Source organism: Dasypus novemcinctus, chromosome 16, assembly GCF_030445035.2.
Source record: "Dasypus novemcinctus isolate mDasNov1 chromosome 16, mDasNov1.1.hap2, whole genome shotgun sequence".
Lineage (NCBI taxonomy): Eukaryota > Metazoa > Chordata > Mammalia > Cingulata > Dasypodidae > Dasypus > Dasypus novemcinctus.
Window position 1 is genome coordinate 28,458,794 of NC_080688.1, and position 1,079,137 is coordinate 29,537,930.

General features: G+C 41.3%; 2 protein-coding genes, 2 non-coding genes and 2 pseudogenes across 5 annotated transcripts; 5 read left to right on the forward strand and 1 right to left on the reverse strand.

Annotated features, from left to right (window-relative positions):
• Positions 1-67,117: 67,117 nt before the first annotated feature.
• Positions 67,118-88,879, reverse strand: LOC101421883 (solute carrier family 2, facilitated glucose transporter member 3-like; annotated as a pseudogene).
• A 115,354-nt stretch (positions 88,880-204,233) lies between these two features.
• On the forward strand, positions 204,234-204,874 carry LOC101422336 (receptor-binding cancer antigen expressed on SiSo cells pseudogene; annotated as a pseudogene).
• Positions 204,875-266,415: 61,541 nt separating this feature from the next.
• L3MBTL4 (L3MBTL histone methyl-lysine binding protein 4) lies at positions 266,416-759,386 on the forward strand. Of its 2 annotated transcripts, XM_004466967.3 has the most exons (20): positions 266,416-266,610; positions 347,803-347,963; positions 383,087-383,153; positions 383,498-383,598; positions 396,364-396,418; positions 427,747-427,835; positions 446,016-446,120; positions 447,193-447,328; positions 449,063-449,154; positions 450,611-450,765; positions 451,781-451,857; positions 502,449-502,534; positions 504,634-504,744; positions 554,960-555,074; positions 585,289-585,391; positions 630,487-630,660; positions 641,535-641,605; positions 745,592-745,761; positions 754,884-754,946; positions 757,750-759,386. In XM_004466967.3, exons 4-20 carry the CDS (start codon positions 383,527-383,529, stop codon positions 757,966-757,968), a joined length of 1,893 nt encoding a protein of 630 aa, XP_004467024.1. In that variant the 5' UTR covers positions 266,416-266,610; positions 347,803-347,963; positions 383,087-383,153; positions 383,498-383,526; the 3' UTR covers positions 757,969-759,386. The 2 variants fall into 2 exon arrangements, with proteins under 2 accessions (XP_004467024.1, XP_004467022.1); XM_004466965.3 differs by lacking the exons at positions 266,416-266,610; positions 347,803-347,963; positions 396,364-396,418 and adding an exon at positions 317,638-317,875.
• LOC111766195 (small nucleolar RNA SNORA31) lies at positions 468,336-468,466 on the forward strand. The gene has a single exon (XR_002798302.2). It is a non-coding gene; the product is annotated as a small nucleolar RNA SNORA31 (small nucleolar RNA).
• LOC111766193 (U6 spliceosomal RNA) lies at positions 510,297-510,403 on the forward strand. The gene has a single exon (XR_002798301.1). It is a non-coding gene; the product is annotated as a U6 spliceosomal RNA (small nuclear RNA).
• Positions 759,387-821,381: 61,995 nt separating the features above from the next.
• TMEM200C (transmembrane protein 200C) lies at positions 821,382-831,931 on the forward strand. Its single transcript, XM_058277384.2, has 3 exons — positions 821,382-821,729; positions 824,511-826,680; positions 831,101-831,931. The coding sequence occupies exon 2, from the start codon at positions 824,616-824,618 to the stop codon at positions 826,407-826,409; it is 1,794 nt and encodes a 597-aa protein (XP_058133367.1). The 5' UTR covers positions 821,382-821,729; positions 824,511-824,615; the 3' UTR covers positions 826,410-826,680; positions 831,101-831,931.
• Positions 831,932-1,079,137: the final 247,206 nt, after the last annotated feature.

Genomic DNA, 1,079,137 nt, shown 5'->3' on the forward strand with positions numbered 1-1,079,137 from the left:
ATGCGACCATGCACAATTTATTTTCACAAGCGGCCTGCCGAAGAACAAAGAGCTAGGAGAACACATCAAAAAGAGCAATATATTCTAACAGGGGGGTGGGGGTGGAGTCATCTGGAAAATCTCACAGAGGTGGTGACATTCAGAGAGAACCTTAGGGAGTAAAGAAATTCACCAAGCTGAGGAAGAGGGGAGGACATTCTGAGACATTTTTTTTAAAGACATTATTTCTCTCCCCATGCCCCCTGTTGTCTGCTCTCTGTGTCCATTTGCTGTGTGTTCTTCTTGCATTCTTGTCACGCGGCACCAGAAAACTGTGTCGCTTTTTTTGTTGTTGTTGCGTCATCTTGCTGTGTCAGCTCTCCGTGTGTGTGGCGCCACTTCTGGGTGGGCTGAGTTTTTTTCCCACAGGGAGTTCTTCTTGTGGAGTGCACAAGTAGGCACTCCTACGTGGGGTCAACCCTGCGTGGCACAGCACTCTTTGTGCACATCAGCACTGCACGTGGGCTGCTCACCACATGGGTCAGGAGGCCCTGGGTATCGAACCCTGGACCCTCCATATTGTAGGCAGATGCTCTATCAGCTGAGCCACAACCACTTCCCTGGGATATTTTTATATGAATGTGGGGACAGCATGAGCAAATTAAGGAGGTGAATAGCATGTGTCACTTCTGTGGATAGAATATGGGATGGGGAGGTAGGGATGTAGCAAAGCAGATAAAAAATGGAAGTTGCAATTTGGACTTTATAAAGTATATGGAATCCTTGCATCATTCATCCACTTAAGCAATAGATTCAGAGAATCTATTATGTTTAATACTGTATTAGAGCCTGAAGATTAAAAGAAAAAGAAAGGACAGCTTCCCCTTGAAGGGACTCACAGTCAAGGAGAGAGAAAGTTAAACAATCACAGCAGAATAAATTAAATGCAAGAGACAAAGATGGGTAAAATGGGGGCAATTCAGGAGACAAAAGCCAAGTCTCTCTGAAACATCAGGAAATAACAGCATCAACAACGTCGACTTATGTAGCTTTCTTGTGTTAGAAATTATTATGCTACATATATATAATGGTATACATTTAATCTCAGCACAACTGGATGAGGTAGTTTCTCTTGTATAATCGTGCCTGTTTTAGGGATGCTGAAATGGAAACAGAGAGTTTCAGTAAGTTGCTCCATTCACAGGGCCAGTAGGCAGCATAGATAAGATTTAAATCGGGCAGTCTTGCTTCAAGCCTGAAAGTTTAAACTTCACTCTACTGTCTCTTAAGGAAAAAAGCAAAGTTGATATGACACTTGTAGGGTGAGAAAGATGAGACTGGTCGGAGGACTATGAAAGCCGAGGGAAATAAGAATCAGAGGCTCGACAGCCAGGCAGGGTGTGAAGACAAGGGAGGGTGCGATGCAGTTATGACAAAGCAGTTCAGCATCGCTGGAGCCTAGCACCCAGAGGCCGAGTGTGTGGGGACCACGGAACACTCCTAGGCAGGGTCTAGATTCCAGACTCTAAAATGAATAGCTATCAACCCATTCAAACCCAAAGAACATTGTCTGGAACGATTAACCATTATCTAAGTTGATATTTGTAAATTTTCTAGGTCCACATTGCTATCCATCTGGTACCATACCAATAAAAGCCTACCTGTGTCTTTCACATTGAAGGAAGGAATCAGAGTTGAGATGTTACATGAGACCAGAATCTTGGTAAGACTGCAAAGGGTTTGTTCCTCTCCTGGGATAAGATCTTGATACCTTAATCCATAGCTCCTCGGCCCATGGCTGATGGCACTGGCGCCATGGTGGAGGGTTCTGGGTATACCTCAAGCACTGGCTGCAAAACCCTCTGCTTTCTACAAAGCCTGTGGCTCACACAACCTGAGCTAAAACTGTATGTATTGGTGGTTCATGCCAGTTGGGTCAACCTCAATCAGTGGAAGGAGGAACTGGGTGTATACACACCCAGCTGCAGGTGCTTGGGGTGGGGAATTCCATTGTGCATCCTGCCTGGCTCATTAGTGGTTCCCAGCAGGGCTGAGTCCCACTTGCTCACAGCAGTCACCAGTTGTTTGTTGTTTTTTCCTTCTTTGACATATTCTCCGGGTCCCTCACTCCTGTTCACCTCTAAATTAATTACCTGCATCCAAGTCTTTCTCTCACACTCTGCTCTCAGGAGACCCAAATGAAGGCAATTCCTTCATCTCTTTGTAGGCTTCCCATTTTAGAGTTTCCTCCACTGCCCACCACAAGGGTTCTCATGCTGCTGTAGTAGCTAATGAAATGAGTCTAGGGTGCTCAAGACTTAGTATCATTACATTTATTTTAAAAAGATGATGTGATTATTAAACAAAGGAAGGAATAACTTTTGGTGGCTATTGGTATCAATGGTGAGAAGCACTGATGTTCTGCCATAATCTTCAACCCTACCCTTGGGATTTCTATTCCTAAAATAAGGGGAAGGAAAGGGGGAATAATACTCCAGTTGCATAACCTGAAAATTCTATGCCTAGAGTGCAAATCATACCCCAATCTTGATCTCCTGCTGGGTTCTTATGATCAAGAGCAAAAGACTCCATCAGATTTGAGGGCCTGAAGATCTGGCAAACATCTGTACTCCTAAAGCCTTTTTTCCATTTAAATCTGTGTCTTCCTTCCCTCCCTGCCTCTGTCCCTCCCTCCCTCCCTTTCTCCCTTCCTCTTTCTTTCTCTCTTTTTTTTCCCTATAAATCCCAAAGGAGACTCCTCCAAATCCCAGGATTTTTAGGGGTGTGTGTGTCTGGGCAGGAGAGCAAGGCAGTTCCTGGAGAGACTCAGAGCCTGGGAAGGCAGTCATCCTGTTTGAGCTTCTCTTCCCCGGCTTAGAAATATCGACATGGAGGATGGGGAAGTATTTTTATGAAAGTCTGTGATTTGAACACAAACTCCACAATGAAATAAAGTTTACCCCAAATTAATAATGAGGGAAAATGAATATCTAAAGTGACACAGCAAGTTGTCATCAGCTGAATGAGAAAGAGATAAGGGGCAATGGCTAGTAAATGAAGAGACCCCTGAAGAAAATTTCAGAAGTTTAAATCAGGACTACCCAAAACGGTGAGGTACGTGAAAGGACTTCTCCCCTCTCCTGGCCCTCCTCACCTCTCAGAACCTACTCGAGAGCCTATGCAAAGACGCATCCTTCCAGCCAGCTAGCAGCTAAGTCCACCTGATGTGTGAAGTCATGAAAGCAGAGAGATTCAGTTCTGATAAGGAGCTCCTAAACATTAAAAAAAAAACCTTTAAGATCAGAAGAAATAACTAGCAATGGAGTGAATCCAGGCATAGTGACAGGAATGAGACAGATATACAGAGAGGGGAGTTTGCAGGGCACCCTTAAATTAGTGCCCCGTGGAGGGTCTCTAATCTGCCTACTTGTATTCTAAGTCCTCTACAGCCACCGTGAGTCTCTGTGTAATGAGGTGGGATGTAAAAAAACAAATTACTTAATTAACCTATACCTTCACATGCCCACAAAAACCTCAAGAATTTCACGAGAAAATAAACACATTTTGAAAATAAACTTTGAAACTCGAACCTGAGAGCAGCTCTGCTGTTTTCCTGCCTTGGAGGTGAGCCCGTCAGCAGCCTGTGGCTATAGGATGGACTGCTGGGAGGGTGTCAGCTTTCACAGGGCAGTGACACAGAGGATGACTTACTCTGACCCTTCCCACCCAGACATGGAGAGCCCTTGACCTTCACTGTGGACTGGCAGGCTCCCTGCAGAACCTACCAGTCATTAAAAAATAATCAATCTTGGGAAACGGACTTTGGCCCAGTGGTTAGGGCGTCCGTCTACCATATGGGAGGTCCGCGGTTCAAACCCCGGGCCTCCTTGACCCGTGTGGAGCTGGCCATGCGCAGTGCTGATGCGCGCAAGGAGTGCCCTGCTACACAGGGGTGTCCCCCGCGTAGGGGAGCCCCACGCGCAAGGAGTGCGCCCGTGAGGAAAAGCTGCCCAGCGTGAAAGAAAGTGCAGCCTGCCCAGGAATGGCGCCGCCCACACTTCCTGTGCTGCTGACGACAACAGAAGCGGACAAAGAAACAAGATGCAGCAAATAGACACCAAGAACAGACAACCAGGGGAGGGGGAGAAATTAAATAAATAAATAAATCTTTAAAAAAAAAAATCAATCTTGTTTCTAAAGAAAGGAGAAATACAGGTATTTTCAGGCATTTACTTCAGCACAATAAAATAAAAGCGCAGTTGCTGGAGTGACCTTCAGGTGGACAGAGAGGAGGCGCTTCATCTTTACTGTGGTTCTGTTACCCCAGATAAGATGGTGTCTGTGGCAGTTTGATATTATTTATGAATTCCAAAAGGAGATAGAGATTATGTTTGTAAACAGGTCTGTTCCTCTGGGCATGATACCCTTTGATTGATTTAAGTTCAAAGCCTTACTTTTACTTGATTAAATCAAGATTAGGGCTTGATTCCACCACATCATTAGGGCATACAGGGTTGAGTCCCCACTGCCTTTGTGGGCTATATAAATGGACACTTAAGGAGACACACAGAAGCAGATACACAGAGAAGATAAACGGAGGAAAAGAGACAGCTTCATAGACACAACAGAGGCCCTGGGAAGAGAGGTGAGCCATTCGCTTGGTAGTTTACAGCTGACCTTATGAAGAGACCAGAGCACCTGAGCCTGGAAAGAAACGAGCCCTGGGAAGAGAGACAAGCGCTATGCCAGTCGACAGCTGAGCTTGGAAGAAGCCGGACCCATGGAGCCTTAACAGGGAAGAGGAAGGCTGAACCCTAGCAGATGTCGCCCGCCATCTTGCTTTGACACGTGGCAAAAGAGTTTGGTAAGGAAGTAATCTTGAGCTGGACTCTTTAGGGCCTTGTAAGTGTAAGCTTTTACCCCAAATAAATACTCTTTATAAAGCCATCAGATTTCTGGTTCTTTGCATCAGCCCCCCTTTGGCTGACCAATACAGTGCCCTAGGAAGAAATTTTGCACTGAGAAGTTCTCTTCCTATTTATTTTTCAAATGTGGGCAAGGAAACGTGGCACAAAAGAAAAAAATGTTTCAAATATGCACAGGAATCCATATCAATTAGCCTTTGCTGAATGACAAGCCACCCCAAAGCTTAGAGGCTTAAAACAACCACCATTTATTTAGCTCATGGCTGTGGGTCAGAAATTTGGACTCATCCTGGTGATTCCTGTGATCTTGCCTGGAATCGCTCACGTGTCTGAGCATGGGGGCTTGACAGCTGTCATTTGGGCCAACAAGGGCAACTTGGCTCTATGTTTCTCATCCAGCAGCAGGACAGTCTGGGTATACACTAAGGAGAGATGGGGATTGTGGCCATTTTTACAATCTGGCACAGGTACTATGCTATGGCTCTATAGGACAAAGAAAAATATTGAAGGTAAAATGAAAAAACAAATCTTGCCATTATGAATGCTTAAAATTGCATGGAACACACTTAAAAGGAAAAGTTGATTTGATTGCTGAATTTGAACTTCATGCAGCAAATGGGTGTATTAGTGTCACATGTGTAAAATGATGGCATGCTGAGATACCATTTATGTATGTGTTTGTCTTAATTCAGTAACTTCATATCTATGATGTGTTTAAGGATACGCATCAGATAAAAAATCTAGTTGCTATGTTTAGAGTTAATTTTATACTGCATACATTCCTAATTTATATTCATAATCTGTCCTTTTGCAGATGAAATTTTGGTACCAAAATGATCAAGTGGAAAAGCAGTCTAATACTGGCAAAATAAATGGTTATGGGTACAATTAGCCACCTGGAATTCAATAAATGCAGTTGACTAACCAGCTGGCTTCCAAGTGGAAGCTGGAACTACTTCACTCTATTTCTTCTCTCATATTATTAGAGGAGGAAATTTTTTTAGGTATAATTTGAAGGGCAAAAATAGGAATATTAGAAGAACATCTGAAAAATCTCTCAGATGGGTACCACTCTAAAATAATTCATTAATGGCCAGCATAAGTTTGTTTTGATCTAAGTCATTTTTAAAGCTTTCAAACGTACAAACAATACACTTTCTCTACAAGCTTTATCACATAATTTTGGTTTCCTTTAACAGAAGAATATTGGATTTCTCCTTATTTATTTGAAAGGTAAATATTTAATCTTATCAAGAGGTACTTAAATGTAATTCCAAGATTTCTTTTTATGTCTATGTCTTTGATTTTAATATCAGGCAGGGCATTACAATCATCAGTTGACTCCTTCTACTGGCTTTAGAAAATATAAAAGTCACGTCCATAAGGAAACTATGCTGTGATTCCTTTAATACGAATATTTAACACAAGCTCAGGTGTAAACCTCTTAGTGCATTTTTCTTCCTTGGGTCTGGCTATATCCATGTTTATATAACAGTAACAAAATTGGCTGACATTGCCTTGTCAGAGTAATGGGTGTATTAGTCAGTCAAAAGGGGTGCTGATGTCAAGTACCAGAACTCTGTTGGCTTTTACAAAGGGCATTTATTTGGGGTAGAAGCTTACAGTTACTAGGCTGTAAAGTTTAAATTACTTCTCTCACCAAAGTCTGTTGCCACGTGTTGGAGCAAGATGGCTGCCAACATCTGCAAGGGTTCAGCCTCTTCTTTCTCTTAAGGCTCCACAGCCCCAGATTCTACCAATATCAGCTGTGGGCTGGGATAAGTCTCATCTCTCTCCTGGGGCTCATTTTTCCCTGGGCTCAGCTGCTCTGTTCTCTCCACAAGGTCAGCTGTAGAGCTCTCTCTCTTCCCAGGGCCTCTGCGTGTCTATGAAGCCATCTCTATTCCTCTGTGTGTTTACACCCAAGGGGTCCAGCATCAAAACTTAAAACTCTCTCCTCTGCCATGTTGTTTTCTCTGTGAGTTCCCATCCACCAATGTGGTGGGGACTCAGCGTCCTACTGATGTGGCCTAATCAAAGCCCTAATCATAGTTTAAGGAACTAAAAGTGAAACCTCTGAATTTATTAATAATAAAATCAAAGGAGAACACATCCAGAGGAACAGACCAGTTTACAAACATAATCAAATATCTGTTTTTGGAATGCATAAACAATACCAAACTACTACAATGGGCAGCTAGACATGTTGCTAACTAGAGAACTCAGAATCTGAGCTGCCTGGGACATAGCCAGGCATAACTTTGTATTTGATAGAGTTAATAATTAACGGTTAGAAACATTGTGACAGATTGAATTTGGTAAATCCCAGAAGAGATTTTTTTAAATTAATCCATCCCTGTGGGTGTGAGACCCTTTGATTGCATTAGATTTAGTTAAGGGACAGTGATTAGATAACATGATTATATTGCTTTCAATTGGACTATATCAGTGAGGTGGGACTAAGGTTGGGTATCCACCCTCTATAGGTCTTATACAAACTGAGAACACAGAGAGTGTTCTCACTGTGTTCTCACAGAGAGTGCATAAAAATGAAGCCACCATTTTGACCCTGCCATGTGAGAGAGGCCTCGAGAATCGCTAGCAGCTGAAGCTGAAGCATGAAGCTCCCAAGAGGCTGGGCCCACAGAAAGCTCAAGGCTGAAGAGATGAGCCATATGCCTGAATGCCTGCAGCTGAACTCCAGGAGATGGTGAGCCTGGAGGGGAAAGCAGGAAACTTGGCAAGAGATCTGCTGCCATCTTGGTTCAACACATGGCAGGACACCAGGATAACCAGTAGCTGACTTGGTGAGAAAGCAACTCTTGATGATGCCTTGATTTGGACATTTTCATGACCTCGAAACTGTAAGCTTTTACCCTAATAAATTTCCCATTATGAAAGCCAACCCATTTCTGGTACTTTGCATTGGCAATCCTGTGGCAAACTAAGACAACCATCAACACTGAAAAAAATGGATTATGTGATCATGACTAGTACCGATCTAATCGGAGAGAAACAGTCAGCATTTTGAGAAAAGGATGGACAAAATCAGTATTAGGGAGCCCTTAGGAGTCCAGGTTTCATTCCCGATACTGAGGACTCTACATCTTGATCTTCAGTGCACAGAAAGAACATTGCTCCTAATCAGTGCATGAGAGAATGCACAGGAATTAACTTGTATTTTGCATGAAGACATAACAGACTTAAAAGCCATTTCAAAAATGACAGACATTTCTTCTTAATCAGTTAGAATTATTAGGAAAACCATATAATTTTGATTGCTGCCAAAGGAAGAAAGGGTGTAAAGAATTGGTAATTTGGACATCATGCCAGTTATAACAAGGATTTTTCAAGGTGCAGATTATTTTTTTAAATGCTTACCATAGTGTCCCTGATGAAATTTTCTTGGTATAACTTAATGACTATTTTGTGATTGGAGTGGGTTTAAAAAAATTCTTTTTATAGGAGAAGTTGTAGGTTTACAAATCATGCTTAAAATACAGAGTTCCCATACATCATTCTATTATTATAGCATTAACACCCTGCATTAGTATGGTATACCTGTTACAATTGATGAAAGAACATTTTCATACTTGTACTATTAATTGTAATCCATGGTTTACATTATGGTTCACTGTTAGCATTATATAGTCCTATTTGCTTGTTTAATTTTTATTCTAGTAACATATATACAACCTAAAGTTTTCCCTTTTAACCACATTTAATTCTAGAATTCAGTGCTGTTAATTATGTTCCCAATATTGTATGTCATATGCTTTATACAGGCTTTATTGTTGACTAAACCAGAGATTCTCTACCTTGGCTGCTCGTTAGAGTGACACAACGCCCTTTTAAAGAATAATGAGGGCCCGAACCTAATAAAATTAAAGCAGAATCTCTGTGGGTAGGCCCAGGACTCTGTATTCTAAAGATTTCCCTAATCTTCTGGGTCTAGTGGGGATGTAGGACCACTGGATGACAACATCAATTTCCATCATTAGAACGTTATTCTACATTGTCTCATAAAGGCTAAATAATAATAGTTATGTCTATTTGAGGTACTTCTTATTAGAACAAATGAACACATATTTTAAAAAATAAATGGTGTGCTTGGGCTGATCACTGGGAAAGGTCCTAAAATACTCCAGTAATTACCTTCATCAATTTGCACTAGATCAATTTTCAAAGAAAATGAAATGCATATGCTAATGTGACATAAAACTATGTAAATTATATAGCCATATAATTAGCACCCTGAGGTTCTTTTGGTAAAAATTTCTCCTAAGCTATAGCTATGAAACTATAAATTCTAAAACTGGCTGCTGAAGGAGGGTACTTTTCAATTAGGGTGCTTTCTCGAAGCTAAATAATTAAGTAGCTCAGTTGATTGTAAAAACCTGTAGGTTAGAAACAAGAAAAATGTTAATGTCCTCATTAGGGTATAATATGTTCATGTAGAGAAAGAATTCATAAAGCTGAAAGAAAGAGAAATGGAAATGATTCTGAAAGTATGACAGCTCTTTAGTGGAATTCTGTGCTAACCCATCACTTCAAGCTAGGCAGTTTTGGCATCTCCATGTATTTGACAGTGTTCCAAAATGGTTCATTCTAATTCAGAATGTATTGCCTCATTTAGCTCTACGGAGAGCTAAGGAAAAATATATTTATATATACACATACTAGGGAGAAAGTTTACTCTCTCTTTTTTTCCTAAATAAATAACTGTCCAAATGTATTCATGGAATGAGTTTGCCCAACTTTTCCTTTGAGGCACTTAAAGGGTATAGAGCTTTTCCAAATACTACTTATCAAACTTTGGCCTTTCTAGTTTCTGGCTTCGTTTTTGGATTAGAGATTATACATGCTCACATAACCAACTGCAGGTTTAATAATTTTGGAATGTTACTTATCTACTGAAAATAGTTTAGACCAAAAGCTTGACATGAAAAATCTCTGAATTTTCTGGTGTAATTTTTGGGGTAATTTATTTATTCACATTGTTCTATAAAGCACTGTAGGCTAATTAAATAGCTTGCCTGGTAGAAATCTCAGAGTTCAGAGAACACAGTTAATTCAAGCTTCAAAGAATACACAAATAAGATAAACACATGGAAATAGAAAATAAATAAGCATAGAAGTATGGCATACTGTCTTCTATAAACTTTTCATGGTTCTCTTCAAATGTCACTTGGCATCTTTTTCATATTTAGGATGAAAAGATAGGACAAAAGCAGAAAACACAGTTATTTAAAAATGTAAAGTTTTAATGATGTTTAAAAGCAGAAGGCTGGACTCATAGAATGCTGATGTGCAGTTTACAAACAGGTGCCTCAAGACAGATATTCAATTAAGCTTTCCTTTGTTGTTGCTTGTTGTTGTTTTTCTTCTGCTTCTTCTGGAAATCTCAGGAAAGGAGACAAGAATATTTTTGAGAGGATACATGTCTATCCAATAATCCTGGAATGTAAGTTATTACATTAAGATATCCTTTATCCAAGAGCCAAGTAGACAAATCTGAGGCATTAGGAATAAATTAATTGGAATGGAAAATTACTTGGGAGGCTTCCCAGTCCAGATGGCAGGTTGAACACACAGACCTGCACCTCTGCCCACCCGACTTCCCACCAAAATTACCAGAAGGATCTTTTGAAACATATGCAACCATAAATGCACCACCAGTGGCCCAGAAATATTAAGGAATGTCTGGAAAACAGAAGTAGATAGGGTAAAATTAATGGAGAGAGAAGAGAAAACTGTAACTGAAGAAATAACACACACCCAAGAATTCAGGAAAGCTGAGAGCAAGTAACAGAAAGCCCAGGTGAACAGTCAGAATAAATTATCTCAGAGAAAATAGAGCTGGCCATAAAAATTGCCACCTGTGTCTCAGAGTTTCTAATCTGAAGGATATTATGGTAAGTCACTGAGAACCAATTATTCACTTATTCACTTCCTAACTTGCAAATATGTATTTAGTGCCAACTATGTGCCAAGTACTGGTCTAGGTGTTCAACAAACAAAAGTGCCTGCCCTCTTGGAATCTGCACAAGGGCACACAATCAAGTAATAGAAAATAACATGTCACAAGTAAATTAAATAATAGGGAAAAAAACAAAGCAGAGGATGGAATAAGGGAATGCATGGTGGAATTGGAATTTTAAATAGAGGGGTCAGGAAAGACTTTGCTGAAATCTGAATGACTTAAGGAAGCAAGTCATGCAGGTATTGGGAAGAGCATCCCAGTAATCAGGATGAACAAGTCAAAGGCCCTGGGGCAACAGTGTGATGAAATGGAATCAGGGGAGGGAAGATTCATAAATGATGTGGTCAAGGAAGGAGCAGAGGTCTGGGTGAAATAAGACTTTGCAGATCATGGCAGAGACATTGAATTTTATTCTGAATGAAATGGTAAACCACTGGAGCATTCTTTTTTCAGGAGGTACTGGGGATTGAACCCTGGACATTGTACACTGAATGCAGGTGCTCAACCACTGAGCTACATCCACTCCCCATTGTAGCATTTTAAGCTGAGGAATGGAATGATTTGACTTACATTTTAAAGAAATTGCTATGGCTCCTTTGTAGAGCATAGACTTTGGGAGAGGGAAGGCAAGAAATACGAATTAGGTTATAATTCAGTTGTGGAATAGGTAGAGATTTGAATAAAGTGTACTTGCAAAAATTTTTTTAAATGTCTAAAAACATACATTGAAGGATGTCCTGAAAATAAAATTTGACAAAAATGAGCAGTAAATTATTAACCCAAAAGGCAAACTTATGGAAATATCCCATGATATTGACCAAAAGGTAAAGAGATTAAAAATTAAAAATAAACAATAGAAGCCATGAAGGATAGATGCATGGGGTCTAAGCTCTATCCAAGAAGAAGTTCAGCTGGAAAAATAGCGAAAATGGATGAGAATAAATAAATAACGGAAGAAAATTCTTGGAGAGTAAAACAAACAAGACAAGAATCTTCAGGTTGGAATCACCAAACAACAAGCAAGATTGATGAAAACAACAGTAAGAATCTTCTTGGATAGGACTCTAGAGAAAAAGTCAGAATTGATTCACAATTCTTCACCCAGCCCAAATAATCAAACATGAAGACAAAACAAAATATGTTCAGACGAAGATTACCATTTTTGTTACATACATGAAAAGAAACTTACTCAGATATACTTGTCAAGAACTGTGAACATGGGAAGCGGACTTGGCTCAACAGAAAGAGTGTCTACCTACCACACGGGAGATCCGCGGTTCAAACCCCAGGCCTCCTGACGCGCGTGATGAGCTGGCCCACGCGCAGTGCTGATGCGCGCAAGGACTGCTGTGCCACGCAGGGGTGTCCGCTGTGTAGGGGAGCCCCACGCGCAAGAAGTGTGCCCCGTAAGGAGAGCCACCCAGCGCAAAAGAAAGTCCAGCCTGCCCAGGAGTGGCACCGCACACACTGAGAGCTGATGCAGCAAGATGACACAACAACAACAACAACAACCACAAAAAGAGACACAGATTCTCAGCCACTGACAAGAATAGAAGTGAACACAGAAGAACACACAGCAAATGGACAGAGAAAGCAGACAATGGGGGGTGGGGAAGGGGAGAGAAATTTTTTAAAAAATCTTTACAAAAAAAAAAAAAAGAACTGTGAACAGTCTAAGATTTTATCCTGCTGGCAAGCAAGCAAATTAGCCTACCAATTTCAAAGCTGCTGGCAGAAAACATAAGACTCCCAGATCAGAAAGAAATGATGTCCTTACTCATGACAGAGCAGGCAGATGACCTTCATGTTTGTAATGGTGTCTCCTGTCCCCTAAGTCTCAATGGGGTGATGCAAAGCAGCCCAGGTGCACACGGGAAGTTGGTGTCACAGCCAAATACCCATCAGCTCAGGTGAGGAAACCCCCAGTCATGTAAGGGCCTGATAGTAAATCTGCTCAGTCTTTTCCCTAAAGGAAAACATCATCTTTATTATCTTGGTCAGGAAAACAAATCTGTTCTCTGCACCAGGGGAAGACACTAATCTTGCCATATAACAAAAGTTCATAGAAAGATAGTTTGGGACAAAGGCTCTCACAAGACATAGAAATGCCATGGATAATTGTCACCCAAAAGTATTTAAGAAAGATAAAGGATGGGAAGTGGATATGGCTCAACCAGTTGGGTGCCCACCTACCACATGGGAAGTCCCAGGTTCAGTCCTGGTGCCTCCTAAAAGAAGTCAAGCAGACACCACCTCCTTAAGGAGCTAGACATCATCTCTGACAGCAATGAGCTAGCCACTGTCCCCACCACAAGGAGCAGATGCCACCTGCACCACAATGAGCAGATGCCACAAGCCAGCAGAAGCAGCAGCCTTCAAGGAGCAGATTGGCTCAGCCTGTTGAACACTCCCCTCTCATGTGGGACATCCTAGGTTCAGTTCCTGGTGCCTCCTGGGAAGGTGAACAATAAGCAGACAGATGAGAGAACCATCTGGGGGAGGGGGGATAAGAATAAATAAATAAAGTAAATAAATAAATTTTGGGATGCGGATATGGCTCAATGGATATAGCTTCTGCCTACCGTATAAGAGGTTCAGGGTTTGATACCCAGGGCATCCTGGCCCGTGTGACAAGCTGGCCCACATGGAGTGTTGCCCCTTGCACAAGGAGTGGCCCCACACACAAGGAGTGCAGCCCTGCACAGGAGCACAGACCACGCAGGAGTGATGCTGCCCACATGGAGAGCTGATGCAGCAAGATGATGCAAAAAAAAAAAAAAGAGACACAGAGAAGAGACAATATGAGATGCAGCAAACTAGGGAGCTGAGGTGGAGCAAGAGAAGGATCACCTCCCTCTCACTCTGAAGGTCCCAGGATGGGTTCCCAGAGCCGTCTAATGAGAATACAATAGGCGCAGAAGAATGCACAGCAAATGGACACAGAGAGCAGGCAATGGGTGGGGGGGGGAGGGATAAGAAAAAAAATCCTAAAAAAAGATAAAGGAAGACAAAAACTGAGTTATATAGTACATATTCATGTAAAAATTAATTACAAGAGAAACCTTAAATGACTATAAAGTACTTGGAAGATTCTCCCTTGACTGAAAAAGTTTAAATTGTATAGGATTACATTTACATTCCATTCTACAGGGCTTAGAGATCTAACCATATTCTAATTCTATAGTGGATCAAGTTCATATAACTAATTTTTTAAGATGGTACCAGGATTGGATCTGGGACCTTGTACATGTAAAACAGGCACTAAACCACTGAGCTACACCCACTTCTCAATATATAACTTTTAAATATGATAAATACCATTGTTTATTTACTTATTTATTTTAGATTCAAACTTAAGACAAAGTGTGGAAGATCTAATTATAATTAGAAAATGAAATTGCAACCTTACAAAAATTATTTTAAATGGCCATGGCCTGCCACGACACAATAGCAAGGACCAAACTTAACCTCTCTCTGTGAAAAACTAAAACACTGGACTAAATATATGGACAATTGTTTTCAGACCTTGGACCATAGCCAGTGTAAGACTATGATTCCTGAGAGAAGGCAAACAAACAATATGTTCCCTACAATAGCCCCATATGCCTTCCTGGAATCAATTTCCCAAACACAGGTACAAATAGGGGAACTCCAAAGTGTTCAGTGGCCACACTGAGTTACAGAGATGGAAATCAGAGTTAGGAGAGGCTGAGGAAGATGGAGGTTGAAAATGCAGAGCCCCAGAAAGGATGGAACCACTCAGAAATAGAGTTTCAGAAATCAGTACTCTTGAGTTTTTGCTGAGTACTATAGCATGCATGCTACAAAGCTGGGCAAAAACAAAAAGAAAGACTGAGCAGTGCTAAGATGGATAATTCCCAGATCTCTCACAGGGTGGAGACAATTTCCAGCTCTGAATACGCAGTGGGGAGTACTCAGTGAGCACTTAAGAATTTCAGTAAAGAGGAGCCACACCTTGGTACTGATATTAAGACTGAGTTACTCTTAGAGTAAAGACGCCTGTTAACCAAGCTTAAATGCAGTCTCTGAAGGATCAAACTTCTACACAAGGAATTTAACTGCATACCAAAACAGTGCCCGATCTTCTTTCAAAGAAGCAACAAAATTCAGACTTAACAACATAGTAATCAAAATGTGCAGTACCCAATCAATTTTACCAGAAGAAAAATCAGAACATATAAATAGACCCAGAAATGATAAAGATGATAAAGTTAAGGACAGATAAGGACATACATACAGCCTTTATAACTATGTAAAAGTGTTTAAAGGAAAATATTCTCCTATTGAGTCAAAAAGTGAGAGGTATAAAACAGGAAAAAAAATGGAACTTCTAGAGATGAATATTATAATATCTGAAATGATCAGATAGCCAGGTAGATCACTAGCAGACAAGACACTGAAGAAGAAAAGATCAGTGAACTTGAAGGAACAGCAATAGAATCTACCCAAAATGAGACCTGGTGGGTGGGTAAGGAATTTGGGAAAAAAATGAGTAGTCCCTCATTTATTTTTGGGACAGTATCCTATAGTATAACCCTGTGTACCTGGAGTTCCAAAAGGAGACAAAAAGTGAGCAGCAGAAAAAATTTTGAGGTAAACGTGGCTGGAAATTTTCCAGGTTTGAAAAGAAAACTATAAACACACAGATCCAAGAAGTTCACCATGCCCCAAGCAGAATAAGCACAGGGCATTCTCACACATGTGCACAAGTCACTTCATAATCAAATGGCTGAAAATCAGACATAAAGAGAAAATATTAAAAGCGGCCAAATAAATTGGCAAGAGCACCAAAAGGAAACCTGGAAGAACTTCTCTGAACATTTGAATAGAGAAGGCCTTTCTGAGAGAGACGCAAAACCCTAAAAGAAAAGGTTGATAAATTTGAAAATGCTCAGGTAAGCAAAAGCAATTCTATATGTTCGAACTGGTTCATTTTCCTCCTTGATGTTAGAGGACTATATTTCGCAGCTTTCATTCGTCGTGAACAATGGAAGGTGAATGGAACTGATGTCTGTCACTTCCAGGACTAGCCCATAAAAATCTCCCACATGCAATGGGACCCTCTTCTTCCCCTTCCATGATGAGCCTGGAGGTTTTAAGTTGAAGACAGCAGTATTGCAAGAATCAAAGAGCCTGTTTTCTAAATGACTACAGGTTCAGAACCCCCACCAAAGCCTTCTTCCCCTCCCAGAAGGCAGTATTGGTTATAATGAGAGTAAGTAATAAATTTCCATTGTGGTAAGCTGATGAACTATTCAGATTGTGTGTTACACCAGCAAGCGTACTTACCCTGACAAAGACACCTCATGCTTTTAAAGTTCTTCATGTAAAAAAAGAAATCCAGGGAAGCGGATGGGGCTCAAATGATAGAGCTCCCACCTACCAAATGGGAGGACCTGGGTTTGATCCCTGGGGCCTCCTGGTGAAAGAGAAGAAGAGAAAGCATGTTCTCAGGGCAAGCAAGTGCCCATGTGAGTGCCTGCATGGAGAGCCAGTGCCCCGTGCAAGTGAGCCCACAGCAAGATGTGACACATCAAGAGAGACAAGGGGAGAGTCAAGGGGAAGTGCTGCAGAAACCAGGAACTGGGGTGGTACAATTGACAAGGAACCTCTTTCCTCATCAGGGGTCTCCAGGACTGAAACTGGTGAATCCTGGAGGAGAGAAAAGAGAAGAGAAGACAAAACAGACAGCAAAAGCAGCAGGGCAGGAGGAGGGGAAGGGGGAAAATAAACAGAAATAAATCTTAAAAAAAAAAAAGAAGAAGAAATCCATAAACAAAGGCAAAATACAAATTTTGTTTAAAAAAATCCATAAACAAAGACAAAAATACAAATTTTTAAACTAGAGGGAAGTATTTACACTGTATCTTAGACAAAGAGCTGAAAATCAATAAGGAAAAAACAACACAATAGAAAACTGGGTATAAGTTATAAACAGAAAGTTATGCAAATGGCATTTAAACACATCAAAAAATTCTCTGCTTCACTCATCATAAGAGAAATGCAAATTAAAATGGGGTGCTATCCCTCCCTCTCATCGGTTAAACAAAGAATGAAGTTTGATTGAACATTGAATTGGCAAGAGTGAGGGTAAAAAGAAACTCCCATCCATTAAAGAGTAGAAAAGAGTACAACTGTTATGGAGAGGAATTTGGCACTGTCTGTCAAAATTTTAAAGGCCATATTTTAAATGCCTTTTGATCCAGAAATTTCACTTGTAGAATTTTATCTAGCTACTCATACGTATGAAATGATGTTTGCCCAAAGTTATTCTGTGAAGCATTTTTAAGTTTGGAAATGATTGGAAACAAGAGACCAGTTAAGTCCATTACAGTTGCAGAAGAGCTAAAAAAAAATTATCTGAAGTTTTAAGTGAAAAAAAAAACAAGGTTTCAAACAATGTTTCTACCTGGTTACCTATGTATGCATAATTTATCCCTAAAAGCTCACCCAGAGGTGGCAGGCTCTGGTCAGGGAACCTGGGTGACCAGAGTCCAGGGCGGGGGGAAAGCTTACCTTTCTCTAAATGCCCCTTAACGTCTTTGGAATTGTGTACCAGGTGCATCTATTACCAATCACATATACATAAATGCGTACATTTTTACAGCAGGGGAAAACTTAGGGATTTTTTTCTTCCATGATGTTGAAAACTATGTCTAGCTCTGACTGGATTTAAAAAAATAGGAACTCAGTCCTCAGAAATCAGCCATTATTATTGATGTTATGTAGAATCCAGCAAATCAAAGTGAAATTAGGGCATCGTTAATGCATACTTAACAATGACTTAAGATTTACTTGAACTCTCTTGGAGCAAGGCTCTTTCAAACGAAGGCCTAAAGCCTTAAAAGAATCCAGCAAAATTGTTGTGACGGAATAAAATTTTGAGTCTGCGGTTGTCTTATTAACTTGTACATTTAAACAAAAACAAAGAAACAAAACTCAATTCTGGAGTCAAAACAAACCTGAGTAAGTATCAAAAAGGAAATGAAATGCTCATGGAATTTTAGAAATTTGAGTGCCTTTAGTGAACAGGGTCAAGGGTAGTGTATGTAAACATTGTAGCATAGAAGCAAATTTAATGAAAAGAAAACTATTTTGTCTAGAAACTCTCTTCTTGTTGGTAACTGTGTGCTTTGGATAAGGTTCATAACATTTTTATCGGAGGTAAAATGTAAACTTCTATAAACTAACAGTTCAAAGAGCTAGGTTTTGGATTTATAGTTGGATAGCTCTGATAATTTTGACACAATTTTACCTTTCATTGAAACGTTTGGTTAAATTGTTGGATGAACTGTACAAAATTAATTTTAATTCCCAAAAGGAAACGTAAGGAAGTATCTTCAGGACCTTGTGTTAGACAATGGTTTCTTAGACTTTATACCCAAAGCACAAGCCACAAAAGAAGAAATAGATAAATGGGACCTCATCAAAATTAAAAACTTGCGTACCTCAAAGGACTTTATTATGAAAGTAAAATGACAATCTACATAATGAAAGAAAATATTTATAAACCCCATATCCAATAAAGGTTTAATACCCAAGATATGTAAAGAAATCCTTCAACTTAACAAGAAGACAAACAACCCAATTTAAAAATGGGCAAAACAGTTGAACAGACATCTCTCTGAAACAGGTATATAAATGACCGGAAAGCACATGAAAAGATACTCAACATCACGAGCCATCAGGGAAATGCAAACCAAAACCACGATGAAATACCATTTCGAGCCCATTAGAATGGCTGTTTAAAACAACAACAACAACAACAAAACAACAGAAAATAATAAGTGTTGGAGAGAATGCAGAGAAATAGGAACATTCATTGATTGCTGGTGGCAATGTGAAATGATGCAGCTGCTTTGGAAGACAATTTGGTGGTTCCCCCAAAAGCTAAGTATAGAAGTACCATACAGTCTGACAATCCCACTGCTAGGTATATCCCCCAAAAGAATTGAAAACAGGTACTTGAACATTGATATTTGCACACTCATATTCATAGCAGCATTATGCACAATTGCCAAAGGATAGAAGCAACCCAAGTATCCATCAACTGACGAATGGATAAATAAAATGTGGTATATATACAATGGAATATTTTTCAGTTAAAAAAAGCAATGAAGTTCCAATATATTGTGTTGAATGAAATAAGCCAGACACAAAAGGCAAATACTGCATAATGTCACTAAACAATTAGAATAAGCAAGCCCATAGAGTCAGAATCTAGAAAATAGGTTACCAGGGAATGGTGGTGAAGATAGAGAAATTGAGGCTTAAAATGCATAGGGTTCCTATTTGGAACAATGGAAATGTTTTGGTAATGGATGGTGGTGATGTTAGCACAATATTGTGAACACAATTAACAGCACTTAATCCATGTGGAATCTAAGCCCTCTCTTGATATAGATGTGGAGTGGACACAACCATTCTAAGGTCCACAGGATGGAGGAATAGAGCATAGATTAGAGTGGATTTACTGATATTCTAGTCATGAACTATTGTGATTAGTAATAGAAGAAAATGTGGCATTGGTGTGGAGAAAGTGCCCATGGTGGCTGCTGGGGGTAGGGAGTGGGAGGAAGAGATGTGATGTGGAGGCATTTTTGGGACTTGGAGTTGTCCTGGGTGGTGCTGTGGGGACAGTTACTGGACATTGTATGTCCTCCCATGGCCCACTGGGTGGACTGTGGGAGTGTGGGCTATGATGTGGACCATTGACCATGAGGTGCAGCAGTGCTCAGAGATGCATTCACCAAGTGCAGTGAATGTCTCATGATGATGGAGGAGGTTGTTGTTCTGGGGGGAGGAGTGGGGTGAGGGGGGTGGGAGGTATATGGGGACCTCATATATTTTAATGTAACATTAAAAAAAATAAAGACAAAAAATATATATTTCTGAATATGATTAAAAGGGGAAATACAAGCTAGAACTGAGACCCATCCTGACTGAGTTGGGCCACACCTTAACTGAAGTCACCTCATGGAAAGGTCCTTGCAATGGGTTCACACCCACGAGAATGGACTAAGTTTAAGAACATGCTTTTCCGGGGTTCATGCCGCGCCACACCACCACACTTGGGATGAAATATTAACCCTGGCGCCTCCTGACTGAGAATCCACTTTTGGAGAACAAGGACCTTTGGGAAAAGTCTTAAACTCTGTCACAGGAAGGCCTGCTGATGAATTACGCAACAACAGATACACAGGATTTCAAAATGATTGTAATACGTAATAGGTAATACTACACAGAGCCAGCTTATATAAACCCATTCACGCTTTCAGATGAGTAAAAATGTGTATTTTATCTATCACTGTAAAACTCCTTGCTCCTTACACTGAGCTTTATTTTGTTTAGTATGTGCAGTGCTTTGCTGTGAGTAACAAGGCCAGGCTCTTCCCCAAAGTAACAAGGCCATCCTTCCCAAGGGGTTGCTACTAAAGTAGACAGGAAACTGTGCGACAGGGGCCAAGCAATCACTGCTTATCTAGTCACATCGTTGATCTTTTCTTTCTGTATGTTAGCCTCACAAAAGTCCCTTTGACTGCATTAATCAAAGTGACCTGACTCTCCTCCCTTTTCTTTTTTGCCAAATACAGAAGGCCCAGCTCTCCACTTCCGTTCTGTTGTCCATGTTCTGGCACATTCTCTGGATGGACCTGCATGAAGAGAGGCTTATAAAACACAGTGGTGACCAGCTAGTACCCAGATTTGCTACACCTTTTCTATGAAGTATCTCATCTAAAACCTCACAACACCAATCCCTGGAAAAGTTGTAGTATTTTTGCTCATTTAACAAACAAGGAGTGAACCCTGTGAGGTAAATCCACTCACAAATCATATGATGAAATACGAACTCTTCACTTAATGGTATTTAGTGGTATTATAAATTTCCATGCTGCAACTCAGAGATGCAAACACCAAATTTTGTCAAAGGTGACACCCCCACATGGGGTTGCAGTTGGAAGCAGATGAGCGACTCTAGTAAGATCGCCCCCATAAGGATAACAGTGAATACCTCCTGGCTTCAGTGCATTCATTTTGTTCACTTCATTTCATTCAATGTGGAGCATGATTTATATAATCACTCCATCTTTGTTTGAGTCCAGTTTACACCATTTATTTGCTATGTGACCTTTAGCAATTCCCTTACTATCTCTGCACTTAGCTTCCTTGTCCATAACAAGGCCATGTCAATACTGACTGCACGATGTTTTGCAGACACGTTGCTTAATGAATGATGTCTAGAAACCAAATTGATCCCTGACCCAGTGCAGGGTGGGTGAGTGTTAGTACGTGTGGTAGGTTGGACTATGTACCCCAGGAAGTGCATGTTCTTAATCTTCATCCACATTTCTGTGGGCGTGAACTGATTGTCAGTAGAACCATTGAAGATGTTATATTGAGTTAAGGTGTGGCCCACAAATCAGGGTGGATCTTAATCAGAATTGCTGGAGGCATTATAATGAGAACTGGGAATTCACAGAAGCTAGAAGGAGAGAACATCACCATGTGACAAAGGTAAAAGCCTAGGAACCCCAAAGACTGCCGGCAGTCAACACCAGATCTCTGCAGACTTTGGGGAGAAAGCATGGCCTTGCTAATGCCCTGATTTTGTGCTGCTTCTGGCCTGAAACCTGTGAGCCAATAAATTCCTACTGTTAAAGCAAATCCATTGTGTTGTATTTGTCATAGCAGCTCTGACAAACTAAGACAGTACTGTTTGCTTCAGCACAAGGAACAGCATTTGTCCTTTCTGGAGGGATTCATATACTGATCTCTTTATCCAGGATGCATTTGGTTACCAGTTAAATAATAATAATAAATAGTAGATAGAACTCTTTTTTAAAAAAAGACCAAGGAAATTAGTTAAGATGAAGATGCATTGAGAAAGCCACTTTGAGTATTGAGTAGAAGGTTCAAAGTAGCATGTAGGAAAGGAACTGTCTATAGGATGCTTCAAGCTCCTTTCTTTCCTCTCTTTAAAACAAAACCAAACAATTACAACAACAAAACATTATTTGTCTGTTATGTTTAGAGTTAATACTTTGTGCTAAGGCATTGTCTTTAAAAAACGCCTCTGTTAAAATAGATCTCTCACACTGGGAGTATAATTATTGATATCAGTATCCATTGTCATGGTTTATCAGTTAGCTGTTATCATAGAGTCCTGGGGAGTGGAACATAAACTTGAAGAAAGATGTGAAAAAGCTTAAGCATAGGAAGGTGTGGTTCCCTGGGGAGGCCATCTCTGGGTGGCCAGAGACAGCTAGAGAGCAGGCAAGAGAAGGGAGTGACATTGATCAGGAGCTAGTGTGAATAGACTTCTCTGCTTTGCAGCTTGACCTGGGCATCCATACCCAAGGCCGAATTTTAGCCAGCAATCCCTGCAGACTCTGCTGCTGTGTTCAAGGTCAAGGCCAAGTGTGACAGCATAAGGCCTTATGGTAACGTAATAGAGTAGATGTTCTCTCCCTACCATAAGATGCTGATGATAAACCTTGTGCTTAAAATAATCAATTGCTTTTATTTCAAGAAAATTTCATTTTAAAAAACCTTGCTTTTGTCTCATCCTCATAATCCAAGACCCCTTTTGAAGCAGTCAAAATTTACTGTAATAAGTTCCCTGTCATAGTTTCTATGCTGCTAAGACAAATACTACACCATGGGTTGGCTTAAACAATGGGAATTTATATTCTCATGACTTCCAGGGTCTAGAAGACATACTTCCTCTCTGGGTTAGCAGTTTCCTGTCTGGCCAGCAATCCTTGGGTTCCTTGGGTTTCCTGTTATAAGGGGACACCCTCCCCTTTCTCTTCCAGGCTCCATTGACCTTAGGCTTTCTGCTTCTCTCCATGACTTTTTCTTTTATAAGGCCTCCAGTAATAGGATTAAGACTCATCCTGATTCAGTTGGCCACACACTAACCAAAAATAACATCTTCAAAGGTCCTGTTTACAACTGGTTCACACTCACAGGAAAGGGATTAAGATTAGGAACATATTTTTTTTTTTCTGGGATACACAATTCAGCCTATCAGGGAATATGTAATCATGATAAATATTAACGTAACAATTAAACAACTTGCTTCCAATTTGCCCATTACCATGAGAGGAAAGAAAAGTAAGATCACAAACTAAACAGTCTCCAAGTATTTAATTTCAAAAATCTAAATCCAAAAGCATTCCCTAAGCATCTACTAGGTTCCTGAGACAGGACTAGGAAGAAGATGGTCTCTGCCAGAGGGCACCCCCAATTTGAAGCACAGGGAAATTCCAGAGATCCCTCAGGAAAACAGAGCGCACTCATAATCTGGGGAGAGGTCCACAAAAGGGCTCTTTAAGAGATAGGTAGGATGTAGGAAACAAAGAACAGTTCATTCAGAATTCAGGTCTAACAGCAACGAGGCTGTTATAACCCCAGGGACTAAAGGGGCAAGGGAGGGAGGTTGACCAGAACCCAGAAGAGTCTGAAGAAGCCAGGATCTTTGGCCATGGGTCATGGCAACTTTGCAGCCATCCAGGTTCTGGGGGAGTAAACATCCCAGCTTGGCTCTTCTCTCTTTTCATCTCCTGCCAGGGCTCCCAGGGCTGAACCCATATGCAGCTGGAAGATATGTCTCCTGGGGCAGATGGCAGGATGGAAAGAGGGTGGAAAGTGGACCTGGCAGGGCAAACAGAAGAAACTTGGCCCCGTGCACCAGGAGATGGGATGTCTTGGCTGGCCTGGTCAGTACCAGTTTATCCCTGCTGTACCACCTAGCATGCTCAAAAATAGCCCTTCTTTCACCAAAATTGTCCTGGTTTGGGTGATAAACCACAGGGTCTCCCTAGCTGCCAGGAATCACATGAGCAAAGATATACAGGAGAAAATTTCTCTGGTGAAGTTCATTAGCATTCACTATGGAGGAAATGATCTTTATTTCACACTGTACAGCTGTATAAATTCTGCATGGATTAAAGATTATCTTGACTTGAAGAGATATTTATAAATCTATTAGAATGAAAAACTATTCATAAGCCTCACATGCCTTTAACAACACACAAAGAATGCTGATACATCTGACTTCATTTATTCCAATGGGCAGTGTGTTTTATCAACAGCAAGTCTATGAATGGGGCACAGTATCATACTCTAGGGAAACTTGCCGCCTAAAGAAAGTAAAAAATCTTAACATGAGCAACACTAATCATTCAAGAAGTGTAATTTAAAGCCAGATGTCAAGTATAAAAAGAACCCAGGGTTATTTTACAATGGAAAATAAATTAAATTAATGGGTTTTAAAATATCTTCATGGTATTTGTGTTCTGTATGTGTGGATAAGAATCTGAGCATGATTGGGCCAAAAACAGACCTTTCACTGCCAAAGAAAAATGAATTGCAGAAAACCAATAAATGACTTTTTCATTGGGAAATAAATCTGATTTTGATATGAAACCTGAGGTCTTTGACTGTCATGCCAGCTTTTCTTCAAATGTAACAAGACACACTAACTTCTCTGCTGTGAGGGTCTCCTGGTATTTCAAAAACATATGAGATTTTCATGCTCTCCGTTACGAGCTTGAGTACATGGTCATTAGAACCAATGTGATTTTGAAAGTTTCCAGAAAGGAAACTCAGGGAGAAAGGCAGTGTGAGTCAGTAAAACAAGACCAGACTTGTTTCGTATTTTGATTGTTTTACTTTTGGACTCTTTTTTTCTTTTTAGAAGAAGAAGAGAAAGAAGAACAGGAGGTGAAGAAAAATTTTCTACCTACCCTTCAGGAATATTAACCCAATGGTTCTTAGAGTAGAAGCCTCAGTTTGTTGTTTTTTTGTTTGTTTTGTTTTTATTTTTTTTCTTTACTTATTTTTTTAATATTATATTAAAAAAATATGAGATCCCCATATACCACCCCCCCTCACCCCACTCCTCCCCCATAACATCAACCTCCTCCATCATCATGAGACATTCATTGCATTTGGTGAATACATCTCTGAGCACTGCTGCACCTCATGGTCAATGGTCCACATCACAGCCCACACTCTCCCACAGTCCACCCAGTGGGCCATGGGAGGACCTACAATGTCCAGTAACTGTCCCTGCAGCACCACCCAGGACAACTCCAAGTTCCGAAAACGCCCCCACATGAAGCCTCAGTTTTAAAACGCGTACTAGCTGACATACACTGCTTCAGTGGGCCTGGCATGTGGAGCACAAAGGGATTTCTTTGAGAGACAGAGAGAGCTACAGAGAGAAAGAGAGAGAGAAAGAAACAATATCACTGAGAAATAAACAATGCTACTGAAAACACCAAGGCTTCTCTCTAGGATAGTTGAATGTTCTCAGTGTTCCCCCACCAGTTATAATTGTTTTATGGAGATGTCCGCCTCTAGTTCCTCATATGCCCGTTCAAGAGCACCATGACAGTCGACACCACCTGGGCTACAAGTTAGAAGATGGGCACTAGTGACCTGTCCTCGCACTGGCTACTCTACCGCGGGCAAACCCGTTCACGGCTTTGGTCTCATTTTCCCCATCAACAGAGCAAGAGGGTTGAGTCACTGTGTGAAGGTTCTTACCAACCCTGACATTTCCACTCAACTAGGTTAATAGTAAACAAGATGAATATTGAAGAAGTTCATTATGTATTTATATCTTGCCCCTTTCAAAAAGCATTTGAAGCATCTTCAAGGGAATGTAGAGTCTCGATGCAGAAAAGGGACAGTCTTATCTGGGGAAGCAACATGAATCAAGCCACACTGGTGGAACTGAGCCCTGTGTATGTGTATGTGCATGTGTACATGTGTGCATACACGTGTGTATGACTCTGTGTGAGAGTGCACAGGTGTGTATGTGCATGTGTGCACATGCCTGTGTATACACTTGTCTGCAGGTGAGTGCATGGGGCATGCATGTGCATGTATGTACATGTGTCTCTGTGAGGGCTCAGGTGTGTGTGCTTGTAATACATGTATCTGTGTGCACACAGGGTATGTGTACGTGTCCGCACGTGAGTGTACAAGTATGTATGCATGCACATGTGTACAGGTGAGTGTACGGGGCATGTGTGTACATGTATGTACATGTGTCTCTGGGAGTGCATGTAATACATGTATCTGTGTGCACACAGGGTATGTGAGCATGTGTGTGCATGTGTCCACATGTGAGTACACATGCACACGTGTGCAGGTGTGTGTGTTTGTACGTATGTCTGTGACTCTCCTTTCAGTTTCCATCGAGAATCCAAAGGCCATTGCCAAGTTCCCCATATTCCAAAGTGAACTGCTTGATCCCCTAAACAGGACATACTGTGCTACACTAAACTGCCTTATCTAGCACTGACCCATTGCCCACCTGAAAGGCATAAAAAGAGAGCTGAAAGCAACTGGGAAGAGCCGATTTCACTGGAGAAAGCCTTGATGTGCAGTGCAGTCTCTTCAGTCAGTGGGCAGATTAAGGAGGGCATTTTCCCTCCCACCCGAAGCCTAGTGAGGGAATTCTAAAGGGCCCACTAGCAGAGCTTGGCATGTGCCCTTTGGCATTTGGGGGAAACACAAGAGAAGGTGTTTGGCATGGCTTGGAAATTTAAAGGCAGAATTCTGGGGTCGAGGTCGCCTGCCTGGTTAGGAACAAGCTGCACCTGGGTTTTTCCAGAGAGAACTGGGGCCTGGAGCCAGTCCGGAAAGGGGTCTGCCCTGCGGACTGCCTGCACACCTGGTGGACCTCAGCATAGAGAGGTGAGTGTGGGGTGGAGGCTGGGGCCTCAGGCGGCGGGGGCGCCCTGAGCAGCCAGCCTAAGGAGAAGCCGCCCCCCAGGTAAGGCGTGCTGAGCCCCTCTTTTCCCTTCCTGCCCTATTTCTCTCCATGGCAATTATCATCTTCCAACATATTTATCTTACCTAATTTGTTTGTTTTCTGTCTCTTCCAACGTGTAAGCTCCACGAGGTTGGAGATTTTATCTGTTTTGTTCAATATACTAATTTCCCAGTGTCCCATACAGTGCTGGCCACAGGGCAGACCCTCAATAAATGCTTGTTGCATGGCCGTGTGCGCCAAATGTTCCCAGGGACTGAATCTTCAAGAAACCCAAAAGAGGCTCCTAGAAAGGGAGGCCACATGTCCTGGTTTCTCCTGGACTGTCCAGTCCACGTTTCTCCTAGTTACCAACACCTCCTCATTCCTGCACGTTCATTCCAGGGGGAGCCAGCGCCTGGGAGGGGGTCTGAGATGGGGAACTGCAGGAGCTGTTTATGTCCCCTTCCCCTCGGCAGGCTTCCACATAGGAAGTGGATTGAGATGCGCAAGGGCAGAAGCTTTAATTTCAATGAGGTGTGAGGTTTTTAAGATGAAACTGGGACCGGATAGACAAACTACCAAACTGAGACTCCTCATCGGGGCCAAAAATGGCCTAGAACTGTGAATCATCTGAAAGTAGTCAGAGAAGTGACCAACTGCCTTCTTTTCACCCAGTGGGTGAGGTAGGGATTCCCGTCACACGTTCATGGAGAGGACACCCAACACCGGACAGACAGAGGCAGAGCAGTTCATCAGTCACCTATACTCACAGCCACGGGGAGAGGACACCACATGCCACGCAGGGCCCCACGGGGGTTGCCCTCGGGGACAGAGTGGACCAGCAGGGACCATAGGTGGCAGCTTTGTAGTAACAAGAGGGTGGGGTACCCCGGTTCCCACGGGAGGATATGACAGCTTTCTTTGAATAAAACCACAGGCTGGCAGAGAACTGAAACCAGCTACTCAGGCACAAGCGGGCGCTGCGCCTGGTCCCATCGAGAGGGGCGGTTGTTCGGCTGGGGGGTCTTTATCCGTGGGAGCAGAGGAGTGGATCTTGTGGTGGGGCCATCTGAGGCTTTGCGGTTTCCCCCAGATGTCAAGATTCACATAATATTGGCTTTAATTTTAGGCCTTTCATCACAACCTGCTTGCGATTTCTTGAAGGCCAATCAAAGGATTAGCCCGCAGAGTGGCTTAAAGGGACCGTGTAAATAAGAGTAAAGCTGTTTTCTGGGATTTCTCCTAGGAATCCTGCGCTGTCCACACGCTGGTTATAATAGACTGGTGACAACTGAGTGTGACGAGAAAAATGTCCTGCTGGAAATAAATAGGTTACTTTGGAAAATAATGAGTGATGAAGTCATTGGTGTCTCTGGGTAGCACAGGTGACGGCACAGGTCAGACGGCAGGAAAGTAAGGAGGGAGATGAGGAAGGAATGGAGGCAGCAAGAAGCGAGTCCTGCATCCTGTTTTATCCTTACTCAAATGAAGCTCGGGGCCTGTCTGGGCTGTGCAAATGTGGTTTGCTTCCAGGACGGTGAGACTGGATTGTTTGGAGGCAGAAAAAGCAGTTGTTGGAGAAGGAGTGGGTAAGATGATGAGAGAAGAGGAGATGAGGTGAGCAATAGCCCTCAGGAGGTGAGAAGGGTAGAAATCAGAGGTGTAATATGGTTCAGCCAGTTCTGCTGAATTAAATGGCACCTTTCTCAGCGAATGGTCTGTGAGAGCTGGGCGAGGAGAAAATGGAGCCATTTTAAATCCAGCTTCCTCCTCTTCTTAACTCTATGACTTTGGACAAGGTCTGAGACTCACCTTGGGGTCTGTAAGTCTGGGACATTGACAGCACTGGTGTGCTGGGTTTCACTCCTCTAATTCCAAAACACCAGTGTTTTATTATTTTTTTAAAGAAGGATTAAAGATCATTTTTAAAAAGTGAAACTAAAACTTTAATATATTTAAAACAATAGTATATGAACTTTACAAAATAGGTGAAAATGTCACTATAAAAACATAACTGTTAGACATATTATACTAATACAAAGCATTATAGGTAAAATTAGTAAAAGACAGTATATTATCAAAAATAAACTAAGCAGCACATTAAAATCAGAAATATATAATCTGGAAAAATTTTAAATGCAATAATATTATTGAATCTTTTAAAATACAATCTTTTCGAATAAAAAAGTTCATAAAAATGAATGATGAGTAGATTTTCAAATAAATGTTTTCAGTTGCTAAAAAAGTTCTTTCTGACCTTATACCATTTCTAGGATTGGGGAGGAGAAGTATTTCAAATATCTTCTGTGAACTCTATCACCTTTAAATAAGTCTTACGTTTGTTAACTCAGAGAAGAAATGTACATTTTTTTGTAGTCGAGACTGCAATATTTCCATCATTAAGAAATTGTGGTCCATCTCTGATTCATCTTTTTTTGTAACCAATCTTTTCTCTCTTTTTTTAACTTGTTATTTTGAAATAATTTCAAACTTTACAGGACAGTTACAAAAATAATACAAACCCCTTACAGAGAATTCCAACATCCCACACCACCACCACCCCCTGCCAGAAACTCAAATCCACCATTTTAACATTTTGCTACCTTTATGGTATCCATCTACTGATGATCTATCTACCTATCTACTTTATCTATCTATCTATCTATCTATCTATCTATCTATCTATCTATCTATCTATCTATCTATCTATCATCTGTCTACATCATCATCATCTATTTTATGAACATTGAGAGTAGTTTGCACATATCATACACCTTGAACAAATAATATTTCCATGTGCATTTCCTTTGAACAAAGATATTCACTTATGTAATCACCTCAAGGGCAGTTATAGAGTTCAATAAATTTAATGCTGATATAAAGCTTACATTCTAAATTCCTAATTTTTTTTCTATAACCTAATAATGTCCTTTTGATCACTTTCTCCTCCATGTTTTGATCTCATCAAATGTCATGTATTGCACTTGTCATTATCTCTACAGTTTCTCTTTCTCTCTCTCTCTTTTTTTAGTTGTGGAAACCTATACAACATAAATCTTCCCATTCCCACCTGTGCCAAGTATATCATTCATTGGGATTAATTACATTCACAATGTTGCAGTACTCTCACCACTATCCATTACTAGAACTTTCCCTTTACCCCCCACAAAACACTACAATCATTTTGCATTAACTCCCTCCCTATTTCCCCTGCCCCCACCTTACCTCTGGTAACCTGTGCTTTACTTTCTGTCTCTATGAGTTTGCATATTTTCAGATGTTTTCTTTGTGATTACCATTAAAATTAACCTCCTAAATTTATAATAATCTTGTTTACTTTGATACCAACTTAACTTCAATATTATATGTAAACAATGTTCCTATACCCCTCTGTGCTCCCACCTTTATGTAGTTCTTGTCACAAACTACATATTTATACATTATGAGTCCAAGAAGTATTAATTTATCATTACATTTATGCATTTACCATTTAGATCCTGTAGAAAGTATAAAGTGGAGTTACAAATCAAAAATACAATAGTACTGGTATTTATATTTACCCATATCATTATCTTTACAGGAAACCTTTATTTCTTCATGTGACTTCAGGTAGTTGATTAGAGACCCCTCCTATCAACCTGCAGAACTCTCTTTGGCAAATTTTTTTTGTCTTTATTTATTTTTTTAATATTACATTAAAAAAATATGAGGTCCCATATACTCCCCATCCCCTCACCCCAATCCTCCCCCCATAACAACAACCTCCTCAATCATCATGAGACATTCACTACATTTGGTGAATCTCTGAGCAATTTTTACAAGGCCAGTCTGTTGATGAGGAACTCCTTCAGCTTTTGTTTCTCCCTCATTTTGGAAAGACAGTTTTACTGGAAATAGGATTCTTGGTTAGCAATTTTTGCTTCTAGCACTTTAAATATGTCTTCCCACTGTCTTCTTGCCTCCATGGTTCCTTCCTCCTTTCCTTTCCTTTCATTTCATTTCATTTCTTTTTTTTTTTTTGAGGCACCAGGGCCAGGGATTGAACCCAGGACCTCATATGAGGGAAGCTAGTACTCAACCACTGAGCCACATCATCTCTCCTGAGTTGCTTTTTTCACTTGTTTGCTTGTTTTTTTGTTTTTAAGAGGCACCAGGAACTGAACCTGGGACCTCCCACATGGGAAACAGGAACTCAACTGCTTAAACTGCATCTGCCTTCCATCCATGGTTTCTGATGAGAAATTGGTACTTAATCTTACTGAGATTCCCTTGTATATGACACATTGCTTCTCTCTTGTGGCTTTCAGAATTCTTTATCTCTAGTATTTGGCAGTTTGTTTAGTATGCTGTGGCATGGGTCTATTTGCTTTATGCTGTTTGGAGTTCATTGAGCATCTTGGATTTGTATATTCATGTTCTCCATTAATTTGGGGAGTTTGTAGTTATTATTTCCTTGAATATTCTCTCGCCCCTCTTCTTTCTTTCTTCTCCTTCTGGAATTCATAATTCGTGTATCAGTATGCTTGATAGTGTCTCATATGTTCCCCAGGCTCTGTTCATTCTTCTTCATTCTTTTCTCTTTCTGTTCCTCAGAGAGTTGTTTTATCTTCAAGTTCACTGAATCTCTCTTTGACCAGCTCCAGTCTGCTGTTGAATCCCTCTGGAGAATTTTTTATTTTGGTTACTGTGGTCTTCATCTCTGTTAGGCTAGTTTAATATTTTCCATCTCTCTACTGATATTCTCTTTGCATTCACCTTTCATTTTCCTGGTTTCCTTTATTTTTTTGTCCATATTTTCCTTTAGCTCTTTGAGCATATTTAGGACCTTATTTTTGCCAGTCTTTGCCTGGAATGTCCCAGGTTTGATTCTCCTTGTTGACAGTTTCTAATTCTTTACTTTTCTCCTTTGCCTGGGTCACCGGTCCCTGTTTTTCAGTATATTTTATAGCATTTTGTAACCTTTTATTGGTACCTGAACGTTTTGATATTTTAAGGTGCTATCACTGGAATTTAACTCTGAGGCTTCTATTCCTTAAACCAGTATTCAGCTTGTGTTATGACAGACCTTTCGTTGAATGCCAGGAGCTAACAACAACAACAACAACAACAATAATAGAATGGAAGAAAGGAAAACTCTCTTCCCAGTCTTTGCAGACTGACCTATGCAAGTGCTCGCCTTCCAGGGCTTATCCATAAAATGAGTTTAGAGAATAGGCAAAAGTGTACTTTCTGTGCTTGGATTTTGTCTTGAGTGTGTGTTTTTGTCCCTATGAATACCTACATTTATATGAGGACAAGTGTCCCCTCTTCCCCACGGAACAGTTCCCTCGCAGTCCTGGGCACTGCACTGGGTGTCCCACAGCCAGCAATCCCTTGACCGAGACAGCCATTTGCCTGCTCTCCCACAGTGTTCTGCAGGAGAGCTCTGTCAGGCGAGTTCTGGGATGATGAGTCCCTCAGGTCACCCCCAGACAGATTGGGCCAGGCATACATGCTTCTAGTATATGCATGAAGGTTATTCTGCTCCCTTTGGAACAAGGATCAGGAATCCATCCTTGGAGTGCAGACTGGCTCTGGGGATGGGGAGGAGCCAAAAAGGTCATCACAAGATCCTACCACTTTCAGATAGCCTTTTTCTTGATTTGGTGCTTGCCTTGTTGATTTGGTGCTTGCCTTGTTACTGTAGTCCTTTACCTATTTTCTGGAGCTTTGAGAAAATTGTTTCTGCCCATTCCTCCTGGTTGTTCAAAGTTTTTGTGTATGGATGGATCACTAAAGCTTCTTATTCTGCCATCTTTCTGATTTATCTTTGACTTATTTAATTTCTTCAAATATAGATGGAGTTTCCAATATAGCATTACCGTAGCACTTTCAACATTGTCAGATGGGTGACTCAATTCATTGAACTTGAAAGTCTTTGAACTAGAGTGATAGAAGCTCTGCAACCCTGCAACACAAGGCTTTGGTATGGCTCACACAGGCACAACCCTCTCTCAACTTACAGACCACACACTCTTCTCTTGCATTAATTGTAAGTTAAATCATCAATTTTTATCTCAAGATATAAATGATTTTGAAATCATAATGATTCACAAAAATTATCTTCCCCAAATACTAATATGTATTTTAAAAAGCACAATATGCCAGAAAGCAGGAATACAAAAAGCAAAAACTGGCATTGGAACCTTTCTTATTTTCATAATCTATAAATTAGCAATAATAAAAACTCATAGACTTTGTGGGAGGATTACAGAGATCATGAATTAGCATAAAAATGCTACTAGGTTTGATTTTCTTTTGGATGACAATGTGGGCATTTCTATAGGGAAAAAATTGAAGATCATAGAAAAGAAAGTTGTGATTTCAATCATAATGAATGAATAGTGTTCAGAGGTGTTGCTGGGAAGGCTATTCTTTTTTCCTGGACCTTGTCAATTCTGTTATGGGACTCTCTCCAAAAATGTTCATTGTCAATAAAACTGCCTCAAAAGCAGAGAAAATAAAGGCAGTAAGTGGGAACAGTCTAAGTAGGTGGGAGTTTTCATTATGACTTCATATAATAAGAATAATTTGGGTCATGCAGTCATCTTGCTGAAATGACATTGATAATTACAATTGTCAAATCTTTTTTACATTCATCTAAAGATAAATGGGATACGTCTGTTGAAAGATTTTAAGAAAAATTGATATATGCACGCTGTTCTCAGTATCATATTTTTATGGCATTATTTCCCAAAATTAAAGACAATTTACCACCCAGCTCATAGCCTGGTTCTGGATAGAATTTACAAGCATTTTATGGAAAGGAAGAACAATACAGCAAATTGAATTTGACCTTAAGACTGATGTAATGGGAAGCGGCTATGGCTCAAGCACTTGAGCTGCTGTTTGCCATATGGAGGACCCAGATTTGTCCCGGAACCTCCTGGTGAAAAAGAAAAAAAGAAAAAAGCCATCCCAGACCTGAGCAGAGAGGCCCAGGCCTTCACATAGCAAAGCCACACACCAAAAAGATGATGACACAACCAGATACATAAAAAAAAAAAAGACTGAAGTAATTCCTGAAATGGGCTTGCTCTCACGCTGGGACCCCTCCCCACCTTCATTCCACAACGGGTCAAATAAAAAGTACTCCTCACTGCTCCCCACAGAGTCCCCAAAACATGCTGAACAGCACAGGACATCCCAGCCTGTCACACTGACAACAAACACTGTGTGTTTGTCAGTTTCATTAATAATTCAAGATAAAAATGTTTAAAAAGAGAGAACTTTCTTCGCATGAACTGTTAAAGAATGGTCCTTGAAGGATGACCCAAGACATTCTGACAACCACATGGGTCCGCCTACCACACGGGTCAAGGAGGCCCGGGGTTTGAACCGCAGACCTCCCCTGTGGTAGGCGGACGCCCTATCCATTGGGCCAACTCTGCTTCCCAAGGGAGACTTCTGAGTGTCCTCAGAATATTTCAAATGATGACTCTGCCACCTTCCCATCTACCTTTGTCCAGTTTCACTCATGGTCACTAAGTCCTTAGCTATCTCTGCCATGCCCATCTCCTGACAGCTGGAAGCTTCTAGATGGATGCTGAAGAGTCAATTTGATTATCTGCTGACAATACGCCTCTGTTTGCTAGATTCTAAACCTCTCAACCAATCAGTTAGAGAAGACATCTTAGGCAGGGCAGCACGCTTCTCAATTCTCATGTCAATATTTCACCTACACTAACTCTCACAAATGTTCTTCAGGAATTAAAAGGATTAAAATTAGATAAAACCCCAAACTAGAGAGTACTAGTAGCCCAAAGACAGGCTTTCTGCTAACTCACCGATTTAAGCAGAAGGTTGTATTTTGAAGCCAGGAAAATGCCCCCTACCACTTTCTGTTTGTGCGTATTTTGAGGAGGAGGGGGGAAAGGGATCAAATTAGGTAATGTGAGTGATCTGTCTGTAAAATATTAGCTGAAAACAAAACCCTACCTAAAGTAATAAAGTATAATTGCCATATGAGATAAAGAACTCAACTGGCTTTGTGCGAGGAAAAATGATTAAGACATATAGGGTCCAATTCATTAATATTTCTGTGTGCAGATAAAGTCTACTATTTATGATATTAATTTGAATGGATTCCATTTCCTTTTATATGAATTCCAATAAAACTTATTCCAGATGTATTTCCTTCCAATTAAACATTAGGAAAAAAAACACTGTTGAGAAGAGAGTATCTGTACATTTGTTCTACTTCAGTGAAAATTTCCTTTCCTTTCCTTTCCTTTCCTTTCCTTTCCTTTCCTTTCCTTTCCTTTCCTTTCCTTTCCTTTCCTTTCTCCTTTCCTTTCTCCTTTCCTTTCTCCTTTCCTTTCTCCTTTCCTTTCTCCTTTCCTTTCTCCTTTCCTTTCTCCTTTCCTTTCTCCTTTCCTTTCCTTAGCTTTCCTTCATTACTTTTGTTATTATTTTAAGCCCGTTTGTCTCTCTTGTGTTGCGGGGTGTGGAGCACATAGTAGGTGTGCTTTTCCTTTTCCAAATATAAAATCATAATATGGGAACATTGAATGCAAATTCAATGCTATAATTTTACATTAATTTCATGTAAATTTCAGAATGCATAGCTCCAAATTTTTCTTGATTGAAGGGATATGTAGAAGATAGTCATTTGTCAAAAGAAAGCATTTTTTAAAATAAGAAATTTTGGCGTCATCCAATATGCTCATTTCACTGGTGGTTAACACAGTGTGTTATCTGAGAGAGGTAAAGAACTCCAAGGAAAAGAGCACTTGCCAGAGTTTGAAACCCGTGAAAACGATACCTACTTGCTTGGTACAGAGTGACAGATGAGAGCACCGGTAGGTACTCAATATGTATGTCTTCCCATAGTCCTCCCTCCCATGCTTCCATTTATTATCCAGCATGACACAAAAATATAGAGGTGAGCATGAATTAAAACCCATTCCTAAATTAAAAGACCTGGAAGACAACCTGAATTTTGCCACACCTAAAACCTGAACTAGAGATGGTCTTCTGACTAAATCTCAGACTCTCGTGTTTTCTTGCTCTTGGCTTTTTACTCCGTAAACAGAAAACTCGTCAGTTATTTGAAGCTTCTCATTACTTAGACTGTGGATATTTAAATTTTTATTTGCACTCCTTAGTAAAAGAGACATCAGTCTCACTGGTTTGGTTTTTTTTTCTTCTTTTTTTAAGATTTATTTTTTATTTTCTTTATTTTTCTTTATCCTCCCCCGGCCCCCAGGAGTTTCACTCTGCAGTTTGCTCATTGTTTGTTCACCCTCTCCAGGGGGCACCAAGAACCAAACCTAGGACCTCCCACATAAGAGGGGAGTGCGGTACAGACTGAGCCACATCCGCCCCCCCGTAGGCTGTTGCATCTGCTAGCACTAGCCTGTGGCCTCTGCTTGTTGTGGCAGGGGTGGAGTCTAGCTCTGTAGAGGCGGAAGGCAGTTTGTGCTTGTCTTCTTTCAGGAGGCACCAGGACTGAACCCAGGCCCTCCCCTGTGGAAGGCGGGCGCCCAAGTGGCTGAGCCCCATCCGGTTCCTCAGGCTCACTGTTGTATGTTGCGTTATGTGATGGCTACGTGTTTAGGAGCATAAACGCTTGTTTATAGGGGGGAAAGGAAGGGCTAGGGGGGTGGTGAAGTCTGACACAACTTTTCCTATCTCTTCCCAAGGGCATGGAAGTTAAGTGGAATTCATAGAATAATTGGAATTTGGAGACTATCCGAATTAAAATCATAAGCATGTTGGGGTTGACATTTAGATTGGAAGAGAGAGATCACCCCATGCTGTCTATAATCCTGCTATTTGGTATCACTCAAGTTTTTCAGTTTAATAAGGAATCTAGAAAAATTCAATCTCATGTCAAATAAAGCAAAAACAAAAACATGAGACCGTGTCTTGAAACGGTCATTGGACTTTATCAGAACTATGCTGGTTCCAAACACTCTGGTTGAAGTTCTGTCAGAGTTTCTGTTATTATCTTCCATTATTAGGTTTACAGTTTTATTCTAGAAATATGCTCTGGCCAAAACCTGACAGACGGTTTCCCGCTTCTTCATAAAGAGAAAACTCTTTATCCAAGTAACAGCGCGCCATGATTTCTTACATATTTCAGCCTAAAATGCTATGCTGCTTTGCAGAGTTTCTGTGCTTATGTCTAGGAATGCTGGGACATTTGCATTTGTGTGTAGGCAGGCAGATGCATGACTCACACAAGATTCCCCCACCCCCCTATCCACATCCAGAAAAATTGTACTTAAGACTATCCTATTAACCAGAGACTGAGGAAATTGGGGCAAATATGCCTCTAAGAGCCCCTCCCCCCCATTTTTTTTCCAGGAGGAACCAGAGATTGAACCGAGGACCTTGTACATGGGAAGTAGGTGCTCAACCACTGAGCTGCATCCACTCTCCCTCTCAGAGTTCTTTTGCTGATTTTAGATACCAGTATGGTATCTCTCCAGTTAAACATCTGCTATTCTGCAGTTTAGTAATTTGGAGGTTAGGATTCTGCTATCACTGCAGCACCAGGTATTGTGTGCATTCTATCACTAATAACAGTTATTCTAAAATAATAAGCTCTCTCCAACTCCTTTGATTAAAATAAGAAATAAGGTCTTCATTTTAGGATAAATCCTTTCTGATCAAATTACTTTCTGTCTCTTTTCTCTGCTTGCTCACTCCCACTTGATTGAGGTCCCAAAGGAATTCGTTTTGGAGTGTTTTTGTTTCAGCCTCTGCGCGATTTATGCAAACTCGCCCTCATAGCTTTTGCTTTTTCTAATTTTTTCCTAAGAAAAATGAAACGCATAGTGCCAAGAAAAATGTTTTCTTTATCAAGCATCTTACATGAACTGAGGTTTTGCTCCAAGTTTCTAACTTGCACTTCAGACTATCAAGAAACCTCCACATTTTATCTGGACCTTACATTGGGAAACCTTAGTAACTTTATCTTTGCCAGAGCAGCAGTTTGAAAACGTCAAGTACAGTATACTCCATTTTAAGTAAAGGATTTCAAGTTAATATGGTTTTTTTTGAAAATTTTATATCTTTTGGCCAAAATTAAAACTCTCTTGAATGATTGCTAGATGTGAGCAAGTCTTTTCCCAAGCTTGTCAGGTAACTGCTGACCCTAAAGGAGTCCTCCCCCACCACACCCCAACCCCCACTCCTTTTTATTTGTCAGAGTTGAAATACCACCCTAACTAGAATTCCATTTGGTTGTTAACATTTTGCTACTGGTGTGTGTTTATCACAACATGATCAAATAGTATTATTATTGCCAACAGAATTTTACCACCTCTGGTTTGCAAATCTAGCAGCATTATTTATAATGCAAAATGAGGCTAAATTCATGGATCCTTCTAAAAGTACTTGACTTTCTCTACCTCCATCTCGCTTTCTGTTTGTTTGACTAGCCCTGGCATGAACCCCCACCAGAGGCTGGGGAGGGGGGAGTGGTGAGAGATTAAGACAGGGAAAACTGAAAACAAAAAACAGGGATGGAGGCCAAATAGGCAAATATCCAAGAAATGAGACAACTGCTAGAAAAAGGCAGAACGCAAACTTTTGGAATTAATAATAATTCCTTGTCGTCATTTATATATTGCTCTTTCTTTCTTTCGATCCCTAGAGAGGTGAGGCTAAAACGGAGAGACAAAACAGAGAGACAAAAATCTTGGTAAGGAATTCTGTAATTTTGATGATGTTCCCCAGCATTTGTTCATGGAGCATGTACTCCACTCTCTCCCTTAATTAGTATCGTTGACCCAACAGAAACATTTCGTTTTCACACATATTCCTATGACCTGTACAGGCCCTGCACCTGTGACCTCACTGCAAGTATCATATCTAAAGGGCGTTCATTTACATTTGCCCCTTTTAAAATAAATTTGCACAGGTAAGTGAACTGCTAGATAACTGCCGAAGGCTAGAAGTCGCTGATATTTGACATTCCTGGGCTGAGTTCTCTGCCTACAGTCCTGTTTTCATTTTAGTGTGTGTTTTGCAAATTTAGTTATATGTTCCTATGGGATATGAAGTAATCCATGGGATAAACATTGCATCAATTTTCCTCACAAATGTGGGAGGGTGGGAGGAGAAATGGAAGTAACACGATTCGTAAATTAAAATGTTTTTATAATAAAAATAGAATGGCTCTATTTTCAAGTGGAATGTAAAATTCCCATTTTTTGTAAGGAAACACAGGCTGAAAAGACTTTAATGTGTTTGGAAGCTTGCTCTGGTCTTGGGAACCTCAAAGGTGTTGACTCGCCTGTTGTATCATAGGTGGCTTCAGAAAAAAATGTTTGAATAAAATATATGAATTAAATCAGAACTGCTTAATGCACATAGGTAGTTATATTTACCTATTATTGAGCTGCAGGTTAAATAATATTTTTTAAAAATTGGTTGTATTCTAGTGAGGATCCAAACTCCCTTAAATTAAAGAAAAAAAGAAAAGAACCATATTCCCAAATTACTGCAAAAGAATGAAGGTAGGTCCCTACCTCACTCCATATACAAATATCAACTCAAAATTGATCAAAGATCTAGATATAGGAGCCCAAACTCTCAAACATCTAGAAGAAAACATAGGGAAGTGTCTTCAGGGCCTTGTGTTAGGCAATGGTTTCTTAGACTTTACTCCAGAAGCGCAAGCAACAAATGAAAAAATAGATAAATGGGATTTCACCAAAATTAAAAATGTTTATGCATCAAAGGACATCACGATTTAAGTAAAAAGGCAACTTACAAAATGGGAAAAAATATTTGGAAACCATATATCCAATAAAGAAATCCTGCAACTCAATAACAAAAAGACAAAGAGCCCAATTAAAAAATGGCTAAGAGACTGGAATAGATACCTCTCCAAAGAAGATACATAAATGGCCCATAGGCACATAAAATGACATTCAACATCATCAGCCGTTAGGGGAATACAAATCAAAGCCGCAATGAGAGACCATTTCACACCCACTAAAATGGCTACCATTTTTAAAAAATTACAAGTATGGGAGAGTATGTGGGGCAATAAGAACATTCATTCATTGTTGGTGGAAATATAAAATGTTGAAGCTGCTGTGCAAAACAGCTTGGCAGTTTCTGAGAAAGTTAATTATAGAATTACCATATGGCCCAGCAATCTCATTTTTTGGTATATTCCTAAAAGAACTGAAATCAGGGCCTCCAAACTTCATAGCAGTATTTATTCACAATTGTCAAAAGATAGTAGGAACTCAATCATCCATCAAGATGGACGGATAAACAAAATGCAGTTTGTACATAAGATGGAATATTATTCAGCCATAAAAAGAAAGAAGTTCTGATATATGCAACAACATGAATGAACCTTGAAGACATCATGCTGAGTGAAATAAGCCAGACACGAAAGAACAAATATTGGATGAGCTCACAGATATGAAACAACTAGTATGAGCAAATTCTAAAGTTGGAAACTAGACTATAGGTTGCTGGGAAGGGAATGGGAAATTAATGCTTAATTGGTACAAAGTTTCTGTTTGGGGTAATGAAAAACTTTGACTGTGGATGGTGATGATGTGAGCGTATCACTGTGAATGTAATTAACACTACTTGAATACTTGAATTTGGTTAAGGGGGAAATGTTAGGTTGCATATATGTTACTAGAATAAAATTTTTAAAAATACTGTTAAAACTGAATAACACAAACAGTGGGGTCAATGTAAACTATGGACTAATGTTAATAGTATGATTATAATAACATTGTTTCTTCAATTATAACAAAGGCACTACACTAATATGAAGTGTTAATAATAGGGAAAACTGAATGTGTGAGTGAGGGTATATGGGAACTCTATTTCTGCCTGATTTTTCTGTAAATTTCTATCTTTTCTAATTAAAAAAAAATGTCAAGGACAGTCTAGTTTCAGCCATGCTTGGATCTAGAGGATGAAACAATATCCAATGACCCTGTTTTCTCTCTCTCACTCTCCATCTCTTTGGTTTGCTTTCTTCAGTGTTAACTTCTTCACATTTAGGGCTTTCCTATTGGCAGCCCTCGCAACTTCAAGCTTTTGTCATCCTTAGAGCAAGTAAGTTCTGTCCCCGGGCGTATCTACAAAAGACATCCCAGAACCCATGCCTATGTCCGGGGGCCGAGTTAAGATGATTGGCCACAGCAGGATTCTGTGTCTGTCTTTGGAGAGGTGGAAGGGCCAGTTCTATGCAAACTACAGTGGACGGTGAGAGTGCGTCCGTGGGAAGGCAGAGGGAGGGCTAGGAAAGGGATGGTGGTGGCTCAGAAACCATGGGAACAGAGGCTATCAGTTAAAGACTGACCAGTGCACTAAGGTTACTTTTCAAAATCCTGCTTCTCCTAAGAGCTTTGAGTACCTCCCTTGTGGTAAAGGTAATTCCTCAATTTGCTAGCCCTGGATCTGTTGGAGAATGGTGCTAGCATTTAGCCACCCATTACTTCAATCTTCACAATTGTCTTTGGTAGGCATTCTCAAATTCCATCTTATAGATGGAGAACCTGAGGGTTGTGAAGGTGATAGATGATTAAGACAATATAATGCCACAACAACAGCCCCGCCCACTGCCACTTACCAGTACCTGGTGGGGGGATACCCTGGAGTTTGGGAAGAAGCTATACACTCAAAATTGGAGGAAGGAAAGAGGAGAAGAGAAAGAGTGTGAGGTAATCGGGCAGTCAGAGTTGGCCTACTGGTGAGTTAAGTCCCTGAGAGCACCAATATGTTCTCATGGGTGGGTAATCAATCTGTCCAAAAATGTACATGGTCCTTGAAGAGTTAAGGTATTATCAATGATTTGTATATTAGGATTTATTGAGTTAATCTGCTGTTTTTCTCCTAACACTTGGATGACTCTAGGGGACCCTGAGAAATGTATCGTTCACGTAGGGAGGGGGTCGGGATAGCATGGCTGCCCTGGGGGATGGGGCAGGGCTTGGGGAGGGGCTGGTGTGCAGGACACGAGGCACCCTATAGGCTCTGGAGACATTGGGCAAGAACAGAGGCAGGTGGGAATCAGCCCTAAAAGGGAAGCTGAGGGTACCGATGATGAATTCCACTTACTCTTCCATTTTGATCAGAGGTGGCCTAGATTCAGGAATTTGCATGTGAACCGAGGGAGACCCATCTTCTACGATATCCTACATTGGGAAATGCCTTCCTTCCATACTCTATTCACAGGTCCAAGAGATTGAGTGACAGGCCTAGTTCCTAGACAATAAGGGTTGACTAGTCCTGCCAGGCCCTAACTACACATAGAGTATAATTTATGGGCAATCACCTTGATGTTTTGGATGCTTCCTCTTCATACGATGGCTCTTTCTGGTTTCCTTAACTCTACTCTCATTTGCAGGAGTCATTACTCTCTCCAACATGACCAGTGCAGAGTGGAAAACCAGAGGCTCAAATGGAAAGTAATCTGTTCAAGTTTTATGGAGAGAGGAAAAGTGGGAGAGAAATGGAAAGCAATGAGCTACTTCTTTTGGTCCCAGCTGATGGCTCATTAATCTAAGACCTTGCTGAGTCCACAAGAATCAATTACTTCTTTCCTGTCCACCCAGTTTACTAAACTAAGCTCACTTCCATTCCATAAGGTGGTGTTTGCTAGGACTGGGCCACACACAGCGTCCCAGGAGGCCAGGAAAGGAGCTTCCTCTTGGGAAGACCGTATTTTTAAAGAGGCCAGTAAGTGGGAGAACCACTTACACCCGGGTGTATAGAGATATTAGGTGTATAGAGATATTCAAAGAACAGCTCTCTGAGAATAATTTTGTGTAAAAAGAAAAAAGAAATATGAACTTGAAAATCCCAAGAGCTGCTCCAATGCAACAAAAGCTTTTCCTTTTCATAACACAGTTCTGGAGTTCTCTGTTCTATTTTTATCATATTATTTTACTTAATTGGATGTTTTCAACATTACATAATACTTTTTGGCTAACTATGTGATTGTAAATGTTTTGCTGCATTCTTCTGTGGTCTCAGGACAAATATTTTTTTTCTCTGTATGGAGCACGCTTCTGAAATTAAAAGTTGATTGAAAATACCACCCAATTTACAAAGATTTATACTCAGATCCTAAAGAAATTTCCTTTGTGTAAAGCAAGGTGGCCAAGAAGGATTGGATTTTCCTTTCTGCTCTCCCACTCTCACAAAGGGCAGAATGTGGGGAAGGGTGCCATGTGCTACCCTGGAAGTGAGGATCCGGGGGGAGGAAAACAAGAATACAGGGGATTCCATTCCCAAGCAGCCTCAGAACTTTTTAGGTGGCATGATTCAAGAGGCACAGGGATTTGGGGGCAAATTTTATGATCCTAATTCCTCTCCTATTGATACCCAATTCATTTTTCAGAGCTTAAAGCAATCTTCATTAAAAGAAAAGGGAAAAAAATTTTAAAATACTTGTTTGGGCTGTGTGTGGACTTTGGTGTCATCAGACAAAGTTGGTTTGTATTTCAGACCCACCACTTTGTAGCAGAGATTTTGGGCAAGTTGCCTAATCTCTGTGGGCCTCACGGGATGAAAATAAATATTTAGATTTAGATAAGACCCAGTGAGCAAACATATGGAAAGTCCTAAACATATGTCTGGCACTCAATAGGCTCTTGACAAATTGTGGTGCCCTTCTCTAAATAGGAAAATGTATCAGTTTATCAGGTTCGATTTTTTTCTAACATAGTAGAATAACAATGTCCAGGGGAGTGGGGACAAAGAGCTGGGTGGCAGAGAAGGTAGAATTGCAACTGCCTTAAAGGCAGAAAAATGTTGCTGAGGCTTATCATCTCAGGAAGAAAACTTGAGCTCAAACGCCTTTGAAAGGTGGAAATAGCTAATTTTCATTGAGTATTGATCATGATAATACTTTATATCATGGTTCATAGATTCTTCTCAGGCACCCTAGGAGACAGATACTGTCATCATTATCCCAACGTTACAGATGGGAAACTGAGGTTGGACAAGTCGAAGAGAAGTTCCAAACATCATCCAGCTGGAAGTGATGAAGCTGTGAACTCAAACCAGACAATCAGATGTCAGTGCTCAACTACGTAACCATTGTGCTGGACTATTACCAGTCACCACAAACTGCCTTAAACCCCTCTGCAGGTGCTTGGGCGGTGAAGGCAGGTAAACATTTTTGTCAGTGTCCTGTGATGCCCAGGAATTGACCTACTGATGGTCAGTGGAGGGCAGGGGAAGGGAGGGGGGAAGGGAGGGAAAGAAGGGAAAAGGAGGAAAAGGGAGGGGAGAACAGAGAGGAAAGAGAAGGGAGAAGAGGAGAGGAAAAGGGAAGGGAGGGGAAAGAGGAGAAGGGAGGGGAGGGGAGAGGAGAGGAAAGGAGAAGATAAAAGAGAGAGGAGGAGAGAAAGAGGGGAGACGGAGAGGGAGGAGGAGAGGAGAAGGGAGGAGAGGGGAGATGACAGGAAAGGAGAGAAAAGAAGAGGTGAGGAGAGTTAATGAGAGGAGGGAAGGAGAGGAAAGGAGGGGGGGGGGCGGAGAGTTGAGAAGAAGAAAGTTAAGAAGGAGAGAATTGAAGCAAGGCAGAAACAGCAGACTTGAGAGCTTGCCAAGATCTTGGGACCAGATGGTGCACTCCTGAAGCATGGGCAAGTCCTGCCAAATGGCCTGATGTCAGGGAAAGGAGGGGGTGAGCAGTTCCGTCAACATGTTGGCTCCTTATTAAGGCAGAACTCCAGCAGTCTTGAAAGAGGGGAGAGAGAGGAAGCCTCCATCTATCAGAAATGCTTCACAGTGGAAATGTAAGCAGCCTCAGATTTCCTCCTGGCTTCTTCAATGTTTTCTTAGCACAGACAGCCAATTTTAGCTGTTAAAGAAATTTTATTTTTTTTATGGAAGTGCCTAGATTCTTTCTAAAGGTTTTTATTCATTTTATGTGATGTTTCCGAACACACTTAAGTCTTTTATTTCACACAAAATTTGCCCTCTTGCAGACATGTGAACGTAAAATTATTATAGTAGGTTATATATGGGTGTTTTGCTTGTTTTCATTAATGGGAAACATTGGGATGGTGCAATATATTATTATAATGTATAAGAGTAATCAAATGATATAAAAATGTTGGAAAATATAAGAAAACTCATCAAAATTTCATAATCTAAAGACATATAATCTTTGTGTTTTCCTTCCAGTCTGTTTTTTTCATATCCATGCCATCATAGTATTTGTACAATTTTATGCCCCTCCTTTTTCCACTTATTATTTTGCAGGTGTTTTTCCATGTTGACATGTATTCCTCATGTGATAATTTAAAACTGCTTAAGATGCCATTAAGTAGCTCTGGCATATTTTTCTTCATAGTTTACTATTAGAAATTTAAGTAGAGAAGCAAATTTTCATTAAAAAGAGTTGTGGCACTTAAGAAAAGGACAATAACTTTAAGACAGAAAGCAAAAAAATCTGTTAGCTATAGTATACTGGCAGTACAGAAAGCAAAACCATGGAACATTTCTGCATAACCATTATTTTTCACTAGTATGCCACTAGAAATTATAACAGGTAATACTGTATGCCAGGTAGCAGTCTGAACGCTTTACAACACTAGCTCATTTGTTTCTCATCCAAACCCTAGGTGAAGAGACACTATTGGTAGCTCCATTTTATGGATGGTACCATGGATACAAAGAAGGAAGAAGTTATTTGCCCAAGGCTATATAGCTAGTAAACCCTTCCCATCTGGCTCCATGTTTTGTGTTTTTAACTACCATGTTTTCAAATGAGGACAAAAATCATGCACATTGGTGGAAAGTGCTTGGCTTGGTGGGTTAGGCAGATCTAGGCTCAATTTTGACTATGACCTTTACCAGCTGTGTGAGCTTAGACAATTACTTAACCTCTCTGAACTTGAGTTTCTCTACCTATAAAATAAGATTAATAGTGTTGTTATAAGATAAAAATGAAATAATATTGGTCAAGAGCCTGGTACCTTAAAAGGGGCTCAACTGACATTAGTTCCCATCTCGTCTCTGCTTGCCAGACTGATAAGTAACATGAGAAATAGCAAGCGGCCATTTCCCCTTCATTTATACAGAAAGCAGAAGCTGATAATGGACATTAAATTTAGTTTTAACTCCAATCTTCAAAAAAATATCAAGACTTCAGAACTAGACCAACAACAGAGAAATTAGGACTTAATTGAGAGAACAGGAAACCAAAATGGTGAAAGGAAAGGCAGAGTGAGAAATGATTTAGGTAAACCAGACATTTTCAGCACTGCAGGGCCTCACGACGCCGTGATAATCCAGCATTCGCCTCTTGGAGGCCCTCATATGTACATGGAGTGTACAAGTCATAGGTCGATGCTGAAACAAAGTCGCATTTCAAACTTGATGAGAGAAGTTTACACTTCTTGCAGGCTGGCTGTGAAGCAGATGAAGTTTGTCTCTGTAAACAGTCCTTCCTGAATTCTTTTCCCTTTTTGGCAACTTGCCTCAGGTTTTTACAGCCTTTGTGCCCCAGCTGTGCTATTCTTCACAGGCCTGCCCTGTCCCCACTGCCTCACTAGTCTATCTGAAGCTTTGACTCCTTCCTTTCCATTCCCTTTTCCTTCCTAACCCTTCTCTCTGTGTCCTCCTATCAAAATGCACCTGTCTTTAGTTCACTACCCCCACCCACCAGGGCCCACCTGGGTCATCTAATGCCTGGAATCAACCTCAAGTGCTTACGGCTGATAATAGTCTCACGACTCATTCCTCCTAATTGGCATTTCAGCTGACAGAGAAGACATTTCTGTGGTGCAACCTTTCTGTGGCATCAGACCACCTTCCAATGACTTGTCTCTGTTGATCTGAATCTTCCAGCAACTTGTTCTGTTTTCCATTACTAAAGAAGTTATGGAGAACATAAAGATAAAGAGATAATTCCTTGGAAGATCATAAAAACAAGAAAGGAAAAATTAGAGGAAAAGCAAATATTGCCCAAGAAAAAAATAGAGGAAAAGGAAACCTTTAAGGAGAGAAAGTGAGGCTGGTTTTAATAGTCACTTCCACTCTGTTTCTACCGAGAACAGATGAGAGTCTTAAGCTGCTACCTTGTTTGTTTTCACCCATGGCGTCATCCTTTTGCAAGTATGTCCCAATCCCCTGTCCTGTGGGTGTGAACTCATTTGTAAATTAGAGCTTCGAAGATCCAATGAAGATGAAACCAAACCGAATTAGGGTCCTTAGAAGCAAAGGAAATTGGACACAGAAGTAGAAACCAGAAGTGGAGATTCTAGACTGATTGAGCAAAGAATCTAGGGGCATAGCTTTCCCAAACAACCCTAAAGAGCACCCCCCACCCCCGCCCCTTGTTTTAACCCAGAGCTGAGTGGTGAGGGGGTTCTTGAGAAGGGCCCTGGATTTTGACATAGCGCTGCATGACGGATGTTCACCTTGTTTGTGTTCAGACCCTCCATGTTTTTTAAGGATAACGTTGGCCCCCAGATGGACCAGCCTGTCCACTTCCCTCTGGAATTGGCTGCTTCCCTGCACTGTTGTTCTGCTCCTCCTAATCAGTGCACATACTTCCATCAAGTCATGACTAATGGGAAGCAGACTTGGCCCAGTGGTTAGGGCGTCTGTCTACCACATGGGAGGTCTGCGGTTCAAACCCCGGGCCTCCTTGACTCATGTGGAGCTGGCCCATGTGCAGTGCTGATGCGCGCAAGGAGTGCCGTGCCACGCCGGGGTGTCCCCCGCGTAGGGGAGCCCCACGCGCAAGGAGTGCGCCCCGTAAGGAGAGCTGCCCAGCATGAAAGGAAGTGCAGCCTGCCCAGGAATGGTGCCGCACACATGGAGAGCTGACACAGCAAGATGACACAACGAAAAGAAACACAGATTCCCGTGCCGCTGACAACAACAGAGGCAGACAAAAACAAGAACATGCAGCAAATGGACACAGAGAGCAGACCACTGGGGGAGGGGAGAGAAATAAAATAAATCTTTAAAAAAAAAGTCGTGGCTAATGTCTATTTTCAACAGAGAGCTGAACAATGTATGAAATGTTGTCGCTCTCACATGTAAGCCTAGGAGCAAACCATCAGAGCTGGCCCTGAGGTCTTCTGCTCTTGCCAACAGGACCTCCGCTGTTGGTCAAATGGCTGCTTCTCAGCCGCCAAGTCTGCCTTTGCTCTTCTGTCCTCAGAGAGGTCGTCTTCATCGTCTAAAGGAACTCTCTCCAAGCCCGGGTTGATCTGTAACTTCACCCTGCTGACTGCCTTTTTTAGTATTTCCTGCAATGCAAAACAATTAAAGAACTTTGTTTATGTGCACATATATATATCCATATACATGTACACACATGTACATTTACCTTTTATATATATTTATTTACAGATTGTTGGTCAGCTGTACTAGACTGTAAGGTCCATGAAAACAAGAACTATGTGTGTTTCATATCCAGCAATAAGCACAGTGAATTGCACAGAACAGGAACCCTCTGTAGGTCTGTCAACCGAGTGGATAAATATCTATAAACACCTTACCCTGGAATGGCTGGAGCTCCATCACCCAGACCCTGGGCTGTCCAGTGGAGTAGCTGCCAGCCACAGGGGGCTGCTGAGCAACTGGGCATGGGTCTGGTCTGAACTGAAATGTGTTATGAGTGTAAAATACCCGCTGGATTTTGAAGACAGTGTAAAAAAAAAAAAGAATGCAAAATTTCTTATTAACAGTTTAATTAGGATTACATGCCTAAATTACAATATTTTAGATATGAGTTAAATAAAATATAGACTGTGCTATTAAAATTAATTCCACCTGTTTCTTTTTATTTCCTTAATGTGGCTACTAGAAAATTATAGATAACACATGTGGTTCACACAGTATCTCTACTGGGCAGTGCTGGTCTAGACCTTTGGGAGACGAAGGGCAAAATCACTGTATCAAAACTGCTTTGCCGTCCCACTAAGAATGATGATCGCAAAGCTGACTGCTATGCAATTGATTAAAAGAGTAACTTTTTCCTAATATTTAGGCAGCCTGGTTCCTACTCTTGGATCTGCCAATAATTTGCAGAAGGATCTAGTTAAGTCACCAACTGCCCGCTTCCCCCATGCTTCATCACCAGAGCCCCAGTTCCCTGTGTGAAAATGAAGGAAACTGAATTAGACCATGTCAAAGCATCTATTCAGCTCCAATAGCAAATGATTAGGCCAGCAGAAGAAACCTTGCTGTGGGGTTGACATATTTTGAAAATCCCAGTCTCCTTTTTCTCACCTAGTTCTTCAAATTTCCCCTGAACTCTGTGCTATAGAAATAAAACCAACCACACATTTTAATAAAACGTCTGTTTTTCTGGACTTCATGTATCCAGAGTAGGCTGGAGTAATGACTTCTTAATCAGACTCAAAGAGGTTGGTTTCGCTGGATTTCCAGAGCTGCCTCCATGGAAGCTGATGATTTCTGCACATGTGGTCATAGATAAAAAGCGTCTGGCATTAGTGCAAGGCATTTTGCCACTTGTGGCTGGGGGAAGGGCTCCCAGCATGCCGGAGGTAACACAAAGATAAGATGCCAGCGTGGATGCTGCATGGATTCAATTTGGGTTAAATCGCTTAGGAAATTCGAGTTGATAGGTTTTTATTCTAGGTTGAGTGCTTATCTGGTAAACCTAGAGACAGTGGGGGGAAGGAACTTTATAGCAACATATATGTACTCGCAGTTTCTTTTGCCAGAGTTATATTTTTAAAATGCAGGTTCTTTTCTAAGGGCTTATGGACTGTTTGTTTGTTTTTATTTTTACTGACAAATACTCTGTCTTCTTGCCTTCCCCCACCTCTCATCTATTTTCTAGCTCAGAGAATTTGCTATTTCTAGTCATCTCTCATAACTGATGTCTTACTAATCCTTATGTGCCTGGCTTATTTCACTGAGCATAATGTTTTCAAGATTCTTCCATGTTGCAGCATCTCTTAAAATCTTATCCTTTCTTCTGGCCTATAAAATACAGCTTGGTCATGACCATCTTCAACTGAAAATGTCTGGTCATTATCCACTGTATGGAAAAGAAAACATGACATTCATTCCTCCCACATGTGGCAGTCAGTGGACCTGCTCCTTAGATATATCCCACCTCCTTTTCTGTCTGCTTTGCCCTTGGCTTTCTTTTTGCCTGGATACAACTTCCTCCCCTCTTCCATTTGGTGAAATCCTATTCATCCTCCAGTGCCCAGTACAAATATCACTTCCTCTTTGTTTGAGTCTCCAGATAGGAAATGAAATACTCCCTAATCTGTGTTCTCATAGATAATCAAAGAACATTGGCTATGCATCAGGCACTATCATAATTTTGCACATAGTTAACAGATACAATTATTTGTTTAAATAAGACCCATATGGCAAATGCCAATGAGGAAATTGAGGCACAAAGATGTTAAGTGAATATCTGTAAGTCACTCAGCTAGTGAGGCAGGTTAGTATAGGGAAAGGAGGAAAAGACAAGCCACAGCATGCAGACAGACAACAAGACCGACAGACAACATGGCCAAAGGACAACATGGCCATGAGGCCCTGCAGAGACCTTGGCCCTGACCTTGAGGTCCCAGTTAACTCTTTCCAGGACCTCTCCTTGGTCCTGGATATTCCAAACAGTCCTCACCATTGGCCCCCACCATTGGTGGGGTAACCAATAACATCTGGGGCCCCTCCCCTCAGAATTAGCAAGGGAATAATTAATAGTTTAAAAGGTGACCACACAAGCCAGAGTTTGCTCTCTCTGCCTAGAAGAGCCCACAACAAATCTCAGTGTGTCTTTCCATCCTTCTCTCCCAGGTCTCAGGACGCGCTGTGCGTTTTCCCCATTTCCCTATAAATTCTTTTTACTGGCCTGACTAAACTTGTATTCTTAAATTCTTTTTCGCAGCACAGCCAAGAACCTAGAGGAATCCAAGACCTCTGGCTTCACTGGGATAAGCACCCAGAGTCCACGCCCTTCCCTACCACACTGCCTCAGGACGCCTTGATAAGGTGCAACCCCTTCCTTCTACATTATGGAACTTTTGATGCCTGAACCATACCGTATTCCTCTTTCTATTTCCCATAAGCATCTGCAACAGATGCTCACAACGTGCTTCTTAAACAAATAACTGCATTAACTAATATTCAACCCAGGAGAAACAGGGTTTAAATTTTTTTTAAAAATCACCCAAAACATCACATTTAAAATGTGTCATACTCAACATAATTCACCTGCTTTCTTCCCCAAGTAAGCTTTCCCAATTCTGTTCAAAAGAGATATCTGTAAGCCCATATGATGTCAGGATTCTTGAAAAAAACATGATTGAAGCTAAGATGACCCTATGGGGAGTGGTCTCCTTTGACGTCTCTGAATGACATCAGGGCCTATAATTTGGGGGTTTCTTGGAACAGGGTCCTGATCACCATCCACTTTCTCCTTGGCATTTTCATTGTCCTGTGGAGTGATGCCAGAATTCAAGATAGCAAACATCTGGCAAGACAGCACCAGTCTTCATCAAACTCTCTAATTAACCACAGGTATTCTCTCCTGTTGGCCTTTAACATAAGCTCAGAATCCTCAACATAGCGTCCTAGGCAGCCACCAGTAATTCATGGAAGTTGACACTCCAAAAAAAGCCTACTTCCTATCCTTAGCTGGGCCTGAACAAGCAGGCTTAGGAGGAATCTGTTCACAGGAAGGAAGCACTATACTGGCTGTGCCAAACACTGACTGATGCCCTGCTCACATACTCCGTCCTTGCAAATTCAGTGCATACCAGCTGGACTTCCAAATGCATGCACTGAAATTTCTTTGCCTGAGGGCCTTCTCTAGTTAAAGGAACCCATTTTGCCACCTCCACACAGGAAGCTAGAAACACTGGAAAATGAACAGTAAATGGCTTTAGAGTCGGTATATTTAGATATCCCAGCTCTTTCACCCTTCAAAAAGGATAACTATTTAATGTGGTTCCCAGAGTTCCCCAAAGGAATTAAGTTCCAATTACTTACAGTGGTAATTTACATGATAATGAACCTTTACTTGCTTCCTTTCCTTTCCTATCTCGCTTCTTCATTCCCCTATTGGATTCCCTCCTGGAATCACCTACCAAATAAACTACTCGCACATGAATACTTTTTATGGTCCGTTCCTGGGGGAGCCAAAACTAAGACAATGGCTCTATCAAGAGGCTGAGGAATGAGATCATTGCCAAAGCCTGAGATATGCTCTGCATTTATGGAGAGAAGAAGTGCTTCTGATGGGAGCCCATGAATGGAGTAGGGTAACTTGGGATGAAGTAAAGAACAGGGAAGAAAGAAGGGGTTTGCTCAAGAAGTCAATTCTGCTAGAGGCTCAGGACATAAAGAAGAGGTTTGAGCTCTACACGGAGGAACAGGAAGCCTGTCAGTACACCGCTGCCTCCTGGAGATCGTGAAATCCGATTGAAACAGATGTTATAAGAACTCTTTTCGTACTACATCCTTTTCTTTTGGAGAAATTTGCATATTCCCTGACTTAAAAGATAGATATAAAGTGTCGTGAAAAATATTAAGAAGTAAACTACTGTGCAATGCCTTTAGGTTTGAATATTAAGAATCCCATTTTCTCATTTCTTTTGGAAATCTAATTGAATATTCCTCATGAAACATTGCTTAAGGATAAGCACTTAAAATACATTGCTACCAGCTATACTCCTAGTGTTTTCTTGCCGTTATTCACTTACATGAAAAACAAATACATCATGATGATGTCCCCGTAGCTGGCATGTGAAAAAGTATTAAGATTATTTGAATTAATTATATTGGATGTGCTATCATCTTTACTGTAAAAGAAATGATCTTGGCTCAAATAATTACCTAAAAGTCACTAAATATTTTAACATAAAATGGTAATATCTTTTAATAATAGATGATATAGTAAGACCAAGGATAAAGTGAGTTCAACAAAAATCAGTTACTATGAGATTTAGATGGTTTCTTTTGAATTTACTTGTCTTTTCTGCTAGAAGGAGTTAGTATTGTACCAAAACTAAGGATGGGGAAACTCTTGGAAAAGTTGTTCTTTGTTTTCTTCCATGCAGGTCTCTACTGGGATCATGTCTCTCATATATCTGAAGTCAGAGATTGGGGCATGGGTTGCCCCACATGTCCTTAAGGGAAGGACAGTTATGATATACCGTTCTAGGTGGGGAGGGGGGGAGTGGAGCAAATGTATGTTTAAGAATATTGCGGTGAAGCCAGTTAGTGAGCATAAGTGGGGGCTGGGCAAGAAGAGGGAAGAAAGGGAGTTCCACAGAGAAAATTGGATTAATAATATGTGATGATTTGTTTCAGGTTGGAATCATAAGAGAACACGCAACTCAATAAGAATATATGCAATGCTGAGGAGTGTGTATTTCAATTATAGGATCTTAAAGAACTAGAGGGGAAGGAGCGAAGTAAGTAAAATGGCTGAGTGCGGTCACCCCTCGGGCTGAAGTGTGGTTTGCTGGCCTGGCAGGGGAGCGGCCGCGGTAGGCCTAATTCCACTGCCCCCATAATAGGGTGGCTGGTCGGACTCACCGCCACCCCTGAAGGAAGCTCGGCATGGGCGCAGAGTGCCCTCGGGTCTCCCCTTCTCGGCAGCCATACTTCCGCGGCCGCCCCTCCTCCCAGATGGCGCCACCCGATGCCTTGTGGGGCGGCACCCTTCTTCTTCCTTCTCCCTGCGCAGGCGCAGGGCACAAAATTCCAGTCTGCCCTTTTCCCCTCCCCCGACAGCAGCAACAGCCAGGTGTGGGCGGAAAAATCCAGCCCGCCCTTTTCCCTTCCCCGGACAGCAGCAACAGCCAGGCGTGGGCGGGAAACTCAAGTCTGCCCTCCACCCCAGCAACAGCAGCCACCAATCCCTAAACCCTGCCCCTTCCCCCAGCAACAGCAACAGCCAATCCCTAACCACCACCCCTCCCCCGTCCAGTACCGCCCACTGACCTTTCGCCGGCAACCAATCAGAACAGGGCGTGGCTTCGACCAATCAGCCTTCCCCAGCCCCTATAAAACTGTTGCCTCTCCCTCAGTAAAGGGGACTTGCGTGTTTACCTTGTCTCCGCGGTAGTTTTTCTGCCCTGCGCCCTCCAGTCCTGAGAGCCCCCAACAAGGGCCTGGCCTCCCTTGTCCCCAGTTCGTTGCCTGCTTCTCCGGGTGCCCCCTTCGTCGACGGCTTCTCCGGGCGACCCCTTCGTCGCCGGCTTCGCCGGGCGACCCCGTCAGCCGAACCGCGCAACCCCTTGTGAGACCGATCCCTCGTCTGCTGCCGGACCGACCCCTCGTCCCAAGTGGGACCGACCCCTCGTCCAAAGCTGGACCGACCCCTCGTCCGCAGCCAGACCCCACCTCTACCGACCGAGCAAGCCACCGCAGCTGAGCAGGTATCTCCAAACTCCCATCTCTCCCAGAATCGTAGAAAAAACAAGCAAACATTATCAGAACCAACTTTGTAAGAATGCTGTGTTTTCCTTCTTCCTTCCCTCTTTTCCTCCCTCCCTGCCTCCCTTCCTTCCTTCCTTCTCTCCCTCCCTCCTTCTTTCCCTTCCTCCCTTCCTCCCTCCCTGCCTCCCTTCCTTCCTTCCTTCTCTCCCTCCCTCCGTCCCTCCCTCCCTCCCTCCCTCTTCCTTCCTTCCTTCCTTCCTTCCTTCCTTCCTTCCTTCCTTCCTTCCTTCCTTCCTTCCTTCCTTCCTTCCTTCCTTCTCCTGGTGCTTATTGAAATCTAACTTGTGCTCAGCCACTTGTCAAAACACTGGCTGAACAAAGCTAAGTCTTCAACAATCAAGAAAAGCAAACCCCAAAGAAGGGGAATAAGCTGATTATCAGAGTGACCATATTATAGTATTCAAACGTCAAGTTTTCAAGAAAAATGCTATCATAAAGCATGCAAAGAAACAGGGAAGTATGGTCCATTCAAAGAAAATAAATAAATTGACAGAAACTATCCCTAAAGAAACTCAGACATTGGATTTATGAGACAAATACTTTAAAAGCTGTCAAATACGTTGATGAGCTAAAGTAAATCATGGACAAAGAACAAAGGAAATCAGGAACAGGATATATGAACAAAAAAGAGACTATCAATAAAAAGCTCCACAAAAAGGAACCAATAGAAATTCTGGTGCTGAAAAATACATTGACTGAGATGAAAAATTCATAAGAGAGGTTCAGTAGCAGATATGGGTAAGCAGAAGAAATAAGCAGCAAACTTCAAGATAGGGCAATTCAAAGTATCCAATCTGAGGAGCCAAAAGAAAAATGGAGTAAAATGAACACAGCCTAAGCATACCAACATATGCATTATGGGGATTCCAGATGGAGAAGAGAGAAAGAAAAGGGAAAAAAATATTTGAAGAAATAATGGCTGAAACATCCCAAGATTCATGAAAAACCTGAATCTTCACATCTAAGAAGTTAAACAAACTCCATGGAGGATAAACTTTATGAGATTCGATATAATCAAAATTTCAATATCCAAAGACAAAGAGAATCTTGATAGCAGCAAGAGAAGCAACATAATGTACAAGGGATCCTCAGTAATATCAACAACGAATTTCTCATCAGAGTCCATGGAGGCCAGATGGGAATGGGATAACATTTTTAAAGTGTTGCAAGAAAAAAAAGTCAGCCAAGAAGTCTATATCAGGAAAAACTGTCCTTCAAAAGTAAAGGAGAAATGAAAACATTCCCATATAAACAAAAGCTGATAGAGTTCATTACTACTAGATCAGCCCTACAAGATATGCTAAAGGAAGTTCTTTCAGTTGTAATGAAAGAACACTACTAGAAACTCAAACCCATATAAAGAAGTAAAGATCTTGGCTAGAGATAACCTTATGGACAAATATGAAATCCAGATTTTTAAAAAAATTTGTGCTTTGTAACTCCTCTTTTATTTTCTATATGATTTTAAAACCTCCCAACAAAGTAACTCCCAGGACTTGATGGCTTCACTGTTGGCTTCTACCAAACATTGAAAGCAGAATTAAGTCCAATTCTTCATGAACTCATTCAAAATGTAGAAGAGCAGTAAATGCCTCCTAACTCATTCTATGAGACCAGCACTACCCTGACACCAAAGCCAGATAAAGAGATTATGAGAAAAGAATATTACCAACCAATAACTCTTATGAACATAGATGCAAAAATCCTCAACAAAATACTTGTAAACTATACTCAGCAACATATTAATTTATTCCAGGAATACAAGGATGGTTCAATAAATGAGAACCAATCAAGGTAATATACCACATTAATAGAATGAATGAAGAATACACAATTACCCATATTGATGTAGAAAAAGCACTTGACAAAATACAATCCCTTTCATGATAAAAACATGCATTAAGTTGGAATAGAGGGGAAATTTACCAATATGTTAAAAACTATATATGAAAAAACACACAGTTAATATCCTAATCACTGGTGAAAGACTGAAACCTTTTCCCCTAAGAACAGGAAATGGACCGAGATGTCCACTCACACCACATCTATTTAACATAGTACTGGAAGTTCTAGCCAGAGCAATTATGCAAGAAAAACAATAGAAGGTGTCCAAATTGAAAAGAAGTAGATCTATCTTTATTTGCAGATGACATGAGCTTATATCTAGAGAATCCTAAAGAATTCACACACACACACACACACACACACACACACACACAGCTAACAAATAAATTCAGCCAAAGTTGCAGGATACAAAATCAAAACTCAAAGAAGTTGTGCTTCTATCCCCTAGCAGTGAATGATCTGAAAAGGAAATTAAGAAAGCAATTCCTTTTTCAATAGCATCAAGAAGAATAAAATAGAAGTGCATTTAACCAAGGAGACTCAAGACTTATGCACTGAAAACCCAAAACATTGCTAGAATAAACTAAAGAAGACCTAAATAAATGAAACTATACCCATGTTCATGGATAGGAGAACTTGATATTGTTAAGATGACAGTACTACCTAAAGTAATATACAGATTCAATGGAATCTCTATCAAAGTCCCAATGACATTTTTAAAAGAAATAGAAAAGCCCATCTGAAAATTCATATGGAATTTCAAGGGACCCAGAATAGCCAAACAATCTTGAAAAAGAGCAAGTCGTAAACACTTTCAGATTTCATAACTTGCTACAAATCTGGAGTTATCAAAAGAGTATACTTTGGGACATGGAGCTGCCCTGGATGGTGCTTCAGAGGTAATCACCGGACATTGTAAATCCTCATAGGGACCACTGGATGGAGTGGAGGAGAGTGTGGGCCATGATGTGGACCATTGTCTATGGGGTGCAGGGGTGCCCAAAGATGTACTTGCCGGGTCCAATGGATGTGTCATGATGATGGGAACGAGTGTTGTTGGGGGGGGGGGAGAGGGGGGGTGGGGGGGGGTGGGGTTGAATGGGACCTCACATATATATTTTTAATGTAATATTATTACAAAGTCAATAAAAAAAATAAAAGAGTATGGCACTGGCATAATAATAGACATATAGACCAATGTAATGTAATTGAGAGCCCAGAAATAAACTGCACATCTCTGGTCAATTGATTTTCATCTGGAGTGCCAATCCACTGAATAGGTAAAGAACCATCCCTTCAACAAACAGTACTGGGAAAACTGGATCTCTATATACAAAAGATTGAATTTGGATTCCTACCTCTCACCATATATAATAAACATTAATTCAAAATGGATCAATGACCTAAATTAAAGAGCTAAAACTATAAAAACTCCTAGAAGATAACACAGGGGCAAATCAGCATGTTCTTGAATTTGGCAATGGCTTTTTAAACATGACCACAAAAGCATAGATAACAAAAGAAAAAAATAGAAAAGTGGGACTTGATTAAAATAAAAATCTTTTGTACCTCAAAGGGGACTATGAAGAGAGTGAAAAGGCAGCCCATAGGATAGAAGAAAATATTTATAAATCAAATATCTAATAAGTGTTTAATATCCCAAATATGAAAAGAACTTTTACAACTCAACAACAAAACCTAACCCAATTAAAAAGTGGGCAAAGAACTTGAATAGCTATTTCTAAAAATAAAATACATATATGGTCAATAAACATATGAAAAGGTGCTCACATCTTTAGTCATTAGAGAAATGCAAATCAAAACCACAAGGAGATGCCACATTATGTTTATTAGGATGGGTATACTTTTTTAAAAATGAGAAATAGATGTGGGGAAATTGGAACCCTCGTACATTGTTGGTGGGAATGTAAATGGTGCAGCTGCTGTGGAAAACAGTTTGGTAGCTCTTTAAAGAGTTAAATGTAGAATTACCATAGGATTGAGCAAAAAGAATAGAAAGCAGTGGCTTAAGTAGATACCTGTATGCCAATATTACAGCAGCATTAGTCACAATAGACAAAAGGTGGCAACAACCTAACTGTCCATCAGCAGATGGGTAGATAATCAAAATGTGGTAAAAACATACAAGGAAATATTATTCAGCCATTAAAAAGAATGAAATTCTGTTATATGCTACAATATGAATGAAACTTTAAAGCATTATGGTAAGTGAAATGTCAGGCAAAAAAGGACAAATATTGTATGGGTCCATTTATATCTAGGATAAGCAGATTCATAAAAACAGAAAGTAGATTAGAGGTTACCAGGGGCTGGGGGTAGCAGGGAACTAGGGAGTTATTGCTTAATGGGTATGGAGTTTCTGTTTGGGTTGATGGAAAATTTTGGAAGTAGATGGTGGTGATGGTTACACAACATTGTGAATGCCATTAATGCCACTGAATTGTACACTTAAAAATGATTGAAATGTCAAATTTATGTTATATGTAGTTTATGACAATTTTTTTAACAAAAGAAGAACTTGAGAGGGACCCTTTCTGGAGGGAATGAGTCAATTTGGATGCTCTCTGTGTCAATTCAAAGAAGGGTCACCACTAGGGCTGCCAGTGCTGGAGGGCACCAATTTCAGCGGTAATTTTAACTCAAAATATGGAGAAACTAGATAAAAAAGACTTCATTTGTATAATGACTGGGCGTCTTAGAAAGTTGTCTGGCTTAGAGAGAAGCAACATGAAGCAAATGGAAGGAAAGCTCAGAGTTGCCGAATACCCTCACCCAGCGCTGTGCTGAGGCCATTCCTCCCCATCTCAAAGAGTCAGATTCTCAGCACCAACATCTACAGATGAAGAAATCAGTCCCAGGTCACACAGCTCACAAGTGGTGGAAGAGACATTCCAACTCAGGAATATCTGGTCCAAATTTTGCCTTTTTCTAGTCCACAATGGTACCTCCAAGGAAAAGATAGAAAACTATAAAAAAACAAACAAACCAACAAAAAACCCACAGTGAAAAAATCCAGCTCAAAGTGAGCTCAGTGACAAATGTGCTTCATCCTGAAGTACTCTGTGTCCCCAGAACTGGCCACCACTTGTAGAGCTTTCCCACCTTGGATGATGAGTACTGAGGAGAAGTGAAGAGGAAAGGACTCACCATGAAGCTGCACGGGGCCCGTGGGAGATAGTTGGGGAAACGAGGAGAGCGAGGATCTGAGTACCCAGCTTGATCCTGTCTTCTGGTCCTTATTTTCCACCCAAGTGATTATCCAGTAATAACATGGGCATGGCAGATCAGGAAACAGGCTATTAGGGCTTCTGAATGCATCTACAAGCTTTTTCTCAGTCCCATGGTGTTCACCATTGATGCTGTTTTACCATGAAGGACCCACTTCTCCCACTCCCCACCCAGCAGGCTCTTCCTCCATAGCCCAGCTCAGGCAGCTCCTCCTTCTGGAAGCCTTCCATAAAACTCAGACTTGGGCTCTTTGCCCCTCTGTGTTCACTTATCAGCCTTGATTATCATGAAGCTTTAGGTAGTTGTAATTTCTCACCTCTTATAAATTAGCAGCTCCTTTAGGCAGGGATAGTGTCTTATTCATGCCTTTTTACTCCAAATGCTTTTATTACATAGCAAGTAATCAATAAATGTTTGCTTTGAACTATATATATATATTTTTTTGAACTTTGAACTATAAATATATATATACATATATATTTTTTAGACCTTCCTTGATTTATTCTTTTCTTAGTGGAAGAAAATCACTCTTTGAAATATCCCTCTTCTCCATCATTGTCTTAATTAACAGTCAACAATGATTAAGATATCCATGAATATTGACTGAAGGGGACCTCAACAGAACCCTTCAACTTAGAGACTTCTTTCACCTCACAGACTGGCTAATTGCCACAAGCTTTTGCCCTGAGGAGATGGACAGGCATGGTAACTTGCCAGGTGTTGTACATGGAGTGTCTGGTGAGCACATGGCCAGTGAATGATGCCCAGGCTTCATCCCAGACCAATTGAATTGAGACATCAATATCGTTTAAAGCTTTTCAGGTCCTTCAGATATGCAGCCAAGTTTAAGAATCTCTAGAAAGACCTACTCCCTTTGGTCTTTCCAATACAGTCTATCAGATGGTGCAGGTAAGATGGTTTTCTCTGTACTGAAGTATCAGGACCATTTCAGAGAGGGAATTACAATACGTTAAGAGAAAGATGAATACTCTCATCAATTTAATCTTTCAGCCGTGTTTCTCCGGAAAGACACCCAAAAAACAATCACAAGGAAGAAATCTCCAATTCCCAACTTTACTACTGGAGTATTACGTTCAAAGGGACATGTAGCAGTTTAATATTACTGATGAATTCCAAAAAGAAATATTAGATTATGCTTATAATCTGATCTGTACCTGGGCATGATTGAGTTATGATAAAAGGCATGGCAGATAAAAGGCATGCAAAGAACAGAGTTGAGGATTTCTTATGCTGGAGTTTGATGCTGAAGACCTGGGAGGTAAGATCACAGAGGAAAGAGAAGCCAGTCCCAGGAAGAAAGGAACCCTGGAAGCCTGAACCCTCACGGATGTCGGCAGCCATCTTGCTCCAAATAGACTTTGGTGAGGGAAGTTACTTATGCTTTTATGGCCTGGTATCTGTAAGCTCCTACCCCAAATAAATACCCTTTATAAAAACCAACCAATTTCTGGTATTTTGGCTGACTAATACAGGGCATCTTTACCAGAGGTCTCCACCCAAAACTGTAGCTAACCCCCCAGTAAAAACCCCATTCCTATACACATGCTGCACCCTCCCTGCACCCACACTGACCCCTCCACCCATCTCCCTTCCCTATCTATTCTAGAATAACTTTCCTCATGCTTCAGCTGGGAAGAGTGCTGTGTCCTTGGGGTACACATCTTAAAGCAAACGGGAGCTTCCGGACCCTACTCTCTTTCCACTTATGAGAACTACAAAGCGGTCCCTTTGACGGAGGCATCTATTAAAATCATCCAATAGGTCCCACACAGGAGATGTAGTATTTGGAGGAAAGTACAGTCTAATTTAACAACGAGATAGTGATCCCAATTCTTGTGAGATTTCTTTTACGCTATATCTGGGAATGCCTGCCCCAACTTGGCTGAACTCTTATATTTCTCTGGGGTGGGGCAGGCCATTATTTTCACTTCACTGGGTTTAAGACCATGGGAAGGAACTTAGCTTATTTGAAATTTAGTTTCTTCCACTGTGGGATGAAAATGATTATTCAGACCTCATAGAGTTATTTTGGGGATTAAGTCACATAAAATACCTAAAGTTCCTGACCCAGAAGAGGTGCTTGATAAAAAGCAGTGATTCTAATTCACTTTATGATAGAGAATGAGTCAGAGTACATTTTACTCATACTGATGCCTCATTTCACATTTAATGTGGGATAAAATGACAAATGTGGAGCCACCTGTGACAGTTCCCAGTATATATGCTAGGTTCCCAACAGATGTTTATTAGATTTAAGTTAAATTGTGGCAAAGCATATTATCCAGGAAAGGTATGTCACGTCAGAATGTTCACTGACTTCTTACAGCAATCTAAGGCGCTTAAAGCTATTAGTGACATTGAACGTTTTTGTTAGGCATATAAATATATCAGAGAAAACTGGGTACAGAGTTTCATATTATTCCTGAATTTCATGTCATATAGCTACTGTGGTAAATTAAACTATGTGCCCCAACTTAGACATGTTCTCAATCTTAATCCACATTACCATGTGTGTGAACCCATTGTAAATAAGAGCTCTTAAAGATGTTTTTTTAGATTGTGTGTTCTGATTGAATGAGGTGTTTGTTTGTGGTTTATTTATTTGTTTGTTTGTTTATTTACTGAGGTACTGGGCCAGAGGCACTCCCTGAATTGGTTTTGTTTTCATTTGTTTTGCTTCTTCTTTATTTTTTGTTTTGTTTTTACAAAGCACTGGGAACCAAGCTCAGGACCTCCCGTATGGGAGGTGGACACTCAACTGCTTGAGTCACATCCACTCCTGAGGTTGGTTTAAATCCAAATTACCAGAGACCTTATGATGAGAAAGAAACCGGAAGATAGGGGCAGAGAAAACCACGGGGAGGAGCTGGAAACCAAACAGGAAGCGCAGACACAAGAAAGAGGAGGACATCACCACGTGATGTGAGGAAGAGATTCAGACCAAGGAACCTCGAGAACTGTGGTGAGCCAGCAACAGAACACTGTAGCTTCTGGGAAGAAAGCACAGTCTTGCCTTTCCCATAGGTGAAACTAGCTTCTAATTTCTTTCTCTTCATAAGGTGTCTGATAATCTAGACTGAAACCCAACCTCATTCAGTTGGGCCACAACTTAATCTAAAATAAGGTCTTCAAGAGGTCTCATTTACAGTGCGTTCACACCCATGGCAAGGGGGATTAAGATTAAGCCCATGTTTAAATTGGGATACCTAATTCAATTTAGTGAACATTCTGATGTGACATAATCTATCTGGATAATATGTTTTGCCACAATTCAACTTAAATCTAGTAAGTATTTGTTGGGAAACTAGTATACACTGAGGTCATCTGAGGGCTAAAGGACATTTGGGTAAGTAAAGCACTAAGAGCATTTCTCTCTTGCAGCGAGATTTCCATAACCATCACTCTGGTTGACAGAAAGGTAAGAAAGGGCCTCTACATGGCCCTGTGGCCCTTTCAGGCCAGGCACAAAATTGGCATTACTATTTGTACATACCAGACAGACAAGCATGCTTTTCTGAAAACCTAACATATATAGCTGAGTGGGATTTGAGACTTGTCGTGCCTGATGCTCCTGTTATGGAAGGGCCTCGGCCGAGCTGTTGGGTGTCCTGCGCAAAGCCGCAAGTGGCACATGAGGAGCAGGGCCGAGCTGACCTACTGCTCCACCAGGAAGGCCAGTGGCCACATGCCAGCCTTGTGGCCTTCCCGCCACATTGTCTTGTGCCCCAGAATGCAATGCACATCTTCCCTGTGATCTTTAACATTTCCTACTTGACTCAGTTGACATTTTCTTGTATTTCATGAATTTGCTCATGGTATGTCTTTCACCCATTAGAATATTCTTCTGGGCAAGGACAATTTCTCATTCCTCTATCACTATCCCAGTCTAGGGACTGGCATAAGGACAAGACAGAATAAATATTTGCTAAACGAGTGGCACCACTACCCAAAGTTACTTGAAATCTGACATTTGGGGAGGGTAAGACAAGAATCTATGATTCCAGGAAGTAGACTTGGCCCAATGGATAGGGCGTCTGCCTACTACATGGGAGGTCCATGGTTCAAACCCCGGGCCTCCTTGACCTGTGTGGAGCTGGCCCATGCACAGTGCTGATGCGCGCAAAGAGTGTCCTGCCACGCAGGGGTGTCCCCAGTTAGGGGAGCCCCATGAGCAAGGAGTGCGCCCCGTAAGGAGAGCCGCCCAGCGTGAAAGAAAGTGCGGCCTGCCCAGAAGTGGCACCACACACACGGAGAGCTGATGCAACAAGATGACGCAACAAAAAGAGACACAGATTCCAGGTGCTGCCGACAAGAATACAAGTGGACACAGAAGAACACACAGCAAATGGACACAGAACAGACAACTGGGGGGGGAGAGGGAGAGAAATAAAAATAATAATAATAAATCTTAAAAAAAAAAAATCTATGATTCCAGCAAATACCAAAAATAGCAAAGCAGAAGGGGCCAAGTGTCCCTCGGGAGGAGCCTAGAGAGACCAGGAGGAGTCTGGGAAGACCTCTCTTGCAGAACTTGTTCTCTCTTTGTGGTTTCTGCTTCAGGGCTGAGCCCTTGGGCACTGCTGTCCTTGTCACCTCGGGGTGTAGCGGAAACAAAGGGCAGTGGGCTCGGCCCTCAGCTGTCGGGGTGGAGCAGCTGCTGAGCGGGAGGCCCACCAGGAAGCCGGGCTGGGGCAGGTGCCGGGGCGCGGGGGAGTTGGCCTGCAGGAGTGCGTGTGGTTGAGTGGCCTCTCCTTCCCAGCCTTTCTCACCCGCTACGGGAAATTATTACTGGTTCTCTGGATATTTCTGGGGGTTCGTGACATCTCGGTCACCAACCAGCCTTCTGGAATGGACATTCCTCAGCTAACAGAAGGGGCACTCGGGGGCTGGAGGGGTGGGGTGTCAGGAGGCCCCTTCCCACAAGCACAGCTGTTCTGGTTAAAGTTTCAATTTTATATTCTCTTCCCTCTTCCAGCCACGGCATGCTTGGTCTTTTGGTCGGAGGAAACCACTGCAACAACATCAAAATACATTTAAAGACCTCATAAAAGGGCAACTTTGGTTGGCCCTTGTTGACTTTGGGGTAACAGAATATTCCTGAGAAAACCAAAATCTCTTCTCAATAGATGGGAAAAGAAAACAACCCTGGAAGCGGGGGAAAATGATTAGAAAAGAAGCAGTTGTGGTAGTTTTGGAAAACAGTGGGGAAATTGTTAGCATAATGAGCAGTTAAAATGTAAATGTCAAGTTCCCTATAATCCCTTCACCTAACCTGGTTGAATAAACAAAATTGCCAAGGTGAAATTACTTCCCCCCTTGAAATCAGAGCTTGAAAGGTAGCCGACAGAAAACTTCAGAAATCACTGAGAAATATCTTTTCTCAACCGTATCTGTTATCCAAAACAGAGATGCAGCCATATTTACAGTAACTTCAGAAGCTGTTTTCTTTTCTCCATCATATTGTGGACGAGTAGCTTTATATAGGGCCAGTTTTTTGGGTCTGGTTTTCCCCAAATCAGTTAGGTCTTGATGATGGAGATCAACTGAGGAGGCCAGTTGTCTGGATGCTGCATATTCAGGCATGAGGGAGGTTCCCACACTCTCACTGAAAAAAAAAAAAAGCAAATCTTCTATTATACTGTAGCAAATTCCCCATGGTCCTACTATTTGTACTCTCAAGTTCTTGTTGCTTTGGTTTCTCTAAAGCACCAACAATACTTGGCACCAATTGCGTACGCAGGAAATGTCCTCTGTTTTTGTATTATTTCCTGTGACGTTGGACTATGGTTGTGAAGATGGGAAGAGGTTCCTAGCTGTGATGAGGAAGGGCTGGCCTATCTCTTGGCCTCTGCGGAGACTGAGATTTGCCTCTCTTTTCAACTCTGATTCCTAACACAGCTGCCAGTACTGAGGAGGCACCCATTAACCAAGAAATATGCAGAGATCTCCCCTCCCTGTTGACATGGGAGGGCCCAGTGTGCTACATTCTTGTTTGTTTTTAGAAGGTAGGAGGGGCGAGGGGAGGATTGAACCTGGGACTTCTTATACGTGAAGCAGGCAGCAGACACTCAACCACTGAGCTACGCCTACTCCCATTCATTCTTTTTTTTTAAAGATTTATTTTATTTACTTCTCTCCCCTTCCCCCCGCCCCCCCCCGCCACCCCAGTTGTCTGTTCTCTGTGTCTATTTGCTGTGTGTTCTTCTTTGTCCGCTTCTGTTGTTGTCAGTGGCACGGGAATCTGTGTTTCTTTTTGCTGCGTCATCTTGTTGTGTCATTTCTCCTTGTGGGTGGCGCCATTCTTAGGCAGGCTGCACTTTCTTTCGCGCTGGGCGGCTCTCCTTACGGGGCACACTCCTTGCGCGTGGGGCTCCCCTACGCAGGGACACCCCTGAGTGGCACGGCACTCCTTGCGCGCATCAACACTGCGCATGGGCCAGCTCCACACGGGTCAAGGAGGCCCGGGGTTTGAACCGCGGACCTCCCATGTGGTAGATGGACGCCCTAACCACTGGGCCAAGTCTGCTGCCCCCATACATTCTTGACTAATTAAAGAGATATAAATTCTAAGACCTAGTGTTAACGTCAGGTATGTGAGTGACCTTGGGCAACTCACGAAATTTTCCCTAGCTGTAATTTCCCAGTCTGTAAATTGAGAATAATCAAGCCTGATGCCTTAGTTTGCCAGAGCTGCAATGACAAATACCACACCGATTGGCTTAAACAGCAGAGATATATTGTCTCGTAGTTTGGGAAGCTGAAGTTCAAAATCAAGGTATTGGGAGGCCACATCTCCAAAGTCCAGAGCGCTCTGGGGGTGGCTTGTGGCAGCCAGTCTCTCCCTCTGTCTCATGGCGCGTGTCTCCTTGTGCCTCTTATGGCTTCTGCCTCTGTGTCCAATTTCTCTTATTTATAAGGACTCTAGTCATCCTGGATCAAGGCCTTCCCTGATTCAGTCTGGCCACATCCTCCCAGGCTCTTCAAAGATCCTCTTCACAAATGAGTTCACACCCAGAGGACAGGGTTAGCGCTTGAACATGTCTTTCGGGGAACGTGGTCCAATCTCCGACTTCTAGTGGAAAGGGTTATTGCGAGGACAAGTGAGTCAATGTACACAAAGCCCCTTGCACATGGTAGTCACTCCTTCCTGTGCTAGGTATTAAATGCTCATCCTCTCCCTTTTATTCTGCATGGTGGCTACTTTTCATCTTCAGTTTTACTTGCCCCTCTTGTGGGAATCTGGGTTTTGGTAACTGTACCTTTTCTTATTAGAGCTTTAAAAGGGCAGCTGCTCCAAATGGCTCTGGCTCAGCCACAGCACGCAGATTAATGAGGCATTGGATGATTCAGAGAGAAGTTTCTGTACTTTGCAGGCAGCCAAGAGAGCCAGTTCCTCAGATGTTAGTGCAGCAGGTTTACCCAGTGTTGTACATTTTTATGGTAGCTTCTATTTCAGAAACATTTTTTTTTAAATCAGAAGGCAAGATTCTGGCCAAGCCCAACTTCCATATTGTGATTCACACATCCAAAATCTATTTTCTAGCCCAACACTAGTTCTGATATTTTAAAAATAAATCTTGCTCTGAGGAAATGTGTAGACTTCAGAGCACTTGACAATTTAGATGGTGTGTAGGTGAAGGTTCCACTGTACTGTACTGTTCTAGGGGTGCTTCCGCTGAGGTACTGTCACCTGAGTCTGCCACACGGCTGTCCTGAAGGGTCTTGGCAACCCATTCCCAAGACGCTTCTTTAGTTCCAAACCTTGAGCTGGAAAATATTGCAAGCAGTTTCTGCTGACTCGTCATTATATTTTATAAACGACTGTTATTCTGTTATTCAAAATTTCTTGGTGCCCTCAACCAATGTAAGAGCAGCCATGGATTACTCTTCTCCACCTTCTCCTTCCTCCTTTTCCCCCTCCCCTTCTTCTTCTCCTTCTCTTTTTCCGTCTTCCTTTTCCACCTCTTCCTCCTCCTGCTCCTTCTTCTTACTCTTCTTAACCTAGAACAGAAATTTCTACGGGTTAGAAAATAGCTAGGGAATCTTTCTTGCCTGAAGGGAGTTTTGGCCCACGGCTGCACACAGGTGAAGGTACTGGTGCCAGCCTGCTGAGAGACTTCCTTGTGTAGTGCCTTCTCCAGTGTGCAAACCAAGGAAATGTTTGAGTGGACAAGAAAGCTGCTCATAGCACAGGCACATTAGCCATCTCTAACAGTCGAGACAGGAAAATCGCTTTTCCTCTGAATGTGTTCTGATGGAACATGTCATTCGTTTGTATGTTTATATAGGTATTTTCCTATTTTATAGTGTATGCTTGACATTTTCAAGGCTGGAATGCATTTTGTTTAACTGTTTTTTTTTTCTCCAAAGAACTATCATTACTCTTATAATATTATCTGGTGATTTTCAGCTCTCTAGAGAGATGTAAATGTTCAGAGTTTTTCATAAGTGACATTGACAAACAGACATTTGAAAAGTTTTCAGGATTGTCCCCATATTTCACAGTGGGAGTTGAAAAACTATTTATTTTCTGCTGCCACACAGTACATATTACAGTTATGTATTTTTTCTAGCATATAAAATGGTGATAAAAAGATGGAGTTTTCATGGACTGCACATTGAATTTTATGTGTCATGTAAAGGAAGCTACATTATCATTCAGCAAAAATGTTAAAATGAGAGTCCAGTAGGATTTGCTGTAGAGGTGCTCACATATGTCTTAGGTTCATTTCCCACCTTGGGAGTTTATTAGCACACATCATAAAATGTTCCCTAGCAGGTGCTAATATCAATCTAATGGTGCCTAAGGTATACCACATGGTAATGTTCATAGTTCAATATTTGAATAATGTTCAGTCAAGAGCCAGATGCATAAAGTTCAATTAGTCGAGAACAAACCCTTCGAGCTCTAAACAACCTAATCATTTGCTGACTATCAGAGTTATAGCTGGTTTCCGAGTAATACCATCCTGAGGAGGAGGAGCAGGTATGACGGGGACAATAAAAAGAGCCTGGCAGAATTTCCAGAACACTCTGAGCCCCCCGCTCTGACCCCTACACTCTCCTTCCCCCCCCCCTTGTGGCCTGTGGAAGCCGGTCTTTCTCTTCGGGGAACATTTCTTGTCCACTCCAGGTATCCTTCATTCATTCACTCATTCAATCATAACAAATGTTTATGGAGCATCTACTACGTGCCAGCTCCCTGGCACCAGACCTCACGGCATTCACAAGCTGATGCGCGTCCTCTTACATCATTGGGCCTGCTCACCCTCTCCTGCCCGTGCCCATCACCCAGTCTCGGGGATACTGCTCAGTCTTCAACGGTCAAGTGGAGAACGAGAACGGGGTGGTGCTGCTTTGAGCCTGAACGACCTCCCACTGCAGACCTGAGTCCCTCGCTGGCTCTCAAATTCCCAGCCTCCGTGCGAGGAGCAAGCGGGAAGCAAGAGCCTGGAAGCTTTCCTTTCCCATCTCTAAATTCTGGCTTCTGCGGAGGTGGAGCCCCGGCCCAAGGCTGGGTAGGCTCCTTGGCTTAGAATGGTATTTCCTTTGTGCAGTTCTCAGCAAAACCCTTCGAAACTCTTAGAGGAAGTACTTCTAATATACAGAAAGCTAATGAAATGTAATCGGGTTCTCCTAGCCTATAAGGCAACTTTATACTAACTAGGAAAAAAAAAAAAAAGGATTTCCCTCTGGGTGGACAAATTAGAGACAGGAGTCTAGTTAGGGCTTATGCAGCCCCGTGGACACAAAGCCAGGCCAGGGTCCCATATGCTGGACTTGCCCTCATTGGTGCCATTTGCAGCACAGACCTGTGCCCCAAGGTGGAGGCTTTTCTCACTTTAGGGGGACATGGCTCTTGTAGATGGACTGAGTTCCTCAGTGCTGAGCAACCCCAGATTCAGCCAGTCCCTCTTCCTGGGAAGTGACTCACCCCTGGCCAATATGCCCATCAGTCTCGACTCCAGGGTCACCTCTCCAGCGACCTGCCCCGTGGCCATTCTGTTTTCTTGTTTTTTTGTTTTTAGATTTATTTTATTTATTTCTGCCCACCCCCCACTCCTGGTTGTCTGCTCTCTGTGTCCATTCACTGTGTTCTTCTGTGTTTGCTTCTATTCTCTCATTAGGTGGCTCTGGAAACTGATCCTGGGAACTTCTGGAGTGGGAGAGAGACAATTACTCTCTTGTGCCACTCCAGGTCCCTGTTCTACTACATCTTTTTATTTTCTCTCTGTGTCTCTCGTTGCGTCATCTTGCTGCGCCAGCTCTCTGCATCGGCTGGCACTCCTGAGCGGGGTGACTTTCCCGTGTGTGGGGCATTCCATGCAGGGCGGCTCTCCTGCAGAGGGTGACATTCCCGCGTGGGCCGGCACCCCACGTGAGCCACCTTGCCCTCACCAGGAGGCCCTGGGCATCGAACCCTGGACCTCCTATATGGTAGACGGGAGCCCAACTGGTTGAGCCACATCAGTTTCCCCCATTCTGGTTTTAGCAAGAGCGCCTCGGGCCCACAGGGTGTGGGTGCTTGCCTCTGCCTCAGCACTCACCATGGCTAATTGCAACATGAGTCCATGGGTGGGCCTGTCTCACTCCTGTAATGAGATGCACTTGATTTAACGTTGGTCCTAGCTGCTAGCTATGGCTCACTCTCCGTCGTTGAACTTGCCTCCTATTTCAATGAAAAAATAGAAAAGTTCAGAACTCCTGCATGCTTCCATGACCAAATCCACCTGGCCTGCATCTGTAAGCATGTACTCTGCCTTCTCTCTGGAGACTATGAAAGACTGGTCCATGTGCTTCTCCATGGCCAGGCACTCCCATCCACTACAGGAATCAACTCCAAATTGTCTCACCCTAGACCCCACCCCTATCTCTTCGTATATCATCAGTTTTTCTCCATCTACTGGATTATTCTAATCAGAATAACAGCATGCTGTAAGTAGCACTTTGTCCTCTGCTGGGAATTGAATTGTGTCCTTCCCAACCACATGTTTAGGTCCTAACCTCTGCTCCTGTCGGTGTGGACTCATTTGTAAATAGGATCTTCAAAGATCCTATATCAGTGAAGCCAAATTGAATCAGGGTGGACCTTAAGAACAAAGGGAAGACAAAGGAGAAGATCACCATCTGATGAAAATGGAAACTGATTGCCAGCTAGCCACCAACAGAAAGCCATAGACTTTGGACTGAGCATGGCTTGCTGATAGATTGATTTTGAATTTCTAGCCTCCAAACTATAAAACATTAAACTCCTGTTTTTGGTATCTGGCAAACTCACACACACATATGAAAAAAAATTCTCTCCAACTACTGCCCAATTTCTCTCCAATTGTACAGCAAAATTGCTCAGAGAATTGTTCAACTTCTGCCTACACATCTACTCTTCCCATTCTCTCTTGGGCCCACTCTAGTCAGGCTCTCACACCCACCCCTGCCCTGAAACAGTTCTCACAAGGTCACCAGTGACTTCAAGTTGCCGAGGCCAATGGTTCAGTCTCAGTCCATCTTATCTGACCTACCAATAGCATTGATTGTGGTTGATTAAGCTCCTGCTTGAGACACTTTGTTCACTTGACTTGCAGAAACCACTCTCATTTCTTCTCCTTCCACACTGAACACTACTTCTCAGACCCCTGGTGTTGCCTCCCCTGCCTTCCCAAGTTCCAGATCCTCAGTCTACCCCATTCATCATCTGCACTTACTCCCTCTGGGATCCTGCTGAGCCCCAGGGCTTTAAATATAAACTACAAATTGACTACTCTCAAATTTATACCCCAAGCCTAGGCCTCCCCTCTGAATTCTGGAATTATAATCCCAAATTCCTTCTCAATACTTTCCCTGGGATTTCTAACAGGCATCTCTAAGTTAACATACCCAGAACTCAACTCTTGATTGATTTGTCCTCAAACCAGTACTTCCTGAGGTCTCCCCCTTTCCACAACTGTTGCTTCTGTTTTTCCATTTCTTTTGGTCCAAAAACATCCTCTCACACCTAACCTCCAGTTTACCAACAATCCTGCTGGCACTTCTGATGCTTTCTCTTCAATTCCACCACCACATGGTACCAGCCACTATTCTACATCATGTAGACCTTTGTACCCAAAGTGTAGTTTTTGGATCAGCAACATCAGCTCACCTGCATGCTGGTTAGAAATGCAAGTGCTCCAGTGTCATCTGAGAGGAATCAGAATTGCATCTTACCTAGATCCCTTGGTGATTTATTTACATATTAAAATTTGAGAAGCTCTGACCTACTACAATAGCCTACTACTTGTATCTCTTCTTCTATCCTTGCCCCTCTGAATTCTATTTTTCACACTTATATTTTAAAAATATAAGTCAGAAAATGTTACCTTTGCCTTAAACCCTCAAATCACTTTTTATTTCACTCAGAGTAAAAGCCAATGACCTCACTGAATTTTTACTTTGATCTGATCTGCACTCCCACTCCAACCCCCTCTTAATTCCATCTCTTACTACTCTCCCCTTGGATCACTTTATCATTTCAGTTACATTGGCCCTCCAGCTCTTCCACACACACACAAGCATGCACAAGCCCCAGGACCTTTGCACATGTTGCCTGGAACCTCTTCCCCCAGATACAGGGAGCTTGTTCCATCATTTCATTCAGACTGCTGAAATACCACTTTATCGGAGAAATTCTCCATGGCATCGTAAAGAAAATACCATCTCTCCAGCACCTTTATCCCTTTCCCTTGCCTTGTTTTTCTGCATATTTTTCCCATAATAGGAACTTATTTGTTTACTGTCTGGGTCTCCCCATTAGAATGTAAGTTCCCTGAGGTCAGGGACTTTTACTGTTGTACTTGCTGTCAACATAGAACCTGACACATAGTAAGTGCTCCTTAAAGGTTTAGTGAATGAATGAATGAACCCCAAGTTTCTGGTTGGGCACTTTGGTAAGTGCCTTAGGATTCTTGGATAAGGTGCCCTGAGCAGGCTGTATCTTGGGAAAGGGCTTTAAAAAGTCAGGATTCCTTCCGAGCTTCCAGTTTATTAACAGATGCTTTGACTGCACGTCCTTCCCCAACGGTTTAAGACATCCCGGGGTCAGGAAACGGAGATGGCGGCAAGGCAGCCACAGGTCCTGACCTGCCTGGCTGGAGGGTGTATGCCCAGAAGTGTGGCGAGAAGCCCTGCATGCTTCCAATGCTGGTTTTCTCAGCACTGCCCGTCTCCTGGCTGCCTTCCTTTTTGTTTTGTGTTTAGTGATAGGTTTGCACTCAGGAGTCTCCAGTTGAGCTTCGGTAATCCGCAGTGAAGGTGGAAAGTCTGAGCAAACGAGTGGACAAGGAAGGCAGGCTAAAGGCATTGGGTGCAGATAACCAGAGGAGACTGCTGGGTAGTAAATGACCCCAGGCTTTTCCTACCCACTTTTCCTCTCTCAGTTCACATCAAGTACCAATGTCAAAGACGGCCTTTAAAACCTTAACTAAGACTTGCATGCTAGAAGCATCACAAACTTAGGTGCTTATTGACGGGGGAAGTCAGATTCCTGGGACTGCCTTTAGCCAGGCAGAGGTGTTTGGCAGGCTTACCGACTTCCAAGGGGTGTCCCTCTTTGGATGGAACTTGCTTTGATTCTTTTTTTCTTTTTCTGGTGTTTGTAATAAACTGGTTTCATTTGCACTTTCCTGTTCTCCATGACCTGCAGAATTTATCAGAGATAAACCAATGCTCTAGGACTAGAGCTGGAAATGACCTCAGAAGTTTTCTTGCCCGAAGCCCAGTTCCACAGGTGAAGTAACACAACTTGAGTCAAGTGAAGGAACCAGCCGTGCAGCCTGGACGCAGTAATGCAGGGAATGGATCTTGGGTTTTCTGATGGATTTGCTCGGCCATCTGCCAGGCCTGTGATAAAGCCACCCCTAGATAGAAGCCCTTTGGTGTCCTTGCTCAAAAGTCAAGGCCTGGGGAGCAGATGGAGCTCAAGTGGTTGAGTGCCTGCTTCTCACGTATGAGGTCCTGGGTTCAATCCCCAGTACCTCCTAAAAAAATAAAAGTCAAGGCCAGACTCAACATCATCAGCACCTACCACCTTTCCTCATCAGGCCCACCTCTAGCCCCAGGCCCCAGGGTCCTGGTGACGGGCACCCCCAAAGCTCCCACCCCACCACCCCAGAGCCCACCACCGCTTTCCTATCCTGGCTCTTTGCCTGAGCACAAAGACAGAGCACAATCCCTGCCCCTCTAGCCTCATCCAGGGAAAATTGCTTAATCTCTCAGTTTCCTCCCCTGAAAAATGGGGACTGATGTTGCCAGCCTTGTAGGGTCGTTGTGAAGACTGCAAGAAATGAAGTGAGAGAATTTCCTACAGCCTTGTAGATAAATACCCAGCAGCTCCTGCCCTCCCCCATCAAATCCTACTTCTTCATGGTCTCGCCTTTGGTCCTTATTACGTAGGAAATGATTCTGATAAAAGAACTCACAGCACCTTTTGACCTTGAGCAAGGTGCAAAAAAGTGATAAAGCTTCCTGTGTTTGAACATTCAGAGGTTTTGGTACTTAGACCCTAAAGCTCTAAACCAAGAGGTCCTGCGCTCCCCCGGCACATTGCTGACAAGTGTAGGCCAGGAGATCCAGGAAGAGGCCAAGTTGGCCCCCCCTGCCCCCCCCACTCCCCCCTCTCAATCTCCCCCCTCCCTTGTTGTCATGGCAACAGACTACCTCCCCCACCACTCCTTTACTCCACCCTGTCCGTGCATTACAGTGAGAGTCAGGAAAAACTGTAAAAGGCCTTAAAATGGACCTAAAGTATTACTAGGCATGCTTTTGAGGAACTGCTAGGCCCACGCTGCAGGTTATCTGATTCCGTGGGGGCCTGTGCCTTGCACTGCCTTTGAGCTCGTTTATAACTGTAAGCTGTGGAAAGTTAGCAGGTACACCAGCGAGTCCCGTCCATAGAGAGACGCCCGTGAACTTCGTTCAGGTGCAGATGCAATTCATTTCCCACCTGTGGAAGAGGCCACTTCTGCATCTCTTAGCAAATTTATTTTGGCCTTCCTGATTGCTTATTTACGTTCTCTGGATCCTCTTTTGGACTTTTTTTTTTTTCCAAATTAGTAGACTTTATATCAATTTCAAAACATAAAATAACAGACCAAAGGCAGCTTAACAAATTATAGAAGCATTTATTGCTGCGTTTTAATAATTCCCTCATTAATCAAGGTGCAAAATAAAATCTTGGACATGCCTTCATTTTATGTTTGTAAGACAGTCATGATTTTACCTTTTTAAAAATGATCCTTTAACAGGGACCTACCCCTGCTGAGTAGGGCTGAGACCCTCCTTGGCCCCTTCCTCTCGGCACTCTTGCAGCACTTGTTGTTGAATAACATGAGTGTTTTAGTTTGCTAAGGGCTCCCCAAGCACTAGACCAGAATACGTTCACTTTTACAATGGGGGATTTATTAGATTCAAAGCTTACAGTTCTGAGGCTGGGAAGGTGTCCAAATCATCAGAGATGCTTTCTCACCGAGGTGCAGCTGTGGAAACGAGGCACATGGCAAGGCACAATGGTGGCATCTGCCAGTTTCCTTCTCCTCCAGGCTCGCTTTCTCTGCGAGCTGCAGCTGTGGGCGATTGGGTACAGGGCCACGGTGTGTCTGCCTGCTACTTGCCTCTCCTCTGGGCTTCATTGTTTCAGCTTCCTGCTAAAGTGGCTTCCTCGCAGCCTCTATGTTCCATTGAGTCCAGCTCCCAGGTCCTGGGGACTTCTTTCTCAGCTTCTGGGTTTTCTTCTCTCTCTCCGCAGCTTTTTTCTGTGTTTGTCACTTTTGATTCCTCCATTTATAAAGGACTCGAGTAAGAGAATTAAGACCCACCTGGGCTATCCCCTGCTGCAGCAATCAGCCTTGAAAACTGATCTGATCTAATCAAGGGTTCACAATACATTCCATTTCAGAGCATAATTTTCTGGGGCCTGCAAAAGATTCAAACCAACACAGTGTTTGACCCTGGCTTTCTTGCTAATCAGCCTTGTTTCCATGTCCTCTCCGCTAATGGGTTGTGCATTCCTCGAGAGCAAGGACCATGCGGTGGGATTTGGAGGCCCCTTTGCCTTGCACAGGGTAGATGTTTGGTCAAAGCTTTGTTGAGGCAACTCAAAATCCTTGACCTAGTTCTTGATTGCTAAACATTGACCAGGCATCCAAGTGTGAGTTTTGGTGGAAGGAAAATAATAAATGAAAAATAATGAATACAAAGAAATGCCAACCTATCATTTTGTATGCACCTGGAGCTCTTCTAAGCATTCTTCATGTTCCTACTCGGTTGAGCCATAGCCCTAGGGGGCCATCCTGTTCTGATCTGCCATGTTAAAAATGAGGAGAGAGAGAGCTGAAGTCACACATTAGTGTAGAAAGATACACATGGGCTCCCCGAAGTCCCTGCCCTCTTCCCGGTGTCCACTGGCACTGCCTTGGGTCCATCCTTCATTGCAGGCAAACATAACCTGTCATCTGCCTTTGATCTCATCCCTTCCACGAGGCCTCCACACCTGGGGCTGCTTCTGGGGCTTATACCATCTCCCAGCCCTGGACACGCTGTCCCACCTGTCCCCACGGCCTCCTGGGCCCACGCACTGGAGCTCTCGGGATGTCCAAGCATCCATGGGCTTGAGAGGCCTCCCAGGGCTGGAGCAGCCCTCTTCCTCTTGTGGCTCACGTGTGTCCCACGGAACTCATGCTGTGCACATACGAAGGTATTCGTAAAAACAGTCCACCCGTGCATTCATTCATTCATTCACTCATCCCACCAATGACATTTTTATTTATTATTAAAGATTTATTTTATTTATTTCTCTTCCCTTCCCCTCCTCCCACCCACTGTTTGTTCTGTGCCCATTCACTGTGTGTTCTTCTGTGTCTGTTTGCATTCTTGTCAGGCGGCACCAGGAATCTGAGTCTCTTTTTGTTGCATCATCTTGCTGTATCAGCTTCTCTGTGTGTTTGGCGCCACTCCTGGGCTGGCTGTGTTTTTTGCATGGGGCGGCTCTTCTTGCAGAGCACACTCCTTGCACGGGGGGTACCCCTGCACAGGGGCGCCCCTGCGTGGCATGGCACTCCTTGCATGCGGCAGTGCTGTGTATGGGCCAGCTCACCACATGGGCCAGGAAGCCCTGGGTTTTGAACCCTGGACCTTCTATATGGTATGCGGACGAACCATCCATTGAGCCATATCTGCCTCCCACCAGTAAGGTTTTGTTTTTTTCCAAAGATTTATTTTTTTATTTCTCTCCCCTTCCCCCCGCCCCGCCCCGCCCCGCCCCACCCAGCTGTCTGCTCTCTGTGTCCATTCGCTGTGTGTTCTTCTGTGTCTGCTTGTATTCCTGTCAGCAGCAGGGAATCTGTGTCTCTTTTTGTTGCGTCATCTTGTTGTGTCAGCTCTCTGTGTATGTGGCACCATTCCTGGGCAGGCTGCACTTTCTTTCACGCTGGGCGGCTCTCCTTACAGGGTGCACTCCTTGCGCGTGGGGCTCCCCTACGCGGGGGGACACCCCTGCGTGGCACGGCACTCCTTGTGCACATCAGCACTGCGCATGGGCCAGCTCCACACGGGTTAAGGAGGCCTGGGGTTTGAACTGCAGACCTCCCATGTGGTAGACGGACGCCCTAGCCACTGGGCCAAGTCCGCTTCCCACCAATAAGGTTTTTAAATATTTATTGTGCACCTAACACGTGCCAGGATCTGTTCCAGGCCCTGGGGTTAAAGAGGTGCTCGCAGCAGACAAGTTCGCAGCCCTCCTTAACCTGCGAGAGAGTCAGGACAGTGAACGCACTCAAGACACAGCAAGGTGGCTCCAGGCGGCTTTCAGTGCCCCGACAAGGCGAGCCAGCGGGCAGTGGCAGTGTGCTGCTGCAGTTGTTGGGGGCTGGGGGATGGCTGGGGATAGGCAGGAAAAGAGCTCCAAGGAGGAGGAGCCATTTGAAGGAAGGAGCCTGCCAGGAAGATGCTGCGGGCAGAGGGAACACCAGGTGGAAATGGTCCTGGCTCAGAGGACAGAGACAAGGACAGGCGAGTGAGGACACGGCCGGCAGGGGTTGGCGGGGCCGGTTTCCTAAGGTCCTTCGGGCATGAGAAGGGGCTTGGAATTTTTTCTAATCGTGCCAGGCAGACACCAGAGGAGCATGAAGGGATTCAGTTTTCACTCAGAGCCCCTCCTGAATCCCTAAAACTCAGAAGGGATCTAGTTTTACGCAGCGTTCAAAAATGGGTATTGGGCTGGGGAAGACAGAGGACCCAGGGGGGCTTCCCCAGAGCTGGAGACCACTTCCTGGAGCCTCAGACCAGCCCGGAGCCCAGAGGGTGAGGCTCCGTGGTCGCCGTCCTGAACCTCTTAGGAATTTTATTTACGAACTTGTGTTTTATAAGGGAAGTCTGCATGGCGTGGGGGAGGAGGTGGGGGGCCCCCCGTGTCCTGGGTCCACTCACCCTCCCCTAGGACCACCGCCCCCCACCCAGGTTTTCCTCTCACCAGGCCACAGTGGGGGTTGGGGGCAGGGGCAGAGGGCACCCGGGTCAGGTGCATCTCAGGATGGGACCTGTTGGGAGTGTCCTAGCATATTCCACGAACCTCCGGACAGCGTGAGCCCCTCGCCAGCCCCACCAGGCGCAGAGGTCTCCATCCCTTGGGGGCCGCCAGTTCACTATGGGCTGGGTATCGGACCCTTGGAAGAGGAGAATGACTTCTGGACCCCAGAGGGGGCAGAGTATGTGAGTCCAGAAGTGGGGGAGGACGGGGAGTCTTCCCCAGCAGGACCCTGGGAACCATGAGGGTCTGCACGTGCTCTGCTGCTACGCTACCAGGAGAAAGGATGGAAAAAACACAGATCAAGGGGACCAGGTGTAGCTCAAGTGGTTGAGCACCTGCTTCACACGTAAAAGGTCCTGGGTTCAATCCCCAGTACCTCCTAAAATAAAATAAAATTAAAACACAGATAAAAAGCACAATAGCCTGTCTTGGGAAACCACTGGAGAAAGCAAACATCTTGCAGTTTATATTTAAACAGCACTTTATTCCTGCTTTTCAGAAAAGGAGCCCCCATGCTTTCACTTGCACTGGACTCTGGAAATCGTGTAATTAGCATTGAAACTTAGCTTTGCCTGTTGGTCCCTGAGATCCTGAGATAATTAAATTTTTGCATCCCCACACATACATGTGTGGTTTTCAGACATTTCTATACCTGATTTTTGAAGCAGGTAAAGCTTGACCTTGTACAGGGATCCCCAGTTTGAAGATGAAAACACTTCATAAATCTTTTAAAGGGGGCTTCTGCCACCACTGCTTGCTATGTTGTGATGTTGGTTAAGGATCGAGGCTCTGGGTTTGTATCTTAGGCTGTGCCACTTATCATCTGGGTGACCTTGGAGATTGGCTTAGGACTCTTTCTGCACGTTAGAAGGGAAGTAAAATAGGACTTATCTCATAGGGCTGTGCCAGCAGCGTAGCAAGGCCTCGATAAATGTTAGCTCCTTTTATTCATTTATTGAACATTTACTAAGTGTTGGGCCAGACAGTGGAGACACATGTGAATCTGCAAGGATTGAACTGATGAAAAATGGAGAAAATCCTTGTCAGAATGGAGCAGAAACAACTGTGCGTGATCAAAACACGAATCTTGCAGGCTATAGTTTGTCTATAGACCACCAAGTAAGAGAATAGGATTTTTTTTCAAAAGATAGGTATCCTAAATTCGTTTTTCTTAGCCTGTTATACCAATATAAGTAATGCACTACAATACAGGCCCTGGATTTATCATTCTGTACTATAGGAAAGACATGCCATCCAGTAGCCTGCTGAGCAATTTTCCCAGATTTGAAAGGAATATGAAAATATTTAAAATCTTCAATAATGCATAAAACAAGCTTTTGAATTTTGACTATGGCTATTTTTTTAAAAAAGGGGATGGCTGGTTTCAAAGCTAGTGGTTTCTAGTGAATGATGTTGCCTAACTAAAGGGGATACCAGCAGGCATAAGACAGAGGAAAATGATCTGCACCCAGACTCCTTGGAATATTTATCTGCTTAAATAGCCCACCCCCAACGCCATCCCTGCCATGGAGGTGTCTGCAAACTGCAGGGATAGCTTCTGCTCTAGCCAACCCCAGATTGCCTCTGCTTTTTACTCACAATCCTAATTCCCTTTCCTAAATTATGGCCACAGTTTACGGGTGCCACTCTTTCTCTACCTATTGTTAATCAATCTGCTTACAGACATTAGCAATCCCCATACCAGCACTTCCAAACCCACCCTTTTTAAAAAGTCTTATTTCTTTATCTGCCCCCACCCCCACCCCCTGTTGTCTGCTCTCTGTGTCCATTCATTGTGTGTTCTTCTGTGTCTGCTTGTCTTCTCTTTAGGCGGCACTGGGAACTGATCCTGGGACCTCCCAGAGTGGAAGAGAGGTGTTTAATCTCTTGCACCACTTCAGCTTCCTGGTCTGCTGCATCTCTTGTTGTGCCTCCTCTGTGTCTCTTTTTGTTGCATCATATTGCTGCACTAGCTCCCCATGTGGGCAAGTACTGCTGTGCAGGCCAGCACCCCTACATGGGCCAGCATCCTGCACGGGCCAGTTCTCCACTCGGGCCAGCTCACCTTCACCAAGAGGCCCCTGGAATTGAACCCTGGACCTCCCATATGGTAGAAAGGAGCCCAATTACTTGAGCCACATCTGCTTCCCCCAAACCCACATTTTTGACACATGCATAAGATCTGTCTTTTCAGTTCAAAAGAGCATAGTTCAGATATACACATTACTGGGGGAGTTCTATTCATCACCCTGAAACATCATATTGGCCTTGCCGGCCATTCAGTTCGGGAGCTAGACATGTAGTAATCATATACTTTTAAACTTTATGAATCACAAGTCCAAGTGGATATTATGAACCATTAGAATTTTTCTGGCTATAATTGTTTTAAGTGAGAGGCTATGTCAACTGATGCTAACTGTTGATTTCCAAACAATACCATTTTCAATAAAGATTCCTTCTTTGATTTAACATAGGCATAAGAAATGGATTGTAGCTAAGATATAACATGGAACCTACAACAGATATCTTTGAAGGCATTTCAATTCCCACAGGAAATAATGGAAATTCCTGACACTTTCACGGAAAGAGATAAAACAATGTGTTCTCCACTTTGATGGATAGGATGCTGATGTTTTCTCTTCCGGAACACACATTCCTTAGGAAACAGAAGCACAAGGTAACTGGTTGAATTTTTAACAAAGTTGCTGCCTTCTTCTCCAGGCATATACAACTCTGGAAGTTCAGATTTGTTTTGGTTACATCTTTGTAAAGGAAATCCACTTCCCTGAAGATAGGAGTTCCTATGGCCTTGAGAGCTCTCTTTAGTTGCTTCAAGGTTGTATTAGCATACCCCTATATTTGTGTGAATGCACACACACACATACACACACAGAAGCACGGGTTACCTTTCACTCACACTGGAAAACTGTAGAAGTTACATAGGATCTGGATCCCGGAGCATGCTTGTTAAACAGATGAAGGAGTGCCTGGTTGAATTAAGTAAACTGTTCAGCATGGAAACCCTAGAAAGAAGGAAGCAAGCAAAGCAAAGGGTGAGCAACTGGGATTACAAAACAGTGACCTCGAGGTGGAAGGGATTGGATTTACTTAGTTTTGATTTGTTTGTTTTGCTTTGGAGCAGGACACCTACCTGAGTGCTCGAGTACTATGGGTTGATAAGTCAACCCATAAAATTTATCATGCCAGATAAATTTCTCTGCATGAGACAAATGAGTACTTTCCATCCCTTGCCTTCTGCCCTTCGTGCTTGTGGTTTCCACATTCAATGATCATGAGGATTCAGTGGGAGAAACTGGATTTTCCAGAAGTATTCTGAGGTCACTTTTCTGTTACTCATCTACAAGGTGTTCCCAGAAGCAACCAGTTCTGAGCAGCATTCAGAGCAAGGAGCTTTGCACATTGTTGCTGTTTAGAAAATGTAAACAAAGAGAAGTGGGGCACCTTATCTGAAACTTATCTGTGAGCACCAACCCCTCTCCTCTCCTTTAAAATGGGGGTAGAGGGAGAGAGTCTTGGAAATTTAACAGTAGAAGTTTAAAATTTTTAAAAAAGAGTCACATTAAGCATCCAACTATGTTTTTTTTTATATGCACATTCAGAAGTTTTATTTCAAAACAAAGAACTACAATAACATTAGTAATTTAAAAATCCATTTGAAAACGGTCACAACCTGGTCACTGAGATATGGAAAAAGTTCCACACTGAATTGAATTAGTGCCAACCCACTGCTGTTGAGGGGCCAGAAAGAGCAGTGCAATTAGAAGGAAGGTACCTCTCCCAACAAAGTCCTGCTCCATAGATAGGTGGGTTTTATCCAGAGACTCATGACTAGAGGGAATGTTGAGAACTGAAAATAAAATACTGTATAGGCAAGGAGTTTGGTTAAATTAGGGTCTGAAATAGGCACAAAAGGAGATCAAGCATCAAATGAAAAATGGGGAGAAGGTGTCATCAGGGTCCTATCTCCATTTATTAAAAAAAAATACTGGGAAACTAGATGATTGTGGAGGCATCAATGATCTTGCAGCAGAAATAAATCCCTCTATCATCTAACCCTCCAGAACTGTCCAGGAGTAGAAGTGAGCCTTCAATTGGTTTCCTATCCCCTTAAAAGAACGCCTCCTTCTTCTTACCACCACCCTTCAGGGGCCCCGGGAGAGTAGAGGTCCTGATGTCACACTTTCTTTCCCACTCCCATTGTTGGAGCCCAAAGTGAAGCTGAGCCCTCATCCTCTGGATCTGGAAGTTCTCCCCCACTCTCCAACAAGGAAAGGTGGCCAGATGAACTGAATTCTAAAGTTTAGGAGAGAACCTAAGATGCAGATTCCATCCAGCAGAGGCAGTTATTTATATACATGAGAGGGAATCCATTCTATTCAAGGCAGGAGGCAGGGTAGGAACACAGAAGAAACAAATGACCAATCAACTACTTCCACCCAGCACAAAGTGCCCATACATTCATCCTCTCTCAAGCGTAGGCTACCCTGCACACACAACCTCAAATATGGTCTATCAGAAAGGTTCAAGTTCCCTAAGGTGTTAAAACGGACGTAAACAAGCATGATCCCAAAAGAGCAAACTTAAATTAGGTAATAATTGTTCAGTAAATATCCTCTCCCAGAGCTGAGGTTAGCTAAATTCCAAGTTAGCTATGAATATTCTCCTCTAAATTCCTTTAAAAAGGCTATAGGTTAAAACAAAACAAAAATCTACACCTACAATTTCCTGAAGAACAAAATGGAGAAATACTGAACCTCTACCAAAAACCACTATTTTAAGTTTCTTATTTGGAGGGCTCACCCACCAGATGAGTGGTGGAAGTGTTTAAAAAAAAAAAACCCATGGGAAATGGAAGTGGCTCAAGCAGTTGGGCTCCCATCTACCATAGAGGAGGTCCAGGATTTGATGCGCAAGGGCCTCCTAGTGAAGGCAAGCTGGCCCATGCAGCAAGCTAGCCCACATAGTGTACTGGCCAATGTGGGAATGCCGCCCCACACAAGAGTGTCAGCTGACACGGGGAGCTGGCACAGCAAGGTGAATCAACAAAAAGAGACACAGAGGAGAGACAGAGCAGAACAGGGAGCTGAGGTGGTACAAGAGAATCATCACCTCTTTCCCACACCAGAAGGTCCCAGGATCGGTTCCCAGAGCCTCCTAATGAGCACACAAGCAGACACAGAAGAATACACAGCAAATGACAGAGAGAGCAGATAACAGGGCAGGGGAGGGGGGGAGATATAAATAAATAAAATTTTAATAATAATAATAATTTATTTTAAAAAATAGCAAACCCATGAGTCTGCAACAAAGGGAAGGAGTTGTTTGTTCAGTGAGGGGAGAGAGAATTGCTAGAAATGAGCTTCCCTTCTCTGGATTCCACCCAAAATGAGAACCCATTAACGGCCAGTAACTAGAATGCCCATCTTAGCAACAGTTGTAGATTTCAAGTACTACTACATGTACACTGTAATCTTAAAGAAGTTCCAAAGGAAACCAGGAGCTTTTATCTTTATACAGGCACATGACTTTTCTGAGAACTTATGCTCGAAACTTTCTATCTGAATGACAGAAATGGTTATGAGGCAATGTGCAATATTCAGGCACCACTCATGTACCTTCAATAATACCCTACACTCTTATTTCTTCCTGAAATTCTTCCCTTCTTACTGCACTTAAATCTCTCCAGTATCAGTCTTCTTCCACCCATAGCCTCTCTTTGAACACCTCCCTCTCCCTCAGTCTCCTTAAGTTTCCCATTATTTTGGTAAACTTACTTTACACTTTAAAAAAATAAATATTTATGCAACAAAACCAGAAGATAAAATAAACACACTCAAGTGAATTTGCTCTGCAGAGCTGTATGGAAGTGAAGAAGGGAATCTCTTATTTAATCTTCCTCTGCCCTCCACACTCATGTACACCTGCTTCCTGGCAAGTCTGAGGTTGGGGGAACTACACCTTCACTCTTACTCCCTTCTTTGTCCTTGTTAGGCAACATTAGAATCTAAGGGGAAAAGAGCTGGCCAAGTTGTTCTATGCCAAGTGGTCAATTCCTCCTGAAATGAAGGTAGGTTTACCTGGTCTCTCTTAAACAGAAGAGAATGCTCAAGAAATGAAATACTTAAAAAGCCATTGAAGATATGACTAACCCCAGCATTGAGTTCACCTGTCTACTCATAGAGTGTGTAGGATGAGAAGGGAATCAAGTAGCAGCATTTAGAAACAGTCCTGGGTTAGATTCTGATGAGATCTTTCCCTCCTGCAGGGAGCATTTGCTTTTCCATGTTGGGAGGGAGGTGGGAAGGAGTCCTGACTTAGACATTGGTGGTGGAGGTCTCCTTCCAGGCTGGGTGTTGTTTATCTCCACAATAAGGGTCTTTCCTGGCTCTATTGGCCTCCTGCACCTGCCCTTCAAAAACCCTTCTAATATCCACAAAAGTCCTGCCACAGGTCGCAGGGACTTTGAAGAAGGTGAAGACCAGAAGACAACAAGGAAGCCTGTGAAGATGATACAAATGCAGCCTCCCAAATAGGCTGCAGCTAAGGGGAAAAGCAGTCCCACCAAAAAGTTGGAGGTCCAGTTGGAACAACCAGCCACTGCCATTGCACTGACTCCAGAGAGCTGCTAAGAGAGCTGACGTATGATGGAAATAATGATGGGCTATCAGTAGTTGGGTGCTCTAAAGAATTCCAGTACATTGAGTTTTATTTTTTTCTTGTGCCATCCTAGCACTCTCCTCTTTCATCTCCTGGATGTCCTGGCTCACATCCTGAATACCCCACAACCACTGGAGGACCTCGTTGGCATTTCCCTCTTCCTTTCTATTAATGAGCAAGAATCTAGGACTTTCAGGGCAAAATGGTGGCACTACACTCTGCAACACAGCTGGAATGATGGTGAAGCCTAATAGCACAGGCCACAGCTCTTCAGACCCAAAGACGACTTCCAACGAGGAATGCCCAGCTGGTTGAGAGAACTGAAGGCACCTTGTAGGGCAGTAGGAGATTTCTCTCCAATGTACATGGGCACAAAACCTGTGCAGAGTCCACAGAAGAGACCAATAACCAAGCTGCCTGTGATGGGCATTTCAAGCAACTCAACCAAAAGGCAGCCACCACCGATCGCCAATAGGTTGACAGTAAGCATCAAATTGCACCTGCCCAAACGATTGACAAAGATTCCAATAGAAAATGAGCCAATCGTACCACCAACGGAGAAGAGAGGCACAGCTAGGGACCAGAGGGGTGTGAACAGCACCTCGGAGGGAAGGTTTTCCATCTTCTCTTCCAAAGTGCAACTGAGAGAGTCCTTTATGATCGCTTCAGGAGCACTGATGGCTGCAGTGTTGTAGCCAAACTAGACAGAGCCGATTGTGGCAATGGTGACAGTGAAGATTACAGGTGCGGTGACCTTTTCTGTCCCCGTGGTCCTAATTTATTCCTCTGGAATCCTGAGTAAAAATCTAGAAATAGTATTCCAGGAATACACCCTTCCTGCAACAAAACCAACAGTCCCTCTCAATATCAAGTTTTCTTCAATTCCTCAGTAACATTCCATAGCCTAACTCCTCATCTTTAGCAGCATCACTCTAATTGTGTTTTAATAATATATTCCACTTATATATGTGTGTGTATATGTATGCATATATAAATATCTACAGTGCAAATAATTGTTTTCAATAAAGGAATTAGTCTATAGTAGTTTGTTGCAACTTGATCTACTTGAACTCAGTTTTAACAAAGTTCATTGCATGTTAAAGGACAAGACACAGTACACATTCTTATATTTACAAGCTACATTAGTAGCCAAAATAAAGTGTAGAAAATGCTGCAGAATCCCCAGCTATTTTTAACAACTTTCATGTGTTGTATAGTCGGAGCTGCTTTTCTTCTTCTGGCTCATGAGTATTCCTTTAGTAAGAAACAGCATCGACACTACAGAAACGAATTTTGATAGTTCCAAGAACCAGTCAGAGTTACTGAACCATAACTTTTCCTGTGTGTTCAGGGCCAAAATGCCTCTTACAGATTCACTTACGCATGCCCCATCTGTGGAGAAGTGGATTCCAGAATGACGGCATTTCCAAAACGTACTATTTACCCGGAGAGTGAGTAATGGACTATTAACGCTTTCTCACTTTGAGATTTATCCCCTCTGATTTCTTATCAAATTGATATTGCTTCACCCCATGCAATATATCTATTAAAAAAATAATGGAAGGGAGGCAGGGAGCGAGGGAGGAAAGGAGAAAAAAGATGATAGAAAAGGGAAATTTTTTTAAAAAGTTGTCATGTGACCCCAAAATTTTTCGTTTTAATAAAAAGACCGTGAACATGGACTCTGCAGGGTATGCAAAAAAGAGAACTGCATCCTTTGACCTGTAGTCGGGCTGAAAATTGGTAGCTGGCAGGCAGCAGTTCTGCAAAGGGATGTGCAAAGGTGTATGGTTTCAGAGACGGGATTTTCGACTCTGCCAGGTCCCAGCTCTTTGGCCTAAAGCAAGCGCCTCAACTTCTCTTCACCTCAGTGGTCTCTGCTGCAAGAGGGGAGTATGATGCCTGCCACAGAGAGTTATGATGGGCATTCAATGAGAAGACACTAGTGCCTAGTCTGGAGCCAGCACACAGTAGCACAGGGGAAAGAAAATAAATGATTTCCCTTTGCAAGCACTTGACCAGAGAGTCAAGGGGAAGACAGGAGGCTAGTTGGAGCTCAGTAACTGCAGAGAGCAGGGACAAACGCAAACCCCCAAATTACCAAAAACTGATTAATTTACTCAATAGAAATAAAAGAAAACCTGATTATGTAGCAAATTACTTTGCTTTCCACCACTGTTTAGCCGAGGTTGTTTTCTATTCTCTTTCCGTAAGAAGATAGAGCTGCTGTCCCCTGGATAACTGACATGGGCAGCCCGTTGCCTGGTGCCCTCACCTTCAACCACAGCATCTGCTCCAAAGATCCAAGAATATTACTAAGCGCTGGAGTCTGTTCCTCTCCAGTAATAGATGGATCTTTTTCACAACTTATTTGTTATGTTTTTCACTTGGCAATTTCTGAGTTTTTAATGGTCCCTTCCAGACCCAAATTATTTCCATGTGTTTTATGCAGCACAGAAACAGCTCAAGTTCAGCCCACCTAACCTTCTACCGTAGCTAATGCTCTTCTAGTATCTTCAACTCAAGGTGTGGCTAAGAGACAGATCTTCGGTGCCTATTAATGAAAGCATGGTCTAAGTTCCTTTAAAGTTTCCCCTTTCAGGTTTGTTGCCACTTAGTCACTCATTATACTATTAATAAGCTACTTAAGGATTATAGCTTTAAAAGAAATTACTAAAGAACAGATGGAAACTAGGTGGAAAATATCCCAATAGAAGATTTTAGTATTGCATGAAGTTCTAATTAACCAAATCAGTATAATGTAAAACATATTTCAGAATGAAATTATTTTAACCTAGAGACCGAATGGAGCACAGAAGACTAAGATGGGTTCTGACCTCATTTTAAACCTTTAAACATCCTCCAAGCTGTGTGACAACCTGGAGTAAGTTACTTAACCTCTCTATGCCTCAGTCTCATCGTTTGTAAATAGGTTGTTATTATACCTATCTTACAGAATTGTTTTAGAGATTAAATGAGCTAATGTAGATAAACTGCGGTGCCCCAAGAAAACAGTGGTTTATTAATATTTTATTATAAGTTCGAAAAAATTCACTGTTGGCGTTCAGTACTGTATAACATGATACTTGATCACAAATTCAATCAGGAGGCCAAGTTTATATTTTATTTCTTTATTATATCAAATATGGGGTGTTAAAATTGGAATGCTAACAGCCAAGAATGACTCTTTTGTCCCTGAAGATCATCTGTGTGTGTATATATATATATATATTTTTTTTTTTTAAGATTTATTTTATTTATTTCTCTCCCCTTCCCCTCTGTTGTCTGCTTTCTGCGTCCATTCCCTGTGTGTTCTTCTGTGTCTGCTTGCATGCTTGTCATGTGGCACCAGGAAACTGTGTCTCTTTTTTATTGTGTCATCTTGCTGCGTCAGCTCTCTGTGTGTGCGGCACCACTCCTGGGCGAGCCGTGCTATTTTTGCGTGGGGTGGCTCTCCTTACAGGGCACGCTCCTTGTGTGTGGGGCTCCCCTATGCGGGGGACACCCCTGCGAGGTACGGCACTCCTTGTGCACATCAGCCCTGCACGTTGGCCAGCTCACCACAAGGGCCAGGAGGCCCTGGGTTTGAACCCTGAACCTCCCATATGGTAGGTGGACGCTGTATCAGTTGAGCCAAATCTGCTTCCCTATCCGTATGTTTTTTGATGGTCCGCTTAAAGCACTCCCTAAAATCAAATGAGCTGGCAAGTGATGAGATAGACCAAGTGAAAATGAAAACTAAGAAAGTACACGTGGAAAAAGTTAAGATAGACAAAGTCTACGCAGCTGATCCACACTCAGAGACCCACAAAGGATGAAGATGGAGAGTGAGGCTAAGGGATCAAAGGATCATTCTGGGAAACAGGAACTGGGGGTCTGCAGAAGCCAAAAGGGACAAGCCAGGAAGCTGTGCGTTGACATTAACACCACAACGAAGCCCCCCAAACCTAAGGAAACACCCCTTGTCACCCATAGCTGGGAACAAAGGATTGTTATTGTGAGCACCAACATCAACAGGTAATATTTGCCAAGCTCCTGCTCAGGACTTGGCGCTACCTAAGCCCTTTGCACCGAATGTGTATTTCTCCAGCCACCCTGCGAGATGGGCGCCCTCATGTCCATTTCTGTTTGCAGGGGAGGGAACTGAGGCTGGGAGAGTTTAAGCACCTTGCCCAGCACCAAACCGCTGTGGCAGAGCCTGTAGCCCTGCCAGGCTGTTCTGCAAGAAACTCCCTCCTCTTACCCCAAACAAGCCAACAAACAGCACTGAGGCCATCTTCCCCGCATGGGAAGCAGGACTTCTGGGGCCGCTTTACCCCCTCCGCCAAGTGCACCCAGTCTGGAACCATCCCTGCCCGCTGCCACACCAGTCCCCGCCCAACGTTCAGTGACTTCACATGGGTAGTTGACATTGACCGTGGTGGGAATGTTAACACCACAGAAACTGGCAAATGGCTCAGATCAGGGCTTTGCTGTTTTGCTCTGTCCTGGAGAGCTGGTGGTTTAAAGGTTTACCAGCACACCAAAGCCTGGAGGCCTGCGCAGCCTGATGGACACGAAACAGCTTGAGGGTCTGGTGGAGAATGCACTGCTGTTCTTTTTACTTCTTGTGACTGTTTGAGGTTCTTTTATGATTCCCCAAAAGAGAAAGATTACGTTTTTGAATGAATTCGCTCCTGTGGGTGTGAGGCCTTTTGATTGGGCTCCGTCAGTGAGGCGGGTGCCAGCTTGGGTCTCTGCCCTCTTGCTGGGTCTGACATAAACAGAGTCGCAGAGGAAAGGGAGCTGCCATATTACACTGATCTTGCCATGAGAGACAGAGGACTGCAGGAAAACAGAGAAGCCCCAAGAGGCTGAGGGAGGTCCTGGGGTCTGGAATTAGCAGAGCAGAGAGGCATGGAAAGAGGCCCCCGAGGGGCTGACCCACAGAGCAGCTCCAGGCTGAGGAGAAGAGCCCTGTCATACGCCTGATGGCCACGTGGCAGGACGCCAGGATCAACAGTAGCTGACATTGGTGAGAGAGCATCTCTGATGGTGCCTTGATTTGGATATTTCACAGCCTCAGAACTGTAAGCTTTTATCCTAATAAACTTCCCATTATAGAAGCCAATCCATTTCTGGTAATTTATATCAGCAGCCCTTTGGCAAACTAAGACACTTCTATTCTGGGGAAAGTCAACATCTCAAGCAATTACATTCCCACGCTGTCATTTATCATAAGAAAAAAAAAAACAAGAAAAAAAACCCCCAGCTTTTTATTGATTAAAGATTAACTGCTATTTGCACAAAAACCCAAATAATGTATATAGTCTAGGTGCTAAGATGGATAGCCTTCTCTCTTTAGGAACTACAGCTTTCATTTTCTATTCTCTATGATACTCCACTCCCCCTCCGTTACTGTGATAGGTGGGCCTATGGAAAGGAACTGTGTCTTTTTATTTCTTTATTAGAGAAATGTGGGTTTACAGAACAATCATGCATAAAATACAGTGTTCCTACATACCACCCTATTATTAACACCTTGCATTGGTGTGGAACATTTGTTACAACTGATGAGAGCACATTTTTTATAATTGTACTATTAACTCCAGGCCATGGTCTACCTTAGGGTTCAGGAACAGTGCCCTTTAAAGCATTTGTTGTTACAAAGAGTCAACTGTCGGTTTGGTCTGAGCCTTGACCCTTCACTCAGCGCACTGGCCATTTCTTTACCTGGCCCACATACACACCACCACTATGTCATTGCCTGGTTATTGAAAGTTTTTGGTTTTAAGGATCTCAAAATCTGGTCATAGAGAAAGGAAATGCGAAATTTTATAGTCCATTGCTCTGACTGCTGCTGTGGAGCCTGTGCAAAGATTCTGACCGACCAGAGAGGACACCTTCACTCGGGGAGGCAAGGTACCGACAGCCTTTCAGATGAGGCGAGGCTGGAATTTCTAGAACTGGGATCAGAAAAAAGAAAGGCATGAAGATGGAAAAAATAGATTGTGATTAAAGAACAACGAACCAGCATGGTGAGCCTAAGGTAGTCATAGCTATTCCGGGAATGATAAGTCAGGCCATTTTTAGAAGAAACCGGGGAACCAGAAAATAAATCACTTGCTCAGATCTGTGCTGGTGCGAGATTGCTTTAGCAGTTGTGTGCAGGTCAGATGACAGGAAACGGGGAGCAGGACCAGATGGGAGACATCAAATTATTCCAGGGAATCAATAATAAGAGACTAAGCTAGATGCACGCAAGGAGTGCCTCCCCACACAGGGGTGTCCCCCGCGTAGGGGAGCCCCACGCGCAAGGAGTGCGCCCCGTAAGGAGAGCCGCCCAGCACGAAAGAAAGTGCAGCCTGCCCAGGAGTGATGCTGCACACATGGAGAGCTGACACAACAAGATGATGCAACAAAAAGAAACACAGATTCCCGAGCCGCTGACAACAACAGAAGCGGACAAAGAAGAAGACACAGCAAATAGACACAGAGAAAACAAACAACCGGGACGGGGGCATGGGAGGGGAGGGGAGAGAAATAAATAAAAATAAACAATAAAAAAAAATTTTTTAAAAAGAGACTAAGCTAAGGACTGCCATGGCCTTGAGGGAGATTTAGGAGACGTGAATCGGCAATCTCTGAGGCTGACTCAATGGGAGCAGGGAGGAAAACAGGAAGTGCGGGTAGAAGGGGTGCAGGCTTCCTTGTTCCTTGCCACTTCCCTGCTGCATGACTTAGTGATACGGCTGTGACCATGTCCTCTTATGAAATGAGCTCATGCCGTCTCACATGGAGACGCGAAGGCTCCAATGACAGTATGGGTGAAAATACTTTGTGGGCAGTGATAGGGTCCCGGTTCCTGTGGAATTAGGGCATTTGATTTTCCCACAGCTGGCACATTGCTTGGTACCTAATATACTCTCAATAAATCCTTGTTCGGTGAAAGAGGAAGAGGAATCGCAGACGGCTCGGAGCCTTGGAACAGAGAGGTGAAGTAAAATGCACAGCTCAGTTCTTTACCTTATCAGCAGGCAAGCTGTGTTTCTGTAAAGGTTGACCCGGGAAGGAAGTAATAACCACAGTTCCTGATGTGGCTCCAGCTGGTGCTTTGTTCGCTGTTAAGTTATGCGATAGGAATTCAGAGAGGGCCATTCCAGCAAAGCATTTGCTCCAGTCAAAGTTTGCCTGTTTACACTTATGAGGGACCACAAAGCGCCTGTTTCTAGAAGCAGTCAAGTGACGTGGCTTCTTGATGCTTCCAACCATGGAGGTGGAAAAAAGCTTGGAAGTTTTGAACATAGTTTGTGGCTCTGAAATTGTCCAGGCATTCTGGAACAGGGTAAGTAGAAACCTGTACCATCTCTAAAACCTTCAACCCACAGACCCTTCTTATGCAGGTGCTACATGTTCATCTCAGAAGCAAAAAGCCATTTCTGCTTGGAGCTGCTATCACTGCATGCCCTTGAGCCACATGTTTTCTGAAACAGCAAGTCTGAAGATGAGAGGGGATTCCCCAACACATACTAAATGCTTATAGGAGGTGGACAGGAAGGAAATGGAGAGAAATTGAAAAAAATCTGTAATACAGGCAAAAGGTGTGTGGATTGTCTTTTGTTAAGATTTACTCATTTCCAGCCAATGCTCCACACAGCCTCCATGTTGCAAAGATTATCAAACACTCCTTGCAACTTAAAGGGAGTATATTGGACCTGAAAGTTTAAACAGACTGTATTTGTCTCCTTCTCTTCCCATCATACCAAGCCATGTGCATCTGGCTTTTGTTTTTGACTTTCATTCTTTAAGTGTGATAAAATAAACAAATAAAATAGCAAGTTTCCCCAGTGCATTTCAAAGGCAGTTATTGGAACCTTAGCAACAAATCTTATTTATTTGATGTGTTGACTAACCATTCTAAAGCAGAAATTATCTTGAGCAGAAGGCTAAGTGAACCCACAAAGGAAATTTGCAGCCATGGCTTTTTCTATATTAACATTTTCCTCTTCTTCCATTCTTAAAATGTAAATGTCATGGTTTGGAAAGGCTGACACTCTTTCTAATTTTTTTTTCTCTGCAGAATAGTATACCAAGACTCATTTATTCATGTCCTAAACTATAATACAATCTTCCTAGCAGTGAATCTCTCTAATGATGATCTGGAGCCTAATCATTTCATATTAAATAGTTGTGATAGCCCCAAAAGATCAGAAGGAAGGTGCTCTTCAGTCTGTTTACCCTTTGTCTCCCTCTCCCTTCTTTGGAATTTTTTTGATGATGATCAAGTGAATGACTCTGTGGTTTATAGTACATACTGGATAAGCCTTGCCCCCCACCATCATATCCTGATCCCAGTTCAAACTTCTGAGACTACCTAACCCCACTCCCACTCAGGGTTAAACTGCAGATTTCCTTCCTGCTTGATACCGGAAACCAGGTTCAAAATATCTGGCCTTGACACACTGCACCATCCTTTGAAAAAAGCAAACAAACAAAAAAAACTATTTTAAAATAAAAAGCCAGTTTCATATAACCAGGATACTTCCACTCTTTTTCTGAAAAATTGTCTTCAGGTTTTCTTACTGTATGACATAAGCTCATTTTACTTAAAAATAAAGATTAAATAAGAATCTTTATTCGGTTCATTTTGCCATAGGTAGAATTTCAGGCAGGGGAAGTAACTCCATAAAAGGAAGAAAAAAACACAATTGGTCAAGAGTCTGAGTATTGGGGGAAAATAACTGCTAGGCCAATTAACTGGATTGCCAACCATTTGTAAAGAACATAGGAAATCAGTCCATCCAACAATGCCCTAATCTCATTTGTTCCTTGCACTACAATATGAAGCCATCTCAATCTTCTTGCCCCAAATACTCAGGTATGTTTTGAGAAATGCATCTTTATGTACAGTCAGCAGACATAACCTGAAAATAACCAGTGGGTTTTCATCCCTCTAGAACTTCCTTTGGGAAGGGGTCACCACCCCCTTCCTCAGTATCAAGTAGAGATAAGAGCCTCAACATGATTATTGCAAAAGGATTTGGGTTTTCAAGTTCACTGCTTCCTCTCACAGGCATGTTCTATCGCAGCATGACAATATGGGAGATTTTCTTGAAAGATTAAGCCTGGGAATTTGAACCATTTCAGAATTTTCATAAAGAAATGGTGCTCCAAATATGGGTGATATTGCATATATAAGACTGTTTTTTTACAAAATATAAATACATATATATTACAGAGAAGGAAAAAGAATAGCAGTTAAATACAGTAGGGGAAGAACAGATTGAGAGGTGATGGGTTTTGCCTGTTTGTTTGTTGTTTATTATTATTATTGGAATTCTGAAAGTATGCTAAGAAGATTGAAGTGATGAATGCAAAAATATGTGATTACATCGATACCATTGATTTTACACTTTTAATGGATTTATGCTTTATTAATATGTATCAATAAAATTAATTTGATTTAAAAAAAGGAAAGAAAAGGTGCTCAAAAACAGAGATCTGCTGTTTCCATAGATAACCAGCTAAAATGTTTGTTTTCATTTGCTCAGCTGCTGAAAGCAGATACCATGAAATGGGTTGGGTTAACAATGGGGATTTATTAGCTTACAGTTTTGAGGCTGAGAAAAGTCAAGTCCAAATCAAGTCATCATCAGGCGATGCTTTCTTCCTGAAAACTGGCTGCCAGCAATCCTTGACTCCTCTGCCACATGGGAAGTCACAGGGTGGTGCCTGCTGGTCTCTCCCTCTCTTTGGGTTTCATTGCTTTCAGTTTCTTGCTTCTGTGGCAGCCTCTCTCTCTCCCCCCCCACCCCGCCCTTTTTCTCTCTCCTTCTCTCTTCATTATGTTTATAAAGGACTCTGGTATGAGGATTAAGACCCATTCTGAATGGGAAGCAGACGTGGCTCAGCTGATAGAGCATCTGTCTACCACATGGAGGGTCCAGAGTTCCATTCCCAGGGCCTCCTGACCTGTGTGGTGAGCTGGCCCACCTGCAGTGCTGCCATGTGCAAGGAGTGCCATGCCATACAGGGGCGCTCCCGTGTACGGGTGCCCCATGTGCAAGGTGCACACCCTGCAAGGAGAGTGGTCCCATGTGAAAAAAAGCGCAGCCTGCCCAGGAGTGGCGTCGCACATGCGGAGAGCTGATGCAGCAAGATGATGCAACAAAAAAAGAGACGCAGTTTCCCAGTGCCACCAGATAATGCAAGCAGACACAGAAGAACACATAGAGAATGGACAATGGGGTGGGGGGGTGGGGGGAAGGGGAGAGAGATAGATAAAATAAATCTTAAAAAAAAAAAGACCCATCCTGAATGAGGTGGGTAACTGAAGTAGCCTCACCCAAAGGCCCTAAAGTGAATGGGGTTACACCCACAGGAATGGATTAACTTTAAAACATGCTTTTCTTGGGAAACGGACTTTGGCCCAGTGGTTAGGGCGTCCGTCTACCACATGGGAGGCCCGCGGTTCAAGCCCCGGGCCTCCTTGACCCGTGTGGAGCTGGCCATGCGCAGTGCTGATGCGCGCAAGGAGTGCCGTGCTACACAGGGGTGTCCCCCGCGTAGGGGAACCCCACGCGCAAGGAGTGCACCCATAAGGAGAGCCGCCCAGCGAGGGAGCAGCCTGCCGAGGAATGGCGCCGCCCACACTTCCCGTGCCGCTGACAACAACAGAAGTGGACAAAGAAACAAGACGCAGCAAAAAGACACAGAAAACAGACAACCGGGGGAGGGGAGGGGAATTAAATAAATAAAAATAAATCTTTAAAAAAAAAAAAAAACATGCTTTTCTGGGGGTACATAAAGTTGCAAATCACCACAATTTTCAACGGAAGCCTTCCTTTGTCTCCACAAGGAAATTAAATTGAGCAGAATTACCTTTCGGAAAGACAAAAATTTGGTGGGTTGCCATTTGTCTAGCCTGGGTAGTCTCCTTCCCTGTCACTTGGACAGACCCTGCTTCTGCTACTCACGTGATCCCATAGCCGTAATATCCCACAGTTGTTTCCCTTTGTCACTCTCACACCTTGCTAGAGCCTGTGGAAGAAAAAAAAAAGGTTCATATCACAACTAGCCAATCAAAAAATCTGACACTCTGGCTGACTCCTACCTACATCCTTTATTGTTGCAAACCAGCTCATTTATTTTCATTACAATTTTTTTTGTATTAGAGAGACCAGATGTCTCCAACATATTTCACTCAAGCAGTAAAAATGTTTTGAGTGTCTCCAATACATATATATGTATTTATAAGCCATAGGTTTACCTTATTCTTTGAATATATTGTGTATGTATTGTAAAATATACACAAAACTTGGAATTTAAAAGTCTTGCAGTAAACATAAATAGAAGTCCTCATATTTTTTTTCTGGCAGTCCCTCTTGGATCTTTGCAGCTCACTTTGCAAACCACTGAGCTCAGAGTTGACGTAACCAAAGCAGGCATGAGTGTGTGCTGCAGATGGAGAGGCAGGCAAGGGCACTCTAACTGAGATCAGGTTTTGTGACTTGCCAGCTTCAAACTCACTCTGAGTCATTTTCTATCCTCCCAACTCCCCCCAAACCTGGCGGTTTCATGCATCAGAATGACTAATAGTTGGGCTAATAATAAATCTATCAAGTTATGCATATCACAGAGTTGTTCCAACAAAACTGAAGGAAGTTGGAAGAATATGACAGTACTCAACTCTGTCTGCTGGAAACACATAGTTCCTGGCTCTTTCTAAGAGGCAATGCCAGAATCTGGAAAAGTTATAACTGGACACTGCAAAATGCATAAAATTGTTATCCTGAGCCATTGAGGAAGTTTCCTGATCCTGAACAAAGATTGTGAACATTTCAGAAATGTATTCATATGTACTTTATTAAAAAAAAATTTTTTGAGGCACCAGGACTGGGGATTGAACCCACAACCTCATATATGGGAAGCCACCACTCAACCACTGAGACACATCAGCTCCCTTGAGTTGATTTCTGTCTGCTTGTTGTTTTTTTGCTTTGTTTTGTTTTTAGGAGGCACCCAAGTGGGAGGAAGGCACTCAACTGCTTGCCACATCTGCTCCCTCATATGTACTTTAGATAAAATGTTTGAAGAGATGGGTTTGTTTTCATTAATACTATATTTTAAAAATTCACTAAAATATCAGTTTGGTTATTATAACAACAAAAAAACGTACAGTGCTTCACTATAAATGTTGAGGAGTTTGTAGTTGGTTAGGGGGAAAAAGAGCAATATCAACACAAACCTCCAAATTCCCATCACCTCTGACATCACCACTGATCCTTACCAGGTGATGGCAGAGAAATGCTCAGAGAAGAAGATTCACTTCAGAGAGAAATGTGAAAGAAACTGCCTGCTGCAGAGGAGAGAAGAAAGGGAGAGTGCTGTTTCATTTACCCCAACATTCACATACGCCCTCCTTCATCAGGTTTTATGGAATTCCTAAACTGCGTTTGGTAGTCAGGCCTCAGGGGAAAGAGATGCCTTTAAAATTTTCAATGGGCTTAGGGCTAGTGGGAAAGAAACTAGAACTAGAGGCAGGTGAACCCAGTCGCTGAGATGCTCAGAGGGCTAGGACAGTCCCCAGAAGAGGGGCATGGAGCTCAGACCCATTTGGGTCTTGTTCCCTGGGTTGAATTTTACACAGCAAGATAATGTTATGAAAGAAGATCATGATAAATAATGAACATTTGCTGAGTGGGGACTGTGTGCCACGGACTCATTGCAAATGCAGAGCACACGCTGACGTAAGGGCTGACCTGGGCATTCGGATCCCATCAGCAGCATTTTCTTGCTGGGTGCCTTAGGGTAAGTCAGCTAACCTCAACAAGTGTCCATGCTCACATGTGTTAAGTGGGAAAATGATAGCATTTTTCTCTGAGATAAATACGATACTTCTGGGGGGAAAAGACTGGATAATCCATGTAAAACAGTTGGGACCATGATGTTCAGTGAATGTTTGCTCTGATTTATCTTAACAACCCCATGAAGTAGGTATTGTTGTGATGATGTCCATTTCACAGATGAGAGAACCAAGCTTTAGAGAGGTTTAGTAAGAGGCCGGTGTTCCTACTATGCCATGGAACCCAGGCCATCTTGAGACTTCCATGCAGAGACAATCGCCCAGGAGAGGGAGCACAGGTGTAAAAAAAAAAAACAAAACATTTGATTCAGGGAAGACGGGAGGACGGCACGCTTCAAAAGGAATGGCTCCCTCAGATCATCTAAGAAGAGAAAGCCGACATTACAGAGTGCCAAAAAGAAGTCGTTCAGGAGATAGTTTTCATTATGAGGATGCTGATTGAGGGATGAGTAGATGAGAGGGATTACCTTGGAATTTTAGAATTTTAAGGGGATTTTTGCTTTTTCCCACAACTCAGCTGGAAAGAAACAGAAAGAAACTAAAGAGGCATATCAAGGAAGAAAGGAAGAAAGAGAGAACGAACTAGCTGTGTAGTTGTAAATACGTGAGGGAGAGGCCAGAGTAGATAATTGCAGTACGTGAGGATTAATAAGTTAATGCACAATGTATACTGAGGTTTTGTTTGGCTTTTCCCATTGGTTCCATATTTTGTGGTTATTTGACATTTAATCATAAAGAACAGATTACATACCACTTTGTTTTGTCATAACAAAACATTTTTCTCTTGCATTTACATAACATAGGTGCAATGTGTCCTTAGAATTTTGTGTCCAGCCCCTCAAGTTTATAAACTCCTAGGACAACTTCTAAGTTATAGTTCCAACTTGGCACTGCGGATGGTGACCAGGAAAAGAGAAAAATCCAGAGAAGACCTAGCAAGCCGCTTTCACAAGCTGCCGCTAACAGAAATGAGCACGTCGATTAAAGCTGCTTCTGAAATGGGTGCCTTCTCCTCTGCAAAAGCTCCTCCTGTTTCCGCTGGAAGGCCCCAGGCTGGGGGAAACATTCTTGCAAACTCTTTCAGTGCTACCCAGAGTTAATTTACCAAACAGAAAGAGAATGGAAAAAAAGGAGGAAAGTAGCAAATGAAACAATAACAGTATATTTTGTTTTGAATGATCAAAATAGCAACACTGAATCATTACTTCCCTTCACATATTTACAAACTCACATTTCCTACTGAGACTCAAGAGTGAGAAAAGGAAGGTTTAACTAACAATGCTGAAGTTTGAGGTCATCTGTGTGGCTCAGGACTTTTTTTCTAATGAAGCAGGACTTTTGACACTGTTTGGAGTCCTATCAGTGACAGCTCTTTATAAAATTAGGAGCTTTTCCGTATGCTCAAAATCGTCCCTTTCTCACTCAGGAGGGTTTTAAACCTGAGAAAGTCTTTGAAAGCAACTGAGTGGCTTCTAAGGCCCCCAAGGCATAGCCACAAATGAATTACAAATAAAGAGAAAATTTCCCCACAATTTTTCTAAGACAAATGAAATAGAGTGGGTCTTTCTTGGATTTGTAATAGCCATCTCTCAAACTTCGCTGGTAGTTTCTGCCAGATTTTGAAAAATTCAGAAAAATTCATCTACTTAGTAAGAAGCATATGCATCATTTATTTTTATAAATACTATAAACAAAAAAATCCCTAAACATAACAATGAGTTGAATAGGAAATGCATGCAAGCTGACTAGAAGGGAAGCTAATGAAAAACTTTGCTCTTGGTTTTATGAATGTATTTATTCTTAAATATATGTTTGCATAGCTATAGATCTAGTGTATGTCACCTAATATATAATTATTTTACATAAATATCTATTTACATAATACTAAGATCTGAAAAAAATGATAGAGGGCAAGATGAGCTGAAGTCCTTTTAGTTCAAAAGACCTGGAGTAGAGACAAAATTGCTGCTAAAAACATTTCTGAACTCCCATTGTGCTCTTCTCGGCTGCTGAAACAAACACCACACAGTGGGTTGGATAACAGTAGAAATTTATTGGCTCACAGTTGCCAAGGGTAGAAGGCTCGCTTCCTCCTGGGATAAGTATCTTCTGGCTGCCGGTAATCTTTGGGACTCCTTGGTTTCTCCCATACGTGGCAATGTACATGGAAACGGCTTCCACTTTCTCTTCTGGGTTCTATTGACTTCCAGCTTCTGGCAGTTCTCCTGGACTTCCCTCTGGGCCCAATTTTCTTGGCTTGTAAGTGCTTCAGCCACAGGGCTTCAGGCCCACCCTCGCTCAGTCTGGACTCACCTTATCTCATAATATCCTCAAATATCCTATTTATAAATGGGTTCCCACCCACAGGACCTGCCGGTTGTAGAGGACTTGACTCAGTCCCCAACACTTGCCTCTGGGGAGAAAATACTGGTGAGGCTGTGGGGCTCTTGGAGCCCCACCATGTAGATGAGAGCTTTGAAGGCAGGGACTGAAACCTTAGGGAAAATCGCGGAGTTTAGACTGACCGACAAAGACAGTGAGACTTGCCTCTACACTTCTCACCTGAACAAGTCTTCTGGCTGCAGGTAGGGTTTTTTCTGCTTTTTTTCTTTCCCCTACCCTGGCTGTGCTGCATGCTCAAGAATAACTAAGCATTTGTGCTTCTTTGAACTTTCCTTGGATGAAAGAAGGCAGAGAAATTAGCTGGCTGCTCTTGTTCAGCTTCTCATTGTTGTAGATATTGGCCCAGCTTCATAGGAAGTGATATCAAGCTAGAGGGTAAGGTGGCTGGGAGATATAAAGGAGAAGACACTTTAAACTCTTTGTGGAACAAGAAGAATATAAGTAAGAAAATACTCATAGGTAGAATTTACAGGCTGCCGATCTTAAAAGCACTTTGGACACAACTTCTCATAGCCTTCTATTTTGGGTTGCAGGGCCAGGAACAAAGATGGGTCTGCAATGTATAAGGATTGTAAGCCTTCCAGCCGATATCTTTTTCCATATGACCCATTCCTGGGTTAGGCTTATCTTCCCAGTTTTTCTACTTTTGCTATTCCCTCAATCTTGCTTCATTTTTACCCCTGCTTCAACCCTCTCCCAAGCCATTTTTAACTCCCCAAGAATGCACATAAATAGGGTCATGCATCAGCATATGATCAAACAGCTATTCTTCAGGGGAGAAAGAGGGTGGGATGTGTGCATCTTGTCCCACCATAATAAGTAGGGAATCTCTCTCTTTTTTTCCCCAAAAATCTAAGCCCTAAATCGGTTATAGTCCCCAGATGTTTGGGGGCTCAGGTATGTATTTCCAAGGTAACATTTATGCTTTGCCATAAACACATATGACATACACATTGCTGAGAAATTGTGCCCGGGCACCCTGAAGTCAGAGCCTGACTCTGAGGCCAAGGCTGCTGGTTTATTGGGTAAATGATCACAGGGAGCCAGAGCGAAGGGCAGAGGGGACAAGAGAAGGGGGGAGGGAAAGAAATATTAACATGATGGGACTTGATAGACTAAGAAAAAATTACTCTTCCTTGTACTAGATGAGCTAGATTTAAAAAAAAAAAAAAAACTCTGATCCAAGATTCCTTCCCCCAAGGAAAATTCTCTGAAATCTTTCCTATCTACTCCAGTAGGGTCCCAGAGGCAGCTGCAGAGAAACCCCAAGGCCAGAAGCAAGAGGCACGGGGCTGGCCCATGCAAGGAGCTGTCAGGATACACCTGCTGGGAGCTGGTCCTTGCCTGTCAGAGCAGGTCCTGGAAGCATGGGCTGGGGGCGAGGAGGGCCGGGAGGGTTTCCCCTAAGACAGGACAGTCAGTGGTCAGAGTGCAAGAAAAAGGGAGAGCACAGGAGACAGAGAGAGTTCAAGTTCTTAGCTATGTTTAAAGCCTAAGCTTACTGATAACTCTATCTTGCCTGAAGTGAGTTTCTCTGAAAATTTTTCATATCATACACACACACAGACATACATATATATATATCCATAATGTTCTTAGGTGTTTCTTGAGAAATGTGAATTTTTGACTATGATTTCATGAATGCAGGTAGAGTTTGTGATGGCTTCTCCAACACCCCACCCATCCGTCATCCATGCACCACCCATTGTGTAGTACCTGCGTTGAAGGGAGGTGGGCCCCATCCTCTGCTCCAGAAGGGGGCTCTGAATATTTTAACTCAGTCAAGGACATCCCAGACCTCTTGTTCACAAAGATGGGTTCAAGGAGTCCAGATCTAAGCCAACCATCATGTGGCATTCACAGTGCATGTGGCCTAATTTGTGCTAGAGTTTCCGGAAGGTTCTTTCCCTGGATGTTGCAGTTTGTATGAATAAGAGACCTGAGACTCTTGCACCCATTTCTCCCATTTCTACCCTATCTCCCCCAATGAAGTCAGCATAGGGAAGAGACCACACTGGAAGGAGGACAGCTAAACAAAATAGAAAACGGACAGTGCCAACCTTGAAACCGTCTCGAACTTCCAACTGGGTGAATACTTTTCCTGATCATTTAAGCCATTTAGATTCACGTATGCAGCCAAAAGAATTCTAACTGATGCCTGAACAGACTGAGCCTCTCCAGCTCTTAATCCATGCTTGAATCCTATAAGATTTAATTCCATAGGAGGCAATGGTAGATTAGAGGGCATAGACACATTGCATTGGTTTGATAGATGACAAATAACTATTTAGAATTAGCCCATCCAAAACTCTTTAAAAATCATCATTTTTTCTTCTGAAGCAATTTAACCAACAATGCTGCAGTTTGCCTTGAAAATGCATTTCACCCATGACCCTGTAATTAGATAGAGTAGATAGGAAATCTTTCAGGGTTTTTCCGGGCATGTGGGGTGGTAAGCCTTGGACACAGAGCTATTTTTTTGAAGACTCTAGCTTATCTAGTACAAGGAATATTGATTTCTTAGTTCATCAAATTCCATAATGTTAATTCTTCTTACTCAAGGACTTACTTTGTTGGCTTTATTTTGTAGTGGTTTCCTAAAGATGCCGTCCTTAACTTATGTTGTATTTGCTTCAATGCCTGGATAGTGGAGGAAATACTGAGTACACATTTATAGGCAGGTCTCTGGGGAAAAGCAGAACTTTCTCTGTTCCACGGAACTGTCAAAACCTATTCTGTGGGGAGCAGATGTGGCTCAAGGAGTTGAGCGACTGCTTCCCACATGGGAGGTCCCAGGTTCAGTTCCTGATGCCTCCTAGGAAAAAAACAAACACAAACAGCAAGCAAAACAGGTGGAAAAAAAAAAAAAAAAAAAAAAACTCAGGGGAGCCTATGTGGCTCAGTGATTAAGTGCCAGCTTCCCACCTATGAGGTCCCATGTTTTTTCCCCAGCCCCCAGTGCCTCAAAAAGTAAAAAAGTAAACAAAACAAAACAAAACACCATTCTGTGGGATCATGTCCCCAAGTGTGGCTCATTTCCTTACCACAAATGGAGTGAGGAATGGATTCTGTGTGGGAGACCCTGGGACAATAACTCTGTTACCTGTTTAAATGTCCTTGGCAAGAAAAAATTCAAATCTGTCAAATTTTTAGACAAGGCTGTTGTCCGGCCTTCCTGGTACTACTGATTTACGCTGGTGAAATGTGATGTTTGCCTTCACATCTTGGCATGATTGCTTGCCAGGTAATTCGGTACTTTTGCCTTCTGACTAAGAAAGGTTAATGAATCAGGAAGTATGGCTGTCAGTTTTCTGAAACTTACAAAAGAGGGGCTATAAATAATCACTTTCCACTTTGGATCAACATTTCTCATCCAAATTAAAGCCAGTTTATTATAAGGACTTGAAAAATACTTTCAAATTATAATTTCTGAGTCAAATCTTCTTAGGTCTCTGGCATGGGTGAATTTGACTGTCATGAATACAGATTTTGTTTTTGTTGAAAGATCGATTCTAAGTTACAGACAAGTTATAAGGCCCCAAAGGCCCCCACAGGGTCAAGACTTAGAATTTTACATTTTCCATGGACTAAGAAAAAGGGGATAGCTTAGAAATCAACCAGTCATTTTGTAGAAATTTTACAGTGTTTTCCCCCCAATGGAATCAGGCCAATTATTATACCGGAATTAAATAAGTAATAATTCAAACAGATATTTTATGGTTTCCAAGAAACCTAAACGTTTTAAAGAACATTTTATTCTCCCAGCAATCTCTGGGCCACAGGAGAGCAAGCACTGGATGTAGAGACAGCTCATTCAGACAGTCTGGCCCTCGAATCACAGGGCGAAGTGGGCTAATCTCCGAGAGACTCTTCTTTTCCTGGGAAATGGAGAGAATAACACCTTTATGCTTGCCAAAGGGATTAAGTTAAATAATAATAAAAGCAAACTTCCTTTCCTTCTTTTCATCTCTTTGCAGCACTTCAAGAGAAAGAAAATAGAAGTTTCTTGATTTTCCAGGTTTCTTGCTGTTTATACCAGTGCCTTCCTTTTAATGTTCTCCTGGCAGGTTGTGGTGCACAAACAGGATTATTGTGGGACTTTAAATAAGCAGTCGGGACATGCAGATTTTTTGATGGTTTCGAAGACAGTCAACTAGCTGCCCAAATGAGCTTGTGTGCAGACTGAAGTTTGTGTTTCACAAACCAGTATGCTAGAGATTAACAGGGTGTGAAAGCTTCGCCTCTCTCTGTCTTGAGCTCATTTCTTTTAAAACTTTACTATCAAGACTTTTTTTTTATTGTCACCAAACAACAATACGACTTGTAAATTTAAAAGTTTTATTTTTCTGGAAAATAAAAAACTGTTTTTAAATGAAGGGCAAAAAATATATTGCTTGGAATGATAATCAGAGGACTTGCTAGGAACATCTCATCTTTTCTTTCTTCCTTTTGGGTACCCAGCTCATGGTCTTGAGTTCAGCTTGAGTTTCACATTGGGTGCTTTTTGCCCTAGGGCACTGCATGAAGCAAGCACATTAGGATAAAGACTCAAAGTCTTCTTCTAGGCTTAAAGAGTTATAATACTCTTAATTGGTCACCTAGGAGGGGACTGGGACTCTCATACAGATGACAGTGTATCAAGTAGTTAAGACTGAAGGGTCTGGAATCAGATTACAAAGGTCTAAGGGCTTGTGGGCAAGTGACCTAAGCTGTCTAGAAAATGGGGATAATGACATTGCCTAGTTCACCATGATGTGATGGGGGTTCAACAAGGAAATATGTGTGAAGTGCTTGGTAGAATGCCCAGAACATGAAAGACTTGAATCCAGTCAGTCTACAGTCCACATTGCCTGTCTGGGTGCAAGGATGGGTTTATTACAGGCAGGCTTCCACTGAGGCTATGGAAAATTCCAGGCAGATTGTTTTAGAGTCAATACCCCTTATAGACAGAGCCTTCCGAAACTTGTTCAAAAAATATTCTTACTGGCTGTCCTGGATTATGTTTCAGGATCATTTGGGTGTCTTAGAAGCTGAGAAGAATCTCAGTAAAGCAAAAAGATAAAAGACAATGTGGGGCAACACAGGGGGAGTGGATGTGGGCTTCTCCCACGTGGGCAGCCCAGAAGGATCATGACTAATGTTGAATTTATTCATCTGTGGCTGAGAGCACATAGCTCCAAGTTGACCCTACAATGAAAGAGGGAATATATTTGTATGAAACATTATTAGGGAGGATTTCCTGAAAGAGGTTGACTTTTCATTCCAAATTTATTACTAGCTGTGTGCCTACACAGGTGAACATGCAAAAACTTTCTGCCCCAATGAGTTGCAAGTATATTAAAGAAGCAGAGAAAACAGAACCCCTCCGTCTTAGCAAAGTCTTTATCCTTATAAACTTCAATGCCTGGATTGTGGATTTCAATAACAAAAAAGGCAATCCTAAACGTAGAAGTTGATCAGAATTGATGTTGGCCTATCTAGAGTCCATAAAACTCATAAATCCTAGAGTTCAATGTATTCTACTTTTAAATTTTGCCAACGAGGAAACTGTGAACTATGGAGGAGAAACGAGTAGGAGGGACTAAAATTATTTTGTGGCAAAGATTCAATGAAATCTGGGCTCACCTGAACCACAGTTCATAGCTTTACCATTCAGAAAACATATAGCTCACTAAACTGTTTTCATTTTGTGGAGAAAATTTTGTCATGTGAAATAGCTGCTTGTGGTGCAAGTTCATTGAATTTGGGTGTCAAAAATTAATTTTCTTTGGACACTGCAAAGCCATTCAATGATCAGCAAACTAAAAGTATTCTTCCTTGTTCAACTGAATCTAAATTTTCTCATTAACACCATCTGCCATGTTGCCATGATGGCACTAAAGGTGATGCCTTTCTTTTCAGACTAGAGCTCGTGTGGCTCTGATTTACCCACTTTTGGTATCACTTGTAAGAAGAAAGAAATTGGAGTTTGCACATAGAATGCGAAAGGAAATGAAAGGGACTTCCCATGTAACCCACAAAAGTGGAGCACTGATTTGTGACATTGTGTTGCATTACTGTGGTCATATCTGGCACAAGAGTTAAAAAAACAACAACTGTATCTCAATGGTGTCTTCTGCTTACAAAATGAGAACAATAGGACTTGAACTAAGCAGCTCCTCAAAGAGTTTACACTGATGGCACCTATTCAGATCTTCTCCTGTGTTTAATCTTATCTTATTTGGGATCTCTATTGTTTTTAAATGGTAAACACTGAAGGAAAGCCTCAATGGCAGTGGAAGTATGGGCCTCATTCATAAAGTTTATTGTTGGAAAGTCTCACAAAGACATCAATATGTGAAGACGTTTGCAAAAGCTTGGTTCAAAAGAACTTTGGACTCTTGGGTGTCATTAACCATTCTAAGGTCCACAGGATGGAGGAATAGAGTAAGGATTAGAGTGGACTTACTGATATTCTATTCATGAACTACTGTGATTAGTAATCGAAGAAAATGTGGCATTGGTGTGGAGAAAGTGGCCATGGTGGCTGCTGGGGGTAGGGAGTGGGAGGAAGAGATGTGATATAGGGGCATTTTTGGGGGTTGGAGTTGTCCTGGGTGATGCTGCAGGGACAGTTACCGGACATTGTATGTCCTCCTATGGCTCACTGGGTGGACTGTGGGAGAGTGTGGGCTATGGTGTGGACCATTGACCATGAGGTGCAGCGGTGCTCAGAGATGTATTCACCAAGTGCAATGAATGTCTCATGATGATGGATGTTGTTATGGGGGGAGGAGTGGGGTGAGGGGGGTGGAGGGTATATGGGGACCTCATATTTTTTTAATGTAACATTAAAAAAATAAAGACACAAAAATAAAAAATTAAAAAAAATAAGAATCCTTTGATAAATCACACACACATACACAAGGCACTAACCTTTGCCTCTGAGTTAGGATGTTAACCTCAAGATAATTTCCTGTCTTCATTTTTTACCACCTGAATTTCAGCTGGCTGAACTCTTACCTCTGTTTCCCCTGCTAGAAAGTTGTGAGCAATGTTGATGATTTTTAGGTCAAAAGTGGTGTCTCTCTAAATTCAAACATTTTCAAGCCTGTGTATCTCTAAGTTCAAACATTATGAAGCTTCTCATTCCATCAGGGAAGATGATTCCCTAACAAACTATTTCCAAAATGCAGTACAACCCTAAGTATCTCTGTGGGCAGAACTTTTGTGACTCCTCTGTATAATCTTGCTCAATCTGTTATTTCATTTTGGGTCTAATGACTAAAATAGGAAGATACCAGAAACATGAAGCAATCTATTAGTTGTTTAAAGCACAATACAACTCTGTTCATTGTACACAACTTCTGCAGTTTAACCAAAGGATTCCTTATGTTTGGATTAACAGCATTTATTCTCTCTGGGACTGCTTTTTCTTTGTAAAGATTTTTGCCTTAAATGGAAGGTATACTCTAACCACACTAAACTGTCAACAGACTGAAGCATTTTTCTTGTGTTGTTCGTTTACATGACTGAGTTGAGTTTTGAACTTTGTGTAATATAATTTTGACTCAAAGGAACTGGTTCACTTGGTTGCATGACAAGGACAAAACTTGTTAATGTAATCTGTTTATTGATAATGAGAAATGTGCATTTTTAATTAAAAACATTAAAACTAAATCTTTAAAATAGGTTTACCTATTTTACATTATTTTATCTCACGTTTATACAATTAAGAAATAGTCTCCCATTCAACACAGTTTGACAATTAAGCCTTTCCCTGATTTCCTTATCGAATGGGACAAAACTTTTTTCGGGGGTTGGGAGAATCTCATTTCATCACTTAGTATTGATTGGAATTGGTCAAAACCCACCATACCATCAGGAAAGTCACAAAGCACACACAGTGTTTATATAAGCTTGAGTAGGAAAAATAAAGTTGATGACATAAATTGGCAAAAGGTTGGAATTTTTACTTACTGACATCTGTGACCTTCATTCTGTCCTTCCTTTGGCTGGTGTATTAGCCTCAATTGAGAAGTGAAGAGGCTGCGTAAAAGTACTGTATTCCCCTCCTATTCTATACTTAACAGGTCCCTCAAAATCTTCAAGCCCTGAGAAGCAGATGTGGCTCAAGCAGTAGGGCACCTGCCTACCACATGGGAGGTCCTGGGTTCAGTTCCTGGAGCCTCCTAAAGAGGACAAGCAAGACCAGTGAGCAGGTGCAGCAAGCTGACACAACAAGATGATGCAACAAGGAGACACAATGAGGAAACACAATGAGACACAACAAGTAGAGGGCAGAGGTGGCCCAAGTGATTGGGCACCTCCCTCCCACATGGGAGGTCCCAGGTTCAGTTCCCAGGGCCTCCTAAAAAAAGAAGACAAGCAGACACAGAGATCACACAATGAACAAACAAAGAGAGCAGACAACAAGCACAAACAATGAAAGGGGAGGATAAATAAATAAAATAAAGCTTAAAAAAAAATCCTCAGGCCCCCCCAGTTTTCCACTGCAGTCAGGATCATTGTCTTTTTGCTTCCTTCTGTAGGAAAGGAGGTTAATATATTTTTCCTAGACACATTAAATGCTGTGGCTTCCAAATGGTCTCCACTGTTCCATTTACATAATCTATGAAACATTCAAAGCATTTGTAACACAAGGGAAAACAGAAATTCAATTATACTAAAATTCCATCAAGGCATTATATGATGAGCTAATGATTTTTCTATTGCTTTTTACTTGTTAGTAGAACAATATGTCAGAAAAAGCAATCAGTGAACATACTATAAAATTGTCACAACTTCAATGCTTAATAAATGCAATTTCTTATCATTTAATCTAATCATCCAAAATTAGATTAACTAGAGTTTTTTTATGAGCTCATAGGTGATATTTTAAATGACTCCTTTAAACCTATAGACCCAAAAGTTTTACTTAAAGCACACAAAATATTTTTACTATATGACCATTTGTTTCTTAACATGGTTTACAATCTATCTTAGGTTAGCTCCCCAAAGAAACATTGTCTTAGATCTGTGTACTGAAATTGTGTGCTGGAAGTTTACTGGGTGTAGTAGTTTGATACTGTTTATGAATTCCAAAAATAGATATTGAATTATGTTTGTAAACTAGTCTGTACTTCTGGGCAGATTATATTGGACTCAGAGGTTTCACTTTTACTCAATTGAGTTGTGATTAAGGCTTTCATTGGGCCACGTCAATAGAGGGTGTTGAGTCTCCGCCTCCTTGGTGAGCGGGGCCTCACTGAGAAAATGACAAGGCAGAGGAAGGAGGTGGGAATTTTGAGCTGGAGCCCTGGGAAGTAAATGCACAGAAGAACACAGAGGACTATAGATGGCTCCATAGACACAGCAGAGGCCCTGGAAAGAGAGAGAGCCTGATGATCTTCAGCTGACCTTGTGGAGAGAACAGAGCAGCTGAGCCCAGAGAAGAATGAGCTCCAGGAGAGAGTTTAGACTTATCCCAGCCTACATCTGATATTGGAAGAAGCTGGGACCATAAGCCTTAAGAGGAAGAGGGAGGCTGAACCCTGGCAGACGTTGGCAGCCATCTTGTTCCAACACATGGTGACAGACTTTGGTGAGGGAAGTAACTTGCGCTTTATGGCCTGGTAACTATAAGCTTCTACCTCAAATAAATACCCTTTATGAAAGCCAGCAGATTTCTGGTGTTTTGCATCAGCACCCCTTCAGCTGACTAATACACTGAGGAAGGCCCCCAGGGTTAGTGCTGTGGGAGAGGGAAGGAATTAGGTTTGGGCAGAGGAAGGAGTTGAACTATGATGCTGTTGCGAAAAAACAACAACAACAAAAAGGCAGAAAACTTCAGCCTAGCCTAGTCTACAGGGAACTCTGGAACTAAGAGAAGAACTGTCCTACCTTGAAGAAAGTGCATGGTACATTTACACACACCTCTCGCCATCCCTCTGCCTCTTCATCCTCCAGCCCCCTTGCCCCATACACCCAGGAAGGGGATGTGTTCTTGGGCAAGGCAGCTTTCATGATCCTAAGACAACTTCTGGAGAGGGATCCTGGCAGGTCTTTAGCTGCCAGCAATTCCAGCAGCTGGGGAAATGAATGTCTTCGTACTGAAGGTGGGATCTGGCTGGGGAATCCCAGCATTCATCACAGGGTGCAAAAGGACAAGCACAGTAGATAAGTGGTTTGGGCAATAAGCTCAGGGTGGCGACTGAGGTGGGGAGGAGAGGGTTCACTGATCTGAATTAAACATTTCTCTATCTTCACTCTTGAAGCCAGGAGATCATCTTCCTAGAACCCATCAGCTTTCATTTTCTAACCTTACCCCCCATTTTCTAGTTCCTTCAGCTATCATGAAATCATGGGTAAGAACACACGTGTTAGATTCACATAGACATGAGTTCAAATCCCCCCTCTGCCCTTTGCTGGTTGCATCTGAACCTAAGTTTATTTGTCTATATAATGAAGGTAATATACCTGTTGAGAACTAGCAAGAGTTTTAGATTTTACCCTACTAACAAGTTAGCCTGCTATAGTTTCATGAATGGTGGTAGAATGACACAAGACTTCTAGGTCTAGAAACAAAGGACAGTTTATTTTTTCACAGCAATTCAATAGCCAGAGTGTCAGCCTTTGCATGTTTTTCCCAGTTTCCACAGAGGACTAGATGCCACCTGCACACACAGTATGCTGTGAAACAGTGGAAGAATGTGGAGCTCAGGGAACTTGGCTCTTTTATACTGGGCAGTAAGCAAGCCTGCTCTTTGCTGCAGATGAAGATACTAGATAGTCAAACATCCCTGAAAATACAGTCTGGAATAAAGACAGTCAGTGCCTCTGCTAGCAAGATGTGAAGAAACATGAGAGACCCATGGAGAATTGTTGAAGTATATGGAGAGAAGAAGAGTTGTTAAGAATATAAGGTCTAAGTCAGACTTCCTGTGTTTAAATCCTGGTTCTACCACTTAAAAGAATACAATTTAGGAAGCAGATGTGGCTCAACTGATAGAGCATCTGCCTACCATATGGAAGGTCCAAGGTTCCATACCCAGGGTCTTTTGGCCCGAGTGGTGAGCTGGCTCATGTGCAGTGCTACCACGTGCAAGGAGTGCCATGCCACACAGGGGTGTCCCCCACATAGGGGTGCCCCACGTGCAAGGAGTGCACCCTGCAAGGAGAACCGCCCCGCACAAAGAAAGTGCAGCCTGCCTAGGAGTGGCACCGCACACATGGAGAGCTGACATAGCAAGATGATGCAACAAAAAGACACGGATTCCTGGTGTCGCCTGACAAGAATACAAGTGGACACAGAACACACAGCGAATGGACACAGAGAACAGAAAATGCGGGGGGAGGGAGGGGGGAAGGGGAGAGAAATAAATAAAATACGGCTTTAAAAAAAGAATATAACTTGAGGGAAGTTCCCCAATTTCAGCAAACCTTGGTTTACACATCTGTGAAATGGAAATAATAACAACTATGTCATAGGGCCGTTGTAAAGATAAATTGAGACAAGTTGCATAAAATGGCTGCCATGCAGCAAGCATGTGTTCATGAAAGGGTAATACGGTTAGAGCAGGTCTGAGCACTAACCAATTGCCTGCTTACTTTGCCCAGGGGGGTGCCAGAACTAGAAAAGAAGGTTTTTCTCAAGTCTTCAGCTTAAGGAGAAGTGGTTCACCATTCACTGTAGTCTCTGCAAGCTCTGCCTCATCTTGCTTAGTTCCAGTTCCCATCCCCACACTGGACAGTGTGTGTCTTTCCTCAGGTCTGGCCGAAGTAAAGCAGCCATTCACCCTCTGCATACTGTGACTTGAGTAGTTCATGCAGCTCCATGACCTGCTTAGCTCCTCCTGGTGGCCAGCCCTTTGGCGGCCCAAGTCTTTGCCCAGCATTCCTCTAACTCTCCAACCCTAAAGGCTGAGCCGACATAACTCTTACCTGTGGGAGTCTTGAGCTAGCCTTAACCTTGGAAAAAGAACACAAAAATCTCCACGAGAGTTGTTCAAAGACTGAGAATCAGCATCCTTATAATAAGTCTCACTCTGCCCTTATGTGGAAGAAATCCTCCTCTTGGCCTCATCTGCAAAATGGGACATGGAAGGCCTACATGGTCTACCAGAGTTCCTGCCAACCCCAAGGTTGTGCCTCTTTAGGAGACTGGTCTAAGGCGGTAGAGAGAACAGCAGGAGCAATGTGCAGGGGGCAGTGATGTCAGTCAAACATTGGCAATAGCTCCCTTAGCCTCTCAGCCACCAAGAGATAAACCCACCCAGGATGTCCTTCATTTGCCTTGTAACATCCTTCTTACTACCCAATGACAACCTCCCCAAAGATGTTAGGGGTCTTGTCCCTTCTCAGTCTGCTGGAGTCCTCTCTCTGGGGGTAGGCCCTCTCCTTTTCTGGATCATTACTATCCTCATTCATTCGTGCTGTGGCTCCACCAGTCAGCAGCAGCATCACCAGGGGCTTTTGTAGACATTCAAAACCTGGACCCCACTCCAAAGCTACTGAATCAGAAGCTGCATTGTTTTAGGCAGTACAGGGGATTGAACTCAGGACCTCATACATGGGAAGCAGTGGCTCAACCACTGAGCTATATCTACTCCCCAGAACCTGCATTTTTAAAAAAAGTTCCTTAGATGATTGAAAAAAAAAAAAAGGAGTTGTCTAGAGACACTTTCTTCACTTGCTCAAATCCACTGCAACCAATCTGACTTTTGCAGACCACCAAAATTGCTTTTGCTAAACCCCAGCAAACTCCCTGTGGCTAAATGGGTACTTTGAGGTCCATTCTGCATTAGTTTGCTTGTTCTCCAGCTCAAAGGTCCAAACCACTCTCTACCAAGTTTCCATTCTTTGATCCAGACCTTTCTTCTGACTTCCCTTTAACTGGGTCCTGACATCTCTCCTTGGCTGTCTCACAGATGTCTCAAACTTAGCATGCCCAAAGCTGAGGTCTTGTTCACCAAAATTCATCCCTCCTTTTGTCTTTTTCTCAGTCAACACTGCCTCCTTTTGTTACCTATCTCAATAAATGGTACCTAAATCCATCTACTCATTCACACAAGAAATCCAAAACATTTTTCACATTGCCCTCTGCCAACCAATCCTCTGAACTTGAAAAAAACAGAAACAAACTTTAGAAATAGCTACTTGTGGGGAATAAGGTATGTTTTCTGGAATACACATTAGTAATTAACCAACCACTAATTAAATAACTATAATACTGCAGTTACTTTGCTTTAAAAAACACCATCTGCCCTGAATAAGGTCAGCGGGTTATGTCAATGTCAATTACCTGGTTGTGCTATTGTACTATTTATAAGGTGTTACCTCTGGGGGAAACTAGGTGAAAGGTACGTGGAAATCACTCTTCATTATTTCTTTGAACTGCATGTGACCCTAACATCATCTCGAAGTAAAAAGTTTAAGATGTACCTGAATAAGAGAATAAAGAGCTCATTATACACACACTTGTGTGCATGCTTTGTTCTGTAAACCTCTTCATCCACTGCAATCGCCAACATGGTTAGTTACACCTGTACTATTGTCTTTTTATCTCAGAATGCCATACTGCATTCTGAACCATTAGTAGTTATTCTTGGAATGCTCTTTCTCATCCACGAGACACATAGTCAGGTTCTTTGTGCTGGCAAAGGCGCTTATTAGAGGCATTAAAATAATGGATTTATTTAATCTTACTATTTTTTCCAAGCAGTTATAAAAAGTTTCAATGCTACCTGGACATTGTCAGTCAGGATAAATGTATTTATTCTCTTCCCAGCTGGTAAAAGAAATACCGCACAATGGGTTAACAGCAGGAATTTACTGGCTCACCGTGTGGGAGGCTAGAAGACTTCCTTCTTTCCAGCATGAGTATCTTCCGTCTTTGGGGTTCCTTGTACCTGGAAGCATCCTCTCTTCTCTCTTTGGGTTCCACTGATTTCCAGTATCTGGCTCCTCCCCATGGCTTCTCTGTGTCCAATCTCTTTTGCTGATAAGGACTTCACCCACAGTGGATTAAAGTCTACCCTCATTCAATTTGGGCACACCTTAACTAGTAACATCTTCAAAGGCCCTGTTTACGAAGGGGTTCACATCCACAGGAAAAGGCTGGAACTTGAACATGGCTTTTGTGAAGGACGTGAGTCAACTCCCCAACATGTATCTTCAACATAAATTACACAAAAAATAGGTAAACTTTAACATTATATTTCTCACTCTAACTTAGGTTTAATCCACCTAAAATAGACTCTGAACTCACAAACCTAAGTGTAGAGTTTCTATTTTTAGCTGCTGTGACCACAAACCAAAAGTTTATGAAGAATTAGCAGTAAAAGTCACTTTTCTTTTAAATGCTTTTAAGGAAATTAATTTCAAAATACAAACATTTTATATTTTTTATTTTAAAAGTAATCTGTAGGTTTTTTTGGTTATTTTCTAAATTTTTTAAGTAGATCATTGCAGTTCTAAGAAATAATATGGAGATTCATCTCCTTTTTTTACCCAAATTTCCCCCAGTGGTAATGTATTGCAAAACTTTAGAACAGTTTAGATCCAGGAATTTGTCACTGATACAAACCTCCAATCTTATATTTCCCCAGTTTTACTTGGATTCAGTTGTTTGTGTGGATGTATTCATCTACGCATAAGGGTTACATTTTGTTCTTCCATTAAGTTTTCAACCAAAAGGATGTTGGACTTCATTTATGTTTCTGCTTCTGGAAATGTGAGATAGAGAGTTGGGCCACAGAAATCAGAACCTCCCTGGAGCATGCTGCTTCCCTGTGATAGCAGAGAATGTTCCATTCGAAAACTGCTCCACAAGCTACAATCAGCAACTGCTGAAATCAAAGGATGGATTGGTAGGTTTTCTGTTTGCCTTAGTCTTTCATTTCAGAATTCTGCAAGTGAAAAAGGCTGGCATCTCTCTCCTCCTTTTCCTCCGCCTCTTTTCTCTTCCTTTTTACTTTCTTCACAGGTTTTTCACAGGTAAACTAAAAAGAGCCTCTGTGAAAAACACAACTTAAGTACAAGCAAATATACTCCAGAGAGTTATAAGCAAATGTTTAGCTTAAGAGGAGACTGTTGGTTTAATGGCAACTACTAAATAGATCTGATCCTCCTAATGAACACATCTAGAAAAAAATATTTTAGGAGTTTATTGATACTTTAATGCAAAATGAAAACCACAAAATTATGAAGGCTTTGGGTAAGAAAAATTAACTCATTCTCTGGAAACAGATGTGATGGTTTCTCCCACCTCTGAAAGTGTTCTCATCTTAAATAAGCATACACACACAACATACACACACACACATGCACACACACATACATACACAGAGACTCACACCCACATACACATACAAAGAACTCACCTGCCAAAATCAAACACATACCCCAGGAAGGGCAGTGGTTTTACCAAATTACAGATACTGTAGCTCCTACAATAAATGAAAAAAAAAAAAAAAAAAGATTTTTATTGGCAAAGCATGGAGGACAGTGATTGTTTTCTCAGGAAAAAGGGTTAGATGTCAGATTCTCCCCTGGTTCTAACACAAATGAAAGAGTATTTAGAAAAACAAGATGCTTAAATCTTGCTAGGATAGGTAATCTAATGTTAGCTTAACAGCATAACCCGAATTCTGTTTGCCCCAGATTTTTTTCCACACATGTCATTATCTCTTGATAATTTTTTCCCCACCAGGCTCTTTTCTCTCCATATTTCCTGAAGTAGATACGCTTGAGAGAGAAAAAAATCAGGAAGAAATAGTGAAAAAAAAGAATAGGCCCCGAGTTAAATATTCACATTCGAGCGGCCCACTCGAGCTTTTCCCTCATCTTGGAATCACCTGAGGATTTAGGTAGCATAATTTCCGGACCTTTACAGTAGAAAACAACTCAGATGGGCCCTGACCGACTGCTCAGTTCTGGAGTTTCCCGAGAACTTGGTGTCCCATAGCTCACTTCTGATGACCAGCCCTGGGAGGAAAGGAGAACGAGGGGTATTCTTGGACGTCCTGAGTTCCAGGTGTCTGTGTGAAGGGAGGCTGGGAACATTCTCCCTCCCACAGTGAAGGGGTTTTCTAGTCAAGAGAAGCTTTGATCCAGGTTCTCTGAAACCTGCAGAGGCGTTTGAAGGATAGAAGCGAACGAGTTCAGTGGCCTCTCAGTTCACACTCAGAAAAGAACACCAGGCTGGCAGCAGTCACAGAGCGCCAGCTGATGAATGGCTACGTTCGCGCGTGAGCGCGGGTGGCTGAGAAGCCCGGCTGGGCTAAGCGCTGTCCTGGAAAGCCACATTTGTCAGCAGGCGGTCGTTCTGCATAAATAAACGTAACGGATGACCCTTTAAAGGCCACCCGCTTCTCCTAATTCAGAATCACATTCCAGAGACAGCCCTTTTGAAGCCCCCCAAATCTTTTTCCAGGTACGCAGGCCCGGAGGCCTTTCCCGGGGATGGCGGAGCCCCGCGCCGGGCGCCGCGCGGGAGCCTGGGGCCCGCGCCTGCTGCCTGACACCCGGGCGCGGTGGCCCGTGAGACGCGCCTGGGTCCGCCTGGGTCCGCCTGGGTCCGCTTTGCCCAGGTCACTCCACTCCAAAGAGGGGCCTGGCAGCAGGAGTCATTCACAACGCGGACTTCCGGCAGCAGCCCAGAGAGGAGCGGTCTCCAACCCGGAAGTCGCCCTCAGCGGAAAAGCGGAAGTGCGAAGGCGCCGCCTCTCGGCGCACGCAGCACGCCCGGCCAGGAGCTGGGGCTGTGCTGGGGATCGGAAAGCGCCTTCGGTGATCTACTCTCGCTTTCCTGACCCTTAAGGCAAACGGATCTCATAAATACCAGCCAGGGTCGCGTGTCTCCCGATCCTCCCTAGCTGAACGCTATCAGCCTCCGCACTGATGGACGCTCCAGCTAGTAGTGTGCGGAATCAAGGGCCGGCTTTAGACATCTCTGGGCCCTGCAGGCTGGCAACAGCCACTTGATGCCTGACCAGGGTGCCGCCTTCCCCAAAGGGCGGGATTTTTCCTGTCAGCGTGGGGTGGGGAGGGCAGAACCCAGAGGCGGTGGACTCTGGGTTTTCCTTTATGTTCCGCAACAGCCGGACCTTTCTCGCTGCCTGGGAGCTGGCAATCTCTTGAAGTCTGGACCAGCCTGCTTCGGGGCAGACGTCCACAGACATCCCCCCACACGGCCTTGTGGCGCAGAAAACCCTCCACTGAGCTACTGTCCTCAAAGCTGATATCTGAGCATGTTTGCTGCCGCTTGCCGGTCACATTCTTGCCGTCACAAAAACGCATTCAAAATGTACATTGTTTCTTCACTGTTTATCCTCAAACAGCATTTAACTTGCAACAAATATTTAATGCTGACGCATACTTTATATATGCTTAGACAACTCTAATAGAAAAATTCGGATTGCTGCCTCATTAAATATTCAAGGAGAAGGTTCTGCATTCAAGGTGGAGAACTGGACGTTCTGGGTTCAAACTTAATTTTTGGCAATTACAAGACATGTAATTTTGGCTAAATTGCTTGGCATCAGTTTACTCTGCACCTTGATTTTTCTCTTTCGTCAAAAGGCGATAACATTACTAGTTCTTTCCAACTAGGGCTGTTGTGAAGATTAACACAGTGCTGACTTGACACACAGTAAGCGCCTTATACAAGCTGTTTGTTCTGGCTATTACTGTTTATTGACGAGCATTGACAGTTTAATGCTCTAAAAGTAGGCTCCTGTGCACTTAGATGACAATAGACATGATATAACATTTCACTGTTTTCAAACTACAGTGGTCACTAATCCATTATCCCATTGAAATCCTCATCACAACCCTCCAACTAAGTGTGCCCAGCAGTTATTGTTACCTTCATTTATTGGCTGCAGAAAATTAATCTCAGAGCAGTTATTTGTTCAAGAACATGAAGCAAGTTTCCACTTCGGAACTACCCTGTCTTTCTAACCATTGGACCAGCTACCTTTGGATAACATTGAATTCTTCGGCAGGCTAATACTTGACTAATAAGGTATTTTCTAATTGTATTTGCTGTTATTGTAAGATGTCTCCCATTGCTCATTGCAGTTTTCATTTAAACTCATAAAAGCGCCTAGATGAATCCGTGCATCCAAATAAAGCTTTTCAATCAGTTGTTCACAATTCTTTAGCAGATGGTAAAATCAGTTAGTGTGTCACAACATTTTTTTAAAAGTTGGATGGAATATAATAGGACAGAATAGAAAATATCAGCATGTAATAGCATTTTTGAAGCTCTTATTTCAGTTTTTTTGTTGGTTTCTTGTGAATATGTACACTGGGTTGCAATGTAAAAAGTATTTCTTTTACAAAAATAATTTATTTCCTCCTCTAGGTCACAGTTAAAAAAAAAAGTGTCATGTTTGATCAGGCAATTCATCAAATGTGCCTGTCCTCCTGGCTCAGAACCTTGACCTCTCCATCCCCTTGACCAGACATGAGAGAAGCAGAGTACTGTCCATCTTTAGCTTCCATACTAGTTCTCCTTCTTCCTGTGTAAGGAAGGGGATTTGGATTTTGATAAAGGGGCAGCTACGTATCTTGGATTTTCTCAAGGACTGCGAGGACTCCAGGGCTCCTTCAAACTTCAGAGCGACATAGAAGGAAAGGCATCGGTTTGGAAGAGAGGAAGAGTATACGATTTAAAGATAGACAGATGTAGACTGAAATCCCAGTTCTCCCTGATACTTAATCCACGACCTTGCGTCAGTGATGCATCCCTCAGTTTCTTCATGTGCTAACTTTGCATTATTATTGTGAGGACTGGATGAGATAATAAATGTAAAGCTTGTAGAACTTTACATAGTAAAGCATAGTAGGTGCTTCCTAAATAATAGCTGCTAATGTTATAATCAATGGCATTCCAATATTTCATCAATTCTAAGGCCCCTATCTTTCCATATCTTAACATCCCCCAAACCAGGATGTATCTTGCAATTGAAAATAAGTCATAGTTTAACTGACAGCATCTTCTTTCTTTTTCAGTGACATATCTTACAATTGATAGGTCTCTTTTTTTTTTATCAGAACAATGTTGATTTTATTTTATTTTTTTTTATTGACTTTGTAATAATATTACATTAAAAATATATATATATGAGGTCCCATTCAACCCCACCACCCCCACCCCACCTCTCCCCACCCAGCAACACTCATTCCCATCATCATGACACATCCATTGCATTTGGTAAGTACATCTTTGTGCACCTCTGCACCTCATGGTCAATGGTCCACATCATGGCCCATACCTCCCCCATTCCATCCAGTGGACCCTGTGAGGATTTACAATATCTGGTGATTGCCCCTGAAGCACCATCCAGGGCAGCTCCATGTCCCAAAGACACCTCTACCTCTCATCTCTTCCTGCCTTTCCACATACCCATCAGCCACCATGTCCACTTTTCCCAATCCAATGCCACCTTTTCTATGTGGACATTGGATTGGTTGTGTCCATTGCACCTCTATGTCAAGAGGAGGCTCAGATTCCACATGGATGCTGGATGCAATCCTCCCACTTTCAGTTGTAATCACTCTAGGCTCCATGGTGTGGTGGTTGTCCTTCTTCAACTCCATCTTAGCTGAGTGTGGTGAGTCCAATAAATCAGATTGTAGGTGCTGGAGTCTGTTGAGGCTTAGGACCTGGCTATCACATTGTCAGTCCAGAGATTCAAATCCCCTAAATATATCTTAAACCCCAACACTAACTGCAACTCCAGCACATTAGCATGAAAGTCTTATGAAGAGAGATCCCATCTGAGTCCAGATTCATCACACATAAACACCAGTTCCAAAGAGGGGCCATCTGACCTGGTAGTTAATCCCATCGGCCATAACCATAACTCCCATGGGTCTCTTTAGCCCTCAAAGGAACCAGTACCTGGGGGTTGTATCTGCTTTATCTGTCTCTCAGACTCTGCTCAGTTGTGCATAAGGGCAATCCTTCTGACAGCCTCCAGACTCTTTTTTAGAGACTCGTAGCCATATAAACTCATTTCTCCTTTCCATTTCCCCCTTACATTAGGTCAAACAGCATTTTAAAGTCATGTTATTTTATGTAGACAGGGATATTCTGCTGATCCGCATTGAACCTTCCGTATAAGGTCATTTTCCAGTTCCATCATCAGTTGGTAGTTGATAGTGGTCCCTCTGTGCCAGGGAGGCTCATCCCCGGGTGTCATGTCCCACGCTGGGGGAAAGGCATTGCATTTACATGCTGAGTTTGGCTTCGAGACTGGCCACATTTGAGTAACATGAAGGCTGACAGGAGGAAATTCCCAGGCACAGTGCTGCTCTAGGCCTTGTTCTTATTTTAGGCTTATCAGCTCACAAGCATAGTCATTAGCGTCAGGGGCTCACTGTTGAACCCTCACTCCCTCCTGGTCCTTGCCGCTGCACCTGGGAGACTGTCGCTGCTCCCCTAGGTACCACGACAGAGCACCACTGGCCAGGAACCCAGTACCCCCCCTGCTGTGGTTTTTAATTGTTGCCACTATGAGTATATCCAAACATTACCATGCACCCTGGACATATGTTCTGTACAGCTCCCTGTCAGCCATATATCACCTGTCAATGGTATCCTACACCAGTATTCCTCCGTTGCCATTGTTGAACCACTCTGTGATCCAGAACTCCCTGAAATTTGAAGCCCAATATAATGTCAGGGTCCCTTACTAGGAAATGGCATATAGCAATGGGTTTAAAGGTTAGATAAAGAATACGTGTTGACTTGGAAAAAATTCTACATTCTATCTTTTTCTTTTTTTTTCCCTTAATTATTGAACTTCTCTTCACAGGAGCCCTAGACCACAGCAATGCATATATATAATATACAGCACTCCCATACATCCACCACAAAACCTTTTCCCTTCCACAGCGATACTCTTACACCCTATTCACATCATATTCACTTAATGTGATGTACAGAGTCTGAGACAATAGCTTTCAAACAAGGTGACATCTGTGCTTACATTGTGGTGCATACTTTAGGATACACAGTTTTTTAAATTCTTTAGTTATCCTATGTTTTACATTATGGTTTACATTATCAGTCTGTCATCTCCTATATGTTGTGGTGTAATATTACATGTTTTATATCCATCCTTGTGTACTCTCACGAAACTCCTCTCTTACCCCCCATTTACCTTGGTTCCACACATTTAACGTCCATTTTCCCTTCCACCTTGGTGCCCAGAGTGACAGCCAACCTCCGTTTCCCGAGGAGCCACTTCCAGAGATAGATGGAATAGTGTTCAGGCCTAACTTGCTCAACTGCCCCAATGCCCTGGGAGCCACCCTTTCTCTCGAGGGATACAGTTCCCTCTATTTGATGGCATTAGTCCTCCCCAGGATGTGGGTCCACCCCCACTCTCACTACTTGGGTTTCTACCCCATGGTGTCACCTACTCTGGCAGAATGAGCATTTAGACATTCCCCAGGAGCCTGTCCTGCATCAGACCCTCCCCTCCGAGCATTCTAAACAGGTAACCCTCTTTTTTATATTTTGATATGATTTTCTCGGCATTTTACTCTCCACCAACACCTGACACTCTCCTGTGTTCGTATGCTACCCCTCCCTCCCCCCACTTTTGGGCAATGTTACCCATCCGCCCATCCCCAGCCACCCTCAAACCCGCAAAGCCCCAACCAAAGGCAATCCCTTGCCCCATTTTATCTCTTCTTTGTGTTCATACTTAACACCATCTCGTCTTAAATTCCACCCCTGCAGACATAGGCTCACATCCTTCCTCCACCCTCCGATTTCCTGTAAGCCTATCATTCAGTCTCTTGCTATCTAGGGCAGCTTGGTTATTTCATATCATTAGGTCATGTAGTATTTGTCCTTCAATGTCTGGGTTGCTTCACTCAACATAAGGTTCTCAAGATTCATCCATGTTATCACATGTGTTTGTAGTGTGTTTGTTCTTACAGCCAAGTAGTATTCCATTGTGTGTATATACCACATTTTATTGATCCACTCATCTGTTGATGGGCATTTGGGTTGATTCCAACTTTTGGCGATAGTGAACAATGCTGCCAGGAACATTGGTGTACATATATCAGTTTGTGCCTTTGTTTTCAGTTCTGCTGGGTATATACCCAGCAGTGGTATTGCTGGGTCATATGGCAAATCTATGGCTAGTTTTTTGAGAAACCGCCATACTGTCCTCCAGAATTGTTGGATCCTTCTGCATTCCCACCAGCAGTGGATGAGTGTTCCCCTTTCTTCACATCCTCTCCAGCACTTGTATTCTTCTGTTTTTTTCATAGCTGCCAATCTTATGGGTATAAGATGGTATCTCATTGTGGTTTTGATTTGCATTTCCCTGATAGCTAGAGATTTGGAACATTTTTTCATGTGCTTTTTTGCCATTTGTATTTCTTCTTTGGAGAAGTGTCTGTTTAAGTCTTTTTCCCATTTTTTAAATGGATTGTTTATCTTTTTATTTTCAAGATATAGGAGTTCTTTATATATGCAAGTTATAAGTTTCTTATCAGATATATGGTTGCCAAATATTTTCTCTCACTGTGTGGGCTCCCTTTTTACTTTCTTGACAAACTCCTTTGAGGTGCAGAAGGCTTTAATTTTGAGGAAGTCCCATTTATCTATTACTTCTTTTGCTGCTCATGCTTTTGGTGAGATATTCATAAATCCATTTCCTATTACAAGGTCCTGTAGATGTTTCCCTACACTGCTTTCTAAGGTTTTTATGGTCTTGGCTCTTATATTTAGGTCTTTGATCCATCTTGAGTTGATCTTTGTATAAGGTGTGAGATGGTAATCCTCTTTCATTCTTCTACATATGGCTATCCAGTTCTCCAGACACCATTTGTTGAATAGGCCACTCTCTCCCAGTTGAGAGGGTTTGGTGGCTTTATCGAATATTATGTGGCTAAATATGTGAGGTGCTATATCAGAGCTTTCAATTCGATTCCATTGGTCTGTGTGTCTCTCCTTATGCCAATACCATGCTGTTTTCACCACCGTAGCTTTGTAGTATGTTTTGAAGTCAGGTAGTGTGATTCCTCCAATTTCGTTTTTCTATTTCAGTATGTCTTTGGCTATTCGGGGTCTCTTTCCTTTCCAAATAAATTTCATAGTTAGTTTTTCTAGTTCCTTAAAGAAGGCTGTGTTGATTTTTATTGGGATTGCATTGAATGTGTAGATCAGTTTTGGTAGGATAGACGTCTTAATAATGTTCAGTCTTCCTATCCATGAACAAGGAATAGTCTTCCATTTATTTAGGTCTTCTTTGATTTCCTTGAACAATCTTGTATAGTTCTCGGTGTATAAGTTCTTTACCTCTTTAGTTAAATTTATTCCTAAGTATTTGATTTTTTTATTTACTATTGTGAATGGTATTTGTTTCTTGATTTCCTCCTGATCTTGCTCATTATTGATGTACAGAAATGCTACTGATTTTTGCGCATTGATCTTATAACCTGTGACTTTACTAAATCATTTATGAGTTCTAGAAGCTTTGTTGTAGATCTCTCAGGGTTTTCTATGTATAGGATCATGTCATCTGCAAATAATGAAATTTTGACTTCTTCCTTTCCAATTTGAATGCCTTTTATTTCTGGTTCTTGTCTCAGTGCTCGAGCAAGTACTTCTAAGACAATGTTAAATAGGAGCAGAGACAGTGGGCATCCTTGTCTTGTTCCTGAGTTTAGAGGGAAGGAGTCTAGGATTTCTCCATTGTAAACAATATTGGCTTTAGGTTTTTCATATATACTCTTTATCATGTTCAAAAAATTTCCTTGTATTCCAATCTTTTGGAGTGTTTTTATCAAGAAAGGGTGCTGTATTTTGTCAAATGCTTTTTCTGCATCTATAGATATAATCATGTGATTTTTTTCCTTCAATTTGTTTATATGGTGTATTACGTTGATTGATTTTCTTATGTTGAACCATCCTTGCATACCTGGGATGAATCCCACTTGGTCGTGGTGTATAATTCGTTTAATGTGTTGTTGAATACGATTAGCAAGTATTTTGTTAAGTATTTTTGCGTCTAGGTTCATTAGAGAAATTGGTCTGTAATTTTCCTTTCTTGTGATGTCTTTGTTTGGCTTTGGTACTAGGGTAATGTTGGCATCATAGAAGGAGTTGGGTAATGTTCTTTCTGTTTCGATTTTTTGGAATAGTTTCAGCAGGATTGGTGTCAGTTCTTTCCGGAATGTTTTGAATTCACCTGTGAAGCCATCTGGCCCTGGGCTCTTCTTAGTTGGGAGATTTTTAATAACTGATTCTATGTCTCTGCTTGTGATTGGTTTGTTAAGATCATCAATTTCTTCTTTTGTCAATATGGGCTGCTTATGTGTTTCTAGGAATTTGTCCATTTCCTCTAGATTGTCATTTTTGTTGGAATATAGTTTTTCAAAGTATCCTCTTATGATAGTCTTTATTTCTGTGGGGTCAGTGGTGATATTGCCTTTCTCATTTCTTATTTTGTATATTTGCATCTTCTCTCTTTTTTTCTTTGTTAGTCTCGCTAAAGGTTTGTCAATTTTGTTGATCTTCTCAAAAAACCAGCTCTTGGTCTTGTTTATCTTTTCAAGTGCTTTCTTATTTTCTATTTCATTTAGTTCTGCTCTTATCTTTGTTATTTCCTTCCTTCTTCTTCCTGTTAGGTTACTTTGTTGTTGTTTTTCTAATTCCTTCAAATGTGCAGTTAGTTCTTCAATTTTTGCTCTTTCTTCTTTTTTGATATATGAATTTATGGCTATAAATTTTCCTCTCAGTACTGCTTTTGCTGCATCCCATAAATTTTGGTATGTTGTGTTATCATTATCATTTGATTCAAGGTAGTCATTGATTTCTTTTGAGATTTCCTCTTTTACCCACTGTTTTTCTAAGAGTGTGCTGTTTAATTTCCAAATCGTGGTGTGAAATCTGGGCTTCTGTCCCTTGCAAATTTCCAGCTTCACTCCACTGTGGTCAGAGATATTATTTTGTATGATTTCAATCTTTCTGAATTCATTAAGCCTTTCTTTGTGGCCTAGCATATGGTCTGTCTTGGAGAATGATCCATGTGCGCTTGAGAAAAATGTATATCCTGCTGTGTTTGGGTGTAGCGATCTATATATGTCTATTAGATCCAGCTCCTCTAATATACTGTTCAGATGTTTTGTTTCTTTGGTGATTCTCTTTTGAGATGTTCTGTCCAGAGTTGATAGTGGTGTATTAAAATCCCCCACTATAATTGTAGATGTATCTATTGTTTCACTTAGTTTTTCCAGCATTTGCCTCACGTATTTAGAGGCACCCTTGTTAGGGACATAAATATTTATGATTGTTCGATCTTCTTGACAGATTGTCCCTTTCACTAAAATGTAGTATCCTTCTTTGTCTCTCACAATTGTTTCACATTTAAAGTCTATTTTGTCTGATATTAATATAGCTACTCCTGCCTTTTTTTGGTTATTGTTAGCGTGTATGATTGTTTTCCAGCCATTCACTTTCAATCTCCATGCGTCTCTGGGTCTAAGATGTGTCTCTTGTAGACAGCATATGGATGGGTCATATTTCCTTATCCAATGTCCCAGTCTGAATCTTTTGATAGGTGAGTTTAATCTGTTGACATTCAGTGTTATTACTATCAAGGAATTATTTGTGTTAGCCATATTTTGATTGGATTTGTGTTTGTCATATTTTGTTTGTATTTTTTTTTGTCTTTTTTGTTGTTGTTGTTGCTCTTATACTCTCCTCCAACTCTGCCTTTCCTGTTTTTTCCTTTCTTCCTGCAGAACTCCCTTTAGAATTTCTTGAAGGGGAGGTTTCTTGTTGGTATACTCTTTCAGTTTCTGTTTGTCTGCGAATATTTTGAACTCTCCATCATGTTTGAATGCTAGTTTAGCTGGATAGAGTATTCTTGGTTGGAAATTTTTTTCCTTTAGTACCTTGACTATATCATACCACTGCCTTCTTGCCTCCATGGTTTCAGATGAGAAATCAGCACTTAATCTAATTGAGCTTCCCTTGTATGTGATGGTTTTCTTTACTCTTGCTGCTTTTAGGGTTTTCCTTTTGTCTTGAGCATTGGATAATTTGACAAGTATATGTCTTGAGGTGGGCCTGTTGGGGTTTATGATTAGTGGAGTGTGCTGTGCTTCTTGGATATGTACATCTGTCTCTTTCAGTAGATTTGGGAAGTTTTCAGCCATTATTTCCTGCAACACTCCTTCTGACCCCTTTCCCTTCTCTTCACCTTCTGGAATGCCTATAATACATATGTTTGAGCGTTTTGCATTGTCACTCAGGTCCCTAAGTCCTAACTGGATTTTTTCTATCTTCTTATTGACCCCTTCTACTATCTGTTTGATTTCTGATGTACTGTCTTCCACATCACTAATTCTCTGCTCTGTCTCTTCTAGTCTGCTGATATTTGCTGCAAGTGTATTTTTGATTTCTTGAACTGTGGTGTTCATTCCCATCATATCTGTTATGTTTTTGCGTATGTCTGCAATTTCCCCTCCAAGTGATGTCTTCATGTTGTTAACCTCTTTCATTACTTCGTCAAATTTGTTGGTGATAAATGTTCTGAGATCTTTCATTGCTTGTGCAAAGTTTTGCTCCCCTTTGTGATTTCTGGTTTGTTGATTGGATTCAGCCATGTTTTCCTGATTACTGGTTTGGTTTGTAGACTTTTGTTGCTTTCTGGTCATCTCTTTATCTTGCCGGATTTAATCAGTTCCTTAGCTTCTTTGTCTACTCTTGGAGGTTAATTAGCTGTTATTTTTGCATAGATGTTATATCTTCTCTTTGTCACTTTTTTCTTCTTATTCTACTTTCTTGTTGTTGGTTAAGTTCACTTTCCACCCAATCGATGTCCAGACACTTCTGCCCCACAAAAATCCCGAAAAAGCCCCACCTTGGAGAACCTGCAGCCGTGCCCAGCCGTCTCTTCCCGGGCAAGACCACAAAGGCAAGTTCACTCAGCGACCATCTTGCCTCCTCCACCAGGTCTCTTTTTTACTAAACAAATTTTTTATTAGACAAGTTGTAGGTTTACAGAAAAGTCATGCATAACAATCCAGAGTTCCCATATATTACCCTATCATTAATATTAGTGTGGTACTTTTTATACAGTTCATGAAAGAACATTTTTATAATTATACTAGCTATAATCCATCCTCCAGTATTTACAATAGGATTTGTGTTGTACAGTCTTTTTTTAAAAAAAAATTCTAATAACATACATACAATCTAAAATTTCCCCTTTTAACCATATTCAAATGTATAATTCAGTGCTGTTGATTATGTTCACAATGTTATGCTACCATCACCACCATCCATATGATATACAGTATTATGGATGGCAAGTTCTCTAGAAGTGTGGGTCTCACCACTAGAAGACCAAATGCCTCCTTTTCATAATAAATATTTTGTAAGGCCCTTTACTAATCTGGACTTAAATTTATAGTCCATGTAACCATTGTACACACATAGTTTTAAAACAATCAATATACTGCCCTAATAGTCATATGGACAAGAAATTGAAGAGGAATTTATTATTATGAGCATCTTTTCATATGTTTATTTGCCATCTGTAAATTTTCCTTAGTGAGGTTATTGTTCAGACATTTTGCCCTTTTATTAATTGAGGTGTTTGTTTTCTTACTGCTGAGTTTTAAGTGTTCTTTATATGTTTTGGAAACAAGTCTTTTATCAGACATGTGTTTTACAAACATTTTCTCCCAAGCTGTGGCTTGCCTTTGCTTTCTTTTAGAAGTTTTATAATATTGTGTTTTATATTTAGGTATGTCATCCATTTTGAGTGAATTTTTATGACAAATGTAAAGTCTGTAGTGATGTTCTTTTTTTTGTTTTTTACATATAAACATCAAATTGGCCAGCACCATTCATTGAAAAAACTATCCTTTCTCTGTTGAATTGCCTTTGCTCCTTTGTCAAAGGTCTGTTGACTATATTTTTGTGGCTCTATTTCTGGGATTTCTACTCTGTTCCATTGATTTATTTATGTGTGTATTATTTCACCAATACCATGCTGTCTTTATTACTGTGGCTTTATATTAATTCTTGAAGTTGTATGGTAAAGTTCTCCAACTTTGTTCGTCTTTGGCATTGTGTCAGCTACTCCAGGTCTTTTGTCTTTCCATGTATACTTCAGAATCATTCGTTGATATCCACAAAATCTCTTGCTGAGATTTTGACTGGGATTGCATTGAATTTATAGATCAAGTTGGGAAGAACTAACATCTTAACACTATTGAATTTTCCAATCCATGAACATGGACTATTTCTCCATTTATTTAGATTTGCTTTATATTCTTTCATCAGCGTTTTATAGTATTTTTGCATATAGATCCTGCACATATGTTGTTAGATTTATACATAGTTCTTTTGTGTGTGTGTGTCATTGTAAATGGTATTGCATTTTTTATTTCACATTTCAGTTGTTCATTGCCAATGTATAGGAAAGCAATTGATTTTGGATATTAACCTTGTAGCCTGTGATCTCACTATAATCACTTCCAGGAATATTTTTTGTCAAGTCTTTGGAGTTTTCTATACCTTTTAATCATATCATCTGTAGACAAAAACAGTTATTTCTTCCTTCACAATCTGTATATTTTTCTTGTCTTAACACACTAGCTAGGATATACCTTATAATTTGAATAGGAGTGGTGAGAGGAATATCCTTGCCTCATTTCTGATCTTAGGGAAAAAGCATGCAGTTTTCATTATTAGGTATGATGTTAACTATAGTTTTATTGTTTTTTGTAGCTATTCTATATCAAATTGAGGAAGTTTCTCTCTATTCCTAGTTTGCTGAAAGGTTTGTTTTTGTTTTTGTTTTTTAAATCAGAATGGGTGTTGTATTTTGTCAGATGCTTTTTAATTTCCAGATTTATTGGGATTTTCCAGCTATGTTTCTGTTAATGTTTTGATCCATGTGTTATTTAGTACTGGGTTTTTTAATCTCCAAATCTATTGGGATTTTTTTCCAGCTATCTTTCTGGTAATGGTTTGTAATTTAATGTGATCTGAGAGCATATTTCATGTGATTTCTGTTCTTTTAAATTTGTTAAGGTGTGTGTTATGATCAGAATATGATCTATCTTGGTGAATGTTCCATGTGAGCTTGAGAAGAATGTTTATTTTGTTATTGCTGGATTACATATTCCATAAATGTCAGTTAGAGCCAGTTGAGCTGTTTATGTAAACTGTATCCTTACTAATTTGTCTACTTGATCTACAATACTGACAGAAGAGTGTTGAAGTTTCCCTGTAATAGTGGATTTGTCTATTTCTCTTTGCAATTCTGTCAGTTTTGCCTCATTCATTTGTATGCTCTCTTCTTAGGCGCATACACACTAAGGATTGCTACAGCTTCCTGGAGAATTATCTTTTTATCATTATGTAATGTCTTTCTTTATCCCTGATAATTTTTCTCTTCTGAAGTCTGCTTTTCTGAAATCAATAAAGCTATTCCAGCTTTTATTTGATTAGTGTTGGCCCCATATATATTTCTCCATTACTTTACTCTTAATCTATCCTTGTCATTATATTTAAAGTGTCTTTCTTGTATACAACGTATTTTTTTAATTAATCCACTTCAACAATCTCAGTCTTTTAATTGCTATATTTAGACCATTCGTGTTTAAAGTGACTGTTGATATAGTTTAATATCTTCTGTGTTTGTATCCATTGTCTAGTAGGGGCACTTGTTCTTTGCTTTTTTAATTCCCTCCCCTTCCGTTTTTATTTTTATTTTTAATTTTCAGTTGTAATTATATTTCCATCTTTGAATACAAACATGGGAGAAAGGAGATAATGATATAAGACTGATTAATGGCTGAATTTAAACTGAAGCTATCAGTGTGAACTCATGATATATTTTATCTTTAAAAACAGTACATATTTTCTCTAGTTCTGCCACTGAAAGCCCTAGAAACAGGGAACAATGCTGTAGGAATGAATGCTCACAGAATCCTGACTGTGGTCTCTAAATTCCATATTTCACTTTTAAAGAAGCAGAGCTTGGAACATCTTTTCAAACCAGGTATGAAAGAATCTATCAGATATTACTAAAATCATATCAAAAGGACTCAGGATCCAAGTTAAATGGGCTCCCATTAGCTAAAAATAGGACAATTTGAACATCAATAAAGAATAATGACTGTAAAGTTTTGAAACATATCAACTATGTTTAAAACCATGAGATTAAAAAAAATCTCAGTGATCACCTATTGGTGATACCCACCAAATTACTTTATGAAATTATTTTGCAAATTAGGGATTAAATATTTTGAAAACTAGCAATTAAATGGAAAGAATTTTGCATTTATCCTGTCTTTTCTTTTTTTTTTTTTTTAAAGATTTATTTATTTATTTAATTTCCCCCCTCCCCTAGTTGTCTGTTCTTGGTGTCTATTTGCTGCGTCTTGTTTCTTTGTCCACTTCTGTTGTCATCAGCGGCACGGGAAGTGTGGGCGGTGCCATTCCTGGGCAGGCTGCTCTTTCTTTTCACGCTGGGCGGCTTTCCTCACGGGCGCACTCCTTGCGCGTGGGGCTCCCCTAGGCAGGGGACACCCTTGAGTGGCACGGCACTCCTTGCGCGCATCAGCGCTGCGCCTGGCCAGCTCCACACGGGTCAAGGAGGCCCGGGGTTTGAACCGCGGACCTCCCATATGGTAGACGGACGCCCTAACCACTGGGCCAAAGTCCGTTTTCCTATCCTGTCTTTTCATTGTAAACTTTTCCTGAAGGAATCAAATAGATGTGGAGGGAAAAAAATTTTTTATAGAACTTTTCCGCCTGGTAAATTAAGAAGGACTGATAGAATATTGTCAATATTGTTATTTTACAAACCCTAATAAATTAATGGCTCCAGACAATGATCATCAATGTAGCTAACATTATATATAACCCCATATTGTCTAGCCCCTGTTGGAAGAATGTAATATTATTTATGAAGAGTTCTTGGATATAGAAAAGAAACTGTACTCTAATTAAGCCTGTAGATATCAGTATAGGGGACAGAGGAACAAGCCTGTGAAATGACACCATCGGGATGCAATCAGCAAATCTACACGGTAGGAAATGCCGCAGGTCCAACAACCCAATTCATGAGAGAAAGGGTCAGGGCAGGACAGAGAAGAGAGTGAGAGCTTATAAATAAAAAGAAACTTTATTGACTTATTAATCAAACACTACGTATGAACCCTGTTTGGATCCTGATTCAAACAAACTGTAAAAAATATATATAGCATAACTAGGGAAATGTCAATACTGATGATATTTGATAATACTATGGAATTACTCTGGGAGGGGTGGTTATTTATATAGTGGTTATGTTTAAAAGGGAAGTCCTTGTTATTTTAGAGATACATAATGAAATATTCACAGATGATACGCTATCTGAAATTTGCTTCAAAATACTTCAGAGAGGGAACAGGTAATGGGTGGGATTACAGAGGAAATGAGATTGGCCATTAGTTGATAATTATTGATGAATGTATGGTGGTTTAAGCTCTCTACTTTTGAACATACTTAGAATTTTCCATAGTAACCAAATTTAAGTGTATTGTGAAGAAAGGGTTTTAAAAACTACAATTAAGTACAAAAGTAGATGAATAGAATAACCATAGGAAAACATTATGGATTTTCAGGATAGCTGTTTTGAGAATAACAAACCATATGGTGAACAAATTTTTTCCAAGAAAGACAATGGTGCCTTGGTTTATGTTAACTGTGTGCCTGTCAGCTGACTTTTTGAAGTCATTTAGAAAACTCCTCATAAAGTAACAAGAGTATTGAATGTGCCAAAAATTGTGACCAACTACAAAGCTGGACTTTTACCAAGTTCCCTTGCCAAGCTCATGCTGGAAAATTAACCAAAGTCACTCAAATGTATGAAAAATGTGCTGTTAGGAGATATATTCGCACAATCAAAAAATTTTAACAGATCTAGTTATGTGTAGAGTTTCCTTCCAAATTAATGCAGAAAACACAAAAGAACTTAAATATGAACCCCTGACATAAATCTCTTCTCAGAGTCAAGAGAAATTATTACATTTCTGCAGATATAAGGAAGTTATTGGCTCTCTGGTCCTAGGTCAGCCAGCTAATCTCTTGGTCTTGAAAAGTGATCATTAGAATTGCATGAAGCTTATAAGGCAAATCCCCTGAAACAATTCCTCTCCTGTTTTCACTTATGGTTAGCAAACTAAACTTCCCTTAATAGTTCTTCCATATGCCTTTATAATTCTCCCAGGGATTTGACATTACTCGGTTAAGAGAAGGGGGAGAGAACAGACCATATTCTGAATCTATCCAGGGTCATTTAGAAACCGTTACGGGGTACCAGGTGGGGGCACTGGCACTTCAGCAGGAAGTGGCCTTTATGCCTTTTCATTTGTCGTGGAAAGCGAGCTGGATTGACATTCTAATACTTACATAGGGCCATGATTCTACTACTGATTAGCGGTGCACCCTTGAACTGATCCCACTTCCTCAGCTGTGAATGTGGGTCCCAGGCTCAGAAGACCAGGGCAGCAAGGGAAGAGTCGTTACTTCCCTTTAAACGGCCACCACAGGTTTTATGCCAGCGAGTCGGATCATGCTTGACTCAACTCTTCGACAAAAGCAGCAAATGCCTGTTAAATGCCCATGAATTTCCAAGTGCCGTGTTCAGCACTGAAATGCAAAGGTCAGTAAAGCGTACTCCTTCCCACAAACCCACCGGGGTGTGGAGATGAGCAGAACAATTGAAAAATGGCAGCACAGAAAGTCTCCTCGGGGTAGAGTGTGTTTGTGCTGGGCCTTGAAGAATGAGTAGAATGTTACTAGGAGAGACGTGGGGGAGAGGAAGCAGGAGGGAAGGAAAGGCATTCCAGGTAAAGGAAAGGCTTAGAGAGGGTCAACTTTAAGAACAGATGTCTAGAGTGTTTTAATTTACTGAAAGCTGCTAGGAGCAATATACCAGAAATGGGTTGGCTTTTTTTTTTAAGATTTATTTTATTTATTTATTTCTTCCCACCCCCTCATTGTTTCCACTTGCTATGTCTCTTCGGCTTCCTTGTTTCTTTTAGGAGGCACCAGGAACTGAAACTAGGACCTATGGTATGGAAGGGAGGTGCCTAATCGCTTGAACCACCTCCATTCCCGGCTTTGTTGTGTCTCTCATTGTGTTTTTCTTCTCGTGTCTCTTGTTTCATCATCTTGTTGTGTCAGCTTGCCATGCCATTGCGTCAGCTCGCTGTCTTGCTTGTCCTCTTTAGGAGTCACCAGGGACCTCTGCTTCCTGCTTTGTTGTATCTCTCTCTATGTTTTTCTTTTTTGTGTCTCTTTTTATATGGGCTTGTCACACCTGCCTGTGGGGCCAGCTCTCTGTTTTCTTTAGGAGACACTGGGAACCAAACCAGGGACCGCCCATGTGGTAGGCAGGAGCTCAATCACTTGAGCCACATCCACTTGGGGATTAGGTTAAAAGCTTAGTGTTCTAAGGCCATGAAAGTGTCCAAATCAAGGCATCATCAAGGAGTGGCATCTCACCAAGTGGCAGCTGTGGGTACCAGGTACATGGTAGCATCATCTAAAGATGCTTTCTCTCCCAGCTCAGCTGTGGGTGATCAGGCACATGGCAGGGCAAAATGGCGGTGCTGCCAGTCTGTCTTCTCCTCCAAGCTTACTTTTTTCCAGAGGCCGTCAGGCATACGATATGGCTCATCTCTCCCCTCTCCTCTGGGCTTCTCAGGGGCCCTTTTCCCATACCCTTGTGCTGCACTGATCCCAACCTCCAGCCTCAAGGACCTCAGTGTCTCAGTCTCTCAGGGTTTCTCTCTCTCTGCAGCTTTTTTCCCCTCTGTGTCCTCCATTTAGAAAGGACTCCAGTGAGAAGATGAAGACCCACCCTGGGTCACGCTGTCTTATCGAAGACACGGAAGAGAAGTTATTAGATGCACAGGGATGGGTTAACGCTAAGGACTTGATTCTGGGGCCCATAAAAGACTCAGTCCAGCACATTGAGCAAGCACCCCAAAGTGTCTAATAGAAAAGGGTAGGCTGAAAACAGATTGTGGAGAGCCTGACTGCTCTGATGAGGAATCTACACTTCATCCTATGGTCTCCTGGGGATCATCTGAGGTTTAAACTAGGGGGCCATGATCAATTTGTTGTTTCATTCAACATTGTAGCCACTTCTGAGTGAGCATATACTCTTACATCAATCATGAGAACAACAGGACCCATTTTTCTTATTCAGAAATGTCACAGGCAGCTTTTGGCACAATGCTGCAGGCACAATTCTCCCCATGTTGTTAATTTTGACAAAACATAGCTGAAATTACTCGTAATGCTTGCTACTACTAGTTAGGATCAGTTGGGTTTTTTTTTTTTTTATTAGTTAAGTTGTAGGTTTACAGAAAAATCATACCTATAATACAGGGTTCCCATATACCACCCTATGATTAACAGCTTGCATTAGTGTGGTACATTTTTTACAATTCATGAAAGAACATTTTTATAATTGTAGTATTGATTATAGCCCATCACTTACAAAAGTGTTCCCTATGTTTTACAGTCCTATGTTTGTTTGTTTTATAATTTTTATTCTAGAAACATATAGACAACCTAAAATTTCCCCCTTTTAGCCACATTCACATATATAATTCAGTGCTGTTTATTATGTTTACAATGTTGTGCTACCATCACCACCATCCATTACCAAACCTATATGATCAACCCAAATGGGGTCAGTTTTTATTTTAGATTTTATGTGCATAGAAATCCTCCTCCAGATGATATTTAAATAGATTTTCTCATTATATAAACCCTACCTCCAGTTCCTTTAAGCCATTAGGATAAATTTCTTGTCCTGGGCAATATAAAATGCATTTGTTTTCTGAAAGCCTTAATGCAGTTTCCAGATTGTCCAATTTATTCCCTGAGAATATCTTAACCACCATGGAAGAATCTCTTTTACTTAGAGCTAAGAAAGCCAGCATTTATCTAGCATCTTCTTTGAACAGAGTACCGTACAAGTTATAAGCTTCCTGGAGATTACAAAGAAAGAAAAACAACGAGAGGCTGGTCTCTTTCCTTCAGGGTTAGCAATCTAGCAGGGAAGGTTTCATAAGCACAGAGAAACGATGGGAAACTCTTTGCTAAAAAACACACTAAGGAGAAATTTGAATGTGGCATACTTAGACCAGTTTGCAAAAACAAGATTTCAATGTCCTTTTGGTGAAATCTTTTCCTAGAACATGATATTTGATGTCTATCAATGGTTTGCCAGGGGAAAAAAAATTAAATATAACTGTACTTGGTAAATCCAATGCCTTTCATTTTAAGCTCCTAATGCTTGCTCTAATATAAGCTTTTTTCTTCGTCAAGAGCTCTCATGCTTGGGAACAGAAAATTATCTATTTTCCCTGCTTTTTATGCAGTCATTTTGTCAGGGGCGAGTTCTGGGAAAAACATATTTCTTACAGAAAATGGTTAGCATAATAGTTTACCTCAGATGTGGTATTGTGTGGGGGGGAAGGGAGCTACATAAAAATAAAAGGGACCATCTCAACATCTTTGCTGCCCCCTCACGCAGGATGTTCATGCAAATAGGACCTGTAACATGCACATAAGGCTACGGGGAAATGGTTTATAAAGAGTATTTCCAGCTGTCATCGACAATTCCACAGGCCACACAACTAAAAGAAAAAGCAACCCAAAAAACGCAAGAATCTTTCTAACTCATTCAGTGACAAAATCTGACCTGAACTAATATTTGGCTATACAACATTTCATTTAGAATGAACATGTTTTGCTACAAAAATATAAATGCAGTTGCTAATAAAGGGCTGCTCCAGCTCCCATGGAGCATAAATATATAGTTTCTGATCTATTTTATAAGTAAAATTTTTGAAAAATTCTGAATTTTGAAAGAATTCTGGCCTAAAGTCTTCAGATTGTGAGTCTGTGATAGCAATCATTTATTAAGCACCTACTACATGCAAGGTAGATTGCATGTGCCATCACATATGATCCTCACAGCACCCTATGATAGAGGTCCTACTGTTGTTGTGTTCATGAGGAGGCAACTAAGGCTCAGAAAAGTGAAGTAATTCACCCATGATCCCAGATCTGGCAAAGGGCACAGCCATGACTCAGTCAGGTCTGTCTGATTCCAAAGCGCATTCTCGTTTCACCGTCTGAGGGTCTCCCTGTTGCTCTGTCGTACCTATTCGCTGGTCCCACCAAGCCATGACTAATATCTTTTAGGGCTACAGAGGAAGGTCGGTGCTAAGCGTTTCCATGGAGCTAGGTTCAGTTGTTGCCCTTTTGAACATTTAGTGCATGCCTTTGGCCCGGACTTACATTTTTGTGCCAATTCACTGCCATCTAGTGGTCATTTTAAGGTCAGTTTTACCTATAAATATTAGGATTAAATATCATTTATAATGTTGGGTCTTAGAGGCTATTGGGGGGGGGGGGATGCAATGTTTACAGTCAAAAGGAAACTTACCTAGGTAAATATTTATAAAATGAAATAAAATTTATTTTCACATTCTTCGCATAAAGGACTAACAAGATGGATGAGCTTTGCTAAGACTTTATAAAATCTAATCTGTGTAAGAACTGACTTAAATAATCAGATTAAATCTCTGTGTAGGCTGTTTAGGAAAATAAAATCTTTTACTGAAAATATTTCCCCAGCCTTTTCCTCACTATTGTGAGAGACTATTTCTGCTCTAATTATAATATTTACAATGCAAATTGTTGGTTACAATGTATATTCCCTACATGAAATTAATAATAGTCATTCATCTCACTTACATATTTTCCTCTCTAAGAGAGATAACCTCTTGTTCCTCTTTGGCAAGCATGATATGATTTACAAATTTGAAGTTGGGACAAAAGCAAGCATAATATTTCCCATCCAAAGAAAAGTTTTTAGGCATTGTAAATGTTTATTCAGTCTGTTTCAATATAACAATATTTATTGAGCTTCTGGAAAGTCATGTAATAGATTCAAATATAGCTCCAGCAGCTTCTTGACCTCAAGTAGTTTAGCATCTAGAGATGGAAGACTGGCAAGTATATAATTAATATGAAATAGAGAATGTGATGCAAAAGACCCTGTCTAATAAATTTGGAAACTAGAATAATATAGGATTAAAATCCTGACTTTCACGTGTCAGAGCCTGGAAACTTCTTAACACCAAAGTGATCTCTCAGATACTTTGGCTAACATCAACTTTAGGTACCTATTAGGGGAAAATAATTTGTCAGGTTCTATGTGAGATGATTTATGTATTTTAATGCATTTAATTAAATGGGGTGAGATAATTTATCCCATTTTACAGGCAAGAAAACAAATACTTAGAAAAATTAAATAGCATGTTATACAATAAATAAATAAGCAGTGGAATGGAATTCATAACCAGGTGTGAATTCCAAAGCACGGGTTTTGTCTACTACATCCAAAAGTCAGGTTTAATTATTAAAATACAATTGGACTTTAGTTTTCCTCTTTGATTCCTGGAAACCAAGATAAAAAGAGAAACAGGATGGGGAGATCCCTTTCTTTGAAGGAATCATGCTACTCCATCAGGAAAGCAATAACAATTGGGGGTCAAAATCTAAGAGGAACTCATATGTATGGATTGAAAATTACAAATGGGCAATATTATTAATTGCAATATTATGAAAACAAAAGAAAAATATTCTTCAGGCAATTGATTTTTAAAAAATGTCCCTTGATGAAATCTATCTCACTGAAGATACTTCTGCAGGCAGTGCTTTATAATGATATAGAGATATATACTTCTCAGCTCATCTAACTTGTTTCGAGCAGACAGTTTGGAAAGCCTAAGGAAATGAATGTTAACTCTGTGCCTTGGAAGAATGTTCCTCCTGTATCAATTTATTGTTTGGAGTTTCTTCGGTATCTGGTCAGTGATCAATTTAGCTTCAGAGCTCTCAGAAAATGGCAACATCTTAGAGAACTAGGACACAACTCTATTCAGGGTTCAGTATATCTTTTTCCGTTTTTTAAAATTAAAAATACTTTTAAATGCCAGCACTCGCCTACTGTGCGAAAATAAACTCCCTGACCTCCAGTGTGTACAGGAAATGGGGAGACGAAAATTCAATGAAGAAAAAAATCAATAAAAAACCCATTTAAGGTTTTGGCTTCCATGGAGTTCCATACACCATATGTATTTGAAAACCTTTTAAAATGATAAAATCAGCAATGTGTGAGAGAGGGTTCCTAACAGTTCACTGGCTTCTTGGAAACTTGGGCAGTACACACAATAGCAGAGAAACTGTCACACCTAGAGAACAGGGCGGTAGAGTTAATGCTTGTAACAAGTTTAGAACTTCGATGAGCAATACAAAAATGACAGAAGCGTTAGGCCCTGCTGGGCTTTTCTCTTTTTAACCCCTCTCCAACTTTGGAGAAAGGCACACACACACACATACACACTCCCATGCACATAAGGAACCCCGTTTCCTATCTGCAGCTCACACATCTCTCCTGAACTCATATATTCAACCACCTCCTTGGTATTTCCTCGAACTTAACATAATCCAATCTGAGCAACCTACTTTTGTCTCAGTCTCAGCCACTGCGATAAAGGGCAATTCCAGGGAAGCAGATGTGGCTCAAGTGATAGAGCTTCCTTCCGCCCGCCATATGGGAGGACCTGGGTTCAATCCCTGGTGAAAAAGAAGAAGAGAAAGCATGCCCACATGGCGAGCCAGAGCCTGCATGACTGCCTGCGCGAGTGCCTGCATGGTGAGCCAGTGCCCGCACAAGTGAGTCACACAGCAAGATGATGATGCATCAAAAGAGAGACAAGGGGAGAGTCAAGGTGCAGCGCAGCAGAAACCAGGAACTGAGTTGGTACAATTGACAGAGAACCTCTCTTCACATCAGAGGTCCCCAGGATCGAATCCTGGTGAATCCTAGAGGAGAGACAATAAGAAGAAAGACAACACAGACAGCAAAAACAGCAGGGCGGGAGGAGGGGAAGAGGGGGAAACAAACAAACAAACAAATAAATCTTTTTTTAAAAAAAGTCAATTTCATTCCTCCAAACACTCAGGCAAAAATCTTGGAATCATTCTTGGCTTTTTTCTTTTTATCAAGAGCCACTTCTGGTATGTCAGCAAACCCTACCAGCTCTGCCTCCAAAGTCCATCCAGAATCCAACCATCGCTTACCAGCTTCATAACCTCCCTGGCCCAACTCTCCTTCATCTCTTACTGCACTTACTGCAATCGCCTTCCAACTGGGCTCCCAGCTGCTGCTCTGGTTTCCCTTTGGTCTGTTGACTGAACAGTAGTTAGAGTGATTCTGTTCAAGTGTTAAGACAGATCACGTCAGTCTTTTGCCATCCGCCTTCCAATGACTTCCCGCCCCACTCGGGAATAGCCAACATCCTCCCCACTCTAGCTATGGGTCCCTGCTCCCAGCTCTCTGTCTTCCTGTCTCCTCTGTCCAGATATGCTGACCTTGAGCCCACCAGCTTCCCCCTCACCTCAGAGCCCGGCTGGTGCCTCTGCCCGACACCCCTGCATCCCTGAAGGCCCCATCTCACTCTTCATCCGCTTGAGGACTCTGCCTGCCCCCACTGCGGCATCTAAGAGTGAAAACCCCACCCTCCCCACCCTGTCAGTCCCCTTTCCCTGTCTTAGCATTTATCATTGTCTAACTTTACCGTATGTGGTACTTAGTTACCTTGTGTATTTTCTGGCTTGCGCTGCTAAAAGGAAGGTTCCACAAGGGGAGATATGTTTTCTTTTTCCCAGTGCTGTATCATGGGTACCTGATAAATGACCAGCAGGGGTAGATCCAGGCTAATGGGACCTGAAGTTTATACAACCCAGATGACCCTCTTGAAGAAAAAGAATACAATTTTGCAAATGTAAAATCAGATATTAAAGTGAATATTGGAGAGTCAAGGCGAGGTGCAACAGAAACCAGGAACTGAGGTGGTGCAAGTGACAGGGAACCTCTCTCCACAACAGAGGTCCGCAGGATCAAATCCTGGTGAATCCTAGAGGAGAAAAATGAGAAGAGGAGACAAAAAGGGGAAGTAGACACAGAAGACCACACAGCGAATGGACACAGACAGCAAAAAAACAGTGGGGGGAAGGGGGGAGGAAAAAAAGGTGAGTATTTATTTAGAATTAGAAATCGCAGTAACTATTTTTAAAAAGTCAACAACATAAATATCACAAAATCCAGAGAAATGACATGCTGAGTTTATATTTCCCTGCATTTTTATCTGTATCCTCTTTAATCATCTCTTTTTATGACAAGACTTTCCTAATATTTTCTATAGAGAGAAGTGAAAGATAATTCAGTCTTTCTTCTAATATAGCATTGGAGAAAAATGGCATTCACTGGGACATGAGCCTGGTATGACCACAGGTAAAGAGTGTATTGAGAAGCTCTCCCAACAGAGGGGTCTGAAGAACAGACTTCAGGACCCCCACCAGCATGTGGGGGTCTGAAGGGAGACTTCAGCCCACTCCTGGAAGGGGGGATTTGCATTTATACAGAACTTTCCTAGGCGGGGGAATGATAGTTGGTGGGAGGGGGTTGAGGGTCCGAGTGAGGTGCAGGGGCCAATAGGAAGCCCTAGGGGTGAAAATTTCTCCTGATATGGCTAGAAGGTAGTAGATTAGGGAGTTCGGTTTTCTTGGAACACTGGAGGAGTGGGTGTTGCTTTGATCTGTAGGGAGTAAAGGGTTTCTTTATCTCCCTCTGATATGCAGTGGACACAACCATTCTAAGGTCCACAGGATGGAGGAATAGAGTATGGATTAGAGTGGACTTACTGATATTCTATTCATGAACTATTGTGATTAGTAATCGAAGAAAATGTGGCATTGGTGTGGAGAAAGTGGCCATGGTGACTGCTGGGGGTAGGGAGTGGGAGGAAGAGATGAGATGTGGGGGCATTTTCAGGACTTGGAGTTGTCCTGGGTGGTGCTGCAGGGACAGTTGCTGGACATTGTATGTCCTCCCATGGCCCACTGGGTGGACTGTGGGAGAGTGTGGGCTATGATGTGGACCATTGACCTTGAGGTGCAGCGGTGCTCAGAGATGTATTCGCCAAATGCAATGAATGTCTCATGATGATGGAGGAGATTGTTGTTATGGGGGGAGGAGTGGGGTGAGAGGGGTGGCGGGTATATGGGAACCTCGTATTTTTTTAATGTAACATTTAAAAAATAAATAAAAACAAACAAACAAAAAGATATGCAGGTAGGGTCTCCATTTCCCTTTACTCCCATCTCTACATGGTTTCTTTGTTTAACCTGTGGGAAAGTGCCATGCCCTTAGACATGTAGGCTTATGGGGGATGGGGTTAGGCTTTCTCCAGTGCATATCAGGGGAAACTGAGCTACAGCTTGTTAATTATTGCAAGCCTCTAAAACATACTCATGAAAATCTCATTTTATTCTGTTTTGTTGTTGTTGTTGTTGTGTGTGTTTTTTTTAGGAGGTACTGGGGATCGAACCTCATACAAGCAAAGCAGGTTCTCAGCCACTGGGCTACACCCACTCCGCTTGTTCGCTTGTTTTGTTTTTGTAGTGGTTGTTTGAGTCAGTGTTTACTTTTTACTGAGAGTTCAACTTTACAACTCATTATTTTTCATGTTTTGTAAGTTGTCAGGGTTGTTGTCTAATTTGGAAACATCAATTGGATTTCTTTCATGTAGAGCTGTAAGAATTTAGGATCTTTCAAGTTTCTTATGCCGTGATCAATCTTAAAAACCCTTTAAACTGATGACACACAGAGGTTTGTCATTTATGTCCTCATTGTAACGGAGACAGTTTCATGTCATTTTTATCAATGTCAATATCTCGCAAGGATACATAAAACTTGCGTCTTGACACGAAAATTCCTGAAGGCATGCGCCTTACAAAAATAAAATCGATTTCCCATCAAAAAGAAAAAAATGCCTGGGGCATATATAGAATTGTCACATTATTCAGCATATTGACCAAAGAGAACTACTGTTTTGACCAAGAGCCAATGAGAATTGGATTTTCTACTTTTTGTGTTCTAAGCCTGCCGATTGGAAGGATTTTCCAAAGACAAGCTCTGCCTAGTGTCTCTTCCACTATCCACACTTAAAGTATCCAGCTCTGTAGGAGCGATTCGTTTGTGCCAAGATCTTGGGTGGATTGAAATGGTGGCTGTGCGAGGAGTCCTGGAAATCATTCCTCCATCAAGATGGTAAGCAAGAACCTAAACACACATGAAAGCGACTCTGAACTATGCACATATCCCATGAAACCCAAACTAAATGCAACCTCGACTCAGCTTTTCCTCAGCCAGACACCCCAAAATGCCTGTAGCCCCTGATTGCCAACACAGGGAAAGGATGACAGAGGGGGAATCAGAGTGTAAAGAGACAGTAAACTTAATGGGTCACAGTGGAAATATCTCATTGCAAATTTTACAAAAACATGTAATCAAACGAACATATCAATAGCACCTCTCCCAAGCATTTAAGGGCACCTGTGCCAGTGAGGAGCCCTGAAAGTTAGGTTTTATTAGCTTCGTAATAAATTAGCTTTTTTTTTTTCTTGTGGAGGTACCAGGGATAGAACCCAGGACCTCATACATGGAAAGCAGGTACCCAACCAGCTCCCACTGACACTCAATTAATATTTGTTGAATAAAGTAAGGAAGGAATAAGCAATCTACAAGGCTGAAACCCAGATTTCCAAAATACCAAGCTATTTCAATCACACCATTGATTAGAGTGCAATCTAACACACTGGCCATATCCAGCTATAAACGTGCAGAACACTGGGAATGTTCTCAGTATCTCTCTACTTTAACAAATCATGTTGTGGGTGGTATCTGATGATGGAGAAACAGCAGGGGGGTGGGGGCAAGTACAGAAGAAATGGTGGGAATGGTGTTTTAAAACTGGGAACAGTTCATTCAAGTCCCCAGCACCAGCCTGGAGTCAGAGATACCAGGAACTGAGTGCTGGCCCCACTGTGTGACTGGGCAAGTTGCTTTCCCCCTTGAAACCTGTCTTCTCAAGTGACAGTCTGGTCCATAAAGAGTAGGCAATAACTGGTAGCCACATTGTCATGGTTGTTGTAGAGAGAAGCCTACTCTGATACAACTTGATGGCAGGTCTCTTTCTAGATCCTGCCGTTCTCTCTTCTTTATTCCAGGTCCCCATTGCACAGGTTTTGGGGCCCACATCCAGCTGCCTCTTAGGGCTTGGTACCCTGAGCCCCAATAGTGTGAAGGGCCCCTCATAAAGCGGGAAACCGGCTATTAAAGTCGTGGTCCTCTGTTTGTGTCTTCATATCCCAGAGTTTGATTTTCCCCAATGGTTAAGAACCCTTTCTGAAGCCCTATCTTAGTCTACAGTTACCTTTTCCAAGAAGTTAGACAGAGTCTAGAGGACAAGGAAAATACCTTAACCAAAAACTTTATTCTGCACACTGTGTCACGGGGAAATTTATAGCAGTAGGATTAATGTGCTTTCTCTGGATGTGGCGCTCTAAACAGACCTGTAGTTGACCAGTTCCAGCTAGCTGCCTCATTAGTATTAATTTTTGGAAAAGGAAATGAAATCGAAATCTCACAGGACTTCAGAAAATACCAATAATCACTGACAAGCTATTACAGCAATGAGCAAAAAAGATGATATGAATTACAGTTGATAGCTAAAAATCAACTTGCATTTCAGTTAAAAACTAATTGCACTTGAAGTTCTTTGTATGTTTCTTTATTGTGGTGGAAAAATTCCAAGTTTTTTACCTGAGATATTTTCAATGGCCATTGAAACAAGACAAAAAGGCAAATTACCCTTTGAGCCACCTTCAGTGTCAGTGTCAGATGGATTACTTCACTCTGCCATTACTAAGTTGAAGCTCTCCAAGCACAAATATAACTCTAATTGTCACAGGGTGTAAATGTACACAAATACATCGAGAAAGAACTATAGAGAGTTCTACCTTGTAGAGATGTATGTAATTTAGTACATTAAATCAATACGTCAAATGAGCAAGAATGATACAGAGATGTAATAAGAATACAAAGAAATTCACTGGAAAGAGTAAATGTGTACTCTTGATAGCTCTGGAATTTACATGGATTTCTGAAGCAGATCTACACATTGATTCCCATCCATGTCAGTTTTGTACACCATTAATTTTGAATTGAAACGATTTCCCTTAGAACATTTGACATCTGCACATTGTGTCTGTTTCCTTATCCGATCTTGAGTCGCAAGTATTGACCTTTAACTGTGTTCAGTGACTTGTTTGCCTTGGCAATTGTTCATTTTCAGTTTCATTGGCAAGTGCATTTTACCAGGTGCGTTTTTTGTTTGTTTGTTTCTGGCCAATTTCATGATCAACTTCGGCCTCAATTATCCACCTTCTAAAATCACTGAGAACGAGTTATTGCTCCCTGTTCCTGACATAGTACACAAATTAGTGAGACAATAGCCTCATTTAATTTTATATATATTTTTTTTCCCAGTAATATTGATTGTTCCATTTTCTCACTTCAGTCTGAGAAAGCCCACAGGGGCAGGGAGTAGGCTAGTCATTTGTTAAATGAGCCCCACTGTGAATGGTTTAGTTCATAGTTTTTTCCAGAGGCTTTCTCTGCCAGTTAAACTCATTCTATTGTAGGACGGCATCACAAATGACAATAATGTATGAGTCCCAAGATCAAGAGCTACAACAAACTAGTACAGTGGGCTTGCCTGCGATTTTGAGCAATGATTTACCCTGAAGGTTGGACCTTTCATTTCCCATTGGAGGTTTTTAAAGATGTTGCAAAACTAAAACAGATGGGTAAGGATGGTCTACTCTTAGAGCTTTCAGCACCCCTACACGAGGCTCACAGACTACTTACTCATTTGTCTGTACCTTCCACACAGTTTGCCTGAGAATCTGTGAATAGCCAGGGCCAGTAGATAATCTCCCTCTTAGGATATACTTGTTTCAATAGGCTATGGATTGTCTCTTGAAGTACAAAACGAATTTTAAAAGAGAATATCTCTGAATTTCAAACATTTCTATGTTAAAGGAATCAGGTCTTCTCTCTTTCTTTCTAAACACAATATGATACATGGCATGGTCTATGTTAACTTTAAAACTTGGGTTCTACAATGATAGGAATAATCAGTAATTTTACCTCTGGGGAGTTAGCCTACTGCTGAAAAAAAAAAAGGGAAAGTCTGACTTGGTGATTTCCACTTGGACTTCATAGGTTAGAACTGGATCACATGACTACCATGTGGTACTAGCAGGATCAGGGAAAATGAAAGTTTTCTCTTCCGACCCCTTGGAATAGAGGAATGCAAAGATAAAAGTGATTGTGAATGGCTTTGGGTTGTCAGTCCTTACTGTCCACTGTAACTGTTAAAAGGGAGAACATAATACTGGCTCAAGACCTTTTAGGAACTGTCTGGAAACATGTAAATTATCCGGAAACTGGACTAGAATCCACCCTCTCCCATAGGTCAAAACCATTTGGCTTTTGAGTCTCCTGTACTGATGTTGGAGAGATAGCTATATAATACTTTCTGGATGTTTCTGAGTCTTTAGATTAAAGTGTAGTGATAGGGCTACCCAATTTAGCAAATAAAATTCAAGCTCCCCAGTTAAATCTGAATTTTAGATAAGCAATTAATGCATTTTTACTATTAGTATATCCCAAATATTATATGGGATATGAATACATGAAATGATTGTTTGTTGTTTATCTGAAATTCAAATTCACCCGGGCACCCTGCATTTTATCTGGCAGTGCTAAGGAGGAATGTTTTCAGTGGGCCAAAGATATAGCAGTAGGTACCCAGATTTAATCCCTAGTACCTCCTAAAAACAAACTAAGAAAGGAAACAAGGAAAATAGATAACTTCTATCTTAACAAAATCTTTTTTTTTAGAAGGAGGTACCAGGACCTTGTGTGTAAGAAGCAGATGCTCAACCACTGAGCCACACCTACCTGCTCCCCCAGATTTCCCTCTTATGGAAGAGACAACACTGTTTGCTTGTCTCTGATGGCCTCTTTACTCCTTCCCCATTCTTTCTGCCTGGAACATGGATGCATTGGCTAAAGATGCAGCGGATGTTGTGTAATGATGAGGCCACATATCCTCAGAGTCTTCACACTCTGCCAGAGAAGAAAGAAAAAGGCAGCCTCCTCAGGACTTCTCGTTAACTGAGACATCCAAGCCTTTTACCTGATGTAGCAGGTTGTATGGAGGCCACCAAAAGATTTGCCCACATCCTAACCCCTGGATCCTGGAAATGCAACCTTATTTGGAAATAAAGGTCTTTATCCTTGTAATTAAGTTAAAGATCTCCAAGTGAGATCATCCCGGATTATCCAGGTCAGCCCTAAATCCATGACAATTGTCCTTCTAAGAGACAGACGAGAAGACACAGAGCTAGAGGTCCATGTGAAGACAGAGGCAGAGTCTAGATGACGCATCTACAAGCCTGGAGCCACCGGAAGCTGGAGGAGGCGAGGAAGGATTCTCCCTTGGAGTCTTCAGAGGAAGTGCAGTCCTCCAGACATCCTGATTTTGAACTTCTGGCCTCCAGCACTGTGAGAGAATACATTTCCATTGTTTCAAGCACCAAGTTCGTGGTAATTTGTCACAGCAGTCCTGGGAAACAAATACACTTATTTAAGGCATGTTTTGTCATGTCTTCTGCTATGTTTCCAAGCACGATTCTCATACAATTGTCCTTATCAGTTTTCCTTTTTTTCTCTTTCTAAAAACAAATGATACCAATAGAGCAAGTACTAATAAATAGATCTGGGTGAATCAAATAAAGAGTAGATACAGCAGCGGTTGTAACTAACTCAGCGGTTGAGGGCCTGTTTAGCACATATGAGGTCCCAGGTTGAAAAATAAGAAGGTGCAATATAACATAGTACTGTTTTCCATCTAGTAAAAATATGTAGATTATTATATATTTGTCATTGTATATTTTCCAAAATTCCCTCCCTCTTTACACCCCATATGTGTACATGTGTATGTACATTACTAGACTCCCATTAAATATATATATATCCTTTTTTTAAAGATTTTATTTATTTCTCCCCCTGTCCCTACCCTCCTCCCCGCCCCCCCCCCCCGCCCCCCCATTTTCCCTATTGTCTGCTCTCTGTGTCATTTGCTGTGTGTTTTTTTGTGCCTGATTTTATTCTCATTAGGAGGCTCCGAGAACCAATTCTGGGACCTTCCAGAGTGGGAGAGAGGCAATTACTCTCTTGTGACACCTCAACTCCCTATTCTGCTATGTATTCTTATCTTTTTCCTCTGTATCCTTGTTGTGTCATCTTGTTCACCAGCTCTCTGCGTTGGCCTGCACTCCTGCGTGGGGCAGCTTTCCTGTGCTGGGCAGCGTTCCCGCGCAGGGTGGCCCTCCTGTGCAGGGTGACATTCCCGCGTGGGCTGACACTCTGCATGGGTCAGCTTGCTGTGTGGGCCAGCTTGCCCTCACCAGGAGACCCCAGGCATCAAACCCTGGACCTCCTATATGGTAGACGGGATCCCAATTGGTTGAGCCACATCTGTTTCCCTATATTTATATTCTTAAAAATATCTCACCTTTTATGGGCCTATGCACAAAAATAAGGACTTTCATAAAAATTTAAAACATTCCATTTAGAAATCACAGTAAGAGCAGCCCTGCCCTGCCTTTAAAATATGGACACCATCACTACAAAATAATTTTTAGCTTCATCCCATTTTCAACTGTGTAGGTACTTCTAAAGTGAATCTAAATTCCTCAAGGTGGCATTTGCATTTGTGTTAAATGACAAGATGAGAGAAATGATAACTTAGGGTTTTCAAGTTGTTTCCCTGATTTAGGGAATTCTAGGAACCAGTATTGGTAAGAAAAGAAGGATCATCACCACAGTGAGTAGAGCATTATAGATCTGGGGACAGTTACACTGTGGGAGTGTCTTGTAAATTAATCTTTCTAGATCAAACTCTGCTTGATCTCCACCAAGGGAGATCCCAAAACATGTGGATCCCACCCTAAAGACCCCTATTCTTAGCCTGGGGAGGGGGCCAGTCAGGGGTCCCCTGGATGATTCTCCTGAACAATTCTCCCATATAGCCAGAGCTGAGGACCACTGTTCCAGACTGAGGCCCAGCATCTCCTTCTGTGACTGGTGAGAAACAAACACGGAGGTGACCCTGACGGCCCACCCTCACCACCGAGGTGGGCCAACTAGTGTTCTCATGTCTCCATGGTTGGTTTGTTCCCCACAACAGTCATGTGAGGTAGATACTATTTTCACTTTACGTATGAGAGAAGTGAGGATTGGGAATTTTAAGGACCTTGATCAAGACCACGTTGCTGAAAGGAGTAGAGGTAGGCTTGACTCAAGCTCCTTCTTCCTCCAAAGTCTATGCCATTTCCACCATGTTTCCTTACAAGTCCTCTATTGCTGGTGCTGAGGAAAAGTTGTAAAATTACAATTTACGGGTCATTATCCATCCTCAAGAAATGTGTGGAGCTGGTTACACACTGCTTATCACAAATAAAAGAAATACTTCTCATTCCAGATATAATCCTTATCCTCAAAAGCTGAACTGGCCAATGTATATGGAGATCTGCAATGGCCTTTGATGGGGTCAGTTGAGTTAGTCAACTCAATTCCCAGTTATTCAATGAAGCACAATCCAGGTAACCTGCTGTGGGGGCATTTTACAAATGTGATTAAAGGCCCTAATCAGTAGACTTCAAGATAGTCAAAAGGAATATTATCCTGGGTGAGCCTGACCTAATCAGGTGGGTCCTTTAAAAGGGGGACTAGGCTTTCTCTGAGCTCAGAGACTTCAAACAGCTTGCTCTTAGTAGGCTCCAGCCTGCTATGAGCTTCCTTTCCTGACCACTTCTCTACGGACTTCAGACTTGTTTAGTCAGTTGTGGAAGTTTGCAATTTTTATGAATCTCAAAAGGAAAAATATGTTCATAAACAAATCTATTCCTCTGGGTATGATACTTTTGATTGCACTAAATTCAGTTGAGAAGCCTTTGATTAGATCACTTGATAAGATCAATTTAGGGCTTTTGATTGGACTCCATCAGTGAGGCATGACTTAGGTCAAGTCTCTGCCCCCTTGTTGGGTCTGAATAAAATGGAAACACAGAAAAGACTCTGTCAGACAGAGGAAAAGGGAGCCGATCTTTTTGATTCTGCAATGTAAGAGAGAGAGAGGACTGCAGGAAAATCTAAGTCCCCAAGAGGCTCAAAGAGGCTGGGCCCACAGAACAGCTAAAGAGGAGATGGTGGGCCAGGATGGGAGGCTGAGAGCTTGGCAGAGATCAGCGGCCATCTTGCTTTGCCACGTGCCTGGACAACAGAATCTACAGCAGCTGACTTTGGTGAGAAAGCACTTCTTATGGTATCCTGATTTTGACTTCTCACAGCCTTGGAACTGTAAGCTTTTACCCCAAATAAATTCCCTTCATAAAAGCCAACACATTTCTGGTACTTTGCATCAGCAGCCCTTTGGCAAAATAAAACACCAGTCCACACAATTGCATAAGCCAATTCCTTGTAATAAATCCCTTTATATACATGTATGCATAAAATACAGAAGATATATATATATATATATATATATATATATATATATATATATACATAAAGACATATCTATAAAGACACATAAAGATCTGTGTATCTTCTATCTATCTATCATCTGTCTATCTACCTACCCACCTATCTAACTTCTATTGGTTCTATTCTTCTGGTTGAACCATGAATAATACAAGAACAGTCTAAAAAAAATACAGCTATTGGGAAGTAGCTGTGGCCTGATTGATTGGGCTCCCGTCTACCATATGGGAGGTCCTGGGCTCGCGTCCCAGGGCCTCCCTGTGAAGGCAGGCTGGCCTGCGCTGATGGAGAACTGATGGCCCGTGCCCACAGAGAGCTGGTGCAGCAAAATGATGCTACAAAGGGAGACAAGCAGATATAGAAGAATGTGCAGCGGATGGACACAGAGAGCAGACAGCAAGCAAGCCACAAGGAGGGGGAAAAAAATAAAAAATAAAAAATAAATAAATCTTTAAAAAATACAGCTATTTTTTTCTCTTACAGTTCTTACAGTGCTGTGTATCTGGGAGGTGGGGCTATTTTGAGGTTCTCTGTATGGGGTCCGCATTATTTTTGCAACTCTAAGTTTGAAAGTATTTCAAAATAAGAAGTAAAAACAAACCCAAACAGCTATTTTCTATCGTACAGTTCTTGCATGTCTTTGCTCTAAGACAGTCAGTCAGCTGGAAAAGATCCCGTTTCCTTTTACACTTTAGCCTGCTGGTCCCCAAAGTGTGTTTCCCTGACGGGTAGCCCCAGCATCGATGCAGGACATATTGCCAATGCAAATTGTTCAGCACCACCCTGGGCTCACTGATCCCAGGGCGGGGTCCAGCCACCCGTCTTTTGCAAAGCCCACCTTGGGATTCTGTGACTGCTTAGGTTTGAGAACCAATTTAGTCAGTGATGCAAGTTGCAAATATTTGGGAAAGTTTCTTAAATCCTATAACATGAGATGTAACAAAATTGAACATCTCCTAATTCTACAAAATTGACATCTCATTGGCGCCCTTGAGTGCCTGCTGCATTCTTGCCTGGGAGAGGGACTCTCCTGGATGGAGTCAACATTCTTTGCCTCCAGAAGAGTGGCCAGGGCCGACTGATGTCAACATCATGGCGGCCTCAGGACATTACATCCCATTGCTTATAGCCCACCTCTTGGTGAGCACTGGAAAGTGGTCAGTTGAGCCCATTTAAGTAAGAGAATGCTTGTCTCCAACCAGAATCCTCCCAAGCTCCTGCCTCCCCTCCCAGCATTCCAATGTGCCAGGCTTGGGCTTCACCCCAGCCACGTTCCTATAGCCTTGGTAGTAATTAAATTAGCTCAGCTGATGACAGCTGGAGCACACGGAACTTAGCGCATTTGCTGCCCAGTTAGGTTCTTTTGCTTAACTCTACTCTGCATCCCTAGATTGACCTCCTTCTTCCAGCCAATCATGTCAGAAATACATGTGTGTTTTTTTTGTCCCGAGTAAAACTCGGCAAGGCATGTCACTGTAAAGCTGTCACTTCTTAGAAAATTAACTCAAAGCACACAACCAATGGTGGGTCAGTGGCACCATCTTGGTCTCTCCTTAAACATGAGAAGGAAGTTCAACCTGCACAGCCCTAGCGTCTTTGCCTTCCCACAGGGAGTAAAGCATTTTGGGTGCTTATTTGCCTACTTCGTTTTCTGTTCTGAAGCCACGTCATTTTGATGTCTCAATATGAGGAGAAATGAGACCAAAGATGACAGTGTTGATGCAAATTTGAATAACCCAGTTAACTCAAATTTAACATTTTTACATTTCCAAACTCAGCCCTATTTAAATAAGAATGTTTCATTTCTTCTCTGAGAGGAGAATTCATCTCATGCTGCTCTTATCACAAGCCAACATTCATCTTCTCAGATAAGCTGCACTGGATGGGTTAGGACCCAACAGAAAGATAGCAAAGTAACATTATCATGCTAAGAGTACTGTATTCTCCTTTAAAATCCATGGCAATTTTTTCTAATATATATTCACATCACACTCACCTTGAGTTTGGTAAAAAATTATTTTCTCTAAATAAATTCAATGGGGAAAATAAACAAAACTGAAAAAGTTAAGTCAAACCTCATGCCTCAGAAAGTTAAACAGACTTCATTCATACACTCATTCATTCACTCAGTGAATATATGTTGAGAGCCTCTACTATGCCAGGCTTCTGCTGTTTTTATGTATATATATAGATATACTTTTTAAAATTTTATTTATTCCCCCCCCCCACCCCACTGTATTCTCTTTGTGTCCATTCGCTGTGCGTTCTTCTGTGTCTGCTTGTCTTCTCTTTAGGCAGCACCATGAACCAATCCTGGGACCTTCTGGCATGGGAGAGAGGTACTTAATCTCTTGTGCCACCTCAGCTTCCTGCTCTGCTGCATTTCTTATCATCTCTCCTCTGTGTCTCTTTTTGTTGTATCATTTTGCTGCACCAGCTCTCTGGTCGGGTCAGCTTGCTGCACAGGCCAGCACTCCTGCACAGGCCAGCACTCCGTGTGGGCCAGCTTGCCCTCAACAGGAGGCCACAGTAATCAAACCCTGGACCTCCTGTATGGTAGATGGGAGTCCAATCACTTGAGCCATATCTACTTCCCCATGCTTCTGCTATAAAAGAATTTGATTGGGGTGTGTGGGTGTGATGTGCTCTAAAAACGTTTATAATTGTTAATGTTTTGTTATTTTATAGTTTCTTGTGTATGACTCTCATTTTACCATTAGGAACAATTAACTGAACATTCCCATACAAATGAAATTAAGTAAATCTCAATCTGTTAGAAAAGAAGCTTCACCCAATGACTCAGTTAAAAACGTCAATTTAGTGTGTTAAAATGCCAGAAATTCATAGGAGGAAGGAAGAAGCAAATACCCAGGCTACACAGAACAATGTTACTAGACAGAGGAATATTTCATCAATTCTTATTTGTTTTCTTGTTCTCTTGCTGACGTCAGTGTCTGTAGGTGTGGCTGACTTTTATCTTATGATATAAATGGAAGCAACATTAGCACTTTAGTCAACTGAAAATTCCTTGAGTGACTCTTAGACAACTTAGTTTTAGGTTATCAGGACAGATGGTCTGTAAAGCAAAATGTTCTTGAGTTTTTCAAGTGTCTGTAAACTGTTCTAGCCTGACTTTTCTGAGCAAAGGCTTTTCCATGGTAAATATTCTCGAGAAAGACAATTCTAAGTAAGAGGAGGGAACTTAAATGGCAGTCTACTGAGTTTTTTTTCAAGCCCCTGGAGTTGTGCAATCACGCATGGCATGACCAGCATAGAATGGAACAGAACAGAACAGATTAACTAGAAAAGCACAGAAATTATCAGGGTGCATCACACGGTACAAGGGTAAGTATTGTTTGGGGAAAACCTTTTCCTTAATAGATACTCTTGCATTTATCAGTGCTCCTCTCTCCACTGAATCTCCCCATTATTATAAAAGTTAATTACTTCATTTTAAAAGAAGACAAGGGAAACGGACTTTGGCCAGTGGTTAGGGCGTCTGTCTACCATATGGGAGGTCCGCGGTTCAAGCCCCGGGCCTCCTTGACCCGTGTGGAGCTGGCCATGCGCAGTGCTGATGCGCGCAAGGAGTGCCGTGCCACGCAAGGGTGTCCCCCGCGTGGGGGAGCCCCACGCGCAAGGAGTGCGCCCGTGAGGAAAGCCGCCCAGCGTGAAAGAAAGTGCAGCCTGCCCAGGAATGGCGCCGCCCACACTTCCCGTGCCACTGACGACAACAGAAGCGGACAAAGAAACAAGACGCAGCAAATAGACACCAAGAACAGACAACCGGGGGTGGGGGGGGAATTAAATAAATAAATAAATCTTTAAAAAAAATAAAAATAAAAATAAAAGAAGACAAATTCTCTCTTGATCTACACTTATTCCCCTGGCTACTGCCCCAATTCTGTCATTCTCTTTAAAGGAAAAGTCCCTAGAAGTGGTGTCTATGCTTTCTGATTGCTCTCCTCCATTTGGTCTCAATTGCCGCCCCCCTCAAGATTTTTTATTTATTTATTTTATTTTTAAAGAAGCCTTGGATTACATAATATTAAATAAAAAATATAGGAGATCCCATATATGCTATCCCTTCCCTTTCCCACACTTTCCCACATTGACAATAGCCTTCATTAGTGTAGTACATTTCTTACAATTGATGAACACATATTTAAGCATTGCTAATAACTGGGGACTATAGTTTACCTTATAGTTTATACTCTGTACCACACAATTTTGTAGGTTATGACAATATAATGGCCTGTATCCATCATTGAAATGCCATGCAGGAAAATTCCAATGTCCCAAAATTTCCCCTATATTACACATAATCTTCCCTCTCTTTCCCATCAGAAGCTCTGGTGGCCACTGCCTTTATATCAATTATATAAAGTCTTCCATTGTTAGAATAATAACATCTATAATAAAATAATAATAACTCTCCTTTAGTCCATTGTTCAATCCCCAATCTTGTGGATTTGGAGATGGTGATGCCCATTCGGTTTCTAATTGAGAGGGAGCTTAGATCCCGTGGGCAGATGGATGGAACTGTCTTGCTTGCAGTTGCAGACACTCTCTGTTCCTTGGGATGTTCGTTGTCCATCATCATCTCCTTGTTAGTTGTCCTGGGTGAGTCTAAAGAACTGGAGAGTGGGTGTTAGAACTCTGCTGAGATTCAGGGCTCAACTGGAACATGGATTAACCAAAGATTTAAGTCTCCGGGACATATATTTAACAAATGGAGTGCTAATTATAGGTCAATAAAAGAGGCAGAAGAGCGATCTGTAGGGAAACTATAAATGACTCTAACTCTGTTACACTTGGCAGCATAAATTCCATAGTAAGGCCCACTGACAGGGAGCCTATTTCCTGAGCTTGTCTGCCCTGCTTATTGTGTCCAGGTGTCTCCGGAGCCCTCAGGAGACCCACTGTTTGAGGCACTGTTACTGTGGCAGTAACTATGGAGATGTGCATAAGGGTAACCTCTGGAATGACCTCCTAACTCACTTTGAAATCTCTTAGCCATAAAAACTCTTTTGTATTTACCAATTCCCTCTTTTGGTCAAGGTCTTTTTCCAGTTGCATTGCTAGTTGGTGCTTAGTAATAATCCCTCGGAGCCAGAGAGGCTCATTCCCAGGAGTCATGTTCCACATGGCAGGGGGTGGTAGTATGTTTATATGCTGAATTTGGCTTACACAGAGGCCACATTGAACAACAAGGAGGCTTTCAGGAGGTAATTCTTAGACAATATATAAAACTAGGCTAAGTTTCAATTTCACAAGAAAAGGTTCATAAGTACATAAGGCACTGCCCTTGTACTTGGGGAATTCTTGTCATCTTATTAGAAAATATAACAGAACTCCCCAGGATAGGAATTCAACATTCTCTCGGTTATTGTGCATCTTTACCCGCTGCAACAATGCCCCAAGAACACTTGAATGTATTTGTGTGCCTTAGAGGCATTGCCTCAAGTGAACCCTTTCCCATGCATCCCCCCATCACCAACACCCACACCAGTGATTCTCCCCTGCCACAGTTGTGACCCTTCTGCAATCTAAAACCTCTCCCAAAACAAAGCCAACAAAATAACCAAATAAAATAATAAAAAATGAAATAATGGTTTTTAAAATAACAAATAAAATACAAACTTTTTAAAAATTTGAAATAAAAATTTATTTTAGACATTGTATCTTTTGTCACTGTAAGATCTATTATCCTGTACGTACAGTGGCATTTTCTTACATATCTTCCCAGTGTTTTTTTTTTTTATTTCATCTTCAAAGAAGTTTTAAGTTACAGTGAAGGCACATAGAGAATGGAGGGGATTCCCATATACCCAACAACCTCTCCCTTTTCCACTCTCCCCTATTAATAACATTTTACATGGAGACAGTACATTTGTTATGACAGAGATACAAATATTTAAGTATTGCTACTAACCATGGTCAATGGCTTATATTATGGTTTACATTTTGGACTGTACACTTTTATAGGGTGGGGAAATCAGGTTGGACTATCCATGGAATTGGGGGGAGGGTCAGGGGAAGGAGAAGGTGAATTCTGGGGATTTGTATGTCTATGGGTAAAATTACAATGTTGGAAATGTTCTTTTGACAAATATGGCAGGGGAGGGTTACTGTTGTAGGGTGTTGGGTGTGTGTGGAGGGATACGGGATAGGGCACACCTAAGGCAGGCTTCTATGGAATATGCAAGTGTTCATCTTGTCATACTGTGTTATCTCAGTGGGTGGAGACCCACACAATAAACAAGAAAATATTAAACTCCCATCCTGGGGAGTCCTGCTATGTTCTCAATTAGACAAGAATCCCTCAAGAGCACAGGCAGGGCCTAATAAAAGAAAACAGACCAATATGTCAAGACCTCAGTATTATTTCAAGTAACTATGAATGTAATTCTTCAAAACTGAAAACTTAGTGGTTACCACAGGTTCCGAGGGGAAGCGGATGGAAGGACAGAATAGATGGAAGGTGGGCATTTTTAGGGCATTGGAATTGTTCTGCATGATCTTGCAATAGTGGATACAGGCCATTTTAAATTTCGTCAAAATCTATAAGAGTATGGCTCCTCAAGCTTTTGAGCCCACCACCTCATCCAAATTGCTATTCTCAAAGTCACCCCTGATGTCCATGATTCCAAACTCATTGATGAATCCTCAGCCCTCATCTTACTTGACCTACCAGCAGCACTGGACGTGGTGACTTACCCTCTCCTCTTTGAGACACCTCTGCTCATCACCTCCACCACTGCCACCCTGATCCAAGCCTCCCTATCACTCTTCTGTATTATTGCAATAGTCTTCTAACCAGTCTCCCTGCTTCTGCCCTCACCCACCCACCCCTCTCTGCCTGCTACCGTCTAGTCTCAACATGACAGTCAAATCATCTCATTGTTTTGCTGAAAATCCTCCCATGACTTCCCACGTCCATTCGGGGTGAAAGCCAACATCTTTGCAGTAGACTGTGAAGCCACCCTACTATCTGAGCTGCTCTCTCTCATCTCATCACCCATCACTCTTATTTTGCTTGACCACACAGGCCTTCTTGCCATCCCCCAAGCACACCAGCACGCCCCTCTTTCAGGAGTTTTGTACCAGCTGTTCCTTCTGCCTGGAATGCTTTCCCCCATAGTTGCATGGCTGGTTCCTTCACTTCTCTTTCAAGTCTCCAATCAATCCACCATCTCGGAGAGGACCTGCCCCGACCTCCCATCTAAAATCCCACACATATACACATGCACAAACTCCAAGTCTCCCTTCCCTGAGCCCTTTTTACTATATAAATACTATCTGGATTTACTTTTGCGTTTTGCTTTTCTTGTGTGTCTTATTTACTAGATATAAATTCCCCGAGGGCAGAAATTCTGTTTCTTTCCCTCACTGCTGCACCAGGATAATGGTGAGAACCTTGCTGGCTCAACAAATATTGCTGGTTTTGAATGAGTGAATGAGTAAATTCGATTGCTATGTATTTTTTAACGTAGGTTGTGGTCCCAAAAGTTTGAAAGTCTTGGGTGTAATAAAAATGGTTTGCACTTTGAACCCAGATGGATCCAGGTTCAAGCACAGAGCCAAGCAAAGCCCTGGGATCTTGTTCTTCGTGTTTGATATACATACAGAACACTTTCTTCTCTATCTTACACTTCCTACACAGTAGAATTCACTTCTTTCAAAGAACAGTTCATCAATAAAATACTACATAGTCATTAAAAATGATGTTATTGAAGAATATTCAATGTCATGGAATGACATCATAACAGCATCACATGTAAAAAACAACCGGTAGTCCTCCTGTCATGGAAAAAAGTATATATTTTGTGTTATAATTTTTTGAGGATTGTATTGTCTGCATGATTTTTGGGCAAACATACAACTTTTCTAATTAAATATGTATAATTTTATATACACATTTTTAAAAAGCGCTAGTACCTAATTTCTTTTTTTAAATTAAACCATTCTAGCTCCAGGCGTCTGCTTGTCAAGGGGAGGGAAAAGTAGAATACTGGCCGTGTTTTGGTGACTTCCTTTCCACTCCGTTTGTGGTCCCAGGCAGGGCTCTGACGTGGTCTGGGAAAATGATGGTAGCCCGGGAATCCTCGTGGGTGTAGAGTCAGCCCCAGGCCTCCTGCTCAGAGCCGCCCCCGCAGGCACCCGCAGCACCTGCTGGCCAGGTGGTACGCAGAGACCTGGGGCTCTGGCGCCCCGGCCTGCTCATGCAGCCCCCTCTGTCTCCTGATCCAACAAGGTTCTGAGCCGAGGTCCCCACCCCCGACACCAGATTTCAACCCCACCCCACCTCCAGCTCTAACCCAGGCCTGCAGTTCAAGGCAAAGGCCCAAGGGTGGAGTTTCAGGGCAGGTCACTCACCCCATAGCCCTGGATCAGAAAACCACTGTTAACTGGCCCTGTTTCTAAGGAGCCTAGATGTCAAGAAAGCCAGGCTGATTAAAAAATTTAATTAGATTTTTTAAAGTAACTAAAAAAAAAAAAAAAAGCTAGGATATGCTGTCCTCCTGTGAGATACCTGACGGTAGCAACTCATTCAATATTTTGTTGATGAGAGTCTATAGCAGGAAATAGGACAATTTTAGCTAACATCTACATCTGATTGATCTACATGTAAATAAAGAATATATACCTCATCCTTTAACTAGCTGGTGATGGACTGTAATAATTGACTTGTTTCTTTTCCCATTCAACAGATTTGTATGGAAATTTTAACAGTGAGATTAGGTGCCAAGGTAGTTCTAAAGAACCAAGGGCCTTCAACACTGAGAAGCACCGGCTTGCTGTGTCTGTGAGTCTGCGCAGGTGGGCGGGCAGAGGTGTTCATCATTTTTCTTCTCCAGAGTGAAAGAGGCCAGGGCTCTGTTTGGAAATATCTACTGCTGCTAAAATGAAGGAATAAAAAAGAAATCCAAAAATAACCACCTATGCAAGCAACCAACCAAGTCATATTTATTCTTTTTGGAGTTCCTTAGTAAATCAATGCAATCAACGTATAGTACATGAAAATATTTCTACAAATTAAGTTTTTCTGAAAAACATTTTTGAAAAAAGTAACCATATACCTTCAAGGAACTAGCACGGGTTTATAGTTTCTGTTTGAAAACACATGCAGAGGAGAAGCAGGTGTCCTCTGCAACAGCTATGTTCTAATTCTAGCACATCCACTACTGAATGCTTTTCAGCAAACTGCCTTGCTGCAGTGTCGACTCCTGATGGGGACACGGAGGTGCCAAGAGCATGCCCAATCCAGCTCCTCGCCTCGGCGACTTTGCGTTTTGGCATCAAATTCGGGGAGAATATGCCAAAGCACACTGCTCATTCTGGCTGTTGTGTGTGCATAGAGAACGTGAGCAGCCGTCATCTTGGAGCTCCACGCTGCGCCCGCTCGCCGCGCAGGGGACGACTCTGACCGCCGGAAGTCAGGCGCAGTTTGCGCCGCGTCTCAGGAACAATCCTCCAGCTCGTCAAATGGGTGATTGTCCGTAGCCTGCCGTCGTTTTTCTGTACAATCCCTGTGCCTGTAAATCTGACGGCTGCTCACCCCCTGCTCTAGATAAGCCAATGCAGGCGCCAGATCCTTTGGCAAATGCGTAAACTGAGTCCGCTCCGTTCTGTGCATTGGCCCGTGGACTTTTGCCTGGGGCGCGGAGGCTTGTGTTACCTGCTGCAATCTGCTGTTTGATTCGTTTTTTCTCCTCTGGGGATAGGGCAGTTTTGCCAGGAAGGCTAAGCTCTGAAGAGATGAAACTAGTTTGCACTAAAGGCAGTCAATTTCTGGGTAATTTGTTCAGGCACCGGTGTGGACCACTTGGATTCGTTTCCCCAGTTACGCAGGGCAGTCTTGTTGGTCCTTAGGGGATTATGTTTCATTATCCCCACGCTCCTAATGCCGCCATCCGGGCTTTTATGTGGCCCCTTCCAAAGGAAATGCTGCTTTAGCAGATTCTGGAATGAGCTCATGCTGGTTAGAAAGTTTCAACTTTGGAGTAGACTCTTTCTTATAATGAAGGCACATATAACATTCCCTGTTTAGCGCTAATAACCGCAGATTTGTGTCTTTCTGCTACTTTCAGATGATGCTTACAAAATATTTTCACCTTGTAACCCCTTAGCTCTTTGCTCATCATTTACATTTCTTCACATCCAATTCCACTAAAATACACAAAAACGAAACTTGCACTTAATCTTGTTACTGCTGCCACTCATCACCTACCTATAATTTTCAGCTTCATGAACTGGTATATTTCAGTTAGGAGACACTATCCTACATAAGACAATAATGTGACCTGCACAATAATGTAGGTAGGCTGGTACTCAAGCCAGCAAGATGAGGTAGAGGGTCCTTAACCCCCTATTTTGTCCTTTTTCCACTCTTCCCCTAGGTTTCCTCCAACTTTACTCCAGCAAGGAAAGAGGATGCGCATGGGGAGAGAGATCCATTAAAACCACACACTTACCTGCACACTTCCACAGAGTACTACGGGCATGCTCTGTAGATGGAAACATGCAAACCCAAGTTCCCCCCCAGTCAGGCAAGGAGCTGAATTACTAAGGAGCTGGGCTCACACCCCCGGGGAAGGCAGAGAACTGTGGTAGCCTGGTGCCCGCCTGCCCTGCCTAATACTTGTCTGTGCTAACCCAACAAAATGTGTCTTTGGACAAGAGATGCCTCTGGATAGTCTATCTTCCCACCCTATTTTGTCACGTCTCTGCAAACTTCTCAATACCACCAACAAGCAATGGATATTCTTCCTGTTACCATGAACAGAAATTCCAGGACAATTTCACAGCACCAAATGCTGAAATCAAAGCACACTGAGATGGTTTGACTAATGTGTCAACTCGGCCAGGTAATGATGCCCAGTTGTCTGGTCAAGCAAGCACTGGGATAATGGTAATTCAGGGCACTTCATGGATTTTGATCATCAGTGAGTTGATTGCAGAGATGACTGGTTGCATCTACAATCAACCAAGGACATTGCCATCAGCAGTGAGTGCCATTTCATCCAATCAGCTGAAGGCTTTAAAAGGGGCAGCGATTTCAGCATCTAGAGAGAGAATTCCCATCTCTGCTTTAGACAACCAGTGTCTCCTAGGGAACTCATTAAGGACCTTCATCAGAGCCCCTGGTTTTCAGCCTGCCCTGAGGAATTTGGACTCGTCCATCCCCATGGTCACGTAAGAGAATTTTACAAAATCTCATATTATGTACAGACATCTGCTGTCGGTTCTGTTTCCCTAGAGAACCCTAACACAGGCACGTGGCTGCTGAGCACATATCAGGTTCTCAGTGCAGGACTGCACAGGATCCGAATCCCCACAGGCACCTCATAACATACCCTGAACTTTGGTGTGAGAAACACCGACCTATCTTGGTTCAAGGCTAGTTAGATCCCGTTATCAAACCCAGTTTCCTGAGACTTCCCAGAAGTGAGGCCCTGCAGGGGCTGCCTGCACTGCCTGTGGGTGGATAGAGGTTAAAGCAGCAGGCCCTGCCCCTCCAGAGGGCCGGGAGAGCTCTGGATAATCACCACGGGAGCAGGTGGGCAGGGCTGAGGTGAGTCACGGCAGCATGGAAAACAAGGGAAGAACCAAAAGCCCCAAATCCAGCCACCTCAGCTCGTGTCACATCAATTCTGTGATTCATCCATGTGTTGTCCAATAGCCTTGGTTTGAACTCCTACGTGCCAAACACTTAGGTCTTGGCACTTGGGTTAAGTGGTAAAAAACAAACACGTGGAGGTGTGTGAGGGGAAACAGAGGCATGGAGCCCGGCCAGTGGGTCAGTGGGAATAACATAATGCATGCGGGAACCGTATACAGCAGCTGCAGTCCTGCCTGGCCCACCCCTGTCCCTCTGTACAGCAAAGGCTACTTATTGCAGGAACCCGTGGATATGCCCTAGGGAATTTCTGACTGCTGGGCACCCGCGGGTGTTATGGATTGAACCGCGTCTCCCAAAAAGATGCTGATGTCCTAAACCCCAGTACCTCAGGATGTGACCTCCTTTGGAACTAGGGTCATTACAGATGGAATTAGGCAAGCTGAAATCAGTCATACTACAGTAGGGTGGGCCTTTATTCTTACTGTAAGAAGAGGAAATGTGGACACAGACAGACAGAGGGAGAAGGCCATGTAGTGGCTGAGGCAGAGAACACCATGTGTTGCCACCAAGTCGCTGCCAGCAGCCAGCAGCCACCAGCTTCCAGGAAAGAGGCATGGAAGCAGAATCTTCCCCATAGACATGGAGGGAGTGTGGCCCTCCTCACACTTTGGGTTGTTTTATTTTTTGTTTGTATCTATTATCTTTTTTAAAAGATACATAAATCACGTAAAATGTTACATTAAAAAATATGAAGTTCCCATATACTCCACTCCCCACTCCCTCCCGCTCCTCCCACATCAACAACCTCTTTCATCAGTATGGCACATTCATTGCATTTGGTGAATACATTTTGGAGCACTGCTGCGCAGCATGGATTATAGTTTACATTGTAGTTTACACTCTCCCCCAGTCCATTCAGTGGGTTATGGCAGGATATATAATGTCCTGCATCTGTCTCTGCAATATCATTCAGGACAACTACAAGTCCCGAAAATGCCCCCATATCACACCTCCTTTTCCCCCTCCCTGCCCTCAGCAACTACTGTGGCCACTGCCTCCACATCAATAATATAATTTCTTCCATTGCTAGAGTCACAATAGTTCTATAGTAGAATACCAGTAAGTCCACTCTAATCCATCTTTTATTCCTCCATCCTGAGGATGCTGGGATGGCAATGCCCACTCCACCTCTAAATCAAGAGGGGGCTTAAATCCCACATGGCTGATGGATGGGATTCTCCTGCTTGCAGTTGTAGACTTTCTCAGTTCCCTGGTGTGGTGATTGACCGTCCTCACCTCCTTGTTAGCTGACCTGGGTAAGTCCAACAAACTGGAGAGTAGGCGTCACAACTCTGCTGAGGCTCAGGGCCCAGCTGGCACATGACCAGTCCAGAGATTCAAGTCTCCTGAGCATACACCAACCCCAGCACCAACCACAGGTTCAGTAAAAGTGACAGAAGAGGCATGTGTAGAGAGGTCACAGCTGAGTCCACCTCCATCACACTCAGGAGCACAAATTCCAAAGTAAGGCCCACTGGCAAGGCACTGAACTCCAGGGCCATTTGCCATGACCATGGGTCCTGGGTGTCTCTGTAGCCCTCAGGAGAACCCTCGGGATACCTGGAGCTGTATCTACTTTGGCTGTCTCTGAGGTCCTGCTGAAACGTGCATACCCCTCTGCTGACCTCCTGACTCATTTTGAAGTCTCTTAGCCACATAAAGTCATTTGTCTTTACCATTTCCCCCTTTTATTCAACCTGCTAACACTTGGATTTCAGACTTTTCACCTCCAGATCCCCAAGACAATACTTTTCTATTGTTTTCAGTCAGCTCTGTGTGGACCTTTGTTATGATAGCCCTAGGAAAATAAAGACATGGGCAAGCCAAGAGCACTGGGAAGATAAAACTCTGGGAGGCAGCCCTGAGCCAGTGACGGTGAGGAGCTGGCGGATGAATTGCCCCTCCCTGGCCCCTCAGCTGAGAGAACGCTGAGGCTTGCTCCTGGCTGCCTCCCTGAGTCCCCCGTGGCTTGACAACTCCATTGGCTGCTCTCCCTTCCCTGCCTTGCTTTCCCATCCCCTTACCAGTATTTCTTAGAGTAGCATCCCAAATAAACCTATTTGTGCTCAAATCCTTGTCTCAGAGTCTCCCCCTGAGAGAACAAAACCTAAAGGATCATGTAACTTAGATTTTCTAGGATAGTCACAGTTCTAAAACTTCCATCCACCACTATATGTCACCTCTCCTGCTTTAGAATATCTGTTTGTCTTTTAGCTGGGCCACATAAGATATCTAACAAAGCTCTTTGTTGGTTTTAACCAATAAAAGCTCTTCACCCAAAAGAAAGAAAATGAGATAAACAGAGAAGATTTCTTTAAACTTTCTTTTTACTAAGAATTTTTCTTTTTTATTTGAATTTCTAAAAATAGAGTCTGATTTGTTTGGCTTGATACCAAGGGTTGTAGGAAATTCTCTGATTTGAAGAGCAAGGTTCACTCCAGCCATGGTGAAGAGAGCTGGGTCGCTAAGGACCTCAGCTATCCCTGGTGTGCCGCTTCCCTTCTGGGTATGACCACTGTGCTCATGGACTATTCTGGAGGGCAAAAGCAGCCTCAACTTAACTCTAGACAGCCTAAAAAATGAGTACACATGTGGGATCCAAAATAGAATAAAAGATCAACAGTGAGCTTCAGGATTTGTTTAGTGTCGTGTTACTTGTCTCCCCAAAGCCTTTATTTTAGCCAGACTTTCCCCAGGCCAGTTTGAAATAAGGATATTTTGAACTGTTGAATCATAACCAAGCTGTATAGAAAGGCTGCTGATTTGCTATTTCTGTATCTTATGCAAGAGATAGTAAGGGAGGAAAAAGTATTTTATAATAGCTCCAAGTAACGGTCGTTCAAGAAGTCACAAAAGTCTATGAAAATCTGCTTAAGTGCCTTGTCATGTAAGAGTTTTATATACCCAAGAATACATTTACAATTGCAGGCACAAACACACATCCACAACCACTACTCCACCCTTGCTTCACATTTTTTCAGATGGATGTACCAATATGTATGTTGCATATTTATCTCACAAAAGATGAACTAATACACAGCAGCCACCTGCTTGGCATTTCTAAATTTACCAGTACATTCTAAATTGACTTTTGCCTTCACAGGTGATCCTGAGGACCTGTCTCTTGGGGTTCCACTGGGAAGTGACAGAACTCAGACAATTTTCAGAACAGTGAGCTGGATTTATCAATCTTGGCCCCTGCACAAAAAAAAAAGAGAGATTACAGAGAAAAAACTAATGTGTTTCTTATTTAAATATAGTTATCATCTAACACAAGATGGAATTTGCCTAAGAATGTGGAATTTCTTTATCAATTATGATAAAATAAAACCATTAGAGAGATGCTAAAACATTAGAAATAAAGAAATATGTAGCAGTACAGGAGTTCTATTTCATATTGTTCTGAAACCATTATGTGCCAGGCTTCCAAAAAACATTGTGAAAGACACCTTAAATTAATTTCTGAAACAGCAAAAAATAAAAACAGGAATACATTTCTTATGTATGTCAAAATCAGATTATGACTCTCATCACTGAACCTATTTCAAAGAGGTAGGATACAATTCAATTTAGCAAATATTAACCAACCACTTACCAGGTGCTTAGCCTTTTCATACCTTAGTTTCCTTACCTGTAAAACAGGGGCAATGATAGTGCCCACCTAGTAAAGTTGTCATGAGATTAAATGGGTTAATAAATCAGCAACATTTAGAAGAATGCCTGGAAATAGTACTGCATTAGCCATCATCATCATCACCATCATCATCCTTACCACCATTATCACTCCATCATCACCATCATCACCACCATCATCATTGCCATCATCACCACCATTATCACCCCATCATCACCACTATCATCATTGCCATCATTAGCCATCATCATCATCATCACCATCATCATCCTTACCACCATTATCACCACCATCATCACCATCATCACCACCATCATCATTGCCATCATCACCACCATTATCACCCCATCATCACCACCATCACCACTATCACCACCATTATCACCAACATCATCATCATCCTTACTACCATCATCAGCCCATCATCACCCTATCATCACCATTATCACCATCATCACCACCATCATCACCACCATCATCACCATCATCACCACCATCATCATTGCCATCACCACAATCATCATCCTTACCCCCGTTATCACCCCCATCATCACCACCATCATCATTGCCATCATCACCACCATCACCACTATCACCACCATTATCACCAACATCATCATCATCCTTACTACCATTATCAGCTCATCATCACCCCATCATCACCATCACCACCATCATCACTATTATCACCCCCATCATCACCATCATCACCACCATCATCACCACCATCATCATCATCACCACCATTATCACCCCATCATCACCCCTATCATCACCATCACTCCTATCATCACCACCATCATCACTGCCATCATCATCACCATCATCACCATTATTAGGGTACTGAATGCTACAGGAGATAGAAAGTTAAGCTAAGTGCAGTCTTGCCGCATAGAACTTGGCATTTATTGTGGAAATATGTTAAATATACAAATAATTATATCACAAGGCAATATGTAGAAAGGTTGCTGGAAAGGGACCCCAGCAGACTCAGATGCTCTGTCACGTGTTGCTCACTCTGAGCATCAGAATGTTGACTGTCATATTCAAGAAGGGCTTATCCAGTTCAGGTGTCTAACATTCAGAAACATTCTTGAAACATGGGACTTCATGAGAATGAAAAAAGCAGCTGTTTACAATGAACGTGCCCTTTAGAATGCACGGTGATATAAAGGGTATGCTGGTATCAGTCTCCAGGCCACTTGCACTAAAATTGGCAGAAAGGTCTTCCCCAGGGGGCTGATAGCCAGCTTGCATGCTCTTCAGTGATGTCCAGACACTGGGCTGTCTGCATGTGACTTCAGGGCACTTGTAATTGCCTGCAGTTGGTTTTCAGTTCTTGTTTTTTATCACAGAAAAAGCTGCATAATGCATGCTGCAGTTCTGCCCTTCTTTCTACCCTGAGCATATGCTGTGATCCATTGGGCCACTTATCTGTTCCATCTATGGGACAAGCAGTCCACCATCTTAATCGCCAGGTCCTCTGACTGCTGTGGCCAAGGAAAGGTATTTAAGTCCCTTGATGGAAGGCCTGTCTCTAACTTAGGGTTAGGATGGAATATATATCTCTCTTTTGTGTCTTACCACAAAACTTTGAATGTTGACTAATGCCTCCAAAATATCTCCCAGGCACAAGCAGCTCAGGCCACTACTCTGAATCACTTCAGGCTTGCATCATGTGGGGTGCAATTTGAGAGTGGTACCTCACACTACAGGATTTCCATGTTGAAAGAAACAGTGGACAGTTGAGTTGATAGATGGAGATGGACGTTGGATCACAGGTTAGGACAGGTGAGGAAGAGGCATTTGATAAGGTCTTGGGCACATGGATGAGAGGATGGAGAAGGTGAACTGGGAAGGAGAGAAACGTTCTGGAGCCTGGGCTGCCTCTTGAGAGCAGCGGCTCTCACTGTTCTCCACTGTAGACATAGTGCCTTGCATAGTAACTGGTACATCATAGGTGTTCAATTTAGTGAACAAATGACTGACTGACTGAATGAGAGCAAATGCAAGGTGCAATGGTCAATAATGATAAGACAGTCTTAGAGCGCTTTATTTTATTTTGATTCTAATACAGAATCCAAGTTGGAGAGCAATAGGAAACATAAAAAGTGTCTGGGTAGGGCTTCATACTAATGCACCAAAAAGAAAAATAATTTATTAGTTTAAAGTCTAAGCTTCAGCTGATTTTAAATTTAATCAGAATCTCTTCTTCGCTTCTCAATTTCTCAATTTTCTTCCTTCTTTCTTTCCCCTTCCTTTCCTTTTCCCTTCCTTTCTGTCTTCCCTTTCCCCCTTTCTTCTCTCTCCTTTTCAATCTTAAAATACCTATTATATTTATTACTTCACCTGTGGAACACTCACAATGTAGACTTATAAAAAATTAAAAACAGAATCTATGCAGTAAGGTATTAGTTGTCATAATTTCATAACAGATGTGATTGGCCGTTCCAAACAATGAGACAAAGATGACTCTTTGTTGCCTTCAAGTTGCTGTCTTAAAATCAACGAAATGGAACACTGAACCTAGGATAGATAATCTTGAAGGTTAGAAACCCCCTATTGTGGTTACAAATCCATATGTCATAAATAATATTGTATTTACAAATAGACTTGGAAAAGGTCAGAGCCTTGTCTCTGCTCTTCTAAAACCATTCTCTTTATTTATTCATTCAAATGCTTATATTACAGATTAGCCGTCTACCTTTATTAATAGCTTGCCTGCCTTTAAATCAAAACTTTACTTTGAGAGAAACAATGAATGGCTGGCTCATCTCATTGCATATTTAAGTATCTTTAAACATCATTTCATTCATGAATTTGATTACTGTCTTAGAGGGAAACATTTTTCAGCCAAGAAAAGGCATCAAGAAGAGACAGAACCTAATATTAGTTCAGGAAGAAGTGAAGTCATATCATAGGAAAATAGAAGATAAAATTTTTATGTATCACTTAGAAAACCAGAGTTCATCATTTTAAGAATTCAGTATCCTGAAAATATTACAGTATGAATAATTAATATTAGAAGTTAAAGTTTCCACATTTTTTTAGCCATATTAGTGTATTAGTGTATTTTTTAAACAAACACCATGAAAGCAAAAAGGAAGGCTCCTGAGAAGCTGGATGCATTGTCAGTGTTTTCTTTCTCAAGACCAGCTGACTCACCCAGCAGCTGAGTCACTCAGACGCGGCTCCCTCTGGAAGCAGAGAAGGTCAGCCACCCCAAAGGGGTGGCTCTGGGAAGTCAGGCTACAGCAGAGCTGTGATTCCAAGATATCTCTGCACTTTTCCAGGCTCTTGAAGAGGCCACACTGCTTCACAGTGGGGAATCAGCAGCATCTTCAATTTCTCCCTCCTCTCATTAGCCCTTGTGATATCAAAGACACCTTTTTTTTGTCTGCCTGCTATCCTTCCTCTGTCCCTCCCTTCCTTCCCCTACCTTCTTTCTCTCCCTCTCTTTTTTCTCTCTTCCTTCCTACCTTTCTTTCTCTCTTTTCCTTCCTTCCTTCCAATTTATAGACTCCATTTTAACTATACAATTAATATAAAACTATATTCTCATTGTAGGAAATTCAAAAATAAAACTATATCTTAGGGAAGTGGATGTGGCTCAAGTGATTGAGCTCCTGTCTACCATATGGGAGGCCCTGGGTTCGACTGCGGGGCCTCCTGGTGAAGGCAAGCTGGCCTGTGCCACAGAGAGCTGATGGCCCACACTGCAGAGCACTGCACAGCAAGACGACACACAAAGGAACACACAGAGGATAGACAGTGAGAGATACAATAGAACGGGGAGGTGAAGAAGTGCAAGCAATTGAGTGACTCTCTCCCAAACTGGAGGTCCAGAGATTGATTCCTGGGACCTCCTAAAGAGAGAGATGAGAAGATGTGACTCAAACAATTGCGTTCCCATCTACCATATAGGAGGTCCAGGGTTCGATACCCAGGGACTCCTAGTGAAGGCAAGTTGGCCTGTGTGGCAAGCTGGCCCATATGGAGTGCTGGCCCACGCAAGTGCTGTCCCGTGCAAAGACTGTTGGCTGGTGCAAGGAGTGCTGCCCCATGCAGGAGTGCTGCCCCATGCAGGAGTGCTGCTCCATGCGGGAGTGCTGGCCCAGGTGGAGAGGTGACGTAGCGAGATGATGCAACAGAAAAGGGACACAATAAATAAAATAAAATAAAATAAAAAAAGAAAAGGGACACAGAGAGACAATAAGAGATGCAACAGACCAGGGAGCTGAGGTGGTGCAAGAGAAAGATTGCCTGTCTCCCACTCTGGAAGGTCCCAGGATAGGTTCCTGGAGCTGCCTAATGAGAGTACAAGCAGACACAGAAGAACACATAGTGAATGGACACAGACAGCAAACAATGGAGGGAGGGGGGAAAAATAAATAGATCTTTAAAAACCCAACAACTATATCCACATTGAAAGCAAGAGGAACAAAAGAAAAAAGAGATAAATGGGACCTCCTCAAAATTAAACATTTTTACCCCACAAAGGACTTTGTCAAAAGGGTGAAAAGGCAGCTGATTGAATGGGAGAAAATATTTGGAAATCACACATCCAATAAGGGCTTAATATCCATGATATATAAAGAGATGCTACAATTTAACAATAAAAAGACAAACTACCTAATCAAAACATGGGTGAAAAGACTTGTACAGACATTTGTCCAAAGAAGAAATACAAATGGCGAAAAAAAACACATGAAAAAATGTTCAACATCAGTAGTGATTAGGGAAATGCAAACCAAAGCTACATTGAGATGCCATTTCACATCTACTAGAATGGCCACTATTAAAAAGACAGAACTACAAGTGTTGGAGAGGATGTGGAGAGAGAGAAACACGTATTCACTGTTGGTGGGAATATAGAATGGTACAGCCACTGTGTAGGATTGTTTGACAGTTCCTGAGGAAGTGACCGGCAGTAACACTTCTAAGCATATACCCAGAAGAACTGAGAGCAGTGACACGAACAAACATCTGCACACTGATGTTCTTGATTACCAAAAAATGGAAACAACCCTGGTGTCCATCAACTGATGAATGGATAAACAAATTGTGGTGTATTCACACTATGGAATATTATGCAGCTGTAAGAAGAAATGAAGTCGTGAAACATTATGACAACATGGATGAACCTGGAGAACATTAGATTGAGTGAAGCAAGCCAGACTCATAAGAACAAATAATATATGATTGTGCTATTATGAACTAAATATATTATATAAATTCATAGTGGTAATAACTAGAATATAGGTCACCAGAAAATAGAATGAGGTTTGAGAATCAAAAGCTGAGGGCCAAACTGTGCAGAACTAATAAAAATGTTGTTCGTAAATCTTTGTAAATGAATAGAAATGGTGAAAGCACATGATGGTATTTGTAACTAGCTGTGCTAATATATGGTATGATGGTGGTTGAAAGGGAAAATCTAAAGTCATACATAATACCAAATGGAAAGTTAACAAATGTAACATGGGACTGTTCCTGTATCTACTGAACTCCTGATATGTACAAAAGCTATCTAAGGGATGAGCCTAGGAGTTGACTGGCCAATGAGTATGTGCATTTTCAACTTTACAGATGATGCCAAATTGTTTTCCAAAGTGATTCTATCAACTGGCACTCCTACAAGCAGTGTATGAGTTCTGGGTTTTCCACATCTGCCCTACACTTGGCATTAACAAATTTAAAAAATTTTGGCAAGCACGTGGGCATGAAATAGCACCTTATTGTTTTAATTTTCATTTCCCTGATTGCTAACATGATTGATAAGCTTTTCCTCTTCTGTGATAGCCCTATGCGAGCCGTTGGCCATTTTTCTTTATGGTTATTTGTCTTTTGGAGGAAAGGAGACTGTAGGAATTCTTTATTTAATTTACATATTAACCACTTGTTAGTTATATGTATTGCAACAATCTTCTCCCAGTTTTTGGCTTTTTTTTTTTGGGGGGGTGTCTTGTGATAAACTAAAGTTCCTAATATTAATATAGCCAAATGTATTAATATTTTCCTTTTAAAGTATGATTTTTTTTGGTCTTTTAAAAACTCCTTCCCTTCCCTGATATAATAAAGAAAGTCTCCATTTTGTCTTCTATATATTTGTGGTTTTGCCTTTCACATTTACGTTTTTAAACTACCTAGAGTCTTTTTTTTTTGTCTGATGAAAAATACGATCAAATTTCATTGTTTCCCTGTGGATAATTACTTAACACTGCTCCATTTATTGGAAGTCTACCCTTTTCCTATTGTTTTGCGAAGTCAGCTCTGTCATAATTCAAGTTTCCACAGATATGTGATTATATTTCTGGCTTGAAATTTTGTTCCATTTGTTGCCTTTTCCAACACCAATACCACTCAGTCTGAATTGCTATATATTTATATTAAATCCTGATATTTAGTGGGACAAATCCCCTACCTTGTTCTTCTCTCTCAGGATTGTTTTGTAATTTTGTTTACTCTCCATCCCATATACATTTTAGAATCATATTCTCAAATTCTACCAAAAGGAACAAACAAAAAAACTGTCAGAATTTTGATTAGAATATATTGAATCCATAGATTGTATTGAGAAAAAGCAATATAACTATGATATTTACTTTAACAATTTACGGACGTGCTATATAGCTCCATTTATTTTGGCTTGCTTTAACATCTCTCAATACAGCTCTAAAATTTTTTCATAAAGTTCTTTTGCATCTTTTGTTAGATTTATTTCTACATCGTTTATTCTTAAGATTTTTAAAATGATACTTTTAGTATATTTTCTATGTGTTAAGTATAGAAATACAGTTGGTTTATACATTGATTTTGTGCCAATAAGCCCCTTAAACTCTCTTATTAATTGTAAATTGTATTTGTTTTTCTTTTTTTTTTTTTTTGAGTTCTCAATATAGACAACCATATCATTTTCAAATAATGAGAATTTTCTTCCTCTTTTTACAAGCCTGGTAAACTTTATTTCTCTTTCTAGTCTTACTGCATCACCTGGGATTTCTCAGAACAATGTTGATAACAGACAATTTTATCTTGTTCATGGTTTTAAACATAAATGTGTTCCAGTTACTATCATTACAGGTGATATTTGTTGTAGGGTAGTTGTAGATATATTTTATCAGATTGAAGATTTGCTCTTACATTAATCAAGAATGGATTTTGCAGTGAAGACCTAAACAAATGGAAAGACATTCCATGTTCGTGGATTGAAGACTTAATATTGTGAAGATGGCAATGCTACCCAAAATGATATAGTTTCAATGCAATTCTAATTAAAATTCCAACAGCCTACTTTACAGAAATAGAAAAGGCAATCACCAAATTTATTTGGAAGGGGAAGTGCACCTGAATAGCCAAAAGCATTCTAAAAAAGAAGAGCAATGTGTGAGGAATTTCACCGCATATGACATATTACAAAGCCAAGGTAGTCAAAACTGCATGGTATTGGCATAAAGATAGACACATTGATCAGTGGAATAGAATTGAGAGTCCAGAAATAAACCCTCAGCTCTACGGCCAAGTTGTTTTTGACAAACCTACCAAATTCATGTTAATGGGATAAAACAGTCTCTTCCACAAATGGTGCTGGGAGAACTGGATATCCATAACCAAAAGAATGAAAGTGGACCCCTACCTCACTCCCTGTACAAGAATCAAGTCAAAGTGGATCAAAGACATAAATATAAAAACTAGGACCATAAAATTACTAGAAGAAAATGTAGGGAAACACTTTCAAGATCTTGCAGTAGGTGGTGATTTCTTGGACCTTACACCCAAAGCACAAGCCACAAAAGAAAAAAAAATCGATAAATGGGACCTCCTCAAAATTAAGCACTTTTGCTTCTCAAAGGACTTTGCCAAAAGAGTGAAAAGGAAGTCAACTCAATGGGAGAAAATATTTGGAAATCACACATCTTATAAGGGTTTAATATCCATGATATATAAAGAGATGCTACAACTGAACAATAAAAAGGTAAAAGACCCTATGAACGAAAGACTACAATAAGATATTTCACACCTATTAGAATGACTACTATTAAAAAGACAGAGAACTACAAGTGTTAGAGAGGATGTGGAGAGATAGACACACTCATTCACTATTTGTGGGAATGTAGAATGGTACAGCAACTGTGTAGGACTGTTTGGCACTTCCTAAGGAAGTTGAATATAGGCTTGACATATGTATGACCCAGGTAAATACCCATTACTATTACCATTACCAGGTAAATACCCAGAAGAACTGTAAACAGAGACATGAACAAATGAGCACACCTTTGCTCATTGTTGCATTATTCAAAATTGCCATAAGATGGAAACAACCCAGGTGCCCATCAACCATGAATGGATGAAAAAATTGTGGTATATACATACAATGGAATATTATGCAACTGTAAAGGGAAATGAAGCTGTAAAGCATATGACAATGTGGATGAACCTGCAGGAGTGAAGCAAGCCAGAAACAAAAGGACAAATACTGTATGATTGCACTATAACAAACCAAATATACTGTGTAATCTCATGGAGTTAATAACTTGAATATGGGTCACCAGAAAATAGAATGAGGTTAAGGAACGGAAAGTTGAGGGTTAACATGTGCAGAATTGGTAAAAAAGATATGTGTTAATCTTTGGAAATGAATAGAAAAGGTGAAAGCCCAACACAATGTTTGCAACTAGATGTTCTATTATATGTGTATGACAGTGGTTTAAAGGGAAGATCTAAGATCATATATATTATTAAAAGGAAAGCTAAAAAGTATAACATGGAACTATATAGCATAGTAAAACCTCATGTGAAATATGAATATGGATAATATTGCATCTACAAGACTTTTTTCTTTGAAAGTGAACAAATGTCTGTTAATACTATAATATATAATATAGAGCAAAAAAAGCCACATTATGCTAAGTGAAAAAGAAACCAGACACAAAGTACTACATATTGTATGATTCCATTTATATAAAATGTAAATATAAGTCAATTTATAAAGATGAAATTAGATTAGTGGTTATGTAGGGCTAGGGAAGGATAGAGGGATTGAAAGGTGATTGCTAAGGGAGGTGGAGTTTTCCTTTTTGAAGTAATGAAATTATCCTAAATTTTTTTGTGGTGACAAATGTACAATATCGTGATTATACTAAAAACCATTGATTATACACTTTAGATAGATCATTTGGTATGTAAATATATCTCAATAAAACTGATAAAAATGGATTTTTAATTTTATCAAATAATTTTAATACTTCAATTGAGATAGATAATCACATGATTTTTCTCCTTCATTCTGTTAAAATGGTGAATTATATTAATTGGATTTCTGCTGTTAGACAAATCATTCATTCCTATCATAAATAAACTTGAGCATTAGACATGATGTATTCTCTTTTTTTACACATTACTATTTTGGTTTGCAAATCTTTTGTTTAAGATCTTACATTTATGTTTATAAGATTGTATTTTCTTACCTTATGCTTTTCATGTTATGGTTTTATAGATATGCTGCTTTCATGAAATGAGTTATCAAGCATTTCCCCCTCTCTATTCTGGAGTAGCTTGTGTAAAGATTGGAACTAATTGTTCTTTGGATATTTGATAGACCTTGCTATGAAAACCAATTATATACAATTGCAAGCAAAAGAGTCCTATCCATCAACCACATGGGGTAGAAGCCCCCCTCTCAATTAGAGGTGGAGTGGGCATTACCATCCAGGAATCCTCAGGATGAGAGATAAAACATGGACTAGAGTGGACTTACTGGTATTCAACTATAGACTTACTGTGATTCTAGCAATGGAAGAAGTTATATCATTGATGTGGATCCAGTGGCCACTGGAGTTGCTAAAGGCAGGGACAGGGAAAAAGAGATGTAATATAGGGGCATTTTTGGGATTTGACATTGTCCTGAACAACATTTCAAAGACAGATAAAGGCCATTATCTATCTTGCCATAACCTACAGAATGGAGTGGGAGGAGTGTAAACTACAGTATAAACTATAATCCATGCTGTGTGGCAATGCTCCAAAATGTTTTCATAAATTGCAATGAATGTACTGCACTAATGAAAGAAATTGTGAATGTGGGGAAAAGCAGGAGGTGTGGGGAGTGGGGCATATGGGAACCTCTTATAATTTTTATATAACATTTTACGTAATCTAAGTTTCTTTTAAAAATAAATAAAAAATATATTTTTAAAAAAACAATTATGACTGGTGTTTTGTTAATAGGAAATTTTAAACTACTAATTCCATTCCACTGTTTTTTTTCTTCAGTCAAGTTTTATAAATTATGTTCTAGTAATTCATCCACTTTAAATTTTCAAGTTTTGGTATATAGTTTTTAATACTTTCTCAGTATCTTTTTATTGTTTTTGTTTCTGCAGTTGTATCTACTTCTGTTGTTTCCTTGTATGTACCTGGATCAAAATTATTAGTGCTCTTTTTCAATTTTATTGTACATTTAATAGTTTCAACAAACTTTGACTTTACTTTTCCTTTCTATTGTATGCTTACTTTCTATTTAATTAATTCTCCTTTTCTTTCATTCTTTCTTTTCCTTTTTTTTTTTTTAGAATTTGGTGTATTTCTTTTACTTACTTCTGACTTTAAATTTTCATCCATTTTTCATTTCAAATAGAAGCATTTAGAGTTATATATCCTCTCATTTACTTCTTTAGCTGCACCCCCCATACTGTAGCTTCAAATATTTTTATTATTGTTTGGTTATAAATATATTCTAATTCCCATTATCATTTATTTTTTGATTTATGAATTATTCAGAGGTATATTTCTTAATTCTCAAATGTATGAAATTTTCTAGTTACTTATTTCTAACATATTTGCTATTCAAGTTTTAACTTAATTGCACTAAGGTCAGTTCAAGATTTGTTAAAACTTTCTTTACAACTCAGCATTTGACCAATTTTCATAAATATTCCATATTTGTTTAAAAACAATATGTATTCTTCCTAATCAAAATACTATCAAGCTTTTTTACTTAAAAAAATTGTCACTGAAGTTTCTTGGGAAAACAAACGTGCAAAATTAGCCAGGAAAAAGAAAAAGAAAAAAAAACCCATATATGAGGAATTGCCAGCCATAATGGACTTTGAAACACATTGTAAAACCTCTACAATTAAAGCAGTGTGGTACTGACACAAGAAAAAAAACAAACAGACCCATGTAATAGGATAAAAATCCCAGGAAAAAGTCATCTACTTAAGAAAATTTATCACCTAAAGAAAGTGGCATCTCTAAGCACTAAGAAAAGATGTTTTAATTATTTTTTAAATAAATATTGCTGGAACAACTGGATAAACATTTCAAAAAAGGATGAAATTAGGCTTTAAATATTCTCATCACAATGGGACCTAGAATGCACAGGCAATCCCAATCCAAGTGGACAGGGAATAAGCAAATACTGGACTCTGTACCTGAGAACTGCTGAAACAGATATTCCTGCAAAGCACAAAGACACCATGGCTCCCCAGACCTCCAGATTAGCCCAGATGGTGCATATTTGGTTGTGAGGGAAAACCCAAGGGAAGACAATTGTCAGCTGAGCTATTCACAGTGCAACCACCAGAATCACTGATGTTGAAAGACGTAGCTATAGACTTCACCCAGGAAGAGTGGGTCTTGCTGGACACATCCCGGAGAAAGCTGTTCAGAGCTGAGATGCTGGACAATATCAGTCATCTGGTCTTAGTGGAGCATCAGATCTGCAAAACAGATGTAAATTCCTCATTGGAGCAGGAGAAGAACTGTGGAGAAAAGGAATTGGATTTTCCCAAAACCAGAGCTCAGGCAGGGAAAGGGTCTTAAAAAACAAGAAATGATATCCATGCAAGATTCTGCAGGAAAGACACATCTACTTCATGTCATTGCAGAAATCTCATATACCAAAGAATGGCTCACAATGTTGTGAATTGCCAGAAGATTTCACTCACAAATCCAGAGTGACTCAATATGTGTTAACTTACATAGGAAGCAAGCCTTATATCAGCAATCTATTTGGAAAAGCCTTCAGTGACGAGTCATTTTTCAATCAGCAAAAGCAAATTCATCCTAGAAATAAACCATATGAGTGGCATCTAATTGGTAAATACTTTATTCAGTACTCTGGCCTTACACATTACAATGGAACTCACATCAGAGAGGAAATATATGAATGCCATTTCTGTGAGAGAACCTTCAATAAAATTTCTAACCTTAGACTACATGAGAGAATACACACTGGAGAGAAACCATAAGAATATTTTCTATGTAGAGAAACTTTAACTTACTTTTGTAACCTTATATAACATGAAAGAATTCATACTATTAATATTTTAACTATGAAAGAGATTTCAGTCCTTGAGTTAACCTTTAAACATACTACAAAACCCACACACTGAAGAAACACTATGTTTGTAATCAGATGGTAAAGCCATTTGTCATCCCAACTACTTCATCATTCTAAGCCAATTCATACTGGAGAGAATCGATATACGAGTCACCTACATAGCAAAGCCTTTAGCAGATGGTCTGATGGGATACATCATGAGAGAACTCATAATATAAATGTTATGAAAGTGGAAGAGTCTTTGTGCACTGTTCTGATTAATAGACCAATCAGAGAAATGGCAAGTGAGAGAAATTCTACATCAGTGATCAATTTGCCAATGCTTTTCTGTATCCTACAGAAAATAAATGAACTCCTCAGAAGAGAAATGATAGCCTTTAGTAGATGGTCTGATGGGATACATCATGAGAGAACTCTAAATATAAATGTAATGAGAGTAAAAGAGTCTTCAATCACTGTTCTAATTAATAGACCAATGAGAGAAATCCCATGTGAGAGATATTCTATATCTGTAATCAGTTTTCCAATGCCTTAATTTAATATGTATTCTAAGAAAATGAGTGAACTCTACCATAGAGAAATTATAAGTTTGTATTCACTGTCCGGTGTTTAATTTAGCCAAGAATCAGCTTTGGTGTGCAATAGAAAATTCAGTGTAGGAATGGCCAGTAAAATAAGAGAGAAAAGTCTTCACAGGGAGATGAAGCCTTTTGAAGGAGTGCTAGATAATTCACTCTAGAAATGTTAATCAATTAAAAATCACACAAAATCATTTATTCATATAGCAATACTTGTAGGGCAAGTGAAAATTCACCCTGTATAAAATGCTTTTCTGTGTTATGAATGTAAGGTGTCTTCAGTGATCATACATTCTTAGGCTGAGGAGATAAATTGGGAAAATCTTCAGCTGGATTTCACATCAGAAAACTCATAGTGGAAAATAAAATACTTTATATGGACCCTTGAGCACACAGTTCAACAAAGAATCAAAAATTTGAAAAGGTAAGATATGGACTACACTTAGTAGTACTACTTTGACCATGCTTTTTCAAAATTTGTTACAAATGTTTCATAGCAATGTAAGGTATCTGTAGTAGGGTTATGTATGGGAAACCTATATGATGTTATTATGCCTGTTTGTTTTGTAAGTTTACAACTTTTACTATCTACCTATTGTTTATGCATGCTCATGTATGAAGATATACTTCAATAAATTGCTTTTAATATGAAAAACATAATTTTGTGCAACGCTTAGTATTGAAATTATGTAGGATAGCAATGTAGATTGTAAAGTGATTTGGGTACACTGAATGATGAATTTCGTTACAAGTAATATGAAGTGAGGTTAACTCAATAGATTAGTACTTGTGTGACAACAACAAATGTTGCTAAAAATCTAATAAGTTATCTACACTCTAGGTTTTTTTTTTTAGTGCATTTCTAAACACAAATATTTGGATCGATTACCAAATAACTTCTGAATGTTAGCTCAAATATTTAGAACACAAAATTGTGACTTTTAACTATTACCTTAGTGTTATATATGTTAGTGGCAAGGATAAATTGGCACATATTAGCAGTAGGGTCTGATAGTACATAAATATTCCTTTTTTAAAAAACCACTTAATATTGCCATTAAAATTTAGAAAGGAATTAAAAAAGCAAATATTTAAATGAAACTAAATGTGTCAGTCCCAGGGGGAAGGGAGGGGAAGGATTAAATTAGATCCAAACCTCACACCATGTGCAAGAATAAACTCCAAATAGATCAGGGATCTAAATGAAAAAAAAGAAAAGAAAAAGAAAGAAAGAAAGAAACTGAAAAACTAGAAGAAAACAGAGATGAATTTCTCTAACATACTCTGGGGAAAGGTTTTCTAACTATGGCTGCAAATCCATCAGTATTTAAAGAAAAGACATTAAAATAAAAATTTTCCTGGCAAAAAATTTCCATAAACAAAGTGAAAACACAACTGACAAATGGAAGGAAATAGTTGCAAAGTATATCACAAAGGGCTATTATCAGTAATACAAAGGACTCAAAATTGAGGGAAAGGTCAATTGATTAAGAAGATAAAACAATTAGGAACATATATAAACTTAACTGCAGGGCACCAAAATATATGAAGCAACATTGATAGATTTGAAGGGAGAAATAGACAATCCTAAATTAATAATAGGAGTCTTCTATACATTACTTTCAATAATGGACAGAACATCTAGACAGAAGATCAATAAGGAAACAAATGACTTGAAAAATACAATAAACCAACTAGACCTGACAAACATAATTAACACTTCATCAGAAACAGCAGAATGCACATTCTCCTCAATTGCACATGGATCATTTTCTAAGCTAGACCATATGTTAGGTCACAAAACAAGTCTGAATAAATTTTGAAAGATTGAAATTATGTAAAGTATCTTCTCTGACAACAATACTGTGAAACTAGAACTCAATAACAGAAGAAGAACTGAAAAATTCACAAGTATATGAAAATAAAGCAGTACACTTTTATACAACCAAAAGCTCAAAGAAGAAATTGCAAGGGAAATTAGGAAATATCTTCAGGTGAGTGAAAATAAAAACACAATATCTAAAATTTAAGGGATGCAGCAAAGGTAGTACAGAGAGGGAAATTCATAGCTGTAAATGCTTACATTAAAAAAACAAAAGCTCTCAAATCAAAGACATAACTTCACACCTGGAGGAACTAGAAAAAGAAGTACAAACTAAATACAAAATGAGCAGACGGGAGGAAAGAAAGATTAGAGAGAAGATAAGGGAAATCAAGAATAAAAAATAATAGAGTCACCAAAACCACCAAACGGTGGTTCCTTGAAAAGAACAGTAAGACTGGCAAAACTTTAGCTAGACTAATAACAAAAAAAAAGAGAGAGGACACAAGTGAATAAAATCAGAAGTGAAGTGGGGAGGGGCATGACTAACAACCTTACAGAAATAAAAAGGATGGTAAGATGATACCATGAGCAATTATACCTAAACAAATTAGATAACCTGGATTAAAGAGACAAATTCCTGGCAATACGTAAATTATCTAATCAAAATAAAAAGAAATGGAATATAAAATATAAATGAGTGATATTGCATATATAACTGTTTTTTACAAAATAGAAATACAAATATACACTAGAGAGAAGGAAACAGAATAGAAGCTATGTATGGCAGGGGGAGGCATAAAGAGATTGAGAGGTAATAAGTTTTGTTTGTTTTTTGTTCTTTTATTATTATTATTGGAATAATGAAAATGCTTTAAAAATTATTGAAGTGATGAATGCACAACAATGCAATTATACCAAATATCATTGATTGTACCCTTTGGATGGCTTTATGCTTTATTAATATGTATCAATAAAATTGATTTGCTAAAAAAAAAAGAAAAAATAAGAAATGGAAGTCTCAACAGACCAATAACAAGTAAAGATATTGAATCAGTAATAAAAAAAACTTCCCACCTGAGAAAACACCAGGACCAGGTGGCATCACTGCTGATTTTACCAAACATTCCAAGAAGAATGGACATCAATCTTTCTCAAACTTTTCCAAAAAACTGAAGAGGAGGAAACACTTCCTACCTCATTCTTTAAGACCATCATCACCCTAATAAAGCCAGAAAAAAATATTACACTGCCTTTGTTATGTCTCTTAAGTTTCAATATGTTGTGTTTTCATTTTTATTCACTTCAATTTATTTCCTAATTCCCTTTGAGAGTTCCTCAGTAAATGGTGCTGGGAAAACTAGATATCCACATGCAAAAGAATGAAAGTGGACCCCTATTTCACAACTATATACAAAATGGATCAACAATTTAAATATAAGATACTTTAAATATAAGAACTCAAACTATTTAACTCAGAAGAAAACATAGGAAAGTATCTTCAGTACCTAATATTAGGCAATGGACTCTTAGAATTTACACCAAAACCATGTGAAACATACATATCTAATTTAAAATACATATATTGGGAAGCAGACTTGGCCCAATGGATAGGGCATTTGCCTACCACATGGGGGGTCCAAGGTTCAAACTCTGGGCCTCCTTGACCCATGTGGAGCTGGACGATGTGCAGTGCTGATGTGTGCAAAGAGTGCCGTGCCATGCAGGGGTGTCCCCCGCATAGGGGAGCCCCATGCGCAAGGAATGCGCCCTGTAAGGAGAGCTGCCTAGCGTGCAGCCTGCCCAAGAATGGCACCGCACACACACGGAGAGCTGACACAACAAGATGACGCAACAAAAAGACACACAGATTCCCAGTGCTGCTGATAAAGATAGAAGTGGTCACAGAAGAACACACAGTGAATGGACACAGAAAGCAGACAACTGGGGTGGGCGGAAAGGGGAGAGAAATAAATAAAAAGTAAAATCTAAAAATAAATAAATAAATAAAATAGCTATATTGTGGAAGAAGCTGTGGCTCAATAGTTGGGCTCCCGTCTGCCATATGGGAGGCCCTGGGTTCGCGTCCCGGGGCCTCCGTGTGAAGGCAGGCTTGCCCACCAGCGCCATGGAGAGCCGACTCAGCAAGGTGACGCAATAAAAAGGGAGACAAGCAAAAAAAAAAAAAAAAAAAAAACCCACAGAAGCGTATGCAGCAAATGGACACAGAGAGCAAACAGCAAGCAAAAAGCCATAAGGGGGGGGGGAGGAATTAAAAAAAAATAGATGTATTGACCATCATCAAAATTAAAAGCTGTTGTGCCTCAAAGGATGTTATCAATAAAGCAAAAAGACAACCTACAGAATGGATGAAAATATTTGGAAACTATATATCTGATAAAGGTTTAATACCAAGGATATATGAAGAAGTGCTACAACTCAACAAGAAAAAGCCAAGCAATACAATTGAACAGATGTTTCTCCAAAGAAGATTTACAAATGACCAATAAGCATTTGAAAAATGTTTAACATCATTGGCCATTAGGGATATGCAAATCAAAACTACAATGAAATGATCTCACACCTACTAGAATGACTATTAGTTTTTAAAAGTGGGGGGGGGGGGTTGGGGGTGGGAGAGGATAATAAGTATTGGAGAGAGATGTGGAGAAATAGGAACCCTCTTGTATTGTTAATGGGAACTGAAACTGTGTAGCAGCTATGGAAAACAGTTTTGTAGTTCCGCAAAAAGTAACAGTATACATAGACTTACCACATGTCATAGAAATCCCAATTCAAGGTATATACCCACTAGAACTGAAAGCAGTGACTCAGAACAGATATTTGCACAGTGATGTTCATGGCAGTATTACTCACAATAGCCAAAATGTGGAAGCAGCTTAAATATCCATTAACACATGAATGGATAACAAAATGCAGTTTGTATATACAATGAAATCTTATTAAGCCATAAAAAGGAATGAAGTCCTGGCAAACGGACTTGGCCCAGTGGTTAGGGCGTCCGTCTACCACTTGGGAGGTCAACGGTTCAAACCCCGGGCCTCCTTGACCCGTGTGGAGCTGGCCCATGCGCAGTGCTGATGCATGCAAGGAGTTCCCTGCCACGCAGGGGTGTCCCCCGCATAGGGGAGCCCCACGCGCAAGGAGTGCACCTTGTAAGGAGAGCCACCCAGCTCGAAAGAAAGTGCAGCCTGCCCAGGAATGGCGCCGCACACACGGAGAGCTGACACAGCAAGATGACGCAACAAAAAGAAACACAGATTCCCATGCTGCTGACAACAGCAGAAGCCGACAAAGATGAAGACCCAGCAAATAGACACAGAGAACAGACAACTGGGGTGGGGGGTGGGGGGTGGGGAAGGAGAGAAATAAGTAAATAAATAAATCTTAAAAAAAAAAAAGAAAAGAAACACAGATTCCCATGCCGCTGACAACAACAGAAGCGGACAAAGAAGGACACGCAGCAAATAGACATAGAGAACAGACAACTGGGGCGGGGGGAGGGGGAGGAGGGGAGGGGAGAGAAATAAAATAAACAAAATTAAAAAAGAAAAGGAGTGAAGTCCTGATACATGCAAAAACATGGATGGACTATAAGACATGGTGAGTGAAATGTCAGACACAAAAGAACAGATACTGTAAGATCTAACTTATCTTAAATAACCAGAATACACAAATTTCATAAGAGATAGAAAGTAAAATACAGGTTACCAGGGGCAAATGGAAGGGAAGTATGGGGAGTCAGTGCTTAATTGGTAAAGAGTTTCTGATTGGGGTGAGGAAAAAGTTTTGAAATAGATGATGGTGATGATAGCACAAAGCTGTGAGTGTAATTAATGCTACTATATTGTACAGTTGGTAGTGGTTAAAATGAGAAATGTTACATTGTGTATGTTACACAATAAAAAATATGAACAGGGTCTTTTATATTATTGATTTTCTTTGTAGGATTCAAAAATAAAATTTTAAAAAATCTGACCAACCCCTTTGTAAAGTACTGGATATATTTCTTAGATTGAAATATAAAACATTCTAATGAAATCCTACAAAATAAATTGAATGTGTTTTGTACATAAGTCATGCACCTTGGAGTGATTCTAAAAGGGAAAGAACTTGGGCATCACATTAATTGGTATTTACTTTAAAATGCATTTTGGCTTCTATTCAAATAATTTGTATTTTGTATGAATTTAATTAGATGTTACATGCCCCAAGCTATATTTCAGATACAAATGGGGTGGGGGTGGGGTGGAAAACGTACCGTTTAAAAACTGGAAGGACAAAGAACTAAAAACCCAAGAGAAAAAGGACAGACATAAACAGAAAAGGCACAAATAGATATATAAATGACCCTTAATTATATAAAACTTGTTTAATCTCACTCATAATTTGAGAAATGCAAATAAAAACAACACTGAGATACCATTTATTACCTATCAGATGGTTGAAAAGTTAGACTTACGACAGCACATCATGTTGGTGAGACTGTCAAAAAAGAGGCACTTAACATATTGCAGGCGAGACTGCAAACTGGTACAACCCATCTGGAGGTGTATTTGACAATACCTAACCAAACTACGTATGCACGTACCTTTTGACCCAGGAATCCCATTTCTAGGAATTAATACTGAACACATGTCTTCAACAATACAAAAATGCGTATGAACGAGGTTATGCATTGCAGCAATATTTTAAAGTGCAAAATATGGAAAACAACCTAAATTCCCATACATCGAAAAAGAGGTTGAATAAAATATGGTCCTACCACAAAGCAGAGTACTGGGCAGCTGTAAAAAGTAAAAAAATTTCAAAAAAGGAGAATTTTGTGAAGCAGTTTGGAAAGATGTCCAGTTTAAAGAGCCAAGTGCAAACAAAGATAGGAAGAAATATATACGGATCTGCTAATTTGTAGGGGGAAAAACATATAGGAAAGATAAACCAGAAACTAAGGAAGTTCTTTTTGTATATCTCAGACTCTTAGAACCAGTGTGCTGCTTCACATACACCCCAAAAATAAAGAATTAAATCAGCGAGGATGTGAGGGGGGCGCTCAATGGAATACAAACAGCGGATTGAGCCTCACTCAGTATCAATGAATAACAAAACCACCCGAAAAGGGCAGGCGAAGGAAAGAATTGGGTTCCCTCCCAACCCGGGGCCACTTGAATTAAGTTCCTGGTTTGCAGTTTCTTGAACCTATCAGATATTATGCATTCAGGCTGGAAATATGTGGGGTCCAGTTTATGGGTACAAAATAGCAAGGGATGGGAGAGTTTTTTTCTTTCCACTAAGTAGGAAGTTTTGAGATAGATAATTTTCTTTAGTGGGGTGATGAGGGAAGAGGGCAGTGATATTTCTTTGGGGGGGGTAGGCGAGGGGTAAAGAGCTTATTAAGAGATAAGAAAACTAGAAATGAGGTAAGTACACAACCCTAGACATGGGTTGACAGCATGCTACACAAGGAGGGGCACAGTGAGGCCCCACGTCAGGCCTTTCTAAGATCTTTCCTCCTCCCCGGTCCTAACCTTCGGGCAGGGGCCCAGCTGCTCCCTGTTCTGATTGGTTGCCCCACCTGTTAGTTCCCAGGGGGCCAATGGGAAGGCCTGTTGTTTGGAGGTATCTGGGGCTTCCCCTTGACCCCGGAAAGAGTTCCAAACGGGACCGTGAGGCCAGACCTTTGGGTATATTTCTGATTGACCTTTATATTGAAGGTTTAGTCCTTTTGGGTGCTGGATTTAGGCAAGGGGTTTATTTTAATACTTTTCCACCTGTCCCCCAGCATAGGTCCTGGGTTTTGGCTCCGTACCTATAAGTTTATAAACAGATACGGACAAATAAACATGAACAAAAACAAGGACGCTCTAACTCCTTCAACACAAAAGCCAATTTCCCTGGTCTGCTTACCTTTCAGAGCTCCCACATCCATTTAGTTTTGGGCTCAGGATTCCTTCTCCTTTGCCAGTTTATAGATACAATTTAAAATATGCGGGTGATTATTCTATGTATAATGTGTAGTTGTTCTCAGCAGAAGGGTTGGCGCACTGCTGCCTCATGAATACTCACCGACCCTAACACTTGTTGAGCACTTAATTTTTCCAGGTCTCGTGTGATTGTCACAATAACCCTATGGGCAGGAATGATTAATTTTGCTCTTTTGCAATTATTTAATTAGTATTTATACTTAAGGCTGCCATCATTACGTAGTTTAGCTGTAAAATAAGCCTACTAAGTGGTTTGGGGAATATTGGAGGTAAGTCCTTTCTCTGTTTAGAATTTTATCTCCAAATAGAACCCATATCAGCACCAGGAAAGGCCCTTAAAGATGCATCACAATCCCAATTGAGTATTACTTCTGTGTGATTTCGTATTGCTTTTCAGTCTATCAAAACAAGAATTATTTGACCAGATAGAAAAGAAAGGCTCACCCTGAATAAGTCATAAGAGCTCATCTTAGAAAGAAAGCCTTCACAGTCATCATTATGGAAGGCATTTAGGATATTATTGTATTAAAAGGGGGAAATGTCTAATCATCTGTGTACTTGGCAAAGTGGAAGATTTAGCCCAAGAAAAGCCTTGATTTTTAAAATGTTTTCTCCAGGTAAGTTTTGAGAGAAATCTCGCCATAAGTATTTTTGTTTCATCATAGTCAAGACATTAGATTTTACTCCATTAAAAATTTGTCACTTAAAAAATATTCCCCTCCATAATCAAACAAAACACATCCCTGAGAATACTATAAAATGTTAGGATTTAATAATCTTTTCAATACACTCACTAAATTGAACAATGTAACTGACATAGAACCTTAATCATCCTTGTTTGGAGCTGCCCTCCATGGAATCTTATTCTAAGAACTAAACTTTAAGGCAAAATTTAACACATTGGCTGTTTACTATTCCTTACGGCATTTTGAATCCAGCTATGACTTGACAATTGTTTAGATTTTATGAACGCTTGCTTGTAAAACTCCAAGGCTTTAAATATTTTCAAGGGATAAAGTTGTTCTTAACGTCTCCAGACTGTCACAGGAGCAAAACGTTTCTTGCTTTACGGGCAGTGATTTATATTTAGTAGACGTTGTATTTAGTACACAGTTTGACAGTGAAGTTTACATATCTATATCTTTGTAGTATGTTTTCCAGCTTGGGATGGATATGTTTTGGCTCAAGGAATAAGCAAAATTTTTCTTTTAATCTCTCCCCTGTTTTTTTCTTTCCACTGTGATAGTCAATTTAAGAGAGACTCACTTTCTCTTGAGCAAAAAAGTGTTCATCCATGGAGGTTGTAAAGGGGGGCAAGAAGCATATATGCAACTATACTCACTCAAGTCTGAAGTTAAAAAATGACTGAAAACACTAGGGCATTCAAGCGTAAAAGCATGCTTTCCTACATTTCTTGACTTTGCATAAAAACCTGTCATCTTGAAGACCTTCTCACTATCCTTAAAAAGCTATTTCCTTTTAGAAAGATGCAGAACACCAGCACTTTTGAAGCCAACAAGCCCTTGAATGTTTGACTTAAATGTCTGTTTTTTTAAATAGGCTAAGTGAAGTTTAATTTTGAGGTCATTTGGAAGCATCAGAATTATTTAGTTGTAATATGTTCATCTTACATGCATGGCAGATTTTTGGTTACTTATTATATAGTATAATGGAGCTACCTGAAATCCTTTCAGGGATGAGTCAGAATATAAATATGTTCACAAAACAATGTTTATATGGCATGATTACATCTGAATCCAGAAAGACAGAAGGTCTGGTGAACTAGAATCCTATCCTTCTTCAATTAAAATTCTTACATTTTGATAAGAATTTTTGTTTGTTTTTGGTACATAGATATCATTTTTCTTTAACCTTTGAAGACTTGAGTCTTTCTTTTCTTTTCTTTTTTAGAAATTATAAGAAACAATAGCTTGTTTAAGACAACAGAGAAATAATCTACAAACTCTGGGTTGCAGCATGGGCTGTCTTGGATTTATAAAGAGGATCCCACTGCACCATCAATTAGCAAAGGCTATAAGCTGGTTTTCCAGAAACTGGGAAGGCTTTGCTCTGATTAACCCACTCATTCCACTGATTCCTAGTGTGAGCAATAACTTGAGTTTTTTTCATGATCAGCCGGAATTTCGGGCGTTAATTGTTCACTTATGGCTTGATATGTTTTAAAGAGAGAATCATAATAAAATTAAAACAAGAATGATCTTGAAAGAGCCGATTTGTTCCCAACAAGGAAACTATTTTAAAAATATAGATTACACCCCAAGTTACAACCCCAACCCTGGACAACTGATTTGTGTATGGAAGTTTTCAAAAAGGAGACTATGGAATGAGAGGAAGAGAAGGAGAGAAAACAGTAGGTGGGAGAAGTGGAGAAGGAGGAGGTGGTAAAAGAAGCAGGAGAGAAAAGAAAGTCTTTAATACCATCTCCAAGATTCTATCCAGCTAAACATCCTATGCTTTCAGAAAGAACGTCAACCTTGTCATCAGTGATAGGCCATTGGCTTCAAGCCTCTAATAGACAAAGTGGTCGCTGGCAGGTTGTGGACCTTAATTCTATCATGAGAAGGTCATGAAACCAAATCAACATTTAGAAAACCTTGTAGAAAGGTTGTTTGTTTGTTTTTATGGGGTGAGATGCAGGCCTTCTCAGAAATCTCTTTCATGGGCTCCAGGTCAGGGCAATCTGAGAAGCTGCAGGGAGAGGCAGCCATTGCTAGCGAGAGGCTCAGGAAAGTCTGGATGTTGCCATAAGCATGGCTATTTCCAATAGAAGGGCCCACCCAATCTGGTGCCACAAAAGGAAAAACACAGCTCTCAGTGAGAAGGTGATTTATTGTGAGTGCACAAGCCAGGAACTGGGGGAATCTTCCCAAAACTAGTTCAAAGTGAAAATGGGAGCTGGGGTTTTTATAGGCAAAGGAGAGAGGTAGAGGAGAAGAAAAACAAGTGATGCCAGGGGTCTTGTGAGGAGGGTACGTGTAATTTTTTAGTCCTGCGTTGTCTCCAGCACATTAAACTTGTCCTTGGTTTCAGTGACTACAAAACCACAATTTAGCTATTGTTGTGCAGGTGCAAGTTCTTCATGGCTCCTTTCTCAGGCACGGCTCAAGGATGTCAAGCTTTTGTCTCTGAAAAAAGTTACAGATTCCCTAGGTCATAAGATGCTCCTGACACCATTCTGTCTGCTTTTGCTTTGAGACATTATTTTATTCCTTCCTGTAAGCAAACATGAGATGGTCTGGTTAGTATCCTTCAGGGAACTAAGTGCAAAGAGCAAACTTCTTAAGTTAGGTGAATAGAAAACCAGCTCAATTCGTTTTAGAATTTTCAGAGCTGCTTAAGTGAAAAAAATTTAATAAGCACATTTTCCAGCTATCATGAACAGTCCAATCCTCAACTGATGACAGTGAGTGAGTTTTCCCAAAATGGGAGGGGGGAGGTAAAGCATGAAAGTAAATTCTATTTGGGAAAAGAGAAGAGGTAGGGGTTGTGTTCAGCATAGAGACGACTTAAATGGTTATAATCTGCCTCACACATGAGAAGAGGATTCAAGAAAAAGCAGAGAGCCATTCTGTTAGCTGTGCTGGCAAAACTGGGTTTTCTGACTAGCTTAGGCACACTCATTTAAAAAAGAAGAGAGAGACCTGATCTTCTAGTGAGGAAGGCAGCTCCCCTCCCCAGCAGAAGGAAGGCAAGGAAGGCTCTAAGGGGTTTGATACGCCTGGAAATCACAGAGCTTAGAGGTAAACGGAAGTACAGAGGTTGTTCCCAGGGCCTGGAAATGTTGCTGAGGATTTCTCTTTTTGAAGTCCTAAAGGAGGAACACAGGAATCATAATATTTAAGGATTAGTGAGATAGGTGACAGGTTCTGCCTTAGACCAGTGATTCTCAAGCGGTGATGCTCTCACTTGTCCTTGATCAAAATTCTGATCACCTAGTTCTTGTAGTGACTGAAAAACCCATCAATGGTCTCTCTTTTTTTTTTTTCCAAATTTTTTTAAAAATTGAAATTTATCATTCACACATGATCTTATTGAATTTTTTTGTTTTTGTTTTAACTTATTGCTTTTTAAATAAAACCCAACCTCTTTCTCATGGTCCCCAGGACTGAGCATGAGCTGGTTCTAACCTTCCTCCCCTTCTCCTGCCACGCCCTTCTCTCCAAGGCACCCACATCCTACTCCTTGTCAACAGCACCTGTTCTTTTTCTCCTCTAGGTCCCACCTCCTTCTCCCCAGTCCCTCTGAGGACTCTGGCTGGGATGTGCCCTCTCACTGTCACCTCCTTAGAGAGGTTCTCTCTGAGCCCCTGCCTAAAGAGGCCTCCCTAATTACTTACCCATCACTTGGCATTTGTTACACCCTGTAATTATTTGGTTTATTCATTCGTTTGTTTTCCCTTCCCCTATTAGAATATTTATTCATTCAAATAGCAATCATTATGGAGCCTACCACATGCCAAAACAGACAAAAATTCTGCCCTTGGGGGACCTCACATGATAGAAAGGCGAGATGTATGATAAATAAATAAAGCATTTTGTGTCTGATGGTGGTATGTGTTAGAAAAGATGGAAAGCAACAAAGGCAAGTACAGATGGCTTTATAATGTTTACCCCTTGCGTGAGAACCCAGGTCAGGTGGGCACAGCATAGCTGTTCAACAAATTTTGAAGAAAGGAAAGGAAGGAGAGAGGGAGGAAGGAGCAAACACTCAACCTGGGGCTCCTTGAATTTTGACCACACCTTTGCGCATGCTCACGGGTGAGCTGGGGGAGTTGAGAAACACTGCCTTAAACTTCATTTCTCGAAAAATCACTCTATGTCACCTCCTGTAATACTATGATTTGTGTGCTAAGTTGCTCTCCCTTTTTTAAAAGTACCTTTTCTTGATTGTATGATGGAGTTACTTGCAAGACTCACCAGACAATATGATATCAAATATTCACATCAAACCTAAGATGCATCTTGATTGAAGAAACGTTAAAATGTTGGAAAATGTTGATCTTCGAATTGAGGGACTCTTCTGATTATATCTTTACAGGTGATCAGTGAAGAAACCATGCATTTTAATTTGGATTTCAGCCAAAGCACTTGCCTTGTAATTCAGTCCACTGGGAACTCATGTTGCCTGCAGGCGAAGAGTCATTACAGGAAATAGTACTTAAGGGAGAGAGCCTTAGATGTTCCATATCAAAACTCACAAGGTGCTAAGAGCACACGTTGAAGAGTCCCAAGATGCTGCATGCTTTAGGCTGCCAGAGGTGCTATCACAAATACCACACCGTGGGTTGGCTTAAACAACGAACACTTACTGTCTCGTGGTTTGGAAGCTGGAAGGCTTTCTTGGGTCAGCAGGGTTCTGGTGCTGGCTTGCCTCAGTCCTTGGGGTTCCTTGGAGGCAACTCTGCCTCCTGTCAAATAGTCCTTGCCTTTCTGGCTTCTGTGCCTTCAGGGTCCTCTTTGAAAAGCCTGCAGTAATCCAGTTGAAGACCTGAGGCATACCACACTGATGAAGTTGTTGATGTGGGAGGAGTGGGGGTATGGGGAATGGGGTATATGGGAACCTCTTATATTTTTAATGTAACATTTTGTGTAATCTATGTATCTTTTTTAAAAAAATGATAATAAAAAATGTCAGGGAAAAAAAAAAGATCAGAGGCAGATTAGTACAGGAAAACGAGGAGAAGATGAGCCAATAGACAACATGGCCACAAGAGACCTGCCGAGACCTTGACCTTGAACTTGAGGTCCCAGTTGACTCAGGGATTTCTCCTTGGCCCCGGATATTCCAAACAGTCCTCACCAATGGCCCCCACCATTGGTGGGGTAACCAGCAACAGCTGGGACCCCTCCCCTTAGCATGAGCGAGGGGAGGAATAAGCAGTAGCTTAAAAGGTGACCACTCAAGCCGAATTGCTCTCTGCCTAAAGGAACCCACACCAAAATTGGTGCGTATTTCCATCCTCTCCCATTTCTCAGCAAGCTCTGTTCTTTCCCCCCATTTCCCAATAAATTACTTTTACTGGCCTAACTAAACTGGCGTGTTCTTAAGTTCTTTTATGCAACATAGCCAAGAACCTAGAGGAATCCAACACTTCCCCGGCTTCAGACCCAACCCAGACTCAGTTGGGCCACACCTGAACAGAACATAACACATGTTTGTTGGGGTACCGAATGCAATCTACCACACTGTAAAATAGCCTAACAGCACCATGAGGAATCCCACTATTATCACATAAAGTTTTTTCGTAGAAGGGAGTTTTAGATTCTAAACTATACAAGGGACCCTGTATAGGGAAGTACTTCTCATTACAGAGAAATTCCAGAGAATGTGCATATAAAATATCCTATTTGCATTTAAAACCCGTGGGATAATCTCCAGAAATGTGAGGGCTCTCCCTCCCTCCCAGATGCCACACTAATAACGAAGTGATTGATTTGCTCCTGGAATAACGTGCCTTATCAGCCTGGCCAGAAACCAACAGACCGCAAAACTGTCTCCCTGCACGATAATGTTAGAAAGAATATCCAGTGATTATTACTCAGGTCAAAACTTATGACAACCTCCAAGAGAATACACACACATTTAGCGTGTTAACAACTAGCTTTTATTGAATATTGCTTTCAATGCGCCCTTGGTGTTGGCTTAGAAATCTTCCATTGTAATGGAATTCGGCCTGTACTTCCTTTGGACTCCTTAATTATTCATGCAAAATGGAAAAAGCTATTAATTATTCAATTAATCCCCTTCTGCGGTAAAATGCTCTTTGGATCCTTATTGTGCATTTTAGCTACCTAGTTAGACATAATGAGGCAAATAAGCGATAACTCTGTTTTTTGAGGGAGCCGTTCATGCACACCCTTAGTCTCAAGAAAGGATTCCTAAATATAATATTAAGATTTGCAGCAAAGCTGTCCAAAGTCAGAGTTTAGGAGCACGCTGATTGTGGAAAGCGACTGAAGACATGCTTTACAGTCTAGGCTGAGGGAAAGTTGCCTCTTAGTCCCAGCTTCTGGCAAAACTTCCACATTTTTTCCACCTACCCAATCAATCAGTAAAGTCATACTGATCGAGGTGATGGCTAGAAATCATCTGTGATGTGTCCAAACCATTCTATTCCTGAGTATACCTTTGGCCCAGAAAGGATCGCACTTGAACACAGCATTTTGTGGGTGCCATTTAAAAGTCCCTGAAGGCCTGCTGCTTTCCTGGGTGTGTGCAGGCGCAGCCTCTCTGGCTTTGTGCCAGGGCCATCTCTCTGCAGGTTGTCTCCTGCCTGCCCTGTGGCTCACCTCCCTGCCCTGGGGCTTTTCTGAGGCTGCCCAAGCTGTAGGAGCCCTCTCTGTACTCACACATGCACAACCAAGAAATACGGGAGGTTATGGCAGGATATATGATGTCCTGCATCTGTCCCTGCAGTATCATTCAGGACAACTCCAAGTCCTGAAAATGCCCCCACATCACACCTCTTCTTCCCTCTCCCTGCCCTCAGCAACTCCTGTGGCCACTTGTCTCCCCATCAACGATACAGTTTCTTCCATTGCTAGAATCACAATAAGTCTGTAGTAGAATACCAGTAAGTCCACTTGAGTCTGTATTTTATTCCTCCATCCTGAGGACCCTGGGATAGAGATGTTAAACTACAATGTAAACTATTAGCCATGCAGTGCAGCAGTGCTCCAAAATGTATTCATCAAATGCAATGAATGTGCCACAATGATGAAAGAATTCGGTGATGTGGGAGGAGTGGGGGGTGGGGAATAGGGGTATATAGGACCCTCTTATATTTTTTAATGTAACATCTTGTATGATCTCTGTAGCTTTAAAAAAATTTTTTTAATCTATTAAAAAAAAAAAAAAGGAAGTATGGAAGTATGGGAGGGGGCCTAAGTGTGGCGTCCTGGCCTCTGGATCCAGGGGAAGTGTTCCAGCAGGCTCTACAGAAAAACCCAGCTGCACCCAGTGCCTACAGCCCGGAGTGGCAGCAGGTTGGATCGCACTTTCTCGCCTTGTTTTCCCCTCCTTCCCTGCTTCATCCTCCCCATCTTACAATCCTAAACCCTGAAATAAACGACCGACCGACACACAAGTTTTGTCTCCAGCTCCGTTTTGAGGAGGCGGTAGGCACATTCTTGATTAGTTTACGTCTTTCTGACCAGAACAAAATATTTCCTCTTCCCTTCAAAGCCCAACTGGATGCAATCTTGATAGACAATCACTAACCCAGATTGCGGCAAAGTGCTAACAGCAGTCTGAAGACTCAGGGAAGAGGGGCCAGGGGCAGACATGGCTCTGTATTTGTCTCCTAAACACCCCTCAGCACCTGCCAGTTGCCGGCACTCTGGCTTGGCAGGTCCACGGGGAAACTGGCTCTGGCCCCGTGCTGGGCATTTCCCTACAGGAAACATGTTTGGGAAGAGACGTGCCAAGGCCGATGCTGCTATGGTTAGCTGTCTTAGTTATCAGGCTCGCAACCAAATCATAATGACGATCTCAGAACCCTTAAAGCCATCGCTTGTTCTTCGTCTGTGCGGTCCTGCTAGGCTGGGAAGCCGATTGCCAGGGGGCCTCGCGTCCCCCGCCGGTGACCTGGTTTTGCCCGGCCTGGGCGCGCCCTTCCTGCCCGGCGCGCAGGGTGGCGCTGGCCCGCGCCGGGTTCCCCTCTGCGCTGATTCCCCCCCGGGGCCGGTAGGTGGTGCTGAGGCAGCACGGACCCCGGGCTCAGGACCCCCCGAGCCCTGCCTCCGCCGCCTCAATTACTTGGGATCCCGAGCGGGTTTTTGAAACCCTTTGCATTTGGCGCTTAGCAATCTCCAGGTCATTTGCCTTGAACTCAATTCCGGCCTTATTCATCCCCGAGGTTCGAAAGAGTTTCAAGGTCCTTTGGTAACCTATTTGATAACCGAAGAAGCCTTGTCTTATTTATCTTCGTAAGGCATCCACGCAGATGAATTACTCACGCACGCATGAGCCAAGGTTTAGGGGGCCAAGTGCAAAGAGAGGCAGAGGGATGTGCTCAAGGCCTACCGACAGCCTGCTCATCTCGTCATTGTAGCGCTGCTTTGGAAACGTTTTAGTTGCAAATCCAGTTTTTATAGTTTTGCAGCAGACTTCAGCAACATACGAGTTTCACATATAAATCAATCAGAAATATTGATTCCATGTACAGAGAACTTCTCCCTACAGGCATATCTGTTTATTAACACATGTATGCCCTATTTAATTAAAAAAGATACGTTCGTGTCAAGGTTCAAAAACTTCAATTTCCTTCTGTTTCAAGTTATTTGGTATGTTATCATCCTACACAGCAGGGAAATTGCAAGATAGTGCAACTTCGTTTATCCAACATTAGTGGGGGTACAATAAGCTAATTTAAAATATGGAATCACCGAATTCTACTTTCAGATACCTCAAGATATTTATTGGGAAGTGTCAACTTTTTGGGATGGATATCTTTCTCAAATACAATATATGCTTTTTTGCCAGCAAAAATATGGCCTGTAATCTGAGTGATTCTTTATGGCTAAGGGTCCTCATTTTGCCCCTGCTCAGATATCGTCAGACTATGGGAATCCTATTTGACAATCCTGTTTACTGTGACAATACATGACTCTGTTTTTTACTGTTTTTGTTTCTGCTTGTTTGGGTTTCTTTGTCTTCTCTTTACCTTCACACTATCTGCTTTTCCTGGGTCTCTCTCTCTTCCCTGCCAATATGTGTCTCTAAAGGCCTTCTCCACCCGAAGTCAAACCCACACAACAGGCTGCTATTTATCGTGGGCTGGGAAATCGTCGTCTGTAAAATAAGAATTTATAAAAAGCAAAACCCAAGAGCCTTGCATTAGAAACAGTGCAAGAAATATTGATCGGTTTGTTAATGAGCATGACCTTTGGGGCTTGGATTTGGGGACCTCTGTTTTGGGAGCTCGGAGGGCTTTTTGTCTGTCTGTGTTCTGCGTCATAAGGTTGCTTGATGAACAGAATCCGCTTCTCTGAGGTTTTCACTTTTATTATTTACTATGTTTAATGTACTTTACTTATCTGTTCAACTTCTGTGAGTTCTTATTTTAAAGAGTTCCAGTTTAAACACCAGAAACGACTGTGTGACTTTTAAGACCTTGAAAGAAATAAAACCTTACCATTTTAAAAGAAAAGTAACCAGGCAATATTTACTTGCCCCAGTCCTGGAGAAAAGCCAGTCTTTGGGGGTAGCTATCTCTGGAAGCTGTAATTGTAGGGAAGGGGCTGGAAGTCAGGGGAGCTGGCCGAGGACAGAATGTTCTAAAAGTATCCATACTTTCAGGAACGATGAGCAAATGGATGGCCAACCTCCAAACACCTTCTTTCTGAAGCAGGACTCGTATTTGCCTGAAGACCTATTTGCCTGTTCTATAATTACTGGTCTTTTTTATCTTAATTTTGGAACCACTTCTAGTCTTTCTTTTTATGGGACGTGTCACATCCTGGCTTAATCGCAAAAACTTCCATTTAAAAAAGCCCTATTATTATTCAGCCAAACACACCCAATTGAATATTGTCTATACTGCCCTTAATTTTAAATACTCTGGAGAATATGAAAACCATTGAAATAACAGTGATTTTAACATGGTACATTTAGCTTCTCTGGTCCTTCACTGTCTTGGTTCCCCTCCAGGCGTGGGCGCTTAGTTTCTCATTTGGTATCTCGCTCTTCTTCCGCCCTTCCCCTCCAAGTGAGGCATCTCCTCAGAGCCTTGGGCCCTTGTCTTCTCCTGCCTCAGTCTCTTGGGAAGCACTTCTCCACATGCACGACCCTACTTAACAGCTCCCTGAGCCAAGCTCCTCAGTGGACTTCCAGCCCGTCCTCCTCCGTCCATGCCTGACGCCAGTTCCAATGTCCCGTGCCAGCCACCCCCTCTCCTCTTCAAGGCCAATCCAGCCCCCCAGTCACTCAGCCCCAAGGTCTAGAATGCGTTTTGACTCTGCTGGCCCTTGCAATGACCTCAGTCAAAGCATTCACATCACATTCCTCTTAAAAATGTCTCCAAATCCAGCCCTTTCCTCCTCCCCACAGAAGCCTCTAGATAATAGCACTTGCCTTCTAAATGGTTTCTCTGACTTCAGTGTTTCCCGTCCTTTTCATCCCACCTGCATACAACCACCAGCCTAATTTTTAAAATATACCCATTTTAATTATATGACTTTCCTACTTAGAACTCCTCATTGGTGCCTTTCTTCCTTACAGCATTTAGGATAAATTCATCTGCCTGCCTTGCCAGGCTGTTCCAACAAGCAGGAGCAACAGCCGCAGTTTCATATCCACTCTCCCATTTACTACCTGTAAAATAGGGAAAGTAATACGTGCCTGAAAGGATTTTGTAAAAATTAAATAAGCTTTACAACGTCAAGAACTGAATCTTTCTGCTTTTTTTTTCCATATGTTCACCTTTTTTTTTTAACACACGCTTCCCCTTTCCCTCTTTCTCTGTTCCCCCGGTAACCTCTAATCTGCTTTCTATGTCTGAAAATCTGTTATTTCTAATCTTCTCTCATAAGTGATATCTTACAACTTTTGTCCATATGGGCCTTACTTATTTCACTGAGCATAAAGCTTCCAAGATTAGTCCATGCTGCAGCATCCCTTATAACTTCATTCTTCCTTACGGTTGAATAATATCCCATTGTATGTATATACCACATTTTGTTTATCTATTCATTTATTGATGGACATGAGGGCTGTTTCTAGCCTTTGGTTGTTGTGAATAATGTTGCTATAAACATTGGGGTATAAGTAGCTTTTTGCAATCCAGTTTTCACTCTCTCTGGGTATACACCTCAGGGTGGGATTGCCAGATCGTATGGTAATTCTATATTTTAATTTTTTGAGGAAGCCCCATATTGCTTTCCACAGTGACTGCACCATTCTGCATTCCCACTAACAATGCATGAGAGTTCTAATTTCTCTGCATCCTCTCCAACCATTGCTATTTTCTGTTGTTAATAATAGTTATCCTTGTGGGCATGAAGAGTTATTTCTTGTGGGTTTGATTTGCATTTCCCTAATGGCTATTGATATTGAGCATCTATATTAGTCAGCCAAAGAGGTGCTGATTCAAAATACCAATAATCTGTTGGGTTTTATAAAGGGTATTTATTTAGGGTAAAAGTTTACAGTTAAAAGGCACTAAAGAGTCCAATTCAAGGTTGGTTTCTCACTAAAGTCAGTTGCAACATGTTGAAGCAAGATGGTTTGCCAGTCTCTGCAAGGGTACAGCCTTCCTCTCTCTCAGCTACAGGCTGGCATAGGGCTTGTCTCTGTTCCCTGGGGCTGCAGGATCAAAGTTCTCTCCTCTTCCATGTCATGACAAAGTTCTCTCCTCTGGCATCTATGGAACTCTCTCTTCCCATGTATCTTCTTCTGTGTGTCTTCTTGAGTGAGTGTCCGTGTTTATATAGCCCACCAAGGGGGCAGGGACTCAATCCTGTGTCACACCCTACTGTTGTGACTGTATCAAAACCTACACTTAACAGGTAATTTAATCAAAGATATCTCAGGTGAATCTAATGCCATCAAAGGTAACCACACCCAGAGGAACAGACCAGTTTAAAGACATAATTCTTCGTTTTTGGAATTCAACTGCAACAGCATCTTTTCATGTATTTATAGGTCATTTGTATATCTTCTTTGGAGAAATGTCTGTTTAAGCCCTTTACCTATGTTTTAATTGGGCTGTTTGACCTCCCCCCCTTTTTTATTGTGTTGTAAATTTTCTTTATATAGTCTAGATATTAAGCCTTTATCCAAAATATGGTTTGAAACTATTTTCCTCATTCTGTAGGTTGTCTTTTCATTTTTTAAGTAATTTCCTTCAATGCATTGAAGTTTCTAATGTTGATAAAAATCAAATTTATCTGTTGTTTCTTTTGTTGCTTGTGCTTTGGATGTCAGATCTAAGAAATCATGGCCAAAATCCATGTCATGAAGATTTGCCCCATGTTATCTTTTAAGAATTTTATAGTTTTAGCTCTTATGTTTTGGTCATTGGACCTTTTTGAGTTAGTTTTTTTATATAGTATAAGACTGGGGTCTAACCTCATTCTTCTGCATGTGGAAATACAGTTTTCCCAAGACTGTTGAAGGGTTTATTCTTTTCCCACTGCGTGTACTTAGAGTCTTGTCAAAAATCAATTGGCCATAGATATATGGATCTGTTTCTGGGCTTCCAGTACCGTTCCAGTGATCTATCTTTGTGCCAGTACCACACTGTTTTGATCACTGTCAAGTTGTAGTTAAAATACTCCTTCCTCCTCTTTTTTTTAGGAAGTATTGGAAATTGAACCCAGGACCTCGTACATGCGTGCAAGGCAGGCACTTAACCACTGAGCTATACCCGCTCTGCTGCAGAACAATTGTAAAGCAGGAAGTGTGAGTCCTCCAACCCTGTTCTTTTTTAAGATTGTTTTGGCTGTTTCGGGCCTCTTGCAGTTCCATATGAATTTCAGGATTGTTTTTTTTTTTCCATTTCTGCAAAAAAGGCTGCTAGAATGTTGGTAGTGATTGCATCGAATTTTTAATATTGCTTTTGGGCAGAATCACTGAGCACCAGAGACATTTACATGCTCAGCCAAGCCTGTTGTGCTAAGGCCAGGGCCAGCAGTAATCTGGATGTAGCACTAGCTCACAAGAGCCAACTGCAGAACTCCGTGTCCAGTGACCTCTTACGAGTAGCTTGAAATCAGCCATGGTAGAATATTTACACCGTGGAAATCAATAAATACTATAATTCAGTTTGTCTAGGTTTTTTTTTTTTAATCTTTTTTTCAGAGAGCTGGTTGTTAACCATTTACCAGCTCCCCACTGGTCAGCCCAGGATCCTGAAACATAGAATGAGGGTATCTGAGTGGATATCTCAGTGGGTGCTGGCTCTGCAGACCTGCCCAAACCTTCGGAGCCTGCAGACATGGCCCACCCTTTCCTGGTAGAAGCTGGTGCTTTCCTGTGCTAGGAGACACTGCAGAGGCTTCTCCTTGTCTCAGTTTGCCAGAGCTGCAATGACAAATACCACAAAATGGGTGGGCTTAAATGACAGGGTTTATTGTCTCATGGTTTGGAAAGCTAGAAGTCCAAAATCAAGGTGTCAGCAAGACCGTGCCTTCTCCCGAAAGTCTGCCGTGGTCTGGTGCTGGCTCGCCACAATCCGTGGGGTTCCTTGTCTTGCATCTTTGGCCCTGTCACATGGTGATCTCTCTCCTCTTTTTTGCTCTTCCAGTTTCTGCTGACTTCCAGCTTCTTCCTGTGTCCTTCTCTGAATGACCGTGTTGGAATTTCTTTTGCTTACAAAGGATTCCTGTAATATGGATTAAGGTCCACCCTCATTCAGTTTGGCTGCATGTAAGTAGATCTTAGAAGATACTACGTATAAATGAGTACACACCTTAACCCATAATACATCTTCAAAGGGTCCTATTTACAAATGGGTTCATACCCACAGGGCTGGGGCTTAAAACTTGAATGTGTCTTTTATTGAGATACAGAACTCATCTATCAAACCTCTGCAAGCCAACAGATGCTGCCTCCACCTCCTCTCCTGGCTGCCAGGCTGATCATGAGGGCTAAATCAGACAGTAACCTGGCTAGGAAGGGACTAGGCCTGATACGGGAAGCAAGAGATTGTACACAGAAGCCTCTGCAAGAATTACCAAGCATGCACTGGTAGGAGCCAGGGGAGGACTCGTCCTGTTGGATATTGAGGGTACTTAATCAAGGAGGACAGAACATAAGACTGGATAAACAAGAATGTGTGGATTTAAGAGCCCTATCTTGGGGCACACAATTTAACACCTTGCAATGACCCCAGGTAGGGCTGCCAGATAAAGTAAAAGTATGTGTCGTGCAATATTTGAGACACAAAATATTATCTGCTGTTTATCTGAAATTCAAATTTAACTGGGCACTCTGTTGTTTTTTTGTTTTCTAAATCTGGCAGTCCTAACCCCATGGGATGGGCAAGTATGTTGTTGGGGTGGCTCTTAGAAGACTGGAGAGAGGGATGATCAGCTCCAAACACAGAGGGATTGGCTGGGATATCCTGGCAGAAGGTAGAAAGAAAGAAAGAGGCCAAGGGAATTGGGCATGATGGAATGGATATACAATAAGACAAGAGGATCCCCTAGAGAGTTATGCTCCCCAGGAGGGCCCTGAGGGTGCCCTAACACCCAAGGCACCAGAAATGCATGGGTGAGAGGGGTAGCAGTAGCACTGAGAAGTTCTGTGGTGGCCTCCTCTGCAGGCCAGGGATGGTGCAGGAGAGGCTGGCACAGAACTGGGCTTTTGATATCCTGATCCGGTCTGGAGATGATGGCGGCCAGGTGCAGCCTCACAGCCAGGAAGCCCTAACTCCCACAACAGCCAATGAGAAACAGCCGAGGGGACTTGAGGTAGCGTGTGTGTAAGTAGGTGAGGGAACTCAAGAGTTTCCAGTTTTTTATATGCTCATAAATGTGGTCGCAGAAGCAAAGACACATGCACAAAGATAACCAACTGCAACGTTTTTCTTATTTTTTTTTTTAAGATTTATTTATTTATTTAATTCCCCCCCGGTTGTCTGTTCTCTTTCTCTGTGTCCATTTGCTGAGTCTTGTTTCTTTGTCCGCTTCTGTTGTCGTCAGCGGCAGGGGAAGTGTGGGCGGCGCCATTCCTGGGCAGGCTGCACTCTCCTTCACGCTGGGCGGCTCTCCTTACGGGACGCACTCCTTGCGCGTGGGGCTCCCCTACGCGGGGGACACTCCTACGCGGAGGACACTCCTACGCGGAGGACACTCCTACGGGGGGGGACATCCCTGCGTGGCACGGCACTCCCTGCGTGCATCAGCACTGTGCATGGGCCTGCTCCACATGGGTCAAGGAGGCCCGGGGTTTGAACCGTGGACCTCCCATGTGGTAGACGGACGCCCTAACCACTGGGCCAAGTCCGTTTCCCTACAACATTTTTCTAACAGTAGTCTATTGGGAAAGGTTAAAGATCCAAGGCTAGTTAAATAAATGGACCTTCAGCCCTAGAATGGACTCATTAAATAAAGTGAGTTTGAAATTTATGTTTGATTGGGAAAATCATCACAATATAGTATTAAGTGAAAATAATAAGTAGTGGAAGAAGGGTAAATGTGTATATTCACTTTGATATAATCCATCAAGCTGATCTGTGCATGTAATTTCTGTATGTATATCTGGAATTTCTGTATGTATACATACATTGTTCCGTATGTATAACTTCAAAAGAAGTTAGTTGATAAAGGAAGCATGAATTACATGTTCTTGTTTTTATAAAAACACATGTATGTGAGTGTATACATGTGTCTTATAATTAAATATGCACATGAGAAGGGTGTTATGGTGTCAACATATATGTGCTTGCTAAAAGTGCAGATGTGTGTCTGCTTGTGCATGTGTATATAATGGCCTGTATCTGTCATTGCAATATCATGCAGAACAATTCTAATATCCCCAAAATGTTCCATGTCCAATTCTAATATCCTCAAAATGTTCCATACCTATTGTTTCGCTCCCTCCCCTCAGAACCTCTGGTTACCACTACCTTTATATCAATGTTACAGGTTCTTCCATTACTAGAATACTAATAAGTCTGCTTTGGTCCTTAGTTGCATTCCCCCACTTATGTTTGTTCATTCCTCAACACTGAGGATTTTGGGATGGTGATGTTCACTCTGCTTCTGATTGAGAAGGGGCTAAGATCCCAGGGGACAGATGGATGGAACTGTTTTGCTTGCAGTTGTAGATACTCTGTTTTTTGGGATGAGCATTGTCCAACACCATCATTTTGTTAGTTGTCTTGGGCAAGTCTGATGAACTGGAGAGTAAGTGTTGGCCGCAACTCTGCTGAAATTCAAGGCTCAACTGGCATATGAACATACCGAGATATAAGCCTCTAGAACATATATTTAACAGGTATTGTGCTAATTATAGATTGAAATAAAAGGGTAGAAGAACCATGTGTAAGGAAATTATTAATGATTCTAACTCTTTTACTTTGGGGAGCTAGGTTAACAAGTTGCTTCTATCTTGATGCTTTCAAGATTCTTTATTTCAATAATTAGATTATGAAATGACTTGGTGTGGAAATCTTTGTGTTTATGCTTCCTGGAGTTTGTTGAACATTTGAATGTATACATTTGTGTCTTTTATGAAATTTGGGACATTATTTCTTCAAATATTCTTTCTGCCCCTTTCTTTTCTCCTCCCCTTCTGGGATTCCCAATATATGCATGTTGGTATGCTTGATGGGTCCCACAGGATTCTTATGCTCTGTTAATTTTTCTTCATCCTATTTTCTTTCTGCTACTCAGACTGGATAATTTCAATTGGCCTATCCTTCACATTCATGGACCGGAAGACTAAATATTGTTAAGAGGTCAATCAATTCTACCCAAAGCAATTAATAGATTCTGTAAACTCTCAATCAAAATTCCAATGGCTTTGTTCACAGAAATGGAAAAGCCTATCATCAAATTCATATGAAAGCGAACGGATCCCAAATATCCAAAATCATCCTGAAAAAGTAGAAGAAAGTTGGAAGACTCACACGTCCAAATTTCAAAACTTATTACAAATCTCCAGTAATCAAAACAGTGTGCTACTGGCACAAGGACAGACATTTAGACAAACGGAATAAAACTGAGAGTTCAAAAACAAGCCTTACATATCTATGGCCAGTTGATTTTTGACAAGGATGCCAAGACCATTCAAAAGGGTAAGAATAGTCTCTTCAACAAATGGTGTTGGGAAAACTGGATTTGCATATGCAAAAGAATGAAAGGGGACCCCTGACTCACACCATGTGCAAAAATTAACTCAAAATGGCCAATGACCTAAATATAAGAGCTAAGACTATGTAACTTTTAAAAGAAAACATAGGGAGTAAATCTTCATAACCCTGGATTTGAAAATAGATTCTTTCATATAAGCCAAAAGCACAAGGAACAGAAGGAAAAAAAATAAATTGGACATCAAAATTAAAAACTTTTGTGCATCAAAGAACATTACCATGAAAGTGAAAAGACAACCTGCAGAATGTAAGAAAACATTTGCAAGTAATATGTCTTAGTGTCCAATCTGCTATGACAAATACCACGCAATGGGTTGGCTTAGACAACCCATTGTCTCACTGTTTTAGGGGCTAGAAGGCTTACTTCTCCCTGGGTTGGCGGCATTCTGGTAGGATGGAAATTCTTGGTTTCCTTGGCTTTCCCATCATATGGCACTAACTTTTCCTTTTTCTTCCAAGTCCATTGACTTGCAGCTTCTGGCTTCTCCCTATGACTCTTTCTCTGTACATATACCTGAATTTCCTCTGCTTGAAAAGGACTCAGTAATCCAGACTGAGCCATACCTTAGTTAAAATAACATCTTCAAGTGAACCCATTTACAACGGGTTCACACATTAAGATCAAGATAAAGAACTGGACTAAACTGGGGTACATAATTCAACCTACATTATATATCTGAGAAGCGTCTAGTACCCAGAATATGTAATGACACTTATGACTCAGTAACAAAAAGACAAACAGCCCACTTTAAGGGACTTGAGTAGACATTTCTCTGAAGAAGACATACAAATGGGCTATAAGCCCATGAAAAGATGCTCAACATTATTAGTCCTCAAGGAAATGCAAATCAAACCACAATGAAAGGAGTGGAACATGAGCTGAAAGGAGCCACTGGCACTGGGTTCATGGGTCAGGGGCAGCTTGGAGGCTCAACCAGGTGGGGAAGGGAAGGGCCAGTTTTAATTCCCACCATGTCCATCACACTGTCCTGATTATTTAAAGTTTAAACCTGCCTAGCAATGGTATTCTCATTTCTAAAGTGATTAAAATGAATATCTGGCAAAGAATAGAAAGTAAATGGGGACCAAATAACATTGCCAACTACAGCTGATTATTCATTACTTCCTAAGCAGACAGATGTTGAACAGAAGACTTCTTGGGATGAAGATACATCTGCAAGTGTAAAGATGGAAGGAGGGAGTGGGAATGCAGCAACTCAACCCAATGCTTTGGAACAGCTGGAACCTATTTTAAAGACATGACATCAACCATAAGAAAATCTCATAAAATCATTATTAAAAAGAGAGAACCATTAAATTTTGGCATCCCAGATAGTTTCTCTAGTAGATTATCAGCTATACAAGATATTCATCAATCTCCTGAATTAGGTGTCATAGATATATGACAGAAATGAAAATGCACAGGAAGAAAAAGATGTGTTCTGGCAAACAGAAGAAGTCCTGAGTTAGCAGAAAATAGCAGAGAGAGAATAGAGAGCCTCAGAATGGAAATGGAAGCACAAAGACAAATGAAGAAGGAACAAAACAAAATTGCTGTGAAATTTTCACAGAATTTTTTTTCATATGTCATAGAGCCAGCAGGGGAAATCTGAGCTCCGCAACCCAAATGCAAAAGTGCTGCCTGATTTTAACGTGTCCATCAGGTTATTCAGAACACCAGGATTCTCTGAGTACCTTGAACTCTTAGTGGTTGAGACTAAAAAAAAATTAAAAAGACTTATGAGACAATATTTTCTTCAACATACTCCAAATATAAGACAGTAGATTGCTGTAGAGAAACAATTATAAATGGAATTTTCCAGAACCTCTTCAAGCTAGTGTTTCTAGCTAAAAAAGATTGTAAATAATTTTGTGGTGGTAAAGAACTCTGCTTTCCTTCAATGTAAACATGATAAAATAAATAATTTTAAATATTTTTCTTCCATGATCACATTATCCAAATCCTATAAACTGTAGAATTTTAACTTCCTTATTTTTGTTGTCAGAACCTGACTTTGCATACATTTCCTCTAATTTGAAAACGTATTATTTATGTTGGATACAACATGATGTATGAATATGATGAATTGATATAATGTATCAATATGATGAATTGTTTTTTGTTCAAGAAGATGACATTAAACGCAATAATTTTATTATAAAAAAGCAAAATGAAATATCACTTCAAACCAAGTAGCATAGCTATAATTTAAAAAACAGAAACTAAGAAGTTTTGGTGAGGATATAGAGAAATTGGAACTCTTGTATATTGCTGATGGGAAAGTAAAATGGTGCAGACAATGTAGAAAACAGTTTGGCAGTTCCTCAAAAAGTTAAACAGAATTGCCACATGATCCCAGCAATTTCTCTCTAGGTGTATATCCCAAAGAATTGAAAACAGGTGGTCAAACAAAAACTTGTACATGAATGTTTATAGCAGCACTATTCACAGTACCCAAAAGGTGAGGGGAAAAACGTCCATGAACGTGTAAACAAAATGTGATACATCCATACAACATTGTATTATATGGCTATAGAAAGAATAAAATACAGATGCACATTACAATGTAGATGAATTGTGAAAACATTATGCTAAGTGAACAAAGTCAGGCACAAAGGGTTACATATTGTGTGATTCTATTTACAAAATGCCCAGAATAACCAAATCCACAGAGAGAGGCAGAAAACAAGTCAGTGGTGTCCAGGGCTTGGGGAAAGGGAGAGATGGGATATGACTTACTTAAAGGGCATGGACTTTCTTTGGGAGTAATGAAAATATTTTGGACTTAGATAGAGATGGTGGTTGACCAACACTGATAATGTACTAAATGCCATTGATTTTCCATTTAAAAATGATTAATTTTATTGACTTGAATTTCTTCTCAAGTAAAAAGAGAAAGAATAGGAGGAGAAAGATTAGAGGCAATGGATTTAGACAAATTTTTAAAGAGTTTTACTGTAGGGGAGAGCGAAGAAATGAAATAGTAGGCAATGGGAGAGGTGGAATCAAGGGAAGATCTTGTTTTAAGATGAGAGAAAAAAATGTTGCAAGTATGTTATTTGCTGATGAAAGTTAAACGTAAGAGATGTGAGGACAAAGGAAAGAGAGCCAGAAAGATATATTTCAGTAAGTGAAAGAGGAGACCTTTACCTTCTACATCAATTTACCCTTAGCAATATCCAAAGGGGCACTCCCTAAAGTGAAACAACCAAGGGCAAACTGTAGGGTAAACACAAAGAGATAGACCCTAAAGGATGGGCATGGAACTGATGGCAGGGTCGTTCTGGTTTTACCCATCCCTCCTGAGGGCACTGCTAACCTCCAGCATGGTTAGGGAAATACCTGTAAAGGACCCTTTTCACCTCTTTCCTTGTTCTTCAGAGTTTATTCACCTATTCTCTATCTCAAACTGGTTGACATCCATCTCGAGTTAGTCCACAATTGAATGGCTACTACCCCTCAGCAGAATTGATGAACTGTGTCCAGTCTCATTTGAGTTATTTAACTTTAAGTATCCAAAGTTCAGAGCCTTTCTGTCCCAGCTACAGATTTTATCAACAAATTTCTATTACTACAGTGTTCAATTCCCATGGCATTTTCCACGTCATGAAATATATACAGCCCAAGAGATATGATTTTATCTAAATAAAATGCCCTCTGCAGATGCCTTCTGCAACATGCCCGCTGCCAATGAATTATTTCTTCAGAATTTGCAGAATACACCAGGCAGAGTGGGGAGTGGGGAGTGAGTTAGAGACCCCTCTGTGGTTAAGAAAGTATCACCCTCTACATTCAGTGCCATCTTGAAGACTTCCCTGCCTTCAGTGTGTTCTTTCTGTGTCTATTTCCTTTCTCTCTCTAACATATACTATAGCAATTATGTTTAAAAGTTCTCCACTTACAGTTTCAATTGGATTTGCTGAGTTAGGACCTGTAACTGGGAGGGAAGGGGAGTTTCCCACAGACTCCTTGAAAAGCCTGCCCTGGAGCAGATGGCATGCTTTGCCATTTTCTAGGGGTAGTTCAGGGTGCTCTCTCCCCCTCCAGACCTAAGAGGGTGCTTATTTACTGCTTTCTTAAACCATGAGAGGTATTGAAGTTCCACCAGAGCCTAATGATTTCGAACTACTTTTTGTGATGATACCTATTTTGAAACCAAAAGTACCATCAATTTTCTTATCCGTCATATAGGTTAACTACGTAAGCAATAGAGTTAGCACAGAAAACAGTTTTTCAGTTGGGAGAGGGGGAAATAGTCATGCAGACAGAAAGGTAAAACTGGAGAACATTTCATAATAGAACTACTCAGAATCCAGTCTTTTTTATTGTGCAGAAGCTATCTCAGGAAAATACCTTATGCTCCTTGTTTTAATGAAGGTGTGAGTATACTGACTGAATTCCAATAGGAATCTAGATATCTTTTTTTTTTTTAATTATTTTGTCATTAACATTTTACCTGGGATGCAAAAAAAAAAAAAAATCCTGTTCTTTACATGGCTCACAAGAAAACTCCATGGGACTCTACAAGAGTACAGAAATTAGTTCTGATGGCACACTGAAGATCCTATACAAGATTTAATCATAAAAGTAATTAGAAAAATAATTAATCCTTACAGCCCCCCACAAAAGACAACTGAAAACAATTCTTAACCATTGATTAGTATTATGATCTGATTGAAATCCAACTGAATAAATGCAAAAATTGAATATTGGTATGAGATTCTAAGAGGGTGTTACTTACAAATGTACAACTGTGAGTCAACAGCCTAGGGAGGTGGGATCATCCATATTCAATATTAAATTTAATATTAAGGGATCTATTAGTCATAGATCAAATAATTCCAGTTTATTCATCTATGCTCTGATATGACACCAGAAAGGACCTACGTTTATTCCCAGCAACAACCCCGAAGTCCTAGTCCCGACAGAGGGCATAACGCTGAGCTTATCTGGATCCCATTAAGTGGATGCTGCAGCATGGGCATCAAAGGAGCACGCTGCTGGACCTTCCATGCTCACAGCTGGCTCCAAAACATCTCCTTTTAACTTCAATATTCCTCACTTCTGGGGGGAGAATCCCGCTTTTGACCTTAGCGCATTTTCTATTCTCTTGCCTATGTAACTAAAACAGCTTGATGGTCTAATTTTCTAAACTTTTGACCCCTGATTTCTTTTAATTGGAATACATCTCTGACTGCTGTAACAAAGGCCAAAATAACAGTAGCTTCAACAGGGTAGGAGGGCATTCTGATCTCACATTAAAATGTGAATGTGAACAGCCTAGAGCTCGTATGGGGCTCTGCAGTGTTGGGGACCCAGGGTCCTTGCTTACTCCTCTGCTATCCTCAACAGCTGGGTCCCCTCTTTTGTTCTACAATGGTGCCCCTTGCTTCTGCTTCTGTCCACATCCAAGCCAGTAGGAAGGGGAGAATAGAAAGTGGAAGACAATTTCCTTTCCTTTTTAAAAAATTTTTAAAAGATTTATTTATTTCTCTCCTCTCCTCCCCCCTCCTCACCCCAGTTGTCTGTTCTCTGTGTCCATTTGCTGCATGTTCTTCTTTTTGTCCGCTTCTGTTGTTGTCAGTGGCACAGGAATCTGTGTCTCTTTTTGTTGCATCATCTTTCTGCGTCAGCTCTCCATGTGTGTGGTGCCACTCTTGGGCAGGCCACACTTTCTTTCGTGCTGGGCGGCTCTCCTTATGGGGCACACTCCTTGTGCATGGGGCTCCCCTACACAGGGGACACCCCTGCGTGGCAGGGCACTTCTTGCGCGCATCAGCACTGCGCATGGGCCAGCTCCACACGGGTCAAGGAGGTCCTGGGTTTGAACTGCAGACCTCCCATGTGGTAGGCAGATGCTCTATCCATTGAGCCAAGTTCACTTCCCAACTTTCCTTTCCTTTCAACACACAACATGGAAGTTGCACTTCATGCACACATTTCATTGGTCAGAATTTAGCTACATGGATACATACAGCTGCAAGTCGGGGGCTGAAGGAAGAAAGGGAGATAAGAGTCTTAACCACAGACTCTTTTCTGTTTTCACTAGTAGCTATCCTTCTGGAGAGGTTTCTACATGGATGGATGTCTTAATTTTATGCTCCCTTGTTGGACCCAGTTTCATGTATTTCCTACCCGTGTGTACTGCCCTCACATACAGCCTGTGTGAGGAAGAGCCAAGCCCAACATGTATAGCCCAGACCCAGTGGTACAGCTCTGATGTCAGGACATAGGCTAATTGTGCAGAATATTCTAATATATGCTCTGACATTTCCACCTTGGACATTCAGATTCTGCTTCAGGATTAATGTGTGATAGCTTTGCAAGTGGGATTGCAGCCAAGCAAACATCTTTTGGCAACAGACTTTGCCAGGCAGTTACATCATGAGCTCTTGGGGGCCAAGGGAACAGAGAAAGGAGTCAAAACCTCACAGAGAAGCTTTGAAGGGATCTTGTCTGGGTCACTGAATGCAAATGTATGAACAGTTGTTCATGACCTGACGACTTCAGGCCTTTCAACTGCTTGGACTACGCACAGAGCAAGAGGACAGCTGCCAGTTTGATTTGGGGTTGAATGGGAATGTTGGGTGTTTTCAAAAGGTTAAGAAGCCCTTTCGTTTGAGGTATGGGATCACCTAATTCCAAAAGTGTTTAGGCTTTGCCTAGTAGTAAATCTTGAATAGTTCCAGAAAGTGTAGGTATGACAAGCCATGGACTTTTGAATAAAATTAAAAGTAGCTAACATATATACTTTTATTCCCAAACCATAATTACAAGATTATAGTTAAACTTAATTAGGCTCCCTAGGAACTTTCTAGGGAATCACAATGTGGCCAACCTTTTTATTCTTTGGGATGTCTTGATGTGAATTGTAGAAAGTAAATGACTGGAAATAAATAGGCTCCAAAGTCCATTTCATGGGACTAACCGTAGGCTAAGAGTTCTTGTGTAAAAAATAGGAACTCCATATTATTCCATAAATACAGAGACTTCTTCCAAGTACTTAGGTATCTTGGGCCCAAGCCCTCCCTCAAGTTCATGAAGAATGGGGGATCTTTTCCTTCAGAAGTTACCTGTAACCATAATCAACTGGGTCCCCTGTTTTAAACCCAAATGATTTCTTAAAGCATCACTGTTATAGTTTCTTAGGCTGCTTAAAGCTTAGGTTGGCTAAACTATGGTAATTCATTAGCTTGCAATTTGAGGCTGAGAAAATGTCCAAATCAAGGCATCATCAAGGCAATGCTCTCTTCCCAAAGACCAACTGCTGAGCATCTGAAGATGGCTCCTCTGTCACATGGCAAGACACATGGTGGTGCCTGTAGGGCTTTCCCTTTTCTTCCAGATTTCATTGCTTTCAGCTTCTTGCTTCTGTGGATTTCTCTCTTCCTCTGTATTAATTCATGTATAAAAGGTAAAAGGATTAAGTCCCATCCTGAATGAAGTGGGTCATATCTTGACTGATGTAGCCTCATCAAAATATCTTATTCACAATGAGTTCACACCTACAGGAATGGATTAGCTTTAAGAATTAAATTTTCTGAGAGTACATACAGTTCCAAACCACCATAACCATCTAATAAATGATTTAATATTTCATAACTCACTTAATGAATTAAAATATAATAATAGTTCAAAAATGTGTGGGAGTAATAAGTGTGAATTGGCTTTTTAAAAAGAATAGGTCCAGTAGCTGTTTTGAAGCTAAAATAAAAAATTCTCAGAGCATCAATAATGAAAGAACTGATCCAACTTGAAACAAAGGAGTATACTTTTAAGAACATTTACATTAAATGTAATTAATCTTACTAAGTAATTTTTATTTTGGACAGCTGGAGGGATGCAAGTTGAGATAGGAAAAGTTTGTGTGATCCGTTTGAAACAAAAGGATAGCAATTTAAAGGTGAAGATTAAAATGTGCTCTCAAGAGACAGATGATAGCTTTAGTTAATAACATCCAACCTGATTTAAAGTAATAAAATCAAAAGGAAGCCTAATGAAAATAAATCTTGTACTTGTTTGTGTTGTTAACCTGTATAATGAGACTGTTTGTTCCTGCTATATTCTTTTGTCCCAGAAAATGGCTTGGGAGATGAGTTTTGCCAAGTAGGAGAACAATCAACCTTTCAAAATATAGTTTTTTTTTAGGTTTCGGGGCTGGGGATTGAACCCAGGACCTCATATGTGGGAAGCCCTATAAGGCTCAACCACTCAACCACATCTGCTCCCCTAAATTAGTTTTAATAAATAAAGGTAATAATCCACACTACAAAAAATTTCGAAAATTAATGGAAAATAATCATTCATAATATCATCACCATAGTTCATATATTTCTTTCTATCTTTTTTTATATGCATGTTTTGTTACATTCATTCAGTAATGAGCTTGATGGACAAAAAAAATCCGTGGCCTCAAGGAGCTTACATTCCAGTACATGTCCAGGGAGACACAGCAAACAAATGAATCAATGACGTCGTGTTTGTGAAGGCGGTAAGTGCAATGGAGAAAAGTAAAGCAGGTTGAGGGGGATGGGTTGGGTTCCGGGAGTTGTGTGAATTTAATAGAATGTTCAGTGTGTGGCTCAGCGAGAAAGTGACTTTTGAGCAGCGACAGGAAGCAGGTGGAGGAGTGAGTCCTGAGAATATCTGGGGAGAAACAGTCCAAGCAGAAGATTCTAAGGCTGCAGAGGACCAGAGAGGCACTTGCCTGGCTTGTCTGAAGACTTCTAACAACACATGGTCAGTTCAGGTCCTTTTGGTAGCCCAGCCCCATCCTGGCAATGTGACTGGGTGGTAGCCTCCCAATGCCACAGTCTTCCTAAATGACCGGGAAGTGCTTCCACTTACAGGTCTTCGTTTATTACAATCTCTAATTCTCAACAATTTGGCTACCCGGGGCTCCTCATAAATTTGATGATTGGCTTCTCCGATTCTTCGAAGAAGACTGTTGGAATTTTGTTTGGGATTGCATTGAATCTGTGGATAGATATGGCTAAAACTGACATCTTAACAATATTTAATCTTCCAATCCATGAGCACAATATGTCCTTCCATTTACGTAGATCTTCACTGATTTCTTTTAGTAATTGTAGCAGTTTGATATAGTTATGAATTCCAAAAATAGATATTGGATTATGTTTGTAATCTAATCTATTACTGGGCATGACTGAGTTATGATTAGGGCTTTGATTGGGCCATGTCATTAGGGCATTGAGTTCCCACCCCTTGGTGGGTGGGGACTCACAAATAAAAAGCATGGCAAAAGACGGAGTTGGAGCTTTTGATGCGAGGGTTCTTAATGTTGGAGTTTTGATGTTGGAGTTTGATGCTGAAGTCTTAAGCTGGAGCCCCAGGGAAAGAGACAGAGCCGTTCGCCTGATAGTCTCTAGCTGACTTTGTGGAGAGAGGCAAAGCCTAAGAGCCTCATAGTCTACAGCTGACCTTGTGGAGAAAACAGGAGCTGAGCCCAGAGGAACCCAGGAAACCTGAATCCTTGCAGACATCAGCAGACATCTTGCTCCAACACGTAAAAATAGACTTTGGTGGGGGAAATAACTAATGCTTTTTGGCCTGGTATCTGTAAACTCCTATCCCCAATAAATACCCTTTATAAAAAACAAAGAATTTATGGTATTTTGCATCAGCACCCCTTTGGCTGACTAATGGAGCAATGTTTTGTAGCTTTCTCTGTACAAGTCCTTTACATTCTTGGTGGAAATTTATATTTATTTCTTTTAGTTGCTAATGGAAACAAAATTTTTTCTTAATTTTCTCTTCAGATTGGATTGTTCATTACTCATCTATTGAAATGCTATTGATTTCTGCATGTTGATCTTGTACCCCATCATTTTGCTAATTTTTTTCGTTAGCTATAGCAGCTTTTTTGTGGACTTTTCAGGATTGTCTACACATAGGATCATGTCATCTGCAAACAAGCAAATTTTAGTTTTCCTTACTGATTTGGATATTTTTGTTTCTTTTTCTTCCCCAATTGCTCTGCCTAGAACTTCCAGTGCAATGTTGAATAACAGTGGTGACAGTTGGCATTCTTGTCTTATTCCTGACCTTAGAGAGAAAACGTGCTGTCTTTCACACTGATATGATGTAGCTGTGGTTCTTTTTTAAAATAAAACTTATTAAAGTATATCATTAAAAATGAACATACACAGGGGAAAGGCAGGAAGAGATGAGAGGTGGAGGCGTCTTCGGGACATGGAGCTGCCCTGGATGGTGCTTCAGAGGTAATCACCGGACATTGTAAATCCTCACAGGGCCTACATGATGGAATAGAGGAGAGTATGGGCCATGATGTGAACCAATGTATATGAGGTGCAGAGGTGCCCAAAGATGTACTTACCAAATCCAATGGATGTGTCATGATGATGGGAACGAGTGTTGTTGGGGGGGGGGGGGAGAGGGGGGGGTGGGGGGGTGGGGTTGAATGGGACCTCACATATATATTTTTAATGTAATATTATTACAAAGTCAATAAAAAATAAAAAAATTAAAAAAAAGAAAAAAAAAGAAAAAAAAAATGAACATACACAAATAGTAAGTTTATAATAAAATTTGTGAATTTACAAAACAAACATGCTTATCATCACTCAAGACTCCTGTACATGTCCCCACCACCAACACCTTGCATTGTTGTGAAACAGTTGTTACAAACTATGAAAGAGCATTGTCAAAATATTGCCACTAACTATAGCCCATATCTTACATTTGCTGTATTTTCCCCCAACCCATACAATTATTAATATCCTATCATAGTATTATATATTTGTTATTGTTCGTAAGAGAACATTCTCATATTTGTCCTGTTAAACACAGTCCATCATTCACTCCTGGATTCCCTCTATAATACAGTCTCATGCTTTGTACAATCCAGTGGATCTTTTTTTTCATCACGGAGTTGTGCTGTCATTTAGCACAACTAAAATAGACTTCAGTCTATTTTAGAACCTTTTTATTACTCCAAAGGGAAAATCCCATACCGGGGACCTCTGGTGTAGAGAGAGGTTCCCTGTCAATTGTGCCACCTCAGTTCCTGGTGTCCGCTGTGCTTAGCTTTGACTCTCCGCTTCGTCTTTCTCTTTTGTTGTGTCACCATCTTGGCGTGTGACTAACTTGCACAGGCACTGGGTCACTGCACAGGCATGTTTTCTGTTCTTTTTTACAGGGATTGAGCCTGGGTCCTCTGATATGTAGGTAGATGCCTTATCACTTGAGCCACATCTGTTTCCCGAGGTATAATTCATAATGTTCTGTTGGATTTGCTAGCTAGCATATTGTTGAGAATTTTTGCATCGATATTTTTGCATATCAAATTTGTATATCAAATTTTTGTGTATATATTTGTAAGGGATATTGGCCCACAGTTTTCTTTTCTCATGGTATCTCTTCTGGCTTTAATAATAGGGTAATGCTGACTTTATAGAATGAGTAGGGAAGTGTTCCCTCTTCTTCAATTTTTTTCAAAGAGTTTGAGCAGGATTGGTATTGATTCTTCTTGGAATATTTGGTAAAATTCGCCAGTGAAGCAATATGGTCCTGGGCTTCTTTTTGTTGGGAAGTTTTGATTACTGATTCAATTTTTTTACTTGTTTTTGAGATCTTCTATGTCTTCTTGAGTCAGTGTAAGTAGTTGTATGCTTCTAGGGATTTGTCCATTTCTTCTAGGTTATCTGATTTGTTGGTGTACAGTTGTTCACAGTATTCTTTTATAATCCTTTCTGTTTCTGTGGTCGATAGTTATATCCCCCTTTCATTTCTGATTTTAGTCATTTGTGTCCTCTCTCTTTTTTCCTTTGTCAGTCTAGCTAAATGTTTGTTGCTTTTACCGATCTTTTCAAACAACCAACTTTTGTTTTTGTTTTGTTTTTTCTCTATCTTTTAAATTCTCTAGTTCAATTATCTCCACTTTAATCTTTGTTTCCTTCCTTCTGCTGGCTTTAGGTTTAGTTTGCTCTTTTTATCCCTAGTTCCTCCAGTTGTCAGGTTAGGACTCTGATTTGAGATCTTTCTACTTTTTAAATGTAAGCATTTAGAGCTCTAAATTTCCCTCTTGACACTGCCTTTCTGTATTCCATAAGTTTGGTATGTTGTGTTTTTGCTTTCATTTACCTCAATATCTTTCCTAATTTTCCTTATGATTTCTCTTTGACCCATTGATTATTTAAGAGTATGTTGTTTATATGGAATACCATGACACTATAAGAAGAAATAAAGTTGGGACACGTGATAACATGAATGAATCTTGAATACATACTGAGTGAAATAAGCCAGGCACAAAAGGACAAATATTATATGGTCTCATTAACAGGAACTAAATACGAAGAATAAACACATAGGGTTAAGGTCACTAAGAGATGGGATGAGGGGTGAGAAGGGGTACTGGTACTTAATATATACAGAATTTTTAATTAGCTTGACTGTAAAAGTGTGGAAATGGGTAGAGTTGATGGTAACACATTATAATAAGTATAACTAGCACAGCTGGTTTATAAATGGGATTGTGGCTGAAAGGGGTAGTCTAGGGATGTAAATGTCAATTGAAAGAAAGCTAGAGAATAATCTATGGGCTAAATAACATGGTGAACCTGGAGGAGGATGAGTATTGTGGTCAATAGTACAAATACAAGAATGTTCTTCCATGAACTAGAAGAAATGTACGTCACTATTACAAAGCAGTAAGAATATGGAGATGAATAGGAAAAATACGATTAATATAACATAAGGACTATAGTTAACAGCATTATTATAACATTCTTGCATCAATGTCAAAGAAGGTATAGTGTTAATAATTGAGGGGTATGGGAAAAATATACCAAATGTACATTATAGACCATAGTTAGTGGTAATAGTCTGATGCTATTCTTTCATAATCAGTAACAAATGCTCCACAACAATGTAAGGTGTTGGTGGAGGACTGTTGTATGAGAATTCTGCACATTATGTATAATTATTTTGTAAGATCACAACTTCTCTAAAAAACATATAAAATATTACTCCATTTGGGAAACAATACTATATATATATATTTTTAAAAGAGTGTGTTATTTAATTTCCCCATATTTGTGAAATTTCCAGCTCTCCCTCTATTATTGATTTCTAGCTTTTTTCCGTTGAGGTCAGAGAAGATATATGGTATGATTTCAAGATTTTTGAATTTATTGAGACTTATTTTGTGACTTAATTTATGATTTATTCCAGAGAATGATCCATATGCACCACAGAAGAATATGTATTCTGTTGGTGTTGGGTTTAGTTTTCTATGTATGACTCCTAGGTATGCTTGAGTTTGAGTATCATTCACGTCTTCTATTTCTTTATTGATCTTCTGTCTAGATGTTTTATTCATTATTGAAAATGGTGTATCAAAGTCTTATTATTAATGTAAAACCATTCTCTCTTCAAATCTCTCAATATTAACTTCACATATTTTGGAGCTCTGCCATTAAGCACAAATATCATTGTTACACCTTCTTGTTGAATTGACCCCTTTATCAATATATAGTGACCTTCTTTGTCCCGTATAGCAGTTTTTGACTTAAAATGTATTTTATCTGATATTAGTTTAGATATCCCACCTCTCATTTGGTTATTATGTGTGTCTGAATTCTTCAAGGGGAGTCTCATATAGTTGAGTAATGCTTTTTTATGCAGTCTGCCAATTTCTGTTTTTTGATTGCAGAGTTTAATTCATTTACATTTCAAGTAATTATTGATATTCCAGTATTTTCTTCTCTGACTTTGTTATTTGGTCCTCATAAATATCATATCTTTTGTGTCTTTCAATTCTTTCATTAATGTTTATTTTCACATTTATTTGATTTTTAAAATAGTGTACCATTTTAAGTCCTTCCCATTTTTTCTGTATATCTTTTTCAGGTATTTTCTTTGTGATTAGCATGAGGCTTAAATTTAACATCCTAAATCTATAAAAATCACTTTTGATTTGATACCAACTTAACTTCAGTAGCATACAAATGCAATGTCCTTGTACCTCTCTATACTCCTCCCGTTGGCGTATACTTGTTAAAAATTATATAAAATTATATACACATTGTATCTCCAAACCATATATTTATCATTACATTTTATGCATTTGCATTTTTAGAACCTATAAGAAGTAAAAAGTGGAGTTGCATACCAAAATCACAATACAATAATACTGGCATTTATAGTTACCTGTAAAATTACCTAACCATAGGTCTATATTTCTTTATGCCACTTTGAACTCTCTTTAGCATTGCTTGTACAGAAAATCTAGTATGATGAACTCCCTCAACCTTTGTTTATCTGAGAACAGCTTAATCTCTCCCTCATTTTTCAAAGAGAGTTCTTACCATATATAAAATTCTTTTTTGGCAATATTTTTCTTTCAGCACTTTAAATAGTTGATAAACTGTCTTCATGCCTTCATGCATGGTTTCTGATGAGAAATCCACACGTAATCTTACTGGTACTCCCTTGTACATAACACATTGCTCTTCTGTTGTAACATTCAGAACTCTCTCCTTGTCCTTGGAATTTGACAGTTTGATTACCATGTGTCTGGATATGGTTCACTTTGAGTTTATGCTGTTTGATGTTCATTGAGACTCTTGAATGTATATATTTATGTCTTTTGTTCAAATGGAGACATTTTCTACCATTACTTCTTTGAATATTCCTTTTGTTCCTTTTTTTCTTTCTGGACTCCCATAATGCCTAAATTGGTGTGCTTCACAGTGTCCCATGGGTATCTTAGGCTCTGTTCATTTTTCTCCAATCTTTTTATTTCTGCTCCTCAAACTGAATCATTTCAATCAACTTCTGTTTGAGTTCACTGATTTTTTTTTTTCTTGTGCCAGCTCCAATATGCTGTTGAAACACTCTAGGGGATTTTTCAATTCAGTAATTGTAGACTTCAACTTCAGTATTTGTTTAGTTCCTTTTAAAAGTTTTTATTTCTTTATTGAATTTCTCATATTGTTCATTCATTGTTTTCCTGATATCCTTTAGTTCTTTCCTGGTGTCTTCCTTTATCTCCTTGATCACACTGAGAATCATTTTTAAAAGTCTTTGTGCATTATGTCTAAAGTCTGGTTTTCTTTGATGGTTACTGGATTTTCATCTTGTTCCTTTGGATGGGTGATCATTTCCTGTTTCCTTGTTTGTCTTGTAATCTTCTTTTTCACTCACTGTACATTTTAGTATTGTAAAGTGCTAACTCTAGGATTTAGTCCCTGAACTTTCTGTTCCTTAAATTTGTATCCAGCTAGTGATATTGAAGCAGGTTAGTAAGACAGGGAATCAATAGATGGATCTGGAACCTGGCAAGAAGTCCGCATGGACATCAATAACCCCAAGATGGCTGCTGGAAGACCCTCCCCAAGATTCTGACACTCAGAAGAAGACGACTTCCTCCAGAAGCCAGGAGAAACCCAGCATATTCTCCAAGGATTTTATCATTGGGCCATCCTGGGAGATGGATGGGAGAAATGAGCAATCAAAATGGTAAACAACTGGAACTCCTCCCCTGCTATTAGCAAAGGGGTGGGATAGTCAACAGTTCAAAAAGTGGGTGCCAGGCCTGAGTTCACTCCCTTGCCTGTGGATCCCTCTCACAATTTTTCCTCTCCCATGTTGCCACACAAGTAAAACTTGGGCATCTATAACCTATAATGGAGAATTGTAGTCTGTGAATCAGTCCTCTTCATCACTTTTCAGCCCCTTCCTCTCTACCTAGGACCCCTGATCTGTTATTTTCTCCCATTTTTTTTCCCTCCCTACCTGAATAAATTACTGGCCTAAACTCACCCAACATGCTCTTGAAATTCATTTCTGTAGCATAGGCAAGAACCTAAAACAAAATTCAGTAACATATTTGGTGAGCCAGTCCAGGAATTTATTGGTGGGTGAAACTATGGCCTATGGCTTGTTTAATGCCTTCCTTTGGTTCTCTATTTTAAACTTGTACATCTATGAGCCCCCACAGGATGCAATCCCAGGAGGGAAGGGTCTGTGGCTTGGGAATTTTCCGTGTCTGCACCGTGCACCCAGGCTTGTGAGATCTGACCCAGCCAGGATGCCTGGGTGATAGGGCAGTGGCTTAAATCACAACCCTGTCAAGACAGAGGTTTCCCAGCAGAGTGCTAGGCCATGCAAACCTTCTTTTTCAAGCTCTTTTAGCAGCCAGGGTCTTTGCCCTTAGGCCTGCCTGCTGTTGCTTTCTCCAACCTTCTCGCCTCAAAGGCAGCATGGCAATGGGAGACAGCCCTGGGGGTTTACCCCTCCCAGCTGGTCCATGCCTTTGCAAGCCCTCCAGGCAGACAGAGCCAAGATAGTTGCTGTAGGAGTTCCCTTCCCCAAGCCAATGTACCCTTGCATAATTAACCTTTACCCATATTTTACCTTCCTACTTCTTGCTACTGAATTTCTCTTTACAGGTTTGTGTTAGAATGCTTTGGAATGTTTTAATAACTGGGAAACTTCCTTCGCTAGCAAAGAAGCTATTGCCTCAGGGCCCCAAAGCCTGTTGCTAGAGCAATTGGTCATTCATCACTTAATGGTCTTTTGATGGCTGGTCTAACTGGGAAAAATTTCAGACAGTAAAGTCATAGAACTAGGGCTGTGCCTAAGACTTCTGGAAGGATAGGAGGAAGAAGCTTTTCTGCCCCTTCTCTGAGGAGGGAGCAGTATTTGACTTGGAGGGAATCTGATCTATTTGATCTGTCTTCCAAGTCCAGGTGGCTCCAGAAATGCCTGGCGGCAGGTCTCTGATTCCCAGGATGGTGAGAACCAGAGAAGAAACTCTGAATGTCCCCCAAGACTTTTGAAGGTTTGGGTGCTTTGATTGAGAGAGCAGCCAAACGTTTCCTGAGATTTAACTCAGGAACTTCTGTTTAGGTAATCATGCAGACAGTCTCGGACCCTGAAATGTAGGGGTGCTGAGAACCAGAGCAGTAAACTGAATGGTCCCCATTCCTTGGGCCCATCCATTCAGAGAGCAGTCAAATATCCCCTGAGGCAGACATCTCAGATGTTGGGCAACTGCTCAGTCTCCCAGCAATTCAGCTTGGGCACATTAATCTGATTGCTGGAGGAAGCAATGGAGGAAGCTGGAGGAGCAGTGAATGTTTTAGTTAGACTAGGACTCTGGGATGCCGGAAGAGTCGACTAAAATGTGCTTCTTCATTCTTCCTAGAGTAATCAGCACAGCCTCTAGCATACCAGCAAACTCCCCATAGGAGTGTCTTCTCAGGAATCAGGAAATTCTGCCTACTGCTAGTCTACATGGCCACAGTATACTGAGAGAAGCCTCTGCATAGGACCCTGAATTCCAGTTAAACCAGTGTAAGAAGAAAGAACAGATAAATCTGAGGTCCAGAAACTTCATGTTGTGTCTCCTTAAAGAAATGAGGAAATATACCTCAAACTTCTCAGTTTAAACTCAGTTGTGCCTATAAAAAGTATGAATAGAGATCAAGATGCAGACCAGTTACTAAACTTCTCCTGGAAAAGAAGAAACATGTGCTATCAATTAAGGTCAAAAAGTTCCTAGAAATGTTAAGTGTATAAAGTTCTCTCTTTTTAAATCTGTGCTTAACTTTGTGTTCAACTTTGAAATCTGGGTTTAACTTTGTCAGTTTGCTTGTGCCTAAGAAATCAGATTTGAGATTCACCTGTTACAAATTGAATAACAGTGAAAGGTAACCTAAAAATGAATCTTTAAATGTCAATACTGTCTTGCTAGTGGATTTAATGCATAAATCACAAGTGGAATTTATTCAGTTGCTAGAAAAGCAGAGAAACCTCAGGAAGTTGTTCAAAAAGTAACTTCATAATGGTGAAACTTGTCTGGAAGTCACCTCAATATACATATTCAAGTGGTAGCAATGAAAAGTTACCTTGATTCCATGGGAATCTTCAGTTTTCATTTTTAAAAAATGGAAGAAATAGTTTTTCCTGTACTGCTAAAGTAAAATACCTGTGTAATTAATGTCATCATGTTAAAAATGTAAAAGTAAAAACAAAGTACTAAAAAGTTCATTTGATATGTTACATTTTGCATTGGAAGATGGGGAGAGTATAAACTACAATGTAAACCATTATCCATGCAGTGCAGCAGTGCTCCAAAATGTATTCACCAAAGGCAATGAATGTCCCACGATGACGAAAGAGGTTGTTGATGTGGGAGGAGTGGGATGAGGGGAGTGGGGGGTATATGGGGACCTCATATTTTTTTAATGTAACATTTAAAAAAATAAAGAGAAAAAAACTTTTAAAAAAGTATATAAAAATAAAGAGGTAGACTTCAGCATTGTCAAACTCCCTTGTGCATTCAAACCAGGCCTTCAATACTCTGCAGTTTGCCTCTCCATTTGAGTTATTGGCTAAGTTAGTCACTGACCCCTAAAACAATAAAGGTATCTATTACTTATCTGGTTGTGCTCCTGAAGTTGATGGAGACTATGTTGCAGTTTCAAATTCCTGCAGCAACCATCGATGGCTTGATATAGCCAAATGTACAAAGGATATTGCCACCAGACTAGCACTGTTTCATAGTGCCAAAGGGTGCTATGCAGGCCACTGGAATACTGGAACCTACATTCCTAGCTTCTCTCTCAGGTCAACAATGCTGCAGCATGCTGGCTGTGTGAAGGACATACCAAGTGGAGCAATCATCACCAGAGTACTGTGAGAACTTAAACACAATTGGTGTTATGGCCTGCTTCTGTGGAGAGATAACATGTACAGTGTTGCAAACCTGGAACTTGAATCTATTAATTGCAGCTCAAAGAAGAATTCAAGCATTGAGTAGTGCACTAGATATAAGCCTGATGATTATAGCAATATCTTTTCTATTCTAAACCATTTGCAGAAAAACATTGAACGTTAAAAGTCCTGGTAAACTTCATTTTCTTAAGTAGTTAGTGAACATGCCTATAAGGTAAAGGAATAGCCACCTTGATGGAGAGCAGTGGGGGGGCAACAGCCCTTTTAATTTAAAAAGCCACCAAATTAATTTGGGGATGCCCTCTCAGTCTTCACCCATGCCAGGTGGAAGATATGGTTAGCCCAGGTCTCCTTCCTAGACCTTGTTCTAGAATCTTTCCCACTCACACCCTGGGGAGAACTGGCAAATCCACATGCCATCCTACGAGGGCTAAGTGTTTTCCCACCAGAAGGGAAATGGCAAATGTGGTGGCTAAGACCCACTTCAGCTTAGCCCCCTTGAGATGGTCCATAGGCAATCATTCCTTACCCAGGACCTAGAAACCTAGTTCTAATCACAACTTGGCAAGAAAAGAAGCCTCTCTAAAATGCAAAGAACTTTACTCTGTAGTTCTGATCATTCCCACAGCTATTAAAGTTAAAGGAATTTCCAGTTTGTGCACTACTCCTGAGTAAAGCCAGCTGCCCAAGAAAGTGCCAGCTCACCAGAAGCACCTGATGGGATGCACAAGTGCCAGTCATTGGATGGCCTGAAATACCTCTTCAAGAGAAAAAGCTACATAATGTCTATCAAAGTCAGTTGATCCCTCCAACTCTAGCCCAAATGCCTATTGCTAGGGGAAGGGCAAACCAGATATTCCTTTAAGAAATGTTGTCTGTTTTCATCTCCTGTAGCTTAACTAAAAAGGGCAATGCTCCTTCCCATTCTACTGATGGGAAGAATACTCTTTCCCATCAACTTTAGGAAAATGCAGCCTTTGCAGGCACCTGGCCATTTCTACTTCTGTGGTCCAGTATCCTCTTAGTGGGAACATATATTTTCAAAATTCTAATCAAGTTTATTTATTCCAGAATCAACATCTTGTTAGCCATATGGGAACTTCAATCAGCTTCACACAGGATACCAGATCCATCTTTCTCCGAGATAGACTATCAAGAGGGTTTTATACCTTGTCAGGTTGCGCCTACTGCCCCTAACCAGCAGGAAGTAGCTATAGAAGAATGATCATCTCCCTTCAGCACCCTTTTAAGAATAAAGGTGTAAACTCTGGGAGGGGAGCATGAAGCAGTTTAGTGAGATAGGGAATCAATAGATGGATCTAGAACCTGGCAAGAAGTCCACACGGACATCAATTACCCCAAGATGGCTGCCGGAAGACCCTCCCCAAGTTTCTGCCACTCAGAGGAAGACTTCTTCCAGAAGTCAGGAGAAGCCCAGGATATTCCCCAAGGACTTTATCATTGGACCCTCCTGGGAAATTGATGGGAGAAATGAGCAATCAAAACGGTAAAAAACTGGAACTCCTCCCCTGCCATTAGCAAAGGGGTGGGATAATTAACAATTCAAAAAGTGAGCCCCAGGCCTGAGTTCACTCTCTCACCTGTGGACCCCTGTCCTGCCCTCTGTGTACTTCTTGCCATTTTACCTCTGCCATGTGGCCACGTAAGTAAAACTTGGGCATTTATAACCTATAATGGAGAAATGTAGTCTGTAAATCAGCCCTCTTTTTCACTTTTCAGCCCCTTCCTTTTTACCTGGGCCCCCTGATCTGTTATTTTCTCCCATTTCTCTTCCCTCCCTACCTGAATAAATTACTGGCCTAACTCACGCAACATGCTCTGGAAATTCATTTCTGCGGCATAGTCAAGAACCTAAAACAAAATCCAGTAACAACATGACAGTGATTTCCTTGAGTGCCAGCTGACAAAAACCAATCAGTGCAAAAAATACCTTGCACGGTTTTTGCAAATTGGCTCTGCGTTGGCTGGTGTTCTCCTTCAGAGTTTAGCCCTCCTATCAGGAAGATAAGCCCTTGGCAAAAGTGGAGCATGGAGTCCTCTAGTCTCTTTTGAGCCCGAGTCTTGTTCTGGGCTTCAGGAATTGGCTCATTTACAGGAATTCACAGGCCTTTTCTACTCCCTCTGAAATAGACTCTCTCCCCCTCCCAGGAGTTCTATTGTATGTCTTCAAGCAGGTAATCCTTTGCCCCAGGCTGGTTAGACTTAATGTTTCTTATACTGCTTTAAGTGCCCACAAACTGCTTCTGCCTGCAGGGCAAGTGCTGGGATGCTGGGAGGGTGACCCATAGACAAGGTTCTTGGTTCAGGTTTTCAGGCTGCCATGAGATAGATTACACTGACATACCAGCACCCCAGTATATACACATAAGGGTTGCTCTTCTTCCTCCAAATCAGGGCCAGGGGCCCACAGTGGGGGTGCAGGCTGGCTCCACCCCGAACTGAGGAGAGTGGAGGAGAGGCCAACCAGGGCACCTGGAGCCTCTCCTTCCAGCTTTAATGCTGCATTTTCTAGATTCAGTAATTGCCCAGTTCCTGCAATCCTTTAATGTTTTCTGGAGTTCTCAGTAAGACAGACTTGCCAGTTTTTGGTAGTTGTTCAAAGATTCTGTGGGGAAATGGCACCCTGGGGCATCTTACACCACCATCTCAGGTGACTGGAAAGCCTGTCCTTCCCATTTTGAGACCATCTCTTTGGTCTCGCAGGGAGCTTGGGATATGGTGTTGGATTGAATTCACTAGTACATGACAGGATATGCATATCCATATTAGTGCTATGTTTTCTTGGGCAAGTGGGTATCTGTGCAGCATCATAAATATGTAGGATTTTTATGGGACCCCAGACTGTTCAACAAAAGACAGAAACAGCACAGTGAAGAACATATTCATTGTGCTGAAGCAAGAGAGCCCTCTAAGTCAGAGTCAGCACTTGCTTAGTGACAGGGTGGGGTCCTGAGATGCAAAGCCTCAGGCAGATGTCCCTGCCATACTCTTCTGGAGCAGAAACATTCGAGGACTGTGAAGCAGAACGACAAAATCCTGTTCTCCTGCTTGTGGAGTCAAGTATTAGACCTACTCAGTGACCAGTTTTGAGGTCTTCGATAAAAGATCATTTTCACTCTCCTGTTTCTGCTGCCTCAGGCACTCGTGGTAATCAATCCTTGTCTGGCATTATGCAGCTTTTGAACATTGAACTTGGGAGTGCTGCATTCTGAGCACACGTCAAAATATACAAAATCTGCACAAGGTTTGGTTACCTGCAGCCCTGCAGACAGATGCTGGTCTGTGAGTTATGATTCTCCTAGCAATAATTCAATAGTTTCTCACAATTGCTTGGAAAATGCTGCCCTGGGGAGAGGGGGTGGGAAGTTCTCTTCTAGGAAGTCCCTCCAGGGAGACATTGAATTCATCCTAGTCTTTATAGGTTTTAAAAAGTCGCTTGTTGAGAGAGAATATTTATTGACCATTTAACACGTACCAGGCACTATGCTAGGCTTGGTGATTATAAGCCTGGGCTTAGTTAATGAAGTAAGCCATGTTCTTTAGTCTCCATTCCCCCTTGTGTTCTCTTTTTCCCTATCCTTTCCCCTTCTTCCCTCCTAGAGGCTCCCCATGACTCACTATATTTTACGTTTCTTGAGAGTTCACTGAATCTAATATGTACTAGTAGTAATAATGACGACAAAAAACAACAACAGAAATAGTAACTGATGTTTATTGAACACTTATTTTGTGCCAGCCACCATTCTAAATCCGTCACTTGTATTCATTTGCGCTTCCAAGAGCCCTCTGAGGTCAGGGCTATTATTATTGTACACCCTGAAGCCACTTGCCAAGCTCACGCAGATGAGAAGTAGGGGGTCAGGATTTGAACTCGATCACTCAAACATAGTTTTTCTAGGGAGGAGGCGGTAGGCTGAGTCCTCAGCCTCAGGGTGCGGTATGTACCTGCTAAGATGATTCATGTAAGGAATTCGGGCAAATGGTAATTAAGCAGCATAGCCAAGGTACTGTTTTCACTTCTAGTCTCTGTATTTAAAACCTAACGTGAAGAAATTTGTCTGAAGTCAGAGAAGAAATAAAAGCTGAAATTATAAAGTAATTAAAAATGGGTTTTGCAAAGAACTATTGAGTGTGTTTTTTTGATCCATGAAAAAGTAGACAAAAGGATGACTTGAATGTTTTCAAGTATACAGAGAAAAGGGTATGCAAGCAAAGGGGTTGTTTGTCTGTTGTTTGCCTGAGGCACCAGATTGAATCCGGGACCTTGTCCATGTGAAGCATGCGCTCTACCACTGAGCTCCACCCGCTCCACAGCAGAGGGTTCTTGACTAGTGATTAAACGTTGCTACAGATGGCATATTAGATATAGTTAAATAGAAGAGTTAGATAACATATAAGGTGATACAGCTAAGGGAGAGCATCTGAACCACCTGTAAAGGGATATGGAACAATTCATGAGACTTAGAGACAAGGGCATGAATTCCCGGTGGTTAAAGTGTCATCATGTCAGAGTATTGAACAAATGAATGGTTTTCAACATAGTCTCTGTGCAGCCCTAGCAGTTAATTTTTTCGTTCACTCTATTGAGTACCTACCACTTGCCAGTTAGAGTGCGAGCTGTTGGGTTACAATGGTGAAGGGAAACAGATGTGATTCTAGCCTTCATGAAATTTAACGTCCAATGGGGCAGACAGATTTTTAAAAATCAAATAATTGCCTGATACATCGGAAACTGCTTGACTAGATATCTTGGCAGGACGCCTCTCCTTGCCCCTTGCATGTTCCCCATCCATTCTGATCAGCCAAAACTTGGTAGCCCACACCTCCTTGTGGCCTTGGGGGAGGCAGAGCTGGGCTGCAAACCACAGCAGGTTCCAAGTCAGGCTGCTTTTGTAAAACAAAACCATCAGCCTTCAAGGGATGAAGATTTCCGAGGGCAGAGAAAGTAGTTACAGCTGAAACTAGAAGGAGATTTCCCTAGGCTTAAGTGGGGGAGGGAGGGAGGAAGTGGAAAGAGAGGGAGGGAGAACGAAAGAGAAAGGGGGATAGAGAAAGAGGAGAGAAGAGAGAGGAAATCGGGCGGGGATAGAGGGAGAGAACAATGGTTCCTGGAGAAAGAACAGGATTGGAGGGAGCAGGATACCCCAAAGTATGTATCCCAGGGCAGAAGGGATCTGTGATGGGAGCCCCACTTCAGGGTACCACTGCAGGGTGGTGAGAACACAGGAGGAAAATACCTTCAGCAGAACAGTCTGCTTTATTTTTTTAATAAAAAATAATTCTTTATTTTTAAAGAAGCTTTAAAATATATAAATGATACATTAAAAATATAGGGGACTCCCATATACCTCACCCCCTCCCCCTTCCACCCTTTCCCTCATTAACGACATCCTTCATTAGTGTGGTACATTTGTTACAATTGATGATCACATATTGAAGCATTGCCACTAACCATGGAATATAGTTTACATTATGAGTTACACTTTGCACCGCACAATTTTATAGGTTTTCACAAAATGTATGATGGCCTGTATCTGTCATTGAAACATCATGCAAAACAATTCCAATGTCCTCAAAATGTCCACATGTTATACTTATTTTTCCCTCTCCCTTCCCTCAGAACCTCCAGTGACTACTACTTTTATATCAGTGATACAAATTCTTTCATTGCTAGAATAATAATGAGTCTAATTTAGTCCACAGTTGCAACTCTGCTGAGATTCAGGGCTCAACCAGGATATGAACAGCCTTATAGGTTCACATAAAAGGGGGAGAAGAGCCAGGTAGTCATAAAATTATGAATGAGTCTAACTCTGGTACGCTGAGGAGACAGGTTATACATTTCCAGATGAGGCCCACCAATGGGGTGCAGATTTCCTGGGTGGCCTGCCCTACCTATAATGTGTAGATGTCTCTAGAGTCCTCAGGAGACCCCCTGCTGGAGGCACAGAACAGTCTGCTTTTTATCTGTTTTGTATAATGGATTGTGATGACAGTGTTCTGTGGCTAAAGTTATAAACTGCTATACAGAACCACTTTTCACATTGCTTTGCTCAGCACAATTTAAACTTCATAACCAGAGGACCTTGATTCGCATAACTCCCGCCCCCCCACCCCCTCCGCCTGCCCCACCTCCCCACCCCATCAGTTTATTTACCAAGTCCTTCCCTCCCTGAACTTCAGGGATAGGAATACTGAGTTAACTCACCACAAGGACCTGCAGTCACTTTGCCCCTTTCTTCCAGTAACTTCCTCCTCTCTTGGCCTTTCAGCGCTCTTCCCTCTTTGTTTTGGTTCCCCGTATTTGCCCCACATTGCTTTGATGAATTGTTCCAGTTAGAAATACATTAACAAAGTATTGGCAAGTGTGGTTATTTGTCACCAGGTGATTTATCTTTTAAGAACAGCGGTTTTCTGAGACAGCCGCTAGAGTAATAATAGCTGGTATTTACTCAATGCTTACTATTTGCCAGGTGTCAGGTTAAGGGCCTTAAAAGGATAATCTCACTTAAGGCTCATAATAAACTGCATGGGGGCAGGCGCTGTTATTAGCCCTCCTCCATGGAGAGAGCAGTAAGGCACAGAGATATTGAGTAATAAGCTCAAGTCCATACCCCTAATGAAATGGCTGGAGGGAAGCGGACTTGGCCCAGTGGACAGGGCGTCCGCCTACCACATGGGAGGTCCGTGGTTCACAACCTGGGCCTCCTTGACCTGTGTGAAGCTGGCCCATGTGCAGTGCAGATGTGGGCAAGGAGTGCCCTGCCATGCAGGGGTGTCCCCATGTAGGGGAGCCCCATGTGCAAGGAGTGCACCGTGTAAGGAGAGCCGTCCAGTGCAGAGGAAGGTGCAACCTTCCCAAGAATGGCGCTGCACACACGGAAAGCTAACACAGCAAGATGACGTAACAAAAAGAAACACAGATTTCTGGTGCCACAGAAAAACACACAGCGAATGGACACAGAGAGCAGAAAACTGGGGCGGGGCGTGGGGGGGGGGGGGGAGAGGTGAGAGAAATAAATAAAATAAATCTTAAAAAAAAAGAAAAGATGACTGGAAGTAGAATTTTAAGCCCAGCAATTTGACTACAGATCCAAACTCTTAAGCATTTGCTATACTACCTCCAAGCAAATAGAGCTTGTTCATGTGTTCAATGGTGTTTGCTGATGTTCTTACCTGATGGTAGCACTGTCATATCAAAATGGTGGAATCATTGTTATTTTTCTATCAGTCAGATCATCTAATAAATCCCTGCATTTATTAAAACATACAAATGTTGATAGATGTTCATTACACATCTTTATTAAGAATGAAGTGAACTTGAATTTAAATTGTCCATTTTAAAAATGAAAAATATGCATTTATCTTTTTTGTTCTATGTGCTGATCATTTCAAATAATAATTTATAGCCACTAATATACAGAATAAGTAAATCTGAATATATTTTGTGGAGCTATGGGTTTTACCTTATCTATGGATTCTTTCTTCATTTTTCCTTTCCCATGAGAATAATTAAAACTCTGGCTTAATTTTGACATTTGGTGAATCTTGGTCTTAATAATATTTCACAGGTTGGTAGGTATTTGTGAGTTGATGTGCATGTGTGTGAGTGATCACACAGAAAAACAAAATTCTTTGTGTATCAGAGGAAGAATTAAGGTACATCAGGGACATTCAGAATTTTTTTTATTAGAGAAGCTGTGAGTTTATAGAAAAATTGTGCATAAAAAACAGGGTTCCCATATACCACCCTATTATTAACACCTTGCATTGGTGTGGTACCTTTGTTACAACTGATGAAAGCCCATCTTTATAATTGTACTGTTACCTATGGCCCCTGGTATACCTTAGGTTCACTGTTCATGCTGTACAAGTTTTAATACATTTTTAGTACATGGGACTACCAATGAAGCCATAGGTACAAAGTCAAGTGGAACATTGGTTCAATTGTCCAGTTAATTCAATTCCAAAACATCTTTATCATATCAAGCATGTGCCTACTTTAGAAAATCAGACATTTTGTTGGAAATATACACTACCTGGACTGAATTTTCCAGCCAGCCGGTTCATTCCATTGTCGACCAGAAGCAACACTTGTTTGTGACTCTCCTTAGTAATACAACTGGAAAACAGGTAAATACAATGCCTAACTTGTATAATGCTTTACTATCCACAAAATCTTTTCTCATATGTAATTATATTTAGGCCAAAAACCAGGGCTAAGTGATCAGCATCAGAGCTGGAGAGCTAATAGGCACAGAGCCTCGTTTTAAACCCACATCAGTGCTTTAAATCCAGGGCTCTTTTGAATATTCTGCAGCCATTCAGTGTGTTGGGACACAGCTTTCAAAACATACTTTGTATCTGGATTAATTGTAAAGTTTTGGTGATGGCAGCACAACATTTGTGAATGGAATTAACAATACTGAATTATATATGTGAATGCAGTTACAAGGGAAAATTTTAGGTTGTATACATGGTATTAGAAAAAAAAATTTTTTAAACCATAATACGTACGACTATATAACACAAACAGCTTACCCTATTGTAAACAACGGACTAGAGTTAATAGTGCAATTATAAAAATGCTCTTTCATGAAGTGTAAAAGCACACCACACTAATGCAAGGTGTTAATGAAGGGGTGGTTTATGTGAACTTGGTATTTTATGTATTTTATGCATGGTTTTTCTTAAAAACCTACAACTCTCTAATAAAAAATACAAAATATGTATTTTGTTTTGTAGATTCATATATAAAATATGCAGAGCTTTAAGACCGAAAGTTCTTACCGTGGTGATCATGGGGCTGTGGGAAATCCAGGCAGGGAATACTTCAGGTTTCTATGACCCTGCTAACACTGGATGCAAAATATGCCCAAATATGGCAAGCATTTATTTGAGAAAATTGTAGTTTTCAAACATTCCAGTTTTGTGGATCATCCCTTCCAAATGATAAGAAGAGTTAGATATTCCCAAATCATTCTTTACTTTTGTAACTTTGTGATTAATTAAATGTTAAGTATGACATGATCATGCCATGAAAAGAAAATCTTCTCAGTGAATTTATGAAGTCAAATGGCCTAAGTATCTTTGTTTTGTTTCCTTCATCATTAGTTGGATGGGGGATTGCATTTTGATTCTTCCCAATAATTAGAGGAGGAGAATCTCGTCCATCTGTTTTAATATTACACTGCTCAGTATTTTTCAAAAAGGGAATTTAGATGATAAATTTTTTTTCAGATAATCTGGCTCAAAACTACATCTTAGAGATTGAGAGCAGAGGTTCTAAAGTCAGTCAGCTTGGCTTCTAAATTAAGGGCTAGAATTTTTGACTATGTAAATTTTTGCTTACTGTCTAGATTCTGTATATCTACCATTCTTTTCTCTCTCTCTCTCTTTTTTAAGGAGGTACCAGTTATTGAACTGAGGACCTCATAATGAGAAGCAGGTTCTCAACCACTGAGCTGCATCTTCTCCCCAGGTACCCTTTTTAAAATAAAGATTCTTATAGTCCTTACTTCATTGGTGTTTTAATGTGGGGACAACTCACCACAATCTTGATGACCTAAAACAACGGAATTTTTTATTTAATTTTTATTTTTTTTAAAAAAGCTTGAGATTACATAAAAACAAGGGAAATTTATTCTCTTGCAGCTCTAGAGGCCAGAAGAATGAAATCCAGGTCTCAGAGGGGCCATTATTCCTTCAGAAGCTCTGGGGAGAACTCATTCCTTGCCTCTCTCAGCTTCTGGTGGCTGCCAGCATTCTTTGGTGTGTGGCCACAGGGTGCCATGCTCTGCTCTCTGCCCACTGATAATCCAGGATAATCTCCCCCATCTCTGGATCCCTAATTTAGTCACATCTGCAAAGACGCCTTTTTCCACATCGGGTAACATCCCCAGGATCCAGGAATTAGGAGCTGTAAACTTTGGGTGACACTGTCTAGCCTACTACAGCAGGATCCTCATGAGACATCTGTGTTAAGCAGTTAGTAGAGTAGCTGAGCTTCGATGAGCACGTCATGAATGCGTGAGTAATTACTGTTACCTGCTGACAGATGAAGTAGTCAGCGTGTGGTGTCACGCTCCCCTCCAAGTTGCTAAGGCTCTTTCTTGACATTTCCTTTTTCAGTTTCCCTAAATTAGAAGGGACACCACTGGGAGTGTCCTGAGAGTGAAGACTGAACAATCACACACCCTGTCTCCCCTCTCATACATTTCTGCCGGGGTGGGATGGGTGATCGAGATGATCAGGGGCTGCCAGGAAAGAGAAAGTAGGTCTCAAAGGGCCCAGTGAGGGAGATTTGTAGTTCCCGTGATCTGGAGGGACAGGGGTGTGGCTCGATATGCACAGAAACATCCAGTCTAGTCTCCTACCCGCCCCTCAGAACAGCGCTGCAGCTCCAGAGCGGAGGACTGGGGAGAAAGGTAGTTCACTCAGGCTGTTTTTTACAAATCAATTTATTAGTACATATTAATAAAGCATATAATTCATTCAAAGTGTACAATCAATGGTATTTTGTCTAATCACATAGTTGTGTGTTTATCACTTCGATCATTATTAGGTCATTTTCATTATTTAAATAATAGTAATAATGATTTAAAAAACAAACAAGAAAATCCTTCACCTCGAAATCTCTCTCTGTTTTCCTGGCTGTACATAGCTGCTATTTCTGGCTGTTCTTGCACAATTATTTCTTCATTTATTAAGCGGTTTTACTGAGATATATTCACATTCCATACGATCTATCTAAAGTTTAATCAGTTTTAATCACTGAAATCTACTCTGCTCTGCAGACAAAGCTAGTATCAGTGGGCAGAGAAATGTGACGCTTTAGACGAGTTTGCTCAATTGGAATGGCCCTGTCCTAGCTGGGCACCTGGGCGGGAAATCTCCAGTGTGGTTTGCTTCTCTGGCTTTCCTGAGCCTCATGAATCAGCTCTACCTTTGGCTCTCCAAATTTTCTGGGGCTCTATCATTGAGTCCCCCCACTGTACCCAGTGGAGGGGAGACAAGCACAGGCTCCCTTCTCAGGAACCCCCCTAAGTGCCCAGCCTGCAGGTACTTCTCTCTGCCGTGGGGGGAAACTTGCTCATCTACTGTTCTTTCATTTAAATGGGACAGAGTATTTTGTTTGTCTTTCCTCCTTCCTAGATACTGTTTTTAATATATTTTAAATTTACTTTTAAAAGCCACTTAGATTACATAAAATACTACATAAAAAAATATAGGGGATTCTCACATGCCCCACTCCCCGCACTTCCCACTTTCCCCCACGTCAACAACTTCTTTCATTAATGTGGTACATGCATTGCAATTGATGAACACATTTTGGAGCACTGCTACACAGCATGGATTATAGTTTACCTTGTAGTTCACACTCTCTCCCACCCACTTCTGTAGGTTATGGCAGGATATGTAATTTTGAGGTCTCTGTTCAGGGAACATAAAAGGCCCATGCCTAGCAGTCGAAAGGGGAAGGGCAGAGGATGTAAGCAAAGAACTCCAGGAAAGCTTCAGGCGGTGTTAATTTGTCAAATATTACTCTGCCGCGCATGTTTTGTTTTGATATGGTGTGCCCTCTGTTCTCTTTTCTAGTGGAAGGGGATTTCTTTTTGTATAGTATTTGTGAATTTGAAAGAACCTTTATCCTACCAGTGTCCACAACAAACACCAGGTTAGTTCAGTGCTTGGGGGGCATGTTAATTTGTATATACAGAAAATTACAGTGTCCCTGCTTAACTCTCATTGAAAGATACATTTATGGGGAAAGAAAACCATGGTTCAATATTAAGTAGAATATTTTCACAATAGCAAAATTACCATTTCAACTCTCTTATGCTGTATGAGTTAAAATACTGGGGAAGCAACCAATAAAAATGATTACTAAGAAAGTTAGCTTTACTTTCTCCTTGTGCTACTATTTATTTCATTCTTTAAAAATCTAATTTGTTAGTCCCTCTTTAATTAAGTTAACAAAACTAATTTTAATTAAGTTATTTTTGTTCACACATTGAATCAAATTTACAGTAGGAAGGGGATTTCAAAAATTTTTGTTTTAATCCATTATCGGAGAAATTGAGGATTGGGGACTTTGAGTAACTTGCCCAGGGTTGTTCAGAAATCAGGATCTTCTTTGGCTCCAGATTAATTCTTGTTTTACTATCCTATACTACTGCCTCTTATACCACATTTAGAATTGTACTTTTGAGGAAATGTTGTTTAAGTTATCTCTGAGTATAACTGCTAAAATAGTAGAGGGGAAAAAAAAACTTAAAACAAGAAGAGAATCCAATTTATTGGTGGGTTTGCCTGCCACATATTGTTCTACTCACATAAAATTCCTCAGCAGTGTAGTTTCTGGACATTCTAAGACATATTCCAGGACAGGGCTGTATAAAAGTATATGATCATCATTTAATGGTATTTTTTTAAAACACAGTCTCTAGTAAAATGAAATTGAGTCATTTTTCCATACATAAAAGTAAACTAGGTGAAGCTATTTGATGTTCTCATCCACTTTGAAAAATAATCAGTGATACAGGTCTGAAGATTGAGGTGTGGACTATGTATTACAATGTCATTTTTTCTGAAAGAATTGTTAGCACATCAGATAATGGAACACAGGGAGTATAAATCAACCTGTAAAAAAATCAGGACTTCTATTTAAATGTACGAAAAGGGGAGATGCTTTAAGGAGCCTGGAATAGTGATGGATAGATAATAAGTTTTCTGAAATGGTAGTCATATTTCCAAAAGATTCTCTTTTAAAAAAAGAAAACTTTTATTTTGTTTAAATTAATTTTTTGAAGTATATTACTCATACATAAACAAAAAGTGTATAGTAATAGTTGTGTACTTACAAAACAAACATAGAACATTATACAGGACTCTCATAACTCACCCTACCACCAGTACCTTGCATCACTGCGAAACCTTTTTAACTAATGATTCTAAGAGCATTGTCAAAATATTACTATTATCCAAAGTATTTTCCCCCAACCAACCCTATTATTATTATCTTTATATCATTTATATATGAACATACATAAACAATTAAGAGTATAGTTAAAGTTGTGGACTTACAAAGCATACATGCATAACATTATACAGAGGTCCCATACATCAACCCTCCACCAACACCTTGCATTGTCATGAGCTGTTTGTTACAAATTATGAAAGAATATTGTCAAAATCTTACTAATTATAGTCCTTATCTTACATTTGGTGTGCTTTTCCCCCAATCTACCCTATTGTTTTTTAATATATATATATATATTTTTTAATAAGTTTGTTTCTTTTTTTTTTAAGATTTGTTTATTTATTTATTTCTCTCCTCTTTCCCCCCCCCACCCTGGTTGTCTGTTCTCTGTGTCTATTTGCTGCGTCTTCTTTGTCCGCTTCTGTTGTCGTGAGCGGCACGGGAATCTGTGTTTCTTTTTGTTGCGTCATCTTGCTGCATCAGCTCTCCTTGTGTGTGGCACCATTCCTGGGCAGGCTGCACTTTCTTTTGCTCTGGGCAGCTTTCCTTACGGGGTGCACTCCTTGCGTGTGGGGCTTCTTTACGTGGGGACACCCCTGCGTGGCAGGGCACTCCTTGCGCGCATCAGCACTGCACATGGGCCAGCTGCACACCAGTCAAGGAGGCCCGGGGTTTGAACCGCAGACCTCCCATGTGGTAGGCAGATGCCCTAACCACTGGGCCAAGTTTGCCACCTTAATATATTTTTTAATGACAGAATTTGTAAACTTATAAAACAACCGTGCATATGTGCAGAATTCCCAAACAGCACCCCTCTATCAACACATCACACTGTGGTGGAACAGTTGTTACAGATAAGATAATATCATCTGATTGTTACCACATCCATAGTGTTCATTTGGTTCACATTTTCCATACTGCCTCATTATCAACACAGTACATCTTTGGCATAGATGCAAGAATATTATATTATTACTGCTAACCACAGTCCATAGGTCACTCCATGCAATAGTCAGCCAAAGAGGTGCTGACGGAAAATACCAGAAATTGATTGGTTTATATAAAGAGTATTTATTTGGGGTAGGAGCTTACAGATACCAGGCCATAAAGTATAATTTACTTCCCTCACCAAAGTCTATTTTCACATGTTGGAGCAAGATGGCTGCTGATGGCTATGAGGGTTCAGGCTTCCTGGGTTCCTTTGGGCTCAGCTCCTCTATAACTCCACAAGGTCAGCTGTAGACTATGAGGGTCTCTAGACTTTGCCCCTCTCCACAAGGTCAGCTGTAGACTATCAGGTGGATTGCTCTGTCTCTCTCACTGGGGTTTCTGCCGTGTCTAAGGAGCCATCTCTATTCCTCTGGGTTCTTCTGGCTCAGGTCCTCTCTTTCCAGGGTTTGCTTCTCTTTCTGGGCTTTGCTTCTTTTTCCTCTGCATGCTGACTTCCTGGGGCTCCAGCTTAAGACTTCAGCATCAAATTCCAACATCAAAACTCCAGCATCAGAAACCCTCAACTCTGTCCTTTGCCATGCCTTTTATCTGAGTCCCCACCCCACCAAGGGGTGGGGATTCAATGTCCTAATGACATGGCCCAATCAAAGCCCAAATCATAACTTAATCATGCCCAGGTACAGACCAGGTTACAAACATAATCCAATATCTATTTTTGGAATTCATAATCATATCAGAGTGCTACACTCCAGTTGTATTTTTCCCATGCTTCTCCACATTCCCAACACCCTCCAGTAGTGATGTACTTTTGTTCTGGCTAACAAAGGACACTCTTGCATCCGTACCATCAACCACAATTCTCATCCACCTCTTGGTTTACTGTGCTATTCATTTCTTAGATTATTCTCTTGCATTCTGTCAATTTGCATTTACATACCTAGACTATCATTTGCAGCCATATCCCCATTTATAAACTAGCTGCTGTTACTCACTATTTGCTACAATCCACTCTATACATTTCCACACTTGTACAGTAAAGCTAATTAAAACTTCTATGTACATTAACTTTAAGAATCCACCTACCACCAGGTATGGAAGGTATTTTCCCGTAATTTCTTGTAGAATTTTTATGGTTCTTGCTTTTATTTTTAGGTTTTTGATCCACTTTGAGTTAATTTTTGGATAAGGTGTGAGATAGGGGTCCTCTTTCCTTCTTTCAGCTATGGATGTCCAGTTCTTTCAGCACCATTTGTTGAATGGACTGTTCTGCCCGAACTATGTGGGTTTGACAGGTGAGTCAAAAATCATTTGACCGTATATGTGAGGGTCTGTTTCTGAACCATCAATTTGGTTCCATTGGTCTATGTGTCTGTCTTTATACCAGTACCATTCTGTTTTTACCAATGTAGATAGGTAATATGATTTAAAGTCTGAAGATGAGGGTTTGCTTTTCCTTTCTATGATGTTTCTGGCTATTCAGGACCCCTTACCCTTCCAAATAAATTTGATAATTGTGTTTTCAATTTTTTAAAAAAATGCTGGTGGAATTTTTATCAGGATTGCATTGAATCTGTATATCAATCTGAGTAGAATTGACATCTTAATGATATTTAGTCTTCCAATCCATGAGCATGGAATGTTCTTCCAGTTATTTAGGACTTTTTTGATTTCTTTTTAACATTGAGTTGCAGTTTTCTGAATACAAGTGCTTTACATCGTTGGTTAAGTTTATTCCTATTGGAGTTTTATATGTCATATTTTATTTTTACCACTCTTTTGACACTTTCAGTTACTTTTATTGATATAATCTTCATTTCTAGATTCTCCCAGGCCTCTCTCTCCTGTCTTTTCTTTTCAGGCTCTAGCACGCCTTTTAGCATTTCCTGAAAATCTGGGCTCTTGCTTAGAAATTCTCAGTTTCTGTTTATCTGTGAATATTCTAATCTCACCCTCATTTTTGAAAGACAGTCTTGCTGGCTATAAGATTCTTGGCTGGAAGTTTTTCTCTTGTAGTATCTTAAGTATATTAGACCACTGTCTTTTTACCTCCATGGTTTCTGGTGAGAAATCAGCACCTAATCTTATTGGGTATCCCTTACATGTTATATATTGCTTTTCTCTTGCTGTTCTCAGAATTCTCTCTTTGTCTTTGGCCTTTGACATTCTGATGAGTATGTGTCTTGGAGTTGGTCTATTTGGATTTTTTCAGATGGGAATACATTGTGCTTCTTGCACATGGATATCTATGTCCTTCAATAGGTTGGGAACTTTTCTACCATTATTTCTTCAAATATTCCTTCTGTCCCTTTTCCCTTTTCTTCTCCTTCTGTGATACCCCTGACATATACATTTGCATGCCTTTTGCTGTCATTTAGTTCCCTGAGACCTTATTCAACTTTTTCCATTCTTTTCTTCATCTGTTCTTTTGTATGTTCACTTTCAGAGGCCATTTCTTCAAGCTCACCAATCCTTTCTTCTGCCTCCTCAAATCTGCTATTATATGATTCCAATGTTTTTTTTATTTCATTTATTGCACCTTTCATTCCCATAAGATCTGGTATTTTTCTATGTATGCTTTCAAATTCTTGTGGAGGCTTAAGCTGTCCTCATTGTCCCAGGGACTGATGAAGCTTTTCTCAATTTCTCCTTGCCAGGGGTAGGGACAGAGTCACAGCTGTATGGAATAATCCAGGTTATGCAGGCCTAGACTGTAGTTGCCCAGAGAGGGTGATGAAGCTTCACACTCCTTTCTCCCCTGCCTGGGGCAGGGATGGAACTGTAGATGTGAGCAGCAATCTGTGCAGTGTGGGTCCAAGATGACAGCAGTTGCCCTGGTAGACTTATTCCATCTGTACCAGACAAAGGTACCTGCAGTTACCTGGATAGGCTGGTGCAGGGCCCACTAGCCTCCTCCCTGCCCGAGGTGGGTCTGAAGCCTGGGCTAGGGCTGCAGGCCAAGCGGAGTGAAAGAAACCGGTTCCTACCATCACTGTGATTTTTGGTCCTAGCTTCCCCTCAGGCTGGGGGTGGAGTAAAAGTGGCTACCAGCCTCTTTCCAACTTGGACAGATTCATACCCCAGCTGTTCTTAGGGTTATACCTTAGCCAGCCAAGTCCACCAATCAGTAGCCTAAATTGGTAGCCAACTGTCTCCTCCTCCCCTATTTTTGGGAAATGGGCTTCCAATTTCAGGCACAGAAAAGCTCCTGGGGCAGCTTGCATTGCAAGAGTTGGATAATCACTGGCCTCCACGGCTTGGCTGCTAATTTCCCAGAGAGGCTGGCGCAGGTCCCCGCAGCTTCCTCCCTGCCAGAAATGGAACTGGGGCTTAGGCTAGAGCTGCAGTTTGATCTGGATGGAAAGAAGCCAGTCCCCACCAGCACTGTGATTTTCAGTTTGCCCAGCTTCCCCTTGTGCCAGGTGCAGAATTAAGATGGTGGCTCCCAGCCTCTTTCTGGCTTGGACAGGCTCAAACTTGACCTGTTTTTAGGATTATATTTTAGCCTGCTGAATTTCTCTTCAGTAGCTGAAGTTGGTTTCCAACTGTCTCTTCCTCCCCCATTTTTGTGAAATGGAACTTTCAATTCCAGCTGCAGAACAGCTCCCGAGGCGGCTTGTTCCTCCCTTGGAGGATGGGCACCAGCATCCATGGTGTGGAGCGCTCTACTTACAAATCTTCTCTGCAGATTGGCAGTCTTCTTCCAGTCCTTCAAGGATGTTGCAGGATGCTCTTCTGGCCACCTGGAGCCCCCAGACAGGTGCATCAGCTAGCTCCAGATAGCTCTGGGTTTTCACAAACTGCCCTGTGGCAGGAGCTGACTCTAGGAGCTCCTTACTCCACCGCGTTCTCACTGGTTGTCAAACCTTTTATTTTGATGCAATTTCAAACTGACAGGAGAGTTGAAAAAAATAATAAAAAACCCATACATAAAACATCAACATATTACACCACCCAGATCTCAGATCTACAAACTTGTAACATTTTATCACATTTGTCTTATCATTTTCTTTCTTGCTTGCTTTCTTTATTCCTCTTTCTTTTTCTTTCTATCTTCGTATGTTTATCTATCTATATATCATCTATCTAATTATCAATTCATCTATTTTCTAAACACTTGAGAGTAAGTTGAACATGTCATTCTCCTTGGAAACTTATTACTTCCATGTACTTTTCCTAAGAACAAGGATATTCATTCACTTATGTAATGACCTTAAGTACACCTGGTGCAGCAAAGCCAGGAGTTCCGGAAAAATCCATGATGGCACTCAGAGAGGCAGAGGAACAGATTTATTATGTGTGGGCCCAAAGGAGAGTCGGTCTCCAAATTCTGAGTCCGTTTATCAGGTTTCATAGGTTTATATAGGATTTTATTGGGATCAGCATGACTTTTGCTCATTGGCTAACACGTTGCTAGGTGAAATTTTGCAAGAGGGGATAGAGAAGCAGAAGGCAGGTGCAAGATCATGTTTTTGAGGGCTAATTTACAGAAGTGGGGGGCATGCATCACTCATTTGATATTTTCCTGCAAAGCCATTTTCTCACAGGCTGATTTATAGAGGCAGAGATAGGAGTGGCTTGTTAGATATTTTTGCAAGGTTATGCTTCTATTTCTCAACATACCTACCAAGTTCAAGAAACTTAACATTGATATAAAGCTGACAGTCTGTACTCCAACTTTTTCCTTCCAAATAATTATTAACTTTGAGTATGTAATGGTAACCCGCACGTAGCAAGAGAAGAATTCAAGAATTGCAAATGTTGTAAAGGATGTTTCCTGCTAAGGAAGCAACAGTTTGAATGCAAGATGCAGCTTTTCTAAATTAAGCAAAGCCCTTTCCCCCTTGCCCAGCAGGTGAAGGAAAGCCTTTGTGGAAGACAGAACAGGAAAGAACATTGAAGAGAGCAAGGAGGAGGGCCCCTTGTAAGATGAGGCACACATGTCTGGACATGTCAGCTCCTGCAGCAAAGGAGGAGCAAAAGGTGGCAAAAGCCCTGTGATTACCATTGAGATGACACCTCGTGAACCCTCCCAGAAAGACCGGAGATAGGGAGGGGGCAGTAGAGCAGAGGGGCTGTGGAGCTACTCCACCTGGCTTTAAACTCTGGTTCCATCACTTTCTAGCTGTGGGACTTTGGGGGAATCATTTTACTTGCTGATGCATCTGGAGGAGGTAATGAAATGAGCTATAGAAAGTGCTAAGCTGGATATAGGAAACACAGTAAACATTCATGAAAGGTTAACCCCTTAGTATCGTGCACATAAAAGGCATTTTGTAAATGTTTATTCCCCAGTTAAATGTCTTAGGGTGAATTTTCTTAGTATGCCTCAGGAGAAATCTTGAAAGCTAAGAAAGACAGGAGGGAACACATGGTCCTTGGCAGGTAGTGGGATTGAAAAGTAGATAAATTCTCCTAAGTCAGCATTTTACTACATATGTATAAATAATCACCCACGGTATTTTTAAAAAAATAATTATTTTAATTAATTCCATTGTTTCCCAAGCCATAATTAAAGACCCCTGTTTTAGTTTCCTAAACTAACACAAATACCATACAATGGGTTGGCTTAACAACAGGAATTTATTGGCTCACAGTTTCAGAACCTGGAAGGTTCCCTTCCTCCTAAGTCATTATCATATCGCTGAATGAAAATCTTTGGGATTCCTTGGCTTTTCCTGTCACATGGCAGTGCACATGGCAGTGTCATCTCTTTTCCCTTGTGGCTTCCATTGAGATCCAGCTTTTGGCTACTCCCCATGGCTTCTTTCTCTGTGGACTTCACTTTAAGGCCTCCAGTAAAAGGATTAAGATTCACTTAGGTCCAGGTAGGCCACACCTTAACTGAAGTAACCTTGATGAAAGGTCCTACTTACAATGGGTTCACACCCACAGGAATGGATTGAGGGAAGCGTACTTGGCCCAGTGGTTAGGGCGTCCGTCTACCACTTGGGAGGTCTGTGGTTCAAACCCCGGGCCTCCTTGACCCGTGTGGAGCTGGCCCATGTGCAGTGCTGATGTGCGCAAGAAGTGCCATGCCACGCAGGGGTGTCCCCCACGTCGGGGAGCCCCATGCTCAAGGAGTGCACCCCATAAGGAGAGCCGCCCAGCGCGGAAGAAAGTGCAGCCTGCCCAAGAATGGCACCACACACATGGAGAGCTGACGCAGCAAGATGATGCAGCAAAAAGAAACACATTTTCCTGTGCCTCTGACAACAACGGAAATGGACAAAAAGAAGAACACTCAGCAAAATGGACACAGAGAACAGACAACTGGGCGGGGAGAGGGGGGAGAGGGAGGGGAGAGAAATAAATAACATAAATCTTTAAAAAAAAACAACCGTGTCTTTCTATGGTACGTAACTCTAAAGCACCACAGGCCCTGTTCGATTGCTTTTAGAGGTAACTGCTGAAAAATAATAATTTAAAGAACTTCAAGTGCTCTGACCTTGACTCACTAGGCCAGACTTGAATCCTGTATTCTCCATCTGAGAATTCTGAGATCTCTGCATCTCTTAAATTCTGTCTTCATCTGTAGAATAGGGATACTCATCTCTACCTAAATGGCAGCCGTGAAGATGAAAAGGGGCCATGCACATGGAAGTGCCTGGTCTAGGAAGAAGTCAAGGAATGTTCTTTCCCTTTTTAAGGACACAAACAAACTTGAGTGCAACCTATTGATATTTGGTCATGAACTTGGTGCTTAGGCAGATAATACATTTGCTGACTTAGGCCATCAGTTACAAAGACATCAGTTATAAACCATTGCTAAACATAGATATCTCTGGTTTGGACCTGGTAGCTGGAACCCCAGTGACCCTCTCAGCCCATGTGTGAAGCAGAGCAGAGTCATGTGATAGAACCCGGGTCCCTGATAGCTGTGGTACAGCCATGCACTCTCATGCTCCAGTCCTCAGCTACATGGTATGATGGATTAAACAGTGTCTTCCCAAAATTCAGGTCCACCCGGAACCAAAGAATGTGACTTCATTCAGAAATAGGGTCTTAGCAGATGCAATTAGTTAAGTTAAAAGAGGTCATACTAGAATAGGGTGGGCCCTTACTCCAGTAAGAGGAGTCCTTTTAAGAAGAGGGGAAGAGACACAGAGACACACAGCAAGAAGACGATGTGAAGATGGAGGCAGGGAGTGGAGTGATGTAGCTACGAGCCAAGGAACACCAAGGGTGGCTGGGAGCCTCCAGAGCTAGGAAGAGGCAAGGGAGAATTCTTTTCTGGAGCCATCAGAGGGAGTGTGACTCTGCTGAAACCTTGATTTTTGGACTTTTAGCCTTTGGAACTGTGAAGGAATAAATTTCTGTTGTTTTAATCCACCAACTTTTTTTAGTAATTTATTATGGCAGCCCAAGGAACCTAATGCACATGAGAAAAAAATTAATTTCTCTCTTGTTCCTATTCTTGTGAATATTTGACATTTGCAGTTGAACCTAACCTAACTGAATTAGAAATTTTCTTTTTTGAATAGTAAAGATCTTATCTCTCCAATACCAAGACAGCTCCTGCACATAGAGTTCAATAAATAGAAGCTATCATTATCACGATAAGAATATAGATTTACACACTCCAAAATTTTGGCAAAAATGTTATTTGCAACAAGCATGTTCAACAAAGTTACAGAGATAACAAACATAAGACTCTATTGCTTTTCCCTATACAAGTGACATAGAGCTAGGAAACAAAAGAGATTACATTCATAGCAATGGCAAACATTTAATTATTGGGAATCATTTCAATCTGGGATATGAGATTTTACTTAAAAAAAAAATGGAAACCCTTGTATGAGAAATAAAGGAAGAACAAATGCTGCACTTCTGATTTAAAAGGTTAAATTAAGAGAACTGGTAGAGTTAGCTGTAACAGCAATAAAAAACATATAGAGAACTGAGGAGGTCCTTAGCATTGTCTCAGTGCTTAATTAAAGCCACTAAGTTGATTATGTACATTAACTCAACAACTCTATAAAGCAGACATAATTATTCTTTCCCAATACACCAGAACTTTTTCTTTATTAACACACACACGTTCACACTCATAAATACACCTAAATCTTCCAAAAAAACTGGACAAAAATTGAGTTATGTGTTTCTTCTTCTTTTTTTTTCTTTTTTATTGAGTTATGTGTTTATTCTTGTTCTGGGATGCATATAAGCACATGATTATTGAAAAAAGTAGAGCTTAACATCAAAGATGGATAATCCTATTGAACCAATTAAATTACAAAGTAAAACATAATAAAATAAATAGGAAATTAATAATTTTATATGACAAAACTTAAAAATTTTTATTCCTTTCCAATCACAATGGCATACTGAATTTGCCCTTTGAAAAACCATCTTGGCTTCACACACTTAGCTACAAATTGATAAAGAAGAAAAATACAATATAAAACCAAAAAGAAAATCTTAGAGTCCATAAACAAGAAAAATCCTCCACTGGATCAAAAGAAACGCAGAGAGTGAATAGAGATGAAGACAACCACTTACTTTGCTCCGGGTCTGAAATAGGAAGTGGTAGCGAAGAGTTCAGTTTCAGAGAGGTAGCAAGGTGCTAAAATGCTCGCACAAGGCAGGAACGAGAGCAGCCTCCCTGTCTCAAGTCAGGGGCTGGAAAGCGCTTCCCATGCTTTGGGAAGGAGGCTGAGGAAATGGTTGCTGTCCTCCATCTTAAAGAGTGAGCTTTAGCAAGTCACAGGACCTGAGAGATGGGAGCCATACCCGCCAGCAGGCTTCACGACTGGGCATGTGCTACCTTCAATGTCCCCAGGGCACTGGAACAACTCAGCATTGGAGAGCTGGTTACTCTCCTCAAACTGAACCATAAAATAAAAGCAATTATTTTTTTTTTCTGGAACTTGATGAACTGATTCTAAAATATATAGAGAAGAGCAAGGGGCCAAGAACTGTCATTAAAAATTTGAAAACAAAGTGTGTGGGGGGGTATTCTTATCAGATTTCAGACTAAAGTTAAAGCTAATTTCACTAATGCATCAGTGAACCAGAAGAACCCCAAAACACAAATGCATATAAGGAAATCAGATATATGACAGAAATAACCGATCAACTAGTGCGGAAAGAAAGAATCTAGCAAGCGGTAGGAGGACAACTGATGTCCTATTATGGAAAAGGAAGGAAGGGAGGAAGGGAGGAAGTTGGTTCTCAATCACAGATACTATGGACAAAAATCAATCCTGAGGAGGATTAAACAGCTAAATATGAAAGTGAAAATATAAGAAAATATCTTTCTGACATCAAGCTGGACATGCATTCATAGAGAAGATACCCAAAACACAATATACATTTAGGAAAAATGGATCAATGTAGCTACACAAATGAAAAATTCTGTGCAGCAAAGAATAACATAAACTGAAAATTTAAGGCATAGGTTAGGATAATATAGACGCCTACTGTTCCAGTTTCCTATGCTGCTTAAAGCAGACACCATGAAATGGGTGGGCTTAAACAATGGGAATGTATTAGTGAGCAGTTTGAGGCTGAGAAAATGTCCAAATCAAGACACCATCAAAGCAATGCTTTCTTCCTGAAGACTGGCTGCCAGCATCCTTGGCTCCTCTGCCACATGGCAAGGCACATGGCAGCATCTGCTGTCCCTTCGGGTTTCCTTGCTTTCGGCTTCTTGCTTCTGTGGATTTCTCTCTCCCACTGTAGTCATTCCATTTATAAAGGACTCCAGTAGAAGGATTAGTCCCATTCTGAATGAGGTGGGCCACACCTTAACTGAAGTAACCTCATCAAAAGGTTCTATTTACACCCACGGGAATGGATTACATTTAGGAACATCTTTTTCTGGGGTACATATAGCTCTGAGCCACCACACCTGCCAGTTTCGATATGGGCAAGGTAGTTGAAGCAGATGCTCTTGGCTGGCTGACGTGGCAGCCATGGCCAAGCCTTCCCACCTGGCTCCCCGCACTGGAGGCTGGGCTCCTGCTGGCTGCAGTGGCCCGGTGCATCAGTTCTGACCCGGGAGGAATGCCTAGAGTTAGACCGAGGAGTTCTAGGCAAGCTTTGCCTTTTCTGTCATCTCCCTCTTCTTTCTCGTTTGAGCAGAAACACGAGGTTTCTCATCACTGTTGACATTTTATAACCTTGGGAGACAAGCATGCAGGTAAAACTAAGATCCTCACAGAAGTGCATCCGACTTTATCAGTCTGCTCAAGGATGCCAGCCCCTGCTTGTCTCCAAACTTCCTGTAATGGAAGAAAGGTAGATCCTCATTTAGACAGCCTGTATCTAAATAGATGTTCTGTAAGTGCAGCAAAGTACATTCTTAACTGATACAGATGTGGAGAAAACAGAACTCACACTGCTGGTGGGGAAATAGGTAAAGGTAATTATTTTGTAAAGCAATTTGGCAATAAGAATTCAGTCATGCCATTTACATGTGTATATAAAGGTTGTTTATATATATGAATATAAAATATAAATATATGCAAATACATATTATATATATATGTTTGTAGCAGAAAAAGAGATATATTGGAATGTTTAATGAACTATATGACTGGTAATCTCAAAAACTTAGAAACTGACATGACTCTCAACCAGAAAAAGTTTAATAATTTGGAGTAATAGTCAACTCTATTTCTTACCTAGGTCTGCATGCTTCCAAATGAGTGAACTTTAAACAGTATACCTTTCCTATAAAAAGCAAATTAAAGGATGATATGTACAGAAAAGACCATTTAAATAAAGTCTGAAAAGAAACAAAACATACCATCTATTTTCTATGTTTACATATATATGTAAGAATAGTATAAAGATGTGCATGGTTATAATGAGTGATGATTAGCTCTAGGGACGGAGGGAAGGGGGCTAGACTGGGAGGTTACTCAGGGGGCTTCAACTACATTGAGTGTGTTTTATTCCACCCCCACCCCCAGCCTATCCCCTCACAAAAATAAGCAGGACAAGACAAAATGAAAATAATATGGCAAAATGCTAAATTCACAGAGCTGTCTAGTGTTTTTGGGATAGGTTTTATATTGTTTTCTACACATTTCTGTGTACTTGATACATATGATACTTTTTAAAAGAACTTACTTTCTAAAATATGTAGATAATTGATACAAATTTATAAAGATTAACACTCAAATTCGACTTGATAATTGGCTAATGGGAATGATCAGAGCATTCAATAATAGGGAACTACAAAAGAAATCATCACTTAAGTTAATCCATATCCCTATCACATTTTTAATAAATACAAATTTTAGCAGCACTGATACCATTATACCTATTATACTAAATAAAAAGAAACTATAAAATGTTAATGCGATTGAATCTGAGAATGGCATAAATTATAAATGTTTCTTGCCACAGTTACCTGTTTTAGTTCTAGTTATGAAATTACCGAACACCTGTTAGCACAATAATCCTACTCTATGGAACATTCTCCAAGGAAATAAACAGGTTAAAAAGTTATTTGCTTAAAAACTATTTATGGCAAGCTGGTGTATTTCAGTGGTACAGCCCCTGCTTTGCATATACAAAGTTCCAGGTTCATTCCCCAGTACATCCCCCCCAAATTTTATGGTAATATTGTTTATGACTGCAAAAACAAATACACAACAGGGAAAAATCCAAACATCTGATAACAGGAGTTAACTGAGCAAAATATGGCATATTACAATAGCTCACCACACAGATATAAAAATGCCAACTGTGTGGATTGTGCTGATCTGTGAAAATATGAAATAATATTAATTTTATAAAGAAGAGTTTTAAGTAAAAAATGAAACTATGAAAACCATGCTGAAACATGGAAGTACAAATTAAAATTAATTTTATTAATAAAAAGCAGAACACAGTATTTCAAGTGCACCCTGATTTCCGCTATGTAAAAATCACAAAATTTAGCAAAGAGAACGTACTTTAGAGGAAAATAAATAAATTGCTGGGTTTATTGGATCATTATTCTTTACTTTAAAGTTGCCTAAGTCGACCTGTATTCTTTACTCAAAGAAGACCGTAGTGATTTTATCGTCAGTCTAATGAAATTATGAATAGACAAGTTTGTATCCATGAAGTATAATTGGAAACCATCTGCCTCTGTCTTCTGACATGGTTCATTCTCTTGGGAGATAACCACATAATCAACTGGGGAACAACATTTTTCCCTAATAGGCCCAGACTGAACCATGTTTAAGTTGTGACAATGGTAGTAGTTGTCTATTAGTTTCTTATTTTGAAAAGAGTATAGCCACTGCACAATACATTGTCAAATCCATTATATAATACCGACTCAAAGAGTTTATCGCAATCATGTCACATGAGCTACAAATCTGTATTTCATGTACAACTCAATAGGTCATTCTGGACTTTAACAAATGCTAATCTTCTGCCTGGATCAAAATACATGTGAGTCAAAGGAATAAATAGCCCATAAAAAGTCTGGCTTAGTCTTCCAGCTAAAAATCTTTTTTTATAAATGAATGCATGAAGGTAATTACAGAGGAGGTAAAATCCTATCTCTTAGAACCATAACACTAGCTTTCTAAGGATAGAAAATACGTAAACAATCTTACCAGAAGAACAAAATTGTATTTGAAGTATCTTGTTTTATCTCGAAAGTTCAGGCACATTTTGGCATTTACTCAGTAATATATCCATGTTTGTTTTAAGATAAAAATAATGGCTTAAATCATCAGTTAAACTATTTAATTCTCCCTCCTGCGAAATGCTAGAGAAAGAGAGACCTTCCAGAAGAAGCCATGTAATTTCAGCATGTGGGTGCCAACTCCTGAAGCGAACAAACCTCTGTTCGGGTTCATGGCATAGGAGCACACCCTGGGCGTTGGTGGTTTCTTTTTTTCCAAAGTGTACAATCAATGGCTTTTAGTATAATCACAATGTTGTGCATTTATCATTACAAAAATTTTTAGCACAATTTCATTACTCCAAAAAGAAAAACTCCACACTCCTTAACAGTCACTGCTCAATTCCTCTATCCTTTTCCAGCCCTACATAACCACCAAATCTAATTCATCTTTATAAATTGATTTATATTTACATTTTATATAAATGAAATCATACAAAATATAGTATTTTGTGTCTGGTTTCTTTCACTTAGCATAATGGTTGTAACAGTTTGGTATTATTGATGAATTCTAAAAAGAAATATTGGATTATGTTTGTAATCTGATCTTTTCCTCTGGGCATATTAGATTATATTGGATTCATAGGTTTACTTGATCAAGTAATTATGTAAACCTTTTGTGCCAGTAGGGCACCCTTTGGTGGTGGGTGGGGACTCACAGATGAAAGATATGGCAAAGGACAGAGTTGCAGGGTTTTGATATTGGAGTTTTGATGTTGGAGTTTGATGCTGAAGCATTAAACTGTAGCCCCAGGAAGAGAGGAACCCTAAACCTGGAAAGAAGCAAGTCCTGGGAAGAGAGGAACCCAGGAAACCTGAATCCTCGCAGATGTTAGCAGTCATCTTGCTCCAACACATGAAAATAGACTTTGGTCAGGGAAGTAACTTATGCTTTATGGCCTGATATCTGCAAGCTCCTACCCTAAATAAATACCCTTTATAAAAATCAACCAATTTCTGGTATTTTGCATCAGCACCCTTTGGCTGACTTGTACAATGGTTTTATTTTTTTTGCCTGATATTAACATCTTATAACATTAGCATACAATTGTTTGATTTCCAATTAAAACAGTCTTATATATGCAGTATTACCTATATTCATATTTCACTTAAGGTTTTACTATGCTGTACAGTCCCATGTTACTTTTTTTTTTAGCTTTTCTTCTAGTAATATACATGACCTTAGACTTTCCCTTTCAACCACTGTCATACCCATATAATTGCTCTGTTAGTCACAAGCAGCATGATGTGCTCTCATCATTTCCATTCACTCCCAAAGATTTATAAACAATTTTTTAACCAATTCTGCACAGATTAACCCTCAGCTTTCCATTCTCTAACATTCTACTTTCTGGTGACCCGTATTCTATGGATGGGATTGAATGAGAGCACTGAAGCACCACTGGAGGGGGAAAACGATATCGCTTTGCTATCAGGATTGTTTTCCAAGATAAAGGATGTTTATTATTGATTGAAGTTTGTACGTAGTTCTAGAAGTTATTTTCCAAGTGTTGAATTAGTCTTCCACTTGGTGGAAAGTAATACGTGGTATTTACTTTCACTTCATATCTTTATTAACTTACAAAAATTTTTTATCAAAATGCCACGGTTTGCTATCAAATATCTGGTTACTTAAGAGAGGATATTCTGAAAGTTGGATTGGCAGAAATCAGTGAAACCTAATTAACATTGTAGGAAAAAAAGGTGAACCATAGAAAAAATAATAAATTTTCCATCAATAAAAGCAGGAGAAATGTTGCTAACAACTCAATGTGGTGATATCTGTTGTTAAGCACTACAGGGGTGTTGATAATATGACCAAATTCCAACATTCTACAACTGTAATTTTGCCAAATTTGCCACTTAATATTTTCCCTCGGAGCTAAAAATGGACTGTAAAGAGGACAGAGAAGAAACACGTAGATAAATGCTGACAGACGCCACTATGAAGGTTATAGTGCAAAAGTTTTTAAAATACTATGGACAATAGTTTAAGTAGAGCTCATGTGTAGTCTAATATAAGACCTTGACTACATATTGAGTAAACAGTGGAGCAATTCAGTGAGTACACGTCAATGCATGGTATTCTGGCTTATTGGTACTTGTACATATGAAAATTTTCACTGTTATTATGAAGACTGTTGGTGATAAGGAAGGAGTCCTGCATTTTGATTCGTGATAGCTTTTCATTTGTTTTGGCTGTGGTTTATTTCCAGGCTTAAACTGGAGCATGTTGTAACAAATGTACCCACTAATGAAGGATGTTGTTAATGTGGGAAAGGGGAAGCAGATGTGGTTCAACTGACAGAGCATCTGCCTACCACATAGGAGGTCCAGGGTTCAAACCCAGGGCTTCCTGGCCCATGTGGTGAGCTGGCCCATGCCCAGTGCTGCCACGTGCAAGAAGTGCCATGCCATGCACGTGCGCCCCCCACATAGGGGAGCCCCAAGCACAAGGAGTGCACCCTGCAAGGAGAGCCACCCCACACGAAAAAAGCACAGCCTGCCTAAGAGTGGTGGTGTACACATGGAGGGCTGATGCAGCGAGATGATGCAACAAAAAGAGACTCAGGGGAAGTGGACTTGGCCCAGTGGTTAGGGTGTCTGTCTACCACACAGGAGGTCCGCGGTTCAAACCCCAGGCCTCCTTGACCCGTGTGGAGCTGGCCCATGCGCAGTGCTGATGCGCGCAAGGAGTGCTGTGCCACGCAGGGGAGTCCCCCATGTAGGGGAGCCCCACACGCAAGGAGTGCACCCCGTAAGGAGAGCCGCCCAGCGTGAAAGAGTGCAGCCTGCCTAGGAATTGTGCTGCACACACGGAGAGCTGACACAATGAGATGATGCAACAAAAAGAAACACAGATTCCCGTGCCACTGACAACAATAGAAGTGGACAAAGAAGAAGACGCAGCAAATAGACACAGAGAACAGACAACTGGAGTGGGGGGGAAGGGAAGAGAAATAAAAAATTAAATCTTGAAAAAAAAAAAAAAAGAGACACGGACTCCTGGTGCTGCTGAGAGTGCAAGCAGGCACAGAAGAACATACAGCGAATGGATATGAGAGAGCAGACAGCGGGAGGAAGGGAAAAGAAAAAAATAAAAATCTTAAAAAAAACTTTTGGGAAAATGTGGGAGGGGGAGGGAGTGGGGCTTATAGGAATCCCATATATTTTTTATGTAACATTTATGTAATCTAAAGCTTCTTTAAAAATTAAAAATAATTAAATAAACTATATTATATTCACAGATAACATTTATGATGAAAACAAAACAAAACAAAACAAAACAAAAAGCCCTGGAGCATGTGGAAGAAAGACAAGAGAGCAGGGGGCTCACCTAGGCAATGGAATTCTATAATAGGAAACCAGTGTACATAGCAAGACTTTTGGGTTGAGCCGGAACCCAAGGCAAACTCATGTAAGATTCAGAAAGGGTACTCAAAAATGTTTAAATATGGAGGTTATCAAATTGCCTATGTAGAGCTCTGTTTAATGGCTTCTGGGGACACTCTGTATAGCAGAGACCTGAGTCTGCACTCACAGTAAAGAACTCAGTGGAAAGGAAAGAAAAGATAGAAGAAAGGAGATTAATTTATCAACCTGGAATGTGGAAGTTCACAGCCTGTGGAAGGAAGGAAGCTTGGAAAATGAAATTGTATTTAAAGAGTAGACTAAAACTCAGCAGAAAGGCTAGTTACTTAATACATTTCAACATAACAATGATTACTTAAGGCAGATGGAGAAAGGAAAGCTTGAAGATGCCATCACAAAAATACAAATAAGAAACATCTTCCTTAGGGCTGAGTTATAAATGTAGCACTCTTTTTATATCATCATTGTCACCATTAAGTATTTATTGAGTCCTTGAAAATTGCTTGTCCTGGCAATTATTTGAATGTGCACATCTTTCTTAAGAGCCATTCTATTTATGAAAGCAGGTATAGAATCTTGGAACTGTAGACACAGAAAGAGCTAAAGTACATTCAGGTCAAGCCTGTACTGATGAATGAATTTCCTCCACAGTGATTTCTGATGAGTGTTCGCTTAGCGTCTGATTGAACATGATGAAGCAGTGGATTTAATTCAAGTTTAGGAGCTTTTGTTGAGAGCTGATGTGCAAAGGACTGTGCAAGGTGCTGAGAGGGTAAAGAAGTCAAATTAGAAATGAAAACTTCTGGGCAAAAGGCCACTGGGCTTGTCTTTAAAGTTCCCATCCTGATCCAAATAAAGCCTCTAAAATAAATTAAAATAAGGCTATCATCTCCATGTTCTAAAAACAAACAAATAAGCAAAAATACACCGTGGAATGTGGGGGCTATGACTGTAGTTTCTGGGTCCTGAAATATGAATGAATGACATTTCCATTCCTGCCAAAATGTATTTCATGCATGATGGAGAACTGGAGTCAGGCTCAGTATCTAAAACTTTGGGTGCTGCTCTCTTTGTCCTGAAAGGTGCCTGAAAACAGCTATAATCTCTGCCAGAAGCTACAATTTGCATAAAGCTGCATTCCTGCAGTGCAGCAAGGAAGAGAAAGCTGTGCAACCTGGACTAAGTTGCTCTCAGTCTTTGTGTGACTCGAGCTGCAGTACCCCCAATTTTACGGCAGAAAGGAAGGCCAGAACTGCAAAAAAAAAAAAAAAAAAAAAAGACCTGAATTTGGACAAAAAGCTGAGGGCAGGTAGCGGCAAAACAGGAAGGGATGGTGGAGAGAATGAGAGCAGAAAACAGACTTTCACTCACAGGTCCCAGTGATAATTAACACTGAGAAAAACAGTCAGCAATCTGAAATTGAAAGATGAATTTACTAGACAAAGCACCAAAAAGAGAACAATATCCAAATGACTTTAAAATAAGTATGTTTAATATCGTCCCAGAAATAAAGGAATAAAATCTGTGAAATAAAAAGTCATTATGAAGGAAAAAAAAGTCCTTGTGAAAAGAGAATAAAAAGGTGACTACCTCAATACGAGTTGAAAGAGATCGGATAATAGTCAAACTTGTTCATGTAAATGAAAAACAACACTGAATAACAAGAGCTAATGGAACCTCCGTACTCTTTTGAAGAAAGTTCACTACAAAAGTCTACAGTAAACATGGTACAGTTTCAATAGCATTCCTGTTAAAGCTAGGAGTAAAGTAAACTGCCCGATACCCCTGCTATTCATATGTGCTGTTGGTCCTGGCTGAGGCACTGGATCTGAAAAAACATAGAGTGCATAAGAATTGAAATGAAAGAGAAAATTGTGATTTGCAGATAACAACTGTATCCATAGAAAATCAGGGGACTCTGCAAACTATTAGATATGATGAGAGTTCCACCGCTACTGGATGTAAGGTCCATATAGACAAATCAGTAAGATTTCTAAACGCCAGCAGTAAACAATTTAAAAAAGTAATAGAGAACAGATATTATTTAGAATTGCAACTAAACCTATAAAATGCTGAGTCATAAAAACTATCAAATGATGCTTAAGATCTTTATGGAAAAATTATAAAATGCGATTTGAAGACACTATAAGAGCAAGTGCTGAATAAAAGGTGAAAAAGCCCATATTCCTAGATGGGAATACTTCATATGACACAGATGACAATCTCTAAATTTGATAAAATACCAATTAAAATCTGTTTGACTCTCATAAATTGATTATAACATACATAGGAAAGGTCAATACCCAAGACTAGCCAAGATAATTTTTAAAAAGGAAAATAGGTTAGGAGGACTTACTAACACTCAGGACTTAGAGTAATGAAGATAAACAAATAGGTGATTGGAGCAAAATAGTCCAGAGTCGTGCTCAACTGTATAGAATATCATAGAGTATATGGAAAATAGATGACACATTATACATCAGGTCAGAAATAATGCAATAGTTAATAAATAGTGCTGTGACAATTTGGAAAAAAACTTAAATCAGCTGCTGTACCTCATATTATTCAAAAAATAAGTTCCAGATTAGCTAAAATCCTAACTTTGAAAACAAAATTTAGAAAGGAGTGAAATAAAATTACATTTTCTTTTATGACCTTGGGTAAAGGAAGGATTACTTAAACAGACATGAAACTCAGAAATCATAAGGATAAATATTCATAGTAAGAGAACATGTGCTGAATTTATAATAGCGGTTGCCTCTGAAGAGGAAGAAGAGAGATGAACGAAGAAGACGCAAAGGACTTCCATTTTTTATGTGATGCTTTATTTCTTTAAAAAAGCAAAGGTGATAGCATGTTAATCACTGTTCCTTCTGATGGGTGGATATATGGGTGTTAATTGCATTATCTTCTGCATTTTTCTAAAAAAAAGTTTCAAGTCTAAAAACAAAAACAAAATCCCACAGATAATTAAGAATTTAACTCTCAAGTCAACCATAGAGTTGTCAGGGTTATGAATAACCAAATAAGGAACTGTGATAAAAATCAAAATAGTGTGAATATAATAGCAGAAGTACAAAAAAGTGCTATGGGACTGCAGGAGGGAAAAATTAATGTAACAAGTTGGATAAGTGCTTCATGGAGATTTTATTTGTGTGGAATCCTCGGAGACACATCATATTTCAATATTCAGGAAAGGCCTTGGTGGAAGAGTATTACAGACTGTGGCATCATGGGAAAATTAATACACCTTAGGGCTGTTTTGAGACAAAAGATGTCTTGGATCCACAATGAGATAGCAGGAGATGGGGCTGGTTCATCTGTATGGGGTAAGGGATTGTGGCCTTGAAGGCTAAGGGTATACACTCAAAACTGTAGGCCATGGAGAGTCAAGGAGGGTTTTTGGGGAGAATGACAAAATTTGACCTGAGAATCTGGAAGATCCTCTGAGTGACAGAGGTGAGAGGAATTAAGGCAGAGAGAGCACTGAGGGCGGGTGTGATTAAATTCTAGCTCTGCCCTATACTTCCTTGAGCACCCATTTGTAAGCTACTTTTTGATTCAGGGTCCTCCATTTGTAAAATCAGGGAAATATATATATATATACACATATTTTAAAAGATTTATTTATTTATTTCTCTCTACCCCCTCATTGTTTGCACTTGCTGTGTCTGTTCATCTTCCTTCTTTCTTTAGGAGGCACTGGGAACAAAACCTGGGACCTCTGATGTGGGAGGGACGTGCCTAATCACCTGAGCCACCTTCGTTCCCTGTTTTGTTGTGTCTCTCATTGTCTTTTCCCCTTATGTTTCTTGTTGCTTCTTTAGGAGACACTAGGAACTGAACCAGGGACCTCCCATGTGATTTCCCATGTAGTTGGCAGGAGCCCCATCACTTGCTTCCAGGGGGGAAATATTTCTGAGTTACTTCTACTTCCCAAGGCTCTTGCAAGGATCAAGATAGCTACTGAGTGGTGCTCTGCCGCGGTCCCTAGGGGAGCAGCGACAGTCTCCCAGGTACAGCGGCGGGGACCTGGAGGGAGTGAGGGTTCAACAGTGAGCCCCTGATGCTAATGACTATGCTTGTGAGCTGATAAACCTAAAATAAGAACAAGGCCTAGAGCAACATTGTGCCTGGGAATTTCCTCCTGTCAGCCTTCATGTTACTCAAATGTGGCCAGTCTCGAAGCCAAACTCAGCATGTAAATGCAATGCCTTCCCTCCAGCGTGGGACATGACACCCGGGGACGAGCCTCCCTGGCAACGAGGGACCACTATCAAATACCAACTGATGATGCAACTGGAAAAGGACCTTATACGGAAGGTTCAATGCGGATCAGCAGAATATCCATGTCTACATAAAATAACATGACTTTAAAATGCTGTTTGACCTAAAGTAAGGGGGAAATGGAAAGGAGAAATGAGTTTATATGGCTACGAGTTTCTAAAAAAGAGTCTGGAGGCTGGCAGAAGGATTGCCCTCATGCACAACTGAGCAGAGTCAGAGAGACAGATAAAGCAGATACAACCCCCAGATATTGGTTCCTTTGAAGGCTAAAGAGACCCATGAGAGTTATGGCCATGGCCGATGGGGTTAACTACCAGGGCAGATGGCCCCTCTTTGGAAATGGTGTTTATGTGTGATGAATCTGGACTCAGATGGGATCTCCCTTCATAAGACTTTCATGCTAATGTGCTGGAGGTGCAGTTAACGTTGGGATTTAAGATATATTTAGGGGATTTGAATCTCTATGTGAGATTCAATATGACAATGTGATAGCCAGGTCCTGAGCCTCAACAGACTCCAGCACCTACAATCTGATTTATTGGACTTACCACACTCAGCTAAGATGGAGTTGAAGAAGGACAATCACCACACCATGGAGCCTAGAGTGATTACAACTGAAAATGGGAGGATTGCATCCAGCATCCATGTGGAATTTGAGCCTCCTCTTGACATAGAGGTACAATGGACACAACCAATCCAATGTCCACATAGAAGAGGTGGTATTGGATTGAGAAAAGTGGACATGGTGGACGATGGGTATGGGGAAAGGCAGGAAGAGATGAGAGGTGGAGGTGTCTTTGGGACATGGAGCTGCCCTGGATGGTGCTTCAGAGGCAATCACCGGACATTGTAAATCCTCACAGGGCCCACTGGATGGAATGGAGGAGAGTATGGGCCATGATGTGGACCATTGACTATGAGGTGCAGAGGTGCCCAAAGATGTACTTACCAAATCCAATGGATGTGTCATGATGATGGGAACGAGTGTTGTTGGGGGGGGAGAGGGGGGGTGGGGGAGCGGGGTTGAATGGGACCTCACATATATATTTTTGATGTAATATTATTACAAAGTCAATTAAAAAAAAAAAGTAAACCATAATGTAAAAAAAAAAAAAAAAAAAAAGATAGCTACTGAGGGAGGCAGATGTGGCTCAAGTGATAGGGCCTCCACCTACCGTATGTGAGGACCGGGTTCAATCCTTGGGGCCTCCTAGTGAAAAAGAAGAGAAAGCATGCTTGTGCAGTGAGCCAGTGCGTTCATGGCGAGCCGAGTGCCCATGCAGTGAGCCAAGTGCGCACGTGAGTGCCCGCATGGTGAACCAAGTGCTCACACAGCAGGTCGAGTGCCCACGCAGTGAGCCAGTGCCTGTGCAAGTGAGTCATGCGGCAAGATGATGACACAACAAAAGAGAGACTAAGGGGAGAGTCAAGGTGAAGCACAGCAGAGACCAGGAACTGAGGTGGCGCAGCTGACAGGGAACCTCTCTCCACATCAGAGGTCCCCAGGATCAAATCCTGGTGAATCCTAGAGGAGAAAGATGAGAAGAGAAGACAAAAGAAGAAATAGATACAGAAGATCACACAGCAAATGGATACAGACAGCAAAAACAGCAGGGAGGGAGTGGGGGAGGGGGAAAGGGAGGGGGAGGAAAAAAAGGTAGTTACTGATTAAGAACGTGCTTTGAAAACTTTAAGAGGAAGACAACTGTGATGGACCAAGTATTTAATGCATAAGAACTCACAGCTCTCATACTCTCTCCCACCTGAGCACCCAAGCCTGTTACCTGCCCCACCCCACCTACCAGGGAAGGGGAGTTCTGCTTTGGACATTTCTGTTCTCTGGGTTTTCGTAGTAGAGGATCAGGAGAATGAGAAAAAGGATTGGGGATAATTTGACCTCCCTAGAACATAAGACTTCTAAAGGGGAGGGAGACAGGAATTTATTAACAGCATAGATAAAATATTTGGAACTCCTCTACAGTTCTTCTAGAGATATTTGAAGAATGGAATTTCTTTTTAATTTCTTCTACCAGGTGAATTGTCTTCAATCTAAACCATTCTCCAAACAGAATTATGTGGTTATCTAAGGCAAACGTGTTCACGTGATGCTAGATATCAGGAGTACCTATCGTTAGTACCTACCATTCTGGGGAGAGATGACTGGAGCTGAATTAGGTAATAAAGGGGAAGGGAAAACACCAAAAACACAACACAACACACACAAACACAACATAACACAAAACAAAACACCAAAAAAACAGGAGTAGGTGGAGAGAAAATAATGTAGAAAAATGTCAATAACAGCCGGTAAGGGAGTGGACTTTGGAGGTATCAGGAGGAAAGGAAATGGCTGGGAGAATGGTGGTCTCAAATCATGGTGAGAGGAAAGGAGAGAAGGATGAGAGGGCCAAAAATAAGGGGGGATTTGGTTGTTGGGTGGCAGTGGCAATTCCATGAGGAAATAATAAGCTAGAGGTCGGAAATTTGTGTGACTCAGGAGAAATGCCAGGGTGATACATATGTACATATATATATGTGTGTATACTTTTTTGAGTAAAAAAAAAAAAAGAATCATTGATGCCATGGAAATGGACCCAAAAGTGCAGGAAAAGAGCCTGGCTTTAGAAGGAACAGAACTTAGCCGATTGTTGAGGACAAATGGAAGAGGAGGGGGCAAGTGAAAGAGACTGAGAAGAGGTCGTCAGAGGACTAGGTGAGGAATCAAGGTTTTGGCATCCCAGAGGCCAAGCGAGATGGTGGAGACAGCTTTTGGGATACGTGCCCAGCCTGTTCTCACAGTGCCCCCCAGGTGTGTTCCCTCCAGGTGTGGGCATCTGTGACATTTTGAGTATGTGCCTTTGCCTGAGTGACAGTGGGCCAATTAGTCTTTCTTGCCCAGGAAAGGAGAACTGGAATTCAGTATAACTTGTCAATTCTACCATGTGCTTGAATTGGAAGGGATAGGAAGTTGGGCCTGGGTGGCTGTGTATTGCCGTTGATCTTTGCTGAGACAGAAAAAAGGTCCACAAAGAAATGGAGAAAAAAGAATGGAAAACGGAGGGTAGTTTCGGTCCCAGCACTTTGCAAGGCCATGCTGTATTCCTATTTGAGTTCCCTGAGATAGACCTGACCCTGACTGATAAGTGTGCCATTTTTCTAAGCAACCGCAAAGGGGTGTGTCTGATCCTTGAAATCGGAGTGGATTTGAAGGTGATCAGACTCAGTGTTGTCAAATGCTACAGAGGAGCCAGATAATGGGGATAATGAAATGACGTTTGTCCACTGGAGGGTCCGTGGTGACCCTGAAGAGAGCTGTCTCAACAGAGTGGTGGGGCAGATGATAGCCTGCAGGCACTTGAAGAATAAGGAGAAATCATAGATGAATTTGTACAGGAGTTTGTTAATTAAGGAAAGGAGAGGGGTAGGGTTGCCTGGGATGGAAGCAAAGTCAACGGCAGGCTTCTGTGGCTGTCACGCAGGATGCAAAACACTTGAGTGTTTGAGTAAACCCAGGGAGAAGAAATAATAGCGAGGAGAGAATGGCTATAAAAGGAGTGATGATACTCTATGCTGTCCCACATTCATGCAAAACTTAAGACAGCTGCATTGGCTTTCCATGACTTGCAATGCTGAACTTACACCGTGTTCAGTTTTAGGGGAATTAGCTAGTTACTGGTTTTATTCCAAGAGAAGAGAACTAACCTAAGTGATGTTATAATAAATAAACCTATTGGTACACAGCTATGGTCGCATAGGAAATCACCAGCACCCTTGAAGCCCTAACACTCGTATATTGCTGTTTCTCGTGGGCCCGTGGGTTGGTAGAACGTTTTCGCTGATCTGGGCCAGGTTCAGATGAGCTCGCTGATGGATTGGTTGGGTGCTGCAGGCTCTCCCATGTCTGGGGCCTGGCTGGGACAACAGGGCTGGGTCTCATCCTCCAGCAGGCTAGCTTATTCTCACAGGGACCATATGGATGGAAGAATAGCAGAGGCATGCAAGACTTCAAGGCCTGTGCTTGGAACCAGCACCATGACCTCAAGTCACAAGCCCATCCTGGATTCAAGGGGCGGGGAAATAGACTTTACCTGCTGATGCGAGGACGTGGAAAGGTACCTTGAATGGGAAGCCACTAATTGGAACCGTAATTGAATCAATTTGCCACACTTACAAAGACATTTCGTTTTTAAAGTGTTTTTCTTCCTGTTTATTAGAGTAGGGAAATATCAGAAATGTTAATGAGTTTTTCAAGGAGGTCACTAGCAGCTCAGAAATTTAGTGGTAGAGTGGAATTAGGAACAACTTCTTAGTCTTTTATATTTTGTGTTGTTGACTCAATTAATCTGAGTAAGTTGATGACCTTTACTCCATTTAGGGATCTATATTCTATTTTCAGGGTAATATTACTATCTCCATAATGTAAAGTGATTAGTTGAATTCAATATAAAAATTTCATTCATAGAAATATTTTTGAATCCTAGTACTCATTATATACTTGGTAATCTAAATGTCTAAAGAAACACAGTCTTGGGAAACGGACTTTGGCCCAGTGGTTAGGGTGTTCGTCTACCACATGGGAGGTCCGCGGTTCAAGCCCCGGGCCTCCTTGACCCATGTGGAGCTGGCCCATGCGCAGTGCTGATGCGCGCAAGGAGTGCTGTGCTACACGAGGGGTGTCCCCCGCGTAGGGGAGCCCCACGCGCAAGGAGTGCACCCATAAGGAGAGCCGCCCTGTGCGAAGGAGGGAGCAGCCTGCCGAGGAATGGCACCGCCCACACTTCCCGTGCCGCTGACGACAACAGAAGCGGACAGAGAAACAAGACGCAGCAAAAAGACACAGAAAACAGACAACCGGGGGAGGGGAGGGGAATTAAATAAAAAAAAAAAAAGAAACACAGTCTTTTCCCAAGATGAAAAAACCTTTTTTCAAACAAATGTTGCTTTTGTACCTTTTTAAAAAAAGGTTTATTTATTTATTTATTTCTCTCCCCTTGCCCCCCACCCCGGTTGTCTGTTCTTGTGTCTATTTGGTGTGTCTTCTTTGTCCGCTTCTGTTGTTGTCAGCGGCACGGGAATCTGTGTTTCTTTTTGTTGCATCATCTTGCTGTGTCAGTTCTCTGTGTGTGCAGCACCATTCCTGGGCAGGCTGCACTTTTTGCACTGGGCGGCTCTCTTTATGGGGTGCACTCCTTGCGCGTGGGGCTCCCCTACACGGGAGACACCCCTGCGTGGCAGGGCACTCCTTGCACGCATCAGCACTGTGCATGGGCCAGCTGCACACGGGTCAAGGAGACCCGGGGGTTGAACCGCAGACCTCCCATATGGTAGACGGACGCCCTAACCACTGGGCCAAGTCCGCTTCCCTCTTTTGTACTTTTAAATCAATTTATATTTCTTAACTTCGAAGTGAATTTTCTAAGAATTTGTATTTGGGGCAAATGCATATTCAACCCAGGGAGACTGGATTCTAAATTTTCAAATGGGATATTAAAAGTTAAGCGGACAAAAATGACTGAGGTGATGAGCACAAAACTCTGATGACAATGAAAGCTACTGAGTACACACTTTGAATGGACTGTACAAAACATAGGGCTGTATGACACAGGGAATCCAGTGGTGGAAGATGGACTGTGGTTAACAGGACAAATGTGAGAACCTTCACTCATGAACTTTAACAGGTATACAGCACTACTACAGGGTGTTAATAATTGGTGGGTTGGGGGAAAAATATACCAAATGGAAGATACGGGCTATAGTTAGTAGTTATATTTTGATGATGCTATTTCATAGTTTGTGACAAAAGTTTCACAACAATGCAGGATATTGGTGGTGGGGTGTTATATAGGTTCCCTGTTTGATAATATGCATGTTTGTTTCGTAAGTTCACAACTTTTACTATATACTTATTCTTTATGTATGAATGATATACTTCACTAGAACTGCATTTTAAAAAAAGAAGTTAAGAGAACATATTCAACAAAAATGGTCTTTCAATTTTAATAAAAGCTTTAATAAAATGGGGAAAATTAAATTTAAAGCGGAGAGAATTCATACATTTTTATTTAAGCAATTGGTTGATACATAAAGGACAACAATGCTTTCAGATTGGGTAAAGAACAAGTTAAGGAAAAGTCATTGTCCAAGAGAATCAACAGAAAGAAAAAAAAAAAAGGAGGGAGGGAGGAAGGAAGGAAGGAAGGAAGGAATCAAAAAACAAATGAACTTATCATTCTGCAGAAATAGCTCCTCCCAGAGATAGTTTGTAAATATACTGCCTATGGAGTTTTTTAAAGCACCTAAAATCTAGGTGACCAAAGATCGAATGCAAAAGAGAAGTGAAACACTAAACTACTGGAATCCTATCCAAGGGTCACAGCCTTGGAGTGTCTCGGCTGGCGGCACCCCTCTTGTAAGAAGGGTTGTATCAGACAGCTACCATTTGTCTCAGTGCCCATTCAGAGCAACCAGCTCCCCTTGTTCTGATTCCAAGGCCCCTTTGCAACCTTTCAACATAATTTGCCTTCCTTTATACTCTATGGTGGGAATGTACTGACCAGAAAAACATTGTTCTTTTTGACATTCTTGTTTTGGGATGATTCCTTTGCGTGGTAGCAAATGCTACTGGTAGTGTTAATAAAATCAAGTTTCTGGACCTACAGTGTGGGAACCAGCTCTTGACCCTGAACTTGGCAATCCCCAAAGTGCTTGGAGACACATCCTGTGGCACTGGCTGGTTTCTTCCCTGGCGTTCAGTGGCAGAGCTAGGAATAGCAACCATCTTCCCTGACTTCTCGCATGTGCTCTCTATATTATAACACCTGCTATTTACTCCTTGCATGTGCTTTCTATATTATAACACCTGCTATTTTTAAAATAATGTGTGTCTAGCTACAGTTATTTTGGGCATATTGCTGCTCAGGAAAATATGAATTGCTTACCACTGTCACTTTGCAATGTTTTCTGGATTTTCCAATTTTCTTAGCAGGGTTGTGTCTGCAATATCTATCAAAATGAGATTAAAGAGATTGGCCTATCATCATTGATAGCTGTCCTCCTGGCAATTTCTTGGCCTTCTCTAAATCCCATTAGTTTATCCAGGAGTGGCTGTGGTGGTCATTGAAGTTTACTTAGTGATATGAGGATCCTTCTCTTGTTTAGTTTATATAGATTCTAGGTATCATTGAACATATTGTGTATAAGATGGATTTTAAAAATTCAAGGAGGCAGTGTTTTGATGCTACCTGTTCCACTAAAAAAAGTGCAGGTGTAAAAGTAGATTTCTATACAGATTTTAAGTCATTTATGCAAAGTACCATAAAGTGCACATTTTCTTGTTTATGAAGTTTTTGGTTTGGTATCATTTATTTACAATTATTTTTAAATTATTCAATGTAATTTACACAAATGCTTTCTGAAACATTTACATTTTAGTGGAACTCTATGTAATTATTTATATCTGAACACATAAAGGAAGTTTATTATTGGACAGTCCACTTAGGAGAATACCATTGAAACAGGAAAAATATTTTGATAACACCGGTGTGGATAAAATTATTAGCAGTGGCACTGATATGAAAATAAACTTGATTGATAGTAGTTGGTGAAGATAAATGGTGACCGAATACGTTGTAGTTGTTAAGGATAATTTGCTTGTGGAACAAGCATAGAATGCTGTTAACACTTTAATTATACCAAAGCCTGTAAAGGGGTCCTAAATACACTGTAGGAAATTACTGTGAAACTTACAAACTATCTGTATTAATAGCCAATCCTGCTATTTATCAGAGTAAAGCAGTGTAATTTAAACCTATTTAGAAACAAACTGAAAACACCTAGACAGAAAATAGCAAACAAGTTTAGCAACAAAGCTAAAGACAATTTAGAAAGGGCAGACTTCTCATATAAAGTCAATCTTCTTATCCAACGGAAAGGATTCATTTTCATCCCCTAGTGGAAGGGCATATAGGTTACAGAAGTGCAGAAACTGTTGTGTTTTGATGATCTGCAGAAAGGAATACTTCTGCGTTTACCATGCCACTGGGGGTTCCTTCCCAACGATAAACGAGCATCACATCTGGTCAACATCAACTTTGCTACTTAGCGTTGGTCAGATTGCATTGAAGTACAAAAATAAAATAGCTTGTCATCATCAGTGTTCTAAATCCCTTTGTGAATGATGGACCATTGATAAAGTTACAATAACCAACAATATGGCTATTTCATTTTCATCTGCAGCTGTTCAAATAAAAGGGATTTACTACAACAGCTTTTTAAAAATTCTGTAAGTGTACTAGTGCATTCCTGCTTATACTTCCATATAATTTGAATAACAGTAGTTTAAAACAGATGTCAGCTTCTTTGAATATAATCATATGTTGTTATCAGCACTATGCACCCATGCATTTACATTTTAAGTAACCCTGCCTGTGTTACCTGCTTCACTGCCTGTGTTACCTGCTCTATTGAAGCATCCTTTTTCTTATTTAAAAGAAAACAGGGAGTTTCTCCTTTCATAAAGTTAAACCAATATATTCAATAAACATGTTTTAATAACATTTTTTTTTAAGAAAAAAGGAACAGAGAAGAGAAGGTGATGTAAATTCACTACATTTCAGATTTCAATCCAATGTTTTTCATTTTGTATAATATTAACATTGATTTTTCTGAGGGGCAGGTGGAACCAATGTCCTTTCTGTGCTGGGAGCATTTTAATGTTTATATCACTAATACTTAGGATCTTTAATGATAAAGAACACACTGCCGGGAATCGCCTGGATTACACTGCAATAACAGAAGCCCTTGACCTTCACCAAAAATGCTATCTCTGTTCCTGGGAGTAGCAGGGATGGAGTTATCTACTGAGTTTTTTTTTTTTTTTTTTTTGTTAAAGGAGGTACCAGGGATTGAACCCAGGTGGCTGGGTGGGTATATGGGAAACAGGCACTCAACCACTGAGCTACATCAGCTCACCTATCTGCTAAATTCTCTAATTTCATCTGGTCAGATGAACAAGTATCCAAAGAGGGTACCCTCAGGCGTGCTTGTGTTTACAGGCAGGCATCACGATTCTATGAGCTCTCAGCACAAACATGTTTAAATGAGGGAAAAATACACCAATTTTAAGTTTTTCTCTCTCTGCTGCTGCCTTCTGCTTCCCTTCATTTCTTGTTCTTTTTGTCCCAAACCTTTTTCTTAACTGATTTTTAGTACAGAACACAGTTTGTGTGTGTTTGAGCTTATAAATTTCTACGATTATGTTTCCTAATTTAAAAACTGATGTACTAAATACTTCTCTATTTCTCTCTTCAGTAACACTAAATTATGTTTCTACCATAGGAGCAGGGTAGACTATAAAAGAAAAAACTTGTTAGTTCTTGGTTTACAGTAATCAACAGCAAACTAAAAAGATCACTTTGAATATTATTACTGCTAATCATGTTGAATTATTTAATTTATTGCTGAAAGTAACAGGCTAATATTTCATTTGTACTCAGCAGCTATTATTTGCATGAGTCTGTGTAGAAGACATTCTTACGAAAGAAAAATTACCTTGAAAAGTCACAAAACAGTCTTCAATTAACCAGCTACTTTTAAGTATAAACCAAATGAAGTGATTTAATAAATTCGCCCCCAAACCGTGGACACTGGTTTGGGAAAAGGTTAGCCACAAGACCTTAAGTACCACGAGGGCAGGAACGCGGTCCCTGCTGTTTCCTGCGCTACCCAAGCAGCTAAACAGGGTCAGTAAACATTTGTCCTCGCCACTTGAAAAGAGTATTCTTTCATTTTGAAACGGTATCCGGGTACGCGTGTGCAGCGAAGTCAAGAGCGGGAAAAGGGCACCAGAGAGGAGGTTGCAAAATCGGACGAGCAGCAGGAAAGGCAGGCATCGAGAGAGGAGAGAAGGCGTTTGGAAGGTGAACCCCAAGAGCCGGGCTGAAGGAGGGGTGAGCGCCCTGGGACGCCGTTGGGGGTGGTCAAGCAGCAAGCAGCCAAATACGGGGGAATCCTTTCCGGGGGACAAATAAGGACAAGGGGCCATTTAAAAACAAGGACGCAGTCAACTGCAACTTGAAACCCCCAAACTCGGCGGACTCGGCGTCAATTAGGTCCCCGGGGAGTGGGGCCCAGGCGCGTGTCAGGTGCGGCCGGGGTGGGGGGTGGGGGCGGCTGGAGCGCGGAGCATGCGCGCCGGCGGGGGTGGCTCGGCGCCCCTCCCGCCCCCTCCTCGCCCTCGTCCCCCGGCCCTCCCCCGGCTGGGCTCTCCCCGACTCCTGCGCGCGGTGGGTGCCGCAGCCCCGACTCGCAGCGTTCCCTCCGCGGTCGGGTCGCCCCGCCGGCCTGTGGCCAAGCCGGGCGCTGCGGGCGGCGCGGGGCTCGGGTAAGGAGGACGCCGGCCGCGGGGCAGCGGGCGCAGCCGCGTGGGCTCCCCCGCGACGCCCGGCGCGGGCCGGGGCGGGGGGCGCGCGGGTCCCGCGGGCAGGAGGAGCCGGCCGGGCGGCGGCGGTGCCGACTCGCCTCCCCTCCCTCCCTCCCGCCTCTTTCTCTTTCCCTTTCGCCGCCCGGCGCTGCCACTTGCCGCCACACTTGGGACGGCGCGGCCCCTCTGCCCCGGGGTGCCGGGGTGCCGGGCCGGCGGGGGAAACAGCGCCCGCCCGCGGCCGGGGAGGGCTTGGGGCCCGGGGGGCTCGACGACTGGGAGGGGACGCGGTCACAGGGGAAGCCGGAGTCTTAGGGGGAACCGGGGATGGGGTCTGGGCGCGGGCGCGTGTGTGTGACCCGGGCCATCCTCAGCCGGCCTCCGGCCTCCGAGCGCCCGGGCCGGGCGGTGGCTCTTGGGTCCCTTGGGGCCGATGTCTCACTTCCCCACGTCCCCCGACGACGCTGCGGGCCGCAGTCTCGGCCCGGCGGGACCCCCCACAGACGTTCTGTCCCGCCCCCCTGCCTTCCCTCCTCCCCTCCAAGCGCTCCTGGCGCCCTGAGGAGCGCGAGGGCCCGGGCCTCGGGGACCCCCGACGGCTCCTACCTAGCTGCCTCTCCCCCGCCCCATCCGGAACCGCGATCGGGGCGCGCGCGGTGAGGGACCCCTCGCCGTCTCTCCTGGCCTCCGGGGGCGTGGATGGGGCTGGGACTGGGGAGCAAGGCTCACCTGGGCCACCCCAGGCACCTGTGTGGGAGGTGTGTGCGCTGGGACGAGGTGACCCGACGTCGGGTGGGATTTGGCCCCCATCTGTGATGGTCCTTGGTCGTTAGGGTCTGGTGAGGGCCACAGAATGCGCTTTATGTATGCCTTTATCCACCTAGGGCTTTCTTGATGTGTCAAGTGCCCGCGAAGCAAGGAAGGCCTGCTCCCCTTGCATTCATTCATTCATTCATTCATTCATTCATTCATTCATTCATTCATTCATTCAGCTGCCCCTTTGCATTTAAACCGATGTGTGAGCTAGTACACTAGGCGGCCGGTTCTCCACCCTGTCCCCCTCTCCCACTGCCCCTCCCTCCCCCCCATTCACTGCACACACTCCCCCCTCTCTTCCCCGCGGGTCTCACCCAGGGTTCTCTGGTCTCCTTTAGCTTGCCAGCGGCGATGTCCCTGGATAACGGCGCTTTTCTAGAAGATGCTCATTGGCAGGCCCCAGTTGGGTCCTTGGCTTAAATAATTGTACTGGTTAACTCCAAAAAGGCTCAAGACCAAGTGGGTGGTGGTGGTAGGGGGTGGCGTTAGTTCCTGAAGATTGATAACTTAAAAGGAAGACTGTAAGGAGTTTAACTTTTCAGGATGTTAAACATGCCACTTCAGTCCCTCCTCATGGTACTCTAGAAGCCAGAGAAAGAGTTGAAAGAAGAGGTTTTTGGAGCATGCAAATGGATTGGGTCTGCTGTAGTCACTTGTTCCTGTATGAAGGCAGATAAGCTATTAATGACGCTCCCAGATTGCGAGGCACGTTTATGAGTTTGTATTTCAGGTAGCACTTGACTGTGCCGTCACTTGGTAGAGCTTTGCTAGGCGGTGTGGGGATCTAAAACCTATTTAGCTTGGTCTGCCTCCACGTTGCACTTTCAGTCCCTTTTCTAAGTGGGACAGTTGCCTGGTGAAAGCCAGAGTTAAATTAAAGAAATGCCTTAACTCTCTGTAGGGAGGAAAAAGTTTATTTCTAAGTTCTTTGTAAGTTCATTAGAAGAAACTGAGTGAGCTGTGCCATCTGTGGACTTCATTGCAGTACTCTGTGATTTGTATCTTAAATTGCACTTCTAATTCACCTTCATGTTTTTTTTTTTAAGTTACTTATCATTCCTGTAACCATCAATCTGCTGTGTAGGTGTAAAGCTTGAACTGGTAGTGTGCTTGGGAGATAAGACATGCAAACCAAACCACTTGTTACCAAAACAATATGGCAAAGAACTAAAGTGGATTTGAGACTAAAACAATCCACCATAACGTGCCAGCGGTGTGAGACAGTGGTCAAAGTGTTTGGCAAGAAGGGATCTTCACGGGCTGGCTTGATGGGGAAAGGGGCAGAGAGCTGGGTCCGTGGAGGCTAGAGGAATGGATGTTTTATAAATTGGTAGGGAGAGGGAAGAAGAGTTCAGAGGCTTAGGAGGGAGAAAGGGGTATCATTCCCTAAAACAAATAATTGGGATTTGTTTGGAGGGAGGGAGGGAGAACATTATTATCCCTAGCAGCCTCTGCCACTCCCAGACTGGAAAGCTTCTCTTCATTCTTCATGACTCAACATAATTCCTTCCCCGAGGGCTTTGCCGATTCTCACAACCTCTCTTCTCACAAGTTCCTTCCTTTGACTTCCTCCTTTCCTGGTTGGTCTATCAGCTCAGGTATAAAAAGTTTTATGATGCGTGTGTATGTGTGTTTACAACTTAGTTCCATCTTATACCATATGTTAAGGGCAGGAACAGATCATTAGCTCTCTTTTTTATTTGGAATGTTTTTCTCTACATTCAAAGCTTTTTAGCTTAGAACTGAAAAGCTCACCCCCCCCCCCCACCCTCCATGCCTGGCATGGAACTTGACATGTGTGTGTGTTAAGTGCAAACCCAACAAAAATCCTTTTTCAGAGCAGGCAGGTTATGTAGGAGAGTGGGCAGATGGAGAGACTTGGGGTTCTCATTGAGAAGAAAAGGCAGGCCTGAGACATTGTGGGAGAGGCTGTGTAGGAGGGTTTGGGCCACCCACCCTGACCAAGGAAGCAGAAAGACCCCCAGCTTCCTAAATGTACCCACCTCCACAGACCCCTAGCCGGTTGGGCAAGGCTCCCCTTCTCTGGAGCTCAAGGAGAAATGGGAAAAAAAATCACCACTAAAGAAGTGCTCATTCTTTCAACTGATTCTTTTACTTAAGAAAAAACACTGCTACTGTTGTAATGGGGAGATTGGCAGGGGCATCAGAGTTGTTGGGTTGGAGCGGGGAACAGCAGGAAGATCCAGCTTTGCAAACAGCGAATTGAAAGGGACACTGAAGTGGGGAGTTTAAGGAGAGGAACTCTGATGCAGAACTTTGGGAGAAAACTAGCTGTGGTAGGGTGATGATCAAAAGTACTTGGCGGGTGAGTGGCTGCACAAGGAGACAAAGAACAGATACAGGGCTGTGGGCCACACCCAGCGACGGGGCCAGTGGGAAAGCAGGCAAGTGTAACATGGAAGTCAGCATAGGAGAAATACCAACCGAGAAGATGTCGTTGAACTTGGCTGGAAAGAGGTGTGAGTCCTGTCTGTCCCAGGAATAGGACTGTGTACAAAGCATTTCCTGCTGGTAGCCTTGGTAAAACTACTTTGAGGATAGTTTATTGTAGGAACATTACTCCAAGTGAAGAAAACCATTAAAAGCCAATTAACTGTTCAAAAGGGGCTTACAGCAAGCAGTATAAATGTCGATACTATCTTTTATTTAAGCAAAATAAAGTAAAACAATAAAGCAAAGCTACTGGGGGAAATGAGACCCTTCCATTCACACACATAAAGAAATCATCTTTTGCTTAAACATTGCGTTACTCTTTTTTTTTTTTTTAAGAACAGTGCCTTAGAAGAATGTATCCCTATTTAATTTTGCAAATACAAACATTTTTCTACATCTGCAGTGGAAAACGAAACCTTTGTTTTGAGCCCACGCCGCACTTGTCACCTGGCCTGCGGGTGCCTCTTGGGCGGGAGGTCACTGCAGCAGGGCCCTGCTCAGCATCACCTGCTGAGCCTTTCTTCATTTGGTTGATCTGGGCTAACTGTGTGAAGCATTCTCTTAAGGAGGGAGCCTAGACATTTTGGAGAATGTCGATGCATCCCTCATGAAGATGGATCCAAAACGATAAAGGCGTGGTCACTGCCACAATAATTGATTGTTTGGTAAAGTATCAAATGGGGGACATGGGAGACAGAGCAGCTGGATGTGCATCTCTGTCACCATATCTAGTGTGTGAAAACATATTTAACTAGAAGGCAGACAGGCGGTACAGCACTTTTATGCACAGGATTGTGGTATGTAAGCTATTTATGATAGCTGTTAAAATTATGATAATAGCTTGTTAGGATTAATCATTATTGCTCTACTCCCTGGTTTGTTTATTTTTTAACAAGGATGAGGTGTTTTTTTGGGCATCCACTTTCAGTTGTGTGTTGTATGCTTAGGGGTGAGTAATAAACAGGCATATTTCCTCCTTCATGGGCTGTGTGGTCTAGTGGGGTCAACAGTGAGAGTGAGAAAGTCCCACAGGTATTCCGCAGGCAGTAGGGTGTGGTGGTGACTGTGGTAAACTGGGAGTCTTATGTGGTCTAAAGGGAATAGCTATTATTTTAAAAAAACTCAAGTTGGAAATCTGAATTATTATTTTTTTTAAATGCGAAATGTCCCTATTTAAAGAATGCTGGCTCAAATTTTTTTAGGATATTGCTAAGGTAAATAAAACATCCTGGCCAGGTACAGTTTGTGGGCTGCCGTTTTCCAACCTCTGACCTGTGGGGGTTTGGTTCTGCAATTAGCTAACCGTACTCTCCTTTGAATTACGTTGTTTTTCTTATTTACCACAAATGCCTTTTTTGTTTATTGTGATATAAACGATGGGCAGACAGACTGGCTTCTAATCTCATGGATCTTGCCCATATAAATAGGATTTTATTCAATCTAGGGGTGGGAGGGGGAAACTGGGCCAAACTCTTGGACCCTGTAAGTCCTCCAGGTAAGATGCATGCATTGGGAGGGAAAGGAAGTAATAAAATTTGGCTAGAGCCTAGACTTTTTTAAGGCTTTCCTTCATGGTTCTGTGGAATTTTAAAATATATTTCCATTGTTAAAGTATATCTTTTCAGCAGTTATGTAACAGTTTGCTCTTTGTATGGGCCCCTCACATTTTGTGTAACTGGGAGGCGGAGGGCAATGTCTTCTCACTTGCTAGTGGGCACCTTTCTTTTGTTGTGGGAATTTTCCTCCTCCCCTTGCTCTCCATCTCTTTGCCATGTTTTTAGATGTCAGCTTAACTATCACTTGCTCCAGGAAGCCTTCAAGACTCCCTAAAACTGAATCACGCCCCCTCCCCCATGTGTTCTCATAGACTGTGTTTTCTGGTCCCAGGTTTCACTCTAATTTGTAGATCTTTATTTTTCTCTATTCCCTTGGAAACTTTGGGGTTAAGTGAGGGCTTGTTCACTACCTATTTACAAAGCCTTGTAATTGCCCAACATGTGTTAGACACTCAGTAAATAAAGGTTGAATGATTTTTAGACAGTGACAGATTTAAACAATAAAGAAATTCCACAGAATTCCTCACATTTTGCAATTCTGTGAGTAACCACCTAAGACTGGTTTTGATTGAGAATATAAGTACTGACCTTTCAGTAGGTCATTTTATTATTATTATGGTCACATAACAAGGAAAATATAAAGGCTCTTTTCCTTTTGCTTTATGGCAAAGAATATCCTTTAATTCCCTATCATTATACCCTTTCATCCTGTTTCTAGATATTATAAAGGTGAATGATTGGAGATGCTAGCTGAGTGCTTCCAAATCTGTTTTACGCACACAGTTTCTGAGAATGGTTGGAACAAAGTTGTCTGTCCTCCCCCTTCTCTTCCAAAACTGAGTTTACTGTGATTTTATTCCTAGAAGATATTTGAGTATTTTTCGGGCAGGTTAACACAAACAATCAAGCTTAAAATAGGAAACCATTAAGGTTAACCGAGCAAGAATTTGAAGTAGTCTTGGCCAGCATAAAGAGATCATCCTTTTGTGAAGTTGGAAAAATTCTACACTTATAGGTGATTTCCACGTTGAGAAGGTTCTGTTTTGGAACATGAGCCCTTTTCATTTGTTTTGGGAGGATAATAGGTAAGCCAGATGGCTGGGTCCTGTATTCTAATTGCAAGGACCGCCCTGAATGCAGTGAGAAAGCATCCCCGTTGCAGAGTGCCTGCACCTTTGTGTATTTGTGTGATGGCTGTACTCATGCATTTTTATTGCAGCTGTTCATTTAATAATCTTTAGGTCCATTCTCTTCTTCTAATGTGAGAACAAAGAGAATATCATTGTCAGTCTTTCCAGAACTGTCTTGCATCTGTGTCTAAAACAGTGCCCATTGCTGCGGAGTAAATGGTGAGGAAAGAAAGGCAGCTGTGAAAGGTGCAGTTATGCATTAATCACCATGGGTTTAAATGGAATTTATGCCCAAATAAGTTGTCTTTGAAGTCTCCAGCACTTTGTCCTCAGTGTACCTATAACTTTTATTATAGGTAGACTATAGTTGATGAAGAAGATTCTGTCTTCCTGTATTTAGCAATTTTTGTAAGCTTTTTCGTTACACATTTTGACTCAGTAGTTTTTCACATTTAAGGGCGCTTAGAAATAATTGAATTCAGTGTTTCTCAGCCTTTGCTCTATTGACATTTTGTTCCGTAAAATTCTTGGTTGTGGGGGCTGTCCTGCATTGTTGGGTATTTAGAAGCATCCTTGGCCTCGAGCCACTAGATGCCGGCAGCTCCCCTCATCCTCCCTCTAGCTATGACAAAAATTTCTCCAGTCTTTGCCAGAGGTCCTGGGGTGGGGCGGTGGGAGAGGCAAAATTGCTCCTGGTTAAGAACCACTGATACAATTCAACCTGTCATTTTGCAGATGACAAAACAGAAGTCCAGTTGTATTGAGCAATATCTCCAAGGTTAAAAGTCATTGTGTCAGAATATGAATTAAGAAACAAATTATCCAGCTTGAGGGAACTTCTTATCAGTTCAAAACTCATTTTCTCTTGGGAAAACAATACCTTTTATAATAATAAATGGACCCTGTTTGCTCTATCTAGCAATGACTAGCAAAATACAACTGCCTCTGCTGTTACTCAAACTGTGTCAAAGACTTAAATTATTAATAGCACGTTGAAAGCTAAAACAGGGTGTAAAGTAATTGAAATTTTATCACTTTGACAAGAAAAGTAAGTCAAATAAAATTATTTGGCTCTCAGCTCTACCTTCTTACAGCTTTATGCTCTTTACCCCCTCATTTATATAAATTTATATAAATTTCTCCTAATAGTAGGGAAAAATAAATCTTGTCACCTATACTCCTAATCCAAATCTTACAGCAGAGATACCAAAATGAAAGCCCAGTAAAGGAACTGGTTTTCCCATGTTTATATGTCTAAATAAGGCAGAGTTGGAACTATGACTAGACTTTCCTGAGTGCTAGTCCAGGTTATTTTTCCTATGGCGTCATGTCAACCTTTGTTTTTATAACCAAGTTGTGCAGTAAAGTTGTGTTCAGTAGCTTGGTGAATAGTATTTTAGAATAATAATTCCTTGTGTGCTTGCAGTTGGTAATTATGAAACTAGGAGTATAAATACTTGTTAAGTAATTCATTCTTTCATTCATTCATTCATTCCCTAGATGTTTATTTAGTGCCTATGTTGCCCAAGGATTATACTAGGCTGTGGACACTGGTCCTGCCTTCAGGAAGCTTATAGCTAGGGATGCAAATTCACATTTGAGACTTCTGCATATAATACTGCAAAAGAGTCACTTGCTTATTTATGTATATATTCATTCAACAGTATTTTTAAGTCTCTGTTGTGTGCAGGCCAAGAAATAACCTTGCCCTTCATAATAAAGTCGGGAAGGGCATGGTGCATGCTTGTGAGTTGACCTGCAGACACCACAAAAGAGGCATGAAAAATATCAGTGTCTGTGCTGACCAGGAAGAGAATGTGCTTTCGAAGTTACTGGAGCGAGGATATTTTTGTCAAGTCCATAACTGACAAGGATTTTTATCTCTTCCGTAAATGGCATTTTAGAAGCTGACTGTCCAAGGTCATCAGAAAGGTCAATGGCAGGGCTTGGACTTACCTTCTTGCCAGTTCTGTTCTTTGTGGCTACATCATAAGGCTCCCTCTAGAGATTATGGCAAATTCCAGGTTTTTAATCAACCCCTCGTAGGGATGAGTGATGTCTCCAGGGGTTGCATTGTCTCTGTATCGTTTATGTGACCACTGTTGGCGGATGGCACAGAAGAGGAAAGATACACTTCACTTTTTAGAAATTGAAAAATCTGTCCTCTTCTTTGAATGGTCTTATTGAGTGCTATATGACCTTTAAAAATGTTTTCTAACTTCCCCCAGCATAAGTAATTAAAAATGTTAGGGGAAGCGGATTTGGCCCAATGGATAGGGCATCTGCCTACCACATGGGAGGTCCGCAGTTCAAACCCCGGGCCACCTTGACCTGTGTGGAGCTGGCCCATGCACAGTGCTGATACGTGCAAGGAGTGCTGTGCCACACAGGGTTTCCCCCGCGTAGGGGAGCCCCATGCGCAAGGAGTGCACCCCGTAAGGAGAGCCGCCCAGCGTGAAAGAAAGTGCAGCCTGCCCAGGAATGGCGCCGCACACACGGAGAGCTGACACAGCAAGATGATGCAATGAAAAGAAACACAGATTCCCAGTGCCTCTGATAAGTATAGAAGCAGTCACAGAAGAACACACAGTGAAGGGACACAGAGAGCAGACAACTAGGGGAGGGGAACGGGAGAGAAGTAAATAAAAAATAAATCTTTAAAAAAAATGTTAGTCAAAACCCAAAATACAAAGAATTTGCTTATAACATTATTATTATATTTTAAGCTTATTAATTTGAAATACTTACAAACTTACTGGACAATTACAAAAATAATATAGACCCCATACAGAGAACTCCAACATACCCTTATTCCCCTTCGATATTCACATTCTGTCACATTTTCTGTATCATTCTATATACCTAGCCATCTGTCTATCAATCCATCAATCAATCTATCCATCCACCTGCCAATCTATTCATCAGTAAATTTTCTGAACATTTCAGTGTATGTGGTATACATCATGCTCTTTGAACACTTAATACTGTCATATTTCCTAGGAATAAAGATAGTTACTTATGTAACCACCTTAAGTGTGGACATCAAAATTTCAAGAAATTTAACATTGGTAATATGCTTTTGATTCTTTTCTGTTTTCATGTTGGATTCCTTCTAGGATCATGTATTGCATTTAATTGACATCATCTCTTAAATTGCTCTTTTATTTTTTTAAATTGTGGGAACATATATATATCATAAACTTTCCCATCTTAAGTTCTTCCAAGCAGACCATTCAATGAGATTAATCACTTCACAGTGTTGTGGTATCCTCACCACCCTCTGTCACTAACACTTTTTCATCTCTCCAAACAGAAACCCTAAATTCAATATGCATTAACTTCCTATTCACTCTGTCCCACCAACCTTCGAACCCTGTATTCTAATTTCAGTTTCTATGAGTTTGCATGTTCTCTAATATTTTCTTTGTGGTTATCATGGGACTAAAAGTTAATATCCTAAATCTATAACAATCTCAATTGCTTTGGTTCCAACTTAACTTTAATAGTATACACAAATCATGCTCTTGTACCCCTCCATTCCCCACTTTATGGTGTTCTTGACACATGTTTCATGTTTATAATTATGAATCTCAAACCCCTGGTTATCATTATATTTTAGCCATTTGCCTTTTAGATCATATAAGAAGTAGAAAGTGGAGTAACAAGTTAAAATTACAGAAGTACTGGTATTTTATTTACACATGTCATTACCTTTACCAGAAGTTTTTATTTCTTCATGTGGCTTCTATTTATTGAATTTTGTCTTTTTCTTTTGACCTGAAGAACTCTTTTTATCATCTCTCGTAGGGCTGGTCTACTGGTAACAATATCCCTCAACTTTTGTTTATCTGGGAATGTCTTAATCCTGTCCTCATTTTGGTAAATTTTGCCAGTTATAGAATTCTTGGTTGGCAATTTTTTGATGTCAGCATTTTAAATATGTCTTCTCACTGTCTTCTTGCCGCTTTCAGAATTCTTTTTTCACCTTTGCTTGAAATTTGATTATATTATGCCATGATGTAGATCTATTTGGGTTTATGCATTTGGTGTTTGTTGAGCTTTTTGGATATTCTGTTCATGTTTTTTGTTAAATTTGGGAAGTTTTCTGCCATTATGTCTTTGACTATCCTTTTTGCCCCTTTCTTTCTTCTCCTTCTGGTATTCCAACAATGTGTATATTGGTAATATCCCACAGGTTTATCTGGCTCTGTTCATTTTTCTTCCTTCTTTCTCTTTCTGCTCCCCAGCCTGGATGATTTCAATTGTCTTATTTTCAAGTCCACTGATTCTTTCTTCTGCTCGCTCCAATCTGCTGTCTCACTCCTCTAGGAAATTTTAAAGTTCTATTACCATGGTATTCAGTTCTGTTTGGTTCCTTTTCAGCATTTTCATCTTTCTATTGATATTCTCTGTGTTCATCTATTGTTTTTATGATTTCCTTTAGTTCTTTGTCATGTTTTCCCCTAGTTCTTTCAGCATATTTAGGACAATTTTTAAAAAAAGTCTTTGTTTAGAATGTCCTAGGTCTGATCCTCCTCATTGATGGTTTCTTATATTTGATCTTCTTTGCTTGGGCCATTGTTTCCTGTTTCTTTGTATGTTTTATAATCTTTTGTTGAAAGCTGGAATTTTGATATTTTAATGTGTTATTGCTGGAACTTAGATTCTGAAGTATCTGTTCCTTAAGCTTGTATCCAGCTAGTGTTTCGACAGCTTTCCTTGAATGCCCAGAGCTAACAACAATAACAACAATAACAAAAGGAAAAAATCACCTTTCCCAATCTTTTCAGATTGATCTATGCAAGTGCTCTTCTTCAGGGCTTATCCAAAATTGGTTTAGGAACCAGCTATAGGCCAAAGTGTAGGAGCCTCCCTAGTCTGTGCTTGCATCTTGCTTGGGCTGGTGTGTGCACCTAGGAACCCCCTTTTACATGGGTATGAATGTCCCTTCTTCCCTAGGAAACAGTGTCCTCATGGTTCTTGGCATTGCACTGTATGTCCTTCTGCCAGCAATCCCTTGTCCCAGGCTGCCACTTGACTGTTCTCTCACAGCAATTTTTAGGAGAGCTCTTTGAGCTGCCTTCTACAAGCAGGGAAAATGGTGGGGTGATGAGGCTGCTCTGAGTATTTTTGCTCATTCCCGCAGGTTGCCACTAGACAGATGGGGCCAGGCATACAATCGCCCAGGTCTGTGAAGAAGGGCTACTTTGCTTCAAAGCCAGGACCAGGGAGCCACACTGGGAGTGAAGAAAGACCCAGGGTAGAAGAATGTTTGCGAATGTTCATGGATCAGAGCTGCCAAATCTCTTTGACGTATATTTGTATTTGTGTATTTGTGAACCACCCCTCTCCAGTATCCTGAAGTGAAATTAATAATATAATTATAAGATCAACATAGTCGATATCCTGCACATATGTAATAAATTGGAGAAATAAAAAGAGGGTAATGGAAGGAAATTTATAAAACAATGATAATGTGATTTAAAATGTTTAGGCACAATTACCTACAAAATAAAATAAAGGTAGTTAGATGCTTGTGCCTGCATGTAGATTCATTGTGAAAGTTACCCCTGAAGGTGCTGAACCTGGCAGACTGTATCAGCACAGGAGGGTCTTTGAGTAGCATCGAGCTCAACAATGTGCTTTGCTGAAATGATGAGCCATACAAGTTCTGAAGAAAACAATGTAAAACCTTTTCTCAATTTACACAGAGCTACAGGAAATAGTAAAACCATGTAAAAAAGCAACATTCTTATTTTATAGAGTGTAATTATGTAAAATGGAATTATGTCAAGGCTTAGGGAATCATCATAGATTTTCCACATCCATGGATGTCAGTGCAGGCACTGCAGCCATGTAGGAAACAGGGTGATGTGGTGTTCTGTCGTGAACAACTGTCCTACAAGTCAGAATTCTAGCATCTCTGGCCCTGTCTGTTATGTCACTCAAGAAACCCCATACCCTTTTTCAGAAATTCCGCTTGGGGCCATAATCTTTCCCTTTCTTTTCTATTCCTGCTCCTCTTGAGAATCCCTGCTTTGGATAAATAAATTTAAATAAATTCTAATGATCTCTCATCATGATGTGAATTAAAGATGGGTTGCTGAAGGGCAGGTACTTTTCACCCACAATGTAGAAAAAGCAATTATTTTTTCCCTTAAGAATATTATTTTATATTAAAATGCCCTTTTATTTCGTAGGAATTTTGATAATCCCAAAGTTATCAATTTTCGAAACTTCTACCTTGCATTTAAAATATTAGGGGTGGATATTTGTTTCCTCAATGAATTATTTAGCATTACTTGATCTACCAAGCAGCATTTTAATTTACAGTTACATTTCTGACTTACGCACTTTAAAGTCAAATCTTGTTCTGTATGGTGCCATAGGCTGAATAAGCTACCAGGGTAAAGATTTTTGTTTTAACCTAATGTGGGTTTTCTGAAGTTGGAGTGGACTGTCTTGTAGAGATAGATTTCTACACAATAGAGAGAGGTGTTTGAGTTGAGTGACCACTTGAACAGATGTAATAAAATATTTAGTAAGGAGCTAAACTTATTTAAGATAAGTGTATAATTTTATCACATAATAGATGCTCATATTATTCTTAGGAGGGCAGAAAGAATTTGATAGTAAGTTTTCTATTCTAAATTTCTAGTCAATACGAAAGTCATTTCTACCTTATCCCTGACAGGTGGTAAAAGGGATCATGCTTGAAATTTAAAAATTATTTTGGGTAATGTGACATCATTAGAATAAATGCTAGCTACCTAAGTTAGATGTTTTTTTTTTTATTGTGGAGGTATGGAGAATTGAACCCAGGACCTCAAACAAGAGCCATATCCGTGCTTCAGTAGGAGTTGGTTTTTTCATTTATTTATTTTTTTAGGAGGTACTGGGGATTAAACCCGTGATCTTGTACATAGGAAGCAGGCACTCAACCACTTAAGCTATATTTGCTCCCCAAAATTAATTACTTTGAAGAAATTAAGTTAATTTGAGTTCTGGAATTTTCCTACATTACTATTGGTGATGCAGGTACCTGTTTTTATGAGAAAATAAATAACGGAAGTTCATGCTCTACAGACTTAACTTTGCTGTCGCTTGCAGCCTTAGGCTTGTAGAAGTTTGATACTAGGTAGGCAGTGGTCTCTGCTTTCATGACTCCAGAGCAGCTCTTCATTGCTGAGGTTCGCCAAGGTTGGGGTGAGGTTGTAGGTGTGTCCCCTCTGTTCCTTCCCCCTCCCCCATAGCTCTGCATCCTCCCTTTCTAGTTCGGGAGTTCCCTTGCTGCCATCTTCTGCCACGTCTTTCGCATGCTCACAGCTTTTTATAGTTTTCTAACTGCCTTTGTGCCAAACTTAGCCTGGTCTTGGTGATGATGGAGGTGTCAACTTGACAAATATGGAAATGCTCTCTACACATTAAAGCTGCCTTTGAAAAGTGAAAGCCTTTGCAGCACATGACCCCATTTTTTATTTAAAATAGGAATTGATAGAGAAAATGAACTTTAGTGTGTGGGGTTTACCCATGTACAGTTAGGCTATAATGCCCTAGTCTTGAAATGCTATTTATCCCCCCCATTTATACCTGTATATGTCCTAGAAGTGGTCTTCCTGCCCCAAGCAGTTGTTGTCCTGGGTACTTTTTGGGGCTAGGGGTGAGAATGGGAACAGTATTGGATTCTAGTACATCCTTACAGCTTGAATACACTCTATGAAGGATCAGGGACTCAGAGTCCCACAAACTAATATTTTGATGGTTATTCTTTGGCCACTAGTCAAAATTAAGAGTATGGGGCATAATGTACAGAGTGAACATATAGTGATGCCCGTAAATGGTGCTGGTAAGGGCTAAGAATGAGTAAGTGCCATATACTGGTGTTATACACACACTCCCACGTAGGCGATTGGCTGTTCTGGATTTATTATTGATTTGGGGGACATCACTGCCCCTGAGATGTGTAATGGCCTATTCACCTTAGGTTCAGCTTGCTTGGTGGTATCTGATTTGCCTGGATATGACTGTGTTTAAAGGACCAATGGGTGGTCTTATGATGTCCTTTTCCAGTGGTGAAACCTAGAGGTGAGGGCAGGCAGACACATCGGATCACTTAAAATTGTGTCTTTGTTCAGGGTGCAAATGGGCAGCAATGAGGAGAGGAAATGTAGGACCCACGGGGTGTGGCTGAGCGCGTTTTGCCTGGCTCCAAAGCTGGTGCCTCCATATGTGACTTCTTCCTTTCTAACCTGTCTGCAGGTTGCAGTTCTCAGGAGGTGGGTATTGATTTTGGGGAGAACATCAAGCCATTTTCTGGATGACTGACTCTCCGTAAGAGCTATTGGGAAGCTTCCCAAGTAGTCACACCCCCATATTTTCAGTCATCCTTCTCCACTGATGCTGGCTGTTCTGTCACCCTTCCGTCCCTTCTCTTGTTTCTCTCTAACTGTAGGCTAAGTGTAGAAACACCTGCCTGGACAAAATACATGGAATGGATTATCCGCTAACATGGATTTACACTTAAACCAGATGGAGAGGAGGCCAAGAAAATTGGAATATTAAATGTTTTCAGCCTCACTCTGATTTTCAGAAGGTTTATTGTCTGATTTTTGATAAACCTTACATAAAGAATCTTTTCGATGTCATGATGTAGAATATCCTAACTTGGGTAAATTTCCTCCCACATTTCATTTTTAGTGCTATATTAGGTGTGTTTTTAAAAATTGTTTGCTATTCCTCTAGTATTTTACATTTCTCAAATGTGTCCATTTGAATTTTGGTTATTCCTTTTGTTTTTTTTTAAACATGTGCTGATATTGCTACATAGAGAGGTTTAGTGATTTCTTAAGGTCAGAGTTATTAGTCACAATTTACTCATAGCCAGAAGCTTTTTAAGATGTTTGTTTTTGTTTTTATTAAAAATTTAAAACATTGAATAAAAATTGTGTTTAGCAGAATTTCTTCAATAGAAACCAAAATTATTGATAATCTGAATATGTTAGTGCATCATATAAAGAAAATTCCAATGAAGGCTCTTTTTGAATAAGCTAAATAAAATTTGCTCTGTTAATTTGTGGTTAGCTACATTACCTAAAGGAATTAGAATTTATTTGATAAGATGTTCGTATAGTGAAATGACATTTTGTTAGCTTTTGAGAAGGTGGCAACTGCTGAGCTTTTTTATTGCTAAATTATATCCAGTTGGGATAAAAATGCATTGGAAATAAATGGTTATGGCTGACAATTAATACGCACTAAAAAACCACCTCAAGAACAAAGCCACTTGTACAGTTAGGTGGCACTGTTTCCATTTTTCTTTTCAAAAGTTTGACTACGTGTAATTAAAATAAAAAGATTTGATGTGGCCTTGTTGAGATTTAGCAGCTTAAAAACAAACAGGAGATGGAAATGAGAAGCCAGTCTGAGGTGCAGCTCCAGTCAGTCCCCAGGCGCTGGTGCCCCCGCGTTTGAGCGCTGCAGAGCCAGGGTGGGCCGCGGGAGTGGACGGGCTTTGCTACTAGGCCCTGGGTTTCTTCTTTTCTCTTCCCTCCCCACCCTTCCCACCTTCACCCTTCCCTCCTTCCTTCGTTTCTCCCCTTTCTTCCAGTTCCAGGCCGGTGAGGGAGGATGTGACTGCCTCCTGAGCTGAGAGTGCCTGGCCTTTCTCGGCCTGTCTGAGGCAGACAGAGGCCCTGAGCCCGCACAGAGCCCTGCAGTGTGGGTCCCCACCACGGGCCCTCCCACCCGAGAGCCTCCACTGCGCTCTCCTTTGCATCAACATTCCGCTTTCTCTCCTCTTTCTCAGACCTTTCCATTAAAAAGCCAACTCTCCCTTCTCTGTCCTCTGAACTGCTAATGCTTATAGTCTGAAATGGAGGTTCCCAGATTTTGGTATAAATATCAATAAAACTAAAGGTGAGCTTAGAGAGAGTTGCCAACTTCTTATTCTCCTTGAACAACAACAAAAAACAAAGCAAAATAAGCACAAACTTCCTTTTAGGAAGATCTCCTTAACACCAAAAGTATAGGAAGGAATATTGGATTAATGGAATATTGGATTAATTAATATCAGAATAATGGATTTTTCTTTCCGAGAAAGGCCAGATGGCAATCTTTAGAAAACTGGCCCTGGGGAAGGAAAGGAGTTATGGAACTTCTCAGATGTAAACGTTTTAATACAAATTTCACTCTTTTTAAGATAACACATTGTGAGCAATTGTGTTCTTGATATGGATTTTTCAATTTGGGGCTCTGTGGACAGCGATATTTGAAATAAAGATTTTGATGCCCAATTGTTGTGGTACTTTGGATTTTTTAAAGCAACTGTTGAAAACAACCAAGTATACTTTAGGTATTGACAAAAAGGAGCAATTGTCAATGCTTATTGTACTTCCCATAGTGTTGGCTGTTCGCAGGTCTTTTTTTTTTAAAGATTTATTTTACTTAATTATTCCCCCTGCTGTTCTCACTCATTGCCTGCTCTCTGTGTCCATTTGCTGTGTGCTCTCTGTGTCTGCTTATCTTCTCTTTGGGAGGCACTGGGAACCAAACCTGGGACCGCCCATGTGGGAGAGAGGTGCTCAGTCACTTGAGCTACCTCAGCTCCCTGCTTGCAGGTCTTAATAGTTTTTTGAAATAAAATGTTGCATTTATCTGATGTGTCTTGGTGGTGGTCAGAGACGTGAAACACACCTTCTGGTTTCTGGACTTCCCCTGGTCCTACGGTTGGTCCTGCCCCTTGCTGCCCTGCTTATCCCATTCTTTCTTTGGTGTCTCGGTCCATCTGAGAGCTTCAATGACATCTGTTTGGTTTCTCTGCTCAGGCTTGATCAGCCTTTCTTGGTTAGTTTTCCACAATCCCTAAGCACCCATTTTCCACTTACAATATTTACATATTTGATTGAGTGAATACATGTTCAAGAGTGACCTGCCTGGCACTGAGTCCTTGTGCTTTTACTAGCTGTGGTGAACAGTGTAATGTGTCCAGTTTCCTCAGCTGTAAAATGGGGGCAACAGTAAGGGTTTGTGCAGATTAAATGACTTTCCAAACAGAGAGCATTAGGACTTGGTATGTGGGTAGCTATGGTTAAGTAACTGTGAGAAACTGTCAGTCATCATAAACACTTTTTATGTACTGCCATATTGTCCCAAATGGGCAATATGTTCGGTTATACCTGCAGAACTTATAAGCTTATTCTCCAAAGGAATAAGTAAGTGATTCTGAGAGGTGCAACCTTGGGCGTGTGCTCACACCATCATTCCATGGAGCAGGAGTATGAGAGCCACACCCTCCTGTGCCTTAGTGGTAGGGAAAGCAACCTGGACTCTTCAGGGCAGAGTGAGAGGGACGGAGCAACTGCATACCCGGGCTGGTGGGCAGAGGACTTGGTGGTGCCCCCTGGGGCACCTGTACTACCCGGTAGCTGGAAGCCCGAGGCATCATCTGGGTAGGGTGTTCCGGGAAGGTGTGGCAGGCCAACCTGGTCTCCCCAAGTGGGTCTTCCAAGACTTTGTGTCACTCACGCGGCTGCACAGTGACTTTACAAATTGTTTGAATGATATTGAAAGAATTGTTTAATCTTAAAAAGGAAGGAGGTTCTGTTTGAATCTTTTGGGAGATGCTTTCTCATGACTAAATGCTTAACAAAAATTTCAGCTTCAGAATGTGAACCATCTTCATTTATTAAAATAGATTGTATTGTTGTCTCTTCATATGGATTGGATTGTGTTTTTAATCTTAGAAAACTCATTGATTAATCTACCTTGTGAATATACCAACTTTATTTAGGACTAGAAGTACTTAGGTTCAAGTCTCGGTCTTAAAACTTATTGTAAGATCCTGGGGAAAAAAGAATTTTAATGTGTACTTTTCCTCTGCTTCTTGCAGATAATACCCCTAGGGATTAAATTATAAAAATAATCAAAAGGAAAACTGGATATAAAATACCAATGTGATGTGGTAATGTATGTAGCTGTTGTGCAACAAAAGGGATAGTCCTCTTTTTTACATTGTTTATTGTTTTACTCTTCCCAGTTGAAAGTTACCTTAGCTTTTCAAATGCTGCTACTTCTAATCATATTTTTGAGTGCCATGATTAATATGAATAAACCAACCATATTGCAGTGCATATTTTAAACAGTGAGAGCAGTAAATTGGAATTTCCGGCACACATGTCAGACAGGTTTTGTGTCAGGCACATACTTTTTAAAATCATAAACTTTTTAAAATAAGAGAGAACTTTTCTTGACTCTGGGCTGAATTGACCTTTTTGTTTTATATATATCTTCACACTCCATATAAATTTTCCATTTTTTCTCCTCCTTCTATGTCAGCAAGAGTGGGACAACTATTTTGGTAGTCATTGCCAAAAGAAATGAGAAGGCTATTTGGTGAAATATGTGGAAAGCAGAATTTGCTGGATAGCAATAAGACAGATGGTAAGCTAACCTACAAAATCATATGACAGAAGAAGTGAGGCTGTTGGTTCATGAATAATGATCATTTATCAGTTTGGAAGGTGATGCTGGAGGTAATAGTCTCATAGTAATATTTTATAAAGTAGAGAACACACAGGGAAAGTAATCTATGTGGATCTCAGGGTGTTGGGAATCATCAGTTTTGTAAAGAATGAGCTACATTTTTTCTGGGTATTGAAGGGAGTGTTCATTTAGTTTCATGAGATTATGTTTGCAAAATGCTGTAACAAATGATCTTTCCCTCTCTCCTATAGTGCTGTGTGTGCACTAAAGAATCTTGAAAGTAGTGCAAGTGTGGGAGAATCCAGGGCAGTTCATCTCTTCTGTCTCTCTCATTGGTATTTAATTTGACTTTAATTAATTAATTAATTTTAAAAAGATTTTTATTTTTTAATTTATCCTCCCCTCCCCCCAGTTGTCTGCTCTCTGTGTCCGTTTGCTGTGTGCTCTTCTGTGTCCGCTTCTGTTGCTGTCAGCGACACGGGAATCTGTGTTTCTTTTTGTTGCATCATCTTGTGTCAGCTCTCCGTGTGTATGGCGCCATTCCTGGGCAGGCTGCACTTTCTTTCATGCTGGGCAGCTCTCCCTACGGGGCACACTCCTTGTACGTGGGGCTCCTCTACGCGGGGGACACCCCTGCATGGCATGGCACAGCACTCCTCGCGCGCATCAGCACTGTGCATGGGCCAGCTCCACACTGGTCAAGGAGGCCCCGGGGTTTGGAACTGCGGACCTCCCATGTGGTAGAGAGATTCTCTATCCATTGGGCCAAGTCTGCTTCCTTAATTTAATTTAATTTTATTTTCCCAACTGCTCTGTGGGGACCAGAACTACTGTATCTCTGGGCTCAGGGCTGTTAGGGAGCCCGGGGTCTCTGAACACTGGGGGTGTTTGCCTGCCCTGGACCTGGCCTCTCCAGTTCCATGTCTGAGAAGATTATTTAGTTCTGCCAAAAGAACGAAAATCTCCAACGTTTTATGAACTATACAAATAAACCCACATGTACAATTTTGCATAGCCAATATGATTGTGTATGTGCATTTTTAATGCCCTTTTATATTCTTCTCCATTTTAGCTTGTCTCCTTCCTTCTCCTTCACTTCCTCTTGACCCACGTCAGTGGTTTCTGGCTCCTGAAAGGTAATCCACTGAGGACTTAATTTGTATCATTCCATTCTTTCCATAGCTTCCTCCCTGCTCCCTAGATCATTCATGCGCACAGCCATATGAAGGTTTTTGGGGGTACATGTTTTACAAAGTGGAATCACCTTCCAGTTTTCTACATCTTGCTTTTCTCACCCAACAGCCATCCCAAGTCAGCAGATACAAGTCCAATTCATTCCTTGTAAAGGCTGCGTAATGTTCAATGATAGTCATAGTTTATTCTGAAGTTTCCATAGTATTAGGCATCAATTTTTTTCTCCCCAAATTTTTATTCAAATAATACTTCAGTAAACATCAGCAAATATATTTTATTCAGCCATTCTCGTATTGTTGTGTGTTAACTTTTTCACTTTTTAAATTCTCAAATAGTGCTGGAGTAAGTGTCCTTGATATCTTACATAGCTGGTGCTTTATTTCTTTGGGTAGACTCGCAGGAGGGGATTTCTGGAATGGTGGGTAGATGTATTCTTTATAATTCTTTTCAGATTCCTTTAAAAAAATATCACATTGCCATCAACTTTTGTACGAAAGTACCATTTTCCCCTGCTACATTTCTTGTCATAGCTGTTTAATTTATTGCCAATTTGATGGGTATAAAAGGATATCTTAATTGTTGCTTTAATGTGCATTTCCCTGAGTCTAGTGAATTTGAGCATCCTTTTATCTGTTGGCTATTTGATCTGCTCCTCTATTCTCCATAAGTCTAGATGATGTATATATACATTTATATTTTGTTTTACTAGTTTTCATATACTATCTATAATGGGAAAGATGAGAATTATCCTTATTTAAACTACTTCCAGTATAATTTATTGTCTGTTTCTTTTCCATCAACTTTGGGCAGTATCTCTTGGCTCCAGACTTTTATAAGATTAGAATCTTCGCACACCTGCTTTTTTTTTTCTAAATGTTTTTTCATTTATTGAAATATATCACTCATACATAAACATACATAAACAATAAATGTATAATAGTTGTGAGCTTACAAAACAAACATATATAACATCAAACATATATAACATCAAACAAACATATAACCTCTCACTCTACCACCAATAACTTGCATTGTTTTTAAACCTTTTTAACTAATGAGATTAAAGAGCATTGTCAAAATATTACTACTAAACAAAGTATTTTTCCCCTAACCAATCTGATTATTATTATTTTTATATCATTTATATATGAACATACATCAACAATTAAGTGTATAGTAAAAGTTGTGAACTTACAAAGCAAACATACATAACAACATAGAGGGGTCCCATACATCAACCCTCCACCAACACCTTGCATTGTCATGAGACATTTGTTACAAACTATGAAAGAACACTGTCAAAATCTTACTACTAATCATAGTTCACATTTGGTGTGTTTTTCCCCCAACCCACCCTATTATTATTTAAAAAATATACTTTTATATGACAGAAGTTTTAAACTTATAAAACAATCACGTACATGTGCAGAATTCCCAAACAACACCCCTCCATTAACACACTACAATGCGGTGTGTCATTTGCTACAGATAAAATAATATCATCTGATTATTGCCATGTCCATAGTGTTCATTTGCCTCACCTTTTCCATACTGCCTCAGTATCAACACAGTACATCTTTTGCACAGGTGCAAGAATATTATATTATTACTACTAACCACAGTCCATAGGTCACTCCAGTTGTATTTTTCCCATGCTTCTCCTTATTCCCAACAGAGTAGTGATATACATTTGTTCTCGCTAACAAAGGACACTCTTGTATCTGTACCATCAAGCACAATTCTCACCCACCTCTTGGTTTGCTGTGCTATTCATTTCCTAGATAATTCTCAAGCATTCTGTCAATTGGCGTTTACATAACTAGACTACCATTTTCAGTCACATCCCCATTTATAAACTAATTGTTACTCACTGTGTGTTACCATCCATTCTATACATTTCCACAATTTTACAGTAAAGCTAATTAAAACTTCTACTTACATTAAACATCAGTAGTCCACTCAGTCCTTCTCTTATCTCCTTTAAGAATCCACCACCTACCACCAGGTCTTGAAGATATTTTCCAATAATTTCTTCTAAAAGTTTCATGGTTCTTGCTTTTTAGATTTTTGATCCATTTTGAGTTCATTGTTGGATAAGGTGTGAGATAGGGTGTCCTCTTTTCTTCTTTCAGCCATGGATATCCAATTCTTTCAGCACCATTTGTTAAATGGTTTGTTCTGCCCGAGCTGTGTGAGTTTGACAGGCTAGTCAGAAATCACTTGACCATACCTGTGAGGGTCTGTTTCTGAACCATAAATTTGGTTCCATTGGTCTATTGTGTCTTTCTTTAGGCCAGTACCATGTTGTTTTTACCACTATAGGTAAGTATTATGATTTAAAGTCTGGAGATGAGGGTTCACGTTTCCTTTTTATGATGTTTCTAGCTATTCAGGACTCCTTATCCTTCCAAATAAATTTAATGATTGTGTTTTCAATTTTTTCTTTAAAGCTGGTGGAATTTTTATCAGGATTGCCTAAATCTGTATATCAATTTGCAGGTTTATATACTGCAAATTAACATCTTAATGATATTTAGTCTTCCAATCCATGAGCATGGAATGTTCTTCCAGTTATTTAGGGCTTTTTTGATTTGTTTTAACATTGAGTTGCAGTTTTCTGAATACAAGTGCTTTACATCATTGGTTAAGTTTATTCCTGACTATTTGAGTTTTACCTGGCATATTTTGTTTTCACCACTCTTTTGACACTTTTCAGTTACTTTTATTGATATAATCTTCATTTCTAGACTCTCTTTCGGTGCTTCTCTCCTGTCTTTTCTTTTCAGTCTCTAGCACACCCTTCAGTATTTCCTGAAAATCTGGGCTCTTGCTTAGAAATTCTCTCACTTTCTGTTTATCTGTGAATATTCTAATTTCACCCTAATTTTTGAAAGACAGTCTTGCTGGATATAAGATTTTTGGCTGGAAGTTTTTTATCTTATAGTACCTTTTTTTTTTTTTTTTTTTAAAGATTTATTTATTTATTTAATTCCCCCCCTCCCTTGGTTGTCTGTTCTTGGTGTCTATTTGCTGCGTCTTGTTTCTTTGTCCGCTTCTGTTGTCGTCAGCGGCACGGGAAGTGTGGGCGGCGCCATTCCTGGGCAGGCTGCTCTTTCTTTTCACGCTGGGCGGCTTTCCTCACGGGCGCACTCCTTGCGCGTGGGGCTCCCCCACGCGGGGGACACCCTTGCGTGGCACGGCACTCCTTGCGCGCATCAGCACTGCGCATGGCCAGCTCCACATGGGTCAAGGAGGCCCGGGGTTTGAACCGCGGACCTCCCACATGGTAGACGGACGCCCTAACCACTGGGCCAAAGTCCGTTTCCCTATAGTACCTTAATTATATCAGACCACTGTCTTCTTGCCTCCATGGTTTCTGGTGAGAAATCAGCACTTAATCTTATTGGATGTCCCTTATATGCTATGCATTGCTTTTCTCTTGCTGCTCTCAGAATTCTCTCTTTGTCTTTGGCCTTTGACATTCTGATGAGTATGTGTATTAGAGTTGGTCTATTCAGATTTTTTTCAGATGGGAGTACGTTGTGCTTCTTGGACAGGGATATCTATGTCCTTCCATAGGGTCGGGAAATTTTCTACCATTATTTCTTTAAATATTCCTTCTGCCCCTTTTCCCTTCTCTTCTCCTTCTGGGACATCCATGACACGTATGTTTGCACACGTCATTTAGTTCCCTGAGACCTTGTTCAATTTTTTCCATTCTTCATCTGTTCTTTTGTATGTTCACTTTCAGAGGCCATTTCTTCAAGCTTACCAATCCTTTCTTCTGCCTCCTCAAATCTGCTATTATATGATTCCAGTGCTTTTTAAATTCCATTTATTGCACCTTCCATTCCCATAACATTTGCTATTTTTCTGTGTATGCTTTCAAATTCTTCTTTGGGCTGATCCAATGTCTTCTTAATATTCTTAATCTCTTTAACCATCTCATTGAATTTATTAAGGAGATATGTTTGAACATCTATAATTAGTTGTCTCAACTCCTTTATGTCATCTGAAGGCTTATCTTTTTCCTTTAACTGGGCCATAGATTCCCTTATTCTTGGTGTGGATTATTATATTTTTTTTGGTGTCTTTGCATCTGGCTTACTAGAGTATTTTTTCTGCCTGTGTTTTCATTCTAGTTTAGGGCTTCCTATCATTTCTCCCTTGCTGGTTATGCAGTAGGAGCCAAGCATGTAGTTGGTGCTATAAGCTGTGGAGGCTCAAGCTGCCCTCATTGCACCAGGGACCAATGAAGCTTCTCCCAACTTTTTCCTTTCCCAGGGGTATGGACAGAGTCACAGCTGTGTGGAATAATCCACATGCAGGCCTAGAATGTAGTTACCCAGAGAGACTGATGGAGCGTCACATTCCTTTCTCCACTACCTGAGCCAGGGATGGAGCTGCAGGTGTGGGCAGCAATCTATGCAGTGCAGGTCCTAAGATGACTGCAGTTTCCCTGGTAGACTACTGAATTTCAGTCTATGCCAGCCAAAGTTCCCTGCAGTTACCTGTATAGGCTCGTGCAGGGCTCCTCAGCCTCCTCCCTGCCAGAGGTGGGGCTGAAGCCTACGTGGGCTGCAGGCTGATCTGCAGGAAAGAAACTGTCAGCCCACAGAGTCAGAATGGTGGCTACTGGCCTCTGGTTTAGGCAGATTCTTACCCCAACTGTTTCCAGGGTTATCTCTTAGCCAGCTGAGTCTCCCAATCAGTAGCTGAATTGGCAGCCAATTATCTCTTCCTCCCCCGTTTCTGGGTAATGGAGCTTCCAGTTCCCTTCTCAGAGCAGCTCCTGGGGCAGCTTGTACCGTCAGAGTAGGACAATCACCGTCTTCCGCAGCTTGACCGGTAATTTCCCAGCGAGGCTGGCGCAGGTCCCCGCAGCTTCCTCCCTGCTGGAGGTGGCACTGGGGCCTAGGCCAGACCTGCAGTCTAATCTGAATGGGAAGAAGCTGGTCCCCACCAGCACTGGGATTTTCAGTCCACCCCGCTTCCTTTGTGCCAGGCATGGAGTTAAGATGGCAACTCCTGGCCTCTTTCAGACTTGAACAGGCTCAAGCTTCAGCTGTTCTCAGGATTATACTGTAGCCCGCTGAATTTCCTCATCATAGCTGAAATTGGTGCCCAATTGTCTCTTCCTCCTCCGTTTTTGGTAAGTGGAGCTTTCAGTTCCAGCCGCAGAGCAGCTCCCGAGGCGGCTTGTGCCTCCAGTGGAGGATGGGCACCGGCCTCCGTGGTGTGGAGCGCTCCACTTATGAGTCTTCTCTGTAGGTGGGCAGTCTCCTCCTTCCACTCCCCCAAGGACATTGCAGGATGCTCTTCTGGTTTCCTGAAGCCCCCAAACAGGTGCTTCAGCTAGCTCCAGAGAGCTCTGGGTGTTTGCAAACTGCCCTGTAGCAGGAGCTGACTCTAGGAGCGCCTTACTCCACCGCCATCTTGCTGATTTCTGCACCCCTGCTTTTTCCTCCACCTTCTGCCATGCCCAAATGCCATCTTCTTTCAGCTACACTGGACCACTGTGAATGAAGTTAAGAATTGTATTTTATTTTATAATTACAATCACATCTTCTGAGTTTTGCCTGTTAGATGATTCTAAAGGTTGAAACACAAAAATAATGTGTTTAGGGTAGGGGGTGTAAGGGGAGCTCATATTTTTTAAATGTAACATTAAAAAAAAAAGTAAAGAGTGGAAAAAAAAAACACCCTAAAACACATATACATGCTCTGTAAAAGCAAATCTTGCATGGGGCTTTCTAAGATTGTGCTACACTAATGTATGGACAAGAGACTGTTTTGTTTCACCATAAAATGAAAGGCTTTTCACTGAAAAGAAGAAAATGATACAATGATTCTGTACCTGTGTTTGGTGGGATAAATAGTCGTAATCTAATTCTGTCACAAGCAGATGTCCTCGAAACTTCTATAAAGCTATTTCGCTTTTCAACTGAAAATTTTTATACTAATAAAATTGGCACTTATTAATGAAAAAAAAGTGTTTAAAACATAGAATATTAAAGCTGAAGTGCCCAGAGATACCATTTAAGCCAGAACTTCTCAAACTCTTCCATCAAAGTGTGCCATTGCTGGCCAGCAAACCCATTTCTGTTCCCATCAACTCTTCTATATAAATAATTGGGCAGAGTTTTCTCTTCCACTCCATAATATATCAGTTTTTTGTTTAAATAAATAATAAATAGTAAATAAAATTTGCCACCTGGACCTGTTAATGCAGTGAGTTTTCTGGGAAGGTTTCTAAGATTATAGTATGGCTTGAGGACTCCTACGAGTATTCTAGTTTGAGAAGCACTAAAAAACCTCACCATTTGCTTCATTTAATAAATGAGGGAATGGCAGCTCAAAGACATGATTCATAATTTGGCGAGTTCTCTTAGGTGGGAACCCCACGTTTTCAATGTGTCCCATTGTTGCTTCCAGCACTTTATTTTGGATATGATCTATGATTAGACTGAACTCATATTTCCAGCCTTATTTTCTCTTTGAGTATGCTCAGGCCAAACACCTTGGAGTCATCCTTGACCTTCACTTTCCTCCTCCAGTCTGTACCAGATCCTGGCAGCTCAGCCTTTGAAAGGTATTGGGAACCTGGTCCCTTCTTGAAACCTCTGTTGCTGCCGTCTAGTGCTGATGGCCACCATCTTTTACCTGGACCACTGCTACAGACTCTATAATTGGTTTTCCTGTTTCTATCCTTGGTCCTCTAGGAGCTCTTCTCCGTTCAGGATTCTTTAGTCTCATTCACATTTCACTCATAATAAAATGAAAGTACTTTTCATGATCTACAGGATCTTCCATCAGCAAGCGGTCCTTCTTCTACCTGCCTGACCTTACCTCCTTCCATCCTCCCCTATTCACTGTGCTCTATTACACTCATTTCCTTGTTACTTCTTGAAGCAGGCTAACGAGCAACATTTTGGCATTTCTCTTTGCTGGGAAAACTTCACGCAGATAAATCAGATTTAGATCTGTATGCAAATTCCACCTTATTACTACCTGACAAATGTATTATATGTGTTTTGTTCATGGTCTGTGTTCCCGATTGGAGTGTAAGTTCCATAAGTTCCATAGTGTTTTTTTCACTATTGTATCCTCAGGGCATAGGACAGTGCCTAGCAAATGTAAGTGCTCAATATTTGCTGAATGAATAAACCTTGCTATATTGCTCCTAGCCCTTGATATTTGACTCTAGAAAAACAGAACTGTGTCCAGTCAACTGTTACTTCCCCAGACGTTTGTGGCATGCCATCCATGCCAAGGCTGTAAGCCAGTTCCTTGCTGTGCCTTTGCTTACGGGGTTCACATTTTCTCAAATGTCTTTTGCCTTTTTCTATTTGATGAAAGCTTTCCCATTCTTCAAGCTCAACTGAAATACAATTTCTTCACTGAAAGCTTGGATTCCCCAAGCTGCAGTTAAGTGTTTTCTTCCCCACATGTGCTCTTTGTAGTTCCATCTATTATTGCATTCTGTTTTGTATTATTGTTATTTATATACCTGGCTTATGATTCCTACTGGACTCCAAGTGCCTTTAGGAAATGCTTGTCCTGGTGCCCTGGCATGCCAGCACCTGTGGAATGATTGTTGAAATAACTTATATGTGCCACTTAAGCCTTTACTGGGCACTGGCTCAAATTTAGAGACAGGTTCAAATTCTGACTTACTTAGGGAAGATTGGAGAATTTGGCAATTTCTTGAAGATAATGTTAGTAATGAAGGGACTGGCAGATAGACCATATGGGAACTGAGTTCATCTGGTCTTTTGGAGAGAGATTTCGGAACAGGGAAGTGTGATGGTTTGAAGCTATATGGATCCCAGAAAACTATGTGCTTAAAGTTAACCCATTCTTGTGGGTGTGGACCTACTGTAAGTAGGATCTTTTGGCAAGTAGGATCTTAATTTAAGATGTGACCCACCTTATTCAGGGTAGGTCTAAATCTACTTACTGTAGTCCTTTACAAATAGAAGACTAATAAGCCAGATGCAGGCCAGAGGCTGGAATCAGTGGAGCGCAGAGCTACAGAAAGAGCCCCCCACCCCGAGAGGCTAGGCCCAAAGCACAAGAGATGAGGCCCGGAGGAGGGGGAGAGACGGATGGACTGTCATTTTGCCCTACCATGTGCCTGATTGCCCTCAGCTGCAATTTGGTGAGACAGGGCTTTCAATGTTGGAGTTTCGATTTTGGAGTTTGATGCTGAAGACTTAAACTCAAGCCCTGGGAAGTCAGCATGCAGGGGAAAGAGACGCCAGCCCCAGGAAGGAAGGAACCTTGAATCCAGAGAAAAGCAAGCCCCAGGAATGTAGGAACCCAGGAAGCCTGAACCTCCGCACATGTCGGCAGCCATCTTGCTGCAAATAGACTTTGGTGAGGGAGGTAACTTATGCTTTATGACCTGGTATCTGTAAGCTCCTACCCCAAATAAATTTCCTTTATAAAAACCAACCAATTTCTGGTATTTTGCATCAGTACCCCTTTGAGTGACTCAGAGAATTTGGTACCGAGGAGTGGGGAAGTGCTTTTGCAATTACCAAAATGCTGGAATGGTTTTATAAATGGGTAAGTGGTATTTTTGGGAAGAATTCTGATATGCTTGATGGAAAAGGCCTAAAACGCTTTGAAGAGACTGTTGATAGCAATATGATGCTAAAGAGACTTTTTATGATGCCTTAGAAGTAAACGATGAAATTATTATTGGAAAGGCGATCCATGTTTTAAAATGGCAGAGAATGTAGCAAGATTAACTCCTGGTATTGTACGGAAGGAAAATTTGAAAATGGAGAGCCTGGGCATTTAGCTGAAGAACTTTCCAAAGTAAACCCAGAGAATTCAGCTTGGCTTCTGCTTGCAGCTTATAGCAAAATGCTAGATGAGAGAGATAAGCTAAGGACTGAATTATTTGGCAAAAAGTAAACAGGAACTAATTCTGGAAATTCCAAGCCTTTGGAAATCAAGCTCCCAGATGAAAGTGCCCCATTTGAGAACAAACTTAACTAAACTTGGAACTGGTAAATCAAGATTGAAGATGCAGTTATCTAGGAAAGACTTGTGGAAGGTCTTACTGTCTGATGGCTTGGACCCCTGCTTCCTGCATGCCAAACCAATACGGTTTTTGAGAGAGCTGTATGAACAAAACCACTTTCAGCCTGGAATAAAAAGGACATGGAAAGGAGAGATTGAAGGGGAAATAACTTCAAGAGGAAAACCATGGAAGCTGAGATCTGGAATTAGGACATCACCTTGGGCCAAAGAGAGGAACCCCACCCATGTGTACAGAGAGGGTGAGTTTGCCCCAGCAGTTGAAAAGGGGGGGTATTCCCACCCGATGTTCTGGGAGAGTTTTGCCACCCCAGAGTACAGAGAGGGTGGAGCACATTCCCCAAGGATTAGAATGGTTAAGGTCAGCATCCCACAGGTCTGAGAGAGGTGGACCTGTCCCCGAAAGGTTAGGGAAGGCCAGGCGGTCAACTTGTTGCTCTGAGAGAGTTGAGCCTCTATGCCAACGGTTAGGGGAAAATTGTCTTCACATCACTATGCTAGGGGAGTTAAGACTCTAAACCAAAGACTGGATGAAGTGTGGCAATCACCCCAACACTCTTGGAGGGAGAGGTCTGAAGCTTGGTCGACACTCAAAAGCTTGATGAAGGTGGAACCAAGAAAATGGCCGTTGAACAAGACTCTGGAAAGGGTGGGTTCCCATAAGGCCCCAAAGAGAAGAAACTATCATTTTAAGAATGACTCTCAGACTTTGAAATTGAATAGAGGATGCCCTCCAGGTCTGCTGAACTGCAGAGAAACTGTAACTCGTATTTCCTTCCCAGTTTCTCCTTCTTGTAATGAAAATGTTTATCCTTTTTCTATCCATTTGTGTATTGGAAGCAGATAAATTGTTTTGTAAGTTTCAGAGGTCTATAACAGACAGGACTTTGCCCCAAGATAAACTGTATTTCTTTAAATTGATTGTGATATGATTTAGTACTTGCATAGTAACTGATTTAAGGCTTTTTTGAAAATTGTAATGACTTTTTGGAATTCAGAGAGTGGAGTGTGGTGGTTTGATATAATCGATGAATTCCAAAGAGGAATGTTGGATTGTGTTTGTGGTCTGATCTGTACCATGGGCATGACTGAGTTATGGCTAGGGCATTGACTCCCCAACCCTTGGTGGTTAGAGACTCACAGATAAAAGGCCTGGAGAAGAACAGAGTTGAGGGCTTTCAGTGTTGGAGTTTTGATTTTGGAGTTTGATGCTGAAAACTTAAACTCAAGCCCCAGAAAGTAAGCTCCCAGAGGAAAGAGAAGCCAGCCCCAGGAAGGAAGGAATCTTGAAGCCAGAGTAAAGCAAGGCCCAGGAACATAGGAACCTAGGGAGCCTGAACCCTCACAGACGTCAGCAGCCATCTTGCTCCAAGTAGACTCTGGTGAGGGAAGTAACTTATGTTTCGTGGCCTGATGTCTGTGGGCTTCTGCCCCAGGTGAATGACCTTTGTAAGAACCGACCAGTTTCTGGTATTTTGCATTAGCACCCCTTTGGCTGACTAATACACTTTGAGAATCACTGAAGAGGCCCCAGGACAGGAGCAGGGAGAGTGGTTAGCGGCCACTGTTGTAGCCTGGCCAGACAGGAGGGCGGTTGACTGCACCAGGGTGGTAGCTGTGGAGGTGGTAAATCCAAAATAGGATTCGCTGACAGATTGAATGTAGGGTGTGAGAGAAAAAGAAGCGCCAAGGATGAAAACTCCAAGGTTTTTTTGCCGGAGAGACTGGAAGGATAGACTCCATGTTTTCAGGCAGGGAAGGCTGTGGGAAAGCAGCTTTGAGGGGAGAAGGGGGCCTCATACTCCACGTGATAACCGAACAGAGGGGCCAAACTGGCCATGGGGTAGGTGAGTCTGGAGCTGGGGCGCAAGTCCTGGCTGGAGAGAGAAGCTTGGGGTCATGAGTAACGGTGGTACCAGCCACCTGGATGAGCTACCCAGGGAGAGGTCCAGGGCTGAGCCAGGGCCTCTACTGGGCAGAAGTCAGGGAGATGGGGAACCAGGGGTGGTGGGAAACCAGGGAGGGTGTCTTCCTGGAAGCCACAAGAGCACAGTGTTCCAAGGAAGGGGAAGAGACAGGGCACATCAAATTCTCCGAGAGGTCGAGCAGGAGATTGGGAAGTGACCAGTAGAGCTAGCAGTGTGGAGGTCACCGGTGATGCGGGGGAAAACCCTCAATGAGGCAAGTTCAAGAGAGAATGACCTAAACCCACATGAAGGCCCATCCCAGGCCTCAGTCCTTGTAGGAGAATCTCATCTCTACCCCCAATACCAGAGCAAACCACGCGTTTGCTTGCTCTCTGTCGGCTTTATTCATTAACTTCAGGGCTTGCCTACTTCCTGGAATCTGGCTTGGACCTTGGCTTCAGCAGATTTCCCTTAATTTTTTGCTTTCTTGCAAGCTTATCCATGCATTTAAAATGATGGTTTTGTTAGACTAAACATTTTTTTTTTCAATCTGGTGTCTAGTGGTATCTCATTGTGACTTTTTATATGTAAAGATTTATTTTATATGTGCACTTAAAATATACATGCATGTATAAATATATGTATGTATAAACATGTATCTATGTAAATATATTTGAATATGTAAATATGTTTTATCTAGTATTTTTAGATGTTTTATTGTAGGAAGGGTATAGGATACTAAACCCACAATTTTCTTGAAAACAAACTTCGCTTGTGTTACTTAACCTGTTTTTTTGTTCGTTTGTTTTTTACTATTTATTATATCCATGGTTGTGTCAGTCGGCCGGAGGGGTGCCGATGCAAAGTACCAGAAATCTGTTGACTTTTTGAGGGGTGTTTGTTTGGGGTGGAGGCTTGCAGTTACAAGGCCCTAAAGAGTCCAACTGAGGGTTGCTTCCTCACCAAAGGCAGTTGCCACGTATTGAAACAGAATGGTGAGCAAGGTCTGCCTGCTCTCTCCTGCCTTCTTCCTCGTGAGGCTCTGTGGGCCCAGCTTCTGATCCCAGCTGTAGGCTGGCATAGGGCTTGTCTCTCTCCCGGGGCTCTAACTGAGACTTCTCCTTTCTGTCTCACGGCAGGACCGAAATGACCACGTTCCCTCCTATTGTGCAGCTCCTTTCCTGTGTCGTCTTGAGTGAGTGTCTGTTTCTGTCGGCCCCCCAAGGGGGCGGGGACTCAACCTGAGTCACCCCCTGCGGACGTGGTCAAATCAAAGCCCTAATCTTGATTCGATCAAGTAAACATAAAACCTTTGAATTCAGTACATTCAAAGGGTGTCATGCCCAGAGGAACAGACCAGTTTACAAACATTGTCAGTATCTTTTTTTGAAATGCGTAAATATATCAGACTACTACAAAGGTTTATATTAGGGTTCACTGTTTGTGTTGTACAGTCCTATTTTGTTGAGTTTAAAAAAAAAATTTTATTCTAGTAATACATACAACCTAAAATTTCCCCTTTTAAATGTAGAATGGTGTAGCCACTGTGGAAGATTGTTGGGCAGTTCCTAAGGAAGCTGAATATAGACTTGCCATGTGACCCAGCAACACCATTACTAGGTCTATACCCAGAAGACCTGAGAGCAGACACATGAACAGACGTGTTCACAGTGGCATTATTCACAATTGCCAAAAGGTGTCCATCCACTGATAAATGGATTAACAAATTGTGTATTCACATCATGGAATATTATGCAGCTGTAATAAGAAATGACGTTGTAAAGCATATTACAGTGTGGATGAACCTCGACGACATTATGTTGAGTGAAGCAAGCCAGACACAAAAGGACAAATGCTATATGATTGTGCCATTGTGAACTAAATATTTTGTGTAAACTCATGGAGTTAATAATTAGAATATAGGTCACCAGAAAATAGAAGGAGGGTAGGAATGGAAAACTGACGATTAATTTGTGCAGAATTGGTAAAAAAGCTGTTTGTAAATCTCTAGAAATGAATAGAAATGGTTAAAGCACCTCATGGTATTTGTAACTAGCAGTGCTGTTGTATGGGTATGACAGTGGTTAAAAGAAAAAGTCTAAGGTCATGAATATTACTAGAAGGAAAAGTAAAAACTGTTAAATAGGATTGTATAAGATAGTAAAACCTTATAAAACATGATTTGGGTGATATTGCATATGTAAGACTGTTTTTACAAAATATAAATACAAATATACTAGGGAGAAGGGAAAAGAAGAGTAGCTATATACTGCAGATATTGAGAGGTGATGAGGTTTGTTTATTATTATTGGAACAATGAAAGTGTTCTAAGAATGATTGAAGTGATAAATGCACAAATACGTAATTATACTGAATGCCATTGATTTTACACTTTGGATAGATTTATGCTTTATTAATACGTATCAATAAAATTGATTTAATAAAAAATTTTGGTGAGACAGCATCTTTTGATGATGCATTGATTTGGATACTTCCACGGTCTCAGAACTTGAAGATTTTTTTTTAAAGGTACCTGGGGTAGCAGGGATTGAACCCAGGACCTTGTGTGTGGGAAGCCAGTGCTCAACCACTGAGCCACACTGTGGCTCCCCTGAGTTGGTTTCCTTATTTGTTTTGCTTGTTGTTTGTTTTTGTTTTTTCTAGGAGGCCTCCTATGGGGAAAGCAGGCACTCAACTGCTTGAGCCATATCCACTTCCTGTAAGCCTTTTTTTTTTTTTTAAGATTTATTTTATTTACTTACTCCCCCAAACCTGTTTGTGCTCGCTGTCTGCTCTCTGTGTCCATTCGCAGCGTGTTCTTTCTGTCTGCTTGTCTTCTCTTTAGGGGGCACCAGGACCTGAAACTGGGACCTCCCTTGTAGGAGAGAGGCACTCAATTGTTTGAGTCACCTCCACTCTCTGCTTTGGTATCTTTCTCATTGTGTTATCTCTTTGTGTCTCCTTGTTGCATCATCTTGTTGTGTCAGCTTTCTGCACCAGCTCACTGTCTTGCTTGTCTTCTCCAGAGGCACTGGGAACCAAACCTGGGACTTCCGGTGTGGTAGGCAGAAGCTCAATCGCTTGAGCCACATCCGTTTCCCTTCCTGAAAGCTTATAACCTAAAAAATCCTATTGTAAAAGCCAACCCATTTCTGGTATATTGCATTGGCAGCCTTTATTGAACTGAAACTGGCAGGATGTTCTGAAAGTAATGCTAGATGACCCCTTTTGCCTTTCAACACCATAAACAGTGAATTTGTATCATAACTAATACTTAAGGCTTAGCATGTGGAAAAAAGGTTAATAGTTTTAAAAGTTGTGGAATATTTTCTGGGAAATCTTGAAGTGTGGTTAAATATTTGCTTTTCTGAATGAAGATTGTGGTTTAAAGGCATGAATTCTGTAACCGTATTAAACATGGGGCTTCTGAAGGCTCTTTGCATTTGCAATCTAGTCAGCTCTCTTTCCCATATTTTAGTGACCTGTAAATTTTTACCTCTTCTTTAAGCTTCTTACAATACTCTTAACTCCACAAAAGAAGTGAGCTCATTTGCTTTGTACTCATCAACTTGCCTCCCTTCGGCCTCCTAGTATCTTTATGTGTGTGTCTCATCTTTCTTCCTTCTCTCTTCTACCTGAGGAAGAACTGTCCATCCTCCCTTCCAAGGCTGAGGCTCCGCCAGAGCTCTCACCTCCTCCCTCTCACTGTCTCCCGCGATGTCTCTGTGCAGTTAGTCCGCCTCTTTCTGACCCGGGACTTCTGTTCCCCTCCACATACTGCACAGGCTGCTGGAGTGTCACCACATCGTGCTGGCTGCATTTCCCCAGGGCTGATGTGAGAAAGCAAGCCAGGGGAAGCACTTCTCTTAGGACCTTGGCTTGGAGGCGCATAGCATCACTCCTGCCAGGTTCTCTGCACTCAGAGGGAGTCACGAAATCCAGCCTGCATTCACGGGGTAGGGAACTCGATTCACCTTTCCGTGTGAGGAGTCGTCAAAACATTCACAGACGTATTTTAAAACCACCACAGTGTTATTGGGAATGGTGTCCCCGATTCATTGCAAGAAGAGAGAGTTTTTACAACTTTTTTTTTCAATACATTATCCATGTACCTGATACAAAATTCAAAGGGGAAGTAAGTTTTCCTTCTACTCCTAGAAGACAATCATTGTTAACACCGTACATTTCTTTTCAGAGAGATCCCATGAAAATACGAGACTATGTATATGTGTGCATATCATTACATAAATATATATATTTATGTATGTATTACAGACAAACACTTTTAATCTTCTTAAATATGTTTATGTATTCACGAAGGGAAATCATGGAAGGATATTCTAGGGCCAGAGCTCCAACAGCCCCGGTAAATAGGCCTGCATGCCAGGAAAGCAGTGGCCACCTCTTTCTGAGCAGTGATGACTGTTCCTTTCTGAGGGAGGACAGCAGTTCCCAAATCTGGCTGATCATCACAATTACAAGGGGAGCTATTTTCTACCTTCTAAGGGTAGAAGTCCATTTGTTGACTTCCACTCTTAGAGATTCTGATTTGGTAAGTTTGGTGTTGGGTCTTGGAGGGCATTTTTATTTTAAATATTTTCCAAGGATAAAATGGTACACCCTTGGGGTGTTAATGTGGCTCAAATGGTTGAGTGCCTGCTTCCCACACGAGAGGTCCCAGGTTCGGTTCCTGATGCCTCCTAAAAACAAAAACAACAAGCGAACAAATGAAAAACCAACTTTGGAGCCAATGTGACTCAACAGTTTAGCACTGCCTTCCCACATACAAGGTCCTGGATTCAATCCAGCCCCAGTACCTCAAAGAAGAAAAAAAAAGAGGCATACCCTCTATGGAAGCAGTTTGGGGTTATCTTTCGAAATTATACTTAATCCAAAATCTTAATTGAAGGTTTTTATTCTACAGTTATAGCAGCCTGAAAGTCAGATGCTGTGTGTAGAGATTGCTCAAGAAATTTTAAAAAGCAACACGTTTAGAAAAATTACCAGTAAGGGGTAATTTGTGCGTGTGCGTGTGTATGCCTGTGAGTGTGTGTGTGTGTACACATGTGCATGTGAATGTGTATGCATGTATTTGTATATGGGGTGTGTACATACATGTGTGCATGTGTGAGAGAGTGTGTGTAGGACAAGTGGAGAGTGGTGTGGGTAGAGATGGGGTGTATGCAGGGTTTCTTTACCTCTTTATATTGGTTTGATTTTTGACCCAGGTGAACATTCACTTCTTCAGGAAATGAATGAATGAATGCCTAACTAAATGAATAAGCACCGCACTGCCCCACACTGTGCTACTGCTGATGAGTCAGGGTTGGATCCCCGAGATGGGAGGATGTGAATGTGGTGGAATCCATCACCTGGCTTTTCCCTTTCTCTCATTTTTGCTTCCTTTTATTTGCCTTTGATTAGTGGAACATCTTCCTGGAATTTGTAAGATAAATAGTAATTCCAATCTCCTTGTATAGTGGGCACTTTGTATCACCTTTTGCCTTTTCGTAAGTATTTCAGTGGGAAGGTGGGAGGGCCCATCTGGCTGCTACCTTTGTTCATCCAATCACTTATTCATTCAACAGACCTGTTGAGCTGTTAGTCACGGCCAGGCGCAGTTCGGAGAGCTGGGACTGTGGTGGCAAGGAAGATGGACAGAGTAGGCAGAACAGGCGGACAGTAAAAATGCAAAACGCAGAAACAACAGAATGTCACCTAGTGTTTAGTGATGGAACAAAATCAGACCCATGTGATGGGGATTTGTGGAGGACTACTTTTGGTGACTTCCATGATGGCCTCTACAAGGAGGTGATATTTGAAATGAACCTGTGTGATGAGAAGTGGGATGCTGCGAGAAGGTGTGGGGCTGAGAGGCTGAGGAGGCCTTGGTTTAGCATAAGGCATCTGTTGTGGTTGGTGGGAGGTGACTAGGGGAGGGATGGGTTGGTTGAGCCTGAGGTCAGAGGGCTCAAGAGTGGTGAGGATGGGGTGGGGATTGGCTGGGCACAAGATCACCCAAGGCTTGGCTGGGCTGGGGTAGAGTTTGGAGTTCTGGTATACCAGGGTGCCTTTGGCGACTTAAGCAGGAGGTGATATGTTCTCAGCCAAGACCTTCTAGTATAATGTCCTCAGGCATCTCAGCTTCAACATGGCTAAAGCTAAACATATTTCCCTGTGCCCTGGATTTGCAGCTCTATTTCTTAAACAGCGACACTGCTCATGTTACTGCCCAAGGTGGGATTTGAAACCTGGACCTTCTTCCTCTATTCTTTTTAAAAAATTTTTTTAATTTTTTAAAATGTTACATTAAAAAAATATGAGGTCTCCATATAGCCCCCACCCCCCCCACCCCAATCCTCACACATCAACCTCTTTCATCAGTGTGGCACATTCATTGCATTTGGTGAATCCATTTTGAAGCACTGCTGCACCACATGGATAGTGGTTTACTCTTCCTTTATTGTTGTCCATAACTGTTCTATTACCAGGGTCTCCTGGATCCCACCAAGTTCTGCTTGCATTCTTCTCTATTTCCCCATCTTCACTGTTGAAGTTAAGCATTGTCACCACACTCATTAAAGCCAATATTTATTGCCTCCCTCCCATGCACTAACCATTGTTCCAGATCTGGGAGACAATGATGAAGAAGATTGTTTGGGGCTCTGCCTACCAGGAGCTTATGGTCTAATGACCGACAGATAAATGAAAAAAAATTGCCCTGAGTAGATTCTCAAGGAAGGCCCATAGCAAGGGTACCTTACAGAGCTTAGTGTGGACTTTGGGTTGGCATGGAAGGCACCCTAGGAAGGGACACTTAAACTGAGACCCAAAGGGCACGTAGGAGTCAGCCAGGTGAACGGGGCGGGGAGTCAGGAGAGAGCGTGGAAAGTCCACAGCAGTCTGGCTGGGATGTAGACAGGAATTTGGCCAGTTAGGCAAGGGGCTCTGTCAGATGTACTTTGTGTGCTGAGAAGGGAGCCTGGATGTGGCCCTTATGGCATTGTGAAGCCACTGAAGGCTTGTACACAGGGAACAGACAGGTTATTTAAGCATTTTAGTGGCACATAGGGACAGTGGATTTAGAGGACAGAAAGCCTAGAGTCCTAGTGTGATTGGGGCTGATGTAGCAATCCAGGCAGCTACCGATGAGTGTGCCAGCGAGTCCAGGTTTGAATTTCTGTATGGATATCTGAAATAATTCATCAGATCAAAGGTCCGTTGTGGTGCAGTAGTAACCCAGATTTTTCAAACACACTAAACCAGAATCTTTTTGGAAATGTACATTTTAAAATATTACTGGGAATTGCCTTCAGAATACGAAGGCTGTATTAAATTGGTTCTGAAATGAATTTCATCTAAATATTGAATTAATTGAAAGCTTTGCTTCTGAATATTTTTCCATAGATTTCATGCTCCTTTAAAAATTTCATTTTGCCTCATGTTTTAATATTGGCAATAAATGCCCTTAATTGAAGAGGTGATGTTGAAGGAAATGACAGTGGGGAAGGGTAGGTGATGGTCCAAGTGGGAACCTGTTGACTTTATGATATGAAAAGTATGTCATGGAGAAGGTGAGTAGATGAGTGGGTTTTGTGGGATTTTCACTGGAACTAAGACCTTTTGCAGAAGGGATGAGAACAATACTCCCATCTCCCATGTAACTGCACCCCTGGGGTTTGGGAATTACATAGAAGAGAACATGTGTTTCTTCACTTGTACAGTTTTCTGTATCCATCTGCCCTACAAATATTTGCTGACGCTAACTGTGGGTTAGGCACAATGCTACATGTTGAATTTGCAAATGAGAAGAGTCAACCCCGTCTGGCGGCAGCTTCCAGCCCAGAAATCTGAATAGCAGTTAATGCAGAATGCAGACGCCAAAGGGAGGGCGCAGCTGCCTTAAGACAGGAGAGAAGAACCAAATCAAGGAGGCTGTGCCCTGAAGAATGCGAGGAGACTCCGATAATTTTCGAGAGAAGAACCTGGTGGCACAGATCCTGAACGGTTTCAGATGTATTCACGGGACAGTAAATTGGTTTATTTCAGTAGGGGATGGACTGCGGTAGGCTCAGGCATTTGAACATGGTGCAGTTAACAGCCACTTATCTAATGGTGGTGGATTTTTCATACCGACTCAGAAAACTGGATCTAGCACAAGGAGTATATTGGTGGTGAAATAGACACCTCATAGCAGCGACTGAGGAATGGTTTCATGTTTGCTCATAGGCGAGTCTTATGTATTTCTATGCAGACCTGCTAATGCAGGAGAAGCCAATTTGATTAGCAACAGGTGGTAAGTGAGAATCTGTTCAAGATAGTTTGAGGCCCAACGCCCCTGTGGACCCTTCTGCTGGAGTGGTACCGGAGGGAGGGTGGCTGAGATGCGCCCACTCTGCTTGGACAGCAGCTGTGGCACTAGTACCGGGCCACGCCCACAGTCACCTCACTGCAGTGGTCACGGTGATTCCTACCTCGGATGGTGCATGTGGGGTGAAGGCGAACTGGGTGACCTTCAGCAAAAGGATTTATTCTCTCACGGTTCTGGAGGCCGGAAGTCGCCAGTCAAGGTGTCAGCAGGACCGTCCTGCTCCTGCCGGCTCTAGGGGAGAACCTGTCCCCGCCTCTTCCAGCATCTGAAGGCTCCAGGCGTGCTTCGGCTTCTGGCAGCACAGCTCTCGTCTCCCTCAGTCTTCACGCAGCGCGCTGATGGCCACGTCTCTCCATTCCCTGCCTCCATCTTCACCTGGCCTTCTGCTCTGTGTTCCTGTCCTTGCCTTCTTCTGTCTCTCATGAAGACATTTGTCATTGTTTGTAGGGCCCACCTGGATAATCCGGGATGATCTCATCTCAAGATCCTTAATTTAATGACATCTGCAAAGTCCCTTTCTCCAAATCTGGTTACATGTACAGGTTCCAGGGGTTAGGATGTGGGCATATCTTTTGGAGGGCCACCACTTAGCCCACTACATTGGCACTGAGAGTAGGTGCTCCATAAATGCTGATTTTCTATGCTGTCCCCCACCTTTTTTGCAAAGTGTATTCATTAAAGGAGAAGGGATGGAGTGAGGAACAGAGGGACCAGGAGATTCATCTTAGGTAAGATGGGCAAGAATTGTGAGAGAGAAGAAAATGTAGATGGATGGGTGGGTGGATGGATGGATGGATGGTAGGTAATAGATAGATGATAGATATATATAGGCAGATAGATGACAGATGGTAATGATAGATACCTGATGAAAGATGATAGAGATAGTTCACACATTCACACATTCGCCTTGATCGATGACATCTTGACTTGAACTTTTTCTCAGCCTCAAAACTGTGAGCTAATAAATTCCATTGGTGAAGCCGACCCATTGTATGGTAAGTAAAACAATAATTTTATACTTTAAGTTTTAAATTTTTCTCTCTTCCTAAAAACTGAACACAGGTCCAGTGACCTTCCGACTACACTAAATTCATCACTTGCAGTGTGCTTAATGGTTTCTACCTTTGTTTCAATGATACTAGATTTATGAGACTTGCATTCTTATCCCTGGCATCAGCATGCTTATTTTTCCATTTTTCATATAGTTTTATAAAGTAAGTGAAAATACAATAAAGTAACTACACAGAAACTACACACACATATACTGTGATTTAAAGAAGTTAATACCACCAAAATACTAAACTGTGAGCTGGCTGCCAGTAAACTGAGCTTGTTGGCCAACTAATTTAGAAAAGTCTGCATTTATCAAATGAGTGGAGATTTAATGGTGTCAGTATCAAATAATAACGTGTAATTGTCTGAAAGAGAAAAATGTAGAAAAGTGAGAACCACTCAGGAGGTACTTATTCAAAGCTAGGCATGGTCACACAGCACCCAGCAGCCTCGCGCCCAGTGGGCAATCCTTCACCACTCACCCAGGCAAGCAAGGTCTGCTTCAAGTGGTCCTTGCTGTGCCTGGTGTGTGTGAACTATCATTATCATCTATCATAATGTCCCTACCATCTGTCTATCATCTATCATCACCATCTATCATCTAACGATCTGTCTAAATATTTGTCATCTATCTGCTATTACCTACCATCTATCGTCTTTCATCTATCATATATCTATCCATCCATCCACCCACCCATCCATCTACATTTTCTTCTCTCTCACAATTCTTGCCCATCTTACCTAAGATGAATCTCCTGGTCCCTCTGTTCCTCACTCCATCCCTTCTCCTTTAATGAATACACTTTGCAAAAAAGGTGGGGGACAGCATAGAAAATCAGCATTTATGGAGCACCTACTCTCAGTGCCAATGTAGTGGGCTAAGTGGTGGCCCTCCAAAAGATATGCCCACATCCTAACCCCTGGAACCTGTACATGTAACCAGATTTGGAGAAAGGGACTTTGCAGATGTCATTAAATTAAGGATCTTGAGATGAGATCATCCCGGATTATCCAGGTGGGCCCTACAAACAATGACAAATGTCTTCATGAGAGACAGAAGAAGGCAAGGACAGGAACACAGAGCAGAAGGCCAGGTGAAGATGGAGGCAGGGAATGGAGAGACGTGGCCATCAGCGCGCTGCGTGAAGACTGAGGGAGACGAGAGCTGTGCTGCCAGAAGCCGAAGCACGCCTGGAGCCTTCAGATGCTGGAAGAGGCGGGGACAGGTTCTCCCCTAGAGCCGGCAGGAGCAGGACGGTCCTGCTGACACCTTGACTGGCGACTTCCGGCCTCCAGAACTTTCTCTCTGTCTGTCTGAATTACATTCCACTTATAAAGGACTCCAGTAATAGGGTTATTAAGATCCATCCTGATTGAGGTGGGCCACACCTTGACTGTAGTAGCCTCATCGAAAGGTTCTACTTACAATGGGTTCACATCCACAGGAGTGGATTAAGTTTGAGGTCATGTTTTTCTGGGGTACCTACAGCTATAAACACCACAATTATGGAAATCCATTATGAAAGATTATGTGTCAAAGGGAAGAGCTGAGTGATTTTATTTCTCTTTATGACAGGTGTTTTAAATGAAAAATTTTTAGCAAACACCAGTGTGCCAGGCTGTGTTCTAGCATATTGCCTCTGTCAGCCCCTTAATCCACGAGGGTGTTCTTGGTGGGTGCTGTCATTATCAGCCTTTCACACCCGAGGGAGCTCGGGCACAGAGGATAAGTGACTCACCTAAGTCACAGAGCTGGATTAAGAGGCAGAGCTGGACGGGAGCCCAGCCACTCTGGCTCCAGAGTTGGATTTGGGGAAAGATGTAGGAGGAAGAAGGATGTGAAAGTGGGGCAGCCACAGGCAGCTGTTTATGTGCGGTGACCAGGGCAGGGCTTCCATTCTGCTTTGACACTTTTGAAGACAACCAATATGCGTGGACTACAAAAGATTAGAAGAATAAAATAAAAGAGACAGCAAACTTGTTTTTAAACACCGACTTTTGTTTCTGCTATGAATTTTGAAGTCATTTCTTAAGAGAGAACAGTAGTTTAGCTTTGTGTGTCTCTTAGAAAAAAATGTTTCTACTTTGAAGGTTTATTATTTTTTAAATACAGTTTACTGTTTAGAAAGGATGGAGTGGCATTTATTTCTTTTTATTGCTGACCTGACATTTAGGCAGAGCTGAAGCAGGTTGTAAATCGAGGCCTGCAATGTAACTCTTTCACATTCTCTGGGATTATCCTCCTTGAAGGCGTATTTTGAACAGCACCTAATCTACTGAATTTAGTGTCTGCTTTGCCGACATTGGGTCTGCTTCCTTGTTTATGGCAGGGATCACCATAATTTGCGGTGAGTGACTTTTTTTTTCTTTCTCTAAACTGTGAGAGCTTGGCGTGTGTGTGGGGGGGGATGCAGGGAGGGGAGAAGAGGGAGTTTGGTGGAGAGCCGGTGCTTGGCTGCTGAGCCTGAAGCTTGTAAGCCTGAGGGACTCCCATCCATGTCAAGGGCACTGAGCAGAGCGAGTGCCTGCTTGCGGTTTTGTGGAAATCAGGATGGCAGGGACCTTACTCCCACTGGGCCTGTTGAGAGGAGGCATAAAGCTGTTGAAAGCCCAAACATTTGGGCCGTGCTTTGGGAAGGTTTGATGAAGGACTGCTCTGCTGAGGTGGTTTCTTTGCTGCCTCTGAGACAAGCGTTCCAATTCCCAGCGTGGATGGGGCTGCAGACACAAGGATGTGGAAACTGGATGGCGTCCCAGAATCTGCAGTCACAGCTTCACCGTGTGGCCTCATTATTTTCCTTGGAGATGCCTTTTTACCCCCAGAACATCGTCAGGGGGAGGGAACTTTGTTTAAGTATTAGCATACAATTTAATGAAATAACCAATTTTATGATTTTTGCATCATTTTCAGTTTTGAATAATGATTTCCTAAAAGGAAAAATGAAAATTAGTGCACATTTAAATGTGCTATGCAACAGTAAAGCACTTAACAAGTATTCATCATCAAGATGATACAGAATTTTAAACTATCTTTCTATTATTTGCCACACATAATTATAGTAGGTTAAATTCTTGAGGGAAATGATATTTTAGAAGAAAGAATTGATTGCTTTTGATTGTTTTAGAGACCATGTTGTTATAAGGGTATCTATGTCCTTTTATTTATATTTTTTTAAGAAAAATGCCACCAAGAGAAATTTAAGTATTATGAATTTGCAAAAAACCTTACAACTGTGCATTGGGTTATAACTAGGGTCATCATATAATTTAATGTAGAAACCAGGGCACTTTGGGTAATGAGAGGAGGTGCTTACTTGATGGGAAACTGTAGGTCAGCAGTTAGAGGTAAATTGGGCTTATCTTTTGCAGATTGGGAGCTTTGATTACCCTTGGTATAATGCTTGCTATTAACTGGATATTAACAAAAGGAAAATATAATAAGGAATTGCACATTTTTATTTAACATGGAGGAGAATTATTGCTGGGTCTGGGATTTGGTTTTACCCTACTTACAAACTAATAAGTTAGCCTGTTACTGCGTCCCAGATGTGTTGGCAGAGGACACAAGACTCCTGGGTCAGAGGTGAAGGGGTTCTAACTCTTGGCCCAGCAAGCAGCAGGAGCACCCGCATATTTGTGTTGGTTTTGCTTGTCCCCGAGCCTCACGGGGGCCACGTGCAGTGGTCTTGACGGTTGTGCCCTGTGTGTGCCTCACAGCCGAGCTGCACACTGAACTGAGGTGTCCTCACAGGCGCGCTCACAGCTTTGGTAGCAAGCAGTAAGTGAGCCTTACTCTTTGCTTGGTGGTGGGGTGGAGTGGGGCAGGAGGAGCGGCGCTCACTCATCTCTCAAGGATGCCAGATGCAGAAGCAGCTCTGAGCAAGGGCCAAAGGCCTGGATGAAAGAATGGGCAGGGCCTGGCAGGATGTAGGGGCACACAAGCCCCAGGCAGCCCAGGCCACCTCTACCCCAACGGTTATCTGTGTCGGCATGTATTGTCTTAGGGGTGCAGGTTATGTTGGTTGCATCAGAGTAGAGGTTGAAGAAACCCTAGTGGGGAGAGGCTCCTGGAATTCAGATGGGCTTCTTTATGTGCTATGGATAAGCTTCTTGAGAAACAGCCTAGGTGGTTTTAAACAATTAAAAAAAAGTTCCTTCTAGCTTACTAAAAACAAACACATGGTTTAGAGAGCAGATGCCTGGGCTTCCTTGTAGGTTGACCCCTATTTTCTTCACTTCAGCTAAGTGACGGAATATTCGTTTGTAGATAAGTCAGGAAAGTGTTGAGAGAGCCCTTCCCTCTTGCCAAGCACCAGTAGTGCTGCGTTACTGATGCAGGGACAAGTCAACCAACACTTGCAGTTTTTTTATGTTGGTCTGACCAAGAAATGAGGTTTTCTTAAGATAAAGGTTTGATAATGTGGCAGCCTGATTACTGTAGAGGTAAGTACCCACCTAAGCCGCACCGGGGCCCTAACAGTCACCCTGATGAGATTCCTTTGGTGCCTCTCCCTGGGCTGAGAATCGACCTTGGGGATCCTGGCTCAGCATAGGACAGATGAGGAAAAGGGAAAAGCTCTTTCAGGTGCAACCTTAATGCCTTTCTGTGGAAACAGGGGCTCCTTACTAAAGTAAATTGTTTTGGGTCATTTGAAGCTGGGCCTTTTCTCTTTGTTTCAGGCTTTATGCCTCAGTCACTGGCAGTGTTTTATTCACCTTTATTCTCTTCTGGCACCTTGGCTATTCCTTGTGACGTCCGAGGGCTTTCTTGGCTGGCTGTAGTTTTGCTTAAAGTAATTATCCTCATCAAAGAGCCCATTATCTGCAATGTGATTTCTCAACTGAAGAAAGCTGCGGCACTGAGTTCACCTAACATGTTGGAGTTTTCTGGACCTGATTCCACCACTGGCCGGATGTCTTCTTGTTACTGCCCTCTCCATTTGATTAAGTAGCCTCATTCCCCCACTGTACTCCTTGGTTTTAGTGAGTGACAAATGTGGGAAATATACTCTGGAATTTATTCTTTTATCATGTATTCTGTCATCATCTGTTAGGTAACAAATATCTGTGAATTTCAAATATCAGTACTAGGAAGAGTTTTTTCTCCTTGTTATAATGAATTGAAAAGATATTATGATAAGCTACTGTTTATTCAAAAACATTAATCTCTATTGTGTCTCATAGGCTTGGTTCCTGTAGTGCTAGTCATGTGTGGCACCAGGGAATTTTCTAGTAGAAAAACTTCTTCAGAACTGATTCATTGAGTACCCACTATATGCCAAGCACCATGGTCTGTTTTGGGGATTTAGAGATTTTAGGGATACAAGACAGTTTTCTCTTCTCAAGGAGAAGGGCTGTGGACAGAGAGTGACACGTGCCACCATGGAGGTGCCCCAGGGTGGGACAGCAAGAGCACAAGAGGCAGGAGCCACAGAGAACTCAAGGGTGCTACTTGGAGGAGGTGGCCTCTGAGCCGAGCCCTGAGGGTTGGGTGGAAATCCTCTAGGCACGGGGGAGCTGGAGGTTGGTGAAGGTGGGGAGGCCCGAGGGCATGTGTGCATCGTGGGGAGCATCCCCAGTTCAGGAAGGCTGGAAATTAGGGCTCTGGGGCGCAGACCTGGAGGGCTTTGGTTGCAGAATAGAGAATGAATTGGAGGAAGCCACAAAGGGAAGCAGGGAGATAAGGTAGGTGCCTGTAGGAGTAATTCAGGGTAGACATTATAAAGTGCTGATTGTAGCCCTGTTGCAATGTGTATATAGAGGAGGGGGAAGAATTAACAGACATGAAGGGAGGAAGAATCAGCACGGCGTACGAGGAGTACAGGATAGCAGTAAATAAAAATGATCCCTGATTTTTGACTTGGGCACCTAGTGTATGCCTTTATTCATTCAAGCATATTTGATTGGCACCCATTACTTACCAAAAACCGTTCTAGATTTTGGGGAAACAAACAGGCAAAACAGACAAAACCCTCTGCCCTCATAGAGCCTACATTTTACTTATGCGTAGGCTGAACCATAGACAAGCTAAATAAGCAAAGTATACTGATGTGTTAGATGCCAGTGAGTTAAGGAGAGGAAAATAAAGCAGGGCAGGAAGGCATGAATGGTGGCGTGTGGACTGGTTTGAAATGTTAGCTAGTGGGGCCAGTGGAGGCCACAAAGAGGGGCTGGAACCTTTTGTGGGAGAAGAGATTTTGGGACAGAAGCGATGAGTTTAGTTTGGCCGTCTTGAGTTGGAGGAGTCTGAAGTTCATCCCGGTTAGGAGCAGAGGTGAGGCTCAGGGTACCTGCAGATGGCCATCCCAGCCCCGGGAGGGGTGAGGGAACCCAGAGCCGATGTGCAGACTAAGAGAGGAGTCAGGAGGCTCTAGCACCAGGCAAGCTAATGACAAGGAAAGAAGAATCTACGAAGGAGTTACAAGAGAACAGGGAGCGAGATGGGCAACCAGGCGAGAGCAGCGCAATGTCATGAAGGCAGAGATGAGGCAGTATAAACAAAGTGGAATGGTCAACCACAGGAGATTTCCCTGAAAGGACAAAAAGATAAAAACCTTAAAATCATCCTTTATCGAGGCTTTGGCAACTGTTGTCCGTGGCTCCTTGCCGGCTACCCAGACATGGTGGCAGCCATTTCATCATCACAGTCTGTGAGCTAGGCGTTAGGGTGGGCTTGGCTGATGGATTCTGTGCACCGTGGGGCACCAGATGCGTGCACTCGGTGATGCCCAGCTGGTGGCTGGTCATGTCAGGAAGGTCCAAGAAGGCTAGGTGCCTTGGCAGAGATGGCTCCCCTGGGCTGCGCTCCCTCTCCGTGGTCTCCCCTGGGCTGCGCTCCCTCTCCGTGGTCTCCCCTGGACTGCGCTCCCTCTCCGTGGTCTCCCCTGGGCTGCGCTCCCTCTCCGTGGTCTCCCCTGGGCTGCGCTCCCTCTCCGAGGTCTCCCCTGGGCTGCGCTCCCTCTCCGTGGTCTCACCTGGGCTGCGCTCCCTCTCCGTGGTCTCCCCTGGGCTGCGCTCCCTCTCCGTGATTTCACCTGGGCTGCGCTCCCTCTCCGTGGTCTCACCTGGGCTGCGCTCCCTCTCCGTGGTCTCCCCTGGGCTGCGCTCCCTCTCCGTGGTCTTCCCTGGGCTGGGCTCCCTCTCCGTGGTCTCGGGGCCTCTGCGCATGGCCCTTGGTCGGGACAGTTGGCTACCTTGCATGGTGTGCCAGGCTTCAAGAGCGAGGGTCCCAGGAGACCCAGCAGAAGCAGCCAGGCCTCCCGACGCGTACTTGAGTTTCTGCTGTTTTCTACTGATTAAAAGCAAATCTTGGCCAGCTCAGTTTCAAGGGGCAGGAATTGTGCAGCTGGGAAGGCCTGGAAGGCCTGGTTGGTAGAGGACGGTTTTTGGAGACTGATTTCCACAAGACCTCGGCAAGAGCAAAGGCAGTGGGGTGTTAAGAGCAGAAGCCAGGTCGCGCGAGAGAGTGGGGCGTGCGGTGTGGACCGCCCTTTCTGGACAACACCCAGCTGCGCAGTGAAGGAGAGCAGGCAGAAGCTAGAGGGAACGTGGGTCAAGGGGTTTGTTTATTTTATTGGTTTGAAAGTGATTTAGACATGGTTTTTATGCCAAAAAGAAGAAAGAAACTAAAAATACGAAAGAGGGGGTGTTTTAGTTTGCTAAAGGCTGCCAATTAAAAATACCAGCAATGTGCTGGCTTTTACGATGGGAATGTGTTAGGTTAAAAGGTTGTAGTTCTGAAGCCGTGAAAGTGTCCAAATCAAGGCATCATCAAGGGGTGCTGCCTCATCAAGTGGGGGCTGTGGGCGACCAGGCACACGGCCAGGCAAATGCCCACCTGCTCGTCTCTGCTGTCCTCTGGGCCTCCTCGCTCCAGCTTTGAGCTACTCCGTGGGCCTAGCCTCCTGGGGACTCCTTTCCCTGCTGATTCCAGCCTCCAGCCTCCAGGACCTCTCCTTTCTCAGAAACTTTTTTCCTGCGTCTGTGGCTTTCCATCCTCAGTTTATAAAGGACTCCAGTGAGAGGATTAAGATCCACCCTGGGTCCTGCAGTCTCATCAAAGACCCTTAACTGAAGCCATCTCATTAAGAGTGATCTAATAGAAAATCCCTTAACAGAATCTAACCCAAAGGTCCCACATACATTAAGTTTACATGCACAGGAATGGGTTAGCTTAAGAACATAATTTTCTGGGGTCCACAAAAAACTCAAACCAGCACAGGGGGAGCTGAGGGCCGGAGGTCTGTAGCATCATATTTCTTTTCATTTGTTTTTTGAAGGGAATACTTTTTTTCCTTTTAGGATCATTCCAGTTGTTCCTTAAATAGGTGTTCTGGGAATCTCTTGCATGTAACAAATCTCAGCAAAATTTACTGGCTTAAAACAACCACAGTAATTCACTTTGCTGACAAATCTGTCTAAGCGAAGCTTGGCAGGGGGACTCGCCTCCGTTCTCCATGGTGTGCGTTGCGGAGACTAGTCTGAGGCCTCGAGTGCCTGCTCCCGAGACGGCGCTCTCCCCTGAGCGGCAGCTGGGGGCTGGTCGGCCAGGCGGAGGGCTGGGGCCTCCGCCTATGGAGCGGCCTCTCCGTGTCACCTGGATGCCTTCGGGGCGTGGTGGCTGGATCCGGAGGGCTAGCCGGTCCAAGCCATCCCGCCTCTGATAACGCTATCTTGGAAGGCACATCCTGTCACTTCTGTACAGGCTTAGGGGGAGGGGACACAGACTCCATTTCTTGCAGGGGTCGTAACAAGGTTTTAGGAGGACCCATGGGATGGAAGCTGTGGTTGCGGCCAATTTTGGAGGACGAAGTGGCACAGCAGGTGTTTTGGTGAAATTTCGGGGCCTCCTCTGGCAGGCAGGGCCATCCATCCTGAGGTTTGTGAAGTGCATCCTGCTTGCAATTTCTGGGTCCCCTTTTAAGACCGGGCCGCCCTAGGAATGAGCATCCCACGTTCCGGTGAGGCGGCCTCTCTGCAGGGTTTGAATCACGAGGCGACCAGCTTTTCACCTACGCTGTCAGGACTCATCCTTGATCTTGTACTGAATACTCTGATGGCTTATGTTCTGGTTAGTTAGCCAAGAGTAGTAGTGTAAGCCAGGGGTTGGCAAACTATGGCCTCCTGGTCAAAACCAGCCCGCGCACTGCCTGTTTTTGTAAATATTTTTACTGGAAGACAGCCATGTCCGTATGGCCAAGTATTGTTCATGACTACTTTTGTGCGGCAACAGCAGGGCTGAGTAGTCGCAACAAGGACTTCGCTTGACAGAGCGTCCATTTCTTGACAAAGCCTAAATGTTTACTGTTTGGCCTTTTAAAGGAAAGGGTCTGCTGAGCCAGTGTAAGTTAGGTGAACAGGAAGGTGTGCTCTCTTCAGGTGTCGGGGTCTTGCTGGTGTGTGCACAGGAAGTGAAGGGTGATAATTGTCTCCATGCTAATGACATGTTAATGAAGGGGGCCTGGGCCTACAGGCCACAGAAGACCCGAGCATCTTAATAGTGGGTTTGGGGGAAGGCAGTGCTTCCACCCAGACACGACAAACACACAAACACCACTCACTCAGTAAGGGCAGGGGTGGGGGAACTGGCCGGTGGGCCTGTGGGGGCCTGGCCTAGGACGGGGGAGCCACCGTCCACTTCCTTCTGCTCTCCCTTGCTTTCTTCTCCCCTCCCCTCCCTCCTCCTTCCTTCTCTTCCTCCTTTGCCCCCTCCTCTCTCTGTAGCACAGACCCCATCCGTCACTCGCAGACTTAACCCAGGTGCTTTCGTCTTTCTTGTGCTCCGGAGGTGTCTGAGACCCACCGTCCGTGTCCTGCTCCCACTGGTTCCCTCCGGCCTCCGGAGCGCGTCATGCTGAGCTGCATCCCAGGCTGGAGGTGAGCCTGTCGCCTGGGAGACCCCAGGCACAGCTGCCCATGGCCTCCGGGGCCCCTGGAGCAGCCACAGCACTTTTCCCGTGCTGGAGGGAAACCAGACTGTTGAGCTCGCTGAGAGACAGTTTGTCACTTTCCGATTGTAGTTTCAGCTGCTTGCGGTTTTTCCTTTACGTGCGAACAGGAGAAGCTGCATTCTGCGAAGCGGCAGCGCCCTGTGTGATCGTGCCCAGCCTCTCCCGCCTGCCGGCTATTGGCTGCACGAGGAAACCTCAGCTGATCCCTTCCCTTGCCTTGTAGCCACTATGAGCCAAGGCTCTTCTTTCTGTGTAACATGTTGTTCTGCTTTCCGTCCTCCGTCCACATGTCTCTGCTTGCTTCATAGCTGCCTACTTCCTACACTTATCTATACAAATAAGTGTCAAAGGCTTCTTCACTCTCAGGCATGAAGAGCAACATGAAGTAGATCGTTAGCGTACATGGGTAGATGAGAGAATTTAGAAGGTGGAAGGGGAGGTAACCCCTGTTTGCTTTCGATGAAGGCAGGCCTCCGGGCTTGACGTGTGCGTTCCATTCCTTCACGCGGCTTTCCTGGGAGCTCCAGGGACACTTTGCTGATGTGGCCTCCTGGGGCCACTCAGAGCCGAAGTTTTTCTTCCAGCCAGATCTTTCTTCCACATTTCTGCCAGGGCTTGGTTTTGAATTCCAGTTTTGCCACTGTGTGACTAACTCTGTACTCTGTAAAGCCTCCATTTCTTTGTAGAATGGGAATGATGCTAGCATCCATTCCGTGGGTTTGTTGGTAAGAATCAAATGAGGTAATGTGCCTGTGGTTTTTGAGGAAAGCTCTTTAAATAGCAGTCCTCTGTGAGCAGTAGGCTATTTCTGATGTGCCTTCCTGAGGAGGCGTGGAATCTGGAAATGGCCGGGCCTTCTGGCAGCAGCGCTGCCCTCAGAGCGCTTTATCTAAGAGCACGGTCAGGTGGCCTCGGATGAACACGCACCAGTTGCTGCAGCTCCTTGGTGGAGGGTGATAAGGGAGAGCCAGCGCGTGTCCTGGAAGGCGCAGCGTGTGGGTTTAGTGCAGCAGGGAGGGTTGGTGTGGGAAGCCGGCCTGGGAAGGAGAGCCCTGGGAGTAGCACCGCCAGTGCTGGGGGCCTCAGCTTAGACCTGGTGGGAAGCCTGTTCTCAGCAGGAGGCTGCTTGGCTTCCAGGAAGGGCCAATTTGCCAAGACGCTTAGCCGACGGTGCGATAGTTTGGTATGAACTGAGCTAAATCGGCCTTGGCAGCAGGGGCAGCTGTGATCCTGTTTTCTTGGCCTCTCCCATGATTCTCTCAAGGTAAGTTTTGGAAATTAGAATACTGTGTTCTCCATTTTGTAAGAGATGGAAGAATGTTCTGGGTACATTTATTGGGAACAAGCATAGTGTTCTGACTACTCAGAAGAAATGGAGTTTTAGGCCATCAGTAGGACCTTTCCAGAAAGAGTTAACTCCAGAGACGTTTGGGGCTCTGAATTTTCCAGGCTCTCTGGTGAATCTTCCCTCGTGGTTTTGCCTTCTGGAGCCTCTGCTGGGGGCTCGGTCATCCCCCTCGTTTGGGAGTTCATTTATCCCTACCACTGCCACTCAATGCAGGTTCTTCTCTTGGTAATGAAGATATATCTGTTCCACCGAGAGTGGTTTATATGGCTGGAATAAAATAAGATTTTCCTGTGGTTGAAGGCATGCAATAAATCCATGTATTTCCTTTAAAACCAATATTTTACATGCTTTTAGCAAAAGGCAGGCTGACTATGAAGGCAAACCTAGCATTTAATGACTTCCCAGTCTCTTTGGGCTCAGCACAAACATCTATACTCAGCAGAATATTAGTCACAACATTGCCAATTCAATTCGAATCTTTCTGTGACTATTCTGTTTGGGGACGAGTGAAATGAAACACCCATTTAAAGTTGTCTTCATGGCTTTGCTTTCAACATTATTAAAGATATTCAAAACCAATGAATATCAATTATATTGCATCATGAACTTACTAGCTCTACTTTCTGTGCAGAAAGACTCATAAATCTTCCCCAGTCTCTATACCTTTCTTTTCTTTTTTTCTGATAGAGCATTCCTAGATAATGTCATTATTTGAAACATTAACTTTTCTATCTTAAGAATTCAGTGCTGCTGTAGCATTTTCAGAGGTTAGACGATGACCTTAAAATAGTAACCTATGATGAGACCTTTCTCTAGACGTAGTAACAACCACTCGCCCTCTGATGTGAGAGCATTTATTTGTGCCACCTCCATGGCCACATTTTGGGGGTTCAGTATATTTCAAAGTTGTATAATGAAGAATGTGCTAATCATCTGCAGAGAGGAAATTTCGTGTTAATACTTTGTTGAAAAATACACATTAAATTATGTAGTCTGTTCTATATGGAGAAGTTATTCAGGTTAAATTAAGTTTATGAAGTTTATTTATCATTACTAAGTTTGTATTTATGCACTCAGGAAAGGAAAAGACTAGAATTAAAAGGTTAGCAGTTATTTTCCTCATCTGACCTATGCAAAGCTATCAAAAGTAGTACAGTGATCTGCTCTCCTGACACAGTGTTTGCTGGGCCTTTGGAGAGTGCATTTAGCCTTGACTGGGACTTTTCAGTGCTTATCTATTGGCAGTCCTTTCTTTATGTAATACAGGAGTGTAACCTAAATTGAGTCAATGCAGCCTAGGTAATTATTATTAAAAATGTGGGTGACTTAGGGTAAAATCGGATGTCTCTTGAAGAGCTAGTGATAATTTTAAGATCCTTCTATTTGCAAACACAGCGGTGTTTCAAGTTGCTTTTTAGAAGCTGGCATGTTTACAGAAGGCAGAAGGGGCCAAGGAGCCAATTTGTATGAGAAGGTAGCGGCCTGGATTTTGTTCTTTCCTTGATTTTGCAAGCATTTCCTGCTCTGTGGTGTTGCTTTCTTTATCTGAAGTGTTGGAGTGGATGGGTAACGCTGTCATCATAGCTGCTTTTTGTAAGAGATATCTGAAAAATTTCCTTTGTGTAGATGGCTACAATGTCTGTTTTCACACAGGAAGGTGACAGTAGAAGAAACACTCTTTTTCTGAGATGGAAGCAGATAGAATAATTTAGAGCCAGTCTAAATTAGCCTAAATCATAAATGTGCATTTATGATTAACCCTTTTCTTTCTTTTTTACTTCATAACATATATCTTTATTTCACAAAGCTAGAAGAAAAATGCAGATTCTTAGACACCCTGAAGGACAGTATATTTCTTCTCTCTCTCTGTCATTTTCATTCTGTCTCTCTTTTTGTTTTCCTTGTAGAAAGCATGCTTGTACATTCTGTGTTTGTACATTTTGTGATCTTTTAAAACATTTTGTCTGGCAGGCAGCATTTCCGTTCCATAAGATATATCCATATATACTTTATATCATGATGTGATCATTTCAGAATTTGATAGGTATTTTTGATGATTATGTGATGATGATTTTAATTACATTGATTGCTAGTATAAATATACAACGCAAGTTTAAAAAGGCATATAAATTTAGTAACAGTGGCATGAACATTTTATTTGATTTGAAAAGTTATATTGTAGCCATGATTTTTCTTACCATAATATATTCCAAAAGAAAAACCAAACCCAAAATACTTGTCCTCACACTGCTTTTGAAATGTGTCTTAAAGTTTGTTTACAAATGAAAGCCATTGACATGAATTTCTTAGATGTTCAAGAACATCTTTGATTATGATTATGAAGTTATTAGGTGTTAAATAGAAAGCATAAATAATAGGTGTAAATTTTGCAATAGTTATAATTAATTGTATTAATTTAAAATATGACCAGCTAGCCACAGAGATATATTCTTTTGATTACATTTGAGAAGGAAGTATGTTAAATGCAAATTTATGGGTTAATCAGATTTTTTAAAAGTCTAGTAGTTTATTTAATCATGAAAAATCTGGTCAAAAAGAGGAAGTTCCCAATGATGCTTATTTCACTTAGGAAGTAATACAGAAGATTTTAGGCTTGAACTATGAATTCTCTGCTAAAAATAAAGAATTAGTTAGTATATATATATTTTCTTTTAAACTTTTTATTGTAGTAACATATATACAACACAAAATTTCCCGTTTAACCGCTTTCACACGTACAAATCAGTGGTATTAATTACACTGACAATATTGTGCTATCATCATTAATATTTGTTACCCACTTTTTTCACCTTAAAGTATTTGCCTTTAAGATGACACCCAGCATGGTGAGGACACTCAGCACGGTGTCTTCAAGGTTCATCCACGTCAGAGCAGGTGTCAGAATTCCATTTCTTTTTATGACTGGATAATACTCCATTGTGTGCATGTAGCACATTTTATTTATCTTTTCAACTTGTTGGTTCCTAAGAAAGTTGAAAAAAGAATTACCATATTACTTGGCAGTCCTATTTGGTGTATACCTCTAAAGAATTGAAAGCAGGGACTTGCATGAGTATTTGTACATCCGTGTTTGTAGTAGTGTTATTCACAGTAGCCAAAAGGTGGAAGCAACTCAAGTGTCCATCAACCTATTCAGTACACTTTAAGATAAGTTGTTCTTAAACTTTTTGGACTCAGGACTCTGTTATACTCTTAAAATGACTGAGGACACTAAAGATGCTTTTAATATTCTGTAAGTTTATATATCAGTATTTATTGCATTAGAAATGAAAACTGAAAATAGTTAAGATATTTAATTTATTAAATTAACCCACTAGTTATTAAAATAAATATTATCTTCTAATGAAAATAACTGTATTTTCTAAAACAAAAATATTTAGTGACAAGAGTGCCGTTGTTTTACATGTTTTCAAATCTCTTTAATGCCTGGTTTAAGACAATTTAACTCTCATACCTGTTGCAATATGTTGTACTGGTTGATGCATAGGAAGAAACTCCAGCCTGCATAGATAATGAGGGCAGAAAAGGAAGGATCTCAAGAGCCCCCTGAAAGTGTCATGGAGACCCCCAGGTGCCCTTGGACCACACTTTGAGAACCACTGTGTGCAGAAGTTGCTTGTAAGGTTTTAAAGACCCTCCTTCCCCCCTTTTTTTCTGTCATCAAATATTAGAAATTGAGGGAGTATTGTGATAATGAGAGGTCATCTAAACTTCTTGGAGTTGATTAGCAGTTATGTGGAAAATATCCAACAGTTTTGAGCTGCAGTGTATAATTTAAATAGTGCATTTGAAAAAAGGCTCCCATACGAAATCCACTGACTCTTAACTGCCACAATTTACCAGCTGAGAAAACAGACTGGATATATTTGGTGTTATTTCTTTTATTTATTATTCTATTGTAGATGAAATGCCTGTGTTTAGCATTTAACTGTGTCCCTAGTATTTGTTATTGACCATTATCTCTGTAAAATTTCATAGAAAACAACCTCTTGATTTTCATAGGAATCTTAGGGAGAGTTTCAGAAGAGAGATTATTGCCTGTAGTTCACAGCAGATGAGGCTTTAGTTGGCCATCAGAGTGATGGGACTTGCTCAGTTTTCCAGAAAGAAATCATGCACACACTTCTGCCTCCCCCCCCCAAAAAAAGCCCCTTAACATTTCTAATCAAAGGTAATATTTGTTTCCACATTTTTGAACATGGCTTTCCATCTTTCATTACTTTCTAATACTGTGTGCACCAGGTGGTCAGTAAACATGGGCTCATAGGTTGATGCTGAGATGTTCCAGGCCACACAAGTACACAATTTCAAGAAACAGAGACTTGGGTTCAAATCCTGACTGCATCATTTATTGGTGTTGCTGTTTGGGGCAAGATATTTAATTTCTCTGGGCCTCATTAAAAGTACCAATGGTACTTCATAGGGATGTTGTAAAGTCTGTAGGTTATGTTAGCGAAGTTTAGGCCAGCTGTGGGGAGGTGCTTGGCATCTCCCACCAGAACCACATGGCTGGCAGTGGGGAAGGAACTGTTTCCCAACAGAGGGGGCAATGCTAGCAGAAGGCGAGAGGGCTACTGCGCAGGCACAACACTAACTGGAGAAGGGTACACCGGCAGTCCCAGACAGACCTGGACACTTGATAGGCTTGCAGTCATACAGCTGTTTTCCATGGCTTCGGCTCCTGCTTTGCCCAAAACAGAGACCCACTACAGGCAGTAGAAGGAAGGGAAAACAATTGGAAAGATCCTGAGGCTGTTGACAGAATTCATGGTCTAAGAGATAGAACCAGGGATGGCACACAATTGGGAACTCTGTTTCTACTTCTCTTGTCTCCTTCACTCTCCCCTTTTTCACTGCAGTCTGGTTTTCTTAATTTCTGCGTGATGAAAATTTGTTCTGCCAATTCTCAAGTCTGACGTTACACTCCAGCTACCCAGAGAAAGACTGATCGGTGTTAGTTCCTGTTACAGAATTCTTGAGAAGGGCTCTGATCTGTCCTTTTGGGTCTGGAAGTCACCCAGACCCACCATAGACATCGCCCCCACTGGGGCTAAGACCTTGTGCTCCGCTTGGGGCAATGCCTGCAGCAGGAGTGGGGGGCAGTGGGCAGTTAGGGAAAAATGGATGCCGCGGAGAGCGTTTGGTAGACTGTAACTACTATTTGTACAGGAAAGAGCAGGATTTCGGGTGATAAGATGTACGGTTGAGTGCGGGCTGTGCCGCTTTGGGCTGCAGCAGCCCTGAGCAGTTCTGTTGACGGTGTGAATCGCAGGGTCCTCATCAGTATAGTGTGCTTTACAATGTGGGCTGTTGCACCTGCTATTATTATTCCGGGTATTATTATTATCAGCAGTATTACCTGTTTTATCTGCCCAGTGCTGTTCTTGAAAGCATCAGATCAGCTCGTGCATGTGGAAGCAGGTCAACTACACACACATACAGGTTTTATTATTTAACCACAGTCTCATAGTCTAATGTCATTCTTTTCATTCTTATTAGACTTTTGATCTCTCGTTTTACCTCTTTATAGCATTAAAGTAATAAATCCTTTTTCAGCATTGATTAGCTTTTTGAGTGTTTGACATATAAAACTCTAGAAAAGTTTGATATATAAAATTCTAGAATAGAGTGATTTAATCTCCTACCTCATTTGGCTTTGTTACCATCCTTGTTAAAGAGTTCTCTTTCTTTGTTAACTGTTGTATTTATGAGACAGGTAATTACCTTTTACTTCCCAATTGTTTCTAGCATGTCATGTAGTGGTTCTGAATTGTCAACTCATACTTAAGTAATTGTGACACAAAGAAAGGAAAAAAAGGAAAGACCCCAATTTCACAATTCATAAACCCCCTTTAGTTGGTACATTTGCTTTTATCTGCTTGCCACCCACATGGAGGAACATCAACAGTTAGATTCAGGAAAAACTCAGTCTCTGAAAAATAAATCTGTAAAACCCTCACAGGATCTCTTTCTCCTCGGAGTCTTCTTTTGTCACCTAGTGCTTCGGCACGGAGTGTTATATCATTTTTCCCAACTTTCTAGGAATTTCTTTCAGGGATTAAAATTGATTCATAGTGAAATTTCCTTCAAGATTCCTCCAGAACAACCATCTTATTTAGAATTCTTTATAAAAATAATTTCTTGATCTATTTCAAATGTATTATGATTTAACCCCCACCGGATGGGTTATATATGTGTGAAAGGAAAAAGTGTCTAATGAGAATTTTTATCAGTTTTGTTGATACATATTCATAAAACATTTAATTCATCCAAAGTGTACAATTGATGGCACTTGGTTTAATAACAGAATTGTGCATTGTCACTTCAGTCAGTATTAGGTCATTTTCATAACTTTAATAATAATAATAATAAACAAAAAACAAACTCTATCATTTAATAATTACCTCTCAATCTCTGCCCTTTCCATTCCATACATAGCTGCGATTCTGTTTCCATCTCTCTCTAACTTATTTGTATTTATATTTTGTATAGATGGAGTCAAACAATATTTAGTGCCTTTTGCCAATTTTTAAAAAATTAGTCTGTTTTTTTAATACTAATTGGAAGATTATTAATATGTTACTATACATTACTATCCATAGTTTGCTTTGGTGGTATTTTTGCCTGGTATTAATACCTTGTGACAATAACATATATTTGTGCAGTTTCATAGAAAAACAGTCTTATATATGCAATATTATCCATACTCATATTTCACTTGAGGTTCACTGTGCTGTATAGTCCCACGTTATACTTTTTAGCTTTCTTTCCAATAATGTACATAATCTTAGACTTTCCCTTTCAGCCACTTTCATACCCACATAAAGCACTGCTAGTTACAAACACCATGATGTGCTTTTACCATTTCTATTCATTTCCCAAAATTTACAAACAACCCTTTTTACCAGTTCTGCATGAATAACCCTTAGCTTTCCATTGCCTAACCTCATTCTATTTTCTGGTTGTTAACTCCATGATTTCACACAATATATTTAGTTCATAATAGTTTAATCATATATTTGTCTTTTTGAGTCTGGCTTGCTTCACTTAATATAATGTTCTCCAGGTTCATTCATGTTGTCTTATGCTTCACAACTCCATTTCTTTTCACAGCTACATAATGTTTCATCATAAGTATACACCACAATTTGTTTATTCACTTTTTGGTTGATGGACACTGGGTTGTTTCTATCTTTTGGCAATTGTGAATAATGCTGCTGTGAAGATGGGTGTGCAGATGGCTGTTCATGTCATTGCTCTCAGTTCTTCAGGGTATAGACCTAGTAATGGTGTTGTTGGTCACATGGCAAATCTATATTCAGCTTCCTTAGGAACTGCCAAATGGTCCTGCACAGTTACTGTACCAGTCTACATTCCCATCAACAGTGGATAAGTGTTCCTCTCTTGCCACATCTTCTCCAACACTTACAGTTTTCCATCCTTTTATTTTCATTTTTTCCCCGAAGGTTTATTTATTTATTTATTTTTCTCCCCTCTCCCCTGTTCCAGTTGTCTCTTTCTCTGTGTCTGTTTGCTGGGTGCTTTTCTTTGTCCGCTTCTGTTGTTGTCAGTGGCACGGGAATCTATTTCTTTTTGTTGCATCATCTTGTTGTGTCAGCTCTCCGTGTGTGCGGTGCCATTCTTGGGCAGGCTGCACTTTCTTTCACGCTGGGCAGCTCTCCTTACAGGGCGCACTCCTTGCGCGTGGAGCTCCCCCCACATGGGGACACCCCTGCATGGCAGAGGACTCCTTGTGCACATCAGCACTGCACGTGGGCCAGCTCCACACGGGTCAAGGAACTGCAGACCTCCCATGCGGTAGAAGGACGCCCTAACCACTGGGCCAAGTCTGCTTCCCTCCATCCTTTTAATAGTGGCCCTTCTAATAGGTATGAAATGAAATCTCATTGTAGTTTTGATTTGCATTTCCCTTATTGCTAGTGATGTTGAACATATTTTCATGTGTTTTTTTACCATTTGTATTTCTCTGGATAATTGTCTTTTCAAGTCTTTTGCCCATTTTTCAATTGGGTGGTTTGTGTTTTCATTATTGAGTTGTATGATTTCTTCATGTATCATAGATAATAAACTCTTTTCAGATGTATGATTGTCAAATATTGTCTCCTACTGAGTCTGCTGTCTTTTCACCCTATTGACAAATTCCTTTGAAGTACAGAAGTGTTTAATTTTGAGGCCGTCCCATTTATCTATTTTTTTCTTTTTTGACAAATCAATTTTATTGATACTTATTAATAAAGCATAAAATTTATCCAAAGTGTACAATCAATGGTATTTGGCATAATCACAGACTTACCATTCATCACTTCAATCATTATTAAAGCATTTTCATTATTTCAGTAATAATAATAAACAAAAAACAGACAAACAAACAAGGAAATTCCCCCCCTCTCAATCTCCCTGTTTTCCCTGCCACACATAGTTGCTACTTCTGGCTATACTTGCACAATTATTCATTGGTTTATTAAGCAGTTTTATTGAGATATATACACATACCATATGATCTATCCAAAGTGAATAATCAATGGCTTTCTTTTTTTTTAGCTGTTAAAAAGACTTATTATAAAATTGTAAAAAGAAAAATAGATTGAAAGAAATAACAAATTTTAAAGGACAGTGCAAGGCCAGATTAGATTTAATATAATCAATTTTAAGAAATAGATAGCATAGCAACAAACCTTTATCAATGTAAATAATAATTCTAATATAATGGAAATTGTGACATAGTTCTTTTTTTTTTTTTAAAGATTTATTTTTATTTATTTCTCTCCCCTCTCCCCCACTGCCCCAGGTGTCTGTTCTCTGTGTCCATTCATTGTATGTTCTTCTGTGTCTGCTTCTATTCTTGTCAGTGGCACCTGGAATCTGTGCCTCTTTTTGTTGTGTCAACCTGCTGCGTCCTCTCGCCATGTGTGCGGCACCATTCCTGGGCAGGCTGCACTTTCTTTGACATAATAATCTCTAAGAATGAAATAAATTATTGGTTTAATTATATGATTTCCGTTTAGGCCATAATACTTTCTGATTAATCAAATTGTTGCCTGTGCTTTGGGTGTAAGGTTTAAGAAGCTACTGTCTACCACAAGATCTTAAAAGAGTTTTCCTACATTTTCTTATAGGAGTCTTTTATTGTTGCTGCTTTTATATTTATGTCCTTGATCCATTTTGAATTAATTTTTATATAAGGTGTGATATATGGGTTCTCTTTCTTTCTTTGGGATATGGATATCCAGTTCTCCCAAAGCCATTTGTTGAATAGACAATTCTGGCCCAGCTGGGAGGACTTGACAGCCATCACTTGGCTATAGATGTGAGGGTCTGTTTTCTTGATTTGGTTCCATTGGCCAATCTGTCTGTCTTTATGCCAGTACCATGCTGTTTTTACCACTGTAGCTAAGTAATATGCTTTAAAGTAAAGAAGTGGGAGTTCTCCAATTGTTTTTTTTTTAAAGACATTTTTGGCTCTTCGGGGACCCTTATTCTTCTAAATAAATTTGATAATTGACTTTTCCATTTTTGCTAAAAAGACTACTGGGATTTTTATTGGGATGGCATTAAATCTGTAAATCAGTTGGGGTAGAATTGAGAACTATATTTAGCCTTCAAATCCCTGAACCTGGAATGTCCTTCCATTTTTTTAGGTCTTCTTTGGTTTCTTTTAGCAATATTTTGTAGCTTTCTGGATACAGGACCTTTACATCCTTGGTTAAGTTTATTCCTAAATATTTGGTTCTTTTAGTTGCTATAATAAATGGAATATTTTTCTGATTTCCTCCTCAGATTGCCCATCATTAGCATATAGGAATATTATTGATTTTTGCATATTAATCTTGTATCCTGCCACTTTATAGAGCTCGTCTATTAGTTCTAGTTTTTTTGTGGATTTTTCAGGATTTTCTAGATATAGGATCATATCAATAGTGAATACTTAAAGTTTTACTTCTTTCTATCTGATTTGGATGTCCTTTATTTCTTTATCTAGCCTAATTGCTCTAGTTAGAACTTCTAGCACAATATTGAATAACAGTGGTGACAGTGGGCATTCTTGTCTTGTTCCTTATCTCAGAAGGAAAGCTTACAGTCTTTCACCATGGCATACAATGCTTGTTGTAGGTGTTCATATATGTACTTTACCATATTGAGAAAGCTTCCTTCTATTCTGATCTTCTGGACTTTTTTTTTAATCAAGAAAAGGTGCTGTATTTTGTCAAGTGCCTTTTCACTGATCAATTGAGAGCATCATGTGATATTTATTCAATTTATCAATGTGGTTTATTATAATAATTAATTTTTTTGTGTTGAACCACCCTTGCATACCTGGGATAAAACCTATTTGATCATGGGATATAATTCTTTTAATGTGCTTTTGGATTCAATTTGCAAGTATTTTTTGAGGATTTTTCTATCTATATTCATTAAAAATACTGATCTGTCATTTTCTTTTTTCATCATATATTTATCTGGTTTTCATATGAGGGCAATGTTGGCATCATAAAATGAGTTTGGTAGCATTCATTCCTGTTGAGTTTTTTAGAAGGGCTTGAGCAAAATTGATATTAGATTGTCTTTGAATGATTGGCAGAATTCACCTGTGAAACTGGTCCTAGGCTTTTCATCTTTGGGAAGTTTTTTGATGACTCTTTCAACTTCTTCACTTTGTGATTGGTTTGTTGGGTCACTGTAGGTAGTTTGTGTGTTTCTAGGAATTTTTCCATCTCATCTATATTGTCTAGTTTTTTGGCATGTACTTGTTCATAGTATCTTTATGACCTCTCTTATTTTTGTGAAGTCAGTGGTAATGTTTCCTCTCTCACTTCTGATTTCATTTATTTGCATCCTCTCTCTTGTTTTCTTTGTCAGTCTAGCTAAGGATTTGTCAGTCTTCTCAAAGAATCAATTTTTGGTTTTGTTGATTCTCTCTGCTGTTTCTTTGTTCTCGATTTCATTTATTTCTGTTCTGATCTTTATTATCTTTTTCTTTCTACTTGGTATGGGATTTGTTTGCTGTTCTTTTTCTAGTTCCTCCAGGTGTGCAGTTAGATCTTCAATTTTAGCTCTTTTTTAAAAATGTATTTTTTTATTGAAATATATCATCCATACATGAACATGCATAAAAAAGAAGTATGTAGTAAAGATTGTGAACTTACCAAAAAAAACATACAAACATCATACAGGAGTCTCATATATCACCTCTACCAACTTTGCATTGTTGTGAAACATTTGTTACAAACTATGCAAGAGCAAAAATATTACTACCAACTATAGTCCCTATGTGACATTTGGTGTATTTTCCCCCCAACCCACCTTATTTTTTAAAAACTATGTTTTTTTACAGAGGTTGTGAACTTGCAATACAATCATACCCATGTGTAGAATTCCCATAAAAAACCCCTTCACAAACACACCACACCATGGTGGAACATTTGTTACAGATTATAAGATAATATCATTAGACTATTAACACCAACCATGGTCCATAGTGTACATTTGGCACACTTCTTCCATACGCTTCCATTATCAACACAGTAATCTTTGGCATTGATTCAAGAATATTATAGCATTGCTGTTAACCACAGTCTATAGCACATCACTTGTAGTTTTCCCATGCTTCTCCACATTCCCACCACCCTGCTATAGTGATGTATACCTGCTGTAGCTTACAGAAGGATACTCTTACATTTATACCCACAACCACACTTCTCATCCACCTCTGGGTTCACTGTGTTATTCAGTCCCTAGGTTATTCTTTAGCTTTCTTTCAGTTGACATTTAGTTCCCCAGACTACCCTTTTCAGCCACAATCCCATTTACAAACCAGTTGCTACTCAATATAATGTGTTACCATCAACTCTATCCATTTCCATACTTTTACAGTCAAGTTAATTAAAACTTCTACATACGTTAAGCATCAGAAGTTCTTCTCAACCCTCCTCTTATCTCCTAATAACCTATACTCTAGATTTTAACACCATGTGTTTATTCTTGGTATTTAGTTCATATTCATGAGACCATTTGAAATTTGCCCTTTCATGTCTGGCTTACTTTGCTTAGTATGTCTTTAAGATTCATCCATGTTATCATATGTTCCCAATTTCATTTCTTCTTACTGCAGCATAGTATTCCATTATATGTATATACCACATTTTGTTTATCCATTCATTGGTGGATGGATATTTGGGTTGTTTCCATCTTTTGGCAATGTGATTAATACTGCTATGAACATCAGTATGAGATGTCTTTTCTTGTCATAGTTTTTAGTTCTTCTGGATTTATTTCTAGTAGAGGAATTGCTGGATCATATGGCAGTTCTAATATAGCTTCCTAAAGAACCTCCAAACTGTCTTCCTCAGAGGCTGCACCATTTTACAATCACACCAACAGTAAATGAGGGTTCCTATTTCTCCACATCCTCTCCAGCACTTATTGTAGTCTGCTTTTTAAAAATAATGACCATTCTATGTGGTGTTAGATGATATCTCGTTGTTTTGATTTGCATTTTCCTAATAGCTAGTGATATGGAACATTTTTTCATATGCTTTTTTGCCATTGTATTTCCTCTTTGGAGAAATGACTATTTAAATCTTTTGCCAATTTTTCAATTGGATTGCTTGCTCTTTTATTATTGAGTTGTAAGATTCCTTTATGTAGAATGGAAATCAAACCCTTATCGGTAATGTGGTTTCCAAGTATTTTCTCCCATTGAATGGGCTGCCTTTTCACCTTCTTCATGAAGTCCTTTGAATCACAGAAGTGTTTTAAGTTTGAGGAGGTCCCATGTATCCATGTTTTCTTTCACTGCTTGTGCTTTCAGTGTAAATTTAAAAATCCACCACATACCACCAGGTATTGAAGATGTTTACCTACATTTTCTTCTAGGAACTTTATGGTACTTGCTTTTATATTTAGGTCTCTTATCCATTTTGAGTTCATTTTTCAGTAAGATGTGAAATAGGGGTCTTCTTTCTTTCCTTTGGCTATGGATATCCTCTTCTTCCAGCACCATTTGTTGAATAGACTGTTCTGTTCCAGCTAGGTGGGTTTGACAGGCTTGTGAAAAATCACTTGACCATAAATATGAGGGTCTGTTTCTGAACCATCAGTTCAGTTCCATTGGTCTATATGTCTATATTTATGCCAATACCATGCTGTTTTTTGTTGTTGTTTTTTTCACCACTGAGCTAGGTAATATGATTTAAAGCCTGGAAGTGAGAGTCCTCCAACTGCACTTTTCCTTTTTAAGATGTTTCTGGCTATTTGGGGCTTCTTACCCTTCCAGATAAATTTGATAAATGTATTTTCCATTTCTTTCAAAAATGCTGGTAGAATTTTTATTGGGATTACATTGAATCTGTATATTGATTTGGGTAGAAGTGACATCTTAATGATATTTAGTCTCCAATTCATGAGCATGGAATATTCTTCTAATTATTTAGGTCTTTTAAAATTTCTTTTAGCAATGCATTATGAATGTTTTCTGAATACAAGTGCTTTACATCCTTGGTTAATTTTATTCCTAGATATCTGATTCTTTAGGTGCTATTGTAAATGGACTTTTACCCTGACTTCCTTCTCAAATTGTGCATTACTAGTGTATAGAAACCCACTGATTTTTGTGTATTGATCTTGTATTCTGATACTACTGAAATCATTTACTAGCTGTCGCAGCTTTCTTGTAGTTTTTTTGGGGGCTTTCTAGATATAGGATCATATCATTTGTGAATAGTGAAAGTTTTACTTCTTCCTTTCTGATTTGGATGTCTTTTATTTCTTTTTCTTGCCTGATAGCTCTAGCTAGAACCTCTAGCACTATACTGAACCACAGTGGTGACAGTGGGCATCCTTGTCTTGTCTCTGATTTCAGCAGGAAAGTTTTCAGTCTTTCACCATTGTATATAATATTAACTATAGGTTTTTCATATATGGCCTTTATCATATTGAGAATGTTTCCTTCACTTCCTGTCTTTTGCAGTATTTTTTTAATCAAGAAAGGATGCTGTATTTTGTCATATGCCTTTTTTACATCAATCAATAAGATAATGTGATTTTTCTTCTTTGATTTATTAATGTGGTGTATTATACTGATTGATTTTCTTGTGTTGAACCACCCTTGCATGCCTGGTATAAAACCCACTTGATCATGATGAATAATTCTTTTAATGTATTGTTGGGCTTGTTTAGCAAGTATTTTATTGAGGATTTTTGCATCTGTATTCATTAGAGACATAGGTCTGTAATTTTCTTTTTTCCTAAATCGTTATCTGGCTTTGATATTAGGGTGATATTGGCTTCATAGAATGAGTTTGGTAACATTCCTTCTTTTTCAATGTTTTGGAAGAGCTTGAGTAAGATTGGGATTAAATCTTCTTTGAATACTTGGTAGAACTCACCTGTGAAACCAGCTGATCCTGGGCTTTTCATTTTGGGGAGCTGTTTGATGACTGTTTCAATCTCTTTACTTGTGATTGGTTTGTTGAGGTCTTTTTCTTCTAAGGTCAGTGTAGGTTGTACATTCCTAGGAATTTTTCCATTTCATCTACATTGTCTAGTTTTTTTTGGCATAAAATTATTCATAGTATCCTCTTATGATCTCTCTAATTTTTGTGGGGTCAGTAGTAATGTTCCAGTTTTCATTTCTTATTTCATTTATTTGCATCTTCTCTCTTTTTTTCTTATTCTAGCTAAGGTTTGTCGATTTTGTTAATCTTCTCGAAGAACCATCTTTTGGTTTTATTAATTCTATTGTTTTTTTTGTTGTTGTTGTTCTCAATTTCATTTATTTCTGCTCTGAACTTTATTTCATTCCTTGTACTTGCTTTGCTCTGGGATTAGTTTGCTGTTCTTTTTCTATTTCTTCTAGCTGTGTAGTTAGGTCACTGAATTTAGCTTTCTTCTTTTTTAATGTAAACATTGAGGGCTACAAATTTTCCTCTCACCACTGCCTTTACTACATTCCATTGGTTCTGATATGTTGTATTCTCTTTCTCATTCATCTTGAGATGTTTATTGATTTCTCTTGAACTTTCTTCTTTGACCCACTGATTATTTAAGTGTGTTTAATCCATATATATGTGAGTTTTCCCTTTTTCAGCTGCTTGTTGATTTCCAACTTTATTCCATTTATGATCAGAGAAAGTGCTTTGTATAATTTTGATTTTGTTGAATTTATTGAGATCTGTTTTGTGATCCAACATATGGTGTATCCTGGAGAAAGATGCATGAGCACTTGAAAAAAAATATATTTTGTTGTTTTGGGGTGCAGTGTTCTGTGTATGTCTATTAGGTTTAGTCCATTTATCATATTATTCAAGCTCTCTGTTTCTTTATTGATCCTCTGCTCAGATGTTTTGTCTAATGCTGAGAGTGGCATATTGAAGTCTCCAACTATTATTGTAGAGATGTCTGTTTCTCCCTTTAGTTTTGCCAGTGTTTGCCTCATGTATCTTGGGGCATCCTTGTTAGGTGCATATACATTTATGATTGTTATTTCTTCCTGGTGAATCATCCTTTTATTAATATGTAATGTTCTTCCTTGTCTCTGATAACAGTTTTGCTTTTAAAGTCCATATCATCTGATATAAGTATAGCTACCCCAGCTTTTTTTTTCATTACTGCATGAGTGGAATATCTTTTTCAAACCTTTCACTTCCAGTCTTTCATTATCCTTGAGTATAAGATTGGTCTCTTGCAGACAGCATATAGATGGCTCATATTTTCTTATCCTTTCCACCAGTCTTTGTCTTTTGAATGGGGAGTTTAATAGATTAACATTCAATGTTATTACTGTAAAGGCAGTTCTTTTTTCATCCATTTTGATCTTTTTGTTTTATCTGTAATTTTATTTTTGACACTTTTAAGTTACAGTTACTGACACAGTCATCATTTCTAGACTCTCTTCCAAGCCTCTCTCTCCTGTCTTTTTTTTTCAGACTTTAACACTCCCTTTAGTATTTCCTCCAAAGCTGGTCTTTTTGTTATAAACTCTCTCAGTTTCCATTTATCTGTGAATATTCTAATTTCACTCTCATTTTTGAAAGATAATTTTGCTGGGTATAAAATTCTTGGTTGGCAGACTTTCTCTTGCAGTATCTTAAATATATCATACCACTGCCTTTTTTCCTCCATGGTTTCTGATGAGAAATTGGCATTTAATCTTATTGGGTATCCCTTGTATGTTTTGCATTGCTCTCAGAATTCTCTCTTTGTCCTTGACGTTTGACATTCTGATTAGTGTTTGTCTCTGAGTTGGTCTATTTAGATTTATTCAGATGGGAGTAAATTGTGCTTCTTGGACATGGATATCTATGTCTTTCAATAGGGTTGGGAAATTTTCCATCATTATTTCTTCCAGTATTCCTTCTGCCCCTTTTCCCTTCTCTTCTCCTTCTGGGACACCCATGACACTTATGCTTGCACATCTCATGCTTCATATAGTTCCCTGAGACCCTGTTCAACTTTTTCCATTCTTTTCTTCATCTGTTCTTTTGTATGTTTGCTTTTGGAGGCCATGTCTTTGAGCTCACTGATCCTTTTTCTGCTCCCTCTAATCTGTTATATGCCTCCAGTGTATTTTTAATTTCATTTATTGCACCTTTCATTCCCATAAGATCTTCTATTTTTCTATGTGTGCTTTCAAACTCTTCTTTGTGCTCCCAAGTGTCTTCTTAATATCCCTAATCTCATTAGCTATTTCTTTGGATTTATTAAGGCAATTTGTTTAAACATCTATGATTAGTTGTCTCAATTCCTTTATATCATCTGCAGGCTTATCTTTTTCATTTAACTGAGCCATCTTTTCCTATTTCTTGGTATGGATTGTAATTTTTTGTTGGTGTTTTTGCATCTAGCTAGATATATTTATTCTAGGTACAGTTTCTCCCTTTAGTTTTGGGCTTTCTTGTCTTTTCTCCCTTGCTTGTTGTGTAGTAGGAGTTGAGGATGCTGTAAGCTATGGAGGCTGAAGCTTCTGATGTTGCCCCAGGAATTGATGAAACTTCTCCCACCTTTGTTCTCTGTAGGGACAGAGCTGCAGGCATGTATAATAATCCAAGTTGGGCAGGACAAGACTGTTTATAGTTGCCTGGAAAGACTGATGAAGTCGCACACCCCTTCCTCTCCTACCTTGGGTAGGGATGGGGCTATAGTTGTGGGCAGCAATCTGTGTCATGTGGGTCCAGAAATACCACAGTTGCCCAGGTAAACTGTCATAGCACCAGACCCCATCCTTGCCGGGGGTGGGAATGGACCCTCTGGAGTGCCCAACAATCTAACCCATGTGGGCCAAATACACCTGCAGATTCCCTGATAGGCTGAGGAGTACTGTCCCATCTTCCCTTTAGGGGGTAGGAATGGAGCAACCAATGCCCAGCAGTTTAGTCCCTGTAGACGGAAAGTACCTGCCATTGACTGGAGAGGGTGAGGAAGCACCAGGCCCCTCCTATCCTGTTGGATGGTGGGGGTGGTTCTGTGGGAACCCAACAGTTCAGTCTCTTTAGGCCGAGAATACCTGCCATTGCCCAGAGAGGCTCAGGAAACACTAGCCCCTTCCTATTCCATTAGGGTATGGGGTTGGATCCACAGGCACCCAACAGTTTATTCCCTGTGGGCCAGAAGTTCCCGCCATTGTCCAGAGAGGCTGTGGAGACACCCGATCCCTCCTGTCCTATTGGGAGTGGGGGTGGGTCCACAGGCATCCCACAGTCCAGTCCATGTGGGCCAGAGGTGTCTGCCATTGCCTGGAAAGGCCGTGGAAACACCAGCCCTCACCTGTCCTATGGGGCAACAGAGGTGGAGATGGACTTGAAGTCACTCAACAAACCAGTCTGTGTGGCCCGAAAATGCCTGCTGTTACCCGGAGGGCAACCTGAAGCTGCCCTCATTGCCCCAGGGACTGATGAAGCTTCTCCCAACTCTCTCCTTTCCCAGCGGTAGGGACAGAGCCACAGCGTCTGTGATGATCCAGGTCACGCAGGCCTAGACTGTAGTTGTCCAGAGAGACTGACAAAGCTTCACACCCTTCTCCCCTGCCTGGGGCAGAGATGGAGCAGCAGATATGGGCAGCAGTCTATGCCGTCCGGGTCCAAAATGACAGCACTTGCTTTGGTAGACTAACTTTTAGGTTTGTGGCAACTGAATGTACCTGTAGTTACCCAGAGAGGCTGGTGCAGGGCCTGCCAGCTTCTTCCCTGCTGGAGGTGGGACTGAAGCCTAGGCTAGGGCTGCAGATCGTTCTGGGGGAAAGAAACGCATCTCTACCATCACTGTGATTTTCAGTCAGCCTGGCTTCCCCTCCTGTGGGGGGCAGAATCTTTCCAACTTGGACAGGCTCAAACCCTAGATGTTTCGAGGATTATACTTTAGACAGCCAAGCCCACTAATCAGTAGGTGAGGTCAGTGAACAACCGTCTCTTCTACCCAGCTGTTCATGGGAAAGGGAGCTTCTAACTCGAGCCACAGAAAAGCTCCCGAGGTGTCTTGTGCTGCTAGAGTAGGATGGGCACCGGTCTCTGCACTGTGGCTTGCAGTTTCTCCAAGAGGTGGTGCCGGGTCCCCCAATTTCCTCCCTGCCAGGGCTGGGGTTTAGGCTAGAGCTGCAGCTGGGTGAAAAGAAGCAGATCCTGGGTGAAAAGAAGTGGTTAGGGCGTCCGTCTACCACATGGGAGGTCCGTGGGTCAAACCCCCGGCCTCCTTGACCCATGTGGAGCTGGCCCATGCGCAGCGCTGATGCGTGCAAGGAGTGCCGTGCCACGCAGGGGTGTCCCCCACGAAGGGGAGCCCCACACGCAAGGAGTGCGCCCTGTAAGGAGAGCCGCCCAGCGTGAAAGAAAGTGTAGCCTGCCCAGGAATGGCGCCGCCCACACTTCCCCTGCCGCTGACAACAGAAGCGGACAAAGAAACAAGACGTAGCAAATAGACACAGAGAATAGACAACTGGGGGAGGGGGGGGAATTAAATAAATAAATAAATCTTAAAAAAAAAAAAAGAAGCGGGTCCCTAACAGCACGGTGATTTTTCATCAACCCCGCTTTCCCTAATGCTGGGGGCAGAGTCAAAATGACGGTTACTGGCCTCCTTCCGACCTGGACAGGCTCAAAGTTTAGCTGTTCCTAGGATTATACTTCAACCTGCTGAATGTACTAATCAGTAGCTGAAGTCGGCGCCACACCATGTCTTTCTCCCCTGTGTTTTGGGAAATGGAACTTCCAATTCCAGCAACAGAATAGCTCCCAAGGCGGCTTGTGCCACGGGCATGGAGGGCTCTACTCATGAATCCTCTTTGCAGATGGCCAGTCCCCTCCTTCTGTACTTGCAAGAATGTTGCAGCATACTCTGCTGGGGCCCAAGGCCTCCAAATAGGTGCTTTAAATAGCTCTGGGTGATGACTAACTGTCCTGTGGCCCAAGCTGACTCCAGGAGCTCCTTACCTTACTCTGCTGTCATTTTGGCTTCCCCCTCTTTCTTCTTTTTTAATGTAATATTTGAGGGCTATAAATTTCACTCTCAGCACTGCATTTGTGGTATCCCATAGGTTTTATTTATTTTTATTTTTATTTTTTTTAAAGATTTATTTATTTATTTCTCTCCCCTTCCACCCGCCCCAGTTGTCTGTTCTCTGTGTCCATTCGCTGTGTGTTCTTCTTTGTCTGCTTCTGCTGCTGTTGACCGCATGGGAATCTGTGACTCTTTTTGTTGCGTTATCTTGTTGTGTCAGTTCTCCGTGTGTGCGGCACCATTCCTGGGCAGGCTGCACTTTCTTTCACGCTGGGCATCTCTCCTTATGGGGCACACTCCTTGCGCGTGGGACTTCCCTACGCAGGGGCACCCCTGCATGGCTCGGCACTCCTTGCGCACATCAGCACTGCACATGGGCCAGCTCCACACGGGTCAAGGAGGCCTGGGGTTTGAACCACAGACCTCCCATGTGGTAGACGGACACGCTATCCACTGGGCCAAGTCCGCTTCCCTCCGATAGGTTTTAATATGTTGTGTTCTCATTTTCTTTTGTCTCAAGATATTTGCTGAATTCTCTTGTAATTTCTTTTTTGAAGTACTGATTATTTAATATTTATGAATTTTCCTTTTTTCATCGATTATTGTTTTCAGCTTCATTCCATTATGATTAGAGAAAGTGTTTTGTATAATTTCAGACTTTTAAAATTTATTGAGACCTGACCTGTGGCCCTACATATGGTCTATCCTGGAGAAGGATTCATGAGCACTTGAAAAGAACGTATATATCATGCTATTTTGGGGTGCATTGCTTTATAGATGTCTGTTAGGTATAGTTCATTTATCATATTATTCAAACTATGTTTTTTTACTTATTATCTTCTCCAGATGTTCTATCCAGTACTGAAAGTGGTTTATTGAAGTCTTCAACTATTATTGTAGAGGTATCTACTTCTCCCTTCAGTTTTGCTATTGTGTGCCACCTGTACCTTGGGGCATCCAGGTTAGGTGTGTAAATATTTAGTATAGTTATTTCCTGTTGGTAAATCTCCCCTTTTATTATTAATAATATATAATGATCTTCATTCCTTATAAAAATTTTGCATTTATAATCTATTTTATCTGATTTTTTAAAAAAGATTTATTTATTTTTTACCCTTTCTTCCCTTGTCTGCTTTCTGTGTCTGTTTGCTGTGTGTTCTTCTGTGCCTGTTTGTATTCTCATTAGGCGGCTCCGGGAACCAATCTGAGGGCCTTCTATAGTGGGAGAGAGGCATCATTCTCTTGCATCACCTCAGCTCCCTGGTTTGCTAAGTGTCTTATTGTCTTTTCTCTGTGTCTCTTTTTGTTGCATCATCTTGTTGCATCAACTGTCTGCGTTGGCCAGCACTTCCTATGTGGGGTGGCACTCCTGTATGGGGTGCACAGGCCAGCTTGCCCTCACCAGGAGGCCCTGGGTATCGAACCTTGGACTTCTCTTATGATAGATGGGAGCCCAACTGCTCGAGCCACATTCACTTCCCTTATCTGATGTTAATATCGCTACCTTAGCTCCCTTTGGGTTACAGTTTTCATGGAATATCTTTTTCCAGCCTTTCACTTTTAACCTGGTTGTGTCCTTACATCTGAGGGGAGTGTCTTGTAGACAACATATAGATGGCTCATATTTTATTCTCCGCTCTTTCATTCTATGTCTTTTGATTGGGAAGTTCAAGCCATTAACATTCAATATTATTACTGTAAAGACATTACTTACTTGATCCATTTTGTCCTTTGGCTTTCTGTTGTCATATCACACTACTGTCTGTCTTTTACCATTTAATTTACCCTTCCTAATAATCTTTATATATACATTCTTCTCCAAGTCTCTTGCCCTTGTGTTTTTCCATTCAGGCTGCAGTCCTCCCTTTAGTATCTCTTGTAGTTCTGTTATTTTGCTAACATTCTATCAGTTTTTGTTTGTCTGTGAAGACTTTGAACTTACCCTCCTTTTTGAAGGACAGTTTTGCTGGAAATAGAATACTTGGCTGGCAGTTTTTCTCTTCAATACCTTAAATACATCATACCACTTTCACCTCACCTTCATGATTTCTGATGAGAGGTTAGTACTTAATTTCATTGAGGTTCCCTTTTATGTATTGCTTTGCTTTTCTCTTGCTGCTTTCACAGTCCTCTCTTTAACTCTGATATTTGTCTTTCTGAATAGTAGGTATCTTGGGGTAGGTCTATTTGGATTCATTCTGTGGCGTGTTATCCTTCTTGTATATTGATATTGTCTTTCATAAGGTTTCAGAAGTTTTTGGTCATTATTTCCTCAGATATTCTTTCTGGCCTTTTCCATTCTCTTCTCATTCTGGGATACTGATAATACGCATGTTTGTGTGTTTCATGTTATCATTCTGTTCCCTGAGACCCTGTCCCGTTTTTTCCATTCTCTTCTCTTTCTGTCTTACCTAGTTCAGATATTCTGTCTTTGACATCACCAATTCTGTCTTTGAGTAATTAATATCTGGTCTTATATGCCTCTAATGTATTTTTTAAACAAATTTTATTGATAAATATTAATAAAGCATACAGTTCATCCAAAGTGTATAATCAGTCAATGGTATTTGGTATAATCAAAAAGTTGTACATTCGTCTCTTCAGTCATTATTAGAACATTTTCATTATTTCAGTAACAATAATAATAATAAACAAAAAAGAAGCAAACAGGAAAATTCTTCACCTCTCAATCTCTCTTTCCCCTGCTGTACATAGCTGCTATGTACATAGCTATTCTTGCACAATTATTTATTTATTTGTTAAGCAGTTTCACTGAGATAAATTCACATACTATACGATCTATCATATTGGTACTGTCATATATTAGTGTATAGTACATTACTTTTAGTATAATCACAATGTTGTGCATTCATCATCACAAAAAATTTTAGAATTATTTCATTACTCCACAAAGAAAAACTCCATACCCCTTAGCATGTTTCCCTAGCCCTTCATAACCACTAATTAAATTTCATCTTTATAAGTTGATTTATATTTACATTTTATATAAGTGGAATCATACAGTATGTTACCCTATATATTTAGTTCACAGTAATGCATTCATACAGTATTTATCCTTATGAGTCTGACTTGCTTCATGCTCGATAATGCCCTTCAGGTTCATCCATGTTGTCATATGCTTTACAACTTCATTTCTTCTCACAGTTACATAATATTCCATTGTGTGAATACACCACAGTTTGTTTATCCAGTCATTTGTGGTTTTTTTTAAAGATTTATTTATTTATTTAATTCCCCCCTCCCCCGGTTGTCTGTTCTCGGTGTCTATTTGCTGCGTCTCGTTTCTTTGTCCGCTTCTGTTGTCAGCGGCCCAAAAAGTGTGGGCGGTGCCATTCCTGGGCAGGCTGCACTTTCTTTCGCGCTGGGCGGCTCTCCTTAGGGGGCGTACTCTTTGTGCGTGGGGCTCCCCTACGCAGGGGACACCCCTGCGTGGTGCGGCACTCCTTGCGCGCATCAGCACTGCACATGGGCCAGCTCCACACGGGTCAAGGAGGCCCGGGGTTTGAACCGTGGACCTCCCATGTGGTAGATGGATGCCCTAACCACTGGGCCAAGTCCGTTTCCCTATCCAGTCATTTGTTGTTGGATACCTGGGTTGTTTCCATCTTTTGGCAATTGTGAATAATGCTGCTATGAACATTGGTGTGCTGATATCTATTTGCTTCACTGCTCTCAGTTCTTCTGGGTACCCAGTAGTGGTATTACAGGGTCATGTGGAAAATCTGTATTCAACTTCCTTGGTGTGGCAGTTTGGTATTGTTTATGGCTTCCAAAAATAGATATTGGATTGTGTTTGTAAACTGGTCTGTTCCTCTGGGTGTATTAGACTATATTTGATTCAGTGGTTTTACTTTTACTTTATTAAATCAAGATTAGGGCTCTATTATTTGACTACTTCATTAGGGTGACTCAGTTTGAGTTCCTGTCCCTTCCACCAACACCCCCCCCCACTTTGTGGTCTATATAAATGAGTGCTCAATCAAAGACAGAGAGGTAAAGACAATGGAGAGAGAGAACACAGAGAGTTTAGTTTTGGAAGCTAGAGCCCTGGGGAGAGAGCTGAGCCATTTGCTTGATAGTTTGCACCTGAAGAGACCAGTGCTCTGAACAGCTGAAAAAGCCTGGAAAGAAATGAGCCCTAGGGAGGGAGATGAGCCTTATGCTAGCCTACAGCTGAGATTGGAAGAGGTTGTCACCATGGAGCCTTAGGAAGAAGAGAAAGGCTGAACGCTCAAAGAGACTGGCAGACATCTTGCTCCAATATGTGGCAGACTTCGTTAAGAGAAGTAACTTACTCTTTATGGCCTTGGGATTGTACCAAATAAATACACTTTATAAAAGCCAACGGATTTCTGGTACTTTGCATCAGCACCCTTTTGGCTGACTAATACACTTAGGAACTGCCAAACAGTCCTCCACAGTGGTTGTACCATTCTACATTTCCACCAACAGTGAATAAGTGTTCTTATTTTTCCACATCCTCTCCAGTACTTTTCGTTCTCTTTTTAATAGTTGCCATTCTGACAGATGTGAAATGATAATCTCATTGTAGTTTTGATTTGCATTTCCCTAATCATTAGTGATGTTGAACATTTTTTCATGTATTTTTTTTCTTTTGTCATTTGTATTTCTTCTTTGGACAAATGTCTGTTCAAGTCTTTTGCCCATTTTTTAATCAGTTTGCTTGTCTTTTTAGTTTTGAGTTGTAGCAACTCTTTATATATCATGGACATTAACCCTTATGGAATTTGTGATTTCCAAATATTTTCTCCCATTGAGTCAGCTGCCTTTTCACCCTTTTGATAAAGTCTTGTGAGGTAAAGAAGTTTAATTTTGAAGAGGTCTCATTTATCTATTTTTTTCCTTTGTTGCTCATGCTTTGGGTGCAAGGTCCAAGAAACCACTACCTACCACATGGTCTTTAAGATTTTTTTCCTACTTTTTCTTCTAGTAGTTTTATGGTCCTGGCTTATATATTTAGGTCTTTGATCCATTTTGAGTTGATTCTTGTATCGGGGTCCTCTTTCATTCTTTGGGTTACAGATATCCAGTTCTCCCAGCACCATTTGTTAAAGAGACTATTTTGTCCTGTTAACATGGACTTGGTATTTTGCCAAAAACCAGCTGACTGTAAAGGTGAGGGTTTATTTCTGGACTCTCAATTCTATTCTACTGATTTATGTGTCTATCTTTATGTCAGTACCATGCTGTTGTGACCACTGTAGCTTTGTAATGTGTTTCAAGGTCAAACAGTGAAATTCCTCCCAATTTGGTCTTCTTTCTTAGAATGCTTTTGGCTATTTGGGTGCACTTTCCTTTCCAAATGAATTTGGTAATTGCCTTTTCTATTTCTGTAAAGTAGGTTGTTGGAATTTTGAATGATGTTGCATTGATTTTATAAATCAGTTTGGGTAGGATTGACATCTTCACGATATTTGGTCTTCCAATCCATGAACTTGGAATGTCTTTCCATTTATTTAGGTCTTCATTGATTTATTTTATCATTTAAAAAAAAAAAGATTTATTTATTTATTTAATTCCCGCCCCCCCCCCCCCCCCCCCCCGTTGTCTGTTCTCTGTGTCTGTTTGCTGCGTCTTGTTTCTTTGTCCGCTTCTGTTGTTGTCAGCGGCACGGGAAGTGTGGGCGGCACTTCCTGGGCAGGCTGCACTTTCTTTCACGCTGGGCGGCTCTCCTTACAGGTGCACTCCTTGCACGTGGGGCTCCCCTACGCGGGGGACACCCCTGCATGGCGCGACACTCCTTGCGCGCATCAGCACTGCGCATGGGCCAGCTCCACACGGGTCAAGGAGGCCCAGGGTTTGACCTGCGGACCTCCCATGTGGTAGACGGATGCCCTAACCACTGGGCCAAGTCTGTTTCCCGATTTCTTTTATCATTGTTATAAGTTTTCTACATATTGGTCCTGTACTCCTTCAGTTAAATTGATTCCTGGGTATTTGAGACTTTTTGTTGTAACTGTAAATGGTATTTTTTCCTGAGCTCCTCTTCAGATTGTTCAATATTACTGTACAAAAATATTATTGATTTTTCTGTGTTGATCTCGTATCCTTACACTTTGCTGCACTCAGTTATTTGCCCAAGTAGCTTTGTTGTGGATATTTAAGAATTTTCTAAGTATAGGATCATATCATCCACAAACTGTGAGAGTTTTACTTCTTTTTCCTATTTTGATGCCTTTATTTTTTTTTTTTCTTGTGTAATTGCCCTAGCTGGAATTTCTAGTGCAATATTGAATAACAGTGGTGATAGCGGGCATCCTTGTCTTGTTCCCAATGTTAGAGGGAAAGCTTTCAACCTTTCCCCATGGAGTATGATGTTGGCTGTTGGGTTTTCATATATGCCTTTTATCATATTGAGCAATTTTCCTTCTATTCCTATCCTTCCAAGTGTTTTTATCGAGAAAGCATGCTGGATTTTGTCAAATGCGTTTGTCTGTGTTGATTGAGACAGATAATCATGTGGTTTTTTCCTTTCAATTTGTTAATGTGGTATCTTATGTTGATTGATTTTCTTATGTTAAAACAGCCTTGTATACGAGGAATAAATTGCACTTCGTCATGATATATAAGTCTTTTGATGTTATTGGATTTGATTTTCCAGTATTTTGTTAAAAATGTTTTCATCTATTTTCATTAGAGAGATTGGTCTATAATTTTCTTTTCTTGCAGTCTTTTTATCTGGTGATGGCTGCTTCATAAAATATGTTGGGTTATTTTTCCTCCTCTTCAATTTTCTGGAAGAGTTTAAACTCCTGGTGTTTAAATTATTTTCAAAATGCTTGGTAGAATTCACCTGAAGCTATCTGATCCTGGACTTTTCCTTATTTTTTATGATGGACTCAATCTTTTTAAATATGATTGGTTTCTTAAGGTCTGTATTTCTTGTGCACATCTAGGAATTTGTCCATTTCATTTAGGTTGTCTAATTTTTTGGCATACAGTTTCTCATAATATCTTTCTATGACCCTTTTTATTTCTGTGGGGTAAATAACTCCCCCCCCTTCATTTCTGATTGTATTTATTTGCATCTTCTATCTTTCTTTGTTAGTCCAACTAGGGGTTTGTTAATTTGATTGATCTTCTCAAAGCACCAGCTCTTTTTTTTTTTTAATTTTCTCTATTTTTTTTGTTCTCAATTTCTGCTCTAATGTTTATTATTTCTTTCTTTCTGCTTGGTTTGGGATTGGTTTACTGTTCTTTTTCTAGTTTCTCTAGTTCAGTTACATTTTTAACACTTTCTTTTTTAATACTGGCATTGAGGGCTATAACTTCCCTCTCAAGACTGCCTTCGCTGTATCCCATAAGTTTTGATAAATTGTGTTCTCATTTTCATTTGTCTCAATATATTTAACTTTCAATTTCTTTTCTAACCCACTGATTATTTAGGAATGTGTTGTTCAGTCTCCATACATTTGTGAATTTACCTCTTTTCTGTCAGTGATTTCCAGTTTCATTCTGTTATGATCTGAGGAGGTGCTTTGTATAATTTCAGTCTTTTTATATTTATTGAGAGGTGTATTGTGCCCTAACATGTAGTCTATCCTGGAGAAAGATCCATGGACACTTGAGAAGAATGTATAATCCACTGAATTTGGGTACAGCATTCTGTATGTTTCTTTAGTCTAAAGGTTTATCATATTGTTCTGGTTCTCTGTTTCCTTGTTGATCTTTTGTCCAGTTGTTCTATCTAATGATGTAAGTGGTGTGTTTAAATCTCTAATGATTATTGTAAAATGTCTTTTTCTCCCTTCTGTGTTGCCAGAGTTTGTCTCATGTATTTTGAGGCACCCTGGTTAGGTGCATAGATATTTATGGCTATTATATTTTCCTGGTGGATTGTCCTTTTTTATTAATATGGAATGACCTTCTGTATCTTTTATAACTTTTTTGCATTTAAAGTCTATTTTGTCTGATATTGTTATAGCTACCCCTGCTCTTTTTTGGTTACTGTTTGCATGAATATTTTTTTCCAACCTTTCACTTTCAGTAGGTTTGTATCCCTGGGTCTAAGATGAATCCCTTGCAGGCAGTATATGGATGGCTCATGGATTTTTTTTAATCCATTCAGTCAGCCTATATCTTTTGATTTGGGAGTTTAATGCATTCACATTCAGTGATATTACTGTAACTGTATTACCTACTTCCACCATTTCATTCTTTGCTTTTCATATGTCATCATATTTTTGTCTGTCTTTTTACTCTTGGTTATCTTTTCTGTTTTTCTTTCTTCTATATGCTCCTCCAAGCCTCTCTCCTGTCTTTTTCTTTCAGGCTCTAAGGCTTCCTTTAATATTTCCAAAGACAGATTCTTTTTTATGAACTGTCTTAGTTTCTGTTTGTTAGTGAATGTTTTATACTGTCTTTCATATTTGAAGGACAGTTATGCTGGACAAAGAATTCTTTACTGGCAGTTTTTCTCTCTCAGTATCTTAATTGTATCATACCACTGTCTTCTTGCCACTGTGGTTTCTGAGGAGAAATCCATACTAAGTCTTACTGGGTGTCCCTTGTATGTGATAGTTTGCTCTTCCCTTGCTGCTCTGAGAATTTTCTCTTTGTCTTTGACATTTTGAGTAGTATGTGTCTTGGAGTAGGTCTGTTTGGATTTATTCCAATTGGGGTATGATGAGCTTCTTAGACATAAAATTTTATTTCTTTTGTGAGAGTTGTGAAATTTTCAGCTATTGCAGCAGTTTGGCATTATTTATGAATTCCAAAAATAGATATTGGATTATGTTTGTAAACTGGTTTGTTCCTCTGGGCATATTAGATTGTATTGGATTCAGAAGTTTCACTTTCGCTTGATTAAATTATGATTAAGGCTTTGATTGGGCCACATCAGTAGGACATTGAGACCCTACCCCCTTGTGGGCAGGGACTCACAGAGAAAACTGCATGGCAGAGCAGACAGTAGAGTTTTGATGCTGGAGTTTTGAGCTGGTGCCCTGGAAAATAAACACACAGGAGAACAACACAGAGAAGCAGTACATGAGGGAAGAGAGAAGGCTGCATTAGACACACCAGAAGCCCTGGAAAGAGAGATGAGCCATTTGCCTGACAGTTTATGGTGGCCTTGTGGAGAGAGCAGAGCAGCTGAGCCTGGAGAGAAATGATCCCCAGGAAAGAGATGAAACTTATCCCAGCCTACAGCTGATATTGGAAAAAGCTGGGATGACAGAGCCTTAAGAGTCAGAGGAGGTCTGAACCCTCACAGAGACTGGCAGCCATCTTGCTCTAACATGTGGCAACAGACTTTGGTGAGGGAAGTAACTTACACTTTATGGCCTTGTAACCTTCTACCCCAAATAAAAACCCTTTATAAAAGCCAGCAGATTTCTGATACTTTGCATCAGCACCTCTTTGGCTGACTGATACAGCTATTATTTCCTCAAATATTCTTTCTGTCCCTTTCCCTTCTCTTCTTTTTCTGGAACTCCCTTGACGCATATATTGTTGTGTTTTGCTTTGTTATTCAATGCCCTGAGCCCCTGCTTACCTCTTTCATTTCTTTTCTCTCTGTGTTCTTTGTTTTTTTTTTAAAGATTTATTTTTTATTTATTTCTCTTCCCTTCCTGCGCTCACCCCCCATTGTCTGCTCTCTCTGTCCATTTGCTGTGTGTTCTTCTGTGTCCACATATTCCTGTCAGTCGCACTGGAAATCTGTGTCCCTTTTTGTTGCATTATCTTACTGCATCAGCTCTCCATATGTGCAGCCCCACTCCTGGGCAGGCTGCACTTTTTTTGCACAGGGCAGCTCTCCTTGTGGGGCACACTCCTTGCATGTGGGGCTCCCCTATGTGGGGGACACCCCTACGTAGCATGGCACTCCTTGTGTGCATCAGCACTGCGTGTGGGCCAGCTCACCACATGGATCAGGAGGCCCTGGGTTTGAACCCTGGACCTCCTATATGGTAGGTGGATGCTCTATCAGTTGAGCCAAATCTGCTTCCCTCTCTCTGCGTCCTTTTCTCCCTTCAGCTCTTCTGTCTTTGGTAACACTTATTCTTTCTTTTGTCATTATGTGTCTGCTCTTGTATGCCTCTGGTGTGTTTTGTGTTTTTTTAAAGTTTTTATTTATTTCTCTCCCCTTCTCCCTCCTCCCCCTTCAGTTGTCTGCTCTCTGTGTCCATTTGCTGTGTGTTCTTCTGTGTCTGCTTATATTCTTGTCAGCAGCACTGGGAATCTGTATCTCTTTTTGTTGCATCATCTTGCTGCTTCAGCTCTCTGTGTGTGTGGCGCCACTCCTGGGTAATCTGTACTTTTTTTCATTCTAGGTGGCTCTCCTTACCAGGCGCAGTACTTGTGTGTGGGGCTCCCCTATGCGTGGGACACCCCTGCATGGCACAGCACTCCTTGCGTGCATCAGCACTGCGCATGGGCCAGCTCATCACACGGGTCAGGAGACCCTGGGTTTGAACCCTGGACCTCCCATGTGGTAGGTGGACGCTCTATCCGTTGAGCCAAGTCTGCTTCCCTCTGATGTGTTTCTGATCTCACCTATTGTGTCTTTCATTCCCCTTAACTCTGTTACTTTTTTATTCACGATTTCAAATTCTTCTTTGTGTTCACTCAGTTTCTTTTTGATGTCATTTATCTCTTTAGACACATTGTTTTTAAACTCATTAATAGTTGTCTCAAATCCTGCATCTCTTCTGGGGTTTTGATATATTCCTTTCCTTGGACCATGTTTTCCATTATCTTAGTATATCTCATAATTTTTTGCTGATGTGTAGGCATCTGAGTAGGATCATAGTTTACTCAGATGCTCAATTTCTTTCTCTTTCATAGGGATTTAGTTATGGCAGGTTGTGTCTTACTGCTGCTCTTTGATTCTTAGTTCAACCTGGATTGTTAGGATTGTTCCTGTTAGTTGCTCAAAACTGGGTTCTGGACCCAGTAATCAGTTGCAGACCTGCTTCCTAGGGCCTTGGGGAAGGGAGGGTATAAAGGCTGGAAAAACCTCTCTTACTTACTTTTAATTTTCTCATGTGCACTTCCTTGGTCCACCAGCAGATAGCGTTCTTTGTAAGCCTTCTCAATTCTATGCCTGATTGGAGTGTGTTTGCTGCAAACAGATTGGGTCAATGGGATAGAGGTTCCTTCCTGGAGTCTAAGAGCCTTGTAATTCAAACTTTCTCAGAGACAGTTCTCCAGCCTTCTCTGGCAGCTCCCTCCCTTCTCTTGAGTAGGAAATAATCCCACTTCCCTCTGCGTACTCAACAGTCAGTGCCAGTTAGTAGAGAGGGAGATTGGGAGGTTTGGATCTCTTTAGTCCTTGATCTCTTTAGTTCCTTGCCAGCTCCCAGACAAACAGTGGCACAATTCCACCTGGTGGGTGTGGAAGGGCTAGTGGGACACAGCAGGCCAAATTTTGGGGTCAAGAGCTGAATCACCCTACACTGTGTCCTTCTATCTCTTTTTTCCTGGGGAAGTGGACCCCTGTGACCCTCTCTTTTCGTAGCTGCTTGCCAGAGGCCAGACAATTCAAAGCTGTCTGATCCAAGGGTTGGGGTGATGGGTACTAGCATCTACAGCTGCAGCTTTTACTCACAGACTTTTCCCACCCAGAGCCTTTTCTTCCCTTACCCCTCTCTCTTCTGGGTGGTGCCCAGCCTTCCCCTGGTATCGTAACCATAGAACATTTTTCTAGGCAGTTTATGCCCTGTACTCTAGCTATTTTTCTGGGAGAGAAGTGAGTCCTGCATCTCTCTAATCCTCCATGTTCCTGGAAGTTCCAAATGTTTAATGAGAATTTATTTAAGCCATTTGCTGAGGAATAAATGGAGAATTGTTTGAGGTTATTATGCATCATTAAATGCTTCCATGATAATTAAATAAAGAAGACATTTTTATATTTTAAAGTAATTTCAGGTACTTAATAAATGACTGATTAAATGAGTTTCTTATGTTGTAGGTTGGCAGCACTGGCTTTTAATCAGTGAATATATAAAGATCAAAATGCTTTTCTTTGCAAGGCATTTTCATAACCTTGAATTCCTACCAGGACTGAAATATTTAACAACCTAGAAATGAAAATTTCAAGTGAATCCAAGTAGTTTATCATTATCTTGCTTCCTGTACTTTTGCACACCGTGTCTCCTTGTGGACACCTCCAGGAATGCATTTGAATGTCCCTCCCCCTCCTCCCCCCATCACTTTCCTTTCCAGGGACTGTCATTTTTTTCTGCTTTCTGCCAAATGAGGACATTTGAAAGACCGAGTCTGGTAAGTATAGAAATTGTAAATATATACTACACAAATATTTTCTGAAGCCTGTACAGGGGTTTGTGTTTGATCTGAGAACAGGAAGATGGGGTGGGGGGAAACTGATGTAGCTGGCATTTTGTTTAAGAAGTGGCTGCTTTCTCATCTGTAAATCCTTAGACTTTGGCTATAGCTTTCTTCTTTTTGAGTAAATCTTTTGGTGCCATGTTCTAAAACTTTGTTGGTTTTGGAAGAATCTGTTTTGAAAGTGTGGTAATGTTACCGGATTTTGTCTAGGTTCTTGGCTATGCTGCAGAAATGAATTTCAAGAGCATGTCGGGTTAGTTAGGCCAGTAATTTATCCAGGCAAGGAGGGATGAGAAATGGGAGAAAATAATAGATCGTTGGGTCCCAGGTAGAGAGGAAGGGGCTGAAAAGTGGTCAAGCGGGCTGATTTACAGACTACAGTTCCCCATTATAGATTACAAATGCCCAGGTTTTATTTGCGTGGCCACATGGCAGAGTAAGAATGGGGAGGGTGGTGCGCAGAGGGCAGGAACAGGGATCCACAGGCGAGAGCGTGCACAGGCCACGAGAGAGTGAATTCCGGCCTTGCGCCTGCTTTTTGAGCCATTAATTACTCCACCCCTTTGCTAATGGCAGGGGAGGAGTTTCAGCTGTTTGCTGTTTTGATTGGTTACCCCACCCATCGATCTCCTGTGAGGGCCCAATGATGAAGTCTCTGGGGAATATCTGGGGCTTCTCCTGGCTTCCAGAGGAAATCCTGTTCTGAATGGCAGAATCTTGGGGAGGGTCTTCCAGCAGCCATCTTGGGGTTACTGATGTCCATGTGGGCTCTCTGCCAGGTTCCAGATCCATCTATTGTTTCCCTATCTTATAGCTGGCTTCAGTAATAGTAATAATTTCTGACCTATTTAGAGGATACTTTCAAGCAGGCAGGAAGATATGAAGCAAAAAGCTCTGGAGTGAACTTGGTCGAGTGTTCTAGTCCTGAGCTCTTGTCTGTTAGCTCTGTGGCCGTGGCCAAGTCTCTGAATTTGTCTGGGCTTCAGTTTTCTTTTTGTAAAACAAGGCAATTGGACTGGCCTGGATCAACATTTCAAAAACTGTGTTCCATCAAACACAAGTATTTAATAGATATGCTGGGCTTAGAAGATTTATTGTTAAGTAGGGTTATAAAGAAAATTTTGATTAAAGTTAAAACTTCTCTTTTAATTGCAGATCTCATTACCTTAAATTTGTTAAAGACTCATGAATCTCAAGGGGAAGAAGTTATGCAGGCAGCATTTCTCAACCTTATTTGGTGAACTTGAAGGTCATATATTAGTGTAAGGATTAAGATTGCTGGCTTTGGAGATAGAGCAGTTGAAACCTTGGCTCTGCCCTTTTCTAGCTACCCTTGGACAAGTTATATTCAGTTACTTCATCTGTAAAATAGGGACCCTGAAGTTTAGATAATGTATGTTATATTTGTCTCCTGAGGCTGCTGTAACAAATTGCCATAAAGTTGGTGGCTTAAAACAATAAAAATATTTTCTCTTGCAGTCCTGGAACCCTGGAGGCCAAGATTATTTCACTGTGTGAAGTCAAATTGTCGGCAGGACCATACTCCCACTGGAGGCTCTAGGGGAGAAATAGTTCCTCTTTCTTCCTGTTCCTGGTAGCTACCTGCTTATAGACTCTAGCCACTTTGCTAACGTCTTCACAGGACCTTCTCCTCTGTGTGAAACTGCCCTATACTTCTCTCTCACAACGAGACTTGAGGGCCCACGCAGATAATTCAGAACTTTGATTTTTTCCCATCTGCAAAGGCCCTTTTGCTGAATAAAGTTCCAGTAATTAGGACTTTGGTATTTTTTGGATGTCTACCATTCAACCTATTACATATGCAAAGCATTTAGTATGTTCCTTGCAAATAGGAAGTGCTCAGTCAATACTAGCAAGTCTTAGAAATTGCAGATTATGATTCAGTAATTTACAGACCCTCATTTGGTTCTTAAATTTTTTTATGGTTGTGATAGGTAAAGAATTGTTTCCATTTTATAGAAACCAAGATTAAACTTTAGAGAGTTTTTGTATTTTGCTGAAGGTCACTATATAAGTGGTAGAACCAAGATTTGCATAGGGCTTCTGAGGCTACATCTGCTGCTCTTTCCTCCTCCCAGAACAACTTTCTGTAACACAGAGAGAAGTAATCAAGAATTTCTTAGGTAGAGATTCTACTACTGGAGTGCTGCCAGCATTGTAGACCTCCTTTTACACAGCTGGCTGAGGTGGAAGATTAAAGAACATTGTCTAAAATTTATTTATGAAAGTGTAAATTACAACTGGAAGATGAGTTAGAAGTCATCTTCTAGGGTCTTTCAACGCATTCTGTTTACAAGTGAGGTTGTTAACTCTCAGCGCTGTGCAGTAACTGGCTTATAGCTACATGATTCGTAGTGGGCTTATTTTCTCCACCTCCAGCGCTGGGAAAGGTGAGACTGTGAAAGAGGACAACCTCTTTTTGTGAAGTCTGCCTTGTCTTATCTGTATATGGCTTAGTGAAGGAAATTTTTTAGTGGCTGCATTTGTGGCTTCACATGGAACTGAAAGAGAACACTGAGATAATATGATGATGTTCTGAACTTTAAAGCATCAAATGAAGTCAGCCCAAAGATAAAGCTCATAATGGATGGATGCATGAGTAATTCCACTTTGATGGTTGTCTCACAATTTAAGCATCATACGTAATGATTCATAGTGCTTAGATAACTGGTTTATCCATCAAGTGACCAAAGAATCCTGCTTTTCTTTGTCTTTTATGCATGCAGTTTGACTTTTCTCTAATGATTTTTTCAACTCTTGATTGTAATCATTGGGGCCCAGTAGTCAAAAGGAATTTTCGAAATTGCTTCTATGTATGTAGCGCTCTTGATAAGGGCAATTTGAAATCAGGCAATCAGCATTTTGAGGACCCCTGCATTCATATGAAGAGGAAGAGCAATCTGTTTCTCTCCAAGTGTTCATACCTGGAATTAGAAGAGATCATTGGTTGCCGAGTGGGACGGGGTGAGGGCCTGATAGAAAATATACCAAAATTAAGTGAGCTGCAGAATGGAAAGGAGGAATCAATCATCTCACTGTTCAGAATTTTGTGTTTGGTGCTTTTATACATTACCAAATTTTCTTTTATGAAGTTTCATACAGTAAAGACTTAGAACTTTCACATAGTGTTCCATGGTCTTAATGTTCTATGATTTTATAAGAAAGTAATCCAGAAAATATATAGAATTGCCAAAGACTCCAGCCTGCCAACATCATTCCTGTTTAAGGTTAATGGGATTTCTTCATTACAGTCTGGGAATAGACTAAAGCAGGTGGAAGTTTCAAGTGGGAATAAACTTGATAAGATACCACTGTTTTGAATGAAGTCAAGCAAAAATTGAATATGGTTGGATGGATCTAAAATAAGAAAAAAAATCCTATATATAAGGAAGATTCAGCATGAATATTTAAGTTGTAGCACTCGTAGGATTGTTAGTGTTGCTTCCTGGCTCACCTCTGAGGTTTGGCCTGTGGCTTCCATAGGAGTAAGTACAGTGTCCCATGCTTCTCCAAGGCCTTCTTTGGAGTGTAAATGGCATCTTGCACCAGGTCCTGGCAGGGGACTTTATGCAAACCTCCTATGAATTTTAGTGGTAATTAGAAAGAGAGTTTGGAGAAGATGGCCTGAGGGTGAGGGGGAAAGAAGGGAAGAGGAAGGTTGGAAGGCAGAAATCCAGGGACAGAGCACGGAAGGAACCCAGGTGGTTCTGGGCCGGCCGCTGACATTGCCTTTGAATGTGGTCCCATAGAATGGGAGTGGCCAACCCCATGGGATGGATCCTACACGTGCCGGTGAACGACTTGCGTGCACACAGCGCTAGAGTAAGATCTCACTATTTTAATCTTCATAGGTGTGGCTTAAGAAAAGTAATTCAAATGAGGATGGTGGGGAGCAGAGCTGTCGTTTATCTTTACCTAGCACATTGCTTAGTCATAAATTCTGTGAGGTAGTAGAGTTTAAACTTTGGAGGAGATTGTCTTACATACAGCTGGTAGACTTTAAGTTACTGTGCTGAACTGAATAAAGCCAACCCTGTCTTCTTGAATGTCAGTAGGGGATAATGCTTTAGAACTATTCCATTTTTCTGACCATTTACATTCAGATTGTTTTTCTTGCAAGATGGTTTTGGCTGTTTGGGGCCCCTTACCCTTCCATATGAATTTGAAGATTGGTTTTCCCATTTCTGTGAAGAAAACTGTTGGGATTTTGATTGGTATTAAGTTGAATCTGTAAATTGCTTTGGGTAGTATTGACATCTTTTTGTTTTTGTTTTTTATCTTTTTTCCTTTTTCCTTTTTTTTGTCTTCTGTTTTCTTTTTTCTTTTCATTTTTTATTTTTTCCATTGGTTATTTTTATTTTTCTCCTTTTTTAGGTATTTTTTTCTTATATAATTTAATTAATTTATTTTTGTTTCTAGTATTGACATCTTAGCAATATTTAGTCTTCTAATTTATGAACATGGAATGTCCTTAAATTTATTTAGGTCTTTTAAAATTTCTTTCAGCAGTGTTTTATAGTTCTCTATCTACAGTTTCTTTACATCCTTGGTTAAACTTATTCCTAGATATTTGATTCTTTTAGCTGCCATTGTAAATGGAATTGTCTTCTTGATTTCTCTTTTGTATTGTTCAGTGATGGTGTATAGAAACACCTCTGATATTTGTGTTAGTCCTACTGCTTTGCAGTATTCATTTATTAACTCTAGTAGCTTTGGTATGGAATTTTCAGGATTTCCTATATATAGGGTCATGTCATCTGTAAATAAGGAATATTTCACTTCTTCCTTTCCAATATGGATGCCTTTTTTTTCTTTTTCTTGCCTATTTGTTCTGTCTAGAACTTCAAGTACAGGTGTTGTATAGCAGTGGTGAAAGTGGGCATCTTTGTCTTGTTCTTGATTTTAGGAGGAAAGCTTTCAGCCTTTCACCATTGAGTGTGATGTTAGCTGTGGGTTTTTCATATTGGCCCTTTATCATGTTGAAGATGTTTTCCTTCTATTCCTTGTTTTCGTCAAGAAGAGGTGCTGGATGTTGTCTCCTGTTAAAAAGTGTTCACTCTTTCTTCTACAAAGGCAGATGAATTGGGGGGTTGACCACCCTAATCTAGCTTAGTAGAGGATTGATTACAGTTTTGGAGAGTCTCTATCTCTGGTTGGTCTCTTTCCTAAGACATGTTCTACCAGGACTTTCAATCGAGAATCTTATGTGTTCATCTCTCAATTCTGTTATTTTTCTTCACGGTGCTATCAGACTTTAGAAAACTACTGTTTTTTTATGCTTACTGCTTAACTTTTTAGCTTCTCATCTCACTAAATATCAGAGTGAAACTGATTGTGTGTTTGAGGACCTTCAAATCTTCAGTTTAGACCCTCTAGCTTCACAAAACCATGTAAATTCCATTATAGCCCTTTATCTGTGCAAATATAATTAGGAAAGTGTTGCTGCAGATCAACAACTCACCCATATGAGGTTTTGCTCTTTTTTTGGTAGTCTAAACCTTTCTAGTTCCCAGTATTTTCAGAGCTCTCTAATGCCTTTATCAGTTTAGAATTTTATTTGACTTTCTTTGCTGTTATTGGAGGAAGTCTGGTCTGCCTAAAACAATTTCATCTTAAACAGATATCCTCAATAAATGTGGTTTTTTTTTCAAATTTGAGTGTATTTTAGAAGGTCATGCCATCACAGGTCACTGCGATTTTAATTTAAGCCTTTAATGACTAGATTTGATTTAATAAGTGAATGGAAAGTATTAGTAATTAAAGAGTGAGAAGCTATGGTCTATAGAAAAATAACTCAAATTTGATAGAAGATCTTTTAGGTATAATGTTAGAGCAAAGAAGCATGCTTTATTTTAGTTTGTAAACTCCTATTGATTTTGTAGCAGTCTTGAAACTCTAATACCTATATAATTAGTGTGCTGTGATAGCACATTATTTTTATCTCTAAAAAAGCAATTGATTTCTGAGAGCCTTGATACTTTAGATAAACTTCAGAGAGACGAAGTTTAAATTTCATTGGTTTGGGAGAGATTCTTAGTACTTACTTCTTGAGTTTTACCAGGATTATATTTTTCATTCAGCGACGCAGGTCATATAAAAAGGAGGCATTTCAAAAATAAGTTAAACCCTCTTATTTACCTCCAAACACAGACTTTTGGTAGAGCAAAGATGAAAAAAAATTGTCAATAGGTAGTTAAATAATACATGGATAATATTTTAAGGAAATGAGCTCCTATTTTTGTAATCACAAAGAAACCTTACCTTAAAACAAACCATATCTTCCACAAACTAGAAGGTAGATTTGCTTTGTATGTCTTCTGTAGAAGTTATTGCATTACATCTTGCATAACTCTCTATTGATTGTAAGTTGCTCCATTATTTTAAAGACTGCTAATAAAAAAAGCAATGCTAGAAACTATCGTATGATATTTTCTTATCATTAAAAATTTACATTTTATAAAAAAGACCTTTTCTATACTTTTAAACATGTTTTTGTATTACTTATTACTCTTGTACATATTGAAAAGGGAAAACATTAACTAAATAAGTTGGATATAGTTTTTCTAAAACTTGATCACCTTTGGAGTCTGACTACTAAATCCCTTTCGACTCTGAGTCATCACTGTCTCTGATTTCCCACACAATATCAGCCTCTGTGCCTTCAGGGGTGTTAAATGTTTTCAGTGATTTCTTAAAAGAAGTAGTTTGAAATTGTCTCCGAGATTTTATTCCAAGCTGTTGGCATGCATTCTGCCCATTTTGATGGTATCATCAGATGATTTACTAACAACTGTGACTTCTTTCCTTTTTTCAAATGGTCTGCCAATGCTTTGTTGAACAGAGCATTAAAGGGTTGCAGTTGTTCTCTCCAGCCTCTAGGAGAAACAGCCAAGTCTGCACTGGGGTAGACCACGATAATTGCAAAAGGACTGTCACCTCACTGGCAGTGATTTAAGACCATCTTGATTTCATAGGTGCTGAAATGTACAAGATGTGCTTTATTATCAGTGAAATACGGTGTGCATTGGAATATATTATGGTCACTTAATATCTGGCTATGTTGTACATGATGTGTTCTGTATTTCTGGCCACAGATAGAAGTATCTTTTGTTAGACAGAATGGGGAGAAAGGATGAGTTCTGTGCACTGCTTGACAATATTTGGTATCTAGGGGTTATGGGGAAAATCATTGAGTGTCTAGGAACACAGAGAGGCACAAGAAACTCTGAAAGTGGATAACTGAAAAAATAGTAATTTCTGTTGATTTGCCTGGGAGGTTTTTGTGATCTCTTCTCAAATAGCTAACATTAGGCTCAAAGTTAGGTGCAGCAGTGCTCAGAGATGTATTCACCAAGTGCAATGAACATCTCATATTTATGGAGGAGGTTGTTATGGGGGGAGAAGTGGGGTGAGGGGGGTGGGACGTATATGGGGACCTCATATTTTTTGAATGTAACATTAAAAAATAAAGAAAGAAAAAAAATAAAAAAAACCCACAATAACAAACAAAAAACCCCACAAAGTTATACAACCAAAGTTGGCATTTCTTCCCCTCTCCCCCTGCATCCACCCCTATATGCTGTTCTCTTATTTGGTGGTTTTTTCCCCCACCAAAATCTTACTTTTTTTTGCCTTTACATCTCTCCAAATCTATTCATTATCAGTGTCATTGATTCCTACCTTTTTAAAACTTCAATTGATGCTTTTATTTTGTGACATCCCTTAATTTCCCTAAATCTATTATATTTTCTTAAATTTCAATTAATTAAAATCACTTTGTTTTGAAATTGTTGCTTATAATTTTTGAGTTATTTTAAGCTTGTTGGAAGAGCTCTAAGCTATTTCAAAGCCCAGGTTGGATTCTCAAAGCATGATATAATGAATGCTTTAGAGTAATATTGGGATTACAGTCCAAGTGCTTCTCAGTGAACAGCTTTCCTCTTGCTGTTGCCGATGCTAGTGTTGCTTTCTTGCTTCAAATATCTTTAATTAGTCTGGAGTCTCTTAGTGGTGAGTGATAGAAATCCAACTCAAATTGGTTTAAGCGGAAAAATGAAATTACTGGATCATAAAACTAAGTCCTAGGTTGGTATTGGATGAAGTATGGCTGTACCAGGGGTTTGTCATCTCTCTGGGTCTGCTGTCTTCTCTGTTGACTTTGTTCTCAGTGAAGCCCTCTTCACTTAGTGGCCTCTGCCACTCCAGGCTTACGTTCACCTAGTTAAACTCTCCCAGCAGAAAGGTTCCCTTGTTCAATATTTCCATTCAGTATCCTAGAATTGAGTCTTTTTGGTTTTACCTAGATTGGATATCTATCCCTGAACCAATTCCTCTGGCCAAGAGGGTGAGCTTTGTCGCATTGGCCTCTCTTGGGTTACCTGTCTGCTCCTGGAACTACATGACTTCCCAACATGAAAATCAAGTACCTGGACACTGGAAGAGGATCCCCGGCTGGCTAAACTTCTGACCATTCCTTATTGTCATTTTAAGCAGAAGACCTATGTAGTATACAGCGCACATAAACCCTTCGTTGTGTTGGAACAAGAGGGATAAAGTAAAGACTACAGTGCTGGATCTGGAACCAGACCCAGGGAAGTAGTTCCCTCACCTCTGCTCCAGTCTCTCAGGTCTGTAGACTAACATCACTTCCCTAGTTCAAAACCACATCAGTTGAAGTCTGAAGGGCAAGAAGCTAATCATACAATAGGTTGGGGAGTGTTTGGAGAATGTCAAGGTAGGAAGAATCCTTTCCTGGGAGTCAGGAGTCCTATAGGCTACCTTCAGCTCAGAGAACATTGGCCAGTTAATTTTCTGCTTGATCGTGAGCTTCTGGAGGAACTCTATTTGAACTTGCTTGTTAAACATTTCTCCTCTTTCATTTTTTTCCCCTAGTGTCTTTCTCCTTATACATCCCCAGTTAGATGTGTGTTGGGCCCTCTTAATTCATCCTCTGTATCTCTTACTCCTCTTTTATTCTATTAGCACTTGATCTTCCTGTACTTTATGCTATGTGATTTTCTCAGCTCTGGTTTCTAGTTTACTACAAAGTGTACTTATTTAACATACTTACAGAGAATTTCATACCACGTTATATATTTCTTTCCTAGACTTTCTATTTGATTTGCTTCTTTTCCAAATATGCTTTTATTTTGAACAGTGCTCTGTTCTTGTCTTTGGAGTCTATTTTTTCCCCTTAGTTTCTATGACAGTTTATGCATACTTGTTTTAAAGTTCCTTTAGATTTTTTCCATTAAGACTTGTGGGGTGTTAATTTTTCCATTTGCTGCTTCACTAACTCTCATGTTGGTGGGTTTCTTTGTATATTTTGTCTTTTTTTAGTATCTGATTTGAGCTTTCTGCATTGCTGAGAAGCGGTGCCTCATACCTATGTATAGTACAGGTCTGAGTTTCTGATTTCTTGGTGATTCCTTTTTATTTTTTAACCAATGTCTTAGTGAAAATGGTTTTCTTTGTGCTACATTTTAGACCAATGAGTGAAGGTTAGCTAATCCTAAAAGATGGGCCAACCTTTTCTTGGCTCTGTAGAGGGAGACAGTTTCTAGCTCAAAGCTCTGCCTTTTAGGGCAGTAGGCAGGGGATGAAAGACTTTTGAGGAGCGTGATAGAAAAAGTTTATGTTGCCTTCCACAGATTGTTAGTAGATATGGATGTTAAACGACTCTGGAAGTGAGGCCTCAGATGGAAATGAGGAACATGTTATTGGAAACTAGAGGGAAAAAAATCCAACATGTTACTGGAAACTAGAGGAAAAGGGAAAAGCTTAACGAATTGTGTCCTGCGTGGAAATCAGAACTTGGAAATGATGAACTTGGATATTTAACTGAGGATATTTTTAAGCAAGGTGTTGAAGATATCATCTGGTTTCTTCCTTATACTTACAGTAAAATGTGAGAGAAAACAGATAGATCGAGGGAAGAACTGTTAAGCAAAAAGATCTGGGACTTCATGATTTGGGAAATTTCCATATTGCACAAGATACTAAAATCAGGAGATCTGCTGTTTTCTCTGAAGAGAAAACCAAGGATGTGGCTGGTCAACTTGTTGCCTAGTGCTTGGGAAGGATCCAAAGGTCACAGTGTTGAGTTATACAGAGGGCTTTCTGAAGATATGAGGCGTGTGACTCATGGATCCCCTCAACCATCTCAGCTGAAGCCAGGATTAGAGAGGGAACGATCCAGGAGACATTTGTAAGGGAGCCACTTCTCTAAAGGAGGGAAACCATGGAGCACACATGAGACATCCACAGGTTCAGCAGAAACACTGCCAACTTGGGATAAAAGGGCCAGAGAAATGAAAGAAAGCTGTTGGATCTCATAATTTTACAGGCTGATACAACTACTCAGATGCAAACATATGCCACCTTTCATGAAAAAGAAAGGATGAATCAGAGGACAGGGCTGTGAGCCCACAGAGGGGAGGTTGAGCCACAGAGGATTACTCCTAGTCCTTAAGTCCAAATGGCGTTTGCCTGGTTGGATTTCAAAATTGCTTGGGACTGTGACTTTTCCTTTCCTTCCATGTTCACCCCCCACTTTTGAACCAGGATATCTATAATTGCCATGGTATATGTTTTAGTCTGCCAAATGGCTGCCAATGAAAGTACCAGAAATGTGTTGGCTTTTATAAAAGGTATTTATTTGGGGTAAAAGCTTACAGTTCCAAGACTGTGGAAAGTACAGCTCAAGGCACTGTAAGAGGTGCTTTCTCACCAAAGGCAGCTGCCATGTGTTGAAGCGAGATGGTGAGCAATCTCTCTTTGTTCTCTGCCTTCTTATCTAGGCTTTCTCTCTCAGGCTGCTCTGCTCTCTTCCCAATTTTAGCTGCAAGGTGACATAGGGCTTATCTGTTAGGGCTTTTCTCCTTGTAGCTCAGCTGTGGGCAAAACTGGAATCTTCTTCCACGTGGAATAATCCTTTCCCATTTTTTCTTGCATCTGGCCATTTGAGTCTGTTTATATCAGACCTAGCAAGGGAGTGGAGACTCTAATCAAGAGCCCTAAATCGATCTTACCATCTAATCTAATCAAAGGCCCTCAACTTAATCAGTCATAGGGTACCACACCCAGAGGAATAGATTAGTTTACAAACATAATCTTTCGCTTTTGAAATTCATAAAATAATTTCAAACTGGCACAATATGCCTGTGTCACCATTGTATTTTAGGAGCTAATAACATGTTATTTGAGTCTCACATGTCCACAGATGTCCACAGATGGAGAGGCTTTGTGCTTCAGAATGAATTATACCCAGAGCTTTGCCCATACCTGATTTAGATGATGAGATTTAGGAATTTTTGAGTTTATGAGACGAAGAAGAGATTTTGTAGGTGAATTGGTTCTGTATTGGGTTGAGATCTTTGGGGTGTGGTGTATTTATTTTACATGAGGGATAGATGTTACTCTTTCTGGGCTGGGTAGGCAGAATAATACCCCCAAAGATGTCCACATCCTAATCCAAAACTTTTGAATATATTATGTTACATGGTAAGAAGGAATTAAGGTTGCAAATGAAATTTAGATTGTTAATCAAAGGATTTTAAGATAAGGAGATTATCCTGGACTCTTCCAGTAGGTAGGCTCAGGTAATCACAAAAGTCCTCTAAATGTGGAAAGGGCTCTAGAATGTCAGAATGATGTGTCCTTGAGAAAGATTCTACCAGCATTGCTGGCTTTGAGGATGAATAGGGGCTGCCAAGGAATGTGGGCAGCCTCTCAAAGCTGCAAAAGCGAGAACATGGATCTTCCCTAGAGCCTCCAGAAGAGAATGCTGACACATTGGTGTTAGTCCAGAAGACCTGTTTAGAAAATTTGACCTCCATACTGTTAAGATAATTTTGTGTTAATTTAAGCCACTGTGTTTGGCTTAATTTGTTGCAGCAGTAACAGAAAACTAACACACATACTGTGTGACCCAGCAATTCCACTATTAGGAATGTAACTAACAGAAATATGCTGAACGTACCACTGAGCAAAAGACATATATTAGGATGTTCAGTTAGCATTATTTGTAATGCCCCAAACCTGCAAGTTATCCACATACCCATTCGCAGCAGAATGGATAAATATGTTGTGATACACTCTATAATAGTATGCAGCAATATGAATGCTACATATACATGAAGTTAGCAAAAGAAACCTAACGAACAACCAGTGCACACTGTGTAATCCATTCACATAGAGTGGAGAAGTGGGCAAAAGTAATCTATTGTATTAGAAGTTGGGATAGAAGTTCTGTTTCTTGGTTTGGGTGCTGGATACATGTGCTCAGTTTGTGAAAATATATCAAGCTGTACCTTCCAGTGGGTTTCTCTTTGTGTCTATTTTATAGCATTGTCTCATTTTCCCAGAACTCAGTAATCTAGTTAGTGTGGTGGGGCTTAAGGAGGCTGTGATCTCCCTTGGGCTCATTGCTATTTAAGCCGGGGGAGGGACGGAGGAATCAGCTCTTGAATTTATGACTGGGTATCTCTTCTGCTACTTCAGCATGTCTTTTTGCATGTCACTGTATCATATTAGAAAAAGTTTCTGTATACTAGTTTTTAATTGCCTAGAGAAAATTCCAATTAGCAGAATTCACAGTTATCTAATGCTATCCCAAAATGTTCATAATAACAAAACGGTTTCATTTTATTTCTGCAAAGAATGTATTTTCAAGTCATTTAATATGGTATGTCATTTTAGGCAGCTGTGCCAATTATCATGATTCAAATGCCAATGCATTAAAGATATTCCTGGAAGGAGATTTGTTTGAACAGTACTTAGCCATGTGATATTAGAGACATTTAATTTTGGCAAGGCTTCAGAGTGCCATTTGTTGGAAAAATCTGTTGTAATGGGTGTAGTCTGTCCGCCTCACTAAGGCATGAAGTGGTCTGTTGTTTAAATCTTAGATTCTAGTATTCGCTCTGCTATCGGCTAGCTACATGAACTTGGTCAAGTAGCTTATTTTCCACATTTTCACTCACTGACTGTCAAAGCTGTATGTTAATATTATTCCAATGCATTAGCCACATGATTCCTTTCCATGTTGTTGACTCAGGGAGCAACAGTATGCTTTTAGAAGTGGAACCCTTAATTAAGGTATAAAATTTTGGAAACAGACAAAGCTGGGTATAATTCTGGCTTTGCTTTTCCTTGGAGGTGTCACCTTGGGTTCGTTAAATTGAATAGGGCAGGATGAAGCTGTCACTGTGCTTGTCACATAGCGAGAGCTTACCTAGTAGATGGGAGTTGCAGGAATGGTACTATTTATGATTTATTAAGAGCCCCAGTTTATTTTAAGTTCTGAGCAAATGGTTAATATTGAGAAAGTAAATAATTTCTTTACCTGATGACAGTATTAATGGGCAAATGAAATTGTTACAGTGAATTTGAGGACATATAAAACACCTCATTAAATTACCCTGAATCTTGAATATTTATCATAAATCTTTCAAATATGCTTGAAATATAGAGAAGAAGAAAATGAATAATGCTGTGCTGGCCACTCAGATTTGATAACCTCAATATTTTGTTTGCTCCCTTTTTTTTTTTAAACAAGAGAGCATTGGGATCTCCTGTCCCTAAACCTATTTTTGACCACCTCCTGAGATATAACTACTAGGTTGTAGTTGTGTATAATCTGACATGTTTTGTTTTGTATTTTGACTAAATGCATCTGTAACTGTAAACAAAATTATGTAAGTGGTATTTTGCATGTGTCGTCTTGCAACTACAACTTGTTTTTTTCTTTCAGGTGTATTTTAGAGATTTTTATCTATCATGGAATATATATAATCATTCTAACTTATTTATTTTAGATACTGAATAATATTCCAATTTAAAATATATTTTTAATCAATTTTCCTATTGTGTTTCTAAATTTTTCCTATTACATACAGTCTCAATCAACATTGTCCCTGTGCACATGTTCTAGAATTTTTCTACATGTCTAGAAACAGGTAGGTTCTAGATTTGCATAGCTTCAATTTATTGGACAATTCCACATGCTTCCTAAAGTAGCAGCACCAAAGTGCATTTCCTTCTCTGTGTGTAGTTTTCCTTTTGCTTCACATTCTCTTCAACACTTGATGAGAAACATTTGCCAATCACATTCAAGGATGTAAGGATATTTCCTTTTAATGCGCATTTCCTTGTGATGTTAAGTTTCTTTTCATGTACTCATTGATCGTTCCTGATTTCTTGGAGCATTGCCTGTTTGTGTTCTTTTATAATTATTTTTCCCTGCACAGAATCATGTACATTATTAATAATGGGTTTAAATCAAATAAGGGTCATTGAAAGAGTAAATGAATTAAGAAGCATGTGATGCTTAACATAGATCTGTACTATAGGAAGAACCACTTAATATTACCTGTAATCAAAATATTTGTCAGTGTTGCTGGTCTTTGGATGGTTCACCAGACAACCAGGAGATGCTCCTCTCATATCTTCTGATCATTGCCATGTAGTTTCATGTTAAAAACTTACACACTGAGAGGATGGCATCTTACAGTCTGGGGTGGGAATTAGTCTTTCCCACCCCCTTTTTTAGCATCCATTCTTCTTGCTTGTAGCACCTGGCTTTCCCTTTTTTAAAACTAATTAAAAAAATGGGTGGATATTTACTTTTTTTTCTTTAGTGGAGAAGTTGTGAACAATCAAACAATTGTTCACAGAAAAATCATGCATAAAATGCAGGTTTCCCATAATTCCACACTAATATTAACAACTTGCATTGGTGTGGAACATTTGTTAAAATTGATGATAGCACATTTTTATAATTTAACTATTAAGTATAGTTCATGGTTTAAATTAGGTTATACTGCTTGTATAATGTAGTTCCATTAATTTTTTTAAAAAAATGTTATTCTTTTGTATTGTGTATTTTACTACCATATACACAGTTGTGATGGTTAAGCTAATGTGTCAACTTGGCCATGTAATTTTGCCCAGTTTGGTTGGGGAACCACTGGACTACGTGTAATATAAGGAAATTTCATGGACTTTTATCAGCAGCGAGTTGATTATACAGATGGATGATTGCATCTATAATCAGCCAGGGAGATTGCTGTCAGCTATCAGCGACATCTTATCCAATCAGTCAAAGGCCTCAAAAGAAGTAGTGATTTCAGCATTTAGAGAGAATTTTCCAGCTCTCCTTTGGATGGCCAAGGTCTCCTGAGTACTCATCAGGCAGGGACCTTAATTGGTGCCTCTGGTTTGCAACCTGCTCTGTGGAATTTGGACTTCTGTATCCCCATGGTCATGTGATAGACTTTAAAAAAATTTCATTCTAATTACAGTTGTCTCCTGTCGGTTCTGTGGATAAGATGACCTGCTCCTGTCAGTTCTGTGGATAAGATGACCAGTCAGCCTCTTTGCCCAGCCACTCCTGTTATTGTCCAATGGGCTCACGAACAAAGTGGCCATGGTGGTAGAATGGAGGTTATTCATGGGCTCAGCAACATGGATTTCCCCTCACCAAGGCTGACTTAATTACAGCCACTGCTGAGTGCCCCATCTGCCTGTAGCAGAGACCCACACTCAGCCACCAATATGGCACCATTCTCTGAGGTGATCAGCCTGCAACCTGGTGGCAGGTTGATTACACTGACCGCTTCCATCATGGAAGGAGCAGTGATTTGTTCTAACTGGAATAGATACATACTCCACATATGGTTTTGCCTTCCCTGCATGCAATGCTTTTTCCAAAACTACCATTCATGGACTTACCAAATGTTTTATCTGCTGCCATGGCATTCCACACAGCATTGTTTCTGATCAAGGAACCCACTTCACAGCAAATTATGTGGAATGGGCACATGCCCATGGCATTCACTGGTCTTACTGTGTTCCCTGTCATCCTGAAGGAGCTTGACTGGTGGAATGGCCTTTTGAAGACTCAATTACGGTGCCACCTAGGTGGCAATACCTTCAGGGCTGGGGCAGTGTTCTTTAGGAGGCTGTGTATGCTCTAAATCAGCGTCCACTCTGTGGTGCTGTTTATTCTACAGCCAGGATTCATGGATAGGAATCAAAGGGTGGAAATGGGGGTGGCACCACTTACTATTACCCCTAGTGATCCACTAGGAAAATTTTTGCTTCCTGTCCCTGCAACCTTAAGCTCTGCTGGTCTACAGGTTTTAGTTCTAAAAGGAGGAGTGCTTCCACCAGGGAATACAACAATTCCATTGGATTGGAAGTTAAGACTGCCACCTGGCCGCTTTGAGCTCCTCGTACCTCTGAATCAACAGTCTAAGAAGGGAATTACTGTACTGGCTTGGGTGATTGATCCTGACTGTCAAGGGGACATAGGACAGCACCTACATAATAGAGGTAAAGAAGAGTTTGCCTGGAAAAGAGAAGATCCTCTAGGGCTTCTCTTAGTACTGCCATGCCCTTTGATTAAGACAATGGAAAAGTCCAACAACCCAATCCAGTCAGGACTTATAATGGCCCAGAATCTTCAGGAATGAAGGCTTGGGTCACCCCACCAGGCAAAGAACCATGGCCAGCTGTGAAATGGGTAGTGAAGGAAGGCTGTGATAAATATAAACTTTGACCACGTGACCAGTTACAGAAACGAGGACTGTAATGGTCATGAATATTTCTTACTTGTTTTGTTGAGTGTGATTGTATATGTATATAAAACAAATATCTTTGTTTTCTTCGCTAACTTTTCCCCTTATAAGTTGTATTGGTTTCATGTTGGTAATATTTAAGGATATCAAGTTTAGGAGTGAATATTACCCAAGGACTTGCACCCTACTCTGGAGGGAAATAGTGCATTTCCAGTTGTACTCCAGGACAGTTGAATATTGTAAGGCATATATATATATATATATATATGTATGTATGTATGTATGTACGTATATTCTGTCGGTTCTGTTTCCCAACCCTGACTAATACAACAATATAAAGTGACCCCTTTTAATCACAGATCTATATTTCAGTGCTTTAAATTATGCTCACAATGTTGTACTACCATCACCACCATCCATTACCAAAACATTTCCATCATTCCAAATAGAAACCTTGCTCATTTTAAGACTTAACTTCCCATTTCCAGTTCTCTGTCCTTTATTTCTTTGCATATTCCTTCTTCTGCTTTCTCTCTTCTCCTTCTACGACTCTCCTAATGTGTTTATTGGTACACTTGATGGTTTCCCAGAAGTCTCTTAGGGTATTATCATTTTTGATAATTCTTCTTACTTTTTCACCTCAGCCTGGCTTATTTCAATGGTCTTGTCTTCAAGTTTGATGATTCTTTTTTCTGTCAGTTCCCATCTGCTGTTACAAACTTCCTGGACATTTTTCATTTCAGTTATTGTGGTCTTCAATTCCAGTAGTTCTGTATGGTTCCTTTTTATATTTCTATCTCTTTACTAAGATTCTCATGTTACTCATTCATTTTTTCCTGATATCCTATTGTTTTCTCTGTATTCTCCTTCATCTCCTTGGTCATTTTTTAGATTATTTTTTTTAAAGGTTTTGTTTGGTTTGTCCACTTTCTTTGTTGGTGTTTTCTGAATTTTTATCTTCTTCCTCAGGATGGACCATCATTTCCTGATTCTTTGTTCATCTTGTACTCTTTTATTGCACAATGTACATTTTAATATTTCCAAATGTTAACTCTGAGATGTCTGTTTCTTGACGGCGCATGATAAGACATTATTTTCATGAGCTTCAGTCCTTCTATCAGGAAGACTGCCCACGGCAAAAGCAGGGTATTCCCTGTCTTTCTGGACCTCTCTGTCTTGTCCTGGCTTTTGCTTTTGCTTGTTAGTTGTTTGTTGTTCCCGTTTACAAAACGTTTGTTGTTCGTTCTGTTTCCCAGGAAATAGGCCTCCCTTTCCCAGCTGTTTGAAGCCTGCAGTGCTTTGCCCTAGACTATAATTTCTTATACTCTTTTCTTTGTCTCAAGCTACTCTTCTTGGAGGGCAAATTCTGGGAGGAGGGGCACACCAGTGAGAACTTTTCCAAGTCAGCCTTTTCCAGCCTAAACAGGACCCACAAAGGGAACGCAGACCGCCCCAAAGTACCCTGGGGAGGGGATCAGAAAGGGGGCCAAGAACTGCTCTGACTGCTCCCCAATGCTGAGCTTTTGTGACCTGCATAGCAAATGGAGCCCCTCAAATAACTGTCCCTGCTGCCCTGAGGAAGCAGAGTTCTGAGGTCTGCACTGCCTCCTTCTCTATTTGGGGGATTAGAACAAAGGCTGTTGCCTTTATGAGGGTGTGTTGTAAGAACAGCTACCTTCAGGGCCAGGCCCCCTGCTGTCAGAATTTGCTAGTCAAAAGCTGTGATGAGTGATGGGCAGTGCCCACCTCCTAGTCTTAAGGAAGAGGATTTTTATGTCCCTTTCTCTTCCCAGCCAGCTCGCCAGGGACTGGACCCATGGCGGCCTGCTGTGAGAGTAGGGAACAGGTGCCAGTAGCCACCATGTGGAGACAACAATTTATAGCTCTTATTTTATTTTATTTTATTTTATTTTATTTTATTTTATTTTATTTTATTTTATTTTATTTTTTTTTAATTAATTTTTTTTTATTGACTTTGTAATAATGTTACATTAAAAATATATATGTGAGGTCCCATTCATCCCCACCCCCCCCACCCCCCCTCTCCCCCCCCAACAACACTCGTTTCCATCATCATGACACATCCATTGGATTTGGTAAGTACATCTTTGGGCACCTCTGCACCTTATAGACAATGGTCCACATCATGGCCCCCACTCTCCTCCATTCCATCCAGTGGGCCCTATGAGGATTTACAATGTCCGGTGATTACCTCTGAGGCACCATCCAGGGCAGCTCCATGTCCCAAAGACGCCTCCATCTCTCATCTCCTCCTGCCCTTCCCCATACCCATCGTCCACCATGTCCACTTTTCCCAATTCCATGCCACCTCTTCTATGTGGACATTGGATTGGTTGTGTCCATTGCACCTCTATGTCAAGAGGAGGCTCAAATTCCACATGGATGCTGGATGCAGTCCTCCCATTTTCAGTTGTAATCACTCTAGGCTCCACGGTGTGGTGATTGTCCTTCTTCAACTCCATCTTAGCTGAGTGTGGTAAGTCCAATAAATCAGATTGTAGGTGCTGGAGTCTGTTGAGGCTCAGGACCTGGCTATCACATTGTCGGTCCAGAGATTCAAATCCCCTAAATATATCTTAAACCCCAACGTTAACTGCACCTCCGGCACATTAGCATGAAAGACTTATGAAGGGAGATCCCATCTGAGTCCAGATTCATCACACATACACACCATTTCCAAAGAGGGGCCATCTGCCCTGATAGTTAACCCCATCGGCCATGACCATAACTCTCATGGGTCTCTTTAGCCTTCAAAGGAACCATTATCTGGGGGTTGTATCTGCTTTATCTGTCTCTCTGACTCTGCTCAGTTGTGCATGAGGGCAATCCTTCTGCCAGCCTCCAGACTCTTTTTTAGAAACTCGTAGCCATATAAACTCATTTCTCCTTTCCATTTCCCCCTTACTTTAGGTCAAACAGCATTTTAAAGTCATGGTATTTTATGTAGACATGGATATTCTGCTGATCCGCGTTGAACCTTCCGTATAAGGTCCTTTTCCAGTTGCATCATCAGTTGGTATTTGATAGTGGTCCCTCGTTGCCAGGGAGGCTCATCCCCGGGTGTCATGTCCCACGCTGGAGGGAAGGCATTGCATTTACATGCTGAGTTTGGCTTCGAGACAGGCCACATTTGAGTAACATGAAGGCTGACAGGAGGAAATTCCCAGGCACAATGTTGCTCTAGGCCTTGTTCTTATTTTAGGTTTATCAGCTCACAAGCATAGTCATTAGCCAATTTTTCCCTCTCTTCCCTGTATTGTGTACAGTGTTCTTGCTTCCAGAGTTTCAAAATCGTTATTTCAGGCAACTCCTGCCTGTGTAATAGTTGTTGTTGGAGGGACTGATCTAGAGCTCCCTGCTCTGCCATCTCCCCATAATCCTTCAGCTTTCCTCTTGAGGAGCTATGAGAGAGTATTTTGGGTCTTCCTTTCCCCATTGTCTGGTTCAAGAGTGCTGGAAGGAGACCTAGGCTTGGTCAACTGCATGTTCTTTCCCAGGACTTTGACTTGATTCAGAGACTGTAGCAAGCAGAGAACAGATAGAGCACTAGGTTAATTTACTGCAGTGGACGAGGGCAGTAGAAGACCAGAATGACTGACTGTTGCATTGACCAGGCTGTTCTAGCTAGGGGGTGTGTGTTTCCTCAGCGTCCTGCTTCCTCGACTCCTTTGTTTCCATCTTGTCCTTGCACTATGTTAAATCTGTGATTCCTCAATATTCTTCCAGTAAACACCCTTTTTGCCTTAAGAGAACCAGAGTTAGGTTCTGTTTCTCCTGATCCACACCCTCACCTTTTATCCCTGCTCTGATATCCCTCAGTGGAGCCGTCAGTGTCGTGGGTGGGTGATGTGGGCTGTATGTGGGGGTGGTACGGGAACATGATGCCCCATGTCCATCAAGTAGGAGCAGCGTGGAGGGGCTTATGCCTTGGTTCAGCCATGGATTCCTCCTTCCTTGAGGATAGTGTGAGTGTGGTACAGCTGAGGCCTCTCTAATTGCACGTGGTCCATGCTCACAAAGGACTGGTAGAATGTATATATATCCAATTACAAGGGGAAAGCAGCAAGTCTTGCTGAGAAAAGGGGTTTAGAAACAGGAAAAATGAATCGTTCACTTAGAAGAGAAGGTGCTGTGTCCATTCTCTTCCTGTGTTAACTTTTTTCTCCCCTCATGTATTGGATGACTAGGGTGTCACATTTTAAATGTTAAAAAAAAAATCCTAGACTAATATGTATATATAAAACAGTGTATTTTATACGTAAGTGTATAAAATGCTTATATAATTAAAAAGGATGTCATAATTAAAGATATTCCTCTGAACCTACCATCCAACTTAAGAATCAGAACATTGGCGGTACTTTTCATTTTCCTGTGCTTCCCTCCCTGACTGCTGTGCTAAATTTATGTTTATTATGTCCTTGTTTTTTTGAAATGATTTGCCATGTAAGAATATATCTCTAAGCTACATACTGTGTGCTTTTCCAGTGGTTGAACCAGGTAATCTTTCTTTTTTTTTTTTTTTTTTAAGATTTATTTATTTAATTTCCCCCCCTCCCCCGGTTGTCTGTTCTCTGTGTCTATTTGCTGCGTCTTGTTTCTTTGTCTGCTTCTGTGTCGTCAGTGGCACGGGAAGTGTGGGCGGCGCCATTCCTGGGCAGGCTGCACTTTCTTTCATGCTGGGCGGCTCTCCTTACAGGTACACTCCTTGCGCGTGGGGCTCCCCTACGAGGGGGACACCCCTGCGTGGCGCGGCACTCCTTGCGTGCATCAGCACTGCGCATGGGCCAGCTCCACACGGGTCAAGGAGGCCTGGGGTTTGAACCGCGGACCTCCCATGTGGTAGACGGATGCCCTAACCACTGGGCCAAGTCCATTTCCCCAGATAATCTTTCTTTTAAAATAAATTTTTAATTTAGTTTTAAAAGATACATAGATCACACAGAATGTTACATTAAAAAATATAGGAGGTTCTTATATGCCCTACTCCCTACATCCCCCACTTTTCCCACATCAGCAACTTCTTTCCTTGGTGTGGTACAGTCATTGCATTTGATGAGTACATGTTGGAGCAGTGCTACACAGCATGGATTATAGTTTATATTGTACTTTACACTCTTTCCCAGTCCATTCAGTGGGTTATGGCAAGATATAGAACGTCCTGCATCTATCCCTGCAATATCATTCAGGACAACTCCAAGACCCAAAAATGCCCCCATATCACAATTCTTTTTCCCTCTCTCTGCCTTCAACAATTCCAGTGGCCTTTGTCTCCACATCAATGATATAATTTCTTTCATTGCTAGAGTCACAATAGTTCTATAGTAGAATACCCGTAAGTCCACTCTAGTCCATAGTTTATTCCTCCATCCTGAGGACCCTGCGGTGGCGATGCCCACTCCACCTCTCAACTGAGAGGGGGCTTCGATCCCACCCTGCTGGTGGGTGGGACTGTTGTGCCCGTGGCAGTAGACTCTCTCGGTTCCTTGGTGTCGGGGTTGTCCATCCTCATCTCCCTGTCAGCTGACCTGGGTAAGTCCAGCGAACTAAACCAGATAATCTTTTACTGGCCAACAGCTAATCCTGTATGAGTTCTTAAAATTTGTCACTGTAATTGGTATAAAATGGTATCTAACTGAGGTTTTATTTTTTTTTCTCCTGGTAAATAATGTGATGAAAAACGTATCATAAATTTCCATGTGAAATACCTATTCATGCTTTTATTCTTATTTTCTATGTGGATGGCTATTTTTACCCAAAAACTGCATCATAAACCACGACAAAGCTCAAAGACTTAAAACAATGCAATTTATTATCATGTTAACAGAACTTTAGGTCAGTTATGACCAGACCTATTAGACTGGTTTGGGCAGGGTGAGTTTATGAAAGGCTTCAGGCTGTTGGTATTTTCAGCTTAGCTGCAGGCTGAGTCAGGCTCAGGTGTAGACCTGTGTTGGTTCTCGGGCCCACGTTGGAGCAGAAGAGGTTAACGGAGGCATGCTCTTTTAATGGTGGATAATTGCAGTGCAGTGAGGTCAGGTCAAGTTGCACAAGCACATTTCAAGTTTGAAGCTCACATTCAAGCTTCAGCTCACATTGCGCCTGCCATTGTCCAGTGCAGGTCGTAGACAGGTCCAAAGTTGAGTTCATTCTGAATACCCTGCAGTGGTGCAAGAGGGAGCATGTCTAATTCTCTTACTTGGGAGTGGAGAATTCAGATCAGAAATTGAATCTTTGTTTGAAAATACATTCTAGACACCATTCTCTTCCATTGATTAATTTTTTTATTTTTGTAACACATACTGTCTTAATTATAGCTTTAATGAATTATTTTTCTTCTGCAGTGCTAACTATAGTCAAACCTTTACTTTTCCCTATCAATTTTAGAATCAGTTTGTAAGAGTTTTTGAAAAACCCTCCTAAAATTTTCAGTGGAACTTCACTGAATCTATAGATCATTTTTGTGAGAATTAATATCCATATGAAGTTGAGTTCTTCTGTGTATGAATTTCATATATTTCTCCATTTTATTTAGGTCCTTTTCTATATCTTTAAGTCAGTGTAAAAAATCACCTCCATAAAGTTCAATTTCTTTGATTTGTTAAATACATCTTTTCTTAAATTTATTGCTGGGTAACTTATATTGTTGCTATTTTGAATGACTTTAAAAATTGTGTTTTATGCTTATGCATTGCAGGTATTTAGAAATCCACTTGATTTTTTTTTTTTTTAAAAGATTTATTTATTTATTTAATTTCCCCCCCTCCCCTGGTTGTCTGTTCTTGGTGTCTGTTTGCTGCGTCTTGTTTCTTTGTCCGCTTCTGTCGTTGTCAGCAGCACGCACGGGAAGTGTGGGCGGCGCCATTCCTGGGCAGGCTGCTTTTTATTTTTTTTCTTTTTCACGCTGGGCGGCTTTCCTTACGGGCGCCCTCCTTGAACGTGGGGCTCCCCCACGCGGGGGACGCCGCTGTGTGGCACGGCACTCCCTGCGCATCAGCACTGAGCATGGCCAGCTCCACACGGGGCAAGGAGGCCCGGGGCCTGAACCGCGGACCTCCCATGCAGCAGACGGACGCCCTAATCACTGGGCCAAAGTCCGTTTCCCTCCACTTGATTTTTGTGTTGCTGTTATATTCAAGAATTCTCTCCTTAATTATGATAATTTTTCAGTACACGCTTTTGTAGACAAACACATTCTCTTCTAATAATGACCACATTGATTACTTTTTCCAGTCTTTATGTCTTTTATGTCTTTTATCTCTTTCTGGTTTCTGTTTGTTAGAAGGGGCAAGACATCCTTGTGTTGTTCCTGATCTTAGGGGAAAATGTTCAGTTTTTCACCATTGAATGTGATGTTAGCTGTGTTTTCAGTAATTGCACTTTATCAAATTATGGAGTTACTTTCTATTCCTAGTTGAGTTTTTATTTTTTTATTTTTAACTTATCATTAAAGTGTATTGACTTTTGTCAAATGTTTTTTCCCTATCTATTGTATTGATCATATTTTTGTCTTTAATTCTCTTGACAGGGTGTATTATATTAATTTGTTTTTGGATATTAAGTTAATGGCATTCCTGTCATGATGTGTAATCCTTGTATATGTTGCTGGACTTGGTTTTCTAGTATATTGTTTAGAATATACTAGAAGGAAATATACTGTAAGGGATATTGGTCTCTAGTTTTCTTTTCTTGTGATGTCTTTGTCAGGTTTAGGAATCAGGGTAGTACTGGCCTCACTGAATGAGTTAGAATATATTCCCTCTTTTATTTTTTTTGGAAGAGTTTTTGAAGGATTGTTGTTAATGCCTTGAATATTTGGTAAAAGCTATTTGGGACTGGGCTTTTCTTTTTGAAAAGTTTTACATTTACCACTTCTGTCTCTTGTTACAGGTCTATTCAGATTTTCTATTTATTCTTGAGTGATTTTCAGTAATTGGTGTCTTTCTAGGAATTTGACCATTTCATCTGAGTTATCTAATCTGTTGGTGTATAGTTTTCATTGCCCTTTATAACCCTTTTTGTTTCTGTACGATTGGTACTGATGTTGTTATTGAACAAAGTTAGGGGTTCTTGGCTGATGCACTCCAGTGACCAATTCCTGTGACATGGGGGTTTCAAAGAGAGGAAGAACTGATTGCTAAGTGGCAAAGCAAGGAGACCAGATGGCCTATTGGCCTAAAATCTCTCTCCCTGAGCTGCAGTAATTCTGATAGTTTTATAGTATCCAAAGATAGTCAGTTTTTATGCAAATGAGTATAGTTGCTTGAGATAAGAAAGTTAGAGATGATCTAATTATCGCGCATGTGCAGATTGATTAAGTTTGAGCTATTGCACATCAGGTGGGCCAATTTTGTTTGGATCTAGCTTCATTCCAGTAAGATAGTTTAGGAATTGGGGTGGGTTAGTTCTGGGCTAATTTAAGTTCTTTCATTAAGATATATTAGGGGCTGTCTTGTGATCATAAGACTTGAAAGTTTTAAAACAGGATTGGGGGAGGAGGGTACAAAATGAGGGGCCAGCCACAAGGTCTTTACAATGACACGATAGAAGTTATGTAGTTATACAATCATTATCAAAGATCAAGGCACCTGGGTTCAAGTTTAGCAAGTTGTAGTAATTTCATGTATTTACTTTTGGCTTTCCTATAATATATTAGAAAGTAAAAAAGGCATCTATATAATGATTCAGTAGTAATTATATCATTTGTTAATTCTTATCTCTGAGTTGTAATACCTCCTCTTTCATTGCTGATTTTAGTAATTTTATTTTATTTATTTATTTACTTTTAGATTTATTTACTTATTTCTCACACACACACCTCCCTTTTTTTTTGTGTGTGTGTGTGTGTGTCTTTTTTCACTTGCTGTGTCTGTTTTGTCTTCCTTGTTTCTTTAGGAGATCCTGGGAGCTGAACCCAGGACTTCTGATGTGGGAGGGAGATGTCTAATTGATTGAGCCACCTCCACTCCCTGCTTTTGTTGTCTCTCATTATGTTTTCCTTCCCATGTGTCTTGCTGCATCATCTTTGCCATATCTGCCCATTGTGCCAGCTTGTAGTCTACTTTAGGAGGTACCAGGAACCACATCCACTTCCTTGGTTTTAGTAATTTTAGGGTTCTCTCTTTTTATTTCTTAGTCTGTCTAGCTAAAAGTGTGTCAGTTTTCTCTTATTGACTACATTTTTAATTTCCAAGGTTTCTAACTTTTTTTCATATCCAAATCAACTTGCTTTCCTTATTTGTACTATTGTTTGTAAGTTCTTGATTATTAGGGATGTTTTTCCTTCACTTATCTCTGAGCATTCTAAAGTTATTTAGCATATTTATCAGTATTTTTTTTTTTCATTTTATTGACTGTCTTTCTTAGCATTAGATTTTTTTGTATTTTGTATTTTGGTTTGCAAGCACACTTTGAGTGGGAGGATTATTTGCTCTTATTTTCTCATTCAGAGTGTGAAAATGCCCAATTTCCCCAACTTTTTGATCTTTGCGTTGCCTCCACTGGTTCCCTGTGGCCCACTCTTGTCCAGTATTTGTATTTGCTCTTCCTGCCTTCTTGGACTCATAGCTAGAACCCATGGCTCCATGCCTTTGAGGCAGAAGTTGTGTTTGGTTCTCATTCAGGACTGGTAAAGCCCTTCCCCTTGGCCTCAAGGGGTAAACCTAGCTCCAGGGCCCTGTCTTGAATGGACCACTTCTAGTTTTTCTGACCTCCCAAGATCTGGGCTCTTGACTTATTCTGCCTCTTTCTTCAGCTGGGGCCCAATGAGCTCAAGGCACCAGCCTCACTTACCACTTTGTTTCTGAGTTGCTGTTGGTTTGAGAGAAAGGCTTATTTGTTTTTTTGTTTTAATGGCCTTGTCCTTTATTTAGAGGAGAGGGATGTCTCAAAGCAAGGATGTGCAATTAGCTGGAAGTTCTCAACAGTAAATTTTCAGGAACATAGCTAAGTTTCGGATTTGGAGACCTAAGTATGGTACAAACCCCTGAGAGATTTAGTCTTGGGGCGGAGAGAGACAGAGACAGGGACTGATTGTTACATTCTTTTTTTTTTTAAAGATTTATTATTTTTAAAATTTATTTCTCTCTCTTCCCCTCAGTTGTCTGCTCTCTGTGTCCATTTGCTGTGTGTTCTTCTGTGACCGCTTCTATCCTTATCAGCAGCACCGGGAATCGTGTTTCATTTTGTTGCGTCATCTTATTGTGTCAGCTCTCTGTGTGTGCAGCACCATTCTTGGGCAGGCTGCACTTTCTTCCACGATGGGCGGCTCTCCTTAGGGGCACACTCCTTATGCATGGGGCTCCCCTACTCGGGGGACACCCCTGTGTGGCAGGGCACTCCTTGTGCACATCAGCACTGTGTGTGGGCCAGCTCCACACGGGTCAAGTAGGCCCGGGGTTTGAACTGTTGACCTCCCATGTGGTAGACAGAAGCCCTATCCATTGGGCCAAGTCCACTTCCCTCATTGTTACGTTCTTACTTCACCCTAAGGAGGGCCATGAGAGCCAGAGCCAGAATGTAGCTTAAAAATTGTGTGTGGATAAATGAATAATACAGTAAAGGCAAGTTCAGAATTTCAGGGCAAGTGGTAAGCCAGCATTCTAAGGCTGACATCCCTGTGTGCTGACATCCCTGTGTGCAATGTTGGGGACTTCCTGTGGTATTATCATGAGGTATTTGTGTAAGTCTAATGAGTACCCACTTAATTCCTGACTATTAATTTGCTAAGGTTTCAAAATAGCTATTAAAGGTAAAATTTAAAAAAATGAGAGTGGACAGCTGCCCTGATGTAATAAAAATGACAATATGAGGCGCAGATTGAATCTGCTGGATGAGGTTGGGAGGTGCTCCATCAACCGTAGTGTCACCCCCTTAACTCCCCATATGTACAGAGGGTTTGGGTAGTGTACCTGATGGTTAAGTTTCAGATGATTAAATTTACAAGAGAATTCAAAAGCTACAGCATTGTGCAGTATGTTTATAAGTGAGCTCTTGATTGTACTACCTGCATATTTGTTGTATAACCTTGGGTAAGTTCCTTATCACCTGTGTCTTTGTTTCCTCATCTGTAAAAATGGAGGTATAATAGTCCTTGTGATTAGCATTAGTTGAGAGTGCCTGTAGAGAGCTTACAGCTATGCCTGGTACATACGGGTACTTAGATTATGTTAGCTGTCATTATTATTATTGTGATTAAGAGGGGTCAATAATTCATGCAAGAGTTGTCAAAATGCATTCAATTGTAATCATTTATTAATTTATTGAAACAACAATGATGTATTACCAAGATTAAGTATTAATTGGATGAATACATTTTAGCTTGGTATTATCTTCGAAAGAGTGAAAAGTAAATATAATAATCAGATACTTGTACTTGATATTCTTGCGTTAAATTCCCTTTCAGTGCTGTGCAACATCCTAGAAGCAGGTGAAATGTTTTCTGCATGGTGTATTTTGCCATCTCTCTTGTTGGATATATTCTCCTTCCCCAAACACGAATGTCACGTTGTAATTCTTTCACGGCAGGCATTGCATTGCTTGTAAATTTAAGCATGTTCCTTATCCCCACAGTGACCATATAACTACATATATAAATATATGAAAACTGAGCCGATTTTGGAAGTGAAAGGGAGTGCTGTGAATAATGAGGCCACTGTGGGAGGTGTGTGTTTATACCAGAACTGTCCTGAGACCCTGGGCATAGAACTGCTTTCCCTCGTCCCCTCTTGGAGTATCTTATGAATCATCCTGATGTCCCACAGAGTACTTGTGACTGTCCTGGTCACCATGGGAAACCAGTAAGTATTTTTTTTGAAAGAATTAGAAATAGCAGCTCGGCATAGGCAGACAGCCCACGGCTGTAGTTGTTTACAGACTCCTTTAATTTGAGGAATTGAAACTATTCATTGCTGTCTCAAGTTGCTGAAACAATCTTATTTGTCTCCTTAATTAGGAGGTCAGTAAGACAAGAGTTTGGCAATGTGCAAACAGAATTCTACTACTTAGTAATGAAAGGAAAGCAAACTGATGAAGAGGATTAATTTGAAAAATCAGTACACTATTTCCAATTTTTTTTTTACAGAAATACAAGCCATTTACATAAATTTCTGTCTTGTTTTAAAAATATAAAATGATATTTAGAAGCTCCTGTAATTAAGGTAACTTAAAATACCCTTGCCTATTGTAATCAGTACTTGGATGTTGTTAGAAAGCTGGCATACACTGGGCTGCCTCCTCTCTGTCTCTGTTTACCTTTACTTCCCCTAGAGCGGGGGTTCTTAGCCTTTTGTGTTCCAGGGACCCCTTGGCCAGTCAGGTGAAAACCACGGACCCCTTACTAAGTCCACACTACACTGTGTATTATTTAATAACTATATCACACCCGCACCAACATGTCCCCGCAAGAATAAAGTGCTTTTTTGAGTTTCAATTCAAGCTCATGTATCCCTGGTTAAGCGTCCCTGCTACATAGTATAATTCTTTAATGTGTTTTACAATTTGACGCTTTTTTTCCTTGACTCTGAAAAACTTTTTATTTCTTCAAAACCCAGCAAGGAGGCATGTGACTGATTCAACATTGAGGGACCTCTGTGAGTAGGCCATGTGTTACGGACAATCAGAAGAATCTGTATGTTTTAATGATGTTCCAAGCCTATGAGGTTAAGTTTATGTCAAAGAAAGTATTGCATTTGGTTGCTTAGAATGCATTCTGTGAAATGGCATTTGAAGGTATTATATGAAACCTTTCTGTCTATCTCTGTCTGTCCATCATCCATCATCTATCTCTTATCTATTATATTTGATGCCTTTTTTTGGTCTGGCAGCAAATATTATCTTATATGGGCTTTTATGTTTTGCTTTATTTTAAATCTAAAGGGAGTACAATTGTTACTCAACTGTGTTTTGAAATATATCCATGGTGCACAAAATTTTCTATATAATAATTGTTTTTAGATTTATTTATTTATTTCTCTCCCCTTCCCACCCCCCCCCCCAGTTGTCTGCTGTCTGTGTCCATTTGCTGTGTGTTCTTCTGTGTCTGCTTCTATTCTTGTCAGCGGCATGGGAATCTGTGTCTCTTTTTGTTGCCTCATCTTGCTGCATCAGCTCTCCCTGTGTGCTGCGCCACTCCTGGGCAGGCTGGACTTTCTTTCGTGCTGGGTGGCTCTCCTTATGGGGTGCACTCCTTGCACGTGGGGCTCCCCTACGTGGGGGACATCCCTGCATGGCAGGGCACTCCTTGCGCGCATTAGCACTGTGCACGGACCAGCTCCACATGGGCCAAGGAGGTCCTGGGTTTGAACTGCGGACCTCCAATGTGGTAAGCAGATGCTCTATCCGTTGAGCTAAATCTGCTGCTCTAATAATTTATTTATTTATTTATTTATTTTTAAAGATATATTTTTTATTTATTTCTCTCCCCTCCCCCCTCCCAGTGTCTGCTCTCTGTGTCCATTCGCTGTGTGTTCTTCTGTGACTGCTTCCATCCTCATCAGTGGCACCCGGAATCTATGTTTCTTTTTGTTGCATCATCTTGTTGTGTCAGCTCTCTGTGTGTGCAGCACCATTCCTGGGCAGCCTGCACTTTCTTTGGCGCTGGGCGGCTCTCCTTATAGGGCGCTCTCCTTATAGGGCGCACTCCTTGCGCGTGGGGCTCCCCTAAGGAGGACACCCCTGCGTGGCACGGCACTCCTTGCGCGCATCAGCACTGCACATGGGCCAGCTCCACACGGGTCAAGGAGGCCCTTGGTTTGAACTGTGGACTTCCCATGTGGTGGGCAGACGCCCTATCTATTGGGCCAAGTCCACTTCCCTCCTAATAATTTAAGTTAAGATTTTTTTTGTTGTTCTAAACAAGCTAAGGTTATTGAGATAATTTCCAAGGATTAGTAAAACAGATTATTTTGTTGGTGAGGAGAAGAACCTCAGGAGCCAGATGATGTCAGTTTGCCAAGCCATGCGGTATTATAAATCAGGAAAGGCAAGCTAGCCTATGGAGAGCTTTTATCTCGTGCAGTAATACTTTGCTAAAGGCACCAAGTGTATGCTGTTCATTTGCATAGATATTCAGAGTATTACCAGGAGCTTGGCATGATGAATTGTATTTACATCCTACCAAATGAATGTAATGCTATGGAATTTAGTAAGTACCTCTCTTAAGGATATAGATATCATCTGACTAGGAACAAACAGATATGAAGAAGTGTTAAATATCATCTTATTAGAACCAAAAAAAAAAAAAAAGTGTAGTAGTTTGATATAGTTATAAATTCCAAAAATAGACATTGGATTATGTTTGTAAACTGGTCTGTACCTGGGCATGATTAAATTATGATTAGGGCTTTAATTGGGCCATATCAGTAGGGTGTTGACTTTGCGTCCCTTGGTGGGTAGGGACTCACTGATAAAAGGCATGGCAAAGCCGGAGTTGGAGCTTTTTTAAATTTGGAGTTTGTTGCTGAAGTCTTAGGCTGGAGCCCTGGGAAGTAAGCCCACAGAGGAAAGAGACACGAGCCGTGGGAAGAGAGGAACCCTGAACCGGGAGAGAAGCAAGACCCAGGGAGAGGAACCCAGGAAGCCTTAACCCTGGCAGATGTCAGCAGCCATCTTGCTCCAACACAGGCAAAAGATTTTGGTGAGGGAAGTAACTTAGGCTTTATGGCCTGGTAACTTTAAGCTCCTACCCCAAATAAATACCCTTCATAAAATCCAACCAATTTCTGGTATTTTGCATTGGCACCACTATGACTGACAAATACAAATAGTGTTTTTGTTGTTGTTGTTGTTAAAGAAAAAGAGAAAGGAGTTAAATTTGAGAACTATGCTTCCTCTAGGCATACAATATTCTATAGGGATTTTGTAATCTATGCAACAATAACTAGTACCCATTGGACTTAAAGACTTTGAGGCTTCTCTGTCATTCATAGAGATCTGTTTATATAGTTCAGGCCAACAAACACATATTGAGAGTCTGCTGTGAGCCAGGTACTATGCAGACAATGGACAATAAGGATTGGAAATTCACAGTCCTTGTCATTAGAATGCTTACAGCCTGGTAGGGGGAGACACATAGCTGAAGTAGAAGAACAGAATATAAAAGAGTTAAGTGTTGTGGCATAGGTGTGCATAGGTATCACAAGAGTGAGGCTAAACCTCTTGACATAGATGTGGAATGGACACAACCAAGCCAAGGTCCACAGGAAGGAGGAATACAGTAAGGATTAGAGTGGACTTACTGATATTCTATTCATTTACTATTGTGGTTAGTAATTGAGAAAATGTGGCATTGGTGTGGAAAAAGTGGCCATGGTGGCTGCTAGGTGCAGGAAATGGGAGGAGGAGATGAGATGTGGAGGCATTTTTGGGACTTGGTGTTGTCCTAGGTAGTGCTGCAGAGACAATTACCGGACATTGTAGATCCTCCCTTGGCCCACTGGATGGAATATGGGAGAGTATGGGCTATGATGTGGACCATTGATCGTGAGGTGCAGCGATGCCCAGAGATGTACTCACCAAATGCAATGGATGTGTCATGATGATGGGGGAGAGTGTTACTGTGGGGGGAGTGGTGGGGTGGGGGCGGTGGGGGTGAAAGGGGACCTCATATTTTTTGAATGTAATATTTTAAAAAAAAATGAATTAAAAAAAAAAAAGAGTGAGGCTAAGACCACCTATCCATGGGGAGCAGGAAGTAGTCAAGAAAGGCTGTTATCACGAACATGAAGTCTCTTTAAGTTTGGTTATAAAGGATGAATAAGAATTAGATAGATGGAAAAAGGTAAGGGCAGGTCATAGGGAAGGTGTTGAGAAGTAGAGGGACCGGCAAAAGTACAGGTCTGCGGAGCAGCAGGCATGTTACACCCAAGGCGCTGTAATGATGTTTGAAATGACTGGAACTTAAAACTGGAGGTGGACAGAATTAGTCGGAGTAGAAGGCAAAGGTGAATCCAAAAAATGTTCAGTAAACTAGAGATCAGCAGAACTGGGGGGCAGCAGTGAGAAGGATGAAGTGATGGTAGTTTTTAGGTCACTGACTCAGACAAAGTGTGGACCACCATTAGCCCCAAAGGGTCTGAGTTAGAAAAAGATGTATCTTCTTCTGGGCAGCTGCAACCTGGTGTGTGAGCAGAGCCCAGGGTGATCTCAGCCTCCACATGCCTGTGGGCCTGGTGTTCTTGTCAGTGCACAAGCTCGAAACTGGGAGGGGAGGCTCTGGGCACAGGGGTGGTCGCTCACGCCATGAGTGAAAGCAGGATGATGGATTAGTGCTGGGAGGCAGTGGGCGAACGATGAGCTCAGGTGTGGCAGTGTTAAGTCTGTAAATTTGGGGAGCACTACTCAGGTTGTATTATCAAGGAGGGAAAAAGTTGGATGTATGAGGTGATTAGATCATTTTAAAGCACTGAGGACTATAGACGATTTATGTCTATTAATTAAAAAAATTTTTTCAATTGTAGCTAAAATTATCTAAAAAGAATGATCCTTTGAATTTTGGTCCCAGTAATATTCTTATAAGATTGTGGTTGGTTTTCTATGGCAGTTGATCTGCTCTTCCAAAGAACTCAGTCCAACTAACTGTCCAAATAATGTCTGCTACTGTTTATTGATATACTGATGAATGATCATTTCCTTATTTTCTTTGTTCCAGGTTGCTGTGATATGCCTTGTATGACTAAGACCTCTTACAGAGAGTACCTCTGCCTTGTAGTCAAAAGGTGAGTGTCAGCAGAAGCTGTCTTGGGGGAATGCACTGAATCCTAACTGGTTGGACCAGCTAAGGAAAGAAACAAAAGCTTTGTAACAAATATGACCAAAATCAACTATACATGTTTTCTTCATTATATAAGTTCTAGATGAAGTAGAAAACTCAACTCTTGCCCCCATTATTTATTGTTATAGTTGGGGCTATAAAACCAGCAATTAAATTATGTCAGTTTATCAGATTGCTTACAACAACCAATTGTAAGATTTGTAAGTGAAAGCATGCTTTTTTGCTTGGTTTGTTTTAGTAAGTCTGGGGATAAAAAACCCCACCTTTTCATTTGGCCCTGCTTTGCAGAAAATCACAGCTAAGAGCGGTGAAGTGCAATGAAACAGCCCAACAGGAAGAGGAGGCTCAGCGTGGATTCCAAAGAGCGTCTGAATCAGAGCGAATGCATGGTGAGATGTCCATGCCTGGGCTCCTTCTCAGAACCCGTGCTTTCTGTTCAAACATACAGTGGAACTGTATGGCTCATATAACCATAACTGATGTATTTTCAGCCACTTCAAACTGGTTGCTTCTGGTTGACCTTTATGAATAGTGCCAAAGGATGTGAGTGTCATAAAGTCTGTTACATTTTACAAGACAATTTGAAAGGAGACCTTTTGTTTTAATTTCCTAGCTGCTAAAGCAAATACCACCCAGTAGGTTGACTTAACAACAGGCATGTATTGGCCCATGGTTTTGAGCTAGGGGAAGCCCAAACCCAGGCATCAGCAAGGCAGTGCTCTTTCTTGAAGACTGTGTTGTCCTGGGACTGGCTGCGGCCATCCTTGGATCTTCGGCCTTTCCATCACATGGCAGTGCCCATGCGGCTGGTCATGCACATGGTGGCGTCCAGGTTCTGTTGACTTCCAGCTTCTGCTTGCTCTTGGTGGCTTCTCCTTTCTGTTCCAATCTCCTTTGCTTATGAGGACTTTAGCCATATTGGATTAAGACTTCCCCTGCCTCCCCCCCAATTCAGTTGGGCACACTTTAACTAATAATATCTTCCAAGGTCCTGTTCACACCCACAGGACCAGGGGTTGGGACCTGAGCGTGACTTTTGTTCAATCTCCAACACCTACATAGGAAGATGGAGGTAATTGATCATCATTGATAGGGAAGGGGGTTTGTGACCTGCAAGAGTTTTTCTCTAGCTCCTACTTCGGCACCATGTCCTTATCTCCATGGCTTATCGTGGTGGTTGGTGCCTTAGTTGAGGAGGAGGATGGTGTAGACTTCTGCCAGAATCAGCTCTGGTGTCCTCAGAAGAGTAAGAGTGCATGGAAGCCATTGTCGTCTTTCAGGGAGCTTTAACTAGGAAGAAAAGATGTAGTGGTTGATGATGTAATGTGTATCATGTCTATAGTGACCTCTGCTGTTTACTTATGGTGACTTACTATTTTTCTGCTGATGGAAGGGTGGGCAGAAGTGACTGGGAAACCTTCATGTGACTGTTTTTGGGGTGATGACCCATTTCAGCATTCTTGTTAGTAACCTTCTCATGGTGTCTTATCATTTACTTGGATGTGGTTTTGGAGTCTTCAAGTGGCCGGTGGTTATTTATTTTCACTACAGTGATGAAGTGCTACAACTTAATCCACTCTTTGGCCTGATGCCAGGTTAGGTGTGGTTTGATGACTCCAGCATTAAATGTGACTTTTCAAGTGACTGTCTGGTCTGAGTTTTGTTTAGAAATGTTAAATATAGCTTTTGAGCTATTTCCTAAGGATGAACCTCACTGGGAAGTGGGGTGGTTAGCATGGTGCTGGGAACCGACTCCCTGGGTCCAGATTAGTTCAGTCTCTTAGACAAGTTCCAGGAGAGTTGTAAGTTCTAAGTGTACTCCAGAGAAGAACTTACTTTCTAAAAGGTTATTGCACCAGTCTTTGGCAGGCCTACCCCTCTCTTAGGTCATGTGAGGATGCCACTCTTCTTAGCGTTTTGGTTTGTTGTCTTGTGTCTCTGAGGAGATGGTTATGAGGAAATTCACTATTTGATGTGTTCAGGGTTATTCCTGGGTAGTGTTTCTTCAGGTGTGGGCCCCAGTCCAGCAGGATCAGCATCATGGGCAGATTTATTAGACATGCAAATTCTAGGACCCTACCCCAGACCTACTGAATCAGAAACTCTGGGGGGTGGGACCCAGCCATCTGTACTTTAATAACCTCTCCAGGTGATTCTGTTGTACTCTTAAGTTTGAGAACCTTTGTCCAAGGGAAATAGCTAGAAGCATCTCACTTACTAATGCAGCTGCAGTTAATCAATATTGACTGCTGCATTTTTCCTAAAATCTTTTAGTTAAACATTTGAGACTACCTCTCTGCCATCCAGCCACTTTTTATCAATATCATTTCTCTTTTAACTGCTAAAATTGTCACTGGTTCTCTTAGTACTTCAGTTGTCTGATACCATCGTTTAACTGTTGCAACTCTTCTGTATTATGTCAAATCCCAGTTTTCTCTTAAAGTCCAACTCGGTTTCTAACTTAGTCCATGTGCTTTCATTACCATATTTCTACCTTACATTGGGCGTTTCCTTTTTTTGAACTCGGACTTGCTCAGCCCTTAGGTGCTGTTTTAATGTGGGGCCTTGGATGACTGGATTTCTGGAAATATCTGTTGAAAAATGTTCTTGGTGTTTAGTGGAATCTCCATGCAAACAGACTTCTTTGTTTAATAGTAAGAAAATATTTCAAAGGGCAATAATACTAATTTAAGATTTGATGTTCTTGTAATATCTCCTTGTTTATAGGCCATATATATGTGCATTTAGGATGAATTCCAAATTACATTGTCAGTTTGGGGCTCCTTTCCAGTTGCAATGTCCATTTCATTAGTTGAATTTAACAATTTACTGCAGTAAACTGGTTCACATCTGTTGCTACAGTCACTGTGGAGAAAAAGGGGCTCAGTTGTGTTTGAATTTTGCTAGATTTCTTGAAATATATATATATTTTTTAAAGATTTATTTTTTTAAATTTATTTCTCTCCCCTTCCCTGCCCCCCTCCCCCCCGTTGTCTGCTCCCTGTGTCCATTCACTGTGTGTTCTTCTGTGTCCACTTGTATTCTTGTTAGCGGCACCTGCAATCTGTGTCTCTTTTGGTTGCGTCATCTTGCTGTGTCAGCTCTCTCCATGTGTGCGGCACCATTCCTGGGCAGGCTGCACTTCTTTTTCATGCTGGGCAGCTCTCTTTACGGGGCGCACTCCTTGCACATGGGGTTCCCCTACACGGGGGACACCCCTGCATGGCATGGCACTCCTTGTATGCATCAGCACTGCGCGTAGGCCAGCTCATCACACAGGTCAGGAGGCCCGGGGTTTGAACCTTGGACCTCCCATGTGGTAGGAAGACGCCCTATCCATTGGGCCAAATCTGCTTCCCTACTTCTTGAAATATTGATAACCTTCTTTATTTTGTGTTACTCTTCTGATTTTATAGGTGACATTTTCAATCAATCGGGTAAAATAGCATTGAAAGATTACGTAGATAAAACATAAAACAAACGAACAATTGCTGCTTTCTAAACATTTGCTAGGAGATAGGTGAAAAAGCCTTCAAATAATTTCATTTCCCGAATCTCTAATAATTTTTAAATGCTAGTATTAATATCTGTCAGTGAATGTCTTCCTAGACTAATGGTTTCTATGTAATAGATGGTGTAGAAATTTAAAAATATTTATTTGTATTTCTCAAAATACAGGCACATGATTAAAAAAGTAAAATAGAACAGATAGGTATTAAAATAAGAAGTAAATTCTCCACCATTCCCCTCATACAAACTATACCTCCAAATCCTTTCCAACATATGACCCCTGTATACAGATTTTTGTGTATTATTAATATACAGAAAACACAAACAAAAGAGCAAAACCCCTATATCCTTTATATATGCATACACACATATGCATATGTACATGCACACATACATGCATGCACGCATATCTATGTACATACATTCATGCATATATACACAAATACGTGTTTCCCAAATGGGCACACACTCTGCTTTTTCTTCTCTACCTTGCTTTTTTGAACTTAATGATGTATATTGTGGAGATGCAGATCTTCCCATTCTTTTTAATGGTGTATAGTAATACATTCCATAAAAAGACTATATTTTATATTTAGACAGGGCCCTATAGTTAACATTTTGGCTGTTTTTATTTTTTTGTGGTTGCATGCCATGTTAAAACCAATGTTTTTGCTCACATATCTTGATATACTTTTGCAGTTGATTCATAGGGTAAAAATTGTGTCTGTGGAAGTATCGTTACTGAAGGGTATATGCATTTAAAATTTTGATAAACCTTTCATATCATCATCCAAAGGGGTCACCCCACTCTTGTACTCGCCCTGGCAGCATTTGTAAGAGCACTTTGTTTCCTCAGGCTTTACTGCCATGTCTTACGTGGTGGTTTACTGAATTCTACCTGCTAACGGGCTTTGGTTTGTGGGGCTGCCTCTGCAGCACTGCTGCAAATGTAAAGGGAGAGATTGTCTCTGCTTTTAGACTCCTGGACACAGTATGCTTTTTCACAACATCTAGCACCAAGACAAGGGTTATTTTGGGTGCCATTTGCTAGCTTTTCCCACCAACCACCTTTATAGTTGACTGATAAACTGTAGGCTCTTAGTTATTGGGGAAACTAAGCATTTTTGATAGATGTTTAATGTGTAGGACGGTGTTCTTGACACAAACCTCTAACCCATATGTTGTCTGTAAAATTTCAAATTCCCCACAAAAAATAAAGTTTTCCAAATGAAAAAGAAAATTTTATTTGACCATACGTGGTCAAGAATAAAAGATTTGGTCTCTAATTGTGTGTATAAAATATTTGATACTGAATAAATGTTAGTTCCTAGTCTCCCTCTTCCTCTGTACCTCTTAAAATCAGTAAATTTAGATCTAATTAGTGAGTTAAGTAATTTGGGAGATAGAAATGTGAGATATTATTCATTGTGGTACATGGGGCTGGAGATGGTGAAGAAATTGGGGACTGGAGCCTGACCTTGAAGGTTGAAGACTATCTAATGTGTTCATATTTAATGCTTTATTATTCTGTTGTAACTAAATGCTTTTTAAATCCAATGTGGCAGAATACACTTAATTTACCTATTAATATCTGGATGCTCTCCAAGCAACTAACCTTGAGGAATAAGAACGTTGACAGGCCAGAGCGAGGGTAGGCCTGGGCCAAGAGGCAGCATGAGGAAAAGAATGGGGTTGGAATAAATGTGGCAGGCATTTACTGTATGGCGGGGTTTTAATGACTTGTCTGACTGAAGCAGATGTTGCTCTTGGCCATGTTGTAAGTTGAGGTTGGGCTGAGAGTCTGAATATTTGGATTTTAGTCTTTCACTCCGCCACTACCTACCTCTGTGACCAGGGGCATGTCTCTTAACCAGTCTACAGCTCAGTTTCCTTGACCATAGAACAAGAGTCTTAGATGAGAAGATGTCTAGGGATCTATTCACATCACTAAGCCAACAATTTATGAGAAATGAGATTGTAAAATGTCAAAGGTTAAGTCAGGTGGCCGAGCTCGGAAGATCTGGTGGCAAAGCAGAGGGTATTATACCTGATGTGGTGTCCACTGGGCTCGATGTAATGACAATGGTGTAAATTCTGGCATAGGATGATGAAATATTTTTTGTAATATATTTAAATAGATATTGAGAAAATGTTAGGATAGGATTATTTAATTTCTAAGTTTTCAGCAGTATTTATCATTTCTTTTCCCAACTCAAGACTGATGTCAGTTTACAACAGCCAGAAGTATTAATTTATTTATGGAGCAACTGTAGAAAGGAGAGGCTTTGAAGAATATTTTATATATTTTTCCCTTTACTTTTTGTATGTCTGAGCAGATATTTCGTTCAGAGACTGAAGCTATATTTATCAAGTATTTGAACAAAATGAGAACATTTCCCTCTCTCTAACGGCATCTGAATTCCAATAGAACAATGGAAAAAATTCCCACAAACCCCAGTATTTTTATTGGAAGGACTAATTTCGTCTTCAGTTCATCTCCCATATTGGATCAGAGCAACCAATAATTTGAAACAGCAGCTAAAATTCCAGTAGTTTGTTATTGGAGCTTTGAAGGGGATTTCAGTGTTTTCTACCGGAAACACTGTTCAGGAAGCCGATATGCAGTGCTCTTTGGGGCTCAGCTACTAAGTTCTGTGGAAGAACAGCCAAGATACTCAAGTTCCTTAGGGCTCTGGGACCGCTGCTTGACAGGGAAGGAAGGGGGCATTGCCTGACCCTGCCCAGGTGCTGATGTGAAACTGCCAGACCAACTCAGTAGTTGAAAATCCTTCATATGTTCCCTTGACCAGAGCTCACCCACAGAAAAATGTAGACGTTATTAATTAGAAGGTGACTCTGGGACCTTGAGTGAAAGTAAAGGCGTGTCTGCCCTTCTGGTACCAATCCAGGGTCCAGGCCATGGAGTCTTCGAGTTGTTCTCCCGCCTCCTGATGTGCTCTTCCAAAATGTCGGATTTTAAATTAGTGAATAGAAATGTACCATAGCAGAGACTTATTTTTTGAAACGTTCCTTAAACTGCTATCTCCCCTTCTTCAGAGAACTATTAGTTTTTCCCCAAAGCTTTGTGTTCAGTTTTCACAACTAAAATTTGATACCTGAGAAATCACAGTAATGGTTTTATTTTTCTCAATTCCTATTTATTTCCTTAAATTTTCTGCCTGAGAGGTAAGGTAAAGTGTTTTTCTTTTGTTTTTTAAATTCATTCTCTACTCTTTAATAGCAGTGTGGATTTACTACTTTTATGAAATAATTAATTGGGCCAGATGAAATTAAAGAATGTTAAAACTAGCAGAAACTTTGGAGAACATTTAGTCCAATCCCTTTATTTTATAAATAAGAAAAATCAGGTAGAGAGAATTTTTTCAAAATAGCTTTTTATGGGTGGAGTTGTGCTTCAACCTTAGGTCTCCCAACTCCAAATCCAGCATTTTCCCATCTATATCATATGATGTTAGATATTTTCTCCATTTATAAAATTGTTAAAAAAAATGAGGTTAGTATAGCATAAATGTAAATGTATCCTGAAATACAAAATCATGATCTTTTGTGTGCATATGTGTGTCTTCAATATATATAGCCTTTATCCATCTACAGAACATATGGACAGAGGGACCGTGGATAATTTAACTCTGAAGTGAGAGGTAATGCTACTTTTGTGAGGAATATTTTTTCTGTCTAGGCAGAATTTCAATAGAAATGGAAGAGTGTGAAGCAGATATCCTAATCCACTAACTGAATGACAGCATATTATACATTTCTATTTATTTTTGAATGATACTGTGATTATAAAAATGCTTCAGTAGCTGTTTGCTCACATAATCATCTCTTGAAACCTGTTTCTGGTTACCCTTCAGATTTTTCAGTAGAACCTTTATGAAAGAGACTCACATTATTTTGAGCCACGTGAATTTCTCATGTATTTGAGTGGATAAAGAGGAATGAAATTGGGGTCTCGAGCCACCATTGGCAATTCGATCTGAGTCAGGCGTCAGCATTCACACACAGTAGGGCAGGGGTGGGTGTGACTGCACTGCTGCCTTCCCCTCCCACCTCTGTCCTGATCAGGGCCGTGCTGGCCACCCACGGTGCGGCCCACAGACCAGGGCTGTGATGGCCTGAGCGCTGGCTGGACATCTGTCATCTCAGGCCCCACCCTAGACCTGGGAAATCAAAATCCGCATTTTAACAAGATTCCCAGGTAATTCCTGTGCACATTACAGTTTAAGAAGCTCTAGGTTAGAGAACGTTTTGTCAGTATGCTACTTATAATTGCCCACAGATATCCATGGTAGCTTTGGATGTCAAATCCGCCAGGCAGAAAAATACTATTCTTGAACTCTGCCTTCATTCCTTTATTCGACAAATATTGGTTGAGCTAGACTGGGTGCTAGGCTATGTTTTTGGGAATAAAAGACAGTTAAGACACACTTCAGTACGCTCCGTGAAGCAGGAGAGACTAGTAAAACAGGTAATGCTAGTACAGCGTGATAAACCCAGTAATCTAGAGTTGCTTGGGATATGGTCAGGCTTCCCACGGTAACTCAGGTCAGCATGGTGGAGGGGGAGGAGTAAGAGGATCAAGAAAGCTGCCTGAGTTGACTCCTGCAGGATAGGAAGGAGGCTCTTAGTTTTCTATTGCTGCATAACAAATTACCACCAACAGTGGCATGAAACACAACATTTATTATCGGCTCACAGCTGCCGTAGATCAGAAGTCCAGGGAGCTTAACTGGGTTCTCTGCTGAAGGTCTCAAAGGTTGAAAGGAGGGTGTTGACCAGGCTCAGACCCTTTCATGGCTCAGAGTCCTCTGCCCGGCTTCTGTGGTTGTTTGCAGAACCCAGTTCCTCATGGTTGCAGAATGGAGGTTCCCGTCTTGCTGGCTTTCGAGCAGGGGTTGCCTTCTCTCCGAGGAGCTGCCTGTTGTTCCCCACCACATGGCTCTCCAGGCCCTCTCACAGGTCCCTTACAACTCAGCAGTTCACTTCCTCAAGGCCAGCAGTAGAATCTCTGTCTCCATTTGGCGGAGGCAAGTCATCCATGACATAATCCAATCAAGAGAGTGACACTCCTACAGCCTTGCCATATTGCTTGGTCAAGATGCAAGCCCCAGGGACGCGGACTTGGCCCAGTGGTTTGGGCGTCCGTCTACCACATGGGAGGTCCGCGGTTCAAACCTCAGGCCTCCTTGGCCCGTGTGGAGCTGGCCCACGTGCAGTGCTGATGTGTGCAAGGAGTGCCCTGCCACGCAGGGGTGTCCCCCGCATAGGGGAGCCCCACGCGCAAGGAGTGCGCCCCGTAAGGAGAGCCGCCCAGCACGAAAGAAAGTGTAGCCTGCCCAGGAATGGCGTCACCCACACGGAGAGCTGACACAGCATGACACAACAAAAAGAAACACAGATTCCCATGCCGCTGACAACAGAAGCGGACAAAGAAGACGATGCAGCAAACAGACACAGAGAACAGACAACCGGGGCAGGGTGGGGGGGAAGGGGAGAGAAATAAATAAATAAATAAATCTTAAAAAAAAAAAAAAAGATGCAAGCCCCAGGTTCCAGGTTCCATTTGTACTCATTAAAGGGGGTGATACAAGGGTGTGCCTCATTGCGGGTCGCCCTAGAATTCTGCCTATCACAGGAAGAGAAGGTAGAATAGAGGGCAGGGGGCACAGTACTACAGAGTGTAGACACAAGAAGCTGCAGAGCGTGTTCAGTGAACACTTGAATAGGGGTTAAGAAGAGGTTTCCAGGGTAAAGTAATGAATTCCCTTTGGCATCTACTGAGTTTTGGGGGCTGGTAGGGCATCCTGAAGAAGGACTTGGCTCTGCATGTCTGCATCTTGATGGAGGTAGGTAGAGATGCACCTGTCATCCTGTTTCTGAAGCTGAGTGTGGACATGATCATGCAGAGGGGTAGGTGAGATGAGCGGCAGGAAGGTGGGATCTCTGGGAAGAGTGCAGTGAAAAGGGGCTCAGTAGGGAACATGGGGCTTCCACGGTGGCATCAGGTCAACAAGAATGTGCAGTATCACAACCAAGGGTAAGAAGAGGAAGGTGGCAGCATAGTAAGCCCAGGAGTTCAGCTGTCAGGCAGCCTGCCCTTTGACACTCCGAAGCACCTGTCAGATGCAGCGTAGTCAGGACACAGAAATTGGGCAGTGTATTCGGCACCTGGCAAATTACCTGTGATGGCTGCAGGAGTTGGGAGTCTGTTCCGAGCCACGTGCTGTAATAACGGCTTACCCGCAGAGCTGTAATCCTTAAAACAATCCTGTGAAGGATTGGTTCTCTCTAAGTCACAGATTAGGAAATTGAGGCTCATAGAGGTTAACTCATGTGCTCAGTGTCACACAGCAGTGAGGGATGGACCTGGGATTTGAACACTCAGTATCTGACTCTAAACTTGTACAGAAACAAAACTCTCTTATTGTGTATGAAACACTAGATAGCCTACAAAGCATATTCAAACATAAGGTCTTGCTATTTGAAACCGTGTGGTCCTGGCATATGAATAAACACACTAAAGAAAGAGAATAGAAAGGCCAGAAATAGCATCAAATACATATGGGAATTCAGTGTATAATATACATATCTTTAGATTATTGGGGAGAATGAAGGCTATTCAGTAAATGGTGTTGAGACAAATGAATAGCCATGTGGGCCAAAAAATTTTATGTCACTCCATATTCCAGCAAAAATTTCAGATTTATTAAAGATTTAAATGTCAAAACTGTACCATACATACAATAGAAAGGAACAAGTTTGATTTCTTTTTTTTTTTTTTAAAGATTTATTTATTTAATTCCCCCCCTTCCCCGGTTGTCTGTTCTCTGTGTCTGTTTGCTGCGTCTTTTTTCTTTGCCCGCTTCTGTTGTCATCAGCGGCACAGGAAGTGTGGGCGGCACCATTCCTGGGCAGGCTGCACTTTCTTTCACGCTGGGCGGCTCTCCTTATGGGGCGCACTCCTTGCGTGTGGGGCTCCCCTACGTGGGGGACACCCCTGCGTGGCACGGCACTCCTTGCGCGCATCAGCACTGCGCATGGGCCAGCTCCACATGGGTCAAGGAGGCCCAGGGTTTGAACTGCGGACCTCCCATGTGGTAGACGGACGCCCTAACCACTGGACCAAGTCCGTTTCCCAAGTTTTATTTCTTAACACAAACAAAAAGTGTGCAAATTATAAAATACCATGAACAGAGTGGAAAGAGAAATGAAAAACGGAAAAAATAATCAGCACCTCGTATCATAGACAAAGGATAAATCTTCCTAATTTATCAAGACTGAATGATGAATAATCATCACCAGAAAAACAGACCAAGGAGATAAATAGGCATTTCATTGAACAGGAAATACAGATGGCTTTTAAATATACAAAAAGACCTTCAACTTCTTCATAATGAAATAAATGCAAATTAGAACCACACTAAGATATCATTTTTCACCTGTCATATTGGCAAAAGCCCAAAAATATGATAACTCACCCCACTAGGAAGGCTGTTCCCAAGGCACAGCATTTGGGAGTGTAGCTTAGGGCAGCTTCTGGGGGTGTCAATTTGGCAGAATCTCCCAACATAATGAACCCAGCCTCCTTTGACCTGGAAGTTATCCTTGTGCATTTGCAAATGACATCTGTGCAAGAGTTTTTATTGCAGTATTGCATGTAATAGGAAAAGACTGGAAACCACCTAAACATCCACAGATTAGGAACCAGTTACAGAATTCATGAGATATTCATTCTGTGGAACAATGTGCAGCTATGAAAAAAAGAAGCAACAAACTCTAACTTCATAGGGAAGGATCTCTGAGGGAGTTTGTTAAGTGACAAGAGAGGTGGAAAACGGTATTAATATGTGCTACCTTTTGCGTACAAAAGTGAGAAAATATGAATATATATTTGTATTTCTTTGTATTTTTTATGAAGAAAACCTGGCAAGAACATGTTAGAAACTAATGACAGTGTTTATCTATCTGGTGAGGGCATTAAGAATTGGGCAGATGGGGGAGAAGGATGGAGGGGAAAATGTTCACTGTCATATCTGTTTAATACATATATATATATATTTATCTTGAAGCATATGAACTCAAAAAATAAATATTAAAAAGAAACAAAACTAAGGCATCTCAAGGAATCTATCAAAGTCAATTATAAATATTTATGTAAGCCTGATGCAATCTTCTTTAAACTCTTGTTTGTGCACCCCATCAATAAAGCGATAATCGCTAATCTATTGGTATTGGTTTATTTGAAAATGTTCTGATGCACTACTTTAAAAATTGTATTGTGCCTTAAAGACAAAGGCTAAAAAAATAAATTTTGAAAGCTGTATTTTTTAAAAACATAAGATCTATTTAAAAAATTTTATTTTTATTTTATTAACAGTTAAAATATTTTACTCATTATTAGTGTGCAAAAATATTTAGTATGCATGATTCATTTTTGAAAACTTGGTTTAAAGCCTGTGATACCATTATCTGAAGTCTGTTTTTTAGGTTTGGCTCTAATGACTGGTTTTCTTGGTTTGCCTAGGGTTGAGGGGTTTCTCTGGTAAAACCATGTCGGTCAAGGACACCTTGGGACGGTCATTCGCCCTAATCTTAGCTTTAAAAGGTGTGTCCCAAAGATTCACAGGAACACAGTGGAGAAATGATTATTGGCCCCATTTATTAAATCATGACACTCATTTTTCCATATCATCTATCAGTTATGCAGAGGTTTTTGTGTAATCCAGCTGTCGAATTTCCAGCTTCCCTGATGACAGCTGTTCTTAGAAACTCATCAAAAGTATTGCATATTTATATTTCTGAAAGTGACTTGAAAACCCACCGAAACCCTTCACTTGGAAGATTTTAAACAAGTTAGAAAAATTTGTTCACCAGATTTTTAAGTATGCAATTATTATACGTTTTTATACGTGATATAAATTGTTGATGCTCACAAAATTATGTAAAGACACATCTGGATGCCCATTTTCAATATGCTTTTTCCTACTGTGAGTATCTCTTTAAAAAGTGACTTAGTTCCTTTCTTGTTCTTGGTTAAATGGTAATCTTCTCTTCAGGCACTGCAGTAAGAGTGTGCCCGACAAAGAGAGGCCCCATGAGAAGCAGCTCTGCCATCACCTTGTTTCTTGCTTGTGCTTGTATTGCTTGCCATATTCAGCCTGCGTTGTCTTTGCAGGAGTCTTTGAAGTCCTTTGTCCACTCTGTGCAGGTCAGTTTGGTGCCTGAGCTCTTACAATCTGTAGTAGATTCCAGTAGGCTGGAAGCAAAGCTAGGTGGGAGGTGCCTCTGGCGTGGAACACACCGGGGCCCTCAACCTGCCATCGCTGACCTGCTGTCCTGGGACCCAGGTAGGGAGGGCACCGGAGTCAGCGTCGGTATTTACCAACACGGAAGAGTGCTTTCTCTTGTGTTTTACCCAACGAAGAATGAAGACTGTAATGAAGGTTTCACCTGCATCCTGATGGGCGTCGTGTGCTGCCTTGGGTTTGCACGCCCTCCTGGAGGGCACTGCTCACTGGGTATTTGCTGTCCCCGTCAGGGACAGTGCTTGTCATGGCCTTGCTTCCTGCATGGTTCCTCGCAGTAACCCAGACACTGTCTAACCCATGTTTTCTGTGCTCTAGGAGCAAATCGAAGAAGAAAAGAAGCCCAGGAATGGTGCGACCCCTTTGAGCCAGGGTAATTATCATCACCCTTTACAGTTTTAGTTCACAATGGATAGAGTCTCTGTGAAATTGTTATTAGCTAGCTCTGGTTGTTTCAGGTTTGTTACTTTAAATATATAATAGTAGGGTCTCCCATCCAGCACAATGCATGACACAGACCAATTAAGCACTTAAGTAGGTGGTATTCTTTCTTGGACTTTATCACTGTCATCTCAGATTTTCAGATAGATACGTCAAGAAAAAGCCTGAACTTCAGATTTCTCATTTATTTGCCTTTTTAAAAGCTTTAAGTAAAATAACTTCTGATTTGCAAACTTTTCCTTTGAACAAGAGAATTAGATACTACATGGTTGATTATAATTCTTTGTTTTGGCTTTTCCCAAGTTCCTTTAATCTAATGACTCCATTTGTACTCTTCTATTAAGTGATGTTCCAGAGGAAAGTATACATTTGCTTTAAAATCAATATCGGTTATTACAGTTAAAAAATTAATAGGTTTTATGTAACAGCCTTTTAACATTCAACTAATTCTCTCATGTTTTAAATTGAAATGAACAAATCAAGATGCTGTTTCCCTGGAATGTGTATCATGTATATTTTGTGATTATTGCTGTGCAAACAGATGGTCATCATTATTCTGTAGAATATGGTTGAATGACCAATTCTGTTTGTACTGTTCTCAGTGAGAAAGATGAATGCACATTTGATAATTCTCCCCTAATATAAATGTTTAAATACCTTCAGTATTTTTTGAGTAAGCTTTTTTTAAAGTAATTAAGTAAAGTAATATCAAAGAGAACTTGAAAAAAAGACCAAGAAGAGTCGAGATTTTAAAAGACCATTTTATATTGCTTAGTCTTGGAACACAATGTTGAAAATTTGTGATATTCCACCTAAATGGTTTTTAAGATAAAAGTTGTTTGGTATTCTAAGCAAAATGTGCTGCCATAAGTGTCTTTTTTTCTTTTGCTGCCATCCAGACCCATCGTGTTCTTTGCTGAAATAGCAAACTAGAAAGCAGTAATTTAATAATTATGGAACTTGATGTTCGCAATCCATTTCAGTTATGCAACGGTGCATTTTTTAGAAAGATATTTGGACTCTACCTGTTCCTAACAGCAGGGTTGATTTTTTTTTTTGACAACTTGTTCCTTCTCAGAGAGAGGTTGTAATTTATGATGTTGTTGTTTCCCCTGCAGCTATATTTTCACACTAATGTAAATTGTTTTAAGTTCCCTTATTCCATGATTAAAACATTTATTTTACAAAAAGAAATGCGTACTTAGGCCAACAGTTTTAAATGTTCAGTCCCCAAAACTAAGGTTCTTTAGCAATTGAGTATTTATACTTTCATTATGTCTGAGGATATGTTTATCCTACATAGCTTTCCAGCCTTATAGCTTGTATATGTGTTTATCTTACATAGTAACTTTTTGCTGCTATTCTTCCATTGTAGGATTTGTTTTAGTTTATGGTCCAGTCTCAAAAGTTTTATGCTATAGATTATTCTTCTCCAACTCTGAAATTGTAATTGTCCTTGCTTTGCCAGCAGTAGAATATAACTAAATACTTAGAAAAATGGTGATATTTGACTTTTGTGTATAGGTGCCACATATTGCTAATTGAAATGCAAGTTAGTTATCTGGGGGCCTTTTGAAATAATTTATATTTTTAACATTTTTAGTGGTATGAAGGAAACTATTCCCCAAATTGCCTATTGTTTAGAGTTATTTTGGGGATTTTCCCATTATAGTTTGTGGAAATAGTTTAAATTTTTCTTTAGGCTGCTTGCAAAAGAAATTGATCATTTACGTCCCATCTTAAAAATAACAGTAAAAAAACAAAACAAAACTGTGTGTTTACACATATAAATATATGTGAATAGACAACTTATACTGGAAAATAAATACTTTATTCTTAGTACTGATTATGTAACAAGCAGGAAATCATTAAAGAGTACGGTATTGAATGTCCAGTCTCTGCCACTAACCTTCTGTGCTTCTCATTTGTTTAGATGAGCTGGTGGTCCTTTAAACCTTACAATAACCTTGTAAGGGAGAACTTTTAACTTTGTATTTCAGTAATTGAAGCTCAGAGGGGGCATTTGAGTATTTAGGGTAAGCATAACTGATTAGTGCTGGTTCTAGGATTCAAACCCATACCTAGCAAGTTCTAAAAGCTGTGCTTTTTTATTTTCACTTTCTCCCTTTTTTGTGTTTAAAGACAAAGGTAGAAAAGCTGGGATTTTGCTAAAAAATCAGATAGGAGCAGAAACTGCTAATAATTAAAGTACTAAAGGTATCTTACATAGCTTTGTGTGTCTTTAGGGCTGCACTAGTTTTTCCTTCAGTTAGTCCTATCCTGAGATTAAGTTATGGAATTGGTATTGCTATCATGATGTAAATCCCTGACCTTTATTTTTGAAGTGACTGAAATAAAAACAACTCATTTCTTTCATTGGACAATTAGATTTTCCCCTTATAAATTTGTAAGTGCTTCTTCTTAACTAATACTGATACAAATTTAGAATAGGTAAAAAAGTTGTGGTACAATTATTTGTAGACAATTATGTAGTTACTTAAATACATTTTTTAAAAAAGATTTATTTATTTTATTTATGTGTGTATATATGTATTTATTTACTTATCCTTCCCCTCCCCCAGATGGTTCTCTCATCTGTCTGCTCATTGTTTGCTCACCATCTCCAGGAGGCACTGGGACCCAACCTGGGACCTCCCATATGGTAGGCAGGTGCCCAACTGGTCGAGCCACATCTTCCTCCTGTCAAATACTTTTGAAGAAATTTAAATTACATGGGAGGGAAAGTAGAAAAAAGTATGAAGAGATTATAGCTTAGTCTCAATGATGGTTGGAAAAATTTACATATATAGTGTAGGAAAAGATGCTAAGAAGTTTTGTATCTAAATTGTGAGATTAAAAAGTATATTTTCCAATTATTTTTACAGTTAATATGAAATAATTTTATAATCAGACAGAATGTCAAAAAAGAAATCCAGTAACTCCTGAACACTAAAAACTCTAATTTGTGGAATAGGGCGTATTGTTGCAATAAATATTCTTAGATTTCCTTGTTTTAGGTAAACCTTTAATTTTGTAATAATGTTAAATTTAGAGAAAAGTTGCACAGATAGTACAGAGTCCCTGTCTACCTTTATCCCGCTTTCTCCTAACATTGCCATCTTATAAGACCATGGAACATTTGCCAGAACTAAGAAATTAATATTGGTACATCACCATTTAACCAAACTCTACCCTTTATTTGGATTTCACCTGTTTTTCTACTAATGTCCCTTTTCTGTTCCAAGAGCCAGTCCAGAATATCACCTTGCATTTAACAATGCACGTGGGGTTCTTTTATCAAATAGTCTCTCCTCTCCTTCTCTCATTGCCCGAAGTCGCCAGTAGCGTCGGAATTTCCTGGGAGCACCAGCATTTGCCCCACCACCTGCTGTCAACTCCTCATGTCTCTGCCACCCGGCGTCTACACGCTACACTGGATGTATTCTTGCTCTGCTCACCAAGGCCCCTCAGTCCCTGAAAGTTTGTTGAATGAATGAACTAGGGGCCTCCCAAATCAATGGAAGCTTTCGTGGGCTTTTTCTTACTCTCCTGACTTGGACATTGTAACTGTGCTCTTCTCTGTGTTTCCGACGTTCAGCCTGAGTCCAGTCTGCTCCTGGACGCCCCTGTCTCTGTGAGGAATGCTGCTGTCCACCTGCTGTCCCGCTCGCATCCTGGACACACCCTTTCCACTCCCTGTCCCAGCCAACTAGGGCTCCACTTTGGTCAGCTCATCTTCGACCTCTCTCAAGTAATGTCTCCCAGCTCCGTTTAGTCCTTACTCACTTTTCAGTTGTTGTAGTAAGTTTTTTGTACTCTCTCTCCTTCAACAAAGGTTTAGTTCAGGTTCTGGCAGTACCCCTTCCTTAGAGCACCACAGGGGGCCCCCCATCCTCTGGCCTTGCCTGTCACCCCCACCCCCGCCTTGCTCCCGCTTAGGGAGCGAGCAGTCCTCAGGCCTTGCTGTCTGTTAGAATCGCTTCTCCCACCCTCCCCTAGTAGCTGGCTCCTTCAGAACCTCCCTACCTGCTCCACTTTCCTTATTTTACGGGTTTCTCCCTATTCATTTCCTCCCACCATATCCTAGGGCACTTGGTTTTATAAAGAACTCAGTTATATAATATGCCATTCTCTCCCACAAGGTTAGGCATCACTTAAAAAGGTATATTATCAAGTCCATTCAGACCAGTAGGATCTATTATTTAGTATACTGAGGTAATAATTTACTAAAGCTCTGAAGTACTAATTAGCTAAATGGGCTCAAGAAGAATTAATGTGGCTTCCAAAAGTGCTTAATTTACTTTCAGGGAGTAATTCGGCATGGGAGTCTTTTGTTAGAGTAGCTAGTTTGCTTCCTGGGTATAATGACAGAAGTACTTTTTGCAAAATAAATACTTATGTCAGTGGAACTAATGTATGCATTTTTGAAACTTTGTGAGATACCTTTTCATTCCCACCAAAATCATGCCTTACCTAAGAAGGGATATACAGGCCAAAGGAAAATCAAACCTGTTGTTTTTTGTTTTTTTTGAAGATTTATTATTTATTTCTCTCCCCTTCGTCCCCGCCTCCCCCCTCCCCCCAAATTGTCTGCTCTCTGTGTCCATTTGCTGCGGGTTCTTCTGTGTCTGCTTGCATTCTTGTCAGCGACACCGGGAATCTGTCTCTCTTTTTGTTGCATCGTCTTGCTGTGTCATATCTCTGTGTGTGCGGTGCCACTCCTGGGCAGCCCACGCTTTTTTTCGCACGGGGTGGTTCTCCATGTGGCGTGCTCCTTGCTCGTGGGGCTTCCCTATGCGGGGGACACCCCTGCATGGCACGGCACTCCTTGTGCGCATCAGCACTGCACGTGGGCCAGCTCACCACTCAGGTTAGGAGGCCCTGGGTTTGAACCCTGGGCCTCCCATATGGTAGGCAGACACTCTAGCAGTTGAGCCAAATCTGCTTCCCCAAATCTGTTTTGCTTTATTCAGTTCTTATTCTCATACATAGCATTTACTGGCATTAAATGCACAGTTCAATATTTAGGCATTTGGGTACTTTCAACCTAAAGAATTGCATGTCACCATGCCATGAAATGGTCAATTGAGAATAATCAGGGGGCACATCTTGCTAAATGATAAACTCTTTGGGGGAATGCTTCAATAGTTGAACCACCTGCATGCACTTTACCGAAAATGAAACTGTTACAAATGGTTTTTCTGTGTATATTATTTTTGAACAGTCTGTTTAATTTCGAAATTGGTTTATAAACAAGCTTTGAACTCTACTAGATAAGTTGCCAAACCTCCCATTTGGTGCTCTGCCACTTCTGGGTGGATGGGTGGTGGTGTGAGTGGAGGCACTTACCTGAGGAAAAGAGCTCATTTGTTCTCTTCTGGAATCAGTCTGTAGATGACATCAATGAACAAGCTGTATGAAGCACAAAGAGAGGGCAAGAGCCTGCATCCATGGAGCCCACTTTAGAAAGACAGTCTCTATAAAGAAGCCATGTTCAAAGGCAAAAGTCGTATGAAGCATTGCACCTCATTAAGGACATGCCCGAGAAGCCTCCAAATGACTCACGCCCCATGCTGTCCTTGAGCAGAACCCTTTCAAAGCAGCATCTCTTCCATCTGTGATTAGCAGTCCCCGGCTCTATGAAAGGGGGCTGAGGGCTCTCATTGTTAGACCGCAGAGCAGCGCTTGGTTGCAGTGGAGGCGTCTGTGAAGGCTTCAGCCTGGGCTGGCATCTCCGAGGTGCAGGGGAGGACTGCTGGCTGCTGGCCTCCTTTCCTGCCAGAGGAAAATAGGCCCATCTTCCCTCCTTTTGTCTTGCTTATTGTCCTCCTAAGACCAGAGACTTTTGCTTTATTTTGGGGTTGAATTTAAAGGCTTCTTTCCACAGATGAGCTTTGCTCTTTTAAAGCATATTTGAATTTTGGTTTAGTATAACTATCCTTAAAAAATGTTTTTATTAGAGAAGTTGTGAACCTACAAAATCATGCACGTGTGTGGAATTCCCATATGACACGCCTCCATCAATATATTACATTGTTGTGGAACATTTGTTACAAATTATGAGATATCATCAGACTATTACCACTGACTATGGTCTACAGTGTACATTTGGTATATTTTTTCCATAACCCCCTATTATTAACACAGTACATCTTTGGGATTGATGCAAGAATATTACAGTATTGCTGTTGACAATAGACCATAGGTTACAGTAATTGTATTTTTCTCATGCGTTTTTATATTCTTACCACCTTGCAAGAGTGATGTACATTTGTTCTAGTTCATAGAAGGATGTTCTTGTGTTTTTACTGTTAGCTACAATTGTCATTCACCTCTGGTTCACTGTGTTATTCAGTCCCTAGATTATTCTCTAGCTCTCTCTTTCAGTTAACATTTACATTCCTATTCTGCCCTTTTCAGCCACAATCCTATTTATAAATCAGCAGCATTAGTTCTACTCACTATAAGGTGTTACCATAAACTTTATTTTCATGCTTTTATAGTCAAGAGCATAACTATCTTTTGTTACTGAGATTAAGGCTGCTCCTTTGGGGGCATTTCAATGTTCCTTTGAACTTAAACTAATTCATGTCAAATATTTGAACTGTGGGCTTATTTGCTGACATGCCCATTTTAAATGACTGTCTCGTCTCCTTCATCTCTCTGGTCTCTTAGTGAATGTGTTCTTCTTTTTGCAAGTACGGTACAATGAAATTTCTTTTCTTGAATTATTTGAAACTTGTGGACCTGATCCTTTATTACCAGCAAATAGTGTGTATTTCTCACAAACAACAACATGCCCCTCCAGAACCACAGTGCAACCATGAAAATCAGAAAGTTAGCATTGATATATTACTGCCACCCAGTCTTCAGACCCTGTTCAGGTTTAACCAGTTATTCCATAAGGCCCTTAATGGGAAAAGGGTTCAGCTTAGAATCACATGTTGCGTTTATTTGTCTTGTCTCTTTAGTCTTCTTCGATCTACAACAGTTCCTTGTCCTTTCCTGTATGTTCATAACCTTGACATTTTGGAAGATTACAAGTCAGTTATTTTGTAAAGTAGCTCTCATTTTGAGTTTGTCTGTTATTTCATCATGTTTGAAGAAATGTCACAGAAGGATGCTGGATTCTTCTCATTGCGTGCTCTCAGATGGCAGGCAATTTTGATTTGTTCCATTCTGTTGATAACTTTGATCTCTGTGATTAAGATTGTATCTTCTAGGTTTCTCTACTGTGAAGTACTCTTTTTCCTTTGGAATTAATAAGTATTTTGTAGAGAGGTAATTTGAAATTGTAAATATCCTGTTTTTCACCAAACTTTCTGTTTATTTATCAATCGTGTGCTCACAGCTTCTTATTTTATTCAGTGGGTTGTAATCCATTTCTTTCATTATTTTGATGCTCACATTGTCCCAAATTTGGCCAGTGGATGTCCCTCCAAGGTGGTTTCAATGTTTGTTTGTTTTTTTAAGATTTGTTTATCCCCCCTGCCTCGTTGTTTGTGCTCGCTGTCTGCTCTCTGTGTCTGTTTGTTATGTGCTCTCTCTGTCCGCTTGCCTTCTTTTTAGGAGGTACCAGAAATCAAACTCAGGATCTCCAATGTGGGAGGGAGGTGCCCAGTTGCTTGAGCCAACTTGTTTCCTGCTTGTTTTGTCTCTCATTGTGTTTCCTTGTTGTGTCGTCTCATTGCATCATGTTGTTGCATCATCTTGCCCCACCAGCCCATCATGTTGGCTCATTGCCTTGCTTGTCTTTTTTAGGAGGCACTGGGAACCGAACCTAGACCTCCCATGTGTAGTTGGGCACCCAGCTGCTTGAGCCACATCTGCTTCCCTCAGTGTTCTTTTGATATGTCTCTTTTCTTCTTTGAGCACTTTCTGATACAAGATGTTTTTCAGGCTTATCTTGTACTTTCTGTGCCTCAGACCCTGAATCAGTCATTTCTCCAAAGAGTTTGATTTCTTTTTTGTAGGGAATGGTGGGGCTGTGTTCATTGCTCCCAGGCCCTCAGTGGAGTGAGCTGTATGACCATATACTCATATATATGGTGTTTGTGTGTTTAGACACACATATAAGCACATACATATTTGCACACAGGTGTATATATGCATATATATACACACTATCACTGTGTTTTATATTTATATATTTTCTATTCAAATCCATGGATTCACAGTGTTACCTCCAATTCCATTCCAGTCCCACAGTTCATTCTAGTTTTCTCCTTTGGTTTCTGTATTTGAATTCTGGTCTTGGCCAGTGGAACCCCACACCCCACCATTTCTCTGCAGGGTACCTTCCTTGTCCTACGCCAGACCTCCCATTCAGAGGGAGCCCTCCTTACACCATTTGGGCCCTGACTCCCCACTTTGGGTCACCCTCCTGGCACCTTATTTAGGATTATTCCACCATGCCAGTCCACCCCTCACACCCCATGCCCGTCCACCCCTCAGAACCCCCGTACCAACCCACCCTTCAGACCCACCAATACCAGTCCACCCCTCATGCCTCCCCCACACCGCCACCCCCTCAGACTCTATGCCAGTCCATCCCTCAGATCCCCCATGCCAGCCTACCCCTCCATGGTGAAACTCTGCTCACCCTGCCAGGTTGACAGGGGGGTGACTGTGTGCTGGGTGGCCCATGTATGGCTATTTCCTGACCCTCTGGTGCTGCTGCAGCACTCTGGGCAGCCTCTTTCACAGATGACCTCCTTACCTTGCTTGGTTTCTGCATCCCACCCTGGCCTATGTGCAAAGCTAAATGTATGGTTGCTAACTTTACAGACGAGGTGAGTTCCTTAGACCTTCACTTGGAAGTGATTGTTCATGACTGGACTTCTGTCTTCCACTAGATTTCCAAATGCATAACTGAAAAAATAAGCTGTCCTCTAAAGCAACATCTAACCCACAATCAAGACACTAGTAAATCATTTTATTTACATATTTAAAGGGCCTATCACTTTTATTTTTAAGCCATTGGAAAAAATCTAAGTTCAAATGTTTTAGTGCAATAGACAGTTCCTTACTGTTCAGGCCAGCTGGATGGTAGGCCTGTGGATGGATGGATGGATGGATGGATGGATGGATGGATGGATGGAAGGATGGATGGATGGAAGGATGGAAGGATGGATGAATGGATGAATGGATGGAAGGATGAAAGGATGGATGGATGGATGGATGATGGATGGAAGGATGGATGGATGGAAGGATGGAAGGATGGATGGAAGGATGGATGGATGGATGGATGGATGGATGGATGGATGGATGGGTGGGTGGATGGATGGATGGATGGATGGATGGCTAGCCTGGGCCCTGGGTTTTTAGCCATGGTTTTGTCTTTAAAGCCCAGGTTAAATCTTACTTTTAGCAGTCCAAACTTTCAGTTATTCTTTCTGAAGAATGACTTCTTTTGATATTTGAAAGGAAGTATATAGTATGCTTAGGATCAAACAAACCTAATTTGAATTTTGGTTTTGTCACTTACCTAGTGTGTGATTTCCAAGTTGTTCAACTTCCTTAAGTGTCATTTTTCTTGCTTGTGAAATGGGAATAATGAATAATACCTCTTTCCTCATAATAATACCTTTACCTCATAAAACGGTCAGGAATAAATAAGAAAAACTTATTATAATGTGTTTGGTTTCTGGTAAATACTCAAAGATGTTCTTTTTCTGAAACAGCTTAAATGGGCACTTTATCTATTAGTTTTCTAGTATTTTTAAGTTCTTTTTGGTATAGGCTCTCATAGTTTGCTTAAGAGATTACTTGGACTGATTTAAATTTTTTTCATTCTAGAGCATTAACATTAAGTGAAGTATTTCTTGTTTTTTAGAGTTTTTTACCCTACTTAGGGAAGAACTTATTTTTCTTTGAGAAATAGACTCATAAGAAGTTTAAACCAGGGGAGCAGGTGTAGGTCAGTAGTTGAGTACCTGCTTTGCATGTATGGGGTCCTGGGTTCAATCCCTGATACCTCCTAAAAAAATGTTTAAACCTTAAAAAGTTCATTTGGTTTCTCTTTCCTTATTTAACTGGAAGCAGCACAGTATCTTCCTCACAAACCTTTCCAGAAAAGCCTTAGGGATGTAGCTACATGGAGAAAATAATGTTATTGAAAAGCACTTTAAGTGAAAATAGAAGATTATTGCAATATCGAGTGTTCAATGCTGACATTGAATGTTCTGATGAAAATGAAGAGCATGGGAAAAGGGTAGTGGCATGGGTTTGACCTTTTCTAAGTTGAACAGATTTGTAAAGGTATACACATTATAAAAATATACAAACTTTTGGAAAACTCAAGTAATGTATTAATTATTTTGGCATAAAATGGATCTTACGTGCTTGATTTAAAGTCTTTCTCTTTTCAGAAAAGCCTGTACCAGCAGTCCTAGAGACACAGACACTTCCTGGCTCAGCGAATGGCTCTATCCATCAGGTTACACAAGCCGAACCTCGCGCCATCTGGACCCCTTTTTTTCCCACTTTCTGTGGGCAGTCTGTCACCAGGGCTTCTGCTTCCAGAATATTCTCGAATCTGTCTGCTTCTTTTCATCCTTTTGCTACCCCCTCAGTCTAAGCTGTCATCCCTTTTTGGGCTTCGCAGCTGATTTCCCCAAACCTGCTCTTGAGATGGCCTCAGCCATCTCATACAATCCAGTCACATTGTTCTTATCAAACTGCAAGTCTGATCCTGCCCTCATCCCTACCTTTCCTTTGCTTAAAATGTTTCATACGCTTCCTGTCACTGATGGACAAAATCCTTCCTGAAGCCTGAGCCTCTCGGCATCTGGGCCCCTCCCTCTCCTCACCCTCGTCTTCAGCTGTGTGCCTTCTCAGCTCCCTGCTCTGACTGTGCTGGCCTTGAGCTCTTTGAATGCTCTTCACGCCACAGGACCCTGGGGCGAGCTGCCTCTTCTGCCTAGACCCTGGGAATTCCTCCTCCTCTCTCTCCCAGTGCTTCTTTGACCTCATTAGAGTGTGCATGTGTTGCTGATACCGACAGAGCCTTCACATCCAGTGCTAGTGCCATTTGTTCAGGAAAGCTTCCCCTGGTCTCCCAGACTAGCTTGAGCCCTGTCCTGTGATCTCATGACCATCAAAATCTGACACAAGTGTCACTGGGCTAGAGTCAGGTGTCGGCTGGGCTGCATTCCTTCTGGAGGCCTGGGGGAAAATCTGTCTCCTTGTCAGTCCAGATCCAGATGCTACCTGCATTCCTTGGTCTGTAGTCCCTTCCTCCATCTTCAAAGCTAGCAAGGTTGCTTCTCTCTGACCCTTCTGTCAAAGTCATGGCTCCCTGTCATAACAGCTGAGAATGTGCCTTTATTATTATTTTTTTTAGTCCCCCTCCTTGTGGCTTTTTGCATGCTGTGTGCTCTCTGTGTCCATTCGCTGTACTTTCTTCTGTGTCTATTTATTTTATTTCTCCTCCCCCCTTGCAGCTTGCTTGCTGTCTGCTCTCTGTGTCCATTTCTGGTTTTTGCTACGGGCTCTTTTGTGTTCTCGCTTGCCTCCCTTCTTTTATTGTGTCACCTTGCTGAGTTGGCGCTCTGCAGTGTGCGGGCCAGGGGCACTCTACAGCATGTGGGTGAGCCTGCCTTCACAAGGAGGCCCTGGGACGCGAACCAAGGGCCTCCCGTGTAGTAGGCGGGAGCTCATCTGATGGAGCCACAGCCGCTTCCCCTGCCTTTTCTTTCGAGGACCTGTGTGATTGATTGGGCCTTTGTGGATAATCCAAAATAATCTTCTCACCTCAAGGTCCTTAACTGAATCACATCTGCAAACTCCTTTTTAAGGCGTAAATCAAGTCACACATTCCGGGGATTAGGATGTGGACCTCCTTGGGGGCCATTATTCTGCCCACCACAAATGGTAAACTGCAGAGTCACCTCAGGCTTCCTTGAAGGAACTGGAGATTATTTTTTAGCTGTTGCCAAGGGAACAGTGCCATTATTTGGCTCCTTTAGCACAGTAGATGAGGTTTTTTAGTCATTAAGGGCTTAATGGTTACTGCTCTTTCTGGATGCATTTACACACCATTACAATTTGAGTCAGTACTCAAGGACTCTTGTTTCAGAAGAGTCATGGAGACCTCAGTGGAGAAAACACGGGTGGGGGCTAATGGAGCTCTTCTCTGGCTGCAGTGTACACACTTTCCAGGAATTTAACTTTACAAAATGGTTTTGGATGATACTTTTACATTAATTTTTTTCCTTTAAACAGTGCTAATTTATCTCTCAATGAAGGTACCTCTCCTTTGCCCTGCACATGGTCTGCAAGTACAATGAAATTCAGTGTCCCTTCATAGATTTCAAATTTATATTCACAGAGAATGACTAGGATTTTGAAAGGTTAGTGGCCTGTGAAGTTAAGATATGATTTTAAAATAAATTTATTTTAAACACTTAGTGTGAAGAGAAAAAAAAAATCTGGAACTATATTTTAAGTATGCCCATTAATTGAAGCCAGTAGGAGATTTCTTGAATAGAAGAAAGTCTAAATTCTGATTGGAGAATTTGTTGAGTTGATCAAAGTGGCACTAAGAGTTGCAGCTGTATTTTATTTAATATACTATATTAGATGGCTCTAGGAAACATAGCAGGAAAAGGTCAAGGGAAATTTGTACTTAATCACTTTATAAAGAGAATATTACTGACCCCATATGGATGATTATTAATTTGCTGACTTAACAGGGTGGTATTTATAGGAGAGTATTTTAATATTAACCTCATAATTATACTGAGATTTTTTTATGAAGTCTTAGGATGAGACTTGTTTTCATAGAATTGCCTGCTCCACATCTACTACATGTCAAGGGGGAAATTTGCACACATATGCACACTTTCTGCAGACTTCACCATCACTTGAATATTGCAGTGAAAACTTTGAGATTCTTTAGTTCTTTATTCTTCTCTAGGGGCACAGTGGAGGCCATTGAGGAATTCTGATCAGCATTTTGCCATGCTGTTAAAGTGACCTTCCATCTATTTGACAATTTCTTCTTGTCTTATCCTTGTGTTCCACATTTGCCCATCTGACTTGACTTCTCTCTTGAGATGTTGACTTTTTTAGCCTCTTCTCTGCCTTCTCCCCTCTCCTTCTTCATTTTTCCCCCTCCTCCTTCTCCTCTTCTTTCCCTCACTCTTTTCTTGTATTGTGATACTTTGGTCTGTCCTATTGTTATTCTTCATTGTTTTCCTCTTTTTTTTTTTAAAGACTTACTTTTTATTTATTTCTCTTCCTTTTCCCTCCAGTCTGCTCTCTGTGTCTATTTGCTTTGTGTTCTTCTGCATCTGCTTGCATTATCGGGTGGCACTGGGAAACTGTGTCTCTTTTTTGTTGCATCATCTTGCTGCATCGGCTCTCCATGTGTTGATGCCACTCCTGGGCAGGCTGCGCTTTTTTCACGCAGGGCGGCTCTCCTTGCGGGATGCACTCCTTGAGTGTGGGGCTCCCCTATGTGGGGACACCCCTGCTTGGCAGGGCACTCCTTGCACATGTCAGCACTGCACGTGGACCAGCTTACCACATGGATTGGGAGGTCCTGGGGATCGAACCCTGGACCCTCCATATGCTAGGTGGATGCTCTATCAGTTGAACCACGTCCGCATCCCTGCTTTCTCTTTTATCGACCTGTGTTTCAGCTATGATCCTCCCCTTTCTCATTTTCCTCTTTTTTCCCAGGTGGTTTCAGTGATCATCTTGATTTTACCCCAGTTACTTCTACCTAGCTACAGACGCATGTCTCAACTCCATGCTGGAATTGGACTTTACCTGGATATTTTTCACCAATATCAATTTTTTTTTTTTTCATTTTATTTTATTTTTTTAATTTTTTTATTTTTTATTGACTTTGTAATAATATTACATTAAAAATATATATGTGAGGTCCCATTCAACCCCACCCCCCCACCCCCCCCTCTCCCCCCCCCCAACAACACTCGTTCCCATCATCATGACACATCCATTGGATTTGGTAAGTACATCTTTGGGCACCTCTGCACCTCATATACATTGGTTCACATCATGGCCCATACTCTCCTCTATTCCATCATGTAGGCCCTGTGAGGATTTACAATGTCCGGTGATTACCTCTGAAGCACCATCCAGGGCAGCTCCATGTCCCGAAGACGCCTCCACCTCTCATCTCTTCCTGCCTTTCCCCATACCCTTTGTCCATTATGTCCACTTTTCCCAATCCAATGCCACCTCTTCTATGTGGACACTGGATTGGTTGTGTCCATTGCACCTTTATGTCAAGAGGAGGCTCAGATTCCACCTGGATGCTGGATGCAATCCTCCCATTTTCAGTTGTAATCACTCTAGGCTCCATGGTGTGGTGGTTGTCCTTCTTCACCTCCATCTTAGCTGAGTGTGGTAAGTCCAATAAATCAGATTGTAGGTGCTGGAGTCTGTTGAGGCTCAGGATCTGGCTATCACATTGTCAGTCCAGAGATTCAAATCCCCTAAATATATCTTAAACCCCAACATTAACTGCACCTCCAGCACATTAGCATGAAAGTCTTATGAAGGGAGATCCCATCTGAGTCCAGATTCATCACACATAAACACCATACCCAAAGAGGGGCCATCTGCCCTGGTAGTTAACCCCATCGGCCATGACCATAACTCCCATGGGTCTCTTTAGCCCTCAAAGGAACCAATATCTGGGGGTTGTATCTGCTTTATCTGTCTCTCTGACTCTGCTCAGTTGTGCATGAGGGCAAACCTTCTGCCAGCCTCCAGACTCTTTTTTAGAAACTCGTAGCCATATAAACTCATTTCTCCTTTCCATTTCCCCCTTACTTTAGGTCAAACAGCATTTTAAAGTCATGGTATTTTATGTAGACATGGATATTCTGCTGATCCGCATTGAACCTTCCGTATAAGGTCATTTTCCAGTTGCATCATCAGTTGGTAGTTGATAGTGGTCCCTCGTTGCCAGGGAGGCTCATCCCCGGGTGTCATGTCCCACGCTGGGGGGAAGGCATTGCATTTACATGCTGAGTTTGGCTTCGAGACTGGCCACATTTGAGTAACATGAAGGCTGACAGAAGGAAATTCCCAGGCACAAAGTTGCTCTAGGCCTTGTTATTATTTTGGGTTTATCAGCTCACAAGCATAGTCATTAGTATCAGGGGCTCACTGTTGAACCAATATCAATTTTAACCAAATCTTTTTCTCTATGTTTTTGGTCTTTTTTAAAAAATGGTGTTACCCATTTACCCAATCTCCTAAGTCAGAAACCAGGAGACTCCATATGTATCTTAAGCTTAAATTACTAAATGAGAAAGGAAACATAACCAAAAGTGTAGAAAAAATTTTTTAAAAAAAGAAAAAGTGAGAGTAAGAGATGATAATACATGCATCACTATAGCAACGTATTTGAAAACCTGTAGGAATGAGATGATTTCCTCGCAAAGTAAAGATTGTCAAAAAGCACCCAAGAAAGATTCAGACATTTGAATAGACCATATCATGGAAGATACTGGAAATGTTAGGACCAGCTGTGAGAATTTTTCTTTGCCTTTGAAGAATCAATAATTCCAATGATATTCAAACTCTTTCTGGCTTTAGAAGAAGGTGAAAGTTCTTTTATGAAGCCAGAATGTTTTTTAAACTAAGACCTGTTGACCCATATCACAAATAAATAGAGATGTGAAATTCTAAATAATTATTGGTAAATAGAATCCAGCAATATATTAAAAGAATGATATCCTGTTACCAAGGAGGGTAATGAAACAGGGTTCAATATAGTAAAATATGCCAACCTTATTTATACATTTATACATCAATAAATTAAAAAGGAAAAGCCATAAAATGATGTCTAGACACTGAAAAGGCTTTGATAAAATTCAACTGCCATTCCAAACAAAAACTTATGTAAAATGGAATTGAGTATAATAAAAATTATTTGCCAAAATATTGTATTAAATATACTAAAAAGCAAAACATAAAAGCCATTCCATTTCAATTCAGATCAGGAAACTAGACAAAGAAGCCTACTAACAGCATTATATTTAGTATTGTCTTGAAGTTTTGGTGAATGGAGTAAGAAACAATTAAATGAGTGGTTTAAACAGTCATACAACTTTTTTTATAAGGTAATTTGATTTTATACCTAATTATCTAATTACCAACTATTAGAATAATACAAGATTGTTAAGATGGTTGAATATAGGATAAATATGAAAAATCATTAGCTTTTCTGTATTTCAGCCATCAGCACTTTTAGAAATTAAAAAGGGAAAAAGGTTCCATTTGCTATAGCAATAAAGTATAAAATATCTAGAATAAATTGAACAAGAAATATGAAGGACATTATATGAGGAAAACTAGAAAATTTTATTGAAGGGTATAAATTAATATCTGAACAAATGGAAAGACATACCACAAAAATGTTAATTCTCCCAAAACTAATATTTAATTAAATTTCAAAATAGAATCCCAGCTGGTTTTAATTTCAATTGGACAACATGATTTTATGCCTAAATCCCTAATATGGTGGTGATATAGTAATAGACAAAGAATTTGAGGAATAGACTAGAGAAAATAGAAATAGATATGTGAGAATGTAATGTATGAAAAAGATGGCAGATCAATTCAGGAGGACAAATCATTGTTTATTTAATGAACTATGCCTGCCTAATTGGCCAATGATATATATGAAGAGATAAATTTCAAATAGATTAAAGCCTTAAATTTTCATAAGTAAAAAAATAAGGCTTTACCAGAATATCTTTAGAAGACTAGTAAGTGATCTAGTGTGAGGACGAACTTAATAAAGAATGGGAATGTGTACTCAATAAAATTAATATTAGATATATAAAAATCAGTTTTTATTTAATCTGAAATTTTCTTTATTTCACCATTTTGAAGGATATTTTCATTGGATTATAAAATTCTTAATTGACAGTTACCACTTTCAGTGCTTGAGAGATGTCATTTCATTGTCTTCTCGCCTCCATTGTTTCTGATGAGGAGTCACCATACCTAAAAATTATGAAAGCCTTCTCCACTCACTCTACTTTGTTTTCTCTTTAACATTTATTGCCAACTGACATACATATGTTTTACTTATTTATCTTGTTTATGGTCTGTCTTCACCCACTATAGTATACAGTGGATAAAGGCAGAGATTTTTGTTTTGTTTTGTGCTGTATTATAAACTAGCACATAGTGAACATTCAATTAATATTTTCTGAATAAAAAAAATAATGAGTAGTTTCTGTATATTAGTTTCCTAGGGTCATCATAACAGAGTACTACAAACCTGGTGGCTCAAAACAACAGAAATTTATCCTCTCACATTTCTTGAGGCCAGGAGGTTGAAATCAAGGTGTTGGCGAGGCCACGCTCCCTCTGACGGCCCTACGGAAGAATCCTTTCCAGCTTCTGGTGGTTCCTGGTGTTCCTTGGATTGAGGCAGCATAACTGCAATCTCTGCCTCCATCTTCTCATGGTCATTTGACTAAGGACCAACCCTAGTCCAGTATGATCTCATCTTAGTTAATTAAATCTGCAAAGATTCTATTTCCAAATAAGGTGGCATTCTGCAATTCCAGGTGGGACTTTGGGAGTCACTGCTCAACCCAATACAGTCCCCATGACAAAGTTGATTGCTATGTCGACCCTGTTCTTCTAGCCCTTAGCACGCATCTCGGCCATTGCATTTTCCTTGCTGTATTATAGTCATATGGTTCTCCCACTAATGTGCAAGCTCCTTAGGGTCAAGAGCTACGTCTTACTCTGCCTTTAATCATTAGCATCTAAAACAAGGTCTGGATCATGGAAGGTACTTAGTGAAGGTTCAATCAGTGATTACCTGACATGGTTTTCCCTTTGTCTTACTATATATGAGAGCATATCCATGACTTTTCTGTTGACATCTTCTCAGGGCCCCTTGAACTTGTCACTTCCAAAGATGATCATTTTCACTCCACATTTCCACATTACACCTTTGGACATTCTCCTCCTTCCACATTATTCTCTTACCCTTTCCTCTCTTTGCCTTCAGACCTCCTGGTAGCAGTACCATTAAAGCAGGCTAGTAAGATAGGGAATTATAGGATCTGGAACCTGGCAGAGAGTCCACATGGACATCAGTAACCCCCAAGATGGCTGCTGGAAGACCCCACCCCCAAGATTCTGCTATCCAGAACAAAGACTTCTTCTGGGAGCAAGGAAAAGCCCCAGATGTTCCCTAGGGACTTTATCATTGGGTCCTCACTAGGGGATTGATGGGTGGGGTGATCAATCAAAACAGCAAACAGCTGGAATCCCTCCCCTGCCATTTGCAAAGGGGTGGAATAGTTAATAGCTTATAAAGCAGACCTCTCTCTTGCCCCACTCTCTTGCCTCTGGACCTGTTCCTGTCCTCTGTGCACCGCCGCGATTTTTCCTCTGCCATGTGGGCACGCAAGTAAACCTGGGCATTTATAACCTATAATGGGGAATTGCAGTCTGTAAATCAGCCCTCTTTCTCCCATCTCACCCCCTTCCTCTCTACCTGGGACCCCTGCTCTGTTATTTTCTCCCATTTCTTTTCCCTCCCAACCTGAATAAATTACTGGCCTAACTCACCCGGCATGCTCTTGAAATTCATTTCTGCAGCATAGCCAAGAACCTAGACAAAATCTGGTAACACCTTTTCTGATTTTCTGAGTAGAAACTTTCCTGAGGCCAGTCCCACCCCTGTCCTTGAGCCCCTCTGTTTCTCCATCTTCAGATGCTTGCTTTCTCCTGAGTTCTCAGTCAATCCTCATACTCACAGTCTCAGGTAATGGCCTCTCATGGCCTTTCAGTTATTAAATTCAGTGGTCTTCGCTCAGTTCTCCTTTTGTTTCACTTTATCAAATTTGATAGTGATTCCCTGCTTGCGGAAAGCATTTCCTTCCTCTTTGCTGTTTCTGGTTGCCCTCTCACTCTCCTTCACTGTTTCCTTTTCTTCTGCTTGCATCTTCAACTGCCATTCCCTCGGCTTTATTCTGTCCCCTTCCTGCTTCATGTGCTCTCCCCTGCTGTAGCCCCGAGCACGGAAGGCCACAAGTCCATGTCTCCTGAAAGATCTATGATGTTAATTGCCTCCAGCTTAGCTTATCCTAAATATCCTTCAGATTCCTTCAGGTTGCAGGGATTCCATATTCCTGAAAAGCCACCCTGTTGCTCTCTCGGCCTCCTCCTCTAGTCATGTCTTAATTAGCGGAAGGCATGACCATACACCCAGTCTCCTAAGCTGCTGACGGCCAGGTCCTCTCTTTCCTGTCTCTCTGCTTGTCCAGTTTTGTCAAGTCTCATTCAGATATCTCTCTGCATCTGTCTGCCTCTCTCAATCCTCACCGCAACTGTCTCAAATCAAAACCTCGTCCTCTCAGGCCTGCACTTGGCAGCAGCCTCCTCGCTGATGGCTCTGTTACCGGTCTTCTCTTATTCTATTCCATCTTCTCTCAACTGCCACCAGAAGTAGACTAAAAACAAAAAAAATCAAAACAACCTCAAATACAATAGTTGGTAGGGAAGGGGAGAAACTGGCCCCGTGCTTACCATGGCCTTCCTTTCTTAAAAATACCCACTGGCTTCTCAGTACATAGCGCTTAAAGTGTGAAATTCTTAACATGAGGTTTTTAATTAGATGCTTTCTGCTGCAAGGAAGAGAGATCACTCAGTCTTGCTCAGATAATGACATATACTGTAAAAATACATATTGGGGGAGGATGGAGTCTCCCGGAAGTTCCCAACAAGCACTGTGGTCAGCTGTCTCTTTAGGGATAGCAACAGGAATCTGGCCTTCCCTCTAGGACAGAGGTTCCCAGAGGTGGACCGTTTTGCGCTCCTGGAAGGTTTGTCAAAACACAGATTGCTGGGCCCTGCCAGAGCTTCAGATTCATTAGGTCTGGGGTGGGGCCCGAGCTGCTAGTCTGGGTGCCACACTTTGAGAACCTTATCCTTTAAGACACAATTTGGGAAGCCTTCTTTGATGAACTCAGAATTGGTTCTTTCTCTACTTTGTAGGTCTTTTCATATTACATAAAGAACAGAAGTTTTCAAACTTCAGCAGGCATCAGAATCATTTGGAGAACTTGCTAAAATGCAGACTGCTGGGTCCCACCCCAGGGTTTCTGACTCATTAAATCTGGGGTGGGTCCCAAGAATTTGCATTTCTAACAATATCCCAGGAGGTGATCACACTTTGAAAACCATTGTAGTAGAGTAACTTGGTCACACACTTCTCTGCTAAACCCAGGTTCTCAGGGTTCTTCTCGCATTGTTGTTCCATCAGCTTGTTGCAAAACTCTGAACAGGCCAGCCTGGAAGTGCTGGTTGAATGAGTCATCAGATGAATTCTGAAATCCTTTCTTTTTTTTTTTTTCTTTTTTTCTTTTATTCATTTTTTTAAAATATTACATTCAAAAAATATGAGGTCCCATTCAACCCCACCGCCCCCACCCCCCACTCCCCCCACAGCAACACTCTCTCCCATCATCATGACACATCCATTGCATTTGGTCAATACATCTATGTGCATTGCTGCACCTCATGATCAATGGTCCACATCATAGCCCACACTCTCCCATGTTCCATCCAGTGGACCCTGGGGAGGATCTACACTGTCTTGTAATTGTCCGTGAAGCACCACCTAGGAAGACTCCAAGTCCCGAAAACGCCTCCACATCTCATCTCTTCCTCCCATTCCCCGCACCCAGCAGCCACCATGGCCACTTTTCCCACATCAATGCCACATTTTCTCTGTGGACCTTGGATTGGTTGTGTCCATTGCACATCTGTGTCAAGAGGGGGCTTAGATTCCACATGGATACTGGATGCAAAAATAGGCACTCTAGGCTCCATGGTGTGGTGGTTGACATTCTTCAAATCCATGTTAGCTGAGTGGCTGAAATCCTTTCTTGATAACATCCTCCTATCCTCCAGATCTTTTACTCCTTCAGTTCAGTGGAAGCTTTCTGAAGCTTTAAAAAAGTCTCATAGTGTCTTTTAGCTTTGTCATGGCTCCTTGTTCTCTGACAGTTGTTTTTTATTTCATTTGCCTCCAGAGTCATCTGGGGCCCCTGGGGCCCCTCAAACATTCTATCTCTTCTCACATTCACTTGGCCCTCTCCTCGTCGTTTCCCAGCTGTCAGCAAACTTAACCATCTGCTCCCCTTTCTAGACCGCCAGGAGCTGATGGAGAAAGGCCCTTGGTGCTGGCTGCCTCCTTCCCAGATTCACCCGTTTAGCCCTGAGGGGGCTCTCATGTCTTCCTGCCTACTTCATAAGGAGGTCCACGGCATGTGTTTGATGCTCTTCTATGTCTTCCCTACCACCTGAAAAAACCTTGTTTTTCTTCTCACTTATCGCCCTCCTCCTTATCTCAGAATACTTCCTCCCGCTGTGTTCTTAAATCACTGTCTGTTTGACCTCCCCATTCACTAATACCTTCTCTTCTTAAGAGTCTTAGTTCTCTCTCCTGGCGCATGTCCCTCAGCTGGTGAACTGCAGTGCCCACGCTCGCTACTGTCTTAAAAAAGAAAAAGAAAGGAGATCCTTTCTCTTGATAGTTCCTTTCTTGGTTGCCTCAAGCGCATGCTCACGTGCTACCTGTCTTTCTTTTTACGAACCAACCTCTCAGCATAGTCTGCAGTCACTCCTTTCCCTGACTTTCTTTTCTGCCATTTGCTCTGTTTCACTCTGACTTGGAATCCTGTCCCTCCACTGACCTTAGTCCCTGGAGGTCCTAAGGACACCTGGCTGCCAGCTCCGGAGCTTCTTCCCAGATCGCAGCCTTCCTGGACCTCTTTAACTGGAGCCATTGTTGACCGCAGCCTTCGGGAAGCCCTATGCTCACTTGGCCTCCCGGTCTCTGCCTGCTTCTCTGGTGATTCCTCAGTGTCTCTCCAGCAACTCACGCACCTCCTTCGAGGGCCTTGCTGCTGCTTCCTCAGGATTTTCCCTGAGAGGAGGCCACTGACTTCCACTCACTTGGCCTCTACTTTCACCCCTGCACCAGCAGTGACTCCCAAATCTTTTCCTCCGTTCTCTTTCTCAAAAATTTTGGATTGCCTTTTGTTGGACATATTTATGGAGATAATTTCCAGATACCTCAAATGCCAAACCTCTGAAAAGAACCCCATTATTTTCTTCAACATCCTGTGTTCGCTCCCTTAGTCTGCTCTTCTCTTCCTGGATACCCAAGCTTTGAACCTTAGCATCATCTTTGCTTCTCTCTGGACCACCCCCACCCTGCCCATTAGTTCTTGTTTGCACATTCTGTCAGTTCTGTTTCTGCATTTTCCCTTAGTTTTCTTCTTGCATTTTTTTTTAGGTCACACCCATATTCTCTCTTGTTTAAGAGTATGAGGTTATCATTCTAACTATTAGTCTCTCACATCCATTTCATCCTTACTTAGTCCTGATTGATGGGAAGTTCTGACAGTATCTTAACCCCTCAGAAGTCTCTAAGGGTTCTCTAAATTAAAATAAAGATCCAGCTTCTTCTTTAGATATTCAAGAGCTGTCATGACCTTGCTTTCGCCTCCTCCCACCCTGCACTCCAGCTTCCTGTCCACTGTGTAGCCCCGCAAGCTTTGTGCAGATTCTGTGGTGTTTGCAGAAGCAGCTCATCCTGGCCCCTCTGGCTTTGCTCATGCAGCACCTCCAGGAAGCTTGCCCTATTCACAATGAATCTTTCCTTTTGTTCTAAGACATACTGTTTGAGTTTCTTAACTAGTGCATATGAACACTTGTGTCTGCTTGTTTATTCATCAAAACATGGGGTCCTGCCACAGGTCAGGCTGCAGGTGATACTCATCTGTCTACATGTGTCCCCACTAGAGTGTGAGGTCAGGGGTCAGGGTTGGGGACTGTCTCCCAGCACTGAACACCTGCTTGCCTGGGATAATGATGAATGCATGATTTTAAATTCAGTTGCACTGGAATGAAAAGCAGCCTGAACGTACAAGTGAAAACTGTTTTAGGCAGAGCATGGAAAAGTCCCTGCTACAGTGACAAAGTTATTAAAATGTGAGAGTCTGGGAAGTGCAGTGGTAAGCTGGGAGTTGCTGTGTCTTGGGGCATTACCCGGCAGTGAAAACTTGTTAACGTTAGGAAAATGGTATCATTTCCAGTTGGCACTGCGAAAGAAGGTTTTATTTATAACTGTGCTATAAAATTCGTTGGTTGCTGCTGACAAAGTGTGCCTCACATATTATAGATGATAACTGATGGAGCTGAGTGCTGTGTAAATTTTGAAATGAAGTTGAAATATTGGTGTGAGTGGTTGTGTTTGCAGCCATTGGAATTGGAAAAGCAATTGCTCTGAGTCATGAGCCTTGAGATTTACAGGGTTTTATCTTTAAGAATGATACTTATTCATTCTCAGCCCTCTGCCATTTTAAATTTTAGTTTAGTTTGTTAATAAATTTTGTGCATTTTCCTAGAGCTGGGTGTTGTTATTGCCAAAGTGTGGGGTTAGGTTAGTCCATCAGAGAGTTTTCCATCTGTGTTCTCTAGGAGGAGATAAATGGGGGGCTTAGTGGGCAGAGCTTGGCGCAACCAGGGTTGTTCTGCTCTGAGCATTTCTAAGATTGGGGCTCCTCCTAAGATGCCTTTGGAAATAAAAAGGGGGTCACGCTAGAGAGAAATCTAAGGTTCAAAAAGATCTCAGGGCTAGATGACATCTGTGGCTTTATTTATGAAATAGCAGGTGATACTTTCTGTGTTATGGACTTTATGAGAAGAGTTGAATACAAACGCATGCATATGCGTGGAAGAATGCTCACGCACAGAATTGAAATATGAGTAAAGGTTTTTTAAAATTTAAGCCAACTCAGTTATTCAAAACTTTGCGTGTGCTGAAATGTTAAGTAGGGCACATCCCTCAAGATTAAGGTGTGGAATATATCACACTGATATGTGAACTCCTTTTACAGGTATGGTGTTGCTCCCCAATCCTGCTAGACATTGTGAAAGGAATATTCTAAGGCTGGAGCGTTGCGCATTTTGGTGTTCTCCTCTCCCCCAGGATGTGATCTGGCTGAGGGGCGGGTGCTTTTCATTCATAGAGTAGTACCATATTGTGCACAGTCATGACCGTCAGCCACTGCACCAGCCTCAGGTCACCGAAACATTGACCCTGCCTTTCCTTGGCTTGTGTTCTGCTTGACTTCTTTATTTTGCCATAGTGGTAGGTTTGCTTTTCTCAACAATTGACCTTCCTGTTCTACCTCCTAGTCCACAATTGAATTCTCTCCAACATTGCTCGTCCTTGGACCATTATTTTTGTAATCAACCCCATGAATGGTCTGGTGGGTGGTTCTAGCAGGGTCCCCATTGGTTGATAGATCCTGGACCTGGTGCTGGGTTTTCAGGCAAGAAAAATTACAGCAGTGGACACTGGTTCATGGCCATGGTTAAAAAAAAAAAAGGCATGCTGCAGAAATGTTACTTGCTCACGGCAATTCCAAACCTGGTATAGTCTCGAGCAGCTTAATAAGAAGCTAAGCACTTAGGAACAATTGGTTTTCATCTAATAATACTGCTTTGGTCAGTGAGCTTGGACTGCGCCCTCTTGCTTTGTTGACATTTTCCTTCAAACTATCTTACATTCAATTCCATGTTCGTTGCTTTAAATCTCTTGCCTTTGTGCTTGCTCATCTGATGAATAGGCCAACAAACCTCAAGGTATGTATAGAAGAACAAAGCAAAATTCAGTGGCTGGGAAAGTGCACATGTGTCATTTTGGCAGGCACAAGTTGTCATTTTATGTGAAAGAAGTTACTGTTCTTTTGCTGATCTGCAGATTTGGCTGAGGTGGAGTAAATCAAACACCCTGGGTTTGCAGATGAAGGTGAGGAGACTTCCTTGCATTTCGAAGAAAGGAAGCACAGGGAGAGGGAGAGGGAGATGAAGAGGGAGCGGGAGCCGGAGGGGGAGCCCCATTAAGGCACCCACACAAGGGTGCAGTGTTACGCTTCTTCCTGTCCATTATTTATTTTTTGTTTTCAGGTAATTTTCCTTTCTGACATTGCGTATTTCATTGGTGAGAGCCCTTTAAAGTGTGTTAGGGGACCGTTATGTTAAACGGACTTCTTGGTATCGGCGAACCATCCTCACTCAGCATCAATACCTTTTTTGCAGGTGACCTACAATGGCCACCTTTCCCCACATTCTTCCCTTCGTAATTACTCTTCTGAAATACTCAGGCTTCTGCAGGGAATTTCTGTCTCTCTGACTAAAGTTAGCTTCTCTGGCTATCATGCTATCATGCTATCAGAAAATGCTAACCAAGCCTCGAACTATCAGAAGTGTCTTGGGCAAGATACATAGCCATGTTTTTAATACAAATTTAATTGTCACTTGCTTAGATAGATATATTATTATTAGAAATGCTAGAAATGAATAACCAGTTGTTCCTGGATTATTTGAGAAATCATCTAAAAATAATTGAGTTTATTAAGCACTGGAGAATTGGTCCCAGAGAAGTTAATGTTCTACTTAAGGACTTTTTTTAATTTTAATTTTTCCCAAAAAATACCCTCCCCCCTCTTCATCCCCTGGTAACGTCTAATTTACTTTCTGTCTCATCACTTCATTCTTTCTATGGCCAAATAATATTCCATTATGTGGGTATATTAGCCAAAGGGGTGCTGATGCAAAGAACCAGAAATCTGCTGGCTTTTATAAGGGTATTTATTTGGGGGTAGCAGTGTGCAGCACAAGGCTTACCAAAGTCTGTTGCCACGTGTTGAAGTAAGATGGCTGCCGGTCTCAGCGAGGGTTCAGCCTTCCTCTTCCTCCTAAGGCTCCGTGGTCCCAGCTTCTTCACTTCTCAGCGCTAGGCTGGCATAGGGCTTATCTCTCTTCCCAGGGCTCATCTCTTTCTGGGCTCAGCTGCTCTGCTCTCTCCACAAGGCCAGCTATAAACTATCAGGCAAACGGCTCGGCTCCCTCCCTGGGGCTCCAGTATCCAAAACTCAACTCTAGTGTTTTAGTTCCATGTGAGAATCTTGTTTTATCAGCCCAAGAGGGCTGGGACTCAATGCTGAGTTGTACTCTAATAACGTGGTTGGATCAGAGCCCTAATCTTAACATTATTTAATCAGTTGTCTCAGCTGAATCTAATATAATCAAAGAGTTATCATGCCCAGAGGAACTGACCAGTTTACAAACATAAATCTATATTTCTTTTTTGCAATTCATAAATAATATCAAACTGCTACAGTGGGAATACCACACTGTTTATCCATTCGTTTGTTGATGGACACGTGGGCACAGCTGTAAAACCACTTAGCCTTGGTGTGAGTGGCTTCTCAACAACAGGGTGTCCCACTCTCTGTGTTGCAGGATCTGGTTCTTTTTGCTTTGGTGTCACCCTGTGCAAGAGACACAGACAGCTGGCACCTTTAGCTACTTTTGCTTTGCTGTCTATGTAAATAATAAACTGTGTAAATCTCAAAAAGGGCTTGTTGTTTCTTTCTTTACCCACCAAATCCATCCACCTTTATCTTGCCTGGCTTGACAGATTTCACCAATTTAACACACTATCTTCGTTTCCATTTTTTCCCTCATGGTTTTTATACATCTATAAACAGGACAGTTCTAAAGCTTGATGTATATAGAAACCTTGCCCCAACTGTGCTTTATTAATATTTACTAAGTAATGTGTGATCTTCATAACCATAATTTACTTGATCTTTGTTGTTGGATATTTATATTTTTCCAACTTTGTGTTGTTGTGAAGGCTATATTTATGATCATATTTATTGTGCATTATATTTTAGGGTAAAACATCAAAGTTGGGATGAATAGATAAATGAGGATTATCACCTTATTTTACCTTTAGATATTCATTGTCAGCATGACTTTCAAGAGTTTTAATCAAATTTACAAAGATGCCATCAATGAATGAGCTTATTACTTTCTCTACAGACAATTTTTATGGTGCTTTTTTTTTAAAAGATTTATTTTTTATTTATTTCTCTCCCCATCCCCCCCAGTTGTCTGCTCGCTGTGTCCACCTGCTGCGCTCCCCGCCGTGACCGCTTCTATCCCTACCAGTGGCACCGGGAATCTGTGTTTTTCTTTTTGTTGTGTCATCTTGTTGTGTCAACTCTCCATGTATGCGGCACCATTCCTGGGCAGGCTGCACTTTCTTTCGCACTGGGTGGCTCTCCTTATGGGGTGCACTCCTTGCGCATGGGGCTCCCCTATGCGGGGACACCCCTGCGTGGCACGGCACTCCTTGTGCGCATCAGCACTGCGCATGGGCCAGCTCCACACGGGTCAAGGAGGCCTGGGTCCAAAACACAGACCTCCCATGTGGTAGACGGACGCCCTAACCACCGGGCCAGGTCTGCCTCCCTTTATGGTGCTTTTAAACTTAAAAGTAATTTAATAAGCATTTCTGCTACATCTTTATTGTAGAGATTCACTTAAATCTAGACCATTCCAACTGTGTGAACTCCATAAGCTCCAATTATTTTGAACTATAAAATAGCCATTAATCTTCAATGTAGTAAAGAATAAAGGGAAACCTACCCTCTTAGCACACATATGCATGAATGTACACACACATAAACACATACACGTCAACTACCTAATTTAGTGTCTAGTGCATAATAGGTGCATCACGAGTTAACATATAATATACAATCAAATATATTTTGCATATTAGATAATGTTTGTCAGGAGAGAAATAATTGAAGATTTTGTTGTTGCCAGTGAGAAGAAATGGACTTCATAGTTTACAAGCCTGTACGTATATTTAATATTCTATAAAATGAATGTGATGCCTATAGTACGTTGAGAAAATGGAATAAAGATAGTCAGTTCAGTCCCTGGAGCAATGCTGTGTCATAATAGGTTCCTTCCCGCCAGGAAACCGAGAAATGAGTTGGTCAAAGCAGATGTCTTTGAATTCATTTTTAAGGCTGAAAGAGCTTGTCTGCCTGCCTTCCTTCCCTTTAATTCCTTCAGGAAATATTTATGGCCAGGCATGATTACTGCTCCAGGGTACGGCCGTCCACAAGGCCACCACGGCTCCTTCTTTCCGGAAGCTTTCATTCTAAATCTAAACAGGCAAACTAATTAATTTTCGCTCACGGTAACTCCAGCTATTTTAAGTCCTGTGGAAATGAATGAAGCAAGGTGATGAGGGACAGAGGGGCAGGTGCAATCCCTCTGGAGGCAGTGGCTCGGGGAGGCCTGTCCACGCGCTCCGAGGTGCTGGTGAGCTGCCTGTGCCCCTACCTGCCAGCAGGCCCCATATTGCAGAGGAGTTCTTCCTCTTCACTAAAATAAATGGTTAGTTCCTTAGATGTTATTGTTTGATATTATGTCCTCCTTTTCTGATCCGTTTTTAAAGTTTCATTGCATACTTATACGATCGTTAAAGGAGGTCTGAGATATGATTTATTTCTGGTGGAATAGTTACATACAAAAATTGGAAATATGATTAAATCCCTTGAGAAATTACGCACTAGCTTGTTAAGAACACAGCTGTTGTAGAAAATGAGGTGCCTATATTTGTTTTAGAGCCAACACCGATGTAGTGATTTTTGTAAAGAACGTAATCATAATGTCGTAAAATGCTTGTGTGAAAATTGGGACGTTGAATAATCTTACCAGAGCATCTTCAGGGTTTTTCAGATTGCTTTCTGTGTTTAGCAAAACAAAACATCGTCCTGTGGTAGAAAAACGCAGCAAATCTTATACTGCTACAAGGGGTCAACAGACTGCAAGCTCCTAATGGAAATCACCCACAATATCCCAATATTTTCAGTGAAGCAAAGAAATCCATCCGTGACAATTCTGGTAGTATTATTTGATGATTAAAATGCTTTGCAAAATTCTCATACTGCAGTAAATATACTTCTTTGCACTGGTGTGTTTTAACTGTTAAATGCTGACTGACTATAATTCCCGTGCTTTGTGTGTTTCTACTTTTTAACTGTTAATTGATGTGTCTCTTTATTACCTGAGCTTAAATTACTCCCTTTTGTCATCATTGTGACTATCAAAGGAAAAAGAATGTACAAATTTATTCCTTATTTTCATCTACTAGAGCAGGAATTGGGTTATGTTTTATTCCAGTGGACAGCACACTTCTTGGCATATTAACAGGCTCAGAAAATATTTTTCCAAGTGATCAAAAGTCTCTATAAATTCTTGTATAACTTGATGGAGTTTTTATTTTGTTATTCCATTAGTTTGCTTTATTGGCCAGGTAGGTTTCACACATTTGACTTCTAGGTATATCTTGCCACTTGTCATCCTTAATGCGATATAGTTTTGACCTTTTATTGTCTGTACCTCCCTCTCGAACATTTTGAGACAAAATAAATGTTAACATTAATATTCATGTAATATTTTTTGACCAGTCTTCTCCAAGGATGTATATATTTGTAACTATATAAAACTATATATATATGCACACTTTTACAGAACTTTAAAAATGTAAAAAATAACAATAAATAATATTTATATTAACTGCACCACCCATGAATATTCACCATTAATATTTTGATGTTTCTTTCTCATTGCTTTTCTACATATATATGTGCCTGTGTGTGTTTGAGTGTGTAGGCATGCATATGTACCTAGAAGGTGCTTAATAAATATGTTGACTAAATGAATGTTTTAATATTTGCATTAATTTATATTTTAAGCTTTAAGATCATACTATATATGCTGTTTTGTAGCCTTACTTAGTTTTTTTATTTAACCCAGAAAATTCTCTGTATTTTATTAAACATTTAAAAAAATCGACTTTGATAACTTCATTACATATATATATGTGTGTGCGGTTATACCATCATTGATTTGCCCTTTCTCCTATGTTATTTTGTATCTTTCCTGCAATAATGTTGTGCTGTGCAATTTTCACTGCCAAACTTTATCAGTGCTTGACCTCTTGCACAGTGTGTGTTCCTAGAGTGGAGTTACTAGGACATAGACTATAAAACAATTATTGTTTTGCCAGATTTTTATTATTTAAAAATGATATTTTTATTGAAGTACAAAAAATAACTATTCATTCTAGAAAACGTGGAAGAAAGAGAAACAGAACAGAAAGAACATTGGGAAGAAATGACCAATAATCCTGGTACCTTAAAATGACTTCATTCAAGATTTTGATTTACATAATTTTAGTCTTTTTAAAGTCATTTTGCATTTTACCAAAAGATCTTTTTTTTCCTAAACTGATTTTTTCCCACTTAAGATTATTATGTCATTAACATAATCTCTGTCTGCTGTTATACATTCTTTTTAATATACTTTTACTGCCTATTATTAAAATGGCATGTCTGGGAGTGGATGTGGCTCAAGCAATTGGGCGTCCACCTCCCATATGGAGGTCCCGGGTTCGGTTCCTGGTACCTCCTAAAGAAGACCAGCAGATGCTGCAACGAGCACATGCTGCAACCAGCAGATACTGCAGACACTGCAGCAAGTGGACTCCACAACAAGCAGACACCGCAATCAGCAGACACTGCAACTAGCAGGGAGTGGAAGTGGTTCAAGCAGTTGGGCACTTGTCTTCCACATGAGAGGTTCCGGGTTCAGTTTCCAGTACCTCCTAAAGAAGATGAGCAAACAACGAGCAGGCAGATGAGGGAAGCATCTTGGGGGTGGGGGGAAGGGAATAAATAAAAATAAATATATGTATTTTTAAATGGCATGTCTGTACAATGCATTTAACTAACTCTTTTGATTAACCTTCAGTTTGTTTCTGATCTTTCATTACTTCAAAGAGTTGTAATATTAGACCCTTGTTTTGGGCACATCCACTGTGATTGCATTAAAACAGAGTCCTGGGAGGACCATTTTTGGTTCAAAGTGTGATTATTTGTTAAAACTTTGGACATATGTGGTTTTTTTTTTGCCACATTGCCTTCTGGCAGGTTGTAGCAATTCACATTCCCACCAGAAAAAGGTATGACAGTGAAAGGAAATTATAAAAATTTTAAAACCATTCTGTTTACTGTTAACCAAATCACTTTCCAGAAAACCTGCGCCTGGTTACCCTTCTTTAGCAGGGGTGAGAGGTACCTGTTTTAAGTATTTATCAGCAGTCTTCTTGAGGGCAGGATATTTTCATAAGTCTCTTCGAGAACGGGAAACGTTGGCTATGAAATGTACATAGAAGGTGCGAGAGAAGGCTCTTGTGCACGGTCATCTAATCATCAGTTTAATGAGTTAGCCGCTTCTTGAGTCAATCTTCCATAGAATTTTATTATTTTGTCACTGTGTGCTCTTTTCCAGACCCGCCGGCGGCTCAAGATTCCTGGTCTTGGGAGCAGTACCTGATGGAGCAGCAGGCCCTAGCAGCACCCCTGGAGCTGTTTTCCAAGGTGAACCCCTGAAGGTCTTATATTTTACAAGGAAGCAATATTCGGGAATAGTTAAAATGAAATGATTTTTCTAGAAAGCCAACCAACTTACTGGATTTTGTACGCTTTGCTGGAAAAGGGAGTAACAGGATGATCAAAGCCGTAGTGTCTACGAGTGTGGGCTCTGGGGCTGCCAGCCTGGCTGTGAAACCCAGCGCTGGCTGCTACATACAGCCCGTCCCGTGGGCAAGTCATTCCACCTCCCTGGGAATCAGCTGTTTGAGTGGGAAGGGTGAAGGATGGGCTCACTTCTGGAGCAAGGCAAATTTTGGCTGATGTCAGCAGAGTGTTAGGCCCTCTGTCTGGCTTCTGTACCCTCTCACCTCAGCCAGTCAATATTTAACAGTATTTCTAAGACCAGTGTGAGAATAGTGGCAGAATAGAGAATTTCTACCCCAGATTTTACTTTGTGACCTGGTGTTAACTAAAACAACCACCAAGGTGCAAATGTGGGCTTTCTGCTCCTGAAATAAATCCTTCTGGCAAGATTGGGAACTATGTAATAATAGACCATGGGTCATATAACTTTGCCCCCTTGACTTTATAGAAGTTTTGGCAAGTGTTAGTGAGAATGAGAAAATCTTCTAGAAGAAGGGAACGGATTCCCTCTGGAGGGTGCCGAGAGAGTTTGGTGGAGAGGAACGGTGAGCAACTCTCTGATGACTCCTTGGCCAGCAATGTGACTTTGAAATATGACTTCCTCCAGTTGTTGAACTTTAACATTTGTCAGCTCTGTAGATGACAGTAGAATGCTATATGAGAAATCAGATACATGTGATGTGTTGGCATGTCTTTCTCTTCACTCATAGTTTAACATCAAGCAGCTTGTGTCTTTAAGGCCCTGATGTGTGCAACTATCATATAAGTCCTGGGCTGAAACACTAAGGAGCTCAGGACATGGTTTCATAAAGCCTTTCCATCTAAATGGAATACGGGATGTGTTCATTAAAAACCCAGGAGCAATATGAGGTAGAATATTAATGGCCAGTGGCATATACAAGTAATGAATTTATATTAGGTATTACATGCATGAGATGAGAGTGCATCTGACCCTCAAAGAAGAGAAGAGTTAAGCTCACGAATTATTATATCTGATTTGTCCTGATCTCTGACCAAGATATGTGTTCACTCTAACTTGGCATTTATATTTTAGATGAAATAAACGTGGTTTATAATTGAAAATAGGTTACAACATCATCAAAAAGGCAGGTGGTTCATGTTAGCCTTCAAAGACGGAGAGTCACAGTGAACTCAACAATTGTGTATTGACACTGAGCTTTTGACTATTAAGGCTCGTTTTCATAGTGCAAATGATATAGTGGCGCCATTTGTATTGGCCAGCAGAGATGGAACTCTTCAGCTTTCGACACGGAAGCGTTGTTAATAAAACTTAAAATTGTTTGCATATCTTGAGTAGTTTTCAAAAGATAAAGTATTGCTTTACTTTTAATATATACTTTCCATCCTAATATATGATACATTTTAGAGGATACGTCACATGTCATAGATATATGATCAATTCCATCATGCAAATCAGATACATATTCCAGGAAGAAAATGTGTGTATGTTTTCAAGGAGAGTATGCCTGTTTTAATTGCACACAAGACTTTTGTGTATCTGCAGGTCTATTTTAAGTTTCTTTATGTTCAAGACAAAGTGAAGTGTTTTATATTCTGTAATTTATCTTACCATCTGGGGTAATGAGTATACAAGGGTATAAACACCTTCTGTTGACATAACACATTTAAAAAACATTTGTCTTCATTACTGGTGAAATGTGCCCTTCTTGATTTGACAAACTTCTTTTTCCTTTGTTTTGAGGTTGATATTTAGTGGGTTGAATTGTAACCTACACTGAGCTGTGTTCAAGCGCTATTCCCAGGTGGAAGTGGTGTCTCAACAGATGTAATCAAGCTAAGATGAGGTGGTATGGGTTAGGGTGGACTCTAAGTCCAGTGACTGGTGTCTTTATTAAAGAAATGAGGGGGATTTTGATGCCGACACTGACTGCCTGACTGTGGAGGCAGAGACCGTGGTGATGCAGCCACAAGCCAAGGACTCCGAGAATCGCTGGCCCCTGCCAGACTCTGGAAGAGCCAAGGGAGGGTTCTTCCCTGGACCCTTCAGAGGGAGCGGAGCATGGCCCTGCCTCCAGGCCCCCGAGACAATACATTTCTGCTGTGTTAAGCCGCCAAGTTTGGGGTAATTGGTTATTGAGGCCCTGAGAAGCAAAGATATGGTACTAAAAGCTGTTTTCTCTCCACCCTCCATCCCTGTCACCTAGTTGTATCTCCTTAAGGCACGGTTTCCCCCTCCTGCCCAGTGTATAAGTGCCAATCCTTTTCAGGTGTTTAAGGTTCACAGGCTGGCTCATCTGCAGGAGTGTGCTGACGTGGGGCAACCTCCATGCCTGTGGGAATGCTCCACGCCTGGGGGCTGCTCCACGCCTGGGGGCTGCTCCCTGCCTGGGGGCTGCTCCATGGTCTGCTCCTGCCCCTGATGATGCAGAGTCTTAACCAAGTGTCAAGGCCTTTGTGCCTCTCCTTTTTCTCTAACCCCCATAGGTCCATGTCTCACCTCAATATCCCCACTTTTCTGAAGCTGCCCCAGCCTGCCACTGTGACCTAGAAAGATGCACTGACTTGACCTAACTCCCCAGATTGGGGGGAGGAGTGGCAGAGAGATGGGCCAGCTCCCAGGCTACCTGGACTTCAGCAGTTCCCCAGATGTCCGTCTGCACCAGCCACAGCCCTTGGGGAGCAAGTCACATCTGTGGCCTTGGCCGACCTCTGACCCCAGGGAGCATAGGCTGCCCCCCTCCAAGCACAACCCTTTCTGTGGACAGTGACCCCTACCAAACTGTATGTCCCTGTCCTCCTTAGTTGCTGACCCAAGGGCAAGCTCTGCATTTTGTCCCTGGGTGGCACGTTCGTTCTCTGCCCAGCCACAGTTGGATTGCCTGATAGGGCCCCCTCCATGGCAGGGGCACTCACGCAGTTTTGAACCAGTTTGATATTTCAGGAGAAAAGAAAGTCATCGAAGGAAAATTAGAACTCTCTTGGACTTTTTTATACATCTTTTATAGTTTAATAATATAGTTTTCATTTGAATTCCATATGATGAAGGTGTGTTAGTTTTCTCTTGCCACTGTAACAAATTACCACAAATTTAGTAGCTTAAAAACAACACAGATTTATCATCTTAAAGTTCAGAAGGTCGGCTGTCTAAAATATGTTGGCAGAGCTGGTTCCTTCTGGGGGAAATCGTTTCCCAGCCTTTTCCAGCATCTAGAGGCTGCCGGCATTCCTGGGCCGTGACCCCGCCCCACTCGAGTCTGTCCCCCCTCACATCCACGTGTTCTGACTCCGACTCTCCTTCCTGTCTTCTAAGGACTCTTGGGATTACTTGGGTCCCACCACCTGGATAATCTGTGAGACTCTCCCCATCTCAAGAGCCTTCACTCATTCTTACTCACTCTTTCACTCATCGGCAAAGTCCCTTTGTCATGTAAGGTGTGCAAGTCCCAGGTTCTGAGACGAGGCTTGTGACGTCTTGGGGACCATTGTTCTGTGGACTGGCAGGGCTACAACGTTTCATCACTCAGGTACAAATCACAACCTGCCCCCGACCTGATGGACTTCTCCCTGGTTGATCGCCTTCCAGATTTCCATCTGGTGACCTCTGCACCCCTGTTCTGTGGTGACACAAATTATGTAGCTTCCCCAGTATCTCAACATCCTGTGTCCTCCTCCTCTGTGCAGACGGCGCAGCTGCTTCTCATCTGTGGCGGCTCTTGCTGAGAGCCCACGGTCCACTCCACCGAGCACTGTGTGGCCATGGTGGAGGAGGGGACGTCTGTAGGAGACCTGGCATCCCCCCATCTCCCCATTCCACCGCGCAAACAGCAAAACGCTCGCTTGTTTCCCTTCCTCTTTCATACCTAAAGCCTGCCTCCTGAGGCTTATGCTGCCTCATCGCTCCTGTTGCTCACTGTCACTTCCTCAGGTTGTGTGTGTGTCTGCTCAGACCACCGACCTCCTGAACCTTCTTCCCCCGCCCCTCACTTTCCACCCAGATGTGTTCTGACCCCTGGCTATCCCTTTACCCACGTGACAGCCCAGCCCTGTCCCTGGACCTCCCCCGCCTTCCTTTTAGTTCAGTCCACACACTCCCACATTTGCATGACTCAGAATTGAACCTCTTCTGCCATTTTTTTTTTTTTTTAGGTACTGGGATTGGGGATTGAACCTGGGACCCCATAGGTGGGAAGCTGGTGCTCAGCCACTGAGCCACATAGGCTCCCCTGAGTTGGTTTTTTCATTTATTTGCTTGTGGTTTGCTTTTGTTTTTAGGAGGAACTGGGGATGGGACCCAGGACTTCCCATGTGGGAAGCAGGTGCTCAACTGCTTAAGCCACATCTGCTCCTGTCCTCTGCAGTTTTGAACTTTTAAGTTCACCATCTGATCTTGTCCACTGTCTGCTCAGCCCTTTCCCTTATTCTCACAGCACTAGATTTTCCTTTAGTTCAGACTTTTAGTTGTTTTATTCCTCTGTTTTCTCCCTCTGGCTTCACATTTTCCCCTAGGCAGGCCAGGCACTGTTTTCTTCATGTCAGCCGTTCTCTTGCCACTTTCTTCAACTCCCATGCCTCCTTGCCGTCCTTTCCCCATCTCTGCCTGGCAGCTGGCGGTTCTGCCCATGCCCAGCGCCTGAGCCCAGAGCTTTCTGCCTGTCCTAGTCCTCAGGAAGGCAGGTCTCTGGCCTCTCTCCCTCCCTCCAGAAGCCTGATCACTCACCACACCGACGTTTACCTCTTTCTCCCTGTTCCTGGAAGAAATGTCCTCTTCTTGCCCCATCCCTTCAACTGCACTCAGAGTCCTTTCTGTTTCTGCCCTTCTAGAGATCTCACTCTACCAATTAGGCCATGTCCTGCTTGAAAGTTCTTTTCTGAACCTTTTCCTTTAGATAAAATTTATTTATGTCTATTATGTTTTTCTAATTTTTTAAATGCTATCCTTTGATTCTGCATTTTTCTCTCATAACTCATCTCTTTCTCCCAGCCCACCTTCTTGAAATGTTAGGCATTTCCCTTTTCTTGATTTTTCTAAGCTTCTTTTCCATTTCCAATCTTTGCTTTCACTCCCAGCAGTGCCAGAAACCACTCTTGCAGAAATGACCTGCAAGATTTATTTCCACGCCAGACATGTTAGTTCTCATTTTATACTCCTCCAGTCCAGAACTCTGTCCACTCCCGGCTTTTAAGATTTTGTGTATTCCTGGCTAGTCTTTACCAGGCTCTTCTCAGATTCCTTTTCTTCCTCTATGACTCAGACCCACCCTGCCTGGGATCCCTGTGCCACCTCATCGCCTTCCTCGACTTCCAATCTGCTGAGTCGCGATACCGTCCCTGACTTCCCTCCCAAGTCTCTCTCCTGCGCTGCAGGCTCTTGCCTCTGGCAGGGTGTGGCCCTCCTCTCCTGGATGCCACACATGCAGTACATCTGCAGGACATCCCAACCGACCTCCTCATTTCAGGCTTTCTCTGTAGCTCCAACTGCTGAGTTCCATGCCCCTGTGAATGCCCTCTACCGTGTCGCTGGGGGGACAGCTTGCCTTCCTCCTCTCCCCTTTGCTCTGTGGGTGTTTGGCAGCCCAGTCTGCTCAAGCTGTGCCTCTGTTTTTAAATTTTTATTTTATTTTTTATTTATATATTTTTTATTCTTTTTTTTTAAGATTTATTTTATTTATTTCTCTCCCCTTCCCCCTCACCCCACTTCCCGTTGTGTGCCCTCTTGTGTCCATTTGCTGTGTGTTCTTCTGTGTACACTTGCATTCTCGACAGCACCGGGAATCTGTCCCTTTTTGTTGCGTCATCTTGCTGCACCAGCCCTCCGTGTGTGCGGCACCACTCTTGGGTGGGCTGCACTTTTTTCGTGCAGGGCGGCTCTCCTTGTGGGGCGCACTTCTTGCGTGTGGGGCTCCCCTACATGGGGGACATTTCTGCATGGTATGACACTCCTTGCACACAGCAGCACTGAGTGTGGATCAGCTCACCACATGGGCCAAACCCGGGACCTCCTATATGGTAGGCAGGCCTCTATCAGTTGAGCCACATCTGCTTCCCATTGTTGTCTTTTTTTTACAGATACATAGATCACGCACAATGTTACATTAAAAAATATAAGAAGTTATCATATACCCCATTCTCCACACCCTCCACTCCTCCCACATCAACAACTTCTTTCATTAGTGTGGTGCATTCATTGAATTTGATGAATACATTTTGGAGCACTGCTACACAGCATGGATTATAGTTTATTACATTGTAGTTTACACTCTGTCCCAGTCCATTCAGTGGGTTATGGCAGGATATAGAATGTCCTGCATCCGTCCCTGCAATTTCATTCAGGACAGCTCCAAGTCTCGAAAATGTCCCTATATCACACCTCTTTTTCTCTCTCCCTGCCCTCAGCAACTGCTGTGGCCACTGTCTACACATCAGTGATATAATTTCTTCCATTGTTAGAGCCACAGTAATTCTATAATAGCATACCGGTAAATTCAATTCGAATCCATCTTTTATTCCTCCATCCTGAGGACCCTGGGATGACGATGTCCACTCCACCTCTAAATTGAGAGGGGGCTTAGATCCCACATGGCCGATGGATGGGAATCTCTTGCTTGCAGTTGCAGACTCTTGGTTCCTTGGTGGGGAGGCTGACCATTTCTACCTCCTTGTTAGTTGACCTGGGTAAGTACAATGAACTGGAGAGTAGGTGTTGCAACTCTGCTGAGGCTCAGGGCCCAGCTGGCACATGGACAGTTCAGTGATTCAAGTCTCCTGGGCATACACCAATCCAGTCCCCCAAGTGTAAGGGCAAAGACCAGTGGATAAGGATCGTCCAGTGATGGGCCCTTGATACTGATGACTGTGCTTATGAGCCTGTGCACTTGAAATTTTAACTTAGCGTAGAGTTGCAGGGTCCCTAAGAGTTACCTCCTGAGAGCCTCCTTGTTGGTCACATGTGGCCACTCTGTAAGCCAAACTCAGCATATAAATGCGTTAGCTTCCCCCCCAGCGTGGGGCATGACTTCCAGGGTTGAGCCTCCATGATACCAAGGGATTACTGCCAAGATATGGCTGGTGATGCAACTAGAAAAAGACCTTGAATAAAAGGGGAAATGGTAAAGACAAATGAGTTTCTGTAGCTAAGAGACTTCAAAATGAATCGGGAGGTCATCAGGAGTCACGCTTATGCACATCTCAGCAGGATCTCAGAGACAGCCGAAGTAGATACAACCCCAGGTAGAGATGCTCCTGAGGGCTACAGAGACACCCAGTTCCTATGGTCATGGCAGATGGCTCTGGAGTTCAGTGCCTTGCCAGCGGGTCCTACTTTGGAATTTGTGCTCCTGAGTGTGCTGGAGTTGGATTCAGATGTGATTTCTCTATACATACCTCTTCTGTCACTTTTACTGAAGCTGTGCCTCTTAATTCTTCAGTTTCTCTTCTCTGTCTCTATGATTGCTGCCTTAATTTAGGAATAAGTCCTGACATTTTTTTTTTTCTCTCTCACATAAATTGTAGCAAGAATCTCCTATCCAGGCTGGCCCACCTTTAATCTTTCCTCCACCCTCTTGCCAGATGCTCTTTGTAAAATGTAGTTCTGCTTATCATTTGTGTACTTGTCTTTGGCTGCTTCTTACACTGCTCTGTGTGGTTACATCTAGGTATGTTTGTGTCTCTAGTAGAGTTGCTCTATCCTTGAAGATTAGTGGGATTTTTTGTAAATCTCTTCCTTTTTCTCTCTGGGAGGAATACATATTTGAGAATCTTTTCCTTGCTGGGTCTTTTCTCTCTCTTTCCCTCAGTTGACCCTTCTAGCTCTTTTCCTCCCTTATAGAAGAAGAAGGGCTCTGAGATGCACTTTTCTGACTCTCTGGTACTGAAAATTGGGTCATAAGACCTCCTTCTCAGGATTTGTGAAAAAGTACATGTAATGCATATCAGGTGGTTAAATTCAAGCTATTCTTGACTTCCTCTCCTTCTCAGATTATAGTCTTTTGTTTTTCCCAGAACCTTCTCTACGCTTAGATCTTGCCATCAACCTAGCACACCAGCAGGGGCCTGTCTCCCAACTTTGTTTTGACCTTGTCAAGCTGCCCTTGTGGACACAGGATACTCCAGGCTTCCTGCCAGCGAGTGTGGCTGACCTGCAGACAGTGTCTGATCTTCTCCACTTCAGGGTGAGGCCAGGCTGATTCTGATATGGCAGTGCATGCCTTTCACCTCTTGGAGGCCTTACTTCTCCCTTGGGCCTTCACAGTTGGCGACTTACTGGCTTCCTTCATGGTCAAAACAGAAACTTCTCCTCTTGTGACCCCCTTTCTCTAACACAAAGCAAAGCTGTTATATAGACCTTGCTGTTTCCACTTTCCCTCCCATCCTGCTTCCTTCAGGGACATCTTTATCTTGGACAACCTTGTACTTCATTTTCTTGTATCTGATGCCTTCATACTCTACCCATCTTCCCAATTAGCATCTATTCTATCTGGTATGATTTTGGAAAGAAATACTTTGTGCCCTGATGAGGAAATTCTAGCCATCTATAGGATGATGGGGGCAGTGTTTGTTTTGTGTGGGGCTGGGAATAGCTGGGGAAGAGTTGCCTTTCTGCCTTCATCTCCTAATTGTCCTAGGTTTAAAGGTAGTCTTTTTGAAACATGTTCCTCTTCTTTCCCAGTCTTTCCTTACTTGAAGTCCTTGAGAAAACTAACAGCTCACACTCTATAAGTTAAAACATTTCAGCCAGGCCTGAATTACATTTTTTAAAAATCACATTTTTCTAAATATGTCAGTACATTAAAGGAAAACTGCAAAACTTGCATGTGTGTTTTGTTTTTGAGTAAGTCAGGATTAGTGTTAGCACTACAGGTGTGGAAAGATACTACTGCTTTGAAAATTCCAATCTGTTATAACTCTCCTGAAAGTACTTGAGACATCTGGAACCTTTCCAACCAAAACAGTTCAGTCAGATGTCAGGTTTTTGTGCTGTGAACATGCTTCCATATTATTTAATAGTCACCAAGAACACCACCATAGTTTTAATTTAGATCCTTATTGGTTTTTGTATTCTGTATGTATTGTATCACTCCAGTTTTAAGGTAGCTACAATGGTGTTAACAATTCTCCCAGAAAAAACCAACAACCTTTGTTGAAAAAACCAACAACCTTTTTTGAAAATAACAACAACAACAAAATAGTCTACATTGTATTCAGACGTTTGGTTAGGGTTTGAATTGCATTTGGAGGCCACAGCAGGGAGGGTGTTTTAAAACTAGAGTGTAGCTATATGAAGCACTCCTTTTCGAAAGGTGAAGCCATTTAAGTGGAGTCATTGTCGGGCTCTGAAGAAAGATTCCCATTCATGTTCATTTTTCATTCACTCTAAAGCTCTAGGTTCTGAGGCAAAACTGAAGATTCGTTCTCATCTTGTGGTCACTTAGAATCCACTCCTCTGAAATGGTACGATTCAAAGTACCAGTGATGCAATGAAACAGTTTAGCAGATCAGAAGTGGTGGAGCCAGATGAGAGCTGCTTTTTTTGTTTGTTTCTGGGAAGAGCTTGATGTCCCTGTAAAGGCTGCTTATCTGCGATTCCAGCTGGAAGACGAATGTCATGTTCAGAGCTGTTCAGAAGGAAGGGAAATTAAAAAGAAAATGGCGGCACTCAGAATCAAGGGAAGTCCGTTTCTATGGCTCTCCTCTTTTAGTGAAAGGAAGTTTGTATTAGAAGTAGACTTGAATTTTTTTTCCACAGGGAGGGTTAAGTGCTTGGGGGAAAAAATAAAACAAAACTGTGGGTTTGTTTCAAGCACTGCACTTAGGCGATTCTAGGAATCCCCTCAGTGATGGCCAGTGAATTATCAGATGGCTTTAGAAGCTATTTTAAAAAATTCTCTGAGTGCAACCCTTTATAGTGTATGGGTTGTGTGAGTTCCTTTTCTTTGTTCATAAAGATATTTGTTGGTCTAAAGCTACCTAAATCCAACAAGATTCCACCCATTTTGGTATGTGCTTTTTGTTTCAGTCAGTGGTTAGGGTGACTGGAGGTATATAAGTGTCTGCATATAAAAATGTTTATTGTGCAGCCAAATTTCTTACCATCAGTAGGTTCTAGGGAAATGAGAATTTTTGCATCCGAGATTATAGCAGCACAGATTCATGAAAACCACTAAGAAATGCATTCACTAATTCATTAAAATATATTTTTGTTGTACCATGAATTCTGTGTTCTCTATTTGTAGAATGCCTCTTGGTATAATCTTGGCAGCAGTTTGGAATTTTGACTTCAGAATTATTCTATGAAAAGTGTTCAAAATAACAAGGAAGTACTCTCTAAAATGAGAGTTTAAAAATACACAGTCATCCGTTCCTCACTGCCATCTTAATTGAAGCTTTGTAACAAGTTGTGTTTAATTATGTAGGTGACGATTTCCCCCCATTAGCCAAATAAATAGATGGCAAAAATAGGAGTCACTTTGAAGAAGCAGCATTTGAAGCATGCCTTCTTGCCTGGCCTGTAAATTCACGATGAACAGCTGCATTCTGCTTAGTGAAGTCTCCTAGATATGTTTATTTAATTTGTGGACTGGTTAATGACAAGTCTCCTTGAAGGACAGCCATGTGGCTCTTAATCTTATTTTGGATCTCTAGACCCCTTTGAACATCTAATGAAAGCTAGCGATAATCTCCCTAGAAAAATGTTTGTGTTCATTTGCATGTAACATTTTATATACAATTTCAGAGGTTTCTAGAAGTCCTGAAGGCATTATGGACCCCATCCTCGGTCTACCATCAAACATTTCAATATTAATGTACAGTTTGAACAAGAATAGAACAAAAAGTATGTATTTGTGAGTGTGTATATTATATATGTATGGACATTTTTTCAAGTTTTCCATTTTCTCTTTGAGTAAAACCAAGGAAAGCCAGAAGAGATTCCAACATTCTTTACAAATGCCAGTGTTAGTTCAGGTGAAAATTATAAAGGGTTCTTGAGACAAAAAGCAAGGAAGGAGTTTCATAACCTCTCATAGTCTGCCAAGCATCTTGCAGTGAATAGACTTTTACAATGAAAAATTTCTTGGCAGGCCAGTGGAGCTGTAGGAAAGCACCGGAAAGTTGGAAGGGACAGGTAGGTACAAAAGTTTGATTGTTCATCAGCTGTCCATGAAGTTTTCAAAGTTATCAGTACATATTGGTGACTATAAAATTAAAAATGACCACGTTATAGAAAATTTGGGAATTTCTTCCAAGCCTGAATCCTGGATATCAGTTTAAAATTCTCTGCCTCCCTCATCCTCTCCCTTAGCTAGTCATCAGTCATTGCTCATTTTCTGTCCTAAACATGTCTTGGATTGAGCTCCTTCCCTGCATTCCCAGCTCCTGCTCAGTCTTTGGTTGAGGCCCTCATTATTATGTGGGGAGGCTCTTTAGAAAATCTGGGATGTGATATAACTCTGCTATTAAGTGCACAGACCAGGTTGTGAATTCTGGGTTATCTCCTGACTAGCTGTGCAGATGAAGAAATTTGCGAACTTCTCTGAGCCTCACTTTCTTCTTATGTGAAATGAGGATTTTAATAGTTCCAACCACATTGCATTTTAAGGCTTAAATAAGTAACACTGTACATGGCACATGTCTTAATTCTCAATTACTGGTAGATATTAAGAGCCTTCTCAACCATCTTTCCTACTTCTAATCTTGCTACCTTTCTAATTAATTCTCCACTCTGCCACTAATGAGATCTTCCTAAAATACAAGCCCAGTTCTTTCTTCCTGCTGCTTCAAGCTTTTTGCTGGTGCTTCATCATCTAAGAATAGAGTAAGGGTTCCTTCACAAGGCACACAGGCTTCTCATCACCTGGTCATACATATGTGCAGGAGCTAATATTTTTAAACACTTTAATGCAATTTAAAAATGCTAGCAAGACAGAAGAGTATGAATTAAAGGGCTCTCTTCCTGCCAGTTCTCCTCTAGGCGAGCCACTCAAAATAATTTGATGGGTGTACTTCCAAATTTATAGATATGTAGTTAATATAATATTTCTATAGTTTTTTAACTCTAAAAATGAAAGCACATTCTATACCGTTCTGCTCCTTGCCTTATATTCATCAATGTATCAGAGCTGTCTTGCCACCTCTGTGGGTTCCTCTCCGTGTCCTGCTTTTGAAACTATCTGCTCTGTATTCTATGGTATCATATCTGTTTTCTCTCCATCTAAAATTGTTTTTGCAGGTGGTATTGTGTTAGCATCTCAGATGGATAATTGTGTCCTACTGCCCTTTATATTTGCTTTACTGGTTTAAAATGCTGCTGTGATTTGATACTAATTCCCATATATAGGGGCTCTTTTTTAGACCCTTCATACCACTGTTTCCAAACTTTTGGCCTCTTTTGGATCATTTAAGGGCCAAATAGCACATACTCAGACCACCAACTTTAGATATTTGTGAAGCTCATCATAATTTTTAATTGGAGAATACAAGTTTAAGATGTAGAATAGTCTTGGATCTGTGAGGAGGGAGAGTCTAGCACAGTGAGTACTGGCTGGCAGGCGGCGTGTGGCCGTGCACACGCCTCCTCTCTGTGCCCCGTTTCTCTGTGCAGCAACCCTGACTTCACAGGGCTTTGACAGAGATCAAGTGCACTCATGCCTGTAGAGAGCTTGCAGCAGGATCAAGCTCCTTCAGTGTTTGCTGGGTGGAAGGCTTCAGATGCGTAACCTTTCCCTCTCTATGTCGATGCTTCATTTCCATTTGATGAGAAAACTGTATCCCGACTTTGTAGGTTTGTTCGCTGTGATGGCAGGGGTTTGGCGGCACTTCAGATAGTTCTGGATCGTCCTGGGCATTCAGACCAAACACACACTAAGATTCTTAGCCGAAGGCTCCTTTTACCTCATCAGATGCTAAATGGACAAGAATATCGCACTCAAAACCTGGCGAGTTGGTTCTCTCTGCTTTAGATGGAGCTGCAAATGGAGTCCCAGCTTTCTCTCTGGTTGTATTTGTCTCAGGAAAAAAATTTTTATGTGCTCTTCTGAGAGTTTTAACTATTTTGTAAACTATCAAAAAGATTACTGTTTTCCTTTTTTTTTTTTTTCAATTTAGTGAGAAAAATCATCAATGTTGAGAAAGAGAAATTCTCTGTGGTAAGGATGTTTAAATCACAGTTTGGCTCTGTTAGACATGCTGATGTCTTACCCTTAACATTTAAAATTGTGACATTTCAGCCCTGATGATACACGATGTGAGATATACAAGATGCTGAGATGAACCCTTTACACAGGCCACTGCCCTCATGGCATTGGTCTTTAAAGAAATTCTTGGTGTTCTAAGAGGTTTTGTTTTTATGTTCATCACATAAAGTCTCCTTTAAATCCCCTTCACTTTGACAGTTGTTGTACGTTAGGAATCAGAGGCCTGTGGCTCTTACCCAGAGCTTTGTATCCAGTGGCTCTGATTTGATTGCATGTTCAATCCCCCCCATTTATTTCAACACTAAATGAAGGTCAGGAAGATACTGCGAATGAAATAGGATGTTGGTGGGCATTCAGATGTACTCCTCCCTGTCTCACGTGTGTGCCCTTCTGTAACACACCTCCAGCGGATGCTCGGCTAGGGCCGATAACAAGCCGCCTTCTCCCGTCTCTCCAGTGGACCCCAAAGTAAGCAATACAAAGCAGAACCTCTCTGCTCCTGTGACGTGGGCCTCCAGTGGTGCCCAGAGCCAAGTGCCGTCCGGCATTCCTCACCTCTGTCTCCTGACTGTCCAGGAGCGGTCTGCTCTGCCTACCAGTGATGCGCCCCCTCCAGGGAGAAGAACACACGCGTGATGATGATTGCTCTCACACGTTGTTTTTCAGGAAGGAATTTTGCCAGTAGTTTGTCTGCCTTTTCTCTAGATGTAGTGTTTGTTTTCATTTTCTCAAATGCTGTGACTCATTCAACAGGCTTTTTAGCCATAGTGTATAACTCGTATCTGCTTTTGCTCTGCAGTGTGGACCTTTGAATAATGCCTCTTTTCCATCATTAGTGACAAATTTCATCAATGTCATACTAGAAATTGGTGACTGTATGAAAAAGAAAATGACAGAACAAAACAACTTCTGTACCCAAGAGTACATTGTGCTCCTTTCGGAATGTCACTGAGGCTTCCAAGGCCTGAAACCTCTTGCCCATTTTGTTGCCATCTCTGTCCCCTTATGTGGAGCAAACAGTTGGCAGGCTCCCAGAGGCCTGGGTCCTTAGTTATATTCTGCTATTAGACTTGTTGTGTCATTTGGGCTTGAGTTTGCTTCTCTTTAAAGTTTTTTTGCCAGGTCTCTGAAAAAAAAAAGGCCAGTAAATCATAAGGTTTTAGCAAACCTTTTGATTTTTTATGACTTTCAATTTAATAGGCTTCTTGATTGCTTCAAGGGTGTGATTTTGCTTCCCTTTTCTCAATATAAAATATAATTTTATAAACAAAGCAATCAATTATATTCATAAAATAGATTTTTAGAAAGGAAAAAACTTAGAAATTTTTCATGTGTAAACCATTGAGAGTATAGCCAGAAAAAGGACTGATCAAAGGCAGTGATATTTTCACCAAATGTTGCCTTTGAAATTGTTAAAATGACTGTTTTATTTTTCACATGAAACTCTCCTAGAGTTGCTGTGGCTCTCTCAGTTATAAATGTTTCTTGAGGCATTATGTAAAGCTCTCAAATGTTCAGCTGAGAAACATTGTTCCAATTAACTCCTAGCTGTGATTTATTGCCAGTAATAATAAATATTGGATTTACTATTCTTGTGTGATATGGTATATGTGGTCTGCTCAGTATACTGTTTCCTCCCAATCCCCAATTTTGCATGTTTCAGATTTGTTAAAACATTAAAAAAAAATGGTCTTTCAGTTTCTGCAGCTTCTTAAATTTCCTTTCAGCATAATTCATATATTCCCTCCATAGTTTCTCCTCCTCTGTGCTTTTATATCAGTTTTGTATGTCTGCATCTGTATATGTGTATGGTGCTTTGAAGTAACCGACAAATTTCTAAGTAGTGATTGGGAAATAGTCACACAGATTGTGTTAAATGCAATCTGCTGGAAAACAGAGTGAATGTGAGAAGAAGGCTGGGAGAATTAAACACACAGAGGACATTATTTTCGTAGAAATAAAATATTCCTGAGAAATCATTAACTCTTGCCATTTCGATTTTGAATTTTGTCATTAAGTTTTTCCTTAGAAGCTTCTAAAATGATGGCTGAAGGTAAGAAAGTTCTTAACATTTTACAAGCCAGTTCATAGAGGTTTAAAGGTGATTTTGCGTTCATATTTTTTAAAAAGCACTCCTATAGAAAAAGGTTGAGTAAGTGATGGCACCTATACACAGTAAAATACAATATAGATGTAATAAAGGATTGGACAGCCTCTGCGGTTTCCAGTAGATATTATTAAATGGAAAAAAAGCCTTTCTGTGTAAGAAAGAAGGGAAAATAAGAAAAATATACAGATAACTTATTATCTTTACAAAAAGAAACTTGGGTGGATAAGGCAGAAAATAGTGACGGTGGTGGTGTGGGGCAATAGGCAGAGGGACATGGGGCAGCAGGCACTTTGTGTACCTTTTTGTGCAGCTTTGACTTTCAGAAGCATGCTAACAGTCTATATTAAAAATTAGAGCTGAAAGACTGAAATCAATGAACTTAGTTGTATTTCCACTGACCATTGTGATCACACCGAAGAAAAAAACAAAAGAATGAGCTAATCCAAGTAGTTGATGAGCGCCATTTTTCACTGTGTACCCATGCCTGAATGGGGAAGAGGGAAAATGGAAAACACACCCTGAACTCTTTTTAATAGGTTTGTTTATTATAACAGCATAGGTAATACAGTTCTGAAGCTAATATAGATATACTGTAGCATTCAGTGTATGAGTAAATGTTGTTGTTGTTGGAGGAAACATAAGGATGAATGCAGGATGGGAGAACAACCATGGGATGAACTGGAATTAGAGGTATCTGTTTGAACCAATGACTTACAAGCTATGTGTTTGTATATTGCTTATAAACATATATAATTTAGATTGCCTAGACTCAGTTTAATCTAAATTAACAAAATTTACACTAAATGTCAAAATTAACATCGCCAGTGAGAGTCACATGGACAACTGTGTGCCTCCAGAGATGATATCCTGAGAAGAACACATCACCCATCCAGCTGAGGAAACCATCAGACAAATCCCAAATGAGGAATGTTCTATTAAACAGACATGGAGGGGGAGAAGTCTGTATTCCTTAAAAAAACTCATTGCTATAAAAGGCAAAGAAATTCTGGGAAATATTCCAGATTAAAGGTGACTAAAGAGACATGCCAACTAAATGCAATTTCTACCCCTTGACTTGATCCTGTTCTGAGGGGGAAAACGTGCTAAGTACTTTGTTGGTTAAATTGACAAAATTGATGTGTGAGTGGAAGATTAGTTAAAATTGTTGTATAAATATTAAATTTACTAAAGCTTATAACTGAACTCTGGTTTTGTTAAGAGAATGTTTCTGGTGTTAGCGAAAGCATTGAAGTATTTGAGAGTAAAGGGCCCTTAAATATTTCAGAAAAACTTTGTGTACACCTGCACACAAAGCAGGGGGCAAGCAAGTACAAACGATAAAGCGAGCAGGGTAAAATATTAACAACAAATGAATCTAGGCCAAGGTGATACAGGCACTGTGTACTATTTTGCTTTTCCAGTTTTTCTTTAAGTTTGGCATTATTGACAAACAAAAAGATTTTTCAAAAACAATAGATTTCAACCTAACAAAAAGGCATCCAGAGGTTAAGCAGCAATAAATAGTAATAATTAGTGATTAAAAAGCAGCTTGAGATCTAGGTTAAGCAGCAATAAATAGTAATAATTAGTGATTAAAAAGCAGCTTGAGATCTAGTGGAACTAGATTTTAGTTTTAATATTCTATTAATATATTTATAAGGTTATTTACAATCAAGAATGCATTGACTAGTGACGCCAAGTCTATTCGAAACAGTCTGCTCTGAACTGATGAAAATTCGGGAATGCTGTGGAAAATAAGACCAGCATTAAAAAATAAAGAACGAATGGGAACAAATAAGAAAATGTAATGTGAAAAAGATTCCATTTGCTCTGGCAACAAATGTTAAGAGGTACCCATAAATAAACATAACATTATATTGGAAGTCTATAAGAAAATTTTAAAAACACCTTTGAAAAACAAAAATGATCAGATTAAATGGAGACAGAACAACTTCTTGAATTAGAAAACTCACTGTGGTAAAGAGTGCTCTCCAGAGGGAAAGCCTCATGAGGAGCAAATCAGACAGTGTGGGCGAGGTGAATAAGCCAGTGAAAGAGAAGAAGCAGCCCAGAAGCAGATCCGCAAGTATGTGAAAGCACGGTGTGATGGAGGTAACTTTGTGGGTTAGTGAAAGGATGGACTATTCAAAACAGCGTTTTGTGGAATTTGTTTTCCATATGAAAAAAATTATCCTTCGAGCAGTCAATTCCAGTTATTCTATATATTTAAATGTGAAGAACAAATTTTTAATTTTTTTAAAGGCCATCAGGAGAATATCTATATAAGTTTAGGGTTTGTAGGCCTGATGCACAGACCATACAGGAAATAATTGGTAGAATTACTGCTTTACAATAAAAAAAAAACTCTCTACAATGGAGTTACCATAAGAAAGTGAAGGGCCAAGTCACAGACTGGAAATGGATAATCAGTGTAAGCAACAGGGATTGTTATCAAGAATACATAAAGGGCTTGTTCAGATCATTAAGGAAAAGATGGTCTATTTAAGAAAAATGGGGCAAAGAAGTACCTGGGCCCTTCACAGGGCATATACCTTCGCAGATGAACTATCCCAAAGCAGATTAAAATGACCAAACCACCTTTGGAGGCCAGTGATGGAAGTGCAGCCTTCTCTCCTTTTCTCTGTTACTGAGCTTTCAAACTAATACTGTACATTCATGATTGCATTTATAGACCCACCAAGTGTTTAATATCAAACTGTGAAGACATTTCAGTGGTTAATGTTACATTACAAAATTTCGTAGGCCCAATCCTTCCCGGAGCACGAAAATGGTTTTCAGGTTGGAATGAGATTGGAAGGCATTGACCCCCGCCACCCGTCTGTATTCTGCGTGCTTTCTGTAGCCGAGGTAAGAGGCGATGCCGTTGTCCTGTGCTAATTGCACAGTGCCAGAAGGAGAATTCTCCAGAGAATAATGAATTTGCGCACTTTCTTTTGTAAACAAGCGCCAGTGCGTTGTGGATTTATATTAGTCAGTGTCAGGTGAAAATATATTTCCTAATGAATTTTTTCCCTTTTCTGGATGAAATTTCTAAGAAGTCCTTTATCAACTATCAGTTCCTCTTGACTTAACTGGTAAATAGATTTTACCTGGGGTTTATAGCAGTCAGTGACTCCCACAATGTTGCTTTTGCCTGTGAAAAGCTACATAATTATTCAAGTTTTAGCCAAACAAATGAGAAATGCATTTGAAAAATAGTTATGCATATGAATAAATTTATATCTGTGTTAAATACATAAGTATATGCATTTTATGAAAATTAAATGGAATGAAGAGCCATTAATAAAAGTTAATGGCTTAGAAAATGTAATATTTACTAAAATTTTAGATTAATAAGAGATCTCTGTATGTTTTTGATAACAATGAATGCAGAAGACACATTCATTTACTGATTGATTATAGCTATTAAACTTGTACTGATTGTCTAAAGGATGTGTTTCTCAGACTGATCTATTATTCCCTTTATTGAGTATGCTAGATCCATATGTTCAAGTTGAGATAAGGCCGTACCCACTTTGGGTTTTCTCTGTACTTTAGCTTATGCTTTCTTGGTATAAGAATCTAAGCTAGATAGCAGGGAACAGGGCTTTTGAAAAGAATATTGACAAGTATTGAATTAATAAATAAACTAGTTAATTAACAAATATATAAACTGGCCGCAGATTCCTAGATTGGGTAAAAAGGTACTTCACCCCCCCCCCCGCAGGATTAGATTGCCAAAAGACAGTGTCTGTTTTGTCAGCATTTTGTCTTATTCAGAAATCATTTATAAATTTGTTCCCTAATTAAAACCCATTTGGATGGAAGGATTGGGTCTTATATATTGATGGCACTGACGAAATATATGAATATTTTATGAATTTTTTGTCACTTCAAGTGCATGGTACTGAGGGACGACTGTAAACTTTGCATTTTGCAGGTGTGTGGTTACCGCCTGAGACTTCATTTCGATGGCTATTTAAGCTGCTATGATTTTTGGACCAATGCAGGCTCTCCTGACATCCATCCCGTCGGGTGGTGCGAAAAGAGCAAACATGAGTTGCACATCCCCAAGGGTAAGTCGGGATGCCGTTACCAGCCGGAAGTAGCGCTCGCTATTTCAGTTTTATCTGACAACGTGTCATGATCTATTGACAAGAAAGCCTGGTGTGAACTGGTTTCCAAATGGAAGATTTGTTCACAAAGAGTAGTAAGACTAATGTATTATCATTCTTAGATGTGAATAAATATCTTTAAAAGAAAAACATTGATGACTGTTAAAATTGCTTAGGTCAGATACTGTGGTAAGGTCCCTGGTATTAGGAAGGCATTTTATTTCACATAGTGCATATTAAACCTTGTTAGGGAGTGAAGAAACTCATGTTTAAATTATGGTTGAAATGTTTTATCGTGAGGAAACTCGATTCACTGTAAATCTTTTGTTTGAAAATTAGGAACCATGGGAAACTGGGAACTATGAAAGCAGAAAAAAATTTCACCATTTGGATGGGAATTAAAAACCCATCTTTGTCTTTCTGTATGTGCTAGAGGCACCTGGGACAGGCACATGCACCTGAAGGCCTTTTTCACTTACTGAGTGAAAGGGAGGCGAGAGTTTGGTGGAGCGAGATACCCCTGGGCCTGCTTCTTTGCTCACCAAACTCCTGCATGAGGTCTGCCTTGGGTGTTAAACCATTCGTGGCTGGAATCATTTTTAAAATGTCATTTCTTCTCAGTCATCACCTCGGGGTACCCTTGGGATCTATCCCTGAGACTGATGGCAGAGTCCCTTAGGGTTGCTGCATTTCCTGGAAGCTGGAATCAAGTCCAGGCTCTTGGGTTCCATGGCTCTTTGTGGAGTCCTCGCTGTGAGCATGCACTGGGGATGTAGCAGTGACTAACACAGGCGAGCCTCCACCTTCCTGGGGCTTTCAGGCTAGAGGGGGAGACGATGACAGCATATGCAGGGTCCAGCAGCAGGTAAGGGTAGACAGGGCTGCAGGGACATCCTTCCAGATAGCAGCACAGCCTGAGAGGAGGCACCGTGCGCTCTGGGTAAGCGCGCCGATCTCCCTGCTAGGGCAGCAGCGGGCTTGGAGGGGAGGACTGGCAAGGCGGCCAGTGTGGCTGGAGCAGAGACGCCGACGCCGACGCCGGGGCCGCAGGAACGGAGGCTGGAGAGCGGCCCAGGCCTCGCAGGCTGTGCAGGGAGGGTGACTTTCATTCTAAGTGTGACACCCCATCAGGACATCTTGATCAGGCCTACGGAGCTCCAGCCAGCACTGCATGAGCCACTCCAGACATGTGGATGGGAGGAAAGAGCACTTTTTAAGGGAGACCTGTGACATTAGGAAGAAGAAAGCTGGGGCCAGCCAGGGGTCCTAGGCTTGTGCATTTCCCATGTTGGTGGAACCCTGGATTGTTGCATCATCAGAACCTCTGAGGTCTCAGTGCCATGACTTTGTTAGGTGTGGGGACAAACTCAGAGACTCTGGTCTCCTCTTGCCCATTTTGGAAAGCCCTAATGGGAGATGACTCTGCCATTGAGCCACCAGGGTACCAATTCCATCTCTCCGTGAATATTAAACAGTTGTAGGGAGTGATGTGCACGGTGGGGCACACACTTGACAGTTCTGAATTTCATCCATTTAAACATTGAAACAATTTGGAGATGTTAATTTAAAGCTTTGTGGTTTGCTAAGGACATTGAGATTTGGGCAGAAGCCTGAAAAATAATAACAGCAATAATAAATTTCATATACATGTATTTATATCTTGTGGCTATTTTGAGTAATCTGTACTTTTGGTAGGTTATAGAAAAGATAAATTTGTTTGGATGGATTACTTGAAGGCCTGCAAATTGCAAAACGCTCCCAAGAAATTATTCAGAAGCAGAAATTCAGTAAGTATTTTCTTCCTTAGCATAGATTTTCCCTGAACTTAGCTTCCTTAAAATTCCTTGTACATTTTATTGCATTTTAATTCCTTAAGGAGTTAAGGGGGTTCTCAACTTCCTATGACTTTTCTCACTTAATTTTTCACAGTTTGCTGTGGGTATAGCTATATTTTTCTTTAAAAACTCCAGTTAGGTTAGGAAAGTTGAAAGCTTTGTGCTTAAAACCTGTTAAAATTTAATGTGTCTTTTAAAAATGTTTCCCCTTTAGCTTATAGTGAGTTAGTCTTTTAAAATTAGTTTTGTATTATGAAGCAAGTTGATCCTTCGGGCAAACCTTGAATGTACCCAGCCTAGATATATTTAAGTGTAATGCGCATGAGAGTAATGTTGCATATAGACTCAGAGGCGTCTTCAGGGGGTCCCGTATCTCTCCATGCTGTCTGTGCTTCCTGCAGCCTAAGAAAGCACCCACTGAGGGGAACCCGTCACCAGCCACCTCCTCCAGGCTCTCCGGGCTCTGCAGTGATGCTCAGACAGGAGTGGGGGGAGGGTGGGCATGCTAAAGAAGACCAGGACAGCTCTGCCCCCTGGGCGTGTCACACTGTGCAACACTCCTGACTTCTCATCTTGAGGTTCCTGAGCTGTGAAGTCAATGCTGTAACAATGGCAAAATCTATTTCATAGATACCAAGGAAGGGGAGGTGTAGAATTTTGACCTTGCAGGAAAGACATATAATGCATTAAAGGAAAACAATAAGCAGAGTTCAGTATAGGTAGTAAAGAGACAGAGAAATACCCTCTTTTTACCCCAGGTATTCTGGGTATACTTTCTCAATCACAGAATTGGCTAATTATCGCCATATGAATAGGGGGTTTTTGTTAAAGTGATACACAGATATTTTAAAAAGCACTTGTATTTTTTCAATTATAATTTAATTTAATTCATGGGTCAGTGTAAGTATTCCTTAAGTATTGAGAAAGCCACTATTTTCCCATCAAGTAATCAAATTAAATGATCATTTTGGTGATAAAGAGCATATCTTTACCACTTTTCCAAATCATAGTATTTGGAAACTATTTGAAAGCCTGTGGGGAGCAGAGGAAATTTATTTGATACTACTGTATTCAGTAAACACTGTGTTTTTTAAAATTAATCTAAACTACTCTAAGAACTGAAGAGGAAAAGTGAAGATATAAAAAGGGAAATAAAACCTACCTTCACAGCAAAAGAGAAGAGCACAAAATAAAAGCTAGTTTCCTGAGTCTTGGTTATGAATGGAAACTACCTACCAGATTGTTGGAATAGTCCTTGCCCACTTTTGCTGGTTTCATTCCTGCGGGTAAGTGTTGATACCCCGTAGACTTTTTCTGATGCTAAACATCATAGAAGTGTTGACGTTGGCTCAGTCCTGTTTGGTGTCCTGTTTCTTTTTGTGCCTCTTCCCCTCTGGTGCTGTGTTAGAATGGGCCAATACCTAAAGAATTTCAGGTTGGAATGAAGCTGGAAGCCGTCGACAGGAAGAACCCGTCCTTGGTGTGTGTGGCAACCATAGCAGATATTGTCGAAGATCGCTTACTAGTGCATTTTGACAATTGGGATGATAGTTACGATTACTGGTGAGACACCGATGTGCTGTTTTATTTTCATGTGTTATGTGCTTGGTGTTAAAGATCTGTTTCCATTCCAGTACTGTCCTTGTTCTCGCTGTTACAGTAACGAGTGTTAGGGATTTAGCGGTTGACTTTTCACTACCTTCTCTCCCATGTGCATTGTTGAATTAAAGAGTTGGAGAAATGCTTCCCCATCAGGAGAGGTTACCTAATGAGGCCTCATCTGGCTGACTGTGACCCCATCAGGCCACTTCACTCTCTTTTGTCTAGCTTGTAAGAGAAGCATTTCTGTGATGAGGAGGTTAATACAGCCTGTCACATTTTTAAAAGGGAAGATTTAGGGAGTGAATTATTCGAAAGCCTGTGGGGAGAGGAGGAAATGTATGCTGCGAAGCCATTAAACCAACATTGCATGAATTAAAAGAATTTTCTGGATAAAACCCTGAAATCTGGGAGTGGTTGTGGCAAAATTAATTTTTGTAGCACTTCTTCACGGTATGTGCTGAACAATCGACAAGTCACTGCCTGAGGCTATGACTCGTACAGGAAAGGTTTGGTGTTTTCTCTTTTGAACTAAGGAGCAAAGTATGGATTAATTGTATGTGTCCTAGGTACAGACATTCTGGGTTCTTTGAAAAGGAGAGTGAGGAAATATGCAATCTTCTGGAATCTGATAGGGCCGTCCTATTAAACTTTGGACTGGCCCATTAATATTTGTACTTGGCACTAGCAAGAAGAGGTATACTAAAATGTTCACTCTTATGGATATAACTGGCAGTTCCTTGTCAAATACACTTTTTAAATACTTTTTAAATTTCAAGAAGGTTATGTAAAAGTAAAGTTTGCTCCCTCAGTAAAATACAGAACTAAAAGTTAGTTTGAATTCTGTATAGATATAAAATAATATCTTAGGTATAAAACCGTATTTTCCATGTTACCTCTTAATATCCAGAAAGGTTGTAACTCATAGGGTCTTTGGCATTGTGAATGTGGAATCTAAAATAAAGCCCTGTTTTTGCAGGTGTGATGTTACTAGTCCTTATATCCAGCCTGTTGGTTGGTGTCAGGAGCATGGACGAACTCTGATACCACCCCAAGGTGAGTGGTCTGCCTAGATTTTCTTTGAGGTTATCCCTGTGTAAGTGGTGATGCTCTTTTCATTTATGTTTATGCAAACCACGTTCCAGAACAAGGCACATTGATACAAATACTGTGCGAAATGCTCTTGACCACCAAGTGACTCCAATGGCTGAAATCTGCAGCTTCCCGTAATGAAAGTGGATTGTGCTTATAGAGATGCATTAGGCAGCTATTAAAATGGAGTTGATATTGAGGGAATTTTATACAACTAAATGAGTACTATTGCTGGGGCTCAACATTTCAGACAAGCTATTTTCAATTACACATTTTATCTTAAAACTTAATTCATTAATTGAACCATAAGACTATTAAGTATACTTAAGAGTAAAATGTAGAAATGTAGGGATATAAGAGTGAGAATAAACTTGACAGTGAGTCTTCAGACTTGCGAGACTTTCTTCACCACACCAACTTAATGACTTAGCCAAACATTTAAATAAGAATGCCTTCTTGCTACTTTTTTTTTTTGTTTTCTCATCATGGAAATGTTAAGAAATATTGAGAGACTATCAAATCTATTTTTTATTTAAAAATGAATTAGATACAGTGGCTATGCAATCTTAATGTTTTTACAGCAAATATTCAATGAGACATTTATTTTCTTTAAATATAAAATGTTGAGGAAGAAATGTTAAGTCAGGGATATGCCATTCTAGAGCAGATCAGATATTTACCTATTAATTTGAATGATTCTGGAATTTTGCTGTTTTTTATCTTTTCTCCTCTTAACATAGAAAAATATGATTTCTCATTAAATTATTGAATTCAGTGGGAAAAAATCAAGAATTAAAAAGGATCAACAAAGCAAAACAAAAACCTTATAACCTCTTAAAATATCCTCTTAGTTCATAAAGGTTTCATGAAATGTATAACATGTAAAATTCTGGTTTTGACACATAGAGACAGATTTGGAGCCATTTGTCCTATTTCTCTGTAAAAATGGCTAAGGCTAACTTTAGAATAATGTTCTTTAAGATGAGATGATGCTTGTTAGATCTCTGAAAATGTAGTTTGAGTTGGCATGCCTGGACATATAGCAGCTCCCCTTCCTCCCACTTCTCCTCTAGTGATATGCCTTGTCTGTCTTTTGTTGTAGCACATAGGGAATTAATACTCAGAAACTTGCCATCATTGACATAACCAAGGATTGAGGGAACAAACCTCTCCTCCATACCCTGGATGAGGTCAAGGTTCTAAGGCCCTGCAGAAATGTGAATAGGAGACCACTTCATAGTTCATAAAATCAATAAAGTAGCAACAGAACTCAATCTAGGTTCATAGTCTACAGGATAGAATTGATTACTTACATAGTCAACATGTCGAATCTGAAGAGTGTTTCTTGTACACTGAAATTCTTCCTCCCGAGCCCAAATTCTTATGGGAAGTTTATTTTTTCTTATAAGTAGTAAATTCCTCATCCTCTCTCTTTTTAATTGAGATATACTTTGCATACTATAAAAGTAATAAAAATGTACACCTCTCATTTTAATATGTTCACAAGGTTGTGCAACCAACACCACTACTAACTAGTTCTGTACCAATTAAGCAGTTACTCCCGATTCTCCTATCCCTTGCAACCCCTGGTAACCACTAATCTACTTTTTTTTGTCTTTATATACCTATTCTGAATGTTTCATATAAATGGAATATATAGTATGTGGCCTTTTGTGTCTGCTTTCTTTCACTTAGCATGAAGTTTTCAGATTTCATGCTATAGAATGTTGCAAGTACTTCATTTGTTTTATTTCTGAATAATCTTTGGGTTGTTTCCACTTTTGGGCTACTATGGCTATTATTGCTATGAACATTCATGTACAAGTGTATGTGACCTTATGCTTTCAATTCTTAAGTATATATCTAGGAGTGGAATTGCTGGGTCATATGGTAATGTGATGTTTTAACAAGATCTGATGAACTGCCAAACTGGTTTCCAAAGCCACTGCACCGTTTTACATTCCCATCTGCAATGTGTGAGGGCTCCATTTTCTCCACACCCTTATTAACAAGTTTTTGTCTTTTTATTATAGCCGTCCTAGTGGTTGTGAAGTGGTATCTCATTGTGATTTTGATTTACATTTCCCTGATAACCAGTGATGTTGACCATTTTTTCCACGGACTTATTGATCATTTGTGTGTCTTCTTTTTGAGAAATAGCAATTGAAATTATTTACTCATTTTAAAAATTGGTTTGTCTTCTTATTGTTGAATTGTAAGCATTTTTATATGTTCTGGATATTAGACCCTTATCAGTTATATGATTTGTAAATATTTTCTCCTATCCTGTGGATTGTCTTTTCACCTTGTTGAAGCATAAAAGTTTTTAATTTTGGTGAAGTCCATTTTATCTATTTTTCTTTTGTTGTCTGCACTTTTGGTGTCTGAAAAACCATTGCCAACCTCAAGGTTATAAAGATTTACACCTATGCTTTTTTCCTAAGAGTTCTGTAATTTTAACTCTTCATTTAGGCCTTTCATCCATCCATGTTAATTTTCACATATGGTGTGAGGTAAAGGTCCAGCTTCATTCTCTTTCATGTGGATATCCAATTGTCCCAGTACCATATGTTGAAAAGCTCTTCTTTCCCCATTGAGTGGGATTAGCACCCTTGTTGAAATCAGTTGAACATAGAAATATGGAATTGTTGCTGGAGTCACAATTCTATTTCATTTATCTTTATGTCTATTTTTATGCCAGCACCATATTGTCTTGATTACTATAGCTTTGTAGTAAGTTTTTTTTTAATAACAAAGCTCCTTTTATTTATTTTTAATTTATCTGTTTATTTTTATTATTATTATTTATTTCTCTCCCATCCCCCCTGTTGTCTGCTCTCTGTGTCCATTTGCTGTGTGTTCTTCTGTGTCCATTTGCATTCTTGTCAGTGGCACTGGGAATCTCTGTCTCTTTAAGTTGCATCATCTTGCTGCCTCAGCTCTCTGTGTGTGCGGTGCCACTCCTGGCAGGCTGTGCTTTTTTCACATGGGGCGGCATTCCTTGCAGGGTGCACTCCTTGCACATGGGGCTCTGCTATGTGGGGGACACCCCTGTGTGGCAGGGCACTCCTTGCATGCATCAGCACTGTGCATGGGCCAGCTTACCACACAGGTCAAGAGGCCCTGGGTTTGAACCTGGACCTCCCATGTGGTAGGTGGATGTTCTATCACTTGAGCCAAATCCATTTCCCTGTAGTAAGTTTTCAAATCAGGAAGTGTGAGTCCTCCAGTTGTGATCTTTTTCAAGATTGTATTGGCTTTTCTGAGTATCTTGGATTTTCAGATGAGTTTTAGGATCAGTTTGTTAATTTCTACAAAAAAGCCAGCTGGGAATTTTGATAGGGATTGCATTGTATTTGTAGATCAAATTCAGAAATACTGTCTTCATAACAACATGAAGTATTCCAATCCCTGAACATGGGATGTCTTTCCATTTATTTAGGTTGTCTTTAATTTCTTTCAATGATATTTCAGTTTTCAGTGCATAAGTGTTTTACTTATTTTATTTATTCCTACGTAGTCTATTCTCATTTATGCTACTATAAGTGTTTTCTTTATTTCATTTTTGGTTTGTTGATTGCTGGTGTATAGACGTACAATTGATTTTTGTATATTGATCTTATTCAGTCTTCCTGAACTTGTTTATTTGCTCTAATAGTTGTGGGTTTTATGTTTTTTTTTTTTTACTCCTTAAGATTTTCTGTATACAAGGTCCTGTCACCTGCAAATAAAGATAGTTTTACTTCTTCTTTGCCCTTTGGGATGCCTTTTATTTCTTGCCTAATTTTCCTGGCTAGACCATCTAGTATAATGTTGAATAGTAGTGGCAAGAGTAGACTTTCTTTTCTTGGTCTCATCTTAGTGGGGAAGCATTCAGTCTTTCACCATTAGGTATAATGTTGCCTGAGTTTTTCTTCTTTTTTTATTATCTTTTTTAAAAAAAGATACATAGATCACACAAAATGTTACATTAAAAAATATATGAGGTTCCCATATACCCTACTCCCCAAACCCTCTGCTCCTCCCATATCGACAATTTCTTTCATTAGTATGGGACTTTAATTGCATTTGATGAGTATATTTTGTAGTACTGCTACACAGCATGGATTATAGTTTATACTCTCTCCCAGTCCATTCAGTGGGTTATGGCAGGATATAGAATGTCCTGCATCTGTCCCTGCAGTATCATTCAGGACAACTCCAAGCACTGAAAATGTCCCCATATCATACCTCTTCTTCCCTCCCCTGCCCTCAGCAACTCCTGTGGCCACTGTCTCCACATCAATGATATAATTTCTTCCATTGTTCTAGTCACAATAATTCCACAGCAGAATACCAATAAGTCCACTCTCATCCATATTTTATTCCTCCATTCTGAGGACCCTGGGATGGTGATGTCCACTTCACCTCTAAATCAAGAGGGGGGTTAGATCCCACATGGCTGATGGATGGGATTCTCCAGCTTGCAGTTGTAGACTCCTGGTTCCTTGGTGTGGTAGTTGACCATCCTCCTTGTTAGCTAACCTAGGTAAGTCCAACAAACTGGAAAGTAGGTTTTACAATGCTGCTGAGGCTCAGGGCCCAGCTGGCATATGGACAGTCCAGGGATTAAAGTCTCCTGAGCTTACACCAACCCCATTGCCAACCACAGGTTCAATAAAAGTGACAGAAGAGGCATGTGTAAAGAAGTCACATCTGAGTCCAACTTTATCACACTCAGGAGCACAAATTCCAAAATAGGGCCCACTGGCATGGCCCACTAGCAAGGCACTGAACTCCAGAGCCATCTGCCATGACCATAGGACCTGGGTGTCTCTGTAGCCCTCAGGAGTACCACTACCTGGGGTTGTATCTACTTTGTCTGTCTCTGAGATCCCACTGAGACATGCATAAATGCAACCCCTCTGATAACCTTCCAACTCATTTTGAAGTCTCTTAGCCGTATAAACTCATTTGTTTTTACTGTTTCCCCCTTTTATTCAAGATCTTTTTTCTGGTTGCATCACCAGCTCATGCTTGGTAGTAATCCCTCAGTGCCAGGGAGGTTCATCCCTGGGAATCATGTCCATGCTGGGGGGCAGGTAATGCATGTATATGTTGAGTTTGGCTTAGACAGTGTATCTGTGGGTTTTTGTAATGCCTTTTATCAGCTTGAGGAAATCCCCTTTTATTTTGTTCGGTTTTTTCTTTTTACTATCATGAAAGGGTGATCCTTTAGTAATAATATTGTGTTATTATATGGATTGATTTTCATATGCTGAACCAATTTCTATTTCTGATGTAAATGCTTGTCTTTGTGCATAATCTTTGTTATATTTTGTTGGATTTGTTCTAGTATTTCAGTGAGGATTTTTGTTTCTATATTCATAATCTCATACAAGGAACCTCTGAGCAAAAAATAAGGTGAAAGCAATTAAACCTTTGCTCTAATAAATTTGCTTCACACTTGTGCCAAGTAATGATCAGGCTGGCCTATCCCTTGGTGTGAAGACTTACTGATATTCTATTCATGAACTATTGTGATTAGTCATCAAAGAAAATGTGGCATTGGTGTGGAGAAAGTGGCCATGGTGGCTGCTGGGGGTAAGGAAAGGGAGGAAGAGATGAGATGCGGGGGAATTTTTGGGACTTGGAGTTGTCCTGGGTGGTACTGCAGGGACAGTTACCGGACATTGTATGTCCTCCCATGGCCCACTGGGTAGACTGTGGGAGAGTGTGGGCTATGGTGTGGACCATTGACCATGAGGTGCAGCGGTGCTCAGAGATGTATTCACCAAATGCATTGAATGTCTCATGATGATGGAGGAGGTTGTTGTTATGGGGGGAGGAGTGGGGTTAGAGGGGTGGTGGGTATATGGGGACCTCATATTTTTTGAATATAATATTAAAAAAATAAAGACAAAAAAAAATTTGTAAGTACAGGAAAAAAAAAGTGCAGCAGAGGGATAGGCCTTTGCTGACTAGATGGAGGGAAGGAGGAGCCACAGGTCGCAGAGGGGGTTGTAGAAGCTGGATCACAGAATGCTGTGTTTCAGGTAGTTCACAGATAGCAGTTTAAACATTACATCTTTTTAAAGGAAAACCAACCAACTAGCCCCTATGACAAAGCCCATTGCTAGGACTGCATAGTAAATATCTGTTTTTTTTTCTCAGAGTTTGATTATGATAGAGGAGAAAGAGAAATTAAGCATTTTCTATTTGAATAATTTGTTACTGTTGGTAATTTGGCTCCACCATTTGCTAGCTGTAGTTATTTTACTGAAAGTGAATTTATGTTTTGAACATTGTTTTATGCCTGAGGATTTTTACATTAAATTTTATTTTGTGATTGCAATTACATCGTTGTCAGAAAAAATATATATTTGTACAAGTGTGTGTGTGTTTGCGAGAGATGACACTTCCAGAGCAATTAGTGCCTGCAAGTAGAACAGCATGTACTAATCTTTATAGTTGCCCCTGCACTATGCCAAAATTCTCTTAGATTTCCAATAGAAGAATGTCTTCAGAGAAAAGCATACAGCTCAGTTTTTAAAACATATCATTTTAAAATGTAAAGTTGCTTTACACCAATGTAAATGTAATACTCTATCCATTATCTTTCCAGTGAAAACTTTAAAAAATATGGCAGAGGCCATCTATTCCTTCAGGAGAAGCAATCTGCTGGAATTTTAGTTGAAGCTACAAATTGAGAAAGTGATGTTAGATAGATCTGTATCAAACCCTAATAGCACAGCTCCCGGCCTTTGAAGAAGAAAAGCACTTCTCCAGAAGGGTTGTTGGAGCATGCAGTGAGGTTCTGATCTTCGTTCAGTGAGGGGCAGAGAGGTCCTCTTTAGAATCGCCTCCTTACAAATAGGGGTGACTTTGATCCTTTTGTTGAGATAGTCACCTAGTGGCATAGCCTTAGGTGGTACTTCATGTAGCCCACTCTGAACAGTTAAGAAATTAGTTCTTTTACAAATAGTGAAAGGATCACTGCTTTTTCGGTTATCTTGAAATAATAGCATTGCTATGTAAAAAAGAATTCTGATTGCTTTGTATATACATGGAATTTCCAGTGCTCTCTGCTTCCTTTAGTAACTTGTTTACCAGCTAAATTGGTGTTGAGAAGATGGGGTTTTCTATGTGTGAAAACCTGTTTTGAAATCGATGCAGGAGCCCAGCGGGCTGTGTTGGCCCTTGAGGTGTGCGACAGCTGCCTTCCCCAGGGGACCTCTCCACACAGAGCGCCCCTCCAGAGGCAGTGCTCGCACATTTCCAGTGCTGCCACAAAACTCAAATTCAGCTCAGCAGATATTTCTTTAGTACTAGATTTCCGTGTTTGCAGAATGGGGAGAATGAAATTAAGAGTAAAGCATGAAACTTGCCCTGAAGGAAGGGAGCTGTTTTTATTGGTAATAGCTTTATTGAAATATAATTTAGATGCTGTGCACTTCACCTATTTAAAGTATGCAATTCACTGTTTTTTAAAAAACGCATTTACTGAGTTGTGTAACCATCACCACAAACAATTTTAAAACATTTCCATCACCCCAGAAAGAAATCCTGTGCCTTTTAGTGATCACCAACCCCAATGCCTTCCTCCCTCCTCCCCTTGCAGCCTCTGGCACTCTTTAATCTATTTTCTTTCTTGATAGATTTGCCTAGTCTACACAGTTCATCTGAATAGAATAGTACTGTATTGACCTTTTCTGCCTGGCTTCTTTCACTTAGCATAATGGTTTCAGGGTTCATATTGTAGTATATATTAGAACTTCATTCCTTTTTATTTCCCAATAAAATTCCATTGTATGGACTTACCACATGTGTTTATCCACTCATTCGTTGATGGACATTTGGGTTGTTTCCATTTTGGAGCTGTTAGGAATAATGCTGCTATGAAATTTGTGTCCAAGTTTTTGTATGAATTTATCCTTTCACTTCTCCTGCATGTATACCTATGAGTGGAATTACTTGGTCATGAGGTAAGCCCATGTTTAACATTTTGAGGAATTCCACAACAGTAGCACCATTTTACGTTCTCACCAGCAGTGTCTGAGGGTTCCAGTTTCTTTACAGCCTCGCCAACACGTTGCTAGTAGTCTGCCTTTTTATTATCACCATCCGAGTGATTGTGAAGTGGTATCTCATTATTGGATCTAATTTTTCTTGAATATTCAATATATTAGACTACTTCACACAATTACTTTATTTTCAAGGCAACTTTCTGAAGTTTTATTTAGTTATTTCAATTTCATTGTTGAAGAATTGTAGTCAGGTAACTTGACCCAGGCTTCTCAGGTGGTACGTTGGAGATTTGTTAGCAGGATCAGTGTTAGTTGACTTTAAGAACTCTTTGGCCTTTTCCTTTTCACCATGCTGCTGAAGCCAGATACATGAGTCTCTGACTACACAAGAGAAACTTTCAGGTGAGGCACTGGAAACATCGGGAAGAGAGAAGTTAATTCCAACTTCATGCATGGATGACCTCACATTGGAAGTGGTGCTTGAATAGTCTCTGAAGGATGTGAAAATTTTTAACTGATAAATGGGGTGAAAGAGAATAATAGGTCCACAGGATGGTATGCACAAAAGCAAGATGGTAGGGAATGCCTGGGAGAATTAAGAATTATGAACATTAAAACTAAGATCCTGGATGGCAGGGTCAGAGTGGGAGGGATTTTAAGAGGTAAGAAGTGATGTAACACAGTAGGCCCAGATTGATTTGTGATTGGCCTTGATGCCTTGATTTAAAACGTTTCTATAACTTAAATAAATTTTTTTAAAGATTTTAAAGATTGAGAAGTGTTTTAGGAATAGTAAAAAACACTCCTCCCTGCCAAACCATTTGAGATTAAGTTGGCAATATGAAAGTTTTGTCATTCACCCAATTGCGTCATTCCTTTCATATTTATTAGTTGGCTTTCCCTCCCCTGTCATTTATTTGCTCATTATTATTTTTTATTTATAGTAACCTGATGTCATGAGCTCCTGTGTGTTCCTTGGGCTGTAATCTGTTGCTGTCGTTGTGCAGGACCTTGGTGGGGGAAGGCAGGATATAAAGATTGACGGCAGCCTTTCTAGCCCTCAGGGAGATGGTGTTCTCCCAGGGGCTGCTCTAAGTAAATAGATAAATAACTGTTCTAAAGGAATAACAGGGAACAGAAAGAGGGAGGAATACTTCGTGGAGAAAATTCTACCCTGGTGTCATGTTCTTTAACAAACTACCACAAATTTAATCCTTTAAAACAGTTTAGATGTACTGTTTTGCAGTTCTGCAGATCGAAAGTCTTAAATAGGTTTTCCTTCAGTTTTTGGAGTATTAATAAGGAATTAATGTGGTGGGCAGATGGAGGCCATTTGGTGAGAGATCATGAAAAGCCAGGATGAGGAGTTAATGCTTGGAGCTGTGTGTCTTTTTATAGGAAGAATTTATGTGGCACTCGTAAGCCCACTAAGAAAAGTGTGGTGAGACGCTAGTATGTGAAAATAAAGGGTGGTGGCCTTAACCCAGAGAGTAGGAGCCGTGCTAGGAAGAGAGACCTCTTCGCATTACTGCTTTCTTGATTTGGCAAGCAACTGACTAGGAAGACACTTCAGAGCTCTTTAGTCAGAGTTTCTTGTCGTCTGAGAGACTCTGACCTGGGCCAGGGAATAAATTTGGGTCACTGAACTTACAAGGCTTTCTTTTCTTGTCATTACATGTTGTTCCACATGCACTTAATGGGATAGCAGAAAGGAAAAAAGTTTTAAACACACATATTTTGATAAGATTTGGACAATTTTCTGTGACTGCCAATACAATAGGAAGTGTTTTGTATTATTGTGGCTCAGGTAGATGATCTTTTACCAGAGGTCCTTCAAGACAGCTTTACCATGATTCTGTCAATAGGTGGTACCTGCCACTGCTACTGTGTGGCATCATTATCCTCTCTCTAGTTCTGTAACTTGAATGAAAATCAGTATCTCAATTGCCCCAATGCATTTCACAGAAAGTGAATTCCCTGAACATTGCACAGAGACAGTGTAAGAGGGTAGTGTACTCTTTCTATGTAAAGAGTACTTAGTCAGCCAAGTTATGCTCTTTATAAGTCACTAAGTTTATTTTGCCATTAGATTCTCACACATAAATGCTGATGAAGTGAAGCTGTGGATTTCTTATAAGTCAAACTTCTTTGAAATAAGACTGTAGGAACTTAGTAAAATATGAAATGTCATAATGAAAAAATTACATGTTATGAACTGAAGTACTAGAGTTTACTATTATTATTTTGTTATTTATTTTCCCAATTATCTTGTCTTTTTATTTGGCTATATATAGGCAATTTAAAAATTTAGAATTGTGATCTAATTGCTGATACTGCTTTTTAAAAAAATTATTTCTGGATGAAGGATATTTTTTTAAACATTCAGAGGTCACACAAAGTGTTACATTAAAAAATATGAGGTTCCCATATATCCCATTACCCACTCCCTTCCACTCCTGCCACATCAACAACCTCTTTCATCAGTGTGGCACATTCCCTGCATTTGATGAATCCATTTTGGAGCACTCCTACACAGCATGGATTATAGTTTACATTATAATTTACACTCTCTCCCAGTCCATTCAGTGGGTTATGCAGGATATAGAATGTCCTGCATCTGTCCCTGCAATGTCATTCAGGACACCTCCAAGTCCCAAAATACCCCCGTATCATATCTCTTCTTCCATCTCCCTGCTCTCAGCAACTCCTGTGGCCACTGTCTCCACATCAATGATATAATTTCTTCCATTGCTAGAGTCACAATAATTCTATAGTAGACTGCCAGTAAGTCCACTCTCATCCATATTTTATTCCTCCATCCTGTGGACCCTGAGAAGACGATGTCCACTCCACCTCTAAATGAAGAGAGGGCTTAGATCCCAAATGGCTGATGGATGGGATTCTCCTACCTGCAGTTGTAGACTCTCTTGGTTCCTTAGTATAGTGGTTGACCATCCTCACCTCCCTGTTCGCTGATCTGGGTAAGTCCAATGAACTGGAGAATAGGTTTTGCAACTCTGCTGAGGCTCAGGGCCTAGTTGGCACATGAGCAGTCCAGAGATTAAAGTCTCCTGAGCATACACCAACCCCAGCGCCAACTACAGGTTGACAGAAGTGACAGAAGAGGCATGTGGAGATAGGTCACATCTGAGTCCAACTCCAGCACATTCAGGAGCACAAATTTCAAAGTAGGACCCACTGGCAAGGCACTGAACTCCAGAGCCCTCTGCCATGACCATAGGAACTGGGTGTCTCTGTATCCCTCAGAAGCACCTCTATTTGGGGTTGTATCTACTTTGTCTGTCTCTGGGATCCTGCTAACATGTGCATAAGCGCGACCCCTCTGATGACCTCCTGACTCATTTTGAAGTCTTTTAGTCATATAAACTCTTTTGTCTTTACCATTTCCCCCTTTTACTCAAGATCTTTTTCTAGTTGTAGCACCAGCTGGTACTTGGTAGTAATTCCTTGGCTCCAGAGAGGCTCATCCCTGGGAGTCATGTCTCACACTGGGGGAAAGGTAATGTTATTTACATGCTGAGTTTGTCCTAGAGAGTGGCCACATTTGAGCAACATGGAGGCTCTCAGGAGCTAACTCTTAGGTACCCTGAAGCTCTAGGCCTAGTTGAAATTTCAAGCACAGAGGCTTATAAGCATAGTCATCAGTGTCAAGGGCCCATCATTGGACCATCCTTCTTCACTGGTCTTGGGGGATGTTGCTATTACATTGGGTAATGCGATAGAGCTCCCTAGGATGGGAACTCAGCACTCTCTCAATTGTCATGTGTATATCTACCCATTATGACAATACCCAGCGAACATCCAAACATATCTATATACCCTATATTCATGCCCTGGAGAACTCCCTCCCACCCACGCATCCCCCATCAATGACATCCCACATGAGTGCTCTTCCCCTGCCATAGTTGAACCCCTCTGTGATCCAAAACTCCTTCAAAAATGAAGCCTAATATATTCACAAATTCAATTAGTAGGAAAATGAAATAGTAATGACAGGTTTAAAGATTAGAAATAGAATACATAATAATTTATAAAAACTAAAATAAAGTAAAAAATAAATTGGGGTATTAAAAAATGAAAAATAATCATAAAACTTTTTTTTGACATTTTGCCTTTCATCACTGTAATTGGTGTTGCCCAGTATGTACAGTGGCAAGGCAATCTCTTCCATTCTTCCTCAGTGTCTACACCCTTTTTAAAAAAATCATTTTTATTACATCTTCAAAAGAGTTTTAGGTCACAGTAAAGTCACATATAGATTATAGGAGACTTCCATATATGCAGCATCAAACCCTTTTCCCCCTTCTCCATACCAGCAATGATCTTTTTACATGTGGATGTTACATTTGCTATAGCTGATGTACAGATACTGAGACATGGCTACCAACCATGGTTCCATTATGGTTTACATTATGGATTATATTTTGGACTGTACGGTTTTATATATTTTTGGTGAACTTTAACATGGTTTGTATCCATCATTGCAAGATCTTGTGGAACATTTCCATTGACCTGCAGTTACCCTCTCTTCCATCTATTCTTTCCCCCTCTCCCCCACCCCTCAGGGCCCACAGTGACAACCAAGCTTCACTGCTTAAAGGGCAAGATTCATAGACACTTGGAACAATGCTGAGGCCTTGACACCCTGGTCTGTCCTCCCCCATTGGGAGCCACCCCCTGCTCTCGAGACACACCCTCCTCTCTGTTTGAGAACATCAGGTCTCCCCAGGATGGGGGTACAACACTGTCCTACTCTTTTTATGTGTCTCCACCCACTGATATAACACACTATGACAAGATGAGCACTCACACACTCCCCAGAAGCCTCCCAGGAGCACCCTGTGCCAGATGCTCCGTCAAACACCTTAAACACCTTAAACCAGTAACCCTTCCTTTTTATATTTTCTAAAGAATTTTTCTCAGCATTATAGTTTCAACCACATACCTGACAATCTCCTGTGTTCACCTGCTTCCTCCAATCCTCACTTCAAATCCATGGACCATCTGTCCCATCCTCCCAACCCTAGCCCCCTCAAGCTTGCAAAGCCCCACGCAATAGTATCATTATACCCCCCGTCTTTCCCTTTACTGCACAACTACTTACCTCCACTTATCATAGATTTCACCCGAGTTGGTATCGGCGTACAACCTTCCTCTCCCCACTCTTTTCTGTAAGTCTGTCTTCCAGTCTCTAGCTCTATGAGACAGCCAATTTGCTAAATTCGTATCAGAGAGGTCATGTATTTGTCCTTCAATGTCTGACTTGCTTCACTCAACCTAAGGTCCTCAAGATTCATCTGTGTTATCCCATGTGTTAGTACTGTATTCATTCTTACAGCTAAGTAGTATTTCATTGTATGTATATACCACATTTTGTTTATCCATTCATCTGTTGATGGGCATTTGGGTTGATTCCAACTTTTGGCAATAGTGAATATTGCCACTGTGAACATTGGTGTGCATATATCAGTTAATGTGTTTTTCAGTTCTTCTGCATATATACCCAGCAGTGGAATTGCTGCGTCATATGGCAAATCTATAACTAGTTTTTTGAGGAACCACCGAACTATCCTCCACAATGACCGGATCCTTCTACATTCCCACCAGCAGTGGATGAGGGTTCCCATTCCTCCACATTTTCTCCAACACTTGTAGTCCTCTGTTTTTTTTAATAGCTGCCAGTCTAATGGGTATAAGATGATATTTCATGGAAGTTTTGATTTGCATTAGCTAGTGATGTTGAACATCTTTCCATGTGCTTTTTAGCCATTTGTATTTCTTCTTTGGAGAAGTGTCTGTTCAAATCTCTTGCCCATTAAAAAAAGAGTATTTATTTCTTCCCCCTACCCTGCATTGCCTGCTCTCTGTGTCATTTTGCTGTGTCTGTTTGTATTCTCATTAGGCAGCTCTGGGAACCGATTCCTGGACCTTCTGGAGTAGGAGAGAGGCGATCATTTGCTTGTGCCATCTCAGCATCCTCTTCTGCTACATGTCTTATTGTGTCTTCTCTGTGTCTCTTGTTGCATCATCTTGCTGCACTAGCCCTCTTTGTTGGCCGGCACTCCTGTGCGGGGCTCTACTCCTGTGTGTGGGGGCATTCCCACGCGGGGCAGCATTCCCACACAGGATGGCACTCCCACATGGGCCAGCCCTCTGCATGGGCCAACTTGATGCATGGGCCAGCCTGCCCTCACCAAGAGGCCCTGGGCATCAAACACTGGACCTCCTGTATGGTAAATGGGAACCCAGCTGCTTGAGTCACATCCATTTCCCTCTTGTCCATTTTTTAAATGTGTTGTGTTTTTATTTTCAAGGTATATGCTGAATATTAGGCTCAAATTGATATACAGATTTAATGCAATCCCGATAAAAATTCCACCAGCATTCAAGAAAAAATTGAAAACAGGATCATCAAATTTATTTGGAAAGGTAAGGAGTCCTGAATAGCCAGAAACATCATAAAAAGGAAACGTGAACCCTCATCTCCAGACTTTAAATCATAGTACCTACCTATAGTGGTAAAAACAACATGGTACTGGCCTAAATACAGAAACAGTAGACCAATGGAACCAAATTGATGGTTCAGAAACAGACCCTCACAGTGATTTTTGACTAGCCTGTCAAACTCACACAGCTCAGGCAGAATAATCCATTCCTCAAATGGTGCTGAAAAAATTGGACATCCATAGCTGAAAAAAGAAAAAAGGACCCCTATCTCACACCATATCCAAAAGTTAACTCAAAATGGATCAAAAAACTAAAAATAAAAGCAAGAACCATAAAACTTTTAGAAGAAATTATTGGAAAATATCTTCAAGACCTGGTGGTAGGTGGTGGATTCTTAAAGGAGATAAGAGGAGGACTGAGTGGACTACTGATGTTTAATGTATGTAGAAGTTTTAATTAGCTTTACATAAAAGTGTGGAAATGTATAGAGTGGATGGTAACATATAGTGAGTAACAGCTAGTTGATAAATGGGGATGTGACTGAAAATGGTAGTCTAGTTATGTAAATGCCAATTGACTGAATGCTTGAGAATAATCTAGGAACTGGATAGCACAGCAAACCAAGAGGTGGGTGAGAATTGTGGTTGATGGTACAGATGCAAGAGTGTCCTTTGTAGTGAGAACAAATGTATATCACTATTGTAGGGTGATGGGAATATGATGAAGCATGGGAAAAATACAGCTGGAGTAACCTATGGACTTTGGTTAGTAGTAATGATATAATATTCTTTCATCTATGCAAAAGATGTCCTGTGATGATACTGAGGCAGTATAGAAAATATGAGCCAAATGTATACTATGGACATAGTAACAATCAGATGATATTATTTTATGTGTTGCAAATGACACACCACATAGTGGTGTGTTGATGGAAAGGTGTTGTTTGGGAATTCTGTACATGTGCATGATTGTTTTATAAATTTACAACTTCTGTCATTAAAAAATATATTTAAAAAATAATAATAGAGTGAGTTGGGGGAAAAACACACCAAATGTAAGATAAGGACTATGATTAATAGTAAGATTTTGACAGCGTTCTTTCATAGTTTCTAACAAATGTCTCATGACAATACAAGGTGTTGGTGGAGGGTTGATGTATGGAACCCCTGTATGATGTTAAGCATGTTTGCTTTGTAATTCACAATTTTTACTATACACTTAATTGTTTATATGTTCATATATAAAGATAATAACAATCATATTGGTTAGGAGAAAACTACTTTGTTTAGTAGTAATATTTTGACAATGCTCTTTAATCATTAGTTAAAAAGGTTTAAAAACAATGCAAGTTATTCGTGGTAGGGTGAGATGTTATATATGTTTGTTTGATGTTATATGTGTTTGTTTTGTAAGTTCACAACTATTATACACTTATTGTTTATGTATGTTTATGTATGAGTGATGTATGTCAATAAATTTTTTAAAAACTAAGTGTTCCTTTATTGAAAGATTCAATAAAATTGACAAACCTTTAACTAGACTGACAAAGAAATAGAGAGAATAAAGCAAATAAAACCGGAAATGAAAAGTGTAACTCTTCTATCAAACCCAGAGAAATAAAATGGAAAAAGAGGATAGTATGAACAACTGTGCAAAGAATTAGATAACCTAGATGAAGTGGAGGATTTCCTAGAAACCCACAAAATACCTATACTGACTAAGAAGAAATATATGATCTCAACAAACCAATATCTGGTAAAGATTGAATCAAAACTTGAAAACTTCCCAACTAAGAAAAGTCCAGAGCCAAATGGCTTCACAGGTGAATTTTATTAAACATTTCAAGAAGAATGAACAGGAGTCCTTCTCAAACTCTTCCAGAAAATTGAAGAAAAGGGAACACTCCTTAACTCATTCCACGAGACCACCATCACCCTCATACTAAAGCTAGATAAAGATGACACAAGGACGCATCTCTGACAGCCCTGGAGCAGTTCGTGTCTGCTGCTAAGGTTTCCACTATAGATGCAAGAAAAAGAAGTCCCGTGCTTTCTGTCTGTCTGGTTGTTGCAGCCAAGATTGAATGGGGGAATATAGGAAATTAGAAAAAAAAGATTGATGCAAGAAAAGACAATTATAGACCAATAACTCTTATGAGCATGGATGCAAAAATCCTCAACAAATAATAGCAAATCAAATCCACCCCTACATTAAAAGAAGTATACACCACGATCAAGTGGGGTTTATCCTGGGTATGCAAGGGTGGCTCAATATAAGAATATCAATTAATTTGATGCAACACATTAACTGAATGAAGGGAAAAAAAACCACATGATCATCTCAGTTGAATCAGGAAAGGTATTTGTCTAAATCTAGCTCCCCCTTTTGATGAAAACATTTAGAACAGTAGAACTAGAAGGAAACTTCAGCATGATTTAGGACATATATGAAAAACCCAACACTAACATCATACTTGATGGTGAAAAACTGAAACTTTTCCCACTTAGATCAGGAACAAGACAAGGACGCCCACTGTAACCACTGTTATACAACATTATGCTGGAAGTTCTAGCCAGAGCAATTAGACAAAAAACACGTCAAAACAAAACAAAAAAAAACTTCCCTATTTGCAGATAACATGATTCTATATGTAAATCCCTGAAAAATCTACAACTAATCTACTAGAGCTAATAAATGAATTTGTCAAAGTGGCAGTGTAAAAGATCAACACTCCCAAATCTGTAGTCTCTTTTACACTTGTAATGGATAAACCAATCTGAAGAGGATATTTTAAAAAAACCCATATTCAATGGAAAACAAAAAGATAAAACATGTAAGATAAATTTAACCAAACATGTAAAAGACCTGTACACAGAAATCAAAGAAGACCTAAATAAATGAGTACATTCTGTGTTCATGGATTGGAAACTGAATGTGGTTAAGATGTCAATCCTACCCAAAGCAATGTACAGATTCAACACAATCCCAATCAACATTACAACAGCATTAGAACTTCTGAGAAGATGGTGTTGGGATAGGTAGGCAGGGCTCAGTTCTCTCACAAATACTGTGGAAAAAGGGAAAAAAGCTGCCTGAGTGACCTGCTTTGGGGATCTGCTTACTAGGAGAATGCGGGGCAACCCTTTGGAAGGTGACGGAAGGAGAAGCCGAAAGGAAAACTGTGAGTACCAGCTGCCATGGCTTTGAAGAGTGCCCACCACCCACCCTCATGGTGAACAACCTAAATAAAACCTGTGGCTGACTGCAGCCCACTGAGAGGGAAGAGACGTATTTCTTCGTGGGAAGAGGGAGGGTGTGGTGGAGGTTGGAAAGTGGTTTCATACTGAATTTGGCCAACAGACCCCACTTTTAATCTCGGTTCTCTGGCCAGACTAGAATCACAGACGAGTGAGGTTGAAAGAGTCACCTCAATGGAATGAGTCACTAACAGACTCCATCTTCTGGCTGGCAAGAAGAAAAACTGCTTTTATGTGTCTCTTATCTTCTTGATCTGGTCTGTACCGCATTAGTGGCACCCTGGCCGTATTGTGATAACTTAAGCTGGGAAATGTTAAAGACTTAGAGTAAGCTGAACCAAAAATCGAAGAAGAGCTGTGCCAAAAAACCACTAGGCAAGAGAGAGAAATTGACCTTAAAGTTAAATTCACTAACATATTTAGATGCCTAGACATCAGCAAAAAATTACAAGCCATACTAAGAAATAGGAAAATATGACCCAGCCAAAGGAGCGAATGAAAAATCCTAATGAGGTACAAGATTTAATACAACTAATCAGTGATAATCGCACAAGTCTCCTAAATCAGTTCAAGGGGTTGAAGGAAAATATGATGAAAGAGATAAAGGATATTAAGAAAACACTAGATGAACATAAAGAAAAATTTGAAAGACTGCAAAGAAAAGTAACAACTTATGGGAATGAAAAACAATGGATGAAATTAAAATAATTAGATGAATATAACAGTAGATTTGATTTGATTTAGGACAGAACTAGTGAAATTGGGGATAGAACATCTGAACTTGAAAAGACAGGAGAACAGAAAGAAAAAAATTTGAAAAAAATGGAACAGGGTCTCAGGGAATTGAACGACAATGTGAAATGCACAAACATGTGTCATCAGTGTCCCAGAAGGGGAAGAGAATGGAAAAGGGTCAGGAAGAATGGTTGAGGAGATTATGACTGAAAACTTAACAATCCTTATGAAAGACATAAATAAAAATATCTGAGAAGAATAACACACCCAAGCAGAATAAATTCTAATAGACCTACTGTGAGATACCTGCTATTCAGAATGACAAATACCAGAGATAAAGAGAGAATTCTGAAAGCAGCAAGAAAAAAGCCATGCATCACATGCAAGGGAAAGTCAATAAGAGTAAGTGATAATCTCTCATCTGAAACTGTGGAGGTGAGAAGAAAATGCTATGATGTATTTAAGGTACTGAAACTTTCCTATTTGCTAATGATATGATCCTTTATGTAGAAAATATATCCTGAAAAATCCACAACAGAGCTACTAGAACTAATAGACAAGTTCAGCAAAGCGGCATGATACAAGATTAATATGCAAAAATCAGTAGCATTTCTATATACTACTGATGAACCATCTGAGAAGGAGGTCAGGAAAAAAGCTCCATTTATAATGACTAAAAGAATAAAATATTTAGGAATAAACTTAACCAAGGACATAAAAGATCTGTATTCAGAAAAGTACAAAACACTGCTAAAAGAAAACAAAGAAGACCCAAATAAGTGGAATGACATTCAGTGTTCACGGATTGGAAGAATAACTGTAAGATGTCAATTCTACGCAAATGGGTTTACAGATTCAATGCAATTCCCTTTACAGAAATGGAAAAGCAAATTGTCAAATTTACTTGGAAGGGTCAAGGGGCCCTATTAGGCAAAAATGTCTAAAAAAAGAAAAGCGGAGTTGGAGTACTCTCACTTCTTGACTTTAAAGCATGTTGCTTAGCTCCAATGGCAGAAACAGCATGGTACTGGCATAACGATAGTCATATTGACCAATGGAACTGAAGGGAGGACTCAGAAATAAACCTTAATACATACGGTCAAGTGATTTTTGACAAGGCAGTTTAGTCTACTCGGCTGAGCCAGAGCAGTCTCTTCAACAAATGGTACTCAGAGAACTGAATATCTATTTCCAAAAGAAAGAAACTGAATAACTATTTCGAAAAAAAAGAACCCTATCTCATACCTTATACAAAAATTAGCTCAAGATGAATCGAGGACCTAAGTATAAAAGCCATAACCATAAAACTTCTATAAGGGAATGTAGGGAAATATTTTCAAGATCCTGTGGTAGGTGGTAGTTTCTTAAACCTTATACCCAAAGCATGAATAACAAAAGAAAAATAGATAAATGGGACCTTTTAAAAATAAACACTTTATGTTATTCAAAAGATATGTCAAGAAAGTAAAAAGGCAGCCTACTCAATGGGAGAAAATATTTGAAAACCACATATCTGACAGAGGTTTGATATCCATATTATATAAAGAGATCATACAATGCAATGATAAAAAGACAAGCAAACCAATTAAAACATGGGCAAAAGGCCTGAATAGACTTATTCTAAAGAGGAAATACAATAGCCAAAAAGCACATGAACCCTTTCTCAATAAGAGGTCGAGTGGGCATCACCATCCCAGAATCCTCAGGATTGAGGAATAAAATTTGGACTGGAGTGGACTTACAGGTATTCTACTATAGACATATTGTGATTCTAGCAATGGAAGAAACTGTATCTTTGATTTGGAGACAGTGGCCTCTGGAGGTGCTGAAGGCATGGAGAGGGGAAAAGAGATGTAATTTGGGGGTGTTTGGGGGACTTGGAATTGTTCTGAAGGACATTGCAAAAACAGATACATAAGCCATTATATATCCTGCCATAACCTACAGAATGAAGTGGGAGAGAGTGTAAACTATGATGTAAACTATAATCCATACTGTGTGGCAGTGCAGCAAAATGCATTCATCTGTTGCAATGAATGCACCACTAATGAAAGAACTTGTTAGCATAGGGAAAAGTGGGAGGTGTGGGCAGTGGGGCATATGGGAATCCCATATATATATATATATATATATATATATATACACTTGAGCATTTATTTTTTATTGCGTTTTTTTGAGGATACATAGATAACAAAAAATGTTACATTAAAAAATATAAAAGAGTCCCACATACCCCCCCATCCCACCCCACCCCCACTCCTCCCACATCACAACCTCTTCATCATTGTAGCACATTCGTTGCATTTGTTGAATACATTTAGGAGCACTGCTGCACCGCATGGATTATAGTTTACATTGTAGTTTACACTCTCCCCCAGTACATTCAGTGGGTTATGGCAGGATCTATAATGTCCAGCATCTCGTATCATTTAGAACATCTCCAAGTCTTGAAAATGTCCCCACATCTCATCTCTTCTTCCCTCTCCCTGCCCTCAGCAACTACTGTGGCCACTTTCTCTAGATCAGTGCTACAATTTCTACCTTTTTTAGTCACAGTAGTTCTATAGTAGAATACCTGTAAGTTCACTCTAGTCTATATTTTATTCCTCCATCCTGTGGACCCTGGGATGGTGATATCCACTCCACCACTTTGTTGAGAGGGGGTTTAGACCCACATGGTTGATGGATGTGATTCTCCTGCTTGGAGTTGTAGGCACTCTCAGTTCCCTGGTGTGGTGGTTGACCATCTTCACCTCCCTGTTAGCTGACCTGGATAAGTCCATTGAACTAGAGAGTAGGAGTTGCAACTCTGCCAAGGCTCAGGGCCCAGGTGGCACATGGCCAGTCCAGAGGTTCAAGTATCTTGTGTATACACCAACCCCAGCACCAACCGCAGTTTCAGGAAAAGTGACAGAAGAGGAATGTGGAGATCTGAGTCCATCTCCATCTCACTCAGGAACACAAATTCCAAACTAGGGCCCACTAACAAGGCACTGAACTCCAGAGCCAACTGCCATGACCATAGAACCCTATGCCCTCATGAGTACCAGTACCTGGTGTTGTATATACTTTGGCTGTCTCTGGATTCCTGCTGAGACGTGCAGAAGCATAACCCCTCGGATGACCTTCTGACTTTTTCTTAAAGACTCATAACCACATAAACTCACTTGTCTTTTACCATTTCCCTCTTTTATTCAAGGTCTTTTTCTAGTTGCATCACCAGTTAGTGATTGGTAATAATCCCTCGGCGCAAGGGAGGCTCATCCTTGGAAGTCATGGCATCATCAAGCCTTATGTTTTTTATGTAACATTTTATGTAATCTAAGCATCTTTAAAAATAAACAAAAAATATATTAAAAATACAGAACTATTTGGAGACAAGGAACTACAAACATAACATAACAGAAGGCTCAAGAATGGAAAATAATCAGATGAAAGAGGATTAATATCTTATCAAATGGACATGAAAATTAAGACAAAATGAAATGTTATTACCTACCCAGTAGCACCAACAATATGAAGATTTTGTAAGTTTTAAAAATTTTCACTATTATATACCATTGGTGATACTGAAAAGTGTTGTGATATCATATGCAATAGCACAAATAAAAAGGACTTAGATATAAAAAAAGAAGACACATGAAAAAACGTTCAACAATACAAGTTACTAGGGAAATACAGATCAAAACTACAGCAAGATACCATTTCACACCTTACAGAATGGCCATCATCCAAAAGAGAAACCTGCAAGTGCTGGAGAGGATGTGGAGAAACAGGAACACTCCTTCACTGTTGGTGGGAATGTAGAGTCGTGCAGCCTCTGTGGAAGACAGTTTGGGGGTTCCTCAGAAAACTAAATATAGAACTGCTATATGATCCAGTAATCCTGTCACTAGGATTATACTCAGAAGAACTGAAGGCAAGAATACAAGCTGACACTTAGACAGTAATGTTCACAGCAGCATTATTCCCAATTGCTAAAATAGGGAACCAACCCAAGTGTCTACCAAGTGATGAATGGATAAACAAAACATAGTATATACAATGGAATACCTTCCAGCTGTAAGACTAAATGAAATCAGGATACATAGGACAACATGGATGAAACTTGAAGATATTTTGTTGAGTGAAATAAGCCAGACACAAAAGGACAAATATTGTATGGTCTCACTAATATGAACTAAATACGATGAGTAAACTCATGATGATACTCTAGGGTATGGGAAATAGAATGTGGGTTGAAAATGGGAGCTGATGCTCAATTAATGAGATTAATTATGTAAGTGTGGAAATGAATAGAGTTGATATTAACACATTATTGTGAGTATAGCTAACACCGCTGATTTATAAATGAGATTGTTGCTGAAAGGGACAGTCTTGATGTAAATATCAATTGAAAGGAAACTAGAGAATATTCTAGGGTATGTATAACAGTGATTTCAGTGTTGGATGAAGATTGTGGCTAACAGTATGAATATATGAATGTTCTTTTTTTACAAAATTTTTAAGAACATGGTGACATACGGGAAAATTACAACTAAAGTAACTTATGGATGATAGTTAACAGTAATAGTGTAATATTTTGCAGCAATGCCAAGAAGATATTTCAATACTAAGGGACAACAGTAGTGGGGGTATAAGGGAGTATGGGATTTTTCCTTTTGCAGTAATGAAAATGTTCTAAAATAGACTGAATTGATGACAGCACAACTTTGTCATGAAAATAAGATCCACTGGATTGTACAGTGCATGGGACTGCCTTCCTAAACTGTTGAAGCTAGTGTTATTTTGGTCTTTGTTACAGGAGTCAGAGATGTATTCCAACTAAAAGAAACCAAAGGTCAAAAACTGGAAAAGTAGAAAATTAGATCATTAAGCTGTTTTAGTTATGTAGGCAAGAGAATAGAAAATGAGCTAAGGTCAAAAGTGAGAATCTTCCCCCAAAAGTGAGGAATGTTAAAGTTAAAAGGAGATGTTTCAGAGCCAATTGTGAACACGGAAGATCCATTAGTGTGCTCCTTTGATGCCCATGCTGCAGCAACCACTTAGCAGGATCCAGATAAGTTCAGTGTCATGTCCTTTGTTGTGGAATGGGACTTGAGGGTTGTTGCTGGGAATAAATTAAGATCCTTTCTGGTGTCACATAGATGAAGAAATTGGAGTTATTTGATCTATGGCTAATAGATCCTTTAATATTAAATTTAATATTAAATATGGATGATCCCAGATCACTATGCTGTTGATTCACAGTTGTGCATTTGTGAATAACACCCTGTTAGAATCCTACACCAATATTCAATTTTTGTATTTATTCAATTGGATTTCATTCAGATCATAATACTAATCAATAGTTAAGAATTATTTTCAGTTGTCTTTTGTGTGGGGCTAATAATGATTTAATTATCTTTCTAATTACTTTTATGATTAAATCTTGTATAGAATCTTCAATGTGCCATCAGAACTAATTTCTATACTCTTGTAGAGTCCCATGGAGTTTTCTTGTGAGCCATGTGAACAGCAGGATTTTTTTATTTTTTTGCATCCCAGGTAAAATGTTAATGACAAAATAAATTAGGAAAATAATGATATCCATTGGAATTCAGTCAGTATACTCACACCTTCATTAAAACAAGGAGCATAAGGTATTTTCCTGAAATACCTTCCACACAATGAAAAAGACTGGATTCTGAGTAGTCTATTTTATCTATTAAGATGAAACTCCACTTTTATCTTTCTGTGTGACTATTTCCCCCTCCTCCAATTAAAATCTATTTTCTGTGCTAACGCTATTGCTTGTGTAGAAGAAAACATATGGAAGCATCTTAAAGACCTTTTATTAGGTAATGGTTTCTTAGACTGTTTACCCAAAGCTCAAGCAACAAAAGCAAAAAATAGATAAATTGGACCTTATGAAATTAAAAACTTTTGTTCCTCAAAGGAGTTCATCATGAAAGTAAAATAGCCTACAAAATGGGAGAAAATATTTGGAAACCAGTAAGGCTTTGATATCCAGAATATATAAAGAAATCTTACAATTCAACATCAAAAGACAAACACCCCATTTAAAAAATGGGCAAAAGTCTTGAATAGACATTTTTCCAAAGAAAATATACCAATGAACAAAAGCACATAAAAAGATGCTCAACATTATTAACCATTAAGGAAGTGCAGTGCAAATCAAAACCACGAAATATCATTTTATATGCACTCTAATGTCTACTATTTAAAAAACGGAAAATTAGAAATATTGGAGAAGATGTGGGAAAGTAGAAGCACTAAGTTATTGACAGTGGGAAAGTAAAATTGTGCACCCACTGTGGAAGGCATTTTGGCAGTTCCTTAGAAAGTATAGAATTACACTATGACCCATAAATCACACAGCTAGGTATTTACTCAGAAAATTGAAAGCAGCGACACAAACATGTATTTGTACATTGATGTTCATAGAACATTATTCAGAATTGCTAAAAAGATGGAAGCAACCCAAATGTCAATCACTGAGTGAATGGATAAACAAAGTGTGCTATATACACACAGTGAAATATTATTCAGGCATAAAAAGGAATGACTTTGTGATATATGCAACAATATGGATGAACCTTGAAAATATCATTTTGAATGAAATAACCCAGTTACAAAAAGACAAATATTGTATGATCTTAGTGGCATCAAGTAATTATTTTAAGTAAATTCACAGTGCCAAGAACTATAATATCAGTTACCAGGGGCCAGGGTGAGTGTAGAGAATTTGGAGTTAATGCTTAAATTGTATGATTTCTATTTCAGATCATGGAAAAGTTTTAGGAATGTATAGTGATGATGGTAGCACAAAATTGTGAACATAATTAACGACTGAATACATTGTTTCTTTTGAGGCACTGGGTAATTCCTTTTTTTCTTTTTTTTTGAGGTACTGGGGGCCAGGGACTAAACTTGGGACCTCATTTGGGAAACCAGCGCTCAAACACCAAGCCACACTGGCTTCCCTGAGTTGGCTTCCTCATTTGTTTTGCTTGTTGTTCTCGTTTTTTCAGGAGACACCAGGAATTGAACCTGGGGCCTCTCATGTGGGAAACAGGTGCTCTACTGCTTGGGCCACATCTGCTCCCCTGTAATACATATTTGAATGTGGTTAACAGGAAAATTTGGGGCTGTATACATGTTACTTGAATAAAAATTAAAAGAAAAAATTCACTGGACTAGGGAACATGAACAGTGAACCCTAAGGTGAAATATGGACTATAGTTAATAGTACAATTACTAAAATATTCTTTCATCAATTGTGACAAATATACCACACTAGTGCAAAATGATAATAGGGTGGCATATCATTACTCTGCATTTTATGCATGATTTTTCTGGAAACCTACAACTTCTCTAATTAAAAAAAAAAGAATATGGAAATAATTTGTAAGCATTTTATAAATATTGTAAGGTTATTCTCCATAAAAGTCTTTCCAGTTGTTTTCTTCCAACAACAATATTAATATTTAGACATGTAAAATAAAAATTATGGAATAAAACCATATCTGTCAAAATATAGGTAAAATTTTCTGTGAAAATTATTGGAAAGACCACTCTATTTTCGCTCACGTTTTATCCATAAGTTTTGGTAGACAGAAATGCTCAAGAAATCATTATTTCTTTTACAAAAATGTTTTAAACAAAATAACTCCACATAGTCTTATTTTAAAAAGAACTGGCATTCTCTCACATTGACCTCCCCACCCTGGATTGTTTTTATCCCAGTGCAAACAAACCTGTTCTTTGATGTTTTCCCCCATGCTTCTCAAATATGTGTTCGTACTGCTGTACACTGTTACATTTTTTTTTCTTTCAGTTTTTGGTACCATCTGTTAACTTCAATTAATCACATAAATACCAACTTCCCAATATATTTCATTTAAAAATTTATATTTAGTGCTTATATTATTAATTTTTTAAAAATCAGAGTTTTTTGTGATTGCATTTCATTTCTTCTATAGGATTTTATTTTCCCTAGAGTTAGTAGTGCCTCATTTTTTTGTCTGTATAGTTTTCTGTGTATTTAACACTGTAAATCATCACCAAATTCTTCATCAGAATAGAATTAAAATACTTTTTGAAAACCTTTTTTATTGAAATTTATCATTCATACATGAACATCCATAAATCATAAGTGTATAGCAAAAGTTTTCAACTTATAAAAATGCTTTTTACTCAGAATTTTGATCACAATATTCCATTGATTTCTTACTGTAAGGTAGGCACTTCATATCATTCATGATCTTTTGTACATGAGTATTATCAATACTTATCCCCTGGATGCCTTTAGTGTCTTCTCTTTATCTTCCATCATCTGAAATTTCAGTGTTACACCTTAGCGAAGATCTGTTTATATTCATTGTGTTCAGCACTCTGTAAATTCTTACAATTTGGAAAGCCTTGTCCTTTATTTCTGGGAAATCATCTTGATATTTTTTTCTTTTATAAATTCTTTCACTATAATTATTTATGTTTTGTGTTTCTGTAACTCCCATTATTTGGAAGATACAGGTCCTGGACTGATGTTTGAATTTATTATCTTTTCTCTCCCATTTTCCATCTCTCTATGTCTGTTACTTTTCCTGAGAGATTTCTTTAATTTTATCCTATGACACTTCCCTTGATTTTTAAATTGTTTTATGTAATTTTCCAGGACTCCTGTCTTTCTTTTTTCTGAAAATACCTGCCACCTTTAAAAAAATAAAGTTTATTGAGCTGTAATTTACATTAAGTAAAATTCTTACTTTTAATTATACAGTCCAGTGATGTTTTCTTTGTTTGTTTTGAGGTACGGGACTGGAGAATGAACCTGAGACCTTGTATGTGGGCGCTCAACCCCTGAGCTGCATTGGCTCCCCTTGTTTGTTTTTTTAATGTACTTTTAAATTTTTTAAAAAGATACTTAGGTTACACAAAATGTTACACAGAAAAATATAAAGACTTGCCGTATGCCCCACTCCCCACACCTCCCACCCTTCTCCACTCTAACAACTTCTTTCATTAGTGTGGTACATTCACTGCAATTGATGAACACATTTGAGAATTGCCACTAGCATGGATTATAGTTTTCCTTGTACTTTACACTCTCTCCCACTCCATTCTGTAGGTTATGACAGGATATATAATGGCCTGTATCTGTCATTGCAGTGTCATTCAGGACAATTGCAAGTCCCGAAAAATGCCCCATATTACATCTTTTTTTCCCCGTCCCTGCCTTCAGCACCTCTAGTAGCCACTGTTTCCACATCAATGATATAATTTCTTTCATTCCTCGAATCACAATAAGTATAGTAGAATACCAGTAAGTCCCCTCTAGTCCATATTTTATTCCCCAGTCCTGAGGATTCTGGGATGGTGATACCCACCCTACCTCTAATTGAGAGGGGGCCTTGATCCCATAAGGCTGATGGATGGGACTCTCTTGCTTGCAGTTTTAGGCTCTCTCAGTTCCTTGGTGTGATGGTTGTCCATCCTCACCTCCTTGTTAATTATCCTGGGTGAGTCCAATGAACTGAAGAGGTGTTGAAACTCCACTGAGGTTCAGGCCCAGCTGGAACATGGAAAGTCCAAAGATTCAAATCTCTTGGATGTTATCTACCAACTCCAGCACCAACTATAGGTTCAAAGAGAAGGGACAGTAGAGGCACATATAGAGAAGTCATAATTGAGTTCAACTCTCTCACACTCGGGAGCACAAACTCCAAAGTAGGGCCCACTGGCATGGTACCAAACTCCAGAGCTCTTTGCCATGACCATAGGCATCTCCAGGGTGTCTCCAGAGCCTTCAGGTAGTATCTGCTTTGGCAGTCTATGAGTTCCTGCTGAGATGTGCCTAAGCATTACCTCTGGGATGACCTCCCAATTCACTTTGAAGTCTCTTAGCCATATAAACTCATTTGTCTTCACCTTTTATCCAAGGTCTTTTTCCAGTTGCATTGCTAGTTGGTGCTTGGTAGTAATCCCTCGGTGCCAGGGAGACTCATTCCATCTTTGGGAGTCATGTCCCACCTTAGGGGGATGGTAATGCATTTATATGCTGAGTTCGATTTAGAGAGAGGCCACATTTGAGCAACATGGAGGCTCTCAGGAGGTAACTCTTAGGCATCCTACAGCACTAGGCTAAGTTGCAATTTCAAGAGCAAAGGTTCATAAGCATAACCATCAATATCAAGGACCCATCAAAGGACTATTTTCTTCCCTAGTCATCTCCCTGCACTTGGGGGATTGTTGCTGTTCCATTAGAGAATGTGGCTGAGCTCCCCAGCGTGGGAATTCAATATTCTTTTGGTTACTATGTGAATCTCCACCCACTGTGACTTTGCCCCATGAACATTTGACCACCTTTATATACCTTATATGTATACTCAGGTGAACTTCCTCCCATGTATCCCCCATCACTGACACCCCATACCAATGATCCTCCCCTGCAATAGTTGTAACCTTTCTGTGGTCCAAAACTTCTTCAAAAATGAAACCAAGAATATCGCCAAATAGAATTGATTGAAAAATGAAATAATAATGAGAAGTTTTAAACATAAGAAATAAAACACATAATTTAGAAAAAATAAAGCTAAAATAAAATTTAGAAGTTGGGATATTAAAAAAATAATGAAAGATATTAACAATTTTATTTTTGACAGTTTGCCTTTCATCACTGTAATATCTGTTGTCCTGTATGTATGTGACATTTTTTTCCATTTCTTTCTCAGTATCTTCCTGTTTTCATTTTGTCTCCTAAGAAGTTTCAGATCACAGTAAAATCACATACAGAACACAGGGAACTCCCATATACCCACCATCCTCCCCCTTTTTCCCCCTTCCCATATCAATAAGCTTTTTATATGTGGATGGTACATTTGTTACAATTGATGTACAAATATTGAAACATAGCCACTAACCATGGTCAATGGTTTACATTATGGTCTACGGTCTAGACCATAAACTGTTACACATTTTTGGTGAATTTCAACATGGCCTGTATCCATCATGGCAAGATCATGCACAACACTTCCATTGCCCTGTAAATACCCCTGCTTCCATCTACTCTGCTCTTCTGTGCCCCTGCTCTCAGGGCCCGTGGCGACCACCAGTCTTCACTCCTGAAGGACAAGATTCATAGTTACTTGCAACAAACGTGGGAGCTTGACACACAGGTCTGTCCTCCCCTATTAGGAACTGTCCGTGCTCTCAGGAGACACCCACCCCTCTGTTTGAGAACATATTGGGCCTCCCCAGGATGGGAGTCCAACTCCTTCCTGCTCATTTCGTTTGTTTGCTTGTTCTTTGCTTTTGTTTTTAGGAGGTACTGGGAACAGAACCTGGGACCTCCCATGTGGGAAGCAGGCACTCAACTGCTAAGCCACATCTGCTCCCAAGCCAATGAGTTTAAATAAACAGCTTACCAATTAAGTTATAGAATATTTTGAATACCCCTAAGAATTCTGTCCTGCTCCCCTGTACTCAGTCTGCTCCTATTTCCAACCCCTAGAAATCACTGATTTGATATGTATTCCTATAATTTTACCTTTTCTAGAATGTCATAGAATGGAATCACACAGTATGTAACTTTATTTGGTCTGGCTTTTTAAATTTAATGTAATGCTTTTGAGAAGCATCATCAGTATATATACTGGTAGTTTGTTCATTTTTTATTGCTGAGTAGTACTGTTCATTTTTATTGCTGAGTAGTACTTCATTTTATAGACATGCCATAATTTGTTTATTCATATCATTGATGGATATTTAGGTCATTTCTAGATTTTAGTTATTATGAATAAAGCTGTTGTAAACATTCATGTTCAGATAAACATCTCTTGGATAAACATCTTGGCATAAGATTTCTGGGCCTTACTTTCATTTTTGAAAGAATCTGTCAAACTTTTCCATAGTGGATATACCCTTTTGTCTTCCCACCAGGATCACATGAGAATTCTAGCTGCTCTGCTTTTGTTTCATACCAGCTTTTGTTATTGCCGGTTTTTTAATTGTTAGCCTTTCTATAAGTGTCTGGTGGTTTTTAATTGTGGTTTTAATTTGTATTTCCCTAATAATTAGTGATAATAAGCATCATTTCATATGCTGATTTACTGTCCCTATCTCCTTGAGAGAAGTGTGTAATTTTATCCAATGTAGAGTGCAATGTAGGGGCCATGGTTATTTGTTGTTTTGCATATGGACTTCTGTATGTTTCAGCAACATTTGTTTAAAAAACTGTTTGTTCTCCTATAAATATTTTGATATCTGTGTGGAAAACAATTTGACCACATATATGTGGTTCTATTTCTGGGCTTTCTATTTTGTTCTATTGATTTTATATCTCTGTCCTTACATTGACATCACATCTTTATGCTTCTATAGCTTTATAATAAGTTTCTTTTCTAGAAATTTTCTTGAGATATATTCCTCTACCATACAATCCATCCAAAGTATATATTTAGTGGGTTTTGTTATAATCAGTCACAGAGTTGTGCATTTATCACCACAATTAATATTAGAGCATTTTCATTACTCTAAAAAGAAGAGATCACCCCACTCCTTAGCAGATACCTCTCAAACTATAATAAGTTTTTAGGAGATAGTGTTAATCCTTCACATCTGTTCTTTAGTTTTAAAATGTTTTGACTATTTTATTCCTTTACTTTTTCATATAAATTTTGAATTGTCGTATTTATTTTTTGTCTATTTCTACAAAAAACCTGCAGTCTAGTACAATGTAGAATAGGAGTGGTGGGAGTGTAAAATTTTTTCTTGCTCTCAATCTTAGGGGGAAAGAATTCAGTTTTTGACTGTTCAATACAATGTTAACTGTAATTTTTTATAGATGTACTTTTCAGATTGAGGCAGTTTTCCTCTCTTGGTAGTTTGCTTAGAGTTTTATGATGAATGAGTATTGAATTTTGTTAAATGCTTTCTTTGCATCTATTGAGATAAGCATATATTGCTTTTTTGGTCTATTGATATTGTAAATTATATTGGCTGCTTTTGAACATTGAACCAGCCTTGCATTCCTGGAATGCAGTTCCCTTTTTACATGTTGTGTAAGATTTGATTTTCTGTTTTGTGAAGGTTGACTATTTTGTGAAGGATATTGCTCTACAGTTTTGTTTATAATCTCTTTGCTTGGTTTTGGTGTCAGGATAATGGTGTTCTCATAAGTGAGTTGGGGAGTTATCTTTTATGGAAGAGAAGTTTCAGAATTGGTATTACTTGTTGTTGAAATATTTGGTACAATTTACCAGTGAAGCCATCTGAGCCTGAAGTTTTGTTTGTGAGGTTTTACACTAAGGATTCAATTTCTTTTATTGATAAAGGACTCTTCAGACTGTTTATGTCTTATTGAGTGAACATTGGTAAAAAATTGTCTTAAAGAATGTGTCCTGTTTATCTATACTACTTAATTTATTGGTATAAAGTTCACAGTAATTCTTTATTATAGTTTTAATGCTTGTAAGATCATGGTTATGTCTCCTCCTCCTCCATTCCTGATATTGGCAATTTATGTCATCTCTCTTTTCCTCTGTATCTGCTTGGCTAGATGTTCATCAATTTTGTTAATGTTTTCAAAGAACCAGCTTTTAGTTTTCATTGATTTTCCTTCTTGTTTTCTGTTTTCAACTTTATTGGTATCTTCTCTTAACATTTATATTACCTTCCTTCTGTTTGCTTTGAGTTTCCTTTTTCTGGTTTTCAAGATTGAAGCTTAGATTAGTGATTTTAACCTTTTTTTGTTTTATAATGTTAGTATTTAATATCATAAGTTTCTAACTATTCTTTCTTTTTTTAGCCCAACAAATTTTTATATGTTTAGGTTTTATTTTTATTAAGTAAAAATATTTTAAAAATTCTCTTGTGACTTTCTTTTTAACTTATGAATTTTTTAGAAGTCAGTTATTTAATTTCAAAATATTTGGCAAATTTTCCATATATCTGTTAGCCATTCATTTTTTCTTACATTTTTTCTTTTTTAAAAAATTTATGGAAGTATATCACTCATACATAAACATACATAAGCATTAAGTGTATAGTAATAGTTGTGAACTTACAAAACAAACATACATAACATCATATAGAGCTCTTATACCTCACCCTACCACCAATATCTTGCATTGTTGTGAAAAATTTTTAGCTAAAGATACAGAGCATCCTTAAAATATTACTACTATTTTCCCCCCAACCCACCCTATTATTATTATTACTGTTTGTATCGTTTATACATGAGCATACATAAACAATAAGTGTATACTAAAAGTTGTGAACTTACAAAGTAAACATGCATAATATCATATGGGGTCCCATACATCAACCCATCATGCATTGTTGTGTGACATTTGTTATAAATTATGAAAGAATATTGTCAAACTCTTACTGCTAACTGTAGTCATTATCTTACATTTGGTGTATTTTCCCCCAACCCACCCTATTATTATTTTTAAAATATATTTTTATGACAGAAGTTGTAAACTTACACAGTAATTATGCACGTGTGCAGAATTCCCAAACAATACCCCTCTATCAACACTCCACCCCATGGTGGAGCATTTGTTACAGCTTATGAGATAATATCATACAATTATTACCAGGTCCATAGTGTACATTTGGCATACTTTTTCCATACTCCAACATTATCAACACAGTACATCTTTGGCATAGATGCATGAATACTACATTATTACTGTTAACCACAGTCAATAGGTTATTCCAGTTGTATTTTTCCCATTCTTCTCCACAGTCCCGCCACTCTGCCATAGTGAGGTACATCTGCTCTAGCTCACAAAGGATTCTTGCATCTGTACCATCAACCACAATTCTCATCTACCTCTGGGTTTTCTGTGTTTTTCAGTCCCTAGATTATTCTCTAACTTTCTGTCAATTGGCATTTTCATCCGTAGCCTACAATTTTCAGCCACATTCTCATTTATAAACCAGGTGTTACTCACTATAATGTGTTAACCATCAACTCTGTACATTTCCATACTTTTACAGTAAAGCTAATTAAAACTTCTACATACATTAAACATCAGTAGTCCACTAAGTCCTCCTCTTACCTCCTTTAAGTATCCATCACCTGCCACCAGGTCTTGAAGATATTTTCCTTTTTTTCTAGAAGCTTTGTGGTTCTTGCTTTTATATTTAGGTTTTTTATCCATTTTGAGTTAATTTTTGTATAAGGTGTTAGATAGGGGTCCTCTTTCCTTCTTTTAGCTATGGATATCCAGTTCTCCCAGCACCATTTGTTGAATGATCTGTTCTGCCTGAGCTGGGAGGGTTTGACAGGCTAGTTAGAAATCACTTGACCATAGATGTGAGGATCAGTTTCTGAACTATTACTTTGGTTCCAATGGTCTATGTGTCTGTCTTTATGCCAGTACTATGTGGTTTTTGCCACTGTAGCTAGGCAATATGATTTAAAGTCCAGAAATGAGAGTCCTCCAAATTTCCTTTTCCTTTTCAAGAGGTTTCTGGCTACTCAGGACCCCTTATCCTTACAAGTAAATTTGATAATCATGATTTCCATTTATTTACAAAATGCTGGTAAAATTTTTATCAGGATTGCATTGAATCTATATATCAATCTGAGTAGAATTGACATCTTAATGATATTTAGTCTTCCGATCCATGAGCATGAAATGTTCTTCCAATTATTTAGGTCTTTTTAAAATTTTTTTAATAATGAGTTATAGTTTTCTAAATACAAGTGCTTTACATTATTAAGTTTATTCCTGAATATTTGTGTTTTATCTGTCATATTTTATTTTCACCACTCTTTTGACATTTTTAGTTACTTTTATTGATATAATCTTCATTTCTATACTCTCTTCTGGGCATTTCTCTCCTGTTTTTCCCTTTCAGGCTGTAGCACACCCTTTAATATTTCCTGCAGAGCCAGTTTCTTGGTTACAAACTCTCTCAATTTCTGTTTCTCTGTGAATATTCTATACTTGCCCTCATTTTTGAAAGACAATCTTCCCAGATAAAAGATTCTTGGCTGGAAGTTTTCATTTGCAATATCTTAAATACACCATACCACTGTCTTCTTGCTACCATGGTTTCTGGTGAGAAATCGGCACTTAATCTTATTGGGTATCCCTTATATGTTATGCATTGCTTTTCTTTTCCTGCTCTCAAAATTCTCTCTTTGTCTTTGACATTTGACATTCTGATTAGTATGTGTCTCAGAGTTGGTCTATTCGGATTTATTTGGATGGGAGTATGTTGTGCTTCTTGGACATGGATATCTATGTCCTTCAGTAGCATTGGGAAATTTTCTTTACCATTATTTCTTTAAATATTCCTTCTGCCCCTTTTCCCTCCTCTTCTCTCTCTGGGACACCCATGACACATATGTTTGCATGTCTCTTGCTGTCATTTAGTTCCCTGAGACCTTGTTCATTTTTTCCATTCTTTATCTCTTCTTTGTGTGCTCGCTGTCAGAGGCCATTTCTTCAAGCTCACCAATCCTTTCTTCTGCCCCTTCAAATCTGCTGTTATATGATTCCACTGTATTTTTAATTTCATTCATTGCACCTTTCATTCCCATAAAATCTGCTATTTTTCAATGAATACTTTCAAATTCTTCTTTGTGCTCATCCAGTGTTTTCTTCATATCTGTAATCTCTTTAGCCATCTCATTGAGTTTATTAAGGAGATTTATTTGAACATCTATGATTAGGTTTCCTAACTCCTTTATGTCATCGGAGGCTTATCTTATTCCTTTAATTGGGCCATAGCTTCCTGTTTCTTGGTGTGGATTATAATTTTTTGTTGGTGTCTTGGATCTGGCTTACTTGAGTATTTATTCTGGGTATAGTTTCTCTCTTTAGTGTAGGACTTCCTGCCCTTTCTCCCTAGCTGGCTGTGCAGTAGGAGCCAAGGATGTAGTTGCTGCTATAAGCTGTGGAGGCTCAAGCTGCTCTCATTGCCCCAGGGATTGATGAAGCTTCTCCCACCTTTCTCCTTTGCCAGGGGTAGGGACAGAGCCACAACTGTGTGTAATGATCCAAGTTGTGCAGGCCTAGACTATAGTTGCCTAGAGAGACTGATGAAGCTTCATACCTCTTTCTCCCCTGCCTGGGACTGGAAAGGAGCTGCAGGTATGCACAGCAATCTATGGTTTGTGGGTCTAAAATGACAGCACTTGCCCTGGTAGACCTTTCAGCTATTCAGTCTGTGCTAGCTGAATGTACCTGCAGTTACCTGGAGAGGCTGGTGCAGGGCTTGTTAGCTTCCTCCCTCCTAGAGAAGAGGCTGAAGCCTAGTTTAGGGCTGTAGGCCGATCTGGGTGAAAGAAGCTGGTCCTTACCATCATTGTGATTTTCAGTCAGCTCCGCTTCCCCTCATGCCAGGGGTGGAGTCAAAATGGTAGCTACTGGCCTCTTTCCAACTTGAGCAAGTTCAAATTTTAGCTGTTCTTAGGGTTATACTTTAGTCAGCCATATTTACTAATCAGTAGCTGAAATTAGTGGCCAGCCATCTCTTCCTCCCTTGTTTTTGGAAAATAGAGCTTCCAATTCCAGTCACAGTATTGCTCCTGAGACAGCTTGCACTTCCAAAGTGGGATGATCACAGGCCTCTGCGGCATGGCCTGTATTTTCCCAGAGACGCTGGTGTAGGTTCCCCCAGCTTTTTCCCTGATGAAGGTGGAGTTGGGGCTTAGGCTAGAGCTGCAATCCAATCTGGATGGAAAGAAGCCATCCCTGTCAGCACTGTTATTTTCAGTCTGCCCGCTTCCCCTCATACCAAGAACAGAGTTAAAATGGTGGCTACCAGCTCTTTCTGACTTGGACAGGTTCAAACTTTAGCTGTTCTTAGGATTATACTGTAGCCCACTGAATTTATTAATCAGTAGCTGAAGTTGGTGCCCAAATATCTCTTTCTCCCCTATTTTTGGGAGGTGGAGCTTCCAATTCCAGCCACAGAATAGCTCCCAAAGCAGATTTTGCCACCAGTGGAGGATGGGCACTGGCCTAGAGAATGGGCACTGGCCTCTGTGGCATGGAATGCTCTACTCAGGAATCTTCTCTGCAGATGGGCAGTCCTCTCCTTCCAGTCTTTCAGGGTTGTTGCAGGATGCTCTTCTGGTCTCCTGGAGCCCCCAAACAGGTGCTTTAGATAGTTCTGGGTGATTACTAACTGCCCTGTAGCATGAGCTGACTCTAGGAGCTCCTTACTCTGCCGCCATCTCGCTGGTTGTAAGAACAACCAGCAAGATTTATTTAAATTACATTTTGTTTTTGTTAGAGGTCATGCTTTGTATGGTTTCAGTTTTTTACATATACCGAGTTGGCTTATTAATTGTCCAGAATATTTTCTTTCTTATAAATGTTCCATGTACATTAAAAAGAACATGTATTTTACCGTTGTGGTATAGAATGTTTAATAAATGTCAGTTAGTTCAAGTTTGTTTAATGTTGTTTGTGTATTCTATACCCATACTGGTTTTCAGGGTACTTGTTCTATTGATTTCTGATAGAGGATTACTTCAGTCTCCAGCTGTAATTATGGGTTTGCGTATTTCTCCTTTAAGTTCTATTGTTATTTCTGTTATATGTTCTGAAATTCTATTATTAGGTGCACACACCCTTAAGAATTGTTTCTCCTTCATGAAGAACTGACCCCTTAGTCATTATTTAATGTCCTGTTCTATGCCTGATATTTCTTTTCTGATATGTCTATATCCATTTCAGCTTTCTTTTGATTAATGTTTGCACTGCATATCTTTTCCATGCTTTTGTATTTTTACCCATTTATGTCTTATATTTACCTACTTACAGTTTTACGTTTGTATACTTACATACATATGTGGTTTCTGTGCACCACATATAATTGGTTCTTGCCTTTTTTTCCTAATCTGACCATTTCGTTTTAATAGGGGAGTTCAGAATATTCACATTTAATATGTTTTATTTGTAGGCTTGAATTTATATCCTTCACCTTGCTATTGATCTTCTATTTATCCCATCTGTTTTTGGTTCCCTTTTCATCTTTCCTTGCCTTTTGAAGATTTTATTGAGTATTTTTAAATAATTCCTTTCTATCTTCACTATTGTCTTTTGATTATATTTCTTTAAAAATAATTATCATATGCTCTAGGTTTTACAATATGTATGTTTAACATACAATATGTATGTTTAACATACCACAGTTTACTTTCAAATAATATTATACCACTTTACTTACATTGTAAGAATATTACCATAGTATATTGCCATTCTCTCTCTCCCATCCTTTCAGCTCTTGTCCATACTTCCAGATGACGTTTTGTTCATATTAAAAAAAGAAACAAGAAGTCAAAACAATTTTACTTCTACATATGTTCTGTGTCTCATAAAAATACTGTTATGATATGTGCTTTATAACATGAAGTTACCTTTTCAAGTGATTAAAAATAAGCAGATATGTCTTATGTTTTCCTTGATATTTTCTATTTGCAGTGCTCTTCATTTCTTTGTGTAGGTCCAGATTTCCACTTGGTGTCATATGCCTTCTCCCTGAAGAACTTTCTTTAGGATTTCTTACATAACAGGTCTTTTGGAAATGCATCATTTTAGCTTTCATTTGCCTGAAAATGCCTTTATTTTGCCATGTTTTTTAGAAAGTATTTTTGCTGGATATAGAATTCAGGGCTCAGTTGGCACTAGTCATGGCCTCCTCGTGACTCCATATATGCTTCTCCTTGACTTGAGGCCCAGCAGCCCATAGTACCGTCAGCAAACCTCAAAGCAGTTATGTGGAAGTTTTGAGTTCTCTGAATTCTAAGTCAGGCCTGGGCTCTAGCTTTGACTTCATTTTTAGCTGTCTTGTCTTGGACGAATCCCTTAAAATGCCAGGTCTTTCTTTCTCATCAATAAAATGAGAGTTAAGATGAATTGGTCTTATAATTCCATCCCACATGTTTATGATCGACCCTCTGTTCTGACTGAAACTTCTCTACAGTAAGACTCTCAACAGATCCCTTTTTATTGCTGGTTATTAAATTGAACTAATGATTCATTATGCAAAAGTTGTTTGTCTTGGAACACCTATGACTCTTGGTTCCTGAATTAGTGGCTGTTTGAAATATGGTTGTCATGCTTCTCCAGGTTGGTTTCATGAGACATGTTACATTATCCAGGGGAGGAGTCAGAACCTTAAAGACCTCTGCTATTTCTTGATGAGCCCCATTTCTTTAGAAAGAATGTTCCCATGATAAAATAATGTTTCTGCTTAGGCTATTGTGCCAGGAGGGAAAATAATCAAGGATAACCTATTCTGGTGACCTAAGCACTTTCCACAATGGGCAATTCAGTCCTAAATTCCCACCAAATCAAGGAAGGATTGGGTGATCTAACCTTTGAGATCTCTTCGTAAATTTCTATAACCGAGGTGTAAAACACAGATCAGAGTTATCTGCCGCCTTAGTTGTTCTGGACAGGAACAGCTGTAGGTGGAAGGAAGTGGCTAGTCCAATTCAAATTCTTAGGGCTGTATCAGGGACTCTGAAGTGCAGAATTATTACAGGGCATAGGGTAGCGAGAAGGGTACAGTGCCCACTATGGGAGAGAGGATAAGATATATAAAATAGTTTAGAGACAGGACAGTAGTGTTGAATGTTGTTGTAGCTGATTAGGGAAAGTAATTAGGACTAAGGCATTTGATGAATCAGAGCAGTTATGTAAAGAAGTATACTGCAAAGGGGATAGTAGCTAGAAAGCATTCAAACTGTTGATCAGAATTTCAAATGAATGTTAGGAGTGCCTGATAAGGAAAATATGAGTTCCCTTTACCCTCTCTAATGATTTCACAGGTCGTCAAGACATTAAAATGCAATTCTCTGGTGTTATTCACTATAAAAAGTTTCATTGGTGTCAGAGCAATTCATTTTTTAAAAGACATTAAAAAGAGGATTTAGGGGATGAAATAATCCCTTAGAGCCACTGCAATGTATCACTGTAGTCAGCAATATACAAGTGTTAATCTTTGAGTGGATGTTTTAAAACAGATCATATTGAGATGGTTTGGATGTTCAAACTCATTACAATTTTAATTTTTACTGAAACTTCCATTTAATTTCACAATATATGCGTTCTTATTATCAAGGTCACAATTCCTTTGATACAAGCATCCAACATTTGGCCCAAATAATCTATTTTTCTTATACCACTAAACATTTTTGTGCATCTATACCAGTGAACAAGCTCAATGAATATATAGATGGAAATCTATTTTATATTGAAAAGAATAATGAAACTGTGCTACTGTTATTACGTAATAGATATGAAATATCCACCCTCATTGGTTTAAGCAAAAGCATTCATATAAATTTCCACTTGGTGCTCGCTGAATGTTATAGAGTGATACAGAGTCCTCTGCTCATTATTTCATAGCTATCAATTCAGATCTGAAGCTTACATCTAAGAGGAGAGCTAACGCCAACCCTTTATATAGTTCAAGAGCTCATACCTTTAAGACTGGAAGGGATTCTGCTCAACAGGAATTAAAATTTAATGTGACATCATTCATGCAATAGCAGCACCCAAACATAATTCTCCATTTAAAATGATGAATTTTACTTTCTATATCAATTTTTAGATTTTTCTATTTTGTTATGTTTCTTACAGATTTCACAAGACAGCTATTAGTTCCAACTATCTTCCATGGATGGGGAGATACATTCCAACTAGCCTAATCTAGGGTGGCTTCCTCTATATGAGCGATTTAGGAATCTGAAATGGAAGTTAATTAGAAAGCAGAACAATTTTCATCTGAAATTCTGATGACGCCATTTGTATTAGTCAGTCAAAGGGGTGCTGATGCAAAATATGTTGGCTTTTATAAAGGGTATTTATTTGGGGTTGAAGCTTACAATTCCAGGTCATAAAGTGTAAGTTACTTCCCTCACCAAAGTCTGTTGCCATGTGTTGATGCAAGATGGTGGGCGATGTCTATGAGGGTTCAGTTTTCCTCCTCCTTCCAAGGTTCTGTGGCTCCCACTTCTTCCAATCTCAGCCGCAGGCCGGGACAAGTCTTGTCTCTTTCCCAGCGCTCTTTTCCCTCCAGTCTCAGCTGCTGTCCTCTCCACAAGGCCAGTTGTAAACTGTCAGGCGAATGGCTCATCTCTCTTCCCTGGGCCTTTGCCACGTCTAATGAAGCCTTCTCTCCTTCCTCATGTATCTGCTTCTCTGTATGTTTACTTTCCGGGGCTCCAATATCGAAACTCCAAACTCTGTCCTCTGCCATGTCTTTTTCTCCATGAGTCCCCACCCACCAAGGAGGCAGGGATGCAACTCCTGCTGACATGGCCCAATCAAAGCCTTAATTATTTAATCAAGTAAAAGTGAAACCTCTGAATCTAATATAATCTAAGGGTAACACTAGCCCAGAGGAACAGACCAATTTGCGAACATAATCAGTATTTCTTTTTGGAATTCATCAATAATATCAAATTGCTACCCCATTTTCCAGGTCAAGCTTCCTTTGAGGCAAGGAATTTTGTTTCTTACATTACATAACAAATTGCTCCAAATATTTACCCCCCATCATAAGAAATTCTGAGACATGCAGAGCTCAGAGTGTCATGGGCGCATCTGCATACAGCTATCTAAGGAATGCACGCCCAGTCCCATGCAGGGTTGGGATGTGGTAATAAATGATAGCCTCTATCAAGCATCTAACAACTGTGTCTCTATTCTCAGAGATAACCAGGTAGACTATCAGGGCCACCTGCCATCAACTCACAGCCTGAATTTTCTAGCCTGGCTTTGTCCTCATGGGCCCAGAGGTAGCACTAGAACACCAAAATGGGACGATGGGACCGAGCTAAGGATGAGTAAAAGTTACCATCCAAGGCAAAGTCAGATCATAAATTGAACAAAAAGCTAACTTCTGAGGAATTTGAAAAGAAAGCCTTCCAGATAGGATGTAAGATATATTCTGTAGTCAACCATTCAGTAAATACAGCCAGGAACTGTTCTAGGTAGTAGGGATATATCAGTGAGCAAAATAAACATCCTTGCCCTCATGCAGCTTAGGGAAAGACATACAAAAACAATTTTTAATGAAAGAAAATAATATGGTTGAAAGTTATCTTAATTGGGGTTCTCTAGGGAAATAGAACTGATAGGAGGTATCTGTAAATAGTATGAGATTTTATAAAATTGCCTCACACGACTGTGGGGATGCACAAGTCCAAATTCCATAGAGCAGGCTGCAAACCAGGGGTTCCAATGAAGGTCCTTAATGAGTTTCCCAGAGATGCTGTCAGAAGTAGAGATGGGAATTCTCTCTGAATGCCGGAATCTCTTCTCCTTTTAAGCCCTCCAACTGATTGAATGAGATGTCAGCTGATGGCAGTCTCCTCAGTTGACTGTAGTTGTAACCAGCCATCTATGTAATCAACTCACTGATGATTAAAGTCCATGAAATGCCCTTGTATTACAGTCAGCCCGGTGCTTGCTTGACCAGACACCTGGGCACCCTCACCTGGCCAAATTGACACATTAGCTGAACCATCACAACATATAAATATAATCTGCAGCAAATCTCCTCCTTGGCCTTTCTTATCTTATGTGGATCAAGTAATTGTAGTCCCTTGGCCTAGTACAGATGCCACAGGTCAGATGACCCTTTCACAGTGTCATCCAGTCTTCAGTGCTCCTCAGAGCCTCTCCCACTTGTTCTCATGGCACCTCTGATACCAACAGCACCAGCAAGCAGGCTGTACTTTAAGTATTTTAAGACTAGACCAATGTCATTTTGGCTCCTCTCCCTGTCAGTTTTGGGAATCTGAAGGTGAGCACAGTGGAGGGGGTTTGGGTTGGAGTATCCATGGAACTGGGGGATGGGTTGGAAGAAGGAGCAGGTGAACTCTGGGGATTTGTAGGTCTGTGGTTGAAATTACAATTTTGGGAACATTCTTTTGGCAAATACGGCAGAGGTTGGTCACTGGTATACTGTCAGTGGTGGGGGAATTTATGGGAAAGGTGGCACCTGGAGCATGCTTCTGTGGAATATGCGTGTGTTCATCTTGCCCACCATTTTAAATGCCAGTTTCTCCAGAAGTAAATTTAATTCATTCAACAAATATTAACCAAATACTTACCTAGTGTCAGCTATATGCTAGGTGCTGTTCTAGTCTCTGAGGTTTTCGCAGTAAAGCAAACCACTTCCTAGTTCAGGCAACTTATGTTCTTTTGGGGCAAGAGAGACAGTAAATAAAGTAAATGTATTAAATATACAATATGTTGGGTGGTAATAACTGCTGTGGAGTTAGTAAGGGTGGGGTTAGAAAGAGCACATATATTCAGAGGGTTTTTTCCTACATTATATAGGGAGTTCAGGGAATGACTTACTGAGAATGTGCAGGTGCAGCAATGACTTAAAGAAGATGAGGTGGCTAGTTTGGATATCTGGGGAGTACTTTACAGGCAGGGGAGACACAAGTGCAAAGAACTTGAGAGGGGGATGTCTGCTGCAATCTGGTTACCTCAGAAGCGGTGGGGAAGGGCGATGAGGTCGGAGCACTGACGGGACCAAATTGTAAGGGCTTGCTGTTAGCTCTTGCAATGGCATTATTTAGGTATGTTTTAACTTACATTTAACTTAGTTTTATCATCATGTTTTTCCCTCTTCCACTCCCTCCCAAATTTGTATCCTCCAGAAGGACTTGTTTCCAACCCAAGTCCTTTCTTCTGGACCCTGTGGAGACACCCTCCTTCACACACCCCTGCGCCCTCACACACGGCTTCTCTGTTGCCCCTGCAGCCTCTTTCAGCGACGGGTCACTCAGCGCTGCTCCAGCTAGCCCCCTCCTGCTTCTGAAACAGTGTCCGGCCTTTAGAAAAGCCCCTCCTCCCTGAGGCCTCAAACGCTCCCACCACACTGCACCGCACTGCACCACACTGCACCGCACCGGGAACTCCTTTTGTTGTCATCTAGTGACTTTCTAATTTTTCTAGAAATTGAAGACATCTATTCTCTGCTCTGCCTCTTCACCCAGAGAATTGCCCCACCCTGGGAAAGTCAGGGGCTGCCTGGCTGGCTCCCTAGGGCTGTACTCTCTTGATCTCACTTTCTGTGACCCTTTTCCCTTGCTTTGGTTCAGCCACTCCTGCCCACAGACCATCTTCAGGGATGGTCCGTCTCTGAAGTTTTAAACTCTAATTAGTGTGGAGTGAGGTGGGGCAAGAATAAATACATTTAAGCCAGGGGTTCTTAACCAGGATTCCATGGACCCAAAAATTTCAGGGCATCCATGAGTGTACTAGCTAGGGTTCTCTAGGGAAACAGAATCAGCAAGAGCTATCTGTTAATAGTATGCAATTCTATAAGTCTCTCACACAGCCGTGGGGATGCACAAGTCCAGGTTTTGCAGGCAGGCTGCAATCAAGGGCTGCAGTGAAAGTCTTGACAAGTTCTGGGAAATGTTGGCTGTCCAATGATGAGCTGGAAAATTCTCTCTCAATGCTGGAATCACTTCCTCTTTTAAGACATTCAACTGATTGGGTTAAGCATCACTCATTGCTGATAGTAATCACCCTGAATGATGTAATTATAATCAGCTATCTATGATTTACCACTGCAGTAAAGTCAGTGGTGACTAAAGTCCATAAATGCCCTTGTATTACAGTTAGCACCGTGCTTGCCTGACCAAACAACTGAGCACAGTTACCTGGCTGAATTGATGTAATTGCCTAACCATCAAAATGAGCTTGAATTGAAAATTCAAAAAAACATTATTCTTGTAGGCATGTGTTGATGTGGGTGTCATATATTTATTAAATAAGACACAGTATAGTGTGGACTTAGTATGCTTTTTATTTTGATATAGTATTTTCTGAGTGCAGTGGATAACTGCCTGTAAAAAGGTTGGTTAAGGATGGTGGAGATGGTTTTATGATGCTGTGAGAAGACTTGAATTTCTAGATGTTTGCCAAAAATGACCATTTGGACAGATGTGGGACTGTGTTAGGTTATCAGGTATTGAAATCATGGGAAAGTTGTAAAACATAATTTTGAATAATCCTAAAGTTTAACTTAAAGACATCCCAGTGTTGAGTGTTATAAAACTATCTGCCACTACATTCTGAGAAGAGGTCCGTGGTTTTCATCTGACTGGTAAAGTGGTCCTTGGAACAAAAAAGACTAAGAGTCCCCGATTTAGGAAGTCTCTACCCCGTTGACTGTATCGCCGCCCTGGCACCCTGTCAGGACTGAGCATTGGCCTCCAGGGGGAGCTCAAGCACCCAGTCCTGAGGCAAAGGCGGCCTGCCGGGCTGCCTTGGGTCCTGGAAGGCCATGGGTTCCATGCCAGCCACAGCAGGCATGAGTAATGGAGTGAGATGTGCTTGTCCCAATCCCATTTCTTCCACTTTCTAACTGTGTAGCACCAGACAAACTGCTCAAGCTCTGAGCCTCCCGTATAAAGTGAGGATGAAAAGAAATAGTTCACAGGTATACGTGAGGAATCAATCACCTAAATGAAATACTTTCCACCAATACATGGAAGCGAGGAAAAGGCAAGTGAAGAGGTTGAAGGCTCTTGTCCCATGGGGTATTCTCACATTTCAATTTTTAAAAAGCTTCTTTCTCGGTGTGGCCACCCAGCTGCGGGAACAGACTTGCTCCCTGCCCCTTCCTCTGCCGCCCCACTTCTGGCCCCTCAAGGCCAGGCAGAACTCAGGGCGGGGCCAGGAGGGAGGAAAGGGGACCTGGCCTTCTACAACCTCTCCAGCTGCCAGGCCTTCTCCTCCACCTGTGCTCACGGAGGCAGGGCATGTACAGCCATTCATGGTTTCCTTTTTTTGAAGAGTAGCTAAATCTAGAGAGTAGCACAGAGCCAAAACTTGCTTAAGAACAATAGAAAACCCACGTAGCCTTTTCTTTTTGTCTTTATTTTTTTAATGTTACATTCAAAAAATATGAGGTCCCCATATAACCCCCAACCCCCTCACTCCACTCCGCCCCCCATAACAACAACCTCCTCCATCATCATGAGACATTCATTGCATTTGGTGAATACATCTCTGAGCACCCCTGCACCTCATGGTGAGTGGTCCACACCATAGCCCACACTCTCCCACAGTTCACCCAGTGGGCCATGGGAGGACATACAATGTCTGGCAACTGTCCCTGCAGCACCACCCAGGACAACTCCAACCCCCGAAAATGCCCCCACATCACATCTCTTCCTCCCACTCCCTACCCCCAGCAGCCACCGTGGCCACTTTCTCCACACCAATGCCATATTTTCTTCGATTACTAATCACAATAGTTCATGAAAAGAATATCAGTAAGTCCACTCTAATCCATACTCTATTCCTCCATCCTGTGGACCTTAGAATGGTTGTGTCCACTCCACGTCTATATCAAGAGGGAGCTTAGGTTCCACATGGATGCTGGATGCAATTCTCCTGCTTTCAGTTGTAGGCACTCGTGGCTCCCTGGTGTGGTGATTGACCTTCTTCACCTCCATGTTAGCTGAGTAGTGTAAGTCCAATAAACCACAGTGTAGGAGTTGCAAGTCTGTTAAGGCTCAGGACCTGGCTATCACATGGTCAGTCCAGAGATTCAGGTCCCCTGGGTATACATTAAACTCCAGCACCAACTGCAGTTCCTATAAAAGTAACAGGAGAGGCTTGTGGACAAAGATCACATCTGAGTCCAGCTCCATCACAGAAACACAAACTCCAAAGTAGAGCCAACTGACATGGCACTGAACTCCATCTGCCATGACCATAGAACCTGTGGGTCTCTGTGGCCCTCAGAAGAACCAATACCTGGAGTTGTATCTACTTTTATCTGTCTCTGGGACTCTGCTGAGGTGTGCATAAGGACAACCCCTCTGATAACCTCCTGGCTCTTTTTGGAGACTCATAGCCATATAAACTCATTTGTCCTTTCCATTTCCCCCATTTATTCAGGTCAAAAAGCATTTTTAACTCCTGATATTATATGTAGACTGAGATATTCTGCTGATCTGAGTTGACCCTTTTATTCAAGGTCATTTTCTAGTTACATCATCAGCTGGTACTTGGTAGTAATCCCTCGTGCCAGGGAGGCTCATCCCTGGGAGTCATGTCCCACGCTGGGGGGAAGACAACACATTTACATGCTGAGTTTGGCTTTGAGACTGGCCACATTTGAGCAACATGGAGGCTCTCAGGAAGTAACACTTAGGCACCCTGCAGCTCCAGGCCTTGTTCTTATTTCAGGTGCACTGGCTTACAAGCATAGTCATCAGTATCAAGAGCTCATTGTTGGACCTTCCTTTTTTTTTGGTCTTTGCTGTTGCATTTGGGGGATTGTTGCTGTTCCTTTAGGAACTGTGATAGGCCTCCCCTGGCTAGGAACTCAACACTCCCTCAGTTGTTGTTTTTAATTGTAACCACTATGAAAATATACAAACATCTTTATGTACCCTGGATATATGCCTTGGAGAACTCCCTGTCAGTAACATCCCACACCAGTATTGCTCCCCTGCCATTGTTGAACTTCTCTGTGATCCAAAGCTTCTTCAAAACTGAAGCCCAATATATTGCCAAGTTTCATTAATAGTAAAATGGAATGTAGTGATGAGTTTAAAGGTTAGTAATAGAATACATATTAATTTAGAAAAATTAAGGTAAAAATAAATTGGGGTATCAAAAAATTTAAAAATATAAAAGCTTTGTTTTTGATATTTTGCCTTCCATCACTGCAATAAGTGTTGCCCTGTATGCAAATTGGTAAGGCAACTTCTTCCATCTTTCCTCAGTGTCTACATCCTTTGTTTTTCTTATTTTTTTAAAATTATTAAGCTTATCTTCACAAAATTTTAGATCACAGTAATTCATATATACAATATACAGTACTCCCACATATCCAACATAAAACCCTTTTCCCTTCCACAGCAATAATCTTTTTACATATTCATTCTATATTTATTGAAACTGATGTACAGATATTGAGACAATAGCTTTCAAACAAGATAACATTTGACTGTCACTGTGAGCCTTAAGGGAAGGGGAAAAGAGGTATTGAATAGATGGAATCAATGTAACTGTATGGGCAATAGAAGTATTCCACAAGATTACGCAAGGATGGATATAAGACATCTTAAATTACTCCAAAAATATATAGGGGCTGATAGGCTAAAATGTAAATCAAAATGTAAAACATAAGATAACTAAAAATTTAGAAAATTGTATAGTCTAAAATATAAACCCTCGTAGCCTTTTATTTTCCCTTCTTTATCATGAAAAGGGGGGAAAGATCCTTCTGCTGGTAACAGAGCACCACGTTCCTTTAAGGGCTGTGGCTAGAGCAGTTGCTGCCTCTCTCATTCACTGCACATTTCTTCCTCCTCTCACTTGCTGTACTTTGTTTTGTTTCCCCACCTTTCCACTGAAACTACTCATCAGGCCCCAGGTGAGGAACCAGGAGCAGCGAGTAGGGCTTCACAGTCAAAAATGGACATAGTTCAGAAAACCAGGCAGAAATGCAGAGATGCAAGGTATGGGGAATTAATCTGGATAATTTTAAAAAGTAGGATCTATGAAAGTAAAGGGCAGGAAGCTTGTGTGGCTCAATCAGTTGGGCTCCCGTCTACCACATGGGAGGCCCTGGGTTCACGTCCCAGGGCCTCCTTGTGAAGGCAAACTGGCCCAAGTCCATGGAGAGCTGGCGCAGCAAGATGACGCAACAAAGGAAGACAAGCAGACACAGAAGAACTCGCAGTGAATGGACACAGAGAGCAGACAGCAAGCAAGTTGCAAGGGGGAGGGGGGAAATAAATAAAAAATAAATCCTAAAAAAAGGTAAAGTGCAGGTGTCAGAACTAATTATTACATGTCAGAAATTATTACTGAAACATAAAATATGCAACAGTCAATTTAGAAAAGGAGAGAAAACCAGGGGAACCCCAAGTGTGCTTTGAAAAACAAGCCAGGTTAAAACATGTTTATAGAAGTGAGAGATAACCTACTGGTTATGAATGTAAATGTAAATGATAGAAGAAAATTATTTAGAAGGTGCTTAAAATAGATAGAGCTGAAGCAAAATAATAAAGTTAAAAAGATAAGTGAAATTTTATCTGGCAAAAACAAACAAGAAATGACAGGGTGACAATGTACATTTTAGTAAAAGAAGAATTTAAGGTAAAATGCAATAAGTGTTCCCAGAAGGAAAATTTTCTTTTTATTAAATTAAAGGTGAAATTCACAGTGAAAATTGTATGTGATTTTTTGTGGTGAGCAATATAACATCAAAATATGAAGCAAAATACCTTATGGTCCAACAGTTCTTCTCCTGTATGTATCTCAACACAGATGTGACTTTTCATCACCAAAAAAGAACGTCCTAGAATGTCCACAGCAGCACTTTTCACAATGCTCCAAAATGGAAACTACCCCAAATGACCATCATCAGTAGAGTGAAAAATTGTGAATTAGTCAATAATGTAGTACTATACCCCAATGAAAAGGAGTGTCTTATACTGAAAAGTCTACATGAACCTCGTGGTCATAATGCTAAGCAAAATTGTCCAGGACCATTGAACACATACTGCATGATTCCATTTATATAAAGAAAGAACAGGAAAACAAATCGCAGCTGCTAAAGCCAGGGAATGTGTGACTTTTTACAGGGAGTGGGGCAGTGCCTGGAAGTAAGCTTGACATGGAGGTGTTCTGGAGTTTGGTAATGTTTTGGATTTTATTTGGGTTTGATTACATAGGTAAACAAATTTTGCGAACACTTTCCAAGTTGTCTGCTTGATTTGTGCACTTTTCTTAAAATATATGTATATTTTTTAGTAAAAAGTTTAAATATGAAGCAAAAATTATCAGAAATACTGGAGAACTGTACAGAGAAGTAATTGCTTTAAGGACTTTAGCATACTGTGTCTGACTTTGTGTCTAAAAAAATTAACAGATTTTGAATAATAGTTATTTAGATTGAAATAATACATAATGATGCATATTGATATTGTTCCTTAAAACAAGAATATGTATGTATATGTATTTTAAATTTTTTGTCCTACTTTGCACATAAAAGTAATCTTGAACTTCCAAAAGCAGGGCTTGTACAGACTTTCTAAAACCATAATGTGGTAATTACAAAAATTAACCACTTGGAATATTTCTAAATAAATAACTGGCCAACAGTTAAATCAAGATAACAGTTACAGATTATAGTTATAATTATTGTTTAGAAAATAAAAGTGAGCTAATTTTAGTATTTTTTTTTAAAGTTTGTCGAAATGTCTAAAGCTGCATTCAGTGGCAATAATAACAAATTCTTAGTCTTAGTGCTTTTATTATATAAAATAAAATGAAAAAATTAATGATGTTATAATTCAAATTAGAAAACTAAGTATGTGACTAACCTAAGGGGAAGTAGGATGAAGAATGGTTACTGTAAAAGCAGCAAACAAATAACTAGACAAGAAAAAAAGATACCAGTAGAGCTGATGTATAATAATCTAAATACTAATTCCTTGAAAGGAAAAAGGAAAACCAGGCAATAATATAGACAAATCTCTGGCAAAGGTAATTAGGAACAAAAGAGCACAAACATAAAGAGAAACAAGGAACCTAGCTAGAAGGAAAATTTAAGAACAGTTAGAGAGTACAATGTCATATCTATATGTATTAATTACTGTGATAATGGCAATTTGGGGAAATTGTAATAAGATTTAATAATGAGAATAAAACCCTAATAAGCCTAGAACTATTGAAGGGATTGGAAAGATTATCAGAGTCTTTTTCACTCACTTGTTTGAGGTCAGATTGTTGCTTGTGAGTGTTTTCTTTCTTCTAAGGACGCCTCCTGGTGAGCTGGGGAGTCAGGGCTCTTCACAGCACTCACATCACTGTGACTTTGGCCAACTGACTTGACCTTGCAGAGTGAATGAATGCTTTAGTGGGGGTAATGATAGCCGTCTTAGAAGTTGTCATAAAACTTAAGTGAGATGATGTATGTGAAGTAGCACAGGGCCTGTTAAATAGTGAGCATTCGATTAAGAGCAGTTATTATCAAATATCTTGTAGTTTATGGGAATTAGAATATCTATCAGTTAGTAATCTTTTGATATTTATATTTCTTCTTTCAGGCTATCCTGATCCAGAAAATTTTTCCTGGAAAGAATATCTGGAAGCCACTCAGACGAATGCAGTTCCTGCCCAAGTTTTTAGCATGGTAAGCCTTGTATGGTTATACAGTCTTACCTTTTAAAAATGTCCGTGCTGAGTCTTGCCTTCATCTGGCAATTTATTCTAGTTTTTCTTTTTAAGTGGTATTTTTGTAATAAATTTGTTTTGATTTTAGTTTAAAAAAAATAGGTGACTTATTTGCTATTGTTCCTATATAAAAATGTAGATGATAATTCCTTCATTGAAAAACATAGTAACCCCACAGACAGGCTCTGTTGAAAGCACTTAATAAGCCACTGGAATCCTTGCATTAGCGTGGTGAGTGGATCTTTCACAGTATCAATTTTTCAGGGATGCTTTGAATGTTGACAATACCATAAATAAAAGGTTAAATGTAGGTAGTCTTTAAGTGTGTAATTGTATCCATTTTGAGGGAAATATTTCCTTGAGCGTTTAAATTTGATTAGAATACCAATTTTTACAGTTCTAATTTGTTCTTATATATTTATTCTAGAGTTGAACTAAGTATAAATGAATTTTATAAGGGAAAGTGCATAGATAATATGGATATGTTCTAAACCAGTGATTTTAAATTCCGTTCCCTTTCATCTCTAATTGTGTGCTCCAGACTCCTTGACTCACTTTTAATCAGAATTTTACATAGAGATTCTACAATGTGATTTCATTTACTGAGTGTTTTCTAGAGCCATAATCTTTTTAGATTTGAAACAAAATCCTAGTTTTTAAAAAAATTTATTTTAATAGGCTGGATTTGGAGAAAGGGATCTAATCAAATTAAAAATGCCTGAAGTATAGACTGCCAAAAAGGGTTTTAATAATTGTAAAATTCAGTAAGCAAAAATACCACCTACTTATAGTCATTCTCTCTTGCTTTCTTTCAAAACTCCATTTAATTTTTCCAATAGGAAAATTACAAGAAAATAAAATTATGAAAATATTTAGCTAAAAAGCTAACTTCCAGACTGTTATAAGGTTATTAGGGATTCAGCTCAAGCAACATAACTTTGGCATCTACAGAACTAATCTAGTGTGTTTTTTATTTAGGACAGTGATCTTGGGAAAAATAGATTCTCAGGAATCAGAGCCCAATTTATAGTTAGCATACTCCATTTAGTATAGCAAAATACTGTGATGTAAAATGCATTTTAGAAAAAAATGCATTCACAAAGGCTGGAAAGAAGCATATCATATATTAAAGAAAGATTTGGCTGTTTATTATCCACATATTATCAGGATTTTTTTTCAGGTGCCATTTCTTGACTTGAGTAATTCAATATACTTTTGTTTCTAATAAAGTCTGTGGAAGGCTTTCAAGTGTAGTAGCTTTCTAAGTGAACCTTTTTGCCAACCTGTAAAAACTGATTATCAGAATTGCCTTTTGCCTTTGATTTTTGATAGTCCACTTTCCTTGGTTCCAGGATTTGGTAAGTCACAGTTTATTTCTCCCCGCTCCATTTTTTTAATTGCTCTCTATGTGTCAGTCATATGGACTCTTGGTTCCTAGCATTTTAAGAGTTGAAAGAAACCTTACATTAATATCATTTAGCATTCCTATTACAGATGAAATGACACAAACATGGGTTATGGCTTTTGAACTATTCTGGTTTGATTTTAAAGCACTTTAAAATATTTTACATTTTAGCAGTTGAAATTAAGCAGCTTTTATCTAAGTATATTCTAAAGTTTACATTTATAAAGGATAGTGTTTATCCTTTCCAAGTATTTATTAAATAATTTTGCCTTCTGGATCATATTCTTCAAAACTGGTCAGTGTGAATAGTCAACAATTTCCTGATTTATAAGATTAAATTCAGAAAAAAAAATCCATCCTGTGAATAAAATGTAATAAGATCCTTTTTGGACCTTGTGATAATTAATGAATTTATTATTTAATCTGTCTTTGTCTTTTTAGTTACCTTTAAAATGACTCAAAAATTCTTTCTCACAGGTTTTTTGAAAGTGGATAAAGTAAAATACATAAAGTCCTATATATTCTTGAAACTAAGTTCTTGTTGTATCAAAGAAATAAATGTAAAAACTAAAAACAATGATATCCTAGAAGAAATTTGGATGAGTATCCGAATTGTTGAGCTTTGCATGAATGTCACGCTTGTAATGTTACAGCGGCTGCCTCATGGTTTTCTGCCAAATATGAAACTTGAAGTCGTGGATAAACGAAACCCCAGGTTAATTCGTGTTGCTACCATTGTAGATGTTGATGACCAAAGAGTAAAGGTACACGTTTTATATTATTACATTATTACATTATTATTATTGACATTTGCCCCCACGTTTCCAGTTTTCCCCATTCCTATCCCCTTTACGTTCCCCAATTTTGCACAGTAGCTTTCTGAGGGGGAAATAAAAGACAACCATTCTGGATCTGACCTTGAAGATTGGTATTGCCCAAATTGGGACTAGGGCTAATAGGCTCCCTGAGACAGATGGCGTACCACTCACCCGAGGCTGCCCACCGAGGCCCCGGTTTCTTAGCATAGTAGAAAATAAAGCTCCATTTGCCTTTGTTTCTAACCCTTGTCTTTAGTCTGAGAGATATCCAGCTTATGAGCACGTGAAGTGGCAAATCTTTAGAGGACAGCTGAATGAATTTGAGAGGGATCCTGATAAGTTTTTATTTGGATCTTCTGTTCAGATTTTTACTGTAATTGTAACTTCACTAAAACTTCTTTTTTAAAGTTCTTTTATCTTGGTTGGCACTATCACATTTTTTTGAAATTGTTGTTATTAAACACCTTACCAAAAGCAACTTGTCTTTGTCAAATCAAGAAAAATTAAAACAGTTTAATCCCTGTGGCTAAAACAGAAGCTTAGGTTTTGAAGTAAACAGTTGGTTAACATATCTGTACTCTTTGGGTTGGTGAGATCTGATTTTTCTTTTATAAGACACATCTTGAAAATGAAATTTTCCTAAAGTAAAACTCTTATTTTTATACAGAAAGCCTAACACATCTGTGGAATTCATTACATCATCTGTGACATATGACAATTCAAAAATTATTTCCTACCTAAACAGTTTATTTTTCATATAATTGAAAAATTGAAGTCAACACAATTTCAGTAGACGCTGACCAGAGAGATGTATCTATGTTTGATATAAAGTTTGATATGATTTAAAGGAATCTTTTTTACTATATCCCTAATTCGAAAATAAATGCTAATTCATCTCATAGAGAACAAGCAGTTCTACATTTTAGTAAAAACAGTAAATGCTGAACGCTATGCAGGAGTAATATAGGTTTTTTTCTTCCTTATAGTTTGCTTTTGATATTTTGTTTTAAATTTAATTTTAGCATTAAATTACTAACCTTTGTGATAGTGGGTAAGTTATTCAACTTATTTGAACTTCCCCTCACTGTACAATGATGGGGTTAACAATGGCTACCTGGTAGGCTTGTGAAAATTAAATGAAGTAATGGATGTAAAATTCCTAAAACAGTGCCTGGCTCTTTCTAGGAGCATAAGCTGTACGTACCGCTACTGTGCTTAGCGGGTGCATATATCCCAGCTCGGTCTCCGCAGGCACTTGGGATTTTCTGTGTTAACAAAGGGGCCTTGTCTAAGTAATTGTCCATGGTAGATGTCCAAGGAAGAAGACTGCATTCCTTGCTGAAAATGCAGGGAGTTTGATTGGAATTCCCACAGGGCAACTTAATGTGAGCGAGCAAGACTGCGCTGCACATTGCTCTTGCCTGTGAGAGCAGAGTCTGCCTATTGCAACAACGATATTGATGACGACGCAATAACACTTTGTCTTTGTCGGATGCTAAGGGCTTATATGGTTTATTTACCCTCACAGCAACTGTGTGAGTTAGGCACTTCACCCGTTTAGCAGATGAGGGCATCTTTTGTGCCTGAGCCCAAGCACCCTGCCCTTTGTGGAGCTTTGTGTGTGGTCGTGGCTGGCATCCCCTGCGGAGCCCAGCAGATCCAGTGAAGGCTGAGTTTATTCCCTCCTGCCACTTCCCAAATGTGCAGTTGCCTTATGTGCTTTATTTGTTTTTTGTTTTTTTTTTTAATAACAGCTTTTCGAGATGTAATTCACATAGTATAAAATTAAGTGGTTTTAAGTATATTCACAGAGTTGTGCAACCATCACATTAGAACATTTTCACCACCCCTAAAATGAAACCTCATACCCATTAGCAGCCACTCTCCCTTCCCCATGCCCAACCCCCACAGTTTTTGGTAATCAATAAATTACTTTCCTTCTCTCTAGATTTGTCTATTCTGGATATTTCATAGAAATGGAGTTATAAAATACTTGACCTGTTGTTTCTGGCTTCTTTCATTTAGCATAATGTTTTCAAAGTTCATTCACGTTGCAGCATGTATCAGAACTTCATTCCTTTTAATTTCCAAATAATAGTCCATTGAATGTATATACTACATTTTGTTTATTCATTTATACATTGATGGGCACTTGGGTTGTTTCTAAGTTTTAGCTATTGTGAATACTGCTGCTATAAACCATTGCGTGCAAGTTTTCATTTCTCTTAGGTGTGTATTTAGGAGTAGAATTAACAGGTCATATAGTGACTCTTTGTTTGACCTCTGGAGGAACTGCCAAACTGTTTTCCAAAGCTTTTGTACCATTTTACATTCCCACAGGCAGTGTGTGAGTGTTCCAATTTCTCCATATCCTCATCAACACTTGTTATTATCTTTTTAAAGTTTTAGCTATCCTAGAGGGCACTGTGTACTTTAGATCCACTGAATCTGGGTTAAGTTATATCTGTGACCACTAACGAGATCCTGGCGTAGACAAGGGTGGAAAGAAACTTGCTGAGGGACCACAGGAGTGGATGCAGTGTTTAAGTGTCAGAAGTATTAGAAGTGAATATAGCAGAGGAAGAAGCCTCAGCTATGGAACGTGCGCTTTGTTTCAGACTTTTAGTCAGGGGCGTCATGTATCACATCTTTATCTTCATAACTCTTCTAGTTAGGTGTTGTTTCTGTTTACAGCAGGCATGGAGAATTTAGTAATTTGAGCAGGGTTACACAATTAGGAGTAGAGAGCTGGGTTCTTCCGTAGATCTTTCTAACTCCAAAGCCAATGCTCTCTGCATTTTAGCAATTACCCTGTAGCTGTGATAGGCCATTGGAATTAGGGACCATAAATTATTAGCATGGGGGGAGGAGTTGGCGAGGGGGCCGGTGGGTGGCCTGATTTCAAAATATTTTGTACTTTTGCTCTCATATGTCTGCCTGTTCTAGTCAGACAGATTTTCTGAAATTATTAACTTGGCCATGTATGGTTCATTTGTAGGTGAGTTGTAAAGTTTTTCTTTCCATGGCAGGGTTTTAAGATGCTTTTTCCCCCTTCTGTGGATTACTAGGTTTAATAATCATTATGATTACTCTCTAATAAATATTTATGATGTATTCAGTGTGTATCTTGTTCAATTTATAGCCAACTATTGTGGTTAATCATTATTCTTTCCTTTGGTTGCACAGGGAACTCTGTTATATTGGAAAGCCATTAGTGTCACCTTATCGTGAACTGTACGTTAAATTACAATAGACTGATGGATTCTCATAGGAAGTTTAGTCTTTATTTGGGAAAAAATTGTAATATTGTGCAAATAAATGTAAAGGGAGAACTTTAAACAGAGTAATATTTGATAAATATTTGCTCTTCGGGGACTGTAGATAAGCTGTGACGTGAATTATAGATGAATTCCAAATGGAAGCTTTTTGGAAGTTCTACTGAATCATTAATACGTTGAGTTGCTTTGGCCAGTCCTTTCATATGTAATGTATTAATGGCATGTATTTGTGGCATTTCTAAATGTTAACAAGCACCATGATCAAGAGAAAAATTCATGGTAAATTGTCTACTTATACAGCTAGAAACCATTTAAATTTCAGGTCAGACCAATAAGTTCAAAAGCTTTTGTTTGGAAAAAACCTGCAGATGGATTAGTATAAAGCCAAAGTCCAAATATAAGCCAGTAAACATTCACTTTAATTGAGGGTTACCTGTGCTTTGAGAAAGCTACTTGACCCCTGTGAGTTCACATTTAATTATCTGTCAAATGGGAGCAGAATCTGGAATAGATTGACTCACTTGCCAAAGTTTCTACCTGGGATGCAAGTTTGAGACACAGTTTTGAAATATGAGGATCGAGCAAGATATCAGCGTTAAATGGGGACGGTCCTTTGAGCTAAACTTCTAATTAACGGCCATTACAGTGCCATAGTGATTGATGGCTGCTTTCATTTGGGAGGGAGATTGGAGCACTTTTCAAAAGTAGTAGGATCAATTAAGGAAAAGATCATTTTTAGAGTCGGTGAAACTATACCTGAGTGTCAGCCACGATTCCCAGGAAAGTTGACTAGGCATGTCCTCTAGCACACTGGTGCAAAGATGAAACAGCAGCCTCACAGACAGCAGGCAGGATCACCTGTTGCCATTGGCACGCTTCACAGGTAGTCCCTCTGTAATCCTCGCAGAAGCCTTGTGAGTAGATCTAGGTGAGGAAACAGTCACAGAGAGGTCAAGTAGCTTGCTCAAGGCCACACAGCAAATAATGGTAAAGGTGGCAGAGAACCAGGGGCCCAGAGCCCTCAGCCCAGCTGTCATCACCTTCCCCAGTAAGGAGCCTCACACTCTGTGCCACAGCTTCATAGCTCTGCATTCAGCACAAAAGCAGCCTTAAACAATATGTAAATGAATGAGTGTGGCTCTGTTCCAGTAAAACTTTATTTACGGACACCAAGATTTGAATTTTGCATCATTTTCATGTCATGAAATATTCTTCTTTGGATTACTTTGGAACAGTTAAAAGTGTAAAGGTCATTTTTAGCTTGTGGGCCGAACAGAAATAGGAGGTGGGGTCCTGTTAGGCCCATGGGCTGAAGTTTTCCAACCCCTTTCTTAAGGCATAGCCAATGCTGATTACATTATAAGGCGAGCTTAATAAATTGTTACCTTTATTATAAATAGTTTTGTATCCTGGACTTATTTTTTTCTAATATTTGATATTTGAACCAAATCATAACTATGCATCATTTTTTTAAAAAGATTTATTATTTTTATTTATTTCTCTCCACCATCCCCCCACCCCCAGTTGTCTGCTCTGTGTCCATTCACTGTGTGTTCTTTCTGTGACCACTTCTATCCTTATCAGCGGCACCAGGAATCCTGTTTCTTTTTGTTCTCGTCATCTTGTTGTGTCAGCTTTCTGTGTGTGCGGCGCCATTCTTGGGCAGGCTGTGCTTTCTTTCGCACTCTGCAGCTCTCCTTGCAGGGTGCACTCCTTGCATGTGGGGTTCCCCTATGCAGGGGACACCCCTGCGTGGCACGGCACTCCTTGCGCCCATCAGCACTGCGCACGGGCCAGCTCCACATGGGTCAAGGAGGCACGGGGTTTGAACCGTGGACCTCCCATGTGGTAGATGGATGCCCTAACCACTGGGCCAAGTCTGCTTCCGTATGTGTCATTTTTAATCTAGGTTCTCAACTTAAATGAATTTTTTTCAAGTATGAATTGATGACCTTTCATTTCATTTGGTTTTCAATGTGATGTAGCCAAGCCCCTGAATGATGTATAATCTTTCTCAAACATAACAGACTTATCTGCCACTAGATTTGTATTCTCCAGTAACTGCAAGTAGAGACTTATTTTTCACATTTTTTTCCAAGACAGTATGTATATCCAGAACAATATATGCCCAAGAACCTGGCACCGAGGACTTGTCTCTGTGAAGAATCGGGGAGCCCACTGCTGGCGTACTGCCAGCCTCCTTAGATAACCTCGTCCCTAGTGCTTGCTTTGGCAGCACATGTACTAAAATTGGAACGATACCGAGAAGACTAGCATGGCCCCTGCGCAAGGATGACACGCAAATTCGTGAAGATAACCTCGTCCCGCTCCCATCTCAACCCTCCCTGAACTGCAAGATCTAATGAGATCCTGACATGGGATTGTTTGGCTAGACGCCTCAGCTTAGTCATGAGCTGGATAGAATGGGAACAGCACATTTCACAGTTTTCTATGCAGAGCACTGTTTGTGTAGGGACTTCTTAAATAAAAGATGATGCTGTGGTCGCACTAGTTGTTCTCAGCCCCCATGCGTTGCTTTAGGAGTCTGGGGAATGCTGTGGGTCCCTCTGCTGCAAAAGGCTCCCATGTGTGCATACATCATGGATTAAAGTTGTGTGGCAGGCGTTCATGGACCTGTGTGCAAGGACCACGTTTTAGGTGAACAGTTTTGAGGTAATAAAACACTCTCCTTTCTCAATGCTCTTGCCACTTTCTTCATAGCTTTATATTTACTCAAAAAGTATGAGATGCCTGACCTGCTGTGGTAAAGATGCTCCCCCCCGACGGTCAACCAGGACAGGTGATCTGGACTCATTGTGTTCCTTCAGAGCAAATAAGAGGGTTGGTTGGATTTTTCTGAGCTTTGGAGGAGCCTGACAAATCCTCTGCTGTTTTTCTGAACAGAAGTGTACCATTTCTGACCAGCTGCAGTTTTGACATTCCAAATGCCCTTACTAATACTGATACATAGCTAATTATGCTGAACATCATCTCTTTTTCTCACATCCTGCTTTATAGGCTCTCTATTTTTAGCACGCGAAGAATATCTATCAAAAATAAATAAGTGAACAAAACACCCTAGAACAGAGTGACTTGGCAAAATGGTGGGCACATTTTTACCCTTCTTCCAAAATCTATGTCATATCTTGTGATATAAGAAAGGGTGTTGGACTCGGGGAAAGGAGGTCTTCCTCTGAGGAGAGAATGACTAAATTCAGATGCCAGATTCCTTTATTTCCAAAGTGTAGTTGTATTATCTTCCTATCACTACTCTAGCAAATTACTACAAACTTCATGGCTTAAAACAACAGAAATGTATTATCTTAAAGTTTTGGAGGTCAGAAGTCCAAAATGGGTCTCACTGGGTTAAATGAGGCGTCCACGGGGCTGCTTCCTCCTGGAGGCTGTAGGAGAACATCGCTTCCTGGCCTTTCCGACTTCGAGAGGCTGCCCACATCCCTGGACTCGTGGCTCCTCCCTCCGTCTTCAAAGCCGGCAGCACAGCCTCTTCTGACCTCTCTGACTCTCCTGATCTTTCCCATTATGACCCTTGTGATCCAGATGCATCTGCCACCTCGAGAGCTTCTGTCACCTCTGCAAAATCCCCTTTGCCACCGAAAATAACATATTCATAGGTTCCCGGGGTTAGAACGTGGACATCTTGGGGGGCCTCTTATTCTGCTTACCACAGTAGGTTTAGATAAAGTTAAGAGATTTCGTAGGAAGAGGGAGAAGAAATGAGGCCAGCTCTGTAACCACCGACTCTCGTCTGCTGGGCCCCTGCAGTGGACAGCACCATCCAGGAGCCGTGGCCCCCGTGGGCGAGGATAAGACCTGGCACCCGGAGAATCACAGCCAAAGCTAAGAGTGGATGGCACAAACCAGCAAGTGCTCTACAAGTTCACTGCCAGTGCAGTGAGAAATGTGCACAGAGATGCTGAGGGGCAGATGGCTGCTCAAGAAGAGTTTTCTCCGCTTCGAAAATGTATGTGACATGCCTTGTTCCATTTGCATTTCCAAACACCAAATGCCTTTATTTACTATCATGTGGAGACAAAGGAGACTTCAGATGTGATTTGTTTTAATATGTGTCACATGTATTCATGTATGTATATACATATGTATACATATATACACGCATTTTGTATATATATTAATGGAAAATGCCCTGTGCAGGTGGCCTAAAAAAGCAGTTATTGTTACGCCGCTGTGGATGCGGGTAGCAGAGCAATCCAGGGCTCCCCACTCCCCCCTGGTGACTGCTGCCCCCAGCTCAACTGTGAGCAGGGGAGGGTGTCCTCAGGGCTCCGCGTGGCAGGCAGGGCCGGGGTCTGCCGCTCAAGCAGTTGCTGCAGCCATTTCTTTTCCTACTTTGACTTCTGAGAGGCTTATTGCCAGCGCCTCTAACCACAGGTACCCCCCCGGGGAAGTGCGTGTTTTGGTGGCCGCGCCAGCACTGGGCTGTGGGCACAGTGAGTCCGAGCTGCGCGCACGACAGCCGTCTTCCCCAGCCCAGGACCCTCCAAACCCCGAGGGTGGATTCGTAGATCACAGTGGTGGACCCAAACCAGGGAGGGGGAATAAAAGTCGAACTGAGAACGGGGTCCAGAAGTGCCGGCGGGCGGGTGGCAGGCGGTGACGAGAGAGGCGGGCACGGCGGAGGGTGCTCACAGCCCTACGCCGAGGGAGCAGGGCAGCCGCGGGGCAGCCCCTCTTCATCCCAGGCCTTCATCCCGGGGCATCTCACCGGGCGGGACAGGTGAAGGTTTTCTAGAGCCTTTCCTTTCAAGGGCTTGGCAGCCCGAGCCTCACTTGGGAGCTTGCTTGAAACGCAGCATCTCGGGGCCCGTCCCAAACCTGCCGAACCAGAACCTGCGTTTTAACAAGACCCCTCTCTCTGGTTTGTGTGCGCACTGACGTGTGAGGACTTGCTTGCTGCTAGGGAAGGGTGGTCAGGGTGGCCTCTGCCCTGGTTTCCGGGACCTTTCTCCGCACAGGTTAAGGAGCTGGTGGGTGTGTCCTGGCCTCAGTACCCTCCACGGGCAGGCTGGTGCCGGTGGCAGCTTTTGGCTCTAATGTTAGCATAGGTGACTGCGTAGTTTTCTGGGGAGCCCTCCCAACTACACACTTGCAAGAAAACGAAATCTACTAATATACTCCTTGAAATCTATACTCCCTGATTTGGTTTCCAATGGGAAGCTTTCCGTCAGGTGGCTGAGAGGCTCACACTCCCATCTTCGGAGCCCTACGGCGACCCCACAGAGGAGCCAGCCACCTCGATCTGGGCTTCCTGGGCTGTCATTATACTGTAGTTTCTATGCAAGTAGATTCCCCTGTTCTTCCTCTACCTCCCTGCTCCTTTTGAGACTTCCTTATTGCCTTCTCTTCTTGACCTCTGAATATTGACATTGCTCAAGACTTTAGACTTGGACCTTTTGTTCTTTCTCTCCAGCCGGTGGCTCTTAAGCCTGACTGCATATTTACATTACCCAGCAGGCATCGGTAGTTTGTGATGCCCCCCAGGTGCTTTTATACACTGTCTGTCTTGAGAACCATTGCTCTATTCTCTCTGCAAGTGAGCTCTTCCATTCCTTTGGCTTTCCAGTACCGAATATTTGCTGAAAAGTTTCATACTTGTATCTATTGCCATGACCTCTCCCCAGGGAGCTCCTGAGCCATATGTGTAACTGTTACTTGACATCTTTTGTTTGCTTCCCAGGCCGCTCAGTATGTAGCACATACCCTAGGTATCCTCAGCGTAATAAATGACAGCTTTATCCACCACATTGCTGAAACCAGAAACCTGGGACCCATTCTTAAAACCTGCCATATCCCACTGATTTTTTTAAAAGATTTATTTATTTGCTTTATTTTTCTTTATCCTCCCCTGCCTCAGATGCTTCCCTTGTCTGTCTGCTCATTGTTTGCTTGCCTTCTCCAGGAGGCACCGGTAATTGAACCCGGGACCTCTCATACAGTATGTGGGCACCCAACTGGTTGAGCCACATCTGCTTCCCTACCCCATTGATTTTAACTCTGGATAACATATCCTGAGTTTCTTGAGCTCTGGGCTACCACAGTTTCCTCATACCTGGTACCTACATTGGGAATTGTATATTTTTATTGCCCATTCTCAAATAGTTGCCTATTTACAATTTCTGAGTGAACCCAAGTTTAATTTTGTGACCAAAGAAAAACAAAGGCTATTTAGAGAGGTCTGACTTTAAATTTATCTGCACAAATGTCCAAGTGAATCATAAGCCCATTCTTGTAATCCTACTCAGTTTCCCTAACAGTTCAAGTTCCCAAGAAGGCAATTTCATAATCCTCTCTCCTCACACACTTCTCCTCTGATGACCTTGATTTTCATTCATTAAGAAAATAGAAGAAACACAAAGTGAACTCATCTTCCCATGGCCAAATCTTCTTTTCTTCCCATGTGTGAACATATACATGCTAAGTTCCTACTTGCAGCAATAGAATTACCCCTGCTTCTATCTAAAGCAATTGACCATCCCCTAACATAAATTTAATTTTCATCATAGGACTTATGACTCTCTGTTATTAGATAACATATTTATTTTGTTTTGTTTTCCTTATAGCTTGTTTTACCACTAGAGTATAAGCTATTGAGAGAAGCACTTTTTCTCTCTGGATTGCCCAAGTACTCTCTTGATATCCCCAGTGCCTACAAAATAGTACCTGGCATTTCCAGGGTGCTTCTGCTTGGTTAATATTTGCTGAATGAATGAATGCATGTTGAATTGTAGATTAAAATGCACTGATAGGTTGTTTCTGACAGTGAGTTATTATCTATTAAGGATTAGTTATTTATGTAAAACAAATGTACATTAGCCCTTGATATTAACTAGATGCTTGCTACATATTCCTTTGATGTAAATAGCTACAAATGTAGCTATTTATAACACCACATAGAAAATTGAATTCATTGGTGCTTCTGTTTACAAATATACTTTTGATAAACAATGTGCTTAAGGTAACTATGGCTAAGAATTATATAATGTTTGAATTATTTCATCATATCAGATGCTTTCTCCCTTGGAATATTGACATAGTGAATCACAGTGGAATTACAGCCATGTCATAGAACCATCGCCCATTCTGAGGCCATTACACTAATAACTCATGACAAACATTCAGGCCATGCAGCAGTAATGGATGCATAATGGAGAGTAAATGGCTGGAATGCTGAACAGTAATGGTTGCTAGTGATTTTCTGGTAATGATGACCTCCTCTTAAAATAAATGTAACTTTAATATCAAGAACAGCCGGCAGCATGAGGGTCCAGATGCTTTTGAGGGTGGCCTACTTCACTTGGAGTGATCCTCTCCATCCAGGAACCCAAGTCCACCTCCCTGCTACCCAGCCAGCTGGGTGAGCTCTTCCTACAGCTTTGCCGACAAGAACCCAGCCTTTCTCCCCGGTGTGTTGGCATGTGTTAATGAGCAGAAAACTCAAAACCCCAATTTGATATATCCTATGATAAGCAAAATATCACATCTCCTCATTCACTGTGCTCCACACCGATTGTTTCTCCTTTGCACTTAAAGTCCCTGAATGAAAAAAAAACAGTTACACTACAGTGCTTCACTGCTGCCTTCAGCAAACCTGCAGCACGGACCTCTAAGGACGTGACTGTTTAATTAATTTATATTGGAATGGCCTCATGTGGCAGCAACTGCCATACTGGATGGTGCAGCTCCAGGGTGTCTGGTGGCGGGGGGGGGGGTGGGGGGGGGGGTGGGGGTGGGGTGGCCAGTGCAGCACACTCCCACTTTAAGAAGCTCTGAGCTACCTGCAGGAGGCCGATGCTTTGTTGGAAGTGGGATCATCTGTGCTTTATCCCTTGTCTTCTCTGTACACTGGTGTCTGCGTTCAGGTGCCTGCTGATTCTTTAACAGTTCTATGAATATCACAAACGTAAAAGGCTGGACAGATTTTTCCCCTTTGGGAATCAAAAATATAATTTGGATGAGAGGAGGAAAAGCAGTTAAACACTAGCTACAATTGATAATTACTCAGTGATTCATTTTTAAGCTCAAGAAATGTCTAAATATTTAAATTGACCTTTCTATTCCTACCCTAAAATATACTTTTGGGATTTTGACCATCATAATAAGTAGAAACTGCCTCATCAGACTAAGAGAATATGTCTGCAGCTCAGTAATTTAAAAGTTATTCTTCATTTTTCCATGTGATGAGCCTAACTCTCATTGTCAAAATTTAAATTTTTGCTCAGTTAGACAGGGGTGTGGTGTCCATTATGAAAAGGCTGAGAGACCTTCATAGAACACTTCTTACACAGCATGCTCACTACTTTTCAATATTTGACTGATTTGTAGAAGAATTTAGGCTTTTTAGAGAGAGATTGATTTTGCAGGAGCTTGAAATAAGTGAACTGAAAGGGAGAAACAGATCAAAGAATTTGCAAGAAAAAAATTCAGTAGAAACTACCATTTTTAGACCCATGGTTGTTTTTTATTTTCATTTATTTTTCTACAGCCTGTGTTCAGAGTATCACAGATGCAAAAATTAAGATGGAAGACTATTAGACGTGAACTCTCCATAAATGTTAGAATAAGCGAAGTCATTTGAGAATAGAGCAGAATTTCTGGGTTTTTGAAGTAGTATTTTATCTTTCCTTGATGAACATCAAAATCTTATTGTAAACAGGGAATAAATCAGATTAGCATCTGAGGAAATAAAACAGCCAAATGGAGCTAAACTTCACTGCTTTATGAATGTCTGGTGCGAATAGTGGCAATCGAGGTGAGCTGGGGCAGGGATTAGGTTGTTTTCAACTTGCGTTCTTCCCATTTCCATTGAAAATGTCTCTGCTTAGAATAATATGATTTTTCATCAGCAAGAAAATACCCTCATGAAGGGACCAAAGAACGAGGACAGCAATATGAGATTAGCTCGAACCAAAACAGAGGCATAAAGGAAGAGAGAGGGGATAAAAGCAAGGCAGAAGTGAGAGGCCTGAGGGTGGAGGAGGGGGGACCTGAAGGAGGCACTGTGGCCTGGACCTCCTGACCCACCTGTGCCCGGTCATGCCTGCTTCAGCGCTCCTGCACACCAGCCAGCGGGTCACCGAAGGTGGCGGCGAGAGCTAACACGTCCATACCCGTGAAGGTCCAGGGTGCCAGGATGAGCTGAATGAGCGTCTGCAGCTGTGCTGGCGAAGGCTGCACTGGAAAGCAGTGGCCAGAGGAGTCAAGGCCGTGCCTGGGGCCAGGCCTGATGAGGCCTGGTTGCCGCAGTCAGGAGGGCTCCAGCGGGAGGGCATTGGGGACCCATCATCACTGTCACAGCTGTTCTGCCTGTAAGCTGCTCAGGCAGGGACCTGCTTGGCTTGCCTTCTGGATAGAACTTAGACGTGGAATGGATTGCTCAAGGAATAATTCTTTGTCCAGCCTCTTCTGTTGCAACTAAGGGAAATTCAAGACTAACCTAGCATAAGTGAAAAAAAAGGGATTTGTTGCCTCATGTAAAAGGCAGGTCTAGTGTAGCCTTGGCTGCAAGCATCACTGAATCCAGGGCCTCCAACAACATTGTCAGGTCTTTCTCCTGCTTCCTTGCTCTTTTGTGCTGTCATTTCTTTCTTCCCTTTCCCTCCAGAGTCAGCTCCCTTTCTGGGTATCTCTCCTGTGTCTACCTCCGGCTCATTCCCTGTGTCTGCCTCCCAGCTCTCCTTTCCTCTTGAAAATGTGTTTTCTCCATTTAGATGTGTACTGCATCTTATGTGGCTGCAACACAGTGGCCCTGGCATAGGAGGCTCTGGTAGAAGGACCATGGGGAGCATCTGATGGGGCCCAGAGCCAATCCCTAGACCAACCAACCATGTGGCCAAGATTTGGGGTGCTCTGGCCAGCTAGTCCCAGTTGTGTTTGGAATGAGGTGAAGCTGGGCTCAGTGTAGGTGTAAAGATCTGGATCCCCCAAAGGAAGGCGACTGACTGCTCAGATAAAATATATTTCAGTCCCTGCAGTCTCTCTCAGCCCCATAGTCAGCAATTTTCTCTGTCAGTCTCTCAATCTTCAGGATGGAGGTCTGAAGTCAGAGCCATTTCTCTGTGCCATCTGGGGCACCATTGAGCTTACTCCCAAGAGAGGTGGGCGCCCAGGAAATTCAGGCTGTGCCCTGGAGTCTCTCAGGTCCTCCTTGAGCATTTTTCACCCCCAGAAGCTGAGCGCGATTTCATACTTAAAAGGCTTTGGACTTGGGAAGTGGCTGTGGCTCAGTCAGTTGGGCTCCTGTCTATATGGGAGACCCATATGGGAGGCCCTGGGTTCGAGTCCCAGGGCCTCCTTGTGAAGACAGGCTCACCTGCACGCTGTGGAGAGCTGCCCAGCCTGCAAGCACTGTGGAGCACTGCCTGGTCCGCAGACGCTGCAGAGCGCCGCCCGGCATGCAAGCGCCGTGGAGAGCTGACTCAGCAAGGTGGCGCAACAACAACAAAAAAGGGAGACAAGCAAAAACCCAGAAGAGCGCGCAGCAAATGGACACAGAGAGCAGACAGCAAGCAAGCTACAAGGGGGGAGGGGTAATAAAATAAATAAATACAAACAGAAGAATGCACAGCGAATGGATACAGAGCAGACAGTATGCAGCAAGCTGGAAGGGGGAGGGGAAATAAATACAAACAGAAGAATGTACAGTGAATGGACACAGAGCAGACAGTATGCAGCAAGCTGCAAGGGGGAGGGGAACTAAATAAATACAGACACAGAAGAACGCACAGCGAAAGGACATGGAGCAGACAGTATACAAAAAGCCACGGGGTGGGGGGAATATAAAAAAGGCTTTGAACTCAGAAGGATAATACCAGGCATTCTCTTTTTTATTTGCTTTGCTTTGCTCCATAGGAGGAAAGCATTTTCATAAATGATATGACTCTTCTAGTGAACATGCTTTGGGTTCAGAATTGGACCACTGGAGTCATCAGAGAGTAGATGTCTGTCTGTCTGTCTTTGTGCTGGGCACTGTAGCAAGTTCCTGAGGAGATGGTGGTGTGAGAGAAACGGGCTAGCTAGGGTGACGGGAAGTCAGAACTGAGTGAGGGAGAAGTAGCAGAGGGGTGTTGATAAGAGCACTGAGATGGTTGTCTGTGGTGAGTGAGACGGTGTGGCAGCACACTGCTACAGCTTCTCATCTGCTGATCAGGTGTCCTCCAGGTCATATTCCATCAGCTGTGGGTCAGTTTGCAAAGAGTTCTTGAACAGTCCATTTTGTTCCTCTAGTACAGGAAAACCAAGCATTATGGAATGGCTAATCAAGCCAACCAGAGAAGCAACAGGCGTCTGCAGAAATTAAACTCAGCAGGGGCAGCACTTGCATGGAATTTTGTGTTTTCCCCTCAGCAACAAAACATTTTCACTTTAAAATAATGTGTCTATGTATAATAGAGATGAATTTCTACTATTTTTCAACTGCAAAGATTTGGGGGCAGAATTTTTCTGAATTTGCTGTTTACATTCTTCTACGAGTATGTTCCTTAGACAGTCTGAAGCTTGGGAGAGATTGACTCATCCCAGATTATCTGTCCCAAATGGAACCTGTGCCACACATGACTCGAAAACTGAACAGAAAGTCCTAAGTAATCAGTTGGCTCTTAATTTTCCTGAGTAGTCACAGAAGCAAGCAGTCAAGTACGATGTGAGAGAAGCAGTCCACTGCCCTGTTTCTGGAGCTCACGGGTGCAGTGGGGGCCTGCACAGACAGCTCCCAGGGGGCGGGCAGCTCCGAGGCAGGGCTGGATCTGCCTGCCGCCTGAGATTCCCCAGAAGACGCGGGCTCTCCTAGCTCGGTTCGTTTGAGTTGGCTTTTCAGGCTGGAACCAGACGGGCCAGCTCTTCCACTGTGGCCTCTTAGAGAATCGTACTGTTCCCAATCTAATGTCACTCGGAAGATTTCTTTTTTCCCCCATCTTTGCATGGTAATAGCATCTCCAGCGATCCTCCTTATGAAGCACGTTCTCTGCGCCTGGCGCTGTGTGGAAATTACCACAGTCGTTAGAAACTTGCCTCCTTCTGCAGGCTGGGACCTCCGGGCTCAGGCACTGTCAGCCCCGAGGTCCCGGCCTGCTGAAGGAGGCAAGTTTCTAATGACTGTGGTAATTTACGCGGGGAGCAGCAGGCAGGGCTTGGATCTCATCTGTTTCGAACAGACCCAGGTGTTCCTTCCAGGCGGCCTGGACTGCGTGTCCTCTTGGCCCTCCTGCAGCGGAGCTGAGGGCTCCCCCCAGGCCGGCTTGTTGGGGGGCAGCCAGGCATTCCTAATCCCGCTGGTCCCACTGCATTTCCACTGCCTGGTTCTTGTCTGCACCCCCAGGCAGGAGAGGGTGCTTGGGTGTCTGCTTTCCTTCCCCATCGTTTGCCCTCTTCCTGACTCTGACTTATGGTTCAGGGTTCAGAGCCATAATTCAGATGACCAGGAGCTTCTGCTGCAGGTTCTGGTGATGCTGGAGTCACTGGAGTTAAAGCGTCGCTTAGGCTGCACAACACACGGGCTGTAATTAAGTAGGCCACTTCCCGCGGTGCTTACTTGTAAATTGGTCATAATTGTGATGCTTCAGTTGCTGCTTTACTGAAAAAAATTATTTTTAAGGAAATGGCAGCGATGACTATTCTGGTATTATTTAGCAACCTGCGTAGGCCATTCATTCCAAATGTGGCATTCGGGCTTGTTCTCAGAGCAGGCTAGGCCGCCGGGGCCGTCACCCACCCCCCGTGGAGAGTGGGCTCATTCAGAGTCCCTCTCTGAGTCACTTTACTTACTGGCATTATGGGATATTTACTTGTTTCATGGCAAGATGGGCAGGTGTGTTGCTGAAATTCAATTAAGCATGAGGCAGATCACTATGTATTGGGAATTTAATGTTCACTGGTGCCTAAAATCCTCAAAAGTTAAAACTGCAGAATTTCTTTGACTTTGCTTTACCATTGGAGAAGGATTTAAACAGGCTCAAATCTTTTTTTGTCTCATTTCATGCATTTGGAAAGCTTAACCGGAGGACACTGAGTGGGGTATATGTCCTTTCTCCTCAGTCCCACAGAATATGCAGCGAGCACGGCAAGCTCCAGCCAAATTTTGTTTTAGCCACGGCTGGGAAGCTTTGTTTGTCACTGTAATTCTCTAGTGTGCTTTTTGGCCACATGGCAGGAGTAAGGAGCTGTGTAATGAGTGATCAAAGAGTACTGATCACTAGTGATCGAAGACTATTTCAAGCATGTTCTGGACAGTGGTCCTCATACTTGTACGATTCGGTGTCCTCAGTCTACATCCCCTCCATCCACAAAAGCCGGAAAGAAGACCCAGGCACCCACTCCTCACCCTGCCCCAAGCCCCCCGCCTTGCCACTGCTTGCTCCCTTGATCCCACCAGGAATGGCTGGCCAGGCCCTTGGCCCTGTCTGTGTCATCTTGTCCAAGAAGCTGAGATGCCCGGTGCACCTCTTGACTCTCCCCTTCCAGTCTGCGACTCTCTGCCCCGTGCGCCCTGGAATTCAGTCTCTCATTAGGAAATCCCCTCAGGTCCTTTCTGGACATTCTCTTCACTTTCTGCCCTAGACCAGACCTGGCCCTGCCTCCGGAGATTGCTGCTTCTTCACGTCTTCCAGGGGGCCCGGTGGGATCAGGAGACGAGAAAATCACCCTCTTTGCTCCTCGTTGTTATTCCCAGACCTTCTCCCTTTTCCTCCCTGAAACCTTCCAGCTCTTATGTCGTCCCAAACCCCATTAGCCACTTGTCTTCCTAGTTGCCACCTTCAGGCTTCGTTATTCGAGCTGCCGCTGGTCACTGATCCCGTCACTGCTCCTCCTTTTTCTTAGGGCTGTTCCTTCGCACGTCCAGAGCTGCAGACACCCTGGCTTGTCAGGCCGCTGAATTGTTGCTCTTTGGATTGGGTTGTCCTCTCCCGGTCCTCAGCCATTTGCCTCTGTGGTCATACCTTAGGCCCTGTCGTTAACAATAATTAAACCCTTTCATAATTGCAATTCCTTACACCCTACTCTCTCTCTCTAAGTCATTCCCTTAAATACCCCATCTCTATCCACCCCTTCAGAGTCTTGAATCCATTGATCACACCACTTTTTCACTGTTTCTCACCTTCTTGTTTTCTTCTTTTTTCTTGTGCCACAGCATGAATTCCATGACCTATTGATATGATCAGAGCCTTGCATAAACCTTCAACTCCCTTGCCTTTCCGTTCATTTTACTTTCTTGTCAACACCACAGCCCTGGTGAAATGTAACTCTCTGCCTCCCCTGTACCTGCCTTATGAAGCTAAACATGGCTAGAGAAAAACGCACAATCTGCTGGTTGTAAAGAAAAATCTGTTTCGCTTTCCAGCCACAGAACTCAGATGTTACCTGACCCAGAATCATACTGCATTTCCTTAATCCTCTTACTCTCCCATCCTCCCTGATCTCTATTTCACTTTTACCTGTCTCCTAAAATTACCGTGGTCTCCTGCCCCATCCTCTCGCCCAGCTGATAATGCTTGCTTTCTATCTCACCTTGAAAATGGAAGCAGTCAGAACAGACCTTCCACACACTGCCAGCACCACATGTACCCAGCTGTCTGTCTCCATACAAGGTTGCAGGGTGGCCCCCAAAATATATCCCATCCTAACTCCTGGAACCTGTGAATATGGCCTTATTTGGAAGTAGAGTCCTTCAAATGTAGGCAACTTAAGGATCTCTAGAGGAGATCATCCTGGATTATCTGCTTGGGCCCTGCATCAAATGACAAGTGTCCTTATAGAGATGGAAGAGCAGAAGACAGAGAAGAGGACAAGGCCATGTGAAGGCAGAGGCAGAAACCCCAGCACTGCAGCCCCAAGCCAAGGAGTGCCTGGGACTACAGGAGACTGGAGGAGGCAAGGAAGGAGCCTCCCCAGAGCCTGCACAGGGAGTGGGGCCCCACCAGCACCTTGACTTTGGGCTTCTGGTCTCCAGAGCTGTGAGAGAATAAACTTCTGTTGTTTAAAGCCACCGGTGGAAATTTCTTACAGCAGCCTTAGGACACAAGGCAGAGACATCAGTTCAGCTTGTAGATCTACTTGGTTTTGGTTGATCTCTGGTTTCACATGTGTTGAGAGAAAGGACTTCCCTGCATGTTTTCAGCAGGTCTCGGTACCACGAGATTGCAGGTGGACCTGAGCTTGGCAGCTCTCCTCATGGCTCCTGTGCTGCCATGCACTCAGCAGGTGGGAGAAGCCGCCCGGGAGAGGACTAGTGCACCTGGGTTCTTCCAGGTCCCAGTCTAGCCAGCCCACGCAGCTGCTAAATCTCCACTGACTGCTTCTTTCCCCGACAGAATCCTTCCACCTATGTCAGGTTTGATTCCCTGCTTCCCCTCCTCCAAACTCAGTAAATGCCCTGGGTATGGAGGAAGCAGCTGATGATCTCTGTTCACTTAAGAAAGAGCCCGTCACTCTCTGGAATTCAGATTATTAGACATCTTTGCATCCATATCTCTTCCATTAGTTCAGAAAGTGTGGATTTGTAGCCTTTTCATGAGTTTCTAGACATTTTCTAGTTATAGTTCAGGCATACCTAGGAAATATTGTGGGTTTAGCTCCAGACCACCACAATAAAGCAGATATGGCCATAAAGTGAGTCACATGAATTTTTAAGTTTCCAGTGCATATTAAAGTTATGTTTACACAATAGTGCATTAAATATGAATAGCATTATATATAAAAAACAATGTACATAAATTAAAACCTACTTAATTGCTAAAAAATGCTAATCATCATCCAGTCCTTCAGCAAGTCATAATCTTTTTACTGGTGGAAGATCTTGCTTTCATGTTGATGTCTGTTCACTGATTGGGGTGAAGATTGCTAGAGGTTGGGTGACTGGCAATTTCTTAAAATAAGACAACATGAAATTGGCTGCATTGAGTGACTCATCCTCTTGTGAAAGTTTTCTCTGTAGCATGTGTTGCTGTTTGATAGCATTTTACCCTCAGTAGAACTTCTTTCAAGATTGGAGTCAATCCTCTCAAACCCTGCCACTTAATGCTTCATCAACTAAGTTGATGTGCTATTCTAAATCCTTTGTTGTCATTAACCAGTGTTCACAGTATCTTCACCAGGAGTAGATTCCATCTCAAGAAACCACTTTCTTGGCTTCTCCAGAAGAAGTAACTCCCATCCATTCAAGTTTTATCATGAGATTGTAACCTGAAATCTCCAGGCTCTATTTCTAATTCAGTCTCTCTTGCTGTTTCTACCACATCTGCAGTTAACTTCCTCCACTGAAGTCTTAAACCCCTCAAAGTCATCCATGAGAGTTGGAATTAACTTCTTCCAAATGCCTATGAATGTTGATATTTTGACCATCTCCATTGAATCACGAATGTTCTTAATTGCATCTAGAATGTGAATCCTTTCCAGAAGGTTTTCAATCAACTTTTCCCAGATCCATAAGAGGAATAACTATCTATGGCAACTCTACCTTACAAAAATATGTTTCTTAAATAATAAGAATTGAAGTTGAAATGACTCCTTGCTCCATTGGCTGCAGAGTGGATATTTGTTAGCATGCATGGAGCCATCATTACTCTCATTGTGCATCTCCATCTGAGCTCTTGGATGACCAGGTGAATGGTCAAGGAACAGGAATATTTTGAAAGGAATCTTCTTTTTCTGAGCATTAGGTCTCAAGAGTGGGCTTAAAATATTTAGTAAACCATGTTGTAAACAGATGTGCTGCCCTCCAGTCTTTGTTGTTCCATTTCTGGAGCACAGACAAAATAGGTTTAGCAAAATTCTTAAGGGCCCTAGTGTTCTTAGAATGGTAAACAAGTACTGACTTCAACTTAAAGTCACCAGCTGAATTAGCCCCTAATAAGAGCGTCAGCTTGTCCTTTGAAGCTTTGAAGCTGGGCATTGACTGCTTCTCTTAGCTGTGAAATTCCTGGATGGCATCTTCTTCCAATAAAAGGCTGTTTTCCTATATTGAAAATCTGTTGTACAGTATAGCCCCCTTCTTCAGTTATTTTAGCTACATTTTCTGGATAACTTGCTGCAGATTCTACATCAGCACTTGCTGCTTTGCCTTGCACTTTTATGTTATGAAGACGGCTTCTTTCTTTAAACCTCATGAACCAACCTCTGCTAGCTCACACTTTTCATCTCCAGTTTCCTCACCTCTGTTAGCCTTCACAGAACTGAAGAGAGTTAAGACCTTGCTCTGGATTAAGTTTGGCTTAAGGGAATGTTGTGAGTGGTTTGATTTTCTATTCGGATCACTTGGACTTTCCCCATATCAGTAGTAAGGCTTGTGGTGGTTTGAACCTGTCCATCCCCCCAAAAAGCATGTTCTTAATGTTGATCCATTCCTATGGGTGTGGATCCATTGTAAGTAGGATCTTTTGATGAGGCTACTTCAGTTAAGGTCTTTCCCACCTCATTTAGGGTCTTAATCCTCTTCCTGGAGTCCTTTATAAAGGGAATGAATACACAGGGAGAAAAAAAGCCATGGAAGCAAAAAGCTGAAATGACGAAACCTGGAAGGGAAGGGAGAGACCAGCAGACACCACCCTGTGCCTTGCCATGTGGCAGAGAGCCAAGGATCTCTGGCAGCTGGTCTTCAGGCAAAAGTATTGTCTCAATGATGACTTGATTTGGATATTTTCTCAGCCTCCAACTATAAGCTAATAAGTCCTCATTGTTTAAACCACCCCCCCCATTTTATGGTATCTGCTTTCAGCAACCTTGTAAACTAAAACAAGGCTGTTTCATTTTCTTATCATTCATGTGCTCACTGGAGTAGCACTTTTAATTCCCTTCAAGAGCTTTTCCTTTCCATTCACAACTAAGCTAACTGTTTGGTACAAGAGGCCTAGCTTTCAGCCTATCCCAGCTTTCAGCATGCCTTCCTCCCTTAGTGTAGTCATTTCTAGTTTTTGATATAAAATGAGAGATGTGTGACTCTTCCTCTCACTGGAAGACTTTAAGGCCATTGTAGGTATTAATTGACCTAATTCCAATAGAGCTGTGTCTCAGGGAATAGGGAGGCTGGAGGGAGAGGGAGAGAAATGCCAAACGGCCTATTAGTGGAGCCGTCAGAACACACACAAATGTTTATCGATTAAGTTTGCCACCTTATATGGACAAGGTTTGTTGCGCCCCAAAACAATTACAATAGTAACATCAAAGATCACTGATCACAGGTCACCATAACAGATACAAGAATCATGAAAAAGCTTGAAATGTGAGAAACAGCAAAATGTGACACAGAGATGCAAAGGGTTGTCTCAAACCTTCAATTTTCAAAAATTGTAATAAAGTGCAATAAAATGAGATATATCTGTACTTCTAATTGGTCTGGCCTGACAATGGGCATCCTAACTGGAAGCAGAACTATAATATTTATTTCAGTTTTTAATTATTAAAAATGCCATCTTGCCTAGTCTGTGTGTGGAGACCAGTAGTTTCTGATTTCAGATTCAAAGCCTTGTATATCCAAGGAAGAGAAGTAGGAGAAAGGGCATGGATAGGCATGAAATATTCAAAATAGTTTCCACTAAACAATAATGATTTTTCTGGCTTCTATTTAAAATAAATTAAAAGGAAAGTAGCCCTTGATGATTAGATCTTTGTTGATAGTTTTAATAAGCATTATGTTTAGCTGTCATAGCATGTCAAATTTAGAGGGTAGAAGCCAGGCTGCAAATATTTCTTTTTTTATGAACCAGGACCTCAAGTATATTTTCAACAGAATTAATTTAGACTTTTGATATTGAATCATGAACAAAAATGTAGGGAAATGTGAACAAACATGTTAAATTATAAACAATTGTTCACTCTCTGTTGCTTTAAAGTTAGTCATTGGCTTGAACATTAATTTTCTCCAGAAATTTAGTCCATTTTCAGAGTGTATTGTTCTGGTTGTGCTAATTACTCAACTATACATGGAAAAGAAGGGGAGGCTCCTGTAGTCATCTGGATAAATTAGCTGTTATAGACAGGTATAGTGCATGAAAATATGAGCAGTTTATATGGAATTTTAAATTCATTACATAGTTTTATCTCAAGCTCGAGCTCCTTGCTCCTTAGAAGCAACATAAATTTGTTTTAATGACCCAGTGTACCTTCATAGGCCCTAAGTATAATCAGTATGTAAATGAAACCTATTAAACATAGATGTTATTGTTGAAATATAGCCACACTCTGCATCTACTATGATTTGACTTTTTAGATGAAAATCTTTGAATTTGAGGAATGAAGTGAAAGCCATCTTTCTTTTATAAAAAGAGACTAAACCATTAAAAAAGGAAACACTTCCTATATATTTGCTGAAAACAAGGATCTATCCTTCATGAGTGTTTACTCTCTGTATGAATAGAAGGTAATGCCAGCTTTCAAAATGGGCTTCTGTTTTCACCCATTTTATCTGTAACCCAGATTGGAGCAGAGAAGGCAAAGAATTGTCGCCAAGATCTCACGCTTCATCCGTTGCTCCCCCCTCCCCCCGTCCCCTCCTTGTGGGCCTTGGCGTCACACACAACAGCTCTATCTTCCATATTTAAACTCTGAAACCCCAGGCTTCTCGTTGTCTAGCTCTCCCTGTTGCTTCTCTTGCTTTCTCACCACACCCAGACTCCTGGCCCCTTACCCCTCACCTCTCTAGATTGTTAGCCCCGCCCTGGGCTTCCCTGTCGGAGCAGACCGAAACGTTACACTCCACTGAGCCCTTTTCGCTCCCTCCAACGAGCGGTCTGCGTGCACCCTGCCCTTCCTCGCTCCTCCATCCCCCACAGAAAACACCTTCTGTGGCAGAGCAGTGCCTTTGCCGGTTCCTAATTTGCTATCCCAACTCGCCTTTCCGAGCTTACCCCACTCTCTACTTCAGAAGACCACCTTGCCTCCTAGTGGTCCAAGAAGACAGAAGCCACCTGGTGATAAGACCTCAGCTTCTCATCCCTCCAGCCCTCAGCTTCTCATCCCTCCAGCTTTTGCCAAACTTTATCTTACATGCCTTGAGAAAGCTGTCACTTCTTCCTGAGACTGAGTTTCAGCTATCCCTTTTACACCCAATTTCTTCAGTCCTCTCCTCAGTTACTCCCTCTGCAGGGTGTTCCAATAACCTAGCAAGAAGTGAACACACGCTTCCTCAGGAAGCTCCAGCAATCCTTGCCATTGTCCCCAGCATTATTACAAGTATGGGTTACACTCCTTTCCATTCTTACTACCTCTTCAGTCCTCTTCATGTCCAGTCTTACCTGTTCTGGTGTTGCTAAACTTAATTCTTTTAACCTCTCTGTCTTCTCTGGGACCTCAGCACAGCTGACTACACCTTCCTTTTTGAGAGAACCCTCCCTTGCCTTCTTCTTTATCATTCCATCTCAATTCTCTACCTCTTTTTCTTGGAGTTCTTTATTGCTCTTATTCCTCTGCCAGCTTTTTAAGAGAAATTCTTCAGGAGTTTTTGGTAGATGTGTCTATCAGTCAGTATCCTGCAAGAAACAGATGGCACACTCTATGAACTTTAATAAAGTCTATACAGTTTGGGCAGGATACAGAGACTCCAACAAGGAATGGGACTGGGAAAACCTGGAGAGAACTAGAGCTGTAGAAGAAGGCCCCAGGACAGGAGCTGGACCTTCAGCAGGTGACTGCCACTCCCACCAAGCAGGGAAAGAGGCTGGGGGCAAGGACCCCGACCTTACACTCCTCCTGTCCTCAGTCCAGTGAAAGCTCAAGTGGAACCCAGAGGCAATTGATGCTATCCGTAAAAGTCAGCTTCCCTCAGCACAGCATGGCTCTAAAGGGAGAAGAGAGAATGTCCTCTCTAGCATGATTTAGTTCTTGGCCCTGTTCTCACTTATGTCCTTTGTCAGCATACACAGGCCCATGACTGCACCAGCCACCTGTGGGTTTACGACTCCTAAATCAGTGCCTGGTCTTTTTCATGAGTCATCCAGGACCTGAGTTCCCTTTGTCTGCTAGACATTTTCACTTAAATATCCTATAGGCACTTCAAATCTAATATGATCAAAATGGAATTCATTCCCATAATGTGTTCAATCTGCGAAGGAAGTCAATAAAACAATTCCATTTACAGTATTATCTAAAAGAATGAAATACCTAGGCATAAGTTTAACCAAGTCGGTGAAACACTTGTCCACTGAAAACTATAAAACATTGCAAAGAAATTAAAGAGACCTAAATAAATGGAAAGATATCCCATGTTCATGGATTGGAAGACTCAATATGGCAAGATGTCAGAACTGCCTAAATCAGTCTACAAATTCAGTGCAATCCCTATCAAAACTCCAGCAACCCCTTCTCCCCCCAGAAATGGAAAAGCTGATCCTCAAATTCATATGGAATACAAGGGGTCCCAAATAGCCAAAACAACCTTGACAAAGAAGAACACAATTGGAGGACTCACATTTTCTGAATATAAGATTGAATCCAGACGTAAATCCACAAATCTATGGCCAATTCATTTTTGACAAGGATGCCAGATCCATTCAATGGGGAAAGAATAACCTCTTCAACAAATGTGCTGGGACATTTGGACATGCACATACAAAAGAATGAATGTGAATACCCTACCTCTCACCATATACAAAAATTAATTCAAAATGGATTACCAACCTAAATATAAGATCTAGTACTATAAGAGGCTTACCAAAAACAAAACAAAACAAAAAACCATAAAGAGATACCTTCATGTCCTTGTAGTGGGCAATGGATTTCTAGATTTTATACCAAATACACTACTAACAACAGCAATAAAAATAAAAATACACTATAAAAATTAAAACCTTTCATGCCTCAAAGGACAGTATCAAGAAAGTGAAAAGATAACTTACAGAATAGGAGAAATATTTGGAAAAGTATCTCTGTTAAGAGCTTAATACCCAGAATTTATAAAGAACTTCTTCAACTCAACAACAAAAAGAACAGTGACAGATACATATATTTTGTTAAAACTTACAAAACTGTGTGGGACAGTGTAAACTGTAATATAGACTGTAGTCCATGGTTAGTTTTACTAGCAATGCTTCAATATGTGTTCATCAATTGCAACAAATATACCACACTACTGAAGGATGTTGTTAATGTGGGAAAGTGTGGGAGGGAGTGGGGCATATGGGAATCCCTTATATTTTTTATGTAATGTTTATGTAATCTAAAGCTCCTTTAAAAATAAAAAAAAAATTTAAGCAAACAAACAAAAAAAAAATGGGCAAAGAATTTGAATAGACATTTTTCCAAAAAAGATATTCAGATGGCCAATAAGTATAGGAAAAGATGCTCAACATGATTAGCTATTAAAGAAATGCAAATGTAAACTACAATGAGACACCTCTTCACCTACTAGGATAGCTACTATTAAAAAAAAAAAGGAAAATAACAAGCGTTGGTGAGGATGCAGAGAAATAGAATCCCTCATACATTGTTCATAGGAATGTGAAATGGTGCAACTGCTATGGAAGACAGTTTGGCCGTTCCGCAGGAAGTTAAGGAGTTAAACATAGAACTGCCATATGACCTGGCAATTCCTCTCCTCGGTATTTACCCCAAAGAATTGAAAACAGGGACTTGGGCAGTTATTTTTATACCCGTGTTCACTGCAGCATTATGTACAATAGCCAAAAGGTAGAAGCAATCCAAGTGTCCACTGGCAGATGTATGGATAAGTAAAATGTGGTTTATCTGTACATTGAAATATTATTCAGCCTTAAAAAGAAAGGAAGAGCTGGTACATGCAACAACATGGATGAACCTTGAAGACATCATGTTGAGTGAAATAAGCCAGACACAAAAGGACAAATATTGTATGATTTCACTTATATTATAAAATACTTAGAATAAGCAAATTTATAGAGACTGAAAGAATAGTGGTTTCCAGGGGTGGGAGAGAGGTAAATGGGGAGTTATTGCTAAATGAGTATGAGTTTTGGTTTGGCATGATGAAAATAGTTTGGAAATAGTGATGAAAGTTACATAGTATTGTCAATGTATGTAATGTCAAAGAATTGTCCACATAAAATGGTAAAAATGATTTTTATGTTATATAAATATATATATGTCAAAAATGGAATTCATTGTATTCCTACTTCAACAACAACAACAAAATAAACCAAGCCAAACAAAAATCAAACCCTGCTTCTTTTCCCATGTTCCTTTTCTAGTAGTGGCATAGCCATTAACTAAGTTCTCCATATTAAAAACTTCTTATTTTTAACAAGGTTGCACACACAGAGTGTAAAAAGTCAGTTCCATGTGTCTTGCTATGGAAAACACTTGTTGCAAGACCCACTTCTCTGCCAAGGCAACCACTTTCATTCATTTTAGGTAATTATTACGGGATTTGTCTATGTGACTCTAAACACAGGCATGTCCTGCAACTTCTTGATTTTTCTTGGGACCCTCGCTGGGCGAGGTGTGCCTGCAGGTCTCTCTCCTCCCCCTGTACCCTCCGCCCCCCCCCTGCCGCCCGTATCACGCTCTGCACTTCACCCACTGTCTCAGTATATAGATAGACTATGATTCTAGTTGGATCAAGATTCTTGTTCATCCACAAGATTTTGGTTCTTTTTACCAAGAGGAATGTATGTCCAAGTTTGTATTCTAAAAGAAGAAAAAGCTTAAAATAATTTTAGACTTGTCCACCTGTTTTCAAATAACATATTTCTTGGGGAAAAAAATGTAGGTAGTTCCAAAGATAAGATTATAAAATAAATGGGTAAGTCACTTTGTACAAATAAAACTTGAGTCTTTTATATATATTTGTTTGATGATGATGTTTCATTTGAATGGGCTTATTTGAATTTACACATTCATTTGTTCACTCATTCATGCAACAGAGTGTTCACGTGCTTCAAGGGATATTCTCCATGAATTGTCTTATACTGGTGCCAAAAAAATTAGAAGATAAAATTTCTGTCCTCAAATAATAGTCAAAATACTGTAACATGTAAAAGTAGGATCAGGAATTTAAAAGATATTCTTGAGTGAGCAGAAACTCATTTATACTGCTAATTTAGTACTGGATACCAATAAAATTCATGTTGTATGATAGTATTTTTAAAGAATGGATAGGAAAAATATGTATAAATGTGCTAAAAGGGGATATTTTAGGTTGTACAGTCATTACTAGAGTAAAAATACAAAACCAATAAACAAACCGTAAGACTGTACAAAACAGTAAGCCTAATATAGATTACAATTATATGTTTTTAAAATCCCTTATAACAAATGTACCATATAGTGAAAGGTGTTATTAATAGATGTTATTTGCCTAGGATTTGCCATTGTTGTTCAATTTTCTTCTTCATTGCTTAAAACCTTATCAACTTTATGGTAGGGCTGATGAAAATATTTATGTATTTTATGCATGATTTTTCTGTAAACATACAATTTCTCTACTTAAAAAAACATACTTTACAAAATATAATTTAGAAATAGTGCTCATGATACATTCTGTTCATAAATGTATCTGTATATGTGTGTATATAGGTGTGTGAGTATGGGTATATGTCTCCTTTTCGCTGATGATATTACCCATGTAGATATTATGTAGTTGTATAAATAAGTCTACATGCACTACTTCATATTGTCCATTATGTTGCTCAACGTTCCTTATGTAAATGTCTATATAATAAATTCCCATCAGGGAAATTTTACAGCTTTAGATTAACAAGTGTAGGTTGTTTTCATATTATAATGGGAATTGTGTAAATTTCTTCAGTTCCATTGATTTACTGGAAACTGAGTGCTTATTTCTAGCAATCATCTTTAGACGACCTAGAGTAATGATATATCCTAGTTCATCTGTGATAGTCCCGATTGTGCTGTTATAAATGTAATTATTAATAGTACTTCCTTTCACTCTAAAAACAAAGTCCCATTTGCAAAGTAAATTATCTGATCCCTCTAGATAAAACCAGCTTTTCTTTCACATGTCTTATGCCCTACTAGTCTCATGTACAAATCCTGTCTTCTTTTATTGCAAACAGATCAAGTCCTTTTGAAGTTAGTGTTTTATAAATAAGAAGTATAAATAATGTGATTTAGTAGAAAAAGCTTGATGATTTGATGTAGGATCCAAAGTGGAGGCTCAGAATTTCAATGCTAATTGGGAGTACATATTATATTGAAACAGTTTCCACCTAAATGGGCTGTTGCCTGAAGGAGGAGCAGGGCCCCAGCCTATTGCACAACCAGAAAGGACTTTAAATTATCCATAAAATGTCCAGGATTTGCCATTGTTGTTCAATTTTCTTCTTCAGTGCTTAAAACCTTATCAACTTTATGGTAGGGCTGATGAAAATATTTACGTTAGGAATACCATAAACTGATTTTGTGATCGTTTGTGCTCCCCTTGCTCATTAAGGTTTTTTCCCTAAGATACTACCCTCAGAAACACAGTTGCAGAGCCCAGCTGTGACTTTCAATATGCCTAAGTGCTGATGAGATATCCAAAGATTTCTTAACAAGAACTAACATTCTGGGGATTCTATGTGAAATCTGACATTTTTATTTCTTGTGGCAATCTTATGGGAAGAAGCACATCTTTTGGGAAGAATGAATATATGTTGTAACTGTCACCATAGAAATAGAGAAATAGAAACTTATGTAGGCATGTTTATTACAAATGGCAACATTTCTAGTCGCATGTCCTCTGCCTTAGGCCCTACCAAGTTTCTCTTGAGCTCATTGTCTTAGGAAATTAAAAAAGGTTATGACTTTTTTAAAAAGTTAATTTATTCCTGATTGCTTTAGCTCTGTGGAGCTTGACAGCAATTTGATTAACATGTCTGTGGCCATTATGACATCTAGCACATGGGGTTAAAAATGCAGATTTCCAGGCATCATTTCTGACCCTCCCCCACTGATTAAAATCTTGAGGTGGGAGGTTGGTGACTGGTGTTTTGCTTGCTAAAATTTGTAAACCACTGTCCTAAGAAATATGATTAACTGGGACAATGGCCTTGGAAAATGCGAAGTTTAGAATAGCCCCAGTGAAAACTACTGCTTTTCCAATTCTAATGATTAAGAGGTTTTCCATAATACTTATTACTGGAGTGGACTGGAAGGGAAATGGAGGCAACTGTGTTCACGAAGGAGAGGGTAGGTTTGGGGAGAAGGTAGCAGGGGAAAGGGAACCCAGATGATTTCCCAGGAGTGGGGACAGAAGAGCAGAAAGGAACGTGGGAGCCCCAGTTCTAAGCCCCCCGCGCCCCGGGGCCAGAAGGGCCTGGGTGAGCAGGGAGGGTTCTGGGCTCACAAGGACATGCAAGTGCTGGGCACGTTCCTTAATTCCTAGTACCTCAGCCTCCTCCCACGTAAAACGGGGATAAAATTAAAAAGCGAATCAATCCATGTCCTAATTCCTTTCCTTTCCTATGTGGATTTCATAGTTAAGGTGGGAGATCATAGAGGATTCCAGACTGCATCCCTGTATTATTCCATTTTATTTTATTTTCATGATGAAATATATGAAAATATATTTTAAAATGTAATTTGGCCTCTGCTACAATAGATTCTTAGTTATTGTGGTAAAGTATCCTCACATATTATATTCTGGCTTGGTTCTCTCAGCAAACCGGTCTCTGCTTAAGTCCTGCTTTTGCCATTTACTTTCTGGCCTAGTCATAATCTATGACAACAACATATTGTGGAGATTAATGGAGAAAAAAATACCTTTTACAACTGTGCCTGGAATAGGAAAGTGCACAGTAATGGGGAGTCCCCCGCCTTAACCACACTCTGAGCACACTCGGCTCCTGGGTATCTTGTGAAGGCGTGATTAGAGCGCGCTTGTCCACAGTGGAGCGTGGCATCCTAGGAGGTAAGGTGGACTATAGTCTTATTGGCATCCATATGTGTAAGCAATAGAAATCCGGATAATATAGATTAAAATTCGGTTCTTCTTTCTAGAATGAAAGCTAATCGTAAGCCTAGTTAACTGAAAATATATTAAAACCAGAAGAGTTCAGATATAGTAGAACCTGTTTATAAACAAGTTAGCATCATATACATGCTTATAATTTGTTCGCCATTAGCATTTAAAATAGATCTGAGGCCTCTGACAATAAAATACCCATATTCAATAAGCCTGTTAAAATGGAAATTAAAAATTTTCAAACCATATAACAGGAGCAAACAAGTATGATAATTACTTAGGTTCATAATTATTGTGGGCAACATTAAATTTAGCCACAGTCTCCCTAAGTATAGGGCTATTGAATGTATCCCTTAAGGAGCAAGGAGAAGAAGCAAGTAGCTGCAATGAGATGGGCACATGTGCAAGCCATTGTGCTGAGTGTGACAGAAGCAGTTAAGGAGTTTGTCCTTGATTTTTTTATATGCTGATCTAATTCTTACCTTCCTAAGTTTATTTTGCCAGTCATTAATAATTAATGTGCATAATGCTAATACCATCAGGAAGCATCACTGTTCATTGGAGGATGAGAACTTGAGCCACCATTGGAGTCAATGATCTGACTTTTGTCTTGTAGTTTATCAAAGTCAGGGCAAGAAGAGTGTAAATGTTTACTTTGCTTTATGAATGCCCAAATAGGTGAAAAGTCTATTTCAACCTATTTGGTTTGAAATAAAACCAATAAAAATAGGCTTGAATAAATACAGTGGGTGTTTTAGTTAGGGTTCTTCAGAGAAACAGGATATATAGAGATATCTATATAGCTATCTCTGTCTCTCTCTGTCTCTGTCTCTCTCTCTACATATAAAGACATAATATTATAGAAATTGGCTTATGTGACCATGGGGATTGGCAAGTCTGAATTTCCACCGCTCAGTCTGCACACTGGGAAGTTCGAAAAAGATGATTCTGAAATCTGGCACATTTGCATGCTGTAGGACAGGCACAGCTGGAAACTCTGAGGAAGGTGAAGCTGTGCTCCTGAGAAGCAGGCTGGCTGAAGAAGAGGCAGGCCTGAATTCCACAGTAGGAAGCCCAGGTTCAGGAACAATGGCTGGAATAGACTTCCCCAAGCAGGATGTCACTGGAGCGTTTCTCCTGTCCTAAATATTTTTGTGCTAAAGGGTGTTTTTTGTTGTTGTTCTGTAACATAAAAAAATTGCACTGCAAACTTTAAAGAGAAGGTCATTGCAATTTGGAATAATAAAATGGTATTTTTTTAATTTCTCCTTCACTCCATTATAAACGCTCATATAAGCTTCTTTCTGTTGGTAAACCAGACATCTTTCTGGAGAGGAATTTCTGTTTTGTCTTTTCATAACAGGAATATTTATTTGTCTGGTATAGACAGTATTATGGATTTAACTATGTCTCGGTAGCTATTAATAAAACAGTGCAATAAATAAAATACATGAAGGAGCCAGAATAGGTACATATGACACATCAACATGTAAAAATATATTTTAAAAATTAACTTCATTGAGATGTAATTTGCAGTGATAAAATACACAAATTTTATGTGTACTGTTTGATGAGTTTTGAAAAATGTATACTCCATATAACAACTGCCCCAATCAAATGTTAGAATGTTCCCAAATACCACAGAAGGTTCCTTTGTGTTCTTTTGCATTCCTCATCCTCTTCTCAGTCCCCATTGATCTAAATCCTATGGCCTACTGTCAAACTGTGTAAATGGAATTACAAAGTATGTATTAGTTTGTGCCTGCCTTCCTTTATGTAACATAATGTCTGTCTGATTCATCTGGGTTCTTGTGTGTATAAACAGTTCTTCCCTTTATATTGCTGAAAATTAAATAAAATCTACCACACTCATTTATCCATTCACCTGTTGAGGAGCATTTGTATTGTTTTCAGATTTTAGCTATCATGAATAAAGCTGCACGGAACACTTGATTGCATGGCTTTTGTATTTTCCTCTCTTTTGGGTGGAAATTGCTGGAAGTTAACAGAGTTAGGCATATTTTTAACTTTACTAGAGTCTACCAAAAGACTTTCTAACATGGCTGTACAATTTTATATCCTTACTGACATCTTACAGAGGTCTTGAGTGCCACAGCCTCCCTGATAATCGATGTTGTCAGTCATCTCATGTAAGTCATTCAACTGGGAGTGTGGTAGTATCGCATTATGGTTTTTCTGATGAATAATAATGTTGAGAATTTTTTATTTGCCCATTAGCCATTCCTGTATTTTCTTATTTGAAGATTTGAAGAGTCTTTCAAATTGCTTTTTTTTTTTAGGAGGTACTGAGGATTGAACCCAGGACCTCATTCATATATGAGAACATGGGAAGCAGGGATTCGACCACTGCGCTACATCCTCTCCCCAGTGAGAGCTGGCTTTTTCATTTGTTGGTTTGTTTTGTTTTTAGGAGGTACTGGAAATTGAACCTAGGACCTCGATCATGGGAAACAGGAGGCCCTTAACCACTGAGCTACATCTGCTCCCCCGTTTGTTTTTTTTCCACTTTAACTTTTGGTCAAGTATTTTGTCAGGTAAATGTACTGCAGATGTTTGATCCCAGTCTGTGGCTTGCTTTTTTCTTTTTCTTAATGATGGCTTTAAAGAATAAAAGTTTTTGGACTAGAATAGACTTACTGTTATTCTACTATCAACTTATTGTGATTCTAGCAATAAAACTTTTATCACTGATGTGGGGACCACAGAAGTTCTAAGGGGAGGGAGAGGGGAAAACAGGTGTAATTTGGGAGCCTTTTTTGGACTTGGGAGTTGTCCTGAATGACATTGAAATGACAGATACAGGCCATTGTATATCTTGTAACAAATTACAAAAATATGCTGGAGAGAATGTAAAGTACAATGTAAACTGTTAGGTTGGTGCAAAAGTAATTGCGGTTTTGCATTGTTGAGATTTGCCATTTGATGTTGGCAAACATTCTTAAATAAGTGTGGTTATGTTATACATCATTTTAATGTGCATTTCTCACTTCGTTCTTTTTTTTTTTTTTGCTAATGACTGATCACCTGCTGTTTATTTTATATTTATTTTAGACTACGGAAATGATGTTAGACAAAACACAAATTCAAGCAGTTTTCTTATCTGAGTTCAAAGTGGGTCATAAAGCAGCAGAGACAACTCGCAATATCAGTAACGCATTTGGCCCAGGAACTGCTAATGAAGGAACAGTGCAGTGGTGGTTCAAGAAGTTTTATGAAGGAGATGAGAGCCTTGTAGATGAGGAGCGTAGTGGCCGGCCATCCAAGTTGACAATGACTAACTGAGAGCAATCATCGAAGCCGATCCTCTTAAACTACATGAGAAGTTGCCAAAGAACTCAATGTAGACCGTTCTATGGTCATTTGGCATTTGAAGCAAATTGGAAAGGTAAAAAGCTCGATAAGTGGGGCTCTCATGAGTGACTGAAAATAAAAAAAAACTTTGTTCTGAAGTGTCATCTTCTCTTATTCTACGCAGCAACAATGAACCATTTCTTGATCAGATTGTGATGTGCAAAGAGTGGATTTTATATGACAACCGGCGATGACCAGCTCAGTGGTTGGACCGAGAAGAAGATCCAAAGCACTTCCCAAAGCCAAACTTGCATGAAAAAAAGGTCATGGTCACTGTTTGGTGGTCTGCTGCTGGTCTCATCCACTACAGCTTTCTGAAATCCGGAGAAACCATTACATCTGAAAAGTATCCTCAGCAAATCAGTGAGGTGTACTGAAAACTGCAACACCTGCAGCTGGCATTGATCAACAGAAAGGGCCCACTTCTTCTCCATGACAACACCCAACTGCACATAGCACAACCAATGCTTCAAAAATTGAATGAATTGGGCTACAGAGTTTTGCCTCATCCACCAAATTCACCTGACCTCTCACCAATCGGCTACCACTTCTTCAAGCATCTCAACAACTTTTTGCCAGGAAAATGCTTCCACAACAAGCAGGATTCAGAAAATGCTTTCCAAGAGTTTGTCGAACGCTGAAGCATGGATTTTTACTCTACAAAAATAAACAAACTTATTTCTCATTGGCAAAATTGTGCTGATTGTTTATTCCTACTTTCCTTAATAAAGGTGTGTTTGAGCCTAGTTACAATTTAAAACTCACTGTCCAAAACCACAATCCTTTGCACCAACCTCTGTATAATCCACAGTTAGTGGCAATGTTCCAAGATGTATTCATCAATTGTGGCAAATGTACCACACTAATGAAGGATATTGTTGATCTGGGAAAATGTGGGAGGGCTAGGGAACGAGCAAAATCCACTATATATTTTTATGTAACATTCATGTAATCTAAGTGTCTTTTAAAAAATAGCATATTAAAAAAAGTAAAGAAGTTTTTGATTATGGTGAAAATTGACTTTATCAATTTATTCTTTTATGGATAGTGTTATTTGTGTGCCAATAATTAATTCTTAATGCCACAAAGATTTTAGCTAAGCTTCCTTTTCTGAGTTGCATAGCTTTAGCTTTTGTATGTGAAGTTCTATGATCCATTTCAAATTAATTTGTATGTGGGGTGTGAGGTAGGGGGTAGGCTCTTTTTTTTTCTTTTTTTTTTTTCTGATATGGTTGTCCAGTTGATCCAGTACTATTTGTTGAAAAGACTGTCCTTCTCCCCTTTGAATAAATGCCCTTAGCATATTTGTTGAAATTCAAATGGCTATATCTAATGGGTCTATTTCTTTTCCTCTAGTATATTTATCTATCCTTAAGCCAATATAAGTCTGTCTTGATAGATTGATAGCTGTGGCTTCACAGTTTGTTTTTCAGAATTCTTCTGGCTATTCTAAGTTATTTTCATTTTTGTATAAATGTTAGAAACCATGTGTTAATTAAAATCCTCCTTTCTCCCACAAAAAAAAAAGACTGCTCTTTTGAGTGTGGCTGTATTGAAGTAGAGAACAATCTGGAGAGAAATTACATTCTAATAATAATATTGTCTTCCATTAATACTCAATTATTTGGATAATCTTTAATTTCTTTCAGGAATGTCTTGAGCCATCAGTATATAGACCTTGTACATATTTTCTTATTTTCTTAGGTGTTTCACCTAAGTGCTTCATTTTTTTAGTGAAAATTTTAAAAATTAATTTTATTTTTCAATTGATTATTGTTAGGATATAGAAATACAATAGATTATTTTATGTTGACCTTGAGTCCTACAATCTTGCTAAATTCTCAAAAATTTTTATTTTTTTATTTTTTATGATCTTCTTTTAAATCTTAGTATTTCCTATATGGACAATCATATAATCTAAGAAGAAAGACAGTTTGCCTCGTACTTTACAACTTTTTATACTTTTTCATTTTTCCTCTGGTATTTTGCACTTCATTATAATGTTAAAAAGATACACTTGCCTTGTTCCTGATTTGGGGGGAAAAACTCAGTGTACCCTCACTTAAAATTATTAACTATAAATTTTTTGTAACGTCTTTTATCAAGTTGAGGGAAATACCTTCTTTTCCTAGTTTGCTGACAGTTTTTATCATTGTATTTATCATTATATATTGAAGTTGAACAAATATTTTTAATGTATACATTGAGATGGCCACACTATTTTTCTACTTTATTCTATAATGTAATGAATTAAATGATATGAATTAGAATATGAACTAACCTTATTCCTTTTCTCACATATTTGCCATTTTTGGTGCTCATCATTTATTCCTGTCGATTTAAGCTTTCATGTGATATTTCTTACCTTCTAGCCTGAAACACTTCCTGTAATATTTCTTGTAGTGCAAATATATGTGTTTAATTTTCTCAGTTATTGTTTACCTGAAAATGATTTCCTCATTTCACTCTCTCTTCCCCTACCCCGAGATATGGCTTCCTCGTCTGTTTCCTAGTTGTTTTTTGCTCATTGTTTTTGCCCATTGTTTGTGCTCATTGTCTGCTTGTTGTTTTAGCTCAATGTTTTGGGGTTTTTTGCTCATTGTCTGTTTGTTTTTGTTTTTGTTTTTGTTTTTAGCAGTCACTGGGAACCAAACCCAGGACCTGCCATGTGGGGGGCGGGCACTCAACTGCTTGAGCCACATCTGCTCCCTGCATGTTTGAATTTGCTTGTTGTCTGTTCATTTTTTTTTCTTCTTGTCTGCTCATTGTTTTTGCTTAATGCCTGCTTGTTGTCTGCTCATTGTTTGTCTTCTTTAGGAGGCACTGGCAACAAAATTTGGGACCTTCCATGTGGAAGGTGGGAGCTCAACTGCTTGAACCATATCTACTCCCTTCTCTCTCTTTTTGAAGGATATTTAGGATATTTTTACAGGATATAAACCTATGCGGTATCATTTTCTCTCCCTCCCTTCCTTCCCTAGAAGTTATAATTCCACTGTCCTTCTTGTCTCCTTGAGAAGGAGAAGTAGACCAATTTTCCTATCATGCTTTCTCTAAGTGTAATACATTATATCTCTCTGGCTGCATTCATGATTTTCCCTTTATCTTTTATTATTAATAGTTTGAATAAGATTTGCCTAGTTATGGTCTTCTTGGTATTTGTTATGCTTGGGATTTCCTATTCTTTTTAAGCTTGTTAATTGGTGTTTTCAGCCAAATTAAGGAGATTTTTAATCATGATTCCTTCTTCTGTTGTTTTAGTTTTCAACATCATTCTCCCTCTCCTCTCCTTTTGGACTCCAAGATACATGTATGTTAGACCAGTTTGATATTATCGCACATGTATCTGAAGTGCTGTTTATTTTTTAAAACTTATTTTGTCAGTTCTTTAGATTAATAATTTTTGTGTATCCTTTTTCATGTTCATTCTCCCATTTTTCTCCCATTTCCAATCTAGTTATCTCACCAGTGAATTTTTTTAAAAATTTCAGATATTTTGCTTTTCAGTTCTAGAATTTCTATTTGGCTCTCTTATAGTTTCCATTTCTCTGCTGTAATTTTCTATCTGCATTCATTAAGACCATTTTCTTTTAGGTCCTTGAACACATTTTAATAGCTACTTTAAAGTCTTTGCAAATTCCAGCATCTGGGTCATCCCAGAGTCTATTTCTATTGACTTCTTTCTCTTTAATATGGCTCATATTTACTTATTTGCATATCTAATAAATATTTATTGTATTCTAGACATTATGGATGATACTGTATACAGGGTTTGGATTATTTGTCTTCCTATTAAAAAGGTTGAGTTTGTTCTATCAAGAAGTTAATTTACTGATGATTCTCCTTAATCTTGTTGAGGCTTAGTTTGAACCTTTTTTAGAGCTCAAGTAGCCTGTATTCTTGGGCATGATTCTTACTGCAAAGATATGGCCTTAGTGTTTCAGTCATATTCCCAGGTATTACTGAAGATTCTCCATTCTGGTCTCTCTATTCTCTCAATAACATATATATTCTCTAGTGTTGGTTTTTTCACTCTCAGCTCCATATTAGTGGCTCTCTTCTTGGCTTCATGAAGTCTCAGCTTGCACATTTTAGTCCAGTCCTTGACCAAGGTATTATGAATAGCACCCCCACAAACTTCTTTTGCAGCGCTCTTCCCTAGTGCCTTGAACTCCAGTGTCTAGCTGCTGCAGCAGGTCTTAGTTGTGATCGTTGTCTCAGCACAGCATGACTGCTCCATTTGTGGTTCTCCCTGGGCTGCAATAAGAACATTGTCTCCAGACTCATGTTAAGTGTACATGTGGGGCTTACCTGGAGTACCTATTGTGTGTTAACTGAAATAGTCACTTCGTATATTTTGTCCAATTTTATAGTTTTTAATGTGCAAGGGCAGTCTGTAATGGCCAGAAGTCTGAGCCTGATAGAAATATTCTTTTGAAAGATTAGTGAGTGATTCTCAAACTTTAGCCTGCATCAGGTTCATCTGCAGAGCTTGTGAAAACACAGATTGTTGGTCTCTGCCCCTTGGAGTATCTTTTCAGTGGGAATGGGGTAGGTACCAAGAATTTGCATTTCTAACATTTGTTCAGATGATGCTGATGCTGCTGGTATGGAGAACACACTTTGAGAACCACTTGCATAGAAAGATGGGTCTTCCTCCAACCAACCCTATTATTATTATCTTTATATCATTTATATATGAACATACATAAACAATTAAGGGTATAGTAAAAGTTGTGAATTTACAAAGCAAACATGCATAACAACTATTATTATACACTTATTGTTTATGTATGAGTGATAGAGTTCAATAAATTAATTTTTTAAAAAAAGAAAGAAAGATGGGTCTTGAGAAGGAAAATACTGGGGCATTATATGTCCTTTTGCATCTGGCTTATTTCAGTCAGTGTAATGTGCTCAAGGCTCATCCATGTTGTCATGTGCTTTCCCAATTGATTTCTTCTTAAAGCTGAATAATATTCCATCATATAAATATACTACATCTTGTTTATCCATTCATTGTTTGACGGACACTTAGGTTGTTTCCGTCTTTTAGCAACTGTGAATATGCTGCTGTGAACACTGGTGTGCAAATATTTGTTCGTGTCCTTTCTTTCATTTCTTCTGAATATATCCCTAGTAGCAAGATTGCTGGATCAAATGCAAGTTCTGTATTTAATTTCCTGAGGAACCACCAGATCATCTTTTACAGAGGCTGCACCATTTCACACTCCCACCAACAGTGAAGGAGTGTTCCTATTTCTCCGTATCCTCTTCAGCACTTAACAGATTTCTGTTTTTTAAATGGCCTTTTGTATGGTGAGAAATAACTCATTGTAGTTTTGATCTGCATTTCCCTAATACTGATGTTGAACATCATTTCATGTGTCTTCTGGCCATTTGTAATTCCATTTAGGAAAAATATCTATTCATTTTTTTGCCCATTTTAAAATTGGGTTGCTGGGTCATTTTGTCATAAAATTATGTGCCCTCTTTATATAACATGGATATATGGTTTCTGAAGATTTATTTTCCCGTGGAGTTGACTGCTTTTTTTACTTTCTTGACGAAGTCTTTTGAAGAAAGAAAGTGTTTAATTTTAAGGAAGTCCCATTTATTTATTTTTTCTTTTGTTGATCGTGCTTTGGGTGTAAGGTCCAAGAAGCCAACACCAACTACAAAATCTTGAAGCTGTTTCCCTACATTTTCTTCTAGGATTTGTAGAGTTATAGTTTTTTTATTTAGGTCTTTGATCCATTTTGAATTAATTTTTTTATAAGGTGTGAGATAAAGGGTCCCCTTTCTTTCATTTAACTGTGAATATCCAGTTTTCCCAGCACCATTTGTTGAACAGGCTATACTGATCCAGCTGAGTGAATTTGACGGCCTTATCAGAAACCGTAGATGTGAGCATCTTTTTTTAAAAAAAAATTTTTATTGAAGTATTTCATTCATACATGAACATGCATAAACAATAAGTGTATAATAAAGACTGTGAACTTAAAATAAACATACATAACATCACACAGGGTCTCATACATCACCCCTCCACCAACTCTTTGCATTGATGTGAAACATTTGTTACAAACTATGTAAGAGCATTGTCAAAATACTACTACCAACCATAGTCCTTACCTTACTTTTGGTGTATTTTTCCCCCAACCCATACTATTTTTTTAAAATATATTTTTGTTACAGATATTGTCAACTTGCAATATAATCATACAGATTTTTGTAGATTTCGCATAGAACTCCACACTCTGGTGGAACATTTGTTACAGATTATGAGACAATATCATCAGACTGTTACCACCAATCATGGTCCATAGCATACATTTGGCACACTTTTTCCATATACCTCCGTTATCAGCACAGTACAGCTTTAGCATTAATGCAAAAATATTATAGTATTGCTGTTGGTTGACCACAGTCTATAGGTCACACCAACTGTAGTTTTCCCATGCTTCTACATATTCATCAACCTGCAATGGTGATGTACATCTGCTGTATCTCACAGAAGGACTCCCTTGCATTTGTACCCTTCACCACAATTCTCTACTGACTCTGGGTTCACTGTGTTATTCAGTCCCTAGATTATTCTTTAGCTTTCTTTCTATTGACATTTCCTTCTCTAGACTACCTTTTTCAGCCACAATCCCATTTGTAAACCAGTTGCTACTTGCTATAACGTGTTACTATCAACTCTATCCATCTCCACACTTTTAGTAACAGTCAAGTTAATTAAAACTTCTACGTATATTAAGCATCCATAGTTCTTCTCAACCCTCTTCTTATTTCTTTATAACCTATACTCTAGGTTTTAATTCATGTGTTTATTATTTGTATTTAGTTCATATTAATGAGACCATGCAATATTTGTCCTTTTGTGTCTGGCTTACTTCACTTAGTATAATGTCGTCAAGACTCATCCATGTTATCACATATGTCCCATTTTCATTTCTTCTTATTGCAACATAGTATTCCATTGTATGTATATACCACATTTTGTTTATCCATTCATTGGTGGATGGATGCCTGGGTTGTTTACATCTTTTGGCAATTGTAAACAACATTGGCGTGCAGATGTCTGTTCGTGTCATAGTTTTTAGTTCTTCTGGATATATTCCTAGTAGAGGAATTGCTGGATCATATGGCAATTCTATAATTAGCTTCCTGAGGAACAGCCAAACTGTTTTCCACAGAGGCTGCACCATTTTGCACTCCACCAACAGTGAAGGAGTGTTCCTGTTTTTCTACATCCTCTCCAGCACTTATTGTTGTCTGTTTTTTGAATAATGGCCATTCTATGTGGTGTTAGATGATATCTCATTGTTGTTTTAATTTGCATTTCCTTAATAGCTAGTGATATGGAACATTTTTTCATGTGCTTTTTGGCCATTTGTTTTTCCTCTTTGGAGAAATGTCTATTTAAATCTTTTGCCCATTTTTTAATTGGATTGCTTATTCTTTTATTGTTTAGTTGTAAGATCTCTTTATATAGAATGGAAATCAAATCCTTATGGGATAAGTGATTTCCAAATATTTTCTCCCATCAACTGGGCTGCCTTTTCACCTTCTTGATGAAGTCCTTTAAATCACAGAAATGTTTAAGTTTGAGGAAATCCCATTTATCCATGTTTTCTTTCATTGCTCATGCTTTTGGTGTAAGGTTTAAAAATCCACCACCTACCATGAGGTCTTGAAGATGTTTCCCTACTTTTTCTTCTAGGAGCTTTACTGTACTTCCTTTTATATTTAGGTCTTTGATCCATTTTGAGTTACTTTTTGTATAAGGTGTGAGATAGGGGTCTTCTTTCTTTCTTTTGGCTATGGCTATCCAGTTCTCCCAACACCATTTGTTGAATAAACTCTTCTGCCCCAACTGGAAGGGCTTGATAGGCTTGTCAAAAATCACTTTGCCATAAATGTGAGGGTCTCTTTCTGAACCATCAAGTTGATTTCATTGGTCTATGTGTCTATCTTTATGCCAATACCATGCTGTTTTTACCACTGTAGTTGGGTAATATGATTTAAAGTCTAGAAGTGAGAGTCCTCCAACTTCACTGTTCTTTTTTAAGATGTTTCTGGCTATTTGGGACCTCTTACCCTTCCATAGAAATTTGATAATTGTGTTTTCCATTTGCTTAAAAATTGCTGGGGGAATTTTTATTGGGATTGTATTGAATCTGTATATCAATTTGGGTAGAACTGACATCTTAATGACATCTTAATGATATCCATGAGCATGGAATGTTCTTCCAATTATTTAGTTCTTTTTTGATTCTTTTAGCAATGCATTATAGTTTTCTGAATACAAGTGCTTTGCATCCTTGGTTAAGTTTATTCCTAAATATTTGATTCTTTTAGTTGCTATTGTAAATGGATTTTTTTCCTGACTTCTTCCTCAGATTGTGCATTATTAATGAATAGAAATACCACTGATTTTTCTGTATTGGTCTTGTATCCTGACACTCTACTGAAATCATTTATTAGCTCTAGCAGCTTCATTGTAAATTTTTCGGGACTTTCTAAATATACAATCATATCATCTGCGAATAGTATTTTAATTTTTCCTTTCCAATCTGGATGCCTTTTATTTCTTTTTCTTGCCTGATTGCTCTAGCTAGAACTTTCAGCACTATATTGAACAACAGTGGTGACAGTGGACATCCTTGTCCTTGATCGCAGTGGGAAAGTTTTTAGTCTTCTCATTGAGTACAATGTTAGCTATGAGTTTTTCATGTATAGCCTTCACCATGTTGAGAAAGTTTTCTTCAGTTCCTATTTTTTGTAGTATTTTTATCAAGAAAGGATGTTGTATTTTGTCAGATGCCTTTACTGCATCAATTGATAAGATCATGTGATTTTTGTTCTTTGATTTATTAATGTAGAGTAGTATGCTCATTGATTTTCTTGTGTTGAACCAGGCTTACATGCCTGGTATAAAACCCACTCGATCATGATGGATAATTCGTTTAACGTGTTGTTGGATTCAATTAGCAAATACTTTATTGAGGATTTTTGCATCTGTATTCATTAGAGAAATGGGTCTGTAATTTTCTCTTTTTGTAATTATCTGGCTTTGGTATTAGGGTGATATGGGCTTCATAGAATGAATTTGGTAGCATTCCTTGTTCAATTTTTTGGAAGAGCTTGAGTGAGATTGGTATTAAATCTTCTTTGAGTGCTTGGTAGAATTCACCTGTGAAACCATCTGGTCCTGGGCTTTTCATTTTGGGAAGCTGTTTGATGACTGTTTCAATCTCTTTACTTATGATTGGTTTTTTGAGGTCTTCTATTTCTTCTAGCATCAGTGTAGGTTGTTTGTACATTCCTAGAAATTTTTCTATTTCATCTACATTGTCTAGTTTTTAGCATAAAGTTGTATCCTCTTAATGATCTCTCATTTCTGTGGGGTCAATAATAAGGTTCCCCTTTTCATTTTTCATTTCATTTATTTGCTTCTCTTTTTTTTCTTAGTCAGTCTAGCTAATGGTTTGTCAATTTTGTTAATCTTCTCAAATAACCAACTTTTGGTTTTGTTAATTTTCTCTATTGATTTTTTTTCTCTATTTCATTTATTTCTGTTCTAATCTTTGTTATTTTGTTCCTTCTACTTCCTTTGGGATTAGCTTGCTGTTCTTTTTCTAGTTCTTCCAGGTGTGTAGGTAGGTCATTGATTTTAGCTCTTTCTTCGTTTTTAATGTAAGCATTAAGGGCTATAAATTTTCCTCTCAACACTGCCTTTGCAGCATCCCATAGGTTCTGATGTTGTATTCTCATTGTCATTTGTCTTGAGATATTTATTGATTTCTCTTGAAATTACTTCTTTGACCCACTGATTATTTAAAACTGTGTTGTTTAATCTCCATATATATGTGAATTTTCCCTTTATTTGCCAGTCATTGATTTCCAACTTTATTCCATTATGATCAGAGAAAGTGCTTTCTATAATTTTGATTTTGTTGAATTTATTGAGCTCTGCTTTGTGATCCAACATATGGTCTATCCTGGAGAAAGATTCATGAGCACTTGAAGAAATGTATATTCTGTATACATGTATATTGGGGTGCAATGTTCTGTGTTTGTCTATTAAGTTTAGTGCATTTATCATATTATTCAAGGCCTCTGTTTCTTTATTGATCCTCTGCCCAGATGTTCTAACTAATACTGAGAGTGGCACACTGAAGTCTCCACCTATTATTGTATGCGGCTGGGGCGGCTTGCACCCCGATGCTGACGGGGGGGTTTGGAGGGGTCAGCTGGCCGCAAAGGCGTCTGAGGCTGCGGCAGACAGCCTCAGAGGGGCTCTCAGGTGTGGAGGACGCACGGCAAGGGGAGGAAGAAAGCCGCAGAGACCAGGTCTGTGTGCAAGTCCGTTTTATTAAGGAAGTGCAGTGGGTTATATAGAGAATGAGGAGGGCGGGGTAGAGCAGGAGGAGTGAGGGCTACGGGGCAGCTGGGGATTGGCAGAAACTTGTGGGCGGACTTGTGGTCTTGTGCTGTTAGCTGTTGCTAGGGAAGTGGGCAGATTTCAGGTTATGGTGCAACAATTGTAGAGATGTCTATTTCTCCCTCCAGTTTTGCCAGTGTTTGCATCATGTATCTTGGGATATCCTGGTTAGATGCATATATATTTATGATTGTTATTTCTTCCTGGTGAATCATCCCTTTTATCAATATTTAATGTCCTTCTCTCTAATAACAGTTTTGCTTTTAACGTCTATATCATCTTATTTAAGTATAGCTACCCCAGCTTTTTTTTGGTTGCCACATGTGTGGAATATCTTTTTCCAACCTTTCACTTTCAATCTATTGGTATCCTTGAGTCTAAGGTGAGTCTCTTGCAGACAACATATAGATGGCTTATATTTTCTTATCCATTCTGCGAGTCTGTGTCTTTTGAATGCAGAGTTTAATCCATTAACATGCAATGTTATTACTGTAAAGGCAGTTCTTATTTCATCCATTTTGATCTTTGTGTTTTATCTGTCATTTTATATTTGACACTTTTAGTTACTGTTACTGATACAGTTTTCATTTCTAGACTCCCTTCCAGGTTTCTCTCTCCTGTCTTTTCTTTTCAGGCAGTAACACTCCCTTTGGTATTTCCTGCAAAGCTGGTTTTTTGTTATAAACTCTCTCAGTTTCTGTTTATCTGTGAATATTCTACTTTCACCCTGATTTTTAAAAGATAATCTTGCTGGGTATTAAAATTCTTGGCTGACAGTTTTTCTCCTGCAGTATCTTAAATATATCATACCACTGCCTTCTTGTTTCCATGGTTTCTGATGAGAAATCGGCACTTAACTTATTGGGTATCCCTTATATGTTATGCATTGCATTTCTCTTGCTGCTCTAAGAATTCTCTTTGTCTCTGGCATTTGACATTCTGATTAGTATGTGTCTTGGAGTTGGTCTATTTGGATTTATTCAGATGGGAGTATGTTGTGCTTCTTGGACACAGATACCTATGTCCTTCAATAGGGTTGGGAAAATTTCCACCATTATTTCTTCCAATATTCCTTCTGCCCCTTTTCTCTTCTCTTCTCTTTCTGGGATACCCATGACATGTATGTTTGCATGTCTCTTGCTGTCATTTAAGTCCCTGAGACCCTGTTCAATTTTTTTCCGTTCTTTCCTTCATCTGTTCTTTTGTTTGTTCACTTTTGGAGGCCATGTCTTCGAGCTCGCCAGTCCTTTCTTCTGCTTCCTCAAATCTGCTGTTATATATCTCCAGTGTATTTTTAATTTCATTGATTGCACCTTTCATTTCTATAATATCTGTTATTTTTCTATGTATGCTTTCAAAGTCTTCTTTGTGCTCATCCAATGTCTTCTTAATATCCTTAATCTCTTTAGCCATCTCATTGAATTTATTAAGGAGATTTGTTTGAACATCTAAGATTAGTTGTCTCCACTCCTTTATGTCATCTGCAGGCTTATCTTGTTCCTTTAATTGGGTCATCTCTTCCTGTTTCTTGGTATGAATTGTAATTTTTTGTTGGCATTTCCACATCTGGCTTGCCAGATGTATTTATTCTGGGTGCAGTTTCTGCCTTTAGTTTAGGGATTTCTTATCTTTTCTCCCTTGCTGATTGTGTAGTAGGAGCCAAGGATGTGGTTGGTGCTGCAAGCTATGGAGGCTGAAGCTGCCCACATTGCCCCAGGAAGTGATGAAGCTTCTCCCAACTTTCTCCTCTGTCAGGGGTAGGAACAGATCTGTAACTGTGTATAATAATCCAAGTTGGGCACAACAAGACTGTCTGTAGTCACCCAGAGACACTGATGAAACTTCACACCCCTTCCTCCTTACCTTAGGCAGGGATGGAGCTATAGTTTTGGGCAGCAGCTGTGTGGGTCCAAAATGACAATAGTTACTCAGGTAAACTGATGTATCACCAGATCCTCTCCCTACCAGGAGTGGGAATGGACCCTCTGGAGTGCCCAACAATCTAATCTCTGTGTGCCAAATATGTCTACAGTTGCCTTGAAAGGCTTAGGGAAGTAATGTCTCTTCTGCCCATTAGGGGGTGGGAACAGAACCGCAAATGCTCAACAGTTCAGTCCTGTAGGCTGAAGGTCCCCACTGTTGCCTGGAGAGGCTGAGGAAGCACCAGCTCCCTCCTATCCTATTGGGTGGTAGGGGTGGCTCTATGGGTACTCAACAGTTCAGTCCCGTTAGGCTGAAATCCCTGCCATTGCCTGGAGAGGTTGAGGAAACACCAGACCCCTTCTGACCTTGGGTGCCTGGATCCCCATTGTCCAGAGAGGCTGTGGAGACACCAAAACCCTCCTATCCTACTGGTGGGGGTGGATTCATAGGCATCCAATAGTCCAGTCCATACAGGCTGAAGGTCTGCTGTTGCCCAAAAAGGCTGTGGAAAGACCAGCCCCCTTCTTTCCTATTGGGGGGGGGGTGAGGGTACATCCACAAGTACCCATCAGACCAGGCTGTGTGGGCCAAAAGCACCTGCATTTACCCAAAGAGGCTGGGCAAACACAGTCCATCTCTTGTCCTATTGGGGATGGAGGTGGAGCCAAAGGTGCCCAACAGTCAGACTTGTGCAGCCCAAAACTGTTGCCCTGAGAGGTTGAGGCAACACCAGCCCCCTCCTGTCTTGTGTGGGGACAGAGGTAGAGATGGGCTCAAAGGTACTAAACAAATCTGTGTGGGCCAAAAACTCCTGCCATTGCTCAGAGAGGCCAAGGATACCCAACTCCTCTCCTATTCTCTTGGGGTGTGGGGACGCAGCCCCAACTGTCCAACTGTTCAGCCTCTGCCAGCAGAGAGCACTTGCACTTGCCTGAAGAGCCTGATGCAGGTCCCACCAGCTTCCTTTCTGCTGGAGGTGGGGCTGGAGCCTAGGCTAGGGCTGCAGGCTGATCTTGGTGGAAAGAAACCTGTCCCTAAGTTCACTGGATTTCAGTGAGTCAGGTTCCCCCTCATGCCGGTGGTGGAGTCAGGATGGCAGCTACCGGACTCTTTCCAACTTGGACAGTCTCAGACCCTAGCTGGCTCTAAGATTATACTTTAGCCAGCTGAGTCCACTAGTCAGTAGCTGAGGTCAGTGGACATCTCTCCTTCCTCCACCATTTATGGGAAATGGAGCTTCCAACTCCAGCCACAGAATAGCTCCTGAGGTGGCTTGCGCCCCTAGAGTAGGATGGGCACCAGCCTCTGCAGTGTGGCTTGCAGCTTCCCAGAGAGGTGGTGCAGGTCCCCCCCAGCTTCCTCCCTGCCAGAGGTGGGATTGGGGTTTAGGCTAGACCTGCAATCCAACCTGGGAGGAAAGAAACCGGTCCTTACAAGCACTATGATTTTTAGTCCACGCTGCTGAGGGTCTGTTTTTGAACTCTCAATTTGATTCCACTGGTCAATCTGTCTGTCTTTATATCAGCACCATGATGTTTTTACCACTGTAGCTAGATAATATACTTTAAAGTTTGGAAGTAAGATTCCTCCAACTGTGTTCTTTTTTTTTTTTTTTAAAGCAGAATTTTATCCTTTAATTTTTTTACATTAGAAATTATTCTTCTCCTGCATTGAATAAAGTACCAATTGTCCTTTCTCTGGAAGGATTGTCCTTTAACCTTGCCGCCTCTGCTTATTTCTGCACGGTGGAAGCAGCAGCCAACACAGATGACGCAGCTCCCAACGCAGACCTCCAGGAAAGTTCTGTGTTCTTTTAAAAGATATTTATGGCTATTCAGGCACTCTTACCCTTCCAGATAAATTTGATAATTGGCTTTTCCAATTCTGCAATGAAGGATGTTGGAATTTTGGTCAGAATTACATTAAATCTGTAGATGAGTTTGGGTAGAACTGACACTTTAATAATATTTCAGTCTTCCAACTCATGACAGAATATCCTTCCAATTACTTAGATCATTTTTGTTTCTGTTAGCAATGTTTTATAATTGTCTGAATACAGATCCCTTATGTCCTTCACTATATTTATTCCTAAATATTGATTCTTTTAGTTGCTATTGTAAATAGAATTTTTTTCTGACTTCCTTCTCCGATTGCTCATTAGTAGCGTATAGAATTGCTATTGATTTTGCCTATCAATCTTGTGTCCTCCTGCTTTGCTGAAAGCATCTGTAAGTTCTAATAGTTTTTGTTGTGGATTTTTTAAATTTTCTGAGTATAGGATACTATCATCAGTGAATGACATTTTCACTTATTCCTTTCCTACTTGGGTGCCTTTAATTTCTTTCTCTGGCCTAATTGCTCTAGCTAGAACTTTTAGCACCATATTGAATAACAGTGGGGATAGTGGGTGTCCTTGTCTTGTTCCTGATCTCAGTGGGAAAGCCTTCAGTCTCTCTCCATTGAGTACAATGTTTGCTGTGGACTTTTTTTTTTCGTATTTTTTTATTTCCCTCTTTGTAGCTTTTTTGCATGGTGTCTGCTCTCTGTGTCCATTCACTGTGCATTCTTCTGTGTCTGTATTTATATATTTTTATCCCCCCCCCCGTGGCTTGTTTACTTTCTGCTCTCTGTGTCCGTTCACTGCGCGCTCTTCTGCGTTATTGCTTGTTTCCCTTTTTGTTGCATCACCTTTGCTAAGTCGGCTCTCCATGGCGCTTGCAGGTATGGCAGCATCTGGGCCAGCGGCTCTCTGCAGCCTGTGGGCAAGCCTGCTTTCACAAGGAGGACCCGGGATGCGAACCCAGGACCTCCCACATGGTAGATAGGAGCCCAACTGATTGAGCCACAGCCGCTTCCCTCCTGTGGAATTTTCACATGTGTACTTTATAATATGGAGAAATTTTCCTTATAGTCTTATCTTTTGGAGTGTTTTTATAAAAATATGGTAAGGTCTCACTGACATGAATTAAAAACAATGAGTAGACTTACAGAGTTGGACTATGAAGTGTAGGCTGGTGGGAGAAGAAATGTAGGATAGGAAGGGGAGATGATGTTTAATAAGGTCAAATGTAAATATGTGGTGGTGGTGGTTGGGCTTTTAGGAGTAATGTTGCCGTAACTTGTTGAGTTGCACATTTCTGTTATTTTATTTTTTAATAATATTTTTTAAATAAATATTTTAATAATATTTTTAAAATAAAGTTATTAAAAATACTGGGGCTTTATTTGGGACTTTATTCATACAATATTCTTTTTCCTCCTCTGTCCTGCATAAGAATTATATTTCTGTTGATTTGTTATCATGCTGGCTATCTTTTTCTTTTCAATGAAAATATGATTTTTCAAAAACTTTATAAGGATTTTTTTGCATTGAAAAGATAACTTCTCCATTTAATTGGTAGAAATAGGAGAATAAGTAGAGTTAGATAATAATGAGCTCTTATTATTATTATTTTTTGTTATATACAAATAAAATTGATTCTTGCATCCAGATATGAAACTTCTAGGATAGGAAGAGGCAAGATTAACATTTGACATATTTCAGTAATAAGTATTAGACTTTCGTTTCAGAAATTGGATTTTATTTTAATTATTCCTAGACCCTGCACATATATATGCATGTCATATACTTGTGTGCACTTTGTAAGATATAATACAGTGATAAGTTAGCCTCGTTTTGAGCCCCCACCACTAGGATTGCTAGTCCCAGGACTCCCTCACCTTGGAAGATTCCCTGATAGCTTACATTTTGTCCCTTAATAGTTTTAAAATAGCTGTTAAAATCCATCCACTGCAGTACCACATTTTGTCGGTTCTCTTGCCTCCATTGCTGTAGCGAGTCCATTTTTCCTCCTTTGAGGGGATTTGGGAATTTATTGCTTCCTCATGCTGAAATGCATGTATTTCCTAGCAGTATAAGGCTTCACTGATTTTGACTTGGTGGCTTCTATTGTTGATGGGTCCTTTCAGTGGTTTCCAGGAGAGGCAGGGTCCTCTGAGCAACATTATAGCGCTTCTCTTTGGTTTGGAAAATTTGTTCTTACCATTCAACATCTACTAAATCCTTGACAACTTTTTCATTTACCCTGCTCTTAAATTCCTTGAAGAACTGGAATGACAGCCATTGGTGTCTAGATTAGAAGGCCGTATGATGGCACATATTTAATATTGTTTTCATAAGTTTTGATACAGGGATATTGAAATACTAATTATTCAAAATGTATATTTTAACAGGTTCATTTTGATGGTTGGGACCCTAAATATGACTACTGGGTAGACGCAGACAGCCCTGACATTCACCCGGTTGGATGGTGCAGTGTCACGGGGCATCCACTGGAAATGCCGTGTCGTGAGTATCGTATTCTGTGTTGTTGCTTTTTAAATACTTAGCCTGAATTCCAGCCTTACTATTGCTTATTCTTGTCATTGTAGACATTTGAAAGCTAGGTATCAGATAGGTGAATTAATCATAACTACAGCTACAGTGAAAGCCAATTATTAACAATTCAGCCTCAAAGGACATGCTATATATAAATGAAAATTAATAGTCATTAAGAAAAACTGTGTTGTCTAAAACTATTTTGATAGTGTTTCTACATTTTAGTTTGGAATTCTGACAGTAGCTCCAAATCCATTTAATTTGGGCCATTTCTATTAGCTGAACTCAAATTTGTTTCTTATGCATCCTATCCTTAATTAATTTTTTTTATTAGAATAGGCTACAAAATATTTTAGAATTTTTTTTTTTAATTTTAGAAATTTCTTGATCTTTTTTTTGTAAAAATATTTTCAAAAGCCTCTATTGCTATTGATATCTTATCATTTCTTTCTAACTACTTTAAGGAAGAAATTAACCACTCCTCAAATTCTAATGAAGCTTGAACCAAATATCTTATCCTTTTGTCTGAAGGATTCCTGTGATCTGATTAGGCTGACATGACTAATGACTAGTTGTATACCTATGTGCAGGCATTCTCCACTCTTATGTTTGTTTTTCTCCCTCACTGGTTCTGCTGCCTCCTTTTGGCTTCTTGTGATGAAGCTAGCATGGTATTCTGTTAATTAAAATGTCTTACATCAAGCCAGCCTAATGATGCTTGAACATTATACCTAAATGGGCTAACTGCCTCTTTGAAAGAATTCTTTTGCTTCTTGCAAAAGGGGGAAGAAATCCTGACTTCATATTTTTTACACTTTTTATTTTGGAATGCTTTCAAACTTACAGAGAAGTTACAAAAATAATACAGACCTAAAACAGAACACCAACATAATCCTACCCCCCCATATACCCATATCCACCAATTTTAACATTTTGCCACATTTGCTGTACTATTCTTTCTATCCATCTATTTATCTGTCTTATTTATCAATCTATTTTCTGAGCACTTGAATGTATATTGTATACATCATGCTTCTTGACCACTTAAAATTGCCATGTACATTTCCTAAGAACAAGAGAATTCACTTATGTAACTACCTCATGTGCAGTTCTAAAGTTCAAAAAATTTAAACATTGACATAAAACTTAGTCCACATTCCAACTTTTTCATATGTCCCAATAATGTCCCTTTGAGGCTTTTCTCCTCCTTTGTATATGTCCATGTTCCTATTACATTTAATTGTCATTGTTTCTTTAGTTTTTCTTTCTTTTTTTTTAATTGTGGGAATATATATACAACATCTCATCCACTTCCAAGCATACCATTTAATGGGATTTACAATATTGAGGTACCCTAACCACCTTCCATTGCTAAAACTTTCTCATTTTTTCAAACAGAAACCCTACACCTACTATGCACTAACTCCCCATCTTCCCTGCCCTCCCTCTGGCAATCTTTACTTTTTGTCTCTGTGAATTTGCATATTCTCCAATATTTTCTTTGTAGTTGCCTTGGGGTTTGAATTCAACATCTTACATCTATAGCAATCTTGTGTGCTTTGGTACCAACTTAACTTCAGTAGTACACACATGCTATGTTCCTTCACCCCTGTGTCCCCTCACCTTTATTTAGTTCTTGTCACAAATTACAGGTTTTAAGCTTTGAGTCACAAAACACTGATTTTATACATTTGCTGTTTAGATTCTATAGAAAATAAAAAGTTAGAACTACAAACCAAAAACACAGCAGTTCTGGCATTTATATTTACCCATGTCATGATCCTCACTGGAGGATTTCTTTATACAACTACAATTTATTATCTTTTCCTTTCAATTTCCAGATCTCTTTTTAGCATCTTTTGTAGGGCCCAGTCTAGAGGTGAACTCCCTTAGCTTTTGCTTATCTGGTAATGTCTTAAGCCCTACCAGTTTTGGAACTCCCTTAGCTTTTGCTTATCTGGTAATGTCTTAAGCCCTACCAGTTTTGGAAAGACAGTTTTGCTGGATATAGAATTCTTGGTTGGCAGTTTTTTGCTTTCAACTTGTATGTGACACATTGCTTCTCTTTTCTCCTTTCAGAAACTTTTCTTTAATCTTTGGTTTGGCATTTGTGTGTTTGGGTTTATCCTGTTTGGAGTTCATTGAGCATCTTGGATATTTCTATTCATGTCTTTCATTAAATTTGTGTCATTTACAGCCATTATTTCTCAGAATATTCTCTCTGTCCCTTGTCCCTTTCTTTCTCTCTTCCCCTTTTGGGAATCCCACAATGTGTATTTTGGTATGCTTGATGATGTTCCACTGGCTACTCTGATCTCTTCCCTTTTCTTCATTCTTTCTTCATTCTGCTTCTTAGATTGTCTTTTAGCCGTGTTCTCTAGGGAAACAGAATTGACAGAAGATATCTGCAAATATTATGAGAGTTTATAAAATTATCTCACAATGACTATGGGAATGCATGAGTCTAAATTCCATAGTGCAGTCTGCAAGCTGGAAACTCTGATTAAGGTCCTTGATGAATTCCCCAGGAGAAGGTAGCTGGCTGAAGGAGAGGTGGGAATTCTCTCTTCTGACTTTAGAAAACTTCACTTCTCCTCTTAAGGCCTTCAGTTGATTGGTTGAGAAATCTCTCATTGCTGAAGGCAGTCTCCTCAATTGATTATAAATATAATCAACCATAGATGCAATCAACTTACTATTGATTTAAGTCCATGAAATGTCTTCACAGTAACAATTAGGCCAGTGCTTGCTTGACCAAACAGGTCATTACCTGGCCAAATTGGACATGAGCCTAACCATCAGAGACTGGATGATTTCAATGATCTTATCTTCAATTCACTGATTGTTTCTTCTGAAAAATCCAATCTGCTATTAAATCCCTTGAAGTAATTTTAAATTTCTTTTACTGTAGTCTTTAACTCTGTTTGGTTCCTTTTCATACTTTCTATCTCTCTAATAATATTCTCTTTGTATTCCTGATTTCTTTTAGCTCTTTGTCTATGCATCCTTTAGCCATTTGAGCATATTTAGGACCATTTTTTAAAAGTCTTTGTCTGGTATGTCCCTGGTCTTGTCCTCCTCATGTATAGTTTCTAATGCCTTAAACTTCTCCTTGCCTGAGCATGACTTCATAATTTGGCACACATTTTTACATTGTGGTAGATTCTTCAGAACCAACGTCAGTCAGATCCGAGGCTTTCTCATATGAAATTGCAATGTATTAGCAAGCATGGGATGTGTGCGCGAAAGATACAAGACCATGTAAAGGACCAAATGGGGCTTTCCAGATAGGGGAAGGTGCCAGTGCTTTTGCTTTGTTTCTTTCCTTCCCACTTTTTATTATCCTTTGTTTCACACTCTCCCCTCCCCAGCCTACACAGACAGCCATCTCTTACCCTAGTATTTCTCTCATGTAGGAACACTTTCCACCAGGCTAAGGATATGGGGTATAGGGAAGCTCTCTTTGCTCTGCCTTACTCCTTGCCTGCTCCTTGGCTAAGCTGCCTCTCTGGCTTCTTTTCTGAAGGTCTCATGAGTGTCCCCAAGTCCATGCCTCAAACCTGAACTCCAGCCCAGGCCAAACCTACTCTTCCTAATGTAGGTCCTACTTCCTTCCCAGTTCTTGCTCCTTACTGCAGAATAACCCTTGACTCCCCTCCTCCTTGCTCCTTCTCATTCTACACATCCAACCAGTCACCATGTCCTGCTGAATTTCTTCCTGAATTTCTCTAGAACCCTTCTTTGACCCCCCTCCCCTTCCTAATACCATTGCACTATTTTAGGCGGTCCTCATAGTTAGAAATGATTCTCAAAATATGGTCTCCAGCCTACTAATGAGTTGCAGATGGTTAATGCATATGATGAATGGATCTAAATATGAAGGTGGTTAAAAGTATGACATTCAGAGCCAGAATGCTTACCTGTGTGGCTCTTAGTGCCTCAGTTTCCTCATCTATAAAATGTAAAAAATATTAGCATCTCTCATAAATTTCTAATTATGAAATGAGTTAAATATATGCCTAGCACTTCAAAAGCTGGCTGGTGCATAGTGTATATACTCAATTAATGTTAACTATTCTTATCTGGAAATTATGGAATATTCTTTGATTTTCATTTTTATATAAAACTGTGAATTATGAAGGGTTACAAAACTTGAAATTGAGCTAAAGTGAGTATGTGACTGGAATTTTCCAAATATTTTAATTCAGTTTTCTCTTAAGAAGCTTGGCTCCCATGTCTTGTTGGCAATGTCACAAGATTCCTGTTTTGGATGATCATACTCAAGTAATTGAAATCCCTAAAATTTAGGAGAAAGATAAGTTATAATTGGCTGTCTTCAGTTGGTAATGATTTTCCATTGCTGCTGTGCTTACTTTAAGTTTGTTATGAATTTCTGTTGCTTGGATTAATCCTTATGATGTGATTTGTTGTGGCTTGTTTGGTTAACCCTACAGTTTAGAGTTATGCTTATCTGGATCATTGGTATTTATGCCTTACTAATTATTAAATACCTAGACTTTAAAACATACTTATAATAAGGTTTAATATAAATGATCCTTGGACTTATTTTCAGGGCAAAAAAAAGAGAAAGAAAGAAAAATACTCGCACATAGTTATTTGTCACTGAATTTCTTTTCCACTAGAAAGTGGAAATATGGTTTAGAGGCTTTAAACAGAATGTCTGTGGTTCTAAAGAAGGCTCTTCCTGTCTTTCCAGTTTCCTTCTTGTGTAAAACACAAATCTCTTCACATTCTCTCATTCTTAAAGCTCTTCATGGCATGCAGTATCCTACAGGCTTCAGATTACTTTACTTTACACACACACAAGGCACTCCTTCTGAACTCTGCCCGCCTGCTTACCTCAGTTTTCCACCACTTTTCACCAAGGACCCTTCATCTGCCCCATACGAGTTACTCACAGTGCCTCGAATGTTGTCCTAAATATTTTGAAGACAGTACACCACCTTTCTGGAGCTTTCCTCTGTATCTTGGTTAACTTTGCAGACAAATCATCCTCAGCTGGAGTAAATGCCCATGTAGTGATGAGTTGCCAGGGGCACGCTTTCTGCAGTCTGACTTATCGACACCTCCTGGCTCCTGGGTTGTATTTTATGGATGATGTTTGCACAAACAAATCGAGTCACTGTTTCTGGCTGAGTGCTATTTTAAGTCGAAGGGCTGACTTATCTACTCATATGATTCAAAGTAAACTTCCCTTATTAAGATGTCCAGTGTCTTTGACAATCTGGTCAAAGTATTAGGTTTTTGTGAGTAGAACTATAAAACTGTATGAAGTATTTTATCATATATGAACAGATTAAGTCATCAGACCAATGTTAGCTTTTAGATATTTTTCAGGTATTTTCAGATGTTTTAATTTTAATATACTTTGCACTCTCTATTTTTACTTTTGTTATATTATGTGACTCAACAATTGCCTTCAGTACATTGTTTTATATAATATGATCGTTATTGATGAAACACTGCAAAGATTTAAAATTTTAGGCCTTGAGAAAACCTTAGAGATCTTCTAATCTGTCCTCTCATTTTACGGAGAAGGAACTTGACGTGAACTTTTTATATTTTATTTATATACTCTTGTGATTTTTTAATAGAATGTAACACAGCAGGTTGCCTACTAATGGTAATCTGTGAAAAGAACTATCACAAGAAAATATGAAGTAGACATTTTTTAATCTGTTTTTCTGTATGAATTTTTTTGTATTTCCCCTTTTATTAGAGAAATTGTGGGTTTACAGAACAATCATGCGTAAAGTATAGGACTCCCACTTATCACCCCAAAAACACCTTTCCTTAGTGCAGACATTTGTTACAATTGATGATAGCACATTTTTATAATTGTACTATTAATTAAACTCCATGGTTTTAACTTAGAGTTCACTGTTTATGCAGTGTAGTTCCATGAATTTTTTAAAAAATTTATTCTATTACTATATAAACAATCTGACATTTCCTCTTTTAATCACATTTAGATGTATATTTCGCTGCTTGCCTTCACAGTGTTGTACTACCATCACCACCATTACCATCCATTACCAAAACATTTCTATCATTCCAAATAGAAACCTTATACATTTTAAGCCTTAACTTTCCATTTCCAAGCCTCATCTGTCCCCTGGTAGCCGCTTATAGTCTACATTGTGACTGTAAGTTTGTTTATTCTAACTGTTTCAAATCAGTGAGAGCATACATTATTTGTCCTTTTGTGTCTGGCTTTTTTCACTCAACATGATGTCTTCAGGGTTCATCCATGCTGTAACATGTATCAGGACTTCATTCCTTTTTACAGCTGAATATGATTCCATCGTATGCATATACCAGATTTTATTTATCCATTCATTGGTTAACGGACACTTAGGTTTCTTCTGCCTTTTGACAATTGTGAATAATGCTGATATGAGCATCAGTGTGCAAATACCTGTTTGAGCCCCTGCTTTCAGTTCTTTTGGGTATATACCAAGTAGTAGGATTGCCAGATCAAATAATAGTTATATACTTAGTTTTCTGAGGAACTGCCAGACTGTATTCCTCAGAGGTTGCACCATTTTCCATTGCCATCAGCAATGAATGAGTGTTCCTATTTATCTGCATCCTCTCCAACACTTTTTATTTTCTGGTTTTTTGATAGCAGTTATTTTATTGGCTGTGAAATGGTATCTCATTGTGGTTTTGATTTTGCATTTCTCTGATTGCTGTTGATGTTGAGTATCTTTTTGTGTGCTTTCTGGCCATTTGTATATCTTTTTTGAAAAGATTTTTTTTAAGTCTTTTGCCCATTTTTAATAGGGTTGTTTGTCTTTTTGTATATTGTTGAGTTGAAGGTTTTTTTTAATATAGTTGATATTAATTTTTTATCAAATATGTGGTTTCCAAATATTTTCTCCCATTGTGTAAATTGTTTTACTTTCATGGTAAAGTCCTTTGAGGAACAAAAGTTTTTATATTTTGAGAGATCCCATTTATCTCTTTTATCTTCTGTTGCTCATGCTTTGGATGTAAGTTCTAAGAAACCATTGCTTAAGGTGTGTACCTACATTTTCTACTAGGACTTTGACAGCTCTAGCTCTTACATTTAGCCTTTAATCCCTATTGGATTGATTTTTTTGCATGGTATGAGGCAGGGGTTTTCCTTCTTCTTATTATTTTTTTCCTCTTTTTTCTGTTTTTGCAAATAGAAATCCAGTTTTCAACTGGAAAGAGCCCCCAGCTTGAATGACCCGAGGATGCCGGTTTCCTCTCAGCTGCCATCCCCAACTCAGGCAGCTCCCCGTCAGGTCACCCTGTGCCCACTGCCTGACTCTGCTCTGCTTTTCTCATGCCTCAAAGGACACAATTTATCTGTTCTATCCTGACGTACAGTCCTTTATGGTAGATTATTTTCTGTAGTTATAGTCAAGATTAAATACTTAAGGCTTGGCACTATCATGTTGCCAAAATCTCTTATATCCTTAAAAAGGTATGAAAATATCAGAACCTAAAAACCATCCCACCTTGATCATCTACTGGACTGCCGATTGGCAGTCTTAAGTCATATCATTTGGAAACTGTCATCCCATTTACATTCAGTGTTGAATTTCTTCCAGTAGAGAGCTCATTTCTTTTATTTTATTGCTATTTATTTGCCCACAGATCATCTACACTGGGCAGTGAGCTATCCGATGTTTCTTGATTTGCACATAGGCTAAGCTTTCAGGACTGTGAGTACTTGGATTTAAATTTCCATTCTCCTCTGAGAGACAGTGTAGCTTTGGGCAAGTTACTTTCCCACTGGGAAGTGCAGCCTTGTGAGGTTCCACAGGCTTCTGCCCTTTCCAAGTGGTCTGGAGCATGGTGACCTCTTCATTGATCCAGAAAGTTGGGAGCCGAGTTGAATTCCTACAACTTAAGCAACCAATATGCTGTGATTTTTTTTGCTGATTTCTGAGTGAATACTGCATAACAGTTAGGGCAGTTTACAACATTTAGATTTGCTGATTCAGATTTTAGGCAAGCAAGCCTTCTAAGTCTCGATTCAACTGATCACTAGTTTTACTGTCCATCAAAAAAAAAAAATCCGGTTACATCATAAACATCTCACCAGCAAAATAAAATTATTCTCACAGAGCTGTTCAATAGCTTCTGAGTTGTCAAATCCAATGGACATAGCCTGACCTGCTCTGCGCCTTCTGCAGCCTTAAGCCTAATGTGCCATTTGCTTTATTTCCCATGTAGGCAATGGCGCTTTCTGCGGTTCTTTTCCTACCTCTCTGACCCCTTCTTAGTTTCCCCTGGCTGCCTCACTTCCTCTAGGGGCAGTGTGTATTCCTTGACCTAATCTTCTTTAGAATTTGGACAGAAAACATGAGGCCCTTTGCAATCAAGTGGCAGCTCCTCTGTGAAACTCTGATGTCCTCAGGGGGGATTAACTGTTCCTTCACCCTAGTTGCCTCCTAGTATTTTTTCCTACCTTCTATTATGTTAGGATTATGTTTTTCATGCCACCCTCCTGCCCAGAACCTCCAATGGCTTCCCACCTCCCTCAGAGTAAATTCCAGAGCGCTTGCTCTCCTGTCAAGCCCTCCCTCCTTCGTCTAGCCTCTGGCTCCCTGCCCAGTGAGACTTTCTGCTGCTCTTCTCTGTAGTCCCCCACCTGCCACCCCTGTGGCTGGGAGCTTAGTACGGACACATGCTCTCAGGGCTTTGCTCAATTGTCACCCCCTCAGATGCTTTCTCTGACCAAGCCATCCTAAACAGTAACACCTGCTAACCTCCTCCCCTCACCTGCCTGCCTTTTTCTTAATTGCAGCTTTCACAGGCTGTTATATTCTATACTTGTTTGTGTTCTTACCACCTCCCACACTAAAATCTCCATGAAACAGAGCACACTTGCAGCTCAGGGGATACTCACAGAGTGCGTGGACGTGGACAGCTTCCCTTCCCCCCTTTTACACTGAAGCCTACTAGGGCAGAGTCTTTGTGGTTTTCATCTTTGGTTGTCGGAACATTCCCAACTTTTGCACATGGAAAATTCTGGCCCACTGGTCCAGAAGAGAGTGTGCCGGTCCACAGACAGGCCCGTTCTCCAAGAGGGTCTCCAGCCCCACATCCCTTGCTTGGGCCCTATCCTCCCTCGGATTTGTGTATCTGGCCCCCTCAGTGAGCATTTGTTCAGTTTCTCCATCGTTTCCCTAACTTACTACATTCATTCTTCTTTTCTACCCTCCCTCGCCCTTCAGCCCTTGTTCTTAACATTCAGACATCAGAAATACAGTAAAATATTTGGTTACACAGCAAGACTTTGTTCATGTTTAAGATGGCAAAAAAAAAAAACTATAAAATAAAAAAACATAATAGGTCTAATGCCTCTGATAAGGTCAGTGGAGCTGCAGCCAGCAGAACTGTTTTCTTAATTAAAGGCAGATTTGGATGCTGCACTTGGTCACCAGTAGACCTTACCAGGTGCGTGTGAAGTGTTTGTTCTGTGCTGCCAGAGCCGCCTGCGGTGTCCTGGCTGGCGGAGTGGGTGGCGGGGTTGGTGGCATCGTGCAGAGCCCACCCAGCCTCCCAGCTTGCCTCACCCTGTCTGACAGCACAGCACGCTGCCGTCTCCCCTTGGGTACAAAAGAAGTAGGTGCCAGAGAGAGCGTTTCATCCATTATCTCAGAAGCCTCGAGTCTGTTAGGGAAAGTTCTCCATCCTGGAGAGGCCCCGCAAACGTGGACACAGAGTACAAATGACCGGGCTCCCAGGAGCCCACCAAGCCAGCCGTGGGGTTTTAGAGGTGCTGTCAGTGGAGCTTGTTAGACACAGAGGTGCCTGTGCACTGGTCTCAGTGGATGTCCAGCCCCGTAGGTGCTTTCTCTGCCACCTAAGCACCCATCCTGGCCCCTGTCCTCTGCTGGGACAGTGACCCCGCAGTGCCAGGCTCCCATGGGTGCTCCCCGGCCTCCTACCCAGAGAGTCCACAGTGACTTCACATCATTCCTGGTGGTCAGCAGTAGCTCTTAGGGCACAGCTGTTTCCAGGGAAGGTCTGAAGCCTGGATTTTCCAGAAAAGAATCTTTATTCGGCCTGCGAGGGACCCTGGTTTCATCCCTGTGGGTGCTCCCCCAAGGAGCATGAATGCGGAGGGTCTGTCCCCCAGCCTGGGGTCCCTGCTATTTGCTCTAGTCCCCGAGCCTCTCTTCACGTGGCTTTGTATCTTGACCTCAGTTTCCTGCGACCCTACCAGCCCTCTCAGAGGCTCTGAGCCTCCTTACTAAGATGTGTAGGAACATCTGGATGGTACCCTTTCCTTCCGTGTCCCACTCAGGCTGTGCTGGGGCAGCACCGTGGCCTCAGACTCATTAATTTAGCCACCGGCCACTGCCATGTCATTACCTTTTGCCATGTGAATGTTGCCTGGGGAGATCGTTTCCTAAAGATGGACAGCCACTCCTTAGTAAAGGGAAGCAACCAGTGCCCCCACCCTGTTGGGGGCTCCTTCTTTGTAACTAGATATCTACTCCAGTGCTAGCCTTAGAAGGGGTAAATGAAGGCAGAGGAGGAAATGTGAGAAGAGAGAGAAGAGCAGGAATCTACACACATCTGGTTCTTGGCTTCCTTTCATCTTTCATCTGCCCCATTCAACCCTTTTTATCAACTCTTAAACACAAGCTCTCTCTCTGCCCCAGGACTTTTGCACATGCTATCTTCTCTGCTAAGAATGATCTGTCTGCTCTTCTAATGAACAACTCTTTCTCATCCTTTAGATATCATTTCAAATGGTCCCTTCACAGGGAGGCCTTACCTGGTTACAGTCTCTAATGAACCACTTTGTTTTCTCTATGGTGTGTAACACAATGTGTAATTAAACTAGGTGTCCATTTCCTTGCTTTTGGTCAGTAGCTCCCATGAGGCTTAGCTCCTGGCTGGAGGAACCAGGATTGGCATGTCTGTCACTGTTACTACAGGGTCTGGCTTCTAGCCATTCATCTTCCTAGCTAAGAGGTGGTTAATCACTCATGCCAAGTCAATGTGCTTCTCTAGAGACCTTCTCTGGCTCTTACTTGGAATCTTCATGGAGTGAATTCTTGAATGGTAGCAATGGAATTAGTCTCGTCAGGCATAGCAGGAAACACTCGTCAAAACAACCTCCTACCGCTAATGAAGGAAACTTTCAGAAATATGAAGTTGACAGGCAGAAAAAGGATATTCCTTAACTGGCTTCCATGGCTAAATAGTTTTGTCATTATTCTTCCTTTAGCTTTGTTTGATTTATATTTGGAAGTAATTATGTTGCTTGATTACAAAGTAAATTAAGTAAAGCATTTTTAGGAAGTTACTGTGTATAATACTATAATCATTATATAAATTGCAATAATATGTATAGTCTTTACAATTTAAAGACCCTGAGAATATTGCTATCTACTTAACTGTTAAGCATTAACAAGCACAGAAACTTGATAAAAGATGCAGCTCATATTTACCCTATTTGGTTCATTACACAGAAGATACATAAACACAGCAAAATGACTTGTAAATACACCACATGGCCTGGTCCATTGTTTATCCTGTTAAGTGAGATACACTACTTAATCCACACTAAGAAAGGATTGATTATTATCACCCTTTTAGATGACCATTTGGGACCCTTACGATTTAGGAAAGTTTTGTTCAGTCAGAGATGGGAAATTCACTTAAACTATAAATAAGAATTAATGCAATTATAATCCAGATCTGGGACAAAAAATGTGTTGAATTTGCATTGTCTGATGAAAAAATAAAGATTGTTAACATAGCCATGTAACAGTACATTTTCCCTTGCATTCTCTTTTAAAGAGAATTTCGTAAGGAATTTTTAGTTCCTGTTCCTCCAAAATACAGCAAGTAATCTGCAGTTTAAGAGTCCCTAAGTACTCATTGACTTAATAGACAATTACAGCATATTGTGTTTTAAAAAAAAGTTAGCTATTTTAGAAACCCCTAATTACAGATTTACATGATAGACTTACCAAGAAAAAAAAAATACATTTCAAAATGTACTTACAGTCTTAATGATATTATCCACTTTTAAAGTTCCTGGTTGAAGTGCTCATCCTATGTGCTCTACCTTCTGGAGGTGTAATGACAGAATAGATTTACTTTGTTCTAAAACTTGGTCTTTGGATGCTAGCTGTCTCAGAACAATTTTGTGGGCTCTTTTTTCATCTTAGCTAGATGGCTTCATTCACTACTGGTCTCTGTTTACAGTTAAGATGTAATAGGAAAAGAAAGGTTGTGGTCCCAGTTTACACACACTGATGGATTGGCTCTAAACAGGCACAGCTGTGTACAAATTTACAGCCATGGAAAACAAATACAACACTTACTAACTTCTCAAAGTTAGTGGTTTGGCAGTCTAAACAGATTCTCAATCACTTCCTTCAAATTTTCCCTTGATGACTCTTTTTTTTTTTAATTAACAACTTTATTTCAAATTCACAAAAATAAAAAGAACAGAAAAAGGTAGCTCGACAAGTTGTAGCAGCATTACCCCTAGAAAGTCTTTTTCAGGCACTTTTGTCTCATCTAATTCCAAATGCTAACTCAGTTGTTCTAGTGTTCATAAAGATACACAGATGAACACAGATTAATTAAATGGCATAGTCAATGTGTCCTTATTAATGACAAACAAAAGAAGAGAAAAAAATGCTTAATTATATTCATGTCTCAAAAAACCAAACCTCATATTCTTTTTTTTTTAAATGACTTATTTCTCCCTGTCTAGCCCGGGAACCTCTGGAAGGCTTTGGATATTGTTTTATATTTAGTTGGTGCAAAAGTAATTGCAGTTTTGCATTGTTGAAATTTGCTGTTTGATATTGGCATACATTCTTAAATAAATGTGGTTGTTATACATCCTTTTAATGTGCATTTTTCACTTCATTATTTTTGCTAATGATTTATTACTTGCTGTTTATTTTACATTTATTTTAGCCTATGAAAATGACGTTAGGCAAAATCAAATTTGAGCTATTTTATTATTCGAATTCAAAATGGGTCAAAAAGCAGCAGAGACAACTCTTAACATCAACAATGCTTTTGACCCAGGAATGCATTGTGGAATAAATGTACAGTGCTGCGGTGGTGTAAGAAGTTTTGCAAAGAAGACATGAGCCTTGAAAATGAGGAGAGGAGTATAGTGGCTGTCCATCAGGAGTTGACAATGACCAGTTGAGAGCAATCATCAAAGCTGATCCTCAAACTACACGAGAAGTTGCTGAAGAACTCAATGTCAACCATTCTATGGTCATTCGGCATTTGAAGCAAATTGGAAAGGTGAAAAAGCTCAGTAAGTGGGTGGCCCATGAGCTGACCAAAAATTTAAAAAATCGTTATTTAGAAGTGCCATCTTCTCTTATTCTATGCAACAACAACAAACCATTTCTTGATAGGATTGTTACTTGCAACCAAAATTGGATTTTTTTTTTCATTTTTTAAAATCTTTTTCTTAAAGATACATAGATGACCCAAAATTTTACATTAAAAAATATAAGAGATTCCCGTATACCCCACTCCCCACGTCCCCCACTTCTCCCACATCGACAACTTCTTTCATTTGGGTGGTACAGTCATTGCATTTGGTGAATACCTTTTGGAGCACTGCTACACAGCATGGATTATCGTTTACAGTGTAGTTTACACTCTCTCCCAGTCCATTCAGTGGGTTATGGCAGGATATATAATATCCTGCATCTGTGCCTGTAATATCATTTAGGACAACTCCAAGTCCCAAAAATGCCCCAATATCACACCTCTATTTCTCTCTCCCTGCCCTCAGCAACTCCCATGGCCACTGTCTCCACATCAATGATATGATTTCTTCCATTGCTAGAGTCGCAATAATTCTATAGTAGAATACCAGTAAGTCCACTCTAATCCATATTTTATTCCTCTATCCTGAGGACAGTGGGATGGCAATATCCTCTCCACTTCTAAATCAAGAGGGGGCTTAGATCCCACATAGCTGATGGATGTGATTCTCTTGTTTGTAGTTGTCAACTCTCTCAGTTCCCTGGTGTGCTGCTTGACCATCCTCACCTCCCTTTAGCTGACCTGGATAATTCCAACAAACCAGAGAGTAGGCGTTGCAGCTCTGCTGGGGCTCAGGGCCCAGCTGGCACATAGATAGTCCAGAGATTCAAATATCCTGAGCATGCAAAAGTGGATTTTATATGACAACCGGTGACAACCAGCTCAGTGGTTGGGCCAAGAAGAAGCTCCAAAGCACTTCCCAAAGCCAAACTTGCACCAGAAAAAGGTCACAGTCACTGTTTGGTGGTCTTCCACCAGTCTGATCCACTACAGCTTTCTGAATCCCAGTGAAACCAGTACATCTGAGAATTATGCTCAGCAAATCGATGAGATGCACCAAAAACTGCAATGCCTGTAGCCAGCATTGGTCAACAGAGAGGGCCCAATTCTTCTCCATGACAACACCCAACTGCCCATCGCACAATCAACGCTTCAAATTTGAACGAATTGGGCTACAGAGTTTTGCCTCATCCACCATACTTACCCCTCGCCAACCGACTACCACTTCTTCAAGCATCTCAACAATTTTTTTGCCAGGAAAACACTTCCAACACCCAGCAGGATGCAGAAAATGCTTTCCAAGAGTTTGTCAAATCCTGAGGCACAAAAATTTTATGCTACGAGAATCAATAGTTATTTCTCATTGGCAAAAATGTATTGATTGTAATGGTTCCCATTTTGATTAATAAAGGTGTTATCTTAGTTATAATGATTTAAAATTCACAATCCAAAACCACAGTTCCTTTTGCACCAACCTAATCATACCTTGGGGATGTTCCACTCTATCCTAGTTTGTGACTTGTATCTGGCCGTAGATTTTATGGAAGTCAGCATATGGGTATTTAAGGGAGAGCCTGGGTTGGGTAGGATACTTTTCAAAATTTTTCTGAAAGAGTTTTAAACCTCTTTGGAGTTTGTAAAACCTTTGGCCGGGGCGGGGGGGTCCAGGGTGCAAACATCACTCTACATTGCCTAGTTAATGAAAAACTTGCACAATTAGCTAACGGCCTGAAGGTTTTACTAGAAGGGCGTGCCCTCTCAGATGTTAGTATTGCAGTTGCAGTTTAATAAAGATCTGTTTGATATCTCTCATGTACTCTCCTAGGACTTGGAAGTCCTGTGGGGCACAGCTCTCTCCTGGTGGCCACTGGTGGCTAGGCCTGTGAGCACACTGCAACATGGCCCACCTGTGCCATCCGCAGCAAAGAGATCTTGAAGGGAGGTGGGGAGAGCAGGTGTTTTGGCTACCGCATGTACTGGTATTCACTATTAAGAGAGTAAAATTCTCCCTCCCAAATATGCTTTCTCCTATTCTCAGCATCTTCTTTCAAAATTGGAGGTAGGAGTGGGTGAAGGTGTTACTTTAAAGACCAGCGTTAGTGGTGCCAGCATCTTAGAAGATGTTTTGTTCGTTTGCCTTTTATGATATTAGAAGGATGAAAAATACTTGCTGGTGTTATTTTACTTTTAAGTAGATGTATCCTTAAATGAATCCAAGGAATGAAGATAGAATCAAATATATATGTATACATATATATTTAATGTAAAAGGAAAATTATGTATTTGCTTTATGAAAGAGCTGTATAAAGGTGTTTTGTTTTGTTTTGGTTTTTCATTTCATTCTGCATTCCTAAGTAACCAAGAATCTAGAATTTGGAAATACACACAAACCTGAATTTAATGACTACTACAAATGCAATCATAGATACCTGAAAATTTTGTAGCATATTTGGGGCTTAAGACCCTTTGGCTTGCATGTTGTTTTTCAAATATGCCCTGATTTTTTTTTTAAAGGAGGTACTGGGAATTGAACCCAGGACCTTGTACATGGGAAGCAGGCACTCAACCACTGAGCTACATCTGCTCCTCAATGAGACCTTGTTTTTTTGTTTTTTTGTTTCATTTTTAGGAGGTCCTGGAGATTGAACCGAGAACCTCATGCTTGGGAAGCAGTCCTCAACTACTTGAGTTACATCCACTCCCTGATACACATTTTAAACCAGTTAGTAAAAATTAGAATCTTTTTTCCTTAGCAAAGCAAGAAGTTTCACTTCACCACCTAAGATTACTGTAATTACAAGAGCTGGCAGAATGCTTTCCACAGGTCTCTGGGTTAACAGCTCTCTGCACCTGTACCTCCAGCAAGGATAGCCATAGTTCTTTTCTTGCATAACCTACTCACAGGAATGACATAATTAGAAGCTCATCATCCTAGGAAATGCAGATGCCACGTTTGAAATTCTGTGGCCAGCCGTGTGTCTCCCTGCTATACCTGACACGGCTCGCTGTACTTAACACCTGGCAGTTCCAGCTTCTGCTGTACTCACCCCCCCATAGCAGCCTTTAGAATACTTGTAATTTTACTTCCATTCATTCCTTCACAAAAATTTTCCCCATATACTGTTGTTTCTGTGATCACCGAACAGTTGAAAGTCTTAAGTGTGAGCATAGAGCTCCTCATAGCTTTTTGACTACATTACCGACCAGCTCCTTCAATTCAGTCTTCCCCTCGAATTACCCCACATTCTCCTCTTGCTGCTTTGATTATTTTCCTGAACATTAAAAGCCTTTAATGTCCTAAGAAATTGTGAAGCAGAGTGAAGAAAATATAGTTATGGAAGTTTTCATTCTTTAATGTGCGGTTTGTCTTTTTTAGATAGACAAGAACATCCTCCGTCATTTCCTTTGAGGTCCTCATTCTCTTTCTTCATATCAATGGACCCCATTTTCTAATGGAAGACATTAGAATAGGAGAGGACTCTTTTAATGTAATATCTCTGACCCAATTTTATACAATGAAAATTCAGTAGCACAGTAGATTCACAACTTATTCTAAGGTTAAGTTCTAAATTCAGCAAGTAAGGCAAAAAATGTGTTTACTCAAAATGACTGAGAACGATGTCTCTCATTTAGCCCAGTGCAGCAGTCTTTTCCTCCAAAACTGAACTATCTAGTTGGCTTGTGTTGAGCATTGGGTGGAATCATTGGTTTGAGTTGAGATTCATACTGTATGAACGACGTACTGCATTTTTCAATTCCTGAGCGATTCCTAGTGCAGGAAACTGCTCTCATTGGGAGGCAGGCAGTAGAACTTGGGAGAGCAGCAGTAGCTTCTCATCCCTGCCTCATGCTCATTCCTGGATTCCTTTGTTTGGAGAATATGGTGGGATTACCTGTAATTACAGCTCCTTTATTCTTGCCTCATTTTTCTTCCCTTGAATTTGTTCATATACAGAAACTCGACTCTATTCACTTCAGGTATTGAACTGTTGTACATGGCTGCCCTTTTATTTTTTAATTCTAGGAATAGTTGAGGAAAGAATTGTATGTATAAACATATAAACATGTTGAGTAAATCAGTTGCTTATTGGGCAGCATAGGGGAGTAAAAAGAACACGGACTTGCAAGTTAGCAACTTTGAATTCTTGTCCTAAGCACCATAGTATGGTTTATGAACTGGCACAAATTATTAACCTTTTAAAACTTTATTTCCTAATTTGCAAAAAATAAGTGGAAGGACTAGGGCAGTGGTTCCCAACCCAGATGAACTGGGGAGCACTTAATAAATAAGATTCCCAAGCTTATGTCTGTAATTCTGATTTGGGGAGCCCTGCAAAGCTTCCAGCTCTGTTTGCCAGTAGTGGATCTCTCTTCTTCCCCTAGTGGGCTCCCAGGTTCTCCCAATCCTGCTGCACCCAGGGCCTCTGGCCTTGCAGAGGCTGATGCCCTACTGCTTTGCTGCTTCCACTGTACTGAAGTGGTGACCCGTGTGGCCCATTGCCCTGTGGATGAGCACCCAGCCTTAGGCAAGGTAGAATTTGAACGCTCGAACCAGACTGTGTGACAGCAACTTTCTATCCTATTGAACCGAATGCCTTTGTCTCTGCAGTGGAAGTGAGCGTTGTGGTTTGCTGTTTTGATAGGGCCATCTTGCATGTAAGAAGCCTAGTCTGTCGCATCTCTTTGCAGGAGCGCTTACCCTCGGTAAGGTCTTGTCCCCCGCTCTGTGTTCTATAATCCAGACAGTTCAAAGCCACCAGTGAATCAAACAGAGCTGAGGTCCTGAAGGGCAGGTGAGCTGCTCTTGCCATCTACACAGGCACCAAGTACAGATGGTGTGTAGAGGATTTCCCAGCCATTGGAAACATGACACGTCCTCCCAGTGCATCCACATGGAATTCAGTATAGGAAAGCCAGTAGTTGTAGAGTCAAGTTTAGGGTAGGAGCCAAAGAAAATGTAACTAGAATGGCATGAATAAAATAGTTTCTCAAACAACTCACATTTTCTGTTAAGAATGGCCAAAAGTGTATTGGTGATGAAAACTCCAGAGGGGCCCTGTGAGGCCACTTGAGGAGAAGGCACCTTGAGGACGGGCTTTGGTGCCAGGGTGCCTGCTCCAGGTGTACCTGTCAGGGTCGTGGAAAGATGCTATAGCCACCCCGGTTTGGAGCCTTGGGTTGTAGCATGTTTAACCTTCTAAATAGCTTTCACATTTATATCTGTTTGGTTATGAGAACAGGCAGCGTTTTCATCAGCAGCTATTTGGCTTGATTTCAGTCACCCATCTAGGTGTGACATCTGCCATGGAAACAACTTATTAACTATTTGTTTTTCCTTTTGGTCAAAGGGGGAAAAGAGCCATCCAAGGATTGGGGGCGAGCTCACATGATGTGTTTGTGGTTTTAGGTTTTCCAGAGTTCCTTTCACCTGAGTAAGAAGAATCCTAGGAGTAAGCAGGGCAGACATTGCCAACCTTTTAGCTTGAGCTTAGTGTCACTTTGAATGAGGCAAAGTGGAGTCAGAGAAAAAGAGAAAATAAGAGAGAGTAAATGAATGAGAGTGATGATTTTGAAGCATTTCCATTTAATGTTATATCAGCACAATCCATTTACATGGACCAAGTACCAGATTAGTTATTAAAGAACCTAAAAGGATGATTTCATATAAAAGACAAATTAAAGGAGGTTCAAAACAAAAGAATGTAATTTAGTTTTTTTATATCTTTGAGATAGAATTAGAGAATTTGTGTAAAAGGTAAGGTTTAGAAGACAAGCTCATTTGTTTTGACAACAGATTCTTATTTTTTTCTTAAAAATAATTGTTTTAATTTCTGATTTATTTGGAATTTATTTAGCTTATATAGCAGTGATTTATTAATGAAGAATATGTTTTCTTAGAAAAATGAAAATAATTGATAAACAAATATAAGGTTATTAAAAGAATTTGATGTAAACGTTGGATAACTGGAATCATATTCATTATTTCCATACCCATTAATTGTATAGTATTAATGAAATCACTCTAATTCATTCAATTACAGCTTATTTATCTGAAAATTAGAAAGTCTAATTCCTCCTCTGCTTACATAATGGGTTGTTGTGCCATTCAAATGAGATAATATATGTAAAAACCCTTTGTTAATTGTCACAATAATACAAGATTGGATTTTTATAAACTTAATGAACCAGGTAGCAGATTTATTCCTCAGGATCGGTATCCACACAAAATGAAATAATGTTATGCCCTCAAAATAAAGTTATCAGCAGTAGTTTTATTTCACTCTAGTTTAGGTACAGGTGAACAAACATGTATTTTTATACCAACAATTCCTAAAGTTCTTTTCTGCTCTTAAAATTCTGTGCTCCTGTGCTGTCTATGCAGGTATCTCCCAGTTTTTTCCCTTCCATAGATCACAACACAGGTCATTGTTTTTGTTTTTTTTTTAAGTTTAAAAACTGGGTTCCAAAACAGGCCTGTATTTTATAAAGGCCTATGCTACTGGATAACACAAAAAGAGCTAGTTTTGTATATATAAATAGTTGCAGTATAAATTAATCTTTACTTAAAAATGCTGGTGTGACATGCTTGAATGGAGAGATAGCTCACATGGAACGGACATTTTTCCTTGCCTCTTCAATGTCATTTCATTCATTTATCAGTTCACATATTTATCACCTTCATTGTTTTATCCCTAATCCAGCAATGGGCCATTGCAATAATCAACCAGATTTAAGACACCTCAGGTTGAATCTCTCCATTTTCTACCAATAATTTTTCTATTTTTCTATAAGTATTATTACTACTATTCTTATTTCTAGCCTCCCTGATACTATACTCATTTTAAAACATGAGATGAGATCCTCTTTTCCTGGAATCTGTGTAATTATATAATTACTCACTACATTATTTAAAACTCAACATTTGATAAATGTTTTTCATTATATTTTGCCAAGGAAATCTTCGTCTCAATTGAAGAATGGGTCTGTTGCTTCCTTTTAAGTAATAAGTAAAGCCTAATATAACATGTTCTTTTGACCTTACACGCCAGGAAGCCCAAGCCGTACTGAGCATTAAGCACCTATATTATCTCTGAGTTTAACTTATTCCCTTCTTCCTTTTTGCTCTGCTTTATTTGATTACTTTCTAGTTTATTGCCTATGTCTATTATTATAAACTTCCTAAAATCCTTCCTGGAGTGAGAGGATGTATAAATTAATTGAGTAATGAAAGTACGAGACTCTACATTTCTGGTTCTCCTGTCTGAAGAACTGGGCTGCTACCTCCTTCTGAAGAATTAGCAAAGCATAATGAACAGTTTCTCTTTTTACCTGAACTCCCAGGAAGCTCTGCCAGTTCTATGGAAGGGACTTTTTTAAAAAAACTATTTTTTGCTGTTGTACTCTCTTTTCTTTAGTATGTAATTTTTCTGTGGTAGAATAAGTATTATTGCTATTATTATTACATTGTTCCCCTTCAGGACTCTCCCACATTTCTAGATGTTTTCCTGTATTAGGTAGATAATTTATTTTCCTCTAATCATATTGCCATTGCATACTTTAGTTGTACATCAAGTAAGTGTAACATTCATATCTTAGGAACTTTTAAAAATGCTTTTGTTTGCATTACTATGTTCCAAATTTATTCTTCTATTTTATTTATGTATCATGAAATCTGACAGCTTGAAACCTGCATACTAGCAACCATGGCTTTTGCTTTACTACTTTTCTTCTTATGTTTGAGAAACTCATTATTATAGCACAACGGTATTTATTGTCTCTAATTTCATTAGGCGGTGGAGAATAGGTATGATTAACCTATAATTTCACTTTGAAAGATATGCTTATTATCTGCTTTCTCCAACATTCAAAGGTAATTATTTCATTAAATCTTCTTAGCAAGCTATAATATAAATTTCCTGGGAGGTGGGATGGAAAAAAACAGGACACTAACCTAAAAGTTTCCAGTCCCAAATAAGGAATAGGGAAAGTTTAATCATTTGGAATGAGAACATGTGCATATTTGAGCAGTTTGTTCTTTTTTTTTTTTTTTTTTGTGGTTCTAGATTTAATACCATCACTCCTCTAGCCCCATTCTCCACCCGAGCTGCTGACCTTGCTGCCTATTTTGTTGAGAAAACAAATGTTTGTTGAGGACAAATGTGTCACCCCACTGCATAAAGTCTACCAGCACACCATCATCTGCCAGTGTGCTTTGCCTCCCCTTTGGTTGGCTCTGATGAGCAGTCCCTGCCTCATTAATAGTCACCTTTGCTTGGGTGTGGCCCGGTGCTTCAGGCTTCCTACAACTATGTCTTTTCTCTCTCACGTTACCAAATATTCTAATCATTACTCAAACAGTCTTATCATTACTCAAACAAAAGCAATAATCAACTGCTTTCTTCCCCTCATGCCCACTTTAGCTACTGCCTTTTATATCAAAACAATTCAAAAAAGTTGTTTAAACTGTCAGTTTCCTCTCTTTTATCTCCCATTCTCCCTTGAACTGAAGTCGGCACAGCCTGCCCTTTGCTGTTCCCAGTGGCAGTGCTCCAATTGTGTCATCATCACGGCTGAGAACCCCTTCTGGGCATGCTCTCTTCACACACCTTCTCAGCTTCCTGTCCTGGCCTTCCTCTTGCCTCTCGGCTTACCCCTTTACAGCTCATCAGCTTCCTTCCTTGCATTTCCCAGAGTTCAGTCCTCAGACTTCTCTTCTCTGTAGGCACTGGTTTGCCATGCGGTGGCATCCAGCCCGTGGGTTTAAATACCTGGACGATACCATCCTTACTGTGATTGCCCAGATATGTCAAGTGCAGAACCACAGCCAAGGCCTTCTCGGGTGTCCAGTGGCTCAGTATGGGTGATCTCAGGGATTGAGTCTCTACCTGCTTATTTCTATCCAGAGTCTTCCACCACACTCAGCATAAAGGAGACGCTCTGGCATATGGGCTCCTATGGGCTCCTCTCGCCTCCCTTCTTGTCGTGATGTGGCTCCAGCCACACTGGCCTTCTTGCTCTTGTCCTAGGAGGTCTCGTGCTCTCACTTCATGCAGAATTCTGCTCACATATCAGGATTTCTTCCCTGCCTAACTGCCTTCAAGAGCGTCCTCACACCCCATCACATTCCCTCCCTTCACCCGCTTTCTACGTCTTTACAGTACCATCAGTGTCTGACATTGTTATGTTTCTTATTTGATAGTTTATTCTTTGTCTTTGGTACCAGAAAGCCAACTCCAAGAGGACAGGGTCTTTCTGTTTGGTTTACTGCCACATCTTTAGCTCCTGGAATGCCATCTGGCACATGGCAGGCATTCAGTAACTCTTTACATGAATGCAGCATTCTTAGGGGCGACTTTCATTTAAAACATAGGAAGAAATAAAGTATTTTGGCTTCTCTTATCAATGACTTTCTTTTTTTAAGATTTATTTATTTCTCTCCCCTTCCCCCCCACCCCCACCCCTCTGTGTCTATTTGCTGTGTCTTCTTTGTCCACTTCTGTTGTTGTCAGCAGCACGGGAATCTGTGTTTCTTTTTGTTGCATCATCTTGCTGCGTCAGCTCTCCGTGTGTGCGGCACCATTCCTGGGCAGGCTGCACTTTCTTTCGTGCTGGGCAACTCTCCTTACAGGGCGCACTCCTTGCACATGGGGCTCCCCTATGTGGCATGGCACTCCTTGCGCGCATCAGCACTGCGCATGGGCCAACTGTACCCGGATCAAGGAGGCCAGGGGTTTGAACCCTGGACCTCCCATGTGGTAGACGGACGCCCTAACTACTGGGCCAAGTCCACTTCCCATCAATGACATTTAAATCTGTTTCAAATTTCAAAGAAACAGTGTTTGAATATTTTCTGGTGGATATTACCACCCAACACTTAATGTCATTTCTCTATCAAAATTTTGCTGAGTGAATCAAGTTGAATTAAATACTTTCTTAGATCTGGGTAATTAATGTTGAAATAAGCATAAGAGTGCTGTCTTTTGACCCTAATTTCCTGGTGCTGGTCAACATGAATCTGAAATTCTTATAGACCTGTTTAAATGAATTGATCATCTTCGTTTGCTTCATTCAGTGTCAGTGTCATTGTTCTGCTCTGAGTCATCTCTGTACCAAATAAAATAGCAATTCTGGGAATACTCTGCTTCCTACTCAGAAGGAGGGAGGTGACCTCAGCTTCTAACTCACTCTGGGTGGAATAATAAGTCTTTTCACTTACATCACTCATGGTCACCAATTTGGGCCATTTTTGAAATAAGAACAGGGCAGTTTCCTAGAGACAAGTAAGTAATCTCCTGTTTCTTGATTTTTCCTCGATATTGTCCTTGTCCTTACATGACAGTACGCCTAATACCCATATACAACTCAAGTTTTTTTTTTAAGACAATTGCTTGACTTCACAAAAGGCAGAATGAAATGAAATTGCTGTTTTCTCCTAGAAATTTTTTGACTGCAAGTAACACCAATGTCTCTTTATAATGGCTTATTCAAAGAGAAGGTCATTTTTCCTACGTGACAGAATCAGCTAGGTAGCTGGTCCAAGGATGGCAAGGTCTCTGGTTTTTTGCTGTCCTGAACATAGTTACTTGTCACTTCCTGAGCTTTTGCATCTGCATTCCGAAAGTTCAAGGAAGGAGAATGGGCAAAGCAGTGCCACACTCTCCACCCCTCCAATGGGAAAGAAAGACCTTTTGTAGACAGCCTTGAATTGCCTGTATCTGAGACTTTCTGGTCCAAGACAGTGTCCAGTGACCACATCCAGCTGGAAGAGAGGCTGGGAAAGCAAACATCCTCTTAGCTGGGCACATCACTGTCCTGAACGAAATAAGGTTCAGTTTAGCGAGGAAGAAGGGAATGGTACTAGATATGTGACTAGCAGTGTCGGCCACAACGGCTTACAGTAACTGGGTATTTCGTTGTGTATAGGGATCCCACAAGGACATCTTGTCACCATATTAGTATTTGTCATTATTTGTTATTCAGGTAATTTCCAATTTACAAGGATATTTTCCATTCCTCTTTTGTCCTTGCAAAAAGAACCTGCTATTAGGTTTACTCCTGTCTGAGCAAAATTTCATAGAAGACTTGGAATAAATTAGGAGTTATTCATGCTGTGTGATTTATTTAAAAAGTACAATATTTAGAAGTAGATCAGAGATTGTCCCCACATACTCCCTACCCCCCTCACCCCACTCCTCCCCCCATAACAACAACCTCCTCCATCATCATGGGACATTCATTGCACTTGGTGAATACATCTCTGAGCACTGCTGCACCATAGATTGTCTTTAACATACTCTGACACAGGGGTCCTTAACAAGGGGTCTATGAGCTTAAATTGAAATTCAAGAAATGTTATTCTTCTGGGGATGTGTTGGTGTGGGTATGATATATTTATTAAATAATACACAGTATAGTGTGGACTTGGTAAGGGGTCTGTGGTTTTCACCTGACTGGCAAAGGAGTCTGTGGAAGAAAAAAGGTTACGAACCCTGTTCTAACATGAGACTAAAATAGTGATGATCTCACAGCATTGTGGTAAGGACCTACTGAAATAATATATGCTCAAATGCTTTGCTTCCCAGTGTTAACTGTTTTCATCATTATTATATATTCATTTATCAAATAGTCAATGAGTATCTATTATCTGCCAATCACTGTTGTAGTAGGTGCTGGGGACACAATGGCAAACAAGTTAGATAAGGAAAATGTCTTTATTCTAGTGATGGGAGATGGGTGATATGCAAATAAACAAGGAAGATAATTTCAGGTAAAACTGGCAAAAAGAGGCTAAAAAGGCTAATTTGTTCAGAGACAGTCTCTGAAGAAGTGATATTCGAGTTGAGAACATTTTTCCTTGAGACCTAATTCTCTAAATCTCCACGTTGCAAGTAAAATATTCTTGGCAAAAACTCAATTATTTTCCAGAGAAACACACTAATTTAATCATAGGATCCTTTGCTGCTAGAGCAATAATGTGAACTGCTGTAGAATTTACAGGTTTCTTTTCTCCAGGGGGCAGCTCTCTGTCTAATTCACCATTGAACCAACACATTACACTTCATCATACATAATTTAATGAGGAAATTGTTAGGTTTGGAGCATTTTATTGCATGTTCTTTTTGACTCCTTCTTTGTTATGCCCATTGCTGTGATTCTTAATGTAATAACCCTTCTCCTGAGTGGAGGTCATGCCTCTCCTTCCAGCCATAACAAGGAGAGAATGATGGTGCCCATCAGGAATCTGGATAAAAATGTGCATTGGTAAATGTTAAAAATACCACTTTGAGTCATCATTAAATCAGATGTGTTAATATAGTCCTGGAAAGAAATATTCATTGGGAGTTTTTTGCAGGTGGAATGTAATCCACACAAAATGATTCTGGGGCTGGCTGATGGAGAGTATTTTTTATTGTTGTTTTATGCTTAATATTTCAGGCTTTTGTGATGGTGGCCTCAGTAGTATAATGTGAAAGGCAGTTTAGAAAAAAAGTCTATTTATATCATGTAGGTCTCTTTGCTCATAGATCCCTTTATTTACTGACTAACACAAACATGTTTCTTAGATAGGGACTTGTTTACAGTTTTTAATCATAAAAGCCTCTGATTTTTGAAAAAAAATGTTTTTGTCTTTTGCATGGGACATATTTTATTTCTCTCTATTCACCCCTCAGGTTGTTTTGCAAAGTCCTGCAAACAGAATAACTAAGATATACTTTCTTATTGTTCAGTAAATGGAATGAAAATGTATTTGAAATATAAATATTTGTACTAATGTCACCACACTTTGGAGCCTAGTCTCATTCGGTTTTCATGCAGCATAAGCACACTGAAATGCAGTTTTCTGGTTTATGCACTTTTCTAGACTATGAACATCTCAAGGAAAGAGCTACAGAATACTTTTCTATTCTTTCAATGAGCATTTTTTGAGCACCAACTAAGTACCAAGCTGTGTACTGATGACATCATGGTGAAATAGACATAGGCTTATGCTTACAGTGTAGAGAGACTTTAAACAAATAATTTAATTTTCGTCAAGATAAATGCTATATAAAATGGATCCCTAACTTACTCTTGGAGGCTAGCTGGAGGAAGAGAAACATAAGCTGTGACCTGAAAGATAAGTAAGAGTCATCTAGGCCAATAGATGGGAAACTCATTTCAGCAGGTACAAATGCTCCAAGTTGTGAAAGAACCTGGTGGGTTCAAGAAACAGGAAAAGGCCAGTATGTATGAAGAATATCACATAATGAAGAAAATAAAATAAGACGTTCCTGAAAAGGTAGTCAAGAGCCAGATCAGGATAGGCCTGATAAAGATGTTGGACTTAGTCCTAAAAGCAATGAGAAGCCTCCAGCATCCAGGTGGAATCTGAGCCTCCTCTTGACATAAAGGTGCAATGGACACAACCAATCCAGTGTCCACATAGAAGAGGTGGCATTGGATTGGGAAAAGTGGACATAATGGACAAAGGGTATGGGGAAAGGCAGGAAGAGATGAGAGGTGGAGGCGTCTTCGGGACATGGAGCTGCCCTGGATGGTGCTTCAGAGGTAATCACCGGACATTGTAAATCCTCACAGGGCCTACATGATGGAATAGAGGAGAGTATGGGCCATGATGTGAACCAATGTATATGAGGTGCAGAGGTGCCCAAAGATGTACTTACCAAATCCAATGGATGTGTCATGATGATGGGAACGAGTGTTGTTGGGGGGGGGGGAGAGGGGGGGGTGGGGGGGTGGAGTTGAATGGGACCTCACATATATATTTTTAATGTAATATTATTACAAAGTCAATAAAAAATTAAAAAATTAAAAAAAATAAAAAATAAAAAAAAAAAATAAAAGCAATGAGAAGCCTTTGAAAGGTGTTTATATAGGAGTGATATCATTAGATTTATGTTTTGAAAATATCACTCTGGTGGCAAGATGGAGAATAGGTTGGCATGAATAAAGAAGGACAGTTGTAATTCACCAAGCAAATGTTGGTAATGACTGGGATTAGGCTGGTCAGAGTAGTAATGAAGAGAAGTTGGCAGGTTAAAGAAATATTCAAATGAGAATTGATTGGAAATGGGATGGAGTGAAATGAGAGAAAGGGCATGTCAAGGATGGCATCAAAGTATCTGGCATGGATAGTAATGCAGTTTATTGAGATGAGGCATTCTGGAGGAAGAAAAGGTTAGGGTGACAAGATGAGTTTAATTTTGAGCATATTAGGTTTGAAATATCTTTAAGACATCCTAATGTAATTGAGTTAAAGTTGGATGTTCTGGTTTAGAACTTACAGCATGTCTGGGCTGAAGTCTGTGAGCATCTGTAGCACATATATATGACAAATGAAGCTCTAGATATAAATGGTCTAGGAACAAATCTTGAGGTTTTCTGATATTTTAAGGTTGACTAGAGGAGAAGAAGCTGGTAAGGGAGATTACAAAAGAGTGACAGTATGCAGAAGGGAAACTATACAAACTTGGTGTCACCAAGTCCAGTGGACAAGCACAATTCCAGAAGAAAATAGCCAACTGTGAATAATATTACTAAGATATTGGGTGTGATGCCTGTGGGACTTAAGGCGTAGAGGTCTCTAGTGACTTTAGAAGATAGACTGAAGTGGGGAAATACTGACACCTACTTTGAAAAGTTTGACAGTGAAGAGGAGAATACTGAACAGCAGCTAAAGGGTAATAAGGATTCCAAGGAGAGTTTTGGGTTTTCATGTTTGGTTTTTTTGTTTGTTTTAGAATGAGGAAAACTGGAGTATGTTTAAATGTTGTTAGAATGGATTCAATAGTTAGAGAGTGATTGGAAAATATGATAGCGTAAAGATTCTAGAGAATGGGAGGTAGATGAGGTACAGCTCTGTGTGGGGGTAGGAGGCTTACTTTGGAGAGGGGAGAATGCGCCCACTGTTGTCATGTCAAGGAAGGAGCGGAACAAAGACACACAGCAGGGCAGCAGAGTAGGTATGAAGCAGGCTCTTGTTTTCCAGTGAAGAGGCATAGTTAGCTGCTAAAAGTCCAAGGACGGAGGGCAATGGAAAGTTTTGGAGTGTATAAGCGCTCAAGTGATTTTGAAGATGGTAGTTTTGGTAATAAGCAGTATGCACTGTTGTGCAATTTTCCCCCCAGTAGTACTTGGTTATGCAAAACAGGGAAAAGCGGGTGTGAGTTAAAAAGTCAGAGGTAAGGTAGTTTAGGTAATTTGCAGTAGAGAGTTAAAGGCTCTAAGTTAGCTGAAGGAAGGGAATCACGATGAGAAGGGGCTGATGGTGGGAACAGAAGGAAAATGTGTCCCACAAGTCCCACTGATGTAGGAAACCATTGCACTTGGGGTACCCAAGTGAGCAATCTGGAAAAATATGAATTTGTGGTCAGATGGGATGCTTGATGAGTAGTTTTTGAAGTAGTACCATTTTGAGTAATGACAAAATCCAGAGGGTTTCCTTTGGATGTATGGACTGGGGAAAGAGGCTGCCAGAGGCGAGGTGGTTGATGGTCTGGGGGCAGCACACTGGGTGGGCCCACCACGCTGATGCTGCTAGAGGTGGTTGTGGGTCCAGCAGAGTGCAGCGCAGTGGGCTGGGGCCTGAGTCACGGATAACATGGTGACATGGTGGCAACACGTGGACTGACTGAAGTCTAGTACTGGGCGCCTGAGAAGAGCAGGGGTTGTAGAAGAGTGTTCAAGAAGTCTGGTCTAGAAGACATGGCTGGGGAAAAACAAGGGCACTCACATGGAGTGTGAGAAACAAGCAGTTTCTCTTTCACAGGGCTGCAGGAAGCAGTATGAGCTAACAGCCAGATCTAAGTTAGAGCCAGGAGGTGCAGAAAATACTGACCCTAGGAGGACAGAGGTCTGAGGGTTGAGGAGAGAGAAGGACGTTGCAGGCTTGCCCAGGAAATAAGATCCACAGCAGCACGACAGTGTGGAGTGGGCCACTCTGGGAGCTTTGCTCTGCAAGATTGGGTGGTGAGGGTGGGGGAAGCCCAAGGAAATCCAAGAGCAGGGCCTGGAGTTTTCATCTAGATCATCTATAGAGGGAGATTGCCTCTAGCGCCTGACGGAATTCATCTCTGGCCGGGAGTGGTTAGAGTAGAGCAGAGATAATGTAGTGAAGTATAGCGTAAAGTATTTAGTGTAATGTAGTATGGATGGTGTGGTATAATACAGCATAGTATCATATAATATAGTATATAGAGTATGAGATGGTATCCTATCATATAGTTTGTGTAGTGTAGTTTAGCATAATATAATATAGTAGAGCACCTAGTATAATGTAGTATAGCGCGGTGGCGTGTGCTATAGTATTGGGTAGCATGATAGTAGAGCACAGCACAGCACAGCACAGCACAGCCTAACACCGCATAGCATAGCAGTTTTTTCTGCTGCTTGAGTGAGCCTGGGGAAGACCGAGTCTACTGTCCTCAGCACGCCCCATTTGCTGCCTTAGTTTCAGGGGGTCCTTTCTGTGGATGGGTGGGGGCTTCGCTGGGAGCCACCACCCAGACCTCAGGGACTTATGGACTCAGGGCCTGGCTGTATTGCCTTTGCCATGACTAGTCGTAGAGAAATCAGTGAATGTTCTCATAAGCGCTTCACAGTTTTTAATGTCTTCAGTGTCTATCCATTCCCCTCTGCCTCTGATATTAGTTGCTGTTAGTGTTATCTCCTAGAGCACTGACATTTTCTGTCCCAGTCATTTTATATAACATCACAAGTACGCATTAAGTGGCTCTCGGTGATGGTTTATTATTAATTCGTAAAGCCTCAAGATCATTTACATGTTTTAGTCTCTCCAGTTCTCCTTTACTGAAGGTGTTTTCAAGGTCTGTTCTTTTACTTCCTGAAGGAGCAAATGATGAGAAAATCCTTCCAGGTCAAGCCGTTTGTCCTACCCCAGGGTGCCGAGGAATAGGCCATATCCGTGGTCCGCGTTATTCAGGACACCACAGGTAAATTTTTTCTTATTTAAATTTTCAGAGATGAATTACAGAAGTGTGAAGATTGGCAGTTGCACATCGCATCGCAAGTGAACCCCTTGAGCTAGATGCGTCCTCTTCCTCTCCCGCCTCTGTCCCCGTGGCCCTTCCTTGACACTCCCAGCAGTCTGTCCGCCCACCTCTGTCCTTCTGAGGGCCTTCCAGGCTCCTGAAGCGTCTCCAGGCCTGCGTTGTTCCCTCCTGTCTCTGTACTCCCTCAGATATTCTAGCCACTCCACGTCCTGCCCCAATCCCAAATTATCTCCACAGAGCTGCCAAGTTTTGCTTTCTTATAAAGAAATTCCAGTCCCTTGATTTGGCCTCTGTTGTTTCTCCCTTGCCCTTATTTTTCTTTTTCCCTTTCTTATTTATTTTGAGGTAAGGTAATTTGGTGAAAGGATAGAAAAGAAAAAGTGTGAAGTTGCGTTGCAGAATACTGCTTTTTTTATCCTCGTCAATTTGTAAAATAATGTAGAGATGAATTATTCATACTTGCGATTGAGTAACAGAATATATAAATTAAAATTGAATGGAATTGATATTGAGTTGGCCAAAACACATAAATATAAATGCATCTTATCTATGTATAGGTAAGTATAAAGAAAAAGCATAAGCAAGGAAATAAACATTTGACTAAAATAGATCCAAGGCAATACAGGAAGTCCTCGCTTGCTCGTTGGTAGCAGTCCTGGAAACCAGTGGATAAAACAGCTCTGAATGAATCAAAGCGGATATTGCTATAGGAATAATGGTGAACACTCCCAGATAGTATATGAGTATATAGTGTTTTATGTCTAAATATAATAGTAACATTTAAAAGAAAATAACATCATACAGTATCCGTAAAAAAAGGAATAAAGAAATGCAGACACTCAAGTTCTTTGTGCAAATCTGCAGGACTTGTGGATGATGTGGGTGGGGTTGGACCCAGTGGAGATGCCCTTGTGTTATCCAAGGAAAGGAGAGAGGGGAGAGAATCGGACTCCGAGGGTGTTTTTGTTAGGCGAGGACTCTGCTGGAGTTGCTGGATTCACTGCCAGGTGTCAACTAAGGACAAGGACGATGGAGACGATCCGTTGGGTGTTTCCTGTGGTTTTTATTTTGTTTTGTTTTTTTTTTTTAAACCCAGAGCTTCAGTCTGGAATGGAGCCACTCATCACGTACATCTGTTTAAATTTAAATTAATTAAAATTAAACAAAATTAAAACTCCAGTTCTTCTGTCCCGCTAGCCGCATTGCATGTGCTCCGTGGCCACCCGTAGCTGGTGGCCGCCATATTGGACAGCGCAGGTATAGACCATCCCCACTGTTGCAGAAAGTTCTGCTGGACAGTGTTCAGAGAATTCAGCAGATTCTGCCTTCTCACTGTCAGTTTTTAAATGGCAGCTATTTTGGGATGAAATAACTGGTCATTGTAGGGCCACCTTCCAAACTTGGATCATTGTCATTGTAATTAGCCAGACCAGCTTCTTGCAGCCCTGGCATTTGGATTCACCTCTTCCCAGAGCTCTTTGGAGTTCACCCACCTGTACACTGCTGCTAAAGTAGCAGGTGCCATCCCTGGACCACACCGGAAAGTTTCTAAGCAGCTCCCCTAGGGCCTCTTCTTCTACTTCATCAAAGCAGACTGGCTTCCCCCACTTTTTAAAAGTTTTGCTATAATGGAGGGAGGGGAGGCAAGTGGCAATATTGTCAGAAATAAAAGGAAAATGAAGTAACAGCGTACTTAGTAAAATATGTACCAAAATATCTTTCCATGCTGGGGTTCTGAGAAGGTTGTGAACTAAGTCACGACAGCAGTGTCCCATGTTATTCCTGCAACTTCCTTGACCTTAGTTCATCCATATGATATAAATGGTATCTAGTTGTTGTTTTAATTTATATTATCTAATTATTAATAATAGAGGAAATATTTGACATGCTTTTTTTCCAAGTGACTTTTAAATGTTAGCCTCAGAACTTTGGAAGGAACTAGAAATATGTAATAAGAAAGTAGAGTTTAAATAACGAAAGGCATGCTATGAGGTTAGAAAAAAGTACTTAGTGCAAAACACAATGGGCCCTTTTTAGGGAGCTAGAAGGCATGAGATATGTCCATCTCTCCAGGCCTTACAGATGCTCAGTGCATGGGGGCATCACCGCTGTAGTTGGGCCCTGGCTGTGGGCAATTTCTGAACCATGTTATGGAGAGCAAGACTCCTACGAGTAAGGAAAGGATTCCCATGGCTCATAACCAAAAATGTCCTGAGTATCTGTAGTTAGCATCTTTCTAGAATTTAAAGGACAAAAATCAGAGAACAGAATGTTTTGGAGCTTGATTTTTATATAGGATTTATTAAGCATTTAAACCTTCAGGTAAAGAAATTCTAACTTATCTATGAAGGGAAATGCAGAGGCTGAGGATGTATTTCTGAGAGCTTAGTGCTGATTGCAGGCAGCTGTTGGAGGGTGAGTTTAGCCCTTACAGGCACTGGACACACCTCCCACTTGCTTTTCTCATTTAGTCATTTTCAGTGATAGGTCTGTGTGTATGAAACTAGGCATTAAGATGCTAGAATTGCTCATTTAACAGCTGTATCCATTCACATTGAAATCATTGATTTCTTTCTTTTTTTAAAAAAATATTTATTTATTTCCCTCCCTCCCCCTCACTGTCTGCTCTCTCTTTCCATTTGCCATGTGTTCTTCTGTGTCTGCTTGTCTTCTCCTTAGGCAGCACTGCAAACTGATTCTGGGATCTTCCAGAGTGGAAGAGAGGCTCAATCTCTTGCACCACTTTAGCACCCTGGTCTGCTGTGTCTCTTATTGTCCTTCTTCTTTGTCTCTTTTTGTTGTGTCATCTTGCTGCACCACTTTTCTGCTCAGGTCAGCTTGCCATGCGGGCCAGCTCTCCACATGGGCCAGTTCTCTGCGTGAGCCAGCTCTCTGCTCAGGCCAACTTGCCTTCACCAGGAGGCCCCAGGAATCGAACCCTGGACCTCCCATATGGTAGGCAGGAGCCTGATTGCTTGAGCCACATCCACTTCCCCCTTGATTTCTTTTTAAAACCAGTATTTAGATCACTCTAAGTCATGGCATTCTGAATATCATTTACCAAGTCAGCTTACTGATATGACTGCGTGTATAACTTAAGAACCTGTTTACATTCTCTTATAAATAACTGGGCAAAAATTGTTTTCATATCATCCATAATCCCTGAGATTTGTTTTCATCTTTCTTTTATTGTAGTCTAAAATTTACAGCTCTAAAATATTGTTCCTTAGCACTTTTCTTTGATAGTATCTATTGAGACTACAACACACATGCACAAGCATGCACCCACATGCACAGACACATGCATGTACAGACAGGCACACACAGGCAAACACACATGCCTGGTGGAAATTTATCATAATACACCGCAGGTTGTCTTTATACCTGTGCTTCTTATGTATTAAGGAGAAGGTAAGCATGAAATGAGGATTTTTAAATGTCTCTGCATTTTTCCAGAACCACAGATGTACTTTGTAATCATCTCTAGCCTGAGTTTCCTGAGTCACTTGAATTTGTAAAAATCGCATATCCTATAAGAAAAGTTTTTGTTTTCTCCTGTCATTCATATGCTCCTTTCCCAAAGAGGTATCATTCTCCAGATGATTTTTGGAGTCTCTAGTCCAGCAGATTCTTAGGCAAATATTCTTACATTAGGAACAAAACAAAAGCGAAAAAAAAAACATCTACCATTTCACTAAGGCCTATATAAAACAATGTAACCAACTTTTGTTTTCAAAAGCCTATGGGAGGGTGGCGGACTTGGCCCAGTGGTTAGGGCATCCATCTACCACATGGGAGGTCCGCGGTTCAAGCCCCGGGCCTCCTTGACCCATGTGGAGCTGGCCCATGCGCAGTGCTGATGCATGCAAGGAGTGCCCTGCCACGCAGGGGTGTGCAAGGAGTGCGCCCTATAAGGAGAGCCGCCCAGCATGAAAGAAAGTGCAGCCTGCCCAGGAATGGCGCCGCACACACGGAGAGCTGACACAACAAGATGACGCAACTAAAAGATTCCCATGCCACTGACAACAACAGAAGCAGACAAAGAAGATGCAGCAAATAGACACAGAGAACAGACAACCGGGGTGGGGGGGAAGGGGAGAGAAATAAATAAATACATAAATCTGTAAAAAAAAAAAAAAGCCTATGGGAAAGCTTGAACATGTAGCTCTCTGCTGTAAGGAAGGTAGTTGTTTCAGCTTATTTTCTATATAATACTCCCATACAGTGAAGTTTTTAAGGTAGTGAATGCTGTTTTTACCATTTAATGTCAGAATTTTTGATTTCTGATATTGAAGGTTTGGTGTTTTGAAAGGAAGAAATAGTCTTCTTAAAATAAGTAATCAGTTCCCTATTTTGTACAGTTGACAAGGAGAATTACGACATCAGGATAAGGCTAGAGACATTTGAAAATTATATATTACTTTAGTAGATCAACCTGATACTGTCATCTTTAAATATTTCTTGGTGTCCTTTTTGGATGGATTTCAAACAGATTTATTTTGGTTTTCATTAAAATTGTCAAAGGGCTAACAATAATATTCAAAGCTGTTTGGAGTTCTTGAAGAATCTGCATAAACCACCATTATTTAAAAGGGAATTGCATCAGCTCTTATTTGTATGCAAATAGGACTTTTGGCACACAATTATCACAATTTACATTTTGTTTGAATGGATTTACAGTTATTAAAATTAAGTAGGTGTATTTGTTAACACGGAAATATTTAAATATGACAATATTGGTACTACAAGATAAAAACTTATTTTTGAGCCAGATTTCAGGCTCAGTCGTGAAGTTACTTTTTCCCAGTGAATGGAACGTAGCCTCCAGAAGTTTCAGTCTACGTCTATGTCAAAATGCATACAGAGGTCATTTATTTAGGAACGAATCATTACTATTATTTACTTAGAAAGCCAGATACTGTTACCATCACAGGATTTATGGCCCTGATACGCATGTGTGGGTTACAGAAGCCACATGACTAATGTGTCACTCGAATAGAACACATTTAAAAAGGGAACCGCTGCTCAGAAGTGGGTGGCAGGTGAATCTGAGACATCTTGGGGTGCCCTTCATGGACACCCACAGCATTATCCTCAGTCTCTATTCATGACTTACCTGAAATCATTTTGTCAGCTCGAGAATAATGATGGAAATTATTTCAAATGTTTTCTTTTCACACCTCTTCCCTACTTACATGTGTTTTCTAGCTGTCTATTTTCAAGGCTTCAGTCTGTCCCAGGTTGGACTTCCAGATCTGCCACTTACTATGTAATTTGGGTGCAGTTACCCTCTATGCTTAGCCTTAGTGTCCTCATCTATAAACGGGAGCGTTTTGAGGTAGAAAAGAGTAAATTTCCATTCCCCAATGAGATTAAAGCAGGCACAAGCCTTTATTCACTACTGAAAGCACAACTGTAGAAAATATAAAAAGAAGAAATATTAGGAGACTTTAACTCATCCATGCCAGACATGATAGAAATAACAGAAGTAAGGTTGTAGAGAATCTGAAGTGACTGAAATATATATAACAAACTGAAAACTGAATAACGCCATCTGAAAGCCCCCTTCAAAACTTGATTCTTAGGTCATAAACAGCTCAATAAAATTTCAAATCCGAAACAGTTTAGACTCATTCTTTCGTCAAAATGCAACAAAACAAGAAATTGTTGAGAAAAAAAATCACCTAGAAATTAGTGTCCCAGAAGTCTCATTGATGTGGGAAACCACTGCACTTGGGGTACCTGAGTGAACAATCTGGAAAGATAGGAATTTGTGGTCAGGGGGGATGTTTGTTAAGTCAATTTTGAAACAGTAACCTTTTGGGGATTGACAAAATCCACACATTGCTTTGGACGTGTGGCCAGGACAGACTGGGGAAGAGGCTGCTGGAGGTGAAGTGGTTGACCTAGAACACGTGCCATAAGTGGAGAACTCAAACCTAAACCTCACAATATCTAGACTTATGTAAATGAAATATTATTTTAGGTATAAGCTAATGGGATACTACTGTATATATGGTCAGAGGTAAACTTACACACTATGCAATAAGAATGAAAAACTAATTAAACATTAAAAAGATAAAAATAGGTTAATAGGAAAAAGAAAAATATATCAAAGTAAAATCTGAATGAGTTCAAACACAGAAAAACAGTAAACTGTTAAGATTATCAGAGAATTGGCTTTTTGAAAATAAAATAGTAATACTGTTTATATACCATGGGCTAGGCTGATCATGTGAGAAAAACAGCAGAAAGTACAAATACTTAAAACTCATGATAAAAATAAACAAATAAATGTAAAAATAAAAGTTACTGATAATCTGAAAAAATCCAAAGAGTGATAAATAGGCAATTTGAGAAACAGAATTAACTTGAAATTATTTTTAAAATGTACTATATGTTCCTCAAATTGTCATCATTAAAGACAGTATAAAACCAAACAGTCATGAAAGAAAGTTATGCCTTCTCTCACCAATGTTTCTGTCCCTTCAACTACCACCATCTATAAGTTATAATTGCAAATGGTTTTATAGGTAAATATTTTAAAGCAACATCTAAGACAAAAGTAGTTGTGATGCAATTGAGCCATTGTTAAGGAAAAGGAAAACTTCCAAACATAGGCATTATGCAAGTACTTTGGGTTTGGCTTGGTGTGTGGTTTTTGGTTTGATTGGTTGGTTTCTTTCCATCATATTAAAGGAATTTCTCAAATCCTAGAAGTCTTTCCCTCTTCATTTTTGAAAGTGAAGAACCAAAAAGCTGGTAGAACTTTGTGAGCGTGCTTGAAGCTTCGTGGACTCCTGAGCCCCTGGAAAGGGTGATCAAGCAGGGACCCAGGGACCGCTGAGGACTGCACCTGTCTGTCATCATCAGGGGGTATTTTCTGCTGAGCTGGTCACTGCCAGCAGGGACGACTCTTCCAAACTTTTCCTGGTGCTTTTTGTTGAGTACCCTTCTCTGCAGACTCATTGCTTTCAGCTTATCCATTTTCCTTCAAAATTTGTTGACTTCTCTCATTTGTTATTATCTCCTTTTGTGCTTTGCCTTTATAAACTTATACCTTTTATCTATTAATTTTTACTTTAATAGAGAGAGAAAAGATTTATTAGCAAGGGGTTCAGCTCCTTGTTCAGCTTTCCAATCTACCATGCTTTTCTAACTTACATTTTTTAATACTCGCCTACCCCAAGATGGCTCCCTGTATGTTTGCTTGTTTTTGCTGGTGTTTTTGCTCATTGTCTTCTTCTTGTCTGTTTGTTTTTTTCTTTAGGAGGCACCAGGTACTGAACCCAGGACCTTCCATGTAGGAGATGGGCGCTAAACTGCTTGAGCCACATCCACTTACCCTTATTTTTAAAGCTTTGTTTATCCCCCAAAGAATAATTCAGTTAATAGGATATGATTTATTTGATTTAGGTAGAAAATAAATAAAATTAATATTTTTAATATTTTAATATGACATTTTGTTTACTTTGGCTCTATAAATTTTATTAATTTATAATAGTTGACTGTAATACTATGTTCAAAAGAATTCTCAAAGACATGGATTTAATTTTATTGGTGCAGTATTTCTTAATTTATTGTCACCTGTGATTAAAACTTTTATTGTTCCAGGATAGTACCTCGATGACAGGTGTTCACTTTATCTGATTCCTTTGTCATTTGTCTGTCATTCTCCTTGACATAATGTTGCCACATAGTGAAATTGAACTGGGTGCAAATTTAAAAATAAACTCGCATATGTATTTTTACTTTAATAAGTAAAAGGAAAACAATAGAGCACCTGACTTTAAAGAGCACTTTTAATTCTCAAAATGACATAATTAATTACACAATTTAGTAAAAACATCGATCAGTCACAGGTCTTTAAGCCACTTCTAATCCATTCCTATAAAATTCCTGAAGCTTAATGCATAGGTCTGATTTTATTGAACTGGGAAATAATTATGTGAAAATTCAGGTTTTCTTCTAAATTCTTATTTAAGGAAGTAAACTGCATCTGGTATGCCTAGTTTTGTACAGACTGTGGCACTGATAGCAAAAGATACTTTGACACAGTCTGAGGATTTTATTAAGTACAATATACCAAATTACATAAATTTCCAAGTTCGTGGGAAGGGTACTTATTATGATAAAAGCTGTCATGGCTTTGTTTTATTTCTGCATTAGAATAATATTATATGGATTAAGAAGAAAACAAAATGATATCTGGTCATTTTTATGTCACCCTGAAAACCAAAATCAAAGTAAAATATAGACCAAGAAAATATATCCTTGGAAAGCAGCTGTGGCTCAAGCAACTATGCTCCCATTTACCACACGGAGGACCTGGGTTTGATTCCCAGGACCTCCTGGTAAAAAAAGAAAAAAGAAGTCCCATACATGCTCTGGGAGGTGCAGGCACCTGCATGGCAAAGCAACACACCAAAAAGACAATGACGCACCAGACAGGAAAATAAAATAAAATATATTCTTTAAGAAAAAGAAATATTATCATCTATATTGTAAATTGATACCATTTCATTATAGAAGTAGTCCATACTCCATATTAAAATTTGGAAAATATAAAGAAACACTAAAAATAAATTTAAAATGCTCATAATCCCATCGAAAGTGGTATACATTAAATCTGGCTCATTTTTTCCAGGCTTTTGTTCCACGTATATATACATACATATTTTTCCATGAGTAGAATCAGACAATATTGTGTCTGATTTGTTTTTTACCAAAATATCATGAGCAGTTTCTCATGTTGTTAAAACTCTTCAAAAACATTAATCCAATATTAAATTATTTGGTGTGTAAGTTTTTTGACCATAATGCCTTTGTGTTATAGATTCTCCAATAGTTAGAAAGACTCTTTGACCTTTACTTTCCCTTGGGCTCTGCCATGTCTCATATTAATAGTATTATACTAAACCAAAATTATATTTGCACTGTAATAATTATCACATAAATTGTACATATGCTAACTTGTTTTATGCCTTTAATAATTTGTTTCTCTTTTTGGTGGAGAGAAGAGAATGTCTCTCTCTTTATTTTCTGAGAACGTTTTATTTGCTGATAGCTTCTGGCTTAGAAGGAACACAGATACATTCCTAAACCTACATTTACCCAACTATCAAAGTCATTAGAAGAATATTAATCTTTGGCTTTTGTCTTGAGAAAGATGTAATGCTAAATGCTTTTTTTCTTTTTGTTCCTTAACAGTTGGGTTAATTGGATCTGAGTTTATGTACATTACTCTTTCCTTTCTTTCTGTTTTTTAAGCAATTTGATAAACTCTTGGAAAGATAAAACATGGGCAGACAATTTTGCAACCATGTTTAAAAGCATCATGTATATTTATTTCTATATATTTTACTGCTCTCAGTGGTAGTCCCCAGTCCTTTCCAGCTACCATTTCCTCTTTATTTCTGGATTTAACATTTTTAAAATTTATTGTTCTGGCATAGTTGTTTCCAAAGTTTGTCTTAATTTGTTTTCATATTTAAAATCTTTGCATCTCAGAGAAAGCATCACATTCATGAAAGTAATATGATGAAAGAGAGAGATGTTTTGAGCGCAGACCCTTTAATTTCAGAGTTCTGTGGGTGTTACTTCATATAATCTCCTTGATCGTATTAGGATGATGGCAAATTCTAATACTATACTTCGAAAGTACCCTGCCCTTTTATTAAGGTTTCCTATAGAATACCTTTTTAACATATATGCATATATAGTAGAGGTTTAAATTCCCTCTGTTTATGTCTCAATATAGTTTGCTCTTCATTAAGTTTGCCTGAAATAATAAGCATTTTAATGACTTTTAGGCCAAAGTCCTCCTTTATATCAGATAATTTGCTCTTCCATTTTAAAAAAGTTTTGTTTCTGTTCCAGCTATATTTTTGGAAATTCTGTTTTTCTTCATTTTTAGATAAATGCCAATACTAAAATTGACTTGCTTAAAATCCAAGGAGATAACATATCCAGGGCAAGTCTACCTTTAGTGAATGCTGATAGTACTACTTACTTTGGGAAGTTATTTGCAGTGCAAACTATGGTAATACTGTGGACCAGGTATGATTCAAAATGTGTTGATGTTTTTCCTTTGGAAAGAGTCTTTTGAACAAGATAATGGTGACAATCCTAATAATTCCTCATATGAGTCTATTCAGCTACATCATCCTATTGATGAGCTGTCCCAGAACACGAGTGTCATCATCCCTACTTAACGAATGAAAAATACTGAGTCTTGGACAAATTGTGTGTTCCCATCATTGCACAGCTTGTAAGTGGAGGAACCGATGTAAACTAAACATCTAACTACTCATCTGGTGCTCTTTCTCCTCCTTCCAAATGGATGTGTGAGATTGGAGTTGTTGAAATTAGGCTCACACTTGTTGAGATTAAGAAGGTATAAGGTTAGAAACCTATAAGAAAACCTCCCACCTTGCTACTGGATGATCTGCTGTTAAGGAGACTTGTAAAAATAAAAAAGATTGAGAACCAGCAAGATGGCAGCGGAGTAAGGAGCTCCTAGAGTCACCTTGTGCTACAGGGCAGTTGGTAAACACCCAGAGCTCTCTGAAGCTAGCTCATACACCCGTTTGGGGGCTCCAGGAGACCAGAAGAGCATCCTGCCACATCTTTGAAGGAATGGAAGGAGGAGACTGCCCATCTGCAGAGAAGACTCGTAAGTAGAGCATTCCATGCCCTGGAGGCCAGTGCCCATCCTCTGCTGGAGCACAAGCCACCTCAGGAGCTATTTTCCGCAGCTGGAATTGAAAGCTCCACTTCCCAAAAACGGGAGAGGAAGAGATGGTTGGGCACCAATTTCAGCTACTGATGAGTAAATTCAGCGGGCTAAAGTACAGTCCTGAGAACAGCTAAACTTTGAGGCTGTCCAAGCCAGAAAGAAGCCAGAAGCCACCATCTTAACTCTGCGCCTGGCACAGGGGGTAGCGGGGCAGACTGAAAATGACAGCGCTGGTAGGGACTGGCTTCTTTCCATCCAGGTCAGATTGCAGCTCCAGCCTAGGCCCCAGTGCCATCTCCAGCAGAGAGGAAGCTGTGGGGACCTGCACCAGCCTCTCCGGGAAATTACCGGCCAAGCTGCGGAGGCTGTTGATTATCCTACTCTGGCAGCATGAGCTGCCCCAGGAGCTATTCTGTGACTAGAATTGGAAGCTCCATTTCGGAAAAACAGGGGTGAAGACAGTTGGCTGCCAGTTTCAGCTACTATTTGGTAGACTCAGCTAGCTAAGATATAACCCTAGGAACAGGTGGGGTGTGCATCAGCCCAAGTTGGAAAGAGGCCGGTGGCTGCCATTTTGCCCAGCCTGAGGGGAAGCCAGGCTGACCAAAAATCTCAGTGATGAGAGGAACCAGTTTCTCTCACCCAGATCAGCCTGCAGCCCTAGCCTAGGAATGAGCCCCACCACTGGCAAGGAGGAGGTTGGCAGACCCGGCATCAGCCTATCCAGGTAACTGCAGGTAACTTTGACTGGCACAGACTGAAAATTGGAAGTCTACCAGGGCAACTGTGGTCATCTTAGACCAGCACTGCCCACACCTGCAGCTCACTCCCACTGCAGGTAGGGGAGAAAGGGGCGTGAAGCTTCATCAGTTTCTCTGAGTAACTACAGTCTAGGCCTGCACTTGGATTATTCCACACAGCTGTAACTCTGTCCCTACCCCTGGCAAAGTTGAGAAGGTTAGAAGACGCTTCATTGGTGTCTGGCACAATGAGGGCAGCCTGAGCATCCACTGCTTACAGCACCAACTATATGCTTGGCTCATACTGCATAACAAGCAAGGGAGAAAGGGCAAGAAGCCCTAAATTAAGGAGAAAAACTGCATCCAGAATAAATACTGTAGTAAGCCAGATGTGAAGACACCAACAAAAAATTACAATCCACACCAAGAAACAGGAAGCTATGGCCCAGTTAAAGGAACAAGATAAGCCTCCAGATGACATAAAGGAGTTGAGATAACAAATCATAGATGTTCAAAGAAATCTCCTTAATAAATTCAATGAGATGGCTAACAGGATTAAGGATATTAAGAAGACACTGGATGAGCACAAAGGAGAATTTGAAAGCATACATAGAAAACTAACCTTATGGGAATGAAAGGTGCAATAAAGGAAATTTTTAAAATTTTGGTATCATATAATAGCATATTTGAGGGGGCAGAAGAAAGGATTGTTGAGCTTGAAGGAATGACCTCTGAAAGTGAACATACAAAAGAACAGATGAAGAAAAGAGTGGAAAAAATTGACCAAGGTCTGAGGGAACTAAATCACAGCTAATGGCATGCAAACATATGTGTAATGGGTGTCCCAGAAGGAGAAGAGAAGGGAAAAGGGGCAGAAGGAATATTTGAAGAGATAATGGTAGAAAATTTCCCAACCCTATTGAAGGACATAGATATCCATGTCCAAGAAGCACAACGTACTCCCATCCGAAAAATCCGAATAGACAAATTCCAAGACACATACTTATCAGAATGTCAAATGCCAAAGACAAAGAGAATTCTGAGAACAGCAAGAGAAAAGCAAAGCCTAACATATAAGGGATATCCAATAAGATTAAGTGCTGATTTCTCACCAGAAACCATGGAGGCAAGAAGACAGTGGTCTGATATATTTAAGATACTACAAAAGAAAAATTTCCAGCCAAGAATCTTATATCCAGCAAGATTGACTCTCAAAAATGAGGGTGAGATTGAATATCCACAGATAAGCAGAAAGTGAGAGAATTTCTAAGCAAGAGACCAGATTTTCAGGAAATACTAAAGAGTGTGCTAGAGCCTGAAAAGAAAAGACAGGAGAGAGAGACCTGGAAGAGAGTCTAGAAATGAAGATTATATCAATAAAAGTAACTTAAAGTGTCAAAACAGTGGTGAAAATAAAATATGACAGGTAAAACTCAAATAGCAGGAATAAACTTAAGCAACGATGTAAGGCACTTGTATTCAGAAAACTGCAACTCAATGTTAAAACAAATCAGAAAAGCCCTAAATAACTGGAAGAGCAGTCCATGCTCATGGATTGGAAGACTAAATAGCATTAAGATGTCAAATCCACTCAAACTGATATACAGATTCAATGCAATCCCAATAAAAATCTACCAGCATTAAAGAAAAAATGGAAAACACGATCATCAAATTTATTTGGAAGGGTAAGGGGACTTGACTAGCCAGAAATAACCATAAAAAGGAAAAGTAAACCCTCATCTCCAAACTTTAAATAATATTACCTAGCTATAGTGGTAAAAATAGCATGGCACTGGCCTAAAGACAGACACACTAGAACAATGGAACCAAATTTATGGTCCAGAAACAGACCCTCACATATATAGCCAAGTGATTTTTTACTAGCCTATCAAAGTCACACAGCTTGGGTGGAATAATCCATTCAACAAATGGTGCTGAAAGAATTGAATATCCATAGCCGAAAGAAGGAAAGAGGACCCTATCTAACACCTTATCCAAAAATTAACTCAAAATGATCAAAAACCTAAAAATAAAAGCAAGAACCATAAAACTTCCAGAATAAATTATAGGAAAATACCTTCAAAACCTGGTGGTAGGTGGTGGATTCTTAAAGGAGATAAAAAGAAGACTGAGTGAACTACTGATGTTTAATGTATGTAGATGTTTTAATTAGCTTTACTGTAAAAGTGTGGAAATGTATATAGTGGATTGTAACACTCAGTGAGTAACAGCTATTTTATAAATGGGGATGTGACTGAAAATGGTAGTCCAGGGATGTAAATGCCAATTGACAGAATGCTAGAGAATAATCTAGGAACTGAATAGCACAGTAAACCAAGAGGTGGACGAGAATTGTGGTTGATGGTACAGATGCAAGAGTGTCCTTTGTGAGCTAGAGCAAATGTACATCACTACAGCAGGGTGTTGGGAATGTAGAGAAACATAGGGAAAATACAGCTGGAGTGAAGTATGGGCTGTGGTTGGTAGTAATAAAATAATCTTGCATCTATGGGAAAGATGTACTGTGATGATAATAAAACAGTATGGAAAATATGAGCCAAATGTATACTATGGACATGATAACAATAGATGATATTATCTTATCTGTAGCTAATGTTCCACCACAGTGGGGTGTGTTGATAGAAGGGTGTCATTTGTGATTTCTGCATATGATTGCTTTATAAATTTACAACTTCTGCCATAAAAAAATATATTTAAAAAATAATAATAGGGTGGGTTAGGGGGAAAACACACCAAATGTAAGATAAGGACAATGATTAGTAGTAAGATTTTTTTTTTTAAGATTTATTTTTTAATTTTATTTCTCCTCCCCCCCATCCCAGTTGTCTGTTCTCTGTGTCCATTTGCCATGTGTTCTTCTTTTGTCCGCTTCTGTTGTTGTCAGCGGCATGGGAATCTTGTGTCTCTTTTTTGTTTGTTTGTTTGTTACGTCATCTTGCTGTGTCAGCTCTCTGTGTGTGCAGTTCCATGCCTGGGCAGGCTGAATTTTCTTTCGCGCTGGGCGGCTCTCCTTACAGGGCACACTCCTCGTGTGTGGGGCTCCCCTATTCAGGGGCACCCCTGCATGGCATAGCACTCCTTGTGTGCATCAGCACTGCACATGGGCCAGCTCCATACGGGTCAAGGAGGCCTGGGGTTTGAAATGTGGACCTCCCATGTGGTAGATGGACGCCCTATCCACTGGGCCAAGTCCGCGTCCCTAGTAGTAAGATTTTTACAATATCGTTTCATAATTTGTAACAAATGTCCCACGACAATGCAAGGTGTTGGTGGAGGGTTGATGTGTGGGACCCCTGTATGATGTTATGGATGTTTGCTTTGTAAGTTCACAACTTTTACTCTACATTTAATTGTTCATGTATGTTCATATATAAATGATATAAAGATAATAATAATAGGGTTGGTTGGGGGGAAATACTTTGGTTAGTAGTAATATTTTGACAATGCTCTTTAATCATTAGTTAAAAAGGTTTAACAACTATGCAAGTTATTGGTGGTAGGGTGAGTTATGAGAGTCCTGTATGATGTTATATATATTTGTTTTGTAAGTTCACAACTATTATTACACACTTATTGTTTATGTATGTTTATGTATGAGTGCTACACCTCAGTAAATTAATTTAAAAATAAAGATAAAAAATAAAAGATTTCTTATGTGGGGCAAAGGCAGTCGGTTCAAATTGATCTCCAAGATTCCTTGCAAACTATAAATGTTTGATGCCCCACTCCAAAATCCATGTGTGCACATGCACACACACACGATCTATTAGAGACACTGTAGTTTTAACTCATTATTTGCTATAAAAATAAAGAAGAATATAAACTATTTGAATCTCTGCCCCCACTTTGGTTGTAGAGCTGTTAAATTATTGCTTATAAAACATGAAATACCAAAGCTTACGAATCAGAAATCTGGAATAAAAGCTTTAGTTATGAAAATATTAAACTAGGTATGAGGATTTTGATTTTCCTTCTCATTCATTTATTCTTATTTTGATGATATAATAAATAGGGCATCATATTCCAGTTTCTGTTATTACAATTCAGGGTCTGCCTATGTCAGATTTAATAGTCATTTGCCTGTCTTTATGTGGAGCCAGATGGAAATGGTGTGTTGCCTATTTATAAGAACTAGCCATTATGACTGCTTCTCCCAAATCCTTCCAGCGATAATAGTTTGTGAGGTTGAGGGTGGTGTAGGATTGCATTAGAAATGCCTGCGCAATAATCCAAAGTAAATAATGTGGTGCTGTGTATCGGTAAACCGTCATACTGATTACTAAAATAGACAAAAGACATGGACCTCAGTTGTAATAATACATGCTGCAGGAGCTCAAGTATCAACAGAGAAGAGATAATTGTGCATGTGATAAATGGAGACACTTTGATCTTGGGGGACTTTTGTAAAATGTTGTAAACATCAACTACGTTACAAAATACATAAATAACCTCAAACATATAGCAATCCCATTCCTAGTTAAATGCCTCACAGAAATGCACACATAAGTTCACTGAAAGACACATACCAGAATGTTCTAGCAGGACTATTCAGAGTAGCCAAAACTTGAATCTTCCCAAACGCCGTGAGCAGTGGGATGGATCAGTGGCAAATCCACCCCATGGATACTACAGAGCAGCAAGAGGAAACAGACAAACCGCACACGGCAACAGGCACGACGCTCACAAAGTAATATCGATTGGAAGAAGCCAGACATGAATAATGGTACTGAATGGTCCCACTGGTAGGAAGTACAGAAATAGGAAAAACTGATTGGCTGTATTAAAATTGAAGTCTGTGGTTACCCTTGGGGGGAGTGACTGCCGAGAGGCCAGGCTCAGGCTCTGTCTCTTGATGCAGGCACATGTTCAATTTGTGGAAACGACGTATGATTTGCACACTCTACGGGTAAGTTCTATTTTAATAAAAAAGTTGGCAAAAGAATAAATTACCTTAAAAATAGGGAGGTGGCTTCCCAGCCAACAGCGTTACTCCTAAGGGCTGACAAGTTGCCATCCACGTTTGCTAGATCTGAAAGACAGGTCAGTAGGGCCGAGCTAGAAGGGTGCTGTCCAGCCTTCCCCCAGAGAGAGCTAGGGACAACAGCCAGGTCCTGCGAGGAGCGCCTTGGTCCACGCTCCACCCGAGCTCCCACGCTCGCTGAGGGTTGCACAGCTTAGGGTGAGGTTGAAAATGCCTCTGCTCTGCTTTAAGCCCTCACTGGACCTTCACAGTCCACAGTGCTCATCCTCGGCTTTATTTGGCTTTGCCTGCCTCCATCATACATAAAGATGAACTAACAGAACAGAGTGAAATGTTACCCCCAATTAGGAAACTTGGCTCTTCTGCCTCGTGTTGCAGATCTCCCAGTCGTTGGCCTGATTTTACTTCCATTTCACTTAGTTTTGGGGCGGGTGGGGGTGTAGGAGTGGGGTAGAGAAGTGACATTTCCTTCTAGGAGACAAGGCAACAGTTTTTGCAGAGAGACATGACAGAACAATGAAAGTTGGCCTTAAACTCCTTCTAGTAAAATTGATATTCCCGGTAACCCATAGTCTATCTTTCAATTAAGCCTGGGACACGCGTCCTTCCCAGAACGCCGTAGGGCTTGGTGTTTCCTGTGGAACGGCTTCTCTTAGGCTGGATTTCTGTGCTCTTTCAATTGCATTATGAAATAGATGGTAAAGTCTTAGGAAGAATAAAATAGCCTATCTCACTATTTTGAGTATTTCCTGAACAGTGATCCAAATGCTGCAAGCCTAGCACCCTGCCTTTTTCTACCAGCCACCCACACGTTTATCTAAGGATTCTTTGCTACTAATTCACAAACAACTGAAAACGTCTTTTTTAAAAAGAACTAAAAATCATATTTTGTTAAGCATAAAATGAAGTTATATCTTCATCATAAGGAAAATCTCCACAGGAGGTTTCTCCCAGCTTTTTGTGCCATCTGCAGCTCGTCAGGCATTTTCAGGCTCCTGCCTTTTCAGCAAATCATGGTTCCTTTGGACAGTAGTTCCAAACAGTTCCTGCCTTTTGTTACCAGAAACAAATGCTAAGGATTTCAGCACAGTTTCCCTAGTTATCATATTTCCAAAAAATCAACTCAATAGCTGCTCATAAAAGAAACCAGCATTCTCTCTTTCACTGTGACTTTTTAGAATTAATATTGCTAGTGACTTTTGGGAATTCAGTGACTGGCTCGTTACACAGCAGCTCAATAGAACTGCATATCAGCCTTGTGAAGCAGGTGCTTTGAAGGGAAGGACAAAGTTCTTGTAACAAAATAAACCAGAACAAGTTCATTAGGAAGTGGCTTAAATTTAAATACGAAATTACATCTGGAGGTGAACATTAGTGCCAAGTGACGTGAGTACTGCTCTTTTATAAAACCTGCAAACAAGGGCAAGTCCCTAAAAGAAGGAAGGACTTGATGTTCGTTTATTTCATCCCTTCTGGTATGATTTAGCAGCATTTAAAATGAAGGTCATATAGTAGCCAATGGAATTTTTATGTTGCCTTTTAAGGGTTTGTTCGGAATTGAATAGGTAGTAGGTACTTCTGAGAAAAACATTGTAGAAATTAATGATTTGTAAAAAAGTAAAAAAATTTTTTAGTTGTAAACAGCTTGTATTCATATATTATATGCGTAAGTAGCAAATATAATTAGTTTCTTTAACAAAAATATTCCCCCTGAAAATGGCTTATTTTCCTTTTTTCTCATACATTTTCATCCTCAAAGACAACAAGCATTTATTGACTGTCTTTTATGTTCAGCACTGTACTACACTTAAGAGTATCATTAATTTACATATATTCCGGTTTCAAGGGAAGGAGATAAGTAATACCTCTGAAGCTCATTAAGTGGTATGTTAAGGGTGTGAAGAGGTGTGTGAGGTCATGCAAGGTTCTTATCGGGTCTAGAGGTCTCAAGAGAATTTTTCCAGAAAAGGTGATATCTTCTCTGTTAGGAGGGTAGAAAAGCAAAGGGGGGAATAGGAAAGATATTCTAGAAAGAAGGAGTAAACACACCACATTTTCACCACCAAAAGCCACTCACCGTTTTCTGTTCCCATTTTAGTAATGGTGTGATCATTTTTCCAGTTACCCAAGTTGTAAGGTGGGTAATCGTTCTTAATCCATTCCCCTCCCTTACTCTAATAGTTAGTCAACCACCAGATACTGTCAATAGATTCTGCTTCCTAACATGTTCTCGAATTTGCCAGCTTATCTCCAGTTTCACTACCTCAGTTGAATCACTCAACATCCCAGTTGGGACACCATTTTGTTTTCCTCGCTAAAGTTAGCCTGATGTTTCTGAAATGTAAGCCTTGCCCCACAGCATGTGTACATGCTTCTCCTACTGCTGGAAACCCTCTTCCATTCCTAGTCCCACTTACACCTCACTTGGCGAACCCCCACTCATGGTAACACAATCTGGGCATCATTTCTCAGAAGGTGCCATTGCTGTCCCATATCTGTGTTGTGTAACGTGCCGTGTGCTCCAAAGCATGTGCCCCTCCCTGGACCATATCTGTAACGGCCCTGCAGGTGTCTTCAGTGTGCCCTTCATCTTACTTGAATGTCCACCACATACTTGTAATGGAAAGTAATCAGATAACTTTAATAAGTTATTTTTTAAGAGTTAAGAAAGATAATATAAAGAAATAAATAATGGAAGAAATTCCCTGAGTAAATCAGACTGCAATTATTTATTGAGTAAGGAATGATGCAATTTTTGTTCATTAATACTCTGTATTATTATCATTATTATTATTTTAGGAGGCCCTGGGAATTGAACCCAGGGCCTCGTGCATGAGAAGCAGGCTCTCAACCACTGAGCTACACCCTCTTCCCTATTCATTGATATTCTTGACTATTTACTCAAAAACTTTGGTTGTGCTAGTGTTGCAGAATTTGAGAAAGGTTTGATTATTTGCGTATAGAAAGGCCAGGACTCAGGAATGATTTTGAGAAGGAAAAATGGTTTATTGACGGCTGGCTGGACTCGGGAGCTTTCTGTTTTAAACCCGAGCCTGGAACAAGAATTTTGAGTTCCTTTTATACAGAGGAAGGGCTAAATCGTTCTTTGTTTCAGTGCTAGGTAAGCTTTGAGCATGGACTTCATACATTCTAGATAAGCTTTCAGCACATTTGGTTTGCATTTTCCCTGAATATTTAAAGTTTATAGAGTTTGCATTGATAAACTGTTTCCTGGGACTGGAGTCGTTGCCATGGTTACCGAGGGCAGGGCTGCAGCCTCTCACCATCCCACATCCACAAGTCACAGACAGTTTAGATTAAGGTTATCTCCGAAGAGACAAAAAGCTTCCCACCCATAGCCCACATCACTAGTGTATTGTCCAAGGCACAATGATAGAAGCAGTAGTAAAAAGAAAAAGAAAGGAAATGTGCAGATTCTCAGGGAGTTTCTAATTCCATAATGTTTTGAAAATAAATGAATACAGATGCTTGATACAAAATAGAAAATCTTGAGTGTCTTAGAAGAAACACAGAGAAGGACTTAGGGTTTCAGTTGAGGGAGAGATTCATTTGAGGTAAAGCAACAACAGAAGCTTTCTAGAAGAGGTGATGTCCTAGTTGCATTCTAAACCTGAGTGGAGTTAGCCAAACCCACCGCCTGGACAAGGTAGAAATGGTTTTCTGGCACAGAAAAGTGTGGCTCAATCGCTCATCTCCTTCAGGTCTTCACTCAATTCTGCCTCACCAAGGCCCCACACCCACTGTGTGCAGACATTGTCTCTCCTTCCCCTGCCTCATTACCATTGGCTGAAACCCATTTTTAATATCTTGATCTTCATATGCGCATGTGCATGCATATTTCTCTCACTAAATTATAAGCTCCCTGAGCACTAGGATTATTGTCTCTTTAGTTCATTCCTGTATCTCCAGTGTCTAGAACAGTTCCTGACACACAGTAGGTGTTCAGTTAGTATTTGTGGAATGGAAGAGGAGGGGGGAAGGAGAAGGACTCCTTGGAGAATTTGGCACTGGGTTTTGTCTTAATCTCCATATAGATGGGATATAGATATCACATAGGTGATTAAAAAACCCTATATACTTGGTTATGTGTTCATTGGAATAATTTAAAACACTTTATTTCATGTTTACTATTATCTGGACTTTAAATATTAAATTTTGGGAAAAAAATAAGACAGTAAATTCAAATTGCCTATGAATTTTTTCGTTATTAATAGGGCATGTAAAGGGAACTGCTCCAGGAGTGGGGCAGAGGAAAATAGAGGTTTCATTGTGTAACAGGTACATAGCTTTGCAAAGTCTTTTTTCATTTAATTCCTTATTGTCTATATTTAGCAAATAAGGAAAAATAGCACTTAGAACCCTCGGAGGATCCTGTGAGAACCATTATCAAATCATTTATCTGTAATTCTTTCAGAATTTTGGAAGTGAGGTGTTATGTAATTATAAGTTGTTACTCATTGTTGTTTTATTTTTTGTTGTTTTCACACATCCTCCAATTACTTATGTGTCATAGTTTCACTTTAAATGAGACACAACTTTAGCTCTATCCTTGTGGTTATACCATGAAGCATTTTTATAAATTACTTTGAATATTCTTTTGTTTTACGTCTTTGTTCTCTTCTATTGCTGTTTCTAAGAACAAAGTAAGCAATTTTCATTTTGGTGTATGACTATGCTAGCCTTTCATACTAATCAGACAATACTCAGATACACACAACACATGAGAGAGTGATGAGAGTAATTTTTATTTCTCCAAAGACTCCTGTCCATCTCCTTTTTCTTTGTTACCAGTACATCCAATTCTGTAAAATGTTTTCTCATAATTTTATATTTCCTGAAATTGGTTTATGGGAAGCATTGAGTGAAATATGCAGTTTACAAACAAATTGAATTTAAGTATGAAAGATTATTTGGGCTCTGCTCCTCTGTGATGTGCTGGGGAGTTAACCAGGCTCAGCTCATTAACACTAATGGAAAACTTGATCGTGTACTGTGTGCATTCCCAGATAACATAGGGGCAATCTCTCCCCCTCGTTGGCTATATAACTTGATTACTTCTAAATGTACTGAAATCTAAAAAGGACTATTTTGTCAATCACATATCTTAAAGATTACCTCTCATTGAATCTGGATTCCATTGAGAAGAGACCTGCTCTCCAAAGCAGAGTTTCTTTTTTCATTAAAACATCTAAAGCATTCTAGACACTATATCCCTTTCTAAATTTCAAAATAATGAGGTTACATACCTGTTATATTTTAAATGTAACTTACATTTTTAAGTACTGTGCATAACTCAGGTTAAAAACACCTGTTTCAATTTGATTCAGAAATCTATACCAAGTAAAGGCTTCAAAACACAGACATCTCTTTGTTACTTGAAAATAAGCCATTCAACAGCTTTATCTGCGTGGAACAGAGCTGAGACATAGGAAGTAAGCAGAAAAAGTCTGCAGACTGTATTTACAGGTTACAGAATGCGATCTGCTCCGTGAAAATACTTCTCAAGATGTGGCTGCCTCCTTTCCTAGCCTCGTGAATGTGAAGTGCCAAATCAGAAAAAGGGACTTTCGTTGAAAAATTCACTACAGAGAAAAAGGAGAAGCCTCAATTATCAAAAGACTTTAAAAGTAGAGCCAGTCCTTTTTTTTTTTAACAAAGTATATATTATTATTTTGGAGATTGAACAAAAGCCTTTCATCAAGCCCATGAGTGTGTGTGCACGTGACGGAGCAATGGTGTGAGGCACAGCCCGCTCGCACCTGCGTCGCGGGGGCATGAAGTCTCTGCTCTACGTGGAGGCGGCTTAGCACAGAGCTGCTGCCTGCTGAGCACCAGCGAGTGCACGTTATTGTGCTCATCAACGTTATCAATATTCTTCAATCCTCACTTCTGCAGAAGAGACTCTGGATAAACAAAATGAAAAGGGGGAAGAAAATGTGTGTGCGCGCATGCTCGTGTATGTGCTTTTAGCCATGGGATTGTTCCAGTTAATAAGATAATGGGAATTTGGGTTTACCATTTTGAGGTAAGTAGGCGTCTCTGTCGCTAACGTTCCACTTTTCCCAAATTAAATGAGTTGAGGCACTCAGAGAAGGACGGACCGTTGTCCTCAGTTGAAACACTAGACGCAGAGCCAGCCAGCCCTGCGCAGTCCCTCCCCCGCCCTTGGCCTTGCTCTCTCAGCTGCCCCCTTTCCCGGGGGCATTGCTGTCTCCCTCCGGTGCGCTTGGCCTTGCTCTCTCAGCTGCCCCACTTCCCGCGTGAGGAGAGGCCCTCTCCGGGGCCCGCCGGGCTCGGTGGCTCTCAGCAGAGCTGCCACCAGGCACAGCCTCAGCCTGGAGCCAGGGTGCTCTGAAATGATCAATTATTTTTAAAAACCCTATGTCACTTAAAAAAAAAATAGCCCTGGACCTTTTTTATCATCTCCTAAGCAGAAACTCCAGGCAGAGCCTGACCTGGGCATGCTCCTGTCCCCTGCCTCACGGGCACGCAGGAGAGAGACGCACAAAAGCAGGCCTCGCTAGTGTGTGTGCCAAAACTGACTCATAGATGTGTTAATGTGGTACTGCAGGAACATTTATTTTCTCTAATACCAGAAGATTGAATTTTGACACCTGATAGGGGTGTCAAATAGCATCAGAGAATGTTCCTACTGGAAATGGAGACCTTCCCATCCTGCAGAGGGATTAGTGTGCACTGGGTAACTACCCTTCACCACGACATGATTTCCAGGCATCTCTCCAGAGTCTTAGGAATGATACTTTTTATGATTATTTGTGATAATAAGTAGTTGTGAGGTTAAAGGCTGCAGAGAAGCCGCCTTACTCTGGCGTGTGCCACCCACCGAGCCACCCTGGCTCCAGAAACGGCTTCTCTCCACCGTGACGGGTGTCAGTAACAGCGATGAGTGCCAGAAGGGCCCCTGTCCCTCCCTGTTCTTCCCTTTTCTTTAATAGAAGAACAAACTATTAGAATGAGACCAGGGGAAAATATGAAAACCTCTTTTTCTTGATTATTAAAGCAAAAGGAAAGAGTTAGAAAAATTGCAGTTGTTGGAGACGGCCCGTGCAGCCGAGGTTCCAGGGCCCGGCGTCCTCTGGGGTGTCAAGGTTTGGGAACCCAGCGGAAGCCTCTGCCAGATTATGTGGCTGCTTGCACATGTGCATCTTCTCCATCAGGGGATCAACAGTGTCGATCAGGTTCTCAAAAGGATTTTTGATCCAGATCAAGCTCTGGAATGACACTTAAGGGTCACTGGGAAGAGACGCAGAGGCCCCAGGAGCATGGTGATCAGGGCAGCTGGCCTGTCCCTGCAGGGAGGTGGTTGGTTCTGAAATCTTTGGAATGGATTATTCTAGGAGTGAGGGAGCCAGACCTATAGCAGTGGTTATGACGATGCCCGAAACCTTCCACTACATGCATACTTGCACACATGCACGTAGGGTGTAAAAATAACACGAAGGAAATGGGGGGAAACCTCGACGGTTAGCAGTGGACATAGAGGACTTTTATTGATGCTTTATACTAGAAATTTTGTAATTCCAAAACTATATGCTGTAATCTTCATAAATTTAAAATAATTTCAACTTCGGTATGCAATCTTTCATGCTAAAATGAGGATAGGTAAAACCTCTGCAGGTCCTACGGTAGTAAAATCCCCTCTAACTTTTGTGGACTAAACAGACATATGGGTAGATGGAGACTTAATTAAGGCCCATAAAGAGTCAGCCTCCTTTTAAAAGATTTCACTCCTGAACTGATAAAATAAAAGGAGTCATAGACATTTAAACAAATTTATATTTTTTAATCAAGCAAAGTGAAAATTGAGGCTGCCTCCTTCCAGCCCCAAAGAAACTGTTAGAAAAGAGAAAAGTACTACGAGGTTATACTCATGGATTAATTTTGTGTCATGTTACTTAGAAAAGCATCCCACCACTGGTCTGAAAGAATTGGTTGGTTATCAGAGAGAAAGCCAATGTATGGAACTGTTGAAATCAGATTTTTTGTTTTAAAGCTGAAAACAAATCCTGATTTACATTTCCTAGATTCTTTCCTACAGAACATTCCCACTGCTAACCCCTGCCTTTACATACACATCTGCACAGACTCACGATCCTTGAAAACCTCAATATTCTAAAAGAGAAAAGGAAAATTGATCAGAAGACTGTTACACAGGGAAGAAGTGAAATAGCATGTCAGTGTTTCCCAGTTCAAGAAAAGCCCATCTTCTTTGAGACCGACTCTGCTTTAATTCTCTTCAAGGAAGAACTCCCAACCAGTGATTCCAGCTGTTAAATCGTCTTCCCAAAAATCACACTTCAGCAACCTATGGGTCTGAATAATCCTTACTATTGTAAATTGGACTTAGTTTCAGTTGTCCTAAATGGCAAAACTCACACATCTGGGGCCTTAAAATGCCAGTTTATCTACACAGATTTGTAGAATCTGTTGTAAAAACATACAACTGAGACATTTCTATTGAAACTATTTTTTATTACTAAAGGTGTTTTGTTTTGTTTTTTGTAACTGACAAAATTAAAGACAAGAAAACTTTCTCGGCCTTTTCAAATATTATTTACCTTCATTGCCAAGTGCAGTTCCCACCTCCAATTTGTAAAATTCCCTGGCTCTACCAGTGATGTCTCTTTTGCTTAAAGAACAGTTACTCTTTGGCCCTAAAGTGTAAGTTTACTAAACTTATTCCCCAAACTGAATTGCAATTGCAGACCAAGCACCATGTGTAATACTCTAGTTTTATCTAGCTCAGTGAGGGGCAAAAGGAGAAATACTGAGAGTCTACCTGCTCGACACAGAAATGAACAAGATCCCCAGAATGTGTTGCAAGTGCAGGAGAGGATGGGAAGAAGGCTGTTCGTGTTGAGGGGGATGGGGGGAGCCCCATTGGTTAACCCAAGTCCTCAAAAGAATTTGTTACCTGGGAAAATAAGGGGACATGGACAGTGAAGCCAAGCCAAGCCTTTGGAGATTTCCAGACAGCACTGAAGAGTGCAGATGCATGAAATGTGAGCGGCAGCTAGTCTGGACTCAGGATAAAACGTGCAGAACCCCATCAGTCCATCGCCTCTTTCACCCACAGTTGCTCTGCCTGTGGCATCCCCAAGTCACCTTCATCTCCATCGTCTCGCTCTGAGTGCTTCTCCATCCCTGCTCAGCTGCAGTCTAGAAGTTACACTGAATGTTAGAAACTAAGTACCTTACCTCCCCCCAGATCAGCCTCCCTCCCTTACTCCACTTTGTCATCACACTCATTGTTTTCTTTAACAACTCCTGAATTTAGCAAGATACCACATCCTGCTGACTATGTTTTTAAAAGAGGTGTCAGAATCAACTTTTCCTTCTGTTCCCAACACTCCCATCCACACCCTCCTGTGCGGTGTCCTGAGGCTGCCCCACTGTCCCACAGGTTGGTGCTCTAGGCCGGAGCTCTAAAGATGATCTTCCAGACCTTTGGCCACTTTCCCAAGTCAAGAACTTTGCTGCATCTCTAATCAATTGAAAACACTTAACCAGACTTCCGAGACCCTGAACCCCTAGGTCCCCCTTATTATAAGGAAATCACCTCTGGTACCATTTGATCTCTTCTCATAAACATGTGCCTCCATCTCTACCCTTTTAACTACTGAGACCAATCCTATTTCAAGAACTTGTCCACGTACCCTCCTCTGTTCCCATCGTAAGAAACTACAGCAGCAGCAAAACCAACTTTATAAAAAACCTGTTCCTAGAGTTCATTTATTTAATGAGTTAATATGCATAATATAAGACATTCATCATAATGCCTGATCACATATTTAATGTTCACTGGGTGTATTATTAGGATAATATCATTATTAAACACATAATATACTATATTTAATAATAATAAATGACAACGTACACTACTTCTGCCTCATAGATATTTAAGTTATTTTTTCACTTCCCCAGTCAAAGAACCTTGAGGTAGGATCTTTGTCATATTTTGGTATTTTCATAATGCCTAATACCAAGCTGAACATATTGTGGGCGTTTTGTAAATGTTTGTTGATTGAGTGAAATAGCAGACGTTTTTGTCTTCAACTAAAGGAATGTTAAACTAAAGGAATCTGTATGCTTGCATAGCTATCTTAGATAAAACGTTGTATTTGGCTGTGTAGATGCAATCTTTCTGTGTATGTGTGAAATTTTTTAGATTCTCATTTAAAAATGAGTTGAAAGTGGTGGAGTAGGGAGCTCCAAGGGTCCATCCCTCCACAGAAGCACCATAAAACTGCAAAAACTACTAGAATCAGCTTTGATTCCAGAGTCAGAAATCTGGAATGTAGTCAGTGATTTACAGCAACAAGTTAATGCTCAGTCAAGAGAAAGGCAACTTAAACAGTAGGAAAGCTGTGTGGTGTTTTTACTTGCCCTTGCCCAACACCCTCCCCAGTTCACCGTGGCCTTGGAGATGCAGCCATGTTCCTAGTGTGGAGTCCTGGTTCCTGGATTCAGAGAGAGCAGTGCAGACCTTACTGTTAAAAAAAAATGGTTTGTCTGTTTTGACCTGTATGGGCTTACCTGAAGGACTGGCACAAGGAGTTTGCTTGTCTTTCTCCTAACTTGGAACTCTCTCAGGGCAGAAGAGAGGCTCTGCAGAGGGCATTCCTCAAAAATAGTGTAAGGTAAATGTACAGTGCACTGCCACCTAGGGCGAAGGTTACAACTGAGGCAACAGGAGAAATGCTGAAAGCCTGGGCAGAAAAGCAATGGAGAGAATTTCTTTGGGAAATTAGGGCATCAGAAAGCATAAGCATGAACTGGAGAATTTAGAAATCCCCTATATAAGGTCAAATGCTCTGAAGAGACCTCAAAAGAGCACAAGCTTTCACTTCTGGCTAATTTCTAAGCTCGGTGCAAGCAGGAATTGAAGGGTAAAGCAGAGTTGTGCCTGGCCTGGCTAGGTGTTGAGGAGTGCCTCAACACAGAGACGATCTGCAAAGACTGGAGGAGTGTTTTGCTTTTCTGTTTTTGAGGAGGGGTGGGGTGTCAGTGAGGCTCCAGGTGCCAAGGAAGTCTTTTGACAAAACACTAGCGAACTACAAGCTAAAGGAACAGAGGTGTCGCAGACCTCACATGAAAAAGATTACACTGCCCAGGAATGGCGCCGCACACACAGAGAGCTGACAGAACAAGATGATGCAACAAAAAGAAACACAGATTCCTGTGCTGCTGACAACAACAGAAGCAGACAAAGAAGAACATGCAGGAAATAGACACAGAGAGCAGACAACTGGGGTGGGGGGAGGGGAGAGAAATAAATAAATAAGGAAAAAAAGTGAAAGATTACAGACTTTACAGAAGTAGTTTACAAAAGTAAGTAAACAAACAACTGTAACCTGTAGCAAGCAATAAACTAGGAAGGAGAGGAATCTGATTTCTAGAGTTACCACATTATAATATTCAGAACGTCTAGTTTTCAAAAAAAAATTATGAAGCATGCAAAGAAACAAAAAAGTATGACTCACTCAAATGAAAAGCAAACAGAAATTATCCTTGAGGAAACACAGACATTTGGCTTACTAGACAATGATTTAAAATCAACTGTCTTAAATTTGTTCAAAGAATTGAAAGAGATCATGGACAAAGAGCTAAAGGCAAACAACACAAGGATGTCTCAACATACAGATATGTTCAGTAAAGAACTGGGAATTATAAAGAGGAACCAGAGAGATTTTTGGATGTGAAAAGTATGAAAATGAAAAATTTACTAGAGGGTTTACACAACACATTTGAGCAGGCAGAAAAAGAATCAGTGAACTTGAAGATAGATCAGTTGAAAATATCCAGTCTGGGGAGCAGAAAAAAGTAACCCTCTTGGAGTTAGCTGAGTTTCTTGGGTGTGTAGATTACATCATTTATCAAATTTGGACAGTTTCTGGCTATTATTTCTTAAAATACTTTTTCTGTCTCTTTCTGTCTATCCTTTCCTTTTTGAATTCCCATTGTATGTATTTTGGTAAGCTTAATGGTGTCCCATAGGACATACACCTGTACTATTGTATCTTTGGTTTGTAATTTTTTCCCCCTGTATTATTTAAAAGACAAATGCATAAAACATTACTTATAAATCTATTTTATTCGACCCACATGTACAAAGATGTAGTTTGTGACAACAGCCACATAAAAGTGTAGGTACAGGCATATGAAAGCAGAGTTCTTCTTTGTTTCCTCATGGTACCATGTAGGTAGTGTACCATTCAACGATGTTAATAACATTTACAATGTTCCCCTATCATCACTGTCATCCGTTCTCCAAAGAGAAACTCTGTACCCTTTAAGCAACAATTCCTTATTGCCCCCTGTTGCCAACCCCTGGTAACCTCTAATCTACTTTTTGGCTGTGAATTTGCTTATGCTGGATATTTCATATAAGTGGAATCATAAAATATTTGTCCTTTGTGTCTGACTTATTTCACTTAGCATAATGTCTTCAAGGTTCATCCATGTTGTAGCATGCATCAGAACTTCAATTCTTTTTATGGCTGTTGTATTGTTACACCACATTTTGTTTACCATGCATCTGTTGATGAACATTTGGATGGTTTCCACCTTTTGGCTAATGTGAGTAATGCTGCTATGAACATTTCTTTGCAAGTATCTGATTGAGTCCCTGCTTTAAATTTGTTCGACTGCAGACCTAGAGTGGAATTGTAAGGTCATATGATAGTTCTAATTTAACTAGTTGAGGAACTGCCAAACTATTTTTCACAGCATTTTACATTCTCAACAAAATGCACAAGTGTTCCACTTTCTCCACATCTTTGCCACACTTGTTTTTGTGTTTTTTTAATTAGATTTATTTATTTATTTATTTCTCTCTCCTCCCACTACCTCCCCATTTTCTGCTCTCTGTGTCCATTCGCTGTGTGTTCTTCTGTGACTGCTTCTATCCTTATCAGCAGCACCAGGAATCTGTGTTTCTTTTTGTTGCGTCATCTTGCCGCATCAGCTCTCCATGTGTGCGGCGCCATTCTTGGGCAGGCTGCACTTTTTTTCACAGTGGGCAGCTCTCCTTATGGGATGCAATCCTTGCACATGGGGCTCCCATATGCAGGGGACACCACTGCATGGCACAGCACTCCTTATGCGCATCAGCACTGCACATGGGCCAGCTCCACATGGGTCAAGGAGGCCCCGGGGTTTGAAACGCGGACCTCCCATGTGGTAGGCAGATGCCCTATCCATTGGGCCAAGTCCGCTTCCCTTATGTGTGTTTTTTAAAATAGCTAAACAAGGGGGGTGAAGTAGTACCTCATTGTAGTTTTGACCTGAATTTCTTCAAAGGCTAATGATGTTGAAATATTTTCATGTACTTATTTAGCCATTTATATATCTTTGAAAAGATGTTTTTTCAAGTACTTGCCATTTTTAAACAGGGTTATTTTTCTTTGGGGGCATGGTGGGACTTCTTTATGTATTCTGGATATTAAATCCATATCAGATATATGACTTGCAGATATTCTCTCCGCTCCTGTGTGTTCCTTTTTTACTTTCTTGACAGTGTCCTTTAATTCACAAAAGATTTTGTGTGACAACAAAAATAGGTAAATTTGAAAGCATCAAAATTTAAAATGTTTTATGTAAAAATGTAGGCTTGGTATGCTTTGGCATACAGTCTAATGATTCCTCAAAAAATTAAATGCTGGGGGGTAAGAGAGGAGTTTCGTGAGAGTGCACGAGGATGGATATAAAACATGTAATATTACACCATAACATATAGGAGATGATAGACTGATAATGTAAACCATAATGTAAAACATAGGATAACTAAGAATTTAAAAAACTGTGTATCCTAAAGTATGCACCACAATGTAAGCACAGATGTCACCTTGTTTGAAAGCTATTGTCTCAGACTCTGTACATCACGTTAAGTGAATATGATGTGAATAGGGTGTAAGAGTATCGCTGTGGAAGGGAAAAGGTTTTGTGGTGGATGTATGGGAGTGCTGTATATTATATGTATGCATTGCTGTGGTCTAGGGCTCCTGTGAAGAGAAGTTCAATAATTAGGGGAAGAAAAAAAAAAGAAAAGAAAAAGATAGGATGTAGAATTTTTTCCAAGTCAACACGTATTCTTTAACCTTTAAACTCATCGCTATATGCCATTTCCTAGTAAGGGACCCTGACATTATATTGGGCTTCAAATTTCAGGGAGTTCTGGATCACAGAGTGGTTCAGCAATGGCAATGGAGGAATACTGGTATAGGATACCATTGACAGGTGATATATGGCTGACAGGGAGCTGTACAGAACATATGTCCAGGGTGCATGGTAATGTTTGGATATACTCATAGTGGCAACAATTAAAAACCACAGCAGGGGGGGTACTGGGCTCCTGGCCAGTGGTGCTCTGTCGTGGTCCCTAGGGGAGCAGCGACAGTCTCCCAGGTGCAGCGGTGGGGACCGGGAGGGAGTGAGGGTTCAACAGTGAGCCCCTGACGCTAATGATTATGCTTGTGAGCTGATAAGCCTAAAATAAGAACAAGGCCTAGAGCAGCATTGTGCCTGGGAATTTCCTCCTGTCAGCCTTCATGTTACTCAAATGTGGCCAGTCTCGAAGCCAAACTCAGCATGTAAATGCAATGCCTTCCCCCCAGCGTGGGACATGACACCCAGGGATGAGCCTCCCTGGCACCGAGGGACCACTATCAACTACCAACTGATGATGCAACTGGAAAATGACCTTATACAGAAGGTTCAATGCGGATCAGCAGAATATCCCTGTCTACATAAAATAACATGACTTTAAAATGCTGTTTGACCTAATGTAAGGGGGAAATGGAAAGGAGAAATGTGTTTATATGGCTACGAGTCTCTAAAAGAGTCCTGGAGGCTGTCAGAAGGATTGCCCTTATGCACAACTGAGCAGAGTCTGAGAGACAGATAAAGCAGATACAACCCCCAGGTATTGGTTCCTTTGAGGGCTAAAGAGACCCGTGGGAGTTATGGTCATGGCAGATGGGGTTAACTACCAGGTCAGATGGCCCCTCTTTGGAACTGGTGTTTATGTGTGATGAATCTGGACTCAGATGGGATCTCTCTTCATAAGACTTTCATGCTAATATGCTGGAGTTGCAGTTAGTGTTGGGGTTTAAGATATATTTAGGGGATTTGAATCTCTGGACTGACAATGTGATAGCCAGGTCCTGAGCCTCAACAGACTCCAGCACCTACAATCTGATTTATTGGACTCACCACACTCAGCTAAGATGGAGTTGAAGAAGGACAACCACCACACCATGGAGCCTAGAGTGATTACAACTGAAAGTGGGAGGATTGCATCCAGCATCCATGTGGAATCTGAGCCTCCTCTTGACATAGAGGTGCAATGGACACAACCAATCCAATGTCCACATAGAAAAGGTGGCATTGGATTGGGAAAAGTGAACATGGTGGCTGATGGGTATGGGGAAAGGCAGGAAGAGATGAGAGGTGCAGGCGTCTTTGGGACATGGAGCTGCCCTGGATGGTGCTTCAGGGGCAATCACCGGACATTGTAAATCCTCACAGGGCCCACTGGATGGAATGGGGGAGAGTATGGGCCATGATGTGGACCATTGACCATGAGGTGCAGAGGTGCCCAAAGATGTACTTACCAAATGCAATGGATGTGTCATGATGATGGGAATGAGTGTTGCTGGGGGGGGAGAGGTGGGGTGGGGGTGGTGGGGTTGAATGGGACCTCATATATATATTTTTTTAATGTAATATTATTACAAAGTCAATTAAAAAAAATTAAATGCTGTATTATCACATTACCTAGCATTTCCACTCTAGGTATAATATATACCCAAAAGAAATGATAATGATTATTCCAGGAAATACTTATATGTGGATTTTATAGCAGCACAGTTCACAGTAGCCAAAAGGTGTCAGCACCCAAATGTCCATACACAGATGCACAGATAAAATGTGGCATATGCGTTCAATGAAATACTATATTCAGTCATAGGTTAGAGTGATGTACTAATACATGTTACTGCATGGATGAACCTCAAAATCATCATGCTATATGAAATTTCCAATCATAAAAGATCACATAGTGTCTGATTCCATTTTTATGAAGTGTTCAGAAGAGGTAAAACCATAGATGGAAAGCAGATTGCCAGGGGCTGGAGGAGAGGAAATAAGGAGTTACTACTTGATAGAGAGGGAGTTTTCTTTCGGGGTGATGAAAAGTTTTAGAACTTTATATAGGTGGCAGTTACACAACATTTGAATGTACTAAATGCCACTGAATTGTACGCTTTAAAATGGTTAAATTTATGTCATGGTGATTTCACTCCAATTAAAAAAAGAAACAAGTGCTAGGAATGGGCTTTAAAATCTTTTGCTGGAAGAAACTCAGGAATGTCTTGGCGTCTCTATTTTCTTCTCCTTTCTCAGTTTTATAAATTACAGCATGTCCCAATAAAAAATTACCCAGATGGCCAGTTATTCACATCACCTTTCATTCCATGCGGAGAATGTGCCTTTGCTTATGAAGAATCCCTTCTTTATCACATGTTCTAATCTTGTGGCAACTCAGTAAATTTCAGAATGAAGTTTTAAAAAGACACTTAACAGTTTACATTCCTTCAACATATTCTGATTTCTCTACTTGTTCTCTTTCATACATAATCAATAATGCTAAATATGTTATAAAATATGTTATCATCAACCTCCATTTGGCAAAGGACCTAGTACATGCAAGTGTTATGCCGGAAGTTTTATCGTTTTTATTTTATCTAATGTATTCAGAGAAAAGTCTAGCCCCAGAGTCAGTTTGGCTTAGTGGTTAAAAACACAGACTCTGGCAGCAGGTTACCTGGGTTTGAATCCCAGCTCCATGATTTCTGAGTTCTATGACTTGTAATGACTTACTTAACCACTCTGTGCCTCCATTTCTTCATCTGTAAAATGCAGATAATAGTAGTATCTCATAAGTATGTTATAAGGATTGAATGAGTTAATATAGAAATAGTGCTTAAATCAAGGTCTAGTACAAAGTAAGAACACTAGAATTAGAGTCTGTTGTTGTTATTAATATTAGACTAAGTTGTGTTTTGATGGCATCTTCCTTAATTTTGCTAATTTTACTATTTAAATTTAATTAGAAATAAAAATATCCATTTATTATTTTAGGTCAGCCTGGCTGTATTTTGAAATATTTATATACTGATTTTCAACAACAAATTGTTAAAATACAAATTATGTGAACAATATTTTATACTGGTTTATGGTTTAAAGCTAGTTTTGATCATATTCTCATAAAAGAAGTAGAAGTTAATCCTTTTTGGCAATTACACTGATACCCTAATCTTTAATATTTCAGTTGTTTTTAAACAGCTCCTTCAAGAAGATTTAATGAAAGATTCCTAATGTCAATTCTTATTTCTAATTAGGACAGTATTGCTTTACACACACTAAATTACAGGATACATTTCCCTTTCGCCTGTTACCTTAAGTAATTTAGACAGACTAGAATTGGCAATCAACTTTAATACGGAACCTGCCTATACATATTTGAAACTACAAATGAGTTTTCATTTGCAGACTGTAGAATGATAAAAGGTCAAATCTTGAATAGAGATACAATACATATGATTACATAATACCATGACAGACTATAATGCACCACTTAGGGAGGAGAGATCAGAAGACTCATGTAGATCCTTGTGTCAGTTTTAGGGACCACTGAGCTAGGCAGTTAAAGGATGGTTTGTTCTCCAATCTGGGCCAGTTTGTTTTGCTTTTTTCCGTGACACAGATTGCCTTCTTAATTTTAGCTTGTAGGCTGGTCAAGCTGACTGCAGATTTATCACTCTGAGAGAGCTTATCCCCAAACAATGTTTGAGTGTCTGGTTGACATTGGGTCATATTATCATTTAACACGTTAGGCGCTTGGGAGTGTATACAAGTATATATAAACTCTTTACAACTTGATATAAATCCAGCATGTTGAATTTAAAGCCTTCCAAAAGGTAGAAGTTTTTATTATGATCTATGACCACAATGTCTGTCTATAAATTGTGGATATATTTTTTAATTGTGTTTGAAGGATTTGGGATTGAGTCCTTCTCCAAGTTGTCCTTCCTAATTAAAAAGCTTTCATTTCTGAGTGATATTTTGTTTAAAACAAATGCATGCTTAAAAGAGGAAACACCTATGTTAAAGACCTTTGCAGAAATTAAATGTATTTCAAAGTAAGATATTTAAGTTAAAAGTGCCTTTGACAAATTAAGGTCCACAAAATAACCTTAACATGTTCTTACCACTTTACCAAAATACTCAAATTAAAAAATGAAAAATAACTTGTATTTAGTAACAAAATATTCATTGTAATAATAGAAACACAGACATCACTCTTATTGTCTTGACTGAATTGATAATGTAATATGTTAGTCAGGACATTTGTTTAATTTACTGCCTAAGGTTAACTGTGTAGATAATATTCTGGTAGAAATTTTTTAACTATACATTCTGTTCACCAGATCTTCTCCTTGCCTAAATTATATAAATTACTTACTTAGTACATTAAGCTGGCTTCAATATAAAAATTTTAAGGGCCATTAGAGTGTTATTGAGTATGCTATAACATTCCTTGAGAGTAATTTATAGCTTTGAATTTTGTAGAAACCATACACTATAATCCTTTAGAAGAAAGGGGGTGGGTACACACACACTCACACACACACACCCATGCACACTGTAGCCTTCAGTTTCGAGGCATTTCTCCTTCCCTGCCTGGTTTACTGTAAATATTAGCTATATCAGAACAGCTCAGGTAATATTTTGTGCAAGCTCAATTAAAGGGCATCTCCGAATGCATACCAATTAAATGTCACATCTTGGATATAACGTTTTGCTATTAAAACAGACATTAATGAAATGACTAACTTCATAGCTGCAGTGAAAAAAAGAAAAGGAGATTAGATTTGATGTTCATCTAGTTCCATGTACCAGCTGCAGGATTTCATATTCCTGGCATGTACTCTAGTCTTTATCAGTTTCAGTTTTGTGACTATTTCCAAAACTAGATCAGAAATCCAGAGGGCTAAGTTGTGATGTGGGCTAAATCATCATCTGGGAAGGGACTGGTTCTTCAGAACTGCATTTGGGCAGATAATTGATAATTCAATTCATCTGGACAATTGGTAGACATGCAAGAAAGCAAGAAAAGCTAGGTTAATTTTTTTTAGAAAGGGCAAAGACAGCTGCTAGGAAGGAGAAATCATTCTAGATGGCTAGAAAGGGGACAGAAAAGAGAATCCCTGACATGGGCTGAGTGTGGGGGTGATAGTGACAGGAGTGAGATGAGAGATTGAGAGCAAGCTCTGTGCTGATTGAGATCTTTGACGTCTCTTTCCTGGGTGCTATGCTTGAAATCCTGCTTGGCATCAATTTAAGTGATATCCATAAATAAATGTATTCCTTCCTTCTTCCCTCCCTCTCTTCCTCTCTCCCTCCCTCCATTCCTTCCTCTCTCTCACCCCACTCATTTCTCCTCCCCCCACTCTTTCCTATCCTTTTTGTATCTGATTGGTATTCCTTTAGAAAGCCATATGCTGCTGAAAGCACAAAGTAGCCTGATTTTATTCAGTACACGCTAGTATGAACAATTATGGCCCCTTATTCTAAGAAACTTACTTGCAGTTGAGAAGATGTATACATATAACAGGAAAACATGAAAAATAACCAAACAGGTTGGAAAGTATGTGTCAAATCTGGGAAGCAGTGATTATCCTGCTGTGGCCAGAGCTCAAGTTTGGTGGCAGTGAAGATGGAGATGCACCTGGAAGGCAGGCTCAGATCATGGGGCTCTTTGGATGACATGCAAAAGGATCTCAGCCTGTGCTCAGTGCACATGTTCATAACAGGTGGATGGAAGAAAGGAAGGAAAATGGCTCTTACTTTCTGAACTGCATCTATACTGTGAAGACTGAGCTCCTGTAACCAGCAGTACGGTGACTTCTAGAGGCAAAATGAGTGTTGGAGAAGAAGAGCACGCATTGGGCGCACACCTGCCTGCCCTCGCACTAAGCGCTCGGCACCCAGTGCAGCCCTTGCGTTCGCCCAGGAGTGGGGTGTTGCTCTTCACGACCCGCAGGAGGACACCAGGATCCAGAGAGGGTCAGGGTGGTAGTAGAGGCAGGACTGAAGCTCGAGTTGGCCTGTCTGAGAAGCAGGGTTCCCTGTGTGCTTTAGGCGAACAAAATTAATTCTTCCTTAAATAAAAAAGTGAATTAAAGAAAGGGTCGTTCCCCGGGAGGAGACTTCAATAAAATTCCTCAACATTAGAAGGATCAGTAGGGAGCGTCCGCTTCTAGAAGATGGAGTAGTCGCACTTGTCTCTGTTCCTCACATCAAAACCTGGACATCACATATAAAACGAACATGAAAAGACTGTGAGTTGTGGAAAGCAGGTGGCAGACTGTCTAAGGACCTTGGAACCCACGGGATAGCACAGTGGCGAGTTCCCTGGTTTTCTTTTTTCCTCACATATCCTAGGGTGTCAGAGAAGCTGGCAACCTGGAAAAGCCAATGGAAAAGGCAAAAATAACCCCAGACAAAGCCTGGTCTCCCTTGTCAGAAGGCCAGGAAAGGGGCAGACGAGCAGACTTTTAGGCATAGCTGCTTTACTCCAGCCAAACACCACAGAAAAAGCTGCAGCCCGTCCCCACCAGTCAAGACCGAGTGGGTGTCCAGACTTCTGCCCTCACAGGCTGCATGTAACAAGGGGTCCCCAACCCCTGGTGAGGTGGTGTTAGAAAAGACCCCCTAACAGCAGTGCAGGTCCTGTGGGGAACCTCAGCATTCGCCACCCCCAGAGGTTTTGGGGTGCCCTCCCCCCTCTCCCTTGGTGTGGTGTGAGAGAAGGCCTAACGGGGAGTCAGGACTTTCACCAAGGGCCGACATTCACTAGGCCACTCCATGTGCCACGATGTCAGTGGAGACACCCCTGCCCCTCCCAGCCAGGGTGGCATCCCCAGATGCTACACCCCCTCCCCGGCTGGAACAGCGTCAGAAGAGACCTGCTGAGACAGAACATTTAAATAAAATCTGGGGTCCCTTAACACAGCTCCCAAAAGGTCCAGGCTTCAGTAAAAAACCACTTATCATAGCAAGAACCAAGGAAATCTCAACTTGAATGAGAAAAGACAGCCGACATATGCCAGCATAGAGATGACACAGACGTTAGAATGATCCGACAAGAATTTATGGAGCCATCATAAAAATGCTTTAACAAGGAATTATGAACACACCTGAAACAAATGAGAAAAAAAGAAAGTCTCAGCAAAGAAACAGAACATTTTAGCAAAGAAAGAAGGAATAGAAGATACAAAAGAGGAACCAAATGAAAACTTTGAACTGAAGAACCCACTAACCATAAAAAAGGGGATCGTTATTACTGTGTTTTGCATTCTAATAGAACATTTTAAAATTAAAAACTCATGGGCATTTTGTGCTAGTCACTACCAAGGCCTTTTTGGGTTATCTTATTTAGTTTTCACAAAAACCACTGGGAGGAAGATATTACCATTTTCTAAATGAGGAAATGACTAAGGAGAGGTTGAGTAACTTGCCAAATGTTATAGAGCTAGTACCTTTAATCCAGTTTTTGTTACTTCTTAAGTGCATGCTTTTAACTGCTATACTAAACTGATTTCAATGCTTAGTTTGAGTAGGTCATTCTCTTCCAACTTCCTAATTGGTTATTTTAGGGAGTTCATAATATCCGATAAGCTCAGAGGGTGAATTATCCCAGAGAGATGTATTTCTAGAACCAAATCGATTTCATTCAACATCTTGAACTTTTGGAGTTCTATAGTTATAGAGTTATTCTACTCTATTCATGATGCTTTTGTTTTTTAGTATTCATGCCTGTTTCTTACTCTGTGTGCACTAAATTTTCTAGTACTCAAAATGACAGTTAAGTGAAGACATTAGCTAGTTTGTGAGCAAAGGTTGGTCACAGTTAGAAATAATATATCCCTAAAATATCCTGGCTAACCTCATTTCCAATCACAGGGATGTGAAGAAAACTTACCCTGAGAAAATCATTTATATCCTGATTGTTTTCACCCATCTCTGTATTTGAGAGCAGTACCCTAGAAATTGTGTCACATCATCAGTAGTTAACAAAGGCCATGACTGTTTTTTTCCTTTCTGGTCTACATTCCAACTTGTCATTTGTATTCACTCAGTCCTCATAGAAGTAAAATCAGCAGCAAAAGAATTAGCTTTTAAAAAGTTACTATGGAAAGAATTAGAGTGATTCTATAGTTTTGATAATCTGCATTACAGTATTTATTGTGTCTTTTGGTACCATTTGACCAAGAAATCAATGTTTTCTTAAGAATAAAAGAAGTTCATTTCGCGTTCTTTTACTATGTATGTTTAGACTACCCACATATTAAAGACAATGACATTCTGAAAAGGCGTGGGTTATTTTCACAAAGGAAAACAGCAGTGAGGACAGTGTTCAGCTTTGTGTGGGAAATAACGTGGGGAGAAGGTGCTGCTTCTCTCGTGGCAATTGTGATGCATGTGCCTTAGCAGTCCTCAGTCAGAGCCCCCTGCCACAGGACGGCGTCCCGAGGCCAAGTGGTGAGGCAGGGCACACTTACTTACCTTGTCCCTTCCCGTTTCCATTATGAACCCCTCTTCCTGCGGCATCAAGGCCTTCTCTCGTGACCTGGCAGCCCTTTCGTGCCTCCTCACTGCCATTTGGTTCTGTGACGTAATCCCCACCTGGCCTTCTCTTCTGTGAGCACTTCCAGACTAAGATGCCTCCCTCCTACTTAAATAACGCTTTGTCTCTTTTGAGGATAGATGGAGAGACTTTTTAGAAATCTAACACCCCAGCTAAGATGTGACTCTCCTGTGTCGCCTTACCTAGGTCTCAAGAAGGAAACGATTATGATTGGCTAGTGAAATTAAAAGTATAGGAACCGTCATCCAGGCTGGGTGAGTTGCCTTCTAAGAGAACCTTTTAAAATCTACATATCTCTAACTCCTGGCTTATACGAGGGCACATGCCTGGATGGGTGCCCCTGGGAGCTGCTTTTCTGTTCTGGGCACCTTCACCTTTTCAGCACCAGGAGAAAGGTTGCCATCAGTTTGACACTCTTTCTGAAATACTGCTGACCACTGTTTATTCTTTATGTTTTGAAGCACAACACTCAAAGAGTCTCTTTCTTCTTTGCCATTTTTTCTTAAATCTGCAGTCCTTCCCAATCTTTTTAATGTCATGTCACAAAAGGAAAATGATGATCAGTATTTGGAAACTTAGACCCCAGGGGATTGAGAGCCCAGGGACCGCCACTCAGCCTGGAAAGACCAGCCTGGAAGTCCAGTGCCCCAGGCTCTCTTGCAAACCCTGAAGGTGTGGGGAGTTACCACTGGGTAGATTGTGGCAATTTAGTTCTGACCTCGTGGTCCAAACTGTCCATCTTTAGAGATTTGACAGAGCATCGCCCATTATTTTCAGCAGAACAGGGTAATCAGGGGGAGCCAGAAATAAAACTTGCTGCTTGGTTATAAGAAAATGAGGATATTGTTGGTATAAGAAGATAATACAGTTGGATGAGCAGAAATCAGTGTCCCAGGGGTTGGCAAACACTAGTCATCATTTACACCCTTGGAATTGGGGATGGATACAAGGAATCCAGCATAAAGCTGCGGCACCCAATAAGTTGGCAAAACACAGTAGCAGGGAATTCGGTGTAGGAGACGCATAGATGACTGGCCGGCTGGCACCTGGGACTGGATCTTCTTTTCCTAGGTTAGGACTAGGAGGCAGAGATCAGGCCCTGAGAAGGGGCTTGGCGAGAACAGATTAGCAATGTGGGATTCCATACCAGTAGGGCACCTGCCTCCAGCCGTGCCAGGACACGAGGCATGAGGAATAAGGAGGACAGCCGAGGCAGCAGAGTTACAGAACCGGGACCCTGGCTGCCTCGGACAGGGCAAGGCAGAGGCCCAGGGATCAGAACTGGCACCACTTCGGGTTTGAAACTCTGGGCCTTGGAGTGAGTGCCTGGGATTAGCTGATTACCTTCTGCCTCAGATCAGGATTGGACCTGGGAATGTGAGACCAACACGGGAATGAGTCACCCCCTTTGGTGAAAGGAAGGAAGAGTCAGGGACTGGGCACTCTCCCGGGCCTAACGCAGGCTTCTAGGAGTCAGCCGATGGCACTCTGCATTGCTGCCTGCCAACCTCTATCCCCATTAAAACTAAAAGGCGAACAATATTCAGGAATCGCTGCTCTTAAAGGTAAAAAATATACTGATACACTTAACCTTCCCATGTGTCCTCAGAGGTTAAACAATATGGTTAAATATTCTGAAAAACAAAACTGATATCTTTGAATGCAGTCTTTTTTGTGTTTCCCTCTATCACATGGTAAGAGTACTACCAGTATCTCAATTTTAGATCTGTCAAAAAAAAAAAAAAAGAACTCCATTAAAAATTGGTAACTGTCTAGCAGCTGTTTGCTTACTTAGCATAGACTGTATATCCTACTTTGCTGTTAATGAGTTTGGGGCTGATATTTTTGGTAAATTATCTGGTTGAGCCATGTGAAAATGCAGATATTCTGCTGTCTTTGACTTTTAACAACTGCAGTTTCATATGGTTCGGCCTACTGCTTCCTGCTGTCTCTTCCTTCTTCTTCTGCAAACAGCAAACAAATTGAATTTTGGAACAACAGGGAGATGGTTTGCTCAATCAAAAATCCAAGCTTCCAACAAAGACCCTGCTGCTTGGCACTCCCCTCTCAGCCTGCAGCTTTCAAGCTTACTTACCTAAAAGCCACGATGAACTGAACTTTGAATATAATACTTCTCTATGAATCAGAAACTGACATTTTATCTTGGCCAACAGAGTTTTAAGTCATAGAAATTTCAGTGTATGTCAGAAATGCTCTAAAGCAGGGGTTCTTAACAAGGGGTCCATGAGCTTGAATTGAAATTCAAAAAATATTATTCTTGTGGGTATGTGCTGGTTGTGGGTGTGATATATTTATTAAATAATACACAGTATAGTGTGGACTTTGTAAGGGGTCCATGGTTTTCACCTGACTGGCCAAGGGGTCCCTGGAACACAAAAGGTTAAGAACCCCTAGTCTTTAGACAATTTCTGACTGTGTCTTTCAGAACCATTCCCCCCCAATATTTGGCTAAATCCAAAGCTTCAAAAACAAATTTAAAATGGTTTTATCACACCTAGGACTACACTTCAATTGTTTTTTTCCCTACGCATATAGATTTATAATGAGTCGTATACTCAGGGCGCACGTGTGCACCTACATGCCTTCTAAGAAGACAGACCACGACTGGATGTTCCATCTCTTTAACATAACTAGTCTCTGCACAGAGGGCAAGTAAGCACAGTGCGGGAACTCAGAAACTTATTCATGGCAGAATCTCAGAATGCAGGTTGAAAACAGTGCAGACAATTATATCTGAAAGCCTCCTCATCCCCACCTCTATTGTACTTACTTTTTTCTCCCATCATTATTTTCTTTCAGATTTTAAACAGCATTTTCTTCTGCAAAGTTTATTTCTGTCATACAATATATTCTTTTCAGTTTCAAGTTTTATTCTGATCTGCATAACCTGGAGCTGTCTTCACAAGCACTGCAGAATTGGGGAATGCTCTATTCCATTGACGCTCTGGGACATTGCAAAATTGAAGAGAATCTAAGATGAAATTAGGAAATAGGGAAACAAGTGACTAGAGGGGGTGATTTATAAAGGAGGACTGAGGGAAACAAAATTCTGCGACTTAAGTTTAAGTACTGAGCAAGAGCATCTATGACAACTGTCTAAAAATGCTGAACAAATAACCCTTACGAAGAGATAGTATTACTGCCATGCAGCATGAATCATGTAGGAAAGATGATATGAAGTTAAGAAAAAGAAAATTTATGACCAGAATGATCTTTTAAAGGTTTTCGAATTAAGAATGTATGTTAGATGGTGTATTAGTCAGGGTTCTCTAGGAAAACAGAATCTACAAGGGATATCTGTCGATAGTAAGAGATCTATCAGAGCCTCTCACACAGCCGTGGGGATGCACAAGTCCAGGTTCCGCAGGCAGGCTACAACCAGGAGCTCCAGTGAAAGTCCAGTGAAGATTCTTGACAAGTTCTGGGAGATGTTGGCTGTCCAAAGACCAGCTGGGAAATTCTTTCTCAATATTGGAATCACTTCCCCTTTTAAGGGATTCAACTGATTGGGTTAAGCGTCACTCATTGCTGATAGCAATCTCCCTGATTGATGTAATTATAACCAGCTATCTGTGATTTACCACTGCAGTAAAGTCAATGGTGACTAAAGTCCATAAATGCCCTTGTATTATAGTTAGCCCAGTGCTTGCTTGACCGAACAACTGGGCACAATTACCTAGCCGAGTTGACACAATAGCCTAACCATCACAGATGGATAGCTTCTTCTAGCAAAAATTCTCAGAAATAGTATCTTAATGAAAACTCACCTGTGCTAGAAACATTTCTTTATCTCCCTTAGGTTAGCCTAAGACCTTTCCATTTTTATCTTCAGAAAGTTCTTTCTGTTGTCTCCCTTAAATCTTGCATGCTTCAGCTTAAACAGACTCCCTCCTGCTCTATTGTAGTTATTGGAAACATTTCCTCTCACATCTTCACTCCTTGTAAAGTAGTCTAGCAGATGCCAACATATTTTCTCCCCCACCAGTAAACCAAGATAAACCAAATACTACTTTACCTTGTAAATGTTTACCTCTGGTTTTCTTTGCATAAGAATGATAGCAGTTTCCATAATGTTTCTTTTATTGGATGGTGTTAGAAATCTTGTCCTACTTTTGCCCACCTGATTAGTGCTAATAATTGAATGACATCTTTCAGGAATTCCTAAGAAAGTGCCATGTTACCATGGGAAAGAAAATTGCTTGTTTTGGGTGATTCTGTCTTCTTATCTGTAAAAAAATATGTTAATAACATAGGTGGGTTTTCAGTAATAAATATTAGAAATACTATATGTGAAACGCCTTGTATCATAACCAGCCTCTAGAGTATACCCAGTAGGTAGTAGCTTTTAAAATTTTTATTAAAACTTATACTTATGGGTATATATGTATCTGGTATTCTCTACTAGGTTTGTATTCTCTAAAGTGCCTAGCAGATAGCATATTCTCCGTTAATGGAGTGTCGAATCAATAACGGGGTGAATAAACAAACCAGTGAATCAATAGCCATTATAAATCGCAGGACCTGCATGCAGGGGGATGGCTGCTGGTTAACTGACCCCAGCATGCTGGGCCAGCCCGGTGCCATCCCAGCCATCTGCTCCCAATCTGGCTCTAGGCTAATCCTGACATCCTTCCAGGGTTAGATGGCTTCCCGGCCCTCCCTGGAAAACTTAGTTTACTTTAAAAAAGAGGAAAAACTGCGCATCAGAAGTTAAAAATAAAAGGAAACTTATTTATTCAGAAATAGTTTGTTATTCACTTTATCAGCATATTTGCAGTTAGTGGGAATTGAGTCCTATAAAAGAACCCCCTGTCTGGATGGTGACGCTTCTGTCCAGGAGACCGCTGGAGGAAGGGGCTAACGACGGGGCACGCTGCCATTTAATGGCATGTGTGAGCGCGGTAGAGTGTGTGGCTCATGTTCACGACCCTCATGAGTTACGTCTCCTTTCCCTGTTTCACTGGAGACAGCCCTTAAGCTCGGGAGCTCGCTGTCTTCCCAGGACTGGGCACAGATGACCCCCTGCCTTGCATTCACTCGGCCTCACAGGGGGTTTGGGCTGCCTCGGAAGTGGGAGTGGGGAGAGCCGTGTAAGGCAGGCAGCCCATCGGCCTGGGCATGGAACCAGACGACCTGCTCCAGCAGACCCCACTGCCCCTAGCCTGCCGGCGCTCGTACCAGGACTTGGGGGGGGGGGGGGGCAAGAACAGGCACTTGGCCTGGGTTTAGGGCTTGGGTCTCTCACCTGCAAGCTGTCCCTTCACATCTCAGCCCCGAACCTCCCGGCAAGCTCTGGGAGGAAGCCGCGCTCTTCACTCCATTTATAGGTGAAAGGCAGATACTGTATTTGTGGGTACATGAATATTAGGCAACAGAAGCACAGTGTTCTCTCAGTTATCCTTAGTATTTTGTGATACAGGTAGTCAATCCAGGGCAGAAGTACTTGAGGAAGTAAATTTTGAGTTGAGGTCTATGTGAAATGTTTTCATTGTTTCATTGAAAGCACATCTTTATGTTGTTTGTTGGTTTTTAAGTTTCCAAATTTGTAAAAACCTTATATGCTGATGGAGCTCCCTTTCCTGGCTGGGATGTATGGTCTAGAACTGGAGGTTTTCTCAGACAAAGGGCAAAATGAAAAGAAATTTGTTTGGGTGTATTCAGTGAGAGAATGTCCATATTCATCTTTTAAATATTGGATGTAAGTCCATGCCAGTGACAGGGGATCTCTGATTTATCACTGTAAACTGACAACTGTGCTCTCATTTTTATACAAACCAGTGCTTTTGGCTGCCCATATTCGGACATGAACTTGAAAAAGGAGGCAACAATTCATGATCGTCTGAAAGAACAAATGCAGACAAACTTGGAATCAGACTCTTCACACTTAAAATCGAAAAGCCTCTGTAGTTTGAGTTTCAATGGAAAACATGAAAAGGCAAACAGCCAGTCCAGGTAAGAAACATTTTGAAAATGTGACCCAAAAAGGAAAATGTGGAAGAGTGAAAGAGCAATTTTTTAACTAATAATAGTTCTTTATATTTCTTCAAAATAATTCTTTTTTATTTCTGGATATTATGTTCATTGGGGGCATAAAATTCATCTATAAAGCCTCCATCTTCATTTTTAAAATATTTTCTATTGCTTCATCCTCAAAAATGTGAATTTACTTCTTTATAAGTGTACAGGTTATATAATCATGTACACGGAATAGGAAACTTTATCCATAAGATTCCCTTTTACCTTTAAAGCACTTTTTTATTCTTTGGAATTGTTTTAGAGATGGTTTTCTATTGACACACGGGTTAATATTTCCATCTACTTAGTGACACTGAGATTTCCTCTCTTACCTGTCACTTGTCTTTGTTATCTTTAATCCAAACACACTTCGATATCATTAATTCTTCCTTTGAATAGTTTCCTTTCTGATTTATTGATAACACATCATCCCTTCTTTTCCTAAATGTAAGTTTATGACTATAAATATATCAGTGTTCAATTTTTTATTCACAAAAATGTACAAGGAGCTGTCCACCAGAGCAACATTCTGCCCATTCGCCCCTTCTCTCCTGTGTAGTGCTCTCCTCTCCCAAGGAGTCCTCTGCTCACGGAAGAGCTTGGCTCACAGCACACGCTCATCACATGGAGTTTACATCCTGGCCTGGGTGGATTTTTTTCTTTTCTCTTTTTCATACGGTTGCTGTTGGTAGCATGGGGTGACATCTTGCTTTTGTCAAATAGCTTTCTTCATCTTGATGGCTGGTCCGATTTGCACACTCTCTGTTTTGCATCATCCATCTCCAATGGATATGCATGCCTCTCTATTTTTGTAGCTGCATCTTGCATTTTTATTATTTGTTATACACCCACTCCTCTTGTTGAAATTTCACAAGGGTCTAGTTGTTCTTTACTGCTTTTTCACACCCACACTATTTACAACTTTAAGTAGTTAAGAGCTTGAATATCTTTTCCATTTACTGGTGGGTTGGGGGAGATTTTCTTTTTATTCTTTTTCTTTTCTTTTTCCTTTAAGCCATTTCCCAAGGAACAGTGTTTATTTATTCCAGAATTATAGAGACCAGTTCATCCATTTGCTCTTGCTCTTTTTGCTATATTCTGTTGTCTTTTATTACAAATAAAACCTTAGTCAGCCTCTCTTAATAAACATTTTAAACATTCATCTTCATTGTCAAAAGTCAGAGAGACTAAACAGATCTTTGAACTGCTTTTAAAAAATTCTTTTACTGTATTATTCTTTTAGAGGCCAGGTAGAACTTCCTTTCCAGCAAACACAAATATTGCCTCCCCTTTCTTGAACTCTTGTTATGAATTTACCCTTTTCAATATCTTGTGCTGGATTTTTACCAGTTTTGCACTGCAGGATATCAGATAAGCATAATTACTACAGATTTGAAAGAAAAAGTAAACAGTGTTTTTCATAATCAAGCAGAAAAATCAGAGATGATCCTATTCTGCCAAATGCTAGTTCATGCACACACTGGATTATTTAAGATGCTGGGGGGGGAGTGGGGGGAGAGGTAGAGTGTGGAGTGCATCTTTGAATCCTCAATTTGCATTCAAATCTCAAGACCAAAGTCAATCCTTGCATTCTACTCCCCATCCACTCTTTTTTAAAAAGCAAATCGTAATATTTGGATAAATACCATTGATGGCAGAGCTCATATCAGTTCTGCCCCAATATCATCTTCATAGTCTTGAATTACTGGTTGAGGAAAACAAGAGAGAAAGGAAATCAATAAGAAATAATGTGTGGCCAATTATGAGTGGGCAAAAGGATTTTAGCTTCCCTCACAGTCTACCAGTAGGAATCTCCTAATGCTGCCTGTTCTCTAACTTAAATCTTTGCCTTTGAAAGCACAAGATATCAATTATAGGTAGAGGAGGATATTTAAATTTCATCTCTTCTGGATGTCGAGGAGAAGTAATTTTTGCTTGCTTCTTGTTCAAGGGCAGAATGGGGTCTAAATTAGTGAAAATCAGAGGCACGTTCCCACTGACCTCCCATGGCTCCATCTGCCCTGAATGCCAGGCAGACCTGCTCTCGTCACTGTGCAAGCAGCACTGCTCACTTAGAGTTTCCAGGCTGCTGACCCTTCACATGCAAGATACAAAATCCACTTTCTTTGACAGTCTTCCAAAGTTTATTGGACACTACCCAGCAATTTGGGGAATTTTATCTTTTCCCTAACTGCATCCCAGTTTTGTGATTATTTTTTAAGAAGTATGTTTGCTCTCATATTAATCTTGGTAGAAGGAGTTATTATCAGTAAATTTTGTCTGCACTCCATGATTTAGTAATGAAAATAGTTGATGTGCATATTTTTGAGTACAAGGCCAAGTTTTAAATTTGCATAGTTTCTATGCTACTAGTTGTTTGCAAGGTTCACCATCATAACAATAACTACATGGTAGATTGGATTGAAGTCAAGTCAGGCTCACAACAGGTCACCATCCATGAGGCTTGTAATTCCCTTTCATCCTTGTGCTAATAGTGTGGGTATAATTGTATTCCTTATGTGCGTTAATGGAGGCAAATGCCCTGGGCTTGAGCACCTTTCACTTGGCTATGAACTCCAGGGAAGGAAATACATTTAATTTGTTTTAACAGTTTGTAGTTTGCACATGCATTGTCTTTTCAGTTTGCCATAATCTAGTGATTTAGGCAGAGCAGGCGTTCTTGCCATCCTAGTATTACCACCTATTGTGGGTAAAGAAATAAAGAGACGTGGTAAGTTGCTGAGCTGGGACCCAGACATAAGTCTTCTGATTAAATTTAGTGTATTTCCTTGAGAAATATACCATTACTACTAATAGTAACACCAGAAATGTCAATAATAATAGCCATCTAAAATTAATATCCAGCACTTATTTTGGGCTGCAAGGTATGGTGCTAAATAATTATATATACGTCATCTGATTTAAGTTTATTTCATCCTTATGACAATCCTATATGTAGTTTAAGTCTTTTTATACTGATTTTATCATTTAGGCCTCTGAAGTCTTGAGAGAGGTTAGGCAAATTGTCTGAGATCACAGTAGAATACTGGGGATTTGAATCCAGAACTGCCAACTCCAAATCCCACGTATGTTTCAATCACGTTATTCAAACAAAAGAATGACAGTTCAAGGCTTTGAAGATGCCTGCTGGGTTATACTTAAACTCCTTTCTACATCTATCTAGGATTCTCAGGTTTGTTTTGTTTTCTTATTTTCTGAACATAGAACTATTGAAGGGGAAGAATCTTACCTTGTTTTCCCCAAACTCTGCATTCTTATTTATAGTCTGTGTGATGCAAAATCTTCCATCTTGCACACATTTCAGTGTCATTTATTAAAGGTTTCTATCTGCAACAAAAGGATTAAATTATAGTCATTGAAACAGTTTCATCCTAAAGAAAATCACTTGGGAATGCAACTGTCCACACTGGGTGATATGTTGGCTGGTTTCCCAGGTAAAAGTTAGACAATTTTCAGGCATTTCGTCCCTACCTAGATGCTCTTTAATAACTTCTTTACCTCCCAGAAGCAGAGTTTTAATATATTTTAATTCACACACATGTTAGAGTCACCATTACTTAAAATGCCATATGCAATCATTACAACTAAGAAAATCTAGAAAAATGCCTAACGAAGCTCACTTTGTTTTTCCTAATGCTTGGTATATTATAAATTTTATGCATTTCTCTGAGGCCTATGTTGGTAATAAAAGTGGCCGGGGAAAATTACGGTAATCAGAGGAAATAACATGTAGTGGAATAGTTCCTTAATGATCCAGGTAATAAATTCCACTGCCACAGGCCAACTAGTTTATTTCCACAACTTAAATTAGTTGCAACATAAAAACCTCTGTAAGGGTCATTCCACAATTATAACAGTGTTAGTTGGTTGTTCCACATGTTAAACCTTCCAAGTCAGTAGACAGATTTTTGTTATCCATCCTCCTTTTCTCTCACTCCTTCCAACATAAATCCTCTGCTTTGGGGATAAAGTCCTTTCAGTGTACCCTCAGCGACCCAGCCATCCCATCCCATCATCGTCCTCAGTGCTGTTTTCAATCCCCACCCAGTGCCTTCGTTCCCACTGTCAGTCCTGGTTTACTCCTGTCTGAACAGTCTCCTTATTCAAAGCGCATCTCTTTCTTGGCGCTCTTTATCACGGTCCCAAACCATGTGACCTTCTTGAGGCTAAAGGCGGTGGTGCACACATCTGCATTCCTGACAGTTAGTGGGCACTCAGCACATTAAAAAATTTTGAGCAACCACTTGTGCCAGGGATGTGCTAGACCCCAGGAAGCGAAGATGAAGGTATCTTCCTCATTTCTAGCAGTCCTCTGCCCTTTTGGTCTATACCACACCATCGGCTGCTTGTTTCAATGTGTGCTTTTATTTTTCAATTAAGTAATTTTATTGAAATATATTCACACACCATACAGTCCATCCAAGTTGTATAATCAGTGGCTTTCAGTATAATCACAGAGTTATGCATTCATCACCACAATCAGTTTCAGAACATTACTCATTACCGAAAAAAGAAAAACCCCATTTCCCTTATATCCCCCTATTATTGACATTTAGCACTGGATTGGCAACTTTGTTATAATTGATGAAAGAATATTAAAATATTACTTTTAACTATAGTCCATAGCTTGCATTAGGCATGTTTTCCCCATAAATCACCCTATTACTAACACCTTGTAATAGTGACATACAATTGTTCTAATTCCTGAAAGAACTTTTTCATATTTATACTATTAACCAGAGTCATCATCCACAACAGTGTTCTCTGTGTTATACAGTCCCATGTGGGTTTTTTAAATTAGAAAAGGGGTAAGTTTACAAAAAAGTCACACAAAAAATACGTTTTCATACCCCCCCATTGTTGTCACTTTGCGTTATTATGACACTTTTGCTGTAATTGATAACAGAATATTAATGTATTACTAGTAAACATGGTCCATAGCTTACATGAGGTGTAATTTTCCCATGCTACCCTATTTTATTAACACCATGTAATAGCATTATACATTTGTTATAGTTCATGAGAGCACGCTCTCATATTTGTACCGTTAACCGCAGTCCATCTTCCACTACAGGGTTCACTGTGTCATACAGTCCCATGTTTTGTGCAATCATCACCACAATTAATTTTAGGGTTTTGGAGTTTTCACTACTCCAAAGAGAAAAATCCCATAACCCCTCATATCCCCCATTAATATAGGTCCTCCCTGCAACTGATGAAAAAATATTACAGTATTACTGTTCTTTTTGTTGTTTTGTTGAGAAAATGAATATGCTTTATTAATTTATCCCTCCAGGAGCAACCAGGATTTAGTAACATGGCACGTATTTTAACTCTAAGCCCTCCATGTGTATTACTGTTAACTATTGTCCATTAATTTTCATTAGTTGTATTTTTCCTATTTATCACCATTGTATTAACACCTTGTAATAGTGACAGACCTTTGTTCTAGTTCATGGAAGAATATTCTTGTGTTTGTACTGTTAACCACGTTGTTAACATTTGTACTAACACACTACGCATGTGTGCCTTGTGTCCTCTGGCTCGGGAGTGGCACTACAAGGGTTTGGACCCAGGCCGGATGTCCCTGGTCCCTGCACACTTGCAACGAGCTCATTGATTCATTCATTCTGCATTTGGCACATCAATGCATAGCTTCTGCCAGTTGGGGCATTAGGTGCTGGGGATATGGAGATTAAACAAAAGTCCATCCCTGCCTAGAGCGTGTTCAGGTAGAGGACACGGAGGCAAAAAAGAGTAAAAGCATAAAAGAAGAGAAAACGACAGATTATAATCTAGCCGTGCAAGCAGTAACAAGGGGTAAAAGGGCAGCTCAGAATATTTTCTGCAGTTACCTACCTTAAAGCTCTAGAAACTCAAAGCAGATCAAAGCCTTTAAGAAAAGAAAATAAAAAAGTTCTGTGGAATATTTGGAAATGGAAAATGAAGCAAGTAGCTGGGATTTAGGTAGAAACGGCGGTGAGCCCAAAGGCCCAGGCCCTCCTCACTGGATTCCGCCCACCTTGGCTCCTGAGGCACCTGCAGTCTGATCACTCATTCCTCAGTACAGTCACCATTTTGCTGAAATGTCATGAAATCTCCAATGTATACCTTAAAAAGGTCTTAAACTATTTTTCTGAGCCGATGCTCATAAGATATTTTATAATTTATGCTGAATCTGGATTTCTGGAATCTTGCTCCGGCCCTGGCCCTTGGTAATTAAATGCTGAAGAACAATGTGTGCTAAAATGTCCAGAGTCCCTTGCATAAAGGAAATATTGGTGTTCCTGGACCCCAGAAAAATAAAACTTGGCTACCTTGAGCATCACTGGGCATTTTCTCCTTGTCTGCATACTTAATCTGCCTTTTATGTAATTATTTCCCATTGATTGCCAAGAGTAAGGTTTGGACTTTGTACAAGTTTGGACTTGTTATGATTATTTTTCTCATTACTAAAGCAATGCTGTTTATTATAGAAATATTACAAAATACAGTTTAGTGAAAAGAAAAAAATATTAAAAACTTAAAAACTCAATAATATGCAGACGTTTTTCTATCAAAATAATCAGGTAATATGAAGGTCTGGGCAATGAAAAACTTCTCACTCTCCACTTCTCAGCTCTAATCCTAAGGATGCTCATGTGAAAAGATTGCACTTTGCCACATCTTTTCTATGTTTATGCACACACATGTAGATACACTTTCACTCTCTTAAAAATGTTTTTTCTTGATCTGCAATAGGCTTTCTTTTATGTAAAAATATGCCATAAGCAATTGCAATGAGTCCAGTGCAATATTTTTAATAACTCTTATTTCATAGAGTGGATGTACCTTAACTTATTCAACCCATTCTCCTATCAGTGGGCAGTCAGGTGGTTTCCAATATTTTTGCTCTTATAAGCAGCGCTGCAATAAGCATTCTCGTGTGTATCGTAATTTACCAATGCCTTATAATGCAGTATTTTTAAAGGTTACTTTAACTACATGCTAATTATATTATATGACTCTTTTTTAGATTGATAGAGTCTCACAGGTCCCTAGTCCATTTGCTTTACTGTACATAAAGCTTTGGGAGTCCTCTTCGTGTCCCCAGCCTGCTCTTCTCAGCGCATCACACCCTAATCCCTGTTAGTAATTCTTCCCCGACCCTTCCACATGCCCACGACTTTGCTTTGTCACCTCTCCTGCCTACAGCAAGGGCCAGCAGACTCTGTCCATGAAGAGCCACATAGTGAGCCTTGTAGGGTTTGCTGGCCTCAGGCCTCTGTCGCAGCTCCTCAGCTCTGCCGCTCTAGTGCAAAAGCTGCCGTAGACAGTAACTGACCTAAGAGCATGGTTGTGTTGTAGAGAAAATTCATTTAAAAAATAGGTGATGGGGGAGCAGAGGTGGCTTAAGCACCTGCTTCCCACATGGGAGGTCCGAGGTTCAGTTCCCAGTGCCCCCTAAAACAAAAACAAACAGCAAGCAAAACAAGTGAAAAAACCAACTCAGGGGAGTGATGTGGCTCTGTGACTGAGCGCTGGCTTCCCACATACAAGGTCTGAGGTTCAATCCCCAGTCTCTGGTACCTCAAAAAAAAAAAAAAGTGATGGGCAGGATTTGACTTGTAGAATATAGTTTGCCAATTCCTATTCTAGAAAGTATCTAGGTATGATGATACTATCCTGGGTTCAATTCGAATTCTGGCTCTTCTACTTACTGTGTGACTTGGGTAAGTTATTTAATTTCTCTGTCTTCCTCATCACATAAATATAAGATTAATATTACCACCTTCATGTCAGGTACTTAATGAGCGTGTAAATGATAGCTACTGATATTGTCTTGTTAAGAAGACTGGAAGCATAGAGAGAGCTAACAACTGGAAGTAGCAAAACACTCAGGCCAAGGCAGGCCGAAGGATAATGGGTGGCAGAGGCTATGGATGCCAGTGGCAGGTGCCACCCTGGGAAGCAGTAGTCCTGCTTCTTTATGGAGTGAGTCAGTTATAGACAGACAGGGGACCTTACACTAGCTTCAGCAACAGCAGTGCTGTTAATGAAAGCTTTGGGAAACTGTTTAGGGTCTGGGAGCTAGCCTGCAGGAAGAATTATTGGTGAAATATGAATACCTAGAGATTCAGATAGTGTTACCTTTGGGGCTAAAATGCAAACTAAATACTAATATTTGGCACATACCCAGCCTTGTCATCTCTAAGTGTTTTTACCAGCCATAGGCAAACACTTCAGTGGCTGTCTGCTGCCAATAAGGTGAAGTCCAAACACTTGAGAATAGCATTCAAGGCTCCTCCTCCAGCTTGGCTCTAACTAACTCCTCTAGCATCATCTCTGACTCTTCTTTTCCTTGCACAGTGCAGATGCTTCACCCAAATAGGTTGATTAGCTTGATAGCCATGCCCCCCAAACACTTCTCCCCTCCCGCTTGACCTGCGCTCACTCGATCCCAGTTTCTGGGTGCTTTTCCCCCACCCTGATTCTCTAGACCTTTACAAATCCATCACTCATCCCCATCCTGCCCTCTGCACAGCTCGCTGGCTAGCCCAGTACTGAGCCATGTCCACCCCCATGTCCCCAGCCTCCAGAAGCATGACTGGCCCTTTCTCTGGGGGGGAATCTGCTCATCTTTACTGAGCCTTCCAGAGATGCTCCTTAAGCCTATTATACTTTATTGGAAGGTGACATGTAGCTTTGGAAGGAAACCTGAATTTTCAGTCCAAGGACTTGAGTTTGAATCCTGGCTCCACCTTTGACTCACTGTATGTCTAAGTTGGGGCACGTTACCTAATATTGCTGAGCCTCAGTTTCTTTGTTTATAAAACCAGGTTATATACCTGCCCTTCAGAGTTTGTGTGAAAATGTAAAGGAGGTTCAACAAAATGAAGAGTCTGAGAGTCCTTAGAAGGTGCCTAGCTTGTTGGAGATCCTCAGGAACTGCTCACAGGGTTTGAGTTGTCTTCATCTCCCTACCGATGTAATAATCTTAAAAGCAAGAATGATACCAAAATATACTTGCATGTAATTGCAGTGCCTGGCATCAAACAAATTCAATAAATCAATCTGATTTATTTTGAAATCACTTCTTTAAATCCCCATAAAAGTTATGTAAGGCAGACCATCTTCTTTTTTTAATCTTTTGAGATAGAAACCAAGACTGTCAGCATATATTGCATGGGATGCTGTGGGCTAGTTTGAAAATCAATCCCAAGGTCCATAAAATTTGTACCCTTGGGGGGGAAATTCTGACATATTTCTCAAAAATATGTGAACAGAGCTAGAATTATTCTTTTTGCCATCTAATTCTACCCCATGCTTTTAGCGCCCATACCTCCTGACGTTCAAGCGTTGGCCAACGCGCCCAGAGGCGCCCTGCTTGAGCCGAACCCTCTTTTTATAGATTATATTCTTTCCTATGAGCATGTAACGAATCCTGATGATCTGTATCGATTATGCAGAAAACCATACATAGTGAAGTCATGAAAATGTCCCATGCATTTTTATACTTCACATGTTTATGATACATAACATATGAAATGTGTGTGAAATGTCAAATGTGTAAAATAAGTATGTAATTTTTTTTAAAAAGTGTATGATTTCATTCATTGTCCAAAACAACCCCGTGAGGCAGAAACTGTCTTGTTTTGTGGATGGGGAAACCGAGCCTCAGTTTAAACATCCACCCCTGGCAGCAAATCTGGCACGTGGGCGCTCCACCTGGGCCCAGGCTCTCCGGCCCGTGTGGTGGCGCCACGTTGCACCAGGAAGAGACGCCTCCTGCCGTTAGTCACAGTCACGCCACAGCGCTTTGTAGGACCTTCTTCAAAGGTGCCCAAGATGGGCTTTCAACAGAAATTCTTCCTCAATGTCTTGCCTGTTTGCACAGAAGTCTTAATGATACCTAACTGATAAATAGAATGCATTTCTACTGTGACGTGTGTTTGTAGAACATATGCGTAAAATTACCTCAAAGCATGTACTACTTAGGTTTCCAATGTCGGATTTGCTAACTGTATCAGTTTCCTCAGCAAAAACTGAAACTGAAACAATGCTTGCATGCCTAACTCAAAGGCTTGCCGATGACACTTTAAGAAACAACATGTTCGCAAAGTAGTGTGTTATATAATTACTTTACCACTGAAATCATAAATATACACAGAAAAATGAAAATTAGTCAACTGTCTCAAATTCGGTCTACCTAAAATTAATCATTAGGCAATTAGCAATACTGGAAAAAATTCATTTTAGAAGCTTCTGCATTCATGATGAAGTATGAGCCTCAAGGTTTAATAAAGTTCCAGGATGAAAGAGTTACAAAATTAGGCCTTCCTGCATACTGGAGCATTTTAAAAGTTAATTAATTCTCTGACATTCAGCAATGTAACTAATTTACTTTATACAGTTCAGCACAATGCTATAATCTTCTGATTAAAATAATCACTAAAATCATCAGTAGCAATTATTATTTACCCACCTACCACACCATCACCTACCACTCTTGATAGCTTCTCCTTGGAATCTGAAAAGAGTATTCCCCAGAGATTTCTGGAAACTTTTTGTTATAATAAAATGAGGACCAAAAAAAAGCTTTCAAGTTTCAGGTTTCAAAGTCAGAGTTTCTGAACAAAAATCTGTATATTTTTTAACCCTGAAGAAAAATTCTATCAAATCTCCTTGCAGCAAAGTATCTGCCAACTCACTATTGTTTTCCTGTGGTTTCTGTTTTAATTTGTGCTATCATGTTCTATTTTCACCTCACAGAATAATGAATCTAGCTTTTATTTCTGTTCTCTGCCCAGACTTGTACAGCAGGCAAAGTGTTTGAAAATCAAAGGAAAAGAAGATATTGACTTGGACACTCTCTTCAGAGGTAAAAACAAATACAAGCAAACCAAAAAAAACTAGCAAAAATGCAGAATATATCTTTCATTGTAAAGACTGCCTGTTTTATTGTTTGGTTTTATCATCTTCCAGTTGGGAATGGTGGAAAGGACCTGAGTGAAATCAAAAGACTTGTGTTCTAGTCCTGCCCCTGTGAATCCTAAGTGACATCACTTCACCACTGCAAACCTTAAGTTTTTCATTTTTAAAATAAATGGGCCATTCTCCATCTTCATCATCTCTGTGGTCCCCTCTCCTAATGGAACAAATCTAAACCTGTTGAAGTAAAGTGTTAGGAAGGAACCAGAAATGTCTCATTGCATGTTTATGAGCTTGGCAACCGGAATATGTGCCACGTTAGTAAGACAGGAGAGAAGGTTATTTGCAAAAAAGTTTAACCATCAAAACTGAGGGATGAGTTAAGGTGTATGAAAAGTACTGTATGTTTCCATTTAATTATGTTTCTTTTCATTTATAGATAACCTTTGTGATGGTATTGTAGCAAAGTAAGGAATAATTTTTTCCTTGGTTGTGTTACAGCACAAAATTTTTAACTTGGTCGAATGAAAACATGGATCATTTGTAATTACTGTGCTTATGTCTGCAGCCACAGTAGTTCTGTATAAGCCGTGTTAACCTGCAGGAGCATCTGGGGGATCTGTTTATCTTCTAAGGAAGAGGAAATTAGTGACTTTGTGCTGACCTGACCTTCTCTCCAGTGCAGTTACACTTTAGGCTTTTCTTAACAGAAAAAATCAAGCATAACTTGGCAGTCATTGAACAAAAGGGCAGTGGTTTCTAAGAGCAAAGTTAACCTATTTTTGCCTGTTTCAGTGAGGGATGAGCTAGGTTTGTGGTGGAAAGAACTCTTGATTGCACCTGAGCCACAAAGGGAGGAATCCTTCCCACGGAAAATGGAAGGCAACTAAGTTACTTTGGTTTTGTTGTGCACCTATACATTTCTCCCCAACCAGAAAAATTTCTATGTAACGTAACCAAAGCTGGCCATTGCTTTAAATATAATAAAAATAAATATCTTGGCGATTTCAGAAATAGCCCCATACAAGTGTTCTAATCAATTTTACCAAGACTTCATTCGTTGATCAGCATGTTTTGGAACCATATAAGCAGCCCTAAAAAAATGTGCGACTGTTTTAATTCATATTTTGATACTTTTGAACAGATCTCCACAGAGTAATTTTATATATATATATATATATGTTCCTATTGAGACAGATAGATAGTTTTGTAGTCCACAGCGTAAAAGTACTAATCAGGGGCATCCTCATCAAAATAGAAAATATCACTAGCAAAATGCTTGTGTGTGATGTGAAAGATAAAATCACTTTTACTTGTTCAGTGTGCACTTGTTCTTTTTATAAAACATTTATAACCATATGTTTTTTTTTAAATCCGTGCATTTACGGTACTCTTTAAAACTTGATTTCTGCACAACAAAGGCCTGTGCTAAAATATGGAAGTCATTTCAAGAAAGTGTGAGGTGGAGAACCCTGCCTTGTCCAGAGCACGGGGTTTCCTAAGCCACCCCTAATCATCTCTTGTTGAGCAGGTGCCTTCGGGACCCCTTCTATTCCACTGAATTTATAAGATTTATTTAGCACTTTCTTTCTATTGTAGCCTTTTATGACTCAGAGTGGTCCTTATAATTTAAGTTCATTTTCTTTGGTTCTGACCTTGATGAAACAAAAACAACAACAACAACAATTGCTTACCATGACGTTGAATAATTATTTAATATTTCCCTTTAATTTTTCTTAAGCCTGTAAAGCTGGGCATAATTTAATTTCCAAGTCTTTACATCCTTTTGTTTTCATTTTTGTTGTTGTTGTTTTAATCTGGGCATAGATTTGAATAGATACCTTCTTCATTCATTATGAGTCTTTTTAAAAAGTGAAAAATAAACTAAATAAATTTTGCTCTCCATTTCTCCTATGAAGAGAAATAGAATTCACTTGACTTTTAGAGATTGTGCATGCACATGTACACCTGCACATGCAGTTTCTGTTTGTGCATATTTTCAGTTTTTATTGAGAAACATCTTTATTTTCTAAAACATTTATCTGCTTAGAGATAGGTATAGTAAGTCGATAAAAAATCTTTTAATTGCTAAACACTATTTTCAAATAGTTCATAGAGATTCAACATTCTTTCTTTTCCCATAATTAGGTATAAAAATAAGATGGTATGACAAAATTTTAATTAGTTTATAATTATATAAATTTGTTGAGGAAAGAATGATTATCTAAAAGGATGTTTGGTAGCACGATTGGCAGAAATAAGTTGGAGTTTGTCTTACTGACCTGAAGATTTATAGGTAAAATTTTTGAGTGTTACATCTAAGATATAAGCAATGGTAATTATCCTTCGTTTTTCTGTTAAGTAAAATGCTACTTTAACATGTAATTGATGTGTTCAGCTATAACATGCTTCCCTTCTCTGGGACTGAGGAGGGCTTCTGAGCAATTGCCTTTCAGGTTTTGATATTTGCTTGGTGAGAGTTCCACAGAGAAAGGTACAAAATCTGCTTCTTTGAGCACAAGCTGAGTGAGGCTAATTAAAGTCATTTGCATTAATTATAAAGGACCTGCTCATCTAAATGATATGTCCTTCTGCCCCCCTACATAGTCCTAGAACCAGAGCAGCTAAAATTCAGCTACTTGATGCCACATATAGGTATCGCTATCAGGCACAACTCCAGGGGACACCTTTGGAAGTGTGAAACATACAGCTAGAAAATTACATTTTAAAAAAATGATTCAGTATTTTTTATTCCAAAGTGTAACTAATGCTCATTTTTAGAAACAAAAAATCCTCCAAAATTTCATAAAGCAACAAATCAAAATGGAAAGAGAGAAACAGTGTCAATGCCCCCATAGGTTTATTTTGAATACAGTAATTCACCTTTTTCTTCTTTACCAGTAGGGAATCATACTTTATTTGGAGATACAAAATTAGCTTTTTTTTTCACTTACTAATATAACCATGGTTACCTTTCTAAGTTAATGCATCATTATCTAGCAGGGTTTTTGTTAAGTAAAAGTTTCAGCCAAGTACACAAGAGATCACACCCACTCAACTAACACTCAGAGAGCACTCAAAGAAGACCATGGCCAGAAGCCCATCTCAGACCCTCTTCCATCACTATCTCCTGCCATGGTAAGCAAGATTCTAAGTTTTCTAGCACTATCAGTTAGTTCTGCCCCATTTTGAAAATTTTATAAATGGAATCATTTTGCGTATACTCTTTTATGTCTGATGTCTTTTACTTGCATTAGGTTTATGAGATACATCCAAATAATGGTTTGCTTCTTCTCAATGTTGTGTATTATTCAATTTTATGAGAATTATCTGTTCCAATGTTGGTTGTTTTCAGTTTTGTCCTCTTACAAATGGTGCCACTAAGAATACTCTAGTATGTGATTTAGTGGATATACAAAAGCATTTCTGTGGGATATATACCTAAGGGTAGAATTTCTGCATAATTAGATTTGCTTCATAAATAGTGTTCAAATGCTTTTACAAAGTGGTTGTTCCAGTACTTTCTTAACTGCAATATATGAAAATTCCAGGTACTCCCACATCCTTGCCAGCAGGTACTGTTTGTCAGTCTTTTTATGTTAGTCATTCTTTTGGGTTTATAGTGGTATTTAATTATGCTTTTAATTTTGCATTTCTCTGAGGTCTAATTAGCTTGAGATCATTTTCAGATTTATTGGCCATTTAAATATTTTTTTGCAAAGCCTCTTTTTCCCATTTATCTTTTAGATTGTCCTTTTCTTATTGGTATGTAGGAGTTTTCTATCTGTATATAAGTCCATTGTCATATTGCAATTATCTTCTCCAGTCTATGATTTGCCTTTTCACTCACTTAATCATCCTTATGATGAACAGAAACTCCATATTTTAATATAGCCCTTCAGTCTTTTATATTTGAGTTGGTGTTTTTAGTATCCTGTTTTAAAAATTTGCCTACTCCAAGTTCATGGAGGTATTCTGTTATGCTTTATTCTAGATACTTTATCGATATGTTTTTCCCATCTAGAACTACAACACACCTAGAATTGATTTTTATACATGTTATTACACAGAATCAGGGTACATTTTTTATATGACTATTCAGTTGACCTGGCACCATTTATTAAAAAGGATTTCCTTGTCTATTCTTATGCCAATACCACCCTGTCTTAATTACTCTAAATTTATTATTCTTCCAATTTTGTTCTCCCTTGAAATTTCCCTGACTGTCCTTGTCTTCCTAACCAGTTTATCCAGTTACACACACACACACACTCACACATACATACTATACCACCTGCCATCCTTTTGTGATTTTCATTGGAGTTATAATGGACCTATAGATTAATTTCAGGTGAATTTGCATCTTGCAATTCATGAGCGTTATACAGCTTTCAACTTAATTAAGTGTTCTTTAATAGTTTTAGCAATGTTATGTAGTTTTTCTGAGCTAGAACTTCCAGTATAATGTTAAATTGAGGTGATGATAGTGCTTGCTAATTTGATAGAAGAAAAATTATGTCATCCTTTTAATTATTTTTATTTAATTATGAAGTTGCTTATTTTTCCATGATATTTTTTTCTGTAAAATTCCTGTTCCTCTCCTTTATACATTTTGTTATTATTTATGCTACTAGTATAGATTTTTAGTAGACTTAATGTATTATGGGTATGAAGTCTTTGTTATATATTTTATATGAGTTTTCATATGTGTTCGAATACCTTCTGCTCCCACCTTATATATTTTTTTCTTTCTTTTTAAACCCAACATAAGTTTCATGCAATCTAATTTATCTTCTTTTTTTTTTTCTTTCATGGGTTCTAGTTTTTATTTCATCCTTATTCCAACACCAGGGTATGTGCTAGTGTATTCTGCTAGGAATTCTTGGATCCTGTTTTGTTTCTTTTTACATTAAATCTGTACTTTCTAAGCATTTTCCTTTGATGTAAGGATTCAGGTAGGATACCAGCTTAGTGTTGATTTCTAAATTATCTCACTCAGGACCATTTAAAAAATAATCCATTTTTCCCTACTAATTTGAATACAGTCGTCACATACAAAATTTTGTTATATACTTGAAACTAAAAGCTTTATCACAGATGATCCTGCTGGCTATCTGCACACATTATCTTATTTTTGTTCATTCATAAGTAGTGCTTGGGTGAAATAGTCACCCCTGTTTAATTTGGATTTATTTTTAAGGAAGATCATACACTTTAGCTGATTAAAAGCCTCGGGACTGAAAAAGCTTATCTTGTATTTGGCTGACACATTTCCCACCTAAATCATTATCACTGGGCATGTAACCTCTGTGGTTAACTCTCACAAACTCACCATGGGCCAAGGGAAGATTCAGAAGTGAAGAGTGTGTGTGTGTGTGTGTGTGTGTGTGTGTGTGTGTGTGTGTGTGTAGGGGCTGCTGCCTCTGCTGCGCTGCTGTGTCTGTCCCTCCATCTACACCTGGGGCCAGTGCAGGGAAGGCAGTGAGAAGAGATATCAGATAGTCAGGGAAGTGAGCCCACAGCAGTCTGGGCTGAGGAAAATAACAATCAAAGAGATACATAAATCAACAAACCCGTGGAGGAAGAAAACCCCGAGTAGAGAACCAAAGAGCGAGGACAAGAAACGTTTGAGCAGAATCGGAAATCCATGACATGTGGGTTTCTCTGTGGGTGTAAAAGGCACAAATCTCCTTAGGCCCATTTTTATTTTACTTAGTTCTCTATGCAAGGCGACTTTGAAAGTTAGAAAACTCACTGGTTTTACCCAAACATGTTGGAAGCCTCCTGGGCAGCCTCTGAGCATCTCTTTACCAGGAATGTTTGATTAATGGAATTGTGGTGCAATTGTGGCTGGAGTTAGTGCTCTCCGTTTTGTAATATATCACAAAAATAATTGTTTCCGTTCTTTCTTAAAAATCTTTAACCACCACTGAATTGATAAATTGTGCTGCTCACCCTGGAGCATGCTAAATAGAGCTGCCTGTGTGAGAAGGCGCTTAATAGCCAGTTACACCTGTATCTGCCCAAGTGATTTTTTAATTTGAGGCTCATGTTTGAAATTAGTGTTTTCTCTGTCCAAGCATCTGTCTCGCTCTAGATAACATGACTGTTCAGATAAGCAGTGACCCTAGATGCAGCTCCCCCAGCAAGGTCTGGAAGTGCTTCAGGGTCCCCAACAATGAATTTCATGTTTTTGACATCATTTCTGCATTAGGCCGGACACTGTCACCAACATATCATCCAAATTTGGTGAAAGTGCATTCTGCCATTTTTAGGTTCTATGGTTAAGGCAAGATAGAAACATACTGAGACTTATCAGTGGTCACACTCTGTATTGTCATATTTAGCAAAATGATTTGCTCGATGATCAGCTCATGCATACTGGATTTTAAGGGCCTCTCAAGGATCATGACTGAAGGGCCTGCTCTTCCAAGGCACTGAGGGAAGAAAGGCTGTGCAAAGCCTTCCTGCTGACCCTCTTGGTCCACGGGAAGCCCTACAGTTATATGCAGGCTGTCGGTCTCGGCTCCAGCATCTGAAGAACTTGTGAGTCATTGCCATGAGAGAAAAGCTGAACAGACCGAAAATCAACAACTTTCCTTAAAGCAGAGAAAGCTGCCACTTTCAAAACTGAGATACAAGCCACTATAGGGAAACACCATTTTCCAGGAGCAGGAGTCCCTGGGATCAGTCATGGGCAAGAACACATAATTGCTGGAGGTTACCTGCAGACTAGCACCCTGTTATAGGGGTGCCCCTATACTTAATGATTTATACCTCCAGGACCCCCGTCAAGTGAAGATCAGAGAAAAATCCCCTAGTGCTTTAGGTAGGGGGAAGGGGAGGGCAACTATTTCGTAGTACACCCACAGCTCTCTGTTCTCCTTAATGAAGGCCTGCCCTCAAGGGACACTACCAGAGGTGCGGGACAATTAGTCTACTCCAGTGCCCTCCTGCCTTCCTATCTCACCTAAGGGGAAAAAAGAAGCTAAGAAATTCTTCTAAAGGTCACGGAATTTATAGAGACTGAAGACCACCAAAAAATGAGATTTCATCATAAGATTATAGAACACTTTCCCTCCCCAGCAGTTTGCCACCACTTCAGCAGGACTCCAGGGTAATAAAGTGGATTACAACTGAGACAGCTACATGACACAAACTCTATTTGAGAAGGGATTTCTAGGGAAACCCAAGACAACAGGGAGAACACAACGGGGACACTAGGGGAAATGGAGGCCTCTGACACTGCAGTTACAGCAAGCATTAAAAACAGCCTCACTCCTAGTCATAGCAACGTAAAACCTCACACTGCAGCCTCTTACCTAAGTTCCTATTACCTAATGCATCATACCTGGTTTTCAAATAAAAATTACGAAGTTTGTTAAAAGACAAGAAGAATGGAAACACATTCTAAAGAGACAGGGAAACTATCAGAACCAAACTTGGATATGGCAGAGATTTTGGAATTTTCAGATAAGGAATTTAAGATAACTGTGGACTCTAATGGGAAAAAAAAGGACAACATGCAAAAGAGATGGGTAATGTGAGCAGAGGGATGGGAACTAAACTAGAACCAAAAGGAAATGTAGAAAGCAAAAACACTGTAACAAAAATGACAAATGCCTTTGATGGACTCATCAGTAGACTGGAAATGTCCAAAGGAAGTATCAGTGAGCTTGAATATATATATATATGTCAATAGAATCTCCAAAACTGAAAAGCAAAGGAAAGAAAAGAATGGGGGAAAAAATACAGAATATCACCACTCCTATTGAACTACTCATGTCCTGCATAATGTACAAGATGTCCTAGAAAATCATACAAGGAAAGGAAATAAAAAGTATACAGCTTGGGTCCCCTTTTAAAAGCATTCAGGGAGGAAAGTGGCTGTGGCTCAACTGATAGAGCATCCACCTACCATATAGGAGGTCCAGGATTCGGTACCCAGGGCCTCCTGACCCATGTGGTGAGCTGGCCCACGCGCAGTGCTGCTACGCACAAGGAGTGCCGTGCCACGCAGGGGTGTCCCCCACATAGGGGTAACCCACATGCAGGGAGTGGCATGACAAGGTGTTCCACCAAGGGTTAGGGGCAGTATACAGACTGGGGAGGAAGAAATAAAACTTTTGTTCATAGATGACCTGATTAGGTAGAAATGCCAAAGAATTGGCGAAACAAAAACAAAGCCACCCCCATGGAATGAATGAGAAATTACAGCAAGGATACATGAATCAAGGTTAATATACAACTGTCAATGGCTTTCCTGTATAACATTGAACAATTGGAATTTGAAATTAAAAACACAATACAATTTAATATAGCACTGACAAAAAATGAAATACTTAGGTATAAGTCTAAAAAATATGTATGAGATCTATGTGAGGAACACTACAAATCTCTGATGAAATAAATCAAAGAATGTGTACATAAATGGATGTTCATTTATATGGAGACTCAATGTTGCTGAGATGTCAGTTCTTCCTACTTGATCTATAGATTCAATGCAATCCTGATCAAAATCCCAGCAAGTTATTTTGTGGATGTTAACAGACTTATTCTAAAATTTCTATTGAAAGGCAAAAGACTGGAATAGACAACATAACACTAAAGGAGAAGAAGGAGGCACCTGTCTGAAAAGGATACATACCTGTATGATTCCAACGATATGATATTCTGGAAAAGGCAAAACTATACAGAGAGTAAAAAGATCAGTGGTTGCCATGGAGAGGGGGGAAGGGGAGATGAATAAGGGAGCCCAGGGGATTTTTAAAGCAAGGAAACAATTCTGTGTGATACTGTAATGGTGGATACATGACCTTATATGTATGTTAAAATCTACAGAACTGTATACACAAGGATTGTGTATGTATTAACACTTTAGTTAATGTATCACTATTTGTTAATTTTAACAAATGTACCACATAAATATAAGATATTAATAATAACAGAAACTGTGATGGGGTTGATAAATGGGAATTCTGTACTATCTGCTCAATTGCTCTGTAAAATTAAATTTGCCCTAAAAAGTAAACTCTATTTTATTTGGGCAGATCTTAAGGACTTAGAGTCCTTGTAATGACTCAGCCGTATTTGGTGCATCTGAACCCAGGATAATGTTTGTGGTATGTGGGCAGTGTAGAGGAATGGGACAGAGTGCAGGGATCAGGGAGCAGAAGGACATTATTTGCAGTGGGCAGAATGACAGTTCCAAGGAAAGGAGCTTGGTATGCACAACTAACTCAAAGCTAATATTCTGATAAATAAGTAAAAGGAAACTGATAGCATAAGTGAGGTGCATAACAAATATTCTCTGTTTTAGTCTGGAAAAATTTAAACAGCTCTTATAAACATCTGCAGCGCTGTAACTGATGTGCTCTTTCCTTCAGGGCAAGGATACCGCATCTATCCTTGATAATACCCTCCTGCAGGCAATCTGCTACTTTATTTAGATGTGAATTAAAATATTAATAAGAACTTTCAAGACAGAATAGAATATAATGAAAGTTTCTCATTAAAAAGGAGAGTTATTTGCCTTACTTTGCTTAAAAAAGAAATAACAGGGTCTTTATCCCAATTTAGAGACCAGATAAGATTAGAGGTGCCAAGGTTAGAGATTTTGGAGGTGCCAAGATTGAATGGTTGATATGTTTCCCTACCAGAGGCACCAGAGCACCTCTGCCGTAACGGCCTGCCGAGCTCCAAGCAAGAGGGAAGCTCTTGAAGCAAGTTGGATGCTCAGAGCCTCCCTTCGAGGATATCTTGGGCTCTTTCTCCCCCTAGGTTTTTAATATATTCTATATTATCCTTCCACACAATTCCCTTCACTCTTTCATTCATACTCCTTTCCTGTCAAGTTCCAGAAGTAAATAAATATGAGAAATATTTCTTACTAGACATAGTTTATAATTTACGGATTTGGGGGAATTGCTAGCATTATTGGTGTAATATTTTGAAAATTTTAATGTGGAGAAAAGTTATAGTACAAGAAGTTTTAAAAGTCGGAATAAAAAATAAATCCGCTTTAATAAGTAGATACTTATTTTTAGTCATAAGGCTTGAGGGACTGACAAGTCTAAAAACTGAATTCCACACCCCAAGGCTGGTGCAGTGTGGGCAGCCGCGCCATCAGCTCCTCAGAGGATGACAAAAATAACCTCTCGAACTGGAATCTGCCTCTGACACGTGCTCTTCACACTGACTCGGCCCCGGTCATGCTGGAACGCAGCGCTGCCTTTCCGAATCGCTCCAGACCAGGTAGATTATTGGTCCCTAAACATGGTTGTTGATTAGTGATCTGTCTCCTGTTGTCCACCAAGGGGTCTCGGCGTGTTTGCTGCTTAGAAGCAGAGAAGAGTAGAGAAGCCAGAGATGGCAGGAGAAGCAGACTTTCTTTCAGGAGTTCCTCGTGCACAGTGTTCTTTCTCCAGTGTCAGAGTGAGTGGGACCCTTAGCGTCAAGGACCACTGTTCCCAGGCCAGCCGGGAGGAATTCTAGTGACCTCACCTTCTTCCTGGTGTCAGCCCGATAGGCCTGCCATCTGAGGGGTGCAGGCTCTTCCCCTCTCACATTCTGTGAGTACAGGAGAGCTTTGTGGGTGTATGTGAGTGTAGTGGGTGACCCCAAAGCTAGCAGCTCTCTCCTCTACTCATCATTTCTCCCAGAGCCTCATCAGGTTTTGTCTGTCTTGTCTCTAATTTCAACCCTTATAGGAAATTACCCCAGGCTAGAGCTACCTGCCAGAACCTTGACCTTCAAGTATACTTGGGATGAAAGAGGAGAGCCACCCCCCATCTCTCAAGCAGATTGATAGCGTGGGGCCCTTCCTGGCGTGTGGGCCTATGGGGTTGAAAAGCTGCTGCCCTGACACAGTCTCCTGGGGGAAAATACACTGTTTATGCAAAAAAATCTTCTAAACTTGGAATTTATGCTCTACCTGTTTGTGATATAGTCAATGGAGAAGAGTTCAGGACCTGTTTTTAAAAGATATAGCAGAAAGGTCAGTTGAGAGAGAACTTCAAGATACTGGAGCACTTTTGACGATGAGCCAGCAGGATTCCTTTTTTTAAAAGGCCTTTAGTCAATGATTAGATTGACCTGGGGTTCTCAACTCAGACAGCACTGTTATTTTGACATTCCTTTAAAACTGCTGAGGAATGGCACTTGTAAATGGTAATGCCAGCACCTCACGTCTAAATAGAGGAGAGAATCAAGATTTGATGTCTTGAAAACATGTAAATGATTTTTAGCTGCTTCGTTGGATAATCATCATGGTAGATTTCTGAACTGAAATTCTTAAGATCAAAAAATCAAGATGGATACTGTAATGTGGAAAATAAGAGTTATTGCTGGTCCTGGTACACTTGGGCTGTTATTTTAAAGAGTCATGCTGCTCTATTGCTTAAGTTGAGAAGCACAGGCAAATTTTATCTCTGTAATTTGAAGGAATAGCTATTAAAATGAGTAATTTTACATAAATAAGGGGCATAAAATGTTTCAGTACCATAAGAAAATGGGTATATGAAAATTATACCTGAAATAAGCATAGTATGTCAACTAGGTATTTGATTGAGTCACTCTGAATACCTTGCATCTCTTCTTGTTACCATAGTTACCATTGCCTTGTGGGGTACTTTGTGTATCATTTATGTCTTAGGCTTTATTTATTAGCAAAGACAACAGTTTCTTCTATTCCATCATTTTCTCTCATTCACTGTTTTCTTGTGTTTTCCTCATTTGTTTCCTTTTATGAATACTTCTAGAGGATGCAATTTTTCCTTCAAATTTAGACTGCCAAGGCTTTGGTGCTTTTCATGTGTGTGCAGAATACCAGATTGCAACATACTAATTAATCCTCACAAATGATATTCTTCATAGTGGAATTTTTAACTGTCTTAACAGTTGAAGGAACAAATGTAGGAAGGGTGTTAGGTTATAGCAAAATAACTGTAAAATAATGAGTAACAAGTATTTAAGGAAAGCAGTCACTATTAGAAAAAAGGAGGTCCTGAGTTTTTCTAGGTATAGCTATTTTGCTGGCTTTTTGCTTTTATTTGCATTCAGAAATATGAAACTTTTTAAAATCTATTTTTTCCCATGATAGATGTCATTCCAATATTTTTTGTCTAGTTTTCATTCCGTAACTATGAAGGAGATATCTTTTCTGAACAGTTCTGAACATGGCATCAAATAATAGCTGTTTTCTTAATATGCTTAAGATTACAGTAATAATAATATATTCATCTAGTACTTCCAATATTGCAAAGCAGTTTTGTGTTCCTTTTCCCATTTTTCCTTTAAAGGATTGTTGTTCTTATTTTACCGTTGACACAATTGCAGTTCTGGGTAAGTGACTCATCCAAGGTTTCACAAGCTTGTGACTTGCAGGATTACAACTCAGATTTTCCTCTGCAATTACGAAGCCCTTTCACTGCATCACACTGTTTCATTATGATATACTCACCAAGCTAACTGACTGTGGTTTAGTGGAAATTGACATTGGAAAGGGAACTTGGGAGACTGACTCTCTGCCCTTACCTAGCCACAGACTTGCTGTCTGATAGGAGGTGCTCAATCGTGTAGACTGCAAGCCTCAGTTTCCTCACCTGTTAGATGATAGTCATTCGTATTTCTGGTTTAACCTCCTGACTGAGGCATCTCCTGCCCAGTTGAACCCTACTGCCACGTGTGCTCTAGAAACTGGGGGAGCTGGGGCTCACTGCAGGACTGGGGCCAGCCTTTGTAGGGCTGAGAGGGTTCCCCTGATGTCTTCCTGGAGATGTTCTCCTTTTTAGTCTCTCACACTACTGAAGAGGTTAAAAGAGAAATACAAATGTCCCTAAACTGAGTTCAGAAATTGTGGTGAAAGAAATGTGGAAAACTCATGACAATTGTTTCCTTTCTGACCATGGCTAAGTTCTTAAATATAAAAGTAAACTTCTTTGGCAGGAACTTTGGAATTTTGCTTGGTGTTGAATAGATTGGCATTGAAGTCTGAAGTCAAAAACCATTTCAGTGTCTCTGACATTCTTATTCTCTTTGATGACAGTCTTTCATTTCTTATGAAGAATGCCTTTCTGCTTGGCCAGAAATTTCTCCTTGGAGATGACAGAATTGCTTACTGTTAATGAATTTTCCAGCCCCAATCCTTTTATTCTAAAGAAATATGGACATATCTACCGCTAGCCATATTTTAAAACAAAATAGAGAAAACCACCACTGTTCAAAAACACCAAGGTGTTTTTAGCCTTGCTAATAAGTGTACCTTCAGATAAGTTCCATTTAGTGCCATTCACAGTTGATACTGGGGAATTTTAAAAAGAAGCAAAGTCCATTATACAGAGAAAAACCAAGAATAAAAGACTCATCATCTGTGTTTCAGATGTACATGCTGTAATGGAATGTACATGCTGTAATGGAATGGAAAGATCCTTTCCTGGGGCCTGAGAATCTGGGTTCCTCCCCAGTCACTACTGTTTCTGTGATATTGGACTTCCCTTTCCTGGACATCTGTCAAATGTGGAGTTGGACTGGGCTAAGTTGCAAGGTTTCAAAAAATTGTTTCATCGTCATCATCATTATCATATTATTATTATTATTATTATTATTATTATTGTACCTTGTGAAAGTTTGCATCTGGATGGACCCCAGAAAATTATGTTCTTAAAATTAATCCTTTCCTGAGTGTGGACCTATTGTGGGTGGAACCTTTTGATTAGGTTGATTCAGTTAAGGGTCTTTTGATTAGGCTACTTCAGTAAGGCATGGCCCATGGTGAGAAAGAGAGAGAGAAACAGGAGTGGAGAGGGGCCAGGAGCCAATGCAGCAAAGCCCAGAGGAGAAGGGAGAGCCCAGAAGATGCCACCACGTGCCTTGCTATGTGACAGAGGAGTCCAGGATTTCCAGCAGCCTTTCCTCAGGAAGAAAGCATGTCCTGATGATGCCTTGATTTGGACACATTCATGGCCTCAAAATTATAAGCTTTCAAGTTAATAAATCCCCATTGTAAAAGCCAACCCATTTCTGGAGATATTGCATTTCAGCAGCCTAGCAAACTAAAACATATCTTAATATTAAAAGTTTATTTTTTTTCAAATCTGTGAACATAGGGGGTAAGGAATAATAAGTGTTTGAGGTAATGCTTGTTTGGGTGTTGTTTTAATACTTAGCCTTAAAATTAAGAATGTTTCCTAATCAATCTGTTTATATCACCATCCCCTCAAAAAATCTGCATCTTGAGCACACTGTCAAAGAACTTTTACTCTTAAACATACCCGCTTCAGCAATTGTTCTTTGTCTCTCCCTGACCATGGCAATCTGAATTGAACTGTTTAAGATCCTACACCTCCATCAGGTGCTTAGCAACTTCTAAACCCAGCTGTATGAAAGGTAACTAACTGTGAGTGAAGTGAACATGGTAAGACCACACATCATTGAACAATATAAATTAGTCTTGGAATGAATGCCAACCATGTTAGGAATAGCTGTAGTTTCCTTTGGGGGCTCCATTCTGCCATCGCTCAAAACTGCGTTAAACACCATGCATTAAACCCCTAGAAAGTGACCAGTTCCTAAAAGTGGGTAAAATGGTGCTCTCTCGTGTGTATCTTGGGATGATAAGGCTGTTATTCCCTGGAAATAGGAGGGATGGGAAATTTGAGTTTCTTCTCCAATAGCTGAGGTCTCTGCTCACACTGACTCACAGATTCCTGAGGTAAAAGGTAAAAGTCCTTGGAAAGAGTTTTCAAACTGTATTTTGGCGTCTTCTGGTAGAACCCTGGGAAGTAACTCTATGAGTAAAACAGGTAACAGCTGAGCTGCTGGGGAAGGGGAGAGAGCCTGTCTCTGCCCCCTTGCTGCTGCCTCCCAGGCCCTGGGCGTCTACAGCTTCTCCAGAGCCATTTCTGTGGTACAGACCGCCTATTTGTCCACACGTTTACTATGTGTCCAGCACCAGGCCAGGCCCGGAAAGGCCGCAGTGAACCACAGCAGAGCTGGTCTCAGCCACCGTTGGTGCCCACGGCCCAGTGAGAGTGACCCACGGGAATCCATCCATGTGAGGTCACCCCTGAGATGAGGGCCAAGAAGGAGCAGCAATCAGGATGTGGAGGGCTAAAGGGAGCAGACAGTGTGAGAGCTGTGCTTACAGATTATCTGATATAACACTCTCAGTAGTCCTGGGTTGGAGCCCTGCTTTTCACCTCATTTTGCAGGTGAGGAGAAACCAAGATGCAGAAATTGAACCACAGGGCCTCGGTGCCCCAGCTGAAGGTGACGGAACCGGGCCCGAGCCCAGGCCTGGCTCAGAGGTGGCAGCCCAGGCTGCGTTCCACACTGCCTCCAGACCTGAGGGGCACTCCGAGGGTGCTGGGCGGAGCAACGCCCGGGCACACTGTTCACCAGAAAAACCAGCGTGAAGACGCAGGAGTCAGGCACGCAACCCAACTCCTCTTGTGCTAAGATCCATGATTCTGTGAAGATGGGAGTGTCCAGGGCCTTTAGGACGAAAGATGTCACTTAGACGGACAAGCCCAAAAGCATGGCGAGCTTTGGTCCAGCGTGGGGAGAGGATCTGGGGGTTATGGGGGCTTCCGAGGGCACCTGCTGCCTCAGCAGAGAGGCCCTGGGGGCCACGTCCTGACTTCTCTTTCAAGTCACTTCTCACATAGAAGTACAGACTGCCTTGTTGTTCACATCATCATGCATGTGCCCACCAGGCTGGAACATTTTATGGAAAGGAAATCTTTGTTCTTTTTTGCCTCTTCTGGGCCTTGTCTTGTGCCGTCATGTAGTAGACACTCAATACATGTCTACTGAAAAGAATTTTATAGCATTTCTGGAACCACCTTCCTTGCATCTCTCTATATAATTAACTACCTTATCAAATTTATATTTCAGGTATGCAAGTAGATATTTTTATTAACATATGAAAATGAAAATAGATTACAAATTGTCTTAACTATGTTATTGTATATTTTTGAAGAGCCAGAACTAGCTGGAAATAAATACAAAACCTTCCTATAACATTTACAAAATAGGAAGACATAACAGGACAAGGGTGATAGTTACACGTTCATACATTGGCCTTGTGCTTCCAAAGTGATACATTTTGGGAAGTGTAAATTGACCAGACTTTCTATTAGAATTCCCTGGATTTTAAATGGTTTCTGCCTTGTCATCTAACATTTACTGTGGGTTAGGGATTTGTAGCATTCAATTTGCATAGCACGATTTTGGGCTACTGCAGTACATTTTCCAGTTTGTTGACTTGTTCTTTCCCTGAAAACTAACAATGTCAGAATTCTTTATGTCCATTAGCCTACTTACTCACTGAATCTTGAAACAGAAAATTCTTCACTATTGGCAAAGTAAGAAAGAGTCAGCTGCTTGCAAAATATAAATTGAGATTCTTTTACCTCAGATGGTTAGATGGAAAAATTGCCTGTGATTTTTGTGTTTTACTGCCCTTTCACCTGCAAAGGTCAAACAAAAATGTTTGACTTTTTTTGGCATTTGCTTAATGTTTGAAAACTAATATCTATTATTTCGTAAGAGGCTTATAAAGTAAAATAAGCCCTGTTGTTCCATGTGACCAGCAGCTGGCAGGGGTAGACACTGATTGTAATGCAAATATGTAGATTAATTGAAATTCAGCTTTATGTCAACTGCCATATTCTAAAACTTGAGATTAATTTGTTACTTAAAACATGCCAAACATATTTCATTGTTTTATGATTCAGAAAGCACCCCTATAGACTTAATACAGCTTCAGAACGATTGTTTTAATATCACTTAATTTGTATTGATTGATATGCAAATTCCTATTCCTGCCAGTGAATAAGAATTTCCAGTAACATTCTCTCAGGACCTATCACTATTGGTAATTTTTTAAACCAAAACAACAAAGGAAAAATGCTTATGAAGTTGACTTAAAGGCAATTTTTATTCATTGTTAAGTGTTTCTCTAAGTTCAGCATAGGCCTTTGGAACTACCTCCAACTGCTTTTCAAAGAACTCCAAAATAGACATTCCATCATTGAGCGATGTGATCTTAAAGAAGTGGTGAAGGAAACCCAACCATCAGTACTCAGGCAGAGAGCACGGTGGCCAAATGAACTCCATCACTGTTTAAAGAAAGAATAACCCCTGGGAAGCAGACGTGGCTCAACTAATAGAGCATCCGCCTACCATATGGGAGGTCCAGGGTTCAAACCCAGGGCCTCCCGGCCTGTTGGTGAGCTGGCCCACACACAGCGCTGCCACACAAGGAGTGCTGTGCCACGCAGGGGAGTCTCCCATGTAGGGGAGCCCCATGCGCAAGGAGTGCACCCCACATTGAGCCGCCACCCCCCTGCAAGAAAAGCACAGCCCACCCAGGAGCAGCCCCGCACACATGGAGAGCTGACGCAGCAGGATGACACAACCAAAAAAAAAAAGAGATGTAGATTCCAAGTGCCGCCGAGAATACAAATGGACATAGAAGAGCACACAGCAAATGAACACAGAGAGCAAACAATGGGTGGGGAGGCAGAGGGAAGGAGAAAGAAATAAATAAAATCTTAAAAAAAAAAAGAAAAAAGAGCTAATGATTGGAAATATTACAAGATTGCTCTGGTGTTTCTGCAGTATCTACCACTGCCACTTCAATCATCTCTGCAATTAACACTCATGCTGCAAAGCCAGGAATTTTTAATATGATGCAGTAACAGCCATTGCTGACAAATAGGGCACTTGTAATACCAGAGTCCATTAATATATAGCCTCTTACTCCTCAGGACACCTTCCCATCCACACCTCCTTCAGATGTCCAAGCAAAGAACAGGAAGCCAGGCTCTTCCCTAGGACGAGGCTCAGTGTCTCCATCAGAGCCACAGAAGGCAGTCAGTCCACTGCTGAAACTCAAAGAAAGGGCAGAATCCATCCGCTGCACCTGTCCTACCAAGGAAATACACCAGAATTTTGCTACCCTATTCTTGATTGCAAATGTTCATGAAGAGTCTTGTGTCTTGCGTCTGGGGCCAGCAAGGATTTAATCTGTATCTTTCTAGGCTGGCAACCAAATTAGATTGGCTACGTGTGTTTCAGTGAGTAGTGTCTGCTGAAGTTTAAGTGTTGTCAGATCATAAGAGCTCCACAAAGGATACCTCTGCTGAGGTCAGGCTGAGATAGAAAGCAAGGATCAACCTCAAGGTCTCTAAACCACCCCCATCACGGGTCCCTCAGAGCAGCTGTCTCCATCGCCTTTCATATCTGGCTCCCCAGAGACATGAAGCAGGAGGAAAATTCCTGTCACTGAATCAAAGGAGACTCAAATATATATTGGCTTCGTGTGCCCATGATTCTTCTATATACACTATATGAAAAAAATTTCTAAAGAGTTCAAAGGCAGATCAATATATATTCTGCACCAAAATTTGCTTTTTAATTTTCTTCCCACTTTGGGCAGGTCACCTACTGGGAGAAAAAAAAAATCCTCCCTCATTGCTTTCTCCCCCTCTCTTCAGAGCTCATTTGCAGAGCCATGTTATTGCCCTAAGAGGAAAAGGAAAAAACTCCATTAAAAACCAAAGGTCGTACACTTCACAGCAGAAGTCCCATGAAGCTACTGGGGAACAATGCAGATTTTACTCAAATAGCAAATCTGAGAGCTATTATGCACACAGGAGTCAGATTATATTTGCATTTTGGAAAATATTATTAGGCATTGATTTTATTAAGTTTCTTAAAATTAGATACTTTAGAAATTAATGTGCACAGGTATTAATAGTAGAGAGTATCATAGTTTATGAAGACAAGAATTTTGCTCTTAATTTATAAAAATTGCAAAATGAAGTTATTAATATTTTTGGCATTGTGAAGACTATAAGGTTAATTGCTTTTCATAATGGTGAGACCATCTAGTTTTCATATATTTTCTAAAGGAAAAGACTAAAACTAGATTAGCCAGGATTTTATACAGTCCTAAAGAATTTTTCTGACATACTATATAGAAATTTGTATGTGTCTTGAGGAAAAGAATGTTGAGAATTAACTTTGAGGCCTCCTTTTAATCTAGTGTTCTCCAAATATTGTGGCACTTTTTATAGCATTTATTGAATAGTGTCCAGTCTAAGCACTTTGCAAGAATTTTTTTTATGTTTGTTCTCTTAGTACTTATTATACCAAATTGAGTAGCATGAGTGCTGTGGATTATAACTTTCAATATTCAGAACGCTGCATTTAGTGCCTACTGACCTCACCCCTGTGGTTTTGTGACAGCATTTTGCTAGCTCATATGTTGGCTAGTTAAAAATGTTTATTAATAAGTACAGAATATTGTAGAATTGCATGGGTGGTTTATGCAATTAAAAATCTCGCCTATTGTGCAAAGGTACTTTTCTGAAACTGCAATTGTGGCATGTGTTGCAACAAAACTGTGGTAGAAACACAGATTCAGGGCACAACAGGCACTGTCAGCAAATGATCTCTTTATTACTTGCATAGCATAAAGAATCCAGAAAGGACAAATAATCTTTTTATCACTTACACAGCACAAAGAGCCCCAAAACAGGGCTTAAAGTCCCATCATGGCCAGTCTCCCAGGGTGGCTGGAAACTGATCTGGGTGTGGGTCAATGGATGGCAGCTCCTCACCCTCCACTTTGGACCGGAGAAGGGAGACAAAAACCCATTCTGTTTATATGTGGTCTTTACCATCTTGGGGACAGGGGATCCTGCCACTGGGAATTCCTGTTCTGATAAACATCTGGGGCTGCCTGTTCCTTATTTTCAGGTTTAGGGTTCGGCAGTTCTTTTCATTAGACTTAACATCGCAGTTGAAAAGGAGGTGGGGGTAGCAGAAGGCTACGCTTTAGCAGGTGTTTGTGACCTCCCCCAAGAAGGAAGTGGGCTAGGTGAAGTCTGGGTGATGGCTGCTAAACAGGTATGGTGATTTCCCTAACAGCACTTTAATAATACGAGTTGTAAAGTTCCTGTAGTTGTTTTTTCTCTCTCCTCTTCCAAGCAGTAATCAGAATAATGGCTAAAGGAAGGAAGTAATGCTGGCTGTTGGCTGGACCTATTGACCAGCAAGTGCTTCTGGGACTTATTAAGTCGCTCAAGTCTTCTGGAGGGCAGGGGTGGGGAGTAAGTTCAGCCTACGGCAAATATTGTGAAGACTTATACTGAAAAAAGAAGTTCAAGTAACTGGAGACAAAGCAAGCTCTGTAGTATTTGGAGGTGAAAGTTAGTTACTCTTCTGACCAACTACTTAAGAGTGGGAAGAAGTCTGAGGGAAGGTGAGTTGTGCCCACTTCGTGCCAAGGTCCAGTAGGTTCTTGCACACCTAATCCTTATGACCTATAAGTTAAGTTGTATCACCTTTTCTTTTTAACTGTGAAGAAATTGCTGTGCACAGAGTACAGCTGGGCTCCCAGGGCACACAGCTAATAAAGGGCTGCTGGTACCAGAGCCTGATGAGAGGCTTGACTGAGCTAAATCTGCATGAGAAACACTTGCCCCAGAGCTCACTGGACACCCGGTGAGAGAGGGATTGACTGCTCCCCTCCACATTCATTTGTGGTCACAGCATGAAGATAGACTTAAATGAAAGGCATGTATACTGTCACCAAAGGGTAATGAATCGGCAAAGTATTTTCACTCAGCTTTAGAGAACTAAGGCCATGATCAACATTAATGTTCGTTCCATGCATTCTCACAGGAGCTTTTCTTCAGGCAGTCATCTGAGCACTTACAGTCCTTTCACAGTTCAAAATCACGGCACCTCCAGGTGTCACCTGAAAACAAAGCAGTTATCCTGTACTAGTGCTCTTGAGAAGACATCCATGTTTAGCTTTGATTTGATGCCAAGTAATTTATAAGAGGATTTGATGTAATTAAGGAAACAAGATGAAGTTTCCTGAGGAAGTGATATTAGAGCTGAGTTAAGGGATGGTCAGAAGGTAAAGAGGCAAGGGACAAGCAGAAGGGGCTTAGCAGCAGAGGGTGATTTGTCACAGCCTTGTGGAGCGGGCTTAGTGAGTGTCAGGGACTGAGAGTCAGCACAGTGGAGTGGAGAGTGGGTGGTTGTGAGGAGAGCATGGTCCCAGCTGAGGCTAGAGAGGTAGGCTTTCATCAGAGTTTGGTGACAAGGCATCAGTGGATTTAAATCCAGGGCAGTGGATTAGCACAACTGGCAGCATAAATGCATGTGACTCAGTTGGAAAACTGTTGGCGTTTTCCAGGATAGAGATGATGATGGCTCTGACTTGTGTAGTGGTATGGAAGAGATGAAGAGGATACCTTCAAGCGGTGCCATTGACAGGACTTGGTTACTGGGGTGACAGACAGGAGATATTAAGGAAGATTGAGACAACTGAATAGATGGTGGTGCCTCTGAGATAAAGAAAGTGGAAAAGGACCAGTTTGGGAAGAGGGCAGTGGGGGCAAAGGTGGACATATGAATTAAGTTTTAATGTGTAGAGTTTTGAGATTAATAAACCCAAGAGGAAAGGCTAGGTTGCAGGTACACAATGTCTAGAACCCAGAGGTAAAGTTTGGCTGGAGATTAACATTTGCAGGTAATCTACATAGAGATGATAATTGTTCACTGGGTCTGAATGCAATCACTTAGATTCTACAGACATTTTTTATGTCTTGCAAATACTCTGCTTACAGTTACAAGGCCCTAAAGAATCCAACTCAAACTACTATAAGAGATGCTTCCTCTCCCAAAGTCGGTTGCCACATATTCAGCAAGATGGCAGGCGATGTCTGTGAGGGTTCAGCTTTCCTCCTTCCTCTCAAGGCTCCGTGGTCCAGCTCCTTCTGATCTCAGCTGTAGGTTGGAGGGCTCGTCTCTCTTCCCAGGGCTTTCTCAGCACTGCAAACTCTCAGGCGAATGGCTCCTCTCTCTTCCCCGGGCCACGGTCTTCTCTTCCGTGTCTATGCAGTGCTCTCTGTTCCTGTGTGTCTGCTTCTCTGTGTATCTACCTCTGTGTTCTTGATCGAGTGTCTGTTTATATAGCCCACCAAGGGGGCGGGGACTCAGCCCTGCACACCCTAATGACATGGTTGAATCAAAGTCCCAATTTTTATTTAATCAAGTAAATGTAAAACCTTTGAATTTAAACCATTCAAAGGGTATCATGCCAGAGGAACAGACCAGTGTACAAGCATAATCAATACCTCTTTTTTGCAATTCATAAATAATATCCAACTGCCACAATCCCCAATTCCATATTTCTCTTTCTTCTCATGGCAAATAGGCCAAAACTGCATCCTGGGAAGAACCTAGCTACCCACTTTTCGTGTGCTGCCGTCCCAGCAGGCATGGAGTGGCTTAGGCGCCCACTAGTCCTGGGCACTCCTGCCTCTCTTGGTTGCCTCCCTCTATCTTCTCCATAACTCATCCCCTTTTGGCCATCTTTTGGGTGTTAATACTTCAAGACTTTGGTTCCAGGCCTGCCCCTCTCTTCTCCCCATCCACTCCAAACAGGGTGTCTTAGGAGCTTGCCACCCATGGGTGCCTCTCTTTTTTCAGACTAGGACTAATTTAGGTTTATTTTCATAAACTTTTAAATGATTTACTCTATGCTACCAACAATTATTAATATATGAGTCCATGTATTCAAAGATAAATAAGACCCAGTTCCATCTTGGTGATGGGTTGGAGCTGGGTTTCTCTGCCTCAACACTATTGACATTTTGAGCAGGGTAACTCTTTGTTGGGAGCTGTCCTGTGCATAGCAGGATGCCTAGCAGCATTCCTGGCTTCTACCCACTGGATGCTAGTAGCACCCACCCCCACCCCTCAGTTTTGGCAAACAGAATGTCCCCAGGGAGAGGGTTGAGGGTGGGGTGACCAAATTGCCTCCAGCAGAAAATCACTGGACTGGAAGAAATCTTTAACTGGACTTATTGTGCTGTGTTTTTTTTTTTCCAAGCTTATTGTTTTATTTGAAAAGTAAAATGCCTGAACTTTAGCTCAAAGTATTATTTCTGAGAAATTAGATTCTGAGTATTTTTTAATTCTTTCTTTTTTCCTGTATTTTCTGTAGTTTCTCATTTCTCCCATGTACATGTAGTACTCTAAAATTTTAAAACAGAGAGACTGAAAAGAGTTCAATATTGGAAAATTATTTTTTTTAAGTTTTTATTAACTTTTTCCTTATATCTTGATATTACTAAAAATCTTATAGACTTAAGCCATTAAATATTATTGTCATTGTGAATTTTAACTATCTAATTTGTCAGGCAATTACCATTACTTTAAGTATTCCAATCAGCAGTGTCATAATTTGATATTAATTCCAGTCCTAGATGTTGACACAAATTCATTCTTCAGCCAAGCACTGGAATTCACTTTCACAGACATTTGACCCTTTTCTGTAAAAGCAGAGCTTGTCCAACATCAAGTGACTTTAGGAATGTCATGCTTATCAAGTGTCACTATTAGAGTCCCAGGGCCCAGGAAACAGGAAGAGGATATGTGTGTGCATGCTTGGGTAATCTAGTAATAAACTAGAAGTCAAAATTAATTTTTTAAAAAATTAGTTAAGTAAGAGCTTCTGAAAAATTCCAAATTAAAGAAATATCCAAAAGAATGAATCTGGGCTACCCTTTCCCGAACGCTTAATTTGGTGGTTTGGGGGATATGAGTCTAAAAAGTGAAGGCTTAATTTTTTTAGCAGACATTCAGAAAGAAAAAAAAGTCATTAGACAATATTTGGGAAGATAAAGAACCCACCCTGGCATTAAAATATGGGTAGAAAAGAATATTTTTAAAAGAAAGAGAAAGTTTTCCTTTTCCTTTGTCCTTCAGTATTTTGATCACAAGTGATCTTAGATTCCTGCTTAAAGATAACATGCAAAATGGTGCTAGAATTGCTAATTATTTATGAGGCAATGACTATTTTGCCCAAAGCTCTGTCTTGAATAATATTAGCTTGTTCAGTGGAACCAAGGCATTTTGTTGTCATTGTCAGTTTCTTTTGTTTGGTACTTCTTTCCATCTTTGTCCTTGTCCTTCACTTACCTGGTATGTCCCAAATCAGGCTGCAGTAAAAAATGATACTAGTATCTGTTAAAAATGTGCTTAAAATTTTATTTTTATGTGCACTGGTATTGGTTAAATCTCATTGTGATAAATATTCAATACAACACAGTTCCATTACAGTGAAAGTTATTTGCTAGCCCTTCAGTTCAATTTCAATTTAAAGGTTAGGGAAACAATATGTTAATGCTGAAGAATTTAACTACTGTTTGTATTATAATGTAGCTTTTCATGATATCACGTAGCCTTTGTACATGTCATATGTATTCATTTAATAAGGAAAGGTAGATTAGGACAGAAATTTAAATAACTCAAATGAGCAAAATATTGCTTGTGGATGAAGAGAAAGTGAACATGATTAGAGCATGTAGGTGAAATAATTTTATATTCAATGTTGGAAAATGAAGAGAATAATAAAACAAAAATAATTTGAATCATTTAAAAAATACGTTTTCTGCTCTGAAAAAAATATAATTTCCTTCATTTACAGATGACTTTCTTCCTCTGGAGAAGCCATCTGTGAATATTGATCTTGTTCCATCTTTCTTATACAGAAGCTTACTTTTACCAGGTAGCCGAGCAGATTTAGGATTCCCTAAATCCAAGGCAATGTTTAGAGTCTGAGACAGAGGTTTGTAGTCTACTTCCCCAGCTGTGGGGTCAGACCCAGTGTTCTCTCCTGAATTTGGAGGAGCCATACTTTTCCTCCTTGCTCCAAGTAATGGATAGCATTGAATTGGCTGCAAAAGCATAACTGGTCCTTGGGATGCCCATTCTGCTGGAACTAACATATGAACAGTTTCATCATCTAGCCAGCGACTGTTCTAATCTTCCTCCGTAGCAGTATATTTTTTCCTCTGGCAGTAATTTCCTTCCCCTCCTCAGGTGTGGTTGTGTTATTTGTAGGCTCATAGCACCATGTGGTTCAACCATCAGGGCAGTGCCCCAGAAATGAGGGTGAGTAAAGCCTGCTAGTTCAGCCCGAGAGCCTGTGTCAAGAGATTCAGCATCCTCGTCCTTCTCTCTAAGTCACTGAACCAAAACTTCTTTTTTTTTTAAAGATTTATTTATTTATTTATTTCTCTCCCCTATCCCCCACCCCACCCCACCCCACCCCACCCCACCCCGGTTGTCTGTTCTCTGTGTCTATTTGCTGCTGCGTCTTCTTTGTCCACTTCCGTTGTTGTCAGCTGCACGGGAATCTGTTTCTTTTTGTTGCGTCATCTTGTGTCAGCTCTCCGTGTGTGCGGCACCATTCCTGGGCAGGCTGCACTTTCTTTCGCGCTGGGCAGCTCTCCTTACAGGGCGCACTCCTTGCGCGGGGCACCCCTACGCGGGGGACCCCTACGCGGGGACACCCCTGCGTGGCAGGGCACTCCTTGCATGCATCATGCATCAGCACTGCGCATGCGCCAGCTCCACATGGGTCAAGGAGGCCCGGGGTTTGAGCCATGGACCTCCCATGTGGTAGACGAACACCCTAACCACTGGGCCAAATCCACCGCCCTTTACCCACTGTTCTAAAGTATTCTTTCTCCTTTCTATGAATGCATGAGTTATTTCCGCCTATTAGCCTCCTTCCAGTTTCCCTACCAACTTCCTTCTACCCATTACCAATGACTCTTCAGGAGACCACTCTTACTTTTGTTTCTCTGTCAGAGGAGCCAACACTTAATTCACCAGTTAAACTTTCCTCACCTGAGGGTGGGAGATGGAACGTTGGAGTGCACGCAGGAGAAGTACCCTGGGATCTCGGGAGAGCCAGGGATTCCCTAATTAGCATTAAGCCTTCCCTTTATGATCTAAATGTCATTAATTCTTCTAACCCATTATCCTTGACAACTGTCATCACAGAGGCTACAATTGGCTGTGCAATTGCAAAGACTTTGACAGAGCTGTGCCCTACAAATTTCTATTTCCATATTGCAGACAAAATCATGTACCATCACTTTATGTCTAATCAACTTAACCTGGGATTTGTAAAAATAAGTTTGCAGTCTTACAATACTCCTCCAAAGGAAGCACCCTGCTCAGCTTCCCATTGTGGAGCATGGTGACTCTGTCGTAATTTATTTCTCCAAGTCTCTGTGAGTTGCTCATCCCTCCCCCCCAGTTGTAAATGGCTCAAAAGTTACAGTCTCTGCTTGTCTGAAATGAGGTGAAGAAAGGGATTTACCTTCTCTGTAACCAGAAAACCTGCAACCAAAATGCATAAGAACACCCTGCTCATCAGTCCATTGTGCTTATTAGCAGCAGGTATATCAGCTTGCAAAATAGAAACTAAAATAATGCCAAATGAGGGGGGCATAAATCAGAAAAAGAGCTGGGCTTGGAACTTGGATCATATGAGGCTTTTTTCAATGATCACAAAACTCCAGCCCCCTAACAAATAATAATTGGCTGGAATAAGAATTTTATGGGGCAGTCTAGCCAAAAAGCAGCTATAAAATGAAATATATGAGCCATGGAGGTGAAGGCAAAGATGAGATGGTAAAAGTAATAAGTTCATTAGCACACCGAGTAGTTCACAACAATAAGCTTATTGTATTTATAAAGGAAGAATCGTTGGGTTTAATTTAGCTACCTTGCCGTTTATACCTTGTATGGTGCAGTTTTTGTATATTCTGTGTTCATGTGCCTGTTTTAAAATGTTTCCTTTGTTATTATAAAAAGGTTTCAAATGCAAAGAAATTTCAAGCTGGAAAAGTCCTAGAAAGTTAGTGAAATAGAGAAAAATTGAGATAGCAGTAAATAAAAAGAAAATTTGGAAATAATTTTTTTACTAGGTGAAATTTGAAGTGAGGAGGTGGAAGCAAACTGAGTACACTGGGCCTGTTTGAATAAGACTTTGAAATCTAAAAGATAATTTTTCTTCCTTTTCTCTCTTCTCTGCAATGAACTTCTAGTACTACCAGGTGATGTCAAGAGTCGTACGCAAATCTGAAAAGGGAACATGCTAAAACGTAAACTGAATTTGTGTTACCTCTTCCCCTATAAATGCTTCTTCTTTATTAAAACAAACCTAACACTGTATTTGTTTGGTGTAACAAGAAAATTAATACTTGATGATAAGCAGTCAGAAGATGTACTTATGTATGTGTTCTTGTTCTCCTTCATTTAACAATCTAATTCTCCCAGACTTAGCTTTTTGCCAGCTACCTGTCCTATCACCCAGAATTTTTAGAAGGCTGAAAAACACATTTTTGGTTTTTCAATAGGTCATATATGTACTTGGTATAAAATTATAAAGTACAAAGGGGTATGCAGTGGAAAGTCAAGTCCCTCCTTCTTTGTCCCTCAGCCCCCACTCCCCTCCCTGGGGGTCCCTCCTCTTTCCTTTTCTTGTGTACCTTCCCAGAGGTATTCTGTCTTCATTTAAGTATGTGTGTACATGGCATATTTACATAGCTGATGTCATATACCTTACACGTTGCTAAACACATTCTTAAACCCCTCTCTTCGTTTAGCAACAGCACTTGACCAACGTTTTATCCTGGAGTATATATAGTTGCCTTGCTCCTTTTTACCTAATGGATATGCTATAATTTATTTGCCCAGCTCCTTAGTGACTGTTGTCAATGTTTGTTGCTTTCAATATTTACATGTAAAGATTGCTTAAAAGAATGTCTTCGACGTTTATTTCACACTTGTGAGACTCTATCTATGGATAAATTCTGGAAGTGAGATTACTGGTCAACAGTTATGTACATTTTAAATTTTCATAAATAATCCCAGTTTTCTCTCCATAAAACTTGTACCAATATACTCCCACCAACAATGCATGAGACAGATAATCTTTGCATACATTGTATCAGAAAACTTTTTATCTACACCAGTCAGATAGGTTAAAAAAATGGTATTAAAATTGAGGGTGAGGGAAGCAGATGTAGCTCAGTGGTTTGAACGCCTACTTCCCATGTATGAGGTCCTGGGTCCAATCCCCAGTACCTCTTAAAAAATAAAAAATAAAAATTTAGACGTGAGAGTGGGCATCTTTTCATATATTTAAGAGCCATTTGTATTCATTTTTCTGTGAGCACAAGGTTAAATCCTTTACCCAATTTCCTATTGGGGTTGTGGCTCTATGGATATTTATGCAGGTAATTTAGCCTTTTTTCTGTAATGCAGATTGTAAATATTTTTTCTTGTCTTATTTGTGTGGAGCACTTTTTATGCTTTTTATATATTTCCTATGTTCAAATACATCAGTCTTTGCTTTTGTGGCTTCTGGTTTTCTATCACACATGGTAAGGGCTTATATTTCCTTAAAAACAAATCCACCATAGTTTCTTCTGGTGCTTTTATTGTTTTATTTGTTAAGTTTAAAGTAAGTTTCACTTGGAATTCATGTTTGTGTGAGGTGTGTGTTAGGGATTCAACTTTATTTCTAGAGGCCTATCAAGTTGTCCCTATGATTTTAAACGAATAGTCTATCTTGTCCCCACTGATTTGAAGTCTCACCTTCATCATATATTAAATTAGCATATGTATTTTATTATTTGCATTGATCTGCCTGCCTACACATTAGTTAGTGCCACATTGTTTTATTTTTGAAGCTTTATATTAGATTTTAAAATCTTAACAGTCTTCTTAGTAGCTCATCTTTCTCAGAATTCCCCCTGCTATTCTTCCTTGTTCATTTTCCCAAATGAACATGAGAGAACCTATTTTTCTGGTAGTAGGAAAAAATTATGTCCTATTGGTTATTTCATTGGGAATGCATTTAATTTATGTTTTAGCTTTGAATTTGTACCTTTATGAAATTGAACATAGTAAACCCTTCCCATTACTCCAGTCTTTTCCTGTCCCCTAAAATCATTTTAAATTTTCTTCTTGTAGGACTTGCACTTTTCTTTTGAAGTTTATTCCTAAGCATTTTATAATTTTGTTGCTACAATAAATGAGATAGTTTTTTCCCTTGATATCCTCTAGGGGTGCTGTTTGTAGATAAAGGCTATTGACTTGTGTATATTAATATTGTACACAGCCACTGCGTCAAATTATCATCTCATTTGTATTTTTTTCATGTAATTATTTTGGGATTTCCAACCAAATAGACATCTCATCTACAAATAATTATCATTTTTCCCCGTTGGAAGATGTTTTCTTCTCTCGCTTTGCTGAAATAGCTTTCAGACTTCTGGGAGTCTACGGAAGCATTCTGTCTGGCAAGCAGGATGGGGGCCTGCTGGATTACAGAGAACTGGGTCCTCATAGGACCAACCAGAGCCCCTTCCTACTGTACGTTCCCTTCATTCTACCTTGCTTTGCTTTGGGTTTTGTTTGTTGTTCTCTTATTGGAAGAATTTACAACAATTGATTTCTCACTTTTGCTTCATGTTTGAAACTATTAGGGTAGGAGGTGGTCATGGCTTTAGTGATTTAAACTTTAACTTTATATGTTTCCTTATAAATTCATTTAACATTCAGAGAGGGAAAAAAAATTAAATTGCAGAATAGAATAAAGTTGCCCAGTTTAAAATATATGGAGTATGATTTTAATGGTGAGCATGTTTTCCTGTCATCTCTTTATCTGGAATTCATTAATCTTGTGAGGAATCAAATTAATTTTTTCTTAAGTTCTGTAACTTAACTCAGGGGGGCTCCACTATGATATTGCTCCTAAGTCTCATCTGTATAAACACAGTGGGTGGGCATGAAAGCAATTAAGATACCCGGTTGAGAGAATATGAATAATTTTGGTTTTATTGTAGTTAAATTCAACATAGGTGGGGAAAATTAGTGCAAGGAGTTAGGAGTTTAATCTTAGCTCAGAATCGGATTTGTCGTGCAACCCTTGTCAAATCATTTAACCTGTCTACTTTAATATTTTCCATTTGCGAGTGTGACTGTTATTAAATATTCATAAAACCTTTGTATCTGTAATCATCCTCTACAGTCGCTATGCGCAGTCCTTGTGTGAGCAGCCCTTTGCCTGACACTATTGCTCACTGGCTTTTACTCTGCTCCCAGGATGGCATTTTAGATGAGGGACCTGGAAAGGTTTCCATGACTTCTACCACAGGCCTTCAATCGAAAGAGGGGCTAGGATAAGAACCCACAGCTTAGGTTTTCCTTTCATTCATTTTAAAAACAATTTGTGGAAGTATATTATTCATACATGAGCACGCATAAACAATAAGTGTATAGTAAAAGTTAGGAACTTACAGAACAAACATTCGTATCATCATACAGCGCTCCCATACATTGCCCCTCCATCAACACCTTGCATTGTTGTGAAACTTTATAACAAACTAGGAAAGAGCACGGTCAAAGTATTACTACTAACTATAGTCCATTTCTTGTATTTGTTGTATTTTTCCCCCAATGCACCCTATAGTTTTTTGCTCATAAACCATACAATTTATATTTACAATCAGTGGCATTTGGTATAATCCTTGAGTTGTGCATTCATCACTTTAATCAATATTAGAGCATTTTCAGTATGCAAAAAAAAAAACCCAAAAAACAAAGCACTATCATACCCAAATGTTAGCACTACTAATTACAAATCCTATGATGTGCTTTCACCATTTCTATTCATTTCCAAATATTTACCAATAATTTTTACCAATACTGTACAGATTAAACCTCAGCTTTCCATTCTCTAACCATATTCTTTTCTCTGGTGACTTATAGTCTAGCTGCTAACTCCATGAGTTTCCTCATTAAATTTAGTTCACAGTAGCAAAGTCCTACAATATTTGTCCTTTTGTGCCTGCTTGCTTCACTCAACCTAACATCCTCCAGGTTCATCCATGGTGTCATATGCTTTACAACTCCATTTCTTCTTACAGCTGCATAATATTCAATCATGTGTATAAACCACAATTTGCTTTACCCATTCATCAACTGATGGACACCTGGGTTGTTTCCATCTTTTGACAGTTGTGAATAATGTCACTGTGAGCGTCAGTGTACAGATGTCTGTTCGTGTCCCTGCTCTCAGTTATTCTGGTATTGCCAGGACACATGGTAGATCTATAGCTGACCTCCTTAGGAATTCTCCATTCCCACTAAGAGTGAATAAGCTTCCCGATCTCTGCACGTCCTCTCCAACATGTGTAGGTTTCTTTTTTGTTAATAGTGACCATTCTAACAGGTATGAAATGACAGCTCATTGTATTTGATTTGCATGTCCTTAATAGCTAGTGATGCTGAGCATTTTTTCATGTTTTTTTGCCATTTGTATTTCTTCTTTAGAAAAATGTCTATTCAGGTCTTTTGCCCATCTTTTAATCAGGTCATTTGTCTTTTAATTGTTGAGTTGTACGATTTCTTTATAAATCATGGATATTAGACCATTGTCAGATGTATGATTTCCAAATTTTTCTCCCATCAAGTAGCACAGTCATAGGTTTTTAGTCAGCTGCTGCCTTTAGCTTACCATAAATTTATCAGACTGCTTCCCTGCCTTTTATTGCCTTCCTACTTCTCAGAAAGTTGCTGAGGATGAACTCTTTCCTACCTCTTTGCTCCAGTCATTGGAAATTGGAAATGTTAAATAATGCATATATCAGTAGACTTATAGGGATAAGACATGCCATTGTACAGCATTGGGAAGGCTTTAAAAATATTTTAACTAAGGAAAATAAATCCTACTTGATAAGGAGTCAGAAGGGGACCAACTAAAATTATATGTACCAAGCCTTTTTCCTTTCCTCTAACCTATTAATAGCACCCTTTTATTTGTCTCTTGCTCTAACCATGCTTTTTTATAATTTCCTATTTCAGCATCCCATTCTAAGACTAGAAAATATCCACAGCAGAAGGAGCCAAGGGGAAGGGAAGCCATGTGAAAGAAGTCAGGAAGGGAAAGCATGATGAATCTGCGTACCTACCAAGTTTTTGTTTTTCAGCAACTGACATAATTTAAGGGCTACTATAAAACTTAATGTTATCCCAGCAGACATCAGGTAGCTGAGAAGCTCAGGAAATGAGCTAAGTCAGAGCAAAATGTCTACCAACACTTAAAAACACAAATAGAAGTCCTGCTTAAAACTAATGAACAGGGGAGTGGGTATACCTCAGTGGTTGAGCACCTGCTTCCCATGTATCCCATCCTGGGTTCAGTCCCCGGTACCTCCTACAAAGAATAAGAGTAATGAGCAACATGAAGCTATGTGTAATAAAGATTTGGAAGAGTGAAACAGTAAGTATTTTCAGAAATAGGAAAACTGGAATACTCAAATGGATTTATTGAACTTGAGCAGCCTGAAAAGATTTAGAGGTGTCTTGAACTTAAGACTGATTTTGAAAAGTCCAGATGAATCTTGGGTTCCATTAGGTAGGGCGGAGGGAGGGTGTGGGTATCAGGAGAGGGGTGGGGGTTGGTGGATACCCTGTCTGCATTTTTGAGCCCCCTCAGAGGAGAGGCAAAGGAGAAATCTTCTCTTCTGAACCAAGGAGCAGTGACTTTAAAGCAGATTCCGTCATCACATTTACTGGAAGATGAGTCCCACAGATACCCAATGGATGATTAGTTAAGAATTTCTGTTCTGGAACATCATTTCTCAGAATTTTGTTTTGTTTGTTTGTTTTTCCCTTTTCCTGAGGCTTTCAGAGGGCTCCCACAAGTACGATCACCCTGGGGGAGAGACTTGGTGTTTGATGGGCAATCCTGAGTAAACAGGAGAAAGAAAAGGAGCTGCTTGGAAGAGAGCAATAGAAATTATTTTTAAACACCCTCTGTGATTATTTAGCTAAATGCAGGAGGCGTACTGAACTTTGTTTTCAAGTATGTGACCTTTTCACAATCATAAACTGTGTGTTGGAATATGCCAGAATGTGCAGTAGTTTTAATTAGCCACCCTGTCGTGTAAAACCCACAGCCAAACTGAAGATGAGGATGGGTGGTGGTGAGTTTTTTAAAGCTACTCCTTGATTTGAGTAATTAGATAAAAAGAACCATTGTAAGCAACTTTCTTCAGCTGAGTTTATCCTGGTCTTTTTAGCTTTAATTAGGACAGGGCAAAAAACAGTCATGTAAATTATACTATCTGGTCTCATTTCTTAATTTTAAAAATGAGTATGGGGAAGCAGCTGTGGCTCAATCAGTTGGGCCCCTGTCTACTTTATGGTAGGCCCTGGGTTCGCGTCCCAGGGCCTCCTTGTGAAGGCAGGCTCACCCGCACGCTGCAGAGAGCCACTGGCCTGTAAGCGCCACAGACAGCCGACTCAGCAAGGTGACACAACAAAAAAGGGGGACAAGTAAAAAACATGGAAGAGCATGTAGCAAATGGACACAGAGAGCAGACAACAAGCAGGCCGCAAGGGGGGCAGGGCATAAATAAATAAATACAGACACAGAAGAACACACAGCAGATGGACACAGAGAGCAGACAACAAGAAAGCTGCCAGCAGTGGGGGGGGGGGGGTCGATGAATATGACCAGCACTGATTAATTAGCACACACTATTTATGTAATGGTGTCTTTGGGAAACTGTACCTTAAAGGGGAGAAGGTGTTACTTTGAGTCTGCGGGATTCAGTGATTGTGATTTCACAAGGTGATCTACTGGAATATGTTAAGGAATAACAATGACAGATTCATTTTGCATTTTGCACCCTACAAAACTATTTATGTAAATATGATTGCTGCATTTGTAATATAAAAGTATTTGGAAATGCAAGTTTCTCAGTTTTCATGAGATGACAATATGAGAGGGAAAGTTAGGAGCCCCCAACTGTGTGGTAATTGTTAGCTCTGCATAGAAGAATGGGGGGAGATGCCCCCATTTTGAGAAATTCCAATAGAAGACCATCTAAACTTCAAAATACATAAATCCTAAAGTTATGAATATTGCAAAAGAACACTGTCAAGAAATATGGAGGCACTTCCCGCCAAGTAGTAACAATTATTGATTTTACAGAAATGATAAATTGAAAGCTTTTCTCTGAAAATTTATATGTAGCAATAAAAACAGTGCCCTGTTTTAAAAATGTTGATTTATGGCCAGCTTTTCAGGGATCCATGTGTTGTATAAAGTGGGGGTACCTGTATTTTTATCCTCAATGTGGCTTTTTTCAGTGTGATACAAATAAACCACACTGGTAGGTTTTTGAAATGAAGAGCAGAGTTGTAAGAAGTTTATTAACCGTGTATACCTCGGCATTGTTTTGGAATGGAAAGTGCATTGGGTTCAAATTATAAAACCTCCCACTTTTAAACTACACACTCTCAGGCAAGTTACATGACTTCTCTGTGCCTCAGCTTCTACCTCCATAAATTAGGGATAATCAGACCCTCTGCTGTGTGACTCTGCGGACCACATGAGGTGGTCTGTGAAGGGGCAGCTCGGAACTCAGCATGCAGTGTATTATGATTATTATTTTATACGAAGATGGTTTTCAGTTAAAATTTACTTTAAATACTTCTTCCAAGCAATTTTAATAGATTACAAAATCGTTTCTCCTCCTTTTTAAGTTTTCCCACAAGGCCCTTCATAGTGCTTGTCAAAAGTGGCTCTTAATAAATGCTCACAGTGCGTTGAATTATTTATAGTACTAATTAATTTACTTTCTCATTTCTTAGAATGCTAAATATCAGCTAAATTCTTCCACAGGAAATTAACTATCTCTTTCTGCATTTTCCTTTGGAATCATCTCCATTCTATCAGAAGGAAAAAAAAAGCTGACTCACCTTTTGTGGATTTTTACTTTCTGTGCATTTGAGGTTTAAGAAGGACTCTTTAAAAAAAAAATAGAGCTTTCCTTTATCTTTCCAAACAGTTTGAATCAGTGCACCGAGATGCAAAGATCTTTTCCAGTTTTTATTGTCACCCCCAAAGCTAATAAGAGCAACTATTCCCCATGAGTTCTCTCGCGCCGAAGTCAGCATGTCTAGCCACATGAATGATTTATTTTTAAGCTTTCAGTATGGTCATAGCTGAAATGAGTGGGAACCATCCCCAGGAGAGAGGGACTTCAGTGTCCCGAGCCCTGAGCACGTTCTAGGAACACCGCCCTAAAGGCTTTGCGCGTGGACTGTCACTCAGTCCTCACAGCACCCCACACACCACGACCGCCCAGGGAGGAACCTGGGTCCCTGGGAGATGGAGACACCGGGTCTCCAGGGTAGAAAATGAGCCCTGGCTGGGCGACAGCTCTTCACTGCTGTACGCAGCTGCCCAGGAGCTGACAGTGGGCTTGTCCCAGCAGAAGGGGTGGGTAGGCATTCAGTAACACTGGCTGCTTTTTGAAAGTGAGAAAGAGTAAAGCGCTTTGAAATACTCACATTCAGGGTGTGACTCCTAACTCCCATGCCCCTGCAGTGGGGTGACCCCAGGCCAAATCATTCACTCTCTTTGTGCCTTAATTTCTCCACATCGACCAAAAATGATGGTTCCACCTCACAGAGACACTGTTGAGGTTGAATGAGCTTATCCAGATGCAGCAGGTGCCACACAGGTGGGCACGAGGCTGGAAAGGCAGGTTTGAAAGACCCTTTAAGCAGTGCTAAAGAGCTTCAGCTTAATCAGATGGCAGCAGGCAATCACTGAAAGCTTATAAGCTAAACCTATCCAAGAGGTGCACGATCACATTAAGGTTTTTGAAAAATGGCTTTAAAAGCATTGTGGGGGATGTAACGGTAGAGCCGAGCCCAGAACCCAGGAGACCTGGTCGGAGCCTTCTCCTGTGCTCTGAGCAAGAGGCAATGAGGGTCTGAAGCAGAACAGGGGGGCAGAAATGGAGGAGTGATTCCATAGGTGCTTCAGTGGAAGAATCGAAGGGATTTGGTTTCCAATTTAACATGGGAGTAAGGACTTTGCGGACATTTGCAGCCAGGTATAAGGTGATGCTATTAGCCAAAAATAGGGACTATTAGATGAGAAACTGCTTTTATGGTAAGGATAATGAGGCTAACTTGGGGCATGCTGAATTGTAAATTTCCTATAAAACATCTTAGAGAAAAAAAAATATGTATTGGATATTGGCCCTGGGGTTCCAAAGTTAGGTCTGAGGTAAGGCTCAAGATGCGGGATTTATGGAGGAGGCGGCGGGTGCCAAGTGGGAGCAGCCCACCACCAGCCCCGACCCTGGTGGAGCTCAGCCTCCCAGACAGTGCCACCATCACCACGTGCTCATCATCGGTGCACAATCAATGTCCGTGGCAGGTCGGGGAAGAGGTGGGCAGGGCGTGGCTCGAGAGAGAGCCTAGTGCCACCGAGGAGGCGCACGAAGAGGAGGGGGACAGGGGAGGGGAGGAAGAGCTGGCAAAGGCAACAGATGCAAAACTCACAGGAGAAGCAGGAGCAGGGACGGTCACGGCGTGGCTTTGCCTCCTAACCTGCCTTTATTTTTCCATATTGAATAAGATTTTACAGATACTCTAAAGACCAGTGTTTTCCCCTTTTTCCCACTTCTCGGAAAGAGACTGAATCCTGCTGTTCAGTCACTTCAGTGCAGGGAGTCCCCTGAAAGGCTGGGCCTCCTGGCTGGAGAGCAGTTCCTGGTGCAGGTAACAAAAAGCAACGAGAACACAGTCTGAATGTTCCTCCCAGCTCCCAGAATTAAACTTGACAACTGGGGAAGGCATTGTGCTTTCAGCAAACAGTCTTTGAAAATAAGTGACCCGTGGTCCTAGCTTTTTGTGTCCTTCAGTCCATTTTTCCTTCTCTGAACTTGTTCACCAAGCACTATTCTATCCTACAGAAAGACCTGTTGGCAGCATCTCCCACAGGGACATGGAAATACATTGAAAAAGGAAAAGAAATTGAGTTTCACCCAACTCTGGATTTCAGTGAGGAGACGTGCGTTCCAGGCGTGCCTTTGCCATTGCACGGCTAAGTCCTCCGCCCCCCACAGCCTGGCCTCCAGCTCCTCAGACCCTGACCCTGCTCAGCTCCAGGGCACTGGGCACCTCCTCACTGCAAAAATGCTTCACACTTTTCCAGGTCCATGTACCTGACAGTGAAAATGCATTTGTCCCAGTAAAATCACCCCAGCCTTCTTGAAAAATTCTACTTTGGCTTCCTAGACATCACACTCTCCTGGTTTTCCTTCTCTCTGGCCTTTCTCAGATTCCTTTGGTGGCTCTTTTTTCTCTATTTGAGTTGAATATTATGCTACAGGGCTCTCTTCTCTATCAATCTCAGAGCAATCCCATTTAGTCTTCTAGCCAATGGCTTCCAAAGTACTATCTCCAGCTCATATCCCACTCTGAGATATACCCCAGATATAGTAAACTAGTCCAAAACTAAACTCGTTATCTTTTCTTCCAAGCTTCCTCCTACCTAGGAGTTTCCCACATCAGAAAGCAGCACCATGGTCTATCGGGGTGCTCAAGCCAGAAACGAGGGCCAGTCTAGACTCCTCTCCTTCACTCGTCACCCATACCCGGTCACCACCAGAGCTGCCAGCAAAGCTGCCTCTCCCTCCCTGCCCAGAGCTCCCCTCTTACCTCCACCGAGACATCTCCTCCCTCTCAACACTCGCTCCCACCCCCCAACCCCCATGAATAGGATAAGGACCCCTGCTCTGGAATCTCTAGGCTTCTCCTACCGTCGCACTTCTCAGCCTCTATTTTAGTTGCTTGTTTAGCTGCCCAGTTCTCCTCCAGAAAGTGACCTCCGCAGGGACAGAGAACACGTCTGGCTTGTTCATCCGCATAGCTGTGCACAGCAGGCATTAAAGAAACTTACTGAATAAATGATGCCCGTTGGGAGCACAAAGGTGGACAAGAAGACATGTATCCCACCTCGAAGGAACTCATAATCTTGTAAAGAAAAACTTATGATTATCATATAACTGGTACAGTAATGGAAACACATACATCATCAAATTAGAAAAGGGACTGACTCACTTTGATTGGAAGACTTGAGCTGGACTATAAGAGGTGAAAGGAGGAGACCCCCTGCGGTAGCCACCATAGAGAGTGCTCCTGCTTTGGATTTGGCTCTATCGCTAATTAGTTTTTTTATCTTGGAAAAAAGGCCTGACTCTTCTCAACTTTAATTTCCTCCTTCAGAAATAATAACTCACTGTTGGGAGGATGAGACAGAACCATTTAAATGACAAATACACAGTGTGACACTTAGTAGGTGCTCCACACAGAGCAGCTCTTTTATTATTTGAATGAACTTGCATTCATTTACTCAGTGCTTCTGGGAGGAATGTACCTGAGGACTAATGAGAAAAAATAATCTGCTTCTTGAATGTGACTAAAATTACAACTTCAGCCTGCATCTACATAAGGGAAGTTTCTAAGCTACATCTAATCTGTAATTTATGGTTTATTTCCATTAAACTATTGGACTAATAGTAATGAACTATTTTTTTTAATAGAAGCAATTTAATTTTTTTTGGATTTTTTTTTTTTATTTCTCTCCTCTCCCCCCCCCCCTTTCCCCCACCACAGTTGTCTGCTCTCTGTGTCTATTCGCTGTGTTCTTCTGTGACTGCTTCTATCGTTATCAGCGGCACTGGAAATCTGTGTTTCTTTTTGTTGCATCATCTTGCTGTGTCAGCTCTCTGTGTGTGCGGTGCCATTCTTGGGCAGGCTGCACTTTATTTCGCGCTGGGCGACTCTCCTTATAGGGCGCACTCCTTGCACGTGGGGCTCCTCTACGTGGGGGACACCACTGCATAGCAGGGCACTCTTGCATGCATTAGCACTGCGCATGGGCCAGCTCCACACGGGTCAAGGAGGCCCAGGGTTTGAACCGCGGATGTCCCATGTGGTAGGCGGAAGCCCTATCCATTGGGCCAAGTCTGCTTCTCAGTAATGAACTATTGAGAGGCCATGGGCAGGCTTTATACTAGAAAACTCCTTTTTTGTTTGTTTGTTTAAATTATTTATTTTAATGTTACATTAAAAAAAATATGAGGTCCCCATATACTCCCCACCCCCCTCACACCACTCCTCCCATAACAACAACCTCCTCCATCATCATGGGACATTCACTGCACTTGGTGAATACATCTCTGAGCACCTCTGCACCACATGGTCAATGGTCCACATTATAGTTTACACTCTTCCCCCAGTTCACCCAGTGGGCCATGGGAGGACATACAATTTCCAATAACTGTCCCTGCAGTACCACCCAGCACAACCCCAAGTACTGAAAATGCCCGCATACCACATCTCTTCCCACTCTCCACCCTCAGCAGCTACCATGGCCACTTTCTTCTTCTCAGTGCTACATTTACTTCCATTACTAATCACATTAGTTCCAGAATAGAGTATCAGTAAGTCCACTCTAATCCATACTCTATTTCTCCATTCTGTGGACCCTGGGATGGTTATGTCTGCTCCACCTCTGTATTGAGAGGGTACTTAGAGTCCACTTGGATGATGGATGCAGTTCTCCTGTTTGCAGTTGTAGGCACTCTTGACTCCTTCATGTGGTGGTTGACCTTCTTCACCTCCCTGTTAGCTGGCTGGGGTAAGTCCAATAAACCAGAGGGTAGGAGTTGCAAGTCTGTTGAGGCTCAGGGCCTGGCTATCACATAGACAGTCCAGAGATTCAGGTCCCCTGAGTATACACTAAACCCCAGCGCCAACCACAGGTCCAGTAAAAGTGACAGGAGAGGCTTGTGAACAAAGATCACACCTGAGTCCCACTCCATCACACTCAGGAACATAAACTCCAAAGAGGGCCAACTGACATGGCACTGAGGTCCATCTGCCATGACCCATAGAACCTGTGGGTCTCTGAAGCCCTCAGAAGATCCAGTACCTGGGGTTGTATCTATTTTAGCTGTCTCTGGGACTCTGCTGAGGTGTGCATAAGGGCGACCCCTCTGATGACCTCCTGGCTCTTTTTTGGAGACTCATAGCCATATAGACTTCATTTGTCCTTTCCATTTCCCCATTTTATTCAAGGTCAAAAAGCATTTTTAACTCCTGATATTGCATGTAGGCTTAGATAGTCTGCTTGTCTGAGTTGACCCTTTTATTCAAGGTCATTCTCCAGCCACATCATCAGCTGGTACTCGGTAGTAATCCCTCGGTGCCAGGGAGGCTCATCCCTGGGTGTCATGTCCCACGCTGGGGGGAAGGCAATGCATTTACATGCTGAGTTTGGCTTCGAGACTGGCCACATTTGAGCAACACGGAGGCTCTCAGGAGGTAACTCTTAGGCACCCTGTAGCTCTAGGCCTAGTTCTTATTTCAGGCCCAGAGGCCCACAAGTATAGTCATTAGCATAAAGGGTTCATTGTTGGACCATCCTTCTTCATTGGTCTTAGCCATTGCACTTGGGGAATTGTTGTTGTTCCATTAGAGAATGTGACAGAGCTCCCCTGGCCAGGAACTCAGCACTCCCCCAGCCATCGTTCCCAAATGTAAAAATTATGAAAATATCCAAATATTTTTATGCACCCCGCACATATGCCCTAGAGAACTCCTTCCCAACCATGCACCCCCCTCCAATAACACCCCACACCAGTATTCCTCACCCGGTACCATCGAACCCCTCTGTGGTCCAAAAGCTCCCCGAAAATGAAGCCCAATACATTGCCAGGTTCCATTAATAGTAAAATGGAATATAGTGATGGGTTTAGAGGTTAGATATAGAATACATACTAATTTAGAAAACGTAAAGTAAAAATAAATTGCGCTATCAAAAAATTAAAAAAAAAAAAAAGGATTTGTTTTTGATGTTTTGCCTTCCATCACTGCAATAAGTGTTGCCCTGTATGCACGTTGGCAAGGCACCTTCTTCCATCTCTTCCTCAGTGTCTATGTCCTTTCTTTTTCTTTTTTATTCTTCCTAATTATTAAGCTTGTCTTCACAAAAGTTTTAGACCACATAGAAAACTCCTTTTGATACAACCTGTGGGAATTACCTTCACTGTTGTCTTTGTGCCTGGAGTGATTTAGTAACATTGGGTCATCTTTTTTTCTTCCACCATCTTGATTCAGCTTAATATTGTATAGAAAGTTCTCTTCCCTGGGCCTCAGCCTCATCACCGTGGTCTGCTCATGGAAGTGTACTTTCAAAGTATAAAATCTGCACCTTCATTGCAAGAGCAGAAATGCTTTTGAAGGCAGAGATTATGAGATGTAATTCTGATCAAAAGCCATAGGTAATATCCATGTATTACTTTTTATTTCCCTGAGGAAAGAGCTGCATCCTCTAAGCTTATTCTTTATGATGTTGGTAATCTAAAATATCTGAGTATTTTAATCCTAACAGATAATTTCATGAAATTTCAACCACCCACCTCCACATCACTTTCAGAATGCCAACAAGTTAATTTCAGTTGTTTGGTGGTCCCTGAGATAATGTTAAGTCATTAATTAACTTGCATCGCTGGAGGCAACTTTGCTGGAATTCTTCTCTTGCTCTTTAACATTGTGCAAAGCAGAAGCTTTGTTCTTAGATTTTTTCCAAACCTTAGCTCTTTCAGAGTGTAGGCATGTCCTTGGTGGTTGTTTTATTTTAAAGTTCCCCAAGGTTAACTGTCCAGTTTATCTAAAAACGAACGTGCCTGTTTAAATGCCCAGAAGCCGCCGCTTTACAGGGATAACAAATCCAGTTTGCCCTCAGAATTCAGGATGGGGAGGAGGTGGAAGGGCTTTTTTCTGGTATAGCTCTTCTAAGAATCCCATGGCATGCTCACAACACATGAAACCTCTCTCACTTCTGGATGTGTTAGATGTAGCTGAAGTCTCTAGTAAGTAGGCAGTGCTAATTGCCATTCTAAAATCTCCCAGTATTCTATGCCAAGACTTAAATTTGACTTTCAGTGGATAGCCAAAGGACCTAGATAGGATCCTTTGCTTCAAAACCTCCCGAAGTTCTCCAAAGCCTCTGTGGCAGTGTCTGAAGCCTGCTCACCCCAGAATACCCTGAATAGCCTCTTTTTACATGTGCTTGTTCAGGCCCCACCCAAGACAAATGCTGGAGAAGGAGCCAGGCGCAGGTCTCTCTATTTACTTCCGCAGGTGTTTTGGAAATGCAGCTAAGGTGGAGACTCGCTCCCTAGGGGTGGCCTTCCAGGGTCTCCGTAGGCAGCCTCGGTCCGACTCTGTAGCTTCCTCGCCCTCTCTGCACTCAGGACCTGACTCACGTCTCCAAGCTCGTTGTGTCACCTCTTCCTCAGTTTTCACCCACCTCTTGCCATCATTTGAAATCTTTTTTCTTTCTACTGAACTCCAGAGCATCTCTTCAAATAGTGGCTCTTAAATCTTAATGTGCATAAGAAAAACCCGAACATCTGAAAAAGCCCTCTTCCCCACTCTCCCTAACCCAGAGACTGAGATTCAGCAGGTCTGGGGTGGAGTCCAGGAAGGGGCGTTTTTACCAGCACCCCAGTCAGCTCTGAGGCACCCGTGCTGGGCAAAGCCTGCCTGAAGCGTCCCTCTGCGCAGCCTTCCCAACTTCAGCTCTTCAGCCCGGCTCCTTCCTCCGCTCCTGCAGCGCTTTGTTCACCCACAAGGGAGACACGCGCTGCAGGATCTTGTGGGTTGTTTCCCAGGGCTCTGTGTCCCTCATTTGCCTGGCAGTCCCCCAGGGCGGGGACCTGCCGTTATCATTGTTGTCTCTGGGCTTTAATGCAGTGCTGGCACAATTCAGAAAACGCATGTTGAAGAGACAGTGGTGTTTTGTGGCATAACGTGTATTTATAATTTGAAATTACAGTGTAAGATCTAGAAAGAGTAAATAAAACTGTGCAGCTGCTGCCTCGTGACTCAGAGTAAATTATTTTCCTGTCTTCCTGGGGCTGTGGAGCTGCCGGGGTCCCTCATCCTGTCACTTTCTCAAGGAGTGTTTCTGATCACCAGCAGGTCCCAAACCTGTCCATTTAAATTTTAGCTGTGTTTTAATTCATTTTACAAGTTTCTTTTAATATCAACTTTTTCTTTTTAGGTTCCCAGGCCAGGGATTGAACCCTGGACCTTGTAAGTGGGAAGCTGGTGCTCAACCCCAAGTTGTTTTTTTTCCTTTGTTTGCTTATTGTTTGGTTTTTGTTCCTGTGTATTTTTAGGAGGCACCAGGGACCAAACCTGAAATCTTCCATGTGGGAAGCAGGCGCTCAACCACTGGAGCCACATCCACTCCTGTTAACATCAGCTTTTGAGATACTTTTCCAAGGGGGTTAAAATGCAGGCTTCTGTTGGGGGCATCGAGTGATTGTCATTGCCTTCTTCTTGCCAGATTCCTGTATGGCCAGGGCAGGATCCTGTGGGGGTGCTTTCGTGTACCCCAGGACACGGTGGGTTTCGCTCCCAGACACCAGCTCAGGTGGCAGTTTGCCACCGCCGGGGAGCGTGGGAGGCCGTGGGGACCCTCAACCCCTCATACTCCGCCTGCCTCCCCAGACTTTCGCTGCTCACCCCGCCCCCCCATACACCGAATGCCCTCCACGCGGCTCTGCACACTGGGCTCTTCTCTCTGCCTGCAGCTCCACTTCCCTGCTTGCCCTGCTTATCTCCTCACCCTTCTGCAGGCAGCTTCGTTATCATGGCTACCAGGAAAATTCCCTGAATGTCCTACAGTGGAGTTAGGGGCCACCCAGGTTCTCCTGTTACCCTGATCTTAGGAATTGTAGACTGAGCACTGTGTGTTAAAAATTGCCTTTTTAGGGAGCAGATGCGTCTCATGCGGTTGAGCACCTGCCTCCCACACGGGAGGTCCTGGGTTCAGTTCCTGATGCCTCCTAAAAAAAAAAAAAACAAATGGGAAAAAAAAACAACTGGGGAGCCAATGTGGCTCAGTGGTTGAGTGCCAGCTTCCATATATGAGGTCCCAGGTTCAATCTCCAGCCCCACGTATCTCAAAAAAAAAAAAATTTATCTTTTTACTTGCTGGTGACTCCTACTGCTCCTTAAATGTGCTGGAGGACAGGAGCTGTGCCCCAGTAAATCTTTTCCTGTTAGCTCATGTTGTTCCCAGCCAGTAGTAAATATTCAGTATATATTTATTGAATGAAGGGTGTGATATGGGAAGCCCCATTCAAAAGTGGTGACATGAACAAGGGCAGATGCTCCTGAGATGGGCGCTTTTGAACCCCACTGCATGGCACCCCGAAAAACCAAGGGGCCCGAATGTACCCAGAGCACAGTTTGTCGTCAGTTCTGTGAGCAGGGTACCTCCGTTCCCGGCCTTTAGAAGCAAAATCATCTTTCCACTTTGATCCATTGAAATTATATTTGGGTTGTGCCCGTGGAACAGTTAAAGGATAAAAAGGCATGGCCCCTCACCTGAAGTTGCTCACTAAGAAATCAGAGTGATAATTTCAGAGTGGAGCTGAACGCGCCCAGGGGAAGCCAGTTGCAGCCTGTCTTCCAAGTCCCACCTCCATCTGGTCCTTTCCGTATCCCCAGCCCTTCCCTACTGCTGCCCTAGCAGAGTCCTCTAACCAAGTGGGTCTGTTCCTGCTGCCCAGACACACCTGCTCAGGCCCCCCTCCGCGCGGCCACGCAGTGCTAAGCCGGCCTAGAACGCGCCTCGCACGCTCTTCTTCCAAGCCACTCGCGGGCCCGAAGGCTCCGCTGCCGAGCGGGTCGTCCGGACTATCCCACCCTACCCCGGCGGGTAGCTGCCAATCCTCCTCCGCTCGCCTAGCGCACGCCTCTGCTGTCACATTCCTAGGACAGCTGACAGAGACGGCGCTTAGTTATGATTTATTGTTATGCAGATGCCCTTTCTTCCCAAGGTTCATACTTGAGACCTTTTAAATCCCCACTGGCCTATGCAGAGAGTCGTAGCCTAATATTTGCAGATGGTGATGGTTTCTGGATGGAGAGATCAACAAAGACTCCCAGGGGATGCAACGTAGGGCCAGGCTTTGAGGGTGGCCGTGCCCCTGCCAGCCCTGGGATACACAAACCGCTCGTTGCACATTTGGGGCACTGTGCTGAGAAGGGCCTCTGGTGCTGTCCTAACTCTGGGCAGCAGTGGCCAGGGCTACCCACCCCCGTGCTCAGAAGCTCTCCTGGCTCTTCTCCCAGCCGCTGAAGTTTAAGTTTTTCGGCAGCTTCTCCTTTCTCTCCCTTCTCTCTGTGTGCCGCTTCTCTCTGCACAGTCTCTCTGTGGGGTAGCATCCACTCCAGCTTCAGTTAGCAATCTCTAGGCTGAACACTTGGAGATCTGCCAATATCCCAGCCCGCTGCCCTCTCCCGAGCCCCATACCCATACATTCAGTTGCTTGCTGGGCACCTCCAAGCACCTACCTCATCAGCCCGCCTCCCCCCAGCTCCCCTGCCCACAAGTCCCCAAAGCCAGACACCAGAACAGTCCTGATGGCCGTTCTCTCTTAGCAGTGCCCTCTGTTGATTCCACCTATCGGTTCTGACATCCACGCGCTTCTCTCCTGTTGTGATGCCTCGAATCCAGGCCTCTGTGATTTCTTGCCTTGATTACTCCCACCCAATCCTGCCCATTTCCATTCGCCACCGTTGCCTCTCTCATCCATTCTTCAGGCGGCAAGCCTGGGTCATAGTTTTGAAAGTCAAATGTAATCATGTAGTGTTTCTGCTGGAGGCTCTTCAAAGTTTCCCTGTTGCTCTTAGGAGAGAGTCAGGTTTTCTGAGTCACCCATATCTGTTCCCCTCTAACCTCTCCTCCTCCCCTCTTCTGTCTGCCCCTACTCTCCTCGCCCCACCGCTCCAGGCTGGGCCAGGGTGAGCTCTTCCTCTGCCTTGCTCCTCTCCCCCCAGGTCCCTCCCTCTTGCTGTCACCTGCCCCCCTTCGCCTGCCTCTGCCTGGTTCCCGCTCAGCCTTCTCTGACCTGGTGAGGCCTTTGCTTCCTCAGCAGGCTCTGCTCACCTGCGAAGGGCTCTACTGCCGTTCTGCATTGCTCCTTGAGTTTTGTGCTCAGTAACAAAGTGTCTGAAGGGTGCACCATCTGTTTACTGAAAGGATAGTTTCTCTGAAAAGGATCTTCTGAGAAGGAACACTTTCTAGAGCATTCATTAACGAGATGGTGAAATTGCAGGAGACGATAGGAGAAGCACGTTTAACCGTTATCTTTGTGCAGCAACTTTAAGACACGGCTTTGCCACACTGAGCTTACTAGAGTCCCTTAAGAGGCAAAGGGAGCAGAAAACATTAAGCTTCATTTACCAAAGAGAAAATTGAGGTCCAGAGTAACGACATGTCTGGTGAAAGATCGCCGTGTATTTACAGAGTTGGGGCTAGAAGAAAAGTCTCCTTCAGCCACCCTCGCTGCCTCCAGGCTGTTTCCCCAGGCTCCCGACCCTTGGGCTAGTTACTTGAAAACAGTTTCGACCTTTTTTCTATCAGAGATTGAACCCAGGACCTCATACATGGGAACCTTGTAAGTGGGAAGCAGGTGCCTCACTACTGAGCTACATCTGCTCCCCAGGGAAGTCTTTTAAAGAGAAAAAGGTTGTGAGAGCAAATCATGAGAAGAGTTGACTGTCAGATCGAGCACTTTCATTACTACTTTGCCTCGCCTAAATAGGCACTTAAGTCACACGCGGTGCTCCTGGCAGAGTGGTGGACAAGCATGGAAGCTGCAGCTGCCCTTGTGTGCTTCCGCCAAAGTCATGGGGAATCCTGGGCAGCGGCAGCTGTGAGCCGCACTCGGGAGGGCAGGCAGGTGTGGACAGACGGCAGGGGCCGGCGCTGGGCCAGGCTGTGAGCAGCGGGAAGAGGCTGGACGGGAATCGGCTTGTTTTGGGGGAGTTCAAGCATCCGGAGAAGAGCACAGGTTCTTACCACTGTGGAATAGTGAAGGGGGCCAAGTATATAACTTACAGATTTTTACACCTTTCGTTCTGAGCGAGCCCAGGACTGGTGTTCCAGCCAGTTATAGCTGAAGAGTTAGGAGGAGAGCAAGACCACGCAGGAAGCCGGAGGAGCAAAAACTGGCACAGAAGAGGAGCTGGCGAATTTTCCTTTGACCCCTGTGATCAAAATTTAAAAAGGCCCTTCCATTGTCAGTGGGCAGGCATTTGCCTGCCTCTGCCTGCCCCTAAGTGCTTATTGGAAGTCAGTCCAAACTAGGACATAGCTCCTGGCAACAGACCTGACCCTGCAGGGGCCCTGCGGGCAAGGATGCTACAGGTGTGTTGATTCGATTCCCCTTAGAAGAGTGAACGTGGGTATGGGTGATCCCTAGTGGTCGTCCTGATCCATCAGGCCAGGAAAGAGAGCCCAGGGCTAAGGTCGCAAGTAGCAATGGAGACCTCCGGCTGCCCAGTGCGAAGGGGAGGCACAGAAGAGAAAAGTCAGGTGCTGGGAGAGGAGACTCAAGATGAAACCAAAAGGGAAAGTTTGCATGGAGAGTAAAACGCAGCACAACTGTGCAGGTATATCGACCAGTAACAAAGCACAAGTGTTCGCACAGGTTCCTACACGGAGTTTACGATGAAAATGCCAGGTCCGTGTTTGCCCATTTGGAAAACATTCTACAAGTCATTGCCACTGTTCAAAAGAGAAAAATGGTTAATCCTGTTAACTGATTTTAAAATCAGATGTTTGTGTGCGTTTCCAAAGCTTATTTTCTACAGCCAGGGCCTTGAAACTTGCAGTTCTTATTTATTCTTTGTGACAACTTGCCTTGTTTCATGAGGTTTCTTTACTCCTCCCTCATCTTTATTTCATCGACAAGCAAACATAACTTTAAAATCTCATTGTACTTGCTATGTCTCTTCTAGACAGCTCCTCAGGATAGCTGTTCCTCAATTGGTCATCTTTGTTGTAAAATCTTAACATTGGATTTGTGTACTGCAGTGCCTAGACCTGAACTGACACTTGCAATGTCCCTGCCTGCCATGGTTATTGCCATGCAGCCTGCACATTTGGGCAGTTATTACAAATTCTGTTCTTAAGGGAAACTTGATCTCACTGTGCCTGAGGCCAAAAGACAAACACACACAGGTTTCCACCCAGAAGCAAAGTTTGCTCATAATGGGAATTGGAAAGGCAGCCCAGGCCATTTTTTAAGCAATGGTGTTTTTTCCTTTTCTAAAAAAATATCTCTTTAAAAGCTGTCCCTCTACCAGTAATTCTGTTGTTTTGGACTGTGTTTGTGTTGTAACGAGAATGTATGAACATGGAGAAATAGTTTGGCTAGTTGGGCCACTGTCCTCAGTGTCAAAGAGGTCTGTTGTTCTCCTTAATTAAAGCCATTGTTTTTACACTGATCATATAGCTGATCAATAGCTGATGAATGCGATGGCAGGGGCACTCAAAGGGCGGCATTGGTATGTCACTGCCCTCACAGCGGTGAATAAATGCTTAAAATACATGCAGAGAAGGGGAGCTAGTTCATTTTGAGCAGGCTAAGAGGGAAGTAAAAAAAAAGTAAAAAAAAAAAACAAAAAAACAAGCCTTGGTGACCAGGACATATGAGAAAAGTTTCAAAATACAGTCAACACTTTGCACATGGAGTTTGTCCCCTGTCCCCTAATGAACGACGTTATGTATACAGTTATAGAACTGTCATTGTCAGATATCCATCTGCAAAACGTGACCTCACCAGCATATACTGCCATTATTTTGAGAATCGGAGAGTCTCCTTCTTCTGGTTGGTCTTTTTTATTTTTTGTATATTTCTAAATATGTTGTTTTGGCTGACAGACTAAATGAGGCCTTGTCACATGCCACTTTAGCTTGTCTTCTTGTGTATTTTCAGCCTACATTAAAAACACATATAGTAGTAATTAAGCCTTCTTTAAAAATAATTTCTCACTAGTAATGTGCTTTTCACTTCCCCCAGTGAGACACCATAACTCAATAAATTATTCTGTTGGCAGCCCTAATGATAACAGAGTCTGCATAATTGTAAACCCTTCCCATGCCAGTACTTAGCAAGGTAATTATCCAGGCTGATTTTCTCACTTTGGAATAAGGAGGTCGGCATTAGCGGGGTATCAGAAATATTCCTTCATTTTCTCCTTGGGGAGGAGTCACCAAGTCAATTGACAAATGACATGTGAGTTAAAGTTATGGGCACCCTCTAGAAATAGGCTTGTTGCTTCTTAGCCTCACCTCAGACCTCAATTTTTATTGAATTTGAACTGGTAGTGAGATCAGGTTGGGGATAAATCCAAAGGGAAAATCCTGTTTCACTTTGCGACGAAAAATGTCCATTTCTTTTACTACCATTTTGCCTTTAAAAGTACCTAGAATTATTCAGGGAAAGTGATATTACATTGTATAAATAAAAAGAGATCGTTGGGCTAAAGGGGAAAAGGAATATTTTCATTTTATCTCAGCTTTGGAAATCTAGGCCAACACTGATAAAAATTAAAGAAACAGATCGAAACCAGACCTGTCTTAAAAGAGAAATGCTGCAGTTTTAAGACTCCAAACACAAGTTTGACCAGAGAAATCATTTACACTGGCTTCAAGAGAGGTTACGTTCCAAATGGACTGGTTCAGGTTTGATTTATTTTAATCATTTGACTCCTTACCAATCAAAATGAATCATAAATTATGTTTTTTGTGAAATTTGGAAGATATTTAAATGGCATAAAACAAATCACATAGTTGCTAGACCTTCACATTCATCTTATATTTGTTATTAGATTAGTAACTTTTTAAAAATCTGAATTCTTACTTGGTGACATTTTCATTAGCACTTCTTCTACCATGTTCTGGCTTTTAAATTTTAATGCCTGTCTTATAAAGAGAGAGCAGAGGCTTCTTGATCAGAAATGTTATTTCTTTCAATTGACAAGCTTCAAACAAAAAACCACAACAACTCGTTGAATACTTAGTCAAAACTAGAATTTAAAAGAGTTGTGGAAAGCAAGACAAGGCTAAAGAAGAGAAACATCAGTTCTAAACAGCCAAAAATAAGAACTTGGCCAAAGTACTTTGTTTTGAACAAGAAATGAGTGAGGAATAACTGAAATATGATTTTAAGTCCACGTCTTATTCTCAATTAAGAAGGGAACTAAATTAAATAAATCCAGGATGGAAGATGTGCTAAGAATCCTGCGTACCTGTGCAGAAATTGGCTTCTAGGACCTTGACTTGTATGAGTTCAAAGCCTTGGAAACACAAGAATTGTACAATGGCAACTGGAGCGCCAGGGCCCCTGTGAGAAGGAGGATGTGTTCAGAGGCTCCTGGGCAGCCCTCCTTGGCCTGACCTCAAGGTCATCACCCCGCCCTCGCTTCTATGTGGGGTTCAGGTTCTCACCTCTTCCTGGAGTAGTGATGGCTCCTCTTCAAGGCCGTCCTGCTGCTGACACTTCCCTGTGCTGACAGCCACCGGCCCAGACTCTTGAATTCGCTCTCCTGCCCCTCCTTTCATTGCTGTAACCTCTAGGCCCTGCCTGCTCTGCTCATCTGCCTCCATAGCCAGAGTCGTCGTCTTCTGACCCAAACCGACTCACCCTCCTGCCTGTGGACTGCACTACCCCAGCGCACCCTCCCACCCTCTCCCAGGTCTGCGCTGCACCTCTGTGCCGTCGGCGCCCCAGCTGGCAGAGAATGACGCATATTTATGGCTGTAGAGAAGAAGCCCGGCGCACTGAGAGCTGTTAAACCCTGCAGTGGGTTCCTAAGGAGGAGTGCAGAACCCGGAGAGGCTCTCAGTTGTCTGAAATGGTTTCCGTGCAGCCTGTCAGCACATGGGCTCGCAGGTGCCGAGCTCTCAGATTTAGTAAAGTTTAGATTTCACACGTGCACTGGCAGAAGACAAAGGTCAGTTTGGAACAAACACCACCCAGTTTGAGAACTTAAACAAAACCTTCACCCTCGGGTAGAAATCCGCACCATCTAGTGTCCCCTCTTTATCAAGGAGCGGTGTGACTGGAGCAAGACCAAAACTTCCCCGGGGGGGAGGCGGGGGGAGAGGGGCGTGCGACCAGAAGGAAGCCCATTTGAGCCCGCGTCCCAGCACCCTGCCTGGGAGTCCTCCCAGGCTCTCTTCTTGCAAGGCTAACTCCCCATGAGCACTTGCCCACTGAGATGAAAGGATCATGCTTCATTACTTTTTTTCCAAACCAAGAAATAAGATAAGGAAAGAAACATATTTTAAAGATCCTATGGTAAAGCAAGACACAAAATATAAGACTTTCTTTTGCCTGTTTAATTTTTGAATAGGTAGTATATCTGCATGGTACAAAAATCTTAAAATATATGAAAAGGTACCCAGTGAAAAAAGCCCCCCACACAGCCTCCACCACCACCACAGATGCCATGATTACTTTTGTGCAACCTTCTATAGTTTCTTTATCCATAAACAAGTAAATAGAAATCTATTTTTATCCCCCCTCCTTTATTTAACATGTCGTAAACCAAATGCACTGTTATCACTTGGATGTTTTTCACTTAATAATATACTTGGGGGGTTCCCCCATTTGTACACAGGGATCTCTTTGTGGTCCCCAGAGGGTAGTTGTATAGCTGCGTAGTAGTGTCCCATCAGATGGATGTACCGTTATATAACCAGTTCTCCATTGTGGACAGTTAGGCTGTTTCTAGGTTTTTTCTGTCATAAACCATGCTACAATGAATAACCGTGTACATATGTCATTTGGCAAGTGTTTTAGTTTGCCAAAGCTGCCAGTGAAACATACCCGAAGTGGGTTGGCTTTTATAATAGGATATTTACTAAGGTAAAACTTACAATTCCAAGGCTGCAAAATGTCCAAATCAAGGCATCATCAGAGATGCTTTCTCACCAAAGGTTGGCTGCTGGTCTGATCCTGGACTGCTGCCATGTGGTAAAGCAAAGTGGAGAGAACTCTCCGCTTTGGGCTTGCTCTGCTGATTCCAGCCTCTGGCATCTCTCTTAGCATCGTGGATTTCTCTTGGTGTCTCTGTCGGCCTCTCACAGTCTCTCTGTAGTCCTCTCTCTCACATGGCAGGGTCAAAATGACAGCTGTCTTTCTCAGTGTGTTTCTGCTTTCAGTTCTCAGTTTATATATGGCTCCAGAAGAGGGTGGAGACCCAACATGGGCCACACATCACTGATGTAGTCCAGTCAAAGGCCCTAAAGCGGTCTAATCAAAAGGTCCCTTACATGAATCTAATGCAGTCAATTGGTCTCACACCCACAGGATTGAATCAGTTCTAAGAACATGATTTTTTCACAAAAAATCTCAAACTATCACAGTGCTTGTGATTGAAAAGTGGAATGGATGAATCAAAGGGAATACGCATTTGTTACTTGACTAACAAATCGTCCCATGCACACAAAATACTTCTTTACAGTCCTCCCTGCAATGCTGGAGAATACCTGCTTCTCAGTACCACCAAGAACATTATCACATACTTAGATTTTTTGCCAACACGGTAATTTTAAAAATGCTATTTCAGCATAATTTTCATTTGAACTTTTAAGTTATGAGAGAGATCGAGCATCTTTTCATATGTTGAGGATTATTTATGTTTCCTGTGAACTTCACTAATTTTTCTATTGCCTTATTAGTCTTTTACTTACAAATTTCCAAAGTTCTTATTCTATATGTAGTAGATAAAGGCGCCCTTTCTCCATATTAGCTGCAAATTTTTGTTCCTGTTTTGTTGCTTGACTCTTGAGTTTGTTTCTGGATGGTTGGTTGGTTGGTTGGTTGGTTGGTTGGTTGGTTGGTTGGTGGTTGGTTGGTTGGTTGGTTGGTGGTTGGTTGGTTGGTTGGTTGGTTGGTTGGTTGGTTGGTTGTTGGTTGGTTGGTTGGTTGGTTGGTTGGTGGGTTGGCTGGTGGATTTAGGTTTGCCTTCCCCTTATTTATCAATATTTGTCTTTTCTTTTGGAATTAATGAGATAGAAAAGTCTTTCCCATGCCATTGTTACGAAAGCATCTTGCTGTGTTTTCTTCTAGTACTTTTAAGGGCTTTTAAAAATATATATTATTTACATTCAATCTCTAATCCATTTGGAATTTATCCTGGTGTGTCATGGCAGGTATGGATCCAACTTTCCTTGATTTTATGTTTTTTGGGTTTTGTTTTGTTTTACTGTCTGGAAGATTACCCAGCTGATTCAAAACTGTTTATTGAAAAGGCCCATCTTTCCTCACTAAGATGACTTCACCTTAGCACGCACTAAATTTCCCTAGGTAGTTGATTTATTTATGAACTTCCTATTCTTTTTCATTCATCTGTCTGTTCATGTACCTGTGACATATTGTTTTAATTACTGAGGTTTTATTATATCTCCTTGCTGTTCTGGTTGCTTAGTTTATTTTGTTTTCCATGTGAACCTCAGAATTTTTATTGGGATCATGTTAAATCAAAGTAACTGAGGGAGAAAAGAGACCTTTATGATGTTGGTTCTTATTCTACAAGAATGTGCTGTGTCTTTTATTTGTTTGAATCCTGGTTTGTGTCCCTCATTAGTGCTTCAAACGTTTCGTTTCTCGATATTAGTGTTGCACATTTCTTTTTAAGTATCTTCCTTGATATTTATTGCTTTCTGTTTACTTTTGTAAATGGGTTCTTCCATTAAACCTCCTAACTGGTTATTATCAGTGCTTTAATTTTGTACCCTGCTAATTCATAAATTTTGTCTTTTGTTGGTGTTTTTCAGTTGATTCTCATGGTTTTCTAGGATTACTGTGATACCATCAGTAGAGATGATGGTTTATCATCTCCTTTCCAAATGTTCTACCTCATATCTTCCCCCATAGTTTTGGCCTAGTGGGACAAGAATGCCCACGATAAATAACAGTGCTGTGAACAAGTACCTTCTTGTTCATGAATTTGTTGAAATGACTCCAGTGCTTTACTGTTAAGCAGGAAGATGATTTGGGGACTAAAATGGAGAGGATTTTATCTCCTTAAGGAATTATACCAGGTGGAGGACTTGGCCCAGTGGTTAGGGCGTCTGTCTACCACATGGGATGTCCGCGGTTCAAACCCCAGGCCTTCTTGAAGCATGTGGAGCTGGCCCGTGCACAGTGCTGATGAGCGCAAGGAGTGCTGTGCCACGTAGGAGTGTCCCCACGTAGGGGAGCCCCACGTGCAAGGAGTGCACCCCATAAGGAGAGCCACCCAGCGTGAAAGAAAGTGCAGCCTGCCCAGGAATGGTGCCACACACACAGAGAGCTGACACAACAAGATGACACAACAAGATGACACAGCAAGATGACACAACAAAAAAATAAACACAGATTCCCGTGCCTCTGACAACAACAGAAGCGGACAAAGAAGATGCAGCAAATAGACACAGAGAACAGACAAACGGGGTGGGGGGGCGGGGGGGGAAGGGGAGAGAAATAAATAAATAATTTTTTAAAAAGGAATTATACCAATCTGCTTATTGAGTGTTTTGTGAATGATTATTATTGAATGTTGATAAATACCTTTTAATCATCTATGGAGACTTTTTTTATATGAATAAATTTCCTGTTGGTGTCTTTGTGTTCTTGAAATAAACATTTCCTTGTCTTGATATATAATTTTGTATGTTAAGAATTTCTCTTAGGATTTTGGCATTGATATCTATAAAAAAGAATGGTCTGTAATTTGTGTGTGTGTGTATGTGAGTGCAGTTTGGTCGGATTTGGTACTTGCTTCATAAAATGAATTTGGAAGTTTTCTCTTGTTCCTATGCTCTAGAACAATTTTAAATGGCATTGTAATATTTTACTTTGTAAAAGTTTGCTAGGAATCCCCTGTGTAACCACCTGGGACTAGAGATTTTGCAGGATTGGAGAGAGAAAAAAGACAGAGAGTAGGTTTTTTATATCACTGTCTATATCTTGTATGAAAAAAAAAAGACATCTATTTAAATTTTCTATCTCCTGTGGGGTCAGTTTTGTAAATTTTGTTTTCCCAGAAAACTATCCATTGTATCTCATTTTCGAATGTATCTACATAGAGTTGAGAATAAGTAGATTTTTTTAAAAATTCCTGTTTTTCTGTTTATTTCCCCTTTATCATTTACTGTTTTCCGCCTGTATAGTTTTTTTTGTCTTTCACATATGTTCTGAATGCTTTTGTATGTGATTCTTTTAAATTCCTGTTTTTCTGTTTATTTCCCCTTTATCATTTACTGTTTTCTGCCTTTATAGTTTTTTTTTTTGTCTTTCACATATGTTCTGAATGCTTTTGTATGTGATTCATTCAAACCGTAAGATTTGTGTTTTTGTTCAAATGTTCACCATTATAATTTTAATTGTGTATGAAACTTTTAGCTTCCTTTTCCTTCAGCGGACATGATCTATTTGTTTCCTCCTGTAAGCAATGGGAAAATTAATACATTCTTCTCCTCTCGCCATGCCAGATTTTAGTCAATAATGTTCACCTTTGTACTGTTAAATACGTATGCACATCTATTTCTTGATTTGTTGGCTTTCAATGATTTATTTTAACTCACAGTTCTTATATATCAAGTAATGATAAACTATTCTACCTCTTACCTTACTCTCACTTCCTTATCAATGTTCTCCATCTCAGAGATGTATTGTCATTCCTTTCTGGCATCCCTCACCTCTTCGTTTTGTTTTAGATCTATAGTTAAACATATTCAGTGCTCAGCACCAGTCTTTATACAGCAGTTTTCTTCTCCTAGTGGTATATTCAAGAAGGAAAATGGAAACAATAATCCCTGAGTTCCTGCATGTTCAAAACTGTCCGTAGCCTGGATATTTGACGGACAATTTAGTCAGTCATAAAATCCTTATCTTGTACTTTCCTTCTTTGAGTTTCTTATAGATGTAACTCCCCAGTTTTCTGTGTTTGAAGGGTTGAAGAGATATCGGAGGCTTGCCTGGGTGCCCAGATTAGTCTCTATCTTAAATTCCAAAAACTTGACTAAGATATGTCTTGATATTGAATTCTGATCTACCTTACATGGCACATGGCATACTATTTCAGTATATAGATTCAAGTATATTCAGACATAGAAATCCAAAAAGTTCAGGAAAGATTTTAAAAATTATATATATGTAAATATTTGTTGTTTCATTGTTTTGAGTTTTTCTCAGAGACTAGCTATACATTTGCTAGATATCCTTATCTAATTGTTTTTTAGTTCTTTTCTTATTTCAATTTCATTTTGTTTGCATTTCTCATTTTCATCCTTCATGTCTTTTGTTGTTTATTATGAAAGAACTGTCTTCCTTTTCTCCTCTTTTCTAGTTCTTCCTCTTTCTGGAAATAGTTTTATTTCTTTCCCTGCTGTTTCTTTCTTGAGTTCTGCTTAGCTCATTTTGTTGACTTGCCATCTATGCCTTGAATTTTAGCATTTTTGCTTTGTGTTTTTCCCACATAGATATAATGGCGCCACTGAGCTTTGAGTTTTGTTTTCTAAACACATGTCAAAATGTTTGATCACTCTTTTCATCTTTTCAGTGGTAAGATTTTTCCTGGGTGCATTCTTAATCTATCGCAGATGTGACTGGTCTCCTCCACATTTTTCTCATAGCATGTAACAATGCCATGCCAATTCCGTTTATTTTTTTTAAGTCACTCATTATTGAATGGGTAGGATTTTCCTGAATTAGACATATTTCCTCATATGTCTTCCCCCCGTTAAGTTTGTTCATTTTACAGGGGTGGGGGCAGGCTTTGCAACTAAAGGTTTTCTCCCTCTTGTAGGACAATGGGATAGACTACTTTCTGCAAATATGGCTCATCTGAATTATTATTTGTGTAGCCTGGCCACAAGCCCAGTCAGAGACTTTTTTAATCAAACTGAGTCCAAGAAGGTCGTCTTCTGCCAACCCTGCTCACCCAAGGTCCTGCCTCTGTTTTTGCAGGCAAGGGACTTGGGCTTTTTGCATGGTGGAGACCAGGAATTCCTGAAATCTGCTGCCATGGGGCCCTTCTTTTCTTGCCTTCTTCTGCAAGGCTTCTGGCCAATTAAAGTTGCTCCTGGCACCTCTTGTATATGTTGGAATCTAGGGAATGTATCTACTTCCTAGTTAGTTTCACTGGAAATTGAATTTATGGTGTTCTGTTTATTTTGTTTGTTGTCTGGGGCTAATTCCAAGAGGTAAAGGAATATCTCACAGCCATGTTCCTTATTGATGATCTCATTTAAATACCTGTAATAAAACCACACTTTCTTTTCTTTTGTTTCACTCCACACGTTTATAAAGCACAGCATTCTGTTGGGCACCATATGGAGGGCACAGAAGGAGGAGGAGGATTCCTTCCTTCAGTGGGGAACAGAGACAAAAGCAACTCTGACAGACACAAGGTGCCGTAGGATACCTGATACTTTCCAGGCCCAAACCTAGAAGTCTGAAAGAGGGCCAATGATTCATTCTGTTGGTGGGCATAGCAGTTTGAAATTATTGATGAATTCCAAAAAGAAATATTGGATTATGTTTGTAAACTGATTTTTTTTCTAGCATATTAGATTATATTGGAGTCAGAGGTTTACTTGATTAGATAATGATTAAGGCTTTGATTGGGTCACATCAGTACGATTTTGTATCCTCACCTCCTTGATGGACAGGGACTCACAGAGAAAATGACATGTTAGTTGGAGTTTTTGAGCTGGAGCGCAGGGAAGTAAGCACGCAGAGAAACCTATTTGTGAGGAAAGAGAAAAGTCCTTGGAAGAACAACAAGCTATTTGCCTAATAGTCTACATCTGGCCTTGTGGAGATAACAGAGGAATTGAGTGCAGAGAGAAGCAAGCCCCAGGAAGAGAGGAACACAGGAAGCCTGAACCTGGCAGATGTTGTTAGCCATCTTGTCCCACCATGTGGCAATAGACTTTGGTGAGGGAAGTAAATCATGCTTTCTGGCCTGGTAACTGTAAGCTTCTAACCCCAAATAAATACCCTTTATAAAAGCCAACAGATTTCTGATATTTTGCATCAGCACCCCTTTGGCTGACTAACACAGTGGGAATCAGACATTTTAAGAATTGGAACTGGACACTAAATGATGAATAAAAATTTTAAAAACATAAACATGAGAGAAGACCTTTATTGTTTTCTTTTTTTAACTTTATTTTTAAAGAAGTTTTAGACTACAGAAAAGTTACATCAAAAATGAAGGGACTCCAGCATACCTCAACCCCTCCCCCTATCACATTTTCCCCTATTAATTACATCCTACGGTAGTGTGATACAGTAGTGAAGCACTACTACTAAGCATGGTGTATAGTTTACATTATGGTTTATACTTTGCACCATATAGTTTCATAAATTTTGACAAAATGTGTAATGACCTATACCTATCATTGCAATATGATGCAAAACAATTCCAATGCCCTCAAAATGCCCCATGTTCCATCTATTCTTCCCTCCTCCCACCCCTCAGAACCTCTGGTAACCACTATCTTTGTATCAACAGTATAAGTTCTTACATTATTGCAATAATAATAAGTTTACTTTGGTCCATGGTTGCATTCTCCCCTTATGTTTGTTCATTCCTCAGTCTTGATGACTTTGGGTTTGTGATGTCTACTCTGCTTCAGTCTGAGAGGGGTATAAGATCTTATGAGGCAGATGGAAGGAACTGCCGTGCTTGCAGTTGTAGATACTCTGTTTTGTGGGATGGGTGTTGTCCATCACTCTTTTTTTTAGTTTTCCTGGGTGAGTCTGATGAACTGGAGTATAGATGTTGGCTGCTACTTTCCTGAGATTCATGGCTCAACTGGCATAAGAAAATACTAAAGATTTAAGTCTCTGGGACATATATTTACTGGGTATATTGCTAATTATAGGATCAAATAAAAGGGGTAGAAGAATCATGTGTAGGAAGATTATAAATGAGTCCAACTCCAATATATTGGGGAAATAGGTTATCATATATTTCAAGCTAAGGCCCACCAACAGAGTGCTGACTTCATGGGCTTGTGTGCCTTGCCTATTTTGTCCGATGTCTGGAGCACCCCTGTTTGAGGCTTTGTTTACTGTGGCAGTTAGTGAGATCCTCCTGAGATGTGTATAAGTGTAACCTTTAGAATGACCCATCAACTCACTTTGAAATCTTGTGCCACAAACGCATTTGTATTTAATGTTATCCCCTTTTGGTCAAGGTCTTTTTTTAAATGCATTACCAAGTTGGCACTTGGCAATAATCCCTTGATACCAGGGAGGTTCATCCCTGGGAGTCATATTCCATGCCAGGGGAAGGTAGTGAGTTTATATGCCGAGTTTGGCTTAGAGCGTGGCCATATTTGAGCAATAAGGAGATTTTCCAGAGTTAACTCTTAAAAAATATATAATGCTAAGCTAAGTTTCAATTTCAGAAGAATGAGGTTCATAAGTACAGCATTAATATCAAGGCCTAATATATTGCTCTGTCCTGTTTTGCTAGGCACTGCCTATGTACTCTAGAGATTTCTTGCCACTCTTTTAGAGAATGTAGCAAGACTTCCCAGAATGGGAATTTAATATTTTACTGGTTATTATGTAGGTCTCCACCCACCAAGACAATATCCCATGACCACATGAACACCTTCATATTGCATAGAGGCATTCCCCACACATTCCCCCAACACTGACACCCTATACCAGTGATCCTTCCCTACCATATACGTAACTTCTCTGTCATCTAAAACCTCCCCAAAAACAAAGTAAGAAAATTTTCTTGCATTGTGCCTTCTATCACCATAAGATCTGTTACCATTTTATGAATGTTTACAATTTCTTCTGTATGTTCCCCCAATGTCTTCTCTTTTTTTAATTTTTTTAAAAAGAAGTTTTATGTTATAGAAAAGCAACATCAAAAATATATTCTCATATACTCCACTCCCTCTCCCTCTCCCATTTTCACCTATTGATAACATCTTTCATGAATATGCTGCAGTTGTTACAACTGGTGAAGAAATAGGGAGGCATTGCTACTAACCATGGTCAATACTTTACATTATGGTTTGCACTTTGCATCATACACTTTTATAGGTTTCGACAAAATGTATAATGGCCTGTATCTGAAATTGCAAAGTCAAGCAGAACAATTCCAATGCCCTGTGTTTCACCTATTCTTCCCTCCTCCTCCCCTCAGAACTTCTATTTGAGAATGTAGCATGATTCCCCAGATGGGAGCTTAATATTTTGTTAGTCATTGTATGGGTCTCAACTACGTAGATATTAGGTATTACCTTATGACAAGTTAAACACATTCATATTCTGTAGAACCATGCCCCAGGTGCACCCTTTCCCACACATCCCTCCACCACCAACATCTTTTACCAGTGACTCTCTCCTGCCATATTTGCCAAAAGAATATTCCCACAATTTTATTTTCAACAACAGACTTTCACCTCCCCAGAGCTCACCTGCTACTTCTTCCAGCCCTCCCCTCAGTTCCATACCCTGCAGGGGTAGTCCTACCCACCCCCCAACCCTGCTCACCCTCACACTCCAGCACCATCAACCCCACTCACATCCCTGCACTACCATTACCCCATCCACTGCCAAATCACCCTCTTCCACCTTATCATAGGTTCTGCCCAGATTGAGCATGGGCTCACCACTCTGTACTCCCTTTCTCTCCAGTAACCTATCTCCCAGACTGTATCTTTGAATCTGCTCAACATCCTTAAGTCATATCAGTGAGGTCATGCAATATTTGTCCTTTAGTGACTGGCTTACTTCACTCAACATAAGGTCTTCAAGATTCATCCATGTTGTCACTTGTGTCAATACTTCATTTCTTCTTACAGCTGAGAAATATCCCATTTTAAATATATACCACATTTTGCTTCATCTGTTGATGGACACTTGGGTTGCTTCCATCTTTTGGCAATATAAATAATGCCTCTATGAACATTGATGTGCATACATCTGTTGGTGTCTCTCCTTTCAATTCTTCTGGGTATATACCTAGTAGTGGGATTGATGGATCATATGGCAATTCTCTAGTTAGCTTCCTGAAGAACCACCAAACCATCCTCCACAATGACTGCACCATTCTTTATTCCCACCAGCAGTGTATGCGTTTTCCTATTCCTCCACATTCTCTCCAACACTTGTAGTTTTCTGTTTTTTAATAGCAGCCAGTCTAATAGGTATAAGGGGATATCTCATTGTGGTTTTGATATGCATTTCCGTAGTAGCTAGTGATGTTGAGCATTTTTTCATGTGCCTTTTAACCATTTGTGTTTCCTCTTTGGTAAAGTGTTTATTCATATCTCTTGCCCATTATTTAAATGCCCATTATTTATATTTTCAAGATGTAGTATTTCTTTATATATGTTGGATATTAGACCCTTTTTCTGATAAGTGGTTCCCAGATATTTTCTTCCATTGAATAGGCTGCCTTTCCACTTTCTTGACAAATTCCTTTGAAGTGCAAGTTTTAATTTTGAGGATGTCCCATATATATCTATTTTTTCTTTCATTGCTCATGCTTTGGGTGGTGTAAAGTTTATGAAACCATTTTCTACTACAAGATCTCATAGATGCTTTTCTACATTATCTTCTAGGAGTTTTATGGTTTGGGCTTTTATAGGTAGATCTGATCCATCTTGAGTTAATTTTTGTATAGAGCATGAGATGGTGATCCTCTCTTAATCTTTTGCATATGGATATCCAGTTCTTCCAGAAAAATGTGTTGAAAAGGCCATTCTGTCCCAGTTGAGTGGGCTTGGTGGCTTTGTCAAATATCAGTTGACCATATATGCGTGGCTCTATATCAAAACTCTGTTTGATTCCATTGGTCAGTATGTCTGTCCTTGTGCAAATACCATGCAGTTTTGACCACTGTAGCTTTGTAGTATGCTTTAAAGTCAGGTAGCATGAGTCCTTCTGTTTCAGTTTTCTTTTTCAATATGTTTTTGGCTATTCAGGGCCCCTTGCCCTTCCAAATAAATTTCATAATTAGCTTTTCCAATTCAGTAAAAAAGCCTGTTGTTCTGTAAATCAGTTTGGGTAGGACAAACATCTTAATGATATTTAGTCTTCCAATCCATGAACATGGAATAATCTTCATTTATTTAGGTCTTCTTTAATTTCCTTTAATAATGTTGTATAGTTTTCTGTGTACAAGCTTTTTACATATTTAGTTAAGTTTATTCCTAGATATTTTATTCTTTTAAATTGCTGTTGTAAATGGATTTTTTTCTTGATTTCCTCCTCAGATTACTCATTATTGATGTATAGAAATGCTGCTGAGTTTTGCAAGTTGATCTTATATCCTACTGTTTTACTGAGTTCATTTATCAGCTCTAGAAGCTTTGTTGTCAATTTTTCAGGGTTTTCTATGTATAGGATCATGTCATCAGCAAATAATGAATATTTTTTTTCTTCCTTTCCAATTGGGTGCCTTTAATTTCTTTTTCTTGCCTAAGTGCTTGAGCAATTACTTCTAAGACAATGTTAAGTAAGAGCAGTGACAGTAGGTATTCTTATCTTTCTCCAGATTTTAGAGGGAAAACCTTTAGCATTTCACCATTGAATGTGATATTAGCAGTAGGTTTTTCATATATACCCTTTATCATGTTGAGGAAGTTTCCTTCTATTCCTATCTTTTGAAGTATTTTGATCAAGAAAGTGTGCTATATTTTGTCAAATGCTTTTTCTGCATCAATAGAGATGACCATGTGATTTTTTCTTGGCCTATTGAGTTCATCAGTTTCTTCTTTCATCAAAAATGTAGTCTGCTTGTGTGTTTCTAGGAATTTATCCATTTCATCTAAGTTATCTGTCTAGTTGGCATATAGTTTTTCAAAGTATCCTCTTATGATACTCTTTATATCTGTGGAATCATTGGTGATATCTCCTCTCTTGTTGTTTATTTATCTGCATCTTCTTATATTTTTCTTTGTTAATCTAGCTAAGGGTTTGTCAATTTTATTAATCTTCTCAAAGAACCAGCTTTTGGTTTTGTTAATTTTTTTCTAGTGGTTTTTAATTCTCAGTTGCATTTAGTTTTGCTCTAATTTTTGTTATCATCTTCTTTCTGCTTGCTTTGGGATTAGTTTGTTGTTCTTTTTCTAGTTCCTCCAGGTGTGCAGTTAGGTCTTTGATTTTAACTCTTTCTTCTTTTTTAGTGCTTTCTTCTCTTTTAATATAGCCTTTTATGACTATAAATTTTCCTCTCAGCACTGCTTTAGCTTCATCCCATAAGTTTTGATATATGATATATTGTGTTCTCATTTTCTTTCATTTCCAGGTAGTTACTGATGTCTTTTGCAATTTCCTCCTTGATCCACAGATTGTTTAAGAGTGTGTTGTTTGCATTCCTTATATTTATGCCCATTCTGGTTCTCTGCCCCTTATTAATTTCCATCTTCATTCCATTGTGGTCAGAGGAATTACTTGGTGTAATTTCCATCTTTCTAAATTTGTTGAGACTTGTTCTGTGACCTAGTGTGTGGCCTACCCTGGAGAATGAGCCATGTATACTCAAGAAGGTATATCCTGCTGTATTTGGGTGTAATGCTTTGTATGTATCTTTTAGGTGTAGTTCCTCTAACACACTATTCAAGATCTCTGTTTTTTTACTAACTTTCTGTCAAGGTGTTCTGTTTAATGGTGATAATGGTATATTGAAGTCCCTACTATGATTGTAGGGGCATCTTATTACTCCCCTTATTTTTGCCATGGTTTGCCACATGTGTTTTGGGGTACCCTGTTTAGGTGCATAAATATTTATGATTGTTGGTAGATTACCCCTTTTATTAATATATAATGCCCTTTTTTGCCTCTTACAATAGTGTTGCACTAAAGTCTATTTTATCCAATATTAGTATAAAATCCCACACTTTTGTGGGTTATTTTTGATTATTTTTTGCATATATAATTGTTTTTCCAACGTTTCACTTGCAGCCTCCTTGCATCCTTGGATCTAAGGTGAGTTTCTTGTAGATACCATATAGGTAGGTTGTATTTCCTTATCCATTATGCCAATCTGTGTCTTTTGACTGGAGGGTTTAATCCATTAACATTCAGTGTTATTTCTATCAAGGCAGTACTTACAATAGCCAATTTTTCTTAAGTTTTATATATTTCATATTTTATTTTTATTTCTCTTTTTATTCTTTTAGTTACTCTCACTAATAACCTTCCTTTCTATACTCTCCTCCAACCCCCTTTCTCATGTTTTTTCCTTTCAACCTGCAGAACTCCCTTTAGTATTTCTCTTGAAGGCCAGGACTCTTGTTAACATACTCTACAAATTTCTGTTTGTGAATACTTCAAACTTTCCCTCATTTTTGAATACCAGCTTTGTTGGATACACAGTTCTTGGCTGGCAATTTTTTCTTTTAGCACCTTAACTATGTCATGCTACTGCCTTCTCACCTCCATGCTTTCAGATGAGAAATCAGGGCTTAGTCTTAACAAGTTTCCCTTGTATGTGATGGATCTCTTTTCTCTTGCTGCTTTTAGTATTCTCTCTTTGTCTTGAGTGTTTGACAATTTGATATTATATGTCTCATGGTAGGGATTTATACTGTTTGGGGTGTGCTGTGCTTCCTGGACATTTACATCCATGTTCCTCAAAAGAGTTGGCAAATTTTCATCCATTATTTTCTCCAGCACTCCTTCTGCCTCCTTTCCCTTCTCTTCTCCCTCTGGGATGCTTATAATGTGTATGTTTGTGCATTTCATATTATTTGATTCCCTGAGTTCCTACTGAATTTTTTTCTATCTTTTTATCTATCAATTCTACTATCTGTCCAATTCAGATGTACTGTCTTTGACATCACTAATTCTTTCCTCTGCCTGTTCAAATCTGGTGTCTTGTGCTTCCAGCTTAATTTTTATTTCTTGCATTGTGTCATTCATCACCATCAGATCCATTACCTTTTTATGTATGCTTAAAATTTCTTCAGTATGTTCCCTCAGTGTCTCCTTAATATCCTTTATCTCTTCCTTCACTTCATCAAGTTGATTAATGATATTTGTTTGCATATTCTTGATTAGTTTTTCCATGTTCTGTGTCTCCTTCTGCATTTTAGTTTGTTCATCAGACTGGGCCATGTCTTCCTGTTTCTTAGTATGACTTGTAATTTCTTGCTAGTGTCTAGGCATCTGCTTGTCTTGATGGGTTTATTCAGTTACTTAATTCTCTTTCTAGTCTAGGGTTTTAATTCATTTTGTTTTGTGTTAAGGGTCCTCTTTAACACTTGGTTCCACTTATTCTATATCCTTGTAATAATCCATGTTCTCCCAAAAAACAATACTAGGTCCATAAAAGAGGAAAGAAAGAGAAAAAGAATAAATAAGAAAAAAAGATGGAATAGAAATCATAAAAGAGCCAGGAAAAAATAAGTAGTAAGAGTGAAAAATTATAAAAAAATAAAAGGAATAAGATTTTTTCAAAAGGTGGAAGGAAAAAAAAAAAGAAAGAGGAAAAAATAAATTAAATTAAACAGCCAGAAAGATGTGAATGGAAGAAAGGAAATGAAGACCAAATGAGAGAAGGTGAATGAAAGAAAAGAACAGCAACAGGAAAAAATGAAAGAAAGAAAAGAAAGAAAGAAATTAAGGAGAAAAAGAAAGAAAGGGGAAAAAAAAAAAACAAATGGAAAAAGTAGACCTCCCTCTCAGGCCACTAGCAACTGCTAGTGCTCACCAGTCAATCATCCCACAGCCTGCCCTCCACAGGTAAGGTTCCAAATGTAGAGGAAAAAAAAAAAGAATAAAGAGTTTAAAAATAATTTTAAAATAAATTTTAAAAAAAGAAAACAACTAAAAAAGTCTCAGTGTAAGTCCCCTGTCGCAAGGCTGCTTGTCCCTGTCACAAGGCTGGGTGCCTGACAACCCTTTTGATTGCTCTCTGGCTTCCTTATATTCAGTGCTGGTGGGGACCTCACAGCTCGCCGGCTGCCTCTTCCCACCCCGCTTCCCCAAGGACCAGTTGGGCTTCTGACAGGTTGCCATCTGCCTCTCACAGCTCTCTATCCCTCAGGTTGCCTCTCACAGCTCTCTATCCCTCAGGTTGTATCCCTCAGCTCCCTGGCTGCCTCTCCAGGCTTCCCTCTCAAGTGGGCTGCGGGGCACCTGTCAGTTCCTCTCTCCCAGGCAGGTGGGTGTGAAAGCCTACCTGATCAGCTCCCCCCTCCCCTTTTCCTGGAGCTGCTTCAGTGCCAGCTGGTGTCTCTTCTTTTCCTGGGAACCAGCTGAGACCCAGTCCACCCACCCTATCTCCCCTACCCTCTTACTTCTCTCTTTCCCTGACCCAGCTGGGTGCTGGTCCCCATCCTTATTTGTCAGGCAGCTCCTCCACCTCGAGAGTCTGCTGGTCCCTGGGACACACCCCTGGTCGTCCAGTGGCTTTTCTCTCTCTTAGAGTTGACTGAGTGCTGGTCTTCCAGCCAACTCACTTCCCTGGCTTCCTTCTCCCTCCAAGTCACTTGAGGGCTGGTTTGTCTGCTCTGTGTCCCACAGCTTCTTTCTCCCCTAGCCAAGTGGGTCCTGCCCCTCTAGCTGCCCTCTCTGATTGACCCATGGTCCTATGGCTTCCCTTCTGCCAGGGAAACCTTTCCTCAGTTTCCAGAGGAGGAGTGCAGCCTGCCATTTGCTACTCTGCCATCTTGGATCTCCGAGAGTAGACATTCTTGACAGGCAAAATCAATAATCAGAAAAGCCCAGGGAAGTGGATGTGGCTCACTTGATAGGCTACCACCTACCATATGGGAGGACCCAGGTTCGATTCCTAGGGCCTCCTGGTGAAAAAGAAGAAGGGAAAGCATGCCTGCGTGGTGAGCCACTGCCCACGTGGTGAGCCGAGTGCCCACGTGGTGAGCCAAGTGTCCACATGGGTGCCCATGCAGCAAGGCAAGTGCCTGCACGGTGAGCTGAGTGCCCACATGAGTGCCTGCCTGGCAAGCGGAGTGCCAGTGTGGTGAGCCAAGTGTCTGCATGAGTGCCCGCATGGCGAGCTGATTGCCCATGCGGCAAGCCAAGTGCCTGTGCAGTGAGCCAGTGCCTGTGCAAGTGAGTCACACTGCAAGGAGATGACATAACAAAAAAGCAAGAAGGTATGAGTCCAGATGAAGCACAGCAGAGACCAGGAACTGAGGTGGCACTGTTGACAGGGAAGCTCTCTCCACATCAGAGGTCCCCAGGATTGAATCCTGGTGAATCCTAAAGGAGAAAGATGAGAAGAGAAGGCAAAAAGAGAAATAGATACAGAAGATCACACCATGCATGGACACAGCAAAAAAAGCAGGGTGGGGAAGGGGGAGGAGAAGAAAAAATAAATAAAACAATTTTAAAAAAAGGAAAAAGCCAGCTTAGACCTACATGTGTATTTTCAGGGCACTGTGTGAATCTGGCTGCCCCTGAGTATGGGACATACAGGAGAGGAAAGAATGCTCTTGTGAGGCAGTTGGAGGGGCTGTCAGGGCTGGGGGTTGGCACATGGGGCTAAGGATTGTCTCCTTTTTTTTTTTTAATTAACAACTTTATTTCAAATTTACAAAAATGAAAGAACAGAAAAAGGCAGCTCAACAAGTTATGGACACATTACCCCTAAAAAGTTCTTTTTCAGGCACTTTTATCCATCTAAAAGTGAGATTACTGGATATTCCTATAGTGTTCAGAAAGATACACAAATGAATACAGATTAAATGACAGTTAGTGTCTCCTTTTTAAAGAAAAAAACGAAGAAGAGAAAAAAATTGCTTAATTGTATTCATATCTCATAAAACCAAATCCCATATTTTTTACCTTTAAAATTAATATAGTACCAATGTTGTTTTTGCTACAAAAATTATGATGTTGTTATTAACTATAGTCCATAAATTACATTAGTTACATTTTTCCCATGTATCACCATATTCTTAACACCCAGTAGTAGAACATTCCTCTATTTATATTATTAAACACAATCCTCATCTACTTCCAAAATCATTGTTATACATTCCCAATATTATCCTCTAACTGTCCTCCAACTGACGTTAATCTTCCTAGACTACTCATTTCAGCCACAATCACACACATTAATCAACAGTATTTGTTACATTCATTATAATGTGTTGCCATCAAGTTCAGCCATTATCACATATATATATTTGACCTTATTAAACATTTCACATACCTCCAGTATCTTCTCCCCCTTCTCACTCCACTTTCCATCTCCTACCAACCTACACTTCACAGTCCAACTCTCTAAGAATACTCATTGTATTTAGTTTATTTTTTTTAATTTTTTTTATTTTTTATTGACTTAGTAATAATATTACATTAAAAATATATATGTGAGGTCTCATTCAACCCCACCCCCCCCACCCCCCCTCTCCCCCCCCCCCAACAACACTCGTTCCCATCATCATGACACATCCATTGGATTTGGTAAGTACATCTTTGGGCACCTCTGCACCTCATATACATTGGTTCACATCATGGCCCATACTCTCCTCTATTCCATCAAGTGGGCCCTGTGAGGATTTACAATGTCCGGTGATTACCTCTGAAGCACCATCCAGGGCAGCTCCATGTCCCGAAGACGCCTCCACCTCTCATCTCTTCCTGCCTTTCCCCATACCCTTTGTCCATTATGTCCACTTTTCCCAATCCAATGCCACCTCTTCTATGTGGACATTGGATTGGTTGTGTCCATTGCACCTCTATGTCAAGAGGAGGCTCAGATTCCACCTGGATGCTGGATGCAATCCTCCCATTTTCAGTTGTAATCACTCTAGGCTCCATGGTGTGGTGGTTGTCCTTCTTCAACTCCATCTTAGCTGAGTGTGGTAAGTCCAATAAATCAGATTGTAGGTGCTGGAGCCTGTTGAGGCTCAGGATCTGGCTATCACATTGTCAGTCCAGAGATTCAAATCCCCTAAATATATCTTAAACCCCAACATTAACTGCACCTCCAGCACATTAGCATGAAAGTCTTATGAAGGGAGATCCCATCTGAGTCCAGATTCATCACACATAAACACCATTTCCAAAGAGGGGCCATCTGCCCTGGTAGTTAACCCCATCGGCCATGACCATAACTCCCATGGGTCTCTTTAGCCCTCAAAGGAACCAATATCTGGGGGTTGTATCTGCTTTATCTGTCTCTCTGACTCTGCTCAGTTGTGCATGAGGGCAAACCTTCTGCCAGCCTCCAGACTCTTTTTTAGAAACTCGTAGCCGTATAAACTCATTTCTCCTTTCCATTTCCCCCTTACTTTAGGTCAAACAGCATTTTAAAGTCATGGTATTTTATGTAGACATGGATATTCTGCTGATCCGCATTGAACCTTCCGTATAAGGTCATTTTCCAGTTGCATCATCAGTTGGTAGTTGATAGTGGTCCCTCGTTGCCAGGGAGGCTCATCCCCGGGTGTCATGTCCCACGCTGGGGGGAAGGCATTGCATTTACATGCTGAGTTTGGCTTCGAGACTGGCCACATTTGAGTAACATGAAGGCTGACAGAAGGAAATTCCCAGGCACAAAGTTGCTCTAGGCCTTGTTCTTATTTTGGGTTTATCAGCTCACAAGCATAGTCATTAGCATCTGGGGCTCACTGTTGAACCCTCACTCCCTCCCGGTCCCCACCACTGTACCTGGGAGACTGTCGCTGCTCCCCTAGGGACCACGACAGAGCACCACTGGCCAGGAACCCAGTACCCCCCCTACTGTGGTTTTTAATTGTTGCCACTATGAGTATATCCAAACATTACCATGCACCCTGGACATATGTTCTGTACAGCTCCCTGTCAGTCATATATCACCTGTCATTGGTATCCCATACCAGTATCCCTCCATTGCCATTGTTGAAACACTCTGTGATCCAGAACTCCCCGAAATTTGAAGCCCAATATAATGTCATGGTCCCTTACTAGGGAATGGCATATAGCGATGAGTTTAAAGGATAGATAAAGAACTTGGATAAAGTTAGATAAAGAACTTAGATAAAGAATGTTGACTTGAAAAAATTCCACATCCTATTTTTTTCTTTTTTCTTTTTTTTTTTTTTTCCCCCCCCCCCCCCTAATTATTCAGCTTTTCTTCACAGGAGTCCTAGACCACAGCAATGTATATATATAATATACAGCACTCCCACACATCCACCAGAAAACCTTTTCCCTTCCACAGTGATACTCTTACGCCCTATTCATATCATATTTACTTAAAGTGATGTACAGAGTCTGAGACATTAGCTTTCTAACAAGGTGACATCTGTGCTTACATTATGGTGCATACTTTAGGATACACAGTTCTTTACATTTTTAGTTATCCTATGTTTTACATTATGGTTTACATTATCAGTCTGTCATCTCCTATATGTTATGGTGTAATATTACATGTTTTATATCCATCCTTGTGTACTCTCAAGAAACTCCTCTCTTACCCCCCATTTACTTTGGTTCCACACATTTAACGTCCATTTTCCCTTCCACCTTGGTGCCCTCAGTGATAGCCAACCTCCGTTTCCTGAGGAGCCACTTCCAGAGATAGATGGAATAGTGTTCAGGGCCTAACTTGCTCAACTGCCCCAATGCCCTGGGAGCCACCCTTTCTCTCGGGGGATACAGTTCCCTCTATTGGATGGCATTAGTCCTCCCCAGGATGTGGGTCCACCCCCACTCTCACTACTTGGGTTTCTACCCCATGGTGTCACCCACTCTGGCAGAATGAGCATTTAGACATTCCCCAGGAGCCCGTCCTGCATCAGACCCTCCCCTCCGAGCATTCTAAACAGGTAACCCTCTTTATTATATTTTGATATGATTTTCTCGGCATTTTACTCACCACCAACACCTGACCCTCTCCTGGTTCGTATGCTACCCCTCCTTCCCCCCACTTTTGGGCAACGTTACCCATCCGTCCCTCCCCAGCCACCCTCAAACCCGCAAAGCCCCAAGCAAAGGCAACCCCTTGCCCCCCTTTTATCTCTTCTTTGTGTTCATACTTACCACCATCTCGTCTTAAATTCCACCCCTGCAGACATCGGCTCATATCCTTCCTCCACCCTCCGATTTCCTGCAAGCCTGTCGTTCAGTCTCTTGCTATCTAGGGCAGCTTGTTTATTTCATATCATTGAGGTCATGTAGTATTTGTCCTTCAATGTCTGGGTTGCTTCACTCAACATAAGGTTCTCAAGATTCATCCATGTTATCACATGTGTTTGTAGTGTGTTTGTTCTTACAGCCGAGTAGTATTCCATTGTGTGTATATACCACATTTTATTGATCCACTCGTCTGTTGATGGGCATTTGGGTTGATTCCAACTTTTGGCAATAGTGAACAATGCTGCTATGAACATTGGTGTACATATATTGGTTTGTGTTCTTGTTTTCAGTTCTGCTGGGTATATTCCCAGCAGTGGTATTGCTGGGTCATATGGCAAATCTATGGCTAGTTTTTTGAGAAACCGCCATACTGTTCTCCAGAATGGTTGGATCCTTCTGCATTCCCACCAGCAGTGGATGAGTGTTCCCCTTCCTTCGCATCCTCTCCAGCACTTGTATTCTTCTGTTTTTTTCATAGCTGCCAATCTTATGGGTGTAAGATGGTATCTCATTGTGGTTTTGATTTGCATTTCCCTGATAGCTAGAGATTTGGAACATTTTTTCATGTGCTTTCTTGCCATTTGTATTTCTTCTTCGGAGAAGTGTCTGTTTAAGTCTTTTTCCCATTTTTTAAATGGGTTGTTTATCTTTTTATTTTCAAGATATAGGAGTTCTTTATATATGCAAGTTATAAGTTTCTTATCAGATATATGATTGCCAAATATTTTCTCCCACTGTGTGGGCTCCCTTTTTACTTTCTTGACAAACTCCTTTGAGGTGCAGAAGGCTTTAATTTTGAGGAAGTCCCATTTATCTATTAGTTCTTTTGCTGCTCGTGCTTTTGGTGAGATATTCATAAATCCATTACCTATTACAAGGTCCTGTAGATGTTTCCCTACACTGCTTTCTAAGGTTTTTATGGTCTTGGCTCTTATATTTAGGTCTTTGATCCATCTTGAGTTGATCTTTGTATAAGGTGTGAGATGGTAATCCTCTTTCATTCTTCTACATATGGCTATCCAGTTCTCCAGACACCATTTGTTGAATAGGCCACTCTCTCCCAGTTGAGAGGGTTTGGTGGCTTTATCGAATATTATGTGGTTGTATATGTGAGGTTCTATATCAGAGCTTTCAATTCGATTCCATTGGTCTATATGTCTCTCCTTATGCCAATACCATGCTGTTTTCACCACCGTAGCTTTATAGTATGTTTTGAAGTCAGGTAGTGTGATTCCTCCAATTTCGTTTTTCTTTTTCAGTATGTCTTTGGCTATTCGGGGTCTCTTTCCTTTCCAAATAAATTTCATAGTTAGTTTTTCTAGTTCCTTAAAGAAGGCTGCATTGATTTTTATTGGGATTGCATTGAATGTGTAGATCAATTTTGGTAGGATAGACATCTTAATAATGTTCAGTCTTCCTATCCATGAACAAGGAATAGTCTTCCATTTATTTAGGTCTTCTTTGATTTCCTTGAACAATCTTGTATAGTTCTCAGTGTATAAGTTCTTTACCTCTTTAGTTAAATTTATTCCTAAGTATTTGATTTTTTTATTTACTATTGTGAATGGTATTTGTTTCTTGATTTCCTCCTGATCTTGCTCATTATTGGTGTACAGAAATGCTACTGATTTTTGCGCATTGATCTTATAACCTGCGACTTTACTAAACTCATTTATGAGTTCTAGAATCTTCATTGTAGATCTCTCAGGGTTTTCTATGTATAGGATCATGTCATCTGCAAATAATGAAATTTTGACTTCTTCCTTTCCAATTTGAATGCCTTTTATTTCTGGTTCTTGCCTCAGTGCTCGAGCCAGTACTTCTAAGACAATGTTAAATAGGAGCGGCGACAGTGGGCATCCTTGTCTTGTTCCTGAGTTTAGAGGGAAGGAGTCTAGGATTTCTCCATTGTAAACAATATTGGCTTTAGGTTTTTCATATATACTCTTTATCATGTTCAAAAAATTTCCTTGTATTCCAATCATTTGGAGTGTTTTTATCAAAAAAGGGTGCTGTATTTTGTCAAATGCTTTTTCTGCATCAATAGATATAATCATGTGATTTTTTTCCTTCAATCTGTTTATATGGTGTATTACGTTGATTGATTTTCTTATGTTGAACCATCCTTGCATACCTGGGATGAATCCCACTTGGTCGTGGTGTATAATTCGTTTAATGTTTTGTTGAATACGATTAGCAAGTATTTTGTTAAGTATTTTTGCGTCTAGGTTCATTAGAGAAATTGGTCTGTAATTTTCCTTTCTTGTGATGTCTTTGTTTGGCTTTGGTACTAGGGTAATGTGGGCATTATAGAAGGAGTTGGGTAATGTTCTTTCTGTTTCGATGGTTTGGAATAGTTTCAGCAGGATTGGTGTCAGTTCTTTCCGGAATGTTTTGTAGAATTCACGTGTGAAGCCATCTGGCCCTGGGCTCTTCTTAGTTGGGAGATTTTTAATAACTGATTCTATCTCTCTGCTTGTGATTGGTTTGTTAAGATCATCAATTTCTTCTTTTGTCAATATGGGCTGCTTATGTGTTTCTAGGAATTTGTCCATTTCCTCTAGATTGTCATTTTTGTTGGAATATAGTTTTTCAAAATATCCTCTTATGATAGTCTTTATTTCTGTGGGGTCAGTGGTGATATCGCCTTTCTCATTTCTTATTTTGTGTATTTGCATCTTCTCTCTTTTTTTCTTTGTTAGTGTTGCTAAAGGTTTGTCAATTTTGTTAATCTTCTCAAAAAACCAGCTCTTGGTCTTGTTTATCTGTTCAAGTGCTTTCTTATTTTCTATTTCGTTTAGTTCTGCTCTTATCTTTGTTATTTCCTTCCTTCTTCTTCCTGTTGGGTTACTTTGTTGTTGTTTTTCTAATTCCTTCAAATGTGCAGTTAGTTCTTCAATTTTTGCTCTTTCTTCTTTTTTGATATATGAATTTATGGCTATAAACTTCCCTCTCAGTACTGCTTTTGCTGCATCCCATAAATTTTGGTATGTTGTGTTATCATTATCATTTGTTTCAAGGTAGTCATTGATTTCTTTTGAGATTTCCTCTTTGACCCACTGTTTTTCTAAGAGTGTGTTGTTTAATTTCCAAATCGTGGTGTGAAATCTGGGCTTCTTTCCCTTGCAAATCTCCAGCTTGACTCCACTGTGGTCAGAGATAATATTTTGTATGATTTCAATCTTTCTGAATTCGTTCAGCCTTTCTTTGTGGCCTAGCATATGATCTATCTTGGAGAATGATCCATGTGCGCTTGAGAAAAATGTATATCCTGCTGTGTTTGGGTGTAGCGATCTATATATGTCTATTAGATCGAGCTCCTCTAATATACTATTCAGATGTTTTGTTTCTTTGGTGATTCTCTTTTGAGATGTTCTGTCCAGGGTTGATAGTGGTGTATTAAAATCCCCCACTATAATTGTAGATGTATCTATTCTTTCACTTAGTTTTTCCAGCGTTTGCCTGACGTATTTAGAGGCACCCTTGTTAGGGGCATAGATATTTATGATTGTTCGATCTTCTTGACAGATTTTCCCTTGGACTAAAATGTAGTATCCTTCTTTGTCTCTCACAATTGTTTCACATTTAAAGTCTATTTTGTCTGATATTAATATAGCTACTCCTGCCTTTTTTTGGTTATTGTTAGCTTGTATGATTGTTTTCCAGCCTTTCACTTTCAATCTCCATGCGTCTCTGGGTCTAAGATGTGTCTCTTGTAGACAGCATATGGATGGGTCATATTTCCTTATCCAATGTCCCAGTCTGAATCTTTTGATAGGTGAGTTTAATCCGTTGACATTCAGTGTTATTACTATCAAGGAATTATTTGTGTTAGCCATACTTTGATTGGATTTGTGTTTGTCATATTTTGTTTGTATATTTTTTTTTGTCTTTTTTGTTGTTGTTGTTGGTCTTATACTCTCCTCCAACTTTGCCTTTCCTGTTTTTTCCTTTCTTCCTGCAGCACTCCCTTTAGAATTTCTTGAAGGGGAGGTTTCTTGTTGGTATACTCTTTCAGTTTCTGTTTGTCTGCAAATATTTTGAACTCTCCATCATATTTGAATGCTAGTTTAGCTGGATAAAGTATTCTTGGTTGGAAATTTCTTTCCCTTAGTACCTTGACTATATCATACCACTGTTTTCTTGCCTCCATGGTTTCAGAAGAGAAATCAGCACTTAATCTAATTGAGCTTCCCTTCTATGTGATGGTTTTCTTTTCTCTTGCTGCTTTTAGGATTTTCTCTTTGTCTTGAGCATTGGATAATTTGACAAGTATATGTCTTGGGGTGGGCCTGTTGGGGTTTATGACTTGTGGAGTGCGCTGTGCTTCTTGGATATGTACATCTGTCTCTTTCAGTAGATTTGGGAAGTTTTCAGCCATTATTTCCTGCAACACTCTTTCTGACCCCTTTCCCTTCTCTTCACCTTCTGGAATGCCTATAATACGTATGTTTGAGCGTTTTGCATTGTCATTCAGGTCCCTAAATCCTAATTGGATTTTTTCTATCTTCTTATTGACCCCTTCTACTATCTGTTTGATTTCTGATGTACTGTCTTCCACATCACTAATTCTCTGCTCTGTCTCTTCTAGTCTGCTGATATTTGCTGCAAGTGTATTTTTGATTTCTTGAACTGTGGTGTTCATTCCCATCATATCTGTTATGTTTTTGCGTATGTCTGCAATTTCCCCTCGAAGTGATGTCTTCATGTTGTTAACCTCTTTCATTAATGCATCAAATTTGTCGGTGATAAATGTTCTGAGATCTTTCATTGCTTGTGCCAAGTTTTGCTCCCCTTCGTGATTATTGGTTTGTTGATTGGATTCAGCCATGTTTTCCTGATTATTGGTTTGGTTCGTAGATTTTTGTTGCTTTCTGGTCATCTCTTTATTTTGACGAATTTAATCAGTTCCTTAGCTTCTTTGTCTGCTCTTGGAGGTTAATTAGTTGTTATTTTTGCACAGGTGTTATATCTTCTCTTTGTCACTTTTTTCTTCTTATTCTAGTTACTTGTTGTTGGTTAAGTTCACTTTAGAGGAAAGTATTAGTGTTGGGGAAAGGCAATTGTGTAAGCAAGGGAAAAGTGTAAAGTTGTATTGGTGATGTATGTTAATAAAGCAAGAATATGAGATCTGGAAGGATGGAGGTTAGATTCATGTAGATTGTATAGAGTTATAGCTGTAGGTAGAGTACCTTTTATGAAGTAGATGACTGAATTTGGGAGGAATATGGTATGAACTACACAGCTATTGTTTTCATGAGAGAGGGAAAAAGAAAAGAAAGGTAATAGTTTCAAGAGTGGATAATAGACAGAAAACAGAACAAAGGTATTAGAAATTAAGAGTTAGACACTTTGTGGATCAAAGAACGGGAGGTGGGGGATGGAATATAGGAGAGACAGTAGATGATAGTGGATATCAAGATGCAGGGGAAGGGGGATAGTGTAGGTAGCCTAAATCAGTTCACACAGAAATGAGGCAGTGGAGGATGGGAAAACCCAGCAAATGTGAGGTGTTCCCTGTAGCACCTATTGTATACTTGAATTAAAGTAAAAATAAGTGGAAGATGAGGGACAAGAGGGAAAGAGAAAACCGAGAAAAAAAAAAAACTAATTATAATAAAGAAAAAAGAAAGGCAAGAAGAAAGGAAGAAAGAAAAAGAGGATGGGCAAACGGTGGGGAACGGATAGGGAGAAGAGAGATACAGGTACACACGTGTCACAATTGCAACACTATCTAAAACAACAACTTCCCCCCGCTTTGCCCTAAAAACCCCGTCTGTCTGCCCAAATGGGTCTGCAAGCACCTCCCTTCCCACAAACCCCCAATAGGCCGCCCAGGGCCCACGAACTCCCCAGTACTGCAGATGCTCAAAAAAAAAGAAAAAAAAAAAAAATTAAGTAAAATAAATTAAAAAAAAAAAAAAAAAAAAACAAAAACAAAACAAAACAAAAAAAAAACAGAAACCCCTCCGCAGGCCGGGCTCCACCCGCCGCGGAGGCTTGGACCGGCTCTGCCCGGCTCCTCACGCCGCCTTGGCCTGGCCTGGCTCCGCCCAGCTCCGCTCGCTACAGCGGCCCAGCCGGCTCCGGCGTCCACCTCCCGCCACCGCGGCCTGGACCGGCCCTGCCCGGCTCCGTACCCGCCGCGGCCTGACCCGGCCCCGCCCGGCTCCAAACGCTACCGCGGCCCGCAGCCGGGGCCTGAACCGGCCCCGCCCGGCTCCAAACGCTACCGCGGCCCGGCTCGGCCTGGCTCGGCCCCGCCCGGCCCCGCTCGCCGCCGGCGCAGCCCGGCCCGGCTCCGGCGTCCGCCGCTGCGGCCCGGCCTGGCTCAGCCCCACCGAGCGGGGCTAGATGCCTCGTCTCCGCCTACCCAAGGAGGGAATCCTCTACAGGTAGCTGGGATCTCCGTGTATATTTCACAGACGAATCCTCTCTGTTACCTTCCCTCCAAATCGATGTCCAGACACCTCCGGACCAGCAAAAATCCCGAAACAATCCGGTCCCAAAGAGTCTCCAACGCCGCCCAGCCGATTCCCTGCAGAAGACCCTAACAGGGATGTTCACTCAGCCGCCATCTTGCCCCCTCTCTGTATTTATTTTATATCAGTGAGACCATACAATATTTGTCCTTTTGTGTCTGCTTATTTCAGTCAACATAATATCCTCAAGGTTCCTCCATGTTGTCATGTGCTTCCCCAATTGATTTCTTTTTACAGCTGAGTAATATTCCATCACATGAATATACCACATCTTGTTTATCCATTCATTGGTTGATGGACACTTAGATTGTTTCCATCTTTTTGCAATTGTAAATAATACTACCATGAGCATTGGTGTGCAAATATCTGTTAGCATCCTGGCTTTCAGTTCTTCTAAATATCTTTCTGGTAGTGGGAATGCTGGATGATATGGTAGTCCTATGTTTAGTTTCCTGAGGAACCTCCAGATCTTCTTCCACAGTGGTTGCACTATTTTACAGTCCCACCAACAGTGAAGTAGTGTTCTTATTTCTCCACATCCTCTCCAGCCAGCACCTGGAGATTTTGTTCTTTTAATAATAGCCATTCTATATGGTGTGAAATGATAACTCATTGTAGTTTTGAGCTGCATTTCCCTAAGAGCTAGCGATGTTGAATCTTCATGTGTCTTTTGGCCATTTATATTTCTACTTTGGAAAAATGTCTGTTCAGTTCTTTTGCCCATTTTTAAATGGGGTTGCTTGTTATTTTGTCATTAAGTTGTGTGATCTCTTTTTATAACATAGAGATCAATCCCTTACCAGATACATGGTTCCCGAATTTTTTTCCCATTGAGTAGGCTGCCTTTTCACTTATTTAACAAAGTCTTTTGAAGAACAAAAGTATTTAATTTCAAGGCAGTTCCATTTATCTATTTTTTCTTTGCTTGCTCACGAATGGATATAAGGTTCAAGAAACTACCACCAAGCATAGTATCTTGAAGATGTTTCCTTACATTTTCTTCTTAGAGTTTTATGTTTACAGTTGTTATATTTAGATCCTTGATCCATTTTGAATTAATTTTTGTATAAGCTGTGAGGTAAGGGTTCTCTTTCTTTTAGATATGGATATCCAGTTTTCCTAGCACCATTTGTGGAATAGGCTATTCTGATCCAGCTGAGTGGGTGTGACAGCCTTGTCAAAAATCTCTTGACCATAGATGTGGGGGTCTATTTCCAAACTCTTGATTTGATTCCATCAGTCAATCTATCTTTTTTTTTTTTTTTAAGATATTTTGGCTATTCAGGTTCCCTTACCCTTCTGGATAAATTTTGATAGTTGGCTTTTCCAATTCTGCAAAGAAAGATAAAGGAGTTTTTATAGGATTGAGTTAAATCTGTAGGTCAGTTTGAGTAGAATTGACATCTTAGTGATATTTAGTCTTCCAGCCTATGAACATGGAATATCCTTCCATTTATTTAGTTCATTATTGGTTTCTTTTAGCAGTGTTGTGTAGTTTTCTGAATATAGGTCCTGTATGTCTTTGGTTATATTTATTCCTAAATATTTGATTCTTTTAGTCTCTATTGTAAATGGATTTTTTTTCTGACTTGATCCTCAGGTTGCTCATTCGTAGTTTATAGAAATGCTATTGATTTTTTTTTTATTAATCTTGTATCTTGCCACTTAGCTGAAATTGTCTATACATCCTAATAGTTTTATTGTGAATTTTTCAGGATTTTTAAGTATAGGATCATATCATCAGTGAATAACGAAAGTTTTACTCTGTTCTTTCTTATTTGGGTACCTTTTATTTCTTTTTCTTGCTTAATTGCTCTATCTAAAACATCTAGCATGATATTGAATCATAGTGGTGAGAGTGGGCATCCTTGTCTTGTTTCCAATCTCAGTGGGAAAGCTATAAGTCTTTCACCATTGAGTACAGTGTTAACACTGGGCTTTTCATTTATGTATTTTATTATATTGAGAAAGTTTCCTTCTAGTCCTATCCTTCAAAGTGTTTTTATCAAGAAAGGATGGTGCACTTTGTTAAATACCTTTTCTGCATTAATTGGAATGATCATTTTATTTTTCTTCTTCAATTTATTAATGTGTGTATTACACTGATTGATTTTCTTATGTTAAGCCACCTTTGCTTACATGGTATAAAGCCCACTTAATCATGATGTATAATATTTTGTTGTGTTTTTGGATATGGTTAGAAAGTATTTTGTTGAGAATTTTTACATCCATATTCATTAATGAAATTGGTCTGTAATTTTATTTTATTTTATTTTTTAGTAATATCTTTATTTGGCTTTGGTATTAGTGAGATGTTAGCTTCATAGAATGGGTTTATTAATGTTCCTTCCTTTTCAAATTTTTGGAAGAATTTGAAGAAGGTTGGTATTAGATCTCTTTTAAGTGAGAGAATTCACTTGTGAAGCCATCTGGTCCTGGACTTTTCATTTTTGGGAATTTTTTGAGGAATGTTTCCATTTTTTTTACTTGTAATCAATTTGTTGAGGTCTTCTATTTCTTCCAGGGCCAGTGTGGTTTCTTCATGTGTTTCCAGAAATTTGTTCATTTCATCAACATTGTCTAGTTTGTTGGCATACAGTTGTTCATAGTATCCACTTTTGATCTCTTATATTTCTTCTGAATCAGTGGTAATGCCACCCTTCTCATTTCTGATTTTATTTATTTGTATATTCTCTTTTTTTCTTTCTTAATCTAGCTAAGGGTTTATCAATTTTGTTGATTTTCTCAAAGATCCAACTTTTAGTTCTGGTGATTTTATTTTTTTTCTCCATTTCATTTCTCTCTGCTTCAATCTTTATTATTTCTTTCTTTTGCTTGCTTTGAAAATGGTTTGCTGTTATTTTTCTAGTTTCTCCAGCTGTGCAGATAGGTCTTTGATTTTGCTCTTTTTCATTTTTATGTAAGCACTGAAGGCTATAATTTTCCCTCTAAGCACTGCCTTTGCTGTATCCCATAAGTTTTAGTATGCTGTGTTCTCATTTTCATCTTGAGGTGTTTTCTGAATTCTCTTGTAATTTCTTCTTTAAATCACCAATTATTTAAGAGTGCATTATTTAATCTCCATATGCATTTCAATTTTCTCTTTTTCCACCTGTTTTTAATTTCCAACTAAATTCCATTATGATCAGAGAAAGTGTTTTGTATACTTACAGTGTTTTTAAATTTATTGAGATCTGACTTATATCCCAACATGTGATCTGTCCTGGAGAAGGATCCATGAGCACTTGAGAAGAAGGTATATCCTACTGTTTTGGGATGTAATGCTCTAGAAATGTCTGTTAGTTCCAGTTCATTTAGCATATTATTCAAGCTTTCAGTTTCTTATTTATCCTCTGTCCAGATATTCCATCTAATGCTGAAATTGGAGTGTTGAAGTCTCCCACTATTATTGTAGAAACGTTTATTTCTCTCTTCAGTTTGTGTCTCATGTATTTTTAGACTCCTATGTTAGGTGCTTAAATATTTATTATTGTTATTTTTTCTTAATTAGTGGTCACTTTTATTAATATATAGTAACCTACTTTATCTCTTACCAGTTTTGCATTTAAAATCTTTTTTATCCAATATTAATATCACTACACCTATTCTTTTTTCATTGCTGTTAACATGGAATATCTTTTTCCAGCCATTCACTTTCAGCCTAGTTGTTTCCTGGCAACTAAGGTGAACCTCTTGTAGACAACAAATAGATAGCTCATGTTTTTGTATCCATTCTAAAAGTCTATGTCTTTTAACTGGGGAGTTCAATTCATTAACATTCACTGTCATTATTATATAGGCATTACTTCATTCATTGTATTCCTTGGCTTTCTGTTGTCATATCTTACTATTGTCTGTCTTTTAACCCTTTCAATTTCTCTTATTTGTGTTCTTCATTTCTACACTCTTCTCCAGGGCTCTCTTCCTTGCCTTTTCCTATCAGACTGTAGCTCACCCTTTAGTATCTCTTGTAGATTCAGTTTTTGGTAACATGCTCTCTCAGTTTTGTTTCTCTGTTAAGACTTTAAACTCACCTTCATTTCTGAAGGATAGTTTTGCCATATAAAAGAATTCTTGGCTGGCAGTTTTTCTCTTTCAGTACCTTATATGTATCATTCCACTGCCTTCTCCATTGTTTCTGAAGAGTAATCTAAATTTAGCTTTATTAAGGCTCACCTGCAATAATACATTGCTTTTCTCTTGCTGCTCTCAAAATTCTCTGTCTTTGTGCTTTGACAATCTGAATAGTAGATGTCTTGGACTAAGTCTGTTAGGATTGATTCTGTTTGGGGTACATTGTCCTTCTTGTATAGCAGTATTCATGTCTTTCATGTGGGTTGGGAAATTTTCAGTAAGTATTTCCTCAGATATTCCTTCTACTCCTTTTCCTTTCTCTTCTCTTTCTGGGACACCTATAATGCTTATGTTTGCATGTTTCATGTTGTCATTCAGTTGCCTGAGACCCTGTTCAATTTTTTGCATTCTTTTCTTTGTCTCTTCTCTTTCTTTTCAATTTCAAATGTCCTGTCTTCAAATTCACTTATTCATTTTTCTGACATTTCAAATCTGCTTTTAAACGTCTCTAATATATTTTTAATCTCATCCATTGTGTCTTTTATTCCCATATGCTCTGTTACTTTTTTTTTTTTTGCAGGCTTTCACATTGTTCTTTATGCACACACAGTGTCACTTTAATATCCTTTACCACTTTAGTCATATTTTCCTTATCAATTTCCATATTTCCTTAATCAATTTGATCAATTAAATTGATTAAAGAGGTTTGTTTGAACTTCATTTATTAGTTGTCTTAAATCCTGAGTCTTACCTAGATTCTTGGCTTGTTCTTTTGAATGGGTCATATCTTTCTGTTTCTTAATATGTGTTATCTTTTGTTGATACCTAAGCATCTGCTATATTGATGATTTTGCTCTGTTAATCAAATTCTCTCTCTTCTAGCATTTTTCAGCTCATCTTTGATTTTTAGTTTAATTTTTTATAAAACTTATTATACTGTTTAAGTAATCAAAACTGTGGCAGAGATCCACTAATGGGGCCTGACCAGGTCTACCATGCCTTAGAAAGAACTGGAACAGGCCAGTTTGTCTTTTGTCTTCCTTCACTTTCTTAGCTGGCCAGCAAATGACACTCCTCAAACCCTTCCATAGAGACGAATCCTTCAATTTCCATCACCTCTTCTGAGCTAGCAAGTTATGGTAGTTACATTCATTGAAGAGAAACCGCAGTCATCCCTTTGCCACACCTTCCTTCTTCCCAGAGTAGAATCTCTCCCTTCCACTCTGTGCTGGCCACTCAGCCTCAGGTTTTTCCAAAGCTGTTCACCTCAGTGGTGGGGGGTGGACAGCATTCCCTGTCTCAGAGGTATCAGCTCACGATTTCACTTTGGCCTCTCCATCTGCATCCCCAGTCCTTCCTAGACAATGCAAGTGGCGCTTGGCCTGCAGGGGTTCCCAAAGTGGCACCCTCAGATTACTTCTACACCTTTTCCCCTATTTGCAAGATAACTGCACACTGCCTGAGCTTCTCTGATGCCATCTTGGGTCATCTTGTAGTGTCTGCTTTCTAGGCTTATTGGGGAGAGTTTGGGGATGGTTTTTCTTCAGTGTATTGTTTGTTTTTGTTTTGATGGGGAAGGGGTGATGTGGTAAGATCTGTGATGTAGAACAATTATAGTGGCAATTTGGAGGACAATCAGAAATTGTGAGGGCTGAAAGTGGAGATGAACAAGGCTAGAATGTTCCCAGGGAGGCAGGGAGGGGATAGGTAGGAAATCCCTAAGGACGTGGCGCCAGCCAATCTGGTCCCCTCCTGGGTGAGAGGAGTATAGGACTGGGAAGGAAATGGGAAATCAATGGGACTATGATTTGGAATCAAGGAAAGTCACCAGAGGAAGAAAACACTCAATAGTTTCTCAGCTGCTGTTTTGTTGCTGTGGTTTTTGTTTGGTTTTTCATTTTTCTTTTGTGGGGAGGGGTGGTGTAGTGAATTTCTCTGTTTTAACTTAAGAAGAAAGAAGGCCCAATGGGGGGAGAAAGTCTTTGTGGTCCTTATACTTCTAGAATTCATCCCACCTAAGTTATTTTTGTTTCTTCTCTTTTTAAATCCCCATCTACCAAGCATCCAATGCGTAGAGATCAGAAGATAAAATTGTAAGAGTTATTTTTGATATTGGTGATGTTAGTGTTACTTCCTTTTATCCATTTAAAGGATCCATGAGTTTAGTTCCTTCTAAAGCTATTCCTGCTGCCCATTGAAGCCCCACCCCCTCGCCATTCTCATTTCCAGTGCACTTCTGATGCTTTCCTGATTCTTAAGCTACTGCTTCTAAAGGCTTAACTCTCAGCATTTTCAACATGCTTAGTAATCTCTGCTTTTGTTAATTCATGACCAGTGGGTGTGGCCAGGCCCAGCCCTACCCCAGTGGAAAGCTTCCCTGGTGTCCCTTTGAGGAATGGGATGATAGAAGGCCATTGTTTGGGGCTGGCCACCCCCACACCCTCATCCCCGCCAAGGGTGCCTGAGAAAGCCAAGCCAGGGATGGGCGGGCGCCTTTCCCAGCGCTGTGCTTCTCCAGGTGTTTTGACCCGAGCCCCTGTTGGATAACCAAAATTCTCCTGCCCTCCTTTAGTGGAAACTGAAAACACAAAATAACCACGAAAGTGTTGCTTAAAATAACGGAATCAGGGAGGGGTCCCCTCGGCTGCCCCCTCACCCCTTCCCTGCCAATCACTACCTTCAGGTCTGTGTTTTCCAGTTACTCCACCTCTGCTTTGTTTCATTTTACTGCTCTTGTCGTTTGAAGACTCCCTCAGCTCTCTTTGGACAGTTTTGTGTGTACAGAAGAAGCCTGAGGGTTTACCCCAGTGAACTGGGCGAAATGAATGTACAAACGTCATTGAAAGGGAAAAGAGAAGAGCACACAACTTGGTTGCCTAAGAATACCTTTCATTTACCTTACCCTTGCCGGAATCCTGAGTTTCTATTTTTCTTATCTACGTAGGTGAAACTTTTACAAATAACAAGAGCCATCCTGTAAATAACTTTCCAAAAATGACTCATCAACATGATGTGGAATTAAAATAAAAAGTTGCATACTTTGGCCTCTAGCATTCGCTCCCCATGAGCAGAAAGGCTGAGTCCCGTGGAACGTGCAGTGGTCACAGAGCTTAGATTTCACCACACCCAGCGCACCAACTGCTGTTTGACTCTCAGGCCTCAAGTGCCTCTTTCCCTGCAGGACCTGGCACGATCCCCTCGGTAAGATGCACAGATGGTGGCTGTCAGGCCAATGCATCAAACCTATATCTCTCCTGGATACAGCCCTCTTCTCTCGCTGGTGGACTGAATGTAACTGTTTTCCAACCATTTTGAAAATAAGTTTGGGATCTTTAAATATATTTTTGAAAAAAGGGTGAAAAATCACCTCTTCGAATAATAACAAAGTCTCCTTAAAAGAGAATGATAAAAAAGTTTGTCTCAGTCTAGGAAACAAAACTTGAATGCTGAAATGTTGATAAAGACATAAAAATGTGTTACATCTAAATGTACAATGAGGTTGTGATTTTTTTAATGCAGAAGAGAAAATGGACTATTTCAGGGCTATTCCAGAGAGCAGAACTGGGACTAATGGGCAGAGGTTTAAGGATATCCTTCACCAGCTTGGCTAGAATAGCCAGAACTCCAGCCCAGGTCTCTCTCGCTCCAAAGCCCATGCCTGCTCTTTCCACAAGAATATGCTTACAGCAAAATTAAACATTCGTTGTTTCAGAAATACACGCCGTTGTGGGAAAGCAGGAAGAGGTGCCTTATTCCAGCCCAGAAAGAACAGGGTCATCACTGCAGAGCCTTCATTCCAGTGACAAGGGTGGTCAGACTAGGTGGTGGGTGAGCTCCTTCCGCCCAGCACTGAGGTCCCATGAAGTCCTCTCCCCGCCAAAGGAAGGGGCTCTGGCCTGTACTGTTCAAAGCTCTGCTGGAGCTCATTTTTATTTAATAAAAGTGATGAATTACTACCCATGCACGTAAGCAAAATTGATAATAACAAAATATAAAGAGTAGAACATGTCCATTCTCTTAATACCAGCCCCTTTTCATAGAGAAAGAGGTAATTCTGAGTTTATGACAATTCCATTGTTTGGAGATGAAGTTCTATTTTACTAAAGGTAAGCCTCATTCCTTCCTATGAGATGGTTTCCATGAGATGGTTTCCTATGAGATGGTTTCTCCTCATTATGCTGTTGTTTTGTTCAGGTTTATTCCTTGTAAGGAGACATCCATTTCTTTGGTAAAGGTTTCTCAGGAATCTATAACTAGGCACTTACAGGAAAGCAGCATGATAAAGTAGTCGCCATTTTAGAAGATTTATTTTCTGTAGCAGGAATGGGAAATTGATAGTGCAGCAGCCAGCAGGACAAGTTACTTCCCTACAGTACTAACTCAGTTCCCGAACAAGAACCCTCCATCACTTCACTACGGAGTCATCTTTGTAAAGTCCTCCTTTGATGGTCTAACTTCCCTGCTCAGAAGCCTTTGCTGACTCCGCATAGCCGAAGGGACAAAACCTGAAGCAATGATTGGCATTCAGAGCCCTCACTCCTGATCCACCATTTATCTTTTGGGTCCCATCTCTTATGGAGACCCAAATAGAAACCACAAGCCTAGCGCTCTGCCACCTGTTTAGATGGTGGTAGGACTGAAAGAGCCTCCTCACATGCCTGGTCTCCTCGTCTGGCCAACCCCACCTTTCAGCACAAGCATGCTCTGTTGAAGGCCTATGCCAAATTGATTACTTCATGCAGTTGCTTGGCCAGCATTCACCAAGCATAGAGAAGAAAATACAGGCTGCCACCCACACGGAGCAGACGGCCTCGCTGGTTGATAAATGGGGTCGTTATGGCCATCCTATGTGATTTAAGGCTTTTCTGCTCAAAGCATTGTCCCTGGACCAGCAACAGTAGCACTACTTGCTCCTGTAAGAATTGTAGAATCTCAGCTCTCCCCACCACTGGGCAATGCATTTGATCAGACTCCCAAGTGAGCAGTGCCCATGGCAGGGGCCTCAGGACTGAAAGGAGAGTCAAGTTGAGTGGGATGGGTTGGGTGATTTGTTTGATTTTATTTGTATGTTGCTTTACAAGGGTTATACATCTATGGGCTTAAATCACCCTTCATTTAGCAAACTGTTTTTGAGTGCCTGTTACTATTAGGTACATTTTAGGTTCTGGAGAGCCCAACTAAATTACAAGATTTATCTATATAGTTTAATAAAAGAAAACTTACCAGATGTTGCTTGTGTTGCATTCTGCAAATACTCATCAAGTTATTCTTACCTTCAGGCTATTGGGCTAATTTTCAGGTCATACTAATATGTATTAGTTTGCCCAACCCAGAATTTTCCTTAATTTTCTATTGCAGAAGTTTAAAAATCAAGGTATTTTCACATAAAAAGTCCCATTTGTGGCTTCTCTCAAAAATCGGGCAGCTCTTGGACCCACCTTTCCTGATGGTAGGAATTGGCCGAGACTGGAGGACCCTCTCCTTTACCTGGGGCCCTCTCTAGTGCCCCAGGCCCCACCCGCGCTTTCTCCTCTACTGCACTTGCTTGGTCCATTAGACATTTGAGTTTAAGAATTCCGTGATGGGAAGTGAAAGTATGTAGAGGGGAGCCAGCCACTATGTGATCCTACCTTGGAGAGTTTGCCCCTTTCAGTTACCTTGAAGTCTTGTACAGAAGCAGCCACCATGGGAGGAGAGAAGGAAGTGATTCTCAACCCTGATGACAGAGTGCTTTTAAACAATTCCAGTGTCCATTCTCCATTGCAGCCCACCAGAAACTGACTGAACTGACTTGGGCATAACTAGACTTTAAGACCATCTCTGATACTTACTGTCCGAGTGGAGAAACACTGATCTGCCCCATCTACATTGCTTGCAAAAAAAAAAAAAAAAAAAAGCAAAGCTTACCAAATTAAAAATATATACATATATGTCTATATATAGGTATGTTTATATTGAAGCCTCATTACTCTGGACATTGTTAATTCAATGTGTGTGATAATTTTGTCTAGCAACCTAGCATTTACCTTTCTTACATGTGGAAAAAGAGTTGGCTAAGCAAAGAAGTATTATAAGCAAGATTGCTCTAAAATGCTTTATAGAAACTAGATTTTTTAAGGATTCAAATTCAAATGCTGACTGGAGCGAAATATAATTTGCATACCCTATTACAAAAACAATAATTTAGAAGATACCATTAAGAGCTGGGAGTAGATCATACAGAGCCCCTCCAACAATCATAGAATTGCTTTTCTTTAATTGTATGTTACCACACAGCCTAAAATTCTATTCGTATTTTAATTACTTTAGAATAATATTTATGACTGTTGGAATTCAGCTGTTTATGCCACAGAAATATTCACCCAAGGATGTCCTTTTTCCTCTAACACCGCAGCTTTAATGGAAAACAGCTCTCCCCTCCGAAGTCCACTGATTTGCTGATCAGCTGCAGTGTGCTGGCACGTTAAGTCCCAGCCATTTCTGGCAGATTTTCTTGATTAGGGGTCTGACAATCACCAGAGTAATTCATGCGATGACTTTGTACAAGAAATTTCATTATTTCTAATAGCTTTCAGTGTTTTAATATTTTAACATAATTATGCTTAATTATATATTGTAATATGCATTGGCAAGGCTTTGTATTTGGGTCTAAGTAAAATTCGGCTAATGGAAAATTTTCTTCCCGTTTTTTTTAAAACAAGGAATTAAGTCCTGACATGAAACTGAATGCAAATCCAACATGCAATCTCTTGCCAGAGAAATTATTGGTGTAATATATTTGAATGGCCTAGTTTATCAGTTCGTTTGGCTAAATCCCCAAATGGTACACTGGTTTAGAATTATTTCAGAAATTCTACTGGTCATCTATCCACTAACCTACTTTTAATAACCTCTGTTTTGTTTTATTTTATTTTACCAAAAGGTGATGATCTGAGTGAGCGAGCTGTTGGGAAAGCATGTATCATAATGTTATTTATTGCCATTCCTGTTAAAGGTGTGGAGAGAGCTGAAACTAATGGCCAAAATGAGGTTTTGGGACTTCGTTTATCTGTTTTGCCCTTGTGGGTTGACTCTAAAGATAGACATGAATAGTGAGAAGCTAAAATATAGCTTGCTCCCATTCAGCACGTCCACTTGCTGCTAAGCATTGCTGTGTTGTTTCTCATTACATTCCCACACTCCTGAGGTTTGCCCCACAGGGGCTTGACTGAGGGACGCTAGAGAGGAAAGGTTTTAAGAGTGACATGAATCAAAGAACGTAAGTTCATTCTACTTGTTAAAAATGAACCACCCTGTTTATGCTCCACTCCTTCCTCTCTCACTTCACAGCACCTTTTCTCTCCTGCAGGGAAGTCAGACCCTTCCCCATCCTGAACCTTTTGGAAAGCACTGAGACAGCTACTCTTCAAGACCCCTTGAGCCCGAGTGCCCAGAGGCTGGTAGCTGGACTTGCACACTTCTCAAAGGCTCATGGACAGACAGTTCCTGCCTTCTGTCCTCACAGCAGGAGACGCCTGCCTGTTTTTGCCTTTTGTTGTGCCTTGCGCGCTGGTCTGGAAGGAAAGTAGAAAACGAACAAACGAAAAAGGGTAATTGCTGACATTTATATACTGCTTACTAATATTTGAAGGGCTGTCCATACATCTAGTCCCCTCAACAGTCCCATCATAGGTGATTAGAAGTAACTCCATTTTCCAGATGAGAAGCCTAAGTCTCAGGGAAGTCAGCCGTTCAGGGCAAGTTTCTCAGCTTGTGCCCAAGGCACTGCTCTTTCCCCCACACACAGCTGGGAAGAGCTGGGCTGCAGAAATCGCATCTAGAAGCTCAAGTTCAAGCAGTCCTCCTGCACCTCCATCCCCACCCCCAGAGGAAAGGCGCTCTCTGGCTCAGAACGTTTGGTTTGCTTTTAACAGAATTGAACTGCGCCTATTTCAAAGTCTTCGCTTAAGGGCCCCTTTTAAAGTTTAGGAAAGGAAAGAAATTTAACAGCCATCAGGAGCAAGATAAGGAGACAAAACCTCAGGGGCTCCCAGACAATGTTTTATTAAACCCTACCTCATCTTGTGATATTGCACACCAACACTGATGTGTAAACTGCAAAGATGAGGAAACCGAGCCTTGGGTTCATGGGACGCACAGTGAGAGGAAGGGCCAGGGCAGGGCTCGATCCCCAGCTTTGCTGTTTGCCAGCGTGATGCAGCCTGTGCTCCCACTTCCTTTGAAAACAGGGACTACGGCATCTCCCAAGGTTGTGGGGAGCTCCGATACCATAATTTACAAAATTAAACCTAAAAAATATTTTACAGGTGAAAGGTATTACCATTTGTTCTAGTCTGCTAGGCTGGCTGCTCAAAGCAGAAACCATAAAATGGGTCAACTTTTACAATGGGGATTTATAAGCTTACAAACTTACAATTCTGAGGCCATGAAAATGTTCAGATCAAGGCATCACGGCAATACCTTCTTCCTGAAGACCAGCTACGGGCCATCCTGGACTCCTCTGTCACATGACAAGGCATAGGGCAGTGTCTGCTGGTCTCTTCCTTCTCTCCCGGGTCTCCTTGCTTTCAGCTTCTTGCCTCTGTGGCATTTTTTCTCTGTCTGAATTTCATTTTCTTATAAAAGACTCCAGTAAGAGGATTAAGACTCACCCTGAAAGAGGAGGGTCACATCTTAACTTAAGATCCCACTCTCCAAGAGATCCTACCTACAATGGGTCTACACCCACGAGAATGGATTAACTTTTCCGGGGTCCACACAGCTTCAAGCCACCACACCATTCACGTGTATTTACCACTCCATAGTCTGAGCATGACAGAGTACAGACATACATCTCCTTCAGCCTTCTCAGCACCCTATTTCATTCTCAGGTGAACCAGCTGCTCCACCAATCTAAATTTTGTGGATTGGCTGCTCTCTTTGACCCCATCATTCTGTGCTGTCCAGTCTTTGGCTGCTGGCCCATCCCAGACCAATGCCCCCAGCCACACCCACTGTTTCCCTCTCTAACCCTCAGTACCATCCACTCCTGGGCCCCAGCCACAAAATACATCTGTTGAAATGGCCTCTCTCATGGTGGATGTTTGCAGCCCCAACCCCTTGCTCTCTGCTCCTTTGTCCCCATCCAGAATGGTCTTCTCCTAGTCTCTTGTGCTGTGAAATCCCGCTCCATAGATAGCACACCTCAAGGCTCCAACTCCCTCCCTCCCACCTAGGGCAGCGACGCCCTCATCTCCAGACCAGTTTGTGTCTGTTTCTTGACACATTCCTTTGCAACCTAACTGTCCTTTCACTCCTCAATGGAAGCAGTAGAGCATAGTGGTCACAAACCCAGACTCTGAAACCAGAGGGTGGGAGAATCCCAGTTCTGTCACTGCCTACCTGTGTGCCCTTAGGCAAATTCCATTCCCTCTCGATGCCTCATTTTCCTCACCTAAAAAATATTTAGAAAGGTGTAGTAAGTACCTGAAGGCTAGGTTCAGCCTGGAAGGCAAATGGAAAGAGGATGGGCACATCAGGAAGCAGGCACAGAGTGAGCAGAACACTTTACCCCAATATCTAATAACAAACTCTTCACCCCCAGACCCAGTGCCCCAGAATATGCTTTTCCTCCCACATGTTAAAATCTTACCTCCAGGGCTATTTCAAGTCAGCCTTAACTAGGACCGTCTTCTGGTTCCTTTCCTTTGTCCCTTCCCTCTCTTGCCCAGCTCTTTCATTTGAACTTCTAGTGGGTAAGAGCTTTCTACTTACATTTCAGAGTGGTTTATAAATAGGCTGCTTAGTATCAGCCAGCAGGTAAAAGCTTTCATTAACTTGTTCCTCCTTCCCCAGTGCTATGACCCGGAGCTCCTGGCAAGGATGGAGATGTTGAGAACTATGTTTTCCTAGTCATTAAGAATGCGTAATTTGAGGCCCAAGCAATAGTTTTCCTTTTCCCTACCTAGAATTGATTTGGACCAGTAATCTACACCTATTTTCTTCCCTCTGAGAAAAATTACCCTAAAGACACCTAGATCATTATCCCTGATTCAAGAAAGCCAAAGTCCAAAAATAATTAAGAAACGAGGTTCAGGTTCACTCTGAATGCAAATTATTCTAGCATATCAATTAATTTTCTCACCTAGAAAGAAATGGGAGCATATGCAGCAATAGCTATTTTGATAGAATAATATATTAAGATGGGGGAAGGGAGAGAACTACCGAGAAGTTTGCCTTCTCTGTTCATAATCTGAAATGGATTTGCCTCTAAAGTATTTTGAAAGGCATTTTTAAAAATATTCAGTTCTAGGAAGAATTGCTATAGTTACGTACTTATGTTTAACATTTCATTTAAATTTATATTCATTTGTCATTGTCTTCAATCTTGAGTGACATAGTAGAAACTACTAGAATGAGGGAACTGTGAAAATTACCAGAGAGAAACCATATTTTCTGTGATATGTAACAGTTGTAACAGTAATTTTAAACAGGGAATATTCTAGCTGAATAATGGGATTCAGCAGTCGCATCATACTTTAGAAATGTGGCCAAAGTTATTTATCCTTGCATCTCCCAAAGGATTATACTGATAAATCCTAATAAATTTGCACGGCCTTTAAAAAACTTCAAATGATATTGATATTCCCAGTTTAGAATAAAACTTGACATAATGAAGTCTCCCTGTGTCATTGAGGAATATTTATTTAGTATAAGGATATAGACTTAAGGAAGACTGAAAAATAAGGAGCAGTTTTATTCCCTGAAGATTCACAGGTTACTTAGGAAGCAAGAGGAAAAGCCTGGACTCAGAAACTTGCTGTTTCTCATTTATTTGGGGCACATTTTCCATCACTGCCGTTGTGTTTCATTGCCTTTCAATCTTGTCCTCAATGTTTTTCTCTTTCAAATGGTATATTAGAAGCTCTGCTGAACGATCCTTAATATGACCTGTTACGGCAAACAGGAGTGAGAGTGTGCTGGCCGCTTCCCTAATCCATCTTCTCCAAACACCAGCATTATCCAAATTCTCATATTTTCTAAAGCTGTTTTTATTAATCCCTACCCACCTACACGAACACACAAACATTAGCAGCTTGCCTCGTATGCTTAGTCATTTGGAAAAGGGTTTTGTTTTCGTTACCCCCTTACTTCTCCGATTTATTAATGGTGATGGGTTATCGTCTTACTGAGCAGTCCTTACGCAGACAGCCCTTCAAACAGAGCCTCCTTCTAGCGACACTGCTTCCACGCTACCGACAATTCTTCAAACAGAACCTCCTAGTGACACTACTTCCATAGTATCTTCAAGTGGAAAGAGCCTTTTAGAGAAAATTACTGATTCTAAATGCAGTCATTTTCAGCAGCAGTGTAGAGGGGGCTCTGTATACAAGTATCATTTCCTTCTGCCTCATTGCAAGGAAGGAGTCCCCTTCCCCTGGGAAAGGAAGGCCTTGGTTAATGAGGAGCTAGGGCCCCGTGACAAAGTCTCACCAATGCTGCCTTATTACTCTCCATGGGTAGAAGCAAAAAGCCAAAGGAAATTGTCAACCTTCTTCTGAGGTGAAGAAGCGCTCAACCTTGGAGCCTCTTAATTACTACCTGAATTGCTGATATGGTGAGTTTGACTTGTTTCTTAGACATAGAGAGCATTTACTAACGCTCAGAAGAGTATGGTTTTCAACTTCTGCATCTTTTTTGATATATTCTCTTGTATGAGAAGCACTAGTCAATCAAGTAATTCCAGTATACCATCCATTATTCCACATCATTTCCCACCCCCAACATGTGCCTGTGATAAGTATGGTAGCTTTGATCCAATCTTGTGCATTTGCAATGGTAATGAGATAGACTTGTCAGTTTTGCAAGAGATTTTGAATGTGCAGATTTAGCATCTAAAACAAATGTATAAGGTATACATAGTAAGATCATAAGCTTAATTCTTCTGAGCTTTAGTGTATCCTGCTTAGTGTTTTGAACTGCAGAGAGTGCACTTCTCCATCTGCACTTTGTCAAAGCCTTTGGACCGACTGTGAGCTTGGGCATTTTCCATGGCCTCTGGCAGACTTTACGTGATCCCCGGCTTCTGAGGGGTTTTGTGCAAGTTCCTCTCACTCCATGGTTCCGCACAGAATTCTGATTGAAGGATGTGAATTTCATGCAGCAGAAACCTGCTTCAGACTAATTGGACATTCTTGGCTCATAAGTGAGCATATCACCAAAAGATCCTCTGTGTTCTCAACCCAGCAGATCTAGAAATCAGGTCTGCAAAGGGTCCAGAAACAAAGGGTCCAGGCTAAATGAAGAGAATAGATTTCTTAGGCAGGCTATCAAAAGGCATGCCAGAAAATGAGAATAAGGCAGGTAGCTGGGACATGGCAACGGTGCTAAGGGAAGTGGGTGGCCGGGGTCAGAAGTGGGCATGCAGAGGTCTTGTTCAGATTGGAGTCGATTCTTCCATCTGCTGGACGACTGCTTTTCAAAAATATGGTTCAAATGCAACATATAAGTGGGCTCCTCCGATTCTTTCTTTACCCTTTTGCTCTGTAATTTGTTTGTAACTTGTGTCAGGTACTTGCTCCTGCCATTTAAACATTTGAAGGTTTTCTTTTTTATCCTTCTCCCCCCCCTTTTTTTTTTCAAAACACAAAAATATGAAAAAATAACCAAGAGCAGTAAAAATTTTCCGTTTTCTTGAATGCTGATAAATTGGAGAAGGTCAGATATATTATCTGTGCATATTGACACTGGGTGACATTTATTTTCAGAGAGGAAATAGATTACTGAACATAATAGCTTTTGTACAGCTTGGAACCACGTTTCTGACAAGACCTAAATCATGTCATGAAGAGTATGGAGTCTTTTGAATATTGTATCTAGTTACAGAACAAATCAGTTTTCTGAAATGTTGGTGTGATTTAGTGGCTTTTAAAAAAAAATTCCAGTCATTTTTAAAGAAAAAACTAAAGTCTATAAAATACGGAAAATACTAGTTTCTTCTTTTACTAATAGAACAAAGATGGCTAGCTTTGATTTTCTTTTCTGTTTTGCTCCTCTATCTTCTGATCTTCCCAACACACTATGCTCTCTAAATAGCAGGAGGGTGAGACCAGGTCAAGGAACCCAAAGAACACTAAGGGAACAGAGGGTGGGAGAGGGGTTCATGCCAAAATGTGTGATGCTGCTCATTTTGATTCATGTGCACAAAGCAAGCCCTGGAAGACAGAAAGGAGGGGCTCGCCAGAAAGCCGAGTAGTATAGAAACAGGCTGTGGCCCACCATCTGGGCACTCTTTGACAGGAAGTGGTTGCCAGGGGTCCTGTTCTTTCCGCGCTCTCTCTCCATGGTGTGTGCAACCAAGAGCGAGGATGTACCGCTCAGCTCATGGGCCGTGCAAGAAGCAGCCTCTCCAGGTGTTCAACGCTATGCCTGGCTTCTCTGAAAAACAGAGGGGAAAAAAATGGAAATGTGTACAACTTCTCAGAAAATCTTCCAACCACTGCTTCCTTCCTCATTTAATTTGCCCAGAAATGGAATGCGAAAAGAAGTCCACAATCTAAGTCATTTTTATGTTCTCAGCTAAAGAAAGAATTACAACGGAAAGTTGTGATATGCACCTAGGGAGAAGGAGGGTGCTTGGTTTTAATTCAGAGGCATTTTTGCCTCTGGTTAGTCCTTCCTCTCCCAAAGTGAGAGGGAAGTGCATTCAGGGTCAGGCACAAGGGGCCTCCGGGGAAAGCCTTGTTGGAAGGTTCTCTCCTGCGGGCCAGCCGACAGAGCACTGAAGCCTGAAAACAGGCTGGCTCCCAGGGCACGCAGGTAAGCCTCTCGGGCCTCAAAGCACCCCACCAACACAGACTGGTTCCTCTCATTCGTATCCGAGAGGGCTCTGGGGCCCCCTGAGCTCCCTGCCAAGGGGGACGCAGCTGCCTCCATGCGCGGTGAGAGCTGCCGAGCAGAGCGAGACCCCTCCACACTGCCAGCGCTGCCGCCTCTGCCCCCTCCCAGCTGAACACTCGCATCTGTCATTCCCCTGGCGCATGGGCTCCTTCTAGCAAGTGCGTGTGGATCCCAGGTACAGTCCCTGGAAGCATGTTGATTTTGAGATAAGTCTGACAATACTTCAGAGATCCGCCTGGAGGCTCAGGTGCTTCGGTGCTTATTAGTGTTGTTGCATTTTGGAGGCTCTGCTTATTAAAGAGTGGGCACCCCTGTCTTAACCAGAATGACCAGGCTACTCTGACCACCCCCCCCCCCAAAAAAGAAAACATCCACAACTGAAGGACTGGAGGAATGAGGAACAGAGAAAGGAGTGCCCCATGGGGAAAGGAGAAGGCTGGGCTCAGCACCCAGCTCTGCCCTTGCCATTTTGCCAAGTTACTTTGTGTCTCTGACTCTGCTGCATTTTCCGTTAAAAGAGGGTCACGTGGAGGGAATAAAGTAAACAGTAAGAGTGCTCCCTGGGAGCAAGTGCAGACGGGAGAGGGGTTCTGCCTGGCCCGGTTGTCCTCCACCCTTGGCCTCATTCCATTGGTTCTGTCCTGGGATTCTGACGGAGAGCTTCAGGGTAAGAGGTGTGGGCCATGCCCTGGGCAGGCTGTGCTTCAGCAGGAGCCTGAGAAACATGGAGTCACCGTGAACCTTGGGACTCCTTTGACCTGGAGGTCCCTGATGAAGGCGAAGCCCGCAGGACTTTTTGGTAAATGGTGTGCCGGGGGCTGTGATTAGGGCATTACAGAGAAAAAGGAGGCAGAGGCCAGTGAGACGTTCGCTCAGGACACATGCCTAGTGCGGGGGCTTTTGGGCTCTCCGTCTTTCAAGAGGGATGTGGGCTTCCCACCCCTTCCCATGTCAACCAATAGCTATTGAGTGCCTCCTCTCTACCATGTGCTGTGCTGGGCTTGGGAGGGGAGCAAGGTAAATAAACGTGGCTCCTGCCTTCCCCGAGGTGGAATGTGTAAAGATTTTAAGGTTTCACTTTTAAGGTTTGACTTGCCCCCCACCCCCCAACCGTTATGGTTATTGGAGCCAAGAAACCACGCCGAGTGACAAGAGACCAATGTACAGACTAGTAGATGGCACTGCCACCCAAGGGATGGCCCCTCACCTGCGGCAGACGCAAAAGATTTTATATAAAATCTGTTTGCCACAAAAAGTTCTACAGTAAAGTAAATTGTTTCTTCATGCACTGTAATGTTTTCTTTGTGCCATGCTCACAAAAGATGGGGCTTCTCGGGTTTGTGAATTGAAGGTTAAGAAGCTGCACCAGTCCCAGCTTGTTGCTCTTCTCAGTGTACATTTGGAGCCAGGAGGGTGTCTGCTTTGAGGATAGCCACGCCAGCTCTCTGCAAGCTGACGCTACTGCTCATTTAATGATGACCTCCCCTTCTCAAGAGAAGGAAAATGCTCTTGCAGAGGATGAAAAAAACACACGCTAGGTGATTTGGTCAGAGCATTTAATCAAAAGAAGTTAATTAATGATGTCTCTAACAGTGTGAACCAGATATTAGACTAAAAGGTCATCCTTTAGCCATCAAAAAACATGCCGCACTTGAGTCTTCTATTGGATGGCTAATATATCAAAAGTTAGTACGTTTTTTCTGCATTTCGGTTCAAATGAAACCAGGCGATATCTGCTTCTTGAGTATCAAATTAAGGAGCTAGTTAGATTCCAAATCATAAGCAATTCCCAGCCTTTTCAATAATGAGCATATTTGGCAAATAGGAGACCACAGGATGGAAACTCATTGTTTTCACTGGCACAGACTAAAGTAGCATTTGCCACTGTATTATGTGTCTCTGCAGTTAAAATTCCTCACATGGCTCAACAGTGATGTGTGCATTAAGCACCTGTACTATGTGATGCCACGTGTCAGATCTGGGCTACGCCATAAGGATTTAAGGATGGATTGGAAATGATTGCCCTTGAATTTGCACTCTGCTAATAGATACTAAAAAGTAAACAGATATTTTCAATGTAGGGTAGCAAGTGGTGTGGTTCCTAAGCGAGCAACCCAAGTTGGCTTGAATCGCCCACCTGCCAGGCACGGGGAGGGCTGGACAGCTGAAGAGGCTCGAAGGGAGGAGGGAGAAGGTGCTTCCGTGGGAGTGCCCCTGGAACAGAGCCTCTGTGCCTGCAAACTCTGAGCCCCTGAATCTCAGGAACCCTATGGATGGACGTCCTGAGATTGGAGACCCCATTAATAGGGTGTTTGCTAAAAAAAGGATCAAAAGAAGGTACTAGAAAGCTTGCCGTGCCGAACAAGAGCTGGAGGCTTAGCCACTCATGGAGTAGGAGACCTATCTCTATTCCAGGAAGTATGTGACGTCTGTCCCTCCTTGCATATATGTCTGATTCCGTCAGGATATTGTCATGTTGGGCGGTAAGCCCCATAGAAAGATCCTTTTCTAAGGAGGCAGCAAGGCAGGGGAAGTCAGGAGACTGACCTGTGCGCCAGCCTGGCGTGAGGCAGGAAAAGGTGGTGGAAGAGGGAGCAGGCTTAAATTCCTGGACCTGAGACAAGCGAAGAGAGACATGCAGACACAGCTTGGTTACTACTGAGCGAACTGCGAGCCGTGTAGAGCCCTGTCCACGCAGAGCAGCCTGGCCTGCAGGGAGGCTAGCCCCAACCAAGATGGCGGAACAGCAGGTGGTGGCCAGCGGAGCGCCATGTGCCAGTGCAAGCCAGCACCGCCTGTGGGGAGGCAGGCTTCACGTCTTCCGACACAACCGAGAAGAACGGCAGGAAGGCACCAAGGTTAAAAGCCAGCGGGGAGGGCACATCCCCCAGAGGGAATGCAGGATTGGTGAGGGGGGAGGGACCATAAGTAGGCCACTAACTGCTCACTGCAGGCGGAGAGGACCGAGGCGTGAGCAGAGGGCATGAGCGGTCAAGCCCAACAGCTGGAGCCTGCCAGCTCCACACAGAGAGGGGAGGGGAGAGCTTTAGAAATGGCAGTGGGAGGCTGGAGACCCCAAAGCTCCTGACTCCTAAGTCCAACCCCAGGCCCTAGGAAGGAAAGGGAGGTGCTGGATTACCACAAACTGTGGGTGTGTTTAGTGATTTGAGACCAGTGGTGACAACTTTCAGGAAAGGAGCTCTAAACTTGAATGGTTTCAAATCCATCTTTGAAAGTCATACTTTGCTTCTGTAGTACATGAAAACAGTTTCTATTTTCCTGATGCATTCATTCATTCATCCAGCTAACCTATACTTATTGAGCATCGACCGTGCGCTGAACAAATATAATGCTCGAAGTTTCACAGCTAATTAATTGTGGAGCCAAGACAGGAGCTCAGGTAATCTGTCTCCAAATAGAAATAACCACTGCTGTGGACTGTCATTCTCAGGCCCTCGTGTCTTCTGCATTCTTGGGGTTGCTGGGGCTGGTCAGAAGACTGGACACTTCAAGCCACATTAACTTTAGCTCAACAAAAAGAATGTTAATTGATGCGCCACCTTGCGTCTTCCTACCACAGGGTAGGTCTTGAGAGAGGCAATAGCCCAGCATTTGTCCAGCCCTGTACTGTCCAAAAGAAATATAATACTAGCCCCACATGTAATTTTAATTTTTCTAATAGCTACATTCTTTAAAAGAGAAGCAAAAAAGTAAAAGTAAATTTTATAGTATATCTTATTGAACCCAATCTATCCAAAATATCATTTCAACTGTAATCGACATAAAAATTATTGAGCTATGTTACCTTTTTATATGTCAAAATTCAAGATGTATTTACTCCCAGTGCACATTCCACTTGGCGCTGACTGCGTTTCGAGTGCTCGAGAGTACATGTTGGCCCGTGGCTCCCGTGTTGAACAGCACAGACCCGGGGCACCCAGGGCCCTTCATTCAGCGTCTGCTTCTCTTGATGGCCCACTGAGCCGTCCCTGGCAAACGTCTTAACCCTTCTCTGCTTCATCTGCTACGTTTGTATAAAATCAGTGGAGAGGAAAGAGGCTTGTGATGAGGGAGGATGGATAGTTACGATTATAGAGTACTCTGGAGATAGAAATGTATAAATTCTTAACAATAAGGACATGAGAAAATAGAATATGGTGCAGCAAACCAGTCTTGCCACATTTCAGTGGTAGTAACCTGGCATCTAACGACGAGCAGTGAGCGGAGCACGCACCGTCATCGAAACGCATGCTCGTGAGCCCAGGCTGCCATGCAGGCATAGGAAGGCATCTTGCTGATCACGTCTAGGTTTCTCTTGTTCTGCTTTTCACTTGTACTTTGGGGGACATAGAGGAAAAGAGAATGGAAACGAGGAGGGCCTGAGTGGTGCCAAAAGCACTAAAATCAAGAGAAGATGACATCGCCCATAAATGACGGTTCAAGCATATTAAGTCCTTAGACCCTGAAAACAGGTTAGCATGGGAAGGAAAACTATCACCAAGAGAAAAGCCCATCCTGAACCTTTCCTGCTGCTCCAGCAGAAGTCAATACCAAGGCACAATGCCTCGAACAGAGCAACTTCTCATCAAGTACTTGATAAATGGAGGAAATTCAGTGGGTGACTCTCACAGATGATGCAGGAGGTGAGAAAAATTATGTAACTGGATATCGAGACCGCTTGCATTTTTATGTTTTTATTTCCTCCTTTTTTGGAGCAGAGAACACATGGAGCCACTCCCCCTTTCATTGAAGAGAAGGTTACTTGTGAAGTGGGCCTCTGTTTTTAGTGGGATTAAAAATAACTTGGGGCCCAGTCATGCAGTCTCTGGTTTGCCATTTATGACTCACTCACTTCAGTTTTGTCGTGTGAGGCTTTTGTGAAGAAACAGTCATATTTTTAAAGACCATTTCCATAAAGGATTTTTTTTTCCTTTTGTGAGGCTAGAGCAGAAGAAGGACGAGCGAGGAGGCAGAGACGAAATCAGAAACCTACTGTCATGTCCTTTCAGATGAACTAAAATCCTTTAGTTCTACCTATTTTTATTTTAATCTGTGGACCCGGGAAGCAGATGGTGCTGCACGCCGCGCAGCGTGGCTGCTCCGTCCTTACCAGGGTAGCCCTGAGTCCTGCCTCACCCTCAGCTGCCCTGTCTCCCTGGAGTCCTGAGAAGACAAGCCTCCCTCTGCCTGGGGTTTCCACCTCTGAAGGCAAGTAGCACTTACCACTGAGCCCTGGTGGCTTATTTCTTTATGTCTCTACTAGGGATTGGATTCCAGCCTTAGGTGCTCTGCTTTCTGGAAGGGAGATGCACCTTACGTGTTAGGGAGAGCTGGATGTCTCATCGCTCACCATTGGTGCTGGGGGAAAGCACAGGATTACTTACGTTGTTGTTTTCTTGCACAAAATGCATTTTGATTAGTTAAAATGCTCCGTGTCCGCACTAGGAGGGCTGCCTCCCGGGGTGCTGAGCACGAGTCCCGGCTGCAGAGAGGCAGTGTGGGAAGGGTGCTCCGTCCCTCAGCTGGGACGCTGGGCCTGTGGGCGGGGTGGCGCCTCACCCCTGCGGGAAGAGCCTTCCTGCCCTCGCGTCACAGGGCCGGCAGTGCTTTTCTAATCTGGAAGCCGCTCTTCACCCAATGCCGCGCACAGTGGAGTAATCTGACCCTTTGGGAGTAATGAGACTGGCTTCTGAGGAGAGTACACGTACACCTTCATCACAGGTTCCTGTCATTTAATTGGTTTTCAACTAGTTAGAGAGCATCTAAGAGGACATGGGCCGTGCTGGGCTTAGTAAAAAAATGAAATTAGTGTTCACATTTTATAAAAATGTAAAGCATGCTCATTTAACATGGACATTTTTTCAAGAGTCTGCTTTTATGCACAGAGGTTAAAATAATGCAGATCACCCCAAATGTTAAGTCTGTCAAGAGTGACACAGTGTCAAAGCTGGCAGGCCCGGTGAAAGTGAGCGGTGCTGACTCGGTTCCCACATACTGGCCCGCCCGCCCCCCCGGCTGGGAAACACGTCCCAGCACCACCTCGACAAAGTCCTGTGACTCACGCCCTCATTTCCTTCCAGTAGAACCTCTCCGAGTGGTTCCGGTGACCACTTCACTGCCATTCCAGGCCCACATGGGTGTGAAGTCCAATCAGGGCCTGGAAGATCATGAATTTGTCCCAATTTCAGCTTTCAAAGCTGAAATTGCTATTTCATAGCATACAATTCCATACAAATTGTATATTTGTCCTCACATCTACTATCGTTTCAACTTAAAACATCTTAATATCTTATAGCAGGAATTAATCTTTAGCATATATTAAGCACATATTATATACTCAGAGCTATTCTAATCATAACTCATTGAGGCATAGGGACTTTAATGGGCCTGCATTAATGATGAATAGGAGTTAAGTGTCCTACCGTGGCCACTGGGCTAAGGTGTAGAGGTCCAGGACTCAGAAGCAGGCAGTCTGGGGACAGCACCTGGCTTTCCCCCCACCACCATGCCTCTGAGGCCAGCTCCTCCAAGCATTCTTTCAGCCAGACCTGAATATCCCACCCCCAAATCATCTGCTTTGGAAGAAACCAGACCTGGCAGATGGTACAAAGCAGGCAAAACATCTACCGTGATCCACTCCCCAAAATGCATCCCCTTTCTTTTGTTTTAATTGAAACATAAATCTTGCAGTGTGTAAATTCAAATTATGCAGCTTCAACTGCTCTCTATAAAGCATCAATCCTGGCTTCAAGGAGTTGGCACTCTAGTATAGAGTAGTGTCTCCCTTTGTTGAGTGACTGCTACATTGGGGCGGGAAGGGCTTGCTTAGTGCCTTTACACACATCATCTTGCAGCCTCGTACCAGCTCTCAGGACAGACACTGTCAACTGCACTCATGTCTTAGAGATGGCAGACGGGTTGTTCCCAGCTCCCTACCCAGAGAATCTAATCTGGCTCTTGCTTGGATCTTAATCCCCAAGAGTACATGCCTTTAACTCTTGGTTTCCCTTGAAACTCTTGGTTATTTCTGTGCCATTGCTGCAGACTTGCTGTCGTGATGCTTCCACCTTGAGTTTCAAGGCTTGTTTTGTACATACTCCTTTTCCAACCTGACAACTTCATTAAAGAATATCCACATTTGTAAACGCACTGGTTCGAAGAAGATGTGAAGTTTCCCTTCAGAACCCGCAGCCTTACACACGGTTGGCTAAACTACATGGAGAGACATAACCTATTTACATACTAAAAAGGTCAATGTTGTGGACAATCAGCATTTAGAGATGAGTTGGCTGCTGCTTGCAACTGGAGCATAAGAATTTGGGAGAAGCCGACAATTTTGCTGTCTCTTTATCTGTGTAGACAGCAAGCATTAGTACATCTGCAGGATTTTACAGAGGAGTCCAATGACTGACAGGCCTCTTCCTGGTCTAGAACCTTCCTGATTCCTAAGGGGCATGTGAATGTGCATGACTATGTGCAGCACAGGTCAGCCTCAGCTGCTAAAAACTGTTATTAATTTGAGGTGGAAATATTTGCATAATAGCTACTTCATCTTTTCAAGCCTTCATTAGTAAAACAGAAACCATCATAATAGATTTTTAAATATCTGGCTACTGCTTACTTAACCTGCCATTTGCATTAGGAAAGGCACACTTTTAGAGGGATTAAAGATTTTCCTTTTGTGGTGTTTCTTTTCAAAGCCTCTTCAAATAGCAACAGTTTTATTTTGCTAATGTGTACTGAAATTATCTTTAAAATGCCTTATTGTAATGACATCAGTTTTCTCTGAAATTTCTATAATGTTTCTGCTCCTAATCCATTTGTAGATTCAAAGCAAAAAATAATAATAATAAGGGAATTGAGATTTAAATGTCAGGATATAACCTAAGAATGGGGGTAGAAAACTCTTGAAGGTAGAAAACTGTTCCCATAAGGCTGTTGACAAGTGTAAGTCTGCAGAGTGTACCTCCAAATCCAGCTGAAGATTCAACCCCACGGTAACAGCAGCCGGTCTCGGTCAAGCAAGCGGCCACTGCCCTGAGTTCTCAGAACTGCTGAACCGTTGGGAGGAACCCCATCTGAGGCATCACTTATTTGGTCACATCTCTCAGTGGCTCTTTCCAGAAGTCCCTGGCTGGCACAGGGTCACCCAGGTGCGGACCTCAGGCATTGCTGGGAATCGACAGCAGCAGCAGACGTCGCCCCTGCTCCTCCCTGGGGACCAGGCGCTGTGTTTTACAGTCAGTGTTCCCCAAGGGACTTACGAAGCCAGATGGGGACCTGGGCTCAGGCCACCACCTTTAGAGACGCACAGAGCAGCTTCCCAGAAGAAATGGTTCTTTGTGCACATACACATCCTAGATGGTCCCAGATGCCAGGCAGCTTGATAGGCAGATTCTGTGGGATTCTGTGATCCCCTGACTCCTGATTCGAGGAGAGAGAAGCCAAGGACAGTGATGAGCTAGTTCTTCAGGCCACCAAACAGTGTCTTGGAGAGATTATTCGAATTTAGTTAGCCAACAGTCACGGTCTTTGGGGCCTACCGTAGCATGTGTCTTTAAGGACCACTGTTTGGAAACAGGCCTGCGGCACATGCTGGGCATGGGGTCCCCGCTGGCAGTGATGCGCCAGGTGCTGCAGGGCCAGACGGCCAGGTGTGGTTGTGTCTGGAAGGCACCTGACTTGGCTTCTGGGGCGCGGGCTTCTCCCCTGCGGTGAGGGGCTGAGCTTGATGGAGGTCCCCCAGGCCCGAGGCCTGTGCCTCACGGCCCTCCGCCTCTTTTGCAGAGGGCGCCGCCGAGCAGACGCAGGAGGCGCTCCACCAGTCCGTCTTCATGTCAGCCATGTCAGCACGCCCCTTCCGGAACCTTCCCCTCTGCCGAGAGCAGCACTGCAAGCTGCTTCCAGGCGTGGCTGAGATCCAGGCAGGCGTCGTGGCGCGGTGGACCGTGGACGAGGTGAGGAGGCCGCCCGGGGCCAACTCCTGAGAAAACGCCTTTTTTTCTCCTCAGCATTGAATCTGCCATTTCAAGTTTACGCCTGGTGGTGAGGAAATCGGGCAAGTCCGTCCTGGGGCCGGCTGGTCCTGGGCCTCGAGCCCGAACCTCGCCCAGCCCGCCCCCCGCCCCGGGCTGCAGGTCTGGTTGAGGCAGAGGGGCCTGAGCCCGGCCGAGGGGCGCCTCATGTCTGACTGGGGACCTCTGTGCACGCTCCTCGGACTTCCCTCCCCAGCAGCCCTCGCCACCCCCGAGGCGGGGACGGAGAACCCCTGCCGTTCTGTCTCCTGAAGCCCGTGGTGCCCGGAAAGGCCGTGTGTCCTCAGACTCCACAGCCCTCTGCGGCCTGCTTATTCATCCTAAGCCACGGGAAGATCGGGGCGGCCTTGGGTTTATTCTTCAAGTACCTTTGGTCACAACATGGCACAGATGCTGTAGAGGGAGAAAAGGGGTGGGATTCTAGTAGGAGCGTGCCGTACAACACTGGTGTTTAATAAGGACTGCTTAAGTCCTTTGTTTACTGTAATGCTGTAGAAATGCTTCGCCCTCACAGCAGTTTTATTTTAAGGCATAGAGGCTCAGGGACTGAAATTACTTTTGAGGAATGTATTGTTTTCCCTAGGCAGGCCCCTGAAAAACTTGGTAAAAAGGCAGTAAAACTCTGGGTCACTCTGAGGGTAAGATTCACACTAGAGCTGGAGCTAAATTAACCACAAAGTGTTCCTTCCTTGCTGCCTGAACTTAGCCCAGTCTTGATCTAAGTCTTCCCTTCCAGCCTTTGGGCGGAAGAAAGCGGGAGTGGGGGGGGCCGGACCACACACACAGGTTGGAGGTTTGGAGCCAGACTTGCTACCTGACCTCTTCTCCCAGGCGCCCCTGACAGCACCCCCACCTGCAGCAGACGGGGCTGACGACTGTGCAGCACCCAGCCTGCAGCAGAGGGGGCTGACAGCTGTGCAGCACCCAACCTGCAGCAGAGGGGGCTGACGGCTGTGCAGCACCCAGCCTGCAGCAGAGGGGGCTGACGGCTGTGCAGCACCCAGCCTGCAGCAGAGGGGGCTGACGGCTGTGCAGCACCCAACCTGCAGCAGAGGGGGCTGACGGCTGTGCAGCACCCAGCCTGCAGCAGAGGGGGCTGACGGCTGTGCAGCACCCAGCCTGCAGCAGAGGGGGCTGACGGCTGTGCAGCACCCAGCCTGCAGTAGACGGGACCGATGACCATGCAACACCCAGCCTTCAGCAGAGGGGGCCAATGGCCATGCAGCACCCAGCCTGCAGCAGTGAGGGCCAACAACTGTGCAGCACCCAGCCTGCAGCAGAGGGGGCCAGTGACCATGCAGCACCCAGCCTGCAGCAGAGGGGGCTGACGACCGTGCAGCACCCGGCCTGCAGCAGAGGGGCTGAATATATTTGCCCGGCAGACTCAGGGCCTCTCCTCTCTGGCATTCCTCCTGAAGGAATGTGCCCTCCTCTTGGGAAAGGATCGCTGACCGCCTAGGCCAGGCAATGACGGTGCTGGCAGAGTGACAGAAGCATGATCCTGGCCTTAAGGAGTGTCCAGGGCCTGTCCCTTCTTGATGTCTCCCAGCTTTGTGACCAAGCAGCCTGATCAAAGCCCGTTGTTTCTATAGTCAAATCACATGCAACGTGACGGGGCTCAGCTGAGCACTCCATGAGACGTCACTCGTTGTTGATTTTCAAGCCTTTCCCTTGAAGTCTTGCCTTTTTTTCACATCAGGCAAGGGCTTGTAGCCATCTCTTGGCCTCGGGCATGTCACCATGTCGTGGCACCTCGTGGCATGTCGTGGGGACAGCAGCAGCCTGGGTAGCAGGCCCAGCTCCTCTCCCGGCTCACTCGGGGGTGGGATGGGAGGAAACGAGCTCCAGGCACCTCCAGCCCAGTGAGCGCTAACCCTGAAGGTGGCATGAAGAGAGAAGGGAGGCGACTGGGCACGCCTCTGCCCTGCTCGCATCAACCCTGACGCCCCAGAAGCTCACCTAGCAGGACTTTAGGGTCCCTGTCCGCACCTGCCTTTCCAGTCGAACCTTCCACCCGGACACACACGTTCTGTCACACGGACCCGCACCACCGCCCAATTCCTCCTCCTCCTCGTTTGACACAAGTACTGCCATGGCCTCAAATCGCCTCCTCCCTGCACAGCCACCTGCCGTCTGCTGCCCTCCCGCAGGAGCCTCCCGCCTGCAGCAGCCCTCCTCTGTGCTCCACTTCACCCCGAGAAGCGGCCCTGCCTGCGCTCACACAGTCCCGGGTGTCCCCAGGACCTCTCCCATAGCTGGCCCTTAACAGGAACCACTGTTTGCTGAATGACAAGGGGCCGAGAGCCGGATTTTGAAGGCAAGGGGGAATATGTCTAAGCAGAGAGAAGCAGGGGGGCTGCTCCAGTTGGAGCAAGAAGGCATGTGCGAGGACGGCAGGCGGGCAGGGCATCCTGTCCTGACGTCTGCAGAGATTACAGGCAATGTTCGTACAAGGATAATAAGGGAAGTACCGTTATTTTGCCCATTTACAGATAGGGAAACTGAGGCACTGAGAGGCAAGTAAGTTGCTATAGGCTGCGTGGTCAGAGCCAGGTCCTGAGCCTGCCTTCTTGGCCCCTGCGCACGCTGCTGGCCCTCGTGGTCCTGGTGTGAGCGCGAGTCAGGGTCAGAGGAAGGCTCAGAGCCACGGGGGCTGGTGTGGCAGCCACAGAAGAGGCCGTTTCAGGTTCTTACGCAGAAAAGCACTTTGGGTAGCTGGTGTTTTAGGTGAAATGACTAAGATGCGCCAAGAGTGTGAATGAGGAGGGGCATAGAGGAGGGCAAGTGGGACATTATTGTAGCCAACTAGCCAGGGCCTGGGCCAGGCTGTATGAAGAAAGAAGCCCCGACTCCTGGACCCCTGAACACCAGAAGCCACAGTGCTGGGAACTAGAGTAGATGCGGAAGATGAAGGAGCGAAGAGGGCCGTATGCAATTCCATTTGCAGTCAGCATCTCAGTGTAGTACTTGATTAGGACCACGCCCTGTGAGAGCTGAAGAGTTCATCTGAGAGTGGAAAACCAGTGGTGCCATAGAAAGAAATGGACATCTGGGGAGAAAAGACCCAGTCTGGGGGAGAGGGGGATAGTGTGATGAATTTGGTGTTGGGCGTGTCGAGTTGGAGGTTTCCGTGAGTTACGGCAGTGAATGTAGAACTGTCCTGGTGGAAAGCAGTGGGACACGGTGCCGCTGAAGAGTGCGGGCCTGAGGCCCAGAGCCAGAGTGGTCAGGGAGGAAGAGGAGCAACCCCTCACTCAGGCACGCGTTCACTGGGGAGTGGGCAGTCAGAGAGAGCCGCTGGGGGTGGGGCCGGGGTCAGGGCACCACAGTTAGTAGAGGGAGAGAGGATTCAGAAGAGGGGCTCCAGAGAAGAGTGGGAGGGAGTCAACATTGAATATGTTGGAGTGGGCACTCAGTAGCCAGGGACAGCGCACGTGGAAGTGAGCTTCTGCATCCCGGTGTGAAGTGCCGTTAGGCGAGGGTTAGCACCACAGTGTGTCTATGCAGAAGAGGAAGTGGAAGCACCTTCCCTTTTGTCCATCGTCCCTGGCCTGGGGGGAAGACCTCTGCTCTGTGTTAGTTACGTTACCTGTGAAGAGAAGCCCCGCACAGAGCCTTTGTAACTCCTCCCAGAGTGATGCTGGCTGGCTTTTTTTCTCCTTGTTACTATGGCTGCTCTACTAGAGCAATGATTGTCAAACAGCATAGGCTGTAAAGTCAATTTAGTGGTGATAAAATGAAAGACAGACATAATATGCAGCAAAGCTGACTGTTTTGTGAGACTTTTGTTTCGGTTGTTAGAGATGCGTGTTGGCAAGTGCATACATTCAAGTTAGTGTCAAGGTAAAGTGTATTTCTTACTCTGGGTCATGGTCAACAAAGACTGTCGGGGGGATTTGTACAGGGTTTAAACTCTTCAGCAAAACTGTATCTTAAGGGTTGAGATAAAATATTGTCTTTATTACAGCACATCGTATGCACAGAGTAGGTGTTTGACCAGTGTTTGAGTAAGTGAATGAGTGGATGGATGAATGGATGAAATGGATGGGTAAGTGGTGGATGTGTGGGTTGATGGGTGGCTGGATGGAATGGATGGATGGATAGGTGGAATGGAAGGGTGAGTGGGTGGATATGTGGGTGGTTGGGTAGATTAATGGGTGGAAGGGTGGGTGGATGGATGGATGGATAGGTGAGTGGGGTAGATGGATAAATGGATGGATGCATGGGCAGATGGGTGGTTGGATGGATGGAGGGGAAGTGGATGAATGGGTTGGTTGGGGGATGGGTGGGAAGATGGGGAATAGATAGGTGGGAGGATGGGGGATAGATAGGTGGGAGGATGAGGGATAGATGGATGGATGGGCAGACAGGTGGTTGGATGGATGGTTGAGTACATGGATGGATGGGTTGGAGGACTGGTGGGGGAATAGGGGATGGCTAGGTGAGTGGGGTAGATGGATGAGTGGGTGGATGGATAGGCGGATGGATGGATGGATGGATGGATGGATGGATGGATGGATGGATGGATGGATGGATGGATGGATGGGTAGGTAAATTTTGTGTAGTATGGTCCTGCCAGGTGTCTGTCAGGCAAAGTGGTATGCAAATTGACTGCCACAGAAATAACTCAGTTATACTTGATGCATATAGAGGTACTTTTATTTCTTATATTTTTTAAAAAAGAGCTTTTAGAAGCACCATTTATAAGTTGCCCTAGCCTCAACCTAGTGCTCCCTAAATGTTTACTACCTTTAAAAGATGGCAGCCACTTTTAAGCAGTCTTTCCAGAAGGGGGAATGTCTTGAAAATTTCTGAAAAGTAAGCAGAGCAGCTTTATACAATTGGGCCCTTATAAAGAAGACTCATGACAAACTCTGCTTTTAAAAAATGAGACCTGGGCTGGAAACATGGTCCCAGTGAACTTTTAGCCATACAGTCAGGCACATGGTGACAGGCTCAGCACCACCATTCAGGACGATTTAAGGCACAGAGCGCCACTGATGAAAACAAGACCTGCCGAGCTCCAGAGAGATGCCAGAAAAAGTAGGTCGTTGGGGCAAAGCAAGTTGAGTAAAGTAATGGGTTCATCTAAAAGCCTGGGAGTGTCATCTTTCTCAGTCTTCCCAAACTGCTGTCTCATACCTAGAATTCACTCACTCCATGTCCTTCCAGAATGTAGGATACCAGGCGCCTGGGAGGCAGTGAAGCACCCGTAGGTCAGCCTTCCTCAGCTCCTGGAGGTGGTAGCCAAGATTCCTGGCACCTGCCATGACATTGAAAAAGCCCACATGGCCACATGCTGCCTTGGGTGGAGGATGATGGATGCCAGTTTCCTCTTTCATGGAGTTCATGCCATCTCAGCAGTTTGCCAAGTTTAGCCAATATCTTTTAAAAAAAAAAAAATCCTTCTTTTAAGGGGGAGAGGTATGAGAAGGACACTTTTTCCTATTACTCTATGGTGTTTTAAAGCTCGCCAGTTTACATTTGGAAAATCTGTAGCAACATGGGCTTTTTATTTCAGCCTCAAAATATAATTTATTGTTAGGGGAAATAAATACTGAGTAATTATACTGAATAGTGATCAAGACCTTGACATTTTTTCAGAAAGTTTTGTCCAGAAGAGTCTCTGAATCATGAAACTTGTTCTTTACATTGGAAAAAAGAAGGATAGTGTGGATAGACTCAGAATCTCTTTCCAGAAAGATGCAGAATTTCAGACAAGTGGTTATGCAAACATGCCATAGCGACAGAGCACCAGGGCCTCTCAGCTTGTGGGGGGTGAGGCTGCACCCGATTAAGCTGAGGGCGCCATGCTCCGCAGCACTGGCTCTGTGTTCTCTTTGGTTTGGCTTAAGACAATTATTCCCATTAAAAATCCAGTTTACCTTTGACATGGGCTGTGATTTCCTGGCTTACAATACTAAAGAGGGGTACTATGATCCCTTTGCCATTTGTTTTCCCAGAAAAGAACATTTTAACATATGCAAACCATCAAGGCATCTCAGCACTTTTGCTGTGAGGAGCAGTTTTCTGAGCATGTTCATTTTACTGATGAGGAAACCAGGGTCTCTCTTGCTTCCCCACTGAAGCTAGTACTTGAGATAGAACAAAACTTGTGTCTTCAGCTCATTCCTAGTTCCCTTTTTCTATTTTCTATTTTTTCTTTCGGACTGTACCATTCAGCCCCTCTTTCCTTTTCAGAAGAAATGTGAAAGAACAGTCCCAGGAAATTCGTTTAAAGCAGTGCTTGTCAACCTGGGCAGTTTTGCACCCCCAGGGTGGGGGCATTTGGTATCATCTAGAGACATTTCTGGTTGCCACTGGGAAGGGCAGTTACAATGGGCATCTAGAGGGTCGAGGCCAGAGATGCTGCTACCCATCCTCCAATGCACAGTACATTCCCCCACGACAAAGGATTACTTGTCAGCAGTGTTGAGAAACCCTGCTTTAGAGCATTTTTCCTGGACACTGCTTTGATTCCTTTTGCCCCCACCCAGACTGTCCCCAGAGCCTCAGGATCCCAGCACGGCAGCACCTCCCGCCTTCAGCTCTTTGCTTGCCTGGTTTGCAGGGTCTGGTTCCCCACGTCTCCCCTGAGCTGCTGCAGACACCTCGTGACTCCCACCCAGCCCGGCGTCTGGCACAGATCCACCCAGACACTGCTAGATGGTCTCTCAAGCTTTCTCTAGTGCCTTGGTCCTCAACCCTAACTGGGGAGCTGAAGAAACATCCTGGACCCGACCCAGTTCCATTCATTTGGACTGCTGGGGGGCGAGGCCTGGCTCCAGTGGGGTCTAAAGCTCTCCAGGTGATTCCAGCATGTGAGTGGGAGGGGGCCACAGCTCCAGGGGCTCCCAGCTGCAGCTGTTAGGAGGGCAGACCCATGCCGGGAATCACGGCCAGACTCACTGCCCTTCTTGTCCTCAGGTCCAGCCTAAGCAGACTCCTCACGCCCTGTGCAATCCACTCCAGATTCGCTCCTTTGAATCCCTCGCCCTTCTGCACCCACCCACTCAGAATCACCGAGGTGCAGGTTCTGTGCCTGCACTGAGGCCTGTCTCCAGACACCACCTACTCTGGGAAGGCTTTCCTGAGTTCCCGCCAGAGCCTCTATAGCGCTCATGGATTTGAGCATATCTGACCATGTACTGTCATGATTTACAAGCTTTCCTTTACTCACCGTTTCCCTCTATGCTGCCGTCACTAATCCAACACTAAAACCATTGCAAGGCCAGTCTCGACCTGCTCGTGCGCCGTCTTTCCAGCACCCTGCATGGTGCCTCACACATCGTGGTGTCCAGTGGGCAGGTGTGCTGGCCCAAGAGCATTCTGGGGAAGGAGGGTGCCACATTCCCACCCCCACTCTCACCCCCACCCCGCAGTATCCTGTTCCCAAGAAGCGCGGCTATGGCCACACTTCAGAGCCCCCTTTACTCACCCGTCGCGGTCATGCCTCTGCAGGTTTGACCAGCAGTGTGTCCAAGGTTTTAATAAGCTCCCTGCAAATACCAAGCCCATTGCTGCATGCTTCCTGCTCACCTGGAAAAGAGAAAACCTTATTAACTCAACAAACAGCCTCAGCTTTCTTGGCACGTGACCAGCCGGAGTGCCAGGGTCTCACCTGCAAGGGCTCGTGCTTGCTAAGGGACAAAGGCCAGCCTGAGGCCGGCCGGCCCCTCCGCATGCTCCTGGGACACAAAGCTTTCCTTGGCAACCTGAGGATCGGTGTCTGAGGAGTTTTCACAACCTTATCGCTTCCTCCCACACTTTGTGAGGATGACTGTGAAATGACTCACAGTAAAATATACTTGCTGTGTCAGAGGCGAGTTGAGCAGACACCAACAGGCTGATTGCCTCTAGAAAGAAGCTATTCTGAAATCTCCATGTTAGCTCAGGTTAAATGGAGCTGTGAGACGGCAGGGGGGGCAGACCCCAGGCATACCAGACGGCGAGGTCAAGCCCAGCCCCGGCCCCCGGGTGTTGGCCCCGACAGCTCTGCAAAGCCCGGGGGGGCCGGCAGGTCTCCTGAGGGATAGCCGGCCCACGGCCTCTGCTTGTGGGGCACGCTCACAGAAGGCCATGCCTCCCTGGCTTTGTCGTGGACCTTCCCCACCAGAGAAGGGAGAGCATGAGTAATTCCATCGACACAGGAGGCCGAGAGCCGAAAACACAGACCAAGACCAAAAGCCAGTTCCACCAATAAATGTCACGCCCCGAGATCCATTTTCCATTACTGTTTTCTGGCTGCCTTTCACAGCCTCCAACAGCACCAGGCCCTGCCACACGTGGCCAGGGTCCAGTTGTCAGTGGCCGTTGGGAATCTGCCCTTCACCACGTCGGTTCAGGCAGCTCTCCGTCACGGCTTCCTCTCTCCCTCGTTAAAAAGAACGTGGGGCACGTGTGGGAGGGAAGACAAAGGGAAGGGTGGGAAATCGAGCTGGAAGCTGATTGATTGTCCAGAACTCTGGATCTGGAGTCAGAAAACCTAAGTTCCAAAATCATCTTCCGGGCCTTGGGTGGGTAACTGCCCGTAAGTCCACAGCCCGCTCCACCCCCGCCACCCCTGCTCAGGCGTCACCTGCATCCTCACCTACAGGGGAACCAGCTCAGCAGGGTTTATCAACTCTGTTGTTTGCTAGGCCCTGCTAGGTACAGCAGATTGAGAGGTGAGTAAGACAGACCCCAAGAGCCCTGAAAGGAAAGAGGCCTTACCGCCTCACCATCGTGTGACGTGCTGCTGCACAGGTCGCTAGCCCCTGCCTCTGACCTCACAGGGTGGTGGTCGGGGGGGTAAGCAGCTGAGAGAACAGAGGCTGGCACTGTTATAGCCATAACCATGCCCTTAGGATGTAGGTCAACCGGGAAAAAAGGGACACAGAAGGTTCCGGAGGCCCTTCTAGTTCCTCAGCTGCCCAGCGCTAACCTGACGTGATAGTTATTAGCATGTAAATCCCAAGTGTTTGAGGGCGTCGAAGTACATTTTACTCAACCCAGGAAATGATTTCAGGTGTGTCTTAAATTAGGCTTTTCATCTTGCGCTGTAGGTGACCGAGTTTGTACAGTCTCTTCTAGGCTGTGAAGAGTACGCCAAGTGCTTCAAGAAAGAGGTAAGCCACGTGAAGATTAGCCTGTATATTTTAAACCTCTGGACCCAGAAGTACCTTGTTTCCATTTACTTAAATATGAGAAAGAGAATTGGGGGGAGGCAAGCAAAGGGAGGCTTCTGGCAAGGAAGAGGCTAGCAGTGTGGTTAGAGACCAAGCAAATCCTGCCTCCCTCTCTGGGTCTCTATATTTAGCTCTGCTTTGTCCCAGAAGAGCAGGAATTTTAATGCTCATGGTGCTCGGCTCACACAGCGTGCTCAATAAATACTGGATTTGGATGAAGAGTAAATGAACAAGTTAATTACTGAATACCGACGAGTGCCGGGAAGCCTCTGCACTGGCCATGCTACGCCTCCGTGGGGAGGGAGGGACCCTCCCGGGGACAGCAGCTGGGGAAGAGGGAAGGTGTCTACTCCAAAGTGGTAGGGGTGCCTCCTAGTCCTGTCTCTTGCAGCGGCTCCTAAAGGGAAGCTGAAAAGCCCCCAAATCCTTCTGTGGGTTTTTCTGCTTCCTGCTTCCTCTTGGTTGGACTGCTTAGCATGTGTCCTGAAACTAGTATCCATAGCCACGGGGGCCCAGAAGAGACTAGACCAGCCACAGAACGGTAATGCTCATAGTAATGATAGTTCCTGTGTCTCCGGGGCTCGCCATGGGCCAGGTACTGGGCTGAGCGTCTCACCTGCGTCCTTTGAGCCTCACAACCACCTACCATGGCAGTTTACCAAAGAAGAAGTAGGCTCAGGGAGGTTCATCATGGTGAGAAGAGGGAGAGCCCAATTCCAGCCCGTATCCCTCTGACAGCAAAGCCTCAGTCTTTGCTCTAGAATGTGCCAAGGAAACCACAGTGCTGGGAACTCCAGAAAGCAGCGCCCGGAGCCCTCCAGAGCTCGAGCATGGTGCAGGGCGAGTTCTCTTTGAGTTTTAGGTCTTGGACCCTTCAGGGCCCAGCAAGCTCTTATGTGCAGGGACCTCAGCAGCAGGGTCAGTCTGACCTCAGACCAGGTGGCTGCCAGTGGAAAGGTGCGCTCATCTGGCTCGGCGCAGCCTCCTGGGCAAAGTCCACTCTGTGCATTTAGCAACACCCAAAACCCACCTTGAGTCTGCCTGTGTGGTGGGGTGGAAAGAGTATCCCTGGCAGTGTCATCTGGGACAAGTCACTCAGCCTCTCTTACCCACTTCTATAGGACAGACCCACTTGAGGGGGTTTTTTAGAGATTGGGATGACTGTGTTAAAAGTACCTTGCCCAATTCTTGTCTCAGAACAGGGACTTAATAAACGGCAGTGATACAGAGCAGAGGGGCTCCTCTGGGGTCCAACAAGCCTGAACTGAGAGCCCAGCTTAGCCCCTTGTCAGCTGTGTGACCCTGGGCAAGTCACTGAGCTTCTCATTCGGGGTTTCTCTACCTATCTTACGGGGTTAATGGGAAGCTCGTGTAAATAAGACCTTGTATAGCCCTATAAACAGTGGTTGGTTTCATCATCATCACTGCCATTATTATCAACTATTTGGCCTGAAAATGCTGATGCTAAACCCAGGTTAGGGTGAGAAAGCTAGAGGTTCTTCTGCTGCTGTTGGAAATGTGATCTTTGCCCATGGAAGAGGTCCTCCTCCAGACGACATAGCCTAAACACACAGGAGGCTTCTGAAAATGTCTTTGAATTTTTAAACTTTTAAAAATGTAATATTTTGAAATCCCAGCCCAGGGGCTCAGTGTGAGGCCCTCCTTTAGTCGTGAGAATACCCGTCAGCGAGATGCTGGCCCTGAGAGCTCTGTGGTGTTCCACCAGCAAGGGTTTTCAGCACAGCACTAGGTTCACAGGAGGGCCTTGCCATAGAAAGCCCTTTCCTTGCTGTCTTCTTGGTCATGGAACCAGGAGCCCTGGCGGCCCGGGCTCTTCGATTGGGTGACACAGGTGTGGGACCCTCACTGGCTTTCCAGAAGCTCTAGAGAGGCAGCGTGTGGTGGCCAGTTGCTGTCACATGAATCTCAGAAGAACTATGAGATTCCAGACCACAGTATGTTTTAAAAGTGGATAACACATTTATTTTATTTGTATTTATGCTTACAGTGGTATTCCTTATTAAAAACTCTTAAATTCAGCATTAAAAGGAGAAAATAAAAACCACTATACCACCAGCCACAAATAATTTAACATTTGGTACAAATACTTCAAACATTGTATCTATATACATATATATCCAATGCCTATTTAATTTTACAAATTAAAATTGAGATAATTCTAAATTATCATATCATGTTTTGTTGCTTAACAGTTCATCACAAATTTCTCATGTCATTAAATGTTCCATTGAAACCTGAGTTTTAGTGACTGCCTAGTATAACATATTTACTTCCACTGTTATTGGAAATGCTGGGCTTTTTTTTTCCTCAGTATTTTGCTAATATCTATAACACCAGAGTCTTGACTGAAAAAAATCCTAGAGATTTACTTGGTGGATGAAAGCATGTTATTTTTAAGGCTCTTGATACAAATTCAGGCCAAGATTTAAATAAAGCAAAATTTGTTTACTAAATAAATAGAAACTTAGCCTGGGAACAGCCAGTATATATTGAATTCTTATTTAACAGAATGGGAACCTTTTTAATTTAACTTGACTTCGAAGTCCTGAAAACAAAATGGAGTTGAACAATTGGTCCTGATGGAGCGGTGAGCTAACAACTCCAGTTCTCCCCTGCTCCCGAGCTCTCTGGGAAGGCCACCGCAGTCAGATGTCACAGAGCTCCACACCCCAGAGTCATCTGTGGACAAACTAGCTTTTTATTCGGGTTTCTTTATTTTCAGCAGATTGATGGCAAAGCCTTCCTGCTTCTGACCCAGACGGACATCGTCAAAGTGATGAAGATCAAACTTGGTCCGGCACTGAAGATCTATAATTCTATCCTGATGTTCAGAAATTCCCAGGACCTCCCCGAGGAGGCGGCCGCCTCAGGACAGGCGTTGGGGAGTAGATGGGCTCACTCAGCTTCTCCTGACTCCAGGACCGTGCTCCTTCAACAATAAAGCCGGCATACCTTAATTTGATTTTAATCTCCACGCGGTAATATCCGTGCTTAACCTGGACCTTGTAAGGTCTCTGGTTTATACATTTAGAGGATTTTGATGACCGCTCAGGTGCCAGCAAGGCAGAGGCCGAGGTACATGGATAGGTTCATAAGCATCTTTTTATTTGATGAAATACTTTCAGCTTTGGGTTGCAACCAACAGACCAAAGAAGCCCACATTCTTTTCCTTCATTCTTTTCCTTCTCCGTAAAAAAAAACACTTCCCATTTTGCAAGCACAAAACTCTCGAGTGGTGAAATATTAGAAACATGGTATTCACAAATACACCAGAACAACCTCTGACCCTGGCTCAGATTTGCCATCTGGATGGCAGTGAGTCTAGAAGATGGAGACCTGGTGCTTCAAAATAGACTCCATGTGAGATTTTTGTGTGCTTTACTCAGGAAAGTGTGAATCTTTAAATAATACTAATAAGCACATGTTTTCAAAATTAATTCATTCTCCTTTCTGGTCAGTTAACCATTTCTTGGCTGTGCTCCCAAGATCTCCTGGAGCTACAAAGGCGTATGCCCAGGTGATGTGAAAGCAGTCACACTGGGAACTGAGCAAAGGCTGCCGGCAGTCTAGTGAGTCCCCAAAACAGGGTTCCATGCGCTTTCTGGGGAGCAGAGGACCTCATCGGAACTCTAGGATCAGCTTGTGGGCCGGATGCCTGCCTGCTCCCAATCCTCCTGGCATCTACTCGGAGGCCATTTAAAAAGACTTGGTTTGTGCTGTGGTCTGTCTGAATCTGTGGGACAAGCACTTGTGGTACACCCGGGCCTTGTGTTCATCTTACAAAGAAGCACGCCATTAAAACAGAAGACCTCTCAAGGAGGGAGCTTGATATCTATTATTCATTTGAAAAATCCTGATTTGATATCAGACCTCTTTTTTTTAATTCATGATTGCACCTGAAACTTAAGTTGTGAGGAGACCCCAGGTTTGAAAGACAAATAACCTCTTTTCTTACACCCAAAGTAAGAGCTACTAGTTCCCTCCTGGAAGTGGAGAGCTGTCATTTTTGAGTGGGGAGGGAAACGGAATAGATAAAAGAGAGTCTCGGGCCTGATCGTTACCATTTGCTTCATTAAGAATGTTAACGGTTTTAGAAAGTTATTTTGTTTGGAGATTTTCTCAAACTTTAGGTAACTGAAGAAAAAACATTCTTCTCTAAGGTGTGTGCATATATGTCATTTCTTTAGATTCCTGACCTAGATGCAATTTTAATATATTATTGTTCAATGTAAACTTGTTTCTGTGAAATTTTATGTGTGTGTTTTTTTTCTGTAGACTGCCATATACAATAAAAATTCCTGCTTCTACTATGTTAAAAATTAATATATTTTAAATGATAATAAACAGATAAAACCCACACCTCATTGCCTTAATACATTAATATATTGTTATGACCTGTGCTCACACCACAGCCTGGAGGCTTTTTTCCTCAGCATAAAAGAAAAAGCAAAGGCGTCAGCCATTTCTGAGAACCACATTCCTTGGGTTATATTTCCTTAGGGAAGCAAATGTAGGTGTTAATAATTTGAGATGAAACTGGAGTTTTTTAATTAAAAAGAACCTCAAAATTGCTCACTTCATGGGTTCCTTGCTTCATATATTTAATACATGTCACTTCAACAGAAGGTTCTAGACCAGAACAGGCAAGTCACAAACTAAATTAGGGTTGAACCATCGTCTTCTTGGAAGATGGTGTGATCTGGTAGGAAGAACCTGACCCAGGTGTGTAGCCATCTGCTGGACAGCCCCACTTGATGTCACCCACGTACTTCAAACCCGACTTGTTAAAAAGGGAACTCAAATCGTCCCACCCTACTCTTCCTCACCTGATGGATGATGCCGTCATCAGCAGAGTAGCTGCCAAGGCCAGGGAGCTAAAGTGTCCTTGACCTTTCCTTCACCTCCTCTCCAGTCCAAGCAGTCTGTGGCTCTTAGGGCATCTGCTTATGTAAAAGACTTCCCAATGGACGCCTGAGCCATTTGCCACTCTCTCCTCCCTAATGGAAATGCCTGTCACCCACTGCCACGGTTTCTGCGACAACCGGCTAACTAGTCTCCCTGCCTCCAGCATTATTCCTCTCAATCTTTTTGCCATACTGCAACCAGGGAAACTTACAAAAACACAATTTTGAGCATGTCCCTTCCCTGCTTAACAACTTCTAATGGCTTCCTCTTAACCTTAAGATAAAGACCCAGCACGGCTTACAAACGTTGCTGGTGTGCTGGTAAATATTTAACTAACTGTCGAAGGGGTGGGGGGAGAGGAGTGGATCTGCTTCATCACATTTGTCAGTTGCTGTGGTATAAATTTTTCCTCCATGCCCAACATAACATCCCTGAACATGGAGTTGGGAAGAAGTGGTTAATCAGCTCTTGCCAACCGGTCCAAACTGACCCCAACACCCCTCTGCTGCCTTCCACCATCCAGCCCCTGCTAATCTCTTCAGCTGTAACTCTCATTCATATTCTATGCTGGCTTTATACTGAACTTCTTTCATTTCTTCAAATTCACCCTGCTCTTATACCTCCCAGGCTTCACATGTTTTTGTTTTTGTTTTTTAAGATTTATTTATTTCTCTCCCCTTCTCCCCTCCACCCCAGTTGTCTGTTCTCTGTGTCTATTTGCTGCGTGTTCTTTGTCCGCTTCTGTTGTTGTCAGCGGCATGGGAATCCGTGTTTCTTTTTGTTGTGTCATCTTGTTGTGTCAGCTCTCCGTGTGTGCGGCACCATTCCTGGGCAGGCTGCACTTTCTTTCACGGTGGGCGGCTCTCCTTATGGGGCGCACTCCTTGCGCGTGGGGCTCCCCTACGCAGGGGGCACCCCTGCATGGCACGGCACTCCTTGCGCACATCAGCACTGCACATGGGCCAGGTCCACATGGGTCAAGGAGGCCCGGGGTTTGAACCGAGGACCTACCATGTGGTAGTTGGACGCCCCAACCACTGGGCCAAGTCCGCTTCCCCTTCACATATGTTGATTCCTCTGCTGAAGTGGTCTCTCCCCTCCCCATCCACTTCATACCTACACCGTTAGCTTCACAACTTACTGTAGAGACTCACAGCAGCCTGTAGCTTCCCATCATGCCACTCTCCACTCTATTGTTATTATTTTTCTGTCTTTCCCACTAATCTAGAAGATTCATGCAGACAAGGACCTTTTCATCCTGTTCATCATTTATTCCCATAGTACCTAGCACTTGATTGACACACATTCAGTAGCATCACTGAATGAAGCAAGCCAATCAAATGCAAAATCCACATCCCATCTCTGTAACGTCTATGTTAAATGGGAAAACAATACCTACACCAAGGGTTTTGTTTTGATTTGATTTTGAGGGTGTGTGCATTTATGAGAATTTAAACAACATGGTACATGTAAGTCACCTGACACATAATAGTAGCCATTAGATAGGTGTTGAAATGGAGAGAACATCAACAGCCATCCGTTCTTTGCATTGATAGTGGACCAAGCTTCTGGGAATCTCCCATGTGCAAACTCCTTAATTTTGCGTCAAGGCTGACCCAGCCTTCAATGACACCAAGGGCCACTCTGCTCAGTGTGGCTACGTGCTGGGAGACATGGGAGCACAGGAGGCAGACTTCAATGCTCTTAGGGATCCTTGATTGCCCTGGACACAGCTCTACCCACTTCCAGCTTCCACTTCAGCCAGTTTCCCTTTCCCCATCCCATTGAAATATGTTCTCAGGAAAGACTTGAAACATTGAGTCCGAACCTCTCACCTCTTCCAGGAGGACTCCACCACCATTTGGGAGCAAGAGGCATTCAGAAATGCCACGGATGATGTGAAGGTCGCTGCTGCCCCTGGGTACAAGCCTCGGCTTCTTATTTTCCTCCCGTTTTCATGATTTCCACCCGGAATGTGAGCTGAGCCAAAAATTGCCATCAGGGTTTCAAAAAATACTTTATTAGAAAGAGTGCCCCCAAAGGACCATTTGTACAAAACATTGTAAGTACACATCCTGATGGCAGACATTAGATCATTGACAAGAATCCTAAAGTTGCTTAGGACTTCTGAGACAGTAGTCTTTGAATGCCTGTTGTTTCAGATAAGTTTTGCAAAAATAAAATTCTTTCATTTCCAACAGTCCTCAGACATTCCAAAAAACGTATCTATCCTTAAAAATCTCTGAAAATCTCTGAACATCTCTTTCTCCCTCTGTGATAAATCCTGACTTTATAAAATCCCCGTATTAAGGAGGTTCCAAGAGTGATGGTGCAAGAGATTCAGGACTCTGAGTAACAACTTGTGATCTTTTCCCCGCTGAGCGCTAACTTTCAAATATATCTGCAATTTCTTGGTTGAATCACCTTTGGCTCTGGGACCTCCATCCAATGAATAAGAGCTGGAGGCAATGAAGTAGAGTGGGAAGTCCTTGTGCTTTGCGGTGAGACCTGGGTTTGAATCCTGAGCCCTGTATCTTACCAGTTGCCTGATCTAGAAGCATTTCTTCACCACCCAGTAAATGGCCAATTTGTCGCCTCTACTGAGTTTTAATTGATTGCATTAAATTTTGCTTCATACCGTTTTAGGGAATATTCAGTTTGTCTCTGCAGCTCCCAAGGCTGAAAAATATATTCTTGAATATGAAGCATTCCTATGAATATATTCTTAACATTCAAGAATATATTTTTCATGGATGTTTTTTCTTATAAATATATTCTTTAAAACTTATAAATATGTTCATGAAGAGCATCGTTGTTACTAGATTCTTGAATATTTATTAATAGAACACTTATAAATATATTCTTCCCATGAATAAATATGTAATGACTAATATTCATAAGAACTATTTCTTCAGATATATTTTCTTATACTCTTGCTCTCTGCTCCTCACTTTCTAGCTGCAGCAGGAAACTGGGACAGAGACAAACAGTCCTCAAAACGCTGTTGTGGGGAGTGGGTGTAGCTCAGTGGTTGAGCACCTGCTTCCCGTGTACAAGGTCCCACTTTCAATCCCCAAAACCTTCTTGGAAAAAAAAAAGCTGCTGTGAAGACAAAACAAACCTGGTCAATTAAAAATCAAGAGTTAAACCAGTACGTTTACCGACGAGCCATTTGGCAAATTGGTGGCCAGCAATTCCATTTCCGAGGAGTTGCCTGCTCCCGCGCCTTGCGGCACGCATTCCTTTCAAAAAGACCTTGGGCCTTGAATCCTGTGATCACACACCGGGGCTGGGATGAGAAGGGATGTGCAGAGGGTGCTAAAGGCAGCTGCAAAGATGCAGATCTTGAGTGGTGGTAGACAGGCCAGCCTTGGAGGACCGCAGACCTGTCTGCAGCAAGCGCCGTTCCTCCTGGAGCCTCGGCTGGTTGAGCAGCATTATCCCCAGGGTGGTACACAGGCCTTATATGGAGATGCAGAAAGGCCGAGAAAAAGAGCCAGGGGGGTAAAAAGGTTTACCTACCACCGTTGAAGACTGAATGGCAAGCAAAAGGTGGGAGAACTGAGACTTCTGCGTTTAAAATGGTAGAGTTAATTAGAAAGCAAATCTTAAAAAGCTCAGCTTTATTTTTCTCCAAATAGTTCTATGGGATGGGATCAGGTTAGTTGCTTTGTGCTATGTTTTGCCTACCAGGCAATGCCTATTATTTTCTCATTTGCTTCAGTTGGAAATTAGACTGTGTTCTCTTTGATTTAGGAATTTGGGTCTTTGATGCATGAAGAACACAAAGTATTGAGAGGTCCCAGGTTGAAACTAGATGTTCCCACAAAGGATTCTCCACAACCATTGAACCGCAACTGGTAGTTTTAGGAAATACAGGGACTGTTTGGAAGTACAGGCGCCTGTATTTTACTGTGAAATGCTAGGCCTCAAGGTCTTTCAGTAGGAAATATATATATATATATATCTCAAGAACTATTGGCTAATATTAGCTCACTTTCATTCAGAGAGAAAATAAGTAAAAGCTGATTTTGCAAGGCCAATAACCAAACACACATGCATCTCTTTATCAGCTAGGCTGGATATGTGTGGCATAAGCTTTGTTCAGCCAGTTGTTTCCCTGTAAGCTTTTGTGTGACTTGAGGTTAGTATCCGTTCTGACCATTTGCTTTAGAAGGCAGTAGAGGTTTGATTTTGTTTTTATTTTTCTAAGAAGCAGCAATGTGTGTTTCATTTGACCTGGCCTCTTCAACAGAAAGAGTCAGATCAGTCAAAAATTGGTTTATTGAAAGGAAACTCTTTTCAGACAGGTTACTTAGTCTTGGTAATTCTTTCTTTTTCAACCAGTTTTCTCAGCATCACCAGCAGTCCTGAGTTTTATACAGTTATTGATTTGTCTTTTATGGACCCTTGTTATTATACATTTGAAACTGAGATTATCCTTCCCAGATCTTCAAGAAGATTTACCCCAGTGCCTTTTAGGTTGAAGAGGTTACATCTAGGAGAGTGGAAGATAAAATATCAGAGATACACACCCATACTGATTCTCAACTAAATCAGCAAATTCATCAAATGGATGTCTCTGTCTTTGTACATTGTGGAAACTGTGAAATTCCTTCATCCCACAAATATTTACTGAAAGCCCACTATGTGCCAGTCACTCTGGGCATTTGGGATGTGACAAATCAAAAATCCTTCCTTTCACAGAGCTTAAATTCAAGTGAGAGGAGACTGATAAACACAAACATATGAAGATAATTAAAGGGAGAATACAGAAAGAAAAGTCTTGGATCTTGTGTGATGACCCTTCCTGGTTCACAATATCATAGACATTCTAATCAGGCGGTGCCATTTGGTGATCTCCCCTGGCATTTTGGTACATGGTTCATGTACCATACCAGCTTGTATCTGGGGTGGCTGTGATTCTTTCTTTGTTCACGCTTTGCCATTGAAAACTGCTGAGACGTTCTCTGATTTCCCCACGGGACCTGAAACCATCCCCTGCTCACAGGTGCCTCTCAGTAGACATTGCCAATTGCATGGCTCAAAGGAGGGGAAGTTACTCTAAGTACCAGTTTGATGTTAGCAATGAGGCAGCCTGTTACCTGGAAATTTCAAGACTTTTTTTCCCCAGATTCTAAGCAATTAACAAGAAGTAATAAGAGATACTTCTAATGTTGTTACGTAAAATTGTCATGGGGCAGGTAATTTAAAGTCTGCGATGTTTTAAATAAATAAAACTCACTAATTTTAACTCAGTAGTGTTCAGTATGTGTTATGCATATGAAAAACTTTTCCACATGAATATGTTGCCACGTAGCTAACTAGGCTTTGTAATCCTGCCACCCAAAAAACTTTTCCAACTGACAATTCTCACAGCCTTCCAGAAGGACAACTAAAGATTAATAATGTGATTTGAGAATGCAATTCTGAACTAACAAAGACAACATCTTGATGCAAAGCCTCTGGTGAGAAGGTGGCAAGACTTGACTCTACAGGAGTCTGCCTTAGGGGCTTAGAGAAGGCTCATTACGACTTTGTCATTGCCCCACCAGGCAAATTTTTCACCATGGTCATTTTTTGTGCCTGTCAATTTGAGAATCAGTTAGTTGTAGAAGATGCTTTTGTTGTTGCTGCTCTAGGAATAAAAGCCAGTAGGTTATAACAATTTGTTAAGAACTGAGTTTGGAGTTGGCTACGGTCCGTGAACTTTTGGGAAAAAGAGCACTTTTGCATGAGGTCGTTTCAAACTTTGAAGAGTCATTTGGGACTTGTGGTCACGCCTCACAGACCAGAGTTGAGAGACATTTATTTTACAATTCAATCTATATTATGTGCAGACAATTGGAATATCTGTCCTCAGTGGGAAATGGTAAAGAACGAGACCTCGCTGATTTTAAAACATTAACCTCAAAATTACCCTCTCCCTTTTTTATTACTTTTAAGCTGGTAAAAAGTATTTGTTCTCAAAAATCCATTTTACTCTCATTTTCCATTTCCCTGTAGAGAATAAATCATGACACACATCCATTCTCATAAACATATTTCATCGCTTTCTCGACCCTGATGAAGATAAAAATATAAATAGATAAAATAGAATATGACTTGAATAGTTGGGTGATGAGATTCTAGTCGTTTTCATCATCCCATTTCCAAAGACCCCAGGAAAAGTAACTATATAAGCTCCTCCTGTATAAGGTGTCTTTCAAAGAGAAAGTTTATGTCTTGTGACATTTTCTACCCCTCAGCACTAGCACTGTAAGTTGTATATCCTGGGTAAAGAGAATTTAATATTTAACAACTGGATGGAACTTAAGAGGCACTCAATAAATATTTATTGAATAAAGAAGAAATAAAGATATCCTTTTTGAGCTTTACCTTAAATCATCCAAGTTTCTACATAAGAGGTAAAATACCTGGTCTCCCCCTGTTCCTACAAAACCATCTCTCATATGATTTGGAAACCCCTCAGGAACTCATCTCTTAGTGTTCTCTTTTCTGGCCTGGCCCCCTCTCCCCTTCCTTTAGACTGGTTTTACAGATTTTTAACTCTAAAGCTTTTGAGTTTGGCCTCTCCTATTTATTTTCTATTTTTTTCCAGTCTTCATCTCCTCTTACCCTCACAGCTATTTGCTCCAATAGAAAGTCCTCTCGTTTGAATGCCCCTATAGAAGCCCGCCATTGTCAGTCTGACCTATGGCTTGTTTCTACTAACAGTTAATGATGCTGTAGGCATAGTCACCATCAATGTCACTTCTCACCAAGGTATAATTGGTGGGACACAGGGTGGAATTCGCCCAGAAAGCCATTGGTTTATGCAGCGTGGGCTCCGGACTTGCCAAAATGAACATACTGGGCCCACCAATGCTAGAAGTGAACTCCCAGGGAGTTATTTTGTAAATGGCTTGTAAAATGTTACACAAAACAAGCACCTAAATTTAATGAAGAGGTGTTAGGCAAATTAGAATTCCGTTTTTAGCCATGAGGATGTTACCTGGTGTGGGGGCCTGACTTATGTATCCCAAATGTAGGCAGGCTCTTAGACTTAATCCACATTCAGGTGGGTGTGACCCCACTGGAAAATAGGACCTCTTGAAGATGGTATTTTTAGTTAAGGTGTTACCCAACTACATGGGATTCAGTCTTAAACTGTTATTACTGAAGTCCTTTTAAGCAGAAAAATTCAGAAATAGTAAGAGTAAGCCACAGGGAAGAGCTGGAAGCTGGAAGTCAGTGGAACCAGAAGAGAAAGAGAGAGGACATCACTACGTAGTGGGAAAACCAAGGAACCCAAGTACCAGCCAGCCGGTATGTATCAGCCCCAGGAGAATGCACTCCTTCCAGACTCCAAAACCGTGAGACAATAAATTCCCATTGTTTAAGCCAGCCCATTGTTGGGATTTGTCATAGCGCCTGGGAAACTAAGACACCCAGGGACTTCTATTGCATTTCTCTATGCTTGATGTCCCACATGTCTACCATTTGCTTTGGAGACTTTCCCGTTTGACCCATGGTATTTAGTTTCTGCCCAATCTGAATTTCTTTCTCACTTAAAGGACCACATGGTTAAAGCAACTCTGATACTTTTTAAATGTGTGTGTGTGTGTGTATATATATATATATACTTTTTTTTACAGTACCATGCCCAGAGCTGAGAAACAGTAAACACTCAATAAGTAATCACTCAATTACATATAGTTCATTGCATAGAGAAGTGAAATGTTTTTCAAAAGACCTTACCTTCAATCTGGGAACCGTTCATGAAATAACTTGCTTTAAATAAAGCTAAGCCATACTAGCCAAAGTCATTCTGGGTCAATCTTCATGAATTTCATAGTTTAGGTCTAGCAAGGGATCCAAGCCAATGGGATCTGGGATTATGTGGCCAGAATTAGTTAAGCCCAGTCCAAACCAAGCAGAGCCATCACTTGGATGCATGTGCTAGCAAAGAGGGAAGTTCCTCTCTTGGTGGTTTCTCTGAACTTGGGATGTCCATTCAGGTATTCTAGTTTTATTCAGAGTAATTATTTAGTTAGGACCTTGGGGGCAGGGGAGAAAAGCTAATTTAAGAAAGTAAGTCTCAGAGAAGCTAGGTAAAGCAATACTTAAAATTAATTTAATCACGTATTTGATTGTTCACTCAGCAAACATTTATTAAGCATCCACTTCTGCCAGATACTGGGCTCGTCACATAAGACAAATAAGCACATGTTGACTAGCTGATATTTGACTATATAATGAATGGTTAAATGACTAAGAAAGCAAACCAAAGTCAGAATTAGAAAATGGTTTTAAAACTATGAAAACTCATTCATAGTTCTCTCAAATTCTGATAAAAGGCTTACGAAGGTCTGGAATGTTTGAGTAACATAGAGCAGTGGCCTTTCAATTTTTTGGCTGCATCCCACAGAAAGAGATACGTCTTAGATTACAACACAGAGTGAGAGTGGTGTTTGTGCACATATGTATATGTAAGTACATACACACACATACACACAGTTTCTCCTCAATTGTTTTGTTTTGTTTTAAATGCTGGTCTCCACCCATGAAATTGATTTCATAACCACAAATTTGAAAAGCACTGCCAATGGTTACTCTGAAAAGCTCTGCCATTGGTTACTCTTCAGCAGAGTTTCTCACCTCGGCTGCATGTTAGAATCAATGGGGAGCTATTGAAAACCTGACGCCTGCATCCTGCCTGGGTCAATTGAATCAGAACTTCTGGAGGTGAGGCCTGAGCATGGGTGCTTTGGGTGGCTCCTAAGTGACTCTAATACATAGGGACCGTTGGGAACCACTACTCCACATCAGCAGAAAAGTTATTTTCTAAGAACTTTTTTAAGTCCTTTTTTATGTATAAATATAAATTATTTAATCATATAAATAATGTGTACACCTACTAAAAAATTCAAATAGTATTGTTAGCTATAAAATGAAAAGTAGTCACTGGACTGAGTCCTTGCCCCTCACTTCCTAGAGATAAACATTATAAAAAGCTTCTTGTCTATTTTTCCAACAATTGTTGGGCATATGCAGGAATCTATGTAGTTTCCAAAATTTATGCTTCCAATTAACTTTAATATTCTGTTGTCAAGTTATAAATTTACTGTTGGTATTTTGATGAAGATTCCATTGGCTTTGTGGATTATTTTAGGGTATATTGATGCATTTACAGTGTTAAATCTTCCTATCCAAGAACACAATATAACTTTGCATTTATTCAACTTTTAATGTTTGCTTTCTTCAATTAAGTACTATAGTTTAAAAATATATGCCCCACACATTTCTTATTAAATTTATACCTAGGTGTTTTGCCTTTTTTATGCTATTGTGAGATCATTTGCTCCATTGTATTTTACAGCTAAATACTGTTTTTTTAAAATGATACTAAATTTGGATATTAATTTTGAAACTACTCCACCTAACTAAATTATCTTCTATTGCTAATAGAGTTTCTCCCAGTTGATTCTTTCACATTTTCTAGGGAAACTACATTGTCTACAAATAGCAAATCTATCTCCTCAGTTGAAATACTGACGCCTTATATTTTTCTCTTATCCAATACCATTGACAAGTACTTCCAGAACAATGGCTTTTAATTTGCTTACAGAAAATAAGACCTGGGAAGCAGATGTGGCTCAAGCGATTGGGCTTCCATCTCCCGTATGGGAGGACCCGGGTTCGATCTCCAGAGCTTCCTGGTAAAGGCGTGCCCATGTGGCGAGTCATACAGCAAGATGATGACGCAACAAAAAGAGAGACAAAGGGGAGAGTCAAGGCAAGACACAACAGAAACCAGGAACTGAGGTGACGCAAGTGACAGGAAACCTCTCTCCACATTGGAGGTCCCCAGGATCAAATCCTGGTGAATCCTAGAGAAGAAAATAAGAAGAGAAGACAAAAAGAGAAATAGACACAGAAGATCACACAGCGAATAGACATATGGACATACACAGCAAAAACAGCATGGGGGGCGGGGGCGGGGAGAAAGTAAGACCTATTTAACAAATGACTTACAACTAAAAATTATGCATATAATATATGAAAGTATGTTACCACCAAGATAAAAACAAAAGAAGTTTGGAAAACAATGTTGTCAATAATTTTCTTCAATGATTTTTTTTCTTTAAAAGTCTGTCAATTTTAAAGAAAAATATCATTTCCCTATATTTGATAATATCACAGTTAAGATTTTTATCATGGATATGCATAACAGATTTGCCTACAGTTTTCTTTTTACCATTATTGTCAATAAGTTACTATTACTGTTTCGCTTCAGTGTTTTACAACTTAATAAAAATAATTTAGAAGCAACTTTTTTTATGCTTTAGAATAGCTTAGAGTTGAAAGTTTCTGACCCTTGAGTTTTTCAATGCAATTCACCTGAAAATATCAGATCCTGGTGATTTTTCAGTTTTTGACAATTTCTTCATGTTTCTACAGGGTAATTTATCTGATTTAGTAGGACAGTCAGATAAAATGCAAAATGTCTGATTAAACTGAATTTCAGAGAAACAACAAATAATTTTTAGTATAAGTATGTCCCAACTATTGTATGGGACATACTCACACTTAAAAAATGATTCCCTATGTACCTGAAATTAAAATTTAGCCAAGTGTCCTGTATTTCTATTTGCTAAATCTGGCAACCCTAGTTTTAGGTTTTCTTGTGGTGTCAACTTTGGTAATAAATATTTTCCTAGAAAATTTTATTTTTCATTTAGGATGTCAAAAGTGCCCAAATAGCATTGAGCAGAGTGGTCTCCTGAAACAGTTGCTCATTTCTAATTTTGTGTTTTCTCCTGTTTACTTTATTAGGTCAGTCAGCATTTTATTGATTTTATTTGTTAAATTAAAAGCAACTCTTGGAATCATGACTCATGCTTCTGTTTTTCTGATTTATTAATTTATATGTTTATGTCTATGTATTCCCTCTTCTTGCATTCTTTACGTCAATTTTGCCATTTCTTGACCAGGTAAGATTCAGACTGGAGCGGAAATTTCGGAATTCCCAGATAGTTGTTGAATCTGTGTTGAGTGAGTATAAGATGAGAAGTGCAGGACTCTCTGGAACGATTCTTCAAAAATTTCAATATATAAAGACATGAGAGAGAAGAATGAGTTTAAAAGGAAGTTTGGGAAGGAGTGGCCTGAGAAGTCAGAGGAAGCGGGGGATTATGGAATCACACGATCACTTTAAATCTCAGTTTATTCACTCCTAAAATGGGGGGAATATCACTTTGCTTAAAGTCTTAACAACAAAGCATACAAAATCCCCGGCACACAGGAAGTGTTCAGGCATTTTGGTGAACAGCCAACCCCCACACCAGGCGTGAGTGTGTCTGCTGCTCTCATCCCAGCCTGAGTCTTGCTGCTTTGGCCTCGTGCCTTTTCCTCCTTCCTCATGGGCCTGGCACGGTGCTTGCTTGCTGGTCTCAGGGATTCTGACCCGCCCTGCATTTACATCGTGCTCCGAGTGGTGGTGAATTTTACGTACTGACTTGGTCAGGGTATGGTACCCAGTTTGGTAACACGCCGACCTAGTTGCTACTGTGGAGGTATTTTGCAGATAAGGTTAGCACCTACAAGCAGGCACCTGAAGTCAAGGAGAGTCCTTCTCTCTGCCTCCAGCACATTTCTGAATATGAGTTGGTCTCTTCCAGGCTCATTTTGTCTGCTATCCTCTCATCTCTCCTCAAGTCACCTCCACGCACACTTTTTTTGTTTTTTGTTTTTTTTCTTTTTCTTTTGACTCCCAGGACAGCTTTCCAGCCTCTCATTCTTCTAAAGTATCTGGGAACCTGCGCACACAGCCCCAGGGGTGCCTCCTTGCTGTCTGCTTTCTCGACCACACTGAGGAGGACGCCCCGGGAGCAGTCCAGCCCTTGACCTGTTCAGGGACACCCCAGCATCCACCCAGTGCACGCCATCTCTTAAGCCTCAAGAGCCCCACATTTTCCCCATCTGAGCTTTGACATACCCACAGGCCTCAATTCAGATTCCTGGGGAGAATATTTTGCAGCCCCATGAGTCTGGACCTGAAAGAAGAGTTTCTGGGTGGAACGATCCACCCGAGGAAATGGCTGAGACTTTTTTTTCATGTGATTTTGCCCATATTCCTCTTTTAAAAAACTTCTACTCCCACAAGCTGAAAGACAGAACAAAAGTGGTCATAGGTAAATATCCAAAGAGCTGAGCTGCCGAGTGAACTGCTGCTGTGGAAGGAGAGAAAATTCTCAGCACTTTCAGTGCTTTCTCTTCTTTCCCTTTTCTGATGTGCTTGTTGAGGCACTCAGTCAACATTTGTGGGTGCTACTTCCAGCTTGTTTTATTTTTATTTTTATTTTTTAAAGATTTATTTTTATTTATTTAATTCCCCTCCCCCGGTTGTCTGTTTTCTGTGTCTTTTTGCTGCGTCTTGTTTTATTTTCTTTTGTCCGCTTCTGTTGTCGACAGCTGCATGGGAAGTGTGGGCGGCACCATTCCTCCTCGGCAGGCTGCTCCCTCCTTCGTGCTGGGCGGCTCTCCTTATGGGCGCACTCCTTGCGCGTGGGGCTCCCCTACGCGGGGGACACCCCTGTGTGGCACGGCACTCCTTGCGCGCATCAGCACTGCGCATGGGCCAGCTCCACACGGGTCAAGGAGGCCCGGGGCTTGAACCGCGGACCTCCCATGTGGTAGACGGACGCCCTAACCACTGGGCCAAAGTCCGTTTCCCTACTTCCAGCTTGTTTTGATCTTGCTTCCCTGCACCAGCCGCAAACCACATGTGGCTATTAAAATTAAAATTTAATTATATTTAAATTTAAATAATTCAGTTCCTCAGTTCTCCTAGCCACACTTCTGTTGCTCAACAGCCACACCTGGCTCGTGCCTGCCCTATAGGGACAACAGGCGAATCATAGAAAACACCCATAATCCTGGAACCATCTATTGGAATGCTGCCCTGAGCTAGCCCTTTGGATCTAGAGACAAAGAGCTTTAAACAGTGACCCCTGGAAAGGCAAAATCAGGCAGATTAACCCCTGGGTCCTGCCATCCTTACTTCCAGGATGACGACAGCTCACTGCCCCCGAAGGCTGGAAAAGTCCATTATAGGAGCTTGGGAAGGCAGGCGCCAAGGCAGGAAGCAGGCTTTTATTCAGAAATTTTCCAGGTGGAAGGAACAAATCGTATGATGTTGTCTGGACCTCGGTTTCAGGGCTCCTTCCGCACTTTTAAAGAAAAATCGAGGCGGCAACGAGTCCTCCTTTCCTTTCCTTTGCATTTCTGTTCTTCGGAGTCTCTGAAGGGTGGAGCAGGTTTAGGGACAAGGTTTCTCTTCTGCATCCAGCCCGCCTCCCAGCTTCCAGGAGGGGAGGGGAAGAAGAGGCACCAAAAAAAAAAAAAAAAAATAGGGAGAGAGCGTAAACTACAAAGTAAACTCTAACCCATGCTATGCTCCAAAATGCGCTCATCAAATGCAATGACTGTACCACACTAATGAAGAAGTTGTTAATGTGGGAGGAGTGGAAGGTGTGGGGAGTGGGGTATATGGGAACCTCACATATTTTTAATGTAACGTTTTGTGTGATCTATGAATATTTTAAAAATAATTGAAAAATGAAAAAAAAAACAATATAAAAGGACAAAGTCACCTTGTTCCTGACGTGGGTCACGTGGGCCCAACCTCAGCCACTTGTTTTTTGTCCACAGCAGCCGTGCTAGCCCCCAGCGCTGTGTCAGGAGGGCCCTGGGGGAGTGACGGGGGAAGGGAAGGGCAGGCTGCTCGTGCCCCTCGGCCTTCTCCAATCCGCCTCCTTCTCTCCTGTAGAGACCCTGAGCGCAGCACGCAGGCCCCTCTTCTCCTGGTAGGAGCGTCCTGAGAACCCCAGGCCCTTCAGAGAAAACAAAAATAGCGCACGTCCTACCTCCCGGGAACAGCGCCACACCGGGTTCCTGTCGTGCAGGGAACCTGTCACGGCAGGAGGGACAGCCTGTGCGGAAAGACTTGGCTCTGTCGGCGCAGAGGCGACTCGTAATGAGTTGCACGCTGGCTCCTGTCCTCCACAAGGGCAGGAACAACAGATGCAGGAACAACGAATGGGGACGGTGCTTTGCAAACCCTCCCTGCTCTTAGTGCCACCAGCAAGTGCATAAGCTCCTAAGGGTACGGTGTTTGCTTACAGGAAAGTTCCCGGTTACAGTGGCAGTTCCCTTCACCCCACAGATCCTGCCTGAGCAAGCGGCTCTGCCTGGCAGGTTGCTGAGGTTGGGTGACAGGCTGTGGCGGGGAGCCTTAGCCCGGCCTCACGCACAGGCTCATGCACACACGAGGGACGCGCCCCTCACTCCTGAATGGATGAATGGCTGAAGATGCCTCCACCGTGAAAGACGAATGTCCTGGATTCTCAGGCGACACTGTGCTGTCTCCCGCGGCCCCCTATTCCCGTCCTACAGCATCTTGCGGCTGAGCCTCTCGGACCCTGGCTTCCAAGACCACACTGCAGAGCTCCTCAGCCTCGGGTGGCTTCCCCGAGGCAAGCCGGGGCACCCAAGCATCCTTAAAGGTCCCAGCAGCAGGGCTCCGTGGGCGAGTCTGCCCTGACCTTTGAGCAGGCCTCGTTCCCCCTCCCTGCGGCGGTCGCTGGTGGATAGCCCGGGTCTCAGGGAGGCCGTCTACTCACCCGGGGGGGCTTCTTAGCGCTAGAATCCCAGTAAGTCTATGTAGATTGCCTTCAAATCGTGTTCCTGTAAACCGAGTGTGCAAGCAGGAATGACACTGCAGCCTCGGTGTCCACCTTGCTCAAACCCAGGTCGTTCACCTCTCCATTAAAATTCAACAACCCACTGAGAGACTGTGCGACTAGAATAGAAAACAAGTCATAGGTAAACTCAGTAACAAAATTAACAATGGGAAAATGTGTTTGCCTCAAACACAAGTGCAGAGGTTATAATATATAAATATGTCTTCAAAATGAATACGATGATGACTATTATAACAACACTGGGCAAAGGATATAAATAACAAAAGTAAAACTACAAGGAAGGATGTATGGGAACTCTGTACTTCCTGCATGATGTATCTGTAGAGAAACAACTGCTCTTATAAAAAAAAAACATGTGGAATGTAAAGACAGCTTTCAAGAGAACAACATAATCTCTACATCTAAGAAAAAAGAGAATATTTCATTTGCTCCTAGGATTTAAATCGACGACAGAATAGAGGATATAGTAATATCTTCTTGGTTTTGATGAGAAATATTACTGAATTCATACAGATTACCACTAATCAGACACTAGTCTTCAGCTTCTAAGATCTGATTTGATTTATTTGTTTTCCGTTCGACCATTTTTTATTTGCCCAACGGAATTTCAGGGAATCTAGAGTTAGTTTCTAAGGCACTGGTCAACAGTTCAATCTCCTCAAAAGCAATTTGATACTCAATATAAATAACTTTTCTTGGTATTGTCTAATTTGCCTTTGCACTTTAAAAATTTTTCGGGCTATATTTCATTTGATTACCTAACAAAAAGTATCATTAATTTGCATACCATATTTAAAGTATTTTATAGGACCAACATTTACAGGTCAACTAAATTCATCTCTGCAGAATATTGGAAAGAATTCAATACAGAAGCTGGAAAGAAAAAATAAATAAAACTACACCTCACCATAAGAGAAAATATTCAATATTACTGGTAATCAAATAAATGTCAAAAGCTTCAATAATGAAACACCATCTTTTCACTCTGAAAGATCTGTAGAATGATGAGTAGGCAATATGGCCAGTGGAGAGTAGGATTAGCTCTTTGACATTCAGCCCCAACTCCCCCCCGCCCCCAATGAAAGGGCAAACAAGATTTGTCCAACTCCTTGTCTTTCTTTCCTGTCCCCCAAAACACAGCTCAACACACAACCATATGGATTCTCCCCCCAATTTCTCAGAATCAGGGCTATCAAAGAAGGCCAGCAAACTCCTGTTGTTAAACCCAACGTGAACTTTTTCATCTTCACTTTACCTGATTTGTCTGCTGCACTGGTCACCAATCCCTTATTTTTATATCTCAAGCCCTCAACTTCTGCTACCCGCTCGACTCTCCTGATTGGCTGGCCACTCCTTTGCATGCCACTTCTTTTTAAGTTTCTTTTCTCGGCCTGCCTGTATTGTTTTGGCAACCGTAATCTCACTGGGCCATCTAGTCCACTTGAGTGGTGGGGCAAGGCTTGAGGCTTGTGCTGCAGGAAGGCCAGTCTTTTGTTTCCTTCTGACCAAAGAGTCTTCAAATAATTGCTCAACATTTGTTTAAAGGCTGAGTTTGCATAACTCACGCAGTTAAAACAAAAGCCCTACAGTTAATCAGACAGCCTCCTCAAGAAGCAGATCTCTGTTGACCTTTAAGGCTCTCGCCTCCAACCTAGTTAGCAATAGTTAACCTGCTTCTCATTCATCTCAGTATCAATCAGTGAAAACTGACTCTGTTGTCTTCGGTTCATAGTGGTTCCCCCAGCTCCAGACCCTTAAATATGAAAGCTTTCTTTGCACCTATTTGTATTTCCTCTTCAAATTCAGTACGTTCAGAACTAAACTCATCCCACCCCCTCCACGTTCACATTGCAACCCTCCAAGTCTGCTTCTCTGCCTCTGTCCCCTGTCTGCATGCCTGGCATCTCCACCACCAGCTGCACAACTCAGACAAACTCTGGAATCCTCCATCTACACAACCATCCACTTCCCATACCTGATCAGTCACTGAATCCGTTTAACTCCCTAAATAACTTGGGAGTGCCTGCCCCTCCCCCCATTCTCGCTGCTATTTTCCTGTAGAATTTATTTGATGGTTTTCCTACTTCACTTACTCCTATAGCCTTTTTTTTAATTAAAAAAAGTTTTATTTTTAAAAGTTATTTAGATTACATAAATGTTCCATAAAAAATATAGCAAATTCCCATATGCCCCACTCCCCACTCTGCCCTATTTACAGAATACCAACATCTTTCATTAGTGTGGTACATTCATTGCAATTGAGGAAAACATTCTGGAGCTTTGCCACTAAGAATGGATTATAGGGAAGCGGATTTGGCTCAACAGATTGAGCGTCTGCCTACCACATGGGAGGTCCAGGGTTCAAACCCAAGACCTCCTGACCTGTGTGATGAGCTGGCCCACACACAATGCTGACATGGGCAAGGAATGCTGTGCCATGAGCGGTGTTCCCCACATAGGGGAGCCCCACATGCAGGGAGTGCACCCTGTAAGGAGAGCTGCCCAATGTGAAAAAAAGGTGCAACCTGCCCAAGGGTGGCACCACACACACAGAGAGCTGACATAGCAAAATGATGCAACCAAAAGAGATGCAGAATCCCAGTGCCGCTGGCAAGAATATAAGCAGACCCAGAAGAGCACACAGCGAATGGATGCAGAAAGCAGACAACTGGGGGAGGAGGGAAGGGCAGGGAAGGAGAGAGAAATAAATTTTAAAAAATAAAATAAATCTTAAAAAAAAAAAGAATGGATTATTGCTTATATTGTAATTTATACTCTCTCACACACACTTCTGTAGGTTATGGCAAGATATATAATGACCTGTATCTGTCGTAGCAATGTCATTGAGGACAATTCCTGAGTCTCAAAAATGCCCCCATATTCCATCTGCTTTCCCTCACCCTGACCTCAGAACCTCCAGTGGCTACTGCCTCCACATCAATTATATAATTTCATCCATTGCTAGAATCAAACTGAGTCTATAGTAGAATACCAGTAAGTCTACTTTAGTCCACAGTTTTTTCCCCAATCCTGAGAATTCTGGGATGGTGATGCCCACTCTACCTCTAATTGAGAGGGGGTTTCAGTCCCATATGACCGATGATTTAGACCTTCTTGTTTATAGTTATAGACTCTCTCAGTTCCTTGGTATAATGGTTGTCCATCATCACCTCCTTGTTATTTGCCTGGGTGAGCCCAATGGGCTGGAATTGCAATTCAGCTGAGGCTCAGTGCCCAGCTGGCACATGGACAGTCCAGAGATTCAAGTCTCTTGGATGTACACCTACCAACACCAGCACCAACTATAGGTACAAATAGAAGGGACAGAAGAGCCATGTGTAGGGAAACCACAACTGAGTCCAACTCTGTCACACTGGGGAGCACAAACTCCAAAGTAAGGCCCACTGGCAAGGCACCAAATTCCTGAGCTACCTGCCCTGACTATGCCTGGGTATTTCCAGAGCCTTCAAGAGCCCCACTATTTAGGATAGTGTCTAATTTGGCAGTCACTGAGATTCTGCTGAGACATGCATAAGCAGAACCTCTGAGATGACCTCCTGACTCACTTTGAAGTCTCTTAACCATATAAACTCATTTGTCTTTACCTCTTCCCCCTTTTGGTCAAGGTCTTTTTCCAGTTGCATTGCTAGTTGGTGTTTGTTAGTAATCCCTCAGTGCCAGGGAGGTTCATCCCTGGGGGTCATGTCCCATGCTGGGGGGAAGTTATTGCATTTATATGCAGAGTTCAACTTAGAGAAAGGCCACATTTAAGCAATAAGGAGGATTTCAGGAGGTAACTTTTAGGCACCCTATAATACTAGGCTAAGTTTCCAAAGGCCCATAAGCTAAGTCATCAATATCAAGGGCCCATCAATGGACCATCCCCCTTCACTAGCCATTGCCTCTGTACTTGGGAGATTCTTGCTGTTCCATTAGAGAATGTGGCAGAGCTCCACAGGATGGGAATTTAATATTCTTTCAGTTATTGCCTGAATCTCCACCCACCGTAACAATGCCCCATGAACACTTGTACATATTTTTATGCCTTATATGTATGCCCCAGGTGAACCTCCTCCCTTGTATCCCCCATCACTGACACCCCACCTAAATGATCCTCCCCTGCCACAGTTGTAACCCTTCTATGATCCAAAACTTTTTCAAAAATGAAGTCAATTAAAATAGCCAGGTATAATTAATAAGAAAGTGAAATAATAATGACAGTTTAAAAAATAAGAAATAAAATACAAAAAAGTTATAAAATTTGAGGATAATAAAAAATAATGAAAGAATATAAAACATTTTTTTTTACATTTTCTCTTTCATCACTGTAAGACCTGTTGTCCTGTATGTACAGTGACATTTTCTTCCATTTATTCTCCCAGTGTCATAGTTTTTTTTGTTTTGTCTTCAAAGAAGTTTCAGGTCACAGCAAAGTCATGTACAGAATAGAGGGGACTCCGATATACCCAGCCTCCTCCTTTTCCCCCTTCCCCTATTAATAACATTTTATATGTGGATGGCACATTTGTTACAACTGATGTATAAATATTGAAACATAGTTACCAACCATCATTAATGGTTTACATTATGGTTTACATTTTGAACCATACACTTTTATAAATTTCGATAAAACTTAACATGGCCTGTATCCACTATTGCAAGATCATGTAGAACACTTCTATCACCCTCAAAACGCCACCTGTTCCATCTATTAATGGGGGGAGTGTTGAGGAAGGGAGTAAGTGAACACTGGGGATTGATGGGTATGTGGTTGAAACTACAATAGGCAATAGGACGAGGTAGGGCTACTGGTTTAGGACATTGGATGTGGGGGGTATTCGGGGCAGGGAGCACCTGGGGCAGGCTTCTAGGGAGTGTATGAGCTTTCATTTTGACATAATGTTTAAATTAGTGGGTAGAGACCCACATAATGAGTGGGAAGGTGTTGGACCCCATCCTGGGGTGGCCTGCTATGTTCTCAAATAGAGGGGCAGGGTTATCTCGAGAACATGGGTGATGCCCGATAGGTCAGGACAGACCAGTGCGTCAAGCCCTCAGTGTTGTTGCAAGTAGCTATGAATCTGGTCCTGCAAAGGAGTGAAGCCTGTTGGTTACTGTGGGTCCTGAAGGGAAGGGGAGGGAGGAATAAAATAAAATAGATCTAGAGCCTCTTAACTGTCTTCCTTGTCTCCAGTTTCATCCTCCCTTCCAGGTTTGATCACTTCCCTCTCCCTACTTAAAACATTTCAAAAGATCTCTGTTGTCCTCCAATGTAATAACCAAACTCATTAAATTCCTTGGAAGATCCTTCTAATGTGGCCTTGCTTATGTCAATAGACTCCTCTCTTACACCTTATGCAGTATTAAGCATCTTTCAGTAACTTCCAGTAACTTGAACACACTGTCCTTTCTCTTTGTACAGCCCATTTCTGCTGTCAGAAACACTCTGTCCTCAGTTTTTGGGTAAGCTTTCCTATCCTTCAGGCTTCAGCTTGGCTGTCACTCCATCAGCCAGCCTTCCTGGAGCCCGAACATCAGCGTAAAGTCTTATTGCTATGTTGTCTGACAGCACCTGGAGCTTCTCACCTCACAGCTGTATCATAAGCATGTCTAACCTTCCTCTGTCCCCTGCTGGAACAGGAGCCCCAAGGGTTCTGGCCTGTGCTATCTCCCTCCCTGCTAGTCCCAGGGCCCAAGACAACCGGTACCACAATCAACCAATATTTGCTAAAAGAAGAAAAGGAATATGTTAGGAACTTCTAAAATGTTCATGTCCTTCTAAGCATCTATCCTAAGGAAATAATCCAAAAAAAGGACCAAGATCTGCACAAATATGTTCATTCAAAAATTATTTATTATAGAAAAGTACTGGTACTAAAATAAACATATAACAGAAAAAAGAATGTTGGAGTTAATTATGATACATCCATGTGGAAAAAAATGCTCAGGATTCTTCTAATTTCTGTCATATAGCATTAGGGAAAGAAAAAGCAATACGAAATCATGTATTACAATTTAGTAATATTTTAAATCTACATATAAAAGGACAGAAAAAGGAATTCTTCAAAATGTCACTAATGCTTAATTATAAATAATGGAAGCATGGGTCATTTACATGGTTTTCTATGGACTTTCCTAACATTCAAATGTTCTTAGTTGAATGTTAGTAAGCAATACTTTTCTCATTGGAAATACATACACACTCACGGGCTCACACAAACACATACCCTCAGGCTCCCCAGCATCTAAAGGTCTAGATCTGGATTTTAGATTTACTTTGGCAGGATTTACTGGATTTTACTGAATTTTAGATCTACTTTAGGCAGGATTTTAGCTCCACTTTGGGAGTGAGTCAGCTGGGGCCAGGCTGTGAAGCTCCAACGCAGTGTACACACCACACGAAAACTGTGCAGTTTCCTGCAGAAGTTGCTGGCACGAATCTGCAGGTTCCTTCCTCTTCCAATGCCCTAGGGCTTCCATTATTCCTCTGTTCCTTCATTGTAGCCTGCTCTCCCCAGGTTTCCCCCATGTATCCATGGAACCTGGACTGGGAACTGTACAGATGCAGGTACCCTGCCGTATCCAGAATGATCCTGCCCCTCCAAACCTGCCTACTGCCCTCCATCAATGACTCCTGCTCTATAGCTCCTTCACTCTGGCTGCCTTCTTTCTTGGATTCTCCTTGTTCCTTGTTCCTCACACAGATAGACCCTTAGCAATTCCACATCCAAACACACCCAGACCAAAAAAAAAAAAACACAAAAAACTCCTGATGGGATTCAAGCAAGAATTCTTGCTGCATCAATCAATTATTTCATCTATGATGAGTGGAAAATTATGAAAGGATCAGTGTCCCCAGCATCCCCTCACTCCTAGTGAGGGTTCTGACTTTGCCCCCACCCCACCCATGCTCACCCTCTCTACTGCCTTCTAAGGAGGGTTCTGCTTCTGTCAGTTTAGCTGATGTTCTGTCAGTTAGCCGATAGTTTAGTATAATGCAGAATCAGTATGAAGGGGATAGAAAGAAAAGAGGTATCAGGATCAGAATTGGGGAAAAGTTACTAATGGTTGAGTGAAAGGAAACCCTTGGAAAGAGCTGGTGCTGGCAACTTGAATTATTTGAAAATTACTGCGTATGTTTTTTCTCATGATGTATTTCTTTTTTGGGGTGATATTCTCACTTATGCTGGATCATTTTTGGATCACAAGGATCATGGTTGCAATATAGCTGCATAATATTGGTTGAAAAAATCCTTGTGAGGGAAGAGGATGTAGCTCAAGTGATTGGGCTCCTGTCTACCATAGAGGAGGTCCAGGGTTCGATTCCCAGGGCCTCCTGGTGAAAGCAAGCTGGCCCACCTATCAAGCTGGCCCGAGCGGAGAGCTGGCCTATGTGACAAGCTGGACCAAGCAGAAAGCTGGCACAGCAAGACAACACAACAAAAAGAGACACAGAGGAGAGATAATAAGAGATACAGCAGACCAGGGAGCTGAGGTGGCTCAAGAGACTGAGTCCCTCTCTCCCACTCCGGAAGGTCCTGGGATCGGTTCCCGGTGCCACCTAAGAGAAGATAAGCAGACACAGAAGAATATACAGTGAATGAACATAGAAAACAGACAGTGAGTGCAAAACAATGGGGGCTGGGGAATGGCAGATAAATAAATAAATAGATAAATCTTTTTTAAAAATCCTTATGAGTATAGGGATGGTTTACTCCCATTTTTTCCCAGAAATTATCTGTGCCAAAGGAAGTGAAATAACATGTCATATCTACCATACTATTTGAATCTGAGAGTGATCTATTAGAAATCAGGTTGGAATAAATAACCTTCTTAAGAAAATTCCTAATACTCGTGTGTATTAGCCGTCATAGAAGTGCTAGAGAATAGATCTGAGAATTGAACTTCAAGGCCACCTATTGGAACCAACAAGGTCAGACTTAAGAGGTATAATTGAGTAAGATATTGTATAGAGCTCTCTAGTGTCCAAAGTGATTTCATATGTCTTAGCTAATCTGGATATTATAGCAGTCTGGGAGGACATGACATGTGTTATTATCTTGATTAAGAGATGATGAAACTGAGGTTCTGGGAGGTGATCAGTAAATTGCTCAAGGTTATGTAATGTGGCCAGAAAGAGCTGGTGCTGCTGATGGAAAAATGTGTCGAGAATCCAGAGGTGCCAAATATCACTGAGCCCTGATGTGCTTCAGTTGAATGACTCAAGTGCCTTTGATACTGTTAGAAGAGTGGGAGTACTTACAGGTTGATTGTTAGGGGGAAAGAAGCTATTTAGATTAATATAGATTCCCAGGCCTGAAAAAGAGGGAAATCAGATTACTGGTAACTTCTTCACTTTACATAGCAATTTCCTAATACTTTGGGTCCCCCTCCCTCACGTTGTCTTTGTGATATGGCTATATTATCACAAAGATAAGGGAAAACGTGTGAGCAACTGATGTAACTTTGGTTCCTGGTAATGATTCATAACAGTGGAGAGATATTTCCGAAACTTAACAACCAGGCTGGAAGAAGACATTGCAAATTTCCCAGCCAGGAACTATGCAAAATTGCTGACAATAGGCTTTACTGCCAAATTGTCTCTTCACCAGTCAGTTGAGACTGCATTGACAATGAGAGGGAAAAACTGTTCTAAAACTTTCTCTAGTTGATTGGTACAAAAATACAAAGAAGTGTTCGACAGTGTGACAGCTGGTGTTTTGTAATACGGCAGAGCCACTCTCCAGTTGGTTATTGGGGTTCATGGGTAAAGCTGTGTAGCAAGGAATCCCCAGGTTTATCTCTTCTTTGAATCCATTGTCCTTTTAGAATTATTTGGAAAAAACTTTCCATTAAATATGTTAACAGGGCCCTGGTTAGGATCTAAACGTCTGAGCTACGACCCTTCTTTCTACTATCTGGCAGAATGACCTTGGAGATCCTAAAACAATCTATCTGTGCTTCACTCAGTCTTCTCAAAGCACAGACTCTTCCTCCTCTTTGGGAAGAGGACAAAAGGGCCATGGGTTAAGGGTCATTTTCAAGATGTGAGAGTAAATAAGATGAAAAGCAGGAGCTGGTTGTCTGCATCATCTGGGACATGGACTTTTCTCTCCCTCGCTGGGGGACATGAGCCCCCTTCATTGACTCTATGCGGTGCTACATATATGGAAGCAGCGCTAAACCAGATACTCCACTTCCCTTCTCCTTATCCTGGGACTCCTATGCATCTACCATTCTCCCTTTTGGATTTTCCCAGCTCCAAAATGATCTGTTCATCTCCCTCTGAATTGAAAACTCTTATCATCTTTCCCTCTAATTTAGGATATTCTTTATAATACTTCTAGGCCTGTTGTCTCTTGTTTGTGACAGAAGCACAGGGAACCATATGAACATAAAGCCTCTTCCTCCCTTACCTGCTAAGAGGGTGCATCCCTCCACAGATTCTTGTTTTACCTAATTCTCAAGAATATCTAAAGAAACGGGAGAGGAGGAACCCAGACCATGGCCTAAGAAGGGAAGATAAAGAAAGGCAGAAAAGGAAAGCGAGGGCAAACCTAAGATGGCAGCTGTGGGACTAATAATTTGGGGAAAAGAGAAAACTTTGAACAGGATTTGTAGAAAGATTTTGATGTGAGTGGCGACTCCTGCCTTTGTCTTCTCACACTCACCTTTCAGAATTTTTTAATAAGAACCTTCGGTGGGTTTCTGTGTGTGTGTATGCGCGTGCGCGCACGCACGTAAGTTTTGATGCCACCCTGCACTGAGATTGATCTTAAAGTAAAAACGAGACAGCTTGGATGCATTCAAATGTATGGTATTATAGAAATTCTCTTATATAACTTTTCTGTGCACATGTCTTGCCTTTCTCTCTCCATCATACTCTTCTTGAAGATAATCGTTTGAGACTGTACAGTTATTCTCTGTATCTACCATCTTGCCTACCAAACTGTCTTAATTGGTCTTAATATATGATGAATACTTATTAAATATTTTATTCCTTGATGGACAGAAAAAGCAGTGTAGCAACAATTATTTATAATTTGGTACAGAAAGGAGCCAATATTTTACAATATGGGAGAATGAAGCACTTTTAAAACCAATAGATATGTGAATGGATTTGCAGCCCTTTGACATAGGTTTATAAATGCTAATCATGCTAATCATCTGCTGAGACTTTTTAAAAAGATACTCTGCTGGCTAGGCAGAAAAGGTTTAGTACTTAGACTTTTGCCAAGGGAAACGCAAATGCCTATTAGCCACTGCATACAACTGGCATTGTTACTTTCCAAGGCTAACTGTGTTCAGCCAGCAGAGCAGGCTCCAAAAAGACCCTGCTTCTGGCTTTGGAAGATTGTCTTAAGGGAAATAAGCTGTGAGCTAAGAGGATTCCAAGCAACAATATCCTGGTAAAGCTTTAACAACAGGCTTTCCAGGGGGAAAAAAAATCTCTGGTCTGCAGCATTTGCCAATTCTTGGAGCGTAAATACTCTCATCATGGCTGATTTCCAGTCACCACCAATCCCTCACCAGAAGTGGAGTTGGGAAGAGATGTGCACAATCAGTTCTTCTGAGCCAGCGCAAGTTCTAGCACAAGTTCCAGCACAATACTGCTGCAGACATCCACAGAACAAGTCTGCAAACTGCAGAGGAAGGTGTTTGTTTGTTTTCCTAGAAACATTTGGCTGAGACCCAGAAAAGTTACATGTGGCACCAAGAATTTTTTTAAGTATTACAAAAGAAAAATTATATAAGGTCAGTCAACCAGCTAATAACATATGCCCACTTACCTTATTACCTCTGCAAGGGCTTCTGGGATTTCATTAGCCCACTAGGCTGTGAGTATACCACTAGAGGCAGAACACCAGCATTTACAGACTGCTAAGACCTGAGAGGTTGTTCAACTCCTCCGGTGAGGCACAAACTTTTATTCCAGGAAATATAGATCAAGGAATGGGCTAGCATCTGACCGTGAGTCAGTCATCTGAAGGTTTCTCCTCTGCTCAAATCTTTCTGCATCTGATACCCCACTACTACCCTTTTTTGCTCTTACTTCTCCCAGGACGTTAACTAAAATATGCTAAGTTGCACAGATTTGGTGACCCACAAATCTGGGAGCAAGTTTAAACAATCGAGAGCTTCTTGCAAGTCAGTATAGTTTATCTTTTAAAGCAAGCCCTTTCTGGAATATATTTTGCAAGTGGTGTAGGTGTGTGTGTGCAGACCCACATCTGCTACCTGTTTGCCAATCCCATGCCCTGCCACTGCCCAACCCCAAGCCTATCCCTGTACGAACCTCAGGGATTAGAGACCTCTGGGTGGTTCTTATTTATCCTAGTGGGGCTGATGCTTTAGTAATGAATTCATGGAAATACCTACGCGAAAAGGTTATAGACACCTCATCCCTATAAGAACTGAAAAAAGGCTTGCAGGTTTGAGTGTATGACCCTGGTAAGGAAAGCTACAGAATATCTTTCCCTTTAGAGCCAAAGTGGTCATGGACTGAGCTGGAGGAGGGGCAAGTGGGGTACTTTGCATGCTCATACTGATCCTGTTTCCAAAGACTACTGTTTCGACTACCCCAGAATGTCTGACCTTGACCCAGAACTTCTTGGGTTTTCAAGAATTTAGCTTCTCCAAAGAGCCAGGTTTGTGGAGTGCTGAAATGAAATATTAATGAACATTAATAACTATACCAAGAGGTCACATCAAATAGACTTCTACAGTTCACATACTTTCATTTTATGTCTCATTGAATGATGAAATAAATGTCAATCGTGCATCAGTAAAATGATCCAGAACTTTCTACCTCTGACACTGGAACCAATAGGTATATTTTGGAAGAACTTAGTAGTTCTCTTTAATTCTAACCATGAAAGGTTAAGGATATTTGAGTCTTTTTAAATTCCTTAGTAACCTAGTTGATTCTATATTCCATTTATCTTACTAAACATTCTTGACCAATTTTTTTCAGCCAGGATGGACCATATCAGTCAAATTTTAACACTCTCTACATGAAACAGAGTTTCACTATAAGAATAGCCTTTAAAACTTCAAGGGGGTGCGCGCTAAGATTTAAAATAAAGCCCATGACATAATTTTATGAATGCTAATCATGACTTTCGTTCATTCTTAATCTCTGTACCAAAAAGTTCCCAATTGTATCACTTCTTATTTAATTATTTCTTTAATTGGTGTTTTATTTTTGTTAATGTTTTTTGCCTTAAACTTCAATTTGCCTGATTTTAATATTGTACATCAACTATCTTTTAAAATTTGGTTAGTGACTATTATCTGGTGTAATTATTCTTATATTGGAACTAATATGTGCATCTTACAATGTGTTTTCTTTTATCATCCTTTTTCTCTGCTTCTTTATTTTCCCCTTCCTATCTTCTATTGATGTAATAAGATTTTCTATATTCCCAATGTTTGTCTTCCTAGAAAAATTTGGAAACTAGAGATTATATTCATATTAATTTAGCAAATTACATTAAAAAATATAAAATTCACACCAAACTATAAATTTAATATTTTTAATAGATTTTTATTAAAGTCATATTCCTTTGTCAGTGAGTTGTATTTTATAGTCTATTGTTAATTATACTTAATAATATATTTTATTAATTCTTATATTTACTGGTTTTTTTCTACCCCATAACTTTCCTTTAGGTTTCCTCTCTTCCTGATGAGATACAACCTTTAAGAGTGAAGGTCTGTATTTGGTAAACTCTTAGTCTTTCTATATCTGAAAACGAGTCTATTTTGTGTTCAATCTTGAATGATAATCTATGTGGGTGAAACTTATTTCCATCAATGTTTTGAAGCTTTTAATCTTGTTTCCTGGCATCTACTGCTGAGGAGATGTCTCTCTTATTGTCATGCCTTTGTCACTAACCAGTCTTTTCTCCCTGGTCATTTCCATGATTTTCTTTTTTGTTCTGATATTTTACGTTTTTACTCTGATGTGTTAAGTCAGAGATTTATTTTCATTTATCTTTCTTAGTACTTGATAGGAGCCTTTAACCTAAGTACACATATCTTTCACCAATTCTGGAAGTTTTTTGCTATTATTTCTTTTAATATTGTTTTTTCTGCTATTCCCATTAAATTATTCTTCTGAAACTCAGTTTATTCACCATGTATCTGAAATTCTCTTCCATATTTTTACTCTGGTCTCTCAATGCTGCCTTCTGAAGTAAATCTTCAGCAAAATCCTGCAGTTTATTGGTTTTCTCTTTTGTGTCCAGTCCATTGTTTAATGTTTTAAATTTCAATAACATTTTTTATTTCCAAAGTTTCTGTTTGATTCCTAAACATATCTACATGACCTTGTTTCATTTCTGTCTGATTCTGTTTCACAATTTCTTTCTCCCTTTATGAATATTACTCCTGTATTTATCTCTTTAACCATTATAAACATACTTATATTAATGTTTTTTTTTTTTAGACTGAAATACAATTTTAACTCCTGGGCTTAATTCGTGCTAATTATTCATTTTGTTTTCTTTCTTGGTATCAAATGCCTTTGTGTATTTTAGAAACCAAAAAACCTTTTAAAGCCAATAGATTTGCAGGGTCATTTTGAGATGTCCGGTTCGGTCAGCTTGACTTTGATTTTTTACTTCTGACCTTCCGACTCCTTGTCTGGCAGCTTTGGGGTACCATCCTCCACCGGCGAGGACCCACAGCTGGGGTGAGGTCTCATACTCTTTTTCAGTCTCCTTTGATCTCAGCCAGCAAGAGATTCCGGTGAAGTTCCTTGTTGCCCCAGTGTGTCTGAGTTCTCGCTTGGTCTATACAACTTTCTTTAAGCTGTAGCCTGCTGACAGCAGTTTTTCAGTTTCCTCTCTTAAGGGATGGGTAATCTCCACCCCTGACTTGAAGCCCTGCACCTGCCACTCATCCCCCACCTGAGCAGGGGAGGCTTGTGCCTCCTGTGCCCGGCCCCTGCCTGGCTCCTGTCCCAGGGATCAGCAGGCCCCCATGGGGAGCTTAAACACCGCCTGATGCTGCTGTCCCGTTTCCAGTCTAGGGAGAGAGTTACGTTACATTTTAAGAACGCCATGGTTATTTGCTATGTGCTTGGAGAAGGTTCATTTATTGCACCATCCTGTCCACTTATAACAATAATTAGCATTCAGTAAACACTTCTGTGCCAGGCACTGTGCCAAGCCTTTTCCTAACTAACCTCAAGGAGCCTATAAACACTTCACTATGAGGTAGGGACAATTCTGCATCTTCTGTTTAGGTAAATGTAGGAGGAAACCAACCCTCTCTAGAGTTTAAATAAGTTTGCTAAGTGGCAAAATGGGATTAGAATCCCAGAATGTCTGACTCCAAAACCCAAGCTCTTGACCTTGATCCAGTGAGGATAAATTACTGTCTCCTGATCATCATCTGACGTTGTTAGCTTCGTGGCCAGTGCAAGAAGCCTGAGGAGGAGGAAAGGCATGGACTAGGACTCTGGGGTACTGGTTTCCAGTTCAAGTTCTTTTACTAACTACCAGAATGACCTTGAGAAACACTGGAGCAACCCGAGTATTTATTTTCTCTATAAAATAGAGTTATTAACACTCAATTAATGGATTCAAGACCTCTTAGAAATTTGGAATATTATGTGTATTTATGATATATTATGTTGATTTCAAGCTCCTTTCCCTCTATTGAAACCAAGAGGTATCATAAGCAAAGTTGACATTATTTTCCCTGAATATATTGCCTTACACTTGCCTACGCTAGAGCTCATTTGCTGTTTCTCTACCCACTCACGAAACCTCATGAGACCTTACCATGGTTTATCCCTGTCAGTTTGACATTTCACTTCCATCTTTAATTTTGGAGATCTCACTGCATGTTCTCCAATCCTCGTCACGTACAAAGCTATGAAATAAACTCTTAGCATTTTCTCATCTGGAGAAGCAACTATTTTCCTCTACCTTTCAACTCCTCTTAAGCCAATTCTTTATCTATAGCTGAACAAATACCACTTCCACTTCAACCCCAAGTGGTGGCAGATGTTTTAACTATTGCACAGATTTTCAGCAGCATTCCTTTCCTTATCAGGGAGGAAACATCATATATCGAAGCGTGATCAGATCATCGAGTCAAGTGACAGGACCCTGGGCCACATACTTAGCCTCCCTAAGCTCCAGTTTTCTCATCTGTAAAGTGAAGATAACATTTCCGTCCTGAAGAAAAGATGTGACAATTTTATAAGCTCAAGTATTCCAAGCACCAAGTAGAAAATCTGGCACATAGTAGGCTGTCCATTAATATAAATTATCCTCATCAGTATTTGCAGCCCCAAGGCATCTACTTGCAGCACAATTGTGAAAAAGCACATGTTGACTACATTAACTCTACTCCCATGATGCAAATAACGAAAAAGAGAAGTGAGTTATTTGCATCATTGGAGTTTCTCCTTTTTCATTTTTATTGAACTGTCAGGTTCAATAAAAGCAACAACATACCCCAGTTTTTTATGTTGGTAGATAATGAAGACTCATTCCGAACTCGAAAAACACGTAGCCTTCATTTTCCAAATAAACAGTGGTCCCTTTGAAAGCTACCCTGAAGTCTTTGAAAGGAAAGTACTGGAGGACCCCAACAGTTATGGTGAGTGGCAATGAAGTCTGCCGAAGTGTCCCTCCGAGGCCCTGGGATCACTGGAGGTTTCTTTGCGAACCACGTAGAGGTCGTTTGTGTGACTTCTTGGTGGCTAGAATGTGCTGTCCAGCTGGATGCAAATCTATCCCTGAGAAGTCACATACTTTGGGAATTTATATTCATTTACAATCATTTTCCATAACCCTATGGTTCCATGAGTGCAAGGCAGAGAGAGTTTTAACTCACGAGTTTTAACTCACGAGTTGAATAGAACTCGTGGGAACATTTTGGCTTGAGCTTTCCTAGACTGAGTAAATGCAATTTTTTTGGTGATCAATTAATGGGGTAAAGCAGAAATAACTAGGGGAGAAGGGATAGAGTATGGAGAGTACCGGGGGAGGGAGGAAATAGTTGGGGGGGATAAAGAAGAGCAGGGAGGGGGCAGCAGGTCAGTCTCATCATTGAGACCTTACTCTTCTAGAAAATTCCTATCACCACATACGTGTGCTACGTTGCTACCTGGATATTTCCAGAAAATTCCACTGTTGTCTTTGGATAATGGCAAAGCAGAATAAGGAGATATAACTGCAGCCTGTTCTTTCATATTTGTTTGCTCATTAAATTTTTCTCCAAGTCACTGAGTCGTATCTGCCCAGTACACAAACATTAAAACCTTCTTTTCTTTTCTATCAGGAGATTGACATATTCTTAGTATAACATTTCATAATGTGTTCAAAGGGCACATTTAGAATATATGAAATGTGTATGAAGTAAAGTCCTTGAGAGGTAGAAATATTACAAGCCTCAAGCTAGCAGGTTGGCTTAATAAGAACCACAAGAGAATAGACAGTCTACACAAGAGTGTAGACAGTCAGACCACAAGAGAATAGACAGTCCTGGACAAATTCCTTCTCCCGTCTCTCATACACCCAAGTTCTGGAATTTTTAGGTGATGCCCCAGGGAACAGTGTCTAGCCAGATTGCTTGAAAGCCATCTTCCCCACTTAAATAAAAATGTTCTGTATGGCATAAATAGCACCAAACTCAAAATATGATGACTTCATACCTGTTAGAGCTGCCCTTTATGCCTCTTTGTGCTTGGCATAGTACAGAAGTTTCCAAAAACTTCTTTATACGCTAACACCTCTCCTCTCTGCACTTACAGTTATTTCTCAAATGTTTGTGAAACCATTATCCCATCACACCTCAAGGAATTTCCTTCAGTAAAATGAAATTTATTTTTCTATAACCCCAGAATATGTGCACAGGTTGGCATTTTGTAAAACTCTAATGAAAAGCATTCCAGCACTGAAAACAGCCTGCCCTCCAAATAAAGACATACGTGGCAATAAGCTAAAAGCCAAGGCTTCCAGTTAAATATTGCCCTCAGCGAAGAACCAATAAACTTCATGATTAGAATGAAAACCCCTGGAAGCTTCTAAGAAATCATCGCCCATGTCAGTGTGGCTTTCCCAGGCCTCCAAGAACATATCAGATCAGATGAAACTCCCCGTGGAAGTGGAGAGCCATTATCGAGAGACCTGTGAATTCCTGAAAGGCTTAGGTGCTTATGGCCACTTTTTCATTTGGCTTTGCCGAAAGGATGTGAAACGCAGCTCCTTCCTCAGCTTACATGTGCACACACCCACACAAACAAAGCCAGCTTTACCGGAAGTTAGAGGGGGGTGAGGAAAGTTCACACATTCCATGTATTTCAAACAACATAGCATCCCGTATGTTGAGCTCCTGTTCTCGCAGATCCTTTTGGCCACCCTCTGGGCATCTCCTGCTTCAAGCATGTTTCTCGCTGACCCTGTCCCCACCCGTTGACCAGCCTCTTCTGCTCAATTCCACGCCTTGGGGTCCATGGACTTCCCTCCGAATTCAAATTTATCCCCCCTTTTGCAGAGAGCTCCACCCTCTCCAGGTCTACACCCAAACCCACCAAGGTTCCCCACAGACAAGCACCACTGAGCCACAGGGACCCACTTCCCGAGGGGGACACCACGGCCATCAATGTCACTGCACCATTACACAATACACATCTTCATTTTTGACTCGTTAGACACCTTTTTCACTTTTTGTCAGAGAGCATCGCATATTTTTGCAGCAAAAAGTCTCAAAATTTTATTGACATGACAAGCAAACTCATTTGTTCCCCAAATGGAAATTGTAGAGAATGATGCATTCTCTCACACGCAATTTGACCGATGCGTCAGTTGACTATAGCAGCACCGAGAGTAATTTTCTGTCCTGTTTGTGTTGCCGCAAAGCTTTCGTAAGGCCTCTGAATGAATGCAGAGTCTCCAGTGGCTTTGAGAAGCTTAGAAGAACAATCTGTCCCATACGTGAAAGGCACAGTTCTGCCATTAATTAACACCTGCCTCTGTGCTGGGTATTGGCATCTCTCAGCATTGAAGTCAGTATCGAGTTAGTTATGGGAAATGTTTCAAAAATGTAAGTTCAATATCTATTCAGGATACACTTATGGTATTGTTTTTTGGTATCAAGTAGCTGTTTAAAACTAAGCTGCCTCCCCCCCATTGAAGGGTTATTTTCCTTTCATTCTGGAATTGATCCTTTATGCAGCTTTTTGAGTATCAGGGCAAATGTTTAATGTCAAGCACTTTCACGGACCACTATTAATTGGAAAAGCAAATGAACAAAACCTTCAGCAACATTTTAAAAGGAATGTGTACTTTCTTCTACACAATGACACTTAGGTTAGTGACCCATTCTCCGTGAGCTGGGCTGTCAGGAAAGCCTCTCTGTGGAGCTGAAACACGAAGACGCTGTCACCGGGAGATCAGAGGACTGGCGCGTGCAGAGGGCTTGAGGTGAGAGAGGGCCTGGAAGGTTCCAAGGGAAGACAGGACACCAGGGTGGCTGGATGGTAATGACCCGGGTGATGCTCAAAGGGCCGGCAGCAATGAGGCGCTGCGGGTTTTGAAGTCAAGGAAAGAAGACTGGCCTTTATTGTGAGTATAACGGGAAATCACGGCGGGATGGAACCAGAGGAGCAGCACCGATCTGGTTTAGGTTTTCAGAAGATCACTCCAGCGGCTGCGGGGAGGGAGATCACCGGGGCGAGGGAGGAAGCGCTAGGGCGGTCAGAGGAGACGCGGCTTGGAATAGAGAGGGCGGGCAGGGTTAGACACCTGCTCCTGGGCGCCGACCAGCTGTGCTCCCAGCTTACATGCATCTGCAGGGATCGGTACCTGCCCAGCGTGCTTGGCTCCTGTCAATAACACCAGGTCCCTCCGGGGAAACACAGTTTTAAAAGGCATGGCAGGAGACCCCATGTTCTCCTTGACAGCATTAGGGGAACTTTGAGAAGCATCACGTGAACAGTTTTCCTCTGCAGACGACTGGAAGCAGTTCTTTTGCATTAGTGCTTGATGAGGTTTAATTAGTTAATGCTTGCAGGGCGGTGAAAAATGAAAAATGAAAAATGTTTAAATGTCAGCTTTGACTCTAATTGTATTATAAGCACTAAGCTCTGAAGCTTGCTGAGAATTCCTCTTTCATCCGACGGGTATGCTCAGGGGACAGAGGGAGGCAGGGGCAGCTTCTCATTGCAATCAACAGTCCGTCTATCACTTCACAGCATTTTCCAGAAAGGATGTAGCAATCAAGTCCCAGAGAGAGAGACTTTTCTATCTTCTAGTAAATCACACCAGATGGACATTTACATGAAAAGGTCTGGATACCTACAGAAATGCCACACTATTTGAGAATTAACTTTTCCAGAAAGCTGTCTACCGTTAGACATCAAATCATTTCTATTTTAACTAATTTTGATGGCTAACTCTCTTAACACTGGGAGGTTTATTAGGTACGACTTACCTTTTCACCCCATATCGCAGGGTCACAATCGAGCAAAGAGTAATGTGTTGTGTTACAATGAGTGCTGTGCCAGAAGCTGTCCCACCTTGAGCATCGGTCACCACTAAATGGCATGCCTCTTGAGACCTTCTAATGTTCTAAAAATGGTTTCTTTCACAGTCAAACTAACAGTTGTCACATATTGTGCCTGTCATTTTTTTTGATCCATTGATTCCCCATTTATTACTTTTAATCTGCTGTAGGCTAAATAACTTGTGAGCACGGGTAGTGAGAATTGTGTATAAAATAAAGAGTAAGGGGGTTCTAAGTGAGGAGATGAGGCAGCTATGTCTGAGGAAAAGTGCTTAGACTTTTTATGATCTCTACCAGGACCTAGTGGAAGAATTTAGAACACAGGCATTATTTTATAAATGAAAAGAACACTAAGAAGCGCTTTATCTGTAGCAGTGTATTAGTTTCCTGTTTCTGCTGGAACAAATCACCACAAAATAAGTGGCTACAGTAACTCAAATATATCTTACAGTCTGGAGGTCAGAGCCCAAAATGAGTCGCACTGGGCTAACGTCAAGATGTTGCCAGGGGTGGCGAACTTGGCGCAGTGGTTAGGGCGTCCGTCTACCATATGGGAGGTCCGCGGTTCAAACCCCGGGCCTCCTTGACCCGCGTGGAGCTGGCCCATGCGCAGTGCTGATGCGCGCAAGGAGTGCTGTGCCATGCAGGGGTGTCTCTGTGTAGGGGAGCCTCACATGCAAGGAGTGTGCCCCATAAGGAGAATTGCCCAGCGCCAAAGAAAGTGCAGCATGCCTAAGAATGGTGCCGCCCACATGGAGAAATGACACAACAAGATGAGGCAGCAAAAAGAAACACAGATTCCTGTGTTGCTGACAACAACAGAAGCGGACAAAGAAGACGCAGCAAATAGACACAGAGAACAGACAACTGGGGTGGGGGGGAAGGGGAGAGAAATAAATAAATAAATAAATCTTAAAAAAAAAAAAGAGATGTTGCCAGAGGTAAGCAGATGTGGCTGAAGCAATTGAGCTCCTGCCTACCACATGGGAGGTCCTAGGTTTGGTTCCCAGAGTCTACTGGGGAAGGCAAACTGGCACGATGGGAAAGCAGGGCAAGATGATGCAACAAAGAGGAAAAACCATGAAAGACACAACGAACCAGGGAGCTGAGGTGGCTCAATTGATTGAGTGCTTCTCTCCCAGTGCCTCCTAAAGAGAAGATGAGGTGACAGCGGGAGCAAACAATGAGGGAAGGGTGCAGGGGAGTAAATAAGTAAAATGAATCTTAAAAAAAAAACAAAAAACTGTTGCCAGGGCTGGAGACTCTAGGGAAGAATCCATTTCCATGTCTTTTCAACCTTCTAGAAGCTTCCCTTTTCCCTTGGCTCCTGGCCTCCTTCCATTTTTAAAGCCAGTCGCATTACATCTTCAAATCTCTCTCTTACTCTGACACTCTGCTTTCCTCATTACCTTTCCTTCTCTGACTCTTTAAGTACCTTGTCTCAAAATCCTTCACTTACTCACATCGGCAAAATCCCTTTTGCCATGCAAGGTAACATATTCACAGGTTCCGGGAGTGACTAGGATGTGGACATTTTCAGGGCACATTATTCTGCTTACCACACTCACCTAATATGATGTTCCTTGGTATTGTGCTAGGCTGTGTGGAAATAGGTAGCTGTTCATAATTTTTTAAAATTACCAAATTCCTTGGAGCTCAAAATGACCAAACACAAGCTAAATCGCTTAAGGGAACTGGAGTGACGATTTCTTCCATCTGCACATTAGGATGGAGGGATTCAAGGGCACTTCCTGTCAAGGTGTAGGGATTCTCCAAAACTTCTGCAGGGTAGGGATTCACAGGTCCTCCTGGCTTTACTCCACCCTTAGAGATCATTTAAGAAGGCTGAGCTTTAACCCCAGGGACCACTGTGCTCTCTGGGGTGACCCTAGGAGAATCTGTGTTCACTGCAGAGTGGGATTCTCCTCAAAGCTGGGTAGTTGAATAAAGAATTATTTCAGATTTTCCCTTAAAGAGGGAAAGCAATCAAACCACACAAAACTAGAGCTACCCTTTCATTCATGCACACGTCTATATGGAGTCCCATGGGATTTAGAGATGAATAAGAAAGAGGTCTCTGCTCTCCTGTGGTTTTTATTCTCGATTTGAGATGCAGACTCAAAGAAGCTAAACAAATAAAAATTTGATCAGAGATGGTCATTAGGACTATGACAGAAACAAAATGACTAGCAGAACTTCAGGGAAGGCCTCTCTAAGGTGGCGATGGTTAATCCGAGCTCTGAAAGGGCAGGAGGCAGCCATGTGGAGAGCCAGGCGGCCCGCGCTAAGCTGAGGGAGGAAAGGCAGAGCTCCTATGGCAGAAAAGAGCTGAGCACTTTAAGAGAATAATCAGAAGGTCAGTATGGGTGGTGCATAGAGGGCGAGGGGGAGAGGGGAAGGAGCAACAGAACCAGATCACAAAGGGCCTGATGCTTTGGTTTTAATTGACGATAAATGGGAACTCATTAAGGAGTTTCAGAGAGAAGAATGATGTGGAGAGATGGATGTTTTTCTAAGACCATTCTGGCTACTATATGGCGATTAGCTTGGTCAAGAGCAAGTGTGGAAGCAGGAAGACTGCTTAGACAACCAACAGTGCCACCCAGGCAAGATGGCGGACGGCGATGCTAGAGGTGAGTAAATGGAGCCCTCCAGGTTCAAGTCTGAAGGTGGGATTGACAAGTCTCATGGGATGGGGTAGGCAAGGGAAATTGAAGAGCTCGCAAGGATTTCTCTTTTCCTTTGGCTTATTAACTAGATGAATGGTAGTACTGTTTATTAAGAAGTGGAAGATTAGGAGACAATTAAGAATTTTCTTTTGGACTTTTACTATTAAGAAGACTGTTAGACACACAAGTTGAAAGGTCAAATAAGCAATTGGATATAGAAAATCCTATACACAGGAGGAAACCAAATATGAAATTGTATCTGATATGGCCCTGTCTCCTGCATTTTAGTTACGCCTTTCCCGGGCATCACATTTTGCCTTTAGAAGTTTCTAACAAACTCATTCCACTTCTTAGGCTACCCCAGGTTTGCTAGTTGACAAGGGAGAGATCTTTAAGCATTAAGAATCTGTTTGACTCCTAAACCTCAGAGGCTTACCTAAAACCCACTTTCTGTTTGGTACTTACGTTTACTTCAGGTGGAATGGCAAAAGCTACGAACAGGAATTTATTGGCTCATGGGTTCGGAGGTTAGAAAGCTATCAGTAGCATGCTGGTTGGCCAGCAGTTCTTGGGTTCCCTGGCTTTATTTTTGCATCCCATCAAATGGCAATATCCTTTTTGGCTTCTGTTACTTCCAGGTCCTCTTTGAAAAGCCTACAATAATCCAGCTTAAGGCCCACCCTCGATTCCTTGGGTTCCTTGGTTGTCCCAGTACATGGTGATGTTCTCTCCTTTCTCTTCTGGACTCTCGCTGAATTCTAGCATCTAGTTCCTCAAGGTAGCATTCTCTGGCTCTGGCTTCCAGTTTTTTTATCTTTCTAAAGCTTCCTGTCATCCAGGTTAAGACACGACCTGATTCAATTGGGCCACACCTCAATTTAAAATAATATCTTCAAGAGGTCCTATTTATAATGGGCTCATACCCACAGGAATGTGGACCAGTCTTAAGAAGATACCTGTGTTGGGTTACATAATCCAATCTGCCACACTTCCCAAGAAATACTTTTTGCCTAACTGCTGAATGAGTTCCCTAGTAGGGAAGTAGGGACAAGGACCCATTACCTTAGTTAGACTCATGCAGAGATGCCAATGCTGTGAGGCTTAAAATTGAAATCAGATAGATTTACAGTTATACCTACATGTAATAAAGAGAGAGAACGTGCATGTCTGTGTTAATAATTTGGGTTAATTGCATAATGGGATTCTTCTAAAAGTTGGGTAATTAAATATAGAAATATTTCAAAGCACCTGGCCCTCTAACTACTTCTCAATTACAAAAGGATTACATAAAACTGTGCATCCATACTAAAAACAAATTAAACGATAATCATGAATATGCTGGATGTGAATTATCTGGAACATTTTCATGATTGTTCTTTAATTAATTGCTCCATAATCTGAAAGCTTCCCTGACATGCGGTATATGTGGCTGCATGATATCGTACTGCTTTCACTAGAACTCCCTAACAGCTGAACGGTTGGTTCAGTATACCATGGCAATGGAAAGAAAATTTCGTGACGGAGGGAAGCTAACTATGTGTGGCTGCCACTTGGAATGTAGCACTGAATCACACACTGTAATTAATACGAAGACCACTGACTGAATGATTGTCATCTCCCCAGGGGCCGTCACTTTGCTCTGTGCTCGAGGGAAAGATAGTTCCTAGCATGGCAGCTAGAGCATGACCGCCCCAGAACTCTGAGGATGGCCGGCTCTGGCCTCTGACCAACAGCACATCTCAGGGAAGCAGCTCCCAATGGGAACAGTGGTGGAAGCAGAGGAAGTCTCACTGCAGCCGACTTTTCTTCTCATTTTTCAGAACTGTCACTTACACAGTTGGTTGCTAATAAACTCTCTCTGAGCATGTATTTGGGTGAAGCACGGGGCTGGGCTGTAGATAGAGATAGGGGGAAGGGTCTCCATATTTAGGGAGCTTGTCGTCTGTTAAGATGCAGCTCTGAGGGTGCCGGGGCTTCATCTGCCTGGCTCATGCTGTATCCCCAAATCCAAGAGGGTACTTAGCCTACAGGAGGTCTTCAATAAAGATTTCTCAAGTGGGTGGGTGGGTGGCTGGGTGCATGGGTTGAGTAAAGAACATCGGTACATAAATGAAGAGCTCCTAGTTAATAGAAGACAATACCACACTTAAATACCAAGCTTAATGAGAGTTTTTTGGCTCCTAGTTTCAGAGTCTGGAAGCTTGCTTCCTCTGGCCATGGCAGTGTTCTGGCTGGCTGGCAATCCTGAGCTTTCATTTTTGGGTCCCCACTGGCACCCTGCTTCTCCCTGTGGCCTTCTTTTCTATGTCCGGTGTCCTTTTGTCATGAATTTTATCTAGGTTTTAGGCTATGCTGCAGAAATGAATTCAAGAGCACGCCAGGTGAGTTAGGTCAGTAATTTATTCAGGTAGGGAGGGAAGAGAAATGGGAGGAAATAACAGAGCAGGGGTCCCAGGAAGAGAGGAAGGGGGTGAAAAGGGATAAAAAGGGCTGATTTACAAGCTACGATTCCCCATTATAGATTATAAATCCCCAGCTTTACTTGCGTGGCCACATGGCAGAGGAAAAATGGTGAGGGCGGTGCACAGAGGGCAGGAACGGGTCCAGAGGCAAGAGAGCAGGGCGAGAACGAGCTCAGGCCTGTGCCGGGCTTTTAAACTGTTACTATTCCACCCCTGTGCTGATGGCAGGGGAGGGGCTCCAGCTGTTGGCTGTTTTGATTGATCACCCCACCCATCAATCCCCTAGTGAGGACCCAATGATAAAGTCTCTAGGGAACATCTGGGGCTTTTCCTTGCTCCCCGAAGAAGTCTTTGTTCTGAATGGCAGAATCTTGGGGGTGGGGATCTCCCAGCAGTCATCTTGGGGGCTACTGATGTCCACGTGGACTCTGCCAGGTTCCAGATCCGTCTATTAATTCCCTATCTTACTAGCCTGCTTCACTTTGCTTCTAAGGACTCCAGCCCCACTGGATTAAGGTCCTCCCTCATTCAATGTGGGCATGCCATAACTACTAACAGCCTCTTCAGAAGCACTGTTTAGGTCCATGCCTTTTGTGTGGGGCACAATTCAATCCCTAACAAAGACTTTATGCAAAATAATAACAATTGCCACAATTTCTGGAGCTCTCACTCAGCCATGTGCCAAGTACTGTCCAGAGGACTCTGTGCATTATCTAACTTCATTCTAACCACAACCTGGGAGTAGCTGTGAATATGACAGTGTTGCACATGTGAGGCTGTAATGTGACAGAAGGGCACATGTTGTGCCCAAGTCCTCATAGCCCGTTAGTGATAAGGTAGGAATTCAGATGTAGGACTGCCAACTCCACAACTCCTAACCATTGGACTCTGCTTTCTCTCCTAACTTTCCTAACAGCTAGAAGCTTCCAAACTGTGGGTCCAAATTAGAAAAGAAAAAACAGTGATTAATTGTCTGTCAGGGACAGACCATACCATGATACCAAAACCAATCTTTATCCTGTTGGTTATCATTCCACATTCCTCAGGATTTTCATTTTGTCTGAGCCGAAGGAAGAGCCAGGGAAAGAGACCTGCGCTCGTTCATCCACTGGAAAGAAGAGTCGAGGAGACCCTTCCTTGGAAAGGTTTCTAATTTTCATTATAGGCAAAAGGCAGGTAACATTTCTTCTTCAAGACAAATAACAATAGAAAACCTTACCTCAAGCAGTTTTAAATATTCAAATCCTGCTATTGAGAGCAGAATTGGAGAGTGGGGGCAAAAAAAAAAATCTTTATTTAAAACATTTGAAATAATTTTAAAACAATATTGCAATATACAATTCCATATTAAATGAAAAAGGAAGCAAGTATATGCACCATGAATATTTGAAATGAATCACAAACGTAAAGTCCAAAGGTTTGTTCTTCTGATTATTTACCCAACACTTAGCACAGGAGGGCATTGTAAAGCCTCAGATGAGTAGAGTTAGGTGTGTGTGGAGAGCAGAAACTGAGCCATGAAAAGATCAGGGAACCCACCAAGTACTGAGTGCTTGGGGTGATAGGAGGACACCCATTTATATAGGCAGGTGGGGGACATCCCAAACAAACTGCACTCCCCTTCAGCGTTCTGCTGAGGGCTAACCACCGTTTTTTACCCCATCCCCTTTCTCTACACTTCTAAACACATACTGAGGAAAAAGCCACGGTTTAAACTCTACAGATTCCCTGCCTAGAAGGGAACAATAAATGCTGAGAAGGAGTGACATTGTGTGACTGGTCAGGACAAGCTGTGCCAGTGAGCACAGGAGCAGGCAGGGGGTGGGTTAATAAAAGCAGTTTAGAGCAGTTGTCCTCAATGTCACTGCCAGGCCATCTGCATCAGCGAGGGCCGGGGTGTGCAGGCTTTCTCTGTAAGGGACACGGAAGTAAGTATCTTAGGCTTTGTGGGCCAACAGGAAAAGTTGAAGATACTATGTAGGTACTTATATAACTAGAGAGAGAACAAAATTCTGCCAAGTTTTTATTGATGAAATTAAAAATAAAATAATATTGCACGCACTCTGCTAATGAGATTACATGCTACTAATGAGAAGAATGCAATCAGGGGTGGCGGGGAGTAGCATTTCACTTCACTGGGGCTCAAAGTTAGTGTTTCTGATCATCAAATCAGTTGCAAAGATTCGTTTGTAAAAACCATTATTAGTTTGCAGGCCTTCCAAAAACAGGTGGCAAGCCAGATTTGGTTTTGGGCAGGATGGTAGTTTGCTGACCCCTGAGCTCCACCAGGGAACTTGCTAGAAATGCAAATCTAGTGAATCAGAAACGCTGGGAGTGGGCTCAGCAACATGTATCTTCAAGAGCCCTCCAGGTGATTCTGAGACACGCTAAGGTTTGAGACCAACAGGTTTTGTATTTTCTGCCTGATTGTTCTGTAAACCCACAACTTCTCTAATAAAGAAAAAAGAAAGGAAACGTTGAAAGGCGGGAGTTAGCTCCACTTACCCTGCTGTTACCAAGGAGGTCTCAGCCCTACTTACCCATTGTCATGACTTTAGTGAGCTTGGCTATGTATTTTTATTTTTAAAATAACCTTCTGGCTCTTTTTAAATGCATTTTAAAATCATAGCATGCCCGTGTATGCTCTGAGATTTCTAAGAGAAAAAGGTCTCCTCTTGGAAGAGGTGCAAATCCTGAGAGGAGATGCCACAAGCAGTGACAGAGGATACCCCTGCAGAGCCCTAGAGATTGGTGATGGAAGTTGTGACTTTTCACCTTTTCGATTGCTACCTCTGGCCGGTGAAAAATAAATGGAGTTATACCGTAGGTGCTGTTTCTTGGTTGAATTGATGATCTTGGAACTATAATCGCTTCCCACGATTCATAAATAATGCTTTTGTAGCTAACTCAGAAAGAAGACATATAGAGACTGTCCCCCTGGGTTAATTCCCTCTCTGACTCTGCTCTTTTAGTTGCTGCCTCAGTTTCTCCCTGTGTGCCATGGAAAGAATCAAATCCCACTGGAGGGTTGTCCTGAGAATAAGCTTCAGTTTGTGAAGGTCTCTGCAGTTGACAAATGCTGAGAATTCTTATCAGCTGCTGTCCTCCTGACCAAGTGACAGGATGATGTTCATTCTGACAGAGTCCTAGGATGCTGGGATGCCAGGATGGTGCACGCAGTCTCTCTCCTGTGGTTCAACAGCCCCGTTCATTGTCTGCCTGGCCCTTTTTGGGCACACGGAATCTCTTGCTAAAAGTTCAAATAGCTCTTCAGACCCACTGAGCAGGATGCCTCTACACACATTCTAAATAGTTTCCCACCAGCCTACCAGGGATATTGATCGCACCTCTACCCACTAGTATCCATTCAGGTCCTTTGAGTCACTTGAGGATTAGACAGCAAAAAGAGGAGGGGAAGGAGAGCCCCTCCAGGGAGGCTTTGCGAAGTCTACTGGGGAGAGGGTCCCGATGCAGATGGCTCCCATGAATATCACTTACTGATCAAGTTAGCCCAGGAAGTCCTGAAGGCCAGACCCAAGTGCACAAGAGGTGGGGTTTGGTCCTCCCTGTTCTAGGACCTGGTGGTAAAAGCAGGACAGCTGTAGATGTTGGAAGACAGCCTCATTCTCTCCTCCTTTTCAGATTTTGCCTGAGACAGGCAAAGAAGTCAGTGCATTTTGCCCAGTGAAGGAGCTCAGACACCTGTTTCTTCTCAAGAATCTTATCCTGAGCCTTAGCTTCCATTCTCTATGTTTAAGATGTGTCCACCTAGCGGGCAATGTCCAATGGAGGCTTGAAGGCACTTTCAAGAGGAGATAGAAACCGAGGTGGTAGCGGTGAATATTTATTCAAAAATCAAACTAATAAGTGGATCAGTTGTTTTAACTAGCATTGAAACATGGAAGAAATGACAGGAAAAAGAAACAATAATGATTTGCAGAAAACAATGCCATAAAAAGAACTCTATAGAAGAAAGGGGACTATAAAATAATTAAGGAAAAAAGATAAAATGTATGTAAAAGTGAATACATCATTAACAGACACAAAGTTGATTATTATTTCTAATCCACACTTCCTGCTGTGCTGGCTACTTAGATAGTTTACGTTAGTGATATATATTTATGTGTTTTAATCTAATAGTCTTTCTTTATGAAACCAAGAATTTTAGAAGGGAATTCCCAGCAATATTCCAAGTGCCTTCTCAATGCTGACTTGTTCAGGCCTAATTCTATCTAAAAGTTTTTGAGAGCAAAGCATTAACCACTGATGGAATAAATGAGGCTTTCATCTTAATTTACTTGTTTCCAAGTGGTAATAGAGACACTGGCTAGAACGCAGTTTTTTCTAGGATTAAGTTCTAACCACAGGATAAGGAAACTTTGCTGCTTTCCCAGCTTCAGAATCTTCAAATGACTGTGAAACTACAAAGCCTCATGTGCCTCCATGTCTTCATCTGTACATAGTTTGATATTTACCTTGCAGTGTTCCTCAGCAAGAGTTGTGTTAATATTTTTGGTTGTTATTATAATTACAAAAGGCATCCATGGCCACTTTAGAAACGCTAGAGGAAAAAAAAGAAAAATTCACAAAGAAAAGGAATGAGGAAAGACTGCATTGCTGTCACCCAAGCTATAGATGATATGGATGTGTTGATGTGTTTCTCAATTCTCAGTTCTGGGCTTCAGCAAATGGAAAGCTGAAGTTCTAAGACACCAGGGACTTGTCTTAGGCAAAATTGTGACCATGGAATTTCCTTTCCATCTGTTAAGGAGTGCACTTGATGCAAGTTACAAAGAATCCCAACCAATAATGGCTTAATCATATAGGGGTCTTTTGTTTCTCCCCTAGCAAGAATCTGCAATGGGTAGTGCAGGATTGGGCACCGGCTCAGGGATGCTCTAGGGACCGAGGTTCTTTCTGTGCTTTGCTCTCCTTAACAAGTTGGGTATCATCCCCAAGCTTGGAAGCATCCTTTTATTAAAAAATAAATAAATCAAAGGTTTCTCAGAAACCACTGTCTATAGATATCTGCTTCAATCATGCTGGATCCCATAGCCAGCCCAAGCTGCACTGAAGGATAAAATCAATATTTGGCTTCCAAAACTCTAGAGTAGAAGACAGCAAGGGAGAAGGGACCTAGCAATGATTTTTTTTTTTTGGTCTTTATTTGTTTTTTTAATGTTACATTAAAAAAATACGAGGTCCCCATATACCCCCCACCCGCCTCACCCCACTCCTCCCTGCATAACAACAACCTCCTCCATCATCATGAGACATTCATTGCACTTGGTGAATACATCTCTGAGCACCGCTACACCTTATGGTCAATAGTCCACACCATAGCCCACACTCTCCCCCAGTTCACTCAGTGGGCCATGGGAGGACATACAATGTCCGGTAACTGTCCCTGCAGCACCACCCAGGACAACTCCGACCCCCGAAAATGCCCCCACATCACATCTCTTCCTCCCACTCCCTAACCCCGGCAGCCACCATGGCCACTGTCTCCACTCCAATGCCACATTTTCTTTGATTACTAATCACAATAGTTCATGAATAGAATATCAGTAAGTCCACTCTAATCCATACTCTATTCCTCCATCCTGTGGACCTTAGAATGGTTGTGTCCACTCCACATCTATTTCAAGAGGGGGCTTAGATTCCACATGGATGCTGGATACAATTCTCCTGCTTTCAGTTGTAGGCACTCTTGGCTCCCTGGTGTGGTGGTTGACCTTCTTCACCTCCGTGTTAGCTGAGTGGGGTAAGTCCAATAAACCAGAGGGTAGGAGTTGCAAGTCTGTTGAGGCTCAGGGCCTGGCTATCACATGGTCAGTCCAGAGATTCAGGTCCCATGGGTATACATTAAACCCCAGCACCAACTACAGTTTCAGTAAAAGTAACAGGAGAGACTTGTGGATAAAGATCACATCTGAGTCCAGCTCCATCACACAGAAACACAAACTCCAAAGTAGGGCTAACTGACGTGGCACTGAACTCCATCTACCATGACCATTGAACTTATGGGTCTCTGTGGCCCTCAGAAGAATCAATACCTGGGGTTGTATCTACTTTATCTGTCTCTGGGACTCTGCTGAGGTGTGCATAAGGGCGACCCCTCTGATGACCTCCCGGCTCTTTTTTGGAGACTCATAGCCATGTCAACTCATTTGTCCTTTCCATTTCTCCCTTTTGTTCAGATCAGAAAGTATTTTTAACTCCTGCTATTATATGTAGACTGAGATATTCTGCTGGTCTGATTTGACCCTTTTATTCAAGGTCATTTTCTAGTTACATCGTCAGTTGGTACTTGGTAGTAATCCCTCGGCACCAGGGCCGCCAAACATCGGTGTCTATTGCACACTTCTATAGATTTCCCAAATCATTTATATTTGAACTATAAACACATATTTACACATATTTATTTTTTCAAAATTTTAACCTGTTTTTTTTTAGTTACTGTGTCATGAACATTTCACATCAAACTTCTATGTAATTACCCTACTGCAGTAGACCTACAGGGCAAAATCAGCTTACTGCCTGTTTTTTAAAAGAAAGTCTTAGTGGAACACAGCCACGTTTGTTCTTTTAGATATTGTTTACGACTACTTTGCAGGGCAATGTGAGAACTGAGTACTGTGACAGAGACCATACAGCTGTCTATGGCCCTTTACAAAATAAATTTGCTAACCCTGTCTCTTCAGCTTCATTTTTAGTGGATGCTGATTTTTAATATGATGGATTGATAGCTCATAAGTTACCCAAACAATTCTCCACTTTTCAGCATTGAAGTTGTTGTAATTTTCACTATTAGATGAACATTCATGTACATTTCTTTAGTTATTTTCATAGAAAGAGACAATATATTCTCTGGAGCGTGACTGCTTGTGTTCAAATCCCACCTCGACCAATTATTAGCTCAGCAACCTTGGGTAAGTCATTTAACCTCTTTGAACTTCAGTGTTCTCATCTGTGAAACCTACCTCAGGACTGTTGTGAGGATTATATGAATTAATACATGTCTGGTACTCAGAAAAATGCCTGGCACATAGTGAACACTGTATGTTAATTTTATTGTCAGGAAGTGGATGTGGCTCAAGTGATAGGGCTTCCGCCTACCATATGGGAGGAGCCAGGTTTGATCCCTGGGGCCTCCTGGTGAAAAAGAAGAGAAAGCGTGCTTGCTTGGTGAACCAGTGCCTGCGTGGCAAGCCAGTGCCCACACGGCGAGCTGAGTGCCCGCTCAGTGAGCAAGCACCCATGCTGTGAGTCACACAGCAAGAAGATGACTCAAAAAAGAGAGAAGAAGGGGAGAGTCAAGGTGAAGTACAGCAGAAACCAGGAACTGAGGTGGTGCAACTAACAGGGAAACTCTTTCCACATCAGATGTCCCCAGGATCGAATTCCAGTGAATCCTAGAGGAGAAAAAGTAAGAAGAGGAGACCAAAGGAGAAACAGATACAAAAGATCACACAGCAAATGGATACAGACAGCAAAAACAGCAGGGTGGGGGTGGGGGTGGGAGTGAGGTGTGTGTGTAAAATCCTACGCATTTTGGTGTGTAGGATGAAGTAGGGACTGTTTTTTCCTACTGAATAACAAACCAATTTTCCTAGCAAGATGTATTTTTCAAATCTTTACCTGCTTTTTCACCTGTTGACAAAAAGTCTCCTCTGACATATGTTAGTCTCTTTTGTGGACTTGTCTATCTATATATTTTTATCAACACACTTCTAATTATTATAATTTTAATAATTCATACTTTTAATTATTATAATCTTAGAATACATTTATATCTGCTTATCTTTTTTCTTTAACAAATTTTTAACTTTTTATTTTTAAATAATTGTAGATTGACAGGAAGTGTGATATTAGAGAGGTTCCTTGAACATTTTACCCAGTTTCTCCCAGTGGTTACTTGTTATATAACTATAGCACACTATCAAAACCAGGCAAATGACATTGGTGCAAAGTATGTGCATAGTTCTATGTCATTTGGTCATTTGTGCAGATTCAGCTAGTGACCAAGTGTCTGCAGTCAAGACACAGAACTGTCCCATCAGTATAAAACCTCTCTCACACCACCCCTTCACAGCTACACTTTCCTCCCTCCCTCACCAACATCTGTAAACCCTGACAGCTATGAATCTGTCTGTATGTTTTTGGCATCTAGAGAAAATTATATATATGGAATTATACAATATGAACCTTCTGATTGATTTTGTCCACTCAGCATATGCTCTTGAGGTCTGTCCAAGTAATTGCATGTATTTTTAGTTCGTTCTTTTTTAGTTGTTGAGTAATAATCCATGGCATGAATGTGCCACCGTTGTTTTTTTTAACCATTCACCTATTGAGAGGCTGTATTGTTGTTTCCAATTTGGGGTTATTGCATTTAAAGCTGCTTTGAACATTCATGCACATTTGTGTGGCCATAAGTTTCCTTTTCTCTGGAATAAATGTCCAAGAGTGTCATTTCTGGGTCATATGGTAAGTGTATGCTTAGCTTTGAAAAAGTCACCAAGCTATTTCCAGAGTGAGTGTACCTTTATATTCCTACCAACAATCTATAAGAGATCCCATTTCTCCTCATCATCACCAGCATTTGGTATTGTCACTGTTGTTTAATTTTCCTCATCATCACCAACATTTGGTATTGTCACTGTTGTTTAATTTTAGTTGTTTTGTTTTGATAGCTCATCATGGTCTTAATTTACATTTCCCCAATGGCTACAGATGTTGAACATCTTTTCATGTGCCTATTTTTCTTAGGTGAAATTTCTCTTAGGTGAAATTTCTGTTCATATTTTTTGCCTGTTTTCTAACTGGATTGTTTTTGTTTGCTTTTTACTGTTGAGTTTTTAAGAATTCATTTTATATTTTGGATAAAGTCTTTTTGTGAGATATGTGTCTTACAAACATTCTTATCAAGTCTCTGCCTTATCTTTTTTCATCCTTGTAACAAGGTCTTTCACAAAGCAACATTTTTAATTCTGATAAAGTCCCTTATATCAATATTTTTCTTTTACAGATTGCACTTTTGGTGTCATGCCTAGGACCAAGGTCCCACAGATTTTTTCCCCATGTTCTCTTCTGAATGATTTATAGTTTTATGTTTTACATTTATCTATGATCTATTTCAGGTTCATTTTTGTGTAAGGTGTCCGGTTTGGTCCAAGTTTGTTTCTTTGTTTGTTATCAATATAGACTGATGGGTTCTTAATTTATTCATAGCTGTTATTATTCATTTTGTGTATACCCTTTAACCCAGAATTCCACTTCTAAGACATTTCTCAGAGGACATAATTAGTGTCCCATCATTATTTTTGTACTTTTTTTCAAAAGTATCTTGGTTACCCCATCTCTATTCTTATCTATAAACTTTTTAAAAAAATTTTGCTTTATTGAGATATAATTCACATGTCATACAATTCAATGGTTTTTAGTATACTTACAGAGTTGTACAATCATTACTACAATCTCATTTCAGAACTTATTTATTATCCCGAAAAGAAACTTCGTGCCCATTTGCAATCAGTCCTCAAGCTCACCCTCGGTTCCAGGCAACCTGGAATCTTTCTGTCTATATAGCTTTGACTTTTCTGTACTTCTCATATAAATGGTGTTATACATTCCAATATGTCGTCTTTTGTTTCTGGGTTCTTTCATTGCGTGTAATGTTTCTGAGATTCAGTCAAGCTGTAGCATGTATTGGTACTATATTTCTTTTTATTGCCAAATAATATTCCATTCTATGAAGATAGCACATTTTGTTTATCTATTCACCAGTCGATGGTCATCTGAGTGTATCTATTTTTCAGTTACTATGACTAATGCTGCAATGAATGTTGGCATATAAATTTTTATGTGGACATATGTTTTCATTTCTCTTGAGGAGATACCTAGAATAATATTGATTAATTAAAAGAAAACTCAGATTGTGATTGGAATTGCATGAAGCTAAGGGAATGACTGACATCTCCACAAAATTGAATGTTTACATCCAGAAATATGGCATATTGCTAGAATTATTCAAGTGTTCTTAGAATCTCCTACCGATACTTATCTAGGCTCTTTGACTAATGGGATGCTGCCTAATATTTCTAATTCATTTTTGTGTACTTCCATTGCTCACCAATCCATTCACAGCCTTGCACATAGAAGGTGAGTGATAGGTACTTGCCAGTCACTTAGGTGTTATGGATGGAGCAGTGCACTAAACAAAGTAGCCACTCTTGCCTAGCTTACGCTCTAGTCGAATAAAGAAGTGATTTACATGAAATCTTTAAAAAGCTGATGGTGGTAGAACAGTGACTGTAGGTTAACTAATGAGAATGAGAAATGGAGGAATCCAGGCCTCAGGTCAAGCAGGGCCATCTTCCCCATCTGGAAGGTCTCTGAGATGCAAAGGAGCCACATGTTTCAGACCAGCCTGCATCCAAGGTTCTGTCTCTTCTCTCCAGACCCATAGTGCTGACAAGAGGGGCCATGAAGGAGGGAAGACCTGTGCCGTTGTTGCTAATTGTGGGTCAGGAGAAGAAGGTGGGTGAGTCACACTCTCAGAAGTAAACTAAGATGCAATCAAGTCCATGAAATCTCCACTTACAGTCTCATAAATTTGTCAAATCCTTTAATCCCTGTGAATTCCTCAGGTGTATTATTTGCATTACACAAACTACTGATCCATGCGATTGACGGCAAAACTAAAAAATGTTGCCACATTTGTTTGGAGGTTGTGAGCAAGGTGGCAGCCTGAAGAAGCATCTCACTTTGAGGATGGGTTTGGGAAGAGAAATATCCCAAGGGGTAGAGAAGGGGGTGGTGGCAAGAGGAGAAGGCAAGCTGTTTCCTGGAGCTACTGAGAAGACAAGGAGAGCCCAGCAGTGGCTGCCAAGATGGGAAAAGGACTCTGGTGTAGGAAGAACTTCCTTCCAGATCACAGGACTGACAGTTCTTCTGCCCAAGAGTCCTCCAGGCAGTGGAAGGTGGGGGATGCACACAGCTTGAAAGTCACCTAGAGATTTTGCAAGCAACTAGTCTGTGGTCATCAAACTCTTGCAGAGATACTGTGATGAAAAAGTAGTAGATAATCTACTGAATGAACACTGCTGATAAAATGCCAAAAATAGAAACAGAATAAAGGCATTTGAATCAAATATGGGCACATTACCTGACTGATGTAGAGAAATATTAGATGAAATGTTTCTTCAGAAAAAGGACCTAAAGTGGAGTGACTGCTTTCTCTGTCTTAAAACAATACAGGTCCCTAGGTACTTGTTCCTCTGAGGATAGTGAGGTCTCAAATACAAATAATCAGAAGAGAAATTCCCCTGGTGATCCTGAGCCGCCTGCAAATTCACTAATGATCAGGAGAAAGCAGTAAACAGTACCCCAGCTAATGGTGAGACTAGAAGAAGGCGGTGTCACAAGTACCTTTTTATATAGAGATAGAGAAATGATAGCAAAGGATTTGCTTGGATGAAGAAAATACACTAGGAAAAAATGAAAGTCAATTGGAAGTATGTGCCAATTAATACCTCTGGGGTATTGTCCAGAGAAACGAGGTAGATAATGTTCTAAAGAAACCTGAAAAGCAATGTTGATGAAGAGTCCAGAATGGACAGAGAACAAGAAAGCAGGTTGGCATTTGTTGTGTGATCTTGAAGATCAATATGTTAAGTGGCAAGAGAGAAAATAATGGCCAGAGACAGACATTCTGAGTTACCTAACCATTCACAATAGCTAAGCCCAGGTGTTTAAAATTGTATTCTGGAAGAATCCTGGTGTTCTATAACTAGGTCAGGGTGTCCCATGGCTCAAATAGAATGAGTCTGTTCTCTCAATTTTTAGGGAAAAATTTTTTTCAGACAAACGTATCATAATTTTAAGGTTTTCTTCCATAAGTCTTTCTTAAATATTTGGTGCTTACTTTATTTCCATATCAAAATCTAGTATTATAGAGCTGAGGTGGCTCAGGTGATTGAGCTCTTCTCTTCCATATGGGAGGTCCCAGGTTCAGTTCCAGGTGCCTCCTAAAGAGAAGATGAGCAGACACAGAGAACACACAGAAAATGGACACAGAGAGCAGATAGTGACCTCCTCCAACAAGGGAGGGGGGGCGGGGATGAATAAATTTTTTTTAAAAACTAGTATTAGATGTTTTGTGATTCAATCCAAAATCATTTATGAATTTATTTTAAGTTCAGCATCTCATATTGTTCCAGGTAGAGCTTCGAGATTTTTCAGATGTTTCATTGCCTAAAGAAATTTGAGAATCACTAATCAAAGTGAGGGACAGGTCTGGGGTAGTATGAGCCCACCTGTATTCTGGGACATTGTAATTATTCTATATTTTGAATAAACCTAAAGTTCTGGTTACATAAGAGAAGCAGAAAACAAAGTGACCTTATAAACACTACATTAATCCCCTCTCCCAAGTTTACTAGCTTTAAGTGAAAAGTATGCAGACTCAGAGGGCAGGAAGGAATCTTTAAAAGCCACCTAGAACTTTCTTCTAATCATGTTATTCAGTACCAGCTATTCAACATGAAGCATCATTTAAATCGGTGCATTCATATGTATTGTATGTAAGAGGTTATGCAATATGCCCTTGAGATTTTTATGATTGCAAAAGCAAAGAGGGAATCAAATTATCTAGCGTGACTTTTTACATCCTTTAGATAAACAGGACTTTTTCAAATGTCCACCTCATCTTGTAAGGTGAGGGTATAGCCCAGGAAAAGAGTAGAGAAATAGTTGTTTTTTACGTGGTTTGGAACTCGCCTTGCTAGGACTGGAGAGAAGAACTGACTTTTTGATGTCTCTACTTGCCAGCAGAGGCAGGAACAGAAAACTAGAGAGTGCGTTCCACTGATTAGATTATGGAGCGCTGGTGCCTTCCTCAGAGCTTAGGAGCAGGAGCTTCTTGACCAGAGCCCAGTGGGTCCCCACTCTTTTCCAATGCCCTTCAGTTCTGGCAAATTGCCAGAGCAATTCTTTTACTGCTTACAAATCGCAAGCTGCAGAGATTCTCTAAGTTCTCGCGCTCCCACAGTGAGCCATTTAAACACATACGCGCTGGTGTGAGTAGCCTCTTAAAGTGTCTACTGCACATTACTCTTTTCTCCTTCTCCCTTGGACTGTGGGTTCTTAGCCTTGATTGTAAATATATTTATCTCTGTAAATGAGAAAAACATCATTTCCTCGGCCAAAAAAAAAAATGTGGAGCTGCAACACTGATTGGTATCAAATTTCCAGAAAGTATAATTTTCCTACCATTGCATTAATATTAATGTCATCAAAAGCCACAAGCTGTAAGTGATTTGGAGGACTTTAGGGGAAATCTGTGGCATGGCCCCACTTTTGTGAGGTGAATTTATTAAGATTTTATACCATCTGCTGTAAATACTTGGAGCTCTACAGACCTTTCCATAGCCAAATCCTGATCCTTAGAAGGAGGGACTTTGGAAAAGAATAAAAAATCATAAATATTTTGAAGTATCAGCTCTGCTTTTTCCACATATCTTTTCCTAATATACACTACCAATATTTTGCCTCTATAGAGAACTGTGTAATCGCTTTACTTTGCCTGTCAAGAAGTGATGCCAGCATCTTTCTTGCTAGAAAAGAAATCTTTGTGATACTTTTCTGAGGTAACGATACTTCAATCTTCTCCTGCATAAGGAAGCCAGCTCATATGGTTGTCAGTAAGATTTTATAGAAATTCAAAACTAAATTGAGTGTGGAAATGTGTGTGCTTTTCCCCTTCAGAAAAAAAAATATATAAATACAAAGTTAAATAATAATTGTAATTATTTAGTATACCTTTTTCAAAATATATTTTTAATTTATTTTTAAAAGATATTTAGATTACATAAAATGTTACATAAAAAAATACAAGGGATTCCCATGTGCCCCACACCTCTACTTTTCCCCACATTAATAACTTCTTTTATTAGCGTGGTATACTCGTTGCAATTGATGAACACATTTTGAAGCATTGCCACACAGCATGGATTATAGTTTGCATTGTAGTTTACACACTCTCCCATTCCACTCTGTAGGTTATGGTAGAATGCATAAGGGCCTGTATCAGTTATTTCAATGTCATTCAGGAAAATTTCCAGTCCTGAAAATGCCCCCATATTTCACCTCTTTTTCCCTCTTCCTGACTTCAGCACCTCCAGTGGCCCCTGTCTCTCCATCAATGATATAATTTCTTCCATTGCTAGAATCACAATAAATCTATAGTAGAATACCAGAAAGTCACTCTAGTCCATATTCTATTCCCCAATCCTGAGGATTCTGAGATGGTAGCATATCTTTTTAACAGTTCCAATGAGATCACAAGAGTTGTACTGCTGATGTATTAGTTTTATGTATTCGAACATAGATTTTCTGTGATGGTAACTTGGGGGAGGCAGTTTTCCCTTTAGCTAGAACTCTCTGTTTGTACTCCAATGAATGTAAAAGTATTGCAGACACCACCATTGGGCCATCTGAAAAAGGTGCATAATAAGAAACACTTGGCTGACACCCCTTCAAAAGTGGAATTCCCCATTATAGCCCTTTGGCTTCTTAACAATCTCAAGCCCTAAACGTTCCATAGTTCTATAGATCCCATAGTCACGGTCTGTAGTCTCATGCCCAGTAACTCAGCAGTGAGGACTCCAGAGCACTGTGAGGCTACCAGAGGCCCACCCCCTGCCCCCCTGAAGAGCAGAGCAGATGGAAGACCCTGCATGTCCCAAAGGCATGGGTGTGAGACTTGAGGAAACTGAGACCTGCTTCAAAAGACAATTCCTCTAAGAGTGTGGAAGCTCAGAAGCTGAGAAACAGACCCCAGGAAACTGCTGCAGCCGGGTTCAGACACATTCTGAACTACAAAGACATTTTAGGAACCTTCCTCTGTCTTTGACTCTGGCCCAAATTTCAAAGGGAGCTTCCGCCCACCACAGCTTCTCCAGGACCCAGCGCAGTGCCAGACACTCCATAAATGCCCACCGTCATCATGACCACGGCCACGACCTCCAGGAGCTGAAAGCTTTTTAGGCCCATATCCTGTTTCCCCATGTTATCTACAGCAGCAGCGCCACCATTTCTGTATGGAAGGTACTTAGGGACAGCGATAGAATCAGATGCGGCGCCTCGGGTGTGGTCTTTACATGACATTTACGTGGCGAGTACACTGTTCTCAGATAGTTATGTTCATCTGGGGGTACCTTGTAGGGATGATGGAGATTATAAAGGACCAGAGTGCCCCCCCCCAAAACTACCCATTTGTACTGCCACTGGTTACTCCATTTCTTCTTCATAATGATTATTGGGGATTGAATCATGTTCCCCACAAAGACATGTTCAAGTCCCAACCCCTGGCCCATGGGTATGAACCTATTTGTAAAGAGGATCTTTAAGGATGTTATTACCAAGGGGTAGACTCATATTTGATTAGGACCTTCCAAAATCCTATTTCGATGAGGCCAAATCAAATCAAGGTGGGCCTCAATGCACCTGGCTGAAGTCTTTATAAGCGAAGGAAAGTGGGTGCGGAAGCAGAAGCCAGAAGCAGAAGTCAGAGAGAGAGCACCCTGTGCAGAGGGTTGCCACCCCCAGAATACCACAGACTCCAAGAGAAGCAAGCCCTGCTGATACTGGGAGGTTGGACTCTAGGTTCCACAACCATGAGCCAGTATATTCCTGTGGCTAAAGCCAGCTGTATGTGTGGCATTCGCCCCAGCCATCCTGCAAACTGAGACAGCCGCTTTTAAAGGGAGGAATTCTCAGTAACCCTTTACAGATAACACAGCTACACTCAGACTTTCAGTTACTTGCTCAGTCTCACGTGGCTAGAAGCATCCGAGTTACTTGAATACAATCAGGAACCCAATGAGGAATCCAAGAGTCGAGCACATTTGCTCCTTTAGAGAGGTGGATTCAGACCCCGAGTCTCCCAGGCCTGTTTCCTAGACAGATGCAAAAGGCACTGTTTTAACTTTGCCTCTTCTATTTGAGCTTTCAAAACAGGTGCTACTGCCCTCTGCAAGGAATCCACATTGGGCCACCGATGTCACGTACCTCCAGGTGCCCTATTTATGATACACATCCAAAAGCAAAATATCCCCCTTTTCTCCTGATGGTTTTCTCCTCTCTCTCTGTCACCAGGGCTGTCAAGTCCCCTCTACTCTGCATGAGGCCCGTCACCCATCAGAGGGCTGTGACCAGACCAGCCCCTCCTCTCCCTTCACTCCACTCACCCAAGTCCATTCCAGGTCAACAGTTGTCACCCAAAGCCATGAAATATTCTTTTACCACCTTCTCCACCAGGAATGCTTCTCTAAGGACCTCTCACACTTAGTGTTTCTACCTTCTTGCCTGGCACAAGTCACTAATTATCTTGCGATGCATCTAACTCACTCAAGCCTATTTAGGCCATGCCACCTAATTATTTTCTCTCCCCAGGAGTACTTTCCAAAGGCTGGCTCCTCTTCAGCCTGCAGTCCTCGGTGCAAATGTCACTGCCTGTTGAGGCCGTCCTTGCCCACGCCCTGTCTGAATTATTCTTTGCTGGCCGCTCCACCCAGCTAGAACACCCTCTTTTAATTTCTCCCTAAGACTGATCAAGATTTGAAGTTTTCTTCTTTGTCCCCAGAATGGTAACTGTAGCCCAGAAGGTACTCAGTAAACATATGCTGAGTGAATAAATGCAGGAATCCCAGTGCTGGAAATACACAAGGCATTTAAGAAAATGTTTATTAGATTAATCGCCCAATAAGTCATAACCCTGAACCCAGGTACTAATAACTTTGGGATCGTACATTTCTTTACTTTTGAAAACTGGTTTCCTATCCTCTTTACCACTGTGCACCCCCATCAGTTCACATCACAATTAATTTTGAAATGAGATCAGACAGGTGAGCTACTCTTCTCTCTCAGTAGGACAAGTCATATATCCACAGTGCTTGGAGACTGTACACAATAATATGAATGGCATTTGTTTGGACATTTCGGATATGTTTTGGGAACACAGGACAGGTTTAGCTGAGAGTCTCTTCTTGGCAGTTCCATTGATGGAATCAATCTCTGTAAAGCCCTCATCAAGCTCAGCTTTGATCTGCTTTCAGGCCTGCCAACACACCATAATTTCTCATCTCAGACCTCAATTATTTTGTAAGTCACACAATCTAGCTCTGATGGTGTACATGGAAAAATGGGGGGAAAATTCAGGCTATAGGGGGAAAATGACTGTGCAAAAATGAACCCACTTATTAGAGAAAACAACCCTGGGCAGGTTTTTAAATGAGAGGTTGGTTATTTGTTAGTATTAAGAATGAATGGGACTGAAGGCAGAAATGAAGGCTGTCATTGCCACATGCCATTTATCTGGAAGTAGAAGCCCTTGTCTGATGTGTTCTAAAGAAGGCTCTTGAGACTTTGCATCATTCCTTTCCCTTACACTTTATAATGCATGTGTTTGGGCTGGAACTCTTTGATACTCTCTGTGACCTTGACACTAGCATTCACTTACCCTTAGTTTCAGAACTGAAGTACTTGAAAGTGATGGTGAGATCCAGCTCTTCAGAGGTTCATTTGTGGGGCCCCAGGGAGTGAGGTACGGGAAGTACTCGCCCCCGGGCACCACAGTGTTCCATGGGGAAGGGCTAGAAACACAAACCATGGAACTTTCTAACCATGAGAAACCCCAAGGCCCAGCTGGGCCCAGCTATGGAAATGTCATCCTCAAGTTTCTAGGTTCTATTGATCTATTCAGGCTTTGCTTGGTGTTTTCTGCCTATTGGGTTCCAAGAGAAATCTAATGAGGTTTCAATTCACTGCTGCATTTCAGGATTTCTGTTTTATCTGGCTCTTTTGTCTTTACAGATGCCATGAAAAAATTATGAAGCCACCATGATACGTTTTGATAGGCTCTAGATAAAATACAGGCTGCGTGGTTAAATTTGAATTTCAGAAAAAACCAACAAATAGATCTTTTAGTGTCTATCCCATGCAATATTTTTATTTATTAAATCTGACAATTCTAGTTGTATACTTAGTTTTTTTGTTTTCTTCTGTCATGCTTTTGTTTGTTGTTTTGCTTTTTATTGGGGGGGGGGTAGGGGCATGAAGAGGGTGAAGAGGGAACAGAAGAGGAGAGTATCTTGGGTTCTGTTTTCAGCCTTGGGGTAACGGTTTCTTTCTGCTCATGTAGAGATGCCATATAAAAGCTTCAGAGTCCTGTCTGTCTATGAGCTCCTCAAACGTTCAGGCTGAAGAAAGTCCCCTTGGCTGTACTTTGGCTGGAGAGCCAGTCTTCTGGAATGACATGAGTTTAGAATCCCGGGTCTTGAGCAAACTTAAACGCAAAAGTCCCTAGTTAATGAGCAAGTAGGGAGAAAATGCTGTGCTCTCCTGTCAGGCAGGCTTTCCTGAGGGGCACTGGGCCTGCACCACGTGGGCAGCCAGAGCCCAGGCACAATGGCTGGTTCCGTAACCCCATCTGATACGGACTGAATCGTGCCCCACACGAAGACACGGTCAGGTCCAAACCTCCGGTCCTGTGGATGTGGACTCATTCGTAGATGGGCTCTTTGAAGATTTTGTTAGTTAAAATGAGGTCAGACCGAATTAGGGCACCTTAATCCGACATCACTGGAATCCTTTCAAGGAGGGGACATTTGGACACAATGGATAGGGGGCAGACGGGAAGAGAGGTGGCCATGTGACGGCGCAGAGACCAGAACACGACCCACTCCAGAGAAAGTGTGGCCCTGCTGACACTTTGATTTTGGACTTCTGGCCTCCAAAACCGTGAGACAATAAATTTCTGTGTTTAAGCCTACTCGCCTGTGGTACTAGGTTACAGCAGCCCTGGCAAACTAAGTCACTGTTCCAGAAAGACGAAGCACAGATATTGTCCCATGCAGGTCCTAGTGAGTGTGAAGGGACTAGCAGAGGGGGTTAATAAGCTGGAAGAAGATTTCAGGACTCCTAAGGATGACAGTGACATTTAGTGAGCCTGGGTCATGAGCTCAGAATTAGCTCCACATTACCTGAACTCACTGAATCCTCCCAACAATGCTCCGAGGTAGTTATTTGTGTCCTTAACTCTGTTAGAGATGGGGAAACTGAGGCAAGTAAGATTAAGTAATTTAGTTACTTAACTAAGTTAAGTAGCTTGTTACTAGGGGAGTCAAGCTGGTCCCAGAACTCACTACACTTTCTAGGTCACTGTTTCCACAGCCTGAAAAATCTGAGCGTGCAGTATTGGGTTGAGGGGGAGCAGAGCTGGAGTCTCTACGCTGTCCGGAGAAGCAAACTCCTTCCCCACCCCACCACCAAGGACATCGAGGTCAGGCTGATGAAATAAACATGGGAAGCAAATGGGCTGTGACCAAATTAGGAAGCACAATAAATTATTACAAGGATTATTTTTAAGAAAGAGCAAATGAAAGGTTGCAACTCAGAGTTTAGTCTAACTAAACAACATTACCCTATTTCGCCTTTTACCCACGGCCTCAGGACTCCCTTTGCTACAACATGTTCAGAACGTTGTGCTCCAAACAGGGGGGGCTTATTATGCTTAGGTAGCCTTAGCCCTTTTGTCTTCAGCTGGGTGAAAGATAGAGTCTCAGGATCTCAGAAGTCATCCTAAAGGAAACCGCCAGTGAAATTAGAAAGATAACTGCAGAAGGGCCCAGAGTATCATTGCTGAGGAAGATAACTTGACATAACTTGAAAACCCCTGGGAATGTATGTCGATATTTTATTACAGAGAGGATAAAGGACTCCATGAAAAACAGCTGTGATATGTTTGATTTCCTCTGATAGCCTCATCGGAAAACAAAGAAAATGACTGAATGTGATAACAGGTTAAATAGAAGAACAGTTCAAAGTTCCAAAGGGCTCAGTTCCGAAGGAAGCCTTTGAGAAATAAACCATACATTTTACTGCAGTCATCAACGTAAGAAAAAGCTAGCCATGTCCCAAGGTCTGTTGTCTAGAAAAGGAGTCTTCTTCAAATCCCTCAGATGCGTTTTTTTTTAAATGTGCAATGATGGTTATGATTTATGCTGAAATTTAAGACTGTTAACAGCTGAATCCACCCTACATCCTAATATTCCTCCGTAGACGGCTCAGCCCCCACGGCTGGCAAAGTGTAGGAGTTGCCACCCACAGACACTGGTGTAATGAAATGAGATCTCAGATCCGATCTTGATTCAAAACACCAGGTTATTCTTGGGATTCAAGTAATCGGGAAACTCAGAGCCCAAAAGCCTTTGGAGAATGATAACTAGACCCGACTGAGTTACTTGCCCTTTGCGGTGATTTCTCTAAAAGGAAACAATGCAATGTGGGATTGAAGACATTCCCTTTATGATGGCTTGTTTTCCAGCCCTCTGAATGAGAGAGAGGTGGAAGGAGGTGGGTCCTCAGCACTGATCAAAATCCACATTCATTATTTGCTTGGAAAGGCCACCTTTCAAAAAGGCAGGTGTTTTCCTTAAATAACACAGTTCTCCACCCCCCCCTGCCTCCCCTCCACCTCCATTCCCACCATTGTCCACATTTCTATCATTAAACTAAGAAATTCTGTATCTTTCTTGCCTTTTTTTTTTTAGTGTATACCCTCGATTTGAACGCAGGTGGACGCTTTGTGCTTTGAGGTACAATCCCGTAAACTGGGACTACGGGAGAAAAGCTCCCCCCCCCTCCTCGCCCCCCGCCCCGTGTGGGTCCTGTTGACCCCTAAGGGGCAAACAAAACTCAGAATATACAACAGTTCCTTCCCCAATCACCATATACGTCTAGATCCCAAATTTCGGGAGGCGTTTCTTTATCCGTTCCTCTGTTGCTTTCTTCTTGAATCCTGGCTGCCTCATTTCAACGGATAATTGAAATCTTTCTTAATTCTTAATTTTCCACGCGGGAAATTCCACTTTGAAATTCTCTTTTCCCCGTCATTTTTTTTTTTTACATTTGGGAGGACAGCAACGAGCTAGGAAGCAGGATTTCTCTCTCTCTCTTTTTAATGTGACGCAGGGAGTTTGGGCATCCTTCTACCTCCACCTCCCCTCTCGTGGTTCTAACCCTGATTCCTGGGTAATTCGTTCCCCTTTTAACGCTTGACGATCACCGCACAGGGTAGGAGCGGGAGGGGCTGCCCAAGGAAAAGCCTCGGAGCTGATTCTTTTCTGTGATGCTCCTCGGCTGCCCGCGACGAGCGGAGACGCCGTGGTCGCGACGAGGCGGGTCACAAAGCCGGGCTGCGCGGAGGCGGACGGAGTCCCGAGCTGCGCCCAGGTCCGCGGCCGCAGCTCCCCTGAGCCGGGCCCGAGTTCGCTGGGGGACAACTTACTGTGCTCCTAGTGCATCCTCACGGCAAACTCCCAAGTGGGAAAGGGAAACGGGGGTGGGGAGGGGGCTGCGTCGAGGCCAAGAGTAGAAGCAACAAAAGAGGAGAGAGAGGAGGGGAGAGAGGGAGCGCGGGGGAGGGGGAGTCGCGCCGAGCAGCCCCTCTCTCCCCCAAGAGCGCCCTCGGAGGTGGATGGGGAGACCCTCCCGGAGTGGCGAGCCTCTCTTCGGGTCCCCTTTGGCCCCTGCTCAGACAGGTAGTTGGAAGAAAAAGAACAAAGCTCCCAGTGAAAGGAGGACGCGGTCCCGGGGCGCCCGAGGAGGCGGAGACCGGCCGAGGCCGAGGGTACCCCGCGCCCTGCGCGCCCCTCCCGGCCGGCGCTCCCTTCCCGGTCCCCTCCATCTCCCCCCCCCTCCTCCCTCCCGCGGGAGAGACGGAGCTCCCGGAGAGACCCGGCGAGGAAGTGGGGGGAGCGGAGGAGGGCGGGGTGGGGGTGGGGGGAGAGCCGGAGCGAGGAGGCGGCGGGCGGTGCGGGGGCGGGGGCGCCCCGAGCCGCCCAGGCGGGCCGGGGACCGACTGCCATCCTGCAGCATTTCCCTGTGTCATGGCTCCGGTATCTTAGCAACCCGCGAGTCCGGCCGCCCCGCGTCGCCGCCGCCGCGGGCTCAACTCCACCCGGCGGAACTCGGCGCGCCGCAGCCGGCACCGCGCGCAGCGTCCGGGCCCGAGCGCCGCGGCCGGGGGCACGGGGGACCGGGCGAGAGGAGGCCACGAGGCGAAGCCTCGCGGCAGGATGCGGCCCGGGGACAGCCTGACACTTCTTGGCAACTCTTGGAAATGGCTCCCGCCCCAGGACGGGAGGGGGCTGCGAATATTCCGCGGGCGCTCGCCCCCGCGGGGCTGCTGAGCCGCGACCCGAGGGCGGACCCCGAGGCGCCGTCCCCGCGCCCCGCCGTCGGCTCGGGCTGCAAAAGTTTCTCCATGCTTCCTTTGTGTCGCCGGAGCGCCCGTTCGCCGGCGCGCAGCCGCCCCGGTCTCTCCGGGTAAGTGAGCGCGCTGTTTGCCTCGAGTGCTGCCATTTTGAGCAAATCTGTCGGTCCTCGGCCCCCGGGCTGCCCCCCTCCTCCCGAGCCCGGGTCCCCGCACCCGGTTTCTGGAAAAACCTTTCTCCCGGCCGGTCGACACGGAACGCGCTGCCCGGAAAATGCGAGCTCAGGATTGCCCTCGCTTCGCTCCCGCCCGTCTTCCTTCCCGAGCTGCGGCACTCATGTGACTCCAGCAGAAACCGGCAGCCCCCAAAGGAGGGCCGGGGTTGGGGGTGGGGGGTCCCTGCCCTGCCAGTCAAGGACCCGGGTCGAGGCCCGGGCACTGCGGGGCGCTAGCGGCTCTAAGCCTCGGGCACCGAGTGGGGCTTCATCCATCACGAGTGGAGAACTTGACCGTCTCTCCTGGAAGCAGCTGTATTTTTAGACATCCCTCCTTTGCTTCCCCCACCCTCCAGTCCTTAACCGCGGGGAGACCCGCACCGGCAGTCAATGGCCAGAGCAGCCAGCGTCCGCTGCTAAGTTTGTTTTCCGTCGTGAAGTCTGAAGGAAAGCCTCCAAGGTGGGTCTTCCGTGCCTTCTGACCTTTGTCGGGGTGCGTGTCCAATGGTGAGACATTTCAAAGGAGTTCAGCCTTCTGCCGGCAGAGCTGAAGGAATAATAAACCTGGGAGTTAATGACTAGCCATTCAACTAATTTTAAAGGTCTTATGTAAACGATTGTTCGAATTCGTTCCGGCCTTCCTCACATTCTCCCCGGAGCCAGACCACCTTGCAGGGGCGAAACACATGTAGGCACCTCGCACCACCCCTCGGGCTGCCCAGCCTCTGGGTGTATCTTATCCGAGACCAACAAAATGTTAGCCCTAATCTCCTCTGCGGAGAGCCGCCCTGCCAGCTGAGTCTGGGTTTGTTTCCAAAATACCCGGCTCCCAAGGTCTTCTCCAGAGAAGCACACACCTCCAGGTTAGTGCATTAAAGGAGCTGGAGTCTAGGGATGGCTTGAAAAGCAGTCTGTATGGTACAAGCACACAGTAACTGCCTGCCTCCGGGGGTCACGCATGGACAGTAAGCTATTGTGTGTGTGTGTTTTAATAGTCTCTTTACTTAATGGTGCAGCTCCTTCTCAAAACAAAATTAGAAAGGTTTCTAGACATCTCGTCTCTGCTAACCCCTCTCTAACCGACATAGTGCTTCCCTTTATTGCAAACCAACTAAGTTCCAAGGAGGTACTGATTTGCAAACACTGTTAAGTGCTGATTACCTTGCTTTTCCAGCGAAGGAGAAAAGATCCTGCCTTGATATAATGGAGGGAATGAAGGGCCAAAGGGCTTCACCCAAGCACCAATTCAAAGCAAAATTCTTCCTAAGTAATCCCACATGTTCAAAGGGTAATTTATTCTAAAACATGAATTATTTTATAAACGATAAAATACCAGAAGGCTTGTAGGGGATATCTTAACCTGTCAGTTTCATACAATGCCCTTAATTTTAGCATCTCTATCATAGGAGAGAACACAACCGTGGAATCGAAAATATTTTACTCCGGAAATCCAGCAGGACAAACATTTTAAAAAGCTGACAGATAGCCGCAGAAATGCTTCTGTACATTTACTTTTCCTGGGTTTCTTATAAACAACCAAACTTGCTACAGGAGCATCCACTGATGGGGGCCACCCTCCCTTTCTAAAAATGACCTCATGAGAAAAAGGTGAAGGCTGGGAACAGCATTCCCTTGGGGAAATGTCATTCCCCACATCATCATTATTACAGAGACTGCTGGACCTAGTTAATTGCCTACTCATTTGAATACTAGGATTCTGAGGAGTAATGATGGCCCTTTAATAAGGGCTCAGAAAGCTGTGATGGCAGAGTGCTTGGCTGTGTGTGTGTGTGGTTTTTGGTGGTGGTGGTGTTTTTTTAATGTAATTTTCCCACAAGAGGGAAAGGTCTTTCTCTTGGAGGTTCCAGGGGCCCTCTTAGATTCCCTAATGTGATCTAGCACATGATTTCTTTAAGGAGTTCCTCTGAGGGAGGAGAGGAGGCCAGAAGGAAGAGCTCAGTTATATAAGCAGTTACCTAAAACTAAATATTCCACCCCAAGAAGCTGTCCAGATGTTGCCGAGTAGAGGTGAGGAAGAGGCTGGGAGGGGATCTGCTTTGCCTTCTGCAGTAGAAACAGACCCAGGTGGGGGGCAGTTTGGTGAAGGGATTTATTGTCCCAACACTGAAGTATCGCTCTGGTGTTCTCCCAGCTGTGAACTCCCTATTATCTGAAGTAAATAAGCCGTCTGCCTGCCTGCCAGTAGGTGACCTTTACTTTTCCTCCAGTGACATGAATCCCTTTTGTCTTTATAAAATAATAACTTTTATGGCTGTTTAAGTGACTTTGGGCCCCGCATTGACAAATTCCTTGGCTTGGGTAGAGCCTTTTAACTTTTGCTCAAGTGCTTTGTGGCAGCTCCCTTGGGAAATCTTCAGTTTCCAAAGGGGAAAAGGTTCTTGCCTGGAAAGTCCTCGGCCACTACTGAGTTCCCCCAGTTTTTGCTAATGGTCAAAGGTGCTCGAAGGCTACCAGCCAGGTGGGTCTGTGGTGCCGCTGCTGGGATATCACCCACGCGGCTTGTGGGTGCGATGGGGCTACCCCACGGCCTGGGACTCTGCATTCTGCATTTGGGCGGGGGTCGCCCACGGGATGGGAGCTGGGAGCTGGGCACTTGCAGCGCGTGGGACGGCGCTCCAGCCAAGCCTGCCCTCCTGACTGTCTTCCTCTGCTTTGCAGCAGGAGGAGGTGGCGGAGCAGCTAGTGGGCAGCCGGCGCCCCCATCCCCACCCCCCCCGCGCAAGCCTCCGCCCCAGGGACTAGCCCGGCACTCCACGGCTCGCCATGATTGCCACCGGAGGCCTGCTGAGGATTTCCGCGCGAAAGCAGGATCCCCTCCGCCCCCCGAGCCAGGTCCCGAAGCGCAAGCGGAAAGCCAAGAAGAGGCGCAAGAACGACGTGGTGGTGGTCAAAGGCAAGCTGAAGCTCTGCTCCATCTCGGGGCTCATCGCCCTCTGCGGGATCCTGGTGCTGCTGGTGGGCATCGCCATGGCGGTGGTGGGCTACTGGCCCAAGGCCAACGGGGCCAGCAGGGAGGGTGGCAAGCAGCCGTCCCCCGCGGGCAGCAGCCACCGCACCGCGACCACGGCCGGCAGCGGCGGCGCCGGGGGCAGCAGAAACCGTTCCAGGAGCCACCTAGGGGCGCCCGGGGGCGTCAACGCGAGTTCCGTGGGCGCACCCAGGAGCACGCCCCCCGCGCGCGCCGCCGCCCCTGGCCCGTCCTCCTCCACAGCGGTAGGTTTCTTCGTCCACATCTTCTCCGGCTACCTGCACTCCGACAAGCTCAAGGTCTTCGGGCCGCTCATCATGGGCATCGGCATCTTCCTCTTCATCTGCGCCAACGCGGTGCTCCACGAGAACCGGGACAAGAAGACCAAGGTCATCAACCTGCGGGACCTCTACTCCACCGTCATCGACGTGCACAGCCTCCGCGCCAAGGACCTGGCGGCCGCCGCCGCCGCCGCGGCCGCCGCCGCCGCCTCCTCGGCCCCCGCGACCCCCGGGGCCTCGCCGCTCAACGGCTTCCTCAGCTACGTGCAGGCGCGGGGCCTGGAGCTGAAGCCCGGGGGCGGCGGCGGCTCCGGGGACGCCTTCGGGGCGGCGGCGGCGCTGCTGGCGCGGGGCTCTTGGCCCCACCCCGCGGCGCCAGGCGGGGGCGGCGGGGGCCCGGGCGGCCGGTCCTCACCCGACCTGGCCTCGTCCCCGCGCCGCCCGCGGGAGCCCCCCACCCCAGCCGAGGCCGTGTACAGCATCTCCCGCGAGCGCTCGGCGGGGGCGGCGGCCGCCAGCGGCAGCAGCAGCCCCGCGCCCTGCAGCCGCCCCGGGAGCTGGGGCCGCCGGAGCACCGCCAGCTCCCTCGTGGGCTCCTCGCTGAGCGCCTTCGCGCTGCTGCCCCTGCAGGGGGACCGCGACGGGGACGCGGAGGGCGCGAGTCGCGGCTGGCCGAGGCCCCCCGGGGAGCGCGGCTCCCAAGAGATTCCGCGGGACGAGCTGGACCTGAGCCTGGGCGACCTCCGCGGAGCCCGGGGCCGCGCGCGCGGGACGCGGGGCGCGCTGGAGGAGGCCGGGGGCCCGGGCGGCCGCCTGCCCAGGACCGGCAGGGAAGCGGCCCTGCGGCGCCGCAGCACCAGCGGGCTCCCGGACTACCGCGCGCCGCCGTCCCCGGAGCCCCCGCCTTCCCCGCGCAGCGCCGACCTGGACTCCAGCCTCCTGGCCGAAGCTGCCTCCTCCGAGCCCCCCTCGGGCCCGGAGGACTCGCCCCCAGCCACAAGGGGCTCTCGAAGCTCCCTGGAGGAGGACCCAGCCAGCAGCAATAAGGGCTACACCCCGCTGCGGGAGGCCGGCACCTCCCTGGAGTCGGCGGGGGACTCGGGGTCGGGTGAGAACCCAGACTGGGCGGCTGACTCCGGCCCGGGCGCGGAGGGGAGCCCCCCGGAGACCTGCATCCAGGAGCCCCCGGCGGCAGAGCCACTGCAGCGGGTCCAGAGGCAGTTTACAAACAAGGAGAAACTCCTGATGATTTCCCGGTCTCATGCCGTAGGGTTAGAAGACGGAGAACTGGAGAGCACTGGCATTTAGAGAGAGGAGGCATGAGGGCTGGAAGTGCAGAGCCAGGGAAGAGAGAAGATGGGAGAAATGCCTCCTGGAATCGGGGCATTTAACAGTTCCCGCTTTCCTTTGTGGACTTATCTGAGGAAATCATTCAATACCCAAAGAGCTGCAGAATGTTAGCCTTGAATTGCTTCACCAGATTTCTGTAGATAACTCCAAGCAATTTTTTTTTAAAGCAAACTAGTCTTTTATGTCCGATGGTGATTGTATGTTCCAGGAAAACCAAATGTATCAAAAGGTCAGCAATCTATCTAGTTCATTAGATAAAATTCTCTTAATTTTCTTAGGGTCAAAAGAATATATTTTTTTGACAGTAACTGTGCACTTTACTCCACCTTTTTTTTAAATCCCTAACTCCCCTAAACCCCTATACTCTGCTGCTGGTTTTGTCCATAGCTGCTTGTGAATGACAAGCTTTTTTCTCTCCCTCCCTTTGCGGAGTATAGAAGGGTTTGTCTCCGTTCTTTTAGAACTGACCTTTCTAAATGAAGTCAGGCCAAAAGCATGAGTATGCCGGGAAAGTGTACTTTCCTTGCCTGGTCCTACTCTGCTCGCACAACCGCCCAAAGGTCTCTTTTTTAAAAGGGTATTTGCATTTTGTTACTAAGGTGTCCAGTGGAGACTGGAGGGGACCACAGCCTAGATGGACTGTTACATTCCTAAGTTCACAATATTAAGTACATGATGCTTTATTGAGTATTATCACACTTGTATTGACAATAGCAACAATAATAAAAATCTTCTTAAATAAAAGTTTCCAAACAAACAGTTAAACATAACATTGCCTCATTTTGCCTGGGAACTAATGCTCCTAAAGAATTTAACAGCTCAGCTGGTAAAGCTAAACTATTTTGCTGTGACACTGCTCCTAGGACTGTTAGCGACTTTCCCCTCAAGTGCTTAGGACCCTCCTCATTCAATTCCCTGTATTTTTTAACTTTTAAGTATAAGGTAGAATTTAACATTTAGGAGTTTCTCCTTCAAACAGAATGAAAAGCATTAAATAAAATGTAATTTTCAATAAAACATCTAGTATTAGTGTGCAGTGTGCCAGGCTTAATATCCCCCTCCCATCTTCCTGGATTTGACTTTACATTCATGAGCTTGAACCCATGGTCTACATATGCTAAAAGGTAATGTTTTAGGGAGCAGGTATAGTTCAGTGGTTGAGCACCTGCTTCCCATGTTCGAGATCCCATGTTCAACTGCAGTACCTCCAGGAAAAAAAAAAAGTCATGTTTTAATAATCTGGTAGATTGTTTACATCTGATTTTATTAAAATTCAAGGGCTTAAGTTTTGAGTATAATATACAAATAATTTACACTCTTGATGACCACTTACTTTGGGTGAGAGCTGGGAGCCTTGAGAGTGGAGTTATTTTCCTTATTCAGGTACAGGTCACTGCTGAGGCTGTCATTACAGGAGGTTAAAAATACTGACTTAAGAGGGAAAGCCCGGTCAAGTATGCAGTCATGTTGAAGTCATGGGTAGAGCAATTATTCGGAACAGAGATTGAGCCCCAGCTCTTGGCATTTGCCAGCTAAATAACCTTGAACAAGCCACAGCCTGAGTCTCAGTGGTCTCCTCAGTAAAATGAAGATAACTGTACATACTCTTCAAGTTATAAAGGGAATAGACGGTGGCGAGTGGGAGAAGAGATTATGTGTTCAGAGACTAGCAGAGGTTTGGCCCAGAATATGCATTCAATAAATAGTGGTTATTGTCATTATTATGACTGTTATAATATATTATCTGAATGCATACTGTAGGGGAAAAGATGACGAGCTCAAGAAAGCCTGGGCTAAAATCTCCAGTAACCACTTACTATTTGCATAACTTTAGACAAATCACCTCATCCCATTGGTGAATAATATTTCTATGATCCCCTTCAGCCTTAAAAGCTTTATTTAAATTCAGGGTATTTATTTTGCCCCTGATAGAGTCATACCATATGTGTGCACAAACTTTGAAGAGTGAATGAGTATACTTCATAATTATCCATGTAGTATAAGAATCTGCAATCCATTTTTTTAAAATGAGACCTAATTTGTTCCCAGAGTAGATCTGCCATAAGCTAAAACTTCACTCTCAGGCTGTGGATTAATTTACTTGGCTGTTCTTAAAGCAAAAGCGACTTTCCACCAGTGGCCAGCAAGTGTAATGGTACCTGCCACCAGGTAGTGTTAAATTTCAGTAGTTCCAATTGCTTTCTCAGGCTTCCCTCAACTTTCAAATTTCCATAGTTTTTCTTGCCCATTCTGTCACTCACTGGGTAATTTATAGCCTGAGAGTCTGATGAGTTATTTAAAAGGAAAAAACAGGTCTGGGTATCTAAAATGCTGTTTGATATTTAACAAATAACAAAACCACTATCTCTTTGTTTAACTAAAGGGGGGTGGGCAAAATAATATTGATCCCTTATAAACTTTAGAAAATTTCCTCCATTTAATTGAGGAATCTCTATTGCTTTGTTATATTAGTCAGATTAAATAAAACCTTCCAGCTCCCATTGATCTTTGGACACAGCTGCTCTGAAATGAATGAACTTCAGTCAACCGGTTGAGTTCATTATCAAGTAATATCTATTTCCCTCATTGAGCAATTTAACTGGACCATGTTCTTATTTTTTTCTAAAGATAAAATAGGATAAACTCAATTTTGCAAATCTGGGGCGGCTCCCCGGCTTTCCTCAGATCTCAGAAGGGACCCTCTGTTATGACTGCAGCAGTGTTTATACAGAACTTACTATGGGCCACGTACTCTTCTACATACTTGATATATATATATGTTGAGGCGAGATTATTGCTATCCCCATTTGCAGAGGAAGATTCTAGGGTCAAAGTGATGGAGTGCTTCTCAAGCTTACACAGCTGGTAAATAGCAGAGCCAGGATTTATACAGAGTTTGGAGGATTATCTGAACCTGTTGGCAGGTGTTGAGCTGAAATGGGCATATCGGAGACCATCAAAAAACTCTCTTCCTTCTTTACTTCTTGCTAGATTCTTTTCCCAAAATCATTCTTAGAAGTACTGAGAGAAGTGTTAGAATGTAAAGCCAGATGAAAAGCTGGGGTCTGTGTTTACATTGTTGAATTGGGCACAAGCAAGTTTTTTTGTTTTATTCTTATGTGACTTTGCAAGGTTTGTTGTACTCAATTAATAGAAATATTTGAAGGGGCCTTAGAGATAATAGAAACTCCTTCCCACCCCTCCTTTTATTTATTGATGAGGTTACTGAAAGTTAGGAAGATGGACACACAGCAGTGGTGGGGCCAGACTATTAAAATAATTGTTTTACATTTATCCTGAATTTCTGTTTTTTACCACCTAGTTGACCAAGGTCATGTTACTTAGCCTCTCTGGCCTCAATTTCTTTTTCCATCCCATGGGAATAAAAATGGTACCTACTTCACTGACTTAGAGTGAAGATTAAATTAATTAATGTGTGTGTAAAGTGCTTAAAACACGCTTCACACGGAAAGAATGCCATAAATATGTTTGTTCGTTTCATTTAAAGTAGAATTAACAGCAAAGTAGAATTATTTCATATGGCCTTCCTTTTTATTAACAGTAATTTTAGGATTAAAAATCTGAAGTGTAAAGCAACATAGCATAGTGGTTCCAAGTGTAGATTCTTTATCTCTGCGTTACTCAGCTCTACCTGGGTTTCCATGTCTGTAAAATGGAGATGATAAATAGCATCTGACTCAGAGAATTATTTATTTAGATGAGAACTAAATAAACTAATATACTTAAAGAACTTAGAACAATTCCTGGCACATACAAACATCCAGTAAATGTTAACTACTATTATTAAGGCAAAGTACAGAAAAGTAATTAGTAGGCTAAATTTACTACTCAGTTGTTAGGGACAACCACGAACTGCCTATACTGAAAAGTCTTTATAATTTTGGTATATGAAAAGGAAAAATAGCGACCTTAAAAAAATGAGGCTGCTACAAGGCCTCCTGATAGAAAATAAAACTAAGTGGCGCCAGACACCTCAGGGTCCCATCGTGACATTGTGTAACAGTGAATTAATGCCCAAACTAGCTGATGCGGCTGTCTTAGCCACAATTATTCTTTTTCCATTTATTGAAGCTGGCTGCATCCAAAAGGCCAGACAAGTCAGAGAGGTCCCAGCCAGAGAAGTGAGCAGGGCAAAAGTCTCAGTGAAGTCCCAAAGTGAAGATCAGGTGCCTTTTTGATTATTTAAGTTGTCTAAACCCAATTTTTTTATCTGTATTAATTTTCTCTTTAGTCATTCCAAATTAATTTTTCTTAAAAAAAAAAGCAGTTTCAATTTTTGTCTGAACTAGGGAACTTAAAATAAAACCTCCAACAAAATAAAATTGGCACACACTAAGCATATTAATTTGTATTTTGATCAGAATATTATTTTTGCCAAGATATAAAAATACATTTGACAGTCGAGCAATTTGTAAATAAGCTCTTCTTATTGGAGTTTGAGTTGATCTTTTACTCATGAGTAACAAATAAGGAATAGGGTTGATACAAATGGAATTTGTTTTCTCTAGAGCCATCCTAATTTTTCACTTTTTATTTTTGTGGCTAAAATCCTTGAGTGCACGTTTAGATTGAAGTTCTGAATAATTAACTCTGACAAGCATTCTAAGACTTTTTTTTTTTCTTTGCAGGGAAGTCATCTTAGAGGCTTTTTTCCTTCAAAAAAGGAATGTTCCTTTAAATGGATATGAAAATGATAAGCCTTTTATATTAAGCCGCCACAAGCCCGGGGAGTCCATCTGCCTTGACAACTTTAGTCAAGCAGGTCCCTGCCACACTCTCCAAAGACCTGATGAGCTGCATATTTTGTGGGTGCCATCTGTTTATTTGGGACAAAAATAAAACGTTGGGGTGGCATTGGCCTTCTATGGGCTGGAACCGGAGCAGAGGTCGCAAATGCCTGTCATCTGTCATCGTGGGGTTTGCACTTCATCCCAGAGGCTTTCTACTGAGCAGCTGCCTGTCTGAAAATATATTGTTTTTCAACTCTACCCTGGCCCCCAACCCTATCCCATCAGTAACACTGGCCTGTGATGTGGCCCTGCGTGACAAACACTTAGCTGATTCGTTCCTAAGGTATACATTTCTTGTCCTCGGTCAAAAGACTAAAGAAGCATACGCACATTCACCTGGAGTGTCACAAAGTCAGTGCCTGTCCCAGTAGCCTGTGCTTCTTATCCTACGTTGTGACAGAGTCCCACTTACGGAGAGAAAGTTGACATCAATAACAGGGAAGGAAAGCAGGTGCCAGGTCAAGGAAGATAAAGAAAACCCTTGGAAGAGAGCAAAAAGATAAAGTTAGTCTAGATTCCCGAGGAAAGCTCTTCGTTTCACAAATGAGCACTGGGTTACTATTGTTGGTAGACCATTTTGCGTATAGTCAAGTGTCTTAAAACGAGAATTTACCATAACTTTTATTCCTTTGAAAATATTCTTTCAGTAAATGCATGATAAGACGTTAATTTGTGTATTTTCAATATTTAAGAAATTCAGCATAATGTATTATTGGGCATAAACCCACCTGATATGAATGATTTCTAAACACCTAATAATGTTTAATAATAGAAAAGAAACGTATGGTCAAATTTATAAAGAGTTGCTTTTAAGTTGAGAAACTCAAGTTTCTTTAAACTGTATACTTCAAAGAAAGAAAATCAAAGTTATTAGTTACTGGTATATCAAAGCAAGATAGGTCAAAAAGCTTGTTTTGTCTCAGTGGACTTTTGTCATTGCTTTGTTTTATGTGGATAATTGCTTATCACTTCATTTTGTATAGATATAACCTAAAAGAAAATAATTCCACCTCCACAAGTAAAAGCTCATAGTAAGGCTTCCCTTTGGGTAAAAGACATAGTTTTCAGATCAGTTCAAGATTTTTTTTTTTTTAATTTCCTATCTGAGGCAGGTAGGCTCAGGTTAGCTACAAGGGATCAAAAAATGAAAAAGCACAATTCCAGACCACAAAATATTGCAGTAGTGCTTTTGAGACAGACACATAACCAATTTCATACAATGTAAATATTACTAGAGAGCTAAAATGCGGACACCCAAGCTGAGTCTGGAGAAAGGAAGACAATGCCAAGTAGGTGCAAAAAAGGTGAGAAGGTATGTCGGACGGTGAGATCCACCTGAGCAATTGCGTGGAGGCAAAGCACCATTTCAAGAGCTACATTATCCTAAGACAACTTACATTTGACTTTTTCCTAATATCCCCACAATAGCAGGAGTTTTTATCCTTGGATGGGGCTGGGGAGAATTTTATAAGTAGTAGAAACATATTTGAAATTAGGACTCAAGTGATTTTGCCATTAAAACATTCCAAATGTATATTCCCGACCATTAAATATTTAATCATTCCCCATTTATCACTGACCTCTACGAGCAGGACTTGCTAACTGAGACATATGGGTATTACATGGAACAAACAAACAATGTTCTTATTGAACCTAAGCTACCTGGATGAGCAATAATGATTTTTGTCAAATTATATATTGCTTTGAAATGTTCATATCTTCAAACAACTACTTACATGTTCAAGTGCTGGAAATCACTCTTCTAGATGTGTTTCTGAAGGGCTGAGACTGGGAGGGCGATCTGTCCTTGGAAAACGGCGTTTGTGTCATCTCCAGCTCCATGGACAGTACTGGAAGCCGGGAAACTGCAACAACGTGGGCGCTTGCTAGCAGGCCACAGGTCATTTTCACAGAACCTTAGATGCGATAATTGAATGTGTTTCTCTACAGATCATGAAGTTTGCAACATCACTGAGAGCAGAGCAAAAATAATTTATCTTTGTTAATAAGAAGCACCCCATCTCCATTTTTCCTCCCCTAAGTGTTCATGGCAAAAGGAAAGATAATTTAAGACCCAGACTGCTTACTGCAAATGCTGGTATTCTTTATGGCCTAGCGCCAAAAGACTATGCCTTTTGATTTCTAAACAGCCTGTCATTTCAAGATAGTCACTGCAATCTGATTCAGCCAGAATAATAGCTTGGCACTGTATAAATGCAACCTCACTTTTCTCACAGAGCAGCAAACTAAAAGATATAAGGCAAAAAAACAAAATAAAACAACAAAAAAAACACTTTTTAATGCAAATATTCTCATTAAGTAAAAAGAAAAATGTAATATTTGGTTTGTTTGAACTCCCCACAAAAATTAAGTTCTTCAAAAAAATTGTAGTGCTTAAGCACAGTTAAGGAAAAATATAAAAATGCATTTATTCTTTTTATTTCTGTGCTAAAGTGTGAATTTGGCAAAATCCTTTTCCATTGCCGATGAAGTTCAACAGGTATCATCAATTGCAGTTTTATTGTCAGAGCCACTAAATGAATCTTTCATAGAAATATGATTATTGTTAAGAGGTTTATAGTTGGACTGCTGGTAGATAAAGTTCTTTGGTTAATATGGCATGGTAAATGATGTCAGGAAGCAAATGGAATTCTTGATAAAGAGCAAGAAAATTCAAGTGTCTAATTTGGTGACCTAAATGCTACTCCTTCTACTTATGTAACCACAGTGTATTTGGAACACTAAATGTGACTTCAGTGCACACTCATATGACTGTACAATTTCTTCCATTGGTATTCCTAATTCCATTTCACTTTATGCCTGAGAACATTTCCTGATTTATTCATTTTGCTCAGAATTACTACTTAAGAAAAAATGAATGCATTTCTAATAATAATTATAGAAATAATAATAATAGGCTTAGAAAGGACACCCAAAATTAATTTGAGCAATTTGCTAATACTGTAATGGTGTGTTCCCCAACTTTTTATATCTTCTCAAGTAGAGAGTAAATTGAAAGATATCTGAGACATGTACTGCTACAAAGCCAAAACACAGTTCAAGTGCATGTTTGAACCTCCTGATTCCTCAAATCCTATGGATGTTGGACCCTAGAAATGTCTCTTATTTTCAGAGTATATTCTGACTAAGTCAGTGATATGGGGTGAATGCTTTCTGAGACTTCTTTTATTATGAAGTGAATGAAAAGGAAATTTAATAATGTTATAACTGCCTAATAAGAAAAAAAAGCCAGCTTTGATTAAGTCAATGGCAATTAAGTACAGTTAAAAATAAATGGAACAGAGCATCTGGCTAGCCTGTAAGTATGAATCACTTCAATGGAAGTACCAAATGATAATGAAAAAATAATAATAAACAGAAAGTAATATGAAAAGAGAAAACTTATTTCAGGCATGATTAGGGCCCTGCGTAAGAATAATCCAAGTTGATGTGTAGCAATTTCCAATTTTAGCAAATTACTTAGTGATTGTATAAATGTGACATGCCTGAAAAATGTTAATTAAACTGGTTTACACAGTGGTTGCGATGAAGAATTATTTAGTCGTGCTCACACTGTCGTTTGGAAGGAAATTGGAAGCTCCAGGCCGAACAGGCTCTTTTGGTCTGGGGCTCCCCATGGCTGATGGTTGAATGTATAGCCTTTTCTTTATGCTGAAAACAGTGAGCTCTCCAGGTGTCGCACGCCTCCCTCCCCCTCCCCTGATTCCATCTGCACACTTCAGGAGGAACAGCCTCAACTTAAGTGATTTCTCCTTCCCCCACCCTATGTCAGCCTAGTTAATTCTCAGAAGGATAGCAATATTAGGTTGGATCTCAGAATGCTGTTGCCCTTTCGATTTTATAATCACCCCTTACCAGCTTCAAGGAGGAGGAAAGGGGAGATGGCTGAGAAGATGACCCACAGGGCCTCTTACAACCCTGACTCTTTTACCAGAGCGCCCTAAACCCAAAATGAGCACCCGAGATCGATTTCAGGGTCTCGGCCTGGAATTGCAGATTTGGGCATCAGACTGTTCCTGAAATGAAAATTAAGATTGATGCTAGAAATATTAACGGAGGGACACCTGGGATTTTGAGTTGCACACGTTAGGTAGCAAAGGAGCTCTTGGAGGTGTGATGAGTGTCGGGGACATGCATGGGCATCAGTGGACCTGCAGAAACATCAGGCAAGGTCATCTTTGCAGTTTTCCACATTATTTTGAGGCCTGCGAACCAAAATACTTTTGAGAATAAATCACATATGATGCTTGCTCCAAGCGTCTAATGGGACTGACAAGTCATGTATGCCTGTGGCTTAAGGTAAGTTCTTCTGATAAGGCCTGCAACCTTAAAAAAAAATCAACAAATGCCAAAACCCAATGTCTGTATCAAAGAATTCTGCCCAAGCCCAGACTTAGTAATGACCTTGCTCATATTTTGTACTAACAAAGCAGATACATAATGCTTAATGAAGGATTCCACAGTCAGTTTTATATTTTATTTTGCCTTTTTTGCAAATAGTTTATATTCTCATTATGTCTCAGTATTCTAAGGAGTTGGGAAGATTTGAGTATTTTCATGCTCTGGACCTTGCCAAGTGGGCTTGATGAGACTAAAAGAAACCCTGAAAATGAAATGAACAAAACAAATGTCAATTTTCCAGGCATTGGAATTGATTTCAAACTAACTTGCATAATTACATGAAATAAAATAGGAATAATTCATTCTGCCACTAAGTTGTTCAGTTTGAATGCACAGGATTTTGCTTTGCTAGTTTCTAACTAGAAAACTCAGAGATGGCCAAAACAATTTTGAAGGCGCTTATGTTTGTTCTGATGCCAGATGGGGCTAGTTTTAGGGGAAGATTAGCTATGGAGAATGTTCAAAGAACTCTCTCCTCCAAGTTTAAGAGCATAAACATCCATTTGTGGAGATGTTATACACTTGGAGTTATACTCTCTAGTTTAGCCTTAACTGAACTAATCTATGAATTTCTCCTTGATTTTCAAAGCAGAATAGTGTCCTTGTTCATAAAACATAGCCACAGCAATGCAAATTTTATTGTATTGTGCTTTACTGTATTATGCCTAGGGAAGTTGATTTAAACAGCATCACTAATTTTTTGCTTCAATTTTGGTTTTTGTAGGCCACATAAAGAGTTCAAGCCTGGGTCTCATTAACGTAAACTTGATGGAAATCTTATCACTCCCAAAGGACAAATTGGTTAATTTAGGTTAAAAACAATCTATCCTCTTTTATCCTTATTGAACAACGACATCGACCACTGCTGGGTCTTCCCTTAGCTCTGGGCTAGAATTCTAGAACTCTGGTGTGCAATCTCAAAACCATTTTAAGTCGAAGAGTCAGTGTTTGCAATTTATCAAGACCCCATATTGAGACTACTTTGTGTAAAATCACTTTCTCATGCTTTTATGCCTAGAAGACTCACATACCTTTCGGGGGGTAGGGGGTGCGTTTTGTGTGTGTTTAGTGGTCTAAAATTTTAGATTTCCCTGCATCTTGCTCCCCCTACTGCTGAGTAGGTGTATGTGCGTCTTAGCATAAAAATGAATGCCATATTTCAATGTACTAGATGTTTTTCCTATACAATGAATGCCCTTCCCTGTCCCCTGTCAACATGTGAGGATCTAGGTAATTAGCGTTTCCTTCTATCACCATTTTTCCATCAATAATATAGTTCACTCTGTCTTTTCCAGATTCTTTCTCGTGTGTCCAGGCTCATGTCCTGTACGTCTAAAAAAATGCCCATTGCGAGGCTCACTGCCAGTTTTTCTTGACCAGAAGATTGAGCAGAACTAAACACAGCCACGCCTCCCAACCCTGTTCCTTTCCTTCATCCATGCTTTCAGCAAACATTTATCGTAAATCTTCCATTTTACAGACCTGTGCTTAACAATGAAGGCCTTAAGATTAAAAAGAGGTATTTTTGGACCTTGAAATGTCATGGTCTTGTGGAGGACACTTGTTTGTAAACAAGTAATTTTAATGTGTGACAAGTGGAGAGACAGTATATGTCATTGCAGGATCGTTAGGAACATTCCTTTTTGGTTCTGAATTAGCCCTAATAATCTCCTCATCTGCAAAAGGGGATGATAATTTCCTTGTGAGGATGACATGCTATAAGAAATATAAGGCCCTGTGCCTGCAATATAGTAGGTGCTCAATAAATGCCAAATATTAACATCACTAGTCCCTATAGGATTATATTCATCAGCAATTATTTAGACTTCTTGGAGAACGCACTCTTCTCTCAATCACTCGCTATTTAGAAATTCCTTCATCTGGTTTTAATCAGCCAGAAGGTAGAAGCATCATGAGTTATGGAACAAGGGATTTAGTATAGGACTTAGAACTTGCATGCTTGGAGGAGAGGTAGGAGGAAGAGAAGATCCAGGAAAGAAGTCACCAACACGAGAAGCCACATCCAGCCATCACAGGGGGCCTTCAAAAGGGAGACTCAAGGGGCAACCGTGGGAAGCTGTACTTTTGTGTAGCTCCCACCCCTGGATCTGCCACCATATGTCTGGGGTTAGCCTGTGGACGTTTTTGTTCCTTCCACACGGTCACTAGGAAGAAGGGCTGCACATTGAATGGAGGTGAGCAAAGACAAGCCGGAGCCCACTGGCCTCTCTGTGTCTGCTATAACCTGATCCAACCCAAGGACCTTCCAAGAGTAGTAACTGCTATTTTGCTTCCTCCTTCTGCAAATTGGTCTTTTGGGCAACTCTCAGAATCATACAGGGAAGTCTAGTCTGAGAAAAATAGGTCCAGCCTAACCAAGTTGACACAGTTTAAAAGTCACAAGAGCTGAGGGAAGTGAAGTCCTAGGGAGGTAAACCGGAAGATCAGAGAAGTTGCCAACAAATCTGAGAAGCCAGGCACGACCAGCCGCCAAAAACAGGGCTGAGAAGGCTTTTAGGGAAATCTATGGGAAGCTGTGTCTCTGTACCGATACTGCCTTCTCTGAGACTGTTGGCAACAACCTGGAGCGACTGTTGGACAGTACAGTTAGCAATTGGGAAGAAGAGCTGGATGTGGCATGGAGGAAACAGACAACAAACCAGAACATGCTGGCATCTCTGCACTGTCTGTCCCCACATCACTTCCGAGAGTGACGGTGGCTGCTGTGCTTCTGCCTTCTGCAAATGGGTCTCCTGGCCTATTCTAATTCTCATACATAGAAGGGGTTCCAGTTTTACAAAAGCAACATAGTATTAATTCGTGACCATGAAGATAATATTTACTTCAAACCAACTAAAAACTGAGTTTAAGAATTTGTACCAAGTTTTTATTTTCCTCTCCTTAAGACATACAGTTTTGGTTATTTTTTCCAATAGTAATTACAAACTAGAAGAAGTCCAAGTTTTTCAAGAACAGTTTTGAGGATACTAGCAAGAACTATGTACTTCTGGGCCTCAATCATAACACACAAAATGAATCAACAGTTTAAAAATAGTTTTCTTAGAAGAAAATCCCTTTTAATTTTTTTTAAAGTTTAAAAGCAGTTGGTTAACATTCAAAGAAGGAAGAGTGGTGTGGGTAAGAGTTATATAGTAATGAAGATGCGATGCCATCTCAAATGGAAACTACAGTTAGTAGATGAAAGCTGTATCTAGGTGTTGGTCTATTTTAATCCTCCCACTCTTTGTTCAGTAATTGTAGTGATACAAAACAAATCCAATTACAGTAAAAACTGTGTTACCTTGTACTTTTTTTAGGAGGTAGCAGGGATTGAACCCAGGATCCGGATATGTGAAGCAGGTGCTCAACCACTGAACTACACCCACTCCCCATTACCTTGTATTCTGTCAGCTGAAAAGTATAGAAACAAGTCTATGTAGAATCCCTGATCAGAGCAGATGGCATACATAGTGGGTGGTATAGCTTGGCAGCGAGTGAATGTTTACATTCTCTCATCTCCCCCCAAAATTTGTCCTGAGATTTCATGACTAGACATTCTTTTTTTGACTTAATAGCATGACACCCTTAAAAACTATATTAAGCAAAGGGTTCTCACTTATTCATTCCTCTGTATGAGTTAATTAAGCCAGATGCATTCCTATGAATACCTGAGCATTAGGAAAGGGAGTTATGATTGAAGAGGCGAAAATAGAGGTGGTAAATTTGAAGCATGGGGCGCTGCCCCCAGGAGAGCACTGTATGAGGGCTGATGACGTGGGAGGGGACTTCTTATACATCAAGGATTATCTTGGGAGTCTTGGGGTGTGACATGAAAAGGAGTGGAGTAAATACCACTTAGGGCAGACTCTGACTTACCACTTAAAACACCCTGGCTGCGGGGCCGCCTGGGTCTGTACTCACAGCACGTGGCTTTGGGCTCCCGGCCATAGCAAGTAGACCCAGGGTGATGCCTGACCCAACCTTGGCCAGTCGCGTGTTCACTCCCTGGGCTGGTAGACCTGTTGTCGTGGCATCCACATTTGCTTTAGTTTTATTTTTGCCTGTTTGCTAGAGTTGGCAATTGCACTTGCCACCCGAAGACCTGAAACTCATACAGGAAGGCACAGGAGATGCCCGATTACCAGAGTTTCGTGGGCCATCACCCTCCTGCATTCACACACACACACACACACACACAAACACAGACACACTTCTGGGTCACAAGCGATGGTCACTCAGCAACTGATATAATGAAAATCTTGCAGAATAAAATAGTATGAGCAGTCTCTGCAGTTAAGTTGTAACAGGATTTTACCTCTACTAGTCCTTTGTTTCAGTGGCTCCATGTAAGTTAAATGCTTCTAATATGAGAGGTAGAGACCCTTTGTGAATTTAATTATCATCTTTAGCTTATAAATCACTGTGGTAGGTACATACTTTCATTTCCTTATGGGGTTTTTAGGGATATACTCATACATGAAGAAAAGCAAAGAAAGGAAGGAGATTTAGGTAGCATGCTGGTTCCTATTTACTTTGGAGAGGAGCTCTTGCTAAATAGAATTTTCTAGAATATCTTATCAGCTAGGGCTGGCTTCCAGACATATTTAATCACTGCAAAGTACCCTCTTCTGATACCCTCCTAAGAGAGTGTCCTTTTCTGTGGAAGTCTAACTTAAAGTATAGATATGGCTTTTAAAAAAAAAGTCTACTTTATCTGCTGTGATGAGCAAAGGTGGTTAGGGCTGGAACCAGAAGACTAAGAAGAGATGATCTCTATTCCTCTTGTTCCAGAGCCTTCGATGAATGGCTTTCAAAACATGGGACCTGGACCGGCAGCATCAGCCTAACTGGGGAATTTGTTAGAAATGCCGATTTGGGGGCATTTCTTGCATCAGAAGCCCTGGTGGTGGGGCCGGGAAATCTGTGTGACATTCAAGGTCACTGATGCACGCTTGAGGTTGAGACGCACGTCCCCAGGTCCCACCGTTAAGCCTGGCCTGCATCTTGCAAATATGGGCTCCTTTGTTTCCAAGGGCTCAGACGAGAGACTGGGTGTGGAGGAGGACAGAGGTCACTGTGTGTGGGCAACAACACCAACGACAAAACTGGACGTGTGTATATCCTCGGGGTGGGAGGACAGTCAGGGAGGGTATAGCGTGAAAGGCGGGCAGGGTGGGCTGACAACAGAAGCGCCTTCATCCCAAGGCTTATTCTCATCCCAGTCTTCCTTGAATGGCCAGGGCGCTAAAGGGATTTCAGGGTTTTGCAGTTCATACCTGCCTCCCTCCTTCAAGAGTAAGAAGCCTCGCCTCACTGCAGTCCCACTGAGATCCAGGATCCTGGGTTTGCAAACCTGGAGCATAACCAGAGAGAAGTCGGTTCTGCTAGCAGCCTTCAGTGAAATCCTCTGCTGACTTCAACCTTCTGATCCCAGACACCAAAATGTTCACGTCTCCTCACACCACACACTTACAGCAGCACCCAAGGGAGTCCTTTGACGTGGGGTGTTTATAAAGACAATAAAACAACTGAAAATGATTGTTGTTACTCCATAACATGAGAATTAAATAGACTTTACAGTTTACCTAAGTATGGTTAGACTTAACATCTACAGGCGTAAAAGTGTCAGGCAGTAAAATTTCAGTATAAACACCACCGAAAAAAATAGGTGAAACTTTAAACTCTCTGTGGCTAGGTAAATTGTTTTCTCGGGATGGGACCTAGATAATGATCCCATTGATGGATGATCGTCCAGCTCCCATCAGCTGTTTTCCGTGCCCGTTCTAGGTTGGAATGAGCCCCCCCCCCCACGAAGGTCTTGTTACAAATTGCAAAAAGCACCTTGTCTTTGGGTCTACAACATTTCCAAATACGGACTGCAAAAAATAATATCCCCGCATCGATTTACTGCTCGAAAGATGTGTTTCTTCCAGTAAATTCTTGCTTCTAATAACAGTGCAAAAAGCCCACCGTCTGTTGTTCGTTGCCCAGGAAGTGTTCGCATGGAGCTCTGCCTGCCTGAGTGCGGGTGTCCCTCTGAATGCTGTCTGTATCTTTGTTATGCTTGGGAGGAGGGACTCTCTGGTCTAGCCTTTGGTTGGAAAAGAATCAGCCTCGGCGACTCCCAGACGACAGAGCCTGAGGTGAGGCTGTGCACACACATCCTTCACTGCCTTCCCGACAGACAGCGGTGAGTCTCAGGACCCCATCGTGCGGGCTCTAGCAAAAAGTCTTCAGCTGGCCAGTGGTGAGCTCTTCAAACATTCAAGCTGTGAGATGGAAGCCCAGACTTTGCTGGAAGTTAAGATCCCTCTCTCTGCCTGAAGGTTTTGAAGTGTTTTAATGGACATCTTTTCATTGTTCTCAAGTCCTCAGGCTCTCCAAATGTGCTGAGGTATGTAGTCTGAGGAGCCAGTCTTAACCCCGTTGACATCACAACAACAGGTAGAGCCCTTAGAGACCTGACGTGGCCGTGGCTGCAAGAGTTCACCGTTGAGATAAATAACACGTGGGCACAGTTCATGACCCCGAGCAGGTCAGGCACATCTGGTTAGCAATCTCCATGCCTGGGAATGCTCCTGCCCGTAGACCTGAAGAACCTAAACCAACTTGTTACTGAAAATCAAGTTTTTAAACAGCACATCCCAGCACTTTTGAACACCAAGACAGACACTACTATGGCTGAATTTTGAAGAAAACCAGAAGTGAACAAATAACACGGCACAATTAAAAATCGAGTTTTGGAGATAATTTTAGGCACAAGGAAGCAGGGGTATGAACCGGTGGGAAGAGTTGATGGTGGGGGGTGGGGAGTGAAGAGAAAAGAGGGAGAAAGGAAAGAAAAAGGGCTTGACGGGCCTCCAAGGGAAGTTATTCTTTGCTGAAACTGTTTCTATAGCTGCTCCTTTTCCACTGTGTTGTGATTATTTATAGACAGTCCAAAAGAGAACCTCTTTTCTTCACGTGTAGGTTCCAATTAAAAGTTGGCAGCAATTCATCAGACCCGTGAAGACGATGCTGTAACTGTGTTTGCATCACAGAGAACTTGTGCAACCTGGCTGCAGCTTAAAACTCGGTTTCTTGCGCAATGAATTACAAACACACGGAGCCCTTTATTTAAAGGTAAGCAGTGAAAAGGGCTTAGCTGTGGGGCGCGCCGTCCCGGCGGAGGCTTTGTGGTGGTCGACCCTGCCGACTTCTCCATTTGTCCCGTGTGTAAGCAGACAGTCCTGCCCCAACGCTATGCTCCTCCTTTGTGGAGCTAAAAAAAAAGGGATTTTCTGTGAAATATGAATTTCCTCTCGGCTTCCTGCAGTTCAGTGACTCCTGGCAACATCAAAGAACTGAGATAACAAAACGCGATGCTTTCTGAACATGAAGATGCCGGGTCCTTCAGTCTCTTTCAAGAAATAATGGTGTCAGCAGCACCTCTCAGCTGCGATTATCATCATCACAAACAGCCCCGATGAGCTGGAAAAACTGGGCTGTTAGAGCACAGGCCCATATGCCAGCCCCGAACCTGACGCAGGCCTACCTAGCTCTTGAAGATATTAGGATTTCCTATTTTGTAATGATGACTGCATTTCAGGGATCTGGGGAGAAGAAGACAGTGCGGTACGAGGAAAACCTGAATAGGAGTCCTTGCTGGGGCAGAAAAGACTGTGCAAATGATGAAGATGGCAAGGAGCAGACCAGGAGGTCAAGGGTGGTTAGGCAGAAAGAGCTGCAGAGACGCCCAGCCCCGCTTCCCTTCTCCACGGCATTTCTCTTTCTTTCTTGCTTGGTGGCCTGTTGGGGAGTCCTCTAACCCAGCCTGCTAGCCCCAAATCGCTAGCGGTAAGAAATGAGAGGCAAAGCTCCCTCCAGCCCTGCCTCCAGGCCCTCTTCTGGCTCCCAGGCTCGTTGGGAGCTGGCTGCCTTGCAACCTGTAAGCAGGGTGCTTCATCCTAACCGTGGAGAATCTTCTAGATACGGTGTGGTATAGAAGCCTCGGCGTTGGGCAGGAACCCACTGCCTGGAATATCTGTACAAACCAGCTTGGCTGTGAACGGCCGGGAGCATTGCTCAGCCTCTCCTTCCAGACCTCCTTGAGGTCCCAACTGGGCGGAGGGGATAGGGACCCAGGCCTCCTCCCGGGCAAGGCTAGGAGGGGCAGGGAGAGGAGGAACGGAGCGCCTGCTGGGGAGTGGGAGAGCAGACCCCGGGGCCCCCAGGGCCAGCCAGGGGCTTTGTGATACGGGACCTGCCACCGTATGCCTTCCATCCTGCAGGGCATCTGCAGCCAGGTCGGCTTCAGTGTCCTTAGGGATTAGGAATTCTCGACCCTGGCTGCACTTCTGAATCGTTTGGGAAGTTTTTAAAAAAGTGCCGAAACCTGGACACCCTCCCAGAGAGTCTGATTTAAACAGACTGGGGTGGGGTCTCAACGCCAGTTGCTTTTAAGTGCTCCCCGGGTGATTCTAACGTGCAGGCTTGTGTTTGTTTTTGGTGGAAAACTACCATTCTTTTCCTTCTGCGGGCAGTGGACTGTTTGTGGACATTTGTTACAACTGATGGACAAATAGCCAAGCGCTCCACTGCGGATGGAACCTTCATCATCTGCTTACAAGAGGCCTCCTGCGCCCTCTAGTGTCGGCCGTGGCACTTCACTGCTCCGGAGGAGCACATTTCATTACCCAGGTCATAGCGACTGTGGAAAAATGAGAAGATGCAGAAGCACAAAGGGAAAAAAATTTAAAATTTTCTGTTGTCTTCACTGCTAATAACTTCGAAGAATTCCTTTATAAATTTTGTTCTTTACAAAAATGAAAACAGGCTGTTTATGCTGTCCTGTAAACCTTTCACTCATGAATGCATTTTCAAATAAATAAATGTAATTCTATTCCATTTTAACTGTTCGTACAATTGAATGCTTGTACAATGCAACAAACGTATCTAACGTTTATTGAGCATTTACCATATGCCACGGACTATGCTAAGTACCTGACATGGGTAATCTCATTTTATAGTTATAACTCCCTTTTAAAGTAGGTTCCTGACTTATTCCCATTTTACAGATGTGGATATTGAGGTTAGAGGAGTTTAATAATTTCTCTAAGTGGTGGAGTCAGAACTAAGTCTAAACATTTTACTCTGTAGTGCCAGCTAGAAGATACTAGAGCTGTCCCTTGTTGTAATATTTCATGTTTTCTTGAAGAATGGTGGTGATGAGGAGGGAAATGTTTTGAAATTGTATTGGGATCTCACACACACAGACACACGCATTTATATTTGTGGTCGTCAAATTGTTCCTTAATCCTTATGCTTGGTCCCTGAAAGAATTCATGAATCAAAAGGTAGGCATTTTATTGACTTTATACCTATTACCAAACTTTACTCTAAAAATGTTAGACTACACCTGGAGTAGAACGTGTTCTTTTGTATTCTTGGGTTTAAAAAATGACTCAGTCTTAAGGTCTGATAAAGTAAATGATATATAAAAACTCTTGAGGGGCCTCAGTAATTCTGAAGACTGTAAAAGGATTCCTGAGACCACAAAGTCAGAGGCCCTCTCCCCAGGAAGAGAAGCCTGTAAATCTCTTTCGCCTGCCCTTGTGTCTGCTCCAGCAGCCCTCCTGCAGCTGCAGCGGCTGCTTCCTTCCTTCCTCCAAAGGCCCTTTGGTAATTTGCCTTCCATGCCTGCCCTGCTAGCGACTAGCCCAGCACTTCTCGAGGCAGTTGGTCTAAATTCCACGTGCGCCGCCATAGCCCAGGCACCTGTAGGACCGAGAATCTTCAGGACGCACCCGAGGTGACCCCGGCCTTTCTCCCCTCGCCCCTGGGAATTCAGAGGCAGCCCGGCTGTGGCCTGGGACCGTCGCTGTGGTTTGTGGAAAGAGAACTGGCTTTGACGCTCATCTCTGTCCGTGGCCGCCTGGACAGAGGTAAGTTATTTAACCTCTAGAATTTAGTTTACTTATCTATAAAATGAGAACATGACCTGCATTTTTAGGGTTGTGAAAATTAAAATGAAATGAGGTAAAGGATCTAACATCAAACTTGGCAGAGAATAGAAATTCAAAAAGGTCTTTTCGTTCAATCCTTTATTTTCAATTTATTCATGCCTTTATCTTTTATAGATGGCCCTTTAAGCAGCGTACACCTGGGTTTTTTTTTTTAACGTTTTTTATTTGAAGATACATGGATCACAAAAAATGTTACATTAAAAAATATAAGAGGTTCCCATATAATCTCCCACCCCACTCCTCCCACATCAACAACCTTTCATCATTGTAGCACATTTATTGCATTTGGTGAATACATTTTTGAGCACTGCTGCACCGCATGGATTATAGTTTACATTGGAGTTTACACTCTCCCCCAGTCCCTTCTGTGGGTTATGGCAGGATATATAACATCCAGCATCTGTTCCTGCAATATCATTCAGGATAATTCCTAGTCCCGAAAATGCCCCTCTTTTTCCCTCTCCCTGCCTTCAGCAACCCCCGTGGCCACTGTCTCCACATCAATGATATAATTTCTTCCATTGCTTAGAGTCAACAATAATTCTATAGTAGAATACCAGGAAGTCCACTCTAATCCGTATTTTATTCCTCCATCCTGAGGACCCTGAGATGGCGATGCCCACTCCACCTTTAAATTGAAAGGGGGCTTAGATCCCATATGGCTGATGGATGGGATTCTCCTGCGTTGTAAACTCTCTCGGTTCCTTGGTGTGGTGGTTGACCATCCTCACCTCCTTGTTAGCTGACCTGGGTAAGTCTAATGAACTGGAGAGTAGGCGTTGCAACTCTCCTGAGGCTCAGGCCCCAGCTGGCACATGGATAGTCCAGAGATTCAGGTCTCCTGGGCATACACCAACCCCTAACTACTTACTTTTCTTTTTAATTTTACACCTATGCATTTATGTCTCTAGTTTTGTTCTCTTGAACTCATAAAAGTGCAATTACACTGAAGTTATTCCTCTATGAATTTACTTTTATCACCATTATGTTTTTAAGATCATCCATGCTATTGGGTAAAGCGAAAGTTTATGCAGTTTCTGATATATAGTAATCCAAAATTTATCTGTTCCTCCTGTTGTTGGTCATCGGATAACGTCCAGAATTTATTGGCTTTGCTTATTATTTATGCGTGTTACGGATGTATTCATTCATTCACCATTCAGTCACTCAGTCATCATGCTAGCCTGATCCCTGCCCCTATGACCCTTTTCCTGGAGCGGAATTGTGGGAGCTTGGGTATGCCTATGTTCTCTTTAACCAGGCAATGCCAAACAGTTTTCCAAAATGATTATACATATGTATACTCCCATCACAATTTGCAAAAGTTTCTTTTACTCCAAAGCATCACCGATTCTTGCTATTTGGGTTTTAATTTTTTTGCCAGTCTGATGGATGAGAAATAACATTTTATTGCGATATTAATTCCAGTAACCCTGATTAATAACAAGGTTGAGTATCTTTTCATTTGACTGTGATCTTTTTGTGTTTCCTTTTCTGTGAAATACTTATTCATGTCTTTAGCTCATCTTTTTGGGCAGGAGGTGAGCATTCTGAATAATAATTTTTTGACTATTATGTGTATGACACATTTCTTTCTACAGTTTATGATTGGCATTCTCACTCCCCTTTTGATATTTTTCCATAAACATAAGTTCTTATTTTTAATGCAGTCAAATGTATCAATCATTTCTTTATAGTTTATGTCTTGTATAAGAATTTCTGGTAAGACTTTCCCTACTCAAAGCCATAAAAAGATAATTTTCCATATCTTTTTTTCTCAACATTGTATGGTTTCACCTTTCACATTTTAGTCTTTAATCCATGTGTTAATTTTTTCTCTGTTTGATGAGATAGGGATACAATTTCATCTTTGTCAGTGTGGATAACCTGTTATCCCTAACACCTTTTATTGAATAACCCATCCTTAGTCCACTGTTTTCGGGAAAAAAATTCTTCATTTATTTAGGTTGTTTATTAATGTTTTTCAATGAAGTTTTATGATTTTCTCCTTATATTGCTTATACATAGTTTATTAGATTTAATGCAAAGTGTTTTAATTGTGCCATTATAAATGGCATACTTTTAAAAATTTCATTTTCCAACTGATTGTTGCTTATATATAGAAATGCAATTAACTTTTATATATGATTTTGTATCCAGCAACCTTCCTACACTTATTAGTATCAACCCTTTCTTTAGATTATTTTGGAATTTCTTTGTCAATTATATCATCTGTAAATAATGTATTTTGTATTTTCCTTTCCAAACATACATGTTATTATTATATTCACTGGACTTTCCTGTATCATGTGGTATGTGTGATAGAGGCCATCTTTGCCCGGTTATTGATTGCAAAGGAAATCTTTTCAATATTATTATTAAGAATAAGGCTTGCTATAGTTTTTTGTTATTGTTTTGTTTTTTGTAAATGCCCTTTATAAAGTTATGAAACATTTGCAGAACTTTCTATCATGGAAAGAAGCTTTATTGAATTCTTTGCCCCATCTGTTGAGATGGTGATATGATTTTCTGCCTTCGAACTCCTAATATGGTTGTGTCTTTGAATCCTAATGTTAAACTAACCTTGTATTCCTGAGATAAATCCATCCAGGCCATGATCTTTTTAAAGTACTGCTTGGTTTAGTTTGCTAAGATTTCACTTAATTTTTTTTTTCTGTTATCTTCCTTTCTTGTACTATTATCACGTTTTGGTATCAAGATTACACTAGCTTTTATTCCCTGGAAAAGTTTGTGTAAGCACGTAATTAATTATTCCTTGAATTAACTGTCATGTCAGTTGAGCCTGGAGGTTTCTTTGTAAGACCGTTTCTGTCTACTGAGTCAACTCCATTAATTATAAGAATATTCAAATTTATGTTTCTTCCAGCATCAGGATAGTAAGTTATATTTTAAAAATTAATCATTCGATCTAACTTTTCAAGTCAGTGGACTTAAAATAGTATTAAATCTCAGAAGTACCTATGGGTAAGTCCCCTTCCATCCTAATATTTCTTGTTTGTCATTTCTTTCTGACCCTGATTAACTTCGTCAGAGGTTTGTTGGTTTTGTCTTCTTCAAAGAATTAACTTTGGCATTGATGATTTTCTCCTTTCTGTTTGTTTTCTTTCTTCATCATTCTCTTCCTTACTTCTACTTCTTTTGGAATTAACTTGTCCAGTTTTTTTCTAGCTCCTTATTTTGGACGTTTAGGGCCATAGTTTGACCGTTTTCTTATAAATGAAAGTATTAAAGGCTATACATTTCTCTGTCAGTACCACAGCATACCAAAAGTTCTGATATAGTACTTTTGCTCCTTCTTTCGCTCATGAGTTATTTGGAAGTTTTTAAAATTTCCAAACATGCGGCATTTTAAAAAGTTGTGTTTTATTCATTCCTAGTTCAGTTGCATCTCCATCATAGAATATATTTTCTGTAATTCCAGCCCTTTGCTTCTGAGGCTTGCTTTATGATCTTGCAGGTAATCAGTTATTTAATAAATTCCTGTGTGTTTGAAAAAATGTGCATTATATTGTGTATAGTATTTCATGCATCTAAACTTAATTGGGCTGTTTAAATCTTCTAGAACCTTACTTGTGTTTTGTGTGCCTGAACGATTTCTGGGAGGGGTGTGTTAAATTTTTCTATTTGTTAATTTCTCCTTATAGTTCTGTCAATTAAAAAAGATTGTAACTATGCTATAAGGTGCATGCCATTTTAGAATTGTATAGCTTCCTGATGAATTGAATTTTTTATCATTTTGAAGTGAGTATCATTAGTAATGTTTTTGTTTTGTTTTGCTTCAGCTCTTTTATTGTATATTAATATAGCTATGCCAACTTTCTGGTGGTTCCTACTTATATTTTTGGTTAGTAATGACCTGGTATAGTGTTTTCATTTTGTAACTTTCAATCTTTGCATCCTATGTCCTTATGTGTTTGGTGTGAAACAGCATATAATTGACTATTTTAAAATCTACTCTGAAAATCTTTGTCTTTTAATTAGAACACTCAGTCCACTTACATTTATTGAGGTTACTAATGTATTTTAATTTATTTTTCCTGTTTTGTTATGTTTCTATTTGACCCATTTTATACGTGTCTTTCTTTCCCCACCCCTTTTCTTTCTTTTCATTGTTTTTAATCTGAGCCTGTTTGCTGCTTTTGCCTTCCCATTTCCCTGCAAAATTGACATTATTGTGTCTTTATAAATTAGCATTTGCTTAGATTTACTAATATATTTTCCCATACTTCTTCACAACTTTTCTTTTTGAATCTTAAACTTTTTATCTAGGATCACTTTTCTTTTGGCTTAAGTGCATAATTTAGGATTTCTTTTGTGAGGGTATTGACTGATAAATCAGGAAAACCATCGGTTTTTGTTTATCTTATTTTGTTTATTTTGTATTTATTCTTTTTTTTTTTGCCTTGTTTCCTGCTTTATCTTTATTTATTTATTTTTTTAATATTTATTTATTATTATTATTTTTAATTACATTAAAAAAAATATATGAGGTCCCATTCAACCCCACCACCCCCGCCTCCCACTCCCCCCACAGCAACACTCTCTCCCATCATCGTGATACATCCATTGCACCTGGTAAGTTCATCTCTGCGCATCACTGCACCCCATAGTCAATGGTCCACATCATAGCCCAGACTCTCTCACGTTCCATCCAGTGGGCCCTGGGGGGATCTACAGTGTCCCGTAATTGTCCGTGAAGCACTATCCAGGACAACTCCACGTCCCGAAAACGCCTCCACATCTCATCTCTTCCTCCCGTTCCCCACACCCAGCAGCCCCCATGGCTACCGTTCCCACACCCATTCCACATTTTCTCTGTGAACATTGGGTTGGTTGTGTCCATTGCACACCTATGTCAAGTGAGGGCTTAGATTGCACATGGGTACTGGATGCACTCTTCCCGCTTCTAGTTGTAGACACTCTAGGCTCCATGTTGTGGTGGTTGACCTTCTTCAACTCCATGTTAGCTGAGTGGAGTAAGTCCAATAAGTCAAAGTGTAGGAGCTGAAGTCTGTTGAGGCGCTAGGCCTGGGTGTCATATTATCAGTCCAGAGATTCAAATCCCCTACATATATCTTAAACCCAGCACCAACTACAATTCCAATAAAGTAGCATGCAAGTCTTGTGAAAAGAGATCCCCTCTGAGTCCATTTCCATCACGCAGAAACACCAGCTCCAAAGAAGGGCCATCTGTCATGGCAGTGAACCCCTTCTGCCATGACCATAGAACCCGTGGGTCTCTTTATCCCTCAAAAGAACCAATACCTGGGGTTGTATCTACCTTATCTGTCTCTTAGACTCTGTTCAGTTGTACATAGGGGTATTCCTTCTGACAACCTCCAGACTGTTTTTTAGAGACTCACAGCCTTATAATCTCATTTCTCCTTTCCATTTCCCCCTTACATTAGGTCAAACCGCTTCCCGAAGTCATGTTATTATATGTAGACCGGTATATTCTGCTGTTCCGCATTGAATCTTTAATTCAAGGTCATTTTCTAGTTGCTTCTTCAGCTGGTATGTGGTAGTGATCCCTCGGTGCCAGGGAGGCTCATCCCCGGGTGTCGTGTCCCACGCTGGGGGGAATGCATCACATCTACACGCTGAGTTTGGCTGTGAGAGTGGCCACATTTGAGTAACATGAAGGCTGTCAGGAGGAAACCCCCAGGCACAATGCTACTCTAGGCCTTGTTCTTATTGGAGGTGCATAGGCTCAAAAGTGTAGCCATTAGTATCAAGAGCCCACTGTTGGGCCCTCCTTCCTTCCTGGTTCTTGCCGTTGCACCTGGAGGATTGCCGCTGCTCTCCCAGGGCCCACAACAGTGACCCCCTGGCCAGGAGCCCAGTACCCCCCCAGCTGTTGTTTTTAATTGTTTCCACTATGAGTATATATAGACATTACCATATACCCTGGGCATATGCCCTGTATAACTCCCTGTCAACCATATATATCCTGTCAATAACATCCCATATCAGTATTCCTCTGCTGCCATTGTTGAACCACTCTGTGATCCAAAACTTCCCGTAAAGTGAATCCCAACATAATGCCAGCTTCAGAAGAGTCTTAGATCACCAAAATTCATATATACAATATACAGTATTTCCCCAGATCCACCATAAAACCTTTTCCCTTCCACAGCAATAATCTTTTAACTTATTCATATCATATTTCCTGAAACTGATGTACAGATTCCGAAACTATAGTTTTCAAACAAGGTAACATTTGTGCTTACTATGTGGTCCATACTTTAGGTTGTACAGTTTCCTAAATTTTTTAGTTATCCTATGTTTTGTCTTATGGTTTTCATTATTAGTCTGTCGTCCCCTATATGTTTTTGGTGTAATATTAGCTGTTTTATATTCATCCTCGTGTACTCTCACATAACTCCTCTTTTGCCCCCTTATTTACCTTTGTTCCATCCATTGTACATCCATTTTCCCCTCCCCTTAGGGCCCACAACGCCTGCCAATCTAATGCCCTGGGAGCCGTCCTTTCTCACGAGAGATACAGTTCTCTCTATTCGACGGCATTAGTCTTCCCCAGGATATGGGTCCACCCCACCCAATGGTAGAACCCACCTTGGCAAAATGAGCCTTCAGCTATTCCCTCCAGAGTCTGTCCCGCATCAGACCATACCCCCTGAGCGTCCTAACCAGGTAACCCTCCTACTTATACTTTGATACGTTTTACTCAACATTTAGTTCTCAATGAACTTCTGGCACTCTCCCATGTTTGTATGTTGCCCCTCCCTCCCACCTATTTCTTGGACCATATTACCCCTCTTCCCATCCCCAGCCCCCCTCAAACCCAGAAAACCCCACCCAAAGGTAACCCCTTGCCCCCATTTTGTCCCTTCTTTGTGCTCATACTTACCCCCAGCTCATCACAGATTCCACCCCTACAGACATTAACTCACAGCCTTCCTCCACCCCCCGATTTCCAGTAAGCCACTTTGCCAGACTCTAGCTCTCTGAGGCAGTTAACTTATTTCATATCATTGAGGTCATATAGTATTTGTCCTTCAATGCCTGGGTTGCTTCACTCAACATAAGATTCTCAAGGTTCATCCATGTTATCACGTGCGATTGTAGTGTATTGGTTCTTACAGCTGAGTAGTATTCCATTGTGTGTATATACCACATTTTATTGATCCACTCATCTGTTGATGGACTTTTGGATTGATTCCAACTTTTGGCGATGGTGAACAATGCTGCTATGAACATTGGTGTACATATATCGGTTTGTGTCCTTGTTTTCGGATCTGATGGGTATATACCCAGCAGTGGTATTGCTGGGTCATATGGCAAATCTATGGATAATTTTTTGAGAAACTGCCAAACTGTCCTCCAGAATGGTTGGATCCTTCTGCATTCCCACCAGCAATGGATGAGTGTTCCCCTTTCTTCACATCCTCTCCAGCATTTGTATTCTACTGTTATTTTCATGGCTGCCAATCTTATGGGAGTAAGATGGTATCTCATTGTAGTTTTGATTTGCATTTCCCTGATAGCTAGGGATTTGGAGCATTTTTTCATGTGCTTTTTAGCCATTTGTATTTCTTCTTTGGAGAAGTGTTTAAATCTTTTTCCCATTTTTTAAATGGGTTGTTTATCTTTTTGTTTTCGAGATCTATGAGTTCTTTATATATGCAAGTTATAAGTCTCTTATCAGATATATGGTTGCCAAATATTTTCTCCCATTGTGTGGGTTCCCTTTTTACTTTCTTGACAAACTCCTTTGAGGTGCAGAAGGCTTTAATTTTGAGGTAGTCCCATTTATCTATTTGTTCTTTTGCTGCTCGTGCTTTTGGTGTGATATTCATGAAGCCATTTCCTATTACAAGGTCCTGTAGATGTTTCCCTACACTGCTTTCTAAGGTCTTTATGGTATTGGCTCTTATATTTAGGTCTTTGATCCATCTTGAGTTGATCTTTGTATAAGGTGTGAGATGGTAATCCTCTTTCATTCTTCTACATATAGCTATCCAGTTCTCCAGGCACCATTTGTTGAATAGGCCATTCTCTCCCAGTTGTGAGGGTTTGGTGGCTTTATCGAATATTATATGGCTGTATACATGAGGTTCTATATCTGAACTTTCAATTCGATTCCATTGGTCTGTGTGTCTCTCCTTATGCCAGTACCATGCTGTTTTCACTACTGTAGCTTTGTAGTATGTTTTGAAGTCAGGAAGTGTGATTCCTCCTATTTCGTTTTTCTTTTTCAATATGTCTTTGGCTATTCGGGGCCTCTTTTTATTCCAAATAAATTTCATAGTTAGTTTTTCTAGTTCCTTAAAGAAGGCTGTGTTGATTTTTATTGGGATTGCATTGAATGTATAGATCAGTTTTGGTAGGATAGACATCTTAATAATATTCAGTCTTCCTATCCATGAACAGGGAATATTCTTCCATTTATTTAGGTCTTCTTTGATTTCCTTGAACAATCTTGTATAGTTCTCGATGTATAAGTTTTTTACCTCTTTAGTTAAATTTATTCCTAAGTATTTGATTTTTTTATTTACTATTGTGAATGGTATTTGTTTCTTGATTTCCTCCTGATCTTGCTCATTATTGGTGTATAGAAATGCTACTGATTTTTGCGCATTGATCTTATAACCTGCGACTTTGCTAAACTCATTTATGAGTTCTAGGAGCTTTGTTGTAGATCTCTCAGGGTTTTCTATATATAGGATCATGTCATCTGCAAATAATGAAATTTTGACTTCTTCCCTTCCAATTTGAATGCCTTTTATATCTGGTTCTTGTCTCAGTGCTCGAGCCAGTACTTCCAAGACAATGTTAAATAGGAGCGGAGACAATGGGCATCCTTGTCTTGTTCCTGATTTTAGAGGGAAGGATTTCAGGATTTCGCCATTGTAAACAATGTTGGCTTTAGGTTTTTCATATATACTCTTTATCATGTTCAAAAAGTTTCCTTGTATTCCGATCTTTTGGAGTGTTTTTATCAGGAAGGGGTGCTGTATTTTGTCAAATGCCTTTTCTGCATCTATAGATATAATCATGTGGTTTTTTTCTCTCAATCTGTTTATATGGTGTATTACATTGATTGATTTTCTTATGTTGAACCATCCTTGCATACCTGGAATAAATCCCACTTGGTCATGGTGTATAATTCGTTTAATGTGTTGTTGAATACGATTAGCAAGTATTTTGTTAAGTATTTTTGCGTCTAGGTTCATTAGAGAAATTGGTCTGTAATTTTCCTTTCTTGTGGTGTCTTTGTTTGGCTTTGGTACTAGGGTAATGTTGGCATCATAGAAGGAATTAGGCAGTGTTCCTTCTGTTTCAATTTTTTGGAATAGTTTCAACAGGATTGGTGTTAGTTCTTTCCAGAATGTTTTGTAGAATTCACCTGTGAAGCCGTCTGGCCCTGGGCTCTTCTTAGTTGGGAGATTTTTAATGACTGATTCTATCTCTTTGCTTGTGATTGGTTTGTTAAGATCATCAATTTCTTCTTTCGTCAGTATGGGCTGCTTATGTATTTCTAGGAATTTGTCCATTTCCTCTAAATTGTCATTTTTGTTGGAATATAGTTTTTCAAAGTATCCTCTTATGATAGTCTTTATTTCTGTGGGGTCAGTGGTGATATCGCCTTTCTCATTTCTTATTTTGTGTATTTGCATCTTTTCTCTTTTTTTCTTTGTTAGTCTCGCTAAAGGTTTGTCAATTTTGTTGATCTTCTCAAAAAACCAGCTCTTGGTCTTGTTTATTTTTTCAAGTGCTTTCTTATTTTCTATTTCATTTAGTTCTGCTCTTATCTTTGTTATTTCCTTCCTTCTTCTTCCTGTTGGGTTACTTTGTTGTTGTTTTTCTAATTCCTTCAAATGTGCAGTTAATTCTTCAATTTCTGCTCTTTCTTCTTTTTTGATATATGAATTTATGGCTATAAATTTCCCTCTCAGTACCGCTTTTGCTGCATCCCATAAATTTTGGTATGTTGTGTTATCATTATCATTTGTTTCAAGGTAGTCATTGATTTCTTTTGAGATTTCCTCTTTGACCCACTGTTTTTCTAAGAGTGTGCTGTTTAATTTCCAAATTGTCGTGTGAAGTCTGGGTCTCTGTCCCTTGCAAATTTCCAGCTTGACTCCACTGTGGTCAGAGATATTGTTTTGTATGATTTCGATCTTTCTGAATTCATTAAGCCTTTCTTTGTGGCCTAGCATATGGTCAATCTTGGAGAATGTTCCATGTGCGCTTGAGAAAAATGTATATCCTGCTGTGTTTGGGTGTAATGATCTATATATGTCTATTAGATCCAGCTCTTCTAATATACTGTTCAAATGTTTTGTTTCTTTAGTGATTCTCTTTTGAGATGTTCTGTCCAGAGTTGATAGTGGTGTATTAAAATCCCCCACTATAATTGTAGATGCATCTATTCTTTCACTTAGTTTTTCCAGCGTTTGCCTCACATATTTAGAGGCGCCCTTGTTAGGAGCATAAATATTTATGATTGTTCGATCTTCTTGACAAATTGTCCCTTTCACTAAAATATAGTATCCTTCTTTGTCTCTCACAATTGTTTCGCATTTAAAGTCTATTTTGTCTGATATTAATATAGCTACTCCTGCCTTTTTTTGGTTGTTGTTTGCTTGTATGATTGTTTTCCAGCCATTCACTTTCAACCTCCATGAGTCTCTGGGTCTAAGATGTGTCTTTTGTAGGCAGCATATAGATGGGTCGTATTTCCTTATCCAGTGTCCCAGTCTGAATCTTTTGATAGGTGAGTTTAATCCATTGACATTCAGTGTTATTACGTTTAGAGAGTTATTTATGGTAGCCATATTTTGGTTGGATTTGTGTTTGTTATATTTTGTTTGTATTATTTTATTTTCCCCTTCTATTTTTGTCTTTCTTGTTGCTTTTACACTCTCCTCCATCTCTGACTGTCCTGTTTTTTCCTTTCTTCCTGCAGAATTCCCTTAAGAATTTCTTGAAGGGGAGGTTTCTTGTTGATATACTCTTTCAGTTTCTGTTTATCTGTGAATATTTTGAACTCTCCATCATTTTTGAATGCTAGTTTAGCTGGATAGAGTATTCTTGGTTGGAGATTTTTTTCCTTTAGTTCCTTGACTATATCATACCACTGCCTTCTTGCCTCCATCGTTTCAGATGAGAAATCAGCACTTAATCTTATGGAGTTTCCCTTGTATGTGATGGTTTTCTTTTCTCTTGCTGCTTTTGGAATTTTTTCTTTGTCTTGAGCATTGGATAATTTGACAAGTATATGTCTTGGGGTGGGCCTGTTGGGGTTTATGACCAGTGGAGTGCGCTGTGCTTCTTGGATATGTACATCTGTCTCTTTCAGTAGATTTGGGAAGTTTTCATTCATTATTTCCTGCAACACTCCTTCTGACCCCTTTCCCTTCTCTTCTCCTTCTGGAATGCCTATAATACGTATGTTTGAGCGTTTTGCGTTATCATTCAGGTCCCTAAGTCCTATCTGGATTTTTTCTACCTTTTTATTGACCACTTCTACTATCTGTTTGATTTCCAATGCACTGTCTTCCACATCACTAATTCTCTGCTCTGCCTCTTCTAGTCTGCTGATATTTGCTGCAAGTGTATTTTTGATTTCTTGAATTGTGGTGTTCATTTCCATCATATCTGTTATTTTTTTGCGCATGTCTGCAATTTCCCCTCCAAGTGTTGTCTTCACGCTGTTAACCTCTTTCATTACTTCATCAAATTTGTCGGTGATAAATGTTCTGAGATCTTTCATTGCTTGTGCGAAGTCCTGCCCCCCTTCCTGATTTTCAGTTTGTTGATTGGATTCAGCCATGTTTTCCTGATTACTGGTTTGGTTTGTAGATTTTTGTTGCTGTCTTGTCAACATTTTTTCTTGACGGGTTTAATCAGTTCCTTAGCTTCTTTGTCTAGTCTTGGAGATTAATTAGCTGTTGTTTTTGCGTAAGTGTTATATCTTCTCTTTGTCACTTTGTTCTTCTTATTCCAATTTCTTATTGCTAGTTAAGCTCACTTTAAAGGAAAGTATTAGTGCTGGGGAAAGTCAATTGTGTAAGGAAGGAAAAAGTGTGAAGTAGTATTGGTGATATATGTTTACAAAGCAACAATATGAGTTCTGGGAGGATGGAGGTTAGATCATGTAAATTGTGTAGAGTTATAGTAGTAGGAAAGTACCTATAATGAGGTAGACGACTGAATATGGGAGGAATGTGGTACGTACTAAGAGGCTATTGTTTTCATGAGAGAGGGAAAGAGAAAAGAAAGGTAATAGTTTCAGGGACGAATACCAGATGGAAAACTAAACAAAGGTATTAGAAATTAAGAGTTAGACACTTTGTGGATCAAAGAAAGGGAGATGGAATATAGGAGAGATAGCAGATGGTGGAGGATATCAAGTTGTAGGGGAAAGGGGATAGTGTAGATAGGCTAAATCTATTCACAGAGAAATGAGGCAGTGGAGGGTGAGGAAACCCAGCAAATGTGAGGTATTTCCTGTAGGACCTATTGTATTGTTAAGGTAAAATAGTATAAGAAGAATATTGGGGACAAGAAAGAGAGGATTGAAAAAAAAAAAAAAAGAACAACAACAACAACAAAAAATAAAAAAATAAAAAAATAAAAAAAAAAAAAACCAAAGAACAGAAACCCCGCCACCAGGCTCAGCTGGGCTCAGCTGGGCTCCGGTCCCCCGCCCGCCGCCCGCCGCGGCTCGGCTGGGCTCGGCTGGGCTCGGCTGGGCTCGGCTTTCCCGCCCGCCGCCCGGCGCGTTGCAGCGCGGCTCGGCTCTCCCGCTTGCCGCCCAGCGCGGCACGGCTGGGCTCGGCCTAGCTCAGCTGGGCTCCGCCCCTCCGCCCGCCGCGGCTCAGCCGGGCTTGGCCGGACTCGGCTACCCTGGCCGCTGCCCGCCGGGGCTCCGCGCGGTGCTAGCTGCCTCGGCTCCACCTACCCAAGGAGGGAATCCTCCACACGTAGCTGGGATCTCCGTGTATATTTCACAGATGGATCCTCTCTGTTACCTTCCCTCCAAATCGATGTCCAGACACCTCCGGACCAGGAAAAATCCCGAAACAGCCGGTCCCAAAGAGTCTCCGACGCCTCCCAGCCAATTCCCCCCAGGAGCTAGTAACCGGGAAGTTCACTCAGCCGCCATCTTGCCTCCCCCTCCTGAAAAGTCCCAATTTATATCTTATAGACCAGTCCTTTCCTTTACCTTCCCACCAAATCGATGTCCAGACACTTCCTGCCCTGAAAAAATCCTGAAAAAGCCTGGTCCCGGAGAACCTCGAGCGGTGCCCAGCTGCCTCTTCCCAGGAGAGACGGCAAGGCAAGCTCACTCAGCCACCATCTTGCCGGAAGTCCCTGTATTTATTCTTGAAGCATGTTTTCTGAGTATAGATTTCCAGGCTGTCAGTTCTTACTACCCCAAAGCTATTATCTCACTGTCTTCTGGCTTCCATTACTGTGCTTGAGATGTCAGACTTTAGTCTCATTGCCAGTTCTTTGTACGTCTTAGTTTTTTCTTTCTATCTGCTTTAAAATCTTTTCTCTTTGGCATTCTGAAATTTCATGTATGCTTAGATGCATTTTGTTGTTATTTTTTAAAATCATTTATCCTGTTTGAGGTATACAGGATTTCTTGCATCTAAAGACTGGTATCCCTCAACAATTCCAAAAAATTCTTAATGTCTCTGCTTGATTTTAGCTCTTTCTGAAATTTCAATTAAAATGTTAAATTTCATTTAGCTCTCTAAGTCTTTTACCCTCTCTTGTATTTTTCATCACTGTCTTTGAACTACATTCAGGATAATGTTTTAAATCCACTCTTCACAATTCCCAGTAGTAAAATCTGTTTAATAAGTTCATAGTTAAAAATTTTAATCAGTAATCATTTCTAGAAGTTTTATTTTGATCTCTTTCATTCAAAATCTTAATAGATCCTTTTCCTTGTTCACATTTCCATCTTCCCTTTTATTTCTTTAAACATATTAAAGTTACAATATAATTAGATATGATAGTCCAATATCTGAAGTCCCCGGGGGTCTCTTTCTGTTGTCTGTTGATTCTGTGGTTCTCATTCATTAGTATGGCTGCAACATTCACTTTCCTTAGAACTTGATCAGTAAGAATTCTTTGAGGCTTGAGTTGAGGTTTTTCCAGAAAGTAATGGTTTGTTACTCTTTGCTGCTTGAGGATACTGCTAACACGAAATCATCTGGTAGAAGTCCATTTGGATTGCATCATTGATGTAAACTTGGACCAAAAGGTTTTGTGAAGGCTAGCTCATAGACGGGGATTGCCAGGGGAGTTTTCCTTAACCCAGCTTTAAAGTCGAGACAGCATGTTTTACCACCGGCTTCTTGTGTGTGGTGAGGCTTGTTCACACTCACCTTGGCATGGAGAGTGTGGCTCTATGGGATCGCAAATGTATGCGGAGGTCTCCTGCTGGATTTCCCCCTTCAGACATGCCCTGCGATTGCATGCATAGCCCTTCTCAGTGACACAGGAGAGGCATGAGTTCTCTGGGAGCAGGAGAAAGCCTCAGGGTGAAAGCTGACTTTGGGGTCTTCTTACCTTACTGGGCTCCTGCTTTGACTCACCTTTTGGGATCTGTGGATTTCCTACTCTTATTCTATCTCCTATTGCTTATTCCACAACCTTAAATTATTTCATTTCATGTTATCCAAAATTTTAGCTCTTCATATTGAGAAGATTATCTCAGGAATCAAATATATTATACAGCCAGAGATGGAAATCCTAGACTTGTCGCAACCTTCTTACTTTGTGCCTTCTATTTGTCCTGCTTTTACGGTGATCCTTTTTCACTTTTTCCACATTTTTCTTCTTTTGATTTGTTTTGTTTTATTTTTCCATTTCTCCCTATACTGACTTGTAAGTGATGCTTGTTTCTACTTTTTAAGTATTTACCCTCAAAACGTTATCACACTTCCCTTAACTTTCCTCCTGAACAAAAGCAGGAAGTAGAACACGAAATCTGATTATGCCCCTGCAATTTAAGTGGTACTTTTAAATCAATATTTTAGTTTATTATGTAACCCCCAACTTAAATATTTTTATTTTATACAGAAAATGTTTAGATTTACCTTCATATTTACCAATTTCTTTACTCACCATTTCTTCTTGAACGTCAGACCTCCTCTGGGATAATTTTCTTTCGTCTTAAAATATTTCTTTTGAGAATCCTTTTGAAAAAGTTCTGCTGATCATAAATTCTCTTTGTTTGTATGAAAACATGCCTTTATTTCACCCTGGTGTCAGAAAGAAAATTTTGCAGGGTATGCAGTTCCAAGTTGGCAGTTAGATTTTTTCCTCAGCACTTTGAAGATATTGTCCCAACTTTTAGCTTCAATTGTTCCTGTTTAGATGTCTGTAGTCAGATTATTTTTTATCTTTTGTCCCCTCTGTTCTATTGTGTTTTCTTCCCAAAGGCTGATTAAACTTATTTATGTTAGGCCTTCTCATTCTACCCTCCACATATATAAATCTCCCTTTCTCTCTTTTTTCCCTAAATCTTTATCTCAGTGCTGCATACTGGGTAAGTTAGATTTATCTTTATATGTATTATTTTTTTCTCTAATTTTAAGGAGTGCAGGGATTTTAAAATTGAACTTTAATACTAATTCTCTCTTCTTCTATATATAATATGCTGTTTAGATTATTTCAGCAATTATATTTTTCATTTCATCGACATCTTATTTTTGATAGTTCCTTGTTCCTGCTTTTAAACAAATTCTGTGTTTTAGTCAAACAGTTATTTTCTATTCTAAATCTGACCCCTCCAATAATATGAAGTTTTTGGGCAGGAGGTGAGGTGTTCTACGTTGGTGAACTGCTTTTGCTAACTCTTGCTCACAGTGGTTTGTTTCCTTGGGCATATGATAATTATATTTAACCTATATTCCATGAGTTCTGAGGCCTTGAGTTGCTTACTTCCACATAGAATTACTTAGGGGGTACTTCTAACATGGGGTGACATTTGATCCTTTCATCTCCAAGTTTAGCCATTCCATCTACGGTGGGTCCCAGGTTTAGATCCCAGATTTGCTGCTAATGTCAGCATTTGCTCCCAGGATAAATCCAGTTTTGGAATTTGCCCAAGCTCAAGTCTGTTCTCAGCTTGCTGTTTACTTGTTTGAGAGTTTTGTCTTTGTTCTCTTGTTTTGGCTATTGAGTTTATTCGCATGTGAGCTCAGCTGTGTTTGGAAAAGTATGCTTGTTATAATCTATTAAGAATGTAGTTATACTTTCGCTAATGATCCTTCACAATGTCTGGTCTGCCATATTGCTGGATATTGGAAGTCCAACAAATGGTAGTAGTTACTGTTGATCCAGAAAACATGATGTCTACACTGTGGGGCTATGTGGAATCCAGTCATTGAGTGTTGAGAAATTCATAAAGTTATTCTAAGAAACAGATACAATTGATTGTTACTGAGTTACATAGGTTTTTGAATCAGCATTTTAAAAATTGGAATTAGATCTATGTAATGCAAACCTGTTTTGACACAGCTGCCATTTCAAATTCAAGTGACAGAATTTGGTACTGAGAAAGCAACATATATGTCAAAGTTGCTCACCAATGCTGAACTGACAACACATAACACTGCTTCCTGGGGGCATCAGTGTGTCTGCCAGCTCACATCAAAATACACATTTAGCAAGAAGGGGAAAATGGCCTTTTGACTCTCCAAGTTTATTTCCTTCCCTCTTTCTTTTCTCCCCCTTCCTCTTGCTAGCTGGCAAAATTATATTTAGAGCTTAAGTTTGAACTCCAAAGGAGCACAAACCACTAGGAAGTGAAGGGCATCTACATCTAAGAATCTTAGGCACCCTAATATCAGAAATTTTCAAGACAGAAAAGAATGTGTCTTTTCAGTAGGAGTTAGGCATGGTTTTGAAGTATCTTCTGGGTGCTAGAATAAGTGCTCCATTTGATGTCCTCATAATAAGATGTGACCTTCTATTTTTATTCCTCTCAGATATGAATTATTAAAGACTCTCTCGTTGTTCCTCTGTAAGGCCTGTACATAATATGGAACTCACCTTGAATAAAAGAAAAAAAAAGAGCTGAAAGGAGCAAAAAATAATGCAGCTGGAGCTTATGATGCCTGCCAATGGTAAAACCATTTCTTGTACTTTTGTACAAAAATGCTCTCCCTCCCAGTTTTATTTCCATCTTGTGTTCAAAGTAATTGCCCTTCAGGGACATCTACAAGGAGCTGCTCTGAGAACATCTGATCATTTTGAAGGCCTTTGCCTCTACATTTTCCTTCCAAGATTCTACTAACTAGGAGCACTTCTGCCATGAAAAATCAGTAGACAATGGCCTCATTAAATATTAAATACTGTTTTCTGCCTTTGCAAGTGTCCACCTTATGCAAAATCCTCAATTGTTGAAAATGTACAGGAAGGGAACAAAAATCTTTATGATCCACAAACTTTACTTGCAAAATCCAGTTCATTTACATGCTTTTGACTTCCTACTAGCAGTTTACCAATAGCTGCTTTTCCACTTTGAGCAACTGTTATAATGTACCTCTAAATAATTGTTATAATGGAAATTCGAGGCAATATATTTATTGATTCTAGGTAATAATTCAATATGAGAGAAAAAGTAGGATATAAAATAAGCCCTATATTGCATCTTCCAAGATCTCTTCCTTGCCTTTACATAAGTAATTGGAAATATAGATTTTTAACCTATTTTATAGTTACTTTGAGCATTTTCCCTTTTATAATTTTAAGCCCTTGAAAAATCTCAGGGACAGTTGGTTTTTCTATTAGTGCCATCTGCTGGTCTAGATATTCTGACAGGGTTCTGGTTTGTAAATTTCAATACTCTAAAGAAAACTGAGAGCCGATTTCTAAAAAAATGGAAAATCTTCACTCCAAAATTTTGCGAAAACAATGTTATACCTGATATATCGTCGTATTCAAATTCACAAGTACTTTTTACTCTCCCACAAAAGCTGTAATTATCATGACTTCAAGTCATTCATATATATTCATATATTCTCTTATGCTATATGGTATTATATATTAAGGCTGACAGGAAGAATTTTCCATTTCCCTTGATAGTTACGAAATTTTGGAAAGTTAGTATTAATGTTTAAATACATAATCTTTAAGAAATAAATTTCAAGTCTTCTTGAAACTGATTATTTGAACAATTTTATATGTGGTTTAAATGAACTCTTTCCAGTCGCAGAAAATAGCATTGACACTTATTTTATATACTACTAAACAGATGGATTCTGAACTAGTGGGTCTTAGATAAATTTCTTCATTGTCATATTTTGTTATCAGCAATTTTTTTTCTGGTTTTCTGTAGTCTATGATTGATGCCTTCCAAAATCCCAGATGTGCATCAATTTAGTTTCTTGCATTGTTATAAATAGACTTCTACCAACAACTCGTAGTTCAGACGGCTTTCAGATAAAGGGGTCTCTCTCTCAACCTTCGTATGTGCATCGAGCTTCACAAGATACCCAGTGGTTTGTTTCCTAGACCTCTGACTTGCTCACCATCTCAGTGGATAGCTGAACATTGAAACACACACTCCCTTTTCTCTGCTCACTGATGAGATAATTTATGTTGATTCAACTCTTCACAAATTGCCATCTGTCAGCTTTGCTTTTTCGCATCCCTCATCTCCTTCTTTCATTGCATTTGGTTGAACTGGCAGGAACTCAGAGGCTGGCTGGAGCAGTGTCGCTCAATCAGCAGTGAAGATCTCGCTCCTGAATTGTCCTTTTTCCAATCTCAACTGTGGCAATATTTTCCTTGGGCTTTTCATCGCCCTCTGCTATGCAGGCAATCCAGCGGCAGCACCTGCTGACATCTCTGGCTCCCACAACTGGACTGAGAGGCACTTTGGCATCTGTGTCTTCCAAATAATCTGCCTTTGCTGGTGTTCTCTGGTCTTGTTTCATGCTCACGATCAAACATTCACAGTGATAGTACCCACCTCCCTGCTGCTTCTTGTGCCTGGAGCGCAGACCAATTTTTCCGAAGATTTTCATCTGAAAGGGGTTGTCTTTATGTAGATCTGAATGAACCTTTCATAGCCTGGGAATGTAGGAAGAGTTATTGAGTGCTAATTAGACAGAGACAAGCATCATTTAATTAATAAAAGTATGATAGCATGATGAAACTCTCCATGTAGACAGACTAAAATTAAGCATAAGAAAATCTTAATTTCTTTAGAAGTGCTTTCCCTAAGCCATGGTTTCTCAGCCTCAACACTGTTGACATTGGGGTGGAGGGGCATTAAATTTTTATCGTGGAATGCTGTCCTGTGTAATATGGGGTGGTTAGCAACATCTCTGATGTCTATCCTCTAGATTCCCATAGCAATCCTTCTCCCACCCACTCCCACCCCCAGTGCTCAAAGTTGCCACCAAACTGTAGCATATGGTAGCTGTTATACGGTCTTCTCCTCTGACCCAGGTTAAGCATGGGGCTGATGAATCCTTTTTCAGTTCTGTGAAAGCTTTTTTCATGGTTTGGATATTCCACGAGCTAATGCATGCCTTTGAGAAGTGAAAATCCTTACCATAAAAACCTGACCAAACATGATTAGTTCTGAAACAGACATGTTTTTAAGTCCAACCCAAAAGCCTTGGGATATTGAGGGATGGCATTTTATACAACCACTCAGACTATGCCAGGTCCACCTCTCAAAATAGTGCCTTACTCTGTACTTATGGGCTGATGGATTCGATCACACCCCTCCTGGCTGGTAGGGGCAATACATTATAGCACCCAAAGCCTGGGTGACCAGAACTCCCTAATCTCAGATTCTACATCAATGAAGTGAGAGTGCTAATAGTTCCTGTGCCACTTGAGTTTGTTGTGAGGGTTAAATGAGATAGTAAATATGAAACTGTGCTTCTGTGCCTGGCATGGGACAGCAAGTGCTAAATAGCTCTGAGTTGATAGGGTTTATTATGTAATTACATAGTAAAGTGTTGGTACAGGGGATACAGGTGAGAGTGATGCCCTGTCCTCCACCAAAAACTTCAGTAATCCTACCTTAAAAGTAAAAAAATAAAATCCACAGGTGAGAAATGGGGCTCACCTTCCAATGTCGTAATCCAAGAAATTTTAAATGCTTGATTGAAGGGATTGGGAAACTCTAATTGGGAAACACTGCAATTTTGTAGAGGAAGGTGGTTTAAAAAAAGGAATCAATATATTACACCTTAGCTTTAGAGACCAACAGGACATCCAAAGGCACCTTGGAATATATATATAAAAGAGGAGGAGGCTAAATAACAAGGATTTAAGTTTCTTTCCAACAGTGACTAGGGGTCAGAGGGCCTTAGGCAGACATGAAAATTCACACCCATCTGGGGTTGGACTGTGGAAACCTCTGCATCAGACTGCCACAGGTCAATTCCATGACCACGAGCTCTGCAGGTCTGATTCCTACAGGCCACGCCACCTTCTGAGAATGATCTGGCTTCCCATGTAGACTTCCCACTGGAGAATATGCACAGAGCTCACCAATTTAGATGCTGGGGTCCACCTGGAAGTCCTAGGAGTCCATGTAAATAACATCTTTGCATGCTCTGAAAATTTGGGAAGAATGGGATGGTTTGGGAAATGCTTCCAGAATGAGAAGAAGCCTGAGCCATCCAACTGAGGACTGGGCTTTGGAAGACTATGATTCTGCCTCACTGGACAGCACCTTCCTTATAGGACCACTGAGTTTAAACCATCTCTTTATCAGCAACCTTCATATTTCTTCAATGCCCAAAGGCTTTGCTTGTTACCACTTGGTTTGGGAACCTCCTATATTAGTCTATTATAATTATAATCACTCACTCACTGAGTGAGGATTTTAGGCCCCTGAACATGGGCATCCTTCTCCCTTAAACAATGAGGCACACAGTAAAATTTAATTATTTAAAATTTATCAATCTGCATATAAAGCCATGCATTCAGGAGAATTGTTTACAGTGGGTAAATGGTAATCAAAGGCCCTAGGAGAAGTGTCTAAAACATATCAAAAGTATGTCTCTAAAGTAGAATTTTACTGTAGTGGATCCATATCAAAGAAAATTCAAATGCGAAACTTTTGATGAATTGAAAAAAAAAGCTTGCCACAACAAAAGGTAGCAGAGAGCACCAGAAATAACTTGGAACATCTCGATATTTAGAAAGTAGTACAAAACAGAAATTTAAGAACTGCTAGCCATTAATCCTGAAGAAAAATCCAAATAGCACTACAGAGTGTACCAAGAAACTTCCACAGAGATGCTTTTTATTTAGGGAAGTTGTTGTCATGAAATACAGAATGTACGGAGTTCCCGTAAACTACCCTATTATTAACACATTGCATTAGTGTGGTATGTTTGAAAAATTGATGAAAGGACATTATTAAAATTGTTCTATTAACTATCATCCATGGTTTACTCTAGGGTTCCCTATTTGTGTTGTACTGTCTTAGTTTTTTTTTTTTTTTTTTTAATTCTAGTAACAGGTTTTTTTGTTTTTTTTTTTTAATTCTAGTAACAGGTGTTGATGTGGGCTATGGGTGGACCTAGGCTGTCTGTCCTGACTTGTGGGTGTGGGATGGTGAGAGGCTGCAGCCCTGCCCTTGGTAACCATGGCAACGACTCCAGTCCCAGGAAACAGTTTATCAATGCAAACTCTATAAACTTTAAATATTCAGGAAAATGCTAACCAAATGTGCTAAAAGCTTATCTAGAATGTATGAAGTCCATGCTAAAAGCTTACCTAGGATGTGGAAGATATATGCTAATTCAAGCCTACTGAGAACTGAAACAAAAGGACCATTTAGCCTTTCCTCTCTGTATAAAAAGAACTCAAAAATCTTGTTCGGGGTTCGGGTTTTGCAACAGAAAGCTCCCGAGTCCAGCCGGCCATCAATAAACCATTTTTCCCTCTCAAAATCCTTCCTGAGTCCTGACCTTTTTATATGCAAATAATTGAACCTTTCTCAAATTCTACAACAGTGTGAATTGGCCTTCCTTCTTGTCACTTAATGGCAGTGACTTTCCAAATCTTACCCCCTACAGTGAGATCTGGTACTTCTATAAGAAGCTTGCCAAGTCTTAGTAGTAAAGTCGTTATTGAATAAAAATAACACACCCCAGAACTTGTGTGTTTGCCAGTGGTCTCAAATGGGGTCAAAATTTAAGGACCTTTGTGATGAAACTGGTCCCACTCAGATAATCCAGGATAATCTCCCTATTTGCTGGTCAGCTGATGAGCAAACTTAATTCCTCTTGGACATGTCACCTAACATTTCCGCAGTTCCTGGGGATTAGGGTGTGCACAGGTAGTGTGTCAAAGGCTGCGGCAGGGCCAGAGAGCTGAGGGAGTTCCCCTCAAGGGCTGTGGGGCAGTTGTTCTCCAAAGCAGAGGAGAGGGGCGGGAAAGCTGTGAGGATCTCCTCCAAGACATCCGAGGCCTTCACAGAGTGGGAGGCAGTGCTGGACCATCAGTGTGAAGGGACAGAACTGGAGGGAAATCTCCCCCAGAGACCCAAAGCAGCTGGGGTGGATGGCAGAGAAGCACGTTCATGATTCAGAAAGCTGGCGGTTCACCTGAAAAGCAACAGAGCCCTCCAGCATCCTACCAGTGCTTGGGTGCCATCACCGAAGAGGAGAACGTTCTGACTCTGCTTTGAAACCTTTGAAATTGGCAATAAATGGAACTAAGTTAAAGCTGTCCCCAAACTCAGACTCACCTCATCTTCAGATCCCCCACCCCACCAACCTAAGACAGGTAGGGACATGTCCTTTTATGGAATAAATTTATTTACTTCAGTATCTACTGTTCTTTTATGCAAAATGTCCAAATACAAACAGAAATTATAAGATTCACAAAGAAGCAAGAAAACGAGACCTGTGGTCAAAAATAGGAAAGCATCAATAAAAGCAGATGCAGAGGGCCCAGCCATCGGAATGACCCGAGAGGGATTTTATACTAACGGTTGTAGTTTCCTGGCTGCTAAAACAAATGCCATCCAATGGGTTGGCTTAAACAAGGGGAATTTATTGGCTCACAATTTTGAGGCTAGGAGAAGTCCAAACTTGACTTTTGAAAGCAGCAAGGCGATGCTTTCTCCCGGAACTCTGTGACGTTCTGGGGCTGGCTGCCAGTGATCTTTGGATGTTCAAGTTAATGGGCAAAAGTTTCAGGAGTAACAGGATATTTGCGTCGTCTCAAAGTACCTCACCAAGAAATTCATTAACTACAAATAGAAAAACAGTAACTCTGCAGTGGGGGAGACACTGCGCTTACCAAGTGGTCAAGGTTAGTGTCATGACAAATAAGACATGTCAACCTCATGGCTCCCTGTTATGAGACACTGAAGGAGGTACATCATTTCTGTAGTACTTGCCAAAAATCCTAACCTCAATCCAATCATGAGAGACTATCAGACCAACCCAAGCTGAGCGACAGTCCACAAAACCAGTACTCTTCGAAGTTGTTAAGGACAAGGAGAGATGTTCATGTGGGAAAATGTGGGAGGGGGAGAGTGTGAGGTATATGGCAATCCCCTATATTTTTGATGTAACATTTACATAATCTAAAGCCTCTTTAAAAATAAAAAAAAATTTTAATAAAATAAAATTGATTTTACAAATTTAAAAAAATTTAAGTTAATTAGCATATGTATGTAGAAGTTTTAACTAACTTGGCTGTAAGAGTATGGAAATGGATAGAGTTGATTGTAACTCATTATAGTGAGGAGCAGCTGATTTATATATGGGATTGTGGCTGAAAAGGGTTGCCTAGAAATAGAAATGTCAATTGAAAGAAAGCTAGAGAATAATTTAGGGACTGAATAACACAGTGAACCCAGAGGTGGATGAGAATTATGGTTAATAGTACAAATGCAAGCCTGTCCTTCTGTGAACCAGAACAGATGTACATCACTATTGCAGGGTGGTGGGAATGTGGAGAAGCATGGGGAAAATACAATTTATGTAACCTGTGGACTACAGTTTTCAGCAATACTTTAATATTCTTGCATCAATGTGAAAGATGTACTGTGTTAATAATAGGGGGGTATGAAAAAAAATATGCCAAATATATGCTATGGACCATAGTTAGTGGTAATAGTTTGACGATATTATCTCATAATCTATAACAAATGTTCCACAATGGTGTGGCGTGTTGGTGAAGGGCTATTATATGGGACTTCCATACACATGTGCAATTGTTTTCTAAATTCACAACTGCTGAAATAAAAATAAATATTTTTAAAAACACACACACACAAAACAAAGACTAAGGAACTGTCCCAGGTTGGAGGAGACAAAGGAGACAGACAACTAAATGCAATGTGGGATCTTGGATTGGATCCTGGAAAAGAAAAAGCACATTCCTGGAAAATACTGGTGATACCCACATAAAGTCTATAGTTAGTCATGTGCCAAGTTAATTCCTTAAATTTTGATAATTGGACTATGGTTATGTGAGATGTTAGCATTAGGGGAAAGGTATAGTGTTCTAGTCTTGCAACATTCTGTAAGTCTAAAATTATTTGGAAAGAAAATTAAAAAGAAAATAAAAAGATGCCAAAGGATCTAGTGGAAAAGGTTGAAAACATGCCCGAAGAGAAGCAGAATTTCCACAAAGACATAGAATTTTTTTTTTAAAGGAGAACCCAATGGATACGTCAGAACTAAAAAATACTGATGCCTGGTTCTTACACAACCAAAAGCCTAATTTATCTATTCCCAGATAATTCTAATGATAGCTCTAGGCTGGGAACTACTGGGCTAGCCTAATCAAGTCAGCATTAAAATATAAAGAAATTATCTGTAGGGTGCCCGTGGTCCCCAAGTCAACCCCGATATTGGGAGATTCGCTAGGACTCACAGAAATCAGCATAAGGCTGTACTTAAGGCTAAGATGTAGCCCAGCAGGTAGGAAGGATGGACATTCAGATTAGAGGACTCCACGTGCAGGCTCCCCTAAGCCCTCTCTCTGTCAAGGGCGCACTCTTGAGCCTGCTCCTATCTCTAGCAACAAAAACGGGCAGCAAATGTGAGATACTTCCCCCCAGTGAAGCCCATTAGAGGAGCAGAGCCCAAGGCTTTCAGCGGGATCTGGTTTCATCACGAAGGCAGCCTCTGCTCAACACGCACCCAAATCCCAGGCTCCCAGGAAGAAAGCAGGTGTTGAGCACAGGCCATATGGCTTGTACAGTCAAGGGACAGTGAGCAGCCCTCGTCATCTAGGGAACATTTAATCATTGTGGGAAACGGTTTCCCAGCACGTTCCGTCACCGACCAAGGGCTGACCTTGCGAGCAGGTCTTCCCAAGGAGAGCAGCGTCGGGCCAGCTCCCCTAACTCTTTTCTGCACGTGTGCGGCCCTAGCACCCCCGCAGGCCACTTCCTGGGTGCTTAGGAGAGGACAGCCCCTGTAATGGCTGTTCCACATGCATGATGGTATATAACCCTCATGACAACTCCACCTGATGGGTGTTATCTTCATTTTACAGCTGAGAAAATTCTAAGCTTAGAGAAGTTAAATAAGATACCCAACATCACACGGCGATTATTAGCTGTCCTCCAGACTCACAGCTCGATTCTGACACATCCTGTTCTGAATCTTCAACTTTTTTTTTTCCCCATCAAAATTGGAGATAAATAATAGCTCTCCCTTTCTTTACCACAGAGCTTTTGTTTGAGGATTAAGGATGATGTCTCTAAAAGTACCTCGATAGAAGTTATATAAATCCTATTTTTTCCATTGTTATCGGGGTAGTTATAACTGAAGAAGGGCCTCAGAGTATATCGATAAATATGGTATTTGAAAAATCACCTGCAAGGATTTCCGGAGTCTTTTCCACATTACAATAGCATATGAAAAGATCACTTTCCCGATGATTGTCAATTGGCCTATTTTGCCTTAAAAAAAAAAAAAAAGATAAGAATCAGGGCTTTCGCTTTTCATGTATTTCTGACTTCTTTCCCATTTTTTGGCTCCTTCTGTTCTTGGACCACGTGAAGTGTTTTGTATGTGGCCACACTATGTACAACTCAAGCTGCTGACACTTTACCAGCCCAATTCAAGACTTACACCCAGCACATCCTCTCTAGTCATTTCAATTCAGTAAATGTTAAGCTTATTTCTGTTACCAGTACTTGTACCTGCATTTCAGCAACTGGAAACCAAAAGTTCCTTGAGAGGAATAAGCAGCCCTTTGCGTGGGCTCCACAGGGCACCCTGGCCCTTCCCTGGCAGCCCCAGGGCAAGAAGTTGGCAGGCAGTCCTGGGCTACCTCAGCCAGGCAGGCTGCCTTGTGAAAACTTCCAGAAAAGAGCGTCCTGGGCTGCTCTGCTCCTTTGGTGGAATCGTCTCTCACGGGTCAAGCCGTGGCTGTTGTGAAATGTGTGCCAGCCGAAGCAAAGGTGCTGACTTCAGATTTTAACACAACGAGAGCCTTAAATGAAAAAAAGAGTCTGTGGTTCCAGAATAGGGAATGCTTTTCTGTAAAGGGCCAGATGTGAAATCTTTTAGGCTCCCTGTCTCTGTCTCAAGGACTCAGCTCTGCCACTATAGCACGCAAACAGACTTAGACAATATGTAAGCAAACGGGGAGGGCTGTGTTGCAGTAAAACTTTATTTTCAAAAGCAGGCAGCGGGTTGCCTCACAGGCGAGCGCCTGTTCTAGAGCATTAGCAGAATTTGCTGTAATTTTTCCCCTCTAATTTAAGATACCCAGGGGATAACGAACTCCTATATTCATAATGTCCCCTACACAGTCCCCATACCCACGTGCTAGAATTTACAGATGTGAAATGCTTTCCACTTTCTTTATGATAGATCCCAGTGCTACTCATTCTTAAAAATAGAAATGTTAATCAATCAGCACGTGAGCCTTCTTATGTGGCACACTGCCAGATCCTCTATGGAGAACAGCTGGGCACTCACTACTTTCGCAAACTGTATTAAGGTATGATGACAAAAGAACTATATCCAGATGCCTGCACACTGGAATGCATCTGGCAAGAAGCTAGGTTGCAGAATAAATCACATTCATTCTGGTCCCAACACATGGATAATTTTTTGGAGACCCAAGCCTACAAATACAAGTCAAATCTAAGTCAGTCTTTATGTTTGCAGCAGTTTTTCCCAAAACGCAATCTGAATTTCAAAATGTAGCCATGCTTATTCTGTGATAGATTGGCACAAAATAACTCTATACAAGCTATGAAACGCCATTTGAATTTTAATCATAGGCGTGAGTATTCATTCCCCTCTGCGTTAAAACGATGGCCAGTTGTAGCAAACAATTGTTACAACCGGTAGATGGCATCATAACAGCTAGAACAATATTTTCCAACCTATTTTTTACATCGGACTTGCTGATTTATGAGAGCTTACCCTCTGATGTTATTTTAATCACTTTAATTTTTGACCCTACTCTTCATAGTTGAATTAAGAACTTTCATCCGAAAATTTTTCAGAAATAGTTTTTTAAAAAAGAAAAACAAATCCCTCAAGTTGAACTTGATAATTTCGCGCTTCCATGGAATAAGCAAACTAATGTTCTGACTTTTTAAAATGGATATCATTGAAAGCCATTAAACACTGAACACGGGCATTTCAAGTCTAATTTGTTCTTTATGATTGAATAAAGCCAAGTTGCTAATTGCTGGACTGGGACCAAAAAGTATAATATGTGTAACAGCAAACACCCTCCAACTTGGATAAATTCCATGAGAGTCAATTGAGTTTAAAAGTTTCACAAATAATTAAATTACTGGATAGGGTAGACCAGAAGGAGAGAAACCAATAGCTTGAATTCTTTTCCTTAGAGCTCAATTTGCTTTTTAGTCAACTATATTTTGCTATCTGCAGTTGCAACAAACTGAAAGTCATTAAAAACCCATCCATTTTCTTTTGCAATCTCAACAGAACTTCTGTGTATGCCACCACAAATAGATAATATACATTTGAGAGGGAGGCAGAATTTGTGTGTCTCAATTCATTACCTGCAGTGCTTATCAAAGTCAGTATCTTAACATTTAAATAATTTGGCTTCACGAATAAAAAGAATATTTATATTATGCATTGTCTAGGTTGTGGTCCACATCTTTTTGTGTTTGCATTTGAATTTGATTGATGGCATACATAAACCAGCATTCTTGGAAATGTGATGGGCAGGGGTCTGCCGGGGAAAAGAATAATCTGATCAGAGACTTGTTTCTTACTTTAATCATGAGCCATAAAAACAGCCAAATCCCATGTCATGCTGCAGAAAAGGTTACATCCGCACTTCATATAATATTTATAGTGTAAAAAAAGCCCTGCATCTGACTCCAATATGACAATTAATCTTCCTCCTCTCTTTATCCCTCATTCTATCCTCCTACCACGCTCCCTTCTCAGCTAAATGTGTTCCCTGGTGCCATTCTGATAATGGAGAAAATTGACTGGGGAGCCCTGGCAGAACAAGAAGTCTAGACCTCAGAACAAATATGGAATCATACTGGACCCTAGGGAAGCTGCACTGTGTCTTTTCAATAAGGGGACCAGCTGTCTGAGTGTGCCAGGACTGAGGGAATTCCAGGCATGGGGCTTTCAATGCCAACACCAGGAAAAAACTGGACAAACCAGGATAAGTGGGCGATCCTATTTTTAAGAGACAGCGGGCTTCAGAAGATTTATTACATCTGAGTTATATGACAAAGCAATGTGGGCAAGTTGCAAAATTGGGCTCTCCTAGTCAAAGCCTGCTGCTCATCAGACAGAGGTCAGGGTTGGAGCCAGAGAGCTTCTCCAGGTTCCCAGCCGGCCACCTAGACTCCCAGGGATGGGGAGGGTGGGACAGGGCTTTAGAGCACTCATCAGTCAGGACTCGACAGCCACATTTGGAACAGCTCCTCAAGCCATAGATCCTCCTGGCAATCCTCTCCTCTGGTAGCGCCCTTCTGTAATACTCATTGAAAACTCATTTGTACTCAAAAGAATAAATCAAAGCAGCTGAAAAAGAGCTCAAAGGACTCTCTCAGTGTAATTGCCGTTACTTTCCTGTGAAGTGGCTCTGGTTAGTTTGCAGAATGCCAGGTGGGGTTCAGTCTTTGCCCCCCAGTCTTTGTGGTGTCTGTGTTGTTCTCAGGGTTTCTGGGAAATAAGCAGTTTTCAAGCGGTGACCTCCATGGGGCTGTATCACCATCACCTTTATTCCAAAACCTATGCAAGGGCAAGAGATGACGGAGGAGTTGAAGAGCCAAGGATTTTCAAAAGGTCCCTTCTATTACTGTGTGGGAAAAACTCACAACTGGCATCGTTTTATTTAGTATAAACTGTGCCCCATAAAATGATTTCATTATAACCACCCTCCACTCTGATGAACGTATCCTCATCCCTTAAGCCACGTAGAAAAAGCAGAGGACTTCACCTGTACTCTGTTCCCCTCTCTGCCATCTTGCCTGATAAGCCCTCACCTTTCGTCAACCACTCGTCTTCCCCAAATCGGCACCAGTTCAAGAGACTTCATTTACAAGATTGTGGTTGGTTCCCAGCAACCTCTTCTGATGCCACCTTTGTGCATCCCGGCATTTCTCATGGCAAACTGGATCTGGGGGAACCCAGGCTAGCACCACGCTCTGTGCAGTGTGCCTGCTGGAAGTGGCAGATGGGGTGTGCAGGCAGTAGTTTCGTGGAGCCCAGAAATAGGCTCCCCAGTATTTGCATATCTAAGCTATGTGCCACAGAATGGGCCTCTAGGTTCTGAAAGAGTTTTTCTATCCAAAAGGCCAGCATTGTTTGAAATTAGACACTCAAAGTTTTTTGTTTTTTTTTAAAAAAGGTCTTCTTATGAAAAATGCCTTCCCTTCTTACCAATCTGAAATTTCCCCCAGTATCAGGTCTTTGGTGACTCCTTCAAAAGCCTCAAGTAGCTCAAGATTACATGCTCTCCGGGAAGGGGAATGAGTAGTAACTTAGTACACATAATTATTCCAGAGTTCAATAGAAAGGAAAAACAGGCAGATCAATGTGACTCCAGGACCTTCCAGTAGCTATTGAAGAACAGTCCCAGGTAACTGAGTGCTAGGAGATGGCTGGAATAGTTAATCTACTTGACAAGCTTATCAAAGGCCATTACTACCCCTCCTTGGCCTTACTTCCCTGTAAGAGGCAGATACCTGGCTCAGGCTTATCAGTCATGGTGCCTGGGGACTTCTAACATGACATGTTTTGAATCTACCTCTTGAAGAGCAAGAGACGTGCTTGAGAATGGCTAATATTTTAATGAATCATTCTTAGTGATAAGTCTTACAGAGATTTGGATTCCTACAGAGAAAATATTTACAGCCTAGTCATTTGAAAGCCAATCTGCCAGCCTTTTCTTTATTTTTAGTTAGAGAAGAGGGGTTGCCATTCACCAGTTTTAGAGGCTAAATCGTTTTATGAAAAAGGTGTAGTGGAATGGTGAAGCATTCAGGCCAAAAGGCAGACTAGCTGGGTTCAAATCCTAGCCTGCCACTTGGTAGTACATGAGACCCACAGCTATTTATAACTTAGTTTCTAAAAGAAAGACATTAGTGGTTCTTATGACATTGGGTGTTTGGAGTCTGAGTCAGTACATGCCTAGAATTACACCTGGCACATCACACATACTTATTAGTTGTGATAATCATCATGGTTGAAACCACTTTCGTTATCTGAATTTGGTTGGAGTTTCTCCCTGAGACAGCAGAAGGAAGGAATTTTACTCATTCCTGGAAGAAGGGAAAACTGAATCAACAATAACTGGTTAGCTGTGTTACCTGTCCTGAGAGGGAAAGGATCACCAGGAAATGGATGCTGTACAAGTCACCAGCTACACTGACTGCTTCAGCAACCACACATCGCAGATTTTCCGGTTTCATTTTGTTTAAACTCTTCCATTCCAATGTTACTACACACTTCTGGAGTATCCCAGAAATTCCACAGTTATGGCAGCTAAAACAACATGTCCCAGATGGCCTTTCCAGGCAAAGAAAACACAAAATTCCCATAAGTCATCATGTTCTGATTTTCTGTTTAAAATATGGACACCTGAGTCACATTCCTTTTGCACCTGCCTGGTCTCTTGCCAGATTTCTTCTGGGCCACATAATTCCAGCTCACATTGATGAGACAATTGTGCTCATTTATTACCTACTTGATTCTGTGGAAGTTCAGGTATATTTCTTGCCCTGGAAAAGCAGAGAAAGTTGGACCTTTGTCAAGAAGCTTACAGAAGCAAAAACAAACTTCAGTAGACTATTCACAAAAGCAAAAGAATTATTTAGAATGAGACAATGTGTTCAAAAGGACAATATACTATTGTTTTATTCAAGACCCAGTTCAAATATTGCCTGCTTTGTTGACCTTTCTCAATTTCCCCCAATCATATCTGAAGTCTCTAGAACTCTAGTAATATTCTCATTCCGGCGTTTGCCATGTCATTCTTTATCTAACTCCTTCCTGCTTCCACACTCCCTTGCTCCCCATAGATTATGCAGCCTCCATTCAGAAGCTACTCTTATTAGTCCCAGCGATTAGTACAGTATATAGCACAGAGTCAGTGCCCAAAAATGCTTGTTAAATATGGTAGACTTAAATGCTGCTCATCAATATCAGTTTCTTCTTTCTTCCTCAGTATACAGTGCATGAAGATGCCTACCTAAATCACTTGAAATTAGGACCCAGGTCAGAGCTTTCAAGTGGGATGAGGGCAGAAGGGATAGGATGACCACAAAGAAGGTGTGAGATCCCAAGGCTGTGTCCAGCCCTGAACTTAAGCCTCCATCAACCTCGGTTCTCGAGTAACAATGAAAGAGCAGAGCTCTCTGCTACTCAATTTGGAGATGATTGAAAAATCAACCTTTGTGATATTAAGCCGCTGGGATTTGGGGGGTTTTGTTACCACAGCCTTGCTTAGCCTATCCTGACTAATACACAAAGGATGAGAAATATTTTCACTTCCTTCCATTCATTCTTCAGCTTGAAAATATCTTAGTGTCATAGGCAAAGCACTCTTAGGATTCAGAAACTAAGATGTGTGCATGTATGCATATTCACTTGTACTTTAAACACTAACAAATTGCTGGAGTTTTAACTCCCTCGGGTAAAACTAGTGGGCTGGGCCAGAATGATGCTAAGGTTCACGTACTGCGATCCCATGGATGTGAAGAAATGATAACTCCCTTTGGGGTCAAATGCTCAAATTTAAGAGATTACTGATGCATGAGCTGTAAATTGGAAAAGGTCACTGGTCACCACAAATCCAAGGTGGAATCTCATTTATGATTCAGCCAAGCATTTTGTAGTTCCTCAGCAAGATCGCTTCCCTCTCTGATATGTTTCCAGAAGAAAACGAACTGTACAAAATTATATCTACCTCTCTGAGTGATCTGGTGATTAAGACAGATTTGTCCGCCACACCCAGTCCTCTACGCAAATTGGCAGCGTAGAAATGGGAACTCCTGAGGGGTACCTGCTGCACAGTGCCAGCCCATTCCAAGGGAAGTTTCAACTATCGAGAAGAACAGGACTATGGATTTAACTAAGTGGATGGGTCCGATTTGGCAGCCAGCCTTTCAGGCAGGTGGGTGTGAAGTAACACAAGCAAATCATTGAACTCGTGGCTGATGTAGAGCCCAAGAAGTACAGTCCAGCCCAGCCCCTGTTCTCCTGATGTTTTAAGCCTTTTAAGCCAGGGGTAGGTTTGGCATTTGTAGCCAAGCAACTCCTCCTTCACTAGTGGTGTCCTCACTGCTGGGTTTCACAGAGTAAATATCCAGGAGCTGGCTCTCTGCTGATTCTGCTCTAGTAGCCCAGAAACGATGCCAGGGGCCCAAGCTGTTGCAGTGGCCCTTGCCTTGCTCTTCAGAAGACAGCAGTGCAAAAGGAGCCAGGGGGAGGGACGGGGGGCAGGGGGTATGGGAACTCCATACTTCTTGCCCGATTTTCCTGTAGACCTACACATGCTCTGTTAAATAAATAATGATAAAGGAAAGCAGCAGAGCAACACTCGACCTCCCTTGCTGGCTGTGGAAATCGCCCGTTTGTCATGCTGAGGATGGGACATCTTCACTCTAAATCTGAGGGTTGATTTCTGTGGCTCCCAGCCCGAGCTGCTCACTCGAATCAGCACAGGACCAGCCCTCAAGGCTGGTGAGTGGGCCTGGGGTTGGGGGGCCTGGGCCTCCGTATTTCTCTCAGCGTCCTGGGTTGGACAGGTCAGGGTTGAGGACCCCAGATTTGCTCTAAGTTAGAACAGCTGCTCTCCTCTCTCTGCTCTGAGTTATCTATAGGGTTGGCAGTAAGCAAGCCAGGGGTGGTTCCAGCTAGAGCCCCGAGCACGGCAGCCCCTCTGCGGCCACAACAGGGCAGCAGTGCCTGGGAAAACCCTGGCGCTCAGGTGCCCGGGTCCCTGGAAGATGCTCCACAAGAGCCTAAAGAATGCAGCGCCAAGATGCTGCCATGCAGCACATTCTTCTGGCCTCTCGGGACAGGCTGCAGTAAGTTCCTGCAGTGCTTGAGGGACAAATGTTTTAATCTTTGGCTGCATACAAATGTTTTTTTTGTTTTTTTAAGGGAATCATTCTTTTGCTCCCGAGCAATTTCAAAGGCGTTTTGCCCTTTATTCCGTTCCTCTGAGGAAGCCCCTTTGATCTCGCCCCTTTAGGAGTGGGTATGTTCTGGGGCCTAGAAGGACTTGAACTACCTGCCTGGGGTCTACAACCAGCCCCCAAACCCTGGCCACCTCCACTGGGCAGCCTGGGCAAGTTCAGGGCACTCAGTCGTGTTCCGGGGAGCTTGGAGCGCTGCTCTCTTCCCCCAGATGACAGCGTGGAGACCCCTCAGCTTGACGATGTCAACAGCAGGTACCTGCACTGGGAACTCATGAGGGCCTGGGCCTGCTGAGCCTTTTAAAAATATTCAAAGGTAGCACCCACGGTACCCCAGGGGGGCGCATTATTACAGAGGAAGACAACGAGGCTGAGCACCTAAGCCGCTCGTTCAAAGATGCTCAGTGCTGGAGACGAAACCCACCTACAGGGCTGACCCACGTCCACTGAGCCCAAGGGGGATTCGGAGACTGGTTAAGATGAGTGGAACTGGGTCTGCCAGAAGGTGTGTTGAAGTTCTAAGCCCTGGTACCCGTGGATGTGACCTTATTTGGAAATAGGGTCATTGCAGATGGAATTGGCTACGTCAAGACGCAGTCGCACTGGAAGAGGGTGAGCCCTTAACCTAAGAAGACCAGTGCCCTCATAAGAAGGACAGGAGGGGCTCAGACCCACGAAGGGAGGGGCCGTGTGACGCCAGGAGGCAGAGACCAAGGTGCTGCACCTGCCAGCCAAGGACGCTCGGCCAACCCCGGGGGCGGCAAGGAGGGACTCTCCCTCTACAGGTTTCGGGGGAGCACGCTCCTGCCGGCCCCCTGACTTCAGACTTCCAGGCTCCAAAGCAGCGAGACAGTGAGGTCAAGTGGTTTGAAGCCACCCCTCGCCTGGCGTTCTGCTATGGTGGCCCCAGGAGCCTGAGGCACTAGCCTTGGCACTCTTTGTAATGGTAGCAGTAGTGAGACACAGCATAAAAGCAGTTCAGCAATACACAGAATCATTTTATATTCCGCGCCCGGCTGGGACCAAGCCGCACTCAGGCATTGGGAGACCAAGAGACTCCTTGGTTGACTCTTCCCAGGTGCTCCAGACTTTCCAGGAATCCAAGGGATTCCTTGTTTCCATTTGTAACAGTGCAGGACTCCTTCACGGGGGTGGGGAGAGGGGCAAGCTGAGAATTTCATTGTGATGTTTCTTATAAAAAGATGACTTTAGAGATACAACAGGTCACCCTGAAAACGAAATTCAGATTAAAAAGTATTGGGGGATGTGGACGTGGCTCAGCTGATAGAGCGTCTGCTATCATACAGGAGGTCCAGGTTTCGGTACCCAGGGCCTCCTGACCGGTGTGGAGCTGGCCCATGCGCAGTGCTGATGCGCGCAAGGAGTGCTGTGCCACGCAGGGGTGTCCCCCCGCATAGGGGAGCCCTACGCGCAAGGAGTGCGCCCCTCAAGGAGAGCCGCCCTGCGTGATAAAAGTGCAGCCTTCCCAGGAGTGGCACCGCACACACGGAGAGCTGATGCAGCAAGATGATGCAACAAAAAGAGACACAGATTCCCAGTGCTGCCTGATAATACAAGTGGATGCAGAGGAACACACAGTGAATGGACACAAAAAGCAGACAACGGGAAAGGGGGAGAAGGGGAAAGAAATAAATAAAATAAATCTTAAAAAAAAAAAACTATTGTAATCCAAGCGTTGGATGCATACTGATCACTTGGGGGGATCCATTGGTAATTTGATTCAGCAAACCCCCCTGCAGCATTTGAGATATGACTTAAGCTGGTCCAGCCCTGGGTGACACCGTCTGCTCTGTGGGAGATGGGCTTCCTCCGAGCTCTGCACAGAATGCCCATTGGAGGCCCACTGTGGTTAGGTGGGACTATTATAACTGCTTTCAAAAGTAATTCCATGATGCAGTTTTAATCTCATGAGTTGGGAAGCCAAAAATTAGAAGAAAAAAAAAAATTTTTTTCCCAAGAAGAAACTTTGGTATACATTCAATGAAAGCAGATGTGAGGACGATCTTGTGAGGAAAGATGCTCTGAACTATAATCCATGTGGTGCAGCAGTGCTCCAAAATGTATTCACCAAATGCAGTGAATGTGCCACGATGATGAAAGAGGTTGTGGATGTGGGAGGAGTGGGGGGGGGGGGGTGAGGTGTGGGGTATATGGGAACCTCTTATATTTTTTAATGTAACATTTTTTGTGATCTTTGTATCTTTAAAAAAATACAATTAAAAATAAAGAAAGGGAAGTGGATTTGGCTCAATGAATAGAGTGTCTGCCTACCACATGGGAGGTCCAGGGTTCAAACCCAGGGCCTCCTGACCCTTGTGGTGAGCTGGCCCACGCGCAGTGCTGATGCGCGCAAGGAGTGCTGTGCCACGCAGGGGTGTCCCCAATGTAGGGGAGCCCCACATGCAAGGAGTGCACCCCTCAAGGAAAGCCTCCCCACGTGAAAAAAGCACAGTCCTCCCAGTAGTGGCACTGACACTCGGAGAGCTGATGCAGCAAGATGATGCAACTAAAAGAGACACAGATTCCCAGTGCTGCTGACAAGAGTGTAAGCGGACAAAGAAGAGCACACAAAGAATGAACACAGAGAGCAGACAATGGGGGGGGGGGAGGGGAGAGAAATAAAAAATTTTTAAAAATGTTTAAATAAATAGAAAAGCAAGAAAGCTGCTGAAGAAAGTGTCAAGAGAAATGGTCTGTAGTTTGTTTTGAAAACAAAACAGAACTGGAAAACCTCCTTGTGGCCCCTCTCTCACCCTCACAAGCACCTCCTTCAGTGCTGAAGAGGCAAGGGCAGGGCGGGCACTTCAGAAATCAAGACTCCGTTCAAGGGAAACGGACTTGGCCCAGTGGTGAGGGCGTCCGTCTACCACATGGGAGGTCCGCGGTTCAAACCCTGGGCCTCCTTGACCCGTGTGGAGCTGGCCCATGCGCAGTGCTGATGCGCGCAAGGAGTGCCCTGCCACGGTCCCCCGCATAGGGGAGCCCCACGCGCAAGGAGTGCACCCATAAGGAGAGCCGCCCAGCGCGAAAGAAAGAGCAGCCTGCCCAGGAATGGCGCCGCCCACACTTCCCGTGCCGCTGACGACAACAGAAGCGGACAAAGAAACAAGACGCAGCAAATAGACACAGAGAACAGACAACCAGACAACGGAGGGAGGGGGGGGAATGAAATAAATAAATAAATCTTTAAAAAAAATTAAAAAAGGCTCCCTTCAATATTCCAGGAAGGGTGGGAGGAGCTGACAAGCGATGCTCAAGTGACCGTCTCCTCCCCTGCTTCCTCCCTGCACCAACTAAGTATAGCTCTGCTTCTCAACACAGATGAGGTGTATCTTCAAAGCTCTACAGGCAAGAAGAACGAACCTCAAGAATATTGTGAAGATGGCACATCACTTTCTCTTTCCCTAAAGCCCTGTGAGTGCCGGTCTCAAATCCCACATTAGGAAAAATAAATAAAAATTTAAAAAAATCCCACTTTAGGAAAGTGTTTTCGTGAGTGTAGGTTGAGGTCTGGCAAAAGCAAATGTGCATTGCTTATTTACTTTGCAGTCACAGCTCTTCTTAGACTAAACGCCATTCTGGACATGGAAGAGACAGATGGACAGAGATAGATGGTGAAGAGATTAAGTGACACTTGTCAAGGGCTTCCTGGGTGGTCACTGACTGGAGTCCTCTAAATGAGATTTGTGCTGTGTTTGCCACTGCTCAGGTGCTGAATCCAAAGCATGAAACAGAGCTGTAATTTACTTCTTTTTTTAAAAGCTTTATTTATTCCCCCCTTCCCCTCCTCCCACTCTGCTGTTTTGGCTGTCTGTGTTGTCTTCTCTTCTTATTTTCTCTCCTCTAGGATTCACCGGGATTCAATCCTGGAGACCTCTGATGGGGAGAGAGGTTCCCTGTCAATTGTGCCACCTCAGTTCCTGGTTTCTGCTGCACTTCACCTTGACTCTCACCCTTGTCTCTCTTTTGATGCGTCATCATGTTGCTGCGTGACTCACTTGCACGGGCACTGGCTCACCACGCGGGCACTCATGCAGGAACTTGTACAGGCACTGGCTTGCCACGCAGGCACGCTTTCTCTTCTTTTTCACCAGAAGGCCCTAGAAATCAAGCCCAGGTTCTCCCATATGGTAAGAGAAGCTCTATCACTTGAGCCACATCCGCTACTCTGTACCAACCCAACCTAGCTGCTTCCCAGGATATATCATGTAATCCTATCTTGAAATTCACCTACATATATATATTTCTCTCTGTAGGGTAAGTAGATATTTTAGGGAGAAAAAATGAATGCTTTCAGGATTGCCTAGCAGAACCATAAACACAGGTATTTCTTAATTGTTCACTCTCTAAATAGTAGGAAGTCTTGGAGAGTAAAATTTGAGTCCTTTCATGCAACTAGCCAAAGGCCTTCTATTTTAGCTAAGCTGCTCCAGGAAGCTTGGGCAGCAGATTCCATAGGTCGTGGCTAACAGATGGAATGTCCTTGCCCTTAGCCTTTTCCACAGAGGAGAGGCTCCTGAGGATAGCACAAGTTTCCACAAGAGGCGAAGGGTCCATCACAAAGATTCCCCAAATACTGCCTCCCAGAACATTTGGTGGGGGGCGGGTTTACCTGGTCTTTCTTCTCTGGATAAAGATACCTTTTCTTTTTCCTCCAGAGTGACTGTTACATAAGGGCATGACCTTCAGAACTCTTCAAGCAGAGCTGTTTAGGATGAAAAATGAGCCAAGGGTGCATGTGCACAAACTACGGCTCCGTGTCGTACTTAAGCTGCAATCCTCCCCAGTATCCACTTCTCTTCTCCAGACATCTTCAGGGATGTGTCTGGGTTGCAGAAAGTGGCCACATCCATGAAATGTCGCATTCAGAAGTTCCCCATGCAAAAGCCCTTCTTCAGTTTTGCTTTGTTCCCAGGCCAAATCGCCCAAGTGAAAGATATGTACAAAAGAAGAACGTTCGACGCCAGATTGCCCTTCTTTTGTGGAAAAAAAAGAAAAACAATGGCTCAGAGTACCAGGGACTCAGGAAGGAGTCCTGCTTGCTCTTAAGGAAAGCCTGGAAACTCCTGGTTATGACAATGTGAACCATGTCCCCATGATGGGCAAGCCCTCCTTCCTGCCACCTCCTCTCCAAGCCCCTCAGCAGAGTGGGAACTAAATGGACTTCCATGGATAGACACGCCAAAAATATTGACACCCCCTCAAAAAAATGCCAGCTGCCATTTGCCTGTTAATGAAAAGAGGCACATGTTGTTAAAGGCCGGGAGATAGACCAGGACTAGAATTTTCTAATCAGAACTAATCCCTCCAGGCATATAGCATTTGATACATCAAAGGCTTTATATTTGAGACATCAAAGGCCTTCTCAGTAATTCTTTTGAGGAATCAAAAAACTATGCTAATGAATGTATGAGCTCTGTGGTTTTAAATGAGAACATTTTTTTTCCTGGCTTGGGATAAACTTTTTATAACTTCATTTGCTTGAGGAAGCATCTGTATATGTGCCGTGATTTAAGATGATCCAAGAGAACCAACTGCTCCCCAGCACCTTTCCCACCAGCTTCCCGTCTCCACGTTAGTAAATCTTTTAGGCTAAGGATCTGAGATCCCCATTAAAATACATGTTACCCTAGAGACTTAAGAGGTAAAACACAATTACCTGTTTATACATCAAGATGGGTTCATTTGTCCAATTAACTCATCAGTCTTTTAGATATCACTGAAGAATTGGGACCCACAAGAGAGGCCTTTTGATGGAACTTGATTAGACTTTAGAAGTTCATTACTTGGAGGTATTGGTTCCTGGGATAAGGGGAAAACATACCAAGAGAAAAACAAAAAGTACCTCCAGAAGGGGACAGGATCACTGGAAGCTGATCCTGATCATGGCATTCACATAATTCTTGATTTGAAGACTCCAATAGACATGGGGATTTGCAGGAGATTTACCTTTTCTCCACCCATCCCTAATACGCTAAGTCTCTCACCCTTCTGCACTTGGTTAGTATTTTGTGAAATCTTTGTTTCAATACCAGTCATCTGGTATGAGTCCTTTGGCTCATGTGCCTTCCCTTACTACTCTCTGCTCCCGAAACAGCAAGGGCCATGTGCTCCTCCAAACACCTAGCACAATGCCTGGCCCATGGAGCCACTCAAAGGCCTTTTGAATGAATTACCCAGTTAATTTGATAAGCCCAGTTAGAGTCTAGATAATTCTGACCTGCCTTCCATTCCATCTTGAGCAAGGGTGCCTTATTTTTCTTTGACAACAGGGTTTCTCAGCAAGGCTCCTTCTTACAAGTGCCACACATTTATTTGAATTGTACCCCTTGGGTGGCAAATGGCAACAAGATGCCCCTTCTTCCAGGGCTTGCCACCCGGGCTCAGGGCTTGGCCAGTTGAATGCAGAATGGGTTTCGGCACTGCCGCTGCCAGGCACCTTTGGGCAGACACACTGTAGGCTCAGCTTTCCTGTTGCCTTTGTTCACTAAGAGAACACTACCCACATTTTAACACGAACCTCTCAAGAGTTTTACCTGTGTTGCTTGAAATACGTGTTTTAAAGACTCCGAAGTAAGACTCTCTACGGATGAATCTGTGGAAAGAGAAGTATGGGTGTAAAAGTCAACTATGGCCCTTTCCAGTTTAAGAGCACACACCCCTCTGTACAGGCTTACTCCAGAGTTCTGGATGATCATGGTTACTAATTTGCGTAGGTTTTAATTAAAGCACATGAGCTTAACAAATCACAGCGTAGATCACACTCCCATAAAACATCAGGAGGTTGATGAGGAATTCTTTACTCCAGAGCAAGGTTCTTCCCCCACTTAATTTCTACCGGAGTAGAGACAGATCGGAAAGCATTCCATTCTGGGCTGTGTGAACATGGAATAGTTGGGCACCAGAAGCGCGATCACTGCATGCAACCACTGACCCTGGGGCACCCCGAGGATCTCTGGGAACCCCATGGCACACTGAATGGGAATACTCAAGACTTCATGTGTGGAGTCCATTGGCCTGCTGGTCTCCCAAGGACAAAGCCTGACCTCTGATCCCAGTAGAGAGACCAGGTTTCCTTCTTTGAGCTTGAAGCTCTTTAGTTTTTGTTCTGGTAGTGTCTTTTTCACTGTAGTAAAAGTATTTGATCCATTATTGCTTAATTGTATTGGAGTCCACTTATATTCCCTTCTCTGATGCTTCAGATTGGCAAGGAATTGCCCCCCAAATTCATTTATGGATGAAGGGAAACTTTTCTTTATTGAACATATAGCCCTTCTTTCCTTTAAGTGTATCACACAGCCTTTTTCAGTTCCAGCTAAGGCTGTCTCTATTAAATCCCCAGTGCCATTTGTTAAAAAAAAAAACCCACATTTGCCACATTTGCTCTCAACCCTTCACAAGCTTTATCATAAGCTTTCATTCCACCTGAAAGCCCATCTCACTTCTCTCTCAAATGGCATAAAACTAAAAATTTGATTTAAAGTTCACTTTGTGGAAACCAAGAACGACTGGGTGGGAAACACTTCTCATTTGTCTTCCAAGATAGGGCCTCTGGAGGTTTTGGGTACTGGCCCTGAGTCAGTAGTGGCCTCACTGCTTTCCTGTACTTGATAGTTGGACTATTTGAACAATTGGAATTATTCCACGGCCCACTTAGAAAGTCGAAGGACCTTAAGGTGGCTTAGTAAACTTGAAAATAGAATAGTTCTGCAGAACTGGCTATTACAGACACAGTGAAGGGCCCATTTCAAATAAATAGTTTGAGAATTTCATGACCACTCTTTTTCTTTTCGTTTTGTCTCAAAAGGCTGTGTGCATTTATGAGTATTTCTGAAATCCCTAAGTTTGTATTTTATCATACACACCAAGATTGCATTCACATAATACCTCCAAAATAAAAGAAAAACTGCAAAATTGGTTACTCATTGATCATTAAAATTGCCCATATATCCGTCAAATTCGTTGATCACATCTTTCCCCTCCTCGACACCAACCAATTGGAAGCTTCAGTTATTTTAAGAAAGAAAAATCTACTTGGGCATATTTTTTCCTTGACTGTAGCTGGGGTGCTCTCAATCTTGCTACTTAATTGGCTAATGGCCAATGCTAAGTGACTGGTAGTATAATAAAATAATAAAAATAATTAGCAGGTATAATAAAAATACAAAGAAAGCCCCACTGGATGAATGGCCACGGGAACATGACATTTTGCTGAATACCATCCCTTCAGCCCCTAATTCATTGGTCTAGAAAATTAACTATTTTCAGTATGCCGAAGTTTCCACCCTCGTATTCCACTGACAACTGGCCACTGTATAGACAGGCACAAAAGAAAGCAGTTTGTATCTGAATATTTAGTAGTGCCAAATATCTAGTTTTTTCCTGGCTTTTTATACTACACTGTAAGTATGAAGAACTCATCATGGCCCTTCAATCCATATCCTGATAGTGAGAATTCCTGTGAAGTATGAGTTACAACTACCATGCCAAAAAATGAAAGGGAGCAGAGGATTATCCTAAACTTATTTCCTCAATTTGCTAAAATGACTGATGTTGGGAAAACACAGTTTGGGCCAGATTTGTATACAGCTGAGAGATTTCTCACTTTTGAACATCATCATCAGTTTTGAGATGCATGATGATAATGGTAGACTGTTTAATCTGTATGGGCTCAGTGCTGCTGGCAGCATGGGGTCCTAACTTTTTATGAATTCCTGATGTTCTCCAATTTTATCCAAAAAATCTAAAAAGTCACAAAGGAAGAGAAAAGAAAGACCACTACGTTCCAATCCCAGAATATCATCGGTGGTTAAGACAAAGTTGACGTTTTCCCAGAGGAGTAGGATGAAAGGCGAATAGAAGTCAACCTGGGGAGAGGAAGTGGTACAAAATCAGAGACTAGCCAACAGCAAAAAAAAGGCTTTCATATCCATTCCAGGGAGGCAGAAGACAGAAGAGTAACTGCCACATGGGGAGGTCCTTAAGGTTAGCAACCACATTCTGTAAGAAAGTAAGCATAGAGGCATTGCCAGTGCCCGGTCAGCTCAGGGCTTGGAAGGGTAGGGAGCCTAGAAGGGCAGCTCTCCAGATGCTCAGCTAGGATGTTTCCAGGATGCTCACTCGGTGAGGGGGTGGGGAGGCTTTCCCTGAATTTAAGCATAAATTTTAAATGGGAAGCTAATGAGCTACTTGCCCCAATACACTGTGGTTCCAGCAGAAACCACAAAATGGTTTTCACCAAGAGTAGCCTGAAAGTGAGCACAAAGGGAGAAGCCACTGCTTGCTGCCTGAAGCTGGTCCAGTATCGAGCTGCAGGTCTCTGCTTCTCACCTGGGAAGCAAGGGCTGTCATTCCATCCACGTGAAGGCAGTGTGCTTGCGATATCACTTAGATTTCAGGCTCTGATGTTCATGCCTGTGTGAGTCTGTTTAAATCAGCTTGTCCAAAATTCGCCTTTAACGGGTACACATAAATCTTTTTCTGAAAGTTACCACCTAGACCTAGCAGCTATGCATGCAAGCAGATTGATGGTTGTCTAAAATTTGGAGAGAAATTTATCCACTTGGCCCCAAATGTTGCACCATTCTGCAATCTCCTGACTCTTTTGGTTCCTATATATATATATCTTTTTTTAGGTAAAAACAATGCTACCTAGAGGTTTAAATTAAAATGCAAATACATTACCTGGAAGAAATGTTCTAAATTAAGTTTACTAATGGATTAGCAAGGATTAAATTTTCCTGATTAGAAATGTATCTCCTTTCAAACACAGTGTCTCGAAAGACTACAATAGGGAAGTGGATGTGGCTCAAGTGATTGGGCTTCCATCTACCACATGGGAGGACCCAGGTTTGATCCCTGGGACCTCCTGGTAAAGTTGTGCCTGCATATTGAGCCAGTGCCCATGCAGTGAGCCATGCAACAAGGTGATGATGTAACAAAAGACGAAGGGGAGAGTCAAGGTGAGACACAACGGAAACAAGGAACTGGGGTAGCACAAGTGACCGGGAACCTCTCTCCACATTGGAGGTCCCCAGGATCAAATCCTGGTGAAATCCTAGAGGGGAAAAAGAGAAGAGAAGGGGAAAAAATAAAAGAGAAATAGACACAGAAGGTGACACAGTAAATGGACACAGACAGCAAAAACAGCAGGGCAGTGGGGAGGGGAGGGAAAAAAAGATTAGAATATAACCTTTTAATTTGTTATCTGGAGTTGGGGAGAAGGCTTAAGAAGCAGCCTGATTCTCAAGATTTTAACCAGAGAGGCTGCGTGGAGCATTAGCTCAGCATGTTCTGCAGAGAACGGTGAAGTAGGGAACTCCAGCCCTCAGTCCTACTAGAACAGCTATTAAACAGGCAGGAACTGACTGAAACAACTATGTTGAAACTCCAGAGGCCAGTAGAACTCTGTACTACATCCAGCAAAGAGCAGGAGGAAGGAGCTGAAAAATTAACGGCAAAGAACTGTAAATGGCTCTGCAAGGGGGCTCCCGGTGCCCATCCCCCACTCTTGTGATAGGCCACTGTGGGGTCCAGCCCCAGGCAAGCTTTCTGGCAATAGAGAGGGACATAAAAATCCTGTTCCCCAAAACCAGGGGTGGGCACAGCCAATCATTAATCATGGCTTTTAATCAGCAGTTTAGGATTGCTGGGGGGCCAGCTCTGAGGGCAGCCACTCTTCCAACCTGTCGTGTCAAAGGTGGAGGGCACTAGACAGTACAGTGTCCCAGGGCTTCAGGGGACAGACAGTTAGGTGAAACTTTGTATTTGCTAGGCAGGTCAAAAAAGCACGGTATTTTAGTCAGCCAAAGGGGTGCTGATGCAAAGTACCAGAAATCTGTTGGCTTTTATAAAGGGTATTTATTTAAGCTTACAGTTACAAGGTCCTGAAGAGTCCAACTCAAGGTTGCTTTTCACCAAAGTCAGTGTCACGTGTTGAAGCAAGATGGCGGGCCGTCTCTGTCTGGTCTCTCAGGGCTTCCTCTATCAGTCTCTGGCATAGGGTTCATTTTTTTTCTGGGCCTTCTTGGCTGCTCTGTTCTCTTCAGAGGCAAACTATCAGGTGAATGGCTCATCTCTCTTTCCGGAGCTTTAGCTATTTGAGCCTTCTCTTTTCTGTCACATGACAAAGTTCTTTCCTCTGTCATCTACGGTGCTCTCCTTCTTCCCGTGTGTCTTCTTGAGTGAGTGTCTGTTGTATCAGCCCACCAGGGGAGTGGGGACTCAATCTGAGTTAAGCCTTACTGATGTGGTTGAATCAAAAGCCCTAAATTGATTTTATCAAGTAAACTTAAAATCTTTGAATTTAACACAACGAAATGGCATCACACCCAGAGGTACAGACCAGTTCACAAACATTCCTTTTCTCTTTATTGGGGATTTATAAATAATATCAAACTGTCACACACAGCTTTGAGGAGCTGTGGAAGAAGCTCGTGGTTCCCCTACAGTGTGGAGCCCATCCGTGCCCCCTTCCTGGGTCCCTGACCCTGTTTCAGCTGGGACAGGGTGACCTGGGAAACTCCTCTCCAGCATGTTTCCCACCCCAGAATTTGCCCTCCAAGTGGAAACAGCTTAAGACAACGAAAGGAATGTAAAAATCTATAAAGGCAGGCAGCCTGGGCCAAAGACTTGTCTGCTTTAAATGTCGGAAGAGGGAGATCTGTCCCCTGGGAAGTAGGGGGTGCATTGAAACTCCTGTAAACAGGGCAACTCCAAAACATCTAACAAGTATAAGCCCAGGACAAGACGAGGTCTAGAAAGGACAGGGAACACCCTGCACTCTGCATTGGCTTTGAACAGACCTTCCTGAAAGGAGGGTCAAACTCAAGAAAATGTTGTCTTATCACCAGCTGGTTACAGAATCAAGAAACAGACATCTCAGGGGATAAATGTTAAATTATTGTTAAAATATTAAAATGTTCAGTATACAATAAAAGAGTACAAGACAAATAAACAGGAAATGGCCCATCCAAAGGGTGAGGATAAAAATCCAGAAATACCATTGAAGATGACCAGAATGTGAACAAACCAAACAATGCCTTTAAAAAAATGATCTTAAAAAATGCTCAAGGAGATGAAGCAAAATACAGAGAAGGAGCTAAAGGAGGCCAAGAAAACAGTGAATGGGCAATATGAGAATCTATGTAAGGAGATAGAAATTTTAAAAAGGAACCAAGTAGAACTACTGGGGTTGAAGACCACAATAACAGAAATGAAAAAACTCCCAGGAGGGTTTCAAGAGCAAATTGGAGCTGACATAAGAAAGAATCAGCAAAGTCAAAGACAAGACAATTGAAATGAGTCAGGTTGAGGAGCAGAAAGAGAAAAGAATTATAAAAAACAAAAATAGCCTAAGGCACCTCTGGGACACCATCAAGCTTACCAATATACACATTATGGGAGCCCAGGAGGAGAAAAAAGAGAGAAAGGGGTAGAAGGAATATTCAAAGCAATAATGACAGAGTACCTCCCAAACTTAAGCAAAAGACATGAATATGCAAGAAGCCCAGAGAACACCAAACAGGACAAATGTGAATAAAAATACAGCCTGTGTATTAGTCAGCCAAAGAGGTGCTGGTGCAAAATACCAGAAATCTGTTGGCTTTAATAAAGAGCATTCATGTGGGGTAGAAACTTACAGTTACCAGGCCATAAAGCATAAATTACTTCCCTCACCAAAGTGTTGCCATGTGTTGGAGTAAGATGGCTGCTGATGTCTGCAAAGGTTCAGGCTTCCTCTTTCTCTTATGGCTCCATGGTCCCCACTTCTTCCAATATCAGCCGTAGGCTGGGATAAGTCTTATCTCTCTCCCAGGGCTCATTCCTCTCTGGGCTCAGCTGCTCTGGTCTCTCCACAAGGCCAGCTGTAGACTATCAGGCAAATGGCTCATCTCTCTTCCCTGGGCCTCTGCTGTGTCTAATGGAGCCTTCTACGTGTGTTTAATTCCTGGGGCTCCAATATTAAAACTCCAGCTAACTCATCAGCCTTGTTGTTTTCTCTGTGAGTCCCCACCCCCTTGACGTGACCCAATCGAAGCCTTAATCATAATTTAATCAAGGAAGAGTGAAACCTCTGAATCCAATACAGTATAATGTATCCAGAGGAACAGATCAATTTATAAGCATAATCTGATATCTATTTTTGGAATGCATAAACAATATCAAACTGCTTCAACCTGTCACATATTGATCACACTATCGAATGCACAGGACAAGTTCTGAAAGATGCAAGCACATGTTCTGTGTGCTAGGTTGTTTTTATATATTTTAGTTAATATTTATAACAACTTTCCGAGGTAGGTTTTAACATGCCTAGTTGACAGATAAGGGAACTAAGATATTTTCTATATCTATAGTTAGTTAGAGGTGAAGACTTAAGCCCTGGTTTCTTATACCCCAAAGCTATCAAATGTCTGTAGGGGTGGAGAGCTACCCAGGAGTACATAAATTGATAGCCGCCACTGCCTTTCCCATTTCTCCATACACCAAAGAGGAAGGAGGCAGTGTGAAGGTAACTGCAAACTCCCAGGCAATTCAGCTACAGAAAGCCTGCACAGAAAGATTTCTTATCAAGGTACAATTTTCAAATGTTGAATGTCTTTTGAGGATATACTCTAGAAATGCTTTCTATCTTGATTGGAGTGTTGGCTATATATTTTTCAAAATTCTTCTAACTGTACACTTAAGATCTCTCCATTATATCCTTTGGATAATGGATGACATCCATTTACTGCATGTACACAGCTACCATAGACATCAGAAATTTTAATAGGGTCCATGGGAATTTGTGTTCCTTATGATCTCTTAAACCTGAACCTAATGACAACCATGGCAGGAATTTGTTGTGCAGAGAAATGTCTCTGTGATGATGGTCCTAGATTATAAAGAAAATCAATGTTAATTTGATCAGCATTAATTTATAATCCAACATCTAAAGTAAGTCATGCATCCCTTGAATGTCAAATTTATTTGAAAAGTGATGCTAATCAGATTCTCTTTTAAAAGTCTAACTATCCTAAAATAAGACTTGTAGTGCAATGCTTGCAGAACAATATAATTATTGAGGTCTTCATACAGTTGCCTGTTAATTGACTATTGAAATTGAAAAGCATTTCCATAATTAATCTCATGCCATTTTCCAATTATAAATTTCATACAGTGAAACCGATGCATCTTCAAAAAGCAACTGAAGGTAATAGCTTGCTCTGGGGAATAGACTATTTTCTGAGACAATCCAGAATGGTTGCCTGATCAATATTTAGCTTTTTGAAATCCTATGCACAGAGGGAGTAAAGTGAAATCAGCATGAAAGCATTGTTTCAAGCTCATCTTTGAATAGGTTCAAAAAGGTGAAATTTGGGAGGATAGAAAGCAATGTGATTAGATATACTGTAGTTCATGCAGACGGCTCAAGACATGCCTCAATCTCAACAGCATGTCAATTGCAATCAAAACCCTTTACTCCTCAGTGTGTCAAATTCACCATATACCACCTAAGATGGCAAAGTCTCAGATCAGGCACCAATGATGGTGACCAGTTCTGTGCACTTTGAAGAATGCTGAGGATTGCCTTCTTCTACTTGATGGGTATGAGTCCTTCAAAATGGCCAAATGAACCACTGCAACGATAAGTCCTATTTTATCTGCCAAAGATAGGAGCTCAGAAAAACCCAAAGTTTCCTGGAAAATGAGTGGGAAATGGAGGACCGGCTCATTGCTATTAAAATACAACCCATCTCCTGTTCAGAAACAAATAGATTGGGTTGACTAACATCTTGAAAAACCTAGAGCTGTGCTCAAAGATAATAGGACAGCAAACTAATAAAGTGAGAGATGGAGAAACAGAAGTGAGCAAAGTACAAAGCTCAGGATGCTTTATCCAAGACGCGCCATGAATCTTCAGCTCTGTGTCCTTGGAAAGATGCGGGGGCAGTGCTGTGAATACTGGAAAGGGGTGGGCTTTCCATTTAACACTCTGAGAATGATAACCACTGTTTGGTTTGAAGGGCTAAGCTGTTCATGGAATCCCAGTGTCCTGTAAACTGGACCCAGAGGACTGAGTCTAGGAAATAAGGAGACTTGGAGTCAAGTTTTGGATTAGCTACAATAGTGTGTGACTCTGAGCACCTTGCTTTGCCTCTGGAGACGTCGGTTTTCCCTTGCATGTTTTGAGATATCAAATTAGATGATCTTTCCAGCCCTTTTTACTCTAATGTTGAATATGTATGTCTTTTCTCAAGGAGATTGGAAAATGGACCCTTGGGATAATTCTGGAAAAAAGAAAAGCATTTTTTTTTCACCATCAGTGTACTATTCACATCCTTTATTCTTAGGCTGTTTGACAGATTCTCATGTCCCACCTTCTACCTTGCTTCAATGCACATATCTTCCCTAGTAAATTCTAACCAACAGTTTTCAATCAACTTCTCTTAAAACTCAGGTCTTCATTTCCTTCTTTGGGTCAAGCTCAATGTTCCTGCCAAGTCAAGAGATCTTTTCCATAAATCTGGGTGACCTTGTACCATTTAATTTTAGTAAGGGGATAGAGTTAGGCCACTGACTTCTCTATTCAATCATGAAAATTAAATTTAAGTCTTCCTATTTACATACCCTCTTCCATTACCTAAGATGCAAAATTGTTTAAAGTGTTACAACAACAATGGCAGATGAGTGAGTAGCAATAAATAAGACATCCTGGAATAATCATAGAACATTACAACATTTCCAGTACAGACCTGCTTCCTCTCAAAGATTGCTAAGCGTTTTCTATTAGGCTTCATGCCAGTTCTTTTTACAGAATATTGAATTGAATCCGTTGAGATTTAATGTGCCTGTCCATTAGATTAGATTTTGCACCAACAACCTTACCCTCCAAGGAAGTGTCAAGTCCAACATTACTTTTAGAAATTAAGGTTGAAATCTGAGCTAGAGAATCTGTCAGTTACCTAAAAAACCTTCCTAACTAAAAGTGTAAAGCTGAAGTATGTAAGAAGGACATGCTTTAATTTACAATTGTAAATTAAATTAAATCTATACAATCTTATAGTGGATAGATTGAGTAATTCTAAAGCCACCCTGCCTCAGGCACTCAAAGTCCTTTGGAAGGGGGAGCCTCTCCTAGTTAACACAAATGGGAACCTATAAACAGCTTAAAATAGTGCATCAAATTATAGTGACAAATCTGAAAATAAGCTATCCTAGATCAGTGCTTCTCAAACTTTCATATGCAAAGGAATCCATGGAATTATTGTTAAATTGCAGATTCCCAGATAGAGTATATCCTAGTTCAGTAGAACCTTGGAATCTGCATTTTAACAAGTATCCTAGTGGATTCTAAAGCAGAAAATCTGAAGATAACACTTTCAGAAACAATCATCCTTATTTCATGGAATATTCATCTTTTCAATAATGTGGTCCTTTAACTGTCACCTATTACAATAGTCTTTCCTTTTAAATAAATATTAATGTCAGAACAAAAACAACAACAAAAACTCCACCAGAACATCCATTTTAACTTTTGGCTTGGAAAATGTGGTCCTGTAAACTGTAGTCCATCTCAGTCTTATAAAGCACAAAGATTTACAAATGGTCCCAGTGGGACCAGAACTCCCGGAAGTGAAGATTTAATTTTCTAATTTCCTTAGAGTGGGGACCAACCAGAAGGATGGGGTAGAAATTTTGGGGGGTGGTCTGAGGTAGAAAACATTTCACTCATATTGCCTGAATGTCTAGAATTTGAATACATTGGCCTCTTAAAGGAGAGCAGCTTCGTTGTTTTATTTCCACCACAGGCTCTCATTGAAATATTATTACATTGTTATATTTTATATGACATCGTGCTTTCTTATTTAATCCTGCATTTAATTTTAATATGAAAATGTTATGTAAATTCAGTTCCAGCATTGTCCTCTGATGAATTACAACCTAAATAGCCAAAGCCATGAACTCTTTTGCATCCTGGGGCTTATGATCAATTTCCTAAATGGTATTTATACCTGGATATTTCACAGGCATCCTAAGCACAGCACTCTTTCATCTCCAGACCTCCTCATTCTCCCAGATTCCCTGCCCTGCAAATGTCACAAGCATCAGTGCCGTATTTAAGTCCCAGCCTTGAGAGTCAAAATAAGCTATCGTCTGGCTCACTTCCAGGAGGTCACCGGGTACTGCTGGTTCCTTCTCTTACATATCTCTTGAATCAGGTCCTCTTTTCTCTACCCCTACCGCTACTGCCGCAGTCCTGGGTCTCATCTCTTCTTGCCTAGACCAGTGCTTCTCATGCTTTAGCACGAATACAAATAACCTGGAGAGCTTGTGAAACACAGATTGCAGGGATTCTGATCCAGGAGGTCTGGGGTGATAATATGTATTTCTAACAAACCCCCAGGTGACACTGATGCTCCTGGTCCCGGCCTTTAACAATTGCTCTTAAATGGCATCTAGGATGGTGAATCCGTACCAGAAGGCTTTTAAAATTAATTTTTTAAAAATTTCAAAGATGCTTTAGATTATGTAAGTGTTACATAAAAAATATAAGGGATTCCCATATGCCCCATTCCCCTCTGCCCCATGCTTTCTCAAATCCCTCTTTAGTGTGGTGCATTTGTTACAATTGATAAACACATATTGAAGCATTGCTACTAACCATGGATTACAGTTGACATTAGAGTTTACACTTTGTCCTGCACAATTTTATAAGTTATGGCAAAATGTATCATAGCCTGCATACATCATTGCAATTTCATGCAGGACAACTCCAATGTCCCAAAAATGTGCTCATATTACACCTATTCCTACCGCTCCCTTCCCTCAGAACCTCTGATGGCCAATGCATTTACATCAATGATAAGAGTTCTTCCATTGCTATATAGAGTATTAATAAGTCTATAGTAGAATAATAATAAACCTACTTTAATCCATTGTTCCTTTCCCAATCTTGAGGATTTTGGATGGCGATGCCCACTCTGACTCTAATTGAGAATGAGTTTAGATCCCATGGGGCATATGGGTGGAACTATCTTGCTTGCAGTTGCAGACACTCTCTGTTCCTTGGGATCGGCATTGTCCATCATCACCTCCTTGTAGTTGTCCTGGGCGAGTCCAGTGAACTGGAGAGTAGGTGTTACAACTCTGCTGATATGTTTGCCAGAAGGTTTTTAATTGGCTTTGCAAAGATCCATCAGAGGAATCACTATCTTTGGCAGCTATAGGCTTACAAAATGTATTTCTTAAATAGTAAGACTTTAAAGTCAAAGTGACTTTTTGATCCATGGGCTGCAGAACGGTTGTTGTGTTATCAGGCATTAAAACACCATTAATCTCATAGAACTCTCCATAGAATTCTTGGGTCACCAGGTGCATTGTCAGCTAGCAGTCATGTTTTGAAAGGAATCTTTTTTTCTGAGCAGTAGGTCTCAGCAATGGGCTTAAAATATTCAGTACACCATCTTGTAAGTAGGTATGCTGTCTCCCTGGCTTTGTTGTTCCAGTTATAGGGCACAGGCAGATTAGAAATAGCACAACTCTTAAGGGCCCTAGGATTTTCAGAATGGCAAATGAACACTGGCTTCCATTTAAAGTCACCAGTTGCATTATCTCCTAACAAGAGGGTCAGCTTGTCCTTTGAAGTTTTAAAGTCAGGCATTGACTTCTCCTTTCTAGCTATGAAAGTCCTAGATGGCATCTTCTACAATACAAGGATTTTCATTTACACTGAGCATCTGTTATTTTGTGTGGCCACCTTCATCAATAATCTTAGCTAGAGCTGCTGGATAACTTGTTGCAACTTCTACATCAGCACTTGAACTTTTATGTTACAGAGATGGCTTCTTTCTTTAAACCTCATGAACCAATCTCTGCTAGCTTCCAACTTTTCTTCTGCAGCTTCCTCACCTCTCAGCCTTCATAGAACTATAATCCATGCTGTGTATTAATGCTCCAAAATGTACTCATCAAATGCAATGAATGTACAACACTAATGAAAGAAGTTGTTGATGTGGGAGGAATGGGGGGTGTGGGGAGTGGGGTATATGAGAACCTCTTATATTTTTTAATGTAATATTTTATGTGATCTATATATCTTTTAAAAAAATAAAAATAAAATTGATTAATTAATTTAAAAAAAAGAGAACATGTCTTTGTTGGGGTCCATGATTCAACTGTCCCCAGTAGAGATGAATTCTGGTTACAGGACCTGCTTTCCCTTCCTCTGATTTTGGGACTCATACACAGGATCATGAATAAACTCAACCCAGATGGTGCAATCTGAGTCCATCACAACGGAAAAAAAAAGAGAGTTGAAGAGTTAGGGCCTTACTCAGGATTAGGCTTTGGCTTAAGGGAATGTTGTGGCTGGTTTGCTCTTCCAGCCAGACCATTAAAACTTTCTTATCCACAATAGGGCCATTTCACTTTCTTATCCCTTGTGTGTTCACTGGAATAGCACTTTTCAGTTCCTTCAAGAACTTTTCCTTTGCTTTCACAACTTGGCTAACTATTTGGTTCCAGAAGCCTAGCTTTTGGCCTATCTCAGCTTTCTACATGCCTTCCTCGCTCAACTTAATCATATCCATTTTTGATTTAAAGTGAGTGATATGTAACTCTTCCTATCACTTAAACACTTAGAGGCCATTATACGGTTATTTTTTGGCCTAATTTCAATATTGCTGTGTGTCAGGGAATAGTGAGGCCTGCAAAGATGGGGGGGGGGGGGAGGGGGGAGAAACACCAGGTAAGTGGAGCAGTGAGAACACATACAACATTTATCGATTATTTAGCATCTTATATAGGTGCTCTTCATGGCACCCCGAAATAATTAAAATACTAACATCAAAGATTGCTGATCACAGATCATCATAACAGATGTAATGAAAAATGTAATGAAATGAAAAAGTTTGAAATATTGTGAGAATTAACAAAATGAGACTGAGACAAGAAGTGAGCGCTTGCTGTTTGAAAAATGATGCCGAAATACTTGTTTGCAAAGGGTTGCCACAAACCTTTAATTTGTAAAAAAATGCAATACCTGAGAAGTGCAATAAAGTGAAGAGAAATAAAACAAGGTATGCCTATAGAGACCAATGGAATAAAATTGAGAGCTAGGGAAAAATGCATTTATGTTTAAATGCTTTTTGAGTGCTGAAACCATAAATGGGGAAAGAAGTCTTTTTTTTTTTTAATTTATTTTATTTATTTCTCTCCCCACCCTGCCCCAGTTGTCCGTTCTCTGTGTCCATTTGCTGTGTGTTCTTCTTTTTGTCCGCTTCTGTTGTTGTCAGCAGCACAGGAATCTGTGTTTCTTTTTGTTGCATCATTTTGCTGTGTCAGCTCTCCGTGTGTGCGGCGCGGTTCTTGGGCAGGCTGTACTTTCTTTTGTGCTGGGCAGCTCTTTCTTACGGGGCACACTCCTTGCATGTGGGGCTTCCCTACACAGGGGACACCCCTGCATGGCAGGGCACTCCTTGAGAGCATCAGCACTGCGCATGGGTCAGCTCCATACGAGCCAAGGAGGCCCAGGGGTTTGAACCATGGACCTCCCATGTGGTCGACGGACACCCTATCCACTGGGCCAAGTCCGCTTCCCCAAGAAGTCTTTTCATCAAATGAGGCTGAGACACCTAGAAAGCCATCCACATGCTAAAGAAAAGTTGAATCCCTACCTCACATCATATAAAAAAATAAGCTCAAAATGAATCAAAGACCTAAATATAAGGTCTAAAACTATAAAATTCATAGAAGAAAACATAGGGATAAATATTTATGACCTTGGATTTGGCAACAAATTCTTAGATATGACATCAAAAGCCTGAGCAACAAAAGGGGAAAAAAGACAATAAATTGTGCTTCATAGGACACTATAAAGAAAGTGAAATATTTGCAGAAAGGGAGAAAATATTTTTAAATCATCAATTTGATAAAGACCTTGGATCAAAAATATGTAGAGAATTCTTGCTCAATACTATAAGACAAATAATCCAATTAAAATGGGCAAAGTTTCTGAATAGATGTTTTTACGATGGAGATACACAAATGACCAAAAAGCACCACTTCACACCATTTCACAATCACTAGGATGGCTTTTTTTTTTTTAATTTTAAAAAGGAATATATTGAGTGTTGGTTAGGAGGTAGAGAAATTTGAACACTCATAATTGCTGGTGGGAATGTAAAGTGGTGCTGCCATTGTGGAATACCATATGGCAGATCATCAAAAAGTTAAAGAACTACCATATGACCCAAAGATTTCACTCCTAGATATATACCCAGTAGAAATAAAAACAGAGTCCACCCAAAAACTTGTATATGAATGATTATAACAGTATTATTCATAACTCAAAGCTGGAAACAACCCAAGGTTTCATCAAGTGATAAATGCATAACCAACACTAGTGCATCCAAACAATGGACTATTATTTGGCCATAAGAAGGAATGAAGTTCTCGTACATGCTACAACATGCCTGAACCCTGAAATCATCACACTAAGAAGACAATAAGAAAAGAACATATATTATGATTCTATTCATATGAAAGTCCAGAATAGAGAATTCTAGTGAGACAGAAAATAGATTAGCGGTTGCTTAGGGCTGGAGAAGAGTGGCAAGATAGTGGAGTGATAGCAAAGGGTATGGGGTTTCTTTCTGAGGTGATACAATTGCTCTAAAACTTACAGTGGTGATGGGTGCACAAATCTTTGAATAAACCAAAAACAATTAAATTGTATATTTTAAATGGGTGAATTGTATAATATATGAATTATATCTCAATAAAGCTATTTTTAAAATACCATGAAGTACTGTTCAAATGGAAGTTGATACTATTTCTTTCCTTCTGAATTATATGACAAAGGACCAATTAAGCAGTGTAATAGCACCAAAGAATCAACTTTTTAATTCTGAAAAGAGTCATTAAAATTGTAAATTATATGGAGACCTTTGGGTGACAAAAATTTTCATTGTATTATTGTTATAAGCAATCACCACCACACAGAATGTGTGTTATTTAAAATTGAGAGATAATTGGTCCTACTTTATTGAAAATCTATATTTTTTATATTAGCTTTAATGGTTTCTTTTCCTATTTTAGTAGAAAAGTAATTTAAGGGAAAAGTGTGTTTAGCTTGTGGTTTGACAGACATCATAAATATGTTCCAGTTTGTTATACTTTGCTCATTTCACCTCTTATACCACATTATATATTATTTAGAGTACCCTTTTTAAAAAGTGAGATGAAATAATTACAGAAACATGGGAGAAATTTTATGTAGATTTTTAGTCACAACTACATAAAAAAATCTCCTTTATCAGCAAACTTAATGATTTTTTCTCTTTGATCAAAGATTTCATTTTGCAGTAAATTTTAAACTAAGTAAGTGCTTGTCTGCTCCAGAAAATGATATACAAAGAAGAAATGGGGGGGGGGGGGGAGGGAAGTTTGGTAAGGAAGTAGCATGATCCTTGCTTTCAAGTATTTCTGTAATATTATCTATAAAGGCAAGTTGGTCAACATTCTCCACTTTGTCCTTTATCAGCTGAAAATAAAGAAGATGAAATGATATTCCAATCCAGTTTTTCTAGAAGGATGCCCAGATGGCTCCACCAATGGAAACCTGTATCTCCATTCCCCACATAAGACCATTCATTGGCTGTGGGGATTATAGTCTTAGTCAAGGGGAGAACAGTCAATAGAGATATATGTTAATGATAAATAATGTTAAATGGTGCTTATGGACGAGGAGACCAAGAATGACCTAAAAATTACTCCATTTTTATGTCCTGCATCATGAACCGCTGCCTTATCTCTGAGTAAAACATTATTCTAGGAGGTCAAATAGTTATTTCCAGGCACTGACTTCTCCTTCCACTACTGTGATCTGACAGGGAGGAAGACTGCTTAAAGTTCAATTTTAGAAGTGTGAAAGTTTAGAGAGAATATTTAGTTGATTAATATAGTAAATGATAGTATCTATATTCTACTCAGTTGCATGTTGCTTTTCCATTCCTTGTCTGAAACACAAGATCCAAATGTTGTTGCATTCCTTTCCTCTGGCAAATGAGATTTTTCAGAACTCATTGCTCAGTGACTTCTAACATATGTGGCATAATCCAGAGGAAAATAATCAATGAACCTTCCTAGTACTTTAAAATCACAAGGCCGAAGAAGTCTTTACTCAAAGCAGCTTGGGTCAAATCAGATGAAAAGGTCATGGACAAACCGTGTAGGCGTTTGAGAACCTGAGAAGAGTTTGTGTAAATGAAGCGTGGCCCAGGAGTTGGGCCTAACTGAACAATCAGAATTAATTCCCAAGATATATTAACTCTAAAGTTGAACACTTGTTAGTTATGAAATAATTGGTTGGCGTTGACAACAAATTAGACTTCTTTTTTCTTATAAAGCATTTAATTGGAAAACATACACTGTCATGTAAGAGTTCCAGGAAGAACTGACAAAGTCCACCAGCCAGCACTGTTAAACAGAATTCTCCATTTACCAGTAACTTCCCACAAGAATTCAAGCTTGCATTTGTAAGTGGCCAGATCAACCCCATTCAAACCAGGGGGCTTGACCTTGGTGTTTTTGGTTGTCAGGTTTCTATGACAAATACCTCACAATGCCTTGCTTGGCTTAAACCACAGGAATTCATTGGCTCATGGTTTTGGAGGATGGAAGGCTTGCTTCCTCCTGGGGGTGGTAGCACTCTAATGGACAGGCAGTTCTTGGGTTCCTTGGCTTTCCCATCACATGGTGGTGTCTTCTCCTTTCTCTTCTGGGTTCTGTTGACTTCTGGCTTCTGGCTTCTTCCTATGGCTTTCTCTGATTATATTAGTCAGCCAAAGAGGTGCTGATGCAAAAGACCAGAAATCTGTTGGGTTTTATAAAGGGTATTTATTTGGGGTAGAAACTGTCAGTCACCAGGCCATAAAGTATAAGTTACTCCCCTCACCAAAATCTGTTGCCGTGTGTTGGAACAAGATGGCTGCTGATGTTTGTGAGGGTTCAGCCTCCCTCTTCCTCTTAATTAAGGCTCCATGGTCCCAGCTTCTTCCAAGAGCAGCTGGAGGCTGGGATGAGTCTTCTCTCTCTCTTGGGGCTTGTTCTTCTCTGGGTGCAGCTCCTCTAGTCTTTCCACAAGGTCAGATGTAGGCCATCAGGCTCTCTCTTTTCCCAGGACCTCTGCTGTGTCTATGGAGCCATCTCTATTCTTCTATGTTCTTCTCCTGTGTGTTTGCTTCCTGGGGCTCCAGCATCCAAAAAACTCCAACTGTCTTCTCTGCCATGTCGTTTTCTCTGTGAGTTCCCACCTATCAAGGAGGCAGGGACTCAATGTCCTGCCCAATCAAGGCCTTAATCATAATTAATCTTGCAAAAGTGAAACCTCTAAATCCAGTACAATCTAATATGCCCAGAGGAACAGACCAACTTACAAACATAATCCAATATCTATTGTTGGGATTCATAAATAATACCAAACTGCTACACTGACTATGTCTGAATTTACTCTGCTTTTAAAGGACTCCAGTAATCCTGATTAAAAGCAACCTCATTCAGTTGAGCCATAAACCTTAACCAAAAATAACATCTCCAAGAGATCCTGTTTACAATGGGTTCACAGCACAGGAATACAGGTCGAGACCAAGAACATTTTTAAATTGGGGTATATAATTCTATCTGTCACACTTGGTCACAATGGTAGCTAATTAGAAGGAAATCTCTCACAACATGGTCCAAGGATAGATTCTCTAACTACATTCATGTGACAATGCAAGCTACTGAAATGTCGCAGACTCCTGGGGTGCTGTTTGCCTATAACTGGGTCTGCCTGAAGCTAGAAGGCTAGCAAAGGTAGAAAACCATGTAGACAAGCTACATAGACTAGGAAAGACAGCCATTTTTCTGACCTCCTCTAACTTGAACTTTAGGGTTGCATTTTTGTATCTTTCCTGTGAGAAAGGGAGGCACATGCTTTTGGCAGGGCACAAGGGACAGAACCTTCTAATCTCTGGTATTTCATGTATCTTCTCCTGCAAGCTCCTACCTCACTTTCCACCAGTGTTGACATCCTGTCCTCTCTCCTTCTAGCCTCCAAGGAGTGTGACCAACTGATTTGTTTTCACAGGGAATGAACATATACCCCCTGTGAACACAATGTGGGCTGGTTGACAAAACCAGAATTAAAAGAGAAATACAACAAGAGAAGAATTTGGTAAGATGACCTCCATTCAAAATATGGTTAAGGAGATCAGGCTTGTTTAATTCAAGCCTGGTCTAGAAAATGGAAGCTTGGTGGGCAGGGACTCACAGAGAAAATGACATGGCCAAGGTGACAGTTGGGGGGCTTTGTTTTATTAGCAAAATATCTGAAGGTATTCTGCCCAACTTTAAGACTTTTAAATCCCAAGGACTACAGTGCCAGGCCACTCCCAGCCCAGCTACTGGAGATGATGTTTCAACAAATCCAGGGCGGATGTTCACATGAATTTTGCAAGAAGTATTACTTAGGGCCACACAACCTCTGTGTCATGAACTCCACCCTCATTTGTCAGTTCTTCTCCATCTTCTTTGCCTTTGGTTGTTATCACTAGATTTGATAAGGATTTTTTTATATAGGCATTTTTGTTCGAATGCATTATTTCTGTTCATGAAAAACCTTACGTTCGGCAAAAGTGTGTGCTAAAATCTATAGAATTTATGAGAGAAATAAAGTGAAAGTAGACCATTCAAAACCTAGGGAACTTTGTATTAAAGAAGTAGCAAAAACAGTAATCCTAAATAAAATACTAGCATGGTTAAATCTCCACTGACATTTGCACTTTGACTTACAGTCTGAACTTCATTGCAGCCTGATATTCCAGAGCTCATGCATCCTCCCTGAACATGTAAGTCCTTGAAAACATTAGCTTGTGATGGAGACCAGTTTTGTAACAATAAAGAACATGCTTTGGACGTGCCCTTCTTCATCAGTCAACGTTTGTTGGCACAAGAGAAAATATCTTTGTAATTTCTTCAACTGCACTTGAGCTTCCCCAGATAGTTTAATATAATGGACTGATTCTCAAAGTGTGGTCCTTGGATCAGCAGCTTCAGCATCAAGGGGGGGTTTGTTAGAAAGGGAAATTCTTAAGCCACACCCAAACCTGCTCAATCAGAAATCCTGGGGTGGAGGAAGGGGGGGAGGGGTGATAGAGGGAAGGAGACCAGCAATCTGCTTTTAACAACCTTTAAAGGTGATTCTGGTGCATGCTAAAGTTTGAGAACAACTGACAGTGGGAAGTGCCACCTTTCTAGAAACCGCTATACCAGCCACTTTTTGCAGGAGGCACTTCTGCATGATTTCAGCTTTATCCTTAGGGTCTCCGTATATTGTGAAGACTTCTCCTTTACTTTGGATGAAGCTGGCTCCTGATCTCATTAGAACATTAGCGCTCCGGAAAAGCAACCTGTTCACCAACTTGATGCCTGCATTAAATAGACATTAATTTCCTGTCACCTGCATGTGGGCTAAGACTCCTTAAGGAATCTTGTGTTGTACCTAGGCAGACTGAGACAGTATAGAAGTGTCATGCTCAGTGGGAAGAACACTGGCTTGAGAATCTACCTGAACTGAGCCTGAAAGTCCCTTGTTCTCAGAACCTCTTGTCCTTCTTCTGCAAAATGGTAGTAACCCCAGCATCATGGAGTTCCAACGTGTAGAAGTGAGATGATGCGTGTAAAATGTTTAGCATACTGTAGGTGCCTGAATAAATTAATTCCTCTTCAATGAAAAATAGAAATGGAATACATTATATTTGTAGAGATTGAATACCTGATTTTCTGCAACATTGTTTTAATTTTTTTTTGCGTGTCTGGTTCTTGTTGGTCCTGACTGTGCTGCGATATGCAGTGTGAATCAAATTTAACATAAAAACTCGAACCAATCGATGGAATTGAGGGTCATCGCACCACTGTCTCTATGAAATAAACCAACAGATATTTTGAAAATGAAAGAAATTCCTTAATAATGGTGAAGACGGTCCAAACATTGTAATGTAATAAAAGATGCTAGTGATTACACAAATAATAGCAATTTCTTTTCAGGAGCAACCAATAGTATAGCGGTAGTGGAAGTAGTAGATGTTGAAGTAGTAGTTCCAGTAATATTAGTAGCAGTACTTCCATGTTCTAACTGTGAGAGCAGAGGCAAAGGCCGTCAAGGTTACAGCTGTATTTCCAGAACCTGACCTAGCACCAGGAACAAAGCAGGTGTCCAGTAAATATTTGCTGGATGAATGGACATCCTGTTGGGTGAATTCAACTTCCCACATCCCCAGTAACACCAAAACTTGGTAGGCTGATATTACAAATTCTATTTTACAAATAAGAATAGTCAGAAAGGTAACATGACAGACACAGAAACTCAGGAGAGTAAAGGTCAAGGTCTCAAAAAAACTTCTTTGCAGAGCTTCTGAGTTTCACAACTTCCTCAGAATCAATAGAGACATAATCTGCTCGAAAACATTCACAGCCTGTAGATGAGTAGACGCTTCTTCCAAATGCAGCCGCCTTCCCCTTCAAGTTCAAGTTTGGTGTTGCTGTGCAGATGGTGGCCGACACATCATCCGACCAAAACATGTGCATCAGAGGTCCGTTGTAGGAGTATTCCAGAGAAGAAGAGAGAACATTCTGCCTAATAGCATACCATTTCAATTTAAAATAAGTAATTCTGAAAATTCTAGTAAAACAGATTTCTCTTAAGCATACTGGCATTCCCCTGCCTCCATGGTTAAAGCACTGAACCTGTGATCTTAAAGGATGATCGTTGCCATTTGCTTAAAAAGTATGTATCTGTAATGTTAGGCAAACCAACAGTCTAAAGAAATAGTGACTTATAAGTAGAACTTCCATAATTTATTATTACAGATAAAGTAAGAGTAACTTTCCCAAGGAGAATAAACCAATAGTTGTGGACTTCTGGGCAAGAACAATGCAGGAATCGAGTAACTGAGCAAAGTCTGTGAGATGAGAAAATGCAAGAGGCAAATATCACTGGGTTAAGAAAACAAGAGCTTCAGTTTTAAACCACGGAGCAGTATCTGAAGACATCTAAAGATATGAAACAGTTGGTTGCACCAGTCAGAGAATATATAAGATAATGAAATACCCTCATATACATTCAAGTAGAAAGTGTGAAAAATTGTTATGCATAATTCTGAGTGTTCTTGTTCCTTCTTCCAAAGAGCATTTGATTTTTCCTAGTGTTGGAAAAAAGAGACCATAGTAGCAAATAAAACCCTAGGCCAACCCAGTGTAAAATTATATCTAATGTAAGGGATGGTTGATTTGTAACTCATACTCAAGAGCCATCTCTCCCCATCCCTCTCTCTCTTTCTCAGAAGATGTTTCATTAAAGTAATTTTTTTGTTGGCTCAAAATTTTAAATTGCATAGTTTTGCAGAAAGATGCACTTCCAACACAGAGACCTGGGAGAGGTCCAAGACCCTTCTGAGCTGGCTAATTTCCTGTCATTGCTGCCCCCTGTGGCCTTGACTTCAGGTAGACTAGGAAATCTTAAACTTCCCCAGCCATGCCTCTCTTAACAGTTAAGAATATCAGCAGTAGTTGAAGTTTAGATTTAGAAACATCGTTAAATGCAATGTATTTAAATCTGCAACACTGAGAAGTCTTGTTTTTTGGGGGGGTGGGGGTTTGAAGAGTTGATCTTGTTGGATAGGAAAATATAGAAAGCTTTATCATCTCCCACTCCAATTAATTTGAAGCTGAGGAAAATCTCATTCGATTTCATTCGCATTATACTCTGGCTCAGTGTGAATAATATATGCTATTTGAGAAAATGAGGGAGATGATCACCCCTTAGTTAATAGCCCGGGACAAGATGCACGTGTGCGTGCATGCCTGCGTGTGCTTTTACAAAAGGGAAGGCTTTTATTTTTGCCAAAGCCCATTGTTAAGATTCGGGTTTAGAAGACAGGAAGAGTTTGATGGTCAAGTTTAGTAGGAGCAACCTTAAATAATTGATTTGTGGCACGATTACCATTTCTATTAATTTAGCCTTTCTTTGGGGCAAGAGGAAGTGGGAGAACTGTGTTAATAGGCTTTTGAATTACTGTTACATGTTTTTGGTACTGGAGTTGAAAAGTCCTTTTAAATCACCATGGTATTTCAAAGTCAAGTATTTTATTCAATTTGGTTTTGTAATTAGAATTAAAAGAGGGCATGTCAGTCACTTTAAAGTAACATACACATTCAGCAAAAATACTTTCATACAGAGCTCTCATCCCTGAAAATGTAAGCACTTGTCCTGAGAAAGAAATAGGAAACTGAAAAAGAGCCCCACTAGTTCAGGGAAGAATTCCAGTGCTAGTAAATGTGACTTTAATATCATTCTTCTTCCCCATCCTGTGCCTCTTCTCCACACCCGGCCCCCAAACTCCCTCCACCCCTCAAGCCTGCACCATCAGGATATGGCCCTGGGCAGCTCTCTGTCTAACCAAAATCTTCCCCATCCTACCTTAGAGGCCCCATTCACCAGGACTTTCAAACCCTCCATCTCCACCTAGCCCTGTCTTCTCTTACATTCTCTCAGGTCTTGTGCACTCTAAGGTAATGGCAGAGTAAGTGGGTATGGGAGATTAGTAGGCCACCTTCCCAGAAACCCAGCTAAAATTTTCTTTTGAATTGTACCTCCAGAGAAATATTCAGGAATATTAAAGAATGCCTTTAGCTGTGGTAATCACTCTTACTGGGGTAAGGCAGGGGAGGTGAGCAAAGATTATGAGGTAGAACCTCTTGATTTCATTCATCCATTCACTTATTCATTGCCATTTATTTATTTATTCATTCAACAAATGTTTATTGAGCACCGTATTCGTTTCCCGTTGCTGATGTAATAAATTACTCCAAGTCAGTGGCTTAAAGCAACACAGACTTATTCTCTTACAGTTCTGCAGGTCAGAAGTCCAAAGTCAATTTCACTGGCTGTGTCAAGTTGTTGGTAAGACTGTGCTCCTTCTAGAGGCCCTGAGGCTGGTTCCTTGCCTTTTTTGAGCTTCTTGTGGCCGCTTATATTTCTCAGCTTGTGGTTCCTCCTCCATCTTCAAAGCACACACCATTCCATTCTCTGCTTTCATGACCCTATTGCCTTCTCTTCCTCCTTTGTCACTCTTACAAGGACTACTGTGATGACATCAGGCCCACAGGGAATCGATGATCTTTAAGTAAAGGATTTTGAGATGGGGAGATTATCATGGATTATCCAGCTGGGCCTGATGTAGGAATTCCAGGAGGGCCTAGAGGAGGAGACAAAGTTTGGGGTAATTTGTTACAGCAGCAGTGGGATTCTAATACAGTGCTCAGTAAACATTTGTTGACTGCATAAATAAATGAATGACAATGAAGGAGTGAAGTCCCTTTTTCTGTATACCGTAACACTCACAGGTATTGGGGATTTGGACATGGGATATTTGGGAGGGCATCATTCATCCTACCACTAGCACTATGTGCAAAGTATGGTGCTTGGTGTTCGCAATGAGCAAGGCAAAACCAGTCAGATTCAGATTGAGCCCCAACAGTCTCATGGTCTAGTAAGTAAAATGAGGTATATGTATTAGTAACAGATAAAAAGGGATGAGTGCACTAAGATCGACATAGTTGGAAAATCATAGGCATTCAGAAGAGGAAGAAATTGTTTCTTGGTGGGGTCCAATGGTCCAATGGGTAGAACTACTACCCAAAGTAGTTCTGAGTCTTTAAGGGGGAAAAATGCAGTAGTAAGGTCAGAAAAACCAGGACAAGGGTGAAAAAACATTGTTTGGAGCTGGCTCAACAAATCAGCCCCAAAGTTTTATGTGAACTGGGACAGTGGGAAATACATTTTAAAGCAGAGCCCCTGAATGTTAGGTGAGGGCTCCAGATTATATTGGTAGACTCCAGGAAGCCATCGAAGCCATGTAGATGGGAGGTGTGGTGTAGAAAGATTATTCCATGATGGCAGTACGTGCCGTGGACGGGCTAGCTGGGTGGTTGCAGAGACAGACATCAGTCCAGCATGCCAAGCATCTCAAGTCAGGGTTCCCAGAGACTGAGATTCAGGAATGGCCTCTAGTTCATTCTCTTCCTAGATTTTTCCCCCCTAATGCACACCATGTACCCTAAGAGAGAATTAACAGAATGCTTTAAACGAATGATTACCCCATCCATTGTCCATTGTCTGTGTTCAGATGATTACATATGAAAACAGATTCTCAAGATTTATGGTTAATGTCCTCCCATGGCCCACTGGATGGAACATGGGAGAGTGTGGGCTATGGTGTGGACCACAGGCCATGGGGTGCAGCGATGCCCAGAGATGTACTCACCAGATGCAATGGATGTGTCATGATGATGGGGGAGAGTGTTGCTGTGGGGGGAGTGGTGGGGTGGGGGCAGTGGGGGTGAATGGGGACGTCATATTTTTTGAATGTAATATTTTTTAAAAAATGAATAAATTGAGTAGAATTTGGGAAAAAAAAAGATTTATGGTTAGTGTTAGTGGTATTTGATCTTTTCTAGGATGTAGATAAATCAAACAAAGCATGGTATCTCAAGAAGATCCTCATCTGTGTATTTGTAGCATTGCCACTTATCAGTTTTGTGACCTTGAAGAGGTCAATTTAACCTCTCTTAACCTCAGCAAAAATAACAATGATTTTACCTAACTCATAGGGTTGTTTTAATGGAAGGACCAGATGAGAAAATAGGTGAAGATGTTTCTGCATTCGAAACATAATAAAACATGAATTCACATTGAAAAGCATGATGCAGAGGCTCTCCTCTGTTTATCAGGTGTGCCTTCCTGTGTGTGGCAGTACCTCCCTGACGCAAATCGAGTTAGGAAATAAATGGGGTCTTTGAGCTGCTGATGGCTTAACCTGGGGCATCTAAGTTTGCCTGCTTTAGCCGGGCTGCCCATGGCACTGGTGTCCATCTTGGAAAGTTGCAAAGTGAACTGACCCCCACCCACCTGCCTGGAGACAGACTGGAAAATGAGGAGTTTAATTAGCAGAGTGACTCAGGTGGAAAGGTGGAAGCCTAACTCAGTTTCTGTTTACATTCAACAGATTTGATTTGTAGTCTGACTCAATTAGCCAGAAATTAAATGCATCTTGAGGCAGAATTATCAAGGATGTAAATATTCTTGTTGGGGAAAAGAAGACCCTCCATAAAACAACAAGTTTCCATCTCTTTCTGCAGAATCTTATTTTAGGGTTAGTCTACTTCTCACAAGGTCATCTTCTTGGCTCCCTATCTCCCACCCCCACCTCCGTTTGCCCTTAGTCAAAATTTAAGGTACTCTTCCTTCAGTGCTATTAAGTACCCATGGAGGAGACTTACACATAACATGATGAATTGTTTCCTGCTAATACCTTGGCAGGTACGCCAGTGTGTTCATAACTGCTATTTCAGTATAGGAAGAATAAAAATTGAAGCAGAAATATTTCTTTAAAAACTTTCCAGCTATCACCCTGACTTCAGCTTGAACACAGTGGCACAGGCACCATTGGAGAAGTGATGCAAAAACAAAATAAGCTTAATTACAACACTGAATCGTGTGTTCATTCTTACAGGAGAGACTCAGTTTTTGTATCAAAACCTGTGAAGGGGAGGCTGAATCCCAACAAAATTATGACTGAGGAGAAATTCAGGGTCCCCACTTCCAGAAACCCTCCTCCCTCAAGATTGGCCACGTGTCCTCCTGAACAGCCTTTCTGTTGTCCTCACTAACACAGAGCAGGACCTGAGGTGTTGAACGATGAGCCACGCCACCAATGAAGCCCTGGAGAAAGGAAGGCATTCGCTACTGTCACAGCTCCTGTGGCTCAGCTTGACCCAGGTCCCTAGCATTAGCATCTCCGGTGCCTTTTGTCTGCTTGCCGTTGCCACTTCTCGTTGGACCCCAAAGTCCTTCCTCTCAGTGAGGGGAGAGTGAACTGAGATTCAGATGTCTCTTTTCTGGGCTGCATATTGACCTGGGGAAATTGGCTGCTTTTTCTGAAGAGTGGCACAAGGACCCAGGTCCCTGTGACGTGGGCTCTTCTGAGTGGAGGGTCGTTCAACCAGCAGGACTCTGAGCACTGGGGGAGTCCATGGAGGAGGCCAAGGCAGCCCTTGAGAATTGAGGAGTGATGAGCACGGTGCTCACTCTGACTCTGGACGGGCTTCTGGTCGGTCCACCCCATTTCCAACAAAGCCACATTGCTTCCTTTTGTCTCCTCTCTGTTGCTAAGGCCATTTTGCAGACCACCTTGCAGCCTCTTTTGGTGCCTGCTCCAGTGTCTCCCACCCTCTTTTCTCTCCATGTTTCTCTTGGCCCTTGGCCCCAGGATCTTTCTCGGTTTCTCCATTCTACCACACTGCTTCCTCCCAGAAAACAAAAAGAACTTTATTAGCTTTCTCAGCTCTCTGCAGCCCTGACACCTGGCATCACTGTATGATCTGCATAACTTTGCCAGAATTCTCAACCTGGACAGCAGCAGCTACTTAGGCCCTACCTGGGCTCAGCTCTGTCTGAGATTCCAGGACCAATTCTGATTCCCAAAAGAGAATCTACAAGAAGCCCTTTTAAACCAAGATCTGCCTAGACACACACCTTCCTGCCTAACAACACATCCCTCTCCAAATCCTTCCTATAGCCCATACCTATGTATATCAATTGTGTTCTACAGGGTTATGACTGTGGATCTTTGGGGTAGGGCAGCCCATTTTTGGCTGAAGTAGAACAACAGGTCTCTCCCTCCTTAGAATATTGACAGAACAGTCTTATGGAATTACTTTGAAGCATTTGTTCTCTATGGCTAACACCAAGAAGTTTCCTTTTGGTGGGTGATTGTGGTCATCAAGACATATGGTCTGGTCACTCCCATGTAAAGAAATTAGCAAAGCTTAGACTGATGCATACAGATACTAGCACTAATTGTGCCCTTGACTCTGTAGCCCTGCAGAGGATCATTTAATCTCTCTGGGCCTAGAGGTCCTGAAAAGTGGAGTGGAAAGGAAGTAGACAATCACTGAGGGAAGCTCATACAACCATAAAAATATTGGTATTCCCTGAACTACCACCAGTAGTCCCTGTATGAACAATCGTAAAGTTGGATGTAAAGCAGGTGTGTATTTCTTATATATTTGCTTTCAGTTCTCCCTCTCCTGTTTAGCTACAGTCCAGAATTAGAATGAATTTATATTAAAAAAAGAAAAAAATCCTAAATCAGAAACCTAACTTACACCTTAAGAAACTAAAATAAGAAGAGAAAATAAACCCAAAACAAGCAGAAGAAATGACATGATGAAGACCAGAGCAGAATTAAATGAATTAGAGAACAGAAAAACAAAAGGGGGAAACGGACTTTGGCCCAGTGGTTAGGGTGTCCGTCTACCACATGGGAGGCCCGCGGTCCTTGACCCGTGTGGAGCTGGCCCATGCGCAGTGCTGATGCGTGCAAGGAGTGCCCTGCCACACAGGGGTGTCCCCCGCATAGGGGAGCCCCACGCGCAAGGAGTGCACCCATAAAAGGGAGCAGCCTGCCAAGGAATGGCACCGCCCACACTTCCCGTGCCGCCGACGACAACAGAAGCGGACAAAGAAACAAGACGCAGCAAAAAGACACAGAAAACAGACAACCGGGGGAGGGGAGGGGAATTAAATAAATAAAAATAAATCTTTAAAAAAAAAAAAAAAAGAAAAACAAAAGGAAAATCAATAAAAGCAAAAGTTGATTCTTTGAAAAGATCAACAAAATTGACAAAAACCTTCATCTAGTTGGCTATACCACTGAATTCTATCAAACATTTAAAGGAGAATTAACACTAATCTTTCACAAACTCTTCTAGAAAATAGAAAAGGAGGAAACACTTTCCAACTCATTCTATGAGGTCAGTATTACCCTGATACCAAGGCCAGACAAAGATATCATAAGAATAAAAAACTACAAACCAATATCTCATTAATATAGAAGCAAAATTCCTCAGCAAAATACTAGCCAACTGAAACTGGCAACATATAAAAAGGACCAACTAGGATTTATCCTAGGAATGTGTAAAGTTGGTTTAACACAAACACCATGATCTTCTCATAGACACAGAAAAAGAAAGCATTCAACAAAAATCCAACATCCATTATATAGTAACAGTATGATAAAATACTCAACAAATTAGAATACAAGGGGCTCCATAACCTAACAAAGATCATCTAAGGAAAAACTCACAGCTAGGAGAATACTTAATGGTGAAAGAATGGACTCTCTCTTCCTAAGATTAAGAACAAGACAAGTGGCTCTTGCCACTTCTATTTTATATTGTACTAGATGTTACAGCCAGGATAATTAGGCAAGAAAAATAAATGAAAACCATCCATTTTGGAAAGGAAAAAGTAAAATTATCTCCATTCACAGATGATATGCTCTTATGTATAGAATATCCTGAGGAATCCATTTTAAAAAGCATTGGAATTGGTAAAGTATTTTAGCAAGGTAATGTAAGATCAATATAGAAAAAATCAATTTTTATTTCTATACATTGATAATGAACAATCTGAAAATGAAATTAAGAAAAATATTCTGTTCATAATAGCATCAGAAAGAATAGATAATTAAGAATAAATTTAACAAAACAAGTGTAAGACTTTTACACTGAAAACTATAAAACATCATTTAAAGAAATTAAAGAAGACCTAATTTAGTGGAAAGACCTCCTATGTTCATGGATAGGAAGACAATATTGTTAAATGTCCATACACCCTTAACTGATATACAAACTCAATATAATTTCTATCAAAATCCCAGCTAGCCTTTTTTCAGAAATTGAAAAGCTGATTATAAAATTGATATGTAAAAATAAGGGACCCTGAATAGCCAAAGCAATATTGTAAACAGAGAACAAAGTTGGAGGACTCTCACTTCCTGATTTCAAAATTTACTACATAGCTACAGTAATCAAAATAATGTGGTGCTGGCACTAGAATAGATATATAGATCAATGAAATAGAATTGGGAGTCCAGAAATAAAGCCATATACATGTGGTCAACTGAATTTCAACAAGAGTGACAAGACCATTAAATGAATAGTCCATTAGGTACTTGGACCTACTGGATATCCATATGCTAAAGAATGAAACTGGGTCTCTATCTCATACCATATTCAATAATTAACTTAAAATGCACCAGAGACCTAAATGTAAGAGTAAAAAGTATAAAACTCTTAGAAGAAAACACAGTAGTAAATGTTCATGATCTGCAATAAGGCAATAGTTTCTTAGATATGACACCAAAAGTATAAGAGACAAAAGAAAAAATAGACAAATTGGTGTTTGTAAAAATTACTCAAAGGATGCATGCTCAAGAAAGTGAAAATAAAACCCACAAAACTGAATAAAACAATATTTATAAATCATATATCTGATAAGGGTCTAAGTATATCCAGGATATATACAGAACTCTTACAATAAAATGGCAAAAAAAAAAAAACCCACAAAATAATTTAAAACTGGTCAAAGGACTTGAATAGACATTTTATCAAAAATGATATACAAATATCCAATAAACACATGAAAAGATTCTCAACATCATTAGCCATTAGGGAAATGCAAATCAAAACCACCATGAGCTATTTCTGCCCACCTACTAGGATGACTGTAATTTAACAGATGGGCAATAATAGCTGTTGACAAGGATGTGGAGAGATTGGAACCATCGTACAATGCAGGTGGGAATACAAAATGGTTCAACTGCATTAGAAAACAGTTCAGTAAGTCCTTAAAATGGTAAACATACGCTAATAAGTATATATCCAAGAAAATCGAAATCACATGTCCACACACAAACCTGTATGAATGTTTACGGCAGCATTATTCACAGTAGCCAAAAAATGGAAACAGTCCAAATGTCTACCAGCCAATGAATGGATAAACAAAATGTGGGATATCCATGCAATGGAATATTATTTGACCACAGAAAGAATGAAGTTCTGACATCTGCCACAACATGAATAAACCTTGAAAAAATGTTAAATGAAAGACATCAGAAGACGAAAGGCCATATATTTTATGATTTATAAAAAATGCTCAGAATAGGCAAATCCACAGAGACAGAAAATAGATTAGTGGTTGCCAATAACTGAAGGGAGACAAATTGGGGAGTGACTGCTAATAGGTATAAGGTTTCTTGATGGGGTAATGAAAATGCTCTGGAATTAGATAGTGGTGATGGATACACAACTTTTGGAATACCTCAAAAGTCACTGAGCTGTACACTATTACAGGGTGAACTTTATGGTATGTGAATTGTGTCTCCATGAAGGAGTTATGTAAAAACAAAATGAATGCCCCCAGTGGCTCCCTACTGCCTACAATAGAAAGTTCAAGCTCTATTGCATCGTCTAGTCAATCCTGCCAACCTTTCCCATTCACACTGTCTGCTGCTCCTATGGGAATGTGACAGTCTAGCAAAGTTGAGCTCCCTATATAGGTCATCATACTGATTCTTATTTCCATGCCTTATAGCACATGTTATACCCTGTGTTGGAATGTCCTATCCTTCTTATCAAATTCTTACTTTACTTACTTTGAAAAAAATGAATTAAAATATTTTAAACACAAAAAAACAAAAAGTCTAGTATAACGAACACTCACCACCTAGATCCATCAATTGTTAGCATTTTGCCATATTTGCTTTTCATATGTAATCTTCTAAGTTCACCTAATACATAATATTTATAAATCACATACCTGATAAGCTTCACTTTGACCAGTTAGTCTCAGATATCTTTCATGACTTTTTCCCCCAAAATCAGGCCCCCACATGAAGGAACACACATTGCATTTGGTTATGTCTCTTTAAGTCTTTTTAAAAATCTAGAACATTCCCCTTTCCCCACTGACCTCTCCTGTGTTTTGAGACTATTACGTTATTTAAGAGGTTGGGTCAGTTATCTTATAGAATGCCCACAGAATGCATTTGTACAATAGTTTCTTTTTTATCTAATTTGTTCCTCTATTTTCTGAATTTCCTGTGAAATGGAAGTAGATCTAAAGATGAAATAAATTCAGTTTTTTTGGAAAGAATTCTTCGTAAGGGATATTATGTACTTCAGATTGTATGAGGAGGCACATGATGTTTGACTGCCCTTTATGAGTGGACGTGTTTGCATTCAACTCATTAAAGTTCCCTTTTTATAGGGCCCCACAAGTCACTAAGAGTTTGTGCATGTATGTATATGGGAATGTATTTTGGCATAAAGTTAATTCAGAGTTATCATTCTGGGCTTTTAAAAAAATAGAAATCAACATTATCTCCCTGACTTTTTGAGGATAAGCACTATGTTAGCAACTGGGATACAAAAAGATGAATGTAGGATTGTCCAGAATAGCTAGTACACAAGCAGGAACTGTCTGAAACAACTGGTTTGACACTCCAGAGGCCAGGAGAACACTGCATGGCTTCCAGGGAAGAGAGGAAGGAAGAGGCTGGATATTTATGGTAAAGAACAATGAACTGCTCCCTCTATGTGGTAGCTGCCAGCATCCACTCCCAACTCTTGCAGCCTGCTCTGGGGTCCAGCCCCTGGTTAGCACACTGATGACAGAAAGGGACATAAAAATCCTCCTCCCTAAGACTAAGGGTGGGCATGGCCAAGACCAATCGAGACTGCTGATTGGAGGGGGCGTAGTTCTGAGGCCATTGTTCCAACCTGCCCTAGACAAAGGTGATGGCTAAGGAGACTTAGGCATGCAAGGCTTCTTCAGGGCTGCATGGTACAAGACCAAGGGCTGCATTTACTGAGGAGGTCAAGAAAGCTCAACTTTGGAAAGCTGATACTCTTTTGATCCCCTCCCCAAGACAGTCTGGAGCTGGTCTGTGCACACTTTGTGGGTCCCTGGCTCTGTTTCAGTTAGAAAGGCTGACTTGGGAAACTCCTCCCAGACATATTCCCCCCTCCCAGAATGTGCCTTCGAGGTAGAAACAGTTAGAGCCAACCAAAGGAATGTAAGAGGGAAGCGGACTTGGCCCAGTGGTTAGGGCGTCTACCTACCACATGGGAGGTCCATGGTTCAAACCCTGGGTCTCCTTGACCCATGTGGAGCTGGCCCATGCGCAGTGCTGATGCGCGCAAGGAGTGCCCTGCCACGCAGGGGTGTCCCCTGCGTAGGGGAGCCCCACGCTCAAGGAGTGTACCCCATAAGGAGAGCCACCCAGCGTGAAAGAAAGTGCAGCCTGCCCAAGAATGGCACCACACACATGGAGAGCTGACACAACAAGATGACGCAACAAAAAGAAACCCAGATTCCTGGTGCTGCTGATAAGGATAGAAGCAGTCACAGAAGAACACACAGCGAATGGACACAGAGAGCAGACAACTGGGGGTGGGGGCAAGGGGAGAGAAATAAATAAAAAAACAAGATGACACAACAAAAAGAAAATAAAACAAAACGAAAACCAAAGGAATGTAAGAAACAATAGAAGTAGACAGCCTGGGGCAAAGACTTTACTGCTCTAAATACCCAGGAGACAGAGGTCTATATCCTGGGAAATGAAGGTGGCATTCAATCTCCTATAAACAGAATTCCAAAATAACTTATAAGCATAAGTCCAGGATAAGACAGAGTCCCAGAAAAGACAGGGAGGACCTTGCGCACTAGAGAGTTGTAAAAACTGCAAGAGAAAAGAAACTTGTTATGTACAAGGCAATTGCAATTAGATTAAGTTCCAGGGTCTCATCAGAAACCATGTAAGCAAAAAGGCAGTGGCTAAAATACTTAAAGGGCTAAAAGAAAATTTCCAACCAAAAATTTTATATCTGGTGAAACTTTCTTCCAACAATAAGGGGGAGATTAAGGCATTCCCAGATTAAAAACAAAACAAAGCAAAAGCCCTACAAGCAATGCCTAAAGGGAGCTCTTCAGATTGCAAGGAAAGGACACCAGACAATGGTTCAAAGCAGCATTAAGAAATAAAGACCTCCAGTAAAAGAAACCATTTGGGTAATTATAAATGCCAGTATTATTGTATTGTATTGCTTGGCATGTAACTCTACTTCTTACTTCCTACAAGTAATAAAATCCAAATGCATAAAAAGTAAAGATAAATCTATGGTTTTGGACATACAAGGAACAAAGATATAAGTGGTAACAAATACAAAAAAGATAGGGGGATGGAGAGGTATATGAAAAGTGTATGTGAAAGCTATTAAAGTCTAGTTGGTATCAAACCAATGTGATTGTTTTCCATTTAGGATGTTAATTTTAACTCTATTGTAACCACAATGAAAATATTTGAAAAATATAACCAAATAGAAGAGGAGGCACTCAATATGGTATGAAGAAAAAAGTCAAATAAATATAAAAGTAGGCATTAACAGAAGAATTGAGGGGCAAGAAAAAAAGAATAAGACAAAGGCTAAATAGCAAAATGGTAGAAGAAAGTCCTGCATTATCAGTACTGAATTTAAATGTAAATGGATTAACATCTCTAGTCAAAAGGCAGAGATTGGTAGAACAAATTTTAAAAAAGCATGGCCCCACTGTATGCTGTCTGCAAGAGACTCACCTTAAATTCAAAGACACAAGTAGATTGAAAATAAAAGGATAGAAAAAAGTACACCAAGTGCGATTGTTTGGCTAGTGTGTCAACTTGGCCAAGTAATTGTGCTCAGTTGTTTGGTCAAGGCAAGCACTGGGCTAATTGTAATCCAAAGACATTTGTGGACTTTAGTCACCCGTGAATTTATTGCATACAAGGCTGATTACTTCTACAATCAACCACGGAGATTGCCTTCAGCAATTGGGGATGTTTTATCCAATCAGTTGAAAGCCTTAAGAGAGGAAGTGATTTCAGCATTCAGAGAGAATTTTCCAGCTTGACTTTGGCCAACCAGCTTCTCCTGGGAACTCATTAAGGACGTTCATCGGAGTCCCTGGTTTGCAGCCTGCCTGCAGAATTTGGACTTGTGCATCCCCACAGTCATGTGAGAGAATTTTATAAAATTCTATATAATTTGCAGATATATCCTTTTGATTGTTTCCCTAGAGAAACCTGACTATTACACCATGCAAATAATAACCAAAAGAAAATGGGGGTGGCTATACTAACATCAGATAAAATAGATTTTAAGTCAAAAACAATTATGAAGGACAAAGATGGTCATTTATAAGAATAAAGGGGACAATTCAACAAGAAGATGTAACAATTACAAATATATTAATATATGTACCTAATAGCAGAACCCCAAAATATATGAAGCAAATAATAACTGAGTTGGGATAAATTTACAGTTCTACGTTAATAGTAGTAGACTTTAACACACTACTTTTAATAATGCATAGAGCTTCTAGTCAGAAGACTAATAAGGAAATACAAAAGGTTAGACTGAACAGACATATATAGAACACTTCACCCAACAACAACAGAATACATATTCTTCTTGAGTGCACATGGATCATTCTCCAGGATAGACCATATCTCATGTCACAAAACAGGTCTCAATAATAAACAAGTCTTCAATAAAAAATATTGAAATCATACAAGGTATGTTCTCTGTTCACAATGGAATAAAGCTAGAAATCAATAATAGAAGGAGAAAAGGAAAGTTCACAAATAGTTGGAAATTAAACAACATATACTTAAACAACCAATAGCAAATGAAAATAAATTACAACATAACCAAAACTCATGGGATGCAGCAAATACAGTACTGACAGGGAAATTTATAGCTCTAAATGCTACCTTAAAAAAGAAGAGAGACTTCAAACCAGAGACCTAGCATCAAAACTGGAAGAACTAGAAGAAGAGCAAACTAAACCCAGAGAGAGCAGAAGGAAGGAAATAACAAAGATTAGAGCAAAGATAAATGAAATAGAGAGCAATAAATAATAGAGCAAATCAATAACACCAAAAGTTGGTTCTTTGTAAAGATCCATAAAACAGATAAACCTTTAGCTAAACTGATGAAGAAAAAAAAAAAACAAAACAGAGAGGACACAAATAACCAAAACCAGAAATGAAAAGGGGTATTAGTATAGACATGCTGAAATAAAATGGAAAATAATTGAATACTATGGACAACTGTACACCAATAAATTAGATAACTTAGATGACAAATTCTTGGAAATACACAAGCTACCTACACTGACCCAAGAAGAAATAGAAGACCTCAGCAAACCAATAACTAGCAAAGAGATAAAATCAGTAATCAAATACCTCCCCACGAAGAAAAGTCCAGGACCAGATGGCTTCACAAGGGAATTTTAACAAATACTCCAAGAAAATTTATCTCAAATTCTGCTCAAACTCTTCCAAAAAATTGTAGAGGAGGGAACACTCCCTAATTCATTCTACAAGGACCAAATCACCTTTATGCCAAAGCCAGTTGAAGATACTACAAGAAAAGAAAATTACAGAACAATACCTCTTATGAATATAAATGCAAAAATCCTCAGCAGAATACTAGCAAACCAAATCCAATGGCACAGTAAAAGAATCATACACCATGATCAAGTGGGATTTATCCCTTGTATGCAAGGGTGGTTCAACATAAGAAAATCAATTAATGTAATACACCACATTAACAGAATGAAGGACAAGAAGCACATGACCATCTCAATTGATGCAGAAAAGGCATTTGACAAAATACAGTACCTTTCTGATTAAAAAAAACAAAACTTGGAACACTAAGAATAGACGGAAACATCATCAACATGGTAAAAAGCATAAATGAAAAACTTACAGCTAACATCCTACTTAATGGTGAAAAATGAACAGCTTTCTTTCTAAGATTAGGAACAAGACAAGGATGCCCTCTGTCATCATTTTTTTCAAAGAAAGACATTGGAATTCGAAAGGAAGAAGTAAACTTTCCCTATTTGCAGATGACATGATCCTATATAGAAAAAATCCTGAAAAGTCCACAGCAAAGCTCCTAGAGCTAATAAGTGAATTCCGCAAAGTGGTGGGGTACAAGGTCAACACCAAAAAATCAATAGTGTTTCTACACACAAACAATGAACAATTAGAAGAAGAAATCAAGAAAAACCTCTATTTTCAATAGCAACTAAAGCAATCAGATACCTAGGATTAAATCTAACCAAGGATGTAAAGGACTCATACACAGAAAACTACAAAGCACTTCTAAAAGAAATCAAAGAAGGCCTGACTAAATGGAAGGACATTCTGTGTTCATGTGTTGGAAGACTATTAGATGCCAGTCCTGCCTGAAACAATTCATATATTCAACACAATCCAATAAAAATTCCAACAAACTTCTTTGCAGAAATGGAAAAATCAATCGCCAAATTTAAATGGAAGGGTAATAGCCAAAGCCATTTTGAAAAAGAACAATGAAGTTGGAAGACTCAGTCTTCCCAATCTTAAAACTTATTTCAAAGCACAGTGATCAAAACAGCATGGTACTGGCACAAAGGAAGACATATAGTCCAATGCCATCAAATTGAGAGCTCAGAAGTCAACCTTCATATTGGCCAACTGAATTTTGACAAGGGAGCAAAGACCACCCAATTGTGAAAGAAGAGTCTCTACAACAAATGGTCCTGAGAAAACTGGATTTCCATTTGCAAAACAATGAAGGAAGACCCTTACTTTATATGAAAAAGCAACTCAAAATGGATCAAAAGACCTAACTATATGTGCCACACTATCAAGCACCTAGAAGAAAACATAAGGCAACACCTTCTGGACCTTCCAGTAGGCAATAGTTTCTTAGACTTTACATCCAGTGCACAGGCTACAAAAGAAGAAATAGATAAATGGACCTCATCAAAATTAAAAACTTTTGCACATCAAAGGACTCTATCGTGAAAGTAAAACAACAACCTACACACTGGGAGAAAATATTTGGAAACTGCATATCTGATAAAAGTTTAATAGTCCAAATAAATTTAAAATTTCCATCAAGTTATCAAAAAGACCAACAACCCAATTAGCAACTAGACAAAAGACCTGAAGAGACATCTCTCGAAAGAAGACACATAAATGGCCAAAAAGCACATGAACGGATGCTCAATGTCATTAGCCATCAGGGAAATGTAAATCAAAACAATGAAATGTTATTTCAGACCTATTAGAATGTCTATTTAAAAATGGATAATTACGAGAGTTAGAGGGGATGCAGAGAAGTAAGAACAGTCCATTAATTGCTGATGGCAATGTAACATGGTGCAGCCACTTTAGAATACAGTTTTGTGGTTCCTCAGAAAGTTAAGTATAGAATTACCATTCAGCAATCCCACTATTCAGTATATACCCAAAAGAATTGAAAACAGGGTCTGGAACAGGTATCTGTACACTGATGTTCACAACACCATTATTCCCAGTTGTCAAAAGACTGAAGTAACCCAAGTGTCCATCAACCATTGAATGGATAAAGAAAATGTGATATATATATTCACAATGGAGTATCATACAGCCATAAAAAGGAATGAAGTCTGATACTTGCAACAACATGAATGAACCTTGAAGATACCATGTTGACTGAAATAAGCCAGATACAAAAAGGTTAACTATTGTATGATCACAATGATCTGGATTAATTAAAATAAGCAAACTCAGAGAGACAGAACATAGGTTACCAGAGGATGGGGTGGGTATAGAGAGTGGGAAGTTGGGGCTTAAAATGTACAGAGTTCCTATTTGGAACAATGGAAATGTTTTGGTAATGGATGGTTGTGACGGTTGCACACCATTGTGAACATAATTAACAGCACTGAATTACAGATGTGAATGTGGTAAAGGGGAAATATTAGGCTGTATATATGGTCATAGAAAAATATATATTAAAATCCATAAAACTGTACTACACAAACAGCCAACCCTAAGTTAAACCATGGGCTATCATTAATAGGACAATTATAAAAATGTCTTTTCTTCAGTTGTGGCAAACGGATCGCACCAATGCAAGGTGTTAGTAATTAGGGTGGTGCATGGGAATCCTGTATTTTATGCATGATGGTTCTGTAAACCCACAACTCCTCTGGCAAAAAGACATGTCACATTAAAAAAAAAAAGAGTCGCATGACCGTCAGCTCCCATTCCGGGATCACATGGGGAGAACGCCGAACTTCGTGGGTGTCCGGAGCTAAATTTTAGGGGTAGGAAATCACACCGTATCTTAGTGTGTGGCACCACGATTATGCACGTGAGGAGCGTGTCTCACAGGATGCGGGGGGGGGGCCTAACCCGACCTCCCATCTCCACACTCGGGAAACTGAGGCCCAGGACGTGGCTCAGGACTCGCCCCGCCTGCCTGGAGCCGTTGCGCCCAGGGCTCGCCGCGCAGAAAGCCTGCAGCCACAGAGGGTAAAAGCAAAAAAATCAATGAAATAATTTGTGACTGCTCATTGAATGCCAAACATAGGATTTGCATCCTCTTGTCCCAGTGTTCAGCCTTGAAAAAAACAACAAAACTGGTACTTACTGCACAGCCGCGAGGCAGGCAGGCTTTAAATCAAGTCCAAAAGTCAAGTTGCTCTCAAATCAGTAGGCTGCCTGGCACCAGAGTAGCGAGAGGCAAGATTTTCCTTACCCTGTGGTCAGCAGGAAAACCTGTAGCAACTGAATTCTATTCAGCACAGGCCTGGGGCTTTTGAACCCAAACTCGATTTTCCCTTCTGTGCCTGCATACATACCCCATTTCACAGGACACCCTGAATACACAAACGTCACTCAGGGTTTCCGCGCGGATCACTCGGTGATAGGTTTGATCCCGGATGGTCCAGTCAGCTAGGTCTGGAATTGCTGAAAGGAAACGTGCTGCAAAAGGGAAGCCAGGCCATTTACACAATTATCACAGCAAGTAGGCAAGAGCATCCCCGCAGCGTCTTAATCCCGCCGCCATCCCTCTTGAATTGGGCAACAATTCCCTGGTGCGCATTTCCGTGTTGCGCGCCTGTCGCCGACACTGCCCCCTCGCAGCCCGGGACGCTCACGAAGCAAGTGGCGAGATGGAAGCCGAGGCTGTGATTCCACGGGAATGACCGAAATACCTGATGAAGTAGTGGTGATTGCTTTTTGCACGGATCTTTCATCTTCATTAGCAGACTCCCACTTCCTTCTCTAGATAAGGATATAAAAACATCAGACTGAGCAGAGAGCGCCAGAGAGGCACAATTCAGCCAACAGTGACAGTGACAACCAGAAGGCAGTAAAATACGCTAAAATAAAAACAATGCCTTTGAGGCCCAGCAACGCAGCGGGCAAATCTTGATATCCGTTGCACACGTCTTCTCTCCACTCATCAAGGACCTGACGACCACATTCCAGATCTCTCATTTAGCGTTCATTCCCCGGAAGTCTCTTTCAGACATGTTTTTTATTACCAGGTGGTAAGATAAATGGCTCTTCGGTAAATCAAGGCATAGTGCAACTCTATAAAATCTTTTTTTATTATAATGTTCATCTTCCTTCTTCTGATGGAAGACCCAAAATAAAGTCTAAATTGTTTGACAAATGCCACGCAGCTCCAAAAACTAGCTGCTGAATCTCTCCTGTATTCTGGATGACATATATTTTTTATTACTCAGGAGCTTGCATTTAAAAGTTACAGGGCTCCCCTTTCTTATTCCTCCAGGCAGAATAGCATCTGACCATCAGGAGGGAAAAGCCCCAGGTATTATGACTTTCATTTCTCTCTCCGGTCATCAAAAATGAATTACCCCTGGCAAGCGGTTTATTTTGCAAATGAGTTTAAGTGAGTCATAGGCTGCTGAAAAATAGCATCTTGAAGTTTATTCTTAAACATACTGCTTTATAAACTTAGTTCACACATATGGTGTTTCCCAGGGAAACCTTTAAAAACTCTGAGATCTGTGAGCCTGTAAAGGAGCTGAGAAGCCAGAGGGGAAGCAGCTCTCCGGTAGCTGCTGGGATATCAGAACCCTCATGGCGTGCATGGTATGGGTTCAAGGCCAGTGTATATATGGTTGTTGATCTGGAAGTCCTTATAGACAGAATGAGTGTAAATCAAAGAGAGGAGGGGAGGGGAGGAGAGGGGGGGAGGGGAGGGGAGGGGAGAGGAGTCTCCTTCACCTCATCCCCCACCCCACATCCTCTTTACTTCCAGTCCCAGACCAAAAATGGCTATTTTCACCATTTTGTGTTGTGTAGGAAAAAAAAACAATTATCTTGAATGCATCACAGAGCAAGAGCCACCCAGCATCTGGAGCATAAACGCTAGAGTACAGAAGGCACATTTCCAAAATAAAATGAAGTTCTCTCTCTGCAGGCACAGGGTCACATACCTGGAAACTGGAGCACACCAGTTACAAAACTCCTGTAGTATAGGACTCTGCAGTCTGGGCAGAAGAGCAAAGGAAACAGCACAGTGTTGAACATGAGTCGACCATGGGCCAGCCAACTGAGGAGCACGGTTCATCTCACCCAGGAGACTTCCTCGGTGGTTTGGGAGATAATGGAGAACCTGGAGAAGCCATTTATCTGGCCTCCACGACCAGTGTTCTAGTCCTGAGTGAGTCACTTCACCTCCGTTTGGATCTCAGATCCCACCTCCCCACCTCAGAGGTGACCCCACCTCATGTTACCTGCTCAGCTTTGTTCAAATAAATCATCTCAAACTATATCCAGCTCAGGAAGACAGGAAACTTGAGGCAAGTTTAGAGAAAGCACTGATTTTAGAGCTATCAAGAGACTGAAAACTTGCCCAAGTGGTGAGATACATTGGGGCTAAATCAAGTAGCTCCTCCTCTCCAGAAGAGGGCTTTTTCTGAAGTTTGGGTGTATGGAAACCCAATGTAAAAGCAAGGAGAGCAAGCCCACCTCCTTTTGTCAGCACAGATCTCTTTCTTCCTTGCTCCTCAGTTGTTTGAAGGGGTCCAAAAGGGTGTGCGGAAGCTGCTGACTGTTCACCCCACTGCGGAGGAAAGGGGAGGAGCTAGAGACAGTGAATAGTGATAAATGATTTATCTTTTATTGGGCACTTACTATGTATCCTGGGCACTGAGCTAAGTACTCTCTCTGCATCGTCATTTACAATTTCTCCCAACAACCTCACGAGGGGGCCCTATTATTATTCCTCTTTGTTACAGGTGAAGAAATGGCGTGAGGTAAGCTACTTGCACCAAATGGCACAGCTTGTCCTCATAGGAGCCCAGGCGTGGACCCAGACCTGACTGCCTCTAGAGCTGGAGGTGGTACCCAATCTCCAGGCTGCCTCTGCAGGGCCGGAGGCACCCATGACGGGTGGGGATTAGGACTTTAGAGCACCCGCATCTTGGGAGCTGCGACTGGGGAGGCAGAGAGCATGACAAGACTGCCTTCCCCCCAGGACGTGTTCAGGGGAGGTCTGGGACACAACCGCACCCATTATTTCCTGCCGTTCCTCCCCTCGCACCGCACTCAGCCCCAAATCTGGAGAAAAAGAAAAGGGAATTGAACTGTGCAACCAGAAGAGGAAGGGTCTGAGAGTCTGGAAGGTTCTGGATTAATTTCATTGTCGCCTTTAGGTGTGAGAAGGGACCTCACCCAGATGACAAGGAAGCCCGCTTCTCTGTTCCCCGTGAGGAGAGAGCAGCAAGAAGCACCTTTTAAGTTTCAGGTGAAGAAACTGAGCGAGAAGAAAGCTTTTTTTGTGACCCAGAAGTTGACCACTGGAAATAGCTGCCAGGAAAAGAGCAAAATCTTCTCTGAGTTCCTGATGGAAGGAAACATCTCTGCATGTCGCTGTTCATTGCAACACTGGAGCATTTTAAATCAAAAATGAGATTTTCAGAAATGTGTTTTCCTAAATTCTTCACACGGGTAGGCTATTAATATGGAAATGAGGAGAGAGTTTAATCATGTTTGACTGTTTGCTGGAAAGAAAGCAAACATACTGATATGCTAAGTATCATCAGATTTGCTAAATGGGGTCAGGATTACAGGGCCCATGTGGGATTGATGGATTTCTTGATAGCCATTATCCCTATTGAATGGTTGGAATAAATTCAATGCTGAGAGAGGCGAGGCCAGGGGGGCGGGCCACCAGAGACCTGCCCCTGGTGGATGGCTCCTGAGAAGCCCTTGGCTTTGGCAGTGACCCGGGAGGTGGTCCTCCTGCTGATGGGTGCGTGCACCACTCCCCTGGAGCCCTGCCCCACTCACCGCTTAGAGTGCGGGCAAGGCTCAGAGGTCAGAGTACTCAGGTGCAGATTCAAACCCCGATTCCTCACCTGTGTATAACTGATTACTGCTGATGAACATTGTAGAATTAATCCCCATAAGACTTCAGTGAGAAAAGTAAGGCAGATATTTTCATCTGCCCATTTTAGAGACAAATAAAAATCCAGAGAGGTTAAGAGATTTGCTCAGTGTCACTCAGCAAAGTGGGCACAGATGAACCCGGGGCTCCCATACCAACAGGACCATGAAGGGCCTGGCTTCCACTCCATCAGCCCCCACATCCCACCCCCTCCAACCCCAACGTAGACTCCTTGCCACACGTGTGGGATGAATTCTGCTCCTAGCCATGAGTGGTTTTGGAACCAAGTCCTTCTTCTTAATTATCAATAGATTTTTAAGGAAGAGGCAAGGTTCCAGGGATGATGGATTTCTTGATGCTCATTATCTCTATTGAAGGGAAAATGAATTGCAGCTAATGAATCTCTTCAAGGACTATTTGCTGAGCTAACTCCATGGAGTCACTGGGTAGACCACAGTGAACAAGAAAGAAAAATCCCAGCTCTCAGGGAGTTTGTAGGCTAGGCTTGTGCTCCTCGACCTTCAGTGTACATGGGAATCACCTAGGGACCTTGAGAAGAAGACCTTGGTTCAGCAGGTCGCGGCTGGGACCTGAGATTCTGCCTTTTGAGCAGGTGACACCAGTGCTGCTGTCATGAGACCCTAAGACACAGTGGGAGAAGCAGTCAGGTTAATAGAGAATAACAATAGAAAGCAATTGGTGCTATCGTTTGGGAGTGTATAGGATGGCCTGAGGGCATAGAATCAGGGTACCTAGGTCATAGAAGGCTTCCTGGAGGGAAAGAAGGCCAAACCGGTATCTCAAGGTGGAGTAGAAATTAACCGTGCCAAGGGTCACGTGTGGAAAGGATCTCCTTTAGGCCATGAGGCTTGCTTGTGCAAAGCCATAAAAATTTACGCCAATGGGAGGAAGTGCCCAAGGGAGAGCAGGGAGGGAAGAGACAAATTTTCTAGACAGAACACAGGGGCTCTCAGTCTTGTTCTTCTCTATCTTCTTGCGCACTGAAGTCCTGCCTCTGCATCTTGCCTGCCCAGTCTCCTGCACCTGGCTATGTGTCAGCTTCTAGCTCTGTCTGTAACTTGCTGTCAGACTCTCTTAATATGTTCCGCTTGTCCATCTCAACACCCTGAACAGCTGGGCTTCAGATCCCAGCCCTCCTTGGTGGAGTACATGCTGCCATTGGCTGGACAGGGCATGACATGTATCTAGCAGAGCCTTGCCAACATGATGAGTCAATGCATTAGATTCCCAAGCAAGGAGGCATATTTTAAGCTATGTGAACCTCTTAATTTGACATTAGTTTTATTTACTGTCTACTATGAGGAAAAGAAAACTTGTCCCACTGAAGGTAAATGCCTCCCTGCATTCTCCCTTGTGGCTTCCTTGTTTCTGCTGATGACTTCATTAAAAGGGAAGAACCTTGGGTTTGCTTATTAGCATCACAGCGTGAAGGAGAGCTTTGCTATGAATGAACCTCCTGAGATTGCTACTGAAATTATAGATTGAGAATAACCAACTGAGATACCAGAAGCGACTCATTCAGCTTTCCAGAGTGGGGAATGTGAGCACAGGGCTGAGATACTGGCATAAAACTTAATGATCAGAAATTTCAAAGTATCAGAAAAGCCCACTGTGATAAAATCCATCATTATGAAACTGCGTTACCTGCATATGGGATATGATTTGAAGATAGAGAAAATGTCTCTGAGAATACAAATGTGAGATCTCAGAACCCTCTAGAAGGCTGCAGTAGATTTGCATTCTACCTGGTGGTACAAGGTAATGGTTTCATGACTCCGAGTTCAAAACACTTCTGGTCAATGCCTGCTCATAAGGGGTCCTCGAATTCTTGCGTGTTGATAAAAGATGAACTGTTTTAGTCTCTCATCCAAACTCTAGCCTTCCCCCTTCTATTCCAGTCTTGGGGTAAAGAACTTTTCATGACATTGCCCATATTTTTTTTAAAAATAGGTTTGCCCCATTTTCAAACCAGAAGATAAAAGCCTTTGAATTAAAAAAAAAAAAAAATTCTCTGTGGTTTCTTGTTTGCAAGTGGCATTTTTTTTTTTGAGAACCATAACTCTTTGACCTTATAAGCTGGAGAAGAAATTACTATGCTGAATGAAGGGGAAATAACAGAAAGACAAAGCAACAAGAACTCTCACAGCACAACCTCAGCATCAAGGAAAGCACGCTTCCCTTTCTGAAATGTCAGAAGCACTAGAGCTGGGGGAAAGGAGTCTCAAAGCAGAGAGAGTGTTCATACTTCATCTTTCTTTGTCTCCAGTCCAACTTTCAGGAGTCACTGAGGCCTGGTTGAATAGAATATCCCGGTCAGTTACTGTAAATGATGCTGTATTTGTTAGACTTCTCTAGAGAAACTGCACCAACAGGAGATATATAAATTTATTGTGAAGAATTGGCTTATGTGACCATGGTGGGGGGTGGCAAGTCCAAATTACGTAGGGTAGGCTGTAAGATGGAAACTCTGACAAAGGTGATTCTGGAGTCTATTAAGTCCGCATTGGTGAAAGAAAGCTAGCTGGCTGAAACTGAGGCAGAAAGTCTTCTTTCTGACCTCTGAAATCTTCAGTTCAGCCTTCTAAGACCTCCAATGATTGGATGTGGAGACTCCCCATGTTCCTGAGGGTAATCACCTTTTGTTGATTGTAGATGCAATCAGTCACAGATGCATCAACTGATTACAGATGCACATTCAACTATGGAATGCCTCTGAGTACAATCAAGCCAGTCCTTCCTTGACCAAACAAATGGACACCATCATCTAGCCAAGTTGATACATGAACTTCACCATCACAGATGGCAAATGTGAATGTTCTTGTACCCTAATGCTCACCTTCTCTTTTCAGACTCATTAAATGTAAGAACTTGGTTGGAAGCAAGGCAGGCATATACAGGCATTGGGGTGCCAGAAATTAGATGAAAACACTGAAGCCCACAAGAAGACTGATTAAAAAAACATGACAAAACCCCAGGGTCCAACAAACTTGGAGACTAGTCAGAAGATCAGTGAGTATGTAAGAACCCAATGACTTGAACTGAAGAAAAGTCTGAGGCATTGTCCTTGGAAATGACAGAGCCAGGCTCTGATGAAAGCTGAGTTAACCAAACTCCCTCGCCCAGACTCCTGAGCAACCCTGGGCCCCAGATCTTCTTCATATCTGAAGGGAGAGAAGGCAAGGTTGGCACCAAAAACTGGACCTTGGGGGTGGAACATAGCATGGGCCATTATACTAAGTCACTTCCACATAAGACACAATCCTTTTGGGCTCTGAAGAGGGCAGGGGAGTCTTCTTCAGTTAATACACAGAAACAGTCTGGCCAAACAGGTTTAACACATGTAGAATCTGTTGAATCAGCTATACAATCAGCAGCTTGTAATGGAATATAGAACTCAAATAAATGAGTGTGGCATATATCTAGGTAGTGGTATAACTCCCTCTAGGGGAGTCAGAAATTCCTAACACAGTCTAGTCCCTGGGTATCAAGCCTGTGACTCTGAGTGTCACCCCCATTTAAATTGCAGCTTAAAACTTGCCTCTTCTAAGTTGCATTTTTTTTAAAAAGGTTTTATTTTACTTTATTTTTATTTATTTATCCCCCCCAGCTTGTAGTTTGCTTGCTTGCTGTCTGTGTCCATTCGCTGTGCATTCTTCTGTGCCTGCTTGTCTCCCTTCGTTGCATCATCCTGCTGCGCCAGCTCTCTGCGGGCACGGGCCATCAGCTCTCCACAGGTGCATGCCAGCCTAACCCCACAAGGAGGCCCCGGGAGGTGAAACCATGTCCCCCCCCCTCCCCCCCACTGCAGACGGGAGCCCAATCGGTAGAGCCACATCCGCCTCCCTGCATTTTTTTTGTCTTGCTGACAAACTCCTATACTGTCCCACTAGACACTCTACGCTCTGACTTAATCCTTTCTTCCTCTCCTCTTCCCTCCCTCAGTCAACTGCACACTGGTAGTGCATATGGAAAAGGGTTCTTCTCATGAGTTATCCATGACAACTATCATTATGTGAAAATAACACAGACCTATTCAAATATGTGTAGATATTAATAGTAACAATTATTATTTTATATGCCATTTACACATACTAGTACAATTCAAGCCCATTATCACTTACTGACAGGTGGTCACGACAGGGTAATCTCAGTTCAGATGAACAAATAATTAAAGTTGACAAGAGAATGACTCTAATGAATGAATTTGCTAAAAGCCTTCCCTGTTAATGGGTCCTTAACCAGAGATGAGTTTTTAATTAGGATATAAATTTCAGATATATTGAAAATATGTGGAAATGTAAAAGATTCAGTCCAAGAAATATGTATTGCTTACTCTGCATTAGGTATTGATAGATGTAAAGATGAATAAACTGGGATCCTTTTTTGAACCTCTGACCATCTGGAAAAGATGACTTGAAAATATTGGCAAAGCAAGAGCAAATACAGAGGGAAGGTGAAAATACAAAGCAGATGAAGTAAAGTCTTGGAGGAGGCAGTGGAGAACATTTGGAAAGAGGAACTGATGGTGAACCGGGAGGAAATATCCCTTTGTCTGAAAATGAAAGGTAAGAATTAAGTGTGGATTTCAAAGTAAATAAGTGGTAGTTGAAATTTTTCACACACTACATTTTCCTGATAATGTAGGAGGCACACAGTTTGCTGAGGATGGGAAGGTAAAGAGGGATGGCTAGAGAGCTTGAGACGTGGGAAAATGTGGAAATGACAGTTTATGAAACTGAAATTGCTTCCCTGTACTGGAGGCCCAGCCAAGGTAGGAGACCAAGAATTCATAGTGGTGCCAACTTCTCCATTAGGGCTAGCAGCCTGGGCGTGGTGGGAGATAATTTATGGAATGGACCCATTACTGAGGATTTGTTGGACAGATTCAAGAGAAAAAAGGGGTCCACAGGTGTTTGGCATTCTGATAAACCATTCATGGCCTCGTGTCATGTTGGAGAGAGAGGCCTTTGGGGAACTCGTAGGAGAACATCTGCACTGATGTGCCTGGGACAGAAAAAGCACAGGTGTGGCGGTGACAAGGGCAGGAGAGGGGCATGTAGAGATGAAGTTCTCAGTGGGCAGTTCTAAATAACGACAATTTCCTTGGTGTGGGTCTGGGTATAAGTGAGAAACGTGGAGTGGACGTACAATCACTGGATCTGGGGCTATCCGGGAACTGTGACATCAGGCCGTTTGATGGACCACCATGTTGCCGCTGAAGTCACTGCTCTTGATAGCAGGACATGCTACAGAGAAGGTCCATGGTCGGGCTCCTAACATCAGGGTGAGTGACTCGGGACTGGGAGATGGAAAGAAAACAATGGCAAGTGATTTGGGCCAGCTAGAATCTGCTTGGGGACTCCTCCATTCTAGGAGGCAGAGGCGGCCTTTCCTTATGACATCTGGACTGTTTCCTCAGACTCCCCGTAATGAGGGCTGATGACCAGGATCTGCCGATCAATCATGCATGCCCCACACTTGCAGTGGGAGGCTTGGGCTTGTGCCCACTGCCCAGGAGCCATTCTGATGAGGATGGCAGCTCAATTGCCAGGCCCAGTGTCCAGCTTCAGAGGCACTAGAGTGGATGGTAACCTCCAGGAGCACCTGGTGCTGGGCATGAACTGCAGTAGGTTTTCGATAGACCAGTTCTGCAGACGGGTTTTGGGTCTCACTTCTGGATGCACAACCTGTGAACTTCCAACCAAGACCCTCACTCCACCACCTCCACCATGTGATTCTGTGAAAATCTTCATTTTCACTCTAAGCCAGCCAACTGGTTTCTGTGGCTTACATCCAAGGGAATCCTAACTCACACCTGACGTAGCCAGACTGAAAGCATCTCAAAGGAGAAAGGGTTTTCACACATGGGTGCAAGAGTTGTGATTTGAAAGAGGAATTGGGAGGCAGGAAATGCTGCCTCTGCTTTGAACTTGAACACTGACCCAGGCCTTGTCCCAATCATCGCCAAACTGCTCTGTACCTCCTCTGGATTTCCTGGAGGAGACCGCTTTCCCCACAGCCCTCTGAGGTGGAGAAGAGTCCTGCTCCCACCTTTAGTTACCTGGAGGCAGTGGTGGTCATGTCATGGTGCTTGGGGTCTACACGTTTGGTCAGCTCCACATCAGCTTTGGTCCTGCGCCCCTGAGGGTGTCACCCCTGATGACAGCCATCCCTCCTCAGGGGCTGCACTCTTCTCCTCTTCCAACCTCAGAAGCAGGGACAGACCTCAGATTTGGTTTGGGGTCCACCTGGTTCAGAAATTCTTACAAGCACACAGAAATAATGTGCAAACCTAATAGTTTAAATGCCAGTGCAGTTCTGGAATGAACCACCTTAGTGTAGCTCTGAAATCCTGAGCCATCACTGATTAACAGGTATCTAAGGCTGGTTCTAGTCAAACCCTTCTTAGAAAAAAGTGTCCTATAGAGAGAGAGAGAGAGTTCTTTTCTACATTCCATTCAGGTCCATGCAATCAGATTCAAACAGTATTCATCATGTGCCCATTATCTGAGAGTTACTGTGTTAAGTGCTGGGGAAGCAGCAGTTTCCCTCAAAGCTGCTCACAGTCTATCAAGGGAGATGGGAAGGACACATGGAGAGAGGAGCAACCATCTGGAAGCCGAGACCACCGAGGAGGCGTGGCTGCGTGCCAGCCCAGCCGTTTCTCTACATCACAGTAATACACAAGAAAGGAGTTAGCCTCTTTCTCTGAAATTATTCAAAGTCCATATTTTAATGCAATCTTGATTGTCCTCTCAGTTTATTTCCTCAGTTGCTATTTCACAAATCCATGCTGGAACCTCTGGCAGCCAAAAATGTTAGCAGTGTAATTCTCTTCCAATGCAAAATGCTCCACTGATGTTTCCCACAAATGCCTGCTTCCAAAGGCATTCTGGAATACATCCTGTAACTGGCTAGAAGAGACTTTATAAGTCCTTCCCAGAGGTAAGTTGGAGAATATCTTTTCCAAAAATAGTTGCCCCAGAGATACTTACCCAACTTGGGTGATGATGTCCTCATCAACTATTCCCTCCAGATCCTAGAGTTGTGGTTAAAAACCTTTCCTTATGACAAAATGCTACCTTCTCAGATTTTTGCCACTTAACTGGTTTATCTTTACGGCATGGGGATTTCAAAAGCATTTTGAAAACCAAAGTCTTTAAAAATTTTATGTATTTTCCCTTGAGAGTACTCTCCTCAACCCACTTCTTACATGAAAACATCAGTCACATTTTAGTCTTTCTTTCCTCTGCTTTCTCCCTCCCAGTCCTTCAGTAATATCCTCCACAGAAGCTTACGGGATATGGGAATCTGGAAGAGACCTTGAGATCGATATTCTACTATAATGGAATCTGACTTCCTTTTGCTATTCTCAATAATGTCCTTTCTTCAAAGCAATTCTTACAGAGAGTCCAATATATGGACCAGACGAAAATGAAGCTTCTGTGCTTGAGGTTGGGCCTGGGGGGACAGACCCCACAGACTGCCTCTTCTCACCCCCATACAGCCATCCCCATGATACCTTGGAGATGTCTTAACAGGACACCTTAGAGCAGGTCAATTCAGACCTTCCAGGGTACTTGTGAGAAGACGCAACTTTCTGGGTCCCACACTCCCACCCTGCATCTCACCAAATCAGACTCTCGGGCTGGGTCCTGGGAATCTGCACTTTACTGAAATCTTCAACTGAGTCTCGTATTCATAAAATTTGAGAACTGTTGCCTAATACTCCAGGAGTACTCTTTAAAAATTGCTATTCTGGGAACACCCCTATATTTTACAGAGAGGGCCCTTGAGACCCAGAGGCACGGGCCCAAAGCCTCACAAACAGCACGACTCCATCATCACCTCCATGTGCAAAGTGGCCGAATCCACCATCGACTCTCATTTGATCAGTTCCCCCTGCCTGCAGGGAGTAGCCATGGGCATTTCAAACTCCAGTGTCCACCTGAACTTGCTACTCTGTCCCTGCTACAGTTTTGGGATCAGCAGTCTCCTGCAGGGCCTCCAGCCTCTGACCTGAAGCTACAGGTTGACCTATAACTCTCGGTGACTCCCTGTTCCTTCTTGGCTTCTGGTCAATGCCTGTCTCTTGGCATTGTCACCCTTGGTACCAGTTGTACTCATCTTTACAGACTGTGTTCTGAAAGACCACCCTTCAGAAGTTCCAGTCGTCCCTGTTGGGCCCCACCCTGCTCATTTGCTGCATGTCACCTCCATTCTTTGTCCCTCCATAGCTGACTCTGTGCTGTCCTCATCAGTCATCTTCAGTATGGTTGAACATTAGAGCCACCTGAGAGTTTTTAGAAATACCCACTTGGTCCCATCCAAGGGACTCTGCTTTAATTGGCCTGGGATGAGCACTGAGCATTGATATTTTCTAGAAGCTTTACCCACAGCCTGCCACCTCCCTCTGCTTCCCTCCATGAACCTATGCTGAAGCTAAGCATAGCTGGAGAACCATGGCCCTGATTTGATTAGAGTTCATGAGGGGCACAACTGTCTTACCAGAGGACTCTAAGACTTGCCGGTGCATGAACAATGTCCTTTTCCTTCCTATTGCATTTATTCCTTCCTTCCTTTGTATAATTACCAAATGTTTATTGAGCCCCTAGAGCATGCTAGATATTCAAGAAATTGTGCTGGGCTCTCTCTCTTTTGCACAGAGATGACAGGTATATGCTGAGTCCTTATTATTATTATTATAACCATTTATTCTTTTTGGACCACAACCTCCTGAAAGATCCATGTCTGGCTTTAACACGTACCCTATACTGTCAGGGCAGTATCCTACATCTTGCAGGGAAAAGCAGTGGTATGAAATAAGGAACAGCCACTTACTTTGCCAAGAGGCTGGCCTGGGTTCAAACTCTACGTCTGCCATTTTGTAGCTAAGGAGTTGAGCAAGTTGTTTAATCTCTCTCTGATCCTCCATTTGCTTATCTGTTTTAAAATATTATCCATCTGTGGGTTGGCTCTTTAGAATTGCAGGTAGTATGAGAAGCTGGCCAGGAGCTCCCAGGAGCTCCCAATGAACATGTAGCTTTTGTCCCTCTTGTAGATGGCAGTCTGGCCTTCCTGGACACATCCAAGGTTGTCTTGATTGTACTGGAGAGAATCAGAGTGGAGGAGCGGCACACAGGAATAAGGCAAAGCATAAGGGAGAGTTGATAGCTTACTACTGATACATATTTTTTAAGTCAAAAGAAACTTTTTGAGTGTTTAAACATACAGCAGTTTTTAAGATTCCCAGAAAAGTTTAAGTGGTGATGCTGTCGAAAAAAAAAAAAATGGGAAAGACAGCAGACAATCCCCAGAGAAAATATACTTGAATTATGAAAGGAGTTAACTGAGAAGTAAAGAGGCTTTGTTCATCCGCACCATTTTATGACAGGTGTAATTTGAAACCCTTTCTTTTAAAAGTACCGAAGTTATATTTTATTCCAAAGACGCTAAATTGTTCATTCTTAACCTGTTCTCAGCTAAAAGGCAAAGCCATCATTCTTACTCGCAAACCCCTGTAAGTTTGGCTTTATAAAAGCAATAGTAAGGTCAGTTCTAAAGGCAAGGCAATCTCTGCAAATGATTTGAGCTATCACAGCCAAGACATAACCCCCCTGGAGACTGGCCTTTCCACGAGTTGGACTGCTACTTATTGCTTCTGACCTGCCCAGAATTGAGAAAGTGACATGATTATCATCATTTTCTAGTCTGAAATGTAAAACCAGACAGTGACAAATCAATTCTCAGGGCATCCATTTCCATTTATGAACGAGAAGAAAAAAAACAATCCTGACAACTCCTGGTTTGCTAGCCTTCAAAGTTAAAAGATGCTAACAAAGCTGGTGTCAGGGATTTTCCCAATCTCTCCTAGACTTTTTTCAAATGGCAACTGGTGACAAACTGGGGGATATATCCACTGGGTATGGGAGACCTCTGACCAGAGAGGAGGGCATTGTAAGGCTGGAGTTTAGCAGTCCTGAAGCTCTATTAGAATAGCCCAAGGATCCATTTGTAACCCAATACTTAAATGACTGAACTTCTCTTGGGCCCTTGTTTTTAATTCTCTGGGCCCAGAGAATCACTTTCTTCCTCCAATCTAACCTTCTCAGGAGGAGGAGGAAGCCAAATAATAAGAGTTCCAGAAATGGAGAACAGAGAAAAAAGAACAAACGGTATTGTCAATGCAGTAATTGAAGAAAGTTTCCCCAAAACTGGAGCTCCTGTGTTTCTGAATTGAAAGGGACCAGCCATTGAATGATAAAAGTACCCACACCAAAGCATATCATCATGAAAGTTCAACACTAAAGACAAAATGAATATTTCTGAAGATTCTTGTGGGGGAAAAAAAGGTATGTGCCAAGAATTCAAGTGGCATCAAGCATCTTAGGAAAAACCTAGAAGATAGAGGACAATGAAACAAATGTTTTCAGAGTTCCATTCAAGAGGCTTTACAATCTAGAATTGCATTCCCAGCCAAACCATTGATCATGTGTGAAATAAAATCTTTCAGCAATTTTATCTCACAACACTTTCTTGAGAAGCTACTGGAGGATTCTGCCCCCCCCCCCCCAGTCAAGCAGGAGAGAAAACCAAGAAAGAGGGAGAACAAAGAAGAATCCAAGAAATAGGGCATTCAATACCAGAGAGACACAAAAGTTAACCTCCAGGAGATGATGAAGAAGGATCCTAAGAAATATCATGTGCATCAGACGTAGAGAGCAATTCATCCAAGAGCATTGACGGCTTCAGAAGGGAGGTGTCAAAGGTAGGTAGGTAGAAAGATAGATAAAGGTAGATGGTAGAGATGGAGACAGAGATGGATGGATGGATAGGTAGGTAGATGGATGAATGGGCAGATGGATGGATTGATAGATAGATATAATAGATAGGGATAGAGAAAATGGATAGTTTCCTAATGTTTTAATGTGATGAGAAGAGCTTTACAGTTCTATTAACAGAACACTGTTGGCAGTAGAGATGGAAACATACAACACTATGCAAAGGAATAAATGAGGCAATTGTTAACTCCAGATGGGGTGAGTTGTGAAAGGAAGGAATTGTAACCATGGTATAGTATATGCACAGTTATAAATAACTTCATATGCTCATAGTAATATAAAAAGTGAGCATTTAACCCAACCTTAATAAATTCCTTTCTGAGGATGGGGGGAAGGGACATATGTTTATTGGAGCAGGGGCTGTTTTTCATAATAAGTAATTTATAACTATTTAACTCTTAATACTGTACATACATAACAACATTGATACCAAAAAAAGAAATTGGGGCATGAGTGTTGGAAGGACACAGAAGCTCATAGATTCTGTGGGAGTTGAGAGTGACAGGCTTGGAAAATGAATAGGAGTAAGGGGGCTCCAGAGGCTGGTGAGAAAGAGCATTCTGACCCGGATGCTGCCCCACCACGGAGCCCCCAGTGCCTCCACCCACAGGCAGCCGAGTGTGCAGGGAGGCTTACCATACACGACAACTTGCTGGGTATAAGCCACGCCCCAAATTCTGGCTGCCGGCAGGTGGGACAGAAAGAATTTCCCCAGTCAGCTTTCACAGTTAGAGGCAGATCTGAGTTCTAACAATGGGGAACTCCCCCTCACAGGGAGAGGAAAACCAAGGGCAGCTGGAAATTTAAAAAAAAAGAGGGGGGAAGCTGATGTGGCTTAAGCAGTTGGGCAGCCACCTACCACATGGGAAGTCCTGTGTTCATTTCCTGGAGCTGCTAAAGAAGATGAGCAAGACTGCGAGCTGATGCAATGGACTGGCTCGGCAAGCTCACATGGCAAGCTGACGCTACGAGGAAACACAATGAGAGACACAACAAGCAGGGAGCAGATGTGGCTCAAGCAATTGGGCACCTCCTTTCCACATGGGAGGTCCCGGGTTCAGTTCTAAAGAGAAGATGAGCAGACACAGAGAGCACACAAAGGACAGACACAGAGAGTAGACAGTGAGAGCGAAAAACGGGGGGCGGGGGGGTGGAGGGGGTATAAATAAATAAAATAAATCTTAAAAAAAAAGAGAGAGTGAGAGGGAGGGGCCCTTCTCACACATTAGTCAAGTTAGGGAGAGCAGAGTTTACAGGTTAATTGAATTTATAAGGTCTGCTCTATCTGCCATATTCGGGGGGGGGGGCGGTGGTTGGAAGGCAATTCCACCTGAACGACGCCACCCAGTGATGATGGGGCTGCCTTGGACACAGCCAACCTCCAAGTGGGGAAAATCTTTGTGCAACTGTATGCCCTGAAGCTTCTTAAAACGCTCCTTTTGCCTAGGAGTTAGTGCGGTAGGTGGGAAGGCAGATGCCTGAGTGGAGGCCCAAAGGGTATGCCTTAGCACAAAGAAAGTGGTTCAGGGGAGAGAATCAGTGGCTACTCAGGAGTTAAATAGATGAAGGAAAGGAAGTGGATAATAAAAGTGATACCAGGGGCGGCGGACTTTGCCCAGTGGTTAGGGCATCCGTCTACCACATGGGAGGTCCCCAGTTCAAACCCCGGGCCTCCTTGACCAGTGTGGAACTGGCCCATGCTCTGTGCTGATGTGCGCAAGGAGTGCACTGCCACGCAGGGGTGTCCCCCGCATAGGGGAGCCCCACGTGCAAGGGGTGCACCCCGTAGGGAGAGCTGCGCAAAGGAAGGTGTAGCCTGCCCAGGAATGGTGCTGCACACATGGAGAGCTGACATAACAAGATGACGCAACAAAAGAAACACAGATTCCCATGCCGCTGACAACAACAGAATTGGACAAAAAAGATGTAGCAAATAGACACAGAGAACAGACAACTGGGGTAGGGGGGAAGGGGAGAGAAATAAATAAATAAATAAATCTTTTAAAAAATAAATGATAGCAATTAGATATCACTGATCTTTAGGTAGTATTCAAGGAAATTACAATCCTTTTATTTTTTTTCCTTTGCAATGTCATTTATTTTTCCCAGAATTCTTCAGTGGTAAAGGGGAAGCAAGTGTTACCATGGCCACTTAATGGGGCATGGCTCACTGGAAACTGGAAACCCCAGCTTGGCAGACAGGGAGTGAACGGGGCCTTTGGTGAGTCAGGCTCAGCGGCATTCTGACTCTGCCCAAGACCAAAGCAAGGTCTGGGACTGCTCACATTGGAAGCAGGGGACTCCAGGGGCCCTTCATGCCGAGGTCATTCAGGGGAGCAATTTTATTCTGTAAAATCGACTTTCTTTGGAAGAACTTTTGGCACTTGATATGCTTTGCCGTCATTCATTCAGTGGTAATTCATTTGACAATATTTGTTGAGCGGCTACAAGAACACAAAAGTGAATAAGACAGGATTGTCCTTGCATAAGGGAGCTTACAACCCCCTGGAGGCCACAGTCCTGAAACAGAGCATTCTAATACAGCGGTGGCCAGTGGGTGTAGCTCAGTGGATGAAGCACCTGCTTTGCACATATGAGTTCCCAGTTTCAATTCCTGGTCCCTCCTAAAAAAATAATAATAAAACAATGACATGGGTGGACCAGAAACAACATTATAATACAATAAAATTGTGGGAGGGCCCTAGGAAATGGCCAGCAGGGGAACATCTCAGTGTCAAGGAGAGCAGGACTAAACTTCTTTTGACTTCAAACCCTGCAGAAAGGGAAGAGTGAAGGAAGCTTGTGAGATTGCCATGGAAAGAGAGGAAATGTGATTTGTTTGAACATAATTCCGGGGCAGGAGAAAATATCAGTCTTTTTATTTACTCTCCTGGTTCAGGGAATAGAGCCCTCTTCTGATTATAGCATAACTCCCGGCGTGTTTTCAGGACCAGCTCTGTGACTCCCTAGTGGATCTCAGATACGTGTTACTGAGCTCCCTAGCAGTATGGGATGTGCTTCTCTAAACACCTCCCACGTTTGCTCACCCTTGCTCTTGGACTGCTGTTAATTGGGGTGTGGGATTCAGTTAAAAGTTCTCATTTTACCTTGTTTTATCAGGATATTGGTGGGATAGATTGTTCTTTCAGGCAGACTGAGAGATGCAGGGGAAAGCGGATGCTGACAAATGGGATGGGGAGACTGGGGGAGGCCAAGACCCTGCCACGTAGCTTTCAGGTCGTTTCTGCTGATCAGGAGCGCTTAGGCATTAAAAAACTTTCCTTGCAGTTTGAAGACATTTGCCTTTGGAGGTGAACTATGCACCCCGGGAGCAAAGAAGCAAATAGTTTGAGCAGAGAGCAGGGTGGCTTTGGAGGGGAAATACACCACAACTCTGACCTTTGGGGTTGGTCAGTGCAGCAGTTTAATATTGTTTATGAATTCCAAAAAGAAATATTGGATTACGTTAATAAGCTGCTCTGTTCCTCTGGACATATTAGAGTGTATTAACTTCAGAGATTTCACTTTTACTTAATTGAATTATGATTAGGGCTTTGATTGGGCCATGTGAGTAGGACATTGAGTCCCCGCCCCCTTGGTAGGTGGGGATTCACATGGCAGAGGAGAGAGTTGGAGTTTTGATGTGGTGCTCCATGGAAATAAATACACAGAGGCAGATTCATGGGGAAAGAGACAAGCCTCCATTAGACACGGCAGAGGCCCCAGGAAGAGAGATGAGCCATTCGCCTGACAGTTTAGAGCTGACCTTGTGGAGAGAGCAGAGCAGCTGAGCCCAGAGAGAGAAGAGCCTTATGCTAACCTACAGCTGAGAAAGGGAGAAGCTTTGACATGGAGCCTTAAGAGGAAGAAGGAAGGCTGAAATCTCGCAGACCACCCACTATCTTGCTCCAACACATGGCCAATAGCCAATGGCTTGGGATGAGAAACTACCTCTTATGGGATCTTTTTTTTTAAAGCTTTTTAAAAATTTGTTTCTCCCCCCTCCCCCTCCCCCCTCCCCTCCCCTCCCCCTCCCCCTCCCCAGTTGTCTGTTCTCTGTGTCCATTTGCTGCGTGTTTTTTGTCCGCTTCCGTTGTTGTTAGCAGCATGGGAATCTGTGTCTCTTTGTTGCGTCATCTTGCTATGTCAGCTCTCTGTGTGGGCGGTGCCATTCCTGGAAAGGCTGCACTTTCTTTCGTGCTGGGCGGCTCTCCTTACGGGGTGCACTCCTTGAGTGTGGGGCTCCCCTACGTGGGGGACACCCCTGCGTGGCATGGCACTCCTTGCGCACATCAGCACTGCGCGAGGGCCAGCTCCACACGGGTCAAGGAGGCCTGGGGTTTGAACCACGGACCTCCCATGTGGTAGATGGACGCCCTATCCACTGGGCCAAGTCTGCTTCCCACCTCTTATGGTATCTTGAGTTGAACTCCTCAGGGCCTTGTGACTGTAAGCTTCTACCCCAAATAAATACCCTTTATTAAACCCAATAGAGTTCTGGTACTTTGCATCAGCACCCCTTTGGCTGACTCATACAGTCAGCACAGTAAAAAAGTATAGATCAAGGCACTTCATAGTCCAATAGCTCCAGGAACTGGTTTAATGTAATTACACTGTAAAAAAAAAAAAAAAAAAAAAACAAGTCAGCCAATTGCAAGTAAGAAAAGTCAGAATTTACAACTCGTGTTCTCACATATACACACGCAAAGCCCCACATTAACTGTCTACCATAAATTTCCTACAGATTCACCTCTAATCCTCTGAAAGTCTACTCAGGTTAACCTTAGTACTACAAGGAGAGCACATTCTTTCATAAATGAGATGCCTGCTAGAGACATAATTAGCAGACAGTTGCCGAAGAAGTTTAGAATGATGGTCAGCTATTGTTTTCCTTTTTGCAACAAGGATGCCAGGACCCCTGCTGGATTTGATAAGGGGGTTTTGGTCACCAGCCCTCTCACATAAGTGTACTCTTCCAATCTAGTTCACGTAGAAACCGCAAAAATATGACAGTCCCAGCAGCCACTGCGCCCTATTCAATATCAGCCTCCGTTACAAACCTTGGAACTTGGCTGAATCTGGAATTAACCAGGAAACAAACCCGTGTCACAAACAATGAACCTGATCTGTACAAGCTTAGGAATTTGTTCAGAATGCCACTGCAGCATTAATCAACTACCACTTTCATGCCATCAGAGGTAGGTAGAGTGAGTTTTAATGATCTAGGCATGATGAATCCATGGATTATTATTATAAAATGATTCTTACAGAAAAACAAATTCTTCCAATTGGATATAGACCCACTTAATGTGAGTCTGAGACACAATTCGTGTATTTTCGTCTTACAAAGGCAAAGTTAAGTGGAGATTTGAAGCTATTATTTAAACAGAACTACAGATCCATAAAAGTGACTCCATGGAAAGCTTGGCAGAAAATTCATTCTGTGACCTTTGATTATAAGCTAAGTCACTCTTCACTTGCTGCTCAGGCTGTGCCTGCTGCAAGGGGAAGTTTCAGTATTAATCTCCCCCCAAAACTTGGGTGGCTCTCATCATAACCCCTTTCTTTCCATGAGTGTTTCGGGGAACCTTAGTAGGGTGTCCTCCATCAGTCTAGTGAGGAAAGAACAGCTCTCTCTTCACCTCCATGGGCCTCCTCTGTCCAGTAGAGTTTCATTGTTCTGGATTTGAAAATGCTAACAGTGCCTTATAAAAGTGGTCAAGTGTCTGAGAGGTGGGCCTGAGTTTATGCTCCAGGGGTGTGTGATTGGCCCAGGCTTTCAAGCATCCCCATAAGACTTATTATTTTATATCAGCAACTTCTTTAATGACCCATTCCCAATATTCCAATAAGCACAGATGTTGCAATGAATAACCTGCATATCCTGAATCCATACCATCGATCCTATTCCATTTAAACATGGCACCTTTATCCCTTGGGAGAAAATGACTCAGTCCATCCAACTTCTGATTATACATGTCCATTCTCATTTATAGGAAAGAGGACATATGAGTTATCATGACTTAATTATATACAATCTAGTACCTACCATGCTTAAGGCACTGCACAGAGGGAAGTTAGTAACTTAGGAATTTCATATGTACTAAAGCTGTTAGGTCACAGGGTACTAATTCAGGTGATTATTGCTGTGAAAATGCCCCCTGTCAAAACACTGACCATAATTAGGCTCAAGGCCATGTTTAAGCAGAATAGCAACAATGCAATGGACCTCCGTCCAGTCCAACTACCATTTGTCCATTTTTGAACCAAGATCACCTTGCTTCTGGTCATGAGCTTACCAAGCACCATAGAGTTGTAATATTTGAATCTTCAGTTTTTCTTGATGGTGGACTTTTATTTCGCAATATTTTGAATGCTTTCATTCTCTAACACAGTTCTCTAGATTTAGAATTCTTCTTGAGAACTGAATTTCCCAGAAGGCTGCATTATGCAGCTGTTATTGTAGATTATTAATTACCCTAAGGTTGGCAGTAAACCAGGCTGACTAGCGCAATGCCATTAAAACTCAATCCTCAAATGCTTTTGGTGATTGACAAACCAAATTGTTGATAAGAAACCATTATAATTCTGTTCAACAATTGCTCTCTCATAATCCAATGTTTAATAGTTATCCGTGTCTGCATAATATTATCACAAACTTAGCAGCTTAAAACAACACATGCTTACTGTCTCATGCTTTCTACGGGTCAGGATCTAGGCTCAGGTTCTCTGCCTCGGGATCTCTTGCAAGGCTCTGACCAAGGTGTGGGCCAGGGCTGGGGTCTCATCTGTGGCTTGACTGGGGAAGAACCTGCTTTCGAGTTCACATGGCTGTGGGCAGGATTCAGGCTGTTGTGGGCTAATCAGACCAAGTGCTTCCATTCTTTTCTGGCCTTATGAGTCTCTCTGTAGGGCAGCTTACTCCATCAAATACAGAGAGAGAGAGAGAGAGTCCATAGAGATATCTACTAGCAAGAGGGAAGTCATAGACGTCAGTGGCATAATCATGAAAGTGACATCCCGGTATCTTTGTCACAATTTATTGGCTAGAAACAACTCACAGGTCCCACCCATGGCGAAGGGATTATGCAAGGGCGAGGGTTTCAGGAGGGGAGGATAATTGGGGTCTTAGAGTCTGCCCACCCTGAAAATATTTAGAAAGAATGAAAGATTCAATCTCGTAAGACAGCCGTCCTAGAAGTTTAGACCTCAACCATAAAGTGAAAAAAACATATTGGTTGTGGGAACTCCCAAAATATTGCTGCTGGAATAAGAGAGCAATAAAAATACATGATCTACTAATCAGAGGGAAGGAGTAAAAAGAGAAATTAATCCATTATTTTTTGTGAAAAAGTAAAGATAAGCAAGACAAAGTGATTCAATTCAACACATATTTATTCAATAGTTATACAACTTGTACCCTGTTATGTGCTATGGAGAGTGAGGAGACAATGAGGGTACAAAGAAGGATAAAAATATGTAATACCCAGTCTTTATTGTCAAGTTGCTTATACAAATAGGAAACTTTTATCTTGATTTTACTCCATTCCAGGTACCTATCTAATTTAACCTTCAGAACAACCCTATAAAGTAGATATTATTGTTCCCATGAAGATGAGAAAACAAAGGCACAGAGAAGTTAGTGACGCACACAGCCAGTCTGTGAGGAAGTGTAGTTCCAAAAGCATGCTCTAAACCAGGGGTCAGCAAACTGCAGCTTGTCAATGAAATCGGGCGAGTCACCTGTTTTTGAAAAGTTTTATTGGAACACAGCCTCACTCATTTGATTGCATATCATCTTTGGTTGCTTTTGCACCGCAATGGCAGAGTTGAGAAATTGCCCATATGGTCTGTAAAACAGAAAAAGTTTGCCAACCTCTGCAGTCAACCACCCCTGCTCAATGCCTCTTTGGGGAGAAATTGACGTATGTCCCAAATTCTAAAATACAAGATGAAATATGAACTACATGGAGGTAGAAAGAAGATAGAGTAATGCTACCGGTCTTTTCTGGTCTTAGTGGTAATGACCGTGTGTGCGTGTGTGTGTGCACATGTTTGCGTGTGTGTGTGTTGCTTAATTCTCTGGTCAGAAAGCTGGTGTAAGAAAGCCGGCAAATATGACAGATGTGAAGCCGTCGGACAGTGAATTAGCTTCAGCGGATTTTGAAAAAAAGAGCAGTGAGAATAAAGGTTTATATCCTGAAGTATTTATCACAAGTAGCTATAATATTACTGTGTTTACACAATGTATAAAACATACTTAAACTTCTTGACTTTAAAATGTCAGTCTCACCACTCAGTGTCACTATTACTATGTAAAAAAGAGCTTTTGCCAACAGAATCAGGTAAGTGGCAGGTAAAGCTCAGGTGAGGTCTGAGACTCCAGGCAGCTGTCTGACTATGAAAGTGTCGTTGTGAGTTGTAACAAGCCTGGGAGGACGTTAGCGTTAAGCTAAGAACTAAAGGCAGCATATTAGTAGGCATTGTATCCATCTGTACCTACGCTGTTCAGTTTCTTTACCCTTGCTCCTAAGTAGATTTTTCTTATTTATTCATCCCTTAGCTTATTCATACCGAAGGATTCAAGAAGGGAATGTTTTTATTCAAAACATTTAGAACTGGATGAATATTTGCTGTAGTCTCTTGTTTACCTTAGTCACTTGCTTCGGTGAGCGCTGGACATGATGCGGACATTCGGTAGTATCTGACACTGCATTGGCTGGTGGGTGTTACCGTACCCAAGCAGGAAATAGCCACCTTTTTGTGCACATTCCTTTAAAATGTGACTTATTTCTAAGATCATAATGCTCACATGGAGATAAAGCTGAAAACAGAGACTTTAATAAAATGAAGAGATGTTGGGCCATTATTCTCTAGAGCTTCAGAAATAGTTCAGTGTTTCATCAGCACTGCATAGCCTAGCACAGGCATATCCAAAAGATGGACAAGCATTCCATTACTCCAAGGTTTCCCTTGGTGAGCCTAACTCCAGAGTTTCACTACTTGCCAAATTGTTATTACATGATTCCTGCTTGTTCAACTTGTTTTACTATCAGCTGCATTCTTCTAGTCTCCACTCTGATTTTATGTTTTTAGCACCATTGAGGTAAGTTAAATGGGGTTGAAGGTACTTGGAGTCCATTGAAGGCAACTGCAGTTAAAGGTACATATGAAGGTTCTAGGATCAAAACCTCACTTGCCAAAAAAATTTTTTGCGTATTTGTTGCCCATAGACATTGTTAAAGAAGTTCTTTGGTTTGCCTTGTGCCCTGAGCTCTACCTCAGCCACACTTCAATCCAGTCCGTTTCTAGTCACACACTTCTTTTTCTAAAATATCATCATGTTCCCAAAGTAAAGTTCAGATTATGCCTAAAAAACCATAATTATCCCTTTTTTTTCCTGCAATGCATATGTTAATTGAAGAATTGTGCGAATTCTGTGCTTTCATTTGCTCCTTAATTCTTCAGGATTTCTGTTCATTTTACTTCAAAGTGAGAAAAGGATGAGGTTTACCCAGGAGACCTGAGTTTAATTCCTTATTAAAGTCTTGTTCCACTGGAAATAGATGGAAGCAGGAAGCAGGAGAGTGGTTGACTGGCCCACACAGTAGAACACTTCAATTTTCTTCTAAGAAATGGAATGTTAATGGTGTGTAGAAGAAGTTAAATACAGACCTTCTCTACTAGAAACAGAAGGCTGAATTTTCCATTAGCATTGATTTCTCTCTTCCTTAGAAAAGCCTAACATTAATATTAAGAGAAGTCCCCTGTGAAAAAGATATCAGAGAATATAAAAAAGCACCAGAAGATGACTGGGGTGGATTGAATTGGATACTAGGGTTTGGGCACCTTCTTAGCCTTGGTCCACAGCCTAGTGGACACGGATCCGTTGGAGGTAAGATCTCTTCAAGACGTTACTTCAGTGAAGGGGTGGCCCCCCTGAATCAGGTTGGGCTTTAATCTGGATGACTGGAAAGTTGGATGGAGAAGCCATGGGGAGCAGCCAGATGCTGCCAGGCAACAGAACATGGAAGAGAAAGAAGATGTTGCCATATGCACTGCCACGTGAGAGAAAAACCAAGGAACAAGGATCACTAGCAGCTAGACCCAGAATGCCACAGTCTCCAGGGAGAAAATATCGCCTTGCTAATGCCTCATTTGGAATTTATAGCCCCCAAATCATGGGCCAATAAATTCCCTTTGTTTTGGCCAACCCATTATATGGTATTTATTTTAGTAACTGAGGTACTAAAACAATGATTCAAAGAGCTGGGGTCTGGGTGAAAAGGAAATAATACCCCACAGAGGAGCAACACAAGGGCTAACTAGTCTCTCAAGAGTGTGCCCTTTAATCTCAGGAGGTTGTCTCATCCTGCAGATGCCTCCTTTCCCAAGAATAAAAGTAGAGTAGTCACATTCTATGTTTATCTACCAGACCTTAACAAAGTATACAAGCAAGAAAATTCTCTAGTTCATCTACCAAAAGTATTGGATATATTTCACTCTCTTCATTTGTCCCAATTTATGGATATCTCCCTATGAGAAGGTTATACATCTCTGCTCCACTGATATCATGTTATTTGCTTTGGTCAAAGAAATGTAAGCAGAAATGAAATGTGGGCAGAAGCTTTAAGAGCCATCTCATGGCTCTGCTGTGCTCTCATTTCTCTCTGCGAAGAGACAAGCAATGTTGGAGTAGGGACTGTTAAAACAGCCCGGGTCCCAAATGAAGATAACAGCCAACTTAGAATGGCATGTAATGTGAGCAATAAATAAACCTTTATTATTATAAGCAGCTGAGATTCTGAGGACATTTGTTACTATACTATAACTGAGCTAAAGCTGACTGATCCATATTATTTAGGGAATTCTGAAACCTTTTAATAGTCTCAGGAGGAGTCTAATTTAAAGTATTTGCTTTGGCCTCATCCTACACATTGGATAAGTCTGTCTCTTCTTAACCACCCATCCATATGTTCATTCAGTCAATCTTTCAACAATTATTTCTTATTTCTTGAGGGCTTACCATGCATCTGGCACACTGCTAAGACACAGGAAAACAGACTGAACACAGAAGTACAGCATCTGCCTTTGGAGTTTGCAATCTAGTGTAGTAGGTGGACACTAAACCAACAACCACACAAATAAATACATAAGTACTATGAAGAACTTATATGAAGGAAAAATAAAGGGCTCAGTGAAAGATGAGAGCAAGGCCCTTGGTTTAGATTGAGGAGTTAAGGAAATTTGTTCTGTGGGTCAAGAGCGTAAACTTGGGAAGCGGACTTGGCCCAGTGGTTAGGGTGTCTGTCTACCACATGGAAGGTCCACGGTTCAAATCCCGGGCCTCCTTGACCCGTGTGGAGCTGGCCCACATGCAGTGCTGATACGTCCAAGGAGTGCCCTGCCACGCAGGGGTGTCCCTGTATAGGGGAGCCCCACGAGCAAGGAGTGCACCCCGTAAGGAGAGCCGCCCAATGCGAAAGAAAGTTCAGCCTGCCCAGGAAAGGTGCCACACACAGAGAGATGACGCAGCAAGATGATGCAACAAAAAGAAACACAGATTCCCATGCCACTGACAACAACAGAAGCGGACAAAGAAGAACAGACAGCAAATAGACACAGAGAGCAGACAACTGGGGCAGAGGGGTGGGGAAGGGGAGAGAAATAAATAAATAAATAAATAAAAATAAATTATTATTACAAAAAAAAAGAGCCTAAACTTGAAGGATGAATAAAAATTGGCCAGGCAGGGCTATGGGTATCCCAGGAAGAGGGAACATCCCATGCAGATGCTTTACAGTAGGAAAGAACTGGGCAGCCCAGGGACAGAAGGAAGGCCAGTGATATTGAGGCGCAGTGAGCGAGGGGGAGAAGCAAAAGGCTGGGGCAAGATCATGGAAGACCCTAGAGGCAGGGTGACCAGATATCCCAGTTTTCCCCCAGACAGTCCCAGCATATGCTATTGTCATTAACAAGACCCCTTTTCTCTCTCAAAAGCTCCCCATTTTGGATAAGTTATATATTTACCTTACTTATAGGACATTTTATAGATTTTAAATTTTAGATTAAGACATATTGGTGGAGATGGAGAATAATGGAAAGATATGAAATGTATTTCTAATGACAAACCACCCTGATGTTCTTCTATTCTTTTGTTTACTGCTAACTGCAGGAACACAGAGTAAGCCTCCTTAGATGAAGTTTCAGAAAAAGCCAGATAAACTTCTGTTGTAGGTTATTTCTATGCTGGTCCCCATTGCCTTCATATTCAATTTCTCTACATTACTTTGGGAAAACAAAAACAACAACAACAACGAATGGTTTCACACTTTATTTTCTCAGGGACATATAAATTAATTGCTGGCATCTTAATGTTCCTCTTTTTCTCTCATGCCACTTTTTCTTTCCTTAGCCACCCCAGAACACTTCTTAATTCCTCTCTTCCTCTCTCCTATACTTCCCTTTTCTTCTTATAGAGAATAAGGAGAAAGCATAGGAAATATTTTGTATAACGATCAAGGGATATTTATATTATGTTAATAGCACATTTTGCGTTTAACTTAGTATATATTTCATTAAATAATATGTATAATTACTTTGAGTGAATAAATTATTGAGATTTTTTTCCTCTTATTAACCAGGCTCCTATTGAATGATGCAAGAATATTTGGTATCTAATCAACATATATCGTAGAGGGATGGGAAACCAGGGAAAGATGGAATATCCCAGGAATGCAAAGATATCTCTCTGGGTTTCAGTTTCTCCAATTGTCAGAAAATCAACCTAGATGGAAGATTTCGAAGGGAAAATCTAATTTTATCACTCTTCGGTGACATTCTAAGGAACTGGTCTGAAGGTTTTCACAAAATACAAGTAGTTGGAGCTCAAATACTATAACTTTAAGACTCTGGTCATTCAGTTTGTCAGTTTCTACTGAACATGTATATCATTAATTAAAAAGGCTTCTTTCTCAAAGAGAAGGCAACCAAGACAGAATAAAATGAACCTGTCTGTATTAGAGTTCTTTAGGGAAACAGAATCAACAGGAGATATCTGTAAATAATATGAGATTTTATAAGAATCTCTTGCATGATCATGGGGATACACAAGTCCAGGTTCCACAGGCAGGCTGCAAATCGGGGGTTCCAATGAAAGTCCAGTGAAGGTCCTTGATGAGTTTCCGGGAGATGTTGACCGTCCAAAGATGAGCTGGGAAATTCTCTCTGAATGCTGAAATCACTTCCCCTTTTAAGGCATTCATTCAACTTATTGGATAAAATGTCACTCACTTCTCATGGCAATCTCCCTAGTTGATTGTAGATGTAATCAGCCATCTATGCAGTAAACTCACTGATGACTAAAGCCCATAAATGTCCTTGTATTACAATCAGCCCAGGGCTTGCTTGACCAAACAATTGGGCACAATTACCTGGCCAAGTTGACACATTAGCCTAACCATCACACTGGCCTTCCAATTTGAAAAAGGAAACCACTAATTGTTCTTTGGTAGTAGTTCCAAGCCCTGAGCAAGTACTCACTAAAACCAATTTTAAGTCCATCACAAAGGATCAGTGACACTCTGCTTCAGTAAACATCTTATATAGTCAGCCACTCAGTGACTCATCTGACAGCCAATCCGCAAGAAACTCATTCTTGTAAACTCCTTCCACCCAGAGCTCAAATCCCTAAATATTCCCACTAGTGAAAGTCCACAAATCCCTGGATCCGACCCTTCTCCAAACTCTACACAGATTCATCAGTTTCCTTTGTCCAGATAGACCATGTCTTAGAAGAATAGTTCTCTTTCACTTAGCAAGAGATAAATTCAGATATTGACTTGTGGCCTTTTCCTTCAAGGCACATATCATGGAATTTCTGGGACTCCCATTGACACATGTGTCTGGGATTTCTTCAGAACTCCTTGTAATTTAATTCTTAAATGGAGACAATTCATTAGATTTGTAACTAAATGTGAGTTTAAAAGAGGTTTACTTTTATACATTACCATAAAGACCCACAGTTTTAAATCCTTGCTCAGAACAAGTGCTCAAAATTTTGACCCAGAAAGTAGAGAAACACCATAACTGAAAGGACAGGTTTCTGAGAGTTTGGGAATCTGGACCAGCAACATGATTTAGCTCAGCTTTGGACAGAAGCAGGTGTTCCTGTGGTTTGTTTCTACAGGGCAGGAAGCAGGTGGAGCTGGGGAGCTGGGAAGGAAGGAACCCAGGTAAGAAGGGGTGGAAAATTGTGGAAAGTGCCTTCCTGATCTTTTGCATTCCTAAATTCCTCAGCTTAGTGTTGAGACACATGAATATTTTTATGCTGTTTTAATTTTCTATAATTATTTCCTCGTTTCCATTTCATCCGCAGTAACATTTCTTTGGAAAATGTCAGCCTGCCTTGGCTCTGCTGTAGAATAAAACAAGAGAAAGGAAAAGGGAGGGTGGGCATTCAGTCCCTCAGGTAACTACCAGGGGGAAGTGAAAATTGAGGGGGAATGTTAAAGTAATGTGAATTTAAACAACTTTGAAATGACTTCCTCTTTTCAAATTAGCAAGTTAAAATATAATACTCCCTGTTAGCAGATATGTTAGAAAACATACTCTTAGGTTCTTCTGATGCAAATAATTAGCTTAGCATTCAAAACTTAAAACACACATAGCAGTGGAGGCAGTGAAATCCCCTGAAGGGATGTATCCTAAGGAAGGAACTACAGATATGCGTAAAGTGTGTGTAGAGGAAGCTTTCAGGAAGGAGAACAAGAAGGATACATGTCACAGGTTTAACAGCGTCAATTTCTGCTTTGTGGGCTGCTTTAGTTTCCCAGGCTGCTGAAAACAAATACCATGAAATGGATCAGGTTAAACAATGGGAATTTCTTCACTCATGGTTTCAAGACCTAGAAAATGTCTAAATCAAGGTGACACTTTCTTCCCAAGAACTGCCGGCCAGCTGTCATATGGCAACATACAAAGGTACTCTTGGTCTCTCCCTTTTCTTCTGGGTTTGGTTGATTTCAGCTTCTTAATTCCCTGGCATGCTTTCTCTTTCTCTCTCTCTCTCTCTGTCTTTCTCTCTCTCTCTGTCTCTCTCTGTCTTTATTCCATTTATAAAGGACTCCAGTAATAGGATTAAGACCCATCCTGATTGAGGTGGGTCATACCCTAACTGAAGTAACCTCATCAAAAGATCATGTTGGGAATCAGGTATGGCTCAAGAGATTGAGCTCCCACCTACCACATGGGACGTCCCTGGTTTGTTCCCAGTGCCTTCTAAAGAAGACAGCAAGCTGGCACGATGGGCAGGCACAGCAAGATGTCACAACAAGATGACATAGTAAGAGAGACACTTGGAGGGAAGTGTAACGAGGGACACAACAAAGCAGGGGGCGCAGGTGGTTCAAGCAATTAGGCACCTCCCTCCAGCATCAGAGGTCCCAGCTTCAGTTCCCGGTGCCTCCTAAAGAAGCAAGGAAGACAAACAGGCACAGCAAGTGCAAAACAACAAGGGGGTGGGGAGAAATCAATAAATAAAATAAATCGTAAAAAAAAAAGATCCTGCTTACAATGGGGACTCACCCACAATGGATTAACCTTAAGGACATTTTTTTTCTGGGGTACATACAGCTTCAAACCACCATATGAACTGACTGTGATATCCCTCTCCCCCATCTTTCTTTTGCTTATGTGTTTCTAAATTTTTGAAAGAACTTGTTTTTGTAATAAGGAAAACAAATATATTTAAGAAAAAGCCAAGACGTAGTTCAGCAAGGCCTTAGTCACTTGCAGTCCCCTTTTCTTCTCTGGTAACATTTTCCCTCTGGTAACAATGGCTTTTCCTGAACTACTGGTGCTGGGGGAGAAATCGTCACACTGGGAATGTCTGGTCAGGTAGGAGGTGAGCGGTTGCCATGGAAACAGACAGGAAGGGCCCTAGAATGAGGCAACTTCCTCTGGCCTCACTGCTCAATGCATACCTGTGCTAGGGGGCGGTGAGGTACAACTTTAGAAAATACCCTGGATTCCCCAACCTCCACAGGTTCTCCAGAAACTCAAAAGAGATAAGAGGGCCTAAGTCCCCCGGTTTCCACTCAACAAGCTGCTGCCTGCCTTCCCCACGGCCTCGCTCTGAGATCTTGAGGCTCAAGCTCCCTTGCTCAAAGCTATTTTCATGACTGGGTTAATTCCCTCTTCCTTGAGTATTTTTCTTTGCTACTGTTTCCTGGGTTCTCTCTTGTTCCTGAGGAGTCATTAAGCTACACACACAAAACAGATTTAGGGGCTGCACAGCTGCAGAGGCCCTTTGATATTTAGTGGTGAACAAAATCTCCACATTTTTAAGGCTCAGCTGTTTGAAACATGCTGAATGCAAAAATCACTGGTGAGTTACAATGTATTAAACGACTCTAATTAAATGCCTCTATATTATGACACAGTTCATGATATTTCATTGCAAGGAATACAGCTCAAGTACCTAGATTTGTGAATAATATAGTGTCTATCTCTGTACATGGAACTGAGAAAGAATGGCACAGAAACAACTTTGGAAGGCAGCTTCCAACTTTGGAAGACTTATACTATTTGAATTCTTTCAGTCTCTTTAGCACCAACAGCCAATGATTTTTGTACAATGTGGTATGTTGTCTTCATACTTTTCATCTATTGATGGACGAATGGGAAGCAAATTACTCTCAAACAAAATTTCCAGCAGATGATAGTTTCTAGATACTGTGCTGTAGTTTACTTAAATTTGCTTTTTGTTTTGTTTTGTTTTGCATGAAAGCAGTTGTCAAAGCAAGACATGAAATACTAAACCAGGGGTTCTTAACCTTTTTTTGGTCCACAGACCCCTTTGCCAGTCAGGTGAAAATCACAGACCCCTTCTCAGAATGTAGAGGTCAGACAAAATAAAGATAATAAGTTGCTTTTCTTCAATGAAAGCTAATGGAATCTTGGTTAAGAACCCTGTCCTACCCCCTCACTGAGGTCAACAGAAAATGAACAGCTTGGATGAAGTATGTTCATGGTCATTTACTAGCGACACATGTTTTCTTTTTCCTTTAAAGAAACTCCTTGAATTTACCAAGACTTCTTATTAGTATTTTCCTATTTTGCACCTGGAAACCTATATTTGACACAAACTATTTCTTCCACTGTACATGCTTCTGAGTTAAGCTCTATTTCCACTAAAAAATCTATGTTAGAGAACTGGTTTGGAATAATTTCTGTAAATGGTTGAATGAAAGTTTCAATGTATTCTTAAGTACAAATCATAAGATTGATATTTTCTTTTCAGCATGGCCCAGTTATACTATTCTATTGAAACATAATTTATGAGCCTGATTCAACAGTCAAAGATTTGAGTGCAGTCAATTATTCAGATTGTGGGCAGACAGTCTCGTGAGTAAAGGCCATAGCATTTGGCTATTGTGGATGATGAATGTTCTGGATTCAAATCCTGGTGCTGCAACTGACTTTCTGTTTAATCTTTTTATCTTTCTGTTCTCAAGGGGAAAGCATGGCTCATAAAGCCAGACTAGTCCCCAAAGATACAGAAAGACTAAACATGATTATTGTAAAATGCTTTATATAGAGACAGTGATATTGCTTACTCCCTCCTGAAGTTGATACTCCATTTTAATTCCAGATTGGGAGCAACAAACATTTGTCTACACTGAGAAAGCAGGCTCCCTCCCTCACTAAAGACAGGGGTCCTCTCCTTAAATTTCCCCAGGATGTTTTCTAAATACCCAGGGGCCCAGATCTCTCCCAGAATCAGAATATCTAGGGATGGTTCATGGGTACCTCCCCATAGGATTCTTCATTGAATTATGTACCTGCAGAAAAGCAAGTTCTTAAACTTAATCTGGTGTCTCCAGGGGTGTGACCCCATTGTAAATAGGACCACTTGAAGATGTTATTTTTAGTTAAAGCATGGCCCAACTGAATCAGTATGGGCTTTAATTCAGATTACTGAGGACTTATAAAGAGAAGGCCACAAGGAGAAGCTGGAAGCTGTAGAAACCAGGAGAGGGAAGAGGAGAGAACATCTCCATGAGACAGCAGGCAAAACTATGAGGCAAGGATTCCCCAAGGATTGCCAGAAGCCAGCAACATAACACTACAGACTTTTCTGGAGAAAGCAAGCATTTTAACAGCGTCATTTTGGACTACTTCTGAAGCCAGCTGGTAAGATAAGGAATCTGTAGACAGATCTGGAATCTGGGAGAGCGTCCACGTGGACATTAATAACCCCCAAGATGGCTGCTGGAAGACTCTCCCCAAGATTCTGCCATTCAGTACAAGACTTCTCTGGAAGCCAGGAGAAGCCCCGGATATTCCCCAAGGACTTTACCATTGGACCCCCTTGGGGAATTGATGGGTGGGGTAATCGATCAAAACAGCAAACGGCTGGAACTCCTCCCCTGCCGTTAGCAAAGGGGCAGAATAATTAATGGTTCAAAAAGTAGGAGCAAAGCCTGAATGTGCTCTCTCTCCTTTGGACTCCTGTTCCTGCCCTCTGTGCCCGGCTCTTGCTGTTTTTCCCCTGCCATGGTCACCACACAAGTAAAACCTGGGCATTTAAAACCTATAATGGAGAATTGTAGTCTGTAAATCAGCCCACATTATCACTTTTCAGCCCCTTCTTCTTCACCTGGGACCCATAGTCTGTTATTTTCTCCCATTTCTCGTCCCTTCCTGCCTGAATAAATTACTGGATTAACTCACCTGACATGCTCTTGAAATTCATTTCTGCAGCATAGTCAAGAACCTAGACAAAATCCAGTAACATATTTGGCGAGCCAGCCAGGAGCTTATTGGTGAGTGAAACTACAGCCTACAACCTGTTTAATGCCTTCCTTTTGTTCTCCATTTTAAATGGGTTTGCCTACAAGCCCCCACAAGACATAATTCCAGGAAGGAAGAGGCTGGGGCACTGAAACTCTCTGCATCCACATTGCATGCCCAGGCTTGTTAGATCTCACCCCCCATTGGGAGGACTGGGGCACAGAACAGGAGCTCACTGAACCACTCTTTCAAGCCCTTTTAGCAGCTGTCAGCTTTGCCCTCTGGGCTGGTGGCATTTGCTTTCTCCTGCCCTGTCCCCTAGGTGGTTCATGGCATTGATGGAGAGCCAGAGAGCCTGGGCTTCCTGGGTCCATACCTTTGCATGCCTGCCTTTCTGGGAAGGTGTCAGGCAGAGTCAAAATGGATGCTGTGGGAGTTCCCTTCCCCAGGGTGGTTACAGGCCAGGATACCCTTGCATAATTAACTTTTACCCACGTTTTTACCTTCCTACTTCTTGCTACTGAATCTCTTATTACAGGTTTGTGTTTGAATGCTTTAGAATGTCTTAAAAACTGTGAAACTGGAAAAATGCCTTTGCTAGCAAGGAAGTGATTGCCCCTGGTCCCCAAGACCTGTTAGCTAGAACAATTGATCTCTAATCACTTAATGGTCTTTTGGTGGCTGGTCTAACTGGGAAACTCCTAGACAGTTAAGTCATAAAACTAGGACAGCTTTAAGGACCTCTGTAAGAATAGGAAGAAGCTTTTTGCCCCTTCTCCAAGGAAGGAGTAATAATTGAGGAAGGAGCAATATTTGGCTTGAAAGGTGTCTGATTTATTGTCTAACTTCCAAATCCAGAATGGCCCCCAGAATGCCCAGAGGCAGGGGTTCTGTGATTCTCAGGATGGTGGGAATCAGAGAGCAGCCAAATGTTCCCTGAGATTTAACTCAGGAACTTCTGTTTGGGTAACAGTGCAGTCAGTTTCAAACGCTGAAATGTCAGGGGTGCTGAGAACCAAAGCAGTAAACTCTGAATGGCCCCCATTCCTTGGGTCCTTCCATTCAGAGGGCAGCCAAAACTCCCCTGAAATTTCTCAGGTGCTTTGATTTGGGGTAACTGCTCAGAATGTCTCTCATCAACTCAGCTTGTGTGCCTTGATCTGATCTCCAGAATCATTAGATATCCTCCAAGACCTAGGTTGCCCACAGGGATGACTGTAGGCCAGGCAAGTTCTGAAAATTAAAATTCTCAGGATGCTGAGAACAAAGCATCAGCTCCAAATTACATGGAGCGGTGAACGTTTTAGTTGGACTAAGACTCTGACTTAGTATGAGATGCCAGATCGGTCGACTAAAAGGTGCTTCTTTATTCTTCCTAGAATAATGGGTGCAGCCTCTAGCATACCAGCAAACTTCCCATAGGAGTCTCTTCACAGGAATCTGGAAATTCTCCTACTACTGGTCCATGTGGCCACAGTATAGCCAAGAGCAGCCTCTGTGTAGGACCCTGAATTCCAGCTGAACCAGTGTAAGAAAAGAGAACAGATAGATCTGAGGCCCAGAAACTTCACATCGTGTCTCTTAGAGAATGAGCAACCACACCTAAAACTTCCATTCATTTAAACTCGGTTGTGCCTATAAAAGGTGTGAATAGAGATCAAGACGCAAGCGAGTTATTAAACCTCTCTTGGAAAATAAGAACCCGCATGTGCCATCAATTAAAATCAAAGAGTTCCTAAAAATGCTAAAGGTATAAAATTTTCTTTTCCATTTTAATCTGTGCTTAACTTCGTGTTCAACTTTGAAATCTGTGTTTAACTTTGTCAGTTTGCTTGGATCTAGGAAATCAGATTGGGTTCCTCTGTTACAAATTGCATAAGAGTGAAAGGTACCCTCTTTAAATGTCAATACTGTCTTGTGAGTGGATTTAATGTATAAATCACAAGTGAAATTGATTCAACTGCTAAAAAACCAGAGAAACTTTGCAAAGTTGTTCAGGAGATAGACTTCAGCATTGTCAAACTATCTTGTGCATTTGAACCAGGCCTTCAATACACTGCAGGTTTCCTCTCCATATGAGTTATTTGCTAGGTTGCTCACTAACCCCTAAACCAATGAATGTATCTACTACATCTCTCGTTGTGCTCCTGAAGTCAATGGAAACTACATTGAAGTTTCAAACTCCTGCAGCAGCCAATGATGGCTCAATATAGCCAAATGTACAAGGCATATCACCTCCAGACTGACGAAGGGTGCTATGTACCAGGCCAGTGAAATACTGGAGCCTCCTTTCCTAGCTTTTCTCTAGGGTCAATAATGCTGCAGCTTCCTGGCTATGTGAAGAACATACCAAGAGGAACAATGATCACCAGACTACTGTGAGTAGAACCTAAACACAATTAAGTACTGTACCTATATCCTATTCTAATATATGTCTGATAATTATGGTGATATCTTTTCTATTCTATATCATATGCAGAAGGACATTAAACATGTTAAAAGTCCTGGTAAACTTCATTTCTAAGTAGTTAATAATTGTGCCTGTAAATAAAAAATGGCTACCTTGCCCAAAAGCAGTGGGGGCAACAACCTTTTTCATTTACAAAGCCACCAAATTGACTTGGGGGTGACCTCTCAATCTTCACCCCACACCGGGTCAAAAACATGCTTAACCCAGGTCTCCTTCCTAGCCCTTATTCCAGAACCTGTCCCACTCATACCCAGGGGAGGACTGGCAGATCCACATGCCATCCTACCAGGGCTAAGCATTTTCCCACCAGAAGGGTAACAACAAACAAGATGGCTAAAACCCACTTTAGCTTAACCCCTTTGAAATGGTCCATAGAAAACCTTTCCTCACCCAGGACCTAAAAACCAGGTCCTCATTAAAACTTGGCAAGAAAATAAGCCTCATTCTCAATTAGAGCCAACATTGAAGGAACTTTATAGTTCTGATCACCCCCACAGCTATTAATGTTAAAGGAATTTCCAGCTTGGTGCACTAATCCTAAGTGAAGCCAGCTGCTCAAGAAAGTGCCGGTTCACCAGAAGCACCTAATGGGATGTATGAATGACAGTCATTGGATGGCCTGAAATAACTCTTCAAAACAAAGCTAAGTAGTGTCTGTGTCAAAGTCAGTTATTCCCTCTAACTCTAGCCCAAATGCCTATTGCTAGGGGGAGGGCAAACCAGACACCTCTTTAAAAAATTTCGTCTGTTTTAATCTCCTTTAAGTTAACTAAAAAGAGCAATGCCTCTTCCCATTCAACTAAAGGAAGAATACTCTTTCCCATCAACTTTGAGAAAATGTAATCTTTGCAAGCACCTGGCCTTTTCTACTTTTGTGGCCCAGTATCCTCTTAGGAGAACCAAATATTTTCAAATCAAGTCTATTTCTTGCAGAATCAAAACCTTGTTAACCGTATGGGGACTTCATCCAGCTTTGCTCAAGATGCCATATCCATCTTCCTCCAACTGAGATAGAATAGCAGGAGGGTTTTACACCTTGTCAGGTAAAGCCTACTGCCCTTAACCAGCAGGAAGTAGTTACAAAAAATGATCATCTCCCTTCAGCATCCCTTTAAGAACAAAGGTGCAAACTCTCTGCGTGGGGAAATGAAGTCAGCTAGTAAGATAAGGAATCTATAGATGGATCTGGAACCCGACAGAGAGTCCACTTGGACATCAATAACCCCCAAGATGGCTGCTGGGGGATCCCACCCCAAGATTCTGCCATTCAGTACAGGACTTCCTCCAGAAGCCAGGAGAAGCCCTGGATATTCCCCAAGGACTTTATCATTGGGCCCCTATGGGGAATTGATGAGTGGGGTAATCAATCAAAACAGCTGGAACTTTTCCCCTGCCATTAGCAAAGGGGCAGAATAATTAAAGTTTCAAAAAGCAGGAGCAAGGCCTGAACATACTCTCTCTCCTTTGGACCCCTGTTCCTACCCTCCGTGCCCTGCTCTTGCTGTTTTTCCCCTGCCATGGTACACACAAGTAAAACCTGGGCATTTATAACCTATAATGGAGAATTGTAGTCTGTAAACCAGCCTACTTTATCACTTTTCAGCCCCTTTCTCTTCACCTGGAACCCATGGTCTGTTATTTTCTCCCATTTCTTGTCCCTCCCTGCCTGAATAAATTACTGGCCTAACTCACCCGATATGCTCTTGAAATTCATTTCTGCAACATAGTCAAGAACCTAGACAAAATACAGTAACACTTCTAGCCTCATAATCATGAGCCAAAAAAAAACTATTGTTTAAGCCAACCCAATGTGTGGTGTTTGTCCTAGCAGCCTGGCCAACTAAGGTACCTTTCAGCGGGAATAAAGAGTTGCTGACCAAGCACTCTCTTCCTTGAGGGAGTTGGTGTGTTTCATGTGTTCTTTCATTTCGTCTTCACTTCACTGTGCATTTTATTTCACAGATGAGGAAATGGAGATTTAGGATTCAGATGTTATCAAGCTTTCCCAAGGCTACAGTTTCCACTTGTAAAGCCCAGCTCAATGTGTCCCCAGACACCAGGCTTGTTCCCTTACTAGTCTGCCTCTGTAAGCAAGGATTTACAAATCTGGCAAAGAAAAAAGAAATTGGCAAAGCAATGGAGGTAGGCAGCAGTGTCACTACTGATACCAGTTCCATCTGCTGTTTTCACCTGGGCTTTGAGCTCCTCTGAACTGGCAGTGAGTTTTCCAGGAAAGGCAACCTCTTGATCGCCTGTCGATGAGTCAGGTTCCCACCACGGCTTATCTTCGCCACCTTCTGCAGCCCTGTGTAGACAAACTAAAGGTTCCTAACAAATACCATTTGAGCACAGGGTTCTGTTTGAGCAAGATATCTCCATGCATGGCCCATAGTAACAATGATTTGCTGATCTGGTTGCAAAAGATTCTACTAAAATGAAAATCCCATAGAACAGATGGAATCCTAAGTCCCTGTACATAATGTAGTAAATATTTATGACAAAAAGTTCATTTTGATGCTTAAATTTGTGCTGTGACTGCACTTGACGGCTGTTGAGAGATTTTTCCAAAAGGCATTTGTTTGGTTTTCAAAAAGATGGGTCCATGCTTTTTTTGTTTTGATTACAAATCTTCCCAGGAAGAGGAGGAAGATGGTGGGCATGGGCCCAGCATTTATGGGCAGAAGGTAAGAGTGAGCAAAATGTGAGCCTTTGTTCATAAACAGGTGGGAGGCATCAGTGAAAAAATGCCTCAATTGGAGAGCATTGTCACACAGTGGGAAGGTATGATCTTTGTCATTAGAAAACTCTCTTAATGCAAAAAAAAATTATTTATTTAATGAGTTCTAATCCTGTGCCAGATACTGAGTTAGGCATCAGGAATACAGAGATAAATAAGGAATAGTTTCTGTGAGCACACATTTTAGAAGCACATTTATACATTTAAAGATTTTTATTTTTTCATGGTTAAATACAATGATAATGACTTAGGTAGGTTACTAGAGAGGCATAGAGAAAGGGACATTTAAATAGCCCAGGGAGGGGACAGATCAGGACATGTTGCAAAGTACTGGTGACTTTCGGTGAGTTATTTTATCTTTCTAATCATCAGTTTTCTCAAGTTGATAATATCTAGCTCTGAATTGTTGAAGAATTAAAGTAAATCGCTCATATGGAAGGTCTACCATGGTACCTGGCACATACTAGAATTTCTGTAAATACATATGTTGTTAGTAACAATGATTGCAAGGAAAGTGATGATATTGAAATGAAGGACAGATGGGTCAAAGAACAAGAAGCCCTGGAAGTGGTTGAAAGAGCCAGATGTATTCTCTCTCCAAATTTGGTTTTAGTGTCCTGGTCCCTTCTCTGTGCTCTGAACCCACTGCACTGTGAGTACTGTTTAATTACATTAGAGTGCAAGCCGCCTGAGGACAGGGGGTACAACTCTGCCCCCACTATATTCCCAGGATTTAACCCAGAGCCTAACACAGGTAGTCTCTCCATTCATGGAGGAAGGAAAGGATGTTGTGGGAAACTGGCATACCTGTTCCTTGTTTGTTGCGCTTGTCCCCAAATTTTGTAAATGTTGCGGTGCTGATGAGGAACAGCTGCTTTGGAGTTCCTAATAAATATGATGCAGAAACTAGGGTGGAGGCTCTCAGTTCCAGAAGCTCCGAGCCCCCTGCTTCCATCCTTGGTTCCTCTCTTTGTCTGTTATTTCTGTAAGTTCTGCATCACCTTCTCTTTGGCAAACCTATTGCTGAGCTTGTTCTCAGCAAAAGGAGAAGGAAAAGATGGAAAGAGAGATGAAAGGAAGGAGGGAGCAATCAGGTGAAGCCACTGTTCTAGAACATGACACGCTGCTGCTCCCATACCTCCATTTCCTGTCTCATGGGAATTCCACGACCAATCCTAATCCTGACTTCCTTTCTTTTTTTTTTGGATTACATTATGGTTTGTATTTTAGACTGTACAATTTTCTAAATTTTTAGTTACATTATGGTTTACATTTTAGCTTATAGACTTTTATACATTTTTGGTGAAATTTAACATGTCCTACATCCACCATTGCACAATCTTGTGAAACACTTCCATTGCCCCCCACTTACCCTGCTTCCATCTATTCTATTCCTCTCTCAGGCCCTCTCCTCAGGGCCCACAGTGACACCCAAGCTTCACTGCTTGAAGGTCCATATTCACAAATACTTGCAACAATGCTGAGGGCTTGACATACTAAACTGTCCTCCTGCATTGGCACCCACTGATTCTCTTGAGAGACACAATTCCCTCTGTTTGAGAGCATCAGGCCTTCCCAAGATGTGTGTACATCTTCCCACTCATTGTATGGTTTTCCACCCAATGATATAACACACTATGACAAGATGAGCACTCACACACTCCCTAGAAGCCTGCCCTTGTGCCAGATGCCCCCCTGCTTAAGCACTTTAAATAGATAATCCTTCCTTATTATATTTTCTAAAGAGTTTTCTCAACATTATAGTTTCAACTACATACCTGACAATCGCCCACATTCAACTATTCTCCCCAAGGCTCCCCCCTTCCTTTTTAAGTCTTTCTGAGGATGGTGAAGATTCCAGCTGTGTTTATCTCATGGCCTGATATAATACATTAATCTTCCTGAGTCCCATCTGTCAAATGCGGATGATAAGTACAGTTAAACACAGAAGATTAAAACACACATTTAGTCCACTTCTTCCTAAATTCTATTAAAATTACTTTTTTTTTTTTCAGGAAGCACCAGGGATTGAACCCAGAACCTCATACATGGGAAGCAGGCACTCAACAAACCGAGCTACACCCACTCCCCTAAAATTACATTTTTAAAGAGGGAGGTGATAAACTCATAAGGACAAATGTGAGAGCAAGAAGGTTGGAAAGCTTGTGGCCCAAAGATAATTGGCTGAGACCTAAGTCTACAGAAGGGATACCAGGGATATGCTGATTTATGACACTGGCCCACAGCAATGTTCAAGAATTGGAGGTACCTGGTAACTTTGAAAGCAAGGGTGTGGAGTGAGGCTTGAAATAAAAAGGGAGGGTTTATTGACTATCTCGGTAAAAAGCAAGTAAATAAGTAAATTAAAATGGCCACCAGCATTGAGCATGGCCAGGAAGGACCTCTTTCCAAGAGAGGATTTCCAGAAGACAAAGAAACAGTTAACCTGCCCCTGCTTTCTAAGGAAATGAAACAATGAAACACACCCTCCAGAATTACAGCTAAGCAACACTTGATAATAATCAAGTGTGGGTCTAGTAGAGATAGCTTAAGAGAAGGAGAAGCATACCATACCAATCAATGCATATCTGCTCCCCACTTTGTCAGAACTCCCCTATGTAAAATAGAAACTTAACGTCAGGCAATCAAAACATCTCTGTCCTTGCTTCTGTGTTTGCATAGAAACACAGCTACCCTTTTTCAATCTTTTGGGGGAGTTCCTTTCCACATGCAGTTTGGCTGTTCTTAATTCATGAATCATAAAATGCTCAAATAAATTCCTATCAGTAATATTGATGTGGGCTATGGGTGCGAGGCTCTTCATCTCTCCGTAGATAAACTAAGCTGTCTGTGACTTGTGGGTGTGGGACAGTAAGAGGCTGCAGTCCTGCCCTTGGTGACCATGGCAACGACACCAGTCCAAAAAACAGTTTAGCAATGCAAACTCTATAAACTTTAAATATTCAGGAAAAATGCAAACCAAATGTGCTAAAAGCTTATCTAGAATTTATAAGGTCCATGCTAAAAGTTTACCTAGGATGTGGAAGATATTTGCTAATTCAAGCCTTTTGAGCACTGAAACAAAGAACAATTTGACCCTTCCTCTCTGTATAAAAGGAACTCAAAATTCTTGTTCAGGGCTGGGGTTTGAAACAGAAAGCTCCTGAATCCGGCCGGCCGTCAATAAACCATTTTTCCTTCTCAAAATCATTCCTGAATCCTGGCCTTTCTATACACAAATAATTGAACCTCTCTCAACTTCTACAACAGTATCTTGTCTAATATTTTAATTGCGCAGCGCTAAATCTCCAGATTCCTTTCCTGGTCCCTGCAGCCAGGTGCTCCTACCACACCCTGGTAGAATTCTGGAGTTTCCATCTGTGGCGATATTGAATTTGGGGCGCCAGGCAGAGCCAAGGGTGGGGGTAAGGTAACATGCTAAAATTATGAGGAATAAGTGAAAGTCTTTATACTAGAGTATGACACTGCTCTAGCCCTTTCCCCATGCTGCTGCCATACCCTGGCGGTCAAGTTGATGCCACTAGGAAGGAAACAAGAATTCCTCCCAGAGAAACTCAACCCAAGGAGAAAGAGCTGCAGGCATATACTCAAGAATCCCCCACCAAATGGTATAGTCATGCAAATCACCCTAGGGCCAATCCTGCTAGCTTACCATTCTTATTTAACAAAATGAGCTTCCAAGCAATATTTTAATACCTTATGTTTAAATAAAAATAGACAGCAAGGAATCCCTAGACATTTGAGGAAAGCTACTAGCATGAACGACAAAAATTAAAACAAGCAATTGGAAAAAAAATAAGTGTGTGTGTGTGTAGGCCTGGAAGAAATAGATATAATGTAGAGACCAGAAGAAAACTTCATTATGGTTACTATGCTCAGAGAGATGAAAGAAGGCAAAGAAGCAATGCTTTCAAAATTCTAAGAGAAATCTAGAGCTCCATACTCAGGCAAACTATCAATCAAATGTATGATTAGAATGAAAATCTTTTTGAATAATCAAGGTCTCAAAAATGTGCCACCCATTTTCTTAGTTAACTACTGTCTTTCAACAGCAACAGCAAAAGGCAGAAGTGGAGTGCGACGGTTTGCTCGGTCGGTAGAGGTGGGGTCTGGCTGCGGATGAGGGGTCGGTCCAGCTTGGGACGAGGGGTCGGTCCCACTTGGGACGAGGGGTCGGTCCGGCAGCAGACGAGGGGTCGGTCTCACAGGGGTTGCGCGGTTCGGCTGACGGGGTCGCCCAGCGAAGCCGGCGACGAGGGGGTCGCCCGGAGAAGCAGGCGACGAACTGGGGACAAGGGAGGCCAGGCCCTTGTCGGGGGCTCTCAGGACTGGAGGGCGCATGGCAGAAGAACTACCGCGGAGACAAGGTAAACACGCAAGTCCAACTTTATTGAGGGAGAGGCAACAGTTTTATAGGGGCTGGGGAAGGCTGATTGGTTGAAGCCATGCCCTGTTCTGATTGGTTGCCAGAGAAAGGTCAGTGGGAGGTACTGGACAGGGGAGGGGTGGTGATTAGGGATTGGCTGTTGCGGTTGCTGGGGGAAGTGGCAGGGTTTAGTGATTGGTGGCTGCTGTTGCTGGGGTAGAGGGCAGACTTGAGTTTCCCTCCCACGCCTGGCTGTTGCTGCTGTCGGGGGGAGGGGAAAAGGCGGACTGGAATTTTCCACCCTGTGCCTGCGCAGGGAGAAAGAAGAAGAAGGGTGCTGCCCCACAAGGCATCGTGTGGTGCCATCCGGGAGGAGGGTCGGCCGCGGAAGCATGGCTGCCGAGAAGGGGAGACCCGAGGGCACTCTGCGCCCATGCCGAGCTCCCTTCAGGGGTGGCGGTGAGTCCGACCAGCCACCCTATTATGGGGGCAGCGGCTTGGAATTGGGCCTACCGCAGCCGCTCCCCTGCCAGGCCAGCAAACCACACTTCAGCCCCAGGGGTGACCGCAGTGGAAGAAGCAAAGAAAAAGGAAAATAAAAATAGTAGCTCCAACACAGGAGAAAAGTTGAGAAGTCCCAAGATGGCGGTGGTGCATCAGGGTAGGGAATGTTCAGAGTTCAGGTTATGGGGAGATTTACTGTTATATCAGAAATGAACATAACATTTCTGTTGTATTCACTGAGAAGAGATTTGCTGTTGTATCAGAACTGAATTAGTGATAAGTCCATAGAAAAGTAAACAAATAAACAAAATCATGGTAGTATTAACTCCAGAATTATAAAAGAAAGAAGTAAAATCATTTTCTGCTATGTGGCTCAGCTATATGTAATATTGTATGAATATAAATAAAACCATGGAATATTTATTTAGCCAGAATCTCTGACATCACTATCAGGAGAAGGTGAGTCAAGGGGTTGTTCATGAGGGTGAACAGGGGAAAAGGAGGAAAAGTTAAACCTTCTCTTTCAGAGCAAAAAAAAATGAATATATTATAAATTAAACTGAAAAGTCAAGAACTCGCAGTAGAAGCACAACATTTAGAGAAAAGGTGATGCATGCCAGAAGAAACAGATAAAAGGTTTGGAAAGCTTTGTTCCTTTTGAACTGAAGTTACAGAAGATAAAAATCAGGGTAATAAAATGTTATTTTTATTATAATTCTTGTAAGACCTTCACACTTTTCAAAGTCAGTATATATATTATTTAAATAAATATTAAATTGGTCATGATACAAAGTTCCTAGCAATTGCCCTGCACACACCAGGGACTCAAGAAGTGGCAGTGGTTCTTTTTTTGTTGTTTGCTGTACTCCCAACTCTTACCTCTAAGCCCCAATCCTTGAAACCTCAGCCAAACACCCGGGTTGATTTGTCCAACAGCCACCCACATTCTCTCTGGAAGCACTTGGAAAGGCTGGTCATGAAGGAAGCCAGACAACAGCAGAAAACATAGAAGCATCATCCTTTACAGAGTTATACTATGGTTGTTAAAGTATGAAAATGTAGCTAAATATATTTTTACATGATAAAGAATGAGTACACAAATGTATGCTATAACAAGCAAACACATTCCTTCTATCTGGTACCCAGTGAGTTCACCTTAGCTAAATATAGGGGGCACTGGCAGGAAAGAGAAGACTACTTTGGAGTGTTGCTTCCTTCTTTGAAACCCAACCTAGAAGCCGTGGTAGTCAAGAAGACTCCAATGGAAGCAAATTTGGTGGAAGAAGTCTCAGTCATCTGTATGGAGATGCTTGACTATTTTTTTTTTCTTTCCTGAAATGAAAGAGCTTGAAGTCATAATCACATGTACAAGGGAACTAGGCTGACTTCACCATATAACTCTTCTCTGATAAGCTGATCAGAGGCTGTGATCCTCCCTGCCATTCTCCATCCTTGATAAGCTGAGTCATCTCAATATTATTGCTACAATTGTCACTACTGTTTTTTCCCACAGATTTAATCTGTTCCATATTCCTGCAAAGCACAGACAACCCTTTGGAAAGAAAACAACTTCTACAAGTGCCAAGACAAGAAAGTAGATGTTGTTTAAAATGGAATTTCCAATGCGGTACAGAGCTTTCTGCTCAGGTTTACAACATCAACGATTCTTGTTTTTCTGAGGCCTAGTCTCCATGGACCAAGAGAGGGGTCAGACTCTGGAGTCCCACTATGACAAGGACCAGCAGAGAAAACAAAAGTAGTTACTTCATTCTTCAGGCTACATCAGCAGCCAGTCTATAGAACCAGCATGGAAGTCCATGGTTCATAATTTATCGTGGACGTTGGCTGCGCGGTGGAACACTTGCATTGTCGTCCTCGCTCTGCCCTCAGAAATCTGGGTCCTTGCAGCAGTCATCTCTCTGGGCTTTCATGTTGCATCAGGGAAGGAGATGGTTGGACAAGTTGATAGCTGAGTTTCTGGACAAATCTACTCCTGGTTCTGGCCCTTCCCTCTCAATCCATAACTATAAATTTCAGAGAAAGCCAAGAAGAAGGCCCAGTGTCAAATGTACTTGGATTCTGACCCCAGCTCCAGCTTGTCCTGCAACTTTGGGCCAGGTGTTTGATTCAGACCCTTGACTTCCTTCTCTTTAAAGGAGCAAAGTAGCAGTACTTTCCCCATAGTATATTGTTGTGGGGCTTAAATTCCCTATTGGAGTATTTCCCACACTGCCTGGCACATATTAAGGTTTCACAACCTAATGATTTCCCTTAAGACAGCTAGAGCAATGGAGAAAGAGGGGCTGGCGGGGGCTTCTACAGAAGGGCAGAGGGCCAGTGCCTGCCAAGTGTGCTGAACCCTCCAAGGAGGAGAGGCGGGTGGGAGTAGGGTGAGCAGTGTCAGGGAAAAACTCTCATGCCTGGAAAGACAGTGTAGAGAAAAACACTGAGGATAGGCCTGAAAATTCCACAAAGGCAATATTTCAAGAGCCTGGTGGCCTGCTGTAAGCGAACCCAGAAGAGCCAGGGTGGGTTGCTCCCAGCTCTGTCCCTCTAGCTGCTATTAAGGCGTCTACACACACATGCACACTCACACGCAATGCTCTCATGTACGCTCAACCACACATGCTGACACGTGCTGATACCTGCTCACACCTGCTCACACACACCCACTCATGTATACACATGCTCACACCTACTCACACCCGCTCATACACTTGCTTATACCCACACACTCATGCATGCTCACACAAGCTCACTCATACACATTCTCACACATGTGTGTGGGCATATGCTGACACACGTGCTCACAGTTGCCCCTAAATCCTCATACACATGTTCTCACATACATAGCGTTTGTATACACACTACATATGTTCACACACGTGTGCAATGCTCATACACTCACATGTCACACACTCATAAAATACTCATACACAATGCCACACCCACACATTTGCACACTCATACATGCTCACACATATTCCCCCACATACAGTTGAGGCTCAGTCAGGCTGGACTCATTAGGTTGCCGGCCCTGGCAAGGTTATAGTCACTGGTCATCATTCATAAAATGTCATAAATGTCTAAGCTGCTTTACAACGGATGGAGCGCTGCTGAATAACAAGAAGACGAGAAGACCACAGGTTTGTTTGGAGGAGCTCGCTGTTTAAAAACCTGACACAGGAAGGTTTAGGAGTAGACTGTGCTCGCCTCTAGATAGGGGACATAAAAAGCACCCTCCAAACTCTTAGCAGGGAGGTGAGAGTATGTGCAAGTTTTCCAGGAAGTTTTTGCAGTTTTGAGAGTAGAGAGGCTTAAGTTGTGTAAGGTTATCAATACATCTGTTTTTAAAAAGAGGAAAAACGTAGAGAAAGCCAGTGTAGTCCAGTGTCATGGCTTCTGGTACCCAGGTGTCTCCTTCAGGGAAGGGAAAGGAAAGATAAAACATCTAACAGGATTCAGGCCCATTCACAGAGACCCCACCAGCTCCCGTGTTTCTTATAAAAACCCTGTGTGTGTGTCAGACCCCATTTCCCGAGCCTTAGAGAGCTCAAGGACTGTGTCCAAGATCACAGACGGCAGCAGAGCTGCGACTGTAACTGGGTCTGCCTGACTCCAAAAGCCTTTGCAATGCACCATGCTACTTCCTAGTCATAACAACCTGTAAAAAGTCCATCTTCTTTTTATTCTTCCAGTTCATCTATTTGCTCACTGAAGTCCGATAGAAAAAGTGCATGGGGGTACAATAATTGAGGAAGGGAAGGCATTCAACATAGCAGATGTGTACTATTACCAGCTTTGCGCACAGACTTCAAGACTTCCTAGGGCTGCAGAACCAAGCACGCTAGACGAGGCTGATTCCATGGGCTGTGGCTGTCGGGCGCAGAAAAGGCGAAGATTTCAGGGTCAAGCTCTGAAAGTGCAGGGGAGGGGAACTTAGCCCGACTCTGTGCAATATTGTTGAGAGGAGTACCTGGCAAATAAAACACCCTTATTGATTGACTAATGGACTAACCCTAGTCAATACCCTGCAAGTGGTGTGTGACATTTAGCACCAAAAAGAACCGTTCAGAGATGGTGGGTAGCCAAAAGCACCGGCAAAGTACCTGGCTTCCCAGGAGGTGCAGCTGGGGGGTAAGCGCATCTCGGCACCCCCAAGAAATCATATTCATCTGCTGGGTGACCTCTGAAATCCCACCCTCAGAACTCCATCTCCTTAGTTTTGTTCATTCATATTGTTTCTTTAGACCACACGCCATGCCAGGCTGATGCTAGACTGGGGACACAGGTGGCAAGATGAGACTCTGCCCACCACGGGTTCACGTCCCCAGGGGAGAGACAGACAAGCAGAAACAGAATTTTGTGAGTGGGGGTTGGCCTGTCCATGGAACGGGGGGAGGGCTGGGAGAGGTAGCAGGGGAACTCTGGGTATTTGTGGTTATATGCTTGAAACAACAACATTGGGAATGTTCTTTTGGCTGACATGGCAGGGGAGGGTTACTGATTAGCGGGACAGGGAGCACCTTGGGCAGGCTTCTAGGGAGTGTGTGAATGTTCGTCTTGTCATAGTGTGTTGTTTCACTGGATGGAGACCCACATAACGAGCGGGAAGGTGTTAGACTCCCATGCTGGGGAGTCCTGCTGTGTTCCCATATAGAGGGGCAGGAGGTTCTTGAGAACATGCACAGTGCCTAATGGGGGGGGGGGGGTTGGGGCTGGCCAGTGTGTCAAGTCCTCAATGTTGTTGCATGTAACTGTGTATCTTCTTCTTCAAGGAGTGAAGCTCAGTGGTTGCCACGGGTCCTAAGGGGAGGGGGAGGGAGGAATAAAGTAGATGGGACAAGGGGCGTTTGGGACAATGGACTTGTACTACACGATCTTGCAATAATGGATACAGGCTATGTTAAATTTCATTAAAATGTATGCTCCAAAATGTAAACCATAATGTAAATCATTGACGTAGTAGCAATGTTTCAATATTTTTACATCAATTGTAACAAATGTCCATCCACATGTAAAATGTTACAAATAAGGGAAGGGGGATGAGGGAGGATTTTGGGCATATGGGAATCCCCTGTATTCTGTATGTCACTTTCCTGTAACCTAAAATTTCTTTGAAGACAAAATAGAAAAATATAAAACACTGGGGGAATAAACAGAAGAAAATGTTACTACTGTACCTATAAATCTTACAGTGATGAAAGTGATAATGTCAAAAAAATTTTATTTTATATATTTTTATTTTTATTCCAATGAAAAATATTTGTATTTTAAAAAAAAAAAAAAAGAGCCAGTGGGAAGCAGCAAAGGGTGGGCTGTGTGTGCCGGGTGGAGGGAGATGCCTGCCCCAGGCTCAAAGGCAAGCGTGAGCCTGACCCAAGAGGACAATGGGTTCACAAGGCTGGAGCACACCTGGGCTCAGGATTCTGGAGTGGGAAGATGCTACGCATGCTAAAACCCAAACCAGAGAAGAGCCAGGCAGTTGGGCCATATAATCCATTCAATTCTAACGTTGTCTGGCATCCTGAGAAGGAGTAGCTGTTTTCACATCAGTTTGTATTCCTTGGAGTGAATAATGAATTCAAAGACAAATTTTTTATGTCAAGAAATGAACACCCAAACAGGGCTAGGTCTTCGGGGGAAGTGAAAAGAAGGAGCCACTTAGGAAGGAAACGGAAAAAATGGGTGCAAAAGAAGCAAATGTTTGTCTTGCACCACTGTCTAGCTAGGCCTTTTAATAGCAGGGGTATAAGTTATAGAAATTCATTAATTTCATCTATCAGAAATGATTAACTCATAAATTTGAAATCCAATTTAATCAGCAATAGGCTTTCTATAGCAAAAATTAGGCCTGCCCGAAAGACAAAACTTGAAGGAAGTTTTAGATCTATATTCAGTCACCCTCTCTCCCCCAAACGATGAAAGCTGAATTTCCTCATACCAAGAGTTATTGTGAAAAGAGCCATTAAAGTCTACCAAATAACGGCTGATCTGCCAACAACTGTTCCCATTATAGTGTTCTAAAGTGGCAGTTTGTAAGGGAAGTACTGTCATCGCCTAGGGGTGGAGGAAAACATGTGTTGGCAAATATCTACCTACTGTCTGTTCCATATCAGGCACCATATCAAGCCCTGGACATACAGCAGCAAGCAAGAAGGGCACCCTTGGAGACCTCCTGGATCTCGTTAGGGAAGGGACAAATTCAGTTAAATAAACAAAATAAACAATGGGAAGGAAAGACCTAGGCACAATTTAACAAGATAACTGATAGAATACATTGACACCAACTTAAGAGAGAGGCCAGCCCTGAATCTCAGCAGAGTTCCAACACCTACTCTCCAGGTCATTGGACTCACCCAGGATAACTAACAAAAGGATGATGATGGACAATGCTCACCCCAAGGATCAGAGAGTGTCTGCAACTGCAAGCAAGACAGTTCCATCCATCTGCCCCATGGGATCTAAGCCCCCTCTCAATAAGAGGCAGAGTGGGCATCACCATCCCCAAATCCTCAGGACTGGAGAATGAACAATGAACTAGAGCAGACTTGCTGTTATTCCCCTGTAGAGTTATTGTTATTCTAGCAATGGAAGAACTTTTATCATTAATGTGGAGGCAGTGGCCACTGGAGGTTCTGAGGGGAGGGAGAGGGAAAAATGGGTGTAATATGGGGGCATTTTTGAGACATTGGAATTGTCCTGCATGATGCTGCAATGACAGAAACAGATCATTATATATTTCATCATAACTTGCAAAATTGTGTGGGATAGAGTATAAACTATAATGTAAAATGTAGTCGCCACTTAGTGGCAATGCTCCAAAATGTGTTCATCAATTTTATCAAATGTACCACACTTAGGAAGGATGTTGTAAATGTGGGAAAGTGTGGGGGGAGTAGGGAGTGGGGTATATGGGAATCCCCTACATTTTTTATGTAACACTTATATAATCTAAAGTATCTTTTTTAAAAATATATTTTAAAAGGGCATATTTGGGGTTGTATAGATGTTATGAGAATTAAAAATTTTTAAAAAGCAAATCCATAGGACTGTACAACACAGTGAACCCGAGGTTGAACCATGGACCACATTTAATACTATAATTATAAACATTTTCTTTCACTAATCTCAACAAATATACCACACTAGTATAATATATTAATAATAGAGTGTTGTATGGGAACTCTGTATTTTATACATGATTTTTCTGTAAACTTACAACTTCTCTGATAAAAACATTTTTAATTTAATTATTTCTTAAAAGGTCAGTAGAAGCTGAGAGCTGAACTGAAGAAAGTGCTAGCTAGGAAGTGTGTTGGGACAGAGGAAAAAGGAGTGCAAAGGAATGCACTCTTGCCCTAATCAAGATAGGCACCTAGTGCAGAAGGAGGCCCTAAGAAGAGAGCAACCGAAACCATTGAAAATGAAAACCAGCCATAACTTTGCAACATTGGCCTTCACGCTGGCATGGAGCACCTCGATTCTATGAAAGATGGGGCCACTTCCCATGAAAATGTGTCATCTGAAAACTCATCAATTCACACAAATGACAATTCCTGATGGTGGACTGTGCCATAAAACTGCCTTTAGTAAGTTGGTGAAAACAACAAATAGTAAATATTGAGGATTAATTCCTGGGGAGCCAATCTTTCATGATGAGTGTGCAGAGAGAAAGGGAAAACCAGAAAACAATGGGGGAAATTTGGGTGAAATGACAGATCTGTCCTTTTATTTTTCCTGAATTGATGACATTGTGACTGAGTTTAATTTTACCAGAGATGAAGGGATTCTGTAGCCTTTTATTTGCTTAACAAAAATAAATTATCTACCACTCTCTTGCTCCAGATTGCTTTCCCCTGGGAAAATGTTACTGTGCTGCCAGGAGGTTCCAAGGAAATAAGTAGAGCATAAACTGCTCCTGAGGTGTGGATGTCTTTCTATATCTGAGATTCAGAAAAAGCGTTCTCAAACTGTAGGTGGGAATAAAAATATACATCAGTTATCAGTGTGAAGTTAATCACAGAAATGAAAGAATGCCGAGACTCCACAATTTTAGCTCTATATTTTCTTCACTTCTCAAAAACCAAGGCAGCCAGCCTATTTCCATCTGGACTTCTTAACTGGCCGAAGGGGTTATTAGTTTTAGGAAGTGTATTATTCTCCATTTAGTAGCTGAGTCATTGCTTTCTCGAGGCTCAGAGCCATAACCTTGCAAGCAGGTCACGGTGAACAGTAGAGATTGAAGGTCTGTTTTAGATCATCCAGTATTGAAAAGGAGCTTCATTTTCACTCTGAGGTAGCCATAAAATTAGAAATCAAAGAGAATTTCAGGGGAATTATTAGAAGTTCCCCTAAAGAAAAATTTTAACGTCTTTCCTCAAAAATGTTTCCTCCTATCTTTAAATAGTCTTCTGATTTTTCCTTCCTTATGTAAGATGACAGATAACTACCTATTATCTCCTAAAAGCTGAAGTTTCAGCAAGTCATTCCAAATGATAGTGTGGTTCTCATTTCTAATGTCCCTGTCCAGGAAAAGAAAGTAGCACTTTTGGTTCAAAAGAGTGAGCCTTTCTTGTATGAGCTTTGTAAAGCCTATTCCATTTCAAAATGAAAATCTGACATCACATCAATAAGGCACTTGGAGTTGTTTGCATTTGCCCCCTCTCAACATTGCATGTCAGAATAATGAAACTCTCCATACTTCTTTGACTGAAAGCTGACATTCTGTCCTTCATGGATAACTTACTTTGCCAAAGGAAGAAATGAAGAAATAATTTTCAGAGTTCTATTGATCTGGCATTGCATTAACTGTCTGCTGAGCCAAGCTATTTATTGACTAAATGCTAGCTGGCCATTTCCAATTAGCTCAGCTTTCCCTACCAGATTTCTGAATGGGGTGAAAAGACACGAGATTCATGATTCTCTGAAGCTGGTGCAGAGCTATCTCTGTGAACCCTAAAAGCCTTTCTTATTTTCCAATCATGTTTAAAGAGCTAAAAGACAATGTTTGGTTCTTATTCACAGACAACACTTCCTGGGAACACACGAAAGCTTCCCTTGAAATAAATTCTTGAACCACTTAAAGTGAAAGTTCTCTCTTCCTTAGCGTCAAGCAGGGGAGTTCATGTGTAAAGACCAAGTCTTTTTCTACGTAAGGATTCCATTTCTTTTTTAGTCATTGACCTCATTTAAGTAACATCTTCTTGGAAGCCACTCTTGTCTACTTAGATTCACTCTGTGAAATGCTTTAGAATCTCAAAGAGAATCACTGAACAGCCCAATTTCTTGTTCTTCTTACTTTTGTGTAGGAATAGAAGTTACATGCAGAAAAATGCCCAAATCGTAAGGGCACAGTGTGATGTGTTTTTACAGAGTGAACACACCCTTGTAACCAGAGCGTGGATTAAGAAGAAAGCATTCCCAGAATCCCAGAAAATGCCTGTCCCTTCTGGTCACTGCCCCTCAAGGATAACCAACAGGTTGACCTCTAACGCCTGTTTTTGAGCTCTATATGACTGTGATAATACAGCAAGTGAACTTTCATTTCCAGCTTCTTTCACTCAACATTTTCTTTATAAGATTCAACCAAGTACAATAGAATTTGGGGGTTAAATTACACAGGAGATAATATCTGGTCTGTCATTTTTCTTTTACTGATTTTGACAGGTGTTTTTGAAAAACAAAGGCCAAAAACCCTGAGCCTTTATTAGCAAAAGTTTACCAGACAACCCAAACTAGTGCGGATAATCTTGAGTAGAATCCTTTGAGTCAGTAGAAACTGCCATGCCAAATTACTTCAAAAACATTCAAAGGCAGCGTGACTTCACATCCAGTGGATAATAGGAAGGGCACAATTTCGAGTTTGATGTGAATATATTCCTATCGTTGGTATTACATAGATTCCCTGCCTAAAAACTTTGCAAAATTCTTCTAAGCTTCTTAAATTCCCTGCAGCTTAAAGCCACTACATAAATATTCACAGGATTTTCCAAGGCAAAATTTTCTGCTTTTCTTGGCTCCCGACAAGTAAACCAATAAGAGACTTTACTGGAACAAGATGCAAAGCACAATCGTATTGAATTTGAACATCAATTTTAAAAGCAGCTCTTTATAATTTCTGGAGCTAGTAATCAGAGAGGCAGAATATTAATGAGACTGTGTCAGATAGTTTAGCTCTTATAATTGAGATTTGGTTCTGCTTTTGAGAATAAAAATAATCTGTAAAACATGAAAGAAAGTGTCCCTTCATATTCTACTGTAATAATCAAAATGACCTTTCGTGACAATGAAGTCATGCTTCCTCATTTCTGTAGGGGGAATGTTTGTTTTCTCTCTTGGCTGAAAAGGGGTGCTTTTCCATAGGGAAAAAGGAAAACCCTTTTTGAACTAATATTTGACAGACTAATACGAATATAAGATAAAACTAAAAAGAGATGGAGAATACAAAATTAGCATTGTTTCAATGCCCAGTTGAATCTCAAAAACTGTGTACCTCTACAAGAGGCCTGTTCATTCATTCATTCATTCATGTCTTCTTTCATTCATTCAATCCTTCCTTTATAAACAACTATCTTGTATCTACCATATGTCAAAACACTAGTTGGTAATAGTTTCCAAATGAATAAAATTTCTTCCTATAGTAGAAAATTGCCTCCTTGGGGCCAATGGTGCGCTGATAAATAGAATCTCTGGGGGGAGAAGATCCCTGATTTTAGTATTTGCCAAGTTCTGTGGTATAAATACTCTTACAATGGCCCTTTTCAAGATACCGACATGAAGTCCTTAAACTTGGATTGGAGCCAGATGCACAGATTTGGCTCCCAAGAGCTGATAGGAGCCAGTTCCAGAACACCACGGTTTTGAACAAATGCTTTTGGAGATGGAAAAAGTTATCCATGAAACAGAATAAGGGCAATATAAACAATATTGGACCTTCTTATGGATCAAGAGAACTCAATGCACATTCTAGGACTCTGAAAGCCTACATCCATACATAGTGTCTCCAAAGCTGAAAAGTTAATTGTGGTCTTCCAAGAGAGAGGCAATAAAAGCAAAATAATTACCCAAGTGTAGCGATTTGAAAGAGTGTCAAAGGATCTGACAGCTCCATAATATGTTCCTGCACAATTTTGCCGTGATCTCTGAAATTCACACCATTAGCATCATTTTTTAGGTTAAATCGTTGGTTGGGTCCCAGAATGGCCTTGCTAAAATGCCAGTGTTCTCTGAGAGAGAGAGAGAGCTAGAAGGCAACTCCACATAGTACAGAGAAGGCTGAGAGCTGGAGAGTTGGTTCTTTTCCTGGTTTTCCTTAATTGCAGAATGGACAGCTAGTCACTTTGCATTTTTGTGCCTTAGTTTCCTCGTGGCCCAGATGATACCCTTGTTCTTTCCCATCTGATGGGCAAATCACCACTGCATCTTAATGTGGAGATGAGTTAGCTACTGGCCCTGTGCTAGAAGATCTGATGCTTTCCCAGTTTTGCTTTGTTTTGTTGGAATTGGGGGACTAGACACAATGGCAGAAATGGATGTCTATTTTCTCCTTTAAAATGTTATTTTCTGTAGATAACTCACAATAGGCTTGGTATTACACAAATCTTTTCTCTCAGGTGGTTTTTGTGACGATTTTCAGGTCTTACTAATATTTTATAAAGGTTCTTGAGATCGCCAAAGAAAGATGCCATGTAGATATTAATGTTAACTTGGAGTCTAAGGAAGACAATATGAAAATTATAAGATGCAGTGTTCCTTTATTAGTCAAATTAAACAGAAGTGGAAGGGAAACTCCCAGAATTTTGAATACCATGAAACAAGATTAGTAGCTAGATTTAAATATTTTAATATATTAAAATAGGCATGGATTTTTGACAGTGAGTTTCCTGCCACTCCTTCATGACATCTTAGATGCATGGGATGTATTTCATGTACATTTTTATCATCCTCCTAAGGATCTTAAAAGTTAGAGCCTAGTTACCATAGACCAGAATTCATTTTGGTCAGCAGTAATTGACAAATAGAGCTGTGCTAATTTCAGACTGCTCATCGTAATTATACCCCAACCCATAACAAACCCAGATAACGCATAAAACTTAACATTTGAGCAGGCTTTTTAACAAGCCCTGAAGTGCCTTGTAGAGCATGGGTCCAAGGGGCCCCATAATACACATATCCTACTGCTTTGTCCTTCTATTTGGGGAAATGCAAAATTTGTCACATCTTATCTTTTAAATCTTTTGAAATATAAAAGCTCTCCGCCCCCAGCTTGCTCTCCAGCCATTTTAAAACAAAGAAATATATTTTTCTAAATGAAGAGACTCTTTGTCGGAGGACTTTTTAGTGTACTTTCAAATTTTAGCAAACTAAAGTTGTGCCTGGACATCTTGCTTAGCTGACATCTGCTGATTCTGGGAGCCAGTTGGCACTTGAGCCCCAGGATAAGAAGTGGAACATTAAAAGCAAATGGTGGGAAGTAGATGTGGCTTAAGCAACTGAGCTCCTGCCTACCACTTAGGAGGTCTGTCATTCGGTTCCTGTTGCCTCCTAAAGAAGACAGCAAGTGGGTGTGACAGGCAGGCACAGCAAGCTGACACAAGTCAATACAACAAGGGACACAAGAAGAAAAATACAATGAGAAACACAACAAAGCAGAGAACGGAGGTGGCTCAAGCAGTTAGGTACCTCCCTCCCACATCAGAGGTCCTGGGTTCAGTTCTTGGTGCCTCCTAAAGAAACAAGGAAGACAAAAGACACAGCAAGTACAAACAACGAAGGGATGGGGAGAAATAAATAAATAAAATCTTAAAAAAATAAAAGCAAATGGTCAGGAGTCAAGGTTGATTGAGGTCTTGAAAACTTACCTGTGCCAGAGTTTTTCTAGAGATGATGAAACATGTGGATAAGAACATTCAAAGATTGCTGGAGCAAATGGACTTCCATAGGCAGAGAACCTTCTTCATTTATCTATTTATAGTTACATCTTAATTGGTTTTCTCCTGATTTTGAAAGAAATGCAAGCTTGTAGAAATGCAGATGGTAAAAAATATAAAGAATAAAAGCAAATGTTCCCTGTAATTACATACTCCAGAAATAACCAGTTATTATTTTATGTAGACTTCTGTGAGTTTTTATGTATACAGTAATATATCCATAATAATTACCATTATTTTATAAACTGGATCATAGCATATGTGTGTATATATGTGTGTATATGTATATATTCTTGTATATACATACATGTATACATATAGTGTTTTACAACTTGCTTCCCCCCCCCCCCCCCCCCGTTATCCTGAACATCTTTTTGTGTTGACCCACAAAGTTCTACACCCTTCTTTTTAAGGACTGGGCAGAAAGAAGCATCCTTCCTTTAGCATATAAGCTTTACTATAATGCCTTTGTAAGGTAAGCATGGAGCAGACAGTATTGCATTTTCACAGGTGGATAAATGGGGGTACAGAGGTCAGAGTCAGATGATACCTAAGGCCAGCAGGAACTGAAATCTTCTTGTCTTGGACTTTGAGGCCAGCCATCTTTACCCAGTGCCCGTTCATCACCTCCCCTCCCTTAAAATATAAGTCAAAATGATTGCTTTGAACAGGCTAAGCAGTGCTCCCCAAAGATAAATTTGCAGGTTGCTGCCAATAGAGAAACTCAAACAACCGTGAGACCACAGGAGATGGTCATTCATCCCTGCAAAAACTACAAGTCAACCTACTGAGTTTTCTCTGCTTTTATGTAGCAACTCAGAGCTACCCAATGACACATTTGCTTAGACGTGACTGCATACTCTCCTTTAAGAGAAACACATTTCTGAAAATGATGGTTGTTTATTGCTCCTTGTTAAGATTCAGAGGCCTGGGAAACGGACTTTGGCCCAGTGGTTAGGGCGTCCGTCTACCACATGGGGGGTCCGCGGTTCAAGCCCCGGGCCTCCTTGACCCATGTGGAGCTGGCCATGTGCAGCGCTGATGAGCGCAAGGAGTGCCTTGCCACGCAAGGGTGTCCCCCGCGTGGGGGAGCCCCACGCGCAAGGAGTGCGCCCGTGAGGAGAGCCGCCCAGTGTGAAAAGAGAGAGCAGCCTGCCCAGGAATGGCGCCGCCCACACTTCCCGGCCGCTGACAGAACAGAAGCGGACAAAGAAACAAGACGCAGCAAATAGACACCAAGAACAGACAACCAGGGGAGGGGGGGAAATTAAATAAATAAATAAATCTTTAAAAAAAAAAAAAAAGATTCAGAGGCCTGTATAAGCATTCCTCTCTCCACCGCCTGGGAAGACAACGATCCTTCCAGAGGGAGGGTGGGAGCCTGAAGTGGGCCGTCACATGGGAAGGCTGGACCATCCTTGCTCTCCCATGTTCCAGGCTTCAGCCACACTGAACGCCAGGGCTTGTGGTTTCTGTCCTGAGTGTGCTGGAATGCCCATTCCTCCAGCGTCCATCTGGTAACATGCAATTTATTCTCTAAGACTCAGCGCAAATGTCTCTTCCACCCTCAAGCCTTCGACTCCGTCCATGGGCCACCCAGTCTCCTCGTAGCTCTCCTGCTTATGGTCTCGAACATCTCCTCCCTTGTCATATCTGTCCTTGGTGAAGCCCCTCCTGTCCCACTTCCTCAAAGACCCCCAAGCATGATCTGTATAGTGTGTTTTGTTTTTTATTATCTTTTTTAAAGATACATAGATCACACAAAATGTTCCATTAAAAAGTATAAGAGATTCCCATATATCCCCACTCCCTATAACCCCCACTCCTCCCACATCGACAACTTCTTTCGCTAGTGTAGTACATTCATTGCATTTGATGAATACAGTTTGGAGCACTGCTACACTGCATAGATTATAGTTTACATTGTAGTTTACACTCTCTCCCAGTCCATTCAGTATGTTATGGCAGGATATATAATGCCCTGCATCTGTCCCTGCAATATCTTTCAGGACAACTCCAAGGTCTGAAAAATGCCCCCATATCACACCTCTTTTTTCCTCTCCTCGCTTTCAGTGACTCCCGTGGTCACAGTTTCCACATCAATGATAGAATTTCTTCCATTGCTGAAGTCACAATAATTCTATAGTAGAATACCAGGAAGTCCACTCTAATCCATATTTTATTCCTCCATCCTGAGGGCCCTGAGATGGCGATGTCCACTCCACCTCTAAATTGAGAGGGGGCTTAGATCCCACATGGCTGATGGATGGGATTCTCCTGCTTGCAGCTGTACCCTCTCAGTTCCTTGGTGGTGATGATTGACCATCTTCGCCTCCTTGTTAGTTGACCTGGGTAAGCCCCCCAAGCATGATCGTGCACCATTTTTTTGTTCTCTTCCCTCTCTCCCACTTCATAAGCAGACTATCCACCCAGACCTTTACACTAGCTCACTTCTATTTGCCATCAGTCACCAAGTCCTCCTGATTCTTCCGAGAGTCTCAGCCACGCTCCCGGCATTATCCTGCCATCACTGCTCGATCTGAAACCCACATCTCCTCAGCTCTATTCCTTGCAACAGTTTTCTCCTCAGACACCCCTCTTCAAGTTTCTCCACTCACCAATGAGGGCACTGCCTCACATAAATCTCCCAGAAGCCCAGCTCTCTTTGAGGATTTCAGTGGAGCTCCTGCCCTTGGACTCATTAATTTATTCAACAGATATCTGGTGTGGCTAAGAACAGAGACTTTGAAGATGAATAATCTCACAGTCGTTCTCCATGAGATGCCTTTGATTTAATAGAAAAAGTGGGAAAGAACTGTGAAAAGGGAACGTCTCTGTGCTGAGGTGGTCCAAACCCAGGCAGGAAGTCTGGGAGAGCGGAATCCAGAAGGAGGAGTGGGCCAAGGAGGCCGTGGCCCTCCACAGTTTCCCCTCAATCCAAATAGCAACTTCATTCCCACCACGATGCTGTCCCCATCTCAGCATGCCTCATCTATCTTGGCTTAGCATTTCCCTGGTGTGCACATCCTTCTTCAGTGGTGTGTGCCTTATTTCTACCCATTCCCTTCAAATCTAACCCTCCTTGCACAATCTATCATCAATCCTTCCCCCCTCATTTATTCCACACTCATTTATTCATTCTCCACTAATTTAACAAATGTTTACAGAGTACAGCTTTGTTCCAGGTATTGGGCTGCACATAAGTTACTAGGGAAAGACTTGGTAGGCAAGTTCCTAACCTGGGGAACCCACAGTCTATATCTAACTTCTGCCCCTGGATGTGGCCCATCTATATTGTACACAGCAATGAAACTCTTTTACAGTCTACATCTGATTCCCATCCATCAGTCAGTTTCTGCTTTCTCCTCCACCTCCCTCCTCTTTTTCTTAATTCCTTTTGGAATTAATGTCATTATCACATTCTACCTGCATAACTGATTTTCTTTATTTGCATCTTCTTTCTCTAAGCCGTTTGTGAGCTCCTATTGGCCAGGGATTTCTTCTTTTATTAGACACCCCACAGTGCAAAGCAAATGTTGTTCTAGAACATTCTGGGCAATGGGATGCAATGCCACAGTTAAGGTTCCTGCTCTGTAGGCCCTCTCAGCTTCATGGGAAATATGGAACAGGCATAGTTTGGGAACCAGGTACTGGGGAAGAATAGAGGACAGGACAATAGCTCCCCACTGGGGTTGTAGTGTTTCATTGTTATGAACTGCTGAGGGCAGGGGCATTGAACGTCCCCACAACAGAACACAACCTCTGGCTGGTCTCGTACCTCCTCTGGATCCTCGTTACCAGTTGTTCGTGGAGAAAATTCTATCTCTTCCTCCACTCTTTCTCCCACCATCACCGTGTCTTGACTTTTCTGTTGCTCTGAGCACGAGTCACCATCTAATTCAATAAACTCCTTTTATTACCAAGCCAGAGTTGGGATGATTTATCCCCAGATCTCAAATCATTCTGACTCCCACATATACTTAAATTATAAACCATGTCAGGAAAAGATCTCATTTTCCATAAGTAGTAATAGTCAGGTTTAGAAGTTACCAGGTAATATTTTTATAGAGAAAAGGTTGAACCCTGTCATTTCTTTCCTAAGTCTGAAATAAGTAGTACAAATATAGTAGTTTTTTTTTTTAATTTTCCAGTGACTTTGGAAACATTTAAATGGAAATGGCTTCCTTTTCCTTCAAAGCAGACACTCAAATTCCATAGACTCCAGGACATAATTTTACAAGTTTCCATTTTGTTTTTGGTTGGGAATGGCTGATGAGCTGATATTTAAATCACATATTAATGAACCAAAAAAAACAACCGAAATCAAATTTCTTCTGGATTCTCTCCCATCTTACCAAAATTTTAAAGAGTCTGACATACAGAACCTTGAGAGTGGATATATTAATAATAATTTTTGTAGTCATAGAAGCAGTGAGGAATGAGAAATGTTTATGTTACATATAAATAGATGATAGATAGATAGACAGATGGAGGGCAGATAGATAAACAGGTAGATAAATCAAGGGGAAATAAAACCTAGAGGCCCAATAGCTAGAGTTTGGCAATTTCCCTCCCATATGCCTTTTTTGTAATAAAATATTTATAAAATCAATGTTGGGAAGTGCTCAAACACAGCAAATATAGGGCTAAGGATAACCTCAACTTCTGAATGTTAGCAGAAAATAAAATTTTAAGAAAGCAGAGTTGCAGCAAGAGAAACGTGTTTATTTATAAAGCAACTGAAATGAACATAATAAAATCCAGTGGACATTATTAAAAATATAACCTTTCTTCAAGAAAACGTTTTTGTATATCCACTTTATTTCATTACTAATGGGGTCATTTCAGCCGCAAGAATATTAAAACTCACTTCCCATTATCACTGTGAATCAGAAGAAAGAGTTGCACATGCTGATGATTTCAACAAATTTATGGTGCTGATAAAATGAAAATCATGTTTGCTTGCCTCCAAATCAGAGGTTATCACTGCTTTCCTAACTCGAGAGTTGAATTTCACTGCTTTCCAAAACTCTGAAACTCAAGGGCAGTTTTTTCTCTGCTATCTAGTCAGATAATCAGGAGTGGGATACTTCAAAAAGCTTTGTAACACATTGGTATCCCTCAAACACTGTAGATAACATGAAGCAAGGTTAATTGGATTGACAAAATGGCAATATCCAATTGGCCGCATATTTTAGCGTCACGTTTACTGGAAATTCAAAAGCATTCTTCGTTTCCTACTTCCTGATGAGAAGATACCCCCCAATTTTACTGTTTAACCTTGTGGATCTGACCTATTCCCTCAAGTGTTTAACTAGCCATCTTGGTATTGGCCATTCAGATGGACGAGCGGAGCGGGTCTCATTTTGTTTTATGAGGAGGGAGGAGAGAGGATTTTCCACAGTGCAGCCACGGTTTGATTTGTTTTTCCATCGCTTCTCAGAAGCGCTGGTCTTTTAATGCCCTGGGAAAGGTAAGATTTATTTTTGCATCTGACACAGCAGCTGATGTGCAGTGGTGGAGGGCACGGCAGGAGCCAGCTGTATGCAGTGTTGTCTGCAGAGGGGCCGCTCACTACGGCCAGGTCTTGTGGTTCTGAGGCAAAGGATCCAACGGGCCTGGCTCACAACCAGAACCTGGTTCCGTAGCCCAAAGTTCAATCCAGGTTTCCCACCCCTCTCCAGCCGCCTCTTCCACGAACACTGAAACTTGCCAGCCCAAGGGAGGAGCCAGAGCTGAATCGCGGGGGCTGGGCAAAGTGGGCACCTGAACCGGCCACTCGTGCAGCCAGCGTTGACGCACAGGCTTCTGGGTGGCGAGTCCTGAAGATGCAAAAATGAGCAAGACCCAACTCAGCCCCTCCGGTAGTTCAACCAGAATCACTGGGAGGAATTCAAGTGACACAGCTCTGCTGGTCTTCCGGGCCACGTGAGGACAATATTCTGGTGTGCTTGGGGACCTGGAAAGACGTGAAGTGGGGATAGATAAAGACAAATAAAAAAGAAAACCTGTGGGACCTGCTGTGGAGGAGGCGTGAACTCCGTGGCCTTCCCAGGGCTGGTCTGAAGGACAATACAATCCACACAGCAGCCGTGACCTGTGAGCTCCACAACTGTGGGTTGGGGTGGGTGGGCTTGATTACTCCTCATCATATACACCCTAAGCCACAGAGTAGCTGCATTTATTAACTGCTGACTAGGCACATAAATCACGTCTCATGTAATCACCAAAACAATTCTGCAGTTCTACGGCTATAATCCCATTTTACAGGTGAAAGCGTGAGATTAAATGACCTTCCTAAATTCTCATCTCGAGTAAGTGTGAGAATCAGGACTTGGCCTCTAAATCACAGGTCTTTGTTTCTCCCTCTGAACCAGGTTGCCTTCCCAAGGGGACCCATAGGGTTCCCAGCCAGCACTGGCTATTTCTTCTCAAGTGTCTGAGCAATGGGGACAGGCCCCTCAACTCCCACCACTAAGCCCTTAATTCAGCGGGTCAACTCGCCTGGGATTTCCCCAAGCTGCCCGTGGCTAGGCCAGACCTGGTATCTGTGGCTGGCTCTTTCTTTCCCACCTGGGTTACTGGGGCATCTGTTCCTCCAGCCCCTGCCAGCCCAGAATTTTGCCCCACCTCCCTCTAGCCACCCAGGAAGTTTCTATCGCTCCTTCTCCTCTGTCTTCCAGACAGTGGCTTTTTTCACTCCATGCCCCTCCTGAGGGTGCTGGCTCCATTCAAAATAGTCCACCTGCCTAGAGTCTAAATACAATCCTTTTAGCCCAAGATTTTAAGGCCATAAGGATATTAAGATCTGTAGTCAGCATATCTATAAAATATGGCTCTACTACTTACCAGCTAAGTGAACTTGTGCAAAGGGCTTTACCTCTCTGACCCTCGGTTTTCTCATCTAAAGATTGAATCTCATTGGGTGGTTGTAAAGACTCAGAGAACTTGCTCTGGCAAAGTGCTCAGAGCAGCACGATGTCAAGGCCACCACGTTGCACAACACCAGACTAGGATGTGAATGGTGTCCACAGTGTTGTGCAGGGGTTGTATAATACACAGACTATATAAGTATATAACAGTCCTGACCAGGGTACAGTTACTAATCAGCAAATGTTATCATTCTTTCCTTGCCTTCTGGCTTGCGGGTGCTTTGGCAGAAAAAAATTGCAGAAAGTCCTTAAAAGTATCCCATGTGGGGTCAGGAAAGCGGCTGGTGTTCAAAAGGAAAGATTTGAAGGAAAATAACTGAGCTATCCCCGTTACCCATGTCACCTTTCAAGGAAAACTTTTAAGTGGAAAAGCAGGTGGGGTAAAGGGACACGTAGGGGAGGAGTGTTTTCTTTAACGTTTTCATGTTTACTTTTAAGAGCCTGTCGTAAGTCCCTAGGGCTGCCATAGCAAAGTACTGTGATCTGGGTGGCTGAGAACAACAGCAATTTATTGTGCTCGGGCTCTGGAGGCCTGAAGTCAGAAAGCAGGGCCGTGCTGCCTCTGAAATGTGTGGAGTTCTGACGGTGGCTTCCCAGCAATCCATGATGTACTTTGGCTTGTGACATAACTCAGTCGCTGCCTCTGTCACCAGGTTGTTCTCTGTCCAAATTTCCTCTCCTTATAAGGCCCCTGTCATACTGGCTGAGGTCCACCCTGATCTAGTTTGGGCTCATCTTCAAGCATCTTTTCTCCAAATTGGTTCCCATTCATGTGACTGGGAATATATTTTCTCATCTAAATATACTCATATTTTGGGGGTGCAATTCAATCCAGAACTGCCCTTCTTTAATTCTCCCTTAAAATTATCTGCCTCTGTGTGTGTTCTTTCCCTTGCTGAGCACAGAGGAGAAAACATCTCTCCGATGCCCTTCAACCTAACTCTGAAAGCCATGCTCGAGTCAGTGTTTGCTGGGTAACATGTGAGGATGTGGGGATGTGTATGTGTGTCCAGTCCGTTGTCAACTACGAAATGCTGCTGCAAGGTGTTGGTCTCCACCAAGGGGACAGGTCTCCCTGAACTGTCCCCTGAAGGACACACTCGTCTGTCCACACACCGTGCTCACTGGCCTACTTCAGAGGCCACCTTTGTTCCAGGGAGGCATTTACCCAGACTTAAGACCGACTGGTTTACCAAAGCTGTCATCCCAGGGCTGGCTGATGGTACCTGTTTTCTCCTGGAGGTCCTTTACAGGCCCAGCCTGTGAAACAGTGCAGAGATAACTGTTTCTGGAGCCCAAAAGAAAGATGTTGTCCTTCTTCACAATGCTACTGACACAGCAGCCCTTAGGTGCTGTGTGCTCATCCCATCTAGCAGACTAGCTGTTTAACTCAAACAACTCACTTGTACAGACATACTGCAATTTGACCAAGAATGTGAGCATTGAATTGAGATTTGCGTAATAAATATCTATTTCCCAGTAAGTCCTTCTAGGTTCACTGTGGTGTCAGAGGACTTCCTTTGAGAGTTGCAGGGTCTCTATACAAAGGAAGACATCTAAACCGTCTTCCAATCAAAGCCCTTTACATTCTTAATATTAAATTGTTCTTACCCAGCCCATTCAGAGCCTGGTATGTGGACCTGAACATGGTCTTTCCAATTACTGTCCTATTTTTATCTTTCCCTTCCTGGTGAAATCCCTTACATATGTGGCTTACGCTTGCTCTCTCCATTGCACATGCTTCCATATGCTTTAGCTCCATAATCTGGTCTCTAGTTCTTTCTCTTAAATCTTTCTCTTGTCTTGGTTGTATAGGCCCTTCCTTGTTTTGTTTGGTATCTCTCAAAATTCCCCAAGTTTTTTGAGGTCACTAATGACTTCTTCCCAATCAAGCAATGACCTCACCAAACTCCTAAAAATTCCAACGAGGAAAGGAAATTCTTCCACAAATGGTGCCAGAACAACTCAAAATCAATATCAAAAAAACAGATTAGCCTTATCCCCTAAGTCACAATTGCAATTTTTATATACAACAATTAATTTGACTGGAACATAAAAGCTAAATCTGTAAGGCCTCTATAAGAAAACATAGGAGAGAAACTTTGTAACCTCAAAGTGAGCAGATTTCTCAGACAGGACCCAAAATGCATGAGCTGTAAAAGAAAAAAGTGATAAATTGAACTTAATCAAAAATTAAAGCTACTGCTCAACATCATGAAGAAAATTAATTGTCAGGCAATCAACTATCAAAAAATACTCCCAAATCATAAATATCTGACAGAGGACTTGCATACAGAATATATAAAGAACTCTTCAACTCAGTAGTAAAAAACCAAATCACCAATAAAAAATGGCAAAAAAACCTTAACAGTTGGAGAAGAGACCAGTAGGAATGGGAAAATGCTAAGTATTATCAGTCATCAGGGAAATGAAAATTTAAAAGACTAATAGTACCAAAGTTGGCAAGATGTAGCACAACTGGAACTCTCATGCATTGATGGTAGGTGCGTAAATGGTGCAACCACTTTGGAAAACTCCTTGAAAGTTTCTTATAACACTAACCATATAACTATATTATACCTAACAATTCCACTCCTAGGGATTTCACTCACAAGAAATGAAATTATATATATTTAAAGACTTGTTTATTTACTTTATTTATTTATTTTTATTTGCCCCCTCTCCCACAGATGATCCTCTTGTCTATCTGCTCATTGTTTTCTCACCTTCTCCAGGAGGCACCATGAACCAAACCCAGGACCTCCCACATGAGAGGTGAGTGCCCAACAGCCTGAGCTACATCCGCTCCCTGGGGGCTGTGGTAACTGCTGGCTTGTGGCATCTGCTCGTTGCAGCAGGGTTGGTGTCTAGCTCATTGTGGTAGGAGCAGTGTCTAGGTTGATGTGGTAGGGGTGGCATCTGCTGATCTTCTTTTAGGAGACATCAGATCCAAACTGGGGACCTCCCATGTGGTAGGTGGGTGCCCAATTTGTTGAGCCATATCTGCTTCCCTGAAATAACACATTTTTAAAAAGCCTTGTACAAGAGACAACCAACAAGATAGCAGCAGAGTAAGGAGCTCCAAGAGTCAGCTTGTGCTACAGGCCAGTTAGTAATCACCCAGAGCTATCTAAAGCACCTATTTGGGGGCTCCAGGACATCAGAAGAGCATCCTGCAACATCTTTAAAAGAATGGAAAGAGGAGATTGCCCACCTGCAGAGACTATTTGTAAGTAGAGTGCTCCACACCAGGGAGGCTAGTGCCCATCCTCCATGGGTGGCTCAAGCTGCCTCAGGAGCTATTCCGTGGCTGGGATTGGAAGCTCCACTTGCCAAAAATGGGGTAGGAAGAGACAGTTGGGCCCCATTTTCAGCTATTGATTTGTAAATTTGGCAGGCTAAGGTATAATCCTAAGAATAGCTGAAGTTTGAACCTTTTCAAGTGGGAAAGAGGCTGGTAGCCACCATTTTAACTCCATCCCTGGCATGAGGGGGAGCAGGACAGACTGAAAATCACAGTGCTGATATTTTTTCTATCCCGTTTGGACTGTAGCTCTAGCCTAAGCCCCAGCCCCACCTCCAGCAGGGAGGATGCTGGGGAGACTTACCCCAGCCTTTCCAGGAAAATACAGGTCATGTGTGGAGGTTGGTGATTATTGTATTAGTCAGCCAAAGGGGTGCTGATGCAAAATACCAGAAATTGGTTGGTTTTTATAAAGGGTATTTATTTGGTGTAGGAGCTTACAGATACCAGGCCATAAAGCATAAGTTACTTCCCTCACCAAAGTCTGTTTGGAGCAAGATGGCTGCCAACATCTGTGAAGGTTCAAGCTTCCTGGGTTCCTATGTTCCTGGGGCTTGCTTTTCTGTGGGTTCAAGGTTCCTTTCTTCCTAGGGCTGGCTTCTCTTTCCTCTGTGAGCTTAATTCCAGGGGCTCCAGCTTAAGTCTTCAGCATCACACTCCAACATCAAAATTCCAACATCAGAAACCCTCAACTCTGTTCTTTGCCATGCCTTTTATCTGTGCCCATCCACCAAGGAGTGAGGACTAAATGCCATAAACATAACTCAATCATGCCCAGGTACAGATCAGATTACAAGAATAATACAATACCTAATTTTGGAATTCATAACCAACTCAAACTGCTATAATTATCCTACTCTGGCAGCCTCAAGTCACCTCAGGAGCTATTCTGTGGGTGGAGTTGGAAGCTCCATTTCCCAAAAACAGGGGAGGAAGAGACTGTTGGCCGCTGACTTCAGCTACTGATTAGTAAATTTGGCTGGTTAAAGTATAACCCTAAGAATAACTAAAGCTTAAACCTGTCCAACTTGAAAAGGGGCTGGTAGCTGCCATTTTGACTCTGCCCCTGGCATGAGGGGAGACAAAGCTGATTGAAGAGCACAGTGCTGGTAGCAACCAGCTTCCTTCCACCCAGATCAGACTTTAGCCCTAGCCTAAGCTTCATTCCCACCTCTGGCAGGGAGGAAGCTGGTGGGCCCTGCACTGACCTCTCCAGGTAACTGCAGGTACATTTGATTGACACAGACTGAATAGTTGTAAGTCTAACTGGGAAATGGTGGTCATCTTGGACCCACACTGCACAGATTGCTGCCCACACCTGCAGCTCCATCCCCACCCAGGCAGAGAAGGAAAGGATGTGAAGCTTCATCAGTCTCTCTGGGTAACTACAATTTAGGCCTGTACAACTTGGATTATTACACACATCTGTGGCTCTGTTCCTAACCCTGGCAAGGGTGAAAGGTGGAAGAAGCTTCATGGACCATTGGGGCAATGTGGACAGCTTGAGCCGCCACAGCTTACATCATCAACTACATCCTCAGCTTCTACTATACAACCAGAAAGGGAGAAAAGGCAAGAAAGCCCTAAACTAAAGAGAGAAACTGCTCCCAGAATAAATGCATCTAGTAAGCCAGATGCCAAGACACCAAAAAAAACCTTACAATACATACCAAGAAACAAAAAGATATGGCCCAGTTAAAGGAACAAGATATGGCTCCTGATGACATAAGGGAGTTGAGACAACTAATCACAGATGTTCAAACAAATCTCCATAATAAACTCAATGAGATGGCTAAAGAGATTAAGAGGGAAGTAGACTTGGCCCAATGGATAGGGCATCCACCTACCACATGGGAGGTCTGCAGTTCAAATCCTGGGCCTCCTTGACCCCTGTGGAGCTGGCCCATGTGCAGTACTGATGCGTGCAAGGAGTGCTATGCCATGCAGGGGTGTCCCCCGCATAGGGGAGCCCCACATGCAAGGAGTGCGCCCCATAAGGAGAGCCGCCCAGCACGAAAGAAAGTGCACCCTGCCCAAGAATGGCACCGCACACATGGAGAGCTGACACGACAAGATGATGCAACAAAAAGAAACACAGATTCCCAGTGCTGCTGATAAGGATAGAAGCAGTCACAGAAGAACACACAGCGAATGGACACAGAGAGCAGACAACTGGGGGGGGAGGGGGAAGGGGAGAGAAATAAATAAATAAAACTAAAAATCTTTTTTAAAAAAAGGGAGAGAGATTAAGAATACTAAGACGACATTGGATGAGCACAAAGAAGAATTTGAAAGAATACATAGAAAATAGCAGATAGTACAGGAATGAAAGGTGCAATAAATAAAATTAAAAATACACTGGAGAGAAATAAATAAAAAATAAATCTTTTAAAAAAATACACTGGAATCATATCATATAACAGCAGATTTGAGGAGGCAGAAAAAGAATTGGTGCACTTGAAGACATGGCCTCTGAAGGCGAACATACAAAAGAGCAGGTGAAGAAAAGAATGGAAAAATTTGAACAAGCCTTTAGGGAACTAAATAATGGCAAGAGACATGCAAACATACATGTCATGGTGTCCCAGAAGGGGAAGAGAAGGGAAAAGTGGTAGAAGGACTATTTGAAGAAATTATGGTAGAAAATTTCCCAACCCTGCTGAAGGGCATATATATCCATGTCCAAGAAGCACAATGTACTCCCATCCAAAGAAATCTTAATAGACAAACTCTGAGACACATACTAATCAGAATGTCAAATCCAAAGACAAAGAGAATTCTGAGAGCAGCAAGAGAAAAGTAATGCTTAACATATAAAGGATACCCAATAACAGCAAGTGCTGATTTCTTACCAGAAACCACGGATGCAAGAAGACAGTGGTATGATATATTTAAGATGCTGTAAAAGAAAAACTTCCAGCCAAGAATCTTATATCTGGCAAGATTGTCTTTCGAAGATGAGGGTGAGTTTAGGATATTCACAGATAAACAGAAACTGAGAGAGTTTATAACAAGGGGACCAACCTTGTAGGAAATACTTAAGGGTGAGCTACAGTCTGAAAAGAAAAGACAGGAGAGAGACTGGCTTGAAAGAGAGTCTAGAAATGAAGATTATATCAGTAAAAAATAACTAAAAGTCTGAAAAGAGTGGAGAAAATAAAATATGACAGATAAAACCTAAAGGTCAAATGGGAGAAATAAGAACTGCCTTTACAGTAATAACATTGAATGTTAATGGATTAAACTCCCCAATTAAATGACACAGACTGGCAGAATGGATAAGAAAATATGAGCCATCTATATGCTGTCTGCAAGAGACTCATTTTAGACCCAAGTATACCAATTGATTGAAAGTGAAAGGCTGGAAAAAGATATTCCACACATGCAGTATCAAAATTAAAAAAAGCCAATTAGCTATACCTATATCAAATGAAATAGACTTTAAAAGACACCAATAGTACAATGTGAGGAGGAAGTCAGGGAAAAAAATCCCATTTACAATAGTGACTAAAAGAACCAAATTTTTAGGAATAAACTTAACCAATGATGTAAAGCACTTGTATTCTGAAAACTACAAAGCATTGTTAAAAGAAATTTAAAAAGACTAGATAATTGAAAACACAGTCCATGCTCATGGATTGGAAGACTAAATATCATTAAGATGTTAATTCTGCCCAAATTGATAAACAGATTCAAAGCAATCCTGATAAAAATTCTACCAGCATTTTTTAAAGAATTGGAAACACAATTATCAAATTTATTTCAGGGGTCTTAAATAGCCAGAAACATCTTTAAAAGGTAGAGCAAATTTGGAGGACTCTCACTTCTGGATTTTAAATCATATTACCTCACTACAGTGGTAGAAACAACATGGTACTGTCATAAAGACAATTGAAGGTTCAGAAACAGACCACAACATCTATGGTCAAGTAATTGACAAGCCTGTCAAACCCATCCAGCTCAGGCAGAACAATCCATTCAACAAATGGTGCTGAGAGAGCCTTCATCAAGAAGGTGCAGAGGCAATCTACTCAATGGGAGAATGTATTTGGAAACTACATATCCAATAAGTGTTTGATTTCCAGTGTTTATAAAGAGATCATACATTTCAACAATAAAAGTGCAAGCAATCCAATGTAAAAAATGGGCCAAAGATTTAAATAGGCCTTTCTCCAAAGAGGAAATACAAATGGCCTAAAAGCAGATGAAAAAATGTTCTGTATCACTAGCTATTAGGCAAATACAAATAAAAACAACAATGAGATATCATTTCACACCACATAGAATGGCAATTATTAAAAAAACAGAAAACAATAAGTACTGGAGAGGATGTGGAAAAATAGGAACTCCTCCTTCATTGTTGGTGGGATTGTAAAATGATGTAGCCTCTGCAGAAAACAGTGTGGTGGTTCCTCATGATGCTAACTATAGAACTGCCATGTGATCCAGCAATTCCTCTACTAGGAACATATCCAGAAAAACTAAAAACTATGACACGAACAGACATCTGCCCACCAATGTTCATACCAACCCAAGCGTCCATCAACCAATGAATGGATAAACAAAATGTGGTATCTACATACAATGGGATACTATGCTGCAGTAAGAAGAAATGAAATTGGGGCACATATGATAACTTGGATGAATCTTGAAGACATTATGCTGAGTGAAGAAAGTCCAACACGAAAGGACAAATATTGCATGGTCTCATTAATATGAACTAAATATGAAGAATAAATGCATTGATTCAAAACCTAGAGTGTAGGATATTAGGAGATAAGTGGAGGGTTGAGAAGATTTGGTGCTTAATGTATGTAGAAGTTTTAACTAACTTGACTGTCAAAGTGTGGAAATGGATAGAGTTGATGGTAACACATTACAGTGAGTAGCAGCTGATATATAAATAGGATTATGGCTGAAAAGGGTAGTCTGGAAAAGTAAATGTCAATTGAAAGAAACCTAGAGGATAATCTCGGATCTGAATAACACAGTAAACCCAGAGATGAATCAGAATTGTGGTTGATAGTACAGATGCAAGAGTGTCCTCCCATGGGCTGAGCAGATATATATCACTATTGCAGGATGGTGGGAATGTGGAGAAGCACGGGAAAAATACAACTGGTGTGACCTATGAACTGTGGTTAACAACAATATTGTATCTTGCATTAATGCCAAAGAGGCACTGTGTTGACAGTGGAGGAGTATGAAAAAAGTGTGCCAAATGTACACTATGGACCATAGTTGGTGGTAATACTCTGATAATATTATCTCATAATCTGTAACAAATGCTCACCATGGTGTGTTGTGCTGGTGAAGGGGTGTTATAAAGGGATTCTACACATGTGCATGTTTGTTTTGGAAGTTCACAACCTCTATAATAAAAATATATATTTAAAAAATAGTATGAAAAAAATGGTGTGGGTTGGGGGAAAATACACCAAATGTAAGAGATAGTTAGTAGTAATATTTTGATGATGCTCTTGCATAGTTTGTAACAAATGTACCACAACAATGCTAGGTGTTGGTGGAGGGGTGATGTTTAGGACCCCCTGTATGATGTTATGCATGCTTATTTTGTAAGTTCACAACTTTTACTATGCACTTATTGTTTGTGTATGTTCATGTATGAATGATATACTTCAATAGTATATATAGATATATTTTTTTAAAAGATCCAGCATTGTCCCTAAGGAAAAAAAAAGCCTCGTACAAGAATGCTCATGGCTGTTTTACCAAAAGTTGCCAAAAATTGGGCCAGAAAAAAAATCCAGGTGACCGTAAAAAGGAGAATAGATTTTAAAACTATAGTATTGCAACACAATGGAACACCATTCAGCCATAAAAAGGAACTGTACACATAACAACAGAGAAGACGCTCAAAAACAAGCTGAGCCTAAGAAAGCAGACACCAAAGAATATGTGCTATATGATTCCATCTCTGTGAGGTTCAATAACAGGCAACATTAAACTATGGTGATAGATATCAGAACAACGGTATCCTCCAAGGTGGGAAAGGGAGTGGGGAGCAGGGACTGATGAGTTAGGGATGCAAGGGAACTTCCTGGGGTGATGCAAATGCTCTATATCTTGATAGGAATGTGGGTACATGACTGTATGCATTTGTCAAAACTCAATGAACTCTACACCTAAGATCTGTGCATTTCACGCAAATCAATTCAATAAAAACATGTTTTAAAATAAAAGCAGAGCTTCCTCTTCCCAGACATTTTGCTATTATGTAAAATCTCTTGAAAGATCTGTGCCCTTAATTCTGAGGGGCTCATCTTCTCCCGTCCACCTCAATCTGTATGCTGCCCAAGAATCAGGCCTCATTCCTTTTTACGTGCCCCTTTACAGTCTCCCCTTCTTTCATTTGTTGAGAGCTCATCCACTGTCAAGATGCAATACAACTAAATTCACAGCTTCGAGACTTATTTCCAAGCTATTCCTTCTCTATCCTGAGAAAATGAGCCCCTAGGCATCCACATGGAACTGGGGCTCCACCCAGCTCGCCCCTTTATAGGTCTGAAACCAAGTCAAACCAAACTGCTTCTCTGGAAATACTCTCCGACTGCGCAGGTACCAGAGCCTGCCTGGCAGACTGCTGCATTCTCTGCGTTCGTTATGACGTCACCCTTGCTTTTCTGAAATCGGCTCCTCCTTTGGTTTGAATCCTGTCACATTCGGAGGCTGAATTCACCAGAGAGTGATCGGAGCTCATTCTGCTTCCCAGTGGCTTCTAAGTGCGTTGCTGAAGTTCAATGAACTTTAATAAATAATAACAACTCTAGGCTGGAGTATGGGAATCAAGCTCCCAGCACAATGAGACTGGAAAAATTAAATGGCAAATTCTGAAGCTTTCTGCAGTCATTAATTAAGATTAGAAAGCTAGCTAGCTTTAAGAGAGAAATGAAGCAATCTTTTATATCCAGGCCTAGAAATGCCAGGACTGATTTAATTTTACTGGGTTCTCTTTGTTTTATTTTCTTTGTGTTTCGGAAAAGAATCCTAACTCAGAGAGTCATAAAGGAAAGTCATTAGAAACAACTGAAAAACATACAGCTGTTATTTCTTTAGCTAAGCTTTATTACTCAGCTGAATACTCTGGAAATATACAAAAGGATAATGGCTTGTGAGGACTATCACAAGGGATCTGGCTAAAACATTTTTTAAGAAGTAGCCCAACCAAGCAGTTTTATTGTTCCACCTTTTTATCAAAACCAAAGACTCTGAATGACTTGTTCCATTTTCTAGAAAATGTTTTCCTGATTTTTCTGAAGATTTCCCTATGTGACTTTAGAGCAGAGTTATATGTAAATATCATCACTGCTTTTACTCCTGCTACTACAGAAATGCCTAATACTTGGATATCTTTTAATAATACACATTTTGTTTTACAGAATTGAAATCCTCAAGCCCCTGGGGAAGTGTTATTCCAGGTAAAAGGACCCAAAACCCCTGGGCGAGATAAATTCCCTGAGAGGTTACAGGTGGAAAAATCTGCTTTCAACAAGACATACTGGTAAAGAGAGATAAAAAAGGGAAGGTATCATAGAGACTGTGGCTTGATTTTGACCTTGAAGGATGCTTAGCTCTGGTTCTGTGGGTATTGAAAACATGGGCACTGCACAGAACAACAAAAGCATAAAACCGTCAAGTAGCTTTCCATTGTCCATCTTCTGTGTGAGCTGCCCCTCGATTCTCTGCTTCTTCTTTATCCATGTTCTTATCCACTGGGCTCGGCTTGCTCTAGCTTGCCTTTCGATTCCTTCCACATGACAGAGTGTCTCCATCTCTGGAATGTTCTTCTCCCACATCTTCATCTGGCTGTCTCCTCTTCATTTGGGCATTGTTCAGCCTTTCATGGCCAACCAGCAAATCCTGCCTAAGCACTTTCTATCCTATTGCCATGTACATGTTCTCTCTAGCACACATCTCTAATTAAAGCAATCTTCATTACAGTATTGCACATTTCTTATAAGCTCCATGAGGACCAAGCGCTTATCTCTCTTTTTCCTTGCCGTTTCTTTGACACCTAAGATAATGTCTGCTGTCGAATAAGCTCTCATCGCATGCATGCATGAATGAACGAATGAGTGAAAGGAGGAAAATGCAACGAAGAATAAGGATTAGTGTAACTCACGTGGTTCGATATTTAGGCTGAATGAAGAAAAAAGTTGTGGACATTGCAATGGGAAAGTTAGCATGGGGGCTGGATTCTGGTGGGCCTTAGACACAGGTCAGTGGCTTGGGAGAAAGAGCCAACTGGTAAGTGAAGTGCGGCATGGAAAAGAAAGTGCTGCACACCGGAGGATCAACATAAGTAACAGTGGGCCCCTGTGTGCTCTTGACCTCGGGAACCACACACTGGGAGCCCTGTTTCAGGAAGATAAAGGTCAGGCTATTATTGTGCAGAAAGGTGCTAATGGGGCACCATAGAAGTGAGACTAATAACAACCCCAGCGACTGGCAGCCGCAGTTTCCCCGAAGGCTCACTGTGTGCCAGCCCTGTTATTCAGCGTCTTCACTACCATCTCACCTCTCTTTGTACCAAGTTGACGGGATAGGTCATGAATTCCCCATTTTATAGAGAAAAAAATCGAAGCCTAAAAAGGCTAAGTAGGGAAGCGGATTTGGCCCAATGGATAGGGCGTCCGCCTACCATGTGGGAGGTTCAGGGTTCAAACTCAGGGCCTACTACCCATGTGATGAGCTGGCCCACATGCAGTGCTGATGCGCACAAGGAGTGCTGTGCCACGCAGGGGTGTCCCCTGCGTAGGGGAGCCCCACGCACAAGGAGTGCACCCGTAAGGAGAGCAACCCAGTGCGAAAAAAGTGCAGCCTGCCAAGGAATGGTACTGCACACACGGAGAGCTGATGCAGCAAGATGACGCAACAAAACGAGACACAGATTCCCGTGCTGCTGACAAGAATACAAGCGGACACAGAAGAACACACAGCGAATGTACACAGAGAGCAGACAACTGGGGGGGGGGGGGGGAGAAAGAAAGAAATACATCTTTTTAAAAAAAGGCTAGGTAACTTGCTCAAGATCACACAGTTTGAAAGAGCAAACTGGGAGACAGCCAAGAAGCTTCTGGTCTAAAGGGGAGTACAGTAGTCATTACTGCTTTCCACCAAAGATGTCTGGCTGTTGGGCTTGGCTATATGGCTTGCCGTGGCCAGTGTCATGTAAGTGGATGTTGTGACAAGTGTCCCTTCTAGGTGGAAGCTTTGGGAGCCAGGACGTGATTTACTGAGGTCTCGTTTCAACTGCCACAGAGACTGGTGACAGTCTGGTGTGGCTGTTCCATCAGTCTGGGTCCTGGAGTATTTCATGGAGGGCAGAGCCACTGAGTTTTAAGCCACTAAGACCTGAGTGTTTTGTTTAAAGCACAGCCTAATCCAGCCCACCTAGCATTATACAACAGGAGTTGCTGTTGCGCTCCCAAGACAGGAATAGAATATCTGCAGTTGCCTTGGGAGGACACCTCCACAGAAGTAGTTTGCATGCTGATTGAATCATGCTGAAGATTTGGTGACATCCTTTTTTTCTGTTTCCATCACCACCCCTTTTTTTTGGACCTCAGACATAGAAGGTTGAGCTAATCTCATTCCTGTGTCAATAGTATAGCATCAGTGCTCGTCCAAGTGAGGTTCCTATTTAATTTCATCCTCTTCATCCTAATCCTGAAATATGTGTGTCCTTAAATATGCATGTCTCCCTGTAAAATATTTTTTGTGAGCATGTGTTTTTAATTTATGTCATTGGTATTCTGCTATAATTCTGTTTTGGTTTCTTAAATTGTTTTATTATAATTTTGACTCAGCTCTGTTTTAAATGTTCTCCATGTTGTTGTAGGCACGTTTGGTTTGTTGTTTCTAACTGCTTCACACTATTCCATAGTATGAACCCATCACCTGTCACCTGCCTGACCTTACAGGGAATGAGGCTGTCATCTAACTCTCCTTTCCTCCAGCAGTGCTGAAATGGAATCTGTTATAGAATATACAAGAATTTCTCTGGGACTTGCAGGCAAGAGTGAAATCATCTGGTTGTGAGTCCTGGCATACTTATTTCCATGAAATGCTACCAGATTGCTTTTCAAAATGACTGTGTAAAAGGATACTCCTACCAGGAGTGACAAAGAATTCCAGTTTCCCATGTACTAACCAATACTTACTTTTACCCACTATTGTAATATGATTTTACCCTACTCTTTGCCTGTTGTGTCCTTCCTTGGTAACTATCCCATTAAGGCAGCTGTGAACTGGCTTAGTGGGGTGCTTAAGTTACTGCTAGGGGAGGGAGTTCTCCAAGGTTGGGGGTGTGTGGAGATGATGGACCCAGCAGGCATCTCTGACCTATAAGACTGGGCACCAGGAGTTAGGGACTCTGTGCTGTTTGTCCCTGTCAATGCCCAGTGTCTGGCATGTAGTAAGCCAGTATTTATGGCTTTGTTGAATTTACCACAAGGGCTTCAGTAACTTACTGTTTCAGGACTGTTGAGGGTTGAATTATGTACCCCATTATGTAACCCATTCCTATCATGTCAACCCACTGCAAACAGGGCCATTTGAAGATGTTATTTTTAGTAAAGGTGTAGCCAACTGAATCAGTTAGGGCTTTAATCAGAATCAAATTCAGGCATAGAGAAGCCACAGGGTGCAGCCAGAAGCTGGAAGTCAACAGAAGAGGAAGAGAAAGGAGAAGATGCTGCCATGTGCATTGCCATGTGACAGAAGAGCCAAGGAGCCCAAAGACTGCAGTCCAGCCAGAAGATGCAGACGCTGAAGAAGGAACAACCTCTAGCCTGGGAAACCCTGACTCAGTAAATTCCTATTGTTAAGAAAACCCGTTGTATGTATTTGTGTTAGCAGGTAGGAAACTAAAACAAGAACCCTGTTACATTATTCACTGTAACCTGAAAAAAAAAAAAAGCTGTATGAAGTTTCCCAAGATGCTGGAGTCCTGGGGTGAATTCTCTTCAACAAAAAGTATACTGAGCCATACATTTTAATTATTCCAAGGACACTCTGCCTGGTCTTGTCTCTCTAAGGAAGTTTGCATTCCAGTCCTGCTCCCGAGATGGCGTTAGTTTTGGTGTATGAGATTCACCCATTCCCCTTTCCTCCTTCCCGCTTTCTTTTCCCTGGAGAATTGAACCAGCATGCCTCCTCCACTTTACTTGTTAGTAGTGAGCAAATTTAGAGGTTCGGTTTTTCAAACAAATGGCGACAGCAACACCGCAAGGCCAGATTCTCAGGAAAGGACTATCAGGTGGTTCCCTGGAACATGAGCCATCACTGGCGTGAGCGGCCACCTCAAACCTGTCCCCCCATCACCCCGGAGGAGGGGGGAGTGTATCTGATAGCTCACCGCTATGAAATGGGAGGATCCTTGTCCGCCCAGCTTAAAAATAATGAGCACGAATGCCAGGCAAATAATTCTGGGAGACTCCAGCCCCTTCCAACTTTGTCCTGTGGAGCATGTGCCTGGTCTGCTCCTTTCGTGATCCCCTCAGTCCCTCCTCTGTGTGTGTTGATGTCACCTGAATGGTGCATTTGATTTAAACATAAAACATACAGCACATCGAGGAGTGCGGCAAAAATGTTGATTACGAGAAATGCTTGGGCAATGGGGCATTTTGATTAACTCCATGTTCTAGGTTGCTGAGAATTAAGTAAAGAAATCCTTTTCATTTCGATTCTTATGATGGAAGATGTTTCTGAAATGAGCGTAATGCACAGCAGAAGAGCGAACACAGTGGAATCTCTCTCTGATGACTGTAAGTTCAGCATAGTTCTCAGCTGTCATTCCTGAGTGCCAATCATGAGGTTATTCATGTAGATTTAGAAGATGTAAAGGCAGGGCTGGAGAGAGACAAAACCCCGATGCACTCTAGGAGCTGAGATTTCAAAATAAATCTTTCCATTTTCTTTTTGTAATTTGTCATTGAGGGTATAAAAAGGAGTCTGGTGGATGGAGTCTTGATTAGTTGGATCCAAGAACAAATGAAGATTTTGTTTTTCATTTAGAATCTTCTTGAACAGCTGTTTGATTTATTTTCTGATTAAACTAAGATTGTTTTTCAGGTTCTTGAGTCCATAGACTCATTTATTCTTTAGATCGGAGTACCTCATAAAAATAATGAATGTTGTCCAGAAGCATATTAAGTATAGTTTTTATACCACTTTGATTCATATTGTACACATAGTAGAAATGCTGGCTTTTTTATCACCCATGATTTTTTTAAGCAAATAAATTTAGCTAAATGTGAAGCAAAAGCTTCTATTTTCGAGAGACGGTGTGGTACAAAGGACTGAATTCTGCCTTTGAAGTCAAACAGATCTGAGTGAAATTGCAGTGCTGCCCTGCTCTGTTTTTGGGAAACTCAACTTCCTCATCTGAAAAATCAAAATAGAATCCTTATGGGGCCAAGGTGGAGATTAAATGGGATTATGTGTGCAAGAACCTGGTGTCTGGTGCCTGCCGAAGAGAAGTTAGACCTATCGGCCTTCCTTAAGATTCCCGTTGGATTTGCCAAAACAAAACCATCCTTCTACTTGTCCTAGCATTATGACATTGTCTTCTCCAGCCATACCTTCTGCAGGGGCCATTTTAGGGAACCAGTGTATATCCAAATGACCTGGATAAGAACTAGAGACTGAGAAAACTTTAGCCTTCCTGAACCATCTGCTCATCCCCGTCCACGCTAGTTCTTTTTTAAAAATGTTTAAGACCCCCACTGCAAAACTGCCAGGAGTGTGAATTTTCAAAGTAATTTTACACTAAAATCAGCTCACTTTTTTTTTTTTAACTCATCTCCCATGGTGGCAAAACCAATTTCAGTGTGATGTTAAAAACTGAAATTTGTGTTAACATCGGTTAAAAAAGAAATAAACCATGTAAATGATGGCATTTTTTTTTGAGAGAGGTTATTTTACTGCTGGGCACTTTTTATAATATCTGACTGCAGAGAGAAATGAGGCCAAAACACTTTGTAAACAGGCTTCAGGTTGGTAGGCTGTTCTCCGGAATTTTGAAGAAAAGTAGAGGGGCTCTTTGAGGTTCCCACTGTGCTCTCACCTCCACTGCCTCCCAGAGCTCGGAGCAGTTTTTGAGCCCTGCAGCAGTGCCTTATTAACAGTGAGAATCTGACCAATTATTTAACTTTCTTCATCTGTAAAAGGAAAATGAAAACCCCTGCTTTGTAGGGCTGTTGTGACATTTAAAGTGAATAACGTTTAACAGGCGCACAGGAGGCCCACCATAAGTGGCTGCATTTTCTGCAGGCCCAGGACGCGACAGAGGAGACAGGCTATCGGCTGACCTTTAGAAAGCAGAGCTTGACTTGGCAGGGACGTGGAGCAACTGGAATTCTCATACATTGCTAGTGGGCTGTACAATGCTATAAGTATATTGGAAAACTATTCGTTGGTTTCTTAAAAGTTAATCATACACTTACCATATGGCCTTGCAATAGCAGGCATAGCTATCTCCCCAAGAGAAATATGTGCATGTGTCCCCCAAAAAGATTTGTACAAGGATGTTCACATTTAGCTTTATTTACAGTAACCAGAAACTGGAAACTAGCCAAATGCCCATCAACTGGTGAATGGATAAGCAAATTGTGGTATATCCACACAATGAAATCAACAATAAAAACAAAAGAACTACTGATACATAAAGCAATCTAGGTAACTCTCAAAAACATTGTGTTTGAGGAGTGGGTATAGCTCACGCCTGAGGTCTCAGGTTCAATCCCCAGTACCTCTGAAAGAACTAACAAACAAACAAACATTATTTTAAGCAAAAGAAGCCAGACACAAAAGAAACAAAAGTAGTTCACAAATGACTGACAGAAAAAAGAATGGTTGCCAGGGAGGGTAGAGTGGTGGTATTGGCAGGAATGAAAACTGAGAACTTTCTGGGGTGATGGGTATAATCTAAATATTGATGTGAATGATGACTGCCCAGGAGTGACAATTCATCAAACTGTACAGTCATGATATAGATACTTCACTGTTTGTAAATTATACTTTAAAAAGAGACTTAACGATTCCCTTTTCCAATGAACATCTTGCACAAGCCCTCAGAATGTTCACAGTAATCTTAGCAGTCGAATGGATGGGAGGAGCCCGAGCACCTTTTGCCCCCCTTCCCATCCCTTCGCCGTGGACACGTGCAGACCCATTTCATATAATCTCTTGCCAGCACTTCAGAAAATATCAATCATGGTGCTGCTATGAGCCGGGTGCTCAGGCAGGGTGATCTGATAAAAGCAAGAATACCATAATGTCATTTCCTTCTGGATTTTACAGTGTGGTCACAGGACGTCTCTGACATGGTATTGGGAAAGGGATTTGTGGGCACACATTTGCGGAAGCGTGTTTTCATCCAGCGGGTGTCTGGCCTAGGAGCACGAGGACGTCGTCTTGTAGCGATCAGGGGACAGAAGCCTGAGGCCCACCAGAGGAGGCTTTGCTTTGGAAGGAAGTCCACTTGCAGCCCCAATCTAGCGGTCAGGCCTGGGGGTCCTCCGAGTCCCAAAGCCCCAAACTGTGACTTGAACAGCTTCTTCCTGACGCGCCATTTCATTCTTTCCATCTAGCTTCAAAGAGTTTGAAAACGTGTTTATGAATTACTTTTGTGGAACCTATTAAATTAGAAGCATCTTCTCTTAATGTAACAAGTAGATTAAAATATGAGTAATTTCATGGTCTGCAAAGACAGTGAAATGTTTAATTCAGTAGGGCACGCTATAGTATGTGTTCACAAAGCCAAAACATATGTACGACGGACAAGACGTTGTGATCTGGAGGCAGCGACAACAGACTGGAGGGGATGCTGTGTCCCCTGCCCACTGGGGAAGAGGCCACGGAAAGCTCTGGGCTTGGGGCAGAAGCAAGTCCTGGCCTGGGGAAGCAGTGCAACCTCCAAGAGTGCAGGGAGCTTTCAGGAACAGAGTCATTCAGCACTGAGTTTAGTACAAGCCATGGGCAAAGGCCCATGTCACGACTGCTCTTGAAGGGTAATGATAGTTAATAATATCTGCTGTTTCTGAAGTGCCTAGTGTGAGCTGGAAATTGGGTTGGTCACGTTATATGCATGGTCTTACTTAATGTTCCTAACAGCTCTGTGAAATTGGGGTTATTATTTGATAGGAGCTAATATTGGGGGAGCAGTTATGATATTCAGGGCATTTAGTCCTTGGAACAGTTCCCTGAAGAGAGAGCAATTATTCTCCCCCACTAGACTGATGAGGAATTTGAGGTTCAAGGAGTCATGCAAATGGCCTGAGTCACACAGCTGGTAAGCTGCAGGAGCCTGACTGATATCTAGTTAAGTCTAATACCAAAATTGGAGCTCTTTACCTCAACCCTAAATCTCAGACCAAGCTCTCATCAATGCAGGGTGACAGGGATGTGGTGTGAGTGGCCGCGGAGCCTTGGGGAAGCAGGGGTGGAGGATTGGGACAATCTGATCCAGCCCCAGAAACCCGCACTGGAGCAAAGAGGAAAGGAAGTAGCTAAAGAAGCTCTGTGGCCTCGTGTATGTGCAAGCGTGTGTGCATGTGTGTGCATTCACGCCACTTGTGTGCTGTGGAGTTGGTGATGGGAATGGGGGCTGTTGGCGAGGCTCAAGTGTGCTTATTCCTAATTTTGGAAACAGGTTTGCTCTGCCCGCGGTGGCTAACCTCTAGTGGAAGCATCTGCTGCAAAAAGCAAGATGGTTTACCTTCCCAGAGAATCAAACAAAACCTGACACTTCATCCCAAAATTGTGCAGCAAGTTTTTTTAGGAGGTACCAGGGATTGAACCTGGGACCTTGTATATGCGAAGCAGGTGCTCAGCCACTGTGCTACACCTGCTTTGCAGCCAATAATTATATTTTGACATGGCAATTCATCTTGAAATTTCCTGATTTTCTTTCTGGAACAGTTACAGTTTCTGGATGTATAATTTATTGCCCCAAATGGCACAGACGTTGCTGGAAGGCCTGTCTCAGGGTCCCCAGTAGTGCCCGGTCAAAGGTCCCCTGTGCTTGCTGTTGCCGAGCCCACAATCCCCGCCCCTGAGGATCCCTGCCTGAGGCTCTCTCTGTTCTGGGCAGACAATGCCCCGGGGAGTGCTGAACAATAGCTGACAGCAGCGACTGCTGGCTCCTCCCCAGCTGGGGCTCCTGGGAGCGTGTCCTACACTCTCCCCCAAGGAATTCAGCCCCTGGTGGCCTGAATGAAATCTTCACCTTCTCCTGTCCTTCACCTCCCCACATCCCCATTCTCCTACTAGGGCTTCTTACCATCGAGTCCCAAATAAGCCTCCCATCCTTGTTTGCTGGAGCCACCATAGCAAAGCACCACAAGCTGGAGGGCTGAAAACAGTGTCAGTTTTGGAGGCTAGAAGTCTGAAATCAAGGGCCAGCAGGCCCAGGCTTCCTTCCTGTAGTGTCCTGGCCCTGGCTTTCTGGCAACCTGAGGCAGAACTCAGGCCCTGCCTCCGTCACTTGGCTGTCCTCTGTCTGTCTCCTACGGGGGTCCAAATTTCCTCTTACAAGGATATCAATCATGTTGGACTAGGGCCATAAAAGACAAATCAGAGCCAAGTTTGTGGACTCTAGCCTTCCATTTGGGACACCCGAGTTTTGCTGCAGCGCAGGAAGCCTAAACGGAAGTAGCTTTGGGTTTCTAGGATGGCACATGATTTTTTTAAAAAAAGAGCTATACCTGAAAGGAATTTGTAAGGTTCTTTTTATTTTTTTAAGATTTATTTCTTTATTTATTTCTCCCCCCTTCCCCCCTCCCCCCAGCTCCGGTTGTCTGTTCTCTGTGTCTATTTGCTGCATCTTCTTTGTCTGCTTCTGTTGTTGTCAGCGGCACAGGAATCTGTGTTTCTTTTTGTTGCGTCATCTTGTTGTGTCAGCTCTCTGTGTGTGTGGTGCCATTCTTGGGCAGGTTGCACTTTCTTTAGCGCTGCGCGGCTCTTCTTACAGGTGCACTCCTTGCGCGTGGGGCTCCCCTACGCGGGGGACACCCCTGCGTGGCAGGGCACTCCTTGCGCGCATCAGCACTGCGCATGGGCCAGCTCCACACGGGTCAAGGAGGCCCAGGGTTTGAACCGCGAACCTCCCATGTGGTAGATGGACGCCCTAACCACTGGGCCAAGTCTGTAGCCTCTTTTTTTTTTTAAAGATTTATTTTATTTATTTATTCCCCCCCTTGCCACTTACTTGCTGTCTGCTCTCTGTGTCCATTCACTGTGCCTTCTTCTGTGTCTGCTTGTCTCCCTTTGTTGCGTCATCTTGCTGCACCAGCTCTCCATGGGCACGGGCCAGCCTGCCTTCACAAGGAGGCTCTGGGAAGCAAACCTAGGGCCTCCCATATGGTAAACAGGAGCCCAATTTATTGAGCCACATCCACTTGATTTTTATCACGATTTTTATAGACTGAGAAAGGAAATTAGCCTGACTCCTACTGATTGGATGAGGGTTTGTCTATCTTAGAGGGGTGGGTTTTGGGCCCGTGGGCTTTATTTTATATTGAGTCAAAGGTAATGAAGTAGGATCTTGAATGGGTTGGCTGCCATGGTGGGGATTTCAAATTCAGAAGACAAAGAGGAAATTCTAGAGGGCATGGGTTTTTTGTTGTTATTACTATTTGGCCTTGTGGGGGCCCCAGGGCTTTCTCTGTACAGTTTCATCAGGGCCCACCTTAATCCAGTTAGGCCTCATCCTTGTCTAAGAACATCATCCAAGAGCCTATTTCCAAAAGGAACGCATTCACGGGCCACACAGGGCAGGGGGTCAGGACTTGAACAGCTTTTGGGGGTGAAGGTACAATTCAATCCGTAAGACTCTCCACACTGGAATCCTTGTCTCTGTTTTTCACTTCCAAAAGAAACCAAGAAAAGTTAATGAATTCTCAAAAAAATCAAAAAAAGAGAGAGAAACCAAATAGGACAAAATGTTTTTAAATCTTCAGTTCTAAGCACCTACATCAGTGATTCTCCCAAGTATGGTCCCAAGCGGGCAACATCAGCTTTACCTGGGAATGTGCTAGAAATGCAAGTTCTCAGGCCCCATCCTAGACCTCCCCAGCAAGCTCTCCAGATAAATCTGATGTACACCAAGTTTGAGAGCCACTGATGTAGACATAGCATTTATTTATTGCATGAATAAGAAAATGAAGAAAGGAAAGAATATGATTATGCCTTCACCACTGACTGGTCATAAAAGACCTGCACACCTCGGAAACTTCCCGAAGAAGTTTGAAGAGCCTTTCGAGTTGGACAAGATAAAGAGGAGACCTGCCTCCAGTAAGAACTTTCCTGTCATTTCGCTGACACTAAGTTATTATGGAATCACAAGTTTAATCGGTGGCCCTGAAATGCTTACTCTTCTCGAATACCACATTTTATTTAACAGGGTTTAGTCTTTGCTTAGGATTATTAAAGCTGATGTTTTCTGTTGTTTTATTTTTAAGAATGAATATGGTTATTGTGTTCTTTTGTTGTTGTTGTTTTATATAAATAATTCTTTATTTTTAAAGAAGTTTTAGATTACATAAATGTTCCTTTGTAAATATAGGGGATTCCCATGTACCCCATGCTCTCCCCTTCCCATATTTTCCCCCATTAACAGCATCTTTCATAGTGTGGAACTTTTGTTGCAACTGATGAACACATATTGAAGCATTGCTACAACCATGGTCTATGGTTTACATTACGGTTTATGCTTTACAACACACAATTTTATAGATTTTGACAAAATGTGTAATGGCCTCTATCTGTCATTGCAATATCATGCAGAAAAATTCCTTTGTCCCTGGTGACTGCTGTCTTTATATTAGTGTTATAAGTTCTTCCATTACTAGAATAACATTAAGTCTACTTTAGTCCATAGTAGCACTCCCGCCTTATCATGCCTCAAACTTGAGGATCTGGGGATAGTGGTGCCCACTCTGTTTCTGCTTGAGAGGGGGCTCAGAGTCCATGGGGCAGATGGGTGGAACTGTCTTGCTTGCAGTTGTAGATACTCTCTGTTTTGGGGGATGGAGTCCTTCATTAATGATCTGCAGTTATCCTTTGCTAAGTACCAAGTACTTACCTTGGTTCTAGAGAGTAACAAGCTCTAGAGAGTAACAAGCATGCCAGTTCACAAGTGTGATCCATTCCTTTATATTAGAAGTGATGACAGACACAGGTGCATCAGTCAGAGGTGGTAAAGGTGCACGGGGGCTGGGGGAGACTGAGAACCAAGAGTCAAACTAAGGCTCAGGTCATGGCGGCTGCTCTGGGTATTTCCTCGGCCCTTATCCCACCCCTCTAGGTTCCCTACTGCATATCATTCCACTACATTGAGAAAAAGAGGTTGGAAGAGATGGCTGAGGGCAGGTTTCAGAGCGGGTAGGCAGTGCTGAGAGACCCTCATAACTGAGAAGTTTGAGAACAAGAGGCGGTAGATGGGCCATGGGCAATCAGTGGATAGGGGAGCCCGGGCACAAGGGTTAATTGCATGCTGTGCTGTCATGCCTGCTGTGCACCCTCTCTCAGAGTGCCATTGGAAAGGGAAAAGCAATGTCCTCCCAGGGAGAAGTTTCTCAGCTGTGGTCCAGTGCAGCTGACTCATGCCCCACAGTGCGATTGTCTCTCAGAAGGGAGCAGGAAGACTTTGGCCCCCCAGTTGTGTGACTGGGCAAATTGCTCCCCTCTAGACCTCAGAGTTTGGACCAGCTCACTGCTTTCTTAAGATCATTTACTTTTTTATTAATTTTTTAATTGTGTTTTTTGAGATACATAGATCACAAAAATATTACATTAAAAAATATGAGGTTCCCATATACCCCTCCACCCTTCTATTCCTCCCACATCAACAGCCTCTTTCATCATTGTGGCACATTCATTGCATTTGATGAATACATTTTGGAGCACTGCTGCACTGCACGGATTATAGTTTACATTGTAGTTTACGCTCTGCCCCAGTACTTTCAGTGGGTTATGGCAGGATATATAATGTCCAGCCTCAGTCCCTGCAATATCATTTAGGACAACTCCAACTTCTGAAAATGCCCCCACATCACATCTCTTCTTCCCTCTGCCTGCCCTCAGCAACTACTGTGGCCACTTTCTCCACATTGATGTTACAGTTTCTTCCATTACTATTCACAATAGTTCTATAGTAGAATACCAATAAGTCCACTCTAATCCATACTTTATTCCTCCATCCTGTGGACCCTTGGATAGTGATGTCCACTCCACCTCTATATCAAGACAGGGCTTAGATCCCACATGGTTGATGGATGTGATTCTCCTGCTTGCAAGTGTAGGCACTCTTGGTTCCCAGGTGTGGTGGTTGACCATCTTCACCTCTTTGTTAGCTGATCTGGGTAAATCCAACGAACCAGAGAGTAGGATTTGCAACTCTGCTGAGGCTCAGGGCCCAGTTGGCACATGGCCATTCCAGAGATTCAAGTGTCCGGAGTATACGCCAACCACAGGTTCAGTAAAAGTGACAGAAAAGGCATGTGTAGAAAGGTCACATCTGAGTCCAACTCCATCACACTCAGGAACACAGTAGGTCCTATGGTCAAGGCAGATGGCTCCAGAGTTCAGTGCCTTGTCAGTGGGCCCTATGTTGTAAAATCATTTACTTTTGGTAATTCTGTCACAGTAGCTGCTGCTGCTCCTTCTTTTTTTTTTAATACATTTTTAAGATTTATTTATTTATTTTTAAACAAATCCATTTTATTGATACATAAATTGATCCAAAGTGTACAATTAACAGTATTCAGTATAAGCACATCGTTGTGCATTCATTACTTCAATCATTTTTAGAGCATTTTCATTATTCCAATAATAATTCTAATAAACAAAAAAACTCATACCTCTTAATCTCTCTATGCTTCCCCTGCCATACATATCTGCTATTCAGTTTCTGTCTCTGTAGTTTATTTGTGTTTAGATTTTGTAAAAATGGTCTTATATATGCAATATCACCCATATTCATCTTTTACATGAGGTGTCACTATGTTATACAGTTTCATGTTACCTTTTTTAGCTTTCCTTCTAGTAATATACATGTCCTTAGACTTACCTTTTCAACCACTGTCATACCCATGCAATAGCACAGCTAGTTACAAACACTATGATGTGCTTTCACCATTTCTATCCATTTCCAAAGATTTACATTACAACCTTTTTAGCAGTTCTGCACAGATTAATGCTCAACTTTCCATTCCCTCCCTTTATTCTATTTTCTGGGAAACTATATTCTAATTATTAACTCCATGAGTTGTCACGATATATTTAGTTCTTAATAGTGCAATCACACAGTATTTGTCCTGCCACAGTATCTCCATTAAGGGGTACCCACACAGTAGAACTACCTGGACAAGAGTCAAGGCCAGCAGTCCTGGGCAGATTTGAGAGTTGGGTATTTGGGCTGTAGTTTCCCATCCCTCCCTGCCGGGCTGCTCTGAGCTTTAGCAGTCCACTGGCCGTAGACCAGCCTCAGAGTGCCATCGTGCTGGAATAATATACCAGTCAGAGTTTCTTACTGACATGATTTGCTTAGTGTAGAGCCAACTCTCCTACACATCACTCCCTCGGGGGCTGAGAGATTCCCTGACTCTCCTGGCTAACAAGCTCCTACCCCAGTGTTAATGGGCTAATGGGAGAAAAGAGTCTGCCCTTGGCCTTGTGACTACAGTGTCCCACATTTGTTAGATCATCCACCAGTAATGCTAATGGGAGTTCATCTCTTGGGTAATGGTCTCAAAATACATCCATCAGACATCACACACTTTGCCTTCGTCTGACAAATGTGCTAATAGATATTACGTGTTATTCTTGTCATCGTTTTTCAAGAGCTGGTTGGTACCTAGACCTGTTCCAGGAGGGAAATCCAAGGTTTGGTTTTCAGTGGGAACATGCCGTGCACTTGGATTTTGATAGGTTGCTAGCGGGGAGAGGGCACCAAAATCTTCAAACGTTACCCCTGTGTCTTCTTTCTTGGTCTGTCTTACGAGGACATACATCACTCCAAACACTGTGATCATCAGGAGGAAGCAGCTCTGGAAGTCTTCAAACTCCTAGACAGCTCTAGGTAATCTAGTACATGCCGATGTTAAAGTGTCAAATGCTGCCCGAGATACTTCAGCAATTTATAAACCCCTTTTCCTTCAGAGGAGATTTAGAACAGCACTGGGGAGCCTGCATTTCTTCTTTCAAATGACAACCTTTGCCACATTAACTGTCACCAACTCTTCTACTTTGTTCTTTGAAAATGTCCTACATTCTCAAGTACTTTGCTCAGATGCTTTGTTGGACCTGTTGTCCGTAGCTACAAATGTTTCTTTAGGACAAAGATGGCCACAAGAAATGAAAGAGCAGCACACAAAAACGCCAGATGCCATCGCAAAAGATGTGCAAGCAGGGGGTTCAACTTTTGAGCAGAACAGTATGTACTATTTTGTCATTGTATTAGTCCATCTATTCTGTTCCAAGAAATTTCTTATGGCAAATTGTAAATTTGTCCGTTGGAACAATACTATCTAATTTCAGGAAAGAGCACAGACTACGGAATTCAAAACCGGTCCCCACCCACCACTTGAGACAAGATACTTACCCTTTCTGTGCTTTCACTTCCCTTATTAAAATTTATAAATTTGAACTTATTGTATGTAGGGTGCAGTAAAATTGGAATTTCAGATTAGTGGAGAGAAATGATGCCAAGGTAAATCGGATCAGAATATCTGGTTAGTTATTTAGGTAAAAAGTTTCATTGTATTAAATGTGAAAAAAGTGAAAGAATAAGGGAGTTATGAGATAATTCAAGTAAACAGGGAAACACTGAAATAATTTATCAAGAAACAAAATTAAAAGGCAAATGATAATCATAGGAAAGAAACACAAAATTTTCAATATATGAAATGTAACAAAAATTTGCTATCCTTGTAGAAAGAACTCTTAAAATCAGTACTCCTCTAGAAAATGGACAAAAGACATGAACAGGAAATTCACAATTCAAGAGACACAAATGAAAAATAAATCTGGACAAATATTCAATTGCACCAAGAAACAGTGAAATGCAAACGAAAAACACAAATGAGAGGCCATTTTATTTCTATTAATATATAATTTCCAAGAATTTCAAAGAATAAAAACTGTACTGGAAAACAAACATACTTATACTTGGTGGGTAGAGCATAAATTTAGTAAATAAAAACTTCAGTTTTAGTGCAAATTTCTACAAATATTTTTGATCACATATTATATGCAAAGCACTGTGGGACTTCAGAATACAAGAGCCAACAAGATTGTCAATGATTTCTCACTTCTTGGAGTCTTCAATCCAATCGTAGGAGATTGGAGAGTAAGAAAAAAATAGTCATTAGAACACACCTAGTATATACTAGTACTAATGATATAGCATTAATATTCAAATTTTGCCAGCTTAATAGTTCTTACCTGCACAGCTTCAGAACTTCAAGGAGAATATCCATCCACTCTTACCCACATTCACACTTATCCAATTCCCCCCTCCACACACACTTCTCTGTAGGGGAGGTCTCAAAAGTTTTCTCTCATGTTCGGAAATAATTGTCAGTATTCTTCATTCCTACATCCTTAATTTCCTCTTCCCTAAACTGGTTAATCATGTACTTCACCATGGCTTGGGTGCCATGGCCTCTATGGCAATAATTCTTCATTTCCCATGGCATTCTCTCATCCCCACAAAGCCATGAATCAGTAACAAAGAAGACTATGCTCTATTCAGGCCTTGTTTCCCCAGGGGAGTCATGCACTGTTCTAAAAAGAAATACAGACCATCAGATTCCTGTACTCATAAAGCATCAGATGCTGGCTTTCTTCCCAGAATCAACTCTACAGAAATTACAAAAGTTAGAGGGAAGTATGGATTCCAACACTTTTAAAAAGTAAGAACATTCCAAGGGAGACTAAAAGTTGTTTTGAACTAATGTATGTAGGATGAAGACAACACTGTAAAGGAAAGAGCTTAGGTTCTACTCTTGCTTCTTCCCTGAGTTGTCCTGAGACAATCCTTGCCTGCTTCTTCTTCAAAATATTAGCAGTTAACAGTCCAGGTCACTGGTATCAACCAGACACTATCAGAATAGCACTGCTGGAGTGATGAGTTGGTGAAGAAAGAGAAAGCAGGGGCAAAAGATAGAACATTCATTACAAACCACAGTTAAAATTCTGGACAATAGTAACTTGAATGGTGAGTGAGGAGTGAAGTAGTGAGAGAGACAAAAAGGACACAAGAGGTTGCTCAAATGCTTGATTAGTTAGTGGAAAGATAAAGATATTGTTGAATTTTTAAACAAATCAATAGAGCTATGTAAATAATCATGAATACAGTTTTAGGTTAAGGACCAACGGCATAAGAACAAAAATAAAGGTATACTTTTTAAACCAGCAGAAGAACACTTAATCTATTAAAAAGAAAATAAGAAAGGAGAAAATAAAAACAAAATGTAAATGGACATGAAATAGAATAACAGAAATAATTCCTAATATAATAATTACAATAAATGTATGTGGGTTAACTCTGCATATTGAAGGGTGAAAGATTTCTGATGGATTTAACAAAAACAAGAGTTAGTAGTATATTATCTATAAGAGAATGCTTCATGCAAAAAAGACACAGGAAAAGGATAGAAGAAGTTAAATCAGGCAAATTTGAAGCAAAAGAAAACTTAATATCTGAATATAGACAATATAATCCAAAAACATCAAAAGAGACAATGAGCTTATCTGGTAAATGGAACAATAGAACAAGAAGATATAGCACTCATATACACACATACATCTAAATATAGCCTCTAACTATATAAAACAACAATGGCCAGAACATCAAGGAGCAATAGGTAATGTAAAATTTTAGTTTTTAATGGACAGAAAGACTATTTAAAAAGTATTAGCCCCCAAATTTTCAAAGCTGTAGAAACATCAAGCTACAGATTTAAGACGCTCTAAGATCCCGTAGGATAAATAAAAAGAAGTATCTCAGTCAAAGTGCTGCAAAGCAAAGATCAAGAAAAAAATCTTTAAACCAAGTAGTTGAAAAAGACTTATCTTTGTGAGAACAACAGTAAGATCACCAGCTCATCTTAATGGAAATGATGGAAGTATAGGACAATGCAATGTCATCATAAAGTGCTGAAAGGAAATAGCTGCCAGTATATAAATCTTTATTCAGTCAGCAGACAGACTATTTGAGGAGATATTTCTCAATAGAAGATATTTAAATGGTCAATAGCACACACACAAAAACTTTCTACCTCACTGGTGATTAAGAAAATGAAAATTTAAATCATAACAAGATACCAGTAAACACCACCAAAATGACTAATTATATTTTTAAAATTTCAAAACTAAGTGTTGCTGAGGTTGTGGAGCAACTGGAATTCCCATTCTGTGTGTGTGTGTGTGTGTGTGTGTGTGTATGTGTGTGTGAATGCAAAAACCTTGGGGAAATTTCTTCAGTTTTTTTGTAAAACTAAATATACACCCATGTCTCAGACATTCCATTCCTAGGTTTTCACCCAACAGAAATGAAAATGTGTTCATCAAAAGATTTGGACAAAAATGTTCATGGCAGCTTAATGCTTAAAAGCCAAAACTGGAACAGCCTAAATGTCCATCAATAAGAGAATGGAAAAATAAATGGGCAGATCCCTATGATGGAGTACTGCTCAACAATAAAAAGTAACTAAATTTTACTGATACTTGCAATACCTTGGATGAATCTTTTAAAAAATTCTGCTGCATGAAAGAAGGTTTATACAAAAGAATACAGACTATATGATTCCACTTTTAAGATATTTTTCATCTGTGCATGTTTTACCCATTTGAAATTTCATGTAAATGGAATCATCAAAAGAAAAATCATAAATAAATGTTGATCTCTACATAATAATTAAGCATGCTGAAGTATTTAGGGGGAAGTCCGCAATTTATTTTGAAATGCAACCAAAATGAGATTGATTAATGTGTGGTTGTAGCAGTTTGATATTATTGATGAATTCCAAAAAGAAATATTGGATTATGTTTGTAAACTGATCCTTTCCTCTGGGCATATTAGATTATATTGGATTCAGAGGTTTCCTTGATTAAATAATCAGGTAAACCTCTTATGCCAGTAGGGCGTTCAATTCCCACCCCTAGGTAGGTGGGGACTCACAGATAAAAGGCATGGCAAAGGACAGAGTTGGAGGGTTTTTGATGTTGGAGTTTTGATGCTGGAGTTTGATCTGAATCCCTAGGCTGGAGCCCCAGGAAGTAAGCTCACAGAGGAAGCAGAAGCAAGCCCCACGAAGAGAGGAACCCAGGAAGCCTGAAACCTCACAGACATCAGCAGCCATTTTGCCCCAACCTGTGAAAATAGACTTTGGTGAAGAAAGTAACTCATGCTTTATGGCCTGGTATCTGTAAGCTCCTACCCCAAATAAATACCCTTTATAAAAACCAACCAATTTCTGGTATTTTGCATCAACACCCCTTTGGCTGACAAATACAGTGATTAAAGGGTTGGATAGATGATAGAAATGAGATAAAACAAGTAGAGTAAAATGTTAGTGGCAGTAGCTCGGTGATGAGTATTCCAGTGTTTGCTTAAAATTCTTTCACATTTTCTGTATATTTGAAATTTTTTGTAATATAATGTAGGGAAAAAATACACAAACCCCTATAGAAAACTTCACTAAAAGCCACAGAAGATTTTAATTACTAAATAGAGAGACAGTTTATGCTTTGTGGTGGAATGTAAAATATTACAAATAGAGAAGTAATTTCTCTCCAAAATAATCTAAAAATTAAATGTAACCTTAAGGAAAATTCCAGTTGTATTTTTAACTTTGTAAATGTAGATTAAATTTTATATGGAAGAATAACTATCTAAATTTTGAAAAAGGAAAGTAAAGAACAAAAAACTTATCCAGCAGATTTTTTTAACATATTATAAAGCTATCATCATAATAGCATGTAATAATGCTGCAAGCACAGACCACTTGGCCAGTGGGAAAAATAGTGTGCTTAGAGAGATCCATATGCATAAGAGATCATCATACAGACAGGTGTGGTCTCACAGATTGTGGTAGATTGCAGTATGTACCCCACCCAAGACATGTTATTAATCTTAATTTGCATTCCTCTGGGTGTGAACCCATTTGTAAATAGGACCCTTTCAAGATGTATTATTAAAGTATGGACTCATTTGTGTATAGGATCTTCTGAGATCTTATTTAGGTGTGACCAAACTAAATCAAGGTGGGCCTTAATTTGTACAACTGGAATCCTTTAAACAGAAGAAATTTCAACTCATTCAGCCAGAGAAAGACAGTGGGATAAGCCGGAAATCAGTGGACCCCGGAATTGCAGCACACAGGAGGAGACCAAGCACATCGCCCTGTGATGGAGAGCAGAGATGCAAGCCACGAAAACCGAAGGACTGCAGCAAGCCAGCACCAGAATGCTACAAACTTTGGGGAAAAAGCATGGTCTTGATGATGCCTTAATTTTGGACTTCTAGCCTTCCAAACCATGGCTGGCTCTTCAACCAACCCATTATGTGGTTTTTGTCATAGCAGCTCTGGCAAACTAAGGCACAAATCACCTGGGGAAGGATAGATTTTATAGAGGATGGCGTTTGGGATACTGCCTCACTAAGTGGGGAAGATGACAACTGAGTCTCCCTGATATCACAGACAAAGTCAATACCAGATGATTAAACTTTGAAAATAAAAATTATAAAGACAATCTTTGTGACCTAAGGACAGGGAAGGTCTTCTTATAGAACTTCAATGCTCCAAGGAGGTTTCTCTCTTTCCCCATCTTCCTGCTTCTGCCCTAGTCTCTTGTAGCTAAAACTTTCCCCCAAGTCGCATCTGCTCATGAAACAGAAACTTGAGGGTCCTGTGAGTCTCATTTCTATAACCAGTCAGACAAAACTCTCTTATCAGCTAAAAATCCCTTCTATATTGTATACATATGTATTTTTAAAAAGAATGTCAACATTATATATAAAAAAGCATAATATTGTATCTTATTTTTAAAAACCCCTGGAACAACAAACACCAACATGGGAACAACAGAAAGATTACGTGTTGTTTGCTTGGTTTTGCCTGTGATTTTATGTATTTGACAAATTTTCTGCTTTGAACAGAGTGCTTTTGTAATTATGGAGAAGAACTTGTTTCCCCCGAATGGGCATGTGAAATGGGAACTTAGTTTGAGTGCCTGTTGCGACAACATTGCTCTAGAGAAAACGAGAAGGTGCTGGTAGACTTCACTCATACAAGAAGAAACTCTGGGTTTGAACAGTCTTTTGTGTGCTGTATACTCCTGAACGTCATGCTGAACACTCAATAAATGTTGAATTGACTTGACTTGTTGGCCCTGAAATCACATCTACTAAGACTGCAAGAGAGCCAATCTGCCTGAAAGTGTGCATTTTATTTGTAAAGGCTAATAAATACATGTGTGCCTGTGTGCATACACACCTCTGGATTTCAGACAGCCACGAATCAGCCTGTGAATCTGTCCTGGTGATCCATCGATTATGAGCTTGCAGTAGGACTTCTATTTTCACAGGCGGCTCATTCAATCAGTTCGACCATAGCTGGGAGCAGAAGGAACTTGGTTTATTGAATTGAGAACATTCCTCTACTCAGGCAATCTTCCTCCTTGAATACATTCATGTGTTTCTATAGAAAATATTGTGTCAACTTTTGATTTGCAATTCTAAGATCTCATGTTTTAAAAAGTCCTCGTTATCAGATTTGAAACTTCTCCGTCAATGACCTTGTGGTTAGGGCTGGTGTAAGAAATGCACCATTCGAAGGCTGAGTGAGGTTCATTGGCTCTGAAGAGTGAGTGAATCAGTCTAAATGTTGATGAGAATTTTTTTATTAACAGTTTTGTTTTTTTTAGTTTGGAGTGGTTTTCTTACGAATCTGCATTTTTGTAAATGGAGTCTGAACTGATGCTTTTTATATGCAGAGTGGTGGAGAAAACCAGAAGGAGCAGAACTGGATTTGCAACTTTAGGACACTTTTGCGAAACTGACTATTTCTCTTTATTAATCAAGCATGTATTTAGCATCTATTATAAAACAAGAATCTCACTAGCTGCTAGGATCTCAGAGACAACCATGGAATCCTTTCTCTTAGCTTTCCTCTTTCTCTCTTCCTTTTTCCATCTGTCTTCATTTATTTCCATCCTTCTCTCCTTCTGCAAGGGAAAAGCTTCTATAAAGGAAAAGAAACCTCTCTGTGCATAGTAATTTGCTACCTGTTTTACCCATTTTGAAGATTACATACATACTCACACATATGCACGCTCTCACACAGGAAAAGTTAAACCCCACTATAAATGCACCTTAAAACCTTTTGATATTGTACACACACAGAGTGAACCCTGGGGAAATGGATTTGGCTCTCAACTGATAGAGCCACATGGGAGGTCCAGGGTTCAAATCCAGGGCCTCCTGACCTGTGTGGTGAGCTGGCCCACACGCAGTGCTGATGTGCACAAGGAGTGCCGTGCCACGCAGGGGTGTTCCCTGCATAGGGCAGCTCCATGTGTAAGGAGTGCGCCCCATAGGGAGAGCCACCCCACATGAAAAAATCGCATCCTGCCCAGGAGTGGTGCCGCACACACAGCTGATGCAGCAAGAGGACGCCACAAAAAGAGACACAAATTCCCGGTGCTGCTGACAAGAATACAAGCAGACACAGAAGAACACACAGAGAATGGACACAGAGAGCAGACAGCTTGGGGGGGGGGGGGAAGGGGAGAGAAATAAATTAAAAAATAAAATCTTTAAAAAAAAAAAGAGTGAACCTGATGTGAACTATGGCCAAAAGTTAATAATAAAATTATAATAATGTTTCATCAATTACAACAACAGTACCACACTAATATAAAATGTTAATAATAGGGAAAACTCGATGTTTGCATATCTTTTGCATATTTTTCTGTAATCCTACAAATGCTCTAATTAAAAAAATTATACATAAAAAGCAAGAATCAAAAGGTTTAAAAATCTTATAGAATTAAATTACAAAACAGAAGTGATGTCACAGGTAGTAGCACAAAATAGATAGAAATGAACACGGGTGTAGACAGCCCAAAGGAAAGGGCACTCACTCTTTGCTTGGGAAAGACTTTTCACTACCTAGACTGTTAAACTAATATGCTTTTAATGGTTTAAGCTAGCAAAGTCCTCACACCTAAGAAGAGAGAAATTTTTGTTTACTTGAAATAGATCACAGTGCATGCTTAGGTGAGGAAAGATTTCTTTTATTTATTTCCTTATCCATTGTTCTCAAGGTACCGGGGCTGGGAATTGAACCCAGGACCTCGTATGTGGAAGCTGGTACTCAATCACTGAGCTACACATCAACTGCCCTGAGTTGGTTCTTTCATTTGTTTGCTTGTTTTCTTTTCTTTTCCGTAGACACCAGGGATCAAAGCCGGGACCTTGTACATGGCAAGCAGGCACTCAGCCTCTTCAGTTCCATCCACACCCTGGGCAAGGGAAGATTTTAGAAGGCGTGTACAGGATAATTCCTGGGCGAGGTAGAGGTGAGCAGGAGAGGCACAGACTCTGGAAGGTATGCACAGTGGTTAGAAAAATGAGCACGGCAAGCTGACCAGGACAGAAAGTTCCTGTAGGGAAATACAGGGGCAAGGCGGGTTTTCCCTCTGCCTCCTTTGTTATAGGGAATGTGAACTCAGACAGCACCTGGCCAGGAGCCCAGAGGACTATGCTGGAACAACTCATTTTACAATGTGGCCCCAAAGCACACCTGGCGGGCTGTTTCCCTGGAGTGCTATTGACTAGCTTTGTCCCTGGATCCAACTTACTTGGCAATCAGAATTAAGGGGAAATCAAATCCTAAAGGGAGCATGACGAATGAGACCAAGTCTGTTTCTTTGGGTGTCTACTGGATTCAAGGTTTAAACAGAGCCAATCACTGAATCCATGTTTTCATCAAATCATATGCTTTGCATCATTTTCCTTGATGCAAATTGAACACAGCAGCTCACAGGAAGTGTGTGAGACAATATATTTTCCCTGTGTCTGTACCTTAAACCTTTTCTTCTAGGAATCATAAGGATAGTTTCTGGAAGCTATTAAGCAATCATGGCTGCCCAAAGAAACTCACAGGTTTTTAAAAAATTTCCCAGGTGTCCTATCTTACCCATCTTAATAACGTAAAGCAGTCTTGCATAAAATGTCTAATTTTTTGAATGAATTGAAGCAATCATACAAAAATTATCTGGAGTCTCCTTTAGAATATTTTATGGACTTTAGGTAAACTGGAAAACCAACAAGCACAAAAATTATCATCGGATGCTTTCCACAGAAGTCGCATAGGAGCCACTGGATACTATGAAGTGGCCTTCCAAGTGCATGTGGAAGAAGAGACCGCCGCTTTCAGAAACAGGAGAGCACCATGAATTTGTAATTAGATAAAGGAATCAGAGCCTTCTCCCAATCTGCTCTAAGAAGATTTACTGCATACAGTCAAACTTTTCGGAGCAGGGATGGTAGATGCCATCAGTCCTCAGTGCTTCTTCCGTGGAAGATCTTGCTGCTCTTCTTGTGCTGAGTCTGAACTCAGCATCAGGATCCTTTCCAGCCCTGTGCAGTAGCAGGTGGCACCCGTGGGTCAAAGTTGTCATATGCAATGGAACCTGTCATTCCTGACATAGATCCGTAACTGAATTATGCACATATAGTCCATTGACAGAGTGAAACATGGAAGGAAAGAACTAAAAGGACCCTCTGCAGAGGAAACGGTAGGGGCGGGGACACAGCAATGAAGAAGGAAGGCTAAGTCCCTGCCCTCTTGAAGCTTGCATTCAACTATAAGCATTCTTGTCATTCTTCATATAAATACATCCTTGCAAATGAAATAATGTCTTACATTTAAAGGTAAAGATGGTATGGAAGACATGGCAATGGGATCAAGGTATGGTGGAGAGTTACCACATTGAATCACATACATTTGCTATTTTTGTAGGTCAAGAATGGGCAAATACCAGTGATTTCATACCGTCCAACCTGTTTTTTAATTAAGGGGTTATGCCTCTGAGGGGGTAGCCCTTGAACTGATGACTCAACCATCCTAAGATACAAAGACCTGAAGTGGAATTTGTAGCAGTTTGATATGGTTCATGAGTTACAAAATTTGATAGTGGATTATATTTGTAAACTGGCCTATACCTGGGCATGATTAAATTATGATTAGGGCTTTGATTGGACCAAGTCAGTAGGGTATTGAGATAAAAGACATGGCAAAGACAGAGTTGGAATTCTGATGCTAGAGATTTGAGCTGGAACCCAGGAAGTGAACACACAGGAGAAGAACACAGAGGACTAGAGACAGCTCCTTAGAAATGGAGAAGGCCTGGGGAGAGAGACAGAGCTGGTTGCCTGAGAGTCTACAGCTGACCTTGTGGAAGAAACAGAGGAGCTGAGCCCAGGAAGAAATGAGCCCCGGGAAGAGAGGAACCCAGGAAGCCTGAACCCTGGCAGATGTTGGCAGCCAACTTGCTCCAAAATGTGACAAAAGACTTTGGTGAGGGAAGTAACTTATGCTTTATGGCCTGATAACTATAAGCTTCTACCCCAAATAAATACCCTTTATAAAAACCAACAGATTTCTGGCATTTTGCATCAGCACCCCTTGGGCTGAGTAATATAGAGCTCTCTGGGCACGAGAAGAGTGAGTGCAAGAGCCGTGAGGAGGGGAAACACAGGATTGTGGTACTGAAAGGGGACAAAAGAGCTGAATCACAGAGAAAGAAAAGGAGATTTGTTGAAGAGATGGACAGAAGCCTCTGCAGCAGGATGTAAAGAGTTTGGAGTGTTTGCTAGTTGCAGTAGAGGTTTTTGTCAGGAGAGTCATATGATGGGACAAAAGCATATTTTAAAGGATTGCTCTGGCTGCTCTCTGGAGAATAGGCAGGAAAGAGTGGAAGCCAAAAAACCATTCTGAAGGATTCTGAAGCCACCTGGGTGAGAGATGATAGCAGCTTGGAAGAGAAAGGCAGCAGGGGAGGAGGTCTAGATTCAAGATACATTTTGAAGGCCAAGCTGATCAACCTCGTGACACTAAGAGTAATACAATAGTAAAAATAATAATCAAAATAATCAAAAATATTAATAGTAAAAATAATTTAAAAATAAATAATAATTCAAATGATTTTGTTTGTTCAATGCTTCTGGGTGTCAGGCCTTTTGGTGAGCATTTTGCACGCATTAAAAAATTTAGCTCCCACAAAAAGGCTATAAAGTCATTCCCATTATTATCCACAGTCCAGAGATGAGCCAATAATTCAGAAAAGTTAAATAGCTTGCCCAAGTACACAAAGTGGTGAAAGTGGAATTCAAAGTCAATGTGTCTGATTCCAAAGGAGTTCCAGGCTACTCTAAGTCTTCCAGGTCAAGTCAGAAGTCTACAGAGTAGTCACCATATGTCCAGAGAGGCAAGAATTAGAAAAAGTGAAGTCAGGAAAATTTCCATGAAAGGCACTCCGGAAGGGAAGAAGGATGGAGGAAGAACAGTAGAGTTGGGAAATAAAGTAAAATAAGAACTTTAGCCAAGTCCTACCTAAACCCACCAGCTGATGAAAACAGACCCCTGCAGTGATTTGAAGAGTTCAGCCTTTGACCGGCTAGACCCTGGTTCCATGATGGCTAACTAAGCACAAAGCTGTTTCTTTACTTAACCAACCACTCCTATGCTAGAAATTTGCACGGATTGGCCAATCTCTCTTTCAAATATAGCCTCTCACCCTATCCTCCACAGGCCTATTTTCTATAAAGTCATGAGACTTAGGCCCAGATATGGTCCCTAGTCTCTTCCCTGGTTTGCAGGGATCCACTGTACATTTTTAATGAAGACCATAATCACCCACAGTAACATCCTGGCGTGCCTCCATTTAATTGGCATTAAGTCCCTTTTGCCTCCATATAGCTCTAGTGGATTGGACCCAGGCACCCTGTGGATGAGAGTGTTTCTTCATTCAATGGTGGGAATAGTTTGCGTTTGCAACAAGATGTATGAACAAGGGGAAAAGACAACTTGAAATGAGAAGTATAGTTGCAAAGCTAAGTGGAACCAAGTTTTCAAACAGAACAGTTGGTCCTACATCAAACAAGAGAAAGAAGGTTCTAGGCCTTCTGAGGGGGAGGCAGGACTACGAATGGCAAATGGCAAGGGGGACTCGACAAACACAGGCTGTGGCTGGCTCTGCAGGAAGCCCCTACCTGTGTGCAGCATGAAGACGACAGCTGGGACCCTCTCCCCACATTCTCTTCCACAGTTTCATCTTTGGATTTGAAGGATAGCGTCTGCCTTTAATAATCCTAATTGGATCTTCTCCTCTGTCACCTGCTCTGCACTATTAGGAGTTGACAGTAGGACCTGGCCCAGGAGTTTCCTTCTATGAGTATGACACTCAAGATTTGTTTTTATTTATAACAAAACATAACACTTCTTTTAACATTTGTTTGCAAGCCTAGGGTCTCTCTGTTGGCACCAGAGAAAACTTCTCCAGAACATTGCTTCTCTGTTGGTGTTCCCCATAAAGCTTACTTAATATGAAAAATAATGTAAACATCAAATATTATCTTTCTATCAAGACTCCAGGTTCCATGTTTTACATGTTCACATCAGACAGCAAAATTAATTAACTCACAGCATTGAGAGGTCTTGGAACTTCAAGAGCAAGGGTCATGGAGAAATCAGGTAAACCTTGATTATAATGAAATGTTAACTCTAATTATACTTCTGAACAGGAAAGATCAATGTGACACTGCAGAGCCTCATTTTCTAATTGCCTAGAGGAGCAGGAAGATGCTTCTTAAACAAAAAAGGTGGCACATTAGAGTGAGACTGGGAATGTTGCTTCTAAAAGTGATAAGGGGACAAAGGCAACAAAGGCTATTAAGGTTCTACTGCTGACCTAGAGACTGGGGAGAGTCACTTATAAAAACGAAGAGCCAATTTGGTGCACCACAACCATCAATTACAATTGGAATGTGGCAAGAAATTCACCTTTTATTTTTCAGGCCATGGAAGCTTGCTAATAATATAGTTTCAGTGATCTATGACTTTTATGAAACCAAAAGGAACATTTTCAGTCCCAAACTATAGACATGAAGAAATACCTTTCCTTCTCTCATCTGAGAGAGTATGGAAAGAGAGGTGGCACCATAGCTTTAGTCCAAATTAAAGCTTCTTCACAGATGTGATGGAGGCCAATTTGCCTGATACTTCTGTAACCACATGGGAGGGAAGGCAGAGAGAGCAGCTGTGGTAGCTGTGATCCCACAAAAACATAGGAACCTGCTCTCAGTCCTGAAATGAAGGGAAAGATCTGCCTAAGTCTCAAGAGGAACCTCTTCTGCCTCCAATTGAAAGGTTTCATTTTCATAGCCATGCTTGGTTTGTTTCAAAGTCTGGGTAGGATGGAGCATTCATTCAAAAAGGCTACATATTAGACCCCCAGGAATACTCCAGCACTCAGTTCTAAGTAGAACTATGTATTATGAGTCAGGGTAGGCTAGATGCTGAAAGAAATAGCCCTCGAATCTCAGTGGGTCATCCACAAAGGGGTTCTTTCTTGCTTTCTTCACAGTTCTGTGCATGTCAGCAGTTGGGTGTTGGGGTGCTGTGCTCCATTCAAGGACCCTGGCTCCATCCATCTAGTGGCTTTTCCATCTCTTACCCTAGGACAGTGTTTCTCACTCTCAGCACTCTTAACATTTGGAGCTAGATAATCCATTGTTGTGGGCACTGTCCTGTGAATTGTAGGGTGTTTAGCAGGATCCCTGGCCTCCACCCAGTATATACCTGTAGCACACGTGCACACACACACACACATACCCGCCCCAACCATGACAATCAGAAATGTCTCCAGACTTTGCCAAATGTCTCTTGTCAAGGTGGGGGAAGACAAAGTCACCTCTAGTTGATAGCTGTTGGCATCCTCCACTAGAGCCTTTGCATTCAAACAACAAATAAAGGAAAAGAGAGAAGGCACATCCTTTCCTTAAATGCCACTGCCCTAAAGTGACATGCACTTGGGTTCCCATTTGTTGCCGAGAACCAATGACACTGTCCCACCAGGACCAAGGAGACTGGAAAACGCATTCTAGCTGTTTGCTGAGAAATAAAAGGAGAAATTCAGACACAGAGAAGGCATGGGGTGTGTTCAGGCTTTCTCTGCCTCTTGTTCCTTGTTCTTTCAGCTTTTTTCCCTCCCTATCCCTTTCAGAAGAGTTCCATTAGAGTCAACTGGTTTCTTTGTCTTTCTAGATGCAGAATCAAGGAAAGGAAGAAGCTAAATAGAAGAAATATGCAGTCTAAACCAGTGGGAGAAGTTTTACATTGAGCTTTAAAGGAGGAGGTTTCAGGGAGCATGCAGGAGAGAGGGCTGTGAAGATTTTGGTATATGAAGAAAGTAGATGTGAGAGATAAAGAGAATTTTTTTTAGTGTGCTCTTCATGATACTTGAGAAATACAATTACGAATTTAATTTACATCGAAACTACTCTTTAAACATATAGGCATTTATGATTTAAGTCATTTAGCTTTTCCCATTTCTCCTTTGATTGCCTTGAGAAATACATATTCGTGATGGTTCCATGCCTCCCATCTTGGATTTATGGAAAAAGTTTAGGATTCCAGAGATGCCACCCTTTCCCTCTGCATAGGGAAGCTACTCAGAGAATCAAGTTCATGTTGGTTTAACCAGCACTTAGAGAATCTGTGGGCTTGTGGCCCACTGCAGTATCATTTATAATCTGCAGTTCTATCTATCAAATTACACTGATATTTATGTTAGCTATCTTAGAGTGAATTTTATGTTAAAAACATTTACTGAACCCCTTAGAAAGGCATACAGAGCTATAACAATTATTCAAATGAGTTCTTAGATATTTAAATGAATTTTAATATTGCAATAGAGAAATAATTCTTTGTAAAAGAAAAAAAGTCCTTGGCTCTTTAGGCCTTCAGTAAGAAAAACTGATCCCAGAATTTTGTGATATCTTCAGCTTGTGTATATACTAAATACAATTCAACTTAAGAAATGAAGTATCCTTTTTAATGGTTGACAAAATGTACAAAAGGAAAGAATAACATCAGGACATTATCCGGACAAAATAAGAATCAAGACAGTCACTCTGCTGATCATAAATAAAGGTATACACTCCCAGCTTTTGGACAAATCCCCTTTTTGTTGCAGGTAAAACCCAGAGGGATTTATGTGCTACCGGATGTACCTCAAGTGCAATTCCAGATCTCTTTAGGAAATTTGGGATTTTGATTATCAACACTTTTCTCTTTTTAGTGATAGATAGACAGATAATAGGTAGATGTAGATAAATCCAGATATAGATTTAGATATAGATGTGTATGTGTGTACATACATACATATACATTTTCTTTTACAATTTCAGGCTGCTTAGAGAGGAGGGAAGAGAATCATTTGCATAACAGTTGGTTTGATGAGTCCTTTGTAATTATATTTTAATGGTGTTTTCCATTTATTTCCACTTCACAATCCTTCCCATCCTATTTCAGAAAGTCATTCAATATTAACAAAAAACAAAACATCTCTATATTTAATGTTAATACTCATTCTTTTCCTAATTTGAGGCCTCCCTGTCTTCATTATGAAGTTGGGACCACATGATCTCAACAATTCTGAATCCACAATGTTATTTAAATTTGAAACTGTAGGTGGGCAGAAGAGAAGGGAAATCTTTATTCATATCTTCACAAGGACAGTGCTTCCCTGAGCAGAGGCTAACTTGACTTCCCGGGGTCTCAGATGGGAGAGGAGAGGAGGCTGGAGGTGGACGGGGAAGGAAAAGGCCTCCCTCTGACCTCCCAGGCTTAGAATTAGGCAAGGGTGGAGATGCGTTTTCAGGCCTGGCAACCTAATATAGAATGTTATGAAATATGTATTGCTTTTTTATGGTGCTGCTCTGGGCAGAGAGGATGTAACCTCAAGGACTACAAGTCCAAAGAGAGAGAAGCATAAAATATTTAGCTTTTTTTTTTTAACAACCGATGCTAAGATTTTTACCATGAAGAAAAAAAAAAATTAAACCAACTTTTTTTAAATGCCAGTCATGGGGTCTTTTAATTCTTCTTGCTAACGGCAGATGATCTTGTCAGGCAGCAGTTCCTAGACCCCTGCCCCCGGCACAGCCCTGCTATGCCTGCCAGCAGGGATTTCTTCCTTACCATTGGCGCCATCTTTGCAAAGCCTCAGCCTGATCAAGTGACACCCCTGCTTGAAGCCCCTTCTGCCCCCGCTGGTCTCTGCTCCTAACCTGGGTTTCTCCCTCTCACCATTCAAGACTCAGCTCCCTCCCCACATTCTACACTCTGAGCCTTGGCAAGCTCCTTGTGCCCCGCACTCTGAGCCTTGAGTTGTCTTCTCCGCTAGGAATGCTCTTTCCTCACCAACCATACCCCTATTCTAGCTCTAACGTTGTTCTTTCGCTAAGTTACCTGCAACTCAGGTGTGCCTGCATCACCTGCCCTAACCCATCGCAGCACTGAGTGCCCTGGTTGCCAAGACCTGTTCACTTGACCTTCTCCCTTTGAATGGACACTCCCCAGGGGCAGGGCTCAACTGCTTGTCTGGCATTTGACCCCCACCCCATGGCCCAGCCCAGAACTGACAGTGTCTATGCTTGCTCACTGCTTGTTGAGTTGAGTCGGGGAGTTCCTCAGTCTTGCATACTTTCCCACAGACGACAGGCACTCTGGAGCAGGGGAAAAGGACATGGGGTCGGGATTCCCAAGATCTGAGCTCGAGTTCGTGCTCTTCACATGCCCTGTGTGATTCATTTGTGTGAGTCAACCTCCCCGAGTCTAGTTTTCCCAGTTGGTGACACAGGCGTGGTGATGGCTACCAAGGGAGTGAGTTAAATCTAAAGGCACTTTAAATCAGTAAAATAGTAGGGGCGTAAAAACAGCACAGACGAGCACCCTGTCAGTCCAAATGCCAGAGCTTTGTCTTCTCTCTCAGGGTTGCACTTTAGAGTTATTAGGGAATGTGGAATTCTTAGCCCTTCACACTCCCCCATGTGGCATGTAAAAATAGAAGGAGAAATCATTGTGGCTTGTTTATAGGGAACAATATGGCATTTGCTATGGGAAAGACAAACACACCAGACCGTCAAGTCCCTTTCACTCCAACCCACCCCATTACTTTTTAAGTTTGCAAGCTTGGAGCTCTGGAGCCAGGAACTATTAGAATTTTGCTCCAAACTAGGCATTGTACAGCAGACCATTCCCCCTGTTCAAACATAAGTCATGGTGGCTTTTCCGTAAAGATTTACAAGGAATATTTGACATCCTCGTGTGGACTTGAATGGGACTGAAAGAGGGACGAGAGCAGGAGCAAGATGTGTCCTTCCTTGGGTTTGTTTTGACTAGATATTAGGATATCTAGATGGTGGCCATGCCTTATTGCTCAGAAAACATGGATCCTGAATCCCATGCAGCAAGAACAAGGAAAAGTATGGATTAACCTAGCATTGGGCTAAAAGGAGAGAAAATGCTATAATTCCTTCAACTGGATGAATCTACATCTTGACTAGCATAATCCATGTACATGACTCTGAGAAGCCCAAACCTAATATTTTGGGTTGCAAAGAACTTAAAGTGGTGTGTGAACTAAATCTGCTCTACACTGACTCAACCCGGGTTGAGTTAGAATGGCTGCCCGGTTGGGTGCGTGTCTGTGGGAAAGGAGCCCAGCTCAATGCAGTTAAAGGTGCAGTATAACTGGGGTCTTCATTCCCTGGGGACCCTGGCAGCTCCGTGCCAAGATTGGTGGGGGGTTACAGAATGGATCTTAAGGTACGTTGTCAAGCTAGGATTCCAAGGTTCAGATGGCCTCGTGGTCCTGTTAATCCCCCATGTAAGAGACGCCAGAAGAGCCCATCAGCTCAGAGCTCACTGGCAAAACGTCTGACATTTCTCTTTGATCATAACTCTCATGTATGCAGATCTTTCAGTGAAAGTGATCATTGTCACTCTAAACCCTCATCTTAGCCCTTATAGTACAACACTCAGAATTTTTATTTTGTGTGTTTGAATCTTTGCAAACCCCATATTACCAAATACCCTCCTGATAGGCTTTTCCTTGCCACCGGATTGTGCTTGTGAATCCTCATTTCCTCCCAATGAGGCCATTTCTAACTTCGTAGAAGCAGCCCGTGCTTGGCACGGGGGCAGCAGCCGGGGTGGGATGGGTGCAGGATCCGTGGCGGCTGCCGTGGCGATTCACAGCCTCACCTCTGAGGAAGCCTAGAAACTCTACTGAGAACTGGTGGTTCCCACCACTTAGGAATCCAGTCCTGTGCACCTGGCAGCACGGCCTCGAGGATCCTGGACCATAGCCTGGGTGTCAACGCACCTCAGGGACCCGGGGAGAAGCCTTCTCAGCCCTCCACAGCCCAGAAGGCCCACAGCTCGTGTCAGACTCAGAGGGGACAGCCATGGTGATTTATTCGAGAGTGGAAAGTGAGATAAGGCTCTTTCCTTTCTCCCTTTAAAATTGGTTTCCTTTTTCTTTCCTTCTTCCCTCCCCACTTCATTTCCTCTTACCCTTCTTTCTCCTTTCCTTCTGTCCTTCCCTCACTGTTTTCTCTCTACTTCACCTCCTTCCTTCTTTCAAGGAACATAACCTTTGATTCAATCAAAATTGCATTTCACAGCTAAATATATAAAATGATTCGTTCTAACAGCTCTGATTAACACAGTGAGTACCACCTGCTCAGCTTCATTTGCTTGCTGCTCAGCTCCAACACCCTACTACAGGGTGCTCACTACATCTGCACATGCACACATGCACATGCATGCATGCACACATAAGAGAGTGCACACGCATGCATGCACACACATAAGAGTGCATGCACACACATGATCACAAGGCTCCTGCACACATGTATATGCACACATATGAGCACTTGCAAGCATTCATACCTGTGCAGGCACCCGCCGCCCATGCACAAACGTACTACGCAGTGGACTCTGAAGGCCCGAAGACTCTCTGAAGCATAGCCTGAAATCCACTGCATTAGGACATTTTAGAAATGCCACTTGGAATCATTCCCTTAGGAGTTCTGGGCCACAAAACTTTGAATGAATTTGTTTCTATCTGGATAACCTGCCCTAGACTCACGGGATCCAATTTTTCCCTTAAAAATGAGAAGGCAAAATCCATACCCAGTCATGGGGAGCGGCTGGGACCCAGCTCCTTCCAGATCTCACTAGCCAGGAGGCCCCCGCACACAAGCATGTGGTCCAGAAGGTCTCGGGAAGTGGATGTGGCTTGAGCAGTTGGGTGCCTACGTACCACATGGGAGGTCCCAGGTTCAGTTCCCGGTGCCTCCTAAAGAAGATGAGCAAGACAGCAAGTTAATGCGACAGGCTGCCTCGGTGAGCTGACAAAAAATGACACAGAGAGATGACGCAATGAAAAACACACGAGGCAACACAATGAGAGACACAACAAGCAGACGTGGTGGTGGATGAAGCCATTGGGTGCCTCCCTGCCAAGCAGGAGATTCAGTTCCCAGTGCCTCCTAAAAAATAAAGAAGACTGGCACACAATGAACAGACACAGAGAGCAGACAGCAAGCACAAACAAGGGGGTGGGGGTAGAGGGAAATAAATAAATCTTTAAAAGAAAAAGAGGTCTCACCTGCTGATGCTTTTCAGGGCACTAAACAGGTGGGTCCCAGGTGGGTCCATTGCTGAGGGATACCTGATGGACTCTTCTATAGAATTAGGCTTAACCATTACCTTCCTGCCCTCACAGACATACATTTTGTGGCCCTGAACCAGGCCAGACATTTGTCAAAGGCGCATCTCCTCCCTGCCCCGGGGTGCACTGCAGGTCACCCGGGACCTGGCGACGCAGAGAAACTGCATCTCCCTGCTTGTGTTTAAAGCCTGCAGCTACAGTCAGTGAGGCAGTTACGTTAGCATTAAAAATGCTGCATAAAACATTAAACTTGGTTCCCAGGCAAAGCTCGTAAAGATACGTGCAGCTCTTTTCCCTTTCTCTGCAGCACTACTCTGTGGCAACCATCTCTTACATTCTGTTCTAAATTTCCAAGAACAGGTGGCCCAGCGCTGAAAGGCGAGTCATAAACTTGTCCATGAGGCGCTGTTTTAAAACAATTTGTAGAATTTACAGAAATGCAGTTTGGGGCTTTGTTTTCTTATCCTGAGTATGTACAGACTGGGGACCTACCCTAGAAGAAGTTCTGACTGCAACGAAGTAAATGTAAAATTTATGACTATGACTGAGGTGAAGGGAGAAAAGGGTATCTGTCAGCACCATGGGGCACCCCAAAGGTACGCGGCCTGGATCAGTGTATTTAACAGTTCCTACCCTACCGATGCCTGAGCCGCACGCTTCTAGAAACCAGTCGCAACCACCAATCTCTAGCCTTCTACCACCCTTGGCTTTTTATTTCCCCTAGCTTCCAAACATTGGCTTGTACAGGGATTCTCCTTTCTGCTCATTTCCTACAGATGATGGTGAACAGACGTGGCAAAGGACTCCTTCTCCCTGGTAAACAGGAATGTGTGTGGGAGCAAAATGAGGGGGCAGGGGAGCTGAAACGAATGGCGAAGGCACTCCCGAAAGAGCTGATAGGGCCTTCTTACTGACACTTTCATTCCAGGAGATCAGAGATGGATGTGGGGAAGGAAGGGCTTGGGGAAAAGGTGGGAAGGCAGACGAGAAGGAAGCAGGCATATTTCAAAGTGCCTTCCTGTGTTTCTCATGGCCAAACCAACATGGAAGAGAAAACCAACATGGAAGAAATGATCAAGGTTCATTTATTGATTAAGGCAAATATTTTTCCAAGGCCTGTAATGTGTCATGTGGTACAAATAATTGCTAACCATTTGGGAAGCCCTAAGAGAAGTGCAGGACCACAGTCCAGAGAGTCGTGACTTCATCAGGGGATCATGTGGTTAATCCAATGTTTGAAAGATGGGTCCACCAGGGGAGCCCAAGGGCCCCAGGAGGTTCGTGCCAGACAGAGTGTCACACATTTGGGGAACACATTTAGGACAACTGGAGTGTAGCATTCCTGGAAGAGGAAAGGGGGAGACTAGTAATTGAAAAGATGTTACTTCCTCAAATCCTCAAGATAGAGGATGTACACTGATGATGAGCAATCTGAGGAGGAAATCAAGAAACAAATACCATTTACAATAGTAAATAAAAATATCAAATACCTAGGAATAAATTTAACCAAAGATGTAAAAGACTTATACACAGAAAACTATACAACAATGTTCAAGGAAATCAAAGAAGACCTAAACAAATGGAAGAGCATTCCCTGTTCATGGATAGGAAGACTAAATATTATTAAGATGTCTATCCTACCAAAACTGATCTACAGATTCAATGCAATCCCAATAAAAATCTACACAGCATTTTTTTAATGAACTAGAAAAACTAACTCTGAAATTTATTTGGAAAGGAAAGAGGCCCCAAATAGCCAAAGACATATTGAAAAAGAAAAATGAAACTGGAAGAATCACACTACCTGACTTCAAAACATACTACAAAGCTACAGTAGTGAAAACAGCATGGTATTGGCACAAGGATAGACACACTGACCAAGGGAACCAAATTGAGAGTTCTGATATAGATCCTCATATATACAGTCATCTGATATTTGACAAGGCCACCAAGCCCATTCAACTGGGAGAGAATGGCCTCTTCAACAAATGGCGTCTAGAGAATTGAATATCAATACGCAAAAGAAGGAAAGAGGATTACCATTTCACACCTCATACAAAAATCAACTCAAGATGGATCAAAGACCTAAATGTAAAAGCCAAGACCATAAAGACCTTGGAAAACAATGTAGGGAAACATCTACAGGACCTTTTAATAGGAAATGGCTTCATGAACTTCAAACCCAAAGCATGAGCAGCAAAAGAACAAATAGATAAATGGGACTTCCTCAAAATTAAATCCTTTTGCACCTCAAAGGAGTTTGTCATGAAAGTAAAAAAAGAGCCTACCCAATGGGAGAAAATATTTGGTAATCATATATCTAATAGGAGACTTATATCCTGCATATATAAAGAACTCCTATATCTTGAAAATAAAAAGACAAACAACCCATTTAAAAAATAGGAAAAAGATTTGAACAGATGCTTCTCCAAAGTAGAAATGGCTAAAAAGCATATGAAAAAATGCTCAAAATCCCTAGCTATTTGGGAAATGCAAATCAAAACTACAATGAGATACCATCTTACTCCCATAAGACTGGCAGCTATCAAAAAAAAAAACAAAAAACAGAAGACTACAAGTGCTGGAGAGGATGTGGAGGAATGGGAACACTCATCTACTGCTGGTGGGAATGCAGAAGGATCCAGCCATTCTGGAGGACTGTTTGGCAGTTTCTCAAAAGGTTAGCTATAGATTTGCCATATGACCCAGCAATTCCACTGCTGGATATATATCGAGAAGATCTGAAAATAAGGACACAAACCAATATATGTACACCAATGTTCATAGCAGCATTATACACTATTGCCAAAAGATGGAATCAACCCAAATGCCCATCGACAGATGAATGGATAAATAAAATGTGGTATATACATACAATGGAATACTACTCAGCTATAAGAAGGAATACAGTACAAACACGTGTGATAACACGGATGAATCTTGAGGACCTTATGTTGAGTGAAGCAAGCCAGGCATTGAAGGACAAATATTACATGACATCTCTGATATGAAACAAGCAAACCAAGCTGTTTCAAAGAGCTACAGACTGGAAGATAGGCTTAAAGGAATCTGGGGGGATGAGGAAAGTTGCGAGCTGATGCCTACAAGGGTGAAGTCTATGACAAGCTGGAGGTAAGTATTTGCACAGGGAAGGGATAAGATGGGGGCATAGGGATACCTTTGGGTGGGGCTTTGTGGGCTTGAGGGGGGCTAGGGTTGGGAGGATGGGTCAGATGACCCAAGGAATTGGGGGGAGGGTTGGGGGGAACCATTGAATATGGGAGAATGTCGGGTATATGGTTGAAACTATAATGTTGAGAAAACTCTTTGGAAAATATAATAAGGAAGGATCATGTGTTTAAGGTGCTCAAGGGGAGGGCATCTGGCACAGGGGCAAGCTTCTAGGGAGTATGTGAGTGCTCATTTTGTCATACTGTGTTATATCATTGGGTGGAGACCCTTACAATGAGTGTGAAGGTGTACCCACATCCTGGGGAGACCTGATGTTCCCAAAGAGAGGGAATTGTATTTCTTGAGAGGATTGGTGGCTCCCAATTAGTTAGGGCAGGCTAGTATGTCAAGCCCTCAGCATTGCTGCAGTATCTGTAAATCTGGTTCCTCAAGTAGTGAAGATTGAGTGTCACGGTGTGGCCTGAGGGGAGAGGGAGACAAGTATAGCATGGATGGAAGCAGGGACCTGGGGGGCAATGGAAGTGCTCCACAAGATCATGCAATGATGGACATGTCAACTTACACCTAAAGTATATAAAAGTCTATAAACTAAAATGTAAACTATAATGTAAAACATAAGGAAACTAAAAATTTAGAAATTTGTACAGTGTAAAATATAAACAATAATGTAAACCAAAATGGAACCATGTTTGATAGCTATGTTTCAAAATTAGTACATCACCTGCAGCAAATATAACATGAACATGTAAAGAGATCATTGCTGGGGAAAGGGGAAAAGGGTTTGATGTTGGATATCTGGGAGTCCCCTATATTGTGTATGTGAATTACTGTGATCTAAAACTTTTTTGAAGACAAAATTAAAAATTAGAAGAAAAAAAAAAGGATGTAGACACTGAGGAAGAAATGAAAGTGTCTTGCCACTGTTCATACAGAGCAACACCTATTACAGTGATGAAAGGCAAAATGTTAGAAACAAAGCTTTATAATATTTTTCATTTTATTAATACACCAATTTATTTTTACTCTATGTCAGTATTTCTAAATTACTACGTATTCTATTTCTAAACTTTAAACCCATCACTGTATTTCAATTTCCTATTAATTGAATTTGGCAATATATTAGGATTCATTGTTGAAGTTTTCGATCACAGAGAGGTTCAACTATGGCAGGGGAGGAACTCTGGTGTGGGGTGTTATTGATGGGGGGTACATGGGTCGGGGGGAGGTCTCAAGGTCAAGTATATAAGGAACATAAATATGTTAGCATATATGTTGGGTGTTTTTATACTAGTTACAGTTACGAACGTCAACTGAGGGACTGCTGAGTTCCCAGGCAGGGGTGCTTTGTCACAATCCCCAATTGCAACGGGAAAGATCAATAAGGAATGATGGTCCAACAATGAGCCCTTGATACTGATGACTATGCTTAGGAGCCTGTGCGCCTGAAATATGAACTAGGCCTAGAGCTGTAGGATACCTAAGAGTTACCTCCTGAGAGCCTCCATGTTGCTCAAATGTGGCCACTCTCTAAGCCAAACTCAGTATGTAAGCATTACGTTCCCCACAATGTGGGACATGACTCCTGGGGATGAGCCTCCCTAGCGCTGAGGGATTACTACCAATCACTAACTGGAGAAGCGACTAGAAAGAGACCTCAAATAAAAGGGTCAACTCAGACCAGAGAATATCTCAGCCGACATGTTGAATCAAGTGTTAAAAACTGCTCTTTGACTTTGAATAAAAGGGGGAAATGGCAAAGACAAATGAGCTGATATGGCTAAGAGTCTTCCAAAAAGAGTCGGGAGGTCATCAGAGGGGTCGCGCTTACGCACACCTCAGCAGGACCCCAGGAAAAGCCAAAATAGATACAACCCTAGGTAGTGGTTCTCCTGAAGACTATGGAGATCCACAGGGTATATAATCATGGCAGATGGACTTGGAGCTCTGTGCCATGTCAGAGGGCCCTACTTTGGAATTTGTTCTCCTGAGTGTGATGGTGCTGGACTAAGATGTGACTTTTCTACACATGGTTCTTCTGTCACTTTTACTGAACTTGTGGTTGGCGCTAGGGATGGTCCATACTCAGGAGACTTGAATCTCTGGACTGCCCACGTGCCAGCTGGGCCCTGAGCCTCAGCAGAGTGGTGACTCCTACTCTCTGGTTCGTTGGTCTTACCCAGGTCAGCTAATAGGGAGGTGAAAATGGTCAACCACCACACCAGGGAATCAAGAGTGCCTACAACTGTAAGCAGAGGTATTACATCCATCTAAGCCCCCTCTTGATCTAAAGTTGGAGGGGACATCACCATCCCAGGGTCCACAGAATGGAGGAATAAAATATGGACTAGAGTGGACTTACTGATACTCTACTATAAAACTAATGTGACGAGTAACAGAAGAAATTTTAGCATCGAGGTGGAGAAAGTGGCCATAGTAATTGCTGAGGGCAGGGAAAGGGTAGAAAAGATGTGATGTGGGGGCATTTTTGAGATTTTGAGTTGCCTTAATGATATTACAGGGTCAGAAGCTGACTTTATACATCCTGCCATAACCCACTGAATGTACTGGGGGAGAGTGTGAACTACAGGGTAAACTATTTTCTGTGTAGTGCAGCAGTGCCCCAGAATGTGTTCACCGAGTGCGATGAGGGTGCCACAATGATGAGGGAGGTTGTTGGTGTGGGAGAAGTGGGGTAGAGGGTGGGGGGTATACAGGAATCTCTTATATTTTTTAGTGTAACATTTTTTTGTGTGACATATATAACTTCAAAAAAATACAATTTACAAAACTGATGTGGGGAAACGGACTTTGGCCCAGTGGTTAGGGCGTCGGTCTACCACATGGGAGGTCCGCGGTTCAAGCCCCGGCCCTCCTTGACCCATGTGGAGCTGGCCCATGTGCAGTGCTGATGCGCGCAAGGAGTGCAGTGCCACACAGGGGTGTCCCCCGCGTAGGGGAGCCCCACGCTCAAGGAGTGCACCCATAAGGAGAGCCGCCCAGCGCGTAGGAGGGAGCAGCCTGCCGAGGAATGGTGCCGCCCACACTTCTCGTACCGCTGACGACAACAGAAGCGGACAAAGAAACAAGACGCAGCAAAAAGACACAGAAAACAGACAACCGGGGGAGGGGAGGGGAATTAAATAAATAAAAATAAATCTTTTAAAAAAAAACAAAAACAAAAAAACTGATGTGGTGGGGAGTGGGGAATGGATTATATGGGAATCTCTTATGTTTTTTGGTTTTTTTTAATTTTTAATGTAACGTTCCTTGTGATCTACTAATTTTTTTTAAATTATAAGACCTGTATTTTAAAAATAAATATATAAAATAAAATTTGAATTAAAATAAAATGTAAGAGGGGAATGCAACTGTTGACTAAAGTAGAATTATTATTATTCTAGCAATGGAAGAACTTGTATCACGGGTATAAAGACAGTGATCACCAGAGGTTCTGAGGGGAGGGAGAGGGAAGAATCGGTGTAACATGGGACATTTTGGGGACACTGGAATTGTTCTCCATGACATTGCAATAATGGATACAAGCCATTATATGTATTTTGTCAAAACCTATAAAACTGTGTGGTGCAAAGTGTAAACAATAATGTAAGCTCTAGACCATGGTTAGCAGCAAAGCTGTAATATGTGTTCATCAGTTGTAGCAAACGTACCACACTAATGAAGGATGTTGTTAATGGGGGAAAAGTTGGGAAGGATAGGGAGGGGTATATGGGAATTCCCTATTTTTTGATGTAACATTTATGCAATCTAAAACTTTAAAAATAAAGAAAAAAAATGTTGCAGTGATGAGAAAGGGCTCAATAAGGCATGCTAAGGAATTTGGGTCCATGATGGGAAAATGGATCTATCTTTAAGAAAATGTAATTTTGATACATGAGAGTGGGGAGCATCTGGTGGGAAGGAGACCAATGAGGAGGCAATTGAAGTAGATTATGCAACAGAGAAAAGCCCATCTGAGCAGTGGCAAGGTGGAGAGGAAAGGTTTTGGCTGAGACATTCTTGGGAGGAAGAAATAAGAGAGTGCAGCGACTTAGGGAGTGAGAGTGTGATAGTGAAGGAGTCAAACGATGGCAGGGGGTCCATCTCAACTTGCCACGCTTCAACAATGAGAATTTTCTGTCTCATGGTTTCATCGGCTGGAAGGCTTGCTTTCTTCCAGAGTTTAGCATCCTGGTGCCGGCTTATCTCAATCCCTGTGGCTCCGTGGCTTGCCTCTCTGTCACGTGGTGATGTCCTGTCCTTTCTCTTCTGGCTCCCTCTGACTTCTGGCTTCTCCTTGTGGCCTTCTCTGACCCTCTTTATTTTTCTCTTTACAAGGTCTCAGAAATTCAGATTAAAACCCCTCTGATTCAGTTGGCCACACCCTAACTAAAAATGACACCTTCAAGAGGTCCTTCACTTGCAGGGGTTCACACCCACAGGGACACTGATTCAGGTTAAGAATGTGGCTAAGTTGGGGTACCTAATCCAATCCAGCCAGGGTCTGACCTCATCAGTCAGCTGTGTCTTCTCTTCAGAGGCACAGGAGTGAACTGGAAGGATATTCTTCTCTACTCTTAAACCTTGAAAAGGATTGTGGTAAGTCATCTCCTTTCTTCACCCTTTCCAAAAAGGAGGATTTAAAGCCTTTTCAGTTCTCTCAACAGAAGGGGATTCATTAGCTTATCCATTTCGTTATGAAATGTCCAACTAGGAAGATGATTTAGGCTGGACAATCAGTTTCAGTTCTATCAGATGAAAAGAAGAGGGCTACCCAGCGAAGCGGACATCACCAGCTCCGTCGTCTTCAGTCTGTCATTTGATTTATGAGAGAGGGGGGAAATGAACCAGAATCTTTACTACTTGAAATAGATGCCAGCTCTCTTTTGGAAATAACTGACCCATAAACATTTAAAGATCAAGACCTTGTTCTATCAGTGCAATGCAGCATTGACACGGGAAGGAACGGGAGCTTCCTGCCCCCCTACACGTGGGAGCCTGCTCCGTCCCAGGAACATTGTTCCATGCCGTCAAATATGCCCCTTACTGGTTTGAGTTCCTTCACTTCAGAAATGTCACGCCGTCTGGCCTAGGCCTGGCTCACTAATGGACAGGACAGAGGCTGTGAGCCTGTCCCTGGCCTGGTATGATTGCTCACGTTTTCAGGAGTTGCCTTGTAAACGAGCAACAGGGAATGTTGGAACTTGGACCACAGACAAAGTCAAATTATTCAGAGACTTCTGCAGCAGCAAATTGCTTGTGAGGTGCCTGTTCAGGTGCTTTTGAAAGTCTTTAAACAGTTGGTTTGTAAAAATGCTGTTTGCCCCTTGACTACTCCATTTGCCTCCAAATTTTACATTTACCGAAACCATCTTCTCCATTTAAAAGTCATTCTTCTGTCATCTTTCTGATTCTCTATGTAACTTTGGGCTAAGAGAACAGAAACATCTGTCTTCAACAGTTGTGTTTACAGCTTTTCCAGGAATGTAGATTTCCATAAAAATAAAAGGAAATCGAATATAGCAAAATTTTTCTTATTCTACTACCTGATTTTTATTGCCCTTATGGATATTCTTTAGAGCTGGAGGCATATTTATTTTTACTATGATTTCTGGTTATTAAAACAAAGACAGCCTTTATTTTAAAATGTGTACTGAAGTTTTGCATCTCAATCAGTAAAGCATAATTTAAATAACATGCATGTTTGCGAGATCCTCTTAAATCCTGAATCCTCTTCTCTTGAGAGTTCTGAAAAGGTTTTTAAAGTGAACAATCTACGTGTTGTTTCACACAGTCGTCTGTGGATTGCCAGATTTTGTAAATAAAAATAGAGGCTGCATAGTTAAACTTGAATTTCAGGAAAACAACAAATATTTTTTAGATATAAGTATGTCCCCTGCAATATTTGGGACATACACTTTAAAAATACATTGTTTATCCTGTATTCAAACTGGGTTTCGTCCATTTTATATGGCAAACCTAACCCTTCTATGTAAATTGAAGGTTAACATATAAAGCTAGTAACTCCATTTTCTTCATCATTTCATGCTTTGGCCAAGACTATTTTGACCACTGGAATCTTTTCCTCTGAAAGATACTCCCTTTCTGTATATATTTAAGGACTGCTTTTGACCAGACACTATCATGGTATGTTCTTACTAAATGAGCAAATGGACTGTCATCAAGATAAAAGATAAAAGTGCCTGTAAGGAAATATATGCATTTCAGTGGATGCATGGGAAGATGGTTCCTTTTCCTCTTTGCCGCATGCAAAAATAGAATGGAATCTCGTATTCTGGGTGCTCAGAGAGATTAGTTTAGGTTTTCACCAGTACTCAAATGCTAGAGACGTTAATAGCGCAATTCTTTGGCCATGAGGATCTTAATATGAAGCTAGGACTGTAATATGCTCTCAATACGAACTTCTTATAGCCATTTCCCGAAATTGCATTTGACAGAGACAAAAGATTCCAATTATATTCCAATGAAAATTGCTTTACTATTAGATCCTCTTAAGCATGTGTCACTTCAGAAGGGGAAGCTGAAGAGGGCACTTAGCATTCTTTTCATAGGTTCCCACGTCGAAAAAAAGGCCCCTATTTTTTAACTTGTAAATTCCTGTGTAAAGTTTCTGACCTTAATTTCCCCTTTTCTCACAGCTTGAGAAGACTGAGGGGAAAAAAGCACACATGTGCATGAGGTCATTGAAAGTTCCTAGAGCCCCCCAATTTATAAGACATGATGTGGCATCCGTGTTAATACAGCCCTTAACTTGCCACTATCCTGTGGTAACTTCCTGAGAGCTAGTTAGGACAATGCATGGCCTTTGGGGACAGAGATCAAGACTCTGCTTCACAGATGATGAAACTGATGCCCAAGGAGAGAAATGTCTTGCCCAAAGCTATCCATCAAATATAGGGTTAGAGAGTTGTCTCTCAAGCCCAACACTCCAGAATCTCTTTCCCCTCCATTGTTTCTATTTGATTGATTCACTTTATATGTATAAGGGGGAAATCATCCAGGTATATTGTTGTTTAAAAATAAAACCCTTTGTCAGACAAAAGAATGAAATCTGATTTTGTGCAATTCGAAAGGGCCCACCTCTCGTTCTTTGCCACTAAGAATTGTGTTTAGAACTGAGAGCAGACCTCAAGCAATTCAACTGCTTGAAAGATTAAAAAAAGCAGTTACAGGATCTGTTGCTGGATGGATGGAGGCAATGGTTTTCCAGGGGTCTGGGGTGGGGAAGGACAGAAAGCCAAAGACACTGAGCAGAATGTCCTGCCCCAAAACACCTCCCAGCGCTCTGCCATTTCATTCAAGAGACGCAAATAGTCCTTAAAGAGTTTATATTCCGATGCTCCCAGCTCAACATATTTGGACACGTCCTCCTTTTGGACTTTCAACTGACCTCCACCTTCCAACCCACCTCCTTCCAAACTGTCCTGAACGTCACAAGCTCACCTGCTCTTCTCCTTCAGAGCACGTCCGTAGGGTCCCATCTCCAGGCTGTGGTAGCCTAGCTCTGCCAACTCCGGGCTCCCTGAGGGCAGGGAAGTGGACCTCTTTGCTCTTTTTACCACTCAGCATCTAGCATAGCGTTTAGTGCACAGCAGGCTCACAATAAGCAATTTCTAGATATTTAGGTCAACCAACAAGCAGCTTAGAAGGCTAGTAGGTCCGTGAAGTTCAACTGGACAATTAAGTATAGTTAATGAAGTAATCACTGAAGTTCTCCCTCCCAGATGCTCGGCAATTGCACAGTCCTCTTTGAAGGTGTATGTAGGTAAAAGGGGGTGGTTCAACCCATGCTCCCATTAAAATATCCTGGGGGGAAAGCTCGCAGGAAGCAGGAACCATGTAAAATAAACCTAAGGATTAGATCTCCAGCTTTTAAGATGCGATGAGTCAGAAAAGAATAAAGACATGTCTTTTAATTCTTCATGTTTCAATCCTGACTATTTAATAACCACAAGTAAAACGCTGTCAGTTTTTCCTGTTTGATACTAAATAAGAACCAGCACTTAATATACAAGATAGAGACAACCACACCTTTCTTCCTGATTTTAGGAGAATAAAATCTGTGTGCTTGTAAGTGTGTATATGGATTTATGTGGTATTTCCAAAAGACAAAGTACTCTTAATACTGGATCTATTAAATTGTTCTTCTACATGAATTTAAAATGTCAAATAATAATCCTTTGTGAAATTCCTCTCTGTCCTCTAATGTCCTGTGGAGTTTTTCTGTAGTAGAAGGAACTGTAAAGAGAAAGGAGAGGTAAATGACCTGTGTGTTTTCTAGAACTGAGTTTTAGGATCTTGCATCAGTATTGGTATTACAATTATGGTATTATAGATCTGGAGGACCAGTTAAACTTGAATCTAGGGCAATATTGCAACTAAAACCTATTCAGTCTTCTTCCTTCATAGAAAAGAAAAAAGTATATAATTATATTGTATTATAAGCATATTATAATTATATATTACATAATAATATAAATCATTATAACACATTGTATTATAAGTGACTTAAAAAAAAAACCTTTTCCATTATGTCATTTTCTTCCTATGAAAATAAATTCTAAAGGTCTTTGCTAAGGTAGAAGGGCTACCCAGCTACTTGAAATGTTATTAGCTTGTTTTGCAAGTGGAAATTTGAGTTTCATTTTCATTTCAACATAAATTGGAAACCATTTAATTTTCTACTTTCCTCTTTTCTATTAAACAAATTGCTTAAGGATTTGACAAAAATGGACACAAATCTAAAATCGCCCTCTCAGTGTAGGACACTACCAGTGGGGCTGAATTTTTATAAACCAAACAATCTTGTGTCTTCTGTATGCAGTACATATTTTAAACTCTACGGTAAAATTCCAGATCATTTTGTGACTGGACAGAAAGAGAATATTGGAAATTTTGTTATGGATGGGCTTCAACCCTGATGGACATTTGATGGTTTTCCCAAGAATTCAAAACACTGTCTCTGTAAAAATGTCCTGTTTCCGTTCTTACCTGCTCCTTAAACGGTGATCTCGAATCAGTGGTCACGTTGGCACCCACTCTTTAGACGATGTCTCCCCATGGGTTAAAGCTTCCCCTATGAAATAAGCCTGAAGACAAAGTTGGCAGGGCCTTTCCTGGAATATCGCAATTTGGTAGCAAGATACAAGACTCTCTAGCCTGGCAGTTAAGAACTGAAAGCCGACATCTGCTCTCCTTGGAGTCTAAGCAAATTGCTCTTTATTCAGTGAAACTACCTTTTCTTTCCTAGCTTAGATAGCTAGCTTTAATAACAGACAAGGAATACTCATAGCAACATTTGTAAGGCAAGGATTTCTTGATTGGTGCTAATGATTTCCAGATGTCCTACCGTCTTTTTGCTCCTCGCTCCTTCATCTAGCATTTTCACGTTTCCTTCGGCATATTTTGGTCTTTACAACCAGGATTCTTCCTTCATGAAATGATCACCAAAGCTGATCTCAAAGGTTGACCTCAAGTATCGGGATCTAAGCTGATATCTGGAGAGTGAATAATGCAATACCTAATTATATAACTTATACTAAAGTGAAACAAGTAATAAAATAATACAGAAATTTTCTTTATCAAAAACTCCTCCCTTCTAGCCTTATCTTACTTAATTGTACTGTTCCAAGTAAATATGCCTAGGAGGCCTGTGGGATGGAAGCAGAAGGCTGGAGGAGGAAGAAGGAAGATCTGAGTTAGCCTGCGCCTTGGAGGGTATATGCATGTCCCTGACCGGGGAGGTGGGTACCAGTCCACATCACAGGCATGGCAAACTTAAGGTTGATACAGATATGCATCGATGGGCTAGAGAGCAGTGAGGACCCAGTGGGGCATAGTAGCCAAAGTGTCCACACTATAGACATCCTCAAAGTAGGCTGGTGGCAGCAAGCATCAGGTGCCAAGGGCTCCAGCTCCTAGATGGGAACGAGGTCTAGCCTCAAGGAAGGGGACAGGAAAGGAGAGGGTGGCTGTCAAAGCCCTCACCCAGTGGCCAGGACTTAAGGGAGAGCTTCTGTTCCCAAAGAGAGCTTAAAGCAAATAAGGAACCAAGACAAAAGCTCAAGCAGTGGATATTTTTGGCTGCTTACAATTGACTTTACATTCATTAGTCTATGCAATCCTCACATCATTAATAACTATTATCTCTTATGTTGCTCTTAGTAGCGCAGCAGATTTGCTTCCCAGGACTGGGTGACTTAAAACAACAGAAACTTATTTTCTCATTGTTTTGGAGGGTAAAAGTCCAAAATCAAGCTGTCACTTGGGACTTGCTACCTCTGACAGCTCTAGGGGATAATCCTTTCCTGCCTGTTCTGAGCGTCTGACTGCGCCCAGCAATCCTTGGCAGTCGTCGGCTTGGAGCACCATTGCTCCAAGCTCTGCCTCTTAAGGCCCACCCTCATCTAGTAAGGCTTTATCTTTCTTTTTATAAATCAATTTTATTAAGACATATCAGTAGAGAAGCGGACTTGGCCCAATGGATCGGGTGTCCACCTACCACATGGGAGGTCCGCGGTTCAAACCCCGGGCCTCCTTGACCCGTGTGGAGCTGACCCATGTGCAGTGCTGATGCGCACAAGGAGTGCCCTGCCACGCAGGGGTGTCCCCGCATAGGGGAGCCCCACGTACAAGGAGTGCACCCTGTAAGGAGAGCCGCCCAGCGTGAAAGAAAGTGCAGCCTGCCCAGGAATGGTGCCACACACATGGAGAGCTGACACAGCAAGATGACGCAACAAAAAGAAACACAGGTTCCCGGGGCCGCTGATAAGGATAGAAGCAGTCACAGAAGAACATACAGAGAATGGACATAGAGAGCAGATAACTGGGGGTGGGAGGGGAGAAAAAAAAAAAGACATATTAATAAAGCATACAATCTATCCAAGGGTATAATCAATGGTTTTTGGTATAATCACAGAGTTGCGCAGGCGTCACTTGAATCAATATAGAGTGCTTTCATTACTTCAATAATAACAATAATAAACAAAAACCAGACAAACAAAAGAACTCTATCTCTTTTTTCTTTTTTTTTTTTTTTTTTTAATTTTTTTATTTTTTATTGACTTTGTAATAATATTACATTAAAAATATATATGTGAGGTCCCATTCAACCCCACCCCCCCACCCCCCCTCTCCCCCCCCCCCCCAACAACACTCGTTCCCATCATCATGACACATCCATTGGATTTGGTAAGTACATCTTTGGGCACCTCTGCACCTCATATACATTGGTTCACATCATGGCCCATACTCTCCTCTATTCCATCATGTAGGCCCTGTGAGGATTTACAATGTCCGGTGATTACCTCTGAAGCACCATCCAGGGCAGCTCCATGTCCCGAAGACGCCTCCACCTCTCATCTCTTCCTGCCTTTCCCCATACCCTTTGTCCATTATGTCCACTTTTCCCAATCCAATGCCACCTCTTCTATGTGGACACTGGATTGGTTGTGTCCATTGCACCTTTATGTCAAGAGGAGGCTCAGATTCTACCTGGATGCTGGATGCAATCCTCCCATTTTCAGTTGTAATCACTCTAGGCTCCATGGTGTGGTGGTTGTCCTTCTTCACCTCCATCTTAGCTGAGTGTGGTAAGTCCAATAAATCAGATTGTAGGTGCTGGAGTCTGTTGAGGCTCAGGATCTGGCTATCACATTGTCAGTCCAGAGATTCAAATCCCCTAAATATATCTTAAACCCCAACATTAACTGCACCTCCAGCACATTAGCATGAAAGTCTTATGAAGGGAGATCCCATCTGAGTCCAGATTCATCACACATAAACACCATTTCCAAAGAGGGGCCATCTGCCCTGGTAGTTAACCCCATCGGCCATGACCATAACTCCCATGGGTCTCTTTAGCCCTCAAAGGAACCAATATCTGGGGGTTGTATCTGCTTTATCTGTCTCTCTGACTCTGCTCAGTTGTGCATGAGGGCAAACCTTCTGCCAGCCTCCAGACTCTTTTTTAGAAACTCATAGCCATATAAACTCATTTCTCCTTTCCATTTCCCCCTTACTTTAGGTCAAACAGCATTTTAAAGTCATGGTATTTTATGTAGACATGGATATTCTGCTTATCCGCATTGAACCTTCCGTATAAGGTCATTTTCCAGTTGCATCATCAGTTGGTAGTTGATAGTGAGAACTCTATCTCTTAATAGTCACCTCTCAATCTCTCTGTCCTTCCCCTGCCATACATAGCTGCTATCCTGGTTCCGTCTCTGTAATTTATTTGTAGTTATATTTTATATAGATGGAGTCAAACCTGCCATACATAGCTGCTATCCTGGTTCCGTCTCTGTAATTTATTTGTAGTTATATTTTATATAGATGGAGTCAAACAATATGTAGTTCCTTTTGAGTATGATTTTGTCTTAACTAATTACATCGGCAAAGACCTTATTTGAAAAAGGTCTCATTTTGAGGTTCTGGCTGGACATGAATTTGGTGATGTGGGGGGACATGATTTAACCCAGGATACACAGGTAACATGCTTTCCATAGAATAAATCATTTAATACTCACATGACCTGTGAGCTAAATCCCATTATTACTCCCATTTTAGAGAACCTAATTCTGAAGGTTGAGGGTTAAGAACTATTATTATCCACATTGCAGATTGAGAAACAGAGGGTTGAAGATGGTGAGTAAATTGCTCACATGACACAGTAAGGAGTAGAATTGAGTTTTAAAGCCAGGATGGGTGGCGGACTTGGCCCAGTGGTTAGGGCGTCCGTCTACCACATGGGAGGTCCGCGGTTCAAACCCCGGGCCTCCTTGACCCAGGTGGAGCTGGCCCATGCGCAGTGCTGATGCGCGCAAGGAGTGCCCTGTCACGCAGGGGTGTCCCCCGCGTAGGGGAGCCCCACATGCAAGGAGTGCACCCTGTAAGGAGAGCCGCCCAGCACCAAAGGAAGTGCAGCCTGCCCAGGAATGGCACCTCCCACATGGAGAAAATGACACAACAAGATTACGCAGCAAAAAGAAACACAGACTCTCGTGCTGCCGACAACAGAAGCGGACAGAGACGACGCAGCAAATAGACACACAGAACAGACAACGGGGCGGGGGGGGGGGGGTGAAGGGGAGAGAAATAAATAAATAAATAAATCTTTAAAATAAATAAATAAAGTCAGGATGCTCATTCCAGAGGCTGGATGTCAATCACTGGGCTATACTGGCCCCTAAGCAAACTCCAAGGAGGCTTAGAAAAAGGCCACAGCTCCATGTGCCCACAGGGTCACTCCCGGGGTTTCCTCAGAATTGAGCTCACGGTTTCAGAATAAACTGAAGACCCCCACCACCAGTGGCTTAGAGCCAGTCTGATCTGACCGAGAAAGGCTCAGGGTCTGAGCAGGCTGAGCACAAGGGCACTGCTAAGTGGAGCTGAAATGATGGCGATTGCCACATCCTCTTCCAAGCACACAGAAAAATTATGCTGTGGCCCATGTTCTTGGGAGATAACTACGTTGACTTACTGTCACAACCACATCAACTATTGATTTACTTTATTTTGATTCCCGTTTCCACTTAAAATTACATTCCTTCTTGTTTGGAAACTGTTCTCATTCCAGAAAGAGGAGGCCTTGAGGATGACAATGTTATCTATTTTATTCTACTCATAAATTGTCCAGCCTTAAACATATGTTCATCCAGCATACTTCAGAGCATGAATCAGAATAGAATATGCTAAAGCTTGCCCTGAAATAATTTGTAACAATGCATCATGTCCTTCTGAGCTAATGAAAAAGCCTCTTGATCTAGATTTTTGGTCCACCTCATTTGATGAGGTCTCAGATCATCGACTTAGGGTTTAAAATCAAGTAACAGAGATAATGAAGAGCAGATAATACAGAGTCAATGTGAAAATGACAGAGAGGTGTTCCTCATTTTCCTTTTTCATCCCTCTGAGGGCTCCAGAGGATCAAATCCCCGAGGATGTGCAACCTGAGTCCCCTAATATTGAGCTTAGAAGTTAGTTTAAGCCGAATGAATTCAATACTTAGGTTTTTAACCACGTTTAGTATTCTGGAGGAATAACCACTTTTAATGAACAACTTATACTGGTTACTCACTGTGGGGGCTTAGAGATATGTGTCCCAGAAAAACATGTTCTTAATCTTAATCCAGTCCTGTGGATGTGTCAATAGGAACTTTTGATGAGGTTACTTCAGTTAAAGGGTGGCCCAACACAATCAGGATGGGTCTTAATCCTATTCCTAGAAGGCTTATAGAGAAGGCCACAGATGGACGCCATAAGGAACACAGAAGCTGGAAGTCAATGAGACCTAGATGAGAAAGGAGAAGATGCCCCCATGTGCATTGCCATGTGATGGAACAACCAATGACCAAGGATCACCAGCACCTCACCCCAGATTGCCAAAGTGTTCAGGGAGAAATCATTGCCTCGCTGACACCTTGATTTTGGACTTCTCCTAGCCTCAAAACGGTGAGTCAAAAAACCCCCATTCTTTAAGCCAACCCATTGTATGATATTTGTTTTAGCAGCTGGGAAACTAAAACACCCGCTATATGTTATAGGGGCTGATTTTAAATGAGAATTATCTGCACAATTGAAGTGTGAATTCAACATTAACGGAAAGAGAGTGTTTGAACCAAAATCATCTGAACTTGACATATATAATTTGGACATGGCAATCCATCATCAGAACCCTCTTTGAATAGTGTAATCAACAGATTCTATGTCATTCACCAAAACACTTAAACTATAATAACATTGGTAATGCCATTTTGAATATGAAGGACAATAACATCTTACACTATGTCACTTACATTTTTCTATCATCTACAGATTGCTACAGAGACCTAATATCCATTGCACAATTAGAATCAGGTTCATGCCCTGAAAGAAATTAATTCAGCTTTAAAAGGTTGTAGGGAGATTTTGATAGAAGTTTGTAGTCTCTCTCAGCTTTGGTACGCTACTTCTTTTGATAATAAACTTACCAAACATTTAAAATATCATCTCTATTAACACTAGAAAATGTAAAATATAGTTGGAGAAAAGTTGCAGACTGAGAAAAAAAAAAACACTAAAGGTCAGTGTTTTCTGCTATTATAAAATATGTTGATGCTAAATCATTCCACACTTACGAAGCTTCTGGCAATTACCTGTGTGTTCCCACTATTTTCAGTATTCTTAGCTTTAGCATATTTCTCCACTTCTCTACATTAAGGTGTGAATTCCCCCAGTTCTCAAGTTTTGAATGAGTATAGAAGCTCTCAGTCTTGTATGCCATTGGGCAAGAGCTTTTCGGGTGTGATTATTTGTGACAATGACTTTGTAATGGCACTACATAACGAGAGGCACCGGGATTGAGAATTTTGAAGATGAAGCCGTTGTTATCACTCCAGGAACATCGTCCTCCATCTCTGTTTCCTCGTTTGTGTTTGACTATCTACAAAGGAAGTGATATTACACACATCAGCTCCTGTGGCTACTTCTTATTTTCAAAGAACTTCTGCAAAGAGTGGTGTTCCCCAAATGTTCAAACTCAGAGTGAGATGCTGATTCCAGAAGGAAAAGGCGTGTGGGAAGTAGGTCTGGAGTTGGTATTCATAGTCATAGTCATGTTTTCACAGGGGCCTTTCTGACCCCTCCTACTTTTGTATGAGCGTGATCCAGCTCTAAAGAACTCTATGTTAGCATCTACAGCCATGGCAAGCGCTCTTTCAATAAGCAGAACAGAAACAGCTACGCTGGTAACGTGATTTCAACCTGAAACTAGATTTGCCTCTAGGGGATGAAAGCAGCTCTATGCATATTAAATTCTGTATATGGCTGAGATCTGCCTTCCATTTACTGGGCTAAAGAGAAGAAAATGTTTGAATTTTTAAGTCCTTTATCTGTCATCAGAGGAATATTTTAAAGCATCTTATGTAAGTCTTCAAAAGATGACACCACGAATAACCTGCAAAGCATATGCTCTTAGATTTGCTCAACTTCATCCAAATATAATAGTGAACAATACTGAAACTCTTTTATATCTTGAGATATTCAAAGTTGGCTTTAGTGAAGCAGTAAACATTCTTCTTTCCATTATTTCTTTTCTTGTGAGCAACTGTTTATTATAGTTTCTTATTGGTGAGACTCTTCTTAGGGGTTTCTAGAGGGTGTTTATAGAATCCCCTCAGGGGCCTACTAAAATACTGGTACCCAACTCCCAACTAAGGACCATTAACTAACATCTCTGGGAGTGGAGCTTAGGCATGTATAGTTGAAAAAATCCCCATAACTTTCTCATGACTAACCTGGTAATATCACTGGCATTTTATAAATGCTTGTTATTCAAATTGCATTTAATGACTGCACATTCTTTAAACTCTTTTACAATGGATATTAAATGCTGTTGGGAATGACAGAAAGATAAGATCGTTCTTTATCCTTTTTGCATAAACCATACATCTGCTGCTGGCATGCGAAAATAAGTAACAATATAGGTGTTTTATTATAATAATATATCTACTTTCTTGAAATTCTAGTTTGAGGCTCAATGCCATTTGTAAAAGCCAAAGATTGCTTTTCAGTGCATCAACTGAATGGACTCTTCTCACTTGTATCCCCAATGTCTAATTTTCCATTTTTGATTCTGCTTGCAGTTTTGAACATATGATACATTCTTCAAATCTCTTTAAAAACTGTTTCCAGATTCTCTGAACAGGCCCCTGGAGAAATGCTACAAAATGTGCATCCACAAGTACTGTACAATATAGATTTTCTTTTTAATTTCATGTTACATCATTGGCTTTTGAGGCAACTGCTTTAAAAGAAATACTTTTTCCTTCTCTCACCTCAAATAAATAATGCTTAGAAACTGTTTAAGATGCTTGGAGACCAGGGAAAAAAGAATCACAGGAGACTTAAACTTCTCAGCACACTGTAACTGTAGACTTTCTTAAAAGCAGAATAGAGCTTTCATTTTTTAAGCCAAGTCTATGGGTTTAGAACCTGCCCCAATACAAACATAATATAGAATACTTTATTTAGCTGAGAGTTTTCACAGTATAAAATGAGATTAATGTGTGGACATAACTGAAGGCCGCACATTAAATATTGTCTACTTGTGTCTTACAGAAGACTAGTAAACTAAGAAAATATTTGTCAGAACTCTCATTCTTTACAATATTAAGATGGATATGAAATACTTAGCCTAAGAAAATACTTTATTATATCCATTGGTTTATAGATTTTGAGTTCCAGCTACCTTTAATAATGAAGTAGCTGGCTCACTTTGCCCTCTGTGAGATAATAAAATCTAGACAAGTAGAAATAAAACACCTATTGAACTATTTGAAGTGACCAGTCAGACAGAAACTGGAGAGGAATCTATCCATGAAAGATCATCCACAGTAGGTAAGATTTGCAAGCTTGCAATTTTTTCCCTCAGGAAACTTGCAAATCTCTTCAGACTTAAGAAGAAATCTGCAGACTTACTAGCTGAACATGACAGAGGACAGAATTCAATGCTTACAAAGGAACCAGCAGGTTGTGAGGAAAATCCTGGAAGGAAGAGAGCCTCAGAGGATTAAGACAGAAATCTATATATAAAAATCACTTAGGGAAGTGGATTTGGTCTCCAATGGATAGGGCGTCTGCCTACCACATGGGAGGTCCAGGGTTCAAACCCCAGGGCCTCCTGGCCTGTGTGGTGAGCTGGCCACGTGCAGTGCTGATGCGCGCAAGGAGTGCCCTGCCACGCAGGGGTATCCCCTGAGTAGGGGAGCCCCATGCACAAGGAGTGCACCCGTAAGGAGAGCTACCTAGCACGAAAAAGTGCAGCCTACCCAGGGTGGTGCCACACACACGGAGCGCTGACACAGCAAGATGATGCAACAGAAAGAGACACAGATTCCAGGTGCCACTGATAAGAATACAAGCAGACACAGAAGAACACACAGCGAATGGACAGAGAGCAGACAACTTGGCGGGGGAGGGGGGGCAGGCGAGAAAGGGAAGAGAAATAAATTAAGTTAATTAATTAATTAAAACCACTTAATATTTAAAACCACTTAAATATTTGGCCATTAAGAATGCATGGAGATGGTGGGGATTCTCAGAGAACCCAGAGAAGTTTGGAGTTTGAATCCAGTCAACTTTCAGCCAGAACAAAATAACAAAATCTACTTTTCAGTAGAACATAAAAAAATCCAGAGTCTCTATAATGCACCATTCAAATTGTTAATTATTCTATCAAAAATCACCAGACATGCAAAGAGCCTGGAAAATGTGACACATATTCAAAAAATTTTAGTCAATTTGAACAGACCCTGAAGTGACTGAGGTATTGCAGTGAGCAGACAGGATTTCAGAACAGTTAGAAAATATGTGAATAATGAATGCACAGATGTGGAATCTCAGCAGAGAAAAAGAAAATTAAAAAATAAGCTTTAAAATTGTAAAGAACTTCATTCTTCTTGTTTGAGATGTTTTTTGGTTATTCAGAGTCTCTTTCCCATCCATATAAATTTGATGATTAGCTTGTCCATTTCTGCAAAGAAGGTTGTTGGAATAGAATTGATACTTGAACAATAATTAGTCTTTCAATCCATCTACAAGGAATGTTGCATGTACAAGGAATGTCCTTCCATTTACTTAGGTCTTCTTTGATTTCCTTTGGCAACGTTTATAGTTTTCCATGAATAAGTCCTTTATATCCTTGGTTAAATTTATCCCTAGATACTTGATTCTTTTAGTTGCTATAGTAAATGGATTTTTTTTCTTAATTTCCTCTTCAGATTGTTCAAGCCTAGTGTATAGAAGCACTGCTGATTTTTGCATGTTGATCTTGTACTCTGCCACTTTGCTGAATTCAGTTATTAGCTCTAGTAGCTTTGTTTTGAAAATTTCAGGGTTTTATATATGTAGGATGTCATCTGCCACTAAGGAAACTGTTCTTCCTTTTCTCCTCCTTCCCCTCTCCCATTCTCCTTATCCTTCTTCTTTTCCCTAATTGCTCCAGGTAGAACTTCCAGTACAATGTTAAATCACAATGGTGACAGTAGGCATCCTTCTCTACTTCTTGATCTGAGAGGGGAAGGTTTGGTCTTTCACCATTGAGTATGATATTATGTGTGGGACTTTCATATATGCCCTTTATCATGTTGTGTCCTTCTATTCCTAGCTTTCTAAGTTGTTGTGATATTTGGTTTTTCAAATCAGGAAGTGGTGCTGAATTTTGTCAAATGCTTTTCTGCAACGGGATAATCATGTGGATTTTCTCCTCCATTCTATTAAGGTGTATTACATTAGGTGATTTTCTCACATTGAACCACCCTTGCTTATCTGGGATAAATCCCATTTGATCATATAATTCTTTAATGTGCTGTTGGATTCTGTTTGCCAGCATTTTGTTAAGGATTTTTGCATCTATATTCATAAAGGATATTGTTCGGTAATTTTCTCTTTTTGCGGTATTTTTATCTGGCTTTAGCATTAGGGTCATGGTTGTGTCATAGAATGAGTTATTTTTTTGTAAGAATTTTGAGCAGAATTGGTGTTACTCCTTCTTGGAATACTTGGTAAATTCTTGAGTAAAACCATCTAGTCCTAGGCTTTTCTTTATTGGGAAGTTTTTATTACTGGTTCAATCTCTTGTCACTGGTCTGTTGAGATATTTTCTTTTTGAGTCAATGTAGATGGTTTGTGTGTTTCTAGGAGTTTATTCGTTTCATCTAGTTTACCTAACCTGTTAGTGTACAGTAGTTCAGAGTATCCCCTTATAATTTTTTTAAATTACAGTAAGATTGGTAGTAATGCCCCCTTTCATTTCTGATTTTAGTAATTTTTTCCCTGTTTTTTTTTCTTTATCTGTCTAGCTAAAAGTTTATTGATTTTATTGATCTTTTCAGAGAACAACTTTCGGTTTTGTTTAGCCTCTCAATTGTTGTTTACTCTCTATTTCATTTATCTGTGCTCTCATTTTTTATTATTTCTTTCCTCCAGCTCATTTTGGGTTTAGTTTGCTGTTCTCTTTTTAGTTCCTTCAGTTTTGAGGTTAGGTGTCTGATTAGAGATCTTTTTTCTTTTTTAATGTAAACTGTCAGAGCTATAAGTTTCCCTCTCAGTCCCGCCTTTGCTGCTTCCCACAAGTTTTGGTATTTTGTGCTTTCTATTTCATTCACCTCAAAATATTTCCTGATTTCCCTTGTGATTTCTTCTTGGCCTTTCAGTTGTTTAGGAGTACATTGTTTAATATCCACGTATTTGTGAATTTTCCCTTTTCCCCTCTATTATTGATTTGTCGTTTCATTCTATTTTGGATGAGAAGACTTATTGTAGGATTTCATTATTTTTAAAATTATTGAGACTTGTTTTGTGATCTAACATGTGATTTATCCTGGAGAATAATGCATGTGCACTAGAGAAGAATATGTATTCTGCTGCTATTGGGTAATGTGTTCTATATGTGTCTGTTAGTTCTTGTTAGTTTATATTATCATTCAAGTCTCCCATTTACTTATTGATCTTCTATCTACATATTCTACCCAATATTGAAAGCATCATATAGAAGTCTTCTACTATTAATGTAAAGTCTTCTATTTCTCCCTTCAAATCTGCTTTACATGTTTTGGGGCTCTGCCATTAGGTGCATATGTATTTATAATTGTTAAGTCTTATTGTTGAATTGACTCCTGTATCAGTATAACATGACCTTCTTTGTCCCTCATAACAAATTTTTGTTTAGTTTTTCTGATATTAGTATAGCTAACCCAGCTCTGTTTTGGTTAGTAGTTTTATGGTACATTTTTCCCATCCTTTCATTTTCAACATACTCGTGTCTTTGAATTTAAGGCAAGTCTCTTATAAGCATCATATAGTTTATTCATGCTCTTTTAACAAATCTGCCAATCTCTGACTTTTGTTTTGACCGAAGAGTTTAATCCATTTACATTTATAGTAACTACTGGTAATGCAGGATTTTCTTCTGCCCTTTTGCAGTTTAACCTTTGTGAGTTTTATACCTTTTTTTTTTTTTACTCAATTCTTTCATCAATACCTACTTTCATATTTATTTAATTTTTTGTATGGTACTATTTTAAGTCCCTTCTCATTTCTCTCTGTATTTTTCATGTCATTTTCGTTGTGGTTACCATGAGGCTTAAATTTAGCATCCTAAATGTGCAACATTCAAGTTTGATTTGTTACCAATTTAATTTCAATAGCATACCTAAATGCCATACCTATACTCCTTCAGCCCCTATCTCTTTTGTGCCTGTTACAAATTATATCTTTTATCATTGCATGTACAAAACCATAGATTTATCATTGTTTTTTGTGTAGAAACTGTAAGAAGTAAAAAGTCTGATTTCATACCAAAAATTACAATAAATAGTACTTTGTGTTTATAATGACCCATATGTTTACCTTTTCTGGAGATCTTTATTTCTTCATACTACTTCATTCCACCATCCAGTGTCCATTCCTTTTAGTCTGAAGGACTCTCTTTAGCACTGTTGTAGAGCAGATCTAGTGGTGATGAACTCCTTCAGCTTTTGTTTACCTTGAAATGTCTTAATCGCGCCTCCTTTTCTCAAAGACTCTCTCGCTAGATATAAAATTCTTGGTTGGCAATTGTTTTCTTTGGGCACTTTAAATATTTTGTCCTACTGCTTTCTTGCCCCCACAGTTTCTGATGAAAGATTAGAACTTAATCTTAATTGGGACTCCTTCGTACATAACATGTTGCTTTTTTTTCAGCTTTTAGAACCCTCTTCTTGTCCTTGGCATTCTGACAGTTTGACTACTATGAGTCTGGACATGGTTCTCTCCAAGTTTATCCTGTTTAGGGTTCATTGGGATTCATGAATGTGCATATCCATGTCTTTCATTAAATTTGGGAAGTTTACTGCCATTATTTTTTTTAATATTCCTCCTGCCCCTTTCTACTTCTCTTTCTGGGGTTCCCATAATGTGCATATTGGTATGCTTGATGGTGTCCCACAGGTCTCTGCTCATTTTTATAATATTCTTTTTTCTTCTGCTCTTCAACCTGAATCATTTCAATTGCTTGTCTTTGAGATCACCGATTCTTTCCTCTGCCAACTCCAGTCTGTTGCTGAAGCATTCTACAGTATTTTTCTTTTCAGTTGTTCTGGCCTTGCATTCTAGTATTCTGGTTGGTTCCTTTTAAAATTTATATCTCTTTATTGAGATTCTCATAATGCTAATTCATCATTTTCCCAGGATCCTTCAGTTCTTTCTCCAGGCTTTCTTTTATCTCCTTGAGCATATTAAGGACCTTTTTTTTTAAAAAGTCTTGGTCCAGTATGTCAAAAGTCTGGTTTTCTTCATTGATGGTTTCTGGACTTTTATAGTGTTCCTTCGGCTGGACCATCATTTCCCATTTCTTTATTTTTCTTGTAATCTTTTGTTTCATGCTGCACACTTTAATATTTTAAGGTGTTAACTCTGGGATTTAGTGTCTGAACTTTCTGTTCCTTAAGTTTGTATCCAGCTAGTGATATGACAGCGATTTCCTTCAGTACCAACGCAAAACACACCTTTCACTGTATTGCAAATTGGCCCTGCATTGGCTGGTGCTCTCCTTCAGTGTTTTGCTCTCCTTTCAAGACTCTTAGTCTGAGGAAAACATGAAGGGCAGCATCCCCTCTGTCAGTTTTGAGACTGAGTCTTGTCCTGTGCTTTTGCTTGTTCATGACCTTATGAATTCCCATTTATAAGAATCTAATGCTCCTCTACTCCTTATAAAATAGACTTTCTCCTTTCTGGGGGTGCTCTATTGTGTGTCTTATAAAACAGTAATTCCTTGCCCAGGGGGGCTTTGATTCAATTGTTTCTTATACTGCTTTAGCTGTCCACAAGCTGCTTTTGCCTGCAGGGCAAGTTCTGGGAGTTTGAGCACTCGATGAATTTCCTGATTCCGTCTTTCAGGATGTCACTCAATAGATTTACACTAATAAATTTACAAAGAATTTACTTTGCTCCCTCCAGAACAAGGCCAGGGACTCACAATGGTAGCACATCCTAGCTCAACACCACCTCAGGGACTGGATAGTGTAGGGGTCCGCAAGGATACGGCAAGCTTCTCCTACCATTTTTAAAGCTCTGTTTTCTTGATTCAGCACTCACCAAGTTACTACAACTCTCTAACTGTTTTCCAGAGTCTTGAGGAAGATGGCTTTGCCAGTTCTCACTTGTTGTCCAAAGATTCTGTGGGGAAATAGTATCTTAGAGTATCTTATGCTGCCATCTTAGCCTACCAGAAACCTATTTTTTAATACCATTTCTCAGTTCCTGGTTTTATGATCCTATGTAAGTTAGTTCACCTTTCTGGATCTCAGTTTGCTAATGTTCAAAAATGGAAAACTGGTGACTCCTTGTAGAATTCTTAGGCTACAAGGTATGGTACCTGAAACATATTAGATATTTTAAAATGTAGATATTATTATCAAGAATAATGATAGCACTGGATAGTATTAAAGCACTCAGAAAAAAACAGGCAATTCCTGGAGGTGGTGGTAATTTGTGTTTTTCATTCCAGTCTAGAATACTAAGGGATTTTAGTGGGATGAGGTACACAAGAGTTCTCAGCATTGAGACAGGAGAAAGAATGCTAAAAAACACTCTTCGTAACAATACAGGGTGCCTGGGCTAGTAGCAGTTGAAGGTTTCTTGGCATATTTAGTTCCAAGAAGCAGAAGCAGCAGGGTTAAGAGGATATCATACCGTGGGTCATATTTGCAGAAATCAGTCTCTTGATGAGATTGGGGAGAAGAAAATCTGCATTGTCTCTATAGCTGTCTCTGTCTGTTGGCTGGGAGGATGTCAAGGCTGAATGAACACTTCATACAAACAACCATGGCTCAGATTCCACCCTTACATGAATCATCGTTGATGCTCAGTAAGATTTAACTATCTGTCATTAACATCGATATTATCATCCAAACGCTGAAATCTCTTTGGTGGTACCTTAGGCAACTTGGAATGTCTTGGTGGTAACACATTGCTTCCCTGAGCATTTTGTTATTACTTTTTTGAAGATCATAGTAGCAATTTACAATTTCACAAATTGCTTCATCACCCACCATGGGAAGAATATTCCTCAAACATCATTTTGACCATATGATTCCTCTGCTCACAAACTTTTAGTGACTATAACTAGTCTTAGGATGAAATCCAATCTTTTCATTTAAGTATCAAGGTGGGCCTCAGTTGGCTTCTACTATTTTTTCCCATTGTCTGTACACATGTACAGATTGGATTTCCCTACACCATTGAGTAGATCCTCCTGGACAATGAATTTGATGAACACCTGTGTTGGCTAGTTTTATGTGTCAACCTGGCTAGACTACAGTACCCAATAATTTAATCAAATACTAATCTAGGTGTTGCTGTGAAAGTATTTTGTAGACGTTAACCACATCTACAATTGGCTGACTTTAAATAAAGATTTTCCTTAATAATGTGGGTGGGCTTCATCCCATCAGTTAAAAGCTAAAACTGAGGTTGCCCAGAAAATAAGATATAGCAACACCTGCCTTGGCCTGCCCCACAGATTTTGGACCTGCCAGCACCCACAATTGCATGAACTAATTCCTTGAAGTAAATCCTATGATCTTCTATTGGTTCTGTTTCTCTGGAGATTCATGTCTGACACAGGGATATAGTCCATAATTTAGAGCTGCCCATGACTCAGCTTTCTCAATTTGCCTTCACTTTCTGGGGATTCTCTGTATGGAAAAATCCTACCCCATGCTCTCCCTTCCACCCAGGCATCATTCTTCTGGTAAATGAGTTGTCCTCAAATAAGACTTGCAACCCATGGGAGCTCAGTTCAAAAACTCCTCAATATCAAATATAATCACGCTTTTTCTTTCATGCCTTCCCCCTGTTCGGGCTCACCCTAAAATAATGGATTTGGATGTTTTACCCATGCTCTTTCTGGCCCCTCTTCTTACTCTGTATTCCCTCTGCTCTCAAATGTATTCCCTCCTCCCTGGAGCTTAGTCTCTTCCCAGTCTCAGAAACACACAATTGGACGTGGCGACCTCGTGCTGTCTTCTGGTCTGGATTAGTCCCTCTCTCTTCTGCCCTTTCAGTTGCCACCACCCATCACTACTTGGCTTGAGCCCACATTGGTCTCTTCCTTCCCTGTTTTCTTCAGCTACTACTGGCTGGCGCAGTGGTCTCTCAACCTTATTGATCAAGATCCCCACTGATTAAAAAAAAACGTGTTATGCATGTGTATTTATAAACTATATAAATGTACTACCTTATGTTCATTGTCAATGCCCATTATAAAGCATCTGCAAAAATAGAAACTGAGAGAAGACCATTGATGGTTCTGATATTTCCACCCTTTGCCTCAAAAGAACAACTGGAGAGGCCTCAGGAACCCCAGTCCACAGGCCCTGCTGACCACTTACTTTGCTGCATCATCTTATACGTCAGCTTTTCTTGTTCAGATTGTCATGTGTCCCTACCAAATCTTTTTTTTCTTTAAGGAGGTACCGGGGATTGAACCTGGAACTTCCTACACACGAAGCAGGTGCTCAACCACTGAGCTACACCTGCTCTGCTCCCTACCTTATCTTTTTACAACACATTTTATATGCCCTTAAGCAGATGAACTCTGATTTCTATTTCTTTAGAATCCTCCCAGTGAGTAAAACAGAGGACCAGGTAATAGGTGCCCAATTTGCTATTTATAAAATCTCGCTGAAATTGCAGCCCTCAGCTGACACGTTAAGCCTTCAAGGCTGTGGGCTGTGGTTGGGTCATAGCTTCTGGCCATATTGTTAAACACGCTGAGAGTGCTTTGGGCTTGTAGAACTTCTAAGGAAAGCCAGACAGTCCATGTGTACAGTGTCATTTGGCCATTTCCTGTGAAACTGGTAGTTTCCAAATAATAGTCTGGCTTGCAGCCCAAAGGGAATAAACGATTCCACCAGGGCTTGGCAAGTTAAGAATGGTGTGACTTTTTTATTTCCTACCCACCTTCCCTGCCTGTCTTTGAACTCTGCTGAGATGTCCCCAGATTGCCTGGATGTCGGTGTCATTTCCTGAAGCACAAGCAAAATGAAAGGTGATACTGCGGCACCCTGACCAACATCTGACAAACAATGCAATGATTTAAAGTCCCTATTTCTCTCCAGTAAAAATCTCAGTCAATCCTTGTTCAGAATAATATCCTTGGTTGGAAGGAGTGGAGAATCCTATTACTAAGGTTTAGTTTGTTTCTTTGTTTTTACCTAAACATCATTTTCACATCTTTAAACCTGATCTTAGGTGATTAAAAACTCCTGAAACATGCCTCATTTCTTTCTGTTCTCCCTCCTCACGTTTTACACCTTTGTTAATTATCTGGGAGATGGAGAAAGTAGCACGTAAGTGAAATTTGCCAGTGCTGACAAAATGGATGGCTGCAAAGGGCTCAGAGAGGAAGGGGTATGGTAGGAAATAAAAAGCCATACCATTCTTAATAAATGACAAGGAACTGTCTAGCTGCTGCCTGGGAATGACTCATCAGAAACCTTAGCACCCTAAGTGACACATTCAAGGAGGCAAATGCAGGCAGGGAAGAGAAAACCCGTCTGCAACCCTGTTTTCCATTTTCCTTAGCGTAAAACGTCAGGAAGGCAGTGCCACGCTTCACTTTCAGGGGAAGTCCATGGATGCATCTACTGACCTCCTGGAGAAAGAACTTTACCAAGCAATATAGTGATTTTGCAGATGATTTTGGAAAACAGAGTCTGGCCGGGAAGGAGATGCTGGAGAACTGGTCTTGGAAATGACTGGGAATGGTAGGATTCTCCCCCTCGCATCCTCCAGGCTGCTGTCTTGCGAAGAGACCTCGAGCTGGCTGCGTCAGCAGCACCTGAGGAATAACAGAGGTGATGTCGGGGGGTTCAAACCCCAGTCGGGACCAAGGCGCGCAGCCAGGCTCCCCTGTCGCTGAGGCTTCTGGTGGTCTGAGGGGCACCAAGTGTTCAAGCCATCGCCATTTCAGCACTCTCATGACGGATCTTTACATCCTACTCTTCTTCCCTGTTATCCCTTACTAAGCAACTGCCATGTGGCAAGAACTATTCTCTCTCCTCCTTGCAGCCACCCGACAAAGCTGGTATTACAACAGCTATTCCCCGGATAGGAACGCAGTTTCAGAAGGATCAGGCAGCTTGCCCAGAGTCAAACAGCTAGTGAGTAATGGTGTGGGACTCCCACCCAGGGCAGCCTGACTTCTAAACGCAGCCTTCCCTGCTGCTTAGGCTACTGCTGGCCTGGAGTATTGAGCGACTGCTGGTTTGTACATGCTCACAAGTGCTAACGTCTCTACTCCCCCTGATCCCCCCACATGCTAACCCAGCCCCGTCAACCCCCAAACCCACCTCCACAAAACTTTCCTTAAAGTTTTGTCATTGCCATTACAGGCGATGAAATCTCAGGTAGCAGGCAAGCCCCACACGGTCCCATGCGGAATGAGGGTGCAAGGGAGACATTTTGGGGCCTGATTTTGATTGTATTTCAACACAGGGCTCCATTATCCACAAAGTCCATTCACTAAACTTTGACAGTGATAGAAACAAGAAGCTTAGTTTTATACGCATTTATTATCTGCTATTTTCGTACCAAATTTCTTGACAAGAGGACTAACTTTGTAAGCTGTAGGAGGTGGGAAAAAATAGACAATCTAACTAGAAGAAAAGTAGCTTAAGGGAAAAAATCTTCCTTTTTCATGTACCTTCCCCACCTACACTCCAAATCAAGCAGAATATTACCAAATAGCTTTTCCTAAAATATACCTTTGGATTTTGGGAAATAGTACTATTTTTAATATATAAAGGGTTAAAAATGAGGATTTATCCTAAGAGAGTGGTTCTCAAAGTGTGGTCCTGTAACCCCTGGGGTGGGAATGGGGTTCCTGAGCTGTTTTTAGGATCTGCAAGGTCAAAACTATTTTCACAAAAATACAAAGACACTATTGCCCTTTTTATTCTTATTCTCTCTTGAGTATACCATGGAGTTTTCCAGAAGCTGCACAACATAGTACAATGTCAATACTCCAGTGTTTTTAAATTTTCCCACTTTTACTTCCTAATACAGTAAATATTGATAGCTAGAGTCCACAGGAACAAAAGTTCTTTGGGGTCCCCAATAATTTTTAAGAGTATGAAAAGCTCAAGAAACCCCAAAGTCTCAGAACTCCTTGTTCATTTGAAATTAGTGTCTCACAAAACACCCTGAGATGAGGCAGCACTGTCGCGGTGGGCGGTGGTGGAGAAGGTAACAAGCAGAAAAGTAACATGAGTTCCAGCATTCCCATCCACCGCACGGAGGGAACCAGGCACACATCTAGCAAGTTCTCAGCACAAACAGGAGCAGACCAAGGGGATGGAAACCTAAGAGCAGCGTTCTAGTCGAGATTCGAGCACTCAGCCAGCGCTAACACTCAAGCAAGCAGGAGAGGATCCAGATGGGGAATTCAAGTACAACACTGGTCTCTGTACATGCCGAGTTTCCTGCCTGGGTTCTCTGGTGCTGGGTAAAGTACCTGGAGAGCAATCTAAGCCAACAGGTCGGGTTGGCGACACCTGTCAAAGCTCTTTGAAGAGGACAAAAAGGAAATCAGATAAATACTGTATTTGCCTAGCTCCGGTTTTTCTTGGCATTCAAATGACAGGTGGGGAGGGACGCTGGCTTTCAGAGAGGCCACCTGTTCAGTCTTTTGAGGTTGGTACTCCAAGACCAAGTAACTGAGTTCAGTCTCAAAGTTACTTCACTGCTGATCTTGTCAAAGCAGCGTGATTTGTTCTTCTGGGTGTAATCAAATAGAGCAACCCCACGTTTGGTGATTTTTGTTTGTACCCTAAGTTACAATTATCGCATAAAAGAAGAAGCAGTAGCAGAGATGTCCACTACTGATTCCTTTGGAACTTCGGAAAATTAAGAGAAGAATGAAATGTTCAGGTTTAAGGGTTCCGTTTGGAGACGTCCCCTAGTATTGACCAGTTATTTAAAACTGGCAGCTTTCTACAATGTGTCATACTTGTAAGAGCTGGAAAACTAAAAATCACTCTATGCCGTCTTTCCAGAAAATTTCAGAAGGCCCTTTATGTAGAATGAAATTTCAAGCATCCAGAAATTCCAGGCACTTCTGATTAGTTGTGTGTTCTCCTCAAGCCCTGCTGGACAGAAAAGGGCACCCAAAGAAAAGAAATCCTTTTTAGAATCTACCTTGCTGGTTAACTTTAAATGGTTCAAGGTGTAGCAACGGAAACCTACCCCAAGGAGTCTCTCCAAGGTAAGACAGGTAGAATGGGCCAAATGACATTGGCTATGGCTTGATCTTGACAAGTGGAAATCCATACTTGGGCAGTAAAATGACTATATAGCTGTACTTCGAACATGAAGATTATTTTAATCACTACGTGTGTAGGTGTTGTAAAAATGTTCAAATTATGTACTACAGACTTTTGCACCCTGGACTGCCCTCGTTTACTGGAGGAGCTATTTGCAAAACTAAACACTTTGTAAGCTTCCACGATCAGCTGCAACATTTGTGTGGCTGTTTGGACTGTTTGGACTCATTTCTAGATATCAATTTGCAGAGTCAGGATTCCAGCTCTAGAGCACTTGAGAAATACAATCGAAGAGTCCAGGCTATGGTTTTTAAAAATCTGAAAATGTACTTACTCAATGTGATGATTCTTACAACACTTACTAAGTGAAGAGAATCAGGTTACCAAGCAGTATATATAGTGATAACCAATTTTTATATTTTTTAAAAATATATACAAGCATAGCTAAGAACAGGAAGCTATAAACCAAGACGCTAACTAACACTAGTTAACTTTAGATAGGTAGGATTGTATTTTATCTTCTTCTTTTAATTACTCTACATTTTTGGTAATAATTACATATTGCTTTAGAAAAAAAGTTGTTGTTTTTTTAAAATTATTTTTAAGGAATCTTGGTTCACCCAAAGCAAAGAGAAAGAAAAAACAAAGAATCAGATTTCTTCACTAACTAAACAGAAACTAGAGGTCATTCAAAAGTAACTTTCACTTTCCAACTTCACACAATAAAAATGAAATCGCAAATAGCCCCAGTAGTTAAATGAAACTGTACTGTGGGATTTTACAAATCCATATGTCAGAAACTTAAAACATCAAATTTGATAATAGGATGCTCTGGGAATGAGGATGGTAAAGCCAAGGAAAGATATACAAGCTTATTTTAAATAAGAAATGAAATTTATCAAATAGCAAATAAAATGGCCTTTTAATATAAAATGGCTCCACAAATCTAAATTTAGTCTACTAAGGATAAATTAGCCAACAACTCAGGACATTAATTATGTTCCAATCTTCTAACCAAAATAGGTGTGGATTTGAATCACTAAAGTAAGGCATAATTTTACATATAATAGCCTTTTTAAAATGCAGCAAAGCAGGCATCTAACTCATACCCTGAGAGAAATGGAAAACAATACCTAGGCATTATCAAGCAGAGAGTATTTTTCTACATTGCTGTGTGTGAAGTCTAACACGCTTGTGTATATTTATATTTTTAGAAAACTGTCCATGATATGGTATACTGGTATTAAAAAAGAGTGATACGTCATTATTTTGCCTAATTCTAAGGTAAATAATTATACATACAAATCATGGCTTGGAGTATATTATTAGAAAAATCATTCCTAACATAACAGGCTACCTTAAAAATAATGTCACAATGGTTTTCTAATCTTTGGGAACTGCAAAATAATAAATATGTTGCAAAGATAGGCTGCTCATGAAATTCACTGAACTTAAAAAGAGGCGTTATGACCACATAGCGGTCATATTTGAACAGAGAAAAAATGTTGTCTGTCATTGTTCTCTCAATTCATGGAATCCATTTATTCATTTAAAGAGAAAAGAGAGACCAAAATTTTAGGTAACTAATATTACCTAGGCCATTATTTTCTGCCATCAGTCAAGAAGCAGGTAATTCTTTCACTGATTTTCTCCATGGCATTGTTCTTAATAAATACATTTTGATAATAATAAACCATTGTCTGAAACAAAACAAAATCTCTTCTCTCTTTATTATATTCCAGACCCTTCATTCACTTTTCCCAAAGAAGTGGCCAGTTCGGGATCTTGTGGGAGTCATCATTTTAGGCCCAGACTGTAAAGAAAAGGCAAAGAAAATTGTTGAAAATATCCATTTCGACTTATGAATTTATATATATTGCAGATCTGGTACTTTGGCTGTGTTTGTGATATCTTTCTCGACGAAAGGAAACTTGGGGTTCTTAATTATGTTAATGTGAGAAAGTTTATTTTCTCTATATTGTAGTACATGATTTAAATCAAAGAGTTAATCAAGGAGTTATCCAAAGTGAGTAGGAAATCTGTGGCCAAAGTAGTATGAATTAATTCATCCTCTCAACCAAATAATATTTATTGCAGGCCTGCTAAAATAAGAGCTCACATTAATTCTTTACCATGTGCCTGGAATTTAGCTCAGCACTTTATACCCATTAACTAAGTTAAGTCTTGCAATTTTCCAAGGACTCAGTCATTATCTCCATTTTACAGATGAGGCAATCCAAGGGAGTAGGACTTCAGTGGTCTCTTTCTGCTTAAGAGGAAGGTGACATACAGAGAAGTTAGGTAAACCTCCCCTTGTCAGAAAGATAGAGCTAGAATTCAGCCGGGGCAGTCTGGCTCCAGAGCTGGTGTGATGCCAGGCTGCTGCCCTTCCCTCCAAGCCAGGTCCCACCTGCTACCTGCTGTAGCCCAAGGGAGAACAAAGCCCGTTGAGGTCCTTGCCTTCATGGCATTTAGAGTCTGGTCACAAATTCACACAACTCGGTCAGTGCTGTGAAAGTCCTCTGGGGAGCGTAACGTAACTACAGTTATGGGGAGTCTAGTTCAAACTGAGAGGTGCAAGGAGGGTCAGGCAAGTGCTCTCAGGGAAAGCCTTAAGTTGGGCCTTGAGGGATAAATAAGCCTTAGCAAGGAGAAGGTAACAGGAAAAGATGGATCCAGCATGCGAGAAGACCTTGAGTTGGAAAAGAGCTCATGGCGATCGTGGAAGTTGAAGGGAGGCTGATGTGGCTGGAGCAAAGTGGGGGAGGGAGGGGTGGGCGTGGGTGGGAAGGAGATAAGGTTTCCAAGTGGGCAGGTGGCAAACCCGTATTGGATTACATTAAGCGTTTTTTAATTTTATCTGAGGTGAATGGAAAGTCATTGGGAAGTATGAAGCAAAGGTGTGATTCCCTGGCTGGTAGGTGGAGAATTTGCTGAAAGGCAGCAGGAGTCCAGGGCAGCTGGGAAATCCTGGGGCTGAAAGAGGCAGGCGCAGGCAGGGTGGATCTGATCGTAGATCTGACTGAACATGACCAGTCTCCAGGTGACTCAAGGTCCAACAGGATTCTTGGCTATGTGCACAGGTTTAAAAGTTGAAACACAGGCAGCGGTGTCCTTTTTCTTATAAAGTTTAAATTCTGGCTTTCTTTTAAAAATAGATACTGTCCTTTTTATTGATAAATGACATGTGAAGTACAATAACACTAACAAATTGGCTTAAAATCTAATGATTAGGGAATTCTCTGGAGCAAATTCAAAAGGGTCCCTTTTGAATTTGGAAACAACTCATGGTCTAGTTCCTTAGAGTTCTAAAGGCATACTTCACGTTCCAAGAATATCTGTGTGGTACCCATGCACAGACTCCAGCAAATCCCCGCTCAAGACATCTCAGGTCAGACCAATGTTTTCATCAGTTCTAGACCATGGAAATTATCCTACCACCTGGAAACAACTGGATCATGGCAAGTTAGAAATGCTCATAGAAGTGACTCGCCAGAAACAGACTGACAAAGTCAAAGGCCAAGTGGGTCAGATAATACAGCTCTGTCACTATTGACCGGTCATTTGCCTTGACCTGCACTCTTCCCAAACCTGTTTCATGAGAGTGTTCAAAAGCTACAGTAAAAGGGTAAGAATTCAACCCATGGAATATCCATTTTTGACCTACAAAATGTCTATTCAATCAAAAAGCCCTCATCTGGATGAGCAGTTCCTTTCCGCTTCTCCCATCAGCAAGACATCAGGGAAGCAGATGTGGCTCAACAGATAGAGCGTCCACCTACCATATAGGAGGTCCAAGGGTTCAATACCCAGGGCCTCCTGGCTCCTGTGGCCCACGTGCAGTGTTGCTGTACGCAAGGAGTGCCAGCCCACGCAGGGATGCCCCTGCGTAAGGGTGCTGCGCATGCAAGGAGTGGCCTCTGTGCAAGGAGAGCTGCCCTGTGTGAAACCACAGCCCACCCAGGAGTGGTGCCATACACACGGAGAGCTGATTCAGCAAGGTGACACAGATCCCCAAGGCCGCCTGATGAGAATACAAGAGAACCCAGAAGAGCACACAGCGAATGGACACAGGGAGCAGACAACGGCGGGAGATGGGCGAGAAGTAAGTAAAATAAATCTTTAAAAACAAAACAAAACATGACAACATCAGCTAAAGGAAACACAAGCCTGTGCTACCACAAATAAACTGAGAGGCCACAAGCCCAAAGGGAGTTCGTGAAAACAATCAAAGTGAGGGCCTAATGTGACATAATCCACTTCTTTTAGGTTTCTGGGGGTCCCACCATATAGATATGTATCTTGAAGGTCTCTGAGCAGCACAAGGGCAACTGCTGAGGAGGCCCCGGAGAGCTGGAACCCAGCTAATGGTTTTCCCTGGTACAAGACAGCTGTGTGTTTGTGGGGATTTGTTCTACTGGAAGGGGACCCTTTTTCCAATTTTCAGGAAAGGCAGTCCTTGGAATTAGCAGTACTCCAAAACCCCAAGTGCAGTAAAAGTCGTAGTCATCGTCCATTGCTTTAACAAAAATAGTGGCGAGGTATGCCAATGGAAACCAAGTTAATTGGCAAAAGTGGTTGCATTCTTTAAAAACTGGATTTTTGATACCAGTTTTCAGCTGACTGAAATATATTGAGTGATCTCCAGAGCAAAAATGAAAATTAAATAAATCTCAGTTAATGAAGATAAACATCACTAGCCATGTACAATATGTGGATCTTCTTGGCAAAGAATGTGGCTATATTTTTAACAGAAGAAAGGTAAAAAAACGGGTTGTTATATCCAGTCTAGTTATCAGCACTGGCTTAAGGTGATACAGATGTCAACGGTTGCGAACTTTAAATCAGTCTTATATTGTGCTTTGCAAAATTTGCCAAAGAATTCATTGTTCAGGTAATTAACTCCAGCTTATTGCCGAGTTTGCATCCTTTGCCCCAAATAGAAAATAACCTAAATCGTTTCGGTATCCTGGAGTGTTCTTTTCACAGGCTGGCATGCATCAAGCAAAGAACACGGAAACGACAAGTCCTAAATCTTTACAATGACTTTATGATATGCAGTTATGCGGAAGGTTTATTGATCAGTCGCTGCTGTTTGATATTTTGCTGCAAAGGGCAGAGCTTACTCTGGAACTTTCTGCTATCAGTGACTTGGCTAAATTTGTATTCATTATAACTTCCAGACTCTTTAAAAAAAATCTTTCTGAGGCTAATTCGTGACATGCTAAACCTAACACGGATTCGATCGTTTTGAATATTAGAGTAGAATTTCGCTTAAGGGAAAAACTGGTTAGTGCCGGCTGGTTGTGAAAACAAAACAACAACATATCTGGGCTTCACATCAAAAGTGTCTTGGGGGAGAGTGGATGTGACTCAAGAGGTTGAGCACCTGCTTCCCACATAGAAGTTCCCAGGTGTGGTCCCTGGTGCCTCCTAAAAAGTGAATAAGCAAACAAGCAAAACCAATGAAAAAATCTATTCAGGGAGCCCACATGGTTCAGTGATTGAGCTCTGGCTTCCCACATATGAGGTCCTGGACTTATTCCCCGGCCCTGGTACCTTAAAAAAAAAAAAAAAGTGTCTTGTGTGCTTAGGTAGCTCCATGGTTGAGCACCTGCCTCCCATGTACAAGGTCCCAGGTTCAATCCCTGATACTGCCTTTAAAAAAAAAAAAAAGATGCCATTAATAAACTTCTGCCATGATTCAATACAGGTAGGTTGAGGAAAAGGAGGGTGACCGTGTTAGATGGTTAGGCCTCTACGACAAATAGCACACCATGGGTTGTCTTAAGCACCCAGCATTTAGTGTCTCACAGTCTAGGAGTCCACACTCAAGGCATCAGGAAGGCTGTGCCTTCTTCTAGGACTCTGTGGCCTCCTAGAGTTGACGGGCCACAATCCTCGGGCTTCTGTGGCCCTTGTCTCTGCCTTCCTTCTCTCTCCTTGTGTCTACTCTTCCGGTCCCTGCTGACTCTGGCTTTTATAAGGCCTCCAGTAACACAAGTTAAGGCCACCTTGATTCAGCAGGGTCATGCCCTATAAAAATAGCACCTTCAGAAGGTCCTATTTATGTTGGGTTCACGCCTTGGGAATTCGGGTTATGATTAAGGTCATGCCTTTTGTTGGGGTGCATAATTCAACCTACCACAAAGCCCTTTCACCAAATTATTTCATTTAATCCAACCTAGTCTACAAGATACTCAAAGCCAGGTTGAGGCCAAGAGCACACTGCTAGTAAAGAAAGAGCACTGGAGCAGAACTTGGAAGCCTTTTCAAGAAATCATAACTTCCTATGACTTTTTTGCCTAACATTTTGAAACTTCCAGCAGCAGAAAAGTAGCTTTAGGAAGACAAGATTTATGCTGCGATAGGGCATCTCCTCACCGTGCATCAGAAAGCAGAGGATGCCAGTGATGAGTTTTCCCAGCCATTGCGTTAGTAGTGATGACTCCTTCGAGAAAACATGGAAAGGTCTTCTTTTAAAAAGAAGCTTAATGCATAAACCAGAGAGCTGTTTTTGCAGAATCCAAAATTAATTTTGAAGGTTACATACTAATGAGATAAATTTAAGAGAAAGGAGCCTCTTTCCATCCATCTTATCATCCCATTAAGGAGGCGTTGAAAGCCTTTTAACGTTAGAATACGTAAAATTTTATCAGTGCTATATCTTTCACTCAGTTCACCAAGCCTTGCCTGAATTGGTTGAACTATTTATCTGGATACATTGTGGAAATTTATGGAGAGCAAAAACTCTTTTTTTTGCCCTTCCAAATGTAAATCACTACATTTTATGAGTTGTCTCCAAGCATAGTCATTAAATAATCGTAGGACCGGCCTCAGTGAAACTTGCTTTCTAAACAGTTCTCAAATGTGCCCTGAGAGTCTTCTAAAGTATGCAGAATAAGATACATTATAATTTTGATGACTAATCAATGCTGAAAATTTATCCAGTGTGTATGAGGTCCCATATCATATTGCATAAATATTTTCCAAGGAGTCTTGGCTTATAAAGACCAAAGTTGGACACAGGCTTTCAATAAAGCCAGAAAGGACTGTGTTTCCCTTGTGAGCTGAGTGGCCACCTTAAAACAACTAGATTTGAAGTATTATGAGCCTCTTTCAGTTCTTCCTGCTCCCAGAGACTTCTGTTTTCCCAAAAATCAAGTACATCTAAAATTCTCTTTAACAGAATATCTGACTTTAAGGAATATGTGTGGAAATAATTTTAGAACTTTTCATTTTAATGCCTGGTGGTATATAATCCAGTCATTTAGTCCAATAAATGGTCAATTGATGCCTAGCAACACCATGTCCAGATCACATATTTTACTTCATATTTACCAAACACATATTCTTTTCCATTTTTGATAACCATTGGCTGTGTTCTGCCTTTAATGTACATAGGATTCCTTGCTATGAAGTCTTTCAAGTAAACACCATTTGGCTTCAATCTCTCAAATCACACTGGCAACCACTTACCATGTGGGTGTATCTCTAGTTAGTCATCAATGTATTTATGTGTTTTTGTACTTCCATCCTTACATTTAACAAATATTTATTGAAGGACTATGGTAGGCCAGATTCCTCTAGGGCACTAGGGATTTAGCAGTAAATGAAACAGACTAAAGCCCCCTTTTGGTAGAGTTTATATTCAAGACAGAGGGAGGGAAGGAGGCAGACAGTAAAGAAAACAAAGACATTATAGAGTATGCTAGATCATAATACATGCTGTATAGAAAAATAAAGCAGGTGACCTTGAAAGAGGGGGTTGCAATTTTAAATATGGTGCCCAGAGCAGGCTTTTCTGAAAAGCACATCTTTGAGCAAAGACTTAGAGATGGCGAGGAAGGGCATGAAGAGAAGATGGGGGTGGGGTGGTGGGAAGAGAGTTCTAGGTAGAAGGAATAGCATGTCCAAAGCACCGAGACCACAGTGAGCCTGGAGCTGAGGCCCAGGTGGAATGTTGAAGAGATAAGATCAAAGAGGCGTTGGGACAAAAGAGGAGATCTGTTAGGATTTGAATGTTTTTATCTTGAGAAGGTGGAAGCCACTGACTGGGGAGAGAAGTGAAATCATAGTACTTCAATTTTGAAAGTATTTAGGCTGCTGGGATGACAATAGTTTTTCGGGGGCCCCTTAGAGGACTATTATGACAATAGTCAAGAGATGATGGGTTGACCAAATCATGGGAAGCAATGGTGGGCAAGGGTTGAAATTATGGACCTATGTGATGGCAGAGCAATGAGAATTTGCTACAGATCGAGTATGGGATGTGAGAGAAAGAGTGTTATCAACTTCAGAGTTTTGACCTGAGCACACACAAGGATGGAAAAGGCCTTTCACTGAGGCAGTGTGGTGGGGGCTGAGGAGACAGCAGCAGGAATAGAGACAGAAGAGGTTGGATGTGGAAGAGGCTGGAACGGAGCTGGGACCTATAAGGCCCTGGGAAGCAGCACCCGGAACATACCTGAGGGGAAGACTGATGTGGTGGGAAGATGGATTACACCAGGCAAGACTGAACAAACAGGTAAATATATTAGGATAACGGAAATTGGGCATCTCCCTGTTGGAGGAGAGATTTACAAATACAGAAAGGGGGAAGGCTAGAAAGAACACTGAGGTGCTGGCTTAGAGCTAGGGGTATTGGTGTGAACTCATGATGTAGCCATAGAGATAAAGGTAGAAATGGAGATAAGATAGATATCAACTTCTAAATATTATATGGATATGGATTTATAGATAGATGCTATAGATTTATAGATAGGAACATGCATAAAGAAATAGACACAACTCTGTGTGTGTTTGTGAACATTTGTCATGTATTTCCTAGCTCTGTCCCCGGAGAGAGCCCAATGGTTATGACACCCCCGGAACCATGAGAAGATTGAGTGCCCGGATCTCATTTCCAAAACCATTCTCCACTCCAAGGAACCAGGGCTCTTTGGAAAGCTGGCAGATTCCAGGAGTGGGGCAGGGAAGGTGCAATAAGAGCCTGGTACATCTCAATGTGCCAGAAAATAGGAATGTGCTCCAAGATTCATGGGTTCATGCAGAGGGACGTAGAAGCCATCCTGAAGCGATGCCCAGTGGCCAAATTGGAGACAATGTGAACATTAAGATAAATAAGGAAAGGAAGAGAATACAGCTCTTTGAATGGAATGGGAATTCAAGAGTCTATGCTGACATAAATAAAGGTGGGGGTGGAAGAGATATTCACAGAAAGCTAATACAGTAGTCGAGACAAATGTAAAAAGAATGACGTAGGGAAGCAGACTTGGCCCAGTGGTTAGGGCATCTGTCTACCACATGGGAGGTCCGCGGTTCAAACCCCAGGCCTCCTTGACCTGTGTGGAGCTGGCCCATGCGCAGTGCTGCTGCGCGCAAGGAGTGTCCTGCCACAAAGGGTTTTCCCCATGTAGGGGAGCCCCACGCGCAAGGGGTACACCCCGTAAGGAGAGCCGCCTAATGCAGAAGAAAGTTCAGCCTGCCCAGGAATGGTGCCGCACACACGGAGAGCTAACACAGCAAGATGACGCAACAAAAAGAAACACAGATTCCCCTGCCGCTGACAACAACAGAAGCGGACAAAGAAGACGATGCAGCAAATAGACACAGAGAACAGACAACCAGGGTGGGGTGGGGTGGGGTGGGGTGGAAGGTGAGAGAAATACATAAAATAAATAAATCTTTAAAAAAGAAAGTTTCCCTATTTTAAAAAAATAAAAAATAAAAAAATAAAACCAATAACAATTTCCATTAAAAAAAAAAAAGAATGATATAAATGAAAAATTGCAACTTGACAAACATCGTTGGTGATGGTTGATTTAGACAGGAGTCTTCAGTATCTACCAAGACTGGTGGGTGGAAGGAGCAACGAGGATAAGAGTGGTGGTGCAGCCTCGAGGTACATTCCTACAAAATCCTCACTGACCATAAAGGGGGAGCAGGTGCCTTTGTAGTGGAGAAGCCCAGCACCCACCAAACTGACCAGGGGACCAAGGCTGTCGCACATTGTGGGCCTTGCGGTGTGATGCCTCTCCAGAGCCCACCATCACTTCATTGACATTCCTGGCAAGCAGGCATGGCTTGAGTAAGACGTGAAGAATCATCAGATGGCTCCAGTTGAAGGACATCCTACAGAATGAAAGGCATACACTTTTGAAAGCTGCCAATGTCATGAAAGACAGGGAAAGACTGAAGAACTGCAGCAGATTAAAGAATAAAGGGGCAGGACAGCTAAATTCAATGGGTCATCCTGGCTTTGATCAAGGACCAGAAAGGAAGAGACATTGTTAGGGAGAGTTGGTGACATGAGAATGGGGACTATGGAAGTCCTCTCAGTATTGCCTTAGGCTGTTGTAGGGAAGAATTCTCTAAGAATATTCCTTACCCTGGAGCATTTAAGGGTGTTGGGGCATTGTGTCTGCAGTTGCTCTTCAACAGTTCAGAAAAAGAATATTTATGAGTGTATATCTGTCTACCCACCTACCTACCTCTTCAAAGAGGAGGGAGGAGGAAGAGAAATCAAACGTGGAACAATAACTGGGAAACCTAGAAGAGAAGGATAGAGGAGTTCTTTGTATCATTTTTCCATATGTTTTAAATTTGAAATTATTTCAAAATAAATTATTAAAAAGAGACTTCATTGACCATTTAGTCTAATCCTATCCTTTTACAGAAAGGGAAGTACTGAATGACTAAAACAGGACACTGCCCCCCAAGGTCTTAGCAAAGTAGAAACATGTGAAGCAGATTCATGGGTTTTTGTCACCAGGCAACTCAATGGGTATCAAGAGTGTAACTGACCACTCAAAACATGTATAAAAGTGCAAATTGCACTAACGGAAGCACAACATGTTGAACAATGGCGTTTTGCTGGAAAGTCTACGCTGGAGCATGTGTTCACATTTTAAGGAGGTCAAAGGCAATTCAGAGGGTAAGAGATGGTGAAAGACTGTGAAATCAAGTCACGTGAAGCAAGGCTGTAGGAGCCGGGCTTGTTTAGCCTGGACAAGCTAAGTCACACAGGGGATCTGTTAGTTGTCTTTCTTGTGAAAGAGGGTTTAGACATTTGTATGACCACAATGGACAGAAATAGGACAAACCTGTGAAACTTGTAGTGAGACACTCTTTTTTTTTTTTTAATTTTTTTATTGACTTTGTAATAATATTACATTAAAAAAATATATATATGAGGTCCCATTGAACCCTGTGAGACACTCTTCACCTTCAAGCAAGGAAGGTAGAATGGACTCATCTGGGGCAGGGAGGTAGATTCACCTCACAGGGTGTGTCTAAGCCACAGTAGCACCGGCACTCAATAGAAATATTCTACCAGTAACAAATATCAGAAGGATTAGGTGACCTTAAAGCCCTGTTTAAACTGTGTTTACAATAATAGCTACAATTTATTGATTGCTTCATATATGCTGGGCATTGTACCAAGCACTGCAGATGCATTCTCTTGGTTAACGCTCACTATAGCTCTGTCAGGTCCATGACTTTAGCTTCTTCCACAGGTGAGGAATATGTCCCACGTACAAATCACACACAGAAGTGTTGGAGGCGGGACTCAGTCCTGTGTTGCTGACCCCAAAAGCCACTCCAGGACTCTTAGCTTCTGAACTCAAGTGCCTCTGCATCCCAGCAATCCTCTTTTGTCTCCTCCTTTGGAATCTGGAGCCATCCAGGGCTCCACGCAGTATCCACTGATTTCCCCCACTGTCAGACGACTCGTCATTTTTCCCATCCAATTTATTTTCCTCCTCTCTCCCACGAAATGCTTTCTCATTCACTGGAGTCCTTAAGCTCCTTCCATTAGTGTTAAGAAAATTTATTTTCCTGAGGAAGAATTTTTCATCACTTCTATGCAAAGAACAGTGCTTCTAGAGAGAAACCCACATTGTCCAGTTGTTTGTACCTCACCTGGCTGTCACACATCAGGTGTGACTCTGGGTTGACGAGGAAGGCTGTCTCCTCCCTCCCGGTTTTCATCAGGTACCCCTACAGTTACTGAGTCAACCTGCACTCAAACCTGAGCAAGCCTCACCTTTATTCCACACATTGTTTCACCCGTTTCAGAGTCAAAGCACAATTCATTAAGCAATAACACCTGAGGTATTAAAATATCTCTTGTGAATGCTTTGCCACCGAACTCTTAGCCAAGTCTTGAGTTTTGAGCAGAAGGATGAGGAGTAGTTTACCTCCCCAGAGAGCAATTAAAGTAAGCATTGGCTACAGGGGGGGAAAGCTTGCAATTATTTCCCAAAGTGATTTCGAGGTATTAGGATCTTATGAAACAAAACATTTGCCTTAAAATATAGGGAACCCTCATAAAGTTGAATATAGAATTACCATATGACTTGGCAATACCACTTCTTGATATATACCCCCAAAGAACTGAACTCAAACACATATCTGTATGCCAATATTTACAGCAGCATTATTCACAATAGCCAAAAGGTGGCAAGGACCCAAGTGTTTGTTAACAGATGAACGGATAAACAAAATGTGATATATACACTCAACGGAATATTATTCATCCATAAAAAGGCATGAAGTTTGAAGACATATGACAACATAGATGAAACTTGAAGACATCATGTTGAGTGAAACAAGCCAGACACAGAAAAGACAAATATTGTATGATCTCACACATATGAAATACCTAAAAGAAGCAAATTTCACAGGGATAGATAGTAAATTACAAGTTACCAAGGTCTAGGGTGTGGTGGTGGGGGAAACAGCTGTCAATGTTTAATGAGTACAAAGTTTCTATCTGAAGTGATGAACAAGTTGGGGTAATGGATGTTGGTGGTGGTAGCAGAGAATATAATTAATACCCCTGATTTGTAAAACTTGAAAGTAGATAAAATGGGAAATCCTGAGCTTATATATGTTATTACAATGAAAAATCCAACAGCAACAACAAAAACGACAGGAAACTTGCTATTTGGCAACATTCCAGGCTATCAGCAAGTCTGCAGGGAGCAACTCCTTGGTTGGTGCCACTGTCCCCAGAATGCTTTACGAAGAGCCACCTTCAGACTTCCTTTAGTAAAGTCTGCTTCCCTCCTCACTTGCAGAGGAGTCTACAAAACACAGCGGGACATGCACGTGTGTGTGCACTGTCAAGTTACACTTACAAGCGCCACACCTGCAGTCTCAGAACCTGGCATTTCCCTAATGGCCTATGAAATGTGTTATTTGGGCAGTTAATTTTTAAGTGTTACTAAACTAATAGGTACTTGGCAATGAACCTCG

Bases quoted from the DNA above. Each gene is read 5' to 3' on its own strand.
- TMEM200C (XM_058277384.2), top strand. From the start codon at position 824,616: ATGATTGCCACCGGAGGCCTGCTGAGGATTTCCGCGCGAAAGCAGGAT.
- L3MBTL4 (XM_004466965.3), top strand. From the start codon at position 383,098: ATGCCTTGTATGACTAAGACCTCTTACAGAGAGTACCTCTGCCTTGTA. The intron at 383,154-383,497 runs GTGAGTGTCAGC...CCTGCTTTGCAG, and splicing joins CTCTGCCTTGTAGTCAAAAG to AAAATCACAGCTAAGAGCGG. The intron at 427,836-446,015 runs GTGAACCCCTGA...AAAATTTCGTAG, and splicing joins CCCTGGAGCTGTTTTCCAAG to GCCCAATCCTTCCCGGAGCA.